Source organism: Mobula birostris, chromosome 20 (assembly GCF_030028105.1).
Source record: "Mobula birostris isolate sMobBir1 chromosome 20, sMobBir1.hap1, whole genome shotgun sequence".
Lineage (NCBI taxonomy): Eukaryota > Metazoa > Chordata > Chondrichthyes > Myliobatiformes > Myliobatidae > Mobula > Mobula birostris.
Window position 1 is genome coordinate 14,002,664 of NC_092389.1, and position 1,152,516 is coordinate 15,155,179.

Genomic DNA, 1,152,516 nt, shown 5'->3' on the forward strand with positions numbered 1-1,152,516 from the left:
GTCAGTAAGACGAAAGAGCTGATTGTGGACTTCAGGAAGGGTAAGACGAAGGGACACATACCAATCCTCATTGAGGGATCAGAAGTGGAGAGAGTGAGCAGCTTCAAGTTCCTGGGTGTCATGATCTCTGAGAATCTAGCCTGATCCTTACATATTGATGTCATCATAAAGAAGGCAAGACAGTGGCTATACTTCATTAGGAGTTTGAAGAGATTTGGCATGTCAACAAATGCACTCAAAAACTTCTATCGTTGTACCATGGACACCATTCTGACAGGCTGCATCACTGTCTGGTATGGAGGGGCTACCGCACAGGACCGATAGAAGCTGCAGAGGGTTGTAGATCTAGTCAGCTCCATCATTGGTACTAGCCTACAAAGTACCCAGGACATCTTCAGGGAGCGGTGTCTCAGAAAGGCAGCGTCCATTATTAAAGACCTCCTGCACCCAGGGCATGCCCTTTTCTGACCGATACCATCAGGTAGGAGGTACAGAAGCCTGAAGGCACACACTCAGGATTCAGGAACAGCTTCTTCCCCTCTGCCATCCTATTCTCAACTGAACTTTGAAGCTTTGGACACTACCTCACTTTTTTAATATACAGTATTTCTCTTTTTGCACATTTTTTAATAATCTATTCAATATACATAATTGTTTTACTTGTTTATTTATTATCATGTTTTTATTTAATTTATTTTTTCCTCTCTCCCTGTGGATTATGCATTGCATTGAACTGCTGCTGCTAAGTTAACAAATTTCATGTCACATGCCAGTGATAATAAACCTGATTCTGATTCCGGTGTTGGAATGCATGGCACCATTTGCGGGCTGCTGTAGATTGTGTTGGCTGTTAATGCAAACATTTGTTTTGAAGTACAAGTGATACATAGATGGATCTGAATCTCACGGTGTCTAAGTTCAGGGTTGAACCCAGTTGGTGACACTGAGATGGATAGAAAAGGGGTTTGTTTTGTTGCTATTGTCTCTTCTAATTTGCTGTCGTTGCTCCTTGTGTTATTTATTGGAACATATTGGGCCAGTGATGTTGGTGATGGAATGCGTGGAAACAATTGCAGGCTGCCTCAGCACACCCTTGGGTTGTGTTGGGTGTTAACGCAAATAATGGAGGATGACCATGTGATAAATAAATCTGCATCTGTCTCTCTCGAAATGCCTTCTTTTCTGCTACACTGGATTATATGCATCCAGAAACTCTGTTTGCACCTGCTCCAATTCCATTCACTCTCACTCTCTGACCTTTTAATTGCACCTAGAGACTTGATTGTTTTGTATTTAATATTTCAATTATACTTGAGTAATCTTGTGTGTGTGTGTATATATACATACAAAAATATATATATAGTTTGATTTAAGTATTTTGTTCGTTTAAATAATTGTGTTGTTATATATGTGTGTATGTATGTGTGTGTGTATATATATATATATATATATATATATATACATATATATAAAATGATATATACAGTTTGATGAAGTAATCCTGTTCGTTTAAATAATTAATTACGGTTTCATGTAAAAATGCATTAATTGTAACTGTCATCACGCTATCACGTGATACAAGAGCGCCTCGCTTAAAGGCAAAGCGAGACCTATATTTCGGACTCTGTATCTTCCTTTGAATTACTTCAAGTTTTGAAGTTAGAAAACATAACGGTGCTGATTAGGTATTTTAAAACGAACCCGAGACCTCTACCAACCTGTTAAGCGTAGCGGGCCGTTCAAAATAAAGTAAACACAGCAGGTGCACCGTCGAGTGAAAACCCACCCCAACGTGAGGAGAGACGGCCGAATTTAAAGCGAATGCAGCCAGCACGTGCTTTTCGGAAGGGAACACACGATCGAGGTTTTTTTAAAATGGAGTAAACGGAAGAACTTGGGGATCATAAACTGTGAGTAGCGAGTGATACTACGCATTAAAAAATCAGAAATGGCTGGTTGCTTCGGAAAGATTGACGAGTTTGATTGCTCAAATGGCTCATGTACTGAACTATTGGGACAGTATTTTGATGCAAATGAAATAGCCAATGAGAAGCGAGTGCCAGTTTTGCTAAATGTATTGAGTTTAAAGGCATACAGTTTTCTTCGACGTTTGACTGCTCCGACCAAACTATCAAGTCTGAGTTTTGCCGCTATTGTAAAAGTGATGCAGGAACACTGAGAACCCAGGCCATTGTTTATTGCAGAACACTTTAGGTTTCATAAGCAGAATCAAAAAGAAGGGGAGCCCATTTTGGCATGGGTGGCTGAATTGAAGAGACTGCCTTCCATAATGGGCTTAATGATGCACTGAGAGATTGCTTAGTTTGTGAAATCTAAAAGAAAGTATTCATCAGCAGCTCCTAACTGAGGCGCAGCTTACGTTCCAATGAGCAGTGGAAATCACTGTTTCATTGGAAACCGCAGAAAAACAATTGAGTTGCAATCAGGAATGAAAGTGAGCATGAAGAATACTGAGATGCTGCAGTTGAAAACAGCCTGGCTGACCAAATTATGTTATTGTGGCAGTGGAATAGTTGAGAAGGAAAATAAATCAGCCATGATTGAATGCTGAAGCAGATTTGATGTGTCAAATGGCCTAATTCTGTTCCTATGTCTTACGGATCTTGCACTCCAGACATTGAAGTTAGCAGGTTCAGTGGCCTGCTGAAATGACCTGTTCAATAATACATACAGGATTGAAGTTATGTTAGAATCTTTGAAACACTGATTGAATTACTGATGTTAAGTATGGTCGAAAGACTTTATGAAGGCTGTCCAAGCTGCAGAAGGAGCAGATTTCCATCAAAGATATGGCAGAATAGGGCAGGTGTGATTTCAATAAGTATCTCCAAAAATTGCGTTGCACCAATGCTTGTCAGAGATATTTGCAGTAATTGGGGAAACGTGTGGGAAAATGGGATGTAGTGGGTTGGATGAATTGCTTTGTTTTGTGCAGTATGATTTACATAGTTCTAGTGATAACTATTTTTGACCATGTAAAACTTCTCAGATATTAAAGTTTTATTGCAGGTATTTTATAGTTCACACTCCAAAATTTCAGTATTTGATTTTAATACTTTTCAGTCGAAAAACAATAAATAATTTTGACATATTACCATTTGAGACAGCAAGAGGACCCCTGAGTCTTGACACACAGTTTGATAGAGCCACATTCTACATCTCAATTAGTTCTGCAGATGCTGCCAGAAGTTGCCCCATAAAGTGGTGAGCTGGGTCTGAAGATCCTGCTGAACATTGCCTCCATTCAGGACAAGTCTCTCCTGCATCTCCTTCACATTCTGACTGATGATTTGTTTCAGCTGCTCAGTGTAGGGAGCCAGGTTCTGATGGAACTCCTCGATTCCCTGGTTAACATTGGTGTTGAAATTTTCAATGAATGGGCCCAGGTTCTGGTCCATGTTCTCGTTAAGTTTAGCCTTCAGTTCGACGATGTAAGGGTTCAGCCTTTGGTTCAGAACATCCACATGCTCATTGACTTTTGCCTGGAGCTTCTCGGCATATGGTTCAACTATCTGGGACATTTCTCCAATTTGTTGGTTCATCTTGATCTGGAGATCCTTGGCATAGGGGGCCAAGCTATTGCGAAGCTCCTGGACATTCTCATTAAACCTGGAGCGGAATTCAGCAGCTTTGGCAGCCACATCCTGCCTGAGGGTGTCCATGTTTTCATCAATCTTCATCTGGAGCTCCTCAGCATAGGGAGTCAGGACTTCCCTCAGGTTCTCTGTGCTCACTTCCAATCTGGCCTGTAGCTCTTCAGTAAAGGGAGTCAACTTCTGCCGAAGTTCCTCTGCATTCTTATGCAGCTGTTGGCCCAGGTCTTCAGCAAAAGGGGTCAACTTCTGATGAAATTCTTCAATGTTCCTGCTGATCTTCCGATGAACTCCATCAGCAAAGGGAGCAAGTTTCTCCCTCAGGTCTTCCAGCTGTTCTCTTATCTGCTGGCGAAGGCTCTCAATGTCGACTGTCATCTTCTCATGAAGACCATCGGTGTAAGGAGCCAACTTCTGTCGGAGATCCTCAGCATAGTCATTGACAGTCTGCAGATTATCCTGAATAAGGCGACTGGAAAAGAAGAGACAGTTGTTTCTTATTCTCGTTACAGGAAAGAGATACATTTAGACAGAGCTACGTACAAGGCTGGTTCTGAAACAAATGTACACTGGAAAGGAGAGCTTCTAAAGGACATTTTGGATCACAAAATCTTCTAAGGATAACTGTAGATGTTCATTGCAGAGGGAGGATGTGAGTCACACAATAGTTTTCATTCAATCTATTATTACCTATCTGTTAAGTTTTGCTGGGTATCTGTTCCACAAGCCCTGATGAGTTTACCCCTTTTATCATTTATTCTCATTCTTGTTTGTTTTTAAACTTGCTGAGGAACATTCACTTTAATATTACAGCACAGTGGTTATGTTCCTGGTAAAACCAATCTACAAAACCATGACGATTAATCTGAAATAATGAATTCAGCTCCTCGTGAAAAACACTTACATTAGAGTAGATAAATAATACATCTGGAATTCAAGATATCACTTTTGTTATAGCAGATTGACTGTGTTATTATAGAAGTCCATAATGTCCTTAAGGGAAGGAAATCTGTGTCCATAGTTGAGACTTCACTGGCATCTTAAACTGGTCAATTAACAAATAGAGCTGGACAATAATGGTGGTGAGGATCAGATTCTATAAAATAATTGTAAAGAACCTCTCGGACTGTTGCAGTGCTCCAGTCCTAAGGCATGCCTGGCCAGCTCCTTGCTCAATAGACGTTGCTGATCTATTCTTAGTACCCATTAAAACCCCAAATGCTCACTTGAGTTGCTGTCCGATTTCTGTGCTCTGGATCAGCTCGACACTATCCTGGGCTTCCTCAGTCATTTGGCTGATGTAATTCCAGAAGGCATCTCGAACCTGATCTCCATTGCTCTCAGCCCGACAGCCTATGGGAAGGAAAATTTGAGGTGATCAGGGTAGGAACACAGCAGAAACATTCCGCAACATCTACTGTTCATTCAACCAAATGATGCGTAACAAGACTTCACTCTGTATCTTGCTGATCACTCCTCTTTGGGGGTATACTGTAGCTGAATGAGTCATTGAGTAAAATCCCAGGTCTTTGATTATTTGTAACGGGGACTTACAACAAACCCAGTAAGGGGAGGAACAAGTTGCACCCAGGAGCCGATGTGTGGAGGAATGGACAATGCAAGGGGCTCCAGAATTCAGATCAGAGCTAAAATCAGGTGCACATCAGTGAAGTGAAGCTAGTGCGTCCAAGGTCAATCAAGAACCAGCTTTGAAGACTGGAAATGGCAATAAAACCCAGTCATCGTCCCAGAATAAGAGAACAGGAATATTTGAATCTCATACCTGTGAGAAAGGCAGCAGCCAGAAGCAGGAGGATTGCTTTGGGAAACATGGTGGTGTTCTCAAATGATATTGAGTATGGCAGATTATTTCTGTATCCCTTTGCAGTCAATCTGTGAAAAGAAATAACGATCAGAGTTATTCCAGGGTTTAAACCCACATGGAAAATCTACCCGAGTATTACTGCCCCCTTCTGAACTCTATTTGTTATACATGGAGTCAGCATCCAGCCCTTTGAACCTGTTCAGTTATTGAGATCAAAGCTGATCTTTGAGCTCACCACCATTTTCCTGCACTGTATCAATATCACTAGGTGCCCAAGGCAACCAGAAATATATCCATATCTGCTTTGAATGAGCTCAGGGGCTGAGCCCTCCAGATTTCCAAAAACTGACTGACCTCTAATTTACAATATTCCTTCTTTTTGAAATCCTCAATGGCACACCCCTTACTCTGAAAATCTGACCCCACCCCAGGATCCTAAACTCTTCAGCTAGAGAAAGTATCCTCCATAAATCTAGCCTGTGACATGTCAATTATAAAACCATAAATCACAGGAGCAGAATTGAGCCTTTTGGCCCATCGAATTTGCTCGTCCATTCAGTCAAAACTGATTTATTTTCTCTCTCAGCCCCATTCTCTTACATTCTCCCCATAAACTTTGATGCCCTTACTAATGAAGAACCTATCAAATGCCCAGTGAATTATACCCTGTAACATTACAGAAACATAGAAAGCTGTTCTTCAGTTTCTATGCCTTGACCAATTGCCTGATCAGTGAAGCTGTCCATAGAGAGTAGTTAAAAGGATAAGCAGGCAAGCTCGCTGGGGTGGAGGAAAGTGAGCGTCAGGGCTCCTCTCACCTGTTTCTGCTGTGTTCTTCCAGGAGATCTGTATGGCAGCCCACAGATGCTCTCTCTATATAAGGGCACCTTATCAGTGGCTGATAACAAAGTTCACTCTATATAAGGGCACCTTATCAGCAGCTGATAACAAAGTTGGTACATTTGTGTTCTCGTGGACTTTCCCTGAAAACCAGGAGAATGTGGAGCTTCCAACAAGAATGTTACTCTGAACTGCTGCCTTCACCATGACTCCAACTCAACCTGAGAGGGCAAATTCCATTCAAGATTAATTTTTCATTCCAAAGGCCATGGTTTACTACCTCTGTAACATTAGATCACTCTATGGACTTGGGGTGAGGTATTTTTAATGACAGGGAGAGTCTGTCATCATTGGCAGCTGATTAGGTAACCTGAGGACTTTGATTCGAGATCATCAGCAAAGGAAGCAGATGGGAGATGTAGGAATAATGAGTTGCTGGCGTCTGGAATGAATATTTGTGGAGTGGATGGAAAGAGTCTCCCCTTGCCTCCGCAGATAGATCGACAGGAAGCAAATTGTATGGCCGCTGGGAAAGTGTGATGATTGGAATTAATTCCTTAGACAGAAATGCTGGGCCTAACAAGGTCCTGTCTGAGATAAAAGAATCTATGATTTTGTATCGTTTTACCTGCTAAGGCCTTAAAAGTTCTCCATGTGAACATATTCACACAAGACAATCACTGTTGCTTAAGCCTGCGACCTCATGGTCACAGAGTCACACAGCACAGAAACAGGCCTTTGGCCAATGGAGTCCTTGACAAACAACAGTCTACATTAACACTATATTAACTGCATTTTTAAATTCTTCCCACGTTCCATTCAAATCTCCCCATATTCTAACCATCTATCGGCAATTTACAATGTCCAATAACCTACCAACCTGTCTGACTTTGAGGTGTGTGAGGAAAAGGAGCATTTGAAGAAAACCCACTTTGCTTCATGTACAACGTGCAAACTGCACACAGAGCCCTGAGTCCACTGCGAATCCAATGGGGAAAACAAAGCCCAGTGTCTGTGAATCTACAAGTTCACTGGACGCTGGAGGCCCAGAGGCCTGTCCTGGGGTTGGGCAACGGTTTGTTTGTGTGTGTGGGAGGGAGGAACAGGGATTGTTTTGCTGTAGTTGTTTAGTTGCTTGTGTGTTTTGTCTTGCTCTGCCGAGCGTTGTGGGCATGTTAGGTTGGTGACTGCAGTCTGTGCGGATTGGTAAAAACATATCCTCCTCGCTGACGATCAACACTGGCGCACCTCGGGTGTGTGCTTAGCCCACTGCTCTATCTTTGTATACACATGACTGTGTGGCTAGGTATTAGCTCAAATACCATCTATAAATTTGCTGACGGTACAACCATTGTTGGTGGAATCTCAGGTGGCGACGAGAAGGCATACAGGAGTGAGATATGCCAACCAGTGGAGTGGTGTCACAGCAACAGCCTGGCACTCAACGTCAGTAAGACGAAAGAGCTGATTGTGGACTTCAGGAAGGGTAAGACGAAGGGACACATACCAATCCTCATTGAGGGATCAGAAGTGGAGAGAGTGAGCAGCTTCAAGTTCCTGGGTGTCATGATCTCTGAGAATCTAGCCTGATCCTTACATATTGATGTCATCATAAAGAAGGCAAGACAGTGGCTATACTTCATTAGGAGTTTGAAGAGATTTGGCATGTCAACAAATGCACTCAAAAACTTCTATCGTTGTACCATGGACACCATTCTGACAGGCTGCATCACTGTCTGGTATGGAGGGGCTACCGCACAGGACCGATAGAAGCTGCAGAGGGTTGTAGATCTAGTCAGCTCCATCATTGGTACTAGCCTACAAAGTACCCAGGACATCTTCAGGGAGCGGTGTCTCAGAAAGGCAGCGTCCATTATTAAAGACCTCCTGCACCCAGGGCATGCCCTTTTCTGACCGATACCATCAGGTAGGAGGTACAGAAGCCTGAAGGCACACACTCAGGATTCAGGAACAGCTTCTTCCCCTCTGCCATCCTATTCTCAACTGAACTTTGAAGCTTTGGACACTACCTCACTTTTTTAATATACAGTATTTCTCTTTTTGCACATTTTTTAATAATCTATTCAATATACATAATTGTTTTACTTGTTTATTTATTATCATGTTTTTATTTAATTTATTTTTTCCTCTCTCCCTGTGGATTATGCATTGCATTGAACTGCTGCTGCTAAGTTAACAAATTTCATGTCACATGCCAGTGATAATAAACCTGATTCTGATTCCGGTGTTGGAATGCATGGCACCATTTGCGGGCTGCTGTAGATTGTGTTGGCTGTTAATGCAAACATTTGTTTTGAAGTACAAGTGATACATAGATGGATCTGAATCTCACGGTGTCTAAGTTCAGGGTTGAACCCAGTTGGTGACACTGAGATGGATAGAAAAGGGGTTTGTTTTGTTGCTATTGTCTCTTCTAATTTGCTGTCGTTGCTCCTTGTGTTATTTATTGGAACATATTGGGCCAGTGATGTTGGTGATGGAATGCGTGGAAACAATTGCAGGCTGCCTCAGCACACCCTTGGGTTGTGTTGGGTGTTAACGCAAATAATGGAGGATGACCATGTGATAAATAAATCTGCATCTGTCTCTCTCGAAATGCCTTCTTTTCTGCTACACTGGATTATATGCATCCAGAAACTCTGTTTGCACTTGCTCCAATTCCATTCACTCTCACTCTCTGACCTTTTAATTGCACCTAGAGACTTGATTGTTTTGTATTTAATATTTCAATTATACTTGAGTAATCTTGTGTGTGTGTGTATATATACATACAAAAATATATATATAGTTTGATTTAAGTATTTTGTTCGTTTAAATAATTGTGTTGTTATATATGTGTGTATGTATGTGTGTGTGTATATATATATATATATATATATATATACATATATATAAAATGATATATACAGTTTGATGAAGTAATCCTGTTCGTTTAAATAATTAATTACGGTTTCATGTAAAAATGCATTAATTGTAACTGTCATCACGCTATCACGTGATACAAGAGCGCCTCGCTTAAAGGCAAAGCGAGACCTATATTTCGGACTCTGTATCTTCCTTTGAATTACTTCAAGTTTTGAAGTTAGAAAACATAACGGTGCTGATTAGGTATTTTAAAACGAACCCGAGACCTCTACCAACCTGTTAAGCGTAGCGGGCCGTTCAAAATAAAGTAAACACAGCAGGTGCACCGTCGAGTGAAAACCCACCCCAACGTGAGGAGAGACGGCCGAATTTAAAGCGAATGCAGCCAGCACGTGCTTTTCGGAAGGGAACACACGATCGAGGTTTTTTTAAAATGGAGTAAACGGAAGAACTTGGGGATCATAAACTGTGAGTAGCGAGTGATACTACGCATTAAAAAATCAGAAATGGCTGGTTGCTTCGGAAAGATTGACGAGTTTGATTGCTCAAATGGCTCATGTACTGAACTATTGGGACAGTATTTTGATGCAAATGAAATAGCCAATGAGAAGCGAGTGCCAGTTTTGCTAAATGTATTGAGTTTAAAGGCATACAGTTTTCTTCGACGTTTGACTGCTCCGACCAAACTATCAAGTCTGAGTTTTGCCGCTATTGTAAAAGTGATGCAGGAACACTGAGAACCCAGGCCATTGTTTATTGCAGAACACTTTAGGTTTCATAAGCAGAATCAAAAAGAAGGGGAGCCCATTTTGGCATGGGTGGCTGAATTGAAGAGACTGCCTTCCATAATGGGCTTAATGATGCACTGAGAGATTGCTTAGTTTGTGAAATCTAAAAGAAAGTATTCATCAGCAGCTCCTAACTGAGGCGCAGCTTACGTTCCAATGAGCAGTGGAAATCACTGTTTCATTGGAAACCGCAGAAAAACAATTGAGTTGCAATCAGGAATGAAAGTGAGCATGAAGAATACTGAGATGCTGCAGTTGAAAACAGCCTGGCTGACCAAATTATGTTATTGTGGCAGTGGAATAGTTGAGAAGGAAAATAAATCAGCCATGATTGAATGCTGAAGCAGATTTGATGTGTCAAATGGCCTAATTCTGTTCCTATGTCTTACGGATCTTGCACTCCAGACATTGAAGTTAGCAGGTTCAGTGGCCTGCTGAAATGACCTGTTCAATAATACATACAGGATTGAAGTTATGTTAGAATCTTTGAAACACTGATTGAATTACTGATGTTAAGTATGGTCGAAAGACTTTATGAAGGCTGTCCAAGCTGCAGAAGGAGCAGATTTCCATCAAAGATATGGCAGAATAGGGCAGGTGTGATTTCAATAAGTATCTCCAAAAATTGCGTTGCACCAATGCTTGTCAGAGATATTTGCAGTAATTGGGGAAACGTGTGGGAAAATGGGATGTAGTGGGTTGGATGAATTGCTTTGTTTTGTGCAGTATGATTTACATAGTTCTAGTGATAACTATTTTTGACCATGTAAAACTTCTCAGATATTAAAGTTTTATTGCAGGTATTTTATAGTTCACACTCCAAAATTTCAGTATTTGATTTTAATACTTTTCAGTCGAAAAACAATAAATAATTTTGACATATTACCATTTGAGACAGCAAGAGGACCCCTGAGTCTTGACACACAGTTTGATAGAGCCACATTCTACATCTCAATTAGTTCTGCAGATGCTGCCAGAAGTTGCCCCATAAAGTGGTGAGCTGGGTCTGAAGATCCTGCTGAACATTGCCTCCATTCAGGACAAGTCTCTCCTGCATCTCCTTCACATTCTGACTGATGATTTGTTTCAGCTGCTCAGTGTAGGGAGCCAGGTTCTGATGGAACTCCTCGATTCCCTGGTTAACGTTGGTGTTGAAATTTTCAATGAATGGGCCCAGGTTCTGGTCCATGTTCTCGTTAAGTTTAGCCTTCAGTTCGACGATGTAAGGGTTCAGCCTTTGGTTCAGAACATCCACATGCTCATTGACTTTTGCCTGGAGCTTCTCGGCATATGGTTCAACTATCTGGGACATTTCTCCAATTTGTTGGTTCATCTTGATCTGGAGATCCTTGGCATAGGGGGCCAAGCTATTGCGAAGCTCCTGGACATTCTCATTAAACCTGGAGCGGAATTCAGCAGCTTTGGCAGCCACATCCTGCCTGAGGGTGTCCATGTTTTCATCAATCTTCATCTGGAGCTCCTCAGCATAGGGAGTCAGGACTTCCCTCAGGTTCTCTGTGCTCACTTCCAATCTGGCCTGTAGCTCTTCAGTAAAGGGAGTCAACTTCTGCCGAAGTTCCTCTGCATTCTTATGCAGCTGTTGGCCCAGGTCTTCAGCAAAAGGGGTCAACTTCTGATGAAATTCTTCAATGTTCCTGCTGATCTTCCGATGAACTCCATCAGCAAAGGGAGCAAGTTTCTCCCTCAGGTCTTCCAGCTGTTCTCTTATCTGCTGGCGAAGGCTCTCAATGTCGACTGTCATCTTCTCATGAAGACCATCGGTGTAAGGAGCCAACTTCTGTCGGAGATCCTCAGCATAGTCATTGACAGTCTGCAGATTATCCTGAATAAGGCGACTGGAAAAGAAGAGACAGTTGTTTCTTATTCTCGTTACAGGAAAGAGATACATTTAGACAGAGCTACGTACAAGGCTGGTTCTGAAACAAATGTACACTGGAAAGGAGAGCTTCTAAAGGACATTTTGGATCACAAAATCTTCTAAGGATAACTGTAGATGTTCATTGCAGAGGGAGGATGTGAGTCACACAATAGTTTTCATTCAATCTATTATTACCTATCTGTTAAGTTTTGCTGGGTATCTGTTCCACAAGCCCTGATGAGTTTACCCCTTTTATCATTTATTCTCATTCTTGTTTGTTTTTAAACTTGCTGAGGAACCTTCACTTTAATATTACAGCACAGTGGTTATGTTCCTGGTAAAACCAATCTACAAAACCATGACGATTAATCTGAAATAATGAATTCAGCTCCTCGTGAAAAACACTTACATTAGAGTAGATAAATAATACATCTGGAATTCAAGATATCACTCTTGTTATAGCAGATTGACTGTGTTATTATAGAAGTCCATAATGTCCTTAAGGGAAGGAAATCTGTGTCCATAGTTGAGACTTCACTGGCATCTTAAACTGGTCAATTAACAAATAGAGCTGGACAATAATGTTGGTGGGGATCAGATTCTATAAAATAATTGTAAAGAACCTCTCGGACTGTTGCAGTGCTCCAGTCCTAAGGCATGCCTGGCCAGCTCCTTGCTCAATAGACGTTGCTGATCTATTCTTAGTACCCATTAAAACCCCAAATGCTCACTTGAGTTGCTGTCCGATTTCTGAGCTCTGGATCAGCTCGACACTATCCTGGGCTTCCTCAGTCATTTGGCTGATGTAATTCCAGAAGGCATCTCGAACCTGATCTCCATTGCTCTCAGCCCGACAGCCTATGGGAAGGAAAATTTGAGGTGATCAGGGTAGGAACACAGCAGAAACATTCCGCAACATCTACTGTTCATTCAACCAAATGATGCGTAACAAGACTTCACTCTGTATCTTGCTGATCACTCCTCTTTGGGGGTATACTGTAGCTGAATGAGTCATTGAGTAAAATCCCAGGTCTTTGATTATTTGTAACGGGGACTTACAACAAACCCAGTAAGGGGAGGAACAAGTTGCACCCAGGAGCCGATGTGTGGAGGAATGGACAATGCAAGGGGCTCCAGAATTCAGATCAGAGCTAAAATCAGGTGCACATCAGTGAAGTGAAGCTAGTGCGTCCAAGGTCAATCAAGAACCAGCTTTGAAGACTGGAAATGGCAATAAAACCCAGTCATCGTCTCAGAATAAGAGAACAGGAATATTTGAATCTCATACCTGTGAGAAAGGCAGCAGCCAGAAGCAGGAGGATTGCTTTGGGAAACATGGTGGTGTTCTCAAATGATATTGAGTATGGCAGATTATTTCTATGTCCCTTTGCAGTCAATCTATGGAAAAAAAAATAACGATCAAAGTTATTCCAGAGTTTAAACCCAGATGGAAAATCTACCCGAGTATTATTGCCCCCTTCTGAACTCTATTTGTTATACATGAAGTCAGCATCCAGCCCTTTGAACCTGTTCAGTTATTGAGATCAAAGCTGATCATTGAGCTCACCACCATTTTCCTGCACTGTATCAATATCACTAGGTTCCCATGGCAACCAGAAATATATCCGTATCTGCTTTGAATGAGCTCAGGGGCTGAGCCCTCCAGACTTCCAAAGTCCTGCTGACCTCTAATTTACAATATTCCTTCTTTTTGATGTCCTTAATGGCACACCCCTTGATCTGAAACTCTGACCCCACCCCGGGATCCTAAACTCTTCAGCCAGAGAAAGTATCCTCTATACATCTAGCCTGTGACGTGTCAGTAATAAAACCATAAATCACAGGAGCAGAATTGAGCCTTTTGTCCCATCGAATTTGCTCGTCCATTCAGTCAAAACTGATTTATTTTCTCTCTCAGCCCCGTTCTCTTACATTCTCCCCATAAACTTTGATCCCATACTAATGAAGAACCTATCAAACTCCCAGTTAATTATACCCTGTAACATTACAGAAACATAGAAAGCTGTTCTTTAGTTTCTATGCATTGACCAATTGCCTGATCAGTGAAGCTGTCCATAGACAGTAGTTAAAAGGATAAGCAGGCAAGCTCGCTGCGGTGGAGGAAAGTGAGCATCAGGGCTCCTCTCACCTGTTTCTGCTGTGTTCTTCCAGGAGATCTGTGTGCAGCCCACAGATGCTCACTCTATATAAGGGCACCTTATCAGCAGCTGATAACAAAGTTGGTACATTTGTGTTCGACTCGTGGACTTTCCCTGAAAACCAGGAGAATGTGGAGCTTCCAACAAGAATGTTACTCTGAACTGCTGCCTTCACCATGACTCCAACTCAACCTGAGAGGGCAAATTCCATTCAAGATTAATTTTTCATTCCAAAGGCCATGGTTTGTTACCTCTGTAACATTAGATCACTCTATGGACTTGGGGTGAGGTATTTTTAATGACAGGGAGAGTCTGTCATCATTGGCAGCAGGTTAGGTAACCTGAGACATTGATTCGAGGTCATCAGCAAAGGAAACAGATGGGAGATGTAGGAATAATGAGTTGCTGGCATCTGGAATGAATCTTGTGGAGTGGATGGAAAGAGTCTCCCCTTGCCTCCGCAGATAGATCGAGAGGAAGCAAGTTGTAAGCCATGTGGAAAGTGTGATAATTTGAATTAATTCCTTAGACAGAAATGCTGGGCCTAACAAGGTCCTGTCTGAGATAAAAGAATCTATGATTTTGTTACGTTTTACCTGCTAAGGCCTTAAAATTTCCCCATGTGAACATATTCACACAAGACGATCACTGTTGCTTAAGCCTGCGACCTCATGGTCACAGAGTCACACAGCACAGAAACAGGCCTTTGGCCAATGGAGTCCTTGACAAACAACAGTCTACATTAACACTATATTAACTGCATTTTTAAATTCTTCCCACATTCCATTCAAATCTCCCCATATTCTAACCATCTATCGGCAATTTACAATGTCCAATAACCTACCAACCTGTCTGACTTTGAGGTGTGTGAGGAAAAGGAGCATTTGAAGAAAACCCACTTTGCTTCATGTACAACGTGCAAACTGCACACAGAGCCCTGAGTCCACTGCGAATCCAATGGGGAAAACAAAGCCCAGTGTCTGTGAATCTACAAGTTCACTGGACGCTGGAGGCCCAGAGGCCTGTCCTGGGGTTGGGCAACGGTTTGTTTGTGTGTGTGGGAGGGAGGAACAGGGATTGTTTTGCTGTAGTTGTTTAGTTGCTTGTGTGTTTTGTCTTGCTCTGCCGAGCGTTGTGGGCATGTTGTGTTGGTGTTGGAATGCATAGCGACACTTGCAGGCTGCCGTAGATTGTGTTGGCTGTTAACAGAAATGTCTGTTTTGATCTACACATGATATATAGATGGATCTGAAGCTGACAGTGCCCAAGGTCAGGGTTGAACCCAGATGGGGACACTGTGGGACAGTAGCTCCACTCAATGCAGAGTTGACCTGTTAATACTGTGTCAAGTGGCTGATGCCTTTTGTGAGTCATTGGCAAGGCTGCAAAAAGTATGGGACGTGACGCTAAATGAGTTTGGGGAAACTGAAAGTGTGGCACTGCGTCCAGACATCAAATTACATGAACAGGTTGTTCAGGTAAATGATACTTGAGGAAAATGGTAGACTGGAGTATGGCTGGATATATTGGAAGGTTAAATTGTGACAAGACGCAGGATTGTTTAATGCATACTTGAAGCAAATGGAGATTTTTTCCCCCTGCGGTAATGATATTATAGTGCAGCGGAAAGAGGAGAAAATGAGCAGAACAGGGCGATTTACTCAAGAAAGAAAACTAGTATGTAGAAATTAATTTGAACAGTGGTATTTCATTTATTGGTAGGTATTTGATCTACTCACTGAGGCAGTTACGATATTAGGCACTCACTTTAATCCAGTGCCTTCAGAAACTGTCTAAAGCTATAAATCTGGTAACTAAAACTAAGAGCCAATCGAAGGAAGGAATTGGAGAAATCATCACTGAATGGAATAACCTGCAAATTGCTAATTGTGGAATCCTCTGAGATTTAGCAGTTATCTGTACACTTACACTTGATCTCACTGAGGCTCACACTGAATATCATGTGTAAAATTAGCATTTCTGTGAAAAAACTATCAAAAACCACGAGGGAATTTTGTTCTTTGCTAGATGCAGATATGAATGTATGTACTGCATGTAAACAAACTGACTGGGCAAAGTAAGTATCTTTTTCAGTGGGACTTGGTCATGTGAAAGTCAGGAAGCCACAGTACTGTTGTCAAGGCAACCATTCAGATCAAATACACATTCAAGTCAGCTTATTGCTTGAACTGAACAAAGTGGGACAAATGGTACAAGTCTGCAAGTTGATAAACTGATAAAGTGCCACATCAAATATTACTGTGAAAATAAAATTTACTGGCAGAAGAGGTAATGTTTCATATAGAAAACAGGATAGTTAACAGAAAAAGCCAAGAGTTCGCATAAATGGTACTTTTCTGGTCAGAAGGATGAAATGGCTTGTGTGTCTCAGTGTGTCTTAAAACGAGTACAACTGGCCTGGATAAAGTTACGGTGTTAAATTTGTCAGTGACACAACTGGTGTGAAAGCAAGTTGTGAAGAGGATGTAAGAGGTGACAAAATGTATGGTGGAAATTGTGGTATCGTCCTTTTTAGTAGGAAAAATAAAAGCTATGCAGTACACGATGTACTTGGTGGGTTTTGGTGATACAGAAGGATCTTGGTGTCCTAGAGCATGGATCAGAAAAGATGAAAATAAAGCTACAGCCAATAAATAAGAACATAGAAATCTACAGCACATTACAGGCCCTTCAGCCCATAATGTTGTGCCGACCACGTAACCTACTCTAGAAACTGCCTAGGATTACCATAGCCCGCTATTTCTCTCAGCTCCATGTACCTAAGAGTGTCTTGAAACACCCTATTGTATCCGCCTCCACCACCGTCGCTGACAGAGTGCATTCCACACACCTACCACTCTGTGTGGAAAAACTTGCCCCTGACATTCCCTCTGTACCTACTTCCAAGCACCTTAAAACTATGCCCCTCGTGCTAGTCATTTCAGCCCTGAGGAAAATCCTCTGGCTATCCACACGATCAATGCCTCTTATCATCTTATACACCTGAGAAAGCTCATAAAATGGAGCATTATTTATTGTCAGAGGGGTTACATTCCCTAGTGGGCAGATTATTCTTCAGTTACATGGGGTATGAGTGAGACCACATCTGGAATGGTGTGCATAGTTCAATTAAACAAGGACAGGAGCTGCTCAGTGGAGACAATATCTGAAATGGGTGGGTTGTTTCATGAGGAAAGACTGAACCGGTTATCTTTTGTGTGTGCACTTTAGAAAACTGAGAGGTGGCCTGATTGAAACATATAAGGGATCTTGACAGGATAAATGGGAGAGGATATTTTTGCCTTATGGGATATCTGGAACTGGAATTAGTGTTAGAATAAGGGTTTTGTCTTAGCGGATTTTGAATCTTTAGAGTTCTCTTCTTCAAATAGTGGTTGCTGCCACTTGCCCCTGGTTTGCTGTGGGCCACTGTGGGTTGTGCTGCACTAACGCGGGCCGCTGTGAGATCGATGGTGGCTGTTGCTGCCCCCAACGCGTCTGCATCCTGGAGCTTCCCTGGCGGAGACTGTGGTTTCTGCACGGAGGTAGAGAGTTGCCCCTGGCACATCCACACATGCCCTCCCCCCCCAGTGGGACAGCAGGTCCAGCCAATTATGCAGGACTCCTAGAAGTCAGCTGGCCACACCTCATGCTTCACTGTGTTTTTCCCCACTGCGATGCGCAGCCACCTCTTTCTTCACATCGCCGCACAGTCACCTGTGACCGTAGCCAGCTGGACCGCCATCATTGTACACGCAGGCAGGATTGGCTGGTCCCTGCTGGGGAGGACTCCGGGGCAGATGATGGTGCTGGTCGACTCCGTGCCTACTGATGCACGGCATCTGATGCCCTCCACCATGCAGTCTACGTACAAGCCATGCTCTTCACCCAAATGGCCCACCCGGAGAGGCAACAATGGAAGGATTCTGCTGGAAGTCTCAAGTATTGCCACCCACTTGGCATTTCCCATTGGCTGCACTGGGCTGCGGTATGGCGCTGGTGCTGGGCAATTCCTGGCCACGTGGCCTGCCTTGCCACATTGGTAGCAGAGATCGTTCCGTGGCCTATGGCAGGGTCTGCACAGCGCTGGTTATACCTGTCTCACTGGCTCCTGCTTGCCTGTTTCCTCCTCTGCCTTGGTGACAGAAGCCTGGGCTCGTGGTGTGCGGGGTGATGCTGGAACACTTTGGGGGCTAAAATTGGTTTAGCCCTCTCTGCCTTTGCTGGTGCTTTGCTTCTGAATGCACTTGGGTATCAGCACCTTTAGAAAGGTGTGAAGGGCAAACTCTTTCTGGGTTGCAGGAGGGAACTGGGGGTAGCCATGCCAAGCACAGTGGTGGAGATCTGCTGCAAGTGCCCCCAGGCTTTCTCTCACATGGTTCTGCCTGCTGCCCAGTTCTTCCCTCAATGCTTCCTCCAATGGCCTCAGCTCGAAACACCATCTCAGCACCATGATAAGGGCCCTGTAGTTACGCTGCTCAGCCGATATTAGGTCGAGGAGGGCCCGCAGGGCATCCCCTCCAGCGCCAGGGCAAGGTGTACTGTCGTCTTGGTGGGGCTCCATCTGCTGTGCCATGTCGTAAGTTTCACTTGTGCCATGTAAGGCTCCAAGTGGCTGGTACCATTGTATCTGGGAGCTTCATGATGGACCTTGTGGTGTGAACTCCTGAGGCCATGTGGTTGTCCTCTTGTTCCAGGGGCATCAGTGGTGCCTGCCATATTGCCCGTCCTTCCATGGCTGTAACGTCTTGGGTTCTGCATGGGCTGAGAGTGAGGCAGGTGATATGCTCCACTGTGTGCCCCAGAGTTTGGAGCCTGGGTACGCTCGCCCCATCGGGGATCCTTGGAAAAGCACCATGCTCGGTTCCCAAGTCCTCCCTCCGGATCTGCGTCCCGTCTTCGAGAGCCTGGCCTGAGGGTGCGGGGGAGGCATACTACTCGGTCCTTCGACTTATTCCCCAGATTTTAAGGCGTTCTATTTGACGTTGTAGTTCTTCAATCTCGCCGTCAATTTCTAATCCCACTCCTGACACCAGCGAGGTGAGCGTTCGGTCCATGATGACAGATGAGAAATGCTCAACTGCCAGTTTTATTGCGACAAGCAGAAAAACTGACCAGGCACTATGGCCCGGGGAGAGAAGCCACTCAATCACACACAGACAGGGGAGGTGATTATTACAAACCCTGGTTACTGTCAGGGTGACTCACAAACGCACATTAGAATAACCCGAGCTGAAAGGTAACAATAAATTAACTTGAACATCCCACTATAATCCCACGAAAGCATTTTAAACAAGTACAATAAATAGTGCTGGCTGCTAGGAGTTCTGGCCAGGACCACATGCCCCCCCGCCCCACCCACCACGACCAGAGCGCGACAATATATTTAACAGAACACTATGAGTACTAATGATAACACTCCACCACCGTCCCACAGAAAGGACGTAAACATATGAAGCAATCACAGAGGTGTAGTCTGCTCAATACTGAAATGAGTGACTAAGAAATAGTAACCTTCCCAAATCTAAGAAACTTTGGAAAATTAAAACGATTGTATCAATTCTCACTTGCCACTTCTTTCAAGACTCTTGACAGAACCAGATCATTTCAGCTTTGAGGAGAGAAGCTTGGGTTGTTTTCTTTGGGAATTGACTGAGGGGTGTAAAATTATGAGGATCTACAGTAAAGAGGTAGGACCGATTTTTTTTTTTTCTTTTTTTTTCTTCAAAGAGCAACAAAAGCCAAGTGGCATAGAGGGGAGATGAGAAATGGTTTTCACCTCGAAGGTGTTAAGTGTCTCGAACTCGCTGTCCAAAAGGGTAACAGAAGGAGAAACCCTCTTTATATTGAAAAACTACTTGATTTACACTGGCGAGTGTTATGGACCTTCTCTCTTGGATTAGGCTGCTTCACAATGGTTTGGCTACAACAGAACGGCCTGGGGGAATTAACAGGATACTATTGCCTGATTCTGTCCTTAGCTTTGGCACAAGTGAGTTGAGACGTCAAACTGTGATCACATTTATGACTGCAGAAATCCCAATCTGACCTTCTAAGTCTTAAATTAACCGTCACTATGGGCTTGTGCCCTTTCTACCTTCAACTCATGTGGCTGAGTCATTACTAGTGTCATGGACTTGGCTCTGGGTAACTTGCCTGAAGAATTATTCTGTTCTCTGGTGCTCAAAGCTGAACATCACTTAAAATCGATGATGTATTTAGGGCGGGAACCCATGACTCTGATATAGCAGTAGATATGGAAAATTCCACTGACGTGGAAGTAGAAGCTCCAGGGTCAAACCCGGCAAAGTACCGAGGGAAAAACCAAAGTTATAAGCCTGAAGGTAGAAGTAGGGGCTCAAAATAGTCATGGGAGTCCGTAGGAATCATGAAGACATGGGTCACCAGGGTGAGAAATCTGTGCAAGTCTGTAAGTTGAGATTTGAAGGTCAAACCCATGATCAGTGTCCTGTGAAGTCTGAAGTTGGAGGCCCGATGCCTGTGAGTCTGAGAATCCAGAGACAAGGCCTGGTGGCCCAAGGGTGAACTACTCTGGGTTTGGAGGCCTGTCAGGGTGTGTGAATGGGTGAGATGGATAGAAAAGGGGTTTGTTTTGTTGCTATTGTCTCTTCTAATTTGCTGTCGTTGCTCCTTGTGTTATTTATTGGAACGTTGTGTGCCACTGGTGTTAGTGATGAATTGTGTGGAAACACTTGGTGGGCTGCCCCAGCACACCCTTGGGTTGTGTTCGTTGTTAACACAAATGTGATAAATAAATCTGAATCTGTATCTGTCTCTCTTGAAATGACTTCTTTTCTGCTCCACTGGATTATCTGCATCCTTAAACTCTCTGTTTGTACTTGCTCCAATTCCATCGATTCTCACTCTCTGATCTTTTAATTGCACCTAGACACCTTATTCCTTGCGCTGAGCATAAACTCGTTCCCACTGTCCAGTCCCTGATCGTAGTTATCTTCAGGCTTTCAACAAGCTTGTAATAAGCAGCTGGCATGAATGGGTAAGTGTTAATCAGAGATCCACAGTCACCTGCACAGAACATATGGTCATAATATCAGGTACCCAAACATGGTTCTGGTGTGGTGTGGGACAGTGTGTATACAGATATGGTGTGTATGTATGGGTTTGGGCCCTGTATTTAGAAAAGGATGTGCTGGCAGTTGGAGAGGGTCCTGAGGAGGTTCACAAGAATGATCCTGGGAATGAAAGTGCTAACTTATGAGGAGCGTTTGATGGCTTTGGACCTGTACTCACTGGAGTTCAGAAGATTGCGGGGGAATCTGATTGAAATCTAACAAATATTGCAAGACTTAAAGGGAGTGCTTCTGAAGTGGATGTTTCCAATTGTCGAAGACTCTAGAACCAAAGGGCACAGACTCAGAATAGAAGGACATCCCTTTAGAACAGAGATGAGGAGGAATATCTTCAGCCATAGGGTGGTTAATCTGTGGAATTCATTACCACATGCAGGTATGGAGGCCAAGTAATTGGGAATATTTAAAGTGGAGGTAGGTCAATTCTTTATTAGTAGCTGTGTCAAAGGTTTCAGGGAGAAGGCAGGAGAATCAGGTGAGAAGGAAAATAAATCGGCCATGATTGAATGCTGAAGCAGATTTGATGTGCCAAATGGCCTAATTCTGTTCCTATGTCTTACGGATCTTGCACTCCAGACATTGAAGTTAGCAGGTTCAGTGGCCTGCTGAAATGACCTGTTCAATAATACATACAGGATTGAAGTTATGTTAGAATCTTTGAAACACTGATTGAATTACTGATGTTAAGTATGGTCGAAAGACTTTATGAAGGCTGTCCAAGCTGCAGAAGGAGCAGATTTCCATCAAAGATATGGCAGAATAGGGCAGGTGTGATTTCAATAAGTATCCCCAAAAATTGCATTGTACCAATGCTTGTCAGAAATACTTGCAGTAATTGGGGAAACGTGTGGGAAAATGGGATGTAGTGGGTTGGATGAATTAGATGAATTGCTTTGTTTTGTGCAGTATGATTTACATAGTTCTAGTGATAACTATTTTCGACCATTAGTAAAGCAAGGAAAACTTCTCAGATATTAAAGCTTTATTGCAGGTATTTTATAGTTCACGCTCCAAAATTTCAGTAATTGATTTTAATACTTTTCAGTCGAAAAACAATAAATACTTTCAGCATATTACCATTTGAGACAGCAAGAGGACCCCTGAGTCTTGACACACAGTTTGACAGAGCCACATTCTACATCTCAATTAGTTCTGCAGATGCTGCCAGAAGTTGCCCCATAAGGTGGTGAGCTGTGTCTGAAGATCCTGCTGAACATTACCTCCATTCAGGACAAGTCTGTCCTGCATCTCCTTCACATTCTGACTGATGATTTCTTTCAGCTGCTCAGTGTAGGGAGCCAGGTTCTGATGGAACTCCTCGATTCCCTGGTTAACGTTGGTGTTGAAATTTTCAATGAATGGGCCCAGGTTCTGGTCCATGTTCTCGTCAAGTTTAGCCTTCAGTTCGACGATGTAAGGGTTCAGCCTTTGGTTCAGAACATCCACATGCTCATTGACTTTTGCCTGGAGCTTCTCGGCATATGGTTCAACCATCTGGGACATTTCTCCAATTTGTTGGTTCATCTTGATCTGGACATCCCTGGCATAGGGGGCCAAGCTATTACGAAGCTCCTGGACATTCTCATTAAACCTGGATCGGAATTCTTCAGCTTTGGCAGCCACATTCTGCCTGAGGGTGTCTATGTTTTCATCAATCTTCATCTGGAGCTCCTCAGCATAGGGAGTCAGGACTTCCCTCAGGTTCTCTGTGCTCACTTCCAATCTGGCCTGTAGCTCTTCAGTAAAGGGAGTCAACTTCTGCCGAAGGTCCGCTGCATTCTTACGCAGCTGTTGGCCCAGGTCTTCAGCAAAAGGGGTCAACTTCTGATGAAATTCTTCAATGTTCCTGCTGATCTTCCGATGAACTCCATCAGCAAAGGGAGCAAGTTTCTTCCTCAGGTCTTCCAGCTGTTCTCTTATCTGCTGGCGAAGGCTCTCAATGTCTACTGTCATCTTCTCATGAAGACCATCGGTGTAAGGAGCCAACTTCTGTCGGAGATCCTCAGCATAGTCATTGACGGCCTGCAGATTATCCTGAATAAGGTGACTGGAAAAGAAGAGATAGTTGTTTCTTATTCTCGTTACAGGAAAGAGATACATTTAGACAGAGCACCTTGCAAGTCCAATTGTCAAACATACTATGCAGAAGATTGGATGGTTTACAATAAGAAAGACATTGGGATCAGAATACCTTTTGGAATTAATTGCACATGTTCTTTAGTAACACAGGACAGGATGCAACTACTGCCATGTACAGACATGGGAAACGTTGGCCTAAATAGATCTGTGTTGAGGAAGTGGCAGATATCAGATACAGCATTGGTATGGTTGAAGGCTTGTATCTGATATCTGCTACTTCCTGCATGCAGATCTATTTAGATCTACATTTTCCATGGCTGTATTTAACTGTAGCTGCATCTGGCTTCACATAAAGCTGTTCCTATGCCTGAAGGTATACCTGCTTATACACATAGCTATATGCATTGATCTGATTTCATTACACGAATAAACATTACTTTGCTGAGATACTTTCAGCATGTGCCAGAAGCAACATCTGTTATTTCAAACACCAGCCTCATTGCTGTTTGATCTCAAACTGGCAGAGAAAGCCCTATTTTAGCCTTTCGGTCAATATTTTCATGTACTGCTATGTCCAGGTGTGTCCCAGCTAGCACAACTTCTGTAACTATTCCTAATATTGCTGACACTCACTTGACTTGTTGGCTGATTTCTGAGCCTTCATTTAGGTCATTGTTGGTCAATTGGCTGATGTAATCCCAGAATGCATCTCGAATCTGCTCTCTATTGAGTTCAGCTTGGGAACCTGTATGAAAGAAAAGGAAAGCAGCATTTCACAGTGGCAACACAGGAACAAGTTCAATATACCTAGTATTCATTTAGCAGGCAATCAGTTTGTAAGGCGCATGCAACTTCACCATAACACACTCCGTATTGAAGGGATAATCAGGTACTCCTCTCAGGAGATGAGGTTAGATGATTTTAGAGTAAAATAATTTGTCTTTTGGGGCATGGTTTAAAATCTTTCCAGACTGAGTGTCGAATCAAGTCTTTCCCCAAAGAGGAACCAAATTGTAGAACCAATGGTTGCTAAGCTCAGACCTTGACCTTAAAACTGGGCTCAACAGTTGTGTGCACATCTGGTGTCCAAGGTGCACAAGCTCAAGAGAAACACTAAATACCTAACAGTATAAAAAATATTTAAAACAAAGGATGAAATATAGAATCTCATACCTGTCATGAAAATAGCAGCAGCTAATACAAGGATCGTCCCTTGATTCATGATGGATTTCACATACTAAGTAGAATTCCTGCTCTCTTTTCAAAAAATCTGTGAAAAAAAATGAAAAGATTTAGATCAATATTCAACACCTATTCCTTCATCAAGTTATTCATTTTTAAGTGGAACATTTTCTCACTGATAAATGAGAACCCTGACTTGTATAAATGGCATTCCGTGTATTCTTATCTCCCATTGCATACTGTAGCAGACAATTGTACCCTGCCACACAATTGAAAACAGAAAGCTGAATTCTTGACACAGTACATTTGACTTTATGCAAAGACATTTGCTGTACAGATGCACAGCTAAGTGTGCATACACTGTGCCCCTTAATTAGACCCCATCACACAGATGGTGTATCCAGGGCTTCTCTCACCTTCCTCTTCTCTTGAAGCTGTGTCTCAGACCACAGACCTGCCTGTTTTTAAAGGTACTTTATCAGCAGTTGATGACCAGTTAGTCTGCTTCAGTTGGTGGACTTTCCCTGCCACCCAAAACAAAGTGGAGCTTCCAACCACACTGTCACTCTGAACTGTGATGTGTTTCCTTCAATATGTCTCCATCTCAACTGACAGGGGCAAACTCCAATCAAATGGCATGTCTCCGTACAAAGGCCGTACTTTGATAACATGCAACAGTTGAATATTCTATGTATTTTGATAGAGTAAGTGTGTTTGGTGATAACTAAATAAGAACCAAAGAAAGATGAGGGGAATTAAGGCAGTGAATATAATGATTGAAAGATTCAGCTACAATCATTCTAACAAGTATGTAATCCCTGTTGCCTAATGTACTTCCAGTAGGATTGTATGCCTATAATTAATGCTTCTTCTGAATTTTCAGTATTTTGATGCTTACCAGTTCAGTTCAATCCAGATTGTCCCCAGATTAGGGAGGTTTCCAAACAATTTGCAAGTTTGAAATGCAGTTCCCACTCAGCAGAAGATGGGAAGCTGGAGAGGACCTGTATTCCTCCAGTTAGCAGTTAGTAATGTATACAATTTGACTAGAGTAAGATTTCCTGTACAATGAACCAGATATGTTCCTTAAGTCATAGGCTCACACAATACAGAAACAGCCCACTCAGACTGACATGTCCATGCCAACATGGTGCTTATCTAAACAAGTACTATGGGGTGGCATGGTAGTATAATGGTTAGCATAATGCTTTGCAGTACCTGTGACCTGGGTTCAATTCCTGCCACTGCCTGTACAGAGTTTGTATGTCCCCTCCTCCTGCATGACCACGTGGATTTGCCCCGTGTGCTCCAGTTTCATTTCATCCCACAGTCCAAAGATGTACCGGTTGGAAGGTTAGTTGGTCATTGTAAATAGTCCCATAATTAGGCTACAGTTAAATCAGGGAATAGCTGGGAAGTGTACCTTGAAGGGCCAGAAGTGCTGTTCTGAGCTGTATCTCAATAGATTAAAAAAAAATACCCACATATGGTCCGTAGCCATCTATGCCTTGGTCAAAACAATGTTCCATACACCAATAATACAGTTTTGCTTTCATTCATCAATACACATTTGAACAAATTTTTAAAAATGTTGAATACACTTCTTGCTGCACATGGTGGTGGTAGAATTGGTTGAAACAGGGCCGCGACGTGAATGCTTCTACCTTGGCCCCATCGAAATTCTAACTGGAGAGCTGAGCAAAGTAGTAGTGACCTCAGTGTACAAGCCCGCCTTGCCTTGTGAAAAGACCGGCTGGCCAGTCTCAAACAACCCCCAACGATGGAAATTCCACCGGATGAAAGCCTTCCCCCAGGAGCTGATTGCAACTAGGCAACCTGGAAATGCCGTAACAGACTTGGGACTGGTGTAGGTCGTTCAAAGGTGTCACTAAGGGGCTATACAACCAGCCTGACAATTTGTGAATGTGGAACTGAGCCACAAACTATGCAACATCTCCTGCAATGCCCATCGCTAGAGAAACCCTGTACTGTTGCAGATCTTGCCGAATTCAACAACAAGGCGCAAAAATGTGTCTAGTTCTGGCTGGGCCATGTATAGACAGTCCGTGGACATAAGAAGATGATTTGAACAAATTCAGGCTGGTTTAATGTTTAGGGGTGGCATGGCAGTGTCATAGTTAGCGTAATGCTATTATAGTGTCAGCGACCCAAACTCAATGCCACTGTTGTATGTTCTCAACGTGACGGTGTGGGTTTCCTCCAGTTTCCTCCCACATTCCAAAAACATACAGGTTTGTAGATTAGTTCGTCACATGGGTGTAATTTGGGTGGCACAGGCTTGTTGGGCCAGAACGGCCTGTTACCGTGCTGTATCTCTAAATAAATAAAAATGTAAATTAGGAACAAGAGCAAGCCACTTGGCTGCTAAAGCCATTTCTGCTATTTAATGAGATCGAGGTTGAAACTTCTCCACCTCAGCTCCACATTCCCACTTATACCTAGTTAATTTTGTTCCCTTCGTTTATCAAATATTGATCTACATTTGCGTTACAAATATTCATAGACTCTGTTACCACTGCCCTTTGACAAAACTTATAACCCTTTCAGAGAAAAGAACTTCATTGCATTGATGTTTTAAATGCAGAATCCTTTTTTTTTAGCAGTGACTCTGAGTTCCAGATTGTCCCACTAGAGGTAACCTCTCCATGGCCACTCCCAGAATTTTACAAGTTTAAATCAGGACTCCTCATTCTTCTGATAAGACTTAGCATGTTCCATCTTTCCAGCTAAGCCAACTTGCCATTCCAGATGATAATTCACTAAACTGCTACAAATGTATTCACATTGTTCCTCAAATAAGAACATTAATAGCACACATAATACTCAACACATGGTCTCACCAATACTCCAATGGAAGTATAATTATTCTACTTTTGAATTCTGTTCCTCAAGTGCTCTACTGCACTTGCAACAAAGGCCCAAGGCAATAACATTCTGTTAATGATAACTTTATGTTACCCTTGCGTACGAGTCATTCACTGGGACACCCCGATACCACAACACCTTGAGACTGCAACACCTCAGAGCTTTGCAATATATCACCACTTTTGTTTCACCCCTTTCTTGTTTCCACCTCTCACCAATCAGCCTTTGTCTCAGCCCTACCTCCCACTTCTCCATACTGGCCATCTTACCTCTACACTCTCAGTTTTGACCCAAAATGTTGACCACCCCTTTTCCTCCAAGATTATGCTTGATTTGTTGAGTTTCTCAGCAGTCTACTTTTTGCACCAGATTCCAGCATCTGCAGTTCTCCCGTGTCTCCCTACAAACACATTACTTGTCACATCTTGCAAATCAGAAAACAATATGGTCAGCAAATACTCTATCTATACATCATGGTTACTATTTTCCTTAATAGTCTTCTGGAAACCTTGGTACAAGTTTAGTCTTTTTCTCTTCTTGTCAACAGTCTTTTTTTTCAGCCAAGGTCAGAATAAAGCAATTTGCTATTTGTGGGAACTTCCTGTGTGAGAGATGGCTGCTGAATTCCTCCAATTTACTTCAGGCCTGAACTTGAAAGGAAATACCTCAGATGCCAAACTTCTTTTGAACCACCCTAAGGTGATAAGGTGCACCCCTGCTTCAGTTGCTCTTTAAATGCAGGGACTAATTGCATTAAGTAGTTGGCAGCCGTCAGTCCCAGGAGATGATGGGTTTGTGCCTCTGGTAGACTGTATCCTCTCCAGGGCGCAAGCCTGGGCAGGAAGATTTGAAGAACTGGCTGTTGCCCATGCAGTGGGTTCCCCCTCTCCACGTCACTGATGTAGTCCAAGGGAAGGGCAAGCACCAATACAGCTTGGCACCAGTGTCGTCACAGGTTGCCAGAGTGAAGTTGTAAACAACATCAAACTGCCTTAGGGACCCCGGCTCCGGATTTCTTCCTTGGGGTTTACTCCCAAAGCTATTCCCATGGGTGGGTCTGGCCGCAAGGCAGTGGAAGTTTAAAATCAGAGTTTTCCTTCTCCCAGGTGTGCTGCTGTCCAAGGCTGACGAGCCCCACCTGCCCAAAGCAACTAGTTTTGAGGGGTCAGTGGTCCACCTTTACCCCTTCTCTTGTCAGTAGAAACAGTTTTGCCGGGCCTAGTAGCTAAGCCACATGTGAAGGCCAAGAGATGGACTTGGTTGTCAGAGGCTGTTAAGGGTCGCATGCCATTTGGAGCACTTCATAGGTAGTGAGAGCTTATCCTCACTACCATCCCTGGCTATGACAACCTTAGAAACCAATTGCATGAAAATGTTAATCAAATCAGTGCAGGTGAGCAAGAGGATATTTTTATATTATAAACTCAGAAGAAGTAGACGCAGGACTCACATTGTTCAATAAGGCTGAGCTAATCTTTTACCTCAGTACTGCTTGTCACCTTTGACCTTATACCCCTTGATGCCCATAATATCCAAAACTGTGTTGACCTGTCTTGAATGTGCTCAGCAACTGTGCCTTCCAAATGCTCAAAAGGTAGTAAATTCCAGGAGGCACTAGCTTCTAGGTGTAAAAACATCTTAATGATCAATGCCTTATTTTGATATGATGACCCCAGTTTCTGGACAGTAGAACCAGGGAAAATATTCGTAATTTTAAAAAAAAAAATTGTAGAGGCTGGAAGTCTGCAATAAAGGCAGAAAGGCCACACTGCAGGCTAGGCTTTTGTTGAAAGGCAAAAAAAAAGCTAACATTTCAGGTCAAAGACACTGTTGGGGGGAAAAAGTTAAATTTGTTTGTATTTTCCAATTGTGGCCAGAGTATTATCAGTATTTACCTTTTCATTTTATGTTAGAGAAATATCTTCCCTGCATGCATTGTTTCAAGCCATATAATTTTGTAACAACACGATCACATTATAAAACAGAGGTCTATTCTGTTTAATCTCTCCTCATATCAAAATCCCATTGTCTTAAAATCAGTCTGGTGTGCCTTCATGTACTCCCCCTATCCCAAGTACATGAGGGATATCAAAGCTATACATAATATTCTGGTTGAGTTCTCTGGCTCTATATAATTTCAGTGAGATGTCTTTACTCTTGCACTCAAATACTCTTGCAATGAAGGCCAATAACATTTGCTTTCTGAAATGCTGACCCATAAGCTAACTCTCAATATTCACCAGTCTCTCTGAACTTTAATACCATTCCATTTAAAAATTACTCTGCATTGCACCTTTGCCCTCAAGGTAGATATTTCTGCATTTATTTCCCCCTCCCCCAATCATGTGCAATATCAAAATATTACTGCAAGTTTGGAAGAGATTGGTCCTCCAGCAGGGAGGCAGTGACGGGAGTCAGTGCGAGGTGGAGGGGAAACTCTTGCTTGTGCCCTTAGTTCCTTGCTGAACTGATTGGCGGAGCTGCTGAACGTGACCGAGGCCGAGGAGATGGCGCTGAGCTGCAGTGAGAACGGCCAAGGAAATGGGCCGGTTTTTCCGGATCTGAGTGCTGAGGATTCGGAGGATTTCGGCCCGACTCAAATTGAGAGCTTGTGCATGAATTGCTACCAGAATGTGAGTCTGGGCTGGAAAAGGAAGTGACGGTGGGAGGAGAGTGACACACACACGCACACACACGAAAATGCTGGAGGAACTCAGCAGGCCAGGGAGCATCTATAGAACAGAGTACAGTCGACGTTTCGGCCCGAAATACCGACTGTGCTCTTCTCCATAAATGCTGCCTTGATGCTGAGTTCTTCCAGCCTTCTGTGTGTGTTGCTTGGATTTCCAGCATCTGCAGATCCTCTCTTGTTTGTGGAGAGGGTGATAATGGGTTGGGAGAAGGCCGAGGTGGGGGTGGGGGAGGCGTGAGGATTATGGTTCTGAGCTTTGGTGAAGGTACTAGTCGACGGGTGGGGAAGAAGGCTGGGGGAACTGGGTAGGCGGTTACGGGATAGGGCGTGGGGACCGAGGTCTATGGTGGGGGAAGGGGGTTAGGGATAAGGTACAAGGTGGGAGTTGTATGGAAGTGGGTATTGTTGAGGATGCGGCTATTGGGATTATAGAGAATAAGTTTAGGATCTTGGGTATTTTGGGGAATATTGTTGGGTTGATATTGAAGATGGGCTTTTTGGGAACGTGAAGTGCTGAGGTGTTGTCATTGAGGAGGAAGTTGCAGACTGCAGATGTTGGCCAGGGTGGGTGTGAAAGAAGAGATGCAGGTGTTCATTTCTGGGTTTCCATGTATCTTCTCACTCCTGCTTAATTCTGTTTGTTGTCTCTGTGGGGAATGTTGTTAAAATGGGGAACTATTTAATACTGTACAAGCCAAAAATGTCTCTTCTGTTGGATGAAGCTAAGCCACCTTATAAATACTACTGTGGGCTGTGAATCGTAGCACTATTTAAAATGTAAATACTTTTTACAGGCTGAAGTATTTCTGTTGACAAGTTATACTTCCTCTTACCTCCTGCTCATTGTTTTTAGATAAATTTTATTTTACAACTGAGTGCAGCAGGAAGTGCAGTTTGTTGCTTTCTTTTTTTTTGGAAATCATCACATTATTTGTAATTTTATAACTGTATTGGATGATTCATCTTAAGAGTTTCATGCCATTTATCTTTTTTTTTGTATGCTGTATGGTAGGCATTGATAATTCCCTTCTACTTTTGTTCTCATGTTAAAGGGGATAACCAGGTTGCTGTTGACTAAAATTCCATTCTTCAGAGAGATTATTGTTAGTTCATTCGCCTGTGACAACTGTGGTTGGATGAACAATGAGATCCAGTCAGCTGGGAAGATCCAGGAACAGGGAGTACGCTACACAGTCCGTGTTTCTTCCAGACGGGTGAGCCTCTCATGAACAATCCTAGACTCTTCCACCAAATCATCAGTGTTTATATTACTTTAGCTCTGGTGTCAGTTTGATGTCCTTTTCAGAGGTAGTACAGAAAAGGATGCAGTAGGGGAAGTGCAGAAGTGTTGTCACACATTCCGACAACAACAGCATACTCATCGCATTTGTAGAATAACAGCAAAATAAGTTTCTTCCCTTTCTCCCACCCATCCACACGGTCCTCCAACCCCCACGCAGACTGTCTCCGGACCTCTGTCTGTTTGCTGGTTATTTTCTCTCTTTGGTGCTATTTCTCACTCCTTTGTCTGCAATTATCACACTTCTTCCCCCCCCCCCACAAAAACAATCTTGATCCCTGTCATGTAAACTGCTGCTCTGTCTTCAAACTTAATATTTCCCTCCATTCCCTGAATGAGTTGTCATTTTTCAGCTAGACCAGGTTTACGTCTTTCCAAGCACGTTTGCTTTGCCATGATTTTCAAACACAAGCTGTTCAATGTAACTGTGATTAAAGTTAAGCTGGCATCCAAAGGCTGCAGGTTGAGAAGAATGTAGTTGATCACAATATCCTCCCCTCCTGACACTCCAGTACCTTTCATTTGGGATGGACTGGAATTTCAGCTGGAGATGTGGATCTGTTTATATGGACACTGTTATTTCCCTTCCCCTTTGCTGAAGCTTATTGCCATTGCTAAAACCTACACAGCACCATCTGACTTTACCCCTGACTCCCTCACAAGTTCCGTTGCTGAAGTTCCTTTTGTTTTTTTTATGTGTCTGACTGAATTTTAGATCACTTGCCCTAATATTTCTTGACCTGGTCTGTTGTCAAGTTTTTTGATTTGATTCACCGCACCATTCCTCCAAGAGAGCCACATCCTTTTCATGGTTTGGATGCTTGCATGACTTGATGACCCGGCGAGCTATGTTGTCTGGAGTCAGGACTTTATAGTTCGGCTCTTGATATAGTCACCCATGCCAAACAGGGCAAAGGGTAGAGGCCAGACTAATACTGGTCCTCCAGGTTCAGGGGTTCAGCTCAGGGCTAACAACCCTGACTGGTTTAAAAAGAAAATTGTTACGGAAACAATGAAGAATTCTTTTACATCTGAGTGAGACGGTATTCCTGAGCCTCCACCCAGGATTTGCGTGACTGTCAGTGGTGAAAACTGAGAGGAAGCTACTGACATGATGAAGGAAGCCCTGAACATCACCAGAGATGGAGGATGTTCATTGCTGTCCTAAATGCCAGCGACGTAAAGGGCAGAAAATAAGTAAGTCACCACACCACTGGAACATTTTGAGGTGTTTGCTGGATTTCCTGTACAGGATAAATAATTGTTACTGATGATGTGGTGAGTCATATTTTGGGTTTGGTTCGTGGTTTTTGTGCTGGGTGGAAGTTGTACGAAATTGGTTTGGGACCAGAGGATAAATATCAGACTGTTCTCTGATTGCTGAGCAGTGATTTCATTTTTTTTTTTTTTTAATCCCTTAAGCAGTTTCAATGATTATTGAGGAAAGGTGATGTACTTGTAAACATAGAAACCCTACAGCACAATACAGGCCCTTCGGCCCACAAAGTTGTGCCGAACATGTCCCTACCTTAGAAATTATTAGGCTTACCTATAGCCCTCTATTTTACTAAGCTCCATGAACCTATCGAAAAGTCTCTTAAAAGACCCTATCATATCCGCCTCCACCACTGTAGCTGGCAGCCCATTCCATGCACTCATCACTCTCTGAGTAAAAAAACTTACCCCTGATATCTCCTCTGTACTTACTCCCCAGCACCTTAGACCTGTGCCCTCTTGTGGCAACCATTTCAGTCCTGGGAAAAGGCCTCTGACTATCCACACAATCAATGCCTCTCATCATCTTATACACCTCTATCAGGTCAACTCTCATCCTCCGTCGCTCCAAGGAGAAAAGGCCGAGTTTACTCAACCTGTTCTCATAAGGCATGCTCTCCAATCCAGGCAACATCCTTGTAAATCTCCTCTGCACCCTTTCTACGGCTTCCACATCCTTCCTGTAGTGAGGCGACCAGATCTGAGCACAGTACTCCAAGTGGGGTCTGACCAGGGTCCTATATAGCTGCAACATTACCTCTTGGCTCCTAAATTCAATTCCATGATTAATGAAGGCCAATACACTATACGCCTTCTTAACCACAGAGGTGTGGTGTCTGAAGTTGAATAACCTACCAATTCTTGTTGTTTAGGCTGAGATCTAATAACGGTGCCATAAGCAGCCATATGTTCTGGTACTGAGAATCAGATGTTACAGGAAAAAGTTGCCACGTTGATATTTATTAACCCATCTTTTAATTGCATCTTCAAACTTAATCCGGTGTATCATTAATCTTGTTTGACTCTATGTTCCAAAGGACCTGAATCGCGAGGTTGTGAAAGCGGACAGTGCAATGACCAAAATCCCTGAACTTGACTTTGAGATTCCACCATTTACGCAGAAAGGAGGTAAGTGTACCATTAGGTTGTGGTGCCTATAACTAGTTCCAAAACTGAAGTGCAAAAGAATTTGACCACTATGATGCCTGACCTTAGTTATTTGTTGGAAGTATCAGGAATGATTGCTTTCGAAAAACGTGAGTTGAAAAACAATCTGCTGGAGAAACTCTGGGTTGAGCAGCATCTGAGAGGGTAGAGGTATTGTTGAAATCCTGCATCACAATTGAGAGGCTTAATGAAGACAAGATTGCAGAGTTTAGAGTGAAAACATTTGGTTTATTAGGATGAAAATCCAATTGAAACTGCTGGTGCTGGAAATCTGAAGTAAAAATAGAAAATGCTGGTCATACTTGTTAAGGGTCTTCACTGTGAAATATATTGGCTCCATTTCTCATTCCACAGATGCTTTTGACCTGCTGAGAGCTTCCAACATTTTTTTGATTTTGGTTGAAAATGGAATGTAAGGACTGGGGGGCAGGATGTGCACTCTCCATGTATTGGGATACTCCTTTGACAGAAACATAAGCTCATGACTAATAAAGTGTAGAGGGTTGTAACTATAATTGGAAGGTATGCTGTGTAGAGAAGCAGTTCCTATACGTTTACCATGTGTACCTCCTCACTTTCCCACTGGCTCCAGGTCTAGGCACTCAACTTCTGCACATCCCACCACTTGCCAGTCTCTCCAAAGTTACCTTGCCCCGTCATCTCTGATCTCGTATCCCATCCCCAACAACACACCTGACCTTGACACCTCTCTCTGCTTTCTGACCCCACAATTCATCTCAGTTCCAACCCCTGTCATTGTCTTCACCATCTCCCATGACCTCTCACTCTTGATGCTGAGCAGTCAGTGCTCAGCAGAGGCCTCACCATTGTACCCTTGCACCCACACTTCATTGAGGGCTAGTCCTGATAGGATGTTGAGCTCTTCTTCCACTGATTTTTTTTCCCTCCTTATTCCGCTTGGGGAGCTGACAGTTCAATGGCATGAATGTTGAATTCTGCAATCCATACACCCACGTGTTCTTTTCTTACTTCCACCAGTTCACCCTAGCTTTCTCCTTTGTTCACCTTTTCTGTCCCTCCCTCCTCGTCACCTAGACTCATCACCCTTCTCCACCTGGCTCTATTTGCCCATCAAACCTCTCCCTTCTTCACCCCTACCCCTTCATCTTGTTCCATCCATCACCTACCATTCTCTCACACCTCCCTCTCCTATATATTGCTGATCTTTTTACACCCTTAGTTCTGTTGCAGGGTCTCTGGGATCCTATACTTCCAGAGATGCTGCTTGATGCACTGATTCCTTTCATCTTTCTTCTGGCAGTTTATTTTTTTGCTGTACTTTTTCCTCAATTGCTGAATCATCATAAATGAATACTATTAGAGAATAGACCACTAGAGTTCATATTTTGCACTGCAGTCTGTGAGCATTGTCCACTGGGGTTAAACAAGACTCCAATTAGACTGTTTACTAGCATGCCAGGTTCCACAGGCAGTCACAGCTGTTTGAAGCAAAGCAAGCAGATGTTAGCAAATGACAATGGTAAAGGTTTGGAGTATTAGGTTTTAATTCCTTCTAACAGCAATCATGTGAAAATCTGTTATAAATAAATTGAAGTGGAGTTGTTACTCCTTTTCTAAAGTTGTATGCATATTGTTCAATGTTCCCTGTTCAGAGGTTATGATTTGCAGTTGGCTATACCAGCCTACAAAATTAAGGACTTTCAAGGATCACATTTGTATGTAGGTTGTGATGAATGTGTAATAGTGACTGTTGTCTTGAACATATTGATTCACTTTCTAACAAACTGAAAAGCTAGTTCTTACACCAAGCTATTCTTGTTGCTGCAGCTCTTTCTACTATTGAGGGTTTGATTGACAGAGCGGTTGGGGGTTTAGAGCAAAACCAGCCTGCAAGGAAGGTAACTGCTTTTGTGTTATGGTTTTTTCTTATTCTTCATGCCTTTGGCCTTTTCAGAACCAGTTTAAAATCTGAATCCAAGAAACTTGAGTAAAATGAATCTCTGCTTCTCATCTGCTTGATCAAAACTTCCATCATTTGGACAACTAGCTGAACATTCACTATTGGCAGAAATAATTTTTTAAAAGTAAAAATTTGGGTTATTGTAGAAGCGTGTGATGCTTGGGAAGGAGGAATGCTGTTTTGAAGCTATGGAGAAAAGTTAGTATAAGAAAGACTGCCTTGAGCCTTAATTCCAATTTATGTTGATGCTCAATGAATTATTCATAGGATGAGTGCATAGAGTTCAAGAGGAGCTAGAATATTTAGGGATTTGGTATTTAGAATAATGTGAATAAATTAGAGATATTGAAGCATTCTGGAAAGAGAATGGGGGCTAGGAATGGGGGGGAGATTGACTCTCAAGTAAAAAGCTTGTGGAGTCCCAAGAAACTAGTAATCCAGACTTGGGCCAACTGTAAACGTCCCAACATTTAGACTTGACCTATATTATGCAATCTCATTCAAGAATGTGACCTCATGAAATATTTTTTTATCCATGTACCTCTATCAATTGCAGGCAACTGATCCTGTTGTGGCTTCTAAGGTTGAGGAATTTATTGAGAAACTAAAAAAGCTGAAGGAAGTTGAGACTGCATTCACACTGGTAAATAATTTGCTACCTTCTTGTGATGGACTGCTGATATTCTTTCACAGGGAGTCTGTTAGATTCCTCATTTTGCTATTGGGAAATAATTTGATTGCTCCTTTTACATGTAATACAAATAAATCATGGAAGATTATTAGTGATAGCTATGGCACTATCTGCAGGGCACCGTGTTCTTAAGGAGTGAACTTCTCTGATCACTTAGTTGTAGCAATCCTGCTACAGGTTGAAAGCCTGCTGACTACTGCATGAACTAATGCACAGGTTTGTTTTGACGCTGATGGTATATTATCCAGATGACTGAGAAACCTGGTGAGGGCAAGAGTTAGTGATAATACAGCAGATGATGGATGAAGAAAGGATCTGTGGTGTAGTGTATGATTTTCAGGAAGCATCGATGAAGCACCACACATTTGTTAAAGGTAGAATAGGTGTTAAGATTGAATGATTTTAAGTGTGTAGGGTATCCTCTGGGAATCTGTTTGCTGTTTACATTCATCATTTAGTTGCAGAGCTGAAGACAGTGGTCTAAATTTGGCATTTTAGTATATTACGTAGCTGGGTATCCTGTCTTATATAAAAAATGAGTTCAATCTGGACAGTTACCATGTTATGTTTTCAACTAACAGAAAAATGGGGGGGATTATTAAAAAAGTTACAATGCTAATGAGCGGTGTTGATGCTCAATTGGTGTTTTGCTGGAACCACTTGGCTCCAGAGGTGACTACAGTCTTGCTCCAAAAACAAAAACTCCCGAATTCCAGAAGTGATGAGAAATGGCTCTTGATGTCAACAGTATTTGACCAAGTGTGATACTGAGGAATGCTCATAAAATCGAATCAGTCGAGCACCAAAATCCTGAGTGTGCCAGGTTAATTGAATTTTACTGTATATTTAAATCCTGCAGATGGAAAAAGTCTTAAAACATTTGGTGCCACTGATTTTTGTTGGAAATTGGGTTGATTTGGTATATTGATAAGAGGATAGGAGATGGTTTTTAGAAGTAGACACTTCATGTGCTTAAGGACTGTAATCACTAATCTTCCATATTTAATTTGGGATATAGCACAGTAATTTATCTTAATGGTGACAGTGGAATGCATTATTAAAGATTGTGATTGAAAGTCGGGCGGTATTACCGTAGCTGGTTGAAGATCAGAATGAATAAGAAAGATGTAGATTGCAGTGCAACATGTGATAAACACCAACAATAACAGATTTTCTGTTACATTTACTCTATTGTTATGCTGTACAGGTTATTGACGATCCATCTGGAAACAGCTTCGTTGAAAATCCATATGCCCCTCAGAAAGATGAAGCCTTAATGATTACTCATTACAAGCGAAATGCTAAACAGGACAGAATGTTGGGTTTGCAGGTAGGCACATTGCCACAGGTGTGTGAGTTAAATTGTTAGGGTCTGTTTAATCACTATATGGAATAGTCATTTTAAATCTTTACTCTGTTTGGGGGACTGGAAGTGGGCAATAATTGGTGACCTTCCAAATGATACCACATCCCAGTAATCCTAGTAAAATTAATTCAAGAAAACTTGGGCAATTATTTAAAGGAATACTTATAGCAGCAAAAATAACACACAATAGAAGAAAATTTGATTGACCAATCTGACTGAAAAGATTTTTGTGACAGTTCTCAAATTTAATTCTCAGATTTCTATTAGAACAGTTAAACTTGGGCTCATTATGGAAGGGTCCTTCAGCTGCACTGGGTTTGGCTGAAAATATTGAAAAATGTCTGTACATTAATGAAGCTCCAGCCTGAAAGTTCACTGATGGATTTCTGCCTATGTATATCATTCATGATACTTGCCCATCTTTTCCCAATTTTTAAATGAATAAATAGAAAGCATTGTATCCCAAGTATAATGTATAATGTGTGAGAAATGTAATGCAAGCATCAAATTACAGAAGGAGACAAGGATACACACTAATAGATAACTAAAAATCTTAATTACACAGATGACACTCAGATTTGTATGTGTCATCAAGTGACTATGGTCCCACTAATCACTATAAAAAAAACTATTGAACAAATCACTGATTGGATGAGCCAAAATTTCCTCCAGTTAAACAAAGAAAAAACTGGAATAATTTTTTTTGGTGTCAAAGAAGAACAATTAAGTCAGTGCTTACTTAGAATCCCTGTCATTATAGACCACAAACTAAGCCAGAAACCTTAGTGTTGGGATGAACTCTGACTTGAATTTTAACTGCTACATTAAGACAATTGTAAAGTCAGCCTACTACCATCTTAAAAATATAGCAAGAGTTAAAGGGCTTATGTCTCAGCAAGATCTAGAAAAATACATCCATACATTTATTTTTAGTAGGCTTGACTACTGTAATGGCATTTTCACGGGTCTCTGTAAAAAGTCCATTAGACAGCTGGAGCTCATTCAGAACGCTGCTGCTAGAGTTCTCATTAAGACCCAAGAAAGTAGAACATATCATTCCAGTTTTCACTTTGCTATACTGGCTTCCTGTCTATCAGGTGATTGACTTTTTAAAATGTTACTACTGGTTTGTAAAGCACTTAATGGTCTAGGGCCAAAATATATCTCTGATCTCTTGCTGCATTATGAATCTTCCTGAGCTCTCAGGTCATCTAGGGCAGGTCTGCTTACCATCCCCAGGGTCAAAACTAAACATGGTGAAGCAGCTTTCAGTACTATGCTCCATATATCTGGAATAATCTTCCAGAGGATCTGAAATCTGCCCCAACTTTAAGCTCCCTTAAATTGAGGCTTAAAACTTTTCTTTTTGGTGTAGCTTTTAATTAGAATTTCCTGCACTGTAACTTCTATTTATCCTACTTTCTGTGCGATTTTATTCTCCTATATATTCTGAAATTTGATGCTTGATTTTTATATCTTGTTCTATGTAAAGCACTTTGAACTGCCTTGTGTTTGGAAAGTACTATACAAATAAGCTCGCCTGCTAAAAATCTCATGAGCAGGAACATAAAAGTAGTAGAGGGATTTACTAGAAAACAGTTACGTCACTAGTATTGCAAAGTTTAGTTAAAACATTCCCATGCTGCATACATTTCATGGTTTTAACAAATGATGGAGTAGCTTCAAATGGCCAGATGGCCTTTTCCTGCTCCTATTTCCATGATTCTGTTGGCTATTATGTCATCATAATTTTGATTAAAATAAAAACTCTACAGAATTTGATTCATAAATTTCACAGTAATAAGTATAAAACAAGAATGTCAATCAGTCCATTGAACCTGTTCCACCATTCAGTGAAAGCACAGATAGTCTGAGAACCAAATACATTCACCTGGCTTTATCCCATTTGCTGATTTCATAGATTAAGTATGAAGTACTGATTATAGTTAGTTTCAGTCTGTTGGCTTGAACTTGTGGGACTAATGGCAGTGCAATGGCTTTGAAAAAGATGGGTTTTTTTCTGTGGGCCTTGGGGTCAGAGATGAATTTCCAAAGCTGTTTGTTGAGGGACTTGAACAGAGGCCAGATGAAACTTCCTCTTGTTGGGGAAGTCAACCTGGACTAAATTTTTAATTGCTTGGCAGTCAGTTTGAGTGGGACCATTGAGCACCGTAGCTTGGTGATGCAGTTGAACTGGAGCAACTCATGAAAAATAAACACAACAAAAATGAAGCCTGGTTTTCTAGGATTTTTTAAAATTTGGTTTGATCTCCTTCCAGGAATGGATACAGGAGGAGACTGAAAATATCCAAGAAGATTTGAGGAATGAAGTAAGTATGTTTGTGAAGACTTCAAAATAAGAACAATCTGACCTGTTAAACTAATAATTTTCTTGTATTGGAAATTTCCCACTATCCCCATGAGACATGAATGACTTGGTTTATTACAGATTGGCTCTAAAAATGGGGATTGATATCCAAAAATTTCTTGTTCCTTTCAGCTGATACGTTGGTGTGGTGCTTCTTGTACTCTGGAGTTCGATCTATCCCCTGTACATATACCTAATTCTTTGTTAATAAGAGTTTAGAAATTAAGTTTCCAGTCCCTGAAACTGTAATTGAACTACCAACAAAAATACTGCCCAGAGAAGCAGGTTAGTGATTGGGCATTCTTCAGTGAATTTTCGTTCAAATCTGAAGGCACAGACTCAAGAGCATAATGGAATAAATTAGAATTACATGTTCTGCAACTAGAAAGTCAAACAAAACAACTTGGATGATTGCTGTTACTATTTACTGCAAAGCTCAGCAAGGCTGCTTTGTCCATCCCTCTGAAACCAATGTGTTATACAAGTGAAAAACGAGTGCAGAAACCACATTGTGTATCGGTGCCATTGATGACATGCAGTACCTTGACTCGAAAGTATTTTCCGGCATCAAGGTCAAACATATGAAATTCCTTGAGTCATGGTCCTCAATGTACAAGGGATGTCATGGTAGTGTAGTAGTTAGCGCAGCGATTGGGGTTGAATCCATGCTGCTGTCTAAGGAGTTTGTACATTCCCCCTGTGACCATGTAATTTTCCTCCGGGTGCTTTGGCACATTCCAAAGATGCACAGATTAGGGTTAGTAAGTGTGGGCATGCTGTGTTGGTGCTGGAAGCATGTTAATACTTGCAGTCTTCCCCCAGCACAGTCCTTAGACTGTGTTGGTCATTGATGCCAACGATGCATTTCACTGTATTTTTGATGTACATATGAAGCTAATACTTTTATATTTTTTTATTCAAGGGCAGTAACAGTTGTGCGAAGGAAATAAAATCCATTGTGAAAGACTGAAAGAATCCAAAATCCTGATGGTCCTGAGACCACAGTATAAGCCACTTGTCAATTTGTAATTGTTGACACACTGCTATAAAAATGTGCTATAAATAAATGAGGCAAATGTTAGGAGTGAATTGACATTTTTGTTTTAGCTTTGTCTTTGCTAACTAGATGTGGAATGTGTGATCTTCATACTGAAATGGACTGCTCAACCATCATCAGAAGAAATTATGAAGTAGTCTTTTGGCAGAGGTAAAGAAGGGAAATTACATTGTTAAATTAAGACATTTTTACTTTTTCATATAGGTGCTGCAATTTCCTACCAACTGCCCAGAATGTAATGCGCCTGCTGAAACAAATATGAAGCTAGTACGTATCCTTTAACAGATAGAGGAAGCCGAGCTTTTTGGATTACGTGCTTCATCAAGAATTCCTTTGACATTTTCTGTCATCTACTTATTGCAGTTGATGAGTGGTGTCAGCGCCTTTGTTTCTTGTTTTCTCCCAGAACTTTGCTTCAGGACCATTCTTTACACAAACTGAGACTATTTGAAAGTATCGATTTGAGACACATCTTTTCTGCACACTTCCATTGTTTGCTGGCATTTACAATATTTGTGAGCACAGGTCTGTGATTAAAATATAGACAGATAGACATGGTAGTGAACACAGGTGTATGTCCACTGAACAGCTATGTTTGTTTTATAGTGAGAAATTATTTCTGTTTTTGAAAGGCCTGAAATGCTTCAGGAAATTACTTCTAACAGCCACTTTGAATATCTGCAGTAGCTTCAAATATGGGCAGATATCCAAGGAGAGTAATCGGCAGACTGTATGTTATGTTGTATTTTTCATTTATTTAATATCATTCCATTCAAAGGCCAAATGGTTGAACTTGTCAAGGTGCTACCAGTAACAAACCAAATGCATAGCCTAACCCTGATTGCTGGAAAACTGTAACTAATCCTCAATGGCAATCAGGTGGTGGTGTTGGTATTTGGAATGATGAGCAAGGCATAACTTTGGCAAAGAAAAATTATTTACCATTGTTTTGGGGGTGTATACCAATTGTACATCATGATTAATGAGACTCAGTAAGTACGGCATAAAGGAAATTCAGTCTAAGATTCATCTGGTTTCTGTTGTTCATTTACTCATTCCTTATTTGTTAAAGTAAATAACAAAAATGTCCAGAGATAAATTATACATCGTTGTATAATATGCTTTGACTTAATTTGAAATATCATTGGGAGGGGAGAAATGAGGCCTGTTTAAAGATTGAATCATTTGAATGCATTGGAAATAATGCAACAGTCTGGAACCACTTGAAATCGCCTTGGATCACCTGGACAATATTAATACTTGCGTCAGGCTGCTGTTTGTTGACTACAGCTCAAGGTTTAACACAATCATTACTACAGTTCTGATCAAAAAGCTCCAAAACCTGGGCCTTTGTACCTCCCTCTGCAACTGGATCCTCAACTTCCTCACTGGAAAACCACAGCCTGTGTAGATCAGAAATAACATCTCCACATTGCTGATAATGAACACTGGATGTTAGCCCACTGCTGTACTCTCCAGATCCATGACTGTGGCTAGACACAGCTCAAATGCTGTCTATAAATTTGCTGATGGCACATCCATTGTTGGCAGAATTTCAGATGGTGATAAGGAGTAGTACAGGAACAAGAGAGTTTAGTTGGTTGTGTGGTGTCACAGCAGCAACCTTGCACTCAACGTCAGTAAGACCAAAGAATTGATTGTGGACTTCAGAACGGTAAGACGAGGGAACATGCGCCAGTCCTCATAGAGGGATTGGTAGTGGAGAGAGTGAGCTATTTCAAGTTCCTGGATGTCAGTATATCTGAGGATCTGTCCTGGACCTAACATAATGATGCAGTTACAAAGAAGGTACAACAGTGGCTATATTTCATTCATAGTTTGAGGAGATCTGATATGTCACCAAAGAAATGTGCAAATATCTACAGATGTACTGTGGAGAGCATTCTGCATCAACAGCCAGTATGGGGGAGGGGAAGGCACTGCGCAGGGTTGAAAGAAGCTGCAGAAAGTTGTGAACTCAGTCAACTCCATCGTGAGCACTAGCCTTTCCAACACTCAGGACATTTTCAAGTACCTCAAGAATGTGGCATCCATTACTAAGGACCCCCGTCATGCAGGACGTGCTACCATTATGAACGAGGTGCAGGAGCCTGAAGGCATACACTCGATGATTCAGGAACAGCTTCTTCCCCTCTGCCATCAGGTTTCTGAATGGACAGTGAACCGATGAACACTACCTCACTACTTTTTAAAAATTTCTATTTTTGCACTATTTAATTTAACTTTTTTAATATATATTTTAATTTAGTTTTTCATTATGTATTGCAGTTTATTGGTGCTGCATAACAAGTTTCACACCAGTGATATTAAACTGGATTCTGAAATCAGTCAGTATGAGAAATAGTAAAGATGGGTTAATCTTTAAAAGGTGAACATTTGAAAGTATGTTTATCAAAGAAGAATTCAGTTTGTCCCACATTATCAAGAACTGAGAGTTCTCTTTTTAAGGTGCTTGATCTTTGGAAGAAGATGGTTATTGGTCACAGCACTTTCACATTTTTGATGTATTTAAGATCAGCTGAAAAGTAATGTCTGCATGCTTGGTTGGATTTGTAATGGCTTAGCTATTCATGCATCAAACCTGTTGTAGCCTACAGCAAAAGGGAGAGCACCAGTAATCAGCTTTACCTCCCAAATACTTTTGATTTTGTCAGAAACAGATCTTCAAAATTCACCTGTCAGTATTTCAAATATATACATAGTAGGAATGAATTACTTCAATATTTTGTCACAATCTGTGGAAGGAGTCTTGTAGTACCAGCATGGCACACCCCCTGTTTGTCTTGTAGTCCCCTAATCTGAGGAAAGACATCCTTGTCGTAGAGGGAGTACAAAGAAGGTTCACCAGATTGAATCCTAGGATGGCAGGACTTTCATATGATGAAAGACTGGACTAAGCTTATATTTGTTGGAATTTAGAAGATTGAGGGGGGATCTTATTGAAACATATAAAATCCTAAAGGATTGGACAGGCTAGATGCAGGAAGATTGTTCCCGATGTTGGGGAAGTCCAGAACGAGGGGTCACAGTTTGAGGATAAAGGGGAAGCCTTTTAGGACCGAGATTAGGAAAAACTTCTTCACACAGAGAGTGGTGAATCTGTGGAATTCTCTGCCACAGGAAACAGTTGAGGCCAGTTCATTGGCTATATTTAAGGGGGAGTTAGATATGGCCCTTGTGGCAAAAGGGATCAGGGGGTATGGAGGGAAGGCAGGTACAGGGTTCTGAGTTGGATGATCAGCCATGATCATACTGAATGGCGGTGCAGGCTCGAAGGGCCGAATGGCCTACTCCACCTATTTTCTATGTTTCTACGTCACATCGTACTGGGTTTGGAATAAAGTCCTAATCTGGAGTCTGGTCAGTGGCTTCCTTTACCAAAAGCTTCCAGAGATCCCACACTTCAAGGAAGTGATAATCATGGCAACAAACTGCGAAGCATGTGGACATCGGACCAATGAGGTAATTATGTTGGTTGGAATAATATTTTTAAAAAACTTTCAGTTTGGAGAATAGTGTTATAATGACATTAATAAGTGAAGATTTATTTTCCCCAGTCTTGTTTATTGTTTTGTGATGAAATTGGCTTCCTTTTTATTTTTCCTCTCCAAAAGCCAATCCACAGTCAAGTGGAGATTAGTGATTTTGCTTATGGCTTCTGATAAAGCAGGTCTGGACTAAATCATTAAGGATTATTATGGGTGCCTGTTCTTTCACCATCCATACACTTATACTTTTAAATTTGAGGGAGTTACAGTTTTGCATGTTCAATGATGAAACTATAATAAAAATACACTTCCTTTATCCTGGACCTGTATATGACTCCAATGTTATCCTTGCACAAGTGCAGTTCCAAGAGCAACTATCAAAATGTATCAGACCACAAAATGGATATTGAGTAGTATTATAGATTATTAGCATGTGGGCAAAAGCTGTCAAGGACGGCTGATGTTCTGGTCCTATAAGCTAGAATGAGTAAGATTCAGTTTATCTTGTGGATGCCAGGTGGGTTGATACAAGTGTTTTTTTTTATATATATGTCTTTTGGTTAAAAGGTGAGGAAAAACTGATTACCTTCTGCATATTGTGACTTGTGTTACAATACTTGCACCCATTATTCATTGTGTTGCTCATTTTAGTAAATAGCCTGAACAACCAAAGTTGTACAGCCTCATTTATTGTAATATTTTCTTAATCATAGGTAAAGTCAGGAGGAGCTACTGAGCCTTTGGGTACAAAAATTACTCTCTGGATTACAGACCCCTCTGACATGACCAGGGACCTGCTCAAGGTACAGCCTCATCTTAGTACTACTGGTTAGAGTAGAGTACTTAGACAATGAGATTTTATGTCGCATAGTCAACATTCCTGCATTTGATTGTAACCTGGTTTATGGTGTTACACTTGCGGTTGATATGAATGCAGAAACTTTCGTAAATGATATTAGCAAATGACCTGTGCTTTTAGTGGCCATGCTTTTAATTATATCGTGGTGTTTTGTTTTTTTTTTTGCAGTCTGAAACCTGCTCTGTTGCTATTCCAGAGCTGGAATTTGAACTTGGAATGGGAATCCTTGGAGGAAAGTTCACAACCTTGGAAGGGCTGCTGGCAGATGTAAAAGAATTGGTAAAAAATGTTTTTGTAATCTTACCAACAGTCAGGTGCAAAGTGCTAAGATGTGTAACAACACAAGTTATTGTTGGTCCTTGTACTGCATCATTTGAGGAAGGAAAAAAAAATCAATTTTTTTTTGCTTTTGCTCTTCCCCTCATACAGTTCCAAAAGAAAATTAGGAGTGTAATCAAAAATGGAAAGTAAAAAAATTAATGGGAAGCAACAGCAGGAAAGATGTTTTCACTGAGAAATGTTTGGAATTTATGAAACAAAGTACTACAGGAACTTATAAAATGTAGAAATTTTCAGAAGCATATAGTAGAAGCAATGTTGGTTCTGATTTTATGGTCTATTTAAAACATCAAATAGCATTGTATTTCTAGTTTTTTATTATTTTCCAATTGTTGTTTCTGCCGTGTTCCTTTTTAAAATTGTAATAGTGGGTTGATCATTAAGCCAGATAATTTTTTTTCTTGTGATGTTGGGTTGCCCTTATATTGGTCAACTGATATTTCTCAAATTGATTTCAGTTTTAAGCTTCAGAATGCAAACTCAGAATGTGATAAGATTGTCTAGTATTTGTATTAGAAGGCTGCAATGTCAAGGTCTTGGCTTTAAAAAAACTGATTACCTCATCTAAATGAAGCAGTAGAACTGTTAAAAATCTTATATTTGAGTATGCCTTGGGTTTGAATTAGTTATACAAAATGGAAACAGGCCATTTGGTCCAACTTGTCCATTATGACCAATGTGCCTGCCTGAGCTAGTCCCATTTGGCTTCATTTCTTTATCATTCCTATCCATTTACCATCCCAGTGCCTTCTAAATGTTGTAAATGTACCTGCCTCTCCCACTTCCTCTGGCAATTTGTTCTATACTGTATACCTACTTCCCAGTGTGTAGGAGAATCTTGCCCTTCAGCTCCCTTTAAATGTCCCTCTCCCCCTCAACTTAAACTAGTGCCCTTTAGATTCTGGGGGAAAAAAGACTGACCATTCACCTCATCCACACCCTTTATTTACTGTAAGTTCATGTTCAGTTATCAGAAGCAGTATTATGAATACTTAAATGATAGCAGAAAAGCAGTCTGTTCACAGACGTCTGTTGGAGGTGTTTTAACACTTTTGACACGCAATGCAATCTTTTGGTGGGAGAGGAAACTAGAACATTAGGATTCTAGCACTCTTGCATGATTGGTAATGAAGCACTGACCGATTAAGGCATTGATCAGCAAGAACATGGGAGCAAATGGAAAAGCTGTAAGTTAATGTGTGAATTATTTTCTGTTTTATTAGCAACTAATATAATTTTTGATCGCTGAAACGCTGAATAAAGACTTTTCTCCTTTGTTAGATTGTGACAAAGAACCCATTTTTTATTGGAGACAGCAATGATCCTGAAAGATCTGCAAAACTTAAAGAATTTGCATCCAAGTTGGATGAGGTAAAAAAGTTCTTGATTACTAAATTTTGTATTTTCAAACAAAGATCATTTTTCAAGTAAACTAATGGTGTAGGTATCCAATTTTGTGTAATTGGAATAGGCTTCATAACAGAATTTCACTATAAAATTGCATTTTATTTGATGTTAGTAATGCTTCACTGCATCTTGATGTGAGCGGTATTTTGGGTACACTGACTACACTGAAAACTGTTATCACACTGAAGTCCAATGATTGCTTTGCCTAAAAATAATGTTTTATAATGTGGAGTAACTGTGGTGACCTAAAAGTTTGCACTTTTCCTCATGGTTGGACTTGATGTAAACTATGTTCCTAATACTAGCAATATAATGTGTACAAGACTTGCTGTTCTTGGACAATGGATAGCCAAGCAAAGCACATCTTGAAGTGAGAGAATCTGGTAGCTGTAGCTGCGTACAAAGAAACCCTCTGTAGGCTAAATACATTTTTTTGGACCATTTTGATAAATGTGCTTTCATTAAACATGCCACAGAATTAAGACTTTAATTTTAATTTTCCACTTTCAGATTATGTTGGGTAAAAAAGAAGCCCATCTTATCCTTAACGACCCGGCTGGGAACAGTTATCTCCAGGCAAGTACTAATGCAGTAGCTTCAATGATACACCATCATTAATTGTGCTTAGCACTGTATACTGTTTACTTTGAGCTTCATGTGAGCAGAAATTAATTGCAGTCTGATGTATATGACAGTAAACTAATCTTGAGAGTGAAAAAACAGATGGTAACTTCCCTCTAATTAAGCTCATGGAAAAATTACAGCACTGAAGGAGGCCATTTTGGCCTATGTCCATGACAGAAATGGATTTTTGTTGTTAAGATTCAGCAAAAGCTGAATTTGCTCTAGACCAAGTCTCCCCAATAGGGTGTTAAGTTTTTCTTTTGCTAGTGTGAATAAACCAGAATACTTAACTGTCACTATTTACAGACTAACCAGTGTCATAATGTGCATACCTTTTTCATTTATTCTCTACCTGGACGTGGCATAAAATACTGGTATTGCTATTAATATCCTTTAATTGCTCCTGAATTGCGTATCAACCATCTTACTGGGTCTGGAGTCATACACAGGCTAGACAAGGTAAGATACAGGGTTCCTTCCCTCAAGGGGCATTAATGAACCAGATAGTGTTTCTTAATGGCAACTCAGTCAATTCATACTTACTATTTCTGAGACAGTACCAAATTTTAACTTCATTCAATTACCTAAATTTAATTTCCCTAAAATATCCAAAGATTCAAAGTACATTTATTATCAAACTATGTATGAGTATACAATCCTGAGATTCATCTTCCCACAGACAGCCACAAAACATAGAAATCCATGGAACCCACTCAAAGAAATAAATCAACCCCCCCAGCGCAAAAACAAACAAATCGCGCAAATGGCAACAAAAACATCACCCTCCCCATGTGCAAAAAAACCCAAATCTCACAAATGGTAACATGGACATGATGCCCCCACGTGCAGAAAAACAAATCACTGAAATGGCAACAAGAACATCACCCTCTCACGTGTAGGGAAAAAAAAAACGCGCAAATGGCAACAAGGACATCCCCCCCATGTGCAAAAAAAACGAATTGCGCAAACAGCAACAAGAATGAATGAGTGAAAACACAGAAAATAAAACAAAATCGAAAGAGTCCATATTCAGTTCAGCTCAGTGTTCATTAGTCCAATCCACAAACCACAGACCCAGAACTTCGGTAGCATCCTCCGACGGCATCAAGAGAGAGAGAGTGAGCGAGCGACCACTTAAACGCAGGGTCTTCCCTTGGGAGCAGTGAACGAGTGGGAGAGCAAGACTGTCATGCAGACACCTTCCTCCGGCAGCAACAAACGAGAGGCTGGTAGATGGTGCTGAACTCTCACTCGCATTTCGCACTTGCCTCTATGTTTTCAATCTTCATGAATGCTTAGATCGGTGAGAAATGGAGTTGATCATCGGCTCTCTAAGCTGCTTGCCTCCCAGAACTTTCTCGGAGATAGTAAAGTGCCAGATCACTCAATTGGCCCGAAAACACACCATTAAAGTGTAGGTCACAGGCTTCACCAATACCAGAACCACATTTGAAAGAAAGAAGACGTAAAAGAAGTGAAAGAAACAGTTTCATAGACCATCTGGAGAATGTTGCCGGTGGTAGCATTGTTCGCTGGTGCTATCTTCCGGATGGTAGAAGAATTATGGTAGGGTTGAAACTTTTGTATCTGGACCAGTAGGCTAGATCTCTGACTGAACCTCGTGCTACTATACTCAATATCGTCCTTTCAATGAATAAGCAAGGTGCCAAATCTAGACAGTGGATCTTTTGCAGTAACAACTTGAGGTACTTGATTTAAGAGACTGATGGCAGAAGAGAGAATGCATGGCGGAGAATCCTAGAGACTTGGAAAATTTTAATTTTTTTTTTGTCATTTCTAATGTTTGCTTGTTTTTCTTTCACTAGAATTTGTATGCCCCTGATCCTGATCCACAAATGACGATAGAGAAATATGAGCGCACGTTTGAACAAAATGAGGAACTAGGTTTGAATGATATGAAAACTGAAAACTATCAGCCACAGAAAATGGATAAATAGTGCAATAACAGTCAATTGAGAACAGGTTGAAGAGAAAGCTAATGTGATTGTCACGTGAAAATAGTTCATTCTCAAAAGAAACATTATAAAGGACAAGGCATTGAAGTATTTATAGAAGAATTTGACATGGGGCTGGGCCATTTCAAACAAGAAGCAATCAAAATGTCTTGAACATTGGCATGGTGTTTGATTGAATAATAGTTCCTCTTCGGGGAATGTGTCCAGTATTAGTTTCTGCTCTATCCTTGAAGCTCTGTGTATGCTTCAGCAGCAGTTTCCTGATCAAGATGAAAAGAGTGGAATTTACAGGGAAGAACCTACTTGCTACCATCTGAAAGGCAGCCACCTTGTATTCTTTGTGCACTTTGAATTCCTAGTACTATTTCTCAGTCCTAATTTTGGATAACCTTATCCAAACTCTTTCAAGCCCTTAAATGTAAAGGGTTTCCTGGATATCCCACAGATAAGACTGAAATTGTTATCCAGATTATTAGTCAATTGCCTCTGTAGACTATTAGTAGTCACACAAAATTCAGCCATAAAGTATTTAATAAATATCAGAAATATCCCTTTCATTTCTCTTGACCAGCTGGCAAAACTAAATCTGAATAAAGCGCTTCAGTGATCAAAATTGCCAATGGCAGATGTTTGAAAGAAGCTGATGTGAATTTCATCCTACATGAAAGGGTGACTTCTGTCTGGTCCATGAGCTGAAAGGGATCAATGCTGTTATCTTGTCTGTATTTTATGTCATTGATGAGAAAAAGGGATGGTTAGCATTGGAAAGGCTTTTGCCCTTCGGAATCTTGTTATGATGACTGAAACTGTGTAATTTGTTTCATGCTGCTGTTTGAGGCTCTCTCTCTACAGTTCTGTATACTCATCATTGGGATAATATGAACATTTTGGATGGTTATATTTTAGTGGAAGAAAAAAATAATAAATCAAATGTTAAGAACTCAAGAATCTTGGAAGTGTTGACCTCTGTTTACTCTTTGAATTGAATATCTGAAATTTGAATGAAGATGCCTTCATTGTTATTTTCATCTGTAAAGTTGGACCTGAGGGCCTGTGCTGTTCCATAACACACTGTAGGAGCGCAATTAGGCCAATTGCCCCATCTTGTCTGCTTTGCCACTCCATCATGGCTGATTTATTATCCCTCTTAACTCCATTCTCATGCCTTCATAACCTTGATGTCATTGCTAATCAAGTGCCTATCAACCTCTGCTGGGGAACCACTGTAGTGTAACAATTAGCCAGATGCTATTATAGCTTGGGATGTTGCCATCTGTAAGAAGTTTGTATGTCCTTCCATGAGCGTGTGGGTTTCCTCCATGTGCTCCAGTTCCCACATTCCAAATAGGTCCCAGTTAATAAAGAAATTCCTTCTCATCGGTTCTAAAGGGATATCCTCCTGAAGCTGTGCCTGCTGGTCCTAGACTTCCCCACTATATGAAACATCCTCTCAATGTCCACTCTGCCAGTCTTTCAGTATTCGATAGGTTTTGAGATTCCACCCCTCCACCTCCAGTCATTCTTCTAAACTTAAGTACTAGCCCAGAGCTATCAAACACTCCTGATACATCGACCCTTTCATTCCTGGGATAATTCTTGTGAACCTTCTTTGGACTCTCCTACGCCACACATCTTTTCTTAGATAAGGGGGCCCAAAACTCTTCACAATACTCTCAATTACGGTCTGACCCATGTCTTATAAAGCCTCAGCATTACATCCTTGCTTTTATATTGCATTTGCCTTCCTTAATACCGACTCAACCTGCAAATTAACCTTTAGGGAATCTTGTATGAGGACTTCCAAGTTCCTTTGCACTTCTGATTTCTGAATTTTCTCCCCATTTAGAAAAATAGTCTACACCTTTATTCTTTCTACCAAACTGCATGACCATACACTTCCCAATACTGAATTCCATCTGCCACTTCTTTGCCCATTCTCCTAATCTGGCTATGTCCCTTTGTAGATTCCCAGCTTCAAAACTACCTGCCCCTCCACCTATTTTTGTATCATCCACAAACTTGGCTACAAAACCATCAATTCCATCATCCAAATCAATGACAGAGGGATAAGGTCAGCAATTTTAAATTCCTTGATGTTATCATTTCAGAGGACCTGTATTGGGCCAGTACACAAGTGCAATTACAAAGCAAGCACGGCAACATCACTATTTGAGAGTTTGCAAAGATTCGGTGTGACATCTAAAACTTCGACAAGCTTCTATGGATGTGTGACGGAGAGCATATAGGAGAGAGACTGAAAATCTGGCTGAGTGGTGCCACAATAACAACCTCTTACTCAATGTCAGCAAGACCAAGAAGCTGATTATTGACTTCAGGAGGAGGAAACAAGAAGTCCATGAGCCAGTCCTTATCAGAGGTGGAGAGGGTCAGTAACTTTAAATTCCTCATTAGCTTGGATGACCTGTCCTGGGCCTAGCACATAACTGCATTTACGAAGCAGCAGCACCTCTATTTCCTTAGGAGTTTGTGAAGGTTCAGCATGACATCTAAAACTGTGACAAACTTCTATAGATGTGTAGTGGAGAGTATATTGACTGGCTGCATCACAGCCTAGTATGGAAACACCAATGCTCTTGAATGGAAAATCCTATAAAAAGTAATGGATATGTCCCAGTCCATCACGGTAAAGTCCCCCCCGTCATTGAGCACATCTACACAGAGTGCTGTTGCAGGAAAGTAGCATCCATCATTAGGGACCCCAACACCTAGCTCATGCTATCTTCTCACTGCTGCTGTCAGGAACATGGTACAGGAGCTTCAGGACTTGTACCACTAGGTTCAGAAAGTTATTGCCACTGAACTATTTTGCTTCTGAACCAAAGAGAATAACTTCACTTATCCCATCACTGAAATGTTCTAACAATCTATAGACTCACTTTCAAGCACTCCACCTCAAGTTCTTGATATTTGTTTATTATTTCTTTCTTTTTATATTTGCACAGTTGGTTGTCTTTTGCACACTGGTTATACACCCACTTGGTGCAGTGTTTCATTGATTCTATTATGGTTAATGGATTTATTGAGTATGCCCACAAGAAAATGAATCTCATGGTTGTATATAGTGACATGTGTACTTTGAACATGTAAACAGACGCTCCCGACACCAGCTCCTGCAGGTCACTGGCAGCCAACCAGAAAAGGCCTTGTTTATTCTCAATTTTTGCCTCTGTCAATCAGCCAATCTTCTATCTGTGTTAGTACCTTTCCTGTAATACCATGGGCTCCTGTCAAACAGCCTCATGTGTGGCACCTTTTTAAAGGGCTTCTGATAATCCAAGTAAACAACATCCACTGATTCCTTAGTCTATCCCGCCTGTTATTTCCTCAAAGAATTCCAACAGATTTGTCAGGCAAGATTTCCCCAAAAGGAAACCACGCTGACTTTGCCCATTTTCATCATGCACCTCCAAGTATCCCAAAACCTCATTCTTAATGGACTTAACATCTTCCCAGCCATTGAAGTCCAGCTAACTGGCCTATAATTTCCTTCGTTTTGCCTCCCTCCCTTAAACAGTGGGGTGGCATTTACAATTTTCCTGTCGTCCAGAACCATTCTAGAATCTAGTGATTCTTGAAAGATTAATTACTAGTGCCTCCACAATCTCTTTAGCTATCTCTTTCAGAACCCTGGGGTGTAGTCCATCTGGCCCAGGTAACTTATCTACCTTCAGACCTTTCAGCTTCCCAAGCACCTTCTCCTTAAGAGATGTTCTTCCCTGACAGTCTTGAATTTCTGGCATACTGCTGATATCTTTCACAATGAAGGCTGACACAAAATACTTATTAAACTTGTTTGCCATTTCTTTGTCCTCCATTACTACCTCTCCAGCATCATTTTCCATGATCTGATATACACAGTATAAAGAGGTGAGAGTGGATATCTGAAAAAACTTTTGGTGTCCTCTTTTATATTATTGCTTAGTTTGCTTTGATATTTCATTTTTTCTCTCATTGTTCATTGAAACCAGCTTTATTCTAGTATGTAGTCTCTACCATCTCCCATTCTTCATAACCATCTGATCTACAGGAGGAGGCAAGAGATCAAACCGGGTACAAAAGTTTTTCATTTCATGATAACTTACAGAATTTAGAATTTATTTAAATTCTAAAGATTATTTAAATCTTACATTCATCCCACAATGTGAGGGAGTAAAATCTTTGCATTATAACTCCATTGCAATGTACAGATATGTGCCACATGTCTCAATAAACCCTCCTGTAGCAAAATACTAACTGCTGGGAATGCGCAGCAGGCCAGGCAGCATCTATGGAAATAGACAAGTGAGACGGGAAGAGTGGAAATCAGGACAGACTGGAAGGTGAATTGGTTGAGCACTTTTTTGCTATGTCTTATAACAAGCAACAATTAACTCTGACAACAGGAATTCTGCAGATGCTGGAAATTCAAGCAACACACATAAAAGTGCTGGTGAACGCAGCAGGCCAGGCAGCATCTCTAGGAAGAGGTACAGTCGATGTTTCAGGCCGAGACCCTACGTCAGGACTCTGCATGGATCAATCATAAGTGCTTATATTTTACTTGCTGCAAGGGAAAACTAGGACTGTACAAGAGCTAGTGATGGCTTCGAAAAACAGACAGAATACACAAATCCTTTATAAAATAGTCCTTTATACACAAATGTTCATGGTCAGAGTGTATTCTGTTTGCATGTTCAAGCAGTGTACTTGGCATTCTCTTCCAGTAATGCATCTGTTTATCTTTCTGTAGTTTGTCGTATACTCAAGGTCCATCGACATAATGTTACACAAACACTATTAGCAAACTACTCTGGTACAACATAGGTTCCATTTTGCCATTTTGTTAACACAAGTACATTTCCACACGTGGAACCAAATGAAGGAGGTGTGGTGGGCAGATGCAAACGGAAGGGGACAGAGAAATGGTGCTGCACTTTCTTAAGAACACAAGAAATAGGAGCAGGAGTAGGCCATCCGGCCCATCGAGCCTGCCTTGCCATTCAATAAGATCATGGCTGATCTGTCTGTAACTCAGCTCCATCTACCTGCCTTTACTCCATAACCCTTAATTCCCTTACTATGTAAAAACCTATCTAACTGTATCTTAAATATATTTAGTGAAGAAGCCTCAACTGCTTCCCTGGGCAGAGAATTCCACAGATTCACTACTCTCTGGGAAAAGCAGTTTCTCCTCATCTCCATCCTAAATCTTCTCCTCCGAATCTTGAGGCAATGTCCCCTAGTTCTATTCTTTCCTATAATATGTGGCCTGTTGTTGGCTCCAGTTATCATCTTGACAGCTTTTGCTTTACCCCTTCTCACCTCTTTTATACTGGCTATTTCCCCTGATGTTTCAGTCCATATGAAGGGCCTCAACCTGAAATGCAGTTGGTGCATTTCCCTCCACAGATGCTGCCTGACAGCTGAGCTTCTCCAGCAATATTTTGCTCTAGATCCCAACATCTACAGTTTTTGTGTCACTTTTCTCTGTAGAAGGTTTCACTTCTTTCAAACCTGAGTAAGAAACTGAGAAGGGATAGGTGGAAGAGGTAAAGAACTGAAGGAGGAGGAATCTAATAGGAGAGGACAGTGGACTATGGAAGAATGGAAAGGAGGAGAACTGGAGGGAGGTGATGGTCCGGTAAGGAGAAGGGGTGAGATTGTAACCAGAATGGGGAATGGAAAAAGAGAGGAGGAGGAGAGAAAGTGGTGTTCATGCCGTCGGGTTGGAGGTTACCCCGCCGACTGTGAGTTGTTGCTCCTCCAACCTGAGTTTGGCCTCATCATGGCAGTAGAGGAGGCCATGGACTGACATATCAGAGTAGGAATTCGAATTGAAATGGGTGGCCACCGGTAGATCCACCTTACTTTCGCGTCGGACAGAGCGAAGATGCTCGACAAAGCGGTCCCCAAATATGCGTCGGGTCATACCTTTTCACTCACCTGATCCCAGCTATCACCTGCCACTGCCAGCTTGTACTCTTTCTCCTCTCCCCACCACCTCATTCTGGTTTCCGCTCCTTCCTTTCCAGTCCTGATGAAGGGTCTCAGCTCGAAACTCGACTGTTTATTCACTTCCATAGTTACTGTCTCGCCTGCTGAGTTCATTCAGCATGTTGTGTGTGCTGCTTTGGATTTCCAGCATCTTTTATGATTTGCCGCTCAGTTTGACGACTGTCGCGCGCTTGAATGGAGCGGCGTTACGTCATGACGCCCCTGTTGCTTGGTGACAGGCGCGGTGTTGGTAGGGATTGCGATGGCGGGCCTCAGCAAAGAGGAATACTTGAAGCGGTACCTTAGTAGCTCAGACTCCGGGAAGCGCCGAGACCGGGACCTTCCAGCCGGGCGGAAAAAGCGAAAAGTGAAGATCAAAGGCGGAGGGTAAGAAGTCATGAAGCTTACCGGTGTCCGCTCGCCTGGGTGCCAGGAGTGGCCTATGGTCGGGCCCGGCGAAGGCACAGCATCGCCAGCTCTTCACAACTTAGTCGGTCAGTCAGCATCTATGCAGAGAAACTGACAGTTCACCTTTCGTTATAGACCCTTCAATCCACTCCCTATTCCTCTTACAGATGCTGTTCGACTCTTAGTTCCTCCAGATTTTTTATTTGCTCTGAGTTTCTCAGCATTTTTCGTGTTGAAAAACGGAGAAGATTCCAGCATCTGCAGTCTCTTGCGTTTCAGCTTTTAACTCTTCACTATCTCTAACCTCTATGCCATCAGTCTATTGGTATACACCTCCACTCTTAAAAAGAGGACCCAATTCATCCCAGAATTTGCCCCCGTGTACCGTTTTAGTTTATTTTTAGAAATAAACTATTTTTCTCAAAGTATATACAGGAAATACCGTACAATCAATATGTCTTTTTAAAATTAATTGTGCTGTCAAACCAATTTATTCTGTTTAGAAAGAACCAATGGCAGGTGCGTGGCCTCTTTGAACAATATGCCTATCAAGTATTTGAGAAGCAAATAGATAGTACTCAGCCCCTCAGTATCCAGTGGTGTCAGGAAGGACTTTAGTGCTTTCCCACAAAGCCTTCGCATTGGTTGTGTCGAGCTTCTGTGTTCCTCAGCATGCATTCCTGCAACCTGGATTGTGCCACCAGCAGCTCTTGCTTGCTGACATCTTGTACAAGAAGAATAATGAGATTTGGGCTGACCAAAGTACACCTTTCACACAGTTGATTATCTTTCAGTACTAGTTGACGTTTTCTTGGTATGCATCCCTTAGTTCTCTGTCACACAGTTACTGGTGAGAAACCTTGATAAGAACCCTTGTATCCTTTTCCAGAATTTCTTGGCAAGCACACAGCCCACAAAGAAGTAGATGATCATTTCATTCAGATTTCAACGATTTCATTTACATTTGCTCTTTGTTAACCATCTAGATTTGCTTTGATCACCACCTTTTGTAATGTAAAAAAAATCTCCTATCACAATTGGTCTACACATGTTGCTCCCTTTATTGTATGCTGTACATCCAGTTTATTCTTTATAAGGCCATGCACTCTAACCCATTGCATAAGTAGCCCTATGTTATTATTTTGTACTGAAGAGTTGCATTTTTACAGTGAAGAGCTCTGGGTTTATCAACGCCTTGAAAAATTGTACTCTACTAAAACTTCAGTTAAATTGTGGAGAAAACAAAGAACACAAGTCATGTTCTTGAACAAACTTTGTGAAAAGAAAGAAATTTTCCTCTTATATTTTTATTATTAAAATTGCTTAAAATAAAGTCCTGTTACCTCTCATACTATATTGGGGGTGAAATTTTGGTCAATTTTGCACACTATTGACAAGTTAAATATATATCTTCCAGAAGATATTTTCTTCTATTTTCAGGCAGGAATAAATAATGCTTGAGTATTTATTCAAATCCAAAATCCTAATTGAATTATAAACATGAGATTCGGCAGATGCCAGAAATCCAGAGCACATAATGCACATAGAATTTAAGAACATAAGAAATAGGAGCAGGAGTAGGCCATCTAGCCTGTTGACCCTGCTCCCCCATTCAATAAGATCATGGCTGATCTGGCCATGGACTCATCACCTATCTGCCTTTTTCCCATAATCCTTAATTCCCCCACTATGCAAAAATATATCTAATCTTGTCTTAAATCTATTTACTGAGGTAGCCTCCACTGCTTCATTGGGCAGAGGATTCAACAGATTCACCATCCTCTGGTAAAAGCAGTCTCTGTCCTAAATCTATTCCCCCTGAATCCTGAGGCTATGTCCTCTAGTTCTAGTCTCCTATCAGTAGAAACAACTTTCCTGCCTCTGTCTTATCTATCCCTGTCATAATTTTATATGTTTCTATAAGATCTCCTCTCATTCTTCTGAATTCCAGCGAGTACAGTCCCAGGTGACTCAATCTCTCCTCAGTCTAATCCCCTTATCTCTGGAATCAACCTGGTGAACCTCTTCTGCACCGCCTCCAAAGCCAGTATATCCTTCCTCAAGTAAGGAGACCAGAACTGCACACAGTACTCCAGATGCGACATCACCAGTACCCTGTACAGTTGCAGCGTAACCTCCCTGCTGTTAAATTCAATCCCTCCAGCAATGAAGGCCAACATTCCATTTGCCTTCTTGATAGCCTGCTGTACCTGTAAACCAACCCTCTGCGATTCATACACAAACACTCCCAAGTCCCTCTGTACAGCAGCACGCTGCAATCTTTTACTATTTAAATAATAACCTGCTCTTTCATTTTTCCTTCCAAAAGGCTGAGACCCTTTTCTTGACCTGAAAATTCTGTTCTTTATTCCTCTCCATAGATGCTACTTCCAGTATTTTGTGGTGTTACTTTGTAATTGAATCTGTGTCCCCAGGTCTTTCAGGAAATTTTATTTGACATGATATATAGCCTTTCTGAATAAACATATTTAACTTCCCATCTTTACCTAGTTACTAATTCTGTCTCTTTTGTTGATTGTTTTTTTTTCTGAAACTGGAAGCAGTAACTAAGAAGTTATTAAAATCCTTTGTGACTTTAAATACCACAAATCTATCTTAAGGCAGCCTTGGCCCCTTGAGTCTCTCACCTAACTGAAGAGCTTAGTCTTTGATACTGTACAGTCTCCACTTTGCCTTTTGCAAGTTCATTGCATCCTCACTAAAGTATAGTGTCTAGTGTTAAAGCCCACTAGAACAGTGCTTTACTTAGGTTTAGTGTGATTTTTTTGCTTTGTACTCTATGGTTGCTTTGTTGCTATGGTGATGGCAGTTTTTTATTTTTATTTTGCCATTTAAACATTGAGTTTGCTGAACACTTGTACTATTTGAGTCTGATGTTAGCTGACAATAAGTTGAAAATCTTTACTTGGTGTTATGATACAGAATGCGGATTGTGGATGATGATGTGACTTGGAAGAGCCTTGCAAAGGAGAAGGCATTGGAGGTGGAGTCTGGCGAGGAAGATGAAGCTCCTGTGGTATGTAATAGGCAGTTAACCTTAGTCCTAAATTCACTTTCTGCAGTGAGGCTTACTTGATGCTTTATAGCATGGTAGCTGTATGACTCACTGTTATAGACTGCTGCTAAAATCTGTTCAATATTTTTAATTAGTACAAGATGGCAATTGACTGAATGGTGCCGGAACTATTGGATTGAAAAATGTATTGCATCCATTTGACCAATCCTAAAATATATCCTTCTAACAACCACTCTTCCAAACGTATGTCCAACGCCAGACCTTTTAGTGGTGTTGCGGTGAGGTGTTTTGAATTGAATTGACTCTATTACTTACATCCTTTATATACATGAGGAGTAAAAATCTTTAGGTTACCCCTCCATCTAAATGCAATGTGCAATTTATAGTAATTTATAATAGATAGTATGTACAACAGGCTGGTCAATATAACATAGAAATACAGTTGTGTCAGCATGAATTAATCAGTCTGGTGGATGAAGCTGTCCCGGAGCCTGTTGGTCCTGGCTTTTATACTGTGTTACTGTTTCCCGGATGGTAACAGCTGGAGCAGTCTGTGGTTGGGGTGATTTGGGTCCCCAACGATCCTTCGGGTCCTTTTTACACACCTGTCTTTGTAAAAGTCCTGAATAGTGGGAAGTTCACTCCTACAGATGCACTGGGCTGTCCGCACCACTCTCTGGACACTGTATGAATGACAGCTTATGTTATTATTGTACTTCATGTTCATCTGAAACCTGCTTTTTCAGGTTGCAGAAATCATTGATGAGAGACCGGTAGTCATTCAACGAATGGAAGAATTTCGTTCAAGCAATAAATGGAAAATTTTAGGAGGTATGTGGTAAAATCATGATGTAAGCTTTTCAAAATGATTGTGTATCAGTTTCATGGTAGATTTTGAAGTCCTGTTGAAAGCAGTAGTGACGTTTTTAAATTCTTTGTTGAAATGTAGATGTCACCGTCGTGGCCAGCATCTGTTGCCCAGTCCTGGTTACCTAGCCTTGAAATGAATAGCTTTCTGAGCAATTTCAAAGAATCATTGAGAGCCAATGAGAAGTTTGGATAAGTACATGGATTTACATAAGTACATGATCCAGGTGCAGGTCATTGGGACTAGGTAGAATTATATTTCAGCATGGACTAGATGGCCGCAAGGCCTGTTTCTGTGCTATAGTGCTCTATGACTTAATCATGATATTGTGGGACCAAGATTAGAAACAGACCTGGTTTGATGGCAACTGCTGTGTCATGAAAGACATTCATGAACTAGTTTTTTTTTCAGTGATCTATTGCTACTTAGTCACTTCCCTTTTCAAACTGGCTTGATGGGATTCGAGCTTAATATCACATTATCACAAATCTGCAATGTGACTTTCAGTGCTCTGTTAGCCGTTCTGTTGGTTAATAGCACATGTTGTCTATCCAACTGGCTGGTTTCCCCATCTGAAAAATGCTGATAATTACCCTCCAGTCACTCTTCTGACATACCAGACTGATGAATATACAGCATCAAAAGCCATCAGGCACTGGCTCTTAGTAAGGTCGAGGGCTCCATGCAGAATGAGTTACAGAACTGACACGATGATCAAATACCACAGCATGGTCTGAGAACTGCAGCTAAGAATCTTTATGTGTCTGTTATGTGCAGTTCTGCTTCCAGAAGCATATTCCATATTTCCGTAGGATATAAGAGGGAAGCCTTTTGGTCCATCAGGTCCACGCTAGCCAACACAGCAAACCCATTCTCCCACTTATTTTCCTTGTGACTATTCTCATTAACTAACCACCTCTAAGATTCTGCCACCCCCACTACACTAGGGATAGTTTACAGAGGCAAATTAATCCATCAGCCAGTAGGTCCTTAGGAAGTATGAGTAAATCAGAGTACCTGGGAGAATCCTATGCAGTCACAGGGAGAATGTAAACTTCACACAGACAGCACTGGAGCTCAGGATCAAACCTGGATCACTGGAGCTGGACAACTATTGTACTGCCCATCATTTTGTTTGAGGACTTCATTATTCATTCATCTTTAGGTGAAGCTGAATGTAGATTCAGTGTCGTATCTGTTCAAATTGCCAGGTGGGTTCTATTCATTTTCTTGCGCGCAGGTCAAGAGAATAAACAAAAAAAGAAACTTTTAGCTAAGCTTTATCCTTAGTGATATGATTCCACTAAAAAGAAATGTTAAGTAAGCGCAAGATGGTCTCCTGGTATAAAAAGCCATTTACACTCTTGTGTTTTCTCTTAGATGAAAATGCAGACTCCCAAGACTCAGACCAGTTTTTACAAACACATACTGACAGGTAAGTTTCAATTGACAGACACTGCAGGGTGAAGAGACTGTAGTCTTAAGAATTATCCCTTTGAGGAAACCTCTGGTCTTTAGGGCATTTAATATCATAGCTATAAGAAAAATTCTCTCTCTGGAAGAGGAAATCCATGACTAAAAGTCTGAAAGACAAGATGCTACTGTATTCAAAGAATTTCAAAAAGTCATTGTCCACATGAGGTAAATGAGGTAGATTCAGGGTAAGCTCAATGTGCACACTTGGGAAGAGTAAATAGAAGAATGTGCTGTAGCAGTAGGTTAACAAGAGAAGACAAGATGGATAACTATTATAGATCAGATGGCGTTTTTCTTTGCTGCAGGTCTAGTGTAATTCAATTAGTATTGACTTGTCAACTACCGATTCTGCTCTTTATTCTCTGCCCTTCTTTGGGCTCAGATTGATTAGCCAAATGTTTGGGTTCTATCAGCATAACAGCTTACATTTTTCACAACACCACACAACCCAAGCTGCTTTGTAGAAGTTTTATTGGACAAACATTGGAAAGAAATGATCAGGGTAGGTGACTAAATCCTCAGTGAAAGAGGTAGGCTTTAAAATATTTTTAAAGGAGGAGAGCGAATTTTTAAATGGTTTGGAGAGCGAATGTTTACCTGGGACCTAAGATTGGTGAAGCAGAGGCAAACTTAGCACCTGCTGTGTAGTGGATGTAGTCACACTGCCTTCATATCTTGTCATTTGCTTTGTTGACTGGTTCTAATGGAACGTGTGTAGACAATTAAAATAGTTAAGTCAAAGTACTGATATCTTCTTATCGGAAAAAGAAGTTTTACTTTCAATATGTTAACGTATGATTTGTTTTTATTTTCAGTTCAATATTAGGTTTTGATTCTGTAACAGGAAAAAGGATGGATCGTGGCTCTCAACTTAGTAAGAAAAATGTTGACGCTGTTTGTTCAGCTACCACAAGGCAACGCCATGATTCTACAGATGACTCACCTGTTTGGAGCAGGCGCCGTGATTCTCCTGACCGTTCACCTCCTCGAAAGGGACGCCATGATTGTCCTGACTTTTCACCTCCTCGGAGGGGACGCCACGATTCTCCCGATCTTTCACCTCGGAGGGGACGCCAGGATTCTCCCGACCTCTCACCCCCTCGGAGGGGACGCCACGATTCTCCCGACCTCTTGGCTCCTCGGAGGGGACGCCACGATTCTCCCGACCTCTTGGCTCCTCGGAGGGGACGCCACGATTCTCCCGACCTCTCACCTCCTCAGAGGGGACGCCACGATTCTCCCGACCTCTCACCTCGGAGGGGACGCCACGATTCTCCCGACCTCTCACCTCCTTGGAGGGGACGCCACGATTCTCCCGACCTCTCACCTCCTCGGAGGGGACGCCACGACTCTCCCAACCTCTCACCTCCTCAGAGGGGACGCCACGATTCTCCCGACCTCTCACCTCGGAGGGGACGCCACGATTCTCCCGACCTCTCACCTCCTCGGAGGGGACGCCACGATTCTCCCGACCTCTCACCTCCTCGGAGGGGACGTCATGATTCTCCCGACCTCTCACCACCTTGGAGGGGACGCCATGACTCTCCTGACCTCTCACCTCCTCGGAGGGGACGCCACGATTCTCCCGACCTCTCACCACCTCGGCGGGGACGCCACGATTCTCCTGACCTCTCACCTCCTCGGAGGGAATGCCACGATTCTGACCTTTCACCTCCTCGGAAGAAAAAGATGGAAAACATGGAAAGTTCAGTCCGATCTACTACCTTGTCGTATGGAAAGAGTAGGTATAATTTCCATAACTTATCACCTGCTTTTAGAAAACAGTATGATTCCTCAGATCTCTCATGTCTAGAAATTGTTCTGATTTTGGTCAGTTTCCATCTTGAGATAGATGTGGTGGTTCCATGGAAACACAAGCAGGTGAACTGGTGCACAAAGGTAGCCTGGTGAAGGCCAATCAAGATCCTCTGTCCTTACAAAAATTGTTTATGAAGACTGAATGTTAATTCACAGTTAGGAACATAAAGGATTCTTTACACATCAGGATAGTGGCGTCTCATCGAAAAATCTTTTCAATTAGGTTCCCTGCTTTCTTGAAGAGTTTTGCAAATTTACTAATTTTTAATTTAAGAATTTATCAAACTTACAAGTTTCTATTCTTTTGTGTTCTATCCTTTCAGGTAATGCAATCCAGGTTCTAGCTACTAGTAGCATAAAAATAATCCATTTCTTTATTGCCACTGAAGTCAACTTTTCTTTTTTACTGTCTGAAAGTAGTCACAACTTTGAACCAACGTTCCCTTAACTTTCTTGGGACTAAGCAGAGCAACACTAGTTATCCTCCATACACCTTACACCTATCACCATTTGTGCCATAAAATCTTGACTGCACTCTGTCTGAGGCCTGGAATTCTTTTCTAAAGTATAATGCCCAGAGGAAATAGGAGATGGGGAATCGAATTGAGAATGCTGCAACCTATTTCCCACTTTAGCATTTGCTGTCATCTCCAGCAATGGCAGGATAGGTACAGTTTAGGTTAGATGCAGGATAACGCACTTACTACACAGTTCCAACAAATAATTATAAGAAGGCTAAGTACAAACCCTATTTAAAGAAAAGTTGGGATATTTTCCAAAATGCAATAAAAACAAAAATCTGTGATATGTTAATTCACGTGAACCTTTATTTAACTGACAAAAGTACAAAGAAAAGATTTTCAATAGTTTTACTGACCAACTTAATTGTATTTTGTAAATATACACAAATGTAGAATTTGATGGCTGCAACACACTCAACAAAAGTTGGGAGAGAGTTAAAATAAGATTGAAAAGTGCACAGAATATTCAAGTAACGCCGGTTTGGAAGACTCCACATTAAGCAGGCTAATTGGTAGCAGGTGAGGTATCATGACTGGGTATAAAAGTAGCGTCCATCAAAGGCTCAGTCTTTGCAAGCAAGGATGGGTCGTGGCTCACCCCTTTGTGCCAAAATTCATGAGAGAATTGTTAGTCAGTTCAAAAGGAACATTTCTCAACGCAAGATTGCAGAGAATTTGGGTCTTTCAACATCTACAGTACATAATATTGTGAAAAGATTCAGAGAATTCAGAGACACCTCAGTGCGTAAAGGGCAAGGTCAGAAACCACTGTTGAATGCGTGTGATCTTCGAGCCCTCGGGCGGCACTGCCTAAGAAACCGTCATGCTACTGTGACAATTATAGCCACCTGGGCTCGGGAGTACTTCGGAAAACCATTGTCACTCAACACAGTCCGTCGCTGCATCCAGAAATGCAACTTGAAACTCTATAATGCAAGGAGGAAGCCATACATCAACTCTATGCAGAAACGCTGGCGAGTGCTCTGGGCCCGAGCTCATCTCAGATGGACCGAAAGACTGTGGAACCGTGTGCTGTGGTCAGATGAGTCCACATTTCAGCTAGTTTTCGGAAAAAAACGGGCGTGGAGTTCTCCGTGCCAAAGATGAAAACGACCATCCAGATTGTTATCAGCAAAAGGTGCAAAAGCCAGCATCTGTGATGGTATGGGGGTGCATCAGTGCCCACGGCATGGGTGAGTTGCATGTATGTGAAGGTACCATTGACTCTGAGGCGTACATTAGGATTTTAGAGAGACATATGTTGCCGTCAAGGCGACGTCTCTTCCCGGGACATCCATGCTTATTTCAGCAGAACAATGCCAGACCACATTCTGCACGGGCTACAACATTCTGCTGCCAGTCCAGATCTATCTCCTATTGAAAATGTATGGCGCATCATGAAGAGGAGAATCAGACAATGGAGACCACGGACTGTTGAGCAACTGAAGTCTTATATCAAGCAAGGATGGACAAAATTTCCAATTGCAAATCTACTACAATTAGTATCTTCAGTTTCAAAACGATTAAAAAGTGTTATTAAAAAGAAAGGTGATGTAACACAATGGTTCACATGCCTCTGTCCCAACTTTTGTTGAGTGTGTTGCAGCTATCAAATTCTAAATTTGTGTATGTTTACAAAATACAATTAAGTTGGTCAGTAAAACTATTGAAAATCTTTTCTTTGTACTTTTGTCAGTTAAATAAAGGTTCACGTGAATTAACATATCACAGATTTTTGTTTTTATTGCATTTTGGAAAATATCCCAACTTTTCTGGAAATGGGGTTTGTATAATACAAGTTGTATGTAAGCTTGTCATGATAGTTAACTAACAACCTGACCCCTCTTATTTGTGGCTGAAGCTCAGTTCTAATTGTTGCTAGTTTGTGCTTACTTTTGTTTCAGTTTTTTAAATTAAAATTGCTGATATTTCACTGTTGAAACCTTTCTTACCTAGCCCTGTCCCCAGTGAAACATAAGGACCGAAGAGCAAGAGGATCTCCACAGAGACTTCAAGATTCCAATTCTGATCCTTCACCCCAACGAAAGGGAGGTCAGCATTCTTCGGATTCAGACTTGTCACCACCACGGAGGAAGAAGCTGGGAATTCAAACCTCAAACAACAGGCCCAGCTCAGAAAGCTTGGATATGTCACCCACTCAGCAGAGGCGACCTACCCATAAGCACACTTCCTCGAAGGGGCAGGTTGTCAGTCGAGACTCAAGTCCCAGCAGAAAGGTAGGGCCAGGTGGTGCAGTACTGGTATGATTTAGTAAGAGCCCGAGGGCTGAGGCTTCGTAGGTAGGCGTGGAATACTGCTATTCAATTTAGAAGCTGCAGGCTTTGTCAATGTTGACATTCCCATGTGAAATCCTTTCAACTTTATTTGCTGTTGTGGAGCACTTTTGGATGATTAAATGTGCATTATAGATTTGGGAAATAACTTCTTTAAGGAGATAAAATTGAATTAGCTTTGTTTTCCTTCCGAAGCATTTCCTTATAGGTCACGTTGATGTTGACATGTGAAGCTAATTGAATTAGGAGTATGGATGGCAAGACGGGTCAAGGTTGGAAGCTTTATCAAATCATCCCCATCCATGCTGTCCCCCTCCGCCCCATTCACCCTTTGTTTTTGTAATTGATGTTCTCTATATTGGGTCTACTGACTACAGATTCCAGTCACTTGCTTTTGTGATCTAGATCATGTCTACTCGAGAAGCTCATTGACAAGGTCTGACAGTGAAATTTCCTCAATACCTTTCCCCTTACAGTTTTCTCCCCAGGTACAATGTTGGGGGGAGTTAAGGATCAACATAGGTGCATTGGTGTCAGTTCAGGGAAGGTTCACTATGTTGATTCTTGAGAGAGATTTGCTTGACAAGGAAAAGTTGAAAAGATCGGATCAACACTTATCAATATTTAGATGAATGAGAGTTAACCTTATTGAGCCAAAATCATGAAGGGATTTAATAGGGTCAATACTAAAAAGGATGTTTCTCTAGAATTAGAAGGCATAGATTTGGAATAAGGAGTCTTCTATTTCAGAGAGATGAGGAGGAATTTCTTCTCTCAGGGTTGTAAATGTTTGAAATTCCCTATCCACATAAAGCTGTGGAGGCCATATCATTGACTATATTTAAGACCACAATCAACATATTTTTGTTTTATAAAGGATAGGAATGTAAAATTTGAACCCGAGATCAGTTCACCCACAATTATATTGTATGGTGGGCCAGACCTGAGTAGAAGTTGGGCCTGCTCTTGCTCTTTTTTTCTTGTATTCTTGGGTAAAGTTCACTGCAGCAACTGGGTGCTCTATATCATCATGTAAGGATATGTCATCCTTAAGTGCTATGGGTCTTCTAGCTCAGTCCTATTTACTTGTCATTTTGCTACTTACTAGTTTGTTCTGCTTAAAATCATGTTTATGGGTGGTGTGGAAAGGGCAGTCCTTAACTTCGTTGGATTAGTAATAGGTCAGGACATCAAAATATTTTAGTATCACCAACCAGAGTTGTTTGGAAATTACTGCTTTAGGCTTTATGTGGGTTGTCTCCATCCCCTATGTCTCAAGGGGAAGGTGATCATTTAGCTTTTTATTGCAGCCTAATCCTACCTTCCAGATTTATGTCCATAGGTCTAGATATTCAAGTACAAATCCTCTTTAAAATTATTGAAATTAGGGTTTCTGCTTTTACTACCCATTCAAACAATAAGTTCCAGATCCTTTCCAACTTCTGGGTAAAGGTTTGTTCCCTTATCTACTCTCTAATCACTCTACCATTTATTTTAAAATCAGTTGTTCCTTATTGTAGATCTCTGTTGTGGAAGATTGGTACTTTGTCTAAAGTACCAATATAATCTTGAACATCTTGATTATGTCTCTCCTCAGCTTCCTGTCTCAAAGAAAACAACTCAAGCTGACTCAATCTTTCTTCTTGCTACAATTTTCCAGTTTTGACATCCTCATTGATGTAATTACCTTTTGTGTAATTACTTATTTCTTGTAATCCAGTGACCAGAACTATATATAGTACTCTGGCTGATTTCAATAGAACAATGTAAACAGTTTCAGTATAACCACTGTGACCTTGTATTGTATGCCTTAAATAGCAACGAAAATTGTCTGTTGCATTTTTTCTTATCATACTTATTGACTTCCCTTACTATGTTATACCTAAGATCGTTTATCCTTCTCCATGGTGCTCAAAATCCTCCCATTTATTGTATTTTCCATTTTTGCACATCCACGAATGCATTGCCTCTCAGCCCTCCGGATTTTTTTTTGCTGTTTTTAACTGACTAGTCCCTCCAGACATTACTGCAGTCTAAAGCTTCCCTCCTCACTGTCAAATGCATGACCAACCTTAAATTGTCCATAAGCGTCCTTATCATGCCCCCTACATTTAGGTTTCACTCATTAATGTATTGATTAAAAGTTGGATCCTCTGTAATTTCAGGAAAACTGGTAAATGATTTTTGAAAGAAGGAGCTATGATTTTTTTTCGAGAAAGATGAAGACATGTTTGAACTTAATGAAGTCTTTTGTATTATTGGAAGAGTTATAACAAGTATGCTCACGTTCTGGCCATTTTCAAGTCAGCAGATGTCCAAGGTTTGCATTGTTATGGTAGCCCTTGTACAATGTGCGTGTGGAGGCACTGGGTGTAGTGTTGCTTTTTTGACGTCGCTTCTGCAAAACTACCATTCCATTGAAACATCTGTCTAAGAAGGTGGAGGTAGCTAAAGATCTTCATTTTGCCTCGCCTGCCTGCTGTCAAGTAGTTAATTTCATAAATCTACCTCCAAATAGGTGCCTTCTTTAACGTTATATTGTTACTGAGAGCTTTCCACCCCCAAATTACCTCCCTGACCATCAACTCTACCCTTCCCATCAAATGCTTCTCTGCCCAACTCTGCCTATAACCCCACATCCCCATTTTCCTTTCAACCATACTCATTCCTCTCTGATTGCATCTCCAGCCATTCTCTTTCAAAAACCTCCACTTCCGCAACCACTACAACAGCATGCATCTTTTCAGCACTTCACAGCAAACACCTCCTTTGTTCATGTTGTCTAGAATCTCAGCAGTGGGACTGGATAATGTCGTGCACAGTGTTGGTTCTTCATGGGGTGCTATACACAAGTTGCCATGGGCCATATTTTTATCATTTGATTTGCAAGATGGATGTGGAGAAAAATATCAGTTGGACACCTGCTACTAATAAATGAAAATGAGAACAATGAACTTTTGCCTTGAGAGTACCACTCACAACTGCAAGGAGTGATGAGTAGAGTTACCATTAATTATTTAATGGGAGGCTTGTCAATCACTCAAAAGAGGAGTGGCTGACATAACAATGGAGCTATGCGTGTTGTATAAGAAGAGTCTTGAATTGAACATAACACTAGCATAGACCAATTTGTCTGATCTGCTTTCAACAGATACATTAAGGAAAGAGAAAGAGGACCAGAAATTTTATGCAATAGACTTGAAACTCCAGAAGAGTTTAAGATGAAATCCCAGTAGTCTATGATATTGCCAGGGTAGACATAAATTTTCAAAATTTCATGTTTAAGTGAAAATCACTTGTTAATATCTCAAACAAGCCACTTACATCAGAGAACTAAATTGTGGAGAGTGGAAAAAGGAATAATTGTTTTTTAAAGCACATTGATTTGTTGTAACTGGGCACTGGGATTCTTAATCTTGCTGTCTTTAAGATACTAACACAAAAACAGATGGACTTACAAAATCTTGTGTTTCAGTCACGAGGGAATGAGATGCTATCTGGGGGTCAGGCTGGTCTGGTATCGACAGATACATTAAGGAAAGAGAAAGAGGACCGGAGGAAAAGAGAGCGAGCAGCCGAGCACTTAGCAGGTATCGATGCAGCTTGAGGGAACTCCAACACTTGCAGTGTTACACCATTCTTTTGGAACATTTTTCCCTGTACATGCTGATTCTATAGGTCTCTATATTCCTGTCATAAATGTGAACAGCGCATCAGCAATTGTGAAGGCATCGACATAGAGTCTGATCCTTCACATAATCTGTTTAAGTAGCTGCACATTTTCTTAAGTATATAGCATCAGGGTCACAGCCCTTGGCTGATGCAGCCAGGAATGACGAGCTTCTCCAATCCTGCCCCAGCTTATTCAATATAGACTAGGGAATGTGTGCGGAACTTCCTGACTTGTTGGTTCAATAATATGCAAATGCAGTTTTCTCCCGACCCAAAAAAACCTCTTGCTCTTTACTATCATTAATGTGATGCCTTAATAACACTAAAGGTTAAGAGTAGGGCAACTCCAGCATCAATGCCGAGTCTAAATTTGTCTACTTTCCTGCTTTTTCTATTACCTGTTTCTTGCTTTCTGTCTTTCACCGTTTTGCTCTACAGTCCCTCTATCACTTCTGTTAAAATCTTTTACTTTCTAATTCTGTCATGCTTTTATTCTATACGCTACTCTAGAACTCTCAAGTATGGTTTCACTATTCAATCTGAAAGAAAATTAAAGATGGAATTATTGAGTGGAAAACTGTGATGCTTATACAAGGCATTGTCAAAAACTCAAAGTACATTTATTATCAAAGTATGTGTGCAGTATACATTCCTGAGATTTGTCTTCCCCACAGACAGCTGTGAAACAAGGAAAGCCATGGAACCCTTTCAAAGAAAAAACATCAAACCCCCGCTCCCCCATGCGCAAAAAAAAATCGCGCAAACGGCAGCAAAAAATACGCAAAAACCGTGGAATATAAAACACAAAACCAAAAGAGTCCTGGCATATTCAGTTCAGCTCAGTATTCATTATCTACAAGGCAACCCAATTCACCCCGATTCAAAATTACCCAAATTAACAACAAAAAAAAGAGCAACCAGAAACACACCATAACGTGAACTACAGAGTCCAATCCACAAACCGCATTGGTAACATCTTGCCCAAGACTCTGGCACTGTCCTCCAACAGCGTCAAGTGAGAGACCATTTGAATGCAGGGACCTTCCTTCAGAAGCAGCAAGTGAGAAGGGGAGAGAGACCGTCATATGTAGACACCTTCCTCTGACAGCAGCAAGCGAGGCTGGTAGATGGTGCTGAACACCCACTTGCTTCAATGATTTCAATCTTCCTCGGCGCTTTAATTGGTGAGGTGAGAAATGGAGTCGATCGGGGCTTGCATCCTGTCTCCAGACTTCTTGGTTTGAGGTTGCACACTTCACTCGAAGCCTCGGAGACAGCGAAGTGCCAGATTGCTCAATCGGCCCGAAAACAACCCCCCCCCCACCACTCCAAAATGTAGATCACAGACTCCTACAATAGCAGAACCATATTTGAAAGAAAAAGATGTTAAGAGAAGTGAAAGAAGTAGTTTCGAGAACCGTCTGAAGGATGTCGCCCTTGGTCACGTTGATTGCTGGTGCCATCTTGTTCTGGAAGATATAAGTATTCTGGTCTACCTCATTCGAAGTCACAGAAAGCATCAATTCAATCGGATAATACAAGTTATTATATGGTGGCGAGAAAATATGTAGCAATTTAATGGAGGATTGTAACATTCCAAAAGACTCTTAAAATTAGCAAGGATTTTAAAGGGAAATATTTGCCCTCCAATTCGGCAATCCATTATCAGCTGTATCTGTTTAAAAATGTTGTTAAGAAAATAAAAAGGAAGGCTCAGTGAAATTTCTTAAGAACGTTTTTGGAGCAAGGATACCTTTCTATAGCATTAGTTAGAAGACATCCTCTACTTAATGCTATAGCGAAAAAGGCTGGCGAAATAATTATAGTCAGTTGTAGACAAACCACTTGGTGCCAGCTACCTGTTCACTTCTCAGTGAAATGTTTCCTTTAATGAATGAGACAACAGATGATAACTGTACTTCTGGGATTAAAAAATCTGAAAAATTTGGGAAGGAGCCTCATTTTTATTTTGTCTTGACATTACACTTGAGATAACCAGAGAAAGTGTGTCACTTTTTGAAATATAATGGGCAGCCTTCTTTGTTTAGACCCAAAACTATGTTCTCTTTCTGACTTTAGTGTATGCTCTAGGATAAAGGAAATAACATCTTTCCATCCAAACTTGTGTGCTTTGTGACATTCCCCAAATGGGGGGTGGGGGGGGGGGGCAGTGGATGGATTGCTCTTACCCAACTGTTAACACCCTGCACTAACTCAAGAACCCATCTGCATGTCATTCTAGCCATGTACCTACCTTATAATCCTGCTGTGATAAAGTGATGTTCTGTTGCAATAACTTGGTAAGAGTTGTGGCTAGTAGTCAAGATGTGAGGTATTTTAAAAATTCACAATGAAAATATGATGCTGACATTTATTTCTTTCTATTTTAAAGATAACTCCAGAAATGCAGTCACTGTGTTCCGGGATAAATTAGGGAAAAAGAGGGACTTGGATCAGGAACGGCTTGAACAGAAGAAGAAGGAAGAGGAGAAAGCAGCAAAACTTGAAAAATATGCCCAGTGGGGAAAAGGGTGAGAGCACAGAACGTTAGTAAACCATCAGGCTCTGGTAATGTTGAGTAATACTGTTACACCAGATTCAGTGTTCCATAGCAGCTGAATTAGTCTATCGCAATTCCTTTTGACTATGGATTGACATACCTCGTACTTATTTTGCACTGTGGTCCATTTTCCCTCTCTACCAATCTGCATTCCAATCTCTTGCCACATTTATCAATCTTATTTCTTCCCCCTTTGACATGTAATTTACCTCATTCCCTTTCCTTCCCAATCCTCTCCCCTTTTCACCATTTTTCCTCCTTCCATCTCCCTCCCAATCACAGCTACAAGCTCTGTCTTGTTTTCCTTTCATACTTCTTCGCCCTGGCTTTATCTTTGCACTCCCTCAATGGCATTTACATCTGTACATATTGGTCTTCCCTCTCTGTTAATGGTCTCCCTGCCTTTCACCCTGGTTCCAGCCCAATCTTTTACATTTACCTCTTTCAACCCCTGCACACTCCCTCACATTCTGCCTTCCCTTTCCTCAGATTCTTCTCTCTTTCTTCTCCATGCTATTTCTGGCCCTACTCATTCTTAATGCACTTTCTCTCAGGGTGGCTCAGAAAGAGCAACAGAAACAGAACATAGAGGATGCTCTTTACGAGATGCAGAAACCATTTGCTCGACATATCGATGATGAAGACCTGGACCGCCTTCTCCGTGAAAGAGAACGTGACGGTGATCCAATGGCTGGGCTAATCAGGAAGAAGAAAGAGGTTAAGAATAAAAATGGTGAGTTTTAAGCAATTTGCTGAACTGAAGGAGTCCCATTACTGAGGGGATTTTAAATGTTGTAATCCATAGCAATGTGAACGGCTGAGCTTTCTGACTCCATGGTTAAAGGCTGAACTTGTTTATCTTTCTCCTTGTAGAGAAGCCACGGTACAATGGCCCTGCACCACCTCCCAACAGGTTTAACCTGTACCCTGGATATCGCTGGGATGGAGTGGACAGGTTATGTACTGTTTCTACTTTAACGGAATTTTTGTTTGGTTTAGTTTTAATTATTAATGTGTTTTTAAACAATATGCCAATGTCTACACTCCATGATATTCAGATAACTCAGAGAAGTTGTTATGTAAATGGGATCAAGAACTTCTGCTGCTGAAACAATATTAACCACGATCATAAATATTAAAACTAATGGTCAGTTGAACTTAAGGAAGTAGCATAGGATATGAAGAAAAAAATGAGTGAATGAATTTGCTACAGTCTAATTGAATGGCAGGGTAGACCTGATGGTCTGAGTGGCTTTTGGTTGTTAAGACATGGAAAAATAAAAGAAGAAAAGGAAGAGACTCCAAGTTTAGGACAAAATAAATTGATCCATGGATGCCATATGTGCAGACATTTCCCTGTAGTACCCCCCCCCCCACCAGTTGATCATCACTTCCAGTTACGTGGAGATACAAAGAAAATGTTTTTTCACCCGCAGAAAGTTACAAATTACCTTGGGATATTTTATGTATAGTCATTCTAAGCTTGGTATTGAAATTAAATCCATCTTTTGCAGGGCAACATTTCATAGGTGAGTGTAGAAAGAGTCTACTCTATATCTAATGAGTGTTACACCTGCCCAAGAGAGTTTGATTGGATAATAGGTAGAGCTGTATATTGAATCTAACCCTTGCTTGACTGAGGCACTTTGTGTCTTATATGTAAGTCATTCCATTCTCTGTTGATAGCTTCGTTTGCATGAATGAGAAGCAATTTCACAAATATGTCCCATATCTATAGTTGCCCTCATAAAGTATTTGAAATTACTTCAACTCAAAATATAATTTTTAATTTTTAGGTCAAATGGTTTTGAAAAGAAGCGGTTTGCCAGACTGGCTGAGAAGAAAGCAGTGCAAGAGATAGCATACAAATGGAGCGTGGAGGATATGTAAACAACTAAATGGAATAGCTCTGCACACAGGGACTGTTATACTGGGAGCATAGCACTCTGTGAGAAGAGATTTCATTGAAAGATGTTACCTCATGTATGCTCTGCACAAGGATGGTTTGGATTTCAGGGAACTCAAGAAATGAGTTTTTTAATTCTATTAATACTTTGTCTTTTTGAATACCAAGTTTATACTGTGTAATTATAGATCTGTTTAATATATCGGCTGGTTCTCATGTGAATTTTCATTTTATTAATTTTTACAGCCTGATCCATGAATCCAACAGGTAAATTTATTTGTTGTTCCCTTCACTTCTCGAGTGGCATTAATGCCAAAATTAGGACATATATTTGAATTGATCTAAACTCACATTTTTGAACAATGCTCAGCAAAATATGTAGGAGGTGAGACAAATTCTTTCACCCACTTCCTTCCCTAGTCAAGGAATTTGCAACTTCAAATTAAAAACATCGGAACATTCATCGTGACCCAGTGTTAAATATACAACTTGCATTTTAATATCATTGGTGTGATCTATGTATATAGAAAGTGTGACAAAAATAACACAGGCTCTCTAAAATGCCATCCAGCAAGAGCATACTGTTGTATTTGATGCCAGGGACTGATTAAATAGAAGCAATGTTGCTGTTTTCTAATTCTGAAATCATCACAAGTTCTGTTCAGTAATGGTAAATTTCTTATACCTGTTGTTCAATTGTTACGCCTATTTCAGGTTCGGTGACAAGATGGTTTGGTATATTAAAAGAACAATTTTTTAAAATTTTTTGAACAAAATCATGGTTATATTCTATAATTAATATAACAACTTGGAACTCATCCACATAGATTCTAAAAACATATGTTGGTTAGCTAGTATTAAAACAAGACATGTAATTGCTGATCTGTCCTAGAAACATTCTTACAAAAGTCTTTAATATGTGGTATCCACCATCCTTGTTTGGATGTAACTGTCACTGGCAAGGTCAGCATTTATTGCCAGTTCTGGGTTTCCTCAAGATGGTGGAACAACTTTTTTCATTTGATGCATAGACTGAATGGTAAGATTGCCTCCACGCTGCATTAAGACGATTATCCAGTGATGATGACCTGAGGCAGATTGGTCCATGCTTGAGTTATAAAGACCTTGATGGGATGAAGTATTATTGTTCTGTGGCTATGGTTCACCAGCTCTGGCTGTGCTCTTATTGTGTGCATGTAATAGGCACAGCTCTGTTGGAAATTTTCATTTTTTTGAGATGCTGGTGAATCAGATAGGCTTGCAGCTTGCACATGGGGAAGGGCATTGAACTGAAAAAGAAAGAGAGGTGACCATTCAGGATTTTATGAACATTTTGAGAAAGCACATATAGAGACATGATAGAATTGTACACCATGAAAAACCATGCAGTGCATGTATTGGAACTTGGATAAAACTTATTCAGTCAGTCTCTCTTCACTGTACTTTCCCCATAATTCTGCAAATATGGAATTCCCTTTGAAAGATGTTACTGAATCTGTCTCCAGCACTCTTTCAAAGAGTCTAATCCAGATTATTTTAGTTCAATACATAAAAATTGTACTAATTAATATTGCCCTCTGGTTACAGATCTTTTTTTTTGACATAAGAATAAATAAGAAAAAACAGGCAAATTAATATGAGGATGTACTATATTTTAGATGATTCTTTTAGTCTTAAGATGAAAATCATAGGTTCTTCTGCCTTCCCCTGCATCTGAGTTTGCTCATGCCCTGATACTCATTGGTACCTACCTAAACTAAACTGTCCAGATTAGGGAAACAGCTGTTATTTAACTCAAGATTTGCAAATGTTTAGCATAATTTCCTTGTTTAGTACTTTCTCCCTCAACACGAAGCCCCTAATCCTGTATAATTTATTAACAGCCTTGATCACTTGTCTGGAATTTGTTTCATACTCCTTTCCAACAATATTTCCAGGCCTTTCACTAGAATGAAGTATAGCAGTTGTTCTGTAGCCAAATACAGTAGCTGTGTTAAAGTTCGATAACCAGAAGAAAATATCCAAGGAGTCTTGATTTTAGTTGGGATAATAGGTGGCCAGGACAAATGGAGAATTTGTTGGTCTTCAGTGAGTGTCTTATGAAAAAGTATTCAATTGGGTCAGCTGGATGGGACCTTAAACTGGTGCACAGTCTAGGGCAAATGTGCTACCGACTGAACAAATAATCCCGAAATACCTCAATCCCATTTAAGAGATGTGAGATTTAATAGTGTTCAAATATACTGCAGGTTTTAAAGGGGAATTTTATTTTCTCTATTGTGTAGTTTAGCTGAACATATTTATAGTCTGTGAACTACTTTAAGTAGTTTTGAAGTGTAATCACTGTTCGAATTTAGAAATCACAGTAAACATTGTGTACAAAGCAAGGTTCACATACAGCAGTGAGATCATGAGCATATATTTTATCCAATGTTGATCAAGTCATCAGGGATAATACTTCTCTTTATAGTGATGTATTTTTTATATTCACCTGAGAGTGCAAACAGGATGTTGTTTAGATGCCCCATTTGAAAGATAATACCTCAGTTAGTACAGCATGTCATTAGTTTTGGACTGCAACAGTGGCCTGGATTATTGTACCTAGGTCTCTGGAGTGGAGTTGGACTTGAACCACAATCTTCTGAGTCAGGTGAGAGTCCCACAGACAAATGTTGTTGCCTATGGCATGATCACACCCAGCCCCAGAAATTTATTGCCATATTTGAAAACAGAGGCTTTTACAGGAGTAGGCAAGCTTTTTCAGCTTCAAGTTAACTCTGGCAAGAATGACTAAGCATTCAATGTATCAGTGTTGAAGTACTGGTATTACCTGCAGGCTTCATGGTGGCCAGGAGTGTTCTTTTGTTGTTTAGCTGAATACATTGGCTTGCAGACGTTCTTCAGAGTGAAATCTCGTCCAGTGACTGATGTACTTTCAATCCTCCCCTATTGTACAAACAAAAATGGTTAAGTTACAGCACTACTGGAGATTGTTAGAGCAAAGGTATGTGTGTTCAACAAAACCTCTCACATTTTATGATTCAGAAGTACAGGAGTAACACTTCAGAAGTCATTTATCTGCTCAAGGCTGAAGAATGCTTGTTACAGAAAATGTAATTGTTGTGAGCTATCATTTGGTAAAAGACCAATTGGTCAGGGAAAGCTCATATCTAACTTCTATTATAGGTGCTCTGGGAATGGTTGTTGGAAAAGCATAGAGGAAACTTCACTCTACATCTAACTTGTGGCTGCTTACTGGTGGTGGTGGTTTGTAGGCTCTGTCATAAAGGTCACCATGGCGTATCCTGGTCTTAGGCTTCCAGTCTTTGAAGGAAATTTTATACGCTGTTTCGGAATCAAATCTGCCACCAATAATCTGCTTCGTTGCGGGACGAGTAAGTCCTTGCTGTCTAGATAAACTTTTCATTTTATACTCAAGCTGAGGAGATAAAGTACAGAAGAATAACACTAGCAGGCAAAAACTAGTTCCTCCAAAGTGGGGAGAGGAAGCAGACTATCATTAACCATTGATGGATGACCTGTAAAAGATGCACTGAATAGTTAACTGATTTAAGAATTGGGGTGCAGATTCAATGATATAATCTAGAGTCAAGTGGACACAATAGATTCCTTAGAGGTGGCTTGCAGAGGGGCAAGGTACCTCGGTTATACAAGGGATTCAATTACTTATTCTGAATACAAAAGTAGATTTCTAGGTAGTATAAGATACACTGGAATTAAATGGAAAGGTTGATGTAAAAAGGAAAATTAAATCCATGATTGTGAAGGTTGAATAGGGGCTTTAGAAATGAAATGGGACAAATAACGTACTTTCATACCAAGATTTCGAATTTGAGTTAATCAGTGAAGTTAGTCTGCAGTTTGCAGTACCTAGGCAGTACAGTTAGGGATTGCTCTGACATGGCGAATTTTGATAATTGTTTCTGAATGATTTCAAATAAAAAAGTCTTCTATTAGGGAATGGGTTTCTGGATGTGGGAGGTAGGGGCAGGAAGTTAAGGTATCAGCCATGCTGTTTTGATCTGTATGTAACTCTACTAAGCACCCTATAAAGTCATTATTTGATATCAAACTGTTAATAAGCAGAGGGCAGCACAGTGATTTATTGTTTTGCGGCTCCACCATGACAAGTTCAGTCCTGACCCCTGGTGCTGTCTGTGTGGAATTTGCACAATATGGGTTTTGGCTGGGGCCACACTCTGAAGATGTTCTTGATTGTTGATGTGGACATGGTTTTCTTTGTTTCATGGCTGTCCTTGGGAAGATGAATTTCAGGGCTGTGTACTGCATTCTTTGTTAATAAATGTACCTTGAATCTTTGAAGTGAATAGGTAAGTGGTGGGATATAAGGGAGATGATGGGAATATAGTGAGAATAACATGGAATTAGTGTAGGATTAAATTGATACCTGATGTTTGGTGCAGCCTTAGTGTATGTAGCCTCATTACCACCTTATCAGGACAAACAAAGTCAGACAATGAAACAACACACATAAAATGCTGGAGGAACTCAGCAGGCCAGGCAGCATCTATGGAAAAAAGTGCACTCAACATTTTGGGCTGAACCCTGGCAGGACTGGAGAAAAAAAGCTGAGGAGTAGATTTGAAAGGTGGGGGGAGGGGAGAGAGAAACTTCAGGCAATAGGTGAAACTTGGAGGGGGAGGGATGAAGCAAAGAGCTAGGAAGTTGATTGGTGAATGAAGACAATGAAGGCCAGTTTTGCCTGCAGGAGATTACTGCATTGCTGAAATGGGAACTACTGGAAGCAGTTCTTTCCTTTGAACATATTACAGGTTACAGCTGCTCAACAGGAACGACCTACATTTATGCTGCTAACTGTTTACAGACCCTTGAAGACATGATTGTACAGTTAGATTCTAATGTTTGCAGGAAAACTGAGATGTATGCTAAGAATCCCATTCTAATTCACTGCCTGGTGACTCTTGGAAAGAGAGATCTTCACATCCTCCAACCTACAGAACCAATAAACAGGCATTACCTGTGTCACTGTATCACTTTCAATGAGTCCATCCCCTACAGCCAACTCATCCTTATATTTAATAGGGTCAGGGCGGGGATAACGAGTAGTATCCCAGCCAATATATGAATTTCTCTGAATTGTGTTGAAATCCGTCCTGTAAGATAGGGAAAATGTATTGAAGGATTATAAAATGGTGTTACTTATGTGCAACAACAATTTCACTTACAAGACATCTTTAACTTTGAAAAATATTCTGGATGGTCTATGACAGTACAATCCATGTTCATAACTCCTCAGAGGAGATAGTAAACAAAAAAACCCCACCAATTTCAGAAAAAATTGCAATGGGTAAATATCAAAAGATTAGAAATCCAAAACAACACACACAAAATGCTGGAGGAACTCAACAGGCCAGGCAGCATCAATGGAAATGAATAAACAGTCGACGTTTCGGGCCGAGACCAGCTTCACATGGCCTTAGGTCACCCAGACAGTACAAACACTTTTGTCAGCAATTCTTCAGAAAGGGGAGGACAAGGCAACACAAACCAATCCTCATAAAGGGATCAGAGTGGAGAGAGTGAGTTAATTTCAAGTTCCTGGGTGTCAAGACCTCCGCAGATATAACCTAGTCCCAACATATTAATGCAGCTAAAATGAAGGCAAGACAGCGCTATATTTCATGAGTTTAAGGAGATTTGGTTTGTCACCTAAAACACCCGAAAACTTTGACAGATATACCACGGAGTGTATTCTGAAAGTCTGCTCACAGTCTAGTGTGGCTTGGGGGGTGGGGGGGAGGGGAGGCGAGGCTAGTCCACTGGATCCAAAGAAGCTACAGAAAATTGTAAAATTAGTCAGCTCCATCTTGGATACTAGCCTCTGTAGTATCCAAGACATTTTCAAAGAGCGGTGTCTCAAAAAGGTGGCGTCCATTATTAAGTACCCACATCACCCAGGACATGCTGTCTTCTCATTATTACTGTCAGGAAGGAGGTACAGAAGTCTGACGGCACACACTCAGTGATTCAGGAACAGCTCCATCCCCTGTACTATCTGAATCCAAAATGGATATTTAACCCATGAACACTGTCTCACTTTTTTTTACTATTTCTGTTTTTGCACTTTTTAAAACATTTAACTAATGCATACAGCTGCAAGAAAAGGTTTGTGAACCCTTTGCAATTACCTGGTTTTCTTCATTAATTACACATAAAATGTGGTCTGATCTTCATCTAAGTCACAATAATAAACACAATCTGCCTGAAGTAATAACACACAAACAATTGTAATTCTCATCAATATTGTGTACGCCATTTAAACAATCACAGTCCAGGTTCAAAAAAGTATGTGGACCTCTGAGATAATGCCTTCTACAAAAGCTATTTGGAGTCAGGTGTTCCAATCAATGAGATGAGATTAGAGGTGTAGGTTGTACAGGTGCCCTGCTCTATTAGAAAAAAGACACAGGAAGTTAAGTTACTGACAGAGCCTGCTCTTCTCAAGAAAGATCTGTTTGTGCGTACCATGCCTCAATCAAAAAAACTTTCAGAGGACCTGAGAAGAATTATAGGTATGCATGAAGCTGGAAAAGGCGACAAATGCATTTCTAAAGATCTGAGTGTTCATCAGTCCACAATAAGAGAAATTGTCTACAAATGGAAGAAATTCAGTACTGTAGGTACTCTCCCAAGGAGTGGGCGTCCTGCAAAGATCACACTGAGGGCACAACATGCAATGCAGAAGGAAGTGAAAAAGAACCCAAGGGTAACAACAAAACACCTTCAGAAATCTCTAGAACTTGCTAAAGTTTCTGTTTTGTTGTGTCAACTGTAAGAAAAACACTGAACAAGAATGGTGTTCATGGAGGAAACCACTGCTCTCCAAAAAAAAATATTGCTCAAGTTTGCAAAAGACCACCTGGATGTTCTACAATTCTTCTGAGACAATGTTCTGTGGACAGATGAGACAAAAGTTGAACTTTTTGGTGGAAATGTACACCAACACCAAAACCTCATTCCAACCTTGAAGCATGGTGGAAGGAGCATCATAGTTTGGGGCTGCTTTGCTACCTCAGGGCCTGGACAATTTGTAATCATTAAGGGAACAGTGATTTCAAAATTGTATTAAGACATTTTACAGGAGAATGGCAGAGTAGCAGTCAGTCCGCTCAAGCTTAATAGAAGTTGGATGATGCAACAAGACAATGATCTGAGACACAGGAGTAAATCAACAACAGAATGGTTTAAAAAGAAGAAACTTGTGTTTTGGAATGGCCAAGCTAGAGTCTAGACCTTAACCCAATTGAGAGGCTGTGACATGACCTGAAGATATCCATGCAAGGTATCCCAGAAATATTGATGAACTGAAACGGCTTTGTGTGGAGAAATGGTCTAAAATTTCTTCTCACTGATGCACAAATCTGACCAGCAGCTACAGGAAATGATTGGTGGAGGTTATTGCTGCTAAAGGAGGTTCTACCAGGTATTGAATACGAGGGTTCACATACTTTTTCCAGCCTGGACTGTGAATGATAAAACAATATGCTCAATAAAGACATGAAAAGTACAATTGTTTGTGTGTTATTAGTTTAGGCAGGTTGTGTTTGTCTATTATTGTGACTTAGATGAAGATCAGACCACATTTTATGAGTAATTAATGCAGAAAACTGGGCAATTGCAAAGGATTCACAAACCTTTTCTTGCAACTGTATATACTTTTTTTAATATATATATTATCATGTATTGTACTGCTGCTGCTAAGTTAACAACTTTCATGATATATATGGGTATTAAACCTGACTCTAATTCTGATTCAGGACTGGAAAGGAAGGGGGAAAACTCCAGAATACAAAGATGGGAGGGAGAGGAAGGACACTAGCTGGAAGTGATTGGTGAAGCCAGGTGGGGAGGCAAGGGAAAGGGCAAGAGAAGAAGGAATCTGATAGGAGAGGAGAGGGGACCTAGGGGGAGCTGATAGAAGAGGTAAGAGGCTGGAGTGGGAAATAGAAGAAGAGGGGCGGGGGAGGGAATATTTTTTACTGGAAGGAGAAATCAATATTCATGCCATCAGGTTGAGGAGTACAGGGTGTTGCTCCTCCACATATCAGAATGGGAACTGGAATTAAAATGCTTGGTCCCTGTGAAGTTCTGCTTTTGACAGATGGAGCAGAGGTGCTCAACAAAGCAGTCCCTTCGTACTTTGTCAAAATATTTAGATATTCTTCCATCTCCCACATGTCCTGACATTGTCAGGAACACAACTAAACACTCCACTTTTACTCAATGCATGCATCAGACCCAACAACTGGTCTCCAATGTCACCCATTATCCACATCATGCACCAATCCATAAGATCACATGCTTCTCACCTAACTTTTCACAATGGTCTCCAAGAATATATACTTTCCATACCTACTTCTTACAATAATCTCTGGGGTTATCCAGATGCCCTCACGATGGTTCCTAGGGTATCACCCTTACCATTAGTATTACACCCGATACTTCAAGATATGCTTTCATTGGTCAAAGCTGCTCCAAAGCCAAATACTTCCCACCTTCATAAAAATAAATTATTAAACACTTGTAAAATATATCCCTCATGGTCCCAGCTACTTCAGTTGTATTCATTCAAGTGTAGAAGCCCTCAATATTCTCTATGAATAGCTCTTTAAACTGTAAGTAAGAATGCAGCAAATATTAAGTTGTTGTATTTTGATTGGCCTGTTCTTGGTTCCAGGATTGTTGAATCAAAAATTAGAGGACATAGATTGAAGGTGAGAGAGGAAAGATTTAATTGGAACTTGAGGGGCAAATTTTCACCCACAGAGGAGTCAGTATATGGAACGAGCTAACAGAGAAAGTGATTGAGGCAGATATATTAACAATGTTTAAAAAGGTATTTGGATAAATACACGGAAAGGAGAGGTTTAGAGGGATGAAGGCCAAATGCAGCACATGGACTAGCTTGGATGGAAATCTTGGTCAGCTTGGACCAGTTGGACTGAAGGCCCTGTTTCTGTGATGTAGAACGCTCTGTTGGCTTGGTTCTGTGGGCAAAAATGCCTTGTTAATCTCATTAATGAGAGAGGTTAGCGGCAAATGGCCAGACTGTTTCATGCTGACAAAAAGGCGACAGTAACTCAAATAACCATGTGTTACAACAGTGGTCTGCAGAGCAGCATCTCTGAAAGCACAGCAGGTCGAACCTTGAAGTGGATGGGCTACAGCAGCAGAAGATTACAAACATACACTCTGGCCATTTTATTAGGCTCAGGAGGTACCAAATAAAGGGCCACTGAATGTAAGTTAGTTTTCTCTTTCCCATTTCTGATTAAGGGTCTTTGACCTAAAATATTAACTATCTTCCACAGATGATGCCTGACTTGCTGAGTTTTTCCAGCACTTTTTATTTCAGTTTTCAAGCATCTGCATTTCTTTCATCACTAGACCTGAACCCGAATTGATATTTGTTCCCTGGTACAACCTTTATGGTGAGTGGGGTGGTAGAAGAAATGGTCAAGAGAATGAAGTAGAGAAGTTGAAGTTAAGTTCTCTCAAAAACTATTGGAAAGTGAAAATAAGGTCCTAAAATTTGTCATATTCTTCAGAAACCAAACAAGAAGCAGCAGCAGAAAGTACTGAAGGAACTCAGAGGATCAGGCATTATCTATGGATGAAATGGATAGTCAAAAGCGGCAACTGTCCATTTCCCTTTATAGATGCTGCCTGACATGCTGCATTCCTCCAGCGCTTTGTGTATTGCTCCAGATTCCAGCATCCACAATCACTTGCCTCCAAGATGCAACTACTGTTCATAGGCAATCTGGTATTAATGTGCATTAATGCACTATTCTTACGGTAGATGGCGGTTAACTTGCAGGTTGTCCTGTGCTGGTATTATCAAGTTCATCTTTGGTTGGCGGTGTTCAGGAAAATCTTTGCGGTAACTGCTGAGCAGGTCCATGGGAGCGGGTTTGGCTTTTGGTCGCTTCTTAGGTCCTGTGTGCTGTTTCTCGAAGGGTAAAGGCTGAAACATGACTTGGTAAGTGGTATTCAAATCAAGAACACCTTTAGTGACAAAGTAACATATATGTGAACAATTTCATTCAATGTATCACAACTTTACAAACTGAAAAACTGAAAATAATTACAGACTTCTTTGTCTACATGACCCACAAATTAATCCAGTAGTCTGTATCAGATCCATATGTACTCACCTTGTAAGTGTTTGATTGGATAATATAGAGGAAACTTAGTGAAAAAGAAGAAGAAAGCCCTTAACTCTGAGTGAAATCATCGGGACGCTGTCATGACGGCGTTCTTTTAGCAGGCTTTCTTATTTTCACAAAGCCGAGTTGCTAGCTCGACGCTCAACCTAGTATGGATGGAAAGCGTGCAAGGGAGCTGGCTGGATTCGAACTCTGGAGCCTTCACTCCGAAGTCCGGCGCTGATGCCACTACACCACCAGCCGGCAGAAACTTAGTATTGTCTCTCAAAAGAGTTAACTGATCTAAGCCATATCACGCACAACCCCACATCATCTCAATTGGTTTCCAGAACTGCCAGAGGTGCAGATTAGATTAGATTAGAACGGCCCTTGTTAAAGCCACAAACTACTGCAATAAATGTAAAGTATCACTCCTCATCCTTGTCAAACCAGCTGTCTTCCTTGAAGTGGTTTAAAACCGAAGTTCAGCTGGATTGATCAACTGATTGATTTGCTTGGCTCCAATATTATCTATTCAGTATAAGCCAGAGACTTGCTTGGAATCTTATATCTTTACCTCTTAGTGCACCCCAAAGTTCTATTCTTTAATCTCTCTTACTTGTTCTCTATGACTGCCGTTTCAACAACGTCATCTGAAAGTAGTTGCCCAGAAATTCTAGTGCATCCTCAAGGACATGGTAGTGCAATATTGACGTGATGGGACAATGACCGTTTTGGACATCCCCATATTGTATTAAAATGCAGTTGCAAAAGAGGCCTTAGTCACAACAAACTGGCTGTAGGCCAGTTGAATATTCAAACATGAGCCATCTGGTTGTCTTCTCCCATACTCGGGAGATTGGCTACAGACCAGACCACTGCAGTTACATTTCCAGGTAGGTGTCAGGTTCTACAAGGATGCCAATGACAGCCAGCTCCAACTCACAATTACTTCAACTCTTCTGCCAAACTACTTGTCCAACATACAGCACTGGATCTGTAAAAGCTTCCTTCTACTAAGTATTTGGAAAGCTGAAATCAAGTGTTTAGTTCTATTCACAAACTGTATCTACTGTATGAAGTCCATTTGATTCTTTCCTTTAGCCACTAACTGTGGCTGAAATGGATTGATTTACATATCCATGACCGTCTGTTTCCATTTTTGGCTGCTCTTGCCTCATCATGTCTGCTGTTGAAACCACAGCTGATAATTTTGTTAATCGATACCTGACCAAAACATTACTGGCTGTCTTTACTCTTTCGGTCTTATAAAACCTGAGGTAAACTCTACTGCCTAGCTATTCTTTCAAACTGCTGCCCATCATTTCCCCTAAACCTGCTGCCCTGTAGTTTGTAGTCAAGCAAGTCCATGATTTTCAGATTCTCATCCTTGTTTTCAAATATGTCTATGTCTTTTCGTTCTTACTACTCTCTCTCTCTAGTCCTATGACTATTTAGTCTACCCAGCACTTTTAGTTCAGGGCTCTTCAACGTTCACAAATTTAACTGATCCATCATTAAGAGTCATTACCTAAGCCCAGCATACCAGAATTCTAATGTTTTCCAATTTCAATATAATTAACTTTTTGACTAAATTGCCATAACTTTTTTTTCGGTGTCTCAAATTCCATTTGACAATGTACCTGTGAAGTTGGTATATCCTTATCTATCCTTTATTGTTCTGATTTGCAGGTGAGGACATGACTAGGTACTTTCTGACACACAGTGTAGCAACAATGGGAATACTTTATGATGAATACCTGGTGTTCATTGTCCAAGTCTTACCTACCTGACCTTGAATCCATAAGGTACAAAGCCCAATTTTGGTACACTGAGTAGAGTACCAAAGAGCTGTTGTGGGACCCTGCTCTTATCTGTGGCTCTAATTGCCATACCTTCAAACTTCAAGTTGTCTGGATTTGGTTTTGCACGTTCTGGCATATTGCAGAAATTCTTATGAATTTCTGCTTGTCTTGTGGGTTGCTGGATTTTGTTCTGATATTGGGAGCACTGACATCCTAGGGAATGGAAACAGAATGTTATAAGATCTGGGCCCTTTACACTCTCTACAGTTGCAGTGCACATAAACCTTACTACAAAGAATCAGGAGGGTGTTCTGCAGATGGAGTTTGACCATTGTTCTGTGCAGCTAAAGTGCTTCTTTTTCCTTCCTTATCTTTACTTAAGGTAAGCAGTAGCATTTCATTAGCCTTTCTATTGCATTTCACTTATGACAGCTGACCTTTGTTGATTTCTATAATGGAGTCCCAAGTTCCATGACTCTAGGAAATTATTCCTGTATGCTCATTCATGGGGTGTGGACATCATTGCCATCAGGAGTCATTTATTGTACATCACCAGTAGCTCCTGAATGAACAGTCAACTACATTGAGTATAGAGTCTCATACACCAGTGTGGGTGACAGACATTAGTGAACTAGAGGAGTTTTTCAAAATTGTTTCAAGATTCAAGATTGTTTAGCATCATTTCCAGTATAAAAGTGTAAAGAACAATGAAATAATTGTTACTCCAGATCCAATACAGCACAAAAAAACACTAAGATAAAGAACACAATAAATATAAATATGTAAGATAGATTATATACATTGATTGTACATTACATGACATTAGACACAGGTGTGACTGACAGGAAATAAAACCATAAGATATTGGAGCAGAAGTAGGCCACTTGGCCCATTCAATCATGGGCTGATCCAATTCTTCCAATCATCCCCACTCCCCTGCCTTCACCTCTTACCCTTTGATGCCCTGGCTAATCAAGGACCGATCTATCTCTGCCTTAAATACACCCAATGACTTGGCCTCCACAGCCGCTCATGGCAACAAATTCCACAGATTTACCACCCTCTGACTAAAGTAATTTCTCTGCATCTCAGTTCGAAATAGACATCCTTCAATCCTGAAGTCATGCCCTCTTGTCCTAGACTCCCCTACCTTGGGAAATAACTTTGCCATATCTAATCTGTTCAGGCCTTTTAACATTTGGAATGTTTCTATGAGATCCCCCCTCATTCTCCTGAACTCCAGGGAATACAGGCCAAGAGCTGCCAGACGTTCCTCATAGGGTAACCCTTTCATTCCTGGAATCATTCTTCTGAATTTTCTCTGAACCCTCTCCAATGTCAGTATATCCTTTCTAAGATAAGGTGCCCAAAACTGCACACAATACTCCAAGTGTGGTCTCATGAGTGCCTTATAGAGCCTCAACATCACATCCCAGCTCTTATATTCTCTACCTCTAGAAATGAATGCCAACATTGTATTCGCCTTCTCCACAACCAACTCAGTCTTGAGGTTAACCTTTAAGGTATCTTGCACAAGGACTCCCAAATCTCTTTGCATCTCTACATTTTGAATTCTCTCCACATCTAAATAATAGTCTGCCTGTTTATTTCTTCCACCAAAGTGCATGACCATACACTTTCCAACATTGTATTTTATTTGCCACTTCTTTGCCTATTCCCCTAAACTATCTTAGTCTCTCTGCAGGTTCTCTGTTTCCTCAACACTACCCCCTCCTCCACCTATCTTTGTACCATCAGCAGATTTAGCCACAAATCCATTAATCCCATAGTCCAAATCATTGACATACATCAGAAAAAGCAGTGGTCCCAACACTGACCCCTGTGGAACTCCACTGGTAACCAGCAGCCAGCCAGAATAGGATCCCTTTATTCCCACTATGTTTTCTGCTGACCAGCCAATTCTCCACCCATGCTAGTAACTTCCCTGTAATTCTATGGGCTCTTATCTTGCTAAGCAGCCTCATGTGCGGCATCTTGTCAAAGGCCTTCTGAAAATCCAAGTACACCACGTCTACCATATCTCCTTTGTCTACCCTGCTTGTAATTTCCTCAAAGAATTGCAGTAGATTTGTCAGGCAGGATTTTCCTTTCAGGAAACCGTGCTGGCTTTGGTCTATCTTGTCATGTGCCTCCAAGTACTCTGTAATCTCATCCCTAACAATCGATTCCAACAACTTCCCAACTGCTGATGTCAGACTAACAGGTCTATAGTTTCCTATCTGCTGCCTCCCACCCTTCTTAAATAGCGGAGTAACATTTGCAATTTTCCAGTCACCCGGTACAATGTCGGAATCTATGGATTGTTGAAAGATCATTGTTAATGCTTCTGCAATCTCTCCAGCTACTTCCTTCAGAACCCGAGGGTGCATTCCATCAGGTCCAGGAGATTTATCCACCCTCAGACCATTCAGCTTCCTGAACACCTTCTCAGCTGTAATTTTCACTGCACATACTTCACTTCCCTGACACTCTTGAATGTCCGGTATACTGCAGACGTCTTCCACTGTGAAGACTGATGCAAATGATAAAGTAGTGGTGGTTGGGGATGCTGTGGGGTGGGTTAGTGGGTAGAGGTGTTGATTAGCCCTATTACTTGGGAAAAAGAACTGGTTTTGAGTCTGGTGGAACAACTAGTTTAAATCATAAACCAGTTGTTCAATGGTCACTGTGAATATATTCCAGAATTAAAAATTTGTCTCTGGATTAATGATACAGATCTCTAATCACTCGTCCAATAACTGAGCTACTGCACCCACTGTTCCTGTTTTCTTTCTTGAGTCTGAAGGAAGTGACTTTACGCTTTCCTATAACAAATTCTATTTGTCACACCTTTGCCCACATGCTTACTCTGTTCACATCCCTGAACAACTTTCCAGTGTCTGTACAATCCCTCCCAATTTTGTATTACCATCAGAACAGAGGAAATAGAGGTAGAAGTCCATCCAAGCTCCATATCTGAGTATCATCTCCCTCAATTTTCCAGCACTGATTGAATCAAATATATAGTTGTTAGTTCTGCATCCACAGTCTAATGAGGCATGGAATTTTTAAGATTCATACACTTCTGAGTAAAGATATTTATTGTCAACTTGGTCCTGAATCTGTACTTCCGAATTCAGATGTTCCACTCTCCCAACATTCACTTTTAATGATTCTCAGAACCTCATATTTCAATGAGATAGATAATTTTTCATTTTTATATTATTAGCTTACTTACCATTGTATTTCATCTTTTCTCCCCTTATAGCTTTTTAGTTGCCTTCTGCTATTTATTAAAAGCTTACCAATCCTCTAGCTTCCTACTAATTTTGATATATTGCACGCCCTCTTATTTGCTTTTATGCTGCCTTTGACTTCCCATGTCATCTACCCTTTAGAATGCTGTTTATTTGGCATAAAATGATCCTCTGTCTTCTAAATTAGTCTCAGAAACTCTAGCCATTGCTGTGCTACCGTCATCCTCGATAGCATCCCTTTGCTATCAACTCTAGCCAGCTCCTCTGTCATGCCTCTGTAGTTACACTTACTCAACTGTAATACTGGTGCATCCAATCTTAGCTTCTCCCTCAAATAGCAGGGAGAATTCTATCATAATGATCACTGCTCCTGAAGGGTTCCTTTACCTTGAGGTCCATAATCAAATACAGTTCAATGCACAACACTAAATCCAGAATTGCCTTTTCCCTAGTCGGCTTAACTATAAGCTGCTCTATTGTTGGCTTTCTACAAATTCCTTTTTTTGGGATCCAGCCCTAACCTGATTTTCACAGTCTGTCTCCAAATTGAAGTCCCCATGATAATAGTAACATTGCCTTTCTTACATGCCTTTTCTACCTTCTGTTGTAATTTGTATCCCACGTCTTGGCTACTAATTGGAGGCCTGTATATAATTCCCTTCAGGGTCCTTTTACCCTTCAGTTTTTTAACTCTACCCACAAGGATTCTACATCTTCTGATTCTGTGTCACTTTTTACTAAGGATTTTATTTCACTGTTTTTAACAAACGGAGCCACCCCACCCCCTCTACCCACCTGCCTGTTTTTTCAATAGCATTGGTATCTCTGGATGTGATCTTCCTTTAGCAAACATTACATTTATTCTCTCCAATTGTCACTACATTCTCTGTATCTTAAACCATGCTCATCTCAAATGATGAGAGGACATCAATCCAAAATGTTCTTCTCTCCACAGATACTAGCTGACCTGCTGAGTATTTCCATCATTTTCACTTTATTATATTCATATCTGCCTAATCTTACATTCTATTCCCCATGCAATAATGGCCAACCCCCCACTTACTTTCCTATCACTTGTAACTTTCTGCATTTTATCTACCAGCACATTCAGGTTCCTCAGTTCACCAACACTTTCTAGTTTCTCACCATTGAGGGAAAAAAATTCTGCTTTTTCATTCTTCCCACCAACATGAATAATGTCCTCCTTTCCCAAATGAATCTCCATTCACCAGCTTCTTGCTGATTCAGTTAATACCTGTGGGAATCTCTTAGTAGTCACTGTTCCAGTTATTAAACTTGGATAAGCTATTCTTTGTTCTTTCCTTCATTGTTAATATAAATTGTAAATAACACACATCCCAGGATACTGCTTCTTGTGAATGCCCCTCCAATAAAAGCCTCCTACGTTCAGTTTTGAATGAATTATCCTATCTCTGTCATCTGATACAGTACTTACATTGTAAGATCCCAAACTGTGAGGTGCTAAGAAACCATTAATATATGGAGAAAGATCTTTGAATTCATTACCTTATCTCCAACATCTGATGCTATACTCATATCATAAGATCCCAAACTTTGAGGTGCTAAGACACCCTAACATGGAGGAAAGTTAAAGCTAAAGGAAGTAGCTCAGAGAATTAGGGAGCTTCACCTGCTGTGGTCAGACGTTCCCCAGATCTCACTTGAGGCTCCGACTTCCAACTCTTGCTGTTGGTGTTGCTTCTGGAACTCAATCGACCAGACTGTGAGCTTGCGCTAGGACATTTCTGTACCGTCACTGGACGCTCTTTCAGAGTTAATGCCTTGGTGTGGATAGATTTGGAGTGAAGTTGTTCCTGCATAGGCTCATAATTGTAAAATAACCCATCAGCAGAGCGCAAAGGAACTGGAAATATTTTCTTATTGTTTCAGATTATTTAAATCCTGTTAATAATCCAACATTCAATTATTATTGGCAGAAATAAATCCTTGTAAGAGTGAAATGAAAGAAGAAAATATTGGAAACACTCAGCAGGTCAAGCATCTGTTGGGGGGGAAAGAGTGATAATATTTCAGGTCAACCTGCTCTGACGAAGGGGCTTTAACTTCAAGTATTAACCAAAGTTTCTCCTTCCACCGAAGCTGCCTGAACTATTGAGCATTTTCAACATTTTCTGCTTTATTTCGTATTTACAGTATTGGTGTTATTGACATTTATTTTAACCTTATTCAACTAGCCACTGAAAGAGAGCTATTGTTGAGAGAATTAACCTTTCACCTCAGTTTTGGCTTCTCTCTTTTCATGACCTGAAGCTTTCTGTCATTTCTATCCATTTTGGTGCTCCTAGAAAAAGCTCCTAGCCAATGCCGCCCAAAATTCTCATCATCCCAGGCAACAGTGGGTGCAACAGGAATATTTTCAAATGTGCTAAGGTTATATTGGTGAAAATGGCTATGTCCCGCACTAGGAGACACATCTTATCTGCTGCTCACCCACTATCATCCTGAATTACCACCTGATAGCAGGCTGAAATCACCTGAGATCTCATTTATTCAATCATATAACAGCCACTGACCTTATGTTCCCCCCACAGAAGGCCTGTTCACTATACCCATGCACCTTTAGACTTTTGTTAACTACCTGCACTTCTTTGGGACAGGTAAGAAGAGTTTTATCAGCTGGATGATTTAAATCTATTTTTTAATCTGCAACCCTCTCCATCCCACCTTTATAATCTCTTCCTACTGATACTGCTCTGCCTAATGTTCACCCGAATACCCCTCAGCAAAGCCCTGGTCTTATTCTAACTCTTGCATCATTACTGTTAATTTCCAATGTTGTGCAGTGGCTCCAACACCAAACCCTTTTGCAACCAAAGTTCCAGGTTACAAGAACCCAAGTTTATGTCATCTGATCCTCACTTCCAGATTTATATCGCCTTCCTCGCAATTCAATTCCTGACTGTTTGGCACTTCAAGCCTGTTATCAAAAACAAAAGGGTGTAATTTTAAGATGAGAGGTCGGAGATTTAAAGAGGATCTTTGGGAAGCTTGCTGCCAGAGGAAATGGTGGAATGAGATACAATTACTGTGTTTAAGAGGCATTTAAATAGACACTTAAATAGGGGAGGTATAGAAGGATATGGTCTGAATGCTGGCAAATGGGAATGGTGTATATAGGCAAAAAGGTTACCATAGGGAGATGAGGTTGATTACAGGGCTACGGTAGGAAACTTTGTCACATGGTGTGAGCAGAATTATCTGCAGCTTAATGTGAAAAAGACTAAGGAGTTGGTGGTAGACCTGAGGAGAGCTAAGGTACTGGTGACCCCTGTTTCCAGCCAGGGGGTCAGTGTGGACATGGTGGAGGATTACAAATACCTGGGAATACGAATTGACAATAAACTGGACTGGTCTAAGAACACTGAGGCTGTCTACAAGAAGGGTTAGAGCCGTCTCTATTTCCTGAGGAGACTGAGGTCCTTTAACATCTGCCGGACGATGTTGAGGATGTTCTACGAGTCTGTGGTGGCCAGTGCTATCATGTTTGCTGTTGTGTGCTGGGGCAGCAGGCTGAGGGTAGCAGACACCAACAGAATCAACAAACTCATTCATAAGGCCAGTGATGTTGTGGGGATGGAACTGGACTCTCTCACGGTGGTGTCTGAAAAGAGGATGCTGTCTAAGTTGCCTGCCATCTTGGTCAATGTCTCCCATCCACTACATAATGTACTGGGTGGGCACAGGAGTACATTCTGCCAGAGACTCATTCCTCCAAGATGCAGCACAGAGCGTCATAGGAAGTCATTCCTGCCTGTGGCCATCAAACTTTACAACTCCTCCCTTGGAGGGTCAGACACCCTGAGCCAATAGACTGGTCCTGAACTTATTTCATAATTTACTGGCATAATTTACATATTACTATTTAACTATTTATTACTATTTTCTACTACTATTCTATTACTATTTATTATTTCTATGACTATTACTATTTACTATTTACTAATAGTGATATTACTATTACTATTTCTATTACTATTTATTATTTATGGTGCAACTGTAACGAAAACCAATTTCCCCCGGATCAATAAAGTATGACTATGACTATAGACATGGGGGGCGGGGGCAAAGGGCTCATTTCTCTGCTCTGAGTCTATGACTGATACCTTGCACCTTGGGACTGGATCCTTCCCCCGGTGCCCTACACAATGGCATCAGGTCCTTTCCTGGGATCTCTCACCCTACAATTCTGGAGCCTGCCCTGTGGTAAAGAGCTCTCTCCCCTGCAAACCAGCTGCTTTCCCTCTGGTTCTGTGCTGTGCGGTGTGGCTACTTTATAATCCCATAACACTCAACCCTTCCCAGGAATTGAAAGTAAGCACAATGAATGTCAGCATAGGGCAGTCATGCTCTACTCACCCTGTTCCCAGCTTGTTTCCATTCCTTCAGGACTTTTGGACCAAATTCCGAGCGCTGTGTGGTTTCACACTGCATAGCTGGTGGGTTGGGGTGTGGCGGAGTGCGGAGTGGTCTCTTGCTGCTGCGGGGCACGACATCTAAAATGGAATTCAAAATGAATCATTGCGTTTCTGCTACTTGCAAGTGCATAAAACATAGATCAATACAGCACAGTACAGGCCCTTTGGCCCATGGAGTTGGTGACCTATGATGTTGTGCTAACTTTTTAACCCACTCCAAGATCAATCTAATGCTTCCCTCCATTTAACCCACCGTTTTTCTTTCACCCATGTGCCCACCTAATAGTTGCTTAAATCTCCCTAATGTATCTGCCTCTGTTGTTGCTGATAATAAATTAACTAACTGGAGCTAGAACAGATGCACACTTACCACTCAACGTACATATATTTTGTCATTTATTTACTTATTGATTGATTCATTGCGATACAGGGTGGAATAGGCCCTTCCGGCCCTTCAAACCATGCCGCCCAGCAATCCCCTGGTTGATCCTTTACAATAACTAACCAATTAACCTACCAACCAGTATGCCTTTGGACTGTAGGAGGAACATGGAGCACCCAGAGGAACCCATGCAGTCACAGAGAGAATGTACAAACTCCTTCCAGGCAGTGGTGGGAATTGAACCCAGATCGCCTGCACTGTAATGGATTGTGCTATCCATTATGCTACCATGCTGCCCCATTTGTGCAATAAGGAGAATAGCATGGCCCTTGTCACCACACTGTTCTGAATACTGACTTCTCAAACTTCCGCTAATGCTCCACCTCCCCCTCGTACCCCATCTATTATTTATTTATATACACACATTCTTTTTCTGTCTCTCCTTTTTCTCACTCTGTCCCTCTCACTATACCCCTTACCCATCCTCTGGGTTTTCCCCCCTCCCCTTTTTCTTTCTCCCTGGGCCTCCTGTCCGATGATCCTCTCATATCCCTTTTGGCAATCACCTGTCCAGCTCTTGGCTCCATCCCTCCCCCTCCTGTCTTCTCCTATCATTTTGGATCTCCCCCTCCCCCTCCCACTTTCAAATCTCTTACTAGCTCTTCTTTCAGTCAGTCCTGACGAAGGGTCTCGGCCTGAAACGTCGACTGTACCTCTTCCTAGAGATACTGCCTGGCCTGCTGCGTTCACCAGAAACTTTGATGTGTGTTGTTCATTTTTATGCAGAATTGGCTAGCAGTTACAGATAATGACCATTTGGTAAACTATGTATGAAAGGCCTAGATGGAAAGGATGTTTCCCATGGTGGGGGAGTCTACGACAAGTGGGCACAGCCTCAGAATAGAGGGGCGTCCATTAAACCAAGAGATGTGGAGAAATTTCTTTAGCCAGAGGGTGGTGAATTTGTGGAATTTATTACCACAGGCAGCTGTGGAGGCCAGGTCGTTAAGTGTATTTAAGTCAGAGCTTGATAGGTTCTTGATTAGACAAGGCATCAAAGACTATGGGGAGAAGGCAGGGGATTGGGGCTGAGGATGGCGAAAAAGAAAGGTAAGCCATGATTGAATGGCGGAGCAGACTCAAAGGCCAAAATAGCCTAATTCTGCTCTGATGTCTTATGGTTTGAATTCCTTAATTGCAAGAACAATCACCATTCACAATACAGTTGTTAAAAATCAATAGAAACTACAAGCTGACAACTGATGATACTTTGAAATTAGGAAAGCACCTTAGTTGGTGCGTGTGCCTTGGATCGCTTATGTTGTCTCCAGAGCCCTGCTGTGCCCCTGTTGGAGCAAGGATCTGGAGGGCTTGGAAATCACTGGGTGATCCGAGCCTGGGAATCTACCCAGTGTTCAGAAGTAATTATGTGCTACACCACCCTTTTGGCTGAAATCTATTTGAGAGCTATCTCCACTTTGTGGGTCAGTTCAGCTGGCCTCTCAGACCAGAAGCAAATATGAGCAAATTGTGGAAGCAGATATGACCTAACTAAGATAAAATGTAGATGTGCCACCATGTTATTGTGGTTCTTACTCAGAGGTCTTGTGAAGGATGACTGGTAGTTTGTTAGAAGCCAGTCAGTATTCACTGAGTGTTGCTGATTTGATTGGTTCTTCTTACAATTCTGATGGCATTTGTGTTGACTGGAAGAGAGAAGGAGGAGTTCATTAAGACAAAGTAACCAGATGAAGCTATTAACTAACTAACACCAAACAATTTTACAGTTGGTGACCCTTATTAATTTAGAAATAGTTGCTTGTTTTTATATACTCTATGCCCTTTACTGCAAAAGTCAGCATTTCATTTTCCTTTGTAGTTGCATGCTGTAATGTACTTCATACCAGGTCACCCAACTCTATTTTTACAGCTACATTTTGTAGTCTCCATCCATTTACGCAAGATTGGGTTCCTATTCTACCTATCAAAATAGATATCTTTGTATTTCCCTACATTATGCACCATCTGTCAAGATTTTGTTTAACCTATTTAAATCCCCTTTCAGATTTTTGTCTCCTCCTCACAACTTGATGTATTTGGCTCATCAGGAAATTTGCCTTGAGTTCTCTCAGTCCTTTAATTTATGTTGTTAACATAGACTGTGAATAGATAAGTCCCCCATTTGATCCCTGTGGCATCCCACCAGTTACAGCTTGCTAACCTGAAAGTGATCCATTCACCCTGACTTTAGTTAGTCAATCTTTGATCCATGTTAAAGTTGTAGCCTGAAGGTCATGATCTCTTCTCTTGTGCAATATAATCTCATTTGTTGCATCTTATTAGATGTTATAGAAACATAGAAAACCTACAGCACAATACAGGCCCTTTGGCCCACAATGCTGTGCCGAACATGTAATTACTTTAGAAATTACCTAGGCTTACCCATAGCCCTCTAGTTTTCTAAGCTCCATGTACCTATCCAGGAGTCTTTTAAAAGACCCTATCGTATCTGCCTCCACCACCGTTGCTGGCAGCCCATTCCACGCACTTACCACTATCTGTGTTAAAAAAAAACAACTTAACCCCTGATATCTCCTCTGTACCTACTTCCAAGCACCTTAAAACTGTGCCCTCTCACGTTAGCCATTTCAACCCTAGGAAAAAGTCTCTGACTATCCACACGATCAATGCCTCTCATCATCTTATACACCTCTATCAGGTCACCTCTCATCTTCTGTCACTCCAAGGAGAAAAGGCCAAGTTCACTCAACCTATTCTCATAAGGCATGCTCCCCAATCCAGGCAACATCCATGTAAATCTCCTCTGCACCCTTTCTATAGTTTCCAAAGTTTTCTTGAATTCCAAATACATACCATCTTCCTTAATTACATTCCAAAAGAACTCCAACAAATTTTCCAATCCTATTTTATCTTTCATAAAACCACATAGTACCATAGAGCTGTGCAGCACAGAAACAGACCACTTGGTCTATCATGTTCATGTTGGCCTCCAGTCAGTCCATATCCTCCTTTGCCTTGCCTGAGTGCCTGTCTATGTGTCTCTCAAATGTATTGATTACATCTGACTCCCATTTCCTCTAGCAGCAAGCTCCAGACATCACCCACTCTTTAAAAAAGAACTTCCTCCTCAACTCCCCTTTAAAACTCCATTTCAACATAATAACTTGTTATTAATACCCCTGCCATGGGAAAAAGTCTGACTCTCTACCCTGTCTCTGCCGCTTATAATTTTATATACCTCTAGCAAGTCACTCCTCAGGGAAAACAAACCCAACCTATTCAATCTCTCCAAATTCAAAAATATTCACTCTAAGTGATGATGACTTTCTAAATATTCTGCTGCTACATTCTCAAAAATGAATTTCAGAATTTTCTTAAAGACAAATATTAGCTAATAGAGTAGCTTATTAGTTTGCCTGTCCTTTCTTAAAATGGCATGAATTTTGAAGATTTTAATTCCACTGGGACCTAATCTGAGAGAACCCTGGATGTATCCATAATCTCTGTAGCCTCTGAGGAGGTGTGCCTCAGAAAGACAGTATCCATTATTAAGGACCCCCCCCCCCCCCCCATCAGCCAGGTCATGCCCTCATTGCTACCATCAGGAAGGAGATACAGAAGCCCGAAGGCACACACTCAACGATTCAGGAACAGCTTCTTCCCCTCTGCCATCTGATTCCTAAATAGACATTGAACCCATGAACACTACCTCGCCTTTTAATTATATTATTTCTATCCTTGCACTATTTTAAACTTAACTATTTCATATATATATACTTACAGTAATTGGCTTACTTATTTTTTTTCTAACATTATCATGTATTGCATTGTACTGCTGCCGCTAAGCTAATAAATTTCACAACGTATGCTGGTGATATTAAACCTAATTCTGATTCTTTTTTTTAAGACCCCAGGATGCAGACTACTAAATCTGGAGGACTATTAGCCTTTAGTCCTATCAGTTTGCGTGGTATATTCTCTCTGGTGAGAGTCATATACCTTTAACTTCCTTCTTCCGATTTATCCTCTGAATGATCTACTATTATTGGAAAACTTTTGTGAAGACAGACAAAATATTTGTTCATTGTCTCCACCATTACCTTGTTTCCTATTATTTCCTCATATGTGGCTCAGTGTCAAATGTTGCTTAATAATTCTCTTTGATTATATTTTGAACATGCTATACAAATATTGCTTGGGTTAAAGTTGCTTGTATTTAGTCACTGAAATTAGGGCATTTGTATACTTTGTCTCTAAATCGCTCTCTTCTACAGTTCAGAGCAATTAGATGTTCTGATCTGCCTTTGGATCCTAAGAAAACATTTTAATAGTTTATTTTCTGAATTGGACGTCTGCTACTCGTGACAGTGGACTTCCTGTATCATGAGTAGCAGACATCTGTCATGACATTCTACTCATTGGGTTTCTTTGTACACTCACTGTGTTTCAAAAACTACTCTGAGTGCAGAGGACTGAGTTGTTTTTGAAACACAGTGTACACTCATCACCTATTGAACTTTTCTGATTTCCTAATTCTGAACAATAAACGTCAGTCTATTTTTGAACCATCATTGGATAATGAGAACCACCTACCCCACTTTATAACAGTTTCCAGGAATCTCATTGGCTGTTGATAAGCAAACTTCAGATCAAATTGTTCCATGTTGATTAATATTGACAGAATGTGAGTGAGCAAAACTGTAACAAAGTGCACTTAATGTAGGGAAATATGACATAATTTTCTTAGGATCCAAAGGCAGATCAGAACATCTAATTGCTCTGAACTGTAGAAGAGAGCGATTTAGAGACAAAGTGCAGGATAGAAATCTTGTAAGTCGAGCCACTCATACCCTACAGGGTGCCTCAAAGTGCTCAATGGCCAATAAAGAATTTCAGAATTGCTATCACCACTGCTTTATGGTTCTAAATTTCTTACCTCCAGCATTGAAGGAATTGACTATTTATTGCCCACTACCCTCATTCAAAGGAACCATTATGTGAGAGAACAGGTTTGACACTCCAAATTGGATATCACAATCAAGATTAGAAGTCCACAGACACTTACCAGCAAGAGGAAATAGGTAGTGATTACGAGTTGGATCTCTGGCTCCAATAATCCTGTCCTGAGATGCTGAGACTAAATGTTCTGAGATGTCACTGGTATTGTGATGTCAATAATATAGTGATCAGTGACTTATCACAGACTGACATTGAACTTTGCTGAAATGGGAAAACTTTTGAACGTTGGATCCTAGATACTTGGATAGAAGTGTTGTGGTTAGGATTGAAATTAAGAATAGAATAGAAGGTAGAGTTGGGATTCAGATAGGGGGGATGTGGTAACGCTACTACAATGAAGGATTTTTAAAAAATCTGGTTAGGATAGGGCTGTGATAAGGATAGGCAAGTAAGGTTACTGTTGAAGAAGTTGAGTGTAGTGTAGACAGAGTGGGGTTGAAATTAAAGGCATGGAATTGTGGTTGAAAGGGCGAAAGAAGGAAGCATAATGCTGCAATGCTTGGCTCAGGTTGGGGTAGAAAAGATAAAGCTGGGATAAAAATGGTTTTTAGGGAGGTTGAGTGGGTGAGGAATAGAAGGACTGGGTTTGCTGATAATGGATACTCTTGAAAGTGAATTTGCTTCTTCCAAATGCATTCATGATTCAGCACATGGTTTACAGCCTTGGTACATTCTAACATAATATACAGGATTACACTTCAGAAGTACTCTCTTAACTGTGCCAATCATTGGACTGAACTACAAATGTTACAAAAGGTGCCGTATAAACACAAGTCTTTCTAACTTTGTCTATATTGGAGAGACACTCTTACCCACAATCACACAGCTCACAGAGGCACGAAAACTCTGGGAATCTCAGATCTTCTATTTTTTTCAAATAATTGAGAGCCATTTTAACAAATATTTCTTTTTGAAGTGCGTTCCTAAAGAGAACCACTCTGAAACTGAGCAAGTCCTTTCAGAGCGTCTTACAGTTTGTCGAGGAAGAACTTCCTCCTGACAGTGGTCAGTCTGTGTTCCTTAATTGGAGTCAATTATACTCAATCTCTTCAGTGTATGCCTGTTGCTATGGCACTTTCTCACATGCAACTTGACTACTCAGTAGGGGGTTGTTTAGGTTTGAAAGGAATAATGAGATCTGAGCCTATTTTAATTATGGTTGAAGCAATGAATAAGCCAAGTTTACTACAGGCTCACCTGAGAGGGAGAGAGGATAGTGTCAGGTACCAATGTGGGTTCACTATTCAGAGTTCCTTTGTTACAAATTACCAGGCACTGCCAAGTCTAAAGCCTTTATTTAAGAACCCTGTGCACGGTAGTTCCTTTCAGCGAGCAGGATCCTTCTCTTTGTGTAGAGTTCCACTGGAGTCACTTGATCGCATAATCGAGACTGGCACTCCCACTGGGGTACTGAAGAACCATTGCATTGTGACCGTATTTCAGAGGGGATGTTAAACTCAGGCTTGCAGCACTTTCCTTGCTGGATGTCACTATTTCAAAGAAACACAACTCTTTTTGCTGCCCCAGCCAACACTTAGAAACCTCAGGAAGGCTATTTGACATGTCATGCCTATAATCACTCTTTTCAAAATAATTATCCAAGCTGTTCTTCAACTGATTCTTTTTCCAATTACTTATCTAATTCCCTGAAGCTGTTTGAGAATCTTTCCGGGCAGAAGGTTAGAGATTATACTAATTTACCTTTAACATACAGCTCCAGCTGCCTATCGTGTTCTACCCTAGGAATTTTTGAGTGCGAAATAATGAATTTAAAGGAAGAAAGTTGTTTCCATTTGTGAGTGAATTTTTTGGGTTTGTGTCATGGTTAACTAGAGTCTGGGGTCGGGGTTGGGGGGGGCGGGCGGCTGTGCGGGGTTCAGAGGTCTGTTTATTGTGCAAGCCATGACTTATATTCCAACTGTATTACCAAATTATAACTGCAGCATGGTCTAGTTACCAGAATTGCAAAGTAATCAAGTTAGGAGACACAAATTGTGTAGGTGAGAGTTGTAACGGAGATGATGAGCTCCAATGGGGCGTTCTACCTAGCTTTGTCAATGAGGTTGAGATGTTGACTTTGCACACCTAGCAATATGAATGGAGGAGATATTGTAGCACATTTGGACTGTGATTTCAGCACTATTAACAGTTTGATCTCCACAATAGAAAAAAGAAGAAATAGAGGTATTGGAAAAGATGCAAAGAAAATTTATGAGAATGACACCAAAATAACTATTGCTTACAGTAGCAAAGTATTTATTGAAGTCCAGATTTTTGGACTCAGGTTATCACACCCAATTTGGTTATGTTAATGTTTGACTACTATAACAAAAAGATTGGAGAAGAGCAAATGTTGCATTATTTGATCATTGTTGCTGCAGCCACAAGGACACAATTGAGTTGCCATTGGTGGAAAACGTACCAATTTTTTTTGAAGTCCTGATGAAAGGTCTCAGCCCAAAACATCAACTGTTTATTCCCTTCAATAGATGCTGCCTGACTTTGAGTTCCTCCAGCATTCTGTGTGTGTGTTGCTCAAGATTTCCAGCATATGTAGAATCTCCTGTGTTGCAAATCTTCTTTGTCTAGTTTTATTGTCATGTTCAAGGTTATCCATACTGTATATTGTGTGGTAGGTCCAGTCCTGCTGCTGGTTCCATAGTTCATTACTGAAATTATTGTTATTCCATTGAGACTTACATTGTTCCTTATAGTTAATTGAAATTGGAGTCTCCCTCTTGGTCTTTTCCCTGATTTGAGTTTTGATCCTGGGATGCCTGCAATTCTGTAGTGAAACAGATCTGATTGGTTACAGTGGTTTCTCTTATCAGAGACTGTAATGTTCTTCACTGTTCAGTGAATGATAACCAACTTCAATTTTCCAGTATTGTGATTGCACATCCATTAATCAGCCATGATGGAATGGTGGAGCAGACTCGATGGGCCAAGTGGCCTAATACTGCTCCTGTTGTCTTATGGTCTCATGGTGCGTTGTTTTAGGACAACATTGTCTATTTACACTGGAGCATAAGCATCCCTCCAGGGTGGACTTGCTTCCAATTCCTGTTCTGTGAGTTGGTTGATGAGGCTAATATGGGACTGTAGGCTCTGATACAGCTAGTGTAGGAAATGTTTGACAAGTAGGTTTGGGTGGGTGTTTTAGGTTCCTGAAGTTCTCAATGTCATCCAAATCCTCCTCCTCCTCCTCCATGGTTTCATCAAAGGGAGAATCTCGGACCAGAGGGCAGAGCCTTAGTACGTGATGGAATGGCATAGCAGACTCGATGGGTCAAGTGGTTAAATTCTGCTTTTACATCTTGTGTTGTGCAGGCATGGGTCAGAGATTCCCTTTAAACAATGAGGATGTTACAAGGCTTTGAGAACAGCCTTGAATCATTCCTCTGTCCATCCAGAGAGGAGTATATCTGTTTTAGGAGTGATGCTCGGCAAATGAAATGGGCTCTGATGAGCAGGCTACTGTACAGTCTCAATGCATGGGAGTTGGGCTGGGGTGGGGCTCTGGTGTTAATTTTCTTTCCCTGCCAGTGGATTTGAAGAAGATTGCCCAGACAATAACGCTTTGTGTGAATGTTACAGGCTGTTCATATCTCAGTGTACAGGAAGGTGCGAATCACTGCAGCCAAATAGACCATGAGTTTTCTGCTAGTTTGATTTCTTGCTCTTCAAACGACCAAAGATTGTACTGATCCTCTTAGAACAGTGATGATCTTCAACATTGCTGAGAAGCAGCTCCTAGGATGGTGAGAAGTGGTCCCTATTTTCCAGGTCTCATCCTGGACCTTTATTGTCAGGGGATGTCCCATATATTGGAAGCAGGCTCAGAGAGGATTTTTTTCCCTGCTGAGCTTAAGCAATAAGGCTCAACGTTTCATGTGAATTAATGAGCAACATGCACAAAATGCTGGAGGAGCTCAGCAAGTCAGGCATGATCTATGGAGAGGACTAACAGTCAATGTTTCAGGCCAAGACCCTTCTTCAGGACTGCTGAGTTCTTCCAGCATTTTGTACGTGTTGCTCTGTATTTCCAGCATCTGCAGAATGTCTTCCGTTTATGAATCAGTGAGTGAGTCAATCTGACTTGGAGCTCTGCTTCTGAATGTATGCACATGTAAGGGTTGTCTGTGCACCTCACCTCAGTGACTGCAGTAGAATAATAGGACTGGAGGGTGACATAAGCTGAATGGTTTCCTGTATGTCTTGTAGATTGGTTCCACTCCAGGAAAGTTTGTTGGAGGTGAGATGCAACATTACAGCAAGAAATTGTTGGAGGCAACTTCAGACAATTTCTGTGGGCAGCTAGATTTAAGGGTGGTCAACAGTCCCTCTCGACTGACCTTGTGAAACCATTAAACATAAGGTAAGGTGGTGGATGTAGCATCCTGCACTTCACCTTTCCATTGTGTCTCTTGATGGTAGAATCTGGTGACCCTGTCATCTCTGTCTCGGAGGCTAATGTCAGAGCATCTTTCAAGAGGATGAATCCTCACAAAGCGTCAGGCCTTGATGGTGTACCTGGTGGGGCTCTGAAAACCTGTGTTAACCAACTGGCAAGTGTATTCAAGGACATCTTCAATCTCCCACTGCGGCAGTCCTGACGAAGGGTCTCGGCCCAAAACGTCGACTGTACCTCTTCCTAGAGATGCTGTCTGGCCTGCTGTGTTCACCAGCAACCTTGATGTGTGTTGTCAGAGGTTTCTGCCTGCTTCAAAAGGGCGACAATCATACCAGTACCCACAAAGACCAGTGTGAGCTGCCTCAGCGATTATTGCCCAGTTGCGCTCACATCTGCTGTGATGAAGTGGTTTAAGAGGTTGGTCATGACCAGAATCAACTCGTACCTAAGCAGGAAACTGACCCTGCAATTTGCCTGTGGCCACAATAGGTCTACAGTGGATGTGATCTCCCTGGCTCTCCACTCGCCCTTGGATCACCTGGACAATAGCAATACCTACATCAGGCTGCTGTTTATTTATTACAGCTCAGTGTTCAACACATTCATACCCTCAGTTCTAATCAACATGCTCCAAAATCTTGGCCTCTGTAACTGGGTCCTTGTTTTCCTCACCGGGAGACCACAGTCCCAGCAGTTTGGAAATAACATCTTCTTTTCACTGACAATCAACACTAGCATACCTCGACGATGCATGCTTAGTCCACTGCTTCACTAGGGGAAGTCGAGTGAACACACGCCAGTCCTCAGCGAGGGATCAGCAGTGGGAAAGGTGAGCAATTTCAAGTTCCTGGGTGTCAACATCTCTGAAGACCTCTCCTGGGTTCAACATATCAATGCAACTACAAAGAAGACACCACAGCAGCTATTTTTCATTAGTAGTCTGAGGAGGCTTCATACGTCACCAAAGACACTTGCAAATTTCTACTGATATACCATGGAGAACATTCTAACTGGTTGCGTCACCATCTGGTATGGAGGGGCCACTGCACAGGATTGGAAAAAGCTGCAGAAAACTGTAAACTCGGCCAGCTCCATTATGGACACTAGCCTCACCAGCTCGAAAAAGGTGATGCCTCCAAAAGGCCCATCACCCAGGGCATACCCTCTTCTCATTGCTTCCATCGAGGAGGAGGTACAGAAGCCTGAAGATACACACTCAACAATTCAGGAACAGCTTCTTCCCCTCTGCCATCAGATTTCTGAATAATGTTCCCCAACCATATCACAGCCACCACCCTGCGACCAGACATTGTCCTAGTGTCTGAGTCTACTAAGCAAGTGGTGCTGCTGGAGCTGACAGTCCCATGGGAAGATAGCTTGGAGGAGGCCTCTGAAAGGAAGCTCTCCAAGTACGCAGGACTGGTCAGCAACTGTCAGCAGGCTGGTTGGAGAGCGAGGTATCTCCCAGTGGAGGTTGGTTGTAGGGGATTCATAGCCTGTTCTTTAGTTAGAGCCTTCAGCATTTTGGGCATCGAGGGAGAGAGGAAGAGGAGAGCCATCCGCAGTACCACCGATGTGGCAGAAAGGGCCTCAAGATGGCTGTGGCTCAAAAGAGGGGAGCCATGGAGTCATAAGTAGCTAGCCATCTGGACACAAGCTGGGGTCTGATCAGCCCCGGCTGGGTCACCTGGAGGAGGTTATATGATGTTGAAAGACCCAAAACACCCGATGATTCCAGGAACATCACTGAATCTGTGTCCAGAAGCATCAATAGATGTATGTACACAGAACCCATGAACACTTACGTCACTGTTTCTTCCTCTTTTTACACTATTTGACGGCACAACGCAGTGCGCGCAGCCGTTCCAAATGAATATCGATTATGTGTAACTAGGGGCCATGCACAATCCAGATTTGATGGAGACAGCCGTGAGAAGCGCAGAGGAACATCTGGAGTAACTTCTGAAATGCCTGCTTCGCTGCCGCTGCTACTGTATGATTGAGAATCTCCGGAGATGAAGGCCCCAGATCCTTTCTTTGTGTATCGTCTGTTGCCAGGGCCGGGGTCGAAGTGCTCGGCAGAGATGGTGCTCGGTGTCAAATAGGTGGTCGGAGGCTCGAAGCTTTTCGGACGGACTCGGAGTCAGACTGTGGTCGGATGCTTCCCGGATGCTGCCTCGGCAAGTTGATGGCGCTGGAGGTTCACCGTCTGCGTGAGATGTTGGGACTTTCGAGAGATTTTGAGACTTTTTACTGTGCCATGGTCTATTCTTATCAAATTATGGTATTGCTTTGCACTGTTGTAACTATATGTTATAATTATGTGGTTTTTGTTAGTTTTTAAGTCGGTTTGTCATGTGTTTTTTGTGATATCATTCTGGAAAAACATTTTATCATTTCTTAATGCATACATTACTAAACGACAATAAACGGGGACTGCGTGTCCTCATAAACATAATCATAGTTAATATACATGTATTTCTCATTGTAATTTTTAGTTTTATTATTATGTATTGCAAAGTACTGCTGCCACAAAGCAACAAATTTCACAACATATGGCATATTAAATCTGATTCTGATCAACATTGAAGAACAGATTGGAAACAGAAGAGACTATAGTCGCTAGAATCTGGAGGAACTCGACAGGTTGACAATTCAGTCATTACCCCCACGAGATGCTGCTCAGCCCACTGAGTGCTTCCGGCAGATTGTTTGTTTATGGGGAACAGATTTTTGGCCACTAGGAGGAAACAGTTGACAAGAACACCTGCTGTGGCAGACAATACTCTGTAATTACCATAATCAGAAATGATCAGATGGTCATGAGCTTTTCTGAGGTCCCTTGTATCCCCCTCCCCCTATTACAGCTCAGAGTCTCAGAGTTCAGAGTTCAATCCTGACATCACCTGTAAGGAGTCTGTATGTCCTTCCTGTTTTCTCCGGGTGCTCAGGTTTCCTCCCACAGTCCAAAGATGTACTGGCTGGTTGGCTAATTGGTGATTGTAAATTACCCCGTGATGAGGCTAGGGTTAAATTGGGGGTTGCTAGGTGGTGCAGCTTGAAGGGACGGAAGGGCCTGTTCTGTGCTGTCTCTCAATAAATAAATAAATTGCCCCGCAACCATCAGGGTCTTAAACCAGAGAGGATAACTTCACTCACCCCATCATTGAGCTGCTCGCAGACCTATGGACTCACTTTCAAGGACTCTGCACCTCATGTTCTCTATATACAGAGTGAGTGAGTGAGTGTGTGTGTGTGTATGTGTGTGTATATATATATATATATAAAATTCTTTCTTTTTGTATTTGCACAGTATTTTTCACATTGGTTGTTGTCTGCCCTGTTGGGTGTGGTCTTTCACTGATTCTGTGGTGGTTCTTGTATTTATTGTGATTGCCTGCAAAATAAAAAAGAATCTCAGGGTTGTATATGGTGGCATATTTGCACTCTGATAAATTTACTTTGAACTTTGACACCACTGATGAGTCCACACTTGTCATGATTATCAGCGAGTTGTAGAAGTCACAACCCCTCTCCACCCCACAGTTCCTTCTAGGCACCACCAATTCCCATAGGCTTCCTGCTTCGGGGACGTGTGGAGCTGTTTTCTTTTCCTTGCAAGAGTTTCCAATCCAAGAAGGCCTTGCATATGCAGTTAATTAACTCATCATTCTCCGGGTAATTTTCATCAAATCAGATCTGGAGGAGAGCCCAATTGATGAACTTCAGGACAATCATCCAAACTCTGAAAGCACTCTGCAACTCCTAATGGTTCAGGTTCTCATGTTGTCTTTAAGACGTTCAGCATTTATTATCTTGCAGCAGCTGGCCAACCGGCATTGGTTCCGGACAGGTTGATGGAGGGGATGGACTGATTTAGGTGATGTTTATCACTCATATGATATCTAATAGGTGCTGTACCTGGATAAGGGATAACCCTGAGGCCTTGTTCTTGAACCTGGCTGTGACAAAACCACACTCCTAGCAGGGAGTGCTAGGGAGACTCCAGTGGAGCTAACTTTCCAATCTGCCACATCCTTTCCAACCCTGGCATTATTAAATTGCCCAGAGCATCAATTTACCTCCCATTGGGATGTGGATGAGGGCTTTTTTTCCAGGGTCAAGTAAACATTCTCCTTGGCCTTATCCGTAGCTTCCGAAAGTTGGGTGAGAGTGTTGATGGCCATTGTGTGTGCTGCTTTCATATTACAGTGAGTCAGTGTGAAGGTCCTTATTCCACAGAACCAGATTAGTTCATTCTTGATGTCAATAAACATCCTGTAAAAGTACCTAAAACATTTTGACCTAAACCATAAATTATTCATTTTCCCCTACAGACGCTGTTCCACCTGCAGAGTTCCTCCAGCAGATTGTTGCTTAAGATTGAGCTGAGTCAGACTATGATGGAGAAAGAAATTTACAAGTATGTTGGGGTTAGTTGAAGGGGAGTGGACAGAGATTCCTATGGATCAGGAACACCTATAGGTTGCTTTGTGATGTAACTAGATTTGATTACCTTCCTTTACATCTCTGGCATCAAGGTGGGAGAGTCAAATAACCTGACTGAATTGGAGCCAGTAACCTGTTACACCCTGTTTCATGGACTCCCCACTGTGTGCATCCTCATGGTAGAGCCCCCAGTTGGACAACAGCTTGCTCAGGGACTGCTGATGGTCAGGCATTTTTGATGGATACTGACAATACATGCTATTTCACAGTGCATTCCCACAGACAAAACCCAGTGAAAACAACTGAAGACACGTATATACAACGAAGAATTTTCTTCAGAGAAAGTTCCACTGTTGCCTGCAATCCCAAGTACTTTGTGAACTGTACATTTGGGACACAGCATCTTTGTTTTACATTGTTCAGTTTTGACTTATTTGAATTTAAAGTGTTTTAAATTATTAAAAAAAAATAAAACGTTTAAGAATCAAACATTTCTTGAGTAGATGCGATTGCCATCATGACGTCTGCTGCAGAGCCCAGAGTAGCTGAAGCCTCACGGTTTCCTGTTGTGTATCTGAAGGGGAGTCAGCAGCGACCAACGTCTCCTCAACCCTCGGAGTAGATACTGTCATCACATTTCCGTAGCCCAGTGTGCAAGAATATTATAGTCATTGAAAATTAGCTAAAATTGTTTCGAGTTTTTAATTTGTTTTTCTCCAAAGGTAGCGGAAAGATGCAATTTTATAAGATCCTCGGGTTCGTCGTAGGCGCGGCATTCTTGCTCTTCGGTAAGATCAATATCAAAGTTTTGTACTCTGGGGATAATGTCCTCTTAATTAACAATGTCAAACTACATTGGTTTAATTACATTTTGTCAGCGCCAGGGCCAACATGAATATCATCGAATTGTGAATGGTTCCCTCTATGAAAATTATTATATGTTCTGTCGGCTTAATGCTTGTCCGCAAAAAAATATTTTAGTCATTCGTAAATATAAAATCAAAATTAAAATTATTGCAAATGAGGCCAATGTATATTGTGAAATATGTTTACCTCAGCGGTCAAAAGTATATGGTAATAACTATGGTTAGATTTGCGTTTCCCAGGTGTTAAACTGAAGACCTAATCGTAACAGCAAATACATTCCCATTTTCGCATTAAATTTGAGCTTTTTTAGTTAGAGGGAGAAGAATAAATAACTTTATAGAAGGGATAAAAGTAGAAACTTAATATTTGCTTCCATGGGCTTTGTGATTTTGTTAAATTAGAAGTCAAGTCACTTAAAATCAAACTTAAAAACTTCGGTATCAAGGCTTTGAAATAAAAGAAGTTGTGAAATTCCAACTTGAACGAAGCCGAAAAATAAAGTTATTTTTATAACGAAAGGAAACTCAGACCTGTGCAAAATCCATCAACGTATAAATTAATAACCTTATAAACTCTGCATAAAGGTAGGTTTGATTATAGTTAGCCCAATTCTTTAAAGCAAAAACCCTAAGATGGTTAAAAGTACTTTCTCAGCATTTAAAAAAATATTTTATAATATGTTTCCTAAATTATGATTTAAAAAAATACAAATATTTTATATACTTTGATTGTACTTTCCAACGTATGCCTTTTAATTTAAATTGCTATCGTTTCAAATATATTTCTTGAGTTTTAATATTCGGAAAGTAGGTCACGAAGCAGCTGTCCTTGCGGGTTTTCTTTACAAGAGGAGCAAATTTCACAGATGTTAATTGCAAAATATATTTGCTATTGCCAATTAAATTGCACGCTGCTTTACAACTGAGACTTTGGTTTAATTAAGTATTTAACAGCATAATTAATCACGCTAATTACCCGGCTATTGGTTATTTATTTAACCCATTACCTGCGCACGCGCCTCCTGCCGCCCCGTGCCGCGCGCTCCGGGACCGGCCGCGAGCCCGATTTCTCGCGTGCTCCTGAGGACCGCCCGGGGCACATGCGCAATATGATAAGTGCCTTATCACCGCCATCATTCGCATCCTGTATGCAGGATGTCTGAGTCTTTTAGGGTTACTTCTTCCATTTATTTAGGAACTCTTTCTCCTATGTTGCATAATGTTTGCTAAACGCCATAATTTGTTGTAGATGTAAAGCTATCTTAAAAATGTTTAAAAGTAAAGGTAATATTTTCTTGTGGTTTTGCCACCTATGTCGTTGAATCCAAATGGCCTCATGAATGGTGTTAAGATATAACTTTAATTTTTTTCCTCAATTTATTAGAGTGAATAAAATTAGGGCACTGCCATTTGAAAATGAGGTGCATTGAAGCTTCTCACAGGACTGCAAATCGATTATTGACAGAGTTGGGTAAACAATTGTCTTCTGACTCCAGTATGAGTTTTGTGAAGCTGGGGTTCATGGGGTTCATTTGATCACCTCTTAGTTGGTCAGAATATTAAAGCTGTAACTCTGGGTCCTGTGTTCAGTTCCAGTTCCTCTCTGCTCCAAGGATAACAAGAAGACTCCTTATCCATGGAGCAGAAGAGGTTCTGAGGAGATGTAACAGAGTTTAAAATGTGGAAGTGTATGGAAACAGTTCCCACTGGCAGAAGCACAAAACCAGAGGACAAAGAATGATGACTAGCAAAAGAAACATATGAGAGGAGGAATTTTTCAACAAACAAGAGGTTAGTTAGTGAAATGCACTCCCAGACACCCTTGAAGGCAGTTAGTGTTCAAGAGGGAGTGGGGAAAAATGTGCAGAATAAAGGGATCTGCAAGAGTACAGAGAAGGAGTAAGGGAATAGGTTGCGCTGGTTGCTGTTGTGGAAGGGATGTGTGGATAGCTGCTTTCTGCAGCAAGAGTTTGCAGATCCTGGAAATCCAGAGTAACACACAAAATGCAAGAGGAATGTAGCAAGTCAGGCAGCATCAATGCAGAGGAAGAAAGATTAAACGTTTCTGGGCTGAGACCTTGCATCAGAAACACAAAACAAGTGAGGAATCCACTAGGTGAGAGCCAATTGCAGCTGTGCCCATCACTCGCCCTTTTCATGAGTTTATTCCATTTTTACTTGAAGATATTCTGCGAGTCTCTGAGAGGGATAAGTAAGATTTTCAGGATTATTCACCCTGGAGATATCGTCCCATATTGAGTTTGTGATTAGATGCTGTTACAATGGGATATGGGATCGCACAGATTTCTGATTGGAATGCATACAAGTTGGTCAATTTCTAAACCACTAGCATGGGGCTTTTGGAAAGATGCAATTAACATCTTTTACGTTTTGTTTTCCCCACAGCACAGTAATTTTGAAAATTGTATTTGTTCTGTCAATGAAGGAAGCATTTTGGGGTTTGGGGAAGAAGATTCTAGTTGACCAACCACCTTCAATTTGAAATGGAATCTGAGAGTGATGTGAATATTAGTGAGGACATTGGACATGAGGAGGAAGAAATGCCTATTGAGAGTTGGGCTGAAGGGCACCAGGATGCAGATTGGAGTATCACTCTTGAAGATATTGATGTGCCATCTTTCACAGAACCTACTGGTCCCCAGCACCAGCTCACAAGTACAGCTAGTCCTCTGGATTACTTCAGTTTACTCTGGCCGAACACCTTGTTCAACACCATAGCTGAGGAAACCAATCGTTATGCAACACAGTGCCAAGAGAAAGCAGGCAAAAGGGATTCCTCTTGGATTCCCACTGATTCCCAGGAAATTAAGGCTTTCCTGGCTATGAACATAATGATGGGCATCAAGCAACTGCCTCGCATCTCTTTGTACTGGAGCCAAGACACGGCCCTCCGCTGCCCATGGATTTCCTCTGTCATGCCCAGGGACAGGTTTTGGAAAATAAACCAGTACCTCCATCTCCGAGACAACAAAGGAGCCCTGGACAAATCGGACCCCAATCATGATCCGGTATACAAAGTCAGAGCCCTCATGGAGGTAATACGCTGCCTTTTTGGCCAGTGTTATCGTCCGAATCGTGAGCTCAGTGTCGACGAGGCCATGGTTGCTTACAAAGGTCGGCTATATTTCAAGCAGTACGCCCCCGCCAAGCCGACAAAGTGGGGTTTGAAGGTGTGGATGCTGTGTGAAGCTACGACAGGCTACTGCCTGAACTTCAATGTCTACACTGGTCGGCGGACGGTCAAGTCCCCACACAGTACTGGCCACGATGTGGTGATGGAGCTCTGCCGTCCCTACTTCCACCGCAATCACCACGTGTACTTTGACCGCTTCTTTTCAAGCCCCATTCTGCTAGAGCAGCTGGAGGAGCAAGGGACGAAGGCGTGTGCCACCACACACCTCAACCGTCGAGGGCTCCCCATCGAAGCCAGAAAAATGAAGCTTAAGAAACTGGGTGATGTTAGGTTCTTTCAGAAAGGATCTTTATTGCTAACCATTTGGAAAGATAAGCGACAAGTAGCGACACTCTCAACAAACCAAGGGGGCAAGATGATTGCAAGCTCAGGGGTAGTCAAGCCCCAGTCAGTGATTGAGTACAATAAGCACATGGGTGGTGTGGATATTTCGGATCAGATGAGAAGTTATTATCCTGTGGGTCGTCCTTCCAAAAAGTGGTGGAGATGTCTTTTGTGGTTTTCATTGAATATTACTATTGTCAATGCCTGGCTTATCTTCAAAAGGTCATCTCATGATCCACCACTCCCCAGCCGCTATGACCATCTGAACTTCAGGACAGCTCTGGCCAAGATGCTCCGTGGGGATTACTCAGCGGGAGGGAGCAGGAAAGGTAGGCTGTCCTTGTCCGTGGAAACCAGGTACCAAGTGGCCTTCTCCAACCCCAGCGCACACAACATGGTGAAGATAGAAGGACGCAAGAAGGTATGCCGGGAGTGCTCGCGAAGCAAGCGCAAAACCGTCTCTGGGAGATCAGTGGAGACTTCTTTCAAGTGCGAATTCTGTGAAGTTCCTTTGTGCAGAATCAAATGCTTTAAAGATTACCATCAGTCCCTCCCTTAACGTCAGGATTACTCCAGGATTGATTTCTCAGACCCTGTTGGGAGTGATCCAGAGGGGAGAAGAAATCAGACAAAGCATTACAACAAAAAATAGTTCACTTTCTTTGAGTTCAAGATTCTGTGGCAAGTCTCCCTGGGCATATCTCCCTGATATGGGCAGTTCTACTGCGACTTGAGTGATGTGGCTACAGTGTGTACACCCTGGATCAAACATTGGACTAAATTGTCACCGCATATCATTGAAACAGATCCATTGAGGATCCCGAGAAAAGAACTCTCTTAGAAGAAGCCACATAGTGATTTGTCAACCTTGAATTTGTCAAGCCATGGATAGCAAGAATATTTCCTTCTGAATGCTTGCAATTCTTTGATAGAAAATGACAGGAGATATTGAAATTCCTTATTTGGTGGTATGGTTGTTGATGGGTGGTCTTGTGATGAAAGCTTCTATAACATGTCAAATCCACTTATAAACCCATACTGATTTCTTGCCTAAAGTCAGGTCAAGTCACTTTTTATTGTCATTTCGACCATAACTGCTGGTACAGTACACAGTAAAAATGAGACAACGTTTTTCAGGACTATGGTGCTACATGAAACAATACAAAAACAGGCAACATCTGTCACAGTTTCCTCCAATAAGGTGCTGATTTCTTGTACATGTGTGCATATGTTACCTATGCTTGGACATATTTTTGTGCAATCTTAAACAGAGCCCTGGTTGTGGATCAGAGTGATGTATAGGTGCTAAGATGAAGCTGTTGTGTCTAGCAGGCCTGACTTGGGTATTCCTTGAGAGGAAATGGTACATCGGAAAGTTAACTGGAGGATGTCAGTTAAGGATGCATTCCAGATTTTGACAGATGCTCGTAATTTACTGCCTCCCATACTTTAAAAGAAAATTACTCCTTGTTTTTATTAAGTGAATCTGTTTGGAAAATTTTCCAGTGATTGCATTTTTAATGATAACTGTCACATGTTAGGTATGAGGAAGGGCCCTTAATGCCTTTGCATGCTCTGTGGTGCATTTTAACTACAAATGATCTGTGCCAAATAAGCACTCATGCAGTCTTGTTTCTCTCTGAATCCATTGTTTTGCTTGCAGTATACCTGGGAGAATCTGAGAGAAATTTAATTAAAGAATTATTGGCTTTATCTCTGGTGTTCAGTGATAGATTTTCTTTAAATAATTTTCCTTGATAACTTTTGTAAATCTGTTTCTTTCATTGGCACCTGATTCAGTAAATGCAACAATTAATACATTGCTCAAAAAGGACCAGCATATGTAATGAATAATATGGGTCACATTTCCCACTTTCAGAGAATATCTAATGAATAAATATCAGATCTGAGCAATAGATTTTGTAGAGCTGAAGGGCTTTGTTTATCATTATAATTTCACATTTCGCACACTTGATTCTTAGAAAGTTGCCATGACAAGCCCTAATTTCAGGGTTTGCATTTCCTGAAAGGACTTTGCTCACATCCACGGAAGTAACGCTATCAGATCTGCTCCTTGGGTGTAAAGTTTTCGTCACTGGAATTGTTCATCAATTTTTATCGGTATTCAGTCCTAAATTAATTTTTAACCGGAACCATGTGAGTCCTTGATTAAGAAGAGTCTTAGTTTCCAAGTTTACTTCCTGGTTAACAAGATGGGTGCAGAAGGAGATCACTTGGCCCTTCTAGTCTGCCCACCTTTTGATATGATCATGGCTGATCTGTCCCCAGCATCATCTCCTCTTTGTGGCATTTCTTCAAAGCCCTCAACTCCCTGATCTCTTGAAGACTTATCTATTTATCAGTGGTACAATCCTCTGCAGCCTTCTAGGGTAGAGATTTTGAGAGATTCATCACTCTGTGAGAAATTCCCATGCTCCTCTGTTTAAAATGATTGTTCCCTAAGCTTGTTTACCCCACTGAAGTGATCAATAGAAAAGTCAAAGCTATATCCTTACACCATTCATAAGGCCCACTTGCACTGTCAGTTACAGAGTTCAGAAGCATTTTCTCTGAGTTCATGAATATGCAATTAGGATATTAGGATAATATGCAATGAGGAAGATCTCATGATAGCTATAATTGATTGGACAGTGCAGCAGTTATGTGATCAATACACTATGGAGACAATAATGGTTTTTACTGGGACTTGATACTAACCTTAATCACTTGTATATTCTGGTTGGTCTGTGTCTAAATGTGCCTTCCACCTTGCAGTCAGTGTTATATTTAATGGTAAACTACAATCCTTATTGGCCTGGTGACTGATTTTTAATTTCTTTTTACTCAGGGATTTCTGATGGAACAGTTGGTAAGCTGTTTTTTTAAATTATTGGGGTTACAAATAAGTTGGAAATATGAAAGGTAAGAAATTGAAGGTTAGGATTTGTGTTAGATTTCCCAGTCTTTTGTTTTGGTTTCCCTGATCCTTGTCTTGTCTCCTGGATAAAGCAACAGCTGGGGCATTTCCTCCTCTTCCCCTTGTGACTCCCTTGTCAAGATCTCTGTATCTCAGTTGTTTTTTTTCCCTCCACCTTCCTTGCCACTTGCCCCTGAAACTGTCATGAGAGCTTGGCAGTCAGAGATGTAGGTGTAAAGGTCCTTGTTCACTGAACTTCCACTTAAGATGTTGAGAAAGACTTTTCCGCGACCAATAAGAATAATAGAATATTACGAAGATAAATAAAATATTACAAAGAGCCATCCAGAGCTGTTTGACCGAAGGTCAGTTTTAAAAATTCTGGACATGGAGAACTGTCCCTCTGCACATTGACATGAGGTCTCACTTCTCGAGGGGCCTCAGTGATCCAGTTGTATTTACAGTATATGATGGAGACTCAAGAGAGAGCGGATGCTGGAATCTGGAGGAACTCTGAAGGTCAGGCAGCATCTATGAGGAAAGTTAACTGTCTGTTCTCCACTGCTAACACATAAATACCAGGTAGTATGTGTAAGCAGTCAACAATAAACAGGCAGGCAACCAATCAGAATAATAGAATATTACAAAGATAAGTAAAATAGTACAAAAATATATCCTGAGTTGTGTGACTGAAAGTCAATTTGACAGTTTAAATTTAGTTTTATAAGTTCTGGAATGGAAATTTAGCCCTTTGCACATTGACAGAGGTTCAAGTCCATCTATGAGAGGAAATAGACTGTTGACATTTCAGGTTCTGAACCGGAAATGCTGACTGTCCATTTCCCCCCAATGATCCTGTCTGATCCACTGAGTTCCTCCAGCACCTTGTGTCTTTCTTTCAGAATATGGCCATTTTCAAGATTATTTTATCTGTTGCCAATCACATATTATCACTCATATATCAGTTCCACAATGGTGTGCTGGGATGTGAACTTGCAAGTTTATTTAGTATTATACCACTATCAATTGTCAATACTGAGGAGAAATCCATTTCTTTTTCTCTCCCTTCTTGGCTTCTCTTTCACGTCGGTATTCTAAGATTGACACCAGCTGAATAGACAAAGCTGAGTTCAGATGTTTAGCTGAGAAGCGGACTCTGGATTCTGGCAGGGAGTTCATCTCCCAGTTGGTAGAACTGTATGAATGCTGCTCAGTTCCTGCACTTTATCGCCTAGTGTTCAAGGAGCAGTCTGGTGGAATCGCTTTGCAGTGTCCAAATGCTGGAGAATGGGAGAAGGACGGAGTGAGCTATGCAGGAAAAATGGACAATGGGAATTTGAAACTGCCAAGGCTTTCAGACACTGATACTGGAGAATATACCTGCATTAATGGCCAACAGAGGTCCTCTGCTTTTGTGTTTGTCAAACGTAAGTTGATCTTTTTGTATGTAACAGATGTGATAAGTGGTGCTGGGCATTATGTTAGTATTGCTTTTCATCACGTCAATGTCCTTGAGTTATCTGACACTTAATTCCTGATTGCAATATTCCCAATTTAGGTTGGGAGCTAAAAGAGGTGGTGAGGTTTCTTTCTTAAAGACAGAATGGGACATCTGATTACCATGGCTGTACTCTCCAATTCAGCACTGGCTGAACTTTGGAAGAAAGTCAGCTACTTCCCAAAGGTGTTTATCAACATAGCATCAATAAGATTAAGAAAAAGGATATCCTGAGAAAATTTTTATAAAAATTGACATGTTTTCACCCTATTTTTAATTTCAGTTTGCAAGAATTGTGTGCAGTTGGACCCTAACACCATCTCCGGAATTGTGATTGGAGACCTTATTGCCACCATCTTTATCGCTGTGGCGATTTACTGTGTGGTATCTTCAAATAAGGGGAAAGGTTACCATTTATATTATTAATTCTAATTAATTTTGCCCTGATTTTTTCAGACTTTACTTCCTTTACCTTTAAAGTCTTTATGTTCCAGGACAACCTTTGTCCTTGGGCCAATACTTCATTCGTCAGTCATGGTAGAATAATGTACATATCCCAGCAAAGCTCATTGGAACCGTGAGTTGTTGTTGAACCTTGCGGTATGGGTTTTCAACCAAAAGCCCTTCAAGAAGTGGGACCTTATCTTGTTGGACAGAATGCGCCCAAGGTCACTTTTCCGTTTCCAGAATTTTTAAAACTGAATTAAAACTGACCTTCTGACACACAGCCCTAGATGGCTCTATGTAATATTTTATTTATCTTCATAATGTTCTACTATTCTGATTGGTTGTTTACCTGTTTACTCTGAACTACAAAGACACAGTACCTTGTCCTTTGTGTGTTGGTAGTCAAGAATAAACAGGAGGATTTCCAAATGTTTCTGATCAGGAAATCTGATTCATTTTCTGCGTCACTGTCATTCTCAACATCTTAAGGATAAGTTCGGTGAACCAAGAGTTTAGCCCTAGAAATTATTTTACCCCTACATCTGTGACTGGTGAGCTCTCACAGCAGTTTCTGGCGGAAGTGGCAAACAAAGTGAAATCACTGAAATACAGAGATCTGGGCAGGGAGTCACCTTGGCACCTTGATGTCAGAGTAGAGAAAGTGGAAGAAATGTCCCAGCTGCTGGACCAGGGGACATGACAATGAGAAGGAAAAACAAAGTTAAAGAGTGCAGGAAATCTCAAGCATTTAACCTCCACTTTCTTATCTTTTCATATATCCAAGTTATTTTTAAAGCCAGTAGTAAGAAAACAGCATATCAACCATGATACAAAACCTGGCTAAGTTTTTGGTCTTATAAACCTGTTATTTATATGCAGGTCATTGGTTACCATCAGTAAAAAAGGATAATTTGCCTTCCTCTTAATTTCTTGAATTTGGGGTCATTATTTAGTGTTTTACAGTTGAGAGGTACATTTAAACACATGCAATAATATGATAATTAGCAGAAAATCTATTATTGTGATATTAATAGAGTGACAAATACTGCCCAGGACACTGGGAATAATTTCCTTCTCATGAAAGTAGTATAATGCATGTTATACTATATGTCATCAACAGCTGACAGGAACTCGGAGTTCAATGATCCTTCTGAAAGAAGGAATATGTAGGTTGCTTCACTAGCTTGAACATGGGGGAGTTCAGCTGTACTGGAAGTGTTGTCTTTCAAAAGGAACAGTCCTGTCAATTGTTTGCCTGTACATTAGGGGCATTGGTCCAGCTGCAGATGATGATTCCAAGTTTCTTACTACTTTGCTTGTACTTTCCTTCCAGCTTCTGGCAATAGGAGCTTTGCTCCCCATAACAATGATCTCTATCAGGTAAGGACAGTTAACAGTTATCATCTATAGTAATTGCTTAATTGAGTTTGAGTAGGTTTTGGTCTTTGGAGCATTGTGTAGCTAAATGTGTGGAGTTTGCATGTTTTTCCTGTTACCCCAATGGGTTTTCCCCATGTGCTTCAATTTCATCCAGCCCCTGGTGTGTGCAAGAGGCAGGAGAATCAAAAAAGTTATTGATGGCCATGTACAACATATTAGTTTACAATGGAATCAATTGGAGAAAGCAAACAACATAAACTGATAGATGAGAACGCAAGGGAGCTGGTATCCAATGGTTTGCTGCCTTTATGGTTGAGGGTGGCTTGACCCTACCACCACCATCCCCCCCAAATATAGCCAATTCTGGCTATGTCCAGCTGATCCGGAGATAATTGGTGGGAATATAGGCAAAACCTTCAGATATCTTCCATTGAGGAAATGTTTTACTTGTAAGCACTGAAAAGCATCTTCCCTGAAACTGGCAGTCTCAGGTTTTGCAATATGGATGTGTTGGTACTGAAGGATTGGGATGGGAAGAGGAGAACTGCTCCTAGAACTCTGCCAAAAAAACACGTACAGGCATGGATATGCATAACTCTCCTTCTTGGCGGAGGTTTCCTGCTACTGGAATGGGTGGAATGCAGGTATATTAGTGCAAAGAGCTGAGAGTGTGAAGCTGTAATTTTGTAAATCCATATACAGTGAAGTGAAAGAGATTTTATAGAGAGACAGAATGTCTCAGGCCAACCAAAAACTGATCTGCTTAGATTAAAGATACTTCTAGCTCTTGACCCTTGGCTTTGGAGATAGGAGTCTTCAAGAATTCATCCGGATTTCTTCTACACTTTATAATAGTTTCTATCTCCACAACTCTTTCAAACAGCAAGTTGTGCACTGTTCACCTCCTCCCACCACTGCCTTTGATGAAGAATTTTCCTCAACCCTTCCACCAATTGTCTAATGCTTTATTCTATATTTATCGCTCTTCCTTCAGAGAGAAGTATCTCCCTTCCCTTCCTTCTTTCCAAGTCTCTCATAATTGTACATTTATAATGACACAGAGTCCATTCAGTCCATCACTCTGACCTATGAACATATCCTTTGCAGCTAACGATCATGACAGGCATCCAAATCTCTCTCAGCTGCCCTTGTTCCAAAGAATCAACCCCAGCCTACCCAGATGCTCCTCATAGCTGAAAACTCGCAACACAGGGTACATCCTCTGAAATCTTTTCTGTATTCGTCTTATTCTTTCACCTCCTTTCTATGATGTGACAACTAGAATTGAGAGAGATAGCTGGAGTTTCTTTGTGACTCATGGGGAGGGGGGAATAAAGACAGTAAATAGTCACATTTCTATTGAAATTGAGGTGATAACACTCTAACGTTATTTTCCAGGAGCTTGCGAATCGTAGAGGGAGCTCTGAATACAGTCAGCTTACTCCACGCCTGAAAATATAAAACTGGGATTCAAAGACTTTCAGCCAAGCAGATTTTAGTTATCTTGTGCTTACTGCTTTTGCTATTTTTTTTGTTAAACCATTTTTAAGAAGCTATTTTGCAAACAAAAGCAAAAAATTGTATTAAGCTGTAGCTCTGTTATACAAGACCCCACTATACAATATTCTCCATTCCAGCTTCTTAATGAGGTGGCTAAAATGTAATGTCCTTGAGTGGGGCACCCCCCCCCCACCCCCAGCACTAAATGCCAGAGCATCTTCCTATTGTATGTTTGAATGGCCAACAAAGGGCTGAGAGTGGAGAGTATACAGGAACAGCTCAGAAAGAACTGCCGGCAGTTGTGCTGTTTGGGGAACTTGTGAAGGACAGTTCATTCGTGTTCAGACTGCAGCCTTGTTGCTTATGCTGGAAATACCAGAGCAAATGTGAAATTGTATTAGTGTAATTTCAGTGAGGACATTTTGTGGATGAATAACTTAATGGGCTGAAAATGCAAAGTGTAATTTCTCCAAATCAGCCTGGCTTATGGTAATGAGTACAATATAGCAAAACCCCAGATGTGCGAATATCTTCCCCTGCCATATTGTAAGTGAAATATCTGGTACAGAGTGAGTTTGTGAGAAACCAAATAGGAAGCTACTGATACTGCTGCTGCTGCGAGACTTAAGAAAACAAGTTGTGATGTGGTCAATAAGTTTGGCTCACAAGACAACATTTTGTGAGAGAAGAGCTTTATGATAGCGGTTAGAATGCACTGAACTTTTGTTAACACGGACTTGTAGAGAAGCAAAGAATAGTTAGCTTTCCAGGATAGAATAATTGGTTTATTATTGTCACAAGTACTAGGGAACTTTGTTTTGCATGCCATCCATATAGATCATTTCACAACAACAGAACATCAATGTAGTACACGGGGGGTGGGGGGAAGCAATAACAGAATGTGGTGTTACAATTACAAAGTGCAGTTAGGCGGACAATAAGGTGCAAAGTTATGATGAGGTAGACTGTGAGGTTGAGAGTCTGTTTGCATAATATATCTGTACCAAGCATATCTAACCATTCTAATCTATAGAAAAGGCACTGGTTCCATAGTTGCTGCACGAGTTATACGTTGCTGGTTCCTCTACCTTGTCTTCTCAAAACTTTTTGTCCATGCTTCCACATATTTCATAGCAGGAATCATTTGTAGCTTTTTGATTGAGAACAATTAAATAAAATATCTGTGAATTTCATATGGTGTGAATGTGTCCTTGGTGTTTTCAATTAAAGCAGAATTCAAGGGGTAGGGTTGACTTTCACATTTAAAACCCCAGCAATACACTCGGTGGCCACTTTATTAGGTACCTCTGTACACCTTGTTAATGCAAATATCTAATTATCAGTCATGTGGCAACAACTCAATGCATAAAAGCATGCAGAGATGGTCCAGAGATTTAGACCAAACCTCAGAATGGGGAAGAAATGTGATCTAAGTGTCTTTGCCCATGGAATGATTGTTGGTGCCGGATGGTATGGTTTAAGTATCTCAGAAAATGCTGATCTTCTGGGGTTTTCATATACAACAGTCTTGAGTTTACAGAGAATGGTGCGAAAAGCAAAAAACATCCAGTGAGCGGCAGTTCTGTGGGCCTTGTTAATGAGAAGTCAGAGGAGAATGGCCATACTGGTTCAAGCTGACAGAAAGGTGACTTTAGCTCAGATAACCACGGTTACAACAGTGGTCTGCAAGTAGAGCATCTCTGAATGCATAGCATGTCGAACCTTGAAGTGGATGGGCTACAGCAGCAGAAAACCACACCAGACTCCACTCCAGTACCTAATAAAGTGGCCACTGAGTGTATATTTTGTACACAAATCAACTGAAATCTTTCATTTGATTTCAGACTGTAACGCAATCACCAGTGTCTCTTCTCTATGAATAAGCAATCCAAACTCTTTTGTTACATTCCGAAAAGTGAATCTCATTCAGGTATTCATTATTCTACATGTAAACCCACTAACTGTATTGCAGCCTGTGACTCAAATGCAGGTAATTCCCACATTCCAGGGAGGTGTGTTGTATTCCGAGAAAACCATCGGTCTTGCAATTTTGCATAAAACAAAGCCACATCATTCCGCATGTGCCAAGAAACGCAAGCTGAAGATAAAATTGGCAAACAAATTCCATAGAGTAGATTTTATTCTGAATCCCAGAATTTTGGGTACTGATAAGTGAATTTGACCAGGGTGAATTTCTGTTGCTAAATGGCTGCGATGTGGATCTCACCTGCATCGGTTTTCCAGTGTAGGAAACTGCTGAGCTCCTCAATTAGATCCCAGCCTTTAACTCACTACAGCTATCGAAATCCAATAGAATGGCATGTTGCCATATTTGTGAACCATGAAATTCTGCTTATAATACACTGAGCCACGATTAAAGCCATTCACTTTCTCATACTGACTGAAATATAACCTTGATGGTGTTTTGTAAGGCGAGACTTGAGTGGCACACATTTTATTTACACAAAAACCCTCAGATGACCAGTGGTATAGGGCATCAGCACTGGACTTTGAAGTTGGTGGTCCTGAGTTCAAATCTAGCAGCAGTAAAGGCCTGGAAACCGACTTTTGTATCTTGCCACAAAAACTACCACGGTCACAATGAGTCGACAGCACTAAACACACTGGTCTCCTGTGATCTAGGTAACTGAGTGAGTGAGATGGAATAAATCTGGTAACGTATGTGAGATAACAGCGTGTGTTAATGTGCTCTGAAGCTGGCAAGAGATATGAACGCAAAAGGAAAAGGAAGGAGTTGAAGATGATGCAAGCGCTTAGAAAGACAAGCAGTTGTCTAAGTGCGTGGGAGGGGGAAGTGCTTATCAGATATTGGGACTTGCTGTGACATCACATCCCCTCAGTTTTGTACATCTGTCAAACCTGACAGAATAGTCAGGTTTCATAATGGTAGTTTCATAACCTTCAGGACTGGAGTTAGATTAGTTCTTGGATTGGAAGCTAAAGAAATTCAGCATGACCCTGACAACTTTTACCAATTTTTATTGATGCACTATAGAAAGCATTGTGTCTAAATGCATAATGGCTTGGTACGGCAACTGCTCTGCACATGACTGCAGAGTGGTGGACACAGCTCAGCACATCACAAGAACCACTTTCCCCTTTATGGACTGTGTCTATACATCTCACTGCCTCAATAAAGCAGCTAACATAATCAAGGACCCTACCCACTCCGGATATTCTCTCTTCTTCCCCTCCCATATCGGGCAGAGGACACAAAAGCCCATTAGGCTCAAAGGCAGCTTCTATTCCTGTGTTATCAAACTCTTGAACAGACCTCCCTGCGCTTTTTCTGTAGCTTGATACAGGTGACAATGATAAACCAATGCCAGTACCAATAACCATAACCCAGCCGTTTAAGAAAGCAGAGGGAAACCAGGAAACTGTAAGCAAGTGAGTCTGGGCTCAGAGATTAGGACATTATTAAAATACAACTATTGGGAAATGGTAAAAGGGCCATTGAAAATCCATCAGCAAAAGTCAACAAGGATTTATGAAAAAGGAGTTTTACTTCATAGAATTATCAGCCATAATGGCTTCCATTTCTTTTGGTTGTAATAAGGGAAGCAATTGATGTAATATATTTGGATTTTTTGTGAAGCATCCAAGAAGTTGCTCGACTCTGAGATTAAAGACTGGGATGGTTGGATTAGAATAATATATTAGCAAGGATTTGTTGAAAGCAAAATACAAGAAACTAATGACAAGATCTTTGTCCACAGAACTTGGGGAAAAAATGGGAGGTGATTTTAGGAGAAAATGAGAAATTTTCCTTAGTAGTGAACTCTAGTCATAGAAATAGAATCAGAGCTTATGGACTCAGATTTTCTTATTTTATATCTAAGATTTTCTCAGAGGTCTCTGAATTTCTGAATTCCCTACCCACTGAAGGAGTAAATAGTAAAGTATTGATAAATTTTATGTTTTTTAACACTGTGTGAGCAAAGGAATATGGGAGCAGAGCAGAACTATGCAGAGATGATCTCATTGAATGTTCTAAAAGACCTGTAGGTCCTGATGGCCTCTCCTGTGCCTATTTTCACATTCTTATAAGCAATTAAAATAATGAGATGTGAGTTCTAGTTTGTTGCTTTAATGTTCTACCTCCTGAATTAAGTTCTCAATTGCATCAGTTCCTGGGAGAGGTAGTTGGGATTGGTGCAGGAGGACCTCCAAACATTGCTTTGTTGAGCATCTGGTAACAACCTGGGAGAATAACGGTGAACCTCACCCATGACCCCCCAAGTCTAAATTGGGTTGCTGTTAGGAACAAGCTGTACCGCCGATCAGAAAATTCCAAGTCAATCCCACCACTTGGAGTATCAAGAGCAGAGGGTGAGCCACATTGAGGACAGAAGGAAAAGGATTAAGGGAAACAGGCCGGTGTTTTAATATACTGGATAAAATATATAATATCATAACTTGTTTCTTGCTGGATCATGTCCTGCCCAGTGGCAATTAATCCAATGGTAGAGGTGTTGTCTGGGTAGGAATGACAAGCTGACACCATGTCCCTTTGTGGACTACGTACTCGATAGGACAACAGTATTGATTCTGTATCACATTATCCAAAATCCATTAATTTTATAGGACCTTAGTTACCCCGCACTACATGGCATGCCCTTTCCCCACACTGATAATGTAACATGTTGCTCACCTGCTACTTACATATACTTGTACATGCTCATCTTGGTCTATTGTTGTACCAAATTATCCTGACACAGAATTCTCACTATCTATTACTGTTGGAGCAATTCTCCAGATATCCCTCTCATTTTCCCTGCACCATGTCTTATTCTATCCACCTTCCCTCTGAGTTATCTCCATGTTAAAACTTAACTTATTCTGTCACATATCAGGACACTGGAACTAATCCAACTAGACTTCACATTCTACGTTATTAGCTGGTATTCTGAGCTGTCCTTAGAACCCATAGGAATACAGGTCACCCTTCACATGCCTAACACCTTTATTATGTTAATACATTTGTTTCAGAACCATTGTGGTCGCATTTTAAAATGTTAAAAAGAAGATTATTGCTCTTTAGATAGAATTCAATGAGAATTTGCCTTTGACAAACTATCCAGCTTCACAAGTGGTGATCTTATAATTAATAACTGCTCACTGCATTTCATTGATTTAAATGCGATGAGCAGATAATCACAAACAGGCCTGTTAAGTACCAAGAGCAAAAGAAGGAATTTGTATCAGGTTACCCCTCTGTAGGAACATGAGCCCTGAGGGAGCTCTGTCCTGTTGGAAAAACTCTCCTTTTTGCTGGACTCATCATCCAAGTTCTTATTTCCTTCAAAGGTGGGTGTAAAAGGCTCCACAACATTTTTTCCCCATAGTCCAACAAATATTTATTCCTCAGCAAACATAACAAAAATTTCTCTGGTCATTGTCATGTCAATGTTCATGGGACTTTGCTAATCGCAAATTGGCTGCTGTTTTGCTAACATTATGGCAATGAATTCACTTTGCACTTCATTGATGGTAGAACACCTGAAGCCATGACAGATCTGGATTACAAGTCTCCCATTAGCATCTAACTGTGTATTAGATTGACTGTTTATTTGCTCAATATGACAGTTGAACTCAAACATTTATTTTCGCACAGAGAGGCACTGACTGTTGCTGCTTATAAATATATTTATCAGAGAAAACACTGATAAGAAAAGCTCGTTGCTGATTGGTTGATAAAGTTAGTCAGCGCTCACGTATCAGTCTCTAATCTCATCTCTCGCCTTCCAACATGGTTGCTGAGCGAGGTACTTCAACCCGCCTTCAGATAAATCCGGCTCGTTGTCAGCCAAACATGCAGTAGGGAAAGGGTTAATCCATTGCTTATGCGCCTATGTTCATGAAAAGCCAATCGTTCAATCCTTCTGAAGTGAAGTTATTTCAACACTTGAAATTATCTTGTTATCTTTATGTGTTCTTTAATGATTTTTTTTGTGCTGAATATTTCCTGCTTTGCAACAGCATCTGTGCTTCTGAAATCCTTCATTGGGACATCCTGAATGAAAAGTGCCGAAGAACATTTTCCTTCCTTTTCTTGCTTGCTTACATTTCTCTTTCAGCCATTTTGATTATTATGCTCTCCTGCTCTACAAGATCCTCACATAATTCATTCAAGGACACAGGATGTTAGGTTAACATTAGGACTTGAAAGTAACAAATATGCAGCTGATTGACGTACAGTACCCTTGGCCCCTAGATAACAGAGCAATCTTGTATTTTGTTTGGTGTGACGACTGAAATATGATTTTATCATCAAACAATCATGGCAGTGAAATGTCTGTTGCATTCACTAAATAAATACAATATAGCCAAAGTAGGTGTTGATACTTTGCCCCCTTGTTTCACCATCAGTCACAACATCCCAAACACTGTAAGTACTGAAAGCAGGCAGCAGCAGGAGTAGGATAAGATCAATAAGCCCCTGGATCCTGTTGCATCATTTGGTAAAGTAAATTTATTATCTGAGTACCTATATGTCACCATGTACTATTTTGAGATTCATTTTCATGCAGGCATATATAAGGAAATAAAGAAATCATATCGTTGAAGATATGAAGAACTATACATGTATAAAGACTGATAAGCAACCGATGTGAAAAAGATAATAATACTGAGAACGCGAGTTGTAAAGTCCTTGAAAGCGCGTCTGTAGGTTGTGGAAAACTATAACAGAAATGGGATCTAATTCCAAATGCTTCTCTTTTCCCCTTATTGCTTTATTTAAAATTTTCAATGATCCTAGTTTAATATTAACATTTGAACAACATTAATGGCTATTATACACCTTCTGAGTTCACTTGAACCATTGGAGTCCAAATACTGGTCTCGTAATCCATAGAGCAGCCTGTTCAAGGCCAGTACTTCTTCATTATCACAAGAGATTCTGCAGATGCTGAAAATCCAAAGCAACACACACAAGATGCTGGAGGAACTCGGCAGGTCAGGCAGCATCTATGGAAATGAATGCTCTCAACGTTTCAAGCCGAGACCCTTCATCAGGACTCAATATGATTTATTGCTTTGGATTGAAGATAGTACACCAAGTATCACTAGCTAGGCATTTGCACCACAGAACCAGAACTTCCCAATATTTTGACCAGTATCTCACTAAACTGTTTTCTTATTTTTGTGCTATCCTACATCAATGTAAATGAGGTTACAAGTCTATTTGTACCTGACTGCCTTTAGATTTCTCACTGCTTAGAAAATAATCTGTCCAATCCTATATAAGTCCAAAGCAAATTATCATTTATTTGCACAATTAAATTAATTTGCAATACTCAATCATTTACAACAAATGTACTCAATTGTTTAAGTCTATTCATTGTTCTTCATATTTTTTCTACACTGCTTAAAGTGTCTTTTATCTTTGTACTTTTTTTGTGGTTCATATCCCACAATAAATCATAAATAGTTCATCAAATGTTCCCACATAACTGAAGGTCCAACACCCGTCCTTATAATCAAATTTTGCCAATTTGACCTCTCTTGTACAGCTCAGCTGATTTCTTAGCCAGCTCGATAACCTGCCTTCAATTCCAGAAGTTTGAATTTCAGCTCACATTCTCTTATCAGAAGATTTCTACAATTTTATATAAACAAAATATCTTAGCATTGCTGACCACCAGTTCAGTTACCTCTTCAAAATGTTCAATCACTGTCCTCTGACATGAACCTTCACAGATGTATGCTAGTTCTTTCTGAAAGCTGACAATACAGTCCCTCGTGTTTTAATCAAAGGCACAAGTAACTTCTCCTTAAGTTATTTTCATTACAAGTAACTTCTCCTCAAATTATTTTCATTAACAGGTGTATAATTACCTAAATTTTCTGCCCTGACTTACTCAAAAAGTGGAATAATATGTGTAGATTTTCTGTACTGGGACAATGAAAAGTTTGGTGGAGAGAGGGAGATTGTGGGAGGTACGGGAAGCAGGGATGGGATGATGTTTGTCAACTGTGCAACTCTCTCCGCCAATTGATATAAAACCTTAAAGAAAGAGCCTTCAGCATCCTTATCCAGCAAAAATATTGATCTTAAAAATGGTCTCTTCATTTTGACAGAGATAATGTAAAGCACACGTTAACCGTACTTGGTCGTGTTCTCATTTTCTTTTTCTGTTATTTTCAGGAGTCAGCGAGGCAGAAATAAGTAAGTGTCCTTTTTTAGTAACATTGGAAGTGAATTAAACTTTTGGGAGATACTACTCGAGTTAAAGCTGCTTTGAGCTGGGAGGATAATCAATGTTTTAAAAACTCTGTGACACCACAGATGATTTAAACTCCTAGTGTTTGCATGATAAAGCCCAACAAAGAAGTAATCTTTTCCACAGGCAACCTTGGGTAACCTTGACACTCACAAACCAAAACTAGTGGTGAAGGGTCAATAAAGCCCTTCAGCAAGAAAATGGGCAAGTATTGGTATTGGTGTATTATTTCCATATGTACCAAGGAACAGTGAAAAGCATTTTTGCATACCATCCAGACAGATCATGCCACTGAGCGAGTCCACTGGCCTCTGGAGATAGGAGGCTGGAGGTGGCCTGTCCTGGAGTTGAAGGACTGTGCATTTGCATGTCTGGGTGTGTGGGAGGGAGGAACGAGGCTTGTCTTGCTGTTGTTGTTTTGTTGCTTGTATTGTCCTGTGTTGTCCTGCCAAGCATTGAGGGCCCGCTACGTTGGCGCTGGCATATGAGGCGACACTTGCGGGCTGGCCCCAACACATCCCAAAGTTGTGTTGGTTGTTAATGCAAATGAAGTGTCTCACTGTATGTTTTGTGAAAAATGAATCTGAATAGTAGAAGGAAAACTGAATGCAGAATATTGTGCTGCAGTTATAGAGAAGTGCAGTGCAATAGACAAATAAAGTACAAGGGTCACGATAACATAAATTGGGAGATCACAAGCTCAAGTCTTCTCTGCTGTTTCTTGAGGTGTTGAGCACAGCAGTGGCCATGCAAAGCTGTGACACCTCCTGATAGGAAGATCTTTATGGTGCAAATTGGTCTTCATGGATCCGCCAAATTTCTTAACCTTCTGAGAAAGTACAGGCATCCATTTCTTGGCTGTGGCGCTCGCGTGGCTAGACCAGGACTAATTTTTGGTGATAATGTGATTGCTGCAGAGAATATGGGAAGATATACTGAATTAGCTATCACTATGGACTGTGAAACAATGGGATGGGTGCACTCAGCTGCCTAGTCTATTGCACGTTCCCTACCACTATGAAGGATGGGGCATGGATAGGGATCACGAAGCAAGAGGCAACAATCTGCTGAAAAAACTCAGTGCTGATAGAACCCGCCGGGTTTTGGTCCTACATGTCGACAATTCTTCTTCTCCCGCAGATGCTGTTTGACTCACTGAGTTCCTCCAGCAGATGGTTTGTTGCTCCAGATTCCAGCATCTGGTGTCCCTTGTGTCTATATGAAGCAAGGAATTGTATGACTTCACCTCCCTCCCTTTGGATGTAAACCTTTTGTGCTTCAAGAATGTAAGCACTCCAGGGCCTGGAATTGCAGCTTATGACCTTGAGTTTCAGACCATCTATTGTGCTATTGGAGGTCCTTGCACTTTCACTTGCCAACCTGAAGATCTGTTTCAAGCCTGGCCCTGGTGCAGGGTGAGAGGGAGCGGATAGTGGTTGTGGGGTGGAGGGGGTTGTGTGCAGAACGCTGATAGAGGAGTACAGCTAGGAAGGAGGAACTAGAACAACAACTGCACAGAATAGTAACCATGTTAGTGACTCCTAACAGAAATAGTACATCTGTTGCATTTAGTGTTTTGAGGCTCTGTGAAGTGGGGAAGAGACCTGCTGGGGTGCAAATTATTCTATGTTTTCCCAGAGATCACAGAGGCTGGAAATTCACTCAGACTACAATGCGATAATGGAAACATAACATTCCAAGGAAATGAAGTGGGAGGTTCCAGGCCCATATCCTCCTGCCCACTGATGATATGGAAAGCCACTGAAGCAGACAACGGGGTGTATGACTGTGCCAAATCTTCAGAACCTACCTTCCTCTTCATCAAAGGTAGGTTGCAAAGTCTTCTCTGTCAAGTACATTGGCCATCCCAAGCACAGTGATTACACTACCTGACTGGTAACTTGACTATCCCACCACGATTTAGGGAATGTACACTGGAATAACTTATTCAGGAAGAATCTGAATTGCAAAGTATCAGTTAAGAAAATAAATACTACAAGAATGATGAGCTTGAAACTACCGGATTGTCATAAAAACCCTCCAAATTCACTTATGCCCTTCTGGGAAGGAAATTTACCATCCTCAGCAATGGGTTGGATCAGAATGAGAATCAGGTTTAATATCACTGTCTGTTATTTTGCAGCAGCAGTGCAGTGCAGTACACATCTACTGTACTACAATAAGAAATATATTAAATTAAATAAGTAGCTCAAAGGGAGGTGGGGTGCAGATAAATCTCTACCAAAGGAGATGTAAGGCGCTCCTTCCCTCCGCTAGCCTGCAGGTCTGCCTTGGACAAGGTGTCGCACCTGCTTAGCCCCCCCGATCAGGGTCACATGAAGCCATGGGGGCAGGCGGTGGATGGTCGTATGAGCAGCCGGTTCATATCACAAGTCCAGGTTACGCGACCACTGATGCCAGGCACACAATCTCTGAAGAGCATTGAGAATGGCTGGGGGGGGGGGGGGGGGTCACCCGTTTTGTAAAGACACTAGCCAGAAAAAGGCGATGGCAAACCAGTTCTGTAGAAAAATTTGCCAAGAACAATCGTGGTCACGAGAACATGATCGCCTACGTCATACAACATGGCACATAATGATGATGATGGTGAAGTAATGCAAAAAGAGAGCAAAAATAGTTTTTCCTAAAACATTGAGTGTGTGTCTTCAGGCTGCTCTACCTCCTCTCTGATGCTAATAATTCGAAGAGAGCATGTCCTGGGTGACAGATGCTGCCTTTTTGTGGCATTGCCTTTTGAAGATGCCCTTGATGTTGGGGAGGCTAGTGCCCATGATGGAGCTGGCTGAGTTTACAATCCTCTGCAGCTTTTTCCGATCCTGTGCAGTGGCCCCTCCACACCAGGTGGTGATGCAACCAGTTAGAATGCTCTCCACAGTACATCTGTAGAAGTTTGTGTATGTCTTTGGTGACATACCAAATTTCCTCAAACTCCTAATGAAAGATAGTTGCTGACATGCCTTCTTTATAATTGCATTGCCTCTTTATTTATAGAAACAGCCCATAAACGTGCCATTCCGACCCCTTCGACCATTTACACTCATGTGACCAATTAACCTGCTAACCCGTGTCTCTTTGAAACATGGGAGGAAAGCCATGCGGTCACGGGGAGAACGTACAAACTCCTTTCAGTCAGCAGTGGGAATTGAACCCCAGTCACTGGTGCTGTCATAGCATTACACTAACCACTTTGCTCCCGTGCCGCCCTTAAGCTCTTAACTGATTTCTAGTCCAACAAGACACTGGGTTCAATGGCAACTAGGCATAGCGGATGGTTGCTGAGCTAGTTAACCAATAAATAAAATAATAATATCTTTCAAACAGAGTAGGGCTGGCTGACCAATCAGAACAGTGTCCAATCAGTTTCACCCCTGCTGTCAAACCTCTTGTTTGAAGCAGCAGGAAAAAGAATTAAACTATTCTTAACCATATTGATAATTTAAAAAATTGTTGAATTGCAAGGTTCTTACCTTCCACTTACCTGTTGTTAGATCAGCGTGTAGGTTTGTCATTTTTCTTGTCGGTTAACTTACCTATGTTTGCTTTAGTTCCATATATTCGCCTATATTCATCTAATTGTTCAGTGAATTTTCCAGTAATTGTAGTGTAGCTGTTTCTGTACTTTTCTAGAATCATCTTCTTAGTATTTTTGTAGCAGGTGTCTTTTTAAATTAATTTTTTAATGAGTTTCTACATTAGAACAAAAAAGACCCACCAACAAAAAGGAGATTTATACAGTGCAAAACCAACATGTCTGATGTACAATTCATAGTCTTGCGAGACCATGGATCTGCGCCTGGAAAGTCTTCACTCTCCAGGGCGCAGGCCTGGGCAAGGTTGTATGGAAGACCGGCAGTTGCCCATGCAGCAAGTCTCCCCTCTCCACAACACCGATGTTGTCCAAGGGAAAGGCAAGGGCCGATACAGCTTGGCACCATGTCGTCAATTCATAACAGTAAAGAAAAAGCACCCAAAATAAGGTCATATAAAGTTAGTTTCCACCCCACCCTTCCACTACGCACTCCAAGCCAACCATTACGATATAAAGAAAAGTTAATCAGAGCTTTTGTCACCACGGAGCTGGGAATATTAAAAAAAACTGTATTGCCTACTACCTAAACTATAATATATTTCACATCATTAAAAAAAAACTAAAAAAGTTAACCAGAAAAAAAAGCTGGATGTAGGGGACTAAATCACTGAAAGAAAAAGGAAGATAAACCTTTAATCTAAAGAGGAGTTATGAAAATAATCAAGAAAAGGTCTCCACACCTTATGGAACTTTTATGTCCGAATTAAGAAGTGGTTTATTCTTTTAGTTGAAGCTAGATTTTGTATAAGACGACCATAACTTCTTTGTTCTTGCCTTCTTTTCCTTTGTTTTTTCTGTGCTCAATAAACAATTATAAGCAGCAAGTTTTGTGCCTCATTCTTGACCACCAAACCTCTAGATCACAAAGACGCCAGGATCCAACACTGTTGACGATTGAAGCTCATGATTAATATCCTAGCTTTTGTTTCCGGTGCCAGTGTCTGATCTGTTGATTTAACTGAACTTGGCTGAGGTAGCAGTGAGCTGGCATACAACATACGCCAGCCCACTGTCACAGAGGTAAGCTAAGAATCAAGTTTCCAATCCCCCTGGAAACAGTCAACAACCTCAGGTAAAGGGGTCCTCCTTTTGCCAGTGGGGATTATGGAGGGGAACTTCAATCCTGGTGAGATACTGCATGTCCAGCAGAGGAGGAGAGAACATATACTGGTTTAGTTTCAGTTTGTTTTTGTGTGCATTGATTTTTAACATTTCTCTTCAGGTCTGGTCAGAACTGTGATTTAGATCCCTGCTTGATCTTTCATATTTTCTGGTCACTTCTCTTTTCAGATTGCAACAACTGCATTCAAGTTGATCCAGGGACCTTGTCGGGGATCGTGATTGGTGATCTTGTTGCGACATTTCTCATCGCAGTGGCTGTTTACTGCGTTTCTGCCCCTCCCAAAGTCAAGATTTATCAAGGTAGGACAGGCCAGTTTTCTCTGGGTGTTCAACACCAAGTTAAATAATTAAATAGAGATAGAGCCCCAGATTTGCTCAGGCATTTATTCACACTGACATGTGTGTCAGTCAGTCTTTTGACCATGGGGATTAACAAACTCAGTCTAAGTCTCAAAAGTAAAGTATTTTCTCCATTGTTGTTGCTGTTACTGGTGATGTTACACCAAATGTAGAGCTCTCTCAGACATAAACACAAGAAATTTTGCAGATGTTGAAAATACTGAATAACACACACACACACATACTCAACAGGTCAGGCAGCATTTATAGAGGAACTCAGCAGGTCAGACTGTCCTGATGAAGGGTCTTGGCCCCAAACTTCAACTGTTTATTCCTCTCTATAGATGCTGCCTGACCTGCTGAGTTCCTCCAGCATTTTGTGTGTTTTGTTCACAGTGTCTAAAGGCAGGAATGGGTCTCCATGGGGTTACGACAGCAGAGATGCCTCATATTCTATCACTGACAAAATGATGCTATAGAATGCAAGTCTTTTCTTGTTACTAACAGTCTTTTCTTCTCCCATGCAGCTTCTGATCGACTGGCCCTAGTTAAGAATGATGCCACTGCCGCACTTTACTCAGTAAGTACGGACTTAGTGTGAGCTATCTCATACGTCTGCCTGTGATATTGGGTGAGCTCAAAGCTAGTGACCTGTGAGCAATAAACTTAATGAAAGGCTTAAACGATGGTCCAAACCAGCTCTTGAATGGGTTAAAAAAGTAAATTCATTGTCCAGTTTAAAAATGAGCTGGACAGCAAAGAGAATGCCAAGTTCAATTCCTGCTCCGAGATTGATTCTCTGTGCCACATCCATCTGTGACACTGGGTTTTGACAGGAAAGAATTCAGTCAGAACCTTCATCTTAGGCCTTGTCGTTGGAGAAAAGGGCTGGGTCCAGGAATATGGGTAGGGCAGGGGAGGATGTTTGGGGGAAGAATGGAAACAGAAGTTGGCAAACAGGAATAGAGATTTAGTCATGGGGAATAGCATGTGCGTTGTGGGGCTGGGATGAAGAAAACGTGAAAGGCTGAGTGGATTAGGAACTGTGATTGGGGAAGGGACTTAGATAAAAAGGAATGACATTTGGGAATAAGAGAATAGAGCTGTGAATTGTGGAAAGTGGGCTGGGATCCTTGGGGTGAGAAAAAGAATTTGAGAGTGGCGGATGGAATAACTCCCAAGAAACTGGCCTGCAATGTGAATACAGGCTCTCAGGGCAGCAAGGACAATCCAAGGAGACATTTACATGATCTGATCGACAGTTTGCTGAAGGACTGAGTTTCCCAGAGATGAATTTGCTAACCTCCTCACTCTTGCTTTCAGGGACTCAGGATGGAAGACAGAGCAGAATACAGCAGACTGAAGTCCAAGGCCAAACAATAGATTCACTGCAATTTCATCCAAGAGGCTTTTCTTTGATCTGCCCCTTTCTGCAATTTCAAAACTTATTTGTACAATTTTAAGTAATTAGAACTGATTGCTGCTGAGGTAATATTTAGAAGCAGATGTTGCTGGACTTAATAAAAAGAGAAAATGCTGGAAATTCTCAGAATGTCAGGCAGCATCTGTGGAGGGTAACTGAGTTAGCATTTGAGGATTTTGTGGCTGCAAAGTTTGAGTCACAGAATGGAGGTAAGTGTTGTGCCTTTGCACGGAGCAGGGACAATCCTGAGTAGATTGTTAGTGGGGAAGTGGAGGGAATACAGTGTGGGAGGCAGGATTGATTAACTATGAGAGGTGAAAGCAGATGACATATAAAAAGTAAAGGACTGTTCCAATAACCTCTGCCTGAAGAATGGGAGCAGATTTAAAATTATTGAGATAAAATTTAAGAGTGGGGAGTTACAAGATGTTATTGAAAGAATCCCCTTTCCTGCTGAGTATTTCCAGCAGTTTCATTTTTTTATTTCAGATTTTCTGGATTGGTGTTAACTACTTTTGTATTAGTAACAAACATAATAAACTGCTTTTAGATTTTGTCAATATTTCCATTCAGGGTTACTCCCAGTTAAGGTCTGAATTGTAGGCAGAAACATGGCCTTTCAGCACTGAAAAGGAAGAGTATACAGTATTTCCAGATCTTTCTTAACTGAGAATAAGAAAATTATGAGAATTTATTTTTATTTTTAGCTTAACAGCATGGTAACAAGCCCAATGGGAACCATGTGACCAATTAACCTACTAACCTGAACATCTTTGGACTGTGGGAGGAAACTGGAGCACCCGGAGGAAACCCACGTAGCCATGCAGGGGGGAACGTACAAACTCCTTGCAGACCACAGCGGATTTGACTCTGGGTCGCTGGTGCTGCCATAGTTACACTGACCCCGACGAAATGGAAACGTTAAACCTGTACATCCAGTATACTAATGCAAGAACAAATAATGAGCTACGTTGTTGGCGTTGCAAGTGTACAATTTGTGCTTATTGCACCACAATCGCTCACTTGTCCTTCATGTTCAGAATCAGAATCAGAATCAGGTTTAATATCACTATCACAAATATCATGGAATTTGTTAACTTTGCGGCAGCAGTACAATGCAATACATGATAATGTAGGGGAGAAAAGTAAACCAATAGCGGTAAGTGTATATATATATATATACAGTATATGTATATTAGATAGACGTCCTGGTCATCCACTGCGCCTAGTCCCATCTCCAGCCGTCTCGACTCTGTCTTTCCACTGGATCCAGATGGGAATTGGGAAGAGAGAGTGAGGCTGATGCTGCACAATTCTCCCTCACTTAAATCCAAATCACGCGCTAGTCTCAACACCATCATAATGGTGTTGAGGTCCTCATCGATGTCGATGATGGACGAACACACATATTAGATAGTTAAATTAAAAATAGTGCAAAAACAGAAAAAAAAGTGGGTTGGTGTTCATGGGTCCTAAGTCAATTTAGGAATCTGATTGCAGAGGGGAGGAAGCTGTGTGTGCCTTCAGGCTTCTGTACCTCCTACCTGACGGTAACAATGAGAAGAGGGCATGCCCTGGGTGACGAGAGTCCTTAATGATGGACACCACCTTTCTGTAGCACCGCTCCTTGAAGATGTCTTGGATACTACGGAGGCTAGTAACCGTGATGGAGCTGACTAAATTTACAACGTTCTGTAGCTTCTTACGGTCCTATGCAGCAGACTCCCCCCCCCCCCATACCAGACAGTGTCGCAGCCTGTCAAAATGCTCTCCATGGTACACCTGTAGAAGTTTTTGAGTGGTTTAGGTGACAAACCAAATCTCCTTAAACTCTGAATGCCTTCCTTGCCTTCTCAAACTGTCGTCTTTGTAGCTGCATTGACATGTTGGGACCAGGTTAGATCCTCAGAGCTATTGACACCCAGGAACTTGAAATTGCTCACTCTCTCCACTTCTGTACAGGATTTCTCATTGTATCTTTAAGCAGTACGTACCCTGTAGTTTGACAATAACATAGATCCAAGTGCAGAGTTTTCAATGCTCATTTGGAAACTGAGCTCTGGGAATAGCATGGTGTAACTTAGTGGCAGTAATGGCCCAATGAGTAAAATTCTCAGCAATGTGAAAAATATAAGTGCTGACTTTCACTCTTAGAAAAAAATGTCATGACTAATCTGAGGAGATTGCTTTAACCAAATGTGAGAATTGGGGCTGTGATGACTGTATACTTCCAGGCACTGAGAACTGAGAGATGGATAGCATCGAGAAGGTGTTCAGGTAATTTGAGCAAAAATGAAAGCTGGTGGTGGATGATTTTCTCAAACGCACTGGGATTAGAGCAGCTACTTTGTCTTGTGGATGGCAGAGAAAAGATTCAAATTTTTTAATGTGTGGGAAATAAGTGAGGCAGACAGTTAAAGTCCAGACTTAACTTTTAAGAAATTGATCAGCACCCACAGGGAGTTAAAACTGGTGTTTTGACCATGAGTTGCAAAGTCTGAAGCAGGAAGCAGGTGGACATGTGGGCAATTTCTCTATGGAGCTTCAAAACACACCCAATAAGTCCAAGGTCAGAGAAACCAATGAAGGGAGAGCGGTCTAGTGAATATGGAGTTCAGCATACTAAGACATACAAGAAGCCTTGAGTGCAGTGTTGGCGCTCACAGTAGCATTGACTAGAGACACTGCCAGTGTACAGGAAGCCACAGGTGGAGGGGTGAATACGCTCTCTTTGTGAACAGCCAGCCCCAGCTCAGTTCTGCTGAAGGGTTGACACAGTTAGACAACAGAAACAACGGAGTGAAATGCAAATGAAAATAAGGTCATGTAGCACCTGTGGAAATCCAGCAGTCAGCTGACAGGGAAAGAATGCTTACAGAACAAAATACAGACTATGTGGCATACTCAAACGGGGCGAAAATATGCAAATTGAAAGTGAAAACAAATTGAGCAAGTGCAAAGGAAGAGCAGAGGTTCAATAGAAGAACAACAAAACCAGAGCATCCTTACTGTGGAAGCACACAGAGTTTGAAGGCACACCAGGTAATGGGGCTCTGATTAGTGTGCAGTGTGGATGTGACAGAGAAATGAAATCCATACTAGTCTCCAGATCAGAGAAAAAGAGGAAAAAGAGAAATCAACCAGAGAATAAAACTGGATACAGCGGCAAAAGGAACATCATATCATTCAGATTACATCTGAAGGTCTTCACTGGAAATCTAAAAGACAGAAATCCAAACGAAACCATCTTGAAACAAAGCAACATTAATTCCCCAATCTTCAAAGGATTATCTACCTCAATCTACTCAACCGTCTGAAGCAGAAAGTTCCAGAGATTCCCCACCCTCTGCAGAAGAAATTCCTATGAACCCCTTATTTGCATCTATGCCCACTCATTTGAGATTCTCCCATTATGGAAAAATTTCAGTATCCGTTAAGCCCCTTAGGATCTTATACATGTTTATAAGATCACCCTTCATTCAAATAAGCGCCAAAAAGCGCAGATGCAGATTTGCTTGCCATTTGTGTTAAGACAACCCTTTCATCCCAAGAACTAGCCTGGTGAATCTCTTCTTGACTGCTTCCAGTTTTGGTACAACCAAAAGGGGAGCGAGTTTGTGCAGCGTACTCCAGCTGTGGTCTCATTGACAAATTAAAATAAAGACCTTCATTGAGAAATATTTCTTCATTGTATGTTGCTATATTGGTCCATCATGTATCCCACAGTAAGAGATCTTAAACAGCTCACATTTCATCACCCAATTAAAACATAAAAACATAAACCCTGTTTCTCTCTCCTCAGCTGCTGTTCGACCTGCGGAGTGTTTCCAGCATTTTTGTTGTCTTTGTCTTATTATCCAAATTTTGTAAATTGATAATGCTCCAGATATAACTTTTAAATCACTTTTAGTATCACAATTATTTCCCGCCAAGAATCTGGTTAAATTCAGATTTGTGCAGAGGAATATTTTGAACAACACTTATCATCCAAGAGTCAGAAAGAGGAAGGCCCCTGAGGGAGTGAAACACGATGTGTTACTGATGATCCTAGGTGTCAATGGTGATCCTACACTTTCATAAGACCTTAAGCCAATAAGATATATGAGTTGAAATAGGCAATTTGTCACACTGAGCCTGCTGCACCATTCAATCATGGCTGACTTCTTTTCAACCTTGTTCTCCTGCCTTCTCCACATAACCCTTAATGTCTTTACTAATCATCACCAGATCAGTGTCAAAGTGCCCTAATGACATGGGGTTATGGGTCTCACTGACAAGCATTTATCGTCCATCATTGATGGCCTTGAAATGGAGGTGTTCATTCGTTTGTGGATCAGTGGCCGACATTGCTGTAAGCTGCAGCTCTCCTTACGTGAGCATATATTTAGTAAGTAGATCATGCAGGAGCAGCTTGTGGTAAGGTGAAGGCAGACTGCACCCCTCCAGAATCATTGAAGACACAACCCCAAGCGCAGATGTAAGCTCCACCCTGACTTCCCGCCTGCTCACAGGGCGGCCCGGGTTTGGGCTTTCACACACTGCCGCCTCATCAAGTCTCCACACCAATCAGTCAGTTAGGAGGGAGAGGGTTAAGATCCTCAAGATTTTATAGAAATGAGCAGATCTCTCTGATCCTAAAGTTTCCAAAGCTTTTGCCTAAATAACTGTTGTAGTCTCCATTTAACTTAAGATGACTTACGAGGTAGAACACTTATTTTGGAACTTATTTTGGTGGCAAGGCAGGCATTATTTTCCCTCCCTTGCACCCTGAGGAAGTACAGATGAGTTTCCCCCCCCACCCCCCGATCTGTTGGAAGAGCTCTCAAAGCAAAGTTAGCTTGGGGCTTCCAGGGTTTACACAATTACAGTGAAAGAACAGCCACATATTTCCAAGGCACAACAGTGTGTGAGTCAAAGGTGCAGAGACATACGTGTAAGCGCTGTCATGGCCGAATCGAGGGAAGAGTCAGCTGCTTTAGCAGAGAAGGAGCTGGGACAATGACATGGTGGGACTAGGGAAGGGACATTACTATCATCCCACATTTCCAGGAAATGTGGCTTAGAGACAGGGATAAAGTCACAGAGACAAACAGCATGGAGATGGCCCTGTGGCCCAACCCTCCATTCCGACCAATTTGCCCACCAGAGCTATTTCTATCTGCCCCTCCATAATATAAATCACCTGGATCTCATCTCTTGGGGTCATTGGTTAAGATGTACGTGTTCCCCTTTATCTTGTATGAGTGTTTCTGCCCCATATCCCTTTAAACCTTTCTAAGCATGTATCTGGCGAAATGCCTTTTGAATGTTATAATTGTACCACTTCCTCTGGCAGCTCATTCCATATACCTATCACCCTCTGTGAAGAAGTGACCCCTCAGTTCCCCTTTAAAATTTCCTCCTCTCACTTCAAATCAACACCCTCCAGTTTTAGGCTCCCCTGCTCTGGGAAAATGACTGTGACCATCCACCTTATCTATACGCCTCAGGATTTAGTCAGATCACTCCCCAGCCTCCTACAATCCAAAGGGAAAGGTTCCAACATATCTAGTTTCTCCTTATAACTCGAGCTCTCCAGTCACAGTAATGTCCTTATAAACTGCTTCGCTCCTTTCCCAGTTAGTGATGCCCTTCCCATGGTGACCAGAGCTGCACACAGTATTATAGGATGCAGGCCCTTCCCCTCTACTGCCCTGAGGATGTGATGCTCGCTGCATTTCTGAGTCGTTCAGTGACCCGTGCAAGTTAAAGCAACATACACAAAGTGCTGGAGGAACTCAGCAGGCCAGGCAGCATCTGTGGAAAAGAGTACAGTCAACGTTTCGGGCCGAGGCCCTTCATCAGGACTGGAAAAAAAGATGAGGTGTCAGAGTAAGTAACTGGGGGTAGCAGAGGAAGAACCACGAGCTGGTAGGTGAAACCGGGAGGGGGTGAAGTAAAGAGCTGGGAAGTTGATTGTGGAAAGAGATAAAGGGCTGGAGAAGGGGGAATCTGATAGGAGAGGACAGAAGGCCATGGAAGAAAGAAAGGGGGAGGAGCACCAGAGGGAGGTGATGGGCAGGTAAGGAGACAAGGTGAGAGAGGGAATGGGAATGGGGAATGGTGAAGGACATTACCGGAAGTTCAAGAAATTGATGTTAGCACCATCAGGTTGCAGGTTTCTCAGACGGAATATAAGGTGTTGCTCCTCCAACCTGAGTGTGGCCTCACCATGACAGTAGAGGAGGCCACGGATGGACATATCGGAACAGGAATGGGAAGTGGAATTAAATTGTGTGGCCGCTGGGAGATCCTGCTTTCTCTGGCGGACGGAGCGTGGGTGCTCGGTGAAGCCGTCTCCCCATCTGTGTTGCTTGGATTTCCAGCATCTGCAGATCTTCTCCTGTTTGTGATTGCAAATTAAAGCACCATGATTTTCAAGCACATTAGCAGCAGGTACTCACACCCTCTTTAACGGAGGGGGAGGGGTGCCTCTTCAGTTTGTGGCCTGACCTGATTCTGCTGATGTGGGCACCCAGCAGAAGCACAAAGGGAAACACGTGTAAATCTTAAACAATGATTCCAAGAAGTGAGATCCAGGCAGTATCAGTACCGCAATGGAATAATGGGAATTACAGAGGTATGAGAGAGGAGCTTGCCCAGGTGGACTGAAGGAGGATACTGGCAGGGATGATGGCAGAGCAGAGATGGTTGAAGTTCCTGGGAATAGTTCACAAGGTGCTGAATAGATATGTCTCACAGAAGAAGTTCTCAAATGGCAGGGCTAGGCAACCATGGCTGACAAGGGAAGCTAAGGACTTCATAAAAGCCAAGGAAAGGGCACATAAGGTAGCAAAAGTGAGTGGGAAGTTGGATGATTGGGAAGCTTTTAAAATCCAACAAAAGGCAACTAAAAAAGCTATAAGAAGGGAAAAGAGGAAATACAAGGGTAAGCTAGCCAATAATATAAAGCAGAATCACAAGATCACAAGATCACAAGACAAAGGAGCGGAAGTAGGCCATTTGGCCCATCAGGTCTGCTCTGCAGCTCCCCCATGAGCTAAACTATTCACCCATCTAGTTCTAATTTCTGGCTTTTTCCCCATATCCCTTGATACCCTGACTAATTAGATACCTGTCAATCTCCTCCTTAAACACCCTCAATGATCGGGCCTCCACAGCCATATGTGGCAACGAATTCCACAAATCCACGACCCCCTGGCTAAAAAAATTTCTCCTCATCTCTGTTTTAACTGGGTACCCTCTAATTCTAAGACTATGGCCTCTTGTCCTGGGCTCACCCACCAAGAGAAACAACCTTTCCACATCTACTCTGTCCAACCCTTTCAACATTCGAAATGTTTCTATGAGATCCCCTCTCATTCTTCTATACTCTAATGAATACAGTCCAAGAGCCGACAGACGCTCCTCATATGTTAGCCTCTGCATTCCAGGAATCATCCTCGTAAATCTTCTCTGAACTCTCTCCAACATCAGTATATCCTTTCTAAGATAGGGGGCCCAAAACTGCACACAGTATTCCAAATGAGGTCTCACTAATGCCCCTTACAGCCTCATCAACACCTCCTTACTCTTATATGCTATTCCTCTTGAAATGAATGCCAACATAGCATTCGCTTTCCTTACCGCCGATCCAACTTGGTGGTTAACCTTTAGGGTATCCTGCACGAGGACCCCCAAGTCCCTTTGCACTTCCAATTTTTGAATTTTCTCCCCATCTAAATAATAATCTGCCCGATTATTTCTTCTTCCAAAATGTACAACCGTACATTTGTCAACGTTGTATCTCATCTGCCATTTCTTTGCCTACTCTCCTAAACTGACCAAGTCTCTCTGCAACCTTTCCGTTTCTTCAACATTTCCTGCTCCTCCACCTATCTTGGTGTCATCCACAAACTTAGCCACAAAACCATTTAATCCATAATCCAAATCAACGATATACTTCGTAAAAAGAAGTGGCCCCAACACCGACCCCTGCAGAACACCACTAGTAACCGGCAACCAATCAGAATATGATCCCTTTATTCCCACCCTTTGCTTTCTGCCTATCAGCCAATGCTCCACCCATTCCAATATCTTTCCTATAATTCCATGGGCTCTCATCTTATTAAGCAGCCTCATATGCGGCATCTTATCAAAGACCTTTTGAAAATCCAAATACACAACATCCACAGCCTCTCCCTTGTCAATCTTATTCGAGATTACCTCAAAAAATTCCAATAGGTTGGTGAGGCAGGATCTTTCCTTCATGAAACCATGCTGGCTTCGGCCTATCTTGTCATGCACCTTGAGGTATTTCATAACCTCGTCCTTGAGGATTGACTCCAATAATCTTCCAACTACCGATGTCAGACTAATAGCTCTGTAATTTTCTTTTTGCTGCCTCCTTCCTTTCTTAAATAGCAGAATTACATTTGTGACCTTCCAGTCCTCCGGAACCATGCCAGAGTCTATTGATTCCTGGAAGATCATTTCCAATGCTTCCACAATCTCCAAAGCCACCTCCTTCAGAACCCTTGGGTGCACCTCATCCGGACTGGGAGACTTATCTATTCTTAGTCCACTTAGCTTCCCAAGCACTTTCTCTCTAGTAATCTTGACTGTACCTAATTTTATTCCCTGATACCTCTGGCTATCAGGTATATTGCTCATGTCTTCCACTGTGAAGACTGATGCAAAATACTCATTCAGTTCCTCCGCCATCTCTTTGTTATCCATTATAATTTCTCCAGCATCATTTTCAATCCTAGAAGTTTTTTCAGTTATATAAGGAGTAAAAGGGAAGTGAGAGTTGATATTGGACCACTGGAAAATGATGCTGGTGAAGTAATAATGGGGGACAAAGAAATGGCAGATGGACTTAATGAGTACTTTGCATCTGCCTTCACTGTGGAAGACACTAGCAGTGTGCCAGAGGTCTATGAGTGCCATTGCTATTATGAAGGAAAAAGTGCTAGGTAAACTCAAAGATCGTTAAGGTAGACCAGATAGACTACATTCCAGAGGTGAAAGAGGTTGCTGAAGAGATAGCAGATGCATTGGTCAAGATCTTTTAAGAAACACTTGATTCTGGCATGGTCCTGGAGGACTGGGAGATTACAAATGTCACTCCACTCTTTAAGAAGGGAGGAAGGCAAAAGAAAGGAAATTATAGGCCAGTTAGCTTAACCTCAGTGGTTGGGAAAGTGTTGGAGTCTATTATTAAGGATGAGGTTTCAGGATACTTGGAGACTAGTGATAAAATAAGTCAAAGTCAGCATGATTTCTGTAAAGGGAAATCGTGCCTCTGTTAGAGTTCTTCGAGGAAGTAACAAGCAGGGTGGACAAAGGAGAGGCGGTGGATGTCATTTACTTGGATTTTCAGAAGGCATTTGATAAGTTGCCACAAATGAGGCTGGTTAACAAGATAAAATCCTATGGCGTTACAGGAAAGATACTGGCATGGATAGGGGAATGGCTGACAGGCAGGAGACAGCAAGTGGGAATAAAGGGGGCCTTTTCTGGTTGCCTGCCTGTGACTGGTGGTGTTCTTCAGGGGTCAGTATTGGGACCGCTACTTTTCACATTGTTTGGCAGTGATTTGGAGAATGGAATTGATGGCTTTGTGACAAAGTTTGCGGATGATACAAAGATAGGTGGAGGGGTAGGTAGTGCTGAGGAAGCAATGTGATTACAGTAGGACTTAGACAAATTGGAAGAATGGACAAAAATGTGGCAGATGGAAATGTATGATAAAGCATTTTGGTAAAAGGAACAATAGTGTGGACTATTATCTCAATGGGGAGAAGGTTCAAACGTCAGAGGTGCTGAGGGACTTAGGAGTCCTCATACAAGACTCCCAGAAGTTTAATTTACAGGTTGAGTCTGTGGTAAAGAAAGCAAATGCAATGTTGGCATTTATTTCAAGGGGAATAGAATATAAAAACAAGGAGATAATGCTGAGCCTTTATAAGACACTAATTAGGCTGCACTTGGAGTATTATCAACAGTTTTGGGCCCCATTTCTCAGAAAGGATGTGCTGTCATTGGAGAGAGTTCAGAGGAGGTTCACGAGGATGATTCTGGGAATGAAGGGGTTAACATATGAAGAGCATTTGGCAGCTTTGGGCATGTGTTCACTGGAATTTAGAAAAATGCGAGGGGATCTCATTGAAACCTACTGACTGTTGAAAGGACTAGATAGGGTGGATGTGGAGAGGATGTTTCCTATGGTGGGAGTATCCAGGACTAGAGGGCACAGCCTCTAAATTGCCGAGCAACCTTTTAGAACAGAGTTAAGGGGAATTTTTGTTTTAGCCAGAGAGTAGTGAATCTGTGGAGTGCTCTGCCACAGACTGTGGTGGAGGCCAAGTCCTTGGGTATATTTAAGGCCGAAGTTGATCGTTTCTTGATTGGTCGGGGCATCAAAGGATGTGGTGAGAAGGCAGGTGTACAGGGTTGAGTGGGATCTGGGATCAGCCATGATGGAATAGCAGAGCAGACTCGATGGGCAGAACGGCCTTATTTAGTTCCTATGTCTTATGGTCTCATGTTTATGTAATGAAGTGGATGGAGACTCAACAAAAACATTGGGACTTTGCAACAGACTATTGTTCAATTAAACAGACAGCGTTAGAACACAGAATTGACACTTGGTGATCTGGTCTCAAAACGTTAGCAATTTTTCAATTGCATGTGGAGAAACACTTCAAAGGCTTTTCCACTGAGTTACAATTAGTTACAGCTTTCCAACAGAGCAAACTGAAAGGCAAAATGGAATAATGGGTCATTTACCCAAAAAACTGGTGCGCTCCAGAAGACCAGTCAAAGCTGATCTACCTCAGTGTGAATTTGGCATGGATTTTACATTCTCAGTTGACAAGATTACCAGTAAAACTTCATTTGGATAACTGAATGGCGGCTACAGGAATACATAATTAAGTAACAGACTAGGCCCTGATTACAGAATAAAATTATTATCTACAGATCGAAGAGTAAATCCACTTTTCTATTACAACAATGGGTGCTCACTGTAACATAATCAGTGGAGCTCCTGAAACGTGGGTGTTGTCACTGCTGCATTCCATGTCTCCACTTCTAGGCTTTGTCTGTGGTTCCCCGTTACCACATCAGCACAATCCCCATTCCTAGTTGCTAGTTATTAGTTCTCATTATTTTTCCCTTACAACAGCTTTTACACAGAAAGTACAGCCATTGACCTTTGATGCATTTTATCGCTGACCTCCACTGCTAGTGCTTGGTCAGACAATTACACAACTGCTTTTGCTTCATTTTTGCTTTTGACTGCTTTGTAAGCATTTTGCAGGTGAGCCTCTTCGCTCTTTATTTTACTCAGGCCAAAATTCTCAGGTGTGTGAGTGACTTTTTGGCCATTCTATGTCTCAATGCTCTGTTAACCCCTTGAGGTTCGGCTTAGATGAACTGGCTTGCAATCCTTCACGCTGCTGACAAGTTTCTTGATTCTTCACAGTAAAAGCCTAGACCTTGATCTCAGCAATGCTCTGTGTGCTACGGGACAAAGCATAGGCACCTTATATCGGGCAAGAGCACAAGGGAGCTGTTCACCCTGCATAAGTATGGAAGGGTTTGGGGTGACTTCTAATCACACTGAATCAGCATCAGAATTAGGCTTATTATCAAGAACCTGTTGTAAACATTGTTGTTTTATAGCAGCTGAGTGCATATAAAAATGCTATAAGTTACAATAAGAAATAAAAAAAAATAAGCAGCACAAAATAGTGAGGTAGTGTTCATGAATTCATGGTCAGTTCAGAAAACTGATGGCAGAGGGAAAGAAGTTGAAAGTAAAATTTATTATCAGAGTACATACATGTCACCGCACACCATCCTGAGATTTTCTTTCTGTGGGCCTACTTAGCAAATCTATAGAACAGTAACCGTAAACTGTAAACATCAGAAGATGTACCACGTAAACAAACTGTGCAAATGCAGATATAAATAAATAGCAATAAATACCAAGCATGAAAGAACAGTATAACAGAGTCCTTAAATGAGTGTAGCTATCCCCTTTTGTTCCAGAAGCTGGTTCTAAAATGTTGAGTGTGTGTCTTCGGGTTCCTGTATCTTTTTCCCTGATGGTAATAGTGAGGAGATGTCGTGGGTGGTGATGGATGCCGCTGTCTTGAGGCTCTACCTTTTGAAGATGTCTTCAATAGTGAAGAGGCCAGTACCCATGATGGAGCTCTCTGGGTATACGGCACTCTGTAGCTTTTTTAATCCTGTGCCTTGGACCCTCCATACCAGACGGTGAGGCAACCAATCAGAATGCTCTCCACACTTGTCAAAATTTGCTAGAGTCTTTGGTGACATACCAAATCTTAAACTTCACTGACTTCTCTTTCTGATTTGTTTGGAATTAGCCATTTTTTTCAATAAATTGATTGTTTTGTGGACTGATAACAAAAATGTGTAAGTTTAAAAGGTTTTTCCATTGTGTGTAGGATTTCTTATTAGTTAGTGACAATTATATTAGATTCCAATATTTTTTAGTTTCAGAATTCAAGCTGTTACCAAGTCCTCCCTTGCTTCATTCCCTCTCCCATACCTCCTCCAATCTAAATAGCTGTCCATTGATCCCCATTCTCATTTCCATCTCACAACCTTTCCTAACTCAACTCCTTCTCTATCCTGTCCTGCCCCTGAGCAACTCCACCGTTGCCCCGATCCTGCTCTGGAGATACAGACCATGCTCTTGGTAGGTGGCAGGAAGGGAGCAGTCAGGTTACTGGTCTGCATCCCCAGCCCCAAAAATGTTCCCAGCTCTGAAACCCACTGGACAGAAGGGTGGGTAAATGGGTCAGGGGTTGGATGGGGCAGAGAAGACGCAGACATATGAAGGACAAATAGACCATGGACCGTTCTGGAAATCCTTTGTAAAACATTGGAAAATCAGAAATTGCAGAGATTTTTAAACATTGACTGTATAAGATATCCATATTCTGATAACTAGGATCTTACTCCACAACCTATGGCATCAATGCTAGAATTCAAGGTTGCAATGTGTATGAAACCCCGTTAGTTTCCTTGGCTGTGTAAGTCCAGGGAATACACACTCTGGTCCCACCAAACCCATGAGATGAGACGTTCTCCCACCCCAAACCCCAGTTTGTGTGGATGTTGTGTAATTTGCTACCCTGTTACCACTCAGTGTCAAGAAATAACAGACAGCACACTGCATACGATTAAAGGAATTATATTTATGAATCTTAACTAAAGGGTTAGTAAAGAAAAGAAAGAAAAAAACAAAAAGGGCCCATTATAATTAAACAGTCAAATGTGCACAAGCTTAACTCTTCCCAAAATTCATATTCACCAATACGCAGTCAATCTCGGCACCTGACTCCATCGAATCATGGTCCCCCACCGGGTTGAATCTACGACTGGTTCTCTCCAGCGTCTTCTACCTTCATCTCCCGCCGAATAAAAAAAGCCCAAGACCAATCTTCCTAATTGGATGATACACATTCCTCAGCATCCCTCATCTTCAACAATAACCTAAGCAGAACTGCTAAAATGAAATACCTACAGCATAGCAGTGAAAACGTGAACCCGGGTGTTACATGTAGAATTTTTTTAAATGGGATTTATTTGAGGTCACTGCTTTGTGGCTTTGGCCAGAACTTCACTCCAGTTTCCAGGATCCAGTGATGCATTTTGGGAAAGTTTGGTAGTCCATTAGTGGCCGAAAGGTGTCCATGCCTCAGAAAATGAGACTCTAAGTTCTGGAATTCTCTTTCTACCCCTCCACCTCTTTTTCCCCAAATAGCTATCTGTCAACAAAATTTTGATAATCAAACCTAAGATCCTCTTCTATAATTTGGTGATAAATGTTGTTTGATAGTGCTTCTATAAAGCATATTAGGAGTATCAAGTTGAGAAAATAAGCACAACAAAGCTTTATTCAAGTTCTCCTTGAAACAGGTTTTTCACTTGAAGAATCCAAGACTGAATTTGTTCTTTCTTTTTCATTCCAGGTTCGACTTCAATGGAGGCTAGTGAGTTTCCATTTCATACTAAGGCAGTTGATGGATTAAAGGTGTTCCGCTGACATTACCAGGCACATTCCCAGCTTCATATAATTTTTACACAGAGTTCCAGTTCTCAGGGCAGGTTCCTGTGGATATCCATCCAGAATCCCTTTTCCTTTCCATTCATAAGCAACCTTCACTTTCTCCCTCAAGAACCATAGAGCTGTGTGGTGGTGATAGGAAGTCTGACTGAAACTAAAACTCCCGCTTATATAGCCTTGACATTTTCCCAATGCCCTGCAATGCATCATGATAACAGCGCCAGGTAAAATCAATTGGAGATTTTGATCGGGGTTCATTTCCCACTGCTGTCTATAAGGAGCTGGTACATTCTCCCGGTGACATGTGGATTTCCTCTGGTTAATCCTCTTTTTTCCCATATTACAAAGACGTACAGGTTAGTAGGCACACTACGTTGGTGTTGGAAGCACAGTGACACTTGCAGGCTGCCCCCAACATGTCCTCAGATATATTGGTCGTCAATGCAAAATGACGCATTTCACTGCAAGTTTCGATGCTCCAATGTATATACGACAAGTAAAGCTAATCTTTAATCTTCATTTAATATATCTGGCTATATATCAACCTCATAAATCCATAGTCATTCACTTTCCAATCCCACATGGACTTTGCTGTCTTCTTCTCCCCGTTCAGCACGTGATCCAGAGCAAACTTGAGGTTCACTTGCCTGATTGGTCTGTGCTTTCTCAAAGATTAAATGGAAAAATCTCTCAGGAGAAGTTACCTTGTATACCACTTGCCCCTGTTTCCCTGACAGAAGCAACCAACAGATAAACCATCGATACCAATGGTATTCTACGGTTTCTTATATATTTGGGTCTTGTGATAGTTGGAATCAGTGGAGACTCTGTGGATCAAATAAAAGAGGGGGAAAGGTGGAAACACAGAACATAGAATATAGAATAAAGAACATTACAGCATAGTACAGACCCTTTGACCCATGATGTTGTGCCAACATTTTAACCTACTTTAAGAACAATCTAATGCTTCCCTCCCACCTAGCCCTCCATTTTTCTATCATCCTGGCATCTATCTACAAGTCTCTTAGCCCCTAATATATCTGCCTATACCACCAGCCCTGACGGTGCATACCATGCACTCTCTGTGTAAAAACCTACCTCTGAAATCTCCCCTTTATACTTTCCTCCAAACATTTTAAAGTCATGCTTCCTTGTATTAAACATTCTGCCCTGGGAAAAATGTCTCTGGCTGTCCACTCTATCTGTGCCTCTCATAATCTTATACACCTCTGTCAGGTCACCTCCCATCCTCCATTACTCCAAAAGGAAAAGCCCGAGCTTGCTCTACCTTTCTACATAAGGCACGCTCTCTAATCCAGGCAGAATCCTGGTAAGTTTCCTCTGCACCCTCTCCACAACTTCCACATCCTTTCTATATTGAGGCAAACAGAAATGAATGCAATACTCCAAGTGTGGTCTAATTGACGTTTTATAGAGCTCTTGAACTCAATTCCTCAAGTAATGAAGGCCAACACGCCATACACCTTCTTAACCACCCTATCATCTTGCACCACTATGTTGAGGGATGTATGGACATGGACCCAAGATCCTGTTGTTTCTCCACACTGTTAAGAATGCTGCCATTAACTCTGCATTCTGCCTTCAAGTTCAACCTTCCAAAGTGAATCACTTCACACTTTTCCAGATTGAACTCCATCTGCCACTTCTCAGCCCAGCCCTAGACCCTATCAACATCTCATTGTAACCTATGACAGCGTTCTATATTATCCATAATTCCACCAAACTTTGGGAGAGAGAAGAGAGAGAGAGAGGAAGAGTTGAGGTAGATCGTGAGAGATGAAGGAAAAGAGAGAGAGTTAGTGGGATTTAAAAAGAAAGGGTGAGAGATCTGTATAAAAAGAATATAAAGAGAATGAGAGAGAAAGAGGAAGAGAGGAGAGAGAGAGAAAGAAACATAGAAAGAGAGAGAGAGAGAGATAGATGAGGGAAAGAGAGTCCTGAACATATGTCATCAAGACTTATTTTGTCTCTCAGCTTTTCGGGACACCAAGGACGGTGTCGTTGTGTCCTGCGATAAAGGTCCATTCACCCTTCAAAACAATCCAGTAATCGATCCTTCATATGAGGAATTCACCTGTGGCTCCAATGATTATGCTGTCTACGTTAAAAGTAAGTTTTGCCTCTGTCATTGGTCATTTGTGAGGAATTAGTTACTTGAAGGTCTGACAGCTGCTGACATTCGGTCAAATGCACCAAGTATAAAATAATTTATATTGTCCCTTTTCCCAAAACCACCTATCTGTTCTTAATCCCACCATGCACATGTGAGAGCTCTAGGCATAAGAAACTACATTTTCATTTTAAAATATATTTTATTGATACAAAATTCAGATCATATAATACCAAGCGTTCAAGTCAATACTTTCATCACAAGCCATTATTCTAATTACTTCTTGTTAACATGACATCTGTTACCATTTATCTTCAACACTTGAGCCAACAGTTCACTGGGTTTAAACATGGAGTCAAATTGCTTCATGCACGTTGGGAGGAGGTTCTTAAAGACCATTTCGTTCCCAGCGTCTATGAAGTAGCTGCTCCAAACTTTAGTGTGCCATAGGCTACTGAGCATGCCAGTTTGCAGCACGGAGACCACCTGGTCATGGACAATGCGTTGTTCTGGAAGACCACTAGGTTTCATGCATCTATCCCCAAGTTGATGCTTCTCCAGCAGAAGTTGTTAGTTGTCTTGGTGTGTGTACCTGGGAACATCCTGTCCAGTGCAGAGTCTCGTGATACGTAGCTGTTGAGAATGAACTCAACACCGAACCCTGCATTTTTTTTTCCCTGGACCCTTCTGGTCATTCTAGAAGGAGATGGATGGCAGACTCGTTTCCAGTGCAGCCATTCCAGGAGTACGTGAGGTGTGAACAATGCTCTGAAGATCTGACATGGAGGGAATTGCTCAGCAATGGCCAGATGAGGTCTTTGTGCTTGCTTGAATTTATTGTGCCTCCTTACTAAACCTCAGGATGTGAAAAAGAGTTTTGCAACAGCGACAATCTAAAAAAAAACATTTGCATTTATAATTTACTTTTAAAGTAGTACTGACCTGTATTTGTGTCAAAGAGAAGCAGAATCATGGAATGAAAAATACTGAATTCCTTGGATTAAATTATGCAACCAGTTCAACTCCTATCCACTTTCTCCACAACCCTGCACAGCATTTCCTCACGTTTACTGCTCTTAATCTGGTGATCTGCCCTTAGGCATTTCTCAGGAATGTTATCAAAGAAAATTTGACACCGAGGTCACATAATGTAAGAGGTAAGGACAACCTTTGCCAAAGAGATGGGTGTTAAATGAGTGCAGATGGACAGAGAGAGATAGCTGTAGGAATGAATTCCAATGCTTTGAGCCATGGCATCTGAAGATATGGACATCTGTGGTGGAGTTGTTAAAGGAGGAAATGCCCAAGAGGAGAGAACATAAGAGGCACAATATTCTCTGACAATCGAAGAGCTGGAGGAAACTGTAGAATAGGAAGAGACAAAATTTTGAATACTTCCAATCTTTCCATTTCCTCAATCCTTCCTCTGTCTCAGTTTAATTCAGATATTGCTTTTACAGGAGCCAAGTTGTCTAATGGGGTTGAGAGACTTGCCTTTTCCATGTCGAAGGGCTACTACATACCTTCAGCTGAACATATCAGTGTTGCACTGTTGAAGAAGGTTCTTTACAGATAAGATATTGAAATGATATCCAGTATACACAGATGGATACAGATGATCCGATGACTCAATTGGAAGAAGGACACAGTCCTGTCCCATAATTTTGATGTGACTGATAGCTCTTCTAACCTTGGTATCACAAAGTTATCTGGTTATAGCTCTTGATATGTACAGGTTTGGTCATATTTCAGTGATTTACCTTTAGAAGTATTTCAGTGACTGTAAAGGACTTCTAGGAATCCTAAAGTTGTCAAAGAATAATAGAAATACAAGCTTTCCTTTCCGTCTGGCTCTTAATGAGTGGGCAACCAGAGGACATCATGTGTGGGAATGAGTTGTGTATGCAATGACCCATATGAGCTATGAACCATTTGAAAATGACCATGTCTGGAAATGACCTATGTGGCTAACTGAACAATGTTCCCCCACCACAACCAAAGATGCCTCTGGAGATGAAGAGGAACTGCTTTTCCCAGAGAGTGGTGAATCTGTGGAATTCTCTGCCCAATGAAGCAGTGGAGGCTATCTCAGTAAATAAAATTAAGACAAGGTTGGATAGATTTTTGGATGGTAGTGAAATTAAGGGTTGTGGGGAAAAGGCAGGTAGGTGGAGATGAGTCCATGGTCAGATCAGCCATGATCTTATTGAATGTTTGAGCAGGCTCAATGGGCCAGATGGCCTACTCCTGCTCCTATTTCTTGTGTTCTTATGACCCGGAGAGCTATATTGACTGGAGTTGGGGCCTTATGCTTTAGCAATTATTAGGGTCACCCATGCCAAACAGGTCAAAGGGTAGAGACCAGACTAAGAGTGGTCCACCGGTCCTCCAGGTTCAAGTGTCCAGCTCAGGTCTAACAACCCTGACTGGTAAAACAAAGTTGTTACAGAAACAGCAATGAAGAATCCTTCTACATCTGAGTGAGACAGTATTCCTGAGCCTCCACCCAGGATTTGCGTGACTGACAGTAGTGAAAACTGAGAGGAAGCTACTGACATGATGAAGGAAGCCCTGAACATCACCAGAGATGGAGGACCTTCATTGCTGTCCCAAATGCTAGCGGCATAAAGGGCAGAAAGTACAACCAAAGATCAATCTGGCCAGTGACCTACCTGTACAATGACCCACCTTGAGGATGATGTTTAATAACTGGAGAAATAGAGACAGAAGCCTCTATGAAGTAAATCAAAGTAAATTGAGTTCATTGTAATATGCACAAGACCATGTATGCATAGGTGCAATGAAAAACTTACTTGCAACTGCATCACAAATGCATAACATCAGAAAAGCAACAAGAAAAAACATACATTATGCACAATTTTACAAGAAAGAACACAATCAGAGCAAATTTTTTTTGAAGTCCATTGTAGTGCAAAGTGGTCATAATGTAGCTACACTGAGGTAATGATTAGGGTTGGGCAGGTTGTTTTAAGAACAGATGGGTCATCTGTTGTCAAAGCAGATAACAAAAGTACATAGTGTGGGCAACATTAGCTTATTATTTTATTCATTGTGTCTGAAGTCATCCATCATCATTATGTGGCGTGTCATGTGACATGGGTGATCACAGTCTTTCTCTATGATTGTTCTTGGCAAATTTTTCTACAGAAGTGGTTTGCCATCGCCTTCTTCTGGGCTGTGTCTTCACAAGATGGGTGACCCCAGCCATTATCAACACTCTTAAGAGATTGTCTGCCTGGTGTCAGTGGTCGCATAACCAGGACTTGTGATATGCACCAGCTGCACGTACGACCAACCGCCACCTGCCCCCATGGCTTCACGTGACCCTGTTCGGGGTGGGGGGGGGGGGTGCTAAGCAGTGCTACACCTTGCCCAAGGGTGGCCTGCAGGCTAGCGGAGGGAAGGAGAGCCTTATACCTCTGGTAGAGACGTATATCCACCCATGTGTCTGAAGTTATTTATAAATGACAAGGCTCATCCACGAGAGTGTCTTGAGAAGCTAACGATGAGCTCTCTTCTCGAACCACTGTTGTCTGTGAAGGCGCTCCCATTTTGATGTAGAGAGTTCCAGTATTTTGATTCAGTGACAATAGAAGAGTGATAATATTAATCTAAATCAGACTGTTATGTGCCACGAAAAAGAGTTTGGAAACATTGTTGTTCCCATATGTCTCCTTTCAGATTTTTTACAACCAAGTATTATCTTAGGGGCCACATGAGTGACAAAGGTGCTATGGTTCAAAAATAAACTTAACTTGTAGTATCTTCTGACTGCTCCAACTCATGGACAATCAGCGTAGTCAGAGTGGTTATAAAAGTGTTCATCTCAATTTCAAAAACAAATTTTATTCATAATTTTAAGCAATTATGTAAAAGAATAAACACAGTGCAAAATGTGTTATGATTTTAGTGTCAAATGTATTGACAACACAGGCCCACAACATGACATTTGAGGTCACGATAATTGGAGACGTCCATGAGATGCACCTTCAGCTGCCTTGGCGTTAAGCCTGGAAATTCTCTCTCTCCTCTAGGTCTTTCCTTATGAAGCTCTTTAAAAATTTACCCACGTAATTGATGGCATATCCTAATATTTTATTTATTGAAGATAAAGAGTCAGGTAGAAAGAGTATCGCAGTGAAGTGCAGGCCTTCTTCATGTGGTGCTTCTTAGAATGGATAATGAATTAAACACTGAAACAACAGCAAAATCTGAAACACTAACAGATCACTGCAAAAAAATGTTGGAAATACAGCGAATCAAGCAACATCAGATGAGAGTGATGTAGACTTAGTTCTTCAGAGCAGTGATCATTTTGGTGGCGTTTTCACCCTGTTTCTCTCTGCATTAATCCTATCTGAACTGCTGTGCATTTCCAGCATTTTCAATTAGGCATTCCCACAATGGCATAAATTGCTTTGACCTCTGGGTTCCCATTTGTACCTGTATCTCTATCCGAGGGTCAACCTCTGCTTCTGCAAAAAGCTTTGGAATGTTATAACTGGAAAGGTGGATTTGTTAAGCAAGTTAGACAGATTTTTTTTCTGTTGTGTTACATAATCTAATTTTTCTTTTTGTTTCTCTTTTTTATCACAGCAATGAAGAATACTGTGAACTCTCTCTCAGGAATGCTTGGTTTAGTAATCGCAAGTGTTATCTCCACCATCTTCATTGGCCTTGCAGTTTATTCTCTATCATCCCAGAACAGACCCAGAACTTACCAAGGTGAGAAGTAGGAATAATCTGCCAGTTAATTTATTGCAGTTATTTTCCGGAAAAAAACAATTGCTAACGTTCCATCGTGAGATCCTGATTTCCTAACAGCAGTTGCCTTCTCTGCTGTGGGGCATTTCCATTTCATTCTCAACTGTGATCTGGATACTTATCTGTTATCTGTTCAACATGGAGAGGCATCATAAACCAGGCCTAATGGAGAGATTCACACAAGATGCTGGAGGAACTCAGGAGATCAGGCAGCATCTGTGGAAGGAAGTCAATGGTCCACGTTTAGGATTGATAAACATCTGTTTATCCATAGATGCTGTCTGATCTGCTTGGTTCCTCCAGCATTTTGTGCGTGGGTTGTTTTTTATGTGTTACTCTGGATTTCCACCATCTGCAGAATCTTTTGTGTTTATGAAACTCTACAATATTTTGCATGTCTTCATTACACTTCTCCTTAATGTTTGTGGCTCAGAAGAAAGCATTTCCAGTTTTCTTGTTTATTCATATTAATGAAACCCCCCCACTGCTAATAGTATTCTGGTGCATGGCCATGCACTCTGGTAGTGGAAATAAATGTGCAGACTATTTTCAAAATGGGAAGAAAATCCAAAAATCTGAGATGCAAAGGGACTTGGGAGTCCTTGTGCAGAACACCCTAAAGGTTAACCTGCAGGTTGAGTCAGTGGTGAGGAAGGGAAATGCAATGTTAGCATTCATTTCAAGACGTCTGGAATACAAGAGCAGGGATGCGATGCTGAGGCTTTATAAGGCACTGGTGAGGCCTCACCTCGAGTATTCTTGACAGTCTTGGGCTCCTCATCTAAAATAAAAAATGTGCTGGCATTCAGAGGAGGTTCAAAAGGATGATTCCTGGAACGAAAGGGGTATCATATGAGAAACATATGATTTCTCTGGGTCTGTACTCATTGGAATTCAGAAGGATGAGGGGGATCTCATTGAAACCTTTCGAATGTTGAAAGGCCTAGACAGAGTAGATGTGGAAAGGATGTTTTCCATAGTGGGAGAGTCTAGGACAAGAGGGCACAGCCTCAGGATAGAGGGGCGTCTCCATTTAAAACAAAGACGCAGAGAAATTTCCTTAGCCAGAATTTGTGGATTTGTGGAATTTGTTACCACAGGCAGCTGTGGAGGCCAAGTCGTTGGGTGTACTTAAGGCAGAGCTTGATAGGTTCTTGATTGGACACGGCATTAAAGGTTATGAGGAGAAGGCCAGGGAACTGGGGTTGAGGAGGGGAAAAAAAGATCAGTCATGATTTAATGGTGGAGCAGACTCAATGGGCCAAATGGCCTAATTCTGCTCCTATGTCTTATGGTCTAAGTTTCTGCTCCGTGTCCAAAATCTTGGCACCTTTCCAAATTGTATCTGTTCTCTTTCTGGTTTAGTTAGCTATAACATCCTTGTCCTTGTATCCCATGCATCCATTCATAATGCTGTGGATTCTATTTGCCTTTAATATCTGTGTACTTTTGCTTTGTACAGCTTCTGACAGACATCCATTGATGCGTAATGATGTCAATGAAGCTGTGTATTCGGTAAGTGCCTCATGCGAGAAACACACACCCTCAGAGCAGCAATCCGAAGTGTAAAACATCGACTGTTCTATTCAATAGTGAACTCTGTGCTGGCCTTTGACCTCTGAATCCAGCTGTAGCTGAAGCACTTCACTTACGTTCAATTACACGACGTTATGTGTTGATCCAGTGACCCAATGTTCATAGAATCCTCGTTGTTCACCTCAATAATTGGGGGCAGCACGGTTAATACATCACGTTACAGCCGCGACTGTAAAATTTGATTCCTTCCAATGTCTGTAAGGAGTTTGTACGTTCTCCACATGACTACGTGGGTTTCCTCCAGATGCTCTGGTTTCCTCCCACATTCCAAAGATGCACTGGTTGATTTGACTTGAAGCACATGGTGGAAAGACATCCATCTTCATTTTTACTTTATTTGGCCTTGAAACAGCAATATCTGTGACTCTTCAGTTTTTGTTAATATTGGTCAACATTTAATAGATACGGTGCTGCGCGGAAGTCTGAGACACCCTAGTTATAAATGACTCCCTTTGACTCAAGCTAAATGGTGCTCCCAGGAAAAGGTTGGAGGTAGTTTGTGCCCCCCGAGAATTTGCACAATCCTAGAGAAGTTAAAGACTTTACTTTTAACAATCCAACTCTCACTCAGTACCTGTCCTTCAGTTAGATGCTTATAGGGACATTTCACCACCTGTGACATGAGAGGAAGTATTTGCACTTCACAAAGGCAGCAATGCTGTTCTGCACCCAGCTATACACTGGCTCTTTCTTGAGTCAAGTTTATATAAAAAAAAGCTTAATAGATGACAATGATAACAAAAGATTATAATTAATATTAGAGCATTGAAATAAATAAATTAATAGGAATTCATGGTATGTATAGAAATAATCTTTTCAGTGTATCATTGATGTTTTCTTCTTTCAGCATCTCAACCAGGAAGGGCAGTCCCCCTACAGCCAGCTTGTCAAAAATCGAGTCAGATGAATGACTGAGCAGTTTCCCAAGCAACTCCTGAAAACCGGCTTTCCTCTCTTTGCTGCAACACTTGGGATCACAGGAAACAAAAAGATTGACCTTGCCTGCTAACTAACTATGGAAATACATTGCTTTAGTGTAGCATTGCTTCAGATCAGGAGACTGTAACTTTAAAGGAGAAAGAGCAACAGATTATTCTTAACTTGATGTATCTTAATTCCTATAGTTCTTTTAGGCCCTTCTTACATTTTTAATCCATGTCTGGCCTGCTCCCACAATGCAACATGATTCCTTTGGAGGATTACTAACTTTGGAGGAAGCCATTTTATGGGTTGCCCTGGGAACTTCCTTTGAAGTCTCTGTCCTGGTGTGACGTTAAACAACAGAGTGAAAGTACCAGTGGGTCCTCCACTGACATCATAGGATTTCTTCTACTTGATGCTTGGCTTTCAAAAATAAACAGATTTGATGGCTTACTATGAACTATCTGGCTGTTTAACAATTGGACTTGATTCTCCTAAAATGGTAATGTTTGTTTATCGGTCAATCAATATTTTCAAGGGCATTTTGTAAGTTTACTTCATTAAAATATTACTTAACAATTTTTTTACAGATTTAAGAAGCAGCATTTATATCACTTCTCTCTGCCCCCTTGGGTTGATAAGGAATGTCTGACGCGTAGGGAGGGTAGCAGCCAATTTGCACACAATGAGCCCATTCAGGACTCATTCCTTTCAAATGAGACTACAAAGAGAAGGAAGGCTCCAGCCCGTATCAGTTTTGCCAATCTGAAGTTAAAAGGTTGGACTTACTCTTGATTGCCTCAGATTTCTGTCTGGTTCTCAACTACAAACCATTATGCTTTGATCACAGTGCATACAAAAATTTTGCTCTGAAAAATGTAAGCAAGAAATGAAAAATATGTATCTTAGATATTTGGATTAACTTCAACTACAATGTCAATAACTTTATTGCTATTACAAAATATATGCTCTCAACTAGATTACCTACAGCTAAGAAAAAGTTTTACCTCTCTGTGAATTGCCAAGGATTAACATTTTCTAGCCCATGTTGAATACATCCCCATTTTAGCCTACCTTTTCCCAATATTCTATATTATGGCTGCCAAGCTTTGCCTTAATTAGGTGTCCTTCTCTTAGAACAACACTGGAGGCTGAGGCTGCATTTGTGCGTTTCGAGGCCGGTCTTCACTTTAGACTTGAGACTTCACTTGAGTTTCAGATCCTAAGTTGAGAGCTTGACTATTTATCCAAGCTTCACATTCTACAAAAGCTGCACAAGTTGCTGTTCTGAACCACTTCAGCAGCTCAGAAGCATCTCTAGCTGTTTTGTATAAACTGTTGTTATGTGGGTAACCGCTAACGCTGTTTTGTGTTCAGCAAGTTCCTAAACTGTATCTAAATCATCAGACTTTATCAGCGAATCAAAGCCAGATCTATAAGTGGAACCAAAGTCGAACCAGATGCAGGCTGTAGATCTGTATAGAATCTGTTACTTCCCAATAGCCCAAAAAGTCATCATGGCCTTAAGGGGAAAAGCTGTGATGGAGGCTACAGATGGTAGTCCAAGTTAATGCATTGCGATTTATATTTACATTACATGATATTGTGGGTAGACCCACATTTCAAGGGCTGCAGCAGTTCATGAAGGCGTATTGCTGCCACCTTCTCGGGGCAATTAAGGATGGGTAGCTAATTGCTGGCTTGGCCTGCAAAGCCCGCATCAGTTGCAAAAATACAAAAATCCCTGAAATGTAGAGGAAAATCGCATGGACGTAATCAAATAAAAGCAGCCATGCAACCATATAAAATTATGTTAAGGTAGTCAAGCAAAAGCTAGAAAAATAATTGACTTTGAAAGAGGATTTTACAGGACAGTGATAAAGATATAATAGAAGAAGTTACAGAACCTGTGACCCAGCTGACGTAAGACCCAGTTACGAATGAAAGTGGAAGGAGGTGCAATGGACCAGGAATGGACAAACATATGATATTGTAAGTCTGCGGGGCTGGAGGAAGGTACAAGGTGGGAGATGCCTATATACATAAAAAGATTTCAAAATGAAGATTAGAATAATTTCGGTATCATGATGCAAAGGGAGCTATTATGGTAAGGATGATGAGTCAGTAAGGCTAGATTTCAACTCAGGTCTGAGCAGCAGAGTTTTAAGCAGAGTTTGGACTTTGGAAAACTGCCTATGCCTATTGGAAAAGTCATGCCAGGAGTTCACAATGGCACAGATGATGGGTTCAGCTGTTGGTGAGTTGAGGTCAGGTCAAAAGCAGAGGATGTTAGTGTAAATCTTGGCAGTGACTTAGATATGGGATTGGAAACTCACCTCAAAGTCAAATTCAATTGAAGAGAAGAGAAGGAGTGACAGGGCAACCAGAATGGGGAATGGAAAAAGAGAGAAGAAAGAATGGGGAGGGATTACCAGAAGTTGGAGAAAATGATGCTCATGCCATCAGGTTGGAGGCTGCCCAGAAAGCATATGAGTTGTTGCTCCTCCAACCTGAGTGTGGCCTCATTGTGGCAGTAGAGGATGCCACGGACTGACATGTCAGAATGGGAATGGGAAGCTGAATTGAAGTGGGCAGCCACTGGGAAATTTTGCCTTTTGCAGCGGACACAGCAAAGGTCTAGCAGATTGGAAAGTGTGGTGATGTGTTAATGCTGAGTGTCATTGGCGTGCATGTGTTCATGTTGGTATTCATGGGGAAGGAGGACAGTACCTGAGGAGAGACCATCTACACTGTCTGGTATCATGGAGTCCAATAATGGAAGTGGGGTGGTCACAATTAATAATAAATGAAACTGAGAATACAACTCCTTGAACCTTTTCTAATATTTAAAACATTTGGCAAGCATCTTCCTGCTCATCCATTCTCCGTCGAACCCCCTGATTCCTTTTGTAAACTCCCTGGTTCACATCTTTACTGCTATGCCGTAGGTATTTCATTTAGCAGTTCTGTAAGAGCTGTTGTTCTGCTGTCAGTCTGTTTGGGTTATTGTTGAAGATAAGGGATGATGAAGAATGTGAGCCATCCAATTACGTTGGTGGAACTGGGAGGAGGTTTTTTGGTGAGGGACACTAAGGTTGGTCTTGGGGGCTTTTGTTCGGTGGGAGACGAAGAGAGAAGACGCTGGGGAGAACCGGTTGTAGGATACGATCCGGTGGGAGACCCGTTTGTTCGAGATGGATTGCGAGCGACGTTCGGATGGTGGTGTGGGCATTCACGCTGCCTGAGGGCCCAGCGCATGAGTGACAGAGAAGTTCAAGATGAACTCCAACTTGTGCATGTTTGACTGTTTAATTAGAATGGGGCCTTTTCTTTTTGTTTTTCTTTACTAACCCTTTAGTTAAGATTCATAAATATAATTCCTTTACTCGTATGCAGTGTGCTGTCTGTCATTTTATGGCACTAATTTGTAACAGGGTAGCAAATTACACAGCATGCACACAGACCGGGGGTTTGGGGAGGGGTGGGGGAACGCTCATGCCTTAATCCCACACATTTGTTGGGACCGGAGAGTGTCTTTCCTAGACTTACACAGCTAAGAAAACCAGGGGGTTCTACCTTATTATCTGATAATCTTTTAATCCATTCTTGATCGAAGTAGTTGTAAATCCAGAGGATCCTCTTGGGATAATTCCAAACGTTCACGATCCTGAGAGTGAGGGCAGTTCTCACATAGGTTCAAAATGGCCAAAAATTTACCTGAGATTGTTACTTTCCTGCGAGGCAAACAGTCTCGCTCCATCTACTCTGCCAGTCCTCAAAGAATTTTATTCCTTCCTGTGAGACCCCCTTTTATTGTTCTCGCGAATGAGAAGAATGTCTTGCTCATCCTGAGAATTCAATCCAAGGATTCTTTGTTGCACCTACTTTAAATCATGTTATCCCTTCCTTAGGTTAGGAAACCAAATATGCAAATTGAGTAAAGGGAACATGCGGTAAGCATCATGTGATGAGCTTGGAGAGGGGTCTTGGCGTGAAATTTGGGGAGGAAGCTCAGAAAGATGTGAGCTTCAGGGCTTCGACCAGGCAATAAAGTACAGGAGGCATATGTGGTCAGCAGTGGGAAGAAAGAAGTGGCTGATTCAGGTGCAAAGGATATCTCAGCCCTGGAGGCACGAGCTACCTACACCTCCCACCCGTGCTTTGGAGCTGAGGTTGAACAGGGTAAGGAGATTGGAGAAAACAAGCCAAAGTTTGCTGTATAATTAAAAACATGAACCTTGTTTCAGATAAGAGAATGTTTTTCTGGTCTATTATTACTGGATTTCTCAATAACAGAACAAATGACATAATCTAGGAGCATTCTTCAAAACATCAACAATAGCGACCTTTGGTCCTTTCAATCACAGCAACCTCCGACCTTAATAGTGAACATAGAACAGTACAGCACAAGAAAAGGCCCTGTGCCAAACATGCCAATCTAACTAATCCCCTCTGACTGCATGAGGTCCATATCCCTCTATTTCATGTCTATTGGTGTGTCTGTCTAAATGCCTGATCATTACTATTAAATATGGTTCCACCACCTCCCCTAGCAACACCTTCCAGGCAGCTTCCACTCACTGGGTAAAAAATCTACCTGCCAAATCTCCTTTAAGCCTATTCCCCTTATCTTACAATTAAGCCCCCAGTTCACACCTTTCTGAGTTTCAAGATTCAAGACTGTTTAATGTCATTTCCGGTACACAACTGTAAAGGAGAACAAAATAATCGTTACGCTGGATCTGATGCAGCACAAAAGATACAAAAAGCTAAAGAACACATTAATTTAAAAAAATACAATAAATGTAAACACGAACGATAGCTGATATACATAAACTGATTGTATGTCCATAAAGTGACGCTAGGTACAGGAGTGTTTGTACATAAAGTGACCCCAACAGGAAATGATAAAGTAGTGGAGGAGGGGTGGGTTAGTGGGTGGAGGTGTTGATCTGCCTTACTGCTTGGGGAAAGTAATTGTTTTTGAGTCTGGTGGTCCTGGTGTGGATGCTACATAGCTGTCTCTCTGATGGGAGTGGGACAAACAGTCCATGAGCAGGGTGGGTGAGATCGTTTATGATATAGTCATAGAATCATAGGTCAAAGAACACTACAAAGAAACAGGCTCACCTGCCCATCAGGTCTGTGCTGAACCATTAAAATCCCTAGTCCCATTGACCTGCACCTAGATTTAGTTCTCCCTATCCCTCCCATCTATGTACCTACCCAAATTTCTCTTCAATGTTAAAATCGACCCTGGATCTACCACTTCCTTCGGCAGTTCGTTCCACACTCTCACCACCCTCTGAGACAAGAAGTTCCCCCTTATGTTCCCCTTAGACATTTCACCTTTCACCCTTAAACCCATGACCTCAGCTCAGTGGAAAACGTCTGCTTGTATTTACCCTATCTATACCCCTCATAGTTTTGTATACCTCTATCAAATCTCCCTTCAATCTTCCACATTTTTGGGAATAAGTTCCTAACCTATTCAACCTTTCCCTATAACTCAGGTCCTCAAGTCCTGGCAACATCCTTGTAAATTTTCTCTGCACTCTTTCAACCTTGTTTACATCTTTCCTGTAGGTAGGTGACCAAAACTGCACATAGTACTCCAAATTAGGCCTCACCGACATCTCATACAACTTCAACATAACATCCTATCTCCTGTGCTCAACACTTTGACTTATGAAGGCTAATATGCCAAAAGCTTTCTTTATGACTCTATCTACCTGTGATGCCACTTTCAATGAATTATGGATCTATATTCCCAGATCTCTCTGTTCTACTGCACTCCCTACTTCTACTGCTTACTGTGTTGGTCCACACAAAGGTGCAACACCCCACGCTTCTCTGCATTAAGTTCTATGTGGCATTTTTCAGCCCATTTCTCCAACTGGTCCAGATCCCTCTGCAAGCTTTGATAGTCTTCCTCGCTGTCCACTACACCCCCAGTCTTGGGGCCATCTGCAAAATTTACCACATTATCATCCAGATTGTTAATATCGATAACAAACAGCATTGGACCCAACACCGACCCCTGCGGCACTCCACTAGTCACAGGCCTCCAGTCAGACAGGCAACCATCTACTACCACTCTCTGGCTTCTTCTGCTAAGCCAATGTCTAATTCAATTTACTACCTCATCTTGAATTCCAAGTGACTGAATCTTCTTGACCAATTTCCCATGCGGGACCTTGTCAAATGCCTTGCTAAAGTCCATGTAGGCAACATCTATTGCCTTGCCTTCATCAACTTTCCTGGTAGCTTCCTTGAAAAACTCTATAAGATTGGTTAGACATGATTTACCATGCATGATTACCACTCTGATCTTCCAGAGGACCAATTTTGTCCCTTGCTATCCTTTTGCTCTTAATGCAGTATATCAGTAGAAGCCCTTGGGATTCTCCTTCACCTTGTCTGCTAGAGCAACCTCATGCCTTCTTTTAGCCCTCCTGATTTCCTCTTTAAGTGTTCTCTTGCATCTTTATACACCTCAAGTGCCTCATTTGTTCCGACCTGCTATGCATCTCCTTCTTTTTCTTAGCCAGGGCCTCAATATTTCTCAAAAACCAAGGTTCCTTACACCTGTCGTCATTGCCTTTTATTCTGACAGGAACATACAAACTCTGTACTCTCAAAATTTCACTTGTGAAAGCCTCCCATTGACCAAGTATACATTTTCCAGAAAACCTGCCCCACTCCACACTTGCCAGACCCTTTCTGATACCATCAAAATTGGTCTTTCTCCAATGTAGAATCTCAACCTGTGGACCAGACCTATTCTTTTCCATAATTACCTTGAAACTAATGGCATTATGATCACTAATTGCAGTGTTCCCCTACACAAATTTCTGTCACCTTCCTGTCTCATTCCCTAATAGGAGATCCAGTATCGCACACTCTCTTGTCAGGACCTCTAGGTACTGATTAAGGAAACTTTCCTGAACACATTTGACAAGCTCTATCCCATCCAGCCCTTTTACAGTGTGGGAGTCCCAGTCAATATGTAGAGAGTTAAAATCACCTACTATCACAACCTTATGTTTTTTGCAACAGTCTGCGATCTCTCTACAAATTTGCTCCTCGAAATCCAGCAGACTGTTGGGTGGTCTATAATATAATCCCACTAATATGATTATACCTTCCATATTCCTCAGCTCTACCCATAAAGCCTCATTAGACAAGCTCTCCGGTCTGTCCTGACTGAGCACTGCCATGACATTTTCCCTGACTAGTAATGCCACCCCTCCCCTTTTAATCCCTCCCACTCTATCACATCGAAAGCAACAGAACCCCAGATCATTGAGCTGCCAGTCCTGCCTCTCCTGCAACAAAGTCTCACTAATAGCTACAAAGTCATAATTCCACATGTGGATCCACGCCCTGAGCTCATCTGCCTTTCCTACAATACTCCTTACATTGAAATATAAGCAGCTTCCCTGGAAGTGAGCCCAATGGTCCGTAGATCTGAAGCCCTCCCTACTAACACCACCTCCTTAGCCACATGTTAAACTGCATAATCTTCCTGTTTCTGGCCTCACTAGCACGTGGCATGGGTAGCAAACCTGAGATCACAATCCTGGAGGTCCTATCTTTTAACTTGGCACCTAACTCCCTGAACTTACTTTGCAGGACGTCGACACCCATCCTACCCATATCAATGGTGCAGAATTGGACCACACCTCTAGCTGCTCACCCTCTCACTTAATAATGCTGTGGACTCGATCCTGGCACCCGGGAGGCAACAACCAATCCGGGATTCTCATTCTCATCGACAGAACCTCCTTTCTGTCCCCCAACCAATGAATCCCCTATCACTACAGCTTGCCTCTTTACCTCCTTCCCTTCTGAGCCTCACATCCAGACTCAGAGCCAGAAGCCGCTTGCTGTGGCAATAATACTTATTATTGAGGGGAATGGCCACAGGAGTACTCTGCACGGGCTGCCTATTCCCTTTCCCTCTCCTGACAGTCACCATGTACCTGCCTCCTGCAACTACCTGCCTGTTGCTCTTATCTATCACCTCTTCATCCTCCTGTTTGAAGCAATAAGCATCGAGCTGCAGTTCCATGTCCTTAACACGGTCTCTAAGGAGCTGCACTTTGTGCAGACGTAGTTATCAGGGAGACTGGAGATCTCCCAAAGTCCCCACATCTCACACACGGAACATACCACTAACTCTGGACCCATTCTCAGTGCACAAACTATGAACTAACAGGGGGAAAAAAACCTTACTGGAAACGTACTTGGAGCCTGTGTCAGAGCTTGTCCAAGCCTGTTCTCACCCAAGCCTACTGAAGGCCTTTGTTTCTGTGGGCCTTTTTCTGATACATTTCTGTATATATTGTATGGCCACCAAAGTAATAGTGATGACATGTTCATGTTCAACTATAGTGAGTACTTCATTGCTTTAGCCTCCAGAGGAATTGATTGCAATTGCCATTGTGGTAAATCTGGTAATTATTGAATTATTACTGAAGCATTGGTTACTTCCTATCTTAAGGTTCTGATCTGAATCCACCCGTGATCACAGTCCTAGTGGATTCTTATCAAAATGCGCAAGCCAAGCTCAGCAGAGTTTTAGCAATTAGTTACTGAGAGCACTATAAATAGATGTTGTTGCACCGTAACACCGCGGAAAATGTGAGCAGACACAACATTTTGCCTTTGAAACACCGGCAGTCCGTGGGTTGTAGATGTTTTCTCAAACTATCAGAACCATCAGAGATTTCTCCCCAATTGCATTTCATCGGCACCCCAGAGTCACATCTTAAATCAACATTACTTACAGTAAGACAGACCACAAACCACACGGCCAGTCACACCGGGGCTCTGTGAAAGTCAATGCTATGAGTGTGTTTATTAGAGTTAGTTGGGGGCCAGGGAGATGTAGGTGAATCTGAATGAGTGAGCGTGTCAGTGAGTGTGAGTGGAAAGGCTGGAGACCCATGTGTGCAGGGCTATCAGTGAGTGTGTGTTGCTGAATGGGAGCACAAGTATCTGGCTGAGTGTGCAGTGAGTAGGGCTGCTAGTGCAAGAGTTGGTAAGCACACGTGTATTGGTGAGTATGTTGGTTGGTGGGAGTGGGTGTGCCGGTGGGCATGAGGTCCAATGGCATCAATCCCTGCCAACGGTGTCTCCGGATGTGTTGAGTCAGTGAGTGATGAAGTAGGGCTTAATGCATATGCCCAATCCTCCTGGCACAGACCCTCTGTGGTATTCCTGCTGACTGGAGTGAAGCCGGGTCCAGGAAAGAAGGCTGATGTACTGAGGAAGAAGATCAGGGCCTGGAGTTGGGGGCCAGGAAAGACTTTCCAAACAGATTTAGGGTCGAGCAACAGGGTCAATTTGGTGGTCGGGGGTCTGTCAACTCTGTGTTCAGGGGCTGGAAAAATACGGATTGGAAAGGTGAAAGGTTGCATGCTGAGGCTGGGAATTGTTAATGTCTTATTAGTAGTGGCCAAGAAGACTAGAGGTAGGTAAGGGATTTTCCTTCCAAGGGTCTCAACCCTGCGTCATCCCAAGTGGGACTAGATTAAGTTCACCCACAGTGCTCCAAAGCCTTCCATCATCTCCTGCCTGACAGTCTGCAAAATCAGGTCAACATTTGAGACCTACAGGATGACATGGGAGAACAAGGCATTGTTGTCATGTCTCACTCAGAGTAAATTAAATTTCAGTCACATAATGCTGAAGACCTTATGAATCTCCGGGCCACCAACAATTGGGGTTCTGCTGTGAAAGTTAATGTCCTTCCTCCCTACCTCAGAAGCAGAATCAGGGTTGTTTCCCCTCCTTGCTCCTGCCCTTCTCAATTGCCCTGAGACAGTGGAATTGGGTTAGGCCAGAGGTGGAATAGAGTTAGAGCGGTAGGGTTGCGGCAGAGTTGGAAATAGCAGTGAGGGACCTTTGATAAGGATGAGGCAGGAGAGTGGAGATGGGAAGAGATTGGATTGGAAAGGATCAACCTTGACGGAAAGGGTGTGTGAGTTTGGGAGTGAGGGATAGGAGGCCATTGAATATAGTGGGAATGGGAAGTGAAACATAAGGGAGGTGTATCCCTAACCCAATAGGATACACCAATTATCCATATTTTAACATTTAATTAGGTTAACTGTGCTATGAATGGGATTTGGTTCCTGATATCAGATGGAAGTCTGCCAAATGGTAATAATTAAACTAAAACCCAGACATCTATTTTAACAATCTGACCCAAGCTGAAAGCAGCATGGCGGAGGACGGAAATAAGAGGAAGTTCCGTACAATCTATCTGCCCAAAATCTCTCACTTCTGACCAACCAGTGGGGACTGTGGTCAACACAATGGCCTCATTGCAGGGTTCAATGGTCATTTATGAGGTCATTTCGCCTCTGGCTCTGATATGCAGATCTAAAGCTGTGTGAATCCCTGCCATTGTAAAATAATGTCTTAGAGATACTTGAATCTTCCTGTTAATTTTCTGGGCTGTTGTGGAGGAAGGAATATGTCAGACCCTTCAAATGGGGCTCCAAAAACAACAAAGTTTTACCATGAAAACATTTATAGTTGGCTAGCAGAGTACTACAGAAACATAAGAGCTGAATATTTTGGAAAAATCATCTCCAACTTCCTTTGTCAGAGAAAGACACACTTTGGAAGAAAATGTGGTCAGAACTCTTGGGGATCAGAAGCAATAATTCATGACCTCGTGCTCTCTCAGCCCACTGACACGGGTGCCTCCCTTTCAAAAGTGCCTAGTGGCTCCTGCAACAAACAGATCATGAGCTGCTGCAAAACAGCACAAGGTGAAACCACTTCCGTCTGCCAGGGAGGAGCGATGTGCCTGATAAGCTTATTGAGACACGCTGCAAAGCTCTGAGATCAGAAAGTAGCATTGTATCAAACCACACCACATCTCAGGGCTGCTCCAAGCAGAAGTCAGCTACCCACCCACCTCAAGTCAGCAGAGTAGCTCATCACCTCGAAAAACAATTAACCCTTTGATACCTCAGCATTCAACTTACAAAGTAAGAAACTAATTTGATAAATCACTATTACGCCTGTGTAGTTTTTTAATGAAGAGTGTAGAGGGAGCTTTCACCATCCACCTGATCTACTCTAACCCTACCCTGGAGTGTTTGACGGGACAGAGGAAGGAGCTTTAGTTCAGTGTAACTTGTGTTAGACATACCCTTTGATTAGCTGATAGGGCTACGCATGCAATATTTAAAAACCTGTGTGTTTTTTTTTAATTTTAAAAATAAATTATTTCATTATAGATGTATATCCTTCAAGAGGACCACAACCTTGTCATAGGGTTTGGAGGTTTACGTGCTTCAATGACATGGAGAACTATGCTGGCTGGAGTGAGGGCTTCATGCTTTTGCTCTTGGTAGGGTCACCCATGCCAAACAGGTCAAAGAGTGGTCCACCAGGTTCGGGTGTTCAGCTTAGGGTTTACCTTGACTGGTAAAACAAAACTGTTACAGAAATAGCAATGAAGAATCCTTCTACATCTGAGTGCAACATTATTCCTGAGTCTCCACCCAGGACCTGCATGACTAACAGTAGTGAAAACTGAGCCACCGACATGATGAAGGAAGCCTTGAGCACCACCAGAGATGGAGGACCTTCATTGCTGCCCTAAACACCAGTGGCATAATGGGCTGTAGGTATTCAGTACATATATAGTTCAATGTTTCCATTTAATATCAGAGAATGTATACAACATACAACCTGAAATTCTTACTCTTTGCAGACATCCACAAAAACAGAAGAGAACCCCAAAGAATGAAAGACAGAAAAAACCGTTAGAACCCCAAAGCCCCCCTCTCCCCCTCCCACGCACAAGCAGCAGTCACCTATTTCAGCAGCAAGTATCAGCGCCTACCACTCACCAAGCAAGCTCCAGCAAAGTCCCCCAAAAAAGAGACCATGATTTGCAGTCCAACAGGAACTATTGTTCACCCAACAATTTGACATGCCACAGGTTCTCTTGCTCTCACTAACAAGGGACAACAGAGAGGTGTCACCCTTTCACAGCAAGGGGGGAGACCAGCAAAACAAACAGCTCGCTGATTACGGTGTTGCAGTCTGCCATGTCACTTTTATTCGAGTTTCTCCGACTCGAGAATTGGTGGCAAACTCTCCCCAACCATCGAGAGAGAGAGAGAGAGAGAGAGAGATCGCCCAAGTACGGAGGCCTCTGACAGCCTGATCCGCTGTCGGAATGTGATGATCCATTCTCCTGCAATGCCTCAGTCAGTGACACTGGCATGGAATCAGTTTGTCCACAGGGCTGCAGGGCCTTACCCTGAAGATGCACGTATTCCAGGCCACATCCTGGGGATATTGAAAATAGCCGGTTGACAAGCTCTGGAAGCAGGAACCAGCACCATAAGGAATGGTATGTGTACAGTATGTACACGCACACACATACACACAGTGCCTATAAAAAGTATTTGCCCCACCTTGGAAGATTTCATGTTTTATTGTTTTACAACATTGAATCACCGTAAATTTAATTTGGCTTTTTTTGACACTGATCAATGGAAAAAGACTCTTTAATGTCAAAGTGAAGACAGATCTCTACAAAGTGATCTAAATTAATTACAAATATAAAACACAAAATAATTGATGCATAAGTATTCACCCCCTTTAAGTAACACACCAAATCATCACTGATGCAGCCAATTGGTTTCAGAAGTTACATAATTAGTTAAATGAAGATCACCTGTGTGTAGTCAAGGTGTTTCTGTAGATTATAGTAAAACTACACCCGTATCTGGAAGGTCCAACTGCTGTTCAGTCAGTATCCTGGTGAAAACTACACCATGAAGACAAAAGAACACTCAAAGCATTTCTGTGAAAAGATTATTGAAAAGCACAAGTCTGGAGATGGATACAAGAAAATTCCCAAGTCACTGAATATCCCTTGGAGTAAGTCAATCATGAAGAAATGGAAAGAATATGGCACAGCTGTAAATCTGCCTAGAGCAGGCTGTCCTCAAAAACTGAGTGACTTTGCAAGAAAGGGACGAGTGAGGGAGGCCACCAAGAGACCTATGACAGCTCTGGAGAAGTTACAAGCTTCAGTGGCTGAGATGGGAGAGACTGTGCACACAACAACTGTTGCCCGGGTGCTTCACCAAGAGGGGTGAATACTTTTTATAGGCACTGTATGCATGTATAATTAGTGTCAATTAGTCAATATATGAAATACTGATGTTTCTATGTGTGGCAGTATAGCATATTTTTTTTTTTGTACAGCACCTTTTCTGTCTTTTGGTCCCTGCAAAGGGGCACCCTTCTATTCTTTGGGAGTATTCTAACCTGTCGTGTTGCCTTGACTTTCATGATATATTCTGGTATTGGAACAGGGAGCAGCCCACATCCCTGGGCAATAAATCTTCTTTACAGCAAACAGAGCAAGATTAAGCAAAACCTGTTTTCCCCTCTTCCCCACCCCCCCCAGCCCCCTTGTCACATTCTGTTGAGATGGCAATGTGCGATTAAAACTTTGCCCTTTTCTCAGTTATTATAGCATTTAGACCAACTCCCAAATCAAAGGTTCAGCCCCTTGAATGCAGAAGACCCACTCAGGAAGAACAAGGATATGAGTGCAATCCCAGATAAGTGAATAAGGATACAATTGCAATCCCAGATGAGATCAGGACAACATTATTTGGATCCTGAGAAACATCAAAGTAAACAACAATTTTTAAACCATGGTCTCTGTGTTAGGGTTATATGGACAATGGAGCCTGTCCAAAAGACATTTGCTACTCTAATCACTAGGATGAGTGGGTTGTCCCAGTAATCTTTGATGTATAGAAGAATGGAGGAAGGTCTAGAGAGACATGACAGGGTAGATGTTGACATATTTTTGCTCTTGGCTGAATCTTACATGAGGGGACATGGTAACAAAAGACTTCTTCTCTCAAAGGGCTGAAACTGCCTTGAATTCTCTACCCTGTAAGTTTGCGGAGGCTCAATCTTTGGAGTATTTAAAGGGGAAGCTGTAACATTTTTGAAAGGTTGGAGAATTGATGGGGAACTGGATAAGGCCTTGAGCAGATCTACCATTGTCGGATGGAGTTGCTTACTCCTAGTCCTATGTCCTTATTAGCTGTCAGAAAATAAAATTAGTAATTCACTGTATGTAAATGGAGATGCAAAGCGGTTGGGTTTCGCCTGCTTCCCATGCACTCAAATTCCAAATGTCTAATAGGCATAAAGTAAAATCACCAACTTGATCAAAATCACAAGGGTTAATTTTCTACCAGTAGAGCTCTGTCTGCGTGATTCCTGATGGGTGCTGTTGCATTAATTGCCACTCTGACTGCTGGGTAGTGAATCGATGTTTGAAAGTGCACTCCCCACATACACCATCACTGGCAGCCTTGGAGGTGAGGGAAAACAAAGTTGGTGAAATGGGCTGGGGTATTTCAGTGTTTGGAACCATACTCCCAGTGATCACGCCCATGGCAGCAGGGAATGCTTCCACGGGATGTTATGGTGAGCAGCTATGATGTACAGGCAGGGACTGGGGCTATCGGGTCCTTTGTGAACTGGCTTGTCCTGGGTGATCCAGAGCTTCGTGACTGCAACCCCAGGTGAGCTGGGACTGTCCTATTGCACTCCAGTTTTGGGCTGAGTAGATGATGGCTAAGTTCTGAGGGGAAAGAAGGTAATACACTTGTGTTCCTTCCTGTTCTCAGCTAATGGGTGCCAAGACCGGAGCAGTCCAGCCTTTAACCACTGTAGACCCCAAGATATTAACAAAATTGATGTTTATGAAGGCTTTGGTAACTCTTGTTGGAGACTGACATAGCCAACACTTAAGTAACTTCTGTCAACAATGAATGCAGCTTTGTTTGTTTCTCTTTATTAAAACCAAAAGACATTGAGGAAACAACAATTAGTGACTCTGTCACTGATATGTAGAGTGGCAACAATGTATTTAACTTGATAATCAGATTATAGAGAAAACACAAATAAGAGGCTTTGAGATTACATTAACAAGCTGGGTACATTTCAAAAGGCTAAGTAGAAAATGGCAGAGATTCTAACCTGGCCAAGGCTTGAGCTGAACTTGTGTTGAAAGCAATGAGACTAAGATATCTAGCCAAGCCAAATCACTCTCAGAAAGAAACCTCAATTATCCTTAGTCTTAAATCACATTATTCTTTCTCCAACAAAAAGCTGCTCAACAGAAAACACAATGGTATCCTTTACAAGTAAACAGAGTCACAGAGCACAAAAATAATGCAAAACATTGGAGTAGCAGGTGTCCCCCGCTTTCCGAACGTTCGCTTTACGAAACCCCACTGTTACGGAAGACCTACATTAGTTACCTGTTTTCGCTAACAGAAGGTGTTTTCACTGTTACAAAAAAAGCAGCGCGCGAAAAAAGCAACGCGCACCCCGAGCAGCCGCTCTCCCCCCTGGATTCGGAAATGCATTCTAGCCAGCATTGCTTAAGCACGTGCCTGTGAGCAGCTGTTTGCAAGATGAGTTCTAAGGTGTTGGAAAAGCCTAAAAGAGCTCGTAAGGGTGTTACACTTAGCGTAAAACTAGATATAATTAAGCGTTTCGATCGTGGTGAACGAAGCAAGGACAAAGTGAATCTGGCTTGTGGAAGCTGACGAAGATGATGTTGAAGAGGTTTTGGCATCCCATGACCAAGAACTGATAGATGAAGAACTGATACAATTGGAAGAGGAAAGGATAACAATTGAAACCAAATGCAGTAGCGAACAGACCAAAAGTGAAGTCGTCCAGGAACTGAACATGAAGCAACTTCATGAGATTTTTGCTGCAATGATAAAATACGACTTTAATTTTGAAAGGGTACGTCGGTTTAGGGCATATTTGCAGGATGGTTTGAGTGCTTGCGAAGAACTGTATGATCTAAAAATGCGCAAGGCTAAGCAGTCAAGCAAGCCTTCCACATCAGCCGCAGCAGATGACGAACCTCGACCTTCGGCATCGAGGCAGGCAGACATAGAAGAAGATGACCTGCCTGCCCTGATGGAAACAGATGATACCCCAGTGTCCCACCACCCCAATCCCCGGGCCGCGGACAGATACTGATCCGCGGAGAATGCAGCGGTAGCCGCTGTACCACTGCATGCTTCGCAGATCAGTATCGGGCCGCTGCCCGGAGGGTGGGGGCCACTGTACCACCCCCACCTCCGACGACTCAGCCTAACACACCCTCATCAGTATGCTCGATGTCTTCCCGATTCCCGTAAGTGATACGACACTGTACATACATTATTTCTACTTGATATTGGCTGTGTTTTTTGACGTGTTATTTGGTATGATTTGGCAGCTTCATAGCTTAAAGGTTACTGGAGAGCACTTGCGCCATGTTTTTGCCGAAAGCGCTTGCGCCGTGTTTTTGCTGAGAGCGCTTGCGTGAGATTTTCGCTACGGAGAACAGTGCGGCAATGATTGTGGAAAAAAATTTCTACTTTATATAGGCTGTGTATTCATCATATCATTCCTGCTTTTACTATATGTTACTGTTATTTTAGGTTTTATGTGCTATTTGGCATGATTTGGTAGGTTATTTTTTGGGTCTGCGAACGCTCATAAATTTTTTCCATATGAATAAATGGTAATTGCTTCTTCGCTTTACGACATTTCGGCTTACAAACCATTTCATAGGAATGCTCTACCTTCAGATGGTGGGGGAAACCTGTATTGGATTCAGCTCCAGTCACCACACAATAATATTCTGAAGCTGTGGGGAGGGCCCAAGGAATTTTACAGGAGTGTTGGCAGGGATGGGGGATCTTTAGGGAAGCTGGGTTTTGCGACCCCCCCCCCACCCGGGACAGAGAATGTAATAGTAGATCCGTGGAGGTGTGGAGTTGTGCATTATTTTGAGTGCAAGTACAGTCATTGGTGAAACCCTTCATATTGACAGTCATGCAGACAGGTACTTGCGTATAATGGGGCTGTAATGCGTCCCAGGAATGAAGGAAGGAGAGTATATGAGATGGTGACGTGATTGTGCATCTGTTGTCATGGCTGTGTCTACTCCTGTGAAGCTCATTGCTTTAAATTAGGAGAATAGCAAAAAGCACATGTACAGTATAATGGTGGGAAAATGGGAACAAGAGGGGAAATGACAAAGATCTCACTTTGGATAAGCAGGGTGAATACTACTACGTGTACGTACATCTCTGAAAAATGGGTAAATAAATCCAGGAGCTGGGTTAAGAGAGTGAGAAAGTAAGGCGAAAGAACGGAGAGAGATTTGGTTGGGAGGGGGAGTGGGGTGAAATTACAGTATGGCTGAGAAGGAAGAAGCGGCAAAGGAAAGACAGCAGGAAGGGTGGAGAGAGCAACAGGAACAGAGAAAAGGAGATTCCAGTTCTTCCCTCGTCTTCGCAATCAACGTTTTTGCAACTTGTCATAAACCTCCCGTTGTCCGCTTTTGATTGGCTGAAAAATACAAATGTTAAATCAAAAAAGGGGATCAACTTCATCAACAACATTTTGAATAAACACCAGTTAGAAATGTAGTAGCAAGGACTAAGACGGGAGAGAGAAGTGCAAGTCAAAAGGTGCTTGTAGATGGTGAGGAAAAGATGAGGGGTGGAGATAGGGAAGGGGAAGAAGTGGAGATAAAAATTGGGGTGATATGGAAGGGAAAGCAAGATATGGAGTGGAAGGGAAGTTAAGGAAGGGGCACAGGGAGAGGGAGCAGTGAAGTGGGGGAGGAGAAATTGAGAGGAAGGCAGCAAAGGAGGGGGAAAAAAAAAAAGACATGGACAGACTCGTAGAACATTTCAACACCGAACAGGCTATTCACCCCATCAGGCCTGTGATAGTGGTAGAGAAAAGTAATCTAGTTAGTCCCAAGCTGCAATTTCTGACAATTTTTTTTTTCTGAACTTAATTTCCATTTGAAGCCTTCTGCTACATTGGTAACCACACTATCAGGCAGTGGTCAGTATAATGTAGTAAAAGGTGGTGATTGATTTATACACAACGAGATACCATAGAGTAATGGGATATGACCAGTTAATCTGTTTAAATCATCTTATTTGGATAGCAAGGGCCCCAGGGAGAGCTCTCCTGCTCGGATTTGTAAATGAGTACGGGATGCTTTACGTCCACCTGAGAGGGTGGCACGGTAGTTTTAGAGTGCTGACTGTAAGATCGGGATTCACTTCCTGCCACAGTCTGGTAAGGTGTTTGTATGGTCTCCCCGTCACTGCATGGCCTCCTTCCAGGTTCTCTGGCTTCCTCCTGCATTTCGAAGACGTACGGCTAGTGGGTTGTGGGCCTGTTATTTTGGCGCCAGAAGTGTGGCACACACTCCCTCAGGACTGTCTCTGCCACAATTGTAGTCCCCTTCATACCCCAGAGAGATCTTCATTACCACCTGATGCCCTAGTATTAGCCTAGGACTACCCTACCAACTGTACAGTGTGGTCTTCCCTTAGCGTCAGCCAGGAGCTTCGGAATAAGGAACAGGGACTTGAGCCAGAACTTTCTGACCCAGAAGCAATGATGGTAGGGGTCTTGTTGAGAATTCATAGCATAAGATGGGGAGCAGTCTTGCCTTACTGCCTCTTATCTTGCACTATGGATCCTCAAGCCTAAAGTTAGTGCCCTCAGATGCAGCAGTGATATACACCGCTGGGAAAGGATAATATCATCTGAAAGTCTTTACCGCATATTCAGCTTGATGTGCTGAAGTCATGTGTGGTGGGCGACTTGGTGGGAAGTCATCGGCACCAAGTGATCGGAAATCTAGAAGAGAAAAAAGAATAGTAAATAAAGAGAAGCAGGACTTTCACTGGCACCAACAAGGGACAATTAGCACCTACAATGTCCCATCAAAACGATCTCAGAACAGACACTATACAGTTAGAATACAGGTCCCCTCCTCAATGTCCCTTCAGACATTCCCAGGACCAGAACAGCACAGGTTGGATACAGATTAGATTTCCATTGACATTGTGAAAACAAACAGTCCTGCAGCAACTACTACATGGATTAAATGTGGATATGATAGTAAGTAAAGCTTCCTTTAATACACAAGTTTGAGAACACGCACCAGCAGGCTTAAGGATAGGTTCTATCCCGATATTATTGGGCTGTTGAATGACAGTCTCGTATACCAAAAGGTGAACTCCTGAGCTCTCAATCTACCACATCGTGGCTCTTGCACTTTATTTGTCTACCTGCACTGCACTTTCACTGCAACTGTAACATTATATTTTGTATTTGGTTTTCCTTTTTTATTACTGAGATGTACTTAGTTATGAAATTCTGTCTGGAATGCACGTAAATAAGATTTTCACTGTATCTCGGTACATGTGACAATAATAAATCAATTCCAATTCCGACTCCCATGGTTGGTGTCGAGAGGGCGTACAACAGCAAGATGTACCAGCTGGTTGAGTGGTGTCGCAGCAACAACCTCGCACTCAGAGGCTGTAAGACCGAAGAATTGATTATGGACTTCAGAAAGGGTACAATGAGGAAACAGATATCAGTCCTCATAGAGGGATCAGAAGTGGAAAGAGTGAGCAATTTCAAGTTCCTGGGCGTCAATGTCTCTGATGATCTAACCTGGACCCAACGTATCGATACAGCCACAAAGAAGGCTCGGCAGCAGCTACATGTCACTAGGAGTTTGAGGAGATTTGGTTTGTCACCTAAAACACTTGCAAATTTCAACAGAAGTGCCATGGAGAGCATTCTAACTGGCTGCATCACTGTCTGGATATGGGGGGGGGGGCTACTGCACAGGATTGCAGAGAGTTATAAACTCAGTCAGCTCCATTTTGGTCACTGGCCTCCATAGTATACAGGACACCTTCAAGGAGCAATGCCCCAAAAAGAAGGCAACCATCATTCAGGACCCACGTCGCCCAGGACATACCCTCTTCTCATTGCTACCATCAGGGAGGAGGTACAGGAGCCTGAAGGCCCACACTCAACGATTCAGGAACAGCTTCGTCCCCTCTGCCATCAGATTTCTGAATGGACATTGAACCCTTGAACACAAACTCACTGCTTTTTTATTTCTATCTTTACTACTTAAACTATTTTATATATTTACTGTAATTCAGTCTTTTTTCTCTATTCTGTATTGCATTGTACTGCTGCCTCAAAGACAAATTTCATGACATGCCGGTGATATAAAACCTGTTTCTGATTCTGTGACAGTAAAGCTCTGTTTACTTAAACTCATTACACATTTCCAGGCAGATATAGTTGAGTTAGATACAGAGTTCAGTCTAATGAAGCAATCAAGCACTCGTGGTAGTTGTAGCGTGGATTAGATACAGATTAACATCTAGTCAAAGTCTCCTAGGCAGACTGGTGTGGATTACATTTTGGATACAAAGTAAAGTTGTTTCTACGGTGCCCCATCAGCCACTCTCACAGTAATATTAGAGCCATAGAGCACAGAAACAGGTCCTTTGGCCCATCTAGTCCGTGCTAAATGATTATTCTGCCTAGTCCCATCGACTGTAGCCCTCCGCACCCCTCCCATCCATGCATCCCTCCATGCAGCTCTTAAAAGTTGAAATTGAAAGTGAATCTCCCATTACAATAATCTGTAAGGCACTTGCTGGTTAAAAACGGGACCAATAAAGGTCTTCTCCTTCTCATACGACAAGCAGCAAAGCCACTTCCAAGTCCTCAACCAAATGAAAATTAAAGTTAATCCACAATAGTTGCTATTGCCTTCCATAACATTCAAGCAGTTTTGATTTTGAACTCAATGAAATTTAAGTATTTTTTTTCTGAAAATATTCAAAATAGAAAACATCTTTTGATAATCTGAGCAAGTAACTGCATGGCAGTCTATTGAGTGCGAACGTTCTGCACTGTTTAACTCTCTGAGTGCTGACAGCTCGGGCTGGGCTAAAGATTGGTTAGATTACTGGTACAAGCTTTATCAATGCTGTGATCTCTCCTGGAATTTGGATTACGAGCCCATGTCTTACAATAGTTTGTGAGCACCTGTCGTGTGGGAATTGATGTGTGGGCACAGTTATGGGTGGGACTGCAACTGCACTATGGCTAATTTGGAGAATGTACTATACTTCAGGGCAATGAGCCATTTCCTGTGTACAGTCAGTGTGCGAAGATGCCATTAGGTAAGATCCAGGTTGTGTCTGAAACATCAGCTTGGGAGAAAAGCACACTGGCAATGTGTTTGAAGGTGAATTTCATCAATATGCTAGAAGGTCACTGGGGATAGTGATATCATTTAGCCCAACAAAGGTGGGTGAAATCTGATCGCCAGGCAATTGCAGGAGTTTCCTGAGTCAATGACCTGACTTGTGGAAATTCAACTTTATGTAAATACCCCCTATTTTTAAAGCATTTTTTATAATATTTCATGGTATTCATTATTGATTGGATACAGTATACAGCATCTATTTAATCAGTGATTATTCAATAAAATGAAAGATTAATAGCAAGTGTGTATAAAGTACCATGATAAGATAACTATAGAAAATGAACATTTCTGACTTATGGGGAAATTGGCTTATGATCATTTTGCAGAAGGGGAGCTCTCTCATAACCTAGGGACTGCCTATAAATGTGCCAAGAAGGTATAATCTAATATAGTGTTTTGTTAACTTAATTCAAATGGACGTTACAGTGTTATGGACTGGAGTCACATATAGCACCAGAATAAGAAATGATGGTGTATGGTTTTTTTTTGTGTGAGACTCTAACAACCGCATGTTCACTTTTGCTGGGACTGGTGCTGTGTTTCAAGCTTTTCATGTCTGGAAGACTAAAGGTTTTTTCTTTTCCTGATCCAGTAACATAATCTCAACGTCTTTGAGTTGAATATGTCGTAAAGCAAAGTCCAACCTTTGGAGGATGGCCCTCTTCGTTTGGCAAACCAGTAGACCAGTCCAGCCACGATGAGTGTGAGAGCTAGATCTCCGCAGATGATGCCGATGACCACACCTGTGTCGAGTTCAATGCAGTCAGCGCAAACTGTGGGAGAGGGAGTGACAGGTTCAGCATTCACAACATGCAAAGTAAAAATACAAGTGATGCAGATTTGCAGATTTCAAATTATTCCCCAAATAAGCAGTATCTCAGAATTAATAGTGCAGAATGAAGCCAATTGACCTATCAGGTCTCAGCTGCTGTTGATCTCCCATTGTATACATCAGTATCTCTTTGAGTTATAGTTCCTATGTATCTTTTCTTAACCCCCTCGCTCAGATGACTTCAGAATTAGAGAAATAAAATGTCATAGGCTGACTGGGGAATACATTTATAAGACCATAAGATATAGAAGCAGAAGTAGACCATTTGGCCCATCGAGTCTGCTCCACCATTCAATCATGGGCTGATCCAATTCTTCAGTTACCCCACTCCCCTGCCTTCTCCCCATACCTTTTGGTGCCCTGGCTAATCAAGAACCTATCTATCTCTGCCTTAAATGCACCCAATGACTTGGCCTCCACAGCCACTTGTGGCGACAATTTCCACAGATTTACCACCCTCTGACTAAAGTAATTTCTCCGCATCTCTGTTCTAAATGGACGTCCTTCAATCCTGAAGACGTGCCCTCTTGTCCTAGACTCCCCTACCATGGGAAATAACTTTGTCATATCTATATTTGGAATAGGTCAGCCAAGACATGGCAAAATATTTGACAGAACCCCATTCTGACTGAGGATTAAATTGTAAACTTGTTATTTTTAATAAATACCTTAGACAAAACTAAAACCAGAAACTGGAAACAGTCTGCTTATTACCAGTATTTTCTAATTTATTTCAGGTTCCAATATCAGCCATTTTTTTTAGTTTTCAAGACCTTCAGAGCAATATCTTTTGTGCCTTGACAGAGTTACTGCAATTATCTTTATTATATCATTTCATTAATCAATACCTACCTCTGGCTCGAATGTAAAAGTAGTATTTGGAAGTACTGTTTTTACAATAATATTTGCCATTGTGTTGTTCACCAAAGTTTTGTATCCTGTAATTTTCATCATTTGTGTCTATTTTTGAATCTTCGTTTCCTTTTGTCTTCCGAAACCATGTAATAGTTGACAACAAAGGGCAGGTTAAAATCACTGAGTCCGCTTCAACTTTCACGCGCCCTTCTAAAGTAAGCAAAATCAACAATGGGTCAGTCATATTTTCCAAAGGGTCTTCCCTTTAATCAACAATTTGTTTTGTTTAATTTCAAAAATCTATTTAAAGGTTAGGAGGGAGAATTTAAAGTGTACTCACTGTTTGCTTGTGCTTCACCTCCTGTTGAAAGAGGGAAGGACAACGATTAGAAAAGGTAAAGTAATCGGTATTACTATATTTTTGACTAGATAGGAAACATTCACTTGTATAATGACATTAATATCTGTTCCTGGTGTGTTGGTTGGGACGCTGAAAGGGGTTGGGGTGTTCAGAGGATTGGAATGTTACAGGGAATCGGGTTGCTGAAAGGGATTGGGATGCTGAGGGGATTGCAATGCTCCAGGGGAAGGGGTGCTGCAGGGATTAGTCAGAATGCCTGTTTAGCTAGGGAGAGGGAATTGGTTTAAGGAATTTAGCAACTGTCACTGCAACCCTTCCAGGGACTGAGTTTGAGAATAGATAGTCGACACTAAGGTTTTCTTCTTTCCCATTTTTAAGTTGTTAGTTTTGTCCAAGTCTTTTAGTTTAGTTGATTAATTCTGTTTTTCTTTGGGGATGGGGTTTGTTTTTTTTGTTTTGTTTTGTTTTTTTCTTTTTCATGATTTTTTTTCCAGTGTTTTTTTTTGCTTTGTATTATCCGTTGTTAGTTCTACATGATTGGGAGCTTTGTTAATTTACACTATTTGGTTTTGCAACTACTTTTTTAACTGTAACAATATATCTCCTATTTGTATTATTGCTATGTTTTTCTATATTTTGAAATTAATAAAAAGATTGAAAAAGAAAGAAAGAGAATAGACAGACAGAATTCTTAATTTGTCAACGCAGTATCTGATTATTTTACACCGTTGGGAAAGGAGAGGAGAAAATTTTAAAAGACGAAGTACCTCAGAACATTCTCACTTATTAAGCTGCCATGTAATTACTTACTTGAATTATCAAAAGATGTTTTCTACTTTGAATATTTTCAGAAAAGTTTAATAAGAACACTTAAAAGACAAATAACATTTAAAAGACTTTTGGATAAGTTCATGGATAGGAAGGGTTTAGAGGGATAAGGGTCAAATGCAGGTAAATGGGCCTTGGTGGGCACCATGGTAAGTATAGACAAGTAGGACCAAAAGGCATGTTTCTGTGCTGTGTTACCCTGACTCTAAAACTTGCTGATACTTAACTCCTTCAGAGTTCAAAATCAAAAGTGCTTGAATGTTCAAAAGACAAATAACAGCAGTCTGGAGTGCAGGAAGGCCAGAGGAGATTCCTGTGGAATTGGACCATCTACATTTATCAAGTGCACCAAAATAATCTAAAGAAAAATTCCACTCTATTATATACCCTCTCTTTGGCTTTTATTTTGGCTTTGAATTAAAAGCTCTTACTTTCATTTGTGCTTAAGTTTTTTTGAATGAATTTATCATTTTGGAATGTAACAATTAAACTTGAGCACCAATCCACACTCTGCATTCAGAGCTCGAATTCCAGTGACATGGATGGGCGACAAAGGACATCCACAGTCCATGCTTCCACTCCACGTTCGAAGGCTGGTGACCAAGAATCCTCGTGAGTAGGTGGCACGAGGGTTGGTCAGTCAGCGCGCTTGGAGTTTGAGCCTGGAGGTTGCGGTCCCATCATTGGCTAGTCCAGAGGTCAATGCTGAAAATCAGAGCTTGAATGTCAATTGGTAGTCTGGAAGTCAAAGACCAATAGACTGGATCCTGTCCTGGATTTGGAGTATTTTCCATATGGATGGGTAGTTAAAAATGGAGGGTGGGAGGGAGGAATGGAGCTCATTTTGTTGCTTGCTGTGTTTTGCGTTCTTCTGCTAAGCATTGTGGGCATGCTAGTTGGCATCAGAATGGGTATTGACACTTGCACTTGAATCTGCAATCTCAACCTAAACAATAAGTTATACCAATCAATGATTAGATCAAAGAGTAAGGATGCAGCTTCAAAAAATTGAACAAAATATTCAAGGGGATATGAGGAAACAAAAACAACCAAGATTATCAAAATGGAATTCCAGAAGGCAAAGGCTTAGGATAGAGGGATGTCCACTTGGAACAGAAATGAGGAGGAATTTCTTCAGCCAGAGGGTGGTGAATCTGTGGAATTCATTGCCATGGATGGCAAGTCATTGAGTATATTTAAACCAGAGGTTGATAGGTTCTTGAATAGCCAGGGTATCAAAGGTTACGGGGAGAAGGCAGGAGAATGGGCTTGAGAGGGATAATAAATCAGCCATGATGAAATGGTAGAGCAGACTCAATGGGTTGAATGGCCTAATTCTGCTCTTCTGTCGTGGTCTTATGGTGTTATGGCATTTGTGGGAAAATAATGTGAAAACAATTGGGAAGAGGCGAATCATGAACACAGTTTCTGCAAATGCTGGAAATCCAAAGCAGCGCACACAACATGCTGAATGAACTCAGCAGGCCAGACAGTAACTATGGAAGTGAATAAATAGTCAAGTTTCGAGCCGAGACCCTTCATCAGGACTGGAAAGGAAGGGGGATGATGCCAGAATAAAAAGATGGGGGAGGGGAAGGAGGGTGGTTAGAAGGTGATAGGTGAAGCCAGGTGGGTAGGAAAGACAAAGAAGTGATATTGATGAGATTGTGAAACTAGGAACTGGCACAGATTTGAGGGGTTGAATGGCTTTCTTCTGTGCCCTAGTGACTCCCTGAGCTTAACCATAACAGGAGGACCTTTGTGCTAGTATGCACTCTTGGAAATGTTCTGAAGAGCTGATGCAAGTGATAATGAACCAAAATGGCTGCTTATCCACAGAGCAGGAACCTGCTATGGTTAGCAGCCAGTTAGCAATTTGATTGGAATCTATGCAATAAAAGAATTAAAAGAATCAAAGACTTTGCAGTTACAAAGGTAGTTATTTTCCCAGTTAAGGAGACACAGGTGATGGCAGATGATGAATCTGGAGTAATATACAAAACACTGTAGGAGTTCAGTAGGAGGAAAAAAGACGGTCAATGTTTCAAATCAAAACGCTTCCTTAGGATCCAATCAGTCCTGTGCCTGTGCTATCTTTTCAATCTAATCCTTGGAGTATTTGTGAGCATTTTTGGGTATGGTGGCACTGGAGAGGGTCCAGAGGAGGTTCATGAGAATGATCTGGGGAAAGAGAGGGTTAACATGCGAGGAATGTCAGATTTCTCTGGGCCTGTACTTGCTGGAGCTCCGAAGCATGCGGAAGGATCTCATTGAAACCTATCGAATATTGGAAGACCTAGATAAAGTGGACATGGAGAGGATGTTTCCAATAGTGGGAGAATCTAGGACTAGGGGACACAGCATCAGAATAGAAGGACGTCCCTTTAGAAAAGAGATGAGGAATTTCTCTAGCCAGAGGGTGGCAAATCTGTGGAATTCACTGCACCGAAGGTTGTGGAGGACAAGTTATTGGATATATTTAAAGCAGAGGTTGATAGACCCTCGATTAGTGAAGGCTTCAAAGGTCATGGGGAAAAGGCAGGAGAATGGGGTTGAGAGGGAAATAAATCTGCTGTAATGGAAAGGCAGAGCAGACTCGATGAACTAAATGGCCTAATTCTATTCATATGTCTTTATGTTATAATTACAGACTACCAGGCTTTGATTACAGTCCTAGAATACCAATCCTCATTAATTTATCTAACATCCTACCATGTTTTGTTGTTGGGTGCGCCAGGACAAAGCAAGTACTGCATATTTCCTGACACACAAGATGCTATTTTAACACAACGGGTCTGCGCTAGTTTACAGAGAAATACCATTTCCTGCTAATTTTCCCTGTAATCTATTCCCCTCATATTCCCAGGTTCTACCTCAATGCACTATGGGCTACTTACAATAGCCAATTAACCTACAAACCTGCACATCTTTGGGATGTGGGACAAAACTGGAGCACCTGGTGGAAATCAATGTGGCCGCAGGGAGAATGTATAAAACCCAAACCATAAAAACATGAAATTAGGAGCAGGAATAGGACCCCCAGCCCCTCTATCCAGCCCCACCATTGTATAAAATCATGTTCTGACCCAGCCTTGCCTTCTCTTGTGCTGATTCCCCTGAGCCCTTAATACTCCTTAAAGGGGGTCACTTGAGTTGCGAAGTAGCCATTTTACCAGCTACAGCACATTCGACGAAGCTGAGAAAATGGTGGACATCTTGGCTTTGCATCGGACCTGAAAGATGGTGCCTCCAACTGCGAAGCACTCTCTCAAGGCAGCAGTGAAGTGAACTACCCCTCAGCACTGCTCCTTCATGAGCACAACTCACAGTGTGACTTGCAACCCCCAACCTCTGATGTGAAGCTTATTCAGAAATAACAAACTTTTCCTTTAACATTTGCCCTAATGAAAGTTGAACTCACCCTGTAAGAGCAAGGTTGCAGTTAGGACAATTCCAGTGAATGTCCACAACATCTTTGCTCCTAGATCCTTGGGAGTCACAGCTTCCTGCCTCCTTGCACACCGAGTCCGTTAGCTGTTCAGAAAATAAGCAAAAGGCTCAGGCCCCTACCCAAACTTTGCGAGTTTCTCGCTCAGAGCTGGTAGCTGCTGGAGTACTTAGCGTTGAACAGGAAACAAGAGCATCAACTGACTTCACAAACCACGGCCTGGTGTGTGCAGCTTCTCAAAAACACGCTGAAAGCCACATCCCCCGCATCACACAGTTTCCATGCTGATTCCAAATCGCTCTCTTTACATTGACATTAACAAATCTACAAATAACAGAGCAGCAGTGGAAAAGAGATTGAAATCTAATTGAGGGGTAGTGTTGGATTAACTGAGTGTGTCTTAGATGGTGGGAGGAAGGTGAAGGGGAGACTATAGGGAGGGGATTAGAGGGCAAGGTATGGTAGGGAAAGTGAATGAGAGGAGGTGTGAGGGAGGAAAGAGGATAGGGGACAGAGTGAGCTACGCATCAGATAGGGAGTCATGTTCACAGGAGCTGGATTATTAGAACAAGGAGTGCTTTGAGATCCTTTGCAAATCAGGTTCTGAGACCTCAAAGATACCTTCAATACCTTGAAGATAAATGTTAAAATTGTTTCTGTAGCCCCTTCAAGACCAGCACTATATCTCCCATTTCAAACCCAGTGCAAAGTGAAAATACTGGAATATTGTCATACTTGACTTGTGATCTTCGTTGGTACTAACCTTTGATTTAAAACATTAACTCTGTCTCTCTCTCTCTTCACAGATGCTGCCTGACCTGCTGAGTGTTTCTAGCACATTTTGTTTGTATTTCCAACATCTGCAGCTTATTGTTTTTCAACATTTTGTAGAATTTTGCTGCCTGGGTCTGAATTGAATTCAGCCTCTGTTTACCCATTGCACCTGTGCTCACTGACCTATATTGGCACATGTATAAAACCTCAGAATCAATATCTTTGCTTCCAAATTGCTCTGTGATTTTGCTCCCACGCCACTCCACCTCCGCAACTCCTCTCTTCCCTCTCCTCATGCCTAGTATTTCCAAGGCTCCAACCATCAAAATTCCCTTCCTCAATCTTTTCTCTCTCAGGACACTTCATAAAACCTAATTGTTTTTGTTTTTTTTTGTCCCAAGTTAAACTTGGACACAAATTTTGTCTTGTCAAACAATTTTTCTGTTAATGAACCTATACAATTTTTGAACATTTCTTGACTTCGAGTCATTTTTATCTCAGTTTATTTTTGGGGGAAAAGATATCCTTTGATTTGAATCTATGTTCTATTCACAACCACTCCCTATAGATAAACGTTTAATTGGTCTTGGTTTTCATACAGTCGTGTTTTCTGATAAACTGAAATGGAGTGATCATCGAACGCTGCATTTTACATTTTGTTCAAGCTTCATATTTATTGGCTTCAAACACCTGCAGGATTGAGGGCTCTCCATTTTAGAAGGAGTCAAAGTCGATCAACAATGTCACCTCAAAATGGTAGCCAAATACCATGAAGCTCTTTCAGTGTGACTGCAGGGGCGCTGTTGTTCCTTTCTGCATTGATAAGCAGTTTATATCGCCACCTGCTGACAAGAAACTAGTACTACAGAGAAACTGGCACCTTGAGAGACTTCTTAAGATCCATCCTCTGCCTACAGTTACTCTCTGATTTTGGTGTTGTTGGACTGGCAGACTGCTTGCATGTGGTGGTTATCTAGGACAGTCCAGAAGCAGGCATACAGTCCCTTCACTTTTTATTCTGGTGACGTCCTCCTTCCTTCTCAGTCCTGAAGAAGGATCTCAGCCTGAAACATTGACCGTTGATTCATTTCCATAGATGCTGCCTGACCTGCTGTGTTCCTCCAGCGTTTTTTTTGTTTGATGCATAAATTAGCATGAACTTAAATTAATATATAAATGATGCATAATTTACATGTGCAAAAATAAACGATATCATTCTATACATTTAATATTTACTATCACTTTTTTCTTGTAAATGCTAAAATCTTTCCAAGCCTCAGGTTTACTGCTCTTTTTTTGTTCTATTACTATCTTGTTTTGTTAGCTTCTTCCAGAACAATTTTCCTGTGCGGTTTAAAAGGACACATATTTATTATAAGCTACACTTTAATTTGTGTTTACTGTCATGATTTTTAATATCATTCCCCAATCTACCAGAGCCAGGCCATGCTTTGTTAATGTTAAGAGACTGAGGAGATATCAATGTCATATGTATCATTCTGACTGGTGGCATCATGGCCCTGCTATGGAGACTGCGATACACAGGATCGAAAGGGGCTTCTATCGAGGACATCTTCAAAAGGTGGTAACTCAGGAAGGCAGCATCTATCATTATCTGGGATATGCCCTCTTCCATTACTATCATCAAGGGGAAGGCATTGGAGCCTGAAGAACTACACTCAATGTTTTAGGAACAGCTTTTTCCCTTCTGCCATCAGATTTCTGAATGGCCCATTAACAGTACCTTACTATTCCTCTTTTGCACTATTTGTTTATTTATCTATTCAACGATTGTTTGTGACTTTTGGTAATTTGTTCCACCTGCACTGTACTGCTGCCTCAAAACAACAAACCTCACAACTAATAAATAGAGATTCTACAGATGCTGGAAATCTAGAGCAACACACACAAATTGCTGGAGGAACTCAGTAAGTCAGGCAGCATCTACAGAGAGGAATAAAGAGTTGACTGATTTCACGTCTTAAGCCAGTGACAATAAACCTGATTGGATTCTGATTCTGTACAGTGCTGCCCTCTGTTGGCCATGGTGAGTAGATCTTCTGGCACACATTCCTTTCCCTGAATGTAGTGCGCCAAGTGGCAGCAGCTTGTGTTAAATTTAGAGCAACACACAAAAAGTACTGGAGGAACTCAGTGGGTCAGGTGTCAAAGGAAGGAAATGGACAGTCAAACTTTCCAGTTGAAACCCTGACCTGGAATGAAAGATAGCTGTATAAAAAGATGGAGGGAAGGAGTGGTGATGATAGGCAGATGGGGGAGGGGAGAGTGGGAATAGTGCCAGAAGCTGGGAGGTGATAGGAGGAAATGACAAAGGGCTAAAGACAATAGAATCTGATAGGTAGGTGGACTATGGAATTGAGGGAGGGAGGTGGGGAAGCCAATAGGAATGGCGGGAGAGGGGAACCAGTGTGAGAAGTATGTGGGGGATGTGCAGATGGAGAGGAAAGAGGCAATGTGATGGGGAACAGGTAGATCGAGAATAGAGAGAAAGGGGGCAAAGGGGGGCAGTTACTGGAACTTGGAGAATTCAACATTAATGCTATCAGATGGATTATGATGTGCTGTTCTGCTAGTTTGCATTTAGTCATGTGGAGGAGTCCAGAGACAGACATGTTGGGGTGGAAATGAAGGGGAAGGGTCCGATTTGAAAATGGCTCGCAACCCAGAGATCAACGAACAGCAGGTGGAGCAGAGGTGCTCAGTGAGGCAGTCGTCCAGTCTGCTTTGAGGCTCGTTGATGTCAAGGAGGCCTCTTTGGGAGCACTGGATGCTATAAGTACCACTGCGGCATTTGTATGAGAAATACTGCCTCCTCGGAAGAGTTACTTAGGGCCCTGCATGGTGGTGAAGGGGGAGCATAGGGAAAGGCTCTTCACAAGAAGAGTGAACTTTGCCTGGCCTGGTCCATCCACGTTGATGTCAAGGCCAAGAAAGGTCAGCAATGCTTCTACTTCCTTAGGCAGCTTAAGAAATTTTGCAAATCCCTGTCAACCTTTACCCTTTTTATTGATGCAACATAAAAAGCATCCTGTCTGGCTGCGAGCAACACACACAACGTGCTGGAGGAACTCAGCAGGCCAGGCAGCGTCTATGGAAACGGTCTCGGCCCGAAACGTCAACTGTACTTTTTCCCCCCCATAAGACGCTGCCCGGCCTGCTGAGTTCCTCCAGCATTTTGTGTGTGTCACTCGGATTTCCAGCATCTGCAGATTTTTCTCTTGTTTGCTGTCTGGATGCATCATGGCCTTGAATGACAACTGCTCTGCACGTGACTGCAAGAAACTGCAGAGAGTTGTGGACCCAGCTCAGCACATCACAGAAAGCACCCCCTCCTCCCTGGACTCTGCCAACACTTCTCGCTGCCCCAGTAAAGCAGCCAGCGTATCAAAGTCCTCACTGACCCCAGATATTCTCCCTTCCTCCTCTCCCATTTGGGAGAAGATACAAAAGCTCGTGTCACAAAGTTTAAGTATAGTTTCTACCCCAATGTTATCAGACTCTTGAACAGACCTCTTGTACAATAAGGTGGACTCTTGGTCTCAAAATCTTGCACTTTATCACTTACTGCAATCTTTCAGTAGCTTTTACACTTGATTCTGCATTGTTATTGTTTTACCTTGTTCTAGCTCAATGCACTGTGTAGTGATTTGATCTACATGAACAGTATGCAAGACAAGCTTGTCATTGAATCTTGGTACATGTGACAAAAATAAACCAATTCCAATATCATTTCCTCTTGTGGTTCCAGTAGAGTGTCTGGGGTGGGAGGGAGGGATGAGCTGGCCAGGGGATCATGGAATGGTTCCTGTAGAAAGGGCAGGGGCGAGGAAGGTGATTAGTGGCAGAGGTTTTGAAGGATGATATGCTGGATGCATAGACTGATGGGATGGTAGTTGAGGACCAGGGGTTCTCTGCCGGGGGTGGGGGGGGGAGGGGATTAGATGAGGGCAGAAATGCAGGAACGAGAAGGAAAATGCGTGTGTGGGGAGAGGGGTGAGGCATTTTCTGAAAAAGGAGGACATCTCAGATGTCCTGGAGTGGACGGCTAGATGTCAGTGGATATTCTGTCTTTTGAAGTTGCGACAGGGAGATCAAGAAAGGGGAAGGAGATGTCAGAGATGGACATGGTCAGGGTAGAAGCTGGTGGTGGAGTTGATAAAATTGACAAGTTCTGCACTCGGGCTCCCTCTGCACCTTTTGTCGCCCTTCCTGAGCTACCTCATCCCCATCACCTTGCCTCATTCCCCTCCTCCATCTGCCCATCACTCCTCACTCCTCTCACTGGTTCCCCTTCCCCACCATTCCCCCCTGACCTCCCCACTCCCCACTCCCTCACCTCCCTGATTCCACCGTTTGCATCCCTTTGTCCCTTCCAACAGCGATTCCCAATCTCTCCTCTACCGTTTGCCTATCAGCCCGCCCACCTCACTTGGATCCACTATCACCTGCAGCTCTTGTTTTCCCTTTATACTGGCCATCTCCCCTCTTTCTAGTCCAGATGAAGGATCTCGACCCAAAAGGTCGACTGTTTCCCTCCACAGATGCTGCCCAACCCGCTGAGCTCCTTTGGCGTTTTATGTGTCGCTCCCGCGTCCCGATTCTGAAGCCACTTGTGCCTCCGGTGTTAAATTTTGGCCGATCCTTTGGGGGAGTTACAGCAAGCAACGCTGTAAGTCGACTGCCCTGCAACACTATTTTTGGAACGGAACTCCGAATTGACGCGAATGCCACACCCTAAAAATATTTCTGGTTCCCAAAAGAAAACCTGTTGCATCCTAGTTTCGTGCTGTTTCTGAGAACTTGCTTTCCTTAAATTATCTGCCGCAATTTCTACTCTTAACGATGGTGTCTGTACTCCAACATCTTAGACGTTGCGAAGTACTTGTAACGTCTCCAAAGGCGTTCCAACTCAATAAACTGAAGTACAATGTTTTAAAACATTGTTTGATTCACACCTTCTAGACATGTAAATATATTTTACATTGTATAAAACATTCCAACAAAACATTGTAAACGTTGGCGCCCTGACACGTCCGCAAACTTCGACTGAGTAAACACTTTTTAGGCATTGATTTCGCGAGAGGCTCCGCCTCCCAATTCCATGTTTGAACTTGTGATCCACCAGTTGTTCGCCTGCCTGGAGGTTCCCAATCTCCACGACTCCGCCTGTATATAAACCCAGAGAATAATAATTTTTTAAAAAAGCAGCGAAGGTGGATCTGCGGCTCGATGTGGCCCCATACCTCGTCGCGGGATCTGCTGGTGGCGGTGATACTCGCAGGTGAGTCTAAGGGGTTTAACACAGAGTCACGGGCAGGTTTAAAACATTTGAAAAAACCACCTGAAACCCTGTCAGTTTCAGGGGGCTCCCAGTCAGTCAATGACAGCGAAAGATATTTCATTTGGAACTTATTTTGTGAGGTAGATTTCGTAGGGCGTGGGGGAGTTATTCTTAACATTTCTGGATTCTGTCGCGTCGTCTTTCTACACGTTTGGAAGTATTAAAAGTAGAGGGTTCCCTTAAACTCTGTCCCAGTAGCAAATAGAAATTTGGAATCGAACTGTATTTGAATATCGAGTTGAATGTTGGACATATTGAAATCTCGATCGCACAACGTCCGCCTGATGAACCTGTCTGTAGCATTCCAGAGGGAGAAGTCGGCTACAGGTTGGAGCCGGCGGAAACAGCAGGGTGGATTTTGAATGCCGGTCGGCCATGATGTGAGTTCATGGCAGAACAGGTTCTGAGATGAATGGCCTTATCAATTTCTCCTGTGCTTGGCTTCTGGTAAATTACGCCTGTATGTGAGAAATTTGGGGCAAAAGATGAGATAAGTCCCCGATAGCTTGAAAGCGCGTACCACCAGTAACAAGAATACTCCGGTATTATAAGATTCTTGAACGAACTCCCTTACGCTAAAGATTCTAGATCGCTCAATCGATTTCGTTGTAACCCTTGTACTTTATTCTTTACCTGCGTTGCTCTTTATCTGTATATTCTATATATTTTTATTTTTATTACCTTGATGTATTTATGTATGGTATGCAAACAAAATCCATAAGACATGGGAATGGAGTTGAAGCATCGAGTCATCTGTGACATTCAATCAAGGCTGATTTATTTTCCCTCTCATCCCCATTCCCCTGCCTTCTCCCAGTAACCTTTGCCACCCAAGAACCTATAAACCTCTGCTTTAGATATATTTTAATATATTAGATACAGTACTCTGTGAAAGTCTTGGGCATATATATAGCTAAGACTTGCACAGAAATGTAGTAATTTTATGTAGTTAATTTATGTAGTGAATTTTATGTATTGCACTGTACTGCTGCAAAAGAAGCAAATTTCATGATATGTGAGTGATGATAAACCTGATTCTGATATGGGTCTCTGTTGTGGACTGAGAGTGGGAAGGGAGCAGGGAGAGGGGAATCATGGTTGGGAAAAGGGGGATGGGGAAAGGGAAGCACCAGAGAGACATTCTGTAATGATCAATAAACCAATTGTTTGGAATCAAATGATCTTGCCTGGTGTCTCAGGGCTGGGTGTGTCTGCACCCACAGCACCAGCATTCCCCTGGCACTCCTCTGCTACCTGTCCCACACCCCTCCTGGTGTTCCACCCTCACCATTCCCAATATCCTTTGCTCCTGTCAGATTTACAACCTCACTCTCTGCTCCATGTTGACAAAAGTCTTAGGTACCCTAGCTATAGAAATGTGTCTAAGACATTTGCACAGTACTGTATATTAAAAATATTTATACTGTGATATTAAATCAGGAACTGGTTGGGTTATTGTGTCAGGTCATTGTTGAAGGACAGTGTCACTGTGCTGATACAATGCGTGTTTGAAGCTTGCTGTGTGGGACCGAGCTGTACACGGCCAAGTGAGTGGAAATGCTGTGAGCTGCCCTGTGGAGGGGTGAGTGTGATGAATGGGAACACTGGCTGAAGGGCAAAGCCACAGCTCTGGCTGGAAACTGAGGTTGTGATCCCAGCCTGTGGTACCATTGAAAAGCCAGAAAATGCTGGAAAGGTCTTAAGTTCTGGTGGTCTTCAGACCTGAAACATTGACTCTGTTCTTTCTTCCACTGATGCTGCCCAATCTGTTGAATATTTCTAGTATTTCCTGTTTTCATTTCAGACTTCCAACATCTGTATGTTTTGAAGTCTTTGGTTGACCCAACAAGACATCAGACCAGCTTCTGGTCAGTTCTTTGCTTAGGGAGAGGTTGGATAGATTCCAGATAAAGCTGGGACATGCTGTGATTCCAGCAGTAGAACCGTCCAAGAGCAGATTGGCCAGGCTCAAGGAGATGCATGGGCTGGTCCTGTCCCTGTTTAAGTACTTCTGAAAGACCTGTTTATAAAGTGCTTTGACCATAAGACATAACAGTAGAATTAGGCCCTTCAGCCCATCAAGTCTGTTCTGCCATTCCATCATGGCCGATTTATTTTCCCTCTCAATCCATTCTCCTGCCTTCTCCCCGTAACCTTTGACTCCCTGACTAATCAAGAACCTATCAAACTCCGCTTTAAGTATACCCAATGATTTGGCCTCCACAGCTGCCTGTGGCAATTAATTCCACATCCTCTGGCTAAAGAAATTCCTCCTCGGCCCTGTTCTAAAGGGACACTCTTCTGTTCTGAGACTGTGCCCTCTGGTCGTAGACTCCCACACTAAAGGAAGCATCCTCTCTACATCCACTTTATCTAGGCCTTTCAATATTTGGTAAATTCCACCCCCCCCCCCCCCACATCATTATTCTGAACTCCATTAAGTACAGGCCCAGGGCCACCATTTTGATGTGATCAAGATGCTAAAAAATGTTGAACAAATACACTTCTCACTTTTCTTTTTACTCAGTCCTAGAAGCCCTTCTCACTATCTCCTGTTGAACAGTTCCAATACATGGAAATCTTTCCTACTCGTACAAACATTCAATGTTTGTTAAACTAATATTAAACCTCCATATGGTCAGGTTCATTCTTGAGCTCGGGGATCAAGTTTTGGTTGCTGAAATTTATCTCACTTTAGTCCATATATCCATCTACCTCAGCTTTTATCGAATCTACCTCCGCAGCTTTCGGTGGCAGGTGAGGCAAGAGGTAGAGAATTCCAGAGATGGTTTTCCTCCTTCTCCTCCAGTCCTAAGCAGGTGGTCCCTTATGTTGAAACTACACTCATAGATCGAAGCTTCCCACCGCTACCCTAAAAGGAGAAAACAAACCTACAGCAGTTGCTCTTTCAGTTCCCCCTTTGAAATTTGTATGTTTTCAAGATGTTACTCATAATTTTTTTTATAAGGAAGAGGTTAGGCTAATTCATAGGACAGCTTCCTCGTTCCAGGAATAGACAATAGGTGCAGGAGTAGGCCATTCGGCCCTTCGAGCCAGCACCGCCATTCACTGTGATCATGGATGATCATCCACTATCAGTATCCAGTTCCTGCCCTATCCCCATAACCTTGGATTCTGCTATCTTTAAGAGCTCTATCCATCTCTTTTTTGAAAACATCCAGAGACCTGGCCTCCACAGCCTTCTGGGACAGAGCATTCCATATATCCACCACTCTCTGGGTGAAAAAGTTTTTCCTCAACTCCGTTCTAAATGGCCTACCCCTAATTCTTAAACTGTGGCCTCTGGTTCTGGACTCACCCATCAGCGGGAACATGCTTCCTGCCTCCGGCGTGTCCAATCCCTTAATAATCTTATATGTTTCAATAAGATCCCCTCTCAGCCTTCTAAATTCCAGAGTATACAAGCCCAGTCGCTCCAATCTTTCGACATATAACAGTCCCGCCATCCCGGGAATTAACCTTGTGAACCTACGCTGCACTCCCTCAATAGCAAAAATATCCTTCCTCAAATTTGGAGACCAAAACTGCACACAGTACTCCAGGTGTGGTCTCACCAGGGCCCTGTACAACTGCAGAAGGACCTCTTTGCTCTTATACTCAATTCCCCTTGTTATGAAGGCCAGCATGCCATTAGCTTTTTTCACTGCCTGCTGTACTTGCATGCTTGCTTTCAGTGACTGATGTACAAGAACACCTAGATCTCGTTGTGCTTCCCCTTTTCCTAACTTGACTCCATTTAGATAATAATCTGCCTTCCTGTTCTTACCACCAAAGTGGATAACCTCACATTTATCCACATTAAACTGCATCTGCCGTGCATCTGCTCACTCACCTAGCCTGTCCAAGTCACCCTGCATTCTCATAACATCCTCCTCACATTTCACACTGCCACCCAGCTTTGTGTCATTGGCAAATTTGCTAATGTTACTTTTAATTCCCTCATCTAAATCATTAATATATATTGCAAACAGCTGCGGTCCCAGCACTGAACCCTGCGGTACCCGACTGGTCACCGCCTGCCATTCCGAAAGGGACCTGTTAATCGCTACTCTTTGTTTTCTGTCAGCCAGCCAATTTTCAATCCATGTCAGTACTCTGCCCCCAATACCATGTGCCCTAATTTTGCCCACTAATCTCCTATGTGGGACTTTATCAAAGGCTTTCTGAAAGCCCAGGTACACTACATCCACTGGCTCTCCCTCGTCCATTTTCATAGTTACATCCTCAAAAAATTCCAGAAGATTAGTCAAGCACGATTTCCCCTTCATAAATCCATGCTGATTCCGACCAATCCTGTTACTGCTAGTGAATTAATAGTGAATTCTTCTTTCCTCCTAATGCATGTATTGTTCCTAAACTTCCCTGTGCAGTTTAGCAAGGCTTCAGTACTGCATTTCACTTGCACTGAAGTCCAATACCCTATTGACCTATTAAGTTGTTTTATACAAAACTTCTACTTTCTTTTCTTCCGAACAAATGGATAAATTCAAGCTTTGATGTATTACAAACTTGAGCACTATGGAAGAAAGGGAAGGAGGAGGGGCACAGAGGGCTTTCTTCCCCCCCACCCCTTTTTTTCCATTCCCCATTCTTGTCCCCCTTTCACCCTTTCTCTTCTCCTCACTGCTCATCACCTCCCTTTGGTGCCCTCCTCTTTCCCTTTTTCCCATCTATGGTCCACTGTCCTCGCCTATTAGATTCCGTCTTCTTCGGCCCATTACTTCTTACATCTATCGCCTCCCAGCTCCCCACCTCCCCCACACACCTACCTTCCCCCTCACCTGGTCTCACCTGTCACCTGCCAGCTTGTACTCCTTCCCCTCTTCCCCCCCCCCCCACCACCTTATTCTGGCTTCTTCCCCCTTCCTCTCCAGTCCCGATGAACCGTCTCAAACTGAAACTTTGACTGTTTTTTCCCCTCCATAGATTCTGTCTGACTTTCTGAGCTCCTCCTGCACTTTGTGTATGTTTACAATTAATTTTCCCACAGACCCTCCCCTTGTTGTCCTGTTGGAGACCTGAGTTCTTTACAGTTGTCCTTTTCATTTAGTTCCCATGTAAAGGTGTAACTAGTTCCTGATGCTTGCTTCCAGATACAGCTTGTCTACTTGTGACTTGCTTCTTCATGCTCACTTGATATCTAGAATGACGTAGTAGGAGGAGGTTTGGCAAGCTCTGAGAATCAGCAATGTGATTAGGACTGGATAATCCATTATTAGTGATGTTGATTGAGAGATGAATATTGGCCAGAAGGCCAAGGAGATTATCTCATGTTTTCCTCAAAATGGTGGCATGAAATTCTTTGCAACCACCTCTGAGAAGGAATAGGCCTTCAGTATCACATTGAAGAGCTCAAACAACTTTTATTTATGTTGATATACAGTGCGGAACAGGCGCTTCAAGCCCCCCCCCCCCCCAGCAAACCCCCTATTTAATCCTAGCCTAATCCCGGGCCAATTTACAATGGCTAATTAACCTACCAACCCTTGTGTCTTTGCACTGTGGGAGGAAACCGGAGCACCCGGAGGAAACCCATGCAGTCACGGGGAGAGCGTACCAACTCCTTACAGGCAGTGGCGGGAATTGAACCTGGGTCGCTGGTACTGTAAAGTGTTGTGCTAAATCACTACACTACCGTGGTGCCCACTTTGAGTGCGATTTGAACACATGACCTCTGAGAATGTTAGCAACTGAGGTAAGGTAATTCTGTCCAATTAGTCCACTTGAATATAAGTGGGAAACACATCTGTAGTGGTTGGGTTTCAAATTTAGAGAAAACATTGGTCCTCCTGCTTTTTATAAGCTGTATATTTGAACATTATAAAGGCATTTGGATTGATCCCTGAATCCACAAAGAACCTTGTGAGTGTGCAAGGTTTGAAGTTAATTTCTAACTGTGCTGTTACTCTGGACTGGCCTTCAGGATTTTGCTTAGTTTTGCAAATGCTGCAGATATGTTTGGATAGTGAGGAAAAAGTTGGAGTTGGAACAAATTAGTTGAAGTAAATGAACTCGGAAACGAAGCATAGAACTAACGACAAATACAAATAATTTACTGCAATAACATGTTGTTGTGTCAGGAGTAGCGTGTGGGGGGTGCCATATCTTGCCCTATCAGCATGTTATGTAATTATTTCTCCCTTGTGCTTGTTTACTGCCTCGTAAATTGAACCTGTGCTATTTAGTTCAATTACTCCTTGTGTTAGTGAGTTCCAGATACCAGACTGAGAGTGTCGGAAGGGTGGCTATTAATGGAAATGGTTTGGGTACAGTTGGTTGGTTGTAATTTTAGTCAATGAGAACAGTGCTGTTAAGGTTGGGGTGGAGGAGAGATACTGCTGGAGTATAAGTGGGGAGTTTAATCGCGTGACATTATAATAACTCTCTGATCAAATCATCCTCAATTTTCTGACCAGTAAGGATAGGTGGTAACACCAGTGCCATGGTTAGTCTCAACAGTGGTGCACCACAAGCCCCCGACTCTACACTCACAGTGTGGCCAGATGCTGCTCCAGGTTTGTAGTGGGCTGCATCTCAGATAATGATGAGTCAGAGTACAGGAAGGAGGTCGAGTGCTTACTGACTTGGTGTTGTCACCAATGAACTGGAACCTGACAACTCGCACTCATTCCTCAACCGTGCTTCGTTTGCTTGTGCGCAAGGAGAACAGTATGGCCCCTGTCACCACACGGTTCTGACGTTATTGACAAGATGGATACAGATATTGATCCAATAGAAACTTCAGGTACTTTTGAATTCCATAATTAGCATATTTAAGTACCAATCCTAATAGATATTTTGGGTGCTAATATCCATTTAAATCTTGTGGTAAAGGTCAATAATACTTGAGAGTTAGTAAAATAACGATCCAATAATTAGTGTTGCCCTCAAATCCTTTATTTACATCTTTATCCAGTCTTGGTACACTTAGTGACTTTGGTTCCAAGGATTGAACATAAAAACTGTGCAAAGGAGAGTTGGGGTTTGAAGGCCATGTTCAGCCTAAGTGACTGCACTACATCTGCACACTGTCCCTCTCAGCTTATCATTTTGACTCTTGCTTTACTGAACTTCCACACTCACAAAAGGCTGTACAAAGTGTCTGCACTCTGTTCTGCCAGCTTACAGTTTTAACCCTTGCCTTGCTGTAGCCTTCACTCCAATGTCAGTAAAACAAAAGAGCTGGCCACTGACTTCAGGAAGGGGATGGTGTGCGTGCTGCTGTCATCATCAGCAGCTGAAGTTCAGAGGGTTGACAGTTTCAAGTGCTCAGGAGCTAAGATCACCAACAGACTGTCCTGATCCAACCATGTAGATGTCGTGGCCAAGAAAGCTCACCAAAGCCTCTACTTCCTCAGTAGGCTTAAGAAATTTGGCATATCCTTGCCAATTTTTGTCGATCTTTGTGCAGCCTGACCAGTGTCTTATAAAGACTCAGCATTATCTCATTGCTTTTATATTCTATTCCCCTTGAAATAAATACCAACATTGCATCACAGACTCAACCTGTGAATTAATCCTCTGGGAGTCTTGCACGAGGACGCCTAAGTCCCTCTGCACCTCTGATGTTTTAGTTTTCTCCCCACTTAGATAATAGTCTGCACTCTTGTTTCTTTTACCAAAATGCATTATCATACATTTCCCAACACTGTATTCCATCTGCCACTGTTTTGCCCATTCTTCCAATTTGTCCAAATCGCATTACTTCCACCTACCCTTCCATCTATCTCCATACCATCTGTAAGCTTTGCCACAAAGCCACCAATTCCATTATCCAAATCATTGACAATGTGAAAAGTAGCTGACCCAATACTGACCCTTGGGGAACACCACTAGTCACTGGCAACCAACTAGAAAAGGCCCCTTTTATTCTCACTCACTGCCTCCTGCCTGTCAGCCATTCCTCTATCCATGCCAGTGTCTTTCCTGTAACACCACAGGATTTTATCTTGTAAGCAGCCTCGTGGGTAGTACCTTATCAAATGCCTTCTGAAAATCTATGTAAATGACATCTACTGCCTCTCCTTTGTCCACCCTGTTTGTTACTTCTTCGAAGAATTCTAGCAGATTTGTCAGGCAAGATTTCCCTTTACAGAGCCTGATGGTTGAGGGGTAGTAACTGTTCTTGAACTTGGTGGTGACCCTTGCTTTTTCTTCACAAACATCCACGAAAACAGAGGAATGCCCCAAAGAATGAACGACAGTTAAATGTTAGATCCCCAAAGTAACCCCCCCCCCCAGCTCACCTCTCTCCTGCGCGCAAGTGGCGGCAAACACGATCCCCCCTTCTCCCACCAGCAAAAAAAAAGTGGGAAGAGATTCGATAAAAGGAGAAAAGGGTAAGAGCTGAGAAAGGAAAAAAGAAATTCTGCTTGGTGAGGAGAAGCTGGTATGATGAATGCTTCTGAACTTTAGACTGTGGAGTGCAGAGGACTCTGGGATCTGTGACGTTGCAGGTTGTTTGAGGAGCGAGATGGGTAGTGATGGTACAGAGGAGGGAGATCTTCAGAGAATATGTAGTTGGTGACCTGAAGTACCAAATGGGAAGGGACAATCCAGGGCATTTGTTAAATGAGGTATATAAACAAAAACGATTAAGGAAATGGGTGCAAGAATCAGGTTTAATATCACTGGCATATGTTGCAAGATTTGTTAACTTTATGGCAGCAGTAAAATGTAATACATAATATAGAAAAAAACTGAGTTACATTAAATAGTTAAGTTAAAATAACTAGTGCAAAAAAAACGCAAGAAATAAAAAAAGTGTTGAGATAGTGTTCATGGGTTCATAGAAATCAGATGGCAGAGGGGAAGAAGTGGTTCCTGAATCATTGAGTGTGTGCCGTCTTCCTTCCTGATGGTAACAATGAGAAGAGGGCATGTCCTGGGTGGTGGGGGTCCTCAATGATGGGAGTTGCCTTCCTATGGCACCGCTCCTTGAAGATGTCTTGGATACTACGGAGGCTGGTACTCATGATGGAGCTGACCAGTTTTACATGTTTCTGCAACTTACTTTGATCTTGTGCAGTAGCTCCCCCCAATACCAAACAGTGATGCAGCCAATCAGAACGCATCATACATTACAATAAGTGTCCAATCCACTACAGATGACTGATAATTTCAAAAAGTGACTTGAATCTCATAACTTTGGGCAAATCCCAAACACTTTATTGCCATATCTCTTTACAGTCACTGTCCGACACAGGAAGTATAGCAGCCCTTTTGTACACAGCAAACCCTGCCAACTTCACACACAAAATGCTGAAGGAACTCAGCAAGTCAGGCAAAATCTATGGAGGGGAATAAACAGTCGCCGAGAACTTTCACCTGACTTGCTGAGTTCTTCCAGCATTTTGTGACTGTTGCTTATGATTTCCAGCATCTGCAGAGTGTTAATCACTTCTTTCGTGATGCTTGTGAGGGGTAAATTTTGGCAAGGACAGAGAGGAAGAAGTATTCTTATGGAATCTACATTCACTGGCAGCATCTCCAAGTTTGCGGATGACACGAAGCTGGGCGGCAGTGTTAGCTGTGAGGAGGATGCTAAGAGGATGCAGGGTGACTTGGAAAGGTTAGGTGAGTGGGCAAATTCATGGCAGATGCAACTTAATGTGGATAAATGTGAGGTTATCCACTTTGGTGGCAAGAACAGGAAAACAGATTGTTATCTGAATGGTGGCCGACTAGGAAAAGGGGAGGTGCAACGAGACCTGGGTGTCATTGTACACCAGTCATTGAAAGTGGGCATGCAGGTACAGCAGGTGGTGAAAAAGGCGAATGGTATGCTGGCATTCATAGCAAGAGGATTCGAATACAGGAGCAGGGAGGTACTACTGCAGTTGTACAAGGCTTTGGTGAGACCACACCTGGAGTATTGTGTGCAGTTTTGGTCCCCTAATCTGAGGAAAGACATTCTTGCCATAGAGGGAGTACAAAGAAGGTTCACCAAATTGATTCCTGGGATGGCAGGACTTTCATATGATGAAAGACTGGATCAACTAGGCTTATACTCTCTGGAATTTAGAAGATTGAGGGGGGGATCTGATTGAAACGTATAAAATTCTAAAGGGATTGGACAGGCTAGATGCAGGAAGATTGTTCCCGATGTTGGGGAAAGTCCAGAACGAGGGGTCACAGTCTGAGGATAAAGGGGAAGCCTTTTAGGACCGAGATGAGGAAAAACTTCTTCACACAGAGAGTGGTGAATCTGTGGAATTCTCTGCCACAGGAAACAGTTGAGGCCAGTTCATTGGCTATATTTAAGAGGGACTTAGATATGGCCCTTGTGGCTAAAGGGATCAGGGGGTATGGAGAGAAGGCAGGTACAGGGTTCTGAGTTGGATGATCAGCTATGATCATACTGAATGGCGGTGCAGGCTCGAAGGGCCGAATGGCCTACTCCTGCACCTATTTTCTATGTTTCTGTGAATGAAATATCTCATTGTCCACACCAATATGAACGCTGTAAATCTAGACTTGTGTTTCAGAGGTGAGGAATCCAACTCCACAGATGTAACTTTGAGAATTTGTTAATCTCAAAGTGAAAAGATGGGTTCTCTAAAAATGAACATAACATCTTCTGAATATTGGGCAACTTGATATCCCTACCAAGTTACCTATTTTAGCTCCTATATGATGCCAGTCTCATGACTAACATGTTATTCAATTGTATTAAACTGCCAGCTCTTGGACAAAGGGTGAGTGACTATTTGACAGTGAGCACAATTTCCTAAAAAAAACAATTAACTCTTTCATAGTTTCTGATAAAATTAATGGGTCTCCTTACAGCACACTTCCAGGATGTTAGGAAATTAGCCATTTATTCAGAACTGATACAAGGAGACAGAACAGAGGCTATATGTGCACAGCATTAAGTTTGTATTTGCTATAACATACTGGAGGGCATTTAGACCGTTTCTGACTTTGTCAGTTCTCAGAGCAATCTCATTTCCTCTGTAATTCCCCTGTAACTCATTCCTTGTCATATCTGTTCATTATTGCAGCCCCTCCCTAATTCTCTCAGATCCCCCTATATAAAGGGCAATGTACAGGAGATAATTAGTCTACCAATTAACATGTTGTTGGAATGTGAGAGGAATCCAGAGCACCCAGGGGAAGCCTACACAATGCAGGGAGAACATGAAAACTCTGCACACAGACAGCAGCAGTTGAACCTAGTTTGCTGAGGCTGGTGAGACAGCTGTACTCCCTGTAGTGGCACTGACCCACTTCTTGTCATAAAGGTTAAATATTAAAATCAGATGGTATGTCCCATGCTGAGTGTTTGAAATGATACTGCAAGGAATGTTAGCGTGGGCAAGCAGGGACATGTTTGGGCGATAACATTCTGCTATGCGAAGAAATAGAATTATCTTATTGACTCTTTGGGGTTTGGCCCAAGAAACGTCATGAATACTTGGCACCACAATGCACTGAGCTGATGAAATGGTCCGTTTGCAAGTTAGGTGAAATATTTGATCCTGATGAAGGGTCTCGGCCCGAAGCGTCGACTGTATGCTCTTCTCCATAGATGCTGCCTGGCCTGCTGAGTTCCTCCGGTATTTAGTGTCTGTTGCTTGGATTATTTCATATGACTAGTTTTGCGTTTTGAGATTGTGAAACATTGGGAAATTGTTTCGATGTTATAATTGTTGATTAACAGGGTTTGGGGTAATCGGGGAAGAAAAGCTGAGGTGAGAAGATTCCTTTTCCCCAGTGTAAGAAAATGGTGCGTGATAATTCCATAACAAGTTTCCATAAGGATTTCAAACTGTATCACTGAAGGATTGAAATTGCAGAGCTGTAGTGAAAGAATAGGGGAAGGGATTAACTGGATAACTTTTCCAAAGAGATGGCATGTGCAATATTAGGCACAGAAATAGATCCTTTGTCCCGCTGAGTCTGTACTGACCATTGAGGACTTATTTACACATTCTATTTTTCACTCCCCACATTCCCATCTAGCCTTCTCCTTCACACTCGAGGCAACTTGCAGTGGACAATTAACACCCCAATTTTCATGCTTTCGGGATGAAGGGTGTTTTCGCATGGTCACAGAGAGAATCTCTGTCTGTGCCTGACACACAGACAGCACTGGAGGCAGGGATCGAACCTGTTCACTGACCTTAAGCCACATCCTCTGACCGAATCTCAGGCAGATATCCCATTCACTCAAAGTGTGGTTTGAAGGGACAGTTGTTGGATTCAGGTTTCAGCTGGAATGACCTTGAAACTTGTAGCTTGACCTAAAACCTTGAAACATATTTTGTGGTGCTAATATTTGTATGTGCCAAAAGTACTGGTGTGAGGTGTTTATCTGTACTTTGCAGCTAGTGATTGTTCTGACATTTTATTTCCTGCAGTATTTAGAGCACGAGATGCTAATTGATAAATTGTAATCTGAGCCCAGCTAGTGGTACCACCTCTTCAGTCTTTTACCCAGTTGATCCTGTTTGCCACAATGCTGAAAATAAAACTCCCATGACTCACTTGCAGTTGACTCAATAGTTGCACAAAAAAAAATTGTTTTTCACTAGGCTAAGTTTGGATGAAGCAGGTTGCTTTTGTTAATCACACTGGCTTCACATTAAGATTAATTGCCCTTATTTTTAGGACCTGGGCAGTATTGTTGGAGACATACCCTCCCCAGTGTTTGTCAAGGATTAACTTTATTTTCCATTTACCTTTACATGTATTGGGCATTTGCTGTGAAGTGTTGGTCAGGGTGCAACATGTAACGAAAAACAACATTCAACAATTATAAAGTATAAAGAATTATATAAAAATAAAGTTAAAGTACAAATATGGAATCAAATGTGCATAAATAACAGCATGTATTTATAGTTCAAAGTAAATTTATTAAAGTACATGTATGTCACCGTACACAACCCTGAGGTTCATTTTCTTGCGGGCATACTCAATATAACCAATAACCATAATAGAATCAATGAAAGACTGCACCAACAGGGCGGACAACCAGTGTGCAAAATGCCACAAACTCTGCATGAACCTACAAAAAGAAAGAAAAATAATGATAATAATAAATAAACTATAAATATTGAGAACATGAGATAAAAGAGTCCTTGAAAGTGAATCCACGGGTTGTGGGAACATTCCAGTGATAGAGCAGGTGAAGTTACCCCCTCTGGTTCAAGAGCCTGATGGTTCAGGATTAAAAACTGTTTCTGAGGCTTCTGACCTTCGTCCTGATGACAGCAGCAAGAAGAGAGCATGGGGGTCCCTGATGACGGATGCTGCTTTCCTGCAACAGCACTCCATGTAGATGTGCTCAATGGTGGGGAGGGCTTTACCTGTGATGGACTCGGCCATATACACTACTTTTTCTGGGATTTTCCGTTCAAGGACATTGGAGTTTCCATACCAGACCTTGATGCAGCCAGTCAATATACTCTCCACCACACATCGATTGAAGTTTGTCAAAGTTTTAGATGTCATGCTGAATCTTCACAAACTCCTATTGAATTAGAGGCGCTGCTGTGCCTTCCTCTTAATTGTACTTGCGTGCTGGATGCAGGACAGGCCCTCTGAAATGATAACGCTGAGGATTTTAGAATTGCTGATCCTCGATAAGGACTGGCTTGTGGACCTCCTCTTGAACTCAATAATCAGCTCCTTACGTTCTAAGTGTTTACAGGGCAGTGCAGTAATAGAGAGGGGGGGGGGTGGGGGGCTAACTAGAATGGTTGATCAAATTTAACTGCATGGGGGAAGAAACTGTTAAAATGGTGTGAAAGCTTTGTTTTAATAGCTGTATAGCATTTTCTAGGAAGGAGCTTTTAGAAAAGGCAGCTTGCTGGGTGGATGGTGTCTGCAATGATTTTCCTTGTCTACTTTTTTGTCCTGGACGCATACAAGTCTTGCAGTGATGGAAGACTGCAGCCAATTACCTGTTCTGCTGACCTGATAGCTTGCTGTAGTTTTTGGCTATTGTGAGAGGATATGCTGCACAAAACCAGACAGTAATAGCTGTTGTGAGGATGCTTTCTATGATGATAAAATGCAGAATTGCTCTAGTATGTTCTGTGGAAGATAGAATTTTACCAGCTGCCACAAGAAGTACATCCTCTGCTGAACCTTTCCATTAGTGAAGTGGATGTGGTTCTCCCACATGGGGTCCTGTGAAATAATGGTGCCCAGGAACCTGTTAAAATGGTGCTAATTATAGAGTTGTTGATGATTGGGCAGCGAGGAGACACATTTCACTTGAAATTGAATATGCATCTCCATGGCTTTGAGGGCATTCAGCTCCAAGCTGCTGTGATTGCACCAAGACAATAGGTTGCTTATTTGTTGATGGTAGTTGGATTAGTCATCTCCTGTAATTAATCTAATGTCAGTAGATCATTGGAGTGCAGTCATTGGTGTAGGTAGAAAATAGGAGATGGGAGGGAACACATCTATGTGGTGCTCCAGTGCTGAGTCTATCCTGAGTTGTTACAGGATCAGGGAGGCCAGTCTGACAACTTCTGTTCACTATCATCACACCCACCATTGTGCTCAGTCCTACTTATCAAATCTTTTTGTGTTTGGGAGCTGTCATTGCATTTTTCATGCCAGTGTTTCCATATCTCATTAAAGTTAGTGTATTAACAGCGGTTGGTCTGGGTAAGTTTCGGTGTGGGGTGTAATGTGAGAATGGTTTGAGAAGTGAGGTCTTTCCTATTGGTACCTGGAGTCAAGGATGATGTTTGTTTATACCAGGCCACCTTGTCCTCTCTCAAAGGAGAGAAATCTTCCCCATTGTCATATTCCATATTCTTCAACCAATATCCTCATAGCAGACAATATGCTCAATGTCTCATTGCTGTTTACTACAGAGACTTGCCCACTGGGATGGATCATTATTTCTGTTAGAATATTTGCCTTCATGTGGTATTAGAAATAGGAACAAAAGAGTGGGTGAATGTTCTGTGGAACAGCAGAAACAAGCTAGGCAATCTTTGCAACCTGTCTGTCCCATATCCAACCCTTTCCTTTTCATGTACCTGTTCAAATATCATAATTGTACTCGCCTCTACCACCTCCCCGGCAGCTCATTCCACATATTCACGTGAAAAGGTTGTCCCTTGAGTTCTCTTAAAATTTTCCGCTCTTACCTTAAACCTAATCGCTCTAGTCTTGGACTTCCATAATCTGGGGAAAAGACTTTGGCTATTCATCTCATGATCCGCCTGTTCATCTATGACCCTACATGATTTTCCCTCAACCTCCTACACCCCAGGGGAAAAACAGTCCTAGCCTATCCAATCTCTCCTTATTCCCATTATCCATGGTAGGATGATTGAGGTTTTGACTGCTTTTAGACTATTAATACAAGTGGTCTTTCTAAGGGAGGCTCCCTCCAGATTGGCAGCATCTGCTAAAGGGTGAAGTGTTCTTTTTTTAAGAGATTGCCTAACCCATTCCTTGTGACCAATGAATGGTTACTTCTGTTGTAAACGATGTTGTAAATGAGTGTATGTTTAAAAATAATGTCAAGGAAGTATTCACAGGAATTAAGATTTATGCAAAGTGAAGTTAATAATCAGAACATTAGCTGTTGTGTAATAGTTGAATACACAGGAACTGTGCATTTGCACAGTACATGACTCTTATCTGAGAAACTGTAACTCTGTACATTTGTGAAGTGAGTGGTGCTAATCTTGCTGAACGGTGATCTATTTCCTGTGCAGGTATCGGCAATGTTGCTGGTGTTCACGTGTACACAGAAGGCAATGTTGAGGCCCGAAATGGCACCGAGCGCCGTCTAAAGTGCACATTTCAATCCAGCTCCCCTGTTGGGAAACAGACGACTGTTACCTGGTCCTTCCGACCCGAGAACAGTGGCACTGAGGAAGTTGTGAGTATTCTGGGTGGAGCTCCAGCACAAAATGAACTCTCGGACTGGGAATGCACCGACAGAACAACACAAGCTCAGTGTTACATTGATTAATCCCTTCCCAACAGGTGTCTCCTGCCCCAAATACTGTGGCTTGGACTCGCTTCACTAGATACGGTTTGAATCCTGTGCCACACAAACTGCATGTCTCTGGCAAGACCAGCATTAGAGTCATTGAGTTAGAAAGCACAGAAACAAGTCTTTTTGCCCAATTCGTCGATGCTAAGCTAGGAGTCTCCCTGAGCAATCTCCTTTGCCTGCATTTGGCCAATATTCCTCTTACTCTATCCTAATCACACCCACCGCCACCACTCCTTCTGGCAGCTCGTTTCAGATACCCCTTGCCCTCTGTGTGGGAAAGCTTGCCTCTCATATCATTTATAAATTGTTCCCTCTTGCGCTAAACCTGCGCACGCTAGTTTTGTGGACACAGCTCAGCACATCACAAAGGCCAGCCTCCCCTCTCTGGACTCTGTCTAAACTCCTCATCTCGTTAGTAAAGCAGCCAGCATTTTAAAACAATATTTTTATTAAATTCTACCTATATTTCACATATACAAATAAACTATAATAATTAAACTAAATAGTGAAACATGTCATTATGTTTTTCACCATCAAAGGAAAAGAAATATAACATTACACATATTTCACATATTTAACAAAACAAAATAAAAACACATCAGGAAAAAAAAACCATTAAAAGCACTCAACAACACACAGCTATTTCAAAATGACTGTGCACCTTGACGTCCAAGAAAGTCCAATAAAGGTTTCCACACATTTTCAAATTCTCCTGCCCTTCCTCTGGTTATGTAAGTCAGTCTCTCCAATATAATACAAGATGCCATCTCCTTCACCCATACATGTATGGAAGGTATATCCATTTTTCTCCAAGATAAATTTATCATCCTCCTGGCCTGCAGGAGTCCAAAGTCAATTAAAGTTGACTGTTTTGAACTAACGGAAAAGTTTTTTGGATATATACCTAGTACACACATTTTTGCTTGGTGAGGCACCTTTATTCCAACAATCTCCGATATAGTCTGAACAACTATTTTCCAGTATTTTTTAAATTTTGGACAGTCCCATACACAGTGAAATAGAGTACCTTTTTCTTCTAAACATTTAACACAAGTGTCTGGGATGTCAGGGGACCAATGGTTCAGTTTGACCAGGGTAATATAAGTTCTCATTAACCATTTGTATTGTAATAGCTTCATTCTCCTGTTAATTGATTTTTTGGGCTTTTAAGCACGCCATTTCCCACTCAGTTTCTTGTATGTCCTCTTGAACATCCATTCTCCATGCCTCTAGCCTGTCAATGGTGGACTCCTTATCATATGACATCAAAGCTGTATAGAATAAAGAAATCTGACTCCTCCCCGTTAGGTTTCAAAGCGTAAGAGTTTCAAGATGTGATAGTGGTGGGTCAGATATTAAATGCTTATATTTTGATAATATGAAATGTTTCAGTTGCAAATATTTAAAAAGTGTTTTTTAGGAATATGGTGTGTCTGACACAATTGATCAAATGTCATAAGATTACTATTCATATAAAGGTCCTCTATTTTCTGCACACCTTTGTCTGCCCAGATTGTGAAACCACCATCTGCTCTTCCTGCCCTGAAGTATGTGTTGCCCCATACCAGGGAGAAGCGAGAAATGGGAGGAGTATCTTTAATATGCTGATGTGCTTTATACCAGATGTCAATAGTATTTTTGAGGAAAGGGTTCTCAGTTGTTCTTTTCAGATTTCTGAGGTCTGCAGAGTATAGACAGAGCTATAATGGGAGGTTTGGTACTGATGCCTGTTCCACACTCACCCAGGCTGGAAGGGCCTCCATTGAGAAATAAAACAATGCAGAACGTAACTGAGCAGACCAATAATACCATTTCAGGTTCGGGAGCCGTAGCCCTCCCCTTTCATACGGCAGATATAGCAGCCTAAGTCTCAGTCTAGATTTTTTATTATTCCAAATGAATTTACTAAAGATACTATTAAGCTTATCAAAAAATAATTTTGGTAGTGGGAGAGGAAGTGATTGGAAAAAGGTATAGAAATTTTGGTAATATATTCATTTTGATCATATTTGTATGGCCATTGATATGGGCATTGTTATTTATCGATCCAACATCTCCTTCACTTCGCCCACTAGTGGGTCATAGTTTGTAGGGACGATCGTTTTAATTTCAGGAGTAATTTTGACACCAAGGTACGTTTGTAGGTAAATCCTTCCTAAATGGGGCTTTTATGACTGGTTTCAATCTTTCTTCTTTGTTGATGATTTTGAGTTGTTAATGTTATAACCAGAGAACTGTGCAAACAATTCAATCTGTTGCACTAAGTTTGGAATACTGACGGATAAATTTGTTAAAAAAAGAATCACGTTGTCAGCATATAAGGATATTCTATGTTCCTGTTCTCCTAACTGGACGCTCGACAGGCTTGTCTGCGTTCTTATTGCCATAGCCAGGGGTTCTATGGCCAGTATAAACAACATTGGTGACAAAGGGCATCCCTGGCGAGTAGATCGTTCCAAGTTGACTGGTTTAGAAACTATATATTTGTTAAGACACTGGCTATTGGGTTTGTATATAAATTCTGAATCCATTTAAGGAAGTTCTTTCCAAATCCAAATCTAGGCAATACATTAAATAAATATGGCCATTCTATTGTATCGAAGGCCTGCCAAGCATCCAGTGATAATACTGCTGTATCTTTAGCATCAAATTTTTCATGAATTATGTTAAGAACTCTTCTACTATTATGGAATCCTTGGCGTTTTTGCACAAAACCATTCTGATCATTATGAACTAGATGTGGAATATAAGGATCTAATCTTCTTGCTAAGGCTTTACAAAGTATTTTTGTGTCCGATCCAGTTAGACTTATCAGTCTAAATGAGGAACATTCTGTAGGCAGTTTGCCTGGTTTCAGGATCAGCGTTATCATTGCCAGCCTTAAGGAGGGTGGGAGAGTTCCATTCCGATAAGATTCGTCATGCATATTTAAGAGTGGGACAGTAATTTTTCTTGAAATGTTTTGTAGAATTCAATTGGTAGGCTGTCAGGCCCTGGTGCTTTACCACTGTTAATACTTTGGATAGCCTGTGATATCTCTTCAATTGTTTTCCCTCTATCTAACTCCTTTTTTGCATCTTCTGTCAGTGTCTGGAATTGAAACTGATAAAGAAATGTGTCCCGTTCTTCTGAGGCTTGGGGGCATTCTGATCTATATAAATGTTCATAAAATTCTCTAAAAATGTTATTAATTTCCAGTGGGTCTACTGTTAGGCTTCCTGAAGAGGTTATTCTACTGTTAATTGCTCTATCAGACTGTATTTTTTTAATTCTCCACGCCAAGAGTTTCCCAGCTTTTTCTCCTTGATCGTAATAAGATTGCTTCAGCCACATTAAACTTTTTGCAGCTTTATCAGCAGATAATTTATTATATTTGGCTCTCAAAGGTAGCAAATCTCTTTGTTTTGTTGGATCATCCCTTTGTTTTGTTGGATCATCCCTTTCATTTAGTTCTATCTCTAAAGATTTAATTTGTTTTTACAAAGTTTCCATCTCTGTTTTTTGCTGTTTGGCCTTAAAGCTTGTGTAGCTAATGATTTCTCCTCTAATATATACCTTGAACGCCTCCCATCTCGTGCTGGCGCTAGTTTGATCTGTATTTAACTCAAAATAACTATCTATTTTAGTTCCCACAAACTTAACAAAGTCTGGGTTTTGTAGCCATCTCACCTGAAATTGCCAGTTAGGGGGACTGTGAATAAATTTCTCTCTATGAATACTTAATGAAATAGCAGCATGGCCGCTTATTGCTATGCCATCATACCAGCAACTTTTAATCTTTGATAAGAGCTCTCTTGAGACAAGAAAATAATATGAGAACGAGATTTACATATACTTGAATGGCAAGAGTATTCTATTTTGCCAGGGTTTTGTTCTCTCCATACTTCAACCAAATTTATATCCACAATGTATTGTTTTAGTAACTTTCTAGTTTGTGCCTTATAGGTATCACAGCCTGTAGAGCGATCCATTGCTGGGTTTAAAGTACAATTAAGGTCTCCTCCAATGATATAAAAGCCTCGTAAAGTGGACACAGTAAGGAAAAAATCTTCAAAAAATTTGGGATTATCCTCATTTGGGCCATATATTGTGACTAGGTTTAATGTGAAAGAAAGGATTTTACCTTGCTTAATAACATACCTTCCGGCTGAGTCTTGAATTGTTTTTATAGTTTGAAATGGTATCGTTCTATGAATAAGAATAAGTACACCTCTAGCATAGTTGTTGTATGTTGCATAGATTACTTGGCCTGGCCGTCTATTCCATACCAGTTTAATATCTGAGACTGTCAGATGGGTTTCTTGAAGAAAAATTATTTTGGACTTAAGCTGTTTGATCCTATTTATAACCTGTTTCAATTTGGTTAACTCCTTTGGTCCCCTATAACATTCCAGCTTGTGACTTTTATATTAAAGATATTCTGAGTGCTCGTTTGTTCCATATATAGTACATGTCAATTATACCAGGAAAAGGAGTGAGAAATATTACTGCTGTGTTGGGTGCATGACATACATATAGAAAAAGAAAAAACACATATACATTTACACATATAGACATTTGAACTCTTGAATGTTCAGATATGGCCCTTGTGGCTAAAGGGATCAGGGGGTATGGAGGGAAGGCAGGTACAGGGTTCTGAGTTGGATGATCAGCTATGATCATACTGAATGGTGGTGCAGGCTCGAAGGGCCGAATGGCCTACTCCTGCACCTATTTTCTATGTTTCTATGAATTCCCCCTCCCTTACTCAAAACAAAAAACTATACGGCTTGTGCTGATCCATTCTGTGGAAGAGCAGCCAACTGTGTGAACCTAACTCCATCGGCAACTAGTGATGCCCATCAACCATGCACCTTATTATATCTTGAACGTTATATACTCAACCCACTTAGCATAGAAATAAAATCAAAGTAGCCACTGAACTATATGCCAGTATTGCCTATTTTAAATGTTCGTTCAGATCTATGGAGTTCCATCTCAATAGAATTAAGGTTTCAACAAAAATGTTATAAATAATGAAAATAGGCAAAATAATAAAGCTAATCTGGCGGCATAAACAACCTCTTAAATACAGTATCTTTTCAAGACTAGAATAAAAGAGGCTAAAGTGGCAGTTCTAGAAAAAGAAAAATAAAGGAAGGAAAAAAAATGTCTTCTGGGACTCAGTGCAGGCTTATACCTGTTAAGCAGTCAGTATCAGCTGATTCTCATGGGTATGGAAGTAAACAAATCTGACCACTGCCTTAATCAGACCCCTCAGGTGTGTCCTCGATGGAAATGTTCTGCCTCTGCATCTGGTGATGTAAACGGGAGTATTTTCCCATTGTGAAGGACCCTCATCTTGCATGGCTTATGTTGAAATCCGCGGAATGTTCCTTTTTCGACAAGCACTCTTCTGACCGTGTTGAACTCATTTCGCTGTCACATGGTCTCAGCTGAGAGGTCCTGAGCGAAGAAAAGCTTGTTTCCCTCATACATGATATCACACTGTTTAGTGAAGTGAAACTCCCGATCCTGAAATCTCAGGAACTGAATGAGAACCGCTCTGTTCTGGTTTGGTTTCGGCGGTGCGAGAGTTCGGTGAACTCTTTCTAGAATGAAGGATCTGTCGGTGTCCAGCTCCAGCCAGCACGGCAGCATGTTTTGTATAAACTCCAGCAGAGGTTGGTTTCCCTCAGTGCCCTCCCGGAGGCCGAACAACCACAAGTTTTCCCTTCGACTCCGATTCTCCAGGTCTTCAGTCTTGGATTCCAAGTGGGCGATTCGTTTCATGGCATTGGTTAGTTCAGTCTTGTTCTTTTCCAGGTGCTCCTCTGTCGTCATTATTCGTTTTTCAGCCTCTTCCATCCGTGTGGTATTAGAAGCAACATTTCGTTTCACCCCCGACATCTTGTTTTCCAAGACAGCGACAGAGCTGGCCATCTTACCTAGGCGGTCATCTATACTGTCCAGTTCTGATCCAAATCCTCCAAGCTCAGAGTGAAGTAACTTTAGTTCAGCTAGAACTGCCGTTAGCTCCGTCATGTTACTAGTAGCTTCCTCATCTTGCTCTGTTGATGGAGTGTTGATTTTCAGTTTTTGGGAGCCGCGTCTTCAGGTGAAGATATCACAGTCCTTGATTGTAGTCATTTTTGACATAGTCCGGGTTCAGTTGGTATTGTTAACTTAGGGTTTTAAAGCTGTTTAGTGCAAGGTCGTACGCAGCCTCCACGTTAAGCTGCCATCTTAGATCATGGCTCCAAAGCACCCCCAAAGCAGCCAGCATATTCAAGGACCCCCCCTCCATGCCAGACATTCCCACTTCTCCTATCTCCCATTGGAGGAATAGATACAAAAGCCTGAAAGCACCTACCACCACACTCAAGGGACAGCTTCTAATCCCACTGTTCTTAGACTCTTGACTGGGCCTTTTGTACGATAAGATGGTCTCTTGGCATTCACATCCTACCTCATTATGATCTCGCACTTCATCCTTTACATGCACTGCACTTTTTTGAGTTGCCTTTTGCACTTTATTCTGCGTTCAGTTATTGTTTTACCTTGTTTTACCTCAACACACTGTGTAATGATTTGATCTGTATGAACAGTATGCAAGACAAGCCTTTCCCTCTATCTCAGTACATGTGACAATTTGAGACAATAAACCAATGGATTCCTTACCTTGGGTAAAAGACTGTGACTATCCACCTTATGTATGCCCATCATAATTTTATAACCTGTTTTGTCACCGCACCCCCAACTTCCTTTGTTCCAAGGAAAAAAGTTCCAGTCTGTCCGGTTTTTCCTCATAAATCAAGCCCTTCAGTCCTGTCATCGTCTTTGTGAATATTTTCTCCACCCTGTCTGACTTAAATTGTCCATCTCTAACTGCCTTTGAAGGTGGAGGTGGACCACTGTTGCAGCCCTTTGAGTGAATGTATTTCCCTGATGTTTCTGGGCAGGGAGTTCCAAAATTTAGACCCGGCAGTGATAAAGGGCCATTAATGTATTTGCAGATCAAGATGGTGTTCTTGAGTTGCTGACTTCCCATGCACCTATTCACCTTGTCTTTCTCCATGGTAGTGGCTTGGGTTTGGAAGGTCCTGCTGAAGCAGAGCTTCCCAACCTGGAGTCCACTGACCCCTTGGATAATGGTAAGGATCCAAAGCATATATATATTAAAAAAAATGGGAAACTCTGTTCTAGAGTAACTGTAGTGCATCTTATAGATAATAAACTGTGGCCTAGTGGTGGAGGGGATACTTGTTTGGGGCTGTGGATGGGGTGGTAAAATCATAAGACCTAGGAGCAGAAGTAGGCCACTCAGCCCATCATCTGCTCCACCATTCCATTATGGCTGATTTATTATCCCTCTAAATTCCATTCTCCTGCCTTCACCCCAAAACCTTTGATACCCTGACTAATCAACCTCCACCTTAAATACACTCAATGAGTTGGCTTCCACAGCCATCTGTGGCGATGAATTTCACAGATGAACGCAATCCAGCTTGTCTTCCACCCAGAGAACGCTGGATGACAGGCCTCTGCTCCCTCCCACACCAGCGTCTCCAGGCAACTGTCAAGCACTCCGTCATGAAGGAGTCCTGTATTCCACCATATCGAAGGAAGGATGTGCTGGCATCTGAGAGGGTCCAGAGGAAGTAAAGACCTTGGGGTGTCAGAATGGGAGTCGCTCACCACAAGATACCTACTTTGGGAGATGAGAAATTTTAATTGTAGTGAATTATAATTTGGAGTGCCCTGTCTGAGGGAATATGGAAACAGAGGCCAAAGTCTCCTATAAAAACGAATCTGATGAACAATGGTAAAGGAAGAGATTTTACGCACTACTGCAAGAATGGGATTAATTGCATTACCGAAGATGGAACATAATGAACAAAATAACTGCTTTGTTAAGGGGGAGAGAAACAGGAGCAGCAGTGGGCTGAGAAAGGAGGGCTAATGACTTGTTTACAAGTAAAATCTTCCACACTCTCCCATTCATTTCATGCCTTATTATGGTCGTCCCTTAACCATGGAATATTCTGTCCCTGAATCAGTGTGTTGTGTAGTCACTTCTCCCTGTGCACCTAACAAGGAGTGGTTAGATATTGCACAAAAATCCCTCTGCACTGCCCCACGTGTCAAACTAATTCCAGTGCAGGCACAGCACTGGTTAGATTCAAAAATCCTTTATATTGTCACACCAAAGATTCTGAGGGCAGGAACAGCATTGGTTAGGGACAAAGTGAAGTTCCTCGAGCACCATGCTAATGGGGATACTGCCCAGGTTAAGTGAATCAGCTTCTCTTTCTCTCCATAGGTCCTGTATTATCTTGAGCAGCCGTATGCAACTTCAAAGGGACGGTTTAAGGAACGGGTGGTGTGGTCAGGAAACATCTGGAGAAAAGATGTATCGATTACCATCATTGATCTACAGTTTTCAGACAATGGAACCTTTACGTGTGCCGTGCTGAATCCCCCTGATGTGGACCTGGTCTTTGGTGAAATCAAACTTAACGTTGTGCATAAAGGTTTGTTTTAAGTTGCCCCTATTGTGAGCCTAGCATACTTCCCAATATTACATGGGTGGAGTTACAATGCATTTTAGCTCTTAATCTGCTGTTTTGCTTCATTACATGATAAAAATGAATTAGAGGTGAATCTGCTGGAACACAGTGACATTTGCAGGCTGCGCCCAGCACACCCTCGGCACAAAAGATGCGTTTCCCAGTATGATTCGATGTTTCAATGTACGTGTGGCAAATAAAGCAAATTTTTAAAAAATAAACCTGAACTCCTTTCTACATCAGGGAAAGCTGGATAGTGGTCCAGACCGGAATGGGGCTGTTTCAGACTATTTCTGACATCTGTCTGCCTGGATTGAGTTTGGGAACCTGTCTGGGTTCAGAGAATTCATTCAAATTCAGTAATGTATTCTCATGATGCGCTCTCTCTCTGTGTCTTGCACCTTATCTTCCACCTGCATCGCACTTTCTTGGTAGCGTTTGTATCACATCAACATATTGATGTGATGAAATTAGCTGTATGGATGCATGCAAAACAAAGATTTTCACTGTACCTTCGTGGTGTGGCCATAATAAACCATTTTGCCCAATCCCACAGTCACTTACTCAGAGATGCTGATCCTGGGGATTGTGATCGGAGGAGCGACAGGACTGGTGATCCTGATCGTGGTCGTGATGGTTACTGTGCAGCTCTGCCGGAAATCGGGGCATTTCATAGACGACGAGGAAATGATGCAGGAGCCACAGAAAGGGGAACTAGAATACAAACACAAAGATGGGTAAGGAGCAACACTCTACCTCTCTCTGTAGAAGGGTGACATCAGGTCCCGATGCCTCAGAGTCCACAGGTAAAGCTCTTGTTGCTTTGTCCTCTCAACAGCCTCGTTTTGGGTCATCTGGCAATTAATCTGGGGTTTAGAAAAGAATATGAAAGTCATTGAGTTCCCCCCACCCCCACAACTGTCTCCCCTCTCCCCCCCACGTTTTCCCTCAGCTCTCACCTCTACCGTTTGTTCTCTAACCCCTCTTATTTTTGCCACCTCACCCTTTCGTGCCTTCCTTCCTTCCTTCCTCTATTCTCGCTCTTCCCACTCCCGATTAATTCCCAAATTTCTCCAACTGCTAAAATATAACTTGCGATCTTTCCACCACGAGGGAACAGAAATACCAAGGCCCTGTTCTCAAATGCCGCGGTTTACAATATTTAAAGTGGACAAACCAACAAGCAAGAATCAGCAGCATTAAGATTTGCAGAGGCTTTGTGGCTCAGTCCTGGTGTGGATTCCTAAAGGGAAGTTGTGTGAACCCATTTTCCATCACTTAAGCGGGCTTTCCAGATTTGGGTATGTATTTTTTGGAGTTTAGAACTAGTGGTGATCATATCGAAACATAGAAGATCCGAAGGGGTCACGAGAGGGGAATTGTTTTCAATAGTTGGAGAGTCTCGAATGAAGTGATGATCGTTTAAAACAAAGTTAAGTCAACATCACTTCTCTCAGAGGAGAGTGAATCTCTGGAATTCTCTACTTCAGAGGGTAGAGGAGGCAAATTGTTAGAGGTGCTTACAATGGCAGTTGATAAATTTTTGAAAGATCAAAAGACTGAAGGCCATGAAGATCTGGCACAGAGGAGTTGAGGCCTAGGGTTGATCAACTATGATCATACTGAATGGTGGGCCAGGCTTTGGGGACCAGGTGGTCAACCCCCCTGCTCTTGTTTTCACTCCCATGAACTTGCCGGGCTCTGCATCCTAGGCCTCGAGTCTTGGTACTCCCTGAAATACCAGTTGCCAAGGTCATGGGTTGATCCTGTTCACCTGCTTCTCCTTCATCTTCCCTCTGTATTCTTTTAACAGTACGGAAATGGAGAAGTTAAATGGTGAGATGATTTTTGCGGAAGAGGCCAAGTCAGCAAGGGTTCTCTGAAGACTGACAGAGTAAGGTACCTGACTCAGCAGTTTGTTTTATAAAACACCTATAGCCCATGACCCAGTGTGATCTTTCCCACCAGCCACATCTCAGCTGGTAAATCATAGGCTCGAAGCCTACTCCTGAGACTGTGCGAGCACTGCCAGAGAAACTATTGATGAGGTAATTCACTGTTTCTGGAACAGCACTGAGGCATAGCTGGGATTTGGGTAAGAAATTCTGACCTTTTAGACTGCTGTAAAAGATCCTCCGGTTTTTGAAGAAAAGAGGTATTCCTGACTCAGTGAAAGGCCAATATTTTTGTTCCCTGAACTAACATCACTGAAACAGGTTTGCTGTGTGTAATTTATCCGCTTTATTTCCTGCACTGCAACGGTACTGTGTTGAATGTGAAGCACTTCGTAATGTCATACCATGCCATAAAAGTTACTGTAGAAATCAAGACTTCCTTTGCTTCCCCATGCTGCCACCCTCTACTGCACCCCTCACCCCACCTTTCCCATACGGCCCCATACTGGCCTGCTGAAGTGCTAGCACATGTGGGAGAATCCTTGTTGTTGTGTTCCTTCCCCTTTCCATACCCATCCCTACCCTGGTTGCAACTGAATTTCAATTTGCATTTGAAAACTATCATGTCTCTCCCCCTCTGTGCCTTGCCAAATTCCCACTTGCTTTTTAGGATTGCAATCCCACATTGGGATGGGAATTCCAGTGCCTTGCTGAAGGTGTACATGCCAAGAAGTTGTTGGCTAGGTAATGGAGAACTTTGGAGAGAGGGGTCAGTCACAGTGCAGTCCTGTCCAACCCTTTATCATTCTTAGCACCTCTGATTAGTTCTCAGCCTTTGAAACTCAAGGGAATGAAGTCTGTTCTCCTTAGAACTAAAGAAATTCCCCATATAGGATCTGACCAGCACCAAGATCCATAACTCCCAGTATTCCCAGAGCTTCACTGGCAAGATTACTCAACCCTGGCTAACCTTCAGTTGGAGAAGATGCTCCCATATTACTGTTGGGTTGGATATCCTGGATTTTGATCCCGTGACCAGCTGGTGTAATGTTACAGGTCGACCTTCACTAATCTGGCTACCTGTAATCCAGTTCCTTCGATAATCCGGCACTGATTATGCTTAATGTGACCCTTCTGTAATTCGGCATTTTCATTAATCGGGCACTCCTCAGATCCCAATGGTGCCAGATTTGTGAAGGTCGACCTGTAGTGAGATGTTGGTGATCCACGGTTTCTGGCAAACCTGGGAGAGCAAAAAATGCATCTGATGCTCCTGAAATATCAAACATAACTGTAACCATGGACCCTCTGTCTTTTATAAAATGGTGTTCTTTGTCTTTTCCAGATCAGTTGCAGAACAAAGTTTAATTTTAACAAGAGAAGAAGCAAGATTTTAAAATATACCTCGTGTCTCTCACCTTCTATAGAGGGAACATTTCAGACTATTATCCTCCTGCTGTTCAGCACTTCATGCCTGATGCTGAAGTCATTACATTAACAGTGTTATCCTTAAACCCAGAGACCAACATCGGTCTGTTGCAGGTAGCTGAGGCCCAAAGCATGCCAGGAATCTAGCGACTCCGTCAGAGAATAATCCAGGCACAAGAAATGTAACGGTCACATCACTGGAATATTAATCCACAAAATTTGAATTTTAAATCTCACCAGAGAAATGTGAGAATAGAAAATTTTAAAAGAAAGATTCTGATGGAGGCAATGCTAAAGCTGCTGGATGTTTGGAAAATTCAACAGGTTTATGAATATTCTTTAGAGAAAGGAACATGCTGTTCTTTCTCACATTAGTTCTATATGTGACTCTAGCTTGATGTTACTTCTTTTTAACTGTCCTCTGAATGAGCTACTAAATAGTATCAAAGGCAGCTTCCCAGGCACCAGTATTTCCAAACGAAGGTCTGCCATGTTTGCTGGACATCCAGGGCTGGACAATAAACACCAGCTTTGCCTGACAGCACGATCAAGCTCTAGATTTGGAGATTCTTCACCGCAGTGAGATCCCTACACAGAGCAGCTTTATCTGCTGATCTGCTGCATTCCCTTTCTTCAGTTTACTTGCCTCCATCCTCTCCAAGAGGCAGTAACTTGCTGAGTTTGAGACTGCTGGAAACCTATGGGCCTTTTGTACTATAGAAACTCCTCAGCTGCTGCCCCAATGACGATCCCAAAATAATCCAGGTTCTGCTCCTGAGGTCCAAGGCAATAATCAAGAGTTATTAATGGAAATTATTATGTCTCTCTGATTTTCTTTTCAATTTTAAAGCGATTCAGGATCTCGGTTTAGTTCTCCCTTTAAAGTTAATACAGAATGGGGAAGATCGTTACAACAGCTGAACATCTGTTACTGATCTGTAAATATTAAAGCAAACTTGAACACTTTTTAAAATTGCTCTTAAAAGATGTATAGATTTGTATTTAATTGTTGATAAATTTCTTGTATGTGAAATGTATTTTCACGTTTGCAATTGCATAAAATAAAACAATGAACATGGAGTTGTAGTTAAAAGCAAGGTGTTGGTATTTGGTTGATAGTACCATTAGTTGAACTATCAACCACTCATGAAGTTTGAATCAATTCTAAACAACAAGTTGGGAACAATCAACAATCATTGGTGAAAGGATTCAATGTCTGAGAGAGGACCGTTGAACCATTAAAACCAGACCAAAATTTCAGAGTGAAAATGAGGAAATGGACTGGATCAGGATGTGCCTTACAAGGCACTACTAGAAAGGATAGTGGGAGCAGATTTTCAAATGGGATTATGAAAAAAGGGTGAAATATTGGAGAAACAGGTGAAAAATTATTTAGCTAGCTCTTCTCAGCAATAGCCCTAAAGACTACTTCCTGTGCTGCAAGATTGAAGTGCAGAATGGGGTCAAACAGGGCTGTAGCTTCAAACTTCCCTTTTCAATCTTCCTCGTTACAATACCGCACCTCAGCTCCAACAAGCCACTTGCTGGAGTTAATCAACTGAACCCATGAAATCTTTTCCACCATTGGTTCAGGCATGAAACTGAAGATACAATAAATCAATGGCTTCCTACCAACTGGCCTTGCTTGATCTTCCCTCCAACTCTTGCCCACCACTCTACCCAGAGTAATTCACTTTCTGTGTTTTGAAAGACTCATCTGAATGAAGACATATTACTAACGAAATTTACCATCTCCAGTGGATTAACAAAAGTGGGTAAAGGGTGGTTAAAGACAAAACCTGAAACCCCACAGCATGCTCACAGTCTATCAAGCAGATTGAGTCTCAACTTCTTGTATGTGTTAGAGCATGGATATCTTACTGTAGGCACTTCACTCTAGTGGAGAATTGCCACTAACATGTCCCTACAGAGTCTACCAAGTTCACTGGCAGATTGGTGAATCAATATCAGTGTGCTCTCCCATGCCAATACACACTTAAAAAGACTCTGATTGCAGTCAACCAGCTCCAGCATGTTGACATCATCGTCCACATGCTGACAGCCAATTCCCAAATCAAGCACTTTGAGCTCATTCTCAAAGAGATTTCCTGAAGAGCACAGGTTTCTCTTCAAGGACCACCTCATAGACCACTTTATATAAGAAAGCGTAATTCCTGAGAGTAACCATCCTTGTGCTGGGATGGTTCAAAAGGAGCATTTGCAAAGGCTCTGAGACCTTTTAATATTAGGTGCTGAGGCCATGCATAAACAGCAGGAACAGGCACCATTTCAAATAACCCTCCCCTATCTCCCATGGCCTAGTCTCCTCTCCTATCATATTGCTTCTTCAATCCTTTACCTCTTCTACCATTTCCCTCCCAGTTTCTCACTTCATCCGTCCCACTTCCCCACCCTCCCCCGGTTTCAGCTATCACCTGCCATCTTGTACTCCTTCCCCTCCCCAACCCACCACCTTACTCTGGCTTCTTCCGACTTCCTTTCCAGTCCCGATGAAGGGTCTCGGGCCGAAGCTTCAATTGTGCCCTCTCCATAGATGCTGCCTGACCTGCTGAGTTCCTCCATCATTTTGTGTGTGTTATTCCAAATAACACACTTATTTACTAATCGTAGACCAACTGCCCTATCTTTGATCTCAGAACTGGAGTAGAAGCAAGCCATCATCATTGCGAAGGTACTGCCAGAGAGATATAGTGAGGCCTCTGCTGGTCAGAGTTGACCACAGTGCGTCCTAGCTCTGTAGCTATGCAAACCTGGGCAGCACGTTATGGAGAGCAAGCTCTTTCTCTCTATGCATCTGCTGAAGTCTAAGGAATGGCAGAGACTGATTCCGTTTCCAGGCTTAAGGAACATTTATTATCAAAGAATGGATATAGTATACAACTCTGAAATTCGTCTTCTCCAGACAGCCATGAAACAAAGAAAATTATGGAACAGTTCAAAGAAAAGCATCAACCCTTCCACACAAAAAATAAAACGAATAGTGCAAATGGCAACAAGGACATCAATCCCACCACATGGGGAAAAAATAAATTGCGCAAAGAGCAACAAGAACATCAAAAACCATATAAACCCCACTGCGCTCAAAAAAAATTGCGCAAACGGCAACAAGAGCATCAAACCCCAACCCCCCCCCCGAGCAAAAAGCTAATCACACAGACAGCAACAAGAGCATCAAACCCCATACCCCCCCTCGTACAAAAAGCAAATCTCGCAAATGGGAACAAGACCTTCAAACCCCACCCCGCGCAAAAAAACTAATCACGCAAACGGCAACAACCATCAAATTCCAAACACCCCCACACAAAATACAAGTTGCGCAAACGGCAACAAGAGCATCAAGCTCTCAAACCCCCTGCGCAAAAAGCTATCATGCAAACAGCAAAACGACCTTCAACCCCCCCCCACGCAAAAAACAAGCAAATGGCAACAAGAGCTTCAACCCCCCCGCACAAAAAACAAATCGTGCAAACTGCAACAACACCTTCAAACACCCCCTGCACAATAAACTAATCACGCAAACGGCAACAAGACCTTTAAACCCCCTCTCGCGCTAAAAGCAAATCTCGCAAATGGCAACAAGAACTTTAAACCCCCTCTCGCGCTAAAAGCAAATCTCGCAAATGGCAACAAGAACTTTAAACCCCCTCTCGCGCTAAAAGCAAATCTCGCAAATGGCAACAAGAACTTTAAACCCCCTCTCGCGCTAAAAGCAAATCTCGCAAATGGCAACAAGACCTTTAAACCCCCTCTCGCGCTAAAAGCAAATCTCGCAAATGGCAACAAGAACTTTAAACCCCCTCTCGCGCTAAAAGCAAATCTCGCAAATGGCAACAAGAACTTTAAACCCCCTCTCGCGCTAAAAGCAAATCTCGCAAATGGCAACAAGAACTTTAAACCCCCTCTCGCGCTAAAAGCAAATCTCGCAAATGGCAACAAGACCTTTAAACCCCCTCTCGCGCTAAAAGCAAATCTCGCAAATGGCAACAAGAACTTTAAACCCCCTCTCGCGCTAAAAGCAAATCTCGCAAATGGCAACAAGAACTTTAAACCCCCTCTCGCGCTAAAAGCAAATCTCGCAAATGGCAACAAGAACTTTAAACCCCCTCTCGCGCTAAAAGCAAATCTCGCAAATGGCAACAAGAACTTTAAACCCCCTCTCGCGCTAAAAGCAAATCTCGCAAATGGCAACAAGAACTTTAAACCCCCTCTCGCGCTAAAAGCAAATCTCGCAAATGGCAACAAGACCTTTAAACCCCCTCTCGCGCTAAAAGCAAATCTCGCAAATGGCAACAAGACCTTTAAACCCCCTCTCGCGCTAAAAGCAAATCTCGCAAATGGCAACAAGAACTTTAAACCCCCTCTCGCGCTAAAAGCAAATCTCGCAAATGGCAACAAGAACTTTAAACCCCCTCTCGCGCTAAAAGCAAATCTCGCAAATGGCAACAAGAACTTTAAACCCCCTCTCGCGCTAAAAGCAAATCTCGCAAATGGCAACAAGAACTTTAAACCCCCTCTCGCGCTAAAAGCAAATCTCGCAAATGGCAACAAGAACTTCACACCCCCCACACAAACGGCAACAAGACCTTCAAACCCCCCTGCACAAAAAACTAATCACGCAAACGGCAACAAGAGCATCAAACCTCAACCCCCCCACACAAAACACTATCACGTAAATGGCAACAAGACCTTCAAAACCCCCGCGCAAAAAACATGCAAACAGCAACAAGAACTTCAAACCCGCCCCCCCCGGCGCAAAAAACAATCATGCAAACAGCAACAACACTTTCAAACTCTCCCGCACAAAAAGCAAATCTCGCAAATGGCAACAGTCCCCCTCGCGCAAAAAAACTATTCACACAAATGGCAACAAGAGCAACAAATTCCAAACCCCCGCCCACAAAAAAAAGTTGCGCAAACTGCAACAAGAGCATCAAACCCCAAACCCCTGCACGCAAAAAGCTATCATGCAAACGGCAACAAGAACTTCAACCCCCCCCGCGCAAAAAACTAATCACACAAACGGCAACAAGAGCATCAAACCTCAAATCCCACCTCATGCAAAAAGCAAATCTCGCAAATGGCAACAAGGCCTTCAAACCCCCCCCCGCACAAAAAACTAATCACACAAACGGCAACAAGACCTTCAAACTCCACCCCCCACGCAAAAAGCAAAGCAGAGAAACGGCAACAAGAGCATCAAATCCCAAACCTTCCCTCGCAAAAAAATCACGAAATCAGCAACAAGTCCTTCAAACCCCAGACATCCCCCCCCCGTGCGTAAAATTCAATTTGCACAAACAGCTTTAAGAGAATCAAACCCCAACCCCCCCCCGCACAAACGGCAACAAGAGCAGCAACCCTCAAACTCCCTCTTGCGCGGAAAACAAATCGTGCAAATTCCAACAAGGCCTTCAAACCCCCAAACCCCACCCCTCTGAGCAAATGGCAACAAGAGCATCAAACACCAAACCCCCCGGCACAAAAAAAACAATTTGCACAAACGGCAACAAGAACACCAAACACCAAGCCTCCCTCTTCGTGCACAAAAAAAATCGTACAAATCTCACAAACAGCAACAAGAACATCAAGCCCCCCATGTGCAAAATAACAAATCATGCAAACAGCAAAAAGAACATCAAAACCCAAACTCCAAATCCCACCTCCCGCGCAAAAAAACAAACAAATCGCGCAAACAACAACAATAACCTCTGGTAAGATGGCGGCGCGTTTGGTCGCAGCGGCTTCTACAAGAGGTGTTACAGTCCTATTTAAACCTATTTTTAATGATCGTGCGATCCTGTTATACATAACGGACATGAAGTATTTTGTGCGGTTGTATTTTCTACTGATATTCTATATGGGCTTGTTGATCGAGACCGGTGCATTCCACCAGGGGCGTTGTGGTCGACTGAAGTTTTCGATGGGTATTTTGTGCAGTTGTTTTTTTTCCTGATATTCTAGATGAGCTTGTAGTTGTGTATATGCGTGGACTGGACCTCAAGCCACAGCCAGGAGCTGGTGTCGGGGCTGGTGCACTCCACTGGGGGCGTTGTGGTCGACTGTAGTTTCGATGGGCTGCCGGGTGGGAGTATCTGACTAATACAAGTTTATTTCCATCTGGGTAGCCTCCAACCTGATGGCATGAACATTGACTTCTCAAACTTCTGCTAATGCCCCACCTCCCCTTCGTACCCCATCCCTTATTTATATGCACACATTCTTTTTCTCTCTCTCCTTTTACTCCCTCTGTCCCTCTCACTATACCCCTTGCTCATCCTCTGGGCTTTTCCCCTTCCCCCTTTTCTTTCTCCCTGGGCCTCCTGTCCCATGATCCTCTCATATCCCTTTTGCCAATCACCTGTCCAGCTCTTGGCTCCATCCCTCCCCCTCCTGTCTTCTCCTATCATTTTGGATCTCCCCCTCCCCCTCCCACTTTCAAATCTCTTACTAACTCTTCTTTCAGTTAGTCCTGACTAAGGGTCTCGGCCCGAAACGTCGACTGTACTTCTTCCTAGAGATGCTGCCTGGTCTGCTGCGTTCACCAGCAACTTTTATGTGTGTTGCTTGAATTTCCAGCATCTGCAGATTTCCTCGTGTGTACAAGTTTATTTTATATGGTTGTATTTTTTTCTAATATTCTGTATGGGCTTGTAGCCTTGTATATGCATGGACTGGGCCTCAAGCCGTGGCCTGGGGTGCTCATGGAGTCTAGGCTGGATGAGATGGGCTCTTTTGTAGTTGATTGTGGATTGATGACATGAGTTTTTAGATTCTCTTATTGCTTGATGGTAATACTATTTGTGCTTGCTATCTTTTGTGTACTTTGTGCTGTGTTTTACACCTTGACACTGTTCTGTCTAGCTGTATTCATGATTATTTATGTATGGTTGAAATGACAATTAAACTTGAATTGAATTGAATAATGTCAAACCCCAACCCCACCTCCCCCACAGCGTGCAGAAAAAAAAACAAATTGTGCAAACGGCAACAGTCTTCCTCAACACTTTAACGACAAGATCAGTGAAAAGTGGAGTCGATCATTGGCTCGCACTCAGTCTCTTAAGCTTCCAGACCTCGTGGCTGCTCGCCTCATAGAATCTTCACGGAGACAGCAAAGCACCGGATCGCTCAATTTTTCTTCAAACTGTGGATCACAGGCTCCAACGGTACCAGAAACACATTTAGGATAAAAAGAATACATAGAAGTGAAAGAAACTGTTTTGTGGACTATCTGGAAGATGTCGTTCGAGGAAGTGTTGTTCACTGGCGTCATCTTGACTGGAACGAGCAACTTTGTAGGAGTTGCCAGTCAGCGCTGAAGGCAACATGGCACTGCCTTAGGAACTCCAGCTCTGGAATTTTCCCTCAGGGTTTATTCCCAAGTATCCCCCATGAGTGGTGCCGGCTGGTGGCGTAGTGGCATCAGCGCCGGACTTCGGAGCAAAGGCTCCAGAGTTCGAATCCAGCCGGCTCCCTAAGCACGCTTTCCATCCATGCTGGGTTGAGCGCCGAGCTAGCAACTCGACCTCGTAAAAAAGAAATGGCCTGCGACAGAAACACCAACAGCAAAAAGTTGATGGCCTATGCTCTCTCGTGAGTTTGAAAGCAATTTCTTCTTCTTCTTCATTCCCCATGAGTGGATATAGCCACAAGGCAGCAGGTTTGAGATCGGAATTTTTTTTCTCCAAGATGAACTGCCAACCACAGCTGATGAGCCCTGTCTGCCTGAAGCAACTGGCTTTAAGGCACCAGTCACCTGCCTTTGCCCCTTCTCCTGTCAGTAGAAACAGTCCCACTGGGCTTAGTAGCTCAGCCACATGTGAAGGCCAGGAGCTGGACTTGGTTGTCAGAGGCTATTTGAGGCACATACCATTGGGAAAACTTAATAGGTAGTGGGAGCTTGTCCCAGTACTATCCCTGTCTTTTACAGCCTTAAGGAACCAAGGCAACCAGAGAAGTATACTCAGTAAGGATATCAATAATCTACTGAAGCACCACTAAAACCAGAACACTATATTTATATATCGAAAAACAGCTAGTTATAAGACCATAAGAGAAAGGAGCACAATTAGACCATTCAGCCCATTGAATCTGCTCTACCATCCAATCATTTACTTACCCTCTCAACCAATGTTCCCTCTAATTTGTAATGAGCAGTATGCGCAAAAATCTTGTGCTGTGCAATTTTTTGCCCAGTAACACCAACATGTGCACACTGAATAATTTCTTCAAGAAAAACAGGACAAACAGCTTGTTCTAAAACCTGCAGACAAATCACCGCAAACTCCATGCTTAACCAGGCCAGTCTGAAAAAATCACTCAGCAATTACTATTAACAGATCAGTTGCAATATCAGAGGAAACACTGGACCATTGCTACACCATCATCAAGAATACCTACCGTGCTATTTCACGCCCTTACTTTGGGAAGTCTGATCACCAGGCTGTACTTCTACTCCCTGAGTATACACAGAGACTGAAGACTGCTGCACCAGTAGTGAGGACCAAGAAGGTATGGACAAGGGAAGCACAGGAGCCCTTACAGGACTGCTTTAATCGGTGGACTGGACTGTATTCAGGGATTCATCTTCAAACCGGGATGAGTATGCTGCAGTTGTTACCGACTTCATTAAAACCTGTGTGGATGAGTGTGTGCCTACTGTACATTCCCAAACCAAAAGCCATGGATGAACCAGGAGGTACGTTATCTGCTGAAGGCTAGATCTGTAGCATTCAAGTCTGGTGACCCAGGCCTGTACCAGAAAACCGGGTATGATTTGCAGATCATGTGAAAGGAAATGTGATTGTGTACAGTTGTGAAATACACTTAACACGCCGATGATGTAGGGGGTGACAACCTCTTGTGCACACGCACACGTGCACACCTTAGAGGGAACATTGCTCTCAATCTCATCAGTCAGCCTTCTCCCCTAATTTTAACGCCCTTAGTAATCAAGAATCTATCAACCTCTGCTTTAAATATACCCAATGGCTTGGCCTCCGCAGCCATATGTGGCAGTAAATTCCACAGATCCACCACTCTGGCTAAAGAGATTCCTGTTCACCTCTGTTCTAGTTTTGAATTTGCAAAAGTCAGAAGAATCTACATTAAAGACCTCAGAATCTCCTTTGTTTAGTGGCTTTGCAAAAAGCAACCAAACTGCACGTAACAAAGTCCCACAAAACAAAAATATGGAGATAAAAGGTAAGATTTGTGTGCTGCAGTGACCTTAACTGAGGATAATATTTTACAGACTTATCTACAGAATTGTACCATGGAATCATCCGCCTCAGAGAGACACACGGAATTGCTTTTTAATGTCTGATCCCAAGGATACCATGTCTGAGAGTGTAGAAATCTTGTGTAACAGCCCACCAGTTGCGCAGTGCTTAAATTGCACAACTGGTGGTCGAGACATGCCAAGGGAAGTGTGCCACAAAAGCAGTGTCTTCATAACTTTAACATAATTGGGAGAAGTGGAACAGTTTGTGAAATCATGTAAGTGAACTTAAAAAGGGCAGTTAGGTTAATTTTATACAATGCATTTTAGTCAGGGGAACAAGCTAGATTAAAGAGAACAAAAAGACAAGGGGTCAACAATCAGATAGTAAGTGAATATTTTGTAAATAATACAATGGAACAATTGAATATAATGTTTGCATTAACAGAGAAAAGATATGAAGGATTTAGTCTTCATGACTCTTCAAAATGGCTGTTTTGTTCCTGTTGGTTGGGCACAAATTGATGAATCTCAGAGCCTATAGCAAAGTCCTTGTGAATCAACTGAGTCAGAACAAGGTTCATTCTTGTGCAGTACTGTCACTTGATCGGCTTGTCTGGCTTATTCCATTTTATATTAGCAGTATTTTGCAAATAGTGCCCTGGCAACTCAGCTCCACCCAAACAATGTTGTGCTTACTGCTTTACTGGTTCACAAAGAACATCTCACATTTCAGGAAGATTAAATACCTACAGCACAACAGTCTTTGGCTACTTACACAAACGATCTGCGAACCTGCTGGACTATCAAAGATCATTTCTTCTCCTCCCTTCACACAGAACCAAACTGCAATCTGCCAAACTTATCAAAATACAAACTCCCATTGAATTTTCTTTTAAACGAGGCTGCATCGGAAAGAATTCTCCTGAGGCCAGACCAAAAGATGGTGTTGGAATAAAGTGAAACGCTCGTCAATGAGGAGAGAGAGTTGGATACTCATTACCATTTAGGAGGGGAGTGCATCAGATCGGTCCCGGTTTCTAAAAGCTCACAGAACTATGTTGCTGCCAAACTGGGAGAAACAAGGAGGCTTTTGTAGAAATGCCTTTATGGGGAGAGTAACGGCTCAGGCTAAATGGGCCAAAGGGCCTGTTTCTGTGCTGTAGTGTTCGATGACTCTAATAAAGTCATGGTGTAACAGCAGAGTGATCCCTGCCCTCCTATAAGCTTTTGATACCAGGACTACTTACAACAGGCATAACAAGACATGATAACATACCCCCTGTGCTGTCTCCACAATATTGTACCAACATTTATTTATTGATTGATTGAGATGCAGCAGAAAGTCGGCCCTCCGGCGCTCCAGGCTACGCCGCCCAGCAATCCCCTGATTTAATGCGAGCCTAATCAGGAGACAGCAGTACCCTACAGAGAACTCTCTACGGGCAAGAAAGATCGTGGTGCCCCGCGCAAGAGATACAAAGACCAACTTAAGCAGCAGCTCTCTCACACAAATATCAAGGTCAATGAGTGGCAGCAGCTAGCTTGTGGCGGAGGGTAGGCATGGAGAAGCCAAGAACTTTGAGGAATTCAGAAGAGCGACTGCTGAAGAGAAGAGGAGACGCAGGAAGGATCCTAGTACCATGCACCTGCATCCCGGCTGCTCTCATGTCTCTACTGTTCCAGAGTCTGCAGATCCAGAATTGGCCTCTACAGTCACCAACAATCGTGCCTTCGCTCCTGAGGACTCTTCTTCCCTCCTGATCTTCACAAGTGAAGAACCAGCCATCAATCAGGGGACAATTTACAATGACTAACTAGCCTACCAATCAGTTCCTCTTTGGACTGTGGAAGGAAACCGGAGCACCCAGAGGGAGCACACGCGGTCACGGGGAGAACGTACAAACTCCTTACAGACAGCGGCGGGAATCGAACCTGAGTCACTGGTACTGTTAAACATTGTGCTAACCCACTACACTACCGTCCCACCCATAAACGTAGAAGCATTGAAACAAGAGCACAGGTAGGCCTTTTGCCCTTCATGCTTCACTGTCATTTAATACAATCACAACTGATCCTTTATCCTACCTTTGGTGCCTTTTATGTCTAGAATTCTAACCACCTTCTTAAATATAGAAAGATAAGACCATAAGACATAGGAGCAGAATTAGGCCATTTGGCCTATCATGTCTGCTCCATCATTCAATCATGGCTGATCCTTTTTTTCCCTTCCTCAGCCCCACTCTCTGGCCTTCTCCCCATAAACTTTAATGCTATGTCCAATCGAGAGCCTATCAAGCTCTACCTTAAATACACTCAACAACCTGGCCTCCACAGCTGACTGTGGTAATAATTTCCACAAATTCACCACCCTCTGGCTAAAGAAGTTTCTGTTTTAAATGGATGCCCCTCTATCCTGAGGCTGTGCCCTCTTGTCCTAGACTCTCCCACTATGGGAAACATCCTTTCCACATCTACTCTGCCTAGGCCTTTCAACATCTGAAATGTTTCAATGAGATCCCCCCTCATCCTTCTGAATTCCAGCGAGTACGGACCCAGAGCTATCAAACATTCCTCATATGATAACCCTTTCATTCCCGGAATCATCCTTGTGAACCTCCTCTCCAATGCCAGCACGTCTTTTCTTAGATGAGGAGCCCAAAACTGTTCACAATACTCAAGGTGAGGCCTCACCAGTGCTTTATAAAGCCTCAGCATCATATCCCTGCTCTTGTATTCTTGACCTCTTGAATTGCATGCTAATATGGTATTTGCCTTCCTCACCACTAACTCCACCCGCAAGTTAACCTTTAGGGTGCTCTGCACAAGGACTCCCAAGTCCCTTTGCATCTCAGATTTTTGGATTTTCTCCCCATTTAGAAAGTAGTCTGCATATTTATTTCTACTACCAAAGTGCATGACCATGCATTTTCCAACATTATATTTCATTTCCCACTTTCTTGCCCATTCTCCTAATCTATCTAAGTCCTCCTGCATCCTACCTATTTCCTCAACACTACCTGCCCCTCCACCAATCTTCGTATCATCTGCAAACTTGGCAACAAAGCCATCTATTCCAACATCTAAATCATTTATATACAGCATAAAAAGAAGTGGTCCCAACACCGACTGCTGTGGAACAACACTAGTCACTGGCAGCAAACCAGACAAGGATCCTTTTATTCCCACTCGCTGCCACCTACCAATCAGCCAATGCTCTAACCATGTTAGTAACATTCCTGTAATACCATGGGCTCATAACTTGGTAAGCAGCCACATGTGTGGCACCTTGTCAAAGGCCTTCTGAAAGTCCAAATATACAACATCCACTGCATCCCATTTATCTATCCTATATGTAATCCCCTCAAAGAATTCCAATAGGTTTGTCAGGCAAGATTTTTCCTTAAGGGCACCATGCTGACTTTGACCTATCTTGTCCTGTGACACCAAGAAACCATAACGTCATCCTTAACAATTGACTCCAACATCTTCCCAACCACTGAGGTCAGTCTAACTGGTCTCTAATTGCTTTTCTGCTGCCTTCCTCCTTTCTTAAAGACTGGAGTGACATTTGCAATTTTCCAGTCCTCTAGCACCATGCCAGAGCCCAATAATTTTTGGGAGATCATTACTAATGCCTCCATAATCTCTACCACTACCTCTTTCAGTTCATTTGGTCTGGGTGACTTATGTACCCTTAGGTCTTTCAGCTTTTCTCCCTTGTAATAGTAACTGCACTCACTTCTTTTCCCTCACACCCTTCAACATCTGGCACACTGCTAGTGTCTTCCGTGGTGAAGACTGACGCAAAACACTCATTTGGTTCATCTGCCATCTCCTTGGCCCCCATTATTATTTCTCCAGCCTCACTTTCTAGCGGTCCTATATCCACTCTCATCTTTCTTTTATTTTTTACATATTTGAAAAAGCTTTTAGTATCCACTTTGATACTGTTTGCTAGCTTGCTTTCATATTTCATCTTTTCCCTCCTAATGATTTTTGTAGTTGCTGTCTCTAGGGTTTTAAAACCTTCCCAATCCTCTGTCTTCCCACTAATTTTTACTTTGTTGGGTGTATGGGGTGTCTGGGAGGGGTAGCACCTCTGGTGGGGGAATATGTTGCGTCCTTTTCAAAGCAGTTAGTCCACCTTTGGTCCCCACCTGGCACTCAGCTCTCACCTGTGGCTCCCCGTAGCTGTTTGCATGCGACAGCGGCCACACCCCAGGCAACGGCTTCGACAAGCCGGCTAAACCAGGTGAGGGTAGCCGACGAGTCTCAAACCCTCAGTGAGATAGGGAGTTGTCTATCCCAGCATGTGAAGGTAGACTCTGGTGGATTGAGCGGACGAGACCAATGGAAGGTCCAACGGTCAACAAGGCGGTCTCTGCAAGCGTCGTGGAACGTGTAGAGCAGGACAAGACACAGAAGACGTCCTGGTCATCCACTGCGCCTAGTCCCATCTCCAGCCGCCTCGACTCTGTCTTGACACTGGATCCAGATGGGAATTGGGAAGAGAGAGTGAGGCTGACGCTGCACAACTCTCCCTCACTTAAATCCAAATCACGTGCTTGCCTCGACACTATCATAATGGTGTCGAGGTCCTCATCGACATCGACGATGGACGAACACTTTGTTGTATGCCCTATCTTTTGCTTTTATATTAGCTTTGACTTCCCTTGTCAGCCCCAGTATTGCTATCTGATTATTTCTTTGTTTTTGGAATACATCTATCCTGCACCTTCCTCATTTTCCCAAGAAGTTCATGCCATTGCTGCTCTGCTGTCATCCCTGCCAGCAGCTCCTTCCAATTTACTTTGGCCAACTCCCCTTTCATACCACTGTAATTTCCTTTACTGAAATAACGCTACATCAGACTTTACTTTCTCCCTATCAAATTTGAGGTTGAACACAATCATATTGTAATCACTGGTTCCTATGGGTTCTTTTACCTTAAGCTTCCTAATCATCTCTGGTTCATTACATAACACCTAATCCAGTATAGCTGATCCCCTAGTAGGCTCAATGACAAACTGCTCTAAAAAGCCATCACGTAGGCATTCAACAAACTCACTCTCTTGAGATCCATTTCCAACGTAATTTTCCCAATTGACCTGCATGTTGAAATCTCCCATGACTACCATAACATCGCCCTTTTGACATTTCTATTTCCTGTTGTAATCTGTGGACCACATCCCAGCTACTGTTGGGAGGCCTGTATATAACTGCTATCAGGATCCTTTTACCCTTGCAGTTTCTTTACTCAACCCACAAGGATTCAGCGTCTTCTGATTTTATGTCACATCGTTCCACTGACTTAATGCCATTCTTTACCAGCAGAGCCATGTCACCATCTCTGCCTACCTTCCTAACCCTCCGATATATTTCATGTGTTGGCCCCTATTTCTTCTAAGGTGCAGAATTCTGCCAAATATATGAAGAATTGTGTTCTTCATCTCCGTCCTAAATGTCTACAGGAGGACTAGAATTAAAAGCAAGGCTGAACTGCTGAGGCTTCATAAGGCATTGGACAGACTGCATTTGGAATATTCCGAACAATTTTGGGCTCCCTATCTAAAGAAGGATGTACTGGCTGTGGAGAGGGTCCAGAGAAGGTTCATAAAATGATCCCATGACTGGTTCCTCAGCTTCCTAACCAGAAGACCACAATCTGTGTGGATTGGAAATAACATCTCCACTTCACTGACAATTAACACTTGCGCTCCTCAGGGGTGTGTGCTTAGCCCACTGCTCTACTCTCTATATACCCACGACTGTGTGGCTAGGCATAGCTCAAGCAACATCTAGAAATTTGCTGATGATACAACCATTGGTGGTAGAATTTCAGATGGTGATGAAAGGGAGAGATATTCCAGTTAGTTGAGTGGTATTGCAGTAACCACTTTGCACTCAATATCAGCAAGACCAAAGATCTGATTGTGGACTCCAGGAAGGGTAAGATGAGGGGACTCACACCAGTCCTCACAGAGGGATCAGAAGTGGAGAGAGTGAGCAGTTTCAAGTTTCTGGGTGTCAACATCTCTGAGGATCTAACCTGGCCCTAACATAGTGAAGCAGCTAGAAACAAGGCAAGCCAGTGGCTATATTTCATTGGAAGTTTGAGGAGATTTGGTTTGTCAACTAAAACACTCAAAAACTTCTACAAATGTACTGTGGAGAGTGTTCTGACTGGCAGCATCACAATCTGGTATGGGGGTTGCCGGCTGGGGCTTACTGCACAAGATCGAAATAAGTTGCATAATCTTGTAAAGTTAGTCAGCTCCATCATGGGTACTAGCCTCTGTAGTACCCAAGACATCTTCAAGGAGTGATGCCATAGGAAGGCAGCGCCCATCACCGTTACTGCCTGAAGGCACACACTCAGCGATTCAGGAACAGAAGTTAACAAATTTCATGACATATGCCGGTGATATTAAATCTGATTCTAATTCTGATATAAGGACTGTTTGATATCTCTTCCTACTTGTAAACTGCAGTAAATGAGTGCCCACCTAACACGATCTCTCCTCAGATGACAGTCCCGCAATCTGAGGACTCAGTCTGGTGAACCCTTTCTACATACTATGTAAGGAGACTAAGAGAGCACACAATATCCCTAGGCACTTTACGATTATAGCAAGGCAGTCATTCTGTACTCACCCTCTTGCAATGAAGGCCTACATCTCATTTCCATATTAATTTCAGTGATAGGAAGGATTAGTTAAGTGCAAGTGCTTTCTTCCAAGCCAATAGACCCAGCACTGATGCCCCAGCTGTGTTAGGGAAACCACATCGCTTGTGTACACAAGATTCCCATTTCCATTTTGAACTTAGTCACTGGAAGATGTTTCCAGATTGGCAAAGGAAAAGTCTCAACTTACTGCTTCAGCATCTCCTTGAAAAATTGCAGCATCCCCTCTGACCCTTGGGAATCTCTGTCCCAGGACCACTCAAAGTGGAGAGGGAACACCTGGGATGGTAATGAGAACCGCAAGTCCATGCAGTGGGAGCCCATGGTATTCCAGTCTAAACCACCTTACAAGTTACCCACCTCCCTCCCCGGTCAGGCAGCTGTGGAGAGTTTATGGTTCCGATGACAGCCTCATCAGTCATCTCAGAACCATAAAGCTGGAGTGGAAGTAGGCCATCCTCGATTCTGAGGGCCTGACTAAAAAGGGTGAAGTTTGTGGCTGAGGGTGTCAACAAAGCTGGAGTAACAGAAGACATGACAAGCATTAAACTGGAGCACTCACAGTGGAAATACTATTATATATTTTTATAAGCAAAGTTAATTCCATTAGTTGCATTTTGGCTCGTTTCCCTGTCTGCTGCTCCTTTTCCTGAATATTTGTTGTTCCATAATCAGCCATGATATTTGACTCTCCCTGAATTAGATTCCTCTCTGTCATTCATTTCTGGTAAAATTTAAAGCACCACCAACCTCCATGCTCTCTAAACCCTTTTTGTTATAGCCTGTAACTCACTTTCAGTATTTTGATAAATATACACCATTCAAATCAACATAGTTTCTCATCTGCCACTCTGCGTCTTGAATCTGGTGGTCACCGCTTCATGTTTCTTTCTGGCCTGGTCTGACACGACACAACTGTGCTATGACAGGAAATGTCACTGCGCCAGCTGACTGATGGAATCCTCCCAGTTCTGCTGAACATTTCCTCCTATGCATTCAAGGGTAAACATTTTGCAACTAATGAGTCTCCGGCACTGCCCAACTCCACAAGAAAAAGATCAAATGAGGTTGAAATCACAAAATGGCTCCAGCTATAAATAAAATGCCTGCTGAGTGCAGTTTTGCAAAGTTTTGTTAATCTATAATTGGATTAGTCAAACATTGTTTTGAAAGATGCAGGATGTAAGTGAGGCCCAGATAATTTATTGATTTAAGCATTAAAAAAAATCTGAAAATCCTTGACTAGTCCAAAGCGTGGTTTTATTGCTCCATGTCTTGAAATGTACAATCCAAAAAGAAGTCATTAAACCCATCATACTTAAGCTAACTTAACTAAAATGTATTTTCTATGCTCCCTTGAATCTCTTTATATTTGTTCCTGGTATATTCTCTTTTAAATGATTTACTGTACAGTTTAAGATCTTAGAAATGTAAGGGTTTGGAAAAGAATTAATAAGGAAAATAGTAACTTTTTCCATTGGTGGGAGGAATCTATAGTCATAGTCATAGTCATAGTCATAGTCATACTTTATTGATCCCGGGGGAAATTGGTTTTCGTTACAGTTGCACCATAAATAATAAATAGTAATAGAACCATAAATAGTTAAATAGTAATATGTAAATTATGCCAGTAAATTATGAAATAAGTTCAGGACCAGCCTATCGGCTCAGGGTGTCTGACCCTCCAAGGGAGGAGTTGTAAAGTTTGATGGCCACAGGCAGGAATGACTTCCTATGACGCTCTGTGTTGCATCTTGGTGGAATGAGTCTCTGGCTGAATGTACTCCTGTGCCCACCCAGTACATTATGTAGTGGATGGGAGACATTGTCCAAGATGGCATGCAACTTGGACAGCATCCTCTTTTCAGACACCACCGTCAGAGAGTCCAGTTCCATCCCCACGACATCACTGGCCTTACGAATGAAATTGTTGATTCTGTTGGTGTCTGCTACCCTCAGCCTGCTGCCCCAGCACACAACAGCAAACATGATAGCACTGGCCACCACAGACTCGTAGAACACCCTCAGCATCGTCCGGCAGATGTTAAAGGATCTCAGTCTCCTCAGGAAACAGAGACGGCTCTGACCCTCTTGTAGACAGCCTCAGTGTTCTTAGACCAGTCCAGTTTATTGTCAATTTGTATCCCCAGGTATTTGTAATCCTCCACCATGTCCACGCTGATCCCCTGGATGGAAACAGGGGTCACCGGTACCTTAGCTTTCCTCAGGTCTACCACCAGCTCCTTAGTCTTTTTCACATTAAGCTGCAGATAATTCTGCTCACACCATGTGACAAAGTTTCCTACCGTAGCCCTGTACTCAGCCTCATCTCCCTTGCTGATGCATCCAACTATGGCAGAGTCATCAGAAAACTTCTGAAGATGACAAGACTCTGTGCAGTAGTTGAAGTCCGAGGTGTAAATGGTGAAGAGAGAGGGAGACAAGACAGTCCCCTGTGGAGCCCCAGTGCTGCTGATCACTCTGTCGGACACACAGTGTTGCAAGCACACGTACTGTGGTCTGCCAATCAGGTAGTCAAGAATCCATGGCACCAGGGAAGCATCCACCTGCATCGCTGTCAGCTTCTCCCGCAGCAGAGCAGGGTGGATGGTGTTGAACGCACTGGAGAAGTCAAAAAACATGACCCTCACAGTGCTCGCTCGCTTGTCCAGGTGGGCGTAGACACGGTTCAGCAGGTAGACGATGGCATCCTCAACTCCTAGTCGGGGCTGGTAGGTGAACTGGAGGGGATCTAAGTGTGGCCTGACCATAGGCCGGAACAGCTCCAGAACAAGTCTCTCCAGGGTCTTCATGATGTGGGAGGTCAATGCCACCGGTCTGTAGTCATTGAGGCTGCTGGGACGTGGCGTCTTCGGCACAGGGACGAGGCAGGACGTCTTCCACAGCACAGGAACCCTCCGGAGCCTCAGGCTCAGGTTGAATACATGGCGAAGTACTCCACATAGCTGAGGGGCACAGGCTTTGTGCACCCTGGTACTGACACCATCTGGTCCTGCAGCCTTGCTTGGGTTGAGACGTTTCAGCTGTCTTCTCACCTGTTCAGCTGTGAAGCCCACCGTGGTGGTTTCGTGTGGGGGAGGGGTATAATCATGAGAGCAGGGTGGGGGACTGTGAGGAGAGGTAGGAGGGGAGAGTGGAATATGTGTTGGTTGGGGGCTGACAACAGATGGCTCATGTGGGGGATGGGCAGCAGGGGTCACAATGTCAAATCTGTTAAAGAACAAGTTAAGTTCGTTGGCCCTGTCCACACTGCCTTCAGCTCCTCTGTTGCTAGTTTGCCAAAACCCAGTGATGGTCCTCATCCCCCTCCAGACCTCTCTCATGTTGTTCTGCTGGAGTTTCCACTCAAGCTTCCTCCTGTACCTGTCTTTAGCCTCCCTGATCCTGGCTTTCAGGTCCCTCTGTATTGCACTCAGCTCCTCCCTATTTCCATCTCTAAACGCCCTCTTTTTAGCATTCAGGATGTCCTTAATGTCCTTTGTCACCCATGGCTTTTTATTTGAATAACAAAGGACAGTTCTTGTCGGAACATTGCAGTCCACACAGAAGTTGATGTAATCAGTGATGCACTCTGTGAGCCCATCAATATCCTCTCCATGTGGCTCACAGAGTGCCTGCCAGTCTGTCACCTCAAAACAACCCTGGAGGGCCTCATAAGGCCCCTCCGACCATTTCCTCACTGTCCTCGAGGTTGCAGGTTTACTCTTCACTAGAGGCACGTAGCAGGTTTTAGATGCACCAGGTTGTGATCTGACCTTCCCAGTGGGGGGAGGGGAGAGGAGCTGTATGCATCCTTAACGTTAGCATACATCAAATCCAGAGTCCTCTCCCCTCTGGTTGTACAGCTCACATACTGCGTGAAGTTTAGCAGTGTTCTAGCCATGGTAACCTGGTTGAAGTCACCCGAGATGGTAATGAGGGCACTCGGGTGCTGGGTTTGTAATCTGGCTATGATGGTGTAAATGATGTTACACGCCGACGTCGGGTTGGCAGAGGGAGGGATGTACACAACAACCACAATTGCATGTGAGATTTCCCTTGGCAAATAATATGGCCGGAGTCCAACAGCAAAAAGTTCAATATCTGGGCTACAGACACGTTCCTTGATCGTAATATGACCAGGATTGCACCATCTGTTATTTACCAGAACCGCAAGCCCCCCTCCTTTACGCTTACCGCTCTCAGTGCAATTCCGGTCAGCCTGAACGGTCTGGAAGCCCTCTATGGAAACGTTTCGATCAGGTATGTCCTCGTGCAGCCATGTCTCAGTGAAGCACATGACACTGCTCTCCCGAACTGTTCTCTGACTCCTGACAAGCGCAGTCAGTTCGTCCATTTTATTCCCCAGCGATCTCACATTTCCCATGATGAGAGAGGGGAGACACGGCTTATAACTTCTCTTCTCCATAAGCCTCTGTTGTCTCGACCCGGTCCTCTTCCCTCGCCTTTTTGATCCCCCTCTGCATCCTCTGTGTGTTTTCCTCCAGATTTCAGCCGGGATGTCCGCTGCTCTGTTCACTAAACCGGCGGGCATGAGCGCAATCAATTGGTCCCTGGAATAAACAATGTGGCCATCCTGCTGCCACGCTAACGAGACGTGTCCGAATGTAACTAATTCCAGCGCTAAAAAAACAAGTAAAACTCTCTCCACCAGCATGTTAGAGAGGGAGCAGCTTCAATGTGTTACCGTGAGAAATAAAATACAACAAATAACTAAATTAAAGTTTAAAAGTAAGAAATTACGGAGCAACTGTAACCGGCTGCATGCACGACTGGTGCATGTGCACATCAGGACGTCAGGCAGAGGACACAAACCTCAAAGGAGACCATGACGATTTTGTAGTGAATTATGGGAAGATATCCGTATTTAGAACAACACATTTTTGCTCCTCGAAAGGAGATGAAGCCAAGGAGAGTGATGTTAGATTGTCAATCTCCTGTGATCTTGCTGAATGGCGGAACAGCCTCAGCATAGGAAAAGCTGGGAATGGCTGTTCATCTGCTCAAACTGGCTCTGCCGTAAGTTCAGCGCTCATCTTTCAGCACATTGCTATTTTCCAGTATTAGCTCCATTTTTTAATTCCTCAAAATTCCAAAAATCTATCGATCTCAGTCTTGACCGAGCCTCCACAGCCGTTTGGGAGGGAATTCCGAAACTGAAGAACTTTATTCCCACCTCCTTGCTGAATGGCCGACCCTTTGTACTGAGACCATGATGTCCGGTTATGGAAGCCCCAGTCAGAGAAAACATCAATTTTGCATTCACTCTTATTCAAATCCTGTGAATATTTGAATATTTCATTCACATCCCTTTCTTCTAGACTCTAGATAGTAAATGTCCAGCCTGCTTATCTCTCAACAGTTTCTCATTCTATCTTCTTCATTGAATGTTGCCCCATGGTTACTGGAAAGGCCAAATGGGGTCAGCTATTAGAACCAATTCCTCCAGTAATTATACCTTGGCTGATTTGGCGTATTAGGCTCAAACTAAAGTCACCCTGGAATCAGATATTTGTGGGTTCAAGGCTCAATCAGGTATCACAGACAGCACAGAAACAAGGCTGCATTATCCCAGGTGTCATCATATAGACCAGAGGATACCTTGAGTCTTTCTATCATTTACAACGGTCGAGAAGGACTTCCAGCTGCCATATTGAAAAAAGATGGAATGCCTGGACCACCTCCCAATGGGAGGCAACAAAATAAACAGGTTCGAAAAAGGATGTAGGCAAAAGGCAGGTAACTATAAATAGTTAGTTTAACATCTGTATTTGGGAAAATGTAGTCTAGCAGATGGGGTACAATGTTGGTAAATGCAAGGTCATCCACTTTGGAAGGAAAAATGGAAGATCAGATTATTATTTAAATGGTAAAAGATTACAGCATGCTGGTCTAAGAACACTGAGGCTGTCTACAAGAAGGGTCAGAGCCATCTCTATTTCCTGAGGAGACTGAGGTCCTTTAACATCTGCTGGACGATGCTGAGGATGTTCTATGAGTCTGTGGTGGCCAATGCTATCATGTTTGCTGTTGTGTGCTGGGGCAGCAAGCTGAGGGTAGCAGACACCAATAGAATCAACAAACTCATTCGTAATGCCAGTGATGTTGTGGGGCTGGAACTGGACTCTCTGACGGTGGTGTCTGAAAAGAGGATGCTGTCTATGTTGCATGCCAACTTGGACAATGTCTCCCATCCACTACATAATGTACTGGGTGGACACAGGAGTACATTCAGCCAGAGACTCATTCCACCGAGATGCAGCACTGAGAGTCATAGGAAGTCATTCCTGCCTGTGGCCATCAAACCTTACAACTCCTCCCTTGGAGGGTCAGACACCCTGAGCTGATAGGCTGGTCCTGGACTTATTTCATAATTTACTGGCATAATTTACATATTACTATTTAACTATTTATGGTTTTATGACTAATTATTTATGGTGCAACTGTAACGAAAACCAATTTCCCCTGGGATCAATAAAGTATGACTATGACTATGACTTGGGAGTGCTTGTGCATGAATCACAAAAGGTTGGATTGCAGGTGCAGCAGGCTATCAAGAAGGCAAATGGGATGTTGGCCTTCATTGCGAAAGATTGAATTCAAGAGCAGGGAGGTTACGCTGCAACTGTACAGGGTACTGGAGATGTCGCATCTGGAGTACTGTGTGTAGTTCTGGTCTCCTTACTTGAGGAAGGATATACTGGCTTTGGAGGCGGTGCAGAGGAGGTTCGCCAGGTTGATTCCAGAGATGAGGGGATTAGACTGAGGAGAGATTGAGTCGCCTGTGTCATGGTCTGGTCTGTGAAGTCTGTATTCCGGTTCACGGTCCGGTCCATCGACCCTTGCTCCAGGTTTTCCTGTTTACCCTGTTTCTGTCTTGTTGAGCTCTAATTGAGGCAGCTGATGCTAGTTGGGGCTGGCTGCATAAATACCTCCAGAGACCAGGGCATGGTTGCTGGATTGTTCTTGTCCTTATTCTCTGTATCTCTTCCCCTGCCTTCTGTTTCCTCGCCTGAAGCCCTGCCTTGTCTTGCCGGTAACTCTCGCCTCGCCTAAAGTTCTCGTCTCGCCATGCTTTGCCAGAAGCCTTGCGTTGTCTTGCTGGTAACTCTCGCCTCGTCTTGCCTGCAGTCTTGTCCTGGAGCCACCCTGTACCTAGCTCCCTTCCTGTCCCTTGATTCCGCCCAGGTAAGCCAGGCCGTCTTGCCGCTACCTGTGGTTGGTTCTGTCCCCTCCTGTCCCTTGCCTCTGTCGGGTGGTGATCCATGCCCTGCCCAGGAGGAGCCTGCCTAGCCTCAAGCCTGAAGACGCCAGCCTCCTGCCTAGCCTCAAGCCGGAAGACTCCAGCCTCCTGCCTAGCCTCAAGCCGGAAGACTCCAGCCTCCTGCCTAGCCTCAAGCCGGAAGACTCCAGCCTCCTGCCTAGCCTCAAGCCGGAAGACTCCAGCCTCCTTGCCTAGTTCTGGGGTCCGAGCCAGAGGCAAGACCCAGGTGCTAGGTGCTGGGTCCTAGTCCAGTCTCTGGCTTGGAGTCCAAGCCCGGCCCATAGCTCTTTTGTCCAGTCCTGTTCCAGGTTCCTGGTTTTCCTGTCCATGTCCTTGCCCTCACCCTGTATCCTAGTCCTGTCCCTAGTACTTCAGTGTCTGTGTCTTGCACTTGGGTCTGTTCCCAGCCACCGCCCAATGACAGCCTGGGACTGTACTCACTGGAATTCAGAAGGATGAGAGGAGATCTTATAGAAACGTATATAATTATGAACGATGTAGATAAGATAGAGGCAGGAAAGTTGTTTCCACTGATAGGTGAGACTAGAACTAGGGGTCATAGCCTCAAGATTTGGGAGAGTAAATTTAAGGCAGAGATGAAGAGAAACTGCTTTTCTCAAAGAGTGGTGAATCTGTGGAATTCTCTGCCCAATGGAGGCTACCCCAGTAAATATATTTAAGACAAGGTTGGGTAGATTTTTGCACAGTGGGGGAATTAAGGGTTATGGGGAAAAGGCAGGTAGATGGAGATGAGTCCGTGGCCAGATCAGCCATGAGCTTATTGAACGGGGGAGCAGGCTCGACGGGCCAGATGGCCGACTCCTGCTCCTGTTTCTTGTGTTTCTTACGTTCAATCGTATTGCTGTTCGTGCAAGAGGAAAGGATAACACTGAACCGTGCCTTCCTGCCTAGATTGGGAAAGGGGTCAGAACAAAGTATGCCCGCTGCCTGGGGCAAAGGAGAGCGGTGCTGGCCAAGGTGTCTCTGTCTACCGGGGGGCTGGTGTATTTAGTGGCACCTTTAGGCAGTGAAGATGTCCCTGCGTGATCGTGAGCTGCTCATGGGGTATGGCGGCGTGGGAAAGGTCTGATCAGCGAGGCGACTCGCTTGTGCCAGGACGGCGCGAGCAGTGACTGCACCTGAGTCTCCTCCCTCCTTCATCTGGGACACGCGTTTCCTGCCTTTGCTTCCGCTGTCACCTGAGGTCGCGTCGATCAGGGTCGGAATGAGCCTGAGGTTTCGGAATCTGGATCCTGATCGGACCCCACACTGGATCCCTGCCCTGCTGCTCTTCCCCTTGTTGCTACTTCCAGGTGAGTCCAGGGCGCCTCAGCGGCCCGGGACCCAGAGTAAAACTTGAAGCAAACTTCCCCGGAGTGAGGAATGTGCCCATTCGCCACAGTTTCGCTTCGATTTCGGGGGCCTTTTCGCCTCATTTCCGGGGTTGCTTTCGTTTTAAACATCCCGATTCAGTCCCAAGACACAGAGCTGAAACGTTCGTCACTCTCCTCGCCCCCCCCCCCCCCCCAGCACCTCTCTTAAAACTGTCTCCACCTCGGCCCAGCACTCTTCTTCGGGATGCATCCCCCCACCCCTAGCTCGAGATATCCTCCTCGACATCAATCCAACTTCCTCCTCAACTTCTTTCTTAACCCTCCTCCTCCTACCAACCGTCCTTCTTCCCATTAGCTTCTCATCTCCCCCTTCATCCCTTCCTGTTGCCCATGTCCACCCCTCACCACTCCCCCCCCACCCCGTTCTCCCTTCCCCATTCATCCTCTTTCCAGGCCTGGCCCCATCATACCTATTCTCTTTGCCCTATCCATCCTTCCCATCCCCACCTCCTTGGCAACTTTGAAACTAGCTTGTTTTCTCTCTCTCCCAGTTCTGTCAGTCTTTGACTTGAAACCTTGACCCCATTTCTCTCTCCACAGGTGCTACCTGGCCTGCTGAATGTTTTGCATTTTCACTTTTATAATTTAAACTGCCAGAACAATAACCTTGCTCCTGAACTCGAACTGTTTTATGCTATTGAATGTCAAGGATTTGCATAATCACAGTTTAAACAATTTCAGTTTACATTACAAATGAGAAAATCTGCAGATGCCGGAAATCCAAGCAACACACGCAAATTGCTGGAGGAATTTAGCAGACCAGGCGGCATCTATGGAAAAAAGTACAGTCAACGTTTTGGGCCGAGACCCTTCAGCAGGACTGTACCCACCTGGCTTCACCTATCACCTTTCAGCTAGCCTCTTTCTCCTCCCCCCCTCCTTTTTAATCTGGTATCTTCCCCCTTCTTTCTCAGTCCTGCTAAAGGGTCTCGGCCCGAAACGTCGACTATACTCTTTTCCATAGATGCTGCCTGGCCTGCTGAGTTCCTCCAGCATTCTGCGTGTGTCAGTCAGTTTATGTCAGCTGTGTTAGGTTAATATAGATACAAAACTATATTGCACTAGTTAAGTCTTTCCCCTCAGTGTTGACTGCTGCATTCTTTGCAAAACAGGTGCTGCTTCTATCGAAATTACTTTGCCATCAAAGGTCAGAGGCTTCATTGGAGAGGACATAGAACTGAATTGTAAATTCAAGACGTCTTCTCCCATCACAGAGCGTCTGACAGTGAATTGGTCTTTCCGACCAGCAAGTGGCGGATCAAAGCATGGTGTGAGTATCATTGATAATGTTGGTAGCAATGGTACCTTTTTTGAGAAAGCATTTCATAGAATTGATGTACAGTGACAATGTTTGCTCGTAATGGGTTTGATTGTACTTTCTTGCTCAATTTAAAGATTTTTGAAAAGATATGTAGATAATCACTTTCTTCCAACAAGAAATATGGTGAGTGTTTCAGTATAGTGTAAATTATTTGCAACAAGTCTTCTTGGCAATTTTTCATTGTTACATTCTAATGTGGGTTAATGGAAATCTGGAACTTTTTCCTGAAAACTGCGATGAATCAATGAAAATTTTCGATAGAGTATTGAGAGTTGGAGAGTCCATAGAGTGCAGAATCAGACACTTCAGCCCACATTCTATGCTGGCCCTGAGTACATGTCCACACCAACTGTTTTTCCAGCAGTCAGCCCAATGCTTTCGTTGCTTTGATAATTGAAGTGCTTGTCTAAATATTTTCTTAAATGTGAAGATACCCAATTCCACTACCACCTCAGGCAGTGTGCTCCAGAATTTAATGACCTTCAGCTGAGAAAATATTTCCTCAGGTGCTCTCTAAACCCTTTGTGCTTGCCAGGGTCTTACCATCTATTCTGATGCATTGCATCACATTTTTCAAATTTACAGTGTGTGCACGTGTGTGTATATTCCTATATGTAATAGTTAAATTAAATAAGTAATGCAAAACCAGAAATAAAGTAGTGAGGTAGTGTTCATGGGTTCAATGTCTATTTAGAAATGAGAGGGGAGGAAGCTGTTTCTGAATCGTTGAGTGTGTGCCTTCAGCACACTCAGCACTACTCTCATCGACAGACTCGGTCATCTCCTTGAAAAATCATTCAGGTAGGAACTTCCTTTAATAAAGCCACGTAACCTATTTTTGATTAGCCCCTGATCCTCCAAGTGCAGATTAATTCCGTTCCTCAGAATTTTCTCCAATAATTTCCCTCCTACCGATAAGAAATTTGGAACAAAGGTAGATTAGAGGAGTCCAGGAATAAATCGCCCAAAGAACTGCTTGAAATGTCAAACAAGATCGTATATCTGAATATTTCTGTTTCCCTGGAAGAACCATATTTCTCTGGTAAAACTGTATCAATGCAGTGAAAAACAAAGGCTTTTGGTCAGTCATACAGTACCTATTGATGTCTTTCTGAAGTTAACACTTTAGCCATCCTATGCTCTTTCCCTATATCTGTGCAATTTTTTAAACTTTAAATTATTTATCCAATTCCAAATTCATTTTTTGGAATTTATTTTGAACATGTCTGTCAGATTCAGGCTGTCCCTAGGTTACGGAAATCTCTACATGTCAATAAAATTTTATCTTATTAAGCTGAAAAGTCTGATGTACATGCAAATGTTCATTGCTACAAATGGTAGAACTGGTTTCCTCTTTCTCTGCAGGTTCTGTTTTATCATTCTTATGTGCTCTTCATGCCAGTCATCACCATTACTTTGAGTAATTTTTATTTGCATTTTTAACCTATGGATAAAATCAGCTTGTGGACGTTTGTAAAAATGGAACCTGCTAGTTACCTGAGGATGGCAGGACTGTCCCACCTTAACTAGGGTAGTTCACAAGTTGGAACAGCGGCCGCAGAGTTCCCACATGGCAAAAGATGCCTGCTGCTCTACAGCTGGCAAATCCATCCTTTTGGTCTGAATGCTCAATAGCCTGTATATAATTCAGGCTTTCATAAGCTGGGGAGGGCCTGCAGTGCATTACAGAATGAAACTCAGTATATAAGAAAAGTTTGCCTTCTCGTTATCCCTGGCCCATTTGCCAATTACAGATCTGTGCTTTGGAAATTGGCCCACGAGGCAATGGAAGAGGTGTACGTACAATTACTGTACCAAACCCACTTTGTGTTTAATATTTAATTTCCCATGCTTGAGGTAGAGGATTTCTCCTGCTGCCATTCTGGTAAATGCATCTGCACCCTGTCTTAATCATTGACATTCCTCCTGTAGTTTGGTGTCTCAAATTCAGCAGGGCTGCAGCTGAGTCCTGAGCAACTGCTGAGTCTCAGGAATTCGATGTTGCAATTTATGAGATTACTTCAGGCACATTATGACGTAAAAGGTCAGATTGGAGTGGAGTCAGTGAATCATTGTTCTGCTTTTTGAGTATTTGTGAAGCTGAAATGGAAAAGTTAACAGAAAATATCATTCAGAGTTGCCATTACAACAGGAACTTGCTTTCTACAACCATAACAATCATGTAATTGAGCTTGAGCTATCCTTATAGATGAGCTCACCTCAATTATGCTGTTTGCCCTAAGTTATGCTGTGAGTTTGATTGCAGCTGATAGTTAAACATATTATGAAGTTTAATTAAAAAGTATGATCTCAGCAGCTTTGCTTATTCCTGTACCTGGGTGCCTGTCTTCTCCAAAGTCTGATTGCCAGCTTTGATACATGTCTTCCTCCCAGGATCAGGCAACCTTTGACACGTGATGTGAATTTGAGTCTTCCCATAATGGTGAAGAGAAGGTTGAAGAAGCTTTCCTGCTGTGATTGAATCTGCTGGAGATGTGAAAATAGGAGGCCTTAACAGAACTGACTGGTCTGATGAAAACGGTGAAGGGTCCCAAACGGAAATGTTAACCAAATGGTAGCATTTTCAGCTGATCTGATAGTCATACACAGAATCAGACTTTTTGGCCCATCTAGTCCATGCCAAACTGTTATTCTGCCCAGTCCCATTGACTCTCACCTGGACTATACCCCTCCATCCCCCTCCAATCCATGTATTTATCTAAATTTCTCTTAATTTCTAGGTTCTTTAATGCCCCACCATTCTACATTGCTTTCTTCCTTTAAAAAGCTCTTTACAAATGCTCCTTAGCCAAGCTTCTGGTCATCAGTGCTAACATCTGTTTGTATTCTATGCTTGGAAAATGTTCTTATGATATCAGTCTTAAACACATAGCAGATTTTCCAAACATTTGGCGTTTGTCCTGATAATATTCCACAACACACTATTATTCCATTGTTTTCTTTTTGTCATATTGGTACGATAAATTTTTGAGTGAACTCAGTGAGATTAACGGGAATGGAAAAACATAAACAAGTACTCTTGAGCCCAACTCTGGCCACGGACTTACACATGGTCCTGACCCCCTGGTATTCCAGACCCCAACACCCACTCTAGCTGCAGAATTGCTTGCACTCATTTCAGGTTCTGGACTATTGAGTTAGCCAGATGCTAGACCACCACGATTTTCAAACAACTGGATGCCGGATGATTGGCGTTTACTGTAAATGTAAATGATCGATCATTTCTGTTTATTCCTTTTGAAAATTTCCAGCAGTAAAGTGTTTGCTGAACAAACATAATGACTTCAGAATCAGTGCTGTACAGTTGGGGGAAGCAGGGAAAGGAAGAGGGGTGGGCAACACTTGACAGTGCACAGCCCTTGAGTAATTCCTGAGGGAATGGGGCACTGCACTGTTGGAGGGACGGTCCCAAACAAGGACAGCATTGTTGACAGGGAACTATCATTGCAGGGACAATACTGAAGGATTGCCACCTTGTCATGGTGGAGGAGCTTGTAAGTTCCTGAGATCCCGAGAGTATTGCCATTTAGAGTTTAGCCATCTGGCACTGGTAGGGTCACCCATGGGGGTAAGGTCAATGGGGAGGTTCTGTCCAAGGAGCAATCCAACCAAGACCTCAACAGTGGAGATGGCAGAAGGTGAGGACACTTCACCAAGGCAGTGAAGTTGGTGGAAGATTGTAGGAGTGAAGGATCACGAGTCGTCTTGCATTCCATGTCACTGGATCCTGACCCCAATCTGTCAAAGATAGTGTGGTGTCTGCCCGTGCATCAGCCTCCTACGTTAAGCAAGGTCACACGCAGGCGTCCTTCATTAAGGGAATCCATCCTAACATCCTGGATTAAGACCCGTGACGCCCCCCTACATCACCTGAGGACCCACCAATAAAAAAAACCCTTGGGTCGAGTCACTCCTTGAGTCAAGTGATGGCACTACTACTGAAGGGCTGCACAGTTGTGAGGGGCAACGTTGAGAGGGTGCTTTTTTTATGACTGAGGAGTGGCACAAATTAAGTGAGCTAAAGTTAATGGGATAATATTGGCTGAGTACTGTGCAGAGGAGCAGTTCTAACAGAGCACCATTCCTTTGGCAGTGTCATGTTTTAAACAAAACTATACCTGCCCCTTAAGCATCACTATTTTCATAAAGAGTGGGGATTTTTAATTTAATTTTATTTTCATTGAGATGCAGTGTGGAGTAGACTCTTCTGGCCCAGCAACCCCCCGATTTAACCCTATCCTAATCACAGGACAATTTACGGTGACCAATTAACCTACCAACCAAACTGTGGACTGTGGGAGGAAACCGGAGCACCCGGAGGAAATCCGTGCAGTCACGGGGGAGAACGTACAAACACCTTACAGGCAGAGGCGGAAAGTGAACCCCGGTTGCTGGTACTGTAAAGCGTTGTGCTGATCACTACACACTACCGTGTCACCCCCCCAGGAATTCTGACATCCTGGTTGATCGTCATCACTCAGTTATGACAGTCATCTGATCTTCAGTGAGTTTAAGATTATTATTTCAATCATTATTAATTAACTAATCTTGGAGTTATAAGGTACTTTTTTAAAATTTGTAAATAGCACAGAATTTTGACATCCTTCATAAAACATAATGACATTTACAATGTAGTGTTGTGATCTACAGGGTATAGTGATAGAATGCAACAAGTTATAGAGAGGCTGGTGGATGGGCAGGCACGTGGCTGTTGAAGTTCAGTGCAGATGACTTGGAATGAACTGCTTGCAGACGTGGTGGGGGCGGCTTCCAATGTGGCTTTTGAGAGGGAATAGGTAAGGAAATGGCGAAGGAAGATTTGCAAAGCTGCAGATAAATGAGTAGAGGAGGGGCAGGAAAACCAGGGGGAGGCCTTGTATGAACACAGTGGGTCAAGTGGCCTCATTTTGTGTCATAATTATTCTGTAGTTCCATGATTTTATTTATGTGGGATGTTTTTGAGTTTAAAGTGGTTTCCTGTATTTCAATGATAAATTAGTTCATTGGCTGTGAAGCAGTTCAGCACATTCTGGAATCCTGTTAGGCACTATGTAAATGCAAATTCTTTCTTAATAACGTTCATTCCCTGCTGTCTTCTGCATCTACTCCACTGCATAATTTTCTGTGTCACCGGCTGACTATGGCACTTTGGGTGAAGTTATATCTTTTGATGTTCTTTGTTTGTATTTGTTTAATTGCTGTTCATTCTGTGTAATCGGCTTCTTCCTTCCTGAAGCCAGTTGCTGTATCTACGTGTTGATGGTGGGCTTTATCAGAAAACATCCTCAGACTGACCCAGCCCAGCTGGTCACATACCGGGAGATGTGGGCCTCATACTTACCCAGTCTGATCGTGCACAGACTGATGTCATTGTTGGCTTGTTTTGGACTGTGTTGAGTGAGGTTTCTTTTGTTTAGTTCTTATCTCAGCAAATGCTGCTGCTTCATGTGATAGATAATTGCATAATAGCTGTGATTGGGGAGGGCAAGTGTGGAGTTGGTGGACATGGAATGCAGTCCAAACCTCAGACTTCGCACAAAACATGGGTTTCATCTCTGGCTTGAGGGGAGTAATACTGTTATTCCAGTACTGGGCCTCCAACATTTCTCCCTTTTCATGGCTTTGGGAGTTCACTGCTCCTTCGACAAAGTCCCTCCATGATCTCGGCATTCCTGCCAGTGGCCCTTTGCTGTGGGAAGGGAAGTCTGCAGGGAGTACAGGGCTGTGTTAGCCCTCTGATAGTACCATCCCATGGAAAATGCTGTATTTCCTGGCCACCAACCGTCAGGCTATCACCCACACCCTCCTCCCACTGGTTCCCTCTCCCAACACTCCCATCTGCCCTCTCCACCTCAGACCATTGTCGACTCCACCTATCACCTCCCAGATCCTGGCACTATTCCCGCTTGCCTCTCCCTTGTCTGGCTATCGCCCCTCCTGATCTGGATCCACCCGCTTCTCCACCACTCCCATCTTCCCTCCCCATCGCTCCCCATCTCCCAGATCCTGGCACTACTCCAACTTCCCTCTTCCCCATCTGGCTATCAGCCCTCCTGACCTGGATGCACCTCCCCCCCCACCCCCCGCACCACTCCCATCTGCCCTGTTCCCCCGGTAACTGCCCAGTGCAGAGCTCCCTGGGGCAATCTGCAGGAGTGCCGAGATTTTGGAGGGGCCTTGATGAAGGAGCACTGCATTTTCAGAGGGGTGAGAATGAAGGAATGTCAGATGGCTCTGTCCTGAAATGGTATGCTCACTCCCCACTGTGTCAGTCCAACGTCCTGTCAGACCTCCCAGCTTCTGTCGCTATTTATACTCTCCTCTCCCCCATCTGCCTAGCAACCCTCCTCACTTGGATCCACCAATCGCTTGCTACCTCTTGCTCCACCCCTTCCCCTCATACTGACTATCCCTGTTCCACCTTTCAGTCGAGGTGACAGAACGTTGACTGTCTGTCTCCTTCCGCAGACGCTGCCTGACCCACTGGGTCGGTCTGACATCCTGTGTGTACCCCTGTGCTAAACTCAGATGACAGCCCCGCTCCTCAGCACCACCACTCTGATGTCCCTGTGCTCCCTCAGCACTGCCCCTCCAAGAGCACTGGTAACCCTCTATATCTGCTCGAAACAGTGGTTAAGGGAGGCTCCGAAATCTGCTTCTCAGCTCCAGTCCATTCATAAACTTCAAAGCTGATAAGAGAGGATTTACAATCCTATGGCAATCAAAACGTACTTGAGCTGAGGAGCTGTAAACCACTTAATTTGACAACCTGAGTGTTTTATGACCACTTCAGTTTAACAAGGGGATTGCGGAAGGATTGCCTCCCTGCCTGTCAAATAGCTCCTGTTCAGTACAGGGCGCAGCACATGAGGAACAGAGAACAGGGACATCTTCTGTTGCAGGGGCAAAATGGGCAAAAGGTCAGGGGTTATCTTCCTGGGGTGGGCTTTAGTGTTTGTTTTCTAGTTTGGTGTCTCAGTGGCTCCCCCCAGTGTACACTACGATAAAGTACATAGCCAATGGCTCCTTGCTGCAGGAGATCCTGCAGGACACTGGGCTCAATCAGTGTGGTCGTTCTGGATGGGGCCCATGAGGTGAGCCTCAGCAACGTTAAGTAATACTTCAGAATTCTTGTGAAGCCTGTCTGGCCACGGATTGAAGGGGGTGGCCTGTCCTAGGGGTTGCAGGCCTGTCTCGATGTGCGGGTGGGTGGGAGTGGGGCTTCTCTTGCTGCTGCTGTTTGTGCCTGTGTTATCCTGTGTGCACGGTGGGCTTGCTCTGTGTGGCGTCACTTATGGGCTGCCCCCAGCACGTGTGCATTACCTTTGACGCGATATGTACCATTAACATCTGCCCATCTGCACTGTTATCTCCATCAGTTGCTCTGAAAACAATAGGAACAGTGACTGAAATATTTCCATGGGAAAATTCAATACTGAAATACAGAAATAACTCCTTTCAGACAGCACCTCAACAATAACATGATAGGCCCCAGTCAACTGCAACACCGTGTGGCCACTGCATCTGCACTCCCTGAAGTTACCCAGTGAAAAGACTCATTTCTGTTGATGAGAATAAGCAGGAAACCAGGAGCGACAACAAAACTCTGATAACCTAGCACCATTGGGACTGTGATGTCAGATTGGCAGATTTTCCTGACCCTTGGATGTTATTCCCACTGAGGACTATTTTTAATTCACTATTTTTTTTTAGATATTACACAATGAATTTAAAGATCTGTGATAAACAGGGTCCAAAAAACTTAAAGGGAGTGCAGGAAACGGGGCCCCAGTAAGCGTAAAGGAAAATGGAAAATAGAACCCAGTGGGTCAGATCCTGGACTATTATGATTTCTGAACAATAGGATACTGGATTATTGGAGTTCTAATAAACTCAAGGGTTTATTAAATTGGAAATTCCACCACATCTTAAGAGAAAAAGCATCTCTACAGATTCCTAGAGTCCAAGGCCCAACAGAAAACCCATGATTTAAGAACAATTGGTGGGTGGGAGGAGGGCAGGAGAATTAGTAACTGCCTGGTAACCATGCACTGCAGATTCTTCAAAGCCCGATCACCCAGAGGCACACTCTTAAGAGCAAGAGAGGAGATGAACTATGAAGGACAGACAGACAGCCAATGAAAGAACACCTTGTTAGTCCCCATGCCTCTCTTTCTTTGAAACCTTCTACCTGCATACAGTCAGAGGCTAACGAGCAAAGCTCCAGACATTAGGACGACAAAGAGGTGGTCACGGGAGGCAGAAGAGTGGCCATGAGTTGGTGAACTGGGCCATGTTCAGGGTCTCATCTGTGGATCCGAATGGATACACCATGGTTGTCACGGATTTTATTAAAACAGTTGTAGATGAGTGTGTCCCCACAAAATTGTATAGAGTCTTCCCCAATCAGAGCCCTGGACGAACCATGAGATCCACAATCTGCTGAGGGCCAGGTCAGAGGCATTCAAGTCAGGTGGACTAAGAGAGTTACAAGAGGTCCAGGTATGATCTCTGGAAAGCCATCTCACAGGCAACGTGGTAATTCTGGACTCAACTGAAGTCACTGAGGGATGTCTGACACTTGTGGCAGGGCTTGAATCGTATCACCTCTTATAAAGTTAAATGAAGCGACATGGACAACAGCAGGGCTTCGCTTCCGGATGAGCTCAATACTTTCTCTGCTCACTGTGACCATCAAAACATGGAGGAACCACAGGCCCTGATGATCCTGTGATTTCAGTCTCTGAGGCTGACGTGTGAATAGCCTTCAGGAGGGCGAACCCATGGAAAGCATTCAGCTCAGACAGGTTACCTGGCCGAGTACTAAAGACCTGTGCTGATCAACTTGCTGGAGTGTTCACTGAGATCTTTAACCTCTCACTCTGGCAGTCTGAGGTACCCGCCTGCTTCAAGCAGACTTCACATACTCTGGTGCCTAAGAAGAACATGGTAACCTGCCTCAATGACTATCGTCCAGTGGCACTTACATCCACAGTGATGAAGTGTTTTGAGAGGTTGGTGTTGAAACATATCAACTCCTGCCTGAGAAGAGACTTTGATCTGCTCCAATTTGCCTCCTGGCACATCAAGTTCACAGCAGATAGCATTGCATTGGCTCTTCACTCAAACCTGGAACATCTGTACAGCAAAGATGCATACATTAGGATTCTCTTTATTGACTCCAGCTCAGCACACAAAACCAGCATCCCTTCAAAACTAATCAATAAGCTTCAAGACCTTGGCCATAATACCCCCTTGTGCAACTGGATCCTTGATTTCCTCACTTGCAGACCCCAGTCATCTTGGATTGGCACAACATCTCCTCCACGATCTCCATCAGCACAGGAGCTCCACAAGGCTGTGTGCTTAAGCCCCCTGCTCTACTCACTTCATACTTATGACTGTGTGGCTAAGTACAGCTCCAATGCCATATTTGTTTGCTGGTGACACCACTGTCGTAGGCCGGATCAAAGGTGCATATAGGGATTAGCACAGGAGGGAGATTGAAAATCTGGCTGAGTGGTGCCACAACAACAACCTCTTACTCAATATCAGCAAGAGCAAGGAGCTGATTATTGACTTCAGGAGGAGGAAACCAGCAGTCTATGAGCCGTTCCTCATCAGAGGATCAGAGGAGGAGAGGGTCAGCAACTTTAAATTCCTAGCTGTTACCATTTTGGAGGACTTGTCCTGGGCCTAGCACGTAAGTGCCATTATGAAGAAATCACGACAGCGCCTCTACTTCCTTTGGAGTTTGCAAACATTCGGCATGACATCTGTAACTTTGACAAACTTCTCTAGATGTGTGATGGAGAGTATATCGATTGACTTCATCACAGCCTGGTGTGGAAACACCAATGCCCTTGAACAGGAAATCCTACAAAAAGTAGTGGATATGGCCCAGTCCATCACAGGTAAAGCTCTCCCCACAACTGAGCACATCTACACAAAATGTTATTTCAGGAAAGCAGCATCCATCTCCAGAGACCTTCTCCACCCAGGTCCTGCTCTCTTCTCACTGCTGCCTTCAAGAAGAAGGTACAGGAGCCTTAGGGTTCACACCACCAGCTTCAGGAACAGTTATTACCCCTCAGCCATCAGGCTGTTGAACCAAAGGGATAACTACACTTGCCCCATCACTGAACTGTTCCACACAACCTATGGACTCACTTTCAAGGACTCCTCATCTCATGTTCTTGATATTTTATTGCTTATTTATTTATTTATTATTCTTTCTTTTTTGTATTTGCACAGTCTGTTGTTGTTTGCGCACTGGTTGAATGCCCTGTTGGTGCGGACTTTCACTGATTTTATTATGGTTATTATTCTATTATGGATTTATTGAGTATGTCCACAAGACAACAAGTGTCAGTCAGGGTTGTATAAGGTGACATATATGTAATTTGATAATAAATTTACTTTGAATAGTCTTCACAAATAAGATGTTGAAATGTCTGTGTGTCAACTGCAAAACAAGGCCTCTGGACTAGATGATATTTCTAAATCTTGGCAGAGAGTAGCATCAGTCACAAATGATTCTGTGAAGAGAAGGAGGTTTCAGGGGTCCTTAAAGATGCATTGGAACCACCCAAACAAAAAGGACACAAACCTTGTGCTGCCTATAAAGGGGTCTCACCGCTATCTATCATAGGTAAAATTATCACTAGGTCCTTCTCAACCATCTCGTCCCAGTGGCCAAAGAACTACTCTATGCCAATGCAGAGATCTAAATCAACTGCGATGCACCACCTTTTTTCACCTCCCTTCAGCTTTTGGCTCCATCAATTGAAAGGAACTATTGAGTCTTCTCAGGTTTGAGTGCCCACCAGATAGTCATCTCAACTTCATGTCTGCTGCGTGGCAGCAAGCTGGTCATGATCTTACCCAGCAGACCCAACCTCAGAGCAGACTGGCATTGAGCAAGGCCATGTCACTGGCCTGACACTTTTTTGATTACCTCTTCTGGAAATGCTGCATCTCAGCTCCAATGCAAGGAGCACTCCTTTGACCAACCTACCTTTCTGAAAGGCACCTGCTGGGGTAGAGTCTTGCAGCCCCACATTGGCCTCATGAACAACTGCAGAACCTACGGAACCACAGTGGAAGCAAGTGTATGAGGGTGGTGTTTATAGTTACAGTGAGAAGTTTTAGAGCAGTTTTAGGAGTTTTTTTATGTCATGGGCCCCTACCATTAACCAACGGGGTCTGTGGACCCAGGTTGGGAACCTCTACTTTAGATAAATCATCTAGTTCAGTGGAGATCTCAAAAGTCAACTTATTTTACTCTTATAGTTCAAAATTTATCCACTATAATGTAAAAAATTCCAAAATGAACCAGATTGTGTTATTAAAAACTGCAAAATGAGAAAGTAAAATGAGCTTTTGCTAAAAATATATAACCAGAGTGAAGGATTGACTGATTTCTGTATTTTATCCCCTCTTCCCCTTTCCCTTTCCTCCCTCCTGGCTACAAAATTCTGCTTGCCCTCTTCTCTCTTTCTCTGCTTCCTCTGCCAGACAAAGTTCCCCAGCGTCCTGACCAACAGTCATTCCTCAAAAGTTTGATTGGTTGTTAGTCATTGTACTACTTTATGTGATTTTACTGTACACTCATTGCGCGTTGACTTTTTCCCATAAGACATGAAGTATAATTAACAGCTTATAAATCACAGTGTAAGTTGAGAATGGTTTGTTCTTGTTTACTATTCTTTTACTGCAACCACAATAAAGCTGGTTCACAACCAGGGACACAGCCAGGTACCTGCTTGTTACACAGAACAGGAGATGCTTTAGCTCATCAGCTTATCCTAAAAGACCTGTGTCAAGCTTCAAGCAACACACATCAAAGTTGCTGGTGAACGCAGCAGGCCAGGCAGCATCTCTAGGAAGAGGTACAGTCAACGTTTCAGGCCAAGTCCTGACGAAGGGTCTCGGCCTGAAACGTTGACTGTACCTCTTCCTAGAGATGCTGCCTGGCCTGCTGCGTTCACCAGCAACTTTGATGTGTGTTGCTTAAATTTCTAGCATCTGCAGAATTCCTGTTGTTTGCGTCAAGCTTTAACTTGCTTGCACTAGCAAGCATGAACATGTTAATTCAACTGTGTCGTGATTTCAACTGCTGTAAGAGATTAAGCAGGCTATAACTTCCTGGCTTTTCCTTGCCCGTCCTTTGGGGGCTGGGGTGGGGGAGAAGTACAATGGATTAGCACATTCCAGTTTTCCCACACGACTCTTCTTCACACCCAAATTATGAAAGAATTCTCCTCAGCCTCTCTGATATTCCCCTCCCACATACCTCGGAGATCCCAAAACAAGCCAACAAGTGATCTGTATGAAGTTACTTTCAGTTCTAGTTCTTGGAATAATAATATCTTACACCAACGCTCTCCACACCCTTTGGTGTGTCTTTATCCTTGAACTGTAGCAATAGACATATTTGATACTCCCCCACAGTTCGTCTTGTCCCAGAATCCATGCCTCTCTTCCTATCCTCCTGTTTAAAACTTCCAGCCCTTTATGTGAGTTAGATGTTGCCTTTTTTTTTATCTTGTAAATTCTTTTCACCTCTGGTTGAATTATTGTTGTCACACAGCAGTGAAGCAGGTCCTTTGGCTAACCAAGTCCATACTGATCATCAAGAACTTATTTCCAGTGTCTCTACATTCATCCCATTTTATTCTCTCTGCAATATCCGTTCTACACATTCTGAGTGTTTCTTATTATGGGTGTTATTTAATCACAGTTTATACCTAAAATTGACACAACTGTTTGAAACATTGTTATATGGGTACCTTTTATTGGTCCATTATTCCCTGTCGACAATAGTATTTTTTCTCGGAGTACCCTACCCCTCAGTTCATGTCTCTATCAGCACACATGATTGGACCCACAACATCTAATCATGAGAAGCTTTTAGAACTTATCTACTTACCCAGCCTGTTTGGTGCCAGTGACGTTATTGTGCGCAGTTCTGGTTACCCCATCACAGGAAGGATGTGTAGGCTTCACAAGGTCGCTACAAGGAGAGATTGTACCAAGTTGGGTTGTTTCCTCTGGAGCATCAGAATCTTTCTCCCAGTAGAGGATATGCACTTAAGGTGAAAGGGGGAAGGTTTCGAGGAGATGTGCGGGTCATGTTTTTTTACATGAAAAGTGGTAGGTGTCTGGAATGGGCTGCCAGGATTAGTGGTGGAAGCAGATATGATAGTGGTGTTTAAGAGGCTCTTAGATCGAAGGCAAATATGCAAGAAACGGAAAGAGATGTGACCAGTATTTTTTCACAGGGATATGTTCTGGGATCCCTGCTCTTGGTAATTTTTAGAAATGACTTGGATAAGGAAGTGGAAGGTGAGTTAATAGGTTTGCAGATGACATGAAGGTTGGAGGTGTTGTAGATAGTGTGGAAGGCTGACGTAGGTTACAATGACCCATTGATAGAATGCAGAGCTGGGCGGAGAAGTGACAGAACAGTGTAGAGAGGCTCACGTTGAAAACTCAAATTTGATGGCAGAATACAAGGTTAACAGCCATATTCTTGGCAGCGTGGAGGAATAGAGGGATTGTGAGGTCAAAATCCACAGATCCTTCAAAGTTCCTGCACAAGTTGATAGGGTGGTTGAGAAGGCATGTGGTGTGTTGACCTTCATTAGCCGGGAGATTGAGTTAGAGCATAGAAGAGTACATCACAGGAACAGGCCCTTCGGCCCACAATCTTGTGCTGAACCAATTAAATTAGTAATCAAATGGCTAACTTAACTAACCTCTTCTGCCTACACAATGTCCATATCCTTCCATTTTCCTCACATTCATGTGTCTATCTAAACGTCTCTTAAAAGTCTCTAATGTATCTACCTCTACCATGACCCAGGGCAAAGCATTCCAGGCACCCACCACTTTTTGTGTAAAGGGTGCTCCTCACATCTCCTTTTGAAATTACCACCTCTCACCTTAAATGCATGCCCCTTGGTATTCGACATTTCAATCCTTGGAAAAAGATATTGTCTGTCTAATCTATCTATGTCTCTCATAATCTTACAAAGCTCTATCAGATCTCTCCTCAGTCTGTGCTGTTCCAGAGAAAAAAAAAACAACTTTGTCCAGCCTCTCGTTATCACAGATGCTCTCTAATTCAGGCAACATCCTGGTAAGCCTCTTCTGCACCCTCTCCAAAGCCTTGATGTCCTTCGTATAGTGCAACAACCAGAATTGTATGCAATACTCCTGATGCGGCCTAACAGGAGTTTTATAAAGCTGTAACATAACTTCCTGATGTTGGAACTCAATGCCTTGACTAATAAAGGCAAGTATGCCATATGCCTTCTTAACCACCCTATCAACCTGAGTAGCCACTTTCACAGGGTTCCCTCCGTTCTTCGACACTGTTCAGGATCTTGCCCTTAACAGTGTACTGTCTCTTTGCATTTGACCCGCCAAGGTGCAACACTTCACATTTGTCCGGGTTAAACTCCCATCTTCCATTTCTCCACTCATACCTGCAACGGGTCTACATCCTGTTGTATTCTTTACCAATATGCTATCCACAGCACCATCAATCTTTGTATCACCTGCAAAGTTACTACCCACCCTTCTACATTTTCATCCTGGTCATTTACACATATAATAACCAGCCTGACCCAACACAGATCCCTGCTGAACACCATGAATCACAGACCTCCATCTAGAATAAGTCCCTTTGATCACTACCCTCTGTTTTCTGTGGGGAAGCTAGTTCTGAGTCCAAATGGCCAATTCACTATGTGTCCCATGTATCTCAGTCTTCTGGATGAGCTTGCATGAGGACCTTGTCAAACACCTTACTAAAACCCATGTGGACAACATCCACAGGTCTAGCTTCATCAATCGCCCTCGTCGCCTCGTCAAAGGACTCAATCAAGTTAGCCCCACACAGAGCCACGGTGGCTGTCCCTAATTAGGCCTAAAACTCATAAATCCTACCCCTGAAAATTCTCTCCAGTAACTTCCCTACCACTAACGTGATACTCACCGGTCTATAGTTTCCAGGATTATCCCTTGTTCCCTTGAATAATGAAACAACATTAGCTACTCGCCAGTCCTCCAGGGCCTCACCTGTGGCTGGAGAGGACATGAGGTAATTGGTCAAGGTCCCAGCAATCTCTTCACTTGCCACCTTCAATAGCCTAGCGTATATCCCATCACCCCCTTGGGACATCCACCCTTTAAGAGATCCAACACTACCTCCCCCTTTACCTCAAAATGCCCCAGCTTATTAATACTGTCAGCACTAATCTCCCTATCCTACACGTCCATCTCCTTGGTAAATATTGATGTAAGATACGCATTATGGACCTCACCCACATACTCTCCAAGCAAATGTTCCCCTTTATCCTTAAGTGGTCCCACCCTCACCCTAGTTATCCTCCTGCTCTTACTGAAAGAACATGTATAGAATGCCTTGGGGTTCTCTTTAATCCTACTTTCCAAGGACTTTTCACAGCCCCTCCTGCTCTCCTAATTCCCTTCTTGAGTTCTTTTCTGGCTTCTTTATAATCCTCAAGGGCTCTGTTTGATTCTAGCTTTCTAAGCTTTACATAGATTTCCTTTTTCTTCTCGACTAAATTCATCACCTTTGTCGACATCCAAGGTTCTCTTACCTTGCCATCCTTGTCCTTCCTTCTGACCGGAACATACCTGTCCTGTACCCTGTGCAGTTGGTCTTTAAATGCCCTCCACATGTCAGACGTAGACTTGCCTATAAACAACTTCTCCCAATTAACTCTCCTTAGTTCCTGCCTAATGCTTTCGTAATTTGCCCTGCTCCAGTTTAAAACTCTCCTGCACGGTCCATACTTATCTATAGACATAGACATTGTTGATCCTGAGGGAAATTGAGTTTCGTTACAGCCGCACCAACCAAGAATAGAGCATAAATATAGAAATACAAAAACCACAAACAATCAAACAACAAAATGCAAACTATGCCAGATGGAAATAAGTCCAGGACCAGCCTATAGGCTCAGGGTGTCTGACCCTCCACAGGAGGAGCTACAAAGTTCGATGGCCACAGGCAGGAACAACCTCTGATGACGCCCAGTGTTGCATCTCGGTGGAATATGGCCGGAGTCCAACAGCAAAAAGTTCAATATCCGGGCTACAAACACGTTCCTCGATCGTAATATGACCCGGATTGCACCATCCGTTGTTAACCAGAACAGCAAACCCCCCAACTCCTTTATGCTTACCGCTCTCAGTGCACTTCTGGTCAGCCCGAACAGTCTGGAAGCCCTTCATGGAAAAGTTTTGGTCGGGTATGTCCACGTGCAGTCCAAGTGGAGAACTCCTCTTCATAAGTCTCTGTTGTCTCGACCCGGTCCCCTTTCCTCGCATATAGCTATAGCTATCTTAAAACATAAAGAGTTGTGGTCACTGTACCCTAATTGTTCACCCACTGAAAGGTTGGTCACCTGGTCAGGCCAGGTCCAGCACAGCCCCTCCTCTTGGACTATCTACATATCCTCCTGGATGTGTGGGACCCACAGTAATGTGGAGCATATTAATGGACACTGGACACCGCCCCTAATTTTCTTACATTTTGTTCATTCACATGATTAATGTCCATTTGCACTAGCAATGGTAATATTTTAGTAGGTTAATTGATGTTTACAATGAGTAAAGCTCACACAGGCACTTGGGGCAGCTGAGGGGTTCTTGGGACATGGGAGCGCGCAGTTGGCGTTGAGTAGACAGAGATGGCCCGCCAGCACGCATGTTAAGCTGATGCGCTTTTCCAGGTGAGCAAAAGTGGTGAAAAGATGCATAAAAGTAGCGACACAGATGTGTGATGAATGTGAAAGATGAATGGACTGTGGATAATGCAAATATGAGTTTATTATCGGATATTTGCAAGTTAATTCAAAGACCATGTTGTGTGAAAGTCACTTCGCAATTTGCTAAAAGAAAAGTAAAGGTGTTATTTTGAACTTCTCCATGCCTGGAAGTCCTTTTTGTGTCCAAGTGTGCAACAGATGCACCTAACAAATTCCGCCTATCTAAACCTCTTGCATCAAGAAAGTCTCAGTTTATATTAGAGATGTTGAAACCCCCCATGACAACAACCCATATTGTCTTTACGTCTTTCCTTTGACATGGTGGTTAGCACAACGCTTTACAGTATCAGTGACCCGGGTTCAGTTCCCACTGCTGCCTGTAAGGAGTTTGTACTTTCTCCCCGTGACCGCGTGCGTTTCCCCCAAAACGTACCTGTTGTTGGGTTAATTGGTCATTGTAAATTGTCCCGTGCTTAGGCTAGGATCACATCAGTGGGTTGTTGTGTGGCTTGAAGGGCCGGAAGGGCCAACTCCACACTATATCTCAATAAATTAATCTGCCTGCATATCTGTTTCTCAATGCCCCAGTGGCTATTGGGAGGGTCTGTAGCACAATCCCATCAGAGTGATAGCGCTCTTCCTGTTTTAGAGTTCTACCCATATAGACTCCAGGAATGAGCCCTCCATTATGACTCCTCTGAGTGCAGCCGTGATATTGTCCCTCATTAGTAGTGCAACACCCCCCTCCTCTTTTACCTCCTCCTCCATCTGTGCAACCTGTCCCTCTTGTACACATCACCCCTGCCCCAGAAAGGTTCCAATAATCCAAGAACCTGAAACCCTGTCCCCTCCACCAGTTCCTCAGCCACTCATTCATCTGTACCAATCATCCTATTCCTGCCCTGACTAGCACATGGCTCTGGGAGTAATCCAGAGATTACTACCTTGGAGGTGCTGCTCTTCAGCCTTCCCTAACTGCCTATCCTCACTGCGCAGGACCTCCTCCTTTCTAAATTCTACCTTTCATTGGTGCCAATGTGCACCACAAACTCTGGCTGCTGGTCCTCCTCTCGAGAACATGCTGCAGTCGGTCTGGGACATCCTGGCCTAGCACCTGGGAGGCAGCAGCCCATCCTGGCGTCTCTTTCGTAGCCGAAGAATTTCCTGCCTGTCCTCTTAAGTACCAAGCCTCCTGTCACTATCGCTCCACCTGACTTTACTCTTCCCTGCTGAGCCTCAGAGCCTGGCACAGTGCAGTGGCCTGGCTCCTGTTGTGCCCTGTTAGGTCAAGAGTTCGAGAGCCGCAAAGTAATGCTGCAGCTCTATGAAACTCTGGTTATGCCACACTGGGAGTGTTGTGTTCCGTTTTGGTCACCTCATTACAGGAAGGATGTGGAAGCTTCCGAGAGGGTGCAGAGGAAATTTACCAGGGTGCTGCCTTAACCTTCTGACGAGGAAAGGCTGGGTGAGCTAGGGCTCTTCTCTTTGAAGTGAAGGAGGATGAGAGATGACTTGATACAGGTGTACAAAATGATAAGAGGCATAGATAGATTGGAGAACCAATGCCCTTTTCATACGGGGGTATAATTCCCTAAGGGGGTATAATTTTAAGGTGATTGGTGGAAATTATTGGGGGATATCAGAGGTAGTTTTTTTGCACAGAGTGGTGAATGCATGGAATGCGTTGCCAGGGGTGCTGGTAGAGACAGATATATTGTGGGCATTTAAGAGACTCTTAGAGAGAGACACATGGATGAAAAATAGAGGGCTATATGGGAGGGAAGAGTTAGATTGATCCTAGAGTAGGTTAAAAGGTTGGCACAACATCATGGGCTGACAAGCCCGTATGGTGGTGTGCTGTTGTATGTTCTATGTGCAAGCAAAAGAGATTTGGTTTAATTCTTCATTGTGCTTGGCCAAAGAGTCTGTTCCTGTGCTGTACCGTTCTGTATTCTCTGTTTAAGTCAGCTCTCAATGCAGATAAAAGCCCATTAGATGGGAATGGCGACCAGACATGGAACTGGCACACACCAGCAGTACAGGGGGAGGTCCCTCTCCCACCTCACCGCTTTAAATCATATTGATTGCGAGGGAAGGAAATCTAAGTTACCAATGTCAACGGTACAGTATGTGTTAAAACTAGAGTTTGCTGTCAAGAGCAGTTTGAGTCTCTCTCCGAATAGCATCCAAATACTAGACAACCACATTCTTCAACACTTTTATTGCTTGGATTTTTTTTCTGCTTTGTGTCCTCTTTTGAATTTCGTCCCATTTGATGAATTAACATTCGAACATAGTACAGCACAGGAACAGGCCCTTCAGCCCACAATGTTGTGCCGAACCAGATAAATTAGTCATCAAATGGCCAACTAATCTAATCCCTTCTGCCTACACAATGAAAACTTTCTTCCATTTTCCTCTCACCGTGTGCCTATCTAAACGTCTCTTAAAAATCCCTAATGTATCTGTCTCTACCACCACCCCTGGCAGGACATTCCAGGCACCCACCACTCTCTGTGTGAAAAACTTAGTCCTCACACCTCCTTTGAGATTACCCCCTCACCTTAAATGAATGCCCTCTGGTGTTAGATATTTCAACCCTGATTTTTCAGATTTTTATAAAATCTAAGCGGCGTCCTTTGTTATATATCTGTAGGCAAGCATTCTTGTCCTTCAGTGACTGGCCTACCTGATCTGACCTGCCCTGCACTTTTACCCGCAGTCTAGAAAGAGACGTGCCATCTTCTCGGTTGAGCATTGTATTGAAATTCTATGAAATGGAGACAATCCCAGTGCGTTTCTCAGGTGCTCACCACTTACTCGTGTGGCAGAAGCGCCTCCTAGTGGCAGTATTTTGTATTGCAGCTCAGAGCAGCAAGGCTACTGGTTCAAACCTTTACCTCGACCGAAAGACTGATTAAACAGTTAATATATTTTACTGAAAGCTAGCCTTGAAATTAACCGCATCCTTCACAACCCCAAACTATCCCAAGTAGCTATATGAGAACTTTTTAAACAAAGCCACTTACTTTTATATCAGTTTTACTTAATTATATACTTTTATATCTGTTTGTGAACAGCAAGATCCCACAGCTGGCAATCCAGCAATGGTGAGATACGTAATATGAATTAAAATAAAGTAAGATCAATAGGCATGTTGTGCCAAGAATATTTGTAACCTGTAACAGGATATGGATATGTTGAGTGAAAAGGCAAAACTCAGCAATTGAATTTATTGTGGGAAGGTGTTGACATCATGCCCGTCAAAAGTAGGAATCAATAGGCAGACCGGATACCAAACTAGAGTCACGCTGAAAATGACCAGTGCAGAAAGGGATGTAAGTGCTCTTGTAGATAAAGTCTAAAAAGCTAGCATAATTAGGTCCAGCAACTAATTAAGAAAGTAAATGGATCTGTTTCTGATCAATCTGATTCTGATTTTGGAGTATTGGCTTTCAGTGCCGGTGGTTTGGAGTTTAATAATAGTGAAGTATTGTTACCATTGTGGAAGGTGTTGGTGCATGAAGAGCTGATCTACTGGGTACAGCTTGTATTCCCTTTTGATCCTTATTTTATCCCCTTATTTAAGAAATTAAATACAGTACTGTACAAAAGTCTCCGGTGCAGTGCTGTCAGGAGAAGGTTATCACAAGTAACTAAGGCAGCTGGATCTGTAGTATTTGGAGTTTAGAAAAATGAAGAGTGATCTTCTTGAAACTTATGAGATCCTGAGGGTGTAGTATGGGTAGATATTGAGATGCTTCAGCCATTGTGAGAGTTTCAATTGAGGGCACATGGTAGAAGATAAGGTTGCAAATATTTAAAGCTGAGGTGCCTAGGAATTTCTCCATGCAGAAAGTAGAAAAATGCCAGGTATTCTCTCCCCAGATGGTCGGGGAGGGCAGATGTATTTAAAAGGAAGATAGGTAAATGTTTGAAAGACAAACTGGCGTAGAAGGGTCGATCAGTTGTCATTTTGAATGTTGGGACAGGCTTTAGAGGCCAAGCGGCCTACTCCTACTCCTATTTTCTTGAGTTCGTCTAAATGATGTGACACACTGGGCTACAATCTCCAAATATTCTAGATTATGCAACTTGGCAGTTCTCACTGCTGTTGACTAGAAGGCAGCAGTTACTTCCGGAATATGAAAGTCAAAACATTTGCGGCATCACCGCTGTGGGAGAGGGTGTCTGCAAATGGTTGGTTTGTGGCTCAGCCATTATGGGTTGAGTTTACCTCAGATCATTCTCACTTCCTCTCCCACCAGATACTCTACTATCACTCTGCAGCCTTCCCTGCACAGAACACTCCGCTGAAGGGCCGGGTCCTGTGGAACGGGGACCTCAGAAATGGCAACGCTTCAATTGTTGTGAAGAACCTGACGCTGGGTGACAATGGGACGTTCAGCTGTGTGGTGCAGAACCCACCGGATGTCAGCAGTTTGGTGCCAACGACTGAACTCACTGTCACCAAGAAAGGTGGGCTGCTCAAAGTGACGTGCATGTATTTGTCAAATGTACATGCTGTATTTCAATCGTGCCTCTATTTCAACCCACTTAGTCCGTGACCACGTTTCACCACAGAGCAGAGGCCTCACGTTTGATCTTGTCCTTCTCTCAACTTTACTCCATTTTTACAGTTGAACATGGAACAATACCGGCCCTTCAACCCACATTGTTGCTCCGACCTTTAAAATTGATTCCCATTGAATCTGATGTTCTCCAGAATGGAAGGTTTTATTAGGATTTAGATGCATCAGGACCTTTCTTCAAAGGAAAGGGCATAGGATGTAAGAGGGCCTGCTTCATTCCACCGAGATACAGCACAGAGCGTCATAGGAAGTGATTCCTGCCTGTGGCCATCAAACTTTACAACTCCTCCCTTGGAGTGTCAGACACCCTGAGCCGATAGGCTGGTCCTGGATTTATTTCATAATTTACTGGCATAATTTACATATTACTATTTAACTATCTATGGTTCTATTACTATTTATTATTTATGGTGCAACTGTAACGAAAACCAGTTTCCCCCGGGATCAATAAAGTATGACTATGACTATGACTATTCAGGAGCTAATCAACAGAAATCTTGGTTAGTGATACTCTGCCAAGGTTAACAGTTAGTATCCAGTGTCACCCCTACCCCAAGAATCCCTAGACTCCAGATCCTTCCTCACACACCCTTCGCCTTGCAAAGTTGTGTTACCCAAATTAATTCAATCAATCCAAAATCTGGATTTATGAATACAAATTGTTAATAACTTGAGTTAAGAAGTTTAAAAATAAAACTTTACTGGAATTGTAGTTACAAAGTGGAACTTTCTAGCACAGATAGTAATTGAGGAAAATAGTTTGGATGGTTTCCAAATGAAATTATATGGTACAAGAGAGATAAAGAAATTTAAAAATCTGAAAAGCAGCAATATAGTGGACAGAAGGATAGGGGACATGCGTTTCCTGGTTGGGCTGAATGGCCTGTTTCTTCTCTTCTTTGCACAGAGCTCCCTTTCCGTCTGAGTGTGGTGGTCATGCTGCTGCTGCTGGTGGTGGTGCCCACTGTGCTGGTGGTCACCATGCTCCTGGTGTGGACGGGCAAGAGATTTGATTTCTGCGGACCCACGACCACCAAGTCATCGATTGAGGTGGTGGAAGGGTAGGCTCAGGACTGGCACTGGAGATTGGTGTTGAGATTACTGAGGAAATCAGTCACCTTTCCTTAACCGCCCAAAGCACAATTCAATTCATGAGAGCACTTATCAAAACAATTCTAACAGCCAGGAAGACAGAACAAGGTCCGACAAGGAGCAGTGAGATGATTCACCAAATAAGCATGGGAATATAAAGTCCAGTGACAAACAGGGTGGTGATTCATCAGCAAACCACTGAATGAGGCCATTTGGTCCATCATGGCCATTCTGGCTCTGAAAGATATTCTGAATTAATCCCATCCCCTGATCTTTTTCTGGCTCCGGACTCCCTTCTTCTCCCCAAACACCGTTCTGTTCCCAATCCCCATTCCAGAGATTTCCACACAAACACCTACTACCCACCTCCCAACCAAAGCATCCTACCCCTGCCCAATATCTCTGCAGCCCTGGTCTTTAGAAGGTTTTCCAAAGGAACCAGTCAAATCAAATGCTATTTGTTTTCTGAGGGAATGAGTCTTGTTCTTGCCGCCGTATTACAAGCAATAGCTGCTGGTGTCTTTCTTTACAGAGCTGGTGACGCTTCTGAAAATGGTTTAAGGAACGGCTTTTGCATGCGTTGTTTGCAGGTGAGTGCCAGCACAATGTGTCCAGAAGCCAACCCTCCTCTCAGGATGGTGCATGGGGAGGGATGGAGGCCGAGAGTCAGGGGCGGGCGAGATGAGAAGGAGGGGCTAGGGTGGATAGAAGGGAGGCAGTTCGGAGTGGGAGGATGAGGTGGAGGAGTGTGGGCAGACGGGAAAGAGGGAATGGTTGGAGCTTTTGTTGCTCCATGGGCTGGTTTCAACCCTACTGTGGCGTTGAAGATCTGTGGTCAGAGCAATAAGGAACTGTGGTGAAAGGAGTGTTGTGTCGAACACAATCTGATGATAACTTATAATCTATCACATCAGAAGTTATGAGGGTGTGCAGAGAAGGAGTTGGAAGCTGTAGGGAGCCACATACAAGGTTCCACAAATATAATCTTGGGAAAGGGTGGGATTCTCCATTTCTTTATTCCTCCATTGCAGATTCCTCCAAGAATTCTTCCATTGCAGTGGAATGGAAGCTGTGCAAATAGGTCTGCATATGAACATTGAAAAGTGTTTTATCGATTTGTAAGCTGTAATTTTAAGAATGTTGGGGAAGAGAAAGTGTGGCCGGGAGGCATGGGATCCTTGGGAGTCTCACTGTATGGATTTGGAATTGGCTTGCCCACAGAAGGCAGAAGTTGGTAGTAAATGGGACATATTCTGCCTGGAGGTCAGTGACAAGTGGGTTCTGGGACCCCTGCTCTTTGTCATTTTTATAAATGGCTTAGATGAGGAAGTGGAAGGGTGGATCAGTAAGTTTCCAGTTGGCATGAGGGTTGGTGGAGTTGTAGGCAGTGTAGGAGGTTGTCATGGGTTACAAGGGGACATTGACAGGATGCAGAGCAGGGCTGAGAAGTGGCAGGTGGAGTTCAATCTGGAAAAGTGTGAAATGCTACACTTTGGAAGGTCAAACTTGAAGGCAGAGTAATGGCAGGGTTCCTTGCAGTGTGGAGGAACATAGAGATCTTGGTGTCCAAGTCCATAGATCCTTTAACTATTTAACTATTTATGGTTCTATTAATATTTAATTATTTATGGTGCAACTGTAACGAAAACCAATTTCCCCTGGGATCAATAAAGTATGACTATGACTAACTGCCACGCAAGTTGACAAGGTGGTTAAGAAGGCATATGGTACGTTGGCCTTCATTAGTCGGGGCTCTGAGGTCAAGAGCTGCAAGACAATATTGCAGCTCTGGCCAGTTCTGATTGGCTCATTATAGGAACGATATATACGGGTTGTAGAAGCTTCAGAGAGAGTGCAGAGGAGATTTACTAGGATGCAGGGTCTATTCACTGGCATTTTCGAAGGCGACTAAATTGTTCTTGTTTCTCTCCAGGATTCGGATGAGGAAGATGAGGATTTCCATCAATTTTATCCCATGTCAGAATCGGTGACATAGCCTGCAGTGTCTCGGGCACCGTGGCGGAATCATTGGGAAGGCTTGCTGGATGTTCCCTGATCAGTGTCAGGGAGGGAGTAGTTTATCTGTCACCACTTCAGCTAATGCATGAGTGGGGGTGGGATTGGGTCTCAAAACATATTACCTTCTTCCTTGCTCGCACTGGTAAAAGGGATGAATAAATCTGTATATTTTTTAAATTATGGGCCGGATAAAGTCACAGTGAGATAGTTTTCTAGATGGCAGTTATTTCCAGTATTTAAACATTATAAAAAGGAAACTGCGAATAACAGTAGAACACTAATTATCCCTTCTATACAGGGTGCACTGTACAACCCAGTGAGGTTCTGGCTGTCGTTACTGCTATCCTCTCTCCAGTGATCTACCCTTGCTACCTAACACCCTGGATGGATCATGCATAATTAGCAACCTTTGCAAGGCCAACTCATGAGCCTTGCATTGTATAGTACAGGAGTTCCTAACCTGGGGTCCACGGACCTTTCGGTTAATGGTAGGGGTTGAGAACTTTGGTGGGTGGGCATCATAGGAATGGCTCTGAAATCTATTGTTGTCTGTTGAGAATATTCTCAACAGATGAGCCTACTCACCTCGTTGAGGGAGAGAGTTCCAGAGATTCATGGACATGCCCTTATTCTGGGATGGTGCCCATGGTTCCAGACTGGCAACCCAGTGGATATATCCATCCATAGACCCTGTAGAATCGTTTCATTGATCAGCAGCGCCATCAGCAGGCGTTTAGTGGAACTGTAGTTAATCCCTGATTCTGAACTCCCCACCTCATCACCAACTCGATAAAAAACAATCTGCAGATGTTGGAAATTCTCAGCACATCAGGTCACAAATGTGGGAAGAGAAATAAAGTGAACAGTTTGAATTGAAGATACTTCCTCTTACAGATCCTTCTGACTTCTCTGCTCCCTGACTACCCCTCTTTTCCCAGCCAATCCCAATTTAAGGAGCCCACCAATTGTGAGATAAAGCTTCAGCCGACAGGAACTTAAGAAACAAAAGCAGGAACCGATCAAACATTCTCGGAGACCATGGCTGATCCTGGGAGTGGCACCTTTTTGATTTTTAGTTTTGGATGAGTTTGGACATGTTTCCTTTTTTACTGGGCAGCATGGTAGTTTAATAGCTAGCGTAACACTGTTTGGTGCCAGCAAATGGGGTTCAATTCCTACCGTTGTCTGTAAGGAGTTTGTACGCTCTCCACATGACCATGCGGGTTTCCTCCGGGTGCTCCAGTTTCCTCCCACACTCCAAATACGTATGGATTAGTAACGGTTAGTAAGTTGTGGGCAAGCTATGTTGACACCGGAAGCTTGGCCACGCTTGCGGCTGCCCCCAGCACAATCCTCAGACTGTGTTAATCATTGACGCATTTCACTGGATGTTCTGATGTTTCAATGTACACACGAGAAATAATAAGACCGTGAGATCATAAGATATAGGAGCAGAATTAGGCCATTCAGCCCATTGAGTCCTCTCTGCCATTTCACCATGGCTGATCCTGGATCCCATTCAACCCCATACACCTGCCCTCTCACCATATCCTTTAATGCCCCAACCAATCAGGAATCTTTCAGCTTCTGCTTTAAACTGGACTTGGCCTCCACCGCAGTCTGTGGCAGAGCATTCCACAGACAACCACTCTTCTGCTAAAAAAAAGTTCCTCCTTCCTTCTGTTCTAAAAGGTCATCCCTCAATTTTGAGGCTGTGCCCTCTAGTTCTGGATACCCCCACCATAGGAGACATCCTCTCCACATCCATCCTATCTAGTCCTTACAACATTCGGTAGGTTTCAATGAGACTACCCCGCATTCTTATAAATTCTAGTGACTACAGGCCCAAAGCTGCCACACTTTGCTTATGCTAATCCTTTTATTCTTATTAGTTCCAGCAAAATCACCTATTTTCAATTATTATGCGGTGTCATTTTTGAAAAGAGTACAAATTTGGTCTGATAACATAATGAAACTGGAGTAACTTTAAGTCATGACAGCCGTGGTATTCCTCTACACTGACTCTACAAACTATTTGGTCAGATTCTTTTAAGATTTGAAGTCTACTTAGCCTAGTCAATGGAGGAATATGTAGATGGGGCCCCTGCCACGGTGGTAAGCCATGCTTTTAAGGAGGCGGGGATTTCCTCATACATGCTGGGTCTTTATTCAGACATGAATGGGCGTTGAGTCAAGCCTGTTTCACAATTAGTCGAGAAAGGGTTTTAACACTGGAAATGTTCCATTGCACCACAATGGCTGGTTGTTTGTGCAGAGACTGTGAATTGCCTGGACGATTACTGCGGCTGTTCGTGAAGTCTCTGCTGGATATCACAGCCTCACAATCATCGTCTTGAATTTGTACCCTGTAACTCTACACACCGGATTTCTTCCACCCGTTCTGCTGGTATATTTACACTTCCATCCATCCTACAGCGAAATAAAACTTTGTTTTGAAAATTGCATTCAACGCAATTTTCAATACAAAATGTATATTTTGTACAATATTTTTGTACTTCAAGTTACATTTATTATCAAAGTATGTAAACTGTATACAACCTTGAGACTTGCCTCCCCTTACAGGCAGCCACTAAACCCAATAGAACCCATTTTAAAAAAAAAGAATTTTTCCCTGTTTTATCGGGGGGGGGAAAAAATCGTGTATTTTGAAGTAGAACTGAAAAAAAATCAATATGGTGATCCACTATTTAGCGAGTGAGTTGGCACCTGGTTTTATCACTTTAGGACAATGGCCTCACATCAGAACTGATGAGCTGATTAGGGACTGTAATGGGCTAAGTAACAAATCTTGTGTCTACAGCAGAGGAGACCGTAGATGGTGTTTTGCCTTCCCTGTCTTTACACTTGGTCAAACACAACATTGGGGGAACTCAGCAGGTCAGGAAGCATCTGTCAATATTTAAGGTCTAAGCCATCCGTAAAAGCATCATTGTACTGGAAAGAGTACAAAGAAGGGGATGGAGTTATAGGGAGAGGTCGGGCAGTTTATGACTTTAGGAGATAAAGGTGGTGATGTTACAGATGTATAATATCATGTGGGGTGTAAATAGAGTGAATGCATAGCCTTTTCCCCATGTAAAAAAATTCCTCCTTAAAAGCTAGAGAGCATGGGTCTATTGACAGGCAACTTCTACCTTCACACAGAGGATGGTGCGTATTGGAACGAGCTGCCAGAGCACGTGTTTGAGGCAGGGACAATAACAATATTTAGAAGGTACTTCACAAAGTACATGGATAGGAGGAGTTCAGAAAGATAAATTGGGTAAATGGGACTAGTTTGGGACTAGAACCATGGTCAGAATGGAGGAGTAGGGCTGAACAGCCTGTTTCCATGCTGTGTTACTCTATAACACCTTTGGAAAGGCCTTGACCTGAAATATTGACTCTACATTTCCCTCGACAGATGCTGCCTCACCTGCCGAGTGTGTCTAAGGCAGGGGCTCCCAACCTGGAGTTACAGAGCCTGTGCTTAATGCTATTGGTCCATGGCATAAAAAAAAGGTTGGGAACCCTTGGTCAAAGGGATGAGTAAATGGAAGCTACAAAATTATTGTCAAAAATTCTGGTTTCTCTTTCTCTTCCCCTTCCCCTGCCTCTGTACTTGGTCAAAGACTGTTGCATTGCTCACTTTTCATGAAAGTGCATTAACTTGAAGCGTTGACTTTGCTTTCCTCACTACAGATGCTGCCTGGCCTGCTGAGTATTCCTGACTACTATACCCAGCATTGCTCTAGTTATTTTGGTGGCAATCATGATGTTTGCATTTATTTCCCTGTAATTGTATTTTATAATACTTCTGGAAATGAAATAAAGTATCACTGAAGTATATGACTAATGCATAAATAATATGATTAGGCGGTTATAATTATGTAGTTTAACTTAAGCTACCAATAAAAAAATACAATTGTTATAAATTTTTTCTGTATTATTTACACATTTGTATACATTTTGTAATTGTATATGATATATCCAAAAATGGCATTTAATATAGTTTTCTTTATATAGATATTGCCTATGCACAATGTGTACATTTACTTGATCTCAATGTTGATGGGTTTCAGAATGCATTATATTTCTGGCTTTTGAATCAGTATAAAAATGTATAGATTATTTTCATCTCCAACTCTGTAACAACCAACATATAGATGACCATTGAAAAACCGTTGAGCTTTAAGATTACGGCCAACAACTTTAGGATTGTCCCTGCACAAAGTTAATGCTCATAGCAGAACTAAACTGAACAGGACACTGAAGACACTGGAATTGGAACAGTTGATTAGAAGGAATAATTGATACCCAGGAGATGAAGATATTTTCCCTAACATCGTTATGAGTCTTAATTACAAGGGTAGTTATTTTTGAACTGATACTCCTGTGATGTTGCATAGTGTTACTGGATCCAAATTCCTGACTAACATGATTGGAGCTCCTTTTAGTTCAAGATTACATGCTGGTACACCAGGTGGTGACAGAGAGTTTAAAAAGTACAGATTGCACCAATGTATCAATGTTTGCTGGTAGATTTACATTTGGTGGCCACTTTATTAGGTACATCGGCTCTTAATGCAAATATCGAATCAGCCAATTATGTGGCAGCAACTCAATGCATAAAAGCATGCGGACATGGTCAGGAGGTTCAGTTGTTCACAATGGGGAAAAATATGCTCTAAGTGACTTCGACAATGGAATGGTTGTTGGTGCCTGATGGGATTGTTTGAGTATCTTAGAAACTGCTGATCAGTCTCTAGAGTTTACAGAGAATGGTGCGAAAAACAAAAAGAACATCCAGGGAGCGGCAGTTCTGTGGGTGAAAATGCCTTGTAATTGAGAGAGGTCAGAGGAGAATAGCCAGACTGGCTCCAGCTGACAGGAAGGCGACAGTAACTCATATAACCACACGTTACAACACTGATGTGTAGAAGAGCATCTCTGAATGCACAACAGGTCAAACCTTGAAGTGGATGGGCTACAGCAGCAGAAGACCTCGAACAGGAGGTACACAATAAAGTGGCCTTTGAGGTTGTCCTGGAAGCTTCAAAAGTAGGTCTTTATTCATGGTCTGAGCTGCATTATTTCTGCGTGCTAAAATTGCCCTTTCACACAACCATTGATAATTCAAATAGTGGGAGTGACATTTGGAAAACAGCTTTGATCAGATGCTGTGTAATGTGCACGTACTTCATTGAAATCATTTCTGCTGCGTCTCCTGTTTAATTTTCCCCATTTCCTAATGTGAGTATATTCAAAGCTATGTCTACTGATGGATCACCTGCCAAATGAGCCCGCATATTGGTTTTCAAGTGTAAGTGTGTAACATTTTCCCTGATATATGATACTTTATGCAGGATTTTAATTAATTTGCTTTAGTACCTCATGAATTACTGGTAGCATTTAATGAAAATATCCAGTTAGTGCTAAAGTATCACCTCTCACTAATTTATTGTTGTGTTGAAGATCTTGCAACATTCAATCTAATGCTTCAGCGGCTGGTTTGTGGTGCACTCATCCAAAACAAGTTTACAATTTTTTGTAAGTGCTGATGAAGGATCTTGGCCCAAAGCGTCGACTGTTTATTCTTCTCCATAGATGCTGCCTGACCTGCTGAGTTCCCTCAGTTTTTTTGTGTTTGCTGTAATCGTTTAGAATTCTTTGCCTTTGCTGTTCCCCTACCAACTTTACGTGTCAGAGTCTCCACTTTTGTCAGGCTTAAAAGGAATTTAAAAGCCAACTGTGCAGATTTCACTCCTGTCAAAAGTGTTGAAGCAATGCCTGACGATGTCACAGCCAGAGCAATCTTGTCTTATTTTCAAAAACTGGGATGATAAGGAAAGAACTTCCCATTCCACCAGCAGCATCCATAAAAATATATTTTCTTGGTCACTGTGAGCAGCCTTTGTCATAGTATTTGTGGCATTTCTTTTATATCTTAGTAAACCTAGTTCGTTCTCTGAAGTACAGAAGCCTGAAGGCACACACTCAGCGATTCAGGAACAGCTTCTTCCCCTCTGCCATCTGATTTCTGAATGGACATTGAATCCTTGAACACAAACTCACTACATTTTTATTTCTGTTATTTTGCACTACTTATGTTAACTATTTAATAGATATAGATATTAAATCTGACTGATATTCATCTAACAAGCCTCAATCATTGCTGATCTCTGACAGAAATGCAGAACACAGATTTGATTCTTTTTTTCTTTGTGCTTCAGGTACACCAGACATAACTTGGATCAGGTTCACCCAAATGTTTCATACCTCAAGCATAGAAATCTGAAAAACAATTCTCATCGATTTTCAGTGGGAAAAAATTCAAGTCAAATTCAGGTTTATTGTCATATTCACAATACATGTATGTACAGGTGCAGTGAAAAACTTGCAGCAGCATCACAGGCACGTTACAGTAAAGACATAATCTTCACAAGAAAAACATAAACATATTATACAAGAAAGAACAAAATTAGACCAAAAAAAAGTCCACAATAGTGCAAAGTGATTATAGTATTGCTATAAATGGGCTTCTGGGCCATGGAGGTTTTGTAGGAGGAAGTGTTCATCCTTATGATAAGCCAAACTCACCTGTAATATTTCAGATTTCTAGGTCTCATTGCTGAGCTACCGTATGTGTGGGACATATGGTCACTCTGCTGCTGATCTCCCAACAGTTTTTTGCTATTATTGCTGTTCCACTGTACGCCACTAGAGGGCAGTTGTGATCCAAAACCAGATTGCAAAGTTTAATTTATCCAACAGACAAACTAAAGTTTGGTTAAAAAAGTTGCAGCATTAATGTTAGTAGCAAATGAGTTTTTGCACAAATATAAAATTATACAGTCAAGGGACTTGAGTTCACACAGTTTTTATCTTCCTTATAGATTCTATGTTCCCCTCACTCCATTGCCTGAACTTGTATTTGTCCGCTGTCATACCTCCTCACTCCTTCCCCCATGTCTCTTCCATTCTCTTCTCTTGTTCCCATTCCGCCTCCCTTTCCTGGTACCTCTCCCGGTTTTGTTCACCTCCTTGTTTCCTCCTTTTGAACCCCTCCTCTCCCTCTTCTGCTCCCCCTCCCTTCCTCTCCTCCTGCCTCCCCTACCCCTCCCGCTCCCCAATGACTGCGTCCCCGGTTACTGGGTGCCCCTGCTCTGTGTACCATGCACAGGGTTGTGGCTGATTTTATTGAAGTGCCTCCTGTGCTTTATTCTTGGCCCTCTTAACCATGTGCACCTCTGCCCAATATTCTGGAAAAGTGCTTCAGTCGAAGAGATGTCGTTTCCTTTTCTATTACACATACTTTACAGCGAGATTACAATAGAATGTGTGGTGTGTTCTAGACATCTAACTGCAATATGACTCCACTTGAGACCAGGGCCAAGTGGAGTTATACTTCCACTTGCGTTTCAATGGAATGAAGTGACCGCTGTCACCATCTGCTTTGCAGAACTGAGGAAACTGGCACATCACACAGTGTCCAACAGGGTGAGTCTGTTTAGTCATAGTCATAGTCGTACTTTATTGATCCCGGGGGAAATTGGTTTTCGTTACAGTTGCACCATAAATAATTAAATAGTAATAAAACCATAAATAATCAAATAGTAATATGTAAATTATGCCAGGAAATAAGTCCAGGACCAGCCTATGGGCACAGGGTGTCTGACCCTCCAAGGGAGGAGTTGTAAAGTTTGATGGCCACAGGCAGGAATGACTTTCTATGACGCTCTGTGCTGCATCTCGGTGGAATGAGTCTCTGGCTGAATGTACTCCTGTGCCCACCCAGTACATTATGTAGTGGATGGAAGACATTGTCCAAGATGGCATGCAACTTAGACAGCATCCTCTTTTCAGACACCACCGTCAGAGAGTCCAGTTCCATCCCCACAATATCACTGGCCTTACAAATGAGTTTGTTGATTCTGTTGGTGTCTGCTACCCTAGGTTTACTCCCCAGGTCTATCCTCCTGCTTTTCCCCTTTATTCTGAGGTGTGGCTGGCAAAGCCACCACTTTGTGCCTGTCCCAATTTTCCCTTAGGGAAGGTGAGGACGAACCATCTACCTCTGTAGTCCATCTGGTGACCTTGCTACAGTGCTGCTGGGCTGGGATTACCTGGAGTTCGGGTAGTAGTGAAGGAATATTAAGATAATTCTAATTCAGTATAACTTGGAGGAAAAGCTGCAGGCAGCGTGTCTCAGTGCAGAGCCTCACTTCGAGCTGCTGGGCGCGGGATCACCCAGTCCTGTCTATGATGTTCAGGTAAACTCGGTGCTGCTCCCGGCATCCTTACCGAGCTCCTCGTGGAAACCAGGTTAGCCCCAGGCTCGCTGGTGATGGCAAAATAAGGGTTAGGCCCAGGAGGTTATGGGCTGGGGGGTCTAGCAAAGCCCAGTTTTGATCTGCTGGGCGTGTTCTGCATTTGAATCGTTTGGCATGTCTGTCGCGGTTTACAGCGCAAGGGAGAGTAGACTGGGGATGAGGGTGTGATCTTGTTTCCACAAGAGCTGCCCATGCTGTCATGGACAGAGTCATTTGTTGAGTTTGGTGAGAAGACGATGAAGCAGGTTCATCCCATGCATTTTCTCACTGACTACCTGCCGCGTACCCTACTGGTGAGCTCGTTCCTTCACGAATCAGTGATTACATGATAAATCACTCGTGGTAAAGGTCAGCCAGGTCCCGCAATACGTACACAGTGCACTCTGTGTCCTTGTTACCGTCAGTGTTACTTGACATAGAGGAGCACTGATTCACCAATTGAGCAAAGGTGGTTGGAGAGAGTCGAGAGGTTTCCCTGTACATGTTGGACCCAATGCTGTGAAACATCATGGCGTCTGGAGACAATGTTGAGAACTCCTCTCGCCTTTAGTATCAGGACCCCACCAGTGGGACAAGATGTTTCCAATGTTTGTGATCACTGTCCCCTCTAAGATGCACGGGTGCGCTGCCGCGCAGTTACTGAAATTGGCCTTCGTGGGCACGCAGCTGGACTTTTCTTTTATACACCCAGGCACACAGACTGGACCCAGCAGCGGTGGGGCTGAGCCATTGAGATCGGAGTGAATGCATCAGAATTCTGTCCAGCAACAGCGGCAGTCATATCAGCCTGCTGCTCTGACTACAACAGTAACGGTCTCTCACATCTCGCACTCAATAGAAAGACCTTCGGCATCAAATTCCGACACTGGATTACACACTTTTATTCAAAGAGCTCTGCTCTGGCTTTTGCTGCAAGCAGTGGGCCAGATTATTCAATTCAGACTTTTGCCTCTAATGTTATAATCCTTTGCTGGCACGCCGAGAGGCTCGGGACTTCTTGAAGAATGGTGTCTCCTCTCAGTCACCAGCTCTGCAAGTTCCCGAACCATCCAGGAAGGTGGCACCTTCAAAGCGTTTTGTTCCTTCCTGCCCTCTCTCACACTGACGCCCTCGTTGATCCACTCACCTCCCCCCCCCCCCACGATTCTCCCGGACTCTCTCTCTCTCACTCTGGCTCACTCAGGTAATCGCTCACACTGGTTACTCTTGGCTCGGTGTTTGGGTCAGGTGTTCGGGTACGAGTATTCTGCGGTGCGGCGGGTGAGGCCAGGCCCACAGGCTCAGGTCTTCGTGGCCAGCTGTTCGGGGGAGGGACTCACATCTATGAGGGCAGTTTTCCAGAGGCTGATTTACAGGGGCAAGCATGCCCAGTGTGCTGACTGCATCTGACCTCAGGATGCCAGGGCCATAAGACCATAAGATACAGGAGCAAAATTGTGCCATTTGGCCCATCAGGTCTGGGTGATTCAACCATGGGTGATTTTTTTCAAACATTCTCCCCCCCCAAAAAAAATTCTCCTTCATTCTCCCCATAAATCTTAATCCCTTTACCAATCAAGAACCAATTAATTTCTGCCTTAAATACGCCCAATATCTTGGTCTCCAATGCCCCCTGTGGCAGCAAATTCCACAGATTCACCATCCTCTAGCTGAAGAAATTCCTCCTCATCCTTCTATTCTGAGGCTGGGTAATTTAGTGCTGCGCTCTCCTACTCATGGAAACATCCTCTCCACGTTCATTCTATCCAGGCCTTTCAGTGTTCAGCAGGTTTTAATGAGATTTCTCCTTATTTTTCTGAACTCCTTCAAATACAGACCCAGAGACATCAAACGCTCCTCGTGTATTGTGAAGAGACATACATATGACTGGTGTCCTGTCCCAGAGTTTTGACCCAAAACATCAACAATTCCTTCCACACCCCTTCCCCCCCCCCCCAAGCAGACGCTGTTTGACCTGCTGAGTTCCTCCATCACTAGATCCCAGCGTCTGCAGTCTGACGATCCTGATTAAAACGCATGAGATGAGGGACGAAAACATTTTGGGCTGTGACTGTGGACGGGCTAACCGCATCTGAAACCCAATTCACCGAAAACCCCTCACTCCCTTGTAGACACTCCCACACATCACATATCACACCCGCACCAAAATCTCCCCACACCCAGTTACCTCCCTGATGTCTTCACAGTGCATCTCCTTCACCCATCCCTCAAACTCTTTTTGCCTCATTCTCACCCTCCCATCACCTTTCCTCTTGCCCCTCTCCTCCTGCTCTGCCTCATCACACCTCCTGCCCTCACCCCAGTTTCCCCTCTCGTCCTGCGCACACTCTCTCTCAACCCCCCACCCATCTCTCCGCGCCCTCACCTCTCCCCTTCTTAACCTTTTTCCTATCAAACCACTTCATCCTCGCACCTCAGTCCTCTCTCTCCTGCCCCCCCCCACTCCTCTCATCTCCCTCTCCCCTCATCACATTCCCTGCCTTCATCCCAATGTCTGCTGCGGCTCAGCTGCCTCAGGATGATCCGAGTTCAAGTACTAACAGAGTCGTAGAGTAATAGAACACTACAGCAAAGAAACAGGCCTTTTGGCCCATCTATTCAGTGCTGGCCTGGTTTTCTGCTTAGTCTGCACCCAAACTATGGCCCTCCTTACCTCTCTCATCCACGTGGCTATCCAAGCTTCTTTTAAATGTAACGATTGAACTCAATCTACCACTTAAGGGTAAAGAAGTTCCCCCTTAAGCACGTCACCTTTCACCCTTAACCTATGGCCTTTAGTTCTAGTCTCACCCAACCCGAGGGGAAACAATGTGGCGCTGAGTGAGTGCTGCTCTGTCAGTGATGGTTGTTTCATGAGGGGGCATCTGGAAGGGTGCTACGCAAGTGCAAGTTCTCCGGATCAATCTGCGCCATCCAGTCACCTAACAGGTTAAATAACCTGGGACTGCTCATACGCAGTTCAATTGCATTGCGAGGGTCAGGATGGAAAACATGTGACGGTCACTGCGATGCACCGGTGCCAACAGAAACTTTTCAGCTCTGCGTGTGTGAGCATTGGCAGCCGCAGATGCGGTCTGTCTCAACATGTTTCTTCGACGCAATCAATTCATGGCGCAATTTTAGTGTGTTTGTGTGTGTGATCTTGGAGGAGAGGAGGGATCTTCAGTGAGGAACCCAAACAGGAATCTGCCCCATTCCGTGTTGAATCTGTCGAGCAGAGGTCCGGGTGTTTCTGGCACAGCCTCCGGGACTAACTGTGGTTCTGGCAAGAATCCGGAGGCTTCCTGGGAAAGGCTGCTGTCTCCGTGAGCCTGTGGCACTGTTGTCCGGGGGGGGGGGGGGGGGAGTTATTGCAGGCAGAGCTGGCAGTCAGCCTACAGCAGGCTTTTCACCGGATCAATCACACACATCCTCTCTCCCTCGTACCTCCCTTCATCTCAGCCTGCAGTTTCAAATAAACATTCATCTCTCTGTTTGAATGCTTTTACACAGAGGGAGATGGTGCAATGCTTGTGTTTACAGGAATATCTGTCAGAGGGTTGTGTGCTTTGCTCTGATTGGTCAACGTCTGGCTGAATGAAAAACAATAAAGTATTGCAGATATTTCCTGGCACTTAACACTGTGTTGATCCAGCCAGTATAGTTTACAGCCCCAAATCTGCTCTACTGCAATCCCGAGAAGAATTTCTGCACGCCACAGATCTCGAGGAGATACTGAGATTGTGTAGCGGGGGGGGGGGGGGGGTAGGGGAGTTCAAAAGAAGCAAGCAGGGCAGCCAGGACATTTTGCACGTCACAGTTCTTGAGGAGATGTTGGATTGCATAGTGGGAAAGAGAGTTCAAAAGAAGCGAGCGGGAGCAGTCGGGACATTCCCGAGGAGGCATTGGATTGCGTATTGGCACTTGGCAAGGGCCAATAAAAAGAAGTTAGGTTTAAGCAGAGTGGTCATTGTGGGAGTGGGTCAGTGTTAGAGTGGGGAACTTGGGCTTTGACTCATAGAGGCTTTGGCGAGGAGAGGCAAAGGATGTAAGTAGAGTTTTTTTTGTTTAATTTTCTTTCTTATTGCACATTTAGAGCAGTGGGGATGCCAGGTAGGCTAGTTGAATGCCCCTCTTGTGGGAATTGGGAAGGCAGGGAGATCTCTAGTGTCCCTGCTGACTATATTTGCAAGAAGTGCATCCAGCTGCAGCTTCTAACAAGCCGTGTTAAGGAGTTGGAGCTGGAACTGGATGAACTCCAGATCATTTGAGAGGTTGAGGGGGACATACAGGGAGGTAGTTACACCTAAGGTGCAAGACACAGGTAACTGGGTGACCATCAGGAGGGTGAAAGGGGATAGGCAGTCAGTACAGAGTACCCCTGTGGCTGTTCCCCGCAACAACAGGTATACAGCTTTGGATAATGTTGTGGGGGGGGGGGTGATCTAGCAGAGGAAAGCCACGGTGGTGAGGTTTCTGGTCTGACTCTGGCTCTGCGGTTCAGAAGGAAGGGAGGGGGAGAAGAAGAGTGCAGTAGTGATAGGGGATTCCATAGTCAGAGAAGTAGACATGTGATTCAGTGGACATGATAGAGACAGCAGAATGGTACATTGCGTCCCAAGTGATCAGGGATGTCTCAGACAGGGTCCACAGCATTCCAGAGGAGAAGAGTGATCGGCCAGAGGTCATGGTACATAGTTGAACCAACAACATAGGTAGGAAAAAGGGGGACGTCCTGAAGAGTTAGGTTGAAAGCTGAAAAGTAGGACCTCCGGGGTAGTAATCTCTGAACTGCTGCCTGTACATTGCACCAGGGAGGGTAAGATTAGGATGATTTGACTGGCGTGCATGGCTGAGGACTTGGTGCAGAGGTCAGGGTTTCTGGTGTCTGGATCATTCGGATCTCTTTTGGGGAATGAATAACCTGTACAAGAAGGACGAGTTACACCTGAATCCAAGGAGAACCAATATCAATGTGGGCAAGGCTGATAGAGCTGTTGGGGAGGATTTAAATGAATTGGCAGAGGGAAGGGAACTGAAGGGATAGAGCTAAGTTGGTATACAAGTCGATGCAGTGTGTAGTGAGACTGTAAGGCAGATGATAGGGAAAATTTGGAGTCAGGGAGATGAGTTGAAGTGTAACATGGGGGCAAAATTGAAAAAGGTGATGAATACAAGACTGAAGGTGTTACATTTGAATGCATGCAGTATACGGAATAAGGTAGATGATCTTGTAGCACAGGTAGGGATTGATAGGTATGACTTTGTGGCTGGAAGAAGATTATGGTTGGGAGCTTAACATCCAAGGATACACGTTGTATCAAAAGGACAGGCAGGTAGGCAGATGGGGTGGGGTGGGTCTGTGAGTGAAAAATGAAATCAAATCCTTAGAAAGAAGTGACATAGGATCAGAAGATGAAAAACACTTGTTAAGAAACTACAAGGGTAAAAGGTCTCTGATGGGAGTTATATACAGACCGCCAGACAGTAGCCAGGACGTGGGCTACAAATTACAACAGGAGATAGAAAAGGCATGTCAAAAGGGCAATGTTACGATTTGCAGGTAGATTGGGAAAATCGAGTTGGTGCTGGATCCCAAGAGAGTGAATTTGTAGAATGCTAATGGGATGACTTTTTAGAGCAGCTTGTGTTGAGCCCACTAGTGGAAGGGCTATTCTGGATTGGGATCTGTAATGAACCAGATTTGACTAGGGAGCTTAAGCTAAAGGAACCCTTAGGAGACAGTGATCATAACATGATAGAATGCATCATGCCATTTGAGAGGGAGAAGCTGAAGTCAGATGGAGTAAAGGGAATTGCAGAAGCTGGCCAAAGTTGATGGAAAGGGACAGCATCAGGGATTCTCTAGGAGAAATTCAGAAGGCACAGAATAGATACATCCCAAAGAATCGAAAGGAAGGATGAGGCATCTGTGGCTGACAAGGAAAGTCAGTATAAAAGTAACAGAGAGGGCATATAATAGAGTAAAAATTAGTGGGAATTTAGAGGACTGGGAAGCTTTTAAAAACCAGCAGAAGGCAACTAAAACAGCCATAAGGAGAGAAAAGATGAAATATGAAGGTAAGCTAGCCAACACTGTAAAAGTAGATTCCAAAAGTTTTCCAGATATATAAAGAGTAAAAAGAGAGGGGAAAGTGGATATCGGACCACTGGAAAATGACACTGGAGAGGCAGTAAAATGGGGACAAAGAAATGGCGTACAAACTGAGTAAGTATTTTACATCAGTTTTCGCTGTGGAAGACACTAGCAGTATGCCAGAAGTTTGAGAGCATCAGGGGGCAGAAGTGAGTGTAGTTGTAGTTACTAGGGAGAAGGTGGTTGGGAAGCTGAAAGGTCTACAGGCAGATAAAGGTCTAGGTACACCTAGATGAGATGGACTACACCCCAGGGTTCTGAAAGAGGTGGCTGAGGGCAGCTATGGAGGCATTAGTAATGATCTTTCAAGAATCACTAGACGGTTCCAGAAAACTGGAAAATTGTTCCACTCTTTAAGAAGGGAGTAAGACAGAAGAAAGGAAATTATAGGCCAGTTAGCCTGACTTAAGTGGTTGGGAAGATGTTGGAATCCATTATTAAGGATGAGATTTCAGGGTACTTGGAAGCATACAGTAAAATAGACCAAAGTCAGCATGGTTTTCTTAAGGGGAAATTTTGCCTGACAAGTCTGTTGGACTTCTTTGAGGAAATAACAAGCAGGATAGACAAAGGAGAGTCAGTGGATGTTGAGTACTTGGGTTTTCAGAAGGCCTTTGACAAAGTACCGCACACGAGACTGCTAAACAAAATAAGAGCCATGGTATGACAGGAAATGTACTAGCATGGATAGAAGATTGGCTGATTAGCAGGAGGCAAAGAGTGGGAATAAAGGGGGCCTTATCTGATTGGCTACCAGTGCTAGAGGTGTTCCGCAGGAGTTGGTGTTGGGACCGCTTCTTTTCATGTCATATGTCAATGATTTGGATGAGGAAGTTGATGGTTTTGTGGCCAAATTTGCAGAAGATACAAAGATAGGTGGAGGGGCAGGTAGTTTTGAGGAAGCTGGGTGTCTGCAGAAGGACTTAGACAGATTAGAAGAATGAAGAATGGACAAACAAGAATCAGATGGAATAAAGTGTAGCGAATTGCACTGTCATGCACTTTTTCAGAAAGAATAAAGGCAAAAACTATTTTCTAAACGGGGAGAAAATTAAAAAAATCAGAGGTGCAAAGGGACATGGGAGTCCTCATGCAGGATTCTCTAAAGTTAAATTTGAAGGTGGTAAGGAAAGCAAATGCAAAGTTCTCATTCATTTTGAGACGACTAGAATATAAAAGCAAGGATGTGATACTGAGGCTTTATAAGGTATTAGTCAGACTGCTCTTGGAGTATTGTGAGTAGCTTTGGGTCCTTTATCTAAGAAAAGATGTGTTGGCATTGGAGAGGGTCCAGTGGAGGTTCATGAGAATAATCCCAGGAAAGAAAGGGTTAACATATGAGGAGTGTTTGATCGCTCTTGGCCGGTACTCACTTGAGTTTAGACGAGTAAGGGGAGGACCTCATTGAAACCTATCAAATATTGAAAGGCCTATACAGAGTGGATGTGGAGAGGATGTTTCCTGTAAAGGGGGAGTCTAGGACCAGAGGCCTATTTCTTCTCTTATGTTTTATGGTCTTATGTTGACACGCAGGAAATTAAAAATGTTCACTCTTTCCGTTGCTGACCCCTCAATAAGGAACCACGTGTGTTCTATCCCCTGTGCCCAACCAACCTCCTGGCCTTAGGTTCCATACCCGAGGCTTCTCCATCCAGATAAAGGGTGCTGCCTGACCTGCTGAGTTCCACCAGTGCTTCAAGTGTTTCTCCATGGGTCCCAGCTCACGGCTTGTTACAGACAATTACCACTGTGTTCTGGCTCTGATTTCTTCATGGGGGATGGGTAATGGGGGTGTTCAGCAGCTGTTTTACACAATGACATCACCGTGGTATTAAGGTTGAGCGTTTTAAATTCCCTGCAGGATTGATAGAAGTGAGTCTGCAGCTCAACAGTGATATCACTTTAACATCTGCCTGCCCTTAATACTGTTACCGCGACCCTGTACACAGCAGTGCTGATGTCTGACAACTCGGAAGACTTTAGTGGCACAGTAAATATTCTTTGGACAGTGGTGAGTGGATGCCCTTCTCTAAAACAACCCTGAGTTCGGTGTATAGAGAAGTTTCTGACGAGTTTAATCCTGTGAGAGAGAGAGGCGGTAGTGATGAGAATTAGCAGCCCAGAGAAATTACTGCTGTCCTGCATGCAAGCTCCTCTGCCTTGGGGCTGAAACTCAGCAGGTATGGGACAGTTGAAAGGCTCAAATATATAGTTCCCGGAACTATGGACCGTTTAATGAAACCATCAGCTGAAACACTCCCAATCTGACACACTGACTCCTTCTGACTTTCTGGAGTTCAAAAGCCGTTGACAACTGGGTGGAGGAAACAATTAACAAATGCCCAATCCTGGAGAATTAAAACTGCAAGATAATTGCAAAGAAATACCATTGCACTCACCCCTCTGAAATCTTAACTCATCTCTGAGGTCACCTAACCCTCAAACCAAACCCCGTCTATGTACAGAATCTCATCTCGTTTATTTCAAAAACTGAGCCCCTTTCTCTGCTCCCCTAACTCACCAAACAAATCCCCTCAAGTCCCCTCATCCTGAATTGGAATTTCAATTTTCTTGCCCTTAACCATCAAAATGAACCCTCTACCTTGTCCCCCAACCACCAACCCCATTGAGCTCTTTCCCTTTCCCCGTAACTTTCCCACTGAACCCTAAACCTAACCCTCCCATTGAATATCATGCCTACCGTTCTGTAGCCCTTTCGTTCTCTTCCTCTTGATGCCAACAAACCTATTGAATCCCATTCCTCTGAAACAGAAGGCTTCTGGCTTTGTCTGGGGCAGTTGGGGTCTTTGATGATGCGGGCTGCTTTACTACCTGGCAGCAAGAAGTGTATACGTCAACTCTTGTGACTGGAGTTTGTTTAAAATCAATGCAAAAACTCCTGGAGAGTGGGTAGTTGTTGAGCTGAACTTTCATTGGCCTCTCACTCTGTTACAATTCCTATTTTCCTATCATTTCTGAGATGGTGAGAACTTTACAAAAGTTTGACCAAATGTTTTGATTTCTCATTTCAGTCCTCATGACATGTGGCTTTGTGCATGGGAAATGGCATCTCACAAGTTGAAGTTTAATCGTCATCCTTGCTACAACTCAGGCCACACAATTCCTCCACTGTCGGTCTCGCCCAACAAAACAGTGAACCAGACTTGAAGTATCTTACATGATCAATGTCCAACAGGGTTTCAAATATATCTGAGTTTTTTTGAAGAGGCAACCAAGAGGGTTGACCAGGGCAGGGCATTAGATGTTGTCTACATGGACTTGAGGAAAGCTTTGTCAAGGTTCTGCACGGTAAGCTGGTCTGGAAGGTCGGATCACACAGGATCCAGAATGAGCTACCAAGCTGGATACAAAATCCAGGGGGCATAATTTTAAGGTGATTGAAGGAAAGTATAGGAGGAGATGTTAGAGGCAGGTGTTTTACACAGACAGTGATGGGTGCATGGAATACCCTGCTGTGGTTGCTGGAGGCAGATACACTAGGGGCATTACAAGAAACTCTTAGATAGGGACACGGACCATGGAAAAATGGAGGACTACGTGGGAGGGAAAGGTTAGATTTATCTTAGAGTAGGTTAAAATCTGGCCACAGCATTGTGGGCTGAAGTGTTGGTACTGTATTGTAATACAAGAAATTCAGCAGATGCTGGAAATCCAGATGGTGGGAGCTGAGGGTGGTAGTGGAAGGTTGTTCTTCAGACTGTAAACCTGAGACTAGTGCTGTGCTGGAGTGATCAATGCTGGGTTCCCTATTGTTTGGCATATACATGAATGATTTAGCTGAGAATGCACGTGGTGTCATGGTGAGCGCTGGCAACAACTGAAGCCAGGCGCAGAGGAACTGCAGGCTCTCTTGTAAAGACAGAAACAAGGAGTTATGCATAGGAATACCAACAGAGCATCAATGGCTTCGTGAGACAAATCATTCTCCACACACAAGTGTGAGCAGCACTAAACGAGAGTCCAAATGAAATATGGATCGAGCTGGTAAAGGCCATTACAATTATAATGATTAAAATACATTTAGACAGGCACATATATTGGAAAGCTTCAGAGCAACTGTTCCCAGCCATGGAGCCTTACCATTAACCGAGCTGTGCGTGGACCCAGGTTGGGATGCCCTGCTTTAGAGTGATATGGGGGAATTGCAGGCAAAAGGGACTCACTCGGGAAAGCACCTTGATCAGTGTCGATGCATTAGGCAGAAAAGCCTGTTTCTGTGCTGCATTACTCTCTCACTTGGCAACTCTATGACTGTCTTGGCCTTTGTATATCGCATTCCCACTATTCAAGTATATTGGTGTCACAAGACATGGTGTTTGGGAGCTGCATTCACAGTGATTAACAAATACACAATGAAAGCTTAACTAATCCTGCTTAGAGGAGAGAGGAGGGCTGGATATGTATCCTGTTAAGTCACTCTGGGACTCGAGCAATTTTAGGAGCAAAATCTTCTAAAAGGTTTCTCTTACCTTCCATTATATGGCAGGGAATTGTGTAAGTAGTAGTAGTCATACTTTATTGATCCTGGGGGAAATTGGTTTTTGTTACAGTTGCACCATAAATAGTAATAGAACCATAAATAGTTAAATAGTAATATGTAAATTATGCCAGTAAATTATGAAATAAATCCAGGACCAGCCTATCGGCTCAGGGTGTCTGACACTCCAAGGGAGGAGTTGTAAAGTTTGGTGGCCACAGGCAGGAATCACTTCCTATGACGCTCTGTGCTGCATCTCGGTGGAATGAGTCTCTGGCTGAATGTACTCCTGTGCCCACCCAGTACATTATGTAGTGGATGGGAGACATTGACCAAGATGGCATGCAACTTGGACAGCATCCTCTTTTCAGACACCACCGTCAGAGAGTCCAGTTCCATCCCCACAACATCACTGGCCTTACGAATGAAGTTGTTGATTCTGTTGGTGTCTGCTACCCTCAGCCTGCTGCCCCAGCACACAACAGCAAACATGATAGCACTGGCCACCACAGACTCGTAGAACATCCTCAGCATCGTCCGGCAGACGTTAAAGGACCTCAGTCTCCTCAGGAAATAGAGACGGCTCTGACCTCTCTTGTAGACAGCCTCAGTGTTCTTTGACCAGTCCAGTTTATTGTCAATTCGTATCCCCAGGTATTTGTAATCCTTCACCATGTCCACACTGACCCCCTGGATGGAAACAGGGGTCACCGGTACCTTAGCTCTCCTCAGGTCTACCACTAGCTCCTTAGTCTTTTTCACGTTAACCTGCAGATAATTCTGCTCGCACCATGTGACAAAGTTTCCTACCGTAGCCCTGTACTCAGCCTCATCTCCCTTGCTGATGCATCCAACTATGGCAGAGTCATCAGAAAACTTCTGAAGATGACAAGATTCTGTGCAGTAGTTGAAGTCCGAGGTGTAAATGGTGAAGAGAAAGGGAGACAAGACAGTCCCCTGTGGAGCCCCAGTGCTGCTGATCACTCTGTCGGACACACAGTGTTGCAAGCACACGTACTGTGGTCTGCCAGTCAGGTAAGCGAGAATCCATGACACCAGGGAAGCATCCACCTGCATCGCTGTCAGCTTCTCCCCCAGCAGAGCAGGGCGGATGGTGTTGAACGCACTGGAGAAGTCAAAAATCATGACCCTCACAGTGCTTGCTGGCTTGTCCAGGTGGGCGTAGACACAGTTCAGCAGGTAGACGATGGCGTCCTCAACTCCTAGTCGGGGCTGGTAGGTGAACTGGAGGGGATCTAAGTGTGGCCTGACCATAGGCCGGAACAGCTCCAGAACAAGTCTCTCCAGGGTCTTCATGATGTGGGAGGTCAATGCCACCGGTCTGTAGTCATTGAGGCCGCTGGGGCGCGGCGTCTTCCACAGCACAGGGATGAGGCAGGACATCTTCCACAATACAGGAACCCTCCGGAGCCTCAGGCTCAGGTTGAATACATGGCGAAGTACTCCACATAGCTGAGGGGCACAGGCTTTGAGCACCCTGGTACTGACACCATCCGGTCCTGCAGCCTTGCTTGGGTTGAGACGTTTCAGCTGTCTTCTCACCTGTTCAGCTGTGAAGCCCACTGTGGTGGTTTTGTGTGGGGGAGGGGTATAATCATGAGAGCAGGGTGGGGGACTGTGAGGAGAGGTAGGAGGGGAGAGTGGAATATGTGTTGGTTGGGGGCTGACAACAGATGGCTCATGTGGGGGATGGGCAGCAGGGGTCACAATGTCAAATCTGTTAAAGAACAAGTTAAGTTCGTTGGCCCTGTCCACACTGCCTTCAGCTCCTCTGTTGCTAGTTTGCCAAAACCCAGTGATGGTCCTCATCCCCCTCCAGACCTCTCTCATGTTGTTCTGCTGGAGTTTCCACTCAAGCTTCCTCCTGTACCTGTCTTTAGCCTCCCTGATCCTGGCTTTCAGGTCCCTCTGTATTGCACTCAGCTCCTCCCTATTTCCATCTCTAAACGCCCTCTTTTTAGCATTCAGGATGTCCTTAATGTCCTTTGTCACCCATGGCTTGTTATTTGAATAACAAAGGACAGTTCTTGTTGGAACATTGCAGTCCACACAGAAGCTGATGTAATCAGTGATGCACTCTGTGAGCCCATCAATATCCTCTCCATGTGGCTCACAGAGTGCCTGCCAGTCTGTCACCTCAAAACAACCCTGGAGGGCCTCATAAGCCCCCTCCGACCATTTCCTCACTGTCCTTGAGGTTGCAGGTTTACTCTTCACCAGAGGCACGTAGCAGGTTTTAGATGCACCAGGTTGTGATCTGACCTTCCCAGTGGGGGGAGGGGAGAGGAGCTGTATGCATCCTTAACGTTAGCGTACATCAAATCCAGAGTCCTCTCCCCTCTGGTTGTACAGCTCACATACTGCGTGAAGTTGGGCAGTGTTCTCGCCAAGAACGGTGTGATCCTCCAGTCAGTCATTCTGGTTCATTGCCTCAAAGACTCTAGCTCTGCATTTTGTTGTGTTCTTACCATTAAGTCTCACAACACCCCCAGCTTCAATGCTAGAAGGCTGCTTTCTCACTCTAGGTGTTCTATCTGCACTCATACATAAGAAGATAAGAGCAAGAAATAGGAGTAGGGGTAGGCCATTTTAGCTTTCTCACCCATTCAATAACATCATGACTGATCTGGCTCGTTGACTCATCTCCACCTACTTCCCTTTTCCCCATAATACTTAATTCCCCTGCTATGAATAAATCAATGTAACTGTGTCTTAAATATCTTCATTGAGGTAGCCTCTGCTCAAGTCAAGTCAAGTCAAGTCACTTTTTATTGTCATTTCAACCATAACTGCTGGTACAGAACTTAGTAAAAATAAGACAACGTTTTCCAGGACCTTGGTGCTACATGAAACAATACAAAAACTACACTGAACTACGTAAGAAAAAGCACAAAAACTACACTAGACTACAGACCTATCCAGGACTGCATAAAGTACACAAAACCGTGCAGGCATTACAATAAATAATAAACAAGACAGTAGGCACAGTAGAGGGTATAGTAGGTTGGTGTCAAGCCAGGCTCTGGGTATTGAGGAGTCTGATGGCCTGAGGGAAAACACTGCTGCTTCCCTGGGCAGAGAATTCCACAGATTCACTACTCTCTGGGAAAAGCAGGTCCTCCTTCATCTCTATTCTAAGTCTAGTCTCCCAAACCTTGAGGCAATGTTCCTTAGTTATGGGGTTACGGGGAGAAGGCAGGAGACGGGGCTGAGAGAGAAAATGGATCAGCCATGATGAAATGGTGGAGCAGACTCATTTGGCAAAATGGCCGAATTCTGTTCCTATATCTTATGGTCTTATAGGGCTAGTCTCACTTACCAGTGGAAACAGCTTTCCAGCCTCTATCTTATATATCCCTTTTATAATTTTATGTTTCTATAAGATCCCCTCTCATTCTTCTGGATTCTAGTGAGTATCATCACTGACAACTCAATCTCTTCTCATAAACTGAACCGGTTATCATACTCAGCTCTCTTGCCTCCCCCTCTTTGTCCATGGCAAAGCCTTAAATAGTCCTCATGCAGTTGCTTCCCACTCTCTGACCCTACAACTTCCCTTCACGGCCTGGGAACTCCCTTTCACCTTGCACTTGGCAATGCCTTCTGACCTTTGGTCTGTAATAGTTATTACGATGTCCTGTCACAGTGTTTTACGGGCTGTGCCTCCATCAGCTGGAACAGAAACAACACTGGAGGAGCTCAGTGGGTCAGGCAGCATCTAGGGAGGGAAATGGACAATCAATGTTTCAGGTTGAGATGCTTCATCTGAACTGGAAAGAAAGCGAGGGAAAGCCCGTATAGAAAGGCAGGGGAAAGGGGTGAAGCAAGAGCTGGCAGGTGAGTGAGTGGGGAGATAGGCAGATGAGGGCAGGAATGTTGCCAGAAGTTGGACAGTGAGAGGTGGAAGTGACAAAGGGCTGAAAATGATGGAATATGATAGGCAAAGCAGTGCAGCATGAAATCAAAGGCGGGAGGTGGGAAGGGAAACTGGTGCGAGGAGTGTGCGAGTGATGGGCAGAGGGAGAGTTTGAGGGTGAGGCTGAGGGAGGGGAAAGGCATTGGGTGATAGAAGCCAGTTGGATCAGGATGTGAGTGAATAAGGGAGAAAAAATGAAAAAATAGTGGAAATGGATTAGGAGTGGCTCCTGGGTGTTTGAGAATCCAATTTTCATACTGTCAGTTTGGAGACTGCCCAGGCGGAATATGGGGCATTTTAATTCTAATGTTCACTTGGTTATGTTCTGACAGTAGAGGAGGCTATATGCAGACAGGCCAGTGTGGTGTGGGAATGGGAACTGAAATGGCTGGCTTCTGCTCGCATCATCTGTTTTCAGTGACCCGATTTTTACCATGGTGAGTTTGTAAAGACTGTACAAACAGGTGAAAGCTCATCAACTTGAAACATTAGATCTGTTTCTCTCTCCACCAAACCTTGCTTGCACTAAGATATTCCGGCTCTTTGACGTAGAGTTTTGACCTGAAACGTTGACTCCTTTCCTCCTACAGATGGCTGCCTGACCCCCAGCAGGCTATTGCATTTTGGCTCTTGGATTTGGTATTGGTTTTTATTATTGTCACAAGTGCTGAGATAGAGTGAAAAGTTCATCTTGCATACTGTTGATACAGATCAAATCATTACCCAGCGCATTGAGCTAGAACAAGGTAAAGTGTAAGATCATAACCAGGTAGATTGTGAGGGCAAGACTCCATCTTATCAGATAGAAATCCATTCAAGAGTCTGATAACAGTGGGATAGAAGCTGTCCCTGACCCTGGTGGTATGCGTTTTCAGGCTTTTGTATCTTCTGCCTGATGGGAGAGGGGAGAAGAGAGAAGGTCTTTGATGATGCTGGCTGCTTTACTGAGGCAGTGAGAAGTATAGACAGAGTCCATAGAGAAGAGGCTGGTTTCTGTACACATCTCTCTTCAATTTCTTGCAGTCATGTGCAGAGTAATTGCCATACCAAGCCGTTATGAATCCAGACAGAATACTTTCTATGGTGCATCAATAAAAATTGGTAAGAGTTGATGGGGACATGCCACATTTCTTTGGCCTCCTGGGGAAGTAAAGTCGTGGGTGATTATTCTTGACCAACTGGTCATGCAACTGTATAATTACCTCCTTCACCAACAACAACACCCACCACCACCACTCTCACCATTATGCAGATACTCTCTATGGGGGAGTGATAACATTCTGTACCCAGAACAGTTCAAGCCACCACATTCACCATGATTGCTGTTGCCAAGAGCAGCTGGCTAGATGGTGAAACATTCCGATCACAGAGGAACAATGTAACTCTGACAACCATCTCCAGGAGGATGTTTTCCTTCAGGGAAGTTACGTCCTGGAAATTACATCAACAATAAAATTTTGTGTTGAAATATCCACATTTCAGTCACAGATCACGGGTTGTATGTCACACGTCAGTTAACACATCACTATCTGATCAGGTCCAAGTGGGAATCTGATTGGAATCAAATTTCAGTTAGGCTGTGAATAAAACTAGTATTTGTATTTTTGAAAGGAAATTTTCAAATAAGATCTTGCAGGCCTCCACAACCCCCACAAGGATTTACAAGGACCTGTCAGGTTACATCTTTCCCTCCCATTCTTTGTTTCTCATTCTGTAACTAATTTGGCACCAATTCATCCAACATTCCTCTGCTGTGTTCTCAACGCTAAACTCTTTTGATAGACTAATCTCCCAATCATCCAAGTCCCAGAACTCACTTGCCTTCACCTTGCTATTATCTGTAAGCGGTAGTATAAAGCAAGAGAGGTTAAAGTCTAACAAATGTGGCATATTTGGAGATACACAACGTAAATGTTCAGAAAACTGTGATACATGGGTAAGGCAATTTAGCCCTATTTTAGCTAAAACAATAGGATGACATTAAGGCACCACTATAATGCAATGTCATAGAGACTCAAGCAATGGATTATAACACAATGTAGTGATGTTTAGACATACATAACACAATATGACCATCTTGAAACAGAGGTGTTTAGCTCAATCTATCAATATAGTGGATTCCAGTTAATTGGCTCATTGGGGAATCATGCAGCCACTTATTTGGCTTAAAGAACTAAAACTAATCAAGAAAATAGCTAGGATTCCTTTCATTTATTTGGGACACTATGCCACTTAATTGGGGCAGGAGACAGTTGCCAAACAGTTTCTAAATAGTGTCATATGTGTTCATTCGTGTGACTGTTAGACACTACACCATGCTTAGAGCAATCAGTTTTTGAGTAGCATCAGTTGTGTGCACTTGTATTCAAAAAGTATTGTTTTTTGTCATTGATAGCTGGTAATAAATAAGCAGTAATCTCACTGTGATTTCAGGCATTCAGGTTTAGAGATGCCAGAAACGGCTGGTAGTGAAAATGAAATGATTGCAGTTCTTCAAGTTAGGAAATGCAAAAAATTTGAAGGTATCAACAATCATCTTGAATGTTACAATGAAAATGAAGATTTCGAGGATGCAATCATTGATAGCATTATATGAAGGCAGTCTATTATCTACGCTACGTGTCTACGCTGATTTTGTTCATTTACGATCAATCAAAAGAACACGTACACTGGATCAATTCCTTCATTGATAACTATAAGGAAGTAATACACAGTTTTATAGTACTGTAGAAGTATTAATAGTGTTCTAATTTGTTCTGTATTTCATTTAAATATGCAATTTGTTATTCAATTAAATGGTAACTTGTCCTTTTTATACCTTTTTTAACTACTTACATGAAATTTCGGGTAATTGGGGGGGAAATCTGTACAGCATGTAGCCTGACATATAGATGCAGTCCTATAACCCAATGTAACTGTATTTAAACAGATGTGTAGCTCAATGTTATAATGTTTAGACGCACAGAGAAGGACCACAATGCACCCATGATTAGGCACATGTATAAATCAAAGTAGCAGTATTAGACATACTGTAGTACAATGTGACAATCTTTATTAAATGCATTATAGCATTTAGAGGTATCTAACTCAATGTAACAATATCTTGATGCAGCTGTGTAAACTAATCAAACAGTACTTAATCATGAGTAATTCAATGTAATAATGCTTACATACAGATGTGCAACTATTTAGTACATGGGCACTCAACAAAATGTAACAATGTTAGTGACACATGTTCAACATTTAAAGGCAAATGGAAAGTGCCACGTTTATACTGAGATTATGCATTTAGCTTCAGTTTACCAGGATACAGCAGAACAATAAAATTCTAGAAAATAAATTATTTTGGATATAAAAATAAGCAATTCATTGGGATTAGATCCAGTCTGGACTTGGCTACAGGCTATTGGTTTCGACTAGTGACTATGATACCAGATGGCTTGTGGGGATTGCAGATTCTTGGGACAGATAATTGGCAGAATCTTTGGAAGCGAGCAGGGAATAGTGCAATCCAGCTTCATCAGTGCAGATGATGACTTGATGGGGAAGTAGAAATTGGTGCCAGGAAAATCTATGCTTCTTCCAGAAATCCAACAAGAAGCAGATGTTTTAACAAAATTTCTCGCTATTTCAGCAGTCTGTTCAGATTATGCCACCCACATATATTCCCTTCCCTGCACCCTAAATACTGATATTCTCACCGGGTTATTTACTGCCTTCCCCCCAACCTTATATAGTTGATTACCAAACCACATAGAATTAGAACTTGTCACTTGAGAGTCTATACTTCATCCTAAAATGAACACTTTGTCGCATTCAACATCTGCTTCTGTGAGCTTCTGTGACATCTGCCAGTGAACCCTTCCTCAAGCCTTTCTCACCTCCAGGCACCCCCGAAGATTTGAACCCTCTGCTCCAAGGAGGAGAATCCCAGTTTTCCAGAATAATTTGGCAGCTGAGATTCTTCATTTCTCATTCTTCACCCTTGGTCAGCACTCTGTCCATCATTTTAAATTTCAGTGCCTGTATCCTACTTGCATTCTTCCCCACTCACCCATTTCCACGTGTCATTCCATCCCCCCACCACACACACAAAATGCTGGAGGAACTCAGCAGGCCAGGCAGCATCTGTGGAAATGAGCAAACAGTCAGTGTTTTGGGCCGAGACCCTTCATCGAGATTGGAAAAAAAAAGGTGAAGGTGGGGGGAAGAGATGAAAAAATACAAGAGAGTAGGTGATAAGTGAAACTGGGAGAGGGGGAGGGATGAAGTAAAGAGCTGGGAAGTTGATTGGTGAAAGAGATAAAGGGCTAGAGAAGGGGGAATCTGATCAGAGAGGACAGAAGGCCATGGAAGGAAGGGAAGTGGGAGGAGCACCGGAGGGAGGAGATGGGCAGGTAAGGAGATAAGGTGAGAGAGGGAAACGGGAATGGAGAATGGTGAAGGAGAGGGTGTGACATTAACGGAAGTTAGAGAAGTCAATGTTCATGCCATCAGATTGGAGGCTACCCAGATGGAATATAAGGTGTTGCTCCTCCAACCTGAGTGTGGCCTCATCACAACGGTAGAGGTGGCCATGGACTGACATGTCAGAATGGGAATGGGAAGTGGAATTGAAAGGGGTGGCCACTGGGAGATCCTGCTTTCTCTGGCGGATGGAGCGTAGGTGCTCACTAAAGCAGTCTCCCATTCTATGTTGGCTCTCACTGATATACAGGAGGTCACACCACGAGCACCAGATGTAGTTGATGACCCCAACAGACTCACAGGTGAAGTGTCACTTCATTCCAGAACTAAGGAGATGTCCTCTATCTTCAAAGAAAGGGCATCCCTTCCTCCACCATCAATGCTGCCCTCGCCCGTATATCTACTATTTCGTGCACAGCTACCCGCAACCCATCCTCCTGCCATCCCACCAGGGATAGGGTTTTTCTTGTCCTCACAAACCACCCCACCAGCCTCGGCATCCAGCACATTATCCTCTGTAACTTCTGCCACCTCCAACGGGACCCCACCACCAAGCAATCCTGCCCTACCGTTTCCCCTCCCCCCCCACCAATTTCCGCAGGGATCACTCCCTACGTGACTCCTTTGTCCATTTGTCCCTCCCCACTGATCTCCCTCCTGGCACCTATCCTTGCAAGCAGAACAAGTGCTACACCTGCCCCTATGCCTCCTCCCTCACTACCATTCAGGGCCCCAGACAGTCCTTCCAGGTGAGGTGACACTTCACCTGTGAGTCTGTTGGGGTCATCTACTGTGTCTGGTGCTCCTGGTGTGGCCTCCTGTATATCGGTGAGACCCAACGTAGATTGGGGGACCGCTTCGCCAAGCACGTACACTCCGTCCACCAGAAAAAGCAGGATCTCCCAGTGGCCACCCATTTTAATTCTACTTCCTATTCCCATTCCAACATATCAGTCCATGGCCTCTTCTACTGCCATGATGAGGCTACACTCAGGTTGGAGGAGCAACACCTTGTATTCTGTCTTGGTAGCCTCTGATCTGATGGCAGGAACATCAATTTCTTGAAGTTCCAGGAATGCCCCCCCTCCCTTCACCATTCCCCATTCCCATTTCCCTCTCTCACCTTATCTCCTCACCTGCCCATCACCTCCCTCCCTCTGGTGCTCCTCATCCTTCTCTTTCTTCCATGGCCTTCCGTCCTCTCCTTTCAGATTCCTCCTTCTCCTGCCCTTTATCTGTTCCATCAATCGACTTCCCAGCTCTTTACTTCACCCCTCCCCCACCCCCCGGTTCCACCTATCACCTATCACCTTGTACTTCTTCCTCCCCTACCCCCACCTTCTTACTCTGACTTCTCATTTTTTTTCTCCAGTTCTGCCGAAGGGTCTTGGCCTGAAACGTTGGCTGTACTTTTTTCCATAGATGCTGCCCAACCTGCTGAGGTCCTCCAGCATTTTATGTGAGTTGCTTGGATTTCCAGCATCTGCAGATTTTCTCTTGTTAGTCATTCCTACCCACATTAGTTCTTGTATCAAGAAGACAGCTGAATGAAAGACCCCACCCACCCCAGGCCTTCTGTCTTCTCTCCTCTTCCAACAGACAGTAAATATAAAAGCCTGAAGCATGTATCACCAAGCTCAAGGACAGCTTCTAACCCACTGTTATAAAACGATTAAATGGTTCCCTAGTATAATGAGACGGACTCTTGACCTTACAATCAATCTTGTTATGATCTGCCACGTTTCTGTTTATCTGAACTGCACTTCCACTGGAACACGTACAAAATGCCGGAGGAACTCAGCAGGCCGGGCTGCATCTATGGAAAAGAGTACAGAGCTGATATTTCAGCCCGAGACCCTGTGCACTTTCACTGTAGCAGTTACACTTTATCTTACACTGTTGTTGTTCTACCTCAGTGCACTGTGTAATGATTTGACCTGTATGAACGATATGGTTCAAATGGTTTTGTTTATTATCAGAGAATAATGCAGTACACAGTATACAACCTGAAATGCTTGTCTTTGCAGACATCCACAAAAAAACAGGAGAACCCCAAAACAATGAATGGCAGAAATATGTTAGAGACCCAAAGTCCCCTTCCCCCTCCCCTGCACAAGCAGCAGCAACCATCAGCCACCCCTTCCCCCCTCTTCAGCAAAACAAGTATGCAATAGGGGCAACTTTTTCACAAGAGGGCAATGGGCATGTGGAACAATCGGCCAGAGGAATGATATAGCTGGGTACAATTACAATGTTTAAAAGCCGTTTGGACAGATACATGGATAGGAAATGTTCAGGGAGATACGGGCAAAATGCAGGCAAATAGGACTCAGAAAGCAACTAAGATGGGTTGGGCCAAGGGCCTGTTTCCATGATATATGCTGCAACTCTGTGACTCTAACTGCCGCCATATTGACCTTGCTTTTAGTCAGTCTCCTTATAAGCCTTGCTATGTATTCCGATTTTCTCCTGCGCCTCACTGAAGCACCATGGAATGGTTTTCTATGTCGAAGGTACTATCTAAATGCTTGGTTGGTGTGGAATATTTCATTTCCATAAGACCATAAGATATAGGAGGAGGATTAGACTACTTGGTCCATCGAGTCTGCTCCGTCATTTCATCATGGCTGATTTATTATTCCTCTCGACCCCATTCACCTTGCCTTCTCCCTGTAACTTTTGACAGTCTGACTAACCAAGAACCTATCGACCTCTGCTTTAAATAAACCCAGTGACTTGGCCACCGCAGCCATCTGTGGCAATGAATTCCACAGATTCATCACCCTCTGGCTAAAGAGTCTACTTTCAGGTATATTTGCATTGATCCTCCTAGTGTGACCTGAATAATTTGCATCATTAAAGTGAATGTCCTCTGTTTAAATTCAGTGCCCAGAGGCTGCATTATCTGTGGAATTGGGGTGGGGAGGAATTAATGACCACGTGTTGGCATTTTGACCTGGATGGGGATAGAATCAAAAAGGAGTTGCGATTTGGCTTGATGATCTTTTATTGGGTTTTACACCAGTCCACAGATCGCTTGGTTAATGGTATTGGTCCATGGCATAAAAAATAGTCTGAAACTGCAGTCTAGGAGATAAACTATTTGAGATGGGCTTGATGCCAATCTGTTAAAATTCACTAAGGCAGATGTCCTGCATGGAGATTGTTGGTGCCCAATTAAAAGACTGGAGATAAATGATGATCTTGCCAGGGAACACATCCCGTGATCTGTATATAAGAATAGCTATATATATATATATATATATATTAACATCAATTCCACTGTTGTGCTGATGCTCTTGTCTGGGACTATATTGCAGCTGATTTGCAGTGATGCCCTGCTTTGGAACTGGTACCCCAGTACTGCGTGCAGATGGGAGGCATCATTGACAATCGCTTTGAACCACATAGCATTAGAATAAGAACTGTTAGGATGGGAAACAGCTAAGGTTTTAAGACTACGGAACTCCCTGCCACCACCCAGGTCTCATCACGTATGAAGCGCCAGCAGCATCTTACTATTTACTTTTTCACTTGTGCCATAAATGCACCTTCTTCTTTGTTAATTTATTTGTGGCAATATTACTTTGTGTTACTTGTGTGAGTTATATGTACTGTGGTAGGCACCTTAGTCCAGAAGAGCATTGTTTGGTCTGGAGGTTTACATGTATACGTTGAATAACCATAAACTGAACTTGAACTTGTACGCCTGCGATGGTTTTATGGCATTGCCCTTGCCTCTACAACGGGGACTATGACAGGTTTTTTTTGGGGGGGGGGGTATATCCGAGTATTGGGGTTGATTCTTCTGCAGTGGCAATCGAAGTCTCTTCCGTGATTCTTATATTCCTCTGCTAGGGATGAGCTCGGTCTTTTTGATGCAATACCTCCACGCCATTGCAGATTTTTATAAAGGATTGCCGTCCTGAAACTTGCACCGTTTATTTTACCACTGCTGAGACTTGGCTTTGATTTCCCCTGACCTAATATTGGATACCCCTTCACTGGGGGGCAAGACGTCCGAGTGTTTGATGCCTGTTCGTTCCACTGGAGTGAGGTGGCTGCGGCTTTAAAGTTGTTTCGGGCGGAGCTGCAGGAAGTGACGGGAGATCCCGGGAGGAGAAGTTGGGAGAGAGTTTGAGAGCGAAGTCGGGGGGAGTAGTTGGGTTTCAAGGTGAATGACTTCGGGTTTCCCGGGAGTGTGTTGTGGTGTCAGGGGGAGTTGCTGAAGCTGCTGCCCCCACGATGCTCGCCGCGCTCCCGCACCCCCGCCGGCCGTCGCTGCTGCTGCTCCTGCTGGCCGTGATGTGGGTGGCTGGAGCCGGACCGGCGCAAGCCCTGGTGGCGGGGTTGAAGGTCCGAATCCGGCAGGCGGACGGGCAGGTCGGCGAGGAGGCGCTGGAGGCGGACACAGACACCGACTCCATCAGCATCGAGTTCAAGAAGAGTGACGGGAGTCTCATCACCCTCATCGCAGACTTACGGAAGGTGAGGTGGGGTGGCGGTGTGAGTGAGTGAGTGAGGGAGGGAAGGGGGATGTGAGGGGGTATCTGAATCAGGTGGAGTCAACTAAACGCAGGGGAGGGAGAGGGAAGGGATCACCTTGTCTCGGGATGGGGAAACTGGATTCTTGGGAGCGGGTGTGAGAGGAGGTGGGGGTGGTAAATAAATGGGCCAATTAGGGTCTCATGAACACTCAAGAGGGTGGGGGATTAGGTCAGCTTGTCTAAGGGGGCAACTTTTCTCTGGGAAGTGGGTGTGAAAGGGGTACTGATATCTGGAAGAGGAGTGTGTGAGGGTGGGGGTGCAAATGGATGGACCTGGGGCTCAACTGGCCACTTTGAGTCAACTTGCCTCTGAGGGTGTGTTGAGTGGGGTGGACCTGGGAGGGGGAAGGTCTGGGGTCAGTTAGACCCTGTGATGAATGGACAAACCCACCCTGAGGGAGAGGCAGGCCAGTATTGCCCTGGGAGGGTGAAATCAGGGTTGAGGTAATCCAACTCTGATCATGGGAAAGTAACTGAATTCTGGTTAGTGGTGAGTGTTTGTGGTTGTCGTGGGAGGTGAGCCATGGCAACAGGTAGTGACACATTTTCTTCAGCTTGAAGGCAGGCATGTTGTGGGACTTGAGGTGAAGGAGAGAACCGAGCCCCAGGGGAGGATAAGGGGGAGGAAGGGGGCTCGGTCAACTGAAGAGGAGGCATTGACTTCCTTGTGTTTAGCTTGAGAAAACTGTAGCTCATTCAAGATCTGGGTGTTAATAATCTGAAAGGCTGTGAAGTGGGAGAGAGTATATATTTACCACTCTCTCCTGCATTTCCATCTCTCTCACATTCTCAACCTTTTGATCCTCTTACTGCAGTTATCAGAGAATTGGAGGAGATATTTATTTAATGAGGCCACAGGACTTTTAATTAGAGCAGCTGTCTGGTAAATTAACAAGTCATCTGTTAAACATTGGTCATTGTGGTTACATGTTCTCAGATGACAGTTTTGTTGGAGCAAGAGGTGCCCAGGAAATGACAATACTATAGCAACTAATGTAGGAACACAGCCAAGTGGCCCCAGTGAGTGGGAGTTGGTCTTTGCTGGGTACAGAGCACATGCCATGAAGTCACTGCTGGAGTACTGTGTGCATCATGGTGCAGGGAGGGAGGGAGAGAGAGAGAGAGGGAGGGAAAAAAAAACAAAACTCAACAGGTCAGGCAGCATCTATGGAGAAAAATAAGCAGTTGACATATCAGGCTGAGATCTTTCATCAGGAGTGGTCCTTTCTAGTCCTGATGGAGCGTCTCAGCCTGAAATGTTGGACTCTTTAGTCTTCTCTGTACGTGCTGCCTGGCCAGCTAAATTCCTCCAGTGTTCTGTGTGTGTGTTGATCTGGATTTCCAACATCTGCAGAATCTCTTGTGTTTATGTTCTCAGTATTTACTCCTTATTTAAAGGAGTTTGTACAAATGTTGCAAACTGTTCTGAGACTGATTACTGGACTGATTCCTGGAATAGATACAAGGAAAGGTTGAACGGAGGTTCATATTTCAGTGATAGAGTTGCACAAAACGGAAATGGGTCCTTGACCTTCCTACCCACCTACGCTAAAGGCATTTGCTGGAATGAAGTTTGTATTCTGCTATACCTTGTCTAAGTTCCTATATGTCTTTTAAATGTAGGGAATGCAACTGACTCCTCTACCTCCACTGGCAGTGACTTCTAGACATCAACCATGCTCTGTACAATTTTTTTAAAAGTTTCCTTTATATCCTCCTTAAAACTCTTCCCAGTCACCTAAACCGATGCTTTCTTGTTTATAATTTCATATACCCCTAACAGGCCATTCCTCAGCCTCCTTCACGCCAGGGAAATCCAGTGCACCCAATCTCTATCCAATCTAGGCAACATCCCGGTGGATCCCCTCTGCATTCTCTCCAGCACAACCTCTCATTCTTCCTATAATGTGGGAACCAGACCTACAGAAAATACTCAAAGATGGTCGAACCAGGGTTTTATAAAGTTGCAGCATAATGTCTCATTCTTATTCTATGCCCTGACACGTCATATGCTGCCTTCACCACCCTATCTACCTGTGTGCTGCATTTGAGGAACAATGGGATTGAATCCTCAGGTCTCTCTGTTCATTATTATTCATTGCCACCCTGCCATTTGTATCCTAATGCTATTTGATTTACTAAATGCATCACCTCTCCTTTGTCAGGATTAAATTCCATCTGCCAATGCTTCACCCAACTTTCCATTGGATCTATATCCTACTGTAGCCTTAGCCAAACTTCCTCACTTTCCAGCGTTATCAGCTTTTGTGTCATCCACAAACCTACTAATCACATTTCCTACATTCACGTCCCTCAACCATCAGGCTTTTGAACCAGAGGGGATAACTTCACTCGACTTCACTTACCCCATCACTGAACTGTTCCCACAACCTATGGACTCACTCTGAAGGATTCTTCATCTCACGTTCTCAATATTTATTGCTTATTTATTTATTTATTCTTTCTTTTTGTATTTGCACAGTTTATTGTCTTTTGCACACTGGTTGAACACCCAAGCTGAGTGGTCTTTCATTGTTTTTATGATTATTTTATGGATTTATTGAGTATACCACAAGAGAACGAATCGCATTTTGTATATGGTGACATGCAGATATTTTGATAATACGTTTATGTTGAACTTGGAAAAGATCCAAGATCCCAGCACTGGTCCCTGCAGAACACCAATCGAAAAAGCATCCTTCCACCCCTACCCTCTGACTCCTGACTCCTATCACCAAGCCAAGTTTTGATCCAATTAGCCAGCTCATCTCGGATCCCATGTGCATTAACCTTCTGGACTAATTTACCATGATAGACCTTGTCAAATGCCTTATTAAAGTAAATATAGACAATGAGTTCATTGTTCTCCAAACAAAAAGCTCAATAAAAATTAGTGAGGAAGGATTAATCCCACATGAAGCCATAATGATCAATCCCTATCTTTACAAACGTGCATGAATCCTGTCCCTTAGGATTTTCTCTGCTAATTTCTCTACCACCTGTGAAAGACTCACTAGCCTATAATTACCAGGTGTATTCCTGCTGCTCTTAAATAATAATCATCATCATCATCTTAATCATATGCACAGTGTCATCTGATGTGGGTGATCATGGTTTCATGACCATGATTGTTCTTGGCAAATGTTTCCACAGAAGTGGGTTACCATTGCCGCCTTCTGGGCTATGTCTTTACAAGCTGCCCAAATAAAGGATCATCAACTATTCTCCAGTTTTTTGTCGCCTCACTTGTAGATAATGACAATGCAAAAAATCTTCATCCAAGTTCCAGCTATGCTCACTTGTTTCCTATAGCAGCCTCAAATAAATCTCATCTGGCCCTGGTGATTTATTAACGATGATATCTAACACTTCCTTCTCCTTAAGCAGACCTGCACTAGGTTATCCAAGTACCCATCCATGAACTCACTGTGTTCCATGTCCTCGGTGAATATATTGAAGGCCTTGATTTGGGGGGTATGGTGAGGATCTTTACTTTTATAGGAGAACACAGAACTAAAGTCTCACTTGGCGATCACTTTCCCTGAGTCACCACCTCCTTCCCCTTCTCTTATGGTCCACTCTCCTCTCCTCTCAAATTCCTCCTTCTCCAACCCTTGACCTTTCCCACCCACCTGGCTTTGCCTCTCACCTTCCAGCTCGCCTCCTTCCCCTCCCCCACCTTTTTTATTCTGGCGTCTTCCTCCTTCGATTTCAGTCCTGGAGAAGGATCTCAGCCTGCAATGTCAACTGTCTATTCATTTCTATAGATGCTGCCTGACCTGCTTGGTTCCTCCAGCATTTTGTGTGTGCGTTGCTTAAAAAATAAAGGATACCTGTGTAAGACTAGGTACAGATTAGGCCTTTTGGCCCTTCGAGTCTGCTCCACCATTCAGACACGGCTGATTGATTTTCCCTTTCTGCCTCATTCTCCTGTCTTCTCTCTGTAATCTTCAGTGCTCCAAGAATCTATCATCCTCCACTTTAAGTATACCCAATGAAGTGAATGTTTCTGTGCCAAGAGAGCAGTGAGTCTTTGGGATTCTCTTCTCATAGGAGAGTGGAAGCAGAGTCTTTGAATATTTTTAGTGCAGAAGTAGATAACTACTTACCCTTTGGCTTATCAGGAATTTATCAGGGGTAGATGGGAAGGCAGAGTTGTGATAAAGTCAGAACAGCTGTCACTTGTTGAGAGGTAAGGCAGGCTAGAGGGATATAATGACCTACTCCTCCTTTGCCTGCCTTAATCATTTCTCTTGCAGAATCCTATTTAATAGTGCTCTGCAATTATTTGATTTCATTGGCAGTGTGTGCATGCCTTACTCAGTGTGAGGGCAGGCAAAATTCAACTCAGCAACACACACAAGATGCTGGAGGAACTCAGCAGGCTGGGCAGCATCTGTGGAAGAGTACAGTTGACGTTTCAGGCCGAGACCCTTCATCAGGACTGGGGAAAAAAGACGAGGAGTCAGAGTAAGAAAGTGAGAGGAGGGGAGGAAGAACCACAAGGTGGTAGGTGAAACCGTGAGGGGGAGGGATGAAGTATAGAGCTGGGAAGTTGTTTGGTGAAAGAGATAAAGGGCTAGAGAAGGGGGAGTCTGATAGGAGAGGACAGAAGGTCATGGAAGGAGGAGGAGCACCAGAGGGAGGAGATGGGAAGGTAACAAGATGAGATGAGAGAGTAAAACAGGAATGGGGGATGTTGAAGGGGTGGGGGACATGACTGGAAGTTTGAGAAATTGATGTTCATGCTATTAGGTTGGAAATATCCGGACCTGCCTCTCGGTTTTTTTTTTGCACTACCTTACTTTCCCTTTTCTATTTTCTATTTATGATTTATAATTTACATTTTTAATCCAGGGAGCACGAAGCGCAGAATCAAATATCGCTGTGATGATTGTACGTTCTAGTATCAATTGCTTGGCAACAATAAAGTACAGTAAAGTAATACCTAGACAGAATATAAGGTGTTGCTCCTCCAACTGGAGTGTGGCCTCATCGTGACAGTAGAGGAGGCCATGGACTGACATGTCGGAATGGGAAGTGAAAATAAAATAGGTGGCCACTGGATTATCCTGCTTTTTCTGATGGATGGAGTGTATGTGCTCGGTGAAGCAGTCTCCCAATCTGCGTTGGGTCTCACTGATTATACAGGAGGCCACACTGTGTTCATTGGATACAGTATATGACCTCAACAGACTCACGGGTGAAGTGTCACCTCACCTGGAAGGACTGCTTGGGGTCCTGAATGGTAGTGAGGGAGGAGGCATAGGGGCAGGTGTAGCACTTGTTCTGCTTGCAAGGATAAGTGCCAGGAGGGAGATCAGTGGGGAGGGACAAATGGACAAGGGAGTCACGTAGGGAGCGGTCCCTGCAGAAAGTGGGGGAGGAGGGAAGGGTGTGCTTGGTGGTGGGATCCCTCTGGGTATCCATGCTTTCAAAATTGAGCTGAGCTTTTTAATACAGTGCAACAAAGATTCTGTAAAGTTAGTTATGAACATGTGATAGTTTGCAGATGCTGGAAATCCAAAGCAACACGCACAAAATGCTGGAGGAACTCAGCAGGTCAGGCAGCATCAGTGGAAAAGAGTGCCGTCAACGTTTGAGCCAAGACCCTTTTTTAAGACTGAGAAGGAAGGGGAAACATTTAGATGTTTCTAATTTGGAATTATAGTATAGGAATGTAATGGCAAGGATGGCTGTAGTTTGGGTCAAAAAAACGTAGATTTTCGAAGAAGATTATGGAAGATTTGGTGAAGATTTGTTGGGAGTAGACAGTGACTTTGTCCCATGTTACTCAGAGACCTGGAGGAAGTCTGGAAAATGTTACAGTGTCACAAAAGCTCCAGTGAAGATCAGCGAGGAGGGGTGAACCATAAGCACTTATTTACCAATTCAGGTTTAAATAAGGACGTGGACACTGGGTCATTTGTCAGGCTGCTGGGAGAGCATGGCACATTTGTGAAGGGCCCACACTTACTGACAAAGTGGTTGTTCTTCCTTGTGGTTTATTCTAACGGCTCTTCTGCAAATTGCCCCACCCAGCACCAGTTTAGCTAGTTGAAAATAAAGAACAGGAAGTGAGAAGTTTCTTTCTTAAAGTTGATTTATACTTGTGTGTATTAGCTTACGATGTAGTCTACACAAGTGGGCTACGCCGTTGTGAGCGTTTATACTTGGGCATTGGTGTGTCTACGTCGCTCTGCAATTCACTGCCAAAACGCTAGTTGGCGGTGGGGTTTCTATGCCACCGTGTTGAAACTCAGCACGAAGAAACTCAAACTTCAAACAATGGCGACTGAAACTGAAGGAGGGTGAATTTTCTGTGCTTGTCCGGTCACTGACAGACATGGACGAGGAAATGCATTTCAAATATTTTTGGATGTCGGCAGGTAGATTTGACGATTTGGTTCATCGGCTCCAACCATTAATTTCGCATCGGTGCACACACAGTATACTCAGAGACTGACAATCACCATTCGAGTTTTAGCTTCAGGTGGAAGTCAACAGGCTGTAGCAGCTAGCTACAAACTGGCGTCAAGCACAGGGTCTCGGAGGTCTGTAAAGCTTTATGGAAAACATTGCAGCCAGAGTTCCTTCCCTGCCCTTCAATCGCCCAATGGGAAGCTATTGCAGCGTAGGAGGAAATGTGATGCTACCAAGCGGACCAATCACAGACGTTGTGGTCTGTGTCGCCATGACACGTAGTTACATTTTTGGGGAGGTACTCGTCAGGCTACAGGGTAGGGTACGGTGTAGAGTACGTGGGTACGCCGTACCTACGGTGTCCATTTGACGCACAAGTATAAATTGGCCTTTGGTGTTTGATGTCCGTTCTCAATTTGTTGTCCTAATCCGTGTCAGAGACTTGACTTATGGCAGTTGACGCCACGCACTTCACACTTCTGTGCCATCAGTGGGATGTAGAAATGCATGGGAGAGCCATTTTTCTCTTCCTAATGGAGGACAGAGTGCTCAAGGTGGAGTCAAATGCTGGCTATTGAAGGACTTGTGTTCTGAAGTGGGAACATCTGCAGCACCTCTCTCACACGGCTCCACATTCCACACTTCTTTATCGGAGTTTGAATTATTGTTAGGTGAAGCACATTATGGCTGCTTCATCGTAGTGTAGTCATTAGCATATCACTTTACAGCTCCAGCAATCGGCCATCAGGGTTCAATTCCCGCTGCTGCCCGTAACTCCCTGTGACTGTATGGGTTTCTTCTGGGTGCTCTGGTTTCCTGCCACAGTCCAACGACGTACAGTAAAGTTGGTGAGTTGTGGGCAAGTTAAATTGGTGCTGGGAAGAGTGGCTGCCCAGCACTATCTGCGCTGAGTTGATTTGACACAAATAACACACTTCATTGTATGTTTCTGTGTACGTGTGACAAAAAGACTTAATCTTGTTCCCAGCACACACTGTTGTCTGATGAATCAGGGAAGCCTCCGGTCATGTGCCGTCAACCAGCTGGCACTGTATCCCATTTCATCGGTCACTGACTAGGGCTGAGGGTTGTCTATTCTGATGGTATCCTTCAAAGGGCTAGACGTGGTGACTCCAGGTATTCTCACGGATTTACTGACACAAAATACGGCAGATGTTGGAAATCAGAAATAAAACAGTTCTCAGACACATTGAACTAAAGAGGAACAGAATGATTGTTCCAAATGTTATGATTCATTTCTGTCAGATTATGATCTTTAAACCACTCGCCACTGTAGGATGGAATGTGAGGGGGCTGTAAATCCACTGAATTGATTATATTGCATTTTTTGGCTAGCTAGCTGATGATGGAGGAAATTGTGCAACAAGAATAGTTACTGTGTTCTGGTTAGTATCTCAGTGGTTAATTGTGTTGATGACCCTGGATTGGGGAGACTAACAGAGCAGCCTGTGTTTCATACGAAGTTCAGTTATTTATGAGTTCTGTGGGAAGTTTATGAATTCTTTGGGAAGCAATAAATCACTGACGAGCTGTAGTATTTTGATTGCAGATAATTCCCAAGGTACTGGTTGGCTATAGTTTACCTCTTGAAAGGTGGATGTTGAAATTGCTGTTGACTGCACCATGTTAATTCCCATGAAACGTTCTGTGTCTTTGCGTGGGTGTGTCTTTGTTATGTCATGACTTGTTCCAATCCTTCAGGAAATGTGATTAAGAATATTCATTCCCGTTGTCCTTTTAGCCAGTCCTTCAGAATTTGACAAAAAATTGTTTGGATCCGAACAGCGATTTAAATTTTGATTAACCCTTTTGACCAGCCCCTGTGCCCTGTGGATGTCCTGCTTGCTAAATTAGTTGGAATGACCACAATCTGTAATATTCGATTCATGTAACTTGGACCCCCTGCCCTCACCCCCAAGCAGACATTATATCTGATATGCTGTAAACAGTTCCCTCTGCTCACTCTCCTCCCCTTCTACACTCAGCCACAACAATCAGTTGGTTCACTGCTTTGCTGTCAAGCATGAGCACAAACCTCCTCCTGTTCTCCAGCGTCCCCTCTTGCACCCTGCATCTCACATCACCATTGGCCATTCACACGCTGTGCCCTTCAAATATATTGTATGTCCTCTTTTCTTTCAGCAAGTTTCACCCTCTTCTTGCAAGTGCTAACTGGTTGACTTGTGGGTTGTCATGGGAGCTGACCCTTGACATTTGCGCGCCCCATGAGTGTTAACCCTTTGGGGGGGAGGTGCGGTTCGATGCACCTCTGAGAAAAGCATTGCAGCTGTTAGAAATCCAAGACACAGAAAATAATCAGGAGGTCAGGGTAGCATCTGAGGAGAGAGAAACAGACTTGACGTTTCAAGTTGATGACTTTTTCAAAGCTGGTAAAGTAAGAAAACGGGATGTAGTTTAAATTGCAGAGAAGGGGAAGAAGCAGAGGGTATGTCCATGGTAAATTCAAAATCATGATTGTTGGTGCCTTCTAGGAGACGACAATGAAAGCTTGTCATTATAACTGGTCATTCTGGAGGAGTGTCAGTGGAGGCTGTTGAACGTGGAACATAGAGTTGGGGGGCGGGGGGGGTTGCCGACAATGCTGGAACTGAGACGGTGAACACAAAAGCTGATGGAAAGCTGAAATAAAGGAAAATTCCAAAAAATGCTCAATGGATCAGGCAGCATCTGTGGAAGGAGGAAACAGCCAATGTTACAGATGGATGGCTTTTCATCCAATCCAGCCAGCTGCGACACAAACAGGAAAAGCTGGTTATCTGAAAATGCTGAATTTGTTATTAATCCTTAGGGGTTGCAAAATGTTAGATGAGTTGCTGAAGCTTGATCTAGCTTTGTGATTCACTGGAACAGCGTGGGAGACTAAAGACAAGTGACAGTAGAAATGGGGTGAAGGATTAAAGTGAGAAGCGGCTAAGAGATGGGAGCTGCTTTTGTAGACTGAGCAGACGTACTGTCCAAAGCAGCTTGGTATTTCCAGTACAGTGGCGACCACATCATGGACGCTGAAAGCAGTGCACCAAATTGGAAGAGTAGCAAGTAAGCTGCTGCTTCACCACAAAGAATGATTAAGCCCCTCGGTGAGAAGGATAGAGGCAAAAGCTCAGATCTTGCCCTTCCTCTGGTTGCATGGGAATGTCCTGGGAAAAGGAGAGATGAAGAATATAGAACAGTACAGTGCAGTACAGGCCTTTCGGCCCACAATGTTGTGCCAACCCTCAAACCCTGCCTCCCATATAAGCCCCCACCTTAAATTCCTCCATATACCTGTCTAGTAGTCTCTTAAACTTCACTAGTGTATCTGCCTCCACCACTGACTCAGGCAGGGCATTCCACGCACCAACCACTCTCTGAGTAAAAAACCTTCCTCTAATATCCCCCTTGAACTTCCCACCCCTTACCTTAAAGCCATGTCCTCTTGTATTGAGCAGTGGTGCCCTGGGGAAGAGGTGCTGGCAGAATAAACCAAGGGAGTGGCCTCGGAGGTGTTGAAGTAGACTGGGCAAGTAGAATCATAGAGTGGTACAACACAGAAACGGACATTTTGGCTCAACTGGTCCATGCTGATCAAGCTCCCCATCAAAGCTAATCGTATTTGCCAGTGTTTGGCCCATATCCCTCTGAACCTGTCTTATCCATGTACAATACTGTGCAGAAGTCTTAGGCACATATGTGTAGCTCGGGTGCCTAAGACTTTTGCACAGGACTGTGTTTGTCAACGTGGAGTGGTGAGTGAATTTTTCAATCTGGGTACAAAGGATGTTAGGAAAGGCAAGGGTGGAGCACCACAGGAGTGTGGGACAGGTGGCAGAAGAGGAGTGCCAGGGATGGGTGGCGTGGGTGTAGACACACCCAGCCCTGAGATACCAGAGAAGGTTATTTGATTCCAATCTGGTTTGTTGATCATTACAGAATGTCTCTGGTGTTTCTACCCCCTTCTCCCTTCCTCTTTTAACAACCATGATTCCCCTCTCCTTGCCACTTTATCCACAACAGAGGCCTATATCAGAATTAGGTTTATCATCACTCACACATATATCATGAAATGTATTTATTTTTTGCAACAGTACAGCGCAATGCTGTGCAAAAATCGTAGGCATCCTCGCTGTATAAATCTACTAAGACTTTTTCCACTATACTATACCTGTCCAAGTATGGATAGGATGGACTGGTCAAGGGAATGAGTAGATATTGTGGTGGAAATGGAGCAGAGGACTTTGCCTTGATCGTGTTGGTACTGCACTCTCCACTTTTCCATTCTAATCCTAACTTGTTCCTTGGAAAATGTGAAGAGGACTTGGGGTGTCAGGTAGTGGGTCACTCACCATGGGGTACCCAGCTTCTAGCCTCTCTTGTAGCCATGATATTGACATGACTGGTCTTGTTGAATTTCTGGTCAATGGTGACCAGCCAGGATATTGAGGACGAAGAACTCTTCATGGAAATGCCCCTGAATGCCAAGCAGTCGTTTTTTTTTTCCACACAGGAGATTTTTGTCCCTCTGTTCCTTCCCCCTCTCTGCAATTGAAACCACATCCTGTTTTCCTACTTTTCCAGCTTTGGAAAAAGTCATCAATTTGAAACGTCAACTGTTTCTCTCTCAGATGCTGCCCTGACCTGCTGGTTATTTTCTATTTTATCTTTGATTTCTAGCAGCTGCAAAGTTTTGCTTTGAGGTGCATCGAACCGCACTTCCCCTTCCCCCCCCCCCCACCAAAAGGGTTAGCATTCAAGGGGCGCAAACGTCAAGGGTCAGCTCCCATAACAACCCAAAAGTCAACGAGTTAGCACTTGCAAAAAGAGGGTGAAACTTGCTGAAAGAAGAGAGGACACACAATATATTTGAAGGGCGCAGTCTGTGAATGGCCAGTGATGTGAAATGCAGGGTGCAAGAGGGGATGTTGGAGAACAGGAGGAGCTTTGTGCTCGTGCTTGACAGCAAAGCAGTGAACCAACTGATTGTTGTGGCTGCGTGTAGAAGGGGAGGAGAGTGAGAGCAGAGGGAACTGTTTACAGCATATCAGATATAATGTCTGCTTGGGGGTGAGGGCAGCGGGTCCAAGTTTCATTGCTGACAGGAACGTTACATGTCACCAATCTATGCTGTCATTTAGATTTTGCTGCAGGCATGGGCTGCTTCCCTTGCAAAGAGTTGCAAGTTGTGAGCGGAGGTAAAAATTGCACAATTACCTGCAGTCATCCCCACTTCAGGTGTTGGGATGGAAGAAAGGTCAGTGATGAATCAGCTGGAGATGATGGGACCTAGGACTCTGCTCCAGGGAGCTGCTGGAGTGATGACATGGGAATGGGACGACTGACTCATTCTACTCCAGCCCTTGTTCCTGGTGCAAGGTCTGACTGCAACAACAGGAGTATTTTAACTTTTGAGTTGAGTTTAATCACGTGTGGTCTAATGTAGCCTTGATAGCAAGGACTGGCCTGCTTGCCTCACCTCCTAGAATTTTTCTTCTTGTCTGTTTAACCAAGACTATAATGAGAGGCAATGCCAAGCTGTCCTGGTTTTATCCAAGCTGGGCACCAGATCCAGATTCCGATTTATTTATCACATGTTCATGGGACGTGCAGTGAACTGGGTCATTTGTGTTAATAACCAACACATCGAAAGATGTGCTGTGGGCAACCGGCAAGTGTTGCCACAGATTCCGCTGCCAACATAGAATGTCTATGACTTTCAGAAGAACAATCCAAGCAAAAATGATAATGGTAGCAGCAACAACAGCAAAGCAGGGCTGTTTCCCACCCATTGCCTCACACACTGGCCTCCTCTGGGTCTCCAGTCCTTGACCCCAGAATCTTTGACTTGCAGACAACAGGCCTCCAGCTTCGGATTTTGCCCCAACACTAGCCGATCACGGGTTTGACCAGCGCTCCCTATAAAATTTTTTTTAACAGCTACATGGACCAGCCTTTGCTCTGAGTAGGAAATTTTTATGTTACCTGAAAACTACTCATTACTTTAATAAAACATTATGTAAAGGAAAATTCCAGCTGTACAGCAACAAAGGCTAGGTGTGTGGGAGCACCTTAGTTACTGCGTGGTCGTGCCCCCGTGCAGCTTAAAGGGAACATTGGGTTTGACCTTCAGGCCTTGACTTCCAGACTTGCATGGACCTCCAATCCTTTTGACTCTGGCGCTCGTGACTCCTTTGTGCTTCTACTTTCAGGCTTCTGTTTCTGGACTTGCCATGCTCTGAACTTCAACCTTTAGCTGTGCCCGACAACTGGGTAACAACCCAGTTATCATTTGATCTTTGGGCCTTGTCTTCCAGACTTGATCCCGGTGACATGGTTTTGGGGGGGGTGGCGGAGTCTCTGGCCCTCGTGAATATTGCCCATACAGTCTTTCGACTCGGGACTGGGATTAGCTGGTCTCCTTAAAGCCTGCTTGACCAGACCTGAATCATTGACGCTTGACTAGACTTGAACTCTTACCCAGTCTTTTCATATCCTGCCCTTGACTTCTAATGTCCCCCTCATCCATGTCCTCAAATCCTCAACTGATTCCAAACTGATGCTATGACCTACAGACTCACTTTCAAGGACTCTTTTACAGCTCATGTTTTTAGTATTACTTTTTTTCCATTTGCAGTTTGCCTTCTTTTGCACATTGGCTGTTTGCCTGCTTATAGTTTCTCATAAATTCTATTGCATTTCTTTTTTTCCCTGCAAACGAGTGGGAGGATTGTTTGCAGCCTGTTTAGGGGAATGTAAGACACTCTTAAATTTCTACAGATGTACAGTGGAGAGCATTCTAACTGGCTGCATCACCGTCTGGTATTGGGTGCGGGGGGTTAGGGGGGAGGCTACTACACAGGATCAAAGTAAGCCGCAGAGAGTTGTAAATTTAGTCAGCTCCATCACAGGCACTAGCCTCCATAGTATCCAGGATATCTTCAAGGAGTGATGCCTCAAAGAGGCCGCGTCCATCATTAAGGACCCCCATCACCCGGATCATGTGCTTTTCTCATTGCTGCCACCAGGAAGGAGTTACAGGAGCCTTAATGATTCAGTAACAGCTTCTTCCCTTCTGCCATCCAATTTCTGAATGGACATTGAACCCATGAACACTACCTCACTACTTTTTTTAAAATTTCTGTTTTTGCACTAATTTAACTTAACTATTATTTATTTTTATATATATAATATATATATAAAAAAAAATCTGGATTGGTGTGTTGAGCTGCTGTGATGTTTAGATTCAGATTTAGTTAAAAAAAACCCAACATGGCTGCATCAGGTGACAGCTGTAACTTCCTCCTAATCAGTGGGATCAAGGTTCAAAGTAACTTTATTATCAAGACCATATGTTACCATATACTACCTCGAGATTCATTTTCTTGCAAACATTTGCAGGTTTTTTTAAAAAAAAAGAAATGCAATAGAATTTGTGAAAGACTATAAGCAGCCAAAGAAGCTGAACTGCAAATGAAAAAGTAACACTGAGAACACAAGTTGTAAATGGTCCTTGAAAGTGAGTCTGTAGGTCATAGGATCAGTTCAGAGTCTTTTGGTTTCTGGGCATTGGTGTTCCCATACCACTCCTATGATGCAACCACTCAGGATACTCTACACAGTTAATCTACAAGGGTATGTCAACCTTTACGGTAACGTGACGAATCAATGCCAACTTCTAAGAAAGTAGAGCAACTTCTTTATGGTGACACTTGTGTGCTGGTCCCAGGACAGATCCTTTGATAGTCAACACCAAGGAATTTAAAGCTATTGGCCCTCTCCACTTCTAATGCCCGAATAAAAACTAGCTCATGGGCTTCTTCCTCCTGTACTCAGTAATCAGCTCTTTGGTTCTGTTGACATTGACTTGTTGTAGCACCGTTCAACCACATTTTCAATCTCCCACCGAGATAGGACAAAACTTCTCACGACTTTTGCCCACGCTCAAGATTTTCTGATAGGGTAATTTTTTTTGTAGAGCATTGATCTGTTACTGTATAACTTGTGTATTAATCTCGTACTTTATAATATATTAGATTGTTAATGTGTAACAAGTTGGCTAGCCATTTTGTTCTTTAATTAGATGATTAACCCTTTATTGTGTAGCTTTCAATAGAATTCTGAGTGTTTGATCTTTCTATAAAGTGACTTTGTGATGTTGAGTGGAATTGCCAGGGACACTAATGTACATATTTTTGAGTATTGTAAAACTTGTCTGCTTGTGACCTGTAGTTAATCGTTAATGTTAAGAGCTCTGCTGATGTAGTTTTGAAATTTAACTGCTGGGATTGATTTAATTAGTGTGTTTAAGGCTTCAGATTTAGTCCGCTTATCAAGTCGGGTTGCTGTAGAGTTTTGTGGGGATTTTTTTTCTTGTGGAGAGTTCAAGTTATTAAGGGCAGGAAATTTGAGGAAGTTTCCTCGTATTTAGACAACTTTGATGTTGTAAGAGCGAAGTTTTCTGGTGCCTAATTAACTTCAGGGAATAAGCCAATCCAATTCCTCTTTCTATCTGCATTTTTAAAATATATTAATGCATTGATTCATGTTAAAATCATGTTTAAATATCCAAAACATGGAGCAATTTTCTTAGCTGAAATGTACATCTGTTTTAGTCAATGCTTCTGTAGATTTCTGGCCAATGGTACAGGAGGTGTTACTGTACTGTGTCTGGCAATAGGAAAGATCACAGCATGATGCTTACATAGGCATTCACTGCACGGGTGCGAGTGAATAATCACTCCATGCCCATCACTGCTTCTGGATCCGAGCATGTCAGGCAGCGTCTGTGGAAAAGAGTAAACAGTCGGCATTTTGGGCTGAGACACTTCAGGGCTGGAGAAAAAGATGAGAAGTCAGAGCAAGAAGGTGGGGGGAGGGGAGGAAGAAGTACAAGGTGGCAGATGATAGGTGAAACGGGGAGAGAGGAAGGGGGAAGTAGAGCTGGGAAGTTGATTGGTGGTCTGGTGGAACAGAAGTAACGAGAAGCTCGGGGGTTGAGGTTAGAGTCACTGTCATTGGTAAGTACTCCAAAAGCAACACACACAAAATGCTAGAGGAACTCAGCAGGTCTGGCAGCATTTATGAAGAGGAATAAACAGTGGATGTTTTGGGCCGAGACCCTTCATCAGGACTGGAAAGGAAAGGGGGACAGAAGCTGGAGTAAGAACGTGTGAGGAGCAGGAGGAGTACAAGCTGTCAGGTGATGGACAAGGCCTGGTGAGGGAAAGGAAGTGGGTGGGGGAGCGAGCGAGGATGAAGTAAGAAGCTGGGAGCTGATAGGTTGAAGAGATAAAGGGCTGAAGAAGAAAGAATCTGATAGGAAAGGACGGTAGACCATGAGAGAAAGGGAAGGAGGGAAGGGCACCGGGGAAGTGATGGGCTGTGAGGGTAACCAGAATTTTAGTTACTCAGCATCAACAGCTCAGCACTTTACCTATCATTTTGTGACTTAACAATGGCATTTTATTAAAAATGCCGAATTCCTCAAGCATTTTGTGTGCACTGCTCAAGATTTCCAGCATCAGCAGAATCTCCAGTGTTCAAGTGTTCCAAAATGTTTGGAAAAGGTTGGTTCTCAAGTTCTTTGTAATATGCAGGATGTGGGTGTCCTTTATTGTCTATCCCTATTTGCCTTCGAGGAGGCAATGATGAGTTTTCTAAACCAACATCCTGCTGTGCAGGAGGGAGGCTAGATTGCTAAGTGTGTTCTGTAAGCTCAGAATTGTACATCTGTTTCTTATCGAGTGATTCCCCCTCACCCCCCCCCCAACTCTTAAACCCAAGGAGCACTCTCAGCTAGAGTCATAGAGCAATATTGTACGATGCAGGCTAACCAGTCCATGGTGCCATCCAACTGGTCCCAATTTCCTGCATTTGGCCCATATGCACCCAAGCCTCGCCTCTCCATGTACCTGTTTGTGTTAGCAAAATGTTAAGATGTTAGGTAGAGTAAAGAGGCAATCTATTCTTCAACCTGGTGAATGAAAAAACAATCAGAAATATGGAAGCCCAGCTGGTTAGTGTGTTGGTATGTGTTCCAGGAAATAAGCTGTCAATGTTCTAGGAAAGGGGGTTATGAGGAAGGACAATGAGAGACTGGTAAGAGTTAGAGTATGTTGGGCAATTTGTCTTGATAAGTTCAAGCTGCTTAAAGAAATGGTGCAGATATTGGTGTCTGAACCTTGGTCAGAGTCAGTACCATAGTGAACAGTTTGGCTTGTCTTCAGAGAGTCGTCTGATTGGTGGCTCCAGGTGCTTTGCACCTGGGCGCTGAAAACCCCTCCTTAAAACCTTTCCACTTCCTTCCTCGAGACCGCCATCACTTCACTTCACTGATCAATCTGTTCCTTGGTTGCCTTTGTGTCTTCTCCATTTTGAAACCCTGGATAGAATCGGCACTCTTCGTTCCAAGGCCACCAAAGGCAGACACTGACAATTCTGTCCCGAAACCCAGCCATGTGAAAAGAAACCAGCTTAGAGCAGCGTAGTAATGCTATTACACAACCAGTGACCAGGGTTCAATTCCACTGCTGTAACGATTTTGTGCGTTCTCCCTGTGACTGCGCATTTCCTCAGGTGCGCCAGTTACTTCCTACGTTCCAATGTGTCCAGTTAGTAAGGCAATTGAGTGGCATGGGCTTATTGGCCCAGAAGGATCTGTTACCATGCTATATCAATAAATAAATAAATAAGCAAGCTACCATTGATTGTTAGGGAGACTGATCCATTATCCCATGGCTGGTATTTAGTTTGTTTTGACCACCCCTAAAAGAGCTTTCTCGAAGAATAACTACCAATCAGCATTCATTTGCTGTAATGAGATTGTCCTGGAATCACGTCCTTCCCATGGCAAGGTGGCCTTTTGGTTATTGGACTGATCATTACCATATTGCAACATGGAACAGTACAGGCCCTTCAGCCCACAGTGTTGTGCTGACCTTTTAACCTACTCTAAGGTCAATCTGGCCCTTCCCTCCCACATAGCCCTCAAGTTTTCTATCCTTGTGCCTATTTAAGAGTTCCTTAAATGTCCCAAAATGTGTCTGCTCCTATCACCACCGCTGGTAGTGTTTTCCATGCTCTTGTGTGGCTGTGGAGGGGAAAAACTCTGACAGATTATATTGGACATTGCCTTTGTCAACTGAATCTGGCACCAGTCAATATTACTAATGCTTTCCTCCTTGAGTATGCTATTTATAAGGCAAAAGACATGGGAGCAGAATTAGGCCATTCTGCCCGTTGAGTCTGTTCCGCAAGACTCTTCCACACTACTATTCCAAATAAGTCGCGGAGAGAAAAGGCATCTCCATTTCGGGTTCAGATAAAGGTTTCCTGCTGTCCACCAGTCAGCTGGTTCGGGGATGCACTGGCTCACGTGATCAGGCTCTTCAGCTTTCCTTGCTTCCCTCTTGTCTAACCACAATGAGGAATGGGTCGTCAGATTTCAAATATCACATCCTGGCCCTTTTGCTTTGATGCAGGCCAGGCCTTTCAGGGTTAATGCTAGAGAGGAAGAAGCATCCTGCAGGAACATGGCTTGAAGAGTTAAATTCCTGATTATTAATTTGCCTTGTACTCGAACTACACTTTGCATTCATGTTACACTTCCAGAATGGTAGAGGTTCTTGGATGCTTCACCTCAGGTGACGGTACTTCAAGTAGAAGTGATTGAGTAGGGCAGAAGAAAGCTTCTGGGCTGTGGAGAGTCAATAAAATAATGATGTGTTAATTTGGGGCAGACAGCCACTCGTATAGGGAGGAAGGGATACAAGGAACTGTAGCACAGTGGGCCGTGTTAACGCTGGAGCCCCTCCAGTAGAGGAGGGGGCATTAAAACACTGGGCTGGAGAATGGAAATAAACTGGGAAATGGTGAGAAACTCGGTGATTCACAGACTGAAAATTGATCACAGCCAGAATCACCTCCCTGTGGGTTGCGAGTTTTCTCCGGAACAACATTCCAAACATCTGGTGGAGAATTCCAGGGGCCAGCTTTGGGTCTGCATATGTCCAGGCCTTTCATTAATCAGTTCACGACAATGCAAACGACTCCACCCGCTGGAGTACTGCAGAGTTCTCAGCTCAGGGATAGCGGTCGGCGATATCATTTTCCTCTTTCATTTTGTGTTTGTGTGTGTGTCTAGTTTATTATTTCTCCTAGCTCACAGGCATCAATCTCTTCCCTATTACCACGTCTCAACCAGCTCCGCTGCCCGCAGAACGGTACCAGTATGATGCAGCACGTTCATCGGACGTGACATGGTCTTGCTGTCCAGCTCTCTGTGCTCCTTCCACAGTGCGAGGGGACGCCCAGGGTGCCTTCAGAAATATCGGCAATGTAGAGAAAGCTTGGCCAGAGACTGTTGATGGGGAGATGGGGTGAGCTGTGTGACGATGTACAACCATTTGGCCACAGGAGCTGGTGATTTTATTACAGGATATGCAGTAGGCAATATAAATTCAGCTGCTCCGAGAGTCTACCTTTGAGATGAACATCATGAGTTAGGATGAAGTGTGTCAGTGCAGAATGTTGACTGTCCATTTCTCTTCACAGGTACTGCCTGACCTGCTGAGTTCCTCCAACAGTTTTTTTCCTTTGCACGAGTTCAGATCTAAAGCTTGGTCACTCTAATTCAGTCTGTCTTTTGCCACCAAGCCTAAGCTGTTGATTCTCAGGTACATTCTGGTCGAAGACCCACAATAAACCTGGATTGTGTAAATGGGTGCTTGGCACACAAACTTGAATGCAGTGAAGCATTGCCTGACCCTGTGTCACATGAACACCAGCACGTGACCTGGAACTACAGAGGAAAACTCTCTGGACAAGTCAAATTGGCTTTTTGCCATGGTCTGACCTTTAGAGCTGGAAACAACTAGGAATCGCAATGGTGCTGTATCCCTACTCTTCCGCAGTAAGGGAGCAAGTCATCCGGAAACTGGAAGGTGAAACAGAACCCACTGAGTGTCAGGAAGCTGCTGCATCTCATCTCCCTCTCCGCTGGCTGCCTGCCCCTCTCCCATCAGTTGCCTGCAGTCTTCCCGTCTCCATGCTCGGCTTCACTTCTGAAAGCTTTAAGCTTAAAACTATTTGGCACACACGGCTTAAAAGTGACTAAAGCTCAAAACTGTTCTCTCAGCAGTGGGAGAAGAGTGTTCGTATTGCTTCACCGGTGAGGCCTTTAATGTTAAGACAGAAACACAAAGGTTCAGTTCATTTTTCTTCTCATCAGAATCAGGTTTAATATCACTGGCATATTTTTCTCTTTGCGACAGCAGCACAATGCAATACATAATAATAGAATGATAATAAATTTGCAGCTGTCTGCAGCTTGCTTTGATCCTGTGCCAGGCAGTGATGCAGCCAGTTAAAATGCTTTCCATGGTATATCTGTAGAAATTTTTGAGCGTTTTTGGTGACATTACTGAATCTCCTCAAACTCCTAATGAAATATAGCCCCTGTTGTGCCTCCTTTGTAACTGCATTGATATGTTAGGTCCAGGAAAGATCCTCAGGGATATTGACACCTCAGAGAACTTGAATTTGCTCACTGTTCCACTTCTGATCCCCCTGAGGACTGGTGTCTGTTCCTTTGTCTCAACCATTCAGAAGTCCACAATCAGTTCTCACTGACGTTAAATCTTGAAATTAAATCTGTCACTATTAAGAGAAAATCTGCAGATGCGGGAAATCCGAGCAACGCACACAAAACGTTGGAAGAACTCAGCAGGCCAGGCAGCACCTGGGGGTGGGGGGGGGGGGGGCGCGGGAAGTACAGTTGACGTTTTGGGCTGAAACCATTCGGCAAGACTATTATTTTTGTGTAAGCAAAGGCCCCAACCAGCTTGTGAAAAACTAACCAATGCATCCATCCAATGTGGTTAGCATTGGGTTCTGATATCTGATTAAACACAAATGTGCCCTGAAGAGAATAAGTCCTGCACCTTCTCAAGGAAGTGCAATTTTGGTAATTCAGTATGATCATGCTAATGCTGTTGCATCTTCAAAGAAATGAGGAATCCCACTCATTTCTTGCTTTTCACTTCAGAGTTCAGTCCTTTGCAGCAAAGGGTACAGAATAATATCCAACAAATACCCATAAATCTCTTCATGATGGTGTTGGATGAGCAACACTGGGAAGATTGGCATGCTGCTTTTGAAATGCCATGGGGTGTTTAATGCCCATCCGAGAGGGCAAACCAACCCTGAGGTTAATGTCTCCTTTGAAAGGTGATGGTATTCAGAACTGCAGTGAAATATCAGCCTGGATATTTGTTCTGCTTCCCAAACCTGGGTTTGTGCTGTACAGCATGGAAAAGGCCCTTTTGGCCCATACACGTCCAAGCTAACTTGTGATCAAATTTTTCCAAACCACTTTGTTGAGTGGAATCTAATACCAGGCTTGAGTGACTGTCACTCAGATTTTCTGAACAAATCAAATATAATTAGTCATGTCGGAATTGCTAATTTTCCAGATAGGGATGGTGGGAAATGCATCGGAAAACACTGACCTATTATTCAACACTCATCTTTCCACCTGTCGCTGTCTTTCAATCTTATCGCTGTTACCACTTTAATCTGTTTGAAATCTAAACTGTGCATGAATATTCAGTGGAGGCTGAGCCTTGTTCAAGTGGCTTGTCTTTCTTTTGGCTCCAGCAGAGATCCATAGGGACTTTCCAGATTGAACATGGTTTAATTTTATGCTTGTACATGCTTATCAACAGGAAGTGGTTTATTTACATATAAGGGACCTGGACAGATTTCAAAATGTGACACATAATTTGAGCAAGAGAATGATTAAAGTCTGCTTCCTCAGAGGTTTGTTTTCAGGAACATGATCTTTCTGTTTCTTGATTGCAAATCTACAACTTTCTAATGAGCTGCCCCGAAGGTGAGCATTTGTTGCATGTTAATCTTTTAACTTCTCCGAGTCTGGGAGTGATGGAGGGTCACTAATGAAATTTCAGTGAGTCAAATGGTTATATTTAACTTGCTGAGTTCTTCCACTGTGTGAGTGTCAAGTGAATTCCCAATGTTGCTGGAGGGTGGGATAAATCAGATAGTGGTCCAAATGCACAGTAGGTCAGGCAGTACTGGTGGAAAAAGAAGCAGAGTTAATGTTTTGAGTTGAAGCCCCTTGGCTCTGAAAATCAACTTTGTGTTTCCTTCTCCTCAGATGCTGCCTGATCTGCTGAGTCTTTTTGGCATTTTTTTGGTTTCATTTCAGATTTCGAGCATCTGATTGGTCTTCTGAATTTTGTTTTCATCAAGATGTCAAGTCAGAAGATGAGGTGATGGAAACTACTGAGGGAGTTAAAGTGGCAGTGACGGTGGAGCGTGAAAGTAGTTGACTATTAAACAAATTCCTCTGGACCAATGAGCCTGAGGTTGATGGAATTTGTAGGGTGTCTGGCGCCATCATCTGGGCAAGGATTTCAATTGTCCTGAAATCATTTTTATATTGTTGTCACAGGTGTTACTGTATGCTGTAAACTGAGGGGTAAGGTTATGGTGTATTATGGAAAGGTTGGGAGGAAGAAGAAATAGATGTGGTAGTGATCTGTCTCTAAAGCTTGGAAGGTACTGTACATTTTGAAAGGACTCCTGCAGTCATCGTTGTGTTCTGAATTATCTTTGGGGATATACAACATGAATTTCTTTTTGTTATGAAATCATCCAGTTTTGACTCCCTCAGTGGGTCTTGCTGGACTTGGGCTAGTGTTGCAGATCTGACGAGCAAGTTTTTCATTGTACCTGTATCTCAATTTGACTTGAAAACTCGGATAACAGAAGAGTGTCGATGATCTGAGTATCATGTGGACTCTTGTCCTGCATTCTTCCACAATATTGGTAATACTTGTCTCATTTTCATTCTCCTTGTAATAGGAAGTGAAGATTATCCGTTCCCTGATCTTGGGGGAGATGGAACGAGGTCAAACACAGTTTCAGGGTCTGTGTTTCATCACCAGGCTTCACAAGAATGAAATTATTCCCAGTGAATCCATGGCAAAACTTCGACAGGTGAGACATGGTTCCACACAAAGCCAGAGGGAGTCTTTAACCATTTTCACTACCTCTTTTCCTACAGTTTCTTCTCTCCTCCTCCGTGTGGGCTTGTGAAGTGATATTCTGAGGCATTTTGTGAACGATTTCATGTTGCTGTGAGAATAAGATGCATTCACTCATCTCTGGAGTAATTGAACAGAAAAGCCTGTTGCTCTAATCACTGGGTGGGAGTGGAGAGCTGGAGATGGGTCTGTAAATCACCGCTTCTCTTGTAAAAATGTCAGAACCTGTTATTAAAGGTGTTACAGCAGGGCAGTTAATATTTATTTAATGATCATGTTTGATTATATCTGTTGCCATGCTTTTAACAAGTAATGTGTTGTGGATAAAGGGAAGGTGGTATATCTCCTAAAAGGCAGTTGATAAGGTGTTGCATCAAAGGCTGATGTGGTAAATAAAATCTCTGCAGTATACAAATTAGGGTGGATAAAAGACTGACTGTCTAACAGGAAACAAAGAGAAGCAAAATGGGTATTTCTCCAGTTAGTAAAATTCAAGTGTGTGCCACAGGAATTGTGAAAACAACAAATGCTTACAATTCATAAATGACTTGGAAGGAGTTGCCAGAGAAACTTATTAAATTTTCTGTTGACACAAGCTGGGTAGGAAAGTTGTGAAAAGGATGCAAGGAGGCCACAAAAGAGATGAGATAGTTCAAGTGAATGCACAATGATCTAGCAAATGGAGTACAATGGGGGGAAACAGTGACATTGTCCATTTTTGCAGGGAAAAGGAAAAGGGAGAGTGGATCGAGAAGCTGAGTCCAAATGTGTGATTCACAAATGTTAGTATGTAGGTATTGCTCGTAATGGAAACTATTGAAAGCATCCTGACTGCACCCTAGGGAAGATTTCACAACCCATTTTCTCTCCCATTTAGGTGAGATTAGACCGGATGAGTAATGTGGGCAGAAGAATTGGATTGGTTGTCATGGAAAATCTTCAATGCAATATTCTGTAGTTTAACTTCTCAAGCCTTCATTTTAGCTATTGCAGTACTTCTGCTGATGTTGTTGAAACGTGACTGTTGCTCTTCCTGTGTCATCAGCACCGAATGCTTTCTCTTTCATTGCAGAAGAATCCAAGAGCGGTGCGCGTGGCAGAGGAGCAGCGAGGGCTCGAGCATTTATACATGGACGTAGTAGTGAACTACAGCAAGGCCAGTCAGCTGAGCGCCCATGTACACAATGTCTGTGCAGAGGCCACAGACGGCATCTACGCAAGAGAGAGCGACGTGAAACACTGGATAAACTCAGGTTGGTGAAATTGGTGGAAGAAGTGGGAAAGAAAGTTGAAGGAACGGCGCAGGAGAGGTTGGGCACCAGCTTTGTCCAACGTGGCTCAGACCCCTGCTGGAGTACAGCGTGCAGTTCTGGTCGCTGTGCTGTAAGAAGAATTTGATGATGTTTGAAAAGATGCAGAAGGATAGTACATTTCATTATTATGGAGAGATTGCAGAGGCTAGTTTTTATTTGGAGCACAGGAGGTTGACATGGGACTTGATTAAGGTATATAAAGTCTTTTTCTTACAGTTGTCACATGCGCATTGAAACAGTGAAATGTGGTGTTTGCGTCACTGACCAACGCAGTCCGAGATGTACAGGGAACAGCTCTCAAGTCTCGTCACACTTCCGGCGCCCATATCTTACAAACCCTAACTGTACACCTCTGGGACACGGGTGGAAACCGGAGCACCACGCGGTCATGGGAAAAACGTACAAGCTGCTTACAGACAGCAGCGGGAATTGAGCCCCAATCTTACAGTTGGCGCAATAAAGCATCACGCACACTGCTATCATGCTATCCCAGTAGCTATGAGAAATACAGATGGGGTAGACTTCAGCAATCCCCTCCCCATTTCAAGAGTGAAAGAAACAAAAGGACACAGATCTGGGGTAAGGGATGAGATGGGGGCAGCATGGTTAGCACAGTACCAGTGACCCAGGTTCAATTCCCACTGCTGTGTGTAAGGAGGTCGTACGTACTCCCCGTGACCGCGTGAGTTTCCTCCGGGTGCTCCAGTTTCCCCTCTCAGTCTGAAGACTTGCCAGTTGGTAGGTTAATTAGTCATTGTAGATTGCCCTGTGATTAAGCTAGGATTAAATTGGGGGATGCTGGGTGGCGCATCTTGAAGGGCCGGAAGAGGCTATTCTATGCTGTATCTCAATAAATAAATAAATAATAAATACTTGGAGGGGATCTTTTTCACCCAGAGAGTGCTGGGATGCAGAGCAAGAGAGAGTGGTGGGAGCTGAGTTACCGAGCACTTCAATTGCCAAGATGTAAAAGGCAAGGTGCCAAGTGCTGGGAGATGGAATGAATGTAGATGGGTGCTCACTGGTTGGTGGAGATGTGCGGCCGAATGACCTATTCCCAAGCTGTAGGACTTTCTAACTATTCCCAATGAGGCAGATGGTTCCAGTTATACTCCCAGCTTTTAAAACAAAATGTAGGGTGTATCTCTAGTCCTTGTTATCTGTGGGTTTGCCTTTTCACCCTGTTGTCACAGAGACCATCTTGAATTGTTTTTTTTTAAAATAAATATGTATGTGTACAGTTTGAGGAACCAATTGTTGCCTTTCTGAACAAGGTCATCAGTTTCATACCCTTTGGAGTCACGTGGCTCCCGGCTGGGCTCTGCTCCAGTAAAGAGCTGCCTGTATTCACAAAAGCATACCTTGTGATTTCAAAATTAGTCATTGTTTATATGTTTGAGTACATTCATTTGCTGCTAATATAATTTACTTTTAAGTATATTAATATGTTCACTTATGTTGATGCTTTTTAGAACATTCAAATTCAATTATCATTCAAACATACAGGAATACAGCCAGATAAAACAGCATTCCTCTGGGGCCGAGGGGGTGAAACATACGCAGCACAAGCACAGCACATACATTGAAGGATATCTGTCTATTTGATGGGCCTATTGGCCATTTGTTTTTCTACCTGTGGGATGTTTATGCCTTTATCCCTCTGTCCATCATGAACAACAGGGACTCGTACCGTGGCTGTGCTACATTGCTGAAGGGCAAGTTCTTCAGCCACGATAGTTTAAACGAGGCTATCTTTACTCTCCAGTAGATGTTTAACAAAGAAACTGCTCCAGTGGTATCATTTTGCTGAGGAGCAAAGGAGTTATCCCTGGTGATCTGGTAAATAAAAATGACTGAGCCATTATCATATTGTTGAACCTGGCTAAAAGGTGCCTCAGCAACAACCTCTCACTCAATGTTGGCAAGACCACAGGGATGATGATTGACTTCAGGAGGAGGAAACCAGAGGTCCATGAGCCAGTCCCCAATAGGGGGTCAGAGGTAGAGGGAGTCAGCAACTTAAAATTCCTTGGTGTTATCACTTTATAGGATCTGTCCTGGCTCCAGCATGTAAGTGTCTTTCTGAAGAAAGCACAGCCGCGCCTCTACTTCCTTAGAAGTTGCGAAGATTTGGCATGACATCTAAACTTTGACAGACTTCCATAGATCTGTGATGGAGAGTATGTTGACTGGCTGCATCACAGCCTGGTACGGAAACACTAATGCCCTTGCACAGAAAAGGCTATGAGAAGTGGTGGATATGGCCCAGTCTATCACGGGTAAAGCCCTCCCCACCATTGAGCACATCTACACAGAGTGCTGTCACAGGATAGCAGCATCCATCGTCAGGACCATGCTCTCTTCTTGCTGCTGCCATCAGGAAAAAGATACAGGAGCTTCAAGGCCTATACCCAGACATCCCACCTCTCCCGGAAGTTCCGGGAGTCTCTCGCATATTGATAGTGGCTCCTTGATGCCTGGAAATTATATACAATATCCCGCAAATCGATTTTTTTTTTGAGAGGGAGAGAGAGCGAGCATCCTGATTGGTCTCTCTTCGTGCTAAGTAGACCTATCAGTTTTCTCTGTGGGCGGGCTTTACAGTAGACCTCAAAAATAATGACAGTGTTGCTCGCTGCACTGTTTGCAACAGTGACTTTTCTATTGCCCATGGTGGGTTAAAATGTAAAAGACATGTTGAGGTGAGTTTAACAGGTGTCATTCGTTCATTAGCGTAGCTAACGTTATTTAAACTAGCTGGCTAGCTGCTAAGGAGCTACTCTATTGATGTCCTATGTGATGATGCCAGACTCCCTGTAGACTTGCTTAAAGTTGTAATAAAATAAACATTATAATGTAATATATGTACATATTTTAATGTCACATTTTCTGCATATACCCAACTTGGTTTACAGATTAGACAAAATCACTAAACAAAGTATTACATACACCCTTGGAGGTCGACCGGGGGAGGCGGGGATATGGGGTTGCGGGAGGTGGGGGTACTACCTCCCTGAAATGGTGGTGCTACCTCCCTGAAATGAGTTTTTGCAGGGTGGGATGTCTGTATACCACCAGGTTCAGGAACAGTCATTAACCCTCAACAATCAAGCTCTTGAACCAGAAGGGATAATTTCTTTCGCCCCATCTGTGAACTGTTCCCACATTCTATGGACTCTCCTTCAAAAAATCTTCATTTTTTCTTCTGAACATCTATCTATCTAAACCTATTATTTTTTTTTCTTTCTGTATTTGCTGTTAGTTTTTTTTTTGCACATTGGTTGTTGTCCATCCTTTTGAGGTGTGGTCTCGTTGGGAATCATTGATTCAATAGTGTTTCTTGTATTTACTGTGATTGCCTGTAAGAAAATGAATCTCAGGGTTGTATATAGTGAGATATATATATATATATACACACATACACACTTAGATAATAAATTTACTTTGAAATTTGAACTCAGAAATTTGATTATGAAGGCTTGCTATGTATAAATTAGTCACTGCATTTTCTACATCACAACACCCTTTCCAAATGTACTGGATAGATTGTAGAGTGCTTTGGGATGTTCTGAAAGAGACATAAGAGACGGGATTAGAAATGCACGCTCTTGCTTGGGAACCTCTAGCTGCTGATTGACTCCTAATTGAGCCAAGCACTCAGATGCTGGAGGAACTCAGCAAGTCAGGCAGCATCTGTGGAGGGAAATAAACATTTGACATCTTGGGCCAAGTCCTTCTACCAAGAATACACGTTGTGTCGAAAGGACAGGCACTTAGGCAAAGGGGTGGAGTGGATCTGTTGGTAAAAAAACAATATAAAATCAAATCATTTAGAAGAGGTGACATAGAATTGGAAGATGTATAATCCTTGCGGGGTACAGTTAAGAAACTGCAAGGATAAAAAGACCCTAATTGGAGCTATATACAGGCCTCCGAACGGCAGCCAGGATCTGGACTACAAATTACAACAGGAGATAGCAAAGTCATTTAAAAAGGTCAATGTTACGGTAGGCATGGGGGATTTAAATACGCAGGTAGATTAGGAAAATCAGGTTAGTGCTAGATACCGAGAGGGGAGCATTTGTAGAATGCCTTCAAGATGCTTTTTGAGAGCAGATCGTGGTTGAGCACACTAGCCCACTAGTGGATCAGCTATTCTGGATTGGGTGCTGTGCAATGAACCGGAATAGATTAGACAGTTTAAGGTAAAGGAACCCCTAGGAGACAGTGATTGTTAAAGATGGAATTAATTAAAATGCAATTTGAGAGGAAGAAGCTAAAATTAGATGTATCATTGTTGCAGTGGAATAAAGCAAATTACAGAGGCATAAGAGAGGAGAACAAAGATCAAAGTTAATCTAGAAGGTGCAGGATAGATGCATCCCAAAGAAGTAGTAGTATTCTAAAGGCAGGATGACACAACTGTGGCTGACAAGGAAATCAAAGCCAATGTAAAAGCCAAAGAGTGGGCATATAATAGAGCAAAAATTAGTGGGAAGTTAGAGGATTTTTAAAAACCAACAGAAGGCAACGAAAAAGTCATAAACAGGGAAAAGAGGAAATATGAAGGTAAGCTAGCCAATAATATCAAGGAGGAATCCAAATTGTTTTTCAGATATATAAAGAGTGAAAGAGAGAGTAAATATTAGACTACTGGAAAATGATACTGGAGAGGTCGTAATGGGAGTCAAGGAAATGGTGGAAGAACTGAATAAGTACTTTGCATCAGTCTTCACTGTGGAAACGTTAGCAGTATGTTGGAAGTTCGAGACTGTTGGAGGGCAGAAGTGAGGGCAGTTGCTATTACTGGGGAGAAGGTGCTTGGGAAACTGAAAGGTCTGAAGGTAGATAAGTCACCTGGACCAAGGTTCTACACCCCAGGGTTCTAAAAGAGGTAGCTGAAGAGATTGTGGAGACATTAGTAATGATCTTTCGAGAATCACTAGATTCTGGCATGGTTCTGGAGGACTGGAAAATTGCAAATGTCACTGCACTCTTCAAGAGGTGAAGGAGTCAGAAGAAAGGAAATCGTAGGCCAGTAAGCCTGACTTCGTGGTTGGGAAGATGTTGGAATCAATTGTTAAGGATGTGGTTTTGGGGTCGGCTGGTGGCACAGTGAGATCAGCGCCAGGCTCAAGAACAGAGGCTCCCGAGTTCGATCGAGTGACAGACCGCCCCCGTGCGCGCTCTCCATCCGCATTGGGTTAATGTTGAGCTCGCAACTCGGCCTCGTAAAATAATACTGCGAAATGTCTGCGAGGAGTGGCGTCCCACACAGCCTTTCGAACCGCGCCTTGTACAGCATGAAAATGCCCGACGCTGGCCTCTCGGAACTGAGTCGACGTCATCATTTGGGGTACTTGGAGGCACATAATAAAATAGGTCAAAGTCAGCATAGTTTCCTTAAGGGAAAATTTTGCCTGACAAATCCTTCGGAATTCTTTGAAGAAATAACAAGCAGGATAGACAAAGGAGAATTGGTGAATTTTGTCGTCTTGGATTTTCAGAGGGCCTTCAACAATATGCCACACATGAGGCTGCTTAGCAAACTAAGAGCCCTTGGTATACAGGAAAGATTCTTGCATGGATAAAGCATTAGCTGATTAACAGGAAGCAGAGTGGAAATAAAGGGAGCATTTTCTGACTGGCTGTCGGTGACTAATGGTGTTCCACAGGGGTCAATGTTGGGACCATTTCTTTATATGTTATATGTCAATGATTTGGATGACAGAATTGATGGCTTTGTGGCCAAGTTTGTAGACGATGCAAAGGCAAGTGGATGGGCAGATAGTGAGGAAACAGTGAGGCTGCAGAAGGACTTTGATTTAGACAGGTTAGGAGAATGGGCAAAGAAGTGGCAGATGGAATACAGTGTTGGGAAACGTATGATCATGTACTTCTGTAGAAGAAATAAAAGCCTACAATGTTTTCTAAATGGAAAGTAATTTTTTTTTTAAAATGTGTGGTTTAGAGGGACTTGGGAGGCCTCGTGCAGGATTCCCGAAAGTTTAATTTGCAAGTTGAGTCGATGGTGAGGAAGGCAAATTCAATGTTAGCATTCATTTCAAGAGAACTAGAATATAAAAGCAAAGATATAATATTGAGGCTTTATAAGGCATTGGTAAGGCCTTACTTGGAATATTGTGAGCAGTTTTGGGCCCTTTTTTGGACTCAAAGGAGATTCATGAGAATGGTTTCAGGAATGAAAGGGTTACCATATGAGGACCGATTGATGTTTCTGGGACTGTACTCTCTGTTGTTCAGAAGAATGAAGGGGGATCTAATTGAGACCTATTGAATGTTGAAAGGCTCCAATGGAGTGGATGTGGAGAGGATGTTTCCTATGGTGGGCGAGTCTAGGACCAGAGGGCAGAGCCTCAGAATAGAGGGATGTCCTTTTAGAGTGGAGATGAGGAGGAATTCCTTTAGCCAGAGTGGTGAATCTGTGGAGGCCAAGTCATTGGGTGTATTTAAGGCAGAGGTTGATGGATTCTTGAGTAATCAGGGCATGAAAGGTTACAGGGAGAAGGCAGGAGATTGGGGCTGAGAGGGAAATGGACTAGCCATGATGAAATGGCAGAACAGACTCAGTGGGCCAAATGGTCTAGTTGTGCTCCTATGGTCTTATGATCAACACTGGAAAGGACGTGTCTATAGAGGGGAATATATAGCCAACGTTTTGATCTGAGAACCTTCATCAACAATGGAAAGGAATTGGGCTGAAGCTAGAATAAGGTGGTGGGGGGGAGGGAAGGAGTACGTTTGCAGGTGATTGGTGAGACCAGGTGAAAGGGAACATGGGTGGATGTGGAAGGGAGATCAAGCCCCATCCCGCTACTACCTTCTTTAGGCTCCTGCCCCCTTCCAGTCCTGATGAAGGGACTCTGCCACTGTCTGATCCCCTCCTTAGATGCTGCCTGATGTGCTGAGTTCCTCCAGCATTTTGTGTGTTGCTCTAGATTTCCAGTATCTTCAGAATCTCTTGTGCTTATGACTCCTGGTTGATCTATTTCTGTTTTTGCTCCCTCCCACCTCCCAACACCCCCCCCCCCCCCACTCACCACACCTTCAGGTGTTGACAGTTCAATCTTTGAAGCAATCCGCGTGTCTGAAGACGTTCCACGATGCCGGGCCAGTCGGGAATGGTGGAAGGGTTGCATCTGCCGCTACTCCTTGTGTGTGGAATGGTACCCGTGCTTCCTGAAATACTGTCGGACAAAAGATGCTGCTGGCAAAACCAGTACCTACAAGTGTGGCATCAAAAGCTGCCAGAAATGTTCCCAGTTTGATTTCTATGTTCCACAGAAACAGTTGTGTTTGTGGGATGAGGACACTTAATCCCTGTCCCTCCCCACCCACTGCTCATATTTGATGGGGAGGGGTTTGGGGTAAACCTGATAACTAGTTGTGTGCCAAACATAAACTGGCAACCAGTTTCAGAGCTCTCATGTTGTGATCATTGAGGGAAGATCCCAGAGTTTCAGAATGAGTCCATGTGGGATGATGTATTTGGATTAGATTTTTTTTTCAATGTGAGGGAACAAATCCAGCTCTTGGGCACTCAGCTGAAGCTGGGGGCTGAGATTGGCGGGATTACTGGAGTTTGGAGGTTTGGGCTTTGTCTCCGGTACAAGGACTTGTTCTGTGGTAGGTCTATTTCCACATTTGGTGCATCTTTTACATTTCAAGAAAGATTTTTTTTAAATTTTTGGAGTTTGAAGAATCTTCAGAGACCCTGAATGTGTAAACTGAGCTTTATTTGTGCTTTTTGAAGGACTGCAGATTTTGGCATTGAGCCATTTTTCAGAAATTGAATTTGTTTTTCCAATAACCTTTCCACAAGGGATTGCCTTGTTTACTTTGTGGAGAGTTTGAATTAACTAATGCTATATTTTAAGAAATCTCCGTGTTCTAGGAGTTTGTTAAGTGGTGATAATTTCAATGCCCTGTTTTACCAATATTGCTGATATTTTATCCAGAACTGGCTCCTTGTTGACCACAAGAATGGTTGGCCCATTCAGCCTTTGAATGGTAGAAACCAGCGACTGGCTGCATGGACATTTTCTGAAACATTTTTCAAAGTCAAGTCAAATTTATTGTCATTTAACTATATACATGTATACCGTCAGATGCGACATTTCTCCAAACCAGGGTGTAAAGCACAGTAGTACACATAACACATAATAACTTATGAAAGTAAGGATGAAATCTACAGATGGATTATACATAAATAAACAAACTAAAGTGCATAAATTAAACATTGTAGGGTACAGAATAGCTTAACCAGTGATACTTTGCAGCCAGGGATTCAGAAGCCTAGTGGCCTGATGGATGAAACCGTTTCCCTTTCCTGGCTGTTCTTGTTTTTATGTATGGTAGTTTCTGCCTGATGGTAGAAAGTCAAAGGATGCTGAATGGATGGGTGGGATCCTTAATAGTACTAAGGGCCCCGTACATGCGGAGCTCCTGAAAAATGTCCCCAATGGATGGTAGGAGACCCCTATGATCCTCTCAACCATTCTCACTGTCCTTTTAATGAGTGGTAGTGGAAATATCCCTTTATTGGGTCAACATTAGAAGTGCACTTCATTCTGTACCTGATGTGCCTTGGATTGTTGGGTAAACTTACAACTCAAAAGATTTTCTTACCATTTCACTATAATATGACCAGTGGTTTATTAGTTTACATAAAACATACAGTGCAGTCACCCTTACTAATTCAGTGGTCAGGAATTGAATCCACAGCTATTAGAGCTTTAAATATTAACCACTAAACTACTAGTGCTGTTGCTGATGCAGTGTAGTAGTACAAGAATGTGAAGTTGATGGCTTGACCAGAATTCCAGTTATTGATCCACTGAGAACAGTCATGGAGATTATTACCCAATACAGGAGCAACCAGCAGTTTGAATAAGATGCTCCTTTGCTCTGACATTAGAAGATTGTATCCTCTTTTAATCTGCCAGAGAAGGTAAAGCTATCTCAGTACAGAGATGCAGGAAAGGAAATTCAGATTAGTACCTCCTTTCCCCAACTCAGGAGTTCCACCTAGTCTTATTATTTGATCTTCCCAAGTGAATAAATATGATCCTGTTTGCACGCCTTCCTCCTTGGACCAGCCTGTCTGTCTTGAAGCTCAAATTATTGACTGGAATAATGGAGGGGGGGGGGTCCATATTTTCACCAATTACTTAATTCATGACAGTAAATTAAATCGGTGGTCTCCATTTTGTATACCTATCTTTATTTACCGAATTCCACAAAAAGAAGGCTCCTGAGTCCAACTAAAGTAGTCTCCATCCTGTGAAATTTAGCCAAAATTTCCGGAGATTGAAGAGTGAGGTCAGATTAACAAGTACTACAGCCTTAATTTGAGATCTCCAGCATCCAAAGTTTTTTCTGTTTTCAAATTAAAGAATTTATTCATTGTAAGAAGGAAGTCAGGGAGGTGCCTGGAAGTAAAGAATATTGTCAAAGTATTGAGTTTTTAATTGATACTTTTTCTTAGGAAAATGATATAAAGTAGAAATTTAATGAGACAAAGTAACCAAAGATCCTAGCAACTGCACTGAGCTACTTTTAAACTGACACATGCACTTTCTGAGGCGAGGGTGTGTGTGCGTGCGTGTGGACAAACTAGTGAGGGTGCAGTGGAAAGAGGGTAAGCTCTTGCACACAAGCACATTCCCTTCACTACTTCAATAACCTCTTGGCTTCTAGGCATTTCACAGCAGATAACTAAATGAGAGTTCCTGGCCTAAACATTTTATATATTTTTTTAAAGTGCCAGACAGAGTATTAAACACGAGATTCCACAGATGCTGGAAACCCAGAGCAGCGTGCACAAAATGCTGGAGGAACTCAGCAGATCAAGCAGCATCTGTAGAAAAGAATAAACAGTTGATGTTTTGGGCTGAGACCCTTCATCAGGAGTACGCCGGCTGGTGGCGTAGTGGCATCAGCGCCGGACTTCGGAGCGAAGGCTCCCGAGTTCGAACCCAGCCGGCTCCCCAGGCACACTTTCCATCCGTGCTGGGTTGAGCGTCGAGCTAGCAACTCGACCTCGTAAAAAAGAAATTGCCTGCTACAGAAACATCAACAGCAAAAAGTTGATGGCCTATGCTCGCTCGTGAGTTTAAAAGGCAATTTCCTTTCCTTCCTCCATCAGTTCTGGAAAGGAAGAGGGGTGACCTTATTGAAACTTATTGACTGGTGAAAGGTCTTTATAGAGTGGATGTGGAGAGGGATGGCTTCATATGGTGGGAGCGTCTAGGACCAAAGGACACAGCCTCCGAATAGAGGGGCATCCTTCTAGAACAGATGAGGAATGTCTTCAGCTAGAGAGAGATGAATCTGGGGAATTTGTTGCCACAGGTAGCTGTGGAAGCCAAGTGTTTATGTATATTTAAGGCAGAGGTTGATAGATTCTTGATTGGTCAAGGCTTGAAGGGATATAGGGAGAAGGCAGGGGATTGGGGCTGAGAGGAAAAATTGGATCAGCCATGATGAAATGGCAGAGCAGACTCAATGGGCCTAATAGCCTAATTCTGCTCCTATATTTTATGGTCTAAGCCAGATTATTCTTGTGTGTTGCTCTTATTCTAGCTTCCTTCCCCTTCCTTTGCCATCCTGATGAAGAATTTCGGCCCAAACTCTCGATAGTATATTCCCCTGCATAGATGTTGACTTCCTCCAGCATTTTGTATGTGTTATTCCAACCAGAATATCTGTGACTTGTATGAGAATTGACGCTGGGCCTCAACTCCTTGAACCATGTCTGATACTCTACAACGGGGGTTCCCAACCTTCTAAAGGCCATGGACCAATACCATTAAGCAAGGGGGCCATGGACCCCAGGTTGGGAACCCCTGCTCTAAAACAACATGTTCCCAGGTTGTGCAGCTAAAATTATATTTTTGTTGCTCACTCTGTGCTTCTAAATGTCAATTCTGTTTGTCTTCTGGTTGGAAACAGCAAGGTGAATGTGATAACTAGTGGAGATTCATAGGAGAGATGGTGAGGCAGTGCCTCGTTTTGGTGAAACTGCCAGTTATTGAACCATTAAGTGGCCAAGACCCAGCAAGGGACAGTGTCGTTAGTCGAACCCAGTTCCCTGACCAATTGGACATGGTGACAGTTCTCCAATTCTAATTCCGCATCTTCTCTTTGGGAGATGAGTTTGGATAATCTGGTCTTGGATGCTATTGATCAACATTTTGCAAGGTCCTGAAGGAACGACACTGTTTCAAGTGAACGTTTTGTGTGTTGTAGCTGTCTCTTTGAGGGATCTTTTTAGAGTAGAAGCTGATTATATTGATGTCACTACAATCCATATTACTATTTCAGGTGTGAACGTGTTCACGATTGCCCAATTTGGGGCTTTAGAGGGTCTGAGCCAGCAACGTGTCATTAGGCCTGTGCCTGCTTTGATTGGCTACCTTTAGAGGTGATATCGTGGAGACACCAGAGCCTTGGACAAAACCTCCTGGAGGTGCCGTGGTATCAGTGAGAATATTAATGGAGTCTTGTAGGAGGGGTCGTGTGGTTCTGGGAAATTGTTAAGGGGGGTCTGCAGCATGAAAAAGCCTTCACCTAAATAACTGAAATCTCACAAAAGTGCCTTTGGTTCAGTGTTTCAGAATTCCTAACAAATTATTTTTGTATTAATGTGTTTTAAAAATAAAAGATGACTTTATTCACTGACTTTCCATGTTTTTCCTCTTCAGTATCTTGCACTCGTCATTCATTTCTTCCCTCAGATTCCCATACTCAGTCTGGAGACTGACCTGGGCTTTTATTTACTTGGAGATATAGCATCCAATTACACCCACTAATCCATACATCTTTGGACTGTGGGAGGAAACTGGAGCACGTGGAGGGGAGCCCATGTGGTCACAGGGAGAATGTACAGACTCCATACAGGCAGTATCAGCATTGAACCCAGGTCACTGGCTCTTTAATAATATATACTACTATGCTGCCCTTTGTTGATGAGGAGTTGAATGAGAAGGGTGAGTGTAGGCCGTGAGGAGGCTGCAGGGATCAATGAAGCCCGAAGCACCCAATTGAAATGTGTGCCTACAGCAGCTGAGCAGTACTGGAGGAAGATGTCACAGTACATTACTAGAGTGTTTGAAAAGTGCTTCTGTGGAACAAGGACAAGCACTGTCTGCTTTAAGTTGTGTTATTCTTCTCAGGCGGCCCCTCGTGATCAAGAATGGCTTGCTTGCACTCCATTTCTGAGGTGGCTGATGACAGAGGAAGCAGGAGCCATTCGATCCTCTTGCTGTTCAGCGAGAGCACTGTCTGATCTACAATAACACCATCTGCTTGTTCTTGCCGCACATCCCTGATTCCTTTCATCCATGAATCTATTGAATGCAAACAGTGACTGAATCGCAGCCATCAGTAGTAGAGTCCAATGCTTTGAGTAAAGTAGCTTCTCTTTCTGATGATCGTAAATGGCCTACCCTTTTTGACACTGACACACCCCACCCCCCTCTAATTCCCGACTCCTCAGCTGAGGAAAGCATCCTCCGTGTCCAAGAGATTCTGCGGATGCTGGAAATCTTGAGCAACATGCACAGAATGCTGGAAGAACTCAGCATGTCAGGCAGCATATATGGAGGACAATGAACAGTCGACATTTTGGGCCAAGACTCTTCCCAAGAATAAGAATAATCTAGCAGTTTGTGCTCCTCCCCTTCTGTCTCCTCTTCCCCCTCCCCCCACCCCTCCAAAAAAAAAATCTTATTCTGGTTTCTGCCTATTATCTTTTGTAACTTCAAAACATTAAGCTAATTCAAAGGAAGACGTGGGGAGTCTGAAAATGCAAGTGTAACATCGTCTTTACATTAAGCGAGGTGCACACGTTCACGTGGTAGCCTAACGTATGCAATTAATATAGTTTTACATATAATCGGTAATTATTTAAATGAACAAGAATGCTTAATCGAACAACATATATACAAGATTATTCAAATAATATTGAAATATTAAATACACAACACTCCTCCCTACTTAGCTATAAACTCCAACTCAATGTTGAATGAATCTCAACTATATACACAGTATACTATTTAATACAACTACTATGAGACATCCACAGCATAGTAAACTTTAAATTGTCCCATTCAGTCTGAAAGATTTCACCACTGTGAAAGCTTCCTTAATCTTTTGGGATAATATCTTGCCTGACAAGAGAAATCACTCTGCTTGGTGGGTGAGGTTTGTGACTGTGAAACAATCTCAGGTGCTGGAGTGGTTGTAGGAGTTGACTCGGAGACTGCAGGAAGTGGTTCTGACAGCTCTGGACATCTTTTCTCTCTCTGGATCTACTTCAATCCCTTTCTTCTTTTTCTTTCTCTTTATCCTTTCGCACCTTTCTCTTTCTCATTCACATTCCTTCTCTCCATCTCCTCTCCTTTTTCATCTAGTTTGTGCATCTTGATCTTGAGAAGGTACATTCAGTTAGCTGGAATATTCTCTACAGCTCCCTTTCTGATCTGATCTCACCTCTTGGTTTCCGCATCCACATCATCTGACGAATCCTGTTTTCATATCTCTATTGCCTCCTTTCTTTTTAGCCTTCCATTCATCCACCTGGGGTTTGGTCTTTGCATCTATTTTTTACAAGCAGCTTTTTTGCCTCCTACTTGAAGTTAATGCAATAACCTTAATGCACACAGAGTAGATTCTGGCTCTTTATATCCACAAAAGCCAAATGCTTGCAACTCTTTGAACTCTCTTCCAGTTTAAAACCAAACCACATTTTGCAAGTAACTGCCTGATTAACATAGCAGAAGCTTTTTCAGATACGTTGCCTACAAAATCTGTTGTAGTCAGACCAGTGCTTTTGTCACAATTCCTCTGAGCAGCATGGTCCTTCCTTAGTCCAATATGCTCTCCAACCAGAGGCACAGAAGTTGGCACCAACACCCGTTTGTCCTCTGGCAACAGTTTATGGTGTTGGGCATGGAGACAGTTGTGTCGTCATCAAGTACATTTCTTAATTCACTTCCAGTTGGCTTCATTGCAGGGGGCTATGGTATGCAAATAGTGGATGGATCTCCAATTAAGTTGATTTTGTCTCAGCTTCTCATGCACCCACAATACGCTGGAGGAACTCAGCAATTCCAACCCTTGAGGGTTCCGGGCCGAAACGTTGACTGATCGTTTCCACGGATGCTGCCCGACCTGCTGAGTTCCTCCAAGGTGTTGTGCGTGTTGCTTTGACCCCAGCATCTGCAGAGTATTTTCTGTTTACCATGCACCCACAATGCTAGTCCTTCTGTTTTTACCACATACAAGCTCAATGCAGCTTGTTGGTTGTTGTATTTCACAGTTACAAATGCCATTCCCAGAGGAGTTGTCTGTTCTCCAGTATAAGTACTTAGTTTGGATATCTGCAGGCTTCAGTTTACTACCTTTGAAATGCCATTCAAACACATTTTGTGGAATGACTGAAACAGCCGACCCAGTATCCAATTCCATTTTAATTAATTTGCCGTACACTTCTGCATAAGCCATATTGCTTGTCTCCTATTAATTTCCAAATTGTAAATCTCAAGGCTACCCAGTCCTGGTTCACTCTCATCATTATCAGATTTTTCATCAACAGCATGCAGATTAGTGGTCTTTTTGAAACTGCAAATTTTTTAAGCATTTTCTCTTCCCTATTTATTTTTGTCCGACATGCTCTTTGTATATGACCTACTTTGTTGCATTTTCTGCAAGTTTCGCCTTTAAATCTGCATTTATTTGGTGTATGTGAGCCCCTGCCACAACAGTAACACAATTTGTTCAGCCAGCCTGGTTTCAACAGTTCTTTTAAACATGAGTTCTGTTTCAATTAGGAGCCATTTTTGAATGCTTTCTTGAACAATTCCACAAACTAAACAATCTCTTAGTGTATCATTGGGTCCATTACCAAACTGATTATGCTCAGTTACTTCAATTTAGCTACGTACAGTGAAATGGACTCCCTAAAGTAATAGGGTTGTTGTCATGGGGGATTTCAACTTCCCTAATATAAACTGGTACCTTCTTAGTGCAAAGGGTTTAGATGGGCCAGGATTTAAGTTTATCCAGGAAGGTTTATTAAATCAATATGTGGAGAGAGGCTGTACTGGACCTGGTGTTGTGTAATGAACCTGTTTCAGTGGGTGAGCAGTTAGGGAACAGTGACCACAACTCCTTAACTTTCCAGATAGCTATAGACAAGGATAGGTATGGTCCTTGTGGGAGAGTTTTAAATTAGAGTAGGGCAAATTACGAGGGCATTAGACAGGAACTAAGAAGTGTTAATTGGGAACACCTTTTTTTTCTGGCAAGTCCACATCAGACGTGTGGAGAGTTTAAAGATCAATTGCACAGAGTACAGGAAAGGGTTGTTCCTGTTCGAACGGAGGACAAGAATGGAAAGATAAGAGAACCTTGGATGTACCAGAGAGGTGATGAATTTAGTTAAGAAGATAAAGGGAAAGTATGTAAAGCTTCAGAAGTTAGGATCAAACAGAGCACATGAGAGTTATAAAGAAGCCAGAAAATAATTCAAGAAGGGAATTAGGAAACTCAACAGGGGCTATGAAAAGTCCTTAGAAAGTAGGATTAAGGTGAATCCCAAGGTACTCTATACATACTTCAAGAGCAAGAGGATAACTAGGGAGAGTGTAGGACCACTGAAGGATAAAGAGGGGAATATTTGCTTGGATGTGGAGAATGTGAGTGTGGTACTTAATGAGTACTTTGCTTCAGTATTTACCAAGAAAAAGGATATGGAGGGCCAGGAGATCAGTGATGAGTGTATAAATACTTTTGGGCATTTAGAGGTCAAGGAGGAGGAAGCATTAATGTGGATAAGTCCTCAGGACCTGATGGGATTTACCGCAGGTTATTGAAGGAGGCAAAAGACGAGACCTCTAAGGTCTTGACCGGTATCTTCGTGTTCTCTCTTGGCACAGGCGAGGTCCCGGAGGACTGGCAAGTGGCTAATGTTGTACCCCTATTTAAGAAGGTAAGAAGGGAACAAGGGAAAATCCTGGGAACTATGGACCGGCGAGTCTCGTGTCAGTTGTAGGGAAATGGCTGGAGAAAATTCTTAGGGATAGGATATATGAGCATTTGGAAACCCATGGCCTAATTAGGGAGAGCCAGCACGGTTTTGTGTGGAGCAGGTTGTGTCTTACCAACTTGATTGAGTTTTTTGACAAGGTGAGGTTTTTCAGATTCTCAGTGTAAACTGGTAACACAGTGCCCTCTCTTGGTTGAAGTGCCTGTTCTTGGATCATGGATTGGTCTTGTTCAAACTCCGTCTGAAACTCCATGCCTTGCGATGGGTCACATTTTTTTCAATTCTTCCTTCTTGCCTGTCAAAGGTGGGTGTGGAATTTTCCTCGCTACATTTTGATGCAGGAGATTGTCGCTGGCCATTTGCACTCTGTAAGTGGATGCGGCAAGGAAGGAGAACTGGCCTATTGTTGCCGATCCCTCCTCGGTGCAACCCACTTCCCTGTTCCCTCATCGCTCGCCAGAGTCATATCAGAGGAGAAGATAATTGTCTGGCTCTGGCTCTCCGACACTCGCACCAACTCATCAGGATTTACTCCATCTTGCCTCCAGCTCGGGTGAACAGGTGATGATGCCACCGTGCCTAGAAATTGAGACAGAGTTCAGTCACTTGCAGATTCCTGAATAGCGAGCAATCCTGGGCTGTGGATAAAACAATGAAGGAGGGAGGTGAGATGGGATGAATCGATAAATGAGGAAAGGGCCCAGGTGAATGTGAAAGAGTGAGCTGAAGCTATAATAGAATTACAAACGTTAATGACATAATTGTAGAAGAAGGAAGCTTTCTGAATCTTGACAAAGAAAAGAGAGCTCTTAGTTCCGTAATGGGCAGCAAAAAGGGAGATTCCTGGGTGTAAATAGGAATGCACAGGCAGAGGTGAACAGAGAGGTGAGTTGGTTAGAATATTGAGTCTGTGACTAAAAATGCTAATAGAGAGAGTGGAACTGGTACACCAGATTGAGAATCCCAGAGCATTGATGTAATCCAATTAGGTTGGGATTTGTAAGTAAACAAGGCTCAGAGAGGAATAAACAGATGATGAGCTGAGAAGTGACGAGGGTTTTGCTCAACATTGCAATTAGGGTCAATTTAAACACTGGCCTGGATAGACTGAAAAGACAAGGTGTTGGGATCAAAGGCGAGAGTAGATTTCGCTCATTCGCTGCGATGGTCATCTCTGTGGTGCTGAGGCTATGAAGAAAGCCCTGGCTGCTGGGGCCCCATGCCCGCTAATATTATGAATTGATAAGCAAGCCTTTGGGCCTACTCCGGGGTTTCGATCTGGGAAATTATAGACCTGTTAGCTTGACATCGGTAGTTGGGAAGTTGTTGGAGTCGATCGTCAAGGATGAGGTTACGGAGTACATATGACAAGATAGGCGGAACTCAGCATAGATTCCTCAAAGGAAAATCCTGCCTGACAAACCTATTGCAATTTTTTGACGAAATTACAAGTAGGCTAGACAAGGGAGATGCAGTGGATGTTGTGTATTTGGATTTTCAGAAGGCCTATGACAAGGTGCCACACATGAGGCTACTTAACAAGATAAGAGCCCATGGAATTACAGGAAAGTTACATATGTGGATAGAGCGTTGGGTGATTGGCAGGAAACAGAGAGTGGGAATAAAGGGATCGTATTCTGGTTGGCTGCTGGTTACCAGTGGTGTTCCACAGGGGTCCGTGTTGGGGCCGCTTCTTTTTACATTGTACATCAACGATTTGGATTATGGAATAGATGGCTTTGTGGCTAAGTTTGCTGACGATACAAAGATAGGTGGAGGGGCTGGTAGTGCTGAGGAAACAGAGTCTGCAGAGGGGTTTGGATAGATTGGAAGAATGAGCAAAGAAGTGGCAAATGAAGTACAATGTTGGAAAGTGTATGGTTATGCACTTTGGCAGAAGAAATAAACGGGCAGACTATTATTTAAATGGAGAAAGAATTCAAAGTTCGGAGATGCAACGGGACTTGGGAGTCCTCGTACAGGATACCCTTAAGGTTAACCTCCAGGTTGAGTCGTTTGTGAAGAAGGCGAATGCAATGTTGGCATTCATTTCTAGAGGAATAGAGTATAGGAGCAGGGATGTGATGTTGAGGCTGTATAAGGCGCTGGTGAGACCTCAGTTGGAGTACTGTGGGCAGTTTTGGTCTCCTTATTTAAGAAAGGATGTGCTGACGTTGGAGAGGGTACAGAGAAGATTCACTAGAATGATTCCGGGAATGAGAGGGTTAACATATGAGGAACGTTTGTCTGCTCTTGGACTGTATTCCTTGGAGTTTAGAAGAATGAGGGGAGACCTCATAGAAACATGTCGAATGTTGAAAGGCATGGACAGAGTGGATGTGGCAAAGTTGTTTCCCATGATGGGGGAGTCTAGTACGAGAGGGCATGACTTAAGGATTGAAGGGTGCCCATTCAGAACAGAGATGCGAAGAAATTTTTTTAGTCAGAGGGTGGTGAATCTATGGAACTTGTTGCCACGGGCAGCAGTGGAGGCCAAGTCATTGGGTGTATTTAAGGCAGAGATTGATAGGTATCTGAGTAGCCAGGGCATCAAAGGTTATGGTGAGAAGGCAGGGGAGTGGGACTAAATGGGAGAATGGATCAGATCATGATAAAATGGCGGAGCAGACTTGATGAGCCAAATGGCCGACTTCTGCAGCATGGTCTTATGGTCAATTTGTTTCAGAATACTGGTGTTCAATTGTTGGCACGAGTTGTATTTTATTTTCTTTCTCTTGCACATCGAGGGTGAGTCTTTTTATTTTATTTTCTTTAATTGGGTTTTTTCCAGTTTCTTGCTTTGTGGCTACCTGTGAGCAAGCAAATCTCCAGGTTATATAACTTGTACATTCCTTGATAATAAATGAATCTTGAAGTGGTGTGAGTGAGAAATAGTGCTGGCATACTGAGGACAAATAGATTTGGTGATAGATAACTGTGAAATGCATTTATGAATTGGACTAATTGTTCAAATTGCATTTAGCTGGAGTGAGAAGCCCTGGTTTGATATTGAGGAAATTCTGACATCCAGTGCAAGATGTCATCTCTAAGCAGAGATGTGACAATGGGGGTATGGGTTGTGGATGATAGTAGTGGGCTCCTTTTTTTCTTTAACCATCAAGTTTCAGGCTGACCAAAGAGCATCCTTCACCGAGTTGATGATCTGCCAGCAGCACCGGATGTTGGTCTCCGTGTGCGTCCCCGGGAACAGCCCGTAAATCAGGGAGTCCTCAGTTACACAGCTGCTGGGCATGAATGTCGACACTGTCCCTTCCATCCTCCTCCACACCTTCTTTGCGAACCCCACAGTGTGCAAAGAGGTGAGTCACTGACTCCACCTCCGTGGGCTCCTAAAAAAGGTGCATGGCACTCTGCCTGTAATGTGTGTTCTTGCCCCATGAAAAGTGAGGTGGATCCAGGTGGAGGGCAAAAGATCACTAAGGGACAGAGAATTATCCATTGTTAGATCAATGGCAGAGGGATGTAGCTAGAAAGAGCAGGAGAATTTGGGAGAGAATAGAAAATAAACTTTCAGGTAGAGCGACCTGTGAGAAAACAGTGGGAAAGAAATCGGGGAAGGAAAACTCAATGTTTTATGGCAGCAAGAACACTGAAATTAGGCAGAGCTGCAGCTTTGGAAAATATTGAAATAGTTAGCATCTGAAAAACTAGCAAACAGAAGACAGAACAATCTGAAAGGATACAAGATCAAAATCTAGAACAAGCCAGGTAGCCATGTTATCATTTAGGAAGGGAGTGTCTACTAGCTGATGGGTTGAGAAAGTAATATAGCTGATGAAGTAATTATAAGGAGACAGGATTATTAATCATTAACCATACAGCAATAATATTATGTCTGTGGATGGAATTATTTGGCAGAAAAGGGCTATCAATATTCCACAGGTTGAATCAACAAGTTACTTCCTCAAAAACTAAATATAGGTAATTTAAATCCAAAAATGTGAATACAATTCAACTCCCTGAGGTGTTCATAAATGTTTTCCTCTCCCCTTATATCAGGCAGTAAATGAGCTAACTCTTTTCCATTATGATTTTGGCAATTTGCCAGCACTGATCAGAAACACAAAAGCTGATTCTTTGGGACCCATTATTCACATCATCTATGTCCACATTTAACTAGCGGTGGATCCTGAGATATGGGAAGTGCTTCATTTTGAGGAGAAATGTGACAGATTTAGTTTATAAGAAAAAGGAAGCATATGTGCGGTTTGGAAAGCTGAAAGCAGATGTGGCCTTCGAGGAATATAAAAGAAGTAGCAGTGAACTTAAAACAGCAAATCAGGAGAGCTAAAATGGGCCATGAAATGTCCTTGCTGAGTAGTGTTAAAGAGAATCCTAGGGCATTTCATATAAGCATAAAAACAAGTTTAGTAGGGAGAGGGTCAGACCACTCAGGAACAAAGGAGGGAAGTTATGCCTATTGCCAGAGGAAGTGGAGAAGGTACTAAATGAGAATTTCTTATTGGTATTTACTGAGGGAAAAGTATATGGAGGATAGGTAGGTTAAGGCGAGGTATCCTGATGTTCTGGGGGCATGTTGATATCATGAGCAAAGAGCTGTTGGGGCTTCTGAAGAGCATTAAGGTGGATATTCCCAGAGCTTGATAGGATCTATGCCCGTTATTGAGAGAGGCAAGAGAAGAGATTGCTGGGACCTTTATGTCATCTTTAGCCACAGACAAGGTCTCAGAGGACTGGAGAATAGCTTGTATTGTTCTGTTGAAGAAGGGCATGAAAGAATGCACAGATTCAGAGTCATCATCATCCCATATTGCACAAACTCATGGGCTGAAGGGCCAGTACTGGGTTGTCATATTTGATGCTAACGGACTCTAAGAAGTGTATTTGCGATATTGGTAGCTGAGACAAAGCAAAGCCTATGTGCAGAAGTGGTTTGAAGATCTGAAGGTGGGAGCAGAGACTAGGGAAATGTTGACTGAGAATACAGCAACAGAAAGGTGGGAGTGTAAGTGAGAATTGTTTTGAGTATGTGCACTGATAATGTCAGGGTACTCGTACTAAACACTGAAAATGCTGGAATTACTCAGGGCAGGCAGCATCTGTGGAGAGAGAGAAAGAGTTAACATATTTGGTCCATGACATGAGAGAAAGCTCAATGAATAGAAAGAAAAATTACCTGGTTTGGGGATTGTTTGAGAGTAGAACTGGAATCAGGAATGTGTGGTGAAATTGAAAGGAACTTGGTTGCATAATGATTGACGGAGTAGTTCTGAAAGGTCTTCAACCCAAATTGTTAGCTCCATTTCTCCTTCTACAGATGCAGCCTGACCTGATTGATTCTTGCATTGTATTTACAAGAGACACTGATAAATTCAATGAATGGCAAATGGATTTCCATACAGGCAAGTATGAGATGATCTTTTTGTGGCCCTCCATTGGTCGAGATCAGCCATGGATGTTGTGTCCTAGCTACCTACATTGTTGGTGTGGCTGACCAGATGAATGTGAGAGTGGCAGGCGGTCTCTGTTGCAAAGGTCGCATCGTAAAGTGGTCTCGGCTCTGCTGGAGCTGCAGCATTCCTTTGTATGGTCACATTTGTTTTCTGCCACTTTTCCAAATTGTTCCTTGCCTGACTTGAGTGTGTTGTTTCAGGGTGCTTCTCCAGCTGGTGTGGTCAGTTGCAGGGTCTGCCTGGAACTCAGTGTTGAAGTCCAGCACCTTCATGTGCCACTTGCGGGCATCCTTGTTGCTCAGTTGTGGGAGGGCAGCGGTTCCCTTGCCTGACGCCAGCTCACCACAGAGGATGTCTTTTGGGATGCGGCCCTGTTGCATGCGGCAGACGTGGCTGAGCCAACGCGGCCTACTCTGCCACCTTTGTTTTGACTGAGAGTTTGAAGTTTTCCCATGCTTGTGTGGTGACTCAGCAAGAGCTGCTGCAGCCTTCCCAATGTGCTTGTCGATTTCTGTGTCCAAGGAGAGGTTGGACTGATGAACAACTTCCAGTCTGTAGTCATCGGTAGTAAGGACTATTGGTGCCTCCATGTCTTGTCCCAGGACGTGTCTTTTTCAGGCTGATAGTTAGGCCAAATCTCTTGCAGGCCTGGGAGAATCAATCCATCAAGCTCTGGAGGTGCTGTGGAGTGCAGGTCTCTGATTATAGCCTCACGCACTTCAGTTATGGCTCTTAGGTGGGTGAGGTTAAAAAACCTGCCATCTGATCTAGTGTGGAGGTAGATTCCCTCTGCCATGCCAAATGTAAGCCTCAGGAGAAGGGCAAAGAAGATCCTGAAGAGCGTAGGGGTGAGAACACAGCCTTGCTTAACGTCACTGCTTATACTAAAGGGCTCTGAGGAGCTGCCATTATACTGCACAGTCCCCTTCATGTTGTTGTGGAAGGATTTGATCATGCGAGTACCCTATCTTCGAGAGGATCTGAAAGAGCCTGTCTCTGCTGACCAGGTCAAATGCCTTGGTGAGATCAATAAACGCAACATAGTTTTACTGATCTTTCATTCTCTACACTTCTCCTGGAGTTGGCAGAGAGAGAAAATCATGTCCATAGTTGACCTTCCAGCACAAAAGCCATTCTGTGACTCCGGGCAGACATGTTCAGCCAACAGATGTATGCAGACCAAGAAGACTTGGGCAAAGACATTGCCAACAACATTCAAGAGGGAGATGCCCCTGTAGTTGGACAGTCGCTTCTCTCACCTTTGCTTTTGTGGAGGGTAATGTTCTTGGCATCCCTCATGTCTTGTGGTACAGCTCGTTCCTGCCTTCACTGACAGAGGACTTCATGCAGCCGGTGCAGTAGGGTAGTCATATAGTCCTTGATCAGATATGGGACAATCCCATCAGTGCCTGGTGCCTTCCCTGAGACCAAGCTGCCAATGGCCTTGCTGAACTCCTTTAAAGTTGGTAGGCACTTAATGGCATCCAGGGCTGAGGTGGTGTCAGTGTTCACTCTGGAGTAGAGGTCAGAGTAATGCTCTATCTATCTCTCCATCTGTTTACCCCTGTGTGTGATTACTTCCCCGTTGATGGATTTGAGGGGAGCCATCTTTCCACGTTCTTACCATAACGCAGACTGTGACACAAACTCATTGGTGTGTTGCAAGATCAGACTGCAGTTAAAACATTTTAATCATGCTAAGCAAGAAGGGAACCCTCGCATTGATGTCAGCAAGACGTCTTACCCAGACGTGCTGGAGCAGTTTGTGAAGTCCTTCCGGAAAGAAAGAGCTGAGTGCCCAGTGGTCTAGAAACTCTGTCACAGAGAAATGGGTAGTTCTTTAAAAACCATCTACAGCACAGGCTTAGCTACCTTTGGGGAAAAGGACCTCGAAAACAAATGAGTGGTTTGAAGCCAAATCCAACAAGATGACCCCTGTCATTAGCTGCCCTAGCCAAGTGTAAGCGTTGGCTAACTGAGAGGAACCTGCAGATCCTCAGGTAAAGTTGAGCAGGCTGCCCGCCAACGAGTACTGGAGGCAACTCAGTGAAGACATTCAGACCACAGCACTGACAGACAATATCAGGGGTAACAAATCAGAAACACAAGAGATTCTGCAGACGCTGGAAATCCAGAGCAACACAGACAAAATGCTGGAGGAACTCAGCAGGTCAGGAAGCAACTATGGAAATGACAAACCATCAATGTTTTGGGCCAAGACCCTTCTTCAGGGCTGGAAAGGAAAGGGGAAGATGCCAGAATAAAAAGATGGGGGGAGGGGAAGGAGAATAGCTAGAGGGTGATGGGTGAAGTCGTGGGTGGGAAAGGTCAAGGGGTGGAGAGGAAGGAATCTGATTGGGGAGGAGAGTGGACCATAGGAGAAAGAGGAGGAGACGACCCAGGGTAGATGATGGGTACGTGAGAAGACACAAGAGTGGTGAATAGAAGAATAGGGGAGGGGGAGGGAATTTTTTTTTACCAGAAGAAGAATTCGATATTAATGCCATCAGGTTGGAGGCTATGCAGATGGAATGTAAGGTGTTCTTCCTCCAACCTGATAGTGGCCTCATCGTGGCACAAGAGGAGGCCATGGACTGACTTCTTGGAACAGGAATGGGAATCAAAATGAAAATGATTGGCCATTGGGAAGTTCTGTTTTTGGTGAATGGAATGGAGGTGTTTGACGAAGCATCCCCCAGCTTACAATGGGTCTAATATCAGGGGTATGTACGCATCAAGAAAGCGCTCTGCCCTCCTCAGAGGTCATTTATTTTGGAGCAAAATATATTACATGAGGAAAAAGGAGCTGGATCCCAGGAGATGCAGCTGGACAATGTACTGATAAATCTGGGTCCAGAGCAAGGCCTAATATTAATGAAGAGAAATGAGAATGACATTTTTTTTTCAGCGTTTTCTTTCCGACTTCTCTACAATGGGCATTTTTAAAGAGGAAGTAGATAATTTGTTTTGAAAATTCAGGGAACTGAGGACTCTGAGGAACTTGCACAGAAGAGGAGATGAGGCTTGGGGCAAAATCGGTCATGGTCATATTGAATGGTAGTGCAAATGGTCTATTTCCTTAAATTATCATTTTGTGGGAGTTAAAGTTGGCTAATGTACCAGATTTTTGTGAACTCCATTAAGACAAGGTGTGCAATCTCTCTTCATTAAGGAGCAAGACTAAGTGGACTCCAGCTTACAGATATCTCTCTGGATTTGCAACTTGCTGGATAAATGGAATTTATTAGCATCTCTAGTATAATGTAGTTACTATATTTACAACAAAATATTTCAAATGACCACTGCAAGGGGAAAACAACCCTGATAGGAGTTATATACAGGTCTCTGAACAGTAGCCAGGATATGGGCTACAAATTGCAATGTGAGATAGAAAAAGCAAGTCAAAAAGGCAATGTTACGATAATCATGGGGATTTCAATATGTGGATAGATTGGGAAAATCAGGTTGATGCCAGATTGCTAGAGAGAATTTGTAGAATGCCTACAAGATGGCTTTTTAGAACAGTTTGTGGTTGAGCCCACTGAGGGATCAGCTATTCTGGATTGAGTGATGTGTAATGAACTGATATGATTAGGGAGCTTAAGGGAAAGGAACCCTGAGGAGACAGCAATCATTAAGTGATAGAATTCACCCTTCAATTTGAGAGGGAGAAGCTGAAGTCCAATGTATTAGTACTACAGTGGAGTAAAGGGAATTACAGAGGCATGGGTGAGCAGCTGGCCAAAGTTGACTGGGACAAGACACAAGCAGGGATGATGGCAGAACAGTAATGGCTGGAGTTTCTGGGAGCGATCAGGAAGGTGCAGGATAGATACATCCCAAAGAAGTAGCAGTATTCTAAAGGTCGGGTGACATAACCGTGGCTGACAAGGGAAGTCAAAGCCAACATAAAAGCAGAAGAGAGTGTATATAGTAGAACAAAAATTAGTGGGAAGTCACAAACATGAGGAATTCTGCAGATTCTGGAAATTCAAGCAACACACATCCAAAGTTGCTGGTGACCGCAGCAGGCCAGGCAGCATCTCTAGGAAGAGGTACAGTCCACATTTCGGGCTGAGAACCTTCGTCAGGACTAACTGAAGAAAGAGCTAGTAAGAGATTTAAAAGTGGGAGGGGGAGGGAGAGATCCAAAATGATAGGGGAAGATGGGAGGGGGAGGGATGGAGCCAAGAGCTGGACAGGTGATTGGCAAAAGGGATATGAGAGGATCATGGGACAGGAGGCCCAGGGAGAAGGAAAAGGGGGAGGGGGGGAAACCCCAGAGGATGGGCAAGGGATATAGTCAGAGGGACAGAGTGAGAAAAAGGAGAGAGAGAAAGAATGTGTATATATAAATAACGGATGGGGTACGAGGGGGAGGTGGGGCATTAGCAGAAGTTAGAGAAATCAATGTTCATGCCATCAGTTTGGAGGCTACCCAGGCGGAATATAAGGTGTTGTTCCTCCAACCTGAGTGTGGCTTCTTCTTTACAGTAGAGGAGGCCGTGGATAGACATGTCAGAATGAGAATGGGATGTGGAATTAAAATGTGTGGCCACTGGGAGATCCTGCTTTCTCTGGCGTACAGAGCGTAGGTGTTTAGCAAAACCTGTCTGCGTCGGGTCTTGCCAATCAGGAGCGCCGGGCGCAGTATATCACCCCAGCCAACTCACAGGTGAAGTGTTGCCTCACCTGGAAGGACTGTTTGGGGCCCTGAATGGTGGTAAGGAAGGAAGTGTAAGGGCATGTGTAGCACTTGTTCCACTTACAAGGATAAGTGCCAGGAGGGAGATCAGTGGGGAGCGATGGGGGGGACGAATGGACAAGGGAGTCACGTAGGGAGTGATCCCTGCGGAATGCAGAGAGGGGGTGGAGGGAAAGATGTGCTTAGTGGTGGGATCCCGTTGGAGGTGGTGGAAGTTACGGAGAATAATATGTTGGACCCGGAGCCTGGTGGGGTGGTAGGTGAGGACCAGGGGAACCCTATTCCCAGTGGGGTGGCGGGAGGATGGAGTGAGAGCAGATGTGCGTGAAATGGGGGAGATGCGTTTGAGAGCAGAGTTGATGGTGGATGAAGGGAAGCCCCCTTCTTTAAAAAAAGGAGGACATCTCCCTCATCCTGGAATGAAAAGCCTCATCCTGAGAGCAGATGCGGCCGAGATGGAGGAATTGCGAGAAGGGGATGGCATTTTTGCAAGAGACAGGGTGAGAAGAGGAATAGTCCAGATAGCTGTGAGAGTCAGTAGGTTTATAGTAGACATCAGTAGATAAGCTGTCTCCAGAGATAGAGACAGAAAGATCTAGAAAGGGGAGGGAGGTGTCGGAAATGGACCAGGTAAACTTGAGGGCAGGGTGAAAGTTGGAGGCAAAGTTAATAAAGTCAACGAGCTCAGCATGTGTGCAGGAAGCAGCGCCAATGCAGTCATCGATGTAGCGAAGGAAAAGTGAGGGACAGATACCAGAATAGGTATGGAATATAGATTGTTCCACAAAGCCAACAAAAAGGCAGGCATAGCTCGGACCCATGCGGGTGCCCATAGCTACACCTTTAGTTTGGAGGAAGTGGGAGGAGCCAAAGGAGAAATTATTAAGAGTAAGGACTAATTCCGCTAGACGGAGCAGAGTGGTGGTAGAGGGGAACTGATTAGGTCTGAATTTTTTCAATGATTTAAAGTTCCCTGGCCCCCACCGCTTTACTTTCACCATGGATGTCCATCCCTATATACTTCCATCCCCCATCAGGAAGGTCTCAAAGCTCTCCACTTCTTTTTGGATTCAGACAGTCCTTCCAGGAGATACTTCACCTGTGAGTCGGCTGGGGTGACATACTGCGTCCGGTGCTCACGATGTGGCCTTCTATATATTGGCAAGACCCGACGCAGACTGGGAGATCATTTTGCTGAACACCTACGCTCTGTACGCCAGAGAAAGCAGGACCTCCCAGTGGCCACACATTTTAATTCCACATCCCATTCCCATTCTGACATGTCTATCCACGGCCTCCTCTACTGTAAAGATGAAGCCACACTCAGGTTGGAGGAACAACACCTTATATTCCGTCTGGGTAGCCTCCAACCTGATGGTGTGAACATTGACTTCTCTAACTTCCACTAATGCCCCACCTCCCCCTCATACCCCATCCATTATTTATATACACACATTCTTTCTCTCACTCTCCTTTTTCTCCCTCTGTCCCTCTGAATATATCCCTTGCCCATTCTCTGGGTCCCCCCCCCCTTTTCCTTCTCCCTGGGCCTCCTGTCCCATGATCCTCTCGTATCCCTTTTGCCTATCACCTGTCCAGCTCTTGGCTCCATTCCTCCCCCTCCTGTCTTCTCCCATCATTTCGGATCTCTCCCTCCCCCTCCCACTTTCAAATCTCTTACTAGCTCTTTCTTCAATCAGTCCTGACGAAGGGTCTCGGCCCGAAACGTCGACTGTACCTCTTCCTAGAGATGCTGCCTGGCCTGCTGCGTTCACCAGCAACTTTGATGTGTGTTAGTGGGAAGTCAGAGGATTGGGGAACTTTTAAAATCCAACAGAAGGCAACATCCAGGGAAGTTTGGCCAGGTGGATTCAGAATTGGCTTGCCTGCAGAAGGCAAAGGGTCGTAGTGGAGGGAGTACATTCAGATTGGAGGATTGTGATTAGTGGTGTCCCACAAAGATCTGTTCTGGGACCTGGATGGGACCTTAACGACCTGGATGTTGGGGTAGAGGGGTGGGTTGGCAAGTTTGCAGACGACACGAAGATTGGTGGTGTTGTAGATAGTGTAGAGGATTGTCAAAGATTGCAGAGAGACATTGATAGGATGCAGAAGTGGGCTGAGAAGTGGCAGATGGAGTTCAACCCGGAGAAGTGTGAGGTGGTACACTTTGGAAGAACAAACTCCAAGGCAGAGTACAAAGTAAATGGCAGGATACTTGGTAGTGTGGAGGAGCAGAGGGATCTGGGGGTACATGTCCACAGATCCCTGAAAGTTGCCTCACAGGTAGATAGGGTAGTTAAGAAAGCTTATGGGGTGTCACCTTTCATAAGTTGAGGGATAGAGTTTAAGAGTCGCGATGTAATGATGCAGCTCTATAAAACTCTGGTTAGGCCACAATTGGAGTACTGTGTCCAGTTCTGGTCACCTCACTATAGGAAGGATGTGGAAGCATTGGAAAGGGTACAGAGGAGATTTACCAGGATGCTGCCTGGTTTAGAGAGTATGGATTATGATCAGAGATTAAGGGAGCTAGGGCTTTACCCTTTGGAGAGAAGGAGGATGAGAGGAGACATGATAGAGGTGTACAAGATAATAAGAGGAATAGATAGAGTGGACAGCCAGCACCTCCTCCCCAGGGCACCACTGCTCAATACAAGAGGACATGGCTTTAAGGTAAGGGGTGGGAAGTTCAAGGGGGATATTAGAGGAAGGTTTTTTTACTCAGAGTGGTTGGTGGAGGCATGTACACTAATGAAGTTTAAGAGACTAATGGACAGGTATATGGAGGAATTTAAGGTGGGGTGTTATATGGGAGGCAGGGTTTGAGGGTCGGCACAACATAGTGGGCCAAAGGGCCTGTACTGTGCTGTACTATTCTATTCTATGTTCTAAAAAAGCCATGCGGGGGGATTAAATATGAAGATGAGCTAGTCAACAATATGAAAGAGAATACAGTTTTTTTTTCAGATATATAAAGAGTAAAAGAGAGGTGAGAGTAGATATTAGACCGCTGGAAAATGATACAGGAGGGGTAGTAATGGGAGTCAAGGAAATAACGGAATAACTGGATAAGTATTTTTCATTGGTCTTCACTGTAGAAGACACCAGCATTTTGCCAGAAGTTCGAGAGTGTCAGGGGTTCGAAGTGAGTGCAGTTACTATTACTAGCAAGAAGGTGCTTGGGAAGCTGAAAGGTCTGAAGGTAAATGGGTCACCTGGAGCAGATGGACTACACCCAAGGTTTCTGAAAGAGGTGGCTGAAGAGATTGTGGAGGCATTAATAATGATCTTTCAAGAATCACTAGATTCTGGAATGCTTCTGGGGGGGGGGGGCTGATAAATTGCATATATCATTCCACCCTTCAAGAAGGGAGAGAGGTGGGAGAAAGGAAATCATAGCCCAGTTAGTCTGACCTCGGTGGTTGTGAAGACAGTAGAGTCAACTGTTAAGGATGTGGTTTTGGGGTACTTGGAGGCACATGACAAAATAGGCTGAAGTCTGCATGGTTTTCTGAAGGGGAAATCCTGCCGGGGAAATCGTGTTAGCATTCTTTGAGGAAATAACAAGCAGGATAGACAAAGGAGAGTCAGTGGATGTTGAGTACTTGGGTTTTCAGAAGGCCTTTGACAAGGTACCGCACACGAGACTGCTAAACAAAATAAGAGCCATGGTATGACAGGAAATGTACTAGCATGGATAGAAGATTGGCTGATTAGCAGGAGGCAAAGAGCGGGAATAAAGGGGGCCTTATCTGATTGGCTGCTGGTGACTAGCAGTTTTCCAGAGGGGTCGCTGTTGGGACCAATTCTTTTTACTTTGCATGATATAATTTAGATGACGGAATTAATGACTTTGTAACCAGGTTTGCGGACAATACGAAGCTAGGTGGAGGGGCTGGTAGTGTTGAGGAAACAGGGAGGCTGCAGATGGACTGATTAGAAGAATGAGCAAAGTAATGTCAGATGGAATACAGCATCGGGAAGTGTATAGTCAAGCACTTTGGTAAAAGGAATAAAAGCATAGAATATTTTCTAAATGTGGAGAAAATTCAAAAATCTGAGGTACAAAGGTACTTGAGAATCCTCATGCAGGATTCCCTAAAGGTTAACTTGCAGGCTGAGCTGGTGGTGAGGAAGGCAAATGCAATGTTAGCATTTATTTCAAGAGGACTAGAATATAAAACCACGGATGTAATGCCAAGGCTTGATAAGGCACTGGTGAGGCCTCATTTGGAGTTTTGTGAGCAGTATTGGGTTCCTTATTAAGAAGGGGTCTAAAGCTGACATTGGAGAGTGTTCAGAGAAGGTTCATGAGAATTATTCCGGGAATGAAAGGCTTATTATGTGAAGAGAAATTGATGGCTCTGGGCCTGAACTTGCTGGAATTTAGAAAAATAAGGTGGGGGGGGGGGTATCTCTTTGAAATTTATCAAATGTTAACAGGCCTGAATGGGGAGAGGGTGTTTCCTATGATGAGGGAGTCTAGGTCCAGAAGGCACAGCCTCAGGATAGAGGGATGTCCATTTAGAACAGAGATGAGGAATTTCTTTAGCCAGTGGGTGGTGGATCTGTGGAATTCATTGCCACAGGCAGCTGTGGAGGCCAGGTCACTAGGTGTACTTAAGGTGGAGGTTGATGGCTTCTTGATTAGTCAGGTTACGGGGTAAAGGCAGGAGAATGGGGTTGGAGGGAAATGGATCAGCCATGTTGAAGTGGCAGTGCAGAATTTATGGGCTGAATGGTCAATTCTGCTCCTGTGTCATGGTCTTATCAGCAGGTTGAGGAGTAGGTGTCAATTCTTACAGTGAGGTCAGTGTCTAGGTCTTGAGTGAATTAGTTGAGTTTTTACAACATAGTCCATAGTGCCTTTCGTAGTCCACGCCCTTTAGGTTTTGGGCACAAATCAGCAGAACTTCTGGATTGTATTTTGTTGTTTTCATCTGAACAGTTCATCCACAATGATAACTGTGGAAAAGCTCAAGAAGTGACTATTCAGCCTGATAGTCTTGTGCATTGTCCACACAAGTTTCTCCTCGCCCTTTATGAAATCCATCACCATGTGGTTCTATTAACCTTTCCCTTGTGTATTATTTAGTTCTTCTAAATACATTAATGTTATTTGCTATGTTAAATTTAACTAAGGGCAATTTCACATGAACTAGCCAAAATGAACGTGGTTGCAGAATTAGTCAGTTGAAACTCGGTGAATACTTCAGAAAAGGAAGAATAGATGCTTTGCAACACGAAGGAATTAATCCCAATGGGAGCATGCGCCATTTGTGGTTAACTACAAAGTTAAAGAGTGACAGACTTAAAGATAAAGCATACATTTATACAGTGATCATAAGAATATAAAAAATGGATGAATGACAAAGGTTAATAAGGAAAGAAATGGAGTACAAGATAAAGTGAGCTAGAAATGTAATAACGTGGTGAAAGATTTTATAGATAGTTAAAAAATGTTAATTAAGTGAGCATTAGTATGAAGGGAAGCGAGACTAGGAAATTAAATATGGAGGAAGCAGATGAATTAAAAAGAATTTGCATGGGTCATGACTACAAAGGATATATGTAATATCCCATAAATAACTGTGCTTTGGGAATTGGAAGGGAGGGGGAAAGAAGTCTGGAAAATGCAATCACCAGTGCAATGTTACTGGGCAAATAGTTGGAGCTGTGGGATGATAGCCCTACACTCTGATGGACTTCATCACAGGGTCTTAAAGGAAGTGGCAGGTGCATTGGTTTTACTTTCTCCCAATACTCTCAACTGAGGGAAGATCCCATTTCATCAGAAGATGAAACTTCACTGTTAAAGGGGAGGCAGACAGAAAACAGGAAATTGCAGACTAGTTAACTTAGCATCTAACAGAGGGAAAACTTTGCAAGTTATTAATAAAGATATCGTAGCAGGGCAGTTTTTGAACTTGAGGCTAAAGGGAAAAAAAACAATATGGTTTTGTGAAGGAGTTATCATAGACTATAGAAGAGTACAGCACAGGAACAGGCCTTTTGGCCCACAATGTTGTGCCGACCCAGCTTAAAAGCAAATCAAAAACACCCAAACACTAATCCCTCTTACCCATGCCATTGTCCATATCCCTCCATCTTTCTTATATCCACATCTCTTAAAAGCTTCTCATGTATCTGCCTCTACCACAATACCAGGCAGTGCATTCCATGCATCCACCACTCTATGGGGGGAAAAAAAACTTGCCCCTCACATCCCCTTTGAACCTACCCCCTCTCACCTTCACTGCATGTCCTCTGGTATTACACAGTTCTACCCTGGGAAACTGGCACACCAATTGTGAGTTGGAGAGCTCCAAGAGAGGAGGTGGAACACAGGTCCAGGAGCAAAGTTTAAAAGGGAAACTCGGCTATAACCGGCACACCAATCGTGAGTTGGAGAGCAGGGAAGGTTCAGGCATAAAAGGGAGACACTGAGGCGAATCGGTCATCAAAGGAGCAGTCATCGACGGAGTGGTCTGAGGCAGAAGGGTAGGGCCTTGGCAAGGTAAGTGGGTAGATAGGCTTTATTTTTTCCTTGCATTTTTTTTGGAGGAATAGAGAGCATTTCTGTGGGGTTAGTACTTTGCTCTGGGTGTCAGATATGGCAATCCTGAGGTTCTTCCAGTCTCCCAGATGGCCTCATCTGCACCAGATGCATCGAGATGCAGCTCCTGAGAGATCATGTTAGGGATCTGGAGCTGTGGCTTGATGACCTACAGCTTATTAGGGAAAGTGAGCAGGAGATAGATCGGAGCTACAGGGAGTTTGTCGCCCTGAGGCTGCAGGAGTTGGATAAGTGGGTGACTGTCAGGGAAGGGATGGGAAGAGCTAAGATAGTAGAGAGCACCCCTGTGGCCATCCCCCTCAGTAATCGTTATCTCGTTTGGGATGCCGTTGGGGGGGGTGGGGTGTGACCTGACAGAGGACGACCACGGTGATCGGGTCTCTGGCATTGAACCTGGTTCTGTGGTGCAGAAGGGAGAGAAGAAGATGAGGAATGCAGCAGTCATCGGGGATTCCATAGTGAGGGGAACAGACAGGAGGTTCTGTCAGCCTGATAGAGATACTCGCATGGTGTGTTGCCTCCCAGGTGCCAGGGTAAGGGATATCTCGGATCGGGTGCAGAGTATTCTGAAGGGAGAGGGTGAATAGCCAGAAATCTTGGTACACGTTGGTACCAATAATATAGGTAGAAAAAGGGAGGAGGTCCTAAAGGGAGAATTCAGGGAGTTGGGTAGGAAGCTGAAAAGCAGGACCTCCAGGGTAGTAATCTCAGGATTGCTGCATGTGTCACATGCTAACGAGCGCAAGAATAGCATGATCAGGCATATTAATGCATAGCTGATAGACTGGTGTAGGGGGCAGGGCTTCAGATTCCTGGATCACTGGGGCTTGTTCTGGAGGACGAATGACCTGTACAAAAAGGATGGGTTACACCTGAACCCAAAAGGTTCAATATCTTAGCAGGCAGGTTTAATAGAGCTATTAGGAAGGGTTTTAACTAATTTGGCAGGGTATGGGAACTGCAGTGATAGGGCTGAGGAAGGGGCAAACAGAAATAAATCAAAGGTAGCGTGCAACAGAGATCAGTGAAAGGACAGGCAGGAGATGAGCCAGTGGGATAAGATACAGGGCAATAGAGGTGTGGTGCAGTTAAAGCAGAAAGCAACAAATACTGGACTGAAAGTTTTGTATTTGAATGCACACAGCATATGAAATAAAATGGACGATCTTGAAATTCAGATACAGATCGGCAAGTATGACATTGTGGCCATCTCTGAAACTTGGCTAAAGGATGGCTGTCATTGGGAGCTGAACATCCAAGGATATACAGTGTATCGGAAAGATAGGTTAGTAGGCAGAGGGGATGGTGTGGTCTGTGTATAAGAAATAATATTAAATCATTAGAAAGAAATGACATAGGATCGGAAGGTATAGAGTCTCTATGGGTTGAGTTAAGAAATGACAAGGGTAAAAGGACCCTAATGGCAGTTGTATACAGGCCTCCAAACAGCAGCTGGGATGTGCATTACAAATTACAACAGGAGATAGAAAAGGTGTGTCAGAAGGGTAATGTCATGATAATCGTTGGGGATTTTAACATGAAAGTGGATTGGGAAAACCAGGCCAGTACTGGACCTCAAGAGAGAACAGCTTGTTGTTGAGTCCACCTGGGGATCGGCTGTGCTGGATTGGATATTGTGCAATTATCTGGAACTGATAGGAGAGCTGGAGGTGAAAGAACCCTTGAGGAACAGTGATCACAATATGATTGCGTTCACTTTGGAATTTGAGAAGGAGAAACTAAATTCCAATGTGTCAGTATTTCAATGGAATAAAGGAAATTACAATGGCATGAGAGGGGAACTGGCCAAGGTTGACTGGAAAGAGACACTAGCAGAAGGACAGCAGAGCAGCAATGGCTGGAGTTTCTGCGAAAAATGAGGGAAGTGCAAGACAGATATATTCCAAATAAGAAGAAACTTTTGAAAGGAAGAAGGACACTACCGTGGCTGACAAGTGAAGTCAGAGCCAAAGTAAAAGCAAAAGAGAGGGCATACAAGGAAGCCAAAGCCAGTGAGAAGATAGAGGATTCGGAAGCTTTTAAAAACTTGCAGAAGGAAACTAAGGCCATTAGGAAGGAAGAGATGAATTATGAAAGGAAGCTGGCGACTAATATCCAAGAAGATACTAAAAACTTTTTAAAGTATATAAAGGGTAAAAGAGAGCTGAGGGTAGACATAGGACCAATAGAAAATGACACTGAAGATATTGTAATGTGCCGCAGAGATGGCAGAGGAACTGAATGCGTATTTTGCATCAGTCTTCACAGTGGAAGACATCTGCAGTATACTGGATATTCAAGAGCGTCAGGGAAGTGAAGTTTGTGCAGTGAAAATTACAACTGAGAAGGTGCTCAGGAAGCTTAATGGTCTGAGGGTGGATAAATCTCCTGGACCTGATGGAATGCACCCTCGGGTTCTGAAGGAAGTAGCTGGAGAGATTGTGGAGGCACTAACAATGATCTTTCAACAATTGATAGATTCTGGCACGTGGCCAAGTGGTTAAGGCATTCGACTAGCAACCTGAAGGTCGTGAGTTCAAGCACCAGCGAGGCAGCATGTTGTGTCCTTGAGCAAGGCACTTAACCACACAATGTTCTGCGATGACACTGGTGCCAAGCTGTATCGGCCCTTGCCCTTCCCTTGGACAAGATCAGTGTCGTGGAGAGGGGAGACTTGCAGCATGGGCAACTGCTGGTCTTCCATACAACCTTGCCCAGGCCTGCGCCCTGGAGAGTGAAGACTTTCCAGGTACAGATCCATGGTCTCGCAAGCTAAATGGATGCCTTAATGACTTAAAAGATTCCGGCATTGTACCGGATGACTGGAAAATTGCAACTGTTACTCTGTTATTTAAGAAGGGTGTGAGGCAGCAGAAAGGAAACTATAGACCTGTTAGCCTGACATCAGTGGTTGGGAAGTTGTTAGAATCTATTGTTGGGGATGAGATTACGGAGTACCTGGAGGCATATGACCAGATAGACCAAAGCCAGCATGGTTTCCTGAAAGGAAAATCCTGCCTGACTAACCTACTGCAATTTTTTGAGGAAATTACAAGCAGTGTAGACAAAGGGGATGCAATAGATGTGTTGTACTTGGATTTTCACCAACCTTTGACAAGGTGCCGCACATGAGGCTGCTTAGCAAGGTAAGAGCCCATGGAATTACAGGGGAGTTACTAGCATGGGTGGAGCATTGGCTGATCGGCAGAAGACAGAGAGTGGGAATAAAGGGATCCTATTCTGGCTGGCTGCCGGTTACCAGTGGAGTTCCACAGGGGTCGGTGTTGGGACCACTGCTTTTTATGATGTATGTCAATAATTTGGACTATGGGATTAATGGATTTGTGGCTAAATTTGCCGATGATACAAAGATAGGTGAAGTGGGTAGTGTTGAGGAAACAGCTAGCCTGCAGAGAAACTTGGATGGTTTAGGGCAAGGGTCCCCAACCTTTTTTGCACTGCGGACCTTTTTAATATTGACAATATTCTTGCGGACCGGCCGACCGGGGGTGGGGAAGGGGGGGGGGGGAGTAGGGTTGCCAACGGACAAGAGTAGCAGTCAAATGCGTTGAGCTTACCCAAGAAAGACTACCATGACCATGAAGCCTTGCGTGGGCGCCAGTGCACATGCGTGACTTGTGCATGCGTGTTTATGCCGATTTTTTTTTTTTCTACAAATCGTTTTTGGCAATTCTGTTTGCGGGGGGGTGTTAATCACGACTGGAATATAGGTGATAAGTGGCTAATACACTCAATTTCATTTCTAAAAGTGTTTAACGAATTTAATATTAAACACACAGCGCATATTTTCCTCGCAAGAATATAGTGATAAGTCAATTGTAAGTCACTTATAAGTCAACAGCATCATAACATTTTAAGTAACGTTTGGATATTAAACACACAGCACATATTTTCCCCGTATAAACATATGAAATAATTGCAACACACCAATATCGCTGAATCAGTGGGAGCCCTGGGCTTGTTTCCCTGCAACAAGACGGTGCCATCGAGGGGTGATGGGAGACAGCGATACTCGAAGGGGGTTCCTTATGTCCAGTCCATTCCGCAATTTAGTTTAAGTTGTGTTCATTGCAGAAAACCCCACTTCGCAGAGATATGTCGGAAATAGAAGCAACGTTTTCAGTGCTTTCGTGGCTATCTCAGGATATTTAGCCTTGACTTTGATCCAGAATGCCGGCAGAGATGTTATGTCAAACATACTTTACAGCCCGCTGTCATTTGCAAGCTCGAGGAATTGATCTTCTTCCTGCGCTGACATGGATGACGCTCGGGTAATGACCTCGCGTGCGTACAAGTTCAACAGTGGGCGTGACAGGGAATGAGGAAAGGTGCAGCTGACTCATATCGCCAAACCATATTGTTTCCTCGCGGCCCGGTAGCACATGCTTTGCGGCCCAGTGGTTGGGGACCACTGGTTTAGGGGAATGGGCAAAGAAGTCGCATTGAAATATAATGTTGGAAAGTGTATGGTCATGCACTTTAGTGGAAGAAATAAATGGGCAGACTATTATTTAGGTGGGGAGAGAATTCAAAATGCAGAGATGCAAAGGGACTTGGGAGAACTTGTGCAAGATACCCTAAAGGTTAACCTCCAGATTGAGCCAGTGGTGAAGAAGGCGAATGCAATGTTGGTCTTCATTTCTAGAGGTATAGAATATAAGAGCTGGGATGTGATGCTGAGGCTCTATAAGGCACTTGTGAGACCACACTTGGAGTATTGTGTGCAGTTTTGGGCTCCTTACTTTAGAAAGGATATACTGACATCGGAGAGGGTTCAGAGAAGATTCATAAGAATGATTCCAGGAATGAAAGGGTTACTGTATGAGGAACGTCTGGTGGCTCTTGGGGTTGTATTCCCTGGAGTTCAGGAGAATGAGGGGGGATCTCATAGAAACATTCCAAATGTTAAAAGACCTGAATGGATTAGATATGGCAAAGTTATTTCCCATGGTAGGGGAGACTAGGACAAGAGGGCATGACTTCAGGATTGAAGGGCGTCCACTTTGACTGAGATGTGGAGAAATTACTTTCGTCAGAGGGTGATAAATCTGTGGAATTTGTTGCCATGAGCGGCTGTGGAGGCCAAGTCATTGGGTGTATTTAAGGCAGAGATAGATTGGTTCTTGATTAGCCAGGGCATCAAAGGGTATGGGGAGAAGGCAGGGGAGTGGGGATGACTGGAAGAATTGGATCAGCCCATGATTGAATGGCAGAGAAGACTCAATGGGCCAAATGGCCTACTTCTGCTCCTGTATCTTATGGTCTTAAACATGCAGAGATGTAAAGGGACTTGGGAGACCTTGAGCAGGATACCCTAAAGGTTAACCTCCAGGTTGAGTCAGTGGTGAAGAAGGCGAATGCAATGTTGGCCTTCATTTCTAGAGGTAGAGAATATAAGAACAGGGATGTGATGTTGAGGCTCTATAAGGCACTCGTGAGACCACACTCTACTCTCTCTATGCCTCTCATAATCTTATAAACCTCTGTTAGATATTTGACCAATTTATTGGAAATTCTTTGTAATATGCTCTGTGCATAGTCAGGAACTGGTAGATGTACTAAGAATTTTAAAGGCATTTGATAAAGTGCTGCATCAAAAGTTATTGTGGAAAACAAAAGCTCATGATTCGGTGGTAAAATCCTAGCACAGATAAAAAAAGTCGGCTGGCTAACAAGAAACAGAGAGTAGCCATAAACTGGTGGTTTATGGCTGGCAAAATGCAAATATGTTCCACTGGTGTGTCAGCTTTTACCATTTATATAAATAACATAGAGAAGGGCCTGATGAGTGCTGATGATAGGAAGATATGCAAGGAAAGTAAATTGGGAAGAGGATGTAAGGATCAAAGGGTGATAGATAGATTAAATGAGTGAACAATGAGATGGTAAATGGGGAAGAATGTGGGAAAATGCTAAACAGAAATATATGGTGAGAGGTTGTGGAGTATACCAGGACATTCAAATCATGTACATCAAAGCATTGAAGCATCCATTGAAATGCTGTTTGTGCCAACGACCAACACAGGACGAGATCGGCTGTCCTCAGCATACCAAGTGTTGACATGCTTCTGGTGCCAACACAGGGTAAGTTAGTTAGGGGCATACTAAGTCCTATGTAGGAGGAAACCAGATCACACAGAGGAAAACCATGTGGTCACAGGGAGAACGTACAGTACTAACTCCTTATAGTCAGCGATGGGAAATGAACCACGATCCTACAGCTGGTGCTGTAGGGCATTATGCTAACCGCCACACTATGGATATGGCAAAGCTGTTATCATTTATAAGGGAGTTAAACACAGGAGTAGGCAAATTATGTGTCTCTTATGGTGAGGTCACATCTGGAGAACTGAGTACAGTATTCTTGTCATTATCTAATGAAGGGATGTAACTGCATTGCTAGCAGTTCACACTGATGCCTGGTGCAATGAAAAACTCATTCACAGCAGCATCACGGGCCCATGGCATCTGATACACATCATTCACAAGAAAAACAAATTAATCATAGTTTGGACAAAATGATACAAGAATTAACATAGAACAAAAAGTTCATTGTTGTGGTCATAGTATTGTTATAATATGATTAGGGTTGGGCAGGTTGATTCAAGAACTAAATAGTTGAATAGCTGTTCATGAACCTGGTGGTGTGGGACTTGAGGCTTCTGTACCTCCAACCTAATGGTAGCTGCAAGAAGAGGGCATGGCCCAGATGGTGGGGTCTTTAGTGATAGATATTGCCTTCTGGAGGTAGCACCTCTTGTAGATACTACTGATGCTGGGGAAGGATGTGCCTGCAATATATTGGGCTGAGTCAAAAAGGGATCTCTTGTGAGATCAATTACTAACGATCTCATGAGTACCACGTTGTAATTGCACACTCAGTAAAATCAAATCCCAGTTGGATTTATTAGTGATTATCTTAATTATGGCCCCTAGTTCTCATCACCATAAGTGGAAGTATATTTTTTTACAACCCCAGTCTTTTCTAGAGAAAAGATCCCAGCCTGATGTGATTTTCCTGATAAGCACCATTCCTCTGTTTTGGTTTCAGTCCAGTAAACCTCTTTGCTGTTTCCCTAGTACTGCATAAGATATGGGTGCAGAATTAGACAATTCAGCCCATCGAGTCTGATGATTTTTTTCTCACTCAGCCCAGAACTGTTGTTCACAGGTTTCAAAAACGTGGTCTAAACACAGTTTGATACTTGCTTAACAAATTTGCTGCTTGTCATTTCCAACTTCCCTACCTTTTTATTATGTCTCTCAAGATGTATCCAGTTGGGGAAAAATAAAACAACTTGAACTTTCAGAGGAGTTTAGACAGTGTTAAGTACGAGACTGTTTGAGAGATCCAGCCAGGTTCAGGTTCATGTAATGTCAGAGTTATGCAATGAAAGAGTTCTGTTTGAAACAAGTTTGGACAAGAATTCGGCCAGATGCCCTCTCACTGTATACATCATTATAAATCCCAGAAATATGCATGGAATTTGGGTTTGGAGGTGTAGACAATAATTTACATTATTATAATAATTTACAATAATTTGCATTACTGTGCAAAAGTCTAAGGCACATGTATATACGTAGCTAGGATGCCTAAGACTTCTGCACAGTAGTAATTATGTATTGCACTGTACTGATGCAGCAAAAAAAAGCATATTTCATGATATGTGAGTAATGATAAACCTGATTCTGATATTGAGAGTGGAAAGGGGGCAGGGACAGGGGAACCATGGTTGGGAAAGGGGAAGGGAGAGGGGAGGGACTGAGACATTCTGTAATAAAACAATTGTTTGGAATCAAATGACCCTGCCTGGTGTCTCGGGGCTGGGTGTGTCTGCACCCACAGCACCAGCATTCCATCTCTGCCACTTGTTCCAGACTCCTTAACCTACCCTCGCAATTTCCAAGATCCTTTGCTCCCGTCAGACTTACAAACTCATTCTCTACTCCACGTTGACAAATATACTGCTGTGCAAAAATTCTTAGGCACCAAAACTATCTATATGTGTCTAAGAATTTTGAACAGTACTGTATTTCCAGTTATTCATTCACAGGATATGGACCTCACTGACAATGTTGACAATTGTTGTGACACAACTGAGGAATCAGCGAAGGGTTAACCACAGCAATGGGAGTGAAGGCCTATTTAGACCAGATTTCCTTCCCTGGACAAGAACAAGATGGGTTTTTCAAAGTTCAAAGTAAATTTTATTATCAAAGTACATATGTCACCGCATACAACCCTGAGATTCATTTTCCTGTGGGCATACTCAGCAAATCTATAGAATGGTAACTGTAAACAGGATCAACTAGCGTGCAGAAGACAACAAACTGTGCAAATGTAAATAAATAGCAATAAATAATGAGAACGTGAGATAACAAGTCCTTGAAATTGAGATCATTGGTTGTAGGAACGTTTCAATGGATGGGCAAGTGAGTGTTTTATTCAAGAGCCTAATAACTGAGGGGTAGTAACTGTTTCTGAACCTGGTGGTGCGAGTCCTGAAGCTCTTGTACCTTCTACCTGATGGCAGCAGTGAGGAAAGAAAATGACCCAGGGACCTCTGATGATGGATGCTGCTTTACTACCGCAATGCTCTGTTTAGTGTGCATCCCACTACCTTTTGTAGGATGACATTTCAGGCATTTCATCGACCTCATTACTGAGAATTTTTTTTTAAATTTTCTGAAATTTAAATTATTCCTCTCCTATGGTGTGGTTCAAACTCAAGTTTTAGAAGCAACAGTCCAAATATATGGATGCTTCTCAAGTAACTTTATCACTCTGCACAACACAATTGCTTTAATATCGCATGATAAAACAAGAGTGCAGGATTTAATTTGCATAGATGTGAATGCTATGCCTAGTGTGCCTGTAATGCTGCTGCAAGTAGGGTTTTCAGTGCACCTGTGCATACATGTACTTGTGAACATAACAATGAACTCAACTTTGGCTTTGACTTTGAGACTGGGAAACTAGGCGCTTGTTCCCCTTAATTTTGGGAGAGCTAAGGATTGAGAGTGTTTGTGGATTAAATAAGGGAGATATTTTTCCCACTGGCAGGACAGTTGATTGGCAAATAAGCTAGATTAAAAATTGACAACAGTGTGGAAGGGAAACTGGAACGTGTTTACATGCCTTTAAATATAGCAAGTTGTTGTGATGTAGACAGCACAGCCTGAAAGTGTGTTGAAGCAGATATAATAACTTCCAAAAGAAATTGGTTACATAGTTAAATTGAAAGATTTGTAAGTTTATACAGGAAGGTGAGTGGGGAGTGGTTCCTTTAAAGAGCCAGATATATATTAGATAGCTAGGGTGCATAAGACTTCTATACAGTACTGTAGCAATTTTATATATTGCACTACTGTTGTGAAATAAAACAAATTTCATGATGTGTGAGTGATGATAAATCTGATTCTGATATGGGTTTCTATTGTGGACTGAAAGGGGGCAGGGAAAGGAAAATCATTGTTGGGAAAAGGGGGAGTGGGAAGCACCAGAGAGACATTCTGATCAATAAACCAATTATTTGAAATTAAATGACCTTGCCTGGTGTCTCAGGGCTGGGTGAGTCTACAGCTGCTGCACCACCACCAATTCTGGCGCTCTTTCTCAGCCACGAGTCCCACACTTGTTTCGTGGTGCTCCAGCCTCGCAATACCCAACATCCTTTGCTCCCGCCGGATTTACAAACTCATTCTCTGCTCCATGTTGACAAAAACAGTACTGTGCAAAAGTCTTAGGCACCCTAGATATATAATACATAATGGCTCTTTCAAGGAACCACTCCCCACTCACCACCTTGTATAAACTTGCAAATTTTTCAATTTAACTAGTCATACTTTATTAATCCCGGGGGAAACTATGTAACCAATTTCTTTATATATCTAGGGTGCCTAAGACTTTTGCACAATACTGTAAATAAAATGGGCTGAATTGCATCCTTTTGTATTGCAACAGTCTTTGATTTGATCAAAGACTTTCTTGCACATTTGAATTGGGTAACTCTCATAAAATGGTGGAGGAACTCAGCAGGCAGCATCAACGGAGAGGAATAAAGAGCCAATGTTTCAGGCTAAAAGCTGATTTATGCTTGTGCATACGGGCTACGCCGTAGGCCTGATTTATACTTTTGCATAGCCCTACGCCGTAGCAAGCATGCATAGTTGTGCCTGCGTCACTCTGCAATTCACCGCCAAAACGCGAGTTGGCGGTGGGGTTTCTATGCCACTGTATTGAGTTTCTTCGTGCAAGACATGGACGAGGAATTGCATTTCAAATATTTTCGGATGCCGGCAGTTAGATTTGACGATTTGGTTCATCGTCTCCAACCATTTATTTCGCATCAGTGTACAGACATGGCGGAGAAAAGCAATCGGAAATGCGATGCTACCAAGTGGACCAATCACAGTTGTTGCAGTCTGCGTCGCCACGACGCTTGAGTTACATTCTTGGGGAGGTACACGTCACCCTACGGCGTACATGTGACGCACAAGTATAAATCGTCCTTAAGACTCTTCATCAGGACTGGAAAGGAAGCGGAAGGAGGCCAGAATAAGATGGGGCGGGGAAGGGAAAGAGTACAGGCTAGAAGGTGATGGGTGAAACCAGGAACCAGGTGTGGGGAAGGGGGGATGAAGTGAGAAGCTGGGAGGTGATGCTTGGGAAAGACTTGAATTGGGTGAATTAAGTAGTTGTGACCCCCCATCCACCCTGAATGTGGAATGTTGATGAGCAGACCCACAAAAGGACAGTGACTTCTTCTACGTTTCACCTCTGGCAATGGCTGATCTCCCATTCATTAAACCACACCCTCATCTATTGATTTTGGCACATTAACTGCAAAGCTGCTGTTAATTAGTAGCTGCATAGAATACAGATGCTTGAGATGTACTTTGTCAAACTTATTTTGAGACAGTCAGTTCCTCAGCCACCTCTAGAAATTCTGTCCCAATGTCCTGTGAACAAATTTTTTATTACATTTTTTCACAATAAAGGTTATCCTTTATTAAGGGGTCCTGGAAAAAGTGTCCCAGCTCAAGGCATCAACTGTTTATTTCTTCCGGTAAACGCTGCCTGACCTGCTGAGTTCCTCTAGCATTTTGTGTTTGTTGGTCTAGATTTCTAGCATCTGCAGAATCTCTTGTACAAAGGATATCCTTAAAATCTTAAAGATATGCCAAAATAATCATTACAGCTGCATTCAATACAATTCCATGAACATTGGTTAATAAAGTTTCATATAAAACATGATCATATAGTAAGCAGGATGTGAGATAAAGCACAGAAATATGGGTCTTCACCCTCTCAGGTTTGTTCCTTCAGACTCAACCTCAATTTCACAATTCTGCCTGGTCCCTGTATCTCTTTAATTCTGCTAAGAGTCCAAAATTCTGTTAGTCCTGGTATTGGGTACATTAATAAAGGTGCAGTGATATGCCTCTGTGATTGAAAATTTTTAAAAGATGAATAACTCTATGAGCGTTGACTTTTACCGTCATATGTTCCTTACCCTAAGGGTGTGCATGAAAACCTCATAATTTACAAGTTCAGTTGCTTTCATGCATCAGCTTTTCTTGGAAATATAGCCTCATTCTTTTATCATCATTGGGTATAAATAGTCTAACTCCATACCCAACAACACTTGGAGAGTACCTTCACCAAGAGCACTGTAGTGGTCCTTTTCACACACAGCACCTCCTCAAGGGCAGTTAGGTTGGACAATAAATGACAAATTTGTTAACAATGGCAACAACCAACTAAAGACTCTCTTAAAAGGTTGTCCTCCAGCCAGTGGCAATCTGATTTCTTTTGTTCACTAAGAATCTTGTGAATCAATGAGCTTAACATTTCAGTCCTAATTTAGGGGCTCAACCCAAAACATGGACATTAGGCCCGCGCCTGGTCCTCTGAGTTCCTCTCAGATAGTTTGTTGCTCCAGATTTCAGCATCTGCAATCTTCTGCGAACTCATTTTTCTAAACTTCAGAGAACATGGGCTGATTTATTCTCAAACACAACCATTTTATTTCATTGTTTAGTTATTGAGCACATTTATCTGTTTGAGCTTGAATGTCCACACAACCAGCTTTCATCCACATAAATGGAGCAAGAATTCCTTTCACTTGTATCGTGACTATTATAATAAAGGCAAAGTGGTGTGTATCTTTCTAGTTGTCTTATGGTACAGGGGTCCTGAAATCCCTCTGAATACAAACCTATAATAACTTCCTATCATTTAAGAATTGTTATTTTTTTCCCCATTGCAGTGAATAACCATATGCTTCTTTCTGATGTAACTTTGGTTCATCAGTAAACTTTGGTTCATCAGTAGACTTTGATAGATTCAGTTCCCTAATGAAGTCACTAATGCAGATTCTGATTGTAAGATGATCAATATGGAGCACTAACTCAGGTCTTGCCTCCATAGCAGCTGCTTGACCTGTTGAGCATTTCCAGTGGTATATTTCCAGCGTTGTATTTCCAGCGTTGGTAGGGCTGCAGAATCTAGCACTGATCTTTATGGCTCCTCACAAATAGCAGTCGTCCATCCAGATATATGTAGATTCATTTATTCCCATTGCTGTCTTTTAACCAATTACCAAACAATTTATATATAGTGCCTGTAAGTACATTGTGTATCACGGTTTCACATGGCATCTTATGTAAAGCCTTTAAAAGATCTAGATGTATCTTTGAGATTTCTCTTGTACACTATACTTGTTAGATCCTCAAAAAACTGAAAATTACAGCTATATAAGACACTGATCAGACCACACCTGAGTACTGTGTTGAGTACTCCAGGAAGGATGTGGATACTACAGAGAGAATGCAGAGGAGATTTACAAGGATGTTGCCTGGATTGGAGGGCATACCTTATGAGAATAGGTTGAGTGAACTCCGCCTTTTCTCCTTGGAGCGCCAGAGGATTGAGAAGTGACCTGATAGAGGTGTACAAGATGATGAGAGGCATTGATTGTGTGGGTAGTCAGAGGCTTTTTCCCAGGGCTGAAATGGCTAACACGAGGGAGCACAGTTTTAAGGTGCTTAGAAATAGGTACCAAGGGGATGTCAGGGCAAATTTTTCACACCGAGAGTGGTGGGTGTGTGGAATGCACTGCCAGCGGTGGTGGTGGAAGCAGATACAATAGGGTCTTTTAAGAGCCTCTTAGATAGGTACATAGAGCTCAGAAAAATAGAGGGCTATGCGCTAGGAAAATTCTAGGCAGTCTCTAGAGTAGGTTACATGGTCAGCACAACATTGTGGGCCAAAGGGCCTATAATGTGCCATAGATTTCTATGTTCTATTCATTAAATGAGAATTCCTGTTCACAAAACCATGCCAACTCTGTCCAATCATGTGAATCTTGTTCCCCTCCCACTGCACAGGAGATACAAAAGCCTAAAAGCATGTACCACCAGGCTCAAGGATAACTTCTATCCCTCTATTGAATGGTCCCCTAGTATGATAAGATGGACTCTTGACCTCACAATCTACCTCATTATGGCCTTATTGTCTACGTGAACTGCACTTTCCCTGTAACTGTAACACTTTATTATGCATTCTGTTATTGTTTTGCCTTCTATTACCTCAGTAATGAAATGATCCTCATGGATCACCCAAAACAGATTTTCACTGTACTTCAGTACATGTGACAATAACAAACCGATTTACTAAATTTACCATTACCCAAATTTTCCCTTCTTCTTAGGCAATCCCTTGGGATTGAACATGACATGAGTCCCACAAAACTGGAGTGGAAATGAGGAGACTGATGAGGGCAATGAGGCAGTGGCAGTCTTCCACAGATGGAAAGTGGCTGACAGAGCGGGCACAAGACTTCAACAGTGCCTCTAGTACAAGGATTGAGGTTCTCAATGCATTTTCAAACACCCCCTTTTCACCTCGAACAGTCAAAAACCAGGGATTTCCAAGAATCTGCAGAGATGTTGCACTTTTTCCTCTATCCACCATTGCTAGAGATTGGAATAATAGAACATTACATTGCAGTACAGGCCCTTTGGCCCACAGTGCTGTGCTAACCTACTCTAAGAACACTTAACCCTTCCCCCTCATAGCCCTCCATTTTTTGAATGATTTTAGTTTACTATTGTCACATGTATCAAGATACAGTGAAAAGCTTTCATTTTGTATGCCATCCAGACAGATCGATTTCTTGCATAACTACACTGAGGTAGTAAAAAGAAATCAGAATGCAGGATGTGTGTAATTATGGGGACGTGGGTCTTGGAGAGGATACTGATGTTCCGTTGGTTATCTTTCCAATGCATTTGGAGGATATCGTGGAGACAGTGTCTCTCCATTGGCTAAGATGTTACCGAAATTGACCCCTACCTCAAACACAAGAGGTACTGTAGATGCTGGAAATCTTGAGCACGGACACAAAACGCTGGAGGAACTCAGCGAATCAGGCAGTATCTATGGAGGGGAATAAACAGTCGATGTTTCGGGTGGAGACCCTTCATCATTCCTGATCAGAGTCTCTATCAGGACTGAAGAGGGTCTCACCCGAAAAGTCTGGTTATTCCCCTCCATACTCACCGCCTAACTTGCGAGTTCCAGCTGAGTGAGTGAGTGAGTGAGTGAGTGTGTGTGTGTTGTTCAACCCCTATGCCCTCAGGAATGATGGTCTCTGTTCTACTTAAACATCTCCTCCGATCTACCCTCCCAGCCCTTAACATGTACTGCTCATCCAGTCGCAGGATGGTTTACATCGGGGTCAACCTTATTTTTAGCGGAGCGCCCTTTGAGCCCCGGGACGCCCACACCACCCTTGGAATCCACAATCCAGCTCCCTGATCTGCTGGTGCCAATTTCCACTGATTCCCGTGACACCGAGTCAGCGCCGATTAGCAGCCCGTTTGCACGAATCCGAAATTCAATTCTTAAAAAACTCCTCAGACTCCTAATTCCCAGAAGCGCGCTTCTATTATATAGTGGGTGGCCAGAGTTTTTCTGGAGATACTGAGAGTCAACATTTTGGCCGGGCAAGTAGTAGAAACATTTTTCCCTCAGCAGGTACCGAGTCAGGACTGTTTCTGCCGCTCCGCGTGTCCCGTGCAACACCAACTGTTGCATATCTGAGAATCAGGCGAACCGCCCCTTCCATGCGGAGCGATTGAATACTGGAATCCAACATCCACTGAGATTCCGAGTTGTGGCCGATTCTAGGAAAGAGGAGTTCAAGTCCTTCTCCAAGCAAGGTGGAAGGGACTTTAGTCAGTCCTGGTCCCAAGAATCAATGACCGTTGAGTGAGGCAGGCATGAAGCCGCCGTGCCTTTAATATCTAGGTGGTTTAAGGCGGAATGATTCTGCGCACCCAGCTGCTGGGAGTGTTGGTAATCTATTCCAAACACATTTGCAGTACCTTCACGCAATTTTTTTAGTTGTAGAGTTAAACGATAATCTCTGTTTATTCAGAACTGGTACTTGTTGAGTTAAACAAATGAGGGTGGATGGGTAGGCTGCTAGTGTACTGTCTCAAATGATATGCAAATACCTCTTTGTCTTGCACCTAAACTCACAGCGAGTTACACTGTCGAAAGGCACTGAAACCCACCTGCAGTGTCAGAGAGTCACATTTGCCCAGTTTACGTTGAACTCCGAACTGCCTCCTGCGTTGCACTGAAGATTCGCGATCACTGACCAACTGAAAGAGTTCGACCCCGGTCTCTGTGAGGTAATTGTTGCTCAGCAGCTGTAATTAGGAAGGGAAACAAACATCCCGTGCCATCTCCACACCTGGGAAAAAAACTTTTGTGCTTGGTATTGGGGAGCGATCGAAAAGGAGCGCGAAGTAACTATTGCCCATGTGATGTGGTTGTCCATTAGATCAGGGTGATTTTGCTGGCAGGATTTTTGTGCGTGTGTGTTCTTTAAAGCCGCGTTTTAATTAAAATTAGTGTTTTCCTTTCTTTGCAGTAAGATGAGTGTCGGGACGGATAAATCATCAGATGTCCGAGTTGGTGTGTCACAATCCCAGGAACAGGCAGGTAACTGCAAAGCGAGGCGATTAGTAAGATGTTTTTTGGTTAAACTCCTGTCGTTAGTGCTGGAATCTGAGTTACAGGAGTTATCTAAGCAGAAAGTATCCTGGATAGCGAACTCTACGCGTTAACCTATCAATGGGACTTGAGTGCTGTGGAATGAATTAGACAGACATAACATCTCCAGCTAATTTAAACGGCTCCGTGGGCTGCCTGTAAAGGATTTAATTACCTTTGCAGCTGTTCATTCTGATCAGAGGGGCAGGAGTCTGAAAGCTTAGAAAATGTGATTGTCAATATTTGCATTAATTTCACCCTTACAGCGATTGCAGAGTGAAGGGCAGAAAGTGATATTTCTCTGGTACCCTCCTTGTACCTCTCCTATCCCTGACTCTTCTCCAGTTCAATTCCAAACTGGCTCCAGCACACGTTGTAGTGGTACTTTACTCCATCCAACCTAGAATCAGGGAGCAGACCAAACCAGTTTTGAGCTGAAGGTTCTTGCTGTTGGGTTTTCCAAAATTTCATAGTTGGCAAAGATCCCAGCCAAAGAAGGGTTGACTGCAGATACTAGTTTGAGATGTTAATATTTGAACGTCGGTCCCGATTGGAACTCCTTGCCTTTGTTTCTCTCTTCACACCTGTTGTTGATCTGCTGTGAACTGAAAACATTTTGTGTTTTTCTTTAGTGACACAGGCTTCTAAATTCTGATTTAATGGACGGTGGCTGAGGCATTGAAAAGAGTTGGGACATCACCTACAAAATGTTGGTTAGGCTGCATGTGCAATATTGTGTACACTTCTGATTGCCACACTACCGAAAAGTTGTGATTAATCTGAAGAGAACGTGTTTTAAAAAAAAAATCACAGGAATGTTGTCAGGATTGGAAGATTTGAGTCATAGCAAGAGAATAGATAGTATGTGACTGTTTTCCTGAGCAAAGGAGACTGAGGTGTACGATGATGATGAAGGTATATGAAATTATGACTGGATAAGATGTGTAGCTGGAGTTAACTTGCCATTGTATCTAAAATTAGAGGGCATAGGTGTAAAGTCACAAGGAAGAAGTTTAATGGGAATCTGGATGGTATATTTTTCACACAAAGAATAGGTTTGTGGAATGAGCTGCTTGAGGAGGTGGTTGCGGCATGAACAGCATTTTAAAAGCCTCTGGACAGGTACTTGAATGAGGCATGTGGAGTCATTGCAGGTAAATAGTTTAGTGTAGATAGGCATGATGGTTTGCATAGACACGATGGGCCAAAAAGGCCTTTTACTGTGCTGTACTACACTGAATCCATGACCTGCTGTGTGTTTTCAGTATTTCCTGTTCGTATTTCAGATCTTCAGTATCTTTTGTCCTTGGTTCTGTGACTAGTGTCAATTTCTTGGAAGTTAGATAAAGATTCTGGTAGACATTTGAAACTTAACTATTGGTGACCTTGCACCCAAAAACGAAGGTTTAATTTGAGAGCGACTTTGCAGAAATGCAATGAACTGTCATTGGTTGTGCAATGATTGACTCAAATACGAGTGGCAGGTATGACTTTGAGCATATTTATTTTCTATTTCAAAAAGTGCAAACTGCTGTGGTAATTTGAATTCCTCAAGCGTTTATTTTCAAGGATATTGCAGTTTTCAAAATGATGTGAGCTAGCTCTGTTTCTTTGATTTGCTATTGATAGCCAGTGGTCCATTTTAATTTCTAGCATTCAGTGATTTATGGAGCACTTTCAAGCATCTGCTGTAAGTGTTAAACAAACTGTGAGGTACTGAATGTATTGGTTTGTAAGGATTTAAAAAGAGGATGTAAAACACCTATAGGATCCCAGCCTGTTGACCGCTCCCCTGTTCAGCTGCACTTCAGCAGAAGCTGTGGTTGGAATATTGTCTGATCATTGTTCCTGTTATTTGTTTGTATTGCCAACATGCCAGTACTACTTTTACAAATGATGTGAAATTAAGTATCAGATAGTATTGTTACACTATAATACAAATGGACGTGGGCCAAGAGTAGGTAAATGGGACTTAGTCAGCAGGGACAAGTTAGTCTGAAGGGCCTGTTTCCATGTTCTAGGGACTACTGCAGCTCTACCTTATTTTCCTATCTACCCCCTCATTTTATATACCTCTACCATCTTGCCTCTGTCCATTCTCTCCTTTTAACTCATGCCCTCCAATCCCGACAACATCCCTATGAATCCTTTGACAGCGAAGTAGTGTATCTATTTTTGCCCAGTTTTTTCTCGTGCATACCTGGCTCATTGTGACCACTCTTTGTACAAATGGGAGTTCAGGAGTGATTCCGGGAGGTCACAGAACCACTCTATGCTTACAGAATAGGAGGCCGTTCAGCCTATAGAGTTCATACTGGCTCCACAAAAATGCAGTTCAGTTAATCCCACTCTGCAAACCCAACCACCTGTAAAATCTTTCATTTAATTATTTATCCAGATTCTTTTTGAATGCCGCACTTGAACATAGGCAGTGTATTTCAGATCCATGCTGCATTTTGGTTTAAATCTCTCATCACTTTATGTTCCCTCCATTAATCCATGGCTATAAAATGTTTAGTCAGATACATGGATAGAAAGGATTTAGAGGGATAAGTCCCAAATGCAGGCAAGTGGGAGTGACATCTTGGTCTGCATGGGCCGAAGGGCTGTATCCACACTGTATAATTCTGACTATAAAATAGAATAGTTTCTCTCCGTAGATACTCTGTCCCATGCCTCATGACTTGAAGTGCCTTCCGCTGGTGCCCTCATAATCTTCCCTGTTGCAAGGAGAGCGCCCGCAGTTTTAAATTCTACCACCAGCTATTAGGTTGAGACTGGGAGTTTGCAGTCTGGTGGATTATAGAATATGGTGAGTACATAATCCAGGGACTGGAAGCTCTTTGGGTAATTGGTATTGGCAAAAGAGCCACTGCGAAGGTGATGAAGTGCAACAATTAGTGTAGTCTGACCTCTTCCAATGGTCACCTGTGTATTCTCCATCACTGCTCACTAGATGATCAAAAGTTGAGCTCTTTTCTTGTTGCTCTCTTTACCAAGCTAAGCACAGCACCTGCATTACTGCCATTGGCTACCTCAGGGCATAATGCCTCTGAATCACTTCAATTATTAATAAAACTTCTGTGAAATGCCTTGGAATGTTTAACATGTTAAACATTTACCTTTATTGGAATCCATCATAATGTTGAAGGCTTGTCTAACACTTCAATCACCTTGTTTCCAAAGAGAGGAAAAATGGTCAGCAATAGCAAAACTTTTTATAGCCAGGAATACTCTCAGTCTCGCCTGCCAACTTATACATGGGTATGTCCAGATGAGTTAATCTTCTGTTTTTCTGTTAGTTGCCCAAAACAGTGGTGATGCAGTTTATATGGTAATTGCGGTACGTCATTCAATGCAACTGATCAATGCTTGGTGCTTGTGCCCATCTGGAATCACGTTAAGCAGCCTCTTGGTACGCAGCAGATGCAGACTGTCTCCAGTGTTCCATCTACGGCCTAAATGTGGTCCTGAACAAATTCATTAACAAAAATATTCCTGTGGCTCTTTGTTGTTGTTGTTCAGTCGAGTCCGACTCTTTGTGACCTCCTGGACCATTGGGCCCCTAGGGTTTTCATGGCAAGATACGGAAGTAGATTGCCAGGCCTTTCTTCCGCGAAGACACTGCTGCTGCCCAGGTTGGGACCCGGCTGGGTTTGAACTCAGGACCGTCTGCCTTGACGTCCAGTGCTGATGCCACTGCACCACCAGCCGGCTTCTGTTGCTCTTTACTGTTGAGTAAAATCTGGGCAGTAATACAATGAATGCTGAGAGAATGATCAGAGTAATACAGCCCTCTCATTCCAACTTGTCCCATGCCAATAAAGATACCCATTTGCCTGTGTTTGGCCCGGATCTCTCTAAATCCCAGGGGTCATGGAACCCTTGTTTAATGGTGTTGGTCCATGGCATAAAAAAGGCTGGGAACTCCTGCTCTAAACTTTTCCTACCCATGCTGAATCTGCTGCTCAGACTGTGAGTAATCATTGGAAGAGGATTTCTGGCGATATTTTTAAAGCACGTTGATCAACTGGCCATTATTGGTGAATGATTTAACTGTCTAATTGAATGTGATTGAAAATCAGAGGGGGAGAAAACTGCAAATGCTGGAAATCTGAAATAAAAACAGACAATGGTTGAAACAGTCAGCAGGTCAGGGCAAGAGCTGTGGAGAAAGGAACAGTTAATGTTTCATAGAGTTTATGCAGAGTATAGAAAGGGGCCCTTTGGTCCATAACCTTCTAAAACTTTCCAAACCATGTACCAGTCCAACTGTCTTTTAAATATTGTTATTGTACCTGCCTCAACCACTTCCTCTGGCAACTGTTTCCATATAAATACCATCCTTTGTTTTTTTTTAAAATGTTACCCCTTAAGTTGCTCTTAATTCTTTCCCCTGTCACCTTAAACCTATGTCCTCTAGTTTTTGATACCGTGGTGGGGAGGGGAAGACTGAGTGCATTCATTCACTCTATGTTGTTCTTGTTTTTATAAATCTTTAAGATCATCTATCATTCTCCTCTGCCCGAAGGAAGAAAGCCCTACCTTGTCCAACCGCTCCCTATAGCTCAGTCCCTCATGTTCTGGCAAATCTTTGTAACTCTTCCAGTTTAAAAACATTTTTTTATATAGTAGGGTGACAAAAACTGAACGCGATACTCCAAATGCAGCCTCACCAGTGTCCCGTATAATCACACCATGGTCTCCTGACTTACGCTCGATGGCCTGACTGATGAAGGTCAGCATGCCAAAAGCTTTTTTCACCACTGTCGACCTGTGACTGCTTTCAGCAAACTATGTACTTGTATTCCAACGTTCCTCTGTTCTGCAGTGCTGCCCAGGGCCCTGCTGCTCACTGTAAAAGTCCTAGCTGGATTTAACATTCGGATTGAGAACCTTTCCCACATTGTCCATTTTTACCATGGAAACGTGATTTACTGCATGGTAAAGGATTTTGGTGAGTGATCAGAGATAATCTCTGCAATAATTCATGATCAAGTAGCATCAATGCAACATTGCTTTTAAATGAATTCTCTATTGTTAACACTTTCAGTTGAATCTGGCTTAATCCTGTGTGACTCATGCCTGTGACCCAGATTTTAATATTTGTCTTATGACAGGATGTAGGCGTCTTTGGTTAAACCAACATTTATTGCCCATTTCCAATTGCCCTTAAAAATTGTGGTGTGCAGCCCTGAGGCAAAGATGTTTAAGGTTAATTCTATATTTCCAAGCTTGTAGGGTAAATTTGGGTGCTAGGTATCCCATTTCCTATGTACTAGTGAGTACAGCTTTGAATAATATCAAAGAAACCTTGGTGAATTACAATTAAGGAGCATTGAATTGCCTCAGGATAGAAGGCTTTGGGCCAAGAGCTGGAAAACGGAATTAATACAGATGGATGTCTACTGGTCAGCGTGGATGTGATGGGCCAAATGGCCTGTTTCCATGCTGTATGATTCTGTGAATTATTGCCGTGCATTTTGTGCACAGCAAAGGGAGGCTTGGTGAATATGGAAGGTGATTATCAGAATGCAAAAAGTGGGACTGCTTTGTTGTGATGTTAAGTATCTTGACCATGATGGAACTGTTTTTAATTTGTGGATGGTTGCAATGCACTGAGGAATTAACGCAAGTAATTTTCTTGTTGTCGACGACCCATACACTGTCAAGTTCTTGTAGTTGGCACTATTAGTATAATACCACCATCACAGAAACTGATCTCAGGAGAAGATGAAGATGGATAAAACATTCAGTAAGGAAGTTTTCAATCTGCTTCTGCAGCAGATAGATTATTGAGGAAAGGCTGTAGCTTTTTTCTTGTATTGATTTGCTTGCCAGTTGATGGTAATTCAGTCAGGCAACTGTGCCCTTAAAGATTTGGCCAAGTTAGCCAGTGTTGGTGGGCTACTGAGCCAGCCTTGATGATGGATGTTGAAGACCCCCACCCAAACTTTGTGCTCTTTTTGCTCTGCTGCTTCAAGCAGTCAGTTTGGAACAGTACTGGTTCATCAACTGAAGGGGGAAAGTGAGAGTCTTTGCCCTGGTTTGACCTCATTGAGTCTCTGATTCAGGAATCATAGTTGAGCAATTTTGGATGCACTCTGCTTTTAGCTACATAAATCACGTTGTCACTCCTGAGGTATTCATCCTCCCAGTGGAACAGAGTGTACCCAGGGGTGGTGAAGGAGAAATCTACACTGTTGGCTGAAAGGTATGAACCCCACAGAGATTCTAAGGAACAGGTCTTTCTTTTTAGACATATTTCCAGATGTTTGTGAGGGAATGTCCTCTATGGGTTCAACTGGGCTGTGTTTGCCTTTATAATGTCCAATTTATGTGCATAGATTGATGTTGGGTGAAATGAGCTATTGCATTATTGTTCCTTTAAGGCAGCGTGACACTGCTGTGTGACTTTATAGGTTATGTCAGGAGGAAAACGCTCTTGTTGCTTATGAGGAATGATTACATAAATGGGCCTGGGTAAAGAAGATTTTAAAGTTGAAGATTGGAGTTATTACCACATGCACGTTGAAACATACAGTGAAATGCGTCATTTGCGTCAAGTCAAATCAGCGAGGACTGTGCTGGGCAGCCTGCAAGTGTCGCCACACTTCAGGTGCCAACATAGCATACCCAAAGATTGAAATAATTTATACAGAATATAACTCTGAGATTCACCCTCCGGTAGGTAATCATGAAACAAAAAAAAACACCATGGAACCCATTCAAAGGAAACATCAAACACCCACACACGAGAAAAGAACAAGTTGCACAAACAGCAAAAAGCGAGCAAACAACACGTAGAATATCAAACTTCATTCCAGGAGTCCTGTAGTATTCAGTTTAGTTTAATGCCGCGCTGCTAGCTGACTGCTAGGCAGCAAAGCCGGTCTTCATTGAAGTGCCCCGATCAAACTGCTCAAAAGCAGCAAAAAAAACAGAGCAAGCAGAATCCAGAATATACACGCAACATGAACCTCAAAACCCCCCAAAACCAGTCCACAACCACGAGTCTTGTCAATCAATCCTTGCAAAGCGGAACCCAAGGCTCCTGCATTTTCCTCCTGCAGCAGCAGGTAGCCACAACTCATAGCCCTAACTAGCCCTCTTTGGAATGTGGGAGGGAACCCATACAGTCACATGGAGAATGTACAGACAGTGGCGGGCATCAAGACCCAATCTTACAGCTGGCGCTGTAAAGTGTAACCATACCCACAACACTAATGTGCTGGCCCTACCTAGATTTACCTAGACTAGCAAACTAGACTGGTTCTGTAACATTTCAACAATTTTTCTTCATTAACATTATTGGCATTGAACTTTTCTCCAACTGGCTCCCACGACCCGCCACCACACCACAAAATTTCTTTTAACAGAACTTAATGATTCCATCATCTGTGGTAGAATTTGAACTTGTGTGCAGATCATGAAAGCAGAAGCTTAAAGTACTAGTTCAGTTCTTATTATGTATTTATTCACAGGATAGTTATAATTGCAATGCCAGCATGTATTGTCCATCTTCAATTCCAGTGATAGTTGTGATCTACTCAAATAAGCCATGTAGGGTAAATACTCAATGTTATCAGGATTCTGCTGAAGTAAAGGTGAACTGTTTCCATATCAAGCTGTGTCTGATTGAGGGGATAATGAAAATGCTGGTGTTCCCATCCGGATGCTGCCTTTGTCCTGCTGGATGGTGAAGGTCACATTTGTTTTTAGAGAGGTATAGCATGGTAACAGGCCCTTGTAGCTCAACAAGCCTGACCACCCAATTATACACATGTAACCAATTAACCTACTAATGTGTATGCTTTTGAATGTGGGATTTAACCGGAACACCCAGAGGAAACCCCTGCATTCACAGGGAGAACACACAAACTCCTTGCACACCGCAGCAGGAATTGATCCACGGTCGCTGCTGCTGTAACAGCATTGCCCTGATGTGCCACCCCATGTTTGGAGGTGCTGTTGATGAAATCTTGGAGCACTGTTGGAGTGGAGGTCCGGTGCCTACAGCAATGAATGGAATCCCATTCGCTGCTGCTCTTTCTTGATGTGATTGAGCTGCCTGACTGTGGAGTTGTGTTACTCCAGGTTAGTGGGAAAATTCTGTCATAGTCCAGAAACCTGACTTTATAAATGGAGATAAACTAATGGGGATTCTAAAGGTGAGACGCTCTCTGCGAGATAGCTGGTCTTGTAGCCACAATGTGTATATCAACACAGAACAGTACAGGCCCTTTGGACCTCAATATTGTGCTGATCTTTCAACGTACTCCAAGATCAACCTAACTTTCCCTCCAACATAGCCCTCCATTTTTCTTTCATTGATGTACCTCTTAAATGTCTCTAATGTATCTACCTCTACTACCACCACCCCTAGCAGTATGTTCCATGTATTTTTTAAAAAAAACTTGCCTCTGACATCTCCCCATACTTTGCTCCAGTCACCTTAGATGTATGCCTTCTTGTATGAGCTATTTCTGCCCCGGGAGAAAGGAGCTGGCTGTCCATTCAATCTATGCCACTTATCATCTCGTACACCTTGATCAAGTCACCTCTCATTCTCCTTTGCTCCAAAGAGAAAAGCCTTAGCTCGCTCAACCTTTCCTTGGTTGATATGGGTCCATATGGTTGAATAAAACTCATAAATAGTGAGTCACTGGAATATTGATGCTGAAGGATTCAACAATCTTGGTGGTGTGTTAGGGGGAAGTAGATTTTCTCATCAATTGACAATCGTAATGTGAGTGTTTCTTGCCATTACCAGACCAGGCATAAATATTCTCCAAGTTGTGCTCTTGTGAGCCAGGTTACAGGTCAAGGTCGGGGCTGCTCACGGATCCTCTTTGGTAAATATCTTGTTGACCACTCTCTCCCTTCTGATTAGATGGGGCAGGTTTTCAAGCCTGGTTCTAGTTGCTGATTCCTTGCCAACACACTGTTGCTTTTTGTGTTTTGAATGTTGGTTGTCCTGGCTTACTGTTTCTGTAGGCCAGTGCCTAAGAAACTCCCTCTCACACTTGTTTAATTTGGGTTCGTTGTGGGATTGAGGCGAGTGAAGAAGAAAGGTTTGTGGTATGCCCATGACACCCTGAGTTCTGGATCTGCCCTTTGTTGTTCCAACTAAGTGAAGAGCGGAGACTTGGTGAATGGTATAATGATGGTCGTACCTACTAATGCAAAAATGTCTAAACCTGATTACTTGTATCTGCTTCCTTCTGAGATTCTCCTCTGAAAGGTAGAAGTGGATGTTCAATACAAAGGAGTATTAATTTATTTGCTGAAGAGAGAACTAGACAATCCAATAGTTTCTTTGACCTAATTTGACTTGAAACCATAAGACTTTTTCTAGGCCTGGATTCAGTGATAGGGACTGTCCATGTGTACTGGAGTAACAGGATGCAAATGGGAAGATGATGATGCTGAAAAAGACTGGGTCGCCTGAGTGAGCTGAATTATCCCAACTAGGACACCAATCCTACAGAGTAGAAGGGTAGGGTAAGGTTGGGTTGGGATAATCCAAATCTTGCGCTTTGTTTCATGCCTCTGGCATTGTGAATTAGGTGTGGTTGCTGAAGTTTATACCATTTGAGGAAAAGCGCAGGAACTAGATCCTAAATTCATTGTTTTTGCTGAACTGTTCATTATTTGCATATTTTCAGTTGGACTGGCTTTGTTCAACACTGCTCTGAAAGCAACTGTGAGTAACATGGTGTAAGATACCATCTAGGTCAATACAGCAGGAAAGCTGCATTCAGCATGGATAAAATGAGACTTTTAATCTGCAGTTTTTAAAAAAATAAACTATACTATAATGCATTCAGTTTGTGAATCATCATTTTAACCTCTGCTCCACAGGTGCCCTTTTGAAGAGCCAGAACATTCCAAGATTTATTTTAATTTCAAAAGATAATTTTTATTCAAAAAGTATGTACAAGAATTAGAGAAAAAAGTCCTTCTGGTTAGCTCCTACCCCTCAACCTGCAGCAATTTTGTTTTGTAAGTGTATCATGTCCTTAATAATTTAACTTGTATTGAACTGGGAATCAAAATTGAAATATTTTGGTCTGCGTGGTTAAGCACTGCACACCCACATGTACAGACATATACATAATATACCCACTCACTCTGAAGTATGGAGAAGTTGCCATAAAGATGGGCTCTTGCTAATTTGCATTGCAAACTATTTCTCATATTAGAGCAGGAAGGATTTACATACTGGGGGAGGGGGAGGCTGCTTATGTAGGAGCAAAGGGGAGCTCATTTGAAATTCAAATTGGATGCCCAACAGAACTACAGTGTTGTGGAGAATTAAATAACGTGGAAACATAACAAAAGCTGCAGCCTTCACCGATACTAAATCCTATTTGTGGATTACTTGTGCCTCCGGTACACTGCACCTGTGTCTAGCTGTCCTTTGTGGCAATGACTAATTCCGCATTTGTGCTGTTCCTAGAAAAAGGGTGTTGAAAATTGCAGCTGATAACAGTGGCACAGGACAGTTTGCCCCACAACAGATCTCAGGAAGCAAGTTGACTTCCCATATCTGCTTTGGGGGGTAGGGGGTAACTATTTTCTTCCTCCCCCCCCCCCCCCTCCATCCTTGTTGTCTCTGACTCTCTGTGTGAATTTGGCCCTGTGTCTCTCCCTCTAATTTCGACAGTGGTCATGGAGTCGTACAACATGGCAACAAGTTCTTTGGCCCAACTGATTCGTACTAACTAAGATTCCCATCTACGTTAGTCCCAGTTGCCTATGTTTGCCCCGTATCCCTCTAAGCCTTTTGTATCCATGCACCTGCCCCAGGTTGATTATTAGAATGCCAAAAGACTCTGGCTGAGCTGAGGGTTGTGGGATACTGTCACAAGAGTTGTGAAGTATTTGTGCCCGTAGTGCTGAGTAGAAGACGGAGGCAAGGACAGAAGGTAGCAATGCAGAGGAAGAAGAAAACCACCATGTTAGTATGCATTTCAATGGATGAATGGAATTTGAACTAAGTTTTGTTCTTTCAGTATTGAACAGCCCACCTAACTGTATTCTGGCTCATGTAAAAATGAAGATTGGTGATTAGCAATGAATCTTCATCGCCACTAAGTCTACGTCTTAGAACTCCCTACACAAATCATTGTCGCATTTACTTTGCTGGAAGTACTACACTGTTTCTAGAAAGTGGCTTACCAATTCGAGGGTGGTTAGGGAGAGAAAATATTTCAAAGATCAGAATGCATTTATTATCAAATTGTGTGTACATTATACAACCTTAAGATTCTCCTAATAGGCATGCACAAAGATACCCAAAAAAATTTTTTAAAAAAGACCGTCAAACGCCCAATGTGCAGTGGGGTGGGGGGGGAGAAACAAATCATGCAAACAATAAACATGAGCAACTAATGTTCCGAACTGAAGTCCACAAAGAGAGTCTGTCCACAGACCCTTAGTTCAGCAGAGAGTGGAGCAGCAAGCTGAACTGGATTGTACCTTTTGTTATTTATGCATAAATAAACCCATGATTGCCATATCCTAAAATAATAAATAATATAAAAAATATATTATTTATTGGAAAAGTGTTGAGAACAGGTCAAATCTGGCCCTCCAAAAGGTTGCCTCTGATAAGGATCAATATGCTGAAAGGTGATGCTGCTAATCTTGCAATGCCAGTGTTCACGAGTCTGCAATTGTTGCACTGCCACAGTCACTGGAACTGTTCTGAATATTCATGCTTTATTCTTATTTCAGGTGTTGAACAGAATGGCCTGGACTTTACTCGACAGGTGAGTGTTTGATGTGTCTGCACCCAAATTCATAATTAAGTTTTTTGATATTTCAACTTTCTGATTATCCATTTCCCCCTGTTAAACAATAACTTAATAGTACAATAATCACTACCACTGTTTACCATGGTGGGAATATTGAATTGGGTTTAGGTTTGGATTTCAGATTGGGAATATGAGTTCAGTTTAGTAATTAAGATTAGTGATGGAGTGGAGTTAGTGCTTGATTTAGTCAGAAGACAGGAAAAGTTACGGTTAAGTCAAAAGCTGATCAGACATAACAGATCAGATGGTATCTTTTTGGGAAATACAGTTAAAGTTTTAGGTTTGTACCTATTTTACTGATTGCTTGTTGGGTTGAGGTAGTTTTGCAGTAAGACTAAATTAGGGTTGAGGGTTTTTAATTAAATTTTAAATGATTCTAGATGGGACATGTGAACCAATAACACTAAATTTATTTAAATTATTTAGAGATACAGCACAGAACAGGCCCTTCCAGCCCAACGAGCCACCTGGTCCAGCGACCCACCGATTTAACGCTAGCCTAATCACAGGGCAATCTACAATGACCAATTAACTTAAGTGGTATGAGTTTGGACACTGTGAGGAAACCGAAGCATTTGGGGGAGACCCATGCGATCCTGGCGGGGGGGGGGGGGAATATACGAATTCCTTACAGACAGTGGTAGAATTGGACTCTAACACCACGAGCTGTAATAGCATTGAGCTCACTACTATGGTACCATGGTGCCCATAGTGGTTACAGAATCCATGATCTCCATTTCCTGTTTTATCATCAATGGAACTTTAAATCCCAAGTCTAGTGTGACATTAACAGCCTTTCCCCAGCTTGCCCTGTCTACCAGCAAAATAATTATTGCACTGGGCACCAGCACTCTACTTTGAAGCAATCTGCTTCCTCCCATCATCTTTTCCAACCCCAAACATACTCCAGTTTTTCTGCCAGCAGAAATCGATCTCTGCTGAAGCCTTTGCTGCTTCTTTGGGTCCAAAACATCAAATGTACATGCACAAAATAACTGCTGGAAAATCTCAGCAAGTTGGGCAGCATCTGTGGAAAGTTTTGGCTCTGTGACCTTTCATCAGAACCAAGATGCTGACTGTTTCTCTTTTCACAGTTGCTGTGTAACATGCTGAGTTTCCAGCATTTTATGTTTTTGTTTCAGATACTTAACATTTTTTCTATTTAGAGATATGACACGGAATAGGCCCCACGACCCCTGATGACCCCGATTTAACCCTAACCTGATCACGGGACAATTCACAATGCCCAATTAACCTGCCCGGTACTTCTTTGGACTGTGGGAGGAAACCAGAGTACTTGGAGCAAACCCACACATTCCACAGGGAGGATGTACAGAGGACATTGGAATTGAACTCTGAACTCTGATGCCCCAAGCTGTAATAGCGTCCCGCTAACTGCTACACTACCGTGGCACATCTAAGCACCTCCTGCAGCTTTTTAACATTTTTTTTCTCATCACAAGTACGTTCTTGTCCTTGCTTCAGTCTTCACACCACTGTCATGGTCAGATAGAGCTAAACTCCATAACATTTCTGAGCTGCATCTCCTATGGGAGTGTTAGATTTGGTTTTGCAATATTATGTGCCCTCCCTTCCCTGGAAATGTAAACAAAAGTTTGCTCTGCATCTAACCTGCATTGTGTCACCCCAAGTGGGAGTATTTGGCATTGAAAGCAGATTAAATTTCAAAGCCTAGGCCCTGATGGTGACTAATACCAGGGAACAAACCTGCTGACAGACCATCTGAGCTCAGGGGGTGAGGGATAGCAGGGATAATTGATCTACACTAAATTTTATTTAGCAAGAGTCAGCACTTTCAGAATAGGTGAGCAGGAAATAGGTTTAGTCATAGGTTCCACACTGATGGTCTCTCATGCTGTGCTCTTAATGCAGAGAGCTTTAGCTATGAAAAGCAAAATCGTAACATTTGGGCTGTTTAATTACCTAAAGTTTTTGAGTTAGATATTTGTTGTCCACACAGCTAGTGTTTTCTTTCTTATAGAATTGCTCATGTTGGTTGAATCATTTGCTGTAGAACTTGAGAGGGAGGGATGACCTCAGTCAGGTTTTGGTTAGTGCTGAAAATGAGTGCTGGTGGGAGTGGGAATTTGCATACAGAGGGAAGGTGGGGCCCAACCTACCCGGTCCAACCAGTTTGGTTTCTGGACTTGTGACTACACATTCAGTGACATTTAACACATGGTGCATGATGAGCTCCAGCTGCAAGCTGAGGGTGCAGAAGCCTTTGTAGAAATGCGTAGTGTTTGTGGGTGAAGTGGAGAGGGATGCTGGGATCGTGGGTGTAGCAAGAGCAGTCAGTTCTCAGAAATACATTAAAGTACCACTTAATATCTTGTGGGATACAGAAGTACCACAAAACTTTATATTTTGATTGCTTGTAAACATCAATTTATAATTATAATGTATAGAGAATGAAACAAAATTACTTTTAAACAAAGCATTTATCTTTGCGTGCGTGTTTCCTTTGTCAAGTACTCAGATCAGTGTGCCCTGTTGCCAAGCCCCTGGAGACAATCCCAGTCTTCCAAACCCTCCCTTGCAAACAGAGATTCAGGTCAGGATCTGAAGGCCAGTGGGAGTATGGAATCATCTCCAAGTTATTACTTCAAGCAGCAGATTCAGAAATAAATTCTAATGGTGTCAACTTTTTGGTCTCGAGCCAGGTGATTTGGGAAGCGAACAGGTTTTAGTCCTGGTGTGTGCAGAATCTATAAGGCTGCAATGGGGATGTTTACATTTAGCTTCCTTTACAATGCATTGGGGAGGTGGGCTCCCTATCCCAGGCAGATCATGAAGGAGTGCCTGTCATTTTTTTTTCAAATCTCAGAATCAGGTTTATAATGCTACTGTGACACAGTAATTTTCTTTGGGATCAATAAAGTATCTATCTATAATCACAGTCATGACATGAAATTTGTTGATTTGTGACAGTAGTACAATGCAATACATAAAAATTAGTATAAATTACAATAAAAGTATATATAAACAAAATAAATAGTCCAAAAATAGAGCAAAATGGTAAGGTAGTATTCATGGGTTCATTGTGCATTCAGAAATCTGTTGGTGGAGGGGAAGAAGCTGTTATAGAAATGTTGAGTATGTGACTTCAGGCCGTTCTTTAGTCTGAGCATACTGTTAGATTGGTTCCAGTTTTTTGGTATACTGGATATTGGAGTGACTGTCTCAGGCTCTCCCTAATGCTAAGGAGGAAGGTTTTGATGGGTTTCTGGTATCTCGACTGGTGTAGGTGTTGTTTGCATCAACAATACTCTTTTTTTTTCCCCTGACGTTTGATGCTGGTTACCTTCCATTTTCCAGATCAAAACTGAGGACCAGAGAGAGTCACCTTCACAGGTATCTGCAGAGATAGCTCGCCATCCACGGTGTACCACCTCCTGGATTGCGCTGATTTCAGTGATGTGTATTCGGACGCCCGAAAGTGGCCGGTTACACACACCATCCAATCCACCGGGACGTCTGTTGCTGCAAGGGATAGCATTTCAACTTGTGTACTTGCAGCCATTTTACAAAAGCGTCTGTTGTCGGAGAATGTGTGTCTGGTGTCGGGATTAGCTGCTGAGACAGCGAGTGTGATTGGATCGGGAGTGGGGAGCAAAGACGGTGTTTGACATGAAGCGCTGTAATTGTATTGGGAGCAGTGATTGGAAGTCTTGGGGCTGGCGATTAAATTGGGCTTGTGGGGGTTTGGCAAGGGCGCCAAGGAGTTACATTGTGGGCTGGAGGATAGGGTGTGGGTTTTAATAAAATGTGGATGTGTCTTTTTTGGGGGGGGGGGAGGGCTGCGTGGTGACTGGTATCAATTCCAAGCACGGTATTGCATAAGAATCTGTTCGAGAATTAATTTGCTCTTCTGGGGAAGAATGTTAAAGGTGTGAATCCCAGACTGATAAATGCCGCCTTTGTTTAGGACCTGCAGCCACTTCACACCTTGCAGCAGTTAGTGGTCGTACCTGGGCATCATCTGCAGACGGCAGCAACCTTCCTATTGCCTCAGACACAGCAGAACCAACAAGGTGATCTCTCATTCTGCTCACAGGGGCTTTCTTACAGATGACTTGTATGTAAGTTTGTCACGGCTTGGACCAGAGAAAGGACTGGCAGGATTGGGATAGGTAGCACTGGACGAATATGTGGCAGGTGGAGATTAAGGAAAAGCTAGTCTCAGAGGGGCTGCTTAAAAAGCTGTATTCTTGGGGTTAGTTATTGCAAATAGGGCACCAGTTCTCTGGAATATAAACAGAAAATACTGAGAGGACTCACCAGGTCAAGTAGCATCTGTGGCGAAAGAAACAGAATCAATATTTCACGTTAAATGTCCTGTTGTGTCAAAAGATTTTTAATAGAAACATTTCCTCATTTCTCTTTCCAGTGATGCCTGACGTACTGAGTGTTTCCAGCATTTTCTGCTTTGATTTCATATTGCCAGTATCTGCAGTTTTCGATGTTCAAATGATGAACAGGTTTGGGTTGGGTGGGTTCTGCAGGCTGAAAGAGATGGGGATGGAGCAATACAGTCGGCCCTCCGTGTCCACAGGGGATTGGTTCCGAGACACCCCGCGGGTACCAAATTCCGCGGATGCTTAAGTCCCGTATATAAAATGGCGTAGTATTTTGCATATAACCAACGCACATCCTCCCGTATACTTTAAATCATCTTTAGATTACTTATAATACCTAATACAATGTAAATGCTATGTAAATAGTTGTTATACTGTATTGTTTAGGGAGTAATGACAAGAAAAAAAGTCTGTACATGTTCAGTACAGACGCAATCATCGTAGTTCTTCCACGAACCCCGAGCGGCGAGAGTGGCGAAAAGCGGAAATAGCATTCGGCGTTTGTTTAGCAGCGAGCTGTTATAGAGGCAGCGCGCACCCCGAGCAGTGGGAGTGGCAAAAAGCGAAAATAGCGTCCGGCGTTTGTTTTGCAGCGAGCCATTATAGAGGCAGTGCGCAAAACGAACAGCGGGAGTGGCGAAAAGCGAAAATAGCGTTCAGCGTTTGTTTAGCAGCGAGCTGTTATAGAGGCAGCGCGCACCCCGAGCAGTGGGAGTGGCAAAAAGCGAAAATAGCGTCCGGCGTTTGTTTTGCAGCGAGCCATTATAGAGGCAGTGCGCAAAACGAACAGCGGGAGTGGCGAAAAGCGAAAATAGCGTTCAGCGTTTGTTTAGCAGCGAGCTGTTATAGAGGCAGCGCGCACACCGAGCAGCGAGAGTGGTTAAAATCAAAAATAGCGTTCGGCGTTTGTTTTGCAGCGAGCTGTTATGGAGGCAGCGCGCACCCCGAGCAGCAGGAGTGGCGAAAATAGCGTCTGGCGTTTGTTTAGCAGCGAGCTGTTATAGAGGCAGCACGCACCCCGAGCAGTGGGAGTGGCAAAAAGTGAAAATAGCGTCTGGCGTTTGTTTTGCAGCGGGCCGTTATAGAGGCAGTGCGCAAACCGAGCAGCGGGAGTGGTGAAAATAGCGTCCGGCGTTTGTTTTGCAGTGAGCTGTTATAGAGGCAGCGCACAAACCGAACAGCGGGAGTGGCAAAAAGCGAAAATAGCATTCAGCGTTTGTTTTGCTGCGAGCCGTTAAAGAGGCAGCGTGAACCCCGAGCAGCGGGAGTGGCGAAAAGTGAAAATTAGCCTTCGGCGTTTGTTTTGCAGCGAGTCGCTGTAGAGGCAGCGCGCACACACCGAACAGCGAGAGTGGCAAAAAGCGAAAATAGTGTTCAGCATCACTCAGCATCAAGCCGCCATAGCTTTGAACTGTGTGAGATTTTCACTACGATTGACAGTGCTGCAGTGATTGCAGAAAGTATGACTTCAATTTTGAAAGGGCATGTAGGTTTAGGGCAGGTTTGCAGGATGTTTTGAGTGCTTACAAAGAACTGTATGACGAAAAATGCATGAACCTTCCAGTGTGCTCACTGTCTTCCCAATTCCGGTAAGTGAAACTACACTGTACATACATTATTTCTACTTTATATATGCTGTGTATTTATCATATCATTCCTGCTTTTACTGTATGTTAGTATTATTTTAGGTTTTATGTGTTATTTGGTATGATTTGGTAGGTTATTTTTTGGGTCTGGGAACACTCATAAAATTTTTTCCATATAAATTAATGGTAACTGCTTTTTCGCTTTATGCCATTTTGGCTTACGAAAGGTTTCATAGGAATGCTCTACTTTCGGATAGTGGGGGAAACCTGCACAATGGAAATGCTATGTAAATAATTGTTACACTGTATTGTTTAGGGAATAAGAAGAAAGAGAGAGAACTTCCATTTTTTTTTTATCCCGATCCGCGGTTGGTTGAATCCGCGGATACGGAGGGCCGACTGTCTGTTTGAATTGGAGTATATAGGGAGGTTGGGAAATGCCTTGTCAGGGCAGGGGAATGCCTGTCTGGTTGGGGGAACTAGAGGTAATGGGGTACTTGGGTGGGTTGGAATTGAAGAATACATGAATTATGACAACTCCAGTCTATTATCAGTGGTAAAGGATTGCTTGTCTGGATTGGGGTGCATGGCAGCAGCGGGTGCTTGCTTCCTGTGGGTTAGGTGGGTGCTGCTGGTGAGGGAACAACTGAGGTAGGGAGTAGGGGAATATTTATCTGGATTGGTGGCGATTCAGGGGCAGAAAATGTGAAGAGCCGACCAGCCTAGCCTGAGGATGTGGTGTGACAGGAGTTCCTGTGGTCATTGGGTTGTTCGGAAGTAGATAGGGTGAGCTGTCCAGGTTACATTCAGAGGGAGTAACACCATGACGAGTTGCGGTGTTGATGGGAGAGAGGGGAACTCCAGCAGAGTCTGGGGTGTGCTGGGCTGATGAGAAGGGAATAATTAGGTTATCTTGGTAAAGGATGGTTGGTGATGGGGACTGCATGTCCATTTTGCGGCAGGATCCCTTCGCAGGTGGGGAAGGGAATACGTTGGTGGGTTTGAGAAGTTGGGGAGAGGGTTCAGAGCAGGGGTTCCTTACCTGGGGTCCATGGCATGAAAAAGGTTGGGAACTCCTGGCTTGGACCCACCTGGATGGATTGTTTGAGGGAGAGAGTTGGCATATGTGTGATTGAGGGCGAGGGACCCCTGACAAGAGGGTTTGATTGGGTATTTGTGCAGTAAGTATCTCTGTTTCTGAAAACAAACTCTAAAGTGGATGCTTCATCACATTGTTAATCAGCATTGACATTGAAATTATGGTTGATTTTTCCCTCTTTTTGGACCTTTAGAGTGCAATATATTGTCTCTTTGGAGGAGGTTTGTAGTAATTTTGTGATATAGTCGTTGTATAATTTGTTCAAATATTTTCAGGTGCACTTCAGTCTCCCAACTTGCTTCCATTGTCTCAGCAATCACAGAGTTCCCTCTGTTCTCCTCAGACTGGCGTTGGGCTCACTTCACAGGTTAGTACATCATCTGAAGGGTTTCATTAATATTTAAACACTAAGCAACTTCTCTCAGAGATCTTCCGCTCATTACTTCCAGAGTCAGCAAAGACTCCCCTGCTGATCTCTAACTACATGGCCAAAATTGTACCAGGCTGGAAGGGTATCACAGCAGTGTCACAGACTGCAGTCAAGTTAGGCATTGTTACATTTGCGTGGAATTAGGATTGTGGGATTGAGATTGCTGCAAATGTAAATTTATTGTTAAATGCGTTTGCCTTTTCTGATGAATGAAGATATCTCGTATCTAGGGCTTGTGGTATTAGGCAAAGAGTTTGGCTGTTTGGCCCAGAGCAGAGAATAAATTTCTTCGGTCAAGACTTCTGAAACTTTGGAAGTCTGCATTTCCTGTGGACTGTGGAAACACAGTTGCTAATTTGTGTAGGTCTGACTCATCAGTTTTTTGGGAATGATCTGATAAATGAAGCAGTTGGGAGAGTGCTGTAGATAGAATTGCAGTTTGTGATCTTACTGAAGAGGATTACAGGGATAAAGGGTCTGTTCCTCTGACCTATGGTAAGACCTTAATTGAAAGGTTTTTCTGGACAATTTAGTTCTCCAGAATTTTGTGCTCAAGCCCATTAACTGAATTTGTTTTAATATCTCAACAGGCAGTAATTCGATCAGGTCTCATGGGCTCGACCCTGGAGTCACATTTGGAAGCTCTTCCTCCTCACCAGGTCCCAAAGCATATTGCTCCAAAGCACATCGCTCCTGTGCAGTCAGATGAGCCGAATGACTTGGAGGAACTGGAACAGTTTGCAAAAACATTTAAGCAAAGGCGAATTAAGCTGGGTTTCACTCAGGTAAGACAACAGGATGCAGCAGTTGTTGGGGATTCTATGTGGCAAAGGAACTCTTGGTTGTTTCTCTCTCTAACTATACTGGTCGTATGAGCAGCTGGTGCATATCACAAGTCCTGTTTATGCGACCACTGACGCCAGGCAGACAATCTCTGAGTGTATTTATGATGGTTGGGGTCACCCGTCTTGTGAAGTCGCTGACCAGAAGGAGGAATGGCAAACCACTTCTGTAGAAACATTTGGCAAGAACAATCATGATGATGATGATTTACAGAGGAAGTGCAGGGACAGGTTGTGCACAGACAATGAGCAAATAATCTGTTTCTGTAAATCTGGGTGAAAAAAAATGTACATTGGCCAGGACATAAGGAAAAACACATTTTATTTTTAATTAGTTTCAAGGGATCTTTCTCATCATTCTGGGAGTGCATGTCTGTTCTTGGTTTCATCCAAAAGAAAGCACCTTGGATGGTTGAACTTTCATTCTTCAGTAGACTGTCAGCTGAGACAATTATACTTGATTCTCCCAAAGTGATTCTTAAACTCTTGCCCAGTTGAAAGTAGATGGCAAGCTTTCACATCCCTAAATTCTTCTTTCTTTGCAGGGAGATGTTGGATTAGCGATGGGAAAACTATATGGGAATGATTTTAGTCAAACTACAATCTCCCGATTTGAGGCTTTGAACCTGAGCTTCAAGAACATGTGCAAACTCAAGCCACTGCTGGAAAAATGGCTGAGTGATGCAGGTATCCGGTTCAAATGAGTGCTTCTTCCCTTGGTGCTTCTCCCTAATGCAGCTGAAACTGTGCTCTTCATGTTGTCAGGAAATAAAAATATTATTTCACAACTCCATTTTCCCGTTAAGCAGAGTGTAAACACCAGACTTCCTCACTTGGTTGATTATTCCAAACATACATCCCACTGAATGTCAAGTTACTCTTGAGTTAGTTTGTAAGATGTTTCTCACCAACGTGAGGGGGCAAAAGTTCAGTAATATTCAGGTTTTCCCTCATTCATTTCGTAATCAATATCCCTTCTGAAGTGTGTCCCTTTTCAATAGTAATTCAGAAATTCGCTGAACTTTGAGAACTACATTGAGGCTCTTAATCTGTTCAAGGCAAAGATATGGTTCTTGCCAGTTCAGCTTTAGCAATGATGTATCCAACTTGTTCCCTTGATAATGACAATTGTTACTAGCTGTCCACATACTATCAATGTGACCAGTCAGTAGACAGCCCCTGACTGAGGGTAAATTTACACAGACTCCCTTGTGTGATTTACTAAACACAAAAGAAACAAGCACAGGAATTTGTCTTTCAGCCTGCAATGTCTATACCAACCATGATGCTAATCCAAACTTAGCCCATTTCCTGGCACAAGGCCTTTATCCTTCTATTCCCTTACTATTCATGTGTCTGTGTAAGTGCTTCTTAAACAATATGCCACCATATTCTACCAAGGTTCATTTTGGTGTGGGCAATCACAGCGAATACAAGAAACACAATAGAATCAATGAAAAACTACAAAGAAAGATAGACATAGGACCAGTGTGCAAAAGACGACGAACTGTGCAAGTACGAAAAAGAAAACCAATAATACCATCTCACTTCTTCTCTTCTTACTGCTGTCATTGGGCAGGAGGTACAGGAGCCCTGGGTCCCACATCACCAGGTTTTGGAACAGTTATTGCCCTTCAACCATCAGGCTCCTGAACCATTGTGGATCACTTCACTTACCTCAATGTTGAACTGATTCCTCAACCTAGGAACTCACTTTCAAGGACTCTACAACCCATGTTCTCAGTATTTATTTATTACTTGCTTGCTTATTGTTATTTTTGGTTTTCTTTTTGTATTTCCACAGTTTGTTATCTTTTGCACATTGGTTGTTTGTCTATCTTTGTGTGTAATTTTTCATTGGTTCTATTGTGTTTTTTGTATTTACTGTAATTGCCGCATGAAAATGAATCGGAGTAGAATATGGTGACATTTATGTACTTTGATAATACATTTACTTTGATCTTCAAACTTCATATCTGCTTCTGCACTTCCCCCTGTAGCTCGTTTCAGGCCCTGAGCCTGTAGTGTAAATGTTTAATCTTTGCCCCATCACCTTAAAACTTGTGCCCTCATGGAATCTTTAAAGCACAATTTAAAAGGAAATTAGTTAAGGGACACGTCAGAAGGAATATTGGTTATTAAATGAATAAACGGAAACCCTGAATATCACCATTTCTGCCCCTTTGTATAATGATCTTTTGACATTTCACCCCAAAAAAAGACAGCATTCTCCCCTGTATATGGCTCTTACATAAGACTGCAAGATACAGGAGCAGAATTAGGCCATTTGGCCCATCGCTTCTACTCCACCATTCCACCATGGCTGATTTATTATCCCCGTTAATCCCATTCTCCTGCCTTCTCCCAGTAACCTTTGACGCCCTGACTAACCAAGAACCGATCAACCTCTGCGTTAAATATTTGGCCTCCACAGCCACCTGTGGCAACAAATTCCACAGATTCACCCCTCTGGCTAAAGAAATTCCTCCTCACCTCTGTTGTAAAAGGACGGCTCTATTCTGAGGCTGGTCTTAGACTCCCCCAGTGTAGGAATCAGCTGCTCCACATCCACTCAATCAAGGCCTTTCAACATTCAATAGGTTTCAATGAGGTCACCCCTCATTCATCTAAATTCCAGTGAGTACAGATCTAGAACCATCAAACTCTGTATGACAAGCCTTTCAATCCTGGAATCATTTTCGTGAACCTCCTTTGAACTCTCTCTGATGTCAGCACATAGTTTCTTAGATAAAAGGACCAAAAGTGTTCACAATATTCCATTCCTGCATATTCATGTGTCTTGTCTAACAACCTCTTAAACACCAGCATAATTTCCGCCACCGCTCCTGACAGCACAGTTCAGGCTGCTACCATGCTGTGAAAAGCAAAACAAAACTTGCCCTGCACAATTCCTATAAACTCTTATAGACCCGGGGAAACAATTCTGGCTGCCTACTCTATCGACCTGATTTATAATCTTATAAACTTTTATCAGGTTTTCCTTGCCCTCTGACACCCCAGAGGAAAAAAAATCCAGGTTTCTCCCTATAGCTAATATAATCTAATCCTGGTGAATCTTTTCTGCATTTTCTCTAAATCTTCCACATCCTCCCTATAATGCAACAGCCATAACTGCAACGATACTCCAAAAGTGGTTGATCCACAGTTTTACACAGGTACATCATGACCTGCCATCTTTGTACTCTGTGCCCTGACCAAAGAGGGTCAGCCTGCCACTCAATGCTCCTAAGGGTCCTGCCCTTTACTGTATACTTTCCTCTTGTATTTAACCTCCCAAAAAGCACCACCTCACACTTGTCCAGATTAAAATCCATCTGCCATTAGTCTGCCTAAACTTCCAATTGACCTATATCCTGCTGCTTTTTGAAAACCTTACTCTCTGCAATTCTACCAGTTTTTGCATCAACTGTCAACCAACTAATCAGAGTATGGGGCCGGGTTACACAACGAAGCTATAAGTAAAAACGCTGGAGACGGGAGCTAAGTTAACAAGGTTCTTTACTGACTGAAACCAAACTGAACACACACGTACAGGTCAATACATGCCTAATTGCGCATGCAACGACATAAGGTAGTCCCATAATATACAGTAAGCTATATGGTACACTCCTCCCCTTTTATTTTAATAGTGTATCAACTTTTTTTTTCTGGGGCACTACACTAAACAAATATGTGTACCCTTAACATAGAAATGCCTACGTTTACTTAGCAACTTAATAATATCACATAATAACAAAGTAACGTAATAATTATAATAATTATAACTGAAGTCTCGGCGGGGGGGGGGGGGTCTTCTCTGCCTCTCTGGGTAATGTCTGCCCTGAAACATTTGCTTTGGGGAATGAGTCTCCACAGGTACATCAGGTGGGTCATCAGCACTGATGACAGGATTATCTGTGGGTGAGGCTGATGTGGTCACATCAGGAGTGTTTGTGTCTATGTCCAGGGAGTCAGGGCAAGGTGTTGTTGTGTTTTTCACCTGAGCATCCAGGATTTGATCCACAGGACGTCTCCATACGTTCTCTCCCACCTGTACTCTATACATCAGTGGCCCGTCTATGGCGGAAATTATACCCGGTTGCCACTTTGCACTCCAGTGAGCACGTGCAAGAACTGACTGTCCCACACTGAAGCTCTGTGTTGACTTAGCATTCAAGTGTTTGAACTGTCTGTTCTCCACATCACGCCGTACATCTGGTTTAAGAAGATCCATGCGGGACCTCAGGTTCCTGTTCAGAAACATCATTGCTGGAGTCTGATTAGTGGTTGCATGTACTGCATTACGATAGGCAAGGAGGAAGTTGTCAATCTTGTGCTGTAGTGGTCGTTTTTTGTTGTCCATTGCCTTGATGGCTTTCTTGAATGTCTGCACAAATCTTTCTGCCAAGCCATTTGTGGATGGATGGTAAGGGGCAGATGTAAAGTGCTTGATTCCATTGTTCTTCACAAAACTTTGGAATTCTTCAGAGACAAATTGTCGTCCATTGTCTGTGCAGATTTGTTCTGGTATGCCATTCCTGGCGAACATGGTCCTCAGAACTGTGATGGTCTTTTCTGATGCTGTTGTCTTCATTTTGATGACCTCTGACCATTTGGAATGTGCATCAATGGCGATTAAAAAGTTGGAGTCCATGAATAGTCCAGCAAAGTCGATGTGCACTTGTTGCCATGGTGATGAGGGCCACTCCCATGGATGGAGAGGGGCTTGTGGTGGTGTGTTCTGGATCTTTTGACATCCAGAGCAGTTCTTGGTCAAGTCCTCAATCTGCTTATCGATTCCTGGCCACCACACATAGGCACGGGCAAGACTTTTCATCTTCGCGGTACCCAGGTGCCCCTCGTGCAGTTCCTCTAGCACTCTGGTGTGTAGCTTGGGAGGGATCACAACTCGTGAGCCACACATTAGCGTGCCTCGGCACACCGACAACTGCTCCTTCCTTGCTGAGAAGGCTGGAAACAGTGTGTTACCACGCGCTGGCCATCCCTTTACCGTGATGTCATACACTTTTGACAACATAGGGTCATTGCGTGTTTCTCTTTCAATGAGGCTGTTTGTCACTGGTGATTGTTCAACTATTGTTGTGTGAAAGACCTCTGCTGAATCCATTTGTGTAGTTATCTCGAAGTGGGCAGTGGTAAACGTGACCAACCATCTGCGTTGCCGAGTTGCTTGGTCCTCTTGTGTTCAATGTCATACCTGTGACCTAAGAAAAGAGACCATCGCTGCAGCCTTCGTGCTATCATCACTGGAACGCCTTTCCTTGGGTTGAAGATTGACACGAGAGGCTGATGGTCAGTCAACAGAGTAAACTTTTGGCCATACAAGTAGTGATTGAATTTCTTGACTCCCCACACGAAGCTTAGGGTCTCTCTGTCAATCTGTGCGTAGTTGCGTTCAGCTGAAGTTAGCTTTCTTGAGGCAAAGGCTATTGGTCTTTCGGAGTCATCTGGAAACTTGTGCGATAACACAGCTGGTCCACTGCCCTTTGCCAGACTGCAGGCACTGATGCTATCCCAAACACCAAACTGTTGTACTGGTAAAGTCCTGTGTGTGTATTTATTGTCAGGTATTTCTTGGATGCTTCATCGATTTCCATTTGGAGGTAAGCCTGGGTCAAATCGATTTTTGTGAATGTTCCCCTCTTGACAGGGAAGCAAAAATGTCCTCAATTCAGGGTAGAGGATACTGTACTGTGCAGAGAACTGGGTTAACAGTCACTTTAAAGTCACCACATATGCGCACCTTGCTTGGTTTCCCTGGTTTTGTGCTGGAGGTTTTCTTCATCACTGGAACAACAGGCATGGCCCATTCACTCCAATCCACCTTTGACAGGACGCCAGTCTGCTCCAGATTTTTCAGCTCTGCCTCTACTGTAGGATGGATTGCATATAGCACTGGTCTGGCTTTGTGAAATTTTGGACATGCATTTTCCTCAATCTCAATCCATGCCTTCATGCCCTGAAGTGTTCCTATTCCTTTCATGAACACTTCCTCAGAGTCAGCAAGTATTTGTGACAGTCTCTCGGATGTAGCCTTGCTGCCCTCCTTTGCTGACACATCTAGTGCCTTGATGGTGTGCCAATCCAACTGGACTTTCCTGAGCCATTCACGTCCCAGCAATGGTGGTCCTCCATTTTTCAGTACATAGTGGTTCAGCTGCTGTGTTTTGTCTCCGTAGGTCACTGTCACTTTAATTTTACCTTTGGGACGCACTGTCTGTCCTGTGTAAGTCTTTAGCAGTAGTTTAGTTCGTTTCAGAGGTCGTTTTGCTGGATGGATGCAGTCATTTGTAGTCGTGTACAGAGATCACTGTTAAAGCTGAGCCTGTGTCCAACTCCATTTTCAGTCTTTCACCTGCCACTTGTGGAGTGACCCATATTACTCTTCAATCATCTGTCTCTTTCACGCTGTGAAGTTGCAGACAAGGCAATTCACTTTTGTCTGAGTCGTTTTCATCAGAATTGCTTTCTTTCATTTTGTGTACATTGTTGTATTTTCCTTTCTGGGGTTTCTTGTTTCCCTGTATTTTGTCCTTTTTCTGCTGTTTACTAGCTCTGTCAGTGTGGCCCTGTTTGCCACAGTTTCTGCATTCTTTGTCTTTAAACCAACAGTCCTCAGGGTCTTGTGACCCGTTACCACAACGGTAACATTTCTTTCCTTCATTTCTGTTCAGTGACCTTTTATTTGTGGCATATTCCAGAGATTTTTGTTGTATCTCGGAAGCACCCCGTGCCGCTGTTTCTGTTGATATTGAGATGTTTAGTGCTTTCTCGAATGTAAGGTCTCTTTCACACAGAAGCTTCTTCTGTGTGGTTTCACAGTGCATGCCACACACTAACCTGTCCCTCAATGCGTCCGATAGACCAGCTCCAAATTGACAGTGTTCTGATAATTTGCGCAATTCAGCACAATATTCAGAAATGCTTTCATTTTTGCTCTGATTCCGTTTATGGAATTTAAATCTTTCAGCAATGACCAGTGGTTTGGGGTTTAAATGCTGTTGGAGAGTGTCTACTATTTGCTTGAACGTTTTGTCAGCTGGCTTTTCAGGGGTTAACAAGCTCCGTAGCAGCCCGTATGTTTTTGCTCCCATAATACTGAGTAAGACACTGGCTTTCTTTTCATCATTAACACTGTTAGACTCCCAATATAACTCCACTCTTTCAATGTAAGTTGCCCAGTCTTCAATGCCACTATCAAATGCTGTAATGGTTCCGATCATCGCCATCTTTGTTATGTTAATTAAGGCCCATTCTCCCTTTTTTGACTCACGTGATCTTTTTGCTAGCGCCACGAGCGCACTCCGTCTAGATGTGTGTGTTGCTTCTTTTTATCTCCCTTCTGGGGCAGGCAGACCCTCAGCCCCTGGGGGTCAGCGCCGGCTGTGGTCTCAGCTGGACGTGCTGCGGCTCCGACTGTGTCTCTTGGTCTCCCGACGTTCCCGACCCGAACTGTGCTTCTGTTTCCTTTTGGACTCGTGGCCTCGCTCTGCCTTGGCTCGTACCTTGCGCTCTTCTTCCAAGTGTCGTTATTAATTAAAACATGGCGTTCCCATATGATGTAGGTTCATTAACCTCATCGCCAATTTGTGATGTATGTGGCCAGGTTACACAACAAAGCTATAAATAAAAACCTGGAGACGGGAGCTAAATTAACAGGGTTCTTTACTGACTGAAACCAAACTGAACACACACGTGCAGATCAATACGCGCCTAATAGCACATGCAACGACGTGTAACTACAACATAAAGTAGTCCCATAATATACAGTAGGCTGTATGATACACAGAGCACCTTCATTTTTTAATCCAAATCATTTTGTATATTTTAAACAACAGATCCTACACTGATCCATGCAGATTTCCTCAAACAAAATAGCTGCTTTCTCTTCTCTTGGGTTGTGGTGTACACACAGTAATAAATCTCATTAACACAACGTTTCTTTGGGTAGAAAATGTCCCCTCTGATTCTACACTGAACAGCTTGGCATCTCTCACTCCGCAAATGATTGGATTGGAGGGTCTTGGCCGCAAAAGGAAGAAGCGGACAAGCATTGAAACCAACATTCGCCTGACTTTGGAGAAGCGTTTCCATGAGGTGAGTTTATTTGAACAGTGTTAACATTTGTCTGAGTCAGACTTCACTCCTTTTCCTGTACATGTGTAAAACTTGGCAAACGTATGGTTATGGCCGATCATTTTTTTTAATTCATCCTTTCTCTTCATCTCCTCTCCCTGTTGTTCTCATTATCCTCATGTTTGTCTGTCTCTTCCCCTCTGTCCATCTCTCCACCATAACAGTTGGAAGAGAAGGCGATTCGTCAACCATTTGGGATTCTTTGGTGAATTCTCTTGATTCCCATTTACCAGCCATGTCTTCATAATGTATATAGAGCACAGATACAGGGCCTTTGGTCCCATGAGTCCATGCTGATCCTGGTGCTCAAAACAGCTAGTCCCAATTTCTAGCATCCAACTCGTATCAGTGTGGCCCCCAGAACTCTGTGTACCTATCAAAATGCTTCTTAAATGATGCTATTCTATCTGCCTCAACCACGGCAGCCTTCAATAACTTTGCTAAAGAATAATCTTTTGGTACTGAGTAGGTCAGACAGCATCTGGAGGGAAAGGACATGGACAGTAAAAATTTATGAGTTGAAACCCTTCATCTGGAATTGGTCTCAACCTGAAATGCCGACTGTCCATTTCCCTGCCTGACCCATTTAGTTCCTCCAGCATTTTTGTGTAGCCCAGATTACAACATTTGCCGTATTTTGTGCCAAACTGATCAGTTGTCATTAACCCTCTCCTGGACATCGTTCATTACTTTTTATACTGTTAGACCTTGTAGTTGTATTGCAATGTGGAATGTGCCTGCTGAGTTCAGAAATAATCTAATTTATTGATTCTGATGATCAGAACTCTAAGCCCAGCTCCGAAGAAATTGTGATGATTGCAGAACAGTTGTCAATGGAGAAAGAAGTTGTCCGTGTTTGGTTCTGCAATCGGCGTCAGAAAGAGAAGAGGATTAACTGCCCTGTTGCTCCATCCAGCAAAACACCAATGTACAGCTCAAGACTGGTGAGCCTCAGAGTTGTTGATGGTTATCTTATTGGTGATCATTCCTCCCGTCTTGGAGACTTTGTTTATATTGGATACCCATTCACTCTGCTACAATCCAATTCCGCTCTCACCTATGTTTTGAGTAAATCAATCATTAAACTAAAATTAAACTAATTAGTGGGGAGAATTTTCTAATTGTTGCTTATGGTAGACTTGCTCTTATCAGTTAAATTGCCCACATTTTTCTCAGCAGGTTGTTGCAAGTGGGAGTTGGAAATGGCACGTCAATCTCTAGAAAGCAAGAATGGTCTTAACTAGTCAGACTAAAGGATTGTGAAATTCAGAGTGCCAAGACTGAACAAATAAATTCAAATGGGTGAATTTAGATTCAGAGCGGAAGATTGAATTCGGACAGAGATAAATATGCAAAGTTAATTTTAAAGCTAGGAAAGTGACATGCTCCCCATGCAGCATTTAAAATGAAATGAAGTTTTATTCTTGCTGAATTGCTGGCCCCCTTCCTGTCTTCACATTGGACGACATTATTAATGTTTCTGCCTTCGTAGATACTCTTGCCCCCGTGTCCTAAATCCTTCTGGCACTAAGCACTTGTGGAAGAACCTTTGAACCCTCTATACTGCAATGCCCCATTTCCATCTTCCCTACCCTGCCCCCCCCACCACAAATGCCCCAAAGTGCTGTGATACCATACATCGGTTAGCAATATTTTTGGAACCTCATGCTTGAACACTGAAGTTGCATTTGCAGCTGAACCACAACACAAAGGATCTTATTAATGACTCATGTGATTTTTGATCATAGTAAATTATTCCTCACTGTTCCTCTGAACATGTCTGCAACTTTTAACAATGCCTCTCCTCTACTGACCATTCATCTGGTTTCATTGTCTCTCCATTCATTGCCTGATAATCAGTAAAAGCAACGTCAATTCCTGCAGGTGCACCATCAGCTCTGAAACTTCTTCCATGACCTATGTTTGGCCCCCTTGTGTTTTTCAACAATTTGCTGCTCCTTGGACGTCATCCAAATGCCGTTGGTATCCATGTGATCTGACAACAGTAGGGGTGCTGTGATTTATCGGTCTGGACCAATAATCTAAGCTTAAAAGTTCAAATCTCGCCATGGACCTGCAGAATTCAAATTTTCCATAATTCTTACCCAGTCTGATTTGAGACTCTGGGGCAACAATATCGTTGACTGAAATGGCCCAGCAGGTGCTTTGTTCAGAGCAACTGGAGAGGGCACGATGCTGGCCTTGTCAGTGATACCTGCGCACACACACAAAAAAAGTATAAATAAATCATATACCCAGCTCTACCTCCCACCATCTCTCTCTTTGCTTCTTCAATTGACCTCCAGCCCTGGATTAGCAGCCATTTTCTGCCTTGGTGTGTGGGTGGATACCTGTGCCCTGTGATTAGTGAACAGAATAGTTGGAAGGGAAGGGCAGCCAGATATCTGGAATGAAGGCATCGTGTTATTTCGGATAGTTCAAAGTAAATTATGATCAAAGTCCAAATATGTTATCATATACTATCTTAAGATTCATTTTCCTGCAGACATTCACAGTAAACAATGAATATAATACAATTTTATGAAAAACTATAAAGACTGACAAACAGCCAATGTGCAAAAATAGATACTGTGCAAATAAAAATAATGCTAAGAACATGAGTAAAGAATTCTTGATGGTCATAGGATCAATTCAGAGTAGTGATTATAGTTACCCACACTGGTTCAGGAGCCTGATGGCTAGAGAGTAATCATTGTTCCTGAACTTGGTGTTGTGGGTCCTAAGGCTTCCATATTTCCTGCCCAATTATGGTAGTGAGAAGAGGGCTTGCTAGGCGGGGGTGGTTTGTTTGATGAATGCTGTTTTCATAGTCATAGTCATACTTTATTGATCCTGGGGGAAACTGGTTTTTGTTACAGTTGCACCATAAATAATAAATAGTAATAAAACCATAAGTAGTTAAATAGTAATATGTAAATTATGCCAGTAAGTTATGAAATAAGTCCAGGACCAGCCTATTAGCTCAGGGTGTCTAACTCTCCAAGGGAGGAGTTGTAAAGTTTGATGGCCACAGGCAGGAATGACTTCCTATGACGCTGTGTTGCATCTTGGTGGAATGAGTCTCTGGCTGAATGTACTCCTGTGCCCAACCAGTACATTACGTAGTGGATGGGAGACATTGTCCAAGATGGCATGCAACTTAGACAGCATCCTCTTTTTCTTGTGGCAGAACCCCTTGTAGGTGTGCTCAATGCTGGGGAGGGCTTTGCCTCTGATGGACTGGGCTGTACCCACCACTTTCTGCAGACTTTTTCCATTCCTGGGCATTGGTGTTTCCATGCCAGGCTGTGATACAACCAGTTAGGATGCTCTCCACTGTGCATTGAAGTTTGTCATCATAGAAACATAGAAAACCTACAGCACAATAATCAGGCCCTTTGGCCCACATTGCTATACCGAACATGTACTTACTTTAGAAATTACCTCAGGTTACCCATAGCCCTCTATTTTTCTAAGCTCCACGTACATATCCAGTAGTCTCTTAAAAGACCCTATTGTATCCACCTCCACCACAGTCGCCGGCAGCCCACTCCACACACTCACCATTCTCTGCGTGAAAAAACTTACCTGACATCTCCTCTGTACATACTTCTAAGCACCTTAAAACTATGCCCTCTCGTGCTAGCCATTTCAGCCCTGGGAAAAAGCCTCTGACTATCCACACGATCAATGCCTCTCATTATCTTCTACACCTCTATCAGATCATCTCTCAGCCTCTGTCGCTCCAAGCAGTAAAGGCCGAGTTCACTCAACCTATTCTCATAAGGCGTGCTTCCCAATCCAGGCAACATCCTTGTAAATCTCCTCTGCATCCTTTCTATGGCTTCCACATCCTTCCTGTAACGAGGCGACCAGAACTGAGCACAGTACTCCAAGTGGGGTCTAACCAGGGTTCTATATAGCTGCAACATTACCTCTCGGCTCCTAAACTCAGTCCCATGGTTGATGAAGGCCAATACACCATATGCCTTCTTAACCACACAGTCAGCCTGCACAACTGCTTTGACTGTCCTATGGACTCGGACCCCAAACTCCCTCTGATCCTCCACACTGCCAAGAGTCTTACCATTAATACTATATTCTGCCGTCATTTTTGACCTACCAAAATGAACCACCTCACACTTATCTGGGTTGAACTCAATATACCGCTTCTCAGTCCAGTTTTGTGTCCTATCGATGTCCTGCTGTAACCTCTGACAGCCCTCCACACTATCCACAACACCCCCAACCTTTGTGTCATCAGCAAATTTACTAACTCATCCCTCCACTTCCTCATCCAGGTCATTTATAAAAATCACGAAGAGAAGGGGGTCCCAGAACAGATCCCTGAGGCACACCACTGGTGACCGACCTCCATGCAGAATATGACCCGTCCACAACCACTCTTTGCCTTCTGTGGGCAAGCCAGTTCTGGATCCACAAAGCAATGTCCCCTTGGATCCTTGCCTCCTTACTTTCTCAATAAGCCTTGCATGGGGCACCTTATCAAATGCCTTGCTGAAATCCATATACACTACATCTACTGCTCTACCTTCATCAATGTGTTTAGTCACATCCTCAAAAAATTCAGTCAGGCTTGTAAGGCACGATCTGCCTTTGATAAAGCCATGCTGACTATTCCTAATCATATTATGCCTCTCCAAATGTTCATAAATTCTGTCTCTCAAGATCTTTTCCATCAACTTACCAACCATTGAAGACTCACTGGTCTATAATTTCCTGGGCTTTATCTACTCCCTTTCTTGAACAAGGGAACAACATCTGCAACCCTCCAATCCTCTGGAACCTCTCCTGTCTCCATTGATGATGCAAAGATCATCACCAGAGGCTCAGCAATCTCTTCTCTCGCCTCCCACAGTAACCTGGGGTACATCCCATCCGGTCCCGGTGACTTATCCAACTTGATGCTTTCCAAAAGCTCCAGCACATCCTCTTTCTTAATGTCTATATGCTCAAGCTTTTCAATCCACTGTAAGTCATCCCTACAATTACCAAGATCCTTTTCTGTAGTGAATACTGAAGCAAAATATTCATTAAGTACCTCTGCTATCTCCTCCAGTTCCATACACACTTTTCCATTGTCACACTTGATTGGTCCTATTCTCCTTCTTTTTAAATCTTTTTATTAATTATTATTGAAAATCAACAACAGAGAAAAATACATCAAAATAATCAAGATAACATATCTATATGTAGAGTAAAAGTTAAACTATCAACCGGGCTAAACAGTATATCAATAATAATCAAAAAACAGTATTAAAGCTTTTTTTTTTATGGAAAAAAGGAAAGAAGGAAAAAAAGAACCCCTACTAACTAAAACAGAGAAAAACCCCTAATAACTTAAAAAAAAAGGGGGGGGGATACTCATTTGGAGCACAAACCCAGAGCTATGCGCCATACAAGCTTCCATTAAAAAAAAAGACATCAAACCGCCAACCAATTCATATAACCAAGCATCAGAAAAGGACCATCTTAATTAACTCAAGTCAAATGATAATAACGGGCAAAAGAGCCCCACCTTTTCTCAAAGTCGAATTTAGGATCAAAAGCTCGACTTCTAATTTTCTCCAAACTAAGACATAACATCACCTGAGAGAACCATTGTATCAAAGTGGGAGCAGAGGCATCTTCCCATTTTAATAAAATAGCCCTTCTAGCCAATAATGTGACAAATGCAATTACATATTGGTCAGATATAGAAATACCCATGAATATGTTGATGAATTATACCAAACAAAACTGTCAATTTATTAGGTTGTAAATTAATTCTTAAAGCTTTAGAGATTATAGAAAAAATAGATTTCCAAAATTGTTTCAATACAGAACATGACCAAAACATATGTGTCAATGTAGCTATCTCAGTTTTGCATCTATCACACTGATTATTTACATTAGGAAATATTTTAGACTATCTCTCCTTCGTCAAATAATAACGATGTACAATTTTAAATTGAATTAGAGAATGACTGGCACAAATCGAAGAAGAGTTAACCAGCCTCAAAATTTGCAACCAATCTCTGTTATCAAGGTCATATTAAGCTCTCTTTCCCAATCTTGCTTGGTCTTAAGTATAGGATAATTATCCTGTTGTAATAGTAAAATTTTCCCAATAAAGCCTTTCACTAAAGGATTCATTTTTAAAATAATGTCTAACAGGTCAGAATCTTGTATATATGGAAAATTACTTAAATATTCTTGTAAAAAATGTCTGACCTGAAGATATTGCAAAAAATTTGAATATGAGAGAGAGTATTTAGTTACTAATTTCTCAAAGGACATCAATCGACCTTCTTGAAACAGGTCCATAAAGGAAAAAATTCCTTTATTCCTCCAAAGAGAAAAGGTAGGATCATTAAGTGAAGGTTTAAATAAATAGTTTCGATAAATTAAACTAAGAAGCTTAATTTTTTTAAGATTAAAAAACTTACGAAACTGATACCAAATTCATAATGATTGATTAATCATAGGATTTATATTTAGAATAGAAATTTTGGCTAATTGTACAGGTAAAGGAGCTCCTAATAACGAAGCTAAATGAAATTGTTTCACAGTTTTCAATTCCAAATCAACCCAAGATGGTCGTTCCTTTTTATCGGTCCAATACAACCAAGAACACGCATAACGTATATTAACCGCCCAATAATACATTCTTAAATTAGGCAAAGTAAGACCTCCATCCTTTTTTAATTTTTGTAAATGACATTTTCCAATTCTTGGCCTTTTATTATTCCAAACAAAAGATGAAATAATAGAGTCAACTTGATCAAAAAACTTCTTAGTTAGAAAAATAAGAATGTTTTGAAATACATATAAAAATTTTGGTAAATGGTCCTATTCTCTCATGTCTTATCCTCTTGCTCTTCACATACTTGTAGAATGCCTTGGGGTTTTTATCTCCAAAATCAAAATGAATCAAATCCATTGAAGATGTATTCTGATTAAATCAGCAATTTTGGTCATTTAAGGCACAGGGTAAACACAGTTTAATAACTTGTGTATTTGTTTTTGTAGGTTTCTACATCTGGATCCATTGACTCTCTGATCATGACACATGCACACAACAATTTGAATATGACAGGTAATAACTGCACTGATGCATTGATTTATCAAAGATCAAGTTTGGGAATCAATTGCATGGACATACTCTGGGGCAATGGAGGGGCTGGAAAGTGATGGTAGAGGCAGATGAGGGTCCATCAGCCTCTGTCTCACCCCCTCCCTCTCACTTCTAGACTCCAACCAAATTCCTCTGCTCTCTCTCCTGATGCAGGGTGTTGTTGATAATCCCTTTGCTTCCACTAATGCTGTTTGACCCACGGACGACTTTGAGCAGTTTACCTTTTGCTGCATCGGAGACCATCATGCCACCATTCTTGTATTTAGTTCAAGAATGAATGTGATTATTGTTTTTTGTCACCCAAATACTTCCAAGGACAAATTTTCGCTTTATTTGATTTGAGTATTGGCATTCATTACCCCAAATTTGACCCCCTTCATTGTCATGGGTACATGTGCTATAGAGTGATAAAGAGGACTCTGGTGTGCCTGATCTGAATGCTCAGTTTGAGTGTGACTCTCTGTACTCTATTGTTTGTTTTTCAAGGAGTGTCTTCCTCCAGTATGACCAACAGGCCTTCCTCACCAGTCACATCGTCCACTGAGAGTGGACACACCTCTACGAGCAGTCAGTCTGGGCTCGGCACTACTCCAGGGTAAGGAGCATGGGAAAGGTATCTGGAGCAAGGCAGGCTTCCAAATTGTCTTTGGAACTGAAAGTTATCCATGCCACCTTGCTGATGCACTATAATCAATGGACAATAGCCTTGGCTATTCTTGCAACGACAGATTTGCCAGTTCTGTGTGTTGTGCTAATGCATCTGTTAACGTTGCAGTGTTGGAAACCAAGCAGTTGCCTGGTTGCTTCATGATCATCTCAATTCCTAGCAAAGGGAGTTAACCGCAGATTGATCAAGAAATGGGAACCAAGTAGCCAATGTGAACCTGCAAAGGCAAATAGATATTCTTTTTAACTTCTCAAGCCTATAGATGTTTTTATTTTCAGTTTTGTACTGAGTTACAATCCCACATTTAGTGTTAGGTTTTCAACCACAGACAGACCACATGCTACATAGACCATAACAGGCCCCTCCACCCACAATGTTGTGCCGACCTTTTAACCAACTCTACCATCAATCTAGCCCCTTCCCTCCTAAGTAGGCCTCCACTTTGCTATCATCCATGTGTCTATCTAAGGGTTTCTTAAATGCTCCTATTATATCTGTCTCTAGCACCACCCTTGGAGTGAACTCACTATTCTTTGTGTAAAAGAAAAACTTGCCCCTGACATTTCCCTTGTACTTTCCTCCAATTACCTTAAAATTATGCCCCCTCATATTAGCATTTCTGCCCTAGGAAAAATTCTCTGACTTTTATCATCCTGTATACGTCTATCAAGTCACCTCTTGCCCTCCTTCACTCCAGGGAGAAAAGCCCTAGCTTGCTCAACCTATCCTCATAATACATTATAAGCCCTTGTAGAAATGTCAAGTACGGAATGATTGCAGTTGCTCAGTTGCCTCTCCCCTCAATAACACAGTTCTAGCAGAGATTGTGGCCTGGTCTCGGCAGATACCTTTTGACTCGGTTACCTTTTGATTCTGTGCTGGAGGCAACAAAGTGTTCTGCTAGCAACTGACTATTGACTTTTGTTTTGCAGCTCACGATTCTGGTGGAATAGTCCCTCATTTCTACACTGAAAGTTCTGGGATCTCACTTTCTGATCAGCCACTTCTTCAATCCTCAGCTACATTATGCACTGTACAGGTGCACAGTGAGGGTGGACAATGGAGAACATGCATTACTCAGAGACAACATTTAATGCAAAAGTTTTAGAAGTTTTGCAATGAGAATATAAACATTGCAATTTAGTAACAATGGTCCAATGGACTGAGTGTTGTGCTGCCTTCAATATGTTCTCTTCACTGCCAATCAGAGCTAATGAAGCATTAAACTGCAACCTTCTGCCATTCTGATCTCTATCCAGTGGATTTATTATAGTGCCTCTTTTTGTGCAAGTTGCAATAATGTTACCATGAATCTTTCACTGTACATGAGACCTGACTCCCTAGATGTTAGGAAGCATTTACAGGCCCATTTCTGTTTCCATTAGCAGGATGTTATTTTACTTCCAATTAAATTTAATATTCACCGTACCGCTGACCCCTCTTTGCCTGTGACTCCATTCTGACTGGCCAGTAGTTGTGTGAGCATCTTGCATTCATGCTATAGATACTGGTCAAAAGAATAATGGGAGCTGAACCTCCATGATTTCCGTGTTTGCTTAATATTAGGCTTATTAATTGCATTAATGTATGTATAATTCAAGATTGTGTGTAGCAAAAAGACAGTTCTTTTCACCCTGTAATCCACCTTTATAATGTCTGGGATTGTTGCTCACAACCCTCTAAACTGCTGAACTGCTTTAAACTGTTTGGCTCTGGGCCTCGGCAATAATCTTGGCAATATTGTGAGCCTGCTCCTCAACTAAATTCTGGGGCAATAGAAACAAATCTGAGAGAATATTAGAAAATGGATGACAACCTAGATCTGCTCAGTTGTTTTGATATCCCATCAAAATGTGTATGGTATCATTATCTATTTGTTGATTAGAGAATGCAGGCTTCTTGATTACAAATTGTGCCACAACAGCCTTAAGTAAAAGATAGTTCATACAAATATCTGCTTTGACCTTATTAACTCCGCTTACGGGTTATATTTTCCAATTCTACTTCCTCTTCTATCCTGTGTTCAATATTGAGGAATATTTTCAAATAATTTCCCAACCAAACATTCCCATGTTAAACACGTTCCAAAAGTTAATTAATTGGTCACATTATCCATAAAAAGTGATACTTATTATTACTTTTAGGGCATCTTCTTGTAATTTCCTGAGTTTTTTAAATTAATGTAAATTTTACATTCCAGTTACATTAAATTTGTGATTTCAGTGAAAATCAAAAGCTACTTAATCCTTGCCTTAACCAAAGTACATTACATTATTATACATAACCACTAATTTATACTCATTACATAGACCATGATTGAGGATAAAATGACTGTGGTTGAGGATTAGAACTGCTGCAATACATAAACACCAGATACAGTACAACAGAGTGGGTATTGTATTAACAAAGTATAATATTCTGGATAGTTTGACAGTCGGTCTATCTAAGGAAACAATCAAGTGATGGAAGAGTGTTTCAGATCTCAGAACTTCAACGGATTGTATCTTGTTCTTAGTAAAGTGACAAGAATGTAAAAGAGGGACTTTCATATGTATAAAACTTAAACGGTTCCAATTGGCTTTACAGCCAGTTATGCATTTTTATGTGCAGTCACTGTTGTATCAGGGAAGCTAAATGCATATACAGTAGTATCTCTCAAACAGTGGTATAAGCATATAATCTATATTTGGTAATGTTAACAGAGAGGTTGATAAGGACACCACAGCTGCTTGAACTATGTTTTGTTTTATTTGGTCTGAAATTGAATATGAGGCCATATTTCAAAATATTAAACTGCTTCATGTGTGGTATTTGAAACCATAACGTATATCTGCGCAGCTATGCCAAGAATAATGTACTTACTACTTTTTATTGAGTATGTCCAATAATATCATTGGAGGTAGCATCAACAGTTCAACCTAAATGCAATTTGTAAGTGCAAAGGAAGGGAACAGTTTAGCTCATTTGTGTGATTACTAGTTTTGTTTTAGAAGTCCAATTTGAAAAGGATCCAAAAACATTAAAGAAAATGCTGCTCATGTTGGATATCTGTGTTTTTTTAAAGCAGTTGATGAATTGGAAGTGAACTTAATGAAATAAAAGTTCAAGGCAACATCCCTGAAGAAAAAGAAACAGATGTAGCAGTTCAGATTGTTAACTTTCAACAGAACTCCATAATGCTTTAAGATACAGCAAGAAAGAAAGCGTAAAGGAGAGAAGAATAGGGGATTTTATATGTGAGAAGCAGTATGGATTAAATGATAAGAAATGGCAGTACAAGCCAAAATAACCAGACCCATAGAATAACTTGTGCCCTCCAGAGAAAATAGCTAAATACTTAAGACAGTAGCATAAAATAGAATTTGGGGTGTTAAAGCCCAGGGAAAATGGGAATAGATTGCAGAAGTGAGCCATGGGATGGGGCAAATAGAAGTTCTTTGTTTTATGTTCTTCAGTCTCAATTTGAAGGTAGGCCCTGACTTGTCATCTGGAATTGCACTGAAGTATTGGTCTTCCTGAAGAAAACAAAACAGATGTAATCAATGTTATAACATTCTGTCCATCCCATTTTAATTTATTTTTCCTTCTGAATTCTACATGTTATTTATGACGTTGCTGTGTTGCTAAATCATGTGAAGTCTAGACTTAAAATACTTTAGGCTGATGTAATTTACATGCTAAGGCCGAATATGAGTACGTCTATCATTGCTGAAAGGAGTTGAGGGAATTAGCAAACTAGTAATGTATTTCAAATAGCCTCAAATATTTGAGGACTCGATATCTAAATAATTTTGTGTGAGATGGGGTTTTGTGGACGATGGGTGGAGGTAGCTTTTATTTGTAAGACTCTGCCTCAGTGGTCGGGACACCTGCCTTCAACTTTGTACGTTTCGTGTAATAAAGTTTTTATTAAAGCTAAGAATGAATTACAACGCGGCGTCTTGTCTCAGCTTTCTTAGGATTGACGTCAAACCGGATCAGAGACCGGAATTCAACAATAGGATGTGGTTAAATACAGGGTAGCCGCAACTATAACCGCCGTCCCTCAAAACAACAGCCTTCTCCACTCACTCAGCCCAGCTCGCAAGCCATACTCCCCCCCGTTGCAGACACCCAGTCCCATGCCCCTGAAAAGAAGTCCCGCCCATGGTTTGTCCTGCTATTACACGCATTGTATAAACTCAATCCGTGGATCATTCCCATGGACAAGCCATGTACCCTGGAATTCGCCCAGATCCCACAAGAAGGCTCCACCTCCTCCTAGCCCTGCCCCTGGGTATTTAGTCCCACCCCTTCATCGAGGCTCTGCTAACTTCAGTTCCGACCCGATATCCTCCTGCACCAACAAGCAAACCCCGCCCCCCACACAGAACCTCGCCCTCCCCGGATCTCGTCCCAGCAGCGCCCCCTTTGCAAACTGACATCCTCCGGCCCATAGGCCTTCTGTCAATGATGCTGCTGCCGGAGTTCGCCGGATCAAACGGCGCCGCTATGAGAAGCAGCGACTGCAAACGTCGGTGAGTCGGCGTCAGTTCCGAACGAAGAATACGCCAAGGAGCGGCTACGCCGCATCCCCAGTGACTGTAGGCGGGGTAGGCGCTCAGGCGAGGTGGGGCCCTGGGAGAGGGGGTGTGGCTTCCCGTCAATCGTCTCGGCAGTTGCCATGGTAATCACAGCCTCCTGAAGGTCCGCTGGTGCTGATTCCTGATGGGTTTGGAAGAACGGGTGGCGAATGTGTACCAGGGCCGCATCGGTGGAAAAGTCGATGACCGGCTGGACAGGAGGAGTAACGTTGTCAAAGAGGAAAGGGGATTATAATAGGCAGTAACATGATCTGCAAGGGAGGAGAGTTGTCCGTAAAGGTAGGAAAACGGGTCAGTAGTGGAAGGGGGAGAACGGAAACAAGGTAGGGGAGGGTCAACAGGAATCGTTGCCGTGGATGGGACAATGGGAAGGGGGTTATAATTTTGAACGAGAAGATTTGGGCTACTGGTTTGGGAGGGAGAGGTACTTTAGAATGGTGTATACATTTAGGCAAATGTAGGACAATGGGGAACAGCTTGGTAGGGTTTGGGAGCTATTTGATATAGGAGGGGGCATCATGAGTTGGGGCAGAAAGAAGGGGCCAACAAGGAGAGGTACGTTGGGAGTAGGAGGAGTTAAGATTACCTTTATTTGTCAAATTTACATCGAAAGATTGTGAATTCTGTTGGTTATGTCAAATCAAATATGCAAGGATTGTGCTGAGCATCCTGCCAGTGCAGAACTGTCCGCAAGTGTTGCCACGCTTCTGGCGCCAACTTAGCATGCCCACAACTCACTAAACGGTATGTCTTTGGAATGTGGGAGGAAACCGGAGCACCCGGAGGAAACTCATACAGGTCACAGGGAGAATTGAACCTGATCTTACTGCTGGCACTGTAAAGCGATTGTGCTCATCGCTATATACTGTGCCATTGTGTTATCAGGACAAGGAGGAGAGTGCAAAGTGAAGGAAGATGGAAGGGGGATAACAACATTTGGTAAAGGAGACCATTATAATAAAGCACAAAGAAAAGGTGAGGCAATGGAATGCTAGTAAATGTGAGCAGTGGGTTGGTGAAGGCGAGGGACACTGGGTGTAGGAAAAAGCAGCAAAAGAGTATGGAAGCCTGTGAAATGGAATAGATCTTAAAAGTCTGAGGCTATGAAATACAATGAGAAAATACTGGACTCTTTATTAAAGAAAGCAATAGGAAAATATCTAGATATGTAGAACATACTGTATTGAAAGGTGGAGGTATGGATTCCAAAAGTTCAGTTCTTGCTTCTCTGACCTGATTGAATTCTTTGAAGAGGTATCTAAAGCCTTTGTTGGTCAGAGTTGAACATGGGTATTGCATCCTAGCTGTCTAGGTGCACAAGCCTGGGCAGTACGAAATGGAGAGCCAGCTGCTGCCAATGTGGCAAGCTCCCTCTCTCCACGCACCTGATGAACCCAAAGGAACAGCGGAGGCCAATACAGTTTGGTACCAACAGCATCGCAGGAGTTACCAGTCAACATCGAAGTCAATGCAGGACTGCCTTTGGGACTCCAGTTCTGGATTTTTCCCTCAGGGCTTACTCCCGAATCCTTCCCCATGAGTGGGTATAGCCACAAGGCAGTGGAGGTTTGAAATCAGAGTTTTCCTTCTCCAAGATGAGCTGCCAACCACAGCTGACAAGCCCCATCTGCCCGAAGCATCTGATTACTGACACCAGTAACCTGCCTTTGCCCCTTCTCCTGACAGTAGAAACGGTTCTGCCGGGCTTAGTAGCTAAGCCACATGTGAAGGCCAGGAGCTGGACTTGGTTGTCAGAGGCTATTTGAGGAGCACGCCATTAGGAGCATTTAATAGGTAGTGGGAGCTTATCCCCACTACCATCACTGGCTCTAACAACCTTAAGGAAGAGGTAAAACAGTATAAAAAATGGAGAGCCGCTGCAGTTCAGTTAGTTACATTCTCAGCTCTGAGTTAGAACATTGTAAATTCAATCTCACACAAACTATTGGCCTAACTGCCCATCAGCCTTCTCCTGTCCTGTCAATGGAAAAGTCTGATTCCCACATTGACCTTATTGGCCACCTCAAAACACACTAAAGGACAATGAAAGTAAGTCTTCCTCTAATGCAAGTGACTGCCAAACAACAAGAAGTAGAAGAAGATTCAACACAAAACAATTAGGCTGATAACCCTATGCAACCTGTTGCTACTATTACAGCATTGACACCCCACCTATGTTCTCAGGTGGAAGGTCCCATGGATTTGTTTTAAAGAACAGTGGGATATTGTTGTGTGTAAATTCACTGTTGCATTTCCTGTTTTCAACACTATACTGAAGAACATTATCGGTTGTGGAGAGTAGGCACAGTCAATTGTGAGGAGGAAGAGAATAGCCTAAGAAGATGTCAGCTGGATTAGACTTCTATAAAGCAGGTTGGGAGCCCCCCAAGTAATATCAAGTTAGTGAATAATTGGAGTTGCAACAATGCTCAAGAAATTCGGTGCCATCCAAGGAAAAGATAGTTTTCTTGATTGGCACTCCATCCACCGTCCTAAACATTGTAATTTATAGTGCTGTGCAAAAGTCTTGGGTACAAATATATGGTAAGGATGCCAAAGACTTTTGTGCAATAATGTGGTAATTTTATGTATTGCACTATACTGCTGCTGTCAAAAAAAAATTCATGAGATGATTCTGATATGGTATGTATTGTGGACTGAGAGTGGGAAAGGGGCGGGGGCAGGGAGAGGGGAAATCATGGTTGGGAAAAGGGGAAGTGGGGGGGAGGGGGAAGCACCAGAGAGACATTCTGTAATCATCAATAAATTGTTTGGAATCAAATGACCTTGCCTGGTGTCTCAGGACTGGTGTGTCTGTACCCATACCACCCTCTGCCCCTGGCACTCCTCTGCCACCTGTCCCACATGCCACCCTCGCCATTCCCAACATTCTTTCCTCCCACCAGATTTGCAAACTGGCTCTCTGCTCCACATTGACATATAGAGCCTGTGCAAAAGTCTTGGGTACCCCAGCTATATAAATGTGCCTAAGACTTTTGCATAGTACTGTACAAAATACCTTCACAGGCTACTCCAATAGCACATCCCAAATGCTTTACTTCTACCACCATGTACAAGAGCCTCAGGTACTTCAAAGGCCATCGTGTGCACATTCTCCAGATCACACACCATCCTAACCCTTCCTCCACCATCAACAGCATCTCTTCCATTTCGTGCATGTCTACTCTCATCCCTCTTCCCGCCACCCCACCAGGGATAGGATTCCTTTTGTCATCTCGTACCACCCCACCAATCTCTGCATCCAGCATGTAATCCTCCGTAACTTCCGCCATCTCCACCAGGATCCCACCACCAAGCACATCTTGCCCTCCTCCCACTTTCTGCTTTCCACAGGGATAGCTTGCTATGCGACTCCCTTGTCCATTCATCCCTCCCCACTGATCTCCCTCCTGGCACTTACCCTTGCAAGCAGCACAAGTGCTACACCTCCTCCCTCACTACCATTCAGGGACATAAGCAGTCCTTGCAGGTTAGGCGACACTTCCCCTGTGAGTCTGGGTCATATACTGTATCCGGTGCTCCCAGTGTGACCACCTGTATGTTGGTTGAGACCTGATGTAGATTGGCACCTATGCTCTGTCCGTCAGAAAAAACAGGATCTCCCAGTGGCCACTCATTTTAATTCCACTTTCCATTCCCATTCTGACATGTCAGTCCAGAGCCGCCTCTACTATTGCGATGAGGCCACACTCAGGTTGGCAGAGTAACACCTCATATTCCGTCTGGGTAGCCTCCAACCTGATGACATGAGCATCGATTTCTTGAATTTCTGGTAATGCCCCACCTCCACTTCACCATTCCCCATACCCATATCCCTCTCACCTTATCTCCTTACCAGCCTATCATTTCCCTCCCTCTGGTGCTTCTCCCCCTTTTCTTTCTTCCATGGCCTTCTGACTTCTCTTATCAGATTCCCCCTTCTCCAGCTCTGTATCTCTTTCATAAACCAACTTCCCAGTTCTTTGCTTCACCCCCCTTCCCATCTTCACCTATCACCTTGCATTTCTTCCTCCCTTCCCCCAGTCTCTTACTCTGACTCCTCATTTTTTTTTCCAGTCCTGATAAAGGGTCTTGGTCCAAAATGCTGAGTGCTTACACTTTTCCATAGATGCTGTCTGGCTGCTGAGTTCCTCCAGCATTTTGTGTGTGATCCTAACCTGGAAATAGATTCCTTCATCACTGCTGGGCCTAAGTCCTGGATCTCTTTACCTAACAGCTATGCCAGAATACCTTAATGAGAAACACTGCTGGTAGAAGATTGCTCACCATAATCCCTCTTGAAAGCAGTATAGCTGGTCATTCTAGCAATGCTACATGCCAAAAAGGAGGAATTGAAACTTAATACTTAAAAGTGCAGGGAGATACATTTTGGTAGGAAGAATGAGAAGAGGTAACATTAAGGTCACAATATAAATGTGGTGCAGGACTAAAGGGATCTGGGTGTATACAGCATGTTTACAGGGCAGCATGTTTATGTAGTGGTTAGCACAATGCTTTATAGTGCCAGCGAAGCCATACTCTTCGGCAACTGGCCTGACCGATCCAGTTGTCCCTTTCACCATCAGGTCTGACCACGTGAAGGTGTTGGGGATCTGGTTCGGAGGGGCCGAGGCTTGCAACAAGAACTGGCAGGAGCGGACTGCCAAGGTGAAACAGAAACTGGGACTGTGGGGAGGGCACTCCCTATCGATAATGGGCAAGAACCTGGTCATCAGGTGTGAGGTGCTCTCAGGGCTGCTTTACTTGGTGCAGGTGTGGCCTGTCCCCCGCTCCTACAGCTCGGAAATCACCTGAGCTGTCTTCAGATTCGTCTGGGGATCCAAGATGGAGCGGGTCAGATGGACCGTCATGCACAAGTCCCTGGACAATGGGGGCAAGAACGTCCCCAATGTCGCCCTCACCCTGATGGCCAGCTTCGTGTGTGGCTGCATCAGGTTATGTGTAGAACCCATATATGTGGGCACCAAGTACCACTATGTGGCCAGGTTCTACCTGTCACCCTGGCTACGAAGGATGGGTCTGGCTCCACTCCCGCACAACACCCCAGTCAGCTGGTTGTTGCCTCCATACCTGTCCTTCGTAGAAAAGTTCTTCCAGGACAATGCCTTTGACTACAGGGCCATCAGGCAGTGGTCGGCACATAATGTCCTGCAGGCACTGCAGGAGAAGGACGTGATGGACACAGTGGGGTGGTTCCCTGAGCAGACCATCCAGTACATCTGGCAAAATGCCTCATCGCCAGACCTCACCAACAGGCACCAAGACCTCGCCTGGCTGGCGGTGAGAGGGGCCCTCCCTGTCAGAGCCCTCCTGTACGCCTGGAACGTCGTCTCCACACCCCACTGCCCACGGGAGGACTGCAGTGAGGAGGAGTCTGTGACCCACCTCTTTGCACACTGCCAGTTCGCAAGGAGGGTGTGGAGGAGGATGGACGGGCTAGTGTCACGTTTCATCTCCAGCAGCTGCGTAACAGAGGACTCTGATCTACGGGCTGTTCCCGGGGACGCACCCGGAGACCAACATCCGGTGCTGCTGGCAGATCATCAACTCGGTGAAAGACGCTCTTTGGTCAGCCCGAAACTTGATGATCTACCAGCACATGGAGATATCCGTGGGAGAATGCTGCCGACTGGCACATTCTCGGCTGCAGGAGTACGTGCTGAGGGACGCACTGAAACCCGGTGCAGCCACCGCAAGGGCCCGGTGAGGAAGGACCACAGTATAGGGTTCTTCTCCCACGGGAGTGGGAGAGGTCGGGTGGTGGGGAGTATACCCCTCAACAGTGGTGTGGTAAGGTGAACAACTGGAGTGCCACGTGGGTGGCCAAAAGTGTGGATATGTATAGACCATAATGGAAACATCTGTAAAGGATTGACAGTCATTGAATGGTTATTGTACATAATTTTATTTTTGAATAAGGTATATTTTGGTAAAAAAATAGTGCCAGCGATCATTGATAGGAGTTCAATCCCACCACTGTCTGTAAGGAGTTTATATGTTCTCCCCACAACCACGTGTACGTTTAGGGTTAGTGAGCTGTGGGCATGCACTGGAAGTGTGACAGGACTTGTGAGCTGCCCCTAACACACCATCACTGATTTGATTTCATTGTATGTTTCAATGTACATCTGACAAACAATGCTAATCTTTAAGAGGTATTAAAAAAACTTTTAAAGTAACAGGCAGGATGAGAATGGGACTAAAAGTGTGCAAGATCCTAGCTTCACAAATAGAGATACAGAATATAGAAGTATTCCCTATAAAATACTGGTTTGGCCATGACCAGAGTATTGCTTCTAATTTTGTTTCCTGTATTTCATGTTTTCCCATCCATATGCTTTTGGAGAGGATATAAAAAGATTTACTGACATGGTTGCAGGGATAGGGACATGTTAATATAGAACATACAATGTTGCAGTATTGTATAGGCCCTTCGGCCCACAATGTTGTGCCAACTTTTATAGAGCCATAGAAGAGTCATACAACACTACAGCACAGAAACAGACCCTTCAGCCCATCTAGTCTATGTTGAACTATTAATCTGCCTAGTCCCATCGGCCTACACCTGGACCCTAGCTCTCCATACCCCTACCATCTATGTACCTATCCAAATTTCTCTTAAATGTTGAAATCGACCTCGCATCCACCACCTGCACTGGCAGCTCATTCCACACTCTCGCCACCCTCTGAGTGAAGAAGTTCCTCCTTGTGTTCCTCTTAGACATTTCACCTTTTACCATTAACCCATGATCTCTGGTTGTAATCTCAAGCCTGCTTGCATTTACCCTATCTATCCCCTTCATAATTTTGTATACCTTTATTCAATCTCCCAGCAATCTTTTATGTTCTAGAGGAGTCCTAACCTATTCAACCTTTCCCTATAACTCAGGTCCTCCCAGCAATATCCTTGTAAATTTTCTCTGCACTCTTTCAATTTTATTTATATCGTTCCTGTGGGGTGGTTGGCCAAAACTGGACACAATACTCCAAATTAGGCTTCACCAACATCTTATTCAATTTCAACATAACATCCCATTGCCTGTACTCAATATATTGATTTATGAAGGCTAATGTGCCAAAAGCTCTCCTGATGATCGTATGTATCTGTGTTATCACTTTCAAGGAATTATGGATCTGTTTTCCTAGATCCTTCTTCTCCACTGCTCACTGTATAAGACCTACCCTGGTTGGTCCTCCAAAAGTGAAAAACCTCATACTTGTCTGCATTAATTTCCATCTGCTATTTTTCAGCCCATTTATCCAGCTGGTTCAGATCTCGGTGCAAGCTTTGATAGTCTACCTCGCTATCCAGTACACACCCAATCTTGGTGTCATCCACAAATTTGCTGATCCCATTTACCACATTATCATCGATATAGATGACAAACACCAATGGAGCCATTACCGATCCCTGCGGTACACCACAGTGCACCTCTCAGGCTTCCAGTCAGAGAGACAACCATCTACTACCACTCTCTGGCCTCTCCTGTAAAACCAACATCTAATCCAGTTTACTATCTCATCCTGAATGCCAGGTGAATGAACTTTCTTGACCAACCTCCCATGCAGGACCTTGTCAAAGTCCATGTAGGCAACATCCACAACTTAACCTTCATCAACTTTCCTGGTAACTTCCTTGAAAAACTTTACGACTTCCTACACACAAAGCCATATTGACTACCCCTAATCAGTCCCTGTCCATCCAGATACATATATATCTGGCCCTTAGGAATGCCTTCCAATAACTTTCCCACTATTGATGTCAAGCTCATTGGCATATAATTTCCTGGCTTATTCTTAGAGCCTTTCTTAAACAGTGGAACATTATCCTCCAATCCTCTGGCACTTCACCTGTGGCTAAGGATGTTTTAAATATATTTGATGGAGCCCCTGTAATTTCAGCACTAGCCTCCCACAGGGTCCACAGGAACATACTGTCAGGCCCTGGGGATTTATCCACCCTAATTTGCCTCAAGACGGCAAACACCTCCTCCTCTGTGATCTGTATAGGGTCCAGGGACTCTGTGTCCATCTCTAGAGTAAATGCAGATGCAAAAAATCCACTTAAGATCTCCCCCATCTCTTTCAACTCCTTGCATAGTTTACCACTTTTTGAGGAGGACCAATTTTGTCCTTTTGCTCTTAAAATAGCAATAGGTTTCAGTTGGTACATTTAATGTCAGAGAAATGTATACAATGTACATCCTGAAATTCTTTTTCTTCACAAACATCCATGAAAACAGAGGAGTGCCCCAAAGAATGAATGACAGTTAAATGTTAGAACCCCAAAGCCCCCTCCCCCCCCCAGCTCACCCCTCCCACGCACAAGCAGCTGCAAGGCATCAACCTCCATATCTGTAGAAGCCCTTCGGATTCTCCTTCACCTTGTCAGCTAGAGCAACCTGCGAATGGTAGGAGAACAAAGCAGTTACATTTGTTAACAAATTACTATGAACTTTTTCTTCCAGAAGAAAATTCATGAGTAGCAAAATTATACTACACCTCCATAGGACTCTGCTGAGACCTTTCTTTGAGTACTGTGCACCGTCTTGGTCTCTATTCTCTGTTAAAAATATGGAAAAGTGCAAGAATGATTTACAAGAAAGAAACCAAAATCAGAAGATTGCAGCTGCTGGTAAAGACTGAACAGCTTCTTTCCTTTGGAGGAGGCAAAACTCAAGAGGTGAGTCGTGATGCAGTGTGTCGACCCCAAATTCTCAACAATTCTTTTCCTCCTACAAATGCTGCTTGACCAGGGTTCCCCCAGCAGATTGCTGCTCCAGATTCCAGCATCTGCAGTCTCTTGCCTCTCCAACACAAGAGGTAACTCAGTAGAGTTGCTTAAAGTGATGAAGTAAATGGGCAAAGTTGAATCAGAGGCAATGTTTCCATATGGGGGAATCATGAAATTAAAAAAGCCATAACTACTGTACATTATAGTTGCTTATAAATAATGAGGAAATAAGTGAAATTTCATAACTCAGGATATAGTTAAAATGTGGATCTTACCACCACAGGAAGTGGTTGAGCTAAATAGCTTAGAAACTTCCTAAAACTAAGCATTGCAAAAGTGGGAAAAAAATAGAAATATTTATCGAATGCTGAGAGAGAAAGGTGCAACGAGATACCAACACAAAATAGTTGAGCTAAATGGCTTGTTCTTTATTTTAAAGGATTGAGGAATCAGATTGAGGCTGAAGCTATGGCAGGGACAGACACCGAGGTGGGCTTTAATCCCATTCTGATTTTAGTAAATGCAACAGCGCTAATGCAGTAAGTAAGATTGACACAGTAAAGTGTGTAAGATGAGTATTAGAATTGCTTCTATTCTAAGCCCCAGAGCCAGTGATCACTAAATTACTAAGTGCAGCAGATAAACAGGACTTAACGCAAGGGTCTGATTTACACCAACCAAAAGCTAGAAACTGGCCTCAATTTCACATCTTTCCTTATGGGAGTCACAGGACACATGGATTAAAGGTTGTATGAAATCTGTTTCTTCTAGATAATGTATTTACAGTAACAAGGAAATGGAAGTTGTACTGGGACTGAGGACTAATGACAGACTAATCAAGTTGTTTTCCTGAGAGCAGAAACGGCAAAGAACACAGATATCTAGAGGGAGTTGTCTATAGGCTCCGGGCAATAGTGATGCATAAATATTGAGATAAGAAAAGCTTGTAATGAAGGTAAAGGAATTATAATAGAAGATTTAAATTTTCATGAGAAGACAGAAGACTGCAGGTTGTAATAGCAATATATTTCTAGAGATTTGCATGGGCTGTTTTCAAAACAACAGACTTTGGAACAAACAAGATAGTAGACCAGATTTCATAATGATGATCATAAAATTAGAGTGAGACCATTAGGAGTGAGATCAGGAAAAGCAGTTACATAAAATAATCAGCATAGACTTCCAGGTTTAGGAATTGTTATTACCCTTCAAACACCAGGTTCCTGAACCAGCATGGATAACTTCATTCACTGCTACTCTAAACTGATTCTATGACCTACAGACTCACTTTCAAGTTATGTTCTCAGTATTATTTTTATTTTCACAGTTTGCCTTCATTTACACCTTGGTGTTTGTCAGTCTTTGTTTATTTATAGTTTTTCATAAAATCCTATTGTATTTCTTTTTCTCTGTAAATAACTGCAAGAAAATTAATCTCACTGTCGTGTATGGTAATATGTATGTATTTTGATAAATAAATTTTCTTTGAACTTTGAGAAAGAGGTCAGTTAGCCAATTGTCTGTGGTGTCTATACCTGAGTCTCCTTCCTTTCCATTTGCTTCATCTCACATCTTTCTATATTCCTTTTTTCTCATGTACTAATCTTGTTTCCTTTAGAAATCATCCAAACTATTAACCTACTGCTTGTAAAAGTGCCATCTCCTTTTCTCAATTCTTCCATTTTCGCCACATCTGCCCTCAGGATGAAGCTTTCCTTTCTAGAATGAAGGAGATGTCCTCCTTTTTCAAAGAAAGGGGCTTCCCTTCCTCCCCCATCAACGCTGCCCTCAACCGCATCTCTTCCATCTCATGCCCCTCTGTTCTTACCCCATCCTCCCACCACCCTACCAGGGATAGGGTTCCTCTTGTCCTCGCCTACCACCCCACCAGCCTATAATCCTCCGAAACTTCTGCCACCTCCATCGGGATCCCACCACTAAGCACATCTTTCCCTCACCCCCCACTTTCCGCAGGGATCGCTCCCTACGTGACTCCCTTGTCCATTCGTCCCTCCCCACTGATCTCCCTCCTGGCACTTATCCTTGCAAGTGGAACAAGTGCTACACCTGCCCCTACGCCTCCTCCCTCACTACCATTCAGGGCCCCAAACAGTCCTTCCAGGTGAGGTGATACTTCACCTGTGAGTCTGTTGGGCTCATTTACTGTGTTCGGTGCTCGCAGTGTGGCCTCCTGTACACCAGTGAGACTTGACATAGATTGGGAGACGGCTTTGCTAAGCACCTACGATCCGTCCGCCAGAACAAGTGGGATTTCCCAGTGGCCACCCGTTTTAATTCCATTTCCCATTCCCATTCCGATATGTCCATCCATGGCCTCCTCCACTGTCGTGATGAAGCCACACTCAGGTTGGAGGAACAACACCTTATATTTCTACACTCAGATTGGAGGAACACTTTATATTTCTTTTGGGTAGCCTGCAACCCAATGGCATGAACATTAATTTCTCAAACTTCCAGTAATATCCCCCCCGCCCCCCCCCCGCCGGCTTCTCCATTTCCCAACCCCTTTTCCCTCTCTCACCTCGTCAACTTGCCCACCTATTGCCTCTCTCTGGTGCTCCTCTCCCCTTTTTCTTTCTTCCATATCCTTCTGTCTCTTTCACCAATCAACTTCCCAGCTCCCCCTCCAGATTTCACCCATCACCTAGTGGTTCTCTCCTCCCTCCCCCCACCTTCTAACTCTACTCCTCAGCTTTTTTCCCCCAGTCCTGCTGAAGGGTTTCAGCCCGAAATGTCAACTGTACTTTTTTCTATAGATGCTGCCTGGCCTGCTGAGTCTCTCCAGCATTTTGTGTGTGTGTTGATTGGATTTCCAGCGTCTGCAGATATTCTCTTGTTTGTGATTTGGAAACTATTAACCTCAACCACTTCTCCTGGCAATGAGTTCCACATTGTAGCTTATTTCCTTGTTGAATTCATTGGTAACTTTGTTGTTAAATTTGTGCCCCTGTATTTAAGGCATCTGCTAGTCTTGCGAGACCATGGATCTGCGCCTGGAAAGTCTTCACTCTCCAGGGCACAGGCCTGGGCAAGTTTGTATGGAAGATCGGCAGTTGCCCATGCTGCAAGTCTCTCCTCTCCACAACACCGATGTTGTCCAAGGGAAGGGCAAGGGCCGGTACAGCTTGGCACCAGTGTCGTCGCAGAGCACTGTGTGGTTAAGTGCCTTGCTCAAGGACATGACACGCTGTCTCGGCTGGGGCTCGAACTCATGACCTTCAGGCCGCTAGTCGAATGCCTTAACCACTTGCCCATGTGCCCCTGGATTATCCCACAAATATTCCCAAAAAAGATAAGTCTGAGGGGCAAATAGTAAAGTTGGGTGGATGGATTGGAGAAGCAGTTTACTAGAAATGGATTGAGGGAATAAATGGTCTCCTGCTGTTTTTAACAATGTTATGCTCCTAACAAGATAATCTGCTACAGCTCAAGAATGAGTGCATCATTATCCTGTCAACTAGGAATGGGCATTAATAAACAGATTTGCCAAGAATGCACACATCTAGATATATGGGATCAAGTTGTGTCCTGTAATGTAATCAAGGAGTTCATTTGACATTGCTCAAGAACTCTCCTTGCAATTGCCTGGAGTGCACATGCACCATGAAGTTGGAAGCTGCCCCTAGTGCGAGCTTTGTTGAACTGTTACCTTAGCACACCTTTTTCCTGAATAAGAATGAACTTTGAACACTAGTCTGAAGGATATTTGATTGCTCTCCTCAGAATACTATTGTTGTGGAACTGACCTTAAGGGATTTGTGAATCTGGATGAGTCATTGTCAAATCTGTAACTAGTAAGGAAGTCCTTTTTTTTCAATCCTTGTATCCTAGCTGCCTCCATGAGGACTACAACCTTGTGGTTTGGAGGCTTGCACACCTCAGTGACCTGGAGTTATGTTATATCAGGGCTTTATGCTTTGGCTGTTGGTTGGGTCACCCATGCCAAACAGGTCAAAGGGTAGAGGACAGACTAAGAGTGGTCCACCGATCCTCCAGGTCAGGGGTACAGCTCAGCTAATAACCCTGAATGGTAAAAATTGTTATGGAAACCAGTAATGAAGAACCCTTCTACATATAAGTGCAACAGTATTCCTGAATCTCCACCTGGGACTTGCATGACTGACAGTAGTGAAAACCAAGAGGAAGTTATTGACATGATGAAAGAAACCCAGAACACCACCAGAGATGGAGGACCTTCATTGCTGCCCTGAATGCCAGTGGTGTAACAGGCAGTAAGTAAGTTGTGTCCTAGATGAGTGGGAACTGACTTTCAGCTTGGCATTGTTACTGCCCAAATACTGTCTCCTGCTGGTTTTGGTGACTCTGGTGGACATAAATGCACATTGTGAACAAATCTCTAACTTCATAGTCCAACCATGCCCCTAACTCAGCACCTGATTGTACCTGTGTACGTGTAATAATATTTTCTTTCTTTCTAGTGAGATGGCTGCGCCCCTGCTCCTGGTGCTTTGCAGTTTGATTTGCTGGGTGTCACTCTATGTCTTCTTCTGTCAGCTAAACCACTATCGCAGCTATGAGTGGAACTGTCGCTTGGTAACACTTGTTCACGGCATTCTCATTGTCTGTCTCTCTGGATACGTTGGATTTATAGATGGGCCTTGGCCCTTTAATCATCCAGGTGAGTTCTGGGATACGATGCAGTTAGGGGGAGATTATTACAGTGTTACATTCTAAAATTAACATGCTGGATGGAGTCAATCACAGACTAGCTCTGTGCTGCTGACAGACAGGCAGTTCTACAGTCTGGCTCGTGGTCATAATCTATACTAGTATTGTTTGGTTTGAATGACTCCTGGACCTAGGGCATTTGCAGTCAATGCGTGACTGGTTTGCCTTGTTGCAAGATCTGTACCCAGTAGTGCATTTGACAACATCATATTTGCCTTTGCTAACCCTAGAGAGCAAGAATTAGGTTCCACATAAATCACTCAGGATGATGCTGAGTCAAGGCCTGCACTTTGATTTCTGAAATGGACTAACCCAGGGATGACAGGGTCATAGATGTCTTTAATCATGCTCTCATAAAAATTAAGGTTGCATTTGCAATATTGCAAGTCCTGTTTTGAAATTTCTGCTGTTGTTCTCCTGTCCGTGAACAAAATGATTCACTTTTGTTTGACGTGTCAGGAGTCCCTCTGAGGAAAATCAAGAGCTGACAAACAGCTAATCTCCAGAGTATGAACATAACTGGCGTGCTTTGCTTTCTGAGAATGCTTTGGTGATGTTGCCAGCAATGCTGGGATCGTTGACTGAGACAAGGGAATAATAGACATAATCACAGTGCAGTGGAATAAAGAGGTCAAGCAACAAAGTAATTGAACACAGACTTGGGTGGGAATTATGCATTTGCTTAACTAAAGGTGAATTTACCAGTCTCTTGGAGATTTCTTCCTATTTCTCCCCTGAGGGAGAATGACCAAAGCTTTGTTGATGCTCCTTGGGTGGCCAAGTCATGACTTGTGGGAGTAGTGTGAAGTGACAGTGTCAGAGCGTGTGTGGGCTGTGTCAGGTGATGAAGGTTGCTTTCTCAGAATGTTTTATTGCACACAGGGTGAGAAAGGAAGATTTTACAGTGGTGTGAGAGGAGGAGGTCAGAGTATGTAGGAACAGTGTGAGGTAACCTGCCTCTGATTTTCCCCTTTTATATGTCGTGGGGGGTTTAGCTTCATGCTGAGTGTTCTTGGGTGGTAAATGGTTTATTACTGTCATGTGTACTTAGGTACAATGAAAAACTTTGTTTTCCATGCCATCCATACAGATCATTTCATCACAACAGTTACATTGAGGTAGTATAAGGGAAAATCGATAATATTGCAGAATATCATTTCATAGTTACAGAGAAAGTGCAGGGAGACAGGAAAGTGCAAGGCCATGACAAATTAGATGTGAAGTCAAGAGTGCATTTTATAGTATAATTGTCTTATAGCAGTAGTACAGAAGCTGTCCTTGAGCTTGGTAGTACATGCTTTCAGGCTTTTATATCTTCTGCCCAATGGGAGAGGGGAAAAGAGAAAATGTCCGGGGTGGGTGGGATCTTTGATTATGCTGGCTGATTTACCAAGGCACAGGGTCTATGGAGGGGAGGCTGGTTTCCGTGATGTACTAAGCTCTGTCCACAACTCTCTGCAGTATCTTGCCGTCTCGGACAGAGCAGTTGCCGTACCAAACTATAGTTCAAGGTTCAAGGAACATTTTTTATCAAAGAATGGATGCAGTATACAACTCCGAGGTTCGTCTCCTCCAGACAGCCACAGAAATGTTTCAAAGAAAAGCATCAACACACACACACACAGCAAATGGCAACAAGAGCATCAAACTCTCCCCACATGTAAAAAAAACAAATCGCGTAAACAGCAACAAGAACATCAGCCCCCCAATGCACGAAAAAACCAAATCGCGCAAACGGCAACAAGAATATTGAACCCTCTCCGTGCGCAAGAAAAACAAATTGCGCAAACAGCAACAAGAACATCATCCCCCCCCAATGCGCAAAAAAACAAATCGTGCAAGTGGCAACAAGAACATGAAACCCTCTGCATGCACCAAAAAAAAAACCAATCGCACAAATGGCAACAAGAAAGAATATAAAAACATAAAACTAAAAGAGTCCAAATGAACTACAGTCTAATCGATAAATCACAGGCCCAGAACTTTAGTATCATCCTCCAGCAGCATGGGGGGGGAGAGAAAGAGAGAGAGAATTCAATCACAGGAGCCTTCCCTCGAGAGCAGCGATCGAGAGACCTTTACACACAGACACCTTTCTTCAGCAGCACTCACCTCAGTGTTTCAGTCTTTCTTCGTGCTTTAATTGGTGAGATTGGTGAAAGATGAAGTTGATAGTGGGCTTCTAGGCCTCGAGGTCGCTCGCCTCCTGGAATATTCTCAGAGACAGCAAAGCGGCAGGTCGCTCAACCGTTCTTCAAATTGTAGATCACAGGCTCTAACAGTAGCAGAAACACATTTAAAACATAAAGGAGATGCAGGAGAGGTGAAAGAAACAGTTTGGTGGACTATCTGGAAGATGTTGCCTGAGGAAACATTGTTCGCTGGTGTCATCTTGACCGGTGTATCTGGATAGGATGCTATCTGTGGTACATTGATAAAAATTGGTGAGGATCAATAGGGACATTCCAAATTTCCTTAGCTTTCTGAGGAAGGTGAGGTATTGGTACACTTTCTTGGCCATCGTGTCTATGTGGTTGGAGCAGGATAGGCTCACTCCTAGAGACTTGTAGCCTCCAACCCTCGTGACCTCAGCACTGTTGATATTAACAGGAGCATGTGCCCCACCCTTTCCTAAAGTCAATGATCAGCTCTTTAGTTTTGTTGACATTGTGGGAAAGGTTGTTGTCATGACACTATGTCACTAGACTCTCTATCTGCTCCAGGGGGTCGGGGGGGGGGTGGAATGGGTTGGGGTGGGAAAGAAAAGAAATTTCAATTATGTTGGCTGCTTTACTGAGGCAACTGGTGTTTGGTCTCATCATTGTGGAAGCGGTCTCTCCCTCTATCTGCTGCTGCAGTCACAGTGTTTTTTCTCAAGGTACCCCTCACAGAAGCTCCATAGTGCATTGCTGTTGTCCTTGGTATTACAGTCCATTAGTTCAAAGGGCTGCAAGCTCTCCACACAGTTCCAATAGAAAGTTATTGACTGAAACACAAATTCTATTTCACTCCTCAAAGACATTACTGAGTATTTCTAGCATTTCACTTTTTAATTCAGATTTCCAGCAAGCTCATAATTTTGCTTTTTTTTTGTTTATTTAAAACTTAATTACAGGTGGTATAAGCCAAAAGAAAAGAACTAATTGGAATGAGAAACACTGTTAAGTGTTGGAAATATCAATTTTGTCTTAGAAAGAGTTGGTCAATGGAAATAATTTGGTATTGAACCTGAAAGGGTTAAATGCAACCTGCATTTATGTTTTTTAGGGTCTCCAAACACACAGCTCCAGATTCGAGTGCTGTGCCTGTCGCTGGGCTATTTTATATTTGATATGAGCTGGTGCGTCTACTTCCAAACGGAAGGTCTGGTGATGTTGTCTCACCACAGCCTCAGTATTCTGGGCATCATCATGGTGTTAGCTTTGGAGCACTCGGCTACGGAGGTCAACGCAGTCATCTTCGGTAGTGAAATTACCAATCCGTTCCTCCAGACCCGCTGGTTTCTCAGAGAAGCTGGATATTACCACACCTTGCTGGGAGATGCTGTGGACTTCCTTTTTGTTGTGCTGTTTTCCAGTGTGCGGATTGGGGTGGGAGCCAGGCTGTTGTACTGTGAGCTATCTTCCCCTGTGCCCCTACCAATTGTGAAGCTGGGAGGAGTTGCTATGTACATGGTGTCCTGGGTCTTCATGGTGAATATTGCCAAGTTTGCCTGGAGGAAGAGTAGTCACAAGTACAAGGCGTGGAGAGAGCGGAGCCAACTCAGTTTACGCCCACAGATCAATGGACACACAAAGAAAGCTTACTAATGTTAATTGATCTCCATCCTTGTCCATCCTGGTTCCTTACTTTATTTACAGTACAATTTTCGAATGCCCTTGGCAGGTGTATTATGTTCTCAGCAAGAAATGCGTTGCAGGTCACTGCCGACCTGAAACTGCCTCTGAACTCAGAATTCCCCGCCAGAATTCTCAGTAGTGTCTCACTGTCTTTGTGTCAATTATAATGCCTATCTTGTGCTCAGCTCTGATTTTTTTTATTGGCTATAGTAGTGGCACGTGTGGACCATAAAATCTTTGGTTGCATGGTAACTGGTGTCCTAGAATTCTGTTCTTCTGCTCCTCAGTTTGGGTGCAGTCCTACAATGATGGTGACCTTAGCAGAGTGCCAATAATCACATCCAGACCTAGACAATGAATAAGCACAAGAGATTTTGCAAATGCTGGAAATCTTCAGGAGCACAGACAAAATGCTGGAGGAACTCAACAGGTCAGACAGTATCTATGGAGGGGAAAAGACAGTCAATGTTTCAGGCCGAGACCCTTCATCAGGACTCCTTCCACTAGGGAGACAACAACCAGATGTCACTTCAGTTTTTGTAGGCGAGAGCTTGCAATAATCTTAGATTTCTTGTCCTTTTTGCTATTGCCTCATCTATTGTTTATCCCTGTAGATTGCATAATTTTCAATGACTTCTGTAGACCTTCAAGTAAACTTCTGATCCAAAGAAATCCTGCCCTTTGTGGTACTATCATAATGAATTACAGAATAACAAGTGGTCTATTTTGCACCTTGAGAGAGAGGCAAGGACTGTTGAGCTCTTGAGCCTTCTGCATTGGAACAATAGGAGAGTCCTTCAGTCTATTTCACTGTAACAAGTAGGCCATTCAGCCCATTGCTGCTATGAAAATGGAGAATAGGCCATTCCACCACACAAGTCTCTTAGAGAGGCACAAGTGGAGTTAGTTCACTTCCCTAACCGTATGAAAAAACAGGAATAGGCCTCTCAGTCCCTTGTGTACTGTAAAGAAGCACACACAGGGCATTCAGCTCTCCACACTGTTGCGAGCTGAACATTAATTGGAACATTAGTTGTTCATCCCACACCTCAGGGATCAGAAAGAGGCTTTTCTACCTTCGGATTTATGCAGTAGTTCTCACACTCTTTAAATGAAATTCCAAAATTGTTCAATTTACACAACACTAACTAATCTATTCTGGGACAAGTTCATCATCACATCTTTGTTTTGTACTTGCTGCCCTGTATATAAAGATCACAATCTCTTTTCCCGTCTAATTTCATATTTTTCAATCCTCAGTTCCACTTTGTAGGCTGTATATTTGCTCCACTTAGTCACCCTTTTCTTCTTCACTTCTAAGAAGTTTTATATCTGATCTTTGATTTCCTCGCTTGCAGACCCCAGTCAGTTTGGATTGGTAACAACATTTCCTCACAATCTCTACCAGCGCAGGAACATTGTAGGGATGTGTACTTAGCCCCCTGCTCTACTCACTTTACACTTATGACTGTGTGGATAAGCACAGCTCCAATATCAAATTCAAGTTGCTGATGACACCACTGTCGTTGGGTGAATCAAAGGTGGTGACGAATCAGCATATAGGAGGGAGAATGTAAATCTTGCTGAGTGGTGCTACAACAACAATCTCGATTATTGACTTCAGGAGGAGGGAGCCAGCAGTCCATGAGCCAGTTCTCATCGGAGGATCAAAGGAGGAGAGGGTCAGCAACTTTAAATTCCTAGCTGTTACCATTTTGGAGGACTTGTCCTGGGCCTAGCACGTAAGTGCCATTATGAAGAAATCACGACAGCGCCTCTACTTCCTTTGGAGTTTGCAAACATTCGGCATGACATCTGTAACTTTGACAAACTTCTCTAGATGTGTGATGGAGAGTATATCGATTGGCTTCATCACAGCCTGGTGTGGAAACACCAATGCCCTTGAACAGGAAATCCTACAAAAAGTAGTGGATATGGCCCAGTCCATCCCTCCCCACCACTGACCACATCTTCACGGAGCATTACCACAGGAAAGCAGCATCCATCATCAGGGACCCCCACCACCCAGGACATGCTCTCTTCTTGCTGCAGCCATCAGGAAGAATGTACAGGAGCCTCAGGACTCACACCACCAGGTTCAAGAACAATTATTACCCCTCAGCCATCAGGCTGTTGAACCAAATGGGATATCTTTACTCAACTTCACTTGCCCCAGCATTGAAATGTTCCCACAATCTATGGACTCACTTTCAAGGACTCTTCATCTCATGTTTCAATACTTACTGCTTATTTATTATTATTATTATTATTAATATTATTCCTTTCTTTTTGTAATTGCACAGTTTGTTGTTTTTGCACACTAATTGAATGCCCAATTTGGTGAGGTCTTTCATTGATTCTATTTTGGTTATTATTCTATTATGGATTTATTTAATATGCCTGCAAGAAAATGAATCTTAGTGTTGTATATGGTGACATATATGCACCGTATTATTTGTTAATTTATTTGTGGTAATATTACTTTATGTAATGCAGTAGACGTAATTCACACACATAACACATAAAGTAATATTACCACAAATAAATTAACAAATAATACGGTGCATATACGATACAAGTTAAAAAGAAAACAGTATAATGCTACAGGTGCCTCATATGTCATGAGATCTGGCTGGTGGCAGGGAGTTCTGTAGCCATATGGCCTGGGGGAAGAATCTGTTTACCCTTCCAACAGTTCTTGACCTTCTGCCTGATGGTAGGGGCTCAAAAAGATTGTTGGATGGATGAGTGGGATCATTGACAAAGCTAAGGGCCCTGCATATGCATGGGTGGAAGAGAGACCACAAGATCCCCTCAGCAGTCCTCACAGTCCTTTGTAGGGACTTGGGGTCAGGTGCCTTGTAATTCCTGTGCCAGATGATGATGCAGTTGGTCAGGACACTCTCAATGGTGCTCCTGCAAAAATTGGTTAAAATGGGGTAGGGGGAGGAGGGAGCTTCACTTATCTCAATCTCCTCCGGAATTGGAGGCACCACTGTGCTTTCTTGACTAAAGAGGTGGTGTTGAGGCACCAGGTGAGATTGTCTGTTATGTGCATTCCCGTAAACTTGGTGCTTCTAACTCTCTCCATGGAGGAGCCACGTTTGTGCAATGAGGAGTGGTCAGCCTGCGCCTTCCTAAAGTCCACAATCATCTCTTTAGTCTTGTCCATGTTGAAACTCAAGTTGTTGTGCTTGCACTGTTATACCAGCTGCTTGTACCTCCTCTCTGTATGCTGTCTCATCGTTATCGTTGATGAGGTCAACCACTGTGGCGTCATCAGCAAACTTGATGATTCAGTTTGAACTGGATCTAGCAGTGTAGTAATGCATTAGTAGTGTGAACAGCAGTGGTCTGAGCATGCAGCCCTGGAGAGCGCCCGTGTTCAGCGTGATGGAGCTTGAAGCAAACAAGAGAAAATCTGCAGATGCTGGAAATCCAAGCAACACACAAAATGCTGAAGGAACTCAGCAGACCAGGCAGCATCTATGGAAAAGAGTACAGTCGATGTTTCGGGCCAAAGGGTCTCAGCCTGAAACGTCGACTGTACTCTTTTCCATAGATGCTGCCTGGCCTGCTGAGTTCCTCCAGTATTTTGTGTATGTTGATGGAGCCAGAGATGTTTCTGCCAACAAAGACTGACTGTGGCCTTTCTGTCAAGAGGTCCAGGATCCTGTTACAGAGAAAGGTGTTGAGAGACCCAATGAGGACAGTTTACCCACCAGCTTCTGAGAGATGATTGTATTAAGCACCGAGCTGAAGTTAATAAACAGCATCCTGGCATATAAGTCACAATTTTTGTAGGTGGGACAGGATGGAGTGAAGTGCGGAGACTATGGCGTCATCAGTGGAGTGATAATCTGGAAGATGGGATTTAATGCGATCCATAACCAGTCACTCAAAGCACTTCATTATTGTTGAGGTTAGTGCCACTTGTTGGAAGACACTGAGGCAGGTTACTGTCACTCTCTTGGGCACCAGGATGCTGGGACCACCTTCAAGCCTGAGGGAACAGTGAACTGTTCCAGAGAGATGTTGAAGATATCTGTTAGAACCTCAGTTAACTGGGCTGCACAGTCCCTCAGCACCTGGCCAGGTTATCAGGTCCCAGAGCTTTACATCGGTTGACTCTGGCTAGGATTTTCCTCACATGAGCTGTTGTGGTGTTAACAACTACTGATGATTTTCTTTTGATACAAACAAATGTCATTGGGGACGAGGAGAGATTTCTTCACTAACCTAAAGGCACAGCACCAGACTCGTCTCTTTCAGAAGCATCCATTTTCTCTGACTGCCTTCTATCCTTAAGGCAATGTTCCATCTGTGCTGGGAATTACACACAAAGAATCTTTGTAAAGTAATTTATTTTTAACTACTCCAGGTTTTTATAAGTGTAAAAGAAATTTCCTTTCTCTAAATCTGAGTTACTTCCTCAGAGATTAATAAATATTTCTATCCTCTAGCTGAGTATCCACGATGTGCTCAGAAATTTGCTGACTGTCCGACATAGTGTTATGCCGTCTGCACTGTTGGTGCAGTGCACGCTGTAAACAACAGGAGTTGACTGCAAAGCTGGCAGTGCAGTTTAAGTTAGTTTCCAGTAGGTGGCAACACGTGCCCAGCTCTTTCCCTCCAATCTGCAGTCTTGCTTCATTGGGAGCCAGTGTAAACACAGCAGTTTAGAGGTCGCTTTCATGTCCAAGGAGAGTTCTGTCACATATACGTTGAAACATCCAGTGAAATGCATCATTTTGTGTCAACAGCCAACACAGTCTGAGGATTGTGCTGGGGGCTGCTCACAAATGTCATCATGTTTCCGGTGCCAAAATAGCATGCCCACAACACAACAATACATCTTTGGAACATGGGAGGAAACCGGAGCACTTGGAGGAAACCCACATGGTCATGGGGAGAATGTACAAGCTCCTTACAGATGGCAGCGGGAACCCCAATTGGTGATTGTTGGCGCTGTATCGCAATGTGCTAACCACTATGCTACCATGCTGGTATAGAAACATTGATACAGAGGATTTTGCAGTTTTTTTGATGCCACATTAAATGCTATAGAAGATTAATATATTGTTAAGTAACAAATAATTTAGAATTAAGTAATTTAACAATGAAAAATGATTTTTTCTCAGATCCAGGTTAGGTTTTAGTGCTATTTGCATTTGGGAGTATGGAGAAAGACAATCAAATTTGGAGCTTGGAGCTCTCTGTAAAATGAAGGCCTTAAGTTGGAGCTCGATAGGGTGAGAGGTTCAGAATGAAGCTTTCTATCATGCAAGTGTCACACAGTGGATATTAGCATAGGGAACAGCCTCATAAAAAGAAGGATGTCTCTCTAATACAGACAAGAGGAGAAATTTCTTAACATAGTTGAATTCATTGCCACAGACGGCTGTGGAGGCCAAGTCATTGGGTATATTTAAAGAAAATGTAGATAACTTCTTGATTATTAAGGGTATCAAATGTTATGAGGGTGAAGGCAGGAAAATGGGGTTGGGAAGGAAAATGAAACAGTCAGGAAGGAATGACAGAGCAGACTTAATGGGCTCAATGGCCTTATTCTGCTCCTATGTCTTATGGTTCATAGGTTGAGAGTCTCAAGGTGGAGCACCGCATAGGCCAGGGTGACGTGGGTTCAGCAAATGCAAGTGTATTGAATAGTTAAAGCAATGGGAGGAACAGGGTTGCTTCTGATCACCAGACATGGAAGAGGAAGGATGTAAGAGGAGAGCAGTAAAATTGTTATCATGCATTACCACAGCTGATGGCTGAGGGCAGGAAAATATTTGAGATAAATCTTAAGGAGTACTGAGATAAAGCAGGGAAATGGCTTTTACTGAAATGGTATTCTTGCATCAGCATGAGTGTGATGGTTAGATGGTCTCCTCTAATCGCACTGACTGACGTGTCCCCAAGCTGAACTGCAGCAGAAATTACACACAATATAGAAACAGGCCACTGGCTCTGCCAGTTCATGTTTACACTCCTTTTGAGCAAATGTTATGAACCACTTATCTTTTCAATGCCCTTTTCTATACCTACTCCAATTAACCCTCCTTGATAGACTCTGTGAGAGAGTCTGCATCATCAAAAGCCCAAGGAGTGAATTCTAGCCCCACAAAACATTGTGAAGATATTTAGCATGTCCTATGTTCTGCAGCTCTCGTATCTACTCTAGCATCTTTGGCTCCTCAATCTTAAACCCATTTCTGCTGAATATAGCCTGTATATACAATATAAATGCTTGAACTTAGAAATAATTTTTCTTGTATGTCACAGGATGAAATTTGCCCATTGCGAGTGTCCTAGAGTGCTCAACCATAGGAACCTACATGGTTCCAATGAAGAGCACTCATTTGAAACCTTTCTGAAAGCAAGCAGCTATGAGATTTTTTGCTCTTGCCCCACTTCCCCTTCCTCTTCCATACTAACATTCCTTGCTCTTTCCTCATTTGTCTCACTCCCCCTTTCTGTTCCTGTTCCTCTCATTTATCACACTCGAATATTCCACCTTCCCCCAATTCCTTTCATCATCCCTCTGTTTTTCTTCATAGACCTCTCCCCATTTTCTTCACACCATGCCCCTTTCCTCCTATCCTGTTGACCCCTCGCTACTCTCCCATTTCCCTCTACCTATTAGCCTTTTTTAATTTCCTACATTCCTGTATGTATCCTTCCCACTCACTTTTATACACTCAGTAATTCTAAATTCAAAGTACATTTATTTATTATCAAAGTACATTTAATATATGTCACCATATACTCCCCTGAGATTCATTTTCTTGTGGGCATTCACTGTAGATACAAAGAAACACAATAGAATCAATGAAAACTACACACAAACAAAGACAGACAAACAACCGATGTGCAAAAGACCAACTGTGGGGAAAAAAACCCACAAATAATAATAATAATAATAAATAATACTAAGGACATGAGTTGTAGAGTCCTTGAAAGTGAAATCAGTTCAGTATTGTAGTGAGTAAAGTAATCCATGATCGTTCAGGAGCCTGATGGTGGCACAGCTGCATAATAAAAACAATGTAATATTTTGGAAATATTGGCATTTAACAGAGTGTGTAGATGAAAGTTCTGCCATAGTCTGGTCTGAGCTGAATGTCAAGACTCCAGTTTCCTGGGAATAGCAGAGTCTGGTCCTCACGGGGTCACTCTTTATCTTCACTCAGTCATGGATTCTGGTCCTCATTGACACTGCAAAGTTCAAACTCAAATCTCTCTTTTGGAGAATATCTCCAGAAACCTACATGGTGCAAGGGAATGGTCCATTAATCTACATCTACTGCAGCATAAATGGAGTGTTCAGTCAAAAAAAGAATAAAGGAACCCTGTGATGATACTCAGTGGAAGTCAGTGGGAGGAGCATTTGGAAGCAATAAATATATTGTAAACCCCATTCAAAGTCTGATTCATCATTTACTATCTTATGCCTGACAGATATTTCTGCTGTTATGGTTATACAAAACATAATCCTAAGAAACAAACAATTCAGATAACACTCACAAAATGCTGGAGGAACTCAGCAGGCCAGGCAGAATCTATGGAAAAGAGTATAATCGACGTTTCTCAGCCTGAAACATCAACTGTACTTTTTTTTCAATAGGTGCTGCTTGGCCTGCTGAGTTCCTCCAGCATCTTGTGTCTGTTGATTGGATTTCCAGCATCTGCAGATTTTATTTTGTTTGTAACAATCCTGATGCAAGGATTTGACACAAACTGTTCACAATTCCTTCTCCCCATTCCCCCCTCCCCCCGCACCCCAGAGATGCTGCTTGACCCACTGAGTTCTTCCAGCAGATTACTTATTGGTCCAGATTCCAGTATCTGCAGTCTCTCGTGTTACCATAATCAATTTGTCCTTATGAAATCTAAGGACTGTTAAGCATTGCATATTCTTTACCTGTTGCTTTCTGGTTCAAAGGATAGGAAGAGCTGAAAGTTTCATTAATTTTCTTGCAATTCTTTTGAATGAAAGCCTCTTTATACAAAGACATCAGGGTACCAGAGCTCTTGTGGGGGTTGAACACATGGGATCTCAAACCTCAGTACACCTGGAGTCTCAACCATAAGGGTCCTCACTATAACATTTTGGGTCTAGAACATTCAGAACACTGAAGATTTCAAGTATGTTGGGTATCAGTCAGTAGTTAATCAAGCGCACAGCTTACATAAATGATTGAAAATTGTTTTATTGAACATCTTCATTGGATTGATAAATTATGTTCTGTTTCTGTACAGTAAAAAGAGAAAATACAGTTATACATGCATCTTCATTGATTTGCAATCTAACCTTTAACTTTCTATATATAGCATTAGATAAAAGCTTGAAGCAGAAACATTTGCACAGCTATATAGGTAAACAAATAAATTTCCAATAAACTGGCACAAGCACAGTTTACTAAATGGCTTGTGTCATATTAGCTCATGTTTTAGTAGCACTGAATGAATCTAGATTAAAGCCACACTCGAGTCAAGTGTCTCACTATCCACCAGTTCCCAACGTTGACAGTGAGGCCTCCCAAAACCAACACTCTGTTGTCAAGTGGAAAGTTGTAGCTGAAAATAAGAGTGAGGAAATATTTAAGGAAATGTTTGAGGTGGGAGGCTTGAGCCTGCGTTTGGTAGGAAGCAGAGGGTTGCAACCCATCCTGGTTATGGGTGGGTGGAGAAAAGATGCCCAATTTTTATTTTGTACAAGTTTCTCTCAGACTTGTTAACGTTGTGGGGACATCAGTCATGATTTACTACTTCGTCCACTGTTAGCATTATGGTTCCTGAGTTCACATTCCATGCTTTTTTCTCCAAGTCAATTGTGAGTTTTATGACTGTCCCATTGAAAAGCAATCTAGAGAAATGGATAGCTGGAGAACCTAAAAGCTCCAAGGACAGGTGAAATACTAAAAAGAATTTAAGGAAAATCTTTAACATTTGAGGAGTCTGAAGGTAATCTTCTTCACTCAGAGGGTGGTGTGAGTGTGGAATGAGAAGTGGTCAATTGTGGATTCAACTGTAATATTTAACATAAGTTTGGAGAGGTACATGGATGAGAAGAGGAATGGAGGGCAATGGTTCCAGGTACAGGTAGAAGGAATTAGACAGAAGGCCAGGCCAGCACATACTAAATGGGCTGAAGGGCCTTTTTATGTGCTGTCATGTTCGACTCTATGATAGACCTCAAGGGAAAGGCTGAGGTATGTAACCTTTGCTTTATTATTCGATTGGCTTCACTGCCATTCAGACACGGTGAATGAATCACTGTTCCAAAGACGGGTTTTGACATTTGTTATCTAAGGCAGATTCCATTCTTGGATGCCAAATTATGTCAGTTTTTACGCCTCCAAGAACACAGGTGCAAGATGATAAGGTACAAACTACCATGTGCCTCCACAACAGCCTTTTCTGAATATCATTTGATTAAAAAATGTAGAAATTAAATGCTTCCTACTCCCTAAACAGGGAGTCTGTGCTCTTTCTTTGACAAAAATTAGTGCCAATAAGTTGAAAGTAGGCAATTTTAGCAATAATCATCACATGAATGAGCACATATTATGTTACATTCAACAGATTCATTTGCTGCCATCAGTAAATTACCAAACGTATGGCTCAGTGAGTTTGGAGAATAATTAAATCATGCATTAAGGTGTTCCAGGTTCAAAGATCATTTGAACCAGTACCTCATTATTTGTGAGGGAAAATCATCCAGCATCAGTTCTCTGTGATCTCTGGTGAAATATGTGCATGTCTGAACAAGGTTTGGCTGTGATAGGGTCACAGAATCCCAGGTACAGAAGAGCGGTTCGAGCAGTACTGGTGGTAGCTCATTGAAATTGCCCTGCAATCAGTCCCACTCCTTAGCCTCGTCCTATAATCTGCAATCAACCTGGGCCTCTGTACCTCCTTCTGCAACTGGATCCTTGACTTCCTCATCGGGAGACCACACTCAGTCAAATCGGAAATAATATCTCCTCCCTGCTGACAATCAACACTGGCGCACCTCAAGGATGCGTGCTTAGCCCACTGCAGTATTCTCTCTGCGCTCATGACTGCTAGGTACAGCTCAAACGTCATCAATAAATTCACTGATGACACAACTTTTGATGGCAGTACCTCAGATGGTGACAAGGAGGCGTACAGAAGTGAGATAGATCAGCTGGTTGATTGCTGTCTAAACAACAACCTTGCACACATTATCGGTAAGACCAAGGAACTGTGGACTTGAAAAAGAGGAAGTTGAGGGAACACACACCAGTCCTCATCAAGGGCTCAGCAGTGGAAAGGGTGAGCAGCTTCATGTTTCTGGCTGTCAACATCTCTAAAGACCTATCGTGGGCCCAACATATTGATGCAATTATGCCAAAGACATGCCAGCAACTATATTTCATTAGGAGTTTAAGGAGATTTGGTATGTCACCAAAGACTCTAGCAGTTTTTTATAGATGTATAGAGGACAGCATTCTGACTAGTTACATCACCATCTAGTCAGAGACACCAATGCAAGGATTGGAAAATGATGCACAGATCATAAACTCAGCCAGCTCCACCAGGAACACTAGCTTCCCCACCACTGTGGACATCTTCAATAGGCAATGCTTCAAAAAGGCAGCATCTGTCATTAAGGAATCTCAACATACAGGAGATGCCCTCTTCTCATTATTACTATCAGGGAAGAGGTACAAGAGCCTGAAGACACACACTCAACATTTTAGGAACAGCTTCTTCCCCTCCACCATCAGATTTCTCAACATCCAAAAACATAATCTCGCTTTTTGCTCTCTTTTTTTGTGCTACTTATTTATTTTTTATATTTCTTACTGTAACTTATAGTATTTTTTTTCTCTATTACACTGTATTGCTGTCACAATACAACAAATTTCATGGCTTATGTCAATGATAATAAACTTGATTTTGATTCCAGTTCTAATTCCTCATGTGAAGGTGCAGCTATGATTGCCCTTTGAAAGTTCCTAAGGAATCAAAATCCATGACACATCAGTGGTAAAGTACTCCACTTTTTAACAGCCCTCAGTGTGAAGATATTTCTTCTAATTTTCCTTCAAGTTTTGTTGCTAGTTTTGATCTACAGCATCTGCTTACAGGGTCTTAAATCTAGGCAACTATGGTGGGTTAGCTTGGTAGATTGGGAATCTGTATTTACATATATGATTCGAAACAAGGTTAACATTCATATAATTAATTAGACAGTATACATCCCTGTAGGAAAAATAAATACAAAAGAAAAGGTGGCTCAGCTGTAGCTAACAAGAAAAGTTGAAAATAGCATTAAATCAAAGGAAAAAGATTAATATGTTGCCAAAAACAGTTTCTGTGATATCACACTGGAGGAATATTGTATCATTTCTTAATGCATGCATTACTAAATGACAATAAAAGAGGACTGCGTGTCCTCATAATCTAAAAAAAATTCTAAAACCCAAGGATTGGGAAAATTGCAGAACTGATTAAAAAAGGACCAGGATTTTTATAATGAAAGGGAAGATAGAACAGGATACTAATCTAGAAAATGTGGATCTTTTACAGATGGGAGAGAAGAAATGAGATTGGGAAATGATACTGGAGAAATTACGTGTATGGAATCATAGAGCACGTCCCAATTTCCCACGTTCAGCCCATATCCCTCTAATGCCAGCCCTCCATGTATCTATCCCAAGTGCTTCTCAAATCAGTCTGTCTCCACTGAAAAAAAAGCAGAGAAAGCTTTGAGGAAATTGTAGGGAACAAGTTCAAAGTTGATGAGAAGCTGAAGGAAATTAGTATTGTTATAAAAGTAGCACTGGAGAAAATAATGGGACTGAAATTCCTGGAGCTGAAAAAATTCATCTCAAAGTTTTGAAAGATGCAGCTAGGAGGCTGTGGATGCCATAGTTGTCATCTTCCAAATTTTCATAGATTCTAGAGCAGTTCCCACAGATTTTAAATTTAAGAAAGGAGACTGAGAGAAAATGGGGGACTATCGTCCAGTTAGCCTGACACCAACATGCAGAAAATGCTATTAAGGAGGAGCTTTAAAAAATAATAATAGGATTGGGAAGAGTCAGCATAGAGTTATGAAAGAAGAATAGTATTTGAAAAATCTGTATGTTTTTTAAGGTAATTGCAGAAAGTTAAGAAGGAACCAGTAGTATTTTTGTATTTTCAGAAGGCCTTTGATAAAGAGGCACATGATTGGTTATTAAATAAAATTAGAAACATGGGAATTGGGGGTAATATATTGGCATGGATTTAAGAGTAGTTAATGGACAGAAAGCAAGGTGGAATAAATGGCTCAGTTTGCGACTAGAAGGCTGTTTCTTCATAGTTTATAAAATATAGTCAAAAAAATATATAGTCCAAGACCCTGAGTCCATGAATGTTGCAGCAATCTGCAGTTGAACACAATACAGCTTGTCATCTGCTAGGCGAACACTGGGGGCAGCACTGACTCCAACTTGGACGCTGTGCCACACTGCCCCCAGCATTCCAGTGGAGCACACTGGCTCCAATGCCTTTCTCCTGGGGAGCCGTAAATAGGCGACACTGTGGCTTGAGGCTTAGTCCTCGAGGCCACACAGTTCCCCCACCATCTAGCAATAAATCAGTGAATTGGACATGCAGCATTCCACATTAGCAATGTCCAACCGGGTCTTGTGAGTACATAAAAAGTAACTAAGATGATCACTTGCTGTTAGACTGCACACTGTCTTTGTGCACGACTCCTCTGGCGCCTCTCTGATACAGGCAGCAGCAGGATCTGCACCAAGTCTAGCCTTTTCAGTTTCTCCGCCAACAAGCAACTCACTGATGTGGCAGACCTGCAGCACTTTAAGTTCTTAATGTCCAGCAAGGTCTTGTGATTGTGAAAAATACTTCTAAAAAAAATAGTAATTTCTTTGGTTGACCCCATAGAAGCCACTGCGACCGAGTGCATCGCCATCTTACCAGAAGGTGGATATTGTAGGGTGAGGTCATCATTGATTTAGTTGAGGGGACTAAGAGTGATATCTCTAAATTTAATGAATATAAATCTGGGTACAAGAGTGATTCTGTGGAGACTTGAGAGACTGCAGATGTTCATCCACTATGCCAGCCGGGATCTCCTGGTGACCGGCCATTTTATTTTCACTTGCCATTCCCACAATGACATGTCTGTTCACGGCCTCCTCCACTACCTGGTAGAGGCCGAATACAAATTCAATGAATAGCACCTCATATTCCGTCTGGGTAGTCTCCAAGTTGATGGCATGAACTTCAAATTTTCTAACTTCAGGTAACCACTCCCCTCTGACACTTCTCACCTTTTGTTTGCCCCTGATCCCACAGGCCCGCATCTCTCTTTCTCTCTCCCAACCCACCCTTTCCATCTGCACGTCATCACACATTCCTTCTATTGGTTCCCCTCCCCACCTCCTTCCCTTTACTCAATGTTCTACTGTCCAATCAGATCCCAGCTTATGCAGCCCTTTGTCACGTCCATCTATCGCCTCCCTGCTTCTTGCTCCGCCCCTTCTCCCCACCTTTTTATACTGGCTATCTCTGCCCTTTCTTTCTAGTGCAGATGAAGAGTCTTGAACCTAAACATCAACTGTTCATTTCCCTCCTAGATACTGCCTGACCCACTGTTTCCTCCAGCTCCTTTTTGTGTTGGGTTATAAGACCATAAGACATAGGAGCAGAATTAGGCCATTCAGCCCATCAAGTCTACTCCACTATTCCTTCATGACTGATTTATTATCCCTCTCAACCCCATTTTCCTGCCTTCCCCCCCTAACCTTTGACACCCTGACTAACCAAGAATCTATCAACCTCTGCTTTAAATATGCTCAATGACTTAGCCTTCACAGCTGTCCATGGACATGAATTCCACAGATTCATCACCCTCTGGCTAAAGAAATTCTTTCTTATCTCTGTTCTAAATGGAAGTCCCTCAATCTTATTCTGAGGCTGTGCCCTCAGGTCCTAGAATTGCATCAAATGCTCCTCATATATTAACCCTTTTATTTCCGGAATCATTCTCATCAACCATCTCTGGACACTCTCCAATGCCAGCACATCTTTTCTGAAGTAGGGGGCCTAAAACTGCTTACAATACGCCAAGTGTGGTCTGATCAATGCCCTTTAAAGCCTCAACATCACATCCTTGCTCTTATATTCTTGTTCTCTCAAAATGAATGCTAACATTGTATTTGCCTTCCTTACCACTGACTTAACCTGCAAGTTAACCTTTAGAGAACCCTGCACAAGGACTCCCAAGTTCCTTTACATCTCTGATTTTTGAACTTTCTCCCCATTTAGAAAATGCCTTTATTCCTTCTAGCAAAGTGCGTGACCATACACTTCCCTGCATTGTATTCCATCTGCCACTTCTTTATGTGAAGGATGCACAGGGGCTTCATTCAAATAGATAGAAAGGATGTCTTGCTCACATGTCCAACGTCGTGCTTGCGAAAAGACACGATACCCTGAGCCCTGTCATGGGAAGCATTACTAAGCGGATGGAGGAAAAAATTCAATAGTCCACTCAAAGCCTAACAGGCAAGTCTCCTCCTAGGCAAGGACATAACAGATAGAATCTAATGTTGTAAAACTATCAATTAGAAAAAAAATAGAAAAGTGGACTATTTTTAAGTGGTGATGGATGAAAGGTGCTGGTGTTAAAAGGGATCTGATTATATGAATCACAGAAAGTTAATATGCAGGTATTGCAAGCAATTAAAAGGCAAATGACATGTTAGTCTTTATTGTAAAAAGATTTTAGGTTTTTGAGTAAATATTGTATCTAGGGCACTGAAGAGACTGTGTTTGAAATACTGGCGAGAAATGGGTGATAAAGCATATTTGTGGAAAGTGTGAGGTGGTTCATGTGGGAGGGTTAATAGGGTTGGGATTACACAGTGAATGGCAGGACTCTAGAAAGTACTGAGGAATTAAAGCAATAAGGATCAATTGAACAGGCTGGTTTGTTTTCCTTGGAGTGGAGAAGGCTAATCAGAAGGACCTGACTGAGGTATACAACATTATGAGGGGTATAGACAAGGTAGATACTAACAAAAGATTTCTATTAATAGAGATACAGTGCCTATCAAAAGTATTCACCCCTCCCCCCCCAGAAGTCTTCATGTCTTACTGTTTTACGATATTGAAATATTGAATCACAATGGATTTAATTTGGCTTTTTTTTGGTACTGATCAACAAAAAAAGACTCTTTCATGTCAAAGTGAAACCAGATCTCTCACAAAGACATTAGTGTTCCCATACCAGGCCATAATGCAGCCAGTCAGCACATTTTACTTATATCTTGTAAATCAAAAAACATAAACCAAAAAAAATCATTAGTCCTATAGTGAATTCTGGGAGACTCCATGCACCTTTCCTTCAGTCAGAAATATTACTCACTACCCCAACATTTTGACCATCTTATGTCCAAGTTGCTATAGTTTCTTTCAATATACAATATCTACTGCACCATCTTTATCCACAAAGAATTCAATGTTCAAGTAGCCATGATTTGCTTTGAATAAAGTTGTGCCAACTGGCCATTATAATAAGCATATATTTCTCTCAGATGACAATTGCCCCACCCTTCACCTTAACAAGACCACTAGTCCTCATTTTTCTACTTAAACCAATTGATAATGTTGTGGGGGATGAGCTCCCAGGAAAATGCCACTGGCACTGACCATGGCTCAGTGGTACAGAAGGGAAAGAGGGAGAAGAGGGGAGTGGTAGTAATAGGGGAATCAATAGTCAAAGGAACAGATAGGAGATTCTGTGGACATGAACAGGACACATGGATGGTATGTTGTCTCCCAGGTGCCAGGGTCAGGGACATTTCTGATTGCATTCACAGCATTTTGGAGGGTGAGGGACTGCAGCCAGATGTCTCGGTACATATTGATACCAACGACATAGGAAGGAAAAGCAAAGAGGTCCTGAAAAGAGAATTTAGAGAGCTAGGTAGAAAACTGAGAAGCAGGACCTCCTGTGTAGTAATTTCTGATTGCTGCCTGTGCCACACGCCGGTGAGGGTAGAAACAGGATGATTTGGCAGATAAATGCATGGCTGAGAAGCTGGTGCAGGAGGCAGGGCCTCAGATTCTTGGATCATTGGGATCTCTTCTGGGGGAGGTATGACCTGTACAAAAGGGACGGGCTGCACCTGAACCTGAGGGGGATCAATATTCTCTTGGGCAGGTTTGTTAGAGCTGTTGGGCAGGTTTGCTAGAGCTGTTGGGGAGGGTTTAAACTAGTTTGACAGGGGGTTGAGAACCAGAGTGAAGGGACTCAGGACAGGACGGATGGTAAAAAAGCAAAGGCAGCATGCAGTCAGACTGTCAGGAAGGATAGGCAGATGATAGAACAAAATTGCAGGCAACAGGGTGAGTATCAGTGCATTAGGGATGCAGAATCAAAATGGGTAGCAAATACAGTACTGAATGTGTTTTATCTCAATGCACGGAGTATAAGAAATAAGGCGGATAATCTATTGCACTATTACTGATTGTCAGGTATGATGTTGTGGCTATCACTCAATCATGGCTGAAGGATGGTTGTAGTTGGGAGCTGAATGTCCAAGGTTACGCGTTGTATCAGAGGGAGAGGACGGTAGGCAGGGGGGATGGCATGGCTCTGCTGGTAAAGAATGACATCAAATCAGTAGAAAGATGTGACAGGATTGGAAGATATTGAATCCTTGTGGGTTCAGTTAAGAAACTGCACGGGTAAAAGGACCCTGATGGCAGTTATATAAAGGCCTCCTAACAGTAGTTGGGATGTGGACCAAAGATTACAATGGGAAACAGAGAATGCGTGTCAAAAGGGAAATGTTATGGTAGTCATGGGAGATTTCAACATGCAGGTTGACTCGGAAAATCAGGTTGGTAATGGATCTCAAGAGAGTGAGTTTGTTGAATGCCTACGAGTTGGCTTTTTAAAGCAGTTTGTCGTTGAGCTGAATAGGGGGTTAGCTATACTGGACTGGGTGTTACGTCATGAACCAGAGGCGATCAGGGAGCTTAAAGGTAAAAGAACCCTTAGGAGGCAGTAATCACAATATGATTGTGTTCAACTTGAAATTTGATTTGGAGAAAATAAAGTCTCGCGTAGCAGTATTTCAGTGGAGTAAAGGAAATTACAGTGGTATGAGAGAGGAGCTGGCCAAAGTAAATTGGAAGGAGATGCTGGCAAGAATGACAGCGGAGTAGCAATGGCATGAGTTTCTGGGATAAATGAGGAAAATGCAGGATAGATGTACAGCGGTGCTAGAAAGTTTGTGAACCCTGTAGAATTTTCTCTATTTTTGCATAAATATGACCTAAAATGTAATAAGATATTCAGGTAAGTCCTAAAACTAGATAAAGAGAACCCAATTAAATAAATAACACAAAAACATTACACTTGTTCATTTATTTATTGAGAAAAATGATCCAATATTATACTTGTTGGGAAAAAGTACGTGAACCTCTGAGGTAATGCCTTCTACAGAAAGTATTTGGAGTCAGGTGTTCCGATCAATGAGATGAGATTGGAGGTTGGGTTGTAAAGGTACCCTGCCCTATAAAAAAGACACATAAAGTCAGGTTACTGACAAAGCCTGCTCTTCTCAAGAAAAATCTGTTTATGTGTACCATGCCTCAATCAAAACAACTTTCAGAGGACCTCAGAAGAAGAGTTATAGAGGCGCATAAAGCTGGAAAAGGCTACAAAAGCATTTCTAAAGACCTGAGTGTTCACTAGTCCACAGTAAGAGAAATTATCTGCAAATGGAGGAAATTCAGTACTGTTGCTACTCTTTCTAGGAGTGGCCATCCTGCAAAGATCACACCAAGAGCACAACGTGCAATGCTGAAGGAGGTGAAGAAGAACCCAAGGGTAACAGCAAAAGACCTGCAGAAATCTCTGGAACTTGCTGAAGTCTCTGTACATGAGTTCACTATAATAAAAACACTGAACAAGAATGGTGTTCATGGAAGGACACCATGAAGGAAACTACTGCTCTCCAAAAACAAAAACATTGCTGCAAGTCTCAAGTTTGCAGAAGACCAGCTGGATGTTCTACAATGCATCTGAGACAATATTCTGTGGACAGATGAGACAAAATTTGAACTTTTTGGCAGACATGCAGATTGCTCTATCTGGAAGAAAAAGGGCACTGCACACCAATACCAAAACCTCATCCCAACTGTGAAGCATGGTGGTTTAGGGCTGCTTTGCTGCCTCAGGGCCTGGACAGTTTGTAACTGCTGAGGGAACAGTGAATTCAAAATTGTGCCAAGACATTTTACAGGACAATGTCAGGGTAGCAGTCTGTCACCTGAAGCTTAATAGAAGTTAGAAAATGCAAAAAGACAATGATCCGAAAGGTAAGAGTAAATCAAGATCAGAATAGTTTAATAAGAAGAAAATTCATGTTTTGAAATGGCCATGTCAAAGTCCTGACCTTAACCCAACAGAAATGTTGTGGAAGGACCTGAAGCAAGCAGGCCATGCAAGGAAGCCCACCAACATCCCAAAGCTGAAGCAGTTTTGTACAGTGGAATGGCCTAAAATTCCTCCAAGCCGATGTGCAGGACTGATCAACAGTTACTGGAAAGGTTTGGTTGAGGTTATTGCTGTACAAGGGGGGGGGGGGGCGGGGTCACACCAGTTACTGAAAGCAAAGGTTCGCATGCTTTTTCCAACAAATACATGTACTATTGGATTATTTTTCTCAATAAATAAATAAACAAGTAGTTTTTGTGGTATTTATTTAATTAGGTTCTTTTTTTCTAGTTTTAGGACTTCGGTGAAGATCTGTTCACATTTTAGGTCATATTTATGCAGAAATAGAGAAGATTCTATAGGGTTCTCAAACTTTCTAGCACCACTCTATTCCAAAAATGAAGAAATACCCAAATGGCAAAATAGTGCAGCCATGTCTGACAAGGGAAGTCAAAGCTAATGTAAAAGCTAAGAGAGGGCATACAACAAAACAGAAATCAGCAGGAAGATAGAGGATTGGGAAGCTTTTAAAACCCTACAGAAAGCAACTAAAAGAATCATTAGGAGGGAAAAGATGAAATATGAAAGCAAGCTAGCAAACAGTATCAAAGTGGATACTAAAAGCTTTTTCAAGTATGTAAAAAATAAAAAGAGAGATGAGTGGATATAGGACTACTAGAAAATGAGGCTGGAGAAATAATAACAGGGGACAAGGAGATGGCAGATGAACTAAATGAATATTTTGCATTAGTCTTCACCATGGAAGACACTAGCAATGTGCCAGATATTGAAGGGTGAGAGGGAAGAGAAGTGAGTGCAATTACTATTACAAGGGAGAAGGTGTTCAAAAAGCTGATAGACCTAAAGGTACAATAGTCACTGGGACCAGATGAACCCCACCCTGGGGTTCTGAAAGAGGTAGAGATAGTGGAGGCATTAGTAATGATCTTTCTAAAATCATTGGACTTTGGCACGTTGCCAGAGGACTGGAAAATTGCAAATGTTACTCCACTTCACTGGAGGAAGGCAGCAGAAAGGATATTATAGACCAGTTACCCTGACTTCAGTGATTGGGAAGATGTTGGAGTCAATTGTTAAGGATGAGGTTATAGAGTACTCAGTGACACACGACATGATAGGACAAGGTCAGCATGGTTTCCTTAAGGCAAAGTCCTCCCTGACGAATCTGTTGGAATTTTTGAGGAGATTACACGTAGGATAGATAAAGGGGATGCAGTGGATGTTGTGTATTTGGATTTTCAGAACCTTCGACAAGATGCCACACGTGGCTGCTTACCAAGTTAAGAGCCCATGGAATTACAGTAAAGTTACTAAGATGGTTAGAGCATTGGCTGATTGGTAGGAGGTAGCAAGTGGGAATAAAAGGATCCTCTTCTGGTTGGCTGCCAGTGACTAGTGGTGTTCTGCAGGGGTCAGTATTGGGACCACTTCTTTTCATGCTGTATATACAGTGGCATGCAAAAATTTGGGCACCCCTGGTCAAAATTTCTGTTACTGTGAATAGCTAAGCAAGTAAAAGATGAACTGATTTCCAAAAGGCATAAAGTTAAAGATGACATATTCCTTTAATGTTTTAAACAAGAAAACTTTTTTATTTCCATCTTTTACAGTTTCAAAACAACAAAAAAGGAAAAGGGCCTGAAGCAAAAGTTTGGGCACCCTGCATGGCAGTACTTAGTAACACCCCCTTTGGCAAGTACTCGCTGGAATTCAGAAGGATATGGGGGGATCTCATTGAAACCTTTCGAAAGGCCTAGACAAAGTAGATGTGGAAAGGATGTTTCCCATGGTGGGAGAGTCTAGGACAAGAGGGCACAGCCTCAGGATAGAGGAGCGCCCTTTCAAAACAGAGATGCGGAGAAATTTATTCAGCCAAAGGGTGGTGAATTTGTGGAATTTGTTGCCACATGCAGCTGTGGAGGCCAGGTCATTGGGTGTATTTAAGGCAGAGATTGATAGGTTCTTGATTGGACATGGCATCAAAGGTTATGGGGAGAAGGCCAGGAACTGGGGTTGAGGAGGAGAAGAAAAAAGGATCAGCCATGATTTAGTGGCAGGGCAGGCTTGATGGGCCTAACTATGCTCCTATGTCTCATGGTTTTTTCAAGGGAAATTCATGAAATTTAGAGACAGAATCAGGGCCAGGCAACTGAGAGCAGCCACCAGTGGTTAAACGATTTATTTAATGGACACGTATTTAAACTGGAACAGGATGGGTTGAGATAATGAAAACAGAAAATACTGGAATTGCTCAGCAGGTCAGGCCCTGCATCTGTGGGAACAGAAACAGAGTTAATGTTTCAGGCTGAATTCCTCTGATGAATAAGCATTAGTTCTATGCACTTCCTACAGATGTGGTCTTCTGACCTTCTGGTTATTTCTAGTATTTTCTCATTTCAAATTTCTGGCATCTACAGTTTTCTTTGATTTTCATTGGGTGAGATAATAGTGAGGCAGAACTGTGTTACGTTGGTGTATATGTAGGAGTTGATTTAATTCACCGAGGAGCAAATTAAAACAAGTATTGGGGCAAAGTAATATCCTTGTGGACACCAGAGGTAAAGGCCCATAAATGGGAAAAGAAACGTGTTTGTTGCATTTAGAGTCAAAACCTGTTGGAAAAGTGACCACATAATAGAGCATGGTGTATATATAGAACCTAACACCAGAATCAGACACGTTAATTACAAATAAATAACTCACCTGCATGGATTCAAGGAAGTAAGAGGAAACTAAAGTAGACTAAATTTCTCAGTATTGAATGTACTGGGGCTACAATAAATACATATCATATGTAACAAATTGGGAGGAAATTGGTGAAAAGTGATTCTCTGGCCTCAGTTCGACAGAGAGGAATGGAATCAAGTAAAGGAAGTCGCCATCCACTAGATAACTGAGAATGGTTTGATCAGCTTTGATAAATGCTGTACTGAGGCTGAGTGAGACGAGGAGGTATACATTACCATAGTGAGGTTCAGGTGAACTTAGTGAGATGAGCAAGGACAGGTTACGATAATAGTGAGGTTAATGTGGGCTGAGTGAGATGAGGATGGAGTTTCCCATAGTGAGGTTCAGGTTTGATTAGATTAGATTATGAGGTCACGCAGTCCCCTTTTATTGTCATTTAGTAATGCATGCATTAAGAAATGATACAGTATTCCTCCGGTGTGATATCACAGAAACACAGGACAGACCAAGACTGAAAAACTAACAAAAACCACATAATTATAACATATAGTTACAATAGTGCAACAATACCATAACTTGATGACGAACAGGCCATGGGCACAGTAAAAAAGTTCAAAGTCTCTCAAAAGTCCCACATCTCACGCAGCCGGGAGAAGGAAGAAAACTCTCCCTGCCATGCCCGACCACAGTTCGACTCTGAGTCATCCGAAAACTTCGAGCCTCCGATCAACCCTCCAACACAGAGTACCGAGCACCATCTCTATCCGAACACTTCGACCCCAGCCTTGCTCGCCAGCAGCAGGCAAAGCCGGGGATTTTGGAGCCTTCCCTCCGGAGACTCTCGATCGCACAGTAGCAGCGGCAGCGAACCGGACATTTCAGAAATTTCTCCAGATGTTCCTCTGTGCCTTCTCACGTCTGTCTCCATCAAATCAGAATTGTCCACGGCCCCTATTTAACAGATACGATATCATTTCACCGGAGAGCTGCGCGTGCTGCATTGCGCTGCCATCTTCTCCTCCCACTGAGCGAGACGAGGAGAGGCAGGTTACCATAGTGAGCTTCAGGTGGGCTGAGCGAGACGTGGAGTGGACAGGTTACCATAATGAGGTTCAGGTGGGCTGAGCGAGACAAGGAGGGACAGGTTACCATACTTTATACTTTATTGTCGCCAAACAATTGATACTAGAACGTACAATCATCGCAGCGATATTTGATTCTGTGCTTCCCACTCCCTGGATTACAAATCAATAGTAAATATTAAAAATTTAAATTATAAATCATAAATAGAAAATAGAAAAATGGAAAGCAAGGTAGTGCAAAAAAACCAAGATGCAGGTCTGGATACTTGGAGGGTACGGCCCAGATCCGGGTCAGGATCCGTTCAGCAGTCTTATCACAGTTGGAAAGAAGCTGTTCCCAAATCTGGCCGTACGAGTCTTCAAGCTCCTGAGCCTTCTCCCGGAGGGAAGAGGGACGAAAAGTGTGTTGGCTGGGTGGGTCGTGTCCTTGATTATCCTGGCAGTACTGCTCCGACAGCGTGCGGTGTAAAGTGAGTCCAAGGACAGAAGATTGGTTTGTGCGATGTGCTGCGCCGTGTTCACGATCTTCTGCAGCTTCTTCCAGTCTTGGGCAGGACAACTTCCGTAACAGGTTTTGATGCACCCTAGAAGAATGCTTTCTATGGTGCATCTATAAAAATTAGTGAGGGTTTTAGGGGACAAGCCAAATTTCTTTAGTTTTCTCAGGAAGTAAAGGCGCTGGTGGGCCTTCTTGGCAGTGGACTCTCCTTGGTTGGACCATGTCAGGTCATTTGTGATATTGACCCCGAGGAACTTAAAGCTTTTGACCTGTTCCACTTGCGCACCACCGATGTAAATTGGGTCGTGCGGACCACTAGTCCTTCTGAAGTCAACAACCAATTCCATCGTCTTGCTGACGTTGAGGGATAGGTTATTGTCTTCGCACCATACAACCAGGTTCTTAATTTCCTCTCTGTACTCAAACTCATCATTACCTGAGATACGGCCTACAATTGTTGTTTCATCAGCAAACTTATATATTGAGTTCAATGGAAACTTGGCTACACAATCAGGGGTGTACAGTGAGTACAGCAGGGGGCTGAGTACACAGCCTTGTGGGGCACTGGTGCTCAGAGTGATTGTAGAAGAGAGCTTGTCCCCTATTTTTACAGCCTGGTTCCTGTCTGTGAGCAGGTTGAAGATCCAGCTGCAGATCTGAGTGCTAAGGCCCAGGTTCTGGAACTTAGGAATCAGTTTATTCAGAATGATGGTATTAAGGGCAGAGCTGTAGTCAATGAAAAGGAGCCTTAGTGAGGTTCAGGTGGGCTGAGTGAGACAAGGAGGGACAGGTTACCATAGTGAAGTTCAGGTAGGCTGAGTGAAACGAGGAGAGACAGGTTACCATAGTGAAGTTCAGGTGGGCTGAGCGAGACGAGGAAAGACAGGTTACCATAGTGAGGTTCAGGTGGGCTGAGCGAGACGAGGAGGGACAGGTTACCATAGTGAAGTTCGGTGGGCTGAGTGAGATGAGCAGGGACTGGTTACCAAAATGTGGTTCAGGTTTGTTCTGTGTGAGATGAGGAGAGACAGGTTACCATACTGAGGTTCAGGTGGGCTGAGCGAGACAAACAGGGGCCTGTTACCATAGTGAAGTTCAGGTGGACTTATTGAGACGAGGATGGACAGGCTGATTGGTAGGAGACAGCGACTGGGAACAAAAAGATCCTTTTCTGGTTGGCTGCCAGTGACCTGTGGTGGTCCACAGGAGTTGGTGTTGGGACCACTTCTTTTTATGTGGTATATAAATGATTTAGATGATGGAATAGATGGCTTTTTTTGCCAAGTTTGCAGATGATATGAAGATTGGTGGAGGGGCAGGTAGTGTTGAGGAAAAAGGTAGGATGCAGAAGGACTTTGACAGATTAGAAGAATGGGCAAGAAAGTGGCAAGTGCAATGTAATGTTGGAAAATGCATGGTCATGCACTTATGTGTAGAAATAAATATGCAGACTGTTTTCTAAATGTGGAGAAAATCCAGGAACCTGAGATGCAAAAGGACTTGGAAGTCCTTGTGCAGAGCACCCTGAAGGTTAACTTGCAGGTTGAGTTGGTGGTGAGAAAGGCAAATGTAATGTTAGCATTCATTTCAAGTGGTCTAGAATACAAGAGCAAGGGTATGATGCTGAGGCTTTGTAAGGCACTGGTGAGGCCTCACCTTGAATATTGTGAACAGTTTTGGGCCCCTCATCTTAGAAAAGATGCGCTGGCATTGGAGAGGGTCCAGAGGAGGTTCACAAGGATGTTTCTGGGAATGAAAGGGTTATCATACAAGGAACATTTGATGGTTCTGGGTCCGTACTCACTGGAATTCAGAATGATGAAGGAGGATCTCATTGAAACCTTTCAAATGTTGAAAGGCCTAGACAGAGTAGATGTGGAAAGGATTTTTTCTATGGTTGAGAGTCTGGGACCAGAGGGCACAGCCTCAGGATAGAGGGGCACCCTTTAAAAACAGAGATGCGGAGAAATTTCTTTTGCCAAAGCATGGTGAATTTGTGGAATTTGTTGCCACATGTAGCTGTGGAGGCCAGGTCATTGGGTGCATTTAAGGCAGATTTTGATAGGTTCTTGATTGTACATGGCATCAAAGGTTACAGGCAGAAGGCCAGGAACTGAGGTTGAGGAGGAGGTAGAAAAAAGGTTCAGCCATGATTGAATGGTGGGGCAAACTTGATGGGCCAGATGGCCCAATTCTGCTCTTATGTCTTATGGTCTTATGGACAGTTTCCCATAGTGAGGTTCAGCTTTGTTCTGAGTGAGACAAGGAGGGATACGTTACCACAGTGAGGTTCCAGTGGGCTGAGTGAGACGAGGAGGAACAGATTACCACAGTGAGGTTTACATGCATTGAGTGAGAAGAGGAGGGACTAGTTACCATAGTGATGTTCTGGTGGGCTGAGTGAGATGAGGACGGTCAGTTTACCATAGTGAGGTTCAGCTGGGTTTTTACTTGTGACCTTGATGAGGGTTGTGTAATAGTGGAGATGGAAGCCTGATTGGTGAGATTTACAAATGATGCTGCTGGAAAACATCATAGACTTGAGTGGTGGCATATATTCAAGGACTTAAGAAGGAAATGGATTCATTGGCCTCTGTACAAGTCTTTGAATTTATCATAACTTACTTACTTTATGTCACTTTCTATTAGTGTTTATATATGAGGCAGAAAACACAGATCTCATTCGGGGCCTGGCAATAGCATTTTTTGTCGTTTTCTTTCCAGCCATGGCTTCTGTCCAGTATAAACATCCTTATTATATTATGTCATACTTATAAATAGAATTGTTGATGTGGAAGGAAGCATTTAAGGGTTAAAGCTGCAGTACCAAATCAATGATTTGTCTTCAGGTGGAGAAGTGAGACTGCAGGGATAATGTAATGCAAAATTCAGTGGTTATTTTTCATGCAGTAATTTTTTGAATGATATATCTATAAGGAGATACGTACTTAGAAATTGTTATGTGTTAAAGCAATCCCTATATCAACGTTTCAGGCTGGAATGACCAACCACAGCCTCACCTCAGGAGCTTGAAATACCTTTGTGGGAGTTACCAAATAACACCAGCAATTCCCATCATAAATGTGGGCAAAGTAAATTACAAGCCACCAAAATTCTGTGTGTTAACCAAGAAGATCCCTGCTTCTCACCCTCTGCATTCCACCTTGACTGAACAGAGGAGCAGTTTACATAATAGACTAATACAATTGCGCTGCTCCATCGAGGGCTCTGTGAGGTCATTCTTACCTTTGGCCATTGGGCTCTATAATGAGTCAACTTATAGCCAGGGAAGTGATGACCCCCTCCTGTCAGACTGCTTCAGGTAACTTATTTTTTATTCTTTCTTTCTTCTCTTTTTATATTTGTATATCTGTGCACTTGTAATGCTACTGTGACACTGTAATTTCCTTTGGGATCAATAAAGTATCTATCTATCTATCTTTTGTTTTCAGTTAGTATTCATCCAGATCCACTGCAAGAAGGAATTGGAAGCAGGACTTTTTGTGCTGACCCCCATATCAATATTGCTGCCAGCCCTCCACTATGAACTGACAATAGGCCTTTAAGGGGATTGATCTCCGATTGTTTTGCGGATACTCTTCCAGCAGAACGCATGCAGCCTACCTCTTCCATCCTCATTGAAGTCCAGCGGTGCTTGAGGCTTTGGTTTGAACCAGGTTGCCTCACGGAGGAGCTGTATGCCAGAAGTAGATGGGGAGCTTTGATGCCTTTTCCTGTCCTGGGATTACTTTGCGCGGAGGGAGCGGCAAAGGGTCGGGCGTAGTAGGCGCATCGGCGGCGGACGGAGCGGCCGGAGGTGAAGCGGTCCGAACGAAGTAACAAAGTAACAACCGGAGCGGAACTGGGAGCCGATCCGGAGCGGCAGAGAAGTTGGGCTGTCCTCGAAGCCACCCGGCTCGTCCCCTGCTCCCCACCTCATTTTACGGCCTGACCGCATCTAGCGTAGCCCTGAGGATCAACGACAACACGAAGTAACCCCTCTCCTCTCTCTCTCTCCTCCCCGCACCGGATTGGATCCGGGAGTGAAACGAGCGCCGGGCTCAGGATGGAGCCGGGAGAGTGAGGCAGGAGTGGGGCGAGCTCAGGGCCAGCACCCGTATCCACCCCACGCCCGGCCCGATCGGCGCAGGCCTGGCCGGCGCACCGGGCCTAGGGCGACTGAGCCAGGCGACTAGGGCCCAGAGTCCAGAAAGAGTATCCAGTGCGAAAGTCCCGGGGCTGGGACCTGGAGCCGAAGCCTGCCCCCACAAACTCACTGCGGGCTGGATGTAACCTCCACATTCCATCGATAGAGGTTCGAGACTGGATTGATTCCACATCGACTTCAGTCCCGACATTGGATTGAAATCTGCACCAAAGATTGATTTCGTACTGGATGATGAAACTAAATCCATATCTGATATGTGCAGCGCTGGAAAATAAGACTCAGCCGATAAGCATCAAAGCCTGATCAATACTGCACTGGATAATGAGATTGAATAACTGATCGATACCACAGCGGATAAAACCGAATCGATAAGTATCAGGCTGGAATATGAAATTGAACTGATAAAGTGTCAATACAGCAGGAGCGGCAATAACGGGAACAGTGTTTTCCGGGTTGAGATTGGGCCCGGTTTCTAGAATGGGATTTAGTCCTGCACTTGGCTGTGAACCCTGATAGCTGGTGTGAGGTATTCCTGACCCACGTAGTTGACCTGAGACCGCGTCAGGCAAACTTGTCCAGGAAGTCTGCATCGAGAAATTTTGCATTTTCTGTGGTTTCAATTTCTCCTCGGAGTATTGGTTGTCGATCAGGTTTTGCGCAAGAAAAAAATGAGAATTGGATAAATTGTAAGAACAGGAATCAGTGAGAGGAGCCAAATGAGCGTTACACCGTCCGGGCTGAGTGAGAGGTAAGAAAGCAAAAGGGTTTTTTTTAAAAATAAAAAGCTTAGTATGAACAATAACCGACACAACGAAAAACGTATGGGTGTGGGGGTTAGTGGAAAATGTACTGATGGGGAAAGGGAGGAAATGTAGAATGGATGGTGCTTGAATGTCCAGTTTACAGTGTGAACACCTGTGGCATACCTGCACAGAATAATATCTGGCTGGATGTTAAATATATTGTCGTGCTCTGTAGGGCTGTGCACAAGCTCTGGTTGTATTTCACAAGGATTCAGTATTTATTTACAGAGTAGTACCAGAGGTAGCTGGAGTTTGATGGAGAGATGGGAAAAGCACGAGTTGTTGCTGGTGGAGACAAGATTAAAGGGAATTTGACAGAAGTTTCAGAATCATGAAATATTCTGACTGGCAGGGTCACTGGAAACCAGAGGATGTGGAATTGTCATACATGTGCAGAGTAGAATTGCTATTTACTCTGATCTCTCCAAGATTCAGTTTTCACATTTGCAAAGATGCCTTTTTGGTTGCACTCTCCCATCTAAATTCTCATTTTAGATTGTTATGGACTGTTCAGTCATTTGTTAAGAGTCTGCAACAATGGTCATTATTCAGTATTGTGGCGGATGGTCGTATGAGCAGCTGGTGCATATCACAAGTCCTGGTTATGTGACCACTGACACCATGTAGACAGTCGCTGAAAAGTATTGATAATGATTGGGGTCACCCGTCTTGTAAAGACACTGCCCAGAAGAATGCAATGGCAAACCACTTCTATAGAAAAATTTGCCAAGGGCAATATTAGCCATGGTCAGACCATGATCGCCCACATCATACGACATGGCACATATGATGAATTACAGAGGAAGTGCAGGGACAGGTTGTGCACAGACAGTCAGCAAATAATCTGTTTCAGTAAATTTGGGTGGAAAAATGTACATTGGCCAAGACATAGGGGAAAAACACTTTATTTTTTGATTAGTTTCAAGGGATCTTTCTCATCATTCTGGGAGTGCACATCTGGTCTTGGTTTCATCCAAAAGGCAGCACTTTGGATGGTGGAACTTGCATGCACTAATGCATGGCAAAGCACTTCTATACAAAAATTTGCCAAGGACAATCATGGGCATGGAAGACCATGACCACATATGTCCTATGACACGGCACATAACGGACAAACGATGGAATAGAAAGATAGATGTTTTGTTATTGTGACTATCCCACTTCAGAACTGCTTCCAAATGATTCCCAGTCACCCAGCTGCAGTGAAGGGCAGTTTTTATCTGGCTTTTTGTACACTGCAATATTTTGCACAGTGATATAGTGATTGACCAGTTAATCTGTTTTTGGTAATGTTGATTGAAGCAGTTCACTGCCCAACTCCCTACTTCCCATTGAATCTTTTGCAACCACTTGAACAAGCAGCAGGAACATTTTTTAAAATCTCGTCCAAATGATATATCTGATTCACTGTGTTGTCCTTTATTCTACACTTATAGTGTAGAATAGCTCTCAGTGGCAGTGCACTTCCCTCTGAGTTTGAAGATCTGTTGGCTCAAATCACACTTAAACCAACAGATTGGAGTGATTTACCCAGTGCAATATCGGATAGTTCTGTGCTATTGGAGGTGCTGTCTCACATGTAACGTTGAATTGAGATCCTGTGTCTCCTCCCATGGCACTGTTTGGAAGGAGAGCACACAAAATCTCTCCCAAGTATTTTTATCAGTATTTAACCCTTAAGCAACAATGTGTTGCTATTTGTCTGGCCGTAATGTTCATGGAGTAAACTACTGCATTTATCATGTTACAGCAGAGACTAGGCTTTATACGTATTTAGTTGGACGTATTGAACTTTAGCATGCCCTGTGGTACTTGTTGTCAATTATAATTGCATGTCTCCTAATTCAGAATTGAGAATGGTAACGTTGGGCCAACCAGTTGCTGCTTTGTTTGATTTGCAGAGATTGAGGGTATGCAATTTGTATAAAGTGCCTAAGAAGTCTTTCTTGGGAAGCTTCATTAGATGAAGGATGTTATTTAAATGTAATATGATCCTTTGCAGCCAGATGTGACTAGCCTACTCTGTATTGTGTACAGTTCTGGTTGCACACTACAGGAAGGATGTGGTCGTAATAGAGTGCAAAAGAAATTTGTCAGGAGGTTGCCCGGAATGGATGACTAGTTATAAGGACAAGTTGGATAGGTTTATTCTCACTGCAATGCAGGAAGCTGAGGGGTGAGCTTTCAGAGGTTTATTAAACCCCTAAACAAAAATAGGTTTAACAAATAGTCCAAACCTTTATCTAGGGCAGGAGAGAATAGAGAATAGAACTAGAGGATACAGGTTTAGGGTGAGAGGAGAGGTTGATGAATACCTACAATGAGATGTCAGAGGTGGTGGTGGGTAATAGATGTTTGGGCAGATATTTGGCTAAGAAAGGCAAAGTAGAATAAGGGCCTAATTTTTTTTAGGGGTTGGATCAGTATCAATAGGCATTTTGGGAAAAAATGGGGCAAAAGGACCTGTTTCTGTGATGTACAATTCTGATTCAAAGTATCTTGGGTCTTCATAATGGAACTGTTTGAATTTTATTGGGTCTAAAATGATGAAGTGCTTTCAACATATTTTCTAACTCTATTCTATAACACTCATCTTTAAGATACCTCTTTTGTACAGCTTCAAATAGACTCCCAAACCCTAGTTCCTAACTTTGGCTGTATCCTTGAGAAAAATATAAATCATTCCTGTGTGGTGATGTTGCTGGCGTTGAGTGTCAAGACTCTGCTATGGAGAGTGCCCAATCATAGAAATGAATGTTAATGAGGGAATACTGATTGGAATAGTGAGGATCTTGATGAATGTAGCTGATTGAATGGATTTGTGGTTATTTAATGTTATATTGATAGTTCTTTGTAGCTGTTTATATACGTCTGTTCTTGGGATCTGTTTCTGTTCTGTATTCCTCTGATGCTTATACTGGCCCTACAGTGTGTACATAGTAAAGGGCTGTAAACTGGGAACTTAATCCGAAGTGAGACTGCTACCAGCACCAAATGTGATCATGACTGACGAGGCGCACGTATGTATTGACGCTTCAATCCTTGCATGCTCCAGACAAGGTTACATTGCATCCTGTTCCCTCAGCCTAGAATAACTGGAATAATTGCTCCTTATTTCTTTGGAGAAGGATCATTCAGATGATTTGGTGATAGAGGAGTTGTCCTTTGGGGAAAGCTAAAGGCGGCTGGGGCTGTGTGAGTTAGACGGAACAAGAATTGATCTTATTAAATTGTGTACAATTTTTCAGGTCTGGGGAAGATAAATGTTGAAATGTTGGATTTTACAATCATGACATTTGGTATTCCTTTTGAATGGTGGCACAGCCTCAAAGACCTAAATGGCCTACTTCTATTTCTACAATGTATTTTTTTTAATCCCTTATTGTCTAAGCTATTCCCTCAGTGTGATGCACCTTAATCAGTCATTTTTAGGATACAACCCTTTTATTGGGGTCTAGCCGAGAGACTTGCCATTTAAGTACGTGGGTTGTCTGACATTGTTCTGCTAAAAGCTCCATATCCTTTAAATCTGTCACAAGTGTTTGAGCATATCAGTTTTAATAACCTTGCAGGCTCTGAAAATACATTTTTGCAAGCTTCAAGTATTAAAGTTTTTGGCTGGTTCACACTGGTTTCATTCGATTTAAGCAGGTTCAGGCCGTTTCCAGCTGGTTCAAACTGGAGCTTACGGTAAAGTAACCCTTAAGACGCAGTGATCATTAGGCCATCAGACCCTCTGTTAGTTGGGGTTGACCATGGATGTCTCCGTGATGCACAAGCCAGGGCAGCAGGATATGGAGAGCAAGCTGTTGCCCATGCAGCAAGCTCCCCCACTCCATGCAGCTGATGAATCCAAAGGAATGTGCAGAGAGTGATAGCTTGACATCAGTGACATTGCAAGAGTTGCCAGTAGGCATTGAACTCAATGTGGGACTGCCTTAGCGATTCCAGCCCTGGCTTTTTCCCCAGGGTTTACTCCTGAAGCTTTCCTCATGAATGGGTATAGCTGCAAGACAGTGGAGGTTTGAGATCAGAGTTTTCCTTCTCCTATGTGAGCTGCCAACCACTGCTGACAAGCACAATTTGCTCAAAACTACAGGTTTTAAGGCACCAATAACCCACTTTTGCCCCTTCTCCTGTCGGCTGGGCTTAGTAGCTAAACCACACGTGAAGGTCAGGAGCTGAACTTGGTTGTCAGAGCGATCTAAGGTGGCATGTGCTGGCCTTGGAGAGATTCTAAAGGAGATTCATGAAAATCATCCTGGGAATGAAAGGGTTAATGAAAAGTTTAAACAACAGGAATTCTGCAGATGCTGGAAATTCAAGCAACACACATAAAAGTTGCTGGTGAACGCAGCAGGCCAGGCAGCATCTCTAGGAAGAGGTGCAGTCGACGTTTCAGGCTGAGAGGTCAGGACGAAGGAAGAAGTCGGCCTGAAACGTCGACTGCACCTCTTCCTAGAGGTGCTGCCTGGCCTGCTGCGTTCACCAGCAACTTTTATGTGTGTTGTTTAATGAAAAGTTTGATGGTTTTGAGCCTGTACCCACTGGAGTTCAGCGAATCTCACAGAAACCAATCAGACATTGAAAGTCCTAAGTATAGTGGACATGGAGGGGATATTTCCTATAGTGGGATAGTCTTGGACCAGAAGGCACAGCTTCAGAATACAAGTACATCCCTTTAGAACAGAAATGAGGAGGAATTTCTTTAACCAGAGGGCGGTGAATCTGTTGAATTCATTGGCTGTGAATGCCAAGTCATTGGATATATTTAATGCAGAGGTTGATAGGTTCTTGATTAGTAAAGGTGTCAAAGGTTAAGGGGAGAAGGCAGGAGAATGGGATTGAGAGGAATAATAAATCAGCCATGATGGAATGTTGGAGCAGACTCGATGGGCTGAATGGCCTAATTCTGCCCCTATGTCTTATGGTCTTAAGAATATGGGAGTAAAATGATGGACAGACGATCATCTACTGATTTCCAAAAAGCTTTATTTAACACTCCTTTAGGAAACTTGAAATCAGTTCAAGTGCAAGGAATTGAAGGCAGTTAATCAACATAATTTAGAAATTGAGCAGCAGAGTGTACAGAATGGGGGGGGGGAGGAGAGGGAAAAAATTGGCAGGATGTGGCCAGTGGTCTGCTAGGTTGCTGAATATATGTTGAGCCAAAATTGTTCTTACTGTATTTATTATTTAGATATTATAAACATGGAAAAGCATGTTTGCTGATGGGATAAAGATGAGTGGTATTGTCAGCAGTGCAGAGAGAAGCATCAAGTTACAAAAGAGACATTAATAGATTTAAGTGTTTGCAGTACTGCAGAAAATAAATTTTAGTGGAGACAAAGATTAGGTTGCTCATTATTGACTAGGGAAGAACGGAGTACATTTTAAATGAAGAAAGCTAGAAACTTTCTGAGAAGATAAGTGTATAAAATAATCAAAGACTATTGGAATTCTTAGTTTATATTAAGGGACACAAATTGTTATAAGTTGTGCTTTAGCTATACAAAGACTCAGTTAGACCACAGCTGGTTATGCGGACTGTTAGGGAACTCACTCTATAGGAGGGCAACAATAACCAAGGAGGCAATGCAGTTTAAATTTTACCAGTGATAACTTGTCAGCAATGGCTAGATTACAAGATACCTTTATACAAATTGAAGCTATACCTCATGAAATTTTAAAGTCCAAGGATAATTTAATTGTGAGTTTGATGAAGCTGAGTGGTCAAGTACAATGGGATATATGGGAGAAATTAAAATATACCTATTCCATTGGTTGGACAGTTTAAGATGGGTCTTAAAAAAAATTCAAACCACACCTCAGGAGTGGAAAGTAAACATTTTTTTGTTATGGAAGTTTAGAACTATCTCGTGCAAATAACACTTTTCAGTCGAAGGCTTTTAGAGACGGCATCTCTTATCCGAATAAGTAGCAGAACTGGCTTGAAGGGCTAAACAACCCGATCCTCTGAGATCCAAGCTTAAACTTTCTGGTTCAGACTCTTCGGTGATCTTCAGGATTCCGCAATGTGATTTGTTCAGAAGGCGTTCTGTGATTGATTTTTCTCTCTCTCCCTGTAATTGCATAGTACATCTCCACAGCACTTTGAATTTCTAATTTAAATAACACAATTCAAAGCCCTACTGAAGGATGAGGGCAAATGTAATGACTGCCAAATCCAGATCTTTTCATATTGGGTTCATTTTAAATCTGTGTAAAAATGAACCTGATTATGAGGAAAGAACAGAATATGTTCAAGTTACAAGGATTGCAAGTATCACAGGTAAATATGTGGCACTTGTATTTGAACCATGTATTAGCATATATGGATCCTTGTCTAGAATCAATGCATTCAAAAGCAGCAAAATCAGACTTGCTATTCTTTTAGGGACTCTTGGTGTCACTGGCCAAACCAATGTACCTAATTGCCCTTGGAAAAAGTGGTTGTGAGCTATTTTGTGGTCCATCTGGTGAAGTTCTCTCACCATATTGTTAGAAAGGGAGTGCTATTATTTGGTGTTTGTATTGTGAATGTTATTTACCTCTAAATCAGCTCTTGCTGGAATGTTCTTTGGATCTTATTGCGTGCAGGCCTAAGCTGTTTCATTTGCCATTGCAAAGATAATTTAACATTGTACAACTGTAAACGAGTTTCCCCACTTCTGATTACTTGATGGAAGAAAATTCATGGAAGCAGCTGAAGATGGCTGGGCCTGAGAATTCTGCCCTGTAGAACTCCTGCTTTGATATCCAGAAGTTTAGATGATTGACACGAATAGCTCCAACCATTGAGAATTTCCCACTGATGCCATTAATGAGCCAAATGGCCTAATTCTGTTCCTATATCTTGTGGTCCAAAACCTAAACTGAACATTGTTGAGAGGTTGGTGAGGAAACTGTTTGCAGGCCTGATTGATAACATCTTCCATCACTTTGGTTATTAGTTAACTTATTGGTGGTAATTAGTAAGATTGGGTGTGTCTTGAATAAAAACTGTGTACAGAAAATAATCTGCAACTAAGGCTGTATCTATGGGAAGAGAAACTGACTAATCCCACCATTTTCTGTTTTTATTTTAGATTTTCAGCATTTTTTTTTTGTTTTACTTGGGTGTGTCTTGTTTTTATGATCAGGACATAGCTGTGCAATATTTTTTCATAACTGTTGGGGAGCAGCTTGGCTGACAGTATATCTAGCCCAAGTGCACAGGTCTCCTGGAGTCAGGAAGTTGGTTGGCCTCATAGCCTTGTCTATGTTGACCAGTTCTCTTAACCATTTGTTGTTCCCATGTGCATTGAATCAAAATTCAATGCACATTTATTATCAAAGTATCTATACTGTATACAAACTTGAGATTTGTCATCTTGCAGACAACCACAAAACAAAGAAACACAATAGAACCCATTAACAAACCCCCCCCCATGACAAACCATCAAACACTTAATGTGTAGGAGAAAAAAACAATGGTGCAAACAATAAAAATTGTAAACAACAAAACAAAGAACATTAATGCAGAGTCCCTGAAAGTGAGTTCACAGCCATGGAGCCAGTCCAGCTCTGAGGTTAGTGCTGATGGTTGCTGGCCACAGCTGCAGTCAGTTCAGTGCTGAAACAAGTAACACACAAAATGCTGGAGGAACTCAGCAGGCCAGGCAGCATCTATGGAAATGAGTATAGTTGACATTTCAGGCCGAGACCCTTTGGCATGGATTTTCAGCATCTGCAGGATTTCTCTTGTTTGAAACTTCTCGAGTAGCGAGTTTGGCAGGTTACTGACTTCTGCGATGATGGCAATCTCGGGTAGAGGCTAGGAAAACCTTTGGATTGTCCTCTTGGCATCATTATGTTCGGTACCTCACAGTTTTGGATGCTAGGGATGCCCTCAGAGCTTCCTCTTCCCATTAGCTGTTGAATTATTCACCACCAGTTTCAACTTGATGAAGCGAGACTGCAGTGTTTTAATCAAATCATCTGATTGTGAAATTGTTTAGCCCTGTCTATTGTATTCAAGCAGCCTCAGCACAAATCACGAGAAAGTAGAGGCAATAGATGGTCATGAGGCCCTTCAAGCATGCCCTGACATTCTATGATCATTGCTGATTTTATTTGTTTATTTATTGCGATACAGCACAGAATAGGCCCTTTTGGCTCTTCAAGCCAAACCACCCAGCAGCCCCCAATTTAATCCTAGCTGAATGGTGTAATGGTGTCTGGATCCACGGTTGAACGTACAAACTCCTTGCAGGCAGCGGCAGGAATTCAGCCTGGGTCGCTTGTAGTGAAAAGCATTGTGCTAACCACTACATCACCATGCCCATGTCTAAACTTTCCTTCTGGATTATTTCTACATAACCCTGGATTGCCCAGTCTTTCAAAAATTTACTTACCACCTCTTTATATCCCAACCTCTTAACCTTTTGCAATAGACCATTATAATCATTCAGTGCCAATTGCAAGAATAAATTCCTATGCACCTCAGTCTTAAATGGCTATTTTTCCCTTGTTGCTGTTTCCCTTATTTGAGTCTGTCTCACTAGTGGAAAGAGCTTAGTATCTATGCTGTCATGCCTTCTCAGGGTCTTGGAGGCTTCAGTAAGATCACCCATCATTCTTCTAAACTCTGAAGAATACAAGTATGTAGTGCTTCATTGCAGCTTCATCAGGTTGGCAGCAAGTTGTTAGCTATGTCTTGAGGTGACCTTTGCATGCCTTGCTGAGCTTGGGACCCTGGATTGATTTTTGGCTTAATAGTAATGGTGGGAAAGATCTGTCAGGCCATTATATTTCCAGAAAGTAAATATCGCCTCATGAATGTTTTGAGGTTCTGCATTTGTTCTAATTCTACAGCACTTAGCTTGAATGTACTATCATGCGACATAATGGAATGTGAAGGTGCAACTTTTGTCTCCATGAGGACTGTGTGATGTGACCTTTAAAAATATCATCACAGATACACCTGCTGCAAGTGAGGAGGAAGCCAAGCAGGTATATCCTGTCTGTTGGTTTACTCAGTATCTGTTACATTTCCAGTCTGGCAGCAGTGCCCTCAAAGCTCTGCCATTTTAGACAGGGTGGTGTTACCAATCCATTCTATATGGGGACATTGAAGTCCTCCATCTAGAATACATTCTTTGACTTTGCTACCTTCATTGTCTCTTCCAACTGTAGTTTCACATGGGGTTAGCACCAAGGGAGGTTTCCTTGCTCACGTATGACCTGATATGGCATAATGGTGTCTGGATTCTATGTAGACTAAAGCCCTGCACTCCCTCCAAACCCCCTTCCCCAAGCCTGTATGTATCTATCTATACTGTTCTACTCCCCTGGACAAGTGGGAGAGGAATATCCACTTCCCACTTCTAGTACAGAGCTGCACCCCTGGTCAGTTCCTGACTATATTTTTCACACTGGGATAATCTTTGCTCTTGTTGAATCTGCACTCGAACAATCAGAGCACTGGGTTAAATGCTGACTGTGTGGTGGACCATAAACATGTATCGCTGTTGACCTTTCAGAGGCAATGTGAGGTGGAATGCATGTGTTTTGGGACCCAGTGGGGTGTGTTGTGCAGAACGCCCTGTAGCCTCAGGCAGGCTGTGTAAAAGCCAAGTCATTTACAGGGTCTGAACTACAGAAGCGGTTGCAAGTCTGAACAAGGCCTGAATCAAGAGCAGTGATGCCGTCTGCTGTTTTGGGGTGTAATCAAAGCTGCAATTGCCACTGGCTGACAGCCCTTGAATTGCACAATGAGTGGAAGTCCCATTCTTTTCAGAATTATGGCTGATGGAGTTTTTAAAAAGATATTTACATGATTTACTATTGACATGTTGGTTTTTATCCCTGAGTAACTCTTGTACTGTTGAGGGAGTAGGACTGGTTTAAATATTGGTGCTAAATGTCCACTTTTTTTTATAAAAGTGAAAGGTGTGAAGGAAGGAGCAGTTTATTGCCATTGTATATCCAAATCGGTTTACTGTGCTAAACATTGACCATCGTGAAGATTGTTTTATGATTGAAAAGTCTTTTGTTTTAACTTTTAAATTTCTAAGTGTGGTTAACTCTCCAAAATAAATGGTGTTTTGCTCTGTTCAGATTTAGTTTTTGGAGAGTTTGTGCAAAGATTTTGTCTCACATTCAATGACAAGTGCAAGAGAGCGATTCATTGTGGAAGGATTTTGATCAAAGGCTCATTGGGCCTCGTGCACTGAATGGAGACGTGCCAATTCTCATCTCATCGAACCTCAGACTTTCCTCTGATCTTGGTGACTGAGGGGTGTTAGGCTGTTTGAGCCTTCTGACCTCCTGCCTGCTTTCTTGAAGCAAGGGGTTGAAGCAGCATTTAATCTTGTGACCACCTGTGTTTCCCTTTGGTCTCACTGGCAGGTGGAGCTTTATTGCTCTGATCCTCTACCTCCCCCCTTCTCACAGACTGCTACACTCAAGCTTGCACTTTCAGCTCGTGTTTCGAGATGTTTGAAGCATGTGGTGAGAATTGAAACCCGAGTGGTTTCCGGCCGGGAAGTCACTGAGATTTATTTTGAGGTTGAGGAACCCACAGCCTTCAATTGAGAAATTGTGGCTTGATCAACTCACAGAATAGCTGTACCATTCTAGCAGACGTGGCTTTGGGGCACCTCCCCTCCCTCTTCCATTAAGTTCTCCATCCTCCTCACATTTTCTGTTACCTTCATTCCATCTTTCTCTCACAGACCAGCATTCTCTCGATTTATTTAACTTACTCCCATTGTTTCCTTTATCCCTCTGCCCTTAACTCTCTTCCCCCACATTTCTCTTGTCATAATGTATGGCTGTAACCCTGGGTGCCTGGGTCTATATAGGTTCTTTCTTTCATAGCCATGTACTCTGAAGTTGGGAAAGTTTGAAGTTTGCTCACCAGGATACACACCCATTTGTTGTGGGTCCATGGTGTGTCTCTGTACAGAGATATCACGAGGTGGTTTTGGGTTGTCTTTGAAGTGGTAGGTGATGGAATGCTGACAATGTGTCTTTTCATTGCAGCTTAGTGTTTAAACACATGCATTGTTCTGTTGCTACAGCTTCATATTCTGCGCAGTCCATGAGACCTCTCTGCCTGTTAATTACTGTGAGGAGCTGGTGACTACCAGTCTGGGCGTGGACCCAGTCTCTCCCTGCATCAATTTTCTATAAATAGGTATGTGGGCTGAGAGAGAGAGAGAGAGAGAGAGACCGGCTGGCCATGTAATTACTGTACCAGTTCCAAATGTGCTGGTCTTTCATTACAGGCTTATTCACCCTTTCATTGCTGTTTTAATGATTCCGAACCACATTCTCCTCCTGGCCCAGGCTGATATATCTGTGAAGTTTTCTGATTTGGAATACGGGGGGGGGGCTGCTTCAGACTCATTCGCCCTAGATACCTGGAAGAAGGAACGTGATATTTGTGTCAATAGCTTCCTCTAAAATCTGAATTTTGCCAAGTACAATTGAATGAACGTCATGCTTCAGAAAACCAATTACAACAGGCTTGAAGTATGTTTATTATTATGGCTGTAGGGGATTTTAGTATTGCCAAAGTGAAATATACCAGACTGGTGCATGATGTATATTTCTGCAGATTTTACATCCGGTATTCTGTACAGTATTCATTGGGCAGTGGTAGGGGCAATGCAAAATGGCAATTTCACTGTCACAACAAACACTCAGTCTTTACTTGAGAAATTCTGGCTTGGTCTCACAGAAAATACAGAATAAGCTCCCCTGATATGGCTATCAACACCTTATATTTAAATGGAAACAAAGGTGCTTGAAATCCGAAATAAAACCAGAAAATACCGGGAGTGCTCGGAAGATCAGACAGCAGCTTTGAAATAGGAAGCAGAGTTAACAGTTCAGTTTGAAGATTCCTCTTTTTTTTATTCAAAGAGACATTTTTATTGTTTATAAATCTTGAAATGATTCATGAGATTTTTATTAAGACAAAATTTAATGCTAAGTCTGTCAGCTAAAGAGGGTATATCAAAGAAATGGGTTATTAGGAACCTCTCCCAAAGGAGGAAGAAGAGATGGAAAAGTTGAAGAGTCTTTTGGAATTGAAAATATTGCTGGCAGCAGTGGATTGATTAAAGTGATGTAATAAATCTGGGAATGGAGAAGTGCAAATATTTTGTAGGTTTGAGAGGAGGGGCAAGACCAAGTAGACATTTGAAAATGCTTGGGAATATTAAAATTGAGTCATTTTTTTCCACTGGGAGCTACTATAGGTTACAATGTACTTGGATGATGAATGATTTTGACTGGTATGAATTCACAAGTGAGTATCAGAGTTGTGTATGATCCTTGGAAATGGGAGACCAGATAGGAATGTAAAGGAATTGTGAAGATTGACAGTACCAAAGAAATGGATGAGGTTTTTAAGAGCGGATGGGCTGTGATGAGCAAAATTGGATGATTTTATAGAGTGAGCAGAGTTATAACATGAAAATCCACCGTTGGGTTATGTACAGCCAAGTTCTGTCCCCCTTGGGGGTGATATGGCTCAGTCAGCAGCAAAATATTGGCCTGGGTGGAGTTTACCTGTAACTAGTGTTTCTACAACGATCTTCATGGTGAGCTGAATGGCAGATGATGGTACGTCTGACCTTGGGCTCAGCTTTTGGATTTTCTACTGAGCCCAGTGACAGAGTACTGCTGTAGTGAGGCGTGGAACTGGATGCAGTTGGCATTGACACTTCAGCTCTACATTAGGGTTGCTTGCCTCACAACCACGTCCCAATAACTAAGAAAAATGTGAAGGAAGCTATGTGACTTAATTCCTATAATTTGAATGTGTTTCAATTTTTATCTTTTTGTGTAGCTTTTAAATGCCTCTGGTATCATGCTTGAAGTGTAGGGCCTATTCCATTTTACAGATCTGGAGGATCATGTTACTGCTTCTGTTTCTACAATAGGCTGGTATACTCAGGTGGTAAATTTAGACAACAAGCCAGATTCTGGATGATTTAGTCTATTAATCACATATCGATCACAATCATCACTCCAAACAACTGATGTTTACGTGTCCCCAAGCTATTTCTTAAGGGGACCTTAATTTCTTCTTCAAGGGGAGATGACATTGAGCATGAATGAGTTCCAGTTAATGAAAGTGAAACCTTTTGTTGAATGAGATGAGGGGTACGAGTAGTTTGATTATAGGTCAGCTGTGATCTTATTAAATGGCAGCAAATCAACTCTGAGGGACTGCAGACTTGTTTGGAGCAGGAGTTCAGAAAGAGTATGTGTGTTTTGGGTGCATTCAGAGGGTAGTTCTGATGAAATACTTTATTTCACAGATAATAACTGTGGTGGTCACCAATAATAATGAGACTACTTACAGAGAGGAGGTAAAAGAACTCGAGGCCTGGTGCCAGGCAAATAACCTCTTCCTTAATGTCAACAAGACAAAGGAGATAGTTATTGACTTCATGAGAACTTGCACCGCTCATACCCTCTTTATCAGTGGAGACTGCAAGCAATTTCAAACTCTTGGGAGTGCTCTTCTTGCAGAACTTCTCACGGTCCCAGAACACATCCTGCACAATCAGGAAAGCTCAACAGCACCTCTACTTTCCAAAAAGCTGCAGAGACCTGGACTATGCACATCTATACTCGCATCCTTCTACAGATGCACCGTAGCATTCTAACATACTGCATGGTACGGAAACGGCACTGAAGGAAGGATCTGCATCGGGTACTTTAAACTGCCCAATGCATCACTGGCACCAGCCTCCCCACCATCAAGGTCATGTGCAGAAGGGTACCTGAAAAGGATCCCACCCACCCTGCTCATGGATTTCCCACCAGGGAGGAGGCTACAGACTCAAAAACAGTTACTTTCCCCAAGCAGTAAGGCTGATCAACAACTCCCACTAACCCACCTCTCCACACTCCCTATTTCCTATCAATCATCTTAAGTAGAGACACTTTTGTGCCACACATCACTTTGTAGACATACAATCAATCTATGTATATAAACTATCTGTTTATGTTTATTGTGTATTTAATATTTATGGTTTTTGTACTGCATCGGATCCAGAGTAAGAATTATTTTGTTCTCCTTCATACTTGTGTACATTACATTAAACAATCTTGAATCGTGGTAGTGTTCTCACCTCTTCAGCTGGAATTTTGTAGATTCAGCCTGTACAATATTTCCAAGGCACAATCTGTGCTCAGAATCCAAGTGTTGTTTGGATTGAGATTGTGAAAGATCCCTTAATATTATTCACCAAAATCGGGTTAATTAACTCTGACATATGCCATGAAGTTTGTTGATTTGCGACAGCATCACAGTGCAAAACAGAAAAATTGCTATAAGTTAAAAAAATAACTAGTGTGAAAGACCAGTAACGAGCTAGTGTTCAAGAACCTTTCAGAAAATTTGATGGCAGAGGGGGAGAAGTGTTCTTAAAATGTTGAGTATGGGTTTTTGGGCTCCTCAGCTACCTCCCCAATGGTGAATGTACTGGATGGTGTCTTTAATGAAGGATGCCACCTTTTTAAAGTACTGCCTGTTGAAGATGTCCTTGGTGGCAGGGAGCCATGTGCCCGTGAAGGAACTGGCTGAGTCTATAACCCTTTGTAGTCTCTTGTGATTCTGTTCATTAGAGGCTCCTTATCAGGCTGTAAAGCAACAGTCAGAATGCTCTCCATAGTACATCTGTAGAAATTTGCAAGAGTCTTAGGTGTACCAAATTTCATCAAGCTCCCAATGAAGTATAGCTACTAGTATAGCTACTATGTTGGGCCCAAGATAGATTCTCTGAGATGTTGGCACCCAGGAACTTGAAGCTGCTTACCCTTTCTGCTGCTGACTCCTTAATGAGGACTGGTATGTGTTCTTTTGACTTGCCCTCCCTGAAGTCTACGATCAAGTCTTTGGCCTTGCTAACATTGAGTGCAAGGTTTTTGCTGCTCAGTCACTCAATCAGCTGATCTATTTTGCTCATATGTACACTTTGTTGCCACCCGAGATAGTGCCAACAGCAGTGGTGTCGTCACTGAATGTATAGATTGCATTTGAGCTATGCCAAGCTACGCAGTCGTGAGTGTGGAGTAGTGCAGAGCAGGGGGCTAAGCACATAAAATTGAGCTCAGCAACACCTATGCTCTGTCTGCCAGAGAAAGCAGGATCTCCCAGTGGCCACACATTTTAATTCCACATCCCATTCCTATTCTGACATGTCTATCCACGGCCTCCTCTACTGTAAAGATGAAGCCACACTCAGGTTGGAGGAACAACACCTTATATTCCGTCTGGGTAGCCTCCAACCTGATGGCATGAACATCGACTTCTCTAACTTCCGCTAGGCCCCACCTCCCCCTCGTACCCCATCTGTTATTTATTTTTATACACACATTCTTTCTCTCACTCTCCTTTTTCTCCCTCTGTCCCTCTGAATATACCCCTTGCCCATCCTCTGGGTTCTCCACCCTCCTGTCCCATGATCCTCTCGTATCCCTTTTGCCAATCACCTGTCCAGCTCTTGGCTCCATCCCTCTCCCTCCTGTTTTCTCCTATCATTTTGGATCTCCCCCTCCCCCTCCAACTTTCAAATCCCTTACTCACTCTTCCTTCAGTTAGTCCTGACGAAGGGTCTCGGCCTGAAACGTCGACTGCACCTCTTCCTAGAGATGCTGCCTGGCCTGCTGCGTTCACCAGCAACTTTGATGTGTGTTGCTTGAATTTCCAGCACCTGTAGAATTCCTGTTGTTTAGGTTATTCTGGCAGTTGCATACATATTCATAATATTAATTATATAATTGCAGAGTCATAGAAGTGGTACAGCACAGAGGCAGTCTGATCCATCACACTCACACAGTTTCTATTAGGCTAACTTGCTAGTTCCATTCAGCCCCTTCTCTGTGCTTTGCAATTTTTTTTACACTCTATTTTTATCCAATTCCTTTTATCCAATAGAGCACAGAACAGCACGGGAATAGGCCCTCAACTCAAAATGTCTGCACTGACTACAATGCCAATTTAAGTTGCACCTCTATATCTCTCAATCTCTGTCCATGTGTCTGTCTAAAGGCTGATTTATACTTGTGCGTCAAATGTACGCCGTAGTCGCGTACCCTATGCTGTACTCTACGCCGTAGCCTAATGCGCACCTCTCCCAAAATGTTACTACGCATCGCGGCAACACAGACCGAACAACTGTGATTGGTCCGCTTGGTAGCATCACATTTCCTCCTACGCTGCAATAGCTTCCCATCGGGCGACTTAAGGGCAGGGAAGGAACTCTGGCTGCAATGCTTTCCATAAAACTTTACAGACCTCCGAAATTATGGAGGATCCTGTGCTTGACGCCAGTTTGTAGCTAGCTGCTACAGCCTGTTGACCTCCACCTGAAGCTAAGGCTCGAATGGTGATTGCCGGTCTCTGAGTGTACTGTGCGTCCACTGATGCGAAATAAATGGTTGGAGACGATGAACCAAATCGTCAAATTTACCTGTCGACGTCCGAAAATATTTGAAATGCATTTCCTCGTCCATGTCTCTCAGTGGCCGGACAAGCACAGAAAATTCACCCTCCTTCAGTTTCAGTCGCCATTGTTTGAAGTTTGAGTTTCTTCGTGTTGAGTTTCAACACGGTGGCATAGAAACCCCACCGCCAACTAGCGTTTTGGCGGTGAATTGCAGAGTGACGTAGACACACCAATGCCCAAGTACAAATGCTCACAACGGTGTAGCCCACTTGCGTAGGCAACGGTGTAAGCTAGTACATACAAGTATAAATCAGCCTTAAGTGCTACAACATTACTTCCCGACTTTTACCGTATATTCAACATCTTGACTAATGAAAACTAGCATGCCATTTTCTGCCTTTTCCAGCCTGCTTACTTGAATTGCCACTTTCAGGGAGTTGTGGACTTTCTTCACAACATCACTCTGTACTATATATCAGTGTTTCTCAGGCTCCTGTCATTCACTGTATACCTTCCTCTTGCATTTGACCATATAAACTGCAACACGTTAAACTTGTCCAGATTAAACTCCACCTGCTATTTCTTGTCCAGATTAAACTCCACCTGCCCACATCTCCAACTGTCTTTATCCTGCTGTAATCTTTGACAACCTTCTTCACTATCCACAGTTCTAACAATTTTTGTGTCCTCTGCAAACTCTCTAATCAATCTGCCTTTGTTTTGTTCTTCTGCCTTTGTTAGTTTCCAGCACTGATCGTTGTGGAACACCACTAATAACAGACCTCCAATCAGAATAATGCCCTTCCACCACTACACTCTGACTTCAATGGTCAAACCAATTTTAAATCTAATCTGAGTTTCTGTGGATCCCATGTGCCTTGATCTTCTGGGTTAGCTGACCTTGATGGACCTTATCAAAAGCTTTACTGAAGTCTCTGTATAGTACAACATTGCCCTATCCTCATTGGCTATCTTTGTTAGCTCTTCAAAAACCTCAATGAAGTTTATAAGACATGCTCTGTTCTGCTCAAAGTCATACAGACTGTCCCCAATAATCTGTGCTTCTACAAATGCAAATAGATTGCCAAAGAATCTTCATTAATTTCCCTACCACTGGTGTAAGGCTTACTGGCCTATAATTTCTACATCTCTACATCTTCTGCATCTTCAGGCAGTGCATTCTGAATTCCAAGCATGGACGATGTAAACATTTTTCCTCAGGTCTGTCTGGAGTCTCTCCCCTTTTTATTATATCCATGGTTTCCAAGTCCTTGAACCTTCACCAATGGGTTACAATTATCTCTGATCAGACCATTCAACATTTTGTATTTCTCTTAAATCTCCTCATAGCCTTCTCTAAAGAAAACAGTTCCAGTATTTTTAATACATTCTTATAACTGGCATTCTAGAAGCCATTTTTGTGAATCTTCTGCTATTGAACTAGTGTTTTCTTAAGATTCAATTTGTTTTCTCTTCTTTTATACTCTATGCCTCTTGATGAAGCCCAGTATGTCTTAGTAAACACTTCCTTAACCTGATTTGTGCACTTTCAGATCCCCTTGCTTCATTTTTGGGCAATTTCATTTATTTTATATTGCCTCTCTTCATTCTTCCTGCCAAAAGGCATCACCTTGCATTTAATGTTGACCTTCATCTGCCCATGTCTACCCATTCCACCAATCTGTTTACTCCTGTTGCAGTTTATCACTATCCACTTTGCAATTTGCAGTGCTGCCAAGTTTTGCTTTCTGCAAGTTTACAGGTCATGGCTTGCACCATCAAGTTTACAGATCAAAGTGCAGGTTAAAAAATAAGTATTGCCTCTAATATCAATCCCTGGGTCGCACCACTGTACCTCCAGTCTGGGAAAAACAGCATTCACCATGCTCCTTTGTCTGTTACATCATTTAATTTTCTATTCAAGCTATCAATCAAGTTTTCACTTCCCCAGTAATTTTGTAATGATCCTAGTCCTCGCTCTTATTTGTAATCTTATACTTGTCACAAGTGGCCATTTTTCACTTTATCTTTGGTAGTCTTTTTTTCATCCATGAAGGGTTGCATTTGTTTGTTCTTCGTTTGCTTCTCATAGGAATATGCTCAATTATACCTCAACCGTGTGGGCACGTGGCCAAGTGGTTAAGGCATTCGACTAGCGATCTGAAGGTCATGAGTTCGAGCCCCAGCCGAGGCAATGTGTTGTGTCCTTGAGCAAGGCACTTAACCATACATTGCTCTGCGATGACACTGGTGCCAAGCTGTATGGGTCCTAATGCCCTTGCCTTGGACAACATCGGTGTCATGGAGAGGGGAGGCTTGCAGCATGGGCAACTGCTGGTCTTCCATACAACCTTGCCCAGGCCTGCGCCCTGGAGAGTGAAGACTTTCCAGGCGCAGATCCATGGTCTCGCAAGACTAACGGATACCTAATACCTCAACCACTTCCTTCAGGGCAGTCTGTTCTGCTGCAACTTTGCCTGTCATCTTTTTTTATTTTGGTTATATCATTCCAGTTCTGACCCTCAGACCTAAAATATTTTTTTCTTCTCACAGATACTTCTTGACCTGCTGAGTTTTACAGCATTTTGTTGTTTTTTTTTCCAGATTTCCAGCATCCTCGGTTTTTTGATTTTCATTATTACAACATTTCCATTTACAGTGATCTCCATAAAACCCTTGTACTGATCTAACCTAGTGTGAACGCTTTTCCCCATTGCATTTTTCATTCTTTCCAGTTTAATTTTATCTGATTACTATTTCTGTCACTGACTATTTGCTTGTATGCTCTGGCTGTCATTACCTTGTCCCATTGCCACCTCGGCTGAACCTTTGCCTTCTGTTTTCATCTTGGCTTTTCTCCCTCCTGACATTATCTTCAAGCACTAACCCTTGCCCAAAGTAGTTTTAAACTCTTCCTCAATGGCACCAGCAAATGCTTCCCAAATCACCCCCTCCCATAAGGATATTGGTCCTATTCCTGTTGAGATGTGACCCATCTGGCTTGTAGAAATCCCATCCCCACCTGAAACAGATTACCTTCCACAGTTATTGAAAGCCCTCCCTCCAACACCATCTCTCTACCCACATGTACTGTACATCTGCTATTTCTTTACACACTAACACTTATCACTGGTAGTGAAATTATAGAGAAGTAATTTTTGGAGAATTTGCTCTTAAAAGAATCTCCAGGTGAAATAAGCAACCAGCTAGCTCTTCAATTCTTGGACTGTGAGTCACTTTGTCTGACTGGTGATGGTGATTTTGTGCTGAATACACTGGAAGTACTAAGATTGATATACTGCATTCTATTATTATGTTTCAAGTCAATTTCTGAGAAAAGAAAATTGATATTTTGTGTTTTTACACAAAATGGGTCTGGATGATGATAGGATAAATCCAATGTTTGAAAGTCCTTTCATCCATTAAAATGGGGATGCTTGATTTGTAGTAGCTGATTTGATAACTGCATCAAAGTGAGGTCCAATTGATGATATGGGAAAACTGTATCCTTAACAAAAACCTGTCTGTTTTATTATTTTGTTATGATTTATTAAATTTATGTTTAGATGATCTCCACAAGGAATCTGTGGCACGAACATCCTTTTGTTCGTATTGGTGCCAGGCAGAATCTCAAAAGACAGTGTTCAGAGATGAGGATTTCCTGTTGTTGTCCTGGGGCCAGACTGGGACAGATTTGTTCTGAAGTCCAAACCTGTGAGGATGTTCACATTTGGTTGAATGTAGAATATTTACAGAATGGCTGAGGGCTCGGATTCTTGGCACAGAATTGATGGGGTCTGATTATAGTGCCAGCTTTTCTGCAAGTGTACTGGTGGTTAATTTTAGTTTTGCCAGGTGATGAGCGATGAGGGGATTTGTGAAGCTTACTGACCATCAGTCTGGCAGCCCTCTAATTGGTCAATGAGTGTTTTTTTGCTTTTGTCTGGCAGTGTTGGAATAATTGTTGGCATCTTTTATCATTAAAAATCCAGTTAATGGCAGGCTTACACCATCCATATGGTAAATGACTGCTGAATGCAATTTACACAATGTCCACCCCCCCCCCTTCCCGTGGGTGTCTGGTTGGGTGTGGGAGAGCAGATTTTAGTGAAAACTAGGTTATCATCTTGCTCTCTAAAAGAGATGGAATATTCAATATTTAAGGTTCAGTGTAGGGTTCTCCTGTCAGCAAATTTGTAAGGCTAATTTTATTTGAGCAGGTGCCATCTCTCGTGCCAGTAATGGGGGTAGCATGGTAAGTGGTTAGGGTAATGCTATCACAATGCCAGTGACTTGGGTTCAATTCCCACCCCAATCTAAGGGTGGCAGAGTGGAGATCAGCCTCTACCAAAGGAAGTGTAAGGCACTCCTTCCCTCTGCTAGCCTGCTTAGCTATGATCAGGGTCACATGAAGCCATGGGGGCAGATGGTGGAAGGTTGTATAAGCAGCTGGTGCATATCACAAGTCCTGGTTATGTAACCACTGATGACAGGCAGACAATCTCTGAAGAGTATTGATAATGGATGCAGTCATCCCGTCTTGTAAAGACACTTCCCAGAAGAAGGCAATGGCAAACTACTTCTGTAGAAAAATTTGCCAAGAACAATCACGGTCATGGATAGAGATAGAGAAAGACCATGATTGCTTGTGTCATATGACGCGGCACATAATGAGCAAACAATCTGTAAGAAGTTTGTACGTTCTTCCCATGACTGTGTGGGATTCCTCTGGGTACTCTGGTTTCCTCCTGTATTTCAAAGATGTATGGGTTAGTAGTATTGGTCACATAGGTGATGTATTGATCAGATGGGTGTAAGTGGGCTGGCGCGGGCTCATTGGGCCGAAAGGGCTTGTTACCATGCTGAGTCTCCAAATCAAAAAATAAATAATAACGTGCATCACATACAGGTAGTGAATGAACAATTTCACATGCATTTTCTATGCATTTTGAGGGATTAGAAGAGGAATCTGCAGAAATGCACGTGGTAAAGTTGGGGATTCGACCTGGGTGAGAAGAGGATTTGAGGTCTGGGGGGAGGGGAGAGTAATCTGTTGACTTTATGCTTGTACTTTTGCTGAGGAATACAGGTTATTCTGCTGAGAAGAGGTCGGCTTGTAATGATGTGGCGACCATTTTACTTTAATGACATTGCTGGAGGTATAAATATTTTGCAATTCTTTGGGGAAGGTTGGAATTGTAGGCTCTTGAATCCTTGCAAGTTGTTGCTGCACACCATGTTGTTTGGAAAGAGAAGTAAAATATGATTGCCACCATGCCTGTGACTTTGGCGGGGGGGGGGTTAATATGAACCCTTCAGGGTATCAATCTGTCTTTGATTACCATAAGTTTTTTCTTAATCAGCCAGTTGAACTAATGCTGACTACAACTGTACTCTGCTGGATGGACCAGCCTTGGGGAAAAGCTGGTATCCACATTTTGTGTGGCTGTCCTTCCTGGGTTTCTTAGTAATGTAACAATAATATCAAGATTTGTTGGTTATATTTCCTCCAATGTGTATCCTGTGTGTTTGCGCTGCTGCCACTACCTTGCAGGGCTGTTTCTGACCTCTTTAGTTAGCCACTGGTGATATTGGGAACAAATATTTGTAAGTGATTGACGTGAGTGTAAGTAGGAACATGCTGTCAATAATGGTATAACTTGAATAAAGGAGAACCATATTAATAAGGAGTATAATGTTAGTGTGGAGTCCAGCAGTAAAGAGAGTTGGGTGAGGATAATAAAGATTTGTGGTGATTATTGATCCTTTTAGTACAGTGGAGTAATAATCAGGAATTTCATTTTCTGATTAATTGATACACATGCAAAAATGTAGAAACATTTTGCTACATTGTCTGCTGTTGCTTCCTCTGTAATTTTGAGCAGATTCCAGTTAGTACTGAAAATTAGTTTCTTTCCAAGAAACTTGGAGACAATTTATAACAAATCAGCAAGACAAGGAAAGTTTTGATACAGTGACTCAATGTTGTTCAAGGAATTCAAAGTACATTGTACATTTATTACCCAAGTATGTATGCAGTATAGGTGTCCCCTGCTTTATGAAAGTTCGCTTTATGCCACTTTGCTTTTACAAAAGACTTACATTAGTACCTGTTTTTGCTAACCGAAAGAAATCCGAAGAGGATTTTCGCTTTTATGAAAAAAGACACCCGCTTTAAACTTGTGTTTATCCTGAGAAAGACTACCATGACCGTGAAGCCTTGCATGGGCAGGTGTGTGCGCATGCGTTTACATGCCGATTTCCCCCCCCCCCCCCAACAAATCGATTTTATAGAACTTCTAGAATAGTACAGCACATCACAGGCCCTTCGGCCCAATGTTGTGCCGACCCTCAAAACCTGCCTCCCATATAACCCCCCACCTTAAATTCCTCACATACCTGTCTAGTAGTCTCTTAAATTTCACTAGTGTATCTGCCTCCACCACTGACTCAGGCAGTGCATTCCACGCACCAACCACTCTCTGAGTGAAAAACCTTCCTCTAGTATTCCCCTTGAACTTCCCATCCCTTACCTTAAAGCCATGTCCTCTTGTATTGAGCAGTGGTGCCCTGGGGAAGAGGTGCTGGCTATCCACTCTATCTATTCCTCTTAATATCTTGTACACCTCTATCATGTCTCCTCTCATCCTCCTCCTCTCCAAAGAGTAAAGCCCTAGCTCCCTTAATCTCTGATCATAATTCATACTCTCTAAACCAGGCAGCATCCTGGTAAATCTCCTCTGTACCCTTTCCAATGCTTCCACATCCTTCCTGTAGTGAGGCGACCAGAACTGGACACAGTACTTCAAGTGTGGCCTAACCAGAGTTTTATAGAGCTGCATCATTACATCGCGACTCTTAAACTCTATCCCTCGACTTATGAAAGCTAACACCCCATAAGCTTTCTTAACTACCCTATCTACCTGTGAGGCAACTTTCAGGGATCTATGGACATGTACCCCCAGATCTCTCTGCTCCTCCACACTACCAAGTATCCTGCCATTTACTTTGTACTCTGCCTTGGAGTTTGTCCTTCCAAAGTGTACCACCTCACACTTCTCCGGGTTGAACTCCATCTGCCACTTCTCAGCCCACTTCTGCATCCTATCAATGTCTCTCTGCAATCTTCGACAATCCTCTACACTATCTACAACACCACCAACCTTTGTGTCATCTGCAAACTTGCCAACCCACCCTTCTACCCCCACATCCAGGTCGTTAATAAAAATCACAAAAAGTAGAGGTCCCAGAACAGATCCTTGTGGGACACCACTAGTCACGACCCTCCAATCTGAATGTACTCCCTCCACCACGACCCTCTGCCTTCTACAGGCAAGTCAATTCTGAATCCACCTGGCCAAACTTCCCTGGACCCCATGCCTTCTGACTTTCTGAATAAGCCTACCGTGTGGAACCTTGTCAAATGCCTTACTAAAATCCATGTAGATCACATCCACTGCACTACCCTCATCTATATGCCTGGTCACCTTCTCAAAGAACTCTATCAGGCTTGTTAGACACGATGTGCCCTTCACAAAGCCATGCTGACTGTCCCTGATCAGAACATGTTTCTCTAAATGCCCATAGATCCTACCTCCTAAGAATTTTTTCCAGCAGCTTTCCCACCACTGACATAAGGCTCACTGGTGTATAATTTCCTGGACTATCCCTACTACCTTTTTTGAACAAGGGGACAACATTCGCCTCCCTCCAATCCTCCGGTACCATTCCCGTGGACAATGAGGACATAAAGATCCTAGCCAGAGGCTCAGCAGTCTCTTCCCTCACCTCGTGGAGCAGCCTGGGGAATATTCTGTCAAGCCCTGGGGACTTGTCTGTCCTAATGTATTTTAACAACTCCAACACCTCCTCTCCCTTAATATCAACATGCTGCAGAACATCAACCTCACTCATATTGTCCTCACTGTCATCAAGTTCCCGCTCATTGGAAGTCCCTCTCACCGAAGAGAAGTATTCATTGAGGACCTCGCTCACTTCTACAGCCTCCAGGCACATCTTTCCCACCTTTATCTCTAATCAGTCCTACCTTCACTCCTGTCATCCTTTTCTTCAAATAATTGAAGAATGCCTTGGGGTTTTCCTTTACCCTACTTGCCAAGCCCTTCTCATGCCCCCTTCTTGCTTTTCTCAGCCCCTTAAGCTCCTTGCTTCTGTATATTCCTCAATAGACCCATCTGATCCTTGCTTCCTAAACCTCATGTATGCTGCCTTCTTCCACCTGACTAGATTTTCCACCTCACTTGTCACCCATGGTTCCTTCACCCTACCATTCTTTATCTTCCTCACCAGGACAAATTTATCCTTAACATCCTGCAAGAGATCTCTAAACATCGACCACATGTCCATAGTACATTTCCCTGCAAAAACATCATCCCAATTTACACCCGCAAGTTCTAGCCTTATAGCCTCATAATTTGCCCTTCCCCAATTAAAAATGTTCCTGTCCTCCCTGATTCTGCCCTTTTCCATGATAATGCTAAAGGCCAGGGAGCGGTGGTCACTGTCCCCCAGATGCTCACCCACTGCGAGATCTGTGACCTGACCCAGTTCATTACCTAGTACTAGATCTAGTGTGGCATTCCCCCTAGTCGGCCTGTCAACATACTGTGGCAGGAATCCGTCCTGGACACACTTAACAAACTCTGCCCCATCTAAACCATTGGAACTAATCAGGTGCCAATCAATATTAGGGAAGCTAGTTTTGGCTAAAACTTCCCGATTCTGATAAGTGAAACTACACTGTACATACGTTATTTCTACTTTATATAGGCTGTGTATTTATCATATCATTCCTGCTTTTACTATATGTTAGTGTTATTTTAAGTTTTATGTGCTATTTGGTAGGTTATTTTTTGGTTCTGGGAATGCTCAAAAATTTTTCCCATAGTAATTGCTTCTTCACTTTACACCATTTCGGCTTACGAAGGGTTTCATAGGAATGCTCTACTTTCGGATAGCAGGGGAAACCTGCATACAACTGAGATTCATCTCCCACACAATCTTGAAATAAAGCATCATCAACCCTCCCCCAGTGCAAAAAAAATGTGCAAACGGCAAAAAAAGTGAAAACACAAGATATTAAAACACATCAAAAGGCATATTTCAGTTTTGTTGACACTTGTCATCACTGAGGATGGTTCTGTTGTAGATCTGTTGGTGAATACTGCGTGCATGATAGAGATGAATTTCTGTGGGTAGCCTACTTTGAGAAGGGGACTCCACAGTTTCTCCTGATTAATAGAATTGGTGGCTTTGAGATTGGGGTAAAAAAAAAAAGCCACATTAAGGTTTATGTAATGTTCTGTGCATTTTTTATTTTGGAGGTGTACATTGAAGCTTATGTGTACTGCTTCTGGATGAAACCCACACTTTAATTTGTGGAGCAGTTCTTCAGATATTGGGAGGAGCTGGTTAAGGCAGACTGTTGCCATGACATTCCCTGAGTCATACGGCAGAAACACTCCTTTGCAGTTACCACTTTCAGACTTTTATCTCTTCTTGAAGGCATCACAATTACAGCATTTCTACAGTCATCTGGAGATTTACAGAGGAAAACATTCAAGAAAATGCTGAAAGCTTCTGAAGAAGTCTAATATCCCCAATGAATTGTCCGAATCTCCAGCTGGTAGCCACTCTGATTATGGAAGGAGCATTTGGAGAACTTTGAGGCATCAGGAACACAGAGGCCATGCATAAGTGGCAGAAAAAGCGGACTACTTTAGAAACTTGAAACCCATCTTCCCTGTGAGGCACGTCCTCCCTCCTTTGTGTAGACTCTACATTAGTCTCACTGACCAGTTCAGAACCCACAAATTGGGAGTGAAGGTTACTTTTAATTCCATGAAATGTAGTTTTGAGTAGAAATACCCATGACTGCATGGGTTTCCTCTGGATGCTCCAGTTTCCTTCCACAGTCCAAAGAGGTACCTGTTGGTAAGTTAGTTGATCATTGTAAATGGTCCTGTAAATCAGGGGTTGCTGGGTGGCATGGCTTGAAGGGCCAGAAAGACCTGTTTGGCACTGCATCTTCATAAATAATCTTAATTGGTTCTGTTTATTATCAGAGAATATATGCAGGATACAATCTGAAATTCTTGGTCTTCACAGACATCCACAAGAAACAAAAGAACCTCAAAAGAATGAGCGCTAGAAAAATGTTGGAAACCAAAGGCCCCTCTCTTCCCCGTGCAAGCAGTAAAGCGTCAATGCATCAACCTTCCCCTCCCCCCACCCATTCAGCAGAAGGTGTGAGCGCACAGCACCCACCAAGCAAGCAAAAGCAAAGTGTGCAAAGAGAGACCATGCTCTGCAGTCAACAAAAACTATTGTTTACTCAAGAGTTTGACATGCCATGTTCTCTCTCTTACTAACCAAGGACAAGGAGATGTCACCCTTTTGGCAGTGAAAGGAGTGACTGACAGTTGCTGTTGCGGTGTTACAATCTTATTCTGAAATTCTCTGACTTGAGAATCAGCAACAAACTTTCCCCACCATCGAGATAGGGAGAGTGTGGTGGTTGCTTGACTACAGAGACCTCTGTCCACACATCCACAGCAGTGAAATCCTGATGTTCCTCCTTCCACGACTCCTCAGTCGGCAACACCAGCCTGGAATGGGTTGTTCACAGGGCTGTGCAGGCTGCACCCCGGAGGCATCACCTTCCAAGCTGCGCGTGGAGAATGTTGGAAAACGGCTGGCCGGAGACCTCCAGCAGCAGGAACTCATCCACTGTGGAAAAACTGCAGTTTTGAGTGCCATTGCAGATCAGTGACCTCAATAAAACTCCAGCCACCTTGAAAAGGGGAAAAAAAGAGGCATTAAAGAGAAGAATTTAAGCTGTTTCCACAGATGAGCTCGAAGGTGCAGCCACTTGGCACTATCTTAACTCAAATGAGTTTCTTAAAGTCTGTCTAAATTGTAGTTGCACTATTTTTCATTTGGATGTTCCCAACGATAATGAAATGGGTGCTGGTTTAATCTATACATTAAAGTGTCTTGTGCTCTACTTTATGAGGTGAACTTTGTTATGATCTGTACATAACAGGTAGATGCACTACTTATTAATAGGAATTATTTACTTCTAAAGAAAGAAGGATTCTACCCTGTTATTGCACAGCCAAGCAGCGATAGCAAAACATGCCTGTAACACTTAAAAGGTGAAGCAGCTGCTTTGGAAAGAAAAACAGAACTAAAGTTTTAAGTCAAAGACACTTTGTCAGACTAGGAAGAAAGAAAATTAGTATCCAGTTGCAGGAAAGGTATAGAGAGGATAAATGAGACGGGGAATATCTCAGATAGGATGAGGTCATGATTGCCCTGGGGATAGCTTATGGAGTTATGCAGCATAGAAACACATCCTTCAGCCCAATTCGTATATCCTGACTGTGTTGCACGATGAGCTAATCCCATTCATACTAATACAAACATAAGGTTGTGATAGTAGGTGATTTTAACTTTCCACATGTTGACTTGGAATCCCATACGGTAAAAGGGGTGGATGCGAAAGAGTGTCAAATGTGTTCAGGAAAGTTTCCTTAATCAGTACATTAAGTCGCAACTGGAGAGAGTGTGATACTAGATCTCCTATTAGGGAATGAGACAGGACAGGTAACAGAAGTTTCTGTAGGGGAACACTGCATCCAGTTTTTATAATGCCGTTAGTTTCAAGTTTATTATGGAAAAGGATAGGTTTGGTCCTTGGCCTGAGATTCTAAATTGGAGAAAGGCCAATTTTGATGGTATCAGAAAAGATCTGTCAAATGTGGATTGGGGCAGGTTGTTTTCTGGCAAAGGTGTACTTAGTAAGTGGGAGGCCTTTAAAAATGAAATCTTGAGGATACAGAGATTATATGTTCCTGTTAGTGTAAAAGGTAAAGATAACAGGTTTTTGGAAGCTTGGTTTTAGAGAAATATTGAGGCCCTTGTTAAGAAAATGGAGGTGCATAGCAGGTATAGGCAGGTAGGAACAAATTAGGTACTGAAGTATAAGAAATGCAAGAGAACAATTCAGAAAGAAATCAGGAAGGCTATAAGAAGGTATGAAGCAGACAAGGTGAAGGAGAATCCTAAGGGCTTCTACAGATGTATTAAGAGCAAAAAAACAGCAAGGAACAAAATTGATCCTCTGGAAGACCAGAGTGGTAATCAGTGTGTGGAGCCGAAAGAGATTAGGAAGATCTTAATTTTTTTTTTGCATCAGTATTTAATCAGGAGGCAGACGCAGTCTGTATAAGTGAGGCAAAACAATGGTGTGGTCATGGACCCTATACAGATTGAAGAGGTGGATATGTTTGTTGCCTTGAGGCAAATTAGGGTGGACAACACTCTAGGGCCTGATGTGTTCTCTTGGACCCTGTAGGAGACTAGTGCAAAAATTGCAGGGGCCCTGGCAGAGATATTTAAAACATCCGTAGCCACGGGTGAGATGCCGGAGGATTGAAAGATAGCCAATCTTGTTCCGTTGTTTAAGAAAGACTCTTAAGAATAAACCAGGGAATTGTAGGCTGGTGAGCCTGGTATTCAGTAGTGGGAAAGTTATTGGAAGGTACTCTTAAGGGATTGGATATATGAGTATTTGGATAGACATGGACTCATTGGGGATAGTCAACCTGGCTTTTTGCGTGGTAAGTCATTTCTAATCAATCTCATAGAGTTTTTTGAGGAAGTTATCAGGAAAGTTGATGAAGGCAAGGCAGTGGATGTTATCTACATGAACTTTAGCAAGGCTTTTGATAAGGTCCTACATAGGAGGTTGGTCAAGAAGGTTCAGTCACTTGGATGAGGTACTAAATTAGATTAGACATTGGCTTTGTGGGAGAAGCCAAAGAGTGGTGGCAGATGTTTCTTTCCCTGACTGCAGGCCTATGACTGGTGGTGAGTGGAAGGGATCGGTGTTGGGTCCCTTGTTGCTTGTATTACGTTCAGGGGTTGGGAATTTATGTTAAAATTGTATAAGACCTTGATGAGGCCTAATTTGGAATATTGTGTCCAGTTTTGGTCACCTACCTACAGGAAAGATGTAAAAAGATTGAAAGAATGCAGAGAAAATTTGCAAAGATGTTACCGGGACTTGACCTGAGTTATAGGGAAAGGTTGAATAGGTTAGGACATTGTAGAAGATTGAGGGGAGATTTGATAGAGGTATACAAAATTATGATGGGTATAAATAGGATAAATGCAAGCAGGATTTTTCTACTGAGGTTGGATGAGACTAGAACTAGAAGTCATGGGTTAAGGGTGAAAGGTGAAATGTTTAAGGGGAACACGAGAGGGCATGTCTTCACTCAGAAGGTTGTGGGAGTGTGGAACAAGACAGTGCATTCACATCCAAATTGTTTTAATAAATTAGAAACAACAAAGATCCCAGCACAGACACTTGTGACACACCACTAGACAAAGCCCTCCAGTTTGAGAAACAACCTCGATCATCATCTTCTGTTTCCTACCACTGAGCCAATTATTGAATCCAATCCATTATCTTCTCCTAGTTCCAATGTGATCTACACTTCCAGACTAGTCTACCATGAGAGACCTTGTCAAAGGCTTTGCTAAAGTCCATATAGACAACATCCAGTGCCCTACCCTCATCTACCCTCTTGGTTGACTCCTTAAGGAACTCCAAGGAATTTGTGAGGCATAGCTTCCCGTACACAAAGTCATGCTATAAATGCAGCTATCTGGTTCATGGGTCAATGAGGGCAGTTAAGTACAGAAAAGATGGTCCTTTGTTTTATAACAACTATGAAATGAAGAAAGTTAGAAAGTGAGACCACAGAGATGGAAATGTGAAAGTTACAAAATACAGGTTTGTGAAACCCGTGCAGTAAGTTGGGCTCTACTAATGGAGAAAGAAAGTCAGAGTCAATAAACAGCCCATCTTGATACACTCAGAAGAAACATGTTACCTGAAGTTATACATTCTCTATTGAGCCCAGAATGGTGCAGTGTGCCCAGATGGAAGATGAAGTGTTAATCCTCAACTTTATGTTAAGTCTCGCAGCAACATTGCAGGAGGTATCAGACAGTGTGAGGGGAAAATCGAAGTCATCATTGCAGAATGAATGCAGGTGATCCACAAAGCAGTAAGTGAGTCAAGCAGTGGTGCTCAGTACGATTTCATGGGCTGTTAGTTTAGAATTTGGACAGTTACCAATCCCCTTCTCTGCATGTTTTGGTAAAAAGAGTTAATTGTGATTTTTAAAATCTAATGGCTTCAGCACAGAGCTGCTATTTTATGCCGTGCGTGTTATTTTTGAGTGTAAGTGAGAGGGAGAGAGAGTTAGTGGTTGAGCATTGTAAGTGGACGTGGTTTTCTGATGAGTTTAATTATTGAGGAATTTGGAAAGAGATTTCTAAATGTTTTGTGCAGAGCCAGTGAACATTGATTTACTTATTTTCTAAGGACGTGCCTGTATTTTTCTTACTGCGGCTAATGTAATAAATAGACATCATAGCAACATAACATTAAATCTGTGAACAATTGTTTTCAACATCACAATATAAACATAGAGGCCTGTATTTATTCCCTGTTTTTTTTTCTTGCTTTTTTCTATATCTGTGTCTGTCTCTTCCAGACAGCTTCTCTTCTAATTTTTTAAATAAGTAACTAAAGTTAGTTTTAAGCTGCTTATTGGCTGAAATAATTTACTGTCGATCATGGTGGAATCATGTATTTGATAGTGGGAGACTGTAGGCTGTACAACAGAAAAGACAAAAACATTGTATGTAATACCATAGTTTCTCCATTATCTTTACAAATCTTTCTGCCTTGCTTCTTTTACCTTGCCTCAAGTAGCAACAAGGGGAGCTTATGGGCATTCTCACCAAGGTTCAGACCACCCATTCATCTCTTTTCCATTTTTCCCTAAGCTAACCTGCCCTAACAATTATCGGGTTCCCTTGTACCTTGGTGCTGAAGTATTGACTGTCTTCACTTTCTCTCCTGCAGCCCCTCAATTTCTCTCCGTGCTTAAATTATCTGACACATTGATTGATCCCTTCAATATTGAGACAAAGCAGTGGCCAGCCTACAGGTTTTGTGGTAAATGGAGGATCAAAAACTAGACATTTGGGATTTGAAAATGGTTTAATAATGGAGAAAGATTTTCCAAAGCTGAGCAAAGAGGATGTGGAAGGTTGTGTATAGGATATACCTTTGCCTATGTTTCGGGCAATCAGAGGTAACAAGGAGGCCACCTAAACTGACGAGATTTAAGGGGCGGCAAGCAAACTAGATAGAGGAGAGATCAGAGAGCAGTGAGTTAAGATGAATGTTAATGAAGAGATTGCATACAAGCCACATGACTTTTTCATTCACACAAATTTCAGAATTTAAAATATCCCTCAAGTGCAATTAAGTAATTTGTAAATTTCAATCTAAAATCAAAACCAGATTGATCAATTGGGAAATAAATTTGCACACTTGAGCACTGACTAATAGACAAGCATAATAATGACCTTGGATTTAAAAGAATTTAAGTAAAAGAGGAAGAAAGTCTTATTGAAATTATATAGAGTCTAGGAAAGACCTGCCTTGAATTTATCTGGTCTCCTTTCCCAAGGAAGGATGGACTTCCAAAGGAATGCATCAGAAATTGGTTTCTGCAATGGTGAATGAAGGCAGCTCTCCTTTGAGGAGAGATTAAGCAGACAAGGTGATGCTGTCTAGAGTTCAGTAGGGTGAGGGATGATATCACTGAAACATGAAAAGGATCTGGTAAGGTTTGACGAGTTGGATATCTCCTGGCTGCGGTGTCAGTAATCAGGAGTCTCCTCTCAAAATAAAGAGTTGGCTTTTCAGGACAGGGATGAGAAGATTGTAAAACTAGGAGCAGAATTAGGCCACTCAGCCCAAGTACGTCTGCTCCGCCATTTCATCATGGCTTATTTATTATCCCTCTCAACCCCGTTCTCCTGCCATCACTCCAATGTTGCTTGGTATCAAGGAAAGATGATTAAATTGTTTTTGATCATTGGATTTTGGCTTGATAAAGGTCATGTTCCCAGGTTTTGCTGCATGTGGGCAGCCATTGTTACTACACTATCTGAGGAGTTGTGATTGGAGCTGCAAGCTGAGCAATCATTGACACTGAACTGCTAATTTTGTATGAGACTGTCCCAAGGAGTCCTTGAGGCAGTGCACTTGAGGCTGTGATGATTGACCTTCAGCAAACAGCCATTTTGTTCCAGGTATGACTCAACCATTGTACAGTTTTCTCGCTAATCTCAGTGCCTCCAGTTTTACTTGGGCTGCTGCACTCCATGCTGTGTTAAATACTGCCTTATGTCAAAGCCAATTATCCTCAGCTCTCTTTAGTCCGTACTTGGACTAAAATTGTAATGAGGCCTAGTGCTGAATGGTTCTGATGGAATGGCTGTGGTGGACAGATTATTTGTGTGTGCAGCTTGCTTGGGTTGTCAGCTTTGATTGAGAGTAAACTAATGGGGTAGCAATTGGCCAATTTAGATGTATCCTGGCTTCAGTGGAAAGGACAAAACTGGGCAGTTTGCCACTTAAGTAGATGCTATCATTGTAACTTTAGTGGAACAGTTTGGCTAGAGATGTATTCTGGAATAAATATGTTAGGCACTTAAGCATGCTCTTAGTATCCAGAGTCCTGCTGTATTCGCTGTGTTTGGCTTTATTGTATGTAATGATTTGAATTGCTTAAATATTAGCTGTGGTGGGTGTGTTTATGTACAAACGGTACATATGAATTAGAAGCAGGAGTACTTGTCACCAGTCTAAGCTTCACTGTTCAATAAAGATGATGGCTGATCAAGTTATAACCTCAACTCCACTTTTCCACCTTCCACATCGACCTTTCATTCAAAGATTCCAAAGTACATTTATTATCTAAGTATGTAGGTGGTGTATAGCCATGAGATTTGCCTTCCCACAGACAGCCATGAAACAAAGAAACACCATGGAACCTGTTCAAAGAAAACATCAAGCACCTAAAGTGCAAAAAAAAATCAGCAAATAGCAAAAAACGAGTGAAAGACACAGAATATAAAATATCAAACCACAAAGTCATTGAAATAGTTTAGGAAGGTTCAGTTTAGTTCAGTTTAGTTTAGTTTAGTGCTGTGTTGCTTCATCGACTGCAGGGCACCCCGATCAAAATAGTAATTAAAAAGGAGTAACCAGAAACACATCACAACATGAGCTACAGAGTCCAATCCACAAACCGCATCAATTAAACCTTGCGCAAGACCCAAGACTCAGACACCATCGTCCGGCAGCATGGAGTGGGAGAGACAAGTCAAACGCAGGCACCATCCTTCGGGAGCAGTGAGCAAGAGCGAGAGGCCGTTCAGACACAGGCATCTTCCTCCAGCAGTAGCAAGCGAGATAGAGAGAAATACCGGTCAAACACAGGCAGATGGCACTGAACATCTGCTCGCCTTCTGCCCTTGTCCTTGTTGATTTCAATCTTTCTCAGTGCTTTAATCAGCGAGATCAGTGAGAAATGGAGTCAATCATGGGCTCGCGCCCCATCTCCAGGCTTTTTGGCCTCCAGGCCACACACTCCACTTGAAACCTCACCAAACTCCCTCGGAGACAGCAGAGTGCCAGGTTGCTCAGTGGGCCTGAAAACACATCATCAAAATGTAAATAACAGATTTCAGTAGTAGCAGAATCATATTTGAAATAAAAAGTTGTTTGTGAACAGTCTGAAGGACATCACCCTTGTTATCAAGGATCTATTTATCTCTGGCTTAAAAGTATACAAAGATTCAGCTTCTGTTGACCTTTGAGGGGAGAAGTGTCAAAACTAATGACTCTGCCCCCAAATGGAAAGAGAAAAAAATCACCTGATTTCTGTATGACTATCCTGCTAAATGTTATTTAGGCTGTGGGCCAGTCCTGCCAGTTTTGGCATATAATTCAGTGTTTGAGCTGAGTGTTTTTAATCATATTCGGGATGCAATTGGATCACTGCCCAGCAGTCAAAAGATTCAAAGTACATTTATTATCAAAGAATGTGTAAATTATACAACCTTCCCCTTCCCTTTCTTCCCCTTCTGCCCTCCCCTATCGGATTCTCTCTCTGGCCTTTGTCTCTTTCACCAATCAACTTCCCAGCTCTTTACTTCACCCTTCCCCCTCTCCCAGTTTCACTAATCACCTACTGCCTTGGGATTTCTTCCTCTCTCTCCCCTCCCCTCCAACCACCTTCTCTGACTTCTCACCTTTTTTTTCCTCCAGTCCTGATGAAGGGTCTCAACCTGAAATGTCAACAGTTTATTTTTTCCCATAGATGCTGTCTGGCCTTCCGAGTTCCTCCAGCATTTTGTGTGTTGCACCCTTGAGATTTGTTTGCTTAGAAGTAGCCACAAAGCAAGAAACCTAAAAGAACCCAATTAAAGTGAAAAAATAAAAAGACCGACACCCAGTGTGCAAGAGAAAGGAAAACAAAACACCATGCAAGCAATAGAACCGAGCAGCAACATTCCGAACCAAATTGAGTCCTCAGATCCAAACCCCAGAACAACCCGGAGTCGGCCCAAAGCCTCACTTATCAGTTCATCATATTAATGGGAGCACAGCAGCTGGCGCAGTCTTCATAGCCTCAGCGCCATGGAGAGTGAGCAAAATATATCCTCACCTCTGATCCTGACACCTTGTCTTTTCAGTCTATCTGGTGTGCTTAAATTAACCAAATGACAGAACAGTGGAAGGCTCTGTTGCTCTGAGGAGAGGAATGAACATTGTGGAGAGCAAGCAAAATTGGCTCTCACTTTGAATCTGGGCTGGCAACAGCTTGCACCTCGCACTAGGACCCAGCTGCTGTGAAGAGCTCGGGGCCTAGACCACGCCCCACCAGTGATTCAGCTCGGCTCCCAGAGCAATCCAGCCTTGCATCCGGGCCAGTTGTACAGGCATGAAATCTCCTCTGCCCTGACTTCTGCTCTCCGAAAGGCTCACTCCATCTGCGTCAATTCTGTAAAACATTATGTCAGCTCATCCCCCAAACTTGCCTTGCTATTGCTTGCCCCCTCACTGTTTGCAGCAATAATTTAACACAATTCCCCTCAGAAAAGGTAATTTTAGTGATGTTTTTCTGCCAGTGAGCTGTTGCATATATTCGGTAGTGCCATCTTAACCGGAAGCACTTATTCTTGCTGTGGCATCAAGACAGCTGTGTTCGACCATTTCAGAAGCAAAATGAGTCAATCGCACTAGTTTGGATTTCTTTTTGTCAAATATAAGTCTGACTGGCTAAGGAAGACAAACCACAGAAGTCCACATGCCATTCTCAAAGTTCAAAGTACATCTATGTAATCAGATGCTACCCTGTGATTCATTTTCTAGCAGACATTTACAGTAGAACAAAGAAATGCAATAGAATCAGTGAAAAACTATGCAAAAACTGATAAGCAACCAATATGCAAATGAAGATCAAAGTTTAAAGTAAATTTATTATCAAAGTACATGTGGCACCGTATACTACCCTAAGGCTCATTTTCTTGCGGGCATTGATAGTTGATACAAATGACAAAGCTAAACAACCAATATACTGAAGATAACAAACTGTGCAAATACAAAAACAATAATAATACTAAATAAACAATAAATAGCAAGAACAGAAGTTGTAGAGTCCTTTAAGAGTGAGCCCATAGATTGTGGAATCAGTTCAGTGTTGGGGTGAGTGAAGTTATCCCCTCTGCTTCAAAAGCCTTGTGGTTGAGGGGTAATAACTGTTACTGATCCTTGCAGTTTGGGATTTGAGGCTCCTGTATCTTCCTGATGGCAACAGTGAGATGAGAGCATGGCCTGGAAGGTGGGGTTCCTTGATGATGAATGCTGTTTTCCTGTAACAGCACTCCTAAATGTGCTCAGTGGTGAGGAAGGCTCTACCTGTGATAGACTGGGTTGTATCCACTACTTTTTGGAGGTATTTCTGTTCAAGGGCATTGGTGTTCACCCACTTGTGATGCAGCCAGTCAGTATCGTCTATGTTGCACATCTATAGAAGTTTGTCATAATTTTAGATGACATGCTGAATCTGCGCAAACTCCTAAGGAAGTACAGCCACTGCCCTGCCTTTTTTGTAATGACCATTATGTGCTGGACCCAGAACAGATCCTCTGAAAAGATAATATTGAAGAATTTAAATTTGCTCACCCTCCCCGCCTCTGATTCCCTGTTGAGGACTGGCTCATGGACTTCCAGTTTCCTCCTCCTCTAATCAAAAATCAGATCTTTGGTTTTGCTGACATTGAGTGAGAAGGTGTTGTGACACCATTTAGACAGATTTTCTTCCTCCTCCTTCCCAATGGCAGCAGCGAGGAGAGAGCATAGCCTAGATGTTGTGGCTCCTTGATGATGGGTGCTGCTTTCTTGTGGCAATACTCCTTGTAGATGCACTCAATGATGGGTGAGTCTTTGCCTATGTCCATTTTTGTTGGCTTTTCCATTCTTAGGCATTGGTATTTCCATGCCCAGTTTCATGACTGAGACAACTAATTTCAGCTTTTTATTTCAGTTTTGTTCAGTTAACTAAAATTTAAATCCCAGGATATTCTGTTGGGTTTCAAATTCATTCTTCTAGTTTGTTAGCTCATGTCATTTTTAACACTGGAGGAGAGTGGCCACTGAGGAGTTTCTCAACAAGGAAGAAAAATTCACTGGGATGGAGGTGAGATGGTTTGTTTGCTCTTCTTCATGCTTATGATTTGCATGTCCAGTAAATTATGAAGAGAGAAAATAAAGATTCTGCATGTCAGTGGATTTGGCAACCCATTGAACACCTATTTAGAGCAATGGAATGAATTGCAGTTTGCTTCTTTTGGCAAATCAGTTGGCATGCTTTGCAATATGTGCTTTTGACTCCTTCATTACCATCCCCAGTCCCACTATCCCTGTTAGCGGCCATTCCTGGCTAAGCTGCTAATTCATGCCATCCAGCATATGAATCTCTATTTAAATGTTACTTCAAAATGCTGCAGAAGTTAATATAGATTTGAAATTCAATTTTTAAAAAAAATCATAATTCTAGAGTTTCATACTAAATTTCTACCTGCCCAATGCAAAATACTGCAAATATCAGGAATGTGAAGTATAACAGGAAGAAAGTTTAAAAGGAAGCAATGTTAAAGTTTTAGATTGACAACTTGCCAGAACACCTGATGACTTTACATTTACAGAGTGGCTATTGATTTCTAATACTACTGCTGTTATTCTCCACATGTGCTACCTGACCTGCTGAGTGTTTGTTTCAGAGAGTGGAATTCTTTTTTTTGTGTCAGCATAACGGATTCTATGATTTGAAAGAATATCTACATCCAAATACTTTTCAATCTTTTGATTTGAAAGACACAAACATTTTCTTGATGAGAAAATTTTATTTTTTCTGTCAACATGATTTCTTTTTCTTCTGTTGGGAGTATGTTGATTTATAGCAGTGTGGCTTATGATAACTAATTCACTTATAACAATTTAAATGTGTGAGTGGCCTGAAGTAAGGCGTTGCAGAGTGGCAGTGTAATTACCAGTCTTTTTAAGACATGATGGATCAGTATATTGCAAACAGGGTGGGGTGGGGGCGGTGTGCAAAAACCACAAAAAAATGTATCTGTTAAAATATAAATGTTCTTTACTATCGGGAAATACCTTATAAAATTTTGCATTTTAGTTTTGTTCTTCAGTATCTGTTCCTATTGCTCCCTTTCCTTCACTTATCTCTCCTTTCCCTTCTGTCCATTTTGTTTGTTCTCTTCAAGTCCCAAATTTAGAAGCTGATGAAGAAAAGGGAATTTGGGAGAAGACCTAAATCTAGTGGATAGAAAGCTCACTGGAATAAAAGCAGAGAATGCTAGAAACACTCAGCTGGCTGGGTAATTTTTGGCTCAATTTCTCTCTCCACAACATTTCAGATTAATGACTTCAGAATTTGCATTAAAGGTTATAGACCAAAGGCAGAAAAGTGCTGACTGGTAAGCGAGGGGCTGAATGACATTCTTCAGTTTGTTCTTTGTGTTGCTCCCACTATCATGCTGTCACTACACCATTCACATTTTCTGTGGCTTGTCAATGTGGTTTCTGCTCTCTCTCTCATCTCTTCCTTTGTTTCTTTTTAATTTAATTCTTCTCACTTCTGATGTTTAAATTTTCTCCACATACTACTTTTCATATGCACATACATTATCCTGTTACACTCCCTATTCTCCCCCCAGTAACAGTTGATTAATAGTGAATTTGTTGTGAATAAAAAGTTCCAACAGCTACCATAGAGACAGAAGATGCATAACAGGATTGTGGACCTGAATCATGAATCCTCCCATTTTACCCCTCTCCAAAATTGCTCCCTGAAGCTATTAGTACTTCTGGTAATTTCATGCTTACCGCAGTACTTACTGTGTGCGAGATCAGCACTGTCTTCGTCATTGTTGGCACGTGAATATATAGTGAGGGCAGGGAGCAGGCTGCCATGGACTCTAGCCTGCTCTGAATCTACACCATGAAGAACCTGTGGTTGGAACTTGCCTCACACTGAGCCCGTTATGAACTGTGTTAGGATGAAAATAGCTAGGTCTGATTGATCAGGTAAAGCGGTGCATGTCCTGCCATTTAACTGCTGATGCAGGGAAGAGATATCTGTTGACTTCACTTGATATCTATTTTTCAGTGCATTCTGTTTGGGGGTGATTTAATTAACAGACGTATTTATCAAGTGCTTTGCCTATTTCCTATCATGATCTCTTTATGAACTCTCCTAGTGGATGCAAACCCGTGCAAATGTAAGTTATCTGTGCCTCAAGTAATTTTAGGTGAGTTATAGCCAAACCTATTTTTGCTCGATTTGCTGTCTCTGTAGGCATACGATGATAAGAATCACGCACTTCCTTACAACTAAATTTTGTTGAACTCTTGCTATTTTACCAGATTCTCTTACGGAATATTACTCATTTGAAATTTCAAGATAATTTTCAAGCAATTGTAATTTTTCAAATGCCTTATTCTAGACCAGTTGTGTTCATTATTATTTTTTTAAGGTAAAAAAGAATTTCTAGGAAAAGTTGCGAACTTACAACGCAAATAAAAGGCTCTGGCGCATGTGGTTTTGTTTGTGTCGGATTTTAGACTGTGGGACTCAATTGTGCAGCCTGAGGGTGGGGTCACATTTATCATGCCTTTGCAGATTCTTTTCCCTGCCCTGACTATCTGCTCATCTCCTCAGTTACTGGCAGTTTAGACAGCTGTTTTGACTTTCATTCCCTACCACACTTACTCAATGCTCTCCTGTTTTTTTTGTGAAAAATAACTTAGATTTTAAATCAATCATCAGAACCATTCACCTTCTGTGTTTATGTTGAGCTTATAAATACAGTACCTCCAGTAGTCAATGTGACAGTGTGACTAACTGTGAATTAATATTCCACACTTTCCATCTTCAAAAGCTGGCTTCAGTATTTTCTTTCAGATCAATGTAGGATTTCTTTGCAGCCCATCTCACTGCAGCTTTATATTGCAATCAATGCACAGAAAGCAACAGCTGCATCACCTAGCATCAGGCAGGACGTTGCAGTGTGGCGAGTGAAATAGGCCAGATCAGCAAGGAGAGGAACTTGCCATTTTTTTTCCCCCATCACCACTCATGCTGAACTTCCTGTAATTGACTCTCATTGGGCCGTGTTCCACAGGTACTGAATGCAGGCGTATACAGAGGTCCTGGTTGCAATAGCTATCTTGAACTTTGCAGTAGCAGTTCAATAGATGATTTTAGCAGATTTAGCTTTTGAGTCTGTAAGTATTGCATAGTTTTCTTTGCAAGAAACCAGGTCAATTATGCTTCAGACAAACTCGCTCTCACCTAACTTTTTAAAAATATCTCCCGATAGGTATGCCTCTTATTATTTGTTTCATTTAAATGCATCAGGGTGATTCATCGCTGTCTGGTAAAGATGCTTTTGCTGAATTCTCTATTGGAGCTACCTGTGACTCATTTTATATATGATCCCTATTTCTGGACATTCCCATAAGTGGAAACAACCTCCCTACAACATCTTGAGTCATGGATACAAAAGTAGAATACAGTATACAGCAGTGACTTCTTTGTGGAAAGAAGGAAATTAATGTGTGGAAGCAGTCCAGATAAGGTTTAAGTGGATAAACACCTAAAATAGGTAGATTATCTTGTGAGTCAGGGCACTTTGAGCTTTTGCGTTTCTGCTCTGAATGTTCTGAATTCCAGAGTTGAGAAGACTCAGTGAGGCAACATAAAATTATATGGCAGTTTGACAGTGTGGATGTGCAGAGATCGTTTCCTCTTGTGGGAAAATTCAGAGCTTGTGGAGAACATTAAAAAAAGGGGGAAGGGGTCAGTGCATTTGATATAGATGTGGTGAAGCCATTTTCTCTTGAAGATGGTGGGCTTTTGGATTATGGAAGCAGATACTTTGGCTGTTTTATGGGGGGAGTAGGTAGATAAGCTGGGGATGGGTGTGAAAGGTTACTCAAAGTTAAAGGCAAGACAATTTGGGGGCATTGGGCATAAAAATTCGAAGTTGTTCTGCCACTGTATAAAAGTTTTATTAGGCTACATTTAGAGCAGGGGTTCCCAACCTAGGGTCCATGGTCCCCTTACTTTAACGGTATTGGTCCATGGCATAAAAAAAGTTGGGAACCTGTGATTTAGCGTATTATGTGCTGTTCTGGTTGCCACACTGTAAGGCATGGAAGACTTGGAGAAGATGCAGGAGAAATTCACAAGGATGTTGCCTGCAATGGAGTGTATTAGCTATGAAATGGTTAGACAGACCTGGATATTAATGTCCAGAGTGCTAGATCTAAGGCACAATGTGGTAGTATATAAAAATTGAGAGTTATGGATAGGTTAGTTAGTCTTTTGCTGAGGGTGTAAATATCACATATCTGAGGGCGCCGATTTTAGGTGAGAAGAAGGTGGTTTTTGAAGGAGATGTGCAAGGCAAATTTTTCTTTACACACAGGGTTTGGTAGGTGGCTGGAATGCACTGTCAGGAGAGGTGGAAACAGATACAATAGCAAAATTTAAGAGGTATTTAGACAGACGCAGGGACTGGAATTATAAGAACACTAGAAAGATTGGATGAGTATCATGGTCAGCACAGGCAAATGGGCCAAATGGCCTATTTCTATATGGCATTGTTCCATATTCTAAGTCATATGAACCAAGGTTTTAAATGGCTGAGCAGGCTTGAAGAGCAAAGTGGCTGATTGTTACTCCTTATTCATATGTTCCAATGTAATGACCTACTCTATCAAACTCAATCTTCAAGGCCAGCCCTTGGGCTTCTCATTTCTGGAGAACAGTAATTCAGTCTCTTAAATCTTTCTTGATGGGTATAACCTCCAGGTTCTGCTATCATTTTAGTAAATCCTTTTATGCACCTTTCCCAGTATTTCTATGTCATCCTTGAAAAGTAGAGTCCAAGTTGTTGAATAGTGTCACACTTGGAGAGGTGTGGCAATTCTCACAGTAGAGAAGTATTACTGCCTGGATTACAAATAGAATTAAAATTGGAAATCATTGGGGTCTTGTCACAGTCTTTCCATCCTTGAGTTTTGGATTGGTGCATGAAGGAAAAAGCCGAGCATATCTTGGAACTATTGTGAAAAATGGAGAAAAGAATGAATAAATTGAACAACGTTTGGCCAGTCAGCCTTGTCCCAATGATAGGTCAACCTTTATAGCTACTAATGTAGAACAAGATTATTTTTTGATAAAGTAAGGAGAAATTTATTGATTTCATGGTGGAAACTAAGCTTCTGTAACTTGAGTTTTTAAAGTGTTCAGCAATGGTTGAAGAGGCATGTTTGTGGTATTTGGAAGGCATTTGATAAAATGTGCGATATAAAAGACTGGTCAAATTGAAACCCTTGGGATAAAAGGACTGTGGTAGTGTGAATGCAAAATTGGCAAATGTATAGAAAGCAGAAAATTGTGAGTAATTAGTTGTTTTTTGACTGGAAGTGGTGCTCCACTATAGTTGTATCAGGACCACAGATCTTTACGGCATTAGTGTCCTGCACTTGCATTATACAGGACAAAGTTTCAATATTTACAGATTCAACTAAACTTGGATATAGACAGTTACATGCATTGTAACAGGCTTCAGCAAGACTAACAAAATAGGTTGATACATGGCAGATGAAATTTAATGCCAGAAAGTTCCAAATAGTAGGAAAATTGTTCTTCTGTCTAAAGGGTACTATTTCAAAATTGCCACAGGTCCCCTGTTTGTATGTATGTAAAGCAAGTAGAGGAATGTGTTGAATCATTAGTTCACTTTACTGTGTTGTGCATCTTGGTCTGGAGGAATGTTATTTCGTTTGAAAGTATACATATATACGGTTGAATGACCTAAGCTTGAACTAAGACCATTGAGTACCTCGTACCATTGAAGTTATGGAAACATTTTAGTTTTGTGAATTATTCTGAGCACTATGCTTGAGGAAGTGTTGTCTTAGAGTGCACAGTAGATTTGTTAGAGACTATGGGTGATAGACTTCATTTATGTAGAGTGGCTGATGAATTAGTTCTTCCAAAAGCAGAGAAGGTCAACAATTGAACATCATATTGCAAATTGTTAAATTTGTCCTGCCAAAGGGTTTCGGTTTGAAATGTTGACGGTACTCTTCCATAGATGCTACCTGGCCTGCTAAGTTCCTCCAGCATTGTATGTGTTGCACAAATTGATAAATACTAGTAGAAAAAGGCTCAGTAGCCAGTGAAATGCATTGAAACGGGCCAAAATATTGCAGCAGTTAATGCTGCCATTTACAATTTCAAGGATCTAGTTTGATATTCACATTGGCTCTTCTTGTGGAGTATGTATGTTCTTCCAGTGAATGCATGGTTGCTGCAAGGCACGAGGTTTCCTTCGACATTCCAAAAGCAAGCTAGTAGGCTATTGGTTACTGCAAATTGCCTCCCTGATATTGCTAAGTGGTAATCAGCTGGCAATCAGTGGTCAAATGAGATGTGGGGCTTCTGTGAAATGGAGGTTATTGGAATAGGTTGATGGGATAGCTTTGTTGGGAACTTGGATGAACCCAATGAGCTGAATCACCTCATTCTGTGCTCTAAAAGGGTTTGGCCAAGAAATCTGAGCAAATGTGCAGAGCTGCTTCTGTTGCAAGTTTTTTTTTGGATCCAAGTTGTTTTGATGTAAGAGCTGGTGGAATCAGCTTTGATAATTGAGAGTATTAGATAAATACTGATAAATTAGATAAAAACATTGGCAGTCTTAGAGGGATTGGGGTTAACTGGATAACTTTTTTGTGGGGAAAAAAAACTGGCACAAATGCAGTTGATTGATTTTATGTATTAACTTGAGGCTTCAATATTGAACGAATGGAATTGGTCAAGTTTCTCTGTGAAAACGCTGAGCACTCTAACTTGAGCTGATCTCTTTAATTCCAGGTTTCCCAGCAGAAGACTTCCCAGGTAAGAGCTCTCGACACAATGGGTGAAAGTGATTGGCCATCCCAGACTGTCCAGGCAGCAATTAGAAGGCTTAGCAACTTGTACGTATAACTAGAATTCTCTCTGAGATCCCTGCCTAGTCCCCTACCCTAATTTCTTTACCTCCTGTATGGCTTGCTCTATTACGAGACCAGAAAAAAAGGGAATTCAAGTTTTGGAGAAACAATAGTTGGCAAAATATGGTGAATGTGACACAACTAATGAAATTGGAAAAGTTGATTATAAACTTCTCTATAGGTCCAAATAAATCTTTAATATTGGATAATCACAGTCCCTGAATACATTTTTTCAAATTTACTCAGTTAGGCATTAGATGCTTTTCTTTATTGTGGTATTGATTCTGATTATGGGTATTACACACAAGGCTGGGGTTTGTTGGCAGAATTTCAGCTGATGGTGAGGACACATGCAGGAGTGAGATAGATCAGCTGGTTGGATGATGTTGCAATAACGACCTTGTACTCAATGTCTGGAAGTCCAGGGAATTGATTATGGACTTCAGGAAGGGGAAGTTGAGGGAACACACACCAGTCCTCAGAGAGATCAACAGTGGAAAGAGTGAGCAGTTTCAAGTTCCTGAGTATCAACATCTCTGAAGATTTATCCTGGGTCCAACATATTGATGCAATTACAAAGAAGGCACAACCACAGCAATATTAAATTGGGAGTTTGAGGAGATTTGGTTTGTCACCAAAGGGCCTCGCAAATTTCTACAGATGTACTGTGGAGAGCATCACCACCTGGCATGGAAGGGCCATGGCGCAGGATTGGAAAAAGTTGCAGAAAGTTGTAAACTCTGGCAGCTCCATCATGGGCACGAGCCTCCCCAGCATCCAGGACATCTTCAAAAGGTGATGCCTCGAAAAGGTGGCATTCATCATGAAGGACCTCCATCACCAGGACATGCCCTCTTCTCATTGCTACTATCAAGGAGATACACAAGGAGGAAGACCCACACCTAGTGTTTTAGTAACAGCTTCTTCCCCTCTGCCCTCAGTTTTCTGAATGGTCAATGAGCCCATGTACACAACCTCACTATTTTCCCCTCTTTTTGCACTAATTTAATAAATATATTATTTATTATATAAATGTACACATATACAATTTCTTATTGTAATTTATGGTGTTTACTATTGTTGCTAAGTGCTGCTGTCGCAAAACAACAAATTTCATGATCTATGCCAGTGATATTAAACCTGACCCTGATGTGGTGAAAGATACATAGGGTCTTTTGGTGTAAGAAGCAAAAATTTGCAGTTTCAGATACAAAACTTAGAAGTAGTGAGGCCACATGATGTAGTTATATATATTTTACAAATAATGGCAATAGCAATTTAGTAAATGTCCGAGTGAACACAGCTCCTGGAGAATCTAATTCTTGATATTATCTAGGATAAGGCAGCCTCCTTGGCAACGTATTCGCAACATATGTACCGCATTCAGTGTTTACTCTAGTATGTGCCACCTACCAAGTGTTCTGCAGTAACTCACCAAAGCTTTTCATCATTGCTTGCCTGACCTGTGATCTCTAGTAGCTTGAATGAAAGAGCAGGAGATGCATGTTAACACCACCGTCTGTGAGTCTGTACCCAATTCCCAATCTATTTTTTGTTTGGAAATGTATTGCCTTTCCTCCATTGCTGAGTCAGATTCCTGGAAATCTCTACTCAATAGCACTGTGGGAGGGGTTTCAGGGGTTTACCACGACTGTCCTGGGGGTGTTGGGATTGTTCCTTTATCAATGAAGCCCGCTTTTTATGAAATTTTTTTAAAAAAAAAGCAGCTTGAAACCTATACAAATTATTAACTGGTAACTTTTAGATGTGTCTAGTTTTGAATGTTGTAGGAGGAAACTCGTTGACATGGTCCCAGAGTTCAGAAATTTTGTTTACAAAGAGAGACCAGAGAAATTGGAATTCTTTAGAAAAATATTTTCTGTAGAAATATGATGCAGATGTTCAAATTTAAAGGCTTTGATAAGATTAAATTGCCGTAATATTATGCATTTACCATAATGTATTTGCAGAGGTGAAAGTGGTATGAACAGGAAATAAAGCCAGGTAATATCTAACATGTTCTACAGGCCTTTTTACATGTGTTTATTGATCATTTGAAGCTGCAGCAGTGGAATAAAAATCAAAGTACAGCTAAAACTATATAAAAAAAAGGCTTATCCGAACACAGGGTCACCTGGAGGCCATTTACCCTTCCATCATTTGCTTGAACTGTTCATTTGCTTCCATCATTTGCTCAGCTTGTTTTCCTCGTCTTGCTCCTTGTCGAAAGATTCTTGCCAAACAAAAAAATCCATAGCCTGTTTGGGAAAGGAATTCTGGGTTTCTTGCTATTGTTTGTATGAAGAACGGTTTTCTAAAATCACTCCTGAATGTCCTGGCCCTAATTCTAAGATTCTGTCACCGTGTGCTGGATTCATCCAGAAAGATATTTTCTGTCCAATTTACTCAATCCTTTTAAACATTTTAAGGATCCTATTTGAATTGTCTATGATCTTCTCTACAATCTTCTCTACTCAATGGAATACAAGAAAATTTTATGCAACCTGGTGACTCTGGTGAATTTGCAGTCTACCTCTTTCGTGGCAGTATTTCTGTTCCAAGGTGTGATGCCTGGGATTGCACACGCTTTGGAATGGAATGTAACTTTGGACAACTTTTCCGCTTAAATCTTTCTTTGAATTCGTAAAGCTTGAACTAAGATGCACATTCAATTACCATTTCAGTTATTTTTCATTTGTATTTGTGTGTGAGAACCCTGAAATCTTTTTGCCCCTCCATAGTACTTGATGCTGATTTCTCATTATTTAAACAATATTGCAATTTGCTCTTCCCAGACCGAAGAAACTTTGCCATAGTTTATCCCATTAATTTTGTATCTGCTAGTTAAAAACTACCTATTGGGTTCTGTACTGCTTCAGAATCAGGGTCAGATTTAATATCATTGGCCTGTGACATGAAATTTTGTGGCAGCAGTATAGTGCACTACATAATAAAAATAGTATACATTATGGTAAGAAAAAATATATAAAATTAAATACTGTAAATATTTGCAAAAAGACAAAAAAGAAAACAAAAGTGCGGTAGTGTAATCTTATGGTGGCAAGGAAGAAACTGTTCCTAAAATGTTGAAGGTGTGTCTTCAGCATTCTACCTCAATGGCAGCAATGGGAAGAGAGCATGACGTAGGTGATGGTCTTTAATGATGGATGCAGCCTTTTTGAGGCATTACCTTTGGAAGGTGTCCTCAATGCTGGGAACACTAGTGCCCATGATGAAGCTGGCTGAATTTGTAACTTCATGCAGTCTTTTCTGATTCTGTGCGGTGGTCTCTCCATGCTAGGTGGTGATGCAACCACAACCAGTTAGAAAGAATAGTACATGGTGTGGTGATATCACGTGCAATGATGTGCCAGTACATGATTGGACAGAGCACTGAGCATGCGCGGGATTGCCAGAATGTTCCAGCACGTGGCTGGGTTAAGACATATTATTACTGTTTATTACTGTAAATAAAAGTTCTCTAATTCTTCCAGAATATGATTCTTTACTGTTAACCCACGGTACGTTTAAACAGAAGTAACATTACATGGTGTCAGAAGTGGTTCTGGAAGAATAATACGGGAGAATCGAGAATCGAAGATAATTGGGGAAAAAAGAGAAGAAAAAAGTTCGAACTGTAAACGGTAAAATGGAAGGTTTACAACCCCCACCAAAACTTCAGCTGACTGGCAATGTGGCTGAGAATTGGAGGATATTCAAGCAACAGTTTGAACTGTACTTATCGGCGATCGATTATGAAGAAAAATCGGAAAAAACCAAAGCTGCACTTGTGCTCCATGTAATCTGGAATGACGCAGTAGAGGTATATAATAATTTTGTCTTTGAAGATGGAGATAATTTCAATTTAAAGTCGATAATGGACAGATTTGAAGTTTTTTGTATACCTAAGCGTAATTTAACGTATGAGCGATATAAATTCTTCACATACGCGCAGAGAGCTGCTGAAGCAATTGATCAGTATGTTGCTGAGTTAAGAAAGTGTAGTAGAACATGCGAGTTTGGATTGCTCACGAACTCTCTCATTAAAGATAGACTTGTTTGTGGCATTGGAGATAATGCTCTGAGAGAAAGGCTGTTGAGAGAGCAAGATTTAAATTTTGAAAATGCTTTGGCGCTTTGCAAAGCTTCTGAGACCATGACGTTGCAAGCTGAAGAGCTTTTTGTCGAAAACTGCAATGTAAACGCTGTTTTAAAAAAAAGCGCGAACGCATCAAGAAATATAATAATACGTCGATGAAACCGACAGCAAGACGGCATTGGAAAGAAAAAAGTCATGTGATCGCTGTGCGCGTGAACATCGTCCAAATCAGTGTCCCGCATATGGCAAAATTTGCAATGGCTGCAGTAAGATTAATCATTTTTCACACTGTTGTAAAAGTAGAAAGAAGGAAAATAAAATGAAGCAAGTAAATGCTGTGCTTGAAGATGAACGTGAGGAATTTTATATAGGTGTGCTTTGTGAAAATAAAGTAAGAATGACTGGACTATTCCATTGCAAGTGAATCAAAACAATATTCTTTTTAAACTTAATACTGGAGCGCAAGTAAATGTTCATGCAGATTCTGAGTTTAATGCTTTAAAGCCAAGACAGAAGTTGCATCAGACAAATATAAAAGTGACTGGGTATTCAGGTGCAGACATCCCAGTTAAAGGAACATGCATAGCAAAGGTATCACACAAAAATATTGTGCGCACACTTTCATTTGTGGTGGTGCCAAAAAATGTACGGTCAATTCTGGGTTTATCTGCCCATGAAAGACTTAATTTGATGAAAAGAATTTTTGTTTTGGACAGTGAGACAGAGCTGAAGCGATAGAATGTTGCATTACAGTCGGCAGAAGGTGATGTCACTCGACTACTGGTCCAGCTCATGGGGGCAAATGCTGACATGGAGAATATACAAGCAGTAGCTGCAGTGTCTGAGACGACCAAAAAGGAGGCAATTGCTGATGTGAAAAAGCAATGGCAGGAGGAGGTTGCTTCAATGCAAGCAATAATGAAAGAGACACTGAGAGAATATGAGATTCAACCTAGAGCAAGAACCAAGAACGCTCACAGTGGGAAGAGTATGAGGAAGAAATGAAAGCACAAGTGAAGGAATTGAGAAGTATTATTGAAATGAAGTCTCAGCATAAAAAAGAGATTACATGGTTAATGAATGAATTAGATGAAGAAAAGAAGATTCGTATTTCATTACAAATGGAAGTGGAAGGTGAATTGACTGATCTAAGGAAACGTTTGTCTGAAGGACAAGGAGACAAAGTGAGGATACAAGATGAAGGGAACACATGAACACAGACCAGATCATACATGGTCCAAACAGAGGAGGGAGTGGTGTTAAGAAAGAATCGCAAAGGCTTTAAGAAAGAGCCAACTTCAGAGTTTCACTTATCTGATACAGATGTGTTTTGATTAACGTTGTTAATTGTTTTTCTTTTTAAGGAAAGGAAGATGTGGTGGTATCACGTACGATGATGTGCCAGTACATGATTGGACAGAGCACTGAGCATGCGCGGGATTGCCAGAATGTTCCAGCACGTATTTGTTTATTACTGTAAATAAAAGTTCTCTAATTCTTCCAGAATATGATTCTTTACTGTTAACCCACGGTACGTTTAAACAGAAGTAACATAACACATGGTACATCTGAAAAATTTGCTCGTCTTCGGTGATACGCCAAGTCTCCTCAAACTCCTAATGAATTATAGCCGCTGTCATGTCTTTGTAATTGCATCAATATGTTGAGCCTAGGATAGATCTTCAAAGATGTTGACACCCAGGAACTGGTCTCCAGAAGGTCTGTGGCCATCTAGTCTTTCATTAAACTTATTAATATGTATGGTTAAAAGCTGGAGACCCAGAAACATCCCTGGAGGAACTGACATCTTCTGCCATTTGACATTCCTCAAACTAAGGTTATAAATGGGAAAATTATGACAAAGGCATTTGTAATCTTCTTTCCTATCATTATACCAGGAGTAGAAGCTGTTACAGCTGCAAGAAAAAGTTTGTGAACCCTTTGCAATTACCTGGTTTTCTGCATTAATTATTTGTAAAATGTGGTCTGATCTTCATCTAAGTCACAATAATAGACAAACATAATTAGCCTAAGCTAATAACACACAAACAACTGTACTACTACTTGTCAATACTGAATACACCATTTAAACAATCAGTCTAGGTTCAAAAGAGTATGGGAACCTCTGGGGTAATGCCTCCTACACCTAAGCTCTGTCTGCTATTTGGAATTGGGTGTTCCAATCAATGAGATGACATTGCAGGTATGGGATGTAGAGGTGCCATGCCCTATAAAAACGACAGGTTACTGACAAAGCCTGCTTTTCTCAAGAAAGATCTGTTTACCAATTTCCCCCGAGATCAATAAAGTATGACTATGTGCACCATACCTTGATCAAAATAAATTTCAGAGGACCTTAGAAGAAGAAGAATTGTAAAGATACATGAAGCTGGAAAAGACTACAAAAGCATTTCTAAAGACCCAAGTGTTCATCAGTCCACAGCAAGAGAAATTGTCTACAAATGCAGGAAATTCAGTAATGTTGCTACTGTCCCTAGGAGTGGGCATCCTGCAAAGATCACACCAAGAACACAACGTGCAATACTGAAGAAAGTGAAAAAGAACCCAATGGTAACAGCAAAAGACCTGCATAAATCTCTAGAACTTGCTAAAGTCTCTGTCCATGTGTCCACCATGAGAAAAACACTGAACAAGAATAGTGTTCCTGGAAGGACACCACGGAGGAAACCACTGCTCTCCAAAAATAAAGCATTGCTGCACATCTCAAGTTTGTGAAAGACCCCCAGGATGTTTTACAACGTTTCTGGGACAATGTTCTGTGGACAATTGAGACAAAAATTGAACTTTTTGGCAGAAATGCACACCACTATATTTGAAGAAAAAAGGGCACTGCACACCAACACCAAAACCTCATCCCAACTGTGAAGCATGGTGGAAGGAGCATCATAGTTTGGGGCTGCTTTGCTGTCTCTGGGCCTGGACAGCTTGCAATCGTTGAGGGAATAATGATTTCAAAATTGTATCAAGACATTTTACAGGAGGGTGTCAGGGTAGCAGTCTGTCACCTGAAACTTAACAGAATTTGGATGACGCAATAAGACAATGATCTGAAACGTGAGTAAATCAACAGAATGGTTTAAAAAGAAGAAAATTGTGTTTTGGAGTGTCCAAGTCAGAGCCTAGACCTTAACCCAATTGAGATGCTGTGACCTGACCTGAAGAGACCCGATGCAGACTGGGAGATTGTTTTGCTGAACACCTATGCTCTGTCTGCCAGAGAAAGCAAGATCTCCCAGTGGCCACACATTTTAATTCCACATCCCATTCCCATTCTGTCTATCCACGGCCTCCTCTACTGTAAAGATGAAGCCACGCTCAGGTTGGAGGAACAACACCTTTTCTTCCGTCTGGGTGGCCTCCAACCTGATGGCATGAACTTTGACTTCTCTAACTTCCGCTAATGCCCCACCTCCCCTTCGTACCCCATCCGTTATTTATTTATATACACACATTCTTTCTCTCTGTCTTCTTTTTCTCCCTCTGTCCCTGTGACTATACCCCTCGCCCATCCACTGGGTTCCCCCCCCCCCCTTTCTCCCTGGGCCTCCTGTCCCATGATCCTCTCATATCCCTTTTGCCAATCACCTGTCCAGCTCTTGGTTCCATCCCTCCCCCTCCTGTCTTCCCCTAGCATTTTGGATCTCCCCCTCCCCCTCCCACTTTCAAATCTCTTACTAGCTCTTCCTTCAGTTAGTCCTGACGAAGAGTCTCAGCCCGAAACGTCCACTGTACCTCTTCCTAGAGATGCTGCCTGGCCTGCTGTGTTCACCAGCAACTTTGATGTGTGTTGCTTGAATTTCCAGCATCTGCAGAATTCCTCGTGTTGACCTGAAGAGGGCTGTTTATACAAGGTACCCGGAAATATTGATGAACTAAAATAGTTTTATAAGGAGGAATGTTCTAAAATTCCTTCTCACTGTTGTGCAAGTCTGATCAGCAGCTGTAGGAAACATTTGGTGGAGGTTATTGCTGCTAAAAGAGGTTCAACCAGTTATTAAATACAAGGGTTCACATACTTTTTCCTGCCTGGACTGTGAATGGTTAAACAATGTGTTAAATATAGTCATGAAAAGTATAATTGTTTGTGTTATTAGTTTAGGCATGTTGTGTTTGTCTATTATTGTGACTTAGATTAATATCAGACCACATTTTGAGTAATGTAGAAAACCAGGTAATTACAATGGTTTCACAAACTTTTTCTTGCAACTGTATATCCCAAAGACTTTTATTACTTAGGCTGATTTCCTAGCTGAAGAGAATCTGCAGTGGACTGGTGAGTTGATTAAGCTTGTCTTTGGAGCCGCTGCCTTCCATCAGTGGGACCCTGAAGCATTTTTCTGCTGGCAAGTTTTTCCCTTGCTTGTTGAGTTTCAATGTGGCGCAAAATAACTATGCCCTGCCATATTAATTGGCTTGACAGTGTGACGCACACACTTGGACTCATCCATTGTCAGAGCTGTTGTTTAAATAGATATCTTTGAAGGTCAAAGATTATTATTAAATTATGAGAATACATAATTTAAAAACTTGGAACACTAAACAATTAGAAAATAAAAATTAATTAACCTTATTAAATCAAATAAAAAGAACATTATCTTGTTTTTCTCATGCTGTCTGCCGTTTCGTCTAACTGAAATCTGTGGGCGCTTTTCAACTTGGCAGCGTGGGCAAATTCCCTGCTCTGAGTGGTGCTGGATCTGTGGAAATCTGTCGAAACAGTCCAGTTCTGCGATCGTTGAGCAGTTGCGCTTTGAACTGTGGAGCATCTCACTAGTTAAATAGCAAAATCCAAACATCTGCCAGCTTTCGTGGAAAATCCAGCTCATTAAGTTTCTTTTAGAGGCTTATTCCTCATGCATTCTGTCCTGATGAAACAGATGTGGTTTCCCCAAGTCAGCCATTTCCTTTCTGTACATTTATATTCTTATTTGCGCTAGTTTTAAAAAAAAAATGGGTCTCAGTCCCTATTTCTCCTTCACTTTCTTTTCAATATATTTATGGGAAATATAATCAGTCACTTTTGCCATTGTTTAGATCTCTATTCAAATGTCCTTTTCATACCATATTAATTTCTTTTTCTCACCTTTAATGACTACATGATCTGTCATAAAATGATTTGATAGAGTCAAGAGTTTTGTGGGGGCGGGCAGGGAAAGTTTATTGAGAATGAAGCTAGTCGTATAGTTGAGGGCAAGATAGTGTATGTGATGCATTTGGACTTGCAATAGATATTTGATAAGGTGTCATGAGAGGGTGCTATGCAAGAATCAGGCTCAGTCTTAATTTATTAGCAATGATTGTAGATTAGTAATGGACAGAAAATAGAGTTAAAAATAAATGGACCAGTTTCAAGTTTGCAGGATTAATTGATGACGTGCAGTAAAGAACAATGCTCCAGGTTTAGCCATTCATAATCTTTTTCTTTGACTTAAACAAAGAGACATTGTAATGTACTCAATTTTTCTGATAGTATAAAGCAAAGTAATTAGGTAATCTGGGTAGGGGAAGCAAAATGTTTACCACAGGAAGCAGATTAAAGTGAAAGATAGTGTGTAATGCAGTAGGAAGATTGGAAGAATAACTTTTAAAGTTGAATGTTGGTTTGCAGCAGGTTTTATTTTTCTGTGTACCAAGAATCTCAAAAGTAAATATACTGATGCAATTGGAAAGGCTAGTGGTATGTTAGTTACATTGGAATGATCATGTAGTATAAGAATAGGAAGCCTTTATGTGGTTACTTGAGTCTTTGGTGGACGTACCTGGTACGCTTGTACAGTTTTGTCTCCATACCTTAAAAAAAATAAGTAGTACCTAGGCAAGTTTGGAAAGAGTTAGGATAAAATGGTTCTTTATGTTAAATTGCCTAATATCTCAGTCGACTTCACTGGGTGTATGTTGAAATGCTGTTTTCCACTGCTGAAATAAAGATAGATTTCTTAGCTTAAATTGTTAAATCTTTGAATTGCTTTATTCCAGATGACAGTGCTCAGTAATATACTCAAGGCTGAGATCAGTAGATTTTTGAAAGTGGAGATTGTAATTTTATTGAATCATGGAAAAGGCTTGAGGAATATTATTGCTAACCGTTCCAACAAATTCTAATGTTCTTTGTTTTGTTTATAGTTCTCCCAATCTGTTGAATTTCAGCTTAACAGTCTGTGTGAACCATTATGTTTTAGCTTGGTAGTCACTTTTTTCCATATGTTCATCTTGTTGTCTAATGAAAAGTGTCGTCTATATTTTTGGGGATTAAAAAAAAGATTTTGCATTGTACCTCTTTTGAAAAGTTCTCATTATTTTGGTTTTTTTATTAACAGTTTACTACAACCATCATATTTTGCATTCTTTTGAATTTTGCCTTGCTAAAATCTAAAACCTCATTAGTCACCTCCTCCTCTTGTCTCTCAAATCCAATATTGTTCAGTCATATTTTGGTAAGTATTCATAAAATGTTCACTTATGAAATTATTGACTATTTCTGGTTACTTACAAAATCCGGTTAGTTCTTCTGTTTTTGCCAGCTCTCAAACATAGTTCGAGAAAACTGTAATGTTCTCTAGAAATCCAATGTCATTGTCGCTGGAGTTGTCCTACCTCTCCTAGTGTATGAAAATTAAAAATTTTCTGTACAACTGCACCATTTTTTTTGCATGCTTCCCTGATCTTGGTATTTGTACATCTTTCCCACAAGTCCACAGGTGCCACAGTAGCATAGTGGTTGGCACAACACTATTACATATCAGAGGGGTCAGAGTTTGAAGTTCAATTCTGATGCTAACTGTAAAGTGTTTGTACGTCCTTCCTGTGGGTGCGTGGGTTTCTTTCTGGTGCTCCGGTTTCCACCCATGTTCCAAATTAACCTACCATTTGGTGGGTGAATTGGTCATTGTAAATTGTCCTGTGATTAGGCTAGGGCTAAGTAAGTGGGTTGCTAGGCAATGCGGCTTGTTGAGTCAGATGGGCCTGTTCCAAGCTGAATGTGTCCCTAAATTAAAAAGAATAGAGTCACCATCAAGTCTGAAAATAACTCTCACCAGAATCTTGCATCCTTTGTCATTCTTTAGTTCAAACCATGTTATTTTCACTGTCCCATTGTCTTTATTGAAATTCCTCCTGTCCTTGGAAAATTGTTTTCTGTTAATATTGTTACTCTTCCTCCTTATCGATTCCCTGTTGTCCCTTTTTTTAAAAAAAAATGTATAGTATAGAAAATTTAACCCTTAAGCTATGATCTGAAAGGTTGACTAGAACATGCTCTATATTTTTTACACTTCCCTTGGCACTATTCAGGGACCTAAACAGACTTTCCAGGTGACACAGAGATTCACTTTCAGCTGTGTTTTCTGTTTCGGATTCCAGCATTCGCATTCACTTTTGCCTTCACCTTAAATGTATGTTGTATATTGGGAAGATAAATACCACTGTTTCAACCCTTGCTGCCTCTGCTGTGTAAGGATTCCACACTTCTCTCTGGCAACTGTTTCAATTTGATGCAGACTATGTTAGGGCAAGGTGTGAGTGATTTTCCAGAACAGAAGAATGTGCGTTTATACCACAGAACAAAACCTGTATCCCTTATTCCAGAGATTATCTAAAGCTGAATAAGTGCTAGGTATGCTGCATATCTGTACCAAGAATGGGCTGTCAGTACATTAACTGTCCTTTGTTACAGGCAAGGAAGCATACTGAACAAGGACCTGTCGCCTGACAAAAAGCATGACAAAAAGAACTTGGAAAAATCTCCTCTATATGAGTTTGACCCAACAGGTAAGACATTTATGGGATTGATGGGTTATTTTCAATTCCAGCCTTGAAATGAATAGAGATTATTTACAAATGTGTCTGTAGTTTGTGAGACGGTAAACTGTTCAAATCACAGCCTTACGTTATTAAATTCTCTTATTTGCTGCCTTTTTATTGTTAAGTAATGGTCTGCATTACCTGAATGTTCATCCCCAATACAGTCAGACATAGTTCAGGATGTCTTTGGGCTTCCGCAGTGAGTTGATAAGTGCACGCGACCATATCACTTTACTGCCCTGGTGCTCAATGTGTAAACTCTGGTTAGAAATCTTTGCAGAGTTTCTTGAATGAATTATTCTTTCTCAACAAACAGGTCACCGCCCTGGCAGTGTTTAGTGCTCCATGGCTGGAGGGAATGTGCTGAGTTTTGGAGGAATCCATTAGCCCCTATCTCTTGGGTCTTCTATATATCTGCAGACTGTCAGAAAATTGGGTGTTTCATTACGGCCATGGACTGACTGATTTGTACAAAATGCAATCCTGTTTCTGTGTCTCTGGATGCTGACAACATATGTTCCAAGGGTCAGTGGTAAAATGTGAAGTTTGGTCATGTGTACACAGAATTTGCCTTGGTCCTGGTATGCTCCCCTACTGATGGAGTAGACTGATTTTGCCCAAAATAATGTGAAATCAGTAAGGTATACTGAGGCATTCTATCAGCACAAATTCAACTGGGGTCAGTTGTTTTAACTTTGACGGGTTGGGAAGTGGGGATTTTGGCTTGTTCAAGAGGTTCCTCGCATCTTATCTCCATAACTGTTGATTGACTCTGAAGGCAATATATTCTATTGTGAATCAATGGCATTTACTTTCTGTGACTGTCCAACAGTTTGTGACTGTTCACCATTAGATATGAGCGATTGGATTCAGAGGCAAATTGGAATTGAGCATAATTTGGTCTGAAGAGCGTTACTAAGGCAGAAGGGCTAGAGGTGATGTTATAGAAGGAAAGAGAAATGTAGCTGTCTCTTCATATCATTTTGAGCAGAATAAATAAGCACATTTGCTCAGTAAATGGCTTCACTTTGGTTCAAACTGTGTTTTTCACACACAGATCCCAAAACTATCAAGCAGCTGATGTTTACCTCACTATTTGAGATGTAGATGGTTGAAATACTTGATAAAGTCATCTTTTCGCAAATGTGCGGTATCTTGAATTGTACTAGTGATGGTGTATTCTGATGGGCAAGGATTTAAATGTGGCTGGATTTAAATTGTTATCGCCTTTGTTGATCAGACTGCTCTTCTGCGTGGTTTTAATGCTTGCAGTTGACTCGCTGCTCTTGCTTTGTGTAGTCATGGTATCTTGTGGATTTCCAAATCTGCCTTTCACAGCTAGTTTATCCAGCAAAATCAGCTGATAACCAAATTACTACTTAACCTCTGCATTAACAGTTAGCTGGCTCATGTGTATCTAAATTGTATTGGAATGTACCTACCCTGTCTGCTGGGTCACTGGGGGATGTGCATCTACGTGTTACACCTATGCTATCAGCTTTTATTGAACATAATTCTTTTCATTTCTTAACCTTTCATGTATTGTACATTAACCCAGTTTGTCACATTTCCTCTCTCTGTACAAATAGAATTTGTAACTGTGTGTTGACGTGCATATGTGTATACTTGTATAACATTACCTGTGAGAAAAGCTGTGAATCTACGTGTTTCCATGCATTTCCCCACATCCTCGCCCTTTTTTCTCTTTTTATTAATTTCTGCTGTTATGCAGAGAGCTCGTCCAAACAAAAGAAGCCCAGATTCAATTGTGATGAGCATAAACGCGGGTCCTATGGTAAGCTGTGCAGCAGTCTGAGCCTTAGATTTTAGCTTGCTTGGTGCCGCTGTCTGATTCTTTGTGCTTGTTGTAAGGAAAGCTGCTTTGGCATCTGATACTGGGTTGGGAGGGAGAATGTGTTTAAAATTGTCCAACTGTCTTGCGTAACCTTTACCCACAGAACCCCAGCCCTGAGTCCAGATGTTGGCCAGACTTGCTGCTGAGACATTAAATTCAGATTCTAAATCTACTTACAGTTTCAAGTCTTTGGATTCTAAAGGGAAAAAAAACTGACTTGTGTGTACTTGGTGACATCTTTTAACTTGTGAAGTCTTCAATGCGTTGGGGTAACAGATGAAAATGGAGTTCTTGTGGCTGTTCATCTCTGATCTTATTGGTAGCAGAGCGGGTTTGATGGGTTGCAGGGCCTAATTCCGTTCTTATTTTGTGCTCTTATCAGTTCTTAATTGATCAAATCCTGTTCCTGTGTGTTATGCTTAAACGTTTAAATCTAACCATGTGCTGCTAGCGCACTGCAACTTGTACTTGTGCTAACAGTGTAGCAGTACTGTGTGTCAGTTTGTTGCAGAGGTTTCAATGCCAACTTTCTCCCTGAAGGACTTTTCAAAATAAATCCAGCTCTGCTTCTCTCACCTTTCTGATGCTTTTGTGAGTACTTGGTCTGTGAAATGTTTAGGGAGGCTTTGCTACAATGAAAGGTCTAGCTGTGTTTGAATAGTTGATTCTTATAATAAACTTCATCACAGGATAAAAGGTCACTATGCATAGTTTTTTTTTGTCTGTTGCAGTTTCTCATTGCGGTCAAAGTTTACCCTTTGATTTTTCTGGAGATTCTGATCTTTTTGTTGTTGTGCTGTTCTGAAAGTTGCGGTGTTAGTCACTTCTTATTGGTACCCAATTCAGAACTGTTTGTAGACTGTTGCACAAAGCAGTTTCAACCCCCATGAGTAGAAATTAATTTGAAAACGTTTACTGCTTGGAATTAAGATAGAGAATGATGCAACTATTCAGCACATCAAGCAGCATCTGTGGAAAGAGAAATAGAGTTAATTAATATTTCATTTTTATTTTGAGCATTTTATATTTCAGGTTTGCAGCATCTGCAGTATCTTATATTTTTTGGGGTGGGCTGGGGTTAGATTCCTCTAATTTCCAAGCCTTAAATGCCTGAGTTGCAAAGTTGGAGACCTTGGGATCGAATTTTGACTTGATGCAGCAGCATGCAACATGCAACACTGAACAGGCAGCTCTTTTTGCATTTTACCTTTTCCTCCTACCTTTCTTCCCCCCCCCCCATCAAAATCAATTGATATTGTGATGCATAAAATGGAAAACTGTTTTGATGTTGCATGATTTATACTATGCAATTTAAATAAGTTTTCCCCCTGTCATTTCCTCACTATCATCCATGTGTGTACTTGTACATTCAATGTGCTGTTCGGACAAGGTAAATGGATCCACCTATTGGGTAGGGCATGGTGGAAGGGGTGGGGTGTGGGTTGCCTGTTCATTGAATGTGTTTCATAATGGAGCCTTTCCAGGTTTCCTTTCTTTTGCATTTTGATAAGTTACCAACAGACTGATTCCTGTTCATTTGCTTTCTGATCAGGTCTAGTTCAGCGCTGTGTCATAATCCAGAGAGATGAAAATGGGTTTGGCCTGACGGTCAGTGGGGATAATCCTGTGTTTGTCCAGTCCGTCAAAGAGGGTAATTTTGTACACTTATTCTGCTGTTTAAAGTTTGATAACTTCTCTGGCTGCTTTTAGTTCTGTTCCCATTCTGCTAAATTCCATGTTGAAATGTCAATAAGGCATTTTGGTCTTCTGTGAAGCAGGAGTTGGAATATCTCCATTTAGTTCCATTTCTGACCAACTCTCTGCGTTTGTGTTACAGATGGAGCAGCTGTACGTGCCGGAGTGCAGCAGGGTGATAGAATCATTAAGGTAACGTACATCTTTCATTGGCATTGGTGATTTGCAAGTTGAGTTATTCTGAGTGGGCACGGTTGTCAGCGGGAATTAATAATGTTCGTCAGGTCAAAGTTGATTACCAGAAGCTGCATTTGTGGTTTGTCGCTCACTGACGGCCCTTCCCACTTGGGTGCTTGTGAACACTGTATCTGGTGATAAATGCTCAGCAGATTTTGTCAGTTGGTTATCTGTGTGCTTGATACTGTAAATTCCAAATGATGAGTGTGACCATGCATCCTCCTGCTATTCTGTCATTCCACACGTTATGCTGTTGTACTTATCACTCACATTATAAAAGCATTAAATACTGGTTGAAATATAAGGTGATTAATTGTATCTGTAAATGTTGTTACAGCTACTTTATAACAACATCAGAAAATGGGAGAGTTTGTCAGGCCATGTGTTCACTTTCTAAATTCATGCTCATTCTTCTTGCTAAGTTATTAAGGTTACCAATGTTCTTTAAGCAGTAGACATTATTTATCAAAGTGAAAATGCAATAAATACTCAACAGTTTAGGTAGAATTTGAAAAAAAACTAGTGTTAAAATTTCAAGTCCATGATCAATGCCTTATTATCGATAGATAGTTGAGTTGGCTTGCTTTATTGCCATAGCCAACCTGCTTTAACCTTAGCTTTTTGGGCCTCTCCTTTGCTGTGAGGTGGAATTTTTCCTGCCTTTCTCCCCAGGACAACCACTTCCCCAACACGACCTCTTCCCCAACTTGATGTGTGATGAGGTGATCTCTGTCTGCTTTCTCTTTTGTAGCTTTTTTGGAATTTTGTTCTTTGTTTCACTTATTTTCTGGAATAGTTCCACAATCATCCCTTTATCTTTTCTACTGGAAAGGCATTATAGACTAGCCAATTCATCTTTCAGTCATTTATTTCTGAGCTTTGTAAATGTTATAGGATTTTGATCATCAGGATAGTTATTCTGTTAAAATTTCTCCTCTGCAAGTTGTAGTTAATTTGAGATTTTATTTCATAATTCCCTTTAGTTTCAAGAAACCTTTCTGAAATCTGATATTTATTATTGTCTAAATGCATTATTTATCTGTTGCATTGCATCAGCGTCCCTCATAGGTATTGGTGCAAAGCTTAGCACTGTAGCCGCACAGCACCAAGGATATAAGTTTCAATCTTCATGTTTCCTGTGTGGAATTGTATGATTTCCCATGGCTGTCTGGGTTTCCCTCATGTGGTCTCGTTTCCTCTCACACCCCAAGGACACACTGAATTTTATATTAATTCGGTGTTGTCAGTAGAGGTGGGTAGCAGAAAAATCAAGGGGAATTGATGGGCCTGTGAGAGATAACAGGTTAGGGGATAATATTTGGGTGAATTCATTTGGTGGTATTGCTCTGAAGCTGACATAGATTGAAAGTATTGACTGCTTTCTTCCTATGTTGTGAGGAATATGAAAAATGTCACTGGTGTTTTATTTGCAGGTTAATGGAACGTTGGTCACACATTCAAACCATGTGGAGGTGGTTCGATTAATTAAATGTAAGTGAGCACTGGCTAATCAAAAGTCTCCTAAAAACTGAGTACCATCGGTCATCCATAGGATGCAGAATTGAGCCACACAACATGAAATCTGTACGAGTAGATGCTTGTGACAACAGGTGAGGCTGCTTACCAAGCAGGGTGCAAATCGCTGAGGAGCCAACAAAATGAAGGAGAAGCATTGTTCCTCATAGAGCGTCACATGACATTTGTACATCAGCATACACCCCTCTTGTGAAGTACTGTACGAGGGGCACGCTGTACACCTTTAAAATTCCATGTGTTTATTAGTGATGATGATGTGGCATGGTGACACATTGTTCAGCCTGTTGATTACTGGGTATAATGAGCCTTAGTTGCAGTGAAAGAGATAACTTAAAATAGAATCATATTATTGTGACATACAGTACTTGTTTTGAATTATGCCACAGTGTCTTCAGTGTTCCAGTGACTGATACCAATCTAAAAGACCATAAGACAAAGGAGCAGAAGTCGGCCATTCAGCCCATCGAGTCTGCTCCGCCATTTTATCATGAGCTGATCCATTCTCCTATTTAGTCCCACTCCCCTGCCTTCTCACCATAACCTTTGATGCCCTGGCTACTCAGATACCTATCAATCTCTGCCTTAAATACACCCAATGACTTGGCCTCCACTGCCGTCCGTGGCAACAAATTCCATAGATTCACCACCCTCTGGCTGAAAAAATTTCTTCGCATTTCTGTTCTGAATGGGCGCCCTTCAATCCTTAAGTCATGCCCTCTCATACGAGACTCCTCCATCATGGGAAACAAATTTGCCACATCCACTCTGCCCATGCCTTTCAACATTCAAAATGTTTCTATGAGGTCTCCCCTCATTCTTCTAAGCTCCAAGGAATACAGTCCAAGAACGATCAAACGTTCCTCATATGTTAACCCTCTCATTCCCGGAATCATTCTAGTGAATCTTCCCTGAACCCTTCCTCAGCACTACCGGCCCCTCCACCTATCTTCGTATCGTCAGCAAACTTAGCCACAAAGCCATCTATTCCATAATCCAAATCGTTGATGTACAATGTAAAAAGAAGCGGCCCCAACACGGACCCCTGTGGAACACTACTGGTAACCGGCAGCCAACCAGAATAGGATCCCTTTATTCCCACTCTCTGTTTCCTGCCAAATAGCCAACGCTCTACCCACGTATGTAAATTTCCTGTAATTCCATGGGCTCTTATCTTGTTTAGCAGCCTCATGTGTGGCACTTTGTCAAAAGCCTTCTGAAAATCCAAATATACAACATCCACTGCATCTCCCTTGTCTAGCCTACTTGTAATTTCCTCAAAAAATTTCAATAGGTTTGTTAGGAAGGATTTTCCTTTAAGGAAACCATGCTGAGTTCTGCCCATCTTGTCATGTGCCTCCAGGTACTCCGTAACCTCATCCTTGACAATCGACTCCAACAACTTCCCAACCACCAATGTCAAACTAACAGGTCTACAATTTCCTTTTTGCTTCCTTGCCCCCGTCTTAAATAGCGGAGTAACATTTGCAATCTTCCAGTCCTCCGGAATCATGCCAGAATCTATCGACTTTTGAAAGATCATTGCTAATGCCTCCACAATCTCCACAGCTACTTCCTTCAGAACATGAGATTGCATTCCATCTGGTCCGGGAGATTTATCTACCCTTAGACTATTCAGCTTCTTGAGTACTTTCTCTTCAGTTCCTCCGCCATCTCCTTATCTCCTATTACAATTTCTCCAGCATCATTTTCTATCGGTCCTATATCTGCACTCACCTGTCTTTTACTCTTTATATACTTGAAAAAGCTTTTAGTATCCTCTTTGAAATTATTTGCTAGCCTCCTTTCATAGTTCATCTTTTCCCTCTTAATGACCTTCTTAGTTTCCTTTTGTAAGCTTTTGAAAACTTCCCAATCCTCTGCCTTCCCGGCTGAAATCTGGAGGAAAACACACAGAGGATGCAGAGGGGGGCCAAAAAGGCGAGGGAAGAGGACCGGGTCGAGACAACAGAGGCTTATGGAGAAGAGAAGTTATAAGCCGTGTCTCCCCTCTCTCATCATGGGAAATGTGAGATCGCTGGGGAATAAAATCGACGAACTGACGGCGCTTGTCAGGAGTCAGAGAACATTTCGGGAGAGCAGTGTCATGTGCTTTACTGAGACGTGGCTGTTTTTAACCAATTTCCCCCAGGATTAGTAAAGTATTACTATCACTATTATTACTACTATTACTATTCTTCCCACTAATTTTTGCCTCCTTGTATGCCCTCTCCTTTGCTTTAACTTTGGCTTTGACTTCTCTTGTCAGTCACGATTGCATCCTTTTTCCATTTGAAAATTTCTTATCTTTTGGAATATATCTGTCTTGCACCTTCCTCACTTCTCGCATAAACTCCAGCCACTGCTGCTCTGCCGTCCTTCCGGCTAGTGTCCCTTTCCAGTCAACTTTGGCCAGTTCCCCTCTCATGCCACTGTCATTTCCTTTACTCCACTGAAATGCCGACACATCGGATTTCAGCTTCTCTTTCTCAGATTTCACAGTGAACTCAATCATGTTAATGATCACTGCCTCCGAAGGGTTCCTTCACCTCAATCTCTCTAATCACCTCTGGTTCATTACACAATACCCAATCCAGTACAGCTGATAGTGGGCTCAACAACAAGCTGTTCTAAAAAGCCATCTCGTAGACATTCTACAAATTCTCTCTCTTGAGATCCAGTGCCAACCTGATTTTTCCAATCCACTCGCATGTTAAAATCCCCCACAATTATCATAACACTGCCCTTCTGACAAACCTTTTCTATTTCCTGTTGTAATTTGTAGTCCCCATCACTGCAGCTGTTTAGAGGACTGTATATAACTGCCACCAGGATCCTTTTACCCCTGCAATTTCTTAGCTCAACCCATAAAGATTCTGCACCTTCCGATCCAATATCACCTCTTTCTAATGATTTAATAGTATTTCTCACCAATAAAGCCACGCCTCCCCCTCTGCCTACCTTCCTATCCTTCTGATACACCGGGTATCCTTGGATGTTCTGCTCCCAGAGACATGCATCATACCTGCCAATCTGTAGCGGTACGACAAGATCATCCACCTTATTCCTTATGCTGCGTACATTTAAGTATAACACCTTAAGACCAGTATTTGGTACTTTTCGCTTTCATTTCACTGCAACTTTATTGCACTACAACTCATCCCTATGGCTGCAAATTTACCCCATCACCTGCCTGTCCTTCCTGACATCTTTACTGCTCACTATCTTAGGTTTATTTCTGTTCTCCCCCTCCTCCGCTCTACCATTCCAGTTCTCATCCCCCTGCCAAATTAGTTTAAACCCTCCCTAACAGCTCTATTAAACCTTCCCGCCAGAATATTGGTCCCCTTCTGGTTCAGATGTAACCTGTCCTTTTTAAACAGGTCATACTTCCCCCAGAAGAGATCCCAATGATCCAAGAATCTGAAGCCCTGCCCCCTGCACCAGTCTCTCAGCCATGCATTTATCTGCCTGATCCTACTATTTTTGCCCTCGCTAGCACGTGGCACAAGTAGCAATCCTGAGATTACTACCCTGGAGGTCCTGCTTCTCAGCTTCCTTCCTAACTCCTGGAAATCTCTCTTCAGGACCTCCTCCCGTCTCCTATCTATGTCATTGGTACCAATATCTACCAAGACAGCTGGCTGCTCGCCCTCCTCCTTCAAAATATTCTGGACCCGATCCGAGACATCCCGTACCCTGGCACCTGGGAGGCACCACACCATGCGGGTATCTCTATCAGGCTCACAGAATCTCCTGACTGTTCCCCTGACTATGGAATCCCCTATGACTACCGCATTCCTCTTCTCTCTCCGTCCCTCCTGCACCACAGGGCCAGGCTCAGTGCCAGAGACCCGGTCACCATGGCCGTCCCCTGTCAGGTCATCCCCCTCAACAGCATCTAAAATGAGGTACTTGTTGCTGAGGGGGGCAGCCGCAGGGGTGCTCTCCACTATCTGGGTATTTTCCTTCCCTCTCTTGACAGTCACCCAGTTTTCTGAAGATGGCACGGCTACTAGTAAAATGTTTATCTTGGTATTGCCCCATTGTATAATGCAATGCTCTCTGTGCCATGCCCATTCTAATGCTGCAGCAATCTCTCAGATCTTTCTTGTCTAACTGTGTTCTCAGCCCTACCATAGATCTTTAGACTTGTAGAGTCATGCAGCAGGGAAACAAACTCTTTGGCCATGCTGCCCACAGCATCCTCCCTGCTAGTCCCAGTTGCTGGCATTTGACCTATGACCCTCCAAGTACCTATCAAAATACCTTTTAAATGTTGCTGTTGTACTTGCCTCGATCACTTGTCATTCCAGATTCTCACTAGCCTCTATAAAGAAGTTCCCTCTCGGGGTTCTTAAATCAATCCCCTCTTGTATCTGGGCCCTTGAGTTTTGGTCTCCCTATCCCTGGGAAAAAGACTGACTGCCCACCTTCAAAAGTTCATTTATTATCAAAGTATACAACTCTGAAATTTTTCCTACTCTGAGTTCCAACTCTGAATTCTGAAACCAAGAAAGAAAAGAATGGCAGCATGATCATCAATGCCCAAATCCTCCACTCCCCACACAAAAAAGAACAAAAATGGAGCAGGCACATTAACCTTAGATCCCTCATCCCCACACAAAAAAACGAGCAAAACAGAGCAGGCACATTGACCCCCAAATCCCTCTACCCCGCACAAAAAAAAAAGAGAAAGATCGGGTGAAAAACACAGAATATTAAAATAAAACTATAAGACAAAAAAGTCTATAGTCCAAGTCCCTATCCAAAGCGCGGAAAACCTGGGAAACAGCAGCAGGCTCTACCCTCTCTGGTTGCAGAATGGTCAAAAGGCAGGCAGCCAGCGCTTACCTTCTGCATTTGCCTCAATGTTTCAATCTCCTTCATTGCTTTAATTGGCAAACAATGAGAGCTTTAATTTGCAAAATGGTAAAATAGCCTCTAGTCAGCATGGTTTCATCAAGGGAAAATCTTGTCTGATAAATCTTTTGGAATTTTTTGAAGATATAACAAACAGGATAGATAAAGGAGAATTGGTTGATGTTGTATACTTGGATTTTCAGAAGGCCTTTGACATGGTGCCACACATGAGGCTGCTTAACAGGCTATGAGCCCGTGTCATGACAGGAAAGATTCGAGCATGGATAAAGCAGTGGCTGATTGGCAGGAGGCAAAGAGTGGGAATAAAGGGAGCCTTTTCTGGCTGGCTGCCGGTGACTAGTGCTGTTCCACAGGGGTCAGTGTTGGGACCGATTCTTTTTACGTGAGATGTCATTGATTTGAACGATGGCTTTTTGCAAAGTTTGCAGACGTTATGAAGATGGGTAGAGAAGCAGGTTTTGAGGAAGTAAAGAGGCTAGAGAAGGACTTAGACAGATGAGGAGAATGGGCAAAGAAATGGCAGAATACAGTGTCGGGAAGTGTATGGTCATGCACTTTGATAGAAGAAGTGAAAGGGTTGACTGTTTTCTAAGTGGAGAGAAAATACAAAAAACTGAGGTGCAAAGGGACTTGGGAGTCCTTGTGCAGGATCCCCTTAACTTTAATTTATAGGTTGAGTCTGTGGTGAGGAAAGCAAATGCAATGTTAGCATTCATTTCAAGAGAACTAGAATATAAAAGCAAGGATGTAATGTTGAAGAACTGGTGCGGCCTCCCTTGTAGTATGTGAGCAGGTTTGGGCCCCTTATCTGAGAAAAGATATGCTGAAACTGGAGAGGGTTCAAAGGATGTTCACAAAAATGATTCCAGGATTGAATGACTTGTCATATGAAGAGTGTTTGATGGCTCTGGGCCTGTATTCACTAGAATTCAGAAGAATGAGGGGTGACCTCATTGAAACCTATCGAATGGTGAAAGACCTTGATAGAGTGGATGTGGAATGGATGTTCCCTACGGTGAAAGAGTCTTAGACCAGAGGACCCAGCCTCAGGATCAAGGGGTGTCCTCTTAGAATTGAAATGGGGAGGAATTTCTTTATCGTGGAGTGGATGTTCCCTACGGTGAAAGAGTCTAAGACCAGGGGACCCAGCCTCACGATCGAGGTGTGTCCTCTTAGAATCGAGATGGGGAGGAATCAAGGTGGTGAATCTGTGGAATTCTTTGCCACAGCCTGTGGAGGCCAAGACTTTTAAGTATATTTAAGGCAGTGGTGGATTGGTCAGTGCATGAAGGGTTACGGGGAGAAGACAGGAGATTGGGGCTGAGAGGAAAGTTGGATCAATCATGATGAAATGGTGGAGCAGACTCACTGGGCCAAATGGCCTAACTCTGCTCCTATATCTTATAGTCTTATGGAAATGGAGTCGAACAACCACCTGATCTATCTCACTCCTGTATGCCTCCTCGTCACCTTCTGAGATTTTGCCATCAGTAGATGCGTCATTGGCAAATGCTTAGTCACAAAGTCATGGGTGTAGGGAGAGTGGAGCAGTGGGCTAAGTATGCATCCTTGAGGTGCGCCAGTGTCGATGGTCAGCGAGGAAGAGATGTTATTTCTAATCTGCACTGAATGTGAGCTATTGGTGAGGAAGTCAAAGATTCACTTGCAGAGGGAGGTAGGGGGGCCCAGGTTTAGAGCTCATTGATTCGAACTGAGGGTATGATTATGTTGAAGGCTGAGCTGTAATCAACAAACAGAAGCCTGGCGGAGGCATTGCTATTGTCCAGTTGATCCAAGGCCAAGTGGAGAACCAATGAGATTGCATCCGATGTGACCTTTTGTGGCAAAAGGCAAATTGCAGCAGGTCCAGATCTTTGCTTAGGCAGGAGTTGATTCAGGCTGTGACCGACCTCTCAAGCCACTTCATAACAGTAAATGTGAGTGCCACTGGGCAATAGTCATTCAGGTAGCTCACCCTGCTCTTGGGCACTGCTATGATTGTAACCCTCTTGAAGCAGGTGGGAGCCTCTGAATGCAGCAGTGAAAGATTGTAGGTCCTTGAACACTCCCACCAGTTGGATAGCAGGGATTTTCAGCGCCCTTCCAGGTCCACCACCAGGGCACAACGCCTTGTGAGGGTTCACCCTCTTGAAAGATGTTCTGATGTTGGCCACTAAGACAGAGACCAGAGTACCAGATGCTGGGAGGATTCACACAGGTGTAATGTCATATTCCCTTTCAAAGCATACTGAATAGGCATTGAGTTCATCTGCGAGTGGAGCATCACAGCCATTTGTGACGTTAGGTTTTGCTTTGTCGCAGTTAATAGCTGATTCTGTCTCTAACTTCAATTGGGATCATTTTGCTTTGCCCTTAAAATAGCCTTCCATAGATCATACCTGGAGTTGTATATTTCTGGATCACTGATCTAGCCCTCAGTAGACAACAAATGTCCTGGTTTATCCGTGGCTTTTGGTTTGGTTATGTCTAGTAAGGAAAAACTTCTTCACACAGAGAGTGGTGAATCTGTGGAATTCTCTGCCACAGGATACAGTTGGGGCCAGTTCATTGGCTATATTTAAGAGGGAGTTAGATACGGCCCTTGTGGCTACGGGGATCAGGGGGTATGGAGGGAAGGCTGGTGCAGGGTTCTGAGTTGGATGATCAGCCATGATCATAATAAATGGTGGTGCAGGCTCGAAGGGCCGAATGGCCTACTCCTGCACCTATTTTCTATGTTTCTATTGGCTCGCGCCCCGCAGATGTCTCACGTGCTACCTCTGCCTCCCAGAATCCTCTCAGAGACTGCAGAGTGCTGGAACACCCAAACGATCTCCAAACAGTAAATCACAGGCTCTAACAGTTCCAGAATAACATCCAAAATAAAAAAAAATGTAAAAGACATAAAAGAAATAAAATGTATGGAAATAACCTTATCCATATACATCATGATTTTATAAATGTCATTTAAGTCGCCCCTCATTCTCCTGCATTTCAAGGAATAAAAATCCAATGTGGCCAACCTCTCCTTATAACTCAGGCCCACTCTAGTCCTGGCATCATCCTCGACAATCTCTTTTCCTCTAACAGGGTGACCAAAACTGTACACAGTACTCCAAGTGCAGTCTCACAGTGACATGCATAACTGCAACAAATGTTCCCACCCCTAACCTCTGCCCTGACTGATGAAAGCTGGCGCCATCTTTACTACCTTGTTTACTTGTGTAGCTACTTACAGTGAACTGTGCACTTGTACTCCCAGGTTCCTCTGTTCAACAACACTCGTCAGTGCCCTGTCATTCACTGTATAGATCCTACCCTGGTTTAAATGTCCAAAATGCATCACTTCACACTTATCCAAGTTGAAAATAATTTGTCATTCCTTACCGCATCTCCTTAACTGATCAAATTCTCGTTGTAATTCACTATCAGCAAGACCCCTAATTTGGTATCATCAACAGATTTGCTGATAGCGACACGTACATTCACATTGAAATAATTTACATAAATGAATAACAGAGGTCCCACCACTGACCCCCGGGACACCCCACTAGTCACAGGCCTTCATTCAGAGAGTTAACCTTCACCCATCATTTTATGTTTCCTATCATCGAGCCAATTGTGAATCCACCTTGCTAGCTCCTTCTAAATCTCGTGACCTAACCTTCAAGATCTGCCTGCTATGCGGCACCTTGTCAAAGTCCATTAAAAGTCCAGATAGACAACATTCACTACCCTACCTTCATCTATCCCCTTGGGTACCTCTTCAAAAACAAACTCCCATCTTGACTATTTTAGTGATGGTTGATTTTGTCCCTCCGAATACCCTCCAGTAACATCTCTACAACTGAAGTTGGGCTCATTTCCTGGCATGTTCTTGCTACCCTTGAACAATAGAATAGTACTAGCCACCCTCCAAGCTTCTGGAACCTCACCAGTGTCTGCAAGGGACTGTGATTGCTTCCCTGGTCTCCCATAAGGTCCAAGTGTGCATGGTCAGTTTCTGGAGATTTGGTCACCTTCATGTGATTCAAGGCTGCACATCTCCTTCCTCTTAATATGCACATGATCCAAGACCTCACTACTTATTACCCTTATTTCTTTGGCATCCATGATGTTCTTTTCAATCATAGCCATCTGTGGCTCCAAATATAGGCAGCCCTGAGGATCTTTAGGAGAGGATCTAGTCTTTCTTTGCCACCCTTTTTCTATTATTGTTTCTGAAGAACGTCTTGAGATTATTTTTAACCCTGACTGCCAAATCCATCTCATACCCTCTTTTTGTCCTCCTGATTTCCCTCTTAATCCTGCTCTTAAACTTGTTTTATGTTGGTCAATGGATTAATTTGTACCCAGCCATCTGAAAGCAACATACACTTTTTTTCCTGACCAGGGATCTCTATCTTTTATCATCCAGAGTTCACTGAATTTGGTGTGCCCACCCTACATTCCAACAGTAACATGCTGCTCCTGAACTCATGATATGACCCTATTAAAAGCCTCCCACTTGCCAACTGTTCCTTTGCCTATAAATAGAGTTGCCCAGTTGACCGCAGCTAGATCCACCTTCGAAGTTGTCCCTTCTTCAGTTCAGGGCATTAACCTGTGGAACTGTTCTTTTTATGGAATTACTTTAAAACTAAAAAGATTGAGGTCACTTGACCCAAAATCTCCCCAACTGCCACTTTAGTCACTTGGCCAGCCTCATTCCCTAAGAGGAGGTCCAGTATTGCTTCTTCCCAAGTAAGTTCCTTGATATATTGTGTGAGGGAACTGCCATTAACGCACTGTTCAAATTCTGCCCCAGCCAGGTCCTTTGCATTCTGGGTAGCCTGGTCGATAATAGGAAAATTGAAATCTTCCACTAGCACTGCTCTGCTATTCTCACAACTATGTGCAATTTCTTGACAAATCTGCTCATGTTCCTGCTGACTATTAGGGTCTAGGTCTATAATATAGTCCTACCGAGGTGACCAATCCCTTTTTATTTTTAGATCTTCCCTCAGTAATATCCCATCTAAGTACTGCAGTTATGTCCTCCCTTATTAAAAAGACAGCTCACTCTCTTCTACTCTTTCCCCATCACACCTAAAACATCGGTATCCTGGAACATTGAGCTACTAGTCCTGGCCTTTTCTCAGCTATGTTTCTAGTATGGACACAATATTCGAGTCTCTAGAGGTGATCTGTGCCCTCAGTTCAGCTGCCTTACCTGTTGGGCTTGTAGGCATTGAAATGGATACAGATTAAAGCAGTGCTCCTGTCTGCCCTTCAGCATAGATTTCCTACTCATGCTCTGGAGAAGCGGATGAACTCGGCAGTATGACAGAGGGCTGAAGTATTAATTGAACTCTGCTGGCAAGTGGACTATAAACACTGTGACTCAAGTTCTGATGACCTGCCTTAAGCGTATGCTCAATAACAAAACCTGCCTTTGCAGATTTTTAAGATGACTAGCAGTGGTTGCAGATTTCCAGAATTACAGCTGTCATATGTGGTCCATACCAGGACTCTGTGCCTTGGCGCCTTCTTCGTTTTGATGCAGGGAAGCAGTTAAGACCACAGTCACTTCATTGGAAGTTGCTCAGTGACGCAGCTGCAAAATTAGTGGTAAACAGTTGGGTGATATTAGTGATAAGGCAGTGGGAATGTTTCTTTAAGATTAATTTTACACATTGTTCATTGAACAATTGATGAGCATTGCCTTTCATTGCCAGAGAAAGTAACACTTGCACTGTGCAACATCCTATAGAACTCCGAATATCTGAAAGCTTTTACATCCATTGAAGTACATACGAATGTGGTTGCTATTGTACGAAACTGTCAATTTCTGTACAACAAAGATCCCCGACTGTTAATCAAATAATGACTTGGTAATCTGGTTCTTATCTGAATAGGCAATTTTGCCTGAATAGTTGTTTGCAATGCAAAGCAACAGAGAATTGCGAAGGGCTGTTGGGCCATATAAGGTGCTTATTTGTTATAGCAGCTTTGGATTGGCAGACTACTTTGTAACTACTTTTAGAAATTTGAACATTGTTTCACTTTCTATTACCAGCTGGGTCATATGTGGCTCTCACAGTCCTAGGCCGCCCTCCTGGCTCTCCCCAGATTCCACTGACTTCTGCTGATGGAGATGCTGGGGGTATCTTTTTCCCTGGACAGCAAGGTCAGATGTCCCCAAATACAACTTTCTCTCTCCATTCTTCAAGCAGCAGCTGCCCCGAGAGGATCACAAGTCCCATGCCTGTGGCGGTGAGTATGCAAAGCTGAAACTAGTTCGATAGATAGCCAATTTGCAGTACTACAGAAAATGTTTTTTTCTCTCTGAACTGACTGGCATTAGTGCTCTGTGGTATTAACCCGCCTTTAGATTTCTGCAGGATTTCTACTGTATTCTGTAGTAGACTTTGTCACATTTGCATGTTCTTTGATTGGCAGAATTACAATCACCTTTGATAATACAACTGCATTCCTGACAGAGGTAGTTGTTAGTTAACGGGGGGAGATGGGACAAGTGATTATTAAACCCACAATCCTCCTTGCTTGCCGATAGCTCAAAATCGACTTATCTGGCTGCCTCGTAATATAAAACCATGACCAATGTTTTCTTTCCCTCTAGTGGTGGAAATGTGCTTCACCACTTGAGCAGTTGGTAGCTTGTAAAATTGAAATCTCCTTGTGGTGTTGATGTACCCCTATAGCATCACTACTCTGCCAAAGCACCAAGAATGCTCAGTTTCTGAGGGGCATTTGCATGAGTTGTCACATTTCAAGGTTTATTCTAATTCGACCTAAACTATGAGCTGCTTCAAAAGAGCCAAACGGGTGAATGTTAAGCTTTCTTGCCCTCTGTCTGTCAATGGGTGTATATCTGGATATCTCTTGTTTTCAGTATCTCCTGTCTCTTTCCAGTGTCTCCTTGTTCCTTCCAAGTTTCTGTCTCTGCATTTTTTCTCTCTCCCTCTCTCCTCCCTCCCTGTATATTTTCTCTGTGAATATCCTTAGTTTTCTGTTTCTGCGGCCTGTGCTAATTGTACAGTTTCCCGTTTTAATGTAAATTAGATACTTCCAGCAAGTGACCAGAATGGGATCTGACGTTCTGACTCATGTTCCTTTCACAGGAAGACAATATTGTGCATAACCAGAAGGTTGAGATTCTGAGGAACATGTTAGGCACTGAATTACGGCAGCTCGAGGTACGTTGAATTGTACAATTTACGAGAAAGCTGATTAAAAATGCAAGTTTGCTTCCCCATTTGGAATGTAGAAGTTGAGCAATCCTGTGCAATTTGACATTCACTCATTAAACTCATGATTTTGTTAGAAGTTATTCTCACCCTATGCTAGATTCTCACAGATTCTAATATTGGCCTCAAATGCTGTAGACCGGGTACATGCAACACACATCAAAATTGCTGGTGAACGCAGCAGGCCAGGCAGCATCTCTAGGAAGAGGTACAGTCGACGTTTCGGGCCGAGACCCTTCGTCAGGACTAACTGAAAGAAGGCCTGGTACATGATAGATTATTTATGACTAAAGCTTCCTTTACAAGTCCCATTGCAACAAAGAGGCCAGTCGCATTGTTGGTTTGAATTTATTACCGGCTGCAAATAGTCCATCCTTCTGATAGGCATCTGCTGGAATTGGTGGGGACTCTTCATTTGTGTGAGCACTTGTGTTCTGTCTAAGTAATTTGAACTGTGTGTCGATTAATCCCACATGGGTCAAGTAGACACAGGAATGTATTGCCTTCCAATGGACCTGATTTGTTAACTCACTTTTCAGACTAAGTGTAATTGTTCTTTTTGAAAAGCAACTTAGGGAGAAGTACACGAGGAACCCATCGCCACAGGTGCTTCGAGACCAGCATGAGGTGGAGAAACACATTCAGCAACTTCAGGAACAACTTAGCAAAGCGACAGGCTCCTTACAGGTAAGGCCCCCATGTCCCGACTCTAAAGGAAGAACCACCTGTTAACTGCAACTATCTGCTTTAGTAAAATATCTTTGTGAAGTTATTACCTCGTGCTAGAATCTGTGCTCTGGCTCAAGAAGCATCTTATCTTTGCTCTATTGCAAGAGTAGGCTCTTGTTCATAAGTGTTTTCTGAACACTCAAAGTTGTGTTACCATAATTCACAACAATGCAACCAATCCAATCCCAGAATTCTTTCACAGTACACTGAGAACCATGGTTATGCCTTCATGTCATCTTCCCCCATCCTCCCCCTCCGACTCCTGTTCTCAATTTTCAAAGTACTTAATTTTATTTCCTTTAGGATGGCTCAAGTTCGACTCGACACTCGGAAACATTAGCTATTGTTGAAAGATCGACTGAAGGTAGGACCGACGTTCCCTCTAATGTGTTTTTTTTTACAGCTGCGCAGACCATTGCTCTGAGCAGGAAATTGTTCCACAACCTAAAATCTGTCCGGCACTTTAAACGTTTAAATGTTAAGAAAACTCCAGCTGCGTGGTAACAAAGGCTGTGTGTGCAGGAGCATTTATTTCAGTTACTTCCCGGTCGCACACTCATGCAGTTTGCAGGGAGGACTAAAATTTTGCTTAATCCTCAACTGAGAAATGACTGTTAAATCAGCCTAATTCTTGCCCCACACTCTCCTCGCTTCCTAGCCTAAATCCCTATCTAGGATTTGTGGGCACGCATGGACTCTGGGAAACTGGCGTGTGTTCCAGTGGCTGTAATGGAGTGCAAGCTGAGAACACTCAAGCAAAGTCCTTTCCACGTGAGATGCTGGGATGTGAGATTCTTATTACAGTGGCAAAATGATCATTTTCTTTTGAACAAGTTACTCTTGTGCTAGTAGCCATGTTCTCTGTGCTTTAAGCCAGCCTTCAACTGATCCCTGAGCTTCAGCTCAGCAGAGTAAGGAATGTTGGAAAGTCTTATTTCTTACTTGTAACAATGAGTAGAAATCCAGAACAATATCATGAATAGGATCTCTCTAACAGCCACTTAATTTTTCTCATTTATTTTATTGATGCACACTCAAATAGTCATTTTCTTTCTCAGCGTCATCCTATAACACCATCAGCCCCCTTCTCCCTTCCCCACCCACCAATTTAATCAGATCCCAAATGTCTTATGGCCTTGAATCTTCATAGTCCACCCTGTCCTACTACATTTCCTTTCCTATACCATCCTTTGTATGTTTTATGGTCTTTCCATCCTTCTCCATGTCCCCACCACTCCCTTTTCCCTAAACCAACATCCAACTTTACTGCTGTCCCTTGTTGTTCCTCTTGCATTTTCTTAGTTTTTTTGCGTTTAGAACGGGACATTGAGTAAAATTATAGCTGTGTATGAAGTGGAGAATCGACCATGGCCGTCACATCCAATCCCACAATTTTGTTCAGTCCTTGTATCCTTTAATAGTCCTGTTTATTTGTTCTTTAATTCACTTTCAAATGAGTTGTTGGGCTCTTGCTCAAGAGTTGTTTGAGAGCCAGTCTCACATCTGACAATCCTCCCAGTGTTTAATAAACTCCTTTAATTATAATGTTTTGCTTTGTGAATCTCTGCCTTCTGTATTGCTACTTACTTGCTACTCTCCTGGTAACTTGTTTTGTTAGTAAAAGTAATTCACCGAATTGTTACAGAGCACGAGACCTGATGATTCATCAGGTCTGCCAGCCCCTATTAAAGAACTTCTATGCCATCCTGTCCCATTCCACGAACTCTTTCCCTATAGCTCAGCAAATAATTCTCTCTTAGCTCCTTATCTAATTCCCTTTCCAACTTTAGAAAGAGGAAAGAACTGAAATTCATCTGGAACCTGTGAATTACTGGGTGATGTATTTTCTGTTGAGCATTGTTGGTGGATTATGCCCAGTGGCTGCAAATTCTGCTGCTGAATTATTTCAGGTTTGATACACAACTTTCTAGGATCAATTAAGCCTGTTGTGGATTGAACTGCGTTCTTCAGGTAGCCAAGGAGAAGGTTTATTGCCAGGCGATGGCTTATTAGCTTTTCTCTGGCTTTTGATTCTTTCGCGTTCATTCACCAGATACAGGCGACTGGGAGCATGATCTTCCACCGCAGAATGAGAATACAGGATCCGATAGAAGCCGCATTTCATTTGGCCGTGCAGAGGTGAGCAGTGCTGGATCTAGGTTCTAGTAAATTTTCAATCTTCCCTCCGTGTTAAACCAGTTAATGTTCCAAAATTTTTTACTATTCAATGAAAAATTATTTTAATTTTTCTTTGACTTGGCATTTTGTGAGAAGACTGCAGTTGAAGTGCGCAACTTGTGCTGCTCTGCAGTCTCTCAAACCCTCCAGTGTCTTAATGTAACAAAATTACACGTCAGACAAGTGCTAAGTAATTTTATTGCTTGGATTTTAGAAATATCATACTGGGTTAAAATGCAATAGAAGAAAATTTGAACTTCATTTTCTTCCAGATCCTTTGCCAGTTGTCTTTTTTGGTGGAACATTCATTGCTGTGCCAAAGATGTATTTTTAATCTCCATGCCAGCAACCTGAACTTAAAAAATCTTGGCTGAATACTACATTGGGCACTAAGCAGATGTTATACTGGCAGAGGTGCCTTCTTTCAGAGAAGATATTATACAGCTCTGTTATCTCAGTTGCATGTATAAGATCTTGTGGTATTAAGGAATGAGGAACTGACTAATGCTAATAAAGTTATGGTTTTAAAAAAAAGGCAATTGGTTATCAGTGTTTCATCTGGAGGTGATATCTAGAAGGTTCTTTGGAAGTCAAGAATGAGATGTAAGTTTACGGTTTTATCATAGTGTAAGTCAAACAGGGTTAGCCTGTACTAGCAAGCAAGGCTGGTAAAACGATGCAACAACAAATTTGAGCACATGCTCTCCCTTTTATACTGTAAACTAGTCTAAATCAGTTTAGATAAGGAATAAGTGAAAAGGTACTGTCAAAGCCACAGTTCAGCTTTGCAGACAAACAGAAGCAAGCATAAAGGAAGCTAAAGCTACAAGGGGAAAGAAGCAAAATCATTAATCTGGATCCTAATCCAGCATCACCTTGTTGTTTCGTTGGCCATTGCTATATACACGTTGGCTAGTGCTTTTTGCCACATACATTGGTGCTAGAAAGTTTTGTGAACTCTGTAGAATTTTCTCTATTTTGGCATAAATATGACCTAATATGTGATCAGATCTTCATGCAATTCCTAAAACTAGATGAAGAGAACCCAATTAAATAATAATAATGATAAGTACTTTATTGATCCCAAGTGGGAAAATACTTCGTTACAGCAGCAATATTTAAAAACACGCTTAGCAATAATAATATATTAATAAAATACAGAATATGCATAATAGTTTACCAGTGTTGCAATATTGTACAATAATAATGTACAAAATAATAAAGCAGAGACTATTGTACTGTGATGTGTGTTCTCCTGTTGCACAGAGATGAACTGTTGTGTATGCTCATTTCATTTGGTAGGAAAGATTTTCTGTAACGATTCTTGTGACAGCAGAGCTGAATGAGCCTGTTCGAAAGAGTGCTCTGCTGCTTATTCAGTAGATCATGGAGAGGATGTTCCTGATTGTCCATAATGGATAACAGTTTGTCTAGTGACCTCCTCTCCACCGCTAACTCAAGAGTCTGGGATGTAGCCAGGGATGGATCCAGCCTTTCTGATGAGTTTATTTAGTCTTTTTGCATCACCAGCACCAATGCTGCACCCCCTATATAAAGCTGCAAAAAGACTGCATTCTCTGCAACAGACTGGTAAAAGATTTCCGAAATCCTGCTGCACACACTGAAGGATCTCAGCTTCCTTAGAAAATAGAGTCTGCTCATCCCCTTCTTGTAAACAGCCTTGGTGTTGGTTTACTCAGTCGAGTCTGTTGTCGAGGTGAACACCCAAGTATTTGTACTCCTCCACCACCACGACCTCATCCCCCAGAATGTATACAGGACTCGTACCAGTCCTCTTACTCCTAAAATCAATTACCATCTCACTGGTTTTGGCCACATTCAGGAGCAGGTGATTCCTCCTGCATCACTCCACAAACTTGTCCACTAGCCCTCTGTACTCTGACTCCTGTCCATCTCTGATAGTCCCAACCACCACAGAGTCATCAGAGAACTTCTGCAAATGACCAGACTCAGATTTGTACTGACAGTCTGAGGTGTTCAGTGTGAACAGAAACGGAGACAGGACAGTCCCTGGTGGGGCTCCAGTGTCACTCACCTCCATCTCAGACAGAGAACTACCCAGTCGTACAAACTGGGGTCCATCTGTCAGGTAGTCAGTAATCCACAAAATAACATTATACTTGTTCATTTATTTATTGAGAAAAATGATCCAATATTACATGTATTTGTTGGGGAAAGTATGTGAATCTCTGGGGTAATGCCTTTTACAAAAGCTATGTGGAGTCAGGTGTTCCAATCAATGAGTTGAGATTGGAAGCGTGGGTTGTAGAGGTGCTCTGCCCTCTATATATAAAAAAAAATTCACACAGTCAGGTTACTGACAGAGCCTGCTCTTCTCAAGAAAGATCTGTTTATGTGCACCATGTCTCGAATAAAACAACTTTCAGAAGATATTGGAAGTAGAATTGTAGAGGTTCATGAAGCTGGAAAAGGCTGCAAAAGTATTTCTAAAGACCTGAGTGTTCATCAGTCCACAGTAAGAGAAATTGTCTACAAAAGGAGGAAACTCAGTACTGTTGCTGCTCTCCCTAGGAGTGGGCATCCTGCAAAGGTCACACCAAGAGCACAATGTGCAATGCTGAAGGAAGTGAAAAAGAACCCAAGGGTAACAGCAAAAGACCTGCAGAAATCTCTAGAACTTTGCTAAAGTCTCTGTTCATGTGTCCACTCTAAGAAAAACACTGAACAAGAATGGTTTTCATGGAAGGACACCACGGAGGAAACCACTGCTCTCCAAAAAAGAACATTGCTGCACATGTCAAGTTTTCAAAACACCACCTGGATATTCTACAGCTTTTCTGGGACCATGTTCTGTGAACAGATGAGACAAAAGTTGAACTTTTTGGCATTAATGCAGATTGCTATGTTTAGAGGGAAAAGGGCACTGCACACCAACACCAAAACCTCATCCCAACTGTGAAGCATGGTGGAAGGAACAGCATGGTGGAAGGAACATCATGGTTTGGGGCTGCTTTGCTGCCTCAGGGCTTGGACAGCTTGCAATCGTTGAGGCAACAATGAATTCAAAATTATCAAGACACTTTACAGGAGAATGTCAGGGTAGCAGTCTGTCACCTGAAGCTTAATAGAAGTTGGATAAGGCAGCAAGACAATGAAAGGGACTAAATCAACAACATGGTTTAAAAAGAAGGGAAAAAAAATGTGTTTTGGAATGACAGTGGAAGTCCTGACCTTAATCCTATAGAAATGTTGTGGAAAGGCTTGAAGCAAACAGGTCATGCAAGGAAGCCCACCAACATCCCAGAGTTGAAGCAGTTTTGTAAAGAGGAATGGCCTAAAATTCCTCCAAGCCAATGTGCAGGACTGATCAACGGTCATCGGAAATGTTTAGTTGAAGTTGTTGGGATGGGGGGGAGGTCACACTAGTTACTGAAAGTAAAGGTTCACATACTTTTTCCATCAAATATATGTCATATTGGATCATTTTTCTCAACAAAAGAACAAGTATCATGTTTTTATGTGTTATTTATTTAATTGGATGCTCTTTATCTGGTTTTAGGATTTGCATAAAGATCTGATTATATTTCAGGTCATAATTATGCAGAAATAGAGAAAATTGTACAAGGTTCACAAACTTTCTAGCACCACTAACAACTACACTTCAGACATAGTTAATTGTCCCTTAAAAATAAATAAAAACTGAGGTATTCTGAAAGGCCCTGTTTAAATGTTTTCTTTTGACTTTGAGACACTCATAGTTTAGCTATTGTGTTCTTCTGATCATAGGGTTTGGGAAGTTATTTATTGTCCCAGAATTTCCAGGGGTAGTGAGCGATTTGGTGAGCGAAGATGCTCCAGCAAGAGCAATTTGAACAAAAAGTCTGCTGCAATCTCATTTGCAAGATCCTGCACAACAGTTAGTTACACCACCCCTCCAGACTGAAGAGATTTTCAAAACTGTTAGACAGCCTGATATTCACAAATTCTCTTTTTTTTTTGGAAAAGAACCTCCATTTAAAACTTGAGTTATTTGTGAAAACAAACTAAAAATTAAAACATAAGTTAATCTAAATCGATTGTACATGTCCTGAGCCTTGCCTACCAGGCTTTCTTCTCCATTAAAATGAAAAGAGTTGCTGAATCTGATGTTTTTCCTCAGGAAGTTCAGGGCTTCTGCAGAAGTGTGCATATTCCGTGCAGCTGCTGATGGCTTTCATTCCAAATGCTGGAATTCTAGCTTCCTTGAATTTCCTAACAGTTGGCTGGAAAATGTATCCATTGATCCCTATGTAGTTTACAGCTTTTGATTGAATTACATTAATTTAAATGTACTGAATTATATTTTTTGGAGTGTTTTTAGCAGGTTCAGTGGCCTTGTGATTGAGGGATCACCTGTTTTTTGTTGCTGCTTGGAGTCCAAATAATTGTCAGTGCAACGCAGTCTGGAGCCTTGAACACAAACATTTTGGATGTAATTCTCAAGCAGTTCTAATGAGACATTAAACTTGATGTTCCACCTTTTCTCTTCTGAGGATATGAAAGCTTCGACATTATTTCAAGGATGTGAATGCGATTTATTCTCACTTTTTAAAATAAAGCAGATTTATTTGCATAACTTTAATGAGTGTTTTCATTATACTCAAAATAAAATATTGCCATCTCTACCTAGGATATACTCTAGACCTTGTGATACCTCATTGCTGTTTGTTGGTTCCTGCTATTACCAAATTGTCTGCCTTGTTTCCTTGAAGACAGCATTCCTAATGTTGGCTTGCTGTGCCTTGCATTTCAGTGATTCTATGGTTTTCTGAATTGAAACTGCACTTCAAAATGTGATTGATTAGCAGAGGCCCATTTGGCTGTGAAAGGTGCTTATTAAATGCTGTATTTTTATATATTGTGTTTCTTTCTGCAGTCTATGATAAGCAGCCCGTCTCCCCCATGTGATGGTCACTTTCACCGAGATTCTCTGAACAGCAGCCCCAAGATCTTCCCAAAAGATGCTGGCAGTTTTTGTGAGAGTATGGAAGTCGATGAGAGTCAGGACTGGGTACGGTTTATCTCTGACCATCAGAAGGCATTTTCCACTGTTCTCCAGGAAGAGGGGAATTCTTCCTGACCTTTCTGTCAATTGCAGTAAACAATTATTTTTGAACTACATTTGAATTCGTGTTTACTGTTCAGCTGTAAATTTCCTAAGCATACTTTGTCCACAAGTCCTTAGAGGTACTGAGCATTTTGTTTTTGTTATGCGATGTGAAGGATACTGCAAAAATGTGTGCGATCAGGAAGCATTAACATCGTAGAAAGGTTGACACCCAACTTGCTCAGCAGAGAATGGTCCTGCACCAGCCAGGGTAGCTGTAGCCTGGACACATCCCAGGGCAATGTCCTCTCCTAAGCAAGGGAACACAAGGAAAATCTGATGGAAAGAAGCTGGAGCTACAGAAAATGCAGGGGCTGGTGTCAGTGTAAAGTACTTAATTGTAGTTTTTGTTGTGATCTGATTGACTGATGTTTACTTCTTTCCATCTGAAGGATTCACTGTCCTCAGGGGTCAGTCCCCCACGAGTTCCAGTGCCAATAATTGGTGCTGAAGACGATGATTTTGATACAGAGACTGAGCAAGTAAGTGCTGATTGTTGAAGTTAATTTGGTTGCAGGTAGTGTGAACCTACCTGGATCCTAATCTCCGTCTGCTCACTTTACAGATTGACGTTCAGTGCAGCTGTTTCCAAGCCATCGACCTTGTGAAATCCAGGCCGGCACATTTGGTTGCATTTTTACATCATGTCGTGTCACAGTTTGAGGCAGCTCCATTGGTAAGGACCATGGACTAGAGTGAGGAGGGGAAAATCTGGGTAGCGTCAGTGGTAAGGATTGGGGGCTGGTGGTGAAAATTGGTACTGGAGTTCATATAGGGATGGTATTGATGTTTGGCAAGGGTGATATTTTTAGTATTATTGTTGGCAGTGATGTAAAGGACTGTTTCTGTCCAATTACTGGGTGAGAAATGATTATGCTGGTAATTGTTAATAAATGGCAGTTTATTGTTTTCTACCCAGCTCTGTTACCTCTATGCTGATCTCTACAATCACACAAACTCTAAGGATCATCGACGGATGTTTCTAGAGTTTTGCCATTTTTTCTTGGAGAAGGGATCGGTGAGTCTCTCATTTGCAGCTGCATTTTCTGTATCTGAATTACCGAGACTTCTGACACAGGGGTTATGTGCTATCTGGAACAACCTGAATATTACTGTTTATATTCTAGTGTAGTTCACAGGATGGTTACAATTTATCATTAACTGGTCCCTCTATAATCTAAAGGACAAGTAGCATTCTCCCTGACACTTTCTTTGGAAGTATATAAACCCAAGTGCAACTCTATATATGGCACTTTGGAATAAATATTGCTTCAGGAGGTATACCTCCAGTTGTATGGCTTTTGTTCACCTAACCATTGAGATGGATATTTTCCAATGTACTGCGTAGAGACCAATTTTAAATCAAATTGTTCTGAGGCTGGTAGCAACTTCACATCCTGGAATTATGGTTGCTTGTTGAAATCGATTTCTAACTGGAAATTCCTCTGGTGGGGAAAAATAGAAATAATCTGGAGTGAGTACATGATTGGTTGTTGTTACTTCATTGATATAGTGACAATTGGAACCCACCTTGTTTGCAATCATGTTGGTTCTCTTTCTCCTTCTGCTGTTGTGCCTGATCTCATGAACAACTGGGGTAAAGATTCCTTATCCTTGAGAGTCTGTAGAAACCCAGAATTTCCAATCTCTGCTTATTTGTTATTCCAGTTGCTTTGAGTTTTTCCCACAATCGGAGGCACTAAGTGTCAGTATTAACTGTGTGTTCACCCCAAACTAGAGAAGAGGGCTTTAGATTGTGATTCTGAGAGGAGAAAGGTGTGACCCTATTGAGAAGGGGAGTAATAATACCAATTTTTTTTTTTGTTCTGCTGTTTCTTAAATTCCAGATCTAAATGTGTATGAAATAATGAACAGTGGGTACTGCATTGGTCTGATATCCACTGCTGTGGATGCTGTTTGTGAACAATTAGTGATTTGAGCTTCAATGTTGTTTGCATCTTGCTGTTTATGCTACTTGGCTCGCAAGCATTTACGTTTATTCATTGCATTTCTGTTCTATTCCAGAATCTCAAAGTTCAGGTTCCAGAATGGATCAGTGTAGAACTAGGTAAGTCCCCAAACCCAATACATTTCACTTCTGCAATCTATACAATCTCTCCATGGCACTGAGGCTATGAAGACTGCCCTGGCTGCTGGGCCCCATGCCCACTAAAATGATGAAATGATAAGTGAGGCTTTGGATGTACTCTGGGTTGTTCCGGGTTTGGACTGGGGGACTCAATTTTGGTTCAGAACGCTGTGTTTGCTTCGATTGTTTGTGTGATTTGTGTTTTTTTTTGTGCATCGGGTGTTGGTCTTTTTATTTTTATTCTTTTTTTCGTTAATGGGGTTCTTTCGGGTCTCTTGCTTTGTGGCTACCTGTGAGCAAGCAAATCTCAAGGTTGTATAATTTATACATTCTTTGATAATGTAGTTGAATCTTGAATCTGTACTTGAGAATCCAGGTACAGTCACTTCTTTGAATGCTAGAACATGGAAAGAACGAGAAGAATATTTATTGACACACAAAGTAACAATCCAGATTCTCCAACTCTAAATTGGAGTTTCTTTATTTTTGGTTATTGTTGCTCATTGATATCCAGTCCATGGCACCTGCACTATGTACAAGTTGCTCTGTAGCAACTTGCCAGATTTCTTCAGCAGCACCTCCCAAGCCTGTGGCTTCCAACACTCAAGAGAACATAGTCTTCAGATGTACGAAGATGTCACTACCTACAAATTACAAATGCTTCCGAACTGGAGATGCAGTAATTCTTTGATTGCCACTGGATCAGAGTCATAAACAACCAACTAATCAGTAGTATGTAATCTGCCACCACACGGACCAATAGGAATCTTGGAGAGTAGTTGGGACTGCCTTCTCGAGCTGAAGGCGGACATTAAATGTTGGCACTGCCACTTACAGCTGCATCCTGTCTGACCAATGCCTTGACAGCCTTTTGATGTCTTACAGCTGTCAAAAGGCCATTAAATTGTTTTTAAATGACTGATAGTCCAATATGTGTGAAAGAAGTTCAGTCTTAAATAGATACTGTACAAAAAAAATCTAAAAGCATTAAAAGAGGCTGCAAATTAATTAAAAAGAAAATCTAACAAAAATCAATTGCAGGCATAAAGCTGAGGGGCAGGTGTGAGTGCCTCTGTCACCTCCCTCCAGCATATTTGTGCTTCACTACAAGACAGTGGCATCAGACCTTCCAGCTTGTACCTGGTTTTCACACCTCAGTGTGCAGGAGTGTAAGTGAGAGATCAGTTCCTCTGCGAGGCAGACACTTCTAACACTTCTACAGGAAGTTATTAACTGGAGGTAAATGCAGTTTGTTTCTGGTAATGTGGAGCTTGCAGCTCGAATTAAATGTTGTTGAATTAACGGTAAATGCGTCAGCATAATTGTCCTGTTATCTTTGTTCAATCCTTTCAGAACGTAGAAAAGGAGATATGTCTGAGGAAATGCAACGTAGCTGTGTGCAGGGGATGCAGGACAGTGTCCTGCCTGATGTTCAGACACATCTGGAAGATTTCAGGTAAACAGCTAGTCTCGCTGTCATTATTAACTACTGTAGGAGCCATTTATCTATTTTCTGACTATACAGGTTTCCCCACTATCCGAAAGTAGAGCATTCCTATGAAACCTTTCGTAAGCCGAAATGGCGTAAAGCGAAGAAGCAATTACTAGTAATTTATATGGAAAAAATTTTTGAGCATTCCCAGACCCAAAAAATAACCTACCAAATAACACATGAAACCTAAAATAACACTAACATATAGCAAAAGCAGGAATATGATATGATAAATACACAGCCTGTATAAAGTAGAAATAACGTATGTACAGTGTAGTTTCACTTACCGGAATTGGGAAGACAGTGAGCACACTGAAAGGTTCACGCATTTTTCAATCATATGGTTCTTTGTAAGCACTCAAAACATCCTGCAAACCTGCCCGAAACCTACGTGCCCTTTCAAAATTAAAGTCAAACTTCTCTGTAATCATCACAGCGCTGTTAATCGTGATGAAAATCTCATGCGGTTCAAAGCTATGGCAGCTTGATGCTGAGTTGCTGAGTGTGGTTCCCAGGGAAGAAGTTTGGCGACGCCACTCCCTGCTGTTCGGTGTGCGCGCTGCCTCTATAACAGCTCGCTGCAAAACAAACGCTGAGCGCTATTTTCGCTTTTTGCCTGCTGTTTGGGGTTCATGCTGCCTCTATAGCGGCTCGCTGCAAAACAAGCGCCGAATGCTATTTTCATTTTTCACCACTCTCGCTGCTCGGGGTGCGCGCTGCCTCTGTAACGGCTCGCTGCAAAACAAATGCTGAACGCTATTTTCACTTTTCGCCACTTCCGCTGTTCGGTTTGTGCGCTGCCTCTGTAACGGCGTGCTGCAAAAGAAACGCCGAACGCTATTTTCGCCACTCCCACTGCTTGGGGTGCGCGCTGCCTCTATAACGACTCGCTGCAAAACAAACGCTGAACGCTATTTTCGCTTTTCGCCTTTTTTCGTAAAAACGAAAATCCTCTTCGGATTTCTTTCGGTTGGTGAAAGCAGGTACTAATGTAGGTCTTTTGTAAAACCGAAGTGGCGTAAAGCGAACTTTGTAAAGTGGGGGATACCTGTATTGTGTTTTGTGGCACACTTATTATGGTAATCTGTCACGTGGGTTGGGGTGTGGTAGAAGCAAATGAGTATAGTTAAGTATTCACGCTTCGTTTTAGATGTTAGTCTAATTAAGGGGAGCGAGCCACAGCGAATGATTTTTTTTTGGTTGACTGTTTTAAATATGCTAATTAATTATACTAACTTCGCTTAGTTATTAAGTAATTAACCCCAAGCGTGAATACATAACTATACTCAAAAGGTTCATTTTATTGTCAAAAGTATGCATGTATGACTTTGATATTCATCTTCTCCAGATAGCCATAATATACAGAAAGACCATGGGTGTTGCTGAAAGAAAAGACATCAACTCCTCCCCTCCTCCGGCACGAAAAGGAAACAAAACTCGCAGACCCTAAACCCCCACCCTCTCCCTCGCAGAAAAACCCAGCGATGGTAGCATCGAATCCACAACCTCCTCACTCGCAGTAAAGAACAGCAACACTAGCATTAAAACCCCAAAGCCCTCCTCCCCACCCCACACACACACACACAAAAATATAAGCAGATCACCCACCCATCAATTGGCGACAAGGAAGAAAACACTGAACAACTGAAGGAGACCAATATAAAGTACAGTCAAACAATCACATAAATCTCAGAATATCAAAAACATTTTTCCGTCGGCATACGAGAAGAGTGGCCGCACAAGCTCAGCCTTTCCTTGAAGAGTGCACGCCATCGACCTGGCTGCTGACCATTGTCACCCTAGTGACCTCCGTTGGGAGCAATCGTTGACCCCCTCTGCATTCGCCTCGATTCTTCAACCTTCCTCAATGCTTCAGAATATAATCGTTTCTGACTCTGCACCTCTGGTCTTTTCCACTCATTTGATTAATGGACAGAAAATAGATATGTAGCTCCTTTGACTACTAACGCAGGCCATTAGGAGTTGTCCTATGCAGTATATTGGAAGTAACCCACCCAACACAAAATTACAAGCTACTATCAAACCCATTTCCCTTGTCCTTCACTGTCCCTTCAAGGTTCCTTGCAGTTTTGCAGAAAATATTTGCAGCCAGTCGCTTTTATAAGTTTACTAAAGAGAAGAATATTACTGCCAGCCTTTTTCCCTGCTTACAACCTTGTGCCACCATCCCATTCCACCCAGTTCCTGTGGTTTTGGAGGGAATGTTTGTATACAGCGTTGTTTCCTTGTCCTTGTGTGATCCCGGATCTTGCAACTTAGTGTTCACCTGTGGCTTGCATTCAAAACCTGCGCACTCTGCTATGTATCAGAATGAGGGTAAGAGTCTGACTAATTGAGGCAGCATGGTACTGTAGTGATGGCTTCAATTTGCGCTGCTGCCTGTAGGGAATTTGTCGATTCTTCCTGTGACCATGTGGGTTTCCTCTGGGTGCTCTAGTTTCCTCCCACATTCCAAGGCTTAGACTTAGTGAGTTGTGGGCATGCTATGTTGGTGCTGGAAGCATGCCAACACTTGTGGATTGCCCAGCACAATCCTTGCTGATTTGATTTGACACAAACGATGCATTTCACTGTGTGTTTGAGGGGGCATGATTAGCACAATGGTTTATAGTCACCAGTGACCCAGCAGGGTTCAATTCCTGCCGCTGTCTGTAAGGAGTTTGTTATTTTTTAACCTGTGATTGCATGGGTTTCCTCTGGGTGCTCTAGTTTCCTCCCACATTCCAAAGGTGTGGTGGTTGATAGGTTAGTTGGTCATTGTAAATTGTTCCATGATTAGGCTAGGGTTAGGAGTTGCTGGCTAGTGCAACTCGTAGGGTCAGTAGGGCCTGATCCGTGCTGTATCCCGATAAATAATTGTAGAAGTGTAATTTACTTGATCAATAATAATGCTGTATTGCCTTTCCTTCAGATTTTATGGTGAAGTTGGCTGGTTCTTAGAGAATTAAATTAGTTCTGCTATTAATCTATACCTGTTTCTATGCCTATTATCCCAACAGGCAAAAACGGAATATGGGAATGACAATCGGAGAGAATGAATTGGCAAAGTTGGATGCAGAGCGAATCCGGGACCGTGTGGCAGCAGAGCAGAAGGAACGGGTGTGTGCAGAGCACTTGTTACAGAAGATCGAAGAAGTCCTGTGAGTAGCATTTTAAAATCTAACCTTCAAATGATCAATGTCAATTTCAAATTGTCTGGAAACAAGCAGACTGAACTCTGAAAAAGATGATGTAGTTGACCTGACAAAGTTCAATGAGATTAGATAGAACTGATGACATTTATAAGGCCATGCTGTGATCAGCTCAGAATTCAAGTTGTTAGTTACCCTGGATTAATGAATTATGCTAACTACTTTCTGGATTTTTCTTCCTCCCACTTTAAAGAACAGCATTGCAATTCCAAATTTCCAATTCATAGATGGTATTTGGAAAGTTCTGGAAGGTCATGACTCGTATACCTGCAGTTTTTATATTGCTTGCTTTCCTTACCCTGAGGAGGAACTATCATGTCCTTGTGTTACAAACCGTTAGGTTTTTTTCCCTGACATATTTGATGTGTTTTAAATCTGTTCCATTCACTCATATGACATTCAATGTCCCATTTCCTGCTGATATTTTGCCCTCCCTCTAGTCTGAAAACAAATTCAAGATCTTCATTTTGGTCAGCCACTTCCTTTATAGTCTTACCCGAAATAATGACATTTGCCATCATTTTCTCTCCTTCACAATTTCTTCTGAATCTGTTGTATCTGGGATTATTAAGCCCTTCTTTAAATTCGATCTGTTACTGACAATATAATTACTTCTGGCAACTTGAAGGTGCATCTTATCTAATTTGTAATGTGCATTTATGCCCAAACACTCCAAACTTGTCTCTGGCTGAACTGTTCTATCTCTCTTTGCCCCTCCATTGTACTTGCTCACCTTGTTTTTCCTCTGAGTTATTGTGAATCAGGTTCCCCATGCCTCTTCCCAATTACCTTAAATCCTCTGTAACAGCATTGCCCAACTTGTACTTCCCACAAATGCCAAAGCTGCTTAGGGGTAATCTGCCCATCAAACTGGGACTTGTAATGCTTAGTTGCAATTGATTGATTGGATCTACTGAACTTCTTGTGTTCATTTGTGTTGTCGGATCACTCATGATTTTTGGTTTGCTTTTTAGTGCGACGTTATCCCCTTCTGAGGAAGAGAAAAGGTAAGTCGACAGTATCCTGCTTGTGAATGTCATTCTCTGCTACATAACAGCCAAGCTGGCTTCTGCTTGGTGTGTGCACCCTGAAATTTCAATATTTCCATTGTTCCTTACATTGCATGCTGTGATCACTGAAAATTATAGTTTTCAACTAAGTTGATGATTTCTGAGCCCTTCACTTGCTTCTGAATTCCTGCTTTGCTCAGTGAAGCAGGAACCATTTTCCCTCAACCTCAGCTCATGAACTTAGCCTATTTCCTGGTGCTCACAAACTTGTATTTTGTGTACTTAAGCAATGGTATTTCTTCCTAGTGTTTCTTACATTCCCAATCTTTCTGTGCCAGTAATTCTGTTGCAGATGTGTTCTTCATCTATATGAAGCACCTTGGAGTGAAAGTGAAGGAAATGAGGAACCTGGACAGAGAACGCAGGTTAAAAGTCGCATTCTTTCCAAAGAAGAAGGTTTGTGTTTATGCTTTTACACCTTTGTTGAGGCTGGGAGGTGGGGTTCACTACTTCTATGCAGAGTGAATATATGAAGTGGAATGTTGATCAGACGGGCTTCCTCGCCCTGCATGTTGCTCAGCTCTTTGTTAAAGATGTACTGATCCAAGTAAGTGCTGATTATTTCATCACCAGTATCTCTACTTCCTTAGGAAGCTAAATTGTCATGTCTCCCTTGTCATGTCTCTCGTCAATTTTTTTTTATCAATGCACGATAGAAATGATCCTATAACCAGATACGGTTGCAAGAAAAAGTTCGTGACCCTTTTGCAATTACCTAGTTTTCTGCATTAATTACTCATAAAATGTGGTCTGATCTTCATTTAAGTCACAATAATAGACAAACACAATCTGCCTAAGCACAAACAATTGTATTCCTCCTCGTCAATACTGAGTATACCATTTAGATAATCTCAATCTGGGTTCAAAAATGTATGTGAACCTCTGGGATAATGCCTTCTGCAAAAGCTATTTGGAGTCAGGTGTTCCAGTCAATGAGATGAGATTGGAGCTGTGGGTTGTAGAGGTGCCCTGCCCTATTTAAAAAAAAAAGACACACAAAGTCAGGTGACTGACAGAACCTGTTCTGCTCAAGAAAGATCTGTTTATGTGCAGCATGCCTTGATCAAAACAACTTTCAAAGGATCTTGGAAGAAGAATTGTAGAGATGCAGGAAGCTGGAAAAGGCTGCAAAAGTATTTCTAAAGATCTGAGTGTTCATCAGTCCACAGTAAGAGAAATTGTCTACAAATGGAAGAAACTCAGTACTGTTGCTATTCTCCCTAGGAGTGGGCTTCCTGCGAAGATCACACCCAGAGCACAACATGCAGTGCTGAAAGAAGTGAAGAAGAACCCAAGGGTAACAACAAAAGACCTGCAGAAATCTCTAGAACTCTGCTCATGTGTCCACTATAAGAAAAACACTGAACAAGAATGGTGTCCATGGAAAGTCACCACAGAGAAAACCACTGCTCTCCCAAAAAAAAACACATTGCTGTATGTCTCAAGATTGCAAAAGACCACCTGGATGTTCCACAATGCTCTGCGGACAGATGAGACAGATTTGAACTTTTGGGCAGAAATACACGCTGGTAGTTTGGATGGAAAAGGGCACTGCATACCAGCACTGAAACCTCATCCCAGCTGTGAAGCATGGTGGAAAGAGCACCATGTTTTGGGGCTGCTTTGCTGTCTCAGAGCCTGGATAGCCTGTAATTGCTGAGGGAACAGTGAATTCAAAATTGTGTCAAAGACATTTTACAGGAGAATGTCAGGGTAGCAGTCCATCACCTGAAGCTTAATAGAAGTTGGATAATGCAAAAAAGATAATGATCCGATACACAATAGTAAATCAACAGCAGAATGGATTAAAAAGAAGAAATTTCATGTTTTGGAATAGCCAAGTCAGAGTCCAGACCTTAAACTAGTGATTCCAACAAGGGTGGTTACGTGTCCAAAGGGGGCGTTAGGGGAAATAGAAGTTGTCAGAAGGGGGAGGTACCATAACTTGAGGCACGAGACCTAGTTGACCATGTCAACTTGCTGCTGTTACCAGCATCTGATAGGCATTCCCAGTTTGTGTTAATTTTTTATTTTAATTTAGCCCCATTAATGATGGCTAAATACGTTCAGCATGATCTCTATGAGTCTGAAGGCGGTGAAGCCTTGAATTCTGATCCTGCTAAGAAACAGAAACTACAGAAATTGCATCAATACAATGTTCCATACCTGGAGTATGGTTTTCTTGCATTCCTGTCAGATCAGCGATGCCCCATGTTTCTTTCTTGTAATATTGTACTGTCTAATGAAGCCGTGAAATCATCAAGATTGCAGGAACACTTCTGTAAAAGACACCCTGAAAAGGCTTCTTATGGTATTACTCAGTTCCAGAAGATGAAAGAAGCATTTGAGAAACATTGCACACCTGAGTCATTTGCCAGTAAGGCTAAAAATGACCTTGATCGTGGTCTCATTGCTTCTTATAACATTCCCAAAATGATAGCAAAGTGTGGAAAATCTCATACAACTAGTGAAAGATTAGTAATGCCTGCTGTATCAGAAGTGCTCACCACTGTTCTCAAAATAGATAGCTGTATTTTAAAATCAATTCCTCTGGGTAATAACTGTAGCTCGTCGTATTGATGGAATGAGTTAAGACATTGAGTATCAACTAAGCACAGAGCAACAAAAAACAGAATTTGGGATACAACTGGATGAGTTAACTGTGTGAGACAGGCATTGCTAATGGCATATGTATATTTTATCAAAAATGGGAAAGCTTATGAAGAGATTATCTTTTGTAAGAAGCTAAAATCAAACATGAACAGAGAATTAATTTGCGGCGAGCTCAATAAGTATATTGAGGTTAAAGGTATTCCCATTAGGAACATGATTTCTTGTGCAGCAGATGGAGTATTTTATATGACAGGTCACCATGCTGGTTTAGTGGCATTTATGAAAAAAGAAATTCCAAGTCTGTTTGTAATCCTTTGTGTAATTCATCATCAGCATCTTGCTGGCTGAGGGTTTTTCAAGCATGACTCTTGTAATATCTGCTATCAACAAAATTAAAGCTCATCCATTAAATAGAATATTTCACTAGTTATGCAAAGATAACGATGAAGAGTTTGGATGCTTGCTTCACACTGTAGTGTGATGGCTGCTGCTTAAAATGCTTCTTTGATCTTTTTGACACTGTGGTTGAATTTTCGCTCAAAGTCAACAAGAGCTTGGGAAACAAGATTGAACTTCTATGTGGAGATGTGGTGTATCTAGCCAATCTGAAGAACAAAATGAGCGTTCTAAATATGAAACTGCCGGGTGAGAGTTTTGATTTAATCCAGGCAAAAAGTGCACTGTCCACTTTTATTGGAAATATATGAGCAAAACATTGGGAGAAGAATGTTTTCACACTTTCCCTGAATGGCAAGTCTGGCACTCTTTCACAGATAGTGATTTGCAAGAGTACTGCTTACACCTGCAGTCACTGAAGAAAAGATTCAAGGATTTGAACAATCTGGAAATTCTAGATTGGGTAGTTAACCCATTTCTTTGCAAGGTGGAAGAACATGAAGAGAGCTTGCAAGAAGAAACTATCGAAATTCAGAATGTGAAGAAGCAGAAACCAGAAAATCTGCAGATGCTGGAAAACCGAGGAACACACACAAAATGCTGGAGGAATTCAGCAGGCCAGGTAGTGTCTTTGGAAAAAGTACAGTTAACATTTTGGGCCAAAATGTTGACTGGGTACTTTTTTTTTTTTTTTACTAGTTGCTGCCTGGCCTGCTGAATTCCTCCAGCATTTTGTGTGTGTTGATGAAGCAGAAATGCTTTTCAAAAATGTTGGCTTTTGTGGTACGTGGCATATGAAGTTTCCTGGTCTTTGGAGAAGAGCCAAACTGCTCTTCATTGCATTTCTGTCCTCCTACTTGTTGACAGAGGCTTCAGTGCAGTGAACCACATACTCTCAAAAAAAAACAGAAACCACTTGGACATTGTTACCCATGGGGAGTTAAAGGTTTTGCTGTCACAACTTGGACCAGATAGTTAAACTCTTGAGAAAAACCGTCAAGCTCAAGGATCCCATTGGTATCGAAGCTGCTGTACAGCGCACAGGTACTGTGTAAGGTAGGCTATGGGGGTGCTGGAAAGTACATTGTACCTAAGAGGGGCGTTGGCAAGTATGAAGGTTCTTTGTGGGGTGTTGGGCTGAAAAAGGTTGGGAAACACTGCCTTAACGCAATTGAGATACTGTGGCATGACCTGAAGTGGGCTGTTCATGCAGGGTATCCCAGGAATATTGATGAACTGAATCAGTTTTGTATGGAGGAATAGTCTAAAATTCCTCCTCGCTGTTGTGCAAGTCTGGTCAGCAGCTACAGGAAACGTTTGGTGGAGGTTATTGCTGCTAAAGGAAGTTCAACCAGTTATTAAATACAAGGGTTCACATACTTTTTCCAGCCTGGACTGTGATTGATTAAACAATGTGCTCAGTAAAGCCATGAAAAGTACAATTGTTTGTGTGTTATTAGTTTAGGCAGGTTGTGTTTGTCTACTATTGTGACTTAGATGAAGATCAGACTATTTTTTTATGAGTAATTAATGCAGAAAACCAGGTAATTGCAAAGGGTTCACAAACTTTTTCTTGCAACTGTATATTACAGCTTGGTACAGCAACTGGTCTGCTTGTGACTGCAAGAAACTTCAGAGAGTTGTGGACACAGCTCAGAACATCACAGGAGCTTGCCTCCCCTGGTGGTCTCTATCTAATCTTCTTCCTGCCTTGGTAAAGCAGCTGTCATAATCAAAGACCTTTCCCATCCTGGATATTCTCTCCTCTCTCCGTTCCCATCGGGCAGAAGATATAAAAGCCTAAATGCACATACCACCAGGCTCAAGGACAGCTTCTATTCCAGTGTTCTGACTGTAGTTTACATACTGACAGAAGCTGATGTTAGGCAAGCAATCGAGGTATTGCGTGCAGTGATCAGCAAATAAGAAACTGCCTACCCCGATACCTTTCAAACCATTGTTGGGGACTTCAATCAGGCTTGTTTGAACAGCTTTGAAAAGGAACATGCAAAACATATCCTGGTATACCTCTGCCCGATTATTGTGAACATGTCACCTGCAGCACCAGAAGTCCCAACAAACTTTTTACCACTGTTATACTACCATTAGGAATGCCTACTGTTCCATCCCTAGACTGCATTTTGGGAAACCTAATCACTTGGCTGTCCTCTGATCTGCATAGAGGCCAAGATTAGAGCAAGACTCCAGAGATGAGGACAACAAAGAGGTGGTCACTGGAGTCAGAGAAGCAGCTGTGGGGATTGCTTTGAGTTGGTGGACTGGGCCATGTCCAAGGGCACATCAGAGAATGTGAACAAATATGCCATGGTTAACATGGACTTTATTAAAAACAGTTGTAGACAAAATGTCATTGAGTCTTCCCCAATCAGAAGACCTGGTTGGACCAAGAGATCCATAATCTGCTGAAGACCAGCTCAGGTCTTGCAACCTAGTAAAATACAAGAAGTCCACATACAACCTCCAGAAAGCCAACTCACGTGCAAAGTTGCAATTCTGAGCCAAACTTGAATCACTGAAGGATGCTTAACAGCTGTGGCAGGGCTTGAATGCCACCACCTCCTACAAAGTGAAACCAAGTGACGTAGGTGACAATAAGGCTTTCGTTCCAGATGAGCTCAATGCCTTCTATTCTTGCTTTGACTGTCAAAACATGGAGGCACCTTTGCGAACTCCCATGGCCCCAAATGACATTGTACTTTTTATCTGAGGCCAACGTGAGAGCATCCTTCAGGAGGGTGAACGGAAAGCATTTGGCCAAGTTGATCTGTGTTGATCAACTTGCTGGAGTGTTCAATGAGATATTTAACCTCTCACTTCAGCGGTCTGATCATTTCCACTGCTGCCTCTAAAGAGTATGTATGTTTTCCCCGTGACCGTGTGGGTTCCTCCAGGTGCTCCAGTTTCTTCCCACAGTGCAAAGGTGTTACTGGTAGGTTAATTGATCATTGTAAATTGTACCGTGATTAGGCTAGGATTAAATTGGGGGATTTCTGGTGGCGCAGCTCGAAGGGCCGTAAAGGCCTGTTCCACACTGTATCACAATAAATGTGTCACCCTATACAACCCTGATGAAGAGTCTCAGCCTGAAGCGTCGACTGTTTACTCTTTTCCATAGATGCTGCCTAGCCTTCTGAGTTTTTCCAGCACTTTGTGTGTGTGTGTGTGTGTGTGTGTTGCTTAAAACCCTGAGATTCATTTTCTTCCAGGCATACTCAATAAATTGAAGACATGTTTTTTGCAGTACCTCAATATATATGACAATCAGCCAGTTTACCATGACATGCATAGCTAGTACATGTTAAAAGCCAGCTTCTCACTTCCTTCCCACCCATCCACCTATCCCCTCACCTGGTTTCACCCATCACCTGCCAGTTTGTACTCCTTCCCCTTCCACCGCCTTATTCTGGCTTCTTCCCCCTTCATTTCCAGTCACAATGAAGGGTCTCTGCCTGAAATATTGACCATCTGTTCGTCTTCATGGATGTTGCCTGACCCGCTGAGTTCCTCCAGAATTTTGCGTGTTGCTCTGGATTTCCAGCATCTGCAGAATCTCTTCTGTACATATTAAAAAAGACTTTGGAGAGTTGGGAGATGCTTCACTTGCCATAGAATACTTAACTTCTGAGTGACTTGTGTGCTGAAGTATTCATGTGACTGCTTAGATTCTGTTCCGTGGTGACTACCCCCACCACCCTGGCTCCCTCCAAAAAAAAAGTGTGTGTGATGGGCTATTCAACAATACTAATGTCATTGATTGTAAGGAGAAAGCAGTCAAAACTTGCCAGGGTACAGGTTTCCCCCACTATCCGAAGGTAGAGCGTTCCTGTGAAACGGTTCCTAAGCCGAAATGTCGTAAAGTGAATAAGCAATTACCATTTATCAGTATGGGAAAAATTTTTGAGCGTTCCCAGACCCAAAAAATAACCTACCAAATAACACATAAAGCCTAAAATAACAGTAACATAGTAAAAGCAGGAATGATATGATAAATACACAGCCTATATAAAGTAGAAATACTTTTCTGCAGCACTGTCTAGCGCAGCGAAAATCTTGCGCAAGCGCTCTCGGCAGAAACCTCCGGTAACTCTCCCCAGTAACCTTTAGGCTATGAAGCTGCCAAATCATATCAAATAACACAAAAATACACAGCCTATATAAAGTAGAAATAATGTATGTACAGTGTAGTTTCACTTACCGGAATCAGGAAGACTCCAATAATTTGTAGTTTCGTCACAGTTAAACACTTGCTTATACGAATAACCACCTGACGCAATCGGCAATCGTCTCTCATCTGGGCCAAGATTTACATGCTGGGCGGCACCTAATTAATCAGCTTGTTTATTTTGGCTTTTTTCTTAAAGATGTGCTGTGTGCATCCTGACTACCGCTGCACCACTGCATTCTTTGCGGCAACGTATCGGTCCACGGCCCGGAGGTTGGGGGCCACTGCTTAAACTATGAAGCTGCCCTCGCCTCAGAAACTGATCAAACCACCCATGACTACCTTTAAATTCCACTTTTGCAACACTTTCATCACCATCGTCCGGTGCTTTCTGTTTCAGCTTATTAAAAAGACTGACTGATTTCTCCTTAAGTATAAGAAAACTTAACGGAACACCACACTTTGTACACCCATCAATCCACTCGAGCAATAGACTTTCCATTTTATCCATTATTGGATGCTGACTAAGAGAGACCACTTTGCTAAAAGCAGAACCAACAGTAACATCGGCAGCTTTAAAATTTCTCTCTCTGCGTATAAATAGTGCGAATGATGGACGCAGGCAAGTTCAACGCCCGGACAATGTCCTTCCTTCGTTCACCACCATCGAAACGCTGAATTATGTCTGGTTTTACACTAGGTGTAACACCTTTAGCTCTTTTAGGCTTTTCCGATACCTTAGAACTTACCTTGCTAATGGATGCACAAAATAAATTGAGATAAAGCACGTGTTTAAGCAATGCCGGTTAGAATGCAGTTCCAGGGGAGGAGCTTGGCTGTTCGGGCGCGCGCTGCCTTTTTTCGTAACAGTGAAAACACCTTCTGTTAGCGAAAACAGGTAACTAATGTAGGTCTTTCGTAACAGCAAGGTGTCGTAAAGCGAACGTTTGGAAAACGGGGGCCACCTGTATTAGAAAAACTTATCACCTTGTCAGCTGATGACATTCCCTGTTTAAGACCATTTAGATAGAGGTGCTGCTAATTCTGGAATATATACCTTCAGACATTACATCTAGGGCAATGTTAGTACCTGTAACTTTTAGCATTGTTGGAACACGTTTTGAGCAGTGTCATGACATTCTGCAGAGTGATTCAGTTTGGCTGCAGGCATGTGATATTGAAGTTAGTGGTAACATTGGAAAGCTGAAAGCCATTTCCAAATTGGTAAGTCTTTTAATTGAGGTGGGGCAATTCTGGTTTTGGATGAGACTGGTAGTTTGGTGCTGCACGTATCTGCTTTTGACTGGAGGAAGAAAACTGGCAATCTTATTTGCTTACAGTTTGGAATGGTAAACAGATATCCTTGCTGTTCTGTCAATCCAGAAGAGATCATGTGAGTGTTTAGTTCCAGATGTGGTATTATTTCAGAGATGAAAGACTGTGGGGTGTACGTGAATGACTTTTGCTGATTAGTTGTTGATAGTTGACTTGGCTTATGGTCTTATTCTGCCCTTAATTTTGTACTCTAAACAGCAAAGTATAAAGAAAGAGAAGGAAACAGTGAAAGATGATGAGAAAAAGAAACGTTTCCAGAGCATTCTGGACCCAATCCGTCGCACGAGCAAACAGGATCGCAATGCGAGTAAGTGTGACCTGCGTGTACAGAGTCATTTTATTTAAAATATTGGGTCAAAGTGTCTGGAGACTGATTAGTCACATCTTTCTTCAGTTGAAAAGGCTAAGTTACTCCACCAGAGGCAAATGGGACCATATACCCGATCAGCTTCTCACTCTGACCACAGCGAGAGATCAAAATCTATCCAGTTTTTCAACGAGGGAAATGATGCAAGCTATCAACCCATGGTGATTGGCTCACCAGGGCCAACTATGGCCAACACTGTCCATGATGGGAACTCAGAGAGTGAAACAGGTATCTGAGAAACGCAGTGCAATTCATTGTTAGCCAGTAGTAAAGAATAATTTATGCACCATGACAGTATCTGTAGCCTTGCCTTCCACTGCCTCTGCTCCTGCTGTTACCCTCCTATTGTTTGTGTGCACCTCTATTTTCCCCTTCTTCCCATCTCTCTGCTCCATGTTCTTCATTCCCCTTCTTTCCTCATCCTCTTTTCATTAGCCCCCTCACTGTTTCTGCTTTTCTACCTATCTGATCCAGTTTCCAACCCTGTTCCCTCTTTTTTTCCTCCTTCTCCCCATTGAGCTTTCTTGCCCTGATCTGCCAACCTCTTGCTCTGCCCTTATCCATACCTCTCGCACTCCTTTTCCCATTATAATAGCTCTTGCTCTGCTTCCTGTTTTTTTCTCTCTCACATTGAAGCAGAGAGGATGTCAGCATTTAAAAATGTTTGAAAGGAAGTAGGAACAGAATAGCATATTTTCATACCTAGTTTAAATTTTTTATACAGTTATTTTGGTCTCTGTGCCGCTAATGTCCTTCATCCCTCACAGATTCTGGTTTTGCAACACCTACGTTGAAGATGTTGACAGACAATTCATTAACAGGGGATTCCAGCACTTCTTCACCAAAGTCGACCTTTGAGCTTCCATCCATCCTGGATCAGGTGATGGAGGAGGACAGGGAATCTGAGAAGTGAGTAGCAGAGCAAAGTGCAACTCATCAAATGAAACAGAACTCTAAGCAACTGACGTCTTGCACATCTCACTTTTTTTTTTAAAGAGATGAGTTGTGTTGAAGAACATGATTACGGAATGATTGCATTGCATTAAAAGCTGTTGGGTGTAGGTACTTGCGCAGCTCTACAGGCAATTGTTACAATGCTGCTTGTTTCCTGCTATCTGATTTTATAGAACTTAGAACATAGAATAGTACAGCACAGTACAGGCCCTTCGGCCCACAATGTTATGCCGACCCTCAAACCCTGCCTCCCATATAAGTCCCCACCTTAAATTCCTCCATATACTTGTCTAGTAGTCTCTTAAACTTCACTAGTGTATCTGCCTCCACCACTGACTCAGGCAGTGCATTCCATGCACCAACCACTCTCTGAGTAAAAAACGGTCCTCTAATATCCCCCTTGAACTTCCCACCCTTTACCTTAAAGCCATGTCCTCTTGTATTGAGCAGTGGTGCCCTGGGGAAGAGGCGCTGGCTATCCACTCTATCTATTCCTCTTATTATCTTGTACACCTCTATCATGTCTCCTCTCATCCTCCTTCTCTCCAAAGAGTAAAGCCCTAGCTCCCTTAATCTCTGATCATAATGCATGCTCTCTAAACCAGGCAGCATCCTGGTAAATCTCCTCTGTACCCTTTCCAATGCTTCCACATCCTTCCTATAACAAGGCGACCAGAACTGGACACAGTACTTCCAAGTGTGGCCTAACCAGAGTTTTATAGAGCTACTCTTAAACTCTATCCCTCGACTTATGAAAGCTAACACCCCATAAGCTTTCTTAACTACCCTATCCACCTGTGAGGCAACTTTCAGGGATCTGTGGACATGTACCCCGAGATCCCTCTGCTCCTCCACACTACCAAGTATCCTGCCATTTACTTTGTACTCTGCCTTGGAGTTTGTCTTTCCAAAGTGTACCACCTTACACTTCTCCAGGTTGAACTCCATCTGCCACTTCTCAGCCCACTTCTGCATCCTATCAATGTCTCTCTGCAATCTATGACAATCCTCTACACTATCTACAACACCACCAACCTTTGTGTCATCTGCAAACTTACAAACCCACCCTTCTACCCCCACATCCAGGTCATTAATAAAAATCACAAAAAGTAGAGGTCCCAGAACAGATCCTTGTGGGACACCACTAGTCACAATCCTCCAATCTGAATGTACTCCCTCCACCACCACCCTCTGCCTTCTGCAGGCAAGCCAATTCTGAATCCACCTGGCCAAACTTCCCTGGATCCCATGCCTTCTGACTTTCTGAATAAGCCTACCGTGTGGAACCTTGTCAAATGCCTTACTAAAATCCATGTAGATCACATCCACTGCACTACCTTCATCTATATGCCTGGTCACCTCCTCAAAGAACTCTATCAGGCTTGTTAGACACGATCTGCCCTTCACAAAGTCGTGCTGACTGTCCCTGATCAGACCATGATTCTGTAAATGCCCAGAGATCCTATTGCTAAGAATCTTTCCAACAGCTTTCCCACCACAGGGGTAAGGCTCACTGGTCTATAATTATCCAGACTATCCCTACTACCTTTTTTGAACAAGGAGACAACATTCGCCTCCCTCCAGTCCTCCGGTACCATTCCCATGGACAACGAGGACATGAAGATCCTAGCCAGAGGCTCAGCAATCTCTTCCCTCGCCTCGTGGAGCAGCCTGGGGAATATTCCGTCAGGCCCCGGGGACTTATCCGTCCTAATGTATTTTAACAACTCCAACACCTCCTCTCCCTTAATATCAACATGCTGCAGAACATCAACCTCACTGATATTGTCCTCACTGTCATCAAGTTCCCGCTCATTGGAAGTCCCTCTCACCGAAGAGAAGTATTCATTGAGGACCTCGCTCACTTCTACAGCCTCCAGGCACATCTTTCCCACCTTTATCTCTAATCAGTCCTACCTTCACTCCTGTCATCCTTTTGTTCTTCACATAATTGAAGAATGCCTTGGGGTTTTCCTTTACCCTACTCGCCAAGGCCTTCTCATGCCCCCTTGCTCTTCTCAGCCCCTTCTTAAGCTCCTTTCTTGCTTCCCTATATTCCTCAATAGACCCATCTGATCCTTGCTTCTGTTACTTTTCAGAAGCCTCGAGACTGCCACACCCCCGTGTACTCCAAAGCCAGGCCGACGGTAAGTTCCCAATAAATCTCAGTTTGCTGAAAATGGTCAATGTGAAGATGTGACTGTGGGTGTAGTCCTGCCACAATAATAGCACCAGCTGTACAGAAATGATAAATCTAGCCCCTTTGCAAATGTTGACTCTTCTCACCCATCTCCTTTCAACTGGTTAGAGTAACATTGAGCACCAATACTTGGGCAGAGTATGCAAAACTAAGGTGTATAACAGTTTTCTGCCCAAAATGTTGTTCTGGCTCTGAAATTAGAACCATTCCTTGATGTTTCATCTACCCCGGTATTCCTCTGGCCAATCACTGTGTACTTGGTCAGGAACTTTCAGTAATATTTTTGGTTCTGTTTCCCAGAGCGGATGGGCACGGGTATGGAGCGTGGACCGAGGCCAGTTCTCAGACACACTCCCTGAGTCAGACGGAGGAAGATCAGATGCACTTGTCGGATGTGGAGCAGGACCCAGCCAATTGGCAGCAGCTGGTTAGTCGGGATGTCCTGTCTGGCCTGAAGCCACATGAGATCAAGAGGCAGGAAGTTATTAACGGTAAGGCAATGGATAGTGAAGGGACAGGAATGTTAGGAGTGGAGAGGACTGCCTTGATTCGGGATTGGCGGACTTGGTGGGAGCTGTGGAGAATCAAAAGATGTCAGGGATTGGTGGGGCGTGTAAGAGTGAATTCGGAGAAATGTTTGAAACATAGGGGCAGCATGGTAGCCTAACGTTTTTACAACACTGGTGACCCGGGTTCAATTCTGCTGCTGTTTGTAAGAAGTTTATATGTTTTCAACTGTGACCACATGAGTTTCCTCCGGGTGCTTCTGTTTTCTCCTACATTCCAAAGATTGGTGTAATTGGGAGGTGTGGGTTTGTTGGGTCATAAGGGCCTGTTATTCTGCTGTATCTGTAAGCATTGTTCCCTCTAAGCTGCACGATTGCGCAGCCGTATTGTACATGAAATGCTCCCATGCACATTGCCTTTGTTACCATGCAGCTTGGAATTTTCTTTTATATAACGTTATAAAGTGTTTTCAGGCTGTAAGTAGCTGTAGAAAATAATCAGAGGGAACTTTGTCTCTAAGTAGAAAAAAAAGAAATGAAGATTGTGAGATGACAGGAGACTGACAATATGGTAAGAAGCGTTGGGAAGATTCTAGGGAAAATAAGGAATATTTTGAGGTTCCTAAGTAGAGTGGGATGCCTTGGGCCATCTCACTGAGGATACATAGTGTGAGGGTGTGGTGGTGGGACTTGGTGTTGGAATGTAAGCAGATCAGGATTCCATTAAAATCAGGCAATGCAGAAGATGATTACCTTCACACCAGAAGGCATCGGGGGTCATATAGTACAGAGTTTATTCCTGTTCATTTTCTGTGCAGTTTTTGGGAATCCGTATGTGAAAGTTTATTATGTACTGATTCTAATCTCATTGTTGATAAGACATATCTTTATCATATTCTCTGCATATTTTGTACAGAACTTTTCCATACGGAGCGGGCTCACATTCGAATGCTGAAGGTTCTAGATGTAATCTTTTACCAGAAGATGTTGCGAGATGGTAGCATACCTGCAGCTGATGTGAGAAACATATTTTCCAACCTCGACGAAATCCTGCAGCTTCATGGTAATTGCTGAAATAGCTGTTTTGGGGCCCAACACTGCAGGACAGTAAGGTTATTGAAGTAGGTGGATTGATTGTCCAGATGGCTCTCAAGTTAGTTGATGACTATACGGAGGCCTGGAATATTGAGGTGGAAATTCAGATCCCATCTAAACAGTTGGAGAATCAGTTAATCAAATAAATATGGAATCAAAATGCTCGTCTTGCTAATGATGTCTTGATTTAATGCCAGATCTCATAATGTCCTTCAGGGTAAGAAATCTACTATTGTTATATGGTTTGGTCAGATACACCTTCAGACCCACTCTTTTTTTTTAAATGATCAAAAGATACGAAACTTGGCTTAGCCAGCAGTTTTCTCATTCTGCAAACCACTATTATAGTAAGTGGTAATGAAAATATTTTTGGATTTCAGCATCAGTCCAATTCCTGAGCTGTGTGCGGCCCTGCAGCCACAACTCGTTGTACAGGAGCCCAGACACAAGGACGGTACTCTGTAGTGACTGCGACAAAGAATGTATGGCTCCAAGCCAGCTCTGTGATTGAATGCATTGTTGTTAGTAGTGAAAGGAGAGTCTGGAACTTCCAGTAAATAATGGCAAGTCTAGAACTGATCATCTTAATGCAGAGGAGATTCACAGATTTCCATTGATACAGTGGCATGCTAATGTTTGGGCACCCCTAGTCAAAATTTCTGTTACTGTGAGTAGCTAAGTGAGTAGAAAATGAACTGATCTCCAAAAGTCATAAAGTTAAAGATGAAACATTCTTTTCAACATTTTAAGCAAGATTAGTGTATTATTTTTGTTTTGTACAATCTTAGAGTGAAAAAAAGGAAAGGAGCACCATGCAAAAGTTTGGGCACCCCAAGAGATTTGAGCTCTCAGATAACTTTTACCAAGGTCTCAGACATTAATTAGCTTGTTAGGGCTATGGCTTGTTCAGTCATCCTTAGGAAAGGCCAGGTGATGCAAATTTCAAAGCTTTATAAATACCCTGACTCCTCAAACCTTGTCCCAACAATCAGCAACCATGGGCTCCTCTAAGCAGCTGCCTAGCACTCTGAAGATTAAAATAAATGATGTCCACAAAGCAGGAGAAGGCTATAAGGAGATAGCAAAGCATTTTCAGGTAACCATTTCCTCAGTTCGTAATGTAATTAAGAAATGGCAGTTAACAGGAACGGTGGATGTCAAATTGAGGTCTGGAAGACCAAGAAAACCTTCCGAGAGAACTGATCGTAGGATTGCAAGAAAGGCAAATCAAAACCCCCGTTTGACTGCAAAAGACCTTCAGGAAGATTTAGCAGACTCTAGAGTGGTGGTGTGCTGTTCTGCTGTGCAGCGACACCTGCACAAATATGACCTTCATGGAAAAGTCATCAGAAGAAAACCTTTCCTGCATCCTCACCACAAAATTCAGTGTCAGAAGTTTGCAAAGGAACATTTAAACAAGCCTCATGCATTTTGGAAACAAGTCCTGTGGACTGATGAAGTTAAAATAGAACTTTTTGGCTGCAATGAGCAAAGGTATGTTTGGAGAAAAAAGAGTGCAGAATTTCATGAAAAGAACACACCTCTGACTGTTAAACACGGGGGTGGATCGATCATGCTTTGGGCTTGTGTTGCAGCCAGTGGCACGGGGAACATTTCACTGGTAGAGGGAAGAATGAATTCAATTAAACTCCAGCAAATTCTCGAAGCAAACACCACACCGTCTGTAAAAAAGCTGAAGGTGAAAAGAGGATGGCTTCTACAACAAGATAATGTTCTTAAACACACCTCAAAATCTACAATGGACTACCTCAAGAGGCACAAGCTGAAGGTTTTGCCATGGCCCTCACAGTCCCCGACCCAAAAATGATCGAAAATCTGTGGATAGATCTCAAAAGAGCAGTGCATGCAAGACAGCCCAAGAATCTCACAGAACTAGAAGCCTTTTGCAGGGAAGAATGGGTGAAAATCCCCTAAACAAGAATTGACAGACCCCTAGCTGGCTACAGAAAGCGTTTACAAGCTGTGATACTTGCCAAAGGGGGTGTTACTAAGTACTGACCATGCAAGGTGCCCAAACTTTTGCTTCATACCCTTTTCCTTTTTTGTTACTTTGAAACTGTAAAAGATGGAAATAAAAAAGTAATCTTGCTTAAAATATTAAAGAAATGTGTCATCTTTAACTTTATGCCTTTTGGAAATCAGGTCATCTTTTACTCGCTTAGCTATTCACAGTAACAGAAATTTTGACCAGGGGTGCCCAAACTTTTGCATGCCACTGTATGATCTAAATAGGTTTAACCAAGAAGAAGCTCAAGTGATAGAAAGAAGGTCAATAATCAGAGAAGGTGGACTGAAAGCAATTTACTCAAAACTTGGAAGAAGAAAACTTATTTTACATGGAGTTATTGTGATCTGGAATGTACAGTCTGAAGTGCTGTGGAAGTAGTTTCAATAAGAACTTTCAGAAGGGAACTGAATTAATAGTGTGGATTCTGGTTAATTGTGACCAGTACATTTTGGCCCAATTGAGTAGCTGGCCCAATCAATTGTAGTTTCATGGAAATAGTTAAAAAGTATTAAAAACACAAACTGAGTAACACCTGGAGATTCCTAGAGATGCTGCCTGGCCTGCTGCGTTCACCAGCAACTTTTATGTGTGTTGCTTGAATTTCCAGCATCTGCAGAGTTCCTGTTGTTAACAGTTTGTGTATTTAAGTGAAGTACAGAACAAATTGGAACACTGCCAATACCTCTACGGTACTATAAAACTGTATTGGTTCCTAATAGTTATCGATGGAGGAGTTCATCTGCCGTGCTCTTATGATTGACTGCAAATGAACAAAATCAGCACAGATGCCTAGTGCAGAAGATGGTCTGCCTTCATACAATGCTTTCAACGATTACATCTTCCAAATCTTCATTTTTATTGCAATATTCAAGATGATTGTCGATACCTTCAACTTCTTTGTAATTCCAAACTTGTTGAAGTCGTGAAATCGCTTCACTTTCACCCCCAGCTGTTTCGGGCATTCCAAGACTGAATGCTCGAAAGCACAGTAAGCAAAGCAGTTCTAAATTGTCTTACTGCTTATTTCTTGCTAACTATCAGTGGCAAAAATTGCTGTTTTTTTGAACATACTCATTGCAATTTAAAAAGATTGCTCTAAACACAATGTTGTGTCAAACGGCCATGCAAGTGCACACGACTGATGCTAGTTAGAAGTTGTTCGACAATAGTCTCCTGCCCCAATCAAGTGGTATAGTGTCCCAAATGAAGGGAATCTCAGCTATTTTATCGATTAAAGAACAAAAACTAAAGAATTTCCCAAATAAATGGCTTCCCCAATTAACTGATGGCCCAATTAACTGGAATCCACTGTACATGTTTTAGAAGGAAGTAGCCAAAATGATAGGATTAATTGGCAGCTGTTACAAAGAAGTATCATAGCACTTGACCTATGGGCTGCATAGCTTCCTTTTGTGGTAGGATTCCATGATCTACTGCACTGGATCAGTTTAACTTAGAGTGATAATGAAGTAAATGATTCTAAAGGTAGATTTTCTTTTCTCCCCCAGTTTCATTAAATGAACAGATGAGAAAAGTCTGGAAAAGAAATGAAAACTTTGTGGTTGATCAGATTGGAGAGGACTTGCTTAACTGGGTGAGTGTTCATGTATAAATTGTATGGAATTAATGAGCAGAGGATGGTGGGGATCTCCATCTGAAAGGTAGAGGGTGTGGTTGACAAATCCTGTAGTGCAACTACAGTTGTTGGACTTGCACTGTGGGTAATATTTTTGAGGTGATTGGGATCAAAAAGCAAACCCTCCAGAATCAGAATCAGAATTCTGATAATGATATCCATTGTGATATTAAAAAGCTTGTTATAGTTTCTAGGTGCCAAATATCTCACCCCAGATAATAATGCAGCTTTCCTCTGGACAGTACCCTTAGCCCAGCCTGTCTTTATAAATGGCAGGAAGGGAGGAATGCAAAGCTTATAATTGTTCCGACAGCAGGGTAACAAATGTGGTGAGGGAATTCTAAAGTGCTGTGTTCTTAACTATTGCAGTCCATGTTGATCACTTGTATAAAAATAGGTATCTGTTAGTCTCATGAGACCATGGATTTGAGCCTTGGGCAAGGTTGTATGGAAGACCAGCAGTAGCCCATGCTGCAAATCTCCCCTCTCCACGCCACCAGTGTTGTCCAAGGGAAGGGCACTAGGGCCGATACAGCTTGGCACCAGTGTTGTCACAGAGCAATGTGTGGTTAAGTGCCTTCCTCAGCTGATCACTTGTATAAAGGAACCAATTTTAATGTAACTACATTTATTGATGATGCAAAGGTAAGAAGCGACATTGTGAAGAGGGCAAACTGTCTTCAGGGGCATTGGTAGGTTAAATGATTAGGCAAACTTTCTCTGGAGTATAATGTTAGGAGGTAATATTACTTCCTGAATATTCCTTTGGTGGGAAGAATAGAAAAGTAAAAATATCACTTATGAGGAGAGAAGCTATCGAATACTGCAGTACAGAGTGATCCGGTTGTATGTGAATAGTATGTGCATCAGGTTCAGCTAGTAATTGAGAAAGGAAGTGGAACATTGGCCTTCTTTACAGACAGTGTGGATAACAGAAGTAGAGAAGCCCTGCCATAGATGCACAAAATATTGATGAGACCACTTCTCTATTGCTGTATACATTTTTGGTCTCCTTATTTAAGGATGGAGATACTTGAATTGGAAGTAGTTCCAAAAATCTTGATTCTTGATAAAAGCGGGTTGAAGAAAAATTGAGTAAATTAGGCCTGTTCATTGGACATCAGAGTAAGAGGAGGGCTGGCAAGGTAGATGTTTTCCATCATGGGACAGCTGGAACTAGGAAGTTTGCTTTCAGAATAAGGGGTTGTCAATCTTAAGGCATGTGGAAAGGAATTTCATCCTTTGAAGCATCGTGAACCTTTGGAATTGTCTGTGCTAGAACAGTGTATGGACCAAATTGTGGAATCTGTTCAAGAGTATTGGGAAATGGGCAGGAAAGTGAAGGTAAGTCCAAGATTGGATTAGCCATAACTTTATTGAATGACAAAACAGATGAGGGGCTGCATGGCCTACTCATTTGCAAAGTAATGTGCTGGGACTTGCTGGCTATCACCAGGGCCAACAAATACTTGGGTATAAAACATATAACCATCCCAAGTAGATGTAAGCCCACTCACCCCTCCTTAACTTTCATTAACAGTTAGTCACCATTGTTAATGATTTAGGTCGGGTTTCATTAGTGATAACCGAACAGAACCAGCCTTATTTGTTTTCCCACAGATGTGGCCTGATATTTTACATATTGTTTGATTTTTGTTTTAGATTTCTAGTTTCTGCAACTTTTTTGATTTTCAGAACCAGCCCTGTCAACACTGAAACTAGAGACTGGCGAGTGGCACATTTCTGACCCCTCAAAGCCTCCATCATCTACCAGATGGAACAGTTAGTAGAGCTGGCTGGCTTCATGTCTGAGTAATTCCTTTTTTCTTTCTCAGTTCAGCTGTTCTGAAGAGGAGAAGTTTAAACGAGCTGCAGCTACCTTCTGCAGCAATCAGCCCTTCGCTTTGGAACTTATCAAATCAAAGCAGAAGAAAGATTCGAGATTTCAGGCAATCATTCAGGTGAGATGAGTCTCCAAAATCTTGAGTTCCTTCCAAGTTGTTACATATCATAGATTTGTACATGAATAACCAATAAAATATAAAATTAAGTTAGCTTTATTGTCACATGTACATCAAAATATGAAACACAGTGAAATGCATCGTTTGTGTCAAATCGAATCAGCGACGATTGTACTGGGCAGCACACAAGTGTATCCACGCTTCTGGTGCCAACGTAGTAAGCTCGCAATTTACTAACGCTAACCGGTACATCTTTGGAATGTGGGAGGAAACTGGAGCACCCAGATGAAACACATGGGGAGAACATACAAACTCCTTGCAGGCAGCAGCAAGAATTGAACTCTGAACATCTGGCTCTGTAAAGCATTAAGCCATTCGTTATGCTGCCCCACCCCATTTTAAACTGTAGTTCAGGTCAAATTAGATGGAGAAAAATGGATATCTGCATGTTCCCTTCAAACACCCTTGGCATGGACAGCGAGGTTTAAGTGTATTTTAGAGGAAAATTGCCCATCACTATCTAACATTTTGAAGCATACTTGCATAGCCTGTTGCCACACAGGATATCACATCAGGCCCAACCCGACACCCTTTCACGCTCTTTATTTTATTGTATTCCCGCAACAATTTCTCTATGTGCCATTTACTCCCCTTTAATTCTATTGCCACCTAACTATGCTAAAGGGTAACTTACAGAAACCAGTTGACATACCAGCCCATCTTTGGGATGGAGGAGGAAACAGGAGCACCTGGGAAAACATGCAGGCTTCACTCACAGAGCAGCAAGATCAGTCAAACTCGAGTCCCTGTAGCCATGATGCAGCCACACTAACAGAACAAAGCTTGCTGTATATTGTTGTGTGTGTGTGTGTCTCTCTCTGTCCATCTCTATTTAACCTGTTTTCTCTATACCTCTTGCATCCCTCTGCCTTAATTAGGGAGAGAGGTGTTGTTATTGCAGATCTTGGAGCATTGAATGGGTGCTGATGATTTTATCAAATCACTTTGTTCCAGAAGTATGTCCAACAATAATCTACACAGGATCAAAAACTGCACAATGAACGCATACAGACAGTTGGGGGATTCTATTCTGGGGATTATTTATCCTTGTGAATATAGCAAATGGGGCACAACTCCAAGTGTAGATGGAATCAGAGTCTAGTGTCAGAAGGCATTTGCAACATTATGCATTGTTGGAGAAACTGGTTGTGTTGCACGAGGAAGAAGATTTTAGTTCTGAGGTGATATTTTACAGGAGGCACAGAGTAACCCGCAGTGCAGGAGGCTGCAACTTAAGGACATCATCCCAACTGAGATGCAACGCCTAACCAAATATCCGTTACTCCTGGAGAACATTGCAAAAAATACAGGTAGGACCAGACTAAACTCAAGTGCATACAGAACACATGGAGGCATTAAAATAGAACTGCCAGATTGCGCACAAAAATGTCCCGAATAAGGTCAAAAGTGGTGTGAGCAGAGAAGGCAGTGGGAGATAACGATTTCTGTCTCATTACAGTCCCCATGTTTCATAAGATACAGATGGCCCCCGTTTTCCGAACGTTCGCTTTATGACACCTCGCTGTTAGGAAAGACCTACATTAGTTACCTGTTTTCGCGAACAGAAGGTGTTTTCACTTACGAAAAAAGGCAGCGCGTGCCTGAACAGCCAGGCTCCTCCCCCGGAACTGCATCCTAGCAGCCATTGCTTAAACACGTGCTTTATCTCGATTTATTTTGTGCATCCGTTAGCAAGATAAGTTCTAAGGTATCGAAAAAGCCTAAAAGAGCTCATAAGGGTGTTACACTTAGCGTAAAACTAAACATAACTAAGCGTTTCAATCGTGGTGAACGAAGTAAGGACATTGTCCGCGAGTTGAACTTGCCTGTGTCCATCATTCGCACTATTTATACGCAGAGAGAAAGAATTTTGAAAGCTATTGATGTTACTGTTGGTTCTTCTCGTAGCAAAGTGGTCTCTCTTAGTCGGCATCCAATAATGGATAAAATGGAAAGTCTATTGCTTGAGTGGATTGATGGGTGTACAAAGCATGACATTCCGTTGAGTTTTCTTATACTTAAGGAGAAATCAGTCAGTCTTTTTAATAAGCCGAAACAGAAAGCACTGGACGATGGTGATGAAAGTGTTGCAAAAGTGAAATTTAAAGGTAGTCATGGGTGGTTTGATCAGTTTCTGAGGCGAGGGCAGCTTCATAGCTTAAGCAGTGGTCCCCAACCTCCGGGCCGTGGACCGATACATTGCCGCGAAGAATGCAGTGGTGCAGCGGTAGTCAGGATGCACACAGCACATCTTTAAGAAAAAAGCCAAAATAAACAAGCTGATTAATTAGGTGCCGCCCAGCACGTAAAATGTCGGCCCAGATCAGAGACGATTGCCGATTGCGTCAGGTGGTTATTCGTATAAGCAAGTGTTTAACTGTGACGAAACTGCAATTTATTGGAGTCTTCCCGATTCCGGTAAGTGAAACTACACTGTACATACATTATTTCTACTTTATATAGGCTGTGTATTTTTATGCGTTATTTGGTATGATTTGGCAGCTCCATAGCTTAAAGGTTACTGGGGAGAGTGTTTCTGTCGAGAGCGTTTCCACGAGATTTTCGCTGCGCTAGACAGTGCTGCAGAAAACTATTTCTACTTTATATAGGCTGTGTATTTATCATATCATTCCTGCTTTTACTATATGTTACTGTTATTTTAGGTTTTATGTGTTATTTGGCGTGATTTTGTAGGTTATTTTTTGGATCTGGGAACGCTCAAAATTTTTTCCCATATAAATAAATGGTAATTGCTTATTCACTTTACGACATTCCGGCTTATGAACGGTTTCATAGGAACGCTCTACCTTCGGATGGCAGGGGAAACCTGTATATACTATGAGCATAAAGACGACATAAATGGGGAGCATTCCCAGTGGCATGAAAATAGCATGTAATGTTTTCTAATGTTGAGCAAGTACACTTCCTGAAGTGAAATGACAAAGTCTCCACTGATGGGAATCTTGCCAGTAAACTTGTAAAAGCATCTTTGGAGTCCCTTCTAGTTTTAGTTCTCGTTTCAGTATCTTCTTGTAGTGTGTGTTTGAGAAGATATCCTCCACTAATTGGCATAATATTGGAACATCAGGCTATTTACTGTATTTATTTCAGTTTACAAGTGTTTGCTCTGTTTCTTCTGGAGGAAGATGAAATAATTTTCTATACTGAGGCAAGTCGTCTTGTTCTTAGATCCAGAACAGCACGAAGAAAAGAAGAAGGTAAAACAGGCAGCAGAATGCTGCCGTCAGATCCTGAACTTTGTGAATCAGGCTGTGAAGGAGGCTGAAAATAAACAGGTGAGTGTTTGAAGTTAGGACTCTATGCATAAGCCCTTATCATGTACTGATATGGTGACTTGAGTGGCAACCAAATGTCCATTGACCATTGCCCTCAGAACGTAGTAGATTAAGTGGTTGCTAAATAACTTTATAATAAGTGCATCCCAAACAATATACTGCAAATACCAGCAATTTGAAATAATCAGTGAGTTTGCAGTCTGCTCTTCTAAGGAGTGTGATTTTTCTGGAGCTGAAAATGTATCAGGTAAGAGATCTTTCATTTCCCATTCCTTGGTTAATAAACATGAATATTTCTCTGTATCATTTACATGTGTTTTGTGATATTTTTTTAAAATGTATAATTTATTGCTAATAGATTTTATTAAAGGCACATAATGTGTTGATACTGGATGTGTTCAGCTTTTTCTTCCCTATTCATTGACCACTGTCTCTTTGCATCAGTTCTGGTACTAATATTCACTCATCCAGGCAAAGGAATTGGAAAGAAACATAACCAAGGCTTGTTATAGCTGAGACAGTAAACAATAATTCTTCATACAAAAAATTATTTCTTATTTTAAGCTAGAATCCCCCACCCCCCCCATTGATTTATTTCAAGTAACCCCCTGACAGCCAATCCGTACCCCTCTTCATCTGTTTTGCGACTGAATTTTTTATACACGTCAGAAACATTGTGCATTGACAATGGGGTAGCTGAGGCACAATTGTACTAGAAAGTTTGTAAACCCTGTAGAATTTTCTCTATTTCTGCATAAATATGACCTAAAATGTGATCAGATAGAAACGTAGCAACAAAGAAAACCTACAGCACAATACAGACCCTTCGGCCCACAAAGCTGTGCCGAACATGTCCTTACCTTAGAAATTACCTAGGGTTATCCATAGCCCTCTGTTTTTCTAAGCTCCATGTACCTGTCCAGGAGTCGCTTAAGAGACTCTATTGTATCCGTCTCCACCACCGTCACCGGCAGCCCATTCCACACACTCACCACTCTCTGCATTTATATATTAAAAAAAACAACTTTCCCCTGAAATCTCCTCTGTACCTACTTCCAAGCACCTTAAAACTGTGCCCTCTCATGTTAGCCATTTCAGCCCTGGGAAAAAGCCTCTGACTATCCACGTGATCAATGCCTCTCGTCATCTTGTAGACCTCTATCAGTTCACCTCTCATCCTCTGTCACTCCAAGGAGAAAAGGCCATGTTTACTCAACCTATTCTCATAAGGCATGCTCCCCAATCCAGGCAACATCCTTGTAAATCTCCTCTGCACAATTTCTGTGGTTTCCATATCCTTCCTAAAGTGAGGTGACCAGACCTGAGCACAGTACTCCAAGTGGGGTCTGACCAGGGTCCTGTATAGCTGCAACATTACCTCTCGGCTCCTAAACTCATTCCCACGGTTGATGAAGGCCAATGCACCATATGCTTTCTTAACCACAGAGTCAACCTACGCAGCAGCTTTGAGTGTCCTATGGCCTCAGACCCTAAGATCCCTCTGATCCTCCACACTGCCAAGAGTCTTACAATTAATACTATAGTCTGCCATCATATTTGACCTACCAAAATGAACCAGCTCACACTTATCTGGGTTGAACTCCATCTGCGACTTCTCAGCCCAGTTTTGCATCCTATCAATGTCCTGCTGTAACCTCTGACAGCCCTCCATACTATCCACAACACCACCAACCTTTGTGTCATCAGCAAATTTACTACCCATCCCTTCGCTTCTTCATCCAGGTTACTTTTAAAAATCACAAAGAGTAGGGGTTCTAGAACAGATCCCTGAGGCACACCACTGGTCACCGACCTCCATGCAGAATATGACCTATCTACAACCACTCTTTGCCTTCTGTGGGCAAGCCAGTTCTGGATCCACAAAGCAATGTCCCCTTGGATCCCATGCCTCCTTACTTTCTCAATAAGCCTTGCATGGGGTACTTTGTCAAATGCCTTGCTGAAATCTTCACACAATTCCTAAAACTAGATAAAGAGAACTCAATTAAATAAATAGCACAAAAAACATGATACTTGTTTATTTATTTATTTATTGAGAAAAATGATTCAATTTTACATGTATTTGTTGGGAAAAGTATGTGAACCTCTGGGGTAATGCCTTCTACAAAAGCTATTTGGAGTCAGGTGTTCCGATCAATGAGATGAGATTGGAGGTATGGGTTATAGAGGTGCCCTGTCCTATGTATAAAAAAAGACACAGAAAGTCAGGTTACTGACAAAGCCTGCTCTTCTCAAGAAAGATCTGCTTATGTGCACCATGCCTCAATCAAAACAACTTTCAGAGGACCTCAGAAGAATTGTAGAGATGCATGAAGCTGGAAAAGGCCTCAGAAGCATTTCTAAAGACCTGAGTATTCATCAGTCCACAGTAAAAGAATTTGTCTACAAATGGTGGAAATTCAGTACTGTAGGTACTTTCCCTAAGAGTGGGCATTCTGCAAAGATCACATGAAGAGCACAATGTGCACTGCTGAAAGAGGTGAAAAAGAACTCAAGGGTAACAGCAAAAGACCTGCAGAAATCTCTAGAGCTTGCTAAAGACTCTATTCATGTGTTCACTCTGAGGAAAAACTCTGAACAAGAATGGTGTTCATGGAAAGACACCCCGGAAGAAACCACTGCTCGCCAAAAAAGACATTGCTGCACGTCTCAAGTTTGCAAAAGACCACCTGGATATTCGACAACACTTCTGAGACAATGTTCTATGAACAGATGAGACAAAAGTTGAATTTTCAGGCAGAAGTGCACATTGCTATGTTTAGAGGGAACCTCATCCTCATCCCAGCTGTGAAGCATGGTGGAAGGAGCATCATGGTTTGGGACTGCTTTGCTGCCTCGGCCTGGACAGCTTGTAATCGTTGAGGGAACAATGAATTCAAAATTGTATCACGACGTTTTACAGGAGGATGTCAGAGTAGCAGTCCGTCACTGAAGCCTAATAGAAGTTGGATAATGCAACAAGACAATGATCCAAAAGACAGGAGTAAATCAACAATGGAATGGTTTAAAAAGAAGAGAATTCATGTCTTAGAATGGCTGAGTCAAAGTCCTGACCTTAATCCTATAGAGATGTTGTGGAAGGACTTGAAGCAAGCGGGTCATGCAAGGAAACCCACCAACATCCCAGATACAAAGCAGTTTCTTAAAGAGGAATACCCTAAAATTCCTCCAAGCCAATATGCAGGACTGATCAACAGTTACCGGAAACGAGAGAAAACCTGCAGATGCTGGAAATCTGAGCAACACGCAGAAAACTCATGGGGCCTACTGAAGGGTTTTAGCCGGAAACATCGACTGTACTCTTTTCCCTAGATGCTACCTGGCCTGCTGAGTTCCTCCAGTATTTTGTGTGTGTGTGTGCGTGTTACTGGAAACATTTGGTTGAAAGTATTGCTGTACAAGGGGTCACGCCAGTTACTGAAAGCAAAGGTTCACATACTTCTTCCAATAAATACATGTAATATTGGGTCGTTTTTTTAAATAAATAAATGAACAAGTTTAATTTGTTTGTGTTATCTAATTGGTTCTCTTTAGGACTTGCGTGAAGATCTGATCACATCTTAGATCATATTTAGAGAAAATTCTTCAGGTTTTCAAACTTCCTAGCACCACTGTATATAGTTGATCCATGATAGAGGGAGCTACTATGGCAACTTGAGATTCATGAAGAAGCCTCTTGTTTATCAAAGAACCCAAAGCCTATCTTTAAAATGTAAAATGTAGGAGCTCAGGACATCAGCAGCTTGAAGTGCTTTCTGTTGTGAAATCTGTCTGGTATTTCCTTATGAAAGTTAATGGTATTCATTTTCTTACGTCAGCGGTTGGAAGATTACCAGCGACGCTTGGATCTGTCCAGCCTGAAACAGTCAGATTATCCGCAGATTGAGGAGTTCCGGGTGAGTGATTTAGTGAAAAAAATATCAAGCTCCCTTGTTATTAAAGCTAAGTTGAGAAATGATTGATAAAACTTTGCAGATAACTATTTTACATTCAGAACTGTTTGTAATTACCTCTTTTTAAGAATCTGGACCTAACAAAGCGGATCATGATTCATGAAGGGCCTCTGACTTGGCGGGTGAATAAAGATAAGACAATCGGTGAGTGAAACGCTCCATCAGAAGCTGAAGTGGTAGGTACTGAACCCGCGAGTCTTGTGTTCTGCCTTGAGTTTAACTTGGGCACTGTTTCCTGATCACTTGATACCCCATGTACCTGAATGTCTTCTAAGAGTAGGAAGACATAGGAGCAGAATTAGGCGATTCGGCCCATCGAGTCTGCTCCACCATTTGATCACCTTTCATTTATTTTTTCCCTCGACTCCATTCTCCTGCCTTTGACACCCTTATTAATCAAGAATCTATCAACCTCCGCTATGAATATACCCAATAACTTGGCCTTTACAGCTGTCTGTGGCAATAAATTCCACAGATTCACCACCCTGTGACTAAAATACTTTTTCATCTCAGTTTTAAATAGATGCCCTTTTATTCTGAGGCTGTGCCCTCTGGTCCTAGACTCTCCCACTGTGGGAAACATCCTCTCCATGTCCACTGTATCCAAGCCTTTCAGTATTCTGTTGGTATACAGATTGTATTCAGAAGTATTCAGATGTCAAGAAAAGAATGATTCTTATATTCTTTATTTTGTGAAATGTTACTGCTGCACTGTGATTTGGGGTACTGCACTTGTTTCGTTAGTGGAGTATCTCTCTTGGATGTTTATGGTTTTGGATAGTTACAGCAATTGTTCCTATTGCAACAATTTGTGGTGCAAGTTTCTCAGACAATTACAGTGTAGGATTCCTATGTCTTGTGTATTTATGTTCCTGGATCTTGTCTCTCTGCTATTTAGCTGGTAGTTTGTGTCTTGGATATTTTGATATAGGTGTCCTATAGGTCTGGTATTTAATGTAAAGGAGTCATGACTCTGTTTACATATTCGGATTCTTGTCCCATTGGTATTTACAGCACAGGTTCTTGCCTCTTTGCTACTTAGTAGTTCTGGTTCTTGTGTTTTGGATAAATTTTATTTTTTGGATTAATCCCTCATACATAAAAACTGACTGTAAAAGCTTTTATAGATATGTGAAAAGAAAAAGATTGGTTAAGACAAATGTAGGTCCCCTACAGACAGAAACAGGTGAATTGATTATGGGGAGCAAGGACATGGCAGACCAATTGAATAATTACTTTGGTTCTGTCTTCACTAAGGAGGACATAAATAATCTTCCCGAAATAGTAGGGGACAGAAGGTCCAGTGAGATGGAGGAACTGAGGGAAATACATGTTAGTAAGGATGTGGCGTTAGGTAAATTGAAGGGATTAAAGGCGGATAAATCCCCAGGGCCAGATGGTCTCCATCCCAGAGTGCTTAAGGAAGTAGCCCAAGAAATAGTGGATGCATTAGTGATAATTTTTCAAAACTCTTTAAATTCTGGACTAGTTCCTGAGGATTGGAGGGTGGCTAATGTAACCCCAATTTTTAAAAAAGGAGGGAGAGAGAAACCAGGGAATTATAGACCGGTTAGCCTAACATCAGTGGTGGGTAAACTGCTAGAGTCAGTTATCAAAGATGTGATAACAGCACATTTGGAAAATGGTGATATCATCGGACAAAGTCAGCATGGATTTGTGAAAGGAAAATCATGTCTGACGAATCTCATAGAATTTTTTGAGGATGTAACTAGTAGAGTGGATAGGGGAGAACCAGTGGATGTGGTGTATTTGGATTTTCAAAAGGCTTTTGACAAGGTCCCACACAGGAGATTAGTGTGCAAACTTAAAGCACACGGTATTGGGGGTAAGGTATTGATGTGGATAGAGAGTTGGTTGGCAGACAGGAAGCAAAGAGTGGGAATAAATGGGACCTTTTCAGAATGGCAGGCAGTTACTAGTGGGGTACCGCAAGGCTCAGTGCTGGGACCCCAGTTGTTTACAATATATATTAATGACTTGAATGAGGGAATTAAATGCAGCATCTCCAAGTTTGCGGATGACACGAAGCTGGGCGGCAGTGTTAGCTGTGAGGAGGATGCTAAGAGGATGCAGCGTGACTTGGATAGGTTAGGTGAGTGGGCAAATTCATGGCAGATGCAATTTAATGTAGATAAATGTGAAGTTATCCACTTTGGTGACAAAAACAGGAAAACAGATTATTATCTGGTGGCCGATTAGGAAAAGGGGAGGTGCAACGAGACCTGGGTGTCATTATACACCAGTCATTGAAAGTGGGCATGCAGGTACAGCAGGCAGTGAAAAAGGCGAATGGTATGCTGGCATTTATAGCAAGAGGATTTGAGTACAGGAGCAGGGAGGTACTACTGCAGTTGTACAAGGCCTTGGTGAGACCTTGGTATTGTGTGCAGTTTTGGTCCCCTAATCTGAGGAAAGACATCCTTGCCATAGAGGGAGTACAAAGAAGGTTCACCAGCTTGATTCCTGGGATGGCAGGACTTTCACATGATGAAAGACTGGATGAACTAGGCTTATACTCGTTGGAATTTAGAAGATTGAGGGGGGATCTGATTGAAACATATAAAATCCTAAAGGGATTGGACAGGCTAGATGCAGGAAGATTGTTCCCGATGTTGGGGAAGTCCAGAATGAGGGGTCACAGTTTGAGGATAAAGGGGAAGCATTTTAGGACCGAGATGAGGAAAAATTTCTTCACACAGAGAGTGGTGAATCTGTGGAATTCTCTGCCACAGGAAACAGTTGAGGCCAGTTCATTGGCTATATTTAAGAGGGAGTTAGATATGGCCCTTGTGGCTAAAGGGATCAGGGGGTATGGAGGGAAGGCTGGTGCAGGGTTCTGAGTTGGATGATCAGCCATGATCATACTGAATGGCGGTGCAGGCTAGAAGGGCCGAATGGCCTACTCCTGCACCTATTATCTGTTTCTATGTATATTTATGTATGTATATGTATGTATGTATGTGTGTGTGTGTGTGTATGTATGTGTGTTTGTATATATATATGTGTGTGTGTGTGTATATATATATATATATATATATATATGTATGTATATAATATATGTATATGTGTGTGTATGTGTATATATGTTGTGCACATATTTTTATTGGGTATGCTCAGATAAGACTGCTGTATCCCAAGTGTGATAATATAGGTTTCAGTTTCTATTTTTTTTATTGTAGTCTCGGGTATTTATAATACTGGTTCTTATGTTTGCAGTAGTATAAGTATCTGGTGATTCATGCCTCTACAGTGATGCTGGATGTTCATTTCTTTGTATTTAGGTATTGGACATTAAACCTCTAGCTTCTATAGCTAGCATATTCATACAGTGCATTCCCACATTACAGCTGTTTGAGCAATGGAAATTTGCCCTTAAAGAATTCACATATCACTACCAAAAATTATGGAATTTGTGAACAAAAGAATAACTAAATAAACACTAAATGCAAAAGAAACCATAAATTGTGTCAATTATTGTCAGGGGTTTGTGTTGTGGAAAATCACAATACAGATAGCTTTCTAGGGATATGACCCCCTCCAACACCGGTATACTGTATTTTTTTTAATGATTTGCAATGAGAAGGTGAAGTTCTTCAGTGTGAGCAGATGGACAGCTTCCAGCTACGCATGATGCTGTGTTACATACATACTGGCGCTGCAAAATGTTCAGAAGATGTGGCAGGGCTTTTATCTCATTCTGCTCTGAAGCTGCTTTTAATAAGTGGTCCTGTGATTTTTACAAAGTTCTTGACCTGCTTTCAGTCACGAAACTGACTGCAGCATCAAAAATAATTCTCTCCAACTTTACCTTTTGTCTTGGTTTTTGAGTTCTTCTCTTCATGTTTTGCAGTGCAATACAGCTATCCAGGAATCTGTTTCTTTTTTTTTCCCAATTTGAAGTCGGACTTGGAACTATATTTCAGTTCGCTTTTAATGCGAGACAACTACTGAGGTGTGGAATCTCACTTGAACCCCTGCGGCCCCCCCCCCCCACCTCCAGTGTGGAAACTTAGTGGTATTGGCTTCCTGCAAATCCCTGCACTTTGCTAGAAATTTGTAACAAAGCCATCAATCAATTTACAATTAGTGCATCTCACTGAGAATTTACGAATACTTTGTTTTGTATCAATGCAGATCTCTACACACTTCTGCTGGAGGACATACTGGTTCTATCTCAGAAGCAAGATGAGCGTTTGGTGTTGAAGTGTCATAGTAAAAATCTCGCTGCCAATGCTGACACCAAACACATCTTCAGCCCCATCATCAAACTCTCTGCTGTGCTTGTGCGCGAAGTTGCAACAGGTCAGTTGCTTCCACAATAACTATGAGGTGGTACAGGGTGGAAGGAAATTGAGAATTAAGATTCAAGCATGAGATGGAAAGGATTGCCAGAAGCAAAGCAACTTATGGTGGAAGTTGGTATGCACTGCCCAAGTGGCATTTTATGTTGGCTGCGATGTGACAATGTACCTTTTATTCTCACTCTAATTGTGATGCCAGTTGCAGTGACTACACTTGTATTCTGTTGAGTGTTGAATATTAAAGACCGATCTGTTATGAACTTTACTGTTAAAAGGCTTGATCAAATAAACAGTGCAATTCTTTCCCACTTGAGTGGGGTGTGGGGATGAAGAAGACATTCAGATCAAGGGAACCAGATTTTAATATTAGAGCCATGCTGTTCACTTGATACAAAGGGTAATAGAGACCTTGCTATCTGTCCCCTTGAGCAACTACTGAATGAGCATGTTGGGGGGTGGTGTGTGGGTTCATATACCTACTGGTATATAAAGTAATGGAAGGTAGATCTAATTCATATACAGATCAGCCTTGACCAAACTGGACGTGGAGCTGATGTGTTGATGTCTTCAGGGCATAAGCCTCTCTTGGGGTGTAAGGCTCAGAGTATATTACAAGAAAGTGGAAATTATAGTGGAATAAAGTTTGTGTTTGTTCACTAATTATGAAATCCTGCCAATTTCAGATAACAAAGCTTTCTTCGTCATCTCAACGTCAGCTGATGGTGCACAGATCTATGAGCTGGTGGCCCAGACAGTGTCTGAACGGAAAACGTAAGCCCACTTAACATAGTTGGAAACCTGAGATTGCAGGATTAACTTTTGCTTTTTAATTTTTAATCTGTTGACCAGCTCGGGTGAGGGGGGATAAATCTGCAAGTGAAATGCAGATAATTGTGAGGTTGATTTTTTTTTTTTTTTTTTTTTTTGGACAAAAGTAGAAGGAATATAACTCCCACATGCTAAAATTAAATGGACCATAAAAATTAAATGGATCCTAGTCTTTATACCCAAAGTTGGGGTCTTAAAGTTAGAAGCACAGAGATGATGCAGGTTTGTGATAAACTTGGTTCAACCACAGTTTGAGGCACTTTATAGTTGAGCATCTTTGTTTCATGGAGTATTTTAGTGCAACTAAAAGTACACCATGATACTGTTGAAAGTTTAATATAGTGGCATTGGTGAAATGCTGAGTACTGACTCTATCTGGGTCAACGAACCATCACGTATAAGTAATTATTGCAGCCTCGGGTGCATTCTGCAAACAGTGACACTTAAGACATTTTGAGCAGAATGTAGTAGAGGGTGCTTGTTGCAGAGTTGCATTAATAATGGTGCATTCCATACCCAAAGCCCTAAACACAGTTTTTAGAAGCTCTATGTATCCAGGAGTTCTTAATGTGTTATTGCTTTTATATTCAACAATGGAAGATTATAACATGGGGAGATGAGCAGCAAGAATTCATTGTTCAACCCAGATGCAATGAATTAAGACAGAACAGAATATGGATTTGCAGGATGTATCAACAAATTAGATATCCTTCAAGGGCAGTAATCTCACGATTACTTCAGATGCCCCGAGTTTAAAAGTGAACTGGAGTTGGAAGCCTGACTGGAGTGATTTGGGATGAAGAGGTGTGGTGTGTTGGTTGTGGATTCAGATCCCTGTGACTTTGAAATCAATTGAAGGGCTAGACTTCAGAAAGTATTCGGGACCATGAAGACGAAGTGCATGAGAGAGGTTTTTAATTAATAAGTTGTAATTGCATTATTTTAAATAAAGGACAAGATGCTGAAGAATGCAAAAAGGGCAAAGTGTAGGAAATCTAAAATGAGAAAAGTGTAAAGTCTGGTTACTGAATCATACAGTTCCAAAGGAGATCATTGTATATCCGTCAGCTCTTAGAAGGAGCAATCCAATTAGTTCCGGTCCCAATCCGAGAGCCCTGCAATTTTTCCCCTTTACACAATTCCGTTTTGAAAGTCACCAACTAAATTTCCTTCCACCATCCTTTGAGTGGATAACAATTTGATTTGTAAAAAGAAAACTTATCCTAATCTCTCCTCCTTTTTTTGCCTGGAAAGGAGAGATTAAATCGAGTAAGCAAGGGATGTTTGAATTTTGTGTAAGCCCACAAAGTAATGCAATAAAAGAGGTGAGCTGGAGACAAAATTGCTGCTGAATGGCATTAGTGGAGATGTGACAGAGACTGGGACAGGACTTGGGGCTGAAAAGAAAGAAAGTTTTATTTGTCACATGCACATTGAAACATACGGTGAAAAGAACTGGGATGGTGTAAAAACTAAATCAATTTCTTAGTTTTAAAATTGGAAAGGGATTATTTTACAGTATGTCAAGTCATACAAAGGAAATGGGAATAGAATAGATGGATACTTAATGGTTGGCATGGACATGATGCATTCAAGTACCTGTTTCTGTTCTATATGACTGTGCTTAACGAATGAATAAGTATACAAATTCAAGAAGAATGTGGAACAGGATCATTATGGATGGATGACATGATTTATCCAAGTGTGATCGACAATGAAGAGACTGAAAGGACATTGGCAGATATGGGCAAGCAAAAGTTATAGCAGAATAATATGATAAACAGTGACATTTTTTTAAAAGGCAGAGTCGGCTAACTTAGTTAAGATCTGTATGCTGTTATCCACAAACCTTTTTTGATGAATAGAGGCATTAGAAATACAAAAGTATTGCCATTCTTTGAATCTGAGACCGAATTGTCAGCTGGTTATAACAAGAAAATGGTTAAATGTTGAAAAAACTATAAATGTGGACTGTATATGGAAACGATTCTATCAGACTAGCCTCTTACTGTGCCTTTAAAATCAGTAATCTAAGGCTGAGTTTAAGGTGGGATTTTAAAATGTCATTTCCCAGTGATCATTTTCCATTACATTTACAGGTGGCAGTATTTAATCACACAGACTTCAGGATCAATAAAGGCACCAAGCCACCATGCCTCAGAACCACCTACTGAGTAAGTACTTCTCCTGCTTGGTGACACGCTACTGGATAGTAATCAAAAGTAATTTAAAATATGTAATTAATCCGTAAATTCAGACCGTAAATATTTTCCAAATGAAGAAAAGATTTCTATTGCTTTGATCCACTTGAAGTTGAAGCTTCTCAGTAATCCAATTTTTGGAGTTTAATGTTAAAAAGAAATCTATTTCCATTTGAGAAATGGCTTGATCCTTTGGTCTAATGGCATAACAGGGACAACTGGATACTTGTGGATCTGCACTGATGAGTGCTTGGTGCTCAGTTAAATGTCAGCAAAGAGTGCTGAATATCCCATTCTACTCTCTTTCCACACTGAATCTCCTATGAACCGACAACCATCAATATTCAGAAAACTTCAGAAGGATGTGATGTAGATATTGGGACTCAACAATGTGACATGTATCACGCTTGATTCACATCACTTTGGGCTGTAATGTGATAGCTGCACAAAATTTGGTTAGGCCGCACTTGGAGCATTGTGTACCGTTCTGGTCACTGCACTATAGAAAGGATGGGGTTAGAGGTAGAGAGGATGCAGGGACGTTATCAGGAGATATTGGAAAGGCTGGGTCTGCTTTCCCTGAATTGAAGAAAGCAGAGTGATGAAATGACAGAGGCATACAAAATTATGGGAAGGCATGGATAGGGTAGATAGCAAATTCTGTCATACTCTGCCTCTGCATCCAAGCCACTTTTTTAAAAATCTAACTTTACCAATTTTCCATGGATCCCATATGAATTAAGCTTCTGCTCCAGCCTACCATAGGGGACCTTGTTAAGTGCTTTATTAAAGTCCATGTGGAGAGCATCCATTGCCCTACCAATAGTCATCTAAATCATTTCCTCAAATTTGTGAGACTGGGTCTTCCCCTACACAAATCTATGCTGACTGATAGCAAATTTCTGCAGAAGTACTGTGGAGAGCATTCTGACTGCTTTCAACACTGCCTGTCATGAAAGTGCCTGATCGAAAGAAGCTGTAGAGAATTATACACTCTGCCAGCTCTGTAATAGGCACAATTCTCTCCACCAATCACTAGTAAAGCCACTCTTTTCCAAATGAGTAGAACATGTTCCAACAGATCTTCAGTAATTTCCTCATCACATCTAGATCTTGTGCATTAATCACAAAAAGTAGCAGGCAAGTGCAGTTAGAAGTTAGGTAGGCAAATAGCATTTGGTCTTAATAGCATGAAGGGTTCAAGTCAGAAATGAGGAAGGATTGTAACATTTTCACAGGGTTTTGCTGAGGCTGTACCTGGAATACTATGCACAGTATTAGTTGAAATAGTCCAGTATTAGCTGAGTCTGCGAATCCGCTGGGAAACAAAGCCCAATGTCTGCAAGTCTGAATGCGTTAAAGGCCTGACCTGTGGTTAAAGGACTGTGTTTATGCGTAGGTAGGAGGGAGCAATGGGGTTTGTTTTGCTGTTGTTGTTTTGTGGCTTGTGTTCTGTGTTGTCCTGCTAAGCATTGTGGACTTGCTATGTTGGCACCGGAATGTGTGGCGACACTTTTGGGCTGCCTGCAGCCCACCCTCAGATGCGTTGGTTGTTAACGCAAACAATGCATTTCACTGTGTTTCAGTGTACACGTGATAAATAAACCTGAATCTTGATCTTAAGAAAGCATTTACGAACTGAAGGCAGCCCAAAAACAATTCTTTTTTTGTACCAATTAATAATGCTTGATATGCTGGAGATGGTGATCAGAATCAGGGTCATTATCAGTTATATATGCTGTGAAATTTGTGACTTGGATCTGCTCCAATTTGCCTACTGACACAACAGGTCCACAGCTTTTGTCATTTCGTTGGCTCTTCTTTCAGCCCTGGAACATCTGGACAGCAAAGGTGCATACATCAGGATGCTCTTTATTGACTACAGCTCAGTATTCAATACCATTATCCCTCAAAACTAATTAATAAGCTTCAAGATCTTGGACTCGATACCTCTTTGTGCAATTGGATCCTCAATTTCTTCACTTGCAGAGCCCAGTCAGTTCAGATTAGCAATAACATCTCCTCCACAATCTCCATCACAGGTACACTACGAGGCGTAGTCCCCTGCTTTACTCCCTTTATATTTGTGACTGTGTGGCTAAGCACAACTCCAATGCCATATTTAAGTTTGCTGATGACACCACTGTTGCTGGCCGAATCAAAGGTGGTGACGAATCAGCATATAGGAGTGAGATTGAAAATCTGGCTGAGTGGTGCCACAACAACAATCTCTCACTCAGTGTCAGCAAGACCAAGGAGTTGATTACTGACTTCAGGAGGAGGAAACCAGAGGTCCATGAGCCACTTCTCATCAGAGGATCAGAGGTGGAAAGAGTCAGCAACTTTAAATTCCTCGGTGTTGTCATTTCAGGGGACCTCTCCTGGGCTGTGCACGGAAGTGCATTAACAAAGAAAGCACAGCAGCACCTCTGCATCCTTAGGAGTTTGTGAAGATTCACCATGACATCTGTAACTTTGACAAACTTCTCTCGATGTGTGGTGGAGAGTATATTGACTGGCTGCATCACCGCCTGGTATGGAAACACCAATGCCCTTGAATGGAAAATCCTACAAAAAGTAGTGGTTATGGCCCAATCTATCGCAGGTAAAGCCTTGCCCAACATTGAGCACATCTACACAGAATGTTTTTGTAGGAAAGCAGCATCCATCATCAGAGATCCCCACCACCCAGGTCATGCTCTCTTCTCTCTGCTGCCGTCAGGAAGAAGGTACAGGAGCCTCAGGACTCACCAAGAACAGTTATTACCACTCAATCATCAGGCTCCTGAACCAGAGGGGGTAACTTCACTTGCCCCATCACTGAACCGTTCCCACAACCTTTTGGATCTCCCCCTCTCCCTCCAACTTTCAAATCCCTTACTCACTCTTCCACTCACTAGTCACAATAGCAGCACATAAAGACCCGGCCTGGAGTTCAAGGCTGGAATCTTGAGAGCTGGGATCAGAGGGGGGAGGGGGGAGGCTGGGGGTGTCAATGGAGAGGGGAGGGTTGGGGTTAGAGGAAGATGGAGCCTCTGAGTACCCAGGAGCTGACGGTGGGATCTGAAGGAGACGGGATTGCAGAGTGGTGGTGGGGGAAGGGGAGACGGGAGTCACAACAGCAGCACATAAAGACCCGGCCTGGAGTTGAAGGCTGGAGTCGCAGTTGGTGGTTGCGCAATCGCTGTGAAGGTGTCCATGGTCGTTGCTGGAGTCCGGGTTTTGAATATGCCCTGAGGTGTTGGAGCCGCCGAGATCAGTGGCAGGGACCGCAATCTGAAGTTCATGCCTGCTAGCGTCGGGGCCGGCAGGCTCTGGAGTCCGCAGATGTAGGATCTTGCAATCTTTGCCTAACATGACAAAGTCAAAAAAACGGCGATTGCAGGCGTGAATCCGACGGAGGATGAAATAACGGGTAGGACCATTACAGACGGCGAAGAAAGTGTCCCGAAGGTGTGGAAGGGTCTGGGATAGGGACACCAAGTACCTCCTCATGGCGGACAGAGTCGCCTTCAGAGCTTGACGGGAGAAGCGGCGAGAGGCAGAGTCAATAAAATGTGAGTACCTGGGATCCTCAGAAGGTCCAAATTGAGAGGCTCGGAAACGAATCCTAAAGTCAACTGGAGTAAGTTGGCGACGGAGGGAACATCGACTTCTCTGACTTCCGCTAGGCCCCACCTCCCCCTCGTACCCCATCTGTTACTTATTTTTATGCACACATTCTTTCTCTCACTTTCCTTTTTCTCCCTCTGTCCCTCTAAATATACCTCTTGCCCATCCTCTGGGTCCCCCCCCCCCCCTTGTCTTTCTTCCCGGACCTCCTGTCCCATGATCCTCTCGTATCCCTTTTGCCTATCACCTGTCCAGCTCTTGGCTCCATCCCTCCCCCTCCTGTTTTCTCCTATCATTTTGGATCTTCCCCTCCCCCTCCAACTTTCAAATCCCTTACTCACTCTTCCTTCAGTTAGTCCTGATGAAGGGTCTCGGCCTGAAACGTCGACTGCACCTCTTCCTACAGATGCTGCCTGGCCTGCTGCGTTCACCAGCAACTTTGATGTGTGTTGCTCCACAACCTATGAACTTACTTTCAAGACTTTTCATCTCAGGTTCTTGATATCTATTGCTTCTTTATTTATTACTATAATTATAATACTTTTGTCTTTTTGAATTTGCACAGTTTGCCTTTTGCACACTGGTTGCCCGCCATGATGATGCGGTGTTTCATCGATTCTATTGTGTTTTGTTGGATTTGAGTATGCCCACAAGAAAATGAATCTCTGGATTGTATATGGTGACATATATGTATTATGATAATAAATTTACTTTGAACTTGAAACTTCGGAATTTGTTGTTTTGTGGCAGAAATGCACTCAGTGGCTACTTTATTAGGTACACCTGTACACCTCATTAATGTAAACATCTAATCAGCCAATCATGTGGCAGCATCTCAGTGCATAAAAGCTTGCAGACATGGTCAAGAGGTTCAGTTGTTCAGATCAAACATCAGAATGGGGAAGAAATGTGATCTAAGTGATTTCAACTGCAGAATGATTATTGGTGCCAGATGGGGTGGTTGAGTACCTCAGAAACTGCTGATCTCCTGGGATTTTCACACACAACAGTCTCGAGAGTTTACAGAGAATGATGCAAAACAAACAAAAAGCAAAAATAAAAATCCAGTGAGTGGCAGTTCTGTGGATGAAATTGCCTTGTTAATGAGCAAGGTCAGAGGGGAATGACGACTGGTTCAAGCCGACAGGAAGGTGACAGTAACCCAAATAACCACGCGTTTCAGCAGTGGTGTGCAGAAATGCATCTCTGAATGCACAACACGTCGAATGTTGAAGTGGACGGGCTACAGCAGCAGGAGACCACGAACATGAACTCAGTGGCCACTTCATTCGGTAAAGCATGTACATAAAGTGACCACTTGGTGTACAGTGAAAGAGAAAAATTGCTATAAGTTACAAAAAAAAAAGTAAATAGCACAAAAGAGGAATAGGAAGACGGTGTTCATTGGTTCATGGATCGTTCGCAAATCTGAAGACAGGAGAAGAAGTTGTTCCTAAAATGTTGAGTGTCGGTTGTCAGGCTCTTGTAGCTCCTCCTTGATCATGGTACTAAAAAGAGGATGTCCCAAGTGGTGACAGCCCTTAACGATGGATTGCACCTTGAGGGTATTGAAGGTATTGTCAGTGGTGGGGAGGATTATGCCCATGATGGAGCTGGCTGAGTCTACAACCGTCTTCCAGCCTTGCAGCCTCTCTCGATCTTGCGCATTGGAGTCTTCATAACAGATAGTAATGCAACCAGTCACAATGCTCTCCTGTAGAAATTTGTTCCTCTTTGGTGACATACCAATATATGCTTTAGAGGGGTCATACAAACATTTTTTTTTAAAAAGAAGTGCATTAGCCTACATCCCTACGTCTGGGAATACTGGGCAAACTCATTCAAAACTAATACTAACCTGGATGCTCCTCCCCCCCCCCCCCCCCCCCATAACAAGTTTAATGATTGAGTATTTAACACAGGAGTGAGCAGGAGGATGAGGAAAATCTGAGCGCAATCCAGCAAGGCGGATCAAGGAAAGTCCCAGGAAGGATGTCGAGCAGCAGTGATTCAACACAAGGTACTATAATGTGTTCCTGAGGTATCTGAATCAATATGTGATGGGTACATCTCGTGCATCAGTAGTACATGTGCTATTTGGATTGCTTTTCCAAGTGTTTTATGGGACATCTTTGCAGGTCTGATCTGCTTCCTGCTGTAGATTATTCAGTTTAATTTCTCCTTCCCAAAATTGTTCGTACGATTTGACATTTTCAAAAAGGTGGGAGAAAATGTGAACTGCTTTTGTGTGAAGGGGTGGTGGGGACAAGAGGCTGAATCACGAACAAGCTGTCATGGATGTAGTTTTAGCTTTAAGTCAAGCGTAAGCAAGTGGCATTTCAAAAGTCATCCTGATCACTGCTATCTAATAATAAGTTCCTGCTGTTCTGCCAGTAGATGTTGCCTTAAGATCAGGTTGTCATCAAGAATACAGCCTCAGGATAAGGCAAGAATAGTTTTGAATGGTCTGAGTAATGATTGATCGCTGTCGCAGGTAAAGAGATTGATGACCCACTCGCTGTGAATATCTCGGCGTCCAGCAAACAGAAACATAGTGCAATCATCTCTGCGCAGGAGACAGAGGAGCAGCCCAGGTACATACAAGACTATAACAGCCTCCGAAGACCGACTGCAGGGCAGCCCCCCTACAGAAGCACTGAGCTGCACTACTCAAGTCGGGCTCACAGTTCAGTATCATCACTCCCTTATTCAAGAGCAGACGCTGCACTAATAAGCCGTAAGTAAACATTATTTGCCCCTTTGGTATGTACATATGATAGGGAGAAATGAATGCACGTCACAGGGGTCCATCTTGGTTTAAGCAGAAAACAAAGAACGTTCCAGCACAGGAACAGGCCCTCTGTACCACACTGTGCCAAACTAACTAAACTAATCCCTTCTGCCATCCCATGGTCCATATCCCTTCGTTTGCCTATGTAACAGCCTCTTGAACACCTCTATGGTATTTTACCTCTGGCAGAGAATTCCAGACATCAACCACTCTGTTTTTATATTTTTAAAAAAATGTTGACCTGCACATCTCCTTTGAATCCCCCCCCCCCCCCCCAAATACTCCAGTATTAGACATTTCAACTCTGGGTTGCTGAATTTTTTTAAGCTGCCCACTGTCACATTTGCAATCGAAAATGTTTCTTGGTTACTGCAAAGTCCCTAGCATTTCATTTACTGCAATGTTCCCTACTTCTCCGTAGTTCATTCCTTGAAGCAAATACTGATGGTTCAGCTGCTGGGTTCAGATGACGATGCCAGCGATGGAACTTCTGTTCAGCACCTTGCAGATGAGGACAGTTTATCACTAAAACAGGAGACAGATGGGCCACCTGACAGCATGATGTGTTTTCAAGGTGAGATGCCCAACAAAGCACTGCAGCATCAGGTGGAGATGGCCAATGGGACACTGGAAGAATTGGAGGCTGATAGCAGAGTTAGTGAAAGGACTAAATTTACCCGTCAGTTGACACTGGAAGCAGGTCACAGTGAACGTGTCACAACTGAAGGACACGGACCAGACTTGGTAGCAGATGATGGTGGAGAGAGGTTCTATGATGCTCCAGAAGATCATTCAGATGAGCGTCGATCACAAGGGAACAGTTCAAGTCCAAGCAGAGAAGAGGAGGCAAGGTCACAAGCCTGTGCATCAGGTTAGTTTCGAGTGAATTTTAAGAGAGGGGTTTGACTTATTTGTCACATGTGCATCAAAACATGCGTTGAAATGTGTTGTTTGCATCCACGACCAACACAGCCCAAAGATGCACTGGGGGCAACCTGCCATGCCTTCAGCACCTTCTTGCCCACAACTCACTAACCGTAACCTGTATGTGTTTTTTTTAAAAATTGGAATGTGGGAGGAAACCAGAGCAGCATGCAGTCATGGGGAGGACATACAAGCTCCTTACAAACAGTGGCGGGAATTAGACCCTGATCTTCTGATCGCTGACGCTGTAAAGCATTCCGCTAACCTCTGTGCTACCCATGACACGAGTTACATGCTCAACTGGTATCCATTCTCCATAGACCTGTTGGTGTTTCCAACAAGGATTTTGTTTCTTAGCTGTTTTCAAATTGTTCTCCCTTCACTATTCTTGAGACTAATTACTTAGTTTTCTACACCATTGGTGCATTGTTTGAATTGTCTTGTCTTCCAGCAAGAGTTTCATAGTTAGAATAAAGTATTGATTTGTGTGGTTATAAAGTGAGGTTTTGATTTTTTAAAAGAAATTTTCTTCAATCTGAGATTCTCAGTGGAATCACTAACTTTTATTAAAATCTTTTGTTCACTTTGGCAGGGAATTTCCTAACCCTGGATGAGTTTGCACAGACTGAAGGGAGCTCCACTGATGAAATAGATATGTCTACACTTGCGCCTGATTATTCTGTGGATTGTATCGCCCAAAGCACTGAGACAAGGGAGAGCAACAGCGCAACTGATCCTTGTAATACTGAAGGATCAGAGGCAGGAATTAGACAGCTGCTTCCTTCACACGTGCGCAACCAAATCCTCCAATTCATACATAATATCGAGTCTGATCTGAAGAGTTTAAAGGTAACATGCTTTTTTGAGATCTACCTAGTCAACAGTCTATCTGAGCTTCGGTTTGACATTCCGTTACACCCCATAAAGATTTATTCTATTCCTGTGATGGAGCTGGTGAATTTTCTTCGTTAGTATAGTTTGGAAAATTTAGCCACTGTTATCCACAATTGCAAGTGTAAATGTTACTGTTAAAGAAGTGAGAGGTGGCTATAATCTCCCTGGGAGAAACGCAGGATAAGTGCGTGAGGTAGGTTGCTATTGAATGTTTCAGTAGAGCAGAGTCCTTTTGTTTTAACATGTAACAGTTTTTTTTTCCTGCTGTTATTTTTCTTCTTTGTTGAGCAGTGAAAGTTGGGACTGTGACCTAGTGGAGGTCTCTAAAATGGTGTATGCATTTATCAAGTGGCTACGGAGGATTTCCTATGACCGGAACTAGTCATAAAAATACATCAGGAAATTTAGGGGAATCTGTGTTCAGAAAGTAGTAGGAATGTATAAATTGCCTCAACTTGGAGCAGTTGAAATAAATGGCATGAGGGAGCTGATAAACGCAAAACGGAAAAATGGGCAGAACTTCAACACTGGCAGACAGTTCAACTAAATACCTTTTTCCATTTTGTCTAGAATATAGAACAGTACAGGCCCTTTGGCCCATGATATTGTGTTAACCTTCTAACCCAGGGGTCCCCAACCTTTTTTGCACCACGGACCGGTTTAATATTGACAATATTCTTGCGGACCGGCCAACGGGGGTGGGGGGGGTTGTGTTCAAGTTCAACAGTGCGTGACAGGAAATGAGGAAAAGTGCAGCTGACTCGTGTTGTTTCATAACGCCAAATCATATCGTTTCCTCGCGGCCCGGTGGTTGGGGACCACTGTTCTAACCTACTCCACAATCAATCCAACCCTTTCATCCAACACACCCTATAACCTTTCATTGTTCTTTCATCCACGTGCTTACGTAAGAGTCTGTTAAATGTCTTTTAATATATCAGCCTCTTCCATCCACTCCTCGCAGTGGATTCCAGGCACTTAACACTGTGTCTGTCTGTCTGTCCGCCACTGCCTCTGGCATTTTCCTTATACTGTCCTAGGCTCACCTTTAAAGGATGTCCTCTGGTATTAACCATTGCCACCTGGGCAAAAAGGGATGACTGACCACTCTATCTATGCCTCTTATAGTCTCGCACATCTATAACAAGTCACCTCTCATCCTCCTTTCCTCCAGTGAGAAAAGCCCTAGCTTGTTCAACCTTTCCTCATAAGACGTGTCCTCCAATCCAGGCACCATCTTGGTAAATTTCTTCTGCACTCTCTCTAAAGCTTCTCTATCCTTCCTAAAATGAGGTGACCAGAACTGATGCTCCAAGTGTGGTCTAACCAGAGTTTTATAGAGCTGCTGCAACATTATCTTGTGGTTCAACTGATGAAGGCCAGCACACCCATATGGTTTCTTAACCACTCTAGCAACTTGCATGGCAGCTTTGAGGGATCTATGGACTTGGACCCCAAGATCCATGTGTTTCTCCACACTGCTAAAAATCCTGCCATTAATCCTGTATTTTGCCTTTAATTTTGACCTTTCAAAGTGTATCACTTCACACTTTTCTAGATTGAGCTCCACTTCTCACTTCTCAGACCAGCTCTCCATCCTATCAGTGTCCCATTGGAGACTGCAGCAACCTACGACACTAACCACCAAATCACCAAACTTCATTTCATCTGTAAACTTAATAACCCACCCTTGCACTTCCAAATCCAGTAATTTATAAAAAAAAATCACAGAGAAAAAATTGGTGTGGAACACCCACTAGTCACTGACCTCTAAGCACAATGTGTTCCATCTACTGCCATCCTCTGCCTTCTGTGGGCAAGCCTATTCTAAATCTCTTCTGCCAAGTTCAATGGATCCCATGTCTTGACTTTCAGGATGAGCCTTCCATGGGGAACCTTGTCAATTGATCCATAAGATCCATACACACCACATCCACTGCTCTACCTTCATCAATTTTTGTCATTTCCCCGAAAAAATAAAAATAAAAAAACAGGCTTGTGAGGCATGCCCTGCCCATCTCAAAGTCGCACAGTTTGTTCCTAATGCTTCTCCAAGTGGTCATAAGCCCTGCCCCTAACAATCCTCCCATTAGTTTGTTGCCCACTGAAGTAAGACTCATTGGTCTATAATTCCCAGGGTTATCCCAACTGCCCTTACTAAACAACTTTTGCCATCCTCCACTCTAGTGGTACTACTGTGACCAGTGAGAATCCAAAATTCATCTTCAACATCCAAGCAATCGCTTCCTCTATTAACCTCTAGTATAGCCTGTCCAGCCACAGGGACTTATCTGTCTTAATGTTCTTAAAAAGCTCCAACCCTGCCTTTTTCTTAACCTCAACATGCTCCAACACTTTGGCCTGTTGTAGCTTATTAAGGTCCCTCTCACTGGTGAACACAGAAGCAATGTATTAATTCTGTCTATTCTGTATAATTGACCACTTGGCCTTGAGTGGTTAGAAACCTGCTTGGTTACTGGAGCTGCAAGTGAATCCATAGCCTTGTGTTTTCCTGAAGTGGGGTATGAATGATAACCAAATATAACAGTTCAAATTACCCAAGCCAATTTGCTTTTCCCTGCACATCTTAAATTCACCATTGTTTCCTTCATATCATTGAAGTGACAAAATGAAAACTGATATTTCCAGTTAACTCAATAAAAATGATGCTTAAAATTAAGAACTGAGAGCAAACACATGGAGATCATATGGAGACTAATGTTTCGCCACAAGCAGAGTCTTAAAATGGCCACTAGTCCTGGAGCAGACTTGCTCTTCTGTACCTCAGTGTGCCAATAGGAGGGGAAATAGATGTAAATTGAGCTACGGCCTGCAGTATTAGTGACTAACCGAAGGCAATCATTGTGACTGAACTGTTCGTTGCCTGTTCATTTCAGGAGGTGGAGCTGGAATACTACAGTCAGCATGACCTGGAATCCACAGCTTCACATGAGCCAACAGGTACGTGTCTGATTTCATTACTCAGACTCCAGAGGGCAGACGCTCAACAGAAAGCAAAGGATTATGGTCCACATGGGTACTTCATAGCTATGAGCTGCCCATTGTCTTGATTCAGAAAGTTCTGTTTGTCATTTTGCTGTTTAAGAAGGGTGAGTGTGGAAACCAGGGAATACATAAGATGCTGCAGTTTGAAGCAAAACAAAAATACTGGAAGACCTCAGCACACATCAAGCAACAACTGTGATAGGAGAAACAGTTACTGTTTTGTCTCAAGGGAATTATATTCCTGTGTTAGATCATTGTTTTGAAATTAAATCGCTCATTATAGACAGGATGGCTGAAAACTAGAAGTTTTAGTACCTGATAAATCTTAAGGTTTATTTTTTGTAGGTGACTGAAGTAATTGATGGGTAATGTCTGTGGATGTTTTCTTCGGTGGTCTTTACATTGTATTAGATGGATAGACAAAGGAGGTTCTGTAGATGTTGTGTACTTGGATTTTTAGAAGGCTATGCTGCATGCGAGGCTGCTAAACAAGATAAGAGCCCATGGCATTTACAGGAAAGATACCAGTATGGATAGAAGATAGGCTTGACTAGCAGGAAGCAATGAATGGGAATAAAGGTTTATTCTGATTGGCTGCCAGTGGTGTTCTGTAGGGGTCAGTGTTTGGACCACTTCATTTCACATTATATGTCGATGATTTGGGTGATGCAATTTATAGCTTTCTGGCTAAGTTTGAAGATGTGAAAATAGGTGGAAGGGCAAGTATCGTTGAGGAAGCAGGGTGACTGCAGAAGGACTTGGACAGATTAGAAGAATGGGCAGAGAAGTGGCAAATGGAATAAAATGGAGACAAGTGTATGGTCATGCACTTTGGTAGAAGGAATGAAAGCGTAGACTATTTTCTAAATGGGGAGACAATTCAAATATCTGAGATGCACAGGGACTCGGGTGTCCTAGTGCAGGATTCCTTAAAGGTTAACTTGCAGGCTGAGTTGGTAGTAAGGAAGGCAAATGCAATGTTAGCAGTGATTTTGAGAGGACCAGAATATAAAAGCAAGGATGTAATGCTGATGCTTTATAAGGCATTGGTCAGACCAAACTTGGAGTGTTGTGAACAGTTTGTGCCCCTTATCTTGAAGAGGATCCAGAGGACATTCCAGGAATAATTCTGGATGTGAAAAGGTTAATGCATGGAGAGCGTTCACTGGAATTCAGAAGAATGAGTGGGATCTCACATCGAATGTTGAAAGGCCTCGATACAGTGGCTGCGGAGAGGATGTTTCCTATAGTGGGGCAGTCTAGGACCGGAGGGCACAGCCTCAGAATAGAGGGACATCCCTTTAGAGCCTGAGGAGGAATTTCTTTACCACAGATGGCTGTGGAGGCAAAGCATTATGTATTTTTAAAGTGGAGCTCGGTAGGTTCTTGATTAATAAGGGAGTCAAAAGTTACAGAGCGAAGGCAGGAGGAATCAGCCATAATGGAATGGTGGTGCAGACTCAGTGGAATGAATGGCCTTATTCTGCTCCTGTGTCGTATTAGATAGCATGGAAATAGGTCATCCAAACCACCCAGTCCCTTCTGGTGTTCATGTTCTTACCACTCTCTAGTAAAGAAATTTCTTCTTGGTAAGTCTCTGGTATTCCTTCTCTCTCCCACCCTCTCCTCCCTACGTCACCCCGCTCCTACCCAAATTGCAGTCCTATTCCCTGTGATCTCCACATCAAAATATTTCAATTTTAAAGCCTTTACGGGGACTCCCTCAGCCATGCTTTCTCAAGAGAAAATGAATTCATGTTTATCCTCGAGTCTTCTATGCTCCCCAGCGATGTTCAGTGATGGCAACAATATCATATTCCCACATACAGATCAACACTCTAAATTTAACTGCCTTTCTGGTCAGATTCCTTGCATTAAAATAAATGCAGTTAATCATTGTATTCCTCCCGCGTGCTTAATATCTATATCTGCTCTGGATTGACTACGTTTTATATTATTTAACTGTAATTTCCCTTTGCCCCCTTCACAATTGTACATACCCCTCCCCTCTCCAGCAGCACTGGCAAGCCTCCCCACGAGGAAGTTGGACTGTTCTAGTTCAAGTGGAATCCATCCAGCTGATGCATGTTCCACCTTCCCCAATTTCAGTGGTACGGAAGTGTAAAGCTCACTAGCAAGTAGAAGTAATTGAGATTGCGGCTTTACACATCTTGCTTGTTAATCTGCAAATTTACTCCATAAATTTGTGTTGCAGAATCTTTTCTGTCTTTTTACCGATGTTGTCAGTACTTACCTGGACCACAACCTCTGGTTGTTTTACCCTCTGCCTTTCAGAATGGCCTGCAGCTCTTCTGTGATATCCTTGTTTGTAATGGCAGGGTTCATGTCTCTCTGTTGCCCTCACTATTGAAGTTCTAATCACCATAAACCTTCAATTCTTTCTCCTTGTGCAGCTGGACTATCCATGGTGTTAATCTGGCTGGACTCATACATTCATCCTGTATATTTTCCATCATGAAGTGAGATGCACTCTCAGGTTTTCCTTACTATCACACTGCCTGACATCGTATAATTTGTTGTATTACTTAGTTTTAACTATCCTTTCATATTTTCTTTCAGTTCCAGAGTAAATTATTGATGTACGTAAATTGTGAGCAATCGTTCCAATACAGATCATTGTCGAATACCCCAGCTCTCAGTATGAACCATTCCTCTTCCGAGTCTCTGCTTTCTGCCCGGAAGCCAATCTATCTGCCATTCATACCCTAATCTGTGACATTTGTGTGTTATGGAGTATTTTATGGAAAACCAGTTTGTGTATTGTGGATCCAATGATGAACAGAGCTGTAACAAGTTCCTCCAGCAGATGGTGGCTCCAAATTCCAGCATCTAGTCTATTTTGTCTCTGTAATAAATACTGTTGAGAGGGAAAATAGTTGGAACATTGTAATTTGTTTCCAAGTTGGCTTGGTGGTGTAGCGGCATACAGGCTGGACTTTGAAGCAAGTGGTCCTGGGTTCAAATCCAGCCAGCTCCTTGCATGGTTTCCTTCATGCTGGGTTGAGCATCAAGATAGTAACTTGGCCTCGTAAAAAAAACGGACAAAAATGCTAAAGATTTTTGCACATGGTGCGAAAAAGAGTAACAACAATTTATTTGCAGGATGGGGGAGAAAGCCTTAATTCTGTAAATTAGTTTTCATGAAAAGGGTAATGGAATTGTGGAATAAATTATGAGATTAATGGAATGGGCAGAATGGGTGGATTAAGTGATGGGTTTGGGTGAAATGGTAAGAAGGGGTGGCTTAGCATGAACTATGTAGCGGGCCGTGTGAAGCAATCTCTCTGTTCTCTCTACAGGAGACAGTTAATGTAGTTTATTCAAAAATGGAATCAAGCCAGGCATGGTGATGGAACATATGGGTGCTTGGAGATGACCCCTTGAAGCTCCTGCTAGCTCTGGACTTTGGAGACATTTGTGGAACTGATTGTTTGTTCAAATGCCGCTGATTTCTGGGTCACTTTTGGGATGGTGTATCAGTGAGTCCTGCCTGTATTGGTGTGTCTTGCCAGTTATGGGTGCATCCCAGTTCGGTTGATGCAGTCGCCCTCCCTTGTCTGCGCACATCTCTTTCAATTATAGAACTGATCTCGCCCTCCGCATCTCCTAAAACCAAATGTACAGAAATCAGCTTAGGGTTTGATGAAATCGAGATGTATTTATTTGTATTCACTTGCTATGATAAATGCAGTTGTTTTGTTATAATTTTTATTTTCATAGCCTGTATTAAGCTGATTTGCAAATGAAGATTAAGATCTGGTTAATGCATGGAGTCCATGTGCTGGGTTCCAACATTGAGCACAGTGGAATAGATAACTGGGGTGTATGTGAGAGTTATCATGCAATCAGGGTAAGAGTTACTACACTGCTGGGGTGAGAGAGGGAGAATTTGTGTGTTTGTGTGTCTTACTGTACAGCTGGGTTACGAGGCAGTAACGACATATGAGGCGAAAGAAAGTTAGTTATTCCATTGGGTAAGAGAGGGTTAATGCAGGTGTGTCAGTTACTGGACTTGGGCTTGAATGTGTGAGAGAGAGAGAGAGAGAAAGTTGGTGTTCAGTATGTGTGTGTGTGAGAAAGAGAACTAGTGCACAGAGAATGCAAGGGAGAGCAGCTGTATGGAGTGTGAAAGAAATGGGGCTGGCAGAGTGTGCGAGATAGAGTCAGTGCACTGACTGCAAGACTTGACGGCACAGCTGGGCTGTGAAAGGGAGCGTTATTACACAGTTCATCACTACAGCAAAGCTCCTGATAGCTAAGCCAGGTTCAAGATTTACATTACATCTGCTGTTTTTACCCTGATCAGGCTTGTGGACCAAAGGTGCTCTGTAGCAAAACCTGCACCCAGAGCAAAGTATCAGGTGCAGGGACAGGTTAGGGTTTCTCTTGTTAGGAGAACCACTACCTCTCTCAACTTGTCTTTCCTCTGTGCATGCAGTGTGTTTGCAACATACAGTTTATTGTTTGTACTTTGAGTACTTGGCAAACACATTCATTCCTCACATCCATATTGCCAGGGCTGTCACACCATATTTCCTCTGATGCTCATCTCTCACTGATACTATGGTGTTGGAACAATTCGGGCACAAAATAGCAGAGTAGGCTTCTGACACAAGATGTTGGAAATGTTATGATGGGCACTGGGTCTGGCCAGCTCCTTTTCTACCAGAATTTTGTTTATATATGATTTACATTTAGAGTATAACCTGGGAGTAGTACCTGCACACAAGAAACCCCTCCTTTTTTAGTCAGATCCTTCCTGTATTCCACTGTACAGAAGCAGTGGCTGTTACCAAGCCTACCCTGTTAACTGCTGTTTCCACAGCTATGATTGAAATGTCCAATCATAATTCCTGTCCCTTCTAAACCCAGAAACTGATCTCAATGTCACACAGAGCTCGGAGGAGAAGCTTCACCTTGCTGACGCCCATCAGTTGAAAATAAGTTGGAAATCACTGTAAACCCACTTGCTGTTTGGTACAGATGGTAAAATGAACACATAAGCTGTTAACAAGACAGATACCCTCCCAGTGGATGTCAGTTCTAACTCTGACTAAAGCAGATACTTCAGCTCTCCAGTAAATTTCCTCGCACCACTCTTGCTTCAGAGATGATGCTGATTTGGTGTGAGTGCATGAGCTAACTTTGCATATTGCCCCTCACGTATGTACAGATCTTCCAGAGCTCCCATTGGTGCCCTGTACATCATCCTGCGCAACACACTAACCCTGCTGCCTCCCCTAATTATAGTTTTATTTGTCTCAAGTTTATGATATATTTCAATTGGTTTTATCTAACTTTGTAAAATAGCATCTCGTTTAAGATTTAGCAATGACATTATGTTACTTGAAAAAAAAAAAGAAGCAAATATAATTCTGTTCTGGGATCTGGGTTTTAAAGAAATGTTTCATTATAATTAAATTGTTTCAGTATAATTAAAAAGCTGTGGCAGAAAGTTGCTTTTGTTATCTTTGACCTAATCTGGCATGTATCTGTCTGACCACCCACTCAAAGCTGTTGCTGAACTGTTCAATTTACTAGTGTAACTCACCATGATTTTAAAACACTGCCTCCCTCTGGTACAGTTTCCTCAGGCACCAAATCTTCCTGGGATTCCATGGGCACAGATTCTAGGAGTGAACAAGTTTCACTCTCATTGGAGTGAGATTCAGGAGACTCTCTCTCACTGAGGGATGAGTTAAACAGGCATTAATTTTTTTTAGCTTGGTGTCGCTGCAAGCAACATAGTTATGAAGCAATTTTCCTCTATCCCAGTCATGACTTTAGAATGTGCAATAGGCAAGTAAGTATGATTTGAATCCAAGTGGTTTTAACATAAATCCTTGGAGTTAGTCATCCTTTCATAGATCTAAATCCTGAAATCACTTTGAGAAGGTTCATCACTTAAAAGAATGGGTTGGCATTTGTGAAGTAGGATCACATAGGAAGAACACCTGCTGTTGGGCAGAGAGCTAAGATTTTAATTTTTTATTAGTTGTGAAGTTCAATGAATTGACAGTGCTTTGAATCAGAATGAACCTCAGTTCTATTGACAATAAATCCTTTATTTCATTTTTTGCCATCCTAGACACAACAGTCAAAAGTTGAAATCCTAAAACTCTCAGCAGTCCTGGCTGTTTATTTTCAGGATGAAAGAGCAAGTTACAACTCTGTATAGTATTTCACTACAAAAGCATTATTTAATTAAATAATAGATCCCCAAAAAATATGAAATTGCAGTTGTTTCTTTAATTCTGGTCAATCCCCTTGTAATCTTGCTCCCAAGTCTGACTGCTTCAACGTCACCCTCGGCTACAGTTTCAGGTTCTGTGTGTTTGCCAATAACCAGCTAAAGATCTGAGTTATCACCAGAAGTTGAGGCAGTATGGTTGGCTCATTTGAAGCACTTAGAGCTAGAGAGGGAGAGAAGTGTAAGGAGTTAACTCAGCAAAATTAAAACTTGCATCTTCCTGTCACCCTGAGATGTGACTTGATTTAATGAGCAATCTCAACAGCTAGGTACTCTGGCTATATTAACACTGCACTGCCACCCAGCTGGTGGTGTCTCAGTGTTATATTTCACTTGCATCAGCATCTTGATATCATGCTGTTACCATCACACTTCTTTCACCAAAGTGGGGCTTTCAGCCTGGCCACGGAGGTGCTCTGATTTTATTCTAAATGAAAGAACAGCTAACAAGTTTCATTTTAAAAACCCAAATTTATTGGCCCTGGATTAGGAGTTTTCTACTTCATTTTTCTTGCTTATTTTATAGAATGTGGGTATGATAGCAAAGGCCAGATCTTCTTGCCCAATCCCCTCAAATGGTGATGAGCCTTCTGGTGAAGATACCCTGATGACAGCTGAGAGGTGTTTTAGACCCAGTGGGAATGAAGGAACAATGATATTTTCAAGTCAGGATGGTGGGTGATTTGGAAAGATTTTAAGAATAGGTTGATGTTCCTGTACCCTTTTGGAAGAGATTGCAGGTTTACAGGAACCAGATTCCTTTATCAGGAGGACACGACCCTCACTCTTAAGAAGCCCACCCTGCCAGTGACCATCAGGTACCAAACCTAAGCTCTATCCTGGTGGCCATCACAGAAAAAAACTGACCCAACAGGGCAATCTTTGTCCTGACACCTCTTGCTTCTTTTGCTTGCAGTGGAATTGGGGGTTCCCAGAAACTGCCCCAGCCCTATTCTTAGCAAACACCCTGTACTGAATCCAGGAGAAGACCTAAGTGATGGTAATTGTGGTACAGTGTGGAATAGGCCCTTCGAGCTGCACTGCCCATCTTATTCCAGAACTTTAACCATATGGTAACTAGCGTGGCTATCATTGACTTCTCTCCAGCTTACCTCGGCAGTGCTTTCCATCCCAGTGCAAGAATCCAGTGATGCAGCTGCACACAGCCCGCTCCCCACGACTTGTACAAATCTGTTCACAGCCACCATTGTCCACCTCACACCAGTCAGCTGCTGCAAAACAGGAAATGTATAGTTAAATGATGTCAGAGCTCCTGTCACAGCCAAATGAGGAATGTACATTGCTCAGAACTACACTTTATCCTCCTGTCTTGTCTCTCTCACACACAACCAACATAGACAATATGGAGAGCCCTATAACCAGGCAGCAATGCCCAAAGCCTGATATTCAGTCAAACACCATATTGTAATACAACCTAGTTCTTTGTTCCTGCCTTAGAATTACATGGCTGAATTGTCAATAATAACTCTATGTCCCCGATTCAGCAATTCCAATGCATTACTTTGATAACTTGACATTTTACAAGAGAAAATTTGCCGATGCTGGAAATCAAAGTAACACACACAAAATGCCAGGGGAACTCAACAGGTGAGGTAGCAGCTATGGAAAGGAGTAAAGTAAACAATCGACATTTTGGGCCAAGACCCTTCATTTGGACTCTTTGCTCATTTTGTAAACCTGAGCACATCCAAAACTCAGCTGCCTGCATCTGAACTCACACTATCACCCATGGTTACTGTCTACATCAGCTCCCAATCCCACTTTATACATCCAGAGCTTGGTCTCCCTGACAGCTTTGTTAATCTTGAGATATATTTCTGGACTTAGAATTTAACAGTTCTAGTAATGGTGTCCTTGCTCTCAGTAAATCAAGGCCCAAGCTCTGGCATTCCTTTTCAAATTGGCAGTGCACACTTAGTTGTGTCAGCCACTCCAGATCCAACAAATGGTACAATTGTTTATGTTAAGCATCTATGATTGCAAGACCCTCCGGACACTAAGAATACAAAAAAACTGTCTATATCACTAATGAGTCTGATAAGAGTGGAGCTGTGTACTCTCAAGTTATTCTGTGGCCCAGACCTTCATACTGCGGAGTTGCTTGCTAAAGCAGCCCAGGAAAGAAGGTGCCGAAGGAGTGCATGAGAAAATAAGCCCGGTAAGTGAGAACACAAGGAAATCTGCAGATGCTGGAATTTCAAGCAACACACATAAAAATTGCTGGTGAACGCAGCAGGCCAGGCAGCATCTCTAGGAAGAGGTACAGTCAACGTTTTGGGCCAAGACCCTTCGTCAGGACTAACTGAAAGAAGAGCTAGTAAGAGATTTGAAAGGGGGAGGGGGAGGGATGGAGAGTTGATTGGCAAAGGGAATATGAGAGGATCATGGGACAGGAGGCCCAGGGAGAAAAAGAGGGACAGGGAGAAAAAGGAGAGAGAGAAAAAGAATGTGTGTATATAAATAAATAACAGATGGAGTACAAGGGGGAGGTGGGGCATTAATGGAAGTTAGAGAAGTCAATGTTCATGCCATCAGGTTGGAGGCTACCCAGACGGAATATAAGGTGTTGTTCCTCCAACCTGAGTGTGGCTTCATCTTTACAGTAGAGGAGGCCGTGGATAGACATGTCAGAATGGGAATGGGATGTGGAATTAAAATGTATGGCCACTGGGAGATCCTGCTTTCTCTGGCAGACAGAGCGTAGGTGTTCAGCAAAACAGTCTCCCAGTCTGCGTCGGGTCTCGCCAATATACAGAAGGCTACATCGGGAGCACCGGATGCAGTATATCACCCCAGCCGACTCACAGGTGAAGTGTCGCCTCACCTGGAAGGACTGTCTGGGGCCCTGAATGGTAGTGAGGGAGGAAGTGTAAGGGCATGTGTAGCACTTGTTCCGCTTACAAGGATAACTGCCGGGAGGGAGATCAGTGGGGAGGGATGGGGGGGATGGGGGGGGGGGGACAAATGGACACGGGAGTCGCGTAGGGAGCAATCCCTGCGGAAAGCAGAGAGTGGGTGGGGGGGGGGGGGAGGGAAAGATGTGCTTAGTGGTGGGATCCCGTTGGAGGTGGCGGAAGTTACGGAGAATAATATGTTGGACCCGGAGGCTGGTGGGGTGGTAGGTGAGGACCAGGGGAACCCTATTCCTAGTGGGGTGGTGGGAGGATGGGGTGAGAACAGATGTGCGTGAAATGGGGGAGATGTGTTTGAGAGCAGAGTTGATGGTGGAGGAAGGGAAGCCCCTTTCTTTAAAAAAAGGAGGACATCTCCTTCGTCCTGGAATGAAAAGCCTCATCCTGAGAGCAGATGGTAAGTGAGGTGGAGTCTGTGCTAGACAGAAGGCAAAACCCTTTAGACCAGCTCTCTCGTCCAATACTGCTTTCCAAAGTTTGAACCCCAGGAAACAAACTGCATTACCTACAATTGTAATGGACCCAGTGCGAAATGAGGGACTGCTTCACACTTATCCTTACAGAAATGTGGCTCAAGGACACCACCCCAGACACAGCAATCCAACTAGAGCAGGGCTACCCAACTAGTTTTAGGCCATGGACCTTACCATGAACCGAGGGGTCTGTGGACCCCAGGTTGGGCCCCCCCGAGGGGCTTGCCATTTTTCATTCGGATTGGAATGCTGTGACCTCGGGTAAACCCCACAGAGCAGGGCTGTGTATCTACATTAACAAGAACTGGTGTGTGACACTATGGTAGTAGCAACCAACTGTTAAGAGTTCTTAATGGTGAAGAGCAGGCCCTAGTATTTACAAAGGGAGTTCACTGCCATTGTGATTGTATATATCCCATCCTTGTGCTAATGCTGGGGAAGCGGTTCGTGAACTCTACTGTGCCATTGGTGACCTACAACCTCACACTCTGACAGTTTCTTTATTATTGGGGACTTTAATCATGCAAACTTAAAAACAGCTGGTTATGGATAATATTCAGTCTTCCCTTCCCACTACATTGAAACCCTTCCAGTTTGTATATCACCCAAATTGCTCTACCCATGACGCAACCGCCTCTGCCCTCTACTCAGTCCCATCCCACTTTGAGAATGGTGTCTTCATGGACTTCAGTTCAGTGTTCATTATGATCTTCCCTCGGAAGCTGGTAAACTGTCCTTGTTGGGTCTCAACACCTGGATCTTGGGCTTCTTGACAGAGAGACCTCAAACAATCCACGTTGGCAGCAACATCTCTAGCTCCATCATGCTGAGCACTGCTGCACCATCCCACCCTCCCAGCCAGGGCTGTGTGCTCAGCCCACTACTGATCACACTGCTCACCCACAACTGTAGTGTTTAATTCAGCTCTCATCACATTAAGGTCACTGATAACACAACTGTGGTTGGCCTCACCAACAACAATGATGAACTGGCATACAGAGAGGCACTAGAACAAGGTTGTGGACTGGTGCAAACATAACAACTCCAGTCTCAACATGGACAAGACTAAAGGAATGGCTGTGGACTTCAAGAAGGTGCAGGCTAGCCACTCTACTGCACGTCAACAGCTCCTCTATGGTGAGGGTCAGGAGCACCAAGTTTCTGACAGTGCACATCACAAATGATCTCATCTGGTCCCTCAACACCACTTCTTTAGTCAAGAAAGCACAGCAGCACCTCCACTTCCTGAGGAGATTCAGGTGTGATTCTCCCCACCGCTATTCTAACAGAACACTATTGAGAGCATCCTGACCAATATCACCATCTGATATGGGAATTGCAAAGCATCTAACCACATGACCCTGAAACAGATTGACAGCTGCTGAGAGAATGATTGGGGTCTCTCTCTCCCCCCGTCCCCATAACCATCCAGGCCACACACCAGAAACACTATATTCACAGAGCCCTCAGCATTGTCAAGAAACCCTCCTATCCATCCCACAATCTCTTTGACCTCCTACCATCAGGCAGAAGGTACCAGACTCTCAGAACAAGGACTGTACTGATGAATGACAAACTTGACCTTTGTAGGCTCTGCCTCTATCCTTTGAGATCCTCTTTAAAATAAGATTTTCCCCACAGAGTCATTTATCTCAGTGCTATTCTGTCTTTGGGATGTACTCCTTTGAAGCGGGTTCATTGATGTGCCTCATGGTGTGAAGCCTTCAATGAAAGAAGCCAATAATCTGGCACGCATTGAGAGTCAAGAGGAGATCCCCCCTCTGGTACAGGAAAGCCACAAGCAGGTCTCTGCCTGAACAGTTGATCAGGTACAGGACATCAAATCACAGGTGGGTCAGCCATTCTGTACCTAGTTCCCAGCATTTACTAGATCTCCTGTCCACTTCTCCCTCTGCTTTAGTTCCTCTCTCTAGAATACAGAACAGTACAGCACAGGAACAGACCTTTTGGCCCACAATGTTGTGACAAACCAAATGAATTGGAAATCAAATGGCCAAATAAACTAATTCCCTCTACATACACAATGTCCATATACCTCTATTTTCCTCACATTTATGTGCCCACCTACATAAAACTCGGTAATGTATCTGCCTCCACCACCACCCCAGGCAGTGCGTTCCAAGTTTAAAAAAAAACTTGTCTCTTGTATCTCCTTTAAAATTGACCCCTTTCACCTTAAATCAGGAATTCCCAGCTTTTTCTTTTTTTTAAATGCCATGGACCAATACCATTAAGCAAGGGATCTGCAGACCCCAGGTTGGGAACTCTCACCTTCCATGCATGTCCTCTGGTATTGGACATTTCAGCCTGGGAAACAGATACTGTCTGTTTACTCTATCAATATGTCTCTTAATCCTGTAAACCTCTATCAGATCTCCCCCAGCCTCAGCTGCTCCAGAGAAAGCAACCCAAGTTTGTCAAAACTCTTGTTACGCTACATGCCCTCTAATCCAGGTAAACCCCGTCTGCACCCTCTCCAAAGCCTCAACATCCTTCCTATAATAGGGTGACCAGAACTGTATGCATTATTCCAGATGCAACCTAACTAGTTGTATAAATCTGCAGCATAACTTCCTGACTTTTTTAACTCAATGCCTTCCTGATGTTCATATTGCAACATCAGAAACACTAACAATGGCCCCAGGCACAAAATCCACATCCCCAGCTGTGCAACTAACCTCTCCTCCTGATGGGTCCAACGGAGAGAATCTGCTCTTTTGTAAGTTTGTCAGCAAGTCTCCTGTTGTGAGTGGGACAAGTCTACAGGAACAAATATTGAAGGACTTAGTCAGTATGTGCCTGCACCACTCTTTACATCAGGGAAGGGGAACATCGACTCAGACCATGAGAGGCCTGCGTCGGGCGTTTTCATGCCTTACAAGGTGCAGATTGGAAGTCTGTGTGGGGTGCCACTCCTCGCACAGACACTAGAGCAATGTGTGGTTAAGTGCCTTGCTCAAGGGCACAAACACACTGCCACAGCTGAGGCTCGAACTAGCGACCTTGAAGTAACTAGACGAATGCCTTAACCACTTGGCCATGTGCCCAACACAATTTATATCAGCCTTTACATCAGAAACCTAGCAGAGCAGCTTGCTTCCAGCTCCTTGATTTTGCTTGACCTTGTGTGTACTTTGGTACTACTTTAATCATATAAACACCTTGCCCATTCCTTTACAGCCTCTGATATCCCAACCCACCATGTGTTCTCTCACACCATTATACCAGACATGCTATAAAATGTCTCAATATTATTACAACCATGTTTCCTCACTATTCGCTCTCCCTAAAACTAAAGTGGCTGAGATAGAGAACTCAATTTATGGAGTATTGTTGGGTGTGGTAGGGACAGTTCATTCATAGTCAAACGTTGCAGCCCTAAGGGTTTTGATGTGTAAATTAGACCACAATAATGAGAGGTTTTCCTGCACATTTGGTTTAGAATACACAGGTTTTGAAATGTAGTCAGCATTACTGATCGCCGTAATTAGGTATGGATTCTTATTACTTACAACTTTGCAGTTATTGATATCTGAATCACACAATGACACTTCACAGTGTAGATGAATCTCGTCATAATCCCCAATAAACTTGAACACGATGATATGGAAGCGGCAAGTGAGAGACATGCCATTCTCCTCCAGCTCTATTGTGCTGTCCTTTGAGTTTGGACACCTGCTCAAGCAAGAACAGAGATGATTCTTTATGAATAAAAACGTTAGACCGTAACCACGCAAGGGTTGTTACCAGAATCTGGGCCTGCACTTCATACGGTCTAGGGTCTGTTGGTGTTTCCTCACAAAGGGAATGGGATGGAACCACAGCCACCAGTGAGTGGAATCTGTAGGTATACCTGAGGTGACTTGATAGAGGTGTACAAGACGACAAGAAGCATTAATAGAGTGGATAGCCAGAAGCTTTTTCCCAGGCTGGAGGAGACCAATTTTAAGGTAATTGGAGAAAAGTAAAGGGGGATGTCAGCCTTTTTTTTTTTTTTTTTTTTTTTTTTTTTTTTAAAAGAAACAGAGTGAGTGGTGGATACATGGAACATGCTGTCAAGGTTGGTGGTAGAGGCAGATACATTTAGGGACATGTAAGAGGCTCTTAGATAGCTACATGGATGAAAGGAAAATGGAGGGCTATGGAGAAGGGAAAGGTTAGATTGATCGCAGAGTACGTTAATAGTTGGGCACTCCTTGGACTGAGAGGCTTGTATACCTTTACAGGAAGGATGCCCACCCTTGAAGAGTGTGAGGGAGCATCTTCAAACAAACAGGGTAGTCAGGTTGGGGGAGTGATAGTGAAAATCTCAAAAGACTGCTTTGTCAGAGAACAGGAGCTCGTCCAAGGAAAGTGAACATCAGGCAGCGATGCAGAGAAAGGATTGCTGGTGGTTTTGGGCGGGTGGACTTCAGATCGGAATGCAGAAAGATGGAAGGGTGGAGAGTGTTAGGTGCCGAGAGACGAGCTCACTGGTGTGGGATCATGGCTAATGGTGGAATGACAAGCTCAGTGCACTGAGCCGTGAGCAGATGCAATTCCCCACCAATCCTTCAAGGGTTGCAGGCGTGAGTGATTACAGCTACCTTTGCCAATGATGCCCAACTCCCAACAATTGACAAAATAACATTGAACAAGTTACTACATGGCCCACCATGCTAACTAAATTGGAAAGAATCTGTCAGGTCGTGTTGCAGTTGGGAAATGTGTAAACACAGATGTTACAACCTCTTTTAGTTTTTGTGCACATGCAAGAACAAGATATCTCACCGTAAAGGTTTAGGAAAAAGAATTCACACCAACCCTTGTTCTATTATCATATAGCGTAGTCGGTCCTTTGGATTGCGCGATGGAGTAGCCCAGCACCGATTGATGACCAGTATGAGCTGGGTAGAATCTGCGCCCTCAACAAACACCCCAATGTATAGGACGTCCCGGGTCGTGAGCGTCACCTCGCCTTCTCGGTACGGAAACTTGTAGGACGAGTTTTTATACAGAGCCATTTTAGTGATGAAACTGCCACCTTTAGTGGGAAGGGTGAGGTTGACGACACTAATGTAAACAGAGATAATTACTTACTGTTCAGAGGAACGCAATTACCCTACATTTCCCATGTTTGAACTTGTCTCTGCCATTTCAACCTGTATTGTTCAGCTTCACCACAGAACTTTAAAAATAGAGAGCTGAATTCATGAAGCACTGGGAGCTAAAGCAGAGTGGGCTACCTCAGGATTTTAATGCCTCAATCACAGCAAATTAAAATTTCAATAATGAGTTCTATATCCGAAAGTTTCTTTACTATTGTTTAAGATGAAACTTCAAACAAGTTCTTGAATTTATAAATGGTGACCAGGAAACCAAGTACGATTAAGAATGAGATTCAAATAGCAAAAACTGTCTTTGTCCTGATGCAATTTCAATAAGACTTCTGCGAATTGTACACACGTTTGTGTCTGCCAATTGAAGATAGAGTGTGCAATAAATAACAAGGTGTGCAGTGTGAATTACTTGTTGTGCACCTGTTGACTGGCGCATCTGTTAGACCCGTCTAAACCAATAACACAACCAATAAGGATCAAGGAAAACTTCGAGAAAAAATATAGACAGAGTAGTTAGAGTTAGCAGCTATCGTGGGTGCAAAGCCCATTGTTGTGAATCTCATTTGTTCCCCTTCCCCTTGCATTTCTCGATCCTCGACAAAATACAGGAGAGAGAACAGCCAGTCAGGATGGTGGAAAGCCAGTGCCTGAAGGCTTGACCCAAGACACCGTTTACCTTAGCATCGGCCTTATAACAGTTTCTAGAGAAACCTTCAGGTCGAGTTCATAGGCACAGGAGAACTCCACGTTGATAACTCTATCACGAGTGATCACACTCCCAGTGTTGTTCAGGCTCTCGATCCAGACAGTGTTTGTGTACATTATGTGGCTTTCATTAGTCTGTGGAGAAGAAAATAGCTGTTATAATGGAGGAAATAATATCATTCTTCTCTTATGCTTTGATCGTAAACTAGATGAACATGCCCAGCACTACCATGATAACTAATTCATCTTTTGCTCGAACCTAAGTGGCACCAAACTGAAATGGTTTTCAGACATGTACTTGTGCATATGAACTCCACCATGGACTGTCCCAAGCCCGGCAGCGAAAGGAGGAAGATTGGGCACGGGACTAGTAACCCCATCCCGTTAAAACCCACTGCTTCAGAAATGCCACCAGAAGCTCCAAAGATCTCATTCCTGGGAGAGGAAGGATCTTCAAAGATGGGCTACACCTGGGAACAATGAGAATGAGAAGGAGGTTGTGCATGTGAAAATAAAGTAGTATTTCACTTTCCAGTCTGACTGAACATTCAGGGATATTACTCCTCCTCACCCTGACATTTTGTGTTGTGTACTTGACAGCACAAAGTTTCTCCAGTTCAGACTACTCTCCTTCCGCTCACCATCATTCACTCCATCCTCTGCCTCAGTGTGGGACCTTCCCAAATCAGAAAGCGTAGAGTACAGGAGTTGGGATATTACGCTGAGGTTGAATTTGGAGCATTGTGCGCAGTTCTGATCACCTTCGGGAAAGCTGTCAATATAGTTAAAACAGTCCAGAGAAAATTTGCTGCAACATTAGGACCTGAGTGGTAGGAAAAGGTTGAATCGATTAGGACATTAGGACGATGAGGAGAGATCTTACAGAGCTATACAAAAGTATGAGGGGTATAGATAGGGTAATTACATAGAGGCTTTTTCCCCTCAGCTTGGGTGAGACTAGAACTTGAGATCATAGGATTAAGGTGAAATATTTCAGGGGAACCAGAAGGGAAACAACTTTGCTCAAAGGTCGGTGTGAGTGTGAAGTGAGCTGCCACAGGAGTGATGGATCAGGGTTCAATTGCAAAACCAAAGGAAAGGGATGGATGGTTATGGGCTGAGTGCAGGTCGGTGGGACTAGATGAGAGTAAGAGTTCGGCACAGACTAGAAGGGCCGAGATGGCCTGTTTCCGTGCTGTAATTGTTATATGGTTATATAGATGTTTAGACATGTACATACATGAGAGGGGTTTGGAGCACTCTGGTCCGGGTGCAGGTCGATGGAACTCGGCAGTATAACCAGTAAAGATGGTCTAGGGGGGCCAAAGGTCCTGTTTCATTGCTGCTGTGCCCTGTGACTCCATGACCCAGCTGCTCCTCAGTTTGTGCCTACGTCTGGCAAAACTCAGACTTGCTTATGTGTAGAAACGTAGAAAACCTACAGCACAATACAGGCCCTTCGGCCCACAAAGTTGTGCCAAACATATCCTTATATTAGAAATCACTTAGGGTTACCCACAGCCCTCTATTCTTCTGAGCTCCATGTAGCTGTCCAGGAGTCTCTTAAAAGACCCTGTCGTATCTGCCTCCACCATTGAAACCGGCAGCCCATTCCACGCACTCACCACTCTGAGTAAAAAACTTACCCCGATATCTCCTCTGTACTTACTCCCCAGCATCTTAGACCTGTGTCCTCTTGTGACAACCATTTCAGCCCTGGGAAAAAGCCTCTGACTATCCACACGATCAAGGCCTCTCATCATTTTATACACCTCTATCAGGTCACCTCTCATCCTCTGTCGCTCCAAGCAGAAAAGGCCGAGTTCACTCAGCCTATTCTCATAAGGCATGCTCCCCAATCCAGGCAATGTCCTTGTAAATCTCCTCTGCACACTTTCTCTGGTTTCCACATCCTTCCTGTAGTGAGGCGACCAGAACTGAGCACAGCACAGTGTGTTATTCTTACTTTTATTGATAAAGAATTTGGACATTTTACCAACAAACCTCAAGTCCCAAACTCAGCACTTTTCCCCACAGAGGCCCTTAGGATGTACAATTCCTCCCTAGGAATTCTTGGGATGATTACTGTAGATGTGCAGAGTTGAGACAAGGTCAGGGGTGAAAGCAACTGAAAGATTGAAAGAAAGATTAGCTTTATTTGTCACATGTACAAAAAAAATTCAGTGAAGTGCATGGTTTGCATCAAATCAAATCAGATCAGCGAGGATTGTGGGGGCAAGTGTCACTGTGCTTCCAACACTAACATAGCAGGCCCACAACTCACTGATGCTAACCGTACCTCTTTGGACTGTGGGGGAAAAAACCAGGGCACACAGAGGAAACCCACGCAGAGACCGGACAAACTCCTTACACACAGAAGTGGGAATTAAACCCTGAACGGTGATTGCTGACGTCGTAAAGTGATGATGCTCATCGCTACCGTACCGTGCTGCTTTAGATGAAAGCAGAATAGAGAAAATGCTGTGGGGGGGGGGGGGGGGGGGGAAGACTGTGACGATATCAACAGAATTAAATAAAGACAAGTATTCACCTTCATGATATTCCCACAGTTCCGGTTGGTATTATTGATATGAAATGCAATAAAATCATCTCCTTCTGAGCCCAAACAACGGTTATCATTAATGCGAACATCCTCGCGTTCAAACCCCAGCTGGTAGAGTCGGCACTTGGAAATATAAACCTCCATCTGGGAGTGTTTGCACACCACATCTGCCTGAACAATGTCATCTGCAAAGGAAAAGGAAGAGAACCACAGGGTTTAAAGAGAAACAACTGCTTAAAGAGTAAGGCATTGCGCACCAAAAAACAGCAATGCTTCTTCGTGTTTAAGCCTACCAAGGGAACACGCGTCTCTGAACAGAGCGTTAGCCTATAGGGAATTCAGGAGCAACTCATTTCCGCAACTCACTGCGACATACACAAAAAGCTGAGGTAAGATATAGATGTAATGAATGCACTGGTTTTGGAGAGGATGGATGGTAATTCTCTGGGAAAGAGAGATAGAAATGGATGATAAAGAAAAGAACAGACAACCTGCATCTGTGGAGGGAGGAAAGCTGATCTCACTGTCTGACTGAATGAGGATATTCAACATTTTCTGTTTATCTGCTTCTTGGCTTTCGCTGTGCAACTGGCAACTGTTCAAATACAATAATAGTGATTGAATTATTCTTAAATGGTTTGTGATATTCCCAAAATACAAGGTCTTTTAATTGCTTTTTTTTTTTACATAAATATCCTTGACAGTTTGCAGAAGATCCAGAGTCTGATGTTCAGTTGAAATAAAAACAGAAAATACTACAAACAAGGATTTTTGGAAAAGGTTAATGTTTCACATTGAAATCCATCAGAAATGTTACAACTGTTTCTCTCTCCACAGATAATGTCCAACCATTTAAGTATCTCCAGTCTTTTCTTATCTTATTTGGGATTTCCAGCATCTTCACTCCTTTGATTATCAATTTTATGAGCAAATATTAGTTTAAACCCACCAGCTCAAAGCCTAGGTCCCAAAAGGTCAACTTCAGATCACTGAAGACCATTAGACATTCTTTTCATGAGGGAGTCTCCAGCTCTTTATGGGGTTTCCTCCTTTATGATGAGTACACGCAACTCATTGCTGTTTGCTAGCAGACGTTGATAGGTTGGTTAAGAAGGCATATGGAGCATTAGCCTTCATTTACCAGGGGATTGAGTTCAAGAGCTGTCAGATAATGTTGCAGCTCTATAAAACCCTGGTTGGACCACACTTGGAGTGGTGTGTCCAGTTCTGGTCACCTCAATATAGGAATGATGGGGAAGCTTTAGAGAGGGGGCAGAGGAGATTTACCAAGATGTTGCCTGGATTAGAGAGCATGTCTTATGAGGAAAGGTTGAGCAAGCCAGGGCTATTCACTTTGGAGCAAAGGAGGATGAGAGATGAAATGATAGAGATGTACAAGATGATAAGAGGCATACATTAAATGGATAGCTAGAAACTTTTTCCCAGGGTGGAAATGGCTTATACGAGGGGGCATAATTTTAAGGTGATTGGGGGGGGGGGGGGAAATGTCAGAGGTAGGTTTTGCTTTTACACTGAGAGTAGTGGGTGCTGCCAGAAGTGGGAGTAGAGGTAGATATATTAAGGACATTTAAGATAGGCACATGGCTGAAAGAAAAATGGAGGCCTATGGGGGAGGGAAAGGTTAGATGATCTTGGAGGAGGTTAAAAGGTCGGCACAACGCTGTGGGCTGCAAGACCAGTACTGTGCTGAACATATGCTCTATGATACCAACAACACGTTGCATCAATATAACTTGATCCAGCACTCACCAGCATCTTCACCTCAGGGATCCTTATGTGAATTACACCAGAGAAGGGCTGATCTGTCCCAGGAAACGCTTAACAGTTTCACTACACATACTCAATGTGACCTACCCCTTTACAGCACCAACACATTGCGGGAACCCGACAATGCGGGAGTGATGGGAAGCCATCCTAGGAAACTAGAACAGACCTATAACGCCACTCACTTACACACACTGAAGACTTGACAAGACTGACTACAAGAAGGTTACAGAAATGGACTAGGAACCCCAAGGGACTAGCATCCACATGAATTTCCCTGGGTAAAAATGCCCTACACCATTCTTTCATGCTACGAGGTTTAGGTCAGATAACCATTGTGTCCCCGTGTATTTACCACTGTCAGGGCTGGATTCTTCTGGGCAGTCACACAGGTCTCCATTACCCTGACGACACAGACTGTAGTTGGTGCAGATGCCTCCAGCACATGGGTCATTGATCAATTCTGCTAAAAGAAGACAGACGGAGATGATTAACCCTTAAACTCAGCACACAGACCAGTCCATTTCCAATCATTGCAACAGCCATCCCAAAGACCCATTCAACTAGTCAAAAGCAATACAGGGAGTTTAGATTCTCAAATTCCCACCCCGGAGCGAGATCGGAGTCCTGAACCACCCATCAAGGAGAGATTAGAGCCCCAGACCCCAATCCCAGGGACATATCTGGCCGTGGAACCAAGCTCAGGGGGAGATCAGGCTCTTGAATCACACCCCTCCCCAAAGAGATCAATGTGTCAAACCTCCACTCGGGAGAGGGGGGGGGGTATGAAAATCAGAGCCCTGAACCCCACCCCAGAGAACAGCTCTGAGACCAACCCTGGAGGAGATCAGAACCCTAAAGCACAACCCTGGGAGAGATCAGAGCCCACTCAGAGGGAAATCAGAATCCTAACTCACACCCCACGGGACAACGTGGTTCTGAACCATGCCTTAAGGGCAGGTTAAATAAAGAAAGGAACCCCCCCCCCCCCACACAACCCTGATCTCAGGGGGAGTTTAGACCACGGCCTTCAATGTTACCAGCTTCTCCTTACAGCAATTCTCCCGCCGAATCCAGTCAGTGCTGAGGATTCCCAGTGAGCGACAGGCCTCTCCGTACGCTGCCAGTGAGCTACAGATCTGTGATCTCTTGTCCCAGTAGCAAGCATCCAATCCACATGACTCATAAAATGGCACTGGGTTGACAAATCCGTAACATGGTTGGAAGAAACCCTTCATTTCCGTAAGTTTCAAACAACTCCCCTCATCCTGTAGCTGGAAGATGTCCCGATTATCACAGGAGTGGGATAGGAGAGTATACTGCTCTTCGTCACAGCTACAAGAGGGATAAATCTATTCAGTGTTTACAGAGAGAAAACCACTTGAGCCCCTCCACCCTCGCGTGCTCTCTGAAGACAATGTAGATCATCAAGACATGGGAGAAGTGCCATAGCCTCTTGTTTGAACTGAGATGATGAATTTCAGAAGAAATCCCAGGGAACTGTTCTCTAAGTTAAGATTTTCTTCCAGATACCTCACCCTCTCAAATTGGTGGGGCTGTGGAATGAGGGGAAGCAGAGGCAGAGATGGCGAGTTGTAATAAAACTCACACTCTATATGGGTAGATGAAGGAGGATTTTGAAATCAAAATATTCTAGATTGGAAACCAAAAGCACAATTGAAGACTTATGTGAATGTAAGCCGAGGCCAAGCTTACTGTTAACCATGTCCGAAAAGCCTCACTATAAAATGATGCAAGTATGGGCAAGGGTTTCAGGGCTGGCCATTGGGTGGAGTATATCAGAGGTGGAGCCGAGCTGAATGGGTGATGGCACCAGACTGGCGGTGGATGAGGTGGGGGCCTTGAAACAGAGCTCAGGAGATGTCAGCCCTCAATATCTACATCCTGTGAGCTGTTTCAAGGCCTCCATCTCATCCAGCACCAATCCTGTGCTCTTCCACCCATTCACCTTGGCTCCACCTTTGATTTACTTCACCCAACGGCCAACCCTGAAACTCTCGCCCACACTTGTTTTATACACTGGACTTGCCCTCAAAACTCTGACAGGTTCTGATTTTGGGAGCAGACTGTAAAATTTGACCTTATTCACTCACCACGTATCCTAGACAGAAAAGTGATCTACTCAGGGGGAGATCAGGCTCTTGAAACACACCCCTCCCCAATGAAAGCAATGCATTAAAGCCCCAGCAACACACACACAAATGCTGCTTCATCTCAGTGGGTCAGGAAGCACCTATGGAAGTGAATAAACAGTCAACATTTCTCTGCACAGAAGATGCTCCTGGGAGCTATGTTGCAAATTTCAAGCAGATCAGTCACTCTGATGAACTTGGAAAAAGATATGCTTTTCATATCTAACTTGATGTTACAGGCAGTCACATGGCAATCGTCATGGAGTGGAAACTATATTTATAGCTGATATTGCAGAGAGGAAAAAGGAAGATGAGGAATAGACAGTGACCGAAGAGCACTGGGTCAAGTTTCCAGCATCTGCAGAATCTCATGTTTAGGGTTAATTAGAAGGCAGCTATACACAGGAGACAGCCACAATAAAAAAGGCTGAAAGATGGGATGCTGGAGGAAGTATGTGGTTATGTTAAATCATGCAGCTTGGCCGTAATCAGTGTATCCTAAAGTTGATGAAATCCACTCATTTCCGGCCCCACTGTCACAGCCCCATTATTTGCATCTGTTGGCTACAAATCAGATTCTGAACCTAACTATGAGAGAAAAGGTCCACATCAAATTTACGCATCTTTTTAGAACAGAAAGATGAGGAAAATATTGATAAAATAAAGTAACTATTAGGAACGAGGTCAGGGTAGGAACTTCGGAAAATCAGAGAGACAATTCTGTACATGAAGGAACAAAAATGCACGTGAACCCACACAACAGCACAAATACTAAATCCAGGCCACAGAATCCTCTCCCAAGACAAAACCATCAGCAGGTTGAATATTCAAAGGGTCTTTGACCTCAGATGGAGTCTCTGAGCACCTTGTTACATGGAAGCTGCCCATTTTGTTTTATCCACTGGACTTACCAACAAAACTCTGATGGGTTCAGATTTTGGGAGCAGACTGTAGCGGTTCTGACCCCATTCACTCCCCATGTATCTGAGACATTTTACCTGTTCTGCATGCCATTCGTTTTCCAGCTCTTTGCCAGCTCCAAGACGGACTGCGCCGGTTTTCCTCGCGAGGTTAGGTCATCATCGTTGGGATTTCCATTAAAGTTTCCACACAGACCACACACCTTGTTTTGCAGCCGTTCTCCCATCCTGATGAACAGCAAGTTAAACCAGTTGTACTGGATCTGAATTCCCTGAATAGTGTCAATGACCAGGAATCCCTCAGCTGTTGAGATCTTTGTCAGCCCTGTGACAACAGGAATGGAGACTGGGGTCCCATTCACCTGACAAAGAGGACAGTATTAGTCACAACTGGGGGAGCACATTCTACTTTCCTTTCTCATGAAGATACACTGCAGTTACCTGACCAATATTCTCCATCACTACTCAGATCCAAGGAAAACGGCAGCAAGGACATCGGAACAGGACAATTATAAACATAAATGAGCAAACTTAACTTAAAATATATATAACTTACAATGTGTCTAAGAAAATAACAAAATAAACACAGCAAAGCCAAGTCATACCTCCTCCTGATTAGATATATCACTGTTGTTTCATACCAGGTGACCATGCAATTGTTGCCTGCCGAGGGAGCATCAGTAAATGCAAGTAACATTACCAACATTGAAAAGGCATTTGGACAGGTACATGGAAATGAAAGGTTTCGAGGGATAGGAGTCAAACGCGGGCAAATGGGACTAGTTTAGATGGGCATCTGGGTCAGCGTGGTCCACTTGGGCTGAAGCACCTGTCTCCATGCTGTTTGAGTCTATGACACTAAATCACAGATGAAATTTAGAGGGCAGTTTAACAAATGTACTATATCAAAGAGAGTTTTGCACATAATGGAGACAGTGCAAGGAGTGTAGACACGAGAATCAGGGACATAAGTGAGGTCCAGACCAGAGAACGATAATGAAAGTGGATGAAAGAATAAATCAGATAAGAACAATGCCCATGTGTAAATGTAGAAAACTGAGAAAGTGATAAAGATTAAGTATAATTAAACTGGTGAGGACATCATTAAACTGGAGAGAATGCCCAGAGGATTTACGAGGATGCTGCCAGGACTCGAAGGGAAAGGTTGCACAGGCTCAGACCTCATTCCTTGGAGAACAGGAGATGGAGGGGCAGCCTTAGAGAGGTGTATAAAATCATGAAGGGAATAGATAGAGTGAATGCGCACAGCCTTTTTTCCAGGGAAAGGACGTTAAAACTGGAGGGCATAGGTTTTAGTGGAGAGATGAAAAACTTTAAAGGGATTTGAGAGGCAATGTCCTCACACAGAAGGTAAATGGAATGAGGTGCCAGAGGTGGTGGTCGAAGCAGGAATGATAACACATTCAAAAGACAACACAGAATCCCATGCAAGGGTGCGTGAATGAACACGCCCAGACATCTGTACAATTGATTGCTATCAAACCATAGTTCCCCAATGATGGACTCCTTAGACCAGAGACATCTACACTCAAGTTCAAGTTTGTTTTCATATGCATACATACCCAGGGTATAATGGAAATAAGCTTCTTGAACAGCATTAGTACATTGGAAATTTGACAAACGTAAGTTAATATAAACTTAAATTAACATAAATTATATTACAACAAAATAAACATAATGATGGATGACCTTGGCCCAGAACATCAACTGTAGATGCCGCCTGACCTGCTGAGTTACTCCAACATTTTGCATGTATTGCAAAATGACATCAGTGCAAGTTGAGAGAGAGTAAAAGGAAATGAGCATTTCTCAGGTTGGTTTAGGAACCTGATGATGGTGCAGAAGCCACCGCTGTTGAACCTTGAGTGTGGGTCCTCGGGCAACCGTTAAAGCTTTGACCGCCAGAGGGGTGGTGGTGGTGAGGCTTAATCAGCTGCCAAAGTGCATCACTGGTATTTACTATAGGAAGGTGCAGAGACTTACTGATCAGATGGGGGCTGGCTTTGTTGACCATAGTTCTCACTGAGTGATCCACTTCAGTAGGTGGGCAAAACTGATCAATAAAGATGGGCCAGGAAGAAAATGAAAGTGATGCAGAATCACTATGAATGTGGAAGAAAATTAGCCTGACAAAAAATAATGAATAGAAAAGTGAATGGATGTATAAGAAGAAAGAGGAAAGACTAACTGTGACAGCATGAGGATGCATGTGATAAAAAGTGTTGACGAATGAGTGTGTGAGAATAATGGGAGAATAATAACAGTGAGGATGAATATGTGAGAGAAACAAATCATTGTCAGGAAATAAAGAATAATATTGGGTATGAATGTGTGAGAGTGATGGTAAATATTAAGGGGGATGAGTGTGGGAGTGAAGGAAAGCATAAGGGTATGAATACTTGTATTTGAAAACCAAAAACCTGCAGATGCTGGAAACCTGAAATAAAATAACAAAATGCAGGAAAGACTCAGCGGGTCAGGCAGCATCTGTGGAAAGAGAAACAGAAACGGAGTCAATGTGTGAGACTAAAGATTCTGCATCACAGATTTCCGAATGCTGAAACTTACTTGGACAACATTCCCGGAGATGAGGATCTGTTCCTCGTTGATATACAGGTAAACTGGGGAGATCAGTGTCATGTTAGGCATACTCCATTTGTCAAAGTTTACGATTAGTTGGAAAGAGATATCTGGTAGCTTGTGACAGATTGTGGAGAGGACAAACGAGCAGGCAGCAGGAAATCGCAGGAAAGCTCCATCGAAAGTCTGGAATATACCGCCGCCAGCCGCGATGCAGTGGGAGCTCTTCTTACTGTAACAGCCTCTGACCCCATTGTGAAGCGAACACAATTCCTCGCTCTTGCACTGACGGGAGTCACACTGCACCATGTTGCGGCCCATGCATCGGCAGTGCTTGGAGCAGTTGGTGTTCCAGAAGAACTGCCCTGGCTGAGAAAGACAATGTTTTCAGAGAAACCACGGCCCAACTCCAGGAACAAGCAGAACCCGGATCAGCAACAGCATCCAAGAACATATACAACAGAACACACTGCGCTGATCCTGCTTATCGAAAGGGTCAAGTCGGCTGAGAAAAGGCATCGTTTATAATCCTTGGCTTAACTTTACTGTAGTTTATAAAGCTATGAAGGCATAGACGTGGAAGATAATCACAGTATTCTCCCCAGGGTAGGGGAGCCTAAAACCAAAAGGCATAGCTTTAACATGAGAGAAGAAACGTGCAAAGGGGTCCTGGGGAGCATGTTTTTCCACATATGAAATGAGCTACCAGAAAAGCTAACAGGGCTGAGCACAATTATGACATTTAAAGGACCTTTGGACAGGTACATGGATAAGAAAGCAAATTGAACTACCTTAGAGCGTGGATCAGTATTTGGAGCTATGATGTGGTGGCCATTACAGAGACTTGGATGGCTCAGGGACAGGAATGGTTACTTCAAGTGCCGGGTTTTAGATGTTTCAGAAATGACAGGGAGGGAGGCAAAAGAGGTGGGGGTCAGATGCAGTGTCACAGCTGCAGAAAAGGTGGATGCCATGGAGGGATTGTCTACGGAGTCTCTGTGGGTGGAGGTTAGGAACAGGAAGGGGTCAATAACTTTACTGGGTGTTTTTTATAGGCCACCCAATAGTAACAGGGACATCGAGGAGCAGACAGGGAAACAGATCATGGAAAGGTGTAATAATAACAGAGTTGTCATGATGGGAGATTTTAATTTCCCAAATATTGATTGGCATCTCCCTAGAGCAAGGGGTTTAGATGGGGTGGAGTTTGTTAGGTGTGTTCAGGAAGGTTTCTTGACACAATATGTAGATAAGCCTACAAGAGGAGAGACTGTACTTGATTTGGGATTGGGAAATGAACCTGGTCAGGTGTTAGATCTCTCAGTGGGAGAGCATTTTGGAGATAGTGATCATAATTCTATCTCCTTTACAATAGCATTGGACAGAGATAGGAACAGACAAGTTAGAAAAGCATTTAATTGGAGCAAGGGGTATATTGAGGCTATCAAGCAGGAACTTGGAAGCTTAAATTGGGAACAGATGTTCTCAGGGAAAGGTACGGAAGAAATGTGGCAAATGTTCAGGGGATATTTGTGTGGAGTTCTGCATAGGTACATTCCAATGAGACAGGGATGTTATGGTAGGGTACAGGAACCATGGTGTACAAAGGCTGTAATAAATCTAGTCAAGAAGAAAAGCTTACAAAAGGTTCAGAGAACTAGGTAACGTTACAGATCTAGAAGATTATAAGGCTAACAGGAAGGAGCTTAAGGAGGAAATTAGGAGAGCCAGAAGGGGGCATGAGAAGGCCTTGGCGGGCAGGATTAAAGAAAACCCCAAGGCATTCTACAAGTATGTGAAGAGTAAGAGGATAAGATGTGAAAGAATAGGACCTATCAAGTGTGACAGTGGGAAAGTGTGTATGGAACCAGGGGAGATAGCAGATGTACTTAATGAATACTTTACTTCAGTATTCACTATGGAAAAGGATCTTGGTGATTGTAGTGATGTCTTGCAATGGACTGAAAAGCTTGAGCATGTAGATTTTAAGAAAGAGGATGTGCTGGAGCTTTTAGAAAGCATCAAGTTGGATAAGTCGCCGGGTCCGGATGAGCTGTACCCCAGCCTACTGTGGGAGGCAAGGGAGGAGATTGCTGAGCCTCTGGTGATGATCTTTGCATCATCAATGGGGACGGGAGAGGTTTCAGAGGATTGGAGGGTTGTGGATGTTGTTCCATTATTCAAGAAAGGGAGTAGGGATAACCCAGGAAATTATAGACCAGTGAGTCTTACTTCAGTGGTTGGTAAGTTGTTGGAGAAGATCCTGAGAGACAGGATTTATGAACATTTGGAGATGTATAATATGATTAGGAATAGTCAGCATGGCTTTGTCAAGGGGAGGTCGTGCCTTATGAGCCTGATTGAATTTTTTGAGGATGTGACTAAACACATTGATGAAGGACGAGCAGTAGATGTAGTGTATATGGATTTCAGCAAGGCATTTGATAAGGCACCCCATGCAAGGCTTATTAAGAAAGTAAGGAGGCATGGGATCAAAGGGGACATTGCTTTGTGGATCCAGAAGTGGCTTGCCCATGGAAGGCAAAGAGTGGTTGTAAATAGGTCATATTCTGCATGGAGGTCGGTCACCAGTGTTGTGCCTCAGGGATCTGTTCTGGGACCCTTACTCTTCGTGGTTTTTATAAATGACCTGGATGAGGAAGTGGAGGGATGGGTTAGTAAGTTTGGTGATGACACAAAGGTTGGGGGTGTTGTGGATAGTGTGGAGAGCTGTCAGAGGTTACAGCGGGACATTGATAGGATGCAAAACTGGGCTGAGAAGTGGCAGATGGAGTTCAACCCAGATAAGAGTGAAGTGGTTCATTTTGTTAGGTTATATTTGATGGCAGAATATAGTATTAATGGTAAGACTCTTGGCAGTGTGGAGGATCTGGGGGATCTTGGGGTCCAAGTCCATCGGACACTCAAACCTGCTACGCAGGTTGACTCTGTGGTTAAGAAGGTATATGGTGTATTGGCCTTCATCAATCGTGGAATTGAATTTAGGAGCCAACAGGTAATGTTGCAGCTATATAGGATCCTGGTCAGACCCCATTTGGAGTACTGTGCTCAGTTCTGGTTGCCTCACGACTGGAAGGATGTGGAAACCATAGAAAGGGTGCAGAGGGGATTTACAAGGATGTTGCCTGGATTGGGGAGCATGTCTTATGAGAACAGGTTGAGTGAACTTGGCCTTTCTCCTTGGAACGACGGAGGATGACAGGTGACCTGATAGAGGTGTATAAGATGATGAGAGGCATCGATCATGTGGATAGTCAGAGGCTTTTTCCCCAGGGCTGAAATGGCTGCCACAAGGCGCCATAGGTTTCAGGTGCTTGTGAGTAGGTACAGAGGAGATGTCAGGGGTAAGTTTGTTTGTTTGGTTTTTTTAATATAAACACAGAGAGTGGTGAGTGCGTGAAATGGGCTGCCGGCGACGGTGGTGGAGGTGGATACGATAAGGTCTTTTAAGAGACTTCTGGATAGATACATGGAGCTTAGAAAAATAGAGGGCTATGGGTAACGCTAGTAATTTCTAAGGTAGGGACATATTCGGCACAGCATTGTGGGCCGAAGGGCCTGTATTGTGCTGTAGGTTTTCTATGTTTCTCAGTTACGCATCTTGGTCAGGATAGATGAGTTGTTGAAGGGCTTGTTTCAAGGCCTAATAAGTGTATGAAGCTATGAACCAGGTTTAGGAGCAGGCAGATATTCCTAACTTTGAACCTGTTTTAATCTCAAATACACAATGTGAATTAACTTGATTTACCTCTCTTAGGTACACAACTCTAAGTACTCTTACTTAAAGGAGAATAAATCTGTTCTGAAATTATCAGTTGACTTCCAGCATAAAGGGTTCTACCCGAGCCGGGGATGGTACTTGGCATTTCCATTACACTGTGTGAAGATTTCCAAACCACTTGTGAATAGGCTGGTTCTAACTTCTAACTCATTCTGCCCTCCCTGTTTTGGACTACCTTAGGATAAAGAATAGAGTGGACAGAGATAAACCCTCGGCCATTTCAAATAAGGTAAGAATCATGGGTCCCAACTTACCTCATAGTATTTGTCCTCAACCACACAGCCGCAGTCCTGGGGCAGGATACAGGTTCTTCCATTGAGCAGGAAGCCATCGTTGCATTGACAGCCCTCCACACAGTAATGCGTACAGTCCTGGTGGGTTTTGAAAGTGGAACACCGGGGTTGGCACACTGACATACAGCTCTCGTAGTGACTGTTTGCAGGACAAGTGATCACTGTGTGAAAGAGGATCAAACTAAAATCCTTTGCCAAAAATAAGTTAACTATTTTATTAATATTCCTTTCCAATCCATTAATTTGGATTAATGTTTGAGCCGATGAACTGTTTCTACAATGTTAATTAACTTATATTACTCAATTATGCACTATTAATTATGGACTATAATGTGCTATAACCTCAGAGAAGCTCATAAAATCATGAAGAGCATGGATAAGGCAGAAGCTCAGTCTTCTCTCAGAGCTGGGGAGTCCAAAATTAGAGGCCACTGATACAAGAGAAGAGTGAAAGATTTAAAAGAGATCTGAGAGGTAACTTGTTAATATACTACTTGGAATGATCTGCCAGAGGAAGTGGTCAAAGCAGGTTCAATTGTGAAATACAAGAGGCATTTGGATAGGTACATGGACAGGAGGGATTGAGGGTATGAGTTGAGTACATACAACTGGGATGAGCAAGGAGGACGTAATGGTCAACATGGACCAGTTGGGATGAACGGCTTGGTCCTGAGCTGTATTACTCCAGGTCTGGAGAGAAAGCATCACAGTAATAAAACAAACTCCCATTCCAACACAAAGTAACTCAATCAGGTCATTATTTAAATGGTGAACAGTTGCAGCTTTCTTTACGCAGAGGGCCTTGGGAGCGCTTGCGCATGAATCACAGAAGGTTGGTTTGCAGGTACAAATTATCAGGAGGGTGACTGGAACGTTGGCCCTCATTGCTAGAAGGTTTGAATTTCAGAGCAGGGGGTTTATGCTGCATCTGTACAGGCTACTGGTGAGGTCCACTCGGAGTACTGCGTGCATTTCTGGCCTCTTGAGGAAATGTATAGTACTGGCTTTGGAGGAGGTGCCGAGGAAGTAGACAAGGTTGATTCTAGAGTTAAGGAGGGTTTACCGATGAGGGTGAGTCGTCTGGGACTATACTCGCTAGAATTCAGAAGAATGAGCGTGACATCTTATAGAGATGTATGAAATTCTGAGAAGGATGATTTTTTTTGTGCGCTACAGTTCCCGAGGAGACATCGGATTGTGCAGTGGGAGAGATAATTTAAAAGAAGCGAGCAGGGGTCAGTCAGAACATCTTGCGCACCATAGTTCCGGAGGAGACATTGGATTGCACAGAGGGAGAGAGTCTAAAAGAAGCGTGCAAAGGCCGTCGTCACATTTTACGCGCCTCAGTTCCAGAGGAGCCATAGAATTGCACAGAGGGAGAGAGAGTGTCAAAGAAGCGAGCAGGGGCATTTTGCGCGCCACGGTTCCTAAGAAAACATTGGACTGCGCAGAGGGAGAGAGAGTGTAAAAGAAACCAACGGGAGCAGCCGTCAGATTTTTTTCATGCCACAGTTCCCGAGGAAGCATTGAATATTGCAGAGTGAGAGAGAGTGTGAAAGAAGCGAGCGCCAGTACATTTGCACGCCACACCCCCGAATTAGAGGGGGAGGGGGAGGGGGAGGGGGAGGGAGGGAGGGAGAGGGAGAGGGTTATTTATTTTAAAGGAAGCAAGCGGGGGGAAGTCGGCACATTTTGCGAACCAGTTCTTGAAGTGACATCGGATAACATAGAGAAAGCAAGTCCAAAAGGAGCTAGCAGGGGCTGTCAGCACATCTTACGTGTCACAGTCCCCGAGTAGACATTGGATTGTGTAGAGGGGGAGAGAGAGAGACACTGAAAGTAGTGAGCGGAGTGCGCCAGTTCCCGAAGAGGCGTCGGATTGCGCAGAGAGAGAGTTTAAAAAGAAATGAACGGGAGTAGTGGTCACATTTTGCGCACCAGTTCCCGAGCGGGCGTCGGATTGTGCAGAGGGAGAGTCCAAAATATGCGAGCGGGGTCACCGGCACATTTTGCGCGCCACAGAAGCGAGCGGGGACAGTTGGCACATGTGTGTCACAGCTTCCGAGTAGACATTGGATTGCGTGGAGGGAGAGAGTGTCTGAAAGAAGTGAGCGGGAGCAGTCGGCACATTTTGCGCACCACAGTCCCCGAGGAGGCATCAAATTGCGCAGAGTGAGAGAGTCTCAAAGAAACGAGTGGGGACCATCACCACATTTTTGCATGCTACAGTGCCGGAATAGACACTGGATTGCGCAGGAGAGGGAGTTTAAAATAAGCGAGCGGGGGCAGTCGGCACTTTTTGTGTGCTGCAGTTTCCGGGGAGGCATCAAATTGCGCAGAGGAAGAAAGAGTCACACAGAAGCGAGCGGGATCACCGGCACATATTGCGCGCCACATTTCCCAAGGAGACATCGGCTTGCGCAGTGGGATAGAAAATTTAAAAGAAGCAAGAGGGAGTCAGTCAGCACATTTTGCGCGACACAGTTCCCAAGTAGACATTGGGTTGCGGGAGAGAGGGAGAGAGGGAGAGAGGGAGAGAGGGAGAGAGGGAGAGAGGGAGAGAGGGAGAGAGGGAGAGAGGGAGAGAGGGAGAGAGGGAGAGAGGGAGAGAGGGAGAGAGGGAGAGAGGGAGAGAGGGAGAGAGGGAGAGAGGGAGAGAGGGAGAGAGGGAGAGAGGGAGAGAGGGGAGGCAATCAGCACATTTTACATGCCACAGTCCCCGAAGAGGCATCGGATTGCGCAGAGGGAGAGAGTTTAAAAGAAGGAAGCGGAGGCAGTCGGCACATTTTGCGCACCACAGTTCCCGTGTAGACATTGGATTGCGCAGAGTGAGAGAGAGTCTCAAACAAACGAGTGGAGACCATCACTACATTTTGCATGCCACAGTGCCGGAATAGACATTGGATTGCGCAGAAGAGAGTGATTCTAAAAGAAGCGAGCGGGAGTAGTCGTCACATTTTGCGTGCCAGTTCCCGAGGCGGCGTCGGATTGTGCAGAGGGAGAGAGAGTCTAAAATATGCGAGCGGGGTCACCGGCACATTTTGCGCGCCACAGAAGCGAGCGGGGACTGTTGGCACATTTTGTGTGTCACAGTTTCCGAGTCGACATTGGATTGCGTAGAGGGAGATAGAGTCTGAAAGTAGTGAGTGGGGGCAGTCGGCACATTTTGCGCGCCACAGTCCCCGAGGAGGCATCAAATTGCGCAGAAGGATAGTGATTCTGAAAGAAGCAAGCAGGGGTAGTCGTCACATTCTGCGCGCCAGTTCCCGTGGAGGCGTCGGATTGTGCCGAGGGAGAGAGAGTCTAAAATATGCGAGCAGGGACAATCGTCACATTTTGGGCGCCACAGTTCCTGAGGAGGCATTGGATTGCACATAATTAGGTTCTTGGCAAGGACCAATAAAAAGAAGTTACCATTAAGTGGGCAGCCATATCGGGAGCGGCTATTGCATGAGTGGGCTAGTGTTAGTGTGGGGAGTTTTGGTTTTGGCTCATTGAGGCTTCGGCGAGAAGCATAGGCTGTAGGTAGAATTTTTTTGTGTGACTTATTCTTTCTCTTTAGACCTGCACATTAAGAACAGTGGGTATGTCAGGTAGGACAGTGGAACACTCCTCTTGCAGGATGTGGGAAGGCAGGGGGACCTCCTACGTCCCTGGCTACTACACCTGCAAGAAGCTGCAGCTTCTGACAGACCGTGTTAAGGAGCTGAAGCTGGAACTAAATAAACTCCCGATCATTTGGAAGGCTAAAGGGCTGATAGACAGGACATACAGGGAGGTAGTTACAACCAAGGTGCAGGACACAGGTAACTGGATCACCATCACGAGGGTGAAAGGAGATAGGCAGCTAGTACAGAGTACCCTGTGGCCATTCTCCTCAACTGCAGGTATACAGCTTTGGATACTATTGGGGGGAATGGCCTAGCAGAAGAAAGCCACAGCAAACAGGTCTGGCACTGAGTCTAGCTCTGTGGCTCAGAAGACAAAGGGGAAGAAGAGACGGGCTTTGATAATAGAGGATTCGTTGGTTGGGGGAACAGAAAGGAGGTTTTGTGGACGAGAACAAGATTGAAAAGGAGGAGGTGCTTGCTGTCTTGAGGAAAATTAAAGTGGATAAATCCCCAGGACCTGACAGGGTGTTCCCTCGGACCTTGAAGTTGCAGGGGCCCTGGCAGAAATATTTAAAATGTCGCTGTCTACGGGTGAAGTGCTGGAGGATTGGAGAGTGGCTCATGTTGTACCGTTGTTCAAAAAAGGATCAAAAAGTAATCCGGGAAATTATAGGCCGGTGAGTTTAACGTCGGTAGTAGGTAAGTTATTGGAGGGAGTACTAAGAGACAGAATCTACAAGCATTTGGATAGACAGGGACTTATTAGGGAGAGTCAACATGGCTTTGTGCGTGGTAGGTCATGTTTGACCAATCTATTGGAGTTTTTCGAGGCAGTTACCAGGAAAATGGATGAAGGGAAGGCAGTGGATATTGTCTACATGGACTTCAGTAAGGCCTTTGACAAGGTCCCGCATGGGAGGTTAATTAGGAAAATTCAGTCGCTAGGTATACATGGAGAGGTGGTAAATTGGATCAGGCATTGGCTCGATGGAAGAAGCCAGAGAGTGGTGGTAGAGAATTGCTTCTCTGAGTGGAGGCCAGTGTCTAGTGGTGTGCCACAGGGATCAGTGCTGGGTCCATTGTTATTTGTCATCTATATCAATGATCTGGATGATAATGTGGTAAATTGGATCAGCAAATTTGCTGATGATACAAAGATTGGTGTAGTAGACAGTGAGGAAGGTTTTCAGAGCCTGCAAGGGGACTTGGACCAGCTGGAAAAATGGGCTGAAAAATGGCAGATGGAGTTTAATACAGACAAGTGTGAGGTATTGCACTTTGGAAGGACAAACCAAGGTAGAACATACAGGGTTAATGGTAAGGCACTGAGGAGTGCAGTGGAACAGAGGGATCTGGGAATACAGATACAAAATTCCCTAAAAGTGGCGTCACAGATAGATAGGGTCGTAAAGAGAGCTTTTGGTACATTGGCCTTTATTAATCAAAGTATTGAGTATAAGAGCTGGAATGTTATGATGAGGTTGTATAAGGCATTGGTGAGGCCAAATCTGGAGTATTGTGTTCAGTTTTGGTCACCAAATTACAGGAAGGATATAAATAAGGTTGAAAGAGTGCAGAGAAGGTTTACAAGGATGTTGCCAGGATTTGAGAAACTCAGTTACAGAGAAAGGTTGCATAGGTTAGGACTTTATTCCCTGGAGCGTAGAAGAATGAGGGGAGATTTGATAGAGGTATATAAAATTATGATGGGTATAGATAGAGTGAATGCAAGCAGGCTTTTTCCACTGAGGCAAGGGGAGAAAAAAAACCAGAGGACATGGGTTAAGGGTGAGGGGGGGAAAGTTTAAAGGGAACATTAGGGGGGGGCTTCTTCATACAGAGAGTGGTGGGAGTATGGAATGAGCTGCCAGATAAGGTGGTAAATGCGGGTTCTTTTTTAACATTTAAGAATAAATTGGACAGATACATGGATGGGAGGTGTTTTGAGGGATATGGTCCGTGTGCAGGTCAGTGGGACTGGGCAGAAAATGGTTCGGCACAGCCAAGAAGGGCCAAAGGGCCTGTTTCTGTGCTGTAGTTTCTATGGTATGGTATGTTGCCCCCTGAGTGCCAGGGTCCGAGACATCTTGGACTGAGTCCACACCATTCTTAAGAGGGAAGGTGAGCAGCCAGAAGTCGTGGCCCATGTTGGTACCAGTGACATGGGTAGTAGGGGTGAGAAGTTCCTGCAAAGTAAGTTCAGGGAGTTAGGTGCTAAGTTGAAGGACAGGACCTCCAGGATCTCAGGATTGCTACTGATACCACGTGCTTGAGGCCAGAAATAGGAAGATCATACAGTTTAACACGTGGATAAGGGATTGTGCAAGAGGGGAGGGTGGGCTTCAGATATTTGGATCAATGGGCTCTCTTCCAGAGAAGGTGAAACCTGTATAGAAGAGACAGTTTGCACTTGAACTGCAAGGGGACTATTATCCTAGTGGGAAGGTTTGCTAGTGCTGTACAGAGTGCTGGAGCAGACAGTGGAGAGGTTGTGGGGACATGCTGTTAAGCCAGGAATCAAAAGGTCAAGTATGGTGCTACTAATGTTCTGAGCTGTGTATATTTCAGTGCAAGCAGTATTGTAGAAAATACAGATGAGCTCAGGGCATGGATCAACACGTGGAATTATGATGCTGCAACCATTAGTGAGACTTGCTTGTAGGACTGACAGCTCAATATTCCAGGGTTCTGTTGTTTGAGACATGATAGGGCGGGAGAGATTAAAGGGGAGGGGCTGGCATTACTAGTCAAGGAAACTGTCATAGCAGTGCTCAGTCAGGATAGAATGAAGAGCTATTGACTTCATGGGAGAAGCTAGAGAGTGGGAGTAGATGGTTGCTTCTGAGTGGGGGCCTGTGACTGGTGGAGTGCCACAGGGATCAGTGCTGGGACCATGATTAATTGCCATCTATATCAATGATCTGGGTGATAATGTGGTAAACTGGATCAGCAAATTTGCGGATGACACCAAGACTGGGGGTGTAGTGGACAGTGAGGAAGACCATCAAAGCTTGCAGCGGGATCTAGACCAGCTGGAAAAATAGGCTGAGAAATGGCAGATGGAATTTAATGCAGATATTAAAGTGCGAGGTATTACACTTTGGGAGGACCAACATGGTAGGTCTTACACAGTGAGTGAATAGGGCACTGAGGAGTGCAGTAGGACAGAGGGATCTGAGAGTACAGGTCCATAATTTCTTAAAAGTGGTGTCACAGATAGATAGGGTTGTAAAGAGAGCTTTTGGCACATTGGCCTTCATAAATTAATGTTTTGAGTACAGAAGATTGATGCTATGTTGAAATTGTACAAGATGGTGAGGCCTAATTTGGAGTAAGTGTTGTGTTCAGTTTTAGTCACCCACCTACAGGAAAGGTGTAAATAAGATTGAAAGAGTGCAAGAGAAAATTTACAAGGATTTTTCCAGGACTTGAGGACTTGAGTTATTAGGGAAAATTTTTGAAAGGCATACAAAATTATGAGGGGTATAGACAGGGTAAAGCAAGCAGGCTTTTTCCACTGAGATTGGGTGAGACTACAACTAGAGGTCATGGGTTAAGGGTGAAAGGTGAAATTTTAAGGGCAACATCTTCACTCAGAGGGTGATGAGAGTGTGGAATGAGCTGCCAGTGCAAGTGGTGGATGTGGGTTTGATGTCAGCTTTTCAGAGAAATTTGAATAGGTACATGGATGACAGGTGTATGGAGGGTTACGGTCTGGGTGCGGGTTGGTGGGACTCGGCAGATTAACGGCTCGGTACAGGCTAGAGGGGCCAAAGGACTCTTTCTGTGCTGTCGTGTTATATGACTCTATGATAAGTTAGAGGTAAGAAAGTTGTCTCCACTGGTAAGCAACATTGCCTCAAGATTTGGAGGAATAGAATTAGAGTGGAAATGAAGAGAAACTGCTTTTCCCCTAAGAGGAGCTAATTGGGGGATTTCTCTGCCAAGGGAAGCAGCAGAGGCCAGCTCATTGAATACATTCAAGACACAGATACAGTATTGTGTATATACGTTTCAGATGGTATGGCCTCCACAAAGGCCTAATTTCAACATCATTGAGGTTGTCTGGGAATACCTGGAAAGACAGAAGCAAGCAAGACAGCCAACGTCTGCAGAAGAACAGCGACAAGTTCTCCAAGATGCTTGGAACAATCTATCAGCCGATTTTCTTATAAAACTGCACGACAGTGTACCTCAGAGAACTGATGCAGTTTTAAAGGCAAAGGGCAGTCACACCAAATATTGATTTGATTTTTTTTTTTAAACTGTTTACTGCACTTTGTAATTTCTTTGATATTCAGAAGCTTTTCATTATTTTTGAAAGCATCTTTACTTTACAAATTTTTCCCCCATATGTCTACAACCTTTGCACAGTACTGTAGATAGATTTTTGCACAGCAAGGGAATTCAGCATTACGGGGAAAAAAGCAGGTAGATGGAGCTGAGTCCATGGCCAGATCAGCCATGATCTTATTGAATAGCAGAGCAGGCTCGGCAGGCCAGATAACCGACTCCTGCTCCTATTTCTTATATTCTTACATTCATCAGTCAGTAGCAGTAAGTGAATTAACCACAAAGCAAATGTGCACACTTAGTCACAGAGCCACAGAGCACTACAGCACAAAAACAGGCCACCTCGTCTATGCCGAACTGTTATTCTGCCTAGTCGCCTCAAACCTGGACCACAGCTTTCCATACCTCTCCCATCTATGTACTTATCCAAACTTCTCTTCAACCTTGCAATCAAGACCTTATCCACCACTTCCACTGGCAGCTCACTCCACACGTGCACCGCCCTCATCTAGTAATGATGACATCTATATAACTCAAAAAATAACTACAGGCAATATATAACTCAATAAGAAGAGTCAGGACAGAGAATGACACTATTCAATGTCAGTATAACAATACTCTGGCTGTAAAATAGTCCATCCAAAATAAGTTTCAATCCAGTATTTCATTTGTCCTACCTTGTTTCTGTTCTTCCAATAACAGAGTGAAGTATTCTCAACCAATTCAATAACTGTTCAAAAATATATAACTGTGCAGAACACTTACAAGAATTCCAGGCAGTGTCATCATCATCCAAGTTCAGGTCGAAGTACCCAGTGTATAAACATAGTACGAAAGAAATGCTGAATGGCCAAATGAATTTTGTTCCCTCTGTAAAGCATCTACCTCACTCCAAGAACATTTCTATCTTACCATGCATTGCAATGTATATTGAGCTGGGAATACTTAACAGAATCTATACAGTATACACCATGCATTACAATAGCACGCCATAAGTATTCCCAACTCAATAAGAGAGTGATTATAAATGATGACACCCCAAGAAGTGGATGGCAACTCCTTAACGGCTTCCTACAATTCTGGTGAAGTGTCTCCAAGTTGAAACGTAAACTCTGTTTTTCTTACCACAGATGCTGCCTGAACTGCTGAGTGTCTCCATTATTTTCTGCTTTTATTGCAGCCAATACTATCGTCAAAGATGCCCACCACCCTGGCCATTCCATTTTCTATCCTCTACTTTCTGAGAGAAGTTACAGGAGTTTGAAAGCCCAGACGACCAGACTTCGAACAGCTTCTTCCTGACGTCTGTCCGGCTTCTGAACCAATCATGTCTTTCATATTCTCTACCCGCCGGTTCTGGCATCCTCTCGGACTCTCAACTCCACATCTGTCCGTTCTTCCATTATTGTCAGTTTAGCATCTTTTTTGCGCTACTTCAGATTGCAATGTAACCTTTGCAGCACCCTGTTATGCGCGTGTTTTATTTATTGCTGCACTTGTTATTGCCATTAATAATGTTTATGCTGTGAGCCTCAGGCTAACAATTCCATTGCACCCTGGTGTATAGAGAACAAACTAATTTAAATCTGAATCCCTCCAAGCAGTTGTAATTTAAGAATTGAACACGCACGAACGCACGCGCATGCACACGCACACACTCGCCGCAGAGAGGAAAGAGCCTGTAATGAACTTCGATTTGACACCCGGTGAGTTGGAGGCGAGTGGCCCGGGACTCACAGCAGCCGGTGATGTTTCTCCAGCCCAGCATCCGCACGCCCTGAGCCTGGCAGACACTGCCGTAGTTCTGCAGCCAGCTGCAGGCCGTCTCCCTGTTGCCACGGTCGATGCACGAGTCGAATATGCAGTTGTGGTAGAAGAAGGTGGGGTTGACTCTCCCGTGGCAGCGGCTGAACACGTTGTCCTTGGACACGATCAGGGCGCAGAGCTGCAGCGTTTCCACGGGGAGGCTCAGCACCCGGTCACACGACGGGCAGTTGCGGCTGCAGCCCGGCTGGCAGAAGGGCGTTCCGCCGGGCACCCAGCTGCTGACGAACTCCAGCAGGCTGCCTGCTCTCCTGCCATGGGGGGTCTGCAGCTCATCCCCCGGCTCACCGTTGAACTGGCCGCACAAACCCCGCGTGGCGTTGGCAAAGGCCCGCGGCACCGTAACCGTCAGCAGGGTGCCCCAGTCGTACATCACCCTGAGCCCGAAGTCCGTCTCCAGGACCACGTAGAGGCCAAAGGAGTGCAGGTTGACCTGACCTCCGCCCAGCTTGAGGGGGAGGTAGAGCCGCTCCTCATTGACCTGGGAAAGGAAATAGATGATGCATCAGGATTGAAGATAGGTGTTCCCTGCCCCTCCATGCTGAGACTGTCTCAGTTCGCAGAAGTATTTTTTGTACAAAAATAAGTTTATGCCAGAAACGACAAAATCTCTTGTTTATTTCTATAAGGCATAGGAGCAGAATGCGGCCTTTCGGCCCATCGAGTTTGCTCCGTCATTCGATCGTGGCTGATTTATTATCCCTCTCAACCCCATTCTCCTGCTGTCTCGCGTAACTTTTGACGCTTCTACTGATCCAGAACCTGTCACCTTTGAAATATACCCAATGACTTGGGCTTCACAGCCTTCTGTGGCAATGAATTCCAGATTCACCACCCTCTGGCTAAAGAAATTCCTCATCATCCCTTCTAAAGGGATGTTCTATTTTGAGGTATTCTCTGGTCCTAGACTTTCCCACTATTGGAAATACCCTTTCCATGTCCACTTTACCTGGACCTTTAAATATTCCATAAGTTGCAATGAGCTCTCCTAGTTCTTCTAAATTCCACTGAATAGAGGCCCACAGCCATCAAACATTCCTCAAACCGTTTGATTCCCCGGGATAATTCTCATAAATCTCCAATGTCAGCATATCCTTGCTTCGATGTAGGGCCAAAAACTGCTCACAATACTCCAAATGCTTTAATTTCTACAATACTACAACCACAACATGATAAACAACAATAACGAACACCAACTAAATTAAACTATTCCCATCCCTGTCTAGGATGGTCTTTATCCCCAGCAGTAAGCCTGGACGAGCCCTTGGCAACCTGCCCCCAAGACCCATGGAGAGCTAACTTGGCCAACCCCAGAAGGAATGGCCTCCATCACTGGTAAACAAATATGAAGAGAGTGGGAATAAAATGCGACCAGAAGTCGAGGAGCAGCCCCTTCACATATGCAAATAGGAGTCACAACCTTGCACAACCCATGTACAAAAATGACAAGCAGCTGGGAGACTTATTGTATTGGAGGGCACCCCACTCTGCTTAGCATCCTCCCCTTGATGTACAGGGGAAGGATACCCACAGAAAAGAAACTCAACTGGGAACACCCCCATCCACCCCACCCATGTTTATAGTTTATTAGGGACAGCAGACAAGAGACTGCAGGCCACTGTTCCCTCTAAGTTGTGCAAGTGTGCATGGCCACGCGGTAACTGAAATGCTCCCGTGCACATAGCCTTTGTTGCTGTGCTGCTGGAACTTTTATATAACGTTAACATGAAGTGTCACGCAGTTTTCAGGCTGTGTAAAAAATTCCTGCTCAGAGCAATGGGTGGTCCGTGCAGATGTAAAAAAGGGAACGTTGCTGCAGGCGCAGGAATCTGGAAAAATAAGACTGCCTCTGCGTGAACTCGGGAGGCTCAGCAGCATCTGTGGAGGGAAAGGAGCCGTCAACACCTCAGATAGAGACCTTTCATTGGGATTGAGAGTGGAGAGGGAAGGTGGCTGGTATAATGAGGAGGCAGGGGTTGAGACAAGGGCCAGTGGGTGACTGAGGGGTGAGGGATGAGAGAGGTGGAGCTGAGAGACAGGCAGGGGGAAATCAGTGGGAGCAGACAAGACAGAAAAAAAAATAGGCAGCAGATGGAGGGCAAGTGAAAGTGAAGAGAGGCTGGAGGGTGAAAATGAACTGATCATTGAGTTGTGGAATACAAGATGCTGTGTGAGGAGGTAACCGTGGTCCTTTCTGGGGTCGGGGAGGCCACTGCTGACTAGAGGGACAACACTGGCGTAGTCAACAATCCAATGGTATGGATGTTGGATTTTCTGATTTCAGGTAACCGTTACCTCCCGTGTTCCCTCCCCTCGATCTTTCATCTGGTCCTCCCATTTTTAATTCCCTTTCACATACACCCCCCCCCCACTCCAACCCCATTTATCCATTTTCATTTCCCTCCTCCTCCTTGTTCCATCTGCCTACTCAGGGCAGAGTCGCGTAGCAGAGGCTGTAACACTGTTACTGCACCAACAGCCCGGGTTCAATTCTGCCACTGTCTATAAGGAGTTTGTACGTTCACCCCGTGACTGCATGGGCTTCCTCCCATATTTGAAAGGCGTACGGGTTAGTAGGTTAATTGGTCACATGGGTTTAATGGGGTGACACAGTCTCGTGCTGGAAGGGCCTTTTACTCTTGCTGGGCTAAAGAAATAAATAATAGATACTCACACATCAGCCACTGGATCGCCTCCTCCATCTGGTTCCACCTGCCTTAATAGTTCCCATTATTACCTTCTCCACTAAACAAATTCCAGCTCTTTTATATTTCTGCTTATCACCCTTGTGCCTTGTTCTCCCAGTTCTACCCTCCCTCTGCCCATCAGGCCTCACCTCCGGCCCCCAGTCCACCAATCACCTTCCAGCTCTTGTCCCACAACACCCCCACCCACCCCAAGCCTCACTTCGTACCACCCATCTTGCCTGCCACTCTCAGTCCTGGTCTCCACCCAGAACGTTGAAAAATGCCCCCCCCCCCACCGACACTACTTGACCTGTTGAATTCCTCCAGCAGCTTGTTTCTTGTTCCAGTAACACGACAAACAGCCATTCACCCCAACAAATTGGTATTGGCAAAATTGCCAGGAACCCCAATCCACCTGCAGCACCTTCTCCATCAGCTGAGTCCTCCCCAGGTTAAATGTTGTCCCTGCTCTCTTTTTCCTTGCACTCCACAGAGGACCTCGGGGAGGGACAAAGTTGGTGAAAAGTTAATTCTTTCTGACCACACCCTGTTGGTCACATGGGAACATCTCCACACAGGCCAGCCTTGTTTTTTTTTTAAATTTACCTAAGGGTTGTGAGCTGATCCAGCATTTTAAGTGCCCTTTCCTGACTGCCCTTGAGAAGGTGATGGTGATCTGACTTCTTGAACCATTGCAGTCCATGAGGTGTGAGTATACCCACGATGCTATTATAACCATATAACAATTACAGCACAGAAGCAGGTCATCTCGACCCTTCTAGTCCATGCCAAATGCTTACTCTCACCTAGTCCCACCGACCTGCACTCGGCCCATAACCCTCCATTCCTTTCCTGTCCATCTAGCTATCTAATTTTACTTTAAATGACAATATTGAGCCTGCCTCTACCACTTCTGCTGGAAGCTCGTTCCACACGGCTACCACTCTCTGAGTAAAGAAGTTCCCCCTCATGTTACCCCTAAACTTTTGCCCCCTAACTCTCAACTCATGTCCTCTTGTTTGAATCTCCCCTACTCTGAATGGAAAAAGCCTATCCATGTCAACTCTATCTATCCCCCTCAATTTTAAATACCTCTACCTAGTCCCCCCTCAACCTTCTACGCTCCAAAGAATAAAGACCCAACTTGTTCAACCTTTCTCTGTAACTTAGGTGATGAAACCCAGGTAACATTCTAGTAAATCTTCTCTGTACTTTATTTTGTTGACATCTTTCCTATAATTCAATGACCAGAACTGTACACAATACTCCAAATTTGGCCTTAGCAATGCCTTGTACAATTTCAACATTACATCCCAACTCCTATACTCAATGCTCTGATTTATAAAGACCAGCATACCAAAAGCTTTCTTCACCACCCTATCCACATGAGATTCCACCTTCAGGGAACTATGCACCATTATTCATAGATCCCTCTGTTCTACTGCATTCTTCAATGCCCTACCATTTACCATGTATGTCCTATTTTGATTAGTCCTACCAAAATGACGCACCTCACACTTATCAGCATTAAACTCCATCTGCCTTCTTTCAGCCCACTCTTCTAACTGGCCTAAATCTCTCTGCAAGCCTTGAAAACCTACCTCATCATCCACAACGCCACCTATCTTAGTATCATCTGCATACTTACTCATCCAATTTACCACCCCATCATCCAGATTATTAATATATATGACAAACAACATTGGACCCAGTACAGATTCCTGAGGCACACCACTAGTCACCGGTCTCCAACCTGACAAACAATTATCCACCACTACTCTCTGGCGTCTCCCATCCAGCCACTGTTGAATCCATTTTACTACTTCAATATTAATACCTAAAGATTGAATCTTCCTAACTAACCTTCTGTGTGGAACCTTGTCAAAGGCCTTACTGAAGTCCATATAGACAACATCCACGGCTTTACCCTCGTCAACTTTCCTAGTAACCTCTTCAAAAAAAATTGCAGAGGGAGTTCCAGGGTTTTGACCCAGTGGATGAAGGATCTGTGATATATTTCCAAGGCGAGGTGCTGTGTGATTTGGAGGAAGACTCCAAAAAGGTGTTCCCCATGCTTTTTGCTACCTTTGTCCTTCAATCTGGTAGAGATTGTGGGTTTGGTAGGTGCTGCTTTTGGAAAGTCATCGCTATATCTTCATCACCACCAAGTCTAAATCCTGGGATCCTTCAGCTGCATGATGGATACTCCTTCACCAGAAGGACCAGAGTGGTCCAGGAAGGTACCCATCCATTCCTTTCATGATCAGGAACAGGGTTCAATGCCAGCCGCACTCACATTTGGTGTCTTATTTTTAAGGCTGCTCCACATGCTAAAAGTTTCACAGTTCACCTCCCCTGGATTGCCCACAGTGTCAGAGAATCAATGCTACATCACTAGTCCCTTGTTTGGAACCTTTCCAGGACCAATTTGCTCTGAGACTCTCTTGAGACCTGGAGGGAAATGGGCTGAATGCAGGAAATTGGAACTAGCCAGGTTGACAATGTATTGCCATAGATATGTGAGGCTGAAAGGACTGTGCTCATGCTCAATGACTCTAAGCTCCCCCAGTAAAATAATCTCACTAACCCCTCTCCCATTTCAGTTATCCTCACCGGGGCCATCACCACTGACCCCAATCCTCAGACCTTGCCCCAGGAGTCCTTATCTACCATCATCCCACCTCAGGCACACTCCCTTCCCCATTGCTCACCATCACCGTATGTTTGTAGCTCTTGGACACACTGATATTGTAACCGTACACTGTGATTTCCACCTCCCGTAACCACAGAGCCAGAGAAGTGTTGCGGTCTTCGTTCCTGACTTGGACCAGGTAGTGCGGCAGGTGAGGGGAGCCGGGCTCCACTGTGCTGATAACATGGCTACAAGTGCTCTGCAGTTCGTAAGCGAGCGTGTCGAAGGTGTAATAGTGGCTGTAGCCGGACACGATGCAAACCGCCTCCGAGCGAGGCAAACAGTAGAACAGCTCGGTCTCATCTGAGCAGAACTCATCCACGCGGCAGGGGCCGCTCTGGCAGTACACCGTGTTGTCGGACCCGTTGCAGAAACAGCGAGTTTGGCACTCGCTGTCTGTCCAGAATGTGTCATTTGTACCGATGTCAATGCCTTCATAGACGCAACCGCACTGGATCTTGGCGATGCACCGGCCGTCCTTCAAAACGAATCCTTGGTCACACTGACAGCCTTCCACACAGGGCAGGTTGCAGTCGACGTCTCGCTGCAGAGACTGGCAGGTGACAGGGCAGGCAGACGTGCACTCGGCGAAGTGGCTGTTCTCAGGGCACGGCAAGGCTGAGGAACAGAACAGACAGCTGGTTAAAGGGGACCTGGTCTCCCACAGGTTAGCTCTGAAGGTTCGGTGGGTGGGAGCGTTACCCCTCACCTTTCGCTTCCTGCTGGGGTTCACAGTGGATTGACAGATTGAGAAGCATCTGCCATGAGGTCTGACTGATAAGTTGTTTGTTCCCTCCGCTGTCTCACTGGGCACCGAGTCTGGTGTGATGGGAGCTGTGTTCCCTCTCTACCGCAGGAGAGCAACTGAGCATCAGCTGCTTGGATATAACATTTAACCACACCCCAGCCCTCTGTCACAATGAATTACACAGATTCACTACTCTCTGGCTAAATAATCTCCTCCTCATTTCCATTCTAAAGGGATTTCCCTCCCTTCTGAAGCTGTGCCTTCTGGTCCTACACTCCCATACTACTGGAAGCATTCTCTCCACATCCACTCTGCCTAGGCCTTTCAATATTCAATAGGTTTCAATGAGATCCCCCTCCCCCCAACCATTCTTCTAAACTCCAGTGTGTACAGGCCCAAAGACATCAAATGTTAATGGTCACCCTTTCATTCTCTGAGTAGTTCTCATGAACTTCCTCTGGGCCCTCTGCAATGCCAGCACACATTTTCTTAGATAAGGGGGCCAAAAACTCTCCAATTTCTGGAATATGCTGCTGTATTCCACAGTTAAAATTGATGCAAAATGCTTATTAAGTTTGTTCGCCATTTCCTTGTCCTCCATTACTACCTCTCCAGCATCATTTTCCAGTGGTCCCATATCTACTCTCATCTCTTTAAATATCTGAAGAAAACTTTTGGTTTTCTTTTTTATATTTTTTGGCTACCTTACCTTCATATTTCATCTGGTCTTTCCTTATTGCCTTTTTAGTTGCTTTTTGTTAGTTTTTAAAATCTTCCCACTAATTTTTGCTCTATTATATGCCCTCCCTTCAGCTCTTATGTTAGCTTTGACTTCCCTGGTCAGTCATGGCTGTGTCATCCTGCCTTGAGAATACTTTTTCTTTGGGGTATATCTCCTGCACCTTCCGAATTGTTCCCAGAAACTCCAGCCACTGCTGTTCTGCCATCATCCCTGCTAGTGTTTCCTTCTAATCAACTTTGGCCAGCTCCTCTTTAATTCCCTTTATTCCACTGTAATACTGACACATCTGATTTTAGCTATACCTCTCAGTCTGTAGGGTGAATTATATCACATTATGATCACTGCTTCCTTAAGGTTCCTTTACCTTAAGCTCCCTACACAAATTTGACAACACCCAATCGAGAATTGTCTTTTTCCTTGTGGGCCCAACCACAAGCTGTTCCAAAAATCCATCCTATAAGCATTCTACAAATTCCTTCTCTTGGGATCCAGCACCAACCTGATTTTCCCAATCTACCTGCATGTTGAACCCCCCATGACTATCACAACCTTGCCCTTTTTAAATGCCTTTTCTATCTCCTATTGTAATTTGTGTCCTACATCCTGGGCACTGTTCAGAGGCACCATGGTAGTGCAGCATGAGCTATTACAGCTCAGGATACTGGAGTTTGGAGTTCAATTCCAGTGCCATCTGTAAGGAGTCTTTGTACATCCTCCCTGTGGAATGTGTGGGTTTTCCCCAGGTGCTTCAGTTTCCTCCCCCCGCCCCATTTCCTCAGCCACACATTCATCTGCAAAGTTATCCTATCCTTACCCTCACTGGTCGATGGTACTGGCAGCAATCCAGAGATTACTACACTGGAGGTCCTGCTTTTCAGATTTCTGCCTACAGGTAACTCCTTATATTCTCTCTTCAGGACCTCATCCTGTTCCCTACCTATGTCGTTGGTACCATTATGTACCAGGACTTCTGGCTGTTCACACTCCCCCTTTAGAATGCTGTGGACCCGATCTGAGACATCCCTGACCCTGGCACCTGGGAGACAACATACCACGTGGGTGTCTCTTTAACATCCATGGAATCTCCTGCCTGCTCCTCTAACTATGGAATCCCCTATCACTACTGTACTCCTCTTCTCCCCTCTTCCCTTCTGAGCCAGAGCTAGATTCAGTGCCAGAGACCAGGTTGCTTCAACTTCCCACTGGTAGGTTGCCCCCCTCCCAATGGTATCCAAAGCAGTATACTTATTATTGAGGGGAACGGACGCAGAGGTACTCTGCTCTGGTTGCCTATTCCCTTTCCTTCTCCTGACAGCCACTCAACTACCTGCCTCCTGCAAGTTAGGGGTAACCACCTACCTGTAACTCCTATCTACCACCTTTTCATTCTCCTGTACAAGCCGAAGGTCATCGAGCTGTTGCCCCAGTTCCTTAACACGGTCTTCAAGGAGCTGCAGCTCGATGCGCCTTCTGCAGATGTAGTTATCGGGGAGCCTCGAGGTCTCCCAGAGTTCCCATGTGTGACACAATGAACATACCGCTAACCCTGGACCCATTCTTATCATACTAGCTACAAGGCCAGAACTTGTATCGAAGGCAGGACTAGAGGTTGGAACTGCACAGACAAGCGATGAAGCATGATCACAATTGCAGATACTATGTAATGGACTGGACACTGTTACTTGGACTAGCTCCAGGATGATAAAATATTGCACTCACGGGGTACTAAAGGGGGCAATATGAATGCCAATGCATTTATGATAAAATGTTACTGTTAGGGAGTACAATGCTATCAAAATGGGTATTGCATGGTATGAAGCTACAGACTCTGGGTATCAGATATTCTATTTTGGGTCCAGTGCCAACCCCTATAATGGATGTATGCTGTTATTATAGGATGTATACCAGAGCACAGGCACCAGATGGTACATTGATATCTGAACCTGGCTACAGGACGTAAACAATGCAAACATTGGATACAGGATGGTACAATGATACAGGGATTAGGTACTGGATGGAACACATTTCCTCTGTACAACTTACGGCAAAAGGTGCTGCTTCTCCAATTAGCCAGCATGACCTCAGCACCGGTGCAGGCGTCTGCATAAGCCTGCAGGGAGCTGCACAGAGCAGATACGTTCCCACCATTTAAACACATGGTATAGAGGCAACTTCGGAAGAAGGGTGACGGATTGACAACTTCATGGCAATTGAGGAACGAACTATTATTGGGATCATTGATTATCCCACACAACGAGATTCCTTGATACAGAATTAAATCTTCATTTGTGCACACAGTATAAAGCTCTTCACACTGCCCATTACATGTCATGTCATCAGCAAATGTCTTCCAATTATCCACAAATTCCGCACTGTTCTCTGTCACTTTCCCATTGGCTTTTCGAAAGTCGTCAGTGGGATTCCCGTTGAAATATCCACAGAGCCCACAGGTGTTGTTGTAATAAGCAGTGGAGAGCGTTACGTTTATTCGATCCTCACTCGAGTACAAGATTTGGAAACTGTTGTCTAATTCCACCTTGGTGCTATTCCCAGCCCTGTAGATCTTCAGTTTTCCGGACGAATGTATAAAGGGCAAGGAAATCGCAAAAGCATTCACCTGGCAGGACAAATACGAGTTACTCACCAATAACAAGATATAGAGGAAGTATTCTTGATGAACAGACCAAAACTGTCTAGGCCTAAACTCATGTTGACTGTTCAATCGAGTTCTGTGTACTTTTCGGATATATTCTTTACTCTTATAGCCCCTACTCACTCACTGAATCCTCAACAGATCATTCATTGTTTGCAGAATATCAGTTCCATTCATCCCAGCTCTCTAACAATCTCAAACCCCCTTAATACAAGGGTTCCCAACCTTTTTTATGCCCTGGACCAATGCCATTAAGCAAGGGGTCCATCGACCCCAAGCTGGGAACTCTTGCCTTAATGTAACATTTTGATATCTCTAGAACTTACTGTAACATTCCAGTAGTCTCATTGCTGCAGTCTATCATGATGACGATGTCAGTGTAATGTTCTGATACATCTTCATTGAAAGATTCAGGTCAGTCTCCATCTTATTCTTAAACACTGTCAACTCTAATAGTGCCCATGTAACAATCTACCCCAGACCTCGATGTATCTTTCTGCTTCAATGAACTCTTCACTAGACACATTTGTACATCTTGATGGGTGTACTTTAATACCCCAATAGGACTCAGACATTCCCTTGAAACATTTCAGAATTTCAGCTTGATGTGTCAGAGAGTTTTATTTAATTACTTATCGATAGAGCGCGGAACAAGATCCGCAGCCTAATCAAAGTACAATTCACGAAGTCTTTGGACTATGAGGGGAAACCGGAGCACCTGCAGGCAACTCACGTGGTTCACGGGAAGAATGTACAAACTCCTTACAGGAGGTGCCGGGATTGAATTCCGAAATGCCCCGAGCTGTAATAGTGTCGCGCTAACTCCTACACTGCCGTATTGTGAATTTTACTAGGAAACTTCTAATGAACACAGTGGGTTGCATCACTGAGTAACTGTTGCATTGGGAGTTGTAGCTTCGCTCTGCGAGGCGGACGACTGTATCAAATTGTGTATGGTGCACCAGCAAGAGATTCGCGGGTTAAAGTAATTTCCGTGTACAGTGAGGTAATGAGCTAAATCAGAGCCCAGTAATAAGAGACTCTTTTACTCTGAGGAAGTGGAGTATATTAGTATATTTATGAAGTGATGAGATGGTTTAGATTATTACCCTGGATAAGGAAGGTTGTTATTGAGAGAGAAAGCGAGATATCAGAATGTTATCATAATGATTATACAATATTTCTTACCTTGATAACATTGTCGCTGCCTTCCATTTTTACTTCATAGTCAGGAAATTTTACAGTCAGCGATTTTATCCAAGAACCGTTAATCATTTTCTTTCTTCCGAGTTTGATTTCAAAATGAGACAGATTATAATTGCTCGATCCACAGATTTTGAGCAATGTGTAAGCATATTCGTCACGGAAATCAAAGGAAGAGCCATCGAAAGTTTGCAGTCCATTACTACGTGAGATAGTGCACACTGCAGCTCGCTTGGGATAACAGCCAAGAACTCCGTGTTCCACGAGGCAGAATTCCCCCTCCAAACAAGTCTCGTTTATACACACAACTTCTCCGTGGCCCTGACACAGGCAGCGCACAGAACAGTCGTCCGCTGCCCAGAACTTTGTTTGGGAGGAATAGTAGCGCCCCTGGAACTCACAGCCGCACTCCTCCAGCGGTACACAGCTATTTCCACTCAGTACATAGTCCTCGTCACACTGACAGCCCTCGGTACAGGGCCGGTTGCAGTACAAAGGCGAAATCAAGTCAGTGCAGGTGGCTGGACAACTGCTGGTACACACCTCATAGTGACTCCTCTCTGGACAGGGCAAAGCTAAAGGAGAGACGTGATTGCAATGATTATTTCTTCTGAACTAATAATGCACCTGAACCCAGCTGCCCCGGGTTAAACACCACGTCCTGTGACCAATCGAGGGCCACGTGGAGTGCCGACATATCGTCGGACCAATCGCAGGTATGCTTAGAAAAGTTTAGACAATGGCCACAGCATTGGGCGAGTCTCTGTGATTGGGGGCGTGAAACCGAAATACAACCACAGTGGCTCGGCAAATAGCTTACCTGCACCGTTAGTGATCGACCTGCCTCCCCACTTTCTTCATGACCCCGCTGCCAGGTTGCATGTGTAAGAGCAGTATGAACGGAAGTGATTGATTGGGAATGGAATAGCAGGTCAGTGTTTCGTGAAGTGGGTGATCCCTTCGAGATGCTGATAGGTAGCGGGGTGAGGAGAGAAAGCAAGGTGGTGGGCCTCATTGAAGGGACATATATTATGAAAGATGATCTATTAAGCATGGCAACTGTTGGGGTGCAAGGCAAGAACCAGAGGATCCGATCCTTGCTCTGACCGAGAGGAAAGTGGATGACGCGATCGGCGTGGGGTAACACGATGTGGTCAGGGGCTCTGTAGATGTAGTTGGGGGGGAGTTCATGGTTCAGGACAAGAGGCAGCTGCGTGGAAGGTCCCATCGTTCGAGTAAGTATGATGGAGCTGGGGGGAGCGTGGACAGAGTAGAGCAGAGGCTGTGGGACCCTCCGGGCGTTTCTAGCTGCTATGTCGCCCGTAATTTTGTCAGGGAGATCCAGAAAAGGGAAGAGGCAGGGAGAAGAACCTGTAAGAGCGGGGTGGGAAATGGTATCAAATATAACAAATTCGAGTGCTGTATGAGTGCAGGGAGTAGCACTAACATCGTGGGCCGAAGGGGCCCGTTCCTGTACTGTAATGTTCTCTTGAAGGACGAGGCCCGAGGAGGCGAGGAGGACCGAAACAAAAGAAAAACAACACACACGCTGCAAGTCAGGCAGCATCTGTGGAGACGAATAAACAGTCGACGTTTCGTGCCGAGACTGTACTTCGGGATTGGAAAGGGAGGAGGCAGAAGACATTATAGGAAGGTGAGGGAGGGAAAGGAGGCAATTGATAGATGAGACCAGGTGAAGGGAGGAGGTGGGGTGTGGGGAGGGAGTGAAACTGGAAGAGGAGAAGTGGAAGAGGTAAATAGCTGAAGAAGCAATCTAATCTAGTGGGCCATGGAAGAAAGGGAAGGAGTATGGGAAACACAGTGAAGTGATTGGCAGGTGAGAAGATAACTGTTGAGACGGTAACCAGAATGGGAAGAGAGGAGGAGGAAAGGGGAAGAAATTACCAGAACTTGGGTAAATCGATGTTCATGTCATCAGGTTGGAGGCTACCCAGACAAATACGACGTGTTGCTCCTCCAACCTGTGTTTAGCTTCATCATGGCATTAGAGGAGGCCATGATAGTAGCCTCCAGCCTGATGGCATGAGCAATATTTATATTCTGTCTGGGTAGCCTACAACCTGATGGAAGGAGCATTAATTTCTCCCACGCCAGGTAAATTCTTCCCCTTGCTCCTTCTCTCTTTTTCCATTTCCCATTCTGATTACCTGCCCACTACCCTTCTCCTCACCTGCCCTTCATGTCTCTTTGGCTTCCCTCTGCCTTCCCATTCTTCGTGGTCCACCGTCGTTTCACATTAGATCCCTCCTCCTTCAGCCCTTAACTCTTCCACCTTTTCATTCCCAGCCACCCACCTTCTTCCTCATCTTCCAATTACCTGCCAGCTTGTACTCCTTCTCCTCCCTGCCACCTTCTTATTCTGGCTTCTGCCCCCTTCCTTACCACTCCTGACGAAGGGTCTAGGTCTGAAACGCCGACTGTGTATTTCCCTTCATAGATGCCACCAGACTTGCTTAGTTTTACCAGCATTTTCTGTGTGTGTTGCTTGAGATTTCCAGTATCTGCAAAATCCCTTGGTTTTATGAAACAAAAAAAGACCCTTGCTATAAAAAGATGAAGAAAATTGGAAATCAAAGATGAAAGAGAAAGTCTGGAAGTGAGAAAATATTCTCATTTTTTAGGAGAAGTGAATTAATGTTAGAACACCTCTGATGGATTCCCACTGAGAGATCACATGTTTCCCCTGTGTTCACAGTCTACTTCAGTGCCAAAAACATGAACTCAGTGGGTCAGGCAATTTCTGTGGAGGGGAGTGGTTGTATCCAGATGAAGTCCTTCCTCTACTTCACGATGACGTTCATTTCGATGCTAGTTTGTGCTTTGCCCAAATCTCCAACAATGGGCAGTGGGCTCCTCAGTCGCTTCTTGGTAAGGTATTCAGACAATTACAGGGAGATCTTGTGGGCTGGGATTGGCAAATTTGAGTTTAATTTGGATAAATTTGAGGTTTGCAATTTGAGAGTGAAATACAGGTAGGTCTTTCACAGTGAACAGCAGGGTCCTGGGCAGTATTGTAGAACAGAGGATCGTGATTTGCTGGAAGTAGAGTCACAAGTAGATGGGGGGGGGGCGGTGAAGAAGGATTCTGGCACATTGCTCTTCATAAGTCAGGACATTGATTATGAACTGTCAACAGAGAAAGTCTGTAGATGCTGGAGATCCAAAGCAACACATACAAAACGCTAGAGGAACTCAGCAGGACAGGCAGCATCTATGGCAACGCATAAACAGACGACGTGTCAGGCCGAGCCCCTTCTTCAGGACTGGAGGTCGTGGTGCGGTTGGACAGGACGCTGGAGTACTGTGCTCAGTTTTGGTTGCCCTGCTCGAGAAAAGGTGTCATTACTCTGGAAAGAGTGCAGAAAAGATTCTCAAGGATGCTGCAGGACTTGAGGAACTGTGTTTCAGGGAAAGGTTGACCGAGCTAGGATTTTATTCCTTAGAAGGTAGAAGACTGAGAGCTGATCTTATTGAGATATGGAAAGTGTGAATGCAGTCAGTCTTTTTCCCAGATTCGGGGTGTGTTTTATGAAATGCAGCGCAGAATAGGCCCTTCGAGCATCGCTGCCACAATCCTCCAATTTAATCCAAGCCCAATCACAATTGACAGTGACCAATTAACCCACCAATCGGTAAGTCTTTGGACTGTGGGAGGAAACCCCACGCAGTCACGGGGAGAACGTACAAACTTATTACAGGCAGCGGCGGGAATTGAACCGGGGACGCCTGCACTGTAAAGCGCTGACCACTACGCTACAGCGCCACCCCATCAAGAACTAAAAGACATAGGCTTAAGGTAAGAAGGGAAAGATTTAAGAGGAATTTAAGGGACAACTTTTCTTTTTACACGAAGTGTAATATGGAATCTGCTACCAGAGGAAGTGGTCGAAGCAAGGCCAGTAACAACCATTAAAAGACATTGGGACAGGTACATGGATTAGAAAGGTTTAGAAGGCAATGGGCCAAACGCTGGCAAATGGGACTAGCTTGAATAGGGCATCTTGGTTGGCACAGACTAGCTGGGCCGAAGGGTCTGTTTCCCCTGTTGTCTGACTGACATTTGAAAGATACTTGGACAGGGACGTGGATAGGAAAGTAAACGCGGGTAAATGGGACGAGCTTGGATATGGAGCCGTTGAATTGAAATGCTGTATAGTCGATGACTCTAACAAAGGGAAAGCGACAGACACAGGCCAGAACGTTTCACGACCGAATCACGTCCTTACCGCAGAAGGTGCGGGAACGCCAGGGTCCAATGGTGATTCCCACGGCTTGGCAGCTGAGCGCATAAGCCTGAATAGCCTGGCAGAGAGTGGTGATGTTGTCCCGGTTCGCGCACATGTCGTACACGCAACTGACCACGAAGCTGGTGGGATCGACCAGCGTGCGACAGTCCCGGAACGGCCCGTCCGTCTTGTTCATGATGCCGCAGTAATCGGGTCTATAGTAGAAGGATTCGGTGTGCGGGTCGCACGCGCTGCAGTTGTCCCCGCATTCGTGCTGACAGTTCCAGTCCGGGTCAGCGGCACTCCAGCCGGTGCCCAGCTCAGCTAGCGAGTCCGAAGGGCTTCCTTCGGGCAACAGGTTGTCGTCGGCCGGGTTGTTGTTGAAGTTTCCGCAGAGGCCACACGTGTTGTTGAGGTAGGAACTGGGCAGCGAGATGGAGGCGTAATGTTCGCCATCGAAGGTGAGCAGCAAACCAAAATCCGTCTCCACTGCGGTGGCCACACCGCTCTGATAAACTTTAATGGCCCCCATCTCCAGATGCACTGGTAACGTAGTGACCAGACCATCCACCTGTGGCACAGCGACCAGAAGGTTATCCCTATGGGAATTTCCGACCACCTCTCCCAGTGAAACCAGCCTCCTCTCTTCCACCTCGCTGGCTCCTTTCCCAAGCATGCCAACTCAGCTCCTGGTCACTCAGGAACACACCACATTCCCGCCCCAATGAGGAAGTTAACATATTCTTTAAATGGGAACTGTGAAAGGGGAATAAGGAACAGTGGTGTGCCTCTAGGTGGGTGGTTCCGCCCTGCACATTGCCAAGAGATAGAACACTTCAAATCCATGTCAACTGGTGTTTTTCACAAGTAAATAATGGATACTTGATGGTTGGCATGGACATGACGGGCCGAAGTGCCTGTTTATTCTTGTTTACTGGTGACATTGCATACAATCCCACGGGTTAATGCTCTTGGACGACGAGCTTTCCCCCAGGTCTCAACGACTTCACGTCAACAACTTTATACTCAGTATCAACTTCTGTACTCAACATCCTTACCAAAGGCAAGCATGGCAAGTGAAAGACGACTGTTCGGCCTAACCAATTCGTGCCTGCGTTCTGTACAAACCATCCAGTTCTATTCTTCCTAGTCTATTCTGACAGCCCTGCAAGTTAATTCCCTTTATATTCCTGTGTATTTTTTCTTCTTCTGAAGTCGTAAACTCTCTGCCACCACCCCCTCTGGGCAGCAAGTTCTGGGCTATTTCCTTTTTGTTGTATTTAAAAAGGACTTTTCTTTCCACCTCCCTCTATCTCTTACCCCTCCCCCCCCCCAACCCCAACCCCAGCTGCTTGACTCTGTATTGACCACTGCCTACAACATCAGTTAATGGGAAGCTTTTCAGTGTCTGCCTTATCTCAACCTGTTGTAATCTTTTATACTTTACATTAACCTCTCTTTCTCTTACTTCATAGGGAATAACGGCAGCTTCTCCATCTGAACCTTGAAATCACCATCCCCATCCCCCAGAAATAGAACTGTGTCTTTGTCTTGAAACACTGACGACGTTTCTCCTCTCACAGACGCTGCCTGACCTGCTAATGTGTCGTCAAGCATTTTCTCTTTTTGTTTCAGACTTAGAGCATCTGCAAGTTTTATTTATATCTTTCCTCATAAAACCATAAGATACAGGAGCGGATTTGGGCCCTGTGGCTCATAATCCCTAGAACAATGCTGAATAATCTACTCTCTGGGACCCGCAGTCCTTCCTAATATGGTTACTCGATCAAAATACAAATGGAAAGGGGGAAAAATTGCAAATGTTAGAAATGTGAAATAAAAACAGAAAAATGTTAGAACGTTTATTTATTTTGAGATCAGTGTGGAACAGGCCCTTCTGGCCCAATGGGCCGCACCACCCAGCGACCCACCGATTTAACCCTAGCCTAATCACGGGACAATTTACAATGACCAATTAACCTACTAACCGGGCTGTGGGAGGAAACCAGAACACCCAGAGGAAACCCACATGGTCACAACTATAAACTTCTTGCAGATGGTGTCGGAATTGAACTCCAAACCCCGACATCCGGAGCTGTAATAGCTAACTGTTACACTACCATGGCGCCCCCATGGTAAAAGATCAGACTCTGTGCACTGAGGTACAGGGAAATTGGATAGATTAGCCATTTGTGGCTTAACTGGAGCATTATAAAGACCCCCTCCCCACAACCTTTTGTGTTTAATACCTCTATTTATGAAGCCAGAAATTCCATGTGCTCTACAAGGAAAACTCTCAATACATCTTAACATCTTTGAGGATCCAGGGGTATTCAACCTGGGGCTCATGGATTGCCCAGTTAATAATCGGGGTCCATGGCATAAAGAAGGTCGGGAACCCTGACCAATGAATGCCTCGGTCTTTCTGTCCCTGTACGCCTTTAGATTTATTTACCCTTGTCATTCCCTCTGCTAAAATGCATCACCTTTCACCTCTCTGTATTTAATTCCATCTGTTACTTGTCTGCCCATTCTGCTAACTTTTCCTTAATTACAACCACTGTTTACCACACACCCATCCAAATCAAACTGACAGATTTTGAAATCTTGCTCTATTCCTATATCCAAGTCATACATACAGGGGAATACCACAATTTATCACGCACCTGTCTGAAAGTCAACCATTTACCATGAATCATTGCTCTTGGCCCTTAACACACCGCTCCTATTCACGAGCCTCAACTTTACTAATTAGCCTTATGTATTTTTAAAAGAGTCATACAGCACAGAAACAAACCCTTTGGCAAACTATGTTCATCCATCCCCTTCATCAGCTCTGTGTCTACACTAATCGAATTTTCAGCACTTGGCCTATGGTCTTCTAAGTGGTAGCATTTCAAGTGTTCATTCAAATATTTCTTAAATACAGTGCAACTCCCAGCCAGTGCATTCCAGATCTAACCATGTGAATGAAAAAAACTTGTTCAAATCCTCTTACCATTGCTTCAATATGACCATTGCTATATGCCCTCTAGTCATAGACCACTGATCCACAAAGGTTAACTCACTTTTCCCACTGGGCATTCTCGACTGCAGGGGTTCCCAATCTTTTTTATGCCGTTCGAACATTAGAAAGTTTTTGACAAGAACAGGCCATTCGGCCCAACATAGCTTGCCAAATTCCTACTCACATAGTGATTTGAAATAGCTATCCAGTTCAGATTTGAAAGTCTCTAAGGTACTACTTTCAACTACACAACTGGGTAGTTTGTTCCATGCGTCCACAACTGGCTCTGTAAAGAAATGCTCGTCTGAAATCTCCCTTTAACTAGTCTCCGCCTATGGCCCAGTGTCCTCGTTGATGGATTAATTTAGTTGTAGTAGCTGGCATCCACCTTACTTATACCCCTAATGATTTTGAACACCTCTATCATGTCTCCTCTCATGCTATGTCTAGGCTAAAAAGACTTAACTGTTTCATTCTTTCTTCGTAGCTCATACCCTGCAGACCTCAAATGAGTCTCGTCACCCTTCTCTGAACTCTCTTCAGTGCCTTTACATCCCTCACAAAATATGGAGACCAAAATAGTACTCAAGATGAGGCCTTACAAGTGCATTATACGGCTTAAGGAGAATGTCTCTAGACTTGAACTCCACTGAATGCATTATATAGCCCAACATCCTATTAGCTTTCCTAATCGCTTCTGTGCCTTGTCTAGATGTTGATACCATGGACAAAGGTTTCGTGAACCTCTGCTCTTCTGTTTAGAGTTAATAACAATAACATGAAAGGATTTTGTGTCTCCGACTTCCAAAGGAAAGTCACATTGTAGAATGAGGCAACCACGTTCGGCGCGGACTAGAAGGGCCGGGATAGCCTGTTTCCGTGCTGTAATTGTTATATGGTTATCACACTACACTATTACACAGAGCTCACATCAATAACAAAGCAGAAAATGTCTGAAATACTGAGCAACACACACAAAATGCTAAAAGGAGCTGAGCAGGTCAGACAGCATCTATGGAGGGAGACGAACAATCAGCGCTTTGGGCCAAAACCCTTCATCAAGACTCGGCCCAAAACACTCAACTGTTTATTCCTCTCAAGCGTTTGTAAGAACTTTTTCTATGATTGAATTGTGGTGGTCATGGAGAAAAGGAGTGAGGTATTCCCCTGGGATCTGCTCATGGGGTCACTGGGTAGAGAAGGTTGGCTCTTTGTAGCAAGTTCCTATATTCCCCGTGTGTTTCACTTCATTGAAACCAGGCTTAAGAACAACACCAACAGTTGCTATAGAAAATGATGAAAGACCCTGCAGCTGAAAGGTTAACTCTGCCTCTCTCTCTCTCTCCTCAATGCTGCATGCTCTGCTGAGTGTTTTTTTCCTAACATTATCTACTTTTATTTCAGATTTCCAGCGATCGCAGGATTAATTTTTGCTTTTGGGTTATGGTCAACAGGAATTGGAAGTGCGTTGATGAAACTCACTTGAATAGAATAATTATTTCCACAGAAAATGTCTGAATTTACCAGCAACTTGTATTTAATTCTTCCTCAGCATTTTCAGGATGGCCTCATCATTTCCCTGCTTTTCCAACGTGTTTTTACTGAGATTCGATTTTAAAACGGGCGAACTCACCAGCACCTGGCCCGACTTTCCTCTAGGAATGACGATGCTGTGGGCATAAACGTTCAGTTTGATGTTTCTCAGCCAAGACACTGCGGTCCCGACCCGGTTCTCGTTCTTGGACTCGATGCTGAAATAGGGCAGATTCTCCAACTCCCAGCACGGTTTGGAGAGGATGTAGGTGCACGTTCCCTGGAAGTGGTACAGAAACCCATCGAAGGTGTGGTAGTGGGGGTCTCCAAACACCACACACGAGGCGGTCTGAGTGGGGACACAGCGGTAAACACCGTCCACCGAGTGACACTGCTCAAACTGGCCACATGTCAGGTTCTGACAGTGAATAGAGTTCCCTAAATCCAGACAGCGGCATTTCGTTTGACATTTATCATCCATCCAAAACACATCCCCGCGGCGGAAAAATTGACCTGGAATAGAAGGAAGCCATTCATAAACGAGGCAGTAATGTAACAGACCGCTTCTATCACTGGGTCGGTAAGTGCACTTCGAAGTGGGCTGGGAAACTCCGTGGAATGTCTCCACCAAACGCGGTAGAAAGGTGGGAGGAATAACATTGCTCCAAGTTATGGGATTCAGCACAAGCAGTTGGGAGCGTGGTAACACCCGACAGATTTTCGCCCAATGAACCACCCAGGCTAGGGAGCAACCTCTCCACGGACACCATGCATCGCTCGACGCTGAAAGTAAACCTGGAGTATAGTTTAAGTTTAAACAAGTTTCGCGCGCAAACAAAACTACAATATTGCTTTTCTTGTTAGTAAAAATATTTGCAAAAGGTGGAAATACAATCAAAGGTTGGATGTGATTGGGGGTCCTATTACTCATTTTTCTACTATTTAGTTATCATATTTTCCTCACGAAATGGAAGGAAGCTATTCGGCCCATCGAGTCCGTGCCGCTTCTCAGAGCAGTCCCACTAGTATTAATCCCCCAATTATTCTCCCCGCTTGATGAGGGACGCCAGATATTCGGTCTCGCCCCTCACCGGGGGGGCAATGTGAGTCCCACCAAGTTAGCAGTCTCCATCCTTACCGTTCATACTGCAGCCACTTGATGGGTCAATCTCCTCGCCGTCTATCTTAAAGATCCAGCGGCCTGGGAAGTTCACGTTACTGGTCTGTTCGATGCTTAGCATCTCAGACGTTCTGGACGTTGGCAAGCTGAAAAAATGACTGAGATCCCCACCATTGAATCCAGCCTGTGCAACGCCGGAAGGAAGACAAAAATGGTTATTATCGCGCAGACACAAGCGAGCGACCAGAAGTAGTCTTTGAGTAACGCGGCTGCTTTCAAGTAATTAGTAAGAAATCAGTATTAAACATCTCGCACACACCGTTGATGAAAAATGTCAAATGACGACTCTGGTGGGACTCGAACCCACAACCTTTGAATAACTCTTCAGCTCACTCTTAGAAGTCCAACACGCTGTCCATTGCGCTACAGAGCCGCACGTTTTTTCTGGCATAAAACCAGCCCCAGTATCCTGCCCACTGACTCCCCAGATTCTTCAACCCCGATGTTCTGCGGTAAACCACAGCAGCGTCGAACCTCATAGTGAAAGCAGAAAGGAAATTGCTACAAATAACCCTCAAACTGCATCAGTCAATGAGTGCCGCTGCACTTGCTCTTTCCACATAGTCCTGCAAATATTTCCCTTAAAGTATTTACCAATTTTCAGTCTGGAAATTAACATCGATCTTTTCCCGTCGCTCTGAATTCCGTTTTCTCTATCGAAGTCGTTCATAAAACTGAACCCACGATCAAATATCATCTTAAATCACATTGGTCAGTGGAACCACACACTTTATCCCTACCTGCTTCTTTTCCAGAAAAAAATATCATTGCACCCCTTCTACTATCTTACCACCGAACAGAAGACATATTCGAACTCCATTTATAAGCCAATGCCCCCACACCTTTTAAAAAATAACCCACTTTCTTATCTATCCGTTTATTTGCAGAATAGGCCCTTCAAGGCCTCAACCCCCAATTTACAACGTCCTGTTAACCTGTTTGTTTTCGACGGTGGGAGGAAACCAGAGCACGGGGGTGGGGTGAGGGGGTAAACGTACAGAAACTCCTTCCAGAAGTCACCGGAATTGAACTCCGAACTCCGTCGTTGCAAGGTGTAATCGCTAACCACTATGCTACATCCTCAGCGATGCCAGCGCCTCCAGCTCTCTCTGTTCCTGCATCACTTTTTAATATACGTATATTTTCAGTCATATGTTGACCTTTTCCCTCTTCCAACTCGAATGTATCATTTACACCAGTCCAATTTAGAAATTATCAGTGTGCCAGTCTGTTTCAACAGTCAATGTTCCACGAAACTTGTTTCATCTCCGGTTTATTTACGATATGTGAAATTTACAAAATTTGGAACAACGCACAGAATATTTACAAAATATTAATACATATCAAAGTGAGGAAGGTATCTGATGTCGATCATTTGGAAACTCTACTGAATACAACCCGCCCCCCGACCATACGATATAGGAGCATAATTAAACCACTTGGCCCAGCAAGTCCTTACTGCTATTCAATTGCGGTTAATTTTTTCAAACCCATTCTACTGCCTTTTCTCTGTAACCCCTTGCCAATCAATCTCTGCTTGAGATGCATCCAATTACTTCCTCTACAGCCCACTGGCAAAGAAATCCATAGATTCACCATCCTCTGAAGAAATTCTTCCCCATGCCAGTTCGAAAGAGATCTGAGGCTGCCTTAAAAACATCACTTGTACTGTACAATAAAAATACTGTAGATGCTGGCAATCTGAAATAAAAACAGAAAATGTTCTGAATACTTAGCAGAACAAGCAGCATCTGTAGAGGAAGAAACAGAGTTAACATTTCAGTCTCATTGCCTTTCTAATGAATGATTATTGATGTAAAATGTTGACTCATTTTCCGTAGATGCAATCTGATCTGCTGAGTATTTCTTAACTATTTTTCTGCTTAACCACATTACAACTTCCTTATAATTAAATAGGTGTAAATTTTGGCCATATCTATTATCTGGTACTTAAACACATTAAAAGAACTTAGATGATCAACAGCAATTACATACCTCTTTAATTCTGCTATTTATTTGTTTCCAGATTTGTATTAGAATTCAGACACTTTAACTTTATTCAACCCCCATGCAACCACTTTCTTGTCAACAGCATCTGAAGTGTATTGTTAAATGTTAATTTAAAAGTGGGAACTGGGGAAACCTAACCTGTGCTGCAGAACCACCAACTCCCGTTAGTGGGTCGCCTCCACTTGCAGTTCCCGTTGTCCAGGAAATGTCAGCATAGTTAAACATGGCGAAGGAGTTTCGTTCATCTGTGATCAGCACACATTGAAAGGTGTTCATCTATTTACCAGGGATTACAGTGTTAGAAGTGTCGAACTCACAAATCCAACAAAAGGCTTGTTTTTAAAAAAGAGAGAGAAATAGAAACAGGCATATACCATTCAACCTTTCATATTTGTTACCCACCCCTACAGTAACTGCCGCCTTGGTTTTCCCTCCAAATTCAGGATAACAACTTCACTGCTGGAGTTTATACTAGAGCATAAACTCCATTGTTTATGAACATCATGTCTGACCACCCTAAGTGAAACAAAAGCGCTAGAGACTGGATTTCTGAAACAAAACCAGCAAGCGCTGGGCACACTCAACAGGCCAGGAAAGAGAAACAAGGACTCTTTGGTAGGCGTGAACCCTCAACTCTTGTGTTTCTTTCCACAGATCTGTCCGACCTGGTGAATGTTCTCAGCATTTTCTGCCCAGCCGAGTTGCTGTTACCGGTGTGGTCGAACTGCCTCCGTAGAAAGTGACTTTGTCCCAGGTGGCGATGAAGACCCAAGTGGCCGAAAAGGAAGACTGGTCCTTGAAGTTCTTCCTGATGTCCTTGGTTGCTCTCTGCAAGATGCTCTGCTCAACACTCTCCCTGTAATAAACATTTCCCTTGATCCCATTGTGAACATCGGCCCAGAAAGGAGCAATGAACGAGCGACCATCTGAGAGAGGGAAAGCCTCGGGAGTGAACTGGCTGACTTGCACATTGAAGGACATCACGCCATTGTTATTCACCTGGTAGACAGGACACAGTATTCATTAAAATGCCATCTCCTCACACAGAACATCAGTTATACATTATCGCTGCCCCTGTCACACCTAAAGCGTAATACAAAGAGTTTGTGCCGCACCAGTAGCTTTTGGGACCACCTAGTGAAGGAAGCCTTTGAAATAAAACTAGAGGAAAAGAATTTTAACAAGGACAAATGTCTCACTCCAAGAAAGAACTGGAATTAGATTGTTAACAAGGTGGGACAGTGGAAACCTGATTGGATGAGGACTAACCAATCAGGAGGTACGGACTATGGGGGTAGAAATATGACTGGACTAGACATGCCCAGGCGTCATCGCTGATGAAGATGACAGAGTTTGTCAGCGAGACGTCAGTTAAAATCGACATCTGTACCCGGCTGGAAGCCCGAGGAAAGTTTATTCCTTAAAGAGTTTGATTAAGATCTCCCTAAATGTAGTTTGAAAATGTATAAGGGAACACAGTATTTTAGCTGTGATATGGAAGAGGTGTATTGCCCAGCTACTCACGTGCAGCGATCGCTGTCCCACAGCAAAGAATGGGAAAGTAATTAACAAAGGGATTTCAGGGGATCCCCCATCATCCACCTTCGGGGTTTCACGGTCCATGTTCCTGCTTCCAAACGGGTACAACAGCTCTAAGCACAGCACTGGAAAAGACAGAGAGGTTTATGGAACGGATGAACAATAACGCTCAAAGCACCGGGCAACTCTCCCAAAAGCACTGACCTCCATTGCAGGCCACGGCGAAAATGCTGTAAATCCGCACAAACAGAGAACCGGGACTCATGATCCTGCAACAGAAACATGATGGATATTATGGGTTGCTTCACTATCAAAATAATTACGCTGCAGAGTGGTTATCCCTTTCATGGCCTCCCTGCCCTTTCCCTCCCCACTGTAGGTGCTGTCCTTAAAGACTTTAGCGAGGCCATGCAAGTGGACATGGCATTCCAGTCCAGAGGTGAGGTCTCATGGAATCCAGTGTGGGTTAGCCAGCTGGATACAAAATTGGCCTGACAGGAGGAGACAGAGGGTGGTGATAGTGGGTTTCTTTTGGGACTGGAGGCCTGAGACCAGTGACCTGCTGTAGGGATTGGTGCTGGGTCCAGTGTTTCTATCATTTATATTAACAATTTGGTTGAGAATGAAGGTGGCATGGTTAGTTCAGAATGGAAGAAGAATATCTAAAATTTTACAGCAATCTTGATCAACTAAGCCAGTAGGCTGAGGAATGTCAGGTGAATTTTAATTCAGATAAATGCAAGATCTTGCATTATGGAAAGACAAACCATGGCAGGACTTACACAGTAAATGGTAGAGCCATGGAGAGTGCTGAGCACTGTAGAACAGAGAGATCTAGGGGTGGAGGTATAATTCTCCTTGAAAGTGGCAACACAGGTAAACAGGGCATTTGACACATTTGCCTTCACTGGTCAGGATACGAAGTACAGGAGTCAGGATGTCATGTTACATCTCTACAAGGCATTGTTATGGCCACATTTGGATAACTGCCCATGGTTCTGGTCCCCCTGGACTTAATTACACTGGAGAAGATGCAAAATAAAAGACTTATGAAGATGTTACTCGGACAGGAGAGGCTGGGTAGGCCAGGACTTTACTTCAATGGTGTGTTGGAGGTGACGTTATAACGTCATGCGGGGCATGGATGAGGTGAATAGCTACAGTTCTTTCCTCAGGGTAGGGGATTCTGATAGAGGATATTGTATTGGTTCAAAGTGAGAAAGGAAACATATAAAAGGCATGCTCACTTCCTGACTCTAGATGCGTATAAGTCCTGGATTGAGGGCAGCTTCGCATCAATAATCCTTTCCGCAGCCCTGACAGTTCTTTGGAGTCTATTCTTGTCTTGTTTGGTAGCTGATCCAAACCAGACAGTGATGGACAAACAGAGAACAGACTGGATTATTCCTGAATAGAATTGAATCAGCAGCTCCTGAGGCAGGTTGTACTTCTTGAGTTGACGTAGGAAATACAACCTCTGCTGAGCCTTTTTGATAAGAGTGTCCACATTTGGTGTCCACTTCAGGTCCTGGGTGATTGTGACACCCAGAAACCTGAAGGTCTCCACAGCAGACACAATACTGTTGAGTATAGTGAGTGGGGGGAGTATTGGGGGGCTTCTCCTGAAGTCCACTGTCATCTCCACAGATGGGACTAGGTCAGTTAGGCAACAGGGTTAAATTGGCTGAAGGGCCTGTTTTCTGTGCTGTATAGCTCTATAACTCTATCACTCTTTGACCAGCTCTGAACTCAGATTCCCCTTCACTTCTCTCCCTTTTCCCGGTGATTAGCATCCTCTTTCTGATCTGAGGACCACCTTTCCAGTAAAAAATCCATCTAGCCAGGCTCAGTTCCAGCTCCTAATCCAGATGCCATTGAGAGCAGGCACCAGAAATCCCCTTCCTCTTTCTAATACACCCCTCTCTCTTGCTCTTTTTGTCAAGTACCATTCAGTCAGACTCCTTTTCTTACCAACATCCCTGAACATGTGACTATATTCCAATCCAATACCCATCATCCCAACGTCAGAGTGCAAAGATGATCAATGTGACCATAGTACCTTATTGTTTCTTAAACTCAGAACTTCTCCAGTGCCCAGCCACACGGCATTGCCTTTGCTTGAGCCAGTCCAATTTACCTGCTTTATATGCATCAATTATATTTCCATCTTGTCATTACCTGTTGCTCCAAGATCCTATTCTGCCTTGTGAAGTAATATGACCTGGGAAAGTTCATTCAAAGGTTTTAAAGGTACATTTAATGTCAGAGAAATGTATACAATATACATCCTGAAATGCTTTTCCTTCACAACCATCCATGAAAACAGAGGAGTGCCTCCAAAGAATGAATGACAGTTAAATGTTGGAATCCCACAGCCCCCCAACTCCCCCCACCCACACGTAAGCAGCAGCAAAGCAACAATCCCCCCTCCCCCACAGGCAAAAAAAAGCATCGGCACCCACCACCGAGCACTCAAGCATGCAGCAAAGCAACAGCAAAGACACAGACTTGCAGTACTCCAAAGACAACCCGTTCACCTGGTATTCAACATACCACAGGCTCTCTCCTTCCTTAATGAGGAATAAAGAGATGCCTCCATTTCACGGCAAGAGGGGAAACATAAAGTTCAACCTATTATTCCTAGATGAGCTGGTTTTGCAGTCTCTCCTGGTAACTAAAGTCTTTTTGGTATAATTTTGGTGAACTTCTTCTGCACTGTCTCTAAAGCAGGGATTCCCAACTTTTTTATGCCATGGACCCCTACCATTAACAAAAGGGTCGGTGGACCCCTGTGGGGAATCCCTTCTCTAAAGCCTGATTTCCAACCAAAGCATTGTGCCATACTGGACACAATACTCCAGCCTATTTCACGTTCTATTTTGTTCAAGGTTTAGTACAATATCTGTACTCTGCATCCTTAATTACAAAGCTCAAAGCTCCACATATTTCTTAAGTAACCTTTTCGGTTTGCTCACCCATTGCAAAGATGAGTGCACACCTGCACCCTTGCTAACTGCTCCCCCCCTCCCCCAGTAGAACAGTGTACAGTATCTTATTTATGTTGCCTCTCTTCATCTCACACTTCTCTGCATGAAACTATATCTGCCACCTGTCTGTCCATTTGCCAGACCACAACCTTTCAAAATCTGTGGTTGCCTTTACACTACATTTTGAGTTATATGCAGACCTTGACATTAAGTCTTATGTATCCATGTAATTATTGATTCAAATCTAAAGACTCATTTTGCTGATGTTATTCATCAGCAGTGCATCACCTTCAACAGATACAGTATGTTGGTGATAACAGTTACAGCTCACTGTTGCTCTTGGCCCTTCTATTGTTTCTATTGGCCCTTTTCTAAGGCATTCTCGCTCCAAAGTCACGTTGAGTTCTTTTAAAAAAAAGTCAGAGGCTGCTTAGGACATAGAACGTAGAACAGCCAGCACAGAAGCAGTCCTCTGGCCCATGGTGTTTGAACACCATACCATATTGAACTAAATCTCTTCTGCCAGTACATATAACATAGAACATAGAAATCTACAGCACATTACAGGCCCTTCGGCCCACAATGTTGTGCCAACCATGTAGCTTACCCTCAAAACTACCTAGAATTTCCCTACCTCATAGCCCTCTATTTTTCTAACCTCCATGTACCTATCTAAGAGTCTCTTAAAAGACCCTATTGAAACTGCTTCTACCACCTTCGCTGGCAGTGCATTCCACACACCTACCACTCTCTGTGTGGGAAAAACTTATCTACTTCTGACATCCTCCTTGTACTTACTTCCAAGCACCTTAAAACTATGCCCCTCGTGTTAGCCATTTAAACCCTGGGAAAAAGTCTCCGGCTATTCACGCAATTAATGCCTTTCATCATCTTATACACCTCTATCAGATCACCTCTCGTCCTCCGTCGCTCCAAGGAGAAAAGGCCAAGTTTACTCAACCTATTCTCATAAGGCACCCTCTCCAATCCAGGCAACATCCTTGTAACGTCTATGATCTGCATTCCTCCATTCCCTGCATGCTCATGTGGCCTATAGGTCTCAAATTCCATTATCCATTCTGCCTCCACTGTTATCCCTCACAGCCTGTTCCAGGCATCTATGACTCTGTGTAAAAAGTTGCCTCGCTTTTCTACTCTCCCCTCTCCCCTTAAATGCATGTCCTTTAGTAGATATTCCTATCATGGGATAAAGTTTCTGTCTGCCCACTTTATCTACATCTCTCAATAATTTTACAAACTCAGTCTTCCCTCAGCCTCTGACCCTGCAGTTTGTCCAACCTCCAATTGGCATAAGCAAGATACATGGGGAACCTTAAAGTAACCATAGATTTTGCCTGAGGTTCAATATCAATTTTGAGGCACAATTTCTTTCAGCTCAGCACTTAGAATCATTATCTTCAATCTCACCATTTCTTCTATGCTACTGTTGCTGGCTCATATTTTTGCCAGCAAAAACTAAATTTCAAACATCAATTCATCTCAAATACTTCAGCTCTAGGTCCAGACCCCAAAAGTGGTCTCTGCTTCCTACAACTCCCTTAAAACACTCTCAAGAATCACTGCTTGGACAAACACATGGGACCAGACTAAATTCTGTCCCCAATTCAACTGTTAGGATTTTGGTGGTTCAAGAAGGCATCTCACTACAGCCACCTCAAGGGCATTTAGGGATAAGAATTAAATATTAACCTCTCCAGTAATGCTTACTTCCAGAAATATACAGTAATAAATGTTTGTTTATTTATTCAAAATAAACCACAATTCAGCAGTTGTGCCATGCATATTACATTTTGAGGGAATGAGAGAGTTGACCCTACCTTCCAGACCATAATTTGGCCAAATTTTAGTAATCTCTACAGGGTGGTAACTTTTGTTAGTTCTAGTGTTTCTCTATTTTAATTGGTCATTTGAACTATCTCCATGGACAATTCATTTGTCCAGATGTTAATTGCCAAATTCTAGATCAGATTCAGCTGCTAAAACACCTTAAAACAGCTCATTTTGGCCAAATTAAATTCATTATGGAAAAACATAAATAATTAAAGAATGTTTGCTCAGGTTACAAACTATAACACTGCCTTAGGTTTCTCTCTCTCTCTGTTCTTTGTCTACCTTACAGCTTGTACTATCCTCAAGACAAAGTCATCTTGAGGATAGTACAAAAACTGATCGGGAAGTCTTATTCTATTGGGATCACATTGTAGATTGCCAAACAGTAGAAAGAGGATAACTGCAGGAATAACAGAGTCATATTGTGTACCTCTAATTATCCAAAGGCTTTTTGGGACAAATGATTGTGAGCAGCCAAAAAAAAAAGCAGACAGCTTCTATAATGTTCTGGACCTCTTTCCAGATATGATTGTCTTTAGTCCAAGAATGCAACGTTGAATTTAATTCGAGGATATTAATTGTGGCAAGTGATTTGTAACCTAGAAGCAGCAGTTTGGAAATAAAGTAAGGCAATGTATCAAAGGTAAGATTCAAAGGGCACCCTGTAAAATATATTAGTTAATTAAAATGTTAAAATGGGAGACAAATTGGCTGCAGAATAGAGGAAGTAAAAGTACGGTATCAAAATTTAAAGTCTGCAATGTAACACAAATTACATGATAAAGAGGCAAATGGAGATATGGGCTCCAATACAAAAGACAATAAAGCAAAATCTGAAATTATTTGGCAGAATAATAAAAATGTTATGAAGAAAGACTATCGAAACATAGAGGCAAACAAATAATTTCAAGCAAATAAATGGGAAAGGAGTTGGATAGGTTGAGCTAAAGATGACATCTATGGGGAGATAGAGTAATGTGAGGTGACCATATGATTAATTGGTTTAATTATCACAAAAGTGAAACTAGACTGTGACAGTGAGAATGGAGAGCTGGTGGAATAGTTGTAAACAAAATAATATTGAAAAATCTTGGAACTTGATGCAGAAATAGCATAATATGTTCTCTGTATCATAAATCACTGCAGAAAATGTGTAAGAAGCAACTAAAGTTTTGGCAAACATTCCTGATAATGGAAGTTATAAGTCTGGGAGACTGAATGTAGTAAGCTTGTCCCAAAGTGAAGACAACAACGACAATGAACTAAACTGTCAATGATCGATGGTTGGCAAACTTCAAGAAGAGAAGATAGCATTAATGTTTGTCTAGAAGGAATTAGTGTTGTGATGTATTTTGAGAGAAGACAAAAGAAAGGGAGGTCATAGGATGCTAATTTTTTTTTACAGGACTAGAATTACATAGGGATTCAACTACAGAAATCTTTAAAAAGTGAAGGGTTAACTTTATCTTCTGTAAATTAAAGGGGTAATGCATAAAGTCAGATTAAAACTGCACCAACCACTGGATAAAATAACTAAAACTTCTAATGAATTATTTTATGTTATGTTTGGAGCATAAAAGGTCATATCCTCATGATGGGATATGTTAAGGGGGAGATCTTGTACACACATCTAAACTGAGGGATTTTGCTTGAAGTCAATTGGGAATACATTTCCATTGATGAATGATTTGACAACTAAAAAGGAGCAGCTTAAGTTGATAACCAAAAGAAGAGATGAAGATTATTTTTCACTACAACTTTAGTAGGAAAAAAAGCTTTACAAAATTTGTTTTTGGGAAGTGGAATTACCAATCTTAAAAAAGGAACAAAACAGATATTTGAAACCAATCAAGAAATAGTCTTTGGGGGAAAGGAAAATGATTACAGGATATGCTGCTGATTCTTTCAAAGAAATGATGTCAGTGCTCCATAAATACTTAATGATACTTTTACATACCTTGAAACAGTAACTAACCACCTCCTAGTGCGCAACAGTTTTGAGCGTACACTGAATAGCCAGTTATATTAAATAGTTTGTACTAATCAATCTACAATGATTCAGTGACATCATACACCAAAACTGTGACTGAGACACATGGACTAGATTAACCTTATTTTCTGAGTTGGGGATTGCAGATCACTAGGTCTAAAGTACATGGACCATCTTGCTTATGTTCATTGGGACTGCAATTGGTGGACTATCTCACTCCTGTTCACTGGGACTGAAGTGTATGGACCATTTCACTGCTGTTTACTTACTCAGGGATATATGGATAATCTCACTGTGGATTAGCAGCACTTGAATGTTTCAGTCATCTCAGTCTTGTTCAGTGAGATTTAGGTGTTCGGAGTATCTCAGTTCAATTCATTGGAACTGGGATATATCAAGGGTTCCCAACCTGGGATCTATGGACACTTTGATTAATGGTATTGGTCCATGGCATAAAAAAAGGTTGGGAACCCTTGGGTCATATGGACAATCTCTCCTGTCTTGATTGGGATGGAGGTACATGGACTATCTTATCCTATATAACTGGTACTAGTACATGGATTAGTTAATTTCTTGTTATTGTGTCTGAGTTATGGAGAATGAGTGATTACAGACCATGAATAGTACCATAGAATCACAGAATGGTTACAGCATAGTCAGAGGTCATTTGGTGTATTGAATCCATACCATCTCGATACAAGGATAAGTTGTCCAGTTTTTCCAACAAACTCTTTCTTCATATTTACACATTCCCTTTTCAACCCTGCAGTGGAATCGGTCCTTGGCAGTACATTCCAGTCTCTAAACTCTCTATGTTAACACGTTTCTCACTCGTGAACACTATCCTTTTACCAATAACCTTTTTGTCTCCTGGCTCTTGACCCCTCTATCAAAGGGAAGGCTTTTTCTCTGTCCACTGTCTATACCCTTCATGGTTTTAAATACCATTACTGGATCTGCTTGCAATGTTCAAGCAGGACAGCCCCATCTTTGACCGTCTCTCCGCATATGGGTACTGGTATATGGACTAGTACATTCCTCTTTATTGTGCCTGTGTTATTTGCTTGGGGTGACACGGTAGTGACTGGTTAGCAAAACGCTTTAATTACCAGTGACCTGGGTTCAACTCCCGCCGCTGCCTGTAAGGAGTTTGTATGTACTCCTGGTGACCACGTGGATTTCCTCTGGGTACTCAGGTTTCCTCCCAAAGTCCAAAGACCTAACAGTTGGTAGGTTAATTGGTCATTGTAAATTGTCCCATGATTAGGCTAGGGTTAAATTGGGGGATTGTAGGGTGCGGCTCGGAGGGCTGGAACAGCCTATTCTGCCCAGTATCTCAATAAATAATGAGAGTCCCCTGTCCCAACATTAATTTTAGCAAATATTTTCTGCAGCTTCTCCAGAGCCTTTGCACCTCTCTTACAATGTGGCACCCAGAACAGGAAATGATATTCCTGGAGTGATTTGACTAGAATTTCAGTAAGGTTAATCTTCATTGCCTTGTAAAAACTCCAAGCCTCTCTTCATAAAACCTCGGATTCTGTGTACTTTCAAAAACAATTTTCTGGGCCTGCTCTACTACATTCATCAAGCTGTGTAGATATCGCTTAGATCTCCATTCTTGCACTTTCCCCTTCTTGTTAAGAAAACATAATACTCCCGAACACGGAATTTCACCTGCCTTATTTCTGACCACATTGAGGCCAAGTGCACCTGTGAGAACTCAAATCCAAGTTGTCAATATGCTGTATATTTAATGGTAGTAACCCTGATATAAACTGTATGTTCTATATCTCCACTACGGATTTCTGAGAAGCATCCTTTTTCTCTAGACTTCTTCCTACTAGTTTTCTATCCATCCTGCCACATTCTGCTTTTATTCCAGTCTTCAGTCTTGATGACAAGCCCTTACATGGCACTTTACCAAGTCCATTCACCACACCTGCTGCTTTTGCCTGGTCAGCGCTACCTGTTACTTCATCAAGAACTCTTATCAAGGAAGTTCGGCTTTACATATTCACGCTGGCTTTCTCTAATCAATCCATACTTATCCAAACTGAGACTGGATACGGAGATTTCGAGCATCTCACCAGGACAGGGCACATGAACTCTTCCCAGGTCTGATAACTATTTTTTGGGGTCTTGAACGCCGGTGACTGACGAGAGATCTTCTGAAGTGGAGCTATGATAAATTGATTGGAAACTATCTTAACGACCAAATTTAATTTACGCAATATTGAGAGATATTTAATGTAAAACGCCGAAAGAACCGCGCCGGTTTGCAGTCGAAAGGCGACTTGTCTCGGTATCTCTCGAGCTTCACAAGCTACGTTTAATCAGCAGTGTGGTGGTTGAAGGACAAACGAACGTACCTGATCTCAGCCAGAGCGCATGTCCTGCAGCCAGGATTATCCGTTGCAGTGGCACAGGGTGAAACTGGAACAGAGTTTAAAATCGGATAATTTAGTTAATTATTCCAGATTGCCTAATAAAACTCTGAAGCCCGAAGGCAAAGATCTGAAATGAAAAGCCTCCTTTCAGTTTGTCAACTGACGGTGCTGGTGACTTTCAGCCAGGTTTGTATGGGGGTCCGGGTTGTAATGCGAGCTCCCGGGCCTCGTTCAAAGTTTTCTGCGCACAAAGGCATTCCCTTTTTTACCTCAGTCTTGGGTCTGGTTTCGTAATTTGCATCCCCGCTGTCAGAAATTGGTCGCGCAAATTCCATCTTGATTAAAGAATTGGTGATAAGGGTGAAATAATTCCCAGGTGGAGAGAAGATTCACAACAGAAGACTTCAATCTAAGGGAGATAAAATTTCCACTGCCAGGAAAGAGAATCTCTACAATTGTGCATCAGGACAGATACTTTAGCACACACACACAACATTCTTTCTCTTTTATAAACAACCATTCCCCACAGCCTAAATTATGTATCCTTGGTGTCCAAGATTGCAGCTGTCCAGGCTCTAATCTAATGATACATGACACTGCAGAACCAACAAAGACCATGAGATGGCAGATACTGGAATCTGGAGCAACAAACAACATGCTGGAGGAACTCAGTGGGTCAAACAGCATCTGTGGAAGGAAAGGAATTGTTTCTATTGGAAAACCTGTATCGGGACAGCTCTGTAGCAGATTGTTTGTTGTCCCGGTGGTGCAGGATGCTTTAGAACCTACCTCCTCTTCAACAGAACGGTAACATGTCCATAAACCTCAGCAGAACAGCCCGGGGGAGCTGCAGCCCTCATCTCATCACCACCCATTACCATCAGCCTTCATCGCTCTACCTCCACCCATCCTCCTAACTCCATTCTTGCCGATTCAATCAATGTGCCGAGTGTGATCTATGTCCTTCCCATTTTCAATCCTGCGGATTACACTGCTGTTCCTAATAACTCCAGTGGTGCTGAAAAGAACCATTGTCCATTGGGGAATTTCACTACACGTTGCAACTCCACCATCAATAATCCTGCTCGCGGCAGACGCTATCGGTTTAAATCTTATGGTAATAACGGGTAAACAATATCAATTCTAACATAGTTTAAATTGCATCCCTGGTGCTTCTGACCATGTTGGTGTAACCACGCCCTTGGTTTGGCAGTCCTGTTGAGGGCCTTCGGCTCAGGTAATTCTGACCATATAGCTACTCATACTACCTGCTCGAAAGAAGATGCTCGATTGCAATTCTGCGGTACTTCATTTCACCTGAGCGATGATATCTTGCTGTCGGCTTCTGGTAAAAATATCACTTTCATTTCTGTCTGAAAGTTTGTCGAAAAGAACCACTACAACGTTTTCTTGAATCGACCTGAAAAATCCTAACGCTATATCGGACTGTTCTTTCTTTCGCCTTCTCTCTAAAATTGCAACGGTGCCGTTATATTCATTCTATCGTGCAAGTTATACGTATATAACTTATGTTAAAGTAAGTTTACGTTAATGTATGTCATGTTTTATAATGTATTGTGCTGCTGCTGCAAAAAGCTAATTTACCCGTGTACATAAGCAATACACACAAAATGCTGGAGGAAAACAGCTGGCCAGACAACATCAAAGAAAAAACGTACAGTCGATGTTTCGGGCCGAGACCCATCATCAGAACTGGAGGAAAACAAAGGTGAGGAGACAGAGTAAGAAGGTGGGGAGGAGGAGAGGAAGAAATACAAAGTAGTAGGTGCTCGGTGAAACCGGGGGGTGGGGGGGGGTAGGATTAAAGTGAGGAGCTGGGAAGTTGATTGGTAAAAGAGAACAGGACTGGAGAAAGAGGAATCTGATAGGAGAGAACAGAAGGCCATGGAAGAAAGAAAAGAGGGAGGTGATGGGCAGGTAAGGAGATAAGGTGAGAGAGGGAAATGGGAATGGCTGGGGAGGGAGCATTACTGGAAATTTGAGAAATTGATGTTCATGCCATCAGGTTGGAGGCTACCCAGATGGAATATAAAGTGTTGCTCCTCCAACCTGAGTGTGGCCTCATCGCCACAGTAGAGGAGGCTATGGACTGACATGTCGGAATGGGAATGGGAAGTAGAATAAAAATGGGTGGCCACTGGGAGATCCCGCTTTTTCTGGCTCGATGAAGCGGTCTCCCAATCTAGTCGGGTCTAGATGTACAGAAGACTATACTGGGAGCACCAGATACAGCAGATGACTCCAACTGACTCACAGGTGACAGAAACGTCGCCTCACCTGGACGGACTGCTTGGGGCCCTGAATAGAAGTGAGGGAGGAGGTGTAGGGGCAGGTGTAGAACTTGTTCCTCTTGCAAGGATAAGTGCCAAGAGGGAGATCAGTGGGGATGAATGGACAAGAGAGTCACGTAGGGAGCGATCGCTGCGGAAAGCAGAAAGCGGGGGGAGGGGGGAAAGATGTGCTTGGTGGTGGGATCTCGGAAGATACGGAGAGTTATGTGCTGGAAACGGAGGCTTGTGAGTGGTAAGTGAGGACAAGAACAACCCCATCCCTGGTGGGGTGGAGGGAGGACGGGGTGAGAATAGATGTGCGTGAAATGCTCGAGATGCGGTTGAGGGCAGCGATGATTGTGGAGGAAGGGAGGCCCCTTTCTTAGAAGAAGGACATCTCAGTAGTTCTGGAATGAAAAGCCTCATCCTGAGAGCAGATGTGCTGGAGACAGTAGAATTGAGAGAAAGGGATGACATTTTCACAAGTAGCAGGGTGGGAAGAGGTATAGTCCAAGTGGCTTGAGAAACAGTGGATTTATAATAGACATAAGTAGATAGAGACAGAGAGGTCGAGAAAGGAGAGGGAGGTGTCGGAAATGGACCAGGCAAATTTGAGGGCCAGGTGGAAATTGGAGGCAAAGTTGATGAAGTCGACGAGTTCCGCATGGGTGCAGGAAGCAGCACCAATGCAGTTGTCCACGTAGCGTAGGAAAAGTTGGGAAGAGATACCTGTGTAGGCTTGGAACGTAGACTGTTCCACGTAGCCAACAAAAAGGCAGGCATAGCTGGGACCCATGCGAGTGCCCATGGCTACCCCTTTTTTCTGAAAGGAGTGGGAGGAGCAGAAGGAGAAATTATTAAGAGGACAAGTCCTGCCAGATGGAGAAGGGTGGTGGTGGAGGGGAACTGGTTGAGTCTGGTGTCCAGAAAGAAATGGACAGCTTTGAGGCCTTCCTTGTGGGGGATGGAGTTGTACAGGAACTGGACATTCATTGTGAAAATAAGATGATGGGTGACAGGGAACTTGAAATCATTGAAAAGTGTGAAGTGTCACGGATGTAGTTAGGAAGGGACTGAGCCGGGGGTGGGGGGGGGGGGGCGTTGGGGAGTGGAATAAAACTGAGTCGAGGTTTGCAGATGCAAGTTCAGTGGGGCAGGAACAAGTTGAAACAATGGGTCTACCTGGGCAGGCAGGTTTGTGGATCTTGGGTAGGAGGTAGAAACGGGAGGCGCGGTGTAAGGGAACTATGAGGTTGTTGGTAGTGGATGGGAGATCCCCAGAGTTAATAAAGTCGGTGATGGTGTGGGAGACAATGGCCTGGTGCTCCTTAGTGGGGTCCTATTCAGGGGTAAGAGTTGGTGTCAGAGTTGTCACCTCGTCTCAGCAAGGTAGAGGTCAGTCCACCAGACTACTACAGCACTCGCTTCTTCCCTGTGTCTATATGCCAGATAATAAACTTTTACTTAAATTCAACCCCACAGACGATACTGAATATGTCGGTAGAAAGTTGTTCTGCCTCTTGTCCCAAAGGGCTCTGTGTAATTATTTTGGTTTCAGCACTAAATTCGATCCCTTTTAATCAGCCAGTTGTCCCTGCAGCAACCACGTACACGGGGTCTCTGCTCACTCTAACCCCAATCTTTGCATGAACTCTCATTCTATTCCCGTTATTATACTGCTAAAGTCAAGGCTGTCAAGTCGAGGAGTGGTAGTGGGGACAAGCTCCCAGTACCTAAAAGTGCTCCTCACGACATGCGCCTCAAATAGCCTCTGACGACCAAGTCCAACTCCTGGCCTTCTCGTGTGGCTTAGCCTCTGAGCCTGGCGGAACTGTTTCCACTGACAGGAGAAGAGGCGAAGGCGGGTCCTGGCGCCTTAAAACAAGTGCTTCGGGTAGACGGAGCTCGTCAGCCTGGGAAGGCAGTCCATCTAAGAGAGGGAAAACTGATTTCAAACCTCCGCTGCCTTGCGGCCATACCCACTGATGGGAAAGGCTTCGGGAGTAAACCCTGAGGACAAATCCGGAGCTGGAGTCCCTAAGGCAGTCCGACGTTGCTTTCAACCTCGTTCTGGCAACTCCTGCGACGACACTGGTGCCAAGCTGTATCGGCCCTTGGACAACATCGGTGTTGTGGAGAAGGGAGACTTGCTGCATGGGCAACTGCCGGTCTTCCATATAACCTTGCCCAGGCCTGCGCCCTGGAGAGACTGAAGCAAGACTTGCCAGGCGCAGATCCATGGTCTCACGAGACTAACGGATGCCATCCAAAGCCAATCATTTCTTAAAATTGGTATGTCTGGTTAAGCAAACCTCTCTCATTGGGTTACCTTCATTTAGACCAAGAACTATGAATTACCCATAAACTCATTGCAATGAATAAATTGCTGATTGACGAGAGACGATCGGCGGATTTGCACGTTGACTTCGTGTCGTGTTTGAACAAAGATATAGTTCAGATTATTGCAGTTCTTTGGATTTAATTGCATTTTCTCAGTTTTTTTTCAATACTGGACTTAAAGTAAGTATCTAAACGTACACCCGTTAAAGACATCCAGTCGGCAGAGCACCAATTAGGGAAGCGGCATGAGGAACCCAATTTTAAATGGAGAGCGTGTATCCACACTTCATGGACGATCACCTCAATGTCAAAAGGAGACAAACTTCCCATTTTTCAATCATGAAATTTCTTCCCCACGATTGCACCATTGCAAAGGACGACTTATCGGTGAAATGTGATTTGTTGCTGTTTGTATTAAAGAAAACAAAAACTCGCAAATTCAAACTTTATTGACGGTTGCGGTTCTACCCTGATACTTCAGATGGACGTGGTTCAAATTCAACAGTGACAAACTGTGAAAATGAATGTGACCATTCCGATAACTTATCAGAAGGTAAAGGCAAAAAGTATTGACAAACATCATACTGTGGTCAGAAGAAAATCCGTGTTCACAAAATATAATATGCATTCCCATCTTGGTCTGTGTTTAATCCACACAGTCTTGCTTACTCTTTTTTTCTCTTTGGTCCGCACCAACACAAGTTATTCACCCCAATTGGCTTATATCAGCCTTCCTGTTTCATACAAGCCTCCTCTTATCCCTATTCCTCGAACCCCCAAAGATTATTATCCGCAACGTAGCTGTTGAAGCTGTGCCAAAAACTTTGAGGTTTAAAGGCTTTTTTCAGATTACAGCAGAAAATGGATTGAAATTGAATTCCATCCGGTGGCGTAGCCTTTACCTGTCCAGTCATGCCAAAGTTCCCAGTCACCATCCGTTCAACCAGATCCACATCCCCAATCTCCCTGCATCCTCACCCAGACCAGCCGTCAGCCCCCTACTCATATTCTTCCTTATGGCCTCCGAGATTTCTACTCAGCTACAGCAAGAGATGGCAACAAAATGGACCATAAGATTGTGAACGGCAGGAGTTGCAAAGGGCATGCACGACCCAAGGTATTCTCAATTGTTTCATCTAGTCTTGCACATTCCATGGTTTGAACATGTTGTCCGCGAATTCCTTATCATAGCTTAATGACGATCTTGTATTTCTTACCCAGAATCTAAGTGAAAAGCTCTTCTCTACTTCTGCCATAGTGAGGCGGCCATTTGCTGTGGTAAGTGCTCTTTTTATCTGAAATTCTATTTTCTAGACTTTGAATGGTGACTGGAAAGAACAAAATCAATTAAAATAACAAAAAATGCATGACTGGTATAATTCTTCACCCAGTTCCTGTGCCTCCAATGGAGAATGAAATTATGTTCGGAGATTGTATGCCTGGAAATAATCTGGCAGGTTCTAATTAATTCAGCAAGGAGTAATTTTGGATAGAGGTCTATATGAGTGAATGTGCTATATTTTCTGCATCAGCAGTAGAAATGTAATTACTGGATCTACACTGAGATAACCGGTGTACATAATCACAAAACTAAGGTAGAAGTGATCACTTACAATTTTTGGTATTGAAACTGAGCATTTTATTGGCCATGATAATTCATTAAGCTTTACAGTACTTAAAATATTCCCTATATTTTTTCAGTCAATAATAATTTTATGCTAACTGCTTTACTAAAATAAAAATATACATGCAGTACAGTTGAGGTTGACTCAGTAATGCAGAGTTTGATTCATTAAGGGGAAGCTTTAGATTAATATATCATATACAGAATAAACCAACATGATTGATCAACATGCAGTTTCCAATATGAGATCAGATGGTAACATAAAATACTGGGATCACTGAAAAGGGGCAGCAAGAAAGTAGCAATAAAGGCATCTTAAAGAGGCAGAGCAATTAATACATTACTAAAAGGCGCATGTGGTATGGCTGTTACTAACCCCTCAAAATCAGGGAGCCCAACTTTGAAAGAGTACCATCTAAGTGGGACCTAATTTTAAAATGATCAAATTATTATTTTTTTAACAGTAATACGAAAAATGGTTCAGCCCTCATAATTACCATAAGACATAGGAGCAGAATTAGGGCACTCAGCCCATCAAACCTGCTGTGCTATTCCACTATGGCTGATTTATTGTCCCTCTCAACCACATTCTCCTGCCTTCTTCCCCCTAATCTTTGATGCCTTGACGAATCAAGAACTTATTAACCTCTGCTTAAATACACTCAGTTGCTTGGCCTCCACAGCTGTCTGTGGTAATAAATACCACAGATAGATTTACCACTCTCTGGCTGAAGAAATTCCCTCATCTCTGTTCTAAATGGATGTCCTTTTATTCTGAGGCTGTTCTATCTAATCCTATACACCCCCTCCCCCACCACACTATAGGAACCATCTTCTCTATATCTTACTGTAATTCAGGCCTTTTAATATTTGATAGGTTTCAATGAGATCCCCTGATCAATCTTCTAAACACCAGTGAGTACAGGCCCAGAGCCATCAAGTGCACCTCATACATTAAGCCATTCATTCTGGGAATCATTCTTGTGAACCTCCTCTGGACCCTCTCCGATGCAGCACATCTTTTCTTAGATAAGGGGCGCAAAACTGCTCACAATACTCCGTGCAGTCTGACCAATGCCTTATAAAGCCTCAACATTCCATCCTTGCTTTTATATTCTAGTCTTGAAATTAATTTCCTTTCATAGTATGGCAATAAGAACAATGAGGATGGACACACCTTTATCCATCATTTTAAAAATCCATTCACTGGCTGTTTGTATTGTTTCCAAGGCTGACACTTATAGCCCATTTTTACTTGCTCTTGAGAAGATGGCTGACAGCTACATTATCATTCAGCCAGCCACACAGATCATTAAGCTTTATCTAGACAGATGATGTAAGGCCATTCAGTAGCCCCACTTTTGCAGAGGCCAGAGCGGCTGTCTCACATTGTGTCTGTGCATACTCTGCATGGTTTATCTCCTGTAGCAAAACTGTGATGCGTCTATATATCTCCAGGAAACTGATCTTTAAAATCCAGGTAGATTCCTTCGCTTTGCCAAGAAATAATATACCATAATGGTGGCGCGGGGGTGGGGGGAACAAGTCAGTTACAGCCTCTGAATGAGTACTGACTGGAGACAGTCACTGACATCTACAACTTGTTGGACATTTCTTAGATTGAGATTTAGACTTTCCTCACCATCACTACCCTTGCATCACAGCAGAAATCCTCAACATTTAGAAATTACATACAAAAGCAATCTGAGTTTACAGATCAATTCACCATCAGCATCCCATATTAAATAATATGTAACATGAAATAATTGCAATCATTCAGAGAATAATGCCATAATCAAATAAACTCGGTGCCCAATTTCACACATTATTAATATAGAGTAACAAATAAATCATCTTAGCTACAGAATGTAAAGTACGGATATAATTCAATATATGCAGATACAACAGTATGAAACTAGACTTGGGGCGAGTTTCTTGCATACTGCAGGCAACTAGTTATTACACACCTCAGATAGTCTTTGAATGCAGCAAATTGCTATATACTAACAATATTCAGCTTGCTTACTTAGAAGACAAGTCCTTTTTTATGTTAACACTTGCTTAGGCCACATCTTGAGTTGGCTCTACATAAGCCTTAATCCAAAATACAAATCAATTCCTTCCAGTGCAGCAAACAATAGATTAAATTGCACACTTTTGTCAAATACTTGCATGGAAGTATCAATGCATTAATATCTTCTCAAAGGAGACAAGCAATGCATTATAAAGCAGGAGAGGAAAATGAACCCTGAGAAGGGATTGTTCACACAGCAATTACACTCAGATAATTAGATTACAGGTGCACAGCAAAAATCATTAAACTCAACAGGATTAAAAAAAACAACATAATTTAGTTCTGTGAACAATACATTAAACATGTGCACAAAATCAAACATAGAATGTAGTAAAGAAACACGAAACATGTTACAAGTACTTAACATCTCCTGGTTGTAAATAACAATGAGACAATACCAAAGGTATTCTCATCTTTCATAGATTTTGATACATTTCTGCCCGCATTAGTAATTGTCATAAATATACATTCACACCCATTTCATATATGTGGGCGTGTAGACTGCAGAGTCAGCTCACTGAATGGAATGCAAAAGCCACATACTGCACATATATGACTGTCAAAGTGCGGTGATTGTGCATATGGAGTCTGTAGCCAGTGTGCAACAACATTCAAAGTGTAAAATTATATTCAACGTGCTGACTACGCAGTTTAGTGCTCATTGCCTATGACATACAAACACCTCAAAGAGGACTGAACCAGATATTGTAAATGCTAAGAAAAGGATACTGCTAAAATGATTTGTCATTGCTTCAAAGATCATAATGCTGTCTTTGCAATATTAAAACTATCAAACTGTGGAGGACATTTAAAATTATCATACTGGACCAGCTCCTTGAAGAGCAATCCAATTCATTCCACTTCTCCGTCCTTTCTCCACTGGCCTGTTTTTTTCCCCCCTTTTTAAGTATATACCCATTTCCCCTTTGAAAGTTGCTGCTGAAATACCAGGTGTCCCCCCACTTTTCGAACGTTCGCTTTACGAAACCTCACTGTTACGAAAAAAGCAGCGCGCGCCCCGAGCAGCCGCTCTCCCCTGGATTCGGAACGGCATTGCTTAAACACATGCCTGTGAGCAGCCATTTGCAAGATGAGTTCTAAGGTATCGGAAAAGCCTAGAAGAGCTCTTAAGGGTATTACACAGCATAAAACTAGACATAATTAAGCATTTTGATCGTGGTAAATGAAGTAAGGACTAAGTGAGTTTGGCTTTGTGGAAGCTGACGAAGATGATGTTGAAGAGGTTTTGGCATCCCATGACCAAGAACTGATAGATGAAGAGCTGATGCAGTTGGAAGAGGAAAGGATAACAATCCAAACCGAATGAGTAATGATAAAGTACGACTTTAATTTTGAAAGGGTACGTCGGTTTAGGGGATATTTGCAAGATGGTTTGAGTGCTTACAAAGAACTGTATGATAGAAAACTGCGCGAGGCTCAGCAGTCAAGCAAGCCTTCAACATCAGACGACCAACCTCGACCTTCAACATCGAGGCGGGCAGTCATAGGAGAAGGTGAGCTGCCTGCTCTAATGGAAACAGACAACGAGATGACACCGCAGTGTCCCACCACCCCAACACCCAGGCCGCGGACAGATACCGATTTGCAGAGAATGCAGCAGTAGCCAGGAGGCACACAGCACATCTTTAAGAAAAACGCCAAAATAAACATGCTAATTAATTAGGTGCAGCCCGACACATAATTGTCAGTTCAGATCGGAGGCGACGCAATCGGCAATGATCTGTGCCTACAATTACGTGTCGGGCAGTACCTAATTAATTAGCTTGTTTATTTCGGCTTTTTTCTTAAAGATGTGCTGGATGCGTCCCGGCTACCGCTGTACCACTGCATGCTTCGCGGCAATGTATCGCTCGGCAGCCTGGAGGGTGGGGGCCACTGCACCACCCAAACTCCGACAAGTCTAACACACCATCATCAGTGTGCTCGGCGCTGCCTTCCCGATTCCGGTGAGTGATACTACACTGTACATACATTATTTCTACTGATTTGACAGCTTCATAGCTTAAAGGTTACTGGAGAGCGCTTGCGCTGTGTTTTTGCTGATGGCGCTTGCGTGAGATTTTCGCTACGGAGAACAGTTCAGGCAATGATTGTGGTAAAGTATTTCAACTTTATACAAGCTGTGTATTTATCACATCATTCCTGCTTTTACTATATGTTACTGTTATTTTAGGTTTTGTGTGTTATTTGGCATGATTTGGTAGGTTATTTTTGGGTCTGCGAACGCTCACAAAATTTTCCCATATAAATAAATGGTAATTGCTTCTTCGCTTTACAACATTCTGGCTTACAAACCGTTTCATAGGAATATTCCACCTTCGGATGGCGGGGGAAACCTGGTACATGCTGTGGATTGTTTTAAAAAACTGTTTTAAGGATAATATAGTCTCTTTTTGATGGCAAGAGGGTGAGTGATGGAACTGAAACGATGGCATGGTATTATCCAGTGCTAACTATGAGCAAGAACTATTTGTACTCTGAACATAATCCCAGCTTTCTGTTCTCCACAGAGCTGTTCACAATAATCGTATTGCCTGACACTAGTGACTTACGTTCATAAAACCTTAAAAGATTGGTAATTAAACAATTACATAAAGGCTCTAACTCCAGATTTGTGTTACCTCACTCAATATTTGCTTTCATGTAATACAGTGCACAGTAATTAGTGATACTTTACACCATCGTATTCAATAATCACATTATACCACGCCTCTAATGACCGAAGACTGATGGCAATCTCAGCCTCTGTAATTACCGGATTGCCTCAAACAGATTTATCTTATGTTCATCACAGAAACTTTCTTCCATCCCTGGCAGGAACTTTGATCTTTATTGTGAACTAGTTTCAGCATTAATTGGTACCTATACATGAATCACTAACCCTTTTACAGTTACAATTGTGAAAACATACTGTAACCCAGCAACACTTTCATTAACAAACAAAATATTTGTGTAAAAATTGTAAAGATTGTGAGTAAATTCACAAGACTATTTTGTTTTTGGTTCTACATGAATCTCATCTCCATCTCGAATGCTAAATGAGTGAAGGGCACGTGTGTTGTATTTCATTTCTTCTGGTCCAAAGGCTTTTACCATGTCTTGGTCAATGTAATACAAGCGCATATTATTGGTTGACAATTGCACGACATTCCGAAGTTGTTTCTTCAGATCAGCCACAGTCTGATCGAGACGAATGCTCATCACTTCAACTTTACCCTCAAAGTGAACTTCTACTTTAGCACGACTCTGGGGTCGGAGGTCAACCACAGCCAATGGTTCCAATACACCATATTGTGTTACCAGTTCGTGATATCTGGAACATAAATGAACAACCATTATAATTAGATGGTTAGACCTAGCCCAAATACTAGTGCTAACCAGGAGAAATGAAAACTAAGGTAATATTACAGGCTGCTCAAGGCCTTTCCTCAAAACTGGCCAATTTTGCAGAAGCTGCAACGGCTGCTCATCTTAAAATGGTTGAATTCAATGCTAAAATCCTGAAGGTTGTGAAGTGTGACACTTCATGGACCTTATACTGATCTAGCAGTACCCAATGTAAGAGGCCAAAAGCAGAGATCAGAGAGGGGCAGAGAACTGAAAATGGTAGCTGGAAGCTCATGATAATCTTTGCACGCTAAATGGTTATAAAGTGATCAAATCTAGTTTTGTTTTCAGTGTACAGACTATGTTAACACTGTTCTCTCCACAGTTGCTGGCTGACAAGCAATTTCTTAGTCCAGTGTCCAGCTCATATCTCATAATTCCAGAACACTGCCTTGCTCTCTACTGTTCTCAGTTATCGTTTCCAGATCCTTCAGATGATCTTCAATTGACCATACTCATTCAGCTGGTGCTGGTATCAACACCACTTCCACCATTCAGTTTCTCTTCATCTCTATGCTAACACAGCCCAATCACAAGTGTTGCTTTACGGCTCAAGCCAAGTTAACCTTTCCTGGTTCTCATGAATGGCTATTGACAAAAACATTAACCATGTTTTCCTCACCACTAATGCTGCCTGACCTGCTGAGTATTTCCAATATTTTCTGTATTTTTATCTCCATCCCCCCAGATTTCCAGCTTCTACATTTTTTTTCCTGCTTTTAGAAAAGGACACAACAGGACGAGTTGAATAGCTCATGTGGAGATTAAACATGAGCAAAATCTTGTTCTTTTTTTGTGGAGTCAATGTAAGTCTACAATTCTGTTCTGTATTTGTAAAATGAAAGACAAGGTTATACATTATATTGCACTCCATAGAAAGTCATCAATACATGTATTCAAATAATATACCAGAAATCAGCTAATTATCCTAATTTTTTTTTATCCTGAATGCTTTTCCTTTCACTTGCTGCATGTTTCTTTTGCTGTCTTACCTGCTTGCAAATCAGTTAAAAGCTCCCTCACAGGACTTATGACATGCTCATCCAACCTCAGATCAGCTCATTATCCCAAGAATTTGAACTCATCTCTTCTAGACATCATTTCATCAATGCAAATAAATGTCACATTATATCCATGCAGATATAATACAATTGCTGAGAGTAATCAGATAACTTGATACTCAGGATCTTGTTCTTCAGTCTGTCACTTAAAGTTTGAAACTTCTTTTGGTATTCAAACTTCTTTTGGTTTAAGCTGAACTATGTAGTGCTTTCTTCAATGCGTTGTGTCCTAATGTGGACTTCTACCATTTTGTGCTTCAGCATCACAGCAAGTTGCTTTTATATGATTTCTTGCAAATCTATTTCTTTTTTCAAAATTACATGTCCACTATTCTGGAAGTTACTGATGCAGTGCATAAAGAGAAGTCTTATGTACATGACTGAACTCCACATATCAGATTTTTAACTGGAACTTGAAGTTTTTCTGACAACAACAGGAAGCATTTGAGTGGGAGAACAGATATTCTGGATTGGTGGACAATGAAAAGGTTGCCCTTCAAGGAATGGTAAAGAACACCATTTCTTTCCTGCTGTTACCTAAACTTGAAAGTACCAGCTATACTGCTTGAAAGGAACATAGAATGATAATAGCAGTGAAGTGTGAGTTAGGCAAAAGTGTAAAAATTGTGAATGCTAACTAAATACAGTAACAAGAGTTGGTAAATAAACATGGATCACAAGGTGACTTCAAACTAAAATACAATTTTAAAACAGGTTTCATCAAAGGATGTAAAGAATTAAAAAGAACGGCAGCACTAATCTGATCTCATCGAAAACATGCATTTGCTTTAAATATGCAAATTTTAGGAAGTCGCTTTAACCTTAGGAGTAAGTCCTTTGACACTACACAATGATGCCACTTGGCCTGAAACATTAAAATTGTGGATAATCAATTTTATTTTAGAAATAAGGAAAAAAAAGAGTAAAATGATAATGATATTACAATGACACACAATTCAACTGTAACACACACAAACTGCTGGAGAAACTCAGCAGGTCAGGCAGCGTCTATGGAGAGGAACAAAGTGTCAACCTTTCTGGCCAAGACCCTTCAGCAGGAATGGAAAGGAAAGGGTAGAAGAACCCTTTCACACATGTCGACTGAGTGGGTTAGAGTATCTCCTCTCTTCCAGCAGGGATTGATGGACAAGGGACGATGCCTTGGAATCTGAACAAAAGTAAAGCAAATCCAGGTAAGAATAAATTCACACTAAGATTGAAATATGGAATTTTAAAAGGAGCAGATTCTATACAATTCAGAATCAGTATAAAATGGCTGCACAGGTTCCTCAGAAAACAGCACTGTGTGCAGCACCTGAGCTCTTCACTGTTGAGAATTAGCCCAAAAGGCCCTACACTAGCAATCATACCAATGACTTCTTGAGAGCCTTATTAAACTCAGCTAGAAAAGGACTCAATTCCTCAGAAAAATCGAACAAGAGTAGTTCAATGCAAAAACAAATTGATTTGTTGATTATGAAAGGAATATCATTTTAGTAATAAGTTTGTAATTGACCAGATAACAGCTTAAAAGTTGATTATTTCCTGTGTGTTATAAAGAGCGAGTGTGAGAATGAAACACTGTCCCTGGAGAATTTGAAGCTGTCCCTATCAACAAATAAGGCAATATGAGCAGATCATGGGAGAGTTGGGCTCATACAAAGCGGAACAGAAAGCTGTTGTTTGAAAGGGACATTCCAGCACCTGAAAGTGTCTCTGGAGATCTGAACTTGACCGGCTCCACTTTCACTCCAAAAGCACTTCACTAACAGAGTTGCTCCCAGTTAGAACCATTTGCAGTCCTGGACAATATGAGCATTCTTCCAAACTTAAAATGGAGATAATCAGAAGCTGAAATGATACCTTAAGCAAGGAATTCTTTCCAATTCTGTTAATCAAATCCATTTTGTCACTTGGCTGACAGCCACTTTCCCAGCCTGCTCGTTCTACACCAAAATCCCCATATGCGCAATGATTTCACTTGCACACGCATAAAGATTCTGAAAGTACACTTTGAGAGACTGATTCAATGAGGACATAAAAATACTTTAGAGTTTAAAATAACAATTGAATCATATAAAACATGATCTAGATCTTGAGCAACAAGAAACCGTGGATCATAGCAGGGAATAAACAAATAGTCTGACTATCAATATCAAAACCTAAAAAGAAATACGTTTAAATTATATTTTGTAGTGTGCTTAGTGATCAATAGCATCTAACTAATAAGGCAGTGTGTGAAATACAGAATGAGATTTCCTTACCAGTGGAATAAGAGCTTGACAAACAATACAAATGTATTACTAAGGACTAAAAAACCAGGCTCCAGCATTATCTTGGCCTTTTCCCTTTATGTTTCATGCAAACAAAAAACACAGGAGGCAAATGATGAGTTTTCTTTCAGCAGGGATCACGGCATAATTAGTTTTTGGCAAAAACAGAACATTGCTATTCAGAAGAATAAATACTTTCTTAGAGAGGTTGCCCACTGACACACTGCATTTCTCAACCTTTTCTCTTCAGAAAGTGAACCAATTGTATGCCAAACTCATTCGTACTGATATTTTGCAATCCAGACTTGTTAGCATCCTATAATGCTATTACCTTTTACTTCTGCTTTTGGAATTTTGCTTGTGGCTCCTCATAACTGAGCCATTCACTAATATAAATAATTCAACTGCTTTCATCATTGCAATAAGCTTGTGAATTAACTATCTTACGCCTCCCCCACCTGTGTGCCAATGAATGACCATCTTATATGATGACTTCCCCTAAATATCTATGGCATGAAGCACAAAAAGGTAACGGTGTTCATTGGAGTCATGCTATCCGTGGGTATATATAATCAGTCAAGTTAAGGCAATTGAATCAGAGGCATTTCCATTGATTGGACTGCGGCAAGTTCATTAAAATTATCTTTACAGAACAGGCTTGATTTTGATTTGCTGTTGTTTTGATCCTTGTTGTGTTGTGTTATTCTGCTGAGCGTTGTGGACATGCAATGTTGGCACCGAAATGTGTGGCGATACTTGCAGGCTGCCCCAGCACACCCTTCAGTTTGTCGGTTGTTAACACAAAAAATGCATTTCACTGTATGTTTTGATGTACACATGATAAACAATCTTGAATCTTTTTAGAAGTGAGCCTCAAATTTAGTAGATTGCTTCAGTAGTTGAGTTAACTTCAAGATCCTTTTACTGTGCAAGAGCAGATAATCTAAGAATTAGCATTAAGCAAAACAATACTTTTTTTTGTTCAGGATAGACACAAAGATACACTAAGCTCCAAAAAAGTCTGCAAAGCACTGGTCCTCTACCAGCCAGACTAGTGACATCTCTAGTTTGAGTGCACCACTTGAAATGAATTTGAACAGGTCTGACCACAAAGGCAAAGTTAATCTGAAAGCTGATTTCCACTGGAGATAGAAATTGGAGAATCTACACCTTTGATGCCAGATTGCCCCTAAATACAATAAGTGGAATAATTTGATAAGATACTGATGAATAAGAAAGGAAAGAATAAACAAAAGCAAAGAGTACTATTAGGTTGGCAAAATGAGTGCCAACTATCATTCAGGAACTCATTTGGAAAGATATTAGATGTTGGATTGTGATTACAAGTTATAAGGCATTGGAAATTATGGAAGGATGAAAGACTGCTGAGCTAAGTTTCAGGTGGAACTGATCCAGAAATACTATATTATTTTTTAGGTGCTAGGAAAAAGATGAAAAGAAATACACCAACAAATGGTAAAATCCTTGCAGGGAAAAGGAAAGGATCTACAGATGTAGCTACCTAGATCTCTAAAACAGGCGTCCCCAACCTGGGATCCATGGACCCCTTGGTTAATGGTACAGGTCCATGACATAAAAAAGGTGGGGAACCCCTGCTTTAAAAGGAAATTCTAGAAAATTAATTTATTTTAAGATTAAATACTGCAAGACTGCTTGGGAATAAAACCCCATCAGCGAGGTTCAGGACATTTACTAGGAGGATGATAAAGTACTAGAGCTAAACTGGTTTTATCTGTGGTTTGGAGGAGAATTGCTGGAATGGTTGCTGATACAAAGATTTCTGCAGTCTTTGCAGTGAAGAAGTCAGAAGTCACTTGACTTCCAGATTCTTCATAAAAATGTCACACAGTACAAACATTACAGAGGACAGGGGAAATAGATTTGATAACAGTGAATGGATGAAAAATGATGTGGGAGTACAGTTGAGGAAATAGGGAGGGAATAAAGGGGACATGAGATATCATTGGAAGATATGGTAAAGGAGAATCCTAAAAACGTAGGCAGCAGGTAATTGGGTGACCATCAGGAAAGGGAGAGGAGATGCAGGATTCCCCACAGCCATTCACCTCAGCAACAACTGTTATCATTTTGGATGCTGCTGGGGGAATAACTAGAGAAGGGCATTAGCCAGGTCTGTGGCATATCAACTGGTTCTAATGCACAGAAGGGAAGTGTGGAGCCAAGAGTGCTCTAGTGTTGGAAACTTGACAGTTAGGAGGACAGATAGGAGATTCTTTGGCTGTGCATAAGACTCCAGGATGGTGTGTCATCTCCCAGGTGCTGGGATCAAGAATGTCCTCAAGTGGTTGTGGAACACTCTTAAGGGGCAGGTTGAGCACCCAAAGGTAATACATTGGTACTGATGACATAGGTAGAAAAGGAGTTGAGATCCTGCAGAATGCATACAGAAAATTAAAAAACAGGATGTCAAGGATTGTAATCTTTGGACTATTTCTAATGCCATGAGCTAGTGAAGTTAAGAATAGGAGGAGAGGGCAGATGAATGTGTGGCTGAAGAGATGAAGCATGAGGAAAGGATTCAGATTCTTAGACTACTGGAATCTCTTCTGGGGCAGAATTCACTTGTAGAAGAGAAAAGGGTTGCATCTGAACCAGAGGGGTAATAATAGCCTGGCTAGAGAGCCCGGGGGACACTGGGGATTACGGGGACACTGAGAGACAGGATCTATCTGCATTTAGATATTTAGATGTGTTAGGGTTCATCATCATGACTTTGCACACGGGAAATCATGCCTCTCAAATTTGATTCAATAAGGGCAGGGTGATAGACATTCTCTACATGGACTTCAAAGGTTTCAAAGGTACATTTAATGTCAGAGAAATGTATACAATATACATCCTGAAATTCTTTTACTTCCCAACCATCCATGAAAACAGAGGAGTGCCCCAACGAATGAATGACAGTTAAATGTTAGAACCCCAAACACCCCCCCAGCTCCCCCCACCCACGCATAAGCAGCAGCAAAGCAATGATCCCCCCTCCCCCACCAGCAAAAAAAGCATCGGCACTCCCCACCGAGCACTCAAGCGTGCAGCAAAGCATCAGACTTGTAGTACCACTTCTCATTCACCCGGTAATTCGACATACCACAGGCTTGCTCTCTCCCTCATAAGGGAAATAAAGGTGTTCCTGTTCCCTAGACTTTAGCATAGTTTTTGCCTTTGATAACGTGCCACGTGGTAGGCTGGTCAGAAGGTTACAACACATGAAATCGGAGGTGATCTAGTGAATTGGATATAAAATTGATTCGGTGGTAGGAAGCAGAGGATGGTAGTAGAGGGTTGTTTTTTTCAGTTTGGAGGACTGTGACCAGTGTTGGAGCTCAGAGATCACTGCTGGGTCCTGCTGACTGTTATGTATATTAATGACATGGATAAGAAATTTGGTGGGATGATCAGTTAAGTTTGCAGATGACACCAAAATTAGTGGTATGAAGATTACTCAAGGTTATAACGGAATATAAATCAACAGGGAAAGTAGGCAAAGGAATGGCAGATGAAATTTAATCCAGACAAGTGCAAAATGATACATTTTGGGAAGTTAAGAAGGCAGAACATACAGTGAATGGCACAGCCCTGGACAGAATTATACAACAGAGAGACCTAGGCATACAAGTACTTAGTTCCCAGTGGAAACATCATTAGATAGAGTGGTGAGAAGGGGAGATGGCATGCTTGTTTTCATCATTTAGGGCACTGAGAACAACAGTTGAGATGTCATGTAATGGACAATGGTGAGGCTGTACCTCAAGTACTGTGTGCCATTGTGGTTGCCACAGATAGATGTGATTAAGCTGCAGAAAAAAATATCACAAGAATGTTGCTGAGAGTGGAGGGCTCGAGGTATAAGGAAAGAATGCTTTCTCTGGAGTATAAAATCATGAGGGGCAGAGATAGGGTGTACATTCAGTGGAAAATTTATTAGGTACACCTGTACACCTGCTTGTAAATGCAAATATCTAAATAGCCAATCATGTGGCAGAAACTCAATGCATAAAAGCATGCAGACATGGTCAAGAGGTTCAGTTGTTGTTCAGACCAAACACCAGAATGAGGAAGAAACGAGGAAGTGACTTTGACCGTGGAATGATTGCTGGTGCCAGATGGGGTGGTTTGAGCATCTCAGAAACTGCTGATCTCCTGGATTTTCATGCACAACAGAGGTTACAGAGAATGGTGCAAAAAGCAAAAAAACACATCCAGTGAGCGGCAGTTCTGTGTGTGAAAATGCCTTGTTAATGAGAGAGGTCAGAGAAGAATGGCCAGACTGGTTCAAGCTGACAGGAAGGCGACAGTAACTCAAATAACCACACGTTACAACAGAGGTGTACAGAAATGCAACTCTGAATGTACATGTCGAACCTTGAAGTGGTTGGACTACAACAGCAAAAGACCACATACACTCAGTGGCCACTTTACTAGGTACAGGAGGTACATAATAAAGTGGCCACTGAGTGTATATTCATTCTTTTTATTCCAGAGTAGGTGAGTGTAAAACTACAGTGTACAGGTTTAAAGTTGGAGATTTAAAGGGGACCTGAGGGGCAACTTTTTCCACACAGGGTGGTACGTATATGGAATGAGACGCAAGAGGAAGTCGTAGGGTTGAGTGTAATCACAATACTTGAAAGACATTGGGAAGGAAAGGACTAGAGGGATATGGGACAAATGTAGACACAGGTAAGCAACCTGGTTGGCACGGAGGGGTTGGGTCAAAGGGTCCACCGTCCATGCTGAACATCTCTATCACTCTAAATGTCCCATCCTTTAACTGATAATGCTAATATTTCACTAGGTTTTTGGGACATTGAATCTTTCACCACTTTAATACAGAAGCAGATCCATAGTGGTTAGAATGGCACTGAATAACCAAATGGAAAAGAACAGTAAAATGATACATGGAAATGGCAAGGAAATGAAAAATACTTATGCATAACAGATAGACGTTACACAGTTGTAATCACGGAAGTGGCTTCTTCCGTGCTGTTTATCAAGACACGACACATACCATGGCCAAAGGTAACTTTCTATTGTAGAAGCATAGAAAACCTACAGCACATTACAGGCCCTTCGGCCCACAATATTGTGCCGACCATGTAACCTACTCTAGAGACTGCCTAGAATTTCCCTAGCGCATAGCCCTCTATTTTTCTAAGTTCCATGTACCTATCTAAGAGTCTCTTAAAAGACCCTATTGTATCCACCTCTACCACCTTTGCTGGCAGTGCATTCCATGCACCCATCTCTCTGTGTGGAAAAACTTACCTCTGATATCCCCCCCTTGTACCTACTATGCCCCCTCGTAATAGCCATTTCAGCCCTGGGAGAAAAAGCCCTTGGCTATCCACATGATCAATGCCTCTCATTATCTTATACACCTCTATCAGGTCACCTCTCATCCTCCATTGCTCCAAGGAGAAAAGGCCAAGTTCACTCAACCAATTCTCATAAGGCACGCTCTCCAATCCAGGCAGCGTCCTTGTAAATCTCCCCTGCACTCTCTCTTTAGTCCACGTCCTTCCTGTGATGAGGTGACCAGAACTGAACACAGTACTCCCCAAGTGGGGTCTAACTAAGCTCTTGTATAGTTGTAGCATTACCTCACGCCTCTTGAACTCAATCCCATGGTTGTTGAAGGCCAACACACCATAAGCCTTCTTAACCACACTGTCAACCTGCGCAGCATCTTTGAGTGTCCTATGGACATGGACCCTAAGATCTCGCTGATCCTTCATACTGCCAAGAGTCTTACCATTAATATTATACTCTGTCTTCAAATTTGACCTACTTATGTTACTTCTTAGTTCAATATTCAGGTCCTGATTACTTTCCTTAACAAATAATTTTAAGTTTCAGTCATACTTCTGTTACCTCTCTCAGAACTCAGGATTACTCAAACTGGGTTCGCGAATCAGTAAGACTAGAGTTCTGAGGAAGAGTACTTGGGGTCCTTTCATTGGTGAGTCTGGAGTTCCTGTGGTTGATGACAAGGATCGAGGCCTAAGAGTCAAATTGGAGGTCGAGGTCTGCTGGCCGGAGCCCAGACTCTGCAAATCCCTGCAAGTCCACTGGAATAGTCAAAGGCCCAATGTCTGCGTGTCCGTGTTGAAATCTGTGTCCGCTGAAGGCTGAAGAATATGACTGTCTTGGGGTGAGAGAACTGTGCACGTGTGTGGGAGGAGGAACAGGGCTTGTTTTGCTGTTTTGTTGCTTGTTGCGTTCTGTTTTGAGTTTTGTGTTGTTCTGCCAAGCATTGTAGGCATGCTAAATTGGCGCTCGAATGTGTGGCGATACTTGCAGGCTGCCCCCTGTACACCCTTTTCACTGTATGTTTTCAATGCATATGTGACAAATAAACTTGAATCTTGAAACATTCTCATTCCACAAAAAAATAAGACTCACACCTAAAGCTATCGAACATCAAATGTTTAATAAAGCAGCTTTTCACTTCGAAGCCAGTCACCCTTCAAACCACTGCAGCCTATTTAACATACATTTACAAGCAACGCCAACGATAAATTGTAAGTCACATCGCAAGGTTAAATGTCAGTCAGAAGATGATGACATTGGTATTTTACAATGAATCGTTTCTTTGTGCAGCTTACAAATAGCTAGTAGCTGCAAATGTCAGGATACATTACTTCAACCAATTACAGTGCAATTCTACACAATGACAAAGCAAATAATGAGGTGCAGACTTTATTAAAGGATCGGGCATAATCTGCACCATAAAAAAGAAACAATGAAACTGGGGATCTCTTATTAAAGGCTTTATTTTCTTCATTTTAAGGATACTTAGAAATTGTTGAGAGATACGTTACTCAATACAACGTCCAGCTATTCTCAAGTTATACAGCAATTCTGCAATGATTGGAACCTGAACAACATTATTTTGTTACTTCCCATCTGCATCATTCAGGCTCCAATACCAGGTAAGCAGCAAAATAAAATTTGCTCACCTATTTAAATTTCAAGCAGGTTAACATTTTCAGCTTCTACATTCCTTCAAAGTTAATTTTAACTTTGGTTAAGTGTTTGATCTGTTCAAATTTGGTCAGACTCTTGTTGCTTGAAAGATACTCCCTTACTGTCAGATTAATAATTAATATCAGCTTGTTACTCACTGTACTTCCCAGTAAAGTGAAAAAAAAACTGGTTTGGTACAGCATACATCATGTCTCTCATTACTTTTGAGTTTATGGTGTCACTGAAGTCTAGATATGCATATTTAATTGGTGAATTCCAGTGTAGGATAGTGCTACCAGATGCACATCACACTTGCTGCCCCTGGAAATGTTCATAATTGATCCAAAAGTCCTTGAGCTGAGTCTTTTAAAGCATAGTTTCCAACTGTATTAACCACATCACTTCAAAGTAGCTCTCAGATATGTTATTAAATGAGCAAATGTACCAAATTTATTCATTTAATAGACCAATTCTGAGGGGCAGACTGCTGCTTTCCTGGAGCAATCACACTCAGCTGATGCCAACCAAAATGACACCGCTAAGGCTAGAAGTAGACTCCTCTACGTACTGTACATAGCCATGCTTCTTAAGCTCCTTGGCACTTCCTGTATATCCGTCTAAGAGAGAGGAAAGCAGTTTCCTTCTCCATGAAGCCTGCATTTCTGTCATTCTCAGAAAGGCTTGCCTCTCTTGAGCTGTCTTGCCATTATTATCTGTTATTGCTGACAAACACTGGGAGTTTCATCACATGCAGACCCCTCTAACGCACTACCCAACCTCTGTGAAGAGGACATCGCCACTCATGGGCTGGATGTAGATAAGGAAGTGGAAAGTCAAAGGTGAATTAAAGAAAAACACAAATCCTGTTAAGGTCAAGTCATGATTGCCAAATTTAACTGGAGCCATTTAATGTAAGGGGGAAAGTTTGTTGACTATATGGATTTTTAGAAATATCTGCATGCAATTCTCTGCATGAAGCTTCATGACTGGGCTATTGTTCCTTTTGATACATAGCAAAAAGTTAAACCTGGGTATATGGAGCAAGCTTTCAAATAGATCAGAAGAAATACAGTATTTAAACTGGAAAAGGGAGCAAAGGAATAGCAGATGGAATTTAACACAGAAGTGTAAAGTGATGCATTTTCTGAAGTTAAATTCGGGCATTACAGTGAATGGCGGAGTCCCATGTAGTGTAGATGTACAGAGACACTCTGGGCAGTGCAAGGACCCCTGAAAGTGGCAACACAAGTACACAAAGTGGCAAAAGTGTATGGCATGCTTGTCCTCATTGGCGGAGGCACTGAATATAAGGGTTAGGACGCTATGTTGCAGCTTGACCATACACTTCCCTACACTATATTCCATCTGCCACTTCTTTGCCCATTCTCCCTATCTGTCCAAGTCCTTCTGCATATACCCAGAAGGGTCAGTTCCAGAGAGCAAAGATTTTAGGTAAATTGCAAAAGGCCAGAAATAATATTAGAGAAGATATAAGTTGAGAGTTATTGTAATCTGGAATGCACTGCTTGAAAAGACAAAGGAAGCAGATTCAACACATGTTTATACTACTGCTTGTCTTATAATCAGACATCCCACCCTGCAAAAACTCATTTCAGGGAGGTAGCACCATCAATTTGCGGGAGACTCCCGGAACTTCCGGGAGAGGTGGGATGTCTGTATAATAGTGCTAGTCACATTATACTATTTTACATAAACATGCATCTTGCACTTTTTGTCCACCTGCCAATCTACAGGCCATGACACTCAGGGACGTGCTATTTTATGACTGTATGTGCTGAATCATAACTGTATGTGCTGCGTTTTGCACCTTGGCCCCAGAGGAACAATCCTTCACTTAGCTGTATAACTGTATACATGTAATAGCAATATACTTGAACTGCAGGTAAACATGCAGATTTTGGAAGTACCAGCTCATAGAGATGGTGGAGCTAAAAGCTAAGATCTAATGTCAGATAGTTAAGCTGCAGGGATGGTTAAGATGATCCAGTTTCACTGGGATGAGCCATCAAGGAAATGTGGTGAAAAGGGAATGGAAATTAAGCCATCTGAAAATTGGATTAAAGAGCTCAATCTCAAGCTCACAGCACACTGTTTCAGACTATAACCAGTGTTGTCATAGTGCTGTGAGAAGGAAAATGAGATTCAAGCAGACATGAAAGGGTTCTGGAGAAAAAGATCTTGATGCTGAAAAGCAAGCAGACAGATCTTAGAGATGAAAGAAGAGCTACAGATGAAAGGAAAGTTAGAGATAGCTGGTAGTTGACAATGAGGTAGAGACTTTTTCCTCCAGTACACTAGGTATGCGAGAAGAGCCATCAAAAGAGCAGAATCTTGAGGGGAGATTGTCAATAACAATGGCTGAGTGTCAGTATGGAAAAATAACAGGGTGTATAGCAGAGTAAGGCCATAAGCGGAAGCTGCAGAAGTTGTGAGGGACTCAAGAGAAGCTGGTATAGTACTTAGGAAAATGTAACAGCAATCTCAAACTTTGAGTCAAAAGCTCAAGTTCTTCACATCATCGAGGAAGTGAAACCAAAAGCAGAAGAGGGGTAATTGACAAGGTAGTTAAAAGTAAAGATATTATATCCTGATTGTCCAACATTTCAGGATGATGCATCAGGAGGTAACAATTTTAGGGGTGCAGTAAACAGACGGAACCACAAGAGACTTTAGTAAGGCAGGGATGGTAGGATAATAATCACTGGAACTTAATGCAAAGAGAGGCAACAGAAAAGATTCTGAGGAGTGATAAAAAGGTGAATACTGAGAAAATATTTCCAATTTTTGTGAAAACTGAGGACTGAAGCTGTAGTTTCCAAATAAGGGGTCATGAACTTTGGATGGAGATGCGTTTTAATTCTTCTGTTACAGGGTCTAAAATTTTGGAATTCTCTGTCACAGAGGGCTGTGGAGGCCAAGTCATGGAATATTTTCATGGTAGAGATAGATTTTTGGCAAGGCAAGGTTTACAGAACATAGAGCAATACAGAACAAGAACAGGCCATTCAGCTCACAATGTTGTGCCAAACCAGCTAAAAAGCAAATCAAAAACACCCAAACACTAATCCCTCCTACCTACGCCATTGTCCATATCCTTCCATCTTCCTTACATCCATGTGCCTATCCAAATGTCTCTAAAAAACCTCTAATGTACTTGCCTCTACCACCATATCAGGCAGTGCATTCCAGGCATCCACAACTCTGAGTAAAGAAAATTTACCCCTCACATCCCCCTTGAACCTACCCCATCTCACCTTCAATGCATCCCCACTGGTATTAGACATTTCAGCTCTGAGACACAGATACTCTCTGTCCACTCTATCTATTTCTCTCATAATCTTGTAAAGCTCTATCAGATGTCCCCTCAGACTCCGACGTTCCAGAGAAAATAAGCCAAGTTTATCCAGCCTCCCGTGATAGCACATGCCCTTTAAACCAGCCAGCATCCTGGTAACCCTCATCTGCACCCTCTCCAAAGCTTCAACGTCCTTCCTATAGAGGGGTGACCAGAACTGTGTGCAATACTCCAGATGTGGCCTCACCAGAGTTTCATAAAGTTGCAACATAACCTCCTGACTTTTGAACTCAGTGCCTCGACTAATAAAAGGAAGCGTTCCATAAGCTTTCTTAACCACCTTATTGGAGCTATGAACTTGGATCCCAAGATCTCACTGTTCAGCAACACTATTAAGGGTCTTGCCCTCTACAGTGAACTGTCTTCTCGTATTTGCCCTACCAAAGTGTAACACCTCATATTTATCTGGGTTAAACTCCATCTGCCATTTCTCAGCCTGTATCTGCAACTGATCTATATCGTGCTGTATTCTTTGCCAGTCTTCTACACTATCCACAACTCCACCAATCGTGGTATCATCTGTAAACTTACTAACCCACTTATCTACATTTTCATCTAGATCATTTATATGAGTTACAAACAGTAGAGGTCCCAGTAGAGCTCTACTAATTACAGACATCCAGCACAAATAAGTCCCTTCAACTACTACCCTCTGTCTTCTAAGCAAAAGCCAGTTCTGAATTCAAATAGCCAATTCGCCACGGACCCCATGCATCTTAATCTTCTGATTTGCTTCCCATGAGGGACTTTGTCAAATGCCTTACTTAAGTCCATGTAGACATCATCCACTGCCCTACCCTCATCAATCTCTCCTCACCTTGTCAAAAAACTCAATCGAGTTGGTAAGACACGAACTACCACCCATGCTGGGTTTCCCTAATTAGGCCATGGGTTTCCAAATGCTCATATATTCTATACCTTAGAATTTTCTCCAGCAATTTCCCTACAACTGACATGAGACTCACCAGTCCATAGTTCCCAGGATTTTCCCCTGTTCCCTTCTTAAATAGAAGTACAACATTAGCCACTCGCCAGCCCTCTGGGACTTCTCCTGTGGCTACAGAGGACACAAAGATACTGGTCAAGGGCTCAGCAATCTCATCTCTTACTTCCTTCAATAACCTAAAGTAAATCCCATCAGGCCCTGGTTTTCCTCCTCCTTGACCTCTAAACACCCCGACATATTTATACACTCAGCACTCCTGCTCCTCCATATCCTTTTCCTTGGTAAATACTGAAGCAAACTACTCACTACCTCACTTGAGTGGTCCTACCCTCTCCCTACTCATCCTCTTGCTCTTGATGTATGTATAGGATGTCTTGGGATTAATCTCAATCTCACTTGCCAATTACTTTTCATGGCCCCTCCTCCTTCTGGCTTTCCTAATTCCCTTCTTTAGTTCTTATCTGACTTCTTTATACTCCTCATGTCCTTCGTTTGATCCCAACTTCCAAAGCTTTACATACTTCTCCTTTTTCTTCTTCAATAAATTAATCACCTCTCTGGGCATCAACTGAACAACTGAAGCCATAATCAGATCTTTCATAGAAACATAGAAAATAGGTGCAGGAGTAGGCCATTCGGCCCTTCGAGCCTGCACCGCCATTCAGTATGATCATGGCTGATCATCCAACTCAGAACTCTGTACCAGCCTTCCCTCCATACCCCCTGATCCCTTTAGCCACAAGGGCCATATCTAACTCCCTACTTTCATGATCCAATCAAATGAACAGCAGGCTTGGTGGTGGGGCACATGGAACCTTCCTTGCTGTGCAAAACATTTGCAGTGCAATACCTTGAGTAGACCAAGCCCTCGTGCCGTGGTGTCACTTGTTGCAGCTGACCAGGGGAAGAGACACTAAAGGTGGTGTGGGGTGGAGCACAGCACTGAAATACATGCTGGGTTGAGAACTGGCCCCTCCCATTGGTGCTGCTCTCCAGCATTTGGTCCTGGGAAGACAAGTTGTTAGACTACATAATGTAGGTTCCTCAGAAATGGAAACTATATTGATTAATAGATTTAGGGTACTGTCACCATGTGGATGGCAAGGAAAATAAGGTAGTGTATAACAGGATCATCACTGATTAACGACTGCTGAGAAAGCATGAGGTTGGGGCTGTTTGTAGATGAAGGTGGAAGAAAATTAAAATATAACCATTTCAAAGTTTTTGAACAATCACATTCAGAAATGATGAGTGGAATTATACTTTTTATCATGCTTGAATGTCACGAAAATTTGTCAAAATATCCAGGGTTTAGTTATTTTGAGGAGAACAATTCACAGAATAGAACTGAATACACTGCAAGACAAAGCATCCTGGCTCCAGAAAGTGGAAAGAATTGCATTTGTTTTGTGGTTGAAACTTTTGCGTGCTTCAGTTACCTTTATGTTCACCTTGAAAACATGTCTTGTCACATGAGTAAACTAATTTCCATGACCAAATAGGAAGCACGCTTGATTTATTCATCAACATCTTAATAAGGATTACTATTCCATTTTGGTAATGTAAAATCGCTTAGATTGGTGTCAATGCCTAGATTCCTAGGGTAAAACTGTTGGTAGGAAAATAGTCTATCTGATTTGGATAAGGAATTAAATGTACGCACAGCAAAAAAAACTGATGTTTCAATTTGGAAAAATCTAAATGGAAAGACCAACATTCTCTTCAACGCCACAGTGTAAGTCAGAGAACTTCCATTTAAATTATTTTTTCTTATCTATAAAATAGTAAGTTTTGAAGTAGCAAGGGGAAAAATAAGGTAATAGAGAAAAGGCGTCAAGGAGCAAATCTTGAAAACAAATCACTTGCCTTTCTGGTAAACCTTCATCTGGCTGATTTAAGTAGTAACGGATGAAAAATCGCTCTGCATCTATCCTTTCTCCTGCAACTTTACTCCCATTTAATAGAATAATAGATGGTAACCTGTTGAGAAAAATGAAATGAAAGTCTTTCTTCAAATTGGTTTTGATGAATTAATATACCATCAGAAAAAACAGATGACCTTGCTCCAAAATTAAACGATTTATAATAAAAAGGAATTGAAATTATTCTCTTCTTAATAAACTTGAGCTCATCCGAAATTTTGCCTTTTATCTTTTCTTTTACTAAGTCCCATTTCCGAATCAGCCATTGTGTCTGATCTACATTAGTTCCTGTTCTGGGAATGCTCATGCTTAAAATTTTTCATCCTTGATTTCAAATTTGCCCATTCTCTAACCTACTCTGCCATTACAATTCTCAGGTCTTTGCACTTTTCCAAGTCCAATTTTCATGATTCCAGCTTTAATCACCTCATTACTGGTAGCCATGCCTTCAGTTGCTCTGAAACTCTCTACCTGGAGGGGCCAGGGTTTTCTACCTCAAGGTTAGTTCTTAAAACCTGCATGTTTCATCAGGCTGTTGGTTATCTGTCAACATAAATCTGGCAGCTTTGCTCACATGTTGTTAGATAATACTCCTGTGAAGCAGCTTGTGTAATTTTATAATGCAGAAGGCATTGTATAAGTGTATGCTGCTGCTGCATAATTCTTCAAAGATGAATCAGAAGGCGGCTTAACGAATTAAGGAAAATGAAGGTGACAAAGCTAGCAGGAACATAGGATGATTGCTCTGTAAAGAGGCAGAATACAGACTGCTGGTCAATTTGTTGCTGGATGATTTTAAAGATAAACAGACATGCTCTTCTGAGCTTCCAATCATCTCAATGCATTTTATAGTCAGTAATGTGATAATGATCAGACAAGTTAAGCAATGCTAATTGATGAATAAATACTGGCCAGAATACCAGGTCAATTCCTCCGCCCTTCTGAAAAATAATGCCATGGAAACTTTTGCAATGACTTGATAGAGCAAATGGGCAGTGGTTTAGCCATAATCCACCACATCTCTGACAATGCAGCACTCCTCAGTACTGACTGAAGAGGCCACCTAATTTTTGTGTTCAATTCTTTGAAGTGAATTTCAAATACCATCGCCTGATCCACTAGAAAAGGTGCTACCCATGGAGCCACTGCTGAGATGTGCTATAGATCATCATGACATACTGTAGAACTGTAGCATTTTTTGCTCAGATGTACATAGATAAATGATATGTGAAAGTAAAGTACAGGAGGGGAAAGGCAGAATTTACATTTAACACCTGATAGGACTGAAAAATGACACTGACAATTGTAAACTACAAATTACGTGTTCGGCTCTGAATTACAGAAGCAAAGCAAATTTTAAGATGCTCAAAATGAAACTGCACTGATCCCCAACATGGTTAACAGACATAACAGCCAAACATTTAGAAAGAACTAAACACTGCAAGATTGGATAGGGGCAGCCACAACAAAATAAACACCTCTCACCCAAAGCAGCATACTACCAGCCTAATACATACTTTCCTTTGCAGTTGACATCAAAGGAGTATCCTCCATATACCAAGCAGAATACAAAATTTGCCACATATTTTCCCGGCATTCATGATGAATAAACTCTTCTCAGGCTTCCATCCAGGTACAGGTACCGATTTTAACCAATGTTTCAAAGACAAACTCTGCAATCTTTGTCAGGGATGATGCTTGGACATGTCTAGTCAGGTGGTTAGGTCTCCTGGTTTTTCCATCGGCCCTTTTATGGGCCCGATTGGTTTTCTTCCCTCAGAAAGGTAGCGTCCATTATTAAAAGCCTCCAGCACCCAGGGCATGCCCTTTTCTCACTGTTACCATCAGGTAGGAGATACAGAAGCCTGAAGGCACACACTCAGCAATTCAGGAACAGCTTCTTCCCCTCTGCCATCTGATTCTTGAATGGACTTTGAAGCTTTGGACACTACCTCACTTTCTGTTTCTTTGCACATTTTTTAATAATCCATTCAATATACGCAATTGATTTACTTGTTTATTTATTTATTTTCTCTCTCTCTCTGCTAGATTACATATTGCATTGAACTGCTGCTGCTAAGTTAACAAATTTCACGTTACATGCCAGTGATAATAAACTTGATTCTGATTGTAGGCATTCTGTAGGAACGTTGTGCGTAATCGTCTTATTTCCTCGTGGAGACTCTCCGGGTCCTAAATAGTTCACGCAGGGTTAATCAAAGTAGGAAAAACCGCTCTACTTTGGGAGGTGTAATGGTGGCTGTTATTGTTGAGGTATAATGGCCCTTAAAAGAGAGAAACCAGGAAACCTAACAATGAGGAGGAACCTGTCGCTACCACCTGTCTTTCCTATTTTTCCACGGTTTCTGGAAGGATCGCCAGGATGCTGAAGAAATACCAGATTAATACCATCCACAAACCCGTAAGGAAGCTCAAATCACAGCCTTTGTGGGTCAAAGATGACCTGGGACTCAGGTCGGCTGGCGTTTACAAGATTCCCTGTGAATGCGGAGCTGTGTATATTGGCTAGACGAGATGCATGTTGGAAACTTGCATCAAGACCACAGGTGATGTATCCAGTTTGGTTACCTGGAGAAATCAGTGGTAGCAGAACATTGCATTCACAATGGTCATTGGATTGACTTTGACAGCACAAAACTACTGTGCCACACCAATGGCTTTTGGGGCTGCCTGTGAAGGAAGCCACTGAAATAAAACTAGAGGAAAAGAATTTTAACAAAGACAAAGGTCTCGCTCTAAGAAAGAACTGGAATTAGATTGTAAACAAGGTGGGACAGTGGAAACCTGAGTGGATGAGGACTAACCAATCAGGAGGTACAGACAATGGGGATATAAATACCACTGGACTAGACATGCCCCAGAATCATCCCTGATGAAGAGTTTGTCATCAAAATTTTGGTTAAAATTGATGCCTGTACCAAGCTGAAAGCCCAAGAAGAGTTTATTCATTGCCACATAAGTGTTTCCACACCCGCAGGCACATGTACCACACCAATGATCCGAAGCATACTCTCCAGATTGATTACCTAGCTATGACAAGCTTGCGTCGTTCCTCCTCAGAATAATTCTGCAGTAATGGAATTCCCAGAAGTCTCACTTCCTCCAGTTTAGGAAATGCTTTGAGTTTATCGATATCATCCCATGAGCTTAGTCCTATTAGATAACAGTGCTTTATTAGTACTAGCAATTAACTTTTACTTATAATATAACTACACTTTAAAACTGATCTGAAATTGACTCATGGCAAGAAAAGAAAAAACTATATACAGTGGCATGCAAAATTTTGGGCAACCCTGGTCAAAATTTCTGTTAATCTGAATAGCTAAGAGTAAAAGATGAACTGATTTCCAAAAAGGCATGAAGTTAAAGATGACACATTTCTTTAATATTTTAAGCAAGAAAACTTTTTTATTTCCATCTTTTACAGTTTCAAACAAAGCAAAAATTTGGGCACCCTGCATGGCAGTACTTAGTAACACCCCCTTTGGCAAGTATCACAGCTTGTAAACGCTTTTTGTAGCCAGCTAAGAGTCTTTCAATTCTTGTTTGGGGGATTTTTGTCCATTCTTCCTTGCAAAAAGGCTTCTAGTTCTGTGAAATTCTTGGGCCATCTTGAGGTCTAACGACAGATTCTCTATAATATTTACGCCAGGGGACTGTGAGGGCCATGGCAAAACCTTCAGCTTGTGCCTCTTGAGATAGTCCATCGTGGATTTTGAGATGTGTTTAGGATCATTATCCTGATGTAGACGCCATCCTCTTTTCATCTTTGGCTTTTTTTTTTTTACAGACGGTGTGATGTTTACTTCCAGAATCTGCTGGTATTTAATTGAATTCATTCTTCCCACTACCAGTAAATGTTCCCTGTGCCAAAGAGAGAGCTGTCTCTATTTCCTGAGGAGACTGACGTCCTTTAACATCTGCCAGATGATGCTGAGGATGTTCTACGAGTCTGTGGTGGCCAGTGCTATCATGTTTGCTGTTGTGTGCTGGGGCAGCAGGCTGAGGGTAGCAGACACCAACAGAATCAACAAACTCATTCGTAAGGCCAGTGATGTTGTGGGGATGGAACTAGACTCTCTGACGGTGGTGTCTGAAAAGAGGATGCTGTCCAAGTTGCATGCCATCTTGGACAATGTCTCCCATCCACTACATAATGTACTGGTTGGGCACAGGAGTACATTCAGCCAGAGACTCATTCCACTGAGATGCAACACAGAGCATCATAGGAAGTCATTCCTGCCTGTGACTATCAAACTTTACAACTCCTCCCTTGGAGGGTCAGACACCCTGAGCCAATAGGCTGGTCCTGGACTTATTTCCTGGCATAATTTACATATTACTATTTAAGGTTTTATTACTATGTAGCTATTTATGGTGCAACTGTAATGAAAACCAATTTCCCCCGGGATCAATAATGTATGACCATGACTATGGCTGCAACACAAGCCCAAAGCATAATTGATCCACCCCCATGCTTAACAGTTGGAGAGGGGTTCTTTTCATGAAATTCTGCACCCATTCTTCTCCAAACATACCTTTGCTCATTGCGGCCAAACAGTTCTATTCAAAAGATTCAAAGGAACATCTGGGCAAGCCTGATGCGTTTTGGAAACAAGTCCTGTGGACTGATGAAGTTAAAATAAAACATTTTGGCCGCAATGAGCAAAGGTATGTTTGGAAAAAAAAAAAAGGGTGCTGAACTTCATGAAAAGAGCACCTCTCCAACTGTTAGGCACAGGGGTGGAGCGATCATGCTTTGGGCTTGTGTTGCAGCCAGTGGCACAGGGAACATTTACTGGTAGAGGGACAAATGAATTCAATTAAATACCAGCAAGTTCTGGAAACAAACATCACACCGTCTGTAAAAAAGCTGAAGGTGAAAAGAGGATGGCTTCTACGTCAGGATAAAGATCATAAACACACCTCAAAATCTACAATGGACTACCTCAAGAGGAGCAAGCTGAAGGTTTTGCCATGGCCCTCACAGTCCCCGACCTAAACATCACAGAAAATCTGTGGATAGACATCAAAAGAGCAGTGCATGCAAGACGGCCCAAGAATCTCACTGAACTAGAAGCCTTTTCCAAGGAAGAATGGGCGAAAATCCCCCAAACAAGAATTGAAAGACTCTTAGCTGGCTACAAAAAGCGTTTACAAGCTGTGATACTTGCCAAAGGGGGTGTTACTAAGTACTGCCATGCAGGGTGCCCAAACTTTTGCTTCGGGCCCTTTCCCTCTTTTGTTATTTTGAAACTGTAAAAGATGGAAATAAAAGAAGTTTTCTTGCTTAAAATTTTAAAGTAATGTGTCATCTTTAACTTTATGCCTTTTGGAAATCAGTTCATCTTTTACTCGCTTAGCTATTCACAGTAACAGAAATTTTGACTGGGGTACCCAAACTTTTGCATGCCACTATTATTTATTTATTTATTTAGTGATACAGCATGAAATAGCCCTTCCACCCCTTTGAGCCACTCCACCCCAGCAACTCCCCACAATCACGATTAACCCAAACCTAATCACAAGACAATTTACAATGACCAATTAACCTACTCGATGCGTCTTTGGACCGTGGGAGGAAATCAATGGACCCAGAAAAAGCCCACGCATTCCATGGGGAGGGCATACAGAGACTCCTTGAACTCCGAATTTAACTCCGGAATGCCCTGAACTGTAATAGCGTTATGCTAACTGCTACACTACCATGGTGCCCATGGCCCATTTTGCCTAGACGTAATCAAAATAAAGAAAATATATTGAGGAAAATAATGTTTTGAAGGCAGATCTTTTGGATTGGATGAACTCCAGCCTAGAACATGAAAGAATTGGTATGGAAACTTCATATTAGTTGATCAAATTTTAAACAAAAACTCTTTAAAGATAAAAATTAAACTAAAAGTGCATGGAATTCAAGGTGACATAGGTTGGTAATTGGTTCTGAAAGAGAAAATTCTCCAATTAATGAACATTGCAAGTGGGGGTTATTTCAAAGGAACTATTAGCATCAACTTTTCACCAGAAATATTAATGACTTGGGAGATGTGAGAGCTGCATATACAAGGAAGCAGACAATTTTAGAGAGACAATAACTATGCAAATGTGAGCAGGAAGTTACAAAAAGACAAGGTGAATAGGAGCGAAGAATTGTGAAAATAGAGTTCAAAGTAGGCAAGGTTAAAGATTCAAAAAGATAAATCAGACTTGATCTGACAATGATTTTTGTACTGTAACATTCTGCACATGTTGAAATTAACTGGAAGAACACAGCGGGCTAGACAGACAGAGAGCAAGTCTAGAAATACTCAGTAGGTCAATCTTGAGCAAATAGCTAAAGAAATAACACAGCAGACAATAAAATATTATATGGTTATAATATTAAAAATGTATAAATTTAAGGATATACATCTTGTATACAGGTTTTTAGTGTGTCAAAGTGCCCCTGAGGAGACGTGTTATGAAGCAGGCAGCACTAAGGAAAGGTTATCGTGTACATTACTAGATAATCAAGAGACAGAAACCAGATTTTTTGGATGGATGGTATAAAGGGCTCAACGATTATACTGAGAATGCTGTTCACTTAAATCAATAGATCTAGATGTAGCCACAGAAAGCAGCTATTGAACTGGACAGATAAGTGAAAAAGGGCAAAAATTTACTTAAATTCTGAAGAAAAGAACAGTAAAAGGAAGTACAAACTAAAAAGATTAATTAAGGAAGTTGAGTGGTTGACAGTACAGATGGAAGAACTGATAAGGAGAAATGAAACTAATAAACTGATATAGGATGGTGCTGATTCTGGATGTATAAAGGGGGCATTTTATTTTTCACTTGCTGAGGATTAAAAGTTGCACTGTTTAGTGCCAGATACTACCATATCATTTTAAAACAGTTCAAGAAAATTACATTAGGACAGATCATTCCTATACCATAAAAACAAAAGTTTCTGCAGATCCTGGAAATCCAGACGAACAAACACAAAGCACTGGAGGAGCTCAGCAAGTCAGGCAGCATCTCTGAAGAGGAATAAATAGTTGATGTTTCAGACTGAGACCCACTCGCAGTGGTGCAGGTTCTATGAGCTCAATCACTTATGATCATATATACTACTCTCCTAAATTAACTACATAAACTTCTCAGAGGATAATCCATAGAATTTACTTTTCCAGGAAGATCAATAATTTTCTCAAGATGAGGTACTATTTTCAATAATGTTATAATAGATAAGACTTTATTGTTACCCCTGAAATAATCATTTTAGTCAATGGAAACTGTCCTTAAAAGACAAGGAGAAGAATGAGGCAATAATAAGATCTAGGGCTAAGAATGTCCAATCCAATATTTTGGAAGTCTGACAAGTTGACTCACAACATTGCGAGACACAGGAATGAAATTTTCAATAAATTTATGTGTAACACCCTGAGAAAGGTTTCACTGATGACACAAAGGTTGGGGGTGTTGTGGATAGTGTGGAGGGCTGTCAGAGGTTATAACGGGACATTGATAGGATGCAAAAATGGGCTGAGAAGTGGCAGATGGAGTTCAACCCGGATAAGTGTGAGGTGGTTCATTTTGGTAAGTCAAATATGATGGCAGAATATAGCATTAACAGCAAGACTCTTGGCAGTGTGGAGGGTCAGAAAGATCTTGGGGTCCGAGTCCATAGGACACTCAAAGCTGCTACACAGGTTGACTCTGTGGTTAAGAAGGCATACGGTGCATTGGCCTTCATCAATTGTGGGTGGGATTGAGTTTAAGAGCTGAGAGGTAATGTTGCAGCTATATAGGACCCTGGTCAGACCCCACTTGGAGTACTGTGCTCAGTTCTGGTCGCCTCACAACAGGAAGGATGTGGAAGCCATAGAAAGGGTGCAGAGGAGATTTATAAGGATGTTGCCTGGATTGGGGAACATGCCTTATGAGAATAGGTTGAGTGAACTCTGCCTTTTCTCCTTGGAGCGATGGAGGATGAGAGGTGACCTGATAGAGGTGTATAAGATAATGAGAGGCACTGATCGTGTGGATAGTCAGAGGCTTTTTCCCAGGGCTGAAATGGCTACCACGAGAGGGCATAGTTTTAAGGTGCTTGGGAGTAGGTACAGAGGAAATGTCGGGGTAAGTTTTAAATGCAGAGAGTGGTGAGTGTGTGGAATGGGCTGCTGGTGATGGTGGTGGAGGTGGAAACGATAGGATCTTTTGAGAGACTCCTGGACGGATACATGGAGCTTAGAAAAATAGAGGGCTATGGGTAAGCCTATGTAGTTCTAAGGTAAGGACATGTTCGGCACAGCTTTGTGGGCCGAATGGCCTGTATTGTGCTGTAGATTTTCTATGTTTCTGTAGAAGCAGTGTTTGAGTTATGGTTAGAAATAACGGGTTCTTTGGAATGTGAGCCATCCAATGAGGGGAGTGTGCTTTTGTGTTGTGTGCCTCACACCAGTGTGAGCTGCGTCCTTTGTTCAGCGGGAGATGAAGAGAGAAGAGGCTGGAGAGATCTGGTCATAGGATTCGACCCTGTGGGGGATCATGATTCGATGGAGCAAGGTGCAGGGGTCTACTGAGGATCAATGACTTCCAGAAGAGTTGAGCTCCAACTTGTGCACATTTGAATGTTTAATTACAATGGGCCCTTTTTGTTTTTTTCTTTCGTTTCTTTACTAATCCTTTAGTTAAGATTCATAAATATAATTCCTTTAATCGTATGCAGTGTGCTATCTGTTATTTCTTGACACTGAGTGGTAACAGGGTAGCAAATTACACAACATCCACACAAACTGGGGTTTGGGGTGAGAGAACATCTCAATCTCATGGGTTTGGCGGGACCGGAGTGTGTATTCCCTGGACTTATACAGCCAAGGATTCCAGCAGGGTTTCATATGCAAACTAGTTTGAATGTTTTCTAAAGTTTCCATTGACAAAAAAAAACTTTAATCAGTATTCTAAGCACAATGAAATAAAATATTCAAATCGCACTTCATACCTGAGTTATGAAGATTTATCGATCGCAGATTTTGGAAAAGTCGTGCCAAAGTTGCCTGTGAATCCATTATGCTGACTAGAGGGTTGTTCGCTAGGATTAATGTGTCCAGACCTGGGAACATCTGTCCAAGGTTGTGTATCTCTGCCCAGTCGGCAATATTATTGTCAGTAATATGTAGGAGTCGAAGTGATGGATAGGAACAGGGTGACAACAAAACTGCCGTGTAGTCGTTAAAGCACAGGAAGAGTTCCTCTAACCTGCATTTGAGGGGGAATAGGGGAAAGCAACAGAACATAAATAAGAATATAACAAAGAAAAACAAAACAAGGAATACACCAAAAAGGGAGTACACTTCAACACACACAAAATGCTGAAGGAACTCAGCAGGTCAGGTAGCATCTATGGAAATGAATGAACAGTTGACATTTCAGGCCGAGATCCTTCTTCAGCACTGAAAAGGAAGAGGGAAGATGCCAGAATAAAAAGGTGGGGGTAGATGAAGGAGGACTAGCTCGAAGGTGACAGTGAAGCCAGGAGCTGGGAAAGGTAAAGAGCAGGAGAAGGAGGAATCTGATAGGAGAGGTGAGTGGGCCATGGGAGAAAGCATAGGAAGGGCACCAGTAGGAGGTGATAGGTGAGGAGAAGAGGTAAGAGGCCAGAGTGGGGAACAGGAGGAGGAAAGGGGAGGGGAAAAATTACTGGAAGGAGAAATTGATATTCATGCCATCAAGTTGGAGGCTACCCAGATACAATATGAGGTGTTGCTCCTCCAGTATGAGAATTGCCTCATACTGGCAAAAGAGGAGGCCACAGACTGACATGTCAGAACAGGAATGGGGATAGGAATTAAAATGGTTGGCTACTGGGAAATTCCACTTTTGGCACATGGAGTTGAGGTGCTCGACAAAGCGGTCCCCCAATTTACATTGGGACTGACGAACGTACAGAACCCACATCGAAAGCACCGGATACAATAGACAACTCCAACAGATCCTCACTTGGAAAGACTGGGTCCCTGAATGGAGATAAGGGATGAGGTGAATGGGCAGGTATAGCACTTAGGGCACTTGCAGGGATAAGTGTGGGGAGGGACAAATGGACAAGAGAAACATGGAGGGAGCAATCTCTGTAGAAAGTGGTGGCGGGGGGGGGGAGGTAAAGATGTGCTTGGTGGTAAGATCCTGTTGAAGGTGGTGGAAGTTGCAGAGAATGTGTCGGATGCGGAGGCTCATAAGGTGGTAAGTAAAGACAAGGAGAATTCTAAGATGGGGTGAGCATGGATGTTCGGGAAATAGAGGAGATACGGGTAAGGGCAGCATCAATGGTGGATGAAGGGAAACCCCATTCTTTGATGGAGGAGGACATTTCTGATGTCCTGGAAAGGAAAGCCTCATCCTGAGAACTGATGCGGCAGACAAAGGAACTGAGAAAAGGGAATAATGTTTTTACAGAAGACAGGGTGGGAAGAGGTACAGTCAAAATAACCTAAGAGAAGACAGCATGCTCTAGTGATTTATTCATTAGTTAAAGAAGCCAGTATAACTGTTATGAATGGTCCTCAGAAAACTGGGATTTACACTAAATTTGTAACTCTCATTCATTTTACACATAATCTGAATTACATTCACATTTTTCATATCACGCCTGCAGGACATACATATAAACAAGCAGCTGATAAATTCTACCTCATTCGTTTGGAATCCTGAAATTCTTCTTTACACATGCAGGTATTTCATGCAGTAAAATCAAAAGCAAGGGTAGAAATGATGTAATGATAGATAAAAGGGCTTTTAGTTTTCTTATTTGGGTAATATTACATCAGAAATAGATTTTTACAAAATAGAATTTTTCTTTTAAGTGCTCATTTCACTTTATTTTGTATACAGTTATTAAAAACCTGCATTAAAAATATAACATATCTGGAAATAGGCTGTTGATGCTTATAGGAACAGGACAGCTTGGGGGTGCTATTGTAACCCATAGCAGGATATACACTATACAGGAACAAATTAACAAATTGCGGTGAAACACAAATAGATCAAAAGTACAGGCGCATGATAAATATCCTATATCACTGCAGTCAAAGTCATACAGATACATGAATTGGGCAAGGTCATGTTATACTTCTAAATCTAAGCAGTTATTCAAACAATTATACATCATGGGCCCTATCTGCATATAAAACCTGTAGAAACTCAATCATCCCCCTTTGCAGATCTTGGAGAATTAATTCTCCTTATTGCTTAAGAATTAGAACTGAAGAGTGGAAATTAGAGCAAGTGCTTGACTTAAAACAAATGTACTGCTCCACAAAGGGAAAAAAATCTGACAATGTGCAGTGCTAATCTCTCCAATACATTGCTCAAGCACCAGGTGCTTGTTATAGGAATCACTTATGCACCACATCGTAATATTGGAAGTGATCTGGGAACTCATCCACCTTCCAATTCAAGCTCGACATATATCATGGAGACATAGTGAAGAAGAGGAAAAGCAAACTGAACTGTTCCTTAAGACAAAATGTAAAAAGGCTGTCAGTTATATTACACCTGTCAGTTAGTATTCACTTTTTCTTAAAGACAATTGGAAGATTAAAATACCAAATGACTAAGAACACTCCATAAATCAAATTGATGATGGCATTTAATATCAAACTTGTTTACTCTCTGACTGAGGGAGCAGGCATTTTGTGAATAATTCAGCTAGGAGTTTATAGCTGACCAAAAGAAACATACTGTACAAGATGCTATTTCATCTTTAACATTCGTACGTAAGATTGTTAAGATTTGAAGTTTGAATGTAAGCTTGCTACCTTAACATGTCAGATGGGTAAGTCTTATTCGGTACCGTGAAGATTAACTGCCAGTCAAAGCTTTTATACATAACTCATTATTTACATATAACAATGATTTTCTAATTAATGTCCAGAAATAAAGGTAAAGGTAAGAAAGAGGAAAGTGGTAGCTCATAAGCATACTTCATGTTTTTACAAATACTGCATACACAGTAGATCATATTGTAGCATTCAGAGACTTCAATAAGCCTAGTTAGAAGCATTTCTTATATGCCGTAGTTACCTTTTTAAATACAACACTGACATCTAGTGGTGAAGTTCCATACTTCAAATGATTATCAACTATAAATAAGCAAACTTCAATTCAGAATCAGACCCAGTTTTAATATCCCTGGCATATATCGTGAAATTAGTTGTTTTCCAACTGAACCCTTATCAATAATTAAATAGAGAAAGAGAGCAGGGTGGAGGATAGTGGAAGCATGCAGGCAAGGCGAGAAGAGTACAGGTAGGGAACTGGTGATTGGCTGAGGGTAGATTAGAGGGCTGGAGGCTCTCTAATTCATATGTTAATAAAAAAATAAAAGCTGTTGCATCTAAATTCAGGCCAAAACATTACATTCCAGCGGGAAAATGAAAGTAACACAAAAACAAATGTTGGTTTAATGGAGGAGCAAAATAATAGTTAATTATTTAGTTGTTAACTTGACTCTTGAGTTAGAAAAGGAAGAAATTGTGATAATTGGGAGAGTAGCGGAAGGTACAAAGACAAAATGTACAGTAATTCAAAATTCCTACCCTGGTAACTCCTGCAGAAACGTGTGAATGGTTTCCCATGAAAGCTTGGTATTGTTGAGGACAAGTCTCTGTATTTTTGAGAAAGAGGCAGCACATGTTGAGTCTAACCTGGCCTCGGTCAGCGGATTCGAGGTGAGATTTAGAAAGGTCAGATTGGCGAGATTTGACACGATTTTACCGATCTGCAAATGAAAAAGGGAAGATTAGCAGAATCAGGTGTTAGAAGCATGAAGTGACCAGTAGCTAATTTATTGTAACTTAAATACATCCCATAATTTACCAATCCAAGAATGACTTGGACAGCTTCAAGCAACACTTCTTTTGCCATTGCTGCCTCCTTTGAGGATTGATGCTAATTGGCCCACAAAATCAGTAAAAAGGATAAAATACACATTGGTTCTGCACTTCTTGTTCATGCAGTGACTACCTACATTATAATAATGAATTGCACCCATTGGTTTCCTCTTTTTGGGGAGTTGTATTTTAGGCTTGCTAGATCAATCTGTAAAAAAAAGTGTTTTTCTTGCATAGATGTTTTAATTCCTCAGTCCAACCAAAACCTCATTCTTCTCAATTTCTGTTGTTCCACAGTTTAAGTTATTACCTTTATACTCTCTATCTCAACTTTCTTTTTAAAGTGGCACCTGTTCTTATCAAACTCTTCTCATGATCTCCATTCAATATGTGCATTTTCCACCCCTTCGATAACTTTAACGGTGCTCAGAGAAGCAAACTGTTAGCCAAAGTAATCACTGTCAACCTTTCTAAATGAATGCACCATGCTAATCCTAATTCCATAACAGATTCCTTCTCCACTGGCTCCTCTGTGGCACAGCCTGAACTGGCTTCTACTCTCAAGTTTCAGCAAGGCTGATACATATGTAGTATTTGGATCTGACTCCTCCACAGAATTAAGGAAATGTGTTTTAAAGCACCACCTTCATTGATAATATTTTCATTGATAATACATTAAAAGGTTAAATATTAGGAGCTTGTGAGCCTGCTATTCTCATGAAGTTGAAAAAAAAACTGCATCCCATTGTCTGGAACTCGTTTGTATCTTTGCAGGTTATAGCTCTTCAAGCGTGAATTCAAGGACTCTTTAGATGTGATGAGGGCAGTTGCCTCTTCTACTTTTTCAGGTAGTAAGTTGTAGATCCCGACCACCTTCAAGGTGAAGCCATGAGTACTCGTCCAAGTCCCTCTACCAATTTCCTCATGCTTGTCCCTTCTCCTGCAGGAAATAATCCTCCCTATTTACTTCATCTAGGTTTCATTACTTTATATTCCTTATTTATATTGACCCCAGTCTCCTCTGTTCCAAGGAAAACAATGCCAACTAATCCAATCTTTCCTGACAGTAAAAGTTTCCCAGTCAAAGCAATATCCATGAAAGCTCCCCTGCACCCCTACCAGTACAATCCTATCTTTCTGAGCTTCAGTACCATACTCAAGACATAGTCTAACCAGAGTTGCATATGATTCTAACTGGGCAAAGGGAGATGAATACAGGTTTCCCCTGCCATCCGAAGGTAGAGCGTTCCAATGAAACGGATCGTAAGCCGGAATGTCGTAAAGTGAAGAAGCAATTACCATTTATTAATATGGGAAAAATTTTTGAGCGTTTCCAGACCCAAAAAATAACCTACCAAATCATGCCAAATAACACATAAAACCTGAAATAACAGTAACATATAGTAAAAGCAGGAATGATATGATAAGTACACAGCCTATATAAAGTAGAAATACTTTTTGCAATCATTGAGGTACTGTTTAGCGCAGCAAAAATCTCACGCATGCACTCTCCGCAGAAGCACTCTCTCCAGTAACCTTTAAGCTATGATGCTGCCAAATCGTACCAAATAACAAACCATACTAAATAACACAAAAATACACAGCCCATATAAAGTAGAAATACTTCTCGCAATCATTGAAGCACAGTCTAGCGCAGTGAAAATCTCACGCATGCGCCCTCGGCGGAAGCACTGTGGGCGCAAGCGCTGTCAGCGGAAGCACTCTCTCCAGTAACCTTTAAGCTATGAGGTTGACAAATCATACTAAATAACAAATCATACTAAGTAACACAAAAATACACAACCTATATAAAGTAGAAACAATGTATGTACAGTGTAGTTTCACTTACGGGAATCGGGATGGTGTGCTAGGCTGAGTCGTTGGAAATTGGGGTGATGGGAGGTAGAGGAGACTGGGGTGTCATCTCCTCGTCGTCTGTTTCCAATAGGGCAGCCAGGTCATCATCTTCTATGTCTGCCTACCTCGATGTCGAAGGTCAAGGTTCGTCGTCTGCTGTGGCTGATGTTCAAGGCTTGAAAAACGACAGTATACTTGACTGCTGAGCCTCGTGCATTTTTTAGATCATACAGTTCTTTGTAAGCACTCAAAACATCCTGCAAACCTGCCCTAAACCTACCTGCCCTTTCAAAATTAAAGTCATACTTTTCTGCAATCATTGCAGCGCTGTCAATCACAGCAAAGGTCTCACGCAACTGCTTCACGTTCAGTCCCTGGACGACTTCATTTTCGCTACTGTGTTCGGTTTCAATTGTTATCCTTTCCTCTTGCAATTGCATCAGCTCTTCATCTGTCAATTCTTGGTTGTGGGATGCCAAAGCCTCTTCAACATCATCTTCGTCAACTTCCGCAAACCCAGCCTCCTTAGCCAAGCTCACTATTGTCGTATTTATTGTTGTTGGTTCGAAGCCTTTAAAATCGTTCACTGCTTCGGGACATAGTTTCCTCCAAACACCATTTCTCATCGAGACTGTTAGCCTATCGAGAGCATCTCCAAGTTGGCGATTGCCAGTTTTACATTGTAGTCTTTCCAAATCTCTCGCAAAGGTGCTTCGGAGGTGTCCTCTCTGTCAATAGCACTTACAATAAAACGGATATTTTGTGTATAGTAAGCCTTAATTGTGGTTATTAGGCCTTGATCACACGGCTGCAGCAACGATGTCGTATTCGGCGGTAAGGACGCAACACGAATATTACTGCCATACTCGGTAATGGCAGGCGGATGAGCAGCACAATTATCGACAATCATAAGACACCTATTACTGTATCGAAGTTATTTTCTCTACAGTATTTTTCAACAAAAGGACTAACGTACCTGCTCATGTACTCAGAAAAAAGCACTTGGGTGTTCCAACTGCTTGGATGTGAACGGAACACAACGGGAAGTGTTTTCTTATCAACGCCTTTAAGTGCCCTCGAATTTTCTGAATGGTACACTAGTAGAGGCTTAGTGGCATTAATAATAGGCATTAGGGTAAACCTGTCCTTCGATGCCTTGTGGCCCTTAGCCTGCTTTTCTTCTTTCAAAATAAATGTCTTACTCAGCAATTTTTTCCAATAAATTGCAGTTTCATCACAGTTAGACACTTGCTTATACGAATAACCACCTTCTGTAATTATTTTCTTCAGTTCTGCTGGGAACCTTTCAGCAGCTTCAGTTATCAGCCGAAGCACTCTCTCCAGCAAACGTTAAACTATGAAGCTGCCCTCGCCTCAGAAACCGATCAAACCACCCGTGACTACCTTTAAATTCCACTTTTGCACACTTTCATCACCATCGGCCAGTGCTTTCTGTTTCAGCTTATTAAAAAGACTGACTGATTTCTCCTTAAGTATAAGAAAACTTAACGGAACACCACGTTTTGTACACCCATCAATCCATTCAAGCAATAGACTTTCCATTTTATCCATTACTGGACGCCAACTAAGAGAGACCACTTTGCTACGAGAAGAACCAAGAGTAACATCGGCAGCTTTCAAGCATTTTTCTCTCTGCGTGTAAATAGTGCGAGTGGTGGATGCAGGCAAGTTCAGCGCGCGGACAATGTCCTTACTTCGTTTACCACGATCGAAGTGCTTAATTATGTCTAGTTTTACGCTAAGTGTAAGCCCTTACGAGCTCTTTTGGGCTTTTCTGATACCTTAGAACTCATCTTGCTAACAGATGCACAAAATAAATCGAGATAAAGTACGTGTTTAAGCAATGGCTGCTAGAATGCAGTTCCAGGGGAGGAGCTTGGCTGCTTGGGGCGCGCGCTGCCTTTTTTTTTTAAGCACGCCGCCATTTTTTGCGCGCTGCTTCTTTTGTAACAGTGAAAAAACGTTCTGTTAGCGAAAATAGGGTACTAATGTAGGTCTTTCGTAACAGTGAGGTTTCGTAAAGCGAACGTTCGAAAAGCGGGGGACACCTGTACTTTTGAACTACTGACATTTCAGTTTCTGAATTTTTAATTTTTCATGCTTTACAATTTTCCCTGTTTTTGGGGCTCCATTATGAAAAAAGGAGCCTGTGATTCACAAATAAAAATTCTCAGTTAAATTGATTAAAATCCTTGGTTGTAATATTCATTTATGTTAACAAAGGGTTGAGGGCTGAATACCTTTTCAAAGCACTGTAGTGGGGGAGTTTAGGACCAGAGGGCACAGCCTCAGAATACAAGGGCATCCCTTTAGAACACAGACATGAGGAGGAATTTCTTTAGCTGGAGAATAGTGAATGTATGGAATTCCTTGCCAGAGATGGTTATGCAGACCAAATCATTGGGAATATTTAAAGTAGAGGTTAATAGGTTGTTGATTAGTAAGGGTGTCAATGTTTAAAAGGAGAAGGCAAGAGAATGTGGTTGAGGGGGATAATTAATCAGCCACGATCGAATGGTGGAGCAGACTCGATGGCCCGAAAGGCCTAATTCTGCTCCTATGTCTTATGGTCAGATCATATAAACAGTATTCCATTTTCAAATCTCCCATCAACTATTGTTCTACACTATTTTCTTTTTTTTTTAAATTTTATTTTTATTTGGATAAGGAATTCACAAATATCATGTACTTTTTTCACACATATAACCTTTTCCATTTTTTTTATATGTATAAAACTATAATTATTTATACATTTTTAAGTACACATTGAGATGATATAAAAGAAAATTAGACACTTAAATAGATAATTATTTACTGTGGTAATTCTAATCTATTAGGCTAAGTAATGGTATTAGTTGTTAAGAAAAATGGTAATAATAGTTTCCATATAACTCTTCTGGACCATTTCCACTGGTCCAAAATGTTGTATGTAAGCCTATGTAACAACCATTGTAGGTGCTTATATCCTAATTTGTTCATGCTTGCTCCTGCCCGCAGACATAATTATCCAATCCCTATGTACTTATTTACTTAATTTTTTCATTTTTTATCCCTTTCCCAAATCTTTCCCTTTACTTGTGTTAATTCTCTATTTTCCAAAAGAAAACAAAAAAAAAAAAGATATTTAGACTAGGGGTGCTTACGTTAGCAATATTACTGTGTTGATGAGAAGAGCAGTATAAATCATTAGGAGAGTCATCTAAAGTCTGCTCGCATTGGGGTTATATATTCAATCCATTTATTCCAGATTTGATAAAATTTTTCTTTTTGAGTTCTCAGGGAGTAAGTCAACTTTTCCATTTTAAATATTTCCAAGATAATTTCGTGCCAATCTTCTAATGTAGGTTGTATTGGATTTAGCCACTTTCTAGTGATTGATTTCTTACTTGCCGCTAAGAGGGCCTGCAGCAACTTTATATCTTCCTTCTGTTCAAGAAACAATACATGCCCCAAATAGAGCGTCTCAGAGGTATCTGGGACCTAAGTACCTTAACTAATGTTCTATGAATACCTTCCCAATATAGACTTAATTTAGGGCAATCCCAGAAAATATGAAAATGATTTGCCTCCTTGGAGCCGCACCTTCTCCAACACGTCACGTTTGTATCTTTATATTTTTCCTGATAAGGGGTTTTGAAGTACCTTATAATGTTTTTCCAACAATGTTCTCTCCAAGTCAAAGAATTAGTCGAGGACCATTGAAAGCTGCAGATTTTCCCCCAAGCCTCCTCTGAAAGTACCAACCCCGCTTCTTTCTCCCACTTCTCTTTAATATACAGTGTATTTACATTTTTAGCATGGGAGAGTGCATTATATAATCAAGAAACTGATTTACTAGGTATTGAACTGCAAGCGCCGAATTCAGAATCTTGAAAAATCCTAATTCTACTGTTGATAGGTCTGTATATCTACAACTCTGGTTAACATAGTTTCGTACTTGAAGGTACCTAAAAAAGCCATTGTGTTCTAGGCCACGTTTGTCCTGCAGGATTTGGAAACTTTGTAATACTCTTTTATCTATAAATGAGAGGTAGGTTGTAAGACCTTTCTTTATCCATAGCTCAAATCTTTTATCTCCTCTGTTGGGAAGGAATTCGGTATCATATGCACACCATCTAAAGAGTTTTAACATGTTATTAATTCCACATGAATTAACCACCTTCTGCCATACTTTTAATATAAGATTTATCCAACTGTTTTTAGATTTTTCCAACTGGGCCATCAATCCTTTGTCAGCTATTGAGGCCTGTAGAGGAAAACTGTCAACCAATCCAAATTCTATTTCCTTCCATCTAGCCTTATATTCCGTATTACACCAATATAACAGAGGGGTTATCTGTGAGGCATAAAAATAATTTCTCAGGCAAGGAAGAACCATACCTCCTCCTTCCTTCCCTAACGGTATGGTGTTATATCGAATTCTAGGTTTCTTTCCTTGCCAAATGAAGCGAGAAATCCATTTGTCCCATTCCCTGAGTTGATTATCATCCACCTCCACCGGTAAAGTACAGAAAAGATACAATAACCGAGGAAGAATATTCATTTTTATAGTATTTATCCTTGAATTTAAACTTAAAAAGGGGATAAGATTCCATCTATGCATATCTGCTTTTATCTCTGAGATTAATGGCCCATAATTTACCTGTGACAGTGTTGAAAGATCCTTCGGCAGGGTTATTCCTAAATATTTTAATGATTTAGCTTCCCACTTAAGATCGTATGTATCCTGCAATTTTTTGGATGATGTATAATTTAGGGACATAACCTGTGTTTTCTTTACATTTATTTTATAACTCTACACTATTTTCTATTTACTTAATTTTGCATTCAATCCATTACTCCCCTTTAGTTCCAAGCAGCTTTTATTTTTTGACCAGCCTACCACATTGTCAAAATAATTTCCAACTTCAAGCAGACTGCAACAAATACATTGCCCTCAGTGGCTCTCCTTTTCACCTCTCTAAAAGCTCAATCAAGTTTGTCATAAAATAACTTCCCTTCACAAATTCATGCTGTCCTTGAATAATCTTAACTGAAAGTCTATACTGTTCCTCTGAATAGATTCCAATAAAGTTGCTCACCTCCAAAGTTAAACTAACTGGTCAGTTTATTTCTTTTTAACAAGGGAACATCAACATTCCTTCACAGCTTTGGTATCACACCTATAGTCACAGAGGATTGATAAATAGAGCAATTTTTCCTTGCTTTAAAAAAATAACCAGTATGTATCCACTTTTAACATACTGCTTGCTCTACTACTATGATATTTCACTCTCTTCCATCTTAACTAAAACACAATTGTCCTCCATTTTGAAGAGGATGACAGAGTACTCATTAAGAAAGTTACTACATTCTCCACCTCTGTATATAATCTCGACTATATACTTACTGTAGTTATCCCACTCGGATTTTCTTTGATTTCACTTCAGTATATTTTCATATCCTGCCTTTGCTTTCCGAATTTCCCTTCGGCACTTTCTGCAGTCCTAGGCTTGCTGTAGTATTAAGCTCCTAGTGCCTGTCATGAACTTTCTTTTTTGCCCTCCATGTTTTCTCTGAAATTAGAACTTTAACTCCAATTTTATCTCCGTCCTTTTCCATAACTGTGCTGAATTTAACTGAATTATGGATCAAAATAAAAATGTTTTCCTGCTGAAATTACCATTACCTGTCTAATTTCATTTCCCAAGTCTAAATCAAGAATAGTTTACTCTTATCAGAGAAATTATAGACCAGTGGGTCTTATATGACTAGTAGGTAAACTAATGGAGAAGATTCTTAGGGATAAGATTTACCTACATTTGAAAAAGCACAAGTTTAATTAAGGGTAGTTCGCATGGCTTTGCATGGGGCTGGTCATGGCTTATGAATTTGACTGTTCTTTTGGGGTAAGCTCATCAATCAAGCTTACTTTAGTAAGGTGTTTGCCAAAATCTTTCATGATATGTTGTTGCAGAAGATTAAGACACATCTGTAGCGAGTTGCAAAATGGATTCAAAATTGACCTGGTCACAGAAGACTGAGGGTATTGGTAAAGAGGTGCTTCTCAGACTGGAACACTCATTCTACAGCAATCAGTGATATCTATAAATGATTTTGATGAATAAATAGATAGGCTGATTAATAAGTTTGCAGATAGCACAAAAATTTGTGCATGGTGAAGATGATTGTCAAAGGATATAGCATGATATAGATCAGTTGAAGATATGGGTGGAGAAATGGCATATGAAGCATAATCTGGACAAGTGTGACATGTAATACTTTGGGAGGTCTAACGTAAGAGAAAATTATACAGAAAAAGGCAGGATCTTTAGGAGCACTGATTTACAGAGGGATCCTTGGCTCCAGAAAAGTGGCAACACAAGTAGATATGGTGATGAAGGCAGCATACAGCATGCTTACCTTTATCAGTGGCAGCATTAAATATAAAAGTTGGGAAATGATGCTGCAGCCATATAAAATTTTGGTTTGGCCATTTTGGAGTATTATGTGCAGTTCTGGTGACCTCATTACACGAAGTATGGGGAGGCTTTGGAGAAAACGCAGAAGTGATTCACCAGGATGTTGCCTGGAATAATGAACATTGGCTAACAGGAGGGATAGGACAAATTCTTGGACTCTGATTGTTTTCCATGGAGCATCTGAATTTAATGAGAGACCTGAAAGAGTACAACATTATGACAGTCTGATTATATTCACTCCCTTTCCCGGGTGGAAATGTCAATATGAGGGTGCAAATGTTTAAAGTGAGAAGGGGAAAGTTTAAAGGAGCCTTTCACGAAGAGTAATGGGAATCTTCTACTTGAGGATCAGTTGTGTGTGATGAAACAGATATTAATTTAGACACGAACATGTAAGAATGAAGGCATATGGATCATGTGCAGATGGGGTTATATTAATTTGGCATCAGGACGGGCACAGACATCATGGGCCGAACAGCCTATCCATGTGCCGTACTTTGTTCTATGAATCCCCAACTTCTTTTTTGAGACCAAGGCCCAGGTTTTCACTATACTATAATAAGTTGTTCTCATAACACCACAACTACTTAATTCCAATTTTATGCTTATGCCTGAAACTGTTGTGTATTCCCAGCACTTTGTTTTTATTTAAGGTTACATCCATTGTTCCAGACGCTGTCATTGCAGAGGTCAGATGCAGCATACATTCTACATTCTTCCTAAAGTCTCAGTGAAAATGTTCCAATTGACAACTCAGAATCAGAATCAGGTTTAATATCACTGACATACATCATGAAATTTGTTGTTTAATTGTCTATTCCTCTGCAGTGGGTCCTCCATATTAAACAGTAATGAAACCAGTTAGAATGCTTTTAAAGGTACAGCTGTAGAAATTTACTAGAGTTTTTGGTGACATACCAAATCTCAAGCTAAAAATATAGCACACTATTGTGCCTTTTTTAGTAATTGCATCAATAGGGTGGGCCCAGGATAGATTCTCAGAGATGTTGACAACTAGTAATTTGAAACTGCTCACCCTTTCCACTGCTGATCCCCTTGATGAGGACTGGTGTGTGTTCACTCAACTTTCCCATCCAGAAGCCCACAATTAATTCCTTGGTCTTACTGACTTTGGGTGCGAAGTTGTTGTTGCAATGACGCTTAAATGACAATTGTGTACAATATTCAAATCTCAGTGAGATGCAAGGATGTAGTCTGGTTCCCAGCAAATGGGAAACTTCTGCAAAGGGCTACTAATTTGTCCAGTGAACACTGATTGTTGAATTCCTACAGGCAAGGGCTGAACTTGCTCACGATTGCACTTCCCCTTTTACTGAGATACTGAATGGAATCGGTGGCACGGTAGCACTATGCTTTACCGTGCAGGCGTCCCTGATCCAGCTCCCATTACTGTCTTTGTATGTTCTCCCTGTAACCGTGTGGTTTTCCTCCCACATTCCAAAGACAGATCAGATGGTAGGTTAATTGGTCATTGTAAATTGTCTCACGATTAGTCTAGGATTAAACTGGGGGATTGCTGGACAGCCTGGCTCGAAGGGATGGAAGGGCCTATTCCACACTGTATCTCAATCAATCAATCAATAAATAAATAAAAGAAAATGGAACTTCCATTTTAGTTCTGATTATTGGAATAGGATTCTCAGATTCCTTCTCATCCCAAATTGTTCTAAACATTATCAGATTTTTCTCTCCCAGGAAGTCACTTGGAGAGCGAGACATGCAACATTTAAACTTTATGGGATAAGTTATGAGGACGGCAGGGTCTTTACTTGCATTCCATTGGTTGGGAGTCAAAGCAAAACAAAGGAAGACTGGATGTCAATGCCAAGACACTGATCCAAAAACTCCAAGCTGTGTGAAGGGCTCAAAAACATCAGTAATCTAATGATGACCTTTTCTCCTTGTCAGGAATGGGGACATTTTCTTATGTTTGCAGTGTTCAATTCTATTCACAACTCTAATTAATGAATCAATACGTGCCTCCGTCAAGCAAGATCTGGCATAAACTGTTAACCAGCAAATAACATTCATCCCACAAGTGTCAGCAATCACCAGTCCAACAAATGAGAAAAACCATTTCCCCAGGACATTTAGCTGCGTCGCCAGCAAGTTCCACAAAGGGTGCTACAGTAGCATAGCGGTTAGTACAATGCTATTACAGCTCGGGGGCGTTGAGAGTTCCGTGTTCAATTCTGTCGCCATCTGTAAGAAGCTTGTACTGTATGTCCTCCATGTGAATGCAGGGGCTTCCTCTGGGTGCTCCGGTTTCCTCCCACATTCCGAAGCTGTACCAGTTAATAGGTTAATTGGTCATTGCAAATTGTCCTGTGAGTAGGCTAAGGTTAAATAGATGGGTTGCTGGGAGGTGCGGCTTGTTGTCTCTAAATGAATAAATAATCAACAACGTCCCGAGGTGACCACTGACCGGAGACCCAAATGGACTAGTCACATGAATACTTCAACTGCACTAACAGATTAGGAACTGGGTATGCTATGACTCATCTCCCAACTCACAAGCATTTCCACTGCCTACAAAGTATCTCTGGAAAATTATGGTATACTTTTCTTTTGGTTGAAAAAGTATAGCCCAAAAAAGATAAAACAGCATTCAGGGCAAAGCTGTCTGTCTGATTAACGGGCCACCATCAATCACTGTAAATATTTACTCCTTTCATCACCCAGATACTGAAAGGAACAGAATTAAATGGGACAAAATACACCAGTGTCTCGTCTCATCTCTCTGCCTCTTCAACTGCACTCCAAAACTGGCAAGCTTTACCACCTGGGAGAGCAGACCTTTCATTATGGTTACTATTAAATTTACACATTATTCTAACTTGAAATATGATGTGTGTGTTACCTTAGAAATATATTGTCCTTTATTTAAAAATCCTGAAACACTCCACCCAATATAATTAAAAAAAAGAACCTCCCTCAGTGGTTCAAGGTATCTGCTTATCACTATCTGCTCAATGCCAATTAGCAAGGTTGATAATTAGTGTCTTACGAGTAATGAAGTGTGCAGTAAAAGAATAAAAAATGCTAACTATTTTCATGCACTATCACTATACTCATTCAATTACAAGCTCTTCTCCTTTATGCTCAGTCACTAAGAGAGCATTTGCTATCAGATTTTACCTCACAGTGTCAATTTGCAATTAAGAGGATTAGCAATGAGACATATATTTAAATAATACACAAAGTATTCAGAGGGCCTATGTATTTAAAAAAAGAAAATATCCAGGTCATGGGGAAAAATGGGGGAGTGGAGCAAATATGATATAGTGACAAAGGTTTAACCGGCAGAAAGTCCTTGTTCTGTGTTGCATGATTATACTGTCAAGCTGCACAGTAAGAACACTTTACCTCAGCATACGTGGAGCACAGACTTTTTATTGATCCCTACCAAGTTGGTGACTAACATGGGAAGCAATTAGAAAATGTTACTGGGCTCATTGAAACTAGCTAAGATGTTCTACAGGATATGGATAATGTGATGCTAAAAATGATGAGAGTGCTTCAGTCAAGCAGCAATGATTATGAATGACAGATGTCCATGGAGGCTTCTCAAGACCACAGACCATTATTTGGGGCATTACTTTATTATAGGGCTGAATCTTGAATTTATTATCCAGATCACTGGACATTATGGTATTTATTGAGCACAGAAAATTAAAACACATCTGAAAAATATGGTATGTTTGATTTATTTCATATTAGAGTTTCATAAACTTGTTATTCTTACACAAGGATAGCAATATAACAGGAACATTATAATTAAGTGCATGTAGAAATCTGTTCCTTCCTTCATTTGTGTTGCAAAATTCAATTTCAAATGTGAAACAATATTTTAGAGTTGGGATAGAGACAGAAAAAACTGAGTAACAATCCAAAATCAGGTCACTCACTGGAAGAAATCTAATAATGAAAGATCATTGATCAAAATGTTAACTCTCTCTCTGGAGATATTTGGTAAGTATTTCAAGAATTTTCTTTTTATTTTACATTTCCAGCATCTGCAGTTTTATTTTGCTTCGGCAGAGGACTAATTTTAGTGGATTCAAAAGAAACAGGTTGAGGCACATTGGAAGACAAAATGTACTGCATGAGGATGTAGATATTTGAAGAGGACTCAAATCAAGGACAGATTACACATATGTGGGAAAAGAAGAGCATCTAAAATTGAGATGAGTATTGAAACCAAAATAAACCAGGTTAATGATGAAAAAGTATCACAACATGGTAAAGAACCAAACCAAATACACAAAGTGCAAAGAACGTGAAAAAACACGAGAGGGGCAACAAACACCTAGGTATCTTGTCAACCTGCAAAATAGTAAAAGTTTAAACAGAGAGGTGCATCTAGGATGCAAAAAGGAGATCTCCTTTGGAGGCAGAAGGCACAGCTAGGATATTTTAAATAAGTACATTATCTCGGCCCTAATTGAAGAAGAGGAAACTGCCAACAATTACAATGCTCAGAGTAGAAAAAAATTGACTTAATGAAAACAAGCAAAGCTATTTTAACAGTTGGTCCTTCTCAAAGTAGAAACATTACATCAGTTCTGGACTGCACACGTTGCCCAAGGGAACTAAGTGGAGATTGAAGAGGCTCTTTTGATAAGCTTCCAGATATCATTAGATATGGGAAAAGTGCAGAGATTGCCATAGGACTACTAAAATAGAATATGCTACACAAACACAGCTAGACAACTGATCATTAAAGAAAAGTTCTGAAAATCACCAAACACCAAATTAACTGTCAGTACAAATGGTTATTATTTTACAGCCAGCACAGATTTAGCAAAGAGAAATCATAACTGACCAAATCAATAAATTTATTGATGAACCAACAGAAAGGGTTGTTGACGGTAGCATAGTTGCTTCTGTACATACATACTTTCAAAATAATGACTGACAGACATCACCAAATAGCCCATGAAACTGAAGTAGGAATGACTGCATGAATGGGAAACTGGCAAGAAAGAAACATCAGAGAGATGCAGTGAATGGCTGTTTATCAGATAGGACTGCAGTATACTGCCAAATCAAAGTATGCTATTTCCAGTACTAAGGATAAGCACTTTCATTATACTGGTCCTAATTTTTTTTTTGGCTGCACATGCCACAAAACTTGGAATTATGGTAAACAACAATGAGCACAACAGTAGAATTTAAGATCATAAAGACTGACTGCTAAAATGGACAGTTACACAGTGGATTAAACTTAATGCCAAGAAGTATGAAGTCATGCATTTTTGGCAACATACATAAACTACAAACGCAATTGACAAAAGAACAAAAGGGGACATGAGGAAAACATTTTTGTGCAGCAGGCTGAATCACTACATCTAATAGGGTGAAGGACCCAGATTCAGTAGTAATTTTAAAAAGGCAAATGAGTGCATTCTTAAAAAGGAATTTTAGGGTACCGTGCATAGAAATTGAGCAATTCATTCAAAGATTTAACGTGGAATTCTTTATTTTAAAATATCAACAAACAAGAGTGGTGTCAATACTGAACCAATTTGTTAACCAGTCAGCAATGGCTTCCAACTCATTTACCAAACAATCTGCCAGACAACCTTAAATATCCATGTATTTGTTCAAATAACATGTGTTACCATAAAACAGAATACAATATTAAACACATTCCTGGAATTCAGGTAGCAAACATCTACAATGGATTGCCCTTTATTAATTTCCCCACATGCTTTAAAATCCTATTTACCCTGGAGATACAAGGCTTAAAGATTTGTTTTGATAGCTGAACTCCCTCCTTTATTTTGAAAATGGGTTTTACATTGCTATTTTCCAGTCCTCTGGGACTTGGTATGATTACAGTCTGAGAAACATCCATAATAGGAACTGCTCTAGCAAGGAGCCTCATTTGCCAAGCTCAATCTCTTCAGTAAACACCTACCACAGTGAGTTTTTTTAAAAACAGAAATACTAGCAATTCATCTTGTGACTTCCAGGAACATAGCTGTAATACAACAGTTAAATATTTCAGGAATTTCACATTGGATACTTTTCACAAGCTTGTATTCTTCATTTATAAATTCCCTTGTTAATTTGAACTTCTAATTTCTAGTCCATTCAATGCTAGACATTTTGATCCAAAGGTTATGAGAATTGAATTCCAGAAATGAGATGAGAAAACATGCCTTGACAGAAATCAAATGGAAAATTCTACAAAGGCTGCAGTCATTCCTAGCCCAAAGAAAGACAGAAGGCTTTTTGGGCCCTTCAGCCATTGACGGCTGCAGAATAATCAGTGTATCATTGCTGGAGTTTCTCAGCATGCTATACTAATCCCATCTTCAGATGCTTTATTGGTCGAAATATTCCAGTCAGCAGTAATTTTCCAGCAAGTACTTCACAAACCTCAGTGGCAAAACTATATACCCAAATGATACCTTCTGCAAAGTAAAACTATTATCTGGGAGTCAACGAATAGAGTGGGTAGGATAAGTCTTTTCTAGAAGAAGAAGAAGAAGAAGAAAACCCTTAACTCCGAGTGGAGTCATTGGGACACCGTCATGACAGCGTTGTCTTTTTTTTTTAGCAGGCTTTATTTTTATGAGGCTGAGTTGCTAGCTCGACGCCCAACCCAGCACGGATGGAAAGCGTGCAAGGGAGCCAGCTGGATTCGAACTCAGGAGCCCTTGCTCTGAAGTCCGGCGCTGATGCCACTACGCCACCAGCCGGCAAGTCTTTTATAGAAACTCTGAAAAAATTTGACAGTTGGTGAAGCTCAGTGGTTGTAAAAGGTATTTGAAAGATAATAAATGGAAAAATTAAATAAAAGGAACAGTAAATTAACTAAGAGTTACTTTGGTCCCATGCCATTATTTCTCTTGTTGAAATGAATGGATGTGTTTTTTTGGAGCATGTCCAAACTAGCACAGGTTGCTCAGATGTAATTGCTGGGAATCTGCCAGAAATTCCAGCCTTCATGATCGTCTGTGGTCCAATAGTGAAATGCAACTATAGAATCACCATTACCCGTTAACTCACATACTGTACATCAGTGTAGAAGTCTCAAACTCGCTGTGACTTACAAAGGGAAAAGGCAGCAGTTCTACTTGGAACTGATAATATTTTCCCACAAAGCTCAAGCCATTTATCTGCTTCCTCCAATCAATAACCAGAAGTGGCAGGGCCAACACTGCATTCACACCTTCTCAAATATTTCCACAAGACACCTAGATCTGGGATGGATTGATGTGGCAAATAACATCTACAATGTCTTTAACCATTTTCCCCTGATGTTCAATAACATTACCAGTACAGGTTATTGACAATCAAATTGCTGATTGAAGGTGAGTGGTACGGGGGGGGGGGGGGGGCGAGAGGAATTAACTGTTGATAGAAAGTTAACTTGACCATTCTGGCAGTAATAGTGATACTTACACTGACATCCAGGTTTTGAAGCAAAGTTACTGCATCGTGTGTGGCTATATGTCAGCATGTGCCCTGGAAAACATTGGATGGGGCTATACTTAACGATACATTTATAGTTGACTTCTGCTGTTGCACTTCCCTATATACGTTGGCCCTATAACCCAAAGAGTTTCTATCACCTTCAAGGCACAAATCAGGAAACCGAAAGAATATTCTACATTTGTCTCAACACCATCCAGGAACAAAGTAGCTTGCAAATGCATGCACAATTCACCATGCTAAATATTCACTTCCTCCACAACATGCACACTGTGACGTCTGTAAAATGGACCAGGGCAAATAAGGATCAACAATAGATGCTCCCTTTTGCTACCACCATCCTGAATCCCATAATGAATAATAGAAAGATACTCAACATTAACTCACAATCATGGCAGCTATTCCCTGACCAGAATATCTTTCTTCTCAACTGATCAGTATGCATTGCTAATCTGATGCCTACTCCTAAAAGTAGCAGGGATACACCTTTAATTTTCAGATACAAGTTTTGAAGAGGCTTGAAAACCTCATCTGCAATTTTACATTTTTTTTTAGTTTAATATTATAACATTTGTACAAATTGAGGAAAATAACCGAAACTTTTCTGCACTCTTCATGTCATGTAAAAAAAATCTTATAAGAAACATGCTTGGTGCCTAAACATTTCAGTTGTTAGTTCTCTGTACTTGCAGTAGAGGCTGAATACTTCTCAAATTTTTTTTTGCATGTGTTGGCCAATTGTATTGGATATTTCCCATGTAAGCTGTATTTCCATTGGTTACTGAGTGACTAAGAAACCAGCTGCCAGGAGAATGAAGAATTGATACAATGAAAACTTAACATTCAATACAACACATCGGCAAGCCCAATTATTTTGGTTTTGCTCTTACCTTATATATTGCTCTCCATTAGCTATTATTTTTAAAGGTTGCTTTGAAGAGGTAACAGAGACTTCACTTATGAGCTTTTTGATGTTTGAACAAGTTTACACTTTATGTACTTGAGTCACATAAAACTCAGTCCCTGAGACCATTTCTAATCAGATGGTTAACTGGCCTGAAATACAGCACTGAAAGAATTACTAAAACTCACTTCACAACCCGTACCTGAAGAGAAAAATCTCAAAGCACATACTTCCATCTGACAGTGATCTCTGCTCGAAAGGATTAGTGACAAAACTTTGTCTTCATCAGAAGACAAAACTAAGATTATTTGTGATGCAGCCATACAGTCAAATTGTTGGACAACATTTACTGAGAGAAGTACGAGAAGAAAAGTTAACTTGCTGATTTTCTCCTGAAATGCCGACTGATCTTGATCAACTTTCCATAATACAGTGGATTCCAGTTAATTGGGCCATTGGTTAATCGGGGCAGCCACTTATCTGGGACAACTCATACAGAACAAAACCAAATTGTGAAACTAACTGGGATTCCCTTCATTTATTTGGGACACTATGCTGCTTAAATGGGACAGGAGGCTGTTGCCGAACAGATTCTAACTAGTGTCAGTTGTGTACACTTGTGTGGCCATTAGACACTACACTGAGCTTAGAGCGAACAGTTTTTTAAAAAATGTCAGTTTGTGTGTGTGTGTTAAAAAAAACAGTAATTTTTGTCACTGATAGTTGGCAAGAAATAAGCAGTAAGATAATTCAGAACTGTTTTGTTCATTGCAGTTTCAAGCATTCAGGCTTGGAGATGCCACAAACGGCTGGGAGTGAAAAGGAAATGATTTCACTACTTCAACAAATTAGAAACTAGGAAGAGTATGAAGATATCAACAATCATTTTGAATATTACAATGAAGGTGAAGATATGGAGGATGCAATTGTTGAAAGCACTGTACGAAGGCAGTCCATTATCTGCACCAGGTGTCCGTGCTGATTTTGTTCATTTATAGTCAACCAAAAGAACATGGCAGCGTACACTGGATGAATTCCTCAATCAACAACTACTAGGAACTAATACACTGTTTATAGTACTGTAGTAGTACTGGTAATGTTCTAACTTATTTTGTATTTCATTTAAATACATAATTTGTTACTCAGTTAAACAGCAGTTTATCTTTTTTATTCCATTTTAATTATTTCTATGAAACTCTGGCTAATTGGGCTAAAATGGTTCCAATATGTTCCAATTAACTAGAATCAACTACATTCTGTTTTGTATGATAACCACTGCCTTGGAATTACATATCATCAAGTCAATGACTGTAAGAGGGAAAAAGCAGGGAAAACTGATACAGAAGATAATTATTTACATAATAAATGAAATGGAGGAAAAACAAATCAATTTCAGAAATAAAGCTTTTTAGTGTTCTTATACCTCGTTAGTGAAATGGTGTTAAAATGACACAGCAGCACTTAGAATTGGAGTGTAGAACCTACCATCTGTACTTTGCAACTCTTGGTCATAACCTATTTACCTCGTACCAGTCTTGTAGATTATTATCGGACAAGTCGAGTTCAGAAACGTGCGAGCAGAAGGCAGCAATGTCACTCTCCTCTCCGGCTCTGTTAATTCCGCAACCATCCAGCACGAGGACAGCAGGAAGGTTTAGACGAGCTAAAGAAAACATATATTTAGCTTAATTCTGAAGAAAGGTGAATGTAGGCAACCAGCTGTAACCGATATTTATTTTGTATTTCTGTTTGCAAAATTTTCCCCATACAGGCAATCAATGAGAATGAGGACATTGCTCTATTGATAATCAACTTATGGCTTTTCAGATACCCAAGTCTGTGTGAAAGGAAATAATTCCTTAGTTCAAAACCACAATACATTCAGGGAACCCAAGTATAGAAGGATCAATATGCTTGCAAGCAAGAATCCAGACAGATTTATGTTAACTTCATTGATTTTGAATATTAAAATGCTGAATTTGCTATATGATGGTCAGTTAAAGTAATCTCTGATGACAAGCTTACTAATTATATGTACTTAGTGGCTACTTTATTAAGTATGTCCTGTACCTAATAAAGTGGCCACTGAGTGCATCTCGAGGTCTTCTGCTGCTGTATGTAGCCCATCCACTTTAAGATTCGACGTGCTGTGTGTTCAGATGCTTGTCTGCACACCACTATTGTTATGTGTGGTTATTTGGGTTACTGTTTTCTCCCTGTAAGCATGAACCAGTCTGGCCATTTTCCTCTGACCTCTCTCATTAACAAGGCATTTCACCCACAGAACCAAACTCACTGGATGCTTCTTGGTGTTACTCCATTCTCTGTAAACTCTAGAGACTGTTGTGTGTGAAAATCCCAGGAGATCAACAGTTTGAGTGACTCAACCCCACCCCACCCATATGTCACCAACAATCATTCCACGATCAAAGTCACTCAGGTAACATTTCTTCCCCATTCTGATGTTTTGTCTGAACAACAACAAAACCTCATGACCATATCTGCATAATTTTATGCATTGAGCAATACACACAAAGTGCTGCAGGAGCTCAGCGGGCCAGGCAGCATCTATAGATGGGAATAAACAGTTGACGTTTCAGGCCGAGATCCTTCATGCTACCTGACCTGCTGAACTCCTCCAGCACATTGTGAGTATTGCTCTAGACATCCAGCATCTGCAGTACCTCTTGTGTCTTTTATGGATTGAGTTGCTGCTGCATGACTGATTTATTAGATATTTGCATTAACAAGCAAATGTACCCAATAAAGTGGCCAGAGTGTATATCAACCAAACCACACGCATGAATTAAAACTCTCCTAGGCTATACCATGTAGACTTGGACTACCATGAAGTTCAGAATCTGACATTCAAGCCACTGAGGAATCACCATCATTGGCAATGTTTCATCAGCATAATTCTCTAACCAACAGGTACTGAACATGGACATTAAATCAGCGTTAAGGTTGGCAAGTCAAAAACACAAAAGATTCTGAAGATGCTGGAAATCTAGAGCAACACCAGAGGAATTCAGCAGGTCATGCAGCAGTTATGGAGGGGAAATAAACAGTTGATGTTTCAGGCCGAGGTCTTGGCAATGTTTATTTTTCTCTATAGATGCTGCCTGATCTGCTGAGTTCCTCCAGCATTTTGTGTGTGTTATTAAGGTTGGTAAGCTTTTATTTAACAAATACTAAAAACAATTAGAAGTGTGCTTAACATAATTTGTATTTTTATAACTAAAACTTAAAGGTGGCCATTACAGGGCCTTTCCCACAGTATCATACCTGCAAGGGTTGATTTTTTTTTATACAAACTGGATCAAGATTCAACCTTGATGATCCACTCAATTATTAGAAAAATCATATTTTAAAAAATGGCAAGTTTGTGCTCTGAAGTTTATCAGAGCCTTGATGCACGTATGATTAACAGTTTGAAAGTCTGGGACACATTAAAAATGTGAACAATCTCATGGTTTACAATTCACCAATTACTACTTAATTGCAGGATCTCAGAAGTTGTAAATGGATCATACTCAGTATGAAAACAAGCATAAGCCGAATTTTGGGGCAAATGTAAAGGCTCACTCACCTTTCACAGGTGAACCCTCGGGCCCAACAGAGACGTGGATGCCAATACCCATTCCTCGTCGATATGGGAAGTTTTCTGGGCTATACTTCTCACAAATAACCTCAACAAAGCTACGCCCGTGTGTGTCACTCATCTTCCAATTATCGAGAGCAGTCTGCAGACTGTGGAGCCAAAAATGCCTCTTGGTTACATTACTTTTGGCTAAATTGTTAGGTGGAATAGAAGCAAAGTATTAAAATAAGACGAATTTGTGCTTAATCTACTTTCGCACTTGAATCGTGCACATAAAACACTGATGACAACCACAGAAATTAGACAATTTATTGAGGTTGATAGAGATTATGCAAGATTGTCTAACTGAAGCTTAGAATAGGTCCTAAACCTCACTGCCGAATGAATTTTCCCTTCTGTAACCTGCAGGATATTCTTGGGTGTAAATGAATATTGGAATTTAACTTCATTAAATGAACAGAAATAATTTATTAACATCAATTAATTATTTCACTCAGTCTAAAGAAAGTAAAAAAATAATTCCAGTTAGCTCAGTCATTCGTATTTCTAACATTTTGAACAACAATATTTCTTTATCATGCTTTTCATATTTGCACGACACTTTTCTATTACAGGATTTTTTTCACTTATTCAGCATGCTATAAAATCTCTTGCAAAAGAAAGCTTGCATGCTGATGAATCCTGCAGCATAAAAGCTTTGAGAACCACATGACCAGAAATGGTGAATGTACTTGGACCCTGAGAGTGGAAGTCACACAGAGTAAAATGAACCGAGCAACCCAACATCAATGACAAAATACATACAACCCACACAAACCTAGACCTTTAACATTGGGGAGGGGAGGGGGGGGGGAGACATCTTATTGGCCAAATTAATAGATTACAAGATATTTAATTATGATTTTAAAAAAGTCAAAACCTAAAGATATGGAATTCTACAAATACAGATCATTAACCATTGATAAGAGTTTGTCTCACTCCCATCAGGGAAGAGACTGCACAACACCCACACCAAGATCACCAGACTCAAAACCAGTTACTTCCCCAAAGTTGTCAAACGGATCTATGCCTCCACCCATTAACCTACCCCACCTCTACTTTATCATTTCCTGTAAGAATCATCTTGTGTACAGATAATCCTGCACCCTAGTGTCACTTGATGTGCATATAATCAGTATAAATCTCATGTTCTTTATGCTGCATCGGATCTCCTTTACACTTGTGTACCTATGAATGTTAAGAAACAATCTTGAATCTTGAACATCGAATGCACCTTTAATTTATAGGAAAGATTTTTCACTTACAAAATGTAGAACAATTTTCCTTCTGTGGGAATAAGGAGGTACTGACATTTTTCCCACAAAAAGTTGAAGATTAAGAACTTGCAGTTACATAGTACCTATTAGATGGTCTTCAAGACGTGTGAAACAATTCTGGAATTCATTGGTGGGCTAAGGTGAACAGTTCTTTTAACAATTAAGGCCTCTGGTTCCATTTATTTGCCAGATTATCAAGTAAATATTGAACAAATGCAACATTTAGAATTTCTTTTGAATTCCATAAACCAATTAAATTGAATCTGACATTTTTCTGTGGGTTAAAAATAATAAGTTAAAGATTCAATAAATCCACCTTTACACATACATCATCATACAAGGTAGGCATACACACTCCTGTGACATTATAAGGAAAATATGGTTAATAACTACACTCATCCGCTATGTATAATGTGCATCATGAAATGTATGTACAGGGCTATTCGATTTTCCCAAATTACTTGATTTCAAATCTTCAGAAAATGCTCAGAATATATTTGAAATATTGGGTGGGATAACTGTTAACATTTTATAACTCCAAAACACAAAATCTAATTGAAGGCGAAAGAGGGGGGCCCCAAGAGATGTGAATCTTAGTTTGTTCTTTACTTTAAGCGAGGCATGCACATATCACGTGGTAGTGCTGTGGCATACGCAATTCACTTATTTTTACATATAACCTGTAATGAATTATTTAAACAAACAAGAATACTTAACCAAACAATATTTACTTTTACTCTAATGTCTCTAAAACATTAAATACACAACACTCCTTCCTGCTTAGCTATAAACTCCAACTCAATGTTGAATGAATCTCAACTGTATAGACAGTATACTATATAATACAACTGCTATGTACAGACATCCACAGCATAGTAAATGTTTTAATTGTCCCTTTCAGGTCTAAAGATTTCATCCCTGTGGAGGATTTCTTACTCTTGTGGGATAATGTCTTTCTTGACAAGAAAGGGGGGAGGGGTCACACTGCTTGGCAGGAGAGACTTGTGGCTGTGGCTCTGGGGCCTCTTCCATGGTGGTTGTACAAGTTGACTCTATGACTGCAGGAACCTGTTCTGACAGCTCTGTAAAACTTCCTTGTCCTTTTTCATCTTTTTAGGATGTGCATCTTGATCTTGGGTATTTAGATCACTGAAATATTCTCTTATTCATCCTTCCTGTTGCTCCCTTTACGATCTGATCTCTCTTCTTGGTTTCCTCATCCACATCATCTAACAACTCCACTGTTTTTGTATCTCTATTGACTCCTTTCTTTTTGGCCTTCCATTCATCCAGCTGGAGTGTGGTCTTTGCATCTACTTTTACAAGCAGCTTTTGCCTCCCACTTGAAGCTCATGCAATAACCTAATGCATGCAGAGTAGATTCTGGCTCTTTAGATTCACAAAAGCCGAATGCTTGCAACTTTCCTGAAGCTCCCTGAACTCTCTTCCAGCTTAAAAACAAGCCACATTTTGCAAGTAACTGCCTGATTAACATATCAGACGCTTTCTCGGAGATTTTGCCTGCGAAAACTCTTGTAGTCAGACCAGTGCTTTCGTCACGTTCATGATTCCTCTGAGCAGCATGGTCCTTCCTTGGTCCAATATGTTTTCCAACCAGAGGCACTGAGATTGGCACCAACACCCATTTGTCCTCTGTTGTGCCACAATTCACGGTGTTCAGCATGGAGACAGTTGTGTCGTCATGCAGTATCTTTGTTAATTTGCTTTCAGATGGCTTCACAGTAAGAGATGTGGTATGCAAATTGTGGATGGATCTCCAATCAAGTTGTAGTTGTTTCAGCTAATCATGTCTTCACAATGCTGGCCCTCCTGTTTTTACCACATACAAACTCAATGTGGCTTGTTAGTTATTGTATTTCACGGTTATGAATGTCATTCCCACAGGAGTTATCTTCTCTCCAGTATAAGTTCTTAGTTGAATATCTGCAGGCTTCAGTTTAGCACCTTTGTAATGCCGTTCAAACTAACTTTGTGGAATGACTAACAGCTAAGCCAATGTCCAATTCCATTTTAATTAATTTGTTGTTCACTTCCAGTGTAAGCCATATTGCTTGCCTATTGTTAGTTGTCACATTGTAAATCTCAAAACTACTCAGCCCTCTCTTCATTATCAGATTTCTCATCAACAGCATGCACATTAGTGCTCTTTCTGAAATAGTAACTTAACTTTTTAATATTTTTCTTTACCCTGTACATTCCATTTATTTTTGTCTGTCTGACATGCTCTTTGTATGTGTTTTGCATTTTCTGCAAGTTTTGCTTTTAAACTTGCATTGGTCTCATGAGCCCCTGACATAACAGTAACACATTTTGTTTAGCCAGGCCAGTTTCTGCTTAGACGTTACAATATCATTCACGCTAATTTTCATTCCTGACTGCAACTCAATTGCGCCTGTCTGCTGTTTTCATTGATACAGCTATTTCAAATGTTCTTTTACATCTAAGTTGTGTTTTAGTTAGGAGCCATTTCTGAAAGCTTTCTTGGAAGATTCTACAAACTAAATAATCTCTCAGTGCATTACTAGGCCCATTATCAAACTGACAATGCTCAGTCTTTTCAATTCAGCCACGTATGCTGAAATGGATTCCTCTTGCTTTTGATTCTGCTTATGAAACCTAAAGTGTTCTGCAATAAACAATGGTCCCGGTTCTAAACATTCCTGCATTACTTTCATGACACCAGCATAGCTCATTTCAGCTGGTTTGATTGGAGTGGTTAAACTTCAAAGCAAACTGTATGCCTTTAAATCCAAATCACTCAGTAAAATTGGTATTCACTTCTCATTGGCTATTTCATTTGCTTCAAAATATACCTGCTTAATCTGTTCAGTATACAAAATTCACTTACCTGTCATGTAATTAAATGTATCAACCTTTCCGATATAACTAGCTATTTCTGCATTTTTATGAACCCGTGAACTCAATCCGATTTTGCCTTTTTAAAAAACTTGAACGTCTTTCCTTTTGCAGAGAAAAGGTGCTGCTCTGAAGAAAAAAAAGTGCTGTGCTTTTCTTTTAAATCAACCTCTCCTTGCTGCACTTTAAAAAAAACTTCTATGTCTTCCTGCACTTCAAGAGGTAGGTACTTGCCTCTGGTTCGCTTTTAAAATATCTCATGACCACTGTTATGTTTTGTAACTCCAAACCATAAAAAGCAATTGAAAGCAAAAGACAGGAGCCCAAGAGATAAGAGTCTTAGTTTGTTCTTTACTTCATGTGATAGTGCCATGACATATGCAATTCATGTATTTTTGCATATAACCCATAATGAATTATTTAAATGAACAAGCTTAATCAAACAATACTTACAATATTACTCAAATATTACTGAAATATTAAATACACAATAATTATATAGCAGAAGTAGTATTAAGGAGGATGACATTTAAAAGTGGATAAAGCACTAGCCCTAAATATAACATATAGCAGGATGTTTAAAAAAATACACAGGAAGAAATTATAGAGCTTCTGGTTCTACAATTTTTCTACTATCCCTGACTACAGCAGGCTTGCAACATTCAAATAAAAGAGAAAGGGATAACTGAATAATTATAGTCCAATTAAAATTTAGTGGAATTTTTTTTTGAAATTAATGTTGAGGGAACTATAAACCTTCATTTCAATAGGCATAGATTAATCAAAAATAGCCAATGATATTATTTGCTACATCACATGTTAGCATAGTAAGTAGTACAGCTGAAGGTGTGACTAAAGAGCTGGTGTAGAGGGTGGGCTTCAGACAAGTGGATCAGTGGACTCTCTTCCAAGTACAGGTTGCATCTAAACTAGAGGTTCATTTATATCCTTGCAGGAAGGTTTTCTTGGGAGGGCTTAAATTAGTGCGACAGGGGATTGTAAATTAGAGCAGCACATAGAACATTACAGCACAGTACTGGTCCCTCAGCCTATGATGAGGTGCTGACCTTTTAACCTACACTAAGATCAATCTAACCCTTCCCTCCTACATTGCCCTCCATTTCACTATCATCCATGTGCCTATCTAAGAGTTTCTTAAATGTTGTAATGTCTCTACCATCACTCTGGCAAGGCATTCTACACACTCACCACTCTAAAAAATGTACCTGACATATCCCCTATACTTTCCTCCAATCACCTTAAAATTATGTCCCCTCGAGAAGGTCAAGAAAGTGCATAACAGGAACAATCAGGCAGGGCCAAGTTAACGAGCACAATGGGACTGACAAGCAGAATTGGATATTTTAATGAAAGTAGCACAACATGTTAGGCAGATGTCCTTAAAGCCTGGGTTAATACATGGAACTAAGATATTGGAGGCATCATAGAAACTGGGTTTAGAGAAGGGCAGTACTGGCAGCTCATTGTCTCAGCGATTAAAAGTTTCAGACTTGATAGAGAAATATGAAAGTTTGGAGGGGGTGTGCATTACCAAATCAGGGACAATGTCACAGCTGAACGAGAGAGGACATCTTGGATGGTTCATCCACTGAGGCCATATGGGTAGAGGTCCAAGAGTAAGAATAGTGCAATCACTACACTGCAGCTATTCTTTCGGCCACATTAGCTTATTTTAGCTTCCCTAATATTCACTGGAACTCTTAGTGCTAGGGCTCAGATGGAGCAGAATTGGTAGACTCATCCAGAGGGTTTCTTGAGACAATTTACAAGACAGTGGGTAATAACTCTGGCGAGGTTTTGAAGTACTTGACATTTCAGTGGAGGTGCATTTTTGGACCAGTGACCATAATTCTGCAGGTTTTAAGGTAATTATTAATCAGGATAAGAATAGAAATATAGAAAATAGGTGCAGGAGTAGGCCATTCGGCCCTTCGAACCTGCACCGCCATTCAGTATGATCATGGCTGATCATCCAACTCAGAACCCTGTACCTGCCTTCTCTCCATACCCCCTGATCCCTTGAGCCACAAGGGCCATATCTAACTCCCTCTTAAATATAGCCAATGAACTGGCCTCAACTGTTTCCTGTGGCAGAGAATTCCACAGATTCACCACTCTCTGTGTGAAGAAGTTTTTCCTCATCTCGGTCCTAAAAGGCTTCCCCTTTATCCTCAAACTGTGACCCCTCGTTCTGGACTTTTACCCAATATTTGGGTAAAAGTGCTAAATTATGGGTAGCTTTGACTACCCATTTAGAGCCTTCCATTCCACTGCAGTGCAGTTTCCATACCATTCAGTGATGAAGCTTGTTAGGATGCTTGTTACTGTGCATCTGTAGAAGGACGCAAGTGTAGATGTGCACAGTCCAGCTCTCTTCAGCCTCCTCATAGAGGCATGGTGAGCTTTCTTGATTGTGTGGAATGTGTTCTGGTCTGTGTTCATGCCATCTTAAAAGCTTGTTCCCCAGGTAGTTAGCCGGATCAATCAGTTCCTGCCCCCCCCCATCTATTACCCCTGTCACTGCACTGTAAACACTTTACAACACTGTTTACATTGTAAATACATGCTGATATTTATGCCCATTTTATTCCTTACTTTATTTTTTAATATAATTTTTTTATTCTTTATAATTGTTGAAAATTATTTTTTGCTGCATATCATGCCTTGACCTACATTCTGCAGCAAATTCCTAATACAATAGATTCCAGTTAATTGGGCCAGTTAATCGAGACAGGCACTTATTTGGGACAACTCTTAAAGAACAAAAATTAATCAAGAAAATAGCTGGGATTCCCTTTGTTTATTTGGAATACTATGCTGCTTAATTGAAGCAGGAGACTGTTGTCGAACAGTTTCTCACTGTAAATTGCATGCACTTGCATGGCTGTTAGATACAACACTGTGCCTTGAGCAAACAGTTTTTAAATAGCAAACAAGGGAAAATTCTCAGATGCTGGAAATCTAAGCAACACACATAAAATGCTGGAGGAACTCAGCAGGCCAGGCAGTCGGCGTTTCGGGCCGAAATCCTTCAGCAGTTTTTAAAATAGTGTCAGCTGCACGTGTTGTGTCCAAAAAGAAGTGATTTTTGTCACTAATAGCTGGCAGGAAACAAGAAGCAAGACAATTCAGAACTGTTTTGCTCACTGTGGTTTTAAGCATTCAGGCTTTGAGGTGCTAGAAATGGCTGGGAGTGAAAATGAAACAATTTCACTACTTCAACAAGTTAGAAACTACAAAGTATTTGAAAGTAATGACAATTATATAGAATATTACAATGTAAATGAAGATTTGGAGGATGCAATTGAAAGTATTGCATAAAAGCAGTCCATTATCTGCACTGATTTTGTTCATTTGCAGTCAAAAGAATGTGACGTGGATGAATTCCTCCATTGGTAAGCTTTAGGAATTAATACACAGTTTTATAGCACAGTAGTAGCATTGGTAGTGTTCTAATTTGTTCTGTATTTCATGTAAATACATTATTTGTTACTTAGTTTGTCTTTTTTTTATACTTTTACAACTCTTTCCATGAAACTTCAGCTAGTTGGGACAGCCACTTAATTGGGCCAAAATGTACTTGAGGCTCGATGTGTCCCAATTACCCAAATCCACTGTATATGTAAATGTATACGGCAAATAAAGTTGATCATTGATCCTTGTAGCTAAATATATGGTTCAAAACACATGCACAATGTAGATCAAGCAATAGGCTTCAAATGTTCCAAAAACTGGTGATCACTCTTGCACTCTGGAACATCTGGAACCTAGTCTAACACTCAAGTATAATCTGGAGCAATGTCTTTGCTGGGCTCTGGGCGACGTTACACATCAAGGACAACTGGAGACGATGGTTAAAGAATGAAAAAGTTGTGGTTAAAAACAAACAGGAAATCCATCTTTAGATAGCTGACAAAATTACAGTATACAAAATGATGAGTGGTATAGATAGAGTAAATGCAAACAGGCTTTTTTCTGCTGTGGTTGAGTGGGACTACAACCAGAGGTCATGAGTTGAGGGTGAAAGGTGAAAAGTTTAAGGAGAACATGAGGGGAAACTTCTTCACTCAGAGTGTGGAATGAGCTGCCAGCACAAGTGGTCCATGCAAGCTCGATTTCAACGTTTAAGAGGAGTTTGGATAGGTACATGGATAGAAGGGATATGGAGAGCTGTGGTCCAGGTGCAGATTGTTGGGAGTAGGCAGTCTAAATGGATTCGGCATGGACCAGATCTGCTGAAGGGCTTGTTTCTGTGCTGTACTTATCTATGACTCAATGACTGACAAAGTAACCCCTGAAAACAGCAGCTTAAGAGTCATGAGCAGGCCTTGGAATTTGAAACTTGATACTTCTCAAAATTTGCAAAGCAGCAAATGTCTACCCATAACACAGATTTTCTATTTGAAAAAAGTTAGATATTGAACTGATTAATTAAAATTGGTGTGAAATAGGTAAACTGAAGGGCAAATGGCTCCTGTTAAAAGAATCATACCACTGAAAACATGATATGGCATACAACACCAGTATCATTCAGCAAAATCTATAATCCTTAAATGCTGCTGGCCAGCTTCCAGACTACAACTAAGAACTATATCCTAATATGAACAGTAAACAATGAGAAATGAGAGCACAAAATAGGTGAAAGTATTACACAGAAAACCCTTCGCAATAACCTACAACAGTAGAGGAAATAGTGATTGACTCCAACCGCTGAAAAACCAAAAGGTCCAAAGTGCAAGCTCTTATCCCTTGCCCAAAAGCTACTTATGAAAGCGGTTACTTTCATGTGAACTATTTTTTTATAAAGGCAGACATCCCACCCTGCAAAAACTCATTTCAGGGAAGTAGCATCATCAATTTGCGGGAGACTTCCGGGAGAGGTGGGATGTTTGAAATAGAGTAGCTCCTGAGCAGCCAGCCAGCTAGTTTAAATAATGTTAGCTATGCTAATGAATGAATGACACCTGTTAAACTCACCTCAACATGTCTTTTACATTTTAACCCACCATGGGCAATACAAAAGTCACTGTTGCAAACAGCGCAGCGAGCAACAGTGTCATTATTTTTCACCCCCATTAGGCAGGGGTACACTTTAGGGTAGTCTGGGGTGATGTACATTTTATATTTTCTTTTTTTGGAACTCTCTCCCATGGCGCGCTCCCGCTCGCTCTCTCTCTCCCTCTCTCGTGGTCGCTCTTGCTTGCTCTCTCTCGCTTGCATGCGCTCTCTCTCTCGCTTTCTCTCTTGCTCTCGCTCTCTCTCACGCTTTCTCTTTTGCTTTCTTTCTCTCTTGCTTGCTTGCTCTCTCTCTCTCTCTCTCTCTCTCTCTCTCAAAAAAACTGATTTCCGTGATATTGTATATAATTTGCGGGCATCAGGGAGCCACTATTTATATGCGGGAGACTCCCGGAACTTCCGGGAGAGGTGGGATGTCTGTAAAGGGAATGTGAAATATTAATCTACCATTGTAACATCCAGATCCCAATCAAATTGAGGGAATTGTTGATAACAATCTTAACACTGTGAGTCTACAGTCTCTCTTCAGAACAGAACTTAACAGGCACAAGAGTCAGGTCTCCAAAGGCAACCAGGGCACAACAAAATAAAGGACTCAACAGTTAAACAAATCTTCTTTGCCAGAGCACACTACCTAATCCAGGCTTCTCAAACAGATTTTGGAACTATTAATCCCCCACTACTCTCCTAAAATCAACAGTTCTTGATATCACATAGTATTGTGTCTGGCACTTTGACATTCTGACTACTTTGATCAGCAAATCCATTCTCTTCATTAGGACTCTTTACTTAAATTTTCAAACTTCTTTCAAAGTCTCGCTTACCCACCTTTCCTAACACCAATTCACATGGGTGTGTTGGACAAAGTCTAGCAGCCATATAAAAAAGCCTTTACTTGCATCCAGCAAGTAAATAAGACTTTAATTCTCAGTACAATTTCTAAACTTGTTTTTTTAAAAATCAGTAAATAGTGACACTATTAGTGTAAATCCAGCTCTTCTGAACAACTTACGGTCTCTGTCAAACAGAGTGCCAAGTCGATTGCTCTGAGAATCACAAATGAAGCAAGCATTGCAGTTTTGTGTTCTGTGGGATATCTGTCTCTTCCACTTCAATTTATCACAGCTACCAGTGTTAAGTGTGGATATTGAAAATAGACATTACAGTTCCTTTCGCAAACACAAGGAATTCTGCAGATGCTGGAAATCCAAGCAACACACATCAAAGTTGCTGGTGAACGCAGCAGGCCAGGCAGCATCTCTAGGAAGAGGTAGTCGACGTTTCGGGCCAAGACCCTTTGTCAGGACCTTGCCTGTTCTAAGGATTTGGAGACGATCTGAAAACTAAAGGAAGTGGAGAACCCAAAATACCTGATGGAAAATCTAATTTGATGACAGGCAAATCTTTTTTCCCCCAACTGACTTCACTTCCTTCCGCACTCTGAGTTGTATCTTTGCCCTTGAGATCAAGTCTGCAGCTCTCGCACTGGAAGAGACAGATTCAGGTACAGATGACAGCAGCATCGTAACCACACCTGTCAGTGCAATCTAATCGTATCACCAAAGGAATAAGCTAAGCAAGGCAAAGCAAATAAAATAGAAGATACTGTCAAAAAAAAAGACAGGCAGGTTATGGCAGATCAGTGAAACGAGTATTTTGCACCAGTCTATTCTCAGTTAGATGATACCTAATGTTCCAAACTGGATTCGGTCTGTTCGTTATTATTAAAACTATTAAGGAGAATAGTATTGTCATTTGGACAGGGTTAGAAACTCACACTTTACATGACTCTTGGGCCACATACCCAGCCAGAGCTGATTATAGACAAGAGACATGACCATGCTGAGAATAGCACCCACACCTCCTAAATGAATGGGCAGTGGGGAGGCTCCCATAAACTGACAGTTAATTGACTTTTCCAAAACAAAGTTAATCACTAGCTAAGGAGCTACAAGTTTATTAGTTTGATATCCCCACGAATGAAAATACTAGAAAAATATTTAAAAATATGATCTTGATGAATACTGGGATTTGGGGGTCAAGGCAACTTAGAAGCACAATTGACTTTAAACATAAGGACAAAACAATCATACATGCTCATGTTACAGATGAAGGCAATCCTACACTGTTTTTGAGCATTGGTAAGGATGCAATCAATTTTTTGTCTTAAGTCTCTGATTTAGACCCCCACACATGCCCAACCACATCATCCCCTACCACACTTTCAAATGTGCAGTGCCCTTTGCTTTCCTAATCTTCTTCCCCTAATCCTCATCTCTTATCCTCACCACAAACTAAGCTCTCCCATATCAAGTCCTTCGTTACACACTCCATCTATTTACCAACCTCCTGCCTCTCCCTTTAAACCCTTGTTTGACTCCTTGCCTTGTCCTCTCCATCTGGAAACCCTTCCTTGATATTCCCCTTGACCATCATCTACTTTGACCCTTCTTCCCCCCCCCCCCCCCCCGGCTCCACCCAGCATCCTTCGACCTCCTTCTCCTCTCCCTCTTAAGTCTTAACCCTTCCTTGCTCTTTGATTTCTCCTCGACCTTCTTCCACTACCCTCTCCCGGCTTGCTCCCCTCCGCAACAACTTGACACCCTCCTCCTCTGCTCTCCTCGGGCCTGTACTGTGGCCCGGCCTCTGCACCCTGTACCCTTCGGACAGGTGACTGTGTTGTCAGTGTCCGCCCCACCCCTGACGCAGTGCTCAGAGTTGCCCACAACCGCCGGTATCCACCACACCAGTTCTGCCACTCACCCTCCCGCTTCAGTTCCAGGCCTGTTTTGCTGCCGACAACGGCTGCGAGAGCGCGCCTACGCACTAACGTCACATCATCTTCAAGAAACACGTTATATGCGTAAACAGCAGCTACACGAGACCAGCCCGCGGCATCACCATAGCAACAGAGGCCCGGGCACAGTCAGGATGCTAGGCCGCGGAAGGCAAGGGGTTTCCCGGGCTGGCAACACCGGGGTTCGATCGCGCATTTTTAAAAAAATCTAATCTTGTCATGGTGACCGGTTACAAACACCCCCTCCTCTTTACCCACCACTGCCTCCACAACCAGTTGCGTTGTGCACTTACTGATCCCTGGAATCTGCTGAAATGCACTCCCCATGGTAATCGGTTGAGTGATGTCTTTCCAATTGTTTTAAGTAGACAGATCAATGATGGTCTCCGCAGACTGACCTTGCGATGGGCATTTCAAAGTCAGTCTGAAAAATCCCCAAAATAGCCTTGCAATGTATTTGTTGATGAGGTGATGATGTGGCTGACACTGTATTGTCCATCCTTAATTGTCCCTAAATTTATGAAGTAATTAATAACAGTGGTAAGTCGTGGGTCAGGGACATCTCTCTTCTGCCTTTCAACTCACAAGTGAGCATAGGCCATCAACAACCTCTTTCCAGATCAACCTGTCTTGTGCATATCTCTCCAGCTGTGACCATGTCATTCCCACTCTCCTGGCATCGGTTAACACTTCCCTCCTCTATTTACTTCTAGTAATTTTGTTTTCCCCACATGGATGTGTAGCCCTATTTTCTGCGATGTGGAGTCTAGAAGATCTGTTTTCTCTTGTATCTGGGCATGGCTTTATGACAGTAATGCCAAATCATCAGCAAAGTCAAGATCATCTAGCTGTCTGAACAATGTCCACTGTATTCCATTCTTCTTGCCCTCTGTTGTTTGCTTCATAACCCAGTCCACCACTAGCAGGAAAAGAAAAGGGGACAGTAAGCATCCCTGTCGTACCCCAGTGTTCACCTTGAAAGTCTCTGACAACTGATCTATATGGATTACTCTGCATTCCATATCTTCATGGATCTTCCTTACCAAGTTAGCTAACTTATCTGGAATCCCAAAATGCCTCATTAGTTTCCACAGTGTCTCCCTGTCCAGGCTGTCAAATGCTTTTTCATAATCTACAAAATTAACATACAGTGATGTGTTCCATTCCAGCGACTATTCAATGATAATCCTAAGAGTTGTAATCTGATCAGTGCAAGACCTGTTTTGTTGAAATCCTGTTTGTTCATCTCTAAGCTTTTCATCCACTACATTTTTCAATCTCTCTAAAATGATTCTGCTCAGAACTTTCCCTGGCACTGAAAGCAACATTATCCCTCTGTAACACACATCAAAGTTGCTGGTGAACGCAGCAGGTCAAGCAGCATCTCTAGGAAGGGTCTGACGAAGGGTCTCGGCCCAAAACGTCGACTGTACCTCTTCCTAGAGATGCTGCCTGGCCTGCTGTGTTCACCAGCAACTTTGATGTGTGTTGCTTGAATTTCCAGCATCTGCAGAATTCCTCGTGTTTGCGTTATCCCTCTGTAGTTTTTTGCATTCCTGGAGATCTCCTTTCTTAGGGATTTTAACTAGATGTCCTGTTCTCCAGTCCTTGGGTACTTCTTCTGCTTCCCAGATCTTTATTATGATGTTGTGCATCATTTCAATAGATATGTCTATACTGCTCTTGAGTGCCTCTGGAGGTATACCATCAAGTCCTGCCGCTTTACCATCCTTTAGGATAGTGGTCACCAACCTTTTTAAGCCCAAGATCCCCTACCTCGACCTCAGTGAAAGGCAAGATCTACCTACTAAATCGTTTAGAGAAAAAACAGCTCAGATTGTACTTCCAATTTGAGGCCTTTTATTTGGGTGAATTGTATTTGAATTACACCAAATACTTCTGTCAAACTTTCAAATTAATTCAAACAAGAAAACACTGTAACTAGCATATCAAACAGGCCATAGCTGTCTTTCTTTAAGAATATTACAATACTTCACACCTTTAATTCTAAGTTTCATTATTTAATTTTATTTCAACACAAAAAATAAATGAATAAAAATTGACTGTTGCACTCAGTGTGATGACTGGGGCTGAATACTTTCTGCTAGTTCCCTGAAATTTGGCTCATAACTACAGACAGCCAGTCTGAGACAGTCTGTGAGATGTAGGATTACCAACTTTCCCGTATTCCCCCTGCTAAGGTAGAACGTTCCTATGAAACCTTTCGTACCAAAATGCTTAACGCCGAAGAAGCAATTACCATTAATTTATATGGAAAAAAATTTTGAGCGTTCGCAGACCCCGAAAAATAACCTACCAAATCATACCAAATAACACATAAAGCCTAATATAACACTAATATATAGTAAAAGCAGGAATGATATGATAAATATACAGCCTATATAAAGTAGAAATAATGAAAATTAAGCAAAAACCGATTGGTGGGGTAAAGAAAAGAAATCGGCACGTACGCGCATGCGCACACAGGTGCCCGCGCAAGGCTTCATGGTCATGGTAGTCTTTCTCGGGGTAAACACTAATGTCCCGGGATTTGACTGCTACTTTTGTCCCCTATTTGGGAGTGAGAAAGTTGGCAACCCCAGTGAGGTGTCTGTCAGTAAGTCAACTCCTGTACTTAGATTTAATGATTTTCATCTGTGAAAATGCAATTTCACATAGATAAGTTGACCTGAAGTAGGCACTGACTTTTAGTGCTATAAAACCAACGCACACACCGTGCATTGCTCGGCCCCATCAGTAGTAATTGCCACCAATTTATGAATGGGGATGTCATTTTCACGGACATATTTTTTAAACTCATTGTAGATATCCTCACCTCTCATTCTTTCCTTTAATTGCAAAAGAGTGAGGAAGTCCTCCTTTGTTGTAAAATCCTGGAAAGCCCTTCTGACAAATACAAGCTGAGCTGTTTGCATTACATCCAGGGATTCATCGAACTGTAGTGAAAAATATTCACGTCCTCTGACAATGACTCTACCCTCCTTGTCACTGTTGCAGGGCCAAGCAGTATATTATGTATTGTGGTTGCGATGCCATTTTTGTTTTTAAAGTCACTAAAAACAGTCTCTGCGGTAATGGCCATTGCTTCCTTGAATAAATCGCCATCTGTAAAAGGCTTCTTGTGTTCAGCCAAAAGGTGACTTAAACAAAATGATGCTTCAATATAAAGCAGCATGTTTTGTTGAAAATGATTGCTGGGCCTTTAACCCTGATTTCAGCTCAACTTTCCAGGCATGAATTGCACACTTTGGGGGGTAGGTGTCTTTAAATTCCTGGTGGTTGGTGCTGCGGTGCCGCTCCAGATTCCCTCTTTTAGTCAGTGCTTGTGTTTGGTGGCACAACATACATACACACTTGTCTTTCACCAAGGTAAATAGAAATTCCCCTTCCCATTCTGGATGGAATTTGTATGTTTTCGCCTTCTTTCGTGGCGCCTCCGTTATGCTATCAGGATATCACGAGCGATTGCCGATTGCGTCGCCTCTGATCTGAGCCGATATTTACGTGCCGGGCAGCACCTAATTAACTAGCTTGTTTATTTCGGCTTTTTTTCTTAAAAATGTGCTGTGTACATCCCAACTACTGCTGCACCACTGCCTGCTTCACGGCCCAGAGGTTGGGGACCACTGCCGTATATTAATGTTTGCGACAGTCAGTACTCTTATCCCTAATCTGATTGGTCACTTTGATGCAGCACAGGCTACGCTGAAAACGTGGTGCATGATGGGGGAGCTACACACATGTGCACTGGGCAGAAAGAACGGAACTAAACCCCTGCAACCTGGAAGCGATCTCTCTTTACAAACAGCTTTTTAGTGAAAATATTGCTATATTACCATTATCCTAATTAGTATTACTTACTTTTATAATGCTCACATTAGAACAGTATTTGTGTATTTATTTTTGATTTTTCTTCGGGATCTACTGGGAAAGTCTGAAAGATCAACCAGTCGATCGTGATTGACGGGTTGGCGACCCCTACTTTAGGAGCTTGATTGCCATTCTGATCTCCTCTTTCGTAGGAGTGCCACAGTCTATCTCTAGGTCATTCTCTGCTTGTGGGATGACAGGTGGTTCTGGTGGTAATGGTCTGTTTAGAAGCTGTTCAAAGTGTTCGGCCCATCTTTTGGTCTGGTCCTCAACTCCTGTCAGAGCTTGTCCTTCTTTATCCTTAATTGGTTGAAATTTGCCGGAGAGTTTCTTGGTTGTGTTGTACAGTCCTTTCATGTTTCCTTTTGATGCTTCCTGCTCTGCTTCTTTTGCTGGATCTTCAGTATAAGTTTATTTTGTCCACTCTGATGCTTGCTTTCGCTTTCTTATTTGCTTCTGCATAGTTTTTCTGTGCAACAGTCTTTAATGCTCTTGCTTTTGTTAAGTGCATCCTTTTTTGCTTTTCTTTGCTCTATTTTTCTGAGTGTTTCAGCAGAAATCCATGGTTTGTGTCGGTGGTCTTTCTTACCTAGAACTTCTTCACATATACCGGTCCAGACATCTTTGGCTTGTTCCCAGATCCCCTCCACACTTGATTCTTCATTGAGGTTCTCCAAGGCTTGAAATCTGTTCTGCAATACTAAGTTGAATTGTTGTCTTTTCCCCTGGTCCTTCAGAAATTGTGTTGCATAGCTTTTCATTTTGCTTGTTGCAGCATAGTTCCTTTTAAGTTTGAGCTGAAGCTTACCAATAACAAGATGATGATCTGATGCCACATCCGCACCTCTAAGGACTCTAACAGCCTGCATGGATCTTCTGAACTTCTTACTGATACAGATATGTTTGATCTGGTTTCCTGTACGATGATCTGGTGAAATCCATGTTGCCTTGTGGATCTGCTTGTGAGGGAATATGCTGCCACCAATTACCATTTTGTTGAATGCACAGAAGTCTACAAATAGCTCTCCATTTTCATTTTTGTCTCCAAGTCCATGCTGCCCATTATTTCTTCAAATCCTGTGTTGTCATTTCCAGCTTTAGCATTAAAATCTCCCATGGGGATGGTGATGTCTCTTCTTTTCAGCTTCTCCAGGAGTACTTGCAGTCTGTTGTAGAAATCTTCCTTGACAATGGTATCCTTGTCATTTGTAGGAGCCTAGGCTAACACAGTGTTTAGCTTTGTTCTCCTATTACTGGTGCGAAAGGATGCAGACATGATGCTGGGTCCTGATGTTTCCCAAGCCAAAAGTGATCCCTGTGCTTGTTTTGATAACATTAATCCTACTCCCTCAGTGTGTGGTGCATTCTCTTCCGTGTGTCCCGAATAGATGATAGTTTCCCCTGAAGTGAGTTGTACTTGCCCTGAATTTGTCCATCTAGTTTCACAGAGCCCCAAAATATCTAATTTATTGTTCTGAAATTCTTTTGCCACTTGTAGGGTTTTCCCAGCTTCATACATGGTCCTCACATTCCAGATGCCAATTCTGGAGGTCTTCTTGGTTGACAGTAGGTTTTTCGGTGAAGGAGCTTCCTTTCGGCTTTCACTTCTCCACATTATATGGCTCTCCAAAAGAGGCCCTACCTCTCCCAAGACTGGCTGGCTTGGTTTTGATGCTGCTGATGTTTCTGTAGAAATAATTATTTTTACAGGATAGGGCTGCTAACCCTATGCCCAACCCTCCTTAGTCACCTTTTACGACATGCGTGGCAGGGTACAGTGGTTCTATTCTTTTAAAGGACCTGGAAACCGCACAGGTGGCTCACAGATGTGCCAACCCTATAAAAGTGGCAGATATATTTCCATGACTGTGATTGTGAGGCTAAGCATAGCTTGAATGCCATATTCATGTTTGCCGATGACACCACTGTCATAGACTGAATCAAAGGTTGAAAATCTGGCTGAGTGGTGCCACAACAGCAACCTCTCACTCAATGTCAGCAAGACCAACAAGCCTGATCATTGACTTCAGGAGGAGGAAACTGAAGGTCTATGAGCCAGTCCTCACTGGGGGATCAAAGGTGGAAAGGGTCAACAACTTCAAATTCCTCGGTGTAATTGTTTCAGAGGATATGTCCTGGTCCCAGCACGTAAGTGCCATTATGACATCCAAAGCTTTGATAAACTTCTATAGATGTGTGATGGAGAGTATATTGACTGGTTGCATTAGGGCCTGGTATGGAAACACTAATGCCTTTGGACAGAAAATCCTACAAAAAGTAGTGTATATGGCTGAGTCCATCACAGGTAAAGCCCTCCCCACCATTGAGCACATCTACATGGAGTGCTGTCGCAAGAAGGCAGCATCCATCATCAAGACCCCCACCACTGAGGCTATGCTCCCTTTTTGCTGCTGCCATCAGGACGAAGTTACAGGAGCTTCAGGACCCACATAACCAAGTTTAGGAACAGTAATTACAGCTCAACTATCAGGCCTTTCATTTGCCCCATCACTGAACTGTTACCACAACCTATGGACTTGCTTTCAAGGACTCTTCATCCCATGTTATTGATATTTATTGCTTGCTTGCTTCTTTCTTTCTTTCTTTCTCTTTCTTTCTTTATTAATTATGTTTTTCTTTTGTATTTGCATACTTTGTTGTCTTTTGCACATTGGTTATTTGTCCATTCTGTTGTGTGTGGTCTTTCATTGATTTTACTATGTTTCTTGTATTACTGTGCAGGCCTGCAAGAAAATGAACCTCAGGGTAGTATATGGTGAGATGTATGTACTTTGATAATAAATTTACTTTGAATTTTGAACTTTTGAGCTTTCGATGAATGACATCAGTGAACCAGATGAGTTTTTGTTATGAGCTTCTTTTTCTCTATTCCAGGTTATATGATTAATTGATTTTAAATTCTTTAGCTGCTATGATGCAATTTGAACCACAATAGTGTGGATAGTGGATTATGTTCTGGAGTATGTCAAATGGCTTTGAAATTTATGGAAGGCAATTGATTTAAAATGTTAATTATTTTTCTTCTTCCACAGGTGCTGCCCAAACTGTATTGACAGAATTTTATTCATGTTTCAGATTTCTGATAACCACAGTACCTTGCTTTCGCAGTGAATCAGATTTTCTGTAATCAGAGTTTACCTTACAGGGAAAATTAAAGCTGTAAAAGGCTTTAATAGACATGAAAAATAAAACTAATGGTCATCAATATAGGATAAGCAACAGGGAATTCAGAGCAAAATACATTGAGAAAGTGTATTTGGTTGTGGTGCTCCCCACTGCAAAAAGCATTGCAGTTACTTGCTTGATCACTCCAATACCTCTGAAACCTATGATCTTTACTTCTAGAGGACAGTGGGTACAGGTGCATGAGAGTATCACCCTCTGCAGATTCCCGCTCCAAGCTGCACTCTATCTAGACTTGGGAGATATATCGATGTTCCTCCTTCACAGCTGATTGTAATCCTGAAATGTCCTGGTCCTATTCAACAATAATATGGGAGCACCTTCACCAGAAGTTCTGCAGTGGTTCAAGCTGGCTCAGCACCACTTACAAAGGTAAGTTAGAGATGGGCAATAGATCTTGTCCTTCTCAGATGGATCCATATTCTGAAAAAAATGCATAAAAGATAATGTATCCATATAATTAGACTGGAATTGTACAGTGAAGAACCATTAAGCTTTGATAGAGCTCTCCTTAATCCATCTCTTCAGCTCTTTCCCCAAGAGCCTTTTGTTTCTCCCTCCTTCAAGCATTGAACTGATTGTCTTTTTAATTTCTTATTGAATCTGCCCCTTACATTCTTTCAAATACTGCTTCCAGATCACAATGAGGCACCATGAAAAGTAAAATGTCTGACCTCAACTCTATTTTCTCAACATTGAAGAACTCTGCTGTGATTAGTTATTGAACTCTACAGTATTCTGATTAACCAACTTTACATTCCCATCGGAGATACAAAGGACCGTAGACGCTGGAAAAGTCTTGGCTCGGAACACCAACTGTCCATTTCCCTCCACAGATGCTACTCAGTCTGCTATGTTCATCCAACATTTTGTTTGTTGCTTTGCATTCTCGCTGCCTTTTATTTAAATGGACTTCGGTTTTGATATTTTACAGCGGAGCATTTATTGTGGGTAATTTGTCATGTGGGTTGCAGCATGGTAGATGTAAAGAATATAGTTACGTACTCATGCTTTGTCTTTTGTTCATTTTTCATCTGGTTAGAATAGGGAGCAGGTCGGGGTTCAAACTCAGCCTGCACTAATGAGGCCCTCTGAATCTAAGTCATATCCAGCAGTTCAAAGTGCTCATGGGAACATTGACTTGCAGCATGGAAACACTCTTGTTTTAGATTATAGAGGTCTGAATAGTACTATAGTAGTTACAAAGAGGCAAAACAAAATAACAATCTCATTGGTGCGATAACAACGCATTGCATCTCTGCGTAAAAGAGAGATTCAAATCTTTGCTGGTGATCCATTGCAAGATCATGCATTCGTGAGTGTTTTCAAGAATAGTGTTGAAGCAAGTCCGACAACTATGGTGACTGGCTCTATTTCCTCGGACAGTACTTTGGAGGTCGCCCTAGAGAGGTTATCAGAAGTTGCCAGCATGTTGACCATAAGGAAGGATATCTAAAGGCCAAGGCTTTACTACAGGAACATTTTGGTAATGAACAGAGAATTGCATAAGCCTACATGCGAAAGGCTCTTTCTTGGGCACCTATCAAATCTGAAGACGTAAATGCTCTTTAAGACTGCGGTCTTTTTCTTCGAGGCTGTTGTAATGCCATGGGAGAAGTGCAGTACATGGGAGAGCTGGACATGCCTGCCAATATGTCGATTGTTAAAAAAGCAATTTCCCTATATGCTTAGGGATAAATGGAGAACGTGGTCTGTGAACTGTAAGAAAGGCACAACTGTAAAATTAGTTTCATTGTCATTGCTGATTTTATTGAAATGCCAGTAAAGATTGCGACACACCCAGTGTTTGGGAATATACAGAATGCTACTTTACCTGCAGTAAGTGAAGGTGTGAACAAAACTAAGTCACAACTTCATTCTGGAACGAATGAAAGGGAAATGATCTTGTCAGCCAAAAGGGTTTGTCCATTCTGCAAGGGTGAACATACATTGGATTTGTGCCCTCAGTTGGAGAAAAGGGCTCATAGTGAGACGATTGCCTTTCTAAAGGAAAATGGTGTCTGCTTTGGTTGTTTATGTGCAGGACGCATCAGCAAGGATTGCAGGAAGCATCCTTCATGCAAGGTATGCAGTGGCAAGCATCCCAGCACATTTCATATTAACTCTGACGAAAGTTCGTGAAAGTTGAAAAGGCTGTGAAAGAATCAGGCACAGCAGAGTAATGCCCCAGTATCTAATGGCCTTATGGGAGCTGGTGATCATGATTGCAAATGTTCCATAATTCATGCTTCACAGGTTAAGTCTAAGAAGGGTAAGAAAACAGTGGTTACTTATGCTTTTCTAGATCAAGGAAGTACAGCAGTGTTCTGCACAGTGAGCCTCATGAAAAAGCTCAACCTCACAGGACAAAGGATACATATTCTCTTATGCACCGTGGGTCAAGAAAAAGTTGCGGGTAGCTTTGTCATTTCAGGATTGGAAGCGGCTGACTTAGATGATGAAAACTGTTGTGAACTACCTAACATCTATACGCATGAAAGTGTGTCTGTCCACAAAGGAAACATTTTTCATCAGAAGGATCTCCAGGAATGGTCTCACCTGAAATGAGTCCATTTGCCAGAGATTGATTCAGAAATTGAGCTGCTGATAGGGACAAATATGCCTAAAGAATTGGAGCCATTGCAAGTGATTCACAGTGTTAATGATGGACCTTATGCAATTAGGACAATATTGGGTTGGACTGTGAATGGACCACTGAAAGGAGACCATGGTGATGGAAGAGACTGTGCTCAGTCAGAGCTGACAGTTAATAGGATGTCAGTTTTGAACTTGGATGAGCTTTGGCAGCAGCACTTCATGGCAGACTTCCCTGAATGCAGTCAGAATGAACAACCTGATTTGTCGAGACCACAAGTTCATGGAGCTGGTTACAAATTCTGCAAAATTGGTGGATGGTCGCTACCTTCGAGAAAGAAGGATGATTCTAATATTATTATTCTAATAATCGGAAGATTACTGAACAGTATGCTCTAAATCTAAGGAAGAGGTTTCAGAAGGATTTGTCATTTCACACTGATTACACAGTTTTCATGAAGGATGTCATCTCCAAAGGTGATGCCAAAAGAGTGTCAGCAGAGGATCTGGAACACAGTGATAGCAAGGTCAGGTATATTCCACATCATGGTGTTTTGTTTGTGGAGCGACTTTTCAGGGAATATCGCCTAATGCTTAGCTTTTACAGGGACCAGATCTTAATGGTTCACTGATCTGAGTCATAACCAGATTCAGAAAAGAACCAGTGGTGATCATGGTGGATACAGAATCACTGTTTTATCACGTTAAAATACCAGCAGTAGATGCAGATCTGCTGAGGTTTCTCTGGTGGCCTGATAGTGACCCCAGCCAAAATATGGTGGACTTTAGAATGGTGGTACATTTCTTTGGAGCAACTTCATCACCAAGTTGTGCCAACTTAATTCTTATGAAATGCGCAGAAATCAATGAAGAACAGTTTAACTGTGAGACAGTGGATAAGATTTTACATTGCTTCTATGTTGATGACTGCCTTGTGTCCTCAGAGGAAGAAGCAGTGTCTCTCTATCATGACCTTGCATTCATCTGTGCCAAAGGTGGTTTTCGACTCACAAAGTGGATAAGCACCTGACAGCGTGCTATCTATGATATCGGAAGAGCAAAGAGCAAAATATATGAAGGATTTGGAAAGCACTGGACATGCAATACTGCATTCAATCTGATACTTTCAAGTTCAAGATCACAATCCAAAATAGACCACTTAATAGAATGGGAATCCTCTCCACAGTTAGTTCCATCAATGATCCCTTAGGGATCTTGAGTCCGGTGGTACTACCTGCTCAGAAGATTCTACAAGAACTATGTAGAAAGGATTTGGCTGGGATGACACTATACCAGCGTTAGTTGCTCATGAGTGGACAAGCTGGCTGGAAGAACTCTGACAGTTGGTAGATTTCAAGGTTGTTAGATGTTTGAAACCCTTGGATTCGAAGAAGTTACTGCTGCACAGTTACACCACTTTACAGATGCAAGTGAAGTTGGCTATGGAGCAGTGACCTGCCTATTGTTGCATAACACGTGTTCTCAGGCGCACAGTGTTTTTATCTTGGTTAAATCTGGGGTAGTTCCGTTGAAGTCGCTATCTATCCCTTGTATGGAGCTCACTGCTGCTACGATGGCAAGCCATATGGACATATTGTGGAGGAAGGAGTTGCACACGCAGCTTCAGGACTCAGTTTTTTGGACTGATAGTGCTTCTGTGCTGAAGTATATCAAGAATGAAACTTACAGGTTCTGAACCTTCATTGCTAACAGAGTTTCAGAAATTCTTAAGATCTCACAAGCATCTCAATAGAGGTATGTAAACACTTCAGGTAACCCAGCAGATGTGGTCTCTAGAGGGTTGAAGGTGAATGCTTTTCTGAAGAACAAGACATGGGTGTCAGGACCTCAGTATTTTCGTCAGCCTGAAAGCGAATAGTCTGATGGTTCTGGAGAACTTTTGCTAGATGATCTAGAAGTCAAGAGGAGTGTTATGAAGATTGAAGGGCTCCAAGTCTTCTTGTCTTAGACCTGCTGGGGAAGACCGTGGCCTGGATTCTTAGATTTAAGAATCTTCTCTTGCTCCTTAGTTGGAAGAGGAAGCAATTGAATATCGCTTTTGCTCGGTCTGACTTGGATGAGGAACAATAAGGCTATTCTCTGGGGAGAGAGATTGAGAAGGCAAGAGTCAGATTGGCTGAGATTGTCTCTCAGTGGAAGAGCTCAGAAAAGCTGAAATGGAGTTTACTAGTTTATACCAAAGAAAGAATTCCGGATGAATTCTCGAGTTGCAAAGGGAAGAAAGTTTGAGAAAGGTCCTCAATTCTACCTGGATGGTACAGAATATTGACGAAGAGGGTTTCCACACAGTTCTTTGTGAAGTGGAGGCTATTATCAATGGTCATCAAACTACTAAAGCATCATCCTATCCCAATGATTTGGAAGCACTAACATCAACTACCTGTTGCTTTTAAAGACCTCACCATCCTTGCTACCAGCAGATGTTTGTGCTTATCGTAGATGGAAGCAAGTCCAATACATGTCAAGCTTGTTTTGGAAACAGTGGGTCAAGGAACATTTACCACAGCTACAGGAATGTCAGAAATGGTCAGGTATGAAACACAATTTCCTCTCAGGAGACAATGTGCTTATATTTGACGACACAGTACCTTGACACTTATGGTTCATGGGAAGAGTCATTCAGATCTTCCCAGACAGAAGAGGATTTGTGCAGCAGTACGCATCAATCTTTCTAGACAGGTCTATAACCAAGATCTGTCTCCTACAGGAGGTGGAGGTTTGAGGAGCTATTGCTCGAGAAGCTTCACCATTTTGACTTAATAACTTGACAGAGAGTGACGGTAAAGATTACTCTGTACTGGGCTAACTGCTGGTACCTCTGGCATAGATGATTGTTACATGACTTGCCTGGAAGAAGAAAGAAAAAAAGAGGATAATTGTATGAATGTTAATCCTAGACGTGAAGAGATAGTTATGTATTCATGTTTTGTCTTTTGTTCAGTTTTAGTCTGGTTAGTGTAGGGCATAGGTAGGGGAGAATGATTTTTTTGTTGATTGTTTAAGAACACTAGGCTTAGTACGTTTAAATTTGTACATTTGAATACACTTAGACTGCTTATTTCATTATATCATTAGTTTTTTATCGTTATCTTATTGTTCGTTTTTCTGGTTTCTTAATAAAGAATCAAACATACTTTCTTCAACTTAGAACTTTGTTATTGTGGATAGCGCATCAGACAGTGTCAACCCCCCCCCCCCCACCCCATGCCCCCATGCTTAGGCTCTGAGCAGATTTGCTTGTTTTAGAGTAAATGCTACAATTACTTTGTTGCTGTAGCTCACACACATAACTGTCTCCACTCTGGACCCAAAGTCAACCTGTCATTAAGCTGGAATGTACACGTGATACTTGTGTATGCCCACATTAGGACATTGCTCCAAGTTACTGACTTACTCACTGAACAATACAAAAGGATAGGCCTCATGCTTAACATCCAAAAAACCCTTTACTAATCTGCTGCCACTGCAAATATTGCCCAATGATAAAGTCATTGCAAGGCATCCTCCTCAACTATCTCCTCGCAGTGAAATGCAAAGTTGATTTTGACAACCTAAAGGTAAAATGAAGATGATCTTCACAAAATTTCAACTTCAAGAGAAATACTGGGAGCAATATCAATGACTAAACATGGTTTATTTTGACCTCACACATAAACCCTTAACTGTGAGGAATTCTGGAAAATCCTTCTCAAGTTTTATTTCCCATAAAACCTGATGATTTTTTTGCACTTACTTCATAACAGCAAGGAAGCTGTGATCTTAAAGGGCTCTCAACAGTGTAGTCTGGTGTCAAGTAAGACTGCACAATTGCCACAGTCTTTTTCACCAAAGTGCTATACCTCATCTCCAAAAAAATTTCTGCCGGCATACAGCTGAATTATAGTAAAGATGGGAAACCATTTAATCTTCATTACACCCACTTCAGAAAGAACATCAATCCAGCCTTAGTTACTGAGCTGCTATATTCAGATGACACTTGCTCATTCCTGCTTTTCGAGGCTGAGCTCCAAGTCATTATCTCGTTTACTCAACTGTGTGAAGAAATGGACATTACACTTTTACGTCCACAAAAGACACCTACCAATCTTCTTTGCGGTATAGTTGTGCCCATGAGGATGACTGTTTGAAGACCAAGACTTCAAACCTGACCAATGATTAATGGATCAACCGGACAGACCTCCTGTATGCTTCTGAGACATGGACTACCAACAGCAGCCAACTCAAAACACAGCAGAGGTATCAATTCCACCTCTGCAAAATCCTCCTAACTTCATTCATCAGGAGTGATGAACATACATCAGCATCCTCTTTCAGGCCAACAGTTCTACTTATATTCAAGAAGCATGTTACCTTAGTAACATATGCAACACTAGACTCCTGAAATAGATACCACTCTGAGCCTCAAAGCGTTCTTGGACGAGTATTACCTCCCCATCTACTCAAGGTAGTTTGGACTGCGAGAGAGGTAAATAAAGGCTTCAGGGAACATTAGCAGGCTCCATGAATGGGCTTGGAGATGGTAGATGAAATATGATGAGGAAAAATGAGTATTAATCCACTTTAGTAGAGCAGAGCAACAGAGTATATTTCAAATGATGTGAGACTGAAAAGTGCTGATATTTGAAGAAAACTGTCCTTGCAATAAATCACTTGATAGAAGGCAAAAGATTTGTTGGCTTTTATCGCAAGAGAATTTTCAGTACAAGAGTAGAGATATTTTGCTCCAATTGTTGAGCTCTGGGGAAAAAATAACTTCAATAGATCTATTCTTCCTACCTAAAATAGGATATATTTGCAACTGATGGGGTGTTGCAAATGTTTAGCAGACTGATTACTGAGATCGTGGGTTATGCAGAGAAAGTAAATAGACTGGGCCTGTACTCTCTTGTTTAGAAAAATGAAAGGTCATCTGATTGAAACAAATAAAATTCTAAGGAGCTTGACAATGAAGTCTTCACTGGCTTATGGTGTAGAGAACCAGCATTCACAATCTCAAATAAGGGACTGAATATTCATGAACATGATGATAAACCTTTTCACTAAAATGACGATGCATCTTTGGAGTACACTATCCTGACCTACGGAGGCTCAGTCACCAAGTAGATTTAGGTCAGATATAAAAAGATTTTTGGGTATTAAGAAAATCAAGAGATATGTGATTAGTGTGGAAATAGCATTGAGATAAAAGAGTATTGAATGCCAGAGCAGGTATAAAGACCAAATAAGCTATCCTATTTTTATTTCATATCTTGTTATTATTTCTGTCCCATGGCTCTTTAAAATGGAGAAGGAACACTGTGAAAGATGTAAAGAAGGTTGAAATAGTACAGAGAAAATTTACAAAGACGTTGGCAGGTCTGGAGGACCTCAGTTATAAGGAAAGGTTGAATAGGTTAGGATTATATTCTTCAGAAAGTAGAAGACTAAGAGGAGATTTGATAGAGGTATACAGAATTATGAGGGGTATAGATAGGGTAAATGCAAGCAGGCTTTTTCCACTGAGGTTGAGTGGGACTACGACCAGAGGTCATGGGTTAAGGTGAGAAGTTTAAGGGGGACATGAGGGGAAACTTCTTCACTCAGAGGGTCGTGAGAGTGTGGAATGTGGTGAATGCTAGCTCAATTTCAACATTTAGGAGAGGTTTGGATAGGTACATGGATAGTAGGGGTATGGAGGGCTCTGGTCCCGGTGCAGGTCGATGGGAGTAGGCAGTTTAAATGGTTTCAGACTAGATAGAATAAATGAGCTGAAGGATTTGTTTCTGTGCTGTATTTTTCTATGACTCTGTGACTGGGGATGACATTGAGAATTCAAGTCCCTTGTTGGAATCGTACGAAAGTCCAGTATAAATGGTGGAAGGAGCTTATCACTTTCCAAATTTCCCAGCTTACAGCCCATCAAGTCCCTCCTGCTGTGTTTGTGACAGTGTTTGGTGTCCACATTGACCCCATATGCCATTTCCAATCCCACAGAGCTGTGGATTCTGAAGTGGCAATAAATCACCCATGATGCCATGGGAGCACCTACGAAGAACCTGTTCAAGTTAGTGTTTCTATAATTGCTATAGGTCATGACCACGTGTCTTCTAGTCAGGTTATACAGAAATCATCATAAATCATCATGTGCAATTATACCCATTTTGCAGCTGGGAACCAACTTGCAATCCAACAAGTTTCTAAAGGATCGTGACACAGAAGCAGCATCAAAATGTTAATCCAAAGTGAACTTCTCTTGCCTCTGGATAACTTCCAATCTTGTGCCACATTAGATTATTTAGGTACACGTCACCTGTACAGGTGGGGAATTTTCAGCATCACTCTTGGATCAGTTGGTGAATTTTCAGTATTGGCTCAGAAGATTGTGTGTTCCACTTCACACTTAGGGATCAGGTGATGTACTTGTAGACCTGAATCTATTTTAGAGCCAAGTGCTCAATATGTTCATAGTAGCTTTCAGGTGTGTTGAATTGAAGATCCATCTGCTCACTCAACTGAATATAATCTCTTATTTAATAAAAGGCACATCTTTAAACTTTAAACAAAATCAAAATTGCTTGCCACTTTTATAACCATTTATCCTTGTGCCAGATATGGAATCTTACTGGATGCAAAATAGGTGCCAGATTTGCTCACAAGGATGCAAAAATCAAAAAACATCAAATTGGTTGTAATTTACTTAGGATGTCCCAAGATTGTGAAAGTCATTCGTTTAGTCTACTTACCTTCTGTGTTGGATCTAGAGTACGTAATGCTCTGACCGGGATGAATACTTCTTTTCAATCCCTGCTTTAAGGAGTAGATTAAGCAGTGGTGGCTAACTTTGCCAGCCAGAAAGGTTGTGAGGATTGTTGGGCTAACCAAATTTTACTCCAGGGATCAACTATTACAATAGCAGTCTTATGAATTCAAGCAGTTGTGCCAGGTCCACCAATTTTAATTTTAGTGTTGGAATGAGGATGCAACCCCCAACCTTCCCCATTTCTGCTTCCACATGAGAAAGGCATTCTGGCATAACCCATCTATTAATTGGCAATTGCTTTAAAGGAGATCTCATTTTCATCGTTTAGAATGAAAGTGTTTTCACGTCAGCTTGTTTCAAGTTCATGTATCTTTCACAGTGTGAGTGGCTGGTCATATTTAATACATTCTGAATCAGTTGAGACTAAAATAGTTATAAAACTTGCTGCATGTCTTCAGAAAATATAGCATGGAACTGAAGTAAATTTGGTCAGGTTTTTAATTTTCACACTTACCTGAATAAGGTGAGAAACAGTATAATCGAGGAAGAGGATATTGCTTCAATTGGTAATGATTAATAGAAAAGGCAATACACACAAAGTTCATTGCCTCAGGAATTAGGAAGCAGGTTTATTATCATTGTTTTATATGACATTAAATTTGTTGTTTTGCACCAGCAGCATAGTGCAAAGACACAAAGTTACTATAAATTACAAAGTAAATAAATTGTGCAAAAATAATGGAATAATGAGGTAGTGTTTGTGGATTCATGAACCACTCAGAAATCTGATGACAGCTGCGAAGAAGCTGATCCTGAATCATTGAGTGTGGGCCTTTAGGCTCCTGTACCTCCTCCCTAATGGTAGTAGTGAGAAAAGAGCATGTCCTGGATAGTGAGGATCCTCAATGCTGGATGCCACCTTCCTGAGGCGTCGCCTCTTGAAGATGCCCTTGATGGTGGTAAAGGTTGTGCTCGTGATGGAGCTGGCTGAGCCTACAATCCTTGGCAGCCTCTTGCGATCCTGTGCATTGGAGCCTCCATACCAGGCTGTGATGCAGCCAGCCAGAATGCAGTCCATCATAGACCCATAGAAATTTTGTAAGGGTTTGTGGTGACCTCTCCTCAAACTCCTAATAAAGGAGAACCATTCTTCATGATTTCATCAATTTGTTGAGCTCAGGCTAGATCCTTGAGATGTTGACATTCATTTCTTTAAAGCTGCTCACCCTTTCTATCACTGACACCTTAATTTTGAATTTATTTAAATCTTACATCCATCCCACAATGTGAGGGAGTAAAAATCTTTGTGTTATGACGCCGTCACAATGTACAGACATGTGAATTTATAAGTCTAATGGTTTATAGAATGAAGCTGTCCCATAGCCTGTTAGTCCTGGCTTTAATGGTATGATATCATTTGTCAGATGGAAACAGTTTATGGTTGGGGTGATTGGTGTCCCTAATGATCTTCCAGGCCTTCTTTATGCACCTGCTGCTGTAAATGTCCTCAATGGAGAGAAGTTCACATCCATAGATGCAATGGGCTGTTCGTACCACTCTCTGGAGTGTCCAGCGATCAAAGTTGCTGCAGTTCCCATACCAGGCGGTAATACAGCCAGTCAGGATGCTCTCAATGGTGCCCCTGTAAGAAGGTCTTGAGGTTTTGGGGGCTCATGCCGAACTTCTTCAGTCACCTGAGGCAGAAGAGATGTGCTTTTCTTGCTACATAGCCTGTATGTACAGTCCAGGTGAGATCTTTGGTGATGTGTATTCTGATGAACTTAATGAGATCTGGCATGTGCTCCCCTGACTTCCCCTTCCTATTGGCCTTGCTGACACTGAGTGCCAGGTTGTTGTTGCAACACAAATCAACCAGCCAATCTATCTCACTTCTGTATGCCTTCTCATTATTATCCAAAATTTTACCAAAAGCAGTGGTGTCATCTGCAAACTTACAAATGGTTTTTGAGCTTAGCCAGTCATGAGTGTAGAGAAAATAGAACAGTGGGCTAAGCACACATTCTTGAGGTGCACCTATGTTGATTGTCAGCAGGGAGGAGAGAGTAACACTGACCAGTACCGTTGGTGGACTGAGAAAGTCAGGGATTCAGTTGCCGACAGAGGTTCAAAGACACTGGTTTAGAAGCTTGGTGATTAGTACCCAGGGGATGATGGTATTGAATGCTGAACTGTAATCATTAAACAGCAGCCTGACAGGAGTCCTGATGAAGAGTCTCGGCCCAAAAAGTCGACTGTCTATTCATTTCCATAGATGCTGCCTGACTTACTGAGTTCGTCCAGCATTTTGTGTGTGTTACTCTGTATTTCCAGCATATGCAGAATCTCTTATATTTATGAGCCTGTCCTAGTTTTGCTGTTGTCCCTGTGCTTCAAAGCAGAGTGGAGAGCCAGTGCGATTTCATCTGCTGCAAACCTGGTGCAGCAGTAGGTAAATTGCAGGGTCCTTGAACACTCCAGACGGTTGTTTGTTACAGATTTTCACTGTCAGGGCCTGACGCCTTGCGAGGGTTCACCCTCTTGAAGGATATTCTGACATTGGCCTCTGAGACAAGCTCACAGGGTTGCTAGATTTTATGGCATTTCGCACAGGTGTAGTGTTACTCTTCCTTTCAAAGCATGCATAAAAGGCAAGGAGCTCATTGGGGATAGAAGCATCACTGCCATTTATGCTGTAAAATTTTGCCGTAAAGGAAGTAATGACAGGCAAACCCTGCCACAGTTTTCATGCACTCAAATGTGTCTCTAATTTCACATAGAATAGTTTTTTGCTCTCATAATGGCTTTCCATAGGTTGTGTCTGCACTTTTTTAAAAGTAGGATTCTTACCTTAAACTAGCAATGTATTCTGAGTGATTATCGCTGCAGGAGGGTCTGGTTGTGGGTTGTCAGTTGTCGATCTTGGTCATTTTGATGAATAAATTTTGTGCTGAAATATAAAACCTGACAATATCTACTTTTGAGACTAAACATAATTTATATAAGAAACGTTTCTGATATTAATAGAGAGGAAAGCCACACATCCTGACAGAAACATAAATCCTTGAGATGAAGACAGCATTTATGTTCTGTCCTCTCCCACCTCACTGCTGTAAAATAAGTAAAATCTGCAACAGTATTAGATGCTTAGATGGCCCAAAAAACATTTCGAATGATTTTATATTGTACGAAACAATGATTAAAGGGAAGGAGTTTTAAATAATAATTAAAATCAAGTAATCTTTGGAGGTTTTAGTTTTTTAAAATGTAATAACAAAAATACCAACTATTAGCTCCAGGAGACCCTGGGTGTTTTTGGGAGAACAATAAATAATCTCTCCGTGGGAATTTACTTTCTCCTCTTTAAATAGATATATTATACATGAAGTTAGATTCTGACAGATGGAGATGTCCATTCCAGCATGCTTATGTTATATATTAAGAAAGCTTTCAGCTATGTATTTCTTTACAATAAAAGAGAAAATCCAGAAGGTGGAACAAGAGACAGCAATTAGTTTTTTTTCTAAAAAAGGCAAAATGTGAAGATCCTTAATTAAATTTTAATGTACCGATCTTTGTAACACAGGAATTGCATAGAATCATTTCACAAATTTCAATCTAGGTTAGTGTGTAAGTCCAATTTCTAGCACACAGGATGATGAAACAGAGATTGAGGACTTATATAGGAATTGTTCTCTTTTCCCCCAAACAGTCACCCTGGGCTTGTGAGAAGGGGAAATTCACATAACAAAAATAAGACCTGCAGGCATGGGATTTGTACGCCATTGTAGAAACTGTTCACCAATGGGTTTCTCTCTTTGTCACTTATTCAGTGACATTTAATTAACTTGTGTTGATCATGACCCCCTTCCAGGCCTAGGGAGAGATTTACAGAAGTGCATAGCTTGAGGTTCAAAACCTTGCTGCTCTGAGAATGGGAATGTAAGATTTGGCACTTTGTTTTATATTAGAATTTACAGATAGAATTCTGCTGCCGCCCTGATTGGAGAGAGAAGATCCACACAGTGCATTGTTAATGTCATTTTGCGTAGGACGAAGAACATTCATTATTTCAGGATCTGCTGCCCAGGGCTTGCATTCTGCTTTATCCTACCACAAAGAAGATTTCCCCTCTTGCCAAGGGCAGAGCTTGCATGAGCACAGTGGTCTTTGAGATGGAGGTCTTTTTGTCATTGTCCTATTGTTCTTGGTCACTGCTGTTATTTGTGCCCTTTTCCCACTCTAGACTCTCTTCACTTTGTATTGGTGACTCTATAGGCCTGGGCCTCAGGCCCTGAAACCGACGGCACTCCGGACAGACGCGAATGTGGGTGCAGCCTCTTACTGCTAGGGCAGCCTCGTGTGCCAGACGCTGGGAGACTGGGTCTGGCAGTGTGCCACTGCATAGCTTCCCATTGCTTAGGCTCATGGCATTAACATCACGAGAAGTTTCAGTTTGATTGAAACGTGTCCTAATCAAACGCCGCTTCCGCCGAGACTTAATGCTTTCCTGACATGACACAATACTCCGCAGCTCTTTCAGCATCTCCTGACAAACAGAAATCTGGGGGAATAAACAAAGTAAAAATTAGTGAATACATACAATGTTATACAATGCCAGGTTTCTAGGCATTGATTTCACAATTAAGCTTCTCCATCCAATGGAACAATCTTTAGTAACACACACAAAATGCTGGAGGAACTCAGCAGGCCAGGCAGCATCTATGGAAAAAGGTACAGTTGATGTTTCGGGCTGAAAGCCTTCAGCGGGAATGGAGAAAAAAAAGCTGAGGAGTAGATTTAAAAGGTGGGGGGAGGGGAGAGAGAAACACCAGGTAATAGGTGAAACCTGGTGGGGGAGGGATGAAGTAAAGAGCTGGGAAGTTGATTGGTGAGATGAGGTACGAGAGGGGAAAAGGGGATGGGAAATGGAGAAGGTGGTGGGGGAGGGGTTTGGGGGGCATTACTGGAAGTTCGAGAAATTGATCTGCATGCCATCAAGTTGGAGGCTACCCAAATGGAATATAAGGTGTTGTTCCTCCAGACTAAGTGTGGCCTCATCACGACAGTGAAGGAGGCCGTGGATGGACATATCGGAATGGGAAGTGGAATTAAAAACGGTGGCCACTGGGACATCCCACTTGTTCTGGCAGACAGAGCGTTGACTCTTGGTGAAGCGGTCTCTCAATTTACGTTGGGTATCCGATATTCAGGAGGCCACACTGGGAGCACCAAACACAGTAGATGACCCCAACAGACTCACACGCGAAGTGTTGTCTCATCTGGAAGGACTGTTTAGGGCCCTGGATGGCAGTGAGGGAGGAGGTGTAGGGGCAGGTGTAGCACTTGTTCCACTTGCAAGGATAAGTGGATGACCTGCGGATCATTCGGGAGAATGAGGAGATTATAGATAGTAGCTACAGGGAGGTAGTTACGCCAAAGGAGCAGAGCACAGGAAATTGGGTCACTTTCAGGCGAGGGAAGAGGAAAGGGCAGGCAGAGCAGAGTTCCCCTGTGGCCATTACCCTCAACAACAAGCATACCGCATTGAATACTGTTGGGGGGATGACTTACCTGGGTTTAAGCTGCAGCAGCCAGATCTCTGGCACTGAGTCTGGTTCTGCAGTGCAGAAGAGAGGGTGGAAAAAGAGGAGAGCGGTAGTGATAGGGGACTTGATAGTTAGAGGTGCAGATAGAAGGTTCTGTGGTCGTGACAGAGAATCCAGGATGGTTTGTTGCCTCCCGGGTGCCAGGGTCGAGGATGCCTCTGATCGATTGCATGACATTCTGAAGTGGGAGGGTGATCAGCCAGATGTCGTGGTGCACATCGGTACCAATGACATAGCAAGGAAGAGTGAAGAGGTCCTGGAGAGTGAGTATAGAGAGCTTGGTAGGAAGTTGAAAAGCAGGACCTCAAGGGTGGTAATCTCAGGATTGCTACCTGTGCTACGTGCCAGTGAGGGTAAGAATAGGATGCTCTGGAGGATGAACAAGTGGCTGAGGAACTGGTGTAGGGGGCAAGGTTTCAGATTTCAGAATCATTGGGACTTCTTCTGGGGCAGGTGGGACCTGTACAAGAGAGACGGGTTACACTTGAACTACAAGGGGACCAATATCCTTTCAGGGAGGTTTGTTAGTGCTATTGGAGAGGCTTTAAACTAGATCTACAGGGGGATGGGAACCAGAGTGCCAGAGCTGACAGTGTGGCTGGGGTGAAAATAAATGGTGTTAAAAGTTTAAGCAAAGTCGCAAATAGAAAGGTTGTGAGTGGTGGTAAAAATCTTCTGAGGTGTATATATTTCAATGCTAGGAGTATTGCGGGGAAGGCGGATGAGTTGAGGGCGTGGATTGACACGTGGAATTATGACGTTATAGCAATTAGTGAAACTTGGCTACAGGAGGGGCAGGACTGGCAGCTTAATATTCCAGGGTTCCAATGTTTCAGATGTGATCGAAGCAGAGGAATGAAAGGTGGGGGGGTAGTATTGCTTGTCAGGGAAAATGTTACAGCAGTGCTCAGGCAGGACAGATTAGAGGGCTTGTCTACTGAGTCCTTATGGGTGGAGCTGAGAAACAGGAAAGGTATGGCCACATTAGTGGGGTTGTATTATAGACCACCCAATAGTCAGCGAGAATTGGAGGAGCAAATCTGCAGAGAGATAGCAGGCAACTGCATGAAACATAAAGTTGTGGTGGTAGGGGATTTTAATTTTCCATATATTGATTGGGACTCCCATACTGTTAGGGGTCTAGATGGTTTAGAGTTTGTAAAATGTGTTCAGGAAAGTTTTCTAAATCAATATATAGAGGTACCAACTAGAGGGGATGCAATATTGGATCTCCTGTTAGGAAACGAGTTAGGACAAGTGACGGAAGTGTGTGTAGGGGAGCACTTTGGTTCCAGTGATCATAACACCATTAGTTTCAACTTGATCATGGACAAGGATAGATCTGGTCCTAGGGTTGAGGTTTTGAACTGGAAGAAGGCCAAATTTGAAGAAATGAGAAAGGATCTAGAAAGCCTAGATTGGGACAGGTTGTTCTCTGGCAAGGATGTGATCGGTAAGTGGGAAGCCTTCAAAGGAGAAATTTTGAGAGTGCAGAGCTTGTATGTTCCTGTCAGGATTAAAGGCAAAGTGAATAGGAAGAAGGAACCTTGGTTCTCAAGGGATATTGCAACTCTGATAAAGAAGAAGAGAGAGTTGTATGACATGTATAGGAAACAAGGAGTAAATAAGGTGCTTGAGGAATATAAAAAGTGCAAGAAAATACTTAAGAAAGAAATCAGGAGGGCTAAAGAAAGACATGAGGTTGCCTTGGCAGTCAAAGTGAAGGATAATCCAAAGAGCTTTTACAGGTATATTAAGAGTAAAAGGATTGTAAGGGATAAAATTGGTCCTCTTGAAGATCAGAGTGGTCGGCTATGTGCGGAACCAAAAGAAATGGGGAGGTCTTAAATGGTTTTTTTGCGTCTGTATTTACTAAGGAAACTGGCATGAAGTCTATGGAATTAAGGGAAACAAGTAGTGAGACCATGGAAACTGTACAGATTGAAAAGGAGGAGGTGCTTGCTATCTTGAGGCAAATTGAAGTGGATAAATCCCCAGGACCTGACAGTGTTCCCTTGCACCTTGAAGGAGACTAGTGTTGAAATTGCGGGGGCCCTGGCAGAAATATTTAAAATGGAGTCGGTGTCTACGGGTGAGGTGCCAGAGGATTGGAGAATGGCTCATGTTGTTCCATTGTTTAAAAAAGGATCGAAAAATAATCTGGGAAATTATAGGCTGGTAAGTTTGACGTCGGTAGTGGGTAAATTATTGGAGGGAGTACTAAGAGACAGAATCTACAAGCATTTGGATAGACAGGGACTTATTGGGGAGAGTCAACATGACCTTGTGCATGGTAGGTCATGCTTGACCAATCTATTGGAGTTTTTTGAGGAGGTTACCAGGAAAGTGGATGAAGGGAAGGCAGTGGATGTTGTCTACATGGACTTTAGTAAGGCCTTTGACAAGGTCCCGCATGGGACGTTAGTTAGGAAAATTCAGTTGCTAGGTATACATGGAGAGGTGGTAAATTGGATTAGACATTGGCTCAATGGAAGAAGCCAAAGAGTGGTAGTAGAAAATTGCTTCTCAGAGTGGAGGCCTGTGACTAGTGGTGTGCCACAGGGATCAGTGCTGGGTCCATTGTTATTTGTCATCTATATCAATGATCTGGATGATAATGTGGTAAACTGGATCAGCAAATTTGCTGATGATACAAAGATTGGAGGTGTAGTGGACAGTGAGGAAGGTTTTCAGAGCCTGCAGAGGGACTTGGACCAGCTGGAAAAATGGCAGATGGAGTTTAATACAGACAAGTGTGAGGTATTGCACTTTGGAAGGACAAACCAAGGTAGAACATACAGGGTAAATGGTAAGGCACTGAGGAGTGCAGGAGAACAGAGGGATTCGGGAATACAGATACAAAATTCCCTAAAAGTGGCGTCACAGGTAGATAGGGTCATAAAGAGAGCTTTTGGTACATTGGCCTTTATTAATCAAAGTATTGAGTATAAGAGCTGGAATGTTATGATGAGGCTGTATAAGGTATTGGTGAGGCCGAATCTGGAGTATTGTGTTCAGTTTTGGTCACCAAATTACAGGAAGGATATAAATAAGGTTGAAAAAGTGCAGAGAAGGTTTACAAGGATATTGCCGGGACTTGAGAAACTCAGTTACAGAGAAAGGTTGAATAGGTTAGGACTTTATTCCCTGGAGCGTAGAAGAATGAGGGGAGATTTGATAGAGGTATATAAAATTATGTTGGGTATAGATAGAGTGAATGCAAGCAAGCTTTTTCCACTAAGGCAAGGGGAGAAAAAAACCAGAGGACATGGGTTAAGGGTGAGGGGGGAAAAGTTTAAAGGGAACATTAGGGGGGGCTTCTTCACACAGAGAGTGGTGGGAGTATGGAATGAGCTGCCAGACGAGTTGGTAAATGCGGGTTCTTTTTTAACATTTAAGAATAAATTGGACAGACGCATGGATGGGAGGTGTATGGAAGGATATGGTCCGTGTGCAGGTTGGTGGGACTAGGCAGAAAATAGTTTGGCACAGCCAAGAAGGGCCAAAAGGCCTGTTACTGTGCTGTAGTTTCTATGGTTTCTAAGTGCCAGGAGGGAGATCAGTGGGGAGGAACGAATGGACAAGGGAGTTGCGTAGGGAGCGATCCCTGTGGAAAGTGGGAGGTGAGGGAAAGATGTGCTTGGTGGTGGTATCCCGTTGGAGGTGGCGGAATTTTCGGAGAATTATGTGCTGGACGCAGAGGCTGGTGGGGTGGTAGGTGAGGACAAGAGGAATCCTGTCCTTGGCGTGGTAGTGGGAGGGTGGGGTGAGAGCAGATGTGCGTGAAATCAAAGAGATGCGGTTGAGGGCAGCATTGATGGTGGAGGAAGGGAAGCCCCTTTCTTTGAAAAAGGAGGGCATCTCCTTCGTTCTAGAATGAAAAGCCTCATCCAGAGAGCAGATGCGGCGGAGATGGAGGAATTGAGAGAAGGAGATGGCTTTTTTACAAGTAGTAGGGTAGGATGAGGTGTAGTCTAGTTAGCTATGAGAGTCCGTGGGTTTGTCTGTCCCCGCCAGAGAGCAGATGCGGCGCAGACTCAACCACATCTCTTCCATTTCATGCACGTCTGCTCTTACCCCATTCTCCCGCCACCCTACCAGGGGAAGGGTTCCTCTTGACTTCACCTACCACCCCACCTTTTTAATCTACCCCTCAGCTTTTTTTTCTAGTCCTGCCGAAGGGTTTTGGCCTGAAACGTCAACTGTACTTTTTTTCATAGATGCTGCCTGGCCTGCTGAGTCCCTTCGGCATTTTGTGTGTGTTGCTCAGATTTCCAGCATCTGCAGATTTTCTCTTGTTTGTGGAAGAATCAATAGCCCTGCTGAAAATGGAGATTTTACTATTAGAATAACCTTCCCCTTTGTTAATAAACTGATGCCTAAGAATGTCAAGAATATGAGTGTTAGAATACCTTTGACAATAATTCTTAAACTTGAAATTTATAAGATAGGAATTTGGGGTTATTTATTTCCAGGGAATAAACTATGTCCACAGATCTTATTTTTGCTTTGGTATTTTAAAGTTGATGGACACACATTTCTTTTTTAAGTTTCAATATCATTAACTAAAGTTTTCTTTGAAAATGATTTTGAATGTGAGGAACATTGTTTATTCCTCCTTCCTCAGGGAAAGCAGCTTTGTTGTTTCTGTGAAACGATTATTTCTATCACAATGAGTTCAAATAGATAAAAGAGTCAAGTACTGGATAGCGGTGGAAAGATATCAACAAGCCAGTTAGATTTGAAGGAACTATCACATAGTGAGACAGGGTACATGTTTTACAAGGAAAACCATGTAGACTTATAATGGGGTAACTGTGACAGAAGACCTAGAGACCAAAATAATCACAGGGTTCTCATCCAAAATAGTGAAATGACTTTAAGGTGAGTACACTTAATGAGGGGAAAACCAACTATTGGTAGTTATCATTTCAACTCTCCATTTCCTTGATTATTACAATGTCATTATGTGGAAATGGAAGAATGACAAGTCATAAGACCAAATAGTCCAAATAAAATCATGTTGCTAATAAAGAGGTATATAATTGCATCATTCTATTATTGTTATTGGAAGGTCTTCTAAGGGACAGGATATATGGGTATTTGGATAGACAGGGACTGCTTAAGGATAGTCAGCATAGTTTGTGCGTGGTAGGTCGCGTCTAACCAGTCTTATTGAGTTCTTCGAGCAAGTTACTAGGAAAGTTGATGAAGGCAAGGCAGCACATGTTGGCTACATGGACTTTAGTAAGGCATTTGACAAGGTCCCACATGTGAGACTGGTCATGAACGTTTAGTCGCTTGTTCAGAATAAGGTAGTAAGTTGGATTAGACATTTAGCTTTGTAGGAGAAGCCAGAGAGTGGTAGTAGAGGGTTGCCTTTCTGACTGGAGGCCTTTGACTAGTGGTGTGCCTCAGGGGTCGGTGCTGGGTTCTTTGTTGTTTGTCATCTATATCAAAGATCTGGATGATAATGTGGTTAACTGGATCAGCAAACTTGTGGATGACACCAAAACTGGGGGTGTAGTGGGCATTGAGGAAGTCTATCAAAACTTACAGTGGAATCTGGACTAGCTGGAAAAATGGCAGATGGAATTTAATGTTGACGAGTATGAGGTGTTGCAGTTTGGGAGGACCAGCCTTACACATTGAATGGTAGGGCACGGAGGAGTGCGGAAGAACAAAGGCATCTGGGAATACAGGAGCATAATTGATTGAAAGTGGTGTCACAGGCAGATAGGGTCATAAAGAAAGCTTTTGGCACATTGGCCTTCATGAATCAATGTATTAATTACAGGGGTTGGGATGTTATATTGAAGTTGAATAAGATGTTGGCAAGTGCTAATTTGGAGTATTGTGTGCAATTTTGGTCACCTACCTACTGGAAAGATGAAAATAAGATTGAAAGAGTATAGAGAAAATTTACAAAGATATTGCCAGGACTGGAGGAACTGAGTTATAGGAAAGATTGAGTAGGATAGAACTTTATTCTCTAGAAAGTATAAGATTGAGGAGAGATTTGATAGGTGTACACAAAATTATGAAGGATATAGATAGGGTAAATGCAAGCAAGCTTTATCCACTGAGAACAACAGGAATTCTGCAGATGCTGGAAATTCAAGCAACACACATCAAAGTTGCTGGTGAACGCAGCAGGCCAGGCAGCATCTGTAGGAAGAGGTGCAGTCGACGTTTCAGGCCGAGACCCTTCGTCAGGACTAACTGAAGGAAGAGTTTATCCACTGAGGTTGGGCGAGACTACAACTAGAGGTCATGGGTTAAGGGTGAAAAGCGAAATATGTAGAGGGAAACTTCTTCACTCAGAGGGTGGTGAGAGTGTAGAACGAGCTCCCAGTGCAAATGGTGGATGCGATTTCAATTTCAGGATTTAAGAGAAGTTTGGATAGGTACATGGTTGGGAGAGGTATGGAGGGCTATGGTCTGGGTGCAGGTCAATGGAACCAGGCAGTTTAAATGGTTTGGCATGGACTAGATGGGCCAAAGGGCCTGTGTCTGTACTGAAGCTTTCTATGACTTTATGACTCATAATGTTTTGAATATATAGAAGCATTGTTGAAATTTACTAAACCATTTTTAACTATCAATTAACAATTTGTGAGAGGTGTATTTACGAAACTTTCACATAATACCTGAAGGTAATCCTCATATATATCAGATGGGTAAGCAACAAACCTATATAGAAAACAGCGCGGTGGCACAACAAATACACCTGCTGCTTACAGTGCCAGAGACCCAGATTCAATCCTGACCTCAGCGTGGAGTTTGCATGTTCGCCCTGTGGCCACGTGGGTTTCCTCTGGGTGTTGTGGTTTCCTCCCACTTCCCAAAGACATTGCAATTTGGCAAGTTCATTGCCACTAAGATCGCCTTCAATGTGTGGGGGTGCTGTAGAATTTGAGAATGTTGATGGAAATGTGGGGAGAATAAAAAAATGGGGTGAATGTAGGAGTAGTTTAATGAGTCGTTGATAATTAGAAGGTTAAATGGCCTGCATCCTCCCATATCTTTCTCTCTATATGACTTTAAGAGGGTTCTGATGAAAGTGATTTAGAAATGTGACAGCCCTTATCTTGAAGCACCAGTTCTAGGTTGGGTTGGTGGGGGTGGGGGTGTGGGAATGGAGAGGACAGCTCAAGTGTGGGTAAAAAAAGTAGGCAGGAAATTTTTAGTCCTGCTACCTTCCGAAAAATCATTCTAAAAACTCACCATTTCTGAAAGCAGGATGCACTAACATTAATACTGAAGGCGAGGTAAGAGACATGTGGGCTTTAGGAGGCTTTTGACGAAGACAACCCCACAGTAGGCTAGTCTAGAAGGTTAGAGCAAGTGGAATTCAAGTACATTGGCAAAACTGGATCCAAATTGGTGATAATAGGAGGCAGAGAGTAGTGGTTGAGGGGTATTTTTCTGAGTGGTTTCAGTGTTGGGACCATCATTGTTATGTGTTTAAATGACTTGGACAAGGATGTAGGAGGATTGATAGGTCAAATGCCAATGACAAAAAAAAATTGGTGGAGTTGTAGAATGTGAAGTGATTGTCAAAGGATATAGAGCAGGGGTTCCCAACCTTTTTTATGCCATGGAGCCTTACCATTAACTGAGGGGTCCATGGACTTCAGGTTGAGAGCCCCTGATATAGACAGACATAGATCAAGATGGGTGGGGCTGTGATGGATGGAGTTTAACCCAGAAAAATGTGAAGATAAGCCTTCTGAATTATCAAATACTAACACATGTGCAGTTGAGTGGCAGGGACCTCAGGAGTGCTAATGTACAGAGGGACTTTGGGGTTCAAATTCATAGCTCCTCGAAAGTGTCAATACAGTGGATGGTACAGTGAAGAAGGCATCTGGCATGCTTGCCATTATAAGCTGAGGCATTGAGTATTGGGGTGTTACATTGCAGCTGAAAAAACATTGGTCTGACGGTCCTTGGAGTGTTATGTACAGTTCTAGTTGCCATACCCAGGAAGGATGTGGTATCATTAGAAAGTGCAGAAGATCACCAGGATGTTGCCTGGAATGGAGGACATTTCTTACAAGGAGAGATTGCATATTCTGGGTTTATTCTCATTTGAGTGTAGGAAGTGGAATAGTTTATAAAATAGATATAATAGATGGACTTTAAAACTAGAGGACACAGGTTCAAGGTGAGAGGGGAGAAAGGTAAAGGAAAACTGAGGGGCATTTTCTTTTTACAGAGCAGCTGTGGTTATCCAGGACAAGCAGTTAAGAGGAAGTGCAAGATGCAAATATGATTACAAAATTCAAGAGGCATTTGAACATGTACTTGGATAGAAAAGGAGTGGAGGGATACAGAGTAAATAGAGGCAAATGTGATTAATGTAAATAGACATCTCAGTCAGCTTGGATAAGTTGGACTGAAGGCCACATTTCTATGTTGTACAACTCTTTGATTCTGCTATAGGTTTGGCCACTTTAGTCTAAGTTCCAATAGGCAGAACATGCATCAGTGGACCCTGACTCGAAGGTGTTAATAAGACACCCATTTGAAAAGCCTGGTATTCTGCCAAGTGGAGTAATAATATTTTGAGAAATATTATTATAATGTATTATTATAATATAATGTTATTATAACATTTCATTGTAATGGATCCATGAATCAACCCCAGCATTCTTCCCAAAGCAGTAAGTATTTAAGTATAGATTTTAGTTTCATAAATTGCCATTGAGAAGACTATACTAGGCTATTGCTTGCTTGGTAGGTGGAGGGTGTTGCTGCTTTTTGCTGAAGTATGTGAGGGAAGGGGAGGGTCAATGTTTTGCTGCTTGTGCATGGGAGTGGAGGGCGTTGGGGATCTAATGTTTTTACTGTCACTCATTCTTTGGGTGTTGGCCAGGTGTTAACCAGATTAACTTTGTTGCTACTGGACATAATTTAAATGGTTTGGTCTAGAGTTGCTTAGGGAAGTCTATGATGTTGGGAATTTACTTGAGAAAGGCTTTCTTCACTAGAGCATTAAAGGGATATAAGTTTCTTTCAGAGAATATATGCTGTTGGTTTGTTTCCATTTGTCAAAAGCTGGAGACAAGGGGGCACAAAAAGTATCGATTAAGAATGTAAGGTTTATATACAGCAGATGGTGAACTTGCAAAACAGTTTACTATCATCTGCTGTTGAAGATAAATTCATAAATATAAGGAGCAAAATAAAGAATATGTGTATGTGGATTTTAAGTATTCCTTGTAGGGAACAATACCAGCAAAAAGCATACAGGCCTAATCACCTGTTTCTCTAGTAGAACAATCTTTAATACCAATTCCTGCTGTGTTAAAATTGCTTTGTTTTGTGTTAGGATCGTAAAGGATAATCTAAGAAATATTGATTACATCTTTGTCTGAATTTATCCAAGGATTAACAATTAAATCAGCTTTCAAAGCTATTTTTTAACTTTTGTGTAATGAACTTTTCTGAGAGTTTGTTTAAGCTTAAAAATTAATCCCTTCAGAAATCATTACCTCTGTTTCTGTGGAGTGTCTCATTGTCCACATGAATTCAATCACTGCCATGACAACAGCAACAATCAGGCCACAGATCAGAACCACAAAAATGCCACCAATATTTTCCATTCCTAAACCTGTAATAAAATGCAAAAATACCAGTTTAAATTAGTGATCTGGGCTTCACTGGGCCCAGCAGTGTTTGAAGGGACTTTATTCTAAATTATTTTTTTTTCTCTCAAGTTGTTTAAATTGCTTATGTATATTCTCATGATATAGGAGAGCAAACAGTCTATATTGATTGGTCTCAATCAAAGATGGCGTCATTGAACAATGCTACCACGGGCAACATTTTCCAGATGGTCCATGAAACTGTTTCTTATACTTCATTTACATCTGATGTTTCTTTTAAATGTGGTTCTGGTACTATTGGAGCCTATGACCTACAGTTTGATGGTGTGTTGTCAGACCAATTGAGCAATCTGGTGCTTTGCTGGCTCCGAGAAGGTTCGCCTCGAGCAGCCTGGAGGCCAAGAAGCTTAGAGACAGGGCACGAGTCCATGATCAAATCCATTTCTCACTGATATCGCCGATTAAAGTGTAAAATACCAATCCAATCCTTACCAATCCTCATAGAGGGATCAGAAGTGGAGAGAGTGAGCAGCTTCAAGTTCCTGGGTGTCATGATCTCTGAGGATCTAACCTGGTCCCAACGTATTGATATAGTCATAAAGGAGGCAAGACAGTGGCTATACTTTATTAGGAGTTTGAAGTGATTTGGCATGTCAACAAATACACTCAAAAACTTCTATAGTTGTACTGTGGAGACCATTCTGACAGGTTGCATCACTGTCTGGTATGGAGGGGCTACTGCACAGGACCGAAAGGAGCTGCAGAAGGTTGTAAATCTAGTCAGCTCCATCTTGGGTACTAGCCTACAAAGTACCCAGGACATCTTTAGGGAGCGGTGTCTCAGAAAGGCATTATTAAAGACCTTCAGCATCCAGGGCATGCCCTTTTCTGACTGTTACCATCAGGTAGGAGGTACAGAAGCCTGAAGACACACACTCAGCGATTCAGGAACAGCTTCTTCCCCGCTGCCATCCGATTCCTAAATGGACTTTAAAGCTTTGGATATGACCTCACTTTTTTTTAATATACAGTATTTCTATTTTTGCACATTTTTAATAATCTATTCAATATACATAATTGATTTACTTGTTTATTTATTATTATGTTTTATTTATTATTATTCTTCTCTCTCTGCTAGATTATGTACTGCATTGAACTGCTGCTGCTGAGTTTACAAATTTCACGTCAGATGCCGGTGATAATAAACCTGATTCTGATTCTGATTCTGAAAAAAAGATTGAAAAGATCGAGGCAAGTGTGGAATGCGAGCAAGTGTTCAGTGCCGTCAACCAGCCTCTCGCTCGCTGCTTTCGGAGGAAGGTGTGTGATGGTCACTCTCTCCCTCTCGCTCGCTGCTCCCAAGGGAAGGCCTCTGCGTTTGAATGATCTTTCTCTGCTCGATGCTGTTGGAGGATGATGCCAGAACAAGGTTTAATCAACACAATTTGTGGATTAGACTGTAGTTCACATTATGATGTGTTTTCCGGTTTACAGTCGCTCCTTTCTCTGTTGCTATTTTGGACAACTTTAAATTGAGGCGGCCTGCAGATAATGAACACTGAGCTGAACTAAATATGGACTCTTCGAGTTTCTGTTTTATATTCTGTGTTTTCACTCGTTCTTGTTGCTGTTTGCGTGATTTGTTTTTTTTTTGCATGAAAGCTTGATGTTCTTGTTGCCATTTGCGCAATTTGTTTTTTGTGTAAAGGGGAGGGTTTGATGTTTTTCCTTTGAATGGGTTCCATGGTTTTCTTTGTTTTTTTGGCTGTCTGTGGGAAGATGAATCTTAGGGTTGTATACTACATGCATACTTTGATAATAAATGTACTTTGAATCCTTTGACTCTCAAAGCACATCCATCAGTCAGATTTCCTCATTTATCACCATGAAACCCATTCTCTCCCAGGTGTCTATCAACTCTTCCTGATTCTTCTGCCACACACCGATACTAGAGCCAATTCATCTACCAGCACCAGTGCACCTGGAGGAAACCTATGAGATCACAGGTAGAACATGCAAACTCAACATAGAGAGTATCTCAAAGTTAGGACTGAACATGGATCACTGGAACTGTGTGGCAATAGCACTGACTATAACATCACTGTGTTCACCGTGTCTCCATTAAACTGGATTGGACAAATTCTTCCTGTAGGATCTTTTCCAACACTCAAGTAGAAATCAGTATTTTGGGAATTTGAAGAAAGGAAGGACCTCAGAAAAATTATAGTGCAAGCTGACAAATCTCAGAATCCTGAAAAACTACACCCAAGGATCCTGAAAAAAGTTGCTTAGGGGAAAGTTGGTTTTAATTTTTCAAAATTCTAAGGTTCAGCAAAGGTTACATTTAATAGTAAAATAGCAAATGTCACCCTTTTGTTCAAAAAGGGTTAGACAGGAAGCAGGAAACTACAGACCAATTAACTTAGTATAGAGAAAATATTAGAAACTAATGTTAAAAATATTATACCAGGGCACTTAGAAAAGTTCAAGGTAATTTGGCAAAGCCAACATGATTTTGTCACATGGAAATCACATTGGACTATTTTCTTTGTGTTCTCTGAAGAATCAACACACGCTGTAGATAAGGGGAAATGGTGGATGTACGAAACTTAGATTTCCAGAAGGCATTTGCTAATGTGTTGCATTAATTATCATTGCAGAAAATGAAATCTCATGGTGTAGGAGGTAATATATTGGGGTAGGTGAAGATTGGCTAATAGGAAATGGAGAAAAGTCAAACACAGTAAGCAAGATGCATTGAGAGGGGTGCCATGGGGATTAGTGGTGGAAATCAGCGTTCCAATTCATATAATGTAGTGGTTAAAGTAACACTATATCAGTGCCAGTGATCCGGGTTTAAGTCCAACGCCGTCTAAGGAGTTTGTACTTTCTCCCTGTGGGTTTTCCTCCAGGCACTCTGGTTACCTCCCACATTCCAAAGATGGACGGGTTAGTAGATTGATTGGTCACATGAGTGTAGTTGAGCAGTGCAGGCTCTTTGGGCTGGAAGGGGCTGTTACCATGCCGTATCTATAAATAAATAAATAAAAACAACTTGGATGAAGAAATCGAAGATTTCACTGACACAAAGATAAGTAGGAAAGTCAATTGTGGAGAAGGCACAAGATGGCTATAAAGAAACATTTATGGGTTCAATGAGTGGACAATGATCTGTCCAATGTAGAGAAATGTGAAATTGTCCACCATGTTAAGAAAATTTAAAAAATATATATTATTCATTTAGTGAGAGACTGCACATATTGAGATGCAGGGGATTCCTGACACATCTGTATACCACTTTTATAGCTTTCTGCAGTACATCTATGCCTAAGAACTACTTTTATAGAAGGTTTCCAACTATTCATAACACTCAGCTGCTATCTGTGTGGAGTTTTGAAGGTTCTTCCTGTAACTGTGTAAGTTCTTCGAGGTGCTCCAGTATCCTCCCACTTCCAAAACATGCATTGGTTGTTAGGTTAGTTGACTGCTGTGACTTGCCCCTAGTGTGTGAATAAGTGGCAGAATTGGGGCAATTGATGGGAATGTGGAGACAATAGAATGGATAGGATTAGTACAAGTGCGAGCTGAAAAGTCATCATGGACTGTGGACTGAAGGGCCCATTTCATGCTACATCTCTCTATAACTCTGACTTGTCTTTATCCAACATAAAATAGGCTTACCTGAACTGCTCCCAGACCGATACAGGGATCACAACTTACGTAGATCCCCAATATGTTATTTAATTGGCTCTTTACTTAGTTCTTCTTTAGGACTTAACCCCTTATTTCTACCATTCCTTCCCAAGGATGAGAGTTCCTCCCTCATTATGTACTAGTGACCCTGACTCGACTTTGAATCCTTCACCTCCAACCCCAAGCAAATGCAATTCATCATGCCCCCTCCATCAAACACCCCCTACACTGCAACTACTAAATGTTAGTATCCATATGGAACCTACATAGTTTGAGATCCAGAACCCATTGCTTTTGAGCCACAGAGCCACAGAGCACTACAGCACAGAAGCAGGCTCTTCAGTCCATCTGGTCCATGCCAGTCTGGTTTTCTGTCTAGTCCCATCTAACTGCACCAGGAGTATAGACTTCCAGACCTCTCTCATCATATACCTATCCAAACTTTTCTTAAATATTGCAATTTAACATGCATCTACCAACTCCAGTGGCAGCTCATTCCACATATCTTTCTTCCTTCATGTAAACCGAGCATAGGTAACTAAAGCAGGGCAAAATGGGGAGCTGCACTTTTAGAGGGTGTCCAAAGACAAAGATTTGTAGCTAGGAAGCAAATCTATTTATTCCTAAATACGCATCATGAATGTATTGGAGAAATTGTCTGCAGTCTTTCATGAAATTGAAATTAGAAAGTAAATGAAGCAAATGGCAAAATATTTTCATGGGAAACTAATCGCCTGAATACTTGCTATTTGAAACACGCACAAATAAATTTAACATTCTGCAGTAAGGATTGGGAATTGATACCCAAATTAGATTTTAGATCCTTCATTAAACTTTCTGAACTGTGTTGTGGTTGTCATGGTGACAGCACAAGACTAAACATTCACGGCCAACATGGCCATGAGTTAAACATAGATAGAGAGGTTATACTGAGAAATCCATTCTTTGAAACAAGTTTGTTTCATTAAGAGGATCATCGAGTACAGTCTTTGTATCAAAATATATGCTTAGAGCAAAGCCACATTATTGAAGGAAAGCTTTTTCCTTACCTTTTGCCCCGTACTCTCCCTCTTTTGGGCATTTTCCTCCCTCCCACCATTTCCGTTTTAACATTTCCAGCCGGTTATTTTCCTGAAGTTGAAGAATGGCCAAGTCAAACTCATTTCGAAAAAGCGAAGCTGTAGGAGTAACACACACAAAATGCTGTAGGAGTATACACAATAATTAGCAAACGTAACTGAAACTCTGGATCAATCACTAAAATTGAAGGTCTTGCCCTGACATGCAAGGCCTTTAGTGCTAGTTTAGAAATCAGCACTTCAAAGAAAAGAAAAAAGAAGAATTGTACTTTAGGACATTGTCGGTTGTGGTTAAGCTGATGTTGCTTCACAATAAAAACATTTGAAACAGAAATCAGCACCCCTCTTTCATCAAGTTCTCAACTATAGATTGGCAACTGAAAACTGACACTCAGTTTTTATAGATGTAAAACTAGATATCAATGAAAGGTGATTTTGGAAGAGTTGTGTCTTATCACTTATTGGTGTTGGCATCTGGTCTTTGAATTAAGAGACTTGTACCAGGCTGCTATTCATAACTTGAACAATTTTCTAGTAATCCAAAACAGCCAGTGGATTAAGTGTAAAACTTTAGTAGTTATTGAACAAGAGAACTGATTTAGAAGTGGTATGTACATAGTGTAACAACATTTCGGTCTTTGAAGAGTTGTTTTATGGTGCATCTGAAAATCTGTTTGCCTATAATCTCTCAGGGGCAAAATAATATTCATTATAACAACTGTTTACATAACTATTATTATATTTTCAACATTAAGTTATTGTGTGAAGTGAAAAATAAACAATTACATTCTAAAAGGCAGTTTAATTGTACCTAAGGCAGAAACACATATCAGGAGACCTAACAATTTTAAATGGGACATAAGTTAGAATTCCTTAAAAAACTGAAGTTCTGCTTTGAAACTTTCTGGTGCACAGGACACTTAGAAGTGTACATGCCTCATCATAGTATATAGTTAATAACCTAATTCTTTGAAGGCATCACCACTTATTTAGGAACTGCTGGCTGGTGGAACTAGAAGATTATTGTTTTTGATATAGAAGTATATTGGTAAGCTATAATGCCGTTGGTTTCTGCCAATTATTTCCACTTTAATGATTTGTGTTCCCTCAAAGTGGCATTACAGGTAGACAGGGTAGTGAAGAAGGCATGTGGCACACTGGCCTTCATTAGTTATGGCACTGAGTTCAGGAGTTGGGTCATTATGTTGCAGTTGTACGAAATATTGGCTGCACTTGGAGTATTGTGTACAGTTTTGGTCATCTTGTTGTAGGGAAAATGATATTAAGCTGCAAAGAGTGCAAAGAAGATTTAAGGGAATGCTGCCAGGACTCAAGGGCCCAAGTTACAGGGATAGGTTGGGTAGGCTAGGACTTTAATCCTTGGAACGTAGGAGACTGAGGGTTGACCTTATAGGGGTGTAAAGAAACATGAGGGACATAGGGTGAATGCACACAGTTTTCCCCAAGGAAAATAAATCACAAACTAGAGGGCACAGGCTTAAGGTGAGGAGGAAAATATTTAAAAAGAAGCTAAGGGGCAACTTCACACAGAGGGTGCTGCATGTATGGAACAAGCTGCCAGAGAAAGTGGTTGAAGCATTTACACTCAATAGCCACTTTATTAGGTACACTTGTACACCTGCTCGTTAATGCAAATATCTAATCAGCCAATCAAATGTCAGCAACTCAATGCAGAAGCATGCAGACATGGTTAAGAGATTCAGCTGTTGTTCAGACCTAATATCAGAATGGGGAAGAAGTGAGCCTTAAATGACTTTGACTGTGGAATGATTGTTAGTGTCAGAAGGGATGGTTTGAATATCTCAGAAACTTACGATATCCTGTGATTTTCACGTACAACAGTCTCTAGAGTTTACAGAGAATGGAGCAAAGAGCAAATAAATGAAAAGAAAACATCCTGTGAGTGGCAGTTTTCTGAGCAAAAATATCTCGTTCATGAGAGAGGCCAGAGGAGAATGGCTAGATTGGTTCAAGCTGACAGGAAGGTGACAGTAACTTAAATAACCACACATTACAACAGTGGTGTGCAGGAGAGCATTTCTGAATGCACAACACGTAGAACCTTGAAGTGAATGGGCTACAGCGGTAGAAGACCCCAAACATACACCAGTGGTCACTGAATATACAATAATAACACCTAAAAGATACTTAGACAGGTACGCAAATAGGAAAGGTTTAAGGAATATGGACCAAATATGGAACCAGCTTAGATGAGCATCTTGGTCGGCATGAATGAGCTAATCTGGAGAACTTGTTTCAGTGCTGATACTTGATGACTCCATAAATATTTACCATGAACAGGACAAGAAGTCCTGGTCTGAGCAGGTATTCAGTTCACGTGCTGATAAATCTAAGCATTTTAAGATGGTACAAATTATATTCCTGTAGGTTAGAACAGTCATAAAATTATGGCAAGAATACTTTTTAATCAGCAACTGAAAGGAAAACAGACTAATCAACATATAGACATTAGCCTTCATCAGATCACAATTTACACCTGAATTGCTAATTTTTCTGCTGTGTCCACAGTTGCTGGCCAATGTATTGGTATTGTGTTTTGTTCAGTCCTTAGGCTCCACTGTCATTTACAACTGTACTGGGTAGTTCCACGTGGGCTCCTAGGCTCTCATACAAATGACTGATAAGGGTGAATACAACAAACTGTATAAATTGTAACACAAATGTAATATCAAAGTTCAAAGTACACTTATTATCAAAGTACATATATGTCTCCATATACAACCCTGACTGACATTTTCTTGCGGACGTACTCAATAAATCCAATAACCCTAATAGATTCAACGAAAAATAAACTTGGTCATTCAATCAGTGTGCAAAAGACACAAACTATGCAAATAATATCAAGAACATGAGATGAAGAATCCTTGAAAGTGAGTTCATTGGTTGTGGGAACATCTCAGTGATGGGACAAGTGGTTCCAGAGCCTGATGGTTGAGGGGTAATAACTCTTCCTGAACATGGTGGTGTGAGTCTGAGGTTCCTGTACATTCTTGATGGCAGCAGTGAGAAGAAAGCATGTTCTGAGTGGTGGGAGTCCTTGGTGATGGATGCTGCTTTCCTGCAACAACTTTGCCTACAGATGTGCTCAATGGTGGGGAGGGTTTTAACTGTGATGGACTGGGTCATATGCACTACTTTTTGTCAGATTTTCCATTCAAGTGCATTGGTGTTTCCATACCAGAAAGTGAGGCAGCCAGTCAATATATTCTCCACTACATACCTATAGACATTTGTCAAAGTTTTAGATGTCATGCTGAATGTTCGCAAACTCCTAAGGAAGCGGAGCCATTGCCGTGCTTTCTTTGTAATTACACTTGCATGCCGGACCCTCTCCACCTCTGATCCTCCGATGAGGACTGGCCCATCGACCTCTGGTTTCCTCCTCCCGAAGTCAATATCAACTCCTTGGTCTTGCTAACATTGAGTAAGAGGTTGTGTTTATGGCACCACTCAGCCAGATTTTCAATTTCCCTCCTATATGCTGATTCATCACCACCTTTGATTCGGCCAATGACAATGGTGCCGTCAGCAAACTTGAATATGGCATTGGAGCTGTGCTTAGCCACACAGTCATAAGTGTAAAGCGAGTAGACCAGGGGGCTTAAGCACACAGCCTTGTGGAGCTCCTGTGCTGATGGAGATCGTGGAGGAGATGTTGTGCCAATCCAAGATGACTGGGGTCTGCAAGTGAGGAAATCAAGGATCCAGTTGCACAAGGGGGTATTATGGCCAAGGTCTTGAAGCTTATTGATTAGTTTTGAAGGGATGCTGGTTTTGTGTGCTGAGCTGGAGTCAATAAAGAGAATCCTAATGTATGCATCTTTGCTGTACAGATGTTCCAGGTTTGAGTGAAGAGCCAATGCAATGCTATCTGCTGTGAACTTGATGTGCCAGGAGGCAAATTGGAGCAGATCAAAGTCTCTTCTCAGGCAGGAGTTGATATGTTTCAACACCAACCTCTGAAAACACTTCATCACTGTGGATGTAAGTGCCACTGGACGATAGTCATTGAGGCAGGTTACCATGTTCTTCTTAGGCACCAGAGTATGTGAAGTCTGCTTGAAGCAGGCGGGTACCTCAGACTGCCAGAGTGAGAGGTTAAAGATCTCAGTGAACACTCCAGCAAGTTGATCAGCACAGGTCTTTAGTACTCAGCCAGGTAACCTGTCTGAGCTGAATGCTTTCCATGGGTTCGCCCTCCTGAAGGCTATTCACACGTCAGCCTCAGAGACTGAAATCACAGGATCATCAGGGCCTGTGGTTCCTCCATGTTTTGACAGTCAAAGTGAGCATAGAAGGCATGGACCTCACCTGGAAGTGAAGCCCTGTTGTCGCCTATGTCGCTCGATTTCACTTTATAAGAGGTGATAGCATTCAAGCCGTGCCACAACTATTGGGCATCCTTTGTTGATTCAGGTTTTGGCTGGAATTGCCACTTTGCTCTTGAGATGGCTTTCTAGAGATTGTACCCGGATTCTTGTATCTATCTTGGTCACCAGACTTGAATGCCTCTGATCTAGCCCTTAGCATATTGTGGATCTCATGTTCATCTAGGGCTTCTAGTTGGGAAGACTGAATTATTTTGTGGGGACACATTGGTCTACAACTTCTTAAATATCTACTGCTGTTACCTAAAAATGGATAGGTACGGTGACTTAGTGGGACTTTCAAAGACCATAGATCCCTCAGAGTTGCTGCACAAGTTGATAAGATGGTTAAGAAGACATATAGAGTTTTATCCTTCATTAGTTGGGGGGGGGGTGTGGGGGGAAGAGTGGAATTGAGTTCAAGAACCGCAAGGTAATGTTGCAGCTTTATAAATCTCTGGCTAGATCACACTTTGAGTATTGTGTTCATTTCTGATCGCCTCATTATAGGAAGGATGTGGAAGCTTTAGAGAGGGTGCAGAGGAAATTTCCCAGGATGCTGTTGGATTAGAAAACATGTCTTATGAAGAAAGGTTGAGTGATCTTGGGCTTTTTTCTTTGGAGTGAAAGAAGATGAGAGGAGACTTGATAGAGGTATATAAGATGATAAAAGGCACAGATAGAGTTCACAGCCAATGCCTAATAGGAGATGACATATGTTTAAGGTAATTGGAGGAAAATTGGGGATGTCAAAGGTAGTTTTTTTTTACACAGAGAGCTGCAAGTTCACAGAATGCTCTGCCAGAGATAGATACATTAGGGATATTTAAGAACCCTTAGATAGGCACATTTATCAAAGAAAATGGAGGGCTGTGTGGGAGGGAAGGGAGGGAAGGGTTAGATTGTAAGGCAGAGGGAGACTGATTGGACAATTCGACTGTCAGTGATGTCAGCTAATTGCATAACTGTGAGTGCCTGAGATTTGGTTTTACACACTTAATTTCAATGCATCTATTCTCTACTTACTGCATTTCCCTGTAAAACTACTTTGTTTGGTTTGGGAGAGGTTGCTATAGCTTAGTTCTCTCTGGTCTGAATGAATATTGTTTTTCATGTAAATAGACTTTGGCTTAAAATTGTCTATTTTCAGTGAGCTCAGACTACAGCCTCCACAGGCTCTTTTGCTGATGCACGTTTGATAGAGAGTTATAAAGAGAAAAATGGGATTTGGAAAATCCCCAATCAAGATCAGTACTTAACAGAATGAAAAATTATTATTGATTGCATAAAATAACCTTCTTTGGCTGCAGGGGAAAAACACCAACACCCCTCCTTATAATGCTTTCCAGTCTATCTAAAATTATACCTTAAAAAAGCAAGTTGGCGTTACAAGGAAAGTCTCATGTAGCCTGAAAGCATTAGTTGGAGAAAGAGAATTTTTAAGAATACAAATAACAGACAAGGTTAACATTAACCTTTCTCTTTTGTGGGTAAACTAAAATCAAAATCTCAGAATGAGCATTAGGATAACAATAAGCCTTCTCATACAAAAAAAAATTGTAAAATGGCACTGATAGAAAGTAGGGGGACTAGATTCAGAAGGAGATCGTCTGAACGGAAGGACAGGTGTGATTCAGGGTCCTCATTTCTGTCTCAACGGTACAGTGCCAGGTTGTCTTTGGTCTCCTGTGTTTCCTCCATCCTTCAGGGGTCCAATGAAGTGCTGTCTTGATGATGGAGTTTGCCTTTCTTCTCATCACGTGATTGACAGCGTTCAAGGCTTCCTTCATCATGTCAGTAGCTCCTTCTCAGTTTTCACTACCGTCAATCATGCAAGTCCTAGGAGCAGACTCAGGAATACCGTCGCACACAGGTATAGGATTCTTCATTGCCGTTTTCGTAACAATTTTTTTGACGAGTCAGGGATTTTTAGCCCTGAGCTGAACCTCTAAACCTGGAGGACTGAGTCTGGCTTCAACCCTTTGACCTGTTTGGCACGGGTGTCCTTACTAAGAGCCAAAGCACAAGGCCCTGACTCTCCAGGTCATTGAGGCACGCAACACTCCAAACCCTATGACAAGGTTATGGTCCTTTTGGAGGCTGGTATTCTAAATTAGCTGTATTTTAACTTACCTTTTCCCTTTTATAGCATCTTTACTTCTGTATTTGTTTTCAGGGACTGTAAGTTTTCAACCTGAATGATTTATGCAGTCACCTATTCTTATAACTGTGTGCCAGTGATTCAGTAATGGGTATTATATCTTTAAAAGGTATTGAAGAGAGGATTTACAGATCATTTGTTACTCCCTCAGGCACAAACTCATCACTGCCCCTCCCCCTCCCTGCCATTTTTAGTTTAATCAATCTTATTAAAATGCTTGCTCATCATTCAGTCTTCAGTAATCGTGAAAGGTCACACATCATAATCTGTCTTCTTCCTTTACAACTGTTGACAAATTTGCTCTGTGGATTATTTCCAACATGCTTTGATTTTCAACTTGTAAAGTGTAAATTTCTTTCTCTTAGCTATGGGGAAGACTTTTTTTTTAAAGATGTGAAAGTTGCAACCTTCCTTTAAAAACCTCACTTCAGTTATGAATCTTTCAAAATACACTCAGTGGTTACTATATTACGTACACCTGTACTCTTACTCATTAATGCAAGTATCTAATCAGCCAATCATGTGGCAGCAATTCAATGCATAAAAGCATGTGGACATGGTCAAGAGGTTCAGTTGTTGTTCAGACCAAACATCAAAATGGGGAAGAAATGTGACTTAAGTGACTTTGATTGTGGAATGATTGTTGGTACCAGACGGGGTGGTTGAGTATCTCAGAAATTGCATATCTCTTGAGATTTTCATGCACAGCAGTCTCCAGTTTACAGAGAATGGTGCAAACACAAAAAAATATTTATCTAGTGAGCGGCAGTTCTGTGGGTGAAAACATCTTGTTAATGAGGGAGGCCAGAGGAGAATGACCAGACTGGTTAAAGCTGACAGGAAGGCAACAGAAACTCAAATAACCAGGTGTTACAACAATGGTGTGCAGAAAGGCATCTCTGAATGCACAACTCGTTGAACCTTGAAGTGGGTGGGTACAGCAGCAGATGACCATGAACATACATTCAGTAGTCAGTTATTAGGTATAGGAGGTACTTAATAAAGTGGCCAATGAGTGTATACTTATAATCTATCTTAAAACTTGACAACTCTTAAATGTGGTTTAAAGTCCTAAAAATCATTACTGATGCTGCCACGTCAACAAATACATCACATGCAAAGCTTGAAGAACTGTTGGACGCACCAAGTGGCAAGCCAATACCATATCCCTTGGTATCCAGAAGACCACCAATCTGTGTAAGATTGCAATTGCGTTGTCGGTGGTACTCATTCATAGTTGACTCTAGTAAGAAGGCATAATTGGAGTTTAAAACTCGAGAAATTCCTTCTTCAGTGCTTTTCACAAATACACTTGGCTGTTTGGAATGCATGTAGTTCCACATTCGCTGGTAGGTCTGGTATCGAGAATTCTGAAAGCAAAAGAACATTACTCAGTAACACAGAACAACTTAGTAGAAGGAAGTGAAACTACTGGCTGTTCTGTACCTGGAAGAATGTCATGCTTGATCCTCTTTGAATAGTTCCATATTCAATGTTAGTCTGGTCGGCAAGGTCATCAACTGATTCTATCGGCACGTCCATTCTCTGTACTGTGAGGAAGGCAGCCAGATTGGCTGTATATGATGATATGATAATGAGTGTAAAAGCCCACCTGATGAGAAACAAAAACAATCAGCCAATTGAAATATAAACTCTTTGGAAAAGAACACTGATATCCAGATTGGCAGGAGTTTCTCTATGGTTTCACACTACTGAACTTGTCCTATGAATGATTATGTAAATCAGCAGCTGTTTATAGTGTTAAAGTTTAATTATTGTAATAATCCCAAACAGCTCAAAATAACCCAGATTTCCTCCCCTTCTTTAACTGCTACAATATATTTTTTTATTTCAGGCAGGAATTTCCTGACAAAGTTTTAAAGATGAAGAAACTTAAATTTTCTTCTGAGCTGTAAACTATGGCAAGTTCTATGTGTAATCAGACCAATTTGCTTTATAATTAATTGGTTTTGTATAGCCTCTGGTTTTTCAGCCAATCACCTCATGGTGTCCTCTCACTATTGACTCCTCTCTCACTAGAAAAAGTTTTTCCTTATTTACTCTAAAACATTTGGAGATTTAGAGCACTTCTGTCAAGTTTTCTTTTAACCTGCCTGTTTTGAGGGACTTGAGTTCATTGGAGAAACTGAGGCATTCTAAGTTTCTCTACAGAATTCAAGGGCCTCAAACCTGATTGCATTCTGGTATATTTCTTCTTTACCCTCACAAAGGCCCTGATATTCTTTGTGGAATATGGATTCTGCAATTGGAAAACAAAAACTTCACCAGAAGCCTAACTAGTATTTTACTCCAGTCTTGCATAATTTCCTTGCTTCTTTTGTCCTCTCTCCCTCATGATCAAAATGCTTTTTAAACGGGGTTCTCAACTTACACTGCTTTCATCAAAAATTCTTTTTGTTTATTCAGCCATTGGATGTGGGCATCTCTGGCAATGCTGGCATCTATTGTTCTCTCCTATCGAGAGTTATTTAATCATTTAAATGTAATTTTTCATGGAGGTAGTTGAATTTACCTCTCTGGATCAAAAGCCTAGGCCTAAGGCTGCTTGTTCAGTTACTTAACCATACACTGCCAGAATAGTTAAATGCGGTAGTACTAAAGGCATTGATGAAAATTTAAACACTACACATACCACAAGGCCTTTCTCTTCCTACGTAAGGCCGTAAGACATAGGAGCAGAAATAGGCCATTTAGCCCATTGACTCTCCTCCGCCATTCTATCATGGCTGATTCAGGATCCCACTCAGCCCCAGCCTTCTCGCCATATCCTTTGATGTCCTGACTGATCAGGTAACGATCCACTTCCACCTTAAATATACACACGGACTTGGCCTCCACCGCAGTCTGTGGCAGAGCATTCCACAGATTTACTACTCTCTTGCTAAAAAAATTCCTCCTTATCTCTGTTCTAAAAGGTTGCCCCTCAATTTTGAGGCTGTGCCCTCTAGTTCTGGATACCCCCACCACAGGAAACATCCTCTCCACATCCACCTCATCTAGTTCTTTCAACATTCGGTAGGTTTCAATGAGACCTCCCCCCCGCATTTTTTCTAAATTCCAGTGACTGCAGGCCCAAAACAGCAAAAACTCCTCATATGTTAACCCCCTCATTCCCAGAATCATCCTCATAAACCTCCTCTGGACTCCCATCAATGACAACACATCCTTTCTGAGATATGGGGCCCAAAACAGCTGACACTACTCTAAGTGTGGCCTGACTAGTGTCTTATAAAACCTCAGCATTATCTCCCTGATTTTATATTCTATTCCCCTTGAAATAAATGCCAATATTGCATTTGCCTTCTTTACCACAGACTCAACCTGTAAATTAACCTTCTGGGGATCTTGCACGAGGATTCCTAAGTCCCTCTACACCTCTGATGTTTGAACCTTCTCCCCATTTAGATAACAGCCCGCACTATTGTTCCTTTTACCAAAATGTATTATCATACATTTCCCAACACTGTATTCCATCTGCCACTGTTTTGCCCATTCTTCCAATTTGTCTAAGTCCTGCTGTAATCACATTGCTTCCTCAGCACTACCCACCCCTCCACCTATCTTCGTATCATCCACAAACTTTGCCACAAAGCCATCAATTCCATTATCCAAATCACTGACAAACAATGTGAAAAGTAGTGGTCTAAATACTGGCCCCTGAGGAACACCAGTAGTCACTGGCAGCCGACCAGAAAGGGCCCCTTTTATTCCCACTCGCTGTCAGCCGTTCCCCTAGCCATGCCAGTATCTCTCCTGTAATGCCACAGGATTTTATCTTGTTAAGCAGCCTCATGTGTGGCACCTTGTCAAATGCCTTCTGAAAATCCAAGTAAATGACATCCACTGCCTCTCCTTTGTCCAGCCTGCTTGTTACTTCCTCAAAGAACTCTAACAGATTTGTCAGGCAAGATTTCCTTTTACAGAAACCATGCTAACTTTTGACTTATTTCATCATTAGTCTCCAAGTACTGTACCTCAAAACCTCATCTTTAATAATAGACTCCAACACTTCCCCAACCACTGAGGTTAGGCTAACTGGCATATAGTTTCCTTTCTTTTGCCTATCTCCCTTCTTAGTGTGGAGTGTCATTTGCAATCTTCCAGTCCTCTGGGACCATGCCAGAATCAAGTGATTCTTGAAAGATCATGGCCAATGCATCCGTTATCTCTTTAGCAACCTCTTTCAGGACTCTGGGATGTAGTCCATCTGGTCCAGGTGACTTATTCACCTCAAGACCTTTGAGTTTGCCTAGCACTTTTTCCTTTGTAATAGCAATAACATTCATTCCTGCTCCCTGACACACACGGACCTCTGGCACACTGTTAGTGTCTTCCACAGTGAAGACAGATGCAAAGTACCCATTAAGTCTGCCATTTCATTGTCCCCCCCCCCCGCCCCATTACTACCTCACCAGCATCTTTTTCCAGTGGTCCAATATCAACTCTCACCTCCCTTTTACTCTTTATATAACTGAAAAAAATGGTATCCTGCTTTATAGGCTAATCTGCCCTCATATTTAAACTTTTCGCTTCTTATAAATTTATTTATTTGCCTTTTGTTGGATTTTAAAAGATTCCCAATCATCTAATTTCCCACTCACTTTTGCTACTGTATATGCCTTTTCCTTGGCTTTTATGCAGTCTTTAATTTCCCTTGTCAACCACAGTTGTCTACCCCTGCCATTTGAAAACATCTTCCTCTGTGGGACATATCTATCCTGTGCCTTATGAACTATTCCCAGAGACTTCAACCATCTCTGCTCTGCCGTCATCCCTGCCAGTATCCTCCTCCAATCCGACTGGGCAAGCACTTCTTCCAGGCCTCTGTACTGTAATTCCCTATATTCCACTGCAATACTGATACATGTGAGTTATGCTTCTCCCTCTCAAATTGCAGTATGAATTCAATCATATTATGAACACTGCCTCCAAAGGGTTCCTTTACGTTAAGCTCCCTAATAAGATCTGGGTTATTACAATACCGAATTCGTGATAGCTTTCCCTGAGTAGGCTCAAGCACAAGCTGCTCTAAAAAGCCATCTCGTAGGCATTCAACAAATTCCCTCTCTTGCAATCCACCACCAACCTGATTTTTCCCAACCCCCTTGCATATTGAAATTCCCCATTACAATTGTGCCATTACCCTTATTACATGCCTTTTCCAGCTCACTTTGCAACCTCAACCCCACAGCTTGGCTACTATTTGGAGGCCTATATATGATTCCCATAATGTTTTTTTTTTGCCCTTGCAATTTCTTAACCCCTCCTACAAAGCTTCAACATTCTCTGATCCCATGTCGCCTCTTTCTAAAGATGTAATTCCACCTCTTACCAACAGAGCCACACCACCACCTATGCCTTCCTGCCTGTCCTTTGATACTTTGAAATATATCCTTTGATGTTAAGCTCCCAACTATGGCCCTCTCACAGCTATGACTCAGTGATGCCTACAATGTCATACTGACCAATCTCTAATTGCGCCATGAGTTCATCCACCTTATTCCAAATGCTAAGCGCATTTAAATACAGCACCTTCAGTCCTGCATTCTTCACCCTTTTGAATTTTGCCTCTGTGGTACAATTTAACTTTGTTCTGTCTGTATTTTTCCCCAATTATTGGCTTGTCCTTCCTTATATTCCTGTTACACCCATCATCTACTTGTAAATCTGCTGGCTCATCCTCAGCTCTATAATACTGGTTCCCAACCCCTTGCCATACATCTGATTTAAAATTGCACCACTTAACTTATTATGTCGCTCATGAATATTCCTACCAAAATTAACCACATCAAACAACTATATATTAAATTTAGGTTCTGCCAATTTTACCTCTGAGTCTACATCAGGGGTTACCAACCTTTTTTTATGCCAGTGAGTCTTACAATTAACTGAGAGGTCCAAGGGCCCCAGGCTGCTACTATCCTTCACATCAGAGGCTTAATTTATGGATTCTGTAACATCTCCAAACGTTAAAATTAAGCCCAGTATACCCAATTGCAAGTCTGTGATATTTACAGAAAGTCATTCTAATTCTAACCTCTTTTTTTAATTGTACATTACTGTACACTTCACCCCATTCTGAATATTTAGTTACCCATTGGTTTACAACAACTAATTTAATATAATTTATGATTCTGCTTTAATTTTTGTTCACAGGTTCACTGTGTTGTATTTTATTAGCTTTTGGCCAGGTCATAGGGTATATTTAAACTGGAGGTTGATAGATTGTTGATCAGTCAGGGTGTCAAGAGGTTACAGGGAGAAGGCAGAAGTGGGGTTGAGAGGGAAAATAATTTAGCCATGATTGAATGACAAAGCAAACTCGATGGGCCGAATGGCTTAATTCTGCTCCTCTGTCTTACGGTCGCATGTCAAGTTCATACTCACTTTTCAACTTGCCTCATTAAATTTGTTTTAGCTACCAGTAGATGTGATTCCATCCATTTTGTTACCGCAACTTCTGCCACCAAACACAACCTTACTTTCCCCTCACATTCTGTCTAGGTAGTACAGTTCATATTCTGTCTGGGTAGCCTTCAATCTGAAGGCATGAATAACAATTTCTCCAACTTCTTGTAATTCTCGCCCCTTATGCTTTCCTCTTCTTCAACTCCCCACTCTGACTCCATTGTTATCTCTTCTCTTCTCCTCACCTCCCCCGGTGCCCCTCTTCCTTTCCTTTCTCCCTTGGCCCACTGTCCTCTCCTGTCAGATTCCTTCTTCTCCAGCCCTTTACCTTTTCTACCTATCACCCCCTGAGCTTCTTACTTCATCCACCCTCCCCCACCCTTCTGGCTTCACCTATCACCTTCTAGCTTATACTCTTTCCTCTCCCCGTACCTTCTTATTCTGGCTTCTTGCCCCTTCCTTTCTCATCCTGAAGAAGGGTCTTGGCCCAAATCGTCAACTATTTATTTATTTTCGTAGATGCTGCCTGACCTGTTGAGTTTCTCCAGCATTTTCTGGGCGTTGTTCTGAATTTCCAGCATCTGCCGAATTTCCTGTGTTTACACTTTATATCCTTGCCAATTTTCACCCTCAGCAATACCCTGCATCTTCACAGGAACATCACTGTATTCATTATAATTTGGGTCACACTACAAGATAGGGTGCATCCCGTGCTGTAATAAAAGCAGCATCAGTGTGTGGTAGCTTACAGTATTTCTTCTATTGTGGGTATCTGGCTCTCTGATTATTTAAACAGTTAACTGCCATATCCCTTAGTGGAACAGAACATTGTGCGACTCTTCCATTCAATTTGTACTTTCCAATTCAATCCCTCTCCCTAATTATAGGTTATATTCTTCTCACTCGATGACTGGTTCAAGAACAGCTACTTCCTTTCAACCATTCAGTTCTTGAACCAACCGGCAATACCCTAATCACTATAGTTTAGCAACACTATGACCACATTGATCACTTTGCACAAAAATAGACATGGTATTTTTGGTCCTAATTTTGTTCTTTCTTGTAAAAATTGTGTATAATTTGTTTGTTTTCATGTGAATGCTGCTTGCATGATGCTCTGTGTCCATGATACTGCTTTTCATTGCAGTACTCGTGCATTTACAATAAAATCATCTTTGACTTTGATTTTCCATCAACTGGTCCAGTCTTCATTACTTGCTCAGTCTGCAATCTTAATTCTTATGCAAATAAGCACCCGGTCAGATTGATAAAATCAGGGTGTCAGGGACGGAGACGAGAGACGGGTCAGTGTTTGGCTCGCTGCTCAGCAAGGTTTACTCGTCTCTGTGCTGAACTGAGACTGTTGCTTGCAACTAATGGGCTCCTGACTCAGCTGCAGTAATGCCTGGCTTCGAGTCTGTTGACTCACTTTTGTGAACTTCAATTCTGAATGCTATTTGGTTACTTTTATTATTTGCACGATATTTTTTTCTCTGCACATTGGGCGTTCTATTTTTTAATGGGTTCTATTGGGTTTCTTTGTTTAGTGGCTGCCTGTAAGATGAAACTCAAGGTAGTATAAAGTATACATACTTTGATAATAAATGTACTTTGAACTTTGAACTTTGAGGTAAGGAAATACTCCATAATAATGGATAATAACTTCATCTATCATTCGCAAAGGATGCTCATTGGTTGCGAATGTCCCTTTTTCAAATCTCAAAATATTTCATGTGTAGTTAAATCCTTTTGAAATAAATTAGGCTACATTGTGTTTCATCACACTTTATTTTAACTATTAATCTCTCATAAAGAATCCTAGAAAAGGATACTGAATGAAAAACACCAGTCACGGCAGAAGTCTTAACTGCTTACATTAAACCAGGAATTTCAATTACTGAAAAAAGATTCTCAAGTTATTTTAACTGAATATTAAAATATTTCCATAGGAATCAAAGCTTCCTGTTTAGAAGATAACAAAACAGTCTTACTTAGTGATGATGGCTTACAAAAATCTCTGCGATTAACCTTGCCAGATACCATTTGGTCCAAGTTTATACAAATTCTAGCTTTCTTACCATACTCCACTAACACAGCGTGTGGAAAGTGCTCGGGGCATAATCTCTGATCCTTGCTGCATGAAACCACCCACTGGGAACCAAAGGCTGTTTCCTAATGAGTATTGATTGACCAACACGTTGCATTTTCCTTTAAAGCAAGGCTGAGGGTTATACCACTCATACGGAGATAACCTGCAAAAGAAATCACTACATCTAAAATTCAGCAACTTCAGTTAAGGATGTGTATTCAACATTCTATAGTAGCTAACTAGTCTAAAGCCATCCGCTTTATTACAGGACGCTAACAATTTTTGAGTTGCCTACATCACTAACTACAAAAACCCTCAAATCTACAGAGATCATTAATGAGCTCTAACAAGAGCTTCTTAGCTCTTGTTTCATTAGATGTGACTTAGATAGGTATGCTACTTTAATCAACATTAGGATTTGCAGACAATAATAAATACATTGACATGCTCATGTACATACAGAAGAAATTAATAAAACAAACAATGGTTTCACAGGACTCCCAAGTGACTATACCTGGCTACAAGGAAGAGAACACAACTGACTGCAAGATAGGCAAGCACCATGAAGAGCCAAACACCAGGAGAGAAAGGGTCCAGGAAGGAAAAATAACCAGGTTTCCTACCCTGAAATACAGCAAGGAAAGGAATCATTGGTATGGGGTTGTTGCACTACACAAGAGCAGGAATAACAATAAACAACATACATAGCAACAAGAATGAGGTGGGTGAAATGCAATTTCACAGATCTTTAAACAGTTTATAGACATCATCTTGCAGATGGATAGGTGGTTTGTGTTCAAATGAATAATAGTCTGTTTATTATTTGATCTCCTTAACCAGTAAATGATACTGGAACATTACTGTCTCCTCTGAAAGCAATGTCATGGTTCATTCAGTCTGATGCTAAGATACATCCCAGGATGCACAGGGACACATCATTAATGATGCAGCCTGGGCTCATCAAGTGATTTGGGTTTTTCAAAGTCAGATATTCTTGTCCGGCCAGGGTTGATCAGGCCCCGGCTTTTGTCCCGGCAACATTGGTCCACGAGTCACACCTCTTGATCCATAGTCATCTGGAGGCTCGCTCAGCAGCCTCTGTGACGGTCCTGAAGGCTCTTTTCTTTGCAGCCCCCTTAATGCCAAGGAGAGGGTAGGTTCTGCACAGTGAGCAGCCAGCAAAACCTCTACACCAAACCTCTATAGGACAACGATAGTTGACATGGTCTGGAATCATCTATCGACACCTCACTTGACAATTACCTCAATGATATGGACTACTGAATGTGCTTTACAATGCTTCCTCACTATCAAGAACAATGCTATATCTGCTATTTATTTATTTGTCAGGATATGAATGTTGCTGGCAAGGTCAACAGATTTTGCTTGTCTTTAATTGCCCTAGGGAAGGTGGCAGTGAGTCACTTCTTTGAACTGTGTCAGTATTTCCCAGAAGGAATGCTGCAAGTTACACCTGGTGACAATGAAGGAATGGTTACATAATTTTAGATCAGAATGGTGTGTCTTTTGAAGGAGAATATACCTATGTACCTGTTGCCCTTGCACTTCATCGTGGGATTTGGGAGATAAGCTGAGATGAATAACTGCAATGCATTTTTTAGATGGTACACACAGTTTGGTTAGTGTGTTGAAATATACACCACATGCCTGTGGCATTTACATAGCTTCCTTGTATCCTTTGTAGTTCATTCTTATTTTTGCAACTGCACATATTAACCCCTGGGGTTTATCCACATTAATTTTGATTCCATGGCTTTGGGAAAATTTGGAAAACAAACCCCTCATCTGGCATTCTTGCATCTCTTTAGACACATTTATAAAAAGCTCTTAGTGTACCTAAACCATTAACAAACGTACTAAGGTCAACTCTTTAATATCCTGGCCATGTCTTGTTCCCCAATACTGGTCATATCTCCTTGCCTCATGCAAATGGACCAGAAGCATAAAAATAAGCTGACCTCTTTAGTATTTATGCGACAAAGATTTTTATAGAAGGTAATAATCAAGCTGTCAAAAGTTAGTTTTCACCTTGCCTCTAGAATTATAATAAACATTTTGTCAATAAATAATTTATTATTAACCTTATGCTCTATTTGATCTCCAAGTTCATAGAAATTCAATGGAGCTGTGAAGATAAAAGCAATTGCACACATCAGGCTCATTTTATAGATAATTTCTGCATTTCTGTTCATTTTATTTTTGCCAAACTCAACCACAGCTTTGAACTGCAAAAAAAAATTGATTTTATGCAATTTACTTGTACGGATAGTAGCTGTTTTTTTCAACCTTTGTAATGCTTTTGTGAACACGAGGAGGAATCTGAGCTGGTCTTTATTCTTCTCTATTTATTCCTTCATGGGATATGAACATTATTGGTAAGACTGGAATTTATTGTCCACCATTTATTGCCCCTGAGTTGAGCATCAATAATATTGGTGGGTCCAGAGCTATATAGGGCAGGGATTAATGAACCAGATAGATCTCTACAACAACCTGGTGGTATCATGATTACTGTTACATTATTCCTAATTTACTTAATTACTTGAATTTAAATTCCATACCTGTTGTCCCCAAATTCAAACTCTCAGTTAAGGTCTCTGAACACCAGTATATTAAATTAACTATTCTTACTCAATTGGTTCTAAAGCTAAAAGAACTCTTATTTTCTCTTTCCCTTGGATACATTTTTTAACTTTCTTATTCTTTAATAATGACTAGTTATTCATTCAGCTTCCTTCACTAGTTGAGGACACAGTGCAGCACCTCACAAAAACTGGTCTCCCTTCCATGGACTGTCTCCATTTCTTGCTGCCTGGGTAAAGCTGCCAGCAACATCAAAGACCCCAACTACCATGTAGATTCTCTCTTTTCCTCCTCCCCATCATGCAGAAGATAACAAAAGCCTGAAAGCACTATCACAAGGCTCAAGGATAGATTTGATATGGCTTTTGTATTGAATGGTCACCCACTATGATAAGATGGACTCTTGACCTCACAGTCTACCTGGTTGTCTGCCTTGGACCTTATTATCTGCCTGCATTGCACTTTTCTGTAACTGTAGCACCTTACCCTGCATTCTGTTATTGTTTTTCCTTGTATTACCTCAATGCACTAATGTATTGAAATGACCTGTATGAATGACATGGAGAACAATTTTTCTCTGTACCTTAGTACACATGACAAATATAAACCAATTACCACTGTTCAGTGGGACAGTCCATGCTGTCACCATTCGCTGCATTATAACATCTACCACTAAACTGAACAGGTAATGGATAGGAATGAAAATACAAGTAATACAAACAATGAATAGAACTTTAGGGTGTAGGAACATGGGATCTAAGTCCAAGGACATGGTTGGGTTCCTGCTTCATGTACGTTTCTCCTCTTTACCTCTTCCAACCTCTGTCTTCTGCTCAACATACTAAATATCTATTCCTATGGAGAACTTGAAGTCTTTCATTTAGTGCTTCAACGGTCATATGAAAGAAGATTAATTAGCAATGTTTGTTCAGTCATCATTGACACAATAGAAGCAGTTGCGACAGTTATGAGACAGGTCATTAAAGGGCCAGCCAGAAGGTTGGCAGCAGGACATTTCACCCACTTGGGAATCTGGTGAAGTGTAGGGCACAGTGCTGGCACATTACAGGGCACTGGACTGTGCAGTGGCATGGCATGCTGAGAAGCAACATGGAGCCATAAACTTCATTTCCTCTCTGTTTCCCTAATTCAAAGGGTTTATGCCCACTTATATTGAGCTTGTAACAGCTTTTTTACCTCCTGCTAATCCATCTTGACAAGATGATAGGAGCAAGAGCAAAATTTTTACCTGGGTAATTGTGGTTAAGACATAGATAAGGAAAATATCACAGGATGAGAAGATCATAACTTCCCATGAGTCCTAAGCTCTTGGACCACAGATCTGATGGCAGAATCCATGAGAGAGCTATTTAGTTGTTTCTGACCAAAGGGTAGTGGAAAACATTTAAATTTTTTAAAATTTTACTTAGAGAAACAGTACGCTAACTTCCTGCCCAATGAGCCAACACCACCCAATTACACCCATGTGACAAATAACCTATTAACCCGTATATCTTTGGACTTTGGGAGTAAACTGGAGCGCCCGGAGAAACTCACGTGGTCATGAGGGGAATATACAAACTCCTTACCAAAAACAGTGGAACTGAACTCAGGTTGCCAGCACTATGCTAACTGCTAAGCTACTGTGCTGCCCTGAACCTCTTTGTAGCAGCTCTCCAAGTGAGTTGAAGAAAATGTTGGCTATTTCATGAGCATTGACTTTTTGCCACTTACATCTATTCATAAATGATTCTACCTTTGCTCTTCCTGATCTATTAACCTTACAATGTCCCAGATTCTCAGTATCTTCGGCATTGCCAAGTAATAGTTATAACATACCAGTGTCTGTGCTAAATCTGACAGAAGTACAAAATGAAACACTTTTTGCTAAGTATATTTTGCTCTGCTATAAAACAATGCTGTTACATTGTTCGCATCACATGAAGAAAGCAGAAGCAACATTATGGCCAAATAACTGCATGTCCAATTAGATATTGTATTGCCATTACATGAATTATTAAGCATCTGCAGATTGTGTATGGAAATATTAATGTAAGTTATGGAGCTAAGCATAAATGATGATCATGATGAACAGTTTGATCATGAAATGAATGTGCTCCTCTAAAGCATTGAAGGGCTCTATGCTTCAAATCCTTTGCTATTATAGCAGCCTTTTCTTTGCCAGGGTTTTCCTTGCTGTGTCATTTATTCTGGTTCTTCCTCTCCTACACCAGGGGACTTCTGATGTTAAAAATAAACACAAGTGGAGCAGAAAGGACAAAGTTGATTTGATAATGGAACAGAGAGGGCAATCTTGATTTCATATTGAGCAACTCAGCTTATTTTTTATGCACTTTTCTACATAGCTGTAACATTAGTTTGGGTCACCCTACTTCTGAGCTGTATCTGCTGACTACAGTTTGCTCCATCCCATAACTGCACAAATTTTTGTAACTGCTCTGCTCCCAACACACTGTTGGTGAGTTATGCAAGAAAATGTTTTTATTACTTTTAAGTATTGCTAATGCTCAGAGATATTTGGAGAGTGCTGAAAAATATAAAATATAAATAATTTTAAAAAGTTTAAAAACTCACGAAAATGTTAATTTTTTAAAATTATAAATTTTAATAAAATAAACATAAACCACACTTAACTTTTAATAGAAAATCTCTAATCTTATTTTTATGAATGAGGAAAGGATGAGGGCCCTGAGACTATAGGGTCCAGTCTCTTGACTCAGCTATCAGAACAATGCAGTGAAATACAGTCAATTTAGGTACATGCATGGAAATTCTTGAATGCAGCAAGCTGCTGGCTCACCATGGATCTGTTGGCTAACTAGAAACATGCTCTGGCCTTTTTTAATTCAGTAAAATTGCATTTTTTGCTTTTATAGGTTTTAACCAGCTTGCCTTCTGAATGTTTGGCCATTTCATCTGGTGACCAGCATTTTATTACAGCATCTATAACAAGTCAGACCACAGCCTGCAGTGTTCTGCTGGACTTTCCACTTGCAAAAATACATTTTCTTGAAAAATTCTCTAGTTGCCTGCACTTCATCCTGGACTGCAAATTGTATTTGGCATAGAGCCACTAAGGTACGGCTTTGTTCTCTCCTGTGACTCAGACCTGCTGAATTAATGCAGGATTATTACAGATGTTTCATGTTCAGTCACTTTCCTCCAAATCACCACTGAATTTCTAAAATTAATTTGACAAGGAAATAAGTGGAAACCTATTTTTTTTCTTTTGAATATAGAAAAACGCAGAAGTATTTTCCTTACCTAAAACAGCAGAAGTATTAGAATAAATGGGAAGGCTCTGAATGTAACACGCTCAATAAATTCAACTATATCAGGAGAAATAATTTTAAGAATATATGATCTAGATGTTTTACGATGCCTGAAGTGTCACATTAAAGTAGTTTAGTGTGAAATCTCCAGTAATGTAATTTTATTGTACACACAGACTGCAGAACAGGCCTTGGCCACGTTGCCTATAAGGAGGGGTGGGAGGGGTGGGAGTGATGGCTGAGGGAGTGGATGGGGTGGATTAACTAGTATTCAAGCAGCAACTGGAGATGACCAGGGCTTTTCCAGTGGCTCTTCGTCAGAAAGATGCAAAGCATTCAGGATTATTGCTCAAACACGAGGAATTCTGCAGATGCTGGAATTTCAAGCAACACACATAAAAGTTGCTGGTGAACGCAGCAGGCCAGGCAGCATTTCTGGGAAGAGGTGCAGTCGATGTTTCGGGCCGAGATCCTTCGTCAGGACTAACTGAAAGAAGAGCTAGTAAGGGATTTGAAAGTGGGAGGGGGATGGGTGATCCAAAATGATGGGAGAAGACAGGAGGGGGAGGGATGGAGCCAAGAGCTGGACAGGTGATAGGCAAAAGGGATATGAGAGGATCATGGGACAGGAGGTCCGGGAAGAAAGACAAGGGGGGGGGACCCAGAGGATGGGCAAGAGGTATATTCAGAGGGACAGAGGGAGAAAAAGGAGAGTAAGAGAAAGAATGTGTGCATATAAATAAGTAACAGATGGGGTACGAGGGGAAGGTGGGGCCTAGTGGAAGTTAGAGAAGTCGATGTTCATGCCATCAGGTTGGAGGCTACCCAGACAGAATATAAGGTGTTGTTCTTCCAACCTGAGTGTGGCTTCATCTTTACAGTACAGGAGGCCGTGGATAAGCATATCAGAACGGGAATGAGATGTGGATTATTGCTCATGCAGTACTGAGTGGCCAAAAATAGAAAGCACGCTTATGTGTACATACACCAGTAATCGTGGGTATGCCCAAAGAAGTGACCTTTGTCCTTCGCGATGACGCACACACATTGTCATTCAATTTCAAGTACTCAGCCAAGCTTTATATCAGAATTGCTCATAATTTGGCGGCTAAAAGAGCAGCTAATGCATAGGCCAAGAACTGCACAGAAGTGAATAATAAGATAATATTGCCAGATAATAAGTCTGTGTGCCAGCTCAATGGTAGAGACTTCTAAAGATTTTAAAGATTAGCTTTTTTTCTCACATGCACATCGAAAGATACAGTGAAGCGCATCATTGTGCTGGGCAAGTGTCGCCACGCTTCCAGTGCCAACATGACATGCCCACAACTTACTAACCCCAAACTGTACATTTTTGGAATGTGGGAGGAAACCAGAGCACCCAGAAGAAACCCACGTGGTTACAGGGAGAACGTACACCCTCCTTCCAGACAGTGGCAGCAATCAAACCCTGATTGGTGATTGCTGGTGCTGTAGAGCTGGTTTCAATGGGCCAGGCTACAAATGGGAATGCACAGTAACGTGCCTGATGGACCTGGAAGCCTGAAACCCTGCAGTCAGTGTCAAGCAGCATGAATTACCCCCTTTCCAGCTAACCGGTGGGTCCGTGCACTGATGGGTCTGGTGGCCAATGTCATGGCCTCCAGTGCAACACACAGGGCATCCATCTTAGGTCTGTTTGTTGCCATGCAAGTTCAAATGACTGCATCTTGGGTGTAGACAGAGGAGGTTTACCAGGGTGCTGCCTGGATTAGGGAACAGGTATTATGAGAAAAGGTTAAGCTTTTCTCTTTGGAATGAAGGATGATGAAAGGTGACTTGAAAGAGGTGTATCAAATTATAGGAGGCACAGATATAGTGAATGGCCAGCATCTTTGTTCCAGGACAGCAATGATCAAAGGTCATCTGCTTAAGGTGAGTGCAGGAAGTTATAGGGGAGATGTCAGAGTGGAGGGTACCTAGAACACACTACCAGGGATGGCAGTAGAGGTTGATACAATAAGGACATTTAAAAGACTCTTAAATAGGCACATGGATGTAAGAAATATGGAGGGTTATGGGCTGTGTAGGAGGAAAAGGTTAGATTGATGGCGGAGTAAGTTTATTTAGATTGGCAGAACATTATGAGCTGATGGCTTTGTAATGTGCTCTATTCCTTTATGCTCTAACAGTGGGCAATAGGGTCATAGAACTCAACAGCACAGAAACATGCTCTTTGGCCCATCATGTCTACGTCGAACTATTATTCTGCCTAGTCCCATTGACCCGCACCTGGACCATAGCCCCCCATACCCTTCCCATCCATGTACTTATCCAAATTTCTCTTCAGTCTTGCTATTGAACCTGCATCCACCACTTCTGCGGGCAGCTTGTTCCACACTTGCACCACCCCCTAAGGGAAGAAGTTCCCCTTCATGCTCCCCTTTCACCCTTAACCTATGACCTCTAGTTCTAATTTCACCCAAGCTCAGTGGAAAAAGTCTGCTTGCATTTACCCTAACGAGACATCAAAGTACTCCCGTAAAATGTCCCACATGATTCCTCAGGTTGAGGCATCATTGGCAACAGCTCCATCAGATGCAACTCACTGTGGCAATTTATAATAGCATCTTCCTCCTTCCTCCCTCACAACCACTTTCCTAGGGGTGCTGCCGTTGTCTGTCAATCCAAAATTCTCCCGTCACTAACGCTGGAATGATGCAGGGCCTTTCAGAATCTAGTAACTCTATGAGTCAGGCAGCCGTTATGGAGGGAAACAAACGATCAATGTCTTGGGTTGAGATCCTTCCTTTGGGCTCACACAGATGAAGTCCAGATGGAGGGACTTGACCCGAAACATCACCTGTCTATTCCCCTCTACAGGAGCCGCCTGGCCTTCTGAGTTCCTCCAGTGTTTTGGGTGTTGCTCCAGATTCCAGCATCTGGAGTCTTGGTGTCTCCTTCAAGTGGTGGTGGTGAGGTGGGAAGGGGCGCGGGGGAACGGTAGTGAGCAGTTCGTGTGATGTTAGTGTACCAGCGACCCGGGTTCAATTCCACCACAGTCTGTAAGGAGTTTATGTGCTCTCCCCATGACCATGTGGGTCTCTTCCGCGTGCTCCAGTTTCCTCCCATATTCCAAAGATGCATGGGTTAGTTGGTTAATTGGTGACATGGGTGTAATTGGGTGACACGGACTTGTGGGGCCGGAAGGGCCTGTTACAGAGCTGTATCTTTAAATAAATAAAAATAAAAGAGAAATCAAGAGCTTGTTCCAGACAGCCTGGAAGACAGTTTGCAGTTCTCTTTAGTGAAAGCCAAAAGCCTTGCACCAGCCGAAGTGCAGAACTATGGTGAAAGGTATTAGAGATCCTGGACAGGCACTGACTCCTTGAGGGTGATTAGATGACTTTTATATGCAGAATAGTATGATGGCACAATGCATTTTATCAATTTGGTGTGTTAAATTTATTTTCTGGTTAGCTTTTAGCTTTTCCAATGAGGAGGACTTTTAATAACTCCTTTAGGAGTTTTAATAAGGTAGATATGAAACAATATGCTTGAATCAATGCCATCTGGAACTGCAGGGAAATTGCGATCCTAGTTAAACCATGTGGTCTTTTTACTTAACTTTGTCTAACTTCACATCTTTTTTTCCAGTCCTGATGAAGGGTTTTGGCCTGAAACATCCACCATTTACTCATTTCCATGGATGCTGCCTGACCTGCTGAGTTCCTCCAGTATTTTGTGTGTGTTGCTTGGATTTCCAGCATCTGCAGATTTTCTTGTCTTTAGTCTCTTTACCTGTTGTTCTTTGCCATGATGGACTGTAATGTAATTAGCCCCTGGACTAGAGACTTCTTTGACACATCAAACCGTGGGAACTGGCAATATCTTCAATTCTAGCAGCGAAACAGCCAGATACATGAAAGCAGGGGTTTCCACCCTTTTTTTATGCCTTGGACTCAAGTTTGCAGCTTTGTTACCTTGTCATTTCGAGGCTGAATTATGGCTGTAGTAGCATGTAGGTTTCAGGGAAGCCATCTTTATTAAGTAAAATTTCTGATCTATTGGTCCTTGCTGAGATCTAGGTATAGTGGCACAGCTAGTAGAGCGGCTGCCCAATAACACAAGAGATCTGGTTCAATTCTGATCTCTGGTGGTTTCTGTGTTAAGTTTTCAGATTTTGCCTGTCAGCATGGGGGTTTTTGAGGAGCCTACACTCCAAACACAGGTAGGTTGGTAAGTTAAAAGGCTGCCTTAAAATTGTTCCTGTTGTGCAGGTGAGTGGTGGGATCTGGGAGTAGGGACGATAAAGGAAGGTTTAAAAAATGGGATTAATGTGGGATCCGCATAATGGGGAAGTTAGGAAGAATAAAAGTGGGATTAATGAGGATATAAGAAGAAGATGTGATTCTATAGATGTGTGGTGGAGAGTATTGGTTGCATCACAGCCTGGTACGGAAATACCAATGCCCTTGAATGGAATGGAAAATCCTGCAAAAAGTAGTGGATATGGCCCAGTCCATCAAGGGTAAAGCCCTCTCCACCACTGAGTACATCGACACAGAGTGTTGTCTGTGCAGCATCCCATCATCAGCCCCCCACCACCACCCAGGTTATCTCTCTCCTCACTGCTGCCATCAGGAAGAAGGCACAGGAGCTTCAGTACAAATACCGCCGGGTTCAGGAACAGTTATTACCCTTCAACCATCAGGCTGTTGATCTAAAGGGGATAACTTCACTTGTCTGATCAGTGAAATGTTCCCACAACCTATGGACTCACTGTCAAGGACTCCCCATCTCATGTTCTCAATATTTATTTATTAATTATTATTTCTTTATTTTTGTATTTGCACAGTTTATTGTCTTTTGCACACTGGTTGAATGCCCAAGTTGGTGCGGTCTTACATTGATTCTATTATGGATGTTATTCTATTATGGATTTATTGAGTATGCCCACAAGAAATGAATGTCAGGGTTGTATATGGTGACATACATGTACTTTGATAATAAATTTACTTTGAACTTTGAAGAGGAAATGGAATGAATATAGGATCAGCATAAATGAGGAGGTTGATGGTCGGTGTGGACTCTGTGTGCTAAAGGGCTTGTTTCTGTGCTGTACCTCACTATGACTCTCAGAATTGTTTCCTGAACTCCCTGAGCAGGTATGTTTCTTGTTCTGAACTTTTCTCGTCATAATCCAGATGCCTGTCCTCTGTTCTCAGTTCTGTAATTTCAAAAGGAATGCTTAATAGTGCACCATATCTCAGTACAATTGATTTGTGCAGACACTGAAGCTCCTTCACCAAGACCTGTTTGGAGATACAGCATGGTAACAGGCCCTTCTAGCCCAGTGAGGCTGTGCTGCCCTATTACACAACCTACTAATCCATATGTCTTTGGAATAAAGAAATCAAACAAAAACAAAAATGCAGTAACAGATGATAAACACAAGAAATTCTGGAGCTGCTGCAAATCCAGAGTAACACACACACAATAAGGGTCTCGGTCTGAAATGTCGGCTCTTTATCCCTCTGGATAGATGCAGCCTGACCTGCTGAGTTCCTCCAGCATTTTGTGCGTGTTACTCTGTAATAATAACTGATCTGCTTAATGAATATTTGATGGTTGTGAAGTGAGAATGGATGAGTAAAAGGGGTTCCTTTCTGCTATTAAATGTGTATTCATCTTGTGTCGGGTTTTGAAAGTTATTTTTAGCAAATTGCATTTCTGGAATCAAAGCCACACCGCACACTGATTGACACAATTACCTACCTGCCCTGCGTGATTGAGTGATAGCCTCTTAAACAATGAACCATTACCTAGAAATTATCCTAGTAAGTGTGTGAGTTCATCACAGTTGGTATTTTAAAATGCTCGAGGCACTCAAAAACAGGATTACTGTGCGCAATTTTGAGGTCATGTCTTACGTCATCAAAGAAATGTAATCTTGGATATCTTTCTCTTCCTCTTTGTGAAAATGTGTCTGGTCTCTGCCCATCCTATATCTGCTCAGACAGTCTTTTCTGAAAATTTTTGGTTGTAGTCCACCTGGGCCAAATCTATTTTCAACTCATTGAGATCAGCCTTCTCCCTGATGAGTATTTTCACATTTGATTTCTCCATAATTACTTAAAACCGCATGGTGTTACTATCACTGTGCCCCACAATGTTCCTTGAACGAAATGTCCCTTTCTGACAGTTCTGCAGAGCCTGAACTGGAAACATACAGTTCAAGGAACATTTGTAAAGAGTTAACAGATTCTTTCACACTTGCTTAGATTGGTTACCTTTAGAGCTCTACTTCAGTAAAGAAAGACTTGCATTTATGTCATGCCTTATATAATTCCAAGAGAAGATGAGGAGATAAGTGTGACTGGTTGAGGAAATTGTGTTAGTCTGTTTTTTTTCCAAGAGTACCATTGCATATTTATGTAACTAGAGGGGGAAGATGGGCCTCTGTTTCATACTTTACTCAAAGGTAACAACCAACTTGTTCTGCGTTGGAGCAGAGACTGTCACTGCATTTGGCAGTGTGTAAAAGGAAAGCAAATTGCACAAATATTTTGGTGCTATTTAATGGGATGGTGACAGGACGACTGATCTCTTACCATCTGAACACGGTAGAGGATGCTAATTCCAAGAGTCATAAATGGTTTGGAGAAATCGATGACCTTCTCACGTTCAGCTGTAATGGTTAAGCCTGCTACTGCCAGATCAGCTTTCTGTAAATACAAGTATAACAGATAGATCAGAGGGGACTGAATAAGACAGACAGACATTTGCGGTATCTCTCTTTCTCTCTCTATCTCACATAAACACACACACACGCCAAAATTTCATCTAAATTGGTAAATTGGTTTATTATTGTCACATGAACCGAGATACAACATAAATCTTTGTTTGTGTGCCATCCAGTCACATCAAGGTGGTAAAAGAAAAACAGAACACACAAAATGCTGTTGCAGATACAGGGAAAGTAAATATTACAAAGATAAAGATTATCTTTATGTAATATAACATGTACATCAAAACACTGAAACATACAGTGAAATGCAAAGTTTGTGTCAACAAGCAACACAGTTCAAGGATGTGCTGGGGGCAGCCTGCAAGTGTCATCATGCTTTCACTGGCAATGTAGCAGGTCCACAATTTACTAAATCATCTGCCTTTGGAATCTGGGAGCACCTGGAGGAAACTCACGTGGTCATGGGGAGAATATACTGTATAAGCTATTTACAGACAGGAGAGAATTGAACTCCAATCGTTGACTCTGTAAAGTAGTAATCTAACCGCTATGTTACCATGCTGCAAAAGTCCAGTGCAAGTGGATAAATAAAGTGCAAGGCTATGATCATGGTTTCTGCAGCTCCACCTATGCTACTGGCTGCCCCAGTTCCTCATGGAATCCAACTGTTCTGTCAGCTCTCAGGCCAGTGGGGGGTGAAATTCAGCACAAGCACCATAATCTCCTTTCAAATGGATGGGAGGAATTTTCTCCTGGGAAATGGGTAAGTAATTATGTTTTTATTATTTATGCAAGTTATCAAAAAAAAAACCTGTGGCTGAGCAGGCGTACAAGCGTGAGACAGATCAGGTGGTTGAGTGGTGTCGCAAAATCAACCTTTCACTGGGTGTCAGCAAGGCCAAGGAATCTACCATGAATCTCAGGAAGAGGAAGTCAGGAGAACGCGCATCAACCCTCAATGAGGGGCCAGTACAGGAAAGGGTGATCAGCCTCAAGTTCCTGGACATCAACATCTCAGAGCATCTATTCTGGCCCCAACGTATTGATGCAATCGCAAAGAAGGCAAGTCAGTTGCAATACTTCATTAGGAGCTTGAGGAAATTTGTTTTGTCATTAAACTCTAGCAAATCTCAAAAGATGCACTGTGGAGAGCATTATAACTGGTTGCACCAATGCCGGGTATGGAAGCTTCAATGCACAGGATCAAAAGAGATTGCAGAGAGTTGTAAACTCAGCCAGCTCCATCACGGGCACAAGCCTCCCCACCATCAAGGACATCTTTAAAAGGTGGTGCCTCTACTAGGCGGCTTCCATCATTAAAGACCCTCACACCCCGGGCATGTACTCTTCTCATTACTACCATTGGGAAGGAGGTAAAGGCGCACCCTCAAGATCCTAAAACTCCTTCCCCTCTGCCATCAGATTTCTGAATGGTCTATTTATTTATTGAGATACAGGGCAGATCAGGCCCTTTGAGCAATGCTGCTCAGCAACCCTAGTCTAATCACGAGACAATTTAACCTAACCCACCAACTGGTACATCCTTGGACTGCGGGAGGAAACTGGAGCATCTGGAGGAAACCCACGCGGTCACAAGGAGAACATACAAACTCCTTACAGGCAGTGGAGGGAATTGAACCCAGGTCACCTGTATTGTAAAGCATTGTCCTTGCTACTATGCTACCATGCAGTCCAAATGAACCCATGAACACTACTCATAATTTGTCTTTTGCACTATTTATTTATTTTCATTGTAACTTACGGTAATTTTTTTACAAATGTTTTCCACACTACCTCTGCCACAGAACAACAAATTTCTCAACATATGTCAGGGATAATAAACGTGTTTCTGATTCAGTATTCATGAGACACTTTTCCTCAAGACCAGCTGCTGTCTGTTTTGTGCATTGAGAATGATAGAAACATTCACATGACAATATTTTTACAGAAAATTCTAGACCACTGCATTATTTTTTTGCAACATATGATGTATATAGGTGAGCCTATTACTTGGATTTAACACAAATAGCAATACTGTTATACATGGAATATCTTACATAAATAATACATACAAAATGCTATACTTTTTTTTTGTGGGTAGGTAAAGTCTAAACCACACGATGAATTACCATGCACATGAATAACCTCGGGCTATATATTTTTCCTTTCTCTTGCCCAAGTGTTATTATGTTTATTTGATCGTGTAAGTTATGTATAATTTATGTTAATTTATGTTTATGTTAACTTATGTTTGTGTTTGCCTTGAAATGTACTATGCTGTTGCTGCAAAAAGCAAATTAGTATGGCATTTATTCCCTGTGTATGCATGTCTAAAAACAATAAACTTGAACTTAAGTGCCACTGGAAAAGGCATTCCTAATGTGGAAATTTATAAAGCAAGGAAGCAGTCCGTTGTGATACTGATCCAGATCCTTGCAGCACCACATCGGAGCAGAGGGGACATGGTAAGGCAGCAGGATTGACACTAAAAGCTATTTCTATTGTTGCATCCCACCTATAATTATATTTCAAAGCTTCAAATGATTTGCACCAATAGGTCATAATGGGTTGAGTTACCTAATACATATGAACCTGCGCTAATTGAATTTGGGAATTTGTGGGTTGTTAAGGAGAAAGTAACCAGGAATGTTTTTGACCTTAAAAACTAGAGCAGGAAATGGAACTAGTCACCCTGACAGAATCACCTTCATCCTATCACTTCATTACATTTGGCTCCATGAGACTTGACTACATTTCCCCAAACATCCTGGTCCATCACTCACATAGGACACAGGACAGTACAGCACAGGAACAGGCCATTCGGCCCACAATGTTGTGCTGAACCAGCTAAAGCAAATCAAAAGACACCCAAACACTAATCCTTCCTACCTACACCATGTCTGTATCCCACCATCATCCTTACATCCATGTGTCTTGCCAAATCTTTCTTAAAAGCCTTTAACGTATTTGGATGCCTCTACCACCATACCAGGCAGTGCATTCCAGGTATCCATCACCCTCTGAGTAAAAAACTTATCCTTCACGTCCCCCTGGAAAACTGATACTCCCTATCTACTCTCTTTCTATGCCTCTCATAATCTTATAAACCTCTGTCAGATCTCTCTCCTCAGCCTCCGATGCTCCAATGTAAACAACCCAAATTTGTCCAGCCTCTCATGAAAGCACATGCCATCTAAACCAGGCAGTATCCTGGTGAACCTCTTCTGCACCCTCTCCAAAGCCTCAACATCCTTCCTATAGAGGGGTGACCAGAACTGTGTGCAATACTCCAGATGTGGCCTAACCAGAATTCTATAAAGTTGTACCATAACCTGTTGACTTTTGAAGCATTCCATAAACCTTCTTTACCACTTTATTGACCTGTGTAGCCACTTTCAAGAAGCTATGAACTTGGATCCCAAGATCTCTCTGTATTGTCTCCTTGCATTTGCTCTACCAAGGTGCAACACCTCATATTTATCTGTGTTAAACTCTATCTGCCTGGCTTCCCTAACCTTGTCATCCTCAACAATCCTGACCACCACATCACTCTTAGCTCTACTGTCCCTGAAGCTTCTACCATCTATCACTTAATCTGATCACCCCTGTGCTGTTGGCTTATTGACAATTCCAATCCCGTGTTATAGCTGACTCTCAGTGTTCTCACGCCAATCATGAAATGATTATTTACTAATATTGAATTACGACTTGTATGTTATATCTTCTATCTTTTCAAATCGAACTAAATGTTTTTTATTTGGCTAAAGGCGACTTGAGTTGCAATAGCATGTAAATGTAACAGAATGACAGAAAGAGGAAGCTAACTGTTAAATTGGTGCAGTACAGCATAAACTTAAGAGATTCTGCGGACGCTGGAAATCTTGAGCAACAACACAAAATGTCGGTGGAACTTAGAAAGTCAGGCAGCATCTATGGAGGGGAACAATCAGTAGATGTTTTTGGCCGAAAACCTTCATCAGGACTGGAAAGGAAGGGGGCTGTCTTCATCAGTCTTCACTGAGGAAGGCATCAGCAGTATACCGGACACTCAAGGGTGGCAGGGAAGAGAAGTGTGCGCAGTCACAATTACGACAGAGGAAATACTCAGGAAGCTGAATAATCTAAGGTAGATAAATCTCCCAGACCAGATGGAATGCACCTGCGTGTTCTGAAGGAAGTAGCTGTGGAGATTGCGGAGGCATTAGCGATGATCTTTCAAAAGTTGATAAATTCTGGCATGGTTCCGGAGGGCTGGAAGATTGCAAATGTCACTCCGCTATTTAAGAAGGGGCAAGGAAGCAAAAAGGAAATTATAGACCTGTTAGCTTGACATCGTTGGTTGGGAAGTTGTTGGAGTCGATTGTCAAGGATGAGGTTACAGACTACCTGGAGGCATATGACAAGATAGGCAGAACTCAGCATGGATTCTTTAAAGGAAAATCCTGCCTGACAAACCTATTACAATTTTTTTGAGGAAATTACCAGTAGGCTAGACAAGGGAGATGTAGTAGATGTTGTATATTTGGATTTTCAGAAGGCCTTTGACAAGGTGCCACACATGAGGCTACTTAACAAGATAAGAGCCCATGGAATTACGGGAAAGTTACATACGTGGATAGAGCGTTGGCTGATTGGCAGGAAACAGAGAGTGGGAATAAAGGGATCCTATTCTGGTTGGCTGCCGGTTACCAGTGGTGTTCCACAGGGGTCTGTGTTGGGGCTGCTTCTTTTTACATTGTACATCAATGATTTGGATTATGGAATAGATGGCTTTGTGGCTGACAATACGAAGATAAATGGAGGGGCCGGTAGTGCTGAGGAAATGGAGAGTCTGTAGAGAGACTTGGATAGATTGGAAGAATGGGCAGATAAGTGGCAAATGAAGTACAATGTTGGAAAGTGTATGATTATGCACTTTGGCAGAAAAAATAAACAGGCAGACTATTATTTAAATGGGGAAAGAATTCAAAGTTCTGAGATGCAACGGGACGTGGGAGTCCTCGTACAGGATACCCTTAAAGTTAACCTCCAGGTTGAGTCAGTATTGAAGAAGGCGAATGCAATGTTGGCATTCATTTCTAGAGGAATAGAGTATAGGAGCAGGGATGTGATGTTGAGGCTCTATAAGGTGCTGGTGAGACCTCAGTTGGAGTACTGTGGGCAGTTTTGGTCTCCTTATTTAAGAAAGGATGTACTGACGTTGGAGAGGGTACAGAGAAGATTCACTAGAATGATTCCAGGAATGAGAGGGTTAACATATGAGGAACGTTTGTCCGCTCTTGGACTGCATTCCTTGGAGTTTAGAAGAATGAGGGGAGACCTCATAGAAACATTTCAAATGTTGAAAGGCATGGACAGAGTGGATGTGGCAAAGTTGTTTCCCACGATGGGGGAGTCTAGTACGAGAGGGCATGACTTAAGGATTGAAGGGCGCCCATTCAGAACAGAAATGCGAAGAAATTTTTTTAGCCAGAGGGTGGTGAATCTATGGAATTTGTTGCCACGGGCAGCAGTGGAGGCCAAGTCATTGGGTGTATTTAAGGCAGAGATTGATAGGTATCTGAGTAGCCAGGGCATCAGAGGTTATGGTGAGAAGGTGGGGGAGTGGGACTAAATGGGATAAAATGGATCAGCTCATGATAAAATGGCGGAGCAGACTCGATGGGCCGAATGCTCCTTTGTCTTGTGGTCTTGTGGGGTGGAAGCCAGAATAAGAAGGTGGGGGTAGGGAAGAGAGTACAAACCGGCAGGTGACAGGTGAGGCCAGGCTGAGGGGCAAATTAGGTGAGTGGGGGAGGGAGGAATGAAGTAAGAAGGTGGGAGCAGATCGGTGGAAGAGGTAGAGGGCTGAGAAGGGGGACTCTGATTGGAGAAGACTGTGGACCATAGAAGAAGGGGAAGGAGGAAAGGGCACCAGAGGGAGGTGATGGGCAGCTGAGGAGAAGGTGTGAGAAGAGAACTAGAATGGGGAATGGAAAAAGAGGTGGGGGGGAGAATGACCGGAAATGAGAAAAAACAATGTTCATGCTATCAGGTTGGAGGCTACCTGGACAGAATAATAAGGTACTGCTCTTACAGCCTGAGAGTGGCCTCATCACGGCAGTAGAGGAGGCCATGGACCACCATTTCACAATGGAAATGGGAAGGCAAATTGAAATTGGTGGTCAACGGGAAATCCTGCCTTTTATAGTGGACAGAGCAAAGGTGCTCAACGACGCGGTCCCCCACTATACGATGGGTTTTACTGACGTAGAAAAAGCCAACTGGGAGTCCCAGATCCCAGTGTAGTACAAATGAGAGTGAGTCTGGGTATAAAAGAATGAAGATAATCTTCAGCTTCTCTTTTATGCTATACGCCTCACCTGGGGGTGCTTGCTTCTGGTCAGGTCCTAGCATGAGAGGTGCTCCATTTCCCTCATGTTGATGAGCACCAAATTTACCAATGAAATATGATGACGTGTTGTCATGTAGGCCAAAAAGAAAATGACTGTTGGTCCCTTGAGTGAGATCTCTAGTTACGAGCTGGAATCTCAACCTCCAATCGATCACTACATGTCCACAAATTGCTGAACTACTCTGCTGACTTTCAGTGTTATTTTGAGTAGCACAGAGAGGTTACTTAAGCTTTCCATTCTAAACTGATTATTAATTTATTTGCTGTATGAAACCTATCAAATATTGAAAGGGATAGATAGAGTGGATATAGAGAGGATGTTTCCTTTTGTGGGGAGCTTAGAACCAGAGGGCACAGCTTCAAAAGGAGGAGAAGATGGCAGCGCGCCGCGCGTGCGCAGCTCTCCAGTGAAAATGATATCGTTTCCGTTAAATAGGGGCCGTGGACAATTCTGATTTGATGGAGAATGGACATGAAAGCATAGAGGAACATCTGGAGAAATTTCTGAAACGCCAGTTCGCTGCTGTTGTGACTGTGTAGTTGTGAATCTTTCGGAGGGAAGGCCTCAAAATCCCCGGCCTTGCCTGTTTTTGCCGACCGAGAAGGAGGTTGAATCGTTTGGACAGAGATGGCGCTCAGTACTCGGTGTTAGAGAGCTGATCAGAGCTCGAAGTTTTCGGATGACTCAGAGTCGGACTGTGGTCGGCATGGCAGGGAGAGTTTTTCTTCCTTCTCCCGTCTGTGTGAGATGTGGGACATTTGAGAAACTTTGAACTTTACTGTGCTCATGGACTTCATCAAGTTATGGTATGGTGCACTGTTGTAACTATATGTTATAATTATGTGGTTTTATCAGTTTTTTCAGTCTTGGTTTGTCCTGCGTTTTGTGATGTCACACCGGAGGAAATAATGTATCATTTCTTAATGCATGCATTACTAAATGACAATAAAAGAGGACTATGTGTCTTCATAATCATAAAATAGAGGGACGTCCCTTTAGAACAGAGGTGAGGAGGAATTTCTTTAGCTGGAGGGTGGGGAACCTGTGGAATTCATTGCCAAAAGTGGCTGTGGAGGCCATCATTGGGTATATCTAAAGTGGAGGTTGCTAGGTTCTTGATTAGTCAGGGGAACAAAGGTTACAGGGAGATGGCAGGAGAATGGGGTTCACTGGAATAATAAATCAGCCATGATGGAATGGCGGAGCAACAATGGCCTAATTCTGTTCCTATGTCTTTTGGGCTTATTTGCATTGTGCAGTACTTACCCTCGAAATCAGCTCACCGATCATTCCAGTCCAAGTGCCATTGGTCTCTGCTACCCCGTAAACGCCGTCAGCTACCAGTTGGATTTTGTAATGAAACTTCAGGATTTCTGATAACTCCTTCAGCATATCTACACAGAACCCTTCATACTGGTCATTCCCCTGGAGTTCCTGGTGGTTCGGTTTCAGCATCACATATGGATTTTCCTGAAGGAAAAAGGGAATCTTATTTACACTGAGGCTACCAAGCACAGATGCTCCACTGGAGGAGAAATTAATCTACATTCAGCTTTTGGACATATTAAACATGTCTGAGTTTCAATTATAAAAATTGTGACCGGAAAGCAGATCAGCAGCTGAAACTATGAATCACTGATAGTGACAGACAAAATCGCTGCATATCAATGCAGTGTTCACCGCTCTGCAGTTTTAATACTAAATTCTTAAAATGATGAAAGGAAGCTGAAGACTATAAACATGGGATGATATGCTGACTGTTCCGTGGGAAGAATAAACAAAAGGTGCAATACCTGATTTTGATATTTGAACATAACGCATTCTACCACAGTATGGTGACAGATGTGTGATACAACTCCATAGCTGACACCACAAAATACATCCTTGTAGAAGTTATCCTTCCCTCCTTAAATTGTGATTCTACAGGACAACATAATCTCCAAATTGGCAAGCTTTGACCTCAAGGCACAGTAAAATTCCACTAAAGCTGCCATAACCCAGTCAGCTGATACAAGTTATTTGGCATACACCTTTAGCAAGTCTTGAACTACAATTAAAAGCTATTATGGAGCGTTAAGGGTGGAGTCTAAATGCAAAGACAGAACAAGCCCCATTCTGTTGATTTCTTTCTACCTCATTTAACTGCACTGAAACCCTGTACCTGAAACATAAAATTCAGCAAGGGCTGGCGACTGAATCTTCCCTCCCATTTTGTATAGCTCACCAAATAAATTCACTAAAGATCTATGTGATTATTGGACTGAACTTTATATTGAAGACCCTGTCATCAAGAACACCCAGCTGGATGTGACATCAGGCAGGAAGTGGTCAGCCCGTGTAGCAGTTGATGAGGCAGAGTCTACATTGAAGCACAAGGAGACGGTTGGGGCTATCCAGCCAGGCCGCCAGGGACTTGGGTGGACAACCCACAAGTGGTGTTCATCTTCTACAGGTAAGGAGCACCGTGAGCTTGTAACACAAGAAATACGAGAGGTAGAAGAGGAGAAGAGGTTAATTAAAACAGCCGGCCTGGCCAAACAAGGGGCTTGGACCCGATGGGAAAGTGTTGAACAACGACATCTATCTTGGAATGTTCTGTGGCAGATGGAACCGCTCTGCATTTCTTTTCTATGCAGAGCAGCGTACGATCTGCTCCCAACACCTGCCAACCTCAGCACCTGGTATGAAGATAAGACAGACAGGTGTGCTGCTTGTGGCGAGAAGGGAACACTTCAACATATCTTGAGTGCAGGCAGAATCAATCTTTCTAGCGGCATGTACACTTGGAGACATAACAACGTTCTCAAAGTTGTGACAGAAGCGGTTGAGCAGAGAGTACTGCAGCACAACTTATCTCATGCCCCATGCTGCACAGAACATCGCATATCATTTGTGAAAGAAGGCTCCAAGTCAAGGGTGTACAGCACAGGCTCACGATCAAGCATACTTTCTTCAGCCAATGATTGGTGTGTCAAGGCTGACCTGGATGGGAAAGGCAGTTTCCTGGAGCAAATAGCTTTCACGACATTGCGTCCAGATATAATCGTATGGTCTGACACCAGTAGAGAAGTGGTTATTGGTGAACTCACAGTCCCCTGGGAAGACAACATCGATGAAGCCCATGAGCGCAAGTTAACCAAGTAAGCAGAATTAAGATCAGAGTGCAGAGACAGAGGGTGGAAGGTCTCATGCTAACCATTTGAAGTAAGCTGCCGTGGGTTTATTGTGTTCACTTTCCAGAAGAGGCTGCGTGACCTTGGCCTCACTAGAAGACAGATCAAGTCAACCAGCAGGGCTGTAGCTGAGGCAGCAGAGAAAGGATCAGCATGGGTGTGGACCAAGTATGTCCAGAGGGGCAGATAGTCAGACAGTGTATACATATCTTGCAAACCCTTCAGTAGTTACATAGACACCTGAAGAGCAGACTATCTGTTGGATGGAAGTGACTGATAGAAGCAGATGCCAAGTTTTTAAGCTCACCAGTGGGAGGTGGTGCTTTAGCCCTGCTGGCCCACCACCTCGAGGGAGTCTTGATCATAAGTGGGCCGAAACTCCTGAAAACAGGTGGCAGATCAACTGATGACCCCACTGGTGATAGCACAGGACAGCTAACATCTTAGTCCACGTGTATTTTCAATTCTTGGTTCCCTTCAGTTTTTCAGTATTTTCTTTCTTGTGGCCAATTGGTGGGTGGGTGATCTGTTAATTTTTGTGTGTGTGTGTGTGGGGGGGGGCGTGTTTGGGGTTTGATGCTACTGTTGCTGTTCCTTTCTGCAAGTGAGGGGGTCAGGGATTGTTATTGTCGCTGTTTTACTCTGCAAGTGAAGGGGTCGGGGATTGTTATTGTTGCTGTTTTTTTTCTGCAGGTGAGGGGGTCGGGGACTGTTGTTGTCGCTGTTTTTTTGTGTGGGGGGTGGATTTTGGGGTCTGCAAGTTTGGTTTCTTTTCTTTTTCGTGCCATGGGGAAGGAGTTGTGTCTTTTCTTTCATCAGCACTCATGGTCTTTCTGTACTTGATGGCTATCTGGAGCAGACAAATATCAGAGTTGTATTGTACATGCATACTTTTACAGTAAAATGAACCTTTGAACCTTTTTTTGAACCTCTACACACCAAACCCAATACTGTTTCCTTATTACTCAGCTCAAGCTTGCTTTGCAGATGATTGGAGAATGGGATGACTGTCCTTTAAGCAGAGAACAGAATGAATAATGAAGAAAATTAAAACAAAAATATAAAAAAAAACTAAGATGCAACATGGACAAATAAAGATAGCCATAGAAGAGAGGTGAAATTCTTCAGTGTCACTGGCTGTACAATCCTACCATAGGGAGCCAAACATTGAGATAATGGCACAACCAACAACCTGCTGGAGGAACTCGGCAGGTTGAGCAGCATTTGTGAGAGGAAAGGTATTGACGACATTTCAGTTTGAAACCTTTCATTAGGAAAGATACTGTTATGTTTTGGGTCAAAGTCCCAATGTTTCGACCCGAAATATCGACAATTCCTGTCCTCCCACAATTGCTGCTCGGCCCGCTGAGTTCCTCCAGGAGATTGTTCACTGCTCCAGATTCCAGTTTCCGCAGTCTCTTGTGTCTCCACTGAGCTAATGGAAAACTGTGGAACTGTGACCAGAATTTCGGGGTGGGGCAGACCAAAATTAACTCAGAACCACAAAGAATAGGGGTGAAGGAGAAACCCTACCATTTTGCATTAGTATCAAAATAGCAGCTAGGCCACAATTAAACCAGGTGATTATTTGGGAATTGGTGCATTTCCCACTCTTTCCACACAACGTGTTTTACAGCCAGTGAAGTACAGTCACTCTGTAATGCAGGAATTGTCACTGTTCATTTGTACAAGGCCAGATCTCTCAAGCAGCCCTGTGATACTGACCACATAACATGTTGTTGAGATAACAATTGACCAGAAATATAGGGCCAAATTCTCCGCTCCTTCTCAAAATTGTGTCAAGAGATCTTTTACATAAACTGAAGCAAGCAGGTGGGGCTTCAGTTAAATACCTCTCCTGAGAACATGGAATGCAGATAGTCTGGAGAGAACATGGTTCTTACCATTTAAATTACAGTTTAGGTACAGTAATGCAATATGAGATCATGAAAATGAAGGATGGTGGGGCCAGTGGTCAAAATGAAAGGTAGATTCAAATAGGCCAGCAGAAGGTGATAAATGTTTCTATTAATCTGTCAGGTGGGACAAAGGAACATGCATAGCAGCTGGTGGGTGAAAGGAATAGCTTGCAACTCAAACTGTGAGCACAAAAACTGGCTGAGTGTCCTGGCTATGAATAATTAACGTTATATGTGCAGAGAATTAACATCATGTGGTCTGTGTAATTAGCAGGTTGCGAAGATGTGCAAGTGTAGAATTCGTGGGAAGTAAGAAATCACGACGTGGCAGGTTTGAACCACCTACAGAAGCTCAAAGAGACGTGCAAACTTTTCTTGCTCTTAAGAAGCAAATTCCAGATGAGGCAGTGGTTCACCTACACCTTTTCCAGCTTGGTTTACTGCATTTGGTACTTGCGAAGTGGCCTCCTTTAAACTGGTGCAAATATGCATAGACTAGTAAACTGTTCTGTGGAGCATCTGTGCTCTGTTGGTAATGGATATCTCAAGTTTCTGGTTGCTTGCCATTTTAACTTTCCTCCTCATTCCAACTGGTTTGTCCTTGGCTTCCTCCATTGCTATGGGAAAGTCAATTTCAAACTGGAAGGACAACATATCATATTCTACTTGGAACACTTACAACCTAATGATACGAATACTGATTTGTCTAGTTTTTGTTACTCACTCCTGGTGCTCCTCTCCCGTACAGACTCACTTGTCTACTTAATTTTCTTCTGTCCTCGTTCATCCCTCTCAACATTCTGTTTTTATTCAAATTAAGAGTGGAGTTCTGAACTATGAAATGGCAGCAGTTTATAGCACTGATGGGGGTTACTTGGTCCAATGTGTGCATGACAACGTTTCAATACAAACCAATCTCGCTGTCCAATACTTTTCATTTGCTCCTGTACCTTATCTTGCTTCAGAAGTACATTTCTTTTTGCAGGTGCTTCATTTGTGGCACAGTTCCCATATGCAATAACTTTGCACAAAAAATTTAGCCTCCCTCTGCTCTGAGACTGTTTTAATTTGTTGCATTTGCTTCACAAACAATTGATTCAATCAAAACTTTTATTCTCAGCCTTGTTAATTCCAGTGGAAATAGTTCCAGGACCTCCATCTCCTCTTTTGGTAACAATCTCTATGTTGCTGGCTCCCTATAGTTTAATGTCCTTTCAACTGGCCAAATTCTTATATAAACCAAGATTAAAATTGCACCAGAAACCTAATAAATATAGACACCATTAAGTTCATCTTCTGTTCCAGATCTAGGTAGATGATGCTGCATCTTTCAAATCCACTTAGCCACCTAAGATAACGATACAAAAAGTGACTTTGTTCAAATATATTAATATTTTAAATACATGCTTCTGGTTAGAGGATTTTTCGTTTAGATTATGAGAACACTCAGTCCTCGTTTATTGTCATTTAGAAATGCATGCATGCATTAAGAAATGATACAATGTTTCTCCGGAGTGATATCACAGAAAAACAGGACAAACCAAAAACTAACACTGACAGAACCACATAATTATAACATATAGTTAGAGCAGTGCAAAGCAATACCATAATTTGATAAAGAGCAGACCATGGGCATGGTAAAAAAAAGTCTCAAAGTCCCGATTGACTCTCGAGTCCCAGATAGCAGGCGGCAAAAGGGAGAAACTCCCTACCATAAACCTCTAGGCACCGACAACTGCATTGGAAGCACCTGACCACAGCCGACACTGAGTCCGTCCATCCGAAAACTTTGAGCCTCTAATCAGCCCCTCCAATACAGCCTCCCGAGCGCCATCCTCTGCCGAGCGCCTTCGACCTTGCCCGGCTGCTGAAACAAGCAAAGCCGAGGATTCGGGGCCTTCTCCTCTGGAGATTCTGGATCACACAGTAACAGTGGCAGCGAAACAGGCATTTCAGAAGTTTCTCCAGATGTTCCTCTGCACTCTCACATCTGTCTCCATCAAATCAGAATTGTGCACGGTACCCTACTTGACACATAACAAATATCATTCACCGGAGTGGCCGCGTGTGCTGCGTCGCGCCACCATCTTCTCCTCCTCCCTAGTGAACAGTTTAGGTTTCCTTACCCAAGAGGGGATACAGCAACATGGAGGCAGTCCAATAATAATCACCAGGATATTTCCTGGACTGAGAAGCTTGGCTTATCAAAAGAGGCTAAATGCAGTTTAGAGGAATGAGAAGTGATCTCATTGACACAAGGAAGGCATTACAGAGTAGAAGTCTTAATATTTTTCCTAGTGGTGGAATGAGGGGACATAGTTTCAAGGTAAAGAATTGATCATTTAAAATAGTCTTCTCACCTGCCTATTACCTCCTGCTGGTTTCCCTCCTCCTTCCCTTTCTCCTATGGTCCACTCTCCGCTCCTATCAGATTCCTTCTTCTCCAGCCCTTTCCCTTTCATACTCACCTGGCTTCACCTGTCACCTTCCAGCTGTCCTCCTACCCCTCCTTCCACCTTTTTATTCGGGTATATTCCCCTTTCCTTCCTAGTCCTGAAGAAGGCTCTCAGCCCAAAATGTTGACTGTTTATTCATTTCCATAGATGCTGCCTGACCTGCTGAATTCCTCCAGAATTTTGTATGTGTTGTTTTGGATTTACAGCACCTGCAGAACTTCTCGCGTTTATCATTTAAAACCGTGGTACTAAGGTTCCTAAGGTTGTCATAGCCAGGGATGGTAGTGAGGATAAGCTCTCACTACCTATGAAGTGCTCCAAATGGCATGCGACTCTTAACAGCCTCTGACAACCAAGTCCATCTCTTGGCCTTCACATGTGGCTTAGCTACTAGGCCCGGCAAAACTGTTTCTACTGACAAGAGAAGGGGTAAAGGTGGACCACTGGCCCCTCAAAACTAGTTGCTTTGGGCAGGTGGGGCTCGTCAGCCTTGGACAGCAGCACACCTGGAAGAAGGAAAACTCTGATTTTAAACTTCCATTGCCTTGCGGCCAGACCCACCCATGGGAATAGCTTTGGGAGTAAACCCCAAGGAAGAAATCCGGAGCCGGGGTCCCTTAGGCAGTTTGATGTTGTTTACAACTTCACTCTGGCAACCTGTGACGACACTGGTGCCAAGCTGTATTGGTGCTTGCCCTTCCCTTGGACTACATCAGTGACGTGGAGAGGGGGAACCCACTGCATGGGCAACAGCGGGTTCTACAAATCTTCCTGCCCAGGCTTGAGAGGACACAGTCCAGCAGAGGCGCAAACCCATGATCCCCTGGGGTCGACGGCTACCTACTACTTATGCTCACAGAGAGGGGTGAATCTCTGGAACATTCTTTCACAGAGGGTTGTCGAGGCTAGGTCACCTAAAGTGGAGGTAGATAGATCTTTTGAAAAATCAGGACATGGAGAACTAACGGGATATGGGACAAATAAAGAACTGAGGCCTGGGGTAGGACTGAAATGATACTGAATGATGGAGCAGGCTTGAAGGACCGACAGCTTACATTTTCTCTTTTTTGTTGTGTTCTTGTGATTATCCCCAAGCCACTGCTAAACTCGATGTCTTAAGGAGGGGAAAATCAGAGTAGATCTGATTTCAATTTGCAGTTTGGTACGCACTTTAGTAGGTGGAATAAAGGCATAGACTACTTTCTAAATTGAGAATTGTAAGGAATTATGGCCCCCATATCTAGGAAATGATGTGCTGGCATTGGAGAGAATCCAGAGGAGATTCACGAGAATGATTCTGGGAATGAAAGGGTTAACATTTGATGGCTCTGGTCCTGTATTCACTGGAGTTTAGAAGAATGGAGGGGATCTCACTGAAACCTACTGAACATTGAAAGGCCTAAATAGAGTGCATGTGGAGAGGATGCTTCCATTAGTGGGGGAGTCTAGGACCAGAGGGCACAGCCTCAGAATAGAACAGAGATGAAGAGGAATTTCTTCAATAACAGTGTGGTGAATCTGTGGAATTCCTTGCCACAGATGGCTGTGGAGGTCAAGCCACTGGGTATATTTAAAGCAAAGGTTGATGGGTATATTTAAAGCAAAGGTTGATGGGTTCTTGATTAGTCAGGACATCAAAGGTGACGGGGGATGGCAGGAGAATGAAGTTGAGAGGGAAAATAAATCAAACATGATGGAATGGCAGAGCAGACTTGATGGGTTGATGGCCTATTTTTGATCCTATAGAAACATAGAAAATAGGTGCAGGAGTAGGCCATTCGGCCCTTCAAGCCTGCACCACCATTCAGTATGATCATGGCTGATCATCCAACTCAGAACCCTGTACCTGCCTTCTCTCCATACCCCCTGATCCCTTTAGCTATGTTTTATTCTACTACAACTTGTGACCATTTTAGTAGTATTCAGGAGATCAATTCTGAAGTTTGTAACCATTGCCCCGATGTCCTAAAGCACAACTCAGAAGTGTCTGCTGTTATACTGCATCTACCTTGTGAATAATATTACACTTCTAGTGCAGATTTGAATCATGATTAAATAATAATGCTAGAAATACAAGGGAATACATGCCAGGAATAGAGGTACAGATACTCAGTTTAGAGAAAAGAGCAATTAGTGTGATCTAACATTGGCCTTTAGAGTGGATGCTGAGATGTTTCCCAATTATGAAGAGCAAAATGTAGGGGCCATGAACATAAGATAGGCACAAAAAATTTAATAGGAAACAGGAAAAGCTTGTGTGGATCTTATTACTACAAGTAATGGTTATACCATTGGTATTTAAGGAGGAAGCATATTAGGAAGAAGGGAACAGAGGGCTTGCTGATAAATTTAGGTGACGTAAGACAGGAGAAGGCCTGAATGGAGCATAAGTACTGGCACAGAATAGCTTGTTCCTGTGCTGTATGTCCTGTGTAATCTTAGGGAACAGATCCATAAATAGATGTTCTTGCACACTAAAGGCTGATCTATACTTGTGCATACGGGCTACGCTGTAGCCTACGCCGTAGGCCTGATTTATACTTTTGCGTAGCCCTACGCCACAGCAAGCATGCATAGTTGTGTCTGTGTCGCTCTGCAATTCACCGCCAAAACGCTAGTTGGCGGTAGGGTTTCTATGCCACTGTGTTGAGTTTCTTCGTGAGAGACATGGACGAGGAAATGCATTTCAAATATTTTTAGATGTTGGCAGGTAGATTTGACGATTTGATTCATCGTCTCCAACCATTTATTTTGCATCGGTGTACAGACATGGCGGAGAAAAGCAAGCAGAAATGTGTTGGAGGAAATGCGATGCTACCAAGTGGACCAATCACAGTTGTTGCGGTCTGCGTCACCGTGACATGTGAGTTACATTTTTGGGGAGGTACATGTCACCCTACGGCGTACATTTGACGCACAAGTATAAATCAGCCTTAAAGCTGTGTGCATCAGATGAACTGTTCTAACTTCCTCTCTGGTATAAAGGTTAAATGCACAATATGAACTGTTTGAACTTCATCTCAGTATAGAGATCAAATTTACAATAAGTACAACTTATTGCTATTTCTTACCAAGATAGTTGTCACTATCAGAGTCTTGTTGAATAAACTTTCCGAAGCATTTAAGAAAAAAAACCTTCGGTCCATTACTAGTCCATTCTCCGAGTGCCAGACCCCAACCTACAGGAGGAAACAAAAGCTTAAACCTGTCGGAAGCTGAAGAAAAGGGGATAAATTAAAAATATGATATTCTTGCTCTTAACGTGACTAGAATTTCACCCAATACATATTAATATTCCAAACACACCTTTCAGGAGAGTGCTTCAGCATTTTATTCCTCACAATCTTTCAATTCTAAATAACCTTCTAAACCAGGGGGACCATGGGCCCCTTGCTTAATGGTATTGGTCCATGGCATAAAAAAGGTTGGGAACCCCTGTTCTGAACTGACTGTCAATAAATTGTGAACTCCTTCCTTTACCTCAGTAATGTCATTAATAGGATACCACAGATAGATTCATTTGCTAGTCTAGATACTGTATATGAAATAATTTAAAATTGACTGACTGTATGTGAGTCAAATTTTTTGATTCTTCAATGACAAATGAGTCAATTTTAACCTAATTTGTCTATTCTGAAACCCACATGACTGATAGCTGGTCTGGTTTTACACTCTAACTGTTAAGGAATACACTGATGAGGTGTAAGATTAGTGTTGCACTCAATCCTGTTGGTTTCTCAGTGGCCTTATTTGGTTAAAATTGTCCCCAAGACTTCTTTTTTTATTCATTCTAGTTAGAATATAGAACATAACACAGTACAGAACAGGAACAGAGACTTTGGATCACGATGTCTGCACTAAACATAATGCAAAATTAAACTAAATCTCTTCAGCCTGCACATGATCCACATCCTTCCATTGATTATATATTTGTGTGTCTATCTAAAAGCCTCTTAAAAGCCGTTATTGTGTCTCTTCCAAAACTAAACCCGAGGGCCTGTTCCAGGCACCTAACAACCCCTGGGTAAAAAACTTGCCATGCACATGTCCCTTAAAATTTCCCCCTCTTACATTAGATGCATGTCCTTCAAATCTAGGAGAAAGCTTCTGACTATCTACTCTATCTACAGTATGCCTTTCATAAGACCATAAGACAAAGGAGCAGAAGTCGGCCATTCGGCCCATCGAGTCTGCTCTGCCATTTTATCATGAGCTGATCCATTGTCCCATTTAGTCCCACTCCCCCACCTTCTCACCATAACCTTTGATACCCTGGCTACTCAGATACCTATCAATCTCTGCCTTAAATACACCCAATGACTTGACCTCCGCTGCCACCCGTGGCAACAAATTCCACAGATTCACCACCCTCTGGCTAAAAAAAATTTCTTCGCATCTCTGTTCTGAATGGGTACCCTTCAATCCTTAAGTCATGTCCTCTCGTACTAGACTCCCCCACCATGGGAAACAACTTTGAAACATTCACTCTGTCCATGCCTTTCAACTTTCAACATTCATAATTTTATAAACTTCTATTAGGTCTCCCATCAGTTTCCAAAAGTCTAGAGAAAACAACCTGTGTTTTTCTACTCTCTCCTTATAGTTCATGGCCTTTAACCCAGGCAGTATTCTGGTAAACCACTTCTGTGCACTTCACAAATCTTCCACATCCTTCCTATAATGGGGCCACCAGAACTGCACACTCTACTCCAACTGCAACCTAAATAAAGTTTCATTTTGCTGCAAGATGACTTCCTAACTATTTTTCCTCAATGCTTCAACCAATGAAGACAAGAATAGAGTACCACATGCCTTCTTTACCACCCTGTGTACCTCACTTACTTGCTCATCATTTCCCCTTTGGTTGTTTTGCTCATGACCTACAGAAGGGGATAATTTACTGTTGACCACTTAACCTTACTTGGGACATGCAAGGAAAGAGTTGCACCTTGAGGAAATCCACCAATTTACAAAGCTTTCAGCTTATCTAACTTTTATCCATTATCTCAAAAACTTGGCACAATATGGCCTTGTTTACAAGCATTCCGTGCTCCTCTGAATTTTATCCTTTGGTTCTCAAACTCCTGATTAATGTACCCCTACAGTTTTCTCTACATGGCCACAAGAAGTGTGCAGGAAAGGAGAAAAGAGAATAGAGAAAAATATAAAACATGGGGAAAATAGGACAGAGGGGAATAAGTAAGAAGGAAGAGATCAAGAAGAAAATGGGATTTTAAGAAAGAATAGCTTTAATATTTCCAGTGATCCCATATCTGGGTGATGTCTTTCTGTACAAGACCACATTGTGCCAGGATTTTGTTGTTCTAAATATGTTTAAAGCTTCAACATTAAAATTCTATTTTTCTTGCAGAGATTGCAAAAACAAGGACTTCAAAATTAGTGACACTGATAAGAGCCATTATTCATCCCACATTACTGATGACCATTTTTTCTGATCTCTATTGTATGTTGATCATTGGCCGAAAGCAAATTCCTATTTCCTTTTATTCATCTGATGCAGAGTAATACCAAATGTTGTGTAAAGTTCTGTTTGTGTGAGGGGATTTTAATAGGCATCAAGTTTGATATGGATTGGGGTGGGTAATGAGGAACAAGGGATTTTAACAGCCTAGTTTCACTGACACATGATTGGCAAGGTGTCTGCCTGATTGCAAGGGATGAGCTTATTCAGACCTCATGCCTCTGACTTGAAAGCCCAATGCATACTAAAGAGGGCGGGGTTATGTTTAGTTCTCTGAAATGTCATTGCCGTATTCCTGGCCAGCGGTCAGGATTAATGGAGGTCAACTTTAATTGTTTGACATATGATCTAAATGCATCGTTTTATGGTGTAGCTAATTTGATAAATTACTAATGAGAACGTTATGGATTATCTTTATGGTTATAAGGTTGCTAATGAATCGCTTTCCACCACTTTTATAAAAAGCATCTTCCAAAGCCCTAACCTATTGCATAAAATACTTTTCACCTTTGATCATTTTGTCAATAATATGAGCAGTGTCTTTTGGTTAATGATGTTTCGACATATTTAACCTGTCCAAAACCTTTCTAGTTGTGAATGACTCTTATTAAAACTACACCTTCTTTCTTGTTTGAAGAAGAAAAAGCTGCAGATGCCCCAGATCCTCCATGTAGCTGATCTCCTTCATCTTTGGTGCTGATCTCACTAATCTGTGCACTCTCAAGGCCCTAAAATCATTGACCAAGTGATGTGCCCATGAATTGGCACAATACTGTTGTCAAGGAATAACCAGTGTTTTATAAAGGATTAGTGTAATTTCTTAGCTCTTGTATATTACCTATTGATTTGAATTAATCCATTCAGGTCTGCCAATTTGATTGTAACAGCATTCAGAGTTTTCCTGTTCATAAATCATAGTCTCTTTGTTCTTCCATCTGCATCATTACATTATATTGGCTCTCATTCTTCATCCAAAATGATTTTGTTTTCTGTATTCCCTTGCAGTAAATTTCATCCCACAATGTTCCTGACCATTTCACATACGAGTCTATTTCCTGGTCAGTCACTATCCTCTACAGATTTTTTACATCCCCTGTGATGTTCTGAAAATTAATTCCTCTTCCCTGTCAATAAATTCTACCTATAATAAATCAAAATTTTAATACCTACATCCTTTAAACTAAGTATTTGTGAATCTGATAAAAACACATGCAGAACAGAAGAAAATTCCTTAACTGTTATTTGCTAATTCTTCTAAGAATTTCACAACCTATTGTAGTGAAGGGAATTCTGTGGCAAAAAAAACTGGCTTAAACTTAGTTGTTAAATTCCCATGTCTAATTGAGTGGGAAAGTGGCTTGTTTGCTCTGCTCAAGAAGAGAGACACAGAAACACTATAGTGAATATCTACAAGGAAATGCTTAGTTTCATGGTGGAAATTGGAACTGCTTTCTCTTTTGTGAACCTCTGTAGCAGAGAACTTGTTTCTGGCTCTTGGGTTTACACTGATCTCATCCCAAATAATCTAGATGAGTAGCCTCTCAAGGTCCAAGTTCGATGAAACTGCTCTGTATGATTGGTGTCACAGTAAACATTAACCTTCAACAATATAAATTCAGCACTAACAGTTCAGTATTTGGCCGGCAACAGGTAATTAAAAGCATCCCCTTCAAACTCAATAAATCAGCACTGTCCATCATTGACACTGTCCAATTTCAAATTTTAACAAGTACATTTCCAAGATCTGAAACACACTAGAGAAATTGCAAAAAGATTTGGAGAGGGTTGATAACAATCTGATTACCTGTTTGAGTCCTTCTTTACTGCGTTGAACAATCTTCAAAATGTAATTAGTTCTTTGACCCTTGCTGTTGAATTCGATGTGGCCAGTTAGACCATCTAATTCCACCTGGACTCAGGCACACAGAAAATTGGTCACTGACATAGATTCATTCTCAAAATAGTTCACTGCAAAAGCCTAAGCACAGAATCACTTGCATATATTGACATGTATTATCTCTACAGAGAAATGTGCGAAGGTCAATTTGTTGCATTTTTATAGTTCTAATTTTACATGATATACCAGTAACTTTCCTTGGCTAAATAACCACACTAGACTTTTTCCCATTGGTTGCAACATTTCAAGGAAATAGCAAAACTGGAGATGGCTGAAAGGAATTAGTCTGAATATGGCGAGTCTAATTATCAGGAAAGTTCAAATAGTCTCTTTTCTCTGAAGAGAAGGTTGAAAAACTCCTTCACAATATGAGGTCTTTTGATAAGATTTCAAAAAAGAAGCACTTCTTCTATGTAATAAAACAGTTTCTGAAAAGGCCAGCATTTATTGTGCATCCTGAAATGACCTTCAGTGGAATGGCTTGCTGTAAGTTCAGATCTCTGCTGGGGCTTTGAAGGCTTCATCACCACCATTACTGACATGAACTTTTTGGTGCATATTATTTAATTAAATACATTTAAATACTCAGTTGCTGTGGCTGGATTTAAAATTTGTTAGGGTCCTTTTTCAGAAGGTCTTTGACAAGGTGCCACACATGAGGCTGCTGAACAAGGTAAGAACCAATGGTACTAAAGGAAAGACACTAGCACAGATAGAACATTGGGTGATTGGGAGGAGGCAAAGAGTGGAAATAAAGGGAGCCTTTTCTGGTTGGCTATCAGTGACTAGTGATGTTACACAGGGGTCGGAGTTGGGACCGCTTCTTTTTATGTTATATGTTAATGATTTGGGTGACGGAATAATTGGCTTTGTGACCAAGTTTGTGGATAATACGGAGACAGGTGGAGAGGTGGTAGGGTTGAACAAGCAGGGAGGCTGCAGAAGGATATAGACAAATTAGGAGAAAAGGCAAAAAAGTGTCAATAGATTACAGCGTCAGGAAGTGTATGGTCATAAACAGGGAGAAATTTCAAAAATCCAAGGCGTAAAGGGACTTTGGAGCCGTCATGCAGGATTCCCCGAAGGTCAATTTACAGGTTCAGTTGGAGTTGAGGAAGGAAAATGCAACATTTGTAGTCATTTCAAGAGGACTAGAATATAAAAGCATGGATGTAATGCTGGGGCTGTATAAAGCACTGGTGAGGCCTCACTTGGAGTATTGTGAGCAGTTTTGGGCCCTTATTTGAGAAAGGATGTGCTGACATTGGAGCGGGTTCAAAGAAGGTTCACAAAAATGAGGAGTGATTGATGGCTCTGGGCCTTCACTCACTGAAATTTAGAAGAATGAGGGAGGATCTCATTAAAACCTATCAAATGTTGAAAGGCCTTGACAGAGTGGATGTAGAGAGGATATTTCCTATGGTGGTGGAGTCTATGACCAGATGGCACAGCTTCAGAATAGAGGGTCGTCCATTTAGAACAGAGATGAGGAGGAATTTCTTTCGCCAGAGGGTGGTGAATCTTTGGTATTCAGTGCCACAGGCAGCTATAGAGGCTGGGTGGAGGCTGATATTTTCTTAATTAGTCAGGGCATGAAAGATTATGGAGAGAAGGCAGAAGAATGGGGTTGAGAGGGAAAGTGGATCAGCCATGGTGAAATGGTGAAGCAGACTTGATGGGCCGAATGGCCTAATTTTGCTGCTCTGTCTTACGGTCTTATAGTCTAATTATTCGGGATCCTCCAGATTACTAGTCCAGTAATGTAACCACCGTTCAGCCATATCGCGACAGTTGTAAAGCGGTCCAAACCTAATGACCATATGCGTAGTTGGCCACTCATGAATTAGGACTCAGAAGAAGCAACTAACCTGCAAGTGCTTAATGATCCCTTCAAACAATGTTGGTGAAGGGAGTTCGTTCCTGCTGCTGAACGCTCAGCCATATAAGGTGAAGACAGGGCATGAAGTGCTGAACCAAGTTCAAAGATAGCAGCACTGTTGTTAGGTTAACAATGCATAATGATTAACTTTATGCCCTGTTGCTCTGCATACATCTAGCAGATGTTAGCTTGATCTGTTTTAGTGCCTCAGCAGTGTGACGTTCATCTTGATTTACAGAAGTGTGTCAAACGTGTCACCAAATCACCCATAATGGCCTAACAACTGATACTGTCAATCTCCTCATTCATAAGTACAACCTGTACATCTTTCATACCCGTTGTTGTGTCTGTACACAACTACATATCAATTAAGTAAAAGCACACATGCGGAAAATGGCTGTAACTGGTGTATTCACATTGCAGCGAGAGAGAGGACAATGCGCATGTGTAGACAACAGATCAATATGTAGTGCTGGGGGGGGGGGGAGTCATTGCTCTAAAAGAAATAGATCCATACATTATACTTCAGAACTGTATATATACAAAACATTCTATTTCCCTTTCATAAACGTATATTTCAAATAAACATACTTTCACAATAACAGTCCATAACTAACTTCACAGTTCTAAAGATTCAGTCTTTTGGGTGGCGCCTCTAGACCTGTGGGGTGGCATCAGTTTTGGCAGGGGTCTTGTCAACGATAACGTTCTCAACGTGCCTCTGGACCTGTGGGGTGGCATCAGGTTTGGTAGGTGTCTTGTCTAAGACAACGTTCTCAGTCTCTGGTGTCACATCGCTGTCAGTGACATCATAAGTCTGGTGACTGTAATATGACCATCTTGTTGAATGCAGTCAGCTCAGGTGTGTTCTTCAGTTGAGCATCCAGTATCTGGTCCACATGACGTCCCCCTGTATGATCTCCAACATCCACTGTGTACATCAATGGTCCAGTTCTTGTAGCTATGAGCCGGGAGTCCATTTGTCTTCTTGGTAATCACACGATAGGACTTCCTGTCCAAACTCGAAGCTCCTTGCTGCTTCACCTGGCAACCAGATGAATTGTTTATTCAGTGCTTCCCTCCGTAGATCTGGCTTCAGGAGGTCTATACGAGATCTCAGATTCCTGCTCATGAACAGCATTGCAGGTGTTTGATTTATCGTCACATGAACAGAGTTCTGATACACAAAAATGAAGTTGTCCACTTTGTGCTGTAGAGAAATGTCCTCCTCGTCCATCACTTTAATGGACTTCTTGAAGGTTTGGATAAACCTTTCAGCTAACCTATTCATTGATGGGTGGTGAGGAGCTGACTTGAAATGTCTGATGCCATTTTCCTTCATGAACAGTTGAAATTCTTCTGACATGTATTGTGGTCCGTTGTCACTCACAATTTGTTTGGGTAAGCCATTTCTGGCGAAGGTAGTCCTCAGAGTGGAGACAGTCTTTGCTGAGATGGTTGACTTCATTAATTTAACCTCCAGCTACTTCAACTACTAATCAGGAACATGGAGTGCATGAACGGCCCAGCAAAGCAATATGTACTCTTTGCCATGGTGATGACGGCCACTTCCACAGGTGTAACGGTGCCTGTGGGGGTGCATTTTCAACTGTTTGACATCTCGAACAGCTTTAGGCCACGTCTTTGATCTGTTTATCCCCTTCTCAAACACCTTCTGATTAGCGTTAAGCAGCTGTAACAGCCTCTCTGGTTGGAGCTACCATTTGGGCTGCAGTTGTCTGTTGATGTCACACTGACAACTTTGACTGAGTGCCAGTCTAGTTGGAGTTTTCTCGACCACTCACATCCAAAAAGTGCTGCCCTTCACTTTTCAATACATAATGCCCTAACTGCTGTGGTTGGCCTCCATACGTCACATTTACCTTCAGTTTGCCTTTGAGAGACACTTCTTTGCCTGTGTAAGTTTTTAGCTTCTTTAATGGTATCTGAGAAACCAGTCTGTTGTAGTCAGCCTCTGGTATTATAGACAAAGCTGACACTGTATCCGGCTCCATTTTCAGTTTCACACCAAACACATCTATTGTGATCCAGAAGATTTTGTGATCTGCTTCAGTTATACTATGGAGTTCTAGGCATGACAGTTCACCTTGTCAGACTCTATGTTGTCTGATTCTGTTTTACAGTTGGTAACTTTATGCATTTGCTTAGTTTTGTGTTTGAGGCTTTTCAGGCTTTTCACTTGGTTACACTTTTTGTCTGCCTTGCACATTCTCTCTATGTGACCTTGTCTGTGACATGTTTTGCAGACTTTTTCTTTGAACCAACAGTCATTTGCATCATGAGAAGATTTGCCACATCACTAACATTTTTAGATTTTTGTACCATTCAGGAACAGTTTGTGCATTTCACATTGTAACTTCCTTTTCTGTAGTTCTGCCACATCCTTTGCTGCAGTTTCTAACAATATTGCAATGGCCAATGCCCATTCTAAGGTTAGGTCTCTTTCGGATAATAGTCTCTTTTGAGTGCTTTGACTATGCATGCCACATACAAGCCTGTCCTTTAATGCATCAGAAAGTCCACCTCTAAAGTCACAGTACTGGGAAAGGTTGCGCAGTTCTGCAATGTATTCAGAAAGGCTTTCATCTTTTGACTGGTTCCTTTTGTAAAAACTAAATCTCTCAGCTATTACCAGCGGTTTAGGACTCAAGTGATTTTGTACAACTGTAACAATTTCATTGAACGTCTTACTTGCCGGCTTTCCAGAGGTTACTCGATTGCGTAACAGACTGTACGTTTTTGGGCCCATTAAGCTAAGAAGTGCAGGGGCTTTCTTTTGCTCCTCCCTATTGTTCTCGTTACAATACAGTTCCACCTTCTTGATATATGACTCCCAGCCTTCATTAATGTGATCAAATTCATCAACTTTCCTGACTAAAGCCATTGCCACATTATTTTCACTTTAAATTCAGCTCGACTTTCACTGTTGCTATGCATATTTGTTAGCGCCTGTGACGGCCTTCTCGTGCTGTTTAACTATCGCTGTTTCATCCCGTAACTGTTGGTGCAGTTGGTGATATTCTCTGACATTCCGGTTCGTACTCATCGCCAATTTGTTGTGTCTGTGCACAACTACTCAATAAAATCACGCACATGGAAGATGGCTTTAACTTGTGTACTCACATTGCAATGAGAGAGAGAGAGAGAGAGAGCATTGTGCATGTGTAGACAACAGATCAATACGTGGTGCTAAGGGGGGAGGGTCTTTGCTCTAAAAGAAATAGATCCATACATTACACCTGTCATAAGTTGATACAGCACATGAAAATGCCGTTCAGCCCAAATAGATCATGGCAACCTCAAACATCAATTTACACAAATCCTACGCTATTCCTGTCATCTCCCTGGAATAATTGAAATTAATGAATGAAAATCGCTGATGAGAAAGATTCTGTTACAATAAAACACAGAACAACATCTACTTACAGGTGAGGTCCAACAATAACATGAAGCACATGCCAAAGGAAAATAATAAGCAACACCTCTAGAGATCCACTTTACATATTCTATTGAGACATTATACATGAGACCATAAGATATAGGAGCAGAATTAGGCCATTTAGCCCATCGAGTCTGCTCCGCCATTTCATAATGACTCATCCATTTTCCCTCTCAGCCCCAATCTCCTGCCTTCTCCCCATTTCCCTCCATGCCCTGATTAATCAAAAATGATGATGATGAGTTTGAGTACAGAGAGGAAATTAAGAACCTGGTGGCATGGTGCAAAGACAATAACCTATCCCTCAATGTCAGCAAGACGATAGAATTGGTTGTTGACTTCAGAAGGAGTAGTGGACCGCATGACCCAATTTACATCGGTGGTGCGCAAGTGGAACAGGTCAAAAGCTTTAAGTTCCTCGGGGTCAATATTACAAACGACCTGACTTGGTCCAACCAAGCAGAATTCACTGCCAAGAAGGCCCACCAGCGCCTTTACTTCCTGAGAAAGCTAAAGAAATTTGGTCTGTCCCCTAAAGCCCTCACTAATTTTTATAGATGCACTGTAGAAAGCATTCTTCTAGGGTGCATCACAACCTGGTATGGAAGTTGTCCTGTCCAAGACCGGAAGAAGCTGCAGAAGATCGTGAACACGGCGCAGCACATCACACAAACCAATCTTCCATCCTTGGACTCACTTTACACCGCACGCTGTCGGAGCAGTGCTGCCAGGATAATCAAGGACACGACCCACCCAGCCAACACACTTTTCGTCCCTCTTCCCTCCGGGAGAAGGTTCAGGAGCTTGAAGACTCGTACGGCCAGTTTTGGGAACAGCTTCTTTCCAACTGTGATAAGGCTGCTGAACGGATCCTGACCCGGATCTGGGCCGTACCTTCCAAATATCCCGACCTGCCTCTCAGTTTTTTTTTGCACTACCTTACTTTTCATGTTTCTACTTTCTATTTATAATTTAAATTTTTAATATTTACTAATTTTTACTATTTTTAATATTTAATATTTGTAATCCAGGGAGCGGGAAGCGCAGAATCAAATATTGCTGTGATGATTGTACGTTCTAGTATCAATTGTTTGGCGACAATAAAGTACAAAGTACAATGTATAAGTATAAAGTATCTATCAACCTGTGCCTTAAATATACCCAATGACTTGGCCTCCACAGCTGCCGATGGCAAAGAATTCCACAGATTCACCACTCTCTGGCTAAAGAAATACATGCATGGATTCCACTGTATGGATTCCACATGGACAATAAGCAGCAATACCACATATAATATCTTTGGAAAAAGAGTAATCACATCACATACATATATTCCATAAATAGGCAGAACAGTGACATTATATCACACTTATACAGAGTCCCAGGCAGTTCATTCTCTCTCTCACCATTCTCAGGTAGTTCATCAGACTGGTTCCATGTTGCCATATCTGTGCGGAGCCACAGGACAAGGATTTGACAGCAATTTCCTGGCTGCGGTTAAGTTCATTGACAGCGTTTACAATGACAAAGACAGCATCAAACAGGAGCGCGGAGGAGAGCTAGTTGCAAGAGACAGAAGATCACTTACAGAGAGAGTAAAAAGGAGCTTATCAAAATTCAGAAGTAAATTCAATATGAATGTGGAGAAACATTTGTTACAAACAATCCTTTTTAAAAATTTAATAAAAAATATGCAAAGCACCATCAATCTTGTTATCATTAACTGAAAATTAAATTGCCTAAAGCTGTGATTACATCTTCATGAAATCTTCACTAGTTTATTACACAGAGTTTCTTGATAAATTCTGCTGAGGATTGAACATTCTAGATTCATCCATCACTACTAATTAGCTTCACTCAAAAACAAATTAACCATTTGTAGTGGTTGCAGTGATGTAGTGGCCATTACAGAGACTTGGCTGGCACCAGGGCAAGAATGGATTCTCAATATTCCTGGATTTCAGTGCTTTAAAAGGGATAGAGAGGGAGGAAAAAGGGGAGGAGGGGTGGCATTACTGGTCAGGGATACTATTACAGCTACAGAAAGGGTGGGTAATGTAACAGGATCCTCGTTTGAGTCAGTATGGGTGGAAGCCAGGAACAGGAAGGGAACAGTTACTCTATTGGGAGTGTTCTATAGGCCCCCTGGTAGCAGCAGAGATATAGAGGAGCAGGTTGGAAGGCAGATTTTGGAAAGGTGCAAAAATAACAGGGTTGTTATCATGGGTGACTTCAACTTCCCTAATATTGATTGGCACCTGATTAGTTCCAATGGTTTAGTCGGGGCAGAGTTTGTTAAGAGTGTCCAGGACGGATTCCTGTCACAGTGTGTTGACAGGCTGACTAGGGGGAATGCCATACTAGATCTAGTATTAGGTAACGAACCGGGTCAGGTCACAGATCTCTCAGTGGGTGAGCATCTGGGGGACAGTCACCACCGCTCCCTGGCCTTTACCATTATCATGGAAAAGGATAGAATCAGAGAGGACAGGAAAATTTTTAATTGGGGAAGGGCAAATTATGAGGCTATAAGGCTAGAACTTGCGGGTGTAAATTGGGATGATGTTTTTGCAGGGAAATGTACTATGGACATGTGGTCAATGTTTAGAGATCTCTTGCAGGATGTTAGGGATAAATTTGTCCCGGTGAGGAAGATAAAGAATGATAGGGTGAAGGAACCATGGGTGACAAGTGAGGTGGAAAATCTAGTCAGGTGGAAGAAGGCAGCATACATGAGGTTTAGAAAGCAAGGATCAGATGGGTCTATTGAGGAATCTAGGGAAGCCAGAAAGGAGCTTAAGAAGAGGCTGAGGAGAACAAGAAGGGGGCATGAGAAGGCCTTGGCGAGTAGGGTAAAGAAAAATCCCAAGGCATTCTTCAATTATGTGAAGAACAAAAGGATGACAGGAGTGAAGATAGGACCGATTAGAGAAAAGATGTGGAAGTGAGCGAGGTCCTCAATGAATACTTCTCTTCGGTATTCACCAATGAGAGGGAACTTGATGATGGTGAGGACAATATGAGTAAGGTTGATGTTCTGGAGCATGTTGATATTAAGGGAGAGGAGGTGTTGGAGTTGTTAAAATACATTAGGACGGATAAGTCCCCGGGGCCTGACGGATTATTCCCCAGGCTGCTCCACGAGGCAAGGGAAGAGATTGCTGAGCCTCTGGCTAGGATCTTTATTTCCTCATTGTCCATGGGAATGGTACCGGAGGATTGGAGGGAGGCGAATGTTGTCCCTTTGTTCAAAAAAGGTAGTAGGGATAGTCTGGGTAATTAGAGACCAGTGAGCCTTACGTCTGTGGTGGGAAAGCTGTTGGAAAAGGTTCTTAGAGGTAGGATCTATAGGCATTTAAAGAATCATGGTCTGATCAGGGACAGTCAGCATGGCTTTGTGTCTAACAAGTCTGATAGAGTTCTTTGAGGAGGTGACCAGGCATATAGATGAGGATAGTGCAGTGGATGTGATCTACATGGATTTTAGTAAGGCATTTGACAAAGTTCCACATGGTAGGCTTATTCAGAAAGTCAGAAGGCATGGGATCCAGGGAAGTTTGGCCAGGTGGATTCAGAATTGGCTTGCCTGCAGAAAGCAGAGGGTCGTGGTAGAGGGAGTACATTCAGATTGGAGGGTTGTGACTCGCGGTGTCCCACAAGGATCAGTTCTGGGGGTACATGTCCACAGATCCCTGAAAGTTGCCTCACAGGTGGATAGGGTAGTTAAGAAAGCTTATGGAGTGTTACCTTTCATAAGTCAAGGGATAGGGGTTTAAGAGTCACAGGGTAATGGTGCAGCTCTATAAAACTCTGGTTAGGCCACACTTGGAGTACTGTGTCCAGTTCTGGTCGCCTCACTATTGGAAGGATGTGGAAGCATTGGAAAGGGTAAATAAAGGCATCTGTTAGTCTTGCGAGACCATGGATCTGCGCCTGGAAAGTCTTCACTCTCCAGGGCGCAGGCCTGGGCAAGGTTGTATGGAAGACCAGCAGTTGCCCATGCTGCAAGTCTCCCCTCTCCACGACACCGATGTTGTCCAAGGGAAGGGCATTAGGACCCATACAGCTTGGCACCAGTGTCATCGCAAAGTACTGTGTGATTAAGTGCCTTGCTCAGGGACACAACACGCTGCCTCGGCTGGGGCTCGAACTCACGACCTTCAGGTCGCTAGTCGAACGCCTTAACCACTTGGCCATATGCCCACATTGGAAAGGGTACAGAGGAAATTTACCAGGATGCTGCCTGGTTTAGAGAGTATGCATTATGATCAGAGGATAAGGGAGCTAGGGCTTTACTCTCTGAAGAGAAGGAGGATGAGAGGAGACATGATAGAGGTGTACAAGATGATAAGAGGAATAGATAGAGTGGATGGATAGCCAGCGCCTCTTCCCGAGGGCACCACTGCTCAATACAAGAGGACATGGCTTTAAGGTAAGGGGTGGGAAGTTCAAGGGGGATATTAGAGGAAGGTTTTTTACTCAGAGAGTAGTTGGTGCGTGGAATGCACTGCCTGAGTCAGTGGTGGAGGCAGATACACTAGTGAAATTTAAGAGACTACTAGACAGGTATATGGAGGAATTTAAGGTGGGGGTTATAAGGGAGGCAGGGTTTAAGGTTTGGCACAACATTGTGGGCCGAAGGGCCTGTACTGTGCTGTACTGTTCTATGTTCAATTTCAGATTTTCTGTATCACTAGAGTTGCAATTTTGAATGCAGAGAACTGTATGTGAGAGAGACAGAAAGAGAAAGAGAGAAAGATAAAGGGGGGAGAGAGAGAGAGAGACAGATAGAGAGGTGGAGAGAGAGGAGGGAGCAAGAGAGAGAGATAGAGACAGAGAGAGAGGGAGAGAGGTATTTTTAGTTATAAAAAGATGAAATTTAGTAATTTAAAATGGGTACTTGAGAGGTGGAGGACTAAAATTCACTAAAAATTATGCATTGCAATCTACTATTTTCAGCTATGAGGAAAGAGCAGGGAAAAGCTAATTAGATTGGAGATTTAAAGAATCAGTCTTACTGTCCTCTGGAAGGCTTCTCTCCCATCAGAAAAAAATCCAATCATCTCTACTTTTTGCTATCTGTCCCTCAGCAAATTAAGTACCAGAGCTTTCTCTATTTCTTTATTATTGCATGCTTCCATTTTCCAGGCATTATGTGGTATCGCAAAAAGTACCTTTTGGAATGTTGACTGTAAATCTCTCTTCCTAAAAGGAATGTATTACCTCAGTATTGAGGGAGGATATCACAGAAAAGCTTCTCAAACAAGGCCACATGGACAGAGATTAGGAACATAAGGGTATCATCAGTGTCTGGGGATGTATTCCATACCTGACAATCAACAGGACATAGAGGAACAGACATGTGGGCAAACACACAGAGATGTCATAAAAATAGGGTTAAAGTAATCGAGGATTTCAGTTTCCTGAAAATTAACTGGAATTGCATTAGCATTTAAGGCTCAGAGAAGAAAGTGGAACTTTTGATATCCTGGAGGGTTTTATAGTAGAGCATGTAGATAGATCAATGTGGGAAGGAGGATTTCCAGAATGGTTTCCTTAAGGGAAAATCTTTCTGACAAATCTGTTGGAATTCTTGGAGGAAATAACAAGCAGGATAGACAAAGGAGAGTCAGTCGATATTGTGAACTTGGATTCTCAGAAGGCCTCTGACAAGGTGCTTAACAAGCCAAGAGCCCATGGTATTACAGAGAAGATATTAGCGTGGATAGAAGATTGGCTGATTGGCAAGAGGCAAAGAGTGGGTATAAAGGGTTGGCTGTCAGTGATTAGTGGTGCTCCACAGAGATCTGTATTGGGACTACTTCTTTTTATGTTATATGTCAATGATTTTGATGATGAAATTGACGGCTTTGTGACTAAGTTCACAGTCGATACGAAGATAAGCCTCACTTGGAGTATTGTGAGCAGTTTTGGGCCCCTTGTCTAAGAAAGGATGTGCTGACATTGGAGAGGGTTGAAAGGAGGTTCATGAAAATGATTCTGGGATTGAAAGGCTGATCATATGATGAGCGTTTGATGTTTCTGGGCCTGTACACACTGGAATTCAGAAAAGTAAGGGGGGAATCTAATTGAAACCTATTGAATGTCGAAAGGCCTCGATAGAGTGGGTGTGAAGTGAATGTTTTCCTATGGTGGGGTAGACTCAGACCAGAGGACACAGCCTCAGAATAGAGGGAGGTCCATTTAAAACAGAGTTGAGGAGGAATTTCTTTCGCCAGAGAGTGATGAATCTGTGGAATTCATTGCCACAGGCAGCTGTAGAGGCCAAGTCATTGGGCATATTTAAGACAGAGGTTGATAGGTTCTTGATTAGTCGGGGCATGGAGGGATATGGGGAAAGGCAGGAGATTGAGGCTGAGAGGGAAATGAATCAGCCACGATGACCTAATTCTGCTCCTATATCTTATTACTGGATCTTATCTTGTAGCTGGTCATGCGGAGATAAGTGTCAGTGGGAAAGCATTTTGGAGCTAGTGGTCATAACTCCGAATATTTCAAAGTGGATATAGGAAAAGATATTGACGGACCAGCAATAGAGGTCTTAAATTGGGGGAAGGCCAACGTAGTTGAAAGAAAACAAGATCTGGAAAAGGTAGACAGGAATCATTTACTAGAAATGGTGAGATCTCAGTATCAAGTGTTCCTGCGAAGTTGAAAGCCAAGGGTAACAAGTAGAGGGATACACTGGATGTTTACGGGGCCCTGGATGTGTGTGAATAGAGATAAAAGGAAGCATATTACATGTATAGAGAACTAATGAAGGGGACTTCCAGCAACAAATATAAAATGTGTAGGAATACGGCGTGTAAGGAGTTAGGAGGGCAAAGAAAGGTCATGAAATAACACTTCAGTCAGGATCAAAGTAAATCCAAAGGTATTTTATAAGTGTATTGAGGCAAAGACATTAATTAGCCCCAGAATAAGTCATTTACGGACAACTGGGCAATCCGTGTATGAAGGCTGAAGGTGTAGGAGAAGTCCTACATGATTAGTTTTCATCAGTATTCACAAAGGAAGCAAATGTATAACTAGAAAACTTAGTGAAGATGATATTCTGGTACAAGTTCCATTAATAAAGATATCTAAAACCAGAAACTGCTGGAAACACCCAGAAGGTCAGGGTGCACCTGTTGAAAGAGAACAGCCAACATTTGATGTCAAACACCCTTCATCAGAACTGAGGAGGAAATAAAAGTTTGTGAAATGATAAGGAGGGTGGGGGAAGGGCATGCCCTTGATAGGGTAAAACCAGACTGACCATGGAGATAATTGGTCAATGATGAATGGGAGCAGAGAACATTGACAAAAGAACATTGGGGGTGGGTGCGGGGTAGCAAAATGCAGAGCTAGAGGATACGTGTAGGACATCAGGCTGGGTTTGTTCTCCACTTCTTTACAAAGAAAAAGAAACAAAAAAAAAGTGTGTGAAAGGAAGCTAGCAGGCATAAGTTTAGGGAAGGAGTAAGAGATTTCAGGTGGATCCAAGGGTGGCGAATACCTGGAATACACTGCCTGAGAGAGTGATGAAAGCAAGCTGTGAACAGTTTTAAAATGAGTCTAGATGAGCACCTGATTGGTGTGAAAGGGTCTGGACCAAGTGCTGGACAATACGATTGGTATGAATAGGTGCCTACTGGTTGGTGAGGAAAGGAATAGCCTGCTTCCATTCTGTACGACGCGACAACTGTATGGCTAGAATTCATCTAACCACTCTGAATTGGGAAATCTATTTGGAGATCAGGCTCAATCCAAGGTAACAGTATCACTTTTGCACTACTTAATTACAGGGTGAGTAGCTTGCAAGTCTGAATTTGGCCCCAGGACTAAAACATTCACAGATGCAACCAATCAACTCTCCCACAGCCAAATCGCTTGGTTCATACCGCTGACAAGAAAGCTCCCTATAATAACATTTTTAAAAATACAGAACTTATTCTCTGAACTGATACTGCACACATTTTTATTAACTTATTGAACTTCAGGTTTGTGTATTAAAATAAAGACTGCCAATTAATTCCAATTACTTAGATTATTTAGATTAATTTATATTAAATCGGGTACTTACTGCTGCTCCAAGGTAAGTTGAGTGTGCACAGTTTTCCTGCCAGGATTTGTTTAGGCTGTTAACAAAGTCACCATAGTATGGATGATCTGGGTTAGTGATGGAAAATCCCAGGACATTCACATGATCTTCATTTAGCCCCTCAAAATGGAGAAGAGGAAATTCCTGGAGTAAAAAGGGCAATAATAAACAGACTTATTTTCTACTCTCTCCTTTGGCATTATTCTTTTTCTCCTCTCCTCTAGAAGCAAGTCATCTTGCTGAGTTCAACCCACCAACCCATCCTTATCCATGAAACATTGCATTACAAACCATTATCTATGGATCTCTTATGCTTCTCCTTTCTGTGTTTTCAAAAGCATCACTGTAAAACATTTGGGAGCTTGAACCCTGGGTGACTGCATCTCTCTCCAACACTCCAACATAGGAATTACTGGGTAGTTTTCTGGAAAGCTGTCTGATTTTCCCCATCACCAATCCTGGACAGTGATAAGGAGTGTGAACCTATATTGTATTCTGCTAGCTTTAACCCACAGTTCACTAGACAGGGATCCTGGCTGTATTTCCCTTCATGGTACAAATAAGAAACACAACCACACGATTGACTGAAAATTCTAATTTCTATATACCATAACTTGTGATTTTGTTGCTGAAGAGCACTTTAATGTATTATAATCTGGATTTGGTTCTATTATTAACTAACTTAACTCACTGATTAGTTTCTATATCCGCAATGTTAATCAACTGTTCAAATTGGAAATTAGTAACAAACTGAACAGCTCTTTTTCATGCACTATTTCAAGAGCAGGAGAAAAATCCATATGTTTGGAAGATCTTGTAACTCAGCCAGTGTTGCTTTCTTGCCAATTTCTCTTCTCTCTATATGGCATCTCATCCTGACGTCACACAGCACTACATCACAACACTTCCACAATTATAGAACAATGGCTTTGAAATAGTGTCTAAGAGCACAATGTTCACATGTACTGTACAACAAAATCTCTTCAGGAAACTGACTTGAAAGTGTGATCGATTATTAACACAGGCCATTCACAGCGAAGCAGGGCAGAGAAGTGGCAGATAGAATTCAATCTGGAGAAGTGTGAAGGGATTCCCTTTGGAGGCTGAACTTGAAGGCAGAGTACAGGGTTAATAGCAGGATACTTAGCAGTGCGGAGGAACAGAGAGATCTTGGGGTTCACGTCCACAGATCTCTGAAAGTTGTAGCACAAGCTGATTGGGTGGTTAAGAAGGTGTATGGTGTGTTGGCTTTCATTAGTCTGGGCATTGAGTTCAAGAGCAGCAGAGTAGTGTCCATATTAGAGTATTGTATTCATTTCTGGTCGCCTCATTATAGGAAGGATGTGAAATCCTTTGAGGGTGCAGAGGAGATTTACCTGGATGATGCCTGGATTATAAAGAATGACTCAGGAGAGTAGGTTGAGCAAACTAGGGTGTTTCTTTTCGTGGAGAAGTAGGACAAACAGTGACTTTATAGAGGTGTACAAGATGATAAGAGGCATAGACAGATTGGACAGCTGGATACTTTTTCCCAGGGTGAAAATGGCTAATACACGGGGCATGACTTTAAGGTAATTGGGAGGAAGGTATAGGGGAGACGTCAGAGGTAGGTTTTTACACAGAGGTGTGTGGAATATACTGCCAGGGTGGTGGTAGAGGCAGATACAGTAGGGACATTTAAGAGACACATGGATGAATGAACATCGGAGGACTATGTGAGAGGGAAGGGTTAGATTGATCAAGAAGTAGATTAAAGTTCATCACAACACTGTGGGCTGAAGGGCCTGTACTGTTATGTGTGTTGTGCAACGTCTGTGATTTTCCCTCTTCCAAGCTTACACAGTTGAAACACACAAGGATGAGCAACAGCATCCAATAGCATGTAACGCTGGTATGGAGCCACATTTGCAAATTTACTGGTGTGTGTGTGTGTGTTGTGTGTGTTCAAGGTAGTATGTTCCACTGCATGTAATCGTCAAGGGACCTGGTGGGAAGTATTTGTTGCTTCAACACACATCACACTTAATAAACCATTCCTGGTAGAGAATTTTGATGTGCAGTACCTTCCAGTTCAGTGTACGTTACTCTGCATAATAAGTGACAGTTACTATACTGACTGAAGATTTGATTTTTTTTTCAAATCATAAACTATGATTTAGTTGCAAAAGAGCACTTCAATATATTCTAATCTAGACTTGATTCTATTATCTGCCTTCATGTTGAGGGAGATTCTGTACTCCCAGTGAAATGTGTGAAATTTACATGCATTACCAATACCCATATTATTACTTTAGTGATTGGGGAAATGGCACGAAGACAGATATAAACATCTTTTACCAGGGCTCGATTCAAACACATCAACATTGATATAATCTTGAATCTTACATAGAACTAAGCTGTCTATACTTTCTTTGGTACATTTACAGAACCTGTTCCTGATTTTAACAATAAGGTATGTTGTTGTCTTCAGAGACTGAGCAAAGGTTGAGCAAGCTAAGGCTTTTCTCTTTGAAGAGAAGAAGGATGAGAGGTGACTTGATAGAGGTGTATAAGATTAGAAAAAGTATAGACAGAGTGAACAGGCAGTGCCTTTATCCCAACTCAACAATGACTAATAGCAGGGAACATCATTTTAAGGGGAGGGGGAGGAAAATTTAGTGAAGATGTCAGAGGTAGGATTTTTTTTTGCATAGAGAATAGTAAGTGTGTGGAATTTACTGCCAGGGGAGGTGCTAGAGGGAGATATATTAGAGACATTTAAGAAACTCTTAGATAGGCACATGGACGAAAGAAAAATGGATGGTTATGGGTATGTAGGAAGGAAGGGTTAGATTGATCGTGGAGTAGGTTTAAAGGTTGGCACAACATCATGGGCCAAATGGCCCTTACTGTGCTTCCCTATTCTATTTTCTATGTACTGGAACAAAGTGTTTCAGAATTTCTTTTTCTTGTGCACCTTCTCCATCATTCCATCTCACCAAAACTGCTCCTGCCATCACCTGCTAGCAATCAACCTTTCACCCTCACCAACCTCCGGCCCATTTTTGGGTGTTTGAGCCACACTCCAGTGATGTGCGGACACTGAAGATTGTCAGCCTTGAGGGGTTTTCTTTGCACTTCATAAAGAACACATCTTCCACTCCCTTGTTAATAACTCCTTGCAGACCTTCTGAAGGGATCATCCTTCGAGATTTTTGCTTAGCTTCTACATTTTGAGATGTGGTCCAAATGAACTGTTCATGCCATTACTTCAAGATCTTTTAAACAGCTGAAGTATAATTCTTGGCCCAATGCTGCCTGACATTATCTGAGATAAGCAGATACCAATGTTGGAAACTCATAAGATGCTATGAGTGGTAGCAGCTTAACTGGAAAAGGAGCAGATCCAACCCATCTCCAGCAGTATTCAAAATACTTCTCCATCAAAGAATGAAAAAAATCTACTAGGCAGATAATTGTAACCATTGGTTGCTTGGCATTACATTACCAGAGATGTGAAGATGTAATTATAGTAGGCAGATGTCATTCCTAACTCCACAGCCTGAAAAACAAGTTAGAAAAATACGAGTTACAGCATCCATTCACACAGACTTTAGAATGCACTATGTTCTTTAAATTTGGGAATTACAAGAAAGGAGCATTTAATCTCACTTTATCATTCTGTTCGCCAAACTAAGCATTTAACTGCACCTAAATGTCACAAACGGCAGATTATTTTAAACATTTATCACCTTCTCAGTCAAATAAAATTGTAAGACCTGCTATAACTTCACTCATTTTTCACTGTTTAAATGTTGCCCTTTACCGCTGGCATTTGTCTAGAAGAGACAAATGTAATTTGCTGACATTCTTTCAGAACTTTGTCACAAGATGTCTGTAAAGTGACCGGAAATGTTAATTTAAAGTAATGATTAACTTGACAGCTTTATCAGTCATTCCTTCTGTTCTTTTTATCTTAACCCCATTGAGGACATCTTCAAAAGGCGATGCCTCAAGAAGGCACCATCCATCATGAAAGTCCCTCACCATCCAGGACATGCCCTCTTCTCATTACTACCATAAGTGAGGAGGTACAGGAATCTGCAGATGCACACTCAACATTTTAAGAACAGCTTCTGCCCCTCTATCATCAGTTTTTTGAATGGCCCATGATCACTACCTCACCGCTTTGCTCTCTTTTTGAACTACTTATTTTTCATATAGTCTTGTCGTAATTTATAGTAATTTTTATGTACGGCTGCCACAAAACAACAAATTTCATGACATATGCCAGTGATAATAAACCCGATTCTGATTCTACATAATAAATCACATTTGTTTTCTTACTCTAGTCAAGACAAAGGATCACTGATGGTGAAATGTTAACTTTTCCCCCTTCATAGATGCTGCCTGACTTGCTGAGTATTTCCAGCATTTTCTGTTTGCGTTCTGTAAGGGGAGGCTTATGTTATGTCATAATTTTATTCTGACAAAAACCAGGTGGGCAAGGTTAGAATGGATTATTTAACCCTTCTTGTACTTCTTAGCCCTATTTATAATTTTCCTATATTGTTGGCAGTTCTATAAGTTTATGATCCTGTGTTTTCAGTTTGCCATTTCAGTTTTTTTCTGCCTTCTTTTTATCTCTTTTTTTTCTGAGGTAAAGCATGAGGGAAGAAAGTGGCTGAGGGCATACTCAGTTTCACGAGAGGCTGACTTGCATGGAAGGCTTCCACAATGCATGGATAACTATAGATTAGGGCCTCTGAAAGTGAATCACCAAGCTCGCAGGAACATATGCTCCTTCCACAGAGGAACTAAGGACCATAGTAGATTTGATTTCAACTTAGTATCTTTTGGCACTGGAGTCCATTGTGCCTGTGTCAGCTCTTTAGAAAAGCTATCCCATTTAATCCCACTGAAGTTTTCTCCCTTTATTCTGGAAATCAGTTTCCCTTAAACATATATCTAGTTGTGTTTTTAAAGTCTTCATAATAACAGGATTTTACCTCCATTTTGGTTGTGCATCCTGGATCTTAACATGTATGAAAATAATTTTCAAAGATTTCACTGATTTAATGACTATGATATAATTTTCAAAAGAAACAATTTCTACATAGCCCATCAGCTTTTGAATAACTGTTAGGTCTCAATCAGCTTTAAGAAGACATTTGTTGCAGCAGTTCTTTTCTGTACTAGGAATTTGCACCCAGCACATTGGTATATCTGGCCATACCATGAACTCCTATTGGACCACAAGTTGGGAAGCAAGTGAAGCTGGCAAGTCTACAGGCCATCCCTGAGTTACAAACATCTATAAGTCGATGTGCCCATACATCAGAAAATACACAAAACAGTAACCATAGTTTCACAGTATTGTAATGAGGGCCAATTAATATGAACGTACTGTATGAAGTACTTATTGTCTTTCCCTGCCTACTTACAATGGCACAGAATCAGGATGTCCCATGGACAATGACTGGTTTCGACAGATGTGAAATATTAGTGGCTGTTAGATTGCTTAATAGAGTATAGTATCAAAAGAAGTGATTGCTAGTCAATTTCCAAAGCAACTCCCTAGAGTGGCTTCTCACAGTGAAAAAGGCAGCCCATGTTATTATGAAACTATGCTGTCTCATTGCTACAGGGAGGTTACATGTTTATAGTTTTTTTTAAAAAAGGCTGTTTCTTTCTTTAATTTAATAATACCTATGAGATTTCATTTGTATGTATGGGGTGTCTGTCCAAGTTGGCTTTCATAAGCAAGAAAGGGTTATATCTGGGTTGCAACTCAAAAAGGCACAACTGTCAGTCACATGGTGTGATACTGGACACACATGTAGGACAAATTGCACATTGATATCAGCAGCCATCTCAGGACCCATGGAAGTAGGTCATCCCTAACCTCAAGGGATTGAATAACAATATTATATGATGCTCTAGATGCTAAGCTTGCTTGGTGATCTAGTAAAATTTCTTAAAACATGAATCAGGATGCTTTATTTTGATTATCTAGTGTCAGATCACACACATTCCCAGGTTTTTTGAATTAAGTTTCACTGTTTGAGATAACATCATGAATTTCAAGCTAGCTGCCTACACCCTAACCCTACATTACTCTTGCCCGGTAGTCAAAAGCACCTGCACTGTTCAAACTTGCTCTGTGTGAGGGACAACTTCCCGGTATCTCTCTTAATACAGAAATATACAGGTATTCATCTGAACTTTTGTACTTTCACTTGATTTACACTATTTATTCCAATGTATTAGTCTTAATAAATTATTTCTATGCCACTTATTACTCCATTTCCCAATATAATACCATGTGAACTGACGGCATGATTTAGAGTTCAGTGTTAAGCTGCATACTTTTTAGCCAATTATTTCAAAACATGTAACCCTGCCCACATCCACTCCAATCTCAGCCTTCACTGGGAGAACCCATTATCCTTATTTTTTTGTCATTTCCAGCTTTATTTTTCCCAAAATTTTCTACTTTCTATTTGTATAACCTCCAAGCCAAATAAAATGCAGTCAGCTGCAGTTTGTGCGATGCTAAATGCCACCCACTAACATTCAGTGCTAATAGAGTTTGAATCTGTGCCGCCAGTTGCCAGCATACTGCTCCTGTGACCTACTTTGAATTCAAAGAATGAGACATCATAGAGGCAGACCTCTCAAGCTTCTTCCTTCTGCGGCAGCTCTTTGAAAAGTGTTCGCCAGTGTCCCACTTGTCCCATCTTTCTTCAAACGTTGCAAGTTTTACCTTTTAAAAGTATCTGTCCAAATTCCCTTCTTAAAGTTGTCATTGAATCTGCTTCCACCCTCTGCAATAACTGGAACTGTACCCAGACTGAATGAAAGTAGTACTGGTTCACAGAGACCAATTATTGCAGCCACAGGAAATAACAGTAGTCCTTCAGGATCGTGCTCTATTCCAAATAGTGTCAGCTGCTGCACCAATGACCTTCACCCCATCTGGTCAAAAGTGGGGAATACACTGATGACTGCACAATGTTTAATTTATTTGCAGCTGCACATGTCCATGGACAGCAAGATGTCAGGCATGGATAGCTAAATGGCAAGTAATAATCAAACCACATGTTTCAGGAGATGATTAACTCCAGTAAGGGAGTGTCTAATCATTTCCAGTTAACATTCACAGCAGAACAATCATCAGTTCTTTCACTATTAATATTCTGAGTGCACATCTGAATTAACTGCACAATGCAGATGTAGTACTGTGGTGACAACAGCAGGTCAGACACCAGGGTATTGCAAGATGTGCAACTTGCCTTCTGCCTCTCCTTCTCATCGTCTACAAAGTGCATGTCAGAAATGGGATGGAATATTCTTCACTTGCCCTGGATCAGTCTACATCTATCAACTCCCGCCGCTGCCTGTGAGCAGTTTGTACGCTCTCCCCGTGACTGCGTGGGTTTCCTCCGGGTGCTCCGGTTTCCTCCCACAGCCCAAAGACATAGCGGTTGGTAGGTTAATTGGTCATGGTACATTGTCCTTTGAATAGGCTAGGGTTAAATTCAGGGGGGTTGCTGGGCAGCGTGGCTTGAAGGGCCGGAAGGGCCTATTCTGCGCTGTTTCTCATTAAAAGTAAAAAAACCAAAAAAATTGCAGAAAGCTTGGAGCTTCAAGGATAAAGGCACCTCACCCTTTTCTCTCCACGGCCACCAAAGCACCATGGCCGTTCTTTGACATCACACAGCAACTTAGCAAGGATTGGTCGGCTGTACGCTCTAAATAAGATCTAAAGCGAGGACAGAAGGTGCACGAAAACCTCTCAATCTGCACATTCACTTCCAAGTCACATGGCATCCTGACTTGGAAATGTATTGCCATTTCATTAAAATAAAAGAGGAACAAAGAAGTTTCCCTTGATATCCAGGCCATTCCTAAAACAAAACCGCTAACTAAAATAATCTGGTCATGGCTGATTGAGAGTGTTTGCTGCGCTCAAAACACTTCTCTGTTTTCTTTGCTGCAAAAGTGATTATGGTCCAAAAGTACTTCACTGGTTATAAAGCATTTCAGTAATCCTTTGGCTAAGGGAAGGCATTCACAAGTGATTTGTGTGCACTTCCAAAATCTTAACTCAACTATTTTATTACCATCAGGAAATGAACAGTATGGGAATACTGTCCTGCATTCTCAACATTATTGCCAGTCCTGATGAAGGGTATCGGCTCGAAGCGCTGACTCTTTAGTCATTTCCATAGATGCTGCCTGGCCTGCTGAGTTCCTCCAGCATTTTGTGTGTGTTGCTTTGGATTTCCAGCAACTGCAGTTTTTCTCATGTTATAACTGTTGCCAATTGCAGCACAATGCAATGAAATTAGCACAAGTTTTATAAAGGATTTGCAAAACTCTTACTCCAATGTATCGGGAGGTGGAGAAGGGAGTGAAGCACAAGTAGGAAAGGATAAAGTAGCTGTGTTTTGTTTGTGGTCATCTCCTTGTCATGGTGGAGAGGCATGTGAGTCCCTGAGTTTCCAAGAGTGATGCCATCTGGAGTTTAGCTCCTGGTCGGATCAAGGGGGAGGTTCCAGACAGAGCGATCAAACCAAGACCTCAGCGGTGGAGCTGGTGGAGGATGACGACACATCCCAACGGCAGTGAAGGTGGAGGAAGGCTACAGCAGCGAAGGGTCCTCAGTCATCTTGCACTCTATGCCACTGGATCCTGATGTTGATCTGTCAAAGACTGTATGGTGGCTGCTCGTGCATCAGCCTGCCTCCCGTTAAACAAAGTCATGCACAGGCATTCCCCATTAAGAGAATATGCAGGGACGATGGAACGGGGCTGGGACTCCAAAGAAACTGAGTCTGAAAGTTACAGATTTGTAGATGAGGCATGTATAGAGGATACATTTAACTGGCATGGAAACAGATGATGTTGCTGAGCCACCAATTGTGAGTTCTTACCACAGCATTTACAAGACAATCTGAGGGATTCTTATAACGTTTTACACAAATGAAGTGAGTACAATAAATTACTATACCATAATTTCTATCATAAACTACAATACTTGATCAGGAAATGTTTTTGTTTCAAGTTTATCTTGCCAGCTTTTAACAACAATTATCTTTGAATCCAAATGCTTTTTAACTGATTCAGTTGCTTATTCAGAGCCAAATGCCTTCTCTGTAATGCAGTTACAATAATTCCATTGTTCATTTGCTATTCTCACACTTACAGCTGCAGGGTCCTCTTTCACTGATGCAAAATGGTGAGTCCTGATAGACATCCTTTCTGCTTAGAATGAAGACATCAAAATCACCTCAAGATTACAGCAAATCCCCTCACTATCTCTATAGGCCTGAATCTAATTATAATTCCTATCCCAGTTTACAGGCAGAGAATACGATGAACAAAGATAAAGAATGAGGTACAAAATAGTTGTACCCCCTCATTTGGAAATCACAGCAAATTGATGATACAATTATTTGAGAACTATACCCTTCATTTCCATATTAATCACAACAAAAATGCCTGCTACAGTTTTCAGGACAGATGGGAAGGAAGCATCACTAAATTTGACGAACTTCTGGTAATTGTCCCCCTTCTCCTTCACCATTCCCCATTCCATTTTCCCTCTCTCACCTTATCTCCTTACCTGCCCATCTCCTCCCTCTGGTGCTCCTCCCCTTCCTTTTCTTCCATGGCCTTCTGTCCTCTCCTATCAGATTCCCCCTTCTCCAGTCCTTTGCCTCTTTCACCAATCAACTTCCCAGCTCTTTACTTCACCCCTCCCCCTCTCCTGGTTTTACCTATCAACCTTGAATTTCTTCCTCCCCCCCCACCCTCTTACACTGACTTCCCATTATTCTTCTCCAGTTCTGATGAAGGGTCTCGGCCTGAAACACCGACTGTGTACTCTTTTCCATAGATGCTGCCTGGCCTGCTGAGTTCTTCCAGCATTTTGTGCGTATTACTGAATTTGTACGTTGGAATTGTAAGGGTCACCAAAACGACTGAACTAGGTCCCACTGAGGATAAGCATGAACTCCTGATAATCTGATAAACTACAGGAGAGTGGGGTCATGTTGAGTGCAAGTTCTGTCACTGACCAGATGGGCCGAATGGCCAGCTGCTGTCATGTAAATTCTGCTGAATGTCTCAGCTGCTTTGTTCAGCATGTGGGTCAGAATAGTTCATTGGAAATTGAAATTTTATATGAAATTATTATGCTAACTAAACATTAAAAAATCCTTTAGCATTATTAATGGATTATGGGCTGCAGCTCCTAAGGCCTTTTAAAGAGGTGGTGTGCAACAGACCACTCCAGCTCTTTGTGATGCCTTTGTTGCTGATGTTAGGGGCCTAAGATATTGTGCAAAAATATATATGAAGGCTTCCAAATATTCACAATGGTCTATCATCAGTGTGCCCCCTCAGTGAGGAATGCAGAGTCTTGGCTGGGCAGTGGACCGTTTAGGTGAGAGGGGTGAGTGGAGATAATCAGTCCATGAGATAATCAGGTAGAGATGATGGTTGAAGAACATTGATAATGACAGGGCTGAGGAAGAGCTTTTTTGAAAAAAAAAGTAATTCAGAGACACAAGACATTTTGCAGATGCTGGAAATCTTAAGCAACACACACAAAATGCTGGAGGAACTCAGCAAGGCAGAATAAGTATTACCTGCCAGCTCGTACTCCTCCCAACTCCTCACCCAGCACCTTCTTACTTTGGCTTTGTCGCCCTTCCTTTCCAGTTCTGATGAAGAGTCTCAGCCCCAAACATCAACTGTTTATTCCTCTCCACAGACGCTGCCTGACCTGCTGAGTTCCTCCAGCACATTTTGTGTGTGTGTGTTGTTTCGAAATAGTCATTTTTGGGATGGTGGTGTCCATTAACTGCCCTTGAGAAGGTAGTACTAAGCCACCTTCTTGAATCATGGAAATCCTTCTGGGGAAGATGATCCCCCAATGTTACTGGGTAGCAAGTTCCAAGACTTGGACCCATCAACAGTGAAAGGCTGGCCATATACTTCCAAGTCACAATGGCAGGGAACTGAAAGGGAAACCTGTAGGTGGTGGGCTCCCATATGTCTGTGGCCTTCACTTTTGTGGTTGCCCCTCATCTTTGAAGCTGCAGTGGTTGGCAGTTTGTGTGGTGCCGGAGTGACAGAGGAGAGAAACTGCACTGCATTTTGCACTTTAGAACACACTGCAGCCACTGTGCAATGGTGCGCGGGGAGCAAATGTTCGAGGTGGTGGACAGGGCCCCAGTCAAAAGGCTACTTTGTCCTGGAAGGTGTTAAACTTCCCCAGAACTGTAATTCTCATCCAGACTATTCAATATTCCATCACATCCTGATCTGTGCGTTGTAGTTTGCGTTGTCTTGAACACACAGTATATCCACTCTTTAATCTGATCTTGTAGTCATGGTAATTATGTAGCTGCTTCATGCAAGTTCCTCATCATTAGTGACCTCCAGGATGCCGTTGCTGGGGGAACACAGTGATCTAATATCACTGAACGAAAAGGGATGCTTATTAAACCTTCTCTTATTGTTATTGTCTGGATCTTTTTGCTGTAAATGTTACTTGCCACTCATTAGCTCACACCTATGATCCTGCTGCATGCAGGCGTGGACGGCTTTATTTGCTGACAGTTGTGAATAGAATTGAACAGTGTGCATTCATCGAAGAAAAATCACTTAATGGGGATGTTCTGAGAAGGTAGATACTTTGGATTCGCGATCAGCAGCCCAGGTAAGGTTGGAATTGGTTAAACAAGTTAGCTGTCTGGTTAAAGCCTACTTTTATGCATTTGCTCATTATACACACCTGGAGGATAGAGAGCAAAAAAGTCCCTGTATATATATATATATATATATATGTGGCACAATGCAACAGAATTTCTGGGCACAACTCCAGTGCTATGGAAGTTACTGTCCTCAATGAAACTTCTAATTCCAGGGAGCCTTTGGTGACACAAGTATGCAGAGCATATGCATGGCTGTAGTCAGCGGACCCTTTGCAATCAGAAATGTGGTCACATACTCAAGCTTACGTTATTAGCTTGTGCAAAACATCATCGCAGCTCAACAATCTGCGAGCGTTGAGCTAAAGGATCTGAGTATAAAGTGGCCATGTCTATACCAGAGGATTATTTAAAACATTCTCATCAAAAATAATGACCATTGTACTGCATTATAAAGGCGGGAAAAGAGTTTTAATCTTTCACATACTCAGGAGGTCTTACAGTTTAGAATATGAAACGGCCATATTTGATTATTGTGTACGTATCTTCTCGTTTCACATTACAGTATAAACAATGAGTCAGTAACTGACAGAAATAGTCATTTGAAGTAACTAAAGTTTCCCTGGTTTCATAGAGACCTTTAATTAATCATTAGATGCTGGTTGAATGGAATTTAGTAAGCTTAGGGTTAAACCTACCTTGTGAAGGATTGATTGTGACACTGAAGTACTGGCATCAATAATTATGGTTGCAATTTTGTCATCTCGGATTTCTTTCAGGAGTGGTGTTGAATCCTGATTTTGATCCAACATTCGCACCGACAAGGTGTCCTTGGAAATAAGAAACTGGCGCAATAACTTTTCCAAACTCAAAAGGCCTGCAGAAAAACCAGGGAGTGAGGTGACATCTAGAATAAATCAAACTGCAAGGCCACATCTAAATCATATCAGAATGAAATATCTTTCTGGGATACTTGGCAGGGAATTTTACCTGGAAGGCTTCAATTAAAAAAAAACAAAGTGCTTTAAATCACATGTCAGCTTTGCTCAAAACTACTGGAACATACTTACTTAAATTGTTACAGAATTAAAATGCTGAGAAATGAACTTATCAAGCTGAAGAGAATACTTGTGCTCTTGACAGCTGTCATCAACCACAGCTCACAGTGCTAAGTGTAGCGGTTACTGGAAAACAAACCAAAACCGCTGAGGGACTAAGCCAGGAGACCGACACTGTATGATGCGCTTCCAAGTAACGAATTTCCAAATCGAAAAAGGTACGTTCGATCCTTTATTACGAAACCAGCAAAGACGAATGATCTTGTAGTGATAAAAAACGAACGAAACTTAATTAGCAATATAGCGTTCAAATTAGCGATATTAGCGATACTAAGCAGTATAATAGCGTAATTAGCGTTCTAGTTAGCGATATAACTGTGTTCTAATTGCGTGATAGCGTTCCAATTAGCGATCTAGTCAGCGTAACCAAGCGAAGTTAGCGGTCAACAAAAAAATGTCATTCCCTGTGGCTTGCCCTCTCTCCACTAGGCTAAACTAAACTAAGCCAAAGCATGAACACTTAACTATACTCATTTGCTTCTACCACACCCCAACCCACGTGACAGATTACCCTAATAAACATGCCACAAAATACAATATAGTCAGAAAATAGATAAATGGCTCCTACACTAAGCATGCATCCACTTAATGCTGAACTGCTCTAACTATGCTAATTTCCTCTCTAAATATCTCATTTTTGTACCATTTGCTGGCACATGCAACTTTTCCAGACGTGAATGCATGAAAGAACAGTGCACACTTCCCAGACTTGGGTCACTAAGATAGGCACAAGGATGATAGAAAAATGGAGGGCTCTCCGGGAGGGAAAGGTATGCTAAAAGGTCAGCACAGTATTGTGGGCCGAAGGGCCTGTACTGTGCTGTAATGTTCTATGTTCTATGATGCATATGCTTCAAATGCATTCACAATGTGCATATAGTGATCATCAACAAAGCAAGCATATTATTCTCCCCGCCACTCCACCCAACCCCCGGCATCACCCTGTCCTCCATAGCCCTTCCAAAGTTCTGAGCACAATCTAAATGGAGCTGTTGCTGCAGATTCTAGTACTTTTGGTCAGAAGCACCTTCTTCTAACTCCTCTTTCACAAGCCTCTATACTACATTACCCCTGTTCATCTTCCTTTTCTTCCCAGTGGTATCATTTTGGTCAACTGTTCCTTGACTCCACTCCAATTCTTTTGAACAAGCATTTGAACAAGCCCATGCCTTATCAAAACTCTCTCTTGTACTTTCTTGCCCAAGGCACTCTCCCACCTCCCCAAGGCAAGTATTCCTCACTTTGTCTTTCCCGAATGCATCAGAAGTCTCGACTTTATGACATTCAAGTTGTCCCCTCAGGGTCTGCATCTCCACTCTCTAGAATAAAGCCACGTAGGCTCTCCTGTCCAGCTTCACCAATACCATCACACTGTATAACTTGCTTGCAACCTGCTTGCCCACCTTTCCATTATTCAAGGATTCAACTCTATGTTATTGGATAAACTGGACCTGACTTTCAGGTCATGGCTTTCCTTTGGTGATGTATCCTCTTGGGAACCTGTCAAAACACTTATACAGGATAAGAAATTTTACACTGGCAAAGAGATATTGGTTCAAGCTGGCAGTGCGATTCAAAAGTGCCGGGAGGGCCTATTTTGCACGGTATCACTAAATAAATAAATATTATCAAACACAAGGATATACAGTAGATCTGAGGGGGGAAAAGGCAGAGCAGCACCTATAACTCAATGCAAATAAGCACGATGCAATGTAACATAAGCGAATAAGGAAACAAAAATGGAACAAAACATGTAAGAGAAAGGTAATACAAAAGGGTGTAGATGAACACAGGCACAAGGTTTCAAATATACTGTTGAATACAAGTGCCACTGCAGGCATATAAGGTAAAGGACAATTCGTGCTTTTAAATGACAAGGCACAGAGTACAAGATATAGTTATCACTTCGAATAAGATTTTTACCCATCAGACACTGCACAGTTGTCTCTGCAGTTTTAGATTGGAAGGACGATTTGGATGTAGAGATGGCGAACAGAGATGAAGTAAAAGGGAGGTTTATGTAAGAAAGCTTATATAAGGTTTGGGCAGCTTAAGTCAGCCAAGGGCCTTGAGGAATATAAAGGAAGCAGGAAACAACTAAATAAAGTATTTAGGAGGGTTAAAAGAGGTTGTAAAATATCCTTAGCGAATAGAATTAAGGAAAATCCCAAGGCATTTTATATATATATATATATATATATATACTAAGAGCAAGGAAGTAGGGAAGGAAAGGGTAGGGCCATTCAAGGAGAAGGACACGGATGATGGTGAGATTAGGGATGGTACATTGATATTCTAGGGCAGGGTATATTAAGGAGAAGGCGCTGTTGGGTGTTCTGAAAAAGTTTAAAGTAGGTAAGTCCCCAGGACCTGATGAGATCTAGATCAGCAAACTGAGGGGGCCAAGGGTGGAGATTGCTGGGGCCTTGACAGAGTTATTTGCATCCTCTTTCGCCACAGGTGAGCTCCCAGAGTGTTCAAGATGGGCAATGGGGACAAACCAGGAAATATAGGTAGTGAGCCTTGTACATCGGTGATAGGAAAATTTTTGGAGAAGAATCTTAAGGAAAAATTTTGGAGAAGATTGTTAAGGACAAGATTTACTTCCGTTTGGAAAAGCATGGATATATTAGGGATAGTCAGCGTAGCTTTGTGCAGGGCAGGTCCTGCTTTTTTTTTTGAGGGAATGATGAAGCTAATTGATGAGGATAGGGCAATGAATGTTGTATACATGATATTTGTATTGACCTTCTTAAGGAAAGGTTAGAACAAGTTGGATTGTTTACTCAGGAACATCAGAGGCGGAGGAACGACTTGATAGAAATAAACTGAATCCTGAGAGAAAGAAAAAGCTCAAAGTTCAAAGTACATTTATTATCAAACTATAGTCACAAGGCAGCAACAAAACAGGAAACCTGAAAGAACCCAATTAAAAAAAAGACCAACACCCAATGCGCAGAGAGAGAGAGAAAAAAAAACAATCATGCAAACAATAAACGAGAAGGTACATGGTTTATACCACACAGTAGAAATGCCAGATACTAGTGGGCATGCTGTAGATATAAGATGGGATGGGAAAGTTTAAGGGAGACCTGAGGGAAGTATTTTTTTTACAGACAGAGTGATGGGTGCCTGGAATGAGATGCCAGGGAGGTGGTAGAAACAAATACAATAGCAATGCTTAAGAGGCATTTAGATTGGCATATGAACAGGCAGGGAATAGAGGGATACAACCACATGTAGGCAGATTGGACTAGTTTAGTTTGGCATCATGGTCCGAAGTCACTGTACCTATGCTGTACTCTTCTAGGTCCTGTATTCTATAACCAGGAATACCATGTATTGTTGTAAGGCTCTGCTTCTATTACCATGTTATGTTTTATATTGGTACATATGTATATTTGCATGTTACCATTATATTAAGTTATTGTCCCATTTACAAATATTTGACATGTAAATTTTCAATCTGATGTCACTGAATCATTGTGTTTTTCATCCTTGATTTATACTTTAATGATAAGTATTACACACTCCACTCATAGGGTTGCAATAAAGTAGAATACCCATCATGTAGTTTGTTTAGCCTTTTTTGGTTTACAGAATTTTGCTTCAGAAAACTTCTGGCCAGTTTAGAAGAGTGTATAGTTCTGAGCATGCCTAGTAACTTTGGTGTGGCACTGAAGAACATTCTTTATTATTTATACTCAGCACCGGGTCTACACCATCAACACAGATAAAATGGCCTAAGAGTTGCAGTTTTCACTGGCAATGAAAATGCAAAACCTGGGAACACAGCTTAAATATTTTGGATGTGCAAGTTCCACACAAAATGAACATCAGTTTTCAATCTATTAGCTAGGAATTCTTGCAGCTGTCTCTGTAACTGAGTTAAACTGCTTTTTAAGCCTGTAATCGTGAGGAGACAAATTGACTTACTTAATCTAATTGAACCTAATCTGTCCATTTCAACCACTGTTGAAAATATCCATTTAAATCAACAGTAACGCGCTGTGCACTAACTGAGCATGGAATTAAAGGAGCAACAATTACACAAAACCTCATGACGCATTCTGAGCCATCCTCTGTCCTGGGAAAGTGCTTGACTTGTTTGAAGGGGCAACAACAGACAAATTAAAAACAACCTATCCAATTTGATGATGTTTATTAGTCATTGTCATCGACAAGTTCTGACTACTTGGAGCAATAAATAAGGAATTCCCCAAATATTTTACTCCACAGAAGAAGATGGTATATGAGATAATTATGACCACAAGACCATAAGATTTAGGAGCAGAAGTAGACCATTTGGCCCATCGAGTCTGCTCTGCCATTCAATCATGGGCTGATCCAATTCTTCCGGTCATCCCCACTCCCCTGCCTTCTCCCCGTACCCTTTGATTCCCTGGCTAATCAAGAACCTATCTATCTCTGCCTTAAATGCATCCAATAATTGGTTCTCTCCTATAAAGCATGAAGCAGAAGAAACAAATTATCAACAATGCAAGTGTCTGAGATGAGTTACTGATCTGATTTTTAAAATCTTGGGTTGTGACTTAAAACACAGATCACAGAGGATGCACATCAAAGCAACTTTGAGAGAAAGCACTTGGGAAAAAATATCAAGATAAGATGATGAGGGGCATGATTGTGTGGATAGCCATTGGCTTTTTCCCAGGGCTAAAATAGCTAACACGAGGGGGCATAGTTTTAAGGTGCTTGGAGGTAGGTACAAGGGGGATGTCAGAGGTAAGTTTTTCACACAGAGAGTGGTGGGTGCGTGGAATGCACTGCCGGTGGTGGAAGCGGATACAACAGGGTCTCTTAAGAGCCTCTTAGATAGGTACATGGAGCTTAAAAATAAAGAGGGCTATGCAGTAGGGTAATTCTGGGCAGTCTCTAGAGTAGGTTACATGGTCGGCACAACATTGTGGGCCGAAGGGCCTGTAATGTGCTGTAAATTTCTATGTTCTATGTTCTCCAAGCTCCTGGACTGAGCAACAGCATTGTCACTTTGAGAGAATGGGGCAGTTGCTATAAAGCAACCATAACATGTTTAATTTCTCCTTCCAGTGATTTTTTCCCTTTTCTTTTCCCCTCCCTTTCCCTCTTTTTCCATTCCCCACTCTGGCCTCTTACCTGCCTATCACCTCCCCTTAGTGCTCCTTCTTCTTCTGTTTCTCCTCTGGTCAACTCTTCTCCTATCAGATTCCTTCCTCTCCAGCCCTTGACCTTTCCCACCCACCTGGCTTCACCTATCACCTTCCAGCTAGCCTCTTTCCCCACCCTCCACCTTTTTACTCTGGCCACTTTCCCTTTCCTGCTCCCACAAGGTAGAACCACCAACTAAGAAGAAACACATGTGGAAAACTCAGCTATTCTGTATGCTGACTCTGTTACAGAGACAGCTGCACAAATTCCTCTTCACTTTGGGAGGAGCTTGTGTATGCAAAATGATCGAGCTGATAGCAACCCAGTGAATCTGTCGCATCAAAGCAGGTAGGTAGTGCACAGGGCAACGATAAATCTGGTGATTGTAAATACACACTCATTGGATTATTCATCTACAGGTAGAAGTGTGCATTTGCAATGAGCAAATCAAAGTACCGATTGAGAAAGATGCATCTGCCGGTAAGCTGAGTGAGCAAACCTTTAACAATCTTCAGTTGTTTGGGTGTATTCTGGAGTTAGGGTACACAGCAAATATTATCTTCAGCAACCAATCTTTAGGCCTGAATTGTAGATTAAATTTAAAATGTAGCCCTGGACAATCATTTCCTGGAGCTGTGGACATCAGTTCATTGAAAACCAGACAATGCTGATTAGCATTCATTTTGGGTGTCTGGAGTGTGGATGCGAGGAAGGAGGTGTGAAATTCAAAGGAAGCATTGTAATTACATTGTAACTATAGAATTGTTCCTACTGCTACCTTTGAACTTTAGCATATAAAATGTCATGTAATATTGGGTCAAACAGGCACCTTCCTGCAAGAGTGTCTCGTTTTGTTGAATAAAACATTCTGTATCCATTGGCTTGTGTCTCTCCAGTGACTTGGTTCACATTACAACAAATCATCCTACTTTACTTGGTAGTGGAAAGGCATGGAAAGGTCTTATAGTACGATCCCTTTCATAGCTCTGGAAATGTTTTCATACTCTTCTGAGATTGTATCAGGTCTTCACATTGTAGGGAACTCGTACATAATGCCTACAAGTGACCCTACTAGTCATGAAGGAAAGGTTTAAAACTCCATATTGGTTATGAATATGAAATGTCCAAAGCAGTGACACTGAGCAAAATCAAAGTTGCAAAAGAGTATGGCATTACATTGCAAAGGAGCAAGGGGTTTCATTACAAAGGACAATTCAGCCATAAAAAATGCAAATATGTCATGGACACAACACCCTCTCCTGACTACATACATACATTGCAAGATTTGCGCCAAATATCAGGTAATATCAAGATTACATTTCTCTCAGATCTTGTGATTGAAGGTAATTGCTTTGTCACTGGTCATGAATGAAATACATAAAAGCATTACCAGAAAATATGTCGGGCACAGGAATATATTGTTTAGCTGAACACAAAATGAAGGATGACACTGTGAAATCGAAAGGAAACAATGTAAGTGTTGGAGCTATCCAAAGAGTTTCAGGTTAATATTGGCATTGACTTTGTAGGCCTATGTTCTAGTGAACATTTGCTTACAGTAACCAGAGACTACAGGAGATAAACCATTATAAAAATGGTCAGTTCTACATCAAGGAGATTTGGTGTGTCACCAAAGACAAGCAAATTTCTACAGATGCATTCTGACTGATTGCATCACAATCTGATATGGAGGCTCCAACGCACAGGATCAGAAAAAGCTGCACAGGGTTGTAAACTCAGTGAGCTCCATTATGGGCACCAGTCTCATCACCATCAAGGACATCTTCAATAAGCAATGCCTCAAAATAGCAACGCCCATCATTAAGGACCTCACTATCCAGGACATGTCCTCTTCTCATTGTCATTAAGGAGGAGGTACAGGAGCCTGAAGACACACACTCAATATTTTAGGAACAGCTTCTTCCCTTCCTCCATCAGATTTCTGAATGGACCACAAACCCATGAACACCACTACATTTCTTGCTCTATTTGCACTATTTAAAAAAATATTTCTTATTGTAACTTATAGTATTTTTTAACATATTGCCCTGTACTGCTGCTGCAAAACAACAAATATCACAACATGCGTCAATATTTCTGATTCTGATGCTGACACAAAATCCGCCATCCCAACACTTCATCCTGTCTCTGTGTTGCTTGGCGTTCTGCAAACAGTAACTAACTGCTTCAACAGCAATGAACTATACTTCACAGCCTGTAAAATCCCACCCTATTGACTATGAGATCATGGTGAAGCAGAGAGCTTTTCATGGACATTGAGGAAAATCCCACTGTGCTGGCCATGAGGCCGTGGTGAGGCAGAGACCTTTTCATGGACACTGAGGAAAATCACCCTGCTGGCGATAAGACGGTAGTGAAATAGAGAGCTTTTCATAGACTGAGGAAAGTCCCACTGTGCTGACTATGAGACAGTACTGAAGCAGAAAGTTTTTCGTGGATACTGAGAAAAATCCCACCCTGCTGACCATGAGACCGTGGTGAGGCAGAGAACTTATCTTGGACACTGAGGAAATCCCACCCTGCCGACCACAAGGCCTTGGTGAAGCAGAGAGCTTTTCATGGACATCAAGGAAAATCCTATTGTGCTGACCATGAGACCACAGTGGCGAGCTTTTCACGGACACTGAGGAAAATCCCCCCCCCCGCCCCCCGCTGTGACACCATGGTGAAGCAGAGAGCTTTTCATGGATTCGGAGGAAAATCCCATCCTGCTGACCATGAGACCAGGGTGAAGCAGAGAGCTTTTTGTGGATGCTGAGGAAAATCCCACCTTGGTGAACGTGAAACCGTGGTGAAGTGCTGAGCTTTTCATGGACACTAGGGAAAATCCCACCCTGCTGACCATGAGACCTTGGTGAGGCAGATAGTTTTTCATGGACGCTGAGGAAAGTCCCACCATGCTGAACGTGAACCCATGGTGGAGAGTTTTCCATGGATGCCGAGGAAAATCATCTCAATTGATCAGGCGAAAGGAAAATCAGGGAAGCAAAATCTCTATTGCTTTCTATGAAATGGCAAAGCAACAACACATCCAGTGATAGGAAGACAGCAAACTACATTTACCTTTCCACAACTAATGTGTACTCTTCTTTTTAATATAGCCCACAAAAAAGAGGAATGAATGCCAACATGAGCGTGGGAAATCCAAAGCAGCAGCACGAAATGGGATACAGACAATTCTGATCTAAACTGTTACACCAGGGGATACAAAGCTCGAGAGCGCAGTAGCCACATACTGACCAAAGCAATTCCACATGACTTGCAGCCATTTGAAGTAAATTTGATGAAAGGATCCATGATCACAAAGAACCACACAAAACGTTTCAATTTTCAGAATGTTCAAATCACCATCCACTGTCAGTGAATCAAAAATGTATAATGCCAAGATCAAAAGGAGAAAATGAACAATCCCAGCCAGAGTAACAACTAGCTCCCTCACTCCCTGGAATCAACTTGTGTTATCCACTCGTAGAATCCATCCTCATACTCGAGAGAGCTGTTAACAAACTGATGTAAAGACCAGGTTAATCAATGTGTTTCTTCTAATTAGCGTGGAGAAGGATGTGGTGCCACATTGTTGTTAGATGTTTCTATATTCTCTTTCCACATTTTATACAGCCTGAATGTGCCCAACGTCTCAGGTATGGCAATAAAGAAAGCAGGAATGGTCTGCATGATGCTCAGCCGCAAGCCTGTATTATTAATCCCAGTTACAAGATGCATGGCAGAGTCTCACCATTACTTTATCCCAACTCAGTCTCTGGGACAGATCAGTTACCACGGCCCTAACAACCAGCCAGTACAGATAACAAAGACCATAAGAAATAGGAACAGAATTAGGCCATTCAGCCCATCGAGTCTGCTCCTCTATTCTATCATGGCTGATTTATTTTCCCTCTCAACCTCATTTTCCTTCCTTCTCCTTGTGACCTTTGACACCCTTACTAATCGAGGACCTATAAATTTCCGCTTTAAATATACCCCGATGACTTGGCCGTCTGTGTTGATGTATTCCACAGATTCACTACCCTCTGGCTAAAGGAACTCCTCTTAATCTCTGTTCTAAAGGGATATCCCTGTATTCTGAGGCTGTGCTCTCTGGTCCCAAATCACCCCCGCTATAGAAAACATTCTCTCTATATTCACTCTGTCTAGACCTTTCAATGTTTGGTTGGTATGCTACGCTATCAACAGGGTTACATAGGTCAAAATCCCAAGGGTGGCACAACATCCATTATTGATATAATAGATGGCTCAGGTGATTCCATCATCTGTTATTGCTGCAGCTCAGGCAAACTTTCCATTGGCAGATGCCAAGTAATTTCTCCTCCAATCCCCTAAATGGTTATTAAGGGGGTCTCAGACAAACCCACCACCACCAGTTGCTAGGGCGGCACTCCCCTCCCACACCATCTTTAATGGCATGAAGTGCTTCCTTCCCTTCTGTGAACAATAGAGATTTGAATTTTCCCTCAATAGCCAGGTAATTGGCTGGTTGACACACTTGGCAGATTATTTGACGGAATATCCTAAACCATTTTGCTAGTAACATGAGTATTAAATTAGAGGTCAATGATCACGCACTGTAAATAAAACAACAAGGCCCTTAAAACCAACATGCGTGGCAGAACTATTCAACACTCAACAGTGCTCAATGGGCCAAGAAGCTTCTAACTCTAATTAAACACCCAACGGTTAAATTCGCCAACCCTCAGGGCAGGTTTTATTTTTGGTGTTGATGTAGATTACATTCAATCATAATGTCTGAAATTAATTTTAAACAAAAGTCACTTTCAATAAAGACACACAGCAAACTGTAAAGGGAGCAGAAAGAATCAGCAGAACAGAAATGTTTGAGCAAACTCTATTCTTTGTAATAGAGCTGGTATGCTAGAATGTGGGAGGGTAAATTTATTCAGTTAGTGACTGTTTACCAATACAGTACAGTGCGATGAGATGGTTCCCCTCACTATGAGAGGAACTTTCCTCAGGGCAGGGGAGTCCAAAACTAGGGGACATAGGTTTAGGATGAGAGGAGAGAGATGTAAAAAGGATCTGAGGAGCAACTTTTTCACGCAGAGGTGTTCGGCATATGTTATGAGCTACCAGAGGAAGTGGTTGAGACAGGTAGATTTCTGAATGCGCAATGAATCCATGTACACTACCTCACTATTATTTTTAATTTAGTTATGTATATACAGTACTGTGAAAAATTCCTGGGCATATATACAGTGGCATACAAAAGTTTGGGCACCCCTGGTCAAAGTTTCTGTTACTGTGAATAGCTAAGTGAGTAAAAGATGAACTGATTTCCAAAAGGCATAAAGTTAAAGACGACACATTTCTTTAATATTTTAAGCAAGATTACCTTTTTATTTCCATCTTTTACAGTTTCAAAATAACAAAAAAGGAAAAGGGCCTGAAGCAAAAGTTTGGGCACCCTGCATGGCAGTACTTAGTAACACCTCCTTTGGCAAGTATCACAGCTTGTAAATGGTTTTTGTAGCCAGCTAAGAGTCTTTCAATTCTTGTTTAGGGAATTTTCGCCCATTCTTCCTTGGAAAAGGCTTCTAGTTCTGTGAGATTCTTGGGCCGTCTTGCATGCACTGCTCTTTTGAGGTCTATCCACAGATTTTCTATGATGTTTAGGTCGGGGGACTGTGAGGGCCATGGCAAAACCTTCAGCTTGCGCCTCTTGAGGTAGTCCATTGTGGATTTTGAGGTGTGTTTATGATCATTATCCTGTTGTAGAAGCCATTCTTTTTTCATCTTCAGCTTTTTTTACAGACGGTGTGATGTTTGCTTCCAGAAGTTGCTGGTATTTAATTGAATTCATTCTTCCCTCTACCAGTGAAACGTTCCCCATGCCAATGGCTGCAACACAAGCCCAAAGCATGATCGATCCACCCCTGTGCTTAACAGTTGGAGAGATGTTCGTTTCATGAAATTCTGCACCCTTTTTTTCTGCAAACATTGCGGCCAAAATGTTCTATTTTAACTTCATCAGTCCACAGGACTTGTTTCCAAAATGCATCAGGCTTGTTTAGATGTTCCTTTGCAAACTTCTGATGTTGAATTTTGTGGTGAGGATGCAGGAAAGGTTTTCTTCTGATGACTCTTCCATGGAGGTCATATTTGTGCAGGTGTTGCTGCACAGTAGAACAGTGCACCACTACTCCAGAGTCTGCTAAATCTCCCTGAAGGTCTTTTGCAGTCAAATGGGGGTTTTGATTTGCCTTTCTAGCAATCCTATGAGCAGTTCTCTCGGAAAGTTTTCTTGGTCTTCCAGACCTCAACTTGACCTCCACCATTCCTGTTAACTGCCATTTCTTAATTACATTACGAACTGAGGAAATGGCTACCTGAAAATGCTTTGCTATCTTCTTATAGCCTTCTCCTGCTTTGTGGGCATTGTTTATTTTAATTTTCAGAGTGCTAGGCAGCTGCTTAGAGGAGCCCATAGCTGCTGATTGTTGGGACAAGGTTTGAGGAGTCAGGGTATTTATAAAGCTTTGAAATTTGCATCACCTGGCCTTTCCTAACGATGACTGTGAACAAGCCATAACCCTAACAAGCTAATTAAGGTCTGAGACCTTGGTAAAAGTTATCTGAGAGCTCAAATCTCTTGAGGTGCCCAAACTTTTGCATGGTGCTTCTTTCCTTTTTATCCTTCTAAAATTGTACACAACAAAAATAATACATTAATGTTACTGAAAATGTTGAAAAGAATGTTTCATCTTTAACTTTATGACTTTTGGAGATCAGTTCATCTTCACAGTAACAGAAATTTTGACCAGGGGTGCCCAAGCTTTTGCATGCCACTGTATATAGCTAGGGTGCCTAAGACCTTTTGCACAGTGCTGTATTTGTCAACATGGAGCGTAGAGCGAGCTTGTAAGTATGACAGAAGGAAAGGATGTTGGGAATGGTGAGGGTGCAGCACTGCAGGAGGGGGTGTGGGACAGGTGGTAGAGGAGGAGTGCCGGGGTGGGGGGGAGGCGCAGGTGCAGACACACACCCAGCCCTGAGACACCAGGCAAGGTCATTTGATTCCAAACAATTGATCACTACAGAATGTCTCTCTGGTGGTTCCCATTCCCTCCCCCCTTTTCCCAACCATGATTCTCCTCTCCCTGCCCCCTCCCCACTCTCAGTCCACAGTAGAGACCCATATCAGAATCAGGTTTATCATCACTCACATATGTCATGAAATTTGTTTTTGCTCTTGCGGCAGCAGTACAGTGCTATACATAAAGTTACTACAGTACTGTGCAAAATTCTTAAGGCCCCCAACTATATATATGTGCCAAAGATATTTTGCACAGTACTGTATATACGTATGCCAGTGATATTAAACCTGATTCTGATACAATAGTATAATTGAAGTGTCACCTGGATAGGTACATGGAGGGGTCAGGCTTAGTGAGATTTGGGCTGAATGCAGGAAATTGGAATTAGCTGGTTGGGCCAAAGGACCAGTATCCATGTTGTTTCACTCTAGGACTCTATAACCTCTTAACAATCTTCTCTTTAAAGTAATGGGTGAATTGATTTTTTTTCTTTCCTAGTCATACCTTTGTCACACTCATGAACTGCCCATCAGCCACTGACACACTGCACACCAGAGGGTTTCCCCGCATTATCCCCTTACAGAACTTGTGATCAGTCTTGATTTCTGACAATCTCAGAAAGTAAACTAAAATGCAGCAGATTTTCCTTCAAACGTTAAATGAAAGAAGTCATTGTAAAGAGGTGATGTTTCACCCTGACACTTCCGCACACGTCAATTGCTTTTGACAAACTCACATTCAGCTTTGGCACAGATCAGACATGCCATGGTCCTGTTGAAGAAGTTCAAGATACTGGCGATAGCGAGGCTGATGTCTGTGTTACTTGGATGGAGGTTTAATGCAGTGAACCGCAAATACTGCAGTTTAGGAATCTCTTCAGCTGCTACCTTCACGTGAGGGACCTGCATCGAAAGGGACAGCTGGTCAAGGGGATGTGCTTGCCAGATAAGCAACCTGCAGTTCAACTATAGAGTTTTGTTTGGTCCATTTCCCTATCCCTTGAACTGATCTTGATTACACTAAATGTGCCCAACTAAAATGCTCATAGTGAAAAGCCAGTTTAGGTTTGAACTAACAGTCCCCTTTGAAATCTGCTTTAAAATTACACATTCTGATCAAGCATCTTTCTACAGGTTCAATTTTGATATTTTTAAAAACAGAATATATATATTTTTTAAAATCCCAGCTGCCTGGTGAAGGAAGGGCAGATTTGAGTGAGCTGATTACTCACCCACTCAGATCTGGATCCCTCTTGCGTCAGCTCTGACTTAAATGTATTGGGTTCAGCCCACTAATGAGGCAGTATTTTTGAAGTCTACATTCTATGATGTTGCTGTGACCAGGTCTACCTTTTAACAGTAACCTGAGTGGGTGAGATATTGTGGCTTCAAGAAGAAGAGGTGCTGCAAAGCTCAGTGGGCAAGAGAGATGTGAGGATACACAGAAACTACAAAGGGTATCTGAATGGGTAAGGAGATGGCAGATGGAGTACAAAATGAAATGTTAAAATTATTAAGAAAAAATGCACATTAAATGGTGAGAACTAGAAAATGTTCATTGGGTTTGTCTGTGAGACACAGAGAGTGAAAACGTAGACACCACAAGCAATCTGAGGAGAGAGGTTGGAATGAGAATTAAGACCCAGGGAGTGGAGGTGTTGGAGATGGTTAGGGAGACCCTTGAGACTTTAGATGGGTTTATGGACAGATAATTGGGGTTGGGACCTGAGGGCATTGATAGTGATATGTGATGACCTTCAAAGGAGAAATGCTAAAGAGATTTAGCTGGGGGTGGGGAGAGATAGGACTTCCAGCAACAGCCCATGCAAGATCAGGGCTTTCAATTAATGCTGAATAACCAGCACAATGGCACAGCCAGAGACCCAGGTTCGATCCTCATCTCTGGTGCTCTCCGTGTGGAGTTTGCACATTCTCCCTGTGATCTTCCACATCTAAAGACATGCACATTAATAGGTCACTTGGCCACTTGCCCGAAGGGTAGAGGTGAGTTAGAGAATTGTGGGGGAGGGGTTGATGGGAATGTGGGGAGAATAAGATGCAAACAAGAGAAAAGCTGCAGATGCTGGAAATCCGAGCAACACACACAAAATGCTGGAGGAACTTAGCAGACCAGGCAATTATATCCATGGAAAAGAGTACAGTCGATGTGTCAGGCCGAGACCTTTTTATCAGGACTGGAGAAACAAGGATGAGTAGATTTAAAAGATGGCGGGGGGGGGGGGGGGGAGAGAGAAACACAAGGTGATGGGTGAAACCAGAAGGATGAGGGATGAAGTAAAGAGCTGGGGGGTTGATTGGTGAAAGAGATACAGGGCTGGAGAAGAGAGAGTCTGATAGGAGAGGACAAAGGCATTAGAAGAAAGAAAGGAGGGAGGAGCACCAGAGGGAGGTGATGGGCAGGCAAGGAGATAAGGTGAGAGAGGGAAAAGGGGTAGGGAATGGTGAAGGAGAGGGGGTCATTTCTGGAAATTCTAGAAATCGATGGTAATGCCATCAGACTGGAGGCTACCCAGATGGGATATAAGGTATTATTCTTCCAACCTGAGTGCGGCCTCATCGCGACAGTAGGGGAGGCCATGGATTGGATAAAATGCATTAGCAGGTGATTAGTGTAAATATATTAGTGCATATATCATTAGTGCTGATCAGTATGGACTCAGTGGACCAGAGGACCTGCTTCTGTGCAGTATCACTCTATAGCTCTATAGTCTCCCAAATCTCCACTGAAGAGCTGCTGCATGTTGTAAGGCTATACCAATCATGGGCCTCATGTACAGATGAATGCTGTACAAGTGAAAGTCAAGCAACCATCTTGTACGCTGCTTGCTGAAACTGGCTGCCTGGCTCTCTCTGTTTAAGCAGGTAAGGTGCAGAAAGTCTCAGCGGTAAGCTGTTCTGACCTGAAAATGACCCTTCAAGCACAGAATTTTAGGCACCCTGCAATGTATACAGTATGTGTATGATTTGACGCTAAGACAGATGGATCTTTTTGAGTAAAGGCATTAAGGTACATGGAACACAAGCAAACAAGTGGAGTTGAGGTACAAGGGGTGATTGATAAGTTCGTGGCCTAAGGTAGAAGGAGATGAGTTATACAGCTCTCATTACACTCACATGCAGGACAACTCTTTGAGTGATTATGCAGAAAGTTTGAAGTTAATAACTCATCTCCTTCTACCTTAGACCACGAACTTATCAATCACCTCTGCTGTGGACACCTTCTGGAGCTCCAAGATCCGTATGCTCCATGACCGCTGGACTAAGTGTGTAAATGTAGGAGGGGACTATGTTGAAAAGTAAATGTGCTAGGTTTTCTAAAATTGACTCCTTCTACCTTAGGCCACGAATTCATCAATCACCCCTCGTATAGGTCAGTTATGATCTCAATAAATGCTGAAGTAACTCAAGGGGCTGAACAGGTTCTTCAACAAGGAACAGTACTGACATCACATTTATTATAAATATCAATATTACCTCCTTCTCACCACAGATATGGCTGATAATAGAGGCAGATGCTGGACTCGAGGAAGGACCCAAGATTGCAACCACCCCCTTTGGCAGAATCTGACAAGCTGCAGAAAAGAGAGATTACAATTAACATTCAGTCACACTAACTATCACGCCACTGGCCTAGCGCTGACCTTTCCAGGGATAGCAGCAGATAATCACTGCGCAATCCAGTACTCTCAACCTTTCATAAATACATTATCCAAACAGAATGATAGATTGCAACATTGTTAAATAAAGATACAGTCACAATATAATAAAGTGTGATATTATGTTTCCAATTTTTTAAAAACTCTAAAGTTTCTTCTTGTACTTTCTGAAATGCTTGATCTCTCATTGCGATTTCCATTTCACATCCAAACTCCTTCCAGCGGGAAGTGCTGGAAGCAGACATGGGAGAGTCATTTCACGACTTCTCTTGGTTTTAAATATCTCCTTAAAGGACGCTGGTGTTTCTTGCTGGGCCATCCATTGTCCATTTCTAATAGCAAGACCATGTCAAAGCTCAGTGCATTGCTGAACAGAAGGGGGTGGGGGTGGTGGGGAATAGAGATACCAGTAGGGGATTATATTGTAAGGGAGGCATATAGGTGTTTCAAATTCAAATGCGAGTTTAATTTTCATTCAACCATACATGTGAATACAGCCAGACAAAACAGTGTTCCTCTGGGGCCAAGGTGCCCAACAGTGCATAATACTATAGCACATATGGTTACGATAGCAGAAAAGCATGCAGTCACAGAAAAATATATAGCCCAGGTCCCTGAGTGTCAGGTTTCTGCAAGAGCAAATACATAGCAGTTGATCACGCACCAGAGCAACCACAGACGAACCCAATCCAGCTCGTGAACACTGGAGAGCAGCACTAAAGGGAGGGGCCAGCCTCCAACCCAGCGTGGACTCCAGTTCTCTCCCACGCTACCTCCGGAATCTTCTGCACTGGGCGGCTACAACAGGCAACCCCACGGCATGAGGGCCTGCCCGCACAATAACTGAGGCCACGCAGCTCCCCCACCGCCGGTCTCACAGATGAACCAGTGAACTGGACTTGCAGTATCCTATATTGTCGATGTCTATGTCTGCAAAAGGGACTCCAGGTTGGTATGTTGACACCCTGGCCAGGGATGTTTCACAACATCTGCAGGACATTCTGAGAAGGGAGTTGAGGAGTTGTGGTAGATGCAGATTCCAATGGCCTAGGCTGGGGACAAGATGAAGTCCTGTAACATGAGCTTAGGGAGCTAGAGAACCATTTAAAGAGCAGGAGCTCAAAGGTTGTAACCTCTGGCATATATCCTTTGGTAGTGGGTATAGGAATAGAAGGAGAGGTCAGAAGATTTAAACCGAGTTGGCAGGGGAAAGGGGCATGGTGCAGTTGTTCAGATGGAGAGGTACACTTATCTAGAGGAGAAACAATAAGTTCAGTAAGCAAAGCCAATAAACTAAGTGTGTAGGAAGGGAATTCAAACCTTAATCGTATCTATTTTAATGCAAGGAATATTACCAGTGGTTCCTTAAGGTTGTTATAGCTGGGGGTGGTAATGGGGATAATCTCCCACTCCCTATTAAATGCTCCCCATGGCATGCACCTCAAAGAGCCTCTGACAACCAAGTCCAGCTCCTGGCCTTCACGTGTGGCTTAGCGGCTAAGCCTGGCAGAACCATTTCGACTGACAGGAGAAGGGGCAAAGGCGGGCTACTGGCATCTTAAAACAAGTTGCTTTGGGCAGGTGAGGCTTGTCAGCTTATCTAGGAGCAGGAAAACTCTGATCTCAAACCTACGTTGCCTTGTGGCTATACCCACTCATGAGGAAGGATTCGGGAGTAAACCCTGAGAGAAAAATCCAAAGCTGGAGTCCCAAAGGCAGACTTACGTTGGTTTCAACGCTGACTGACAACTCCTGCAATGCCACTGGTACCAAACTGTATCGATCTCTGCCATTCCTTTGGGTTCATCAGCTGTGTGGAGAGGGGGAGCCTGCTGTAGGGATAACAGCTTGCCCTCCATATCGTACTGCCCTGGTTGGTGTATCATGCAGACAGCTGGAATGCAACATCCATGGTTGACCCAACCAGCAGAGGGCCTCAAGTATCACCAGTAAACTAGGTGAACTCAAGGCTTTAATTAACATGAAGGTCTGCAATATTGTTGCCATCACAGAAACACGGTTGAAGGTTGGGCAGGACTGGCAAATCAAAAACACAGCAAAGAGAATTCTCAGGCGAGAAAGCCTAGGGAGTAAAGGGAGAAGAGGTACTGCAGTGTTAATTAAGGTGTTGGCAGAGGATTGCTTTTGGAATTAGGTGCCTGTGACCAGTAGCGGCCCACAATGATGGGTGGTGGGATGCTTGATGTTTGCATGTAATATACACGAATAACTCGGATGTGGATGTAGGAGGCATAATCAGTAAGTTTGCAGATGACACAAAGACTGTTATAGTTGTTGATAGCATGAACTCTAGCTACAGAGAGAGATTAATGAGTTGGTGAAATGAGCTGAGAAATAACAGATGGAGCGTAATTCAGACAAATGTGAGTTAATACATTCTGGGAGCACTAACGAGACTAGAACATACACCATGAATGATAGGATCACAGGGAGTCCTGAGGAACAAAGGGACCTTAGGGTACAAATCCATTGATTCTTGAAGGTGGCAACACAGGTAGCTGAAGTGGTTAAGAAACGTCATCTCTTTATTCCCCTCCATAGATGCTGACTGACTTGCTGAGTTCCTCCAGCACTTTCTGTGTGTTGCTCAAGATCTTCAGTGTCTGCGGAATCTCTTGTGTTATTGGGGGTATATCGTGTGCGGTCCTGGTCACTATGCTCTAGGAAGTACATGGTGGCACTGGGGAGGGTGCGGAGGAGATTCACCATAAATTATCTCGTAATGCCGTAGTTCAATTATGAGGAGAGATTTTTGAAGCTGGGTTCGTTTTCCCCGGAGCGGAGGTGGTTAAGAAGGGACACGATTGAGATGCATAAAATAATGAGGGTATAGATAGGGTAGACCCTCCAAGAGGACCACAACCTCGTCGTGGTGGGGTCACCCATGCCAAACGGGTCAATGGGTAGAGGCCAGACTAAGAGAGGTCCACCAGGTTTGGGGGTTCAGCTCAGGGCTAACAACCCTGACTGGTCAAACAAAACTGTTACAGAAACAGCAATGAAGAATCCTTCTACATCTCAATGTGATGGTATTCCTGACTTGCATGGCTTACAGTAGAGAAAACCGAGAGGAAGCTACTGGCATGATGAAGGAAGCCGTCAATGAGATGGAGGACCTTTGTTGCTGCCCTATGCACCAGAAGGTGTAACAGGCAGTAAGTAAGATAGGGTACACTGTAGGAAGCATTTCCTCATATCTGAGGTAAATAAAACTAGAAGGCATAGATGTAGGAAAAAGGGGGAAGAGATTTAGAGGGGATATGAAGGGGACCTTCTTCACCCAGAGAGGGGCAAGTACCTGGAATACAATGCCTAAGACAGTGGTGGAAGCTGATAACATTTTAAAAATGATGAAATGAGGGTTTGAATTGCCTAGGCAAAGAGGCTATGGACCATGTGCTGAGAGATGGGATTAGTATGAAAGGGTGTCATTGGTCAGTGTAGATGAGTTGGCCGAAAGGCCTGTTTCTATGCTGTACGATTCTATGACTAACATTCAGGGCTATTGCTGTGGGCCTAGATGCATCGACAAGTCAGGACGGAACGACTACCTTGCCTGAAGCGTACTAGTGCACTGGGTAACTTTTCATTGCAAGACTGTCAGCTTCATGGCCACCAGGCTGAAATTAGTTTTTAAATTCCTGATTACTCAATTATAAGACCATAAGATCATAAGATCTAGGAGCAGAATTAGGCCATTTGGCCCATTGAGTCTGCTCTGCCATTTCATCATGGCTGATCCAATTTTCCTCTCAGCCCCAATCTCCTTCCTTCTCCTCGTATCCCTTCATGCCCTGACCAATCAAGAATCTATCAATTTCTGCCTTAAATATACATAACAACCTGGCCTCCACAGCTGCCTGTGGAAACAAATTCCATAGATTCACCACTCTCTGGAAAAGGAAATTCCTCATCATCTCCATTCTAAAAGGGAGTGCCCCTCTATTCTGAGGCTGTGTCCTCTGGTCATAGATTCTCACACCATAGGAAACATCCTCTCCACATCCACTCTGTCAAAACCTTTCTCCATTTGATAGATTTCAATGTGGTCACCCCTCATTCTTCTGAATTCCAGTGAATACAGGCCCAGAGCCATCAAACGCTCTTAATATGACAAGCCATTCAAACCTGGAATCATTTCCGTGAACCTTTTTTGAATCCTCTCCAGTTTCAGCACATCCTTTCTAAGATAAGAGGCCCAAAACTGCTCACAATGCTCCAAGTGAGGCCTCACTAGTGCTTTATAAAGCCTCAACATTGCATCCTGCTTTTGTATTCTATATTATATTCCTCAAATCACTGTATTGCTGGTCTATCAATTAAAACATCTTGTTACTGTATCCCTAGTGAATGCACATCACAGCAACAATAATTCTGAGCTAGACAGGTGTTAGGGAAAGGGAAAAGAGCAAGCTTGCAGTGGTTGCTGGTGACAATCATCATAGCCCGCAACATCAGTGCAGGAGATGTTATTCTCTGTATTATGTTATCTTCAGCTGCTTCAACAAAGATCTCTCCTCCATCACGAGGTGAGGAATAGGATTGTTTATTGTGGCATTTGGCTCTACAGACATCACTTCCAATAGAAATAGAACAGCCAACCTATAATAAGACCTGGGTTACCATCACACTTGGTGCTATGTAGAACAGCTAACAGGTAACATACACGTCATTTAATTGAATAATTGAATGACGTGTATGTTATACCTACTCTTGATATTGTCCACCATGTTTTTATGGCAAGGTACGGAAGTAGATTGCCAGGCTTTTCTTCTGTACAAATACTGCTGCTGCCCAGGTTGGGTCCTGGCTGGATTTGAACTCAGGACCGTCCATCTCAAAGTCCAGTGCTGATGCCACTACACCACCAGCCAGCCCAATACCTATTCTACACAGCACCAAGTCTCTATGTAGAACAGGTATACCAAACATGCCATTCAATTGTGGGGGCTGTTCAAATTTCCCTAGTGTTTGCCTCAGCTAGTGTTAATGGCCAAGCCACATGATGGGGTCAAGATGTATTAAAGTTTAATTTTGCTATTTTTCTGAGGAGTGATGCATTTGCAGGCAGTTAATGAGATTATGATGAGATTTTATTGGGTTTACTGCTGAGGGTTTTTAAAAAAAGCATTCCGAAACATCTACATTCCAATTCCCACTGCTGCCTTTAAGGAATTTTTACATTCGCCCTGTGACAGCATGTGTTTCCTCCAGGTGCTCTGGTTTCCTCCCACAGTCCAAAGATGTACTGGTCGGTAGGTTAATTGGTCATTGTAAATTGTCCTGTGATTAGGCTAGGATTAAATCGAGGGATTGCTGGGCAGGGTATCTCAAAGGGCCGGAAATAAATAAATAAATTGTGCACTGCTAACAGGACAATCTTCGCCGGTTGGTGAATTGCATTAATATTTTTGGGCATGTGATGGAAAGATTAATACCAACAGTTCTGGCCACATTTTCCTCATTGGTGATATCTTTTAACTTGTTAAAGGTGTTGAATTTTACCTAATAACATCACACTGCAGGCTGCACAAATGAAGGCTTTAGGCTGTACCATGACAAATTATATCATCAAATTGTAGATCAAACCAAGGACTGTTCGACAGCCTCATCACATGCAGAGGCACACACTCATAATATATATGCCACAAGTGTTGTCAATTGGGTTTAATTAACAAGTAAATTCTTTGAGTTTCATGTACAGTCATATAATATTTTATAACTTACATGAAATTAAATTCTATTCAGTACTGATTATAATTAACACCTTGCAGGCAGAAAGAACATTTCAGAAGTTGTAAACATATAACTAGAACATAAAAATGTAAAATGTGCAAGTTTATATATCAATGTGGGTGTCATGTCTCAGAGGCAGCAAATAAAGAGATCGACTTGCTCCTCCATATTCAACAAGCAGTGGAAACCTGGAGGAATGAATTTGCCTTTGGGACATGTCATTGTTTCTATTTGTTCCAATTAATAGGAATGGCTGCTGGCTAGACAAAAACATTGTGTTGGTCAGATACAAAGCATTAGGTGCTTCAGCTTTAACACTAATCAAGATGATAAGAAGTTTTTCTCCTCAATATTCTACACCCTACAATTTCTGGGAACATACACATGGGGGAAAATCATTCAGTTTTCAACAAATGGTAAATCTATCAGATATATTTCATTGTGGTTTAGCCTGGAAAAGGACGCTGTATTTGTCTTCCTCAGATTAGGAAAATCAAAATACATTTACACTAGTCATATATTATTTGGTGTGTAGGATTCAAAAGCAACCCCCACCCCACTGCCACCGGTGTGGAAGGACTATTTATTGCTCCCTTTCTTCCAGGAAGGACTATTTATTGCTCCCTTTCTTCCAGTTTTACTGCTGTTGGACCTGATGCCAGCTCAGACTGATGCCAAACTAGAGGACTAAGCCTGTGATGTGCAGGGAAAGCAGCAGCTCTTGCACTCCTGCTGAGTGGATTGGCAGCTGCTGCGGGAAATAGAAACTTCCTCCGTAGAATCTCTAGTCCAGGGCTCTCTCTGTCACTTACAATAATCCCCACCCCACCCTCCTCTCTGACCTCTTTGCCGTCACTAAGCCCCCCCCATCCCCCGATCCCTTTGCTTCTGCCAGGCTGCCTGACAAGCTCCATTCTGTTATTCCTGTAGTTTCCCTCGAACCACCCAATCTGCTCCCCACGAACCCATCCAACATGCTCTCTGTCCTCATTGCCTCTCAACTGGAGGCGCACTGGTCCTCTTTAGATGGGGCCTGTGCTGTTAAAAATCACAGCCCTAGGGCTTAGACCAATCAGCCCAGCCTCCCAGTCCCCTTCTTTCTGCTGACACGAGACGATGCCAGACCGGCTTGGGTACCTACTGGTTTCTGCCGTTTCATATTCACTGTCCCGCAGCAGCTCAAACAGGTCGATCTCCAGCCGTGCCCTTTCAGATGGATCCACCATGCCGTTGACGTGGTTTTTCGCCAGGCTAATGGCGAGCCTCTCGCCCCTGTTGCACTCCATTGGGTCATCCAGGATCGCAGCTGCAACACACACGTGCACACATTGATCTCAATGGCCTGCCCTCCGGCCGCACCAGGAAAAGACCATCACTCCACTCTTTTTCAGGGTGGAGGAATAGAAAGTGGGGGGTGGAGTAGGATTGGGGGTCGGAGTGAGAAGGGAAAGGAAGGGGGATGTGAGGTGAGGGGATGAGATGAGAGGAGGGTAAGGTTGAAGGGGTGAGGCTGAGAGGTGTGGGAGGGGGAGGAAAATGAGGTGAAGGAAGCCTTCCTGTTCCTGTAACCATGTTCATTTTTTTCTGCAGAAGGTAGCAGATAATATCGAAAAGTGGGTAAAAATAGAAAGTACAATTTCACAAAAGAAAGGAGAGTGGAAGTGTGAACTCTCTCCTCAAAATGGCTATGAATACAGAAACTTTCAGGACAGAGGCTGAGTGATATTTATTGGATGAAGGTATAAAGGGACAGAGCTAAGGTGGGTAAATGGAGTTCAGGCACACCTTAAACCTGAACCATTTGCACATACAACATGGCCTTTCGGCCTACGAGGTCTGTGCCAAGCCTGATGCCAAAATAGATGTAATCCTTATCCCTGCACACGAAACCATCCCTCCACATTTATGTCTTTCTCTTAAAAAGATCTCTTAAACACCACTATCATATCTGGTAGCCCATGCCAGGCACCAGGCACTCTCTGTGCAGTAAACGTGCCCGCACAACCCCCTTTAAACTTCCCCTTTAAGGGGATTGTTAACAATTCCTTTAACAATTGTCCATGACTAGGCTAGTGTTAAATTGGTGGGTTCCCTTGCGGCGTGGCGTAAGGGGCCAGAAGGACCTATCTCTAAATAGATAAATGAGAATAGGCCCAGATGGCACAGTGGCTTCCTGAGCACACAGGAGAGGATGAATTTCCCATTTCGGTAGCAAATGACTCTGAGCATAACTGTCAAGGTTATGGAAGCATGTAAACTTCTTACCATATTAAGGCACTGTCTTAAAAACTGGGACATACATCAGACTGAGAGAAAACTATTAATACTTAGTCTGAAATGTTTATTGCCATTATGATGGATGGTTTTCAATCAATACCCTACTCTTGATGGATATGGTTCTATAAAGCTTTCACACTATATTGGGCTCGTAATGAGCATCGAGTGTTGTGATTGGTGACTCAGAAGACCTGCTGACAGCACTAAAGGTGAAGGGGTGGATTTTGCTACCTCCCAGAGAGCGACAAATGGAATTCCATCGGGAGTCAGGGCTGTGTGATGAGAAAGAGAGGGGGAAGAGTTGGATAAGAAAAAATAAATGAATGAGAGAGAGAGAGAGATTGATTGAGAGGGTTAGGAAAAGAATTTGGAAGAAGGCTAGATTAAAAGATAATAAAGAGAGCATTGGTTGGTGAATGAAAAGAAAACTAGAAAAAAGAGAAGACAGACCAAGAGCTAGGCAGTGATTAAACTGCCTCCTGTAAATTGTTTCCATCCTTTATCTGACACAATGAAAAGTTCACCCCTGTGCTCACTCACCCAGTCGACATAGGTATTACTGGTCTGATCCTCATATTTATATCCTTTCCCATCTCTGTAACCACTTCCAGCCCTACATCCCTCCATGATTTATGAATATCTCCAATTCTAGGCTCTTGGATGAACTCACTCCTTTACTACATCTTGACATCAATGCCTTTATCCAACTGGTCTGATATTCCTTTCCCAGACCTAACTGCCTCCCTATCTTTTCTTTCAAAATCTATCCATTTTTCATCATTGTCCTAATGGCCTTGATGTTAGAAAACACAGAACAGAGCAGCATTGTACAGGCCCTTCGGCCCAAAGTGTTGTGCTGACCTTTTAACCAACTCCAAGATCGATCTAACCCTTTCCTCACACACAGCCCTGCATGTTTCTTTCATCCATGTGCACATCTGAGAGCCTCTTAAGTGACCCTATTGTATTTGCCTCTAATATCATCCCTGGCAACACATTCCATGCACCCACCACATTTCTGTGTAAAAACCTGCCTCTGATATCCTGCCTATACTTTCCTTCAATCACTTTAACATTATACCCTCTTGTATTAGCCATTTCTACCCTGGGAGAAAGGCACTGGCTATCCACTCCATCTATGTCTCTTATCATCTTATACACCTCTGTCAAGTCACCTCTCATCCTCCTTTGCTTCAAAGAAAAAAGTCCTAGTTCACTCAACCTTTCCTCACAAGACATTCTTTCTAATCCAGGCAGCAACCTGGCAAATTTCCTCTGCACCCTCTTTAAAGCTTCCACATCCTTCCTATAGAGGTGACCAGAACGGAACATAGTATTCCAAGTGGTGTCTAACCAGTGTTTTATAGAGCTACAACATTACCTCACGGCTCTTGAATTCAATTCCCTGAACAATGAAGTCCAACAAACACTTGTCTTCTTAACAACCCAATCAACTTTGATCTATTGATGTGGACCCCAATATCCCTTGTTCCTTCTCTCTGCTAAGAACCTGCCATTAACTCTGCATTCTGCCTTCAAGTTCAACCTTCCAAAGTATATCACTTCACACTATTCTGGATTGAACTCCATCTGCCACTTCTCAGCCCATTGTAATTATGCTTGACTACTGAAGGGCAATGTGAAGAACAACTTTGTTGTGTAATGGAAACTAGAAACCTTCCCTCTCAAAGCCTGGTGAGATTAGATGCCTATTCAACATTTTTTAAAAATGTTGGGTTTAATTAGATGTCTGTCAGGCAAAGGTAGTCAGGAACAATGTTCTGAGGCAGGTAGTTGGAGGCATGCTGCAGGCCAGCCAATATCTCACCAGATGGTAGAACAGGCTTCAGGGGCTAATCCTGCACTGGTGTCCTTCTGGTCCTAAAGGTAGAAAAAAACTAAAAGGGAAGGTTTTTTTTCCTTTCCCATACTGTACTACAGCACTGCATTGGTGTAGGAATGGAGGAGAGATGGATGTTGGAGAACTGCACAACATGCAGGAACTCAGCATTCCCATTTCTAACGATCCCAACAAGGCAACCCTGAAGCAAATCCCACCATCCACATTGTGCCAACAGAGCCATATCAAAGTATATTCCTAACTGCTTGCCGGATTAAATAAATCACAGGAATTAAAATAGATTGGTGTCATCTCAGGTGCAGGGTAGAGATTTCCAGGTGATTTAATTAACCCTCCTCTCCTATACTTTCCAGAGTAGAGATGAACACAGTAAAAAGAAGGACACTGAACAGCACATGCAAGTTCTGAGCCATTCAATATAATTTCCACTTGTGACTTTCCAAAAACCTGGAATAATTAGTACTTCCTTCCACAAAACTACAAATCAAGAAAGATGAGGGATAGAGTTCATACCTACCCATTCGGACTGAATGTGGTAATTCAGAACTTTTCCTTAAAGTTAAAAAGACCAGCAAAATCAAGAAGTGCAGCATTTTCTATCCTTCCTCATGGAGATTGTTACTTGCTCTGGCCGGATCCCAGCCACCTGGGACAGAGAAGAAATGAAGCTTTGAGGAAAAGAAAACAAACCATCTTTACTAGCTCGCTTTCCTTTTTGCCTTTGGTTGAAGGTGAAGACTGGTGGTGCACCGTGTTTTGTACCAGCAGTTACTGCGCTAACTCAGCAATGACAAAATGACTCTAGAAACATTACAGGAGAGCATATTCTGGTCCTTACTTTCTCACCTTGACAAGTCCAGCAATAACAGAGAGAATCTAAAAGGAATATCTGGTCAATCCCCAATTTGATTTTTTAAAAATCATTTATTTCCATGAAAAATGAACTAGGAATCATTTAGGTGTTGTGATTTAAAATGAAGTGCATGCACAGTCAACAGACTGGAGGCATGGAGAGTCAGAGAAACATACAGCATAGAAACAGCTCCAAGTTCATCCCAACCATCAACCAATGGTGTATAAGATGATGAGAGGCATTGATCGTGTGGATAGTCAGAGGCTTTTTCCCAGGGCTGAAATGGCTATCACGAGAGGGCATAGTTTTAAGGTGCTTGGAAGTAGGTACAGAGGAGATGTCAGGAGTAAGTTTTTTTACGCATGAGTGGTGAGTGCGTGGAATGGGCTGCCGGCAACGGTGGTGGAGGCGGATACGATAGGGTCTTTTAAGAGACTCCTGGATAGGTACATGGAGCTCAGAAAAATAGAGGGCTATGGGTAACCCGAGGTAATATCTAAGGTAAGGACATGTTCGGCACAGCTTTGTGGGCTGAAGCGCCTGTATTGTGCTGTAGGTTTTCTATGTTTCTGTCCACATACACCAATCCTTTGCTAATACATGATTTTTCATTCCTCACTATCAACAACTAACCCCATGTTCTACTTCTCCACTGCACACTAGAGTCAAGTTATAGTGGCCACTTAGACCATAAAACCATTGGTTATAGGAGCAGAATTAGGCCATTTGGTCCATCGAGTCTGCTCCACCATTTCATCATAGCTGAGCCAATTCTCCTTTCAGCCCCAATCTCCTGCCTTCTCCCCGTATCCCTTTATGCCCTGAACAATCAAGAATCTATCAACCTCTCCCTTAAATATACATACAGACTTGGCCTCTGCAGCTGCCTGTGGCAAAGAATTCCACAGATTCACCACTCTCCGGCTAAAGAAATTCCTCCTCATCTCCATTCTAAAATGACATCTCTCTATTCTGAGGCTGTGTTCTCTGGTCTTAGACTCTCCCACCATAGGAAACATCCTCTAGACATCCACTGAATCAAGGCCTCTCACTATTTGATAGGTTTCAAATAGGTCACCCCTTATTCTTCTGAATTCTAGTGAATACAGGCCCAGAGCCATCAATTATATTGCTAACCTACACATCTTTGGGATGCAGGAAGAGATTGGAGCATGAAGGGGAAGCCCATCATGGTCACAGACAGAACATGCAAACTCCACATGAACGGTACCAGAGGTCAGGATTGAACCCAGATCTATGGTGTCGTGAAGTTGCGTCTCTACTAGCTGCACTAGTAATAATGCCTCCGACTGAGTCGCAGGGTTATTGTGTCAGTGACAGCTCTACACTTTTGGTTTACCAGCAATCACCAGGTGACATTAAATAGTCAAAAGCAAAATGTTGCTGATGGAAATCTGAAACAAAAACAGAAAATGCTGGAAATCGGTCTTTTCTATCTTATCCATTGTGTTAATTTTCTGTAGTTTCTTCTGCTCCTTATCCCGCATACTGTTAACACTGCACTGTATTGCTTCTAATTTGTCTGTCAATTCTTCACCAACTATCCGCAGACATTCATCTCGTTCTTCTTTCATAACCTGATCATATTTTTAAGGCAATTATGCTGTACATTTTCCAAATTATTTTGAAATCCAGGAAATACTCAGTGGGTCGGGCAGCATGTACAGTGAGAGGAACGGGGTAAAGATTTCAGGTTGATGAGTGTTCATGAAATATGAGAAAATAAGCACAAAAGTGCATTTTAAGCTTGGAGGACGGGTGAAGAGAACAAAGGAATTGTCTAGTATGGGGTGGGAGCTGGTGGGGAGACCAAAATTGTTTTTAACATCACCAATTCTTCTGTTGATGCCTTGTTAAGGAATTGGAAGAGAGAAAAACCGAACAAAAGAACACACTGACAGTGTGAAATACAGAACAGAGCAACTGTTGGGAATCAAAAACAAAAGCGAATGCTGAAATTACCCAGCAAATGAGGAGGAGGGAGAAAAGCAAGGTTAATGTTACAGGTGGCTGACTTCAGTCAGTTCCAAAGCAAACAGGAAAGGCTGGTTAAAATCAGCATCAGGTTCTAATAGTGGCAACGTGCTCAAGCAGAAGATATTATCTTTCCTGAGGAGTCTCTATTTCCTGAGGAGACTGAGGTCCTTTAGCATCTGCCAGACGATGCTGAGGATGTTCTATGAGCCTGTGGTGGCCAGTGCGATTATGTTTGCTGGGGCAGCAGGCTGAGGGTAGCAGACACCAACAGAATCAACAAACTCATTCGTAAGGCCAGTGATGTTGTGGGGGTGGAACTGGACTCTCTGACTGTGGTGTCTGAAAAGAGGATGCTGTCCAAGTTGCATGCCATCTTGGTCAATGTCTCCCATCCACTACATAATGTACTGGGTGGGCACAGGAGTACATTCAGCCGGAGACTCATTCAATGTCTCCCATCCACTACATAATGTACTGGGTGGGCACAGGAGTACATTCAGCCAGAGACTCATTCCACTGAGATGCAACACAGAGCGTCATAGGAAGTCATTCCTGCCTGCGGCCATCAAAATTTACAACCCCTCCCTTGGAGGGTCAGACACCCTGAGCCAATAGGCTGGTCCTGGACTTATTTCCTGGCATAATTTACATATTACTATTTAATTATTTATGGTGCAACTGTAACAAAAACCAATTTCCCCTGGGATCAATAAAGTATGAATATGACTATCTTTCAAGGATATTATGGGCTGTATTAAAACAGTGTGGGATGCCACTGACTGTGGGGGAGTGGGTGTAACCACTGTTGACTGGGAATAGAGACATTTCATTATACAGGAGACAACACTGAGTGTGAGAATTTCATCTTCTAGATTGGAAGAAATGCAAGCAAATTGCTGCTTCACCTGGATCCATGGATGATGAGAAGAGATAGAAAGCATATTTGCACGGTCAGGTGCCATCAGTGGAGATGTGGTTGGTGGAGATGGAATAGCGAAGCAGGGAGTAGTAAAGGGAACAGAACTTCCTGGAATGCTGGAAAGGGAAGAGAGGAAGATGTGTTCAGTGGTGTACATTATTAAGGATGATCCATTGAATGTGGAGACCAGTAGAGTGGAAAGTGACAACAAGGAAAATTACATCCTTGCTCTGAATGGGATGAAAGGGGAATGGGGACAAATGTGTGTAACATAGAGGAGATGCAGTTGAGAACACTGTCCACTATGCTTGAGGGAAAGACATAGGTAAGGAAAAAGGAGGACATCTCCAAAGCACTCATCCCCCAGAAGGTAACATTGTCAGAGCAGTTCGGCCAGAGACAAAGGAAGTGGGAGAAAGGAATAGATCCTTATTGAATGCAGGGTGGGTGGAGGTGTGGTCAAGATAGCTACCATGTGGGCTTGAAATGTCGTGAGTCCACCTCTTGAGATGGAGACAGAAAAGGAAGGGAAGAGTCACATGTGGACCACAAGAAATTGAGAGAAACATGCATGGAGGTTGCTGTCTGCAATGGGCTTTGATGAAAAGAGCAAGAACCAAGCAGCTCATAGGATGGGGGAGGAAGCAGTAACAGCCTCCTGCTGGATATGGAGAAGGCAAGAGGAGTTGAGCTGGAAGTCATGAGCAGATGGGTAGTAACTTGGCCACCACTGCTAACCCACCAACTGAACAGTGTAGCAGTTAAGGGTTGAAACACTCTATGAAGATTGGGCACCACCTGATGACTTCTGCCCCTGGCCAAAGGCTATGGTTACCTCATCAGGTAACTGAAGAGAGCACCCCCGTGTATGATGCCAATACAAGGGAAGCAATTAGTAATGAAATTTTCAATAACTGTACAGTGTAGAAAATAGCACTAACATTATTAACAATGTCATGGAAAAGGAGTTGAAAGAGTGGGCCAGTGTAGGATTTAAATAAAGATTGTTCCACAAAGAGACAGGCATAAGTTAGGTTTGCACAACTTGCCATGGTTCCACCTTTGAACTGGAGACAATGAGGAAAATTGAAGATTTTCTTCACTGTAAGAGCAGGTTCAGCCACGTGAAGGAGATTAATTGGGATTTGGTGTGGGATGGAGAGGTAAGGGATTGGATGGTCATGGCAGAGATGAGCTGTGAATTGGAAGGAAATTATAAACTGTCAAAGTGGAAGAGAAGTAAGTGGGAAGGAACTGGATAAGGGAAGAACGCATATTGTCAAGTTAGGAGGAAATATGTTCAGTGGGGCAAGAGCAGACTGAAACAATGAATCTACCATAACAATCCTGTCTCTGGATCTTGCGGAGGAGGTAGAGTCGATATTGTTAGGCTGGGCAACCAAAGCCATGAATATTGGTTCTCTTCACTCTTCCTCCCCTCAGCTACTAAACCTTGTGAGGCACAGGAGACTTGCACCCATCTTTTTGTACATTGACGTGCTGACTGAAAAAGTGGTAACAGGATTCCCATAAAGGATTGTTTCACAGCTATAAAAATAAAGCACTGCAGATGCTCAAAATCTGGAATAAAATCAAATTTGCTGGAAATACCCATCAGCTCAGGGCAGAAAAAGGAACTGTTGACATTTCAGGTCAATGTCTTCACTAGGGAGGACATAAATAATCTTCCAGAAATAGTAGGGGACAGAGGGTCCAGTGAGATGGAGGAACTGAGCGAAATACATGTTAGTAGGGAAGTGGCGTTAGGTAAATTGAAGGGATTGAAGGCAGATAAATCCCCAGGGCCAGATGGTCTGCATCCCAGGGTGCTTAAGGAAGTAGCCCAAGAAATAGTGGATGCATTAGTGATAATTTTTCAAAACTCGTTAGATTCTGGACTAGTTGCTGAGGATTGGAGGGTGGCTAATGTAACTCCACTTTTTAAAAAAGGAGGGAGAGAGAAACCGGGGAATTATAGACCGGTTAGCCTAACGTCGGTGGTGGGGAAACTGCTGGAGTCAGTTATCAAGGATGTGATAACAGCACATTTGGAAAGCGGTGAAATGATCGGACAAAGTCAGCATGGATTTGTGAAAGGAAAATCATGTCTGACGAATCTCATAGAATTTTTTGAGGGTGTAACTAGTAGAGTGGATAGAGGAGAACCAGTGGATGTGGTATATTTGGATTTTCAGAAGGCTTTTGACAAGGTCCCACACAGGAGATTAGTGTGCAAACTTAAAGCACACGGTATTGGGGGTAAGGTATTGGTGTGGGTGGAGAGTTGGTTAGCAGACAGGAAGCAAAGAGTGGGAATAAACGGGACCTTTTCAGAATGGCAGGCAGTGACTAGTGGGGTACCGCAAGGCTCAGTGCTGGGACCCCAGTTGTTTACAATATATATTAATGACTTGGATGAGGGAATTAAATGCAGCATCTCCAAGTTTGCGGATGACACGAAGCTGGGTGGCAGTGTTAGCTGTGAGGAGGATGCTAAGAGGATGCAGGGTGACTTGGATAGGTTGGGTGAGAGGGCAAATTCATGGCAGATGCAATTTAATGTGGATAAATGTGAAGTTATCCACTTTGGTGGCAAAAATAGGAAAACAGATTATTATCTGAATGGTGGCCGATTAGGAAAAGGGAAGGTGCAACGAGACCTGGGTGTCATTATACACCAGTCATTGAAAGTGGGCATGGAGGTACCGCAGACGGTGAAAAAGGCGAATGGTATGCTGGCATTTATAGCGAGAGGATTCGAGTACAGGAGCAGGGAGGTACTACTGCAGTTGTACAAGGCCTTGGTGAGACCACACCTGGAGTATTGTGTGCAGTTTTGGTCCCCTAATCTGAGGAAAGACATCCTTGCCATAGAGGGAGTACAAAGAAGGTTCACCAGATTGATTCCTGGGATGGCAGGACTTTCATATGATGAAAGACTGGATGAACTGGGCTTGTACTCGTTGGAATTTAGAAGATTGAGGGGGGATCTGATTGAAACGTATAAGATCCTAAAGGGATTGGACAGGCTAGATGCAGGAAGATTGTTCCCGACGTTGGGGAAGTCCAGAACGAGGGGCCACAGTTTGAGGATAGAGGGGAAGCCTTTTAGGACCGAGATTAGGAAAAACTACTTCACAAAGAGAGTGGTGAATCTGTGGAATTCTCTGCCACAGGAAACAGTTGAGGCCAGTTCATTGGCTATATTTAAGAGGGAATTAGATATGGCCCTTGTGGCTATGGAGGTCAGGGGGTATGGAGGGAAGGCTGGTGCAGGGATCTGAGTTGGATGATCAGCCATGATCATAATAAATGGCGGTGCAGGCTCGAAGGGCCAAATGGCCTACTCCTGCACCTATTTTCTATGTTTCTATGATTCACTGACTGTTACATGGATAAATTGGTGTGTTGGTTTATTATTGTCACATATACCAAAGTACAGTTAAAAACGGTTTTGCATGCCATTCATACAAGTCATTTCATTATATCAGTGCCTTGGGGTAGTAAAAAGGAAAACAATAACAGAATGCAGAATAAAGTGCTACAGTGACAGAAGAAGGGGGCAGCAGTGCCAGCCTCTCAAATCACTTCGTGATGGTGGATATCAGAGCCACCAGCAGTAGTCATTAAGGCACATTACCTTGTTTTTTTTAGGTACCAGGACGATGGTGGTCTTCTTAAAGCATGTGGGAACATCAGACTTAAGTAGGGAGAGGTTAAAAGTGCCTGCAAACATCCCCCGCCAGCTGATCTGCAGGATCTGACAACACTGCCGGGGACAACACCTGGGCCAGATGCTTTCTGTGGGTTCAGTGATTTGGCATCTGCGCTATGACTGTAGGTTCTGATGCACTGAACCTGTTGGGGTGTGCTGGTTATTCCACTCCTCTTTTGTTCAAAATACACATAGAATTTAATCAGAAAGGAATGTTGCCCAACTTTGTTTAGTAGTCTGTTATAACACAAAGCCCTGCTGCTCCTGGTGGCTGGTCAGGGACTCAATATTGGACTGGTATTATCTCTCAGCATCCTTTATAGCTTTACATTGGAATGCCAATTACCAAAATCACAAGAATTAAAATGTTATGCTTTCCAACATTGCCCAATCTTGAAAGACTGAGGCAGACCTGAAACTTGTCCTGGATCTCTGTGTAGTAATGGGGTGCAGCAGTCAGATTCACTCATGCCTCCACAGCATCTCATCCGCCTGGGCTATTGTGCTGGGAGAGAGTTATAGCACTCTGCAAAAGTCTTGGGCACATGTATATAGCTCGGGCACCTAAGACTTTTGCACAGTACTCTAGTAATTTTATGTATTGCACTGTACTGCTGCAAATAAAAGCAAATTTCATGACATATGTGAGTGATAACAAATGTGATCCTGATATGGGTCCCTACTGTGGACTGGGAGTGGGAAGGGGGCAGGGAGAGGGGAGTCATAGTTAGGAAAAGGGGAAGGGAGAGGGGAGGGACTGGGAACCACCAGAGACCTGCTGTAATGATCAATAAACCAGTTGTTTGGAATCCAATGACCTTGCCTGGTGTCTCAGGGCTGGATGTATCTGCACACGTGCCACCCTCTGCCCCTGGCACTCTTTCTCTGCCACCTGATCCACACCCCTCCTGCAGCACTCCGCCCTCACCATTCCCAAGATCCTTTGCTCCCACCAGATTTACAAACTCGCTCTCTGCTCCATGTTGACAAATACAGTACTGTGCAAAAATCTTATGTACATTGCTATATATATGTGCTTAAGACTTTTGTACAGTACTGTAACATGGGATGGAGGGATTAGAAGGATGGATGATTGCATTCAGATGTGGCCCAAGGGAATGCTTTGGAGTCAGAAAGTATATTATTAAAGGGGTGTTTCTTAGAGAAATGTCAAGAGAACTCACTGTGATTTATTATGTGATTTTGTCACATCTTTGATGTCTCAAGGAGATAAGGTGAAAATAGCACAGCTATTTTGGACTCGCTCTGGTCCAATTTATGCAATCTAGGTACCTACCAGGAACACTGGTGCGATATGATCTGCCAGATATCCTGCTCAGGTCACAAGGTTACACCCTGAGAGGAGCCTACTGCATTATTAGTGCCCACAGAGTACTCATATTGCATTGGTTTCTGCCACCCATGCCTATCTCTCTCTGCACCTGTCATTATGAATAATTACATGGGTGAGCTGGCATCTGGGATAAGTGATATTTCCACTAGCCTCTAATCATTGGGAATTAATTTAAACAGAGAAACAAAATTTTACCCTTTCAGATTCGAAGCACAAAGTGGGACCACTGGGTCCACAAAACCATTGAAGATGCTGCTCTTCACCCTTGGAAACGCAGTCCTCTCTCTGCCTACTGACCCCCTCTGTCTTTGTACAGTTAGAGAATGCAGAAGGACAATGATATTTTAACTCATTTCCACAGAAAATCATATTAAATATCTCCTGGAAAATTGCAGCATCCATTGCTTTCCTCTTGCCGACACAGCTTTATTTACAAAAATGCAATTAAGTAACTCGTGCATGAGCCATCTTTATAAATCCGTGATGACTATTCAAAGTTAACCCACTGTATTCTGGTGGAGAACAGTGCTGGAGTTTGATTGTCTCTGTCAAAGATTTGTTCTGGCAATCACCCATCTTTTGCCCATAATAAACTTAAGAAACACAGAAAACACTGTGGTGGTGGGGAGACAATTCTGCAGAGGGGAGCATCAGTACTGGAGCATCCTAATTGCAGATGGATCATTAAAAACAAAACTGACATAGAGCTACTGCGAATACACTGACATCCAATACCTTTACAATGCTGCTGAGCAGTCTGCTTTGTGCAGGCCTATTGGAGATCTGGAGCAGAAGGGGGAAGCACTATCATTTATATTTTGGTGAGTGACATCATCTTGCCTGCTGCTACTGCAGAAGCTGGCTTAGATCTTGGAGAAACAGGTTTATGAAACAATTCCTTCCCTTTTAAGTAATGGTGGTGGCGGATAGTTTCCATAAAATGAAGTCAGCATGGGATATCCCAGAGGAATGAAGGTTCATCCAAGTTATTTTGTAGCTCACTAGGGTGCTTTTGGACAGATTCAAATTATTTATCACATATACAGTGAAATGCATCATTTGCATTAATGACCAACACATTCTAATAATGCACTGGGGGCAGCCTGTAGGTTTTCGCAAATAAAACAACGTGAGGTGTTTTAATTTTTAGAAAAAACATAACAACTCATTTATTGTAATCCAAACACTGAACACAAAGCACAGTAAAAATACTTCACGTAATTACGTCATCACGTCACACCAGCCTCTTAACGTGAACCCCAACTCAATGTTGGTGGTTATGAATTATGTACGTTTGCACCAGTTAGATTACCCTACAAGCCCACAAGTTTTGCCACACATTCCGGTGCCAAGATAGCATATCCACAATGTTCAGCAGAACAACACAGCCAACAACAGCAAAACAAGCCTCCTTCCTCCCTCCCATCCACCCACCCACCCACCCACTCGCACATACAGATAGTCCTCCAACGCTAGAACAATAAATGACAATAAAGTACCATGCTCTGTAAACTCAGCAGAGAACCAAGCCATTCGGCCATGTTCCACCTTCTTGTAAGCAGTCAGATACTGTACAAACAGTATTTTAATGACATAAAGGGCTCCATGGGTCACAGGGCAATGTAAAGTATATGTGAGGAGAGACCTAGGCAAGGATGGTTAGGACCCGAGTGCTGGAGTATCCGCGGCTAGAATTGAGACTTGGTACGAGAATGAAACTAAAACAGGGTTCCAAACTAGACGCCAGACGAGAATTAAAGTGGAGCTGATGACTGAGCATCAAACTTCAGTTCAAGTGCCCTTTCAATACTAAAACCCTGGCACCAAAAACATGGCCATCCATCTTTAAAGGGGCTGCGCTGGATATCCATATCCCGGAGAGCCAGAGCATCTAAACCCCAGAAGTTGGTGTTGTCAGGTGTGCATTGCTATGGTGCATGAGTTTCCAAAAGGCAAATTGATCCAAGCAAATCCCCAGTGCTACCAGCAAACCAGCAGATTATTGCTTCCTAACCACACTGACGTACCTGGTCACTTGGGACAATTTATCCAGCAGTGAGATCTTCAATGCAAATTGCGTGTATGACTCAGCAGGTAAACATGGGCAGCTGATGCATAAAATGTGATCACTGTGGCCCCTCTGACAGTAGTGACAGTGCCATATGTTGTTTGTTCATCTACTGTTTTGATGGTCTACCCACACCACAGCTACGTAAGCCATTACTTTTCAATTAGTCTGAGGTAATTATGTTCAGTTTACTTTGCTGTACCACAGGCACATTGATGGAACCTTGTTTTGCATCATGGCAGGAAATCCAGCAGATATCATATTCTTATCTTGTTTCTCCTGGAGTTTTTTTCCCTGAAATTACTTAATCCTATAAAGTGCCTTGGAATGATATACTATATTAGAAGTACCAGATAACTGTGGGTTGTTGCTGTTGAATTAATTACTCATTGGAAACTAAGTATTCCGTGTTTAAGTTCAGCGAACAGCAGTCCGCCCTACTCTGCTGCAGTGCTGCATTGATGTAAGTTGAGGAATACAGTATTTCTTCTATGTTTAAACCCAGTCAGTTGCATTAAACATACTCTAAAGATGTGCCAGTACATTGCACTTTGACACCTAAATTCATTCCACTGACATCGATGGGTAAATTTCAGAGGCTGAACAATACCAACACTTGGAGTGTTTAGTGCTCCCACGAAGGAATGAAGTTTTAGGCATTTATGTGCAGTGAGAGCCTTAGAAAATGGAGTAAATTTACTTTCTGTTACCTTGTAAAATGGTGACTTTACTCTCTGTAAAGCTGTCAACAAGTCTAATTTATGGACAGTGAAATGACATTGACAAGGCGATGTTTTTATTCAATGTTGCAATTCTTTGCAATTATACGCTATTGTCTGTTATTCAATACTTCTCGTCTTTGCCTCCTGAATGAAGGAAGCTTAGAGCTGACCTTATAGAGGTTTATAAATTCATAAGGGGCAAGGTAGCATAATGGATAGCACAACACTTTGCAGTCCAGGTGACCCGGGTTCAATTCCCACAGCTGCCTGTAAGGAGTTCGTACGTTCTCCCCGTGACTGTGTGGGTTTCCTTCCACAGTCCAAAGACAAATCGGCTGGTAGGCAAGTTGGTCATTCTAAGTTGTCCTGTGATTAGGCTAGGATTTGATAGGGGGTTACTGGGCGGTGTGGCTCAAAGGTCTGGAAGGACCTATTCTGCACTGTATGTCAATAAATAAGGTGAATGGGCACAAAGTTTTTTCCAGGATATGGTAATATAAAACCACAGGCCACAGGCTTAAGGAGAGCGGGGAAAGATTTAAACAGAGAGAGTTATGGATATGTGGAATGAGCTGCCAGAGTTTGAGGTGAGTATAATTAGAGTGTTTAAAAGATATTTGGACAGGTTCATGGATAAAATACGAGTTTCCAACCTTTTTAATGTCATGGGCCCCTACCATTAATCGAGGGGTCCTTGGACCCCACTTTGGCTGCCCCTGGTTTTGAGGGTTATGGGTCCAATGTAGAGAAATGGGACTAAATCAGGAAGGCACTTTGGTGGGCATGTACAAGTTGAGCTATAGAGTTTATTTCCATGCTGTAAAACTCCCTGACATGTTTAAAGAATATGTAGATATTAATTGTATTAGAAACACTTACTTATATAATAACACTAGCTCCTCAATAACCAGAATTTTAAAAATTAGTGCACTTCCTAAATAAAGTTCTTTCAGAGTTTAACCACTGTCAATCAAATAAGGAATCGCTCTCATCTCTGAGCCAGTGATCTGTGTAAGCTACACAAGCTGTAAGTTTAAATCAAAAAGGTACAAATTTTCCATGTCAAGTTGCCTCAGAAGTAAAACTTCAAAGTCCCCTGTATATCATCTACAATCTTGATATTTTAGACAATAGTTAAAATTATGAGATTCCAATAGGTTGCTTCCTGTCAAGTTGCATTACATTACTTTTATAGAAAGGAATATTTTATGTGTTGGTCACCTTGACTTTCGTATTTTGAGTACAATTTTGAACTGTGCGCATGATACAAGAACAGGCAGAGCACACAGCAAGCAGAACACTTGCGACTTCACAAGCATGCAGACCATCAGCTGAAATGGGCAGACAGATGGCAGATGCAGTTTAATGTAGACAGATATAATTTAGAGCAAGCTGCACAGTGGAATAATCAAAATGGCACTGTGCTACAGAGGATTCAGGAGTAGAGGGAACTATGGATGCACATTCACAAACCTTTGAAGCTTAAGAAGAAAGCTTAAAAACCTGTCATTTTAAATAGGAGCTGTGAACAGAAACATAGGAAGTCATGCTAATGCTCACAAATCACTGATTATAATCCCCAATGCAGCACTGTGTACAGTGTACACTTTAAGGTATGAAGCCAAACCTCTGCTGAGAGTTTAGAGGACTTATACCAGGTTGATATTAGGAATAAGGGACCTTATTTATTTGGAGAGATTGTATCTGCATTTGTTCTATTTAGAGACACATAAAGAGAGGAATATTTATCTGCTCATTGTGTGAGGAAAGAGGAAGGAATTGATCACTTTGATATAGTCAGTAGTCAAGGGTTATAGATTTAAACTGACAACTGGAAATATCAACTGTGTCTCAGTTGGTAGTCTTCTCATCTTGAGTCTCAAAGGTTCAAGGTAGAGAAATGAGCACCAGTATACAGGCAGAAAATTCAGTGAAAAACCGAGGGAGTATTACATTAGAAATGCCATCAGTTTGGTGAACTGTTACACGGAGTCAATGGGTATGACAAAGCCTCAGTACTACTCTGAATATCAGTGGAGTCTGAGTGATAATAATTCTTCAATCAACATTATAAAAACGGATTACTTGACCATTATCAAATTGTCCCTTCTGTGACCTTGCCATGCACAAATTGATTGCTGCATGGCTCATATTACAACAATGGTCATACTTCAGAAGTACTGTCTCTCCATGTCTGAAAAGCTGTTTCAGGCATCATTCTGGAAAAGCAAAAAGTGCCACAAAAATACAAACCTTTCTTCCTTGTCTTCTTATTTCCCCCTTCTACTTTTCAGAAGTTGATCACATTCTAACTGAATGAGTGGTGAAAGCAGATTTCACTGGAGTAGGTTATAGAGTCATACATATAGTGGAACACCACGCCCATTCTGATCTATATGCCCTTAGCATGGGAAATTGACACACACTTAATTGGGACTAATTTGACAGGTTATTGGGCAAAATCTAGGTCAAAGTTTTTAAAAAAAAAACTGGCACAAATTTGTAAAATTCTATAGTTTTAGATTAAATGTTCTGTCAATGTGATTTGTTTCTAATCAGCTACATTTAATTTCTTGAAAAAATGGGACTAGTTATGCTGGCATCATTAATCACATTGATATGAGGGGCCGTGATAGCATAAGTTATTCAAGTGCAGAAAATGAAGATTAAACAACATGCACTACACTCCAGTGACCACTGTGGTGAAGAGACCTAAATTCTGACCTCTTACTTTCCAATTTCATATGGACACGAGGCAAATTATTGACAACGTTAAGCTGTCATGGATAAAGCAAATGAAGATGACTACTGTCCATAGGCTGTCTTGTGACAATGTTCTGGTCCTCCTCATTCCTTTGTATCTAGCCATCGTAGTTTACCCTCCCAATCTTTTATAGCATCATTTTGATTATAAACCCTTGTTTACTGACTAGCATCTTAATCCAATGGACACTTCACCTCTTAAGGCCATTTTTGCATCAAGATTGTAAAGAGTATTTCTGTGTTAGTGCCAGTGAGCAGGTTTCTTGGTAAGTTGTTGCTTCTTGATGGTACTAAAGCTTCAAAGTAGAAATATTACTAACTCTAAAATCACCAGTATTCAATCCCATCCTATCCTGATATTCCACAGCTGCCTCCTCATCACCATTTGGTTAGCATTGAAAATTCAGACCAAACACAATTGTCTGAGCCAAAACATCACAAAGATTACAGCAGTTTAATTGACAGGTTGATCACCATTTTCTCACAGGGATCAATTTAACCTATATTCCACTAACAAATTGAACACAAATTGTAAATTAAATGGCAAATTGCAAAGACGAGCACAAGAAATTATTGATGACATATACAGGTTAGAAGATTTACTTCAGTGAAAAGAAATGAGAAGCACATATATTGTGGAAAAGCACACAATAGAGATACTGAAGAGAATGGAAGATCTGTGAAATTTCGGAATACAGAGACATTAATCTTTAATGATATAAGTATGAGAAGGACCAACATTCCTGGGTTTCATTCTTGTTTTAAACACTAAAAGACTGAGGCAAGTTAATTTGTACTAAATATTGCCTTGGCCACAGCTGGAGTATTGTGTGTTCCGGATGCCACATTATACAAAAGATACTGGAGGCACACAAGCAAAACAAAATGATTCAAGAGAATAATGATATTTCAAGAATCTACACTGATAAAGGCACTCAAAATTGCTTTTCTTTATATATTATTCACCAGAACATTAAAGGGTAAAGCAAGAATCCAATCAGCTCTTTCAAAATTCTTTGTTGCCAAATTGTATTAAAAGATAATTTTCAATAAAAGAGAATAAAACTTAACTAAAGCTAAGCTTCAATAGAAAGAATAATTAGAACTTGCGATTTATTAATAAGGTATAGGAATCTCATTATTCACAAGAGAACTGGGCATATTTATGTTAATGGAAAAGGAAAATGGGGAACAGGCAATGGGAATGGATTACAGCAGATAAGTGCAGAGAGGAACCGAAACCACAGTGACTGACAGTCTTTTCCTTTTCTCCATTTTATTGTTATCCTGAATGGGCTATTGCTTCCAGGACTAGCAATACTTAACATCCCCTCCCTCAATTCATTTTTTTTCTATCGCTTTGCCTTTCCCACTCCACCAATGTAAGTTTTAATTTTCTTAGTTACTGATCTAGTCTTCTACCTGTACCCCTAAATGCCATTTCACTGCCAAGTAACCAAATGGCTCAACAAAGATCAATGCTGGGTATTCTTTGCTCTCAATGGTAGGATGCACTGGTGCAAAAGAAGCTGTTTCAATATATAACTTATCTCATGCAACACAATAAATCGAGAGGTCAAAAGTTCAGAGGTCTTGATGTAGCAGTTCAGACAGTGGTAAATACTCCTCTCTGTTTGAAATAATTAGCCTAGACTTGTAATAAGCATTCTCTTGTTCCCTCAAGAAGGTAACTATTTTATGACAAATAAAGTGTATAACTTGGTGGTGCCTCAACTGCAGCTGGACATATTTGTGATAGTGCTCAAAAGAAGCAAAGAAAAAGGAACATACCTAAACAACAAGCAGAAACACTGTAGAATAGACTGGGGAAACTATTATTTTGGGTCACTAAAGATTAATACAGTAGCAAACTAGTTTTTATAACTTTAGACGAGAGAGGGTTGTTATCTGAAGGAACATTCAGCACACATAAAGATTTTGTTTTAAACACTACAACGAGGATATGTGCATTGGTATATTTACAGAAAAATACATGCTTTGTTCGTGACTCAAGGACTGCAATCGACATGATTCACAATGACATTTCTGTTCTGATTCAATCACAAGCACTAATGTAAATATTCTCTGCAACAAAGAAAGAACCAACATTAGAAATTGTTGGGACTAATATTCTGAAGATGGCAGGATCCCCTTCGGTGTCACACAAGGCAACCTATGACAGATACCAAGGCCACGATGATTTTCAGTGAAGCCATCAGGTGAAACAGGCCCATCACCCCCTAACTCCAGCATCCCCTCCGCAACCCCAACAGCCCTTCTCCCTCACCCCCTCTATTGCCCCCTTCCCCAAGGTCTTCATCGTCATCCTCCCACAAGAACCGTTCCGATATTAAAGCTCTTTTTAATCCCCAGTCACGATCGACAAGGAAGCGTTAATTACAGTTTTAAACCCTTGTACAAAAAAGGTAAAGCATATAAACATACAAAAGTGCGACATGTGCAGATGAAACAAAAAGTCTGACATTTTAGGAACAATGTCATATGTTACTGAGATGACAACTAACTTGTTTTGGTTAATGTGATGGTGGCTCATCGTTCAACTGCCTGCGTTGGGGCTATTTGTGGTTTATCCCGGGGTCTGGACCCCTGTCTTTCAGCACGTGTGTGCTCCCCTGGATTGAATCGGGTAGATCGGTGAACGCTAACATTAGGATATCTAACGGATATGACGGCGAAGTGTGGCTGCAAAATTCATTCAAGTGCTGCCGATTTGTGATTTTGTGATTCTCATTATACCCAGTGAATACTCAGTCAAGATTACAACCAGCGGAAGGACCATCAACCGGCCAACCAAATGCACTGTGCAAAAATGAGTGATCTCGGTGTAATTTATCAGCTTAGCGGAATGATGCTGCGCGCACTGTCTACTGCCTATTAAAAACGGATTATGAGCAGTTAGGTTTGAAGTATCCGAAAATTGCAAATTGCAGATATCCTTGTATTTTTCAAACGAAACGAACAGCAAAGTCCCGGCCTCACTAGTAGATTCCTTATCAATTCATTCAGAGGTAACCTAGACTGAGACAAGTCCCGACAAAGGCAGCAAGTAACGCGTTCCGCAGTAAGAAACAAATCCACTCACCAACAGTCTCAACAGAACATCGATCCCTTTCAGAAAACTTGGATCAAACGGTTAATGAATGTTGCAAAGAGTTAATAGTAATTCCAATGTTTTCTTCCGCTCTTGCGCCCTGGAATCGAATTGAGGGAAATCAGTCTGTCATCGACACTCAAAAATCAAACGTCGAACCGCAGTTTGTACAAAATATTCAACCGGCGGCGACGCTCAAAATTTAGTAAATGTATATACACAGAGTGGAATTGAGGCAAAGGCGAGCGGCTATAACCCAGGGTTAACATTCTGCCTAAACCGCGCCGAGAGTCAAATTAGGATTCAAGCGGCATAGGCGTCAAAACTAAAGGAAATACTGCCCCTAAAGCCATGCCTGGGAAAGACACGGAGCAACGGGCTCTGCCGGTCCAATGGACCCAAGCGGAGAGCTATGACACATCACCAAGCGGAAAGGCCATGTTCACATTGAGAGTCATCATACTGAAACGCGCGGCGGCGTTAAGGCTGCAGTGAAGACCTGAGGGGGAGGGGGGTTGCCGGTGGAGGACTCTGTACTTCGTGGTTTGGAGAGAAAACGAGATGGTGAAGGAGCGGGGAAGTGAGAAGGGGAAGGTGCGCAGGGTAAGGGAGACGATGGGGAGGGTCTAAGTGAGTTGGGTCAGGATTAACAGGTTGAAGGAACATGTGTAAGGACGCGTGGCCGCCGACCAGGATGCACAAGCTCTTTGGAGAAGTGGAAAGATTTCGCACACGTAAGAGTTTATGCACATCGCTGAGAGGGAGAGTAGATGACGGCGTCCGTGAATAGGTTCCAGAGAGGTTGTTTTGGCACTTGCATAAGCTATTAGAGATGTGTGTGCTGGGGCGGGATATGGGTAAGTGCAAGGGTCACTGGGACTGAAGAAGCACACACAAGGCCAGGAGAGTGGGCGTGAGGATGTGCGGGGTCCAACAGGTTAGTGATCGACCCGAGGCCGCTGTAAGAACCAAGGCTCTCCGCGCTCAGCACAGAGCAGTTGATGAAGAACACGGCGCTCTTGTTATCACTCAGGAGCAGTTGAAGTTTGGGTCAGCAAATTGTGTAAATTGCACAAACCAGCATCTGTATGAAGAAGTCACATATCTACACAAATCACTAAAAACAGAAGGTGGCATGGCCAACTGCTGTTCAGGATGTTGCTCTGCATCTTGCCAAATGACAGCAGTAATTGTTCTTAATTAATATTAGCCATCCATTAAAATTCATCTCTGATTGAAATCAGTGTGTTGTCATCTCAGCCTGAGGTCTAATGAATTGTAATTTGAATCCTACAATCTTTACCTAACATGGGCTCTGGTGTGCCAAAACATAGACAGTGGGTGCTCAGCCAAGCTACATCATGAAGACTGCACTCTTGGAGATACAATTGACATTCCACTACCTTTGATATTACACAAAACAGATTGCTAGCAATTTGGGCCATTGTTATGACACAAACTCCAAGTACAGTTGGAGCATGGAATGGAGAAAGAAATATAGAAATCTGTCAATCAGAGACTACTTAAGCAGGGAGAACAATACTCAGAGGTATATACAAGTACAGCTGTGCAGTATATCATTGAGAAAAGCCAGAACTTAAATAGAGGAAGCAATATGAAAAGATGTAACAGACAGCAAAAGAACTACCCAACACCACAGAGTAATTGAAAACCAGTAAGAACAAAATGTGGGATTTGAATTTCAACAAAAATGGTACCAGGACCTTTCTCAGGAAAAGTGTTTGATTTATTATATAATTAATTCAAGGGTTTAATATATGTCAAAATTTGAATTAATTTTAATCCTCTAGATATGTTATTAATTAGGTGGTGAAATGATGCAAATTTTATTAACTCAAAATCTGAAATATATAAATAATAAATAAGAGAATTAAATAATGAAATGAAGTAAATAAGAAACAAATCTAATTACCTGCAAATTAATTTCAGATCAAGCTAAATCAAAATTTAAGCTCGATCTGAAGCAAAATATTGGTATTGGTTTGTTATTGTCACATGTACCAAGATACAGTGAAAAGCTTGTTTTGCATATTGTTCATACAGATCAGATCATTACACAGTGCATTCAGCTAGAATAAGGTAAAATAATAACAATGCAGAATATAGTGTAAAAACTACTGAAGAAGTGCAGTGCAGATAAATAATGAAATGCAAGATCGTAATGAGGTATGAGAATAGCTATTATATCTAAATCTAAAATTAAAGTAAAGAAGTGGAAAGTAGAAATAGCCATACAGAGCACGTGGAGCTTGCATGATGTCATATGGCATTGTAACTGAACTGAATGGGATAGGCTCAGAACAGTTCTGGCAGCTCAGTACTGGGCACCGCTGAAGCACTATAGGCCATCAGTAGAGGCAGAATTGTCATAGATTTGCTCAGCATACAGTAGAATCAGCTCTTCCACTTCCCATGTTGATGCCAATCGTCAAGCACAACCGCACAAGAATCAGGCTTGCAACAGAAGGCAGAACTGGAGGAGTGCAGCTCCCTTGAAGAGTTACTGGGCTGCAGAAGGTTAGTATGACGGCAGATATATGGAGCCAAGTAAAGTCATGGAAAGATTTAAAATATAAATAAGAATGTTTGGGGCTAGTATCACTGAACAGCACATTTTTTTTGAAAGTGTTGCTTCCTCAGAATCTTTTTGTGGTTGTGATAGACTGCTTGAAGTTGAGCGCAAATAAGGCCAAAAGGTTGACCTAACAATTAAGGGCCCTGAAATCAAATCCCATTGTGGCAACTATGATATTTAAATCCCGTTAATAATTTAGAACCAAAATAAAAAAAAACTGGTAATCAGTATTGATGCCCTTCAGGGTCCTTCAGGGGAGGAAATCTGCTAATCTGACCAAGTCTGGCCCAGACATAGTTGGCTTTTAAGTTACTTCAGAAAACAAGCCACCCAATAACAAGTTAATTGAAACAGACAAGGAACAAAACTGGACAGGCTGTTCATCATTGGCTGTTCAATGTGGTCTATGTCACAAGTTTATGGGCACTAGTGTCTATATTGTGAGGGCTGTCCCTAGTCAAGCTGAAACTCGCACTCCATCTCCATTACAGGAGTACCTTCGTTTGTAGGACTACAGTAGTTCAGGAAGGCTCATTGCCACCTACATGAGCAACTACAATTCAGTAATAGATGCTGGTCTTGATTCTAACAAAGGATTTATTTAAAAAGCAGAGATATTGTTTTATATACAGCATATATTTATATATACCAAAATTGTGTCATAGTCCCTTCTGGCAATCCCCCACCATGCCATTTACCTCAGGAATTGTCTGTCTGTCTGTATCTTGTTTTACGGCGGTTGGCATCCAGCTTAATGGTGCATTACCGCCACCCTCTGCTCCAGAATGTGCACTAGACATACATTCTAAATCCCTTCTCCCAATCACACACACACACACACATACAAACCTACACTTCACCCTCCCATCTTTGACCAACCTAGTATCCTATTCCTGTTTATTCGTCATATTCTATAAAAAACCCCTGTACCCCTTAAAAACACTAGAAATACCCAGACGTGTGCTCTCTCACCCATGCCCAGCAACCCTTTTAATGTGAATTCCTGCATCCCCAACTCCCTTAATTTATTTCTCATCATCTCTCCCTGTATCCCATACTTCCTGCAACACAAAACTACATGTTCTACTGACTCCTCTTCCTGACATTCCTCACACAATCCTGTCTGGTGTTTCCCTATCATTTTCAATGTTTTGTTTAATGCACAATGCCCCAGCCTTAACCTAGTCCACACAATTTCCTCTCTTCTGTTTCCATTACCTACCCTAGTAACTGCAACACTCTTTTGTATTTGATATAAATGCCTCCCTTTCCCCTCCCTGTCCCACCTTTCTTGCCACATTCGATTGACTTTTTCCCAGATTACACACTTAACCTCTGCTTTACTGATACTAATGTGCATTTCCACATTTTCTTTCTTTAACGCCCTCTTTGCCAACTCATCCACCCTCTCATTCCCCTTCACCCCTACATGTGCTGGAACCCATAGAAATTTTACCTGACCTCCCTGATTTGCAATTCTTGTAACTAACTGAAGGACTTCATAAAGTACATCTTGCCGACTGTTTGTGTGAAAAGACCTTAAACTTGCTAGAACTGAGGATGAATCTGAACATATCAATGCTTTGGTTTGTCTGGCTTTCTGCACCCATTGCAACGCAACCAACACTGCCAGCATCTCCACTGTAAACACCCCTAACTTATTAGATGTTCTTCCGCTGATTCCAATTTCTTTTGCTGGTATTACCACCCCAAACCCTGTCACTCCTGTTTCAGGTTCCTTCGCACCATCCGTATAAATGTGAGTATAATCACTATACTTTTCCATCACATGACAGTTAAATGCATTTACCAAATCTGTTTTATATCTTTCTTTCCTTTTTACATCTAACAAATGCCAGTCTATGTCAGGCCATACAAGCTTCCATGGAGCTACAACCGGATAAACTACTGAAGGACTTATCCTCAGATCAAATACTCCACATTCTTTCGCGATATCATTCCCTACCCGACTAAAGGTATCCCTCTGAAGCCTCCCATTTTCCCAGCACTCCTGCAACACTCCTTTAGTAGGGTGAGAATCATTGTGCCCCTGCAAGTTAGCCCAGTAGTTTGCCATCAGTTGCATCCTTCTTAGTTCCAAAGACATTATTCCCATTTCTACCTGTAGGGCTGACACTGGTGACGTTTTAAAAGCCCCACTGCACACTCTCAAGGCCTGAGCCTGAATCACATCCAGTTTCCTTATAAGAGACCTAGCTGCTGATCCATATACTATATTTCCATAATCCAATACAGATCTTACTAAAGCCACATACATTCTCTTCAAAGCTGAACAACTTGCTCCCCATTCCCTACCAGTCAAACATCTCATCACATTTATTACCTTTTTACATTTCTCCTCAACTTTCCTGATATGGTCTGCCCATGTTAATCGTGAATCAAATATAACTCCCAGAAATTTAAATGATGCAACCCTTTCTAATTCAACCCCATACATTCTTAACTTCTTCCCTACCTCAACCCTTTTCCTGGTAAAAAATACAGTTTGAGTTTTATCTACTGAAAATCTACATCCCCAATCATAACCCCACTCCACCACTTCATCAATTGCTTCTTGTAGTTTCCTGATTATATGGTCCATGTTCCTGCCTCTTTTCCACAAGGCCCCATCATCCGCAAACAGTGACCTACCTATATCCACTGGTACCTTTGTGAAGACATCATTCATCATAATGATGAAAAGTAACAGGCTAATCACACTACCTTGAGATGTGCCATTTTCCACTATGTACTGTTTTGATAATTCTGATCCAATCCAAACTTGAATTTTTCTACCAAACAAAAAATCTTTAATCCAATTAAAAACTCTCCCACCAACCCCCATCTCATGCAGTTTAATTAATAATCCTTCCTTCCACATCATATCATAGGCTTTTTCAGTGTCAAAGAACACTGCCACTACTGACTCTCTATTTGCCTGGGCCTTCCTTATTTCAGTCTCTAACATAATCACTGAGTCCATGGAATTCCTTCCCTTTCTAAAACCACTCTGATAACTTGCCAGCATTCCCCTTTTCTCAAGCTCATATGATAACCTTTCTGTTATCATCCTTTCCATTATCTTACATATACTTACCTCAGGAATTGGGCCTCCGTCACCTCACTTAAATTCCAATCATTCCCAGGTTCCACTAACTGCACACACCTGCTTCCCATCAGAAACTGCAGGATAAAGACCCTGTGATCACAACAAGGAGTTGCCAGTTTGTGGTTGATTCTTGTATGAGTAACCTTGTTCCATGGTTCTTTAGGACTATAAGTTCTAAGTCTAGCAGCGTTCCTGAATTCTTTACTAAAACCAAGACTTTAGCTAAAGACTCTCTCTGGACACCAATTCCATGCTCGCTGTGACCGTAACGCCTCCTGACTTGGCCTCCGCCCCTGTGTTCAGCACTTGGGTTTGTACCACTGTCACGTCCCTGCAACAAATTGATTGAAAAAAGGGAATGGTGCCAGAGTACTGGCTGGCAGCTATTGTTAACTACATATTCAAAAAGTGAGATAGAACAAGCTCTGAGAATGATAGACAAATTAGTTTAATGTCAGTGATGTGAAACATAATAGACCTTAATCAAAAATTGATAATATGTCTCTAGAAACAGAATACATAATAAAGTAATCAGTGTGGATTTCAAAAGGGGGTGTCATGCTTGACTAACTTTATTAAACTCTTAAAACAACTGGAAAAGTCAAATAAGGGCAATGTGCTAGGTATTTATTATTTGAATTTCTGAAAGATATTTAATAGGTGTCATTTCTTAAATATGGTTAATGTTGGAACATTTATAGAAGATGGACAGCAGAATAATAGTAAATGGAGAGAAGATTCACTAACTAATTTGCCTGGCAAAGGAGAGAAGCAGATTTCCACAGAGATCACTGTTGGGATAATTGATCAAAGTCAATCTCACAGAAGGTGAACACTCGTTCAGAGACATCTCCTCATTGGATTATGGGCCTGCCACTGAACATTAGGTCATTGTCCCCTAGACTGCTGCTGAATTCATTTCCTTGTGAGATCTCCCTCCCACAGCTTCCCACCTTCTCCCCAAAATCCATGAGCAGGACTGTTGTGACAGTCTACTCTTAAACTGCAGAACTTACTTCTTTCTTTTCTGATTGTCCATTCACCCTTTATCAAATTCATTTCTATTTACATCCACGACATTTATGATGCTATTCTGATAGCATCTGTAGCCCCTAAGACTCAATAGTGATTTGAGAAATTTTAAGCAATCAATTTTTTCTCACTTTTTCTACAAAAGTGCCTGTACTTTTCTGTCCAAGTTGTGTTTTTTGCCCCTTCTTCTGTCTCTATATGATGGTTTATTAAAAAAATATTACTTTGACAACTTTGGTCTACATCCTAACAAAGACATTCCCTCATGCTCTCTGTCACCACTGCTCCTCCTCTATGCAACATAAAACACTGGGGTTGTCTTTTCATTTTCCCAGTTCTGATGAAGAGTCCTTAACTCAAAACAATGCCCACAGACGCTGCTCGAGTAGGGGATTGCTTCCACCTTTTTCTGGTTTTCTCCGGGTTTATGGACATTCATGATTTACATAAGCAATATTCATTTAACACAAAGATGTCAATAATTGTGAGGAATTATAGGCATATGAATTTTAACACGGATGTTTTGAAATGGTACACCTTAATGGGAGATACATGAAGGTCGGACATTGCTTGTAAAATCTTTAAATTGGATAGGAATGCAAACTTATTCAGTAATGCAGATACACAAATCAATATAGCTAGTGAAACAAATTAACTGGAGACATAAGGGACAGTACATGCTGGATCTGAACCATCAAACATTCTGTTGTCAGAACTTGGTGGGACAGGAGGCATCTGTGGGAAGAAAGGAATTGTCAATATTTTGGGCCAAAACCCTGCATCATAGAGAGGGAAGGGGTGAAACTTCCTGTGGAAACTGGCTAACTGCTTACTTGGAACAAGAAGCCCACTTGATGGAAGCAACACACAGTGGCCTCTTTATTAGATACCTCCTGTACCTAATAAAGTGGCCACTGAGTGTATGTTCACAGTCTTCTGCTGCTGTAACTCATCCGCTTCAAGGTTCGATATGTTGTACATTCAGAGATGCTCTTCTGCACACCATTGCTGTAATGTGTGGCTACCTGAGTACTGTCACCTTCCTGTCAGCTTAAACCAGTCTGACCATTCTCCTCTGACCTCCATCATTAACAAGATGTTTTTGCCCACAGAACTGCCACTCACTGGATGTTTTTTTGTTGTTCTCACCATTCTCTGTAAATGCTAGGGACTATTATGTGTGAAAATATTAGGAGATCAGCAGTTTCTGAGATACTCAAACCACCCAATCTGGCACCAGCAATCATTTCACGGTCAAAGTCACTTAGATCACATTTCTTCCCCAGTTTGACATTTGGTCTGAACACTAACTGAACCTCTTGACCATATCTCCATGCTTTTATGCATTGAGTTGCTGCCACATGATTAGCTGATCAGATTTTTGCATTAACAAGCAGATGCAGGTGTACCTAATAGAGTGGCCACTGGGTGTATATCCAAGGAACTTGTCAAGATAATTTCTCTGAAAATCAAAGATCAGAAAATAGATTTTAGAAGTGTAGGAAGTCAGGAGTAATGAGCCAGGAACATTGATGGTTTAGAGGAGGAATGGAGTGTTGCTTTGAGGAGGATTTGAAGACATCAAGCACCAACATGGAAACATTTCCCTTCAAGGGGTAAAACATGTCTTTAGGAATAATGGGATCCTGCTCCTTCCTCTCTGATGAGAGACAAACATACCCAAGAGGGCAATAGAATGAAACAAAGAGACACCACATGATGGTTTCTGGCTTCCATAAACATTTTGAACACATTCATGGTGCTTAGTTATGAGAGAGCAGATGCATCTACCCCTGTGGGAAACTAGCAAGATGTTTTTAAAAAATCTATTTTCAAAAAGCATTGTTTAAAATGCTGGAAATTTTAAATTTGAATCAGTTGATCTAACCTGATTTAATGAATTTGCAAGCAGCCATTGCTGAACTCAGGTATGACTGCAGGTACGTGCAACCAAAGCTAAAGTTTCAAGTCTAGAACTCTTACCCACGCAACAATAGAACTGCTGTTTGGTCAGTGTGCAATGTTGATGGAAACAACACCTGGAAGATACTGGGGGCAATCAGAAAGGGGGTGACAAATGGGAAAAGGATTGGAGGTGGGAGCTTCTTGATATTGGTGGGGTAGTGGAAGAGAATTTTTTCATGCGTGTTTTGCTTTTACTGAAAGTTTTAAAAAAATAATATTACTCCGAATTCAATATCCCCGTTATATAAAAAAGCAGAACTCGAGACAAGAAAAACACTGTTTTGATAAATTACTAATTAAGTTGAACCACGGATTGTTCAAATGAGTGGAAATAGAAATGCTGAGAGATGAACATCTTAATATTGCAAAATTTTATCTGTTAGATGTATGGGCATTTTTTGCTTTATTTATTTCTTTAATTTCTATTCAATGTTGAGAGTCTGTAAAGAGTATTGTTAAGACAGAGAAAAAACATTGTACAACCTGCCTTCTGGAGTATTTGTCACTGTTGATGCAGACAGTAGATTTGAAAAATGCCTTTAACAGCTTTTCCTTCATGGACTCTTTCTACGCTTCCCACTGCCCTGGAAAAACAGCCAGCATAATCAAAAACCTCTCCCATTCCAGTTATTCTTTCTTCTTCCCTCTTCCGTCAGGCAGAAGAGTCAAAAGCTTGAAATTAAGCACCGCCAGGCTCAAGAACTGCTTCTATCCAGCTGCTTGTAGACCTTTGAATGATATTTTAGTATGATGAAGATGAACTCTTGACATCACAATCTACCTTGTCATGGCTCTTGCACTTTATTGTCTGCCTGCACTGCACTCTGTCTGCAAATGTAGCTCTATATTCTGCATTTATTATTGCTTTTCCCTTTGTACAACTTTGATGCACGGAAGTTTGAAATGATCTGTATGGGTGGTATGTAAAACAAAGCTTTTTCGGTACATATGACAATAATAAAACAGTTGCCAATCACAGATTAAAAAATGTTTTGTCACCTTAAGAGCAATTCCATATTAAATAATTATTACATTATAAAACACACTACAGATCAATTTTAGGATATTTCCTTGAAACATCTAACTATCCAATAAAATTTTATAAGCAGCCTGAAACTAGCTGATCAAAGTGATTATCACAAAAGTTGTGACTGAACTAATTAAATTGAACATTTACTTATTTGAAATTGCTAACGAGATATTAATTTGGCATATAAAATCATGGATTTCATTGAAAACATTTATTCATTGGAAATGCTTTTCTTCTTTACAGGGTGAGGGCGTTGCTGTCAAGGGCATCATTCATTCTTCTTTTCTATGTACCCTCCTGAAGGTTGTGTTGAATGTTCTTAAACTGCTGCAGTCTTGTGAAGGTAATCCCACAGCACTGTTGGTCAGAGAGTTTTAGAATTTAGGCTCAGGCATGCTGAAGGAAAATATCTATTTGAAGATCGTGTTAATACATGGCTTGTTTGTGGTAGTGTTGTATGCTGCCCTTGCCTGTCAAAATGGGAGATTTCACAGTATTTGGAAGGTGTAGTTCATCTAACTATGGCAAGGTAATTTGTCATGCTGTATATCGGGGGTGAAGCAAATGAATGATTAGGGCAGTGCAACCTGTGACAGTCAGGTGGGTTCCTTCTTGTGCTGGAGAGACACTTAGGCAAGTGGAGACTATTCCATCCAACTTCTGAGTTCAAAGTTCAAAGTAAATTTATTATTGAAGTATATGTATGTCACCATATACAACCCTGAGATTCATTTTCTGGGAGGCATCATTAACAATAGAACAAAGCAATACAGTGTTAGAGTGGTCCAGCTTTGGCTCAACAGGCTTGGACAAGCACAGATGCAGACTCTAAGTAAGTTTCCAGTAATTTTTTTTTTCTCTCTGTTAGCACATAGTTACTGTGCTGAGGATGGGTCCAGAGTTAGTGGTATGTTTCGTGTGTGAGATGTGGGAACTTTGGGAGATCTCCAGTCTCCCTGATAACTACGTCTGTACAAAGTGCACGAAGCTGCAGCTCCTTGGAGACCGTGTTAAGGACATGGAACTGCAGCTCGATGCTTATTGCTTCAAACAGGAGGATGAAGAGGTGATAGATAAGAGCAACAGGCAGGTAGTTGCAGGAGGCACGCACATGGTGACTGTCAGGAGAGGGAAAGGGAATAGGCAGCCCGTGCAGAGTACTCCTGTGGCCATTCCCCTCAATAATAAGTATTATTGCCACAGCAAGCGGGTTTCTGGCTCTGAGTCTGGATGTGAGGCTCAGAAGGGAAGAAGGTAAAGAGGCAAGCTGTGGTGATAGGGGATTTCCTGATGAAGGCTCTCGGCCTGAAACGTCGACTGTACCTCTTCCTAGAGATGCTGCCTGGCCTGCTGTGTTCACCAGCAACTTTGATGTGTGTTGTTTGTGATAGGGGATTCATTGGTTAGGGAAACAGAAAGGAGGTTCTGTCGATGAGAATAAGATTCTCAGATGGGTTGTTGCCTCCCGGGCGCCAGAGTCAGAAACATGTTGGATCGAATCCAAAGCATTCTTAATTGAGAAGGTGAGCAGCCAGAGGTCGTGGTCATGGGTAGGAAGAGTAACGACATTATGCAAAGCGAGTTCAGGGAGTTAGGTGCTAAGTTAAGGGCAGGACCTCCAGGGTTGTGATCTCAGGGTTGCTACCCATGCTGCATGCTAGTGAGGCCAGAAATAGGAAGATTATACAGTTTAACACGTGGCTAAAGAGATGGTGCAGGAGGGAGGGCTTCAGATTTGTTGAATCATTGGGCACTTTTCTAGCAAAGGTGGGACGTTTACAGAAGGGACCGTTTACACCCAAGCTGTAGGGAGACTAATATCCGAGTATGGAGACTAATATCCTAGCAGGAAGGTTTGCTCGTGCTGCACAGGGTAGGGATGGGGGAGCTTAAACTTGAGTTGTACGGGGATAGGAACTAGAGTGCCAGAACAGATAGCGGCGTGGTTGTGGAGAAAGATGTTGTTAAACCTACATACAAAGTCAGGAATCGAAAGGTGGGACTAATGTTCTGACATGCATAGATTTCAATGCAAAGAATATTGCAGGAAAGGCAGATATACGGATCAGCACATGGATTTATAACATTAAGGCCGTCACTGAGACTTGGTTGCAGGAGGGGCAGGACTGACAGCTCGATGTTCCAGGGTTCTATTGTTTTAGACACGACAGGGCGGGTAGGATTAAGGGAGAGGGGTGCTGTTACTAGCCAGAGAAAATGTGATGGCAGTGCTCAGTCAGGACAGACTGCACATCCATCTGCACAGGTGAACCCCAGGCTGTGCGCTTAGCCCGCTGCTCCAATGCCATATTCAAGTTTGCTGATGACACTGCTGCCACTGGACAAATCAAAGGTGGCGATGAATCAGCATATAGGAGAGAGACTGAAAATTGAGCTGAGTGGTGCCACAACAACAACCTCTCACTCAGTGTCAGCAAGACCAAGGAGGAGGAATCCAAAGGTCCACGAGCCAGCCCTTATGGGGGAGATCAGAGGCGGAGAGGGTCAGCAACTTTAAACTCCTCAGTGTTATAATTTCAGAGGATCTGTCCTGGGCCCAGCAGGGAAGTGCAATTATGAAGAAAGCACAACGATACCTCTACTTCCTTACAAGTTTGCAATGATTCGGCACTTCTATAGATGTGTGGTGGAGAGTATATTGACGGCCTGGTATGGAAACACTAATGCCCTTGAATGGAAAATCCTACAAAAATTAGTGAATGTAACTCAGTCCATCACAGATAAAGCTCTCCCCACCACCAAGCATATCCACATGAAACACTGTCGTAGGAAAGCAGCATCCATCATCAGGGATTCCCACCACCCAGGTCTCTTCTCGCTGCAGCCATAAGGAAGAAGGTACAGGAGCCTCAGGACTCACACCACCAGGTTCACGAACAGTTATTACCCCTCAACCATAAGGCTCTTGAAACAGGGGGGATAACTTCACTCAGCTTCACTCATTCCATCACAGAACTGTTCCCATAACCTGTGGGCTCACTGTTAAGGACTCTTCATCTCATGTTATTGATATTTATTGCTTATTTATATGTTGTTATTTTTTCTTTAGTCTTTTGCATTAGCACTGTTTGTTGTCTTTTGCACATTGGTTATTTGTCTGCCCTGTTGGGTGTGGTCTTTCATTGATTCTATTATGGTTCTTGGATTTACTGAGTATGCCCACAAGAAAATAAAACTCAGGGTTGTATATGGTGACATATATGTAGTTTGATAATAAGTTTACTCTGAACTTTGAAATAGAGAACTCATCTAATGAGGCTTCATGTGTAGAACTGAGGAACAAGAGATGTATGACCACATTGATAGGATTATACTACAGACCACCCACCAGCCTGTGGGATATTGGGGAGCATATTTGTAGAGAGATCGCAGACTGTTGCAAGAAACATAAACTTGTGCTAGTAGGCGATTTTAACTTTCCACATACTGACTGGGACTGCCATACTTCAAAAGGGATGGATGAGAAAGAATTTGTCAAATGTGTTCAGGAAAGTTTCCTTAATCAGTACATAGAGGTCCCAACTAGAGAGAGTATGATACTAGATCTCCTATTAGGAAATAAGACAGAGCAAGAGACAGAAGTTTGTGTAGGGGAACATTTTGCATCGAGTGATCATAATACCATTAGTTTCAAGGTAATTATGGGAGAAAATAGGTCTGGTCCTCGGGCTGAGATTCTAAATTGGAGAAAGGCAAATTTTGATGGTATCATAAAGGATCTGGCAGGTGTCAATTAGGAGAGGCTGCTTTCTGGAGAAGGTGTACTTGGTAAGTGGGAGGCCTTCAAAAGTGAAATTTTGAGAGTAAAAGTTTGTATGTTCCTTGTCAGAATAAAAGACAAGGATAACAGGTTCAGGGAACCTTTGTTTTCAAGAAATATTGAGGCTTGGGTTAAGAAAAAGAAGGAGGTGCATAGCAGGTAGGAACAAATTAGGTACTTGAGGAGTATGAGAAATACAAGAGAGCACTTAAGAAGGAATTCAGGAGGGCTAAAAGAAGACATGAGGTTGCTCTGGCAGACAAGGTGAAGGAGAATAGAAACATAGAAACATAGAAAACCTACAGCACAATACAGGCCCTTTGGCCCACAAAGTTGTGCCGAACATGTCCCTACCTTAGAAATTACTAGGCTTACCTATAGCCCTCTATTTTTCTAAGCTCCGTGTACCTATCTAAATGTCTCTTAAAAGACCCTATCGTATCTGCCTCCACCACCGTTGCCAGCAGTGCATTCCACGCACTCACCACTCTCTGAGTAAAGAACATACCTCTGACATCTCCTCTGTCCCTACTCCCCAGCACCTTAAACCTGTGTCCTCTTGTGGCAACCATTTCAGCCCTGGGAAAAAGCCTCTGACTATCCACACGATCAATGCCTCTCATTATCTTATACACCTCTATCAGGTCACTTCTCATCCTCCATCGCTCCAAGGAGAAAAGGCTGAGTTCACTCAACCTGTCTTCATAAGACATGCTCCCCAATCCAGGCAACATCCTTGTAAATCTCCTCTGCACCCTTTCTATGGTTTCCACATCCTTCCTGTAGTGAGGTGACCAGAATTGAGCACAGTACTCCAAGTGAGGTCTGACCAGGGTCCTATATAGCTGCAACATTACGTCTCGGCTCCTAAATTCAATTCCACGATTGATGAAGGCCAATACACCATATGCCTTCTTAACCACAGAGTCAATCTGCGGAGCTGCTTTGAGCGTCCTATGGACTCGGACCCCAAGATCCCTCTGATCCTCCACACTGCCAAGAGTCTTACCATTAATACTATATTCTGCCATCGTATTTGACCTACCAAAATGAACCACTTCACACTTATCAGGGTTGAACTCCATCTGCCAATTCTCAGCCCAGTTTCGCATCCTATCAATGTTCCGCTGTAACCTGTGACAGCCCTCCACACTATCCACAACACCACCAACCTTTGTGTCATCAGCAAACTTGCTAACCCATCCCTCCACTTCCTCATCCAGGTCATTTATAAAAATCATGAAGAGTAAGGGTCCCAGAACAGATCCCTGAGGCACACCACTGGTGACCTCCATGCCGAAAATGACCAGTCTGCAACCACTCCTTGCCTTCTGTCGGCAAGCCATGCAAAGCAATGTCCCCTTGGATCCCATGCCTCCTTACTTTCTCAATAAGCCTTGCATGGGGTAGCTTGTCAAATGCCTTGCTGAAATCCATATACACTACATCTACTGCTCTTCCTTCATCAATGTGTTTAGTCACATCCTCAAAAAATTCAATCAGGCTTGTAAGGCACGACCTGCCCTTGACAAAGCCATGCTGACTATTCCTAATCATAGAAACATAGAAAATAGGTGCAGGAGGAGGCCATTCAGCCCTTCAAGCCTGCACTGCCATTCAGTACGATCATGGCTGATCATCCAACTCAGAACCCTGTACTTGCCTTCTCTCCATACCCCCCGATCCCTTTAGCCACAAGGGCCATATCTAACTCCCTCTTAAATATAGCCAATGAACTGGCCTCAACTGTTTCCTGTGGCAGAGAATTCCACAGATTCACCACTCTCTGTGTGAAGAAGTTTTTCCTCATCTCGATCCTAAAAGGCTTCCCCTTTATCCTCAAACTGTGACCCCTCGTTCTGGACTTCCCCAACATCGGGAACAATCTTCCTGCATCTAGCCTGTCCAATCCCTTTAGAATTTTATACATTTCAATCAGATCCCCCCTCAATCTTCTAAATTCCAGAGAGTACAAGCCTAGTCGATCCAGTCTTTCATCATATGAAAGTCCTGCCATCCCAGGAATCAATCTGGTGAACCTTCTTTGTACTCCCTTTATGGCAAAAATGTCTTTCCTCAGATTAGGGGACCAAAACTGCACACAGTACTCCAGATGTGGTCTCACCAAGGCCTTGTACAACTGCAGTAGTACCTCCCTGCTCCTGTACTCGAATCCTCTTGCTATGAATGCCAGCATACCATTCACCTTTTTCACCGCCTGCTGTACCTGCATGCCCACTTTCAATGACTGGTGTACAATGACACCCAGGTGTCGTTGCACCTCCCCTTTTCCTAATCGGCCACCATTCAGATAATAATCTGTTTTCCTGTTCTTGCCACCAAAGTGGATAACCTCACATTTATCCACGTTAAATTGCATCTGCCATGAATTTGCCCACTCACCTAACCTATCCAAGTCACCCTGCGTCCTCTTAGCATCCTCCTCACAGCTAACACTGCCACCCAGCTTCGTGTCATCTGCAAACTTGGAGATGCTGCATTTAATTCCCTCGTCTAAGTCATTAATATATATTGTAGACAACTGGGGTCTCAGCACTGAACCTTGCGGTACCCCACTAGTCACTGCCTGCCATTCTGAAAACGTCCCGTTTATTCCCACTCTTTGCTTCCTGTCTGCCAACCAATTCTCTATCCACATCAATACCATACCCCCAATACCGTGTGCTTTAAGTTTGCACACTAATCTCCTGTGTGGGACCTTGTCAAAAGCCTTTTGAAAATCCAAATATACCACGTCCACTGGTTCTCCCCTATCCACTCTACTAGTTACATCCTCAAAAAATTCTATGAGATTCGTCAAACATGATTTTCCTTTCACAAATCCATGCTGACTTTGTCCGATGATTTCACTGCTTTCCAAATGTGCTGTTATCACATCTTTGATAACTGACTCTAGCATTTTCTCCACCACCGATGTTAGGCTAACCAATCTATAATTCCCCGGATTCTCCCTCCCTCCTTTTTTAAATAGCGGGGTTACATTAGCCACCCTCCAATCCTCAGGAACTAATCCAGAATCTAAAGAGTTTTGAAAAAGTATCACTAATGCATCCACTATTTCTTGGGCCACTTCTTTAAGCACTCTGGGATGCAGACCATCTGGCCCTGGGGATTTATCTGCCTTTAATCCCTTCAATTTACCTAACACCACTTCCCTACTAACATGTATTTCCCTCAGTTCCTCCATCTCACTGGACCCTCGGTCCCCTACTATTTCCGGAAGATTATTTATGTTCTCCTTAGTGAAGACAGAACCAAAGTAGTTATTCAATTGGTCTGTCATGTCCTTGTTCCCTATGATCAATTCATCTGTTTCTGTCTGTAGGGGACCTACATTTGTCTTTACCAGTCTTTTTCTTTTCACATACCTATAAAAGCTTTTACAGTCCGTTTTTATGTTCCCTGCCAGCTTCCTCTCATAATCTTTTTTTCCCTTTCTTAATTAAGCCCTTTGTCCTCCTCTGCTGGACTCTGAATTTCTCCCAGTCCTCAGGTGTGCTGCTTTTTCTGGCTAATTTGTATGTTCCTTCTTTGGAATTGATACCATCCCTAATTTCCCTCATTAGCCATGGGTGCACTACATCCCCTGGTTTATTCTTTTGCCAAACCGGGATGAACAATTGTTATAGTTCATCCATGGGATCTTTAAATGCTTGCCATTGCATATCCACCGTGAACCCTTTAAGTATCATTTGCCAGTCTACCTTAGCTAATTCACATCTCATACCTTCAAAGTTACCCTTCTTTAAGTTCAGAACCTTTGTTTCTGAATTAACTATATCACTCAACACACATCAAAGTTGCTGGTGAACGCAGCAGGCCAGGCAGCATCTCTAGGAAGAGGTACAGTCGACTGTACCTCTTCCTAGAGATGCTGCCTGGCCTGCTGCGTTCACCAGCAACTTTGATGTGTGTTGCTTGAATTTCCAGCATCTGCAGAATTCCTGTTGTTTAACTATATCACTCTCCATCTTAATGAAGAATTCCACCATACTATGGTCACTCTTACCCAAGGGGCCTCACACGACAAGATTGCTAATTAACCCTTCCTCATTGCTCAATACCCAGTCTAGAATGGCCTGCTCTCTAGTTGGTTCCTCGACATGTTGGTTCAGAAAACCATCCCGCATACATTCCAAGAAATCCTCTTCCTCAGCACCCTTACCAATTTGGTTCATAGATTGAAGTCACCCATTATAATTGCTGTTCCTTTATTGCATGTATTTCTAATTTCCTGTTTAATGCCATCCCCAACCTCACTACTACTGTTAGGTGGCCTGTACACAACTCCCACCAGCATTTTCTGCCCCTTAGTGTTATGCAGCTCTACCCATATCGATTCCACATATTCCCAGCTTATGTCCTTCCTTTCTATTGTGTTAACCTCCTCTCTAACCAGCAATGCCACCCCACCTCCTTTTCTGTCATGTCTATCCCTCCTGAATATTGAATATCCCTGAATGTTGATCTCCCATCCTTGGTCACCATGTCTCTGTGATCCCAACTATATCATATTCATTAATAACTATCTGCACATTCAATTCATCCACCTTGTTACGAATGCTCCTCGCATTGACACACAAAGCCTTCAGGCTTGCTCTTACAACACTCTTTGCCCTTATACAATTATGTTGAAAAGTGGCCCTTTTTGATTTTTGCCCTGGATTTGCTGGCCTGCCACTTTTACTTTTCACCTCACTACTTTTTGCTTCTACCCTCATTTTACACCCCTCTGTCTCTCTGCACTTGTTCCCATCCCCCTGCCACATTAGCTTAAATCCTCCTGAACAACAGTAGCAAACGCTCCCCCTAGGACATTGGTTCCAGTCCAGCCCAGGTGCAGACCGACCTGCTTGTACTGGTCCCACCTCCTCCAGAACTGGTTCCAATGCCCCAGAAATTTGAATCCCTCCCCCTTGACTATTTTTCAAGCCACATATTCATCTGAAATATCCTCCTATTTCTACTCTGACTAGCACGTGGCACTGGTAGTAATCCAGAGATTATTACCTTTGTGGTCCTACTTTTTACTTTATCTCCTAACTCCCTAAACCCACCTTGTAGGTCCTCATCCCATTTTTTACCTATATCATTGTTGTTTACCTAATCATATTATACCTTTCCAAATGTTCATAACTCCTGCCTCTCAGGATCTTCTCCAGCTTACTGAATTAAGACTCACTGGTCTATAATTTCCTGGGCTATCTCTACTCCCTTTCTTGAATAAAGGAACAATATCTGCAATCCTCCGGAACCTCTCCCATCCCCATTGATGATGCAAAGATCATCGCCAGAGGCTCAGCAATCTCCTCCCTCGCCTCCCACAGTAGCCTGGGGTACATCTCATCCGGTCCCGGTGACTTATCCAACATGATGCTTTCCAAAAGCTCCAGCACATCCCCTTTGTTAATATCTGCATGCCCCTGAAGGCTCCCACAGATATATTAAAGAGATGGATAGCAAGGGACAAAATTGGTCCTTTGGTAATCTATTCATGGAGCTGAAAGAGATGGGAGAGGTCTCAAATTTTTTTTTCATCTGTATTTACTCAGAAAGCAGATGGACTCTACAGACCTGAGGAAATGCAGTGGCGAGGTCATGGACCCTGTACAGATTACAGAGGAGGAGATGTTTGCTGTCTTGAGGCAAAACAAGACAGATAAATCGCCAGGGTCTTACAAGGTTTTCCCTTGGACTCCGGGGGGGGGGGGGGGGTGCTAGTGCAGAAATTTCAGCAGCCCTAGCAGAGATATTTAGAATGTCGTTAGCCATGGATGAGGCTCTGGAGGATTGGAGGATAGCCAATGTTGTTCCATTGTTTAATCTAGGAAATTTTAGGCCGGTGAGCCTGTCATCAGTTGTGGGAAAGTTATTGGAAGTTATTTTAAGTGAATGGATATATGAATATTTGGATAGACAGGGACTGATTAGGGATAGTTAACATGGTAAGTCACGTCTAACAAATCAGATAGAGTTTTTTGAGGAAGTTACCAGGAAGGCAAGGCAATGGGTGTTGTCTGCATGGACTTTAGCAAGGCTTTTGACAAGGTCCACATGGGAGATTGTTCAAGAAGGTTCAGTCACTTGGCATTCAAGATGGGGTAGTAAATTGGATTAGAGATTGGCTCTGGGGGGAGAAGCCAGAGAGCGGCTGTAGCTGGTTGTCTCCCTGACTGGAGGCCTGTGACCAATGTTGTGTGCAGTCATTGGTGCGGGGTCCATTGTTGTTTGTCATCGATATGAACAACCTGAATGATAAGGTGGTAAATTGGATCAGTAAATTTGCAGATGACACCAAGATTGAGAGTATAGTAGACAGTGAAGAAGACTATCAAAGCTTGCAGCGAGATCTGGACCAGCTGGAAAAATGTGCTGTAAAATGGCAGATGGAATTTAATGCAGACAAATGTGAGGTGTTGCACTTTGGGAGGACAAACCAGGGTGGGTCTTACACAGTGAGTGGTACGGCACTGAAGAGTGTGGTAGAACAGAGGGATCTGGGAATACAGATCCATAATTCCTTGTGGTGTCACAGGTAGATAGGGTCATAAAGAAAGCTTTTGGCATATTGGCCTTCATAAATCAATGTATTAAATACAGGAGTTGGGATGTTGTGTTGAAATTGTATAAGACATTGGTGAGGCTTAATTTGGAATATTATGAACAGCTTTGGTCACCTACATACAAGGAAGATGTAAATATGATTGAAAGAGTACAGAGAAAATTTACAAGGATGTTGCTGGGACTGGAAGATCTCTGTTATAAGGAAAGATTGAATAGGTTAGGACTTTATTCCTTGGAACATAGAAGACTGAGGAGAGATTTGATAGAAGTATACAAAATTATGAGGGGTATAGATAGGGTAAATGCAATCAGGCTTTTTTCACTGAGGTAAAATGGGATTACAACTAGAGATCATGGGTTAAGGGTGAAAGGTGAAATGTGTAAGGGGAACATGAGGGGGATCTTCTTCACTCGAGGGTGATGAGCGTGTGGAACGAGCTGCCAGTGCAAATATTGCGTGCGAGCTCAATTTCAACATTTAAGAGGAGTTTGGATAGGTACATGGATGGGAGAGGCATGAAGGACTCTGGTCTTGGTGCAGGTCGATGGGAGTAGGGAGGTTAATGGTTCTGCACAGACAGGCTTGTTTTTGTGCTGTTGTGTTCTCTGACTTCTATGATTTCTACAACAGAATCAATGGAAAATTACACACAAATAAGGACTGACAACCAAAATGCAAAAGAAGACAAACTGTGCAAATACAAAAATACAACAATAATAATAATAATAATAATAATAAGTAAATAACTAACATTGAGAACTTGAGTTGTAGAATTCTTGAAGGTGAGTCTATAGGTTGTGGAATCAGTTCAGTGTTGAGGTGAGTGAACTTATTGTGGGTTCGGGGTAGAAATATACCTATACACCCAGCTTTCTGTTACAATACCTTGTTCATATAGGATGAACTTAATTCTGAAACAGATTCAGCAAGTTGAATATTTAATTCCACTTAATTAGTGGAATTAAAATAGGATTTCTCAATCAATGAACAGAATGACTTATAATCTATCTCCATTATGTGTGGAAGAAGTTATAAAAACCTCTTGCATGAAACAATTTATTTTCAGGGAAATTTCTAAGTTATATGCATTGTGTGAAGATAATAAATCCCTGAAGCTGGACTCAGTTGCCATATTTTGAAAAATGTACATCCTGTTATCATGTCCTTCGTTGAATTATCACAGAAAAAAAGAGCTCGCATGACTTCGTCTTTTGTGAATAAAATGTGAAAAGAGATTTTTATCGCAGGTATCGTTTAAATTTAAATATCTTAACTTCCGGACTGTAAAACACAAGATCTGTTGTAATTAGTCTGATTAAGCAAACTGACTGATGACTGGTTTTCTTTATTGTGCTTCTGATTACTTGTGAATACTGTCAGACAGAGGAATGATCAGCATCTTTTTATAAAGCAAATGAGATTTCTATGTGCAAATGCAAGTTGTGATTAAAGTCCCTGTTGGAATAAGCTTGTGCCGTGAGATGATTGTTACAACAGGGAGAGCATTTAAATTAACGTGTCTGTTTATCTTCTACAGATGCATCTTCTTTTTAAAGTAGCCGAGGTAGAAACCTAGTTTTACTGTGAATTTGTATGTTTAAGAGATGAACAATCCAACTGCCTGAGATATAGAAATATAAATGGAGGAAATCAGTTTCCTGTAAACTGTGTTTATAATACTGAAGTCTTGGTTGACAAATTTATTTATTGAATGGATGTGGTATGATCCTGTCTTGTAATTCTGTGTACACTGAGATTTGGTACTGGGAAAAAAAAGCATTGTTTAGTTTTAATATATTGGCAATTAAATTCCACGACAGTGTAGAAGATTAAATCTGCTTAAACATGCCTTCTATTCTTATTGTGTTTACCCTTTTATATTCATCTAGATTTTCCCATTATTAGTGATCTGTGGCAATGCCAGGTCACACCTTTTGTTTGTAAATTGGTGCTCTTTAACATACGGAATATTAATCCTGGTTAAATACTGGTAGCCAGCTCCACAATAACTGGAATAGTTCCCCAACAATTCGCCTTAAAAGCAATCCGAGAATTCACTTGCTTTGTTTGAGGCCTATCTCTAGTTAGTACACCAATCATAGCAATGTTGAAAATGAGATTTGATGGTAAATTTGGATAGTTTGCACAGTCCAGTAAGAGCTGGACTGAATCAGGCCAGAATAATTTTCATTGTTTTCTCCTGTCAAGATAATAATCACTGAACCTTCTCTGGGGAAGTGCGCTGGGAGTGTAAGAGCTTTTGGCTTCTTGGTGTTCCATGATATGCTCCCACTCCAAGTTTGCACCATTAATCCCTTTTGTACACACACCTTTTGAGCCTGAAACTGTGAAAGAGCGTTTTGGAGAAGCTCATTCAGGACCATCATATAGGAAGCAGGAGTAACCTAAATTGCTTCATTTTTGGTTGTCATGGACACGGAAAGGTCAAATGGTCACCTTCTGCACTATAATTTTCCATGATATTTTGATCAGTACAAAGTGAGAGAGACCCAAGTAGGCATATTCTCCAATTATTTTAATATCTTTTTTTTGTTGGTTTTTGAGTTATGTTCACAATGAATCCAATCTAATATTTAATGTGGAGCCTTGCTGGTAAGCTTACAAAGAAAATCAAAAACTGAAATGATACATCAGATCATAGTAAGCATTGCACACTGACGTGTTTTATATCAGTAATGGGAGCCTAATCAGAGCGATGCTAGAGATAGTGAGGTGAAGTTAGAATCATAGAAAATATAGAAAACCTACAGCACAATACAGGCCTTTCGGCCCACAAAGCTGTGCTGAACATGTCCTTACCTGAGAAATTACCTAGGGTTACCCATAGCCCTTTATTTTTCTGAGCTCCATATACCTGTCCGGGAGTCTCTTAAAAGACCCTATTGCATCCACCTCCACCACCATCACTGGCAGCCCATTCCACACACTCACCACTCTCTGCGTAAAAAACTTACTCCTGACATCTCCTCTGTACCTACTTCCAATCACTTTAAAACTGTGCCCTCTCGTGCTAGCTATTTTAGCCCTGGGAATAAGCATCTGACTATCCACACGGTCAATGCCTCTCATCATAGCTTGAGTGAAATGTTTCAGGTTGATGGCTGTCTCAGGCAGTTTTCATTAAAGTTTTCATTTTACAGATACAGATTGACCTGCTGAGTATTTTTGACATTTCTGTTTTTAATTTGGATTTCCACCATCTGCAGTATTTTGCTTTTGACCCTTTTTGGGTGACATGTAAAAGTGAGTTCAGTAAATCTTGTGTACTGGCACCAAAATTAAACAGTGATAAAACTGCTGGATTGTCATTAAAACCCATCTCGATTGTTAGCATTATTTAGAGAGTCTGTGTGTTTTTCTTTAACATACAATTCCATTGCTACTTTATACAATTGTCTCTTAATGTCATCTTAAGTGTTCCGGCAAGCCATTCAATTACAAAAACAAATGACAAGGGAAGGACTGCCACTTTCCCCCAGTAGCTAAGGATAGGTAATAAATTATGCTTTGCAAGTGTTAATCACATCTAAAGCACAAAAGGTTTTATTTCAAATAATCACAGCCTCCTAATTTATCTCCTACGTTAAATTTCTCATGTCGCATGTTTCTCAGTAACACAAATACTTGTGAGCCTACGTAGAGTATGTTCTGTAAGTAATCATATGTTTCTATAAAATTAATTGTATAAGTCAGAAATAAGAAATTTAAACACCTTCTGTAACTTCTCCTTGTGCAATACCCTCACACACATTGTTATTATGGTCCTGATCTCACCACTTGCATATCTTTGCATTGATGTATTTGTCATTCAGTCAATCAATCACTCTTCTACCAGTCTCTCCCTCTTCTGAGCTGTCAGATTCACTTTCAATAATCCACGCCTGACCTTCATGGTGAAAATAATTGAATGGTTTAAAATTTAGTGACACATTATTCATTGAACTTCTTTTAAGCAATGCTGGAGTCAGGACACAGGTAATAAATAATACCAAGCAGAGATACAAAATTTTGCCCAGAACAATATGATAATGAATCCCCAAACTGGTGAATGAACAGTGAGGGAGATCTTAATTTTTGGTTACAGGGGATAAGCATATATGTAAGTGTCTACTCCATAGAAATATTCCACTGAAGATAAAAGGGAATGTGTGGATGTGATTGCCTTCAATACGTGATACTCTTGTCAGTTTTTAACAGCTTCTCCTCCATACTTCCGTTGAAACTGCCCAAGATTGTGAGTTTTATCATGCAAGGGAGGTCTCTGCATTTGCAACTTTAATCTTACTGTTGTGCATGGAAGCCTCTTGAAGACCCCTTTTCTATGCGAAAGTAGGATGCCATGTTGCCATGGCATCTTTTAGAGTATTATTCTATGCTTCATTCTTTCTCTTGCATTTTTCAATCTCTATAAACAAATAATTTTCAAAGTCAAAGTCCTGACATAAGGTTGTGAAAATTAGTAGCAAAGGTTTCCATACATGGTACCACATACATGAACATAGAGCATTACAGCATAGTATAGGCCCTTCGGCCTATGATATCATGCTGAACTTTTAACCTGCTCTAAAATCAATCATTCTTCTGCAAGTGCTCCTCCCAGAAATGGATTATCTGGACTGCCGTCATCACAGCCTCCTCAAACAGCAGACAATAGAAAAAAAATTAATTCAGTGTCCCAACGAGCTTTTGGGTTAATGAGGTGTTTTTGGAGTGCAGTCACTGTTGTACTGAAGGAAATGGACAGCTGTGCGCAGGAAGCTTTCTCGTTGTGAAAATGACCAGTTAATCTGCTTCTTATAGCTCTGGCTGAGGGATACAAGCTGTGTCTGTTTCATCTTTTGGTGGAACATTCCTTTGGAAGAGTACTGCCCCTGATAGTACAGAAATTCTTATGCACTGCACTGGAGTTTTAGCCTGGATGATATGCTCAAAGCTGTAAGCATTCTGCAGGTTGCTCGGGATTGGAAAATGGACGTGGACTTAGAAAAAAAAGCTTGTGTTTCCCCCCCAGACATTGCGGCTGCAACATTCCGGCCAGACATGGTCCTGTTGTCCACAACAGCCAAGCTGGCATATGTTGTGGAATCGACAGTACCATGGGAAGATGCTGTCGAAGAAACTTATGAGAGGAAAAAGACCAAGTACTCTGAACTGGCAACTGAAGCTGCCCAGAATGGCTGGAAGACCAAGATTTTCCCTGTAGAAGTGGGATGCAGGGGATTCGTTGCTACATCTACGACCAGTCTATTGAGGAAGATGGGGCTGAGGGGTCACTCCCTCCGACAAGCAATCAAGTCCTTGTCAAATGCAGCAGAAGAAAGCAGCAATTGGATTTGGATTATAAGGAAAGAGAAAACTGGGCTGCAAGATGAAGACAGAAAGGTATGGAACTGAGGGGGGTGTATCTGGGATGCCAGGTAGCACCGTTGAGCCCTCTGGAGACATTATGGGCTTACCAATGAAACGTCAAAGAAGGAGGGTGCCCACCTGATGACCCCGATGACGTACCTACCCTCCCTCCTTGTCACCACTCCAAGCCCACTGCCAACATCGAGAGTGCCAACTTACCATAGGGATTGAAACATCAAATCCTAGTAGCTCTACTCTACTCACGTTACTGTGATGGGGCAAGAAACGGCTGAGAGATGTCCCTGGCATTGCAGGATCCGAGCTGCTGGCACGTTTCCTGTCCGGACTGCTCCTCACGATCTTCCAGCACACACCTTCTCCCATACAAAAATATATTAATCTTATTCTGCATCCTGTAGAGCTTATGTTTACCTGGTAAACTCCTTATGATGTTTAGAGTCACAGGCCCTTCCTGTCCAATGACCTTGTGCTGCCCAATAATCCCAATGTAGCCAATTAAACTACCAACCCATACGTCTTTGAAATGTAGGAGGAAACTGGACATCTGAAGGAAACCCACGTGGCCAGAGGAAGAACATGCAAATTCCTTACAGACAGCGGTAGGAATTGAACCCGGGTCACTAATCCCTACGCTACCATGCTGCCCCAAAATTAAACACTCAAAGGAAACCTATGCAGTCATCGGGAGAAAACCTCACACAGACATTGCCAGAGGTCAGGATGGCACCTGAGTCACTGGAACTGTGAGACAATACCTCTACTAGCTGTCCCCCGAGGCTGCCCTTTTAATATGATGACATGAAGAAAGCATAATTTCCCTCCCCAATCTGACACATGCTTAGAATTTTAAAAGATTCTAAATCTAGCAAGTGTTTCAGGAGAAAACTGGCTCCTTCAGGCTGTCATAGCTGGGGGAGGTAGAGGGGATAAGCTCTCACTACCTATTAAATGCTCTCAATGGCGCATCTCAAATAGCCTCTGAAAACCGTCCAGCTCCTAGCCTTCACATGTGGCTTAGCCACAAGACCCGGCGGAACCATTTCTGCTGACAGGAGAAGGGGCAAAGGTGGGAGTTGCTCAGGGCAGATGGAGCTCGTTAGCCATGGTTGGCAGCTCGTCCAGGAGAAAGAAAACTCTAATCTCAAGCCTCCTTTGCCTTGTGGCTATACCCACTCATGGGGGTGGCTTCAGGAATAAACGAGGAAAAAATCTGGAGCTGGAGTCACTCAGCCAGTCCTACGTTGAGTTTGACAATGACTCACAACCCCTGTGACACCGTGGGTGCCAAACTGTATCGGTCTCTGGTATTCCTTTGGATTCACCAGCTGCGTGGAGAGGGGAAACCTGCTGCATGGGCAGCCGCTTGCTCTCCATATCGTACTGCCCTGGCTTGCGTATTGACTTCAACATCTATGCTTCACCCTGGCCAACGGAGGGTTATCAGGAGCAAACTGGGGAAATAGGATTAAATACAATGTTACTCAACTGACGTATTAGCACAAGATGTTCACTTCCACAGGGCTGACAATGTTCATTTAGCCTTCCAGCTGCAGTCTGAGAACAGTAAGAACATTTTTGCAAGTCCCCTTAACATTGGTAATTTTCAACGTGGATGCAGATTCCACCGTGTAGAGGGGATATCTAAATTCATTTAAACAGACTCCTGAACTTTTTGATAAGAGCTGGTAATATTGCTGAAGACAGGAGCATTGTAGTGAGGTTGTAAAATTCTACTGATTCACTAATTTTGCTTACCAAACAATATCCTTACTCAGTTTGGCCTTCATGTAATGGTACATCTCACCTCTTCTTCTTCTTCTTCTTCTGAAGCCTATCACCACTGCTAGGACAAAGGCCATTGAGAGCCGCTCACCAGAGACAAGAGAAAATCTGCAGATGCTGGAAATCAAAGCAACACACACAAAATGCTGGAGGAACTCAGCAGGCCAGGCAGCATCTATGGAAAAGAGTAAACAGTCAACGTTTCAGGCCGAGCCCCTTCATCAGGACTGAAGAAAAAAATGAGAAGTCAGAGTAAGAAGGTGGGGGAGGGGAGGAAGAAGTACAAGGTAGTAGGTGATAGGTGAAACCGGGAGAGAGGGAGGGGTGAAGTATAGAACTGGAAAGTTGCTTGGTGAAAGAGATAAAGGGCTGGAGAAGGAGGAACCTGACAGGAGAGGACAGAAGGTCATGGATGAAAGAAAAAGGGGAGGAGCACCAGAGGGAGGTGATGGGCAGTTAAGGAGATAAGGTGAGAGAGGGAAACAGGAAAGGGGAATGGTGAAGGAGAGTGGGGGGTGGGCAATTACTGGAAGTCCGAGAAATCGATGTTCATGCCATCAGGTTGGAGGCTACCCAGACGGATTTAAGGTCACTCCTCCAACCTGAGTGTGGCCTCATCGTGGCAGTAGAGGAGGCCATGGACTGACATGTCGTCTCACCAGAGTCCTCTGTCCTGGGCTAGTCTTTCAAGTTATTCCCAGGTGTGGCCAATCGAAGATCCTTCCTCTCCCAGGAATGAGGTCTTTGGAACTTTTGTTGGCGTTTCTGTAAAACTGGGTTTTTACATGATGAGGTTGCTAGCCCCATGCCCAAACCTCTTCCTTTTGCAGCCGGGCTTGGGACCGTCCATGGCAGAGTTGTACATCCCACCACTGTGGTTTAAAATGTGGCCCCTGGAATGACCAGATCACTCAGTTGAAGATTAGTTAGACGTGGAAGTTAAATACTGACCTCTTTCATCATGTGAATGTATAAAATGAAATATTTCAGAGTCTGTAGGTCCAAATGCATTTTTTCCTTCTCCTGCATGTTGGTGCTTTTACTGAAGTCAGGTCTCAAAGCATTTCCTCAAATCAAGATTATTGTTTCTCGTGAATCAACCTAAAGATGAAATATGAAGATAAGCTAGCCAACAATATAAAAGAGGGTACAAGAAGTATTTTTCAGACATATAAAAAGTAAAAGAAAGGTGACAGTGGATACCAGGCTGCTAGAAAATGATGCTGGAGAGGTAGTAATGGGGGACAAGGAAATGGTGGACGAACTGAATAAGTATTTTGCCTCAGTCTTCACTGTGGAAGACAATAGCAGAATGGCAGAAATGTGAGTGTGTCAGAGAACAGAAGTGAGTGTCGTTACTATTACAGGAGCAAGTGTTTGGGAAGCTGAAAAGTCTGTAGGTAGTCCACCTGGACCAGATGGACTACACCCCACAGTTCTGAAAGAGATAGCTGAAGAGATTGTGGAGACCTTGTTAAGAATCTTTCAAGAATCACTGGAAATTTGCAAATGTCACTCCCCTCTTTAAGAAGGGAGGGAGGCAGAAGAAAGGAAATTTTCAGCCAGCTAGCCTGACTTTAGTGCTTGGGAAGGTATTGGAGTCTATTATTAAGGATGAAGTTTCAAGGTACTTGGAGGCCTATGACAAAATAGGCCAAAGTCAGCATGGTTTCCTTGAGGGGAAATCTTGCCTGACAAATCTGTTCGAATTCTTTGAGGAAATAAAAGTCAGGATAGACAGGAGAGTCAGTGAATGTTGTGTACTTGAATTTTTAAAGGCCTTTGATAAGATGCTGCACAAGAGGCTGCTTAACAAAATAAGAGCCCATGGTATTATAGGAAAGATACTAGCATGGATAGAAGATTGGCTGATTGGCAGGAGGCAAATTGTGGGAATAAATGGGGCCTTTCCTGCTTGGCTGTTTGGGGAGGATGTTTCTTATGCTGGGGGAGTCTAGGACCAGAGAGCAAAGCCTCAGAATAGAGGGACATCCATTTAGAACAGAGATGAGGAGGAATTTCTTCAGCCAGAGGGCGATAAATCTGTGGAATTCATTTCTACAGGTGGCTGTAGGGCCAAGTCATTGGGTATATTTAAAGTGGAGCTTGATAGATTCTTGATTAATCAGGGTGTCAAAGGTTATAGGGAGAAGGCAGGAGAATGGGGTTGGTGGGGATAATAAATCAGCCATGATGGAATGGTGGAGCAGATGCAATGGGCAGAGTGGCCTTATTCTGCTCCTATGTCTTATGGTCCTATGGAACATTACAGATGTGTTTTAAACCCCAGACCAATCCCTGGGCTGTTTCCATTGGAAATCAGCAAGTACTGTACTTTCCGACTAAACAAACTAAAATATATAAATGAGGAAAATCAGAATGAAAGACTATGAAAAGGTCTTGAAATGCTGAGTGAATATTCAGGACAACAAGAGGGTGATGGAAGTTAACAGGAGGAACCCATGAGTTTGTGTGCAGAATGAAATTGCCAGATACTGGTTGCAATAGTTGGTTAAAAATACAAAGTTATAAATTTCCAGAAAATATGAGGCAAAAATTACTACTTGCTTGTTGGCTTGCTGGGATAGTTTCTTCTGCATCATGACAACTTTAAGTGGCATTTCACTGTATAAAGCAGATCAGCTTGTCTCCTTGTGATAACTACTGTATCACTGGAGGTTTTCCACTGATCCCTGTATTGCCAACTATATATAATGTCTGCTTTTAATACACTTGTTACTGGCAAGAACGAAATCTAATACAAAAGCTCCACCTTGTGGCAATTCCTTTTGGTTTCCTTCTGAAGGAGTAATTGAAAAATATTATGTATTATTTTGTGACTAATATTCAGTCAGACATCAAGCTTATTTATGAAATGAAATATCATATTTAACAACTATATTGATTCTTAAACACATTGTTAAATATTATTTTATTGCTTAATTAAATAACTGAAATTGATCGTAAATATCCCACAGCATCTTGCATTTAGATAGCATATTATCATAGACCCATAAAGTGATGATTAATAAAAATATTCTTATCACTGAGACACAGAAAGATAGATTAGAACAGATGTCCAATTGTTACCAAAGCAGTAGGTTTTAATGAATGTTTTAAAGGAAGTAGGAGAGGACGAAATGTTTAGGAAAGCCATCATTTGCCAATGAAGCAAATGATTAAATTCGGGGACAATCAAGAAGCCAGAATCAGGGACTGGTGTTACCATGAAGCACTGGTGGGGCCTCGTTTGGTGTATTGTGAGCATTTTTGAGCCCCTTATCTTAGAAAGGATGTGCTTACACTGGAGAGGGTTCAAAGGAGGTTCATGAAAATTATTCCAGGATTGATGAGGGTTTGATGGTTCTAGGCCTGTATTCATTAGAATTCAGAAGAATGAGGGGTGACCTCATTGAAATCTATTGAATGGTGAAAGGCCTTGATAGAGTGGATGTGGAGAGGATGTTTCCTATGGTGGGAGGGTCCAAGACCAGAGGACAGAGCATCAGAATAGCAGGGTGTCCTTTTAGAATTGAGATGAGGAGGAATTTTTCTTAGCTGGCAAGTGATGAATCTGTGGAATTTGTTGCACCAGGCCTTTATGTATATTTAAGGCAGAGGTTGATAGATTTCTGATTGTTCACGGCTGTGAAAGTATATGGGGAGAAGACAGGAGTTTGTGCTGAGAGGGAAATGGATCAACCATGATGAAATGGTGGAGCAGACTCAATGGGCCAAATGGCCTAATTCTGCTCCTATATCTTATGGACTTATGGTCTTATTATAGAGCTAGAGTGGCTGCAGAGAGTAGGGACAAAGCCAGGGAGAGATATGCAAACAACAATGAGTATTAGGAGCCATTGTAAATCAGTAGGCACATCATGATGGATGAGCCAAACCTGAACTGACTTACAACCCTTAGAATGTTGGATAAAAACACAATTTATTACAGCTCTGTCACAGTGGTGGGGCATTGGGAGCAAGGGTGGACCCAAATACAAGACACATCTTGTGAGGTTAATTAAATTTAGTTTATTGTTCGATACCAGGAGAGCAAAGCAGGAGCAGGAGTAGCGAACTGGACAAGGACTCAGGACTACGACTAGGCTGGGACTAGGGGTCTGGGCTAGGACTCGGAATCGGCTCCCAGAACTAGAGGAGAAATGAAGAGGCTAGGGTATGGACTCCGAGCCAGGGACTGGACAAAGACCCAGTACCTGGGTCTTGCCTCGTGCTCGGACCCCAGAACCAGGCAAGGACATGACATGGGCTAGGGAGAGGAGGAACATGGGAACACAGAGCCTTGGTCTTGGGAGAGCAGGTACATGGAACCATGGACACATACATGTAACACAGAGTTGGGACCCCTCCTTGGGTACAGGACATAGGGCCGGGACTCACACACAGAACAGAGAGCCGGGACCCCTCCTTGGGTACAGGACATAGTGCCGGGACTCATGACCCCCCCCGCGGGGCAACGACAAGATGGCCTGACTTACCCCATGGAGGCGAGGACAAGACAAGACAAGACATGACCCCCCCGCGGGGCAACGGCAAGACGGCCTGACTTACCCCATGGAGGCGAGGACAAGAAAAGACCAACACCAAAGAACACCAGACAGTACCTATCTAGCTCTGGCGATAGAACTAGACCGAGGTGCAGGCGAGGGCTGCAGACGAGGGCTAGAGGTGAGAGGGGCAGAGAAGGGATTCAGACAGCGGGGTAGGACAAGAATCACAGACCGCCAGGGCCGGGACTTGACTCAGAACTTGGATGCCGCCAGGGATGGGACTTGACTCAGTACGTAGATGCCGCCAGGGCCAGGACTTGACTCGGAACTTGGATGCCGCCAGGGCCAGGACTTGACTCGGTACTTGGATGACCCGGAGCCAGGACTTGACTTGGAGCCTCTGGGCAGTGGTGAGCTCTCGACTCAGACCGGGAACAGTAGACAGCGGTTCTTGATTCCCTCCGGCGGGTTAACTGACAGACCCACCTCAGTGAGGAAACTTTGCAGGCTCGCTTTGGCGAGGTAACTTGACAGGGTTGCTCCGGTGAGGAAAGGTGAATTACCAGCACTCGCTTCGGGCAGAGACTATGCTTGCTCCGGCCAGATGACATTGGCACACCGTACCTTGGTGACTTTGCAGACGCTCCTGCCCCGACCGGCTGAAAGCCGGAGACTATAAACTACCGGTTCAGTCGAGAGTAAATTGCCTCCAATCACCAAGGCCAAGGGACACGGGAAAACAGGGAACCAAAGGGAAACAGGGAGTCAACGGTCCAGATTGTAACATAATCAAAGTAAATTTAAAGAGACCCCGATCCAGACCATGACAAGCTCAGGTATCAGAATTCGGCGTTCAGTTTGGGTGCTGTCTGTATGGAGTTTATACATTTTCTCCGTGACCATGTGGGATTCCTCTAGATGCTCTGATTTCCTCCCAAAGTCCAAAGACATACCGGTTAGTAGGTTAATTGGTCATTGTAAATTGTACTGTGATTAGTCTAGGGTTAAATAGGTGGGTTGCTAGGCAGCGCGGCTTGGTGGGCCAGAAGGGCCTGTTCCACACTGTATTTCTAAATATAAGTAAACAAACAAATAAATAAAATAGGTAGTTTTATGCCAGAAGAAGTGGTAGAGGCAGATACAATTACAACATATGAAAGGCATTTGGACAGGTACTTCAATAGGAAGGAAGTAAAGGGATATAGGCCTAACAGGGACAAAAGGAAGCAGGGCCCATTTTTGTGAAGACAATAGGGATCGTGGATGCTAGAATCTGGAACAAAAACAGAACATTTCTATGCTCTTCAGCTACCTGAATTTATCTGGCACTATCCAGTATTGAACGTCAGGTTAACACCATGGCAAATCAGGAGGAAGGGGATGGGGAAGGGGACAAGGAAGGTGTGAGATGGAGATGAGTTTTGTCATTATACATATGGAGACTTGTACTATGTTTTTGTACGGAACACCTGAGAGGCAGCAGGTATTTGAGAAATTGAAGGGATCCCTGGGTAGGTCCAAGGATAACATCAGGAGTAAAGATGCAGGGGTGGGACAAGATGTCATTGCAGCCAATTCTTTGACTATTACTGAATAGAAAAGGAAGGAAGCGGGAAAATGTCATCCCATCCAATTGGATGAAAGATGTGAGGTGGCGGTGTGTCTTTGTGTGGCCAGCTGTGCCAAGAGCTACAGATAGTGTGAGAAGGTCAGGGAAGGATAATGTACTGGATGTCAAACAATATAATCCAGGGACCTTGAGTGGAGTGACAGGTCAGTTTGACTGAACTAGGATCAATCAAACAGAGATGGTTCGCAAATCCACGATGAATTGGAATAGAGTCCAGAGAATAATGTGAGGTCAGGTCTAGGGCAGCAGGAGATTAGGAGATTTTACCTTAGTGGACAAGGCCAAGGGCAGAATGTCATGGGAGCAGATGAACAGATGGTCTTGATCTTTGTATTAAAATACACATGAGCTCTCACACCATTGACACTGATTGTTGAGACCAGGGGAATCAAAGAGTGGTGGTTTTCAATATTTAAGAGAAGCCATTATCTTTTCTTCTCCAGGTAGCCTTTGAGTACTGATCATTTCTTTGCAATAGACAACAGATCCCAACAATGCTCAGTATGATCTGGTTAAATCTGCTGATAGGTGATTAAACAAATTTAGCACCAAAATCATTCCATCCTACCAAGTCCAGCCAAGTGAAAATATATACAATAGGGAATGATAAGGATGAAAGTGATTCCAGGGTATTTCAGAAAATGGTATTGTATGTGTAACGCCCTGGGAAAGGTTTCACTGCTCACGTAATGGTCTTTCTGTGGAAACAGTGTTTGGGTTATGGTTAGAGATAACTTAGGAATGAGAGCCATCCAATGAAGGGAGTGTGTCTGGGAAAGTGTGAAGTGATACACTTTGGAAGGTCAAACAAAGGCAGAGTACAGGATTAATGGCAGGATTTTTAGCAGTGTAGGGGAACAGAGGGATCTTGAGGTCCAAGTCCATAGATCACTCAAAATTGCCACACAAGTTAATAGGGTAGTTAAGAAAGATGTGTTAGTAGGGGAATTGAGTTCAAGAGCCTTCAGATAATGTTTCACTCTATAAAATTCTGGTTAGACCACACTTGGAGTACTGTGCTCAGTTCTGGTTACCTCATTATGGGAAGCCTGGAGCAAAGGAGGATGAGGGGTGACTTGACAGAGCAGTACAAAATGATGAGGCATAGATAGAGTGAACAACTAAAGACATTTACCAAAGGCAGCAATGACTAATACAAGAGGGCATAACTTTAAGGTGATTGGAGGAAAGTAGGGGGGCTATGTCAGAGGTAAGTTTTCTACATAGATTGTGGTAGATGTATAGAATGCACTGCTGGTTGTGCTTGTAGAGGCAGATACATTAGGGACATGTAAGTGACTCTCAGCTAAGCACAGGGATCAAGAAAAAGTGGAGGGCTATGTGGGAGGGAAGGGTTATATTGATCTTAGAGTAGGTTAAAATGTCAGCACAACACTGTGAGCTGAAGGACTTGTAGTGTCTGTACTGTTGTATGTTCAATGTTCTAACCAATGGTAAATTATTTTAATGAAATACTTGCAAGGACGAACAGAGTAAGAGATAGGAGGAGTGGGAATGTAGATGCAGAACAAAGAAAGGAAATAACAAGAAGACAACACACATCAAAGTTGCTGGTGAACACAGCAGGCCAGGCAGCATCTCTAGGAAGAGGTACAGTCGACGTTTCGGGCCGAGGCCCCTTATCAAGACTAACTAAAAGAAGAGCTAGTAAGAGATTTGAAAGTGGGAGGGGGAGGGGGAGATCCAAAATGATAGGAGAAGACAGGAGGGGGAGGGATGGAGCCAAGAGCTGGACAGGTGATTGGCAAAAGGGATATGAGAGGATCATGGGACAGGAGGCCCAGGGAGAAGGAAAAGGGGGAGGGGGGAAAAACCCCAGAGGATGGGCAAGGGGTATAGTCAGAGGGACAGAGGGAGAAAAAGGAGAGTGAGAGAAAGAATGTGTGTATAAAAATAAGTAACAGATGGGGTACGAGGGGGAGGTGGGGCGTTAGCGGAAGTTTGAGAAGTCAATGTTCATGCCATCAGGTTGGAGGCTACCCAGACGGAATATAAGGTGTTGTTCCTCCAACCTGAATGTGGCTTCATCTTGACAGTAGAGGAGGCCGTGCATAGACAATGGGAATGGGATGTGGAATTAAAATGTGTGGCCACTGGGGAGTTAAAATGTATGGCCACAAAATATGTGGCACACAAATAACAAGAAGACTTCCTTTTTAGCAAAAGCATGATTAGAATATTACCATGCACTATGGCAGGATTAAAGCTGTTGTCAGTTAGTATGTAAGAAAAGATTCAGTGAAGAAAGGAAGGTAGAGGAGAGGGAGGAAGAGTTGAGATGGAGTTTGAGATCACTGAGCAGTTGTTTGGGACAAGAGGCAAAACAGAGAAAAATATTCATCAAGCAACTTGGCATCATACTTGGATGAATAACAACAATTTCAAATGAGAAAGACAAAGATGACACAAAGTGCAATCATGGAGGAAAAGTGAGACTGACTGATGTTTGCCTTTGGTGGGCCACATTCCAAAACTTCTGGTGTGGGTAAAGCCACAGAGCTGTTGGGTCGAAAGAATGAGGATCTTCATGCAACAATGCAAGATAGGTGATATAGTTGCATATCAGGACAGTGTGCCATTTGCAGGGGAACCTTTGGGTGGTGGTGTTCCCATGTGCCAACTATCCTTGTTCTTGGCAGCAGAGGTCACAGTTTTGGGAGATGCTGTCGGAGGTGCCTTGGGGACAAACTGCAGTGCACTTTGCTGAAGCCGCTGTCTATAGATGGAGGAGAGAATGGGCAGTGTGTGCAGTCATAGCTGCCTATTCACAGCACGATGTTGTGCTCCACAGTTCTGCAGGATAAGAGACAGGTACACAAACGTTTTAATTCACAATTGCTCCATGTCCAATATTAAACAGCAATTTGAGAAAAAAGCAAAAAGCACTCAAAATCACCCATTCAGAGGCTAGGCAGCGTCTTCTCCTTCAAATGTTTCAAATGGATCCACTGTTCAGGCACAATTACTTGCAGTGTTTGTCAAGGTGGCAGCATACATTTCAAGATAGAAGGATCAATAAACAGTTTCCTTTTTGTTTGCAATTTCAAAAATAAAAATGAACAGTCTAGGGAATGCACAGACTGATCAAGAAACAGTCGGAAATGTACATTTATTAAGCAACATATATTCATCTTCAAAGGCCAGCAGGGAAAGAAAAGAGACAGCAGCAACATCAAGAGCAATTTGTTACAGGTGGAACAACTGGAACTCCTCAAACACAAGAACCAAGCTGTCGACAGAAATATAATAGGAAAAGCTTGAGGCTAAGGCATCATCCAATTACCATCCCGGTATTATTGACAGAAATTCAGTGCTACTGGGGTCAGAGGGGTAGGGTTGGAGTAATTCCACCCTGTGTGTGTGTGTGTCTGTTGATTAAAGATGTTGAGTGTGGTGATTTCTGGGAGATGATATAATAAAAACATAGCAAGTTTTCAATGTGACAAAATGACTGGTTCTTGGCCTTAGACATTAGTCTAAGTTGAGATGGACCATTTGAAGCTCTTGGAATGGGGTGTGGCTGGAAATTCAAGGATGAAAACCAAGGTGGAAGAGTAGGGAAGTCCCATCCTGCAGAACCAGCCAAGTAGATCCAAACAGTGATGTACAAACATGACGTAGGAGATGGATACTACTGCTCCTTAGCAGTATTTGGGGATATACATTGTGGATTCAGCTCTACAGTTGCGTAGCTATTCTGGTGGAGGAGAGGACCTCAAGCCATTTCTATAAAGTGAGTGAAAATCATAAGAACTGCCTATTCTGATAATCTAAAATAAAGGCAGAAGGTGATACAGCAGCATCCATTGGAAGAGAACCATTGTTGATGTTTCCGGTTCTGACGAAAGTTCTTCAACCCAATACATTAACTGGTTCTCTCTCCATGGTTGCTCCCTGATATACTGAGTCCTTCCAGCATTTGCTGTTTCAATTCCATCACATTTGGGTTCATCTGAATGGAATAAAGTCACTTTGGCATTTACACCCGTTAACATTGGAATCTGAACACACGTGCATTTCTGAAAGCACAGAAATCTACCTCAAGCGTTACTCACCCTGTCTTCATGGTACCTCAAAGGATCAAAATAAAGGTTCAAAGGTTAATTTATTATCGAAGTATGTATGCAGTATAGAACTCTGAGATTCACCTTCTACAGATAGCCATGAAACAAAGAAAACCATGGAATTTGCCCAAATTTATATCGCAACGGCAACAAGAGCACCAAACCCACCCCCTACCCCCACCTCCACGCAGAAAAACAAATCGGGTGAACTGCGAGAACATCAAACACCAAACCCCAATCCCCCTCACACAAAAACAACTTAGAAGTCACACCAAGATTTAATCACTCAGAATGCAACAAGAAAGGACGGGGGAAAACACAGGATATAAAAGACAAAAAAAATGTAAAAGAGTCTAGTCCAGTCCATAAGCACATTAAATCACAGAACTTTGGTAACATCCACCACGAGGGCGAGGGGGACCTCTTGAATGCAGAGACAGAGCGGGGAGAGAGACATAGACATCTTCCCTATAGTGGCCGATGTAACTCTCACTTTAAGGGAAGGGAGAAGCTTTTGCATTTGGCTGGACATATACACTCGGGGAATCCTTTAAAGTTTGACCCCCGGATCAAATAAACAAGAATGGTATTCTGCTTAACTATCACAGTGAAATAAAATATAAGTTCCTAAAATTTAACATACATGCTTTTATGTATATTCACGGCTGGTGGGACCTACCCCTTGTTTACTTCAAAGCAAAGCATGTAATCATGGTAATTTCCCAGCAGAACTCACCTGTATATCTTGGCTGCTGTTTCTGTACCCATCACTCTTATTTACTCGCCCCCTTGAGCTCATTACCGCAGGTTGAGAAGAAATGGGAATGGACAAAGCAGTGTGAAATGGCTTTCAAAAAGGTAAAGGACTTGATGACTTAAGACACTGTTTCCACACATTACGATCCACATCGTTCAATGAAGCTTGCATGTGACACCTGGCCTTATGGCACAGGTGCAGTCATGTCACATGCTTCGAGTGATGGAAGTGAATGCCCCACAGCCTTAGCGCCACGTTCCCTTACTGCTGTGGAGAAAAATTACACACAGACTGACTGAGAGTCTGATTTGGGGTATAAAATGTTTCAACCAGTACTTGTGGGGAGAGAGTTTACCCTCATTAACTGATCATCAACCACTAGTGTCTGTTTTCAATCCACAGAAGAGTGTTTCACTGACAGCAGCAGTACTAGTGCAAGATGGGCTCTGTTACTTGGAGGGACACAGTTACAAGATTGAATTCAAGAAGGTGACTAATCATGGAAATGCTGATGAATTGCCCCATTTACCGGTGGAAAAGGAAGTACTGGAAAAATTTACTCAGAAAGATACTCCTTTAGACATACTCGCCCCAATGCAAATTGAAAGTCTCCCAATTACAGCAGAGATGATCCAAAAGGAAACTAAAAGACCCCACACTGACTCTGGTCTATATGGCTGGAATGTGTAACAGAAACTCCAGTTTCCCCATTTTGACTGGTGCCGAGACGAACTTGCACTTGATGTGAGTTGCCTCATGTGGGGATTGAGAATTGTTGTACCATCCAAGCTGAGAGCTAAAGTATTGGAGGAGCTACATGGTTTGAAGCTTTGTCTGGTGGCCTGGGATAGATCAGCAGATTGAGCAGCTTGCCATGCACTGTTTGGGATGCCAACAGGTCCAGAGGATGCCAAGATTAGTGCCTCTCCATCTCTGAGAATGGCCTGAATTGCTCTGGCAGAGGATTCGTGTGGATTTTGCCAGACCATTCATGGGAACAAATTTTTTGGTCGTGGTTTTGTTCGCGGTGAAAGCAGCTACAAAGTGGCCAGTTTTCCCAATAGCCTCACACACTGTTGATGAGTTGAGAAGCCTCTTCTCAGAAGGAGTATGCAGGACAAACAACTAAGACAAATTGAAGGCTCCTCAGTGTTTCATTCCTGGACAAGCAGTCCTGGCGAGTGACTGACTACAGAGGTGATCAAAAGTGGGTACTTGGAAAGAAAGTTGGCTACTGCTATCAGAACCTCTTCCTGCCGCCCAAAGTCAACTCCCACAATCACCACAGAGGAGGCCCCGGAACCTGAGATTGTTTCATGGCCACAGGTCTCAACTGCCAAGCAGAGTGATTCCCCCTCAACAGGAAAGACATTAACCCACAAGAGTAACAAAAACTCAACAGTGATTAAATCTTTTGACCTCTTGGGACAATTTAAAGTTTACTATGCTGTGGATGTCTGTATATAGTAGCTGTATTCTATAATATACAGTGTATATAGTTGAGAAGCATTCTGTATTGCAGCGGCCCCCAACCACCGGCCCGCAAAGCATGTGCTACCAGGCCATGCCGAAACGATATGAGTCAGCTGCACCTTTCCTCATTCCCTGTCACGCCCTCTGTTGAACTTGAACATGGGGTTGCCAACGGTCCCGTATTTGCTGGGACATCCCGTATATTGGGCTAAATTGGTTTGTCTGGTATCTCCCCCGCTAAGGTCGAGCGTTCCTATGAAACCTTTTGTGCTGAAATGGCGTGAAGTGAAGAAGCAATTACCATTAATTTATATGGGAAAAATTTTTGAGCGTTCCCAGACGCAAAAAATAACCCAACAAATCATACTAAATAACACACAAAAACCGAAAATAAATAACACTAACATATAGTAAAAGCAGGAATGATATGATAAATACACAGCCTATATAAAGTAGAAATAGTGTATGTACAGTATAGTTGGGAAGATGAAGGTAAAACCGATTTGTGGGGAGAAATAGCGGCACGTACGCGCATGCGCACACAGGTACCCGTGCATGGCTTCATGGTCATGGTAGTCTTTCCTGGGGTAAAGTGTCTTGGGATTCGACTGCTACTTTTGTCTCTTATTTGGGAGTGAGAAAGTTGGCAACCCTAACTGTAAAAGGCATGCTGAGGTGAGTTTAACCCTACTTGAACACCCCCCACCCCCCACCGGGTCGGCCGATCCGCAAGAATATTATCAATATTAAACCGGTCCGCGGTGCAAAAAAGATTGGGTACCCCTGCTCTATTGTGTTGGAGTTTATAGCTAAGCAGGGAGGAATGTTGTATTTTTAATATTCCAGTTACATTGTAAATATGTTGTTTGAGTAAGCATTGTTGTTTGTTTAAATAATTCATTATGGGTATAAGTGCATGAATTGCATGTGTCATCGCGCTACCACGTGATACATGAAACTTGAATTTAGAGCTGCATTCTCAGACTCCCATGTCTTTCTTTTAATTGGTTTAATGTTTTGAAGTTATACAATACACTATGACACTAATCATGTCCAAAGAAATAATTGTTCTCACTTTGGAATTGCAGAGTTAATATATGTGAGATCTTACTGGAAGAGATGGTCACTGCCCTGTGTTGTTTTTACCTGTTTGTTCTGTGAACACTTACTGTGTGAGAATATTTGTACAGCAATATTCTCACTGCAGTGTGAGGCATTGAACTGGTGTTGTCATTTTGCCATTTTATTTCCCTGCCTCTGTCAAGATTGTGCTGACAAACCTGGCCCCTGTAAGTACTCCCAGGCCTCTGCTTGTGCCGTTGAACTGACTGTCGGCAGGCAACTTATTGCTTGATATCTCCTCTCTCTCTTAATGCTTTACATCAACCAGGGGTGCTGAATTATGTCAATTCATATCTGATTCCTTTCAGGAATAATGTTCTGAGTTAGCAAAGAAACATCGGTGAGTATGCCTTGAGGTTAAATGGTCTAATCCTGTTACAATGTTTCTTCCAGTTATTGTTTAATTATGCCCTTACTTCATGTTAATGCTTTTCCTACTCTCATCACTGTATTGAGTTAGCACAACACTGCTGTACCTCGTCACTGTGTACACTGCAGTGCAATATAAGTGCACCACCAGAGACATCAGTCACCATAATTTTCCTGCGTGCCATTCAAATAGCAAGAAACGATGAAAGACACTTCCGTCATCCCACTTCTCTGTCCTCTCATCTGAAGTCAGGAGAACTGAACTGAATGTCAATTCCGGCAGCAATGTAATGAGAGGACGAAAACAATGACCTCAACTGCTGCTGCATCAATGTGATCTGCCATCAGTCAGGATCACTTAAAGAGGCTACTGCAGAAAGGCATAAACGAGCTGATGAGTATTTGCGGACAATAAAAACTGTAGGATTTGAACAGTATTCAACCTGTACTTTTGGTAGGCCCAAAGACCTGTTTCCATGTTGTATGTCTTTATAATTAGATCTCAGTAACTGGTGCTGCATCATAGAGTCATTGAGGCCTAGAAAAGTACAGCACAAAAGGATGCCCTTTGGCCCATCATGCTGATGATTCTGTAATAAATCTCTGCAGAAGAGGGCATGATGGTTGAGCAGTGGTTAAAGTACTGGACTAATAATGCAATAAACCTGGACAAACAATCCAGAGGCCTGAGCTTGAATCCTACCACAGCAGCTGCAGAATTCAAATTCAGCTAATTTGAAAACAAAAGTAGTGGCTAGCAATCAGAGACACAAGTGGTTCTGCAGATGCTGGAACTCTTGAACAACTCACACGCAACGCTGGAGGAACTCAGCAGGTCAAGCAGCATCTGTGGAGAGAAATTATCAGCTGACGTTTTGGGTTAAGACCCTTCATCGGGACTGCTGGTGTGGCCTCCTCTATGTCGGCGAGACTGGGCGTAGATTGGGTTGAGCACCGTCACTCTGTCTGCCACAACAGCTGGGATCTCCCAGTGGCAATGCCTTGTGATTCTACTTCCCATGCCAACACCACATGTTCGTCCATCTGCTCCTCTGCTGCCATGATGAGGTCAATCACAGGTTGGAAGAACAACAACACCTGTTTCTGTCTCGAACCTGATGGCATGACCATCAACTTTCTACCTTCTGGTAACCTCTCCCCTCAGTTTACACCCCTCATTTTTATTTTTCCTGTTTATTTATTTATTGACATACAGTACAGCTTGGAGTAGAGCCTTCTGGTCCTTCCAGCCACACTGCACAGCAATCTCTGATTAGCCTAATCATGGGACAATTCTCAATGACCAATTAACCTACCAAACAGTTCATCTTTAGACTGTGGGAAACCCATGCAGTCACTGGGAGAATGTACAGACTCCTTATAGGCAGCAGTGGGAATTGTACCCGGGTCGCCTGTACTGTAAAGTGTTGTGCTAACTAACCACCATGCTACCATGCCACCCTAGTGTCCCTGTCAACCCTTCTCTTCTCTTCCCCTGCCCATCATCTCTCTCTGGCTTGCCACTTCATTCCATTTATTTCATGGTCCTCTGTCCTCGCCCATCAGATTTCTTTTGCAGCCCTTTACCTCTTTACTTCATCCCCCCTCCCCCATCCACCCACTTTCCCCCTTACCTATCACCGGCCAACTTGTATTCATTGCTTTCCCCTGCCCCCCCCCCCCCCCCACCTACTTATTTTGGCTTCTGCCCAGTTCCTTTCCATCCTGATGAAGGTCACAGCTTGAATCATTATTATGTCTTTCCATAGATGCTACTTGACCTTTTGAGCTCCTCCAGCATTTTGTGTGTGTAGTTAGCTAATGGTTAGCAATGTTAACCATAATACTACAAGATTGCCATGAAGACCTCTACTCATACACTTCAGGGGTGGGTATCTACTGTCCTTATCTGGTATGACGCTATGTGCAACTCCAGACCCTGTTGTTGACTCTGAACCGGTGTTGCAAGTTGCCTAGTTGGTGGGCACATAGGGATGGGTAAGAAATGCAGGTGATGCCTAGATCCTAAAAAATGAATTTATAAGTAAAAGGACATCGGGAGTCCAGACAGAGTCAGTTCTCTGCCTTTTTTCTCCCTTTTCCAAAGGCACTGGTTGATTGTAGGGTAGTTGGAGAGTTGCAGCTGCTCAAAGACACCTCACCAAGCAGCATTCTTTCATTTTTAAGCTCAGATGTTTACTTTTGGAACTGGAAGGGAATGGGTTTGTGCCCACCTATCCTGGTGACATTTGACCACGTTGTTAGCGTGAATCCAGGCAGTATTCACGTTAGCCCTGTAATGGTGAGAGGGAGTAGAGGAAATGGCCACAAGACTGGTCACTGTAAAGCGTTGGGCAGGATGTTCACTCCGATGTCCTTCATGCATTTACCTCTTCTGCCTACACTGCTCGCTCGTTCCTATGGTCGTTCCATGACAAGCAGTTCCAAAGGTAATGAGAACCATGCCCCATCCATGGACTGTGCCACAGTCCAAGGACACCCTCCACTGCTTGTAGACCTTTTCATTGTTTCATATGTCACTAGTGATCAGTAACTGTTGAGAAAATTAATTAATATTTAAAAAATAAAAATAACATTAGCTAAAAGCACAAGTAACAGATATGAGTTAATATAAACATAAAAGTTAATCATAGGTAAGTAAATTAAATGAAACTTAGTGAAACTCTGATAACCCACACATTGGGACCTGGGTGCTGGATTGGTAGATTTCTGGATGTTATTTATTTTAATGCCTTAACACTCCTTTAATTTGCCTTTTTCAGATGTTGAATAGTATAAAAATAACATTTTCATTGTACTAAGTAAGTTGAAAGGGAATCAGGGTGTTGGGAGCAGGGGAATTGGGGCTTTGGTCTCTGAATGGAGTTTGGAAACTGAATGGTAAGGGAGCAAGGTAAGCATTACCTGGTGAACCAAATGCCGAATCTTTGGGATTTCCTAATGGTTGGATAGCAGGCTGTCAGAGCTTTACTATATACTTACCTTTACCTTTGTTGTATAGCTGATTAAGGATTAGCTTTATTTGTCATATGTACATTGAAAAATACAGTCAAATGTGTCAATTGCATCAAGTCAAATCAGCAATGATCGTGCCGGCCAGCCACGCTTCTGGAACTAACATAGCATGCCTGCAGCTCACTAACCCTAACCGTACCTCTTTAGAACGTGGGATGAAATTGGAGTACTTGAAGAAAGCCCGTGTGGTCATGGGAAGAATGTACAAACTCCAGATGCCATTTCATTGGCTCTTCACTCAACCCTGGAACATATGGACACAAAGATGCATACATCAGGATGCTCTTTATCAATTACAGCTCAGCATTCAATACCATCTTCCCCTCAAAGCTAATCAATAAGCCCCAAGATCTTGGCTTCAATACCCCCTTGTGCAATTGGACCCCTGATTTCCTCCCTTGCAGACCCCAGTCAGTTCAGACTAGCAACAACATCTCCTCCACAATCTCCATCAGCACAGGAGCACCACAAGGCTGTGTGCTTAGCCCCCTGCTCTACTCACTTTATACTTACCACTGTGCGGCTAAGCACAGCCCCAATGCCATACTTAAGTTTGCTGACAACACTGTTTGCTGGCTGTTATAGGTCAAATCAAAGATGGTGATGAATCAGCATATAGGAGGGAGATTGAAAATCTGGCTGAGTGGTGCCATAACAACAACCTCTCACCCAATGTCAGCAAGACCAAGGAGTTGATTATTGACTTTAGGAGGAGGAAACCAGAGGTCCATGAGATAATCCTCGTCGGAGGATCAGAGGTGGAGAGGGTCAGCAACTTTAAATTCTTTGGACCTCCCCTGAGCCCAACACATAAGTGGCAATTACAAAGAAATCATGGCAGCACCTCTACTTCATTAGGAGTTTGCAAAGATTCGGCATGCCATCTAAAACTTTGACAAACTTCTATAGATATGGGATGGAGAGTATATCGACCGGCTTCATCACAGCCTGGTGTGGAAACACCAATGCCCTTGAACAGGAAATCCTACAAAAAGTAGTGGCTACGGCCCAGTCCATCCCTCCCCACCACTGAGCACATCTTCACGAGGGATTGTCACAGGAAATTAGCATCTATCATCAGGGACTCCCACCAACCAGGTCATGCTCTTATCTTGCTGCTGCCATCAGGAAGAAGGTACAAGAGCCTTAGGATTCACACCACCAGATTCAGGAACAGTTATTACCCCTCAGCCATCAGGCTCTTGAAACAAATGTGATAACTTCACTCAACTTCACTTGCCCCCATCACTGAACTGTTCCCACAACCTATAGTTTCACTTTTAAGGACTCTTCATCCCATGTTCTCAATATTTATTGCTTTTTTTATTGTTATTATTACTTTTTTTCTTTCTATTTGTATTTGCACAATTTGTTGTCTTTTGCACACTAGTTGTCTGCCCTGTTCGTATAGTCTTTCTTTGATTTTATTCTGGTTATTGGATTTATTAAGTACGCCCACAAGAAAATGAATTTCGGGGTTGAATATGGTGACATATATGTACTTCGATAATAAATTTGCTTTGAACTTTGGTTCTGTTGCAACATAAAAGGCGGACAGAATCGAAAAGGGTGAATACAGGACTAAAGATGTGGTATTTGAATGTACAGAGTATATGGAATTAAGTAGATGAACATGCAGTTCGGTTGCAGATTGGCAGGTATGATGTTGTAGGCATCACTGAATCATAGCTGAAAGATTATAGTTGTGAGCTTAATGTCCAAGGATACCCATTGTATCAAAAGGATAGGCAGAAAGGCAGAGGGGGTGGTGTGGCTCTGTTGGTAAAAAATGAAATTAAATCATTAGAAAGAGGTGACATAGGGTTGGAAGGTGTTGAATCATTGTGGATAGAGCTAAGGAACTGCAAGTGTATAAAGAACCTGATGGGAGTTGTATACAGACCCCCAAACAGTAGTAAGGATGTGGTCTATAAATTACAATGGGAGATAGAAATTGCATGCCAAAAGGGCAATGTTACAATAGTCATGGGGGATTTCAATATGCATGTAGATTGGGACAATCAGGTTGGTGTTGGATGACAGGAGGCGGAAATTTCTAGCGTGCTTTTTAGAGCAGCTTGCGGTTGAGCCCACTGGAGGATCAATTATTCTGGATTGGCTGTTGTGCAGTGAACCAGAATGATCAGAGAGCTTAAGGTAAAAGAACCCTTAGGGATAAGTGATCATAATATGATCGAATTCACCCTGAAAATGGAGAAGGAAAAGCTAAAGTCAGATGTATCAGTATTACAGTGGAGTAAAGGGAATTACAGGGGCACGAGGAAGGAGTTGGCCAGAAATGATTGGAAAAGAACACTGGCAAGGATGATGGCAGAGCAGCAATGGCTGGAATTTCTGGAAGCAATTGGGAAGGCTGGGAATATATACATCCCAAAGAGGAAGAAGTATTCTAAAGGAAAGATGACACAATCGTAGCTAACAAGAGAAATCAAAGCCGACATAAAAGCCAAAAAGGCATATAATAGAGCAAATATTGGCGGGATATTAGAGGATTGTGAAGCTTTTAAAAACCAACAGAAGGCAACTAAAAAAGTCATTAAGAAGATAAAGATGGAATACGAAAGTAAGCTAGCCAGATACCAAAAGTTTCTTCAGATACATAAAGTGTAAAGGAAAGGCGAGAGTGGATATCGAATGGCTGGAAAATGGTGTTGGAGAGGTAGTAATAGGGGACAAGGAAATGGTGGATGAACTGAATAAGTATTTTGCATCAGTCTTCATGGTGGAAGACACTAGCAGTGTGATGGAAGTTCCTGGTGTTAGGGGTCATGAAGTGTGTGAAGTTACCATAAATAGAGAAAACGTTCTTTGGAAACTGGAAGGTCTGAAGGTAGATAACTCACCTGGACCAGATGGTGTACACCCACGAGTTCTGAAAGAGGTGACTGAAGAAATCATGGAGGCATTAGTAATGATCCTTTAGGAATCACTAGGTTCTGGAATGGTTCTGGAAGACTAGAAAAATGCAAATGTCACTCCACTTCAAGAAGGGAGAGAGGCTGATGAAAGGAAACTATAGGCCAGTTAGTCTGACCTCAGTGGTTGGGAAGATGCTGGAGTTGATTATTAAGGATGATGTCTCAGGGTACTTGGAGGCACATGATAAAATTGACTGTAGTCAGTATGGTTTCCTCAAGGGAAAATCTTGCCTGACAAATCTGTTGGAGTTCTTTGAAGAAATTACAAGCAGGAGAGACAAAGGAGAATCAGTTGATGTTGTGTACTTGGATTTTCAGAAGGCCTTTGACATGAGGCTGTTTAACAAGCTACAAGCCCATGGTATCACATGCAAGATTCTAGCATGGGTAAAGCAGTGGTTGATTGGCAGGAGGCAAAGAATGGGAATAAAGGGAGCCTTTTCTGGTTGACAGGCGGTGACTAGTGGTGTTCCATGGGGATCTGTTGGGACTGATTCTTTTTATGTTATATGTCAATAATTTGTTCCAAAGTTTGCAGATGATATGAAGATAAGTGGAGGGGCAGGTGATTTTGAGGAAGTAGATTAGGAGAATGGGCAAAGAAATGGCAGATGGAATACAGTGTACGGTCATGCACTCTGGTAGAAGAAATGAAAGAGTTGATTATTTTCTAAATGGAGAGAAAATACAAAAAAAACTGAAGGAAAAAGGGACTTGGGAGTCCTTGTGCAGGATTCCTTAAAGGTTAAGTTGCAGGTTGAGTCAGTGGTGAGGAAGGCAAATGCAATGTTAGCATTCATTTCAAGAGGACTAGAACATAAAAGCAAGATGTAATGTTGAGACTTTATAAAGCTCTGGCGAGGCCTCACTTGGAGTATTGTGAGCAGGTTTGGGCTCCTTGTCTTAGAAAGGATGTGTTGAAACTTGAGAGGGTTCAAAGGAGGTTCATGAAAATTATTCCAGGATTGAATGCCTTGACATATGCAAAACATTTCATGGCTCTGGGCCTGTATTAACTAGAATTCAGAAGAATGAGGAGTGACCTCATTGAAACCTATCGAATGGTGAAAGACCTTGATAGAGTGGATGTGGAGAGGATGTTTGCTATGGTGGAGAGTCTAAGACCAGAGGACACAGACTCAGAATAGGGGAGCATCCTTTTAGAACGGAGATGAGGAGGAATTTCTTTAGCCAGAGAGTGATGAAGCTGTGAAGCTTGCCACTGGCAGCTGTGGAGGCCAAGTCTTTATGTATATTTAAGGCAAAGGTTGATTCTTGATTGGTCAGGCCATGAAGGGATACGGGGAGAAGGGAGGAGATTGGGGCTGAGAGGAAAATTGGATCAGCCAGGATGAAGTGGCAGTGAAGCCTTGAAGGGCCAAATGGACTAATTCTGCTCCTATATCTTGTGGTCTTATGGTCTTAAAGTGATTGTGCTCACTGATATGCTACTGTGCCACGAGTGGCTTCATTCATTGAATGTACCAGTTATGGTCAGCATTGCTGAGGGACAGGTTTTGAATTGTATCTGACAACTCAGCTGCAGCTCGTTGGGAATATTCATTGTATACAATAGTGAGTCCGGGGACGGAGCTGGGATTAAGATACTCCTAACATCTGACCATCAGCGTGTGCTGTACTCTGTGCAGCAGTTCAGTATGGAGCTTCTGGCCAGCACCAGTGCGTTCCAGCCCATTGGCTGATACGCCTGCAAATAAAGGAAAAGAATCATATTGATTTGATTTTAATCTTCCAGTTTGACTACTGTTATGCATCTTCCTCTGATCAATCACACTTGGCAAAAGTGGCACATTGATTTTTAAAAACTCCTCACTGTATTAGCAAGGGTGGAGTCCATCAATGTTGGTTTGCAAAATGTTAATTTGGTAAATCCATGAGTCAGTGTACAGCCCTGTATAAATGGTTCTACCCACTTGTGAAGTAGAATCATTCCTGACCGGTGCCTACAACTGGTAAAGCTGACACATGTTCTCTTCTCCATATGGCTAGTTTATTCAGTTACAGAAGGCCCAATCCTCTCTTTTGCTCTTATAATTATATTTTTTCAGGAGTACTGAAAGAGGGACAAGAACAAAAGTCGCTGAGGTACCTACCCAGTCTGTATGGGAGTTCATGTTACAATTGGACTGGTCAGGACCTTCACTGACAGTGACTTTAGTCTCTGTCAATAGTGAAATGAGGCTTCTGAGCACTATTCGGGCGCAGCATCCTATATTTGTTTAATGAAACAAAAGAATGCTGGCAAAGCCTGGGGCTAAATTGGAGAGCGCAACCAAAGTAACACTTCAAGTTGTGGTCTATCGTCTGAAATTAATTTTCCGCAGTTGGAGGTGAGCTGAGAATTTGGTTCACAATCAGCCTGTTGAAGAGACATAGGAGAATGCAGATACTGGAACCTGGAATAAAAAGCAAACTGCTGGAAGAACTCAAAGGGTCAAGCAGCATTTGTGAGGCAAAGCGATGGTTGAATTTTCAGTCAAGGACCTGCATTGAGACTAAATGAAGAGGGAAGGTAACTAGTATGTAGAAGGGGTGAGACGGAGGCTGGTTGGTGATAGGTGGAACCTAATAAGGGAGCGAATAGGAAAGGTGATCTAAGTGAAAGGAAACCGGGACAGATGGGTGTGAGGGTGATCAGCAGATGGAACCAGGTGGAGGAGGAGGAAGGGATGGGAAAGGTGAGCAGAAGGTGTTTGACTTCTAATTGCTTTGGCTCATGTCTGGGAGACTGCTGATCATGGTAGAATCCCCACAGATCTTCCCACTAAAGTCTAAAATCTCCTTTGATGTCAACGCATGTTACAAATTGCTCACAAGGTGAAATGAAATGAGATTCTTCAGTCCAGACCTGCAGCCTTTGAAATGATATATGAGTTTTATTTTATAGAGAACATGAGACATTCTGACTAATCATGCATCAAGGTCTCTTGCACAGCACCACTTCCCATCAGCTCATCAACAGCAAATGGCAAACCCCAGTATCATCACCCAGTCTTATTTTATCAGCTCTTCAAAGTGTGAACAACTCTAAATCAGACACTTGACTCAACACTCAATAGGTTTCATATAGAAAGTGTAATGAATCAGTTCTAAATACTATGACCTGGGAGTTCTGCCACTTTCCTCATACCTGTTACCCTCCCGTTGTGACAAGCGGCCTAGGCAAGGATGGTAAGGATCCAAGAGCTGGAGTATCTGAGACTAGAATCAAGACACAATTTCGAGACTGAGACCGGAACAGGTTCTCGACTAGGTGCTAGACGAGAACCTAACGAGACTAGACGAGAATCCGAATGAGACAGAAATCCTAAATGCAATTGCAAATTTAGCCAAAGTTGAGCTAACGATTGAGCCCTGAAACTGAGTTCAGGTGCTCTTTGAATATCCAAATTTTGGTGCCAAAACGCGGCCACCAATTAGTGGAGCGGGCAAGAATCTTTAACGGGACTGCTCCAGCTATCCACATTCCAGAGAATTGGAGCATCTAAACCCTAGAGGCTGGTGTGGTTGGGTGCATACTAATACACCCATAAGGGTTCAATGTCCATTTAGAAATCTGATGGCAGAGGGGAAGAAGCTGTTCCTGAATCACTGAGTGTGTGTCTTCAGGCTTCTGTACCTCCTACCTGATGGTAACAGTCAGAAAAGGGCATGCCCTGGGTGCTGGAGGTCCTTAATAATGGACACTGCCTTTCTGAGACACCGCTCCCTGAAGATGTCCTGGGTACTTTGTAGGCTAGTGCCCAAGATGGAGCTGACTAGATTTTCAACCTTCTGCAGCTTCTTTCAGTTCCGTGCAGTAGCCCCTCCATACCAGACAGTGATGCAGCCTGTCAGAATGCTCTCCACAGTACATCTATAGAAGTTTTTGAATGTATTTGTTGACATGTCAAATCTCTTCAAACTCCTAATAAAGTATAGCCGCTGTCTTGCCTTCTTTATAACTACATTGATATGTTGGGACCAGGTTAGATCCTCAGAGATCTTGACACCCAGGAACTTGAAGCTGCTCACTCTCTCCACTTCTGATCCCTCTATAAGGATTGGTATGTGTTCCTTCGTCTTACCCTTTCTTACCACAATCAGCTCTTTCGTCTTACTGACGTTGAGTGCCAGGTTGTTGCTGTGACACCACTCCACTAGTTGGCATAGCTCACTCCTGTACACCCTCTTGTCACCACCTGAGATTCTACCAACAATGGTTGTATCATCAGTAAATTTATAGATGGTATTTGAGCTATGCCAAGCTACACAGTCATAGGTGTACAGAGAGTAGAGCAGTGGGCTAGGCACACACCCCTGAGGTGCGCCAGTGTTGAGCCAGTGTTGATCGTCAGCGAGGAGGATATGTTATCACCAGTCAGCACGGATTGTGGTCTCCTGGTTAGGATGTCGAGGATCCAATTGCAGAGGGAGGTGCAGAGGCCCAGGTTCTGTAACTTCTCAATCAGGATTGTGGGAATGATGGTATTAAGTGCTGAGCTATAGTTGCTGAACAGCATCCTGACATAGGTGTCAGACAGTAATGGCTGATGTGAGGATGCTCTCGATGACAGCTGTGTAAAATTGCACCAGTATGTTCTGCGGAAGATGGAATTTTACCAGCCGCCACAAGAAGTACATCCTCTGCTGAGCCTTTTTGTTAATGAAAGAGATATTGTTCTCCGACATGAAGTCCTGTGAAATAACAATGCTCAGGAAGTAGAATGACTAGATGTCATAGTCTGTTTTCACTGGGGAATAGATTCAGAGCAGATATTAGTTAGGGTTGTACTGAACAAGCATTTCATTTTCTCGTAGACATAAGCATGCTGTTTTATTAAGGCAGTGACTGTGGAAGCTGTATAAAACTAAATCAATAAACTGAAAAGGCTCAAGTGGGACCAGGTTTTTCTCCAGCAATGGATTATGCAGGTATGGAACATATTCTCAGCAAAACTAATTAATGGGCTGGTGATTAACTTTCTGAAAGTTTGCTGATTCAGAAAGTTTGACTGATAGCTTGTACGTTCAAGTGCCTCTTGAAATGCAGTGGTTTCCCTGATACTGTAATACACTTTCCATAGAGGTTGTGTGTATTAATAACAGTGTCACATTGATACTTTCAATAATAAAAAAGATGGTTGGGTTGAGTTGTTCTCCGATCTTTGCAATTTACTTGCAAATGTTTCATTACCATACAAGGAGGCATCATCAGTTCACTGTCAATTATGGTTTCCCACGAACAATTCTGTAAAATTGTTATAGAACAATTACAGAATTGTTCATTGAAAAACCTGCATATTGTTTGGAATCAACATAAATGATTTAAAATTTGAATTGTGTTCTAATTTATAAACATTAAGTTACATCTGAGACCATTAGGTGCTGATTTGTCACTGATATCTCTGTAGGTTCAGATTAAATTCCCTTACAAAGGAGATGCTCTCCATAGAACCATAGAATTGTTAAGGCACAGAAAGTCATTTGAAACCATGAATGTTCTTAAGTCCAGCTGGGAAAGGAGGATAGCTGGATATGGGACTAGCAACCCCATCTGGTAAAAACCCAGAGCTACAGAAACGCCACCAGAAGCTCCAAAGACCTCAACCCTGGGAGAGGAAAGGGTTACACCCTTTGCAGATGGGTTACACCTGGGGACAACTTCAAAGACTGGCCCAGGATAGAGGACTCTGGTGAGCTGCTGTCATCAGCCTATGCCCCAGTGGGGGTGAAGCACTTAAGTAAGAAGGCCATTTAGCTCATCAAGTCTGTGCTGTCTCCTCATAGATCCATGCTATTGGTCCAATTACACTTCTCTTTTCCAACTCTCTGCCAATATACTTTCTCAACCACCTATCCAATTTCAGTTTGAAGACACTCATTGATTCTGTCTCATGAGCCAGTTAATTCCAGGTAACATCCATGCTCTGTAGTAAAAGGCCTTTTTCCCACAATCCCTTGCATCTTTTCACAGGTTCAAAGGTTCACATATTATCAAAGTATGCAACTCTGAAATTCTCCTCCTCCAGAGAGCAACGAAACCATGAAAGAAAAGAACGGCAGCACAATCATCAATCCCCAAATCCCTCCTCCCCGCACAAAAAAAAGAACAATCTTCTTTGTTCCAAGGAGAGCAAGTCTCTCTTGCTGCCGAATGAGAGAATAAGAATAGAAGAGGTAGAAGCAGGAGTTAGCTGCTTGACCCTTTATGTCCACTCTAATGAGATTTAAATAAGGTCATGGTTGATTATTGACCTCAGCACTTTTCTTTACTAATCCCATATCCCTTAATTACTGAAAATGATATATCAATCTGTAGCTCAGAAATGCTCAGCAAATAAGTCATGTCTTGAGAAGAAAATTAGAAAGATTCATTGTTCTTTGGGTGAAGGAATCCCTTTTCATCTCCAATCTTATTTTGAACCCACGTTTCAAGTACCTGAACCAGCAGAACCATAATTACATCAATAATTGATCAGCGCACAGAATTCTTGCCAATTGCTTTCATATTGATATTGTAGTGCAGTTAGTTTGCTGATTGTCTACAACCCTTTTGCTGAACTTAAAATGACAACTTGAAGTTCTCATGTGGTTTCTCGATAATTCAGATCTGAAATTACAGTAGTTTGTTCTGCTTGCTGCCATGGTCTATTTACAGATCTATGAGGTAAGAGCATTTCTTGGAAAGGTGAAGAATGGACATTTTTTACTTACTTTCTCTTGCTGTTGCCAGGTCTCTTTGGTAATACAAGCAAAGCTTCATCACCAGTTGCAATGGGTCCTTAGGGAGACCTTGAATTCTGCTGGAGTACAGGTTAGCTCCACGTACAAAAACAATTGCAAGGGACAGGAACTTCAAAGAAGGGTGTTTATTCTAACAGCAAGAGATTTCCTACACCCAGTTCTTATACTGTATGTGATAGATACACATATAATAACACACTCTGAGGCCATATGAACTATATGAATTATAGATATATACATCACACACAGGTCCATGCTTTTCCACTGCATACTTCCATTGCAGATGCTCCCAACCTCATGGTAACTTCTACCATTAACCGTGGTGTCTGTGGACCCCAGGTTGGGAACCCTTAGTCTGTTGTGTCTCTGATGCTACGTACCTATTGTGAGGCCTCCGTCGATCAGGGTCGACTGTGGATGTTGTGTCCTAGCTGTCTATGTGATATGCAAGCCTGGGCAGTACTATATGGAGAGCAAGCTGTTGCCCATGTAGCAAACTCCTCCACTCCATTCATTGGATGAACCCAAAGGAACGGCAGAGGCCATTACAGTGTGGCACCAGCAGCATCACAGGAGTTGCCAGTCAGGGTTGAACTGCCTTAGGGACTCCAGCTCCGGACTTTTCCCTCGGGGTTTACTCCCGAAGCCTTCCCCATGAGTGGGTATAGCGCAGGGCAGCGGATGTTTGAGATCAGAGTTTTCCTTCTCCTTGCTGAGCTGTCAACCACGGCTGACGAGCCTCATCTGCCCGAAGTGACTGGTTTTAAGGCCCCAGTAATCCTCCTTTGCCCCTTCTCCTGTCAGTAAAAATGTTTTCGCCAAGCTTAGTAGCTAAGCCAGACATAAAGGTCTGGAGATGGTCTTCATTGTCAGAGGCTATTTGAGGTACATGCCATTGGGAGCATTTAATAGGTAGTGGGAGCTTATCCCCATTACCACTCTTGGCTATAATAACCTTAAAGAGCCTACATGCCAATGATGCTCTGACAAGTAAGCTTTTCATTGCATGTGCCCATATGATGATAAGCTTGACCTTGACATTGAGTTGTTACCAATTCCAGTTTCCCATATGTCTTATTGATCCTGCTCGGTACAGGTCTGACACAGGTCCCTCTGTTCAAGCACACATTTTAAATTGTAAAGGTTTCTTTTAAGAAAGAAGTGTTATACCAAATAAGGTACGATATCTAATTCTGCTGAGCGAATCTGGATCCAGAAAGTCTGATAGTTGAATAAATAATTAAAATTTTCTTGTTGTTTGGTGAGAGGAGCTTGTCAAACTCAGGCCGCAGGGACTGAGCATTTAAAATGAAAGCAGAAAATGCTGAAATTACTGAGCGTTTGTGGAGAGAGAAACGGAGTTAATCTCTCAGGCCAACTGTCTTTCATTGAGGCTGATGGTCACAATGTTAACTTGCTTTACCTCTCCACAAATGCTAACTGACCTGAAGATTCCCAGCATTTTCGGATTCTCTTGCAGACTCACAGCACTTGCAGTTTTTTTTTTGCTATTTGGGGAACCTTAAAGTTGTTTTGCACTTTTAATAAAGTGTGACAGCTGGCACATCATGGATTAGCATGCCAGCTTCTCCACTATAACTATATTTATACTTGGGCACATAAAGTATCTACATAAGTTAATTAGCATGTCACTGCAGCTGCCAGGTAAACTGGCAACTATAAGATGAGCTGGAAGTTACTCTGAATCTCAAATGGGCAATTCTCTGATTCACTGAAAGTAATTTCAACAGGTTTAAACCCATGCATTGAGAAATCTTTGAGAAAACAGCATGCCTGGAATATTAGCAACCTGTACAGTCTGACTGGGAATTGCCTATCTTCCAGTTTTTTTTTGTAATTTGGAGTAGGGTGGCTACAGGGTAGAGGCAACCAGCCAGTAACTGTGAAGAATAAAACAGGACTGAACATCAGTACGTTATTCTTTCCTGATAAGAGGATACGAGAGGAAGTGTAGGTTTGACTCAAAGATCAGTGACCAGCATCCCCATTCAGTCTTTTATATCTAATCCAAAACCCAAGAACAAGGTACAGTACAGAGACCATATTAGGGTCTCCTTCAAAACATGGTTTCTAGTTGTATGTTCTGTCCTGTTGGGCATTTACACAGCCTTACCATTTGCAACACATTACGCAGACAAAGAGGCATAATCTGACTCTAACTGCACATAACTCATTTGGTCTCACCCTGTCAGAGATATTTTCTCTGATCCACAAATCCATTCCTTCCCTCCAATGCTACTGAAAACTAATCTGTTCTTTATCTTCCTCATTCCTGATTGGGGCAGCGGCATGGTAGCCTAGTGGTTAGCGGGACGCTATCACAGCTCGATGTGGAGTTTGGAATTCCGGTGTCATCTCTAAGGAGTTTGTACATTCTCCCTGTGACCATGTGGGTTTCCTCCGGGTGCTCCGGTTTCCCCCCACATTCCAAAGACATAATGACTAGTAGGTTAATTGGCCATTGAAAATTGTCCCGTGATTAGGCTAGGGTTAAATCGGTGGGTCGCTGGGCAGCATGGCTCATTGCACCAGAACGGCCTGTTCTGTGCTGTATTTCTAAATAAAAAAACAGAAAATTAAAATAAAAGTCACGGATCTGAAATATTAACATGTTTCTTTTTCCACAGATGTTACCTGATCTGCTAAGTATTTCCAGCACTATCTGTCTTCAGGTTTTTTAATAGGTTCTGGTTGTGGAGTGTGAGATCTGAGATATTCTGTTTCCAAGTTAGTTCCTGAATATACTAATCTGCAAGAAGACAAGAAAATCTGTAGATGCTGGAAACCCAAGCAACACATAGAAAATTCTGGAGGAACTCAGCAGGTCAGGCAGTATCTATGGAAAAGAGTAAACAGTTGACGTTTCGGGCCGAGAGCCTGGAATAGTCCTGAAAGAAGTCCTTTTTTCCAGTCCTGATGAAGGGTCTTGGCTCGAAACGTCGACTGTGTACTTTTTCCCAGTGATGTTGCCTGGCCTGCGGATTTCCTCCAGCATTTTGTGTGTGATATTAATCTGCAAATCTATTGTATGCATACTATAGGAATTTGTCCTGTAGGTTGTTCATACAAATTTGATTTGCCCAACTTACACAAACTTTGAAGTCCCCGAAGATAATTAAATTACCTTTGTTACATGCACTTGTAATTTCCTGATTTATACTGTACGCTACATAACCACAACTCTTCAGAGGCCTTTAAACAACTTGCACCAGTGTTTTCTGTCACCTGCTACATCTTAATTCCAATATGATTCCAACTTCAAAATGGTATCAGTTTGTACTGTTATTATCCATTTTGAGCAATGTTACTGCACCATATTTTCTACTTTGCTTATTGAATATCCTGAAATATTTAGTCCCCAGCTTTGATCACCCTGCTGTTGTGTTTGTTCAATAGCTGTTGAATCAAACCCATTTATCACTTATTTGTGCTACGATTCATCCATTTGTTGTGGATGCAGTCTGCATTTCAATATAGAGCCTCTTAATCCTTCAAGTGAGGCACATGATTTAAAAATAATCTATTGCTTACCATTGAACAATTCAGCTTGTCAGGCTGTATTTGTGGGAGGAGAAACAGAGTTAACAATTCAGGCCCTTCATCAGAACTGAACATTATTGTTTGTCATAATGGTTTTAATAATCATGCAGACAAAATGTTGGTAAGTTTTTAATGGCGAGTCAGCCAACAGAAGTACATTGTTTGCACCAATTAATTACAGGTTATCGAAGACCCTATTTTAATGTTTGATTTGCATTGTGAACCATAGGTGGTGCTGTTGCATAACTCATGAGGTGAGTCTACAGACCGGCAATGGTAGCTGTATCTTCAGCAGAATGTTCGATGCACTGAAAATGAGTTTAGCTTCATTCTTGCTTTTATAGGTCACCAGTGATGAGTGAGGTGCTTGAGTTCCCCACCAGAGAGTGCTTTGAATGTAATTTGCACGTTTGGCAGGAGTGACATAGGGCTGTGTACTCTTTTGTGTTCAGTCAAGACTTGTAAAACTTCGAGGCAGAGTCCCAGTTGGATAGCATTAGAAAGGTCATGCAAGTTCAGGGTAAGATTTCAGGGCTTCTGAAATCCCTTCTTCGATGTAGAGAGGATTCCAGTTAATTGGGACACATTGGGACCAGTACGTTTTGGCCAAATTATGCGGCTGCTCCAATCAGCTGAAATTTCATGGAAATAATTAAAAAGGTATAAAAACTATATCATGGCTCCAGCAACACACATAAAAGTTGCTGGTGAATGCAGCAGGCCAGGCAGCATCGCTAGGAAGAGGTACAGTCGACGTTTCGGGCTGAGACCCTTTGTCAGGGCTCCGTCTGTCTAAGTAGACAATGGATGCGTTCGTTCTGGGGAGCAGACCTGGCCAATAAATATGGAGATCCTGGGCTGCCCAGACATCAAGATCCCCCTCTCGGCCTTGCGGGTGTGGTCCAAAGGAATGTAAAGCAGTACATTTGGCATCAGCTTGGCTGCAGGAGCTGCCGGGAGGTGACGTGATACGTCATCCAACCACCTTAGGGGCTCCACTCCGGATTTGTGTAGGGTTTACTCCTCAGCCTTCTCTTCTCCTGAAGATACCCACAAGGCAGTGGGATCCGTAACCCTGGATAGGGGCCCATACCAGGTTCTGTCAGCTGGAGCCAGCTGAGCCCGGGACTCATGTAAGGCAGGGTCGTCACCCCCTGTAGTAGTGACTTCTGGAGCCACTACCCAATACCAAGGTATAAAAAAATACAAACTATCATTTAGCTGAGTAACAAATTTTGTATTTAAATGAAATACAGAACTAATTAGAACACTACTAATACTACTAAGTACTATAAACTGTATTATTTCCTAACATTTATCAACAGAAGAATTCATCCAGTGTACACTGCTGTTCTTTTGATTGACTGTAAAGGGACAAAATCAGCACTGACACCCAGTGTAGATAATGGACTGCCTTCATACAAAGCTTTTCAATGATTACGTCCTTGAAATCTTCAACATTTTCAACGGAACTTTCAAGATGATTGTTGATAACTTCAAATTATTCATAGTTTCTAACTTGTCAAAGTAGCGAAATTGTTTCATTTTCACTCCCGGCTGTTTCTGGCATCCCCAAGCCTGAATGCTTGAAACCACAGTGAGCAAAACGGTTCTAAATAGTCTTACTGCTTATTTCTCACCAATGATCAGTGACAAAATCACTGCTTTTTGAACAGAAGCGCACACAGCTAAAAAAAGTTTACAAAAGTTTACTTAAGCGCTGTGTAGTGCCTAATGGCCACACAAGTGCATGCGACTGAAGCTGTTAGAAACTGTCCAGCAACTGTCTCCTGTCCCAGTTAAGCAGCATAGTGTCCCAAATAAGTTAAGGGGATCCTGGTCATTTTCGCACTTAGTTTTTGTTCTTTAACAATTGTCCAAAATGAGCTTCTGCCCAGATCCAACCGATGGTCTAATTAATTGGAATCCACTCTATTTTCATTTTCTTTCAGGCTGGTTGCTTTAGATCAGAGGTTCCCAACCAATGGTCCATGGACCCCCCATTTAATGGTAGGGGTCCATGGCATAAAACCCTGCTTTAGATGTTACTAATCCCAAGTCATGTGATTCAGAATTGGCTTGCCCACAGAAGGCTAGTTGTCGAATGGTTGTAGGTGGAGCGTATTCTGCCTGGTGGTTCCGTGACTAGTGGTGTACGCCAGGGATTTGCTCAGGGATCAGTAATATTTTTGAATTTTATATGTGACTTAGATGAGGAAGTGGAAGGGCAGGTTAAAAAGTGTGCAGATGACATGAATGATGGTGTGTTGTGGATCATGTAGAATGTTGTTGCAGGTTACAGCGGGGTATTGGCGGGGTACAGAACTGGGCTGTGAAGTGACAGGTGGAGTTCAATCTGGAAAAGTCAAACTTGAAGGCAGAGTACAAGGTTAATGCCAGGATTATTAGCAGTGTGGAGGAACAGAAGTCCTGGAGTCCAAGTCCATAGATTTCTCAAAGTTGCTACTGAAGTTGATAAAGTGGTTAAGAAGGCATATGGTGTGTTGGCCTTCATTAGTCAGGGGATTGAGTTCAAGAGCTATGACGTAATGTTGCAGTTCTATAAAACCCCGATTAGACCACACTTGGAGTATTGTGTTCAGTTCTGCTCGCCTCATTATAAGAAGGATGTAGAAGCCTTAGGGAGAGTGCAGAGGAGATTTACCAGGATGCTGTCTGGATTAGATGAACGTCTTATGAGGAAAGGTTGGGTGAGCTACAGGGCTTTTCTCTTTGGAGTGAAGGAGGATGAGAGGTAGCTTAACAGAGGAGTGTAAGTCGAGAAGAGTCATAGATAGATTGAATAGCCTGCACCTTTTTCCCAGGGCAGCAATAATTAATATGAGAGGCTATGCTTTTAAGGTGATTGGAGGGAAGTATAAGGGAGATGTCAGGTAGGTAAATGATGGAGTGCACTGCTGGGGTGGTGCTAGAAGCAGATAAATTAGGATATTTAAGATATTTTAGATAGGCGCATGGATGAAAGAATAATGGAGGGCTATGTGAGAGGGGAGGATTAGATTGATTTTGGGGCAGGTTAAAGGTCAGCATAACATCATGGGCCGAAGAGCCTTTATGTTCTATTAGCAACTATGCACCGGCTTGGCTTAATTTTCTGCAGATGCATGTGTAATTTGTCCATGGCAGTAGGGGAAACTAAAATTAAATACAACCAGGATTTACAAAATTAATTTAATTTATGATTATTATTAAATCACCCTACTGTAGAAATCCATAGGGGTGAAATCTACCATCTTTAGTCTGCATGGTCTCCATGTGACTCCAGAGACACAACTAGATATCACCCTGATGAAACATGAAGCCATCTTCATGATATGGTCTAGCTACTCACTCAATTTTAGGGCAATTGGATTTGCAATAAGTGACGTCAGTATCAGAGACATTCAGCCCCTAAATAAAAGTTCTTCCGTATAAACAGCTGCGTTAGTCAAATAACACACATCAAAGTTGCTGGTGAACGCAGCAGGCCAGGCAGCATCTCTAGGAAGAGGTGCAGTCGACGTTTCAGGCCGAGACCCTTCGTCAGGACTAACTGAAGGAAGAGTTAGTAAGAGATTTGAAAGTGGGAGGGGGAGGGGGAGATCCAAAATGATAGGAGAAGACAGGAGGGGGAGGGATGGAGCCAAGAGCTGGACAGGTGATAGGCAAAAGGGATATGAGAGGATCATGGGACAGGAGGTCCGGGAAGAAAGACGGGGGAGGGGGGACCCAGAGGATGGGCAAGAGGTATATTCAGAGGGAGAAAAAGGAGAGTGAGAGAAAGAATGTGTGCATAAAAATAAATAACGGATGGGGTACAAGGGGGAAGTGGGGCATTAGCAGAAGTTAGAGAAGTCAATGTTCATGCCATCAGGTTGGAGACTACCCAGACGGAATATAAGGTGTTGTTCCTCCATCCTGAGTGTGGCTTCATCTTTACAGTAGAGGAGGCCGTGGATAGACATGTCAGAATGGGAATGGGACGTGGAATTAAAATGTGTGGCCACTGGGAGATCCTGCTTTCTCTGGCGGACAGAACATAGGTGTTCAGCGAAACGGTCTCCCAGCCTGTGTCAGGTCTCGCCAATATATAGAAGGCCGCACCGGGAGCACCGGACGCAGTATATCACCCCAGCCGACTCACAGGTGAAGTGCCACCTCACCTGGAAGGACTGTTTGGGGCCCTGAATGGTGGTAAGGGAGGAAGTGTAAGGGCATGTGTAGCACTTGTTCCGCTTACACGGATAAGTGCCAGGAGGGAGATCAGTGGGGAGGGATGGGGGGGGATGAATGGACAAGGGAGTTGTGTAGGGAGCGATCCCTGCGGAATGCAGAGAGAGGGGGGGAGGGAAAGATGTGCTTAGTGGTGGGATCCCATTGGAGGTGGCAGAAGTTACGGAGAATAATATGTTGGACCTGGAGGCTGGTGGGGTGGTAGGTGAGGACCAGGGGAACCCTATTCCTAGTGGGGTGGCGGGAGGATGGAGTGAGAGCAGATGTACGTGAAATGGGGGAGATGCGTTTAAGAGCAGAGTTGATAGTGGAGGAAGGGAAGCCCCTTTCTTTAAAAAATGAAGACATCTCCCTCGTCCTAGAATGAAAGCCTCATCCTGAGAGCAGATGCGGCAGAGACAGAGGAATTGCGAGAAGGGGGTGGCGTTTTTGCAAGAGACAGGGTGAGAAGAGGAATAGTCCAGATAGCTGTGAGGGTCAGTAGGCTTATAGTAGACATCAGTGGATAAGCTGTCTCCAGAGACAGAGACAGAAAGATCTAGAAAGGGGAGGGAGGTGTTGGAAATGGACCAGGTAAACTTGAGGGCAGGGTGAAAGTTGGAGGCAAAGTTAATAAAGTCAACGAGTTCTGCATGCGTGCAGGAAGCAGCGCCAATGCAGTCGTCGATGTAGTGAAGGAAAAGTGGGGGACAGATACCAGAATAGGCACGGAACATAGATTGTTCCACAAACCCAACAAAAAGGCAGGCATAGCTAGGACCCATACGGTTGCCCATAGCTACACCTTTAGTTTGGAGGAAGTGGGAGGAGCCAAAGGAGAAATTATTAAGAGTAAGGACTAATTCCGCTAGACGGAGCAGAGTGGTGGTAGAGGGGAACTGATTAGGTCTGGAATCCAAAAAGAAGCGGAGAGCTTTGAGACCTTCCTGATGGGGGATGGAAGTATATAGGGACTGGACATCCATGGTGAAAATAAAGCGGTGAGGACCAGGGAACTTAAAATCATCGAGAAGTTTAAGAGCGTGAGAAGTGTCACGAACATAGGTAGGAAGGGATTGAACAAGGGGTGATAAAACCGTGTCGAGGTATGCAGAAACGAGTTCGGTGGGGCAGGAACAAGCTGAGACAATAGGTCTGCCAGGACAGGCAGGTTTGTGGATCTTGGGTAGGAGGTAGAAACGGTAAGTGTGGGGTGTGGGAACTATAAGGTTGGTAGCAGTGGATGGGAGATCCCCTGAGCGGATAAAGTCGGTGATGGTGTGGGAGACAATGGCCTGGTGCTCCTTAGTGGGGTCACGATCGAGGGGTAAATAAGAGGAGGTATCCGCGAGTTGTCGTTGTGCCTCGGCAAGGGAGAGGTCAGTACGCCAGACTACAACAGCACGCCCCTTATCGGCGGGTTTAATAATAAGGTTAGGATTAGTGCGGAGGGAGTGGAGAGCAGAGCGTTCGGAAGGAGTGAGGTTGGAATGGGGACAAGGTGCGGTAAAGTCGAGACGGTTGATGTCCCGTCGGCAATTAGCGATAAAGAGATCCAGAGCAGGCAGAAGACCAGAGCGGGGTGTCCATGAAGAAGAGGAGGGTTGAAGACTGGAGAAGGGGTCATCGGTGGGGGTGGAAGAGTCCTTGCCGAAGAAGTAGGCTCGGAGATGGAGAAGGTGGAAGAAAAGTTCCGCATCGTGGCGAACACGGAACTCGCTGAGGTGTGGGCGAAGGGGGACAAAAGGTGAGGCCCTTACTGGGGACAGAGCGTTCTGCCTCCGACAGTTGAAGGTCGGAGGGGATGGTAAAGACGGGCACGGATGAGAGCTGGGATCAGAGGTGGGAGGAGGGAGGCTGGGGGTGTCAATGGAGAGGGGAGGGTTGGGGTTAGAGGAAGATGGAGCCTCTGAGTACCCAGGAGCTGACGGTGGGATCTGAAGGAGACGGGACTGCAGAGTGGTGGTGGGGGAAGGGGAGACGGGAGTCACAACAGCAGCACATAAAGACCCGGCCTGGAGTTCAAGGCTGGAGTCGCAGTTGGTGGTTGTGCAATCGCTGTGAAGGTGTCCATGGTCGTTGCTGGAGTCCGGGTTTTGAATATGCCCTGAGGTGTTGGAGCCGCCGAGATCAGTGGCAGGGACCGCAATCTGAAGTTCATGCCTGCTAGCGTCGGGGCCGGCAGGCTCTGGAGTCCGCAGATGTAGGATCTTGTGATCTTTGCCTAACATGACAAAGTCAAAAAAACGGCGATTGCAGGCGTGGATCCGACGGAGGATGAAATAACGGGTAGGACCATTACAGACGGCGAAGAAAGTGTCCCGAAGGTGTGGAAGGGTCTGGGATAGGGACACCAAGTACCTCCTCATGGCGGACAGAGTCGCCTTCAGAGCTTGACGGGAGAAGCGGCGAGAGGCAGAGTCAATAAAATGTGAGTACCTGGGATCCTCAGAAGGTCCAAATTGAGAGGCTCGGAAACGAATCCTAAAGTCAACTGGAGTAAATTGGCGACGGAGGGAACATCGACTTCTCTGACTTCCGCTAGGCCCCACCTCCCCCTCGTACCCCATCTGTTACTTATTTTTATGCACACATTCTTTCTCTCACTCTCCTTTTTCTCCCTCTGTCCCTCTAAATATACCTCTTGCCCATCCTCTGGGTCCCCCCCCCCCGTCTTTCTTTCCGGTCCTCCTGTCCCATGATCTTCTCGTATCCTTTTGCCTATCACCTGTCCAGCTCTTGGCTCCATCCCTCCCCCTCCTGTCTTCTCCTATCATTTTGGATCTCCCCCTCCCCCTCCAACTTTCAAATCTCTTACTAACTCTCTTACTAACTCTTCCTTCAGTTAGTCCTGACGAAGGGTCTCGGCCTGAAACGTCGACTGCACCTCTTCCTACAGATGCTGCCTGGCCTGCTGCATTCACCAGCAACTTTGATGTGTGTTGCTTGAATTTCCAGCATCTGCAGAATTCCTGTTGTTTGCGTTAGTCAAATTCCTGGAGGCAGCCTGGAGAGCTGTAAATGTCTATCTGCTCTTTACACCAGCAACTTCACGGGCTTTTGTGCTTTATATACCATTGCATGAAGGAAAAGAGTCAGTGCTGTCCACTTGACCAATTTGCCAAGGTGCCACCAGTCTTTCCAAGGAGCTCTGACAAATCAGAACTGTGATGGCCTGCCCAATCAAAGTGTAGTGGTTAGCGCTGTTTACAGTGTCAGCTGTAAGTCTGGGGTTCAATCCTTGCCCCTGTTTGTAAAGAGTTTGTACATTCTCCCCATGACCACGTGGGCTCCCTCTGAGTGCTCCAGTTTCCTCCCACACTCCAAAGACATACAACTTAGGGTTAGTAAGTTGTGGGCGTGCGATATTGGCTCCGGAAGCTTGGAAATGCTTGCAGGCCAACCACAGCACATCCCTAACACATGGGACGCATTCCGCTGTATGTTTCGATGCTTTGATGTCGTCATCATTATGTGCTGTTTCGTATGACGTGGGCGATCATGGTCTTTCCATGACCATGATTGTTCTTGGCAATTTTTTCCACAGAAGTGCTTTGCCATTGCCTTCTTCTGGGCAGTGTCTTTACAAGATGGGTGACCCCAGCCATGATCAATTCTCTTCAGAGATTGTCTGCCTGGGTCAGTTGTTGCATAACCAGGACTTGTGATATGCACCAGCTGCTCATACAACCATCCACCACCTGTTCCCATGGCTTCAGGTCACTCTGATTGGGGGCTAAGCAGGTCATACACCTTGTCCAAGGGTGACCTGCAGGCCAGTGGAGGGAAGGAGCGTCTTACACCTCCTTGGTAGAGATGTATCTCCACCACTTTGATGTATATGTGACACATAAAGCTAATCTTTTCTGTACCAGCAGAAGGCAAGGTTCTAACTCTGTTTCCTGCTGTAAGGCACAAGTGCCTGCCAGTCACTGATGGTAGGCACATGTGTTGGGACTGCCATGTCCTGTCTTAAAGTGTATGTAAATACAAAGTGCATTTTAAATGATTTATAGTTATTTAATTTACCTATGTCCTTTTGAGAGCAGTGGGTTGTGTGACAGTCACCAGTGTGGAATGCCAGATCCATTGCCTGGGCTTCAGCAGGTCAGTCAGCTTCTATGGAGAGAGGAACAGTTAACATCTCAGGTTGCAGTGCTGACTGAGTTTCTCTGTCCACAGATGCTGACCGATGGAAAGGTTATCCTATTTGCAATTATGCACGCTAATTATCCTCAGCAATGGCTGCCCCTCCTTGTAGGAATGTGGATGAGCTGTCACATGGCTTACTTTGCTGTATTGGAGGTCTGAAATGTTGTCTCTCTAAGTAATAAAAATAAAACTGGAACACCCAGAAGAAACCCCCACACACACGGGAAAAATATACAAACAGCTTACATAGGATGCTGGGATTAAACTCCGAATTCTGACACCCTGAGCTGTAATAGTGATGTGCTAACTGTATCTATAGGTATAGAGCACTTCAACATAAAAACAGACCCTTCGGTCCATCTAGTCTGTGATAGTCTGGTCTTCTGCCTCATCCGATCTACCTGCACCGGGACCATAGCCCTCCACACCTCTTCATCCATGTACCTATCCAAACCCCCCCCACCTTAGATGTTACAATTGAACTCACATCTATCACTTCTGCTGGTTGCTAGCACTACCCTGAGTGAAGAAGTCCCCTCAGGTTCCTGTTAAATATTTCACCTTTCACTTTAAACCTATGACCTCTCGTTCCAGTCTCACCCAACCTCAGAGGAAAAAGCCTGCAAGCATTCACCCTATCTATCAGGAGATCTCATCCTCATTCTCCTGAGCTCCAGGGAATAAAGTTGTAACCTATTCAATCTTTTCCTATAACTTAAGTCCTCAAGTCCTGGTAACTCCCGTGCTCATGTTTATGAAACAGGTAGTCTTTGGAGACTTCAGTTTAGGAATGACTGATTGTGCGCAAATTAGGGGTAGACTGTGCGAGGCTAATGTTTCTGTTACCCGCACAGGGAGGATTTGCATACGTTAACTGTTTTGTGAGAGCAACTATTGGAAAAGTGACGTTCATTCAAGGTCTGCGGGAGAGGAACCTGAAGGACTCCAGCAGCTGTTATCGCCTCCGGGAGGTGAGTTTGCAAAAGTCCTGCATTGTGCAGGCCACTGTTCCCAGAGCCGTCAAATGTACCGTAGTGGCGGCTGTGTGCAATGAGTAAGAGGAAGGTTGCTCCGTGTGGCATGAAAGGGCATGCTTGACACGTGGTGGTGACCTGGACAGCTGAAATTCGACAGGATGCAAATGCTTGCCAGCACTCAGGGCGCACAGCTCCACAAGAACAAAGAGGTGACAGACCGAAGAAAACTTCAATGCAGCAACAACCCAGACCTGGCCATCAACTGCCGATCTTTCACTACCTCTTCCAAACTAATTTTGCAACTATATAGCCCTTGAACAACTGTCACAGCAAACTCCACTGGTTACTTGCAGTGGAAGCTGTTCTCATGCGTAAACTTTAGAAATGCTTCATGTGACAAATCATTTCAATATGACATGCTGCACAAAGCCATGTCTTTAGTAAGATATCGAATTGGCAAGGAAAGATTGGTTCTCATGTTACTGATTATACCTTTTTAAACTTGCAGTATCTTAAGAATTTGAACTGCTGAACTGGAAGAGGGAATAAAATATTCAAGCATTCGATCCTCTAAGAAGGGTGCTTATTCTCTTGCTCAGCACAAACCTAATACCCACTGCATGCTGCAGTGCAGTCAGTGTTTGAAAGTGCCTCTTGAAACCAGTGTTTGTCTATAAATGTTAGGTTTTCAAGTTCCAACATACAACCTGGTATTAGATTGAATTGAATTTCCAGACCTTAAAATTTTTGCCCCTGGCTCTAGTTACTCTCTTTGCTGGAATCTAACTCCAGTTAAGGTTCATAATAGGCTTAAGTGCATTTCCAAATATATTCTTAGTTTCAGTAGGGAGAAGGTACTCCTCAACCACCACCCCGCTTCCCATCCCATTCATCTCATTGGGGGACAACAGGAGAGAGACGCATGCAAGAGCCAGGATTCTTTTTCAGTGTTAGTCTGAGATCCTCACTGTGAACCCAGGTTCCATTGTTGTTCCAGGGGTAAGTAAGGGGTTAAATTCTGTTGCCAAGAGCCATCTCCTCCAGTTGTCCTCCAATGAGATGAAACCTGTTCCAAGTCAGACCATTTCATCCATCTTTGTCCCATTGTAGCTGGGCTATTGGTTGTTGCACCGTCAGCCTAATCCTCTACTTCACCATCGTTTTGTACCTTGGTTTCTGGTACTGAGCCAAGCAAGCAAGCAAGCTCTGACTGTCCCTACGAGTAACAAACCCAATGCTTGGGCGATTTTAATGCTGGTCCAAATGGATTGAAAAGACAGGGTGTCAGTACAAGAGGCAAGGGTCAGGCCGGTTCTGCTAGCTGCTCTGTGACGTTTACTTGGTTCTGTGTTGAACTGAGGCTGAGGCTGTGGCCTGTTCCGACTGCTTCAGGCTTCGTGTCTATGGACTCACTTTTATTCTGTTATTTGCACAATTTGTTTTGTTTTTTTCTCTGCACATTAAATGTTGAACAGTTTTTTTACTAGGTTCTTTTCAGCTTCTTTGTGGCTGCCTGTCAGGAGACAAATCTCAAGATTGTATAATGCATGCATACTTTGATAATAAATGTACTTTGAACTGATAGTTTCCCACATGACCAAGTCTCACTACATGCATGTTTCACAGTCTTAACCTAGCCCTCTAGTTATTTCTTCTTATTATAGCAACAATGAGCTTTTTTTGCCTACTGTTGGGTTTTCGGATGCTGCTTGAGAAGTTACAGAGTGGGCCCATTGTCGCTTCAACCTAATGGCCACTCCCTTGTTTCTAATTTATTAAGCCTCTGACACCTTGAATCCTAGGGAAACCAGGCAACTCTCCAGTGAGAGAACTGTCAATGAATGAATGTTCCCTCACAGCCTCATTCCTTTATCTTATGAAAGTCACAGTTTAATTGTCACCGGTAGCTTCTCAAAACAGTTCATAATCCACAATTCCCCAATCAATCAATCAATCAATACTCAGTGATTTCCTCTTTCAATTTAGTCCTTGCCAGTCTCCTTATACAATATTTTCTTTGCCTTCTTGGAGAACTTCATGGACCATTTCAAGTGTTCCTTCAAATCACAAACATTGCCTACTTTTCTGTTCTGAGATCACTCTTTTGACCCTTTGACTATCACAGACTGTACTCTCTGCAGTGGACTTTGTTCAGAACTTACTGAGATGATAAAGAATAACAGTTTTTGACTTTTTTGACTATATCACATTGGTAGTGTGAATCTTTGGGTGGTGGAGTGGAGATATGACTCTACCAATGGAGGTGTAAGGCAGTCCTTCCCTCTGCTAGTCACCCTTGGGCAAGATGTAGCACCTGCTTAGCCCCCCCACTGATCAGGGTGATGTGAAGCCATGGGAGCAGGTGGTGGATGGTCATATGAGCAGCAGGTGCATATCACAAGTCTTGGTTATGTGACCCCTGACACCAGGCAGACAATCTCTGAAGAGTATTGATAATGGCTAGGGTAACCCATCTTGTAAAGATACTGCCTAGAAGAAGGCAATGGCAAACCATTTCTGTAGAAAAATTTGCTAAGAACAATCATGGTCATGGAAAGACCATGGTTGGCTAAGTCATACAACACAGCACAGAACGATGATAATGATGAGTGTCAGTTTGAGTGCTCTTGATTAATTGTAGCAAGTCTGATGTTTAGATTTGAGCACAAGGTAAAAACAAAATTGTGCTTGAATTGGTACCATTAACAGGAGCACTGGAAGAACTCCAGCAGAAAATCAGCATCTGTGGAAAAAGAAAGCAGGGTTCCTTGTCAGAGCATTTATCCTTCTGTGCTGAGGAGGCTCTCTGACCTGAAACATCAGTTGGTTTCTCATCCCACAGGTGCTTTATGGCTAGCTGAGTTCTTCAGCCATTTTGCGATTTTGTTTCAGGTTCCAGCACTTGTAGTTTTATTTGTGGTTTCTCACTGGGCGTGAATTTGTCGAGAGTATAGTGTCAAGCAAGTCAGCTGTCAACATGGAAGGCAGTAAAAAGACTGCCACTGGACAATGAGGGGTGGATGTGCTATATCTGCTGCTCAAAAGTTTTATAGGTGCAATGTGGAAGGAGGAAAAGCACTGACTCCCATTTTCTCCTTAAAAATGTGCCCATGAAGTGTTTGAGAGTGCATTGAACTGATAATACAATGACTATAGATAAATACCATTTGAATTTACTGTGCTGCTATTATGAGCGGAGTATATTTTTGAAATTAAAGGACAGATGGCAATGTAGTCAGGCCGGAAATCTTTGTAGTCGTGACATGCTATGATGGACATAGTTTTTGGGAAAATAACATTGAAGAAGTGGAGGCTAAGTTGGAAATATTCGGCTTGGTGCCTTTTGCAAATACAAGATGGAACTTAATTGGTGTTAATAGGGACAGTTACTAATGCATCATGTGCAAACTTACTTCGGACAATAGATGTTCTACTAAAAAAGCATGACAAAAGTTGCAAAGTCAGGATATCGGAGGAGCCCGTTGGGATGTTGGAGGAGCTGGTTTGGGAATGGAGGAACTGACCTGGCTGCAGACCGTGTTGCTGCCCACTACTCAGAAGCATTGAAGTTGGTTCAGTATAACTGTGAGAGGTTGTCTTGGGTGTTTCACTTGCAATCGCAAGACTCTGTTGGGCAGTGATAATGTAGGTTGCTGAAGGCCTGTTACCCTTGTCTGCTGGAGGGACAGGTGACATAGGAGCTGTGTAACCTCAGTTGTAATAAGAATTAGGCCTCAAGCCTCGGGCTTGCCTGCTGCTGCAGACCAGGTGAGAGATGTGGAAGTGCTGTAGTGTGGTTGAGCTCAGCTGGGCCCTGGCCTCTCCTGTCAGTGCTGCCCTCCTGTGTTTGAGTGATAGAATGACAGGCTTGATTGCATGTGTCTGTTCACAGCCGGGCGACTGTGCCATCCATTGCTGGGCATTGTCGCTCAGGGTCTTGGACTATTATGATTTTTTTCGAGTAAATTTGCTTCTTTGCTCTATATTTTGTATTATGTTACTTGTTATTTTTGAATGATTGCTTCTATTTTGAACGTTTTGCACACTGGGCCCAGAGGAACACTGTCTCATTCAGCTGTTTCTATGTATGGTTTGAATGATAATTAAACAATTTAATTTTGATTTGAGTTCAGCACGCTGCTGTAAACATTCATAAGTTTTCAATCTGTACCAGAGATTAGGAAAAATGATTTGTAACTGCTCAACAATCAGTGTTCTTAGATTCTGTCCTGCAATGTATGTGTGTGTGTGGACTGTCTGATGATAATATATAGTTCAAGTTTTTGAATATGTTAAGTGGGTATGCAAGATAGCTACATCAAAAGATTTGGTCTGTCAAAAAGTTGAAGAGATTTTGACTGGTACAAAATGTTCATGTAAACGTAATGAATCACCAACAATGAGCAATAGCAAGAGCTCTGACATTAATGTGTGTGCAAGCTCTATCGAGGTTGCAATGTAAGAGGAAACAGAAGTTTAACTGGAAATTACAATGAGGCATTGTTGCTTGCTTCAATCACCCAAGTTAAAGAGGTGGTTGCGGGGCGCCTCCTGGTAGCAGACGTCAAATACCGGGGCACTCCACTCCGGCTGATCAACGTGTACGCCTCCCCCGTGCGGAGCGAGCGGCTGGCCGTCTTCGAGCAGCTCCCACAGCTGCTGGTGACGTCCCAGCCGGTCGTTCTGGCCGGAGGCTTCAACTGCACCATTGATGTGGCTGGAGGACCCGGCAGTGCCAATGGCAGGCTGGACAGTACCTCTAGACTCCTGAGGGAAATGGTGAAGACAGCCAAGCTGCTTGACGCCTTTGGCACCCCCACAGGTGGAGCACAGCCGCAAGCCACCTGGACACGATCGGACGGCTCAGCCCGCTCCCGGATTGACTTCCTCTTCCTGTCTGAGTCCCTCATGGTCAGGTCCACCGACGTCACGCCGGTGTTATTCTCTGACCACTGCCTTCTGAGAGCCACCTATCGCTTACGGGAGGACCAGAAGGCAGGCAGGGGGACTTGGAAGCTGAACGTAAAGCTGCTGACTTCAGAGAACATCGAGGAACTAGAGAGGGAGTACACAGGTTGGAGAACCTTGAAAGCCTTCTTTGATTCCCCGGTTCACTGGTGGGAAGCCACCAAGGAGAACATTAAGAGGTTCTTCATCCGCAAGGGTATCCAGAAGGCAAGGCAGGAGCAGAGGGAATTGCGTAAACTCCAGACAGAGTTGCAGCAACTTCTCCTTCTGCAGTCGAAGGGGGTGGATGTCAGGGAGGAATTGCGAGAGGTGAAGGGCCGGCAAGCCCAGCACCTCGCTGCTGAATCCTCCAAGATCATCTTCCGATCAAGGGTCCAAACTGTGGAGCAGGACGAGACGTGCTCACGCTTCTTCTTCCAAAAGGTGCACAGGGGGAGCTCTGTGATCCACAACCTTAAGGAAGAGGACGGCTCAGTCGCGTCCTTGCAGACCGACATACTGAGGATCTGCAAATCCTTCTATGCCGGTCTGTACGATGAAAAGGCCACAGAATCCACAGCCTCCCGCAACTTCCTGTCGTCTATCACGCAGGTCTTAGAACACGGCAAGCGGGAGAGTCTGGATCAGCCACTGACCCTGGACGAGCTGACAGGCTCCATCCGTTCCTTTGGGTCGGGTAAGACTCACGGAAGCGACGGCTTACTGGCTGAGTTGTACTCGGCTCTGTGGAACTGGATGGGCCCAGACCTGCTGGAAGTGTACAATGCTATGCTTCTGGCCGGCAGTATGTCTGAGTCCATGAGGAAGGGCATCATCACCCTCATCTACAAGCAGAAGGGGGAAAGGGAGGACATTAGAAATTGGAGACCCATCTCTCTCCTGAATGTGGACTACAAGATCCTGTCCAAGGCTGTCGCCAACAGGGTCAAGTCTACTCTGGGACAGGTGATCCACCTGGACCAAACCTGTGCTGTACCGGGCAGGAAGATCTCAGACAGCCTCGCGCTGCTGAGGGACACCATTGCCTACGTGCAGGACAGGGGGGTGGACGCCTGCCTGGTCAGCTTGGACCAGGAGAAAGCCTTCGACAGGATATCGCACACGTACATGGCGGACGTGCTCTCCAAAATGGGATTTGGGGAGGGAATCCGGAATTGGATTAGACTGCTCTACACAGACATCTGTAGTGCAGTCCAGGTCAACGGGTGGGAAACAGGCAGCTTCCCCATCAGGTCTGGAGTCAGGCAGGGCTGTCCCCTCTCCCCTGTCTTGTTTGTCTGCTGCATAGAACCCTTTGCGGAAGCCATCAGGAGGGATGAGGGCATAAGAGGGGTGACGCTGCCAGGCAGTGGAGGGACCCAAGTGAAAACCTCCCTCTGCATGGACGACGTCACCGTCTTCTGCTCTGATCCGAGGTCAGTTCGCAGGTTGATTGGCACCTGCGAACAGTTCGAGCTAGCGTCGGGGGCCAGGGTCAACCGCACGAAGAGCGAAGCCATGCTCTTCGGCAACTGGCCTGACCGATCCAGCGTCCCCTTCACCATCAGGTCTGACCACGTGAAGGTGTTGAGGATCTGGTTTGGAGGGGCTGAGGCGTGCAACAAGAGCTGGCAGGAGCGGACTGCCAAGGTGAAACAGAAACTGGGACTGTGGGGAGGGCGCTCCCTGTCGATAACGGGCAAGAACCTGGTCATCAGGTGTGAGGTGCTCTCAGAGCTGCTGTACTTGGCGCAGGTCTGGCCCGTCCCCCGCTCCTACAGCTCGGAAATCACCTGGGCTGTCTTCAGATCCGTCTGGGGATCCAAGATGGAGCGAGTGAGACAGACCATCATGCACAAGTCCCTGGACAACAGGGGCAAGAACGTCCCCAATGTCGCCCTCACCCTGATGGCCAGCTTCATATGTGGCTGCATCAGGTTGTGTGTAGAACCCAGGTATGTGGGCACCAAGTACCACTATGTGCCCAGGCTCTACCTGTTGCCCTGGCTACGAAGGATGGGTCTGGCCCCACTCCCGCACAACGCCCCAGTCAGCTGGTCGTTGCCGGCATACCTGTCCTACGTAGCAAAGTTCTTCCAGGAGAACGCCTTTGACCACAGGGCCATCAGGCAGTGGTCAGCACGTAGTGTCCTGCAGGCACTGCAGGAGAAGGACGTGATGGACACAGTGGGGTGGTTCCCTGAGCAGACTGTCCAGTTCATCTGGCAAAATGCCTCATCGCCAGATCTCACCAACAAGCACCAAGACCTCGCCTGGCTGGTGGTGAGAGGGGCCCTCCCAGTCAGAGCCCTCCTGTACGCCCGGAACGTTGTCTCCGCACCCCACTGCCCACGGGAGGACTGCAGTGAGGAGGAGTCTGTGACCCACCTCTTTGCACACTGCCAGTTCGCAGAGAGGGTGTGGAGGAGGATGGACGGGCTAGTGTCACGTTTTATCCCCAGCAGCTGCGTAACAGAGGACTCTCTGATCTACGGGCTGTTCCCGGGGACGCACCCGGAGACCAACATCCGGTGCTGCTGGCAGATCATCAACTCGGTGAAAGACGCTCTTTGGTCAGCCCGAAACTTGATGATCTACCAGCACATGGAGATATCCGTGGGAGAATGCTGCCGACTGGCACATTCTCGGCTGCAGGAGTACGTGCTGAGGGACGCACTGAAACCCGGTGCAGCCACCGCAAGGGCCCGGTGAGGAAGGACCACAGTATAGGGTTCTTCTCCCACGGGAGTGGGAGAGGTCGGGTGGTGGGGAGTATACCCCTCAACAGTGGTGTGGTAAGGTGAACAACTGGAGTGCCACGTGGGTGGCTATAAATACGGATATGTACTGACTATAATGGAAACGTATGTAAAGGATGAAAAGTTATTGAATGGTTCATTGTATATATTTATTTTTGAATAAAGTATATTTTGAAATAAAAAAAAAATTTCTTCCAAACTATAGAATAAGCTCCACAATACCACAGTCCAAGTGCTAGTTTGCAGGCGACTGAGCAGAGAATTGAATTTCATCTGGATCATTTTGGAAACAAAAGTGGACAAAAGGCACCTCACTTCAAATGCAGTCAGAGCAAGCATTGTGACCTCAAAGTTTCGGAAAGTTTCAAAGTACATTTATTACCTATGTGAGGCGAGGGCCTCCGTTGGTCAGAGTTGACCATGGATGCTGTGTCCTAGCTGTCTAAATACGCAAACCTGGGCAGTACGATATGGAGAGCAAACTGTTGCCCTTGTAGCAAGTTCTCCATACTTCTCCACACATCCGATGAACCCAAAGGAACAACAGAGACCGGTACAGTTTGGTACCAGCAGCGTTGCAGGAGTTGCCAGTTAACATTGAACTCAACGTAGGACTGCCTTAGGGACTCCAGCTCCAGATTTTTCACTTGGAGTTTACTCCTGAAGCCTTCCCCATGAGTAGGTATAGCTGCAAGGCAGTGGAGGTTTGAGATCAGAGTTTTCCTTCCCCTAGATGAGCTGCCAACCATGGCTAACGAGCCCCATCTGCCCGAAACAACTGCTTTTAAGGCACCAGTAACCTGCCTTTGCCCCTTCTCCTGTCAGTGGAAACGGTTCCACAGAGCTTAGTAGCTAAGCCACATGTGGAGGCCAGGAGCTGGACTTGGTTGTCAGAGGCTATTTGAGACACGCCATTGGGAACAGTTATTAGGTAGTCGGAGCTTGTCCACACTACCATCACTGGCTATAACAACCCTAAGGAACCATACTTATTATCTAAGTATTTATACATTATCCAACCTTGAAATTCATCTCCTAACAGGCAGCCAGGGAACAAAGAAACCCAGAAGGACCCATATATAAAAGACCGTTGAATACCCAATGTGCAGAGAATAAAAACATATCATGCCCATCAAAAAAGAACCCATAAAAAGATAAAAGAGCCTATTAAAAAAGACCGTTGAACACCTAATGTGCAGAGAGAGAAAAAACCCTCCTGATTGGGGTTGAGAGAATGGGCATCAGGGAAAGAGTGGAAGTATATAGTTCTAGGAATTATCTCCTTCTGATTGGTGAAAGATTCTTAAAAGTCTGTCTGAACCACTTGCTTCTTGAGCATGATGCCCTAGTGCTTAGTGAAGACTGTGAGATTGAATATATCCCTGATTAAATTCCATGATTGTTAAAGAAGAACATACAGTATTTCTGACAGGAATCAAGATGAGGCAATATTGTGGGTGATACTCCATCAACATCTGGTGAACCTACCAACTAAGCACAAGATACACCAATGTTGCTACGGAAATCACAGCAAATGAGACAATCAGAGACTTACTTAAATTTGTAAAATCTGTAAATATGTTAATCAGATTTTAAAGAGGACTTGGGTGTTGCATCTGTGATATTAGCTATGGGTGATAATTACTATGTTGAGGAACTTGCTTCTCTCCATCTCACTACACCACTTTAACTTCTCTCTTGTAAATTGGGACTCATCACAATTAGTTGATCTGAATTCCAGCTGGAGCAAAAAGAGTGGAAGGCAGAAAGTGGTTTCCAGTGGAATTCCAGTTCTCAAGGGTTGGATTGTAACTTGGCATGGTTACTGGCCATTTAAGTGACAGCACCAGACCTGACCTACAGATGGTCGGCTCTCCATCTTCATGGGCACCCAAAACCATGGTTGGGGGGTAGAATGGCAAAGCTTGGCTGAGCTAGGGGGACTGTTGTTACAAAGCCAGTCTTCTGAATTGAGGCAGATGCACTAGCGGACTAGTGGGGGAAGAGTTGGGATGCAACCATGTTCTTTGCTGCACCCCCACCAGCTCTGCTTGTGGATCCAGTACTGTTTTTTTAAACTGCCCAGCAAGAATTTTGGGATTTTTTTTACCTCTTCCACTTTGGTTTAGAAAGTGCTTGGGACTCCATCTCTAAGAATGAAATAGAAAAAAGAGAGATGTACTTACAGCAAAGAGAATTCCATGGAGATGGGAAACAGCATCACATGGACAACCACAGGAAAGTAATTATGTGAAGTTAAATATAGGCCTGTGTGGCTGGCCAAGCATTGCATTCTGAATTGTACAACATCATATCTCAATAAACAGACTGGTAGCAAATACAGCCAGAGAATTCTTGAATTTACTGTAGGCTTTCATTCAGAATCCTTCAGCCATTAACTGTAGTCGCCAGGAAGATCATACTTAAATACAAACTCAAGATCTTAAAAAGCTTGTAACAGAAAGAGATCAGTATCCTAAGAAACAATATTGCTAAGAAGTTTGATCTGACTGAGATCACTATCTGTTGACAAAGCAGCAAACTCTGCAGCTATACAGGAGCTTGAGTATTGACTATCAAGATACACCATACATTAACATTCAATCTTGTCAATTATGCATTACTTCTACTCTTCTTGGATTCCGTGAAGCCACAAACATCACTTACTGCTCAGAAGAAATACTTTCCTGGCAAGAGAAGTACTCTACAACCTCTGTCACTTCTTTAGGGGACTCAGGTTTTTTCAAAAACATCAAGATTTTGGGTAGCACAGACGTGCAGCAAGTTGTTAACCTTTCAGCTCCAGCTCCAGTGTTAACCTTCAGTATGTACTGTTTGCCCATTCTGCCTGTGGCCATTTGGGTTTATCCTGAGTGCTCTGGTTTCCTCCCACAAACCCAAGCTATTAATTAGCCATGTAAATTAGCCACACGCACATCCCCCTCCCCCCAACCCTGTGCAGGCTGCTGCTGGGAGAATCAGAGAGGGGGGTTAGAGAGAATATGCTACATGGGGAATATGCTGAGGAATCTTTTTATGATTTGGAGCTCATTGCTTGTTGGTGGAAGCAATATTAATTAGTGTGTTCCATGCGAATTGGATAGACATAGGAAAGAGAACAGTTGGCAGGAGTATGGGAATAAGAACAAGGGAACAAGGGTAATGAGATTCCTCTACCAGGACCCCAGCATGTGTCCATAACAATGATATAATTTATTGGCTGGCTCCAGATTTCTTCTGGTTTCCAATATAGACATTCACCAATCATTGCCCTGTTCTATACCAGTTCTGTCGCACAGCTGCTTTCTTGGCCTGTCTAGGAATGAGCAACAAGAGTTGGTGCGCTGATATTGCCATATTCCGATAAAAGAGTCAAATATTGCAAGGGGAAAATTTTGTGTATGAGGAGTAATTTAGTGTGCTTTATAACAGTGTAATTGAGGGTACTCAATGTAGTAAATGGTGGGCAGAGACATTACACGCTGCCTATATGATGCCAGCTGAACCATCTACTGATGGTGCTTGCCAGGCAGAGTTCCTTTCCCACTATCTCTCCTGGATAGTGCAAGCCCCTCCTGGATTACTGACAGCAGACTTCTGGTTACCCACACAAATTAGCAAGTGCTCGGGAGTCTGGTGCGATGGATTTGCCGGCCACTGTGGGGCTACTGGCATCTTTTGCCATGTAGAAATGGGATGCCTTCTCCCTCCAACACACCCCTCCCAAAGCAAAACAAAAGGGCGGGGGGGATGCTGGGTTGAGCTGAGCAGAGCTGAGAACACCGAGCGGACTCACCCACTTCCGGTCAGTGCGGAAAGCTAGCGCCTGCTTACTCGCCTGCTGCTGATGTTTCCATGATCATCTCTTACACACGGTTTTTTTGTTCATTCCCTACTCATGAAAAATTCAAATTATGAACGGTTCTCAGGAACAGAGCCCATTTGTAACCTGGGGATTGCCTGTAAGAAAATTTTGAAGCTATAACTTTCAATAGTTAGCAAATAAACTAAAAAGAAACTCTGCAAGTGTTGAAGTTATTTAATGCTGTTGCCACTTTCAACTATACTCAATTTTAAACAAGTTAATCAAATGTATGAATGTACATCAAATCCATAAATTTTATGACTCAATTATTTTTATGTATTGTATAATGTTCTAAACTAACAGCCACCATCCAGTTTGATTGCATTCATTTTTATATATATATATATATAGTATATATATCTATGCATACGTGAATAGTTTTAAAATATACATTAGTGCTTTGGTAGAATATAATCTTCAATGGATTAATTCAAAGCCCTGCGTGTAATTACTTTTATTAATGCAATATAGCACAAAATTAAAACAAAACTGGCTTGAAATGTTAACTCTGTTTCTCTCCCCACTGATGCTGGTTGACCAGCTGAGTATTTCCAATGTATTCTGTCTTTATATTAGCAGAGAACTAGACTCATTAACATGATTTTTTTTTATGTCTATTACTCCAATGAGTTTATGTGAATGAAAATATTTCATTCATAAATACATAATGCAATTGAGGTGCTGATCCAGGCCACTAAAGGAGATATAAGCCTCAAAGATTTGAGAGTGAGCTGGCCTATCCTAGAATACCTATTGTGATGTTTATCCATTCTGTTCATAATCTTGATCAGATGTACTTGAAACGGTGTTCCACTTTCTCCTACTTCCTAACTCATACAGTATTATGTTTTCATAGCAATTTGCCAATCTTATGAACATCCTGCCCAATATTTTCTGACCCTGTTATTCATGTCTTGTCTTGACTGATAACACTTCACAGCCCAATGTCTTTTATTTTGCTGTTCTCACTCCCTTGTTTACTCTGTTGTCTCCACTTACTTACTGCCCATTGCACCACGAACGTTTAGGGCAGCAATGGAGGACTTCCATCTCTGTCTGTCCACACAGTCGCACACAGATATAGAAGGATTTTTCATTACTGTTTCCCTAACAATTTTTTTTTTACCCAGTCAGGGTTGTTAGCCCTGAGCTGAGCCCCCGAACCTGGAGAACTGGTGGACCGCTCTTGGTCTGGCCTGTACCCTTTGACCTGTTTGGCATGGGTGACCCTACCAACAGCCAAAGCACAAGGTCCTGGTTCCAGCCAACATACTGTAGCTCTCTGGGTCAAGTTCCCAAACCCTAGACAAGGATGTGGTCCTCTTGGGGGTGTCCTCTCCACGTTGCCCCTTTACTGTTTTGTCTTCTTGAGACACTCATCCTTTTGGAAGATCTACTCTAAGAAACTCGATGCTTGATACGTGTTGGTTTGCTCTCTTTCTGTGAAATGGACAGAGAGACTTTATATGCTGATTTGGTTGACCTAGGTCAGGGGTCCCCAACCTTTTTTGCACTGCGGACCAGTTTATTATTGACAATATTCTTGCGGACCGGCGGAGCCGGGGGGGGCGAGGGGGTCGGGTTGCCAATGGACAAGAGTAGCAGTCAAATACGTTGTGTTTACCCCGAGAAAGACTACAATGTCCATGAAGGCTTGCACGGGCACCAGTGCACATGCGTGTACGTGCCAATTTTTTTCCTGCAAATCGTTTTTGGTGATTCTGTACTGGCGGGGTGGGGGTGTTAATCACGACCGGAATATAGGTGATAAGTGACTAATGCACTCGATTTCATTTCTAAAAGGGTTTATCTAACAAATTTAATATTAAACAAACAGCACATATTTTCCTCGCATGAATACAGTGATAAGTCAATTATCAGGAGAGGACAGGGGAGCTTGAAGTAAGTGTTGAACGAACTACCAGTAGAAGTGGTAGAGGCGGGTTCGATATTATTTAAAGAAAAATTGGATAGGTATATGGACAGGAAAGGAATGGAGGGTTATGGGCTGAGTGCAGGTTGGTGGGACTAGGTGAGAGTAGCGTTCGGCACGGACTAGAAGGGCAGAGATAGTCTGTTTCCATGCTGTAATTGTTATATGGTTATATAAGTCACTTATAAGTCAATAGCATCATAACATTTTAAGTAACGTTCGGATATTAAACACACAGCACACATTTCCCTCGTATGAACATATAAAATCATCGCAACACACCAATATCGCTGAATCAGTGGGAGCCCTGGGCTTGTTTCCCTGGAACAAGACGACGGTGCCATTGAAGGGTGACAGGAGACAGCGATACTCGAAGCGGGTTCCTTATGTCCAGTCTATTCTGCAATTTAGTTTTCGTTGCATTCATTGCAGAGATATGTCGGAAATGGAAGCAACGTTTTCAGTGATTTTGTGGCTATCTCAGGATATTTAGCCTTGACTTTGATCCGGAATGCCGGCAGAGATGTTATGTCAAACATACTTTTCAGCCCGCCGTCATTTGCAAGGTCGAGGAGTTGATCTTCTTCCCGCGCTGACATGGATGACGCGCGGGTAATGACCTCGCGTGCGTTCAAGTTCAACAGTACCGTGACAGGGAATGAGGAAAGGTTTCCTCGTGGCCCAGTAGCACATGCTTTGCGGCCCGGTGGTTGGGGACCGCTGGCCTAGGTTATTTCTGCAACACTGACTCTGTACTGTTTTTTTTTCTGTGTCTAAATCTAATGATGAGGAAGTGATGCAGAAGGCCAGACTTTGTACCTGACCACTGCAAAATACAAATAAACAGCCCAGTACATTGAAACACAATGAAAACAAAAGGATCTGGAAGCCATGATCTCATCTTAGAGGCATCAGAGCACAGAAATTCTTTTTCAAAAATTTATTCACAGTGAAGTATTTATTGCCATTCCTAATTGCTCTTTGAGAAAGTAGCCTGTAGGCTATTTCAGAGTTCAACCTCATTATTGAGTCAAGTATGTATCAGGCTGCCTGAAGTGCATTAGTGAACAACTTGGTCACCATTATTAATACTCACATCTCATTCAATTTAACTAATTGAACTTTCTCCAACTGTTTTTGAACCCATGTTTTAGTAGCCAAACCCATAATTCCAGGAGGTACTGCAGGAGACCCAGTACGTGTAGCTGGCTGGTGGTATTTGAGATGAATGGTCCTGGGTTCGAATCCAGCTGGCTTTCCATCCGTCAAGCTGGCAGCTTGGCCTCGTGAAAAAACAGACCAAAACAGAAATGGTAAGGTTGCCGCCTGATGTCCCACAAGGCGCAAAGAGGAGCAACAATAACAACAGGGTTACAAAGGGTGTAAAATTGACTGCCACTGATATAGTTCATTTGATCCAAATATAATCAATTTTAACCAAAGATGAACTTCATTCTCCAAATCGTTAGTTACTTCATCTTCCTACACTAAACTTTATATTTCTTTTTTTTTCAATTTAGAACAATTGAAAAGCTAAATCTGTGATTGTGTTTTTATTTATTGGACAGAAGCAGGCATATTATCAAGCTGATTTACTGAATAATACTATCACTTTCAGGAAACACATCTAACTTCCACCTCACTTTATTTCAACGAGCTATAAGGGCTCAGTAATAATTCAGCACACATCTTCTAATTTCACGAAAGGAAGTATTGCTTGAATTGTGTCTCCCAGCAGATTTCATTAGTTTCAATATGTCATCCTTGCAGTCATTTGAAATTGCTGTGTCCCATTGCTGTAATGCGTTCTTCTGTGAATAATTAATATTTAATTTGTACCTTGATGTTATTTATTTGTTGACAAATTTTGTTCATAGAAAAGATCAGTGCTGGGAATAATGTGCAGAATACAAAGATCTTTGAAATGCTATAAACTGAATGAGAATAAGATTGGTTGAGTAAAATCAAATGAACGATTCACCATCTGATTGGTTGAATGAGATATTTCTGGCTCCATGCAAATATTCTAAATTGCAAATTACTTCAAATGGATAACTTGAATGCAATTAGCAAAAAAAAAGAGAATACATTTATTTTTAATGGACTATTTAATATGTATCTTATAAAATAAACTCGTGTTCCACATATCAAAGCACAAAATTAATTAAGTTCGGTAAAAGACTGAGGTGTGGTTGAGGGAAGTTTTTTTTATGCGGCAAGGTTTTATGAACCGGAATAGATTGGCTGGAAGTGTGTTGAATGCATATTCAATAGTGGGTCTTAAAAGGGAAAATAGGCTAAATGTACAAAAGTAAAAATATGCATGGACGTGAGGAAACCATCGAGGCATGGAAGCAACTGAATTGCTCTACAGAGGATCAGCAAAATTCCCATGTGTTAAACGGCCTCCTTTTGCATTTATATGGTAAAAAAAATGTCATGATTCTGTAATGTAGCTGATATTTTCAGTCTCTCCTTAGGAAAGTGGTTGATCAACTCTTGGGCAGCAAGCCTCCTTGGATTTGAACAAGCATCCCAGAAATGAATGTGTTTTGATATTATGGACTTGATGAATTACAGGGAAGTGGTGTTGAGGTAAAAAAAAATCGACTCTGATCATAGTAAGGGCACAAGGACTTGAATGGCCTGCTCCTACTTTTTATTTGTGTGAATGCTTTCTAGCGGGGCTTTAGGACTGGCAGCGGAAAAATAATGTTTTACATTCCTATCAAAATAGTCAAATGCAGCTTGTGCCCATGTTACTGAGCAGGCTGGGAATTTAAGTAGCGAGTAGTAAAGCAGTCTGATTACGTTTTCTGTAGACATGCAAGCTGAAGGCAGTTTGTGGAGTTTATTAATTTAATTTATTGGAAATTAGCCATTGCTTACTCTTCTGAGAAGACATGAGGCAGCTGGGGACCCTTACAGTGTAAAACTGAGTTATCGCTCAGCTATTTCTCACTGCAGGATATTTATGGATCAGAAGAGCTCTTACCAAAGATAATTCAGACCTTTTAGTTTGGCTGGCGTGGTCTTCTGTTAAAGTCAGGACTCAAAAGATCACTGGGAGCTGATTTATTAGTGCATCAATTTTATTCACCATTTAGGAATTACAGTTCTTAGACTGTAAACCAGAAAATAGATGTTTAATTTGAAATGGTGATCTCTTTTATCGTTTCTCAGTAAGATGTTCTGGTTGAGTGAAATCCTTTGTTAATGTGTTAGTGTGCTCGCGAGGAAATTATATTTGAGACTGTTTCTAGGCCGTGTCTCCTACTTTTTTAAATCAGTGTTAAAATGTGTAGCTGTACTCAAAATTTAGATAAGTAAAAAAAAATTGTGCTGTTGTTAGAGTTAAATATAGCAGCACAGAGAAAGGAATGAATCTCAGCAGGATATGCTCTTGAATAACTGGCATTGTAGAATTGAATGTTAACAGAATTGAAACCTTACTTTAATATTTTTGGATTTCAATAATTGTTGATGAATACATTTAAGGGAATGCAATATAACAGGTAAATGATCAATGATATGCTTCAATATACCTTCAAAATATTTTCTGTGAAGGAGTGAGTTTTTAATAAAGAATGAAGCCATAATTATTGCCTTGCAAATTCTGTGGCTGCAAAGGAAATATTGTTATATCATTCAAATTTATAATTTCAAAGTTCAAAGTAAATTTATTATCAAAGTACGTATATATCACCATATACAACCCTATGAATAATTTCCTTGCAGGTATTCACAGTAGAAAAAGGAATTACAATAGAATCAATGAAGATCTTCACACAAAGACAGACAAACAACCGATGTACAAAAGAAGACGAGCTGTCCAAATACAAAAAAACTAATAATAATAGCCGGAATAATAATAATAATAGTTATAAAAATACCCACAACTGGAAAAGTACTGGCAGTGATAATATTCATAATTATTGGTATAAAGAATTTACTTGCCTTCATCCATACCTATTAATGCAGATCTACAATTTTCTTAAAAATCTTGAAAAATCCCTGAATCTCAAAGGTTCAAAGGTCAAGTTTAATTTCAGAGAAATCTATACAATATACATCCTGAAATGCTTTTTCTTCGCAAGCATCCACGAAAACAGAGAAGTGCCCCAAAGAATGAACGACAGTTAAACGTGAGAACCCCAACGTCCCCCCACAGCTTCGCCCTCCCGGGCGTAAGTGGTAGCGAGCAACGAACCCTCATCCCCCCACCAGCTCATCGGTACCATCACCGAGCCCAAACATGTGCTAGCACCTAGCAAAGACACAGACCAAGGTTACCCAAAAAGCTTCACATTCCATCCAAAATTCGACAAACCACAGGTTCTCTCTCTTCCTGGCAAGGGAGAGGGAGGTGTCCCCCATTTTCACAGCGAGTGGGAGACATTACAACAACTCGCTGGGTTACGATCTTAGAAGTCCGTTTCGTCGCTTTTTTCATCGAATTTTTGACAGAAGCTAAAACATATCTTTTACCTAAAGGAGAAATCACAAATGACCCATTAAAATATCGTCCTACTAATGGTTTACAAACAATATATAAAATTGTAACATCATGCATCTTGCAAATAATCTCCACTCACTTAGATAACGACAATATATTTACAGAAGAACAGAAAGGTTGCCATAAGGGTATGAAAGGATGTGAAGAACATCTCTAGTTCTAAATCAAGCCTGGCGGAAAAGCAGAAGTCTTTCATGTTGTTATACTGACTACCAAAAGGCATTTGACTCTTTCCCACACCCATGGTTAATAGAATTTCTTAATATACACCCAATGCTTATGAAATCCCTGCAACATCCGATGAAGCATTGGAGTACTATAATCACTCTATCTATTAGCAACCAAAAAAGACCAACCACCCTTATATTAAAATAAACCGTGGCATTTTCCAAGGCGACTCTTTAATTCCACTATGGTCCTGTCTAGCTTAAAATCAACTCTCTAATTTACTGAAACAAACAAAAATTGGGTATCAGGTTAGAAGCAATGAAATCAGCTATACCTTAACACACCTTTTATACATGGATGATTTGAAATTATATGCTCCTTCATCAGTTAAGCTAAAACAATGAATTTGAATAGTAGAACTATTTTCGAAAAATATAAACATGAACTATGGACTGGATAAATGCAGAACATTAAACATAAAGGTGCGATAGAGCTAGTAGAATACAAAACAGAGCAGCAGGATACAATACAACCAGTGGACGAATATGAAACATATAACTATCTGAGAATATCAACAAGGAAAGCAGATAGATCGTAGTGTGATAAAGGAAAAACTTTTGACTGAATTTACTTCAAAGCTTAAGAAAATCTGCCAAACAGAGCTCAGCAGTAAAAATATAACAAAGGCAATGAACACTTCCACTATACCTATCTTAAATTTACAAAGAAAAATAAGAACTGAAATGACAAATTTCAGGAAACATTATGAACATTCGAATGCCCTTAGATTAGGACAGGAGGGGGAAGAGGAATAACAGACATTAAAAATCTACGCAACAGTCAGATAAAACTTCTAAGGATATACTTTCATCAATGAAAACAGGATTCAGCATTCCACACAAGCATATGCAATTCTGATAAGAAGTACACACCACTAAACTTAAATGAGACCACAACCCAGAAAATGAAGACATTAACCAATGGAAGAGCATGGCCCTTCATAGAAGACATCCCCACAATCTGAGCAGACTAGATGTTGACAAGGAAGCATCGGATGCCTGGCTCAGAGTTGAAGGCCTCTTTCCAGAAACAGAACGGCTCCTTGTGGCAATACAGGACCAAATGGTTAACACAAAAAATTATCAAAAGTACATAATAAAAGACCAACACATTCTAGATGATAAATGTCGAAAAAGCTGAGAAAAACCCAGAAACAATCCAACACATTACGGGATCCTGTAGCAGTTTACACAGTCTGATTTTTTACACAGGCACAATCAAGTGGCAAACACCATTCACCAAAATCTTGCTTTAAAATACAAACTCATAAGTGAAATCACATCTTGCCATAAATACAGGTCTGATCCAGCTTTAGAGTCAGAGTCCCACAAATTCTATTCTGACTGATCAGTTATTACAGATAAGGGAATCCATAATAACTGTCCAGATATAATAATACAGAGCAAACAAACAAGAACAAATTATTTAATAGGTTTAGCCATTCCAAACACACAGAACTTACAGAAATCAATAAGTGAAAAGCATCAGAAATATGCTGAATTAAAACAGGAAATTGAAAGGCTATGGAACATGAAGAGGGTATACATTGTCCCAATAGTAATATCTACAACTGTTGCCATCCCAAAGTCACTACACAATAACATTAAATAATTAGGTCTACACAGTGGTATCAATGTAAATCTTCAGAAAACCACAATACAAACACTACTAGAATGGTCTGAAAGTTCCTAGCAATTGACAAATGAACATGCTTGGCCATGCTCGTACCTCAGGTTTTACTTGATTGAGCCGAGAAAGAAAAAGGAAAAACAAAATAAGTGACTAAATAATACTGAGAACACAAACTGTAGTATCATTGAAACTGAGTCCATAGGTTGTGGAATCAGTTCAGAGTTGAGAAGAGTGAAGATATCCACGTCCATTCAAGGGCTTGATGGTTGATGGGTAATAACTGTTCCTGAACATGGTGGCGTGAGTCCTGAGGCTCCTATTCTTCCTTACTGATGGCAGCAGTGAGAAGGGAGCATGGCCTAGATGGTGGGGGTCCTTGATAATGAATGCTTTTTTCCTGTAACAGCTCTCCTTGTAGATGTGCTTCAATGGTGGGAAGGACTATAATTCTTCTATGAATATTCCAATATGTAGTGGCTAGAATTTTTTTATTTTCTGTAAATAGCAGTCTTTTCTGGGGCTATACTGCTGCAAAATTCCGGAGTTCATGATTCCCAAGATGTTGGTGCTTAATGTGCAAAGAAAAATAAGATGTTGGAGGTTCATAGAATGGATGAACCAATGGAGGGTTGAGGAGGGATAGTGGAGAAGGTTCCCATGGTTTACTAAAGGACATTGGTAGGGTGCAGATCTGGGCTGAGAAGTGGCAGATAGTGTTCAGTCTAAAAAGTGTGAAGTAGTTCACTTTGGAAAGTTCAACTTGAAACTAGAGTACAGCATTAATGGTAGGATTCTTTAACAGTGTGGAGGAACAGAGGGATCTTGGAGTTCATGTCCATTGATCTCTCAAATTTGCAGTGTAAGTTTCCTAGACTTTTTCCTAGGGCAGAAATGACCAATACATAGGGGTATAACTTTAAGGAGTTTGGAGGAATGTATAGGGGGGAAATGTCAGAGGTAGGTTTTTTTTTACAGAGAGTGGTGAGTGTGTGAAACTCGCTGCCAGGAGTGGTGGTAGAGCAGATACATTAGGGACATCTAAGAGACTATTAGAAAGGCACGTAGTTGAATGAAAATGGTGTTCTATGTGGGAGAGAAGGGCTGGTGTGTTTTTTGAGTAGGTTAAAGGATTGGCACAATATTGTGGATTGAAGGGCCGATACGGTGCTGTACTTTTTATGCTCTGTGTTCTTCTAACCCTCAGATAGGAAAGTTCCAAACTTTACTTTATACTTGTAGTTCTTAAGCCCATCGGCCCTACTGGGCGTAGGCTGCTGACAGCAGCTCAGCAGAATCCTCTATCCTGGGCTGAGGGTTCATCAGCTCTATAGTTTCCACTTTCACCGCACGACTTTGTACGCCTTCCAGGAGAAGATCCTTCTTCTCCCAGGGATGAGGACTTTGGAGCTTCTGATGTAGCTCTGGGTTCTTACAGGATGGGGTTGGTAGTCCCATGCTCAACCCTCCTCCTTCTGCAGCCAGGCTTAGGACAGTCCACCATGGAGTTTTATTTTACACTCTTTAAAATACTTGCTACAAGGTATGTCCTTTGCCTGTCGAATTGCTGTCTGTGAGAATATGTGTGACCGGCAGCTCAACCAGTTTGGTGACATCTCTTATAGAGGCAGTGTAGAATGTATTCATGCCACCAAATGCAAAGTTGAATGATCAGGGTGAGGAATGAACTTTTAGATACCAGTGATTTTAAAGGATTTAAGAGTTTGACGTATCTTCCTAAGAGTTAGCCAGCTGTCAATTATTGTCGCTTAATTAATGGTTGGGGATTGTTTAGGTTGCCAGTGTAATGTGCTTCATGATGCAGAAGGCCTTTCCAACACATGGTCTCACATTAGGGCATTTTCTCAGTGGCTTCTGGAGTTCCTGCTGAGTAGAGAACCTGGGAAGAACATATGAGCATGGGACAGATACCAGGACTAAGCTGGATGGGCCGTTCATCTTTCTCTGTCTTTCCATGGCTCCTTCTGAGTTTTTATCCACTTTCCAATCTGACCATCATATAGAGTCATAGAGTCATTGAAACATACGGCATAGAAACTGGCCCTTTGGCCCATCTAGTTTATGCTGAACTGTATCCGTTTGGGGTTCTAAAAAATATTATGCTGAGTCTTGAGTTTACTCAACAACTGACCATTACCATTCCTAGAGAATGTGCAAAACAATCCACGTAAAGTTTGTCTTTTATTTATTTAGATCAAAGGTAAGCCAACAGACTACAATGTCTGCCCTATTAGCTAGATACGACTCTGCTCTTTCAATGGAGGAGTTAATTCTGTAATTTCATTTGTTTAAAACAAGTTACTGCCATTATTAATATAGCAGGCTGATCAATGTGCTATGAATATGTTATGCATTGCACACTGATGTTTCCAGTAGTGATTTACAAGGTACGTTTTTGGACATTATTCATTGCAGTATTAAAAATATCACAAAAAGGCTCTATTGAAAGCTTGATCCTTTTTGGTCTGGATCACTAAGCTAAGGTTTATAGTTTTATGAAAAGGAAAAAGAGATTCAGTGAAGTAAAGTAAAAGAATTGAAATAGGTCTCATATCATTTAACTTAATAAATCAATCTGCACACCCCTTGAGGCATATAAATCACACTCATTGATTAGAAATAAGCACCCCACCATGAAAACATCAAGTCAGCATGAGTCGCAGCTTTTGTGAAATGCTTTTTATGGCATTCAGCACTTTTCATGTTTTTATAAGCTCATAAGCTTTGATTCAATTAGGAAACAGAGAATCCAAATGTCGAATGTTGCTTTTGTTTAAAAAGCAACTGGTGAAACTCTAATCAATGCTACACAGTAATTTTCTGGCTTTTCTTTTATATTGCTTATTGGAATAGCGACGGACCTGCTCATTTAACTGTGCTGATCTTTTAGATTCAGCAGTAAGGGGCTTTGGTGGGTTTGAGGCACCCACACCATGTTACAGGGATGGAAACATTAGGTTATGAGGAACAAAAGAACAGGTTATGCTGGTTTCTAAAGAATAAATTGGATTGTAAATAGGGTAGTAAGTGATCAGAGCAGAGCAGAAATATCTTGGGATCCAAGTTCATTGCTCCATTAAAGCGGCCACACTGGTTGATAAGGTGGTCAGGAAGGCTCATGGAATGCTTGCTTTTACCAGTCAAGGGATTGAGTTCAAAAGTCAAGAGGTTATGTTGCGACTTTATGTAACCAGGTGACTGTTGAATATCATTTTTGTTGTCAAAGTGCACTTACGTACCTGTGTGCCTTATGTGCCTGTGCCTTTAAGAGAAAACGGTGACATCATTATGCACATGCAGAGTAGAAAGAAGTGTTACAATGTTCTAGAAAGAATGTGGAGTGCTGGTCATTTGGTGAGGAAAGGTGAATAATATTTGATAATATCCATGTAAATTGGTTTATACTTGTTTGTTAATCTAGAATATCGGTAATTTGACATATTTTACATATGGATGCTTTAGATTTTCGCAAGTAAGGTATTGGTGCTGGATAGCGTGGTTCTGCGGAGTTTCTTATTGGCCTAGTAGGTTAGTCTTTCTAGTGATTTTAACGAAAAGGCAATGTATTGTAAAAGTTTTTGTAAAGGTTTATTTTTGTCTTACTTTATTGCTTCATGACCAAATGAGAATGTAACAGAGTAATGTGAACGTGTTAATCTCTGTTCACGTAGCGTGAGCGAGGAGAACTCGTTTCAACATCTAGCCTATATGTGTTTGGAAGTTAAGTACGTGTGTACCAATGTGAGTATATCTTAGTTAAGATGAGATGCACTCATTCATGTTTTTGATGTTGTGTATAACGTACAGAGTTGGTGGGATTCTAATATTGTTTGTATTGTTTTTTTTAGAATTGCCACTACCATATTGATTTTGTATATTTTGTTTTTTAATTTCTTTTCATATTGCATACGTAACTACTTGTTACGCAAGTATGTGGACTGAAATTAAGCTGAGATTGTAACAGCAGGAACTGTGTTTACAGTTCTTTAAAATTAATTTTGTTGTTTTTGCAAACACGAGGAAATCTGCAGGTGCTGGAAATTCAGGCAACACACACAAAATGCTGGTGGAACACAGCAGGCCAGACAGCATCTATAGGAAGGGGTACAGTCGATGTTTCGGGCCGAGACCCTTCGTCAGGACTAACTGAAAGAAGAGATAGTAAGAGATTTTGAAATCCCTTACTATCTCTACTTTCAGTTAGTTCTGACGAAGGGTCTCGGCCCGAAACGTCGACTGTACCTCTTCCTAGAGATCTTGCCTGGCCTGCTGCGTTCACCAGCAACTTTTATGTGTGTAGTTGTTTTTGTTTCGCTACCCTCTTTCTGCATTAAAATATCTAAAACATATAAAGGAATTAAAGACCTGAAAAAGGATTTGTTGTCCAGAGTGTGTATTTTTCCCAGGCTATATTTATAAAACTCTGGTTAGGCCACATCTGGAATATTGCACACAGTTCTGGTCACCCACTACAGGAAGGATGTTGAGGCTTTGGAGAGGGTGCAGAAGAGGTTCACCAGGATACTGCCTGGTTTAGATGGCATGTGCTATCATGAGAGGCTGGACAAACTTGGGTTGTTTACATTGGAGCATCGGAGGTTGAGGGGAGATCTGATAGAGGTTTATTAGATTATAAGAGGCATAGAGAGAGAGTAGTCAGGGAGTATCTGTTTCTCAGGGTTGAAATGTCTACATGGGGAGTGGGCACATCAGCTCACTGACATCTTCATGAGCATCTTCAACACTTCACTCATCCAGGCTGCTGTCCCCACATGCTTCAAATCAGCCACCATCATCCCTGTACCAAAGAACTCTACACCTTCAGAACTAAACGACTACTGCCTGGCAGTACTGATGCCAATCATCATGAAGTGCTTTGAACAGCTGGAATCTCCATTCCTGCCACATCAGACACTCACCAATATGCTTACTGACAGAACTGCTCTACAACAGATGCCATGGCATCTGTCACGCACCTGGCTGTGACACACCTGGAAAACAAGGACACTGATGTCAGAATGCTGTCTCTGGATTTCAGTTCTGCATTCAGCACCATTGCCCCACAGACCTTGGTGAACAAGCTCCTACTTCTTGGTCTAAACACGCCACTGACCACTGTGTAGCTGGGTGTTGGACTTCCTCACCAACAGGCTTCAGAGTCAGGATGAATAACTGCTCTTCCCCTCAACAGGGGTGCTCCCCAGGGCTGTGTGCTGAACCCACTGCTGTATACCCTGCTCAGACATGACCGCACGGTCAAAACCCGAGTAATCACCTTGCCAAGTTTGCTGATGACACGACAGTGGTGGGGCTCATCACCAACAATGATGAGATGGCCTATAGAGCAGAGGTATAAGAGCTCGAGGCCTGGCGCCAGGAAAATAACCTCTTCCTCAATGTCAGTTTGACAAAGGAGATTGTTATCGACTTCAGGAGAACTCGCACCATTCACCCCCCCACCCCCCACCCTCCCCCACCACCAGCTTTTTGCATCAGTGACACAGCAGTGGAAACTATGAGCAGTTTCAAACTCCTGGGAATGCACACCTCACACAACCTCTCATGGTCCCAGAACAAATCCTATGAATCAGGAAAGCTCATCAATACGTCTACTTTCTGAGGAGGCTGAAGAGAGCTGGACTTTGTGCATCTACACTCGCGTCATTCTACAGATGTGCAGTGGAGAGCAGCCTAACAAGCTTCGTCACTGCATGGTACGTACGGAAACTGTACTGCGGTGGTCAGGAAGGCTGACTAGGTCAGGAAGGTGGTCAGGATGGGTAGTCAAACTGCCCAACGCATCACCGGCACCAGCCTACCCACCGTCAAAAACCTAGATACAGAAAGGTGCCTGAAAAGGGCCAGTAACATCACTCGCCCTGCTCATGGAGTGCTCGTCCCACTCCCATCAGGGAGGAGGCTACGTAGTTTCCACAACAGGACCACCAGACTCAAAAATGGTTACTTTCCCCGAGCAGTAAGGCTGATCAACACCTCCACCCACTAACCCACCCCTCCACACCCCCACAACCATGACATTATCATTTCCTGTCAAAGTCACCTCATGTACAGACACACTCCTGTATGAAGCATCACTTCATGGACATACAATCAATGTATAGAAGCTATTATATATATATATATATATATATATATATACACCTATTGTGTTTTTTATTATTGTATTCTTTATCTTATTGTGTTTTTTTGTGTTGCATTGGAATCCGGAGTAACAATTATTTTGTTCTCCTTTACACTTGTGTACTGGAAATAATATTAACCAATCTTGAATCTTGAATACAAGATATCGAGGGAAGACTTAATTATGGTGTAAAACAATACAGAGTGAATAAGAAAGGCCTACTGATCAAGGAAGCCAATAACTAAAGGACATAAATTTGAAATTAATATAAATAGAAGAGAGATGAGGAAGACCGGTTTTGGCTGGAACTGTGGAAGATCTTATTGCTTTAAAGAAATGATTAGTGACAGAAACATCAATCACATGTACAGTAGAAGTACCTGGATGAGTATTTGATGTACCAGCACTCACAGTTAGTGAACTGAGAACAAAAAAAAAAATCATGTTCAGATAGGACCTTTTTACCTGGTATGGACATCATGGAACTAATTTCTTTTTCTATGCTGTGAATTTCTGCTATTATTAACAATTTGAGAGCAATTAATAAGAAATGAGTACTTATATTGGATACAAATTAATTTCCTTTCTCCACTCTTCTATCTTTTTACTGCACTGCAGAGTTATAGACTAGCTGGATGGTCACAAATACAGGTAACATACAGTATAGTCTTTTAACAGTCCTATATATAACCTTGAACCCCACATCAGCAAAACCAAAGAATCGACCATGAATCTCAGGAAGAGGAAGCCAGGAGAACACGCATCAACCCTCAATGAGGGGCCAGTACAGGAAAGTGTGATCAGCCTCAAGTTCCTGGACATCAACATCTCAGAGCATCTATTCTGGCCCCAACGTATTGATGCAATCGCAAAGAAGGCACACCAGTGACTATACTTACTTAGAGTTTTGAGGAGATTTGATATGTCACTAAAGATTCTAGCAAACTTCTATGGATGTGTCATTGAAAGAAGGTTGAATCACGACTTAGTGTGGAGGTTGCAATGTGTGGGATTGAAAGAGGCCGCAGAGGGTTGAAATTCAGCCAGCTCCATCACGGGCACAGATTGATGACATCCTCAAAATGCGGTGCCTCAAGAAGGTGGCATCCACCACTAAGGACCCTCAACATCTGGGACGTGTCCTCTTCTCATTATTACCAACAGGGAGGAGTTTCAGGAGCCTGAAGACCCATACTCAATGTTCTAGGAGCAGCTTCTTCCCCTCTGCCATCAGATTTCTGAATGGTCCAATAACTCTATCTCACCATTCCTCTTTTGCATTATTTATTTATTTATTTGATGGAGACCGCCGTGAGAAGCACGGAGGAACATCTGGAGAAACTTCTGAAATGCCTGCTTTGCTGCTGCTGCTACTGTGCAATCGAGAATCTCCGGAGGGGAAGGCCCTGAATCCTCAGCTTTGCCTATTGCTTGGTGGCCGGGGCCGGGGTCAAAGCGCTCGGCAGAGATGGTGCGCGGTGCTCGGTGTCAGAGGGCTGGTCAGAGGCTTGAAGTTTTCGGACGGACTCAAGAGTCGGCTGTGGTCGGGTGCTTCCAGGATGCTGCATCGGCAAGTTTGCGGCGCTGGAGGTTCATGGCAAGGAGAGTTTTTTTTCTTCCTTCTACCATCTGCGTGAGATGATGGGACTTTTGAGAGACTTTGAGACTTTTTTTTTTACCGTGCCCATGGTCTGTTCTTTATCAAATTACGGTATTGCTTTGCACTGTTGTAACTATATGTTATAATTATGTGTTTTTTTTTGTCAGTCTTGGTTGTCTTGTGTTTCTGTGATATCATACTGGAGAAACGTTGTATCATTTCTTAATGCATGCATTACTAAATGACAATAAAAGAGGACTGCGTGTCCTCATAATCTAATCTATCTATCTATTTATTTATTTATTTATTTATTTTCATTTTAACTTGTAGCAATTTTTTGATTCTTACTACAAAACAATAAATTTCATGATATTTGTCAGTGAAAATAAAGCTGATTCTGATTCTGACTATATACTGGATTATATAAAACTATTAAACAGTCCCCTAGTATGATAAGATGGACTCTTGACCTCACAATCTACCTCATTATGGACTTGCACCTTATTGTCTCCTGCATTGCACCTTTTCTGTAACAATAAAAATTGACTTCAAAAATGCATCTACTAATTTGTGATACTTTGAGATAGTCCAAAATGCTATGTAAATGCATGTCCTTTATTGTGCATTTTTGCAATTTGTGCAATTTTCACTGACTTCTGGTTACTGTGCTGTCTCTCATAAAGCCTCTGTGTGTTAATCCAGACAGATCAAAGGAGCTTATTAATCAAGCCTGACAGATATGGGTCTTCCGGAGACTTGGTAACAAACTACAAATAACTTGATCATAGCTGGAAATGTCAGCACTCCCTTTGGAATTCAGTGAAACCTATTGAATATTAAAAGGCTTAGATAGAGTGGATGTGGAGAGGATGCTTCCTACAGTGGGGGAGTCTAGGACCAGAGGGCACAGCCTCAGATTACAAGGACATCCTTTTAGATCAGAAATGAAAAGGGATTTCTTTAGCCAGAGGGTGGTGAATCTATGAAATTCATTGCCACAGATGGCTGTAGAGGCCAAGTCATTGGGTCTATTTAAAGTGGAGGTTGGTGTGTCAGAGTTATGAGGCAAAGGCAGGAGAATGGGGTTGAGAGGGATCATAAATCAGTCATGATGGAATGATGGAGCAGACTTGATGGGTTGAATAGCCCAATTCCACTCCTATGTCTTATGGTCTTATGGAACGCAAGTTATTGATGGCTCCAGTTCTCCCTCTCCTTTAGTAAATCTTGTAGGGATGCTTGTTTGCCCATTGTTTCATCTTTTACCATCAAAGCCAGTCAGCAGCACGGTGAACTGACTCTTCCAGTTTTCCCTTCATGGACTTAAACCTTTTATGCATAAACAGAAAAGGAAAGGCCCAGCTGTCAAGTAGCATCTGTGGAGAAAGAAACAGGTCCAAAGTTTCAGGTCGGTAACCTGCCTTTGAAACTAACGAAAGATCAACATGAAAAATTAAACCTGTTTCCTACATTTTCTGTTTTTCTTTGTTTTCCAACATCAGCAGTATTTTTTTGTTTTTCAATCTGCATTTATAATTGAGACTGCAAGTTTTTGTGAAGGGAAACAGGCTTAAAGAATGTGTATACTTGAATGCAAGTGATTGCGTATGGGGTCAACTTTGTTCTGTCAAGCATGCAAGCAAAGTTTAGATTTCTCCCAATCTTGGCAGGGATTAATTATGTGAAAATGATACTTTGGTAAGAGAGTGCAAAATGCCATCTTTGGGCAAGTCATATGCTGGTACAGAGGAAGTGGAACAAGTTCATTGCCAGTTGGAAATAACAAGACTGCAAGTTTTTGTTCAACCCCCTGGATACAGGAATAGAACTATAAAGACTTAATAGACTGATGACCTAACAATATCATATATCTCACAGATAGTCTGAGATGGCTTACCGTAAAATGTTCCTATCAACTAGTTCCACATTTAATGCTCCCTCAGGTCAAACCTTTACACAGTCTTACAGTTCTTTCATTGCCTTTCAGGGACATCAGGAGGGCACATACAAACATTTGTATTTAAGATGCAATGCCAATAGACGCTTTGTTGAATTTACATCTTTCAGGACCTATACACCAGATCTTTTTTTAATGAAACAATCTAAGGTACTATATATAGTGTATATATCCCTGTGACTTCCTAGTCCTGAGTTCAGGAATATACAGTATGTAAATGTAATGTATGGGAACAGAAACTAAAAGGAGTGTTTTGATTAGTTGACATATTTCTCAGATTGTGCATACAGGATCAAATACTTTATATGATGTTGCACATTTACTTACATATTCTCCCTTTAAAAGAAAAGGTGGAAATAGGTAATAACGATCATATGGAAGTTCAACTGAGTCACTGGCTTTATATATATATATATAGATGGGAATGGCAAGGATGGAGGGCCATGGGAAGGGTTGGGGCAGAAGGAGTCCTAGGGGTGTGGGGTGGCGCTGGGGCAGACACCAGGTAAGGTCACTTGATTCCAAACAATTTTTTTTAGATTATGAGAACACTCAGTCCTCGTTTATTGTCATTTAGAAATGCATGCATGCATTAAGAAATGATACAATGTTCCTCCGGAGTGATATCACAGAAAACCAGGACAAACCAAAGACTAACACTGACAGAACCACATAATTATAACATATAGTTACAGCAGTGCAAAGCAATACCATAATTTGATAAAGAACAGACTATGGGCATGGTAAAAAAAAGTCTCAAAGTCCCGAGTCGATCAACTCCCGAGTCCCCGATAGCAGGCGGCAAAAGGGAGAAACTCCCTGCCATAAACCTCCAGGCACCGACAACTACCGATACCTTGGAAGCACCTGACCACAGCCGACACTGAGTCCGTCCATCCGAAAACTTCGAGCCTCTGACCAGCTCCTCCGATACAGCCTCCTGAGCGCCATCCTCTGCCGAGCGCCTTCAATCTTGCCCGGCTACCGTAACAAGCAAAGCCGAGGATTCGGGGCCTTCTCCTCCGGAGATTCTGGACCACACAGTAACAGCGGCAGCGAAGCGGGCATTTCAGAAGTTTCTCCAGAGTTCCTCTGTACTCTCATGTCTGTCTCCATCAAATCAGAATTGTGCGCGGTCCCCTACTTGACAGATAATGGACATCACCACTGAAGTGACCATGGGCGCTGTGTTGCGCCACCATCTTCTCCTCCTCCCTGTTTGCACATTGGTTTATTGATCATTACAGAGTGTCTCTCTGGTGCTTCCTGCTCTCCCTTCCCCTTTTCCCAACCATGATTCCCCTCTCCCTGCCCCCTTCCCACTCTCAGTCCACAATGGCGATCCGTAACAGAAACAGATTTATCATTACTCAATATGTCATGAAATTAGTTTCTTTTGTGACAGCATTTCAGTGCAATACATAAAATTACTACAATACTGTGCAGAAGTCTTAGGCCACTCTAACTATATATGTGTATGTGTCTAAGACTTTTGCACAGTATTGTATGCCTCCATAGTCCCCTCTGATATTCCACTTTCTAATCTCTGAGTGGTTTGCTGTTTTCAGCACATGAATTTTATCACATAATTTGAAACTTCTTCCGCATATAATACATTATGATGTTTGACTTGTTCCAAATGTCTTCCTGTACTTTCCCTTTCAGATTTGTACTCAGGTCAGCTCAGATGCATCTGACAGTCCTGATGAAAGGTCCCAATCAAAATGGCAACTGTCCATTTCTCTCCTTAGGTGCTGCTTCACCCACTGAGTTCTTCCAGTTACTTTGTGTCTTGCTCCAGATTTCCAGCATCTGCAGCCTCCGTGTCTCCTCAGACACATCTGAGTCTCTGTGCATCAGGGTTTCTGCAGAGGTGCAATCTGTAGCTCTGAAGAAATTTACCTTCTCGGTAAAGCCTGAGCTAACTTGCAGCACTTGTTACATTTGTTCTTCTTTCACCAGACACTGTTTCTCCTTGTGAGGCTGGATGATAAAGCGATGAGAAGAGATCTTTGATCACATCCTGAGCACCAACATGATGTATTCACTCCTGTGGGTACAAAGGTTAGGTGCAATTATCCATAGATTAGACTAGACTAATAGACGAGAAACATAACAAGGTGCCTGAGATACATTTCAGGTTCTCCTGTGAACAGATGATCAAATACTTCATGAGTGCTGTCACAGTTATACTATGAAGTTAAATATACAGATCCTTTCTGGCACCTAGGTTACCATAAATTTCATATTTAAACCCTCTCATTATATTCTAGCATGTCTCCCACACCTTTATGTTCCTGCAATGCAAAGTTATGATAGCCTCTTAGAGAGAGAGTGGGTTGGGCACATGGCCAAGTGGTTAAGGCGTTCGTCTGGTTATCTCAAGGTTGCTAGTTTGAGCCTCAGCTATGGCAGCGTGTTTGTGCCCTTGAGCAAGGCACTTAATCACACATTGCTCTAGTCTGTGCGAGGAGTGGCACCCCACACAGACTTCCAATCTGCACCCTGTAAGGCACGAAAATGCCCGACGCAGGCCTCTCATGGTCTGAGTCGACGTTCCCTCCCCTCCCTCCCCTTAGAGAGAGTGAGATCAATGGGAAAAATACTGACACATCATTCTGATAAGCACAAGGAGCATGAACAGAGGCTGTGAATTTAACGGCATGTCAGTGGGCTGCTAACCCTGCTTCACTAGGACACCGCCTCCCTGCGCGGTCCTCTGGAACTGCTCCTTGCTTGACAAGTCTGTGCGCTGGGACTCATCCCAGGAACAGGTCAGCTCCCAAACAGGAGTCGGGGATAAAAGTAAGAAGAATATTTTGAAATTCAATATAAAACGAGGGTTATCAATGTTTGTTCAAATTTTATTTTGAAGCCAGCTTTGCCAAAACATTTTGAATGATTCAATAAGTGCATCTGAGCAAAATTGCCATTATTTTAATCAGGCCTATCAGGAATGAACCTTTGAATAAGTACCTCTGGGCAGATACCAGCTATCTTTGTCCTTCCTTCCCTTTCTGTTTCCCCATCCCCCTCTCCTCTCGTTTTCCTTCTCTTCTTCTCCCCCCTCGCCCCACTCTTCCTGGAGTCCCCGTTCTCCAGAACACGGGTGATTGATGATGGCAGAGGCTGTTTCCTCAATGGTCAGGTTGTACAGGAGACCACCACATATCTTGATACCATTCAGAGGATGCAGTTCGGAGATCATTCACAGTGGTCCTGTCAGCAGATTTGCGCTGGAAAGTTGAGAACCATGCACTTTATGCTGAGTGTTGCAGTAACCAGCACAACATCTGTCATTGCCTGTTCAGTACAAGCACATGGGTTCAGGATTATAGTCGTGCTGATGTCCTCATTAGCCAGTGGCCAACCTTTGACTTGCTATGGAACAGACAATTGTTATAGAGTGAAATAATTGTTACTGCCACCAGGTTAATGGCTTTGAAATGCAGGAAGTGCAGCCTTTGACCACACACCAGAGTACGGGAATCACCTCTGGCTGATGACATATTAGAGTTTTGTGAGCAGTTTTGGGCCCATTATCTGAGAAAGGATGTGCTGGCATTGGAGAGGATGGAAAGGAGGTTTACGAGAATGACCCTGGGAGTGAGAAGGATAAAGTATGAAGAGTGTTTGATGGCTCTGGACCTGTACTCACTGGAGTTTAGAAGATGAGAGGGGATCTGATTAAAACCTATTGAATATTGAAAGGCCTAGACAGAGTGGGTGTGGAGAAGATGTTTCCTATAGTAGGAGAATCTGGGATCAGAGGACACAACCTCAGAATAGATTTACATCCCCTTAGAAAAAAAGATGAGGAGGAATTTCTTTAGCCAGAGGGTGGTGAATCTGCAGAATTCATTGCCACAGATGGCTGTGGAGGCCAAGTCATTGGGTATATTTAAAGTGGAGGTTGATAGGTACTTATTTAGTAAGGGTGTCAAAGGTTACAGGGAGTGTAGGGTTGAGAAGGAGAATAAATCAGCCATGATCGAACGGCAGAGCAGGCTCAATGGGCCAAATGGACAAATTCTGCTCCTTCTGTCATTTGATCTTATGGTCTAAACTGGATGTATTTAGTTGAGGAGCAGGCAAGACAACGTGTACTTCGTTCAGACAAGTCCAATTGCCTTGTTTACGCAGCAGAACTGTACAAACTGTGAGTGGCTTACCTCTCCAACATTGGCCTCAAAGGAAGCAGATATAATGGTCACCCATTCAACCTCTGGCTCCAAGCCTGGAGGCATTAATCTGCACTAGGAGCCTTAAATAGATGGTCTTAGGCTGAGGGCCTTCTTCCTCCTTCCTTTGCCTTATAGCAAACTGTCAGAATCAGAATTGGATTTAATATCACTGGTATATGTCGTGAAATTTGTTGTTCTGTGGCAGCAGTATAATGCAATACATAAAAAACTTAAATAAATAAAGGCATCCGTTAGTCTTGCGAGACCATGGATCTGCGCCTGGAAAGTCTTCACTCTCCAGGGCCCAGGCCTGGGCAAGTTCGTATGGAAGACCGGCAGTTGCCCATGCTGCAAGTCTCCCCTCTCCACGACACCGATGTTGTCCAAGGGAAGGGCATTAGGACCCATACAGCTTGGCACCGGTGTCGTCGCAGAGCAATGTGTGGTTAAGTGCCTTGCTCAAGGACACAACACCCTGCCTCGGCTGGGGCTCGAACTCACGACCTTCAGATCGCTAGTCGAACGCCTTAACCACTTGGTCAGGTGCCCCCACATAAAAAACTATAAATTACAATAAGAAATATATGCACTCATATAAAAAACAATTTAAATAAGTAGAGCAAAAATTGTGAGGTAGTGTTCATGGATGAGTTCATTATCCATTCAAAAATCTGATGGCGGAGGGGAAGGATCGGTTGCTAAAAACGTTGAGTGTGTGTCTTTAGGTTCCTGTACCTCCTCTCTGATGGCAGTAATGAGAAGAGGCCATATTGGATGATGGGGGTTCTTGTTTGTGTGGGCTCTCCTCACTCTCTCATGTTCAATTCACAGGAGGAGTCCTAACAGGTTACACACACATATGCTTTTTGAAAAATGAAAAACAAACTACGATAACTCGGCTCATTCCCTGTGGATTACCCAATTTTAGAAATATGCGTAATTGCAAAGCAGGGTTGGTATTTGATGCTTCCCTTCAATAGTACTGGTTGGTGGTTGGAGGATGCTTCATTCTGTTTCATATTGTGTGCAGCTAAGGTTAAAACAGGACAATGGCCGAGTCACAAAACGGCAGTGACAGCCTTAAGGGGCTTTAGTACAAGGTTGGGCACAGTTTGATGCCCACCTCATTGCTGGCAGCCATCCAGCACATATACTGAAAACCCTACAGGATCTCCTATCTGAAGCCTGCATCTTTAAACTGGACCCCATTTTCTTAGTTGTCTTTGACCCTGTGATGCCTGAACACACATACTTCTCAGCCCAATTCAATCTATGGTCCATGAAGTCACTTCAAATGCATGCAAAAGGTACATGAAAATTCAGACTATTTCAATTAAAATGCACTTGCAACATAATTAACAGAATCATATAAAATTAGTGTTGAAGATCTTTAAAATGCAATATGTGTTTAAATGCACTGTGACCTGATGTTATATCAGTCATACTTTGAATGTAACTAATTATGAAAATTGTGTGAATTCTGCTGAGGGATCCCAATTAAGCCAACAATTACTGTTTATTGGGAACTGGAATATGCAGCAATTTTCCGCAGAAAGTTTCATCATTTGTTATACATAAGAAATCAGCAACACATAAGCTAAATTGCTATTTGATGGACAGATGCTTTAATTTTCATGAGAAGGGAAAGTAAACTGAGGTCAGAGAATATCTCACATTTTATTACCTCATTCATTCTGTGAAGGGCTTATGTATTTTCGCCCGCAGTGACTGATGACAGACTTGGCATGAATCAGGATGGAGATAAATGCCCTAATTATCTCGGAATACAAGTAGAATTGACTTCTGGATTCTTATGTTATTCTAAGTTGTAGTCACAAACCAAAGCATGATTAGCTTTGTGTACAATACTAGGACTTGAAAAATTAGGGTTATTCCTATAATGGGGCAAGTAGGAACAAAGTCATTGCAAAGATAATTTTATCTTTCTAAAGGAAGGAAAAAAGGCTACAGGAAAGATATCAATAAACTTGAAAGAGTAGCGAGAAATTTTACAAGGATGTTTCCACGACTTGAAGACTTAAGTTAGAGGGAAATGTCGAATAGGTTAGGACTGTATTCCTTGGACCACAGGAGATTGAGGGGCGATTTGATAGAGGTATGCAAAATTATGAGGATTATGGATAGGATAAATGCAAGTAGGCTTTTTCTACTGAGGTTGGGTAAGATTAGAACTAGAGGTCATGGATTAAGGGTGGAAGGTGAAATACGTAAGAGGAATAAGACGGGGAAACTCTTCACTCAGAGGCTCATGCGAGTGTGTACCGAGCTGCCAGTGGAGGTGGTGGATGCAAGGTTGATTTCAACATTTAAGAGAAATTTGGATAAGTACATGGATAGGAGGGGTATGGAGGGCTATGGTCCAGGTGTGGGTCGATTGGACTAGGCAAAATAACAGTTCGGCATTGACTAGATGGGCTGAAAGGCCTTTTTCTGTGCTGAAATGCACCATGACTCTATGACTCTTTGCCACTCAGTGAGTAAAATTAATAAGTTTAATTTCGACCTAGTGCAGGCTGTTTGAAGATGTCAATTACTTTCATGGGTCAGACGTCCTGACAATCATGAAATCATTCATTAAATCCTAGGATATTTCAAGATAAGCATATTATTTTATGATAATTACTTAGGACCCAGAAGTCCAGCCTTTGGATTCATTATGTTTTTTTAAAAATTCAGCACAATTAAATCCAGCATGGATTAGTGAGTGACAAAATGGTAGTTGCAACCTCCTTGCCACATTCAGCATATGCTGGGGATCTGCATGGGGTTTTCTGACCAGGTTTCATTGTTACAGTGGTCATGTGATCAGTGTACCTCAATTATGTCACTTTGTGGATTACATTTTTAAAAATCGCATTGTTTTAGGAACTGTGGTCTCTCACAGAGCAGTTACATTTTATAGAGGTCATACCATATTTTTTTTTCAGTTTTGTATCCAGGCGAGACCTCACTCAGAACAAACCTTGTCTCTCAATCTCCTCCCCCCCCCCCTCAATTTGTTGTACCATGTAAGTCAAGAGGCATGGGATCCATAGAAACTTGCCAACATAGAATTGGAGTTGGCTAATCCACAGAAGCAGTGTGTGGTGGCACGTGGAGTTTATACTGCTTGGAGGTCCGTTGAGCTGTGGTGTTCCACAGGGATCCATTCTGGGACCCCCGCTCTGAGATTTTAATAAACTTCTTGGATGAGGAAGTGGAAAGTGGGTTTGTAAGTTTGCAGATCACTTGAAGGTTAGTGGTGCTGTGGATAGTATAGAAGGTTACAATGGGACAGTGATACGATACAGAGCTGAGTCGAGAAGGGCAGATGGAGTTCAATTAGTAAAAAATGTGAAATGATACACTTTAGAAGATTGAACTTGAAGGCAGAGTACAAGATTAATGCATGAGTCTTAGTAGTACAGAGGAACAGAGGGACTTTAGGCTCCAAGTCTACAGATTCTTCAAAGTTGCCACACAAATTCATAGGTGGATAAGAAGGCATTTGGTGTGTTGGCCTTCATTAGTCAGGGGACTGAGTTCAAGAGCTATGAGGTAATTTTGCTGCTTTGTAAAACTCTGGCTAGACCACACTTGGAATATTCTGTTCAGTTCTGGTCCCTTTATTTTAGAAAAGATGTGGAAGCTTTAGAGAAGGTGCAGATGTGTGCATATGTGTGTGGTGGATTTGTGAAATTCTCTAGAATGGAGGGCTGCAGAGGTCCTATCACTGAGTTTATGATCAATAGATTTCTGGTGATTAAGGGAATCAAAGGAAATGGGGATAAAGCAGAAAAATGGTGTGGTAAAATATCAGCCATGATCTTGATCAACGGATGAGCTGTCTAGAAGGACTAAATGACATTCTGCTGGTCCTATTTTTTCTGATTTATCTTCATGCATTAGAAGTTCCAATATTGAAGCAGTTGATTATGAATAATTGCTTAGAAATTGTATATCACACATTTTTGGTGCATTTGGTCATGTTATGTTCCTGGCAGTAAAGCCCAATCAGTTGCCCCATAAAAATCATGAAATCGGTTTAAAAAATGATAGCGACATCTGTGGTGGTTTACTTCCAGAATCATATGGAACCTGTGTGGTTCCCGACAGGATGACTGTCACCCACCAACAACTTGCCAGGTACCAATCAGAGAAAAGTGTTTAGCCCTTAAAAGTGTAACCAGATATCTAAACACGCAGTATGGTGGAGATAGCAGTTATAAGGCGGAGGGAGAGATCCCTAAGTTTAATGAAAGAGACCTGATTTCTTATCAGTGAGATAAGTGCCAGGAGGGAGGTCTTGTGTTCCAGAAGACGGCAGGAGACCCACTGGGACCAAGATAGGAAGGAGACGGCTCCTCCTTTCCCCTTCAAGTGTGAGATCTTCACTCAAGCTGCGCACAAGTAAGTTTCACAACCTCATAAGGTATGCTAGGTGAGTTGCTGCGATTCGTTTCAGGAATTTGATCGGGGGTCAAACATTCATTGATATGATCAGCATGGTTGCCTTTGCAAAATAGGATGTAAGAGTCGACCGTGTGTCATCTGGGCTTTCTCAATTGATGATAGGTGAGCTATATTGGGGTTAATATATATGTGGAGAAGGTCACTTTGTCTAGATTGAGTGCGATGATTGGACAGCTCCCTATCAAAATCATCTTTCTTTATCGCAGAGTCAATTGTGCAGTCAATTACTATTTTCATTTCTCTGTTACATTCCTGCTTAGATTCATAGATCATGCAGCAGGGTCTTCAGTTGATTGAACCCACACTAAACATCAAGCACACAGCTAAACTAATTCTGTTTTATTTCCCTAGATTTTCCACAGCTTCCTTCCAATTTTCCCATTTGGCTGTATGCATTCAACACCATAGTTCCACCCAGGCTCGACAAGAAGCTCAGAGACCTCGGCCTTGACCCTGCCTTGTGCAGCTGGATACTAGACTTCCTATCAGATTGCCAGCAGGTTGTAAGAGTGGGCTCTCTCACCTCCAACCCTCTGATTTTCAATACAGGAGCCCCTCAGGGCTGTGTACTGAGTCCCCTCCTTTACTCCTTGTATACCCATGACTGTATCGCCACCCACAGCTCCAATCTGCTAATTAAATTTGCCGATGACACTACATTGATTGGCCTTATCTCAAATAATAATGAGGTGGCCTACAGGGAAGAAGTCATCTCTCTGACACAGTGGTGTCAAGAAAACAACCTCTCCCTCAACGTCGCAAAAACAAAGGAGCTGGTTGTGGATTACAGGAGGAATGGAGATGGGCTAACCCCTATTGACATCAACGGATCTGAGGTTGAGAGGGTAAACAGCTTCAAGTTCCTCAGCATCCACATCAACAAGGACCTCACGTGGTCTGTGCACATCAGCTGTATGGTGAAAAAGGCACAACAGTGCCTCTTTCACCTCAGACGGTTGAGGAAGTTTGGTGTGGGCACCCAAATCCTAAGAACTTTCTACAGGGGCACGATTGAGAGCATCCTGACTGGCTGCATCACTGCCTGGTATGGGAACTGTACCTCCCTTATTCACAGGACTCTGCAGAGAGTGGTACGGACAGCCCAGTGCATCTGTAGTTGTGAACGTCCCATGATTCAGGACATTTACAAGGACAGGTGTGTAAAAAGGGCCCGTAGGATCATTGGGGACCCAAGTCACCCCAACCACAATCTATTCCAGCTGTTACTATCCGGGAAGCGGTACTGCAGCATAAAAGCCAGGACTAACAGGCTCCGAGACAGCTTCTTCCACCAGGCTGATGAACTCATGCTGATTTGAGTGTACTCTATATTATGTTGACTGTTCTATTTATTATAAATTACTATGATTGCACATTGAACATTTAGATGGAGAGGTAACGTAAAGATTTTTACTCCTCATGTACGTGAAGGATGTAAGAAATAAAGTCAATTCAATTCAATTAGAACTACTGATTAACCTACCAACCCATATGCGGAAGGAGCTTGGGGGAAACTGTGCCCAGGCAACGCTGAAAGTCAGGATTGAAGGTGAGTCACTGTAGCTCAGAGGCAGCAGCGGCACTAACCGCGCTACTGTGCTGCCTCGCTTCTCCTCAGGCTGAGCCTGATGTCCCTCGGCTCTGGGTCTGCACTCTGATCTTCCTCCAGCATGTATCTGCAGCCACTTGGCATGTACCCAGTCATGCACCTCATCACCCTAAAGAGGTCCTGCTTTATATTAATGACAGCCTACAAAATCCTCCGTTAGTCTCGTGAGACCATGGATTTGCACCTTGGAAGGTTTCCAGGGCGCAGGCCTGGGCAAGGTTGTGTGGAAGACCAGCAGTAGCCCATGCTGCAAGTCTCCCCTCTCCACGACACCGATGTTGTCCAAGGGAAGGGCATTAGGACCCATACAGCTTGGCACCAGTGTCGTCGCAGAGCAATGTGTGATTAAGTGCCTTGCTCAAGGACACAACACGTTGCCTCGGCTGGGGCTTGAACTAGTGACCTTCAGATCACTAGACCGACACCTTAACCACCTGGCCACGTGCCAACGCGTGAAATCTTTCATATAATTCTGAAAATGCTGGTTTTGGTGGGATCTTTGTCTATGCCAAAGCTTCTTTTGGACATCAAATTTTCTGAATGATATCAACACTTATGTAATGTGCAAGGTTCATCCCCAGAATGATTTTTAGCCTGTCTGGAGTGAAAAACAGCTTTTAGTGACCGTTTCCTTCAAATCTCACAGTTTGAAGTGCGGCACTCAAATGTGTTTTCATCCTCATTGAAAGCTGTGGGGATTAAGGACGTGCATGGAAAGCTTTGCCATTGGAACCTGATGTTCCGTCACACCCAGACTCAGATACAAAAAGGACATTTTTATATTAATGCCACAGTAGTTCTTGTTGGTAACTAAGTGACTCATGCCAGTGTCATAGAGTCACAGAGTCAAAGAAAAGTGCAGCACAGAAACAAGCCCTTTGGCCCATCTAGCCTCTGCTGAACCATTTAAATTGTCTACTTCCATTGACCTGCGCTGGGACCATAGCCCTCCATACCCCTACCATCCATGTACCTATCCAAACTTCTCTTAAATGTTGAAGTTGAGCTCGCATACACCACTTGCGCTGGCATCTTGTTCCATACTCTCACAGCTCTCTGAGTGAAGAAGTTTCCCCTCATGTTCCCCTTAAACTTTTTACCTTTCACCTTTAATCCATGACCTCAAGTTGTAGTTCCACCCAACCTCAGTGGAAAAAGCCAGACTGCATTTACCCTACCTACACTGCTCATAATTTTGTATATCTCAATCTCCCCTCAATCTTTTATGTTCCAAGGAATAAAGTCCTAACCTATTCAATCTTTCCTTATAACTCAGGTCCTCCAGTCCTGGCAACATCCTTGTAAATTTCCTCTGTACTCTGTCAACCTTATTTACATCTTTCCTGTAGGGAGGTGATGAAAACTGCACACAATACTCCAAATGCGGTGGTGCTGCATTCTCCTTTACTCTGCTTTGCCGCTCTGCTTCACTGTTGGTGTACTCTGAATTGGCAATACCAATAATACACTGGGTTGGAGAACATCTCAATAGCTCAAAAACAAAGTTCAAAACTCCAAGTAAATTTATTATCAAAGTACGTATATATCACCATATACGACCTTGAGATGAATTTTCTTGTGGGTATTCATTGCAGATATAAAGAAACACAAAGAATCAATAAAATGCCAAATCACCAATCTTGTATCGGTGATTATGAATAACAATAATTGCATTTTAAAGGGCTCAGAAATTGGAAGCTATTTATTGAAGCAAAAGTTGGTGGTGTTTAGTAAGGTGTTTTGTCTCCAGTGTAGAACTGACTAAATGTTTGCTTAAATATAACTACTCCTAAGTTTGCTTTAGGACTAGTGAGTTATGAGTGTTAGTTGCAGTACTGATTCTTTATCAATTACCTTAAACTATTACTGAGTGAACTTTTTCCTGTCTATTAATTTAACATAAATTTTAATAGATCACTACTCAGTCAGTGAGCCTTTGATTTATTTGCCTTGCAGATGGCATCTCCTTTGTCAGGGATTTACACAGAACTAGAGTGGCTGTTTGTAGATGGCAAGAAAATGGTATTTTCTTTCTGATATGTAGGGTGCTCACATACCCAGACTGTGGTTATATCACTTGTGAAAAAAATCAAAAAGGTAAAAGTTATCAGTAATTTATTTTACAGCTTTTTGCATCCAACGTTATGATCTGTTAGATATTTTGTAACATTGTTTACTAAAGTCCATCAGACTGAATAATATTTGTGTACTCTAGATACTTACTGATTTTTTATTATACAGAATGATAATAATAAATATTGTAACTCACAAAGCAAAATACTTAACACATTTACTCTTAATTGGAATTATGTTAATTAGAAAATTTATTTAAACATTGTCGTCTTTGGTAAAGATTAATTTTTGAAATATTTTAATAAGAAAATTTAGTGTAGAAGAGAACTGATGCATCATTAGTGTGTTATCTTAACCAATGTTTGTGAGCTATTAAGGGATTTCGGTTGTGATTGCTTTAAACAGGAATAATGGGATTGCTTTTCCAGAGAATAGTAAGGAGATTTTGTCTCCCTTTTTCAAAGAAGTATATAGATGTATTAGAAAATGTTTGGAAGGGAATGAGCAAGATTAGGCTTTGGAAGAGATTATGGATCAATAAGAAACTACGAGTATGAAACTGCAGTATATTGTCTGTCAGGAGAAGCAGGCTCAGAGGCTTCATCTTCATTGTGTTCCAGCTTATATTCTCATTGCTGCTACTGTAGACGTCCCATTTAAAGGAACCAGCTTCAATGAGATAAAAGTAGATTACAGCTTTAATGCATAATATTTTATGGCAATATGTATTGGAATAATGGAAATTCTAATAATTTTAAACTGCTTATCACTCTTTCAAAAAAGATAGTTAAATATTTCTGTAAGATAATTTACGAAAGAATCAGAGTGGAGACAGGGAGGCAGATTTCTAATTCAGCCAGTAAAATGAATTGCAAAGAAGGAGGGATGAAGGTGAATTTACAAAGAAAATGTTTGTGGGGTTGTGAGTGTAGGTCAGAGGGATTAATTGGATAAGTCCTTCAAGCAGACACAATTGGGAAGATGAACCAAATGGCCTCTGTCTACGTTGTCTGATCCTATGTTGATAGCATTGCTCAGCTGATTAATACATTTTTCCAGGAGAAGTGACTCAAAGACTTGATGAAGGTCTTCCAAACCATGAAAGGAATAAAAATAGAAAGTGCTGGTGGTTCTCAGCAGGTGATGTAGCATCTATCGGGAGAGAAGCAGTGTTGATTTTTCAGGTCAAGGACCCTTCTTCAGCACTGGAAGAGTGAGAAACCCATTTAACTCTTCCCTACCCACCATCCAGGGATCCAAACAGCCCCCCCCCATTCATTTGCCCTTATTTCAGATTAGTTTACGGCATCATAGCATAGCCTTCTCTTCAATGGAGAAACCAAAAGCAAATTGCATGGCCACTTTGCATGTTATCTCCACAAGGGCAACGTTGAACCTCCAGTTGCCTGCCATTTTAAGACTTGGACCTTTCTGTCTTTAGCTTCCTAACATCGTCTTAGGGACAGCATTTCATTTTCTGTCTGGGTACCTAGGATATAGAAGAGTGCTGCACAGTACAGGCTTTTCGGCCTACGATGTGTGCTGGCCTTTTATCCTACTGCAAGATCAATCTAGCATCCCCGCCCCCCCCCCCGCCCCATATAGCCATCCAGTTTTCTTTCATCCATGTGCCTTCCTCAGATTCTTTTAAATGTCCTTAACGCATCTGCATCGACCACCCTTGGCCGTGCATTCCATGCACCCAACACTCTCTGTGTGAAAAAAACTACCTTTGACGTTGGTATATTGCTACCCTTTGGATTTGTTTTTGAATTTAACAATTTTCTACATCTACAGCAGGCCAAGAAGCATCTCTAGGAAGAGGTATAGTCGACGTTTCGGGCCAAGACCCTTTGTCAGGACTAACTGAAAGAAGAGCTAGTAAGAGATTTGAAAGTGGGAGGGGGAGATCCAAAATGATGGGAGAAGACCGAAGGGGGAGGGATGGAGCCAAGAGCTGGACAGGTGGGTGGCAAAAGGGATATGAGAGGATCATCTGACAGGTGGCCCAGGGAGAAAGAAAAGGGGGGGAACCAGAGGATGGGCAAGGGGTATAGTGAGAGGGACAAAGGAAAGAGAGAAAAAGAATGTGTGTATATAATTAAATAAATACTTGCCCATCCTCTGGGTTTCCCCTCCCCTCCCCCTTTTCTTTCTCCCTAGGCCTCCCATCCCATGATCCTCTCATATCCCTTTTGCCAATCAGTGTTTTTTTTACACTTCACAGTCTAATTTTTGATTATATATTAATTGTTATCTTTACGACTTTAGGCTGCTCTCTATCACGGATATTCTTACTGTTCTCTTCACCCCTTCCCTGCTCTGCAATTTAAAACACACTTGTTTTCTAACTTTTCAAAGGTTCAAAGGTTCATTTATTATCAAAGCATGTATCCATATACAACTCTGAAATTCGTCTTCACCAGATAGCCACGAAACAAAAAAAGAACATGAAAGTCATTCAGAGAGAAACATGAAACACACCCTCTCCTCCCGCACAAAACGGAACAGGAACATCGACCCCCCCCCCCCAAAAACAACTCCTCCCCCGCATAACAGAACACAACAGAACATCAACCTCCAAGCACCCTCCCCTCACACAACAAAACAGAAAAGGAATGGACGATAAAAACACATTGATAAAAAGAACATTGGCTTTTCCAGTTCCGTTCAAGGCTGCTTGGAATGAAATATTGTTTCTATCCACACTGATGCTGTTTGACCTGATGAGCACTTCCAGGTTCTTCTGTTATTGTTTTGCACTTTCAGCATCTGCAGTTTACTTGATTTGCTTTACGGAAATACAGTAAGTGGGCAAGAGGAGGCATACCAGAATCCTCAGGTAGTGGACAGAGGAGCGGAGGGCACAATGTCAACATTCTCAAACCCAAAGCAAAATTTGAGATTTTCCCGTATAATAGGAGACATGGAACCGAATCCCAGTGAAAGCATTGGAAAGAGTGCTCAATTCAGCACGTTGATGGTCTTAGAGGTGCCCAGCAATTCTCCATGTTTTTGCGTGAAGGAGGATAATAATCACAAGTTGACCTGGAATGGAACTCAATGCCAGATCAATCATGCTTGGTATCTGAATGGACCAGTTTTAATGAACTTCTTCCTTAGGATTGCTGGCTGGTGGCGTAGTGGCATCAGCACCGGACTTTGGAGCGAAGGCTCCCGAGTTCGAATCCAGCTGGCTTCCTTGCACGCCTTCCATCCGTGCTCGGTTGAGCGTCGAGCTAGCAACTCGGCCTCATAAAAAACAAGAAAGCCTGCTAAAAAACGCCATCAATGATGGCGACCTGATGACTCCACTCGGAGTTAAGGGCTCTCTATCCTATTATTATTATTCTTCCATTATGGTGGATATTTATTTATTATTATTGTTTATTTCTTTTCTTTTTGTATTTGCAGCTTGTTGCCTTTTGCACACTGGTTGCTCGTCCATCCTTTTGGGTGTGGTCTTTCATTGATTCTATTGTGTTTCTTGTATTTACTGTGAACGCCTGCAAGAAAATCAATCTCGGGGTTGCATATGGTGACATATAGGTACTTTAATAATAAATTTACTATGAACTTTGAACTTTGCTGAGCTTTTAAAGTGTGATCTGTGATAACCATTGTGTGCTATCATTTAAGCACAAAGTTGTAAAATTGTATTCATATCATTCAGATATACTGGCAGTTAAATAGGGTTAGCAAAGATTTTCAAACATTTTATTCATTAAGAAGTTAAACTTTGGCTGATTATTTTCCTTTGGAAAGGGAGAGTTGATCAGAAATTTTAATAATGCAAGATGTAGAATATCTATGAGTTGGCCCAATAGTTACTTTTTCATGAACATAAATTGCTATTGATGTTTTATTTTTATCTGTGCTTCCCCAAAAGCTCTCCAAGAATATAAAACAACTTGAAATGCTTTAGTCTTTCTCTGTATTTCTCACGTACCAGATTAATCCTCAGAATTAAAGAATAATAGGACTGCTGCTCCCAACAGCTGTTTGTTATCTCCTGTGTCTGCGAAATATAACTTATGTTCTCTGATTTTTCTCCTTCCAGTTGAAATTACATAAAGTATCCCAGACTGGAGGAGAAAGTCTGAATCAGAATCAGGCTTATTATCACTGCACATTTTGTGAAATTTGTTGTTTTATGGCAGCATCACTGTGCAAGACATTAAAAACTGTAAATTACAAATACACGAATAAAAACCAACCAAATAAATAAATAATGCTGAAGCAGAATAGTGAGATATTGTTCATGGGTTCATTGACCATTCAGAAATCTGATGACCGAGGGGAAAAGCTGTTCCTGAAACTTTGAGTGTAGGTCTCTGGTCTCCTGTACCTCCTCTTTGATGGTGGTGATGAGAAGGAGGCATGTCCCAGATGGGGAGGGTTCTTAAGGATGGATGCTGACTTCTTGATGTACCGCTTTTTGAAGATGTCCCCGATGATGGACCTGGTTGAGTCTACAACCCCTCGGCATTTGTTTCAATCCTGTGCATTGGTGCCTCCACACCAGTGATGCAAACACTCAGCATGCTCTCACAGTATATCTGCAGAGCCTTTGATGACATACCAAATCTCCTGGAACTCCTGATGAAGTATAACCATTGGTGTGGCTTCTTGGTGATTACATCAATGTGTTGAGCCCAGGATAGATCTTCTGAGATGTTGACAGCAGGAACTTAGAGCTGCTCACCCTTTGCAACACTGGCGTGTGTTCTCCTGACTTCCCCTTTCTCATGTCCGCAATCAATTCCTTGGTCCTGCTGTGAAAGACACGTGGGAGATGGTACCTGAATGATCGGATGGAATGTAGTAAACAGGTCAGTGATTGGATGGAATGCAGTAAACAGGTCAGTGATTGGACGGAATGTAGTAAACAGGTCAGCAAGTGGAGCAAATATGACAGCTTCCTTGTAAATTAATGTAAAATGTGAAGCAAATTCATGCTAAATTTAAAGCACTAAGTCTGAACAGAGAGCCAGGGAACTATATATCAGTTCATTCAGGGTTGGTATGACAGCGAACAATCTAAAAGTCATAGTATTTCAAATATATCTAGTTGAGTTCATCTAATAAATAGAGGTATGACAAGGCCCTGTAGACCTATGGATTGCAACTTGTGACCTCTGAGGATTTTTCTGTGTCCTGCACAACTTCGAAGAAGAAGTGTCATTAGCTTGAGGAGTTGAGCTCTTGACTTTGGGGAATTGACAACTCTATGGTGAAATCAGCAGACTGATGAAAGGTATCATTGACTGTGCTATCAATTGGCTCTTCCTCACAAATAACCCATGGACTGATGCCCAATTTGGTTTTTCCACAGAATAGCTCAGTTCCAGACTTCATTACAGTCTTGGCCCAAATATGGATCAAATAGCTGAATTCCAGTATCGAGGTAAAAGTGACTCTCTCCGATATGAAGGCAGCATTTGACTAAGTTTGGAATCAGGGAACCCTGGTAAAGCGAAGTCAATGGGCAGCAAGGAGAAAATGCTTATGTGGCTAGTGACATACGTCATGTGATGGAAGATGGTTGTGGCCTTTGGAGGTCAATCATCACAGCCCTAGGACAGTGAAGCGTTGTAGAGTTGTACAGCACAGGAATGGACATTCAACTCTCCATGTCCATGCTGATCTCTTTGTCCATTTGCACTAATCCCGCTTGCTCCCATTAGATCCATATCCTCCAATACTTTGCCCATTTAAATACCAATCTAAATGTCTCTTAAATTGTATCTGACTCTACTACAACTGAGTGTATGAAAAAAATCCCTTTAACACTCCTTCCCTTCCCTCTTGCTTTCAATACTCCTAGTAGCAGAAAAAAGGATTCTGACTATCTGCCCCATCTATATCAATTGTAATTTTATATCCTCAGCCTCCTCTGTTCCAGGGCAAACAAAGCCAACCATATTGGGGGGCAGAGGTTTGTGTGTTAGCATTGACCAGAAACTCAACTGGATCGGCTATATAAGACAAGGGCATATCAGAGGCTGTGTATTAGTGTCACAGAGTTGCACTTTGGTGATAGTCTATACTTTGGTGATTACTCATCCAAATCCTTTTTTAACTGCTCTGAGAATCTCAGCCTCTGCCATCTGTCGGCAGTGGATTCCAGTACCCTGAAGTGATTGACTCACCTCCTGACACCCCAAGGCCTTTCCATCAGGATCATGATGAAATACTCTCAATTTGCCTGAATGAATCTGCCCCAAAGACATACAAATTTGCCAACATCCTAGACAGAACAGCCAACATGATTGGGGAAACCATTCACCAGGCTAAAAATTTATTCCACACAGTACATACTGTTCCCAAAGTTATTGTAGTCCCATGCCTAAACGAATGCAAGCAGGCCTTCAATAATCTATTCTGTTACTCGCACTGTATCATAAAAGAATGCCAGAACTTTTTTTTAAATAATAATTTCTCTTTCAGAAGTCCATGTAGATTCCGTCCAACATAGGGTGACCACTATCACTTCCTTAATAAGATGTTTGAGCATTTTCCCTTCTGCTAATCTCAGCCTGATTGGTCTATCCTTTTAAAATAAGATTGGTGAGCCAGAAGTACAACTAACCAAGTGTGATTATAGTAGAGAGATCTGGTTGAAAAGTGGGGACGAGTTCTACAATACATGCCTTTGGGGAAAATAAGGAAGGGGTGAAAGGAAACAAAGTAGCAGTATTGATGTAGGATTATACTGTAGTGCTGGAGAGGGAGGATGGCCTGTTAACAATGAAGCATAGAATCTATCTGCTTTAATTAAGAAACAATAGTGGTGCGATTACACTACTGGGACTACTTCATAGGCTGCCAATTAGTAGAAAGTACATTGAGGAGAAAATTTGCAGGGAAGCTGCAATGGCGTAAAAAAGCCAATGATTTGTGATAATGGGGGAGTTCATCTATGCAAATATAGACTGGGACAGTGATAACTTAAAGGGCAAAGGTGGGAAGACGTTCCGAAAGGTGTTCAGAAAAACCTTATTTTTAGCCCAATGAGGAAGGTGGCTCTGTTGAAGTTAGTTCTTTGGAGGATGATTAAATAGATAGAGAATAAATTAGATAGTATCTCAGTTGTTAATACATAGAAGCCAAGCCGATTACAAGTGGTTCAGATGGGAAATAATACAGGTTTAAGAATTTGGGACATAGAATGAAGGTGAATAGCAAAAGAATCAAACACGACACGAAGGGAAGAAGGTCCTCTCATCAGTAAGTCTTTGAGAGAAAGCCTGCTGATAATACCCTGCTTCTAAACTTAGTTTAGTGAACCACTTTTGATAGGCATCCTTACATTACTTGCCTCTTCACATCAGTGGCACAGCAATGGAAGCTGTGAGCATTTCAAACTCCTTGGAGTGCATAGCCCGCACACCCTCTCGTGGTGGCAGAGCACATTTTCCACAATTAGGACTATCCATCGACGTCTCTACTTTCTGAAGTGGCTGAAGAGAGCTGGAATATGCACATCAACACTCACCACCTTCTGCATGCTGCATCAGTGTGTGGGATGGAAACTGCACTGCAGCAGACAGGAAGGATGTACAACAGGTAGTTAAAACTGCCCAGTGCATCAATGCCTACCTGCCATGTAGGACATATGTACAGAAAGGTGTTGGATAAAGGCAGCAATATTGTGAGTGATTTCCCCCCCCCCCCCCCCACCGGCTTATGGACTGGTTGTCCCACCCTAATTTGGGAAGAGGCTATACCAGCAACACCAGATCTAATAGATCACAATGTATAGGTAATTGTTAAGTGTAGCCATATATACAAAAGTTTAGCTTGTATACATAGACTGATTGTATGTACATAAAGTGACGCTGGGTGCGGGAGTATCTGAACAGAAGGTGTCTCTGACAGTACATGATAAAGTAACAAGGTGACTCTTGGCAAGAGGAACTCTTCTAGGTAGCAGCAGGACATATGGAAACACAGCAGGACAGTGACTGTGTCAGTGTAAGTATGTGTAAAGTGGCAGTGAATGGGGGGTGATGAAGGGTGCTGACGGCCTGTGGAGAGGAGTGGCCGATGTGGTTGTAGTGGTGGTGGGAGGGGTTGGGTTCATGGGTGGAGGTGTTGATCAGCCTGACAGCTTAGAGGAAGGAAGTGTCTTTGAGGCTAATGTTCCCGGTGTGGATGCTGTGTTTTTTTATGCTGCATTGGATCTGGAGTAAGTCATTTTGTTCTCCTTTACTGTGTACTGAAAGATGACAACAAACAACTTTGAATCTTGAACAAAGGACATGGACATGGCTGTAAAACTCTGTAATTGCTAAGCGCAGCTCTTTAGTTATTTTATATCTGCTAAATTTACCTTAATTTATCTACATCACCTTCCTTAAATGCTTCATTAGGTTGAATCAATAAAGTTCCTGATGGTGATTTGATAGAAAAGTGACAAATCAGCTAGAAAGGTTTGTGTCATGAGGCAATTTTATATTTCTGGAGCAATGCACAAAATGCCGGAGGAATTCAGTTGGTCAGGCCGCATCTATGGAGGGAAATGGGCAGTCGATGTTTCAGGTTGAGACTCTTCTTCAGGACTGGCCAGAAACACTAACTGTCCATTTCCCTCCATAGATGCTGTCTGGCCTGTTGAATCTCTCCAGCGTCTTTTGTGTTGCTCCAGAATTCCAGCAACTACGGTTTTCCTTGAGTTTACACTTCTGGAGATTGGTTCTAGCTACAGAGTGCTGAGGGAGGTAAATTTTATTCAGGTACATTTATGTGATAGAAACTCAGTTTACTGACATAATAAACAAATGCTTCAAACTTAGGAAATAACATTTGAAGTTAGCATCTCCTGACTATTGATATTGAATAAAAGATTTTGTCTTGTGCTTCTGTCCTCGGTGATGCATTAAATTCTGTGTCTGGAAGTGATAATTTAGTATGCACCACTACTTTAAATTTACATTGCTATGTTGAGTAAAGACTTGAAAAAAAATCATAGCTTACGTAAACTCTCTGAGAACTGAATTCAGTCTCTGAGTAGTAACCAAACAACAGCAGCAAAAGTACTTGAATACAAACAGTTCATCTTCATTGGTGGGGAAACTAGCTTGGAGATATTGCTTTGGAATTCTGGCTATTGTTTTATGGTAAGGAATTTCACAGAGATTGCTACTGGCATGTGAAATTATTTAGACTGAGAATTTATCCCTTGTGCCCCACCTTCTTTATATGTAACTGTTGTGATACCTACGATTGGAGTAAGCTCCTAAATACAAGAAAATCTGAGATAATGTTCCTTCCTCGACCACGTGCTGACCCTCAGAGGCATCAGTGAAAGTTCAGTGGCTCTACATATATGCTAAGGACACTCAGTTTTATTTCCCACCATTATCCCAAACCATCATGCCTAATATACCACATTGCTTTTCCCAGATTTAGGACTAGATGAGCAGTAATTCCCTCTAATTAAGTGTTGATAAAACTTGAGCAAGCACCTTCAGCTTCTGCACATATCTATCTTCCAGTCTGTATGATGCTGACTCAGGCATGGTCGTCATGTTTGATGAAGAGCAGGTGGACTCAAAGTAATAGAACATGGAACAGGCTCTTCAATTTCATCTGTCCATGCCAACCATGGTGCCCACCAAACAGGCCCCACTTGTCCATATTTGGACTGTTTCCCTCAAAACCCCTCTTCTCCATAAACTTCTCCAAATGTCTTTTACATGTTACTATTGTACCTGCCTCACAGGTACATTAGTTTTTTATGCCACGGACCCCTACCATTAACTGAGGGGTCCATGGACCCCAGGTTGGAAACCCCTGTGTCTGGCAGCTCGTTTCATATACAAAACACCTTCAGTGTGAAGACATTATGCCTTGGGTCCCTTTTAAGTCTTTCACCTCTCTCATCTCCCTGATATCAAATGTTGCTTCATTACTTTCCTATGAAATGCCTTGAAACATTTTTGCCACATCAAGAGTCTTATGTAAATGGATGCAATTACTAGGCAAATTAATATAATATTTAAATAAGGATCGAGGGAGGGAATGGTATTTGTAATGGTAATAGTTATGGATCGCTTCAAAGTGGAGTCAGCAAGAACTCAGAGGTAGGACAGGGAAGGACGTCGAATATAACCCTGGAAATATATTGTAATATTTAAACACTGTCCTTCATTTAACCCTGGCCAACTGTACTTTACGGGCCTCAGAAAACCCCAAAGGGAAAGGATAGCATTAACAGCTAGATTCAGGAGCCTTTGCCTATCCAGTTACCTCCTGGGTCTGGTTTTACCTGCTTCACCTCAGGAACTGAACCATATCCCACCAGAGCCTGTGTAATATATCCCTGTTTCTTCCAATCTCCTCCACATTGGAGATACGTTGTTTCCCAGTGGTCCTGATGAAGAACAAATATATATTGCCACTCACTATCAAGCTGCCATCTCCCAACACCCCTCCTGATCTCCATGTGACCTCCCCTTGCCCTGACTTTTGATCTTCACTGGATTTTGAACTTGGCCCTGCTTTAGCAGCTGATCCTTATCCCACCCACATGCTTCTCCAGCATTTCCGATCCTTCCCTCTGCTCTTGTCTGTGACCTGGTATGGAAGGTCTGACAGGATATTCTGCATAGTTTGGGCAGCTGGAAACCCTACAAGGATCTAAGCATGCAACAAAACATTAGACTTTCAACCTGGGAATATCTGGAAAGCATAAAAATTTAAAGCAGGACCTGTGGGCAGCACATTATTCAGGATTTCCCAGCCCTGTTTCCATTCCCTTCTCTGATATAATGTACAGCCTAATATGACAAATTGCCTTTCTCTGTTGCAACCCTAAGTAGCTGTCATAGACTTATGTAGTATATTTGGATTTACACTCTGTGGCCACTTTATTAGGTACCTCCTGTACTTAATAAAGTGGCCACTGAGTGTATGTTTGTGGTCTTCTGCTGCTGTAGCCCATCCACTTCAGGGTTCAACATTTTGTGGGTTCAAAGAGGCTCTTTTGCACACCACTTATGAAATGTGTGATTATTTAAGTTACTGTTGCCTTCCTGTCAGCTTGAATCCGTCTGGCCATTCTCCTCTGACCTCTTTCATGAACAAGGTGTTTTTGCCCACAGAACTGCTGCTCACTGGATTTTTTATTTTGTTTTCCAGACCATTCTCTGTAAACTCTAGAGACTGTTGTGTGGGAAAATCTCAGGAGATCAGCATTTTCTGAGATACTCAAACCACCCCGTCTGGCACCAAAAATCATTCCACGGTCAAAGTCACTTAGATCACATTATTTTTCCCCATTCTGATGTTTGATCTGAGCAACAATTGAACCTCTTGACCATGTCTGCATGCTCTTATGCACTGAGTTGCTGCCACATGATTGGCTGATTAGATAATTGTGGGTGTACCTAATTAAGTGGCTACTGAGGGCATTTGCAGCATTTGCCTCATGCACTTCAAAGAAAGATTAATCTGAAATATTGGTTGCTTTACGTCTATGTCACAGAGATGTTAACACCTTTCACATTGTCAGGCCATGCCAAAACACTTTTCAGAAGTATCCCAAGAAAAGTCACTGGTATGAACTAGGAAGCATGTCAGCTGTTGCCTGTGCTGGTGAAGAAGGTGCAGGGATAAGTTCCGGAAGGGTTGTGAGGCTTTTTGAAATCACATAAAAGCCAAGAGGGCACTTATTCAAACAGGTAAGCATTGTTAAATGAGGTAAAAACAGAAAACACTAGATTTTATTTGATACAGTTAATATTTCAGATTGAAGACTCTTCATCAGAACTGGAAAAGTGAAAACACAAGTTTGTTTTGTCTTGCAAAGGGGGTGAAGGATAATGAGGGCTTAAGAGAGAGAGAGAACAAGTAAAGTTGTAAGAACTTGCTGAAACCTGAAACCAAGAGGAGAATACTGCAAATGCCCTTCAAATCAGGCAATGTCTGTGAAGAAAGAAGAACAACTGGTTTCATGTTTCAGAAGCCTGAATTTCATAATTACATCCCCAATATGTGCAAACTTATGCGGGGTAGGACACAAGTGCTGGAGTTTTAGATGAGTTTATAGAAGTGAAAGATTGTTTAGGATAGAATGGGCATCTATCCAATCAAGATGGTGCCCAACTGAGGTTGTGGCTCAGACTGAATTGATTTTTAGGATTTTTTAGGTTTGTAGAGAAGGTTTTGATGCTAGAGAGGGGAGCTAGGTGTCAGATTAGGGATGAGGGGTTATTAGAGGACAGGTCAGAGTCTCAGCTTCTGCTCTACATTTGAAAGCCAGTTACGTGGATGACGTCGGATGACGGGATGGTCGACCAGCGAGGACAAGGGTTCTAGATACGTGAGTAGGCGAGACCGGAGCTTGAGATCTAGTGTTCGAGGTCTCTTCATGGGTGGGTCTGGAGCTCAAGGTTTGGAGTTTGGGTACTCATCTGGGGTCCTCATTCATAATCACTGGTGAGTCCTCGGCCGATACCAAAGATCGAAGCCCGAAGATTGATCAGAAGTACAGAAGTCTGAGTCTGCTGGGGAAGTTGAAGGCCCCAACGTCTGCAAATCCATGAGTCTGCTGGAGGCTGGAGGCCGAAGGTGGCCTGTCCTGGGGTTAGAGGACTGTGTATGTGCACAGGTGGGTGGTCGGGAGGATTAGAGCTCGTTTGCCTGTTGTTGCATTGTCGATTGGTATGTGTTTTGTTGTTTTTTATATTGTCCTGCTGAACATAGTGGGCATGCTGTGTTGGCTCCAGAATGTATGGCGACACTTGCAGGCTGCCCCCAGCACATCCCTAGATTGTATTGCTTGTTAACGCAAACGGTACTTTGCACTCTATGTTTCCAAGTACATGTGATAAGTAAATCCGAATCATTCATTCCGAAGGTGATTCTACATGTGGGATGTGATTTTGTGCAGATGAAGACAGAGCAATGGCATGAGAGTGTCTGGAGTAAATATAGAGACAGTCTGGTCCTGGGGAGCATATGGAGGTAGTAACTCAGAATGGGGTTGATAGTAAACTGATATTGTACGTTGGAAGGACAAACCAAGGTAGAACATACAGGGTTAATGGTAAGGCACTGAGGAGTGCAGTAGAACAGAGGAATCTGGGAATACAGATACAAAATTCCCTAAAAGTGGCATCACAGGTAGATAGGGTCATAAAGGGAGCTTTTGGTACATTGGCCTTTATAAGTCAAAGTATTGAGTATAAGAGTTGGAATGTTATGATGAGGTTGTATAAGGCATTGGTGAGGCCGAATCTGGAGTATTGTGTTCAGTTTTGGTCACCAAATTACAGGAAGGATATAAATAAGGTTGAAAGAGTGCAGAGAAGGTTTACAAGGATGTTGCTGGGACTGGAGAAACTCAGTTACAGAGAAAGGTTGAATAGGTTAGGACTTTATTCCCTGGAGCATAGAAGAATGAGGGGAGATTTGATAGAGGTATATAAAATTGTGATGGGTATAGATAGAGTGAATGCAAGCAGGCTTTTTCCACTGAGGCAAGGGGAGGAAAAAAACCAGAGGACATGGGTTAAGGGTGAGGGGGGAAAAGTTTAAAGGGAACGTTAGTGGGGGCTTCTTCACACAGAGAGTGGTGGGAGTATGGAATGAGCTGCCAGACGAGTTGGTAAATGTGGGTTTTTTTTAACATTTAAGAATAAATTGGACAGATACATGGATGGGAGGTGTATGGAGGGATATGGTCTGTGTGCAGGTCAGTAGGACTAGGCAGAAAATGGTTCGGCACAGCCAAGAAGGGCCAAAAGGCCTGTTTCTGTGCTGTAGTTTCTATGGTAAAATTATTGATTTAATCTAAGACAATGGCTGAGTGACAATAAAGGATCATTGGTGGGAAAAGATAATCAATTGGAGCATCATCCCTGGATGATAGCACGAAAGCTGATCTACTCCAATTCCAAAATGATGTTTTATCAAATCCAAAGAAACTGAATTTCTGAAATGAATAATTGAGTAACATGCACCTGCACTTATTCTGTTCATTGTTAAGAGTTAAAAGCAGAAAACTCTCAGCATATCTGTGAAAAGGAAAGCGACAGAGTTAATATCTAAGGGAAAAAAATCTTCATCAGAACTGAGCAAGTTAGTTGAAAACTAACAGGTCACTTTCAAGGACGCTAAACTTGTCTTCTCAGTATTTTTTTTGTATTTGCACAGATTTTCTTCTTTTGCACATTGGTTGTCAGTCTTTGTGTGTAGATTTTCATTGATTCTTTTTTATTTCTCAGATCTACTGTGAACAACTGCAAAAAAAGGAATCTCAAGGTGACATGCTGTGTACTGTATTTGTCCTTTGATAATAAATTTAATTTGAACTTTGAATTTTTTATTACAAGCCACCTGTCTTTTCAACATTTAACTGGATATAGGATAAAGATATCAAATAACACAAATGCACTAGAGTGGTGAGGGGAAATGTCAAAGACATGGAACGAAAATGTGTCGGAATTTCTCTGGAAGTTGGTATAAAAATTGCTGATGGGAAGAAGTAGAGATCAAGGCTGATGCTTGGGGAAACCCAGAGATAATGGTTGGAAGAAGGACGAGAAGCCAGTGATGTAGGTTATTTGGCTTTGACCACACAGGGAAGAGTTAATCGTTTGAGCTGGCAACTTTAGATGTCTGGATTAAAGACTGCAGAAAGGTTAATCAAGATAAGGGGACATAATGTGTCAAGGTCTTAATTTGAAAATGCAGTGTTTATCAGCATGCTCACCTCCGAATGAAAACTTTTAATTTCGTTTCAGAAACTTGGGTAACTTCTGCTCTATTGGAGATACTGACCGTTAGATGAAGGAGCGAACCCTGTTTGCTTGCTTTCTCCTGGTCTCATGGCACTATTCCGAAGCAGAGCTGGGGAGTGATTCCCAGTTCCTGTACAACAATTTCCCTTCAAACAGCACAGAAACAGATTTAGTTGGTCATTATCCCACTGCTGTTTGTGCAGTGCTCATAAGGCCTGCTACATTGCCAGCATTACAACATTTGGTAGTGCTGAAGTCAGTGGACTTGAAGTGCTTGAAATGTGGACAAACCGATGGCTAATAATCCGACACATATGCAGCACTATTGCAAAGGGTGAATTTCTCTCCTGATGTCTTCCAGCCGCACATGTTAATAGAGTTATGAGCCAGTTGTTAACAAGTCTGCATCTCTCAGGCATGAAGCTGCAACTCAAAGAGTCCAACAGAGATGAGCAAAGGAGTCATCGAATAGTCATATAGTTATAATGGACTCTGGCTCACAACGTTCATGCCGACCTTTTTACCTGCATTAAGACTGTTTCATTCTCTGCCTTGCCTGAGTATTACTTGCAAGGGGGAACAGTTGCGAGTCTATCAAAGCTTGAAAGAGTGACTGAAGAATTTGCACCACAGAAGAATAATGGGGAGTGAAAGATTAAAGGGTAGATAATTGAGTGTTTAAAAATACAATGACAAATCATCTGAGAGCTCTTTCCAAGTAGAGGCACAGAATGAAATGCAGTCAAAGAGTGAAGAGGATTGTTGTTGGAGGCTATAACATGAAACTGGCTGGAGATTACAACAACAGTATAATACTGTTACACGGGGGTGGGGGGGTGGATGAAGCCAAGGAAGATGGGAAACACAACCTGTGAAGATTTGGAAGACAGTGTACACAGAGAGGGAGGTTTAAAGAAGACATGAATAAGTGAAATAGGAGGAATGAAGGTAAAATAACCTGTCATGTTACTGAAATGAGAAGAAAAAGTCCAATACAGGGAACTACACTCAGTGGCCACTTTATTCGGTACATCTGTACGCCTGGTCATTAATGTAAATATCTAATCAGGCAATCATGTGGCAGCAACTCAATGCATCAAAGCATGCAGACATGGTCATGAGGTTTGGTTGTTGTTCAGACCAATCATCAGAATGGGGAAGAAATCTGATCTAAGTGACTTAGACTGTGGAATGATTTTTGGTGCCAGATGGGGTGGTCTGAGTATCTCCATTGATCTCCTGAGATTTTCAAACACAACAGTCTCTAGATATTACAGAGAATGGTGCAAAAATTAAAAAAAAATCCAGTGAGCAAGTAGCTCTGTGGACGAAAACACCTTGTTAAAGAGAAGGAGCAGAGGAGAATGGCCAAACTGGCTCAAGCTGTCAGGAAGTAACTCAAATAACCACACATTATAACAGTGGTGTGCAGCAGAGCGTCTCTGAACACACAACACATCAAACCTTGAAGTGGATGGGCTACAGTAGCAGAAGACCATGCTGGGTTCCACTCCTGTACCTAAGACAGTGGCCACAGAGTGTATAAAAGTTATTTTTTATATGTGCAAAGTATAAAAGGTTCCAAAAGCACTTTATTTGTCCACGGACAAATCACACTAGTTTCCGTCCAATAGCCACCTGTGGTGTCTGATTCATTATGGCCGTGTTAGATCTGTCCTGATTAATTTATATCATCAACTAATAGCTCAGATTTTCCAGCACTTTGGTGCACTTAGTAACTGGTTCCCCAGTGCCTGTTAATCAACCTTATTTTTAAGTGCTTCATAAAGAGCTAAAGGTTTCAAAGCTATTATCCCTACAGGCAGTCCCAGAAGCACATCGAGGATACGCATTTTGAGGGAGGCAACTTTATAAAATGGATCTATTTTTAAGCCAAGACGTTTCTGTGTCGTCACGGCAATAATAGCAGACGTGTTCTCCCACTGTTTCAGTACCATTCTGAAATTTAATAGATGTTCAATGTTCAAAGTAAACTTATTATCAAAGTCTGTATATGTTAAAAATATACTATCTTGAGGTTCATTTTCTTGCAGGCATTTGCAGGAAAAAGTAAATACAATAGAATCTTATGAAAAAACTGCACGTAAACAAAGACTGACAAATAATTAATGTGCAATGAAAGATAAGCTGTACAAGTAAACATAATACTGAGAATATAAGTTGTAAAGAGTCCTTGATAGTGAATCTGTAGGTCGTAGAATCAGTTCAGAGTAATGGTGAATGAAGTTATCCATGCTGCTTCTGGAGCCTGATGGTTATGGTAATAACTGTTCCTGAACATGATGGTGTGGGACTTAAGGCTCCTTTATGTCCTGCCTGATGATAGTAGCAGGAAGATGGCATTGTCTGAATGGTGGGGGCCCGTGATGATGGTTGCTGCTTTCTTGTCACAGTGCTACATGTAAGTGGTGGGGAGAGCTTTGGCTTCTGATGGACTGGGCTGTATCTGTCACTTTTTTGTTCCTGAGCATTGGTGTTTCCATACCAGGCCGTGATACAACCAATTAGGATACCCACCACTGTGTGAAATTTGGATCCACAAAGGTATGGTTTGGCCAGCAAGGGCGCTGTCTCAGTTCTAAACTGGGATCGAATTCGTACATGGACATTCTTAACATGGGTTATTTCAGGCACCATATGGACAAGTGTGAGGCATTCTGGGGAGGTGACCAGGAATGCCTTGGAAGCCATCCAAGGTGTGAATGACAGGACAGTATCCATGAGATTGGCATTCCATTCACCATTCACTCCCTCTCCTGCTGACATACTATGACCGCAGTGAGTACCATTCATAAGACGCACAAGAGCATAACAACATAAGACATAAGATCAAGTTAGGCCATTCACCACTCTCTGGCTAAAGAAACATCATTTCATATCTGTTCTAAAGGGACATCCTTCTATTCTAAGGCTATGCCCCCTGGTCCTAGACTTCCTCACTGCAGCAATCTATCAAGTCTTCCGAAGCATCGCAAGTCTTGAATTCTATACAGACAAAGTCAGCAGACATTGTGATAGATATTTGCTTCCATCTCATGTTTGCTAAGCTGGCTTTCTAAATAGCAGCTCTCATTTGGGAGGTCACAAACAGTTGTAAGTAAACTTCCAATTATATTGCTTTGTTTAGCTTCTGGTCATAAATGGAAGTCAGTCTTCAGTTTTTAAACAGCTTGAAGTTTAAAAATCTCTCTTTATTGAACGGCTTTGCAAATAGGCTGTGTACTTTGAAGACACTCTGTCTGTGAGGAGTCACTGCACCTGCTTTATTATTACTCAAGAGTAGAGTATAAGGCAATGAGTTGTTTCAAACAGACAAGACTACTCTTAAGTTGTTTAGTTCAAGGAAGCTTGCAGAGCAGAGCAGATCTTGCAGAACAGATGGATACTATCATTTAGCACTTCAATAACTAATGTGTTTATAGTTGAGAGTTTTATGTCCTCAGAATTTAGCTTTACAGCATTAATGTTAACTAGCTAAGATCTATGTCTCCAAAAAATGCTTTTAAACCGTTTGTGTTAAAAAGAAAATCTGAGGAAATATCACATGCTTGTGAAATCACCCAAGTGGCTAGAAAGAGTATAGATGTAGAGAGCAGTTCAGGCTTATTGGGAATGGGGTAAGCAACATCAGGAAACATGGAAGAACCAGAATCGATTCTTCCAACTTCGGTTTTTGCGACGGACAACTTGTTTGCATCTTTGGTATGTCTTTTTAGTATATAAGAATTGTACCTGTGTTTTGGAAATTCTTAATCCTTTGTGCTTTGGAAATAGTTTGTGTTTTTGAAGTGGTTTGCAATTGGGAAATGTTCAAGATAGAAATTCCCTGTGATCTGCAGAGCAGATCCACCACTTGAATCATGGGTATTTGCAGCTAAACTCGCCATGGAGAATTAACAGGGAAGTAAGCTAGCCTTTGAAGATTGGATAGTTACAACAGAATTTCCCTTTAGTGAGAGTACTCATGGTTATTTATATCTGATAGGGATTAAAGTTTTCATCTGAGTTTAGGACTTTGCAGTCAGCAAACCCAGTACCATCACAGTTAGCATCTGACGTGGTCACGCTATACCAAAAGTATTATTTCAGAATGAATTATAATTTAGCAGTAGTTCAACTCAGAGCACTCTTGACAAATTGTACAACACGCTATCTAGTAGTATAAAATGGTCGATAAACTGGTTTCCTGCAGTTACGCAGGCAAATGCTGGTCGATATTATTAATGTGCTAATAATATATCGGAAATATAGGATAATACCCTGACTGTGTCATGGTCCGGTCCGTGAGGTCCGCATTCTGGTTCACGGTCCGGTCCGTGGACTCAGGATTCCTGGTCTCCCGGCTGTCCCTTGTTTTGGTTGAGTTAATCATAGGCACCTGATTCCCATCTTGAGGCTTGGAATATAAGGAGCCTTGGGGACGACTGTGGTCTGCTGGTTTGTCTTGTCAAGATTTCCTGGGAGCAACCTGCTGGTGGAAGGCTAGAGCGGCCACTTGCCATCTTTCGGCCATGTTGAAGAACCATCGCTTCATGGAGCCTTGCTGTCGGTTGTTGGAGCTGTCTTTGCGGTATGGATTCGGCTGTTTCCTGGGTCAGCTGAGTGGCTGCCAGCCACTCCGAGCTAGGTAGGGACCTGGCTGTTTCTGTAGCCAGCTGAGGTTGCTGGCCGAACTGTGACTCAGAGCAACCCTGATGCAGAGATGGAACTGTCTGTCATTCTTTGGTGTTTGTCTCTTCTTGTCCTTGCCTCCGTGGGGTAAGTCAGGCTTTTCTGCCATTGCCCAGTGGGGGGGATCTGTCTTGTCCATGTCCTAGCCCAAGTCTGCGTTCTTGTCCCTGCTCCTTGTCTGTATCCTGTCACACCCCTACTCTAGCCAAGTCCTGTTCCTTGTACTTCAGTGTCTGTGTCTTGCATTTGGGTCCGCCACCTCCCATGGCCCCCATTGTGACAGACTATTCCTCAAATTGAACATGATGAATATCTTATTCTTCAAGTCAGAGACCAGAATGATGAAGGAATCAAACATAGAGTAGGATGCTCATTAGATAGAACAAATCCCACTGTACGACCTGCTGGACTCAGACCACCACAATTTGTATCAGATCCCAACAATGTAACAATAATTTGTGCCTGGAAACAACAAAATGGGCCCTTTTTTAGATAGAAACCAAGCAACCAGGTGGAGACCACATGATAAACCTGGTGACCCATATCTTCAAGTCAAGTCAAGTCAAGTCAAGTTTATTGTCATTTTGACCATAAGCTGCTGGTACAGTACACAGTAAAAATGAAACAACGTTCCTCCAGGACCATGGTGCTACATGAAACAACACAAAACTACACTAGACTTCAGGCCTACACAGGACTACATAAAGTGCACAAAACAGTGCAAGACAGTACAATAATTAGTAAACAAGACAATAGGCACAGTAAAGGACAATATAATAAATGATGTAAATGTAAACAATGTTTTAGCAGGAATTGAGCAAAAATTGCAAAGGGAGTGGAGTGGTGTTCAAGTGTGTGTGTGTGTAGGTTGGTGTCAGACTAGACTCTGGATATTGAGGAGTCTGGTCGTAAGAGCCCGAATGCTTCGGTACCTTTTGCCAGATGGCAGCAGGGAGAAGAGTTTGTATGAAGGGTGCGTGGGGTCCTTCACAATGCTGTTAGCTTTGCGGGTGCAGCGTGTGGTGTAAATGTCTGTAATGGCGGGAAGAGAGGCCCCGGTGATCCCTTCAGCTGACCTCACTATCTATTGCAGGGTCTTGCGATCACAGACGGTGCAATTCCCGAACCAGGCAGTGATGCAGCCGTTCAGGATACTCTCGATACATCCTCTGTAGAAAGTGGTGAGGATGGGGGGTGGGAGATGGACTTTTTTCAGATGGACTTAATTCTGATGCAAGGGGATATCATGAATTCCTTAAAGGCTATATAAGGTAGTGGCCACAATAGTTAACCCTAGAGGTACTAATGAAGCCTGCAAAATAGATACTTGGGAAAATGTGCTAGAATTACTAAAAGCTATGACTATAGCCAGTAAAAGAATACAGTGACCTGTTCCTGTACATGGAGCCGCTGCAGCTTCCCCAGTACAAACTTCCCATCAAGATTTTGGACCTTTGACTAGTCAGAGTTTGCAGGCATGTGCCTCATCTCCAGGTGACGTTGAAGGAATTCTGAAGTGGCTTCTTCAGAATGCTGGGAGATTACAGGTCTTCTGGACAACTCATACTCCCCAACATATTCAGCAACTCTTATTAATGTGCTTTCTCATCGCCTTGGTACCATTTACACACAAGTGTGGCAATCCAAATCAGATATATGTGTGGATTTATAAACAAATAAGTGCTGGCGGAGTCCACAGAGGAGTTGGTACTGTATTGAGTAAAATAGTCAAAAGCTAGGGCTTAGGAACAGTTTATAAGATTGGAGAAGAAATGGCAAGGGCAGACTGGGACCTCGTTCATTCTATAATGTTACCCCTTTATCCTAGTGATAATCTCCGCATGGTGTGGAATAGACCTTAATCAACACCTGATACATGAACGGTTCAGGTTGTTCAAGGGCTACAAGATGCCAGGACAGAGTCCTCCCCTTCTCCCTCTAAGTGGCATGTAGGGTCAGTAACAAAGTCATTGAACCAACCTTATCCCTTGGGTCGATTGTATTCACAGCATTGTCCTACAACAGGCCCTCAGCAGGGAAGACGTAATCAACAAACCACACAAGTTCCCTGGAGACCACCTGCCTTAGGAAGAGATATTCACCCACAACCTCGATAGCTAGGCTCTAGGTGTAGGCCACGACCTTTAGCTCCGCCACATTTTTTCATGTAAGAAAGTCTTAGACCTCAATACTTCTTCTGGGACAGAGGGAGCATTCAGAGGCCCCATCGATGTTATGGAGAAGAGTATCCAATTGAGCGTACACCACGAGACCTGCCTTATCCTTCACCCTCTAAATATACAAAGAAACAAGGTCTATCCTAAATGTCCACTCCTTTCCCTGCAGCTCAGGAAAACAAGCTGTAAAGAACAGGAAGGTCAATATTAATGTAATAAAAACTGCGCAGGAGAATTTCAGCAACAACTCTACTTAACTTGCTTCATCTGATGAATAGGATACAGGGCTTGGCATATGCCAAAATTTGTATTGTTGGAAAAATTCGACCTTGCCAATTTGATACAGCAACAGTCGTTACAACAAATGCTGCAAGGATTGACTCATAAAAGGCATAAATCTTGCCTATATCTGGCCAATGGCTTCTGGTCACACCTACTTCTTGAAAGTGACAGACAGAGGCTATGTAATTAACACTAAAATTTCTCAGTTTTGTTGTACAAAAGTAAATTTCCTAGGTATGACAATTACCAATCAGGGATGTGGTTTAACCTCTGAATTTAGACAAAATGAAACTCAAGTAGGCTATCCAAAGACCATAAAAGCCTTACACCTTTTGAATTATGCTATAGCTTTCATACCCGACTATGCTTAATTGTCAAAACCATTATATGACAGATATAAACCAGAGAGATGCAAAGCTTTTTGTTGTTTATTCCAGAAAAAAAGAAATGCAATTCAGCAAGCAGTAGACCTCCAGACAAGGGACCTAACAAAATTTCTTGTTTTGGGAATTTGTGTTTCTTCAAAAACCATTGTAGACACCTGCTATAATGAGGGAGCAGAAACACAAACCCCCATACACTATTCCTCATATAATTTCACCCCAACAGAACAGAAATTTACTGCCTTATAACAATGACTTCCTATGGAATTCCATACGCTTATCACTGGAAGGGGACAAACCAATTATGACACAAACAGAGTTTGTGGATTTGAAAAATGATAGCAAATTACTAACAAATGAATGGACAGCTACCATAACTAGATATGGGGAACGGCAAATACTTTTACAAGACAAAACCTTAAAGTGGGAATACGTTTCTGAGAGCTATGACTTACAATCCTTACCTTTCATGGAAGATATAGAACTATCTTTTCTATGACCTAATATAGGATGAAATTTTGAGAGCACTGTTCTCAAATATGGTACTGTGATGGATCAGTAATCAAAATCCAGAAAGATGGATCCACTCAATTATAATCCTTCCCTTGATTGGAAAAGGATTTTTTTTTATCGGAAACTGCATTTGAACCACATGAGTTGCATCAGGGCATCCTTTAGGGAAACATACAAGTCAATTTGCAGAATCCAAGGTCCTAGAATTATATCTTAAACAAATAAATACAACAGAACCAGTCTTAATCTGTACTGACTCTAATCATGTAAGAAATGCAGTAGAAAGAGATCTTCCAATCTGATCATCTACTGGATGGAGAACCCACAGAGGTAAACTACATCCACGTTTGTCCATGTGGAAGAATATTTACGGTTATGGTTACAGATCCTGCAATCCACCTGGGTCGTAGGTGTACTGTACAGATGGGCACTGCACCAGTTGCCTCCAGCTCTCATGGTTGTGGGCAAGTGCTTGGGTTGTGGCAAAAATCGCTCTGGTCCACTCTGCAATGTTGTCTGTCCATTTCTTCCTCTGTCTGCCTCTTTTTCTTTTCCCCTGCACCGTTCCCTGAAGAATTGTCTTTGAGAGTCCAATTGATCTTGCTATGTGGCCATGCCATCTCAGTTTCCTCTTCTTTACTGCGGACAGTAGATCTTCGCAGTGTCTCATGTGCTGGATGATGTTTCTTCATATTTCGTCGTTTGAGATGTAGTCTGTATGTGAGAACTACATACCGAGGAGCCTTCTGAAGCATCTCATTTCGATTGCTTGGATCTTCTTTTGCAGTTCTGGTGTCAATGCCCAGGATTTGCATGTGTACAAGAAGATAGAGAGCACAAGTGCATGCAGGAGATCTGAGAACAATGTTTTTGTCTCTCCAGATCGGTTTTAGTTTAGCCAGCATTGCTGTTGTTCGGGCTGTCCCTGCAAGGACTTCAGGCTTTGATCCTTCTTGGTTGATGATAGCGCCAAGACATTTGAACCCTTTGACAGTCTCTAGTTCTTGTCCACTGATTGTGATTTTTGTCGTGATTGACTCCTCACTGTTTCTCATCAGCTTGGTTTTCTCTGCGCTGATCTCCTTGCCATATCTGATAGACGTATCGTCCAGACGGTTCACAAGGCTGGCCAATTCATCCTCACTTCCTGCCAGCCCGTCAATGTCATCCAGTGGTGCTCTGTGAATACCACCCTCTCATGTTGTTTGGCCTGCCAACTGAAGCAGTGTACCGGGGTGTGCCATTTGGAGGCAGATGTGAGAGATTTCGGAGATGGATGAGGACCAGTGATGCCTGTCCACCCTACAAGGTAGAGTGTAGCTGACAGACATCAAAGGTAATACCTTTATCCAGAGCTCCTACACAATATTCATGAATTATTATTGACCAGACTATTATAACAGGTGTTACACATCTGGGAAATCTACTGCAGGCCTCTTACACAGCTCTGGTAATAATCAGCCAATGAACAAGTAAAATAAGCCACCAAGATGGACCTTACTTTGATAAGAGAGGCCAGGGTTTTGGTAGTAACTAAGTAACAAGTAAAAAATAACCAGGATGATGTTTGAAGAATTCTCCACAATACGACTGAACCCAAATCCAAAGGATTTCCAGCAAGGTACAAATATGAAGCTGATGCTGAAGGTGAGGTTTGTGTTTGCTGCCCTTTCCTACAGTACTTTTTGCATTGAAATATACAGGTATTCAGTTCAGAACATTAGTCGCACCATTCTTAACCTTTGATTCCTGAGTTTGTCTGAGGTGTTAACAACATCTGTCTCCACAACCATTCCACTAACTGTTCTGGAACTCTGATTCCCATTCCCCTGCAACTCTAGTTTAACCCCCACCTCCCAGCAGTGCAGCATTAGCAAGCCTTCCTGCTAGGAAATTAGTCAGCCTCCAGTTCAAGTGCAAACTGGTAAACTAGTCTTTGAAGTTTGGGTAATTACAGAATAATCTCCCTTTACTGAGAGAACTCGTGGCTATTTATATCCGATAGGGCTTAAAGTCTTCGTTTGAGTTTAGGACTTTGCAGTCAGCAAACCCAATACCATCACAACACATGGCAGCACCATCGCCAGAACATTCCCTTCCAAGTCAGAGACATCTTGACTAAGAAATATATTGCCATCCTTTTATTGTCACTGGTTATAAATCAGCACTGTTCACCACCAGTGCTGTAGCAATTCCATAAGCCTGCTCACTGCCAGCTTCTCAATGCCAACAGACATGCTGACCTTGCCAGGCACTGCATCCAGTGAATGAAAAAGGCAGGAGCTGGGCCGGCTGGTGGCGCAATGACATCGGCGCTGGACCCGGGAGCAGAGGTTCCCGGGTTCGAAACCAGTCAGGTCCGCTCCCGAGTGCACTTTCCGTCCGTGCCAGGTTGAGTGTCGAGATCGCAAGGGAAAGATAAATGGAAAAAAGGGAAAGATACTGAGAAGGTGTCTGTGTGGGGAGTGCTGCGCCACACAGTCAGTCAGTCAGTCTGTCAGTCTGTCTGTCTGTCTGTCTCTCTCTCTCTCTGCGCATTGTAAAAAGTCATGAAAAAGACATCATCACGTACGCACGCAGGCACATGCCAAACAAAAAAAGGCAGGAGCATCAGGGAAACTGGCAGGTCATCCGGAAAACACCCAGTGCCAATATAGTAAGGGAATTTTTTATTAAACCATTCTGGGGGACATTTGACTTTCTTCCCTGTTTGGTGATGGGTGTTAGAGGCACTAACTTTAACTCCTCTGCTTCACTGCGATCATGCTAAATGAACACACAGGCTCCCAGTGATATTGACAAATGCAAAAATATTTTATACCTCAGCCATAGATCAGTAGATCATAGATTCAGATGATCTGCATTTTTGACTGAGTTGAGGTATGTTTTATATTCTGTTCATACCAGGAGTGTGAATAGTGGCCTGCAGCCTGAGATTATCTTTCTCTTTTATCAAATCTCGTATCTTTCTTCCAAGCAATAAATATAGCTTGTTTGCAGCTGTATCAACAGTTTAATGTCACCATTTGACAAATCAGTCAGTGAGATAGGGAAAGATTCAGGGTGTGATTGATATTCTTGGTTGTTGGGCTGTATTGATCGATTTTCTTGCCCTTTGCAACACTCAATATCCTGATTCATAATACCCATCATCAGCTTTCTTCTATAACTGTTTTAACCTGCTGAACAGTGTGATACTCCTGTGTTCATACATCTGTGCTATCATTTTCCAGGTATTCTTGCTTTTCTTGTAACAGACGCGTGATGAAAATATCCTTCCATTCAGAATCAGGTTTATTATCACTGGCATGTGACATGAAGTTTGTTAACTTTGCAGCAGCAGTTCAGTGCAATACATAATATAGAAAAGGGAATAAATAAATAAATAAATAATTGCAGTATACGTATATTGAATAGATTAAAAATTGTGCAAAGAAACAGAAATAATATATATTAAAAAGGTGAGGTAGTATCTAAAGATTCAATGTCCATTTAGGAATCAGATGGCAGAGGGGAAGAAGCTGTTCCTGAATCACTGAGTGTGTGCCTTCAGGCTTCTGTACCTCCTACCTGATGGTGACAGTGAGAAAAGGGCATGCTCTGGGTGCTGGAGGTCCTTAATAATGGACGCTGCCTTTCTGAGACATCGCTCCTTGAAGACGTCCTGGGTACTTTGTAGGCTAGTACCTAAGATGGAGCTGACTAAATTTACAACCCTCTGCAGCTTCTTTCAATCCTGTGCAGTAGCCCTGCACCCCCCCCCATACCAAACAGTGATGCAGCCTGTCAGAATGCTCTCCACGGTACATCTGAAGAATGTATTTGTTGACATACCAAATCTCTTCAAACTCCTAATGAAGTATAATCGCTGTCTTGCCTTCTTTATAACTGCATTGATATGTTGGGACCAGGTTAGATCCTCAGAGATCTTGAAACCCAGGAACTTGAAGCTGCTCACTCTCTCCACTTCTGATCGCTCTGAGGATTAGTATGTGTTCCTTCATCTTACCCTTCCTGAAGTCCACAATCAGCTCTTTCATCTTACTGACGTTGAGTGCCAGGTAGTTGCTGTGACACCACTACACTGGTTGGCATATCTCACTCCTGTACGTCCTCTCATCACCACCTGAGATTCTACCAACAATGGTTGTATCATCAGCAAATTTGTAGATGGTATTTGAACTATGCCTAGCCACACAGTCATGGGTATAGAGAGAGTAGAGCAGTAGGTACATGGAGCTTAGAAAAACAGAGGGCTATGGGTAAAGCCTAGGTAGTTCTAAGGTAAGGACATGTTCGACACAGCTTTGTGGGCTGAAAGGCCTGTATTGTGCTGTAGGTTTTCTATGTTTCTTATTCCGACCTGCTTTTTTCATTCTTTTCCCTCTTGATTAATTTCCTCTAATCAGTCCTAACAACTTCCCTCTCGTTCATTCCTGCACTTCCCAGTTTCTTTGCATCTTAACACTGTTTTACCTTTAACTTTTCTTTGTTACGATGGTTTACTGAATAATCCCCACATTTTGTTTTATTTCAGATTTCAAGTACATGAAACTTTTGCTTTTGGACAAAATAAATGATTTTGGACACTGTCCTATAATCATCTCTTTCATAAATATTTACTAATACACTATAACTCTTCTATTTGTTTATTGCATTGCAACTTGAGATCCTTTCACTATTACTGATGAATCTCTTTCTTTCTCCATCCTTTACAATGCTTTTCCCTGTAGGATATATGAATGTACAGCATAGTGCGAGATTGAACTGAACTGAGATGAAACTGAACACTCCTGCACTGTTTCAATGACTTTGTGGTTGGATGTTTTATATTCTGTGTTTTTCACTCTTTTTTGCCATTTTCACAATTTGCTCTTTTATTGCACGTGGGCACGTGGCCAAGTGGTTAAGGCATTGGACTAGCGACCTGAAGGTCGTGAGTTCGAGCCCCAGCCGAGGCAACGTGTTGTGTCCTTGAGCAAGGCACTTAATCACACAGTGCTCTGCGACGACACTGGTGCCAAGCTGTATGGGTCGTAATGCACTTCCCTTGGACAACATTGGTGTCGTGGAGAGGGGAGACTTGCAGCATGGGCAACTGCTGGTCTTCCATACAACCTTGCCCAGGCCTGCGCCCTGGAGAGTGAAGACTTTCCAGGTGCAGATCCATGGTCTCGCAAGACTAACGGATGCCTTTACTCTTTTATTGCATGTTGGGGGTTTGATATTTTTCTTTGAACGGCTTCTATGGTGTTTCGTTGTTTCGTGGCTGTCTGTGGGAAGACAAATCTCAGGGTTGTATACTGCATACATACTTTGGTAATAAGTGTACTTCGATTCTTTTGAATCTTTGAATTTGCCACCTTCCTATTCACATCTTTCCAAAGTTTACAACAGTATACATTCATAGGACAATTTGCCAAAACATCAAGCTCTAGGTTATCTTTAGCTGTACAAACACCTTTATATCACATAGAAATTCTCAGGTATTATCCTCAGCATGTATATCTATCTATACCATTTTCAACATAGTAAGGAGGGAAGACTTTATTCTTTGCACATAATCAGTTGAAGCAGCATGGCTGTAGTGTACCACACTGTGCTTGATCCAGCCCAATCATCGCTCCTGTCCTTTTCCCATGGCCCCTGTTCTCTGCTGCTGCTGTTGTTCCAGAAGACGGAGTAGTCAGCCAGTGGCAACTAGTCCTCAGGCAGCAGATCCCAAAGTGTCAGCCTCAGACAGCCCTGACAGCTTTTTGACAGCCTGTCGATGACAAAGTAGCAAGTGTGTAAAATGACTCATTATACTGAAACTGGAAGATATGTAAAATCTGAGATTTAAAATCGTTTACTTTTTTATGATAGGTAATCTTGTAAGATTTAATGGGTTGAGTGAGGTCAAAGGATTTGGCTTGACACTATTTTTTATAAGAGCAGTTAGTTCTGTACGTCTGCATATTAATACATGCTGAAGTGATAGTTTCCCACCATGAACAGAGGTTATGTTATCCATTAATACTGAGTAGCAGTCATAACCAGTAGCAGATGTTATTCAAAATTGATTCCTGCAAATTATCTCAAGTTGACTCTGGTGACGTTGAAGTTCAAGTTTATTGTCCTAGACATCCATACACAGTGTATAATGGCCACAAAAGAACTTATTTACGGCAACAGCACAGATACAAGTTTACATAAATTTAAATTTATGTAACTTGCACAACAAAATAAACATAACGAGACCCGACGCAGACTGGGAGATCATTTTGCTGAACACCTATGCTCTGTTTGCCAGAGAAAGCAGGATCTCCCAGTGACCATACATTTTAATTCCACATCCCGTTTCCATTCTGATATGTCTATCCACGGCCTCCTCTACTGTAAAGATGAAGCCATACTCAGGTTGGAGGAACAACACCTTATATTCCGTCTGGGTAGCCTCCAACCTGATGGCATGAACATTGACTTCTCTAACTTCCGCTAATGCTCCACCTCCCCCTCGTACCCCATCTGTTATTTATATACACACATTCTTTCTCTCTCTGACCCTCTGACTATACCCCTTGCCTATCCTCTGGGTTCCCCCCCCCCCCCTTGTCTTTCTCCCTGGGCCTCCTGTTCCATGATCCTCTCATATCCCTTTTGCCAATCACCTGTCCAGCTCTTGGCTCCATCCCTCCCCCTCCTGTCTTCTCCTATCATTTTGGATCTCCCCCTCCCCCTCCCACTTTCAAATCTCTTACTAGCTCTTCTTTCAGTTGGGTCTCGGCCTGAAACGTCGACTGTACCTCTTCCTAGAGATGCTGCCTGGCCTGCTGTGTTCACCAGCAACTTTGATGTGTGTTGGTTGATAAGAACATCAGTGAGTTGAATTGAATTGAACTGACTTTATTACTTACATCCTTCACATACATGAGGAGGAAAAATCTTTGTTACATCTCTGTCTAAATGTGCAATGTGCAAGTTATAGTAACTTGTCATAAATAGTATGTACAACAGGACAGTCAACATGACATAGAAATACAATGTATCAGCATGAACTAACCAGTCTGGTGGCCAGGTGGAAGAAGTTGTCCTGCAGCCTGTTGGTCCTGGCTTTTATACTGCGATACCGTTTCCCGGATGGTAGCAGCTGGAACAGTTTGTGGTTGGGGTAACTCGGGTCCCCAGTGATCCTTCAGGCCCTTTTCACACACCTGTCTTTGTAAGTGTCCTGAATAGAGGGAAGTTCACATCTACAGATGTGCTGGGCTGTCCGCACCACTCTCTGCAGAGTCCTGCGATTGAGGGAGGTACAGTTCCCATACCAGGCAGTGATGCAACCAGTCAGGATGCTCTCAATTGTGCTCCTGTAGAAAGTTCTTAGGATTTTGGGGCCCATATCAAACTTCTTCAACCATCTGAGGTGAAAGAGGCGCTGTTGTGCCTTTTTCACGACACAGCTGGTAGGTACAGACCTCGTGAGGTCCTCGGAGATGTTTATGCCAAGGAATTTAAAGCTGTTCACCCTCTCAACCCCAGATCCATTGATGTCCGTAGGGGGTTAGCCTGTCTCCATTCCTCCTGTAGTCCACAACCAGCTCCTTTGTTTTTGCGACATTGAGAACTAGATTGTTTTCTTGACACCACTGTGTCAGGGTGATGATTTCTTCTCTGTAGGCTGCCTCATTATTATGTGAGATTAGGCCAATCAGTGTAGTATCACCTGCAAATATAATTAGCAGATCGGAGCTGTGGGTGGTGACACAGTCATGGGTATACAGAGAGTAAAGGAGGGGGCTTAGGACACAGTCCTGAAGGGCTCCTGTGTTGAGGGTCAGAGGGGCAGAGGTGAGGGAGCCCACTCTTACCAGCTGCCGGCAATCTGACAGGAAGTCCAGGGTCCAGCACAAGTCAGGGTGAAGGCCGGGTTCTCTGAATTTCTTGTCAAGCTTGGAGGGAATTGTGTTGAATGCTGAATTGTAGTCCAAGAACAGCATCCTCACATAAGCATCCTTCTTCTCCAGATGTGTAAGGACGGTGTGTAGAGCTGTGGCTATTGCGTCATCTGTCGATCAGTTGTGTCGGTAGGCGAATTGTAGGGGTCCAGTGTGGGTGGTAGCATGCTGCAGATGTAGTCCTTGACCAGCCTCTCAAAGCATTTGCTTATTATTCAGGTGAGTGCAACAGGACACCAGTCGTTCAGATGTGTTACCTTAATCTTTTTAGATACAGGGACAATGGTGGATGATTTGAGAGCGAGTAAAAGAAATCTAGTCCAAGGTAGTGTTAGGGTTTTTCATGTCTGTTCAAGAACCTGAAGGCAGTGGGGAAGATGTTGAGCAGTCTCAGACTCCTGTACCTCCTGCCTCATGGCAGCTTCAAAAAGGGGGCATGGCCCAGATGGTGGGCATCGCTTTTGATGTCACCTTTGTGAGGCATCACCTCTTATAGATGTCTTCAGTGTTGGGGAGAGCTCTACCCCTGACGGAAATGAGTACATCACGGGTCTTTATCAGAGTCTTCATTGATATGCTGAATCTCCTTAAACTTCGAAGAAAGTAGAGATACTGCTACTTTTCTCAGATCCACTTTTCTGTGAGGTTAAGACCTTCAAATCTAGCCCGCGTGACCCCTCATGAGAATTCTCTGTTTTCCCCCTTTCAATTCTGCAAAAGCTTCATTTCTACTACTATTTCACTGAAGTATTTTTTAACAAGTGAAAAATATTTTGTGCTCCTAGGAACAACAGCTAAAACTGATCACATCTTTCCATCAATGATCTTCATCCCCTCAAAGGATACAGCTAAGAGTGGTTACACTGGGTAAGCTTTCAGACCAAATATATCATGTTTCCATACTTAACTGTTCGCCCATCATACTCTTCAATCCAATCTCTTATTTGTGATTAAAAGATGCTACCTCACATCTTTCTGAATCTTCAGTCAGTTATGTTCCACAATTTTAAAATTAATTTCTCTTTGATATCGTACAGTCTCTTTTACCATGAAGCTGTATTGGTAGAACTTGTAGCTTCACGAAGATGCAACTGGCTGGTAAAATGGACAATACTATATCATCAAAGAGAAATTATTCAATGAAATTTCTTAGATCTATTAGCAGGTCATAAGTTTGATGTAATTTCATCAGATTTCTGCGAACACTCATCTTAGAATCACCAGTTATGATTTTTAATGAGGAGTTGATGATGACTGTGCCAGTACATTGTATCCTTTGTGATAATATGACAGCATGCTTAATTATCAAATGAATCCGCTGCCAGACTGAACTCACTGCAACTCAGCAATAAATGCCCCTTGCAGTTATTCAGACATGGGCTTCAAGTTAAAAACTTCACTTAAAATGATGTTTATTGCAAAATCAAGATGAACTCCCACCTACTGCCAGATTTACAAGCACACAGTGAATTATTGTGTCAAGAGTGAGAATGTAATTTACTGATCCTTTAGTCAACAGCACTGAGGAATTATCAAGATGATACCTTTAACTACTGTATTGTACTTTGAGCATTAAGACCATAAGACGTAGGAGCAGAACTTTGCCAATCGAGTCTGCTGTGCCATTTCATCATGGCTGATTATTTATCCCTCTCAATCCCATTCTCTTGCCTCCTCCCCATAACCTTTGACACCCTGACTAATCAAGAACCCATCAACCTCTGCTTTAAATATATTCAGTAACTTGGCCTCCACAGCCATCTGTGGCAATGAGTTACACAGTTTAACCACCCTCTGGCAAAAGAAATTCCTCCTCATCTCTGTTCTAAAGGGATGTTTCTCTATTCTGAGGTTGTGCCCTCTGGTTTCCTAGACTCAACCACTGTAGGAAACATCCTCTCCATGCCCACTCTGTCTAGGCCGTTCAATATTCGGTAGGTTTCAATGAGATACCTGCTCATTCTTCTAAACTCAGAAGTTCAAAGGTCCAACTTAATGTCAGAGAAATGTATACAATATACACCCTGAAATGCTTTTTCTTCACAAACATCCACGAAAACGGAGAAGTGCCCCAAAGAATGAACGACAGATAAACATAAGAACCCCCACAGCTACCCCCTCCCCCCGCTGCACGGAAGTGGCAGCAAGCAACGATCCCCCTCCCCCATCGGCAAAAAAAAAGCAAATATCGGCAGCATCACCAAGCACTCAAGCGTGAGCAAAGCCATAGCAAGGACAGACTTGCAGTTACCCCAAAGAATTCGCATTACACCCGGCATTTGACATACTGCAGGTACTCTCTCTCCCTAATAAGGGAGAAAAAGGTGTCTCCATTTTCCCAGCGAGCGGGTAGACATAATAAACAACCCGTTGGTTTACAATGTTAAAAGTCCGTTATGTTGCTTTTTTCGAGCTCTGTGCCCGAAGATTGCGAAGATCGATCCCGGGTCTTCAGGCCCACAGCAGATATCCCGACTCCCCCGATGACACACGGGTCTCCTGTCATGACGCCGACCCTCGATCTGCCCGTTTCCAGAGCCCCAAGATCTTGGGCTTCCGAATTCGAGCTGGGATCTCGGGCCGAACCTTTAGCGTGCTGAACAATGGCCAGTCCTGAAACCCCTGAGAACGGGTCCCATTCCCGCAAAGAACCAAAGTCTGCGTGTAACTCCAGGTCAGGGTCTTCAAAAGAACGCTGAAAGGGAAAAATAAAGATACTAAAGATGGAAATAGAGCTGTTTCCGAAGATGTAAGCAAAGAAGTTGCCGTTAGGCACCATCTTAACTCCGCCTTCATCTCCATCTCCAGTGAGTACAGGCCCAGAGCCATCAAACACTCCTCATACATTAACCTGTTCATTCCTAGAATCATTCTCGTGAACCTCCTCTGGACCCTGTCCAATGTCAGCACATCTTTTCTTAAATAAGGGGCCCAAAACTGCTCACAATACCCCAAGTGTTTTCTGACCAATGGCTTAGAAAGCCTCAGCGTCACATCTTTGCTCTCAAGGACTGTAGTCCTCTCAAAAGGAATGCCAATATTGCACTTGCCTTCCTCGCCACCAACTCAACCTGCAAGTTAGGAATCCCCCACGAGGACTCCCAAGTCCCATTATAGGGAGATGGTTATAGCTTCAAATGAATCCAAAGCACAGGTGTGACTTGTGAATCATATTTGCAGCTAGAAACTTGAACACTAATAAAGCAACACTGAAAATGCCAGAGGAACTGAACAAGTCAGACAGCATCTATGGAGGGAAATGTACAGTCAACATTTTGGATTGAGACCCTTCATCTTGTCTTGTGTGTTGCACCTGCAGTTTCTTGTGCCTCTAGGTTTAACTCCAGTAGTGAGAAGTAATATTTAAAGTGTTCCCATTCAGAAGCCTGCCAGCACTCTGAAATGTTTAAGTTGTTATCACTTTGATGCAGCCAGCACTAAGCGTAATGTAAAATACAGAACAATTTCTGTGCATGTATGTTTGTAAACAGGTTCTTTGTTACTGAAAGATAAGGCCAGGAGTATGAACTGAGGAGGTGGCAACTGTAGATCTCACTCTGAATGCACGATCTTTACCTACAATATGAGGAAACTGGATATGGCCCATTTGGCAAAGTCATAGTTGTCATCTAAGCTGCTGAATCACTGCTATTAATTACAGCAGGCGTTTACTGCTATTATGTTAAGTCAAAAGCAGTGAACCCTGTATTTAGGTTGATAACAGCCGAGTACATTGACTTCCAACCTATTTCACATGAGTCAGTGGCAAGTTAAGTATAAATACCTGGAATATCTTTGTGGCTGAGGATAGGAATATGTTCAGGTATGTAAAACAGGAAGTGCTTAATTACTTAATAGTTTGGACAGATTATGTGGCAAAATGACCTGATGATTATCAATACAAATTCTGTCTCGGTTCTAGTCACACATAAAAGTTGCTGGTGAACACAGCAGGCCAGGCAGCATCTCTAGGAAGAGGTACAGTCGACGTTTCGGGCCAAGACCCTTCGTCATCAGGACTAACTGAGAGAAGAGCTAGTAAGAGATTTGAAAGTGGGAGGGGGAGGGGGAGATCCGAAATGATAACGGATGGGATAAGAGGGGGAGGTCGGGCATTAGCGGAAGTTCGAGAAGTCAATGTTCATGCCATCAGGTTGTAGGCTACTCAGACGGAATATAAGGTGTTGTTCCTCCAACCTGAGTGTGGCTTCATCTTGACAGTAGAGGAGGCCGTGGATAGCCATATCAGAATGGGAATGGGACGTGGAATTAAAATGTGTGGCCACTGGGAGATCCTGCTTTCTCTGGCGGACAGAGCAGTCTTTACAGTAGAGGAGCCCGTGGATAGACATCTTTACAGTAGAGCATTGAACATTGACTTCTCAAACTTCCGCTAATGCCCCACCTCCCCCTAGTACCCCATCCGTTATTTATTTATATACACACATTCTTTTTCTCTCTCTCCTTTTTCTCCCTCTGTCCCTCTGACTATACCCCTTGCCCATCCTCTGGGTTTTCCCCCCCCCTCCCCCTTTTCTTTCTCCCTGGGCCTCCTGTTCCATGATCCTCTCATATCCCTTTTGCCAATCACCTGTCCAGCTCTTGGCTCCATCCCTCCCTCTCCTGTCTTCTCCTATCATTTCGGATCTCCCCCTCCCCCTCCCACTTTCAGATCTCTTACTAGCTCTTTCTTTAGTTAGTCCTGACGAAGGGTCTCGGCCTGAAACGTCGTCTGTACCTCTTTCTAGAGACGCTGCCTGGCCTGCTGCGTTCATCAGCAACTATTATGTGTGTTGCTTGAAATTCCAGCATCTGCAAATTTCCTCGTGTTTGCTGTTTCAGTTCTATCCATTTTTAGCATGAGCTTTTCAGCATTCTGTGTTTTTACTTCAGATTTGCACCACCCAAAGTATTTTGCCTCTGATGCATCTTCAGATATTTGTCTGGATTGGGTAGGGATTTTCTCTAATCTTGGTCAATGAAATGCAGATTTCTTTGGAATTATCTAAATTACATAAATGCATTTCATTGGCTGGAAACATCCCCTTGAAACCAATTTGATTTTAGATTTATTTTTTTGATTAGGTTGAAAATGTTTTTTTTATTATCATTTGCTAACAAATTAACAGCAAGGGAGATGACTGGTGATTTATGGTTATTACCTGTGTAGTAACATGGTAACAAACATATTTTATTACACAAGGGAAGTCTGTCAAAAGGATTGCAAAATCTTCCAGAATGGAAGAGTATAAAGTAATTTGTGCATCTGAAGTCATACAATACTGTTTGGGGACCAATTCCATCTTGACCTTTAGAATCAACTGAAATTTCTCTTCAAGTAAATATGACTTAAAAACTAGTTTGCACTTAATAAAAAATGACAAATCCAGTAAAATCAAATCAAGGTACAGAATTAATGCAATTTTGATTATCTGTTTCATTCCTTAATTTTTTTGTTATATTGTTGTTCCTTCTCATGCCTTGTGGTGAATTGGGCGGCATTTTTGCTGTTTCCATGCATTTGTCTTTTTTTTTTTAGTGAGGTTGAGATGCAAGCTCAACACTCAACCCAGTACAGACAGAAAGCATGCAAGGAGCTGGCTGGATTCGAACTCAGGGCTGGTCGTCTCAAAGCCCAGTGCTGATGCCACTGCATCACCAGCCGGTTTCTTATTTTGTTACATCGTTACATTATGGATCTACACTATATAAGATATAGGAGCAGAATTAGGCCATTTGGCCCATCGAGTCTTTTCCACCATTTCATCATGGCTGATCCAATTTTCCTTTCAGCTTCAGTCTCCTGCTTTCTCCCCATATCCCTTCATGCCCTGACCAATCAAGAATCTATCAACTTCTACCTTAAATATACATGAACACTTGGCTTCCATGGGTGCCTGTGGCAAAGAATTCCACAGGTTCACTCCTCACTGGCTAAAGAAATTCCTCCTCATCTCCATTCTAAGGGGATGTCCCTCTATTCTGAGGCTGTGCCCTCTGGGCTTAGGCCCTCCCACCATCCTCTACACATCCACTCTATCAAGGCCTTTCACTGTTTGATATTTCAATGAGGTCACCGCTCATTCTTCTGAATTCCAGTGAATTCAGGCCCAGAGCCATGAAACGCTCTTCATGTGACAAGCCATTCAACCCTGGAATCATTTTCATGAACCTCCTTTGGATCCTCTCCAGTTATGTGACTGCAAGTGAGGTAGCAAGGGAGTCCAAGTGGTAATGCTGGAGGAGCCTCAGCCTGAGATTGTTGCTCCCTGTGTGGATGGGAGTGGGGACTGTAGGAAGTATGATCAATTGAACCGTGGCGCTATGGCTCAGGGAGCTATTCAAGAGGGGAGAAAAGAGAAATGTAGTTGCAATTGTGGATGGTGTATTAGGGGAACAGACACATCTCTCTGTCTCAAGGATCGAGAATTCCGAAAGCTGTGTTGTCTTCCTGGTGCCCAGATTCAGGACTTCTCATCTGACCTGCAGAGGAATTTGGAGTCAAAGGGATAAGATCCAGTTGTTGTGGTCCATGTGGGTACCAATGGCATTGGAAAAACAAGGAAAGAGGTTATGCTGAGGGAATTTGAGCAATTAGGGACTAAATTAAAGTGCAGAACCAAGAAGGTAATAAAAATTGAATTGTTACCAGAGCTACATGCAAATTTTCACAGGGTTAATAATATCAGAGATCTAAGTGGGTTTGAACTTGTTTGACATTGGCACCAGTGTTGGGGAAGGAGAGAGATCTTCTGATGGTTTGATCTGTATTGAACCACGCTGGGACCAGGACTCTGGCAGATCGCACAACTACGGCTGTGGATAGGGCTTTGATATAAATAGTAGGGGTTGGATTCAACAACTTGGAAAAGTAAGGATAAAGTAAAAAGGAAAGGTTACTGAAGTCTCCAGAATAAAGAATAGATAAAAAAGTTTAGAAAGGGATGAGAATTTAACTTCAAGCAAGATAGGGACAAAATCGAAAAGAAGGGTGGTGAATACAGGACTGAAAGTGTTAAATTTGAATGCACACAACATACAAAGTATGATAGATGATCTTGTAGTGCAGTTAGAAATTGGCAGATATGAGTTGTGCTGGGGGCTTAACATCTAAGGAAACACGTTGTATTAAAAGGGCAGGCAGGTGCGTAGAGGGGGTGTAGTAGCTATGTTGGTAACAAATAAAATCAAATTCTTACAAAGAACTGACATCAAATCAGAAGATGTAGAATCCTTGTGGATAGTGTTAAAAAACTACAAGGGTTAAAAAGACCCTGATGGGACTTATATACAGGGCCCCAAACATTAGCCAGAAAAGGCAGGTTCGAAGGGCAATGTTGTGATGGTTATGGGAGATTATAATATGCAGGTAGGTTGGGAAAATCAGCTTGGTACTGGATCCCAAGAGAAGCAATTTGTAGAATGCCTACAAGAGGGCTTTTCAGATCAGCTTGCGGTTGTGCCCACTAAGTAAAAGGCAACTCTGGACTGGATGTTGTGTAATGAACCAGATTTGATTAGGGAGCTGAAGTTAAAAGGGACCATCAGGAGGCAGTGATTATAATTTGATAGAATTCACCCTGCAACTTGAGAGAAGCTAAAATTGGATGTAATGGTATTACAGTGAAGTAAAGGGACAAAAGAGGAGTTCGCCAAAGTTGATTGGAAGGGGACACTAGCAGGGATGAGGGCAGGACAGCAATATCCGGGTTTCTGGGAGCAACTTGGAAGGCACAGGATAGATACGTCCTAAAGAAGAAAAAGCATTCTAAAGGGAGGTTGAGGCAACCATGGTGATAAGAGAAGTCAAAGACAGCATAGAAGGAAAACAGAGGAAATACAATATAGGATAAATTCGAAAGAAGCTAGAGGATGGGGCAGGTAACAGAAAATCAACGGAAGGCAAATAAAAACAAATAAGGAGGGAAAAGATGGAATATGAAGCTAACCTAGCCAGTCATATAAACGAGGATGCAAAAGTTTTTTTTAACTACGTAGAGTTAAAAAAAAGAGGCAAGGGTGGACATCAGACCACAAGGAAACAACACTGAAGAAGGTGCAGGAGACTTAGGACTCACACCACTAGGTTCAGGAACCACTTTTACCCCTCAAACATTAGGCCCTTGAACCAAAGGGGATAACTACACTCAATTTCACTTGTCCTATCATTGAAATGTTCCCACAACCAGTGGACTCACTTTCAAGGACTCTTCATCTCATGTTCTCGCTATTTATTGCTTAATTATTTATTATTATTATTATTATTATTATTTCTTTTTGTATTTGCACAGTTTGTTGTCTTTTGCACACTGATTGAATGTCAAGTTGGTGCGGTTTTTCATTGATACTGTTATGGTTATTTTTCTATGGATTTATTAAGCATGCCCACAAGAAAATGTATCTCAGGGTTAAATATGGTGACATATATGTACTTTGATAGTAAATTTACTTTGGAGAGGTAGTAATGACAAAGAAATGGTGTACAAACTGAATAAGCAGCATGCCAGAAATTGAGGAGTGTCAGGGGGAAGAAGTGAATGTAGTGACTTCTACAAGGAGAAGGTGCTTGGGAACCTGAAAAGTCTGAAGGTAGATAAATCACCTGGACCAGATGGACAACACCCCAGAGTTCTGAAAGAGGTAACTGAAGAGATAGTGGACACATTAGTAGTCATCTTTCAGGAAGTACGGGATTCTGGAATAGCTGCAGAGGACTGAAAAATTACAAATATCTCTCCACTCTTTAAGAAGCGAGGAAGGCAAAAGACAGGAAATTATATGCCAGCTAGCTAGACTTTTGCAGTTGGCAAGATGTTTCATCATTAAGGATGAATTTTTGGGGTACTTGGAAACACATGGTAAAATAAGCTGAATCAACATGATTTCCTTAAGGGGAAATCTTCCTTGACAAATCTGTCGGAAATCTTTAAGGAAACAACAAGCGGGATAGACGAAGGAGACTCAATAGAGGTTGTTGACTTGGATTTTCAGAAGGCCTTTAACAAGGTGCTGCACAACGTGCTTGTTGCTAAACAGGATGACTGCAGAAAGATGTTATCATGGACAGAATATTGTCTGACTGATAGAAGGCAAAGAGTGGGAATAAAGGGGCCTTTTCTGATTGGCTGCTAGTGACTTCCACAGAAATCAGTGTTAGGTCCATTACATGTCAATGATCTGAATGATGAAATTGATGGCTTGAGGCTAGGTTTGTTGTCAATGCAAAGATAGGTGAAGGAGCAGGAAATGTTGAGGAGGCAGGGAGTCTGTAGAAGAACCTGGACAGATTGGAAGATTAGTGGACGTGGAGAGGATGTTTCCTATAGTGGGGGAATCTAGGTCCAGAGGGCACAGCCTCGGAATACAATGATGTCCCTTTAGAACAGAGATGAGGAGGAATTCCTTTAGCAAGACGAAGGTGAATCTGCGGAATTCATTGTCACAGACAGCTGTGGAGGCCGAGTTCTTGGGTATATTTAAAGTGGAGGTTGATAGGTTCTTGATTAGTCAGGGGATCAAATGTTATGGGGAGGAGGCAAGAAAATAGGGTTGGGAGGGAATATAAATCAGCCATGATCCAATGTTGGAGCAGACTTGATGGGCTGAATGGCCTAATTCTGCTCCTATGTCTTATGGGCTTGTGGTTTTATGTATGTAGGGACTGCTTTGACATAGAACTGTCTAGGAGTGGGTTGATTGTTTGTATAATTCAAGAGCAATATTACATAAGAATATTTCTTCTGTTCTCTGTTTCTTTAACCCTAAGCTACCAGCAACGTACATAATTAATTCATTCACCCTATGAACTCTTAATATTACCAAGTCCTTGGACTAAAAATAGTTCTTAGCAGGGATTCATCTGCTATTAAATTATAATTTCAACGGGAGCTGATTCAGCAACAAAGGTGTTTTAACTCCCGTTGGGTGGTAGAATAATAATGCAATCAAAGCTAAACTTTCTAATTGTACCTTCCTGCTGCAATAAGTCTAAAAGCAAACCTGTTATAGTGCAAATTCAGAGTAACCATCACTATTCTGCTTCTTAACTGTGAATGATGAATTCATCCGTACTGCTGAATCTAAGGCAAGTGTGCGTTTATCTACACAGTCTTAAAGAGGCCAGGCACATGGTACAGTCAATTTTCTGGATTTATCTACACCAGTATTAAAGAGGCCAGGCACATGATATGGTTTCTGGTCGATGTACATAAAAATTGACCAACTTTAATTTCCCAGCATGCTTTGCAGAACTGTGTGGACATCAGTAATAACTTTTAAAGTATGCACACCCCGTGAGCTGAAGGAAATGATGGAGGAATGGACGTGCACTTGTTGAACCACCCATTTTCTTCTCTGAACCCCTGTGATCCTCTGTGTCAGGAGGATTTACCAGCCATCAAACTTTGGAAGTGTCCTGTTCAAAACAGTTCAGTTCTGATAATGGTTGACCATTACCAGAATGACAATGCCCCAATGGCAGTAGCAGAGTTTACTAAATCAAACAATTCATGAGCTTAAAAGAAATAAACAAGATAAAGATGTTTGTATGGAGAAAGGCATCAGGTGTCAACCAACCTACTTCATAACCTGAAGAGCAGATTATAATTCTGTGGTCTGTCGCGTTTGTATTAATAAATGTGTAAGGTGAATTAAAGATAACAGGGTTTCCACTGCATTATTTTGCGCTCAACCAGCTGGTCCAACCCGTGGCTAAGGGAATCCACATCCATTGTAGCTGCCAGGTTATATCAACAGTGCAGAAGACAAGGGGAAGTTGTGAATTAGTCCCTGCGGCCAATAACTAGCACGGTCTGGCTTTAAAGGAACAGCCACTCAACAACGAAGAAATGGCAGCCAGGAAGGCTGATTTGATTCATCACCAGGAGATCACAGGATTGTCTGTGGATTGATTACTGAAATAATGTATGCAAGCAGGGTTAACTTGTAGAATAGAAAACAAAGACATCAGAGGGTACAGAACATAGAACATAGCACATCATTGGACCAGGCCTCTTGGCCCCTTGGCCTCAACATCTGTGCTAAACAGGAGAGGAAAGGGACATGTTCATGTCTTAACTCATCACCCCGCAGCCACATGAAGGAGATGGTTCAGGCTGTAAACGGATCTGGAGTTCAAAGTAAATTTATTATCAAAGTACACACAGTATATGTCACCATACCCAATGCTGAGATTCATTTTCTTGTGGGCATACTCAATAAGTCCAGTAACCATAACAGAGTCAATGAAAGACCGGACCAATGTGCAAACGACAACAAACTGTGCAAATACAAAAGGAAAAAAAGGAGGAATAAATAAATAAATATTTATCGGTTGTTGTTCCCAACGTTGTGGCTAGCAGCAGGTTTAGAACAATAAGAATAGACAAATTTGCCTGAGCAGGTAGATAGTCATTGTTGTTTTTCCAGGGTAATAGGGTCTAAAAGTAGTCGGCTCTTTTTCAAAGTGAGGGGAGAAATTTAAAGAGGATCTGGGGGTGACATGGTATCATATTGGTTGGCACAACACTATACAGCACCATCGGTAAGATCGGCATTCAAATCCTGCTGTTGTCTATAAGGAGTTTGTACGTTCTCCCTGCGACCGTGTGGGCTTCCTCCGGGCGCTCTGGTTTCCTCCCAATGTCCAAAGACATATGGTTAGGGTTGGTGAGTCGTGGGCTTGCTATGTTGGCACTGGAAGTGTGGCGAAACTTACAGGCTGCCTTCAGCACAAACCTGACTGACTTAATTTGATGCAAACAACACAGTTTAGTGAATGTTTCGATGTACATGTAAAAAAAAGCTAAACTTTTAAGAAGAGGTAAGTGGATGGTGCATGTCTGGAACAATCAGGGAGAAGGAATATCAGAGGCAAACACAATTACTACATTTAAAAGGCATTTGAATACCTACCTGGGTGAAATAAACAGTATGAGGTCTAATGCAGGCAATTGAGGTTAGTGTAGATAGCAATCAATGCCAACATGGATGAGGTGGGCTGAATGGCCTTTTTCTGTACTGTACAACTCTGACTGTTTATGATCCTTTGACTGTTGTTAGTAGTTTTGTGTTGCCTCCTTAAAGAGCAGGGGCAGTGGTTTTAAGTGGTAGCACACCACTGACATATGTTTGCAGAATGGCTGGGAGAGCGTGTAGGCTGACAGATGTGTTTGTGAATGTTGGAGAAGCGGTAAGACATGGGGCTCCCGAATACTTTGTATGAGTGATCAGTGATTGATTGTCGTAGCGGAGTGATGAAAGTATACAGACCTGGGCAGTTTATGTAAGTCTAGAAGGGAAATTGGTGGCAAATGGGATATGCTGATCTTGGCACTGCATCCTGATCAGCAGGGTCTTACGTCTCCTTACCCTATGCTCCAAAATGGCACCCTTTAAGATTATAGAGTGTTCTTCATCTCTTGGTCATCCGAGGTCTCTCTCTCCTCCTCCCCTCCCTTTCTCGTAAGGTGTCAATACGGAGGCTACCAACCAGCATGGTTCCTCTTGTGTCTGAGCTTCCATGAACTTCCATTAAGTTTTCCAAAGATATTCAATGACTTGTAGCAGTGGTTATAGGCAGTTCGAGGGTCAGGGATGGCTTTGATCTGTACCAATTAGATTCAGTGGGTACTAGGATCTTCCACCAGTAGATCCTGTGGACGTACTGCTGTTGGCTATATGTTGGATTCGTGTTAATGTGGTGTACATGCAAAGTTCAGAAGTGAAACAAAATAGAAAATGCTGGGAACTGTAAATGTTGACTATTTCTTTTTCCAAAGATACTGATTAACTTGCTGCAAGTTTCCAGCATATTCTGGTTTTATTTCAGATTTGCAGCATCTGCTGCTTTTCAAGCATGAGGTGCACCGAATCAAGCCAGTCTTAATTTCTTGAGTGTATTAGCTTTAGTGCAATTGGAGTATCAAGGCTTTAAGCCTCACCGAATCTCATTGATTGCCCAGAAATAGAACATAAACTAGAGATTGGTGAACTGGTAAGGTTCCATCAAGCATGCACCTGCTGATCTGATGCACAGAGGAAGTTATTTTTTTTCAAGTGCTTTTCTTACAATCTTGAGGTAATGGTTTTCTCCATGACCTATTATCTCATAGTATTTTGCTGCCTTTGATGGAGCAGTCAGAAGCATTGCATGTTTTGAAAAGAGCAAAATGCCAACATCTTACAATAAAGAACACTGCAATCTTTTCTGTGACTGTGAATATTTTGCTCTGTTTTGAAATTTGTGTTCCAGAAAAATGACTGCTTCAAAGAATTTGTTTGAAAATACCTCTGTTGAAAGTAAACATTTCTCCAAGTCTTCTTCTCTGTGGGTTTTTGCCAATCTTTTCCTTTTAATTTGTCACCTCCATGTCGTTGAACATAGATGTGAAAATTATTAAACAGTCTTCCTTACCATTTACACATCTATTTCAACAGAATGATAAATGTTTGTCTATCTGTATAAGGTTTACCAATGCAAGTTATTAACTGTGGGACATAGATTGAAAGAGGATTGGAGGGACGTTGAAAAGTTTTCACCCAAGGAATGGCTATGTTGGAAAATTAAATATTTACTCCAGATGGTGGTGGAGTGCTTTGATGAGATGTTCTTCCTCTAGATTATGTTGGGCCTCAACGATAGTACCGCAGATCCCTACAAATTGGAATTGGAATGAAATTGTAAATTAGAGTGGCAGGCACCAGGAAGCTCAGGATTACCTCTGTACATGAGTATAGATTCTCAAAAAAATGATCACTAAATCTGTCTTTGGTTTCTCCGCTGTAATAGGTGGCCAAATTGTGAAGACCTCATGTCATAGACAGATCACCTGATTAGGTGGAACAGATTGCTTGATTGATTAGAACTGTCTATCTGATTGGTTGGAACAGACCAACTGATTGGGTGGAAAAAACTTCCTGAACAAGTGGAACGGACCTCCTGATTGGTTGGAACAGATCTCTCGATCAGGTTGAACGGATCTCCTGGTTGGTTGCAACAGACCGCTTGGAACATAGCATGTTTGGCTGAATAGCCTTCACCTGAGCCATGAATTTCTGAGATTCTACAATTATGGAAGATTTTAAATGAAGTGGGAATTAAAACTAAATGGTAATGGTAAAATTGAAAATAATGGCTTGAACTCTCCTCAGAAGTCAGAAATGCTGATGTTTACCTACATTTTCTATTTTCTATTTTCAGTCTATTTCTGTCTGCCTGTATTGTATGTTATGTGACGTATTTTATTATGGGTAATTTGTCATGTGGGTTGGGGCATGGTAGAAGCAATTGAGTATAGTCACGTATTTACGCTTTGTGCTGTTAGTTTTAGTTAGGGAGAGACTTAGTAGGGGATATGGATATTTTTTTGTTTGCCGCTAACTTTGCTTGTTTCACTTATTTCGCTATCACTACACAAGATTTGTTAGTTTTTCATTCTATATAAGATCGTTCATCTTTGCTAATTTTGTAGTAAAGGATCGAACTTACTTTTTTTGACTTGGAACTCAGTTATTTGGAAGTGCACCATATAGTCTCATATCTCTCATTCAGTCTCCAAGTAGTTTCGGTTTTTTGTTCCAAGTCACCGCTACATGAGCTGTGTGGACTTTTCAGACCCCTGTGTAAAACTTTTGAATGTAGAGCATTGAAAATATTTTCTCAAAGATCAAGAATCTGGAGGTGATCTAGTCAATGATTTCAAGGGCACGTGGGTTTATGGGTTAGGGGAGTAATGATTAATTGCTTTTAGTAACCTGTGAGACAGTAACAAGACAACACAAATTCATGATAGTTGCAACATGAGTGGGAGTAGAGTGTTGAACGCTCTGCCACAAATCATTGTTGAAGTAGAGTCAATAAATTATCTGGAGAGGAAGCTAGAAACTATCTGTTTGAAAGAACAAGCAAGAGCATGGGGAATGAATTCTCTGTAGTGTATAAACACTAATGGAGATCTCAATGAGCAAATGATCTGTTTCTGTGTGGCTGTGACTTTACCTGTGAAGGCTCAAGGTAGGCAGTTCCTTTCTAATTGCAGTAAATGCTGACGTTGGTAGGGCCATTTTCCAAACAAAAATGGGATGGGGATCTGGTGGAGGTCCCCGAGACTCTTAATTATACATCTATGGGGAGGTACAATTTGAGACATTAGGTGGAATGTTGCAAAGCAGCATCACCTCAACCAGAATAGCATTGTCTCTCAGTTAATGATAATGATGAGAACATCCAAGATGCTTAACATGGTCTAGTGTTCAGATATGTAATATTAAATACTCTAATAGTGGAGGAAGCATATGAGGCAAAAAGACAATACTCAGACTAAGAACCTCTTCTTGTGCAAATTACATTGCGCTGAGTATTGTTTAATGAATATAAGTAGTCCAAATTCCAAGTTACTAAGAGCTTCAGACATGATTTTTAGTGTTTTATCTAAATCCCAATGACAGGGACTGACAAGACTTCCTTTCTGCAAATATTTAACTGTAAGTACCTGTTCCATTGTACACGGTTGGAGTCTACATGCAAGATCATACTGATTCCTTGCTAGGGTGATTCCACTGAGGTTTCTCGACTGGCCGTAGTGGTTGGGTCAGCAAGTTCCTGACTGCTGTACCTCTGCGTGGTTATGCTGAAGTCAAAAGCGCACACACTGGAGATCAGATGCTGAAGCACCAGGTCCCTTGCTCCATCAGGACTCAGCACTGTGTTTGGATTCATTCTTCATCTCAGGCTCCTTAGCTATAAAGGTGGTGTAACTTGTAAGAATGGGCTTACCCAACCCTATTTTATTCAGTATTAATGAATTGACATGAGGGAAATGTATATATTATTTAAATAAATTAACAATTGTGACTTTAAAAAATTATTTTATAATCCTTTGTGTCAATTTCTAATGTTTAAAAATACCATTTAGCTTCAGAGATAATTGTCCTTGACAACAGTTAGCTATCAAATTTCATCAGGCTGCTCTGGGACTTCAGATGACATGACCTGAAGCAGAGTTGTCGAGTGAACATCGGGAAGCCTTACAGGATGGCTCAGCACTGAGGTGTTGTGTTCCTTTGGCCCCACGCAGCCATGGGAATGGCAAGGGGCCAAACTCAAGGTGCAGACTGGGTCAAGCATGTTCGAGCCGGTACCTCAGGCACTAAATGAACCACTATCCATTGTTGTCATAAATAAATTTAACCATTGTAGAAGAAAATCAATAGATTTTCTTCAGCACGTGGCTTGTGTTTTATGGATGAATTCCTGAGGCTTAGGCTTATTATATGGATCTCTATTCCTGATAAATCAAGTGATAGATTGTCGTAGAAACACAGGAATGCTATAATCCATAAAGCATAAAGGGGAATGGTTTTCATCTTCTGATCATCCTTTTATCCTGCCTGAATGCTATCTGGTTTCATAGTCAGTAAAAAATAGGACATTAGAGCACAATTAGGCTATTCGGTCCAATAAATTTGCTCTGCCATTTCATCATGGCTGATTTGTTATCCCTCTCAATCTCTTTCTCCTGCCTTCTCCCCATAACCTTTGGCACCTTCACTAATCAAGAATCTATCAACCTCTGCTTTAAGTACGCCCAGTGTCTTGGTCTCCACAGCTGCCTGTGGCAATGAATTCCACAGATTCGCTACTCTCTGGCTAAAGAAATTCTTCCTCATCTCTGTTCTAAAGGGACGTCCCTCTATTCTGAGGCTGTGCCCTCTGGTTCTAACCTCATGCATTATATTTTATTTATTTATTGTTTACAGATGCCCTTCCAGCCTATTGAGCCTCTGCTACCCTATTACACCCATGTGACCAATTTATCTACTAACCCGTGTGTCTTTGGAATGTGGGAGAAAATTGGAGCACCCAGAGGAAACCAATGCAGTCACAGGGAGAACGTTCAGACTCTGTACAGACAGCGGCGGAACTGAACCCGAATCACTGGCGCTGTAATAGCATTTCGCTGACTGATACCGTGCCACCCAAACCACTTGTACAATTGTCTAATGCTTAAGCTCCTCTCTGCATCTACAGATGTTGGAAGATTGTGACCGCAGCCTTTGCATTTTACATTAGTTGAGGATCCATTCCTTGGAGACCAGGCGACTTACCCATGAAACTGAGCAGCTTTCATCGGCGCTGGCTTAGACAAATCCTGCATGTACCTTGGCAGGACAGAGCCACTAACATAGAGGTCTTACAAAGTGCAGACGCCCCTAGCAGGCTCGCTCTCCTCAGCCAGAGGTGGCTCAGATGGTTAGGGCACGTCAGGCGAGTGGGCTCAGGTCGAATCCTGAAAGGCCTGTGGTATGGACAGCTGCCAGACAGTGCATGCTCAGTTGGTCCCCCCGCCCACCCCAGCTTCGCTTCAAGACCGTCTGCAAAAAGGATCTGAAGCTGGCCAACAGCGATGTCAACAACCGGGAAGACGTAGCAGCCTGGATTCTGGCATTTTGAAAAGGCAGAAAGTGCCCACAGCAATGAGCTGGCTGCCAAGGGAGCTCAACATCTCCAACCAGATGCCCGTCTTCCTTCACCTACAGCCACTGTGGAAGAGACTGCCACTCCGGAGTGGGACTCCTCAGCCACTCTAGGAAGTGCACCACCACGAGCTGACTTTTCTTGTGTGCCACCCACCGTCTTTCGACACAGAAGGATGCCAACCAGTTAAACTTTCAAGGTTACAATACTCATTTAGTACCTCAGTTGTGCCCTTTGCCTCCGAGTAGAGTTCCTTATTTCTCTCTAATTTATAAAACGCTCAATGGTTAGTTTTTACACAGTGTAATTTAATGTCTATCAAGTACTTGTTTTACCTTTCACAATGGAAATCCTGGCAGAAATTTCAGCTGTGTCAGAACTATAATGGCCGAATCAAAGGTGGTGACGATACGGCGTTTAGGAGGGAGATTGAAAATCTGGTTGAATGGTCCCACCCCATGACCTCTCACTTAACGTCAGTAAAACCAAAGAGGTGATTGTTGACTACGGGAGGAAGACATCGGGGATCTACAAGCTAGTCTTCATTAGTGGATTGGAGGAGGAGAGGGTCTGTTACTTTAAATGCCTTGGTGTTATTATATCAGAAGTTCTGTCCTAGGACCAGCTCATTCAAAGTACGCTTATTATCGTTATATAACCTTACATTTTATAACCTTGAGATTCATCTCCTTACAGGCAGCCACAAAACAAAGAAACCTAATAGAACTCACTAAAAAAGAAGGCTCAAGTACCCAATGTGCAGAAAAGAAACAAATTGTACGAGCAATAAAAGTAAGCAAGTAACATTCAGAGCAGAATTATGAATGTGAGCCTACAGCCACGAAGCCAGGCATTGCTGCAGCTGGACCAGGAACCTGTTGCCGGCCACGGCCTTAGTTCAGTGCGGAGATGAGTAAGCCTTGTGAGCAGTGAACTGTCCCTCTCCTCCTGCCCCAGCACCCTGACCTTTTTAACCCGGCCCGGTGCTTGAATCAGCCAAACAGCGGGTTGTTCCTTGCTCTCAGGCCCGACTGTGCCTCGCCTTGCCTTGGCTCTGCCGCTTGGAATCACCTCCAATTCCCCTCCAGCAGAGGCCAGACATCGGCTTGTTCCCCACTCCTGCCGCCTCGATTCAGCCTGTACCTGCTACGCCGCAACTGTTCTGCGCCTTCGAGACTTCAGTTCACACCACAAAAATGCCAGGTCGTACAGGCGCTTCAAAAGCTCAACTCCGAAAGGGAAGTTACAGGCTGCTGATTGCAGTGATCATTTCTGACAAAAGGTGTGAGTAATAAAGTGGTTAATACTTTTACTTGTTGTCAGCAAGTCATCACTGTGCTTCTCCAGTGCCATCTTAAACCAGAACAAAAGGTGCTATTTCAAAGAAGGCACAGTAGTGCCTCTACTTTCTTGGAGTTTGTGTAGATTTGGCATGTATTCTGAAACTCTGACAAATTTCTGTAGATGCACAGTGGAGTGTATCCTGACTGGTCACATTACGGCCTGGTATGGAAACACCAATGACCAAAAATAGAAAAACCCACAAAAAATGGTGGGTACAGCCCGGTCCATCGCAGGAGAAGTTCTCCTCACCATTGAGCACATCTACGAGGAATGCTGTTGCAAGAAAGCAGCATCCATCATGAAGGATCCTCACCTCCAGGCCTTACTCTCTTCTTGCTACTGCCGTTGGGAAGGAGCTACAAGAGCCTGAAGGTCCCACACCACCAGGTTCAGGAACAGTTATGACCCTTCAACCATCAGGCTCTTGAACTAGTGTGGATAACTTCCCTCACCACAACTCTGAACTGATTCCACAACCTATGGACTCATTTTCAAGGACTCTACAGCTCATGTTCTCAGTATTATTTATTTATTATTTATTTTTTGTATTTGCACAATTTGTCTTGTTTTGCACATTGTCAGCCCTTGTGTGTATTTTTCATTGATTCTATTTTATTTCTTTGTTCTACTGTGAATGCCTGCAAGAAAATGAATCTCAGGGTGGTATATGGTGATGTATATCTACTTTGATAATAAATATTGTACTTTTGAACTTCAAAGTAATTCACCTCATGATTTTATTAATACCAGTATACTAAATAGTACATATATTGCAATTCCCTGAAACTGTCATTTCTTTGGCCCGCAGAGCCTCACCTTCACCAGGTACTGCATAGGAAGCTGTTCCTATACAGGTTCACCGTCCCAGTCTGGAAGACCTTTGGGCTCACCATTACGTTCCATAACGCAGATCAACCAGTTCCCCTCTACTAAAACTCCTCTGCCTGGTGGAACTTGTGCTTTCGCTGAACAACTTCTCCCTTTCTACAAATCAAAGGCATATCCATGGGCAGCCACATGAGTCTCAGCTCTGCTCACCATGGCAATTTGGAGCTCCCAGCTGCAATCCATTTGAAGGCCCCATCCCCTCCCCACACAGTTCTGTCTACCCTCAAAATCATCCACTGGCAGGGTGAGGCTAAATTCAAAGCCAAGGAAGAGTACCCCCCAAAAAATATTGATTTTTCCAATATCAGGTCATCTGCTTGCCCTCTGTTGCCCACCTGATCTACTCAGTTCCTTCTGTAAACACTAAACCCCCACCCCACCATTCACCATATCTTTCGCTTCATCTATCTAATCCATTTACTCATCACATACATTCCCTCCACTGGGCCCCTCCTCTCTGCAGTTCCCATCAGACCACCCCACCTCTCTTATCTTGTTTCATTTTCCTTTTCTCTCAGATTCCATTACCTGCAGCCCTTTGTTGCCTCCCCCTATCACTTCAGTGACTATTCCCATGTTTCCTGCCTTCACCTCCCTGTCATCCATCCTCATCTAAATTCGTATAATGATTGCCAGCTCTTGCTCCACCCCTCAATACCGTCCATCTTCCCTCTATTGTTAGTATAGATGAAAGATCTCTTTCAGCTCTTCCCACACGCTCCAAACTCAAGGAGTAGCCATGGGCATCCACAAGGGCCCCAGTTATGCCTGCCTTTATGTTGGCTACGTGGAACAGTTCATGTTCCAAGACTTCTCTTGTGACACTTCCCAGCTTTTTCTGTACTACATTGACAGCTGCATTGGTGCTGCTGCATGAACCCAATGACTTAGCATCCAACTTCCACTCTGTCCTTAAATTCACTTGGTCCATTTCTGGCACCTCTCTCCCCTTTCACAATCTCTCTGTCTCTATCTCTGGAGACAAACTGTCTATGAATATCTTTTATAAGTCTACCGACTCCCATGGCTTTCTTGCCAATACCTCTTCCCACCCTGTCACCTGTAAAAATGTCATTCCCTTTTCCATGCTCCTTTATCTCTGCTGCATCTGTTCCCAGGATGAGGCTTTCCTTTCCAGGACATCAGAGATACCAAAGGATGGGGTTTTCCTTCCTCCACCATCGCTGATGCCTTCACCCACATCTCCTCTATTTCCCAAACATCCGCCATCACCCCATCTTCCCACTGCCTTAACAGGGATAGACTTCCTCTTATCCGCATCTACCACCCCAAGAGACTCCGCATCCAGCACATCATCCTCTGCAACTTCTGCCATCTTCAACGGGATTCCACCACGAAGCACATCTTTACCTCTCCCCACCACTCTCCATTTTCTGCAGAGATCACTTCCTCTATGATTCCCTTGTCCATTCATCCCTCCCCAATAATCTCCCTCCCAGTGCTTATCCCTGCAAGCAGAAGAAATACTACAGCTGTCCATTCATCTCCTCTTTCACCTCCATTCAAGGCCCAAAGTTGTCCTTCCAGGTGAAGCAACACTTCACCTATGAATCTGTTGAGATCTTCTACGGCATCCAGTGCTCCTGATGCGGCCTCTTCTACAACAGTGAGACACAATCTAGATTGAGGGACCTTTTTTTCCAGCACCTTCACTCTGTCTGCAAAAAGCAGGATTTCCTGGTGGCCACCCATTTTAATTCCAATCTCCACTCTCATTATGACATGCCAGTCCATGGCCTCCTTTACTGCCATGATGAGGCCACTCTCAGGGTGGAGGATCAACACCCCATATTCCATCTGGGTAGACTCCAAACTGTTGGCATGAACACTGATTCCTCCAACTTCCAGTAATTCTACTCCCTCCCCCTTCCGACTTCTTCAATTCCCCACTCTGGCTCACCTCTTAACTATTTTCTTCTCTTCTCCTCACCTGCCTATTACCTCCCCTTGGTGCCTTCTCTTTTTCCTATGGTCCACCCTCCTCTCCAATTAGATTCCTTCTTCTCCATTCCTTTACCTTTTCCACCAATCACCTCTTATCTTCTTCCTTCCTTCCCCTTCCCCCACCCACCTGGCTTCACCTATCACCTGGCTTCACCTATCACCTTCTAGCTTGTACTCCTTCCACTTCCCCCATCGTCTTATTCCTCCTTCCTTTCCAGTCCTGTTACCACACAACATATCAACCTCTTCCATTCAAGTTACACAATGGGTCTTATTACTAGGATAGAACTTGGCACCTCTACGCACCTTGAATGGGTGTTCACCCGTTTCATATTTTCCCCTATTCTGGCCAAAACCAATTGCTAACATACTGAAAACGAGGGTTCCTCTGATATTATGAGAACAACCATTCCATTTTTACCTGTCACTTCTGCAGATCTATGAGTTGTTGAAACTCCATACATATATATATACACACAGTATTTAGATTTACAACTGCCAAAGGCAGAAAATAATTGCAACATTTAAGAGAAGTTTGGGTAAGTACATGGACGGGATGACTACAGAGGGCTGTAGTCTAGATGATGGGTCGATGGGACTAGGCTGAAAAACGGTTCAGCATGGACTGGATGGGCCAAAGGGCCTTTTTCTATGCTGTAGTACTCTATGACACTAAGATAGTTGTAAGAGAGTGTGGTGAGTGCAAGGAACACACTGCCATAGTTGGTGGTGGAAGTCGATACATTAGAGAGATTTAAGAGACTCTTAAAATGGAGGTTAATGTGGGAGGGAAGGGATAGATTGATCTTGCAGCTGATTAAAAGGTTGGCACAACATCATGTGCTGAAGGGCCTGTATTGTTCTATGTTCTAAGACGTGTTGATCTCAAAATCTGGATTGCTTAATTTGACAAGACTTCTGAGATAATATTATTCATGCTCTGTTTAATATCACGTTGTTGCAGTTGTCGCACACATTGGCAGAGATCACTAATATGGCATAGTAGTTTGCTGCTACTTTGATTGTCATGCGTATTCCAATGCCTTACTGGCTGCCTCTTTCAGCGTTTGTGGTGAACCCTTTCCTGAGCTGCCCTTTTCACTTTTACCCTGCTATTGCTCATCAGCACCGATAAATCACCCTGTACAGAGCTCAAGAGCAGAAAGGTTTGGGAAGGGATGAACAAGAGAGAGGGAGCATTCATTTAGGTTTTATTTTGATAATTTAATTGTTCCATTTGGGCACCATTGTAATTGTGTTGTGCTAGGGCACTTGGACATGAAGAAAACATATGACTGACAGATAATGTACTAAAGATAAATAAATGCAGCTGGTTTCTTCAGGGTCACATGATTAGACACAACACTAATGTGTTTGATGTCTTTGGCTTTGCTAATATACCAAGAAAATCAAACGTAACCAAGAGATACCAGAAATTGAAATCAAAGGGCATCGTCTCACAAAATGTAATGATAAATTGATTTGTAACAATACCAGATAAAAATGGAAGGAAGATAAAAGAAGTGAGGCTCTAATCAGCATTATCTATCACCAGTAATGTCACTGATAGTGCTACGTCCTGTTGAAATAAACTGTCTCATTCCTCTTTTCAATCGCAGCAGGTTGCTTGCAAAGTCTACTGTACCCACTAGGGTGTGCTAGAGTGGTACAGATGCTGAGCACAGAAAGGTCTCTGGCAGATTGGATACTGGATCTTTTGACAGGAAACCTGCCTCCCATTCTTCCTCCACTGAGGTTGGACTGGTGGTAGTGTGTTTCATAGCAGCCTATTGTGTGGGACAATGAGTGATTTTGCTGGGGACCAGGGAGCAGATGGAAATTATGAACAGCAACACAGTGTTGGGAGTAGGATCAAGGACAACTTCTATCCCATTGTTATCAGACTCTTGTATGATAAGATGGTCTCTTGGCTTCACAATCTACTTTGTTATTATCTTGCATTATTTTGGGTAACTGTTCTGGACTTTTTCAATAGCTTTTAGACTTTATTCTGCATTGTTATTGTTTTACCTTATTCCAGCTCAGTGCACCGTGTAATGATTTGACCTGGATGAACAGTTTGCAAGACAAGCTTTTCACTGTATCTCGGTACGTGTGACAATAATAAGCCAGTACAACACCAATTTAGACTGGACGGGTGGTCTGGGCTTGGCTGGAGGTTGGGGTTTGTTGTGAGGAGCCTGGGAGCTGGTCGGCTGGGGTTCAAGCTGCAGGCAGTTCATCACTTTAGCTTGCAAGCCTCCTAATTTGAACAGCATATAGTCTCAGGAGTACCCAGCTAATTCGCTGCAATCATCAGTAACAGATCAGCGAGACGAAGCAGTTGTGGGACGTGAGCCTATGGTTCATGTCTAAAACCAATACGACCATAAGACCACAAGATAGTAGAACATAATTAGGTCATTCAGCCCATTGAGTCTTCTCCGCCATTCAATCATGGCTGATTTTTATCCCTCTTAACCCCATCCTTCTGTCTTCTCCCCACTGCACAGAAATTCAGTCAGTGTGGCATTGAAGGGGTGCTATGCTGTCTTTTGGATAAAATGGACTGTCGCAAATGATCCCACGACAGTATTTTGCAGAAAATCAGTGAGAGCAGTACAACATCACTGATTCAATATATAATTCAGAAAGCCCCATATTATCTGATTTGCACAGCCATGCTGTTTGTGGAAACCTGTGTGATGAGATACCAAGTATCCCACATTCCAACAATGACAACAAAATCATGTATCTTCGTGACTGAAAAGACCAGATTGGGACTTCCTGCATATGCAGAAGATTTTATATGATGTCCCTGTTCTCGTGTGTACTAAGACTGTTCAGCGGAGTTTGGTCTGCATTCGTCTGGCCTTCCTGGGCAATGGTCCTAAGCCTCACGCTGTCCAATCTGTGTGGTGGCCACTGTTTCAAAATAATTCACACACAGGCATCTTCCATTGCTCAGAACGGAGTGGGAACATGTCACCCTTGATCCCGAGGGATTGGCTCAGAAGACAACATAAACAAAAAACACAAGAGATCCCGCAGATGCTGGAAATCCAGAGCAATACAGATAAAACGCTGGAGGAACTCAGCATGTCAGGAAACATCTATGCAAGTGAATAAACAGTCGTTGTTATTTTCAGAGACCTTTCAGGAATAGAAACACAAGCCCTATTTTCCCATTCATTTGTACTGAGATTACATTCACTAGTGGCTTCATGGACTGGCCCATAAGGAGGGGGAACCAATGAGAGGGCAGCTTTTTCATGTTAAACTTAGCACCACTTCTCAGCAGTTGACCGGCAGTGATGGCAGGGGACCTGCTAGAAACCTAAACAACAACCCTCAGTGTGAAAAGCAAACCTCAAAGGAATGGAGAAACATCGCCTTGCTAGCATTCATCCTATACAACACTTCTTGTCTGTTTGATATTCCAGCCTAATTGTGACCATGGCAACAGCGATGTTGCATATTGCAAAAGCTTCTCCATCTTGTCTGCCTGGGTGTCACAGACTCAGTCATATCAACAGTCAGAGTTTCCCTCGAGCAGACATTGTGCTGGCTGTTGTCAGAGTGCTGTTGGTAGATTACCTTGGTTAAATGACATCTCTGAAGATAAACAAACATGACAAGACAGACTCTACCAGTGTGATAACTTGCATTCGCAGCTGGTTTTATTTACCATTCAAGGTTTGTGAGGGAATTCTTTAGAATTGCAATTGGGTACTGGGCTGGGGGAGGAAGCAGGCACTCAAGAAGTCCAGACTTTTGTGTTCTACTCCTACTCCTACTCCTACTCCTCAGCTTTCATGAGGGTGAACCCTCGCAAGGCATCAGGCCCTGATGGTGTACCTGGTAGGGCTCTGAAAACCTGTGCCAACCAACTGGCGGGAGTGTCAAAGGATATCTTCAGTCTCTCCCTGCTGCAGTCAGAGGTTCACACCTGCTTGAAGAGGGCAACAATCATACCAGTGCCCAAGAAGAGCAGGTTAAGCTGCCTCAGTGACTAACACTCACACCTACTGTGATGAGCTGCTTTGAGAGGTTAGTCGTGGCCAGTATCAAATCTCCTCCACGCAATGACCTGGACCTGCTGCAGTTTGCCTATTGCCACAACGGTTCTACAGCAGATGCAATTTCACTGGCTCTCCACTCTGCCAGGTACACCTGGACAATAGTAATACCTATGTCAAGCTGCTGTGTATTGATTACAGCTCAACGTTCAACATAATCATAGCTCGAATCAACAAGCTCCAAAGCCTGGGCTCCTGTACCTCCCTCTGTAACTGGATCCTTGACTTTCTCATCGGGAAACCACAGTCTGTGCAGATCAGAAATAACATCTCCTCCTTGCTGACAATCAACACTGGTGCACCTCAAGGATACATGCTTAGCCCACTGCTCTATTCTCTCTACACTTGTGACTGTGCGGCTAGGCAAGGCTCGAGCACTACCTATCAATTTGCTGACTACACAGCTATTGTTGGCAGAATTTCAGATGGTGACGGGAAAGAGTACAGGAGCGAGAGAGATCAGCTGGTTGAGTGGTGTCACAACAACAACCTTGCACTCAACGTCAGTAAGATCAGAAGAACACACAACGAGGGGTCAGAAGTGGAAAGAGGGAGCAGTTTCAAGTTCCTGGGTGTCAGCATCTCTGAAGATCTATCCTGGGCCCAACATATCGATGCAATTACAAAGAAGGCACGGCTGCAGCAATATTATATTAGGAGTTTGAGGAGATGTTTTATGTCACCCAAGACACTCGCATATTTCTACAGATGTACTGTGGAGAACATTCTAACTGGTTGCATCACTGTCTGGTGTGGAGAGGCCACTGCACAGGATCAGAAAAAGTTGCAGTAAGTTGTAAACTCAGCCAGCTCCATCATGGGCACTAGCTTCTCCAGCATCGAGGATGCCCTCAAAAGGTGGTGCCTTGAAAAGGTGGCATCCATCATTAAGGGCACCCATCACCAAGGACATGCCCTCTTCTCATTGCTACCATCAAGGAGGAGGTACAGGAGCCTGAAGATACACTCTCATTGTTTTAGGGCAATGAATCCATGAGCATCACCTCACTTTTTTTTTCTTCTCTTTTTGCCCAACTTATTTAATTTAATATTTTTATGTATACTTATTGCAATTTATAGTTTTATTATCATTATGTATTGCAATGTACTGCTGCTGCAAAAGAACCAAATTTCTTTGACATATGCCAGTGATATTAAACTTGATTCAGATTCTGCCTGTGTTTTCACTGTTTTGAAAGTAAAGCCTCACCCATATTTGTTTTAAATTTTATATTTTCTGATATATAGAAGGGGGTTCATTTTATTCATATTAATTACCTCTCACCCACTGGAACTATTGTGGGGATGAATAGAGGTGACATCTGAGGCAGAGCAAAGCCATCATCAATAGATCATTTGGACCAGACTCAGCAATGAATGAGGCAGTGACATCTATTCCTCAATAAGAATCTTTGTGGACATCAGGAAGGTGCAGATAGGTACGGAGTTATGGAGTAAACTTGAAGGGCACTAATCTACACCCTTTACTATAGAACAGCATGAGTAGAGGCAACCAAAGGGATTACGGGTGTTATGTTTTTTTGCTTCCAGAATGGACCAAAAATGACCACAATACTCGCCCAATTGTCTATTAACTGGTGGCCTGACAAAAGATCTTGGTCCAAAACGTCAACTGTTTGTTTCCCTCCATGGATGCTGTCTGATCTGCTGAGCTTTGCTATCATTTTGTAAGTGCCAATTAAGTGTATTGTGTTTCATATGGAGGGTCTGGAACTTTACTCTTCCTTCCAGGTCAGGCAGTGGGATTTCTTCATTGTCAACGTGCACCAGGTGCACTGAATTGCAGGATATAAAAACATAGAATATCAAAAGCAAGGATGTAATTTTGAGGCTTTATAAGGCACTAGTGACCCAGCTGGTGGCGTAGTGGCATCAGTGTCAGACTTCGGGATGAAAGGTTCCGAGTTCGAATCCAGCCGGCTCCCCTGCACGCTTTCCATCCGTGCTGGGTTACGAGCTGGTGATCTCTTTGGAAACTCACCCGGCAGAAGGCAATGGCAAACCACTGCTGCAACTTGCCTCGTACGTGGTTCCCCACTGCATCAGAGAGGGGATGTTATAAAAGATGAAATTACGACACATCTGGATAGTAGTAACAGGATTGGTCCAAGTCAGCATGGATTTATGAAGGGGAGATCGTGCTTGACTAATCTTCTGGAATTTTTTGAGGATGTAACTATGAAAATGGACAAGGGAGAGCCAGTGGATGTAGTGTACCTGGACTTTCAGAAGGCCTTTGATAAAGTCCCACATAGGAGATTAGTGGGCAAAATTAGGGCACATGGTATTGGGGGCAGAGTACTGACATGGATTGAAAATTGGCTGGCTGACAGAAAACAAAGAGTAGCGATTAACAGGTCCCTTTTGGAATGGCAGGCGATGACCAGTGGGGTCCTTAATAATGGACGCTGCCTTTCTGAGACACCACTCCTTGAAGATGTCCTGGGTAATTTGTAGGCTAGTACCTAAGATGGAGCTGACTAAATTTACAACCCTCTGCAGCTTCTTTCGATCCTGTGCAGTAGCCCTGCACCCCCCTCCGTACCAGACAGTGATGCAGCCTGTCAGAATGCTCTCCATGGTACATCTATAGAAGTTTTTGAGTGTATTTGTTGACATACCAAATCTCTTCAAACTCCTAATGAAGTATAATCGCTGTCTTGCCTTCTTTATAACTGCATTGATACATTGGGACCAGGTTAGATCCTCAGAGATCATGACACCCAGGAACTTGAAACTGCTCACTCTCTCCATTTCTGATCCCCCTTTGAGAATTGGTATGTGTTCCTTTGTCTTACCCTTCCTGAAGTCCACAATCAACTCTTTCATCTTACTGACGTTGAGTGCCAGGTTGTTGCTGTGGCACCACTCCACTAGTTGGCATATCTCGCTCCTGTACGCCCTCTCGTCATCAGCAAATTTATAGATGGTATTTGAGCTATGCCTAGCCACACAGTCATGTGTATTTAGAGAGTAGAGCAGTGGGCTAAGCACACACCCCTGAGGTGCGCCAGTGTTGATCATCAGTGAGGAGGATATGTTATCACCAATCCACACAGACTGTGGTCTTCCGGTTAGAAAGTTGAGGATCCAATTGCAGAGGGAGGTACAAAGGCCCAGGTTCTGTAATTTCTCAATCAGGATTGTGGGAAAGATGGTATTAAATGCTGAGCTATAGTTGATGAACAGCATCCTGACGTGGGTGTTTATGTTGCCTAGGTGGTCTAAAGTTGTGTGAAGAGCTATTGAGATTGTATCCGCCATTGACCTATTGTGGCAATAGGCAAATTGCAATGGATCCAGGTCCTTGCTGAGGCAGGAGTTCAGTCTAGTCATGACCAACCTGTCAAAGCATTTCATCACTGTAGATGTGAGTGCTACCGGGCGATAGTCATTAAGGCAGCTCACTTTATTCTTCTTAGGCTCTGGTATAGTTGTTGCCTTGGTATAATTGAAGCAAGTGGGAACTTCCACCTGTAACAGTGAGAGGTTGAAAATGTCCTTGAATACTCCCGCCAGTTGGTTGGCACATGCTTTCAGAGCCTCACCAGGTACTCCATCGGGACCTTCACTGTGGAACTTCAAGGCGAGCTTCAACTATCTTGAACTGCTGCCGTCCACGGGCCCTGTGGAAATGTTCTATGATAATCAACAGCACAGTCACTGATGGCTTGATACTTCAATCAAGAAATTTAGGAGGTGTGTGACCTGCACTTGTGTGACAATTTATTGGTTAATCACATAATGTAGTGGCTGTAGTCCATTTTCAGAGATGCCCCATATAACCCTCATTAACCTTGTGAATAACAAAATTCCAATAAGTCAGGCTGACTGAGGCCTCCGTTGGTTAGAGTTGACCATAAATATTGCATCCTACCTGCCTGGATATGCACACCTGGGCAGTATGATATGGAGAGTAAGCTCTTGCCCGTGCAGCAGGCTCTCTACACATCTGATCAACCCAAAGGAATGGCAGAGACTGATACAGTTTGGCACCAGCATCGCACAGGAGTTACCAGTCAACATTGAACTCAATGTCGGGGTGACTTAGGGTCTGCAGCTCTGGATTTTTCCCTTGGGGTTTAGTCCCGAAGCCTTCACCATGGGTGGGTATAGCTGCAAGGCCGTGGAGGTTTGAGTTCAGTTTTCCTTAATGAGCTGTCAACCATGGCTGACGAGCTCTATCTGCCCGAAGCAACTGGTTTTAAGGCACCGGAAGTAACCCACCTTTGCCTCTTCTCCTGTCAGTAGAAACGGTTCTGCCGGGCTTAGTAGCTAAGTCATAATGAAGACCAGCAGTTGGACTTGGCTGCCGAAGGCTATTTCAGTCACACGCCATAGGGAGTATTTAATAAGTAGTGGGAGCTTGAACCCATTACCACCCCCAGATATAACAACCTTAAGGAACCTCCAATAAGTTAATGATCGTTAAAAAAGGTTCAAATTTATACTTTCCCCCCATATTCCTTGCAAATTGACACATTAAGTTAATCAAGAAGAACTGCTCTAAAAAGATTATTTTGTATTTTTAACTGGGCAAGGTTGATAAATACATTTTTAAGAACTCCTTTTGAAGAAAGTTGCAACTATACAATTTAACTGTCAACTTTATTAATATTGACATTGAAGGAAACCTTGGTGTTCAAATAAATGAAACTATTTTTAATTAAGCTCAGAGGTAATGCAGTTTAACAACCAGATTTATTAATAATAAAAACTACATGAATCAAGCAATTTTGAAACATGATTTTGTAAAAATATGACAGATTGATTTAATCATCTATCAGTAGTTTTCCTGTTCCTGAATAAAATTTTGGATCTGCATCTCAGATAGATATGATGCGTTAGGCAACTGATTATTTTTATCTAATTGGCTTGATAAACTCCCAAGGCATTGCTCACAGAAAAAAAAATGTTCAAATATTTTATTCCTCAGCAGTTCCTTTTCAGCCAGCTCCTACTTATCTCCCAATATATGAAATGTTTCAGGTGGTGAATCAACCAGCCATACCCAAAATTGTTCCTTCTGTCCTCAGGAGTACCAGTGGGAATACTAATTTCCTGAAAATTGTGGACTTTCAGACTTCGTGGACTTTGGGAGTTGTAAAATTAGTCAGCTCTATCATGGATACTAACCTCTGTAGTATCCAAGACATCTTAAAGTAGCGGTGTCTCAAAAAGGCAGTGTCCATCATTAAGGACCCCCATCACCCAGGACATGCACTCTCCTCATTGTTACCATCAGGAAGGAGGTACAGGAGCCTGAAGACTCACACTCAACAATTCAGGAACAGCTTCTTCCCCCCTGCCATCAGATTTCTGAATGGACATTGAACCCATGAATACTACCTCACTACTTTTTGTTTCTGTTTTTGCATTACTTATTTAATGTAACTATATATATATATGTATATACAGTATATGCACACATACATATTCTGTAATTCACAGTTTTTTCCCCTATATTATCATGTATTACATTGTACTGCTGCTGCAAAGTTAACAAATTCCAGGACATATGGCAGTGATATTAAACCTGATGCTGATTCTATATTCCTAAGCATAGCATGATTGGAATCTGACCATTTTTTGATCTAATCCAAAGAGTAATAGGGGTGAGGCTAACCAGTCTGAGGAGGTGAACTGCTTACTTGAATAATGTACCTGCGTGTCTCTGCTTCCCAGCCTTACTGATGGCTGGCTTAGTATCCCTGACACTGGTAACCCACATCACTGCAGTGAGCTGTATGGTGTGGCCCACAGAGCAAGGAAGTTCATAGATCAGACACCGACAGCAAGTAGGAGCAGCACAGTGGTACAGTGAGCATACGTGCTGCCTCGAAGTCTAGTGACCCAGGTTCGATACTGACCGCCGATGGTGTCTGTGTAGAGTTTGTCAGTGATCACGTGTGTTTCTCCCGAGTGCTCTCTCTGGTTTCCTCCCAGATCTTAAACACCAGAAGGCTGGGAGGTTAATTGGCACTGTAAATTGTTCAAAGTATGTAGGTGAGTGATAGAATCTGGGAGCTGGTACTCCTTTTTACCCTCTCAATAAAGCTGCATAATTAACCAAAAATAAGCTCAGATTGCAAATATATATTCAGATCTTAACAGGTCTCTCCTTCCTAATTATAAACCTAATTTAAAACAGAACACCTTGGCAGAATAGATGAGAGGCAGAACACAAAGCCCTGCTGCAGTAAGTGGGAATACATCACAATTCAGCAGAGTGCAATTTCTTTTTGTGTCTCAGCACAAACAAAAATAACTAATACTGGGAACACTCCTCGTACAGTCTCTATCACACCTCCCATCACTATGGCAGGTGTCCAACCGGTATACTTCACCAATCTCAGCCTTTACCAGTGCAACTTCTCAATCATTGGGGATGTGGGTCAGGCATGTTCAGCACAAATCCTCACTGTGGAAGTGGCTCATCTGCTCCTTTGAACTCAAAGCTCACAGAATACGTCCAGTGACTTTGGCACAACACGCCAATCAGGTGGAGAATTTGAAACTCACTGGGCTGCATTCAGTGGCAGTTGAACCTCATTCTATGCAAGTAAAATAGAATTCTATTCTGTTCTGGAAGATTTATTTGATTATATTTGCCTTCATAGTAGTTCCCTAACTTTATAATTCGTTGGGAGACTAAATGGGATTATACATTCAGTGGCCATTTTATTAGGTACAGGAGGTTCCCGATTAAGTAGTCACTGAGTGTATGCCTGTCGTCTCCTGCTGCTGTAGCCCATCCACTTCAAGATTCATTGTATCATGCACTCAGAGGTGCTCTGCTCAACACCACTGCTGTAACGCATCGTTGCTTGAGTTACTGTCGCATTCCCTTCAGCTTGAACCAGTCTGGCCATTCTGCTTTGACCTCTCTCATTAACAAGGCATTTTTGCCCACAAAGCTGCCGCTCACTGGATGTTTTTTGTTTATCACACCATTCTCTGGAAACTCTAGAGACTGATGTGCGTGAAAATCCCAGGAAACCAGCAGTTTCTGAGATATTCGAACCTCCCCATCTGGCACTAATGATCATTCCATGGTCAAAGTCATTTAGATCACATTTCTTCCCCATTCTGATGTTTGGTCTGAAGAACAACTGAACTTCTTGACCATGTTTGCGTTCTTTCATGCCTTGAGTTGCTGCCACACGATTGGCTGATTAGATATTTGCATTAATGTCCAGGTGTACAGGTGTACCTAATAAAGTGGCCACTGAGTGTTAGTGTGGATTTTGGGAGGGGGCTCTGAGGGAGCAGGGGCATGCTGCATTGAGAAAGGGAAGGAACAAGACCACCTCCCCAATCATAATTTAGCAGGCACCAGGGTCAAGGCTAGGTAAACATTAGGGAGATAACCAAAATTGGGCTGGCATCCACCTCCTGAATAGTTGGTTCCTTCTGATTCAGGGATCTCTGACAGGAGCCATGTGGCAGTGATTAAGGGGAAAGTCAGAGGGATGGTGGCCTTAACAACCAAGAGACCATTCTATTGGGTTAGCTGATGCTATTGTTCTGCAGTTGACACTCTGTGAAAAGCAGCATTAACTTCGTCTAAACATGGGAATTTCAGTGGATTTGATGGCTTCTTAATTGTGATGAATAAGTTCCAGGACGATACCTTCATCTCTGAGCCGGTAGGTGAAGGTTCAAATCTCACCAAGACTTGAGTATTTGCATTGGACTTCAAAACACCAACTTACACGAATGTGAATGTAGGATTCCTGAAACAGATCTCTCTTCATTAAAATTATAGGCTTCTAATTGTTCAACAGATTAAAAGCTGTGTATTTATCATAATGTTAATATTTTCAAAACTAAGTTGTGACAAAACTTGCACACTTCATAGGTATCAGTAAAATTGTAATCCAGAGTAGAAAGGCTTTGAGGCAGAAAGAAAGAACTCTTCCAGAACAGAAAAGCTTTCAGGGCTGATGAATGGCCAAAGATATTCTGAATGAACTTATTTATTGAAAATCTTGAATTTTAGGTTACCCCGAATGCACATAGAGCTTCAGCGACAGGTTATTTCCAAAGCTGCCAAGCAGGTTATGAAAATAGATATTTATAATCAATACGAGCCAGCATTGCAATAAGCACGGCCAAAATCAGAATCAGGTTTAGTATCACTGGCATATGTTGTGAAATCTGTTGTTTTGCAGCAGCAGTACATTGCAATATATAATAATAAAAAACTATGAATTACAATAAGAAGTATATATAAAAATTAAATAAAATATCTAGTGCATAAAAAGAGAGTAATGAATAGTGAGGTAGCGTCTGAGTGTGCGTTGTCCATTCAGAAATCTGGTGGTGGAGAGGAAGAAGCTGTTGCTGAAAACTGAGTGTGTGGCTTCAGGCTCCTGTACCTCCTCCTTGATGGTAATAATGAGAAGAGGGCATGTCTTGGGCAATGGGGAAAATTAATGATTGATACTGCCTTTTGAAGGCAAAGACAAATGATGATGGAGACAGCAGCCAGAGAACTGGAAATGAATACCAATTAATTGATCCACTTGACCCGAAACAGGCGTGTGTGTGGGCCATGGCAGTCAAAGCTCAATCTGGGCACGGCACCTGATGATGATGATGACTCCCTTCTTGAGGCATCACCTTTTGAAAGTGTCATTGATGTTGGGGAGGCCAGTGCCCAGGATGGAGCTGACGGAGTTTGCAACTTTTGCAACTTATCCCAGTCCTGTGCAGTAGTCCTTCCATACCTGATGATGACACAGCCAGTTAGAATGCTCTCCACAAAACATCTGTAGAAATTTGTAAGAGTCTTTGGTGGCATACCAATTCTCCTCAAACTCCTAATGTAATATAGCCAATGCCGTGTCTTCTTTGTAATTGTATCAATATGTCGGGTCCAGGGTAAATCTTGAGAGAAGCTGGCACTTAGGAACTTGAAACTGCTCACTCTTTTCACTGCTGATCCCTCGATGAGGACTGGTGTGTGTGTTCACTCAACTTCCCCTTCCTGACGTTGAGTACAAGGTTGTTGTTGTGACACCACTCAACTAGCCGATCTATCTCGCTCCTGTATGCCTCCTCATCACCATCTGAAATTCTTCTAATATTTGTGTCATCTGAAAATTTATAGACGGCATTCGAGCTGTGCCTAGCCACACAGTTTTGGGTGTAAAGAGAGTAGGGTCGTGGGCTCAGCACGCACCCTTGAGTTATGCCAATGTCGATTGTCAGCGAGGAGGAGATGCTATTTCCAATCCCCACAGTTGGGGCTTGTTGATTAGAACTGAGGGTATGATTGTGTTGAACGCTGAACTGTAATCAATAAACAGCAGCCTGATGTATGTAGGTATTACTGTTGTCCAGGTGATCCCAGGCTGAGTGGAGAGCCAATGGGATTCCATCCGCTGTAGACCTATTGTGGCATAACAAATTCAGTACTGAGAATTGCTATAATGTATTTTTTTTTACTGGATGTGAAAATAGTTTCAGTGTTATTTTCTTTCACTAAGCATATACAATGTTCTCTAAAGGGAAAGATGCAACTTGATGTAAAAAATAAATCTGACCTGAATAACTTCAATCTCTTTGGAAACATGTCTGTTGATCAGGTTTGTCTGGGATATGTATGTACAAATTGGTTCAGATTGCACTGATGCTTTGCCAATAACATAGGCCACCTGATCTATTGTCCTTCCTCTGTACCCATTGACTCCAGGGGTATTCTGTAAGGTAGGCCAAAGGGCCGTACACTACTTCACCACAGCTGGCACATCTGGTACTTTTCCATTCTTGTGAATGGGGATTCTGATCTCCAGCTAAAGGGAAAAGAATAGTGTTAATGCCTTAATTAATTTACATAATTTGAAAGTGGTTTCAAATGAACTAATTTCTTAATTGTTATTTGTAATGTAGAGAGACACAGCCCAGTCCATCATGCAAATCACGTTCCACTGCCTCGGTAAAGCAGCCAACGTAATCAAAAGCCCAGACCATCCTCTTCTCCTATATCCTGTGGAGCAGAAGATCCCAAAGTTTAAGATCATATACCACTAGGCACATAGACAGATGAACTCTGGATTCTTCAATCTATCTCATAGCGGTCCTTGCACTTTATTACTCTACCTGCTCTGTACTTTCTCTGTAACAGTAACACTATATTCTGCATTCTTTTTTATATATACTACCTTGATATACACTCAGTGGCCACTTTATTAGGTACACCAGTTCACCTGCTCGTTAATGCAAATATCTAATCAGCCAATCATATGGCGGCAACTCAATGCATAAAAGCATGCAGACATGGTCAAGAGGTTCAGTTGTTGATCAGGCCAAATATCAAAATGGGGAAGAAGTGTGATCTAAGTGACTTTGTCAATGGAATGATTGTTGGTGCCAGCTGGGGAGGTTTGAATATTTCAGAAACTGGTGATCTCCTGGGATTTTCACACACATCAGTCTCTACAGTTTATAGAGAATGGTACGAAAAGCAAAAAAAGAAAAATTCCAGTGAGTGGCAGTCCTGTGTGCAAAAATGCTTTGTTAATGAGAAAAGTCAAAGGAGAATGGCCAGACTGGTTCAAGCTGACAGAAAAGTGATGGTAACTCATATAACCATGTGTCACAATGGTGGTGTGCTGAAGAGCAGAAGAGCATCTCTGAAAGCACAACACATCGAACCTTGAAGTGGATGGGCTACAACAGCAGAAGTCCATGAACATACACTCAGTGGCCACTGTATTAAATACAGGAGGTATCTAATGAAGTGGACACTGAGTGTACATATGCATGAAATGAGCAGTCTGGATGATCTCAAAAGCTTTTCGCTATTTCTTGGAGCACGTGACAATAGCAAAGCAGTTCCAATATGTTTTCTGCCAATTCTAACCGACTTTGTTCCTCAGATATCGAGAAGAGGCTTTCTGATAGCATTGCAACCGTGAGGTATGAAGGAGAATGGAAGTCCTAAGGCTATAGAAAGTAGTTGCAGAAATGGGTATCCTGCAATAGGTGGACATTGGGCACTGGCCAGGACCAGCATGATTTAGACGAAGGGTCTGCATGTTCTCAAGCTCAATATTTGAAGTCTTGGTTTTGCATTTATCTCAGTGAGATGTTGTTATATTCCAGCAATTAATACATTACACATTCACACCTGAGTTGCACATTTACATCCAGTGTAACTGGAACACAATATACAACTGAAACATTTTCCATCTGCTCTTGCTTTTCCCTTGTTCTCCCTCAATGTACTAATGGGATGAAATAATCTGTATGGATGGCATGCATAACAGATTTTCACTGTACCTTGGTACATGAGGCAACAACAAAACCAGTTTAGCAGATGTCTCATATCTCTTGATCATCCATGGCACATAATTCTAATTCCTTTCCCAGCGCTGCACAGAGGCCTCCTTTGTGCCTTTGCAGAAAGATTCCACAAATTACCACATCAGCGACGGCCAGTAAAATAGGTTGAAAGTTGAATGCCAGTGCACCTGAGATTGACAGATGTCCATGGAGGTAGCCCTCCAAAATACAAAGTTAATAGAAAATCGCAATCATGAGATTTGCCAGTAATTCAGGGCACTTTTATAAATTTTGCAAGATGTGTAAGCTATTCAAATTGTGCACAGTTAGAGGTGAAAGCAGCCACGACAGGATGAATGATGTTCTCTAATTTCAGAGTTTGTTATGCACTGCACTCTTAAAGGTTTCATGGATTTGATGCTTGTATTAATAATTTGCCTTTGTTCTTCAGTAACACGGTCACAGAAAAAAACTCCCTTTGAAATCTATTCTCTGTGAAGATTTCTGAGATAATTCATTGTGGTTTCCATGATGAATGGCATTTACTTGTGCAGCCTACATGGTGCTGGAGATGTAATTTTCATCAATTAGTTTCAGCAGTCATTAATTTAATATTGTCACAACAGGAGGAGAGACCAAAGAAACATTGGACTTCTGAAGAACCAGGATAAGTGCTTATAAAGCTTGAGAAAACTTCTCATTGTTATGCTGAGATCTGCAGCCACAAATGAAACTATTTACCCGTCAGTTTTCACATATTTGACAAATATTACAGGGAAAGAGAGATCTGTATATTCCTTATGTGGAATTACTATGTGTACATATTTTTTCTCTGGGTATGCATAAACACAGTTGTAGAAGATATAGATTTCATTTTTTTCTATAAAATAAACAGCATTGCACCTTGATAAACAAAAAAAGGCCACAATATATTAATCTATTCCATGCTACATTGAATCTCTTTACCCATTTATCATCCTATGCCCTCTCTGCATTCCCTGTTCAATTATCCCTGCGCGCCAAAATGCATTTTTATTGCTTCACGTATTTGCTGAGCCTCCCTCAATCTTGATTGGCTGGTGCAGTGAAGAGGAAATTAAACAGAATGTTAATTATGTTCTGTAATTATTACAACTGCAATAAGATGGTGTGCTTTCTTTCCCCAGATAATTCACCATCATTCCACAAGCTGGGAAAGGCACAAGGTTTTTGCAGGTATCATGATAACTTCTGAAGAATCTAGACATCTTTCAAAACTACAAGGGCACAGCAAGAGAAGTAATCAAAATGATGCTGTCTTAGGATTTAAAATATTAATTAATTAATTAAAATTTAATTAAATTATTAATAACATATTTATCAGTCTTTTTTGAGAAAATATATCAAAAACCTCTGGGGCTTTACATTAACTAACTACCAAATGACTCTTTGATCAATGGGAACACATCTTGCCCAGAGGTACATTTCGTTTACCAGCGTGAAACTTTCACATATAAATGAAAAGGATGAAAAATTTACAAATTTTAAATTATGAATTTAAGATCACTGTTTCATGCTGGAGCTGATTATATGCAAGGCTTCAACAATTTTTGGGAAAATACGTGAAAAGTGAACTTTGTTCTTTATGGATTTATTTTGTGTTCAGATATGTGAAGGCGACAGCCCATTGAAAATGTAAAAAAAGACATTTACAGCACAGAAACATTCCATTCAGTACAAGTTTTGCATATCATATTCACAAACTTCTTCTATTCTATCTATTAACATACACTCAAATTCCTACCTCCATTAAATATTGAGTTTCCTCTTAAATATTATTTATTCGTTCTTCTTGATTAGAGTGAGGTAGTGAGGTCTGTATCAAGCTTTAGATAAAGAGATTTCTGCTGAGTTTCCTGTTGTCTTTCAATTGTGAGCATGCCCTTGGTCTGGGTGTAACTGTGGATTGCAAGGATCTCCAGTGGCTCTTATACCCAAAGGAGGCACCGTGTTTTCTGAAGGGGGTTTGTAAAAGCTGCTGTCCGTTGTTCGTTCCGTTGCCACTTACTGTAAATGTTACTGATTTAATGAGAGGATGCAGCAAGAGCTCCAGTGTAAGCAGGAATCTAAATATTAGGTAGTTCAGTACTTGAGGCTATGGGAAGCTTCAATGGACAGAAGTGGGACTCCTTGAATAAACTCCAGTTTTATTTAATTTAAACTGTTGATCCCATTTTCAACTTTAATGAGTTTTATTAGTATAATTGTATCTGTGGACATCGGCAATTACAGAACAGCAGCTCATAAATTGCTAGTGATCTAGGGATGAAATAATGGTTGACATTATTTTGGGAATTGCGAGTGTATATAACGAACTGTGCAAGCTATCCTTGTCCATTTAATGTTTTGATAACTATTTTGGTTTGAAAGAGACTGAAGATCATTAGTTGCTCAATACCAAATAATTAACCCAACCTTCATCCAAATAGAGATTACTTTATCCATAAAAAAAAGCATAAAAATTGCAGTTTGGAACCTTTGTCATGGGCTCCCAGGTGGTCCTGTTGGCCATTGAAAAGCCTCTTTTGAAATTGCAATAGGTCTTGTTAATAGAGTGATGAGCCCAGTAATTCCATTTTAAAATGATAACAGGTTGGTTAATGCTGAAAAGGAATGACATTGGATCCAGAGTTCAATTCATTTCGATGGTTTTATGCTTTGTATTTGTGTGAATACGAAATTGACATTCACCTCAAAGCTTTAAAAGCATGGAAATGAGGACATTTCTGTTTTGTTCTGAATTCTAATGAGGGTTTCAGCTGTTGGATTTGGCTTAAAATTTGCATCATGGCAAAATTTCCAAATTTTTTGAGTAAACATGATGTAGCCAAGCAAAATAAATTATAATTCATCCAAATTTCAAAAATGTACTTTAAAATGAGACAGAGAAAAAGGGAGGGCTATCGAATTCTAAACATTTTCCATGCACATATTGAGCCTGATGTTTGTTCGATTTGGATTGCTATGGATTTCCTGATTAACTAAACATACTCTCTTTTAGAAAATTATGATGGCTTTTCTTACAAAATTAGGCCTTTCAATATGTTCAGTTAGTACTGGGGAATGTTCCTTTTCTGCAGGAAGCACTGGATTTAAAGCATCCCTGTCCCACCCACTGGCTGATAAGTGTATGAAGATGATGCAATTGGACTAGATATTTCAAGATTCAAGATTATTTAACGTCATTTCCACTACACAAGTGTAAAGGAGAATGAAATAACTGTTACTCCAGATATTTCATATCTGAGCTATCTGTTTAGCTATAAGCTTTACATTATCATTGGATTGAAGAACAAGAGTTGTAGTTTTATTGGGGGGAAGATTTCTAATCTTGTCCTTTGCTGAGTATCAAATTATTCTTAAACAGCTACAGTGAGAACTCTTCTGGATTCCTCGCCTTTACCTGTGTTTTGCATGAATACCTTAATACTTCCTATAATTCAGTTCTGCAAAGCTTGCTTCAAGGGAGGACTTTTTTTCAGAAGCAGTCAAAAATTCCTTAAAGCTGCTGCTCAAAGCTCTCTGCTGTAACCATTGAGGCATTGAGTCTCTGCATTGAGACTGAACTTGTTAAGGCTGAAGCTATTGAGCTAATGCATATGTGTTTTTTACTGTGGAATCTATGAGGGGAAAGGCATACTTTCTGATTTCTCATACCACTTAATCTCCTCATGTTTTTAATTCTTTAGTAAGAACATATTATATTTCACACTGAGAGTTCATGAAAAAATATCCTGTTTGTTAAATTCTAACCTCACCATTTAAAATGCCTTCATATGAATTCTTTAATCTATCTACTTAATAACTAATTTGGCAAATGTATGTTTGCATAGAGTATTTGACTGGGTTGAGTGAACTGTTATCTGTACTGCACACAGGCTGCTATGTTCAAACGTAGAACGTCTCTGAAGAAATCTACAGATCCGTTTTGCTTTTAGAATTTTTATGCAGCCTTTCACAGGTTTCTCCATCTAAAACTGAAAGAATTACTTTTCAAAAACTCATTTATTTATTTTTCAGAATATGGGTATCAATGTTGGCTTGAGAAGTTGACCATTCTTGAGCACAGCAGTCCTTCTGATGAAGGCCAGGGATTTCCAGAATAAGAGGAAGGGATGTATTGCAGGTTAGGATGGTTTGAAGTTAGGCGGGGTACCTGTGGTGTTCCCATGCACCTCTTGCCTTGTCCTACTTTGTGCTGGAGTTCCAAGGTGTGCGGAGATTATGTTGGAGCAGCCCAGGTGAATAGCTGTAGTTTTCAGATGGTGGACAGAATGCATTGTAGGATGGTGGGAAGCCAATCAAGCAAGTTACTTTGTTCTGGAAGGCGTGGAGCTTCTTGAGTGTTGGAGCTGTGTTCAGTTGGGCAAGTGGGGAGTATTCTATGACACTCCTGAATTATGCTCTTTAGATTGTGGAGAAGCCTTTTGGTGCTGAAAGGTGAGTCACCTGTTGCATTACCCAGCCTCTGATTTGCTCTTGCAGTCACAGTATTTATTGCCTGGCTCAGTTGTATTCTTAATCATGGTGATCCCCAGGATGCTCACTGTGATGGACTTGTCAATGGCATTGCCAACGAGTGCCGAGGGTCGGAGATTAGACCCTTTTTTAATGAAGTTTTCACATTATTGTGGCACCAATGTTAGTTACTACTTCTCAGTCCATGTCTGCACATTGTGCAATTCTGGGCAAGCATCCCCAGCCCATGATGGAACTAAACATGAGAGGGCCTTGAACATTATCCGGAGGAACTTTGGCAGTGAAGTGTTGATCTGGAACAACTAACCCCCAGCAAGCACAGAACAGAGGAGGGGAGGAGGAGATGGCAGCGCCACACAACGTGCGTGGCCGCTCCGAAATGATATCGTATTTGTTAAATAGGGGCCGTACACAATCCTGATTTGATGGAGGCAGACGTGAAGAAGCACGGAGGAACATCTGGAGAAACTTCTGAAATGCCCGCTTCGCTGCCGCTGCTACTGTGCAATCGAGAATCTCCGGAGGGGAAGGCCCCAAATCCTCGGCTTTGCCTATTGCCTGTTGCTGGGGCCGGGGTCGAAGTGCTTGGCAGTGATGGTGCTCGGTGTCTGAGGGCTGGTCGGAGGCTCGAAGTTTTTGGATGGACTCAGAGTCGGACTGTGGTCGGATGCTTCCAGGATGCTGCATCGGCAAGTTTGCGGCGCTGGAAGCTCATGGCAGGGAGAGTTTCTCCCTTCAACCGTCTGCGTGAGATGATGGGACTTTCGAGAGACTTTGAGACTTTTTTTTAACTGTGCCCATGGTCTGTTCTTCATCAAATTACGGTATTGCTTTGCACTGTTGTAACTATATGTTATCATTATGTGGTTTTTGTCAGTTTTTTTTAGTCTTGGTTTGTCTTGTGTTTCTGTGATATCATTCTGGAGGAAGAAATTGTATCATTTCTTAATGCATGCATTACTAAATGACAATAAAAGAGGACTGTGTGTCCTCATAACCTAATCTAATCTAATCTTTTAATTAGTCGCAATCATCTTTCAACCATCAATCAATCAAAATTCTTTATTGGGCAAGGGATGAAGAGATATGGGGAGAAGGCAGGAGATTGGGGCTGAGAGGAAAATTGGATCAGCCTTGATGAAATGGTGGAGCAGACTCAATGGGCCAAATGGCCTAATTCTGCTCCTATATCTTATGGTCTTATCTTTCTATGTACGATGTTCGACTCTGTTCTGTTCTGTGCCCATTATACAACTGTTGTTTAGGGCAGCAATGAAGGTCCTCCATCTCTGGCAGTGTTCAGGGCTTCCTTCATCATGTCAGTAGCTTCTTCTTTCTTTTCACTACTGTCAGTCATGCAAGTGTCCGATGGAGACTCAGGAATACCATCGTACTCAGGATTCTTCATTGCTGTTTCTGTAACAAATTTGTTTTACCAGTCTGGGCCCTGAGCTGAACCCATGACCTGGAGAACTGGTGGCCCACTCATAGTTTGTCCTCTACCCTTTGACCTGTTTGGCATGAGTGACCCCACGAAGAGCCAAAACATAAAGCCTGGACTCCAGACCACGTCAAGGTTGTGGTCCTCTTGGAGGAATGTTTGACTCTAACCATTCAAATACTTCTCGCTTATTGCCCATTATCTGGTTTTACCTGTGCTTCCTGATGCCACACTCAATCAAGCTTTAAAGTGGAAAACAACAGCAAACAAACTTATTGTGGATCGGACTCTGCAGTTCATGTTATGACGTGTTCTTGGTTTTTGATCACACCTTTTTTTGTTGCTATTTTGAATGATTTTGAATCGGGGCAGAAAGCAGATAATGAACTCAACTGTACTGAATATGCCTTGACTCTTTTCAATTTTGTGTTTTGTATTCTGTCTTTTTTTTGTTATTGTTTGCGCAGCTTGTTTTTTGTACGTTGGGGGTTTGATGTTTTTCTTTGAATGGGTTCCATGGTTTTTTTTCTTTATTTCATGGCTCTCTGTGGAGGAAGATGAACCTCAGGGCTGTATACTGCATACATACTTTGACAATAAACGTACTTTGAACCTTTAATATACTTCTCCATTTGTACATTTCAATACATTAGCTGATAAGTACCAATAATTTCTATTGAAATATTGTGAATGTATGCAATCTATTCTGTACATTCAAGGGATCTATTTAGCTATGTAGGACAGACACATTCAATGATTATAATTGGTTTCATTTGTGTTTCGCAATATATTCACTATACATTTTGGGTAAGGATGATAAAACAGCCTTTTCTGAGGAAACTTTGATAGTCTTTAAGATTGTAGGTAAGCATACCTGAGCCTACAGAAATCCATCTGATGTCCCTCGAGTGCTTTAAGGTACTTGCAATTTTAATCAGAGTTCAAGAGACCATAAAGGATTTAAAATACAGACTGATTCGAGGTAATTTGGTCAGTTTGATTGTCTTAAATGGGCAGATATGAACCCATATCCACAGCATAATTTGATTAGAAACTGTTGTGCATGATTGATCTAAATTGCTCTTGGATATTTCTTGATCTCCTAATTCCTGTGTGAGTCACAAAGTACAGGTCAGTAAAATACTTTCCACTTGTTGATGGATCAGGTACTCGTAGGCCTTATTAAAGAAGCCAAAAGCGTTTAAGAATTTCAGGCAACTAAAGAACTTATTTGTTATGAAAATGAACAACAATTGATTATCAGATATTTACTTGTATGTTAGAGGTTGTCACTCCATGTGACATTTAGTCTTCATGTGAAACAAGATTTGATTTATATTTCAAAAATGTGGGTTAACATTTCCAAAAGAACAGATGTTTCCTCATTTGGATAAATTTAGATTCTGGAATTGCTATCAAAATGACTCAACTGCCATCATCCTTCTTGTCTTGACATATTATATGTTCCATTAACTGGTCCACATCATGGTGTTGCCTTGCTCTTTCATCTATTGTGAACATGCTTGATGATCCATATTGCTTTCCAGTTAAGCAACCCCATTATTTTGAATTTCTCATCCATGCTTTCAAATTTTGCCATGGCTTCATAGTTTACTGTCTCTGTAATTCTGTCAGATCCATACCCCTTTAAGAATTCAGCACTTTTCCAGTGCTTTTTATACCAACTGCTTCACCACTGCCAATCATGACTTCAGTTGCCAAGATCCTAAAATCCAGAATTTCCACCCTAACCTTCTCTAGTTCTCTACTTCTCCCTCCTTCAAAATAATCCTACACATACACTCAGTAGCCACTTCATTAGGTACACCTGTACTCCAGCTTATTAAGGCAAATATCTCATCAGCCAATCATGTGGCAGCAACTCAGTGCATGAAAGTATGCAGATGTGGCCAAGAGGTTCATTTGTTGTTCAGACCAAAAATCAGAATGTGGAAGAAGTGTGATCTCAGTGACTGTGGAATGATTTCTGGTGCCAGATAGGGTGGTTTGAGTATTTCAGAAACTGCTGATCTCCTGGATTTTCATGTACAACAGAGTTTACAGAGAATGGTGCAAAAAGCAAAAAAAAAATCTAGTGAGCAGCAGTTCTGTGGGTGAAAATACTTTGTTAATGAGAGTGGTTAGAGGAGAATGGCTAGACTGGTTCAAACAGACAGGAAGGTGATAGTAACTCAAATAACTCGCATTACACCAGTGGTGTTCAGAAGAGCGTCTCTGAATGCGCAACATGTCGAACCTTGAAGTGGATGGGCTACAGCAGCAGAAGACCACAAACATACACTCATTGGCATCTTTACTAAGCACAGGAGGTACCTAGTAACATGGCCACTGAGTGCATATCATCATGACTGAGCTTTTGGCTATATGCCCTAACGCCTTCCTGAACAATTAGGTGTCAAATTTTGATGAAGCCAGAGAATTCAGATGCTGCCACACACAAGAAGCTGGAGGAATTCAGTGGGTCAGGCAACATCTATGAAGGGAACTGCACAGTTAACATTTCAGGTCATTTTATGTTTGGTCCAGGTGAAGGGTCTCGACTGTCAAATGTCGACCCTTCATCGATGCTGCCTGACTTGCTGACTTCCTGCAATATTTTGTGTGACACTTCAGCTGTCAATTTTTGTTTGATCATGCCTTATGATGTCTTTCTGTGATAGAGGTTCTATATAAATACAAGTGTTATGTTGTTATTGAGGGATTGAGGTGTGTAATATCAGATGAGTGAGCAGGATATAGTGAGGGTCACGGTACAAGCAACAGAATTTTGGACAAGGACGTAATTATTATACAGTTTTAGATAAATAGACAGTGGAGTATCTTCCCACGCAATCAAATTATTCAATCCTTTAATTAATTGACTGTGGAACCTGCCTGCAGGTAACTTGGTTCCACTCATTCCGAGCAGTGAACGCATTTTAAAGATACTTTTTTGATTGTGAAAGATATTGGGATATCCTGAGATTATTATCTGACCTCTGAATCAGCCAATATAATGTTAGTAAGGTCCAGTTTTATGATTGGGCTCTGCTCATTTTATTAATGGAAATAAAATCGCCTGAATTCAATTTCTCCAGTGCAAGAAAACAAGGTAGCTCTTTATTCTATTAATTTAAATTGAATTAAGCACAAGTCCTTGAGGTGAAAGAGGAAGTATTCTAACCCATTGCAACATTCAATTTCCTTCCTATGTTTTTCAACACTGTGGAAATTTGATGTAGAATTGAAAAAGAATATGACGGATTGACCTACCAATAGCCTCATGCCAACACTTATCAGGTCTTATGTAGAAATCTGTCAAAGTTTATTTGTGTCTCACAACAGGAAGTCACAGTCGCCTAAATTGCAGCACTATAAATCTGATGTGAAGGGGATGATAGGAGAAGGCTCTTGAAATAATATTCTCAACCTAATTTCTCTGGAAGAATTACAGTAATAGCAAAGTTCCAGAGAGTGTGAAGGAGTGCACATTTGATTGCTTCTGAAGGAGCATATTAAACGTTTACCTATCAGACACATGTGTCCTCAATATGTTTAGTAATTTCTGGGATCCCAATAATCTAACTGGTAAACTCACCCTCCACCATTGTTGAACAGTTGTTCAGGCTAAAAGGTTGAGAAATGTGTTAACATAATGCACAAACTATGCAATCAAATGGCAGATTGAAAACAATCTGTTACATTTGTAAAGGTTGAAATTTTCCAAGTAAATATTTTTATAACATGTACAACTTAATTCTTCTTCTTAGCAGGAAAGTGTATTTAGCTGAAGCTGCTCAAAAACTTGAGAAGTAGTGCATTTTGCCACAAATTAATTGATTTAAAAGCCATGAGAAGCATTGGCACAGCCGTTGGAGAAGTGGAAATGATAAAAGAAATTAAATTGTAATCTTGAAGTTTAGGTTTGAAGGTGAGGAATTCCAGCCGGTGAAAAGAGAAGAGTTGGAATTGAAGTTTCGAGTTGTCCTCTGGGCCAGCTGTGTTTTGCTGAGGGCATCTCAAACTGCAGGTCTCCAGAGACAGGCTGGTGCAGATAAGAATATAGAAAACTCTTTTAACTCCTTCTGCAAGCCTGTCACCCTCCATACAAGGGAATAGTGTATTTAAGTGAAGCTTGTTAGGATGCAAGATGACAAAGTGAAGAAGAGTAAAAGCCATAATTTGGACAGGTTCTAATGCAAATCAGCCATCCTATCCACTGGGGAAGGGCAATTCCCTGTTGTAGCACAGCTTTGCAATTACTGCCTTTGTTTCTATTGAACAATGATGGTAAAGTAACAGCAGTAATTATTGACATGGTAACATTGATGCATTGTCAACCACACAATCTTCCTGCATGCGTTATACATAACAATGGCTTTTAGAGTGATAACCTATTTTTGTCAGTGGTTTCCATCACTTTCAAATTTACCTCCTTCTATGCTGAATGTCAGTTCTAGTAACAATGGATAAATGTGCATGAAAGATTCATACATGGTTCATCACCAAGTTACAAACATATGTATTAAGCAATTGTCTCTTGTAAAACCAGTTCATTTAAAATCAGGTTTGTGATTTTACTAGTCTGTCAGAGACACTTCCAGATTGGTCGCCTTGCTGTCTTGGGAAATATCTATACCTTTTAGAACTGACTGAGACGTCAGGAGTGCCACAATTGACAATGCTATAAACCAAGCTAAGCGACTCAAGTCATCAGAGGTCAGCCTGCCAAAGCATGTTGCTGGCTGCATAAAACCTGCACAGGAGTGCAGTCCAAAACAAAAGGATCTGACCCGTTAATAGTCACCTGCTGCTCGTCTGTATGCTGTCAACAGAGGGACAAAAACTTCCTGCCATTGACAGCCATGAGGCATTTGATATGGAGATATGCTTCACCTGCAGAACCGTCAGTAACAATGCAGTTGTTGTCATACGAAGCAGTTCCTTACAGTCTCTCACACAGTGGGTGCTATCACTGGAAGACAACCCCTCTATGTTGTCTTCTTTGACAAAACACATCTGAAAGAAAAGTCCTTGCTACTGATTTATTAGTAGCAAAAATAGACTGAATCTTTAAAAAAATACTTATTTTTGTACTGACTCTGGATGGACTCCTCGAAGTGTAGTATTTAAAATGTATAAATCCAGAAAAAAATGGATTTTGGCTAAAATTATGTTTGAATGAAAAAAAAACATAAAAGAGAAAACAGCAGTTTGTAACCATTACAAACAAACCAACCAATTCTATTCCAGTAGCAAGATCCAAAATTCAAATTTATACATAAATTATTTGGAATTATTAGAAAAATCCTTATTTCTACAGTGTAATAGTGAAGTAAGTGAGAAGAGAGGGGCAAATACAGGTTGATTGGAGTGTCAAAGTTCATCACTTTAGTATTTATTTCTATTTAAATATACAGCATGGTCGCAGGCCCTTCTGGCCCAATGAGCCTGCACCGCCTAATTACACCCATGTGACCAATTAACCTATATGTCTTTGGGATGTGGGAGGAAACTGAAGTACCTGGAAGAAGCTCATGTGGTCATGGAGAGAACATACAAACACTTTAGAGACAGCGGCCAAAAATGAACCCGGGTCGCTGGTGCTGTAGTAGTGTCGTGCCACTCTGGTCAGGTCACCCGTCTGAGTGCTACTGGTACCATGTAACCCAGTACTACCTGTCGCATGGTCGGGTGGTTGGCAACTAAACCGGCTCCCCCACCAGGCTTGCCTGGTGAGGAGGGTGGCTAGACACCCTGCAGGACGAAAAACAAGACCTGTCAAAGGGCGGATGAACCCTCTCATAGGATCAACGGCCATCTAGCAAACATGTGCCGTGAAGCGCGGAAAGGGCATCCCCTGCATCGAAGCTTGGTCTGGCCATTCACTGCAACAGAACTTCCCCCAGCCGTCTTGGACCCCACCATGCCACTGGATCCAGGAGGGGATGTCGAGGGGGTGGGTCTGGACCTGTGCAGCCCCCTACTCACCTAAAATCCATTCATGCACACACTGTTCCTTTCTGAGGAGTGGGGTACCTCCTCACTAACTGACTAAAAGGAACCATCATCATCCTATGGGATGGATAGCCAGAGAGAGAGAGAGAGTAGCATCATGCTAACCGCTATCCTTTCATGCCGCCCCATTATAGCATGTCCACAACTTACTAACCCTTTGCAAAGTGGGAGAAAACTGGAGCACCTGGAGAATATACAAGTTCTCGATTCTCGATCCCCAAAATATTCCGCATGGAATTTAAACTGGAGGTGGTGAAGGGTGGACTTAAGAAGGAGATTTTTGAAGAAGAAAAGCTGCCTTAAATTTAATTTAAAGCCAGCGGCGGGCATTGAACCCCAATCGCTGGTACTGTAAAGGGTTACACTAGCTGCCATATTACTGTGCTGCCCACTAATTATTAAAAGATTTTCATCATCAAACTCAAATGGAAGGGATGTGCATTTGTCCCTGCTTTTCAGCATTGCTTTGGGTGGAAGAGAGTGAATTTAAAGAATTAAAGATGAGAAAAGCCATTGTGGTGGATATGGAAACCCTGCTATTTTGAAAAACAAGTTAAACTGCCTCAACCATGGCTCTGAGTAACTCATTTAAGAACATTAATGTGAGGATTGTCCATTTGTAAAACAGAATTAAAATTCTGGAATTAAAGCTTAGTTGAAAAGTATTTAGCAAAATACAAGGCACGTATCTCTGTGGTAATTCCCAGCTGCCAATAGCCAGCAGCTGTGGAACTCAGAAATGAGAAGTAGCTCAAAGCACTGCAAGCAAAGCTTTTCATCTTTATCAAAGGAATACTTGTTTAATTTGAAGATTTAAAATTGAACTTTTCTTGAATTACTAGCTTATTTTCAATTACTTTGGATACAGTCTTGCTACTTACCTCCTCAAATTAACATTATTGAATATTTATTGATTATATTATTTAAACAGTCCAAGCTCGTTTTGGACCATTACGATTTACTTCCTTTTAAAGGCAGCAGAACAAGGAGCGCCTCCTATAATGTGGTTTTGGTTGGATTTGAATCCAAATTGCTAAGATAGAATAGAAGTATTTTATAACAGAACGTACAATTCCCGAGGTCCTATCACTGGCTCCATTAGAATTATGCAGGTTCATCTGCTAATAAATATGAGGCCAAATTCCTATAGCCAGCTGCTAGTGAGGTGGTTTAAAATTCAGTGTTACAGTACGCACCTGACTGCACCAGCTTCTGGGGTTTAGACGCTCCAATCCTCCGGAGTATGGATAGCTGGCACTGTCCATTTAAAGATTCAAGCCTGCTCCTCTAATTGGCAGCCATGTTTTGGTGAAGGGATTTTAATATTTAAAGAGCACCTGAACTCAGGTTCGGTGCTTAATCATCAGCTTAACTTTAGTTCAGTGTGCGATTGCGTTTTTGAATTTCTGTCTCGTTTGGATTCTCGTCTAGCATCTAGTCAAGAGCGCGGCTCTCGCCTCAATCTTGAAATCAGATCTCAACAGTGGTGCAGTGCTAGCCGGAGCTCATCAGAGCGCATCTGGCACCTCTTTAAGAAAAAAGCCGAAATAAACAAGCTAATTAATTCGGTGCTGCCCAGGGTGATCTGAGTATCTCAGAAACTGCTGATCTCCCGGGACTTTTACGCACAACAGGCTCTGGAGTTTACAAAGAATGGTGCCAAAAACAAAAAAAATCCACTGAGTGACTGTTCTGTGAGCGAAAGCATCTTGTTAAATCCACTCGCTGGATGTTTTTTTTTTGTTTTTGGCACCGTTCTTTGTAAACCCCAGAGTCTGTTGTGCGTAAAAATCCCGGGAGATCAGCAGTTTCTGAGATACTCAGATCACCCTGGGCAGCACCTAATTAATTAGCTTGTTTATTTCGGCTTTTTTCTTAAAGACGTGCCAGACGCGCTCCGGCTAGCACTGCACCCCTGGATCTCAAGTCTGGTCTCAGATACTCCAGCACTTGGGCCCTTACCATCCTTGCCAAGGCCCCTTGTCTCATTCAGATCACAGCTTTAACAAAATTCATATTGCATCTGCTTTGACTTTAGGATTTTAGGACTTGGCACAGCATCTTATATGGAATTAAATGACTTGAGTGTAGTCACTGCTATAATGTGTGAAATGGGGCAAGTCATTTGCACACAGCAAACTTCCACAAATCGTCTTGTGATGGTAACCAGTAATAGTGACTGAAGGATAAATATTATCTGGGACATTAAGTATTTGTAAAATATTGCTTTGGGATCATTTATAGAGCAGGAATAGTCCCTTCAGCCCACATTGTGCTGTGCAGAATGGCAAATTAAACTAATTCCCTTGACTGCACATGATCCATATTCCTCCATTCCCTGCATTCTGTCAAGATCTGGCCCATTCCAAATTGTCACCTGATGGAGATGGTTCAAGGGTTTCGAAGGTTTCAAGGGTACATTTAACGTTGGAGAAATGGATACAATATACATCCTGAAACGCTTTTTCTTTGCATTGTTTATATTTGGCAACTCACAAATGAGTACTGGTGCAAATTTACTACCTGTTTACATCTAGATCATTGACTCTACCCACCCTCAAAGCACTGAAGTGAGAAAGGCAAGTGATGTACTTTTCCTGGATTCAATGTTCTAACTCTCTGAAACAGAGGCAAAGGAAGCAAGAAAATTTGAATAATTTGAAGCCTCTTGACTGCCACCATTGTGTCTGCTTTCACTACCACTCCTGGCAACCTGATCCAGCCATCTACTACTACTCTCTGTGTTGAGAAACATGCATCGCACATCCCCTTTAAACTCTCCCCATCTCACCTTAAAACTGTGTCCCCTCATATTTGACATTTCTACCCTGGGGAATGGATTCTGGCTGTCTACCCACTCTATGCAGCTCATAAATTAATAAACTTCTCTGTAAATGCATGATTTACTGTAAACATCTTTCATTTGTAAATGAACAGAGTCAATGCAAAATTTTTATTGTTAATAACTGTATTGAATAAGGACTCACAGTCAACGAATGGTTTTCTTTTCCTGTATGTAATTATTTTTATTTTGTAATATTTCTGAATAAAGTATTTTTGGAAAAAAAAACTTCTCTCAGGTCTCCCCTCAGCCTCCAATGCTCCAGAGACAACAACCTAAATTTGTTAATCCTTTCCTTATACCCTCTAATCCAGCTGGATTTCCAGCCACTTAGGAGAGAAAACAAGACTAGATTATCTTCTTGACTTGAAGATGAAATGGAGCAGTATCACCAATTATTATCTGAACTACCAGATAGGGAAAGTGCTGTTTGGAGCATGGAAAGGTAAAGGTTAGAAACGTGGCCATCTTGAGTCAAGTTTATGACTAATCAATTAGAGTAAGGAGCTATCAGATGTAGTTACTCATATACCAAGTGTTCAGGTGCTCCTGGCCTGATGCTGAAGCAGCAGAAAGTGGCTTAATGCATAAAGTTGAAGATAGTGAAATAATGTGTTAATCCATTAGCATAAAATCTATTTTGTAAATAAGCCTTAGTTCACAGGATTGATTGATTAGCAACAGATCAGTGCAAGAGATCATTTTAAAAGTAAATGGCAGCAGCCACTGATGTGTTGATCCTTATCTATCATAATCTGTGTAAACCTTGGTGGAGATCAAAGCTACGTAAAGCTTCCTGAATCTTAAAATGGAGAGACTGAGAGCACACTGGGAGCCAGAATAAAATATACGTAGATGCACTGTATCGATTTTGATCCGTAAGGCACCGTGAGGCATAGTTCATGGTTCAGACTATGTAATGCCATCTTTAGTTAGGAAAAATAAACAAAGGATAGATTCTGAATGGTAAATGCTGCAATGTGGATTGTTGCCTCTTTAGTCAACATGAGGAATACCAGTTCCCTGACAGGAAACTCTCATTCTAAGACACCACGGCAGCGTAGCGGTTAGAGCGACACTATTACAGCTCAGGGAGTTCCAGAGTTTGGAGTTCAATTCCAGCGCTGCTCTGTAAGGAGTCTCTGTACGTCCTCTCCATGGAGTGCATGGGCTTTCCCAGGGTGCTCTGGTTTCCTCCCACAGTCCAAAGCCATACCAGGTAGGTTAATTGGCCGTTGTAAATTGTCCCGTTATTTGGTGAGGGTGAATCAGATTTGTTGGGGGTTGCTGGGCCAGCATGGCTTGAAGGGCTTATTCCATGTAGTATTGCTAAATAAATTATCGGTGGTAATAATTGATGCCAATCTGAATGAAGTCAATGAGGCAAAGCAAGGAGAAGAAATAACTTCACAATCTGCTCTACATTCTTTGTTCATTAAAGTATTTTATCATAAGTACAAAAAAATGAAGGATCAACTGTGATCTTAAGAAAGGTAAAGTAGGCACAAGGGGGCCAAAAGGCTGAATTCTGTTGGTGTTTGTTACATTTTCAGAATGTGCATATTTAATGCTGCAATAATAGGCGCCTTCTTGTGCAACCCCCTACTCACCTAAAATCCATTCACTGGATTCGCTGTTCCTTTCTGAGAAGTGGGGTGTCCCCACTAACTGACTGAAAGGAATCATCATCATCCTATGGGATGGATAGCCAGATAATAGGCAGAATTAGTTCTGCAGGTAATGTACCAAGCTATTTACTTAACGTGATGCTTTTCTTCCCATATACTCATGTTTCACACGTTTGTAGTCCAAACACACAGAACAACTTATTAGCAAAATGGGTCAAAATTATATTTGTCCCATGCAACACACAAAATACTGGAAAAACTCAGCACGTCAGACAGCAGCTATAGGGTGGAATACACAGTAGGTGTTCTGAAGGCCAAGAGCCTTCATCAGGAAGGGGGCAGAAGCCAGATAAGAGTTGGGGTGAGGGGAAAGAGTACAAGCTATCAGGTGATATGTGTAATTTCATAATGTTAATGTTTCTCTCTCTGCAGATGCTACCTGATATGCTGATTATTTGAATTTATTTAAATCTTACATTCATCCCACAATGTGAGGGAATAAAAATCTTTATGTTATGACTCCGTCGCGATGTACAGACATGAGAATTTATGTCTAATGGCTTGTAGAAAGAAGCTGTCCTGTAGCCTGGTGGTCCTGGCTTTAATGCTGCGGTACTATTTGCCAGACAGAAGCAGCTGAATTAGCTTATGGTTGAGGTGACTGGTGTCCCCGACGATCTTCCCGGCCTTCTTTCTGCCCCTGCTGCTGTAAATATCCTCAATGGAGGGAAGTTCACATCCACAGATGCGCTGGGCTGTCCGTACCACTCTCTGCAGTGCACAGCGATCAAGGTTGGTGCAGTTTCCGTACCAGGCGGTGATACAGCCAGTCAGGATGTTCTCAAAGGTGCCCCTGTGGAAGGTCTTGAGGATTTGGGAGCTCATGCCGAGGTGGAAGAGATGGTGTTGTGTTTTTTTTGTCACACAGCTGGTGTGTACAGTCCAGGTGAGATCTTCGGTGATGTGTATACCGAGGAACTTGAAACTACTCACCCTCTCGACTGCAGACCCATTGATGATGATCGGAGTGAGCCTGTCTCCATTCCTCCTGTAATCCACAATCAGCTCTTTTGTTTTTTGGACATTGAGGTTGTTATCTTGGCACCACTGTGTCAGGGTGTTAACCTCTCCTCCGTAAGCTGTCTGGTCACCACTTGAAATCAGGCCGATCAAAGTCGTGTCATCTGCGAATTTGATCAGCAGATTGGAACTGTGTGTGGCAGCACAGTCGTGAGTGTAAAGGGAGTAGTTTAATTCCGGTATCTTCTGATTTCTTGCTTTTGGACAGTCAGAAGCATTGGATCAATTTTTAAAAGATGTGCTAATATTTTACTACTCAACCCAACAATCACTGTGACCTTTAAAATGTTTATGGAATCTGTATACACATTCTTCCGCAGATTGTAGCGTTCGATAGTCAGATGTAATCATAACAACTAGATACAAATACTTCCTAAAAAAAAACACAAAATTTGTCATGCAAAGAGGAAGTAAATACTTAAATTGTCAATTTAGTAGCAACGTTCTTTTAAGAACATATGCTTTACATGATTAAAAAAATTGCTGGTGTCTCCAGGAGGTAAGATGAAATGAAGGTGTCTATTGTAAAAGACAGCCTCTGAAATTCCAACCCTACATCCCTTTCGTGAGAGGTAGAAACGGGTAGGCCGGCCAGCAGGGCTCTGGTGAAGCTGTACAGTGGATGCAATGGATTGCAGAAACATTGATGAACTCCAACCATATCGTTGAATTCAGAGGACAATGGAGATGGAGGTCATCGATGGCCTATGCTCCACCAGGAGCTAAGGGCCCCAAGGAAGTAGGAGACTGACATGGGATTGTTGTTGCTGCCAACAGACAAATTCACGTTTTGCAGATTCAATGTCATATTTTTGCTTGTATGTCAGCTTGAGCTTTCTTCACAGAATGCTGCTAAATTATGGTCAATCATTACCCATCACGAGAACAAGGAGAAATAACATAAGGTTGTCAAGTGCAAGTTAGATTTATGCTTTTGTCCAGTTTACATTCATCTGATGCCTTTTCTCTTCATTTACCTTTTCATCTTCATTTTAGAGCTAATAGTTTCAGTCAAACTTTATGTTTAGCTCTTGTTTAACTGTAATTTTATCCCATATTTATTCAGAATATATTTGCCATACTTCATGACTTTTTCTGATTTAAGATGGTATACTTTTTCATACTTAATACGTTATATCTGGTATTGTCTATTATAGTAATACAGCATTCCCATTCTGTTTTCTGTTCGGCCAAACAGAATATTAAGCAAACTAGTCAAGGTGAATATGAAACAAATCTCAAACTAAGCAGTTTTGTGACATTTGTCATCAATATTCCATACGGTACTTTGGATCTTGCATTGAAAATGTCACAAAAGAAGTGTGCAGTCCTACAAGATAATATTACACTCAGCAACTTTGCTACTTTTTAAACACGAAGTGTTTCACACCATTAGAAAAGGTTCATTGAACTGAGAACCAACTTCAGTGTAAAAACCTCTCTAATTCATCATTCTGTGCTAAAGTTCAGATAGTTCAACTGTGATTTTATTTTTTGCAGACTATGATCATACAATTCTGACCAAATCCCTTTTTACATATAGAACATAGAACAGTACAGCACAGTACAGGCCCTTCGGCCCACATTGTTGTGCTGACCCTTAAACCCTGCCTCCCATATAACCCCCCACCTTAAATTCCTCCATATACCTGTCCAGTAGTCTCTTAAATTTCGCTAGTGTATCTGCCTCCACCACTGACTCAGGCAGTGTATTCCACGCATCAACCACTCTCTGAGTAAAAAACCTTCCTCTAATATCTCCCTTGAACTTCCCACCCCTTATATTAAAGCCATGTCCTCTTGTATTAAGCAGTGGTGCCCTGGGGAAGAGGTGCTGGCTGTCCACTCTATCTATTCCTCTTAATATCTTGTGTACCTCTATCATGTCTCCTCTCATCTTCCTTCTCTCCAGAGAGTAAAGCCCTAGCTCCCTTAATCTCTGATCATAATGCGTACTCTCTAAACCAGGCAGCATCCTGGTAAATCTCCTCTGTACCCTTTCCAATGCTTCCACATCCTTCCTATAGTGAGGTGACCAGAACTGGACACAGTACTTCAAGTGTGGCCTAACCAGAGTTTCATAGAGCTGCATCATTACCCCACGACTCTTAAACTCTATCCCTCGACTTATGAAAGCTAACACCCCATAAGCTTTCTTAACTACCCTATCCACCTGTGAGGCAACTTTCAGGGATCTGTGGACATGTACGCCCAGATCCCTCTGCTCCTCCACACTACCAAGTATCCTGCCATTTACTTTGTACTCTGCCTTGGAGTTTGTCCTTCCAAAGTGTACCACCTCACACTTCTCCGGGTTGAACTCCATCTGCCACTTCTCAGCCCACTTCTGCATCTTATCAATGTCTTTCTGCAGTCTTCAACAATCCTCTATGCTATCCACAACACCACCAACCTTTGTGTCGTCTGCAAACTTGCCAACCCCCCTTCTACCCCCACATCCAGGTCGTTAATAAAAATCACGAAAAGTAGAGGTCCCAGAACAGATCCTTGTGGGACACCACTAGTCACAATCCTCCAATCTGAATGTACTCCCTCCACCACGACCCTCTGCCTTCTGCAGGCAAGCCAATTCTGAATTCACCTGGCCAAACTTCCCTGGATCCCATGCCTTCTGACTTTCTGAATAAGCCTACCATGTGGAACCTTGTCAAATGCCTTACTAAAACCCATATAGATCACATCCACTGCACTACCCTCATCTATATGCCTGATCACCTCCTCAAAGAACTCTATCAGTTTTGTTAGACATGATCTGCCCTTCACAAAGCCATGCTGACTGTCCCTGATCAGACCATGATTCTCTAAATGCCCATAGATCCTATCTCTAAGAATCTTTTCCAACAGCTTTCCCACCACAGGCGTAAGGCTCACTGGTCTATAATTACCCGGACTATCCCTACTACCTTTTTTGAACAAAGGGACAACATTCGCTTCCCTCCAATCCTCTGGTACCATTCCCGTGGACAACAAGGACATAAAGATCCTAGCCAGAGGCTCAGCAATCTCACTTTCACTTTCAATCTTTTCTTATTGATTTAAAAGAATAAGGATAAATACAAACCAGAGGAGAGGTTATCTCAAATACATATTTCAATAATAGTACAAACAAGGAAAGGAATATACACTGTCAAAATCATATATAGTATTAAGCTTATATAAAGAAAAAAAAAAGAACCAGTTCTCCTCTTAACAGTTCATAGAAAAAAAGACTCAAAATTTCTGTTATTGAAAAAAACTAAACTAACCAAAAACAAAAAAAGAAAGGGACTGGGCAGTCCATTTTGAGGATACAGTTAAAAAAAGGAAAAATCCTTCTGGTCAAATCTAAAACTTCACAGAGAAGAAAAAATTAACTGAAAAAGTGAAAAAGAATTAGATCATATGAAAATATTGAATAAAAGGTCGCCAAGTTTGCTCAAATTGAAAAGATGTATCAAACGTCCGACTCCTAATTTTCTTCAAACTTAAAGATGACGTAATGGAGGAGAGCCCAAAAAAATCAGTAGGTAGCTCGGGATCCTTCCAGTACAATAGAGTAGCTCTCCTAGCCAATAAAGTTGAGAAAGCTATCATGCATTGAGCGGAAGCAGGAACATTTCCTGCTTCTGTTGGAATAATCCCAAAGATTGCCATAAATGAATTAGATTGTAGGTCCAACCTATGACTTTTAATAACGTTCTAAAAACATCTTTCCAAAAATTATTTAACTTTATGCAGGACCAAAACGTATGAGTTAAGGTAGCCACCTCAGTGTTGCATCTATCACAGGTGGGATTTATATTAGAAAAAATATGCACTAATTTATCTTTTGACGTACGCACCCTGTGCAATACCTTGAACTGAATCAGGGAGTGATGGGCACAGGTAGATGAATTGTTAACTAAATGACAAATTTTATTCCATTGATTATCTGGAAGTGATTCTTGAAGCTCCAATTCCCAAGCACGTTTAACGTTAACATTAGACATCATCCGTAAATTCAATAGCCGTTTATATATAATGGCTATCAATCCTTTTTTGAAATGGTTTAAACTGAAAGATAACATCTATCATATTTGGTAAATGAGCAAATGGGTAATTTGGTAACAAATCGCGTAAAAAATTCCTGACTTGTAAATATCTAAAAAATTGTGCATTAGATAAATCATATTTGTCCACTAGCTGTGAAAAAGACATTAAACAATCCTCTAAAAACAAATCTAGAAAAGTCTTTATTCCCTTAGTTTTCCATGTTGAAAAGGCCTTATCTAAAATTTATGGTTTAAAAAAATAGTTAAAATGGATATTACTAGAAAGAACAAAGTTATTTATGTCAAAACTGAAACCAAGTTTTTAATATATGTCTAACAATGGGACTAAGATCTTGTCTACCAATCTTAGAAAACAAAATGGGAAGAAGAGCTCCCAGCAAAGAAGCCAAAGAGAACCCCTTTACCGAGTTCTCCTCAAGTCCAACCCTGAAGGACAGTCCTGTATATCTATACAGTGAATCCAAAAAACAATATAATGAATATTGATTGCCCAGTAACAGAATCTAAAGTTTGATAAAGTCAAGCCTCCATCTTTTTTTAATTTCTGCAGTAAAAGTTTACTCACTCCAGAGCGCTTATTATTCCAGATATATGATAAGATTATAGAATCTATTCTATCAAAAATGTTTTCAGGACAAAGGATGGAACAGCTTGAAACGTGTAAAAGAATTTCAGTAAAATTGTCATTTTTATAGCATTTATTTGACCAATTAACGACATCGTCATAGGTGACCATTTGGAAAATGTTTGTTGTGTATATTCAATTAAAGGAAGAAAATTATATTCATATAAATCTTTAAAATTTTTAGTAATTTTAATACCACGATAGGTAAAATAATTTTTAGTAATATTGAAAGGTATTTGATCATATTGATCTGAATAATTATTAATGGGAAATAATTCACTTTTATGTAAATTTTACTTATATCCAGAGAAAGTACTAAATTCAGTAACAGCACCGACTTGACCAGAAGTGACAACATGATTGATACAAGATATAACCTCTCAGAAGTGCCCAGTCAAGAAAAAAAAACTATTCTAATAGCCCCACAGCAATCTCTTCCCTCGACTCGTGGAGCAGCCTGGGGAATATTCCGTCAGGCCCCGGGGACTTAACCGTCCTAATGTATTTTAACAACTCCAACACCTCCTCTCCCTTAATATCAACATGCTCCAGAACATCAACCTCACTCATGTTGTCCTCACCATCATCAAGTTCCCTCTCATTGGTGAATACCGAAGAGAAGTATTCATTGAGGACCTCGCTCACTTCCACAGCCTCCAGGCACATCTTCCCATCTTTATCTCTAATCAGTCCCATCTTCGCTCTTGTCATCCTTTTGTTCTTCATATAATTGAAGAATGCCTTGGGATTTTTCTTTACCCTACTCGCCAAGGCCTTCTCATGCCCTCTTCTTGCTCTCCTCAGCCCCTTCTTAAGCTTCTTTCTTGCTACCCTATATTCCTCAATAGACCCATCTGATCCTTGCTTCCTAAACCTCATGTATGCTGCCTTCTTAAACCTGACTAGATTTTCCACCTCACTGTCACCGATGGTTCCTTCACCCTACCATTCTTTATCTTCCTCACCGGGACAAATTTATCCCTAACATTCTGCAAGAGATCCCTAAACATCGACCATATGTCCATAGTACATTTCCCTGCAACACATCATCCCAATTTACCCCCGCGAGTTCTAGCCTTATAGCCTCATAATTTGCCCTTCCCCAATTAAAAATTTTCCTGTCCTCTCTGATTCTATCCTTTTCCATGATAATGCTAGAGGCCAGGGAGCGGGAGTCACTGTCCCCTAGATGCTCACCCACTGAGAGATCTGTGACCTGACCCAGTTCGTTACCTAATACTAGATCTAGTATGACATTCCCCCTAGTCAGCCTGTCCACATACTGTGACAGGAATCCGTCCTGGACACACCTAACAAACTCTGCCTCATCTAAACTATTGGAACTAATCAGGTGCCAATCAATATTAGGGAAGTTAAAGTCACCCATGATAACAGCCCTGTTATTTTTGCAGCTTTCCAAAATCTGCCTTCCAATCTCCTCCTCGGTATCTCTGCTGCTACCAGGGGGCCTACAGAATACCCCCAATAGAATAACTGCCCCCTTCCTGTTCCTGACTTCCACCCATACTGACTCAAAAGAGGATCCTGTTACATTACCCACCCTTTCTGTAGCTGTAATAGTACCCCTGACCAGCAATATATAATATGTGCAAGAAAAACTTATAGGGCTTATTTTCAGCAGACTCTTTTTGTCTACTTTGCATTATGAACAGAGGGATGCAATTTCCATCTGTTAATACCAATGAAGGAAATTTGAAGCTACCAGACACTTTTTTTTCAAATTTAGATTGAAATTCAGACTTTTTAATGTAAACCATTTAGTGAAAAGCTCTTTTAGGACGTATGAATGCATCCTTTTCATTACCCATTACATTTCCAAGGGTCCTTAAGATGTTCTTTAACTTTACTCACTATAAGATGCTGGGTGGGACTGATCTTTTTAATTTTACTAAGCACTAAATAGTTGGACTGATCACAGATCACTGATGCTGGCAACGTAAAGATGATACTATCGTTCCTTTTCCATCCATTGAGATGCAGAGTAGGGAGCTGACTTCACCACACTCAGCAAGCTCAGTGGCCTGAACGTGCTTTCTGAACACTTTTGGTTACTGCACAAGGTGCAGGAGATGAATAGAGTGAGAAATTCTGATAATATCAGATCTATTTAGAAATAGCTGTTACTTTGGCAGCATTCAGACATTGGCAAGAAACATGGAGGAATGAGTTTGGATATTGACATAGAGAGTCATAGAAACAGGCCCTCAGCCCATCATGTTCACACCAGTCAGCAGACATCCATTTACACTAATCCTACCATAAACCATTTTATTCTCCCTATGCTCCCACCAACTACAACCCCCATACCTCCCCCATGGGATTCTACCACTCACCTACACTAGGGACAATTTTGTGTGACCAATTAACTCATCAGCCTACACATTGTTAGGAGGTGGGAGAAAGCCCACACAGTCACTGGGAGAATATGTCAACTGCACACAGATACTGCTGGAGGTCAGAATTGAACCTAGGAAGCTGGAGATACTTGGCAGTGGCTCAACTAGCTACACTGCCGCACTATTATATAGCCTTCCCCGTCCATCCCATCATGGTACAATGCAGAGAGCTGTGGAAAGATGTGATTAACACGTGGTTCTGTAGCTCACAGGGAGCAGATAAGCCCTGGTCTTAGAGCAAGAAATGGCCTGAAGTTTGGATGATTTAAATGCCGGGCCAGATTGATTAGAAAGGCAGTGTGTCAGGACCAGAGGCGAGGGTTGGCCCGGCTCTGCTTGCTGCTCAGCAACGTTTACTCCGCTCTGCACTACACTGAGGCTGAGGCCGTGGCCTGCTTCCGCTGCTCTGGGCTCTGTGCCCGAAGGCTCCGTGACATTTATTCCACTATGTACTGAACTGACTGTGTGGCCTGCTCCAGCTCCTCTGGGCTTTGTGTCTGAGGACTCACTTTTGTTCGAAGTGCTATTTGCTTACTTTTATTGTTTGCACAATCTGGTTTTTCTTTCTCTCCCTGCACATAGGGTATTTCTCAGTCTTTTTTAATGCGCTTCTTTTGGGTTTCTTTGTTTTGTGACTGTCTGTGAGGAGACGAATCAAGATTATATAATGTATATGCATTTTGATTATAAATGTATTTTCAATAGGTTTCAATAGGTACATTTAATGTCAGGGAAATGCATACAATATGTGGAAATCTGAAGTAAAACAAAGTTCAAAGTAAAATTTATTGTCAGAGTACATACATGTCACCACATACAGCCCTGAGATTCTTTTTCTGTGGGCATACTTAGCAAACCTATAGGACAATAACTGTTAACTGTGAACATCAGGAATTATAAACTGTAAACATACTGTGCAAATGCAGACATAAATAAATAGCAATAACTAATGAGCATGAAATAACAATGTAACAGAGTCCTTAAATGAGTGTAGCTATCCCTTTTTGTTCAAGATCCTGGTGGTTGAGGGGTAGTAACTGTTCTTGAACTAGGTGGTGTGAGTCCTGAGGCTCTTGTACCTGCTACCTGATGGCAGCAGCGAGAAATGAGCATGGCCTGGGTGGTGAGGTTCTTCGACGATGAATGCTGCTTTTCTATGGCAACGTTTCATGTAGATGTGCTCAATAGTTGGGAGGGCTTTACCCATGATGTACTGGCCTGAATCCACTACCTTTTGTAGGATATCAGAAGCACTCAGCAGATCAGACAGCATCTGTGGAAAGAGAAACTGAGTTAATGTTTCAGCTCAAAGACTATTCTTTCTGACAAAAGGTCTTTTGTCTAAAACATCATCACTTTTTCTCTTTCCATAGATGCTGTCTGACTGGTATTCCCAGTATTTTGTGATTTTTATTAGCACCTTGAGAAAATCTTCACCAAAAGGACAGTAATGCTCACTTCCACCTTCTCAAGACCAGTAAGTATTGATAATAGACGGTAGCCTTGCCAGCAATGTTCACATCCCAAAAATGAAATTATATACCTGTAAGCGGTGTGAGTGGAAAGCAGTGCTGGTATTTATAGAGGAAGGTTGATATCTATCGTTTTTTTTTTGCCTCAATCCAATCATTTCACCATGGTGATGTGCCAGGGATGCAGAAATTACCCCAGGTCTCACCAGTCTGATCCAGTTGATCATTCAAACGTTGGATTCTTAACAGTGAATCCGGGAGTAAAGTTCTAATCCTCTAAATTTGTTTCTTGCCACTTGCTTTGTGCATTGGCAAAGCAGAGAGAAATATAGTAAATGTTACCATTGCTGGTGTGGAAGGCTCTGGTTATATAAGTCTGTAAAGTAATTGATATTATAGGACTGGTGCTGTAATAAAATACAGCTGTGGGTAGGTTTTGAGGGATAATATTACCCTGAAACATCTTTGTTGTCAGGTGGGTTAAAGTAATTCTGAAGGCTTGGGTCTTGGGTTAGGGCCAAAGGCTTCTTCATATCTGAAATACAAAGGAACTTCACTTTCTTTATTTTACCTGGTCTTCTCTTCCTCGTTCTCTTCAAGAACTGCCATTGGACTCGAAGTGCCATCCCTCTGATGAACATTGGTTGCTGCTTCAAAAATAACATCCAGCGAATAGAAGCAGCAAGGTACATATCAACAATAATGAAGGCATAATTGAGTTAAGAGCAAAAAATGTGGTTGAAAAAATTTACCTCTGCTGTCTGCATCAAACAAGCAATACAGTAACAGATCCATATTAAATTTTACTCTCATTATGATCACTTTTGATATAGAGCCAATTTAATTTGGGTGACACAGTAGCATAGACATTAGCTCAGTCGTTTTACAGCACCAGTGATCACCTAATGGGTTTGATTCCTGTTGCTGTCTGTAAGGAGTTTGTACGTTCTCCCTGTGCCCGTGTGGGTTTCCTCCAGTGTTCTGGGTTCCCTCCTATATTCTAAAGATGTACCTGTTAGGGTTGGTGAGTTGTGGGCATGCTATGTTGGGACCAGAAGCCTGGCAACACTTGTGCCACCCCCAGCAGACAATAAAGCTAATCTTTTAAAATCTTTTTTTTTTATTTTTGGGGGAATGGCCTCCTTACACTTAGTTTCAGATCCAGAAGGGTTGTTGAGCACACATTACAAATTAATACATTGTTAACATCTACAAGGATAAGCATTCTTCGTTTTTATAAGGATACTGTGTGAAAGGTTTGGCAGAGTACTGATTCTGTGTTAATTACACCTGTGAGACTCCTCTGTCGAAACGGCATAGTACAAGCAGCAATTTCATTAGTCCTGCATTTAGATGTGATTGTGAAAGTTATGGAAATTGCTCTCAGTTTTATAGAGTAATCATAACTAATACTGATAATTTTACTATCTTTACAACCACAACTTCTGGCCCAATGAACTTATGCCATTGTGGAGGGACATTGAAATAATTTGTGAGATCCATGTCAGCAATCTAAAGCTAAATGAGAAAAGTACTCTCTGCTCCATCTAAAATATTTGAACATTACACTTCGTTAAATCTCAGGATAGCATTGAATTTTTTTTCTCGAGGAATGTAATTGGCAGAATAGTTTTGTTACAGAATTTTAAAGCTAATTAGAGAATTGAATGAACTTTCTTTTGAAGGAAATGAGGAAATGTGCTCTATACAGTAGATTATGTGAAGGAGGTTTTTTTTTGATGGTATATGGTAATTCTACAGGCTTCCGGGATGTGATCATTTTTGTTCTTGATCAGGCCACAAATATCTCTGGACTTCAGTTTCTGAGTCGAAGCCAGCTTTTATCCCCTGAAATACATATGCTTTTACACTCATCACTGACGTTGCCATCCAGCGAAACATTCACTAGAGCATCTCTTTCCCTGTTTACTCAGTCCACCTTAATGCAATAGTAGCCTTCCTTCTGGGAGGAAGATAAAATGAATGCTGGACAGAAGTTAACTCCGCCATGGATGGTCCCAAGCCCAGCTGCGGAAGGAGGTGAGCAATCCCATTCCGTAAAAACACAGAGTACAGAAAAAAATGCCAACAGACGCTCTAAAAACCTCATCCTTGGAAGAGAAAGGATCCACCAAGATTGGTCTGGAGACAACATGGAAGACTGGCCCAGGACAGAGAACTGTGGTGAGTGATTGTCAGCAGACGATGCACCAGTAGGGACTTAAGCAAGTAAGTAAGCAGATAGATTTTGTGTAGTTTACTGTTTCCATTACTGAGGAATTTATAGTTTCTACCTGCTTTGCAACAAGAACTGATTTTATGAACTAAAGATTGTACAAGGCTATTGCCATTAAGGTTCATGACAATAAACCTATTACCATAGCCTCTGGCTGCCCATTCATTGTGGGGTGTGGAAGACAGATTGAGTAGCCTGGAGCTGGACACTATCAGTATACATGTGGAAGCTAAATCCATTCCTTAAATTGTGGGGTCAAGGGCCAGTATGACAATATCGAGCGAGTTAAAGCCATGCCCAAGCAAGTGAAATTTCCACTGGTGTTTCTGGTGATCATCTGTGATCATGACATGAGCATATGGAGGTAAACATCACATATTTTCCTTTGGTAAGGAACTAGGTTAAGCAGAAATGTCAACTTCTACATCACAGCTGGTCATAGAGTGCTGAGACTGTATGGATTACCACAATGTTTTAAGGTTTGGTTTTTGACAAACATTATACCTATTTAATGTTCTTTTGAAAGCAAGCAGCAGCCACGTTGGAAAATCTCCCAGTAATTATGTCTCTTTCATGACATTAACCTCTGTTTCATGTTTCAGTTATCAAATGATCTCAGTACTGCCATAATTATTAGCTTAATGCTTTTGGAAGAATGACTTCTCAGATTTGAACTTAATAGTTTAAAAGAACAACATTTTAGATGAATTATGCCTGCTCAGCACCAATGCTGTTCTGTCCTTGTATTTATCCTCAGTCTAGTCTGTCAAAGTAAATTAAACTTAATTTGCTTCTATCACTGCTATGTGGGCTCACTCTACTTTTTTCTTCAGCTCCACCGCTAAGTCAGTTTACCAAATTAACCTCCACTTCTCTGCAATGTTTCCGTGGGAGCAGATGCTGAGGGAAATCTGTGTCCAAGATGTCCACCTTAATAAAGTCAGAGAGCATGTCAGCACAGAGGCAGGTTCTTCAGCCCTTCTAGTCCATGTGGAATCGTTATTCTGCCTAGTGCCATTGCGATTTACCTTGAACAACCATTTCCATCAGCATATGCCAATTCCTCTTTGAACGTTTAGTGGGAACCAGCTTAGCAATTACATAACTCAAGAGTGAGGCATTTTCAGACATTTGCTGCTTCATCTCGGGCCCGCACCTTGGAGCTGTTGAGAACTAAACAAAATGCTTGCCCTAAACAAGTGATCCCACCAAACCCTCTCACAATGTTTACTCTCTGATATTTATACCTCATTACCACCAACCCAGTTAATTCCTACTGCTGATCCACAGCATTTCAAACTCCAGTCACATGACTTGAGTACTGGCTTGATGAGGAAGATCCACTCTGGAATGTCCTTGAAAGCTTTGACAACTGGAAAAAGCCTCACTCCTGCCTCTCACAGCTATAGAAAGTGCTTCATAATTGTTCATAGTTGTCTTGGAGATATTGTACCGTGAAAAGATTGTTCATGTGTATAGGTTTCATATTTGCAGGTGAAGCGTTTGTTCATAACCTCCATTTTGGATCAAAACGTGGATTTGTGCTGTGATTGAGGAGAGGACAGGATCATTGTTATGTCTTGGGAATGTACAGATCATCCATGGGCCTAAATATGAGCAAAGGTTACTGGATTACCAAAGATCAGATGCTGAGGTGAGTTTAATTTACTGCATACCTCCAGGAAATTGTTGCAAGGAGCTGCTGGCAACCCTGGATTCTGAGCTCATTGCATCAGAGAAATTTGAAATGCAGACAAAGAGAATGAGAAACAACCTTTCTGCCTCAATAAAGGTCAGATGTTCGACTAGAGAGAGAAGATTGCCAATATATTGAAAAGATCTTGTTCAATAATATTAAATTTGGCTCAGTAGAAATTTAGGTGTGGGGGGAAGGTGGGGTGGATGTAAGTATAGAGTAGGCAGCTGTTCTCCTTTAAGCTGGCAAGTTTCATAGGACTTTGGAATCTTATGCTGTGTCACTGTTTTAATCTTTGACAGACATCATTCTGGTTGGTCTTTGTGAAGGCAATGTTTGCAGACATGTGTACACAACAGATTTGAAGAAAATAAATATACTTCCTAAAGCAGGTGGTCTAAATCTTTTAGCGAAGGGCAATTAGCAAATATGCAGTAATGAGTCTCCCAGGCAAGAGTGTAATCCCTAGTGTAATTTATGTGCTTGTGTTTCATTGATGAAGTGTCCAGTTTTGGGGGTCATATTGGAGACAGCAACACTCACTCCGGCATGCAGGTGACCATTGAGCATCAGATAGTCTTGATCTGAACTCACCCATGAAAACATATATTCACAAAAACCTGTGCCACTCAGCAGGTTAATGAAGCCCTGTGTAATTTTTTTTTTCAGGCATGAAAAATTGTGCTTGTAGTATATAATCAAATCATCTTTACTGTACATGTCCTCAAAAACAATGTTTGTCTGGAGATCAATGAACTTCATTTGTTCAGCTTTTGATACTGACGGTTAACAATGATAGTTAAATGGATTTTCAAAAAGCGTCATGTCAATGGAAGTCTTGGAATCTGGAAGTTTCTTAGGAAACTGCTCTTCGAATCTTTTGCATTAGCATGTTCCTTGAAAATCCTGTTCTTGAAGTTTGGCTGTTTGAATTTATTGCACAGGTTGGAACATAATCCTGTTGTGATAATATTTGCCCATAACTAACTGCTGACAACTATAGTGTCATTTCAAACCCTTTCACAAAGTTATTAAAATTATAGCTTAACTCCCCTTTTGTGCAATTGGATTGGAGAACATTGGTCATGGGTAGTGATTGGATAGCAACACACATCAAAGTTGCTGGTGAACGCAGTAGGCCAGGCAGCATCTCTAGGAAGAGGTACAGTCGACGTTTCAGGCTGAGACCCTTCGTCAGGACTAACTGACGGAAGAGTTAGTAAGAGATTTGAAAGTTGGAGGGGGAGGGGGAGATCCAAAATGATAGGAGAAGACAGGAGGGGGAGGGATGGAGCCAAGAGCTGGACAGTTGATTGGCAAAAGGGATATGAGAGGATCATGGGACAGGAGGCCCAGGGAGAAGGAAAAGGAGGAGGGGGGAAAAACCCCAGAGGATGGGCAAGGGGTATAGTCAGAGGGACAGAGGGAGAAAAAGGAGAGAGAGAGAAAGAATGTGTGTATATAAGTAAATAATGGATGGGGTACGAGGGGGAGGTGGGGCCTAGCGGAAGTTAGAGAAGTCAATGTTCATGTCATCAGGTTGAAGGCTACCCAGACGGAATATAAGGTGTTGCTAACGAAGGGTCTCAGCCTGAAAAGTCGACTGTATCTCTTCCTAGAGATGCTGCCTGGCCTGCTGCGTTCACCAGCAACTTTGATGTGTGTTGCTTGAATTTCCAGCATCTGCAGAATTCCTGTTGTTTGAGTGATTGGATGGGGTGTGTTTGTTCCACTTGGAGCAAAGGAGGCTGACGGTGATCTGATGGAATTACTGTATATAAGATTATGATAGGCATATAGAGGGGAAATGGTCAAAATCATTTACCACAGTAAGGGCATGAAAAGCAAGCAGGGCATAGGTTTATGGTGTAGGGTTTTTAAAGAAGGTTTCAGGGGTAAGTATTTTACAGAGAGTGGAGTCAGAAGTGGTAGAATCAGGTGCTATTACTACTGTATGCTTAGGAGGCATTGAGACAGATACTTAAATCATCAAGCTATAGAAAGATACAGTCCTAATATGGGTAAATGGGATAGTGTAGATGGGCAAAAAGGTCAGCATAGGCCTGTTTCGGTCCTGTAGAACCCTATGACTCTAATTTACTGTCGAGGGCAGTTATGTGCTTCCCTAGCCGGTGACTATCAAAACATTTCACAGGCCTGCTGTTTTTGGCAGTGAGTGCACTGATTTCAGTGTACAGCTCCAACATTCCTTTCAGTTCCCTTCCACAACTGAGACGCTATATGTCACTGTGGCAGAGTACATTACTGTACAATTCATCAGTTTCTTCCAAATAACTGGAATTATCTATGGTTGATCACCCAAGGAAATTTACCATTGATGCTGCAACTTTCATAACTTGATGAATTGTGCCTTTCCACAAAATGACTATTGATGAATCATGCAGTAAAACCTGATTGTCTTTGATTCATTGATTCTAAATGGGAGATAATTCTGTCTGTCATTGTTTTTCCCCTTCATGTTCCTTGAAAAATCAGTGGTAAGACATTTCAGATTTTCCAATGTTAAATCTAAACTCTTGAGAGCTTGCTGGTCCCCAGGGGCTCAGTCTTGGCTGTCCCTTGGTAAAGTTGAACGACTTGTCAACGTCAGGAATGAACACAAGAACTGAGCTGCATCAAAAAGCCATTCTCATTCAAAGCAACAAAAGGAAGATTAAAATTTTGGGGAGAGCTTCGTGGATATGTCAATATATCATCATCAAAATATTCCTCTCTTCTAGTAACAGTGCTGGTCAATAGATCCACCACTTTAAAGTGGTCTCACTTTTTTATGACTCTTGAAGCACGGCCTGCTTGATAAATTCTACCTCGGTAAAAGGCTATTCATTGAGACAAACAAGAGAAAATCTGCAGATGCTGGAAATCCAGGCAACACACTAAAAATGCAGGAGGAGCTCAGCAGGCCAGGCAGCATCTACGGAAAAGAGTACAGTCAATGTTTCGGGCTGAAACCCGTCATCAGGACCTCCAGCGTTTTGTGTGTATTCATTGAGACACGGTGCTGGCGCTTACAGAGTCATTGTTTCCCTCAAATATTGCTTTGAGAATTTTTTGTTGGCCTATAAAGAATTTTCTGAATTGCTTTCACTCCTGAGTTGACATGTATATTCAGTGAACCTGTGCTGGAATTTTATCCCACAAATAATTTTACCTACATGAGGGACATATTATATTTGTCTGACCGGTTTTCATTAAATTTGTGACCTTCTGCCTCAATCTTATTGACATGGTACCAAAAAGGGATGACAGCAAAAATATTGAACCCTGATTAAGAGTGGGCAACACACAAAAAATGCTGGAGGAACTCAGCAAGTCAGGCAACATCTATGGAAATAAACAGACAGCATTTTGGTCCAAAACCTTCGTCAAGACTGGAAAGAAAGGGCACAGAAGCCAGAAGTTAGAGAAATTAATGTTCATGCCATCAGGTTGGTGGCTACCCAGATGGAATATTAGGTGTTGCTCCTCCAACCTGTATTTGGCCTCATCGTAGTGAGGGAGGAGAGCATGGACAGAGTTGTCAGTATTGGAATGGGAAATCGAATTGTAATGGGTAACCAGTGGGAGATCCTGCCTTTTGCAGAGGACTGAACAAAGGTGCTTGACACTGAGGAACATCACCTCTTATTCTATCTGTGTAGCCTCCAACCTGATGGTGTGAATATTGACTTCTCCACCTCCTGGTAATGACTTCCACTCTCCCCCCCGACTTTATTCATTCCCCATTTGAGTTACCTTCTTACCCCTTCTCTTCTCGCATGCCCATTACCTCCCTCTTGTTCCCTTCCTCCTTCTTTTCCTGCCATGGTCCACTCTCATCTTCTATTAAAATCGTTCTTCTTCAGCCCTTTACCTTTTCCGACTATCACCTCCCAGCTTCATCATTCCCCCTCCCCCACCCACCCACCTTCCCCCTCACCTGTATCCATCTATCACCTGCCAGCTTGTACTCCTTCCCCTTTTCCAACCACCTTATACTGGCTTCCGCCTCCTTCCTTTCCAGCCTGCTGAAGAGTCTCAGCTTGAAACATCGACTGTTTTCTCCCTTCATAGATGCTGCCTGACTTGTTGAGTTCCTCCAGCATTTTCTGTATGCTGCTCAAGAATTACAACATCTGCAGAATCTCTTGTGTTTATGATTCAGAATGGGAACTGTTATGTTGTATTCTGCTTAAATGGCCATTTTGCTACATTCCTCCAATTGGACCAGTGAGAGTCAAGGGACAGCAAGGCATCATGGGCTTAGGTTCTGTGGAGTCCTTTTCCACAGATGCTGCTTGACTGGCTGAATCCTTCCAACATTTCTGTTTTGGTTTCTGATTCCAGCACCTGCAGTTGCATTTGTTTCCCTCTTATTTTTGCTGCACATGGTCAGGCTGTACCTATCTCCATAGGCGAAAGCGTAATGCTTCTGAGTGGTTGGTCTCTTTTAAAGTATTGGTATGGGGGGTGGTCAGAAAAATTAGTTGGGTCCCTGTTAAACCAAGGACCTTATTTTCATGACCTCTGTCATAAAGGACAAAACGTAGCCTGAAAAAGTGGCCTGAAGAAGGGTCTCATTCCATAGATGCTGCCCGACCTGCTGAGTTTCTCCAGCATTTTGTATGTGAAACTTAGCCTCCACTTTTTCTGTATGTTAACAGATAATGAACGTTAGATTGAAGGAATTTTTTAAAAAATATATTATCTTCCACCTTTGCCTGCTATCCACAGCCTTACAATACCCTTTGAAATTAATAAGGACTTGGATCATGATCATCTCTGCTGCTTAGCCAACTACTGTAAATAGCATCCAATTTGGAAACCTGCTTCTAATTTCTTGTGACAATATGCAACTCTACATACACAAGTCAGAAACATGATTTTATGAAATTCAATTGACCTAGAAATGCAGAAATCAGTATTACTTTAACAAGGTCTGATAGTTAAACCCGGGAGCAGCCAATGTCTCTGATGACCTTTCCAACCAATTTGGTTTTGAGACAATAAGACACAAAGAGACAGTTACTATGTGCAACTCATTGCAAGGAATTAGCAAAGCAACAGACCTCTTGTAGCCTGACTCCCAGAGAGAATAAAATGTCCAGTGAAAACTACTAAAATGTTCTTCCTTTGTGTTGGAGGAATGGATAACGATTGGAAAAGTGTGAATCATGGGTTCAATTGTAAGCCTACTTAAGGGTGTCTTTCCTGTCCCGGAATGGTGAAACAGTCACAATTCTAGATTTTTTCTCCATGGCCTAAAATTAGCTGGAGAGTGCTCCTTATTTGCCAGTGGTCACCTGGGTCAGATGTGGAGTGGTGAGCTTGCTGACTTCGTAAGCATTCTTAATATTCACTGTTTAAAGGGAATACAAAAAATATTTAATACAACATTCTTATTCAAAACATTTTGAATTGAAACATTTACAAATTATTGATAAAAAAATGTAAATTACTGACCTTTTCCATTAATTCATTAGGTTTAGAATCCCTTTTGAAAACAGGGATGTAATTGATCAGAGATGAGAAAATCTGTAGATGCTGGAAATCCAAAGCAACACACACAAAACGCCAGAGGACTGGTGAAGGGTCCTGGCCTGAAATGTCGACTGTTTACTCTTTTCCATAGATGCTGCCTGACCTGCTGAGTTCCTCCAGCATTTTATGTGTGTTGCATGTGCGCAATCAGGCATAGTTTCAGAACTGGCTGCAGCCAGCATAATTCGGCAAGAAGATCCTTCCATTCTTTTCCTGTGGATTAAAAAAAATTCTCTAAACTGTGATAGTCTCTTAAAATAACACCAACTGGCTGTACCTCAATTGCATTTACTCTTAACTGGAGAATGTATGTGACTAATTAATAATATATAAAGAGAGAAAGATCAGCTCCTCGTAACACGTTCCCTTCAGGTGGCAAGATCTAATCAAATTACAGCAAAATGCATTCATTGTTGACTGGTGTATTTGATATGTGTATGTTACAGTTGTTTTACAAACATGGTATTTTATAGTTTAACGGATTGAGATAATTGTGCACAACACGCTGCTCCTGTTCTTGTTAAATTGTGGTACATTTGTGGCAAATGTACCCTTTCTGTCAGTGTAACATTGGAATCGATCCATCTTCACTTCCCGGATGATAGGGGCCAATCTGTTAATGTTTCAGATTAAATCCACTCCATTAACATGCCGTTTAGGGATGCAGTGTTAGACAGGGCTTTGTGGTGTGTAAAGCAGCCTCACTTTCATAGTGATTCCCTAAAGTCAGCATTGTTTGTGGAAGTGACAGTCTTCAGGGAACAGTTTCACTGAGGATATGTACACCACATTTCTTCAGCTGTCTTGATTTTCTTCTCATTTGGTTGCCAGTTCCTCTGTTCCCATGCCGAGCAGAACCCACCACAGGCTAATTAACCTTTCATGAGCCATTACTGTATATTTCAGGAAGAGACATTTTCCGTTTCTGGTTTAGTGAACCATCAATTGAATAGAGTACTGGATTACAAGGAAAGTTTAATGGCTAGTGTTATGTGCATCAGCATAAATAAATCTGGATGCTCTGCCTATGATCCAAATGATGAGGCGAAAAGATATTAACCTTCAAAGAGCATTTCGGTACTCCAGAATTTGTCATGTGCAAGCACTTTCCATTTATCTATTAATCTTGCTCCGATCAGAACGTTTCAGAGGAAGATTTTAGCTAGGGTTATTGCGGTGTACTGATGTATAACATGCAAATAAATTGAAAATTATAGAAAATAATAACATATTTTTGTATAAATATAGGGCAAGTAGCATGAGCTGGCTTGGCTACTATGGAACCAGAAGAAAACAAGTTGATCTCACTATTTAGTTAGGAGAGGTCTTAAGGTCTGGGGACAGATGCAGTACTCTGGTGTCATGGGTTTCCAGTGTTTGTGCAGGACTATATTGAGCCTACTCTATGGCAGTGGCCCCCAACCTCCGGGCTGCGGACCGATACCAGGCTGCGAAGCGTGCGGGGTGCAGCGGTAGCCGGAGCGCACCCAGCACATCTTTTAAGAAAAACAAGCTAATTAATTAGTTGCCACCTGGCACGTAAATGTCAGCCCAGATCAGAGGCGATTGCCGATTTCACTTGCTCTACGCGATGTTCACTCCTCTTTCCAGGGCGCTGGAGCCTTTAGCTGTTCCATTGTTTGGTCAATTTAAACACCAGCGCAGACAGGCTGAAAAGACAGGGCTGTCAGGATCGAGGTGACATGTTGAATCTACACAAACTTCTAATAAAGTATAGTCACTGCCATGCTTTCTTTGTAATGACAGTTACGTGCTGGTCCCAGGACAGATTCTCTGACACTTTTCAGAGAGAGAAACGTCGATCCTTAATGCCGAAGAATTTAAAGTTATTGACCCTCTCCACCTCAGTTCCCCTAATGAAGACTGGCTTCTGGGCGGCACCTAATTAATTAGTTTGTTTATTTTGGCTTTTTTCTTAAAGATGTGCTGGGTGCGTTCCAGCTACCGCTGCACCCCTGCATGCTTCACGGCCCGGAGGTTGGGGACCACTGCTCTATAGGGCAAGGATTGGCTTGTACGTTTAGAACATAGAACACAGAAAGGCGCAGCAGAGGAAGAGGCCCTTCAACCTTTCATGTTTGTACTGGCTATGGTGCTATTCTAAACCAATTCCATCTACCTGTGCTTGGTCAATATTCCCTGCCTGTTTACATATCTGTCTAAATACAAGAACATTGTTATTGTATCTCCTTCTATCACCTCCAATGGCAACATGATCGAGGTACCTATGACTTTCTCTGTGGAACCAAAAATCTGCCTTGCAAATATCAGATTTATTATCATTGACTTAGCTGACATAAAAATTGTTGTTTTGTGGCAGCTGTCTAGTGCAAGGACATAAAGTTACTATAAATTACAAAAATAAAATTCTTTAAACTTTATCCTTCTCGCATTAAACTTATTCTCTTTTAGTATTTGACATTTCCACCGTGGAAAAACACTACTATGTACTCATTCAATGTCTCTGACAATTTTATATACTTCTACAAGGTCCCTCCTCAGCTTCCAGTGCTTCAGAGAAGATACACCCCAAAACAGGCAACATCCTGAAGAACCTCTTCTGCACTCTCTCCAAAAATCTTCACATTGTTCCTATAGTATAGTGACCAGAAGTGCACACAACATAGGAGGAAATTGCAAGGAGTTTAAAAAGACATATTGAGCATATGGAAATTTAAATGCTAAAACTACATTTGGAGTTACTGTTAGCCCAATTTAATAGCTTCAAAGATGTCTGCACAGGACATAATAGATATTAGTTTATATGGATTAAATCTGATGTCAAAACCAATCTAACAACAGAAGGTCAATACTTTACTCCTTGAGAGCCAAGTGGACAGAATAGGGTTGGTATGTTTCGGGTTCAACCAAACAGGAAAGCTGGAAAGTTCCGATGAGGGAACGGAAACTATGGTGAATGCTGTTTAAATACTGCCCCATGCAAAGTTACCTTTCACCAGGAAATAATGGAATGTACACTAGCATAAACTTAAAGTGGAAGTATATTTACAGATATTTCAAATTTAACAAACAGTAACAGAAAAAAGGGCTTACTACAGTTAAAGCAGTCTATAATGTGCACATAAACATTGGAGCTCATTGCTGGGTGGTTGGGCGCTTCGCTCTAATTACTCGCGGTGCTGAACCAACGTTCTGCATGAAGACACCAGCCACAGTTCAAACTTCCCTCGAAGACCATTGCGAATGAAGTGGCTAACTCAGCAGTATTGACACTTCCTCCTTGGAACCATTCATCTGCACAAAGCACTTCTTACAATGGTGTCTCTCCTTTGAGCAGAGTTCCGCGAGCATCTTCCCTTCTGCTCTTCTCCACAGCTCCTTCTTCTTCCAACACCTGCCAACATAGGCCCCAAAGAAACCCGCTGTCCCCTAGAAACCTGATGCTGCCCAGCTGTTTTTGTGTGCTGTAGCACTTTCTTTATTCACAGTTATTTCGTAAATAACACTATTCTTTGCATTTCTGGTCAGATGCTAAATGCATTTCATTGGCTTTGTATCTGAACTCGGCACAATGACAATAAAGTTGAATCTAATCTAATCTAATCTTTCAAATGTTCTGTGGCATCCCACTGGACAGGATGTTATTATGATAAACCTGACTGGCTGACACCAGATTCCTAAATTGAGCAAACCCTATCTTAGCAGAAACCAAAATATTAGACTATGAAGCTGAATTAGCAGAATACACTGCGTTTTGCAGAAAAGCTGCAGAAAATAAAATACCTAACATCATAACAGTAGGAATGCAATAAGACATGTTCTTAACCAGGGCATTACATTTACAAAAATAAATAGTAGGAAAAAGGAATAACGAGGTAGTGTTCAAGGATTCATGAATTGGTGGAGGGTAAACTGTTCTTGAATCACTGAGTGTGTGTCCTCAGGCTCCTTTAACCTTCTCCCTTTTAGTAGTAATGAGAAGGGGGCATGTCCCAGATGTGAAGATTCTTAGTGATGGATGCTGCCTTCTTAAGGCAGCCCTCAATAATGGGTATGATTATGCCATTGATGGAGCTGGCCGCATCTACAATCCTTGGCAGCCTCTTGCGATCCTGTGCATTGGAGTCTCCATACCAGGCTGTGATGCAATCAGTCAGAAAGCTCTCCACCATACATCTACAGAAATTTGTAAGGGGCTTTGATGGTACACCAAAGTTACTCATGAAACTTCTCTAATGTAGATAAAAGAGTTCAATTGCATGGTGATTGCAATGCAACTTTAAATCAAGTGGTCAACCATGAAATTATATCTTGTAACAGTTGAAGGCTTTCTAGCAAACAGGTTTTTGCATGCGTATTCTCGGCTGCTATTAAGTGAAGGCCTTTCGAAGTACTTCAGTAACAACACACACACAGAGGGATCTACTCCTATGCTAAGTTAACATAAGTAGAAGCAAATACTCACCAAAGATCCTTCAGTCTATGTGAACAATTACAATTGTCTGTGCAACCAAGGCATGCGTCTGACAATCACAGCTTATGCAGAGGATAGTACTTTAGAAGAGGTACTGGCGTCAGAACATCAAACCGAAATGATTTAATTATGCCTTTGCACCCTGAGATGTGATATAATACAATATGAAGGAAGATATTAATGAAACAAGATTGTTGCTATCTTGAGAATTCAAATATCCAGTGAACACCGTAGTCCTTTGCTTCTTTCCGGGTGTGGCTCAGTACTATGCCCAGATTTTTGCCTGACCCACTGACAGTGGTTACACAAATACACCCCTGTTTTAAGGAGGAGGCAAAGTCATATTGGACTGACATGGTGGAAAGCATCTATTCAATAAAAGAACTGTTTGAAGAGCTGATCTGTACTGGGGGACCATGACACGTGATGGTGTTGGCACAGTTTTCTGACAAATTATAAGTGATGGCAGGAAATGTCTATGGCATTTGCTCTATAAACTCTAAACAACTGCAATCTTAACAAGGTGCAAATTTAGCAGAAAGCAGAGGAGCATCTTAATTTTAAACCTAATTTAAATCTTAAATCTGACATTAGTTCAATGTGAAGAATTTCCATCAGTTCCAATTGATCAGCCCCTTTATTCTTGAAGCAGAAATTGTTATTGACTTAAAGCAGAAAATCCAATGGAGCTCCCAAGACGTAGAAGTAGACAATATTTCAGTAACAGTATGATTATATGATGCAATATCTTTCATGAATGCAAACTGTAATTGCTGAGGCTCTAACTAGATCATTACATCGTTTGTCTGAGGCAGACAGCAATAGCATGAGTTCCACGCTACGTGTGCATGAGGATTTCCCAGTAATGACTAGTGAAATGGCATAGACCACTTACCAGCATGCATTCTTATAGACTTGTAATGCAACGTGGGAAGGTGTCCCGATGAAGACTTACTGCCATTCTACAATAGTAAGCTTGAACTGTCAACAGACCAAGACTGTTTGAAATGGAACATTGACTACTGATTTCAAAAAAATGACCTTGGACAAGATACTGTACATGTGGAACAAACTGGCTTCAATAACATGACAGTAATTACAGAGGTTTACTATATGGTTAACTATCAATAAAGGTTTGGAAGAAGCTGAGTCAATTTACCCATTCTTCCAGCAATGCCATATAGTATTATATAAGCTGCCATTACCATCATGGGATTGGCCACTTGACCATTTCAACTGGCCTTAACAACTTTTGTCAAAAGGGAACAATAATATTTTATTCTCTTTGATGTATATTCAAAATGGATTAATATTTACATGGCAGTGGAACAACCATTGAGGAGATGAGGTGCATGAGATCCTGGCATGGAACACTGGCAAAATGTGTCCAATAATGGATCTTGTTTATTTCTCATTTAATTTGCATGTGTTATGCTATAAAATGACACCAGGCATTCATCGGTTCTTTTATATCATTCTTCTTTCAATGGTGCAGAACAGAGAGTTCAAAGAGTATCTGTGTTCAGAATATTTTGATATATCCTAAAGTTCCTCTTGTTTCATGACAAATCATTAATAGTCTGACTTCTGTTCAACTACTGCACAATGCTGCCAATTTTTAACATGATTGAGATGTTAATATAAGAATGAGGTTTTTTTACAGCTTGGGTTGGACAGGCAAATTGTGAAACTGTAACGGAAATAAAGCTGGTGATCCAAAGCAAAGAAAAAACAGAATAATTCTCATGAACATCCTCTGGACCCTCTCCAATGCCAGCACGTCCCTACACTGTATTCCATTTGCTACTTCATTGTCTATTTTCCCAATGTGTCTAAATCCTTCTGCAGACTCCTGCTTCCTCAACACTACATGGCCCCTTGTCAGACATGGTCCCAATACCAACCTCTGCAGAATACCACTAGTCACTGGCAGCGAATCAGAAAAGGCCCCCATTATTCCCACTCTTTGCTTCCTGCCAATCAGCCAATCTTCTATCCATGCTAGTATCTTTCCTGTAATACCATGGGCTGTTATCTTGTTAAGCAGCCTTTTGTGTGGCACCTTGTCAAAGGCCTTCTGAAAATCCAAGTAAACAACATCCACTGACTCTCCTTTGTCTATCCTGCCTGTTATTTCCTCAAAGAATTCCAACAGATTTGTCAGGCAAGATTTCCCCTTAAGTAAACCATGATGATTTTGGCCTATTTTATCATGTGCCTCCATATACCCCAAAACCTCATCCTTAATAATGGACTCCAATATCTTGCCAACCACTGAAGTCAGGCTAACTAATTTCCTTTCTTCTGCCTCCCTTCCTCCTTAAATAGTAGAGTGATATTTGCAATTCTCCAGTTCTCTAGAACCATTCCAGAATCTAGTGATCCCTGAAAGATCATTGCTAATTCCTGCACAATTTATTCAGGTAGCTCTTTCAGATCCCTGGGGTGTGATCTGCCTGGTTCAGGTGACTTATCTATCTTCAGACCTTTCAGCTTCCCAAGCACCTTCTCCTTAGAAATAGCAACTACACTCACTTCTGTCCCATAACACTCTTGAACTTTTGGCATACTGCTGGTGTTGTATGCCATTTCTTTCTCCCCTAATTACTACCCCTCTGTGTCATTTTCCAGGGGTCCGATATCCAGTGTTGTCTCTCTTAGCTCTTTATATATTTGAAATCCTCTTTTATCTTCAGAAAAGGCTGGGAATATCAATAACTGTAGCGCTTCTCTTCCTGACGAACTTAACGTATTCTACGCAAGATTCGAACAGAAGAGGAGCGTCCCGCCCCCTCCAGATGAACCAGACCTGGTGGCATCGAGATTCATCGTCACCGAGGAGGACGTTAGAAGGGCCTTCCTGAAGATAAATCCAAGGAAGGCGGTGGGCCCAGATGGCGTCCCGGGCCAGGTTCTCCGGGCCTGTGCAAGCGAGCTAGCTGGAGTGTTTGCTGACATCTTCAACCGCTCCTTGCTGCAGTCTAAGATCCCCTTGTGTTTTAAGAAAGCAACGATAATCCCAGTGCCGAAGAAGAGGAAGGTGGCATGCCTGAATGACTATCGACCTTTGGCTCTGACATCAATTGCTATGAAGTGCTTCGAGCGATTGGTTATGGCACACATCAACCACAGCCTACTGGTCAACCTCAACACTTTGCAATTCGCCTACCAGAGCAACAGGTCAACAGCAGATGCCATCTCTCTGGCCCTACATTCCTCCTTAAGAACACCTGGAGAATAAGGACACACATGTAAGGCTCCTTTTCATTGACTACAGCTCTGCCTTTAATACCATCATTCCAAATAAACTGATTCCTAAGCTCTGGAACCTGGGTCTTAGCACTCAGATCTGCAGCTGGATCTTCAACTTCCTCACAGACAGGACCTAGGCTGTAAAAATAGGGGACAAGCTCTCCTCTACAATCACTCTGAGTACCGGTGCCCCACAAAGCTGTGTACTCAGCCCCCTGCTGTACTCACTGTACACCCATGATTGTGTAGCCAAGTTTCCATCAAACTCAATATTTTAGTTTGCTGATGACACCACAATTGTAGGCCGTATTTCAGGTAATGATGAGTTTGAGTACAGAGAGAAACCTGGTGGCATGGTGCGAAGACAATAACCTATCCCTCAACGTCAGCAAGACGAAGGAATTGGTTGTTGACTTCAGAAGGAGTAGCGGACCGCACGATCCCATTTACATCGGTGGTGCGCAAGTGGAACAGGTCAAAAGCTTTAAGTTCCTCAGGGTCAATATCACAAATAACCTGACTTAGTCCAACCAAGCAGAGTCCGCTGCCAAGAAGGCCCACCAGCGCCTTTACTTCCTGAGAAAGCTAAAGAAATTTGGCCTGTCCCCTAAAACCCTCACTAATTTTTATAGATGCACCGTAGAAAGCATTCTTCTAGGATGCATCACAACCTGGTATGGAAGTTGTCCTGTCCAAGACCGGAAGAAGCTACAGAAGATCATGAACACAGCCCAGCACATCACACAAACCAATCTTCCGTCCTTGGACTCACTTTACACCGCACGCTGTTGGAGCAGTGCTGCCAGGATAATCAAGGACACGACCCACCCAGCCAACACACTTTTCGTCCCTCTTCCCTCCGGGAGAAGGCTCAGGAGCTTGAAGACTCGTACGGCCAGATTTGGGAACAGCTTCTTTCCAACTGTGATAAGACTGCTGAACGGATCCTCACCCAGATCCGGGCCGTACCCTCCAAATATCCGGACCTGCCTCTCGGTTTTTTTGCACTTCCCTACTTTCCCTTTTCTATTTTCTAGTTATGATTTATAATTTCAATTTTTACTATTTACTATTGATTTGTACTCCAGGGAGCGCGAATCAAATATCACTGTGATGATTGTACGTTCTAGTATCAATTGTTTGGTGACAATAAAGTACAGTTAAAGTTAAAGTTAAGTTATATTATTGGCTATAATATTTAATCTTTTCTCTCCTTATGGTTTTTTGAGTTGTCTTCTGTTGGTTTTAAAAACTTCCCAGTCCTCTAACTGCCTACTAATTTTTGCTATATTATTTGACCTCCCTTTCCCTTTTTTGCTGTCTTTGATTTCCCTTGTCAGCCATGGTTGTGTCATCCTCCCTTTGGAATACTTCTTCATCTTTTGGATGCATCTCCCCTTTGCCTTCTGAATTGCCCCCAGAAACTCCAGACATTACTCTTCCGCCATCATCCCTGTTAATATCCCGTCCAATCAACTTTGGCCAGTTCCTCTCTCATGCCTCTGTAATTCCCTTTATTCCGCTGTAATACTGATACATCTGACTTTATCTTCTTTCTCTCAAATTGCAAAGTGCTTCCTCAAGGCTCCTTTATCTTAAGCTCCCTGATCAAATCTGATTCATTGCACAACACCCAATTCAGAATTTCCTTTTCCCTCGTGGCCTCAATCACGCGCAGTTATAAAAAGCCATCTCATAGGCACTCTACAAATTTCCTCTCTTAGGATTCAGCACCGACCTGTTTTTTCCCAATCTTCCTCAATATTGAAATCCCCCATGTCCATCATAACATTGCCCTTATTACATGCCTTTTCTATCTCTCATTGTAATTTATATCCACATCCTGGCTACTGTTTAGAGGCCTGTATATAACTCCTAACAGAGTCTTTTCATCTTTGCAGTTTATTAACTCCACCAACAAGAGTTCTACAGCTTCCAATCCTATATCACCTCTTTCTAAGGATTTGATTGTATTGAGATGACAGAGCCACCTCAACCCTCTGCCTACCTGCTTGTCCTTTTGACACAATATGTATCATAAGACATATGAGCAGAATTAGGCCACTCTGCCCATCAAATCTTCTCCACCATTCCATCCTGGCTGATTAATTATCCCTCTCAGCTCCGACCTCCTGCCTTATCCCCATAACCTTTGATGCCCTGACTAATTAAGAACCTATCAACTTCTGCCTTAAATACACCCAATGACTTGGCCTCCATAGCCATTTGTGAAAATGAATTCCTCAGATTCATAATCCTCTGGATAAAGAAATTCCTTCTTATGTCTGTTCTAAATGGACATCCTTCTATTCTGGGCTGTGCCCTCTAGTCCTAGACTCACCCACAATAGGAAACATCCTTTCCTCATCCACTTTGTCTAGGCCTTATAATATTCTATAGATTTCAGTTAGATTCCGCCCCCCCCCCGCCTTCATTCTCCTAAACTCCAGTGATACAGTCCCAGAACCAACAAACTCTCCTCATATGTTAACCTTTTCATTCCCGGAATCATTCTTGTGAACCTTCTCCAATGCCAGCACATAATTTCTTAGATAAGGGGCCACCATACTCCAAGTGTGGTATGATCAATGCTTATAAAGCCTCAGCATCACATATTTGCTCTTATATTTTAATCCTCTCAAAATGAATGCTATCATTGCATTCGCTTTCCTTACCGCGGACTCAACCTGCAAGTTAACCTTTAGGGAATCCTGCACAAAGACTCCCAAGTCCCTTTGCACCTCTGATTTTTAAATTTTCTCTCCATTTAGAAAGTAGTCTGCATTTTTATTCCTTGAAAAAAAGTGAATGACCATATACCTCCCTACACTATATTCCATCTGCCACTTCTTCGTGCATTTTCCTCATGTCTAAACCTTTCTGCGGACCTCCTGCTTCCTCAACACTACCTGCCTCTCCACCCATCTTTGTATTGTCTACAAACTTGGCCATGAAGCCATCAATTCTGTCATTCAAATTGTTGACATATAACATGAAGAGAGGCAGAACCAATACCAACTCCTTCAGAACACCACTAGTCACCGGCAGCCAGTCAGAAAAGGCTCCCTTTATTCCCAGTCTTTGCCTCCTACCTGTCAGCCAATCTTCTGTGCATGCTCGTATATTTCCTGTAATACCTTGGGATCTTATCTTGTTAAGCAGCCTCATGTGCAACACCTTTTCAAAGGCCTTCTGAAAATCCAAGTAAATAACATCCACTGACTCTCCTTTTTCTATCCTGCCTGTTATTTCCTCAAAGAATTCCAACAGATTTGTCAGGCAAGATTTCCCCTTAAGGGCTACTTTATCACGCACCTCCAAGTACCCCCCCAAGTACCCCGAAATCTCATCCTTAATAACGGAGTCCAACAGCTTCCCAGCCAGTGAAGTCCAGCTAACTGGCCTATAATTTCCTTTCTTCCGGCTCCCTCCCTTCTTGAAGAGTGGAGTAACAATTGCAATTTCCCAGTTCACCAGCACCATTCCAGAACTGAGTGATTCTTGAATGATCATTACTAATGTCTCTACAATCTCTTCCACTACCTCTCTGAGAATCCTGGGGTGTAGTCCATCTAGTCCAGGTGACTTATCTACCTTCTGATCTTTCAGCTTTTCAGCATCTTCTCTCTAGCAATAGCAACTACACCCTCTTCTGCTCTCTGACACTCTCCTTGGATGTCAAGCTTCCAACTATAATCTTTTTTCAGCCATGACTCTGTGATGCCCACAACGTCATACCTCCCAATCTCTAACTGCACTACAAGAGATCTAACTTACTCCACATACTGCTGCATTGAAATATAACATCTTCAGTCCTGTATTCATCACTCTTTTCAATTTTGCCCCCATGTAATACTTCAACTCGGCAGGAGGAGAAGATGGCGGCGCGATGCAGCTCGCCGCGGCCACTCCGGTGAATGATATCTGTTACCTGTCAAGTAGGGTGCCGTGCACAACCCTGATTTGATGGAGACAGACGTGAGAGCACGGAGGAACATCTGGTGAAACTTCTGAAATGCCTGTTACACTGCTGCTGCTACTGTGTGATCCAGAATCTCCGGAGGGGAAGGCCCCAAGTCCTCGGCTTTGCTTGTTGCTCGGCGGCCAGGGCGGGGTTGAAGCGCTCAGCAGAGGCTGGTGCTCGGTGCTCGATGTTGGAGGGCTGGTCGGAGGCTTGAAGTTTTCAGATGGACTCAGAGTCTGCTGCGGTTGGGTGCTTCCAATGGTGCAGCATCGGCAAGTTTGCAGCGCTTGGAGGTTCATGGCAGGGAGAGTTTCTCCCTTCTACCGTCTGTGTGAAATGATGAGGCTATCGGGACTTTGAGACTTTATTTTTACCGTGCCTATTGTCTGCTCTTTATCAAATTACGATATTGCTTTGCACTGTTGTAACTATATGTTATAATTATGTGGTTTTGTCAGTTTTAGTCTTGGTTTGTCTTGTGTTTCCTGTGATATCATTCTGGAGGAACATTGTATCATTTTTTAATGCATGCATTACTAAATGACAATAAACGAGGACTGAGTGTCCTCATAATCTAACTCATCCCACTGACTGCAATTTTTCCCAACCAATCATCTGCCTGTCCTTCCTCACAGTCACAATACACACTACTTTTAGTTGTGTACCAACTGTCCCAACTTTAGCCCTCTTATTCTAGTTCCCATCCCCCTGCCAAATTAGTTTAAACCTTCCCCGACAGCTCTAGCAAATCTGCCCACAAGGATGCTAGCCCTCCTCAGGTTCAGATTCTCATTTTAGCTGGTCCCATTTGCTGGCGTTTGGCCTACGTCCCTCAAACTTTCCTTTCCATATACCTGTCCAAGTGCTTATTAAATGCTCTGAATGTAGCTGCTGTTGGAGGGATTTGTGTGTTAAATATTTGCCCTGAATCTGGCATTAATTATGGCTCAGACCAGGACAGCACATGAAGAAAATGTTTCATATAACAGTAGTGAGTTTCTCAAACAAGTTGGTTTATTCAGGCCTGTTACAGAACATGCTAGCTGAGTGAGAGCTCGAAGATTCTCCACAGCTTCAAAAAACTTCCAGCACTTCAGAGTGTTTGTGTTATAATAGTTATGTGTGGATTTCACAATTTCATCAGTAACCCACAATTTTTGCATTATTTCATCTTTGTTTTATTGCTGCAGGGGTTGCATTCAACTGCTTAACAAATGGGACTTCACTTCCCTTTATCTGATGCTTGAATTTGTGGTCTTGCCATTCTAACTCAGCTTATCTCACAATCAGTTCCTCTGCACGTAAAATAAGTGTATTCCAACCCCCATTTGTGTATCTCTGCTCCAGCTAGCCATGCCCCATAATCTAAATACTTCCCTGACCTCCTAAGTCAGCTGCTTCCATGTGACTTTGAGCCACTTCATCATGCACCTCCTTTTCCATCATTCCCTTTGAATTTTTGTGGCACAAGTTGACTATAGAGCAAACTTTTACACTTTCCTTATAATTCCTGGAGATCACTTCTTCACTGCCGCAATCACTTCTTTGTGAAGCTCATTCCATACAGACCACACCCTGGGTGAAAACTTTGTTCCTTTTAAATCTTTCCCTTCTCACCCTAAACCCATGTCCCCTACCTCTTGATTCTCCAACCCACGTTGACGAAGGATCAATAACTATTGAAGAGACATGAGACAGTTCTCAAGTTCTCTTGTGTAAGGTATCAATAAGATGTCAGAGATAAGTACCCCCAGTGAGTAAGCTGAGAAGGAACCCAGCCAACAGATTGAATATCTAATGACTGGTCACAAACGTAGACATGTTGACAGGTCTTTGAAGAGAGAAAACAAGATGATACATTCTTGTATAATATTTAAAGCATCAAATGGGTGTAGAATGTAATGATATGTATGAAGTAAGTACCATGTTTTGGAATGCTATTAGTCCCGTTTGTGCTTTTGATATGATTGCCATTGAAACTTGCCTGTACTCTCAATATTATACAAGATCCAAAATAGATTGTGGTGAGTTATACCTTAAACTAGATAGACTTCGAGTTTTATAGTTTTCCTCCAAGACAATGCACCTTCTCCCATTTTGTTTTTTCTTCCTATGCCAATCTTTCCATCAAGCAAGATTCATATTCCTAGGCATATGATGCCTCTTCAGCCAGTAATCACCTTGTGATGTTTGGTTGGGTTGCTTGATTGTGAGTGGGAACTTTAATCAATTTTCAGATTTGATGATGCTGAATCCAATTGAAACAAAAGCAATCATACTCAGGAAAGGCAGTTAGCTCAGCACAGCCTAGAGATTGAATCTGTAAGTTTCTCATCTATTCCGAATCAAGGATATGTTTGTGGAAGCAACTCATCCAAGTTTGAAACAATTTAAAAGATCTGTGATTGCTTTCTCCTTTATTTTGCTGGTGGTAGTGCCAAGTCTTAGTTCCTGTTGGGCACTGCCATATCAATAGCAGTTTTCATTTCAGAGGCAAGTTATTACAGTGTATTCCATTGTTGGCTTCCTCCAGCCCTATTTCCGCATATCATCCACAATTTACAGTCACCTAAAATGAATTGCTGACTTCTACTGTTTAATATAAATCCTCACAGCTATCTTATTTCTAACTTACACAACTATCTTGGCAGCATTAGGAAAAAACAACACATTGTTGAAATCTAAAGCAAAATTAGAGCGCAAAGAAGTTTTAATTCTAGTTATTCAAAGAAACATCAGGCAAAATGCATCTGGGCCACATTTGAATAAATAAAAACAGGAATACTTGCATTAACTTAGCTCCTTTCGTTATCTTCCAAATCACTTTGAGCAATGAAATACAAAACTTATAAGTTAAGATCATGAGTGGAAAACTCAGTCTCTTAAACCTTATCCTGTATGGCGGATCTAATGCTAACATCAAATCTATACCTTTTGCTCCTTTATTAGCAAGTATCTATCTAGCTCTAAGACTCTGCTTCCAATGTCCTTTGAGGAAGAGAGTTCTAAAGACTTATAGATCTTTGGGAAAGAAAAAGATAAATCATTTCAGCTCTGTTTGAATGGGTGATTCCTTATTTTTAAAACAGTATCCCCTAGTTCTAGATTCCTCCACAGGAGGAAACATCTTCACCACATCCCTCCTGCCATGATATCTCAAGAGGTTACAGTACTTTATACTTTATTGTCGCCGAACAATTGATACTAGAACGTACAATCATCACAGCAATATTTGATTCTGCACTTTCTGCTCCCTGGATTACAAATCGATAGTAAATATTAAAAATTTAAATTATAAATCATAAATAGAAAATAGAAAAATGGTAGTGCAAGAAAACCGAGAGGCAGGTCCAGATATTTGGAGGGTACAGCCCAGATCCGGGTCAGGATCTGTTCAGCAGTCTTACCACAGTTGGAAAGAAGCTGTTCCCAAATCTGGCCGTATGAGTCTTCAAGCTCCTGAGCCTTCTCCTGGAGAGAAGAGGGACGAAAAGTGTGTTGGCTGGGTGGGTCGTGTCCTTGATTATCCTGGCAGCACTGCTCCGACAGCTTGCGGTGTAAGGTGAGTCCAAGGACGGAAGATTGGTTTGTGTGATGTGCTGCGCCGTGTTCACGATCTTCTGCAGCTTCCTCCGGTCTTGGACAGGACAACTTCCATACCAGGTTGTGATGCACCCTAGGAGAATGCTTTCTACGGTGCATCTATAAAAATTAGTGAGGGTTTTAGGGGACAGGCCAAATTTCTTTAGCTTTCTCAGGAAGTAAAGGTGCTGGTGGGCCTTCTTGGCAGTGGACCCTGCTTGGTTGGACCAAGTCAGGTCATTTGCGATATTTACCCCGAGGAACTTAAAGCTTTTGACCTGTTCCACTTGCGCACCACCGATGTAAATTGGGTCCTGCGGTCCACTACTCCTTCTGAAGTCAACAACCAATTCCTTCATCTTGCTGACGTTGAGCGATAGGTTATTGTCTTCGCATCATACCACCAGGTTCTTAATTTCCTCTCTGTACTCAAACTCATCATTACGGCCGACAATTGTTGTGTCATCAGTATGTTAAGTTTCTCCCACACTTACAAATTGTGGTACAAACGTCATATGTTCAACCTTCTCATATAAGACAATTTGCCTGTTGTAGTTCAATAAACTTGCTCTGAACTGCTTCCAAACCATGAATATCCTTCTTCAGTACCATGCAGAATACTCCAGAGATTGTCTAATCAAAGCTTTATTTAACTGAGTACAACTTATCCACTTTTGTATTCACAATAAACAGTAATACATACTCCGATGGCTTTCCAAATTACTTTTTGTGCCTACATACTAGCATTATGTGACCAGCGCTGACCTGCTGGATCCCACTGCATTAAAACTCTGCAATCATTCACCATTCAGAGAATATACTTTTGTATTTTACCTGCCAAGATGGACAATTTTGTATTTTCCCATATTATACTCCATTTGTAGCCTCCCTGTGTTCTCTCCGCAACCTACTTTCTTATGTATCCTTATATTGTTAGCAAATTTAGCAACCATAGACGTTTACTTAAAGTTGTCAAAATAAAAGACATTTCAGTGCTTACTCTCTGTTTCCTTTAGCCAGTCAATCTCCCATCCATGAACTATGTTATTTCCCACAAAAACTTAGATTAGGCCATTATAAAATACCTTCTGCCCATATCTCCATGGTTCAAAGAACTCCAATAAATTGATCACACATTTCCTCTTTCACAAAACCATACTGACTTTGCCTTCATTACCTTGTTATTTTTTGAAGCTCCCTGCTATAACGTCTTTAATAATAGCCCCTGACATTTACGTTCGATGTCAGTGGACAGTTATGCTAGGTGGACAGTATTTTGTTGTTTTCTGACTCACTTCTTGACTAAAGGAGTTACATGTTCTTCCCTACAATCAATAGAAATCTTCCCAGAATCCAAAGAATTTTTGAAAATTAAAACCAGTGTATCAGTTATCCGATCAAACACTTTTAAAGACTCCAGGATGATGTGCATTAGAACCCAAAGACTTGCCATTTCAACACTCTAACAATTCACTCATTATGACTGCCTGGTGATTGTAACTTTCCAAAGTACCCCCCAACCACCATTCACGTTTCTGATTTAGAGCTATATTTGGCATATTACTCACATCATTTGTAGTGACAATTGATTTGAAATACCTGTTTAATCCATTTCCAATCCCTTCTCCTCTCCACCCTCTCTCTCCTTCCTCATTCCATCTCCTTTCTCCCTCCCTCTCCTCTCCCCTGCGCTCACCTTTCCCCTTCCTCTCCTTTCCCTCTCTTTTTCCTTTTCCCCCCTCTCCTTTCCAACCTCCTTCCCTATATTTTGACCTGCCACTCCTCTTTCAAGTTTGATATTATCTTTAAGATTTTTATTCAGCCACAGATCACGGGTCCTCTTCATGGAACTTATCTTTCTCATTATGATGTAAATATTAGATCACCTTAAATATATCCTTCTGCATCTTGACTGACACTCCCTTAACCTAAACTGCCAGATCATGTAGCTTGTTCTACTGTTAATCCCTCATATTTCAGTTTAATGTACTAGTCTTGGGTTCATTTTTCACTCCTTCAAACTGAATGCAAATTTCAACTGCATTGCGAGTGCTGATACCGAGAGGTGCTTCCATAATTATGGTGCCATGGTGGGTGTATGACACGATGATGGTTAAATATTGTTATACAGCATGAGTAATGTGGCAGTTAGCACAGCACTATTACAACTTGTGGGCATTCCCGAGTTCAGATTTATCCATCAACAAAGGTTCAAAGGTTCATTTTATTATCAAAGTATGTAAACAGAATACAACTCTGAGATTTGTCTTCTCCAGATAGCCATAAAATACAGAAAATCATTGTTGAAAGAAAGACACCAATCCCCTCATTCTGCACAAAAAGAAAAAGAAAAAAAACTTGCCAACTCCAAATTCCAGACCCCTCCCTCGCACAAAAACTAACATCAGCCACATGGAGAAACAACAAAGACCCTGAGCTCGCCAATCAGCAACCAGAAGGAAAGGGCGAGAACATGAGAAAAAACACAGAACTGAAAGAGGCCAATATGAACTCCAGTCCAATCCACAGATCTCAGAATTTTGATAACATCTCTGAGAACATTGCGAACCAGCAGCCTCTTCAAGAGCAGTGACGCGAACCAATGTCCTCTTCAAGGGCAGCGACACGAACAAGAGGTGCACTTGATGTCAACAAAGTGGTCAGAGGTGTCTGCTTCTGAGCTGTATGACACTACGACAGTTAAATATTGTTATATAGCAAGGGTAGTGTAGTGGTTAGCACAATGCCCCAAACAGTCCTTCCTGGTGAGACAACAGTTCATCGGCAAATCTGCCAGGGCCTTCTATTGTGATATGTGCCTTCAGTGTTGCCTACTCTACACTGGTGAGAAGTGTTGTGAATTCAGGGACCGCTTCGCCGAGTGCCTCTGCTCCGTTCACCAAAAGCAGAACGTCTTGGTGGCCAAACGTTAATTCAAATTTCCATTCCCGTTCTGACGTGTCAGTCCATGGCTTCCTTCTAGGCCACGTCCTTGGTATATCGAATAGCAGCCAGTCGTGAGACCCCCGAGAGTGTGTCCCATTCCCACAAAGAACCAAAGTCAGCGTGTAACTCCAGGTTAAGGTCTTCAAAAGAACCCTGAAAAGGAACCCTGATAGAGTGACTCTATCCCTGTTAAGGTGGCGGGAAGAAGGGGTGAGTGCGGATGTTCAGGAAATGCAGGAAATGCTGAAATAAAAACATTGTCAAGAGAATACATCTGGAGAGCTAATTTTATCCAGTTTGGAGAAACATGTCAATGTCTGACATGGTTTCAACAAAGTACAAATAGGATTCAATAGACTTAGATAAAAAAAAATGAATAGGACAGTATTGTAAACAAGAGAAGCTCTGCAGATGCTGGAAATCCAAGCAACAGACACAAAATGCTGGAGGAACTCAGCAGGCCAGGCAGCATCTATGGAAAAGAGTGCTGTCGATGTTTCGGGCCAAGACCCTTCATCATGAGTGAAAAAAAAAAGATGAGGTGTCAGAGTAAGAAGGTGGGGGGAGGGGAGGAAGAACTGCTAGGTGATAGGGGAAACCCGGGGGGGGGGGAGGGGTGAAATAAAGAGCTGGGAGGTTGATTGGTGAAAGAGATACAGGGCTGGAGAAGGGAGAACCTGATAGGAGAGGACAGAAGGCCATCAGAAAGAAAAAGGGAAGGAGCACCAGAGGAAAGGAGGTGATAGGCTGGTCAGGAGATAAGATGAGAGGGAAATTGGAATGGGGAATGGTGAAGGAAGGCGGGGAAGGGCATTACCAGAAGTTTGAGAAATCGATGTTCATGCCGTCAGGTTGAAGGCTACCAAGACAGAATACAAAGCGTTACTAGTAATTGTAACAGTTAGTGACTGTTTATTAAATAATCTTTTTTAACATCCTCTGCTGAGAAGTTGCCCCTTCTGGAAAGGGTAACCAAATAAATATAGCTAAGCTGCTGCCTCTTAGGGAAGAGAAGATGAGGTTAGTGGATATTGATTTAGTGGATATTAAGTCTGGTTGATGGAGTGCTATGATCATAACAGGCTTAGAGAACTTTCTTAATTGCTTTTATGGAGCTTGGAAAATATGGCTAAACCTTTCGTGAAAACGGCCATAGGTTATTTTGGTGTTTTTGATGTTTGCTGGTACTGGCTGTCGGCAGAGATGGAAGGCTACTGTTCATCATCAAGTACATGGGATGTAGAGAGGGGAAATTGCCTTTGTTTTTTTTGTCTGTGTGTAACCCAACACTGTCCCACTCTTCATATGCAGCATAAGTGATCAGCAGCAAATATGCTTCAGCACAGAGTCAAGACCAACCCTACAACGCACAAATGGTGATTGTTCAATGACTCTACAAATAGGTCCCTTCTGCTGCCTTGGCTGAATCAGGTAATAGAAATGGATGTTAAACAAAAGAAAAACTGCAAATGCTGGAAATCTGAAACAAAAACAGAAAAATGCTTGGAACACTCAGCAGGTCTGGAAGCATCCATGGAAGTGGAAGCAGTTAATCCTTCAGATCAGGAATCCTTCACCAGAAGTGACAAAAGATCCTGCCCCTGAAATGTTAACTGTTTCTCTTTTCATCAATGCTGCTGACCTTGGTCAGGTAACTGAGGCCGTGGGTTTAAGGTGGGAGGGGAGGAATGTAAAGGAGACCCGAGCAGTAACTTTAGCTGATGGAGGATGGTAAATATCTGGAATGAGCTGTCAGAGGAGGTTGTAAAGGCAGATGCAATCACACTTAAAAGGTGTTTGGATAGAAAAGGCATACAGAAATACAGGCCAAATGTGAGCAAATAGCATTAACATGGGTAGGTATCATGTTTGGCGTGGACAGGGTGGGGTGAAAGAGCCCCCTCTGGGTTGTACATATTTATTCCAAGACCTTTCCACTAATAATTTACAAAAAAAAACCCCTGCCATTCATCGTCTCCACAGTTTTAATCAAACTGTTGAACTCATCTTTGAGAAATTCTGTCACGGCAATCTGTTTCCCTGTTTACTCTCTGAAACATTTGGCAGTGTTGCTGTATTGTAGCCTCCTCATGATAAATTAATTCTGACATCCCCATTAGGTATTAGAGGTCCATATCCCTGCAAAGGACCCAATTCAAACACCTTTTAAGTATTTTAGTTGCTCTTAACGTATCTTCCAACTGGTAACCGTGGTGAGTCAGCCTTCAATAATGGACTACTGGTTTACTGGAGTCTCATCAATCACTCTGAAGATTGATTCAGTCAAACTCTTTCTGGATGTAACACATTCACATTCATTGCCACCGCTGCAAATGTGTGAGACACTTTCCGAGCTTCAGAGAGTCCTAATCTCACAGCATATATTTTTAACCAATTTCTATAGATAGGTATCTGGTTCTAGAATGAATCCTCACATGGATCTCTTTCCTGCAGCATTAATGACAGAACAAAAGACATCTGCAGATGTCCAGTTTAACTAAAGTATGCGACAGCCAATATTTATGAGCTGTGGCCACTGGTGTAATGAACTACTAAGCTGCACATAACAGTTTCCCTCAAACAGGTATGACCAAATGGACTTTTCTTTCAACACACATAAAATTTGCTGGTGAACGCAGCAGGCCAGGCAGCATCTCTAGGAAGAGGTACAGTCGATGTTTCGGGCCAAGACCCTTCATCAGGACTAACTGAAAGAAGAGATAGTAAGAGTTTTGAAAGTGGGAGGGGGAGAGGGAGATCCGAAATGATAGGAGAAGACAGGAGGGGGAGGGATGGAGCCAAGAGCTGGACAGGTGATTGGCAAAGGGATCTGAGAGGATCGTGGGACAAGAGGCCCAGGGAGAAAGAAAAGGGGGAGGGGGGAAGCCCAGAGGATGGGCAAGCGGTATAGTCAGAGGGACAGAGGGAGAAAAACGAGAGAGAGAGAAAAAGAATGTGCTTCCACGATGTTGAGAGAAGCGCAAATATTGACCAGGATACCAAGAAAACCCTTTCTATTTTTCTTTGGAGTAGTAGTTCAGAATGTCTCAGTTGGTGTTTCATTGTACCAAACTGAATTTCCTAACACCATCCTTAGAGTGTAAGACTAGATTTTTGCACTCATTACTGGAGTGCATGATGTTATGGATACGAGGCTGAGATGTGCCATTTTATTGAGGCATCAGTGCATTCTATTCACATATTTCAGCAGAAAGGATTAATGCTTCACCCACTATGAAGGACAATTGATTTTTCTTGCTGCATAGTCTCATATACACTAGCAGCAACAACTATAGATACCTGCAGTAAATCTGCATGTACTTATCAGACATTTGAAAAGAACTACTGCACCTATGAGGCCCCTATCTGGAAAGGGAGCTCCAGGTTAGAGGACCAAACATAAAATTCATTGTGCTGAGACTTTTTTCTTCTAAGTAATAGACCTGCAGAATACTGCTCTCTGCAAAAACTGAATTTAATCTGCTTCAAATATTTCTTTAGACAGAAATGAGATTGATTCCTGTCAAGAAAGGGCAAATAAATCTTTTATTAATACTGCCTTCTTCTTTAGGAGCAATTAGAGAAGATTAGTCTTCATTTAAAAAAAGGATTTCCGCTAGTGATAAGGAACGCAATATTTTTTACCATATGCAGATTCTCACACTGTTGAAGGGCTCCTGAGTGATCCTTAATTGCCCTCATTTCAGGTAGGTAAACTACAATCATGCAATGTACAAGGCAGCATAAATTCTCCAGCAAATAAGCAGGGTTAGTCAGATCTACTCCAGTCCATTTCTCTTCACTCTATTCTGCTCCAACCTGCCTCACCCCACCTCGCTCTGCCCCACCACATTCCATTCTATCCTACCTCAACCATATCATTTTTATTTGTACATGACTGCCACAAAAAATAAATGCAATCCCCTAATATTGCAAGACTAATAAGCAAATATTTACCTTATCTATAATTCAGTTAATGAGATGAATTTCTAACATAGCTATCCTGGAGTTACAGTCAAGTTGACAACTCCTTTTTCCTGTTGTCAGATGGCACATGTTTAATTCTGTATGTCTATATATTAGTTTTACTCTGTTGCTAGTTGGTTCACACCAATTAGATTGGCCAGTGCTATAGGGGTAATCATTTAATAGCTTAATTTAAAGCTAATTAGCCTTAATCTTAGGCAGGTGCAGATAAGAGTTCATGCTTGGCCAGTTGCCAAAAATATCATCTGTCTGCATAAGCATGGGACTGGTTTGGATTTGTGGGTGATTCCTTTGACTTTTCAATTTCCAACTACAACAGATACTGGGCAAGGTGTGTATGCAAATTATTTTATTCAAAATTAGTAATTGCAATGTAAAGAGACCTTGGTTTGTGGCTCTTTTTATTGAAACAAATACTATATTGCAACTTCACAAGAGGTGAACTATTTTCTTTGGAGCAAAATATTGCTTTGTTCATTGGAAATTTTGTACACTGAGATCATTGATTAGAAAATGTCGATATATTCAGCAGTTAATTGTACAATTGTAATGATATCCTTGGTGTGCTAATTGCTCAGATTAATTGTACAATATGTAATCTGTTGCAGGCACTTCGGATTAATAAATAAGTTTCTCTCCGATTCTAATATTCCACTTAACCCTGAGGGGAAGTGTGAATGATCCACACACAGTGTTCTGGAATTGTTGTTCAGATCTCTTGCCCAGTTTGTAATTAACATTGACAGGGTGTATATTAACTACTTCTGCCAAATCCAGTACAGAGGTCAGAATGGATAAGGTTCTGTGCCTGGAGCTGGATGATTAATATTTTGAGAATTGTATGTAACACTGTAATTAAAGTGTAACTGGGTAAATGTAAATAGTGAAATTAAGAAGATAATATTGGAAATATCTGATTAGGTTCATAACTTTACTGCTGCAGCATTTAAAACTTAAGTGCATAAAAATTGATTTTAACATAGTACAATTTGGCAAATTAAAGAAAAGCTTAGTGCTACATAAATTTACTTCTTCCTGGTCTGAGTAGATATTTGTCAGTGGTAATTTGTTTAACTGCTTTTTGTTTTGGTGTTGGTGATACCATAAATTTGATTTCTTATTTTGTTGTGACTTCATGAATAGAATTCAAATATAAGTGCACTTCCTTTGGTTCCCCATCAGCTAGGGATAATGTACAATGTGATTACTGTATCATAAGAACTAAAGTTTAAAAGGAATGGGCCTTTTGAAATGGCTCTATCACTCCAGGCTAACAGTGACTCATCCACTTCTCAGCTGAATATGGATCTTGAAGGCAAGCACAGCAAGCTCAGGCTAGTGCATTAAATTCAGTGCAAAGTACTCTTGCGATGATCCAGTTGTCCACCCTGTCGAGCAACTGATTATCTCCCCAGGTAGCCATGCCATGTTTCATTCTCCTAAACCTTCTGTTGTACTATGCTGTTAGCCTCATTATTATTCTTATTATGAAATTTGGCCTGGTGATACGTAACTTTTCTCATTGTTGAAGAAGGAAAGTAATAGTCTACTTCTGTTGCATTATAACAAATTGCCTTGGTCTGGCTAACAACTATTACACAATATTTTCCTGTTTGTTCTTGAGAAAGTAGAATCAGAGTACTACTACAGCAAGATAATTGCTACATTCTGTTCTAAATGCATGCTTGCTTTAGTGGCAGCAGTCTATAAAATCAAGATGAATAATAAGGTGGCATTTCTTTCAACTATGTCTTAACTATGTACAAAGCCTGAGGTCGAATACCAAAGGGAATGGGTGCTCACTGCTGTGGGAGGAAGTTCCCACTTGCTTCAAAAAGGCAACAAGTATACCATTGTCGAAGAAGAAGAATGTGAGCTACTTTAATGACTATCGCCTGGTAGCACTCACATTGACAGTGATGAGAGCTTTGAGAGGTTGGCCATGACTAGACTGAACTCCTGCCTCAGCAAGGACCTGGACCCATTGCAGTTTGCCTATCGCCACAATAGGTCAACAGCAGACATAATCTCAATGGCTCTCCACACGGTTTTGGACCACCTGGACAGCACAAACGCCTAGGTCGGGATGCTGTTCATCAACTGGAGCTCAGCATTTAATACCATCATTCCCACAATCCTGATTGAGAAGTTACAGAACCTGGGCCTCTGTACCTCCCGCTGCAATTGGATCCACAACTTCCTAACTGGATGACCAGAAAATGTGTGGATTGGTGATGACATATCCCCCTCGCTGACGATCAACACTGGCGCACCTCAGGGGTGTGTGCTTAGCCCACTGCTCTACCCTCTCTATACCCATGACTGTGTGGCTAGGCATAGTTCAAATACCATCTATAAATTTGCTGATGATACAACCATTGTTGGTAGAATCTCAGGTGGTGATGAGAGGGTGCACAGGAGTGAGATATGCCAACTAGTGGAGTGATGCCGCAGCAACAACCTGGCACTCAACGTCAGTAAGACGAAAGAGCTGATTGTGGACTTCAGGAAGGGTAAGATGAAGGAACATGTACCAATCCTCATAGAGGGATCAGAAGTGGAGAGAGTGAGCAGCTTCAAGTTCCTGGTGTCAAGATTTCTGAGGATCTAACCTGGTCCCAAAATATTGATGTGGCTATAAAGAAGGCAAGACAGCAGCTATATTTTATTAGGGGTTTGAAGAGATTTGACATGTCAACAAATACACTCAAAAACTTCTATATATGTACTGTGGAGAGCATTCTGACAGGCTGCATCACTGTCTGGTATGGAGGGGCTACTGCACAGGACCAAAAGAAGCTGCAGAAGGTTGTAAATCTAGTTAGCTCCATCTTGGGCACTAGCCTACAAAGTACCCAGGACATCTTCAGGGAGCGGTGTCTCAGAAAGGTAGCGTCCATTATTAAGGACCTCCAGCACCCAGGGCATGCCCTTTTCTCACTGTTACCATCAGGTAGGAGATACAGAAGCCTGAAGGCACACACTCAGCGATTCAGGAATTGCTTCTTTCCCTCTGCCATCTGACTCGTGAATGGACATTGAATTGTTGGACACCTCCTCACTTTTTAAATGTACAGTTTTTCTGTTTTTGCATGTTTTTTATATCTATTCAATATATGTAATTGATTTACTTGTTTATTTATTATTATTTTTATTCTTTCTCTGCTAGATTATGTATTGCATTGAACTGCTGCTGCTAAGTTAACAAATTTCACGTCACATGCCAGTGATAATAAACCTGATTCTGATTCTGTAAAGAGAAACGGGCAGAAAATTATGCAAGATATAGAGCCACTGGATCTGAACTCCATGTAACATGATAGGCATGAGTAGATAAAAATTCAGTCTTCCCTGCTTGAAGGCTTGACATTCGGGGAATTGTGAGATACTGCCTACTGGAGATCTCCTTGGCTACTTCTTTTGGGATGCATGAGCTAGGCCAGTTTCAGTTGAAAAGGAATGTAAGCAGGTGCTGACAACAGTGTTCCTTGTTGTGACCTGGGAGAATTTTCTTTTAATTCTGTCGAAGCCAAACTTCTACTAAATTTTAAGCTGAGCCTACTGGCTCACCTTTCAAACACTGCCATTTGTACTCTTTACCCATGCCTTAGGTGCACTAACACTATCACAAGCCTACTTTGTGAGGCTGAGATCTCCCCTCTAGTGGTGCTTGAATCCCATTCTTTGATTGCTACATTGGCAGAATGTACAGTAAAAATCCAGCCTTTGGTAAGATCATTTATTATAACACTGGACAACAAAGAGTTTGCTTCCTGAATACATTTGGGTGTATCTTAGGATTTTGGGCTGCTGATCATGAAAATCACCTTGAAATTTCCCTATCGTGCACCTTTTTTTTAAAATCACCTATATTTGTTATTTCAATTCCTAATTCAAGTCAATTAAAATGTTGCCCACAATGTAAGCTGAAAAGTTTTCTGTCTTTTCCAGGCATGCCTATGCATGTTTAGGCAGGGCAGATGCTGTATGGCAGGACAAACTTTAGAAAGGGTATAGCCTTTCTAAAATTTGTCCTGCCATGCAGCATCTATATAATAAAGGATCAGCCATGATTAAATGCTAGAACAGACTCGATGTACCAAATGGCCTAATTCTACTCCTATGTCTTATGGTCTTATGAGGATATGTTGGGTAAGTTTGTAGAGAGAAACAATTGTAGCGTAATGGGATAAAATCAAGGGACTAGACTTTGATTGGGAAAACAACAGATGGAACTATACTGTAAACAGGACCCAGACTGGACAAAACAAGCCTATGAAAGGAATTTTACAAAACAAATTATGAAACTTATTTGTTTGCTATTATAATATTGGTCTATCCTATCAGAAATATAAATATATAAAACAAAATTTGTAGTGCTATTATAAAGAGCATCGTCTAGGATTAGTTTGGAACATATAGTTCAACTTTACACACCAACAGCAATGTCAAGAAATTTAAAAAATGGCTTTGGGAGTCTCACCTTTGGAAGGCCATACCTGAGGTCAATTAGTGATAATTTAGCAGAAGGATACTTGAAATAAAATGCTTATTATCTGTTTGAAGTTAACAGTTATGGAGAGTCAGTGGGGTGTGTGACAAGAGAGCAACAGTGAGTTAAGGGGTTTCTGTTCCTCCTTGCTCAGCTTGAATACACAAGTTCTCCTCCTTATTTAAGCATAATGAATCTGTTGGCGATAGGCATCATTGGAGCCCTAGTAGCCCATTGAAGAATCTTATTTGCGCCTGTCTTGACTTGACAAGCAACTAATGCAAGCACAGAAGTCTCTCAATGAAGTTCGACTTCGTCTCAGCAAGCCACGATGCTCCACAGCTACAGATGAAAGGAAGCCTTAACCTAATTCAAGACAAGCAACACTTCTGAAAATATCCAGATCATTGTTCATTTGCATCACCTGTTATCAATTCAATCAGTAAAAACAATCCTTTACAGTTCTGAGTAAGGAGACTTTTTATGCCATTAATTCACTAGAGGACACTTGGTGTAATAAAATTTCCCTCATTTTTAAAGTGCCCTTACAACACAAGCTATCTTGGATTCCAGCCAATGGAAATTGTTCCTCTCAATTCATTCCACCAGGTCTTAACCTGTCAGTTAAACTTTGGGAATAGTGCGCTCATAATTTAACCATTGGGGTTTGGGTTTCATTGTGGTCTCTCTCACTCTCTTGCTTGAGGTCAGTCTGTACTTCTATAGAGCAGGTGTTCCCAACCTTTTCTATGCCATGGACTAAATGCACTTAGCAAGGGGTCTGTGGATCCCAGGGTGGGAACCCCTATTATAGAGTGATGTTCAGTGGTCTAGTCAGGATTTTACATGAAGGCATCATAACATTCAATAGTTTGCAGTCTAGTCTTCAAGGTACAGTATTCCATTAAACTTCTGGATTTGTTTGTTTGCCCATTCATTGTAAACCATGTAGGCTTCTAAGTATTATTGAGTTTCCACTTTTTCAAATTTTTGCATATGTTTTCGATGTTCCACAGTGAAAGCATAAAATTGAACACCATTTATAAATCCAAATTACAATAATTTACAATTTGACAATTTTTGCTTTCATCTGTACAACATATGCCCATTATTACTGCATCTCTGCCTCTTCCTGCTGTACAAATTTCCTTTTTCAGGTCAATGATTTGTCATCAATTGAAAGCTTCAGCTTTTGTTAATTTTTCTATGTAGTGCTTTTGACTGAAGCTTTAGACTTTTTTGGCACAACAGTAGATTTTGTTTCTTGAGTTTTAATTTGGTTAAGACATAAACAAATATAAAATTTCTTTCAACCACTTTAAGGAGCAGAATACTTGTAGACTTCCTTTTCAATCCTCTTATGAAGCATTTCCAGTTTGGACTTGTTACGTGTGTAAGTCATCTTGCATACAGCAGGAATGGTTTACCAGGTTAATGCGGTCAGGGTTTATTTAGGTAACTTTACAGGTCTGGGTGGCTTCTGGAAAACATCATCTTCAGCAGATCAAATGGATAGTTCAGATGGGGAATCTCGCACCAGCGTTCAGAAACTTGAATTGGTAATGTATGAATTCCTGAGCATCATTGATTGCAGCAAAAGATCATAGAAATCTTTCTTTCCAGTTCTGGCTACTTGTATTGCTTTCAATTTTGGGATCACTTTCAAGGGCTCTGTCTCATGTTCTCGATATTTACTGCTTATTTATTAATATTATTTTGGTTTTTTTGTACTTGTTTGTCTTTTGCATATTGATTGTTTGTCCATCTTGCGTATGGTCTTTCACTGATTCCAGTGTGCTTCTTTGTATTTACTGTGAATGCCCACAAGAAAATGAATCTCAGGTTTGTATATGCTGATGTATATGTACCTTGAACTTTTAACATAGCACATTTCAAATCCTGTTCAAAATGTATAAAAGCACTTTATGGACAACCACTTTTGAAGAGTAGACTTTTCAGCAATGTTGGAAACTTGACATTTGATGATAGGACCAAATTTCAGAAACCTAATGTCACACATCCAACGAAGTGTAATCCCTTGTCCATTTTCTGAATTGATGTTGACTAAAAATTTAATTTAGACAAGAAGTAGTAGAATTGTTCCTATTCTTCAGCAAACAGTCCAATTACATTTCTTGTATCTACTTGAGAGAACAAGTAGGTTTTTTTTGTAGCTGAAAGATGACATTTCTGGCCATGTGGGAATTGTCAGAAGAGTTGGGTGTTGGGTGGGACTTGAATCTAAACAATCTAACTTTGAGCAAATATGATTTGGAAGTTAACAGTAAATGAACAATATGGTGCCAATTTAATGCTAATAAGCAGGGATTAATTTCCACTGCTGGAATACTTTGGGGAATATTTCCACGTCTTTCTGTTTTTCTATTAATTGCAATCCCTGCGGTAGCAACAATAATGTACACTAGTCACCTCCCTGACCACAAAATAAACATGTGGATATAATTCCTGACTTTATAACCTCAATATGAGTGACTAGGGCGATGTAATGAAATTAGTTTGCCAATCTACTGATACCCAGCTAGTTACTTGATCAGCACTTTCTTGCTGTTGTGTTACATTGATTTTTATATAAATTCTGTAATTTGTTCTTTGTAATGGCTGGTTGTTATACGAAGATGCCATCTGTAAAACCCAACCAGGAGTGAAATTATATAAAGGATAATAGATGGCTGGCAGCAAGTTACAAGGTAATAATTCAATTGACCGATTCTGATGGTATTATAAACCATGGGAGCAAAGCTTAAATAGTTTATGAGCAGCAGCAGAACCTTGAGACTGAAAAACTGTCCTGGACTTGCTGCTGGCCATTTGTTATTCTTTTGTAATTAACTTTAAAAAGTTGTTTTTAATTTTCTTTTGTTAAGCATTTGTATTAAATACAATTGATGGCTTGTGAAGGAACTGAAGGTAATGGCTAGCTCCATGATATTATGTATGAGCACCAAGAGCATGTTTTTTTTGATTGTCCTTTTTAGGACCTTTGGCTACATTTAAAAGCACTGTATTGTTCATTTTGATTTTATGTTTGGATGTTCCACCTCTCAACCTTAGATTATTAATAGACAGTTTGTTCTTTGGAATTTGCCCAGTCTAAGATTATCCAAATCTTTAAAGAGTTCAGCATCATTTCCAATATTCAGTAACTGTTTTAGTTAAGGAAGTGCTTGAATATGCAGGTCAGCAAAATAATGGGGAAATGTTTTCACTGGTATGGTGGAAGATGGCTTTGTGACTGTATTAGTGCAGATGAAGTGAGAATGTAACCTCAGAGGGCAGGTGTGGACCAACGTCTTGGAGAGCTGGAGATTTTGATATGAGGTCTAGGGATGCAGACTGTTTGAGTCTGTCCCTGCATTATTTATTTCTAGTCCCCAATCACAAAACTCATTCCAGAGTAGTCAATATGATACATCCTGCAATAAATGAAACAGGAAAAAAATTTTATAGTACATTTCACTTTTGGGGTATGCTAAAGAAACTGCTGTACAGTCAAGTCACTGTTATACAAAATGTAGTAACCAATTTGTGCACAGAGGGCTGCCTCAGACAGCACTCTGATAATAGCCAAATAATAATATTGCAGCATTAATTGAAGAATAAATATGTTCGCTCCCTACTTTGTGGGACAGCAAAATGTGAAGCTCCTCTGACTGTCCTGAGGAACAGACTTGGACATCTTGTGGGTGACACTGGATGATGGGCAAAACTTGGGAGCCCCATCGAAGGGCTACAAATTGTGCAAGTGAATGGAAATCTCCCAGGGAGAATAATTTGATTAGGGCTCAGGGCTCAGGGTTCAGCTTGGCGAGTGGACTGAGTAAGAGTGATATGTTCAGTTCCTTGTGTGATGCTTGTGGATAATACATGGATTTCCAAATCTGAAAGCTGATACCATTTAACAAGTCTTATTTTCCTTGTAGTGTCTCCACGTTTTAGTCCTGGTGCATCTGCTACACAAGGGAGCATTGGCCTTTCAGTGCGTCTCCTTGGTAATAAAAAATAATCCTGGTGTAACATTCTTCTGCTAAATCATAAATACCATATAATATTCAGGGAATGCACAAGTCTGTGTGAAATATGATTGCAACACTCAATAGAAATGCTTTCACTTTAATGTTACATAATCCAATTTCTTATCAAAAAGAAATGAAATGGGACAAATGAACAAATAAAACAAGTTTAAATCCTTGCTGCTGATAGTGACATTTTAACTCCAGAAGGATGATAAGTACAACAATGAACAATCAGTAGATAGCAAAAAAACAATAAGATTAATATCATTCATTTGTGGAAACGCTTCTCTCTAAGAAAGCAGTCTACTTCCGAGTCCTTGAAACAAATAATACTAATCCAAGATATTCCATTACTTTGAGTTAATATTCTACAAAGTCAGACACAAACAATAACTGATTTTTTTATTTCAAACTATTGGAAGAATTCTGAATTTTAAATTTGTGTCAGACTGCAAGAAAGAAGTAGGAAATATTTTTTCTGTAATATTATTGGAATAGAGATTCTGCATTGAGTGAAACTGGTAATCGGGACCAAATTTCAAGAGTTTTCAAAGTAAACTTAGTTGTTTCTGCTGCAGTCATTTGCATAATTCAGCGAATGAAGTTTTCCATGTGCCGTTGCAATAGGGCAGCAAATTAGAATAGATGTTTTTCCACCGGATATTAACATTTTATTTAAAAATAGTAGTTATGTACAGTTCTGTTAGTGGGTTACAGTGTATGCCTTCTATGGAATGTGCTGCATTCACTCAGTGATGAAACTTGTGGTTTGGAAGGTGCTATCACTAAGGAAGACAGAGGCAACATGTGTCATCACCTGCACTTTTTCCCATTCCTATACCATCCTAAATTTATTGCAATTCCATCTTTGTCACTTGGTCCAAATTCCCTGATATTAATACACAACAGCCAGACTGCTTTTACAGTTTACTGTTACCATGATTCTTTGAGCCTCAGCTATTGACCTTTCATGGTTGTGCTTATTTATCCTCAGAGTTGAGAAGGCCCTGGCTGGGGTTGGGGATTAAATTCCAACTTTGGAAAGCTCTGTACTATTAAACCAACTGCCATCTTATTCTGACTATTCACTTGATGCTCTTTGAAGGGAAAGAGGACTCTTTGCAGCATTGACTGCTATTTGTCCCTCAGACCCATCACTGAAACCACTACGGTAAGTTGTTTCTGACATTGGAGAAGTGATTTGTACTTCATTGAAAGTAAAGCACATTGCATGTCCCAGATATTCTGAAATGCATACTATATATGCATGTTCTCTTCTCACCTGGGGAACGCTGTAAGGTTAGTGTTGTGGATGAGTGGCTACTCTGGGATTGCAACAGTAATTACAGTGCGTTTTTATTCAATCTCAATACAAGCATGCTTGGAAGGGAGATTCTCCCAGAGAATCAAAATACATTCTCTCCTTAATGTATTAATCCTGGTGGATGATTTGGCCTTATGATAGCCTGTCATTCTTGCTGAGTCTCTTGATCTAGTAACTTGCTGAAAACTTCTCACAATTGTATACAAAGGTTTGAGACAGGGAGCTTGTCTCCATGTGATCATATTTTCATTGTAAATAACAGGAATTCTGCAGATGCTGGAAATTCAAGCAACACACATAAAAGTTGCTGGTGAATGCAGCAGGCCAGGCAGCATCTCTAGGAAGAGGTACAGTGGACGTTTCAGGCCGCGACCCTTCGTCAGGATAACGTTAGTCCTGAGGAAGGGTCTCGGCCTGAAACGTCGACTGTACTTCTTCTCAGAGATGCTGCCTGGCCTGCTGCATTCACCAGCAAATTTGATATTTTCATTGTGTTGTGTCCCTTAATTGTCAAATGTATCGTGCCCCTAAGGAAGCCAAAAGAAACAGCAGATGTTGCAAACTGGAACAAAGGACACTGCACTGGAAGGACTCCATGGATGCAAGTGGAGCCAGTGAGTGTGTGTTGGCATTTCGGGTTTTAAAAAAAAATACTGCATCAAGATGTTGTTTGAGGCACTGGGCTCTTTCAATGTTTCGTTTTTTGTTTTCCTAATGCCTCGTCCACTCATCTCTTCATATTGATGGAATTTCTTGGCCACCTGGTTCATTTCTCAACTAGTTATGGTACATTTGTCTATTGTTCCCTTTGTCTTTATCTCTTCAGTGCTTCCTGGCTAACTCTGTCCTTTTGACTCAACAGTGTCTGCATAATCCATAGTCCTGATGAAGGGTCTCAGTCCAAAACGATGACTGTTTATTTCCTTCCATAGATGCTACCTAACCTACTGAGTTCCTCCAGCATTTTGTGTATGTTACTCTGGATTTCCAACATCTGCAGAATCTATTGTGTCTACGTAATCCATGTTCTCTGTACATTTGGTCAAGTGTTCTGGATGCCTTGAAGTCTTTTCTATTGCTGTACAAATACATATCTGCATATTTTTGTGTTGCTCCATATTTGTATAAATATACCTACATACTGAAGAACGGGTATCCTCCTACTGCAGCTTCATTTGGGGTCTGTATAAATACTGTGGGTAGTTTAGAGAAACAATTATATCAAGAGGCTGTAGCCTATGTAAACACAACTTGCCCTCAAGATCTTTGTGTTCTGATGATTTCAGTACTGATTATTGCTTGTAATTTCAGACTGGGGACATTGTGACTAATAGAGAGTACAATAGAAATTGGTTGAAGTCTGGTGCCTTACTTATTATCAATGGTTCTGAATAACTGTGCCGTCTGACTAATGCTTTCCTCCATAAAAGTTAATAACATTGAGATTATAAGTTATTAATAACAGCACTATATGTCCATTATGCACATAATGAGTTTAGATACCAATTTTAAAATCTGACAAATAAAAGAGGTGGGTTTGAAATGCCTAGAACTGCTGTGCTGTAGAGTTGATGAGATTCGTGAGTGTCTGGTTTCTAAAGACCAAGTACGCAACCTGATTTTTGCAGCAGTCTACATGTTTAGTGAGGATACACTGAGAGGGAAAAACTTGCTTCAGTTTTTACTAGGAGCTTGTTTTAAGTGGAAAAATATAAACCCCAAGTTTCTTGTTGCAAATGGTGTTTAACATTCGTGAAAAGCTGAAATCAAATCTGTATGATCTGATATACCACTACATACAGTATATTGATCTAATGTAATTTTATATTGTTTCAGTAAACTAGGGCACTCCTTGTGCTTGACTCAAGATTCATACCATTAGATCAATGGCTCAGGATCTGTTGAATACCTATCCTGACTGTCTTTTTAAAAAGCTTAGATCTTATTATTATCAGTGCACTGGCAAGTTTGGTTCCATTAACAAACTCCTTGATGTGGCAGGTGAATTTAAGAAAATTTGACCTCCCTTGGACTCCAATATGTGCATCCCTCCAGCCATTAGAACACATGTCAGTCTTTGGTTCTTCCCCTGTTGGACACCCTTACAGCAAGGTCTGGTGGATAATGTCAAAGTGCAAAAGTTCAAAGTATTTTTTTTTAATCAAAGTACGTGTATGTTACCGTATGCAGCCCTGAGATTCATTTTCTTGTGGGCATACTCATGAAATCTATAGGATAGTAACTATAACAGAATAATGAAAGCCACCCAGCTAAGATGTTCAAGCAGAGTGCAGAAGAGGACAAACTGTGCCAATGCAAACAGAAGCAATAATATAAATAAATAAACAATAAATATAGACAACATGAGATGAAGAGCCATTGAAAGTGAATCTATTGGTTTTGGGAATATTGCAATGATGGGGCGAGTGACGTTAAGCCCCTTGCTTAAATATGGCGTTATAGAGCTGTGCTTAGCTACAGAGTCATAAACCAGGTATTTCAACTCTTTCCCAAAAGGTTGACAATTGAGGGCCAAACCAAGGTCAACAGCCAGGGTAAGAGCAATGAATGGTAGAGGGTTACATGCTAAGCACCCTTGTTCACTTGTGCTGACTCCTTTGACCCTACAAAGGATTGTGAGGACTGAGAGGATCATTCAAAGTAAATTTATTATCAAAGTACATACTTGTCACCTTATTCAACCCCAAGATTCATTTTCTTGCTGGCATTCACAGTAAATACAAAGAAATGCAATAGAGTTGTGAAAGACCACAACCAACAAGATGGATTAACACCAATGTGTAAAAGACTACAAACTTTGAAAATATGAGAGAAAAATAATAATAAATATCAAAACTTGAGATGAAGAGTCCTTGAAAGTGAGTCCATTGGTTGTGGGAACAGTTCAGTGACAGTGTGAGTGAAGTTATCCCCTTTGGTACAAGAGCCTGATGATTGAGGGGTAATAGCTGTTCCTGAACCTAGTGGTATGAGCCCTGAGGCTCCTGTACCACCTCCCTGATGGCATCAGAGAGAAGAGAGCACATTCTAGATGTGGGGTCTTTAATGATGGATGCTGCTTTCCTGTGGCAGTGCTCCATGTAGATGTGCTCAATGGTGGGAAGGATGTTACCTGTGATGAACTGAGCTGTATCCATTACTTTCTGAAGGCTTTTCCATTCTAATGCATTGGTGTTTCTATACCAGGCTGTGATGGAACCAGTCAATATACTCTCCCCTGCACATTTATAGAAGTTTGTCAAAGTTTTAGATGTCATGTCAATTCTTCACAAACATGCGGTGATGTGCTTTCTTTATAATAGCACTTGCGTGTGGGACCCACTACAGATTCTATGAAATTACAACACCAAGGAATTTAAAGTTGCTGACCTTCTCCACCTCTGATTCCCCTGATGAGGTCTGGCTCATGGACCTCCAGTTTCCTCCTCCTGTAGTCAATAATTGGCTCCTTAGTCTCTCTTCCACCCATCCGAGATATTTACCAATGTTGTGTACGCAGGGCCCTTGGCATTGTCAACGATCCCTCCCATCCATCCAGCAATCCTTTGACCCCTTGCCCTCAGGCTGAAGGTACCGTAGCATTAGAACAAGGACTGATGGGATAGGAAACGTGTTCTTCCATGAGGCAATAAGACTACTGAACTCACTGCCACCACCCAAGTCTCGGCACGTATGAAGTGCCAGTAGCACTATACAGTTTACTTGTTAATTTATTTGTGTTAATATTACTCTGTGTTGATTATAAGTACTGTGTTATGCACCTTGGTTCAGAGGATTGTTGTTTTGTTTGGTGGTTCATATGTATATGGTTGAATGACAATAAACTTGAACTTTGGAGATCCATAGGTTTATATACCAAGGTCTCTCTATTCCTCAGTACTCCTTGGAGCCCTGCTATTTTTTTTGTGTATGAATAGTTTCTTTGCCTCAGCATTTACAATCAAATTAATGATGAATATGACAATGGAGGTAGGGGGAGAGTCTAAAATCAGGCAAAGGGTGGTGATGGTTTGATCAATTAATCAAAACCGCAGGATAAGTTCTCTGGTTGGTATAGATTGCATAGGCACATATTAAAAGAAATTGCAGATCATCTTATTATATAAAATGTCACTAGAAGAGAGAATTCCAACTGACTGTAGATATCCAATACAGTATAATTATATAAAACTGAAGTAGAATAGTCTAAATGAGCCAATTAGATTTAAATCGGAAGAATAAAGAAAATCTTAAAGAAGTAATTAAACTGACCCAGAGAACAGAATAACTGCCCTGTCCCTGGGAATAGGTTGTCCTTCTCAAACAAGTGTCCTGAGCATAACTCATGCCTTCCTCAAGCCTTGGCTAGAGGAAAAAAGTTCTCTGCTAAATGATCATTTGAATCCTGTTTTAATTTTGGAGTCATTCAGCATTTTTTAAGACCACAACTAACTAATCTGCCTCCAGATAAGAGACATAAAAGCCAAAATATTAAATGAGCAATGTTCATTTTCTTTGTGATTGCTTTTCTCCATATTTTATGTAAACTTTATCTAAAGCTATAAAAAAAGTAGAATAGTCTAAATGAGCCAATTAGATTTAAATCGGAAGAATAAAGAAAATCTTAAAGAAGTAATTAAACTGACCCAGAGAACAGAATAACTGCCCTGTCCCTGGGAATAGGTTGTCCTTCTCAAACAAGTGTCCTGAGCACAACTCATGCCTTCCTCAAGCCTTGGCTAGAGGAAAAAAGTTCTCTGCTAAATGATCATTTGAATCCTGTTTTAATTTTGGAGTCATTCAGCATTTTTTAAGACCACAACTAACTAATCTGCCTCCAGATAAGAGACATAAAAGCCAAAATATTAAATGAGCAATGTTCATTTTCTTTGTGATTGCTTTTCTCCATATTTTATGTAAACTTTATCTAAAGCTATTAAAAAATACCTCTAAGGAGAGTAAATAATTATTCATTATAAAAATTAATGTCTCTGCGAATATTCTGTTTGGCAAAAAATCGGAAGTTGTTCTTGGTGTGTTCCTACTGCAATTTTAATTTCTAGCATTGAATAAGAATTAGCATTTTGTTTTCAATTCTCTTGGCCTATATTTATGTATAGATATTGTAAAAATCAGTCAGTGTTTAGTTCAGTGGTGGCTTGCTTGTCTATATAAGAGAACAAAAAATAGGAATATCTAGGATGTTGTGTAGCCCCCCTGGCAAGCCTCAGGGTCGCTCAACTCGCTGTCGTCTAGGGAAACAGCCCTCGGCCCCGCCAAACTGGGTAATTAGTTTGTGTGGATGCTGTGTGATGTACCCCACCCCGCCAAATAACAGACCAGATACGATTAAACGATTTACAGTTTATAGATATTACTGGAACTATATAATTAATAGAGATAAAATATAAAAGGCACCACACTTATCAAAGTTCATTCTCTTCGTGCACAACAGTTGGAGCTCTAGTTACGATCCTCTCTTCACCATTCGATCCCCTCTGACCACCTCGACCTGCCGCCTGGGTCCAACCACGGTGGTCGACCAGACGCTCCACACGAGTCTGTCTCCGTCTCGTCTCCTCGCCGAAGACCCTGGTCCTCGGACTCCTGCTCGGGGTCCAACCCCGTTAGCCAGCTCACAGCACCTTGTCCATTCTCTCCCTCTTCATCGTGCCTTCTGCCCAAAAACCCTGTGCATCACAATAACTTACAGACACACTAGAAAGAATAACATCAATCCCAATTGGTTCATTCGCTCTCTTATCAATAATATAACCCAAACAAGCTGCTAGTGAGAGAATTTTCTCAGCAGTTAACATAACAAAGAAGCCATTTTAATTGGCCTGTGCAGTAACATAAAAGAAGAAACCCCTTACACTTATGATTCATGGAAAATCTTGTTATATTTTCTTTCCATTTTTTGTTCATTGGGCAAATGGAAGACTTGGGACTTCTGTAGACCCATTCAATAGCAGTTGAACAATACCTCCATGCAAAACATGCTCAACCACACAGAAGTGGTTCTCAAGGTACTTGAAGCCTGCATTGTAACAATATGTTCTGTTCCCTATGATCTGCGACCAACCACTGTCTGCCAAAAACGACACCATTTCACTTTTTCTTTCCCTTCCCTTGCTTCCTTTTTGAGATATGCTTCACGCACTTCTCAATCGAATGGCATATTTGGCTCTGTGAGCTGCAGTACTTTTCAATGAGAGATCAATGAACAAACTTGCTTTGCCTCATGGTGCATCAACCCATAAATGGCATGATGAACATCAAGCCCCAGATTGACTGCATAATGCTAAGTTTCCAGTTCAGTGTAGTACTGTAAATTCACTGCACTCTTGGTAGTGCATAGGTTTTCAGATGATGAGGTCCTACCCATTGGATTTAATGTATTCTCTAGTGTAATTGGCAGAAGAGCAGGGAAGGATTCCCTATGTGCTCACAGATACATAACCCAGAAGTCCCATCAGATCTTTGGGTCACTTTCACACTTTCACTGGCAGCTTGGCATAGAATATTTAGTATTATATTTCTCTAATTATAGCAAGTATGCAACTTTTATTCGTAGTTGAAAACTATTTAGCATTACTATGAAGTTAACTAAGTGCTGGGCTTCCTATAAATTACTTGAATTGAAATGTTATTCCAACACTCAGTTAAACTTTTTTTAACTTTTTTAAGAGATTGAACTTTTTGTCAATAAGCTAATTAAGGTAGTATTTGATTATCAAGGTCACCATTGAGTAAAGAGATTTTGTTTTGACACAGGTCAGGAGTTGTAAAATAGCCCTTATCTTTGCTACTTTTACTGTACATATGTAGTCAAGGATTACCTAGTTCATTCTGTGCATTAGTTGGTGTTGATCTCATCATAGTAAGCATGATTAAAGGCCTGTAGCTGCCATGGTTTTTATTGGGAGCTGGTTTTGCAGCATCGAGTATAGGAGAATAGGATATTATGTTGAAGGTGTTCGTGAATCTAAATTAGGAGTATCATGTTCTGTTCTTGTCACCTGCCTAAAGGAAAGGTATCAATAAGCTTGAAAGAGTGCAGAGATAATTTAGAAGGATGTTGCAGGGACCTGCAGATCTGAATAGTGCAGAAAGATTGAATAGGTTAGGGCTTAGTTCTCTGGAGCACAGGAGAATGAGGAGAGATCTTACTGTGGTATACAAAATTATCAGGGGTGTAGATGGAGGCTTTTTTTTTCCTTTAAGGTTGGGTGAGGCTAGAGCTAGAGGTCATGATACAAAGGTGAAATACTTGAGGGGAATCAGACTGGAAACTTCACTCGGAGAGAGCTAAACGTTTGGAAGTTTAGGTAGGTATATAGATGGGTGGGATTTGGAGGGATATGGTCTATGTGCAGGTAGATATAACTAGGCAGAATATCAGGTCAGCATGGATTAGATGGGCAGAAGGGCCTGTTTCCTTGCTGTAGTACTCTGTGTCTAAATTGGTATGAATATAGAGGACTCTCTGCTCATGTCAGAGAGTATATTTGTTCTAAGCCCAGGTCCTGCTGGCTGGCTTTCCAAAGGGTGGGACAGTAATTCACAGCTTAGTGAGCTGGTTTGAACATGATATCTGGTGCTGCCTATGTGGAGTCTTGCAGCTTCTCCCAGCTTTCTCTCTCATCCCATAGACACAATAGAAGGTTAATTAGCTGATGTCAATTACCCCTTAATGGAGGTGGGTGGTAGAGGAATTGGAGTGGAGTTGAAGGGCATGTGAGAACAAATAGGCTGCAGGGAAATAAGTGGAAAAACAGAACTGTTCTGAGCCTCTGAGCCAAATCATTTCCTCCTCCTCTGTTTAAACAGTGAAATAAAGATTTTCCTCAAGAAAACGGATAAAAAAATAAAATTTAAACATTTTAGAAGGAATACATTCAGGTTGAGATAGAAGCAAGTTACTCTCTATACTTTGCATCACTAATAACCTGAAATTGTAATCCAGTGCACATTTTTCCACCATTTGCCTATGAATTTCAACGAGTTACAAAAATAGTCAACTTAAGTAAATTATAATTGGCTTATAGAAAGTTTTGCCTGTAAACCAAAAGAATTAGCAAACTCTTGCTATTAATTATGCAAATTAGGAATGCAGATGCAATTTGACCAAATTAATAGTGGTTGAAAGTTGCAAAGAGATGTTACATCTTGCCAGCATAATATTCCCTGTTAATGGCTGTTCTTTACAGCATATGCACGAAAGGATTCTGCTCACTTGGCATAGGCAGTAAACATGCTTTGATTCATCATGATGTGATATCAGTGCTGCCTCAACCAAAATCTAATATGATCTTAATTTTGGGAGGATAATAATTTTTAAAAAATGTATAATTTAGATGTCAGTTGGGGTGGAACATATCTGATCAGAACACTTTAATTCCCAGGATTTAGGCGGACCACTATCATAAGTACAGTCAATAGAAAATTTGCCATTGAAAAATGATAGGCTTTTGTCTTATCTAAAATCGTGCAGATTAAGAATTGTTGCCAGCAGATCGTAATTGACAGTAGGAACTTGATCAGATAAAACTCCAAATAATGTCTAATTACAAGATTAACCTCAAGCCTATCACTGTATCTCTAATGAACCACAGGAAAGGGGAAAATTAGGACAATTTCTAATGTCACATCCAATACATTGTATCATTATTGTGAATTTAATGCCAGCAAATGCAACAAGAAGGAACAAAGGTGCACCTTTATTCAAAAACCTTTTTCATGAGGAAAAATGTTAGGATAGCTGGACCATTTTGTAGCTAATGAAGTCTACTCTCCCTGATGGAAGGTGAAAATTTCAGGAGATAAAATTGCACACAAAACCCTCCCACCAACACAGTTGATACTAATCCAGGGATGAATGTTGGTCAGTACTGGGGAGAATATCATGTCATTCTTATTCACCATGGACAACAGATTGTGCCTCTGCTTAACATGTCAGGGAATGGCACCGATAACCATTTTATCACATCTCTAGGTGGACTAGTATTTTGTATACCTCCTTGGAGTAGTACTTGAGTCCATAGAATTTGCATGACCCAATGATTTGTGATTAACAAACAAGAGAAAATCTGCAGATGCTGGAAATCAAAGTAACACACACAGAATGCTGGAGGAACTCAGCAGGTCAGGCAGCATCTATGGAAAAGAGTAAACAGTTGACGTTTTTGGCTGAGACCCTTCATTAGGATTGACATTATTTTGCTACAGTTTTCAACATTATAAAGCAACTTGAATATTTACAGAGGAGGTCAGATCAGAATTGAAATCAAGCACTGAAAATTCTGAACTGAACCAAATGAATCTAATTTAGCTTCATTTAAATGACTCTGACATTGCTTTTCTCATGTATTTTCTTGTAATTGGAAGAAACTCCAACTTTCTCACTAATGACATTTCTGCTCTGTATGATAAAATAATTGATTTTTTTCCACCCACTCTCCACCACCAGCTCCTCCCTGTTTTACTTTGTATGAAGAAGTGATGAAATAATGGATTTAACCATTTTATTCCTGCATTTAGTTTAATGCTGGCTATGTTTCCTATCCTAATTTAGTTTAGATATGATTAGTAATAATGTAGCAGCAATTCCAATATGAAGGCAGCAGACACTTTGTTTTGGTACAGAAAGAGGTCATTGATCCTATCAAATTAATGACTGAGCAATTCCATCAAATTTATTTCCCTGTGACACCAGTCCATTGGGCACTGATTGCCCATAGTGCAGATGGGTGGTGGGAAAACTTGCAGAAACCTATTAATGACATATTTCTGCAAAGTGGGTAGAAACCTAAGCACTTGAGGCAAACAAGGAAAGCTTGCAGACTCCACATAGATGGCATCAGCACTCGAGGTCAAATCCAGATCACCGGAGCTGTGAGACAGCCGTACTACCGCTATGTTAATGTATCACCTTTACTTAGCTTTGTACTTGCAAGTTTAGGATCTAAGTTTTGCCAATAGAATTTAACTATTGTGCAGTAGGGATGTAATTTCCAAAAACTGGAAGGGGACCTACAGTTGCCCTGGTATCATCAAACGGAACTGATATCTCTTTTGTAGGACACAAAAGAGAATATCTATTAAAACTTTTGAACTGAGGTTATTTCATTGTCCACCACATCACCTAACCTTGTAATGTTCTTCAGTCTGGAGGATCGTGAGCAGTGGCCTTTTTCTTCAGGTCCATTTGAGCATAAACAAGGTGTTGGCAATCTATGAGATGACCACCTTGTTTAGGTGTCCAATAATATGAATTTGTTTGGATGTGGAGCAAGTCACTTTGTAATCTGTATATTTTTGATTCTGAGAAGAATCGTAATGAAAAATGAAAATATGAGACTGACTAAACATTGGATATTGTTAACCAGAGCCTCACGCTATATGGCCAAGAGTCTGTCAAAATATATTGCAACACATTGACTTTTTTACAAACCTTTTGTAGAAGCTTTAAATAAGGTTCACCCTATATACTCTCCATGAGAATTTACTGTCAATATTTACTTTTTAACCTTTAATGAGTGTCTCTTCAAAATTTATTATTAAAACTAAATACAATCCAGGAAGATTCTCTTCATTCCCAGGGCATCCAAAGAGTCAAAGTCCATTTATTGTCAAAGAATGTATAAATTATACAACCTTGAGATTTGTTAGCTTATAGGCAGCTGCAAAGCAAGAAACCCGAAAGAACCCAATTTTAAAAAATAAAGACCAATCCCCAATGGAAAGAGGAAAAAAAACACAGATCGTGCAAACAATAGAAGTGAGAAACAACAAAAGCATTCCAAACCAATTTGAGTCCTTGGGTCCAAATCTCTGGAGCCACACGGAGTAGGCGCAAAGCCTTAGTAGTCAGTTCATTATGTTAGTAGAGCAAATTGCCGCAAAGCTCGCAAACACGAAGCCCAGCAGACAGAGGCAGTCACACAACCTTGGCATTGTGGAGAGAGGAGCCCCCAGTCTATCTGGGCTGGTGTTTAAATTGACCAAACAGCAGATCATACCTCGCATCAGGACCCAGGCTCCACCACAATGAATCGCTCTGGGCCTAGATTTCACTGCCGAAGAAACCATTCTCGACTGCTCCAAATTGGCTCGGCGCCCAAAGTGAACCAACCTCATCCGACTCAAAACTCTGCCTTTCCAGTCCATCTGAGCCAGCATTTAAATTGCCCAAACAGTGAATCGTGCCTCACATTAGGACCCAGACCCCGCTGCAGCGAATCACTTTAGGCCTAGAATGCACCGCACA

The 1,152,516-nt window shown here is 42.3% G+C and overlaps 16 protein-coding genes, 3 long non-coding RNA genes and 1 other non-coding gene across 42 annotated transcripts; 10 read left to right on the top strand and 10 right to left on the bottom strand.

Moving 5' to 3' along the window:
* Positions 1 to 3,035: 3,035 nt before the first annotated feature.
* Positions 3,036 to 5,446, bottom strand: LOC140185470 (uncharacterized). The gene is made up of 3 exons (XM_072238806.1): positions 5,398 to 5,446; positions 4,841 to 4,967; positions 3,036 to 4,086 (listed from the first exon to the last, which is right to left on the bottom strand). Exons 1-3 carry the CDS (start codon positions 5,444 to 5,446, stop codon positions 3,186 to 3,188), a joined length of 1,077 nt encoding a protein of 358 aa, XP_072094907.1. The 3' UTR covers positions 3,036 to 3,185.
* A 5,312-nt stretch (positions 5,447 to 10,758) lies between these two features.
* LOC140185472 (uncharacterized) lies at positions 10,759 to 13,178 on the bottom strand. Its single transcript, XM_072238808.1, has 3 exons — positions 13,121 to 13,178; positions 12,564 to 12,690; positions 10,759 to 11,809 (listed from the first exon to the last, which is right to left on the bottom strand). The coding sequence occupies exons 1-3, from the start codon at positions 13,167 to 13,169 to the stop codon at positions 10,909 to 10,911; spliced, it is 1,077 nt and encodes a 358-aa protein (XP_072094909.1). The 5' UTR covers positions 13,170 to 13,178; the 3' UTR covers positions 10,759 to 10,908.
* An 8,919-nt stretch (positions 13,179 to 22,097) lies between these two features.
* On the bottom strand, positions 22,098 to 55,982 carry LOC140185058 (uncharacterized). Of its 4 annotated transcripts, none has more exons than XM_072238287.1 (4): positions 55,766 to 55,982; positions 24,356 to 24,452; positions 23,816 to 23,927; positions 22,098 to 23,150 (listed from the first exon to the last, which is right to left on the bottom strand). In XM_072238287.1, exons 2-4 carry the CDS (start codon positions 24,402 to 24,404, stop codon positions 22,250 to 22,252), a joined length of 1,062 nt encoding a protein of 353 aa, XP_072094388.1. In that variant the 5' UTR covers positions 24,405 to 24,452; positions 55,766 to 55,982; the 3' UTR covers positions 22,098 to 22,249. The 4 variants fall into 4 exon arrangements, with proteins under 4 accessions (XP_072094388.1, XP_072094389.1, XP_072094391.1 ...); XM_072238288.1 differs by having other exon boundaries at positions 55,754 to 55,982; XM_072238290.1 differs by lacking the exon at positions 55,766 to 55,982 and adding an exon at positions 27,520 to 27,546.
* On the top strand, positions 29,714 to 50,749 carry zpr1 (ZPR1 zinc finger). Of its 2 annotated transcripts, none has more exons than XM_072238278.1 (14): positions 29,714 to 29,883; positions 30,995 to 31,156; positions 33,555 to 33,645; positions 35,494 to 35,564; positions 36,183 to 36,269; positions 37,525 to 37,647; positions 39,963 to 40,013; positions 41,313 to 41,379; positions 44,521 to 44,591; positions 45,331 to 45,420; positions 45,645 to 45,755; positions 47,097 to 47,186; positions 47,733 to 47,798; positions 49,673 to 50,749. In XM_072238278.1, exons 1-14 carry the CDS (start codon positions 29,758 to 29,760, stop codon positions 49,802 to 49,804), a joined length of 1,338 nt encoding a protein of 445 aa, XP_072094379.1. In that variant the 5' UTR covers positions 29,714 to 29,757; the 3' UTR covers positions 49,805 to 50,749. The 2 variants fall into 2 exon arrangements, with proteins under 2 accessions (XP_072094379.1, XP_072094380.1); XM_072238279.1 differs by lacking the exon at positions 29,714 to 29,883 and adding an exon at positions 30,344 to 30,719 and having other exon boundaries at positions 49,673 to 50,748.
* On the top strand, positions 51,642 to 75,154 carry bud13 (BUD13 homolog). 2 transcript variants are annotated; one of them, XM_072238277.1, is made up of 11 exons: positions 51,642 to 52,208; positions 59,168 to 59,261; positions 60,008 to 60,092; positions 61,510 to 61,564; positions 62,421 to 63,346; positions 65,901 to 66,181; positions 69,714 to 69,828; positions 72,303 to 72,441; positions 73,025 to 73,203; positions 73,344 to 73,425; positions 74,267 to 75,153. In XM_072238277.1, the coding sequence occupies exons 2-11, from the start codon at positions 59,169 to 59,171 to the stop codon at positions 74,358 to 74,360; spliced, it is 2,049 nt and encodes a 682-aa protein (XP_072094378.1). In that variant the 5' UTR covers positions 51,642 to 52,208; position 59,168; the 3' UTR covers positions 74,361 to 75,153. The 2 variants fall into 2 exon arrangements, with proteins under 2 accessions (XP_072094378.1, XP_072094377.1); XM_072238276.1 differs by lacking the exon at positions 51,642 to 52,208 and adding an exon at positions 56,026 to 56,203 and having other exon boundaries at positions 74,267 to 75,154.
* On the bottom strand, positions 74,570 to 100,516 carry LOC140185057 (uncharacterized). 6 transcript variants are annotated; one of them, XM_072238286.1, is made up of 10 exons: positions 100,341 to 100,413; positions 99,575 to 99,666; positions 96,085 to 96,194; positions 94,048 to 94,184; positions 91,301 to 91,493; positions 84,237 to 84,447; positions 79,397 to 79,532; positions 77,633 to 77,815; positions 77,207 to 77,322; positions 74,570 to 75,665 (listed from the first exon to the last, which is right to left on the bottom strand). In XM_072238286.1, the coding sequence occupies exons 4-10, from the start codon at positions 94,120 to 94,122 to the stop codon at positions 75,560 to 75,562; spliced, it is 1,020 nt and encodes a 339-aa protein (XP_072094387.1). In that variant the 5' UTR covers positions 94,123 to 94,184; positions 96,085 to 96,194; positions 99,575 to 99,666; positions 100,341 to 100,413; the 3' UTR covers positions 74,570 to 75,559. The 6 variants fall into 6 exon arrangements, with proteins under 6 accessions (XP_072094387.1, XP_072094383.1, XP_072094384.1 ...); XM_072238282.1 differs by lacking the exon at positions 99,575 to 99,666 and having other exon boundaries at positions 91,301 to 91,484; positions 100,341 to 100,516; XM_072238283.1 differs by lacking the exon at positions 99,575 to 99,666 and having other exon boundaries at positions 84,237 to 84,417; positions 100,341 to 100,516.
* An 8,382-nt stretch (positions 100,517 to 108,898) lies between these two features.
* Positions 108,899 to 159,385, top strand: LOC140185060 (T-cell surface glycoprotein CD3 delta chain-like). Of its 4 annotated transcripts, none has more exons than XM_072238292.1 (6): positions 108,899 to 109,179; positions 115,644 to 115,664; positions 116,948 to 117,139; positions 117,494 to 117,616; positions 118,991 to 119,037; positions 120,436 to 121,720. In XM_072238292.1, the coding sequence occupies exons 1-6, from the start codon at positions 109,125 to 109,127 to the stop codon at positions 120,496 to 120,498; spliced, it is 501 nt and encodes a 166-aa protein (XP_072094393.1). In that variant the 5' UTR covers positions 108,899 to 109,124; the 3' UTR covers positions 120,499 to 121,720. The 4 variants fall into 4 exon arrangements, with proteins under 4 accessions (XP_072094393.1, XP_072094395.1, XP_072094392.1 ...); XM_072238291.1 differs by lacking the exons at positions 115,644 to 115,664; positions 116,948 to 117,139; positions 117,494 to 117,616; positions 118,991 to 119,037; positions 120,436 to 121,720 and adding exons at positions 128,711 to 128,731; positions 130,425 to 130,613; positions 133,687 to 133,818; positions 134,385 to 134,437; positions 135,181 to 135,842 and having other exon boundaries at positions 108,932 to 109,179; XM_072238293.1 differs by lacking the exons at positions 115,644 to 115,664; positions 116,948 to 117,139; positions 117,494 to 117,616; positions 118,991 to 119,037; positions 120,436 to 121,720 and adding exons at positions 149,275 to 149,295; positions 151,365 to 151,499; positions 156,118 to 156,246; positions 157,748 to 157,800; positions 158,729 to 159,385 and having other exon boundaries at positions 108,947 to 109,179.
* Positions 159,386 to 173,655: 14,270 nt separating this feature from the next.
* LOC140185061 (T-cell surface glycoprotein CD3 epsilon chain-like) lies at positions 173,656 to 186,523 on the bottom strand. The gene is made up of 6 exons (XM_072238296.1): positions 186,308 to 186,523; positions 182,038 to 182,058; positions 181,695 to 181,907; positions 180,655 to 180,783; positions 177,479 to 177,558; positions 173,656 to 176,241 (listed from the first exon to the last, which is right to left on the bottom strand). Exons 1-6 carry the CDS (start codon positions 186,357 to 186,359, stop codon positions 176,191 to 176,193), a joined length of 546 nt encoding a protein of 181 aa, XP_072094397.1. The 5' UTR covers positions 186,360 to 186,523; the 3' UTR covers positions 173,656 to 176,190.
* A 5,639-nt stretch (positions 186,524 to 192,162) lies between these two features.
* LOC140185062 (myelin protein zero-like protein 2) lies at positions 192,163 to 221,422 on the top strand. Of its 3 annotated transcripts, none has more exons than XM_072238298.1 (6): positions 192,163 to 192,410; positions 208,184 to 208,350; positions 216,773 to 216,983; positions 217,576 to 217,756; positions 218,833 to 218,913; positions 220,260 to 221,422. In XM_072238298.1, the coding sequence occupies exons 1-5, from the start codon at positions 192,359 to 192,361 to the stop codon at positions 218,900 to 218,902; spliced, it is 681 nt and encodes a 226-aa protein (XP_072094399.1). In that variant the 5' UTR covers positions 192,163 to 192,358; the 3' UTR covers positions 218,903 to 218,913; positions 220,260 to 221,422. The 3 variants fall into 3 exon arrangements, with proteins under 3 accessions (XP_072094399.1, XP_072094398.1, XP_072094400.1); XM_072238297.1 differs by having other exon boundaries at positions 192,165 to 192,410; positions 218,833 to 218,918; XM_072238299.1 differs by lacking the exon at positions 218,833 to 218,913 and having other exon boundaries at positions 192,181 to 192,410.
* Positions 221,423 to 240,443: 19,021 nt separating this feature from the next.
* LOC140185063 (myelin protein zero-like protein 3) lies at positions 240,444 to 274,716 on the top strand. 2 transcript variants are annotated; one of them, XM_072238301.1, is made up of 6 exons: positions 240,444 to 240,534; positions 246,063 to 246,220; positions 267,366 to 267,576; positions 268,597 to 268,750; positions 269,314 to 269,371; positions 270,715 to 274,716. In XM_072238301.1, exons 1-6 carry the CDS (start codon positions 240,516 to 240,518, stop codon positions 270,775 to 270,777), a joined length of 663 nt encoding a protein of 220 aa, XP_072094402.1. In that variant the 5' UTR covers positions 240,444 to 240,515; the 3' UTR covers positions 270,778 to 274,716. The 2 variants fall into 2 exon arrangements, with proteins under 2 accessions (XP_072094402.1, XP_072094401.1); XM_072238300.1 differs by lacking the exon at positions 240,444 to 240,534 and adding an exon at positions 244,521 to 244,869.
* A 27,343-nt stretch (positions 274,717 to 302,059) lies between these two features.
* On the top strand, positions 302,060 to 338,240 carry LOC140185064 (out at first protein homolog). The gene is made up of 4 exons (XM_072238302.1): positions 302,060 to 302,659; positions 325,042 to 325,176; positions 326,296 to 326,476; positions 333,609 to 338,240. Exons 1-4 carry the CDS (start codon positions 302,417 to 302,419, stop codon positions 333,872 to 333,874), a joined length of 825 nt encoding a protein of 274 aa, XP_072094403.1. The 5' UTR covers positions 302,060 to 302,416; the 3' UTR covers positions 333,875 to 338,240.
* Positions 338,241 to 375,149: 36,909 nt separating this feature from the next.
* On the top strand, positions 375,150 to 415,453 carry pou2f3 (POU class 2 homeobox 3). The gene is made up of 13 exons (XM_072238303.1): positions 375,150 to 375,212; positions 375,297 to 375,367; positions 387,161 to 387,195; positions 390,580 to 390,615; positions 391,190 to 391,295; positions 394,580 to 394,671; positions 395,325 to 395,519; positions 396,122 to 396,263; positions 403,549 to 403,694; positions 404,516 to 404,677; positions 410,766 to 410,832; positions 411,358 to 411,466; positions 412,471 to 415,453. The coding sequence occupies exons 1-13, from the start codon at positions 375,190 to 375,192 to the stop codon at positions 412,508 to 412,510; spliced, it is 1,224 nt and encodes a 407-aa protein (XP_072094404.1). The 5' UTR covers positions 375,150 to 375,189; the 3' UTR covers positions 412,511 to 415,453.
* A 467-nt stretch (positions 415,454 to 415,920) lies between these two features.
* Positions 415,921 to 435,037, top strand: tlcd5b (TLC domain containing 5b). Of its 3 annotated transcripts, none has more exons than XM_072238314.1 (4): positions 415,921 to 416,055; positions 424,611 to 424,825; positions 429,337 to 429,536; positions 432,854 to 435,037. In XM_072238314.1, the coding sequence occupies exons 3-4, from the start codon at positions 429,341 to 429,343 to the stop codon at positions 433,393 to 433,395; spliced, it is 738 nt and encodes a 245-aa protein (XP_072094415.1). In that variant the 5' UTR covers positions 415,921 to 416,055; positions 424,611 to 424,825; positions 429,337 to 429,340; the 3' UTR covers positions 433,396 to 435,037. The 3 variants fall into 3 exon arrangements, with proteins under 3 accessions (XP_072094415.1, XP_072094418.1, XP_072094417.1); XM_072238317.1 differs by having other exon boundaries at positions 415,921 to 416,051; XM_072238316.1 differs by lacking the exon at positions 415,921 to 416,055 and adding an exon at positions 416,234 to 416,400.
* On the bottom strand, positions 424,458 to 460,040 carry LOC140185074 (uncharacterized). Its single transcript, XR_011882488.1, has 4 exons — positions 459,842 to 460,040; positions 431,699 to 431,861; positions 424,645 to 424,705; positions 424,458 to 424,544 (listed from the first exon to the last, which is right to left on the bottom strand). It is a non-coding gene; the product is annotated as an uncharacterized lncRNA (long non-coding RNA).
* Positions 459,999 to 601,139, top strand: LOC140185069 (rho guanine nucleotide exchange factor 12-like). Of its 4 annotated transcripts, XM_072238309.1 has the most exons (41): positions 459,999 to 461,133; positions 505,080 to 505,103; positions 516,991 to 517,085; positions 520,526 to 520,624; positions 520,811 to 520,860; positions 522,339 to 522,396; positions 533,381 to 533,577; positions 534,447 to 534,521; positions 535,140 to 535,259; positions 535,605 to 535,665; positions 537,355 to 537,440; positions 542,377 to 542,511; positions 543,000 to 543,089; positions 543,173 to 543,283; positions 543,527 to 543,625; positions 544,633 to 544,675; positions 546,050 to 546,152; positions 549,209 to 549,349; positions 550,375 to 550,407; positions 550,749 to 550,866; positions 559,196 to 559,304; positions 559,392 to 559,592; positions 560,132 to 560,273; positions 562,418 to 562,465; positions 562,819 to 563,009; positions 563,941 to 564,087; positions 567,657 to 567,742; positions 569,620 to 569,745; positions 571,001 to 571,115; positions 572,995 to 573,101; positions 576,941 to 577,018; positions 577,144 to 577,219; positions 581,231 to 581,398; positions 582,081 to 582,168; positions 584,325 to 584,399; positions 589,961 to 590,058; positions 590,533 to 590,775; positions 591,251 to 591,700; positions 592,346 to 592,602; positions 595,545 to 595,608; positions 598,974 to 601,139. In XM_072238309.1, the coding sequence occupies exons 1-41, from the start codon at positions 461,102 to 461,104 to the stop codon at positions 598,982 to 598,984; spliced, it is 4,650 nt and encodes a 1,549-aa protein (XP_072094410.1). In that variant the 5' UTR covers positions 459,999 to 461,101; the 3' UTR covers positions 598,985 to 601,139. The 4 variants fall into 4 exon arrangements, with proteins under 4 accessions (XP_072094410.1, XP_072094411.1, XP_072094409.1 ...); XM_072238310.1 differs by lacking the exon at positions 505,080 to 505,103; XM_072238308.1 differs by lacking the exon at positions 459,999 to 461,133 and having other exon boundaries at positions 505,103 to 505,183.
* On the bottom strand, positions 494,831 to 500,246 carry LOC140185076 (uncharacterized). Its single transcript, XR_011882490.1, has 3 exons — positions 500,030 to 500,246; positions 495,862 to 496,018; positions 494,831 to 495,258 (listed from the first exon to the last, which is right to left on the bottom strand). It is a non-coding gene; the product is annotated as an uncharacterized lncRNA (long non-coding RNA).
* Positions 601,140 to 601,741: 602 nt separating the features above from the next.
* On the bottom strand, positions 601,742 to 742,048 carry LOC140185072 (tubulin-specific chaperone cofactor E-like protein). Of its 2 annotated transcripts, XM_072238313.1 has the most exons (26): positions 741,974 to 742,048; positions 729,969 to 730,129; positions 727,910 to 728,042; positions 659,446 to 659,510; positions 659,227 to 659,366; positions 658,414 to 658,701; positions 657,841 to 657,978; positions 655,651 to 655,816; positions 654,613 to 655,025; positions 649,973 to 650,543; positions 645,711 to 646,300; positions 643,913 to 644,486; positions 640,399 to 640,997; positions 634,914 to 635,481; positions 625,234 to 625,433; positions 621,166 to 621,546; positions 618,655 to 618,938; positions 616,558 to 616,838; positions 615,859 to 615,969; positions 613,707 to 613,903; positions 611,127 to 611,290; positions 610,155 to 610,403; positions 608,864 to 609,026; positions 608,030 to 608,111; positions 603,037 to 603,156; positions 601,742 to 602,087 (listed from the first exon to the last, which is right to left on the bottom strand). In XM_072238313.1, exons 2-26 carry the CDS (start codon positions 730,099 to 730,101, stop codon positions 601,987 to 601,989), a joined length of 6,711 nt encoding a protein of 2,236 aa, XP_072094414.1. In that variant the 5' UTR covers positions 730,102 to 730,129; positions 741,974 to 742,048; the 3' UTR covers positions 601,742 to 601,986. The 2 variants fall into 2 exon arrangements, with proteins under 2 accessions (XP_072094414.1, XP_072094413.1); XM_072238312.1 differs by lacking the exons at positions 601,742 to 602,087; positions 603,037 to 603,156; positions 608,030 to 608,111; ... (18 more) ...; positions 659,227 to 659,366; positions 659,446 to 659,510 and adding exons at positions 678,589 to 680,122; positions 696,727 to 696,840; positions 699,830 to 699,956; positions 705,784 to 706,040; positions 709,376 to 709,557 and having other exon boundaries at positions 727,903 to 728,042.
* Positions 655,975 to 656,065, bottom strand: trnar-ucu (transfer RNA arginine (anticodon UCU)). The gene is given in 2 exon segments: positions 655,975 to 656,010; positions 656,029 to 656,065. It is a non-coding gene; the product is annotated as a tRNA-Arg (tRNA).
* On the top strand, positions 690,233 to 727,841 carry LOC140185075 (uncharacterized). Its single transcript, XR_011882489.1, has 3 exons — positions 690,233 to 690,504; positions 724,598 to 724,739; positions 727,154 to 727,841. It is a non-coding gene; the product is annotated as an uncharacterized lncRNA (long non-coding RNA).
* Positions 742,049 to 762,078: 20,030 nt separating the features above from the next.
* grik4 (glutamate receptor, ionotropic, kainate 4) lies at positions 762,079 to 897,212 on the bottom strand. Its single transcript, XM_072238318.1, has 20 exons — positions 897,058 to 897,212; positions 880,080 to 880,208; positions 876,566 to 876,730; positions 869,486 to 869,583; positions 866,728 to 866,893; positions 853,333 to 853,511; positions 844,417 to 844,470; positions 840,912 to 841,073; positions 834,232 to 834,384; positions 827,394 to 827,498; positions 823,179 to 823,286; positions 813,826 to 814,029; positions 806,028 to 806,141; positions 794,052 to 794,161; positions 793,527 to 793,700; positions 786,466 to 786,631; positions 786,164 to 786,389; positions 778,420 to 778,548; positions 773,564 to 773,682; positions 762,079 to 763,018 (listed from the first exon to the last, which is right to left on the bottom strand). The coding sequence occupies exons 2-20, from the start codon at positions 880,153 to 880,155 to the stop codon at positions 762,653 to 762,655; spliced, it is 2,874 nt and encodes a 957-aa protein (XP_072094419.1). The 5' UTR covers positions 880,156 to 880,208; positions 897,058 to 897,212; the 3' UTR covers positions 762,079 to 762,652.
* Positions 897,213 to 1,152,516: the final 255,304 nt, after the last annotated feature.

Bases quoted from the DNA above. Each gene is read 5' to 3' on its own strand.
- LOC140185470 (XM_072238806.1), bottom strand. From the start codon at position 5,446: ATGTTTCCCAAAGCAATCCTCCTGCTTCTGGCTGCTGCCTTTCTCACA. The intron at 4,968-5,397 runs GTATGAGATTCA...TCCTTCCCATAG, and splicing joins GGCTGCTGCCTTTCTCACAG to GCTGTCGGGCTGAGAGCAAT. The intron at 4,087-4,840 runs GTGAGCATTTGG...CTTCTTTTCCAG, and splicing joins GAAATCGGACAGCAACTCAA to TCGCCTTATTCAGGATAATC.
- LOC140185472 (XM_072238808.1), bottom strand. From the start codon at position 13,169: ATGTTTCCCAAAGCAATCCTCCTGCTTCTGGCTGCTGCCTTTCTCACA. The intron at 12,691-13,120 runs GTATGAGATTCA...TCCTTCCCATAG, and splicing joins GGCTGCTGCCTTTCTCACAG to GCTGTCGGGCTGAGAGCAAT. The intron at 11,810-12,563 runs GTGAGCATTTGG...CTTCTTTTCCAG, and splicing joins GAAATCGGACAGCAACTCAA to TCGCCTTATTCAGGATAATC.
- LOC140185058 (XM_072238287.1), bottom strand. From the start codon at position 24,404: ATGAATCAAGGGACGATCCTTGTATTAGCTGCTGCTATTTTCATGACA. The intron at 23,928-24,355 runs GTATGAGATTCT...TCTTTCATACAG, and splicing joins TGCTGCTATTTTCATGACAG to GTTCCCAAGCTGAACTCAAT. The intron at 23,151-23,815 runs GTGAGTGTCAGC...CTTCTTTTCCAG, and splicing joins GAAATCAGCCAACAAGTCAA to TCACCTTATTCAGGATAATC.
- zpr1 (XM_072238278.1), top strand. From the start codon at position 29,758: ATGGCGCTGAGCTGCAGTGAGAACGGCCAAGGAAATGGGCCGGTTTTT. The intron at 45,421-45,644 runs GTACAGCCTCAT...TTTTTTTTGCAG, and splicing joins TGACCAGGGACCTGCTCAAG to TCTGAAACCTGCTCTGTTGC. The intron at 45,756-47,096 runs GTAAAAAATGTT...CTCCTTTGTTAG, and splicing joins TGGCAGATGTAAAAGAATTG to ATTGTGACAAAGAACCCATT.
- bud13 (XM_072238276.1), top strand. From the start codon at position 56,079: ATGGCGGGCCTCAGCAAAGAGGAATACTTGAAGCGGTACCTTAGTAGC. The intron at 66,182-69,713 runs GTAGGGCCAGGT...CTTGTGTTTCAG, and splicing joins ACTCAAGTCCCAGCAGAAAG to TCACGAGGGAATGAGATGCT. The intron at 73,426-74,266 runs GTTATGTACTGT...TTTAATTTTTAG, and splicing joins CGCTGGGATGGAGTGGACAG to GTCAAATGGTTTTGAAAAGA.
- LOC140185057 (XM_072238281.1), bottom strand. From the start codon at position 100,420: ATGGCTCTCAATTATTTGAAAAAAATAGAAGATCTGAGATTCCCAGAG. The intron at 79,533-84,236 runs GTAAGAATAGTG...CCTATCTTACAG, and splicing joins CAAGTTAACCGCCATCTACC to GACGGATTTCAACACAATTC. The intron at 77,323-77,632 runs GTAAGCAGCCAC...TTTGTACAATAG, and splicing joins CCTACAAACCACCACCACCA to GGGAGGATTGAAAGTACATC.
- LOC140185060 (XM_072238291.1), top strand. From the start codon at position 109,125: ATGCAATTTTATAAGATCCTCGGGTTCGTCGTAGGCGCGGCATTCTTG. The intron at 130,614-133,686 runs GTAGGTTGCAAA...TTCTCTTTTCAG, and splicing joins TACCTTCCTCTTCATCAAAG to ATTGCAACAACTGCATTCAA. The intron at 134,438-135,180 runs GTAAGTACGGAC...TCTTGCTTTCAG, and splicing joins CCACTGCCGCACTTTACTCA to GGACTCAGGATGGAAGACAG.
- LOC140185061 (XM_072238296.1), bottom strand. From the start codon at position 186,359: ATGTTGTGGACATTCACTGGAATTGTCCTAACTGCAACCTTGCTCTTA. The intron at 180,784-181,694 runs GTAGGTATTGAT...CCTCTCCCACAG, and splicing joins CTTTTACATTCGAGCCAGAG to TTTGCGCTGACTGCATTGAA. The intron at 176,242-177,478 runs GTAAAGACTTTC...TGTATTTTTCAG, and splicing joins CACATCAAGCTGAATATGCG to CCAATCAAAAGCGGACAACG.
- LOC140185062 (XM_072238298.1), top strand. From the start codon at position 192,359: ATGTGGCCCCATACCTCGTCGCGGGATCTGCTGGTGGCGGTGATACTC. The intron at 208,351-216,772 runs GTGAGTATTCTG...TTCTCTCCATAG, and splicing joins ACAGTGGCACTGAGGAAGTT to GTCCTGTATTATCTTGAGCA. The intron at 217,757-218,832 runs GTAAGGAGCAAC...TTCTTTTAACAG, and splicing joins GAATACAAACACAAAGATGG to TACGGAAATGGAGAAGTTAA.
- LOC140185063 (XM_072238300.1), top strand. From the start codon at position 244,782: ATGAGCCTGAGGTTTCGGAATCTGGATCCTGATCGGACCCCACACTGG. The intron at 244,870-246,062 runs GTGAGTCCAGGG...TTTGCAAAACAG, and splicing joins CCCCTTGTTGCTACTTCCAG to GTGCTGCTTCTATCGAAATT. The intron at 268,751-269,313 runs GTAGGCTCAGGA...CTTTCTTTACAG, and splicing joins TCGATTGAGGTGGTGGAAGG to AGCTGGTGACGCTTCTGAAA.
- LOC140185064 (XM_072238302.1), top strand. From the start codon at position 302,417: ATGCTCGCCGCGCTCCCGCACCCCCGCCGGCCGTCGCTGCTGCTGCTC. The intron at 325,177-326,295 runs GTGAGACATGGT...CTTTCATTGCAG, and splicing joins CCATGGCAAAACTTCGACAG to AAGAATCCAAGAGCGGTGCG. The intron at 326,477-333,608 runs GTTGGTGAAATT...CCACACCTTCAG, and splicing joins GAAACACTGGATAAACTCAG to GTGTTGACAGTTCAATCTTT.
- pou2f3 (XM_072238303.1), top strand. From the start codon at position 375,190: ATGTGGTTGTCCATTAGATCAGG. The intron at 396,264-403,548 runs GTATCCGGTTCA...TTCTTTGGGTAG, and splicing joins AAAATGGCTGAGTGATGCAG to AAAATGTCCCCTCTGATTCT. The intron at 404,678-410,765 runs GTGAGCCTCAGA...TTGTTTTTGTAG, and splicing joins CAATGTACAGCTCAAGACTG to GTTTCTACATCTGGATCCAT.
- tlcd5b (XM_072238314.1), top strand. From the start codon at position 429,341: ATGGCTGCGCCCCTGCTCCTGGTGCTTTGCAGTTTGATTTGCTGGGTG. The intron at 429,537-432,853 runs GTGAGTTCTGGG...TATGTTTTTTAG, and splicing joins TTGGCCCTTTAATCATCCAG to GGTCTCCAAACACACAGCTC.
- LOC140185069 (XM_072238308.1), top strand. From the start codon at position 505,122: ATGGGTGAAAGTGATTGGCCATCCCAGACTGTCCAGGCAGCAATTAGA. The intron at 543,090-543,172 runs GTAAGTGCTGAT...CTCACTTTACAG, and splicing joins TTGATACAGAGACTGAGCAA to ATTGACGTTCAGTGCAGCTG. The intron at 590,059-590,532 runs GTACTATAATGT...TCGCTGTCGCAG, and splicing joins CAGCAGTGATTCAACACAAG to GTAAAGAGATTGATGACCCA.
- LOC140185072 (XM_072238313.1), bottom strand. From the start codon at position 730,101: ATGAGTGACACACACGGGCGTAGCTTTGTTGAGGTTATTTGTGAGAAG. The intron at 659,367-659,445 runs GTCAGTGCTTTT...TGTCTTTTCCAG, and splicing joins CGCCGTGGCCTGCAATGGAG to TGCTGTGCTTAGAGCTGTTG. The intron at 608,112-608,863 runs GTAAGTAATAAG...TTGTTCCTGTAG, and splicing joins ATATCAATAACTGCAAAGTT to ACTTGTCCCACTCACAACAG.
- grik4 (XM_072238318.1), bottom strand. From the start codon at position 880,155: ATGCTGCACTTCTTGATTTTGCTGGTCTTTTTAACTTTAAGGAAAAGT. The intron at 823,287-827,393 runs GTAATCAGATTG...TTCCTCCTGTAG, and splicing joins GTAAAGAAGGACTCAAACAG to GTTGGGGTCTGGCACTCGGA. The intron at 793,701-794,051 runs GTATAGTCACTT...TTTCTTTTGCAG, and splicing joins GTTCTCTTCCTTGTAGCCAG to GTTATCTCCGTATGAGTGGT.